Source organism: Chamaea fasciata, unplaced genomic scaffold (genome assembly GCF_029207755.1).
Source record: "Chamaea fasciata isolate MVZ Bird 193981 ecotype frontalis unplaced genomic scaffold, bChaFas1.0.hap1 SCAF_1, whole genome shotgun sequence".
NCBI classification, from domain to species: Eukaryota; Metazoa; Chordata; class Aves; order Passeriformes; family Sylviidae; genus Chamaea; species Chamaea fasciata.
The window spans coordinates 112468181-113548980 of NW_027094086.1; the positions used below are offsets into that span (position 1 = coordinate 112468181).

At 39.4% G+C, this 1080800-nt stretch overlaps 4 protein-coding genes and 4 long non-coding RNA genes across 14 annotated transcripts; 3 read left to right on the plus strand and 5 right to left on the minus strand.

Moving 5' to 3' along the window:
• Window positions 1–46639: 46639 nt before the first annotated feature.
• On the minus strand, window positions 46640–750542 carry RBMS3 (RNA binding motif single stranded interacting protein 3). Of its 5 annotated transcripts, XM_066194111.1 has the most exons (16): window positions 750277–750542; window positions 645465–645533; window positions 539279–539452; window positions 397218–397387; window positions 369537–369595; window positions 309071–309162; window positions 200489–200646; window positions 190169–190248; window positions 136680–136786; window positions 125704–125750; window positions 118441–118537; window positions 115832–115882; window positions 85553–85663; window positions 59380–59460; window positions 56710–56837; window positions 46640–52850 (listed from the first exon to the last, which is right to left on the minus strand). In XM_066194111.1, exons 1-16 carry the CDS (start codon window positions 750454–750456, stop codon window positions 52844–52846), a joined length of 1611 nt encoding a protein of 536 aa, XP_066050208.1. In that variant the 5' UTR covers window positions 750457–750542; the 3' UTR covers window positions 46640–52843. The 5 variants fall into 5 exon arrangements, with proteins under 5 accessions (XP_066050208.1, XP_066050218.1, XP_066050245.1 ...); XM_066194121.1 differs by lacking the exon at window positions 46640–52850 and having other exon boundaries at window positions 56706–56837; XM_066194148.1 differs by lacking the exons at window positions 46640–52850; window positions 539279–539452; window positions 645465–645533; window positions 750277–750542 and adding an exon at window positions 491502–492043 and having other exon boundaries at window positions 56706–56837.
• Window positions 245861–255753, plus strand: LOC136295501 (uncharacterized). Its single transcript, XR_010722678.1, has 3 exons — window positions 245861–245949; window positions 248770–249576; window positions 254501–255753. It is a non-coding gene; the product is annotated as an uncharacterized lncRNA (long non-coding RNA).
• LOC136295525 (uncharacterized) lies at window positions 517633–526422 on the minus strand. The gene is made up of 3 exons (XR_010722683.1): window positions 525440–526422; window positions 520705–520789; window positions 517633–518189 (listed from the first exon to the last, which is right to left on the minus strand). It is a non-coding gene; the product is annotated as an uncharacterized lncRNA (long non-coding RNA).
• Window positions 701581–703915, minus strand: LOC136287201 (uncharacterized). The gene is made up of 3 exons (XR_010720114.1): window positions 703891–703915; window positions 702874–703308; window positions 701581–702078 (listed from the first exon to the last, which is right to left on the minus strand). It is a non-coding gene; the product is annotated as an uncharacterized lncRNA (long non-coding RNA).
• Window positions 750543–811739: 61197 nt separating the features above from the next.
• Window positions 811740–836236, plus strand: AZI2 (5-azacytidine induced 2). 2 transcript variants are annotated; one of them, XM_066194168.1, is made up of 8 exons: window positions 811740–811984; window positions 820241–820470; window positions 823481–823606; window positions 823923–824022; window positions 825668–825816; window positions 828226–828287; window positions 831005–831120; window positions 833842–836236. In XM_066194168.1, the coding sequence occupies exons 2-8, from the start codon at window positions 820246–820248 to the stop codon at window positions 834228–834230; spliced, it is 1167 nt and encodes a 388-aa protein (XP_066050265.1). In that variant the 5' UTR covers window positions 811740–811984; window positions 820241–820245; the 3' UTR covers window positions 834231–836236. The 2 variants fall into 2 exon arrangements, with proteins under 2 accessions (XP_066050265.1, XP_066050271.1); XM_066194174.1 differs by lacking the exon at window positions 811740–811984 and adding an exon at window positions 812032–812242.
• Window positions 836237–840607: 4371 nt separating this feature from the next.
• CMC1 (C-X9-C motif containing 1) lies at window positions 840608–883368 on the minus strand. Its single transcript, XM_066194186.1, has 4 exons — window positions 883204–883368; window positions 870581–870673; window positions 842219–842309; window positions 840608–840935 (listed from the first exon to the last, which is right to left on the minus strand). The coding sequence occupies exons 1-4, from the start codon at window positions 883226–883228 to the stop codon at window positions 840821–840823; spliced, it is 324 nt and encodes a 107-aa protein (XP_066050283.1). The 5' UTR covers window positions 883229–883368; the 3' UTR covers window positions 840608–840820.
• A 123112-nt stretch (window positions 883369–1006480) lies between these two features.
• On the minus strand, window positions 1006481–1008305 carry LOC136287245 (uncharacterized). 2 transcript variants are annotated; one of them, XR_010720127.1, is made up of 2 exons: window positions 1007877–1008305; window positions 1006481–1007189 (listed from the first exon to the last, which is right to left on the minus strand). It is a non-coding gene; the product is annotated as an uncharacterized lncRNA (long non-coding RNA). The 2 variants fall into 2 exon arrangements; XR_010720125.1 differs by having other exon boundaries at window positions 1007460–1008305.
• A 66223-nt stretch (window positions 1008306–1074528) lies between these two features.
• Window positions 1074529–1079416, plus strand: EOMES (eomesodermin). The gene is made up of 6 exons (XM_066194198.1): window positions 1074529–1075342; window positions 1075720–1075874; window positions 1076155–1076276; window positions 1076743–1076901; window positions 1076996–1077057; window positions 1077616–1079416. The coding sequence occupies exons 1-6, from the start codon at window positions 1074582–1074584 to the stop codon at window positions 1078349–1078351; spliced, it is 1995 nt and encodes a 664-aa protein (XP_066050295.1). The 5' UTR covers window positions 1074529–1074581; the 3' UTR covers window positions 1078352–1079416.
• Window positions 1079417–1080800: the final 1384 nt, after the last annotated feature.

The following is a 1080800-nucleotide window of genomic DNA, read 5'->3' on the forward strand; positions in this document are numbered from 1 at the left end:
ATAAATAACCAGACAGAAGGACACTCATCTTAATTTTCAGGTAATATTCTGTCATCTTCTGAAACTTCGTAGTCCTGAGAGACTTAGAATACTAACCAGATAAACTATAAAATATGGCAAGTAATGATCTACAGTGACTTGTGCATCTTTCTCAATCCATAAATAACTTTATATTTCATTTCTGGCAGCATGACAAAGCAAGGAGGTAATGAGCCATTATGGAAAACCCATCTGTTGCTCATAAGGGGAAAGGCTTTGTGCTGGTAGATTTATAGAGGAAAATTTTCACTGCAAATCCTGTTATTCTTAATGAGAATTGCACATCTAATCGCCCATGTTGAAAGTGTACCCCATTATGTTCCTTCACTATCTAGATGGCTATTGTGTGCTCCAGCAGCAAGGGAAGGTTATTATCAAAAGAAACCCCATTGTTAAGTGACGGTGATATTCAGACGGTGGGGGAAAGGAACATAGAACAAGGAAGGCTGGGATCTATTAGTACTAGTCAAAATTTCTGATACTACAACAAAACCACTAAAGAAATAATTTCTGCACACACACAGAGAAGCACAGTTCACTTGGTCTACTCCAAAGCCCATGTGATTTTTAATTCTCTTGCTAAGTTTCTTGACTCAACTTTCAGATTCCCGGTTAGAATTCTAACCTTGCATTGTTTTACTTGATCACTCTTCCAACTGCTCTAGAGAGGGTTTTCTAGTCAAAAATACTCTGCCTACACCTACTCAGCAGGGTTTTCAGGCTTCTCCAGAGCACTGGAGACTGTCTCTGCATCTTGAACACCCTTGAACATCAGGAAAGTGAAGGCCTTTATCATTCCTTTTGCCTATGATTTGTTTAGCTCATGCACACACACTGGACACCACCCAGCAGTTCTGTACCAGACTGTGCAGCACCCACATGCCACAGCAAGTGCAATGGGACAAGAGGCCAGGAGAGAAGAAATTTGGGCCAGAGGTTTCACCTAGAATTTATAAGCATTCTCAACTCTTCTTCCATGCCTGTCTGCCTGAACTTGCCAGTGCCACAGGACTAGACAGCAAGTGCTCAACCACAGGGTGGGCATGTTGACCATGCCAACACCTGAACAAGAAATTCCTCTCCCCAGCTCCAAAACTCGGTCTTGAAGCCACAGACACACAGCCTGTGGCTTCCTGCTACCCCCTCTCTGGCATGGGATCGGCCTGAAGAAACAGGCAGTCAAGAAGCCTCAGAGATCATTATGAGTTCACCGACACCAAAAAACATAGAGCAGATGGAAAGAGAGCTGGAAGCAAGAAATAATAACAGGTTTCTTCTAGTACTAGCAACATAAAGTTACTGTCATTCAGGCAAAATAGTTTTGCTCTTCTCATTTACAGAAGAGGAGTGGGCTCTGTAGCCATACTCAAACAACAACACGCTAACTCAGCAATATCCAGATATGCAAAAGAATGCAGTTTTTAGAGAATCTCCTCTGGCTGCAGACGGCCAAAGGTGCTTTCCTCCAAATTAAGTCTCTGTGTCAAAAGCAGCGGGCCTTAAACAACACCAAGCTCCTATTTTGTCTTTCCAAAACATAGCTACAAAGTAAATCCACCACTTAAAGGAAAACAGAACATTGCAACCATTGCCAAAGTTTTCTCCACTAAAAAAAAAAAAAAAGCTAATGAGCCCCCAGGTATGTTCTGGGTATGCTTCTGATGGCTTGATGAGCAAAGGTTTTATCCTGCTGCAACTTCCCAGTGTGGATAAAATTGAAGTTACTACTGAACTTAGCAAAGCAGATCACTGAGCAACAAAAAGCAACATAACAAATCATACAATGTGCATATTTTGAAGAACTGTTGTTCAACAGCCCTTCCTATTGGGAGGCCTCAAGTACTGTACAAACATGCTATTCCTTCGCATCAGCTCAGTGAGGTTTAGATGACATTCCATGTGCTATTCCTGAATCACTCACATCTGGAATACACAAAATAATTGATGAAGAATCACAGCAGAATCTGCTGAATGTTGCTGAAATTGTAGGAGGACTGTTAGTAACCAGAATAAAGTCAAGAATTTGGACAGACAACTACGTTTGACGTGAAGTACCTGTGGATCTTCAGTAGCCATTAACAGCAATATTAACTATACTAATTTCCTCAGCAGAAACAGTGAAAGAAGTAGAGATCTCTCTGAAAGAATTACTTATTGATTCAGGACTGCTTTTGGGGGGTAATTGCTACATCATTTTTAAATATCCTCTGCCCAAGTACTAATTCAGAGTATTCTTTTGGGAGCTGGTGATCAGTTTAGTGTATCATGCTACAGCCAGTTCCTTTTAGAGCTCTTAACTGAACAAGGAGCTTCTGGAATCATCAGAGGAGAAAGACTCTGTAATGCTTTAAGGATCCTCCAGTTGAAGATTCATACTCTTTGTCAGCTTGTGAAGATTAGCATGAAACTTCATGAGACCACATGTGCCAGCTGCAGTTTTGTGAGACAGTTTTGATTGCAATACTATCAAGAATGGAGAGAATTATTTTAGTTTTATGTCTCAGCCTGTATCTATGTATACATGCAAGCATGCACAAGCCCTGAATTTATAGAAGCTGGATCTCGTCTCAGAGATCTTTTGTTGGGATATGGTTTAAAAGTGAGGATAAGGGCTCAAGGAAGGTCAGGACAGCATCATGGGTAACAAAAGAAAAGTTGGACCATCAAGACCAACACATTAGAATTTAAAAGAAACCATCTTACAACACTTAAAGTAGAAAAGAGCTATGCTGTGTCTCCATAGCATATGCATAATATAACTTTAAGGAATGAAATTCCTCAGGGAGAAAAGGAGAGGCATAAAAAGCCCAGGTTGGGCTGAGAAGTCGTACATCTCCATGTCAGCAAGTTTCAAATGGCACCATGAGATCAGGCACACACTCTATATAACATCCTGCAGAGCCACTGTGGACAGAGGAGTACACCTTTTCCTGAAGGCATAAAATGTGCCTTTACTCTGCTGCTGTGGGGAAAACAGGATGGGGAAAATGTGTGTTTAGGTGACAGTCTAGCTGCAGGGTAAGACCATGACTGGAAAGGGCAATCCTTATACTTCAGCTGGCCACACTACAAAGCTCTGTAAAATTTCCCTTTCCTTCCTGAGTCTGTACATCTGTCCAATGTCTCCATGCTGCCTAGCCCTATAAAAGGCAACAGGAAGAAGCATTCTGCCTGGAAAATTCTGTATTTACAGATAGCACATCCATAGCACATTCATTTCCCTACTTATTAAGGCTGATGCCACATCTAAATTTATGTGCTAGAACACCTATAGGAATCAGCAAATTCTTTTGAGGAAATACAGTTATGGGAACATAAAAGGACGTATCACTCCATTTAAGAACTTCTTTAGGATTCTTTCCAGTATAAGCCACGATGCCCCCGGCAGGACTTGTTGCTGCAGTTCTACCAGTGTAACTGTACCAGCAACCCCCTTCAAATCAGACAAGACCTTATTTCACCAGCAGAAGGCCTAAAATTGTTTTTCTCGGAAGACCGTCTCTCTTCTGCAGCCTGTCTCTCTGATGAGGTTGAGCTGCTCTCTTCCCTGGGGACGGTGGCATGTACAGGGCTGTTTTCTGAGCTCTACAGGCCTTGAAAGCATCATGATCAAATGTATGACTGAAGAGACCTGACAGGCACACAGCTGTGTGCTGCAGCTCCACTGCCCCCTGACTTCCCAACTCATCTGTCTCTCTTGTCTCACAGCATACAGACAGGACAGAACAGAAGATTAAAGCCACATTACACGTTACTGAATTACACCGGAAAGAAAGCAGATATCAGCAGAGGACAGAGATACGCTCCCAAGTAATAAAGCAGACAACAAATTCGGAGAATCCCAGTTCTCTAATTGAAATGAAGCCTCCATTTCATTCTCTCCCGGATCTTCTTGGGTATTCTTCTTAAGGTCTTAAAAATTTTAAGCTCTTTAAGGCCAAACAGATTAGTTCTCCATAAAAAAAAAAAGTAATAGCAGAACTGACATGATTATCTGTTTTATAAACATTATAAACAACCACCTCAAACACATTTTTTTTCCCTGAAGAGCTCCTTAAGCTAGATCTGAGCTGAAGAAAACTGTAAGCTAATGACATTTCTTATTGATTTAAGCTGACTTACTCAATACCAGACAAAATTTAACTGTACCAGCATAAAGCTCAGTACCCTACAGCAGAGTATCCATACAGGCCTCTGACAACCGTGGAATGCTCAAACACAGATGTCCTGGAAAAGTTTTGGGAAGACACTGTAGCTCTTTGGCTGCTTTAGAGGAGGGGTAAGATAATTGCACTTACCTCACAAGGAAAATAATACGAAGTTAATATTCTAGAGAGTTTAAAGGCTATGGGCTCCAGTGTTGTTCTGTAAGTCATACTTTGGGTTCCATTTCTGAAGGCTGTCTCTACAGAATTTAAGGCTTCCCTGGACTTAAGAGCACTAAACTGTATAACTGAATGTACAAAGGAGAAGATGAACAGGTACCTTGACCGTGAATCTTAAAGACTTCCTGAAGACTCAGAAGAATTAACAAGACTAATTCTTTCATGGATGTGTTTGAGTGCAGTGTACATGTTCTCAATTGCACAGTTGCACCTACACAGGCAGCTAAAGGACACACAGCACTGCCACACACATCTAAATAGCTGCAATGTTCAAGTGCTCCACAGGCTGGTTTAGGACAACAAGCAGGTGGGTATCCTTGAGGCTCACATTAAACAGGCAGACTGGAGGTTTCAAAACCCCTCTTCTCTATCCTCTGTCATGGCATCAGAAGCAAAGTACTAGTTTATTCCATACTTTTATACCTAGAGAAAATACACTCACATTTGGCAGGCCAGCTCCTAAAATACATATCTCCTCCTATATTCACAGTAAAACCTTAAGCAGGTTGCACCTGTCTCTTTTCAAAAACGAAATACAAACTGACAAATTGTGTATTGTCTCCTTTAGAAAATGCATAAAGAAATAGTCTTTTATTTTAACTTCATTTTGTAGATGGCATGGCTGTGATCATAAACCAGTAGTATAACAGCCATGGTGGAAAGAACAGTATGAAAAATCCAGTATTTCTGGTGGGAATCTGCAAAAATAATTTATTTATAAATACTTTATCTCATTTAACCCAATGAAAATGAGGGAGAAAAGGTTATCTTTACATTATCAATTTTGAATTAATCTTTTTTTTTAAAAATCTGTCTACATTTTAGAAAACACCTCGTAACACAGCCGATTACCATTTGATAGCATAAAGCTCAGATTCATCAGGCAGGGAACAGATCCATAGGGAAAAAGCACAAAACAATTCGGACCCACCTGCAGAAGCCTGGTTACAGCCCTGCACAGTTCAGCAAGGGTGGATACAACCACAGACTGGGCTCCTTTCCTATTCACTGACTCAACTGAGCCTTCTGCAGGCCAGAATCAACCAGCATGCATTATACTAGGTAATATGTCATACCGCTGTATTTACCAGCTTGAAAGAAACTTCTTCATTAGTGCTTTCTGCTTTTGATATCCTAAGATTTTAATTAAGCAGTGTCACAACAGGGTGTGCATTAACAGAGCGTTGGCACATGCCTGTGGAGCATTGTGAAGCACTGGACCAGAGACCAATTACCTTCTACCACCCAAGCAGTACAACACCAACCCATTAATGCACACCCTGGTGTGGCCTGTTTCAATTAAAGTGTATTTGTGAAAGGACAGACAGTGTTGAACCACTGAGAAAATCAGATGTTTATAGGATAGGATCCCACTGATTATTCAAACTTTTACAAATGCACACACTGAAACTCAGTAAACAAATTGCCCAGCTTACTTGGTTACACTGCATAGTAAGAAATAGGGCTATTAAGAGAACTGAATGTAATTTCCATCTGAACATAGAGAAGGCGAGGAGGAAGCTGTGGTGTCAGCACTTCTGCCCTCTCCATTCCCCCAAAGGAGGTTCAGTTTCAAGACTCTGGCAAAGACAACACTGAGGAGAAATAGGCTCTACTCACTCCATGACAGGGTTTATCCATGGATAGAGTTCATCCAATTATGTAGCACAGTGAAATCCACTAGGAACTTAATATTCTCTTTGTGTCTTAGTTTGTGGTTTCTTGGGGTTTTTTGAATTTACTACAAAACTATTCTTTCCCTTGCACAAAAATTTCATGCATGGCTTCAGTAAAAAACATATTCATGCTGGGCAAAATATATTTTAACTACACAATCCCATGCGCATCAGGCAAGTCTTGCTTCCTCACAGTTTTTTGTTTATTTTCCTCTCTGCACTTCTTTTCCACATATGTATTTATGTCAGTCTGTTTAGGGTAAGCACGAGGCCTTATGAGATGCTCATACAGCCCCAGACAGAATGCCTCACACTTTAATGGTTTTCAGCAATTCTAACAAAAGTCACAGATAAATATAAAGCACTAACATGTGGCCAACTGGCAGACTATAATTGCATGTTACAGGAGGGGAGCATAAACCTGTGGTTTTGATCACTACACTCTAACTCAAGTGCACACCACCAAAGGCCATAATAATACTAGCTGCAGAAAGCACAAAATTTGTGGCAAAATTTCCGTGGTATCAGTCTCAGTGTCCATAGAAATCAACTGATCCTAATAGGTTAGCATAAAACAGTTTATGACTACACTGTAACCACTGCCAAAATACAGGGCAGAATAAATCTGGCAGGAGCATCTAATGTGTAAGGAGCCATATCCTACCTTACTACCTACCTACCAGGGTAGGCTGAGAGACAATGGACTGGATGATGGAATATCTGGCAACTGGAAGCACCAGAAAGAGAACTAACTAAGCAGCAAAACAGTGTTATTACTAGTAAGCAACTAGGAAATGAAGTTAAACAAAATTATGTTCTGGATGAGACTTTAAAAGAGTTGTGAAGTTCCCTGTAGGAAATTAAGGTGGGTTCACTAGCCAGGGCATTGAAACTGTTCAAAACTCCAAGTAATCTTCTATTAAGGGGAAGCTGGCATTCATAGGAGGATGAAGTAGATGGCACAGAACTGCTTTTCCTTCTTAATTTTCCTGTTTTAAAATGAGTCATCAGCCTGAGAACATAATGATGTGAATTCATATACATCAGCTACCTTCACCCAAGTCTCAAAGTTGAAGCTTGATAGCTCTGCAGTACAGCCGGTTGGTCACACCGGCAGCATTTGAGCCTCTAGATATTTCAACTGCAGTATTGCATGTAGCAGTTGTACTTGCTTCTGTATTTCAGGATCTACCTGAGCCAAGTTTTAAATGAAAAATAAGCCATATGATGAAGACACATTGCAAAGTGATGAGATATTGTCCCTCCTATTTTGTTTTCTTTCCTCAGGGTATAGTCTAATAAATCTAAAACGCAGATGTCATCTCATGTCATCTCCTCTTCTTTCTCTCTTGCCATAATAATGAAATTTGCCAGTTCTAATTTCAAAAATGCTATGTCTTCTAATCTTGATTCGCTATTTAAGTATTAGGAGAACAAAAGCTTTTCTTTTGCAGTTACCCAGTGAGCTGAATGCTGTGCCTATTCTCTATTTTGTGTTAACAAACTCCCAATTGCAGACAATATCGTGCCAGGGTGATGGATATGTTTGAAATATTGACAATTAGACACTGACTTCTAAGCAAAATTGCAAACATCAAATGAATTTCAAACACATTTGAGCTGATGTCGCTGTTCCTCCAGCTACCAATTCTTCTGGCCTCTTATCTATTTTTATGGAAATTTATTCTGGATTGACAGACAACCTCTCTCCTATCTTTTCACTTTCTTTGAAAGGAAAGATCAATCTTTCAATCCAAATCATAAGGTAGTCCGAGAAGATTGGTAAAGAAGCATCTAAACCTTTAATTAAAAGCAGTAAGACATATTTCTTCTATTTTATCCTCTACCACATTAAACAGGATGTCTTGCAGGACTTTCAGGATAACTTAAGAATCAAGTTTATTCTTTCTTCTATTTTCCAGATGAGATGATCTTATCATCTGCAATTGCTCTTTAGATTAGTATCTTATTGAATTATTAATCAAATAATGTATATATATGTAAAAAGTATAAAGACAATATTTAAATACCCTGAATACACATAAATACATAAAGAAATATAAAGCATGTATAAACACAGATGTGTTTATCAAATAAGTGTAATATTAGAAATATTAAATGTGATCCCTAATTCAAATTGCTTTTTAAGGAAGAAGTCAAAAACAGCACATCCCAGATACAGCAAATATATTTCTTGATGAAACACTATAATTCAATTTATTCTAGCTTTACTAGAAGCCCTGCACACTGATATCTACTGACAAAACATTTGTGCAAGTTTGACTGAGACTAATATCTGGATAAAACAAGGTATAGAGCATTAAAAATTTAACCCAAAATAATATAAAGTTGATTTTAATATTTATGTTTTGTATTTTTCTGTTTTATTTATAGTAAAGGGTTGTTATGGATAAGATGTAGAAGTGTAAAAACCTTATTAAAGATTAGTAATATCTTACCTGTTATCTACCTTTACAGAAACTTTGAGAAACTGCATGTACATCTTGCCATGGAGATGCAATTGAACATTCAAAGTGTCCTTCTGTTTGCTTTCTTCAAGTTTTGTATGACAGAGAGGTATTACCACAGGAATAGCGAGTAAAATATTCCCCAAAAGAGAGCTAAGGGTGCTTTCCACAAGCACTTGCATGCACTACATATGTATGTATACATATGTATAAATATACAGGATACTAAAATTTGCATTGCTATATCACATTTAAAGCACTACTGTTATTTTAGAGATAGCTAGACTCCTGAAGTGATTCCATTTATAACATTTCCTAAAACTTCCAAAATAAGGCATAAATTAATCTCCTAAATGGCTGTTTCCAAAATGACCTAGGTTAACCCCTTATATTTCTCTTAACAAAAGTCAATTGCTAACAGAAAAAATGAAAAGCTTTTAATCTTTGTTGCTAATAATCTTTTCTCAAGACTATGCAAGATAAAAGTTGAATTAGTTCTTCATGGTTCAAAGACTACCTGATAGAAGTTAATATCACATAAAGCGATATAATGGCCTTCCGTGACAGAAAGGGGGCAGAAAGACACTATTGGTATAAGAATACTATTTTACCAGCCCTACAGAAGAAAATTATTCTTCCATAAGGGATATCTTTTCTCAGTTGCTAATAATTGATTTCTTGCTTCTAGTCAGCAATTTATTGCTGCACCGCAACTGTACCAACTTGAAGACATTATTCCAACAAATATGAAAAGTTTTTTAAGTTCAAATATTGCCTAGTGTAGTAGTTTAAATAAAATATAAGGAAAAAACAGAGTTCCTCTATTATTTTCCATGTATTGTGCTGACAACACTGTTACAGCTCATGAAAGATTTGTAGGTTTCTTGATTTTATTTTTTCCTGACACTTCACTGATTTTTTGCACATCCTGCTAAAAAGGCAGGGAGTGCTAGATTTCCATGTGTGTTTTTTAAACAGCAGCTCATGAGGCTGATCACTATTTGGATTGATTTATGTTTTAATTTTATGGATGATATCACACAATTATCTCCAGATGGAATAATCAGGATGAAGCATTGCCAAAGAACATTAGACACTAAAGAAGTCAGCCAGAGCAATCCATTCAGTACTGTAATTATTTTTGTTTTGGCTTCAGATATTTCTACAGAGGCACAAACTCATTCTGGTAGGGCCTTTTTCAGTATCTGCAAAAGTCAATGGAAAGACTTCCATAGAAGAAAGGAGGCTCTGGCTCAGCATCCCATAATCCTGCATTCCCTCCACACATTCCCCTGCTGTATATCTCAGAGATTCCTTCACTGTATTTCCTTTCTCTTGCCTCCCTCTGTTCTGGAGTCAACCCTTGCCTTCCCATCCTTGTGTTCACCAGTTGGTTTTTTTTTCCCTTCCTAGAAATCTTCAGCTGATATTCAGACTCATTGTTTTTGCTTTATTAAGCATAGACAAATGAAATCAAAACTTGTTCAGCCTGGGTAAACCAGGAAAGTTTTAATTCCTATAAGAATCTATATAGCTCTAATTTGTATGCCTTTATTGGATGAGCAAGATTGATAACTTTGGATTTCTTTGTGTTGAACTCAACCAAATATTTCTTCCTAGATTAAATCTAACAATCTAAGAGACAGACAAATTTCCCCTTTTTGTTTTCTTCCTGGGAAAACAAACACTGTCTTGCATAACAGGTCTCATTTTACTCAGCGTCCAACATTTCAATATGTACAATTAATTTTGTAGGAGTGAATTTTCAAAAGGACCTGCCTCAGCTAGTAGCACAGATCCCACTACAAACACTCAAACTATATTTAGAAAGTTATATAAAACTGAAAAATTGATTCTGAAATATAAGTGTAGACTCTAAGTTGTGACTATTTCGGCTGTACTTCCTACCGCAGAACCCAAACAAGCACCACAGGGGGACACAGCAGATGGCCCTCTTAGGACACCTCTGCATCAGTAAATGCGCTATCAGAGAGCTAATCAGCTACCTCAGGAGCTGGAAGCAGCACCATGACACCAGTGCAGCTTGTTGAAAGATAGAGATAATTGCTGATTATCAATCAGAATCAGAATTCAGAGCTGTACCAGTGTCTTTATAATGTTTTCAGGACACATGCCTTCCATCATGGATTCTGTCTATGGACCCACACAGAAGTAAATCAGATTTCTACAAATAAATCTGACCTGCCCACAGACCTGAATGAGTTACTTTGTCTTCATGATACACTCACGCTACCCTAAGTACATTTGTTTATTATCACATGTTTGTGTCTGGCTGGATGAGGCGTGACAAACTGTATGGTGTCATAATGTGTAGGGTTCTACTTATGTTCCTGAGTCAATGAACGAAGTTTTCAGGCTTCAGGGGTCCGGTGTTGCACAGCTTTCTGCTAGGTTTTGGATCAGCTGCATGGGCTGTGACTGACACTTGATATTTGTTGAACAGCATGTTCTTTCTCTTCCTATAAATATAAAAATATAAAGGGTTTAGGATAGGGTATCATGTCCGATTATTTCAACTAATTCCTGAAAATGCAGAGGGGAATATTATTTGATGGGTTTGTGCTACATCTGGGAATCTTTTAGCATCATTTTATTAACCTCCACTATAGACTTTTCCCTTAGCTTTTTCTGAGACACTCTCTGTAGAATATCACTGACTTAAAGGTAATTAGGAAGCATTGGAAAAACAGACAAAAAAATTGCCCTTTCTCTTTGCACTGGTTCAAAAAAATCAGATAGCTGTAATGCCAATTTCCTTATGAAATTCCTGAGACTTTTGGTCAACAGCTATATAAGAGTTGCTTGCCTCTCATGTCATAGAAAATAAATGCATATTTAAGTTTCTAGCCTTAACCTAAGAATCCAGGAAATGTGTTTACAGTTTATGAGCTAGTCCACGAAAAGTATCCCTCTGTGTGGTCTGTGGTGGTTTATCCTTTAACAGAGCAGCAGAAAGCTATCTCAGAGGGTAGAACCTCTACTGCAGCTGTCACAGATCAGCTAATGCTGTGTGAATTCCCTGAGCTCAGCCCCCAAAAAAGCAAGAGGTAATGCAGCCCCTTGGTTATTCCTTCTACTTCTTCCTAAAACTCAGGTGTTTTCTCGCTTCTTATAAGTAACCTGGCAGGATAAATCCCATTTAAAAAGCTACTGTGTCCCATTGCAGTGCATGCACAAAACATAAGTAAACAAAGCTGGGATCTGAAGCACAGAGACACTATAGCCTAAACTGCAATACCTTTCACCAAAAGCTTAATACTGAATGTAAAATGTTCTTGCTGAATAAGGTGCTTGCCCTTGCCTCTACACAAGCAGACATGCTGGCAAGATGACCAGTGAATTTACTAGACTGGCATTGAACCTGAGCAAATAAATCTTCTTGGAACCTCCTGAGTTGTATAGAGATGTTCAGGTGGCACTCAAGAAACCTGGCTGGCTTTGAACTGCCTCCGTGCAGTCCCATGTCTTGTGGGAAATAGGAACACAGCACTGAAGTCTTCCTGATGACTCCACAAAATGAGGCTGGGTCTTTAGGGCTATTAGTTTGTGTTCTGAGATGAAATGTGGCTAAACTGCTCACAGACCCAAGCTGGCAGGGAAGGCAGCACAGCTGCCTCTTTCTGGCATTGGGCCTAAACTATTAAGTATGGGCAGCCCAGTGCTGGCTGGGGAAGGGGAGAGCTCAAGTATTTCTGCTTCCATCGTATGATTAACCTCAAACTGGTTAAAGCATCCACAGATAACTGAGTGTTGATTACAAATAAGTTCAGGATCACACAGAAAGCATGTGGCAGGGCCCAGGGCTCATTCAGATCTACACCTCCTGCATTTCAATCCTGTGCCTAGGAATTAGATACAAGACTTTTTTCCCCTTACCAGAAAGGAGTATGCTTTCACTCATGTGCCAGTAAGTAAAAGGTAGCTTCTGTTAGTGCCTGACAAAATCATAACTAGCAGAAGACACAGCAGTGCATAGGTTGCTAAACAAAAAACAAAAAACAAACAAACCAAAACAAAAACAGTGGAACAATAATTAAAAAAAAAAAAAGGAAATAAAAAGAGCCAAGTGACCATTCCTTATACCTGATAAGAGAGGCACAGCCACTGACTACAGGGAGTGCCCCCTGTGGCAAACTGCTTATCTGAAAACTACAAATAATTTCTTACCAAATTCTCTGTAGTCCCTGCACAGCACCAAGACAAAATTACCAGTTAGTGGTTTTATTTCAGTCCCTGGATTCAGACTGACCAATGTGATTACTGACTGTGCTGTAATCTATCAGAGTCTGCAGCTTTAAGCTGAAGTTGGGTGTTGCATGAGCACATTATAAGGACGCTTGAGGGATAAATTCTGCTGGCATTATGTTGACAAACCATAAGAGAAACCACCACCAGACACATGGCAGCCTTACGCACTCATCTTTCTGTGGGAAGTCTGTTGAGTGTGCTCTTTCACAGAGTCATACCCACGTGGTGCCTTAGAGAGCCAAGCTGTGTGATCCAAAACAGAGCTGGAATGGGGAGGAGTTCAGGATAGGCACTAATACTGACAATCCAGGATCCAGTGCATGAGTGTTATCTGTCTCCTTTTCTTGAAGCGTGTACATTTACCTGGATGTTTACAAACTCAACTGGTTTCATAAAAGACACAATTACATTTAGAAGGTATTTATGTATCCCAGGAGTGATGATGAACAGAACATGTGAGTACTGGCACTACTCAGTACATATTGCTTAGACATAAAAATAAAATAGCCTTCAAAAGAAAAGCTTGCTAAAGTTCATTTCATTTCCATCCTTGCAGTGTGCTTAGTGCTAAAGAGCTGTCCTAGGAAGAGGCTATAAATATCCCTTTCTCCCAGTCTCCTCCCCAGTTACTAAAAGAAAACACATTTGATGGTGAGGAAAACAACATGAAAGAAGAAAAAATCAGAACTTTGCAGAAAAAAGGAAAGACATCCACCATTGTATTGTGACAGATCTCCTTGCATTAGTTTGACAAATGCATTGAGTTTGTACAATACAACAACTGAAAATGAGAGAATTCACCTTTGCCTCCCCCTAATTATTATCAAAGATTGTGCAATGAGTTTGAAAAATTCCATTACTGGCTTGTGACTCTATTATTTGCAATAAAAAAGAAACTGTGCTAATAAAGATAACAAAGGTAAAGGAAATGGGAAAGCATTCTGCATGGATAGCAGAACAGAAATCAAAATTCACCACCAACTTACAACATCCCTCCTAACCTCTCAGTGAAGATCAGTGGCCTTCTCCTCTACATTCACAGACTCCTGTTTCAGAAGATCACATCAGAAAGAATGCAGTTGTAAAAATAAAATCACAATAAACTCAGCTAGCCCCTTTTGATTCCCAGATGAAGGCAGAAAAAGCTACATTGAGGCAGTTTAAAAAATTTGATCCCCATCTTGCACAGCATTTCAGGGAACATAATCTTGAGCACTAATGAAATGCCAAAGACAGCAGCAGAAACAGCTGTGGATAAAAGGTATGGTAGACTTGTCTAGTATTTGGGAGGTGGCAGAGGGTGTTGGTAATGGCTGAAACTGTTTCATGTCCAATATTTTGCTCCATTACCCAAAGCAACATGTCACTTTCCCTACTCTATAGAGTAACACAGTAAACAACAGCTTGTGGATTATGCTAGTTCATAAACAGCAGTATGAATCTTTTTTTTTCTAACACCTTCTCTGTAGACAATCTGAATCATGGCAAGTAGGCACAAAAATAGCAACTGCTTATTCTTGAGATTGTAGAATTAACTTTATAATAAAAGCATGCTTTTAAACTACATATAACTATTAAGAGGCCCAAAAATTTTCTAGTTAAAATCTGTCCTGTCACCTAAATTTCTTTCTATGCTACAGTAACTGCCTTGTGGCTGGAATAGGGAGTGAGGGTTAAAAACCCACCAGACACAGTATATGTTAATTTTGACATAGAATTTCCATCAGCAGTCTATGAAACGAAGTAGTGACTCCATTACAATACAGTGGGTGAAAAAAAATTGCTTTGGCTTCCAAATGGGCTTTAAAGGCATGTACTCTAGGCCTGATTCCACTTAATGCTTTCTAAATGACCAGGATGAGGTATGAGAGAATATGTTTATATCTTCAGTAATGATAATATTTGGGACTGCAAAGGGTAGGGTTCATCATAGCATTGAAAACTGAATATGCTTGAAATAGCAAAAGTCAAAAACCTCAAAACATATGTAAAGTACTACAGGCTGGAAGGACAGATCAAATATAAGACGTGGGATAAAATATGTAAGCTGTTTTACAGCAAAAGAGAAGCTAGGGACTTGAAGCAAGTAATAAACAAATTTTTAGGCCATGACATGGCATCACTTTTCCTCAGTGTACTTTATTTAGTGGTGGTGAAATTTGTGTGGCGCACTTTTCAGTTTTTGACATGAACAGTTGAAGAAGGGAAGAAACTATCCACAAGAATGGTGTGATGGATAACATGCTAATCAATGAAGAAAAGCAGATTGGTTTGATGAAGTAGTCTTCTCTAAAAAGAAGAGAATAAGTAAAAGTAGAGTTGAAGATACAGATTGCAACACTTTTCCAGTATATAAAATGGAGAAAAATCAAAAATGGGAAGCTTAAGAATAATTCTGAGCTTCTGAGTGTAATCAAGAATTGCAACCTATTAACTAGTAAAAATGAGTGATTTAGAAATATTTTCCATTAGAATTTATATTTTTTTTAGATAGCTCCAAGAGGGGCTGCTAGCAGTAGTCTTCCATCACAGTAGGGAAAGTTCTCCAGAGTCTCTGAAGTCCCTCCTGCCCATTTACTCCTAAAATTACACCAAAATTTCTTTCTATGAAAGTAAAGAATTTTTGGTAGAGTGCTCCTATATAAATATGCTGAGAGCTGAACAGCCCCACAGTGACTCTCTTTTGTGCCTTTTAGACATTTATGCTAGGACTCCACAGGAGTTTATGCAGACAAACACTTCTGTGCTTCAAATGATATGTTTACCAGAAACTGGGAATCTTGATCTAACTATAGTGCTTACAAAAATTCTGTTTCTGGTCTGCATTTCTGTTTTGCTTCTCTTGGTAACAGGACATAAGGTAGAGGATTACACTTTTGGCAGGTTGTGGGAGTACAGTGCACTAACAAGTGCTTTGACCCTCCAGAGTAATCAGCAAAGGTCAAAAACTGGTTTAATAAAACAGATTGTTGAAGGAAGGAATGTTTCATGTTAAAAAAAAAAAAAAGGCAGTGGAAATCATTCAAAAAAAATTCTTACCCATTAAAGTTGCGCCTAAAAACCCTGTTACTGACATAACTGTGTGTGATGATGCCCATGCACAAATCTGTCTGGACCAGTGAAGTGTGATTGGTCAATTAATTACTAGCTCTAATTCTAGGAAATCTCCCATTGAACACTGAAATAAAAAGTAGCCAAAAGGAGAGGTGAAAATGGTATTTGTGATGTCTTGAACTTCATGGACATGAAGCAATTCTTTGGTGTGTAGCATGAGCTGCTTACCACAAGTATGATCTCCTAGGAAATAATCTTCAACATGTAACCTTTGTAAAGCTCAGTTACAGATCCCCTTTTCACCTAAGACTAAACTAAATTTGCATAATCTGCACTGACTTTCTCTCTGTCACCCTGTCATAAATGGCAGTCTTTTGACTAGTCAGTTGAAGGAATAAAGAATATCTTCTTCCCGTGGCCCTAAAAATTTGGCTGGTTATAGAAGGCAAGGCAGGGCAAGCTTTATGGCATAGAATTTTAAAATAATTTACTTCCTCTCCTTAAATTAAACGATTTTATCATTAATGCCAGTTTCAATACTGCAATAAAATCATTTCTGGAGCCCAAAGTAGATAAATATCTTAAAAAAAAAAAAAAAAAAAAAAAAAAAAAAAAAAAAAAAAAGCCCTAATGAGTAAAGATCTTGCAGAACAATAAACTTGTCAATTACTCTCAGTGAAAATAGAGGCAAAAACTGAAAAGAAAAGAAAAGAAAAAAATCACCACAGCTATAATTTTACACCCACCTGTTAGGAACATAAAGTCTGTCTAGCTCTGCCCTGGCACTGCCCCAGTTCCTGGTGTAGTACAAAACATATAGCTCTCTACTCTAGTTCACCCTGACGATGCACACAGAATAGGAAATGCCTACAAGGGTAATTGAGTTTATCTGGCCTGTGTAAGGCTCTCCTGACAATCCTGGATGCTGTGCCATGTCTTTGAATAAATGAGAAGTATGCCTCTCTTTTTTTTTTAATTGAAACTGATTTCAATGCACAGACTTCCATTACCACACCATTCCCTTGAGATTCTGCTGAATCCAGGTGATGACAGCATTGCCAGTATCAAAGTTTATTTCTCTGCAATCTTGCCTAACACTGCCCTGCTGGGAAAGAGCCCCCCAAAGGGCTTGAAAAAGTAGCTGGTCTGGATAAAGAAAGCAAGCAGAGTTCAAAATCAGAATTCTGACTGCCTACTGCCAGCCAGTCTGAAACACAGCCCAATTGTCCAGGCTAGCCTGCAATCATGTGAGAATACAAAGCTACACTTGTAATCTAGACAAGCAAATTGGCTGCTGTTTCCTGCACAATGATACGGATTTAACTGGAACGCTTTCCACTGCAAACACAACTGAGGTAGAAACCCTTAACTGTATTAACCAATAACCTGGATTTTGCCCTTTCTTCTTCAAATGGACAAGTACCAGAAGACTAAAGTGAAAATGTACATGTTTAAAATTGGACATGCCTATTAATATTCAAAGCACATCTGTTTGAATCTCATTTTAAAAGGATGACCAATAATTAGGTCTTCTTTCTTCAGAATCTAGGATGTGGTAGTCCTTACTTTGGTCACCTATTTAAAATGCTAGCCAAATTTCTCCTCACCACACTCTGCAACAGGTCTTCCTTCAACCTAGGCAAATACAACCTTGCCCTACACTTAGCCATTCGAAGATCATTTTCTTATTTCACCTTCCTGTTCATCTCATCATCCATATCTTTTATAATTCCCTCCCTGATTTTTCTTACTCTACCGAATGTAATCCAAGATTCTCTTCACTTTTTACACAGACCACAGCCTAACTTCGATGTACCTGTTATTCACAGTGGAAAAGCTGGCTTTTATCTCACCATCCATACCTGCCATCCTTGCCTTAACTTGCATTTGCAAGTGATTATCTAACATGCAACACTAAATAAAATGGTGCAGAAGTCAGCTTCTAGCATCTGTAAGTATGAAATTTTATTCTGCAACAAAAAATTCTCAAATACTACAGAGATGAAAATGATAGAAAAGAGTATTAGTCTAACACTCTAGAAATCTCCAGTAGTCTTCTACGGGCCACTGGGCTTAATATTTTAATTATTAAATATATGGAACTGAGCCTACTAACCTCAATAATATACTTAATATTAATAATTTTCAACCACTCCAATTCCTCTCACTTAACCTCACTATGCATGTCTATAGTCATAATCAATGGAGCCCACAAGCCTGATAACATATACCTGGAAAAGCCAGTTTGCCATTTTATCGCAGGGGTGGTCAAAACCCACATGTCCAAAAGCAATGTACATCAGTTGTTGATAATACTTCAGACTCAATTTTCATCTTCAACTTTAGGGATGTCATCATGTTTTCTAATTATTTAAACTTTTGAAGGGTGAAACCTTTTAGCTAAGATCCTCACTTTGTCACTGGGAGGAGTGGTTGTATCAAAAAAGAATTTCAATTGTTCTTTGTTTCTTTTAGAAGGAGTACCCAGAAAATGTGAGCTCTTTGAATCTCTCCCTCTTCTCTATGTACATATGTATGATTATAAACACGTCCATCCTTACATTGTGGGCGGAATGCATCTGAATTGTTGTCTTGCAGAAGTTTTCTGAGAGATACAAGATATAGCATGCTGTTATCAACCAAATTAGATTTAACAGATGTAAAGATTCTTCCTTATTTAAAATTTCTGCAGTTGCAGAGATCACAGACTACTAAGTCAATAGAAAACCTAATATTTACTCTAAATCATTCCTACAAAATGCTTCTTTAGCCTGCACTCAAAAACATCCTTTCCTTAGCCTGAATGGGTACTCACCGACTTTTAAAGTCAGCTTTCTCCTCAATTGGAAAAGAAATCTCACAGAAATCTCAGCCCACTTGTGCTTGTCTCATCTATCACTGACAAGGAAAGCAAAGACGACTCCTTCCTTCCTTTACACAGCACTGTTTTATATTTTTGAAGGCTGCTACATTGTGTCCTCCCACTCTACTGATTGAAAATCTTCCTAGATCGTATTTCCCAGATGTCCAAATCGCTTTCTCACAACTGATGACTTCTCCACATCCCTTTGCAACATGTGTTTGCCTCTGTAACATAGTAGCAGCTGAGGGGAACTTGACACGCATTCACCTAAGTCTGACAGGCATTTAGATCCCTATTTGTCTTGAAGTTTTTGCAACTCCTCACATTGCCTTCAGCTGGGGCAATGTCAGATCCCATTCACAGCAGCTCATGCATTCAGCTTGATTACTACAGGTATTTTGAAAGATATGAGAAAGCCAAAGCTCTTTCCTAAAAAAGGATCACACACACTGTAATTCCCTTTAGAGCTGAGATAACCCATGAGAACAAAGCAGTAATCTCGGCTCAGACACACACTGGCTTTGGTCTTTGTGTTACTCTTCAATGCTCCTTTTCTTCCTGAGCAGTGTTTCACGAGTGCTGTTGCCTCTATCAGTGAGGCTCAGGCAAGTCATCAACTCACAAATCAAACCTGCTTGGAGATCTGATTTGCAGTTAGTCGAGCAGTATGTATAAGAGTTCCTTAGTTGATCAAAAACCTAGCTTACACAATCCATGATGCCAAAATAATACTTATTATAATTATAGCCTACCGATAAGGCTTAACATCTATCAGGATGGTATATTTAGGGTTGAAAACGAAAAATAATTTAAGAAAAAGCTAAGCCAACCCACTTTAAAGACTTAAGCCTAATCAAAACACCAGTGGGCTTTCCCCCCTTTCTTCATAAAAAATATGTGAAAGCCATAAAAAACCCCAAAGATCAGATATGGGCAGGATAGCAAAGAGGGGGAAAAAAAAAAAAAAAAAGAAGGAAAAAAAAAAGTGGAACAGAGCTATAGGCTTTAACTTTGATAATACACATAAAAATTGAACCTATCCCTTGACCTGCAGAATAATAATAACAATAAAAGCAGCAGTAGCATGAAATCCTAAAATAACAGACTGAATGAAAAAAAAAGTTGGTAGTAGTGACCATGAATGAACACTGAAGCTAAACAATTTTCAGACACTGTTTGATGGGCTACAAGAATGAACAATCTTAGAATAACATCCTTATGGCTTTCCATGTTTTTATCCAAATTTATAGTGGAAGAATTTAATAGAAATAGAAACCAGCAAATAACTGCAATAATCAATGAAGGTAACAGAATCTAAAAGGCACTTCCCTTAGCTTAAAATATGCTTATAAACACAATGCCTGTTCATTTATTATGTACTTTCTCCATGTATTTTTATACCTTAACGTTGTTTTTCACCTGCAGAATTCACCATACATTGCATGTTTCAAAATGAGTTACCCATACTGCACCTTAGACAGGAAAATTATCTCATTTCAGCTGGAGTGACAGATCAAAATTCTGACTGAACTGTGCCAAAATTAACGTCTTTCAATCTTCCAAAATGGACGTCTTTCAAAATTCCCAGCTAAGACCTTAAACTTCACCTGTGTGTTCAGATGTGTTAAACAATGGCTCCCTCTAAAATGGGTGGGTGCCATCACAAGCTGTGTGTACACAACCACTGCTTTTCTTTTTATCCTGATGAGGATGTGACAGGAGATTTAGCTCTAAGAGAAGATGTCACCCTCTCTGTACAATATTTTTGCAGTGGCAGCACAACCCTTTTCTCCTAGTAACACAAGTATCAGAAGGAATGATGATCAAAATTCCAGTTAAGAAGACTATATGAGGCTGCTTTTGCTGTACTTGCTTTTACGTTTAAGACTGATTGTCCACCATATTTTCTTAAAATCTATTCCAGCAAGGTTTCAGCTAGCCACCCTCCACTCTTCATTGCTATTCTACTTTCTGAAGTACTGCAGTAAAGAAGGCACCTTTCTGCTTCAAAATATCTACGGAATTTAGGTCAGAATAGTGTAATACAACAAATGGTATTAAATTACAGAAGGCTTGCTTTCTCCACCTAGTGGCTAAAATACAAAGCTAATATCCTGTACAATACTAGCACTCTAAGGAAAAAAAGCAAAATAAAAAATACAACAACAATACAAAGAATAAAGGATAAATCCTCTGATTCACCAATACTTAGTGGCCTATTTTTCCTGAAAAAACTGACAAATTTTTCCTCTTCCCTCATCCTCAATAAATGCAATTGTGACTTTTCAGCAAAATTTGGATTTTGGACATGGATTTTGCCCTCATGATAGTTGTTAGAATAAGATCCCTGGAAGGTCAAATCTCCTGTTTTTTTCATGGAAGAGGCATAGTGCAAACAGAGAAGACCACTGTTGCGACACTGAGAGCTGTCCAGATGCTGAGTAACATGACAGGAAGAAATGAAAATGAGCTATTTTTCTTACATTTGTGCTTCTAAGCTCACTGTGGTCAAGTTTTCCTGACTGCCATAAATGTAGTAGCCCAAAAAAGGGAGGAAAACTGTTTTTTCTCATATTACTTAATTGTAAGATCTCACCCAAGTCTGGGTACCTCAAGCTAGACTTCTACATGCAGTGTGGTTTCCCAGGGCTTTCTTCACAATCAAGGGAGATAAGCAGGCGCCTCCTGAGAGTGAGTCTTTTGGCTTTTCTCAGAGCTTGGCTCAGTAGGAGCTGCACTGACTCCTGCAATGTTCATCTCTTTCAAAGAGACCAAAGAAAACTAGCTCAGAACCAAACCATTTCTAATATGAGGCGCTAAAACAGATTGGTACCTAGAATAGTAGGATGGGAATTTTTAAATGTTACATGCTTTACTTTTCTACCTGAAGAGGCACTGGCCTCTCTGACTGATTAAGGCTCCCAGTGAGCACTTTGTTTTCAAGATCAAAAGTCCTGTCAGCATATTTTTTTCACCATTTCAAAATAGGATGGGGACAGAAGAAAGTTTTCTGTTCATATTTACCTCCCCCACCAGCTAATCATGTTAGCTAACTGGCTCTAAGTTTCACAAAATTAAGAAGCAAGAAACAGAGGAAATGCTGAGTTAAGTTTTACCACTTGACAAAGACCTAGTTCAGAATTCTGAGGTATTGCACAAATAATCTGGTTCAGCAGCCGCCACTGCTCATTGACATATGCAGATTTGTTTGGAGATGACAAACCCCTTGCACACTGTGTCATAAGAGGCATGGTTCAGAAAAAAGCACCTCAATCATCTTTCTGGTAATGAGAAACAACAGAAAAAACTTCATTCCTGATGTCCAAAACATCCAGGCCCATGGATGCATATGCTTGCACTTGTACTAAAAACCTAAGGAATTCAATGTGCCTGTTTCTACAAAGAAGAGAACCAGAGCAGACTCAAATTCTCCAAGCAGAATGAACTTTTAAAAATAATTGCAATTACTAAACCCCTGGTTTTGGCCATGGAGAATGCACAGGGTTGGTTTGAGTTAAATGATACTTTTGTTTGCCCTTTCATTTAAGCATATGCTTAAGAGCTTTCCTGATTAGACATTGATTTAAACCTGCATTTAAGTGTTTTTGCAGATCTTCTTACATTGATGACAGTCATAAACAGGACCTAAGAGAGCCATTTTGATTTCAGAATTTTCAGCATCACAGGAAAATTACATAAGACAATGTGCAAAGAATTCCTAAATCTACAAAAACCCCAACAACATGGAGAAAAATAGACCTACAACACATGGGGAAAAATAGATCTCATTTTTATGGCTTCTAATGCTATAGGAGGTGGTGGGGAAAAGGATTTTTGTATTTGTTTGGGGATTGTTGTGACATTACACTGAGAATATTCAGTTTTTATGTTGCTATCTTCATCAATGGGTCATCAGCATGAAAAGTAATACCATACTTAGGAAAAGATGATAACTTATGTTATCTAAGATTTATCTGAAATAGCTGTTTAATAACCGTGGATGTCCTTTCAGAGTTACAATACCATATTTCTCAGAGGAAGGCACTTCCTGAACAATATATTGTAAGAAGAAATATTACTGACCTACTTTCATTCTTCTCTTCAAGCAGTGAAAAGTATTGAACAGATACTTGCATGGCTATGAAACATTGCAAGTTTAAAGCAACCTAGGAAGAATCAACACGAAGCAGCTTAGCACCATGCTTTAAATAAATTGACTTTTCTCTTTTCCTAATTAGCAATGGTAGTTGTTGATAATGCATTTCACTATAGTAGTGTAGGATATGGTAGTACACATTAGTGTTATGATTTTTGCTCTCAGATATAACATCTTTGAAAACTGCTTCAACCTACCTCTGACAGGTTGATAAAAGCCCATGACTTCTGCATTTCTCACTCTCCATCTCTGAACAAGCCTATTACTTAGAGATAACTACTGCATGATTCATTCACCATCTTTTAAATTTATTTTAGTACATTTTTCTGTGTCAAATTGAAGGGAGAACAGCATATTCTGAATGTTTTCACAAACCAGTAGAGGGTCAAAACACCCTCTTCAGCCAAAATAGGTTATGTTATTATTTCAGCACTGCATTACTGACAGTATTTTTCTACAGTGTGGCAAGATAACTGTAACATGCTAACATGATAAAATTGCTAGTCACACTGCTTTTCTCTCCACAATCTATCTTAGCATCTCCCTTTTCAGTGAAGGATAACAGCAGCCCAATGATCTATAATAGCTGACATTGCTAAATCTCCTTTTCTATGATATGAAGACCAATGGTGGAAATTTTGAAGCAGCTCCTTTGTTAAAACCCTTACTAGAAGGCTCCAATTTAAGTTCCCTCTATCTGACCAAAGGGATAGAGACACAGATCAATAGAACTCAGAGATGGAATAAGATGACTCTTTCAAGAAATTCATAGCCTTTCAGGAAGAATTTGCAATTGCATTTCAAACAGAGTCTAGAAATACCTGTGCACTGTGAGCTTTGTGAATTGTTTTAATGGCATTATCTGAGCACAAAATGGATTCTTTGATCTATCGCTCAGAAAACTTGTGCTTTGGATGAAATCTACTTTATTAAATGACTTCTGCCCCCAGAAAAAGACACCCCAATATAAGCAAGGACATTCACATTTTCAGCTCAGAAATTACCCAAATATTTGGAATCTGATACAAGTTGACAGAAGTCCCACAGACAGACTGCTGGAACAGAACTGTTTGCATTTCCCACTCAGACACAGGCTATTTTTAGATGATATTCGTTCCCCAGCCAAGCAAGATTTACTGCTATCCTAAAGGTGAGATGGAAGGGCAGTACAACTTTTCATTGGCTCAGTAAAAATGATTGTTACTGTTGCAAGCATGAGAGGGTTTTGCCTTTATTTTTTGAAGATGTTATTAATATTCTCTGAGTTAATTAAGAGGGAAAAGGCATTTTGTTTCCTTTTGCTTTTCTGCAAGAATTGCTTCGTATTGCTTAGAAACGCAAGTTATAGGTTTCAGCCAGCAGTCAAAGGCAAACGTGTTTGTATATCACATTTCCACTAGGAAAGACAATATGTTGGTTGTATAAATGACAGCTATTTGTGCTGCTTGGTCTTCAGACCTGGCAAAGGTCATTAATAGTCAGTATGTACCAGTAGACTTGTTTTCTGTGCTCTTCTACAGTGCTCAAGGGACTGAAATAATGAAGCTGTTGGTGACATGTCTCAGAAGGTAATTGTAGGTAAAAATACAAGTGGAAATGAGAAATAAGTAAAAAAATCTCTGGCTACAATTAATGAATTACTTGGGTGATAAGGGAGAGGGAAGGGGAGAAAATGCTCACCAGCACAAAGTCTGATTCTCACTGGCTTTGCTCCTTCCCACTCTGTCCTAAGCTATTTCATTCTGCTGAAGCAATTTCACATTGTAGTGATTGAGACTTTCAGAGACTGATTCCTCATCACCACACACCTCGTATTTCTGGTGCAGTGTAATTTCATTGTACAATGTTTTGCTTCAGCTCTCTGCTTGAGCAGACAATTAAATACAGTACCACATTAAGCTTATACTCTACCACTTAGTAGAAGGAAATCCAGCAGATGAAACATAGATTTCAAAGCAGAGTTTCTGCAAATAAGGAAGAACTTGTAAAAGTAGGAACTCAAGATAAAAAAATTGTTTATATAAACCTGTTTTCTAAACCCCATAGACTGTATTTTAGCTCTCTGAATCTCCAAGAGATTCTGATTTAGACCGGTACTTAGGGGTGAGGCCCCTAAGTTTCAGGTTTGATTTCAGTTTGTGTATAACCAAACTAAGCCAGGCTTTCATTTAGATATGGTCTTACAAATCCATTTCAGACTACCTAACTATACATATGACTTTAAATGAGACAGATTTTAAGTGTCTTAATGCAGTCCAGATAAATGACCTCCACCACACCACATTTTTTGTTGCAAATGATGATTCCCGAATGAGTCATTTTTTACCTGTAGGAACTATTTATCCTTCAACTTCTGCCTAGCACAATGCCAGTTGTAATTTCCAGATAAATCTCAGGAGACGGACTGACAGCTAAAAGAAAGTGAGAAGCCTACAGCTATGCAGTGCACAGTACATGACTAGCTCTCATCTACAAACTGCTCCTAAGCGTGGCTTAGAGTCATAATAGACACTGATTTGATGGAAGGTCTTGTTGTTTGTTTGTGGGTAGGGACTTTTCATTTTTTTTTTAATCATAAGCACCACAGAGTAAGTGGGGTGTTGTAATTAACACTGTAACATGACTTTTTAAATGAGTATCACTCCTTTCTCACACTTCAGTCTGATGTTTTTCAGCTTGTTTCAGTGTTCACACTTTATACTTGTACAGCACTGAAGCATCTCTCAAGATTTGCTTTCATGACCTCTGAAACACTTGAAGGTTACTTCCAATCCCATGAGTTCCCTCCTTGTCTCTTTCCTCCCCAAGCAGACACCTGATACCTAAACTTCAAGTATGCACAGGTCATGCCTAAATGGTGGCCAAAGTATATTGTGGTTGCTCAACAGGAATCCTTTGAGGGAGCAAAAGCGAATCTATTCAATACGTACATCCAGGAATATCCAGGACGTGTTTCTCTGCCTTGCACTACTAACAGAATCTCTGTAACCTGAAATTAAAAAGATGTGCCAGATTCGTGGCAGGCATCCCCTCTTTGGTATAATTGTGCTGCTGAAACAAAGGCAGTAGCTTTAGGTTAAAATTTCAAAGATGCAGAGTCCTGCTTCCTCCATTAACCACAGAGCAGAGCCACAACTGATCGTTCCACAACTGGTCCCCTGATGTCCCATCTTCCTACAATCCTGCTTCAGCATCAATATCAGTAAGCACAATATGAGCTCCTTTGCCTCAGAGTTGTCCTCTGCCCTCAGCAGCTTTCTTATAAGATCTCACTTTTTTACTAAGACACTAGGAATGCACCATGCACTCACATGAGCTGATTCCTTACAATCTGCTGTAAGTAAACATTATCAGTTTGTAAAAATACAAACCTAACCCAATAACAACACCAACCAACCCTTCCAAAGCAAAAAAAAAAAAACACCAAAAACTCTCAAACACAAAATAACAAAGAAAACAAAAAACAAAATCCACAGAAAAACTAATCCACCACACTGTACCTCATCCACAAGGGTGAGTGAACATAAATAATCTGTGGTTTGGTGTGGGGATTTTTTGGAGGTGTTGTTAGTTTTAACTACGGAGATTTTTATATTTTCCTATTGTTTTCTGACTGTTTGGATTTTTTGGGGGGGAACAAGGCATTCCCGTTGCTTAATTGACCACAGCTCATAATTTCTGAGTCTATTGGTTAACTTTACTAAATCAGAGAGTGCTACAGAAATCTCAAATCAAGAGTATATTCTTTAAATATCTGGGTTTTCCACAAAAGGGGCAGAAAGGAAGTTCAGCCGGGAAACAGATGAAGCACTAGAAGATTAGTTAGCCTAGACAGGCTTGCCTTTTGCCACCCATCTACCAGACAGCCAGTCAGGCCACATTTATCTGTGACCCAGTAACGGTATGATGGAGTTCAAGATCTGGAAGGCTTGACAGGGGATAGATTAGAGGCTTTACAATGAGACAATAAGAGCACAATGGGCAAAACAAGAAGAGATGCAACAGGAAACTCATGGGGAGGTAGGGAAGTAAAGAGGTTGCAATATCTAAATTTATAGCAATTCAGGATTCATTAACTCAACCGCAACCAATTTATTTTTCTCAATATTCCTGTTTGGAATTACAAAAGACAGCTTCATTTATTCTGCTTGCTTTGCTTGTTATTTCTACAGGAAAGACTCCAGTAAAAGCACGTACAACAGCAACAAATGAAGCTTTTCACAACTGCACTCACGCAAACCCAACATCCTTCTTCCACCTTCTCCCACACCCTCAGAAATATACAATTGAAGAAGGGCTGAAGAGAGAGATAAAACTTACTACTTTGCACTGGTCTGTGAAAGCGTGATGTCTGTGTGCATGCTTTCAAATTCTAACGCAACACTCTAGCATGGTTGCATTCATAAGAAAAATAAAACATGGCTGAAAATTAATCTCAGTGGGAGAGACACTAGATTTTAGTTAAGAGGGCATATTTCTTAATATGTTCATCTTCCTTAATAGCTCTGAAGTAGGCAGGCAATTGTGCTGCATGTATTTTGTATATAATTGATTTTATATTAAAATTACATTCCTATAAAAATATTGCAGCACGCTCAAGATTCAATGGCAGTCATATATCATCATTTCATCTTAGGATGCATACTGACCATGTTTTACCATGTGTTTTGTTTCTAGGAAACACAACCTAGAAATAACACCACAATGCAGTACACACGTATTAAGTAAGCACAGGGAATTATTTCTCCTCCGACATGGGTGTGCATCTTCCAGTCACTTCAGGTACTGCGCAAGGCAGACCTGGACCTGTGTTTTTGGTGCAAATTTAAACGAAGCATTAAAAGTGTACAAGCAGTAAAGCAGAGAGGAAATAATGCTGCTATGCCTGAAATAAAAGGATAAGCTATATTTTCACTGTATTTACTTAGTTTTCTGTTCATTCTTTAAGAGATACTAAAATATAGCTGTGCAACCACTAGTTTAGTTAATTATAGGCCAAGAATCTCAGTGGATGACCTGGCATATTTCTGCCATTGTTAATGAAGCAATAGTACTTTGCACCAGCTGAGCACATGGTTTCTGTTATCATGGAGAAATAACTGGCCTTGCCCTTGTACACTTCTGGAGGAAGAAGGAAAGTGGAATAAGAAAGCAGAAACACTAAATGCCTTCTTTGCATCAGGCTACACTGACAGGAGCAGCCCCCAGGAACATCTGGCTTCGGTCCAGGGAAAACCAGAGGTGGAAGGAAAATTTCCTGTGGTCAGGGAGGATGGGGTTAGAGATCAGCTCATCAAACTTGGCATCTGCAGCTCCATGGAGCCTGAGGGGATGCAACCACGTGTGCTGAGAGAACTGGCAGACAAAAATGTGGTCAGGAGCAGTGAGCATGGATTCGCTAAGGGTAAATCCTGCTTGCCAACCTGATTGCCTCTTACAATGGCAAAACTACCTGGGTGAATGAGGGGAGAGCAGTCCATACTGTCTACCTGGACTTCAGCAAGGCTTTAGGCTATGCCTCCCACAATATCCTCATAGGCAAACTCAGGAAGAGGAAAGGGTGAGGTGGGCTGAGAACTGGCAGAGTGACACTACCCAGAGGGTCATAGTCAGTGACACAGGGTTGAACTGGAACCTGTCGCTAGTGGCATGTCCAACAAGAAGCAAGCAGAAACTTCATTGCACAGGAAGTTCCACTTGCATAGGAGGAAGACCTTTTTACTGTGAAGGTGACCATGCACTGGAACAGGTTGCCCAGAGACAGTGTGGAGTCTCCCTCACTGGAGATAGACAAGACTTGTCTGGACAAAATCCTGTGCCATATGCCCTAGGATAACCCTGCTTGAGTAGGGAGTTTGGACCAGAAGACCCACTGGTGGTCCCTTCTGACCTTACTGTCCTGTGAGTCTATAATTAAATACAGAGTCCATTTATTATTATTTATTTGTCATTAATTTATTAGTTATTTCTGAGAAAGTTACACTTCAGGTTGTAACTTCTAGCTACCAAGAGAAAATTCTTTAGAATCTGTGGAAAAAAAATAAAGTTTCATTTGATTTTATGGTTTTGGTTAAAAATGGTGTTTGCCTTTCTGCCAGGCTTCTTAATGCATCAGGGAGTCATACATAGGGTTGAAATACACTGCTTTAGTATGATATCATTCTAGGATTGGAGAAAATACCATGAAAGAAAAGGACTAAACACCTTACTGTAGCTCCAGAAATGCTTCGCTCAGGTACTGAAAAATGTAAATGCAAGTCCAATAATAATAAGTTTTATGGTTAGTTAACCCACTACCTTCATTTTGAATTTACCTGAAATCAAATCCTGTGCTGCATACTCATGTGTTAACATGTTCACCTGCCAAAACAAGCTTTCTGGTCGTTAAGTTCTCCCTTCCGAACAAAAATGAAAACAACCTGTGAATAATTAAAAAAAAACCAAACAAACAACAAAACCTCAAGAAAACAAAACAAGGCAAACAAAAAATAACTGACCAAAAAAACTGAAAAGGCAAAATCTTGTAGCATTCACTGCTGGTGTTGAATTACATATCAAGGAAAAGAGTTTTATTTCCATAGGTTTGTTTGCTTTGGTAATTGATGTCTCTTCCTCTTGTGTTTTAAAGCTGTCTTTAACAAAATGACAGCTTAAAAGCCCTCCTTATTCACAGCTTGAGGTTGAAATGGAATCAAGCCAGAGCTGGAATGGCTTTCCAAATTAGCAAGAGAACCTACTGTTGAAGTAGACTATTACCCTGCATGTGTTTGTGCATACAGCCTTGTTTCTCCTACCCACAACAGGGCTAGCTATCATTTACTCACCTCACAAAGCTGCCTCCTTCCTGTTCTTCTCAAAGAATTTAGTTAAAACAAAAGAAAAATCAACATAAAGTCTTTTGTGCTTGAAAGCACTTTTCACTTCAAATGGCTGAGCAGCATCAAATCATTTAGGAAACAACACCGAAAGAGTCTTGAAGTGCTCAAGGCAAACACAGTGGGCTGCAGTTTCAAAGGGGCTGTGTGAGAGGCTCTGAAAGTCTCCTGTCTGGTGAGTACTTACACAATGTAAGTGGCACACAGAAAGCCAGGGCTACAGTCACATCAAAGAAATATACAACGCAAATTGTAGAGATCATCTGGCTTGCAGATCTGCTGGGGAACATCTTAATGCACATACAGAGATAAGGCTATTTCTGTTGAATTCAGCCAGTGCCATCCATACATTTTGTGGAGACAAACAGATGCAAGGCCCTTTAGAAATGAGGAATCTAAGCCACAGAAATGCACCAAAACATAAAAAGAAGAACCTTGAAAGGTTAAAAACAAAGACAGAACATGTGCTTCCTGATCTAAGTTTTCTACCCTTGTACAGAAGAATCCTGAATTTTAATGGAGATTAACAGAGATTCCGTAGCTATTGGGCTGGCTTGCTTACAGGTATTAGCACTCACAAAGCAGCCTAGCATGCAAAGATGATGGGCAATGATTTCCCAGATGTCTCTTGATCATTTTCCCCTTGATTTCAGTTTGCTCTGGAATCCATACAAATAGTCAGTAAATGTGCTCCTTACAGGGACACTCCAGAGCTCAGGAGCAATGAAAAAGTGCAAGATGAACAGCAAAACTACTCCACAGCTTTTCTGAGACAAAAGGGAAAATGTCACACGCAATCAGCTGTGTATGTCTATGGGCTCTGTCTGCAGTCAGAGCACTTTTGCACATTGCAACCCAAGAGCCCCGTGCTAACAAAGTTTAAATTAAAGGAGCTAAAAGTAAGAATATCATAACTAAGTAAAGGGCACATGCAGAGCCTAAAACCACCAGTAAAATTGCAGCAACAGCAAAATGAGACCACATGTCAAGAAAACTAAAGAAACTGCTGACTATTATAATGAACTACCTTGGAAAAATCACAACCTTATTCCACCTTGCCAAGAGAGTTGGATCACACGTTAGTCCTCAAAGCAACTTAATTATTACTCACAGTTCCCTTTCTCAGCTGCCTTGCTGCACTCCTTGGACTCGAACAATAATCATGGGATGGAACACCATACAGTCAGGCTCTGCTGGGTCAGCATCAAGGGCTAGGTAATCACATATGATTTCAAATGCCTGGTTGCTTTCCTCATCAGCAGCAAGCACTTCTATTTAGCTCTCTGAAAGAGCTATTTAGGAAAATATGTGAAAGGGGTTGTTGTCAGGTGTGGGCCAGTTCCTTCTCCCAAGTAACAACTGATAAAATGAGGAAATGGCCTCAAGTTGCATCAGGAGAGCTTTATAATAGATAACAGGAAAAATTTCTTTACTGAAAGGCTTGTCAAGTATTGGAACAGGCTGCTGAAGGAAGTGGCTGAGTCACTATCCCTGGAGGCATTTAAAAGACCCGTAGATGTGGCACTTAGGGACACAGTCTGTAGGGGACTTGACAATGCTGCGTTAATGGTGTGGGTCAATCTTATAGGTCTTTTCAATGATTCTGTGATATCCTGGAAAAAGTGGATGCAGCTAGGATTGGCTCAGTTTTCCTGGCTTAGGCACTAATCCTCAAAACCCAGGTGAAACTCAGTCTAGTTCTATTATCTGCTTCCAGTGAGAGATCATCAGAAGGGACTGCATGAGATGGCTGCCCCATTCTGCGTGGCCCTGAAGGGTGGAGGTGTGTGCCCTTTCTCATCACCCTGCCCACAGCAGAGCCTAGTTTGCAGGGCATTCAGGTGTTAGTTCTGGTAGTAAATCCCAAAGCCAGGCCAATGTTATTGTGCATCTGGTATTTCACTGGGCATTTTTTTCATAAGTTTCAGGTGGCTTTTTTTCTGAGACTAACCTTGCATCCTAACCACAGATTTTTCTTTGACTTAGATTATTTGAAGTGACACAGTTTCAAAAGATTCAGTGCAGACAGGGCCTTGGAGTTTTTTTCACCACTAAATTAAAACAAAACAAAAAAAAAGTCCTGAAGAGCTTCATAAAATTTAAGTTTTTAAAGCAGTTTCCTACTTGAGACTGATTATCTCAGCGAAGTGTCTGCCCTGGGATCAGAGATTAATGGTGTGAGGCAGAGGAGCTGTGGATGAATGTTAAAAGCAGCAAGGAAAAACCTGGTCCTGCTCGCTAACCTTGGTGAGAAGATAGCCAAGGTACTTATATTGTGAACGGCCAAGGTTTCTGAAGTGATGATGGAGAAGAGATGTACCTACAGCCAGCCACGGTCACTGGGGGTGCTGCTCCATGCTGCAGCAGCTGAGCAGATGTGCACACAGATCACAGGGGACATGGGCTGCCTGTGCTGGCCCTTGCACTCAGACACGTGCTCTTCAGTCACTCTGATGGGAAAAGGATGACTTGCAATAGCACCAAACTTTTCCTCCAGTCTCTCCAGACTTTCTATCCCGTGTTCTATGCAACACTCCCAGGGCCTGCCTAACCACAGTCCCATCGTACACGCCCAGCTGCGGGATCGATACAATTTGGCTTTCAAAAATATTCTCCTGATGGGACTTAGCGGAGTTAGAAAGATGAGTTGGCAAAGGGGTACTAGATATTAATCTTAATGGCCAGAAAAACTTGGAATTTATATTTTACAATAGGAGTGAGTCTTAATGTCAATATGTTTTAATATTATATAAAACAAAAATAAATCAAATGAATTTACTGGGGAAAAGCTTCAGATTTGCAATACGTCCGTGGGGGCAGGGAGGAGGGAAGGCAAACTTCCTGGTTTTCTGGCTTTTTATTTCAGGTATTCTATCATGCAGTAGCATCAGTGTTAACTTAAAATATGTGTGCCAATGCGATGTATTACTGTTTTCAGGGGACCTATTTTCACAGCAGAGTGCCACCTGGCTTGAGGGAGCCCACGTGGCACATTCTGTCTGAAAAAACCTGCTTTGTTTTGGGTGCTTCATCAACCAAACCAATTTTAATATTCACGGCTCTCTAGCCTTTGTTCCCTAACCTAGGTCTCTCCCACCTTTCTTCCGTTTACCTCCTCATCCTCTTTTGCAGTGCCTCCTTCCTTTTGTTTTTTTTCTATGTATTGCAGCCCTTGAATCGCACCCCTGTTGCCAGACAGTTTGTCCTCTGCGGTGCTGAATGGGCACTTGAGAAGGCAGCGTGTCTCCTTCTCAGGAAGCGGCTGCTTATTTCACACACAGAGAGGAGCAGCAATTCAGCACAGCGGGAGAAATTACGGAACGCAGCCTGGAGGGGAGGTCGATGAGACAGAACATTTTTCTGGAGCTTTCTGGCTCCATTTAACCTCTCAATAAAAGTAGGTTAGAGCATCCTGATATTAAGGACCATGTGAAAGAGGAAAATGAAAAAAACCCAAAAGCATAGAGAGGGGAAGGAGGAGGAGAAGGGAGTCTTTGTATAGGAAAAATTTCCTTGCAGGTAATGCACACAGAACTCCTTCCTGATGTATAGTATAAAGGATGGGATTATTATGCTTGGCTCAAGAGTTTGCAAGTGTGACTTTTTTTTTTTTTTTTTTTTTTTTTTTTTTTTTTTTTTTGCCAGAGTCGGGTCTGAGCTGTCACAAGTCTAATCACGCTTACTTCTGTATCTGGGCTTGGTGAGGGAGACACTAAAGAGGAGAAGGCAGTAAAAACATTGTCACAGTTCATACAGAAAAACCTAGAAAATAATTTGTGCTGTATTCTTAAAAAAAAGAGAAGCACGTGAAGGTCCCAGATTCTTTGCAAACACAATCAATTATGCTTTCAAACAGGTGCTGACGTGCTGAGCAAAGACTTTTATTCCCATTTCTCTACATGGGGAAACTGAGAAACCTTTCCCAAAACGTAGTGTGAGACAGCTCTGGACTGGCCAGACACAGGTGAATGGATGGGGACATTACCATTAAAATGAAATGTAAAATTGTCTGTTAGTAGAAAACACCCAGAGAACAATGAGGAGGCAACTGCTTTAACTTCATTGCAATTACTAATGTGGACTGATAATGAGGGGCAAAAAATAGATCAGCAAGCCAAGGCAGTTTTTTACCCCTGAATTATGATGGATAAAGATGTTTGAGTCGGATTTTATAAGACATTATTTCTGTTTTAATCAGGCACTATAAAGCAGCAACAGGGCTTATATACTTCACAGCCACTTTGGATTATTGAATGCACACAGTAGGCTGAAAGAGCATTTACAGTTCATCAAATTAAGAAAAAATGTATAAATTAGGTATCATCAAGCCCACAGACCAATGCATTTATGAGGAGTGAAGAAGGGGAAAAAGAAGAGATTTAAAGATAAGGCGTTAAAATGTATTTTACAGTATGCTTTTAAGAAATGACATTCATGACTGAAGAAAACAATTAACAAGCATCTCAGTCTGTTTCAATCCATCATGCAAAGCTAAGACCTAGTTCTACACGTCTCCATAGTTAACCATCCATCTTCCCTGGCCAGCTATCTATCTTCCCTGGTCATTGATTATTGCAGTATTTCCAAAGAGCATGATTTATTGTCTCCCACACATGTTGCAGCTTATATAGCATGCCTGTCATGTGAGGCAGGCTCTGCCTGGAGCTTAACATCTGCAGTGTGGATACAAAGCTCAGGGTCTCACACACAGAACCTGTTTTGCAGGATACCATGTGGAGCAAAGGCACTGGTATGTTATGAGACAAAATTGGAGCCTTCTGAATGCAGAGCAGCTTTCTTGTCACATAAAAGCCTCATCCAGGTTTAATGATCCTAGGATTTTCGGTACTTCTCCCTGTCTCTGGACGATCAGAGAGGGTACCTAAGTGGAGAATCTCAACTTGCTTTTTGGTGCTATGAGTTTGCCAGTCATTCACTATTCCTTTCCTTTGCTGCTAGCTCCTGGGCACCCATCATAAATCAGTGATGCATTTTTTCCCCTGGTGGTTCCCAGGCAAGTTTTCAATATGTTTAGGATTGCTTAGGCTCCTAGCTAAGATTGGAGGCTAAAACAGCCTGAAGACGTCTTCTGCAGGAACGGGAGGCAGCAGGTGCCACCCCATTTCAGAAAGGGCTGGAAATCACTGTCTTAAAGGCACAGGGTGAGAGGAGGGTAGTTTCACCTTGGTGACACCTAATCAGGAGAGAGGGAAGGAACAGCTGGACATGGACAAATGGAGAAAAAAATGCAACAAACTTATTTTCTTCCATATACACTAAGATGGCATAATTTCTCTTTAGTCTGTCACTGTTGTGATAGATTATGAGAATTGCCACGAAATAAAGATAACAGCACAAGATAAGATAGCTCTTTAAAAACATGGAGGGAAAGCCATCAGGATTATGAACCTGTCAGAAATTAAAACAACTTGGACACGAATCACAAACCAAAAACCTTTATGCTTCTGATAAACTGTTTGTAAACGATGGTCATATACTTTTAGTCTACATTGCAGCATGAAACACCACCTTTTCAGCAAAGACTTTACAGTAGCAATTAAATGTTATTGTCCTCAGAACAAATACTATTATTTCTCATCTCTATGAAGGCAACACCTCAGGTGTTAAGTAGTCAGCGGAAAATCCCCTTTGAAGACTTTTTAGATTAAAGAGAGGCTTTGTTTCTAAAGTAAACTGAAACAACTGAGAATCAATTAAGAAAAAAAAATGGGAATACTAACTAACAACCAAATTTTCAAACTATGTTTTAAATACTTACCTGCTAGATAAGGAACATTTTATGAGTATTATTTGCCAGTTTCTTCTAAAACAGTTTTTCTGTGTCCATTATCAAATTCTGCTCATCTATAGTATTCTTACAGGGAATGTGTTAGATGAAACTACTGAAGAGTCAAACTAAGATAAGGCAGGTAACCAGTTAAGATAGAAAAGCATTCCCTTCACATTTCCTACAGAAACATTTGGTAGGCAGCCCATACTGGGATGTGGAACAGCTGGATTGAAAATATTTCAGATTTGGATTCCATAAAAAATCCTTCAACAACTGAACTGTATATGGGAATGACCATGCATTTCGTCTTGCAGTTTAGAAGAAAGTGGCTACTTTAAATTATGCTAGAAAGTAAAATTCTTAAAATGCACTGCCTCCTTAATAATTTTTTATTTTAAACAGTACGGAGTACCTGTACCCTGTAAGTGTCAAGTACAGAAACATGATTTCTAGCGTAGTCTCAAAGCATGGCATTGGTTACTCTTGCTCCTCCTTCTGCCTTGTGTGGTAGGATAAGAGGCAAGGAAAGAGAGGTTTGCCGGTGTCTAGCACTCATGGGTTTTTACCAACAAATACATGTCTGTGGCTACGTTCATACGCACATACGTTTATACAAATATGTATACACACACACATATAGATCGTGGCTACGGCTCACAGTCTGTGGTGCCATCTGGTGGAAAGAAGTCAGCAGCGGCCCTACCGCTAAAAAAATAAATGTACGAGTAGCCTTAAAATAAGGAAGGATGGAATGAAAACCCAAAAAAAGGGAAGAAGGTCTAATCATATGATTAATGGAAGCCACAGTGCTCATCAAAACACAATCAGTTCCAGTCTGTCTCAACAACTAAAGTTTCTTGCCTTGACTGTCTCAGACTGTCATGCTCATTGATATGGATCAGCAGTCATTGAGGAGCATTTAAAACCACAAAAAGCTTGAATGGCTAATAAAAAAAGAGAAACACTCCCTGACATGTCTAACTGTCTTTCCTGATTCTGAGTTAGGAGGATTGGACTCTTGCGGACTTAATGGAACAGCAAACATCTTCAATGATTTCAACATTGCATCTCATAGAGAACCTTTAACACTGAGCAAATATTTACATGAATACAAGATTTTTTTTTTTTTTCCTTGATGGCCTGTCAACTTCATCTGGCTTCAGTTGTCTCCATTTCTCTCAGTTGATGCAGTTCTTCCTATAAAACTGTATACTACAATTTTTAGACAATAAAAGAAATAATTTCTTTTAAAGATTTCCTGGAGTAATGTTTGCCATGTAGGCAGAGGAAGGCAGTGTTGTTTAATATGAAGAATCTGGGTTGGTTTTCTCCAAATTCTTTTTGGTTTTTTGAAGGAAAAAAAATGGACTAGTTACTTTTTTAGAGAAATATTTTATCTTCAAGGACAGCACTCACATCAGAACAGATCAAGGCCTGAGAGAGCCTGCCCAGTATGAGTAAGGTCTTATTCTTCACTAGGTTATGCAAAATTTGGTCATTTCAGAATGTTCTTTTATACAGAGTTATGATATACTTCTAACTGTGTGCTCACAATTACATTGAGGGCTAGGGATAGGCATAACCTCCCTAAGGCTCCCATGGCAGAAATACATGCAGCAAAACCAGTTTTGTAGTGAAGAAAAAAATAGTTGAAATGTTCATCAGTAAGGGTGGTGACACTATATCTTGTTCATATTCTTACAAAGTAGCTTTAAATAATAAAATGCAGCTGATATATATCAGCTTTCCTTTTTTTTTTTCAGATTAAGATCCTGAAATGAAGCAGTTAATGAAATATTGATCAGGGTTGTTTCTTAAAAGGCTGGGAAGTTTGTCAAGTGTTCTATGTCTCATAAAAAATATATTCTGGAATGCAGAGACTTTAAGTACATAGCTGAGCAACCACAAATACATATCCATATACCAGGTGTAATTAGTTTCTGCAGCTGAGGCAAAAGTGCCCCCTACACTACTTCCTTCATTTTCTTTCCCCAGGCTCCCTTTATCCTTTTCCCATTCAGTGGTTGTATATCACTTCTCCACTTAGTTCTCGGGCAGTCTTAAGGCTCCATCCACCTCTCTGACAGCCATCAAACCCTCTCAAAAAAACAGATGGAAATGCAGTGGGGCAAAGAGGTGATATGACTAAATAAAAATCCCATCCCTGCTGAGATAACATCCTAATCCACAGGCAGTCTTTCTTTATAAAGAGGGAGAAAAATCTTGGATAAGATTTCAGAACTTGAGTGGTGGTTGAACCACCTTTATAGCTGCCAAATTAAATATAGTCCTTGACCTACAAAATTCGTTATTGTCAAAATGCGTTCTTAAATCTCACTGAGAAGAGTTAAAATGTATGACTCTTGTTTCAGCCATTGCCTTATTTCTGCAATTCTTGCTTTTTGCTCTTGTGTTCTTTTGTTTCTCACTGCTTATGTTACGATCTCTGAATCACAGGCTGCTTCTTGTATCCAGTGAACTCAGCAGAATAATTTGTATTGACTTTACTTGGTATAAAATTGGATTTACTGTCCATTGCTCTAATCTGTTAGATTACTTTTCTCCTGCTATTTCTTTCTTATATGTAAATAAACAATGAATATAGAGAAGTTCTACTTATTGGCTAATGTGGTTGTTGGAAGAATGGAAACTAAACAAAAGAAATGGCTATTTTGGGGAACAATTTTCACACCATTTTTCAACAAAATACTTGTCCGTAAATTTTGACTATGAGTTGTTAAAAAACAACCTTCTATTTACTACAGAAATGAAACACTTCCCAACTACAAACCCCCTTTCTGCCTTCCTGTAGCTGAGATTCTTCCCCACCCCCATCATTCAACAAATCCATTGGTAGAAAATTACCTTTTTTCCTCTCCCAGTTTTTCCAACAAAATTCCTTAGTTTCTGTGTAAGCTCAGAAATAATTAATTACTGAGAAGGGGAAGGTTTCATTTGTAGGACATTTCAGCAAGTTCAGTGGTGAATGCCTGGAAGACCTTGTGATGTGCATTGTTACTATGATTAATGACTCTTATTATTGATGCAGAACCAAAAATTTATATGGGTTCTGCCAAGAATGAATAAGAGAGCAATGTGTTCTACTATAAAGAGTTGCAGCAGGAAAATAGCTAAGATTCATAAAAAGGAAATCTTTACAGATAAACAAACATATAACCAAACTGTGGACATGATACGCTCCCTTTGTAGTTCTTGGAATGTTGTCTTTTCTGGGAGATGGGAGGTGGACTGGGTGCTTAGTGTATATATATATATATATATATATATGTGTGTGTATATATATATGTGTATATATATATATGTGTATATATATATGTGTGTATATATATATATGTGTACATATATATATATATATATATATATACACATATCTATCTATCTATCTATCTATCTATCTATCTATCTATCTATCTAAGAAAACCAGAACAAAAAAAGAATTTGAATTTATTGAGGGAGCTGATACATTTCCTCATGAAACCTTGAAAAAGTCACTTGAAGACAATTTGTTTACAAAGACACACCCAAACTGAGGCGTAACTAAAGAAACTGACAGTAAATGGGATGGTGGGGAGCAGGAAATTTTGGGGAGCAGGAAAGAGACCCCCTTTTCAGCCCCATTGATTTATTTCTTTGCAGGTTCAAAATGGACATTACCCCCTGTGGTCTCAGGATGCTCTTTTTGCTGGGGTGCTGCTGCACATCCTCACTCAACAATAAACTCTGTGCATAGGTAGTGACACAAACTTGGAGTGTGGAAAGTAGGGGCTGATAGTGTCTGGTAATCTGCAAATTATTTAGGTAATCAGCAGCCAAAAATATACACTCTGGGATTTGGTTGTATCTGCCGTGTTTAGATGTCAACCTCTGCCTAGGGCCAACAAAGGGAAGCCAAAGCAATTTCACCTGAGGCCCCAAGAACTATCAGAGAGACACAGCAGAAAAATCCAGTGGGGAATTGTCGCTTCCATATTAAAGGAAAGTATTCTCATACTGTGAGTCAAGCTCACTTTCAGTGTTTTTTGTAAAATGGTAGGAATATCACCTATTTTTGTGCATAATGGAATGTATGAAGTGGAATGGAATCTCTGAAGTGATTGTGATTTAAAAAGATACAATATGGAAAAAGTAAGATCTAAACTCTTGAAAAAACCTCCAAACTTTGTATTTGGATGGAGGAATGAAATCTAGTATCATGAAAGAGTACAAAAAATGAGAAACCAAGTGACATATGCGTGTTGTATTGGCAACATGTAGGGAAGGAATGTGTTCATATATGTTTCAAGGAAAGGGTTCACATGTGTGAGGCAAGAGGGCACAGACAGGATCGGTTTTTTCCTCCTTACCTCAATGTCACAAGAATACCTTCCATGACCCACGTGCACCGCAGTTCTGAAACCACCTGTCTTTCCTGTGTTCTCATACCGTACTCAAAAGCACAATTTAGGCTCCTTCCATGCTTGATTCTTCTGGGCTGCTCTTGTTCTCTCCATGGTTGTATTCCATAAGGTTTCCCATTTCATGTCATGTTCAGCGCAGGGACTCCTTCAGTTGGCACCTCTCACACGCTGCTTCTGGCTTCATTCTTAAAACACCTCATAGGTATTTCCACTGCTTTTTCTGAGCCTTAATTACTGAAAATGTGTCTGGGCAGTATCAACTGACACTAAAACGATTTCCTCTTTAATGTCAATTGAAAAATGAGTTCCGTTTCTTGCTCCAAATGCTACTTTCATGTCAGTAATTTCATGAGGCCCCCGAGAGTTTTACTAGAGCTGCCAGCTGCCATGGTGGAATCGTGCCGTGTTGGACCAAGTTCCATGAACACACACTCAGCTGTTACTGGCATTCTGCATTTTGAGTGCTCAGTACTTACAGGAACACCAAATATTTTGAATAGATCCGCATTGGGTGGGAAGTGGAGACAGTGCTGCAGAGTGCTACTGTGCAGACACAAGCAGTAATGAATTCTATTGCAAGAAAAGGAGGATTGGAGAATTCTTAAATAAAGCAATGGGAGAGGACTGAGAGGGGTTTTTGGTGCTGATTATGGTGAAGAGATTAGGTCTCTGCACAGAGATAATTTTTCCTGTCTAGAGACATGGACTTCCATGCTTTTTATTCTCTACAGACTACATCTCTGCTGTGTCTGTTGCACCTAACGGCCTCTGCATCCGCTATAAGTCGGGGTGGCAGAAGCCCAAGTTGGCACTGGCATGCAGGGGTGTGGATCAAATGGACAGGCACGTTTTACACATGTGCCTTGCTACCAAGCAGTTTTTATTAACGAAGCCCTTGTAGGAAGAAAGAAACAGGTTGTCAGCACTTTATCTTGCTCTTTCATTTGAGTTCTGAGGATGGGGTTTGGGTAAAAGAAGACTTATTATAAAAGTCTTATGATGAGTATAATGCCCCATGGAGCCCCTATCGTGTAAGATTATCCATGATCTGTTTATACACATGTACATACATTCATATCCACAGCACAATGCCTTTCCTGAATGGCATTTTACAAAGGGGCAGAGGAAAGCAGAACTTTGCAAAGGTTGGAAAGCAGACACCTTTCTTGACTCTGGTCAGTAGCTTAGTGTGCAAACAAACTTATCACACAAGTGTGAATCTTCTATAGCTCTTATTGAAACAAGTCTGAAATACTCAGTGTCTCACACTGCACCTCTGCTAACGCCTGTTGGCAGGTAAAGCCGTGCTGATTAAATGTCTGTCTGTGTGTGCTGGGGTTGGGAGAAGGCAACAGGTAGCTGAAAGAGGAAAGTGACTGTGGCTTTTTTTTTTTTTTTTTTGGTAAATAATTTATTTTGGACGACTGTAGATATCACTACCAGAAAAAGTAATCCTGCTATAAAATTTTTCATCCTGTGTTTCTAAGACTTTTTACTGATAAAGTGAAAGATTGCTTGTACCACAGTGAGGAGACAATTTTCTGGGCCAGATGCTGATGTCTTGCTATTTACCATTCAAGTTTCCTTGTTCCCTCACAGCCTGCATGCACCTCAGCCATCCATGCTGCTTCCCTTTAATCTGTGCACAGAATTGATCAGAATTATTTGTTAATTCACTCACCAGGGCAGCTCGTGGTCACTTATGAGTGTGCTTTTCTAGCAACCTTCAAAGGAGAGGCAAAATAGGATAGAGCCTTGCTACCCTGCTTAGCCTAGGGAAGATTCCTTCCCACCTCTTCTCTTTGGGAAGTTTGTTTAGTTTTACCCATTTTTGTCCAATTATCTAGAACATTTAGTGCTCCTACACAAAAGACAAACTGCTTCTCTCAGGTAAACAGTCCACATTACCACAGTGAACTTTGATGCTCAAGTCCCTACTTTTTAATGAGAATTCTTTCCAAGCTTAATAAAAAATTATATGCTTTGGGAAAAAATAACTGAAGAATCCCCAGCAGAGAATCCAGTGTGGTTATAGCTCATTGAAGCTATACATTTTGAAGGTTTCTCTTCGGTGCTGTGTAGGCAAGTAATAGAAATCCCCTCAGAAAGTTACACTCTGCATGTCAGAGAGGATGTGTCATAGGGAAGGAAAAGATAAATGAGCTTGAAGTGGATTGGGAGGAGCAGGAAGTTCTAATAAAACCAACTATAATTTAGCCAAAGAGCAGAGGTTTTTGCTTTTGTAATTCCCTGATCCTGGGTCTCCACAGCTGGAGGAAGTTTCTGACAGTTTTTTTTTCTTTCTTTCTTTTTTCTTTCTTTTTTCTTTCTTTTGGTGGAAAGGAGACACGAAGGCCTTGTTCTCAGGACTTCCTGTCAAGAGGAGTTGGCTGCAAGAGCTGAAATATATTACAGTAATAAACATATTTCACACAGGCAGTACTGGCAAATGGAAGGACTATTGCTGCAGTCCAGGGAAGCCCTTGATGTGGAAGAAAACCTTCTTTGTCCAGGGGCCTCTCGTGCCTCTGTGCAGGGGCAGAATCCTCACTAGAAGTACAGACACAGAGTGTCACTGCGTCTTCCAGCATGCAGTGAGCACGGAAAGAGTTCTTTAGAGTTGTTTTCCAAGGGAAAGCAAGGAGAAAGTGTCATTTGAGGAAAACACTTCTAAAGCAAGCCCTGTTCCCAGTGCAAAAGACAAAAGCAGGGCCAATTTTATGGCCAGCTCACTGCACAAGACATTAAAGTTATGTTCAGGTGAGGCGCTCTCCTACAAAGACAATTCAGTTCCCCGGTGTAGTAGAAACAACCCTGCTGTGAGCATCCTGTGTCAGTCATTGCTACAGACAACACTCATCACTACTCAGCACGCTCAAAGCTTTAGTACCTTGGAAAGGTCAGTCTGGCCCCCAACTTCAGTCTTTTTGGATTGAAGAAATGTTTCATCCTCGCTATAGAGGTCTGCACAGGGGTGAATCATACACCTCAAGATGATTTTGATGGCACTGAAACTACTGGGTAACTCTGTTTTTCTAAGCAGTAGTAGATGTTTCTTTTGAACATTCTTTTCCTCTGGGAAAAAAAAAAAGAATTGGATATCCTCCAAAAATCAGCATCTGCAAACAGCTGTTTACATCCCAAAGCCCTCACAGCACAATCAGTATGTGAAAAGGGAAACAGATTTTGGAAGCAGTCCTTGAACTCTGTGTTATAGCCAGCTATTGCTGTGAAAAGTAACCAGAAACACCAAATCCCACTGAACTCAGGTGTGTCAGAGGGTCTAGCAGAAATCTGAATCACTGAGTAGATTAGGCAGATGGTTTTTCCTTCCCTCATAAGCCTAGCAGAACATGTCTTTTTTTCTGTTTGCGTGGCACCTGGTGGAGATTGAGGCCACTGTGTGTTACTGTAATAAATATTTAGTTGCTCATCTGGAAGCATGCATGAGACATAATACTAAAGGGTCACAACTGAAAAACAGGGTAGAAACATTGCAAAATTGATTTTTTTTTTTAAGTTGTAACTTTCTGGGCCTCTCAAAAGCTCACTTCCAGAGCAAGAAAGCCAGGCTGTCAGAGTGCTTGCTATGAAGAGAACCTGGAACTTGCAGCACAAGTGGAGAAAGGAAGAGAAAGGAAGCACTGGGTCAGCTCTCCCCTTCTCTTGGTGGCTTAACTCAGTTTGCTGTGAGTGGTTGATATTTTCTTCAGCTAAGGACGTCTGAGGAGATGTGTCTACTTCCCCGCTTCTGCCTTTTCCTCTGCACTAAAAAGAGGCTCAGTGGTAGAAGTGCAACTTCACATGTCACCAAGACTAACTAGAATAAAAACAAAATGATGTGTGGAAAGCTCAGAGGAGCCTGGACTTCACCAAAGAGAATTTCATACAAGATTAACACCAGGCAGAAGTTCCTCTGCCTGAGGAAGAGAGCATCCCAACCAGCTGCCACGTGATGTAGCACAACTGTTAATAAGGAGGAAATTATCTCTGAGTGAAAAACATGGAACTCGATCCCACAGGAATTATGTTTAAGGAGCTTACACAATTTTCAGTTGGCTGTGTGTCAGTGGATGAATTCCACAAAAGACAGAAAATGTACTGACCGGTAAAAAATGGTGAAATAAACAATAGGTGTAAATCGTGAATTACATCCTTTTCTCACACAATTCTATTTTTCAGCAGCATTTCCATGCAGCAGAACCTAGGGCCTCAGCTAGTCACACTATAAACATAAGCCCATTCAACTTTTAAAAATAGCTGCATCATTTTAACTGCATCGGCTTCCAACTCCTCCATCTAAAGCAGCGCACATATTTAGTAGATTATTTAGCTATAATTTATGCTCCCTCAACTAAGTTCAGTGAGGTACCAGTACAAAGCATCTGCTAAAAGTGAGCACGCCTTTGACAGAGGCCAAAACACGTAAACTTTGAGAAAGTAGGAAGTGGTTTGGTCACAGCATCTTGCCAAAAAGTGGATTTTTTCAGGAACACTGTAACATTGGTAAACAAGCTTTGACGACCTTGCATGTGTTTCCCCAAACTGACAGGCTCTAGGAGGGCTTAAGTGGAGGGATGTGCTGTCTCCTGCCTGTCTCCCATCTACAGGGCCGCCTGCCTTGCATGCAGCAGTGGGCAGCTGCAGCCTCCTGTCTGGATGTGCTGGGAAGCACCTTCCCCTGCAGGCAGGCTCCCTATCTGCCTGGCACAAATCCTCCCCTGTTGCCTGCAGCCTCAGGAGCTAGCCATTAATGAGCACCGTGGCTTTGTGCTCGCCTGAGCCACATGGAGGCTTCTGCCCAGTGCAGTGTTCTGCTGAAGGTCGGATTGACACCAATGGGCCAAGGAGCTGAGGCACTGGCAAAATCTACAGCAAGTTTACCAACAGTCAGGTGGACACTTTGTTTTGAATCATGGCTTGCTTGGTACTTTCAGTAACTTCTGTTGCAGTCCTGTCTGCTCCTGACTCTTTGCTTCTGTATTTGCTGATCATTATTGGCCCAATGAGACCTTGCCCTTAATGTGCAATCTCCGGTCATCCAAAAAAATAAAATTAAAATTTACATCAACCTGCCAATTATGGAATTGTCCTAAATTTATGTTACACCAGCTATTGATTTATTTTCTCTCTTTGCCTCTACTTGAAATCTCACGGAGTGACAATCCAAGGACACAGCTTTCTCCACATGGAAGTCATGGACATCCATTCCAGATGCAGACTACTGATAAAAAAACTAGCTTTTGCCCTCTGGAGGAAACACATGTCACACATTATAAAACCCCGTTTGTCCTTGTTATTTTAATTCTAAGGCTAAGCCAGATGCAATCGTATCGTCTGCCAATTAACTTTTTTTTTTTTTTTTGACACTGACAGTGGGACCAAGAGGATGAGAAGATAAAGCCTTCTTACCTGAACTTCTGTGGAAGCTGATGCAAACCCCCCTTAGACTGGTTCCACATGCACACAGAGAGCAAACTGACAGACAATAAAACCAAACCCACTAATGCCACAGTCGTCAGCAATTTCCTTTCAGTAGAGGTCGAAGTGGAATGATCTTGGAAATGGAGCAATCCTGGCAGTGACAAAGATGAACCTGCCACCAGAACATCAGATATAAACCACCTTTTCATCATCTGTGTTAGTGGAACACATTGTCCTGCTTTCTGCTGATCTCCCCAACTTCTTCAGCCACCACTCAGAGTTCCAGGCAGGCTGCAGCTTCAGCCTCCTGCCTTCCTCCTTTTCTCACCATCATCATGGCCAGCAGCAACACACATTTCAGCACAGGCACACTTGAAAAATCCCCTCACCTGCATGCTCATCTCATTCCTCTGTCTTCTAGTGATTTCTTTCTGGTTTAGCTGAAGGGAGTTAAAAGTTCACTGATGTGTATTTCATTGGACAAAACAATATGAAAAGAACGTGTGCAGGCAATCCCACAAAACATGTATAGGGCTGAAGGAGACAGGCACATTCCTGGTAGGTAAAAAGGAGAACTCAGTGATTCCCAACCTGTGAACAAAGCCACTTGGCTGGGGAGGAGACTGGAGCTGGAACCTTCCACCCCATCCTCACCTTTGCCACAGAAACTGCCTGATGGGAAGAAATGCACATGGCATCAAGAGAGCTGCTGAGTGAAGCAGCCATGGGGAATGCACCAAATACCTTTCCCGTTCCCTGTGAGATATGGCTGAGGAGGCAATTTACTTTCCAGTTTCCTTTCAAGATGAAGTATGGCTCGCTCTACCACTGCATAGGCTGTACTTATTCCACAAATAAAGATTTTCTGTCTTCCAGTGGCAACTTTTGCCCTGAAGTCACTCTTTAAAATAAACCTCAGAAACAGAAGCAGTGTTCTTCTGGCAGGTACACAGCTGAGACCCTGGACAGCAGATACCCATCATCATTCTACATTCAGTCTTGGTGTGAGAAACACCTGTATTTCATCTCTTAGCATGAGGGTGGCTGTGCTGCTGGCAAGGCAGCAGAGCTGTCCTCTCCCTCTGATTCCTCCCTTCCATTTGGAGGAATGGATGTAGAGGAGGCAGACTTTACTGCAAAGCCTTTCTGCTACCTCTGTGCTCAGCACAAGAGTCACAGCCTTGGGAAGCCTCTCCAGAAAGGTGCCACAAGAACACAGAGTCACCCAGCTCTTTTCTTTCTTTATTTTTTTATTGAAAGCTTCATCAAAGAAAACAGAAGTTTAAACCTAACATCCACTGATCTACAGAAAGCCCCAGGAGTGGGAAAATGGCAGCTATTTAGGACTGTGTTACAAATGGAAAACATAAAAAAAAAAAAAATCATAGCAGTACAGATCTTTCAGAGACATTCTGAGACATCAGCACAAAGATGCCCATATAAATAAGATTCATAATTTAATGTATCAAAGAGGTTCTGTATTTTACATTTTGGCTGCAGTGAAGTCTGTAAGGGCTGTTAAGAACCTCTGAACCATTTTTCTGACGCATGTTTTCTTGATAGGAAGTTCATCTGCTTTCAAAGCTGCTTTGATTTTTCTTACAGATAGAATCTATTCATTCTCCTTTAAAAAGGAAGACAATTAAAATTCCTAAATGAATTCTGTACACTTCCTGGTTTTACATAAAATTGTTTTGCCTCAAAAAGATAGTAGAATTTTCTTCCACTCTGGAATACATCATATTTAATAATACTTCAATTACATAAACATCATGTTCTCTTCTTTAGGCTGTATTTTTGGGCTTTTAAAAATATAACTGACTTGAAAGTTCACCAAATTCATAAAATTATTATCCAAGAGAAAGACACTTAAAGGCAGAAAATTAACATTGGGCAGGTACTCTTTTAAGGACAACAGATCCAGATCTTGGAAGGTGCTTACACCTTGCAGGCTTTGGACCTACAAGGAAAAATGGGTCTGTGAACCTGTCAGGGACTGACATTTTCCACTTCATTACACGTTTTTATTAAGGTGAAAGAACTCAGCTGTCCCTGTTGGGGAATTAACAGTTGAACTGAACAACTTCAATAAACACAAGAATTTTTTCTTATCATGGAAATCTGAACCAGTGCTGGGATTAATTTCTTTTACAGCTTTACTCTCATAATTTTCTGTTCAATTTTAACAAAGAGCATGTTAATAAAGGGGAGAAGAAAGGGTCTCTTCTGCCTGCTTTGAGGCACAAAGGTGAATAAATCTCTGGGGTACATACAGAGCTCTAGCCTATTTGGGTGACAGGAGCAATATAGAAAAAGTTGGTGCTCTTTTTGAGAGGAAAATAACTCTCCTTACACTGCATCTTTGCTGCTTGCTGAGATTCTGGAAATCTGCTCCACTGAAGGGGAGGAGAAGTCTGCTGCTCACTCAGCCCTCCTTCTGAGAAAGTGTGCGTGCATGACTGTGTGTATGCGTATCAGAAATGAAAGGAATCCTCATTACTGGAGTCAATCAATTGTCATTAAACAGAAATGACTAATGCACCACATGTCAGCAGTTTTGTTGTTTTCTGTTTCACATTTCCATCACACCGTGACTGTTTTTTTGGTTCATGCGGGCTACAGAGAAAGACCAGGAAAATCTCTTGCCCTAGGGCACTTCTTTTATATCCGGACCAATTTCATGTTAAATAAAGTTTTGAAAGGAAATGTTGACCATGCGTGTATCAAACATTACTATCTTCAACTACCACATTTGGTCTCATCACTAAAAATGGATCGATTCATTACTTTAAGCACATTATCACTCTTTAGCATGACTCTTGCTATAGGTGGAGTTAAGTGAGTCTGCCTAAACCTGTTTTGCTCATGTCAAACTCAGCATTAAAATGAAGTGGCATGAGGAGCACCATCAAGCTTATAACCATGAAGCATGGCAATTATTTTAAACACTTAGGATCAGTCTCAATCTTCAGTACCATAAACAACATAATATAGATCCAAATACTATGACATATTAAAAATAAACTTTATTACAATGCAGGCTTCCTCAAATTTGCTGAGTTTTGGTACACATTCATACATAAATAATACCCTTCATTTGATTTTTACTCAAGTAAAAATCCATTCGAATGCTACAGCCCAATTGCCCGTTGAAAGTTTAAGCCCTCACTTCTCTAACGACCAGCCTTTATCTTCCATGTTTGGGCATGCATCCATAGTAGAAGATGATACAACGTGATGCAATTGCTCTCAGATATGCCTCATTCTGCATTATGGTGAATTTCTTGATCAACACAACCAAGGCAGTCTCTTGGTAAACAGAACTATACAAGTAAGCACAGGCTAAGGACATTTCAAGAGTCTGTTTCACTGGAAGGCAATAAGAGGACATTCACAATTTGAGGCCTGACTGTCACAGGTGAAAAGTGCTTACAAAACCAGCAGTAGAGCCAGATAGGAAGAAGAGTCCCTCTGCAATCTCAGCGGGAACAGTGAGATTTTTTCAGTGCCCTGATCTACACTTGGGCCAGCACCTGCAAATATAATACTCTCTTCAGTTCCACTGTATCGTTTTTTTTGTTTTTGTTTTTGTTTTTGTTTTTTTCCCTCAATGTTAAGTGACAAGCCCAGGTATTCGAATTTTTCTAGCCATAATTCATAGTTTTCTGACACCCCTTTTGTATTTATCTTTTAAGGTAAAAAAAAAAAATTACCAAACCTGACACATCCAGATTTGATTATTTACAAGAATTAAGGTGTGATGGAAAGTATATACGCAGTTCAGTTTATGGATTTGATGTTACTTCTAGACCTCTGGGCCAGGCACCATTGCCTTAGACATCTAGAGTTGTTTCTGCAATCTTTCAGGAACTCTCTTGATATTTAAAGCTAAATTGGCAAGACAGACAAAGATATTGACTTTAAAAATTCAGGTCTTAAAATAAAAAAAAAAAAAAAAGGAAAACAGAAACTAAACAGAGCACAATAATAAATCTTAAAAAAAAAAAAAAAAACATATTAGCCAGAACAAACATAAAGAAAACCAGTTTAAGATTTCAGAGGCCACCAAGTGACAACACACATGTAGCAAGTGTGTTGCTATTTCCTGTTCACTTTTATCTCATTTTTAACTTTTAGAAATGAGTTACCACTTTCTGAGCATTTTGTAAGCTCCAAATATGCTTTTTTTCTTACCTTATGATCTATGACTGTTTATACTCAAGGCTCACAGTGTTTACAATTCATAGATTTCAAGTACCAGTTCACTGGTTTTTTGGGATCAGTAAGATGATGAATTGTGTTTAGGGGGTCCATTTTCTTTCCTCTTCTTCTTCCTCTACTTCTTTTCTTTGTTTCTTTTGATTTCAAACACTATTGAACATTATAGCATGGAAAAGAAAGGGAACAATTCTAATACAGAATGCACTTGAAACACTTAAAAGTGACAGGCACTGTGATATCGTGTTGCCTGCCTGGCTTAATAAAAAACACTGAGATTGTTTAAATTTGCTGAAAAAAGTAAGAGAAATGTTTCTGAATGTATAAATAAAGCAGCAGAGTTCTGAATAGAAACAAGAAGGTACCTCAGCATATTCATCAGCCACATGGTAGCTACCTTGTAGCCTCATTGTTGATAGTAAATGAGACTTTTTGTGTGTCACATTAGAACTAACACAGAAACAAATGTCTTTATTTCATATTTAACTGACTTGTGCCTGGGTTTATCTCCATTTGTACAAATAATTCAGAGAGAGACAGAAAGAGAGTATGTGTAGAAAGGAAGAAAATAAGGCTAGATTGATTTTTTTCCCTCACATGCCCTCTAAAGAAAGAGGGAACCTTTATCCAAGGACAAAATTCAAGTGTCCCTCTCAAAAACCAACAAGTAATGAGACAGCACATGAAACAGAAAGAGAGGTTTGGGGTTTTTTTTCTGAATTGAAAACATGTTGTGGATGACGTTGTTCTTTTACTTTGGCATCATCTGGTTTTCAGAAGTGTTGAATATCAACAACTACTCTGGAAAAAGCAGAAGTTTTATCACTTCTGAAAATCAGGCCCTCTTCCTATGCTGAAGAACCATGTGAACTCCCATTTCTCTCTTTTCTATGTTGCATACCTAGCAGCATTTACTTGGGAAACCCCCTCCCCCCTCCCACTATGTTAAAAAATACGATTTTGTTTTATCAATTTAAAAAAATAATTGTGTTCTTTTCCCCAAAAAAGTCAGGTTAGGGAAACACAGACCTCTTTTTAAGATAGGGCAGCTGAATCAGATTGATCCAATACATATATTTTTATTTTCCTTATTTTTAATGGATACCCTGTCTGTAATCCACCACAATAAATGTGATGAGCCTTCCCCTCTCTTCTGGATGGAGGAAAGTTTAAAAATGTTTGGTTTAATTCTTACACATAGACATGTGTGTATGCATGTATATAGGGAAATGCTGCTTCACTTCTGCCTCCTTAAGGAAAAAAATCATCTTTTGACTTCCTTCTCACCTTTTTTATTTGTCTGTTTGGAAGAAGTAAGGGCCATAATCAAGATTTCTGTATGGAAAATAACTGTCATTCCTAAAACAGGTTTTGGTGGATTAAATTTAGTGCCTTTTTTTTTTTTTTAATTTGCCTAATCATACTAATTAGTGATTGTCAGCCAACATATTAAGACAACAGAAATCATAGCAGAGAAGAATAATTTTTAGCTTCCTGCCTGCATGACAATACAACGTGATTTTCAAAATTTCTGCTTGTATGGAAAAGCTAAAATGAGAACAAAGATCAAGTTTTCTTTCTCTTACATCTACCTGGCAACTCAAATGCAACACTGAGAAATAAATGCAGAATTAAGGTGGCTATGCATGCTGGACGATGACAAAGACTGAGGTGAAGAAATGAATCGGTATGTTGGAATTCAGAAGGAAGACTGTTGTTTCAGTAGAAATACCAAAGATCAGGTAAGTAAAGAGAAAAACTCACCAAAATTAAAGCCTGCCTGGACAGATTAGTTGGTAACCCAATCCCCTTTGCTTTGGGATGTCCTCCAAAGCACATAATCAAAAACCCGGACAGCTTCTGACACCAACTATTCTGAAGTTTCCACTATAAACATATGCAGTATGTAAAACACCAGTGGAAGATAGTTTAAACAAACAAGAAAGTAAGAACTGGTCCGGCCATGTAGGTCAAATAAAGATAAAAAAAAAAAAAAAAGAAAAAAACCCCTCTATCTTCTGGACTGCGTTAGGGTGTCACTTCATCTTTGGTATAAAATAGGCCATCCATAGGCTGCATTTGTTCACAACTAGGAAAGACTACAGAAATTGTCAACAATTTCTTCTATCTATTGCTTTTTTTGCACTTTTTTGACCATAAGCTCCTATCTACTTAATTTTTTTTAATGCTCTTAAGCTAGGTTTTTGCAATGTGACAAGCAAAGCAGACTAAAAACTTCTTAAAGCTCATAAAAAAGACTGCAGATAAAAAGCACTAATGCTTTTGCTAGCGATCACGCTTTGTAAATAAAAAAATCTGCATTCTGCAAGAAAAAAACCCTGCATTCTCTATAATGCAGCAAGTTTTTTTCTCAATTCAATAACTTTACTGTAAAATGCTTTAGCCTTCTAGATTTTTTTTCTGTCAACACTTAAGACAAAGTTCATAAAAGTCCCAGCATTTTTCCAATCCTTTCAGTTGCCACAGTTCCTTTATCATCAACTTTTCTTCAAAAGAAGAAAATCATTTTCTTTTAAACTGTACAGTTTATTTTTTGTTCACCCCAAAAACTCAGTCTATTAAACTTCTGCACCAGCACCGGTGTGAGCAGTTTCAATTCATTCTCGGGTTTTCTAACAAGACGTTGACAGCTTGCCTTGAGAGCCTTTGACGTCCTTAAAATTAAGGCAATTAAGATTCAAGATAAACCTTACCTAAACATTTCTTTAAAAAAAACCAAAAACAAAAAACCAAAAAAATACTCTAGATTTAAAACAAGAAGAAAAAGAAAATGAGAGAAAAAGAGTAGCTTAATTTTTTGAGGAAGACAATTGGTTTTCATCGCAAGTTGCTCCCTCTTGACATCATCAGTTTTTCTGTTTAAAAAAAAAAAAAACAAAAGAAAAATCTAGCTACACCTCCAGGTAAATTCTGAATTCAAATGTTCGTCCAGATGAAATGTCAACCCAGCATTTTTCCTCTGGGTTTTTCCTTTAGTTGAAAAAAAGAAAATAGCAAAAATAAAATTGTCAGACTACATGACGGAACCATTTGCACAGCACATAAAAACACTGTTTTGTTTTCGTTGGGAAAGGTAGAAAAAAAAAGCATTCATTTGACGCCTGTGCAAACTGGAAGCCAACTTCTTGTTCAGTGAAGTTTCTCCATTCAAGGCAAAGATTTCAGACCGACATTCTTCAGTCCTGTTTATTGTCTGTAAAAACAATTGAATTAAAGTGGTCATTAAGTCAAAACAACTTTGAAATAGCCTCCTCTCCTTTTTTTTCCACCCAATTCCCTTTAAAAGTTATCCAAGCTAAACTAACTTTGCAGCTGTTTAAATATGATACCACCACTAAGCTGAAAATAGTCAGGCAAAAATAGGGAACTCCTACTTTGGGGACGTTAACACATCCTAAGCAGATGAATTTACTCTTTGAATGCTAGGCATTAATAGGCAGTCTAACTACACTGAAAGGAGATGAATAAATGGCTTAACAGTTTGTAAATCTTTCACAGGTAATTCAATAAGAGGGTGAATATATTCATAATAATAAGTGCTACTATTTATTTTGGGTATTAATAATAAAATGGAAAATAAAATTACAGTAAAAGGATACAACCGATTTGCTAGAAAAAACACATTTTCTGATGGCAGGAACAATTAGACTGTGGAACAGTCTGCTTAATGAGCCAGTTAAGGCTAACTTAGCAGAAACCTTAAAGGCAAAATTAATTAGAAAAAACTATTTTTCTTTTATCATACGGTGTCACATCTTTCTAAATTTAGTACAGAGAATAAGAAAAATTATCAACCTTTTTCCTACAGAAGTTACCTCCCATTTTGTATTTTTTGATGTTTCGTGCCAAAGATACGTCACATCTAGCTCATTTTAACAAGACTGTATGAAATCTTTAAGAGAGACCCAAAACCTACATAAAAATTCCATTCAGTGTCCAGGGCTATCTGTAAGGATCAGCTGTCGCTTTTCCCACAGTCTTTAAAGCTACATGAAAAAAATTCTTTCCTGACCAAAGTTCAACACAAAAAAATCCACCTTTCCTCTTGCAAACATTAATGCATTTGCTTTGCCTAGTTAAAAAAAAAATAAAAAATAAAAAATAAAAAATTAGGAGTTAAATTGTGAAGAATGTCGATGACCTAACATTTGCCACAGAACTTTTTGTCTGTGAGTGTAAACACAGAACTACAATTTTAAATATTAAATTTGCCAAAGGGTTTTTCCATTGCATGATGCCTTAAAATTAATATTTTGGATGTTAAGAACAGATTTATGTGGAAGGCAACAATTATCTATTTTCTTCACATTCTCTATGCATAATTTCTGGTAGGACTACTCAAGTTGGAAGCTCGCCTTCTGAGATTTTACTGTCCCTATGGGTCGAGTGGCTGCCATACATGTAAAAGTCCAATATCACCAACAGGTCACAGCAAATGCCCTCTAATCTAACCTGGCATTGAGTTTGCCTACAAAAGGCTCCAGAAAAACATAATTCTTTCCACATTTAAAATCAGAGTATGCTGTCCAGCAAAGTTTTGCTTGGAGGCAAGAGAGTATACGTTTTGGGGGCAAGGATGTTCATTGATCTCCACTTCATAATCTTCATGCTTTTATGTGCAAAATTAAATATTTACAAGGAAAAAGGGGAGTAGGGTCTAAAATAATTAAGGTGATTTCCTCATCAAGTAGCTTCTGCTCAGAATCAAGGACTGTTTTTATCTACACAATACATAGCCAGGTTTTTGCCATGAAGCTACCATTTCTGAACTCTGTGGGTGGGATCCTCAAGTACAGCATTCAGCATATTAAATAAAAGAACACATATGCTGATTAGAAAGTGGAACTTCCAAGTTTCATGGTTTATTTTTACTTACAAAGAGAGTACAGAGTCCTTTTACCACTCAGTTCATTCTTAGTACATTGTCTCTCCTTCGTTGCCTGCAATTTCATGATTGTTGCAAAGAAAATAAATATAAGGAAATATACCGTTATAACTTTTCTCCTGACTGATCAGCTTCCATGAAGTAATTTTATATAGTGTGCCTGTTCCTTTGCGTATATCTGACAAAATCATTGTCCAGTCATGTTAATTACTTTCTCATATCTCATGTCAACAATTGCCATTTTATATCTGGCATGATGTTTGTGGCACATCATAAAAGTGACCTTTGAAAAGCAGAGTAATAAAATAATATGTTAAATTTTAAAGCAAATTCACTTGGTTTTATATTAATGGTTACTGAAATATTTTGTAAGAAGTTATTTTTTAAAGACAGAGACGGTGGATATTTTGGTTTGTTTCTACAGCTTCCCACACTGCATTTCTGCCTGCAACTGGCAGATATAAATAGAGGGCCCATTTCATATTAAAAAAAAATACTGAAATAAGCATATTAAATAATCTGTAGTGGATCTGCCTGTCTGATTAAAAAAGAAAGTAAGTCCTCTGAATATAAATGCCAGTGCCATTACAAGTATATCCATCACTGTAAAAAGGCTGTAGCTGACAAGGAAAGATGAGGGACCTCATTTTCAGGGAATTCACCACATGAACAAGAAACACAGCACCCATTTCAAAGAATTGCAATGTAATTTTTTCCTGTGCCAGAAAAATGCCAGAATCTGCAGCTCACAGCTACTTATGAGGGCTTCTAGACTTAAGTCCTTATGAGGCCTTCTAAGTCTTTTGTCTCTAAGGTGTAAGAGAAAGGGAACTGAGATACAGAAATCATCAGATCCAAATGCTACAGAACACACCCATTAAAACCAGCCAACAGGATGGTACAGACGCATATTTCTCTCTTTGCCTTTTATATTCTGTAAGTATTTTGCAATCATGTATTTGTGGGTGCTAGAGAGACTGGGAGCTAGAAAGGATAAGCATACATAGTCTGTGCCTCCAATTGAGTAGCTTATGATTGATTGTTTTTGCAATATGTACGTACAGACAGACACAGGCATGACAAAAAATGGTCCTCTGTCTCATGGTGGTCAAACCCACAAAAATCTAAACCATTTAATACTTATATGATAGACAAACAAATGCACCTTCCACTTCCAGAGGTCAAAAATGAAGTAAAGCAATTGACAAATTGGTGTAATTCTAATCTTTCCTATACCAGCTCATATCTGACGCCTCTTTAACTACAGAGTCATGATGCGTTGACTGACATATCTACTGCATTTCTTGTCTAGCTATTTCTCTACTTTCTTCCCCAAGATAAAACTCGTATAATTCTATTTTCAATGTGATGTTGGTGTTCAATACACGTGTTAATGAAAGACTGGATTTTTGCTCCTTCCTAGAATCTGTCCAACATTTATCAGACCAGTGAGTATCCTGTCACTATGTAACCTTCTCGTTGTGAAGATTTTTATTGTAGCAAAGAGAAGTTGTGTTTGAAGAGATTATTCTGAAGTTGAAGGGACGCCTTAGAAGTTGTAAATGCAGCTGTCAGTTTATAAATTTTGAACTTTTCAAGGTATTCTGTGGGAAGTAAACAAAGGGAGCAAAAGAATGGAGACAGACTGAACAGTGCTTCTACCCACCGCTTTCTTATCCCTTCTTCTTTCATTTCCAGGTCCTGCCTACTCCATGTCTGCATGGCAGTTTTGCACAATCACAAATACCAACTTGGGGTAATTTATACTGCTTCATTAACTACACTTTCAGAAAGAAACCTTTACATGTGCCAGTGTGCACGGTGCCAATATTTTCACCACTGTAAAACTTAAGCCCTTTTTAACCTCTGATGCCAGATGCTGCTTTAGCCCAGCATGATGATTGTTAACACAGTTGTTGAGATCCTTCTGAGTCCAGTAAAGCAGGAGACAGTTAGAGAGCATATCATTGTGGGCAGGAGCTCAAGGACATTTTGCCAAATTGAGGCTGTCAGCCAAAACCTTTCGCTAATTACACTGCTATATATCCAGAATTCATCTGAACTTAACAAAGGTACTCAGAATTTGTATTTCTGAAAAAGGAGTCAAATTTGGCCTGCTATAATCAAGACGCAAACCCTTCTGACTCCAAAGCCTATGCCTACTTACTTAGACTGTTGGTAAGAATATGCAGGCGCATGTTCACTGGATGTTTCCACTGTCATCTGTTGCTGTTGACCACTGGCTTCCTGTGATGAAGATGCTACTGTCTGTGGAGAAGTATCAGCAACAACACCCTAGGGAATCAAATGAGAACATGAAAAGCTTACTAATTTTGCTCACGGCAGTGAATTACGTAAAAGAGCTCAGCACCAGCTCACCGTTCACGCATTTCTCTAGAGATTGAGAGAGTTTGAAGTAGCAGAACCACATGCTAACACAACAAACTCCATCAGTTTTAGAAAGCTAATTCAGCAACAAGAAGCTTTCTCAGCCTACCAGCAGTACTTTGCTCTCACAGGTTGCAGTGAAAAATACCTTCCCCTTTGAGGGCAGTTCCCTGTCCATTTTGCTAGAGGGAAATCTGATTTTCGTGTATTCTGGGTTTTACTTCTTGGCTTTTTCACAACATATATATACCTCTTCTAATTTTTGCTTACCTACCCCAACTTCATAGTGAGTTCACATTTATTTTGTTTGATTTAAAATGCAATGAAAGCAGAATCTAGGCCCACTGCTCTCCACTTTACTACACATCCAACAGAATTTTAATCACCTTAGAAGAATTCTGCCCTCTTCTACACACTGTTTCTATGCACGTTCCCTTCAAAAATAAATTTGCTTTGCACTAAAGACTTCAATCTCTTAAGTCAAAGCTCTAATGAAATTTTGTTTTATTTATATGTTTGGAAAAAGTAGATAAGTAAATACACAAAAGATTATATTCATGAATGCAACATTATGCACAATTTGTTATCCTATTTAGACAGTCTGAATAATACTTGGTTTAAGTTTTTTGTATGCTTTCGAAGCAAGATACATTTTCTTTCCTCTATGCTCATGTTTGGTGGGTTGGTCACATAAATAGCAAGTCTCTTCAGGGAACATGCTTTATTACTCTATTGCACACAACAGAGCCAGAAGAGGGAGCACAAAGCACTTGCTTTGTTTTTATTTGAGTCCCGTGTAAACAACAGGTAGTTTATTTTAAAGTATCTGTAAAAATATCAGTTTCAATTTTCAGAAATTCTTTGTATCTATTGCTTAGCAGACTGCCAGTATTATCTTTTTCTGTCTACTTCCTTGTCTTTATCCTTCTCCTTTTGTCCATCTCATCTTGAGATTGTAAGCTCTCTGGGGCAGAGACTGTATTTTTTGGTCTCTGCTTGTGGAGCATCCAGCATGGTAGGGTCCTGGTTCATGATGCTACGTGAATACAGATAAATATTAACAATAATCATCACCACTGGATAAGAGTAAAACAGGCTATACATTCAGCTAATATTTTGATTATTATAGTAGATAATTATGACATTGAGTTACTTTAGAAGGCACGAATATACTAGCAAGTGATGGTGAGGAGGGCTTGACAAGTAATTAAAATTAACCTTAATTCTCATTTGAACAGGTCAGCATGGTGTGCAGCCAACCCCGTGGTATGAACCAACTCTCTACCCCACCATCTCCTTTTAATTCAGACTTGTATCTGCCTGATTTAGACTTAAGAATGGCAATTGAAAAGAGGCACTCATAGTGCATTTGCAAACAAATGAGGATTAGGGCAAAATTATACTGATGCAAAAAAGACTGAAACACAACCAGGTCAGTATGACAGAAGAGTAGTAGCCTTTCCTGTGGGACTTTATCTAGGAATAATTGCAAAGAACTAGGAGGAAACAGAATAAGCCCACTTGACTGCTGGTGAAGCCATGCCAGCAGTACCACTAACTCACATCCTCAAAGCACAGAGTAGTAACAGCACAAAATCCAAAGTCCACACAGATGAAGACAGAAGTACATAGACCCTGGCACTCCTTGCCTCACCCCAGAGTAGGGCAGAAGTTGTTAATAAAAGAGGGCAGTGCCAAAGAGAAACACACAGGGAAGAGGATGCCAAGGCTCCCTCCTCTCACTGTGCTCAGCTGCCCTTATGAAGCTTCACAGAAGTGGAGGCCAAGCTGACGCTCTCCCAGCAGCTTGTGGTCTACAGGGTTGAGTAAATACTTACTCATTAGACTGTCATCAGCATGACTCAGCCCCAAGGAGGGAGGGAGCGAATCCTTCCTCAAGGATGAAAAGCACTCAGTCAGTGCAGCATCCTCCACGTCTGTATATACAAGAGGAAGGTTTCCATTGCTCAATCACTTTTTCTGGTGGCTAAATGTTTCAGCAATTACCTATGCTTGCTAAGGACCGCATCAAACCCTCTTGCAATCTTCTCCTCTTGAAATTTCTTTTGGTTTCGTGGTCTGCCTGCTGGGTTTGTTTTCCTGTCTCTTCCCATCTCCCTCCCAAGTACATGGGGAAAAAATAGTCATAATCACTGATGTTTTTATTCCATGTCCTGCTGTACAACAAAACAAATGCAAAACAAGAGCCCTTGCAAATAATTAAAAAAAAATAAAAAAGAGGGGTTAGAAAAAAGAAGGAAAAGGAAAGAAAGAAAGAAAACAAAAAGAGAAAGAAATGTGCAGTCCTCATTTAAAAAGCTGGAAGCTTCCAGCCACCACTCCATAAAGAACCTTTTGGCCCCTTTCAAACAACAGATGTAAGAAGGCATAATAAATAAGAGTTCTGCTTCCCCCTTCACTCTACTTTCATGGATGGAGATAAACTTACTTCAATAGGGACAGCTGTTGGAGGCACAGGAGTGTACTGGGGAATGTAGGTCCCTTGCATAGGTGCAGCAGCAGTCATATACTAGAACAAATCAAAAGCAAATGAACAGTAGAAAACCACAATTAAGATGCATTAAACCATGTTAGAAGAATGTTACTATTTCAACGTCCCATTCAGAGCTTTTAGTTAGAGTATAGCATATTATTTCTTTTAAGTAAAGACTTTAGGTAATGGTACAACTTACCCAGCTATAAAAAATGGTAATCTTGAACTTCAAACTCAGGTCATATCTGAATATAGACAATAGTAAACATCTCACTGACAGAAGCAGATTGTTCTCTAAGGTTGCTAGACTCCTATTTGTACTTACAAAAAACTCAGTGGAGACATAATAGTAGCATCTATCTATTTATGTGTCTGTCTGTCTGTCTATCTATCTATCTACCTACTTACCTACCTACCTACCTACCTACCTACCTATCTATCTAAGTGGTTACAGATACAAAGCAGTATAAATAATCTTTTGGAGTCTTATTGACCTTATCTAATGATACCTACAAAATATGAAGCATGAAATTTGAGAGGTTAATTCCAATTTATACTTAACCCTATCAACCGCAGCAGTTGAGTTTACAGGAATACAAAGCTGCAGATAGGTGCAATCTGAGACAGGAGAAATAAAGCAAGAGTAAGACACATCTGGAGTTTCTCCTTTTGTACACAGGTACCTAAGCTAAATTCTTATGGTTTATTCTAACTATCCAGGGATCTTTTCTATGCAATTTGAAACTTCTGCAAATTACTATAGCAATAATTTGTAATAGCTTCTCTGAAACACTGTCTCTCCCAAGTCCTACTAGAAAATCTTCTTTAAAATTCATGTGTGCATGCGAATTTTGTCATTGTTATGGCACTGATTTCCTACAGCACTTCTCAAAAAGCTCTTGAACTGAATGCCACAGTCATTGTTCAAATTTTCAAATAAAGTATTGATATTAAGTCCTTAGATCTATATATACTCTTTTCTTTCTACAATCCAGTCCTAACTACATGTCTTCACTGACAAGAATCTCAGAATGTGCCCAATCCCCCAACTGACTGTATGACACTTCCACAACATGTTATCTTCAAAGACACACCAAAGATCTGAATCAGCCCACAATGTATTTGATGAATTTTAAAATGAGTTAAATATAGCTTTGCTTCCTGGCAGAGCTAGGAAGTGCTTGCAAGATTTTATTCTGCTGTTTATAGTAAAATTTACATTTAAAGCACTCTCCCACCTCAATTCTAAACTAACTGGATGGTTTGATATGCCTGTCACAAACATGCATTATGAAATTGCAAAGTGGGGTGCAGACTGCAGCAATGCTGGAGGAACGCCTAAGGGAATGACAACAGCATATGTAAGAATCTCACAGCTAAATTCCGAAGTATTCTTTCAAGTAGGAGAAAATGAAAAGTATTTAAGTGAAATTGTTTTCTACTAAGAAAAGTAAGTGAGGATCATATGCGATGTAGAAGGTACTCTTGCAATGTGAGCAGCATAGGGTGTTGAGAACCATCGCAGTATTTTTCCCCAAATTCACAGTGTTTTCCTTAACTTCAGCAAAGAGACAGGAGTGCCCTCAGTGTCTGTGCCTATATCACGCCATGTTTTTCTGCAGCTCTTTCTCCTTGTTCTTCAGGAAGAGAATGGAATTCAATAGTGTTTTTTACGAAGGCTAGCCCACCACAAGCATTAGGCCAGCACTCCCTATTGTATTCAGTGCAGTTGGGCTGTTCTCCAGCCTCACAGATTAGAAGCTAATGAGAATGCTACAGTGGGGTCTTGCAGAGCTGCTTCCTCTCCATTCATTCTGCCTTGTAACAGTGCCCTCACATGATGGGAAGACATCTGTTGTGTAGCATTGTCCTAAATGTATCAATATTTAACATTAACCTGAACCACGCATTCTTAGAGTTCTGCAAAGACCTGCAAGGGTTCTAAACATCCATGCAATCTAGCTTCAGTTCTTGCACAAATATATATGGAGTTTTTTTCAAAGTGTTAATTTAAATAATAAAGTGGCATCATTCACCTTGAACTCCCTCTGTTTTCTTCCTTGAACCTGACAGAAGATCAGCATTCAGAGTCTTATAAGATGTAGTTGTCTGCCATTGCCTACCTTACACACAAACCCATGCGACTTAATACACAACTATTAAATTATTCAGCTGCCTTTTAATTCAGATCACTCAATTTTTGCAAAATCCTTTGGCACTGTGTTGTGTAGCACAACAATGGAAACTGTCTGTGAATTAACTGATGTCTTTGCTGACTCTAAAAGGAGTGCTCTCAGTAGTTGTGCAGTTTCTTACTCCATTATTTTTTATCTTGAGAGGCAGATCCTGATCTTACTTTCCAGCCTCCTTCATGTTGCTTCTTTCACTGCCAGACAATCTCTACGGAAAACGGTACTGTTGACTTGAGTGTCACTGGTGGCCCTGGCCAAAGCCTGCTTGCCCTGGTCTTCTCAGATCCTCACACCTCCTGGTTTAACTATTTTTTGCAGAAGTTTTAACTGAATTCATCCAAACAGCAATGATTTTTAAGCACTGGAGACCAAAGCTATCCAGTTACTTGCCAGAGTTCCTGGAGAACTGTAGGAGAGTGACTTCTCCTCTGCACATAACATTCTGCATGTCTAAATGTTTGTAGTAACGGCAGCTCAATTTTTTGTGTAAATCCTTTAGAGTTCCACAATTAAAAAGAAAAATGTTATTAGCCAAATTAGTTCCACCAATGGCACAAATGAAGTTATAGTGCTTGTGGCAAAGATTTTGGTCCTAGGAAAGTTTAGCTAAGTCTCAGTGCTACAGAATGCTGATGCTTAATAAATGGCTCTGGATCACACAGCAGCAGTGGTCTGTATCACAGGCACATGTATTGTACCCTTCAGTGGAATGTCCAAACATATTAAATGCCTTTCTCTTTATGAATGTAAACACCCCCTCACCATTTCAGGCAAGAGTTATTGGGTCGCCCATTAAACATGTTACAGGAGATGAAACTGATTCTCTGTCTCCAGAGTCTCACTGAAGGGTTCACTGAAGCTTCTGTAAAAATCTTTACCAACCTAAAAAGGACAACTACAACTTAGTTCTCAGGGAAACATAATTGGTGTCTAGTATCTGAAGTCCCCTCTCATGCAGGACAGGGAGTCCCAGCTGAGACCACAAGAATTCAGGAGTGTCTGCCCAGCTGGATCAGTTTCCACTATGGAAAGCCTAGTGCTGAGAAGCTGCTTTAGCTTAGTTTGTTTACTAACAGTGTAATGAAAAAGGAGACGGATTAATTTTTATTATAACTGACATTAGCTCAAGCAAGTTGATATGTATTTCTTTCTTTTGTGAACTACATAATCCTAATTCTCCGATCTCACAGGATAAATAAAGATTACACAGTGCTAAGGCACAATATCATTGTTGATACTTACATCAATGGGTTTGGATAACGCAAGAGTTGAATTCCTTGTCATGAATATTCATGGTTGGTTGTTTAGCAAAAAGCTTCCTGAACACTGCTGTTCAGTAGCTTACATATCCATCACACAGTGAGCCCACTGGAATCTGTGTCTCTACCTGTGTCCCCCAGACATTTTAGCTAGTTATTCTATTAAAAAATGTGCTCTGGATCTATTAAAGTGAGTAGTGTCCATGCTAGGAGGTTGAAAAGAACTTTGGAAATTATTCTGTGATTTGAAGAAAAGTTAAGTATTTTGTATCTACTCAATTTAAGACCACCCAGGATGAAAATTTTAGTCTAAGGAGTCTAAGTCTTGAGCTGAGGGACTCTGTTGTAATGCAGCTCAATTTGGATTACAGTTCCTGTAGATGTACATACTCTCCACATGGCTTCCCATCTACCTCAGGAACTTCATGTAACTTGGAAGTTGGCAGATGGCAAACAAAGAAGACATCTATGTCAGACAGCCATCACTGACATTTATTTTCTCCATGAACCGCACTCACTACAGTTCTTTATCCACACGTGTGTGAAACAGAGACAGCATGACTCACATGCTCAGCTCAGCAGCACCCAGCTAAATCACTAAATATTAATATTATGAGCACTGAAATAAGAGAATCTGAAAAACCCAAATGCATCCTTTCTTTGTCATGTGTTTCCATCAGGATTAAAGATTCTTGGGCTGTGATCGGCCATTCAATAAGGTATGTGCAAGGCAGAGGAAATCACTGTTCATTCTTCCACAGCTGTACAGGCTTTGTGGGCCTAAAAGTAGAAGCTGCTCATTTCTGACAGTAAAATGAATAGTGACTCTACAGGCAGAGATGATAGATCTGGAGGTTATAAGGGAGCTTTTCTCAGCAGTCTGATCCTTTAAAAACCAATAACTTCTACAGACAACGAATACATTGCTGGTGCAACAGGGTCTTAATTTGCTTGTAAACTATCGTTTTCCCCATACAGTACAGAGAATGAATGTTGCCAGCACTGAAGATGTGCAGTATTTTAATAAAATTCATGCTTTATGATGCCCAACTGCTAAATGCAGACTGCACATATCAGGTACCAATTTAGTCTATATGCTACATTAACAATTCTACTCACGCCTTTTCCAATGGTGGGTTTTTTTTTTTACCATTTTGAAACTACTTAACTGTGTGGGAAAATATATAGCTAGAAAATGAAAGTGTTAATGTACACTTACACCTCTGTTCTCCTTTCAGATACTGCCCTGTGTGACTACAAAGAGCTAAATGTAAGGAGGTAACAAATGAGGAGGTGGGCTGAGGGGACAAAGTGAGATCCCTCAAGAAGGATCATATTTAATTTAGAGAGCACCATCATTTCTTCTAGGTCTGCAAACAGCAGGGTGTCCCAGCCTGGCTCCAGCAAGGATCGTGTTAAGCCTTCAGCAAACACCAAACCCATAAAGGCGACAGGCACTGGGAAATTAAAAGCAGAAGGAAGGCAGCTGCCTGTAGCCAGCAGAGTGAGGGAACGCGGTGCCGTAGGGTACTATGGTTTACCTATCAAAGGTGGAGCTGAGTCACCTGCAGGAAATTTGCAGGAGCTTTTACATTGAGACTGTGGCACAGGTAATGTCCTTTTATTCATCTGCCCTGGTAAGCTCTTAGGCTGCTTTTCTCAGGCCCAGGTTAATGCAGAGTCAGGAATCTGCCTAACAGCTGAGGTACATAGCAAACACCCCTTACACCAGCCATTAGTTACTGAATTTCAGCTGAGACACTGCCTGAAAGAGTGCCTCTTGCAAGACCAAACTATTTCATTTACATCACCAGAAGAGTTTGGCTGCACACTTTGTTTAAATTCTGAAGGCCATCATTAACAGAATGTAGAAGAAACCAGCCTAAAGTTCAGTTCTATTTATAGGCCTAGTTGTCTGTAAAATAACACAGCTGTGATGAGATGGAGGCTGCTGCAGATACATGAACTCTCTTGGTCACTATGAGTACTGTGAGATTGTAGAGAGTGACAACAGTTAATAATCTTATCAATGTTGAAAAAGTTTCCTGTCCTGGTATAAAGAAAGCAAGAAAAGAAATTACAAAATGAGATAGTAACAGGTAGGGTGCAGTAAATCTGGAAACCTCAAACACCACTCAGAATCAGTAGACTTACTAAGGACAAATGGCAATGAGTGGAAAAAATGTTGAAGAAGCCTGTTATACATTCTATGTGCAAATGCTCTTTCTGGTGTTTTGCTTTGGTATTAAATCAATCTATCTCTGTTGCAAGAGTCAAAGATCTCTTTCCTTCTATCACCAGCCTTCTTGTTTCTGAGAAGACACAGAGCCTTTTCAGTCAAGGTGAGAGGCAAAATGCAGAAGCCTTGTACCAGAATATGCTGGTAAGTGTTCACACCAACCACCACAGCCTTTTAAAGGGAGATTAAATGGGATGTCTAACACAGACAAATGCCAAACCACGTATCTGAAATAAGCAAGATTCCGGAATCTGGTCTTCAATGACTATTTGTGGTTTCATATCACCGCATGAGCTATAGTACAGTGACAATGACTTAGCTTTTCAGGATTCCCAGATTTAATGCCAGGGTTTGCTTCTGCTTGACTTTTTTTTTTTCTTTTCTTTTCTTTTTTTTTTTTTTTTTTTTTCTTTTAAACCATCTGAGAAGTCTAGACACTGCATTACTAACAGAATTATGTGAAAACATTTGCATTGCTGGAAAACTGAAGGAAATGAGTCTGTTGGCTGATTTTTTTTTTTTTAACCCCATGAAGGAAACCTGCCCTTCCACTTTCAAATCTCTTCCCCTGCAAAGAACAAAAACCGCATCTCTCTTTGACCATTGTCAAGTGGTTAGAACTTTAATGAAATATAGAATAAAACTGCAGCTTTCTTCTCTCTGGTTCCACCTTCTCATTTGAAAATACCCTGTTCTCCAATAGAAAAGAACATTGTCTTGCTGTGTCCTCTTATCCCATAGCCTGGCATGGAGACATGGGAACTCAGGAAGAGAAAAGGACCATCTAGTTCATCAGTGCCAGTGGCAGTTCAATGAAATACAATATCCAGCTGCCACAGTTTTCACTTTAAACTTAAAATATCTTTTGCTACCCAGAAGCATTCTCATTTTCCAGCTCAATTCAGTGCCTGTTATTAATTTCACTTTCTCCCAATTAAAGAATGGGAGAATAAATTATATGAAGTTTTCGCATATATTACAATATTTTGCTAATAATTATCAGCCAGGCCTAAAATATAATAATATAATTCCATTTTACCACACAATTACCACAGTCCTATCAAGAACAGCTCTGTCATTCAACAGAATCCCATCGCTGGGCCACTGCACTCATTGTTCAGGCAGAGAATAGAAATCTTTACCGGATTTAACATTCCTTCCCTGCTGCTCAGTAATACAAATGTATTTAGGAATGCTGGTTATCAATTCCCTTTCAACCTTCCTAATGAGATGTTACCTAATTCTCTGAGCAAGTTAAATGAAGGTAGAGAGAATAATAACTTCAAGAACTATATTTGCAAACTAATCTCCTTTTCTCTTCAGGAGTTCTAAACACCCTTCACAAATCCCTATCTTTGGAAATCAGAGTAATATAAAGGTATAGGAGAAAAAGTGCGGATGAGCTAAACCCCCCATAGCTAACAGGTCTTTTCTTCTTTCTGAAATTCAGTTCTGCTACTAAAGCAGAGTGATCAGGACTAATCAGGTAAAGACTATTTAGAGTAAACAAATATGAGAACAGTCAGATCCCCACATGCAGCTGTGCACCACACTCTCACTAGTATACACTTTGTAAAAACTGTAGTAAATGCAAGCAGTATAAACAGATAAATAAAAAGAACTGGCTCATTCACTTTAACCACTTTTTAGTCAAAAGGCTGTCACTACAAATGAACTCAGCAGAAGTCTCAAAACATTTCCAGTTGTCTCGTCAATGTGTGAAAAGGGGGGAAATGGAGGAAAATTCATCAGGATGTGAAAATAAGTTCCCATTCTGATTGCATCTTTCATAAATCGGAAACTTCCTTTAGGAACTTGACCCGAGGGTGACAAAGATCCTTGCAGTCCATGTGAGCCTACGGAGGCCCATGATATTTTCATCCTTCCTTGTGACATTGTAGGTGGAGACCCATGGAGACGGAACAGAACTGAAAACTGATCCCCCATGTATGACTGCATATATGAACAGCCTCAAGATCTGAAAACTGCTTTTCTGCAGTTTTGAATGATGCCATATGTCTGATGGATACATTAGCAAGAGAGGAAGACTTCTGTGCTTAAAACAAAGAACAAGACTCTGGCAATTTTTTGTATTTTCTTAATTCTTTAGTTCTTACATGTTTCTCTACAAGAAAGGCATTTTTACTTTTTTTTTCTAATATCCTCTATGCACCTTTTCTACGTATGCACATTAGGAGCTCTGTGGGGCAAGTTTCTGAGCATGGGTTAGTGCTTGATATATTACAGTCCTGTCTGCAGCACCCTATATAAAATCAGGGTATAGTGACTGTATCATAACGTAAGAGTATACTGCATCAGTCTTGGTCAACCAGGACTGGTATTCACTGAGATTCTGTCACATTTATATTCTTCTTTCAGATCCTGCATACTGAAGGATGAATGCATCACTGAAGGTGATGCAGAAGAATTATAACTGTGGCTTCTGATATGAAAAAAATCCCTATGCACCCCTTTAGTTGGAAGTTCTTAGACATTTCCATTTAACTGAAATTCTGCCAGTTAGTCCCTAATGAATAGCTGCTAGTAAGATGAAGGAAAACTGATCTGTACATTTTCATATTTACAACATTATTAAAAAAAAAAAAAAGTGTCAGGGAATCTATCTATATGAGCACATTGAGTTATTATTAATAACACATCCATTTATATGAACAAGTAACTGTTTTCTAGAGGTAAACATGTCTTCTGGATGCTATTAAATCTCCATGAATTTGAAAAGTCTAAAGAGAAGCAGACTGCTGTGTGCAAAGGTCCCTACTGTATGGATGAAGTTAAAACAAAAGGAGAACTGATTAGACTTGTTAAATAACAGTTGCTCATCAATCATCACATGCACTTTCCACTGCTTTTTCAGACCAGGGATAAAAGTGGACAGCTCATGGGCCAGCTGTCCAAGAACGAAGCAGATGAAAGCCAGGACAATTAGTTGGAAGGTAAACCAAACCAAAAAGAACACTAAAAACAGACAAAGGGGCACATGACTATTAGTGTTTCCAGCTTTCCTAGAAACAAGAAGAATTTCAACACCTCCTGCATGAGAAGGCAGTCGTGCCAGACAGAGGAAAGGTAGTAAAATAATAGGATTATACCACCAGTGTACACCTTGGATGTTGAGAGCACCTAAAGCATGATATTCTTCAGTCCTTTACCTCTAAAAGATCCCTAGAATCCAAAATATTTGGCTGAGTATAATGAAAGACATCACTGTGGGAACGGAGGGGAGGGGAGGGCAGGGCAGGGCAGGGCAGGGACCACTTCAATACTTCATAAAAAAGACTACTGTTCACCAGCACCCTGCATCCAGACATGGAGGAGAAGTCGCCAGTTCAGTGAAACCTCTTGGACACGGGACCTTTTGGGGCTTACCCTGGAAGCAAACAGTGGAGTTGGGGGTGCCTTGCAAGCTGCCCTTCCTGAATTGATGGTGAACATGCCAGTTCAGGCTTAGGCAGGGGGAAACAAATTCCCTCTGGGAAATGCTGGGTCCTTATGCCTAAGGATGCAAGGAAAATCAGCCTGCTGTTGGGCATGCATGGATAAACGTCCCACAAAACATGCATTCAGGTCTTCCAGGCAGCTCAACACAGAGATGGTGTGGTTGGGGAGTTTTCAAGCCCCAAGAGCCCTGCTTCATAAAGGCCTTCATGTGAAGCTCTGGGATGTCCTTACCACTTCCTACATATCTGGAAACTGGCAGTCCCTCTTCAAACTTCAAGCCAGTGCCATGCTTTTTTTTCCAGGACAATCCCACCACGTTGCCTCACCAAAGTAACATTCCAGGGGTTGTCTGACTTGGCTGCCAGACTAATCTGGCCCTCAGTAAGCAGACCTGTAAGCTGACCCAATAGGAGGTCTGGAAGCCTGCCCAAAGCATTGGACATGGTGAGGCTGCTCTGGAACATGAAATCATGGGAGTGTTTTGCAGCTGCTGCCTGAAAACTGACAGAAACTAAGATGGACATTTAAGCCAGTTGGCAGCTACCAAGATCTTGCAGACTAGATTTTGTAGTGGGAACAACATGAGGCATTGTTTCTGAAAATTAAATTTTGTTTGGAATTTCTGGCTCAAGGGAGAATCTTTCTGGTTTGTTCTGAGTTTTTAGAAGATGAATCAGAATGAAACCAAATTTCATAAGATTGATTTCCCACAAACTGGAAACCATGAATGTTGCTTGGCCAACTCTTCTTCTATCTGCAGCTTCAGCAAAGGATCAGTCATATTTGTATTTGGATAGGGTAGAGAATATTAACCTTAAAAGGCTGGTGCCAACTTTAGTACATTTAAAGTAAAGTGTTTTAAAGGGATGTAGTACAAAATACTGCTTCTCATTGGCATAAAAATTGTTGTGTCACAATCCTCAAATGTATTGACATGATCATTAGGTTTGCTTACATGGCAGGGCTGTGGAAGGTGGTAGTAGTAAGCATTTTTGGGGAAGACTTCCTTTTCCTACTTTCCACAAACTTTTGAAATTCCTGTGGGAGAAGGATCACCTTAAAATTAAAGTCAATGCCCTACTGATAGAGTGTGACTGTGCAGGAATATTACAGTCTGCCCCTAGCTATTTAAATTATTAGCTGTGGGAAACTCATCGGCAACAGAGCTACAAAAGCAAAGGAGAAACGTTGACTTTTAGCAGGGGGGACTGAACTATACTGCTATGTCATCAGCTTATCTACCTTGTAACAATCTGATAACAATGTTGAACTCCTAAACTTGTGTGATAAAAAATTACAGAATCTCTCCTAATTTGTCATTGTTTCATTCAAAAGATATTGGGAAGAACTAATGAAGAAGGAAAGATAAGAAAAATGAAAAACAAAACAAAACAAAACGAAACAATGAAAATCAGTAGAAGAACAAAACAGAAAACGCAGGAGGGAAAAAAAAATCCCAATAACTCAAAAAATAGCCATCCCTCCTTGCCTTAAGCCCTCCATCTTATCATCTATTCAGTATTCCCTTCCTACAGAAAGGTCCTTTTAGGATGCCTTCGATTTTTGACTCCTGCAGGTCTTTCATACTATTTCGCTATAGTATTTTCTTAACCTATCAGGTATTGTTTCACTGGGGAAGTGTGATCAACACAGCTGATGAACCCTAAGCGAAGTAACCAAGATCACAAGCCTGATGCTTCAGCTTTCAACTCTCACTTTGCACAGATGAGCAACTTAACACATAGGAAGCATGAGGTTTTTTGAAAAATAAAAAAGTGCAAGTGCTCATTTTTTATAAGACACTATTAAATAGAGCTTTATGGGTGTGCTTTGTAGTTATTTTACCAGGAATATGAGCAATGCTTGAAGGGGCCAGTAAACCAGATGTGTCTTAGTGCTGGTAGAATAGCAGCATGCCAAGGCTCTTCTTTGGGTTCTTTCAGTGCTAGTTTTCCAAGGGAGACAGAATCACCTCAATTGTATTCAAATCATATACAATTATCACTTGGTATGTATTTGCGCTCTAACACCTTCTTACAGTTCTGGAAAATACAAGCACTGAACGTTTTCAGTGCTGGTGTATGAATTTTAATGATTTCTAGGGTTAATAAAGACCTGGCCAAGTATAAAGCAATTCCTGTCACTGGAGGAAAAAAAAAATCTGTTAATCAGTCTTGTCCTCACTCTCACTGTACTGATTGTAAATAGTTTTAGACAGGGCTAAAAAAAGTGTAGCAGCAGTCTCAGCTTGATAGACTAGTATGCTGAAATGGTTGGTCTTGATACATTTTTTCAGCTAGCACATTCTGTAAAAAATTGGAAGCAAAGCAAAATAACAAAATCTTCCCAATTTCCTCCCCTCTCTCTAATTCTGATAGAGATTATGAGGAGAATAATCCAGGAAGGGAATCAACATTGGGGAAAATATAAATACATGTTTAAACATCCATATTTCCTCCTTATGAATGCCTTTCATATGACAGAGATGTCCAAACAGCACTTAAGGAGCAACAGCAAAATGCCTGACAGACAGGCATGATAAGTAATGGCTCAAAATGTTTGCAAGCCAGACAGAAAGGGTGACTTTTTCTTTCCTTTTTTTTTTTTTTTTTTTTTTTCCCCCTGAAAATCCTTTAAGGTAAACTCACTCCATGTCTGCTGGCATGCAGCCATTTTCCTATAAATTCATATTACAATGCTGTATTTCTAATGGATTGGGTATGGTGCTTTTCCATTTTGCTAATGAGAAAAGCTAAAGGCCATTACTTGTTCTGATTAAGATCCCAAGGGAAGAAATGTGATGTGTATATTACCAGGCCATACATAAAGGAAGTATTTGGCATTTCCAATCAATCAGATGAAGGGTAGACAGAAAAAGTCTTATCCTGTGACTGCAGAGGAAGAAGATATAGAGGGAAAAGAAACCATAGAAAGTGTCTTTAAAAGGTGACTTACAGGAATCAGTTATAATGATATTAGTATGATCAATGACTAGGGCTACTATCTGGGAAGGATGTAATTACCAAAATGAAAACTTTGAAATGGGAAGCCTGATCAAGGGCAGAGGTACTGTCATATTTCTCAGAGCACTGTCAACTCTCATCCAGGCAATGTATTACTGTGTCACTCACAAGCACTACGAGGTTGTGCTTCCCTGAGCTGGGAGCAGACCTAGGAAGTGAGGGGTTGAGAAACTTTGCATCCAGCTCAGAGGTGTGGCTAAGTCCGGCCCCAAAGGCAAATCCAAGATAAAGAAAGATAAGGCTGGGCAAAGAGAAAAATAGAAAAGAGAAAATTCCCAGTCATGACTGGCTTTAAGGAAGGTTTCGCAGCACTGCACATTTAAAGACCGTTTCAATAGAGAAAGGAAATGCTGCAGATCAATGAGCTACTTGTCATAAAGGAGAGGAAACAACAAAAAACGAACCAAGAGATGCACTTCTCAATATTCAGAAGAATAGTCTGGAATATCCTCTAAGATGTTTCAATATGCAATTCCTACGTGTTTAATCCTGTTGTCATAGAATTTTTCAAATTTATACCTGAATGAAATACAAAGTTGAGAGATAATTTTTCATCTCTTTTTCAATGGCTGCATAGTAACAGCTTGAAAACAGCGCAAGATAGATGCTCCAAATGGCAAATAAAATGAATAGAGCTTGGAGATGGGTGTTCTAAGAGAGAACAAGATCCCTTGACTGTATCACAATGCATAGTCAGAGGGGTAGATATACTTTAAATAATATATTAATTTCACATTATGAATCACTCTGGAACATTAAAACTGGCAAAAAAATCTACCACACTACATCCTCTCAAATGGGATCCAGATTAATAGCACATTACGGTCAATGACAGCAAAACTACAATAACTGGTAAGGTCAGCAGGAGAGATAGTCTCCTGTACTCCCCCAAATCTGTATTAAGGCATTTAGCTTTCCTGTTTAGGACACCACTGATTCTTTACAGATACTTGGGAATGCTTCAGATACTTCCACTTGGAATTAGAAAGAAAGGCTGTAACACTTTCCCCCATGTGCTTTAAAAGAACATCTTCAACCCTTCCCTTCATCATGAGATCAGGAAGCAAAGCTAAGAGATGTATTTCTCTTAAATATTACTGGTGACAAGGCACGGATGCAACTTACAGCGCTGAAAAAAGGAAAAAGAACCACAGCTGAGAAAGCCCATCTACAGCTATCAAACTGAAATTCAATCATCTTCAGCTTTCCGTAAAAGCATATATTTAAAATATTCCACACAGGCCCTAACAGGAGTTCTCAGTGAGCAATTCTGATCCCTCTGCTCCAGTCAGGTGAAAAGGAACCAACGCTGCACAAATACACCCCAGCCTGTACAGGCAAGCAATTCTGGCCTCTTCTAAATGCACCAGCCTGGTCAGGGAATTGTTCTTCTCAGGAGCATCTTGTGGAGTGTCTGTTTCTAGGCTAGGTTGTTCGTTCTGGTTCTTTGATGCACTTCTGGCTCTGGCACAAGGACTGACTGGAAAGCTCAGACATCTTCATTTTGCACTGGCTCTCACTGATCAGCATAATGTTCCTTTTCTCCTTTCCTTTTATACATAATATATATATATAAAAGAAAAAAGATTAAGTGCTGTGCAAATATTTGCAGTGGACATAGTCCTAACTGCACTACAGATTCCCTTGTCCAAGAATATGACAGAAATGACAAAGTGGCCATTTTTCTGTCAAATAAATTTACAACAACACTTTAACGCCATAGGACTTTGCATGATTTACCTCACAAAAAAGGATTGCCGCTGACATACAAGTGTTATACGGAACTCATGGGCCACACTGCTAAAATACAAATTAGCAGAGTTAACACTTAGGAAGCATAAAACTGGCTATTCCTGAAGCTAAATGAGGGCATCTGCAGATTCCTCGCACTTAGTGGCTGATGTCAGGGACAACAAATTTAATTTTAGGATTGGAGGGTGCGTGTGGGGGATGGTTTGCAAGCCTGCCCAGCTGTAATACCCCCTAACAGCCTTGAAGGAATGGTAATTGTGAACTGAAACAGCATCTGCTTAACTGTTATCCTTGCCTCAGGATGGGAACTTTTTGCTTGTTGTGAAGATCATGAGAAACACTACTTGGAGCGTGAAGATGAAAACAGCACAAGATTAAAAACATTAAATACAACCACCAAGACACAGCTGTCCATACTGCTAGTGAACTCAGGGAAATATAAATGCCAAAATGTATTTGACATTCATGATATAATTTGGTATAGGAATTTAGAACACTGAGATAACTGAAAATTTCTATTTTAAAATATCTTTCATTATTGTTAGTATAGAGGACAGATTATTACAGATTATTTAGTGAGAGGCAATTAAGATTCACTGCTAGGCAGTAAAGCCAAGTCTAACTTCAACTGCTAAAATCTCTTTTCTTACTGAGAAGAATGGGCCAATTAGTTCAGCTGCCTTGACCAGAACAGCTTATGGCAGTCCATCACACTGAGGCTTTGCCTCAAACGTACAGCTGACCATCCCTGGGTTTGGAACAGGAGGTGGTGTCCATACTATAAGAAAGACTACACTGTGTTGAGGTCATTTACCTCAAAGGGAATTGAAGAACTTGCAATTATTTGATTATTTTTTTAAGTGATGCTATAAAGTTTAATGAACATTTTTAAAACATCTTGAGAATATAAAATGCAATATAGGTGCTGCTGTTCCTATTTGTCAGTTGTTCTCTTCCTCAGGATGTCTCTGAAAAGACTGGAGTCCTGTTGTGTTTGGGAGGAACAGCAAATGCTACAGATTCCCTCCTGTATAATTTGTACCTTAGGGGGAAAAAAAAAAGAAAAAGAAGAAATGTTTGGCATAAATCTGCAGTACATGTGCAGATGGAGTTAAAAAACTTCCATAGAAATGCCACAGCTTCATAAACTGAACTAACTGAACTGCCTAAAAAATAAGTGCTTCAAACTATCAATAAGTACTGAAATTTCTTACAATAGGATCAGCTCCGCCTGCAGATCTCTGTAGAACAATTACAGACAAGAGACACTAATACTTTACAGCTCTGTGCCAGACTTGTAATTGCAATCATATAATTAAGAGTCCTTGGAACACATATCCAATAGTGTACGCAATAACGTAAAAATCCTAATATTAAAAATAAGCTCAAGATGATGCCTTGGTGCTTAAGCCATATTTTTCTGCTTTGAAATGCAAGAAAATATAAGACTGCTCATGACATTTATATGAAAATTAATGAAAAAGAAAAGTGGATTTATAAGCCTTGAAATGTATTATTTTCCTTGCCTTCTGTTGCAGATTAATTACTTCAAATTTTTCCATCAATCATTTTCTGATTTCAAACTCTGTTATACTCAGTTTTGAACAAAGGATAAAGATTTCAGCAAGGTCTTCTGTTCTCAATATTGTTTAGGTACAAATAAAATAAGGAAACCTCTTTCTTCAGCCAATTGCCACACACTGAGGGGAATTTTTTGCTACTAACTATTTCCTCATGTCCCCTTGCACATCAAGGAAATCTGAAATTGTTGCTACTTGCATTTTTTAGTTATGGATAAACTTCATGTAATACAATAATCTTATAGAATGTGTATAGGAAAATTATACTAATCAATCAAATTATGACCATTTTGTTGGAACAGCCATTTATTTCCAGAAAACTTAAGATTCTGAGATAAGCCCATTGTCTTCAGAAGAAATCAGTTCTACTAAGGCTAGTTAGGAGCATCTGTATGTTAAAAGAAAGTCAGCAAGATAGCTTTTGTAAAACAGTTATCTTTAAACACTAAAATTTTGAGCACCAATTTGGATTCTGAGGATAAACTAGGCAGGGTTATCTGTGGGAATACCATCATAGCCCAATTCACGCTTCCCCTTGTTACTGCATTTTTGTCACTCTGATTTGCAATGTCAAAAATGCCAATTGCAAAAAGAACAAATGCAACTATTTTTTAGTCAAGTGCAGGTGTTTTAGGGGGAAAAGGCCGGCAGCAGAGCAAAATTACAGTAAACAACAGGAAGGGAGCAGTCAGGTGCCTGTGCAGTTGCAAAAAAAAATCACTTTGGAAATCACAGTGCCTTTGGTCTATACTGCAAACATTGCCCACACAGCTGTGGTTCACAAGCCAGAGAACACAAACAGCATGAAGTTCTTGCATCAGTGAAATCAGGTTGTGTCATATAAATATTATATGGATTTAAGCGAAACCCCCAGGGGAAACACCGCAAAGGAAAACTGGGAGTTGAGGTTGGAAAATGCACAATAATTTGGACATTTAGATACTAAAGTCTTAACAAAGCTTCTGTTGCTGCATGGCAACTACTAATACTAAAAAGGCAAAATTAGAAGCATTCAGGTGTGTCTACCACATTCAAAAGTCATAAAATGTCATGAAGGACAGAGCAGTCCTTCACAGGAGCAGAAAAGGATTTTCCTCTGGGATTCAAGTGCTCCCTGGGCCCATCCCAATGAGGTGTGGCTCACCTCTGCCGCACAGTAGAAATCTGCTGTGTTCAACAGTTCATCACCTTGCTAGAAAAACAATTCAATTCAGCAAACTCCCAAATTCACTCAACACAGCTGCTCTCAAACCCCTTGCTACAGCTCAATGAAAAGTGCTGACTGAGCTGTTTCATAGTAAATATTAGGTATAGCAGAACTCTCCTCCCAAATTGAGTCTTTTAGGAGCAAGAGGATTCTGCAGCCTCGTAGTTGTGACACAGTATCACCCATAACTCACAGATAATAAAATACCATCAGAGGGCACAGAGGTTATTGCCATCAGCAGCTCCCTATAGAATTGTATATCATTTGAACAAAGCTTATCCTTTTCTGAGAACTTCAGGTTGAAATCACTGTATATACAGGATCCCAGTGTCGTACACAATGTATGAAGACTGTACCTTTGGCTCCTTCATTTAACCTTGCTTCACAAATGAGTGAACCCTGAACAGGCTGCTCTTTCCAGAAGGAAATAAGAAAGATACCTCAAAAGCACTGGTAATTTGTCTTACGGGAAGTTTAAACCTTTGGGGTACCAGTTTGCCAACCATCTGATAAGCCATGCGGATTAACTATGAAATGCACTGTGAGCTGAAATTCAGTGGGATACCATATGGGAAAAGGCAGTGAAATTCAATGGAATATTATTTTTGTGAGCAGCTGCAGGTCCAGGACTTTGTCCAATACAGACGTTATGTTATGTCTTCCATTGTGATTAAAATACGTAAAATAATGAACATCTTTAAGTTTAAATTCACTTTCAACTACATTGTACGTGTTTTCCATAACATGGCAACAGGTCACCTTCCAAAACACTGCAACACCTGCAATCTAGTGTTTCTGTGAAGTCTCAGTGCCTCTGGAATTAAAAAAATTCCCTCAAGAAAGAATAGGGGAAATGTAATTCAAAGATTGCTGCTCAGAGTAAAAACATTTTGCTTAACAAAATGTACCCATCTTATTGGAAAGAAAAAAAAATAAAATCCAAGGAGTGCAGTATTCTTACTAATCACACAACACATGTTGAAATGAATCAATCTTACCTCTTGGTTCCAAATGTTTTTTAGTAAAAGATACAGTGAATGGTCAGTTGCAACATACGCTTACTCTTTGACTGTAAACCTCAGACATTGCAAAGAAAATGTTATTTTGATGCACAGCTCTTTTCTGAGTCTTGGTACATCATGCTCAGTAAACATTTTTAAAAGTTTTTTATAATATCATATGTCTCAGTACTTAAATGAATCTTACTTGTTTTGAACTAAAATAACAATGTTTCTCTGTGATGAAAAACAGAGGTTGGAGATGAAAAAAGGCTATTAGCCACTGCTCTGGATTTGTGTCAACACCTGGAAATCCCTCCCGTGGATTTTGATGTGTTTGGTCCAGTTGATTTCTAGATGTCCCGAACAATGAACTTTGTATGCTTCATTTCAAACGCTAGTCTAGCTCTTACTTTCTGCAACATATTAAAGTTATGCTTTCCCTATTCTACTTTCATTACCTTATTGGTAGCACCCCTAAAATTTCCTTTCCATAGATACCCTTCATGCACCTACACTGTGCTGTAAACCACTGCTGTCCTTCACCTTCACACCCTTTTCTTTCTGCTGAAGTTTACATCTCTCTCTGAAGCTGATACAGTTCAAGTGCTTCACCTTATACCTAAATGATATTGCCTGAAGGACTGTAACAGTACTTAGGATAAACTAGCTGGTTTTCCATATAATTTATTAAGTTGTTCTTTTCCACTGACGATACAGCTTCTTCAAGGATTTCAAGACTTCCGGCTGTGTTTGTGTGCACTTGTACATGAGGAGAAATGAACACAGAGCTGCTTCCCAGCTCTTGGCAGAGAAGAATTGTGGAAGCAGCACCTCTGGGAGACACTTCTTGCTTTTCACATGGCCACAGTTTTGAAAAACCACCTTTCACCTCCCTAAAATCCTCAAACTTGCCCTGTATTATAGATCCCCCAAAGAGCTTGTCTTCACCACTTTTATTTGGATTTATTACTTCTCTGGAAAGCCATATTCCTCATTTCAGGAAAAATTACCTGAACCTGGTTTAAACACAGGCAGGATAATAAAAACAAATTTCATTCTAATAAGGCAAAGAGTTCTCTTCTTGATTGAAAAATAGAAAACACATTTACAAAAGAGAAGCACATCAAGAAAATACAGATGATAGACCTGACATTTAGAGTACTTTTGTTTTCCACCTCTTATTGAGTTTGCCAGTTGTAGGTGTGGCAGGATGTTTCAAACCTAGAATTATTTTCAGGGTTTTTTTTCCAACCTATTATTTGTCCCTCTCTTCTACTTCCCTGCCTGCTAAATAAAGAGATTTTTTTCTCTCCCCAAAACTTGCCCTGTTATTTATAGAATCAGCACAATTTCACAAGGAAATATGTGAACATTATATTTTTCCTCTTGAAATTCAAAGTATTTAGGTAAATGACCTACTAGTAGTTAGCAAAATGAGTTCACAATCTTGGTTCATCTTTAGGAGAGATAGAAACAAAAATTTCTGGGAGTATGACTATAAGTGAGCCTTTTTTGAGTGGATATTCTGCAGACCACTAAATTTATGCCAGATACTACCAGTTTTAGGTAGTTTCTATTAGTTAGTTTCTATTCATTACTACAAAATAAAAAAAGTTCATTTTATATGCAGTACATGGCTATTACTAAATAAAAGAAACCAACATGCTTGGAAGAGCTGGCTTTGAACCACACTCCCATTCACCAGGTGGCACTTCTAGAAATCACAAAAAAGAACTGCAGCAGTCATATTTAAGAAAACATATGAGAAACAACCCTCTAAATGTTCAAGTTTACAGTAATGTGAAGTCATCTGCAAATCAGTTTGAGGTTAGTTTGATGATGAAAATGAAGTTATATTAGTTAGAACTTTTCTGGATGATTCTTTTTACTTTGCTGATCCATCACTATTGCTTTGTGTTGATGTGTATTTTTATCACCACAATCAGGGAGTTGATTTCTTCTCTGAAAGGGAATCTGGGCTAATGTCACTTTGAGTCAGTAGCTGAAACCTCAAAGAGAGGCAAGGAGTCCTTAACAAAAGCTCTTTGTTAGTTGGTGGAAGTGTTGTGTGAATGTAAAATTTAACACAGAATAAAAGCTACTGACGTGCTGGGCTAAGATGAAGTGCTGCTTGGACCAAAAATGGAATTCCCTCCATCTGTGTTTATTCACCTTTTACATTTTCCCTTCCTGCCTGTGACAGGTAGTGGCTTTGAAGATTGGCATACTTGCACAAAAAGGCAAACAGTAAGCCACTACCAAGAAATGGTAGGAAAGTAGAGCTGAGTTCAGAAGAGAAGGGGGAACACTGCAGATACATGATTTTATAAACTCTACTCATTCAAAACTACCATTTAACCACAGCTATGGTCAAACACAGACTGTGGAACCCATGTTGAGACAGATGAGCAGCAAGAGTCTCATCTGCACAGGAGGGGATCTTCCCAGTTCTTACATGAGTCTGTGGAATTTCAAGATGGTCCAGAAAGTGAAAAGGTCACACCTTTCCTTGCTTACCTGAGCAGGTATTTGGCTCTCAATTTAAGAATTTTTCCTCAAAAGATGCTGTTGCATCCAAAAATGTTTCCTTATATAAATGCTGAATCTATTTTTAAGATTGTTAACCTTTTGTCTCAATAATATTTAAGGGCAGTAAACTCTGCAAATTGATTTAATCCTTCATGAAAAAAGTTCTCAGTCTCCTGTTGACTGCTTAGAATCTGGTGCTTTTCAGCTGCACTGAGTTCTCCTTTTATCTCAAATTACACGAGGTAAATTGGAACTGCCTTTCAAGAGAATGTTTGGAAAGAAAGGTGCAGGAGGAGTTACCTGTTTTTTATAAATCTCACAAGAATTTATGCTGATTTTCTCCTTTCTAACCAGAATCAATTCTCCTTAAATGGATCTCCCACCCCAGACAGCTTCATGTTGTTAATCACTTACATTTGCCCTGGACTTTGGCTGAGTAAAAGGATAAGGAAGATCTTAGTTTCAGCCCGAACTAGGCTGTTTCATTTGAAATGGGTTCAGTCCTATATTTTCCACACAAACAGTAACTGAAACTGTCAGTCAATAAATAAAATAAAAGAGCTCTAAGATTAACACCTGATAATGTGAAAGGCACAAGACTGCAAAGAAACTTTGCTCCTGTAGCTCTCCAAGGACCTTGTGACACACAATTAGAATAACAGAGAGTACTTTTTGAACAAGAATCAGAACATGAGGGGAATGCGATGATGTTTCAGCTCCTTGCAGCTCTAGTATCTGCAAATAGAATGGAAGATTAAACAGGAAAAAAACCAACCCTATCTAACAAAGCAGTTATTCTGCTGAGGCCTTCAGGTGACATTTTAAACCACCGGTGACCATGGAGTATCCAAAGGAAATAAAAGATAAAAAACCTATAACAAGCTTGTTGTTCCATTGAAGGGTTCTGGAGATATCATCAAGCCTTGCTGGCAACAAAAAGAACTAACAAAGTGAAAGATAAGACTGATGTACCTGCATAACAAGCCTGCTATTCCACTGAGAAATTCTGGTGATACTATAAAACCAGGAAGGCTGAGTTAGGGTAGTTTGCAGTTACAACAGGATCCCGCATTATGTCATGGCAATTCTTTCACCTGACTGGTTTTTTAATACAGAGTATCTGGAACAATTAAACTATTTTTTTTCTTTGTTGTTTTGTTGTTTAAAAAGTGCAATGGAGGGTTTATTTTGTAAGTTGACTATCAAATTTCTAAATTAGAAATTGAAAGCGTAGTGAACTTCAAGTGTGAAGAACAATTAAGCAGCCCAGTTGAGCTACCAGTTTTAGTAAAAAACACCTGGCTTCTACTCACTCTTCCATTGATGTGGGCCTCAAAAGTCTAAGATGAAACAAGGCTACAGTAGGGCAGTTACAAAGGAGAGAGAGAGAGAGAGAGAAAAAGCTGGAGTTGCCCCTCTGCCTGTGAGGACTAACAAAGGCTGCCTCAAACTGTTGAGTGAAACTGGAACCCAAGCAGTATCTGAAATGGATGCTAACACCAGGGAGGGGAGCGAAACCCCAACCAAGAAAGTGCAGAACAGCAAACTTCCTACAGGAATGACAAGCAGTGGAGAAAGAATAAGCAAATCTCTTTCCCACCGAAGAGGCAGATTATTGCTGCTGATGGCCAAACTTGGAAGTGCCAAGCAGCATTGACTGAAAGCGGTGATCAAACTGCTCAGTTTTCACATTTCTAAAGGTTTTTGTATTATATCCACTCAGGCATCAATCACAATGTTATTAAACCACGAAAGAGATGTCAGATCAATGGCTGTATCGGAAACATTTTGAATGACAGGCGGATGATGGAACAATTCCAGCCTCCATACATTATTAAACACATACTAATGTTACTCTTTCAGTGCTACCCTTACAGACTCACGCACTCTATTCTCCCTCTAAAGTACCTTTTTTAATAACAGACCTAATTGTAGATGAATATTACATAGGAAAAACAAGACTTACTATAATAAATTATAATAAACTAGTAAAAAAAAAAACCCCAAGCTTTAAACCCCGTGTCTATCTTCACATTATGCCTTCTGGCATTAAAATTTCATTTTAATACAATTGTAGGAGCTGAGACTGGGTTGTCAGCCTTAATCAGAATATTCAGAGCTATTGCTTTCTTGCTGTAATGTTGACATAATTTAAGCTTAGGTTTTCTTTATGTATTTGCCCACAGCTAGCACACCCATGTAAATGCATTTTGCTCTTTTTGAGTGAAGAGGTATCTATGAAAAATACATATAAATATGGCAGAAATCGCCCCTCTGGCAGATTGTCTGCTTAACTCCAGATTTCAAGCAGAATGGGGAAGTGATCAGAGCAGCACACGTACCTCTCAATTCATCAGCAACAAAAGCTGTATTTTCACCAGCAGAAATCAATTTGATTTTCATAAAGGCAGAAAAGAATTCTGTTCTTGGTGGATGAAGCACAAAGCATGGTAACTGGGACATGCAAATGCTGTACCGATTTCTCTCACAACACAGGAACATAGGGTCGAGGTACTATAAAGGGCACACCTTTACCTTCTCTCTCCCTCCTGAGCCCTTTATCACCCTTTGGCACTGGAATCTAAGATGGATTTGCAGCTTTTCCTTTGGCCTGGCATCTTGATAGCCTGATTAGGCATCCTACTGATTAGGGAGTGCTTAGTACAGCAGAGATGTCTAATTTTATGCAGACAATTCAATAAGAGATAAGAAACAAGAATGTTAAAAATATAATTAAATGAAAATAAATATGCATTCTTTGGGAGTTTGTATAGAAGGAAAACTTCTTGTCCCTATTCATGGCAAATGGTTTCCTAAACAAAACTATTTGTGTTTTGGGGGGAAGGCTTTACCTAGCACAAGGGAAATGCAGCTGACTATGAGTGAGTCTATAGAAAAACTACTTTGTTTTGACTGCTGAATTGGATGCTCCCAGATGGAAGTCCTACCAGCATTAAGCCCAGCCTGGGATGGTGATAAAATAACCAAGTGGATGGAGGTAACTGCCCCCTGGATTCCCAAGGGTTTTAATGTGGGCTTCAGGGCTGAGAGATCAAAACTCAAATCCAGGTTTTGGAGTCAAGGCAGGAAAAGGCAGAGGCTGGTGTTACTCAGATCACTTGCCTCACCAAAGAGCTAAAGAGTGCTCCTCTGTGAAGGGAGATGGAATGGCTCCAGCCTGGACAGGGTATTTTAATCTTTTAAGGAGCATCAAAAGGCCAAGTAATTCCCACAAGATACAAAGTTGCATAGACCCTTATGCTATTTCACTGGCTCACTCACCAGAGAATAAATTTTCTGTTGAAGCAATGTTTTAGGAACCCATGTTCATCCTGAATCAGGTAAGTGTGGAAGTGATTTTGAAGTTAACTCTCATTGAAGTGACCACAGGGGTCTGTTTCAGCTGAAAAATATGTTATGTTAATTAGCAAAATGCTTTGTCTAAGGAAGTGAACATATGAAAGCCTTCCCATAAAAACTGCTTTGCATACTGCAAGCTTTTAAATTAAATTGGGACAGAATTACTGCCAACAGTGAGTAGAATTATTTGAGTAGAATTATTTGTGACTTTTTATCTTGCTTGCCTAAAAAAATCTGGCTGGTTTCTTGAAAGGTAGCTGGTGGCTCTTTATTGCACTCTGTTGCACAGTTTTAAGGATAAAATTGAAAAATATATTCATAACAGAAATGTATCATTTACATCATTTATCTCCCATAAAACCTAGTCCTGCTGAGGTACCCACAGTAGTATGGCTTGGACTTGGCACAATTCTTCATGTTTTATGCTCTCAATGCTCCTCTCTCTGGACCGAAATTCAGAATTCCAAATAAATGAAGAAAAATATCTCTAAATAAGTCATATCTCTAAATAGCTTGTGTTCCCCATGTGTTTTTTTGTTGTTGTTGTTGTTTTTTTTCCTTGTAACAGAATACATGCTGAAGAATGAATTTCACATCTGGATGGATATATCCAACAGAACTGCTACTGGCAGCCCAAATTGTGATTTCTGATAGGAGGAATTCCCAACAGGAGGAATTCTTGAAGACAGCCATGACTATACTGCTTGCATGAGTACTTAAACTGAATGTGGTGCTGATGCTTTTTTATCTAAGAGAAATCCTGTATGTGATAAAATAGGGTGCCATTTGAGATGCTTGAAAAACCTATGGATATTGTAGCACTCATCAATCATTTACTCTTTCTTCAATCTTTTTACTCTTGCTCTTTAAGTTTTCTGCAAATGACTTACGAGTTATACAGATAGTAAACATAAACCTGTATGGTATACCTCTGAATGTATTTCAAGAAATTATTACAGGGAATGCTGTGACCTTGAAAGATAAAACTGTGTAAAGAGCTAGGAAAAGAAAGGAAAGATTTTCATTTGGTTTCAGTAACATGAGTTCAGGATCTCACTGCCACCCACTAGATGACCCACTGCTTCTCAGAGTCCTTTGCCTGACTCCCCAGATGGATTTGTTACTGTAAGCACTGAAGCAGTGGTCTCAAGCAAGAAAAGAACATTAACTGGGAATTTTCTAGTTTCCATTAAGACTGTGAGACAATGAGGGCAGAAGACAATGTCTGTTAAGAGTTATGGAATTGAAAATGACAGGCAAAGGAAAAAATTCGGAGGAGCTGCCCAACAGCACAACCAGAATTAAATTTCCATTTCCCTGCCTTAACTTTTAAACATGCTTTAGAATCACAATAATTACACATGCAGAAATTCTCACTAGACCAAGTATTTCCTTCAGTTTCATGTAGGGGAAAATGCTGAGATTAACTTTGCGATGTAATTCCTAATTCTGATTATTGAATGCAACATTTAAAATATCAAGGATAAACAGTAAATCATCATATTTAAGCTTCATTGAAAAAAAATACAGATGACTTAGATCTTAACAGAGTTTTTTTAAAGAAGTGAGAAGAGACATTGGAGTTAGAATTAAATTCAACAGATAGGGAAGAAGGAGGTGAAGAAAAGAGATCAGGAAGAGACCCAACACAGTGGGTTAAATAACTTTGTACAGATGCAATTGTATTAAGTACCTCATTCAATTAATAAAAAAAGTTGGAAAACTGTGTTCCTACAGATTAGTGTCAAGTAGAACAGTGGTGAAAGAAAGGGTAAGTGCATAACAGAGCATGTTATGTAATTTTACATTTCATATAATTATTACATAAAGAGCATGTGTGCTAAAGACACAGATATGTATTATGTAGGCCTGTATTTTTGCAAAAATTTACATTACATGCAGTGTCCACACATTCACATATCAAACCACCATATATAGTCTCCAGTTTCTGTATTTTAGGAACTTTTCAGAGAGCTTAAATGATTTTAATTAGGAGGGGTTTTTTGCCTTTCTCTGACTCTGGGGGAGTTAACTGAGTATGACCTACACAGCTTAAAAAGAAAATTCAAAAAAAGTTGCTGAAATATGCATGTTTATATAGGATATGCTGGAAACACAGCTGGCCTTGACCAAAAATCACATTTCTAAACCAGAAGCAAAATACATATGGCTGGCTGCTACGGTTTGAAGTGAGTAGTGGATCCTTCCACAAAGCCAGAAGTCCTGATCCCAGTGGTATGCTTTCTACACTGACAAGCAAACAGTTTAAAAAACAAGTTGATAGAGAAGTACTTCCATAATTACATGAGAACTAGTACAGATAATTCCTCTTGAATATATATCAGGTTTTGTTGGCCTACCATTTTACTACTCATACTACTTTGTCATTTCTGTTCTGTCATAACTAATGGCTGCTGTATGATGGTGAAGCCCTGAAAAGCACTGGAACGAGTAGTAAATTACCTTAGGAAACTCAGTAAGCAATAGATGCTTTGCAATAGAGAAAGAAAAAAAATAGTGATCTTACCGTTCCTGTTGTGCCCAAGGAAAGGTGGTTCATCTGTTGGGTCAGAGGGCCCATCATGCTTGCTGGCTGCATTGACATAGTGTGGTCCATTGTTGGTGTTATCACAGCACCCTAGAAACACACATTATTTACAGTTCAACCTCTCTCATATTAAAAAAAAAAAAAAAAAAAAAAAGAAAAAGGAGAAAAAAAAGGCATTCTTTAAATGAGTAAACCTGACTGAAAACTTGACATGAATCTTAAAAGACACTAATATATGTGTCAGAAGAAATATGTTTTGTTCCTATTGACAACCAAGCTACACACATATATTATTTGTACTGCTAATGAGGCCATTTTATGTCAGCTCCAATTAAGTGTCATTTTTCACTTCATTGCTCTTGACAAACAAATGCATATGTTCTTTCCATGAAGAATGCTACTGTACATTGCAAAATGCCTGTCATTTCCATTTTCCCATATCCTATATAGAACAATCTTACAGACAGAACACATATGTCCCCAATTTTCTCTGACTTCTAAAGCCTTCAGATACAGAGATCTTCAGCCTATTATGGTAATTATCTTGGATTTTTCCAGTCTCAGTTAAGAACCCTTACTCATGAGATTTTATAGCTGATTAAGTAAGACTAGCTATTGATAGTGAGTTTGGTAGTGACACCCATTTAAAACACATACACGGTGTTTAAAAGCATTTTTCTTCTCATAAAAAACAAAGACATTAATAACAAAGAGCATATGTACTGAAGCAAGACTGAGACTTTGACAAAAAATGAAACAAAAGACATGCCAGAGGAGCTTTGGAGAGAGAGCTTCTTTGCCATTCATATTCCTTGGTTTTTGCTCTCCCACTCCCCAAGGTCCCATGTTGGCAACATCATGACTTAGTGAAGTGTTGACTCTCTTCAGCTCTAGGTTGTAAAATGCTATTTCCTGTGTTGGTTAGAGAAAGTCAGTCAGAAAATGTGGTCTGCTTTTTTTCTTGCAGATAGTGACATGAGGTGGTATTTCCAGTCATTTCTTCATATGAAATAATAACTTTACTTTGTATGTATCTTTGCGTGCACACATCACAAACTTGCACAACCACATTATATCTGCTACAAAGTGTGAAAAATGTAGATGAATGTATTTGTTAAAAAAATGACTTTTTTTTCCCCTTTGAGAATACTGGAAAAATTCACCTAAAACAAACTTGTTTAACCAACCTCTAAAACAAACTTGTTTCAAAACTCATAGCATACCTGTTTTTACATGTCTATCTCACATTCACATAGAGCTGTTTTTGCCAAGGATCTGATCAGAAGCTAAGGATTTCAATTTTTCAGTTACAAATAAAAAGACATAAAAACACAAAATTCTGGGGAAAAACCAATTCAATTTTACCTTCCAGCAATGTTTTTTTGCAGTCCCCGCAAACTCATTCCTTGCATGCAGTGGGGTAAAAAGAAGGTAGGCTCATTTTGGTCAGTCCTTTTTGTAATACTCTCAGCATATGAAATAAATACACACTCGTTATATGTCACAGAGTGGATTTCTTGCATTGACAAGAGTCCCTAGAGAAATCTGACAAATTTCAGAAGTTAGCCTCTGTGGAGTATTTGTCCTGATTCCAAATAAATGCTCAGGAAACAAGCTGATCAATGTGCATGCATCAAACCTGCAACACTTTCCACTTTTGCCACTTTATTGGCTATATTAATTTGCACTGGTTTACATGGATTAGTTTATTGATTAGCTCATTTAATGAACTACCACAGTGAAGTCTTCCCTTTGGGTGAAAGAGTCTAAAAGCAAATCTGCGGGGCACACACCTATTCAGCCCATCCAGCAGTTCCTGCATGGCAGATTCAGTGCAAGAGTCTGAAGAAGAACCACGCACAACGAAAATAATGTTCTTGTTTTGTTTCTGAAATCAGTGGCCTCGGATACTATGCAGCCAGATGAGGCCCTAGGGTTTGGACTTCAACTGCACTTTTTGGTCATGATAGGAAATTGTAAACTCTATACTCCGAGTGATCAGCATTTTTACTCTATCAAACCATCCGTGGTCAAATTAAATTTGTCAGCTGATAAACAATTCTCAGTTCCCTCTACAAGCAGTGTTCTCCTTTGCCTAAAAGGTGGAGAATTGCCTCAGGGCTTTCCATGACAGACAAGCTGGGCACCCACTTATGATGTCTAGGAAGGTGATCCTCCCTCCATATTTTTGAGATCCCACTTGGAGAGATGCGTCCAGCTCTGGGGGCCCCAGTATAAAGAGAATATGGACCTGTTTGAGAGGGTCCAGAGGGGGGGCATGAGGATGATTTTAGAGTGCAACAGTCTATGTAAGCATCTGAAGGGAAGGTGTTAGAGCATGGAACTAGGCTCTTCTCAGTGTTGCCAAACAATCAGGCAAGAGGCAACTGGCAGAGACTGATGCTTAGGAGGTTCCTGAGGAAGAACTTCTTTACTGTGCTGGTGATCCTGTACTGGAACAGGTTGCCCAGAGAGGTTGTGGAGTCTCTCTCACTGGAGATCCTCAAGAACCCTCTGGGTGCAATCCTGTGAAAAGATGCTTATTGCAGAAGTATGGTTAGAGGAACTTGCTGTGATTACACGTGTGACAGACTGATAACTATTCCTGGGTACAAATTTAGGAGCCTGGAAATGAAGAAGGGGCAGTGGTGAAGGAAGTCTTATGGTTTAGTGTGACATACGCCACTGTCAGACTTAGAACGGAAAAGTCTGAGAGCAAATGTCTTTCAGCAAAGAAGTAAGCAGGACAGGTATTGCAAACAAACTATTAAAAAAAATATGGACTGGAGAGAAAGTATATCAACGACAAAAAAAAAATTGCTCAGAGACAGAAAACATATCATTTTCCAATTGAAAATATATATATTCCTGTTCCTGAATATACGCCATTTAATACACTAGAAAAAAGAAGCTGGGAAAATAAATCAGGTATTTGCAGCTTTCCTAAGACAGCTTAACATGTTTTAAGCTGACAGTTACCTAGAGCAGAGAATTACATGCATTTCCCAGATCATTAATTCACCAGTTCAGAATCTTCTTGTGATCACGTAGGAAAGAAATTATACTTAATTAAGGAAATATCGTCTGGTTGTTAGGGCGACACGCAGTCTCCAGACCATAATGCCTTTCATAATACATGCTGTCAAGTCCATTCATATTCAATTTATTTAGCTGTAGAAGACAAAAATGTCTTGCATCAGATGTTGCCATCATATTAAAAGTAATTTGATTCTTTTCAGCCTATAATATGTAATTGCTGATAAACATCCAGTTGGCTACTGGCAAAGGTTACATCAAACATATTGTTTAGTCTTCATCTGTTTGGATGTCTGATTTTACTGAGTTTGTAAATGTATAGAAAGGCATCTTAGCATTGCAAACTATTACTTAAGGCCCAGTTTAATTGCAAAATCCTGTAGAAGAAATTATCATGAAGTTTTTGCCACTGTCTTTGCCGAAAAAGGTAGTTGGCCCGTCAATTATTTAGATCTGTCCTGTTGCCCTGTTGCCTCAGTATGATTTTTTTTTTTATTATTTTTTTTTTATTATTTTTTTTTTTGTAATTCCCAGAAGAAACTGGTTATTATAATGACTTTTAAATTTGGTAAGACATTCTCAGCAAATGATTTGTCCTACAATTGTGTCGTAGAGTGGTTTTAAGAGAAATTAACAGGGCAAATGGTAAGGAATAATGATACAGACATGCATGTTTTTTGCAACATTTTGATAAGCCTAAAATAAGCTGACATACAGATTTGATTTCCTCTTCACTTTATTTGAAAGACCTTGCTGTTTTAGAATGCTTTAAGCTTTATGAATGTACTTTTCCTATGAGAAATTGACTGTCTATATTTCAGAATATAGTCTATCACTTACAAAGAGAGAAGCCTGACTTTGTTAACTATGAACACTGCACATCCCCTCTATGGCAACAAAGTCAAATAACAGGAAGGACACCAAATACAGTTTATCACATGAGGTAAAATATCTTTAAGTATTTGCCAATACCAAAAGGCATCAGCAGAACAAGTCTACGTTGGTGCAAAGACCCACGCCACCTTTTGTCTGTTGAAGGGTGGGAAAGTGACATCAGAAATAAAAAGTGTGTTAGGAGGCTTTAGGAATGGAGAGTTCACTAGTTCAGAGATGCACTTAGGGCCCAGTGGGAGGATGGATTAGTTAGTCACAGCTTTCTACAATAATGAACTGCATTAAAGGTTTCTATTTTATTCCGGTGTTCTAATACTGATATTGGACTTAAGGGGAAAATACCAGCTGAATAAATAGTTTTTAAAGCTTACAGTAAGCATCTGTTTATTTTAGAGTTTACTTCTTTATTTAAGAAGTTTTAACAAGTTAACCATACTTACAAATTTTGCTTTGTAAATACTGGCCAATGTAAAGCCAACAAATTTTACAGCAGAAAACTTACTTTTTGAATTTGTTTACAGATTTCTTGTGCAGACATATAAGCACCAGGCCATTCTATCTGAAAATGTATTACCCTACCACCAAGTGAATGCCTTTATGTTATCGAGAACATGTTTCTTGCAGTTTTATTAAGCTGAGTGAAAGGATGACTTTTCTTATACTTATCAGACAGCCATATCTATCAAGAATTAATATGAAAAAAATCAACATGCATGCTTTTTTGCAGATAAATACACTCTCTCCACACTGAACAAATGATGGCCATATTTTGATTGATTTACTGTTCTGTCTAGTCTGACTTGTCTGATCTTCTTGGCTTTCCCCCTACAGGAAGCAGAAAAACCAGGTCCCCTTGTCAGAAATTAGTCCGCTCAACTACTCCAAACTGGTTGGTAAGATCCAAACTCCTATGACTGCTGCAGGAAGATTAAAGGCAGCATTGAAATCCTGTCTGTCCTCTGTCATCAGCTCTGCTGGGAATACTTGCTGACACTCCAAAACAAAGGAAAACTTATTTCCCTTTCTCAGTGAAAAGGTAGCAATTGCCGTAGCATTTGCCAGTTTATCAGAGATTAAATTATGATTTGAGTACAGAAGATCAGCAAACGTCAGCTAAAAATTTATACTCTGCAAGCCCTAGGATTTGACTTGATTTCATTACATTGTTGATTTCAAAAGCTTACTAAAAATGTGGTAAAGCGAGCAAGAAGCCCAAACCCTCCACTAAGTTCAACCAGCTTTAACTTTGGAATAGGCAAACCTGATACAGGCCTTTACCAATGCTGAGCCCTGCTTCTGTACTGAGTACTAAACCACAAGATCACATGGTAATATTTTGAATCTTGGGCATAAATTCAAATTCTTATCTAACATCACCTTCATAACATAGTTGAACCTCCGAGGAGCAATGGGTGTATTTGCTTTCCCTTTCTTATGTTTTTGCTGTATGTTTGTGAACTTCTTTCCTCGGCTGAAAGTATACATCATAGGTCCAAGAGAATTACTGCCCAGAAGTAACTGATTTTAAAGGATTAAGAATCCAAATATAGTGTGGTAAATAAAGAACAAAGGTGACCCCTGTGCAGGCTTCACCTTTCTTACAACAATAGCCAAGGTTTTTTTTATGGTTTCTCTCCTATTGTCCTTCTTGCCTTGTATTTCCTGTCTCCTAGTTTAACATACAGCTTTTGATAATGTACAGATACTAGCCTACATGTACAAATCCAGATTAAAAAGATTTAGAAATGGGAACATCAAGATATGATGAAAAGACAGTTGATGCAATAGGAAGAGTTTTATATTAGCAACTGTGTGCACAAATAAAGCAATACCTGAAACAATATTGTACCAGTTAATAAATGTATTATATCAGGCAGAACTAGAAGGGAATGAGAAATCTCATTAGCTTTTTTCCTACTCTTTAGCTTATGAGTACGCACTTGGCTGTATGACGGCTTTATGTAGCCACTCCACGTATCAGTGCTTTTGTTATGTCAAGAACAGCCCCATGAACAAAAGAATCCTCACAACTCTCAAATAGGGTTTAGCATTCCCAGAAGACAAAAAAGAAACACAAAGGTGGTAATTTGCTTGGGACATAACTACTGTAACACACAGATCAAATCTTCTCCTTCCCTTCCCACTATCAGATTTCACAAAAGAAAGATTTCAATCCATGTCAAAACAAGCAATTTCGTTCTGTTTATATTCTTCTATATATTTCTTGATGTGGATGAAATCCTTCCTTCCTCCACTGTCTCCCAGCAGCTGATGTGCCATCCTAGTAAATGGGAATCAGGAGTCTCTTTTCTGCGGACTAGTATTTCTTGACATCAGAATGGAATTTCACCTATTAAATCCAAGTAATACTTCCCCTCAAACAATTCTGTTGTATTCCCTCCCATCCTGCCTATAAACAGATGTGAATATTCACTTAATGGCACATCCTAATTCTAACAAGGTAATAAATGGACATTATCAAACTGTACAGTTAAAATGCAAGCCAGCACCAGCCTTTAGACTAAATTTTCACTTCCTTGTCTTAGTGTGTTCAAATGAAACTTTCAAAAAAGATGTCATATTTGTACCCTCAATAGTTTGATTTTACATATACATATATATACACACAAAATTACACACGGGCAGACAAATTGTATTGCCAATTCTATTACACCCACTCAGGCAACAACATTTTTTCAGTATGTGGATAGGTTTTCTTTAATGTTTGAAACTCTCAGTGTAGGATTCATTATGGCAAAGAAAAAAAGGAGCAACAGTGACTGGTTTTTAAACTTCTTGTTCATGAGCAACATTCAATGAACAATAAGGAAAACCTTCTGTTATTGGCTGAAAATGCTAACTAATTTTACTTTACTCAGGCAAACCTGATCCTAAAACAAGGACAATGCTTGAAAGAAAATTTTGCCTCCAGAGGTTTGTGCTTTTATGTAGAGGTACAGAGAAGGTTGATGACGTGAGAGTATGAAAGATGTGTTTAATGCAGTGGGACCTTGTCTCTCCCTGGGCCTCAAGTTATCCATGCAAGGTGAGGCAGTCCCACGTCTTTGTGTGTCCATAAAGGCATGAAAACAGACGTGAGCTGACACACTGGGCTATTGATCTCTGCTTTTCTGGCAGGATTCAGTGCATAGGTCATTTGCCAGGCACAGATAGTGCTTAACTGGGTTTGGGGAGGAAATGCCAGTGACATTTCTTCTAAGTGCACTTCTAGCCTCAACACTGCAATGGCCAGTGACAGGGAAGCAGCTGTGATCTGTTACAGATGGGCTGTGTTTTGCTTCCTGCCCAACACCTGGAGGGACTGAAATCTAACAGATGAGCTGGATTAAAAGATTTACTTATTAGAAAGACAAACACTGACACTGGGAGACATCAGAAATTATGAGGAACTGGCTATCAACAAGAGAAAAAAAAAACCAAACCCAACACCAAACAGAAAAGCAGGCTGGTAATACAATCCTATGTATTAAGGCCATATTAGAGGTAAGATGACAAAAAATGACGCTACACAATGAAGAAAATGGTATGACTGTGCGTGGTGTTAACTCCACAACACTATAAGGACCTAACACAACCAGACTTAGATGGAAATATCTGAAATACCTTCAGCTTTCAAAAAAGTGAAGTGGTCACTGAATGAAGTTCCAAGGAGACATACTGAGGTGCTAGGGTGGCAGACAGCAGAGTACTCCTCTGTGAGATCCCAAATACTTGAGTGGATAATGGGAACAATCGTCAAGGAATGGTTAGTATCAGGATGCTACTCTGCAACTCTGAGATCAGAAAGACTTTTGTAAACCAGAATTTATTAGTGATGGACAATGAAAATAAGGCAGCTTCACACAGTTGCTCCTGGACTTTGTGTCAGCCCTTCCAATGTCAAGCCAAAGGCAACTCTTCAACATCAGAGCTAACCCCTAGGCTAGGCCCAAATCTAGCCTGCACTCTCGGAGTCACACTGATGTAAGGGTTACCATGTAATCCAGGTACACAGCTGCATGGGGTGAGTAGAAACCCACCTTGAAATGCTAATGAGGTTGATGTTGCTGTATCACTCCTGAATTTAGCTACAAACATAATGTCCATCCTCCATGAGGATGCACAATGGTGCACTGTCATCTGCTGCCTATGTCTCAACTCCTTGTTGGCAGCTTCTGCACAAAGGAAGATTGAAGGTATGGAGGGTCTAAAAATTATGTTCTTTCCCTCCTCATACAATTTTTCAAATTTAAAAGTTCTGGAAAGCTGATGAGGACCAGTAATATGCACAGAATCTTCCCAGGAATCCTTCTTATCCTACCTATTAGGAAAGACAGATAGTAGAAGATGCTATAAATGAAACCCAGAGTGAGAAAGGATGCTTTTCTAAAGATATGCTTCTGTTCAATAATAGATTTTAGACTTGAAGATGACAGATTGGGAAATCTTGTACTAAGCCACTGATCATGTTATGTACCAATTGAGTTCTAGATCACAGTGATTCATACCAATCTTTAAAAGTAAAAATGTGCCCTTATTAGAGAGGACAAATACAGAAATCTGTCTCTCTGCCATGTTCTGTTAGATTTGTAACCTGTAATGTTAAACAAAGCCCTTTCCCACACAGTAATGGAAAGAAAACTATTCCAGCCTGCCCTTCCTCTCATCTAAACCCCAAAAGCCTGCATGTCCTGGCCCAGATCCCAAATTGCATTTCATTTTCTGGACTTGTAACTCCTTAGGAGAGGCTGTGGATGGAATGCACTCCATTCTGTATTGGGATTTGTCCTTCAACTGGTTAAAACTGGCTACCTGCCAGTGCCAGCTTTGTGACAGACCCCAAATCCAAGACTGAGGCGCATATTTCCAATAGTGCTTTCTTACCTTATATTCCACTATTAAAAGTAACACAAGACTATGCCTCACTCATGCCCTAACAAATTTTAGGTGGGATTTTTCTGACTCCAAAAACTCCAGACCAGTTGCTCCTTGGACTCTCTACAAGCAAAATGCCACCGACACCTGGCTTTTGCTGCTCCCGGACAATCCATCCCACTTTGGATGATGCTCCCAATGACAGCATTGCAGTTCAGACACTGTTTTGAACAACTGAGACTATAGGCACAATCTGGACAAACTGTGGCTGCAGAAGTGTCACTACCTAAAACTTCTCTCCCAGGTACATGAGACCTCAAGAGGCCAGTAAAACTGATGGCAGCAAGCACACAGAGCATGTCCTTCAAAGATAACCACATCTAAATCCATGAAGGTACAAGTCATACAGATAAAATCAAATTCAAGCCCTCAGTATGAGTCACCATTCAGAAAAAAAATGGAGTCTAGAGAGGGTAAACTGATTTTTTAACTAAAACCCAGGTATTTTAAGTTCTCGTTTACTGTAACGTACTTCCAGTGACACCAGTCTGTGTGTTAGAAAAAACATTTAACATTTATAAGCCTCCCTTCTACCAAAGACCTCAAAGTGTTTTAAATCCTGTGTGATATATGGAGGACTCAGGAGCTCGTCTGTTATCAGGGTTCTGGGATGAGTCTGGATCTACATCTGAACTTTCCCAAGTTCACAAGTATTCACACTAGGGGGTACCTCTTGGGTCATCACCATTGTAGGCCCAAAGAGAACAGGTGGTTCCAATTATACACACACGCTAGTCCAAATTGATCAAGAAAAGGATACATTTTAATTCTTGATTCATGCTGAGCAGATTTGAAATAAATAAGAGAAGATGGCTAACTTGGATCTACTTTGCTCCACATCCCATTGTCTTTTAAAAGCGAATGAAAATATTGAGGAAAAGCAATTTAAAAGCAAATGAGTAAATATTCAGTGTGAAAATGGTTCAACTAGTCTAAGAAGTAGACATGAAAAGTTCAGAAAGAAGAAGGTTTTGGATATTATTAAGCTAGAAAGAAGAGAAAGTAAGTGATCCAGCAAGGATTACTCTACTTTCTTTTTAATATATCTTTACTGATTAAGAATGACTAAATCGATTTATTTTCCCTTTTGTTTTCTGTCCAGATAAAGTCACTCTTGGGCAGAAATCTTCCTTATAAAGTTTCCGCCTAGAGCACATTTTTACAGCTGAGTTATTATCCTTAAAATACGAGTTCATACTGGAAATGCTGGCAGCCCTCTTAACCATTGTATAGCAGTGAGCACAGCTGTAACATGTTAAATATGTTGAAAGTACATGGAGGGGGTGGAACAGAGTGGCTCAGGGGCCTGGTAATAGAATAGGGAGTCTCAGTGCTGGGTCACCAGGTCTGGTCATTGCTGGGGCTGAAAGTTATCAAACAACAGCTGCTCAGTCATGTTCAGCTATCAGCTACCCACAGAGAAACCCTCCATCACAGAGACAGATCACTGTGACTGGTGGTGTCCAACAGCCTTCCCAAAAGTTGGGAAAGGTAGGGGGCTGCATATCCACAGGTTAGCTCGAAGCTGGAGAAGACTGATGACACAGAGGGGAGAGACTTGCGTGGTCCTTGTCGGGCATGCTGCTCTGTCTACAGAGGATGTATGCCGCCAGCCTATGGCTACTGAGTCTTTTCAGGGCACTCAATTTAATCAGAAGGATGATAACCACCAAAGACTGTTCCTTTCTCCACATTAGTGAATGGACCACATCCATGCCATCACACTACCAGTTTCAGAGGAATTGCCAAAGCAACATGGACAAATGAACAAATGAAGTCAAAATCTGCTGCTTCAGTTTTATCTAAATGAATTTACTGGAGTAAATCAGGTAAGTAGCTCCAGTTTACACTAATCCATACATGCTGCAGTAATCTCTACAAAAAGCTTTGATTTATTATAGCTTTTTTTGTACACCACCATTTCCTACCAGGCACTGTGTAGTAGTCCATGTGAATGCAAAGCAAACAGTCCGATCCTGACATACGACAAAGGTGCTCTTTACTTCTTTGAGACCTTGGTTTCCACATGCCATCTGATTTGCAGAAGTTTGGGTTAAAATCAAAATTTTTTTGGGGCAGTTTTCCTGAATTTCTTTCAGCTATTTGAGTACTGTAGAGGTGTTCAGTTTTCTCTGGAAAAAAAAAAATCTTTATGGTTATTTTCTCTGGCATCTAAAAATTAATATTAAAATGACCATTGTGGTCAACAGTAATTTTGGAGGTTCCACAAATGAGCCAAGAAAGAGCAGTTCAAGTTTTTTCAAAGTAATTTTCTAAGCCCTATCTGAAGTAAAATCTTCAGGCCACAAGGCAGCTGATGGGAACTGCCTACTACCAAATACTGCTCTGAAAATGTCTCAGACAACAGAGAGCACCTTGCTCTGAAGCCAGAGAGGAATAAGCTGGCGAGTCATTACTGTGGTAAATGTATCAGAGTGAGCCTTTGACCCAAAGAGGATGATCAGCCTTCTATGAAACACTGATGAGGCAGCTGAGTCTGCCATGAGTTCAGTAAGATGCCTTACACATGTAAAATACTTTTACAGTAAGATGCTTTGGAGGAACAAATGACAGAGCAAGCTAGAGAAAAGAAGGCCAGCAGGATGGTATACACATATTGCTGAGATGAACAGTAAATTATTTGAAAAAAAAAACCCAAAAAAACAAAAAACCTCTGAGAGAGAATAAAACATCCTGTGAAACCAGGTCACACTTGGCACATAATTGTGACCAAAAGAATGAAAAAAATTGGAGCTGTCAAAAAGCAATGTTTCCACCATATTTCAAAATGACACGTCATTCCAGAATTTATCTAAATTTGAAGGGGAAAAAAAAGCTTAAAATTAGTTCAATAACCCAGAAACGAAAACAGGGAGATTACAGATATTTTGTCTTTGTTCTTCTTCTCACCCTTTTCCCACTCCCTGAGTTCTCTCTGGGAGTGGAGTCAAAACAACATTTTCACAACTTTTTCCATGTCACTACCCTCTCCCTCTGCGGATTTTCACTTGAAGACAAGTTTTAGAGCTATTATTTGATTCTGCCCACAAAGCCAAATTTTATTATCCACAGAGTATTATATATGTAATAGCCTTGTCAGTCCTACCCAGAGGCAAAGGGTAGCCTCAGAGGTAAAGGAAACAAGAAACAACCAAAGGAAGATAAATAGAAGTGAGATGATAGGCAAATGGCTAATACTCCCATCTTTTGTTGAGAGCTGTGTGGATAGAAAAATAGCGCTCTAATTAATTCCAGAGTGACAGAGACTCGAGGGCTGGGTTCTGTGCACTTCATGATTGTGAATCTTCATTATATGTGAAACCCCTTCCTCCAAAAACCAAACAAACCCTTGTTTTGTCTTTGACATCAAAAGATGCATCATAACTAACAGCAGATGTTCCGATAAACTCCAGTGGAGACCAACCTCTTGGCAGCCACATTTCTGTTCTGCAGTGACCTTTCCAGGCACACAGAAAATCCACTTGTGAGACTGAAAAGTACATGAAATCTGGTTTTCTGGTTGTATTTCATGTGGTATTTTCCGTTACTATCAAAGAACTGCAGCATCATAAAGGACTTCTGGTGTTTCAGTTCAGTGTCATTGCAAATGATTATGAATTCAGGGAAGTAATGCACAAGTGCACAGCATGAAGAGGGAACTAGATGAGGCAAAAATTTTAGCAGAAGCTGTTTGCAATTTCAATGGGTCAAACTTCCGTAATCCAACAATCACAGTAACATACAGATCTTAGTGAATTTGAAAAATTTGGCTTGAAATCCTGGCTCTGCTTAAATTAATTACATTGTTGTCATCAACTTGAATGCTACCAGGATTTCACATTGTTTTAATCCTCTGAGACAGATGCCAAGCTGTACATTACTATGCAGGTATTCAAAAGATTTTTACACCACAGACAGATTTTCATTAATTAATTATCTCTAGCAGAGATGATTCTGCTCTTGTTTTCAGATTCAGATTGTAATTCAGTGATTTGGGGTTTTTTTTACAGTAATCCAATTGTAAATTTTGCGGCCCTATGCTGCCTGCAGACTTGTTTAATCAAGAAACTAAATTTTATTTTCTGTCAAGACTGCCATCTTGTCTAGAAGATGAGGTAATTAATAAAGATAAGGACAACCAACCTTGGAACAGGAAAGAATCAAGTCTAATAAAAACTTCCAGTAAGAAACCATCTAATAAATACTTGTTATGCACACTGAGAAGGATCCTTAGGCTGAAATGTTGCCATAAATTATTCATATGGAAGTTTTGGACTGTAAACAAATTTATGAAGATAATGATCTCTTTGCAATTCATGAACAAAAGTGGAGGGAGGGGTCAATCCCCAGAATAAACTGCGATGTATAAATCCACCAGCTGGAGGCATAAAGTACTGATGCAGAGATTCACTGCAGAAATTGTAAAATAATCCCTGTGTGTTTTCTCCTTCCAGAAAGACAGCTTTGAAGAGCAACTGCAGAGCCAAATAATTTAGCATATCCTCGTTTGCTGTTCTTGACCAGAGCAGTAACCACAAGTTAGAAATCAAAGCCTTTGGACTATAATGGGTGAATCAAATGAGAACTGTGCACAGCATTAGCCTGTGCCTGCTTAAAACTAACAGCAAGCAAGCGTGAAACCTTCGTCAGTACAGACCGCAAGGGGTTGTTGCAACTTTGGGAAACACTGATGTTCATTTCTGTTTGATGTACCAAACTGCTTTTCCTCAATTGAGGATTCATACTGACTGACTAGGTGGTTTAATAAGCTGAATGAATTTCACAATGGCAAAGTTTACTTCCAGTACATTTATTTAATGGCTGAGGGAACTGATGAAAGGGAAATAAAAATCTGATGAGGAGAAAAAAAATTAGTCTAGAATCTAGGCTCCCCCAGGACAATTTCTTGTGCTTTGTATCCTCTGTACTGACAGACAACATATTTGCTTTCTAGCTAATTATCAACAAGACTAAAATTTTACATCTTTGATGTGTATGAGATCAAAGAATATTAGGAAATAAAAGTAAGATTAACATAATTGTCTTGTACAGCTATAATAAATTATAACTACATATACAATCAGACACTCCGCTCATCAGGAAGGCATAAACTAGAATCAATTGAACTATACAAGAACCTTGTTTAACTTTGTTTCCTCTGCAGCTTCTCACCTCTCCTGACACCCACCACTAGATCCCAGAGGGAAAGCCACAAAAGAGGCCCTCTCCCAGGGGCCTATCTGACTCCCATGAGATCCACAGAAGTTCCTGTTTCAGTTGTTGAGCCTTAAGGAAACCTAGCCGCCTTATGCAGACATGGCAGGCCACCAGCAGGGGATGAACGAAACGATTTCCAGGTCCAAAATCACACAGCCCTATCACGTGCTTGATCTAAATTTCTATCTAGGTTTTTATTTTTTACTACTATTGTCTACCTAACACGCTTACACAGACTAGGTACCCAAACCTCTTTGGGAGCATTTTGTGGTATTGCAACCTCTTCCTATTATGTATCTGGGACACGATTCTCATCCATCAAATCTGTATGGCAGTTAGCATGCTCAGTTTAGGAAAAAAGGAAAAGAAAAGAGGAGAACCAATGCTTTGATGTATACCTGCATCTAATTCATCATTACTGTGGCTGAAATAATGTATTAGGAGTGCTGCGTTTCCTTTAAACTGTCCATGAGAACAATGCTGCCCTATAATAACTGATAAACACCTGGCTTTGATTGATTTGTCTTCAGTCTTAATACACAAGGCGTGTTTGTTTACACCATAAATATCTTAGTATTCCTACTTCCTCACCAGCTCAACTATGAGAAACAAAATCAAAGGCAGCCAAAAGTGACTGCCTTGCATGAGTAAAACGAGGTGGGAATGTTTGGATCGCTCTGGTTCATTAAGGTGACGTGAAAGGTCTACTTCTGGCTAGGAGCTGTGAGTTATTTCTTCAAGCAAAAGCATTTTGAAGTTTTTATTTGTCATCAGGTGGCAGTGACAATGAAAAACGTCTAATGCACTTCAAGACAGCTGGTAATAAAGCAGCACGGGGAACAACTGACAGAATAACATTACCACTGTAGCTTCTAAGTTTTTACAGCCACTCAGCTGGAGTTATACCATTGTATTAAACGTGGTTTAGGGTACAAAAGACATTTGGTACAGAGGGGTTCTCTCCCTCCCCATTCCTGTGTGGGGAATCAGTGCAACAAAATTTGGGTAAAGAGGGTCTTTTGCTTAATTGAATTTATGTGTTTTCACTAGTAGTTTTGCTTTAGTTCACACAAGGCCAAGCCTAAAAATGTTTCTAACTTTCTGACAACTGCCTCATTCAGCACCCTTGCAAGCAGCTCCCAACAAATCCCAGTTTTCAAAGGCACATTGTTTTTGTTTGTTCTCATTGTAACAGATGTTTTGTATCATGTACTTCAACGAACTAATTCATCTGCAGAGGACCGCCTACTCTGGCTGGTGTGCATCCAGCTGTGGAAATAGCTCAAGTGTCATCTGTGACCACTTTCATTCCATTCTTCTGACCTCACAGGATCTCAGTGACCGCATCCAAGCCCATTAAAAATAAACGGACCTGAGAACATCCTCTTAAAAATTTTCCAGTGGAGGAGTAATGCTACTCTAGGCAGGAAGCCTTTCTGGAAAGAATGTAACTGATGGTGAAGGAAGATGCACTCAGGTCTGGAAGTCTCCTCCCAAACATGCTGCTTTTATCATATGAACTACCCAGTCAATATTAAGAGGCACAGCAGCAATGTCATGTGTGATTTTGATGGAGCTGAGAGCTTCAGACTAACTCAGTGCCATATCAATTAGCCTGAGCACCAGACAATCAATCACCACTTCTGCTCTAAATGTACTGAGCTCCCATTAGAAGCTGCAAATACCGTGAGGCTACTTCATCTCAACACGCTGAGCCCTTTTATATACTGTGGCTCTACTGTAATATATTTCTGAAGGAGAAACAAAATCAATCTGAATTGCTCTGGAGTGGAAGCATATCCCATTAACAGCTGTGCACCAAGATTAAAATGTATTAGTGGATAAAAAATAGTCTGCTTCTGTACGAGACAATTACTGCTTTCTTAAAAGTGACCAAATGAAACATCCAATAGCAATAAAGAATGGACTTTCTGAAAAGGCCTTTAGAATCAGTTGGGAGCACTTCATCACAAGTCAAAACATGCCTGGGATGGTGCAACCATTCCTTGATTAGCTTCCTTAGAAGTAGGAACAACAAGTTGCTTTCTGAATTTCTTGAGAAGTTGACCGCAGTTTTCCACAGGAAATAAGTAGTTCCTGATAAGATGTTGATCATACACTTCAATACTGGGTCCACTATGTTTGCTAATTACTTTCAAACCACTTAGTCAAGTCACCCATTAAGAGGAAGTGATTCAATTGTGGATCCACTGAACTGAGAAACTAGGTGATCAAAACTCCTTGTGGAGCTAGAATTATCCACCTGTGTAAGAGGGCTCCAGTATGTCAAACCAAGTAGTTAATTTTGGTTTTGAGAAGCAGCTACGGCTGTAGTTAATTAGAGAGCAAGGAAGGATTTTTAATATGGTACAACACCAATTAGTAGAATATTTCAGAAATATTTCAGAAGCCTTTGAAAACCTTCAGGAAAATGAGAGCCTTATATCAATCATCACAACTGATTCATCACTTTCAGGAAGTTGCATTCCAAGTCCTGTATTCTGCATAGAAGATTTTAAAACTTTCTGGCAACTGTCCTATATTTTAAATGTGGCAATTCATCTTTTCACTTCAGATCAGGTGTATTTGCTATAAGCTTGCTATATCTGGGGGTCAGCTGCTTCAAGCTCCAAGCAGATCATGCAGAAGGCATGAACAGCTGGCTGCAGCTGGTGACATTTTCTGTAGTTTATAACTCAGAGGTCATCAAAATGGACTCGCTCACAGTGACATTAAAGAATTTCACATTAGTGTTCACTGACTTCACAGTAACTCATTAAATGCTGATACCTAGGGTGCAAATGGGTGTCTGACAGAAGATTCTTTTGGGATTTTAAGTCTTTGTCTATCACACATTCTAGCCTTCTGCTGATTCTGCTGTTGCTTGGTTTGTTTGGCTTGGGCTTCCGCTTTAGAGCATGTCAGAATGATAGACAGCGTTCTTTGAAATAGAGAAAATACTTCTCAGAGGGACACCAGCACATTTAAGTAAAACTATTGTCCTTCAGCAAATGTAACATACAAAAGTAATGCCTGTGATGCTCCTATGATTTATACTGGGTATTGGAATTGTTAACGTCAAAGAGTTCTGTCCCTTGTATTTATCCACAAGAATTTTACCAGCACAAAAGAGTTAACATAGCTTTTTATGCTGTGAGAAGCAGAACAGATATTGCATAATGCCTGGTTACATATTGTCCTAGCTTGGCCAAGTAGATGAAAGGAAACAGCAAAGCACAGTCTCATACTTCACTCGATACAACAGCGCTCATGGCATGTTTCTACTTATTCCCTCACTTGTCTGTTGAATAAAATAATGAAAAGAAGCTCAGAGAGGATTTAAATACTTTGCATATTGTGGAACCAAGTGAATATCACCGTAGCCCACACTCTCAGAGCCATGACCTTTTATCTGGAAGACAGATTTGAATGGAATGTAAAACTCTAGGAAGAGTAACAAATCTACACATTTTAAATATTGTGAGAAAGTTCTCCTCAATTGTGGTATTTGAAACTTCCCAAGCTCTATTACAAGATGTTTATAATGAGTTCACCTGGCTTACACACATGTCCAATATTTTTTTTTTCCTGAATGGATGCAGTTACACACATTGGTACATTTATGTTATCTCAGTGAAAATATCCATGGTTACTATCCATTGAAGTATGAAGTCCAGAATCTCAAAGATGTGCACATCACCTGTGTGGGCCAAGCAAAATGCTTCTGAGGCTTATGGCCAAACCTGAACTTTGCCATCCAAGGAGAAATAGTAGTGCTTTTCTACCCTGGAAAGTGAAATGCAAAGCAAAGGAAAGGGCCAAACTAGTATGGAGTTCCCAGGACCCACTCCAGGTCCATTTAACATGAACACTGGCATGGATTGAAGGTATGTTTGCTGTGTGAGTCCGTATCTGAGCTCTGAGCCATAACTCTTCTCTGGGCTGCAGCAGCAACATCAGGACACCCTTTCAAAGACAAGCTCCCCCCACCCCATTACCATGCTCTAACCAGCTGCCTAAAATTTGCTTTGTAGTCATCTCCTGGTAGAACCAACATGCCCGAGGTGTTGAATACCTGTAAAGATTTAGGTTAAAATGTTATAGAATTGGATATCAAGTGAAAGTGGAAGATGTGAACGAGGTGTTACTGCCTGCAGAAAGAAGCATGAAACCAGAGGAATTGCACAGGTCTTTCCCTTCAAATTTTTCTTATTCTTGTGCTGTTCCTGGGGGAAGATATGGCCTATCACACCTTTAGCTGTCACGATGGGTGTCTTTGCTTGCTGCACTTGGAGTGGAGTTAGTGAGGGAGCTAATACAGCTTTGCCACTTCCACAGACACAAATCAGTGAGATGGAGTTCTGCATCTGCTTGTCTATCAGAAACACTCAAACTCCACCTCTTTCTCTCCCTGAAGCAAGACCTGTGACAAGCACCAGGAAATGATCATTGCATCAAACACTTCATCCTCATTTAAAATAAGTACATCTAAAGCAATCCTCTCCTTTCCACAAAAATGACATGGCCTGCCAGCAGGAAGAAATGTCAGTGGTGGAATGCATACAACCATGCTTTTCTTGGAACACTGCTTGTTCTCCTGGACCCCTGAACTCTGGGTTAGCAGTTGTGGCAGTGTGGATGAACCAGCTTCACAATGGTAGGTCTCTTCCCCTACCTGCCCTTGGAAAATATACTTCTAGCCACAGCCCTGTCAGATGTGGGACATCTGTGAATGTGACACCCACCCACTTGGCTAGAGGAAGGCAGTAGACCAGTAATTTCCAAAGCTGGAAGCAGGAGTTTTTTATTGATAGTTCTAAAGAGGAAGGCTATCAAGCTGGGAGCTGACACAGACTCACATCCTGTGTGGATTGGGCAAAGAGGGGGTGCATAATGATTTGCAGATTGCCGTACTGCAAAAGTACAAAGGCTGTTTGAAAGCAGGCTGTGTGCTGTGTGAATCATATGCAGCCCTCTTGTCCCACCACGGAGATCAGTAGAAGGGTGTCAATCCTGTGATCCTCGGCTCGAAGTTGAAGTAATCATCCAAGTTATCCCAGACTGAACCCCACACAAGGACTCCACACTCTGTGAGTTTACAGCATTTTAGGAGGCAGAAGTAGACAACCAAAAATGAGGAACCCAACTGTCTTCCTGCTTTGGGATGTGCTTGTATGGCTTGCCATGCATAGAGAAAAGATAACTTCCACTCAACTGCTCGCTTGGAAAAGTGCAGTGGTGAAAGGCCACACCTGGGATTTGGGGTGGATGTCAGAGACAGGGTCTCTCCTCGGCAACAAGACCTGCAATGACATAACGAAACACCCCAGGTAGCTTAGTTAAAAGACACAGATTGGGAAAGGCCGTCCAGCAGACATCCCTTAAAAAGAGGCTGTAGTCAGTAACAAGAAATAACAAATTGCATTTAAACAGTGGTAACAAAAAGTGAGGTTTCAGCCCTTAATTTCCAATTTCTTGTTTACAATAGGCCATTGGGTAAGAGAACCTACCCTGCTGGAAGTGCATCTCTTTGGCAGGTAGTCCAAAGGCAGTGGTTTCACTAAATAACAACTTGACACTCCTTCAAAATTCTTCAGATTCTGTTGATCTGTCACTGTGTTACACAACTCACTCTTCATCAATCCACTATGAAACAGCCAAAGAATGTTCAGTGTTTATACTATTACATTTCACTATTTGTTTTCGCAATCATGTAAGAAAGAGGTTGGAACCATGCCCCCAACAGCACTGCAGATACCACTGACTCACAACAAGAGGCTTTGTGGCAAACACCACTAAATGCATGGACTTAATCCTAACTCACAGTGCTTTGAGAGGAAAACAAGGCTACAAGGTTACAACCTGAAAACTGTAATTAAGCAATTACTCCACTTCAGCGGGACTGAAATCAGTTTAGGAAAGATACACATGATTTGCCTCTGTATTGCAAAGCTTAGGTTAGTGTTATATTCTTTTCTATGAAAAGAAAACATTTTACCTTTAAGAGTAAAAATTGAATGTCTAAATAAATACTGTTAGACCTGACCACTTTCAATAGTTTCAATAATAAGCTAGTACTTATGGTATCTTGAATATTTCTAACTTCCAGGGTGTCCGAACACAGTGTACATTTATACACTGAGACAAAAAACCCCAAATTGTTAGCACTGCCTCTGCAAAAATAATTTTAAAATAATTATGTTGTTAAGATGCTTCAGCAGTTACAGTTGAGAAGGTTTCAATTAATCAGCCAATTACTCAGACACCTCAATAAGTATATCAGGAATGAACTCAAAAGGGAGGAAAAAAAAGACAAGAAAAGGCTAAATTTGAAGGCCAGAAATAAGATTCACTATAAGTCTACCTGAGACTTTGCAAATGATATTCAAACACCTAACAAAAGGTTCCTTACACAGGTAAGTGAAAACCAAGGAGAGAACACAGAGCTTGGCTCCCCATGCAGGGCGGATGGAGGACACATTAAGGTGTTTCAGAAGGAGCCCCAGCAGAGTAAGGACACGATCTCAATTTCCTACATGAACCAGCAGACAGCAGAGGCAGCACTCAGAGTATGAGTGTTTGGGCAGAAAAATGAATGCAGACAAAGGAGATGAAAAGCCCAGAGAAATCACTGAACTCAAGGTGAATTGAGGAAGCAGGACTGGATCATCTCTATTGCAGGGCTGGAACATATAAGCACAGGTCCAGTGGCCAGGACTAAAGGATATTAATGAAGCTATAACACAGATAAATCAAAGACAGATCTAGCTAACCTCATTTTTTAAAATAAAATGACCTATTTTCTCAACAAAGGACATGCAGCAGATCTAAACTCTCTGAAGGTCAATAAAGTATTTCAGGAAGTGCTACAGCCAGAAATTACTAAACTTCGGGCAGGATAAAGGATTAACTAAAGTGGAAATGATAACAGGTTGTGCTACAAGACAAGCTATGATACTTCAGTGGGAGGGTCACTAAAATCTCCATCAGGATTGCTCTCATCCAATGTTTTTAATAATTCCCTTGAATAATATTTGGGGAAATTGCAAAGATGTAAGGCACATTATGTAAAGTGGCAAATTAGACTACCATACAGGAAGGACTGGATTAAACAGAGCAAGGCACTAATTCATCAAGTCAATCAGGCTAACATGTGGGTTCCTTTATCACGCAGGAGCATCTGCTGGAAACGTAGAAGGAGAAAACCCAGGTATATCAGTGATTTTCAGGATGACTGCATTACCAGTCATGAGCACAAGGGAAAGAAGATATTTTACAATGCAGCAAAGTCATTCCAGAGAAGAGAATGAAGTATTAATGCTATTTGCACAAAAGGCTTGAATCCTGTGAGCATTGGCTGCCCCAGAAAAATGAATTCAAAGTGGAATAGAGCCAAAGAAGGGTCATCATTGCAGCCAGAAGTACAAAATCCTTACATTACCGCAAATGAAGTGATGTTAACATAGTTAGGCTAAAAATGAAAATGCAGGTAAAATTTTTGTCTATAAATTAATGTGGTAAACATTGAGAAAGGACAACAATTACTGAATGTAGGAAGAATGTTGACCAAGAACAGATGGAAGCAAAATGAATAGGAGCACCTTTAGGCTGGAAATTAAAAATGGAGTGCTAAGCCTCAGAGCAAAGGTGTTTTGAAACAAACCCCCTGATAGGATTATCAAGAGGCATAAAATCAAACTATTTAATCAGGTTTTGCATGGGATTATGTAACTTGCCACTGAGATCAGTTCAGCTGGTTAGGGCATGGTGTTAATAATGCCAAGGTTGTGGTTTCCATCCCTGTATGGGCCATTCACTGAGAGGTTGGACTTGATGATCCTTGTTGGTCTCTTTCAACTCAGAATATTCTGTGTTTCTGTATGGTTCCCGGATACAGAGATTTTGAATCTTATAAACTGGTCACTAAGTCCTTAGAGCACATTATTATCATTTTTTACACAAGCCCTACACTAGAAAAATCATGATGCAATCATAAGTAATACACAGATTAGCTAGTTTCCCCTACTTATGTAAATTGGTCCTTGAATACACTTGGCATAACATAATGGTAATTATTGGAAGTGCTTTTGTTCTAAGGCTTAAGAAGGTGCCAGAGGCTCCTTCATCAGCTTATTGCTGCAGGCGTGATTCTCTTCTAATTCTCATTGTTTCACACCTAAGCAATTCAATTTTCTTAAGTGAAGTTAACTACTGATTTATACTGGTAAAAGTCAGATCCAATATTTCCTTTTGTAGCTGGGGCAGGTTTATTTTAATAATTAACATGAAAACCCTAAACCCTAAGAGTATGACTGGGAGGATGTGTCTAGAGGCATTGGTCAAGATAGGCCCTTGCTCCAGCAGACTTCTCATAAACGTCTACTAAAAACTATTTAGCAGTATGACGATTTTATAATCTAAATAGATCGGTATTTAAAAAGAAGACAAATTGGAAACTAAGTCTGAGAGAAAGATGCTTTCTCCAAGGTCAAAGAGCTGATCGGTGGCAGATGGAAAAGTATCTGTCACTAAGTTCTCTAAGCCCACATGTATTCTTTGAACCCAGTGTGAGGAAAGGCAGGCTCAGGTCAAAAAGGAGCTGCAGCTAGGATAAATATAGCTATAGAATACATTTGTAACTGAACAAGTGTGCACGATTTCCATTTGGAATTTTCTTTCAAAACCAGTAGAAGCCCCTGGGACAAAACCCCAAATGAATACCGCATTTTTTAAAATAGTAAATTAATTAACCTTGAAGATTACACCTTGCTTCATAGATAATTTTCTTCCTACTGAATTGTTTCTAAAAGGACATCTTGTCAATAGCCTAAAACTTGACTTGATACTTCACTAACAAGAATTCATCTTTACAGCTTTGACAAGTTGTGCCAGTCTTTTTAAATCCTATTTTAGAGTTATTACAGTTAAAGGGCTGCCCTGGCCATACTCTAGTTGTAAATCGGGGACTTTCCTCAAGAATCCTTTTCTGGGTTTGCAAAACCCCAGAACCTGTTTCCTTCTCCAAAGCTGCCCAATGCTGCTTCTTTAAATAGAAATGCTGATTTCCTGCAGTGTAGGGATAGAGTCTGGGAGGCAGAAACGAGATCCAGGTCCCCTTCTGCTGGTGAACTGTCCTCTGGTAACATCTTGTATTCTTAACTGCGCTATGGAAATGAGAACCACATCTCCAGCATGGGAAAGGCACCCAGAGATCATTCCCAGCCTTGTCACCAGCTAGCATGAAACCTCTGTGCTCTCAGACCACAGAGCACATTCAAAGCCCTTTGCTGTCTGTGGCAGATGAAAATTGTTGCCTTTCCCTTCCACCATCACAGAACTTGCATGTTTGCCAGTTTCACCACATGACCACCTTTGTTACAAGCAGGCTGGGGTCCTGCTTATGACGTGCACATCCTCTGATTTGCTGTAAGCCGGCAGAGCAGAGCACCCTCTGTGGAAGGTGGGTAACATCAGCATCAACTGCAAGGCAGCAGAAAGTGCTAGGCACAAAATAATATAAAGGTTCATGATGGAGGGTAAATTTGAGAGGACTCTAACACATGTCACATGCCTCAGCTTGTTCACAGCACACAGGTGCAAGTGTAACCAGAACGCATCACATGGGGCAAAACACCTGATGGTGAGCTAAATTCAGCACTCTGCTGAGCCTGTTACCTTCTGCAAACTGATTAATCTAATTCTTGGCCTATTATTAATAGCATTTGTTTGCACAGTCCACCACTCTCTTCTGATCCTATCACAATCTGCCTACTTACTAATCTACCACCTGGTAAATAGCTAACTTGACCAGTGCTCACTTAATGAGGAATTTTTGCCCAAAATAGCAAACAAAACACACGAATCTTACAGATTTGTGTTCAGGATTTTGACTTTGTGTAAATCTAAAACTTGATGAAAATGCAAATCTCCATGAAAAGAGAGATGTTACATATGTTAATATGAAATAAATTAAGTATTGCTGATATTCTTAGGTGATGTACACGGAGTGGGAAAAGTGAAAGCAGAATGCAGGCTTTGTACAAAATTAGACATTGATTTTTTAAAAATGCACTACATTCTTCCACAGAATGTACTCTAATGTCTATTGATTAATAACTATCTTTTAAAAAAATATTCCCCTTTGATAAAACTGCTTTTAAACAGCTGTTGTATAAAGGTTTCTCTTGACAAGGAAGGTTGACGGGTAAGATTGCATCTTTTCTGTTAAAAAGAAATCAATATTCCATAACCTCAACCAGAATTTCCTGGCTTCAAAAAACTCTAGGGAACCTTTGAAATTTAGTGTCAGACACCTTCTTTTCCAAATATCTTTTTCATTTATGTTTACAGATTTATATGAAACATAGACATTATGTTTCTTTCCACTAATGTAAATGTCTTTAAAAAAGCTGATGGTTTATTCATTTAGTGTTCATGCTATGTGTAGAATATTTGAAAGAAAAGAAAATTTTACTAGAGCCCTGAAGTCTTTTTAGGATAAAACAGCACACCACAAGTTCCTCAAATGCAAAGGCTTGTCTACTGGAAACATTTGTGGTTCTCCTGTCCATGTTTTCTAAGTGAATCCATATGTGGTGTGTCTTGCTGCCATCACAAAAAAATGCTCAGTTTCACTAGGGGGCTCTAAGAGAGTGTCAAAAGATGTTGGCAATCCAACTTGAATATATCTCTTTCTGGCATTCATATTAATTTCTACGACAGCAGAACAAAGGACTGGAGCAATACTTTGATATTATTCCAGAAGTATTGTATAATCAGACTTAAAACCCACTACACTTGAGTAGGAGAAGTAACTTGGCTGAATCACTTACACCTGTTTTCTTTTAGAGGTCTAAGTTAGTTGAGCACTGCTTGGGCAGTGCTTTTCTGTCCTGGGTACTCTGCTCAGCACAACAACACCTGGCACTAAAGGAGGTCAGCAAGCACATGCTCACCCACATCTGAAAAACCCGTTTAGGCAGCAAAGAGACAACATCTGTATACAGCGGGTGCTGGGTGAGAGGGAGTCAGAAGTGACCTCATGTGAGTCTGCCTGCCCCAAAGGAACATTGCCAATTATTGTCTTGATTATCAGAGTTATAGAATTTGCAGTCCTTGATTTTCTGCCTCAGGAAACACTGGAATTAAAATTGCTCAGCAGAACTTAGTCATTGGTATTTGGTTAGTTATTTCAACCCCTAAACACTTTAGCCTTAAGAGTTCAAGTAAGTTCATGTTCAAAGGGTCTCTTAAAAATACACAGCTAAAAGTTGAAAGACTTGCTGGAGATTCCAATTTCTAAGGATTATTTCCTGTTTACTTTTCATACCAGCTAGCCGAATTCTCACATTTCATCTTGGAGGCAGGACTCAACTGTCTGCAGAGGACATACTTTGTTTTCTTACACTCAAACAGGCAAACTCAAGATAGACTCCTGGCTCTGTTTACTAAAAAGGTAGAGCAATAAACGTGAGGTAGAGAAAGCCGTCTTAGGAGAGGGACTTGGATTGGAGCACAAAGAACTTCTTTGTTCCAGAGTGTAGAAATCAAAACACTGAAACTGCTGTGGCTTTTTGGGTATTATCCAAAACAGCAGAGTCGCTAGTGAGAAAATGAAAACTGATCCATTTCAGTTGAACAGTTTGTACCTTTTATGCTACTACATTCATGCACAACAATCAAAAGGCAAGAATCTGGAGTCCTTAGTCTTGCCTTTCACCAAACTAGGAGTTTTACACTGCTTATGAAATAAGACATGTTTTTGTTGATGCTTCTAAAGACAGACAGACGGATTACATTCAGCCATGCGCCACAGGAAGGATGACAGAAAAAAATAATAAGGGTGTTTGTTAAGACATTGACCTTCCTAGAGGGACTGTAAGGGCTTGAGAAACTTCCAGAACAGAAGTTCTCCTCAACATACTTTAACATTACCAGTGGCACATTTTTCCATATGCTGCTGTACTTGCACCCTTCCTGCTGCCACAGGCATACTCCTCCTCCAGCTATTATGTAGAAACTATTCCAGACTGACAAGAACATCTACCTGTGCTTATCCAGTGATTACATAGAGTTTTACTTGCAAATAAAAGAGGATAAGTGTAAAACCGGTGTGGTACATTAGGTATCAGGGTAGTGCGTTTCTGTTGGTTCACTAAAAAAATGGCCTTTAAAGAGGAAGAGTACATGCATTTTTTTGTCATACAGATTTGAATCAAAATGCTTTGAGCAAATGCCTTTATCAGTAAAAATGAGATTGTCTACATGTGAATTGACATGTAAACATGTTTTTCAAAGTATCCCCATAACTTTCAAAGCCTTCAGGGACTACAGGAAAAACACAGTAATATGGCAAATGTTATAAGTCTCCAGAATAACTCTTATCCCATTTATGTTTTGATTCTGTCACCACTATCCATCTATCCTTATCCTGAGGCAGTAATGAAATACAAGACTTGTTTCAAACACGGAAGAGTAAGCACTGTACTTGGAAAGATAGTTTAGTTAGCTAAACTGAACGTGGACTACCATCAGTGCATTAAATGTTTTGCCAGTTTTAATCCAAACTCACACTGCTATAACTATTTTGGAGCTTGTCTTCCATTAAAACTGTGGAGTGACCAGGGCACATGGCAAAGCAATGAAACTGCCAAATTTTAGGTATTCTTACTTTAACATAGTGAAATCAATATGGGGAAAAGTGGTGAAGGTTTAATTCACAAAGGGTGCATTCTTCAAAAGTGTCAGAGTCACACATGAAACTCCAGGTAGATTTCTCATCATGTCCACATGATTCAGGAATACTGTATTTCAAAACCCTGAAGGTTCCGTAAGCATTAAGATATGAGAAGTTTTCATGTATGACCCTACTATGCCAGCAGAAGTTTATTTTCAATACTACTTATTCAGAAATAGCAATCTACCTCAACGTATTTGATATTATTTCTCCAAGGTTCTTGGAATAAGACCAGCAAAAATCACTGACAACCAAAAATAAAACTTTTAAAATTGTATCTGCAGTTGTTTATTAGCAACACCCTACAATATCAGTTCTATACCTGCAGAGTCCCTGACTGCTCATCTGACTTTCTCCTTTTAAGACAAAAATGTTCTGACTATTATTTTCTAAGAAAATGCAATTTTGGTTGATTTCTCTTTTTAAGGATATCACAGAAGTAAGAAGGTAAACAAGGCTGAGAAGGGAATTCAGTATACACAAGTATTTTCCTGTTAATATATATGTCATTTTTGTTCGTTAGGGTCAAAAGTTTATCTACTTGCAGTTAAAACGCTACAGAAGGAATTGGAGATACAATCTTTTACTATAGTTGGCCCTTTAATCCACCAAGTAAATGGATGCAGAATGCACACGTGAGGAAAATGTGGCTGAAATTGTTATACAAAGGAAAATAAAAGAGAAAAATGTCTGGCAGGCCGACCTTCTGCAAGGGATCTCACTGAAGAAAGAGCTTTGTCTTTGCTGCACAGGGAGGCAGGTGGGAAGGGAGATGAGATGGGCAGGCAGAGGAGGGACAGGCAGACACAGGATGGTAGTGCCGTGCAGCACAGCTCTTCCCTCCTGTCAGCAAGCCTGCCAGTCTGGGAAAACATTGCCCTGTCTGCACAGCGCTGAGTGAAAAACCCCCTTTAGTCTCCACTATAGCATGGCTCTGCCTATCTTTCTGTCATGAGGGACACTTTGTGATGTTAAATTATACATAAGTATCGAGTAGGTCTTTCTGTTGGAAATGAAAAGCTAATCATCCAGTAACATGATTTAGTGATACTTATAATGAAAACAGAGAATTAACCACCACTGTTTGAGCAATTCAAACTGTGTTTTCTGTACGAGTTCATCTCTACTGACAAAGAATAATAGAGGCTTAACAAAATGTTCTCCTTCCTGGGGCAAGGGGAATGCAATATTTATCTGCAGTGGTGTCCAGGGGGACGTCACATGCCACAATCAATCACCTCATAAAATAGTATGAAGTAAAGTGGTGGCGATTTGGATAATAACATGGAAAAGTAGCTTACAAGAATAAATAAAATGCTAACCAAATTAGAAAGTTTCATGTTTCATCAGCTCATAGGATTACCAAAACTCACATCCCTAATTCTGCCAACTTTATTGTAATCTTTTCTTCTTTTTTTTTTTTCTTTTTTTTTTTTTTTTTTAGCTATGGAGGTGCCTAGAATAGAGTCTATAGTTAGGCATGAAACTACAGAAACTTAAAATGAACACAGATTCTTTATTATCTTTCAAAACAGACCATTAATTCTGAAGTCTCCTGAATTCTCTGTGTGGCAATACTCTGACAAGTTTTCAGACATTTCTAATAAAGAATTCATCTCTGAATGAAACCTGGGGAATGGTAGTTCTGCCTTTTTGCTTTTATGCTCCTTTGGTACTAAATGCCTCATGTCCTCTTACTTAAGAACATAATCTTCGGAAACTTACGGGAAAAATCTTTCAGTGAAGAGGCTAGGATTGCTGCAGACAACACATGGAAGTAACCCATGGCAGCAATGAGACTGGAACAGAAATGGTGCACCGCTTATTTACTGTCCCTCTGCTTTTCCACCTAGAATCACACTTCCTTTTTTTGACTTTCTGGTTGACAATGAACACCAATTTAACCCAGCATTTTGAGGGTGCCAGTCACTATAAAAGACAGTTTTCTCTTCATGTCCTCACTAAGCGGTAAATACATTCAATTACCTCATCATAAAACCTCTCCTAGTACTGCAGAAAAATGCTTTGCTCAATATTGTCAAATAAAATTCAAACACACATATACACAAAATCTGGGATTGGTAAAGAGCTTAGGTTTTTCTTTTAGAAAGGGCATTTTTCTGCAAGGATTGAAGATTCTTTGGCTTCCACAAGTCTCGTAACTCATCATATACACACATCTAATACTGCTTGTGGTCTGCTATTAAATCCAACAGGACTGATGTTAACTGTAAATTTTTTCAATACATTATTTCTCCCTACAAGGAATACAGCAACAGTTTTACTCCACTGAGACAGAAATTTCCCCCCAGGGTCTGCAGAGAGGGGCAGCACTGCAGCAGTAGGAATTGGGTGCCCAGTCAGTCCCACAGTACAGTCCCTGCCTTGTGAGAGAACTGAAGAACTTGCCTCCAAAGAGCTGAGGGGTGTGGAAAGGGGACTGCAAGTTGAGATGAGAGACTTGTGCAACTAAACAGGTATGTAATATCTGTCTATTTAAATGTAATGTAATTATGCCCATGTTTCTCCACAGCTAATTCTCACCAGAAGTTATACTACTGTGCAGTCAGAATGTTTGAACAACAATATGAATAACATACAATCCTAAGCCATAGACCTTCATTTTAATTTTACTCTTCTTGTATAAATCAATGTATTGATGATTAAGTGGAGTATACATTTAAATTTTGATTAATGACACTGTCAAGTGGATCTATACCTGAGAAACTCATCAAAGGTAGAAATGTAACTAAAGTGATCTGTCTAGAGTGGAATTCAGTATGGTGTTTTCTCCTGGTATTTTGCCAATATTTAGGCAAAGTGCATCGAAACTCTTCTGTGAGGTAAACAAAAAGTAGGTTGCACTACTTCTAATGAATGTTGGTTAGAAACATAATGCAGCTTTAAGTAGCTATAAATTGATAAAGATGACTCAGTGGGAAAAGAAAAAAAAAAGAGTTGACTGGTCAAATCATAGAACAGATTCAGATTTGGTAGAGACTCTCTAAGACAGTTGGGCTTCACCCTTTTCCACTATGCTGAAAGGCATTACTGAGGCACTGAGGATCCTTTATATAAAACTACACAGGACATTTTTAATGGCTAAGCATATAAGGGAATGGTCACGTGTTGATCCTGGCAATTCAAAGTACGCAGGAATGCGGTCATCTTGCAGTCCCTGAAGCAGAGCTTCAGAAGCAACACTTCAGAACTTGCTACTCTCTTAAAATCAATCAAGTAAAGAACACATCACCCATCCTCCCCTTTCCACTAAATCAAATGGTGCTCCTTATAGAAACAGAATCTTTATGGCAGAGGGCTCTCATCACAGGGAGCAGCTGGCTGCTCTTACATGACCCAGGACTTTATTGTGGCTGGACAAGCAGAGCAAGGCTACAATGGAAGCACTTTTAGCCAGATATAACCAAGTATCCACTTACTGTTGGTTGCATAACATATGGCGGATGAGGCATCCATGAAGTACTCTGGACCTGCACATCAAATACTTTTAATTAGCATAGAAAAGTTTAAAAATTAAAGATTTATTTGAAAATACTCTCTCTATTACAACTGAGGTGCTAATTTTTACAAAACACCTAAGTCTTATAACCCAAAACAAAATTAATTTACGCTTCATAAAGTTACTGACAAAGGAAAAAGCTTTCAAATTTCATTTGATAATATTTTCCACCAAAGTCAGAGGTCTGAGTGATTGCACCATTTCTATGAATCACAACTTTTATCTCATAAAGCAGTCTTCAATATTCCATGTTGTCCTGTTTTTTCATTTGCATTGTTTGCTTTCATCCATCAATATAATCATGAACATGTCATCCAACCGACAGTGCAGGAGACATAAAATGTTCAAAGTTTATTTTCAAAAGTATCTGTAGGAACTTTTAAAGGTATAACATTTTCAGAGATCCCAGAATGACTTATTCTCTTTCCAGTAAGAACTGCAGATCTAATTCAGAGTTCTTGAAAATTATTCAAATTGAAAGCTTTCATGCAAAGCTGGCTTAAGAAGTCTGCCCCTCCAGGATCATTCTCAGCTTCAGCATCCTGGGGTCTGTTCCCACCAGAAATCCATATGCCCCACCAAAGACTTTCTTTGTTGCTCTGCCTTATGACTGCCATGTAACATATTTCAAGGATATAACAATTTTCCTGAGAATTAAACATGTTATAGAGTGTTTGCATATTTGTGGTGGCATCTCTGAGCCATAAATCCCTTTTGTGCTATGTGTGAGTGGCCCACATGCTATCATAATGGAGGCTCAGCCCCAAGAATTATGTATTTTAATTTCCTTTTGCATCAGTCTGGGCACCACAACACACAAGTACACAAAAGATGCAGCTGTGCTAGAGCCATCAGAGGACACCTCACTTGCTGCCACAAAGATGGGTGTGTAGCACCTCAGGCTGAGCACAACCAGGAATAACAAGGAGAAAGCTACAAGATCCCACTTCTCCAGATGCCCTGTGATTTTGCTCATGAAGAAAGCATTGAGAATTAAGTGTGTAAGCTTACTCCAGCATTTTTTTGTATATGTTTATGAAAGTCTATTTTTGATGAAAAGCAAGTTCAGCAAAACATCTTTAGAACCAAAACCAGCACACCCGCATGCGAACACATCTCTACTACAACATTTTCTGCTGTGTATCTCCAGGAGCTAAAACACACTAGAGCTACCACAGCTTGCTGCTGCTCATTGCTCCCAAGTTCCTTCACCGTGCCAGGGGAAATGTCTTTTGGCTTACACTGCAAACTATGTAAGGAAAATGATATGGGTTAAAAAAAAAAATAAAAATGAATGATTTTGGTGCAAATGCATGAAACCACAAATTGATGCAATGGTTCAAACCAGAATGGGAAAGGGACAGCATGTGAACTGTGGAGCAGTGATGAAAGTAAGTGGCTGGGTGGCCTGAAATCAGTGGCCAGAATGGGAAATAGTATGGCTCTTAAGCCAGCTTTGCTACCAGGAAAATTGCATGTGAGCTGCACTTGTAAATCTCTGGAATTGACTCTTCTTTGGTGCTGCCATTACTGAAATTTACTGAATTTACCTCATCAAAACAACTTTTGTTTGGCAAGTGCTACATAGCCATCTAAAATAAAATAAAACAAAAGTCAAAGAGAACTACAAGAATCATTTATCTTGAAAGATAAAGTATAAAGTAGAGTAACTCCCCAGAATTACCTGTAAGCAGTACCATACCATCTGCAACCCCCCAGCCCCAACAAACCAAACCTAACATTAAGGACAACCCACCATGCAGCTTTGAAAGTTTGGATAGCTTATTTCAGGTTAGACTCAGGGTTGGAAAAGCACTGATGGCACAGGAGATGAATAACTAAAATTGGGAAATGTATAGTCAATGACCAGCTTCTGTGAAGTGATAAATTCCCAGACAATGGCTAAGAATAAATATATACAATCTGGTTTTGACTTCCATCTCAGAAAGCCAAAACAAGACAATAATTTCCCAGTGGAGATCTGAGAGGGATATACTGAAAAGAGAAATTGTGAATGACATGGCATGCAGCAGACTAAAGAACAATTTGAGGACACTTATCCTCAAGTAATTTGTTTTGTCAGGGATTACTGGATAAAAATTAGTACTTTTAAAGGATGCAGTTACTGGAAAAAAATACAGCTGAGGTCAAAAGGTCAAAATATAACGCAGCCAACATAAATTATTTAAAAAAAAACACTTTAAAAAATGTGGCTAATGAAGAGGAGCCAAAATGAGTAAACAGTTCAATAAGAATGGTAAGTTTCTGGTGTTATCAACTGGAAATTAAGCAAAATGTTGTTTATCAGAGAAGCTAACTGAAATTAAGAATTACAGTGGCTTTCATTACTGCTGTAAAGAACGCAGGAAACACTTAAAACTCTACCCAATGATATCTGCATATTACTAGAGAGCCCTTTGTTTTAAGTGTGACTCAAGAGTGCAAGCACTCACACAATTTTCTGCCTTCATCCACATCCAAAACATAATTAACTGGGCAACACAGTAGACAAGTGCATATCTGACGTACCTGATATGTAGAGACAGGGGAAGCAGCAATGAATGGCGTGATTGATGTCTGTGGAATCATGCGGTTTGTTGGAATACTGTACGGTGAGGAATAAAATCTGCAAACAAAGAACAAAAGCGAGATTTTTTTTTTGAACCTTTTGACTACTTAGGCTCGGACTAAATAATTCGCTGCCTCCTGGGCAAAGACAGTAAGTGTCTACCCAGGTAATTATGTCCATCTATTTTCAAAACCACAATAAAAAAGATGTGATGGCTCCATTGAGCAGATCTTGAAAATGGAAAGGAGGAGGAATATTTGCACAAAGCATATTTTTTTTTCACTTCATCTAGCACAAATATAGAACTTCACAATATAAGAAGCAATTATCTGAAATGCAAAGACAGCTGATTTTCCTGGGCACTAGCTAGTGAAAGGAAATTTCTTACATGCTATTGAAGACAACATTACTGATTTCATTTTTACACAGGGTACTGTTTTCTTTTCATATCCTAGTGCTTCAGTGCTGAGAATAACACATTCTATATACATGCCTGAATTATTTTATTAACGGGTGGCTACAAAAACTCTGGCTGAAATTTTTGTATTCATCTAGGCAGAGAGCAAAACCCCCTTTTTTTTCTGGTGAAATGTATCAGGAATTATGAGGCTAAATGCCCCAGGCAGCACTGAAAATCTCAGATTCAGTTGATTTTATTTCCACTGTTGCATGCTATGAACAGAAGCTGCACCATCTCTTGCTTGATGGCAATAAATGTTATATTCTTTCTCCTTCCCTGTGGGTTAATGATTATTGATAAAATTATCACTTGGAAAATATCATCACTACTGCTGGATTGTGTTAGTACTTAACATGTGTGTGCTTGTAAAGGTTTTAGCATTTGCCCTTTTTGCAGTTTTTAACTGTAAGCCAGAACAATAAAATTGTTTAAAAAAAAGAATGTTAGTGGTTTTACAGTTGTCAAAATGCCTGTATTTTGGACTCAGAGAGAAACACTCATGTGCAGTGTTCTTTTGTATGATTTAAACCTCATGTAGCTCTTTCTCATATAGGATGCAACAGTAAGTAACAGAAGATTCTGCACAGTGAAGTGGATTGCATTCCCTCTCTTTTTATATTTTTTCCCCTCCCTACTCTGAGGCAATCAACAGTAGCTTTCCATGAGAGCTATGCAACAACAACAAAAAAATCATTACTGGTGTCTAAACAAGTGCTCTATTTCCTGATCGCCCTGGCATCACAGATTTAGTACTAATCAGTCTAGTTCAGACTGGATGTATTCATTCTGGATGCAGGCTCAAATAACCACCAACTTCAACCAATTGCCTTGGAAAAACAGGCTGCTCTCTTTGAATGTTGGGCGGAAACATTCAAAGTTAGGAGGGGAGAGGGAGACAGAGATGCAATCATTTGTTCTTTCTATTCCAAATCAGATTTTAAAATGCCAAAAGCAGCAGGTGGCATCTGAGTGATTTTTTGTTTAATAGAAATATAATGCTATTTTAGGACCATTTATCTGTCCTCACAATGCTCGCACAGAGACTATTTTAAAATTGTGCCTTTGCCCAATTTCATATATATCCTATTATGAGAACTTAGAGGCATTTGTATCCCTGTGCTTATACCAAATACTAGGTTCACACAACATTGAGGGAGAAGAGATTTTTACACCACTAGGAAGGTTCATCTATGGCACAAGCACGTTGCACGTCATCTAACTCCTTTTGCAGGATACTCCTGCATCCAGATCAATGCTAACCAGAAATAACTTGGGCTATGCTCTTGCTAAGTGGATCAACTAAGAAATGTTGTGTGCAGCAAATGAAAATAGTCAATTGCAGAGTGACAGAATTTAGTCTATGGGTAAAATGTGTAATGTATAGAAACACATATAAACCTCTTAAACTGAAAGATAATATAAGACCAAAACTCTTTTGAGAAAACCACACTTTTTTTGTCCATTCTTTTCTCATTCTTTCCACAAACCTGGCACGAATGCTGGGCTCATACTCATAACCACGTATGAACCGCTCAGACAAAGACAAGTACAGGGAAGAAACAACTTTCCATTTGGAAGTAGTGCTGACTCTTTGGAATAAACTCTTCAATAAATCCCAGCAAATACTAACAAATTTACAGAAAATGTGTGCTAAGCCAAGAATTTGACAGACAGCTTGCCATTTCAGTTTCAGCTTAGAGATGCATTTATCTGAACAGTACACAAGCCTGTAGAATATATACTATGGTAATGTGCAAAATACAGCCCTTCCAACAGCTCTGCCAATACCATTTATCTGTCGCCGTTTGGAATGCTCTCAAATAAGCATCAAATAAAACATACTACCAGGACACTCAGCTGTATTGGGAAAATTCATGCCCAAGGGCATCAAGGAAGAGAAAGGAAGAAACTCTGATGCTGAAAATGACAACACATGAAAATCTACTTCATATACTACAATTTTAATAATAATAATAATAATAATAATGAAAAATCAAGTTTAACAATCTCAGTCACTGCGACAGACTGCAAAGAAATAATTTAGCAGTCAGGAATTTCTTACATCAAGAGACAAAGGCTTCTTTGTCTTCTTTCCTCAGTGCCACTTGTGGCCAAAAGGATCTAATAATAAAGGATGTGGCTTTCTCTGCCATATGTGAAGTATAGTGGTGCGGTGAGGATAGAGGTGTCCTTGCTGGGGATGAACTCAAGGAGAGCTCCCCTCAGGTATGGGATGCTCAACCTGCCACACTTGCTGCCAGGGCAGAGCTCATTGACAAAGAGGGCTCAACATGCCCTCACCCACGGGACACCAAGGCACCTCCCTAAATTCCCTTCACATACAAATGGGCTAATATCCTCATATGTAACTGGCATAAGTGGCATGCTGTGATCTATTAAGAGACAAGGGGAACAAAAACACAAATACAGAGTGGCCTGTTCTGGCACAAATCATACAGCATGACAAGAAGATTTGCAGCTGAGGACCTTGCTATATTCAGTCTTTCCCTTCTTTTTTTTTTCTTTAGGCTTAGGGAGAGGTGAAATGAGGTGGAAGATGCATGTTGTAAGTTCATTCAAGGGAATACAGAACTCTCAATCATCAGAATATCTACATCAGAAAGAGGAGTGGAAAGAGAAATGAATTATACTGGGTTTGACTTGTATTAGATGTATTAAATTATGCCTCCAAGTTTCCCGGCATTAAAATGCACAGTGTATCTAGTAGGGTGCTCTAGGTATTATGAGACCTGTAAGCTTTGTGGTGTGGTTGACCTGTGAGCTCTAAGGAGAGCTCTTCAGAAGGCTCAGCTGCATTCTCTGTGAATGCAGTTTGCATCCTTACATTGGTCCGTGCAGTTTTTTGCAGGTGCAAGACAATGTCCCTGCTCCTCAGCTGCAGTTGCAATGCTAGGAGCACAAGCATGCAGGTGGCAAGGGCAAGACAAAATAGACATCACCCTTGTACTAAAAATACTTTTCCAGCATGCCTAAAGAGGATGCCTTAACAAAGGGGAAACTTATCACTAGTAGGCAAACAGATGCTCCTGGAAGTACCTGAAGAGGGGTTTATAAGGGGCTCAAAAGAACACACTTGTAAGCAATGTCAGAAGAAGCATATTTCCAATACATCATCAGGCACACAGAGGCAGTGCTTTAACAACAGTTCCTGTTGCTTGACAGACAAAGGACATACACCCCTGCCACACCAACCCTCCCTTTGCATTTGGGGACTGCATTATCTGCAGTGTCTGGTCACTTTTTCCCTGCCAAAAAGTGGAAAAAAAATCCATATGGTTCCCATTCTACTGGGGAATGTGCAAGCTTCCAGACAGAATCAGCACATGAGCAAGATCCTATTTGTGCTGCAATAAACACCATTTGCTCATGCCTCGTGCCTGCGGGCAGTACTGAAAAAGTCAGATTCATAAATAGTATCCTGGGGCTCACATAATGTAAGAGTATTACCAAGCATTATCAAGGCAGCAATTTTCTGTTGCAACAAGGCACACAGTCAGATGTTGGAGTTGGAAAAAACCTATCTGAATACTGAGCCCATTGGCCAGCAAATGCACAAAATTGTCCCCCAGATATGAGATACTAAACTGATACAGTACATTGCAATCTTAGTCAAATGGCCAGGAGGACTCCAGCTTCAGGAACATTTTAAATGAGCTTCCTTACAGTGCAAGTACAAGAGCTCTATCCTGCTCCTTGTATGAGTGCATAAAACTACTAAAATAATGCTAATGCCACAAATTGAAAAATCAATAACATATTACAATAGGCACACTACTCCCCAAAATAAAACCTGAGTACCTTTGTAAACAAAATTCAGAAAAGGCTGATTATAAAACAAACAAACAAAAAAAAAAAAGGCAGAGTGGTTGCCAAGTGAGAAGATCTTATCTACTGAAGTGTGTGCTTCCCATGTCTTCAGTACGTCATACTGCAATGCTGTGGTACATTGTGGGCTGGCTTCTCCACTCCATTATACCAGTTTTATACTGATGTAACTCCACTGGATGCTTAAACAGAGCTACACAGGCATAAAAACAATATAATGAAATGGAGAATCAAGCTTTATAATGTAATAGACTCAGAAGAAAATCATCTATTTTTTCGTGGGGAAAAAAAAATCATAGTCATTTTTAGTGAAAGCCTCCCTCACACTCTCTTTTCTTTTATTCCTGCTATAGATTTTCAAGGCAAATATGCAGTTATATGGCAATAAAAGTGATAGTATGACACCATGAACAATAAGAACCTACCATTTCATTTGGAAACAAGAGTTCAGATTCTTTCTTGAGGTTTGGTTATGGCCCAACTCAAAACCTAATATAACCCACGTCTCTTAAGGAACTGTGAATTTTAAATACCACTCCATGACACCTGCTGCAGAGACATGTTTTTCTAGCAAGCTTCCATTCTCCACACAGTCCTGTGTGGACTTAGCAACTTAGATGCATCCAAATGCATATATCAACCTTATAAAGAACTCCAGTAAATGTCAGCATGCGCAGTTAATCTTTCTTTTAAAATTTTGTTGGTGGTTCATAACTCTTCTGAATTACCACCTTGACTTGGTATCTTTCCATTTCTCATCCCCAGACTCAATTCACTAAGTTCCACCATGTTGGCCCTAGCTGAATGCTACAAGGAAAAGGCCTTTGTTTTGCACATCTTTGGGTGACATTGCTCCATGCAAACCTTAGTGGCTTGGCACACGTTACAGCCAAAGTATTCTGCACCCTTTTAAGTACAGAGTGGGTGTGGGCACAGTGTCAGCCCTGTGCTCACCTCCACACTGCCCTCCCCATGAAGAAGATGCGCCTTTGCTGAGTTAACCTGCGTTACTTTGTAGAGCTTAAGAGCCTTTAAGTCTCTTTTGCCATGGCCACAAACCAAAGGCTGTGCCTTTTGTCAGTGAGCAACAGATCACATTTACCCATTTCACTAGCAAAGCATCAAGGTGCTCCCAGACTTTACTGAAATAAAACTCCTGAGCTAGAGTTTCACTGTATTTGCAAGTAAAGAGGCTTATGAAAAACAGAAATAACTTAAAACTACAGGATATGTAGACATTACTGTGTGAATGTCTGGGGAGATTAAAAAAGTCCTGCTGAATCAAAAGGGTCCTTGGTGATTCTTATGATATGCACACAATCAAGATCTCACCACAAGAGCATTTTGAATGATGGTTTAGTCCTGATAAAACTGAAAATATTTTGACACTTCAGAAAAAAGACATAGTCATAGTAGTAATTACTTGTCACTCTTAGAGAGATATCTGGAACTGTAATTTAATTAATTTCTTGCCTTAAAAATAAAAGAATATTTAAAAAAACTGCAGAACTGAAATTCTCCATTGGGTACAATTCCTTTACCCAATAATCAGTGACAGCGTGTTCAAACTGAATGACAAAACCACCTGAGCAGCCTGAACACCATGGGTGCTCTTTTATATGAAAAATGCCTGATACTGAGATAACTTTCATAACTTCAAAGGAATTATTCTTGAATAAAAATTATATTAGTCTCAATGGATCATTCAAACTATGGTTTCCAAAACACTCATACGATCGACATGCAGGAATTCGTATGAAAAAAACCCCCAGATGTCCACATGAAACACTGGTGGATTGTGTTTTTATTTATATATTATAATGTTTTACCGGCTGAAAAGTAAGACAGTTGAGAAGAATGACTCATTTGGAGGTAAAAACAGGGAAACAGAAGCAGAGAATTCTGAAATCACAACTACAAACAAGCTCTCTATTCTTCTGAGTTTGGCCTCTTCCTTCACAACACAGGAATATCACAAGTCCTACAAAATTACTGCTTGTAAAGGAAAATTAAGCAAAATAGTCTAACTATTACTACTGATTTTTTTTTAACTACTGGAAATGTTAGGGTTTGTTTCCTAAATGCTTCAGCTAGCAGTGCCCTAACAAATATTTAACAAATAAACCCGTTCTTATTTATATCAATAAATTCCCCCTTCAGCTGGAGAACACAGGTGGGAGTACACATGGAATTTGACAATCATATCATACATCTCTCTGATGAAAGAGTGACTGTCAAAGAGTTCAGGGCTGAAAAGAGAGCTAAATTTCAAGGATATGTTTTTCTAGTTTATGAAATAATTGGAAATGTAACCATGCAGGTAAATAATATGGTGATGTAATTTCACTGCTCAATTTGAGAAAAAATTGCAATTCCTTGTGTCAGCAAATGGTAGCTGAGAAATAAAGACAAGCGTTGCTCAGAATTTTACCCTTAAATCCCATCTGCTTACACACTAATTTGAGGCTTTCTCTCTGTCTGGCATTTTTATTCAGACAATGCCATGGAAGGCAGCCAGCCTGCAGAAAGAACCTCAGATGAAGTAACAGCTCAGCTCTATTTTTCAAAATACGTTGGAATCTTCAATGATTATTTTAACAAAAGCCAAGTCAGTAAAGGGAAACTTTACTGGTTTCCACTTCGTGACAGAGAGAGATTAAAAAGACATCTAGTAACATTTGCCAAATAGAGATAGAAACTATTAGGAAAAACAACTTCCCATTCAAACGGATATTGCAAACAAGAAGGCATGAAAAGAAAAGGAAAGCTAAAGAACTTGACAATATAGCATTATATGCTTCAGACAAAATATGACTGACTGGATTTGCTTTTCAGAAAGTTTCACTACAGAAAGAGAAAACAGAAGATGACATTCAAAATAATTTTAAAAAGACATAAGAAAACATGCATTTCTTACCCATTCTGTATAGCAGCTGTTGGATCGTAAGTCAAAGCCATGCCAGCCTGCACATAGTTAGGGAAGAAAAACAGATTTTTACTATTACTGCAGGAAAAGAGGAAAAAAAAAAAAAAAGACATGAAACATATTCAAAGCCAATATGAATAAAAACTGAATGCAACTTAAATAGAAATCTAAATTCTCAAGGGAAGCTCAGATGGCCCAAAGCAGCATGGACAGATTGGGTACCTCCCCAGCCTGAGAGATCACTGAGCAACAGATCTGTTCAATCTGCTGGTTGTCATTTTTCCATAACATTTAGGGCAAATGGTGTTTTTGTTGCACCAGTATCAATTAATAACTCCACTGAGATCAATGCCTTTACAGCTTATTACTCACTATAACAAGACAGGCCCAAATCCTGCTGTTGCCTGTGAGATGGGTGGTTGGTAAATATTCCAAAGCCAACTTCATGAGAGCTTCATAGGAAGGAGTCTCACCTTTCCTACAAAGGTCACACCCCATGTGACCCCCGCCTACCATTTCGCTAGGGTGTAACTCAGAGTTAATTCATTACCATGAGACAAGAAACAAAAAATAGGCTGTGAAGCAGAAAAGCTTGGGCTTTCAAAGGAGGCTTTTAAAAATACTTCAGAAGTCTGGACAGCAAAAGAATTTGTTAATGTATTACACAGAGCTTTTCAACTGCCATTTACCACCAGGCAGACCGTGACCTGTGCGAAAGGATTTGGCAGTGTCAAAACACTGTCCAGTTAACAACTGTCATCACTGCCACCATTAGCAGACATATCCACAGGTACCACAGGAAAGGCAGTGAGAGAGCAGGGCTGCAGACAGAATTAAGCACTCCACCTTGTGCTCCAAGATAGCAGTCAGGGTCATGCAGGAAAGACCTTTTTTCCCCCCAGCATTTACTTAAAGACATGGAACTGACAATCTCTCCTCCCACACACTGCATTTGCTTTGACTTTTTGCCTTCCTTATCGATTTTTATCCCTCCCTTTGTGAAGTGCTTTCCAATGTAAGTCTACCAACAGATGGAAAGAAGTTGTCCTTCGTGCAGGGTAAGAAGCATAGGGGAGAGAAACTCTATTGCTCAAGGTGCAAAAAATGCCATGGCACCATCCCACCCCAAGACACTGTGTTCCTCTTCATTTTTCATACACATCCTATGCTTGTTGCCTGAGACAAGCAGCATTTTCTTCAAGGACAGATGCTTTACCAACCACATGGCATGGTCCCTGCTCCTGCTGGGAGCTTTTCGTGCCCCTAAAGCCATCTACCAAAGTACTTTTGAATAATGGCATCTGCCCCCTTCCAGATGGCTGCACAGACAGGTCAGGAGAGCGTTTGGGCTTGGCTGGTTCCCAGGCAGGCATGTGAGCAGCCAGGGTAAATGCACTGGTGATTGCCAGGCAGAGAGTGGGCAGCACTCCTGGAAGAGCTGGGTTAGCCCAGCAGCTGCAAACTGGTCTAAGAGGAGATGGTCCCAATTTCCAGAGGCCAAAAATAATTTCTGATCTGAAAGACCAGGTTTCACGCCACCTTATGCCGCCAAAGAAAAGGTTTGTGTCCTTATTAAATTTGTATATTTCTCTCATTATTCTTTTAAGCAGATGCTAGAGCAAATGTTTTGCTTTATGAAAATGCCACTGTTTTAATAAAATATGTAGTCTCTCTCTCAAGCAAAGGATAATTCAGGAGACTTGGTCCAAGTACATGTGGCTATTTTTGAAAGAAGTATTGATTTCATACAAAGAAAAATAAAATGGCTATTTCTGAAAGTTTAACATGTCAGAGAACTGAATTTAGGGAGACCCAAACCACTACTATTTTTTATGTAAAAAAAAAATTAGCTTAGAAAATCATAATCCCTTGCTTAACTTGGTTTTATAATCTTAAGTCTTATGCGTGCTCAGCACATTATATTGTTTAGTAAGGTTGCATTAATTACTAATGGAAATGTGTAAATTTCCAAACAAAAGACAAAAGAAAACTTTTTGGCTGCGATGCATTTTTGAGGAAACGTACTGTCTTGTTTTCCTTTCTCTTTTCAACACATAAAATTTATTATTGCTCTTTTTTTCTATTCCAGCACCAGTGAAGACAACTCAAATACTATGTACAAGCCCTAGAGGGACAGAAAAATTAATTCTAACATTTTTTTAAAAAATACTCTTTTAAAATAACTTAAGATATTCCCTCTAAATTGTGCTGTTTACATTTTACCTCTCATCACACATGTACTCAGACTAAGGAAAAGAAACATTTCTTGGGAAAGGACAGATCCAAGCTTTCTAAATTAAAGAGTTTCTAGATCTAGTTGTCCTTAGAGTTGCTGGATCAGGCTCACTATATCCTGCAGCTTGCATTTGTGACTGCGGGATAAAATGGCAACAAGGTAGATGGGTCTGGGAGGAAAGGGGAAGATAAACAACCAGTCTTATTTTAGGTTCTTTGACATAAATAAGAATGAAGGTGCACGAATGAAAACCTGCAGTGGGTCTTTCACTTGCTGTCCTTATGAGACCTGCAAACATGTTTGTGCTGCTTTAATTTACTTTTCTTATGGATATTTGAGCACACGGTCATGGCATGAACACTCAGCTTGCCCTCCAACCCCATCACACCCAGACCTGTGCGTGGGTCCTTGCAGACAAACTGCAAAAACTCAGTTTTCTATATTGGTATTAAGAACAGAGGACACAGCTGTGAAGAGTGAAAAATATGAAAGGCTAGGCACTCATGTCCTCCTTACCCATGTCCCATATCCATACTGCATGGAGTCAGATTACCAGAATCTGTTCAAGTACTTCAGCAGTGACCACTATAAATACCAGCATCACATTTAAAAGTCTCACATTGGACAAATAGGGCACAGCGTGTGGCAATATGTGCATATGGTAACCACCTACGGTTGGCCCAGTAATATTGCTAATATCCCCCCCTTGCTGCATAGCCTTAAACAGCTGCTATTTCAAATAGCTGCTAACACAGGACTATTTACTTCTTTCTCATCAAGTTGTATAATTTCTCCCTACAAAATTATGCTGGCTGGAAGCCCAGGAGTGGCAACACTTAGCCTGGACCAGTCAAAGATTTATGGTCTGAAGCATCCTCATTCATCAGGAATAAAAACTGATGAGCAATAATAACTTACTGGAAAATGGTCTGAACTTTCCCCCATAGCAGACAAACAGGAATTCCAAAAATACCAAATGCAAAAATTCCATGTGAGAGAGGTCTAGCTCATTCTGTTTAAATCAGAACTGAATATAGCTGTCATAGAGCTAATACAGGCTGAACTATACAGCCAGGCACTGGCTGATGCCTCAATAGCAGCCCTCTGCTGTGCTGAGAGACTCTTTTCTTCTGGGCCTTTTCACCCACTGGTTTGCTCATGTCTCAGCAGAAGGAGAGGGTCTTATTCCTTCTTCTCATAGTGACACTTCCTGATAAAATGGCACCTGAGGGAGTGGCACTGATGATGGAACGCTACTTTAGGAAAAGTATTTGTCGGATAAATCTTCTATTAAGGAACAACTGAACCACATAATTTTCATGCCACCCAGCCAGATAATGGCCCTAGACTCAGCCATTGAATGAAAGCACACTGATAGAAATAAAGGTCATTCTTAATGACTACTGGTCAGTTCAGAAAGGGAAATTAACCCAGTTTGTTAAAAATACTGATTTTTAAAAAGATTAATTAAACCTTATGAGTTTACTTATCTCTTATTTTTACCAGTGTCTGAACTTAAAGGACATGAACAAAGAATGAAAGTTTTTGTTATTTTTTGCTGCAGTTTTCTAGCTATTGACATCAGTGAAAGAGATTTTAAGAACAAGAGATTCAGTCTGCACCTGTCTTTAAATTTAAGCTCTTTCATTCAATAAAGAGCAGGAAATATCAAAAAAGCCTCTGGAAAACAAGGGTTTCCCCAGGAAGTTTGAAGGCCTTTTGTTCAACACTTTACTGTGAAAATTTTTCCATGGGCAAAGACAAGATGTTCTGTTTCTGGTTTGAATTTTTTTTTTCCTCTTTGTTATGATTTGAACATAAATGATCAGATCTTCAATACCATGTGAAATAAAGCGGGTTTATTATTTCTCTACCCAACCCCTGTGATGTCTCACAAGAAAAAACTTATCAGTGCAGTATCTGTCTTCCAGCAAACATAAACACCTATAAATGACCAATTTCTTCTGTGCAGCTTCTGTGCAGTGGGGAAGCTGGTTTCATGAATAACTTCATCATCATATCATCATCTACTCTCAGTGTATATGTCTTTCCAAAACTTCAAAAATTCACCACAATATCGACCTGCTATAAGATGTGCTGTGGTTCCTCCTCAGAGGTGAGACCTCTACATCTTCTCCTCAAATCTGCCCTGGCCAGCCCCTGCCTAGTGCTGGAGCACCTCTACAAGGGGAGGCTTCTGCCATGGCAGGATCTTAGGCTGTGAAGGAAGCCACAGTCCACTGGAAAAAAAAAAATGGAGAGGCTGAAAATTAAAAAGGGGTGAAATGCATGGATGTGGCGTTTTTTTCCAAGCAGAAAGCCCCCTGGGTTTCTCCTCCTTAAGGTGAGATTTGGAAAGGTAAGGTTATAACCCGCAAGTACACTTACACCTAAGGGTTTTCTGTGGTCAACTGATGTGGGAGTTAGACTAAAAGATAAAGTCTCTCTTCCCCATCTCCACTGACACATATCTTCACCATTTTACACTGGAGGACTGCCATCCCAAGGCATGCTTTTGGCTACTACAGTGGAAGCAACTGAAATTTCAACAGTAAGATTCCTGTACTTGTTTTTTTGCCATCATGAATATCTGTCAGGCATCACAACACAAGGATCTCTTGTGCCCTGACAGAAGACGCCCTTATTGAAATGCTTTGAAGAAAGAAGAGAGAGTAGGGAAAAGAAATCGTCAACCTAGATGAGATTCATGCAAAATACTCATTTAATAAAATAAGCTCAGTCACAAGTAAAGTTAACTTGGCAGAATCACTTTCTCAGATATTTAAAAATTCTGACAGGAATATTCAACAGTATTAGAAAGACTTCTGAATTGAATTGTGAATGAAGCCCCCCCTCCCCCGCCCCCACCCGCTTTTCTTTTTTAAAGAAGGAGAAATCTAGAATATAAATGTGACACCTCTTAGATATCTAGATGTATATGAAAGGAATGGAGCATTTCCCAGTGATGTGTGCTCCTTAAGCAACTGCAGATTCTGAGGGGAAAAGTGGTTGTGGAGAGAAAAGTATATACTATTGATCTCAAACTTGGGAAGTGATTCACGAGGCTCAGAACATCAGAGACTGCACTGATAAACACTGATAACAAGTTTAGATACCGAAATGAAAGACAAGAAACCCTTTTGTCCTACAGAACTGGAATGGAAGTCTGACATACACAGCTTCTGTTCTTGGGACTGAGTCATTTTCTTCCCACTTCAACTAATCCTATTAGTTAAAATACAAGTGCCAGAGTCTACAAAAATTGAAAAGAAAAAAAAAGTAAGAGAACATATATAATATAACATAATTATTCTGTTTCCACAGCCAGTTTATACATTTAACCATGTAATCTTCAGGTCTATGAACCATCTGCTTTTGGGGATCTGGCACACCCATTTTGCCATCAGTGTGATCCAGTGCTATGTCATCTGTGTATTACACTCACATCTGCATGCTAGATGTGTGTGCTGCAGTGAGGTGGGAAGACTTCTGGGGATGGCTGGCAGCACTCCTGAAATCTGCTGGGGATACACCAGAAAAAGGTATGTCCTTTCCCTGTCTCCAACATTTGTTTATTCAGCCTAAGATAACACTGTTGTAGCAGCCAAATTTGGAGAAAACCCAACTGCAGGAAAATCCCCAGGGTAAATGGCACGACATTTTTCACCAGAGAAGGAAATTCAAAGCTCAAATGAAAACAAGGAAACTAATCTCTAAGAACAGGTACACTGCTGATTCTATTTTAATCAAACCATGGCCCTTTTAAAGTCCTGATTGCAGTGACAGTGATTTCATGTGGGCTATTGGTTTAAAATATTTCTATGTACCTTGTAAGTTCAATATCCAAACTGGTCTTTGGTGTTTGTGCCATTGAGGCATCTTTTAAAAATGTTGCCCACAGCAACAGCACCTTGTGTCATTATTCTAGATCTTCACCTACTGGTCAGTAATCTTTTGCCCTTCTCTTTCTCCCTCTGGAGTGAGGGCTTCTTTTCAGGTTCAATGCCTCTCTTTTTTAAACTAAACTTTTGTTGAAAACAAGCATACAAAGTAGCAATGTTGAGCTTATAGGCATGCTAAATATATACAGTAAGTGACTCTGTGGTTTACATATGAGGGTACTAGCTCTTATCTCGACAGAACTGGGAATTGCCTCTCACAGCAAAGAAAAGTTACTTCTCTAGGTATAAAATACATCTGCCCTAGACACTCAAGATTATGGAAAACAACTAAGTAGTATCTATCTCCTTGGAAGCATAAAAACAATCCATGCCTGAGTTATAAAAAGGCCTGGCACAAAACTACTAATAATTTCTAAATGCATCTGCTGGTAAGGAAGGGACCGTTGGCACCAGGATCAACTGCTTCCGCCATTCACTGGTGCGGACTTCACAAAAAATATGGGTAGTGTCAAATTCTCTATTGTATTGTTTTTTGCTCCAAATTGCTGTTTGCATTAGGCAAAGTTGTAATGAATAGTGGATAAAAAGAGAAACTGTCACAAAAGCAACACTCCCAATCTACCAGGTCATTTTATTTTTTTAAGAAAGCATTAAAAACATGCTTAATTCTTTGGCTATTCTACAAACCAAGCTTGAAAGAAAACAAAGGAGAAAAGACTAAGGAGGAAGAGAAGAAAGGGAAGGAAAGGAAGGTAATCTATTGGCCCTTTAGAAATAAAAAATGTAACTTAGATCATGGAAGCAAAAAAGCAGTCAATGGAAGAATTATTAGTGACAATTATTGAATATCATTATAGTCATCATACCAAATTCAATGACAAGGGGATGGCATTCAATGGTGCATCTCACTGTTACGAAAATGCAACAATACTGTAAGGGTGGTACTCTCTTACAAGACAATGCAACTATTTAAATAGCCTAAATTTTACAGAAACTTGCAAGTGAAATATCAAAGAGTTCAAAATACTGTGACCATTAAAAAACCCTTAATCACTTTGGGCTGACAAGATGTAGAAAAGCTACCGTTTCTAGAAAACAGTAATAAACTTGAGGCAGAATTCTCCCTATCTATCAGGTAATTTTCAAATAAACCTGGTCTTAAATACATGTATCAAAAGGCTTTATTTCTGAATAACCAAAACAAGGTTTCATTAAATCTGCAGTAGAAGATTATGTTGCAAAATTTATGTTGCAGTTTTTAATCCAATCTGATCTCATTTTGTGACTACACTTGATTCCCTAGGTGCACTTTTGACTAAAACATTTTTGGGGATTTATGTCACCCACCTCTAAACTTGTCAGTTGCAATTTAGAGGTAAATTGAATCAAATATTTTACAGACAGAATTTAAATATGATTATCCTCTATCACTATCTCAATATAATCTTGTCAGGTTAAGCTTCAAAACAGAGTGCTTAATTAAACCAGTGTGAGGAGAAACTAGCCCAAAAAAGAAATTAGTGAACTTTGTGCAGAAATTATATTGGTTGCAGGGCCAGAATTTCACTGTAAATATTTCTAACGCTCGCAGGTTTCACTGTACATTTATTGCATCTGTCCATTAGATGCCTAATTTGACAGCCACATATAAAGCCATCACTAACATAAGCTCTCAGCTCTGTTGTCCAGAACTGGTCAACCATCACAAACACTCAGTTAAATGTCTCAGGAAATCTACTGAACATTTCCTGAGACTCCAAACAAGAGTGTAAGGGTAAGGACTAGAAAGCATTATTCAGGATCTGGCATTCTCCCCTGGTTAGAACTGGCCAAGTAACCAAGCACCAAACCCACCCCCAGACCCCCAGACCTCCCAAAAAGTCCTAGAGAAATTCAATGTATTCCTAAATATTTGACTTTAAAAGGGCAGGCAATTTAACAGCCAATCAAAGTACTTCTGTATGGTTATGGAGCAATCTATAAACACCTAAGATAGGAATAGGATTTTCTATTGCGTTCTGCAGTATGACCTGACAACTTCACAAAAAAAAAAAAAAAAAAATCCTGTCTTATAAATTTCCGTAGAAGCCCTTCATAAAAGAGAGAAAAACCTCTGAGAACAGTGTGAGCAGAGACATAAGACTACAGCAAACCTGCTCCTCCCCACTAAATCTCCTGCCATTCCCTCCCTACAGCAGAGTACTGGGCACAGCTGTCTGTCTGTACTTTGCCTGCCCAAGTCTGAGCCCGGTGACAGAACTGTTGCTGTCATTTCTCTGGGATCTGTCCTTCCAAGTAATAACCCTTACGCACGCTCAGTGCTAACGCTGGTTAAACCTCAGATGTTTTAGAAATGCCCTTCACAAAAGTATTCAAGAATGCAAAGGCTTATCTGAACAATAGCCAAAATACATCTTGGTCTAGATACCACAGGATTTGGCCGGGGGGAAACACTAAAGGAGTAATCTCTTGGATGCTGTTTCAATACTTTTCTTTGGGGAAGAAACCAAGAAAAAGCAGAGGTGAAAGGAATATTTCCAGATCCCATTTGTCATCAGAACTATGACACTTGTCATAGATCAGTTATTTTTCACAACTCACTGCTTGTTCTTTTAAAAAGAAATTAAAAGAAATGAAAACTTACAGAAATAACTGTAGAAAAGTTACTTAAGTGCTGCTACCTAAAGAACAACTGAAGGGTAGACCATTTTTAGAAAAATATAGTTAAAAGATGAAGAATTGGAAAAACATTATTACATATGAAATATAGGAATAATTATACAGAAAGATTTTATGTTGGAAATAAGAAAATTAACAGTGGGGAAGAAACTCAGTAAATGAGGGACCCTAAAAGAGAACATGCATTCTTGTCTTTGATGCTCTGGGTAGTAAATATCCAATGTGAAGCAAGGTATTAACCAGATGTTAGAGTAAACAGAGAAAATCTGAGGAAACCTAGCCAGAAATATTTCTGAGTTTGTATCTTTACAATCTTTTCATGTTTGTACATTATACCATGACAACAGCTCTGTAGTTGTCTGCAATCAACAACAAGGAATGACTTCTTCCAGCACTGAAAATCAGTTTTTCAGTGTTGATACTACAAACACTCCAGCCACACCCTGCCTCTAGGTCACCAGGATATCACTGAGCTTAATAGGCACCACTCCAGCAGCAGCCAATGAACTACACAAGATGCAATAAGCTGATGCCCTGAGGCTACAGGCATAATGGTGACTTGCTGGCTTTAACTTTATAATCTCTTTTATTATTGATTTTAACTGAAGGAAGTATAAAACAGCGGACATAACAGCCATGATGGTATTTACTTTTTAAACAGGGATTTAGAGGTCTTTAAAATATGGACTATTGACCTCATTGAGGGTTTACTATTGTCTCCTATACATAGACCTTTGTTTTTCAAGCTCCGTATAGGCTGACCTAAGTCTACTGTTTGAAGTACTTCTTGGGCACTTGTTCCTCAGTAGATCCCTAATATGACAAACCATAATGGCTCCTGAGAAGATAACTCCATTTTTTGAGACATACAGTGCAAGATAATGCAATGAGTCCTTGGAGACTTCTGCAATGTCCTGTAGCAAACATGTCTGCCACGCTGGGATTTTCAGCCCACAGAGCTAAAAATGGACCCTTTGCTGCTGGAACAGTGTAGAACAACAAGGGATGGTGGGAGAAATTTCTACACTTTCAGTAGGCCTTTCTGCTTGTTTTAGGTGCTCACCAATAATGCTAGGGTATATATGTCAAACTTATGCTCTGAAAAGTACCAGCTAGAAAAATCAAGGAGTTTCAAAAGAGCAGGAACACTCTAGAAACATGTAACTCAGAAACAGCAAATAATTTTCTTTTTTTTTTTTTTGGTTTGCCTTGTAAAATTGAAGTAAACATAGCAACACTAACCATTCCCCCCCACCAAAAAAAGAGACATCTTCCCCCTCCAACTTGTATTCTAGAGGAGCACAACTGAGATGAATATTTTTTTCCTTGAAGGCTCAATCATAAACACAAAGAATATTTTAGGATAGAAATACTTGCAAGTCCTTCAGCCTTCATAGCTAACACCATGCATAAGAAGGCACAGTGATCAGATCTGCCTTATTTATTCAAGTCTTTTTTCGATAATAAAATTCAAAAACAGTAAACAAACTCTTAAAGAATCAAAAACATGCCTTTCTTATCTCACCTTCATTTGGAATCACTTCATATAAAACAACACAGAAAAAACCTCCAGTAACAGACTACTCACAGCAGACCAAAGAGCAACCATTAAATTACTTTATTTTAAAATGTATACAGGATGCAGCTGAGGCTACTGTAAATTGCTTTGTCTGGAACAGAATGAAGAGCTCGGCTCAGATAAGCTTTTAGAAAACTTTTACATGGACCCTCCATCTGGATGCGTATCTCTCTCTTTTGGAACAGCTCTCATATTCCCTCAGGATATTTTACCACCAGGAACTAGATAGAGGAAATAACATTGTTGAGTTGCTTCAGTGTAAATTGATTTGGTTTGTAACACCTTGGGTGCTGATGGCTCACCAGTAAGAGATTCCTTGGCTCAGAGCACTCACAGTGGGACCAGGCTGCGCACAGTTCCACACCAAGCTCGGAAATTCTCCCTTCCTGTAACTTAACACTCTGCACATTATCACAAACCTCCATCTCCCCACTGCTTACATAGCTTTTTCCGTATGAAACTATTGCATTTTGTGTGCAATCTGATTTCTTCACAGCCTGAAAGGTAGACCTCCAGGTCTGTCACTGACTTCTGCCAAACCCCAGGAAAATAATTGCTACGTGGCACTTACCTCTCCTTCTCTGGGCCACGGCCTTCCATTCTGTGTGTATTTGCTTTGATTCTGGCGCTTCTTTTGCCCTCCATCAGCAAATTTGCACAGCAAAGGCTCAGTGGGGGCTGTGAAGACAAGAACCCAGTCTATATTAGCATCCCCCCCAAAGAAAGTGATTATACCAGCAACAGTAGTGCTTTGTAATACTGATCTTTTGAAGTAAAATCTTGCCTTCTGCAGATATTTTTTGCCTCTTTTAGCCTTGACTCCACTGGCAGCTGTTCTTATTAACTAAGCTTCAAAAAATATATACTGGCAGCCCTTAAAAGAATTTAGCAAATATTGTTGAAAAAATAATCAGCCTACGCAGAATGTTAAGTTGCTGTAGTGGAACAGTATAGTCAGGCATTAGTTCCAGCTAAGTTAGACACGTATTCATAACCAGTATTAGTGCAAGGATAAACACTGCTTTACTACAGCAGCTCTCTGTTTTTAATTGTAGAAACTTTGCAAGAACCTGCTTAAGGAATAGGTGTTCTCACTATTTTGGTGTTTCTCAACATCCAGTCCTTTAAAAATCCGACTAAAGACAATAAAATGGAGACTTTTGCCAAGCCCAGTCCAATCAGCTTTCTTTTCCTCTTAACTCCTCTTTTAAGCAAGTTGGCAGCTGAGAAAATCCTTTTCCTCTCCAAGTGAGATCTAGAGTGTGTGAATACAATAGTCAGGGGGGGCCAGAGTCCCAGGAAGAAAGGATAATCACAGTGCTGCACACCCCAAAAGGCAGCCAACAACAGGACCCCCTAGAGAAGAAATTAAAACACATCAAACATGCACAACAGGAAAGGAACTTGGTGTCTTGGGATCTCTTTCCCATCTACCCAGCTTTTTGACAGCCTCCTAAAATACTTTTTTTTTAACCAAAACTTGAATTACTCTGCTGGTGGGAGCTTGTCTCTCCTGCTTCATCCTTAAAAAGGGGGAAAAATTCTACCCACTCACATGTATGTTAGGGTTGTGCTTTATTGCCTACATCAGCAGAGAAATAAACCAATATTTGCCTGTTTGAAAGAAATCTAAAAATCATATGGCACATCTGAGCCTTTTCAGGAATCTTTGAATTCCCAGGCATGATAAGTCTGTAACTAATTAACCAAGAGTTTTGATAGAAAACCTAAGAAATCTGGGTTTTTTTTCTCCCCATTTCCTGTTTCTGGGAGGCTAGAAATGTTGAAAGAATACAATTGCAGAGACGTAAAGTAAATTTTTGGGTAGAGGACCTAATCAAGTTGTTGACTTATTTATTTGCAATAAAAACTATGATTTAATTACGGGACAAGTTCATGTGGTATTAAAACAAGCTATACTCCATCAACCTCTTGATTATAGCCAATTCAAAATGGGTCAGCAAGTGTAGATTAAAACTGTGATCACTTAAAACTGCAACCAAGAAACAATGCACGGAGAGAATCACATCAAAAACACAATTTTGCATTGAGACAGAGTCACTTTGGCTACTTCTGAAGCTATAGCAGCTTTGTTTTTTCATTACCATTTTACCAGGCTAGTAATTTCCAAGGTCACTAGAAACTGAACTGCAGGAAACAATCCATTATTGGCAGAAAGCTTGACTGTGTGACCCCAGAGGTCCTTCCCCACCTCCGACTTTGATTACTGTATCAGATTTTTCTAGAAGCAATGCTCAGCCAACCATTCTAAATTTAAAATAATGAATGTTTAAAAGCATCCAGGTGGCTATGGAGATTCTTTCTCTAGATAGAGGGACTTTACAGGGCTGATTGCCTTGCGCTTTCACTGTTTTTACTCCATGGCCTGATGCTGCATGATTTCAGACTGGTTACTTAGAGTTCATTTGATGTGATTGTGAGGGAGAAGCAGGTGCTAAGCCAGCATTAGAGAAAGACCCATTAAATATCACATCTGATGCTACAAAAGTTTTTTTGTTTTAAGCACCGAACAACTACCAAGCAACATATGATACCGTCAGGACTACCATGCAAAAACCATCTGCACAGTGGATATTTACACATGCCCTGATCATCTGCTAAGGAACACATGTGGTATTAGCCCATGTACTATGATGTGGTTTAACAAGCTAGGAAATCTACACATCCTCTCTCTCTGTATTAGCCAACCACAAATAGGAGGCTGTTATCATTTCCGGAATTCCCCTCTCCAGCATTACCATCTGACCACCTCATATTTGTTAATTAATGCCTTCCTAAAGTTGATTGAGATCGAAACCAAACAACTTTACTAACCTCATCTAGAAAAAATGTGAAAAAAATCTTGTGTAGCTATTTAGGAAATATAGAAAAGAAGGTGGAAAAGGACAATTCTCTACACAGGCAAGTTTCTGCATGGGAGATTGTATTCCTTTACGATGAACTGAGGGTAATTCTGTGGATAAATTCAGTCTCTGTTGACCAACATCAAAAGAAGTAAAAAATTTAAAACAAAATGTTCTGACACAAAGACAGAGCCCTTACAGGATGATTTTCAGGATTTTTTTTTTTTAAATTTTTTTTTTCCCCCTAGACACAGGCATGTAGCATCAAACGAGACAGAAAATTATCTTAATAACTCTGAAGTGGTGTAGGTCCTAATGGTTTACACCTGGAAACAATTATGATAACTAACCTTCCTATATATATATTTTTATATATGTATATATTATCAAATTAATAATCTCCTTCAGGACATAAAGTAGAATGTAACAGTCTTGGGAGTTCAAAGATGTTGTCCTAAGTACACAGAAGAACTCAAATCTTGGTTTACTTGAGCCCTCAAGAAATGCTTTGTAAGAAAGGTCCTCTGGGCTTTCCAAGATCAGATGCACCCAAATATCAGTACCATCATTCTTACTGGTCAAATACAGTAGCAACAGAAGATGCTAGAAAGACCACATCCCATTCCACTGTACAAGCATAATTATTTCTAAGTAGAATTATTTTTTTTTAAATGGTTTTATTAAATTACCAGTGTGCTACAAAAAGAATAATTTTACTTCAACCAAGAAAAGAATCACAATTAAGTATCATGGTTATCAATTCGAAAAAGGAATTATTTAGGAACTAGTCAAACAATATCAGCATTAGATGAATAATATTTATGGGTTGCAGTAGAAGGGGTATATTTCACCCCAAATACTTTAGAAGGGGAAGAAAGAAAAAAGGGAATATTTTAAACTTTTCTGTTTCTTTTCTTTTCCATTCCATGTAGACAGTCTTCAATTTATGGAATGCATTTTTACTTTTCCCTTTTCCTCTGTATGAACACATGGACTGAAAATAAATGCCTGTGTCTCTGCCTTTTCTCTCACCTTTTGCACTGCTGACTTAATAGAAAATGTAATTTGGATATCTGTAGATGTTCACATTTTTGAAGTGATAAGCAGATCTTTTTTTATGGTTCTTGACATCCTTTAAGTTTTAAGCATATGTGGTATTTTGAAGCGTATCTGGAAAATCTACTGTTGCTATTTTCCTGTAAAAAAAGTGAGAATTGATTCACTTGAAATAAATTTCAGGCTATTCCATCCTGATAAACTCTTCAAGATAGAAGGCACTGCTCTTTCATTGACTTCTACCTGACAGCAACAAACACAAATATCAAGAATAAATAACTGCTTTAACCTGAACAAGGTTCATTAAGCCATAACCCATTTTTCAAGGCGAAGATTTAAATGCTTGCTGCAGTTCCCATCCAAAGCCTTCTCTAGTTAATAAGACATAAATAGCCCTGAACTTGGCTTTGAGTCTTGAGAAGGAAGTGGGATCAAATTGATAGTGCTTCTAAACAGCATTTGCCAAGATATTCAGGGCTGCCTTAGGAGAGGGCAGTAGCTGCTACTGTTGAAATTCTGTTCCCATGGAAGTCAATGGCTAAAACCCTATCTCACTTCAGTCAGGCCCTGAATTTACTCGGAGAGTTCAGTGGAGGTGAAAGAGAGAGACTGGTTTTATGTCAATCAAGCCTGTCAATATTGTTGGAGTTCCCTCAGGAGATCAGCTTCTCATGCTCTGCTACTTTAGATGGACAGATTGTGCAGACAAACAGCACAGAACTGCCAAAAGGCTGTTAGTATCACCAAAAGCAACACTGGTACTTAAATAGCACAAAAACTTCCCAAGGAAGGAGAAGGGGTAACAGTGCCCCCTTCTCGAACCTGGCAGTCTCTAAGAAATGTTCCAGCTCAGGAAGGGAATTTCAATTAAATTGGAGAATTCAACAAAATAAGGAAAACTTCTAACTAATTCTGAATACATAATTTCCGTATTCTTTCATTCATCGGAAGGCAGATACACTTGAGCTCCTACATGTGCGAGAATGTATATATTCATGAGCATGTGCTTCATAAAGGAAGATGAAAGCTGTCATTTGCATTTGGTGAGTCTTTTTCATTATTTCAGGTGCTCTGAAACTTTAACTGTCTTAAGAGTTACTGAGAAAAGCTTATTCCCCACTGTCATATAGCATCATCTGTCCAGCAATGGCAAGAATTACATATACAAAAAGCAGTAACAGGACATTTTTATGCATTTTAGCTGCTTTTACTATGAATATTTTTGAAGACAGAGTATTTTTCGGCATGTCAGGAAGACTTTAATCTCTTCTTTCTCATTTTTTGCAACAATGAAAGTAACATTTTCAGGAAAAACAGCCATGTGCATTGTGAGCATTCATGTGGGTCTTTAGCCACTTCTATTTTGTTAATGTGAAGAAAAATAATTAGAAAGTCATTGGTACGACAATGAATGGTCAGTGCACAATTAATGATCTTTTTCAAAGTATGTTTTAATGAGAAAGTGGGATTAATTTATTTTTCAGCCTTGGAAAATCCTCCTTCACAATAAAAAAACCTGTGCACAGTAATAATTGGGTTCACAATTAGACCAAGAATTCATACTGATCAAGCTCTGATAACTGTTCTAATTCCCAACTGCCTTTCAAATTTTAAGTATTTTGGTAACATTTTCATGTGCAAATCACACAGAACATTTGATTGAAACACCCATGTAAGAACCAACCTCTTTGTCTATTACAGATCAAACATTTGTAGTCTTTAAGAAAAACTTCACCTTATGGTAACTTCAAAGCCATTTTGTAAGGAGGGAGTATTTCACAGGGAGACATGAGAGACACAGAAGCTGTAGAGCAAGGCAGGACAGAGCAGGTTTAAGTTTTGATTTAGTATCTGGGCTCAGATGAATGTAGCCAGCAGGACTATGGTATTTACAGAGCCTGCAGAGTTTATTTACAAAATGAATTTTGCTCTTGCAAGCTTTGAAAACATAGAAGTTCCAGGACCCCATCAATAGAGTCACTCTCTGCTCTAGTGAGTCCACTGGCTTCTAGGAAATCCTGCCACACAATACTTTTTCATCCCAAAGTCATAAATAAGCAAAACTCGAACTTCAAGGAAGATTATAAAACAAAACCATAGCTATTCTGCTCTTGGGAAATGAAGATGAAGAATTACAAAAGATGGTATGTGACGGAAAAGAACATGTGAGGACAAAGCGTTAGCTGAGGAAGGAAACCATAAATAACATGGCAAATAACCACTTCATACTATCCTGCATGGAGTTATTAAAGGACAAAGTAATAGATGGCGTCCTAGAAGTCCATGATACAGGATGTGATGTCAGAGGACAGACTCTAATTTACAAGAGTTAGCTTTTAACAGAGGTCGAGCCATAACAGCATACTTCATAGAATCATAGAATATCCTGATTTGGAAAGGACCCACCAGGATCATCTGTGTCCAACTCCTGGCTGTGCATGGAACAGCCTCAATAGTCCCACCATGAACCCGAGAGTGTTGTTCAAATGCTTCTTGAGCTCTGTCAGGCTTGGTGCTGTGATCACTTCCCTGGGGAGTGTGTTCCAGTGCCCAACCATCCGCTGGATGAGAAATCTTTTCCTAACACCCAAACTTGCCCTCCCCTGACTCAGCTTCAGGCCATTCCCTTGGGTCCTGTCACTGGTCACCACAGAGGAGAGGTCAGGGTCTGCCCCTCCACATTTCTTCACCAAGAAGTTGTGGACTGTGATGAGGTCTCCCCTCAGTCTCATCTTCACCAGGTTTCCCCTCAAGGCCCTTCACCATCTTTGCAGATTTATCCAGTACTTTAGCTAAATTTAACTACATGATATTAACTGGATTTGTACAGATGATTATGAAAGCAAAACAATGAGTTACTATTGCATTTTAGTTTCTATAACACATTACTTTTGCAACATAATTATAGAAACTGGGGGAACAGCTAATAGAAAAGGACACCAAAGTGAAAAAATATAGAGCAAACATCTATTTGGGTAAAGAAGAAAAAGAAAGTGATTTACTTTTGATAAATTGTATTGCAGCTTAAGTAATTATCTCTTGTTCACCTCTTTGTCTTAAGAAATGGGAAGCATTCCTTTCATCTTTTTGTATGATAATTATTTCTAAAGAAGAAGAACATGTTAGAAATGAAAAATAAATCTCAGAGAGAAATAATGTGTTAAGCATAAAGTTAGGACTTCTATCCTGTGAAACAGAAATTACTTAGAGCAGGTAGAACAGGTACCATAAGTGTGTGTATGCTGGAGAAACAGCACGCCAGCTTGGAAGTGTAGAGCAGATCTTGTTGCAATCAATCTAAACCCTCAAGCCACTACATGGAAAACTTCTGCTTAATCATATTGTTGCTGAAATGTCCATAAATACTTGCTAGAGCAGACCAGAAACTGGAGTCACCTTTCTATTAGAAACTGCAACATTCATTTTACAGTCTGTTTTTCATTTTTTTAAACTATTTTCCTTTTTAAATTTTCAATGGAAGGGCGGACTGAGAGTGCCCGATTCAGGCCTATTAAAGTGCTCCATTCCAATCTGCTGATAAGGAGGAACTGTTGTAAAGGTTATAGAAACAGATGCTTCAATATGGTATGGAAAGTTAAATCTACCAAAATAGCAAAACTGATATACAGTATTAAAATCACGCTGAAATGTTGTAATATGATGGTCTATTTTTATTTTACCAAACTCCATTTCTCAAACAACTAGCACTAGCTCTAGTGCTTGTCTCTGTTGGAGAGAGGATGAATCCATGGTAAGCAAATCCAGAATAGAATTTGGAATTTTATCACTTAATTTTATTAACTATTAAATAATTATAAAATATGCTGCACTTTAACATTGGATTCTGCCTTTATTTTAAACAAAAGGCCTGAATCAGAGCTCAGAGAAATTAGACATTCTCACTGAACCTAAAGCCTCTCTACTGAACCAAAGTTTTAATCTGAGGCAAGTGTAAGCAAGAGCACTCAGGGCCATGAGTTTTGCCAGAGAAATAGTCTTCCTCAAACTTGATGATACAGCGAAGTTCTGCCCTATTGGAGGTCCCCAGCATAATCCTGAAAAATTCCAGCTGTAGTTCATCCTCTGTACCCAGTGCTGTTACAGCTCTTCACAACCTTTAACCACTGGATGAAAAGGAAGTGGAAAGAGTGATTTTACAGTTTTAAAATTTCTCCGAGAGCCTTTCCAGCAAAAGAGTAGATCCCCTTACTGAATGACTACGCAACCAAACCAACTAAGGAAATAATTTCACACACCTATGCTTAAACCCAGTGGCTTTTCCCAATGACTTTCAAAGAGGATCTGTTACAAACTGAAATTTAGGGCACATTCTTTTAATGTGCCAACTCTAATTGCAAAACATGGAATTCAGCTGGGTTAATATCTCCTCCAAAGTACACTTTGATAGACTCCCTTGGATTCATGCCTCATTTTGAAAAGCCATGTACGAAAGAAGTGAGACTTGTCATATTTTGAAGAGGAGCATTTGTAACAAAAGTCACTGGAATCACTTCACATACTTGCTGTGAGATAGATGATAAATAAGTATTGAACTGTTAATTTATGTTAAATAAGGAAAGCCTCTGACTTGCTCAATCATCACTGTTAAAAGGTGAAACAGAAACCTTAAAGAAAGCTTAAGAAACCCACCCACCTTCCACTGTCTGAAGAATTTTTTTGTGGAACTTACGTTCCCAAAATTCCCTGTTTTTCTATCTTGCCAGAATAACTAAGGAAGACACTGAAAAGAGAGGAGTCTATGGAGGTTTTCTGGAAACTATGTAAGTAATCAGTAGAATAAAGATTTATGATAATACAGTGGTTCCCTATCAAGAGTTTCTTCCCACTGACAAGAGCTGACAACTGTGAACAGTTTATAAAAACAAACCAAACAGAACAACAAAAATGGTATTTTTTATATTTTTGTATAGATTTTGCAAATACTAAGTATTGTCTGGGATTCTGACTTTTATAGTTAAGAGGGGAAAAAAAAAGAAAAAAACCAGAAGAGTCTCTTGTACCAGTTTTATGCTATTAACTTATTGCATCAGATGCTCATTGGACTACATGATGGCCAGCAGCTGATTCCTCCATATAAAATGAAAAAAATTCCAAACTTAAACTATATTCCTATATTAAAAAAATAATTCTAAAACCTTTTTGTGTCTTTTATCGTAAATTTCTAGACCATGCATGATTTGCCACACAGACACACACTTCTGCTGAGTACGACAAGAAACTAACAGAGATCAGGCAAACAGTGTCCAACCCAAGATCCCAAGATCCAGTGAAGCTGATGAGACCACTTTCAATACCTTCAATAGGTTGGCTCCTAGCCTATAACTTGAACTGGAAGTAAATATGACAGCAGTTGCACTGAAATATATCTTACAAACTTTGTTTTCGTGTTTTATTTGGTCTTAAAGCTACAATCCCTTCACATTGGCAACATGCAAAGAGAGTGAAGACAATGGCTAGCCTGTCATCAGAACAAGTTTTCAGGAAAAAAAAAATTACACAGTGAGGTTCTGCTGTCTTACTGTGTTGCTCATCATCCCAGAGAAGCATTAAAGCTGAAAATTTCTACACTGAGGCAGTGAACTAGAGGAGAGGTCGGAGTTATATGACATTTTTAAACCAGTAGCACCCTGACTCTCACGAATGTGCTCCATACTGGCGCTCCTGAACCAACTGTGGTTGATACACCAGCTGTGTGAGGTCCCAGGACTCCAGTCTGAAGGAAGAAATTCACTGAGAAAACCTGACCCTCTAAATGTGAAACCAAAACCACTCCTTAAATTCCCCTCTGAGACTGCCCTGTGAGCTTTTAGGAAGATTGTACTTCATATACCTTTTTCTCTTCTCCCATTTCATAAGTTACTTTAGTTGAATGGAAAGGGAGATCTTGTATTTCTTACTGTTCAATTATTAAGGAACAGCAACAGATTTGGCTTCATCTGAAAGGCTGAGCGATTTTTAAATGATCTCATGTACCGTAATTTATAATGGAAAATCAGGTACAAATAGTGTGAGATGCTTTCTAGTCCTCTCTAATGGAAATAAAATGAATCCCTAGTAATGGGTGACCCGACTTGCTTCTGTGGTCACCCCTTTTACTTTTTCAGTGTTCTCTTTAGTAGTCTCAGGAGAAAAGAACAAATGCAAAGCTTTTATCCAAAGCTGCTTTGCAAAACAATAGTTCTATGCTTCTGCTATAAAATCTATTTTTACTATTCTCAGAAACAAATATTATTGATCACAGAGACTTTGCTATTCCCACTGAGAAAAACTTATTTGCACTGACAGTCCAGAGATAAAGTTATTAGAATTTATGCTGTACAAATAATTAATTCTGATTCTGTTCATAAAAGGTTATTTCATGTAGCTGTTTAAGCATTACTTTAATATCTAGTATGGAATCTATTTATTTTAAATTTGATTTTATTACGTTCTGTATTATTTTTTGCTTTGTATTTATTTTGATAAACCAGAACATTACCACCACATACTCCTCTGTATGACACAGCTAGAACTAACACTAGAGAGACAAAAAAACCCTCTTCAAACACGTTTACAATATAAACAGGGAAACCAGTACAAATGTCTCATGTCAATGCAATGATTTCTTTCCACCAGCATAATGGTAATTGCTGTACATACATATTTATTTCCTAATAATTGAAGCTGAGTTTTGGGATTCCCTGCTTACACTCCAACACATGTACACTATTAATGTTCAGAAGAGTTTATGCAACCCTGGGTTATACTACATGAGGGAAAAAAAAGGCTTCAGTTATGACCACTAGCCTATTGAATTCACATGTGTGTTTTCTAATAATACTTTTTTCTTTATCCAATTCAGGGAAAGACACATTTGTTGTGTCTTTGTGGCTGGCCACTGTAATAAAAAAAAGTGGCTATATATATAATGCTAACAATATTTGCAGCTCTACTCACAGCCTGTTAAAGAGTAGCAGTAGAAAATACATACAATCAAAAAATATTTGGTTTGGGTAAAGATGCCCTGTGTGTGGTCAAAGTAGCAACATGACCTTCTTGATATCTGAGTAGAAACAACCTACTTCTCAAAGCACTGATTACTGTGGATGCATGAAATATTCCAGTGTAAATGTAAAAATAAGGCTAATTTTTAACCAGCTATCAATATGCTAAAAAGTTTTAAAATATTCAGCAATATTCAGACCTTTTTTCTCAGATTGCCTAGTGAAAATCCTTTTATTTAAATCAGTTCTAATTAACACACATTCTAATAACAAATGCTGGGTGCAGCAGCAAAAAAAACTCTAACCACTGATAATCTAAAACATAGCTCAGCCATATCATTTTGCCATTAATCTGAGAAAGAAGGAAAAGCTGAAGGGAATATTTTATAAAAAATTTATTGTCCTTCTTTCATTTTATTCTCCTGCATTCACTGAAAGTTATAAGAGCTAACAGATAGCGTTACTGCCTTTCTCACTTCAATGCAGGAATAACCTTAAAAAGTGGATTTGACCCTGACTGTGACAAAACCAGGGCTGGGGACAGGTTCCAAAGCAGAAAGCATTTAAAAAACAGTGACTGACTGATTCTTAAAGGCAGAATTCATTTTGCTGTGGTAGAGAATAACAAAGTCATGGTAAACACCTTGGACAGAGTAATTTGTGTACCAGAAAGATGTGCTCTTACCTTCTTCTTCTGTAAATGGGCCCACAAGGAGGAAGGGAATACTTTGGAAACAATACACAGGTAAGGATGGTGATACTCCTTACCTTTTCCTCCCCAGAAGAAGGGGCAAGCAGCAGCTCAGAACAAGGACTGCAAATTATATAGCACCCATGGGACACATCAATACCCCTTGCAGCTCCAGTCTGATGCACTGGCTGCTCCTCCTGGCAACTTCCAAGCCCTGAGTCTGAAAGACAGACTTTTTTTGGGGTAGTAACTGTGCTGAACGGCTCCTGCACCCCTCACCAAGCACCTGAAGGTAGGGAGCAGGTGTGGTGCAGGTACTTATGTGCTAGAAAAGGAGGATAAGACCGTTGGAAAAAAAAATGCTCAGTAACTCCCATTTCCTTGAAGGGCAGGAAGGCAGAAAGGCCCTGTAGCACAGGACCACCTGGAGCTCCTGTCAGGACATACAGGCTTTGCACCAGCTTGAAGTAAGCCTCTGCCTTCAAGGCACAACTGTACCTGAGGTTTCCATGACAGAGAACTGCACAGTGGATTCACTCGGAATTTTCCACTAAGTCACCTATTTATGATGACACTTTATCCAAGGGAAAGACAAAAAAGTGAAATTATAATCTTTTCCCAAGACAACGGAAGATCTTACTCATACTTCTTAGCTCTTTTCAAAATGTGTTGATGATACCAACACTAAATCTAATGTGCTATGACATAAGGAAAATTCTATCTCTTGCAGCTTAAAAATCTTTTATTATCATCTGAGACAATATCCTAGAATATTAAACAGATAACTCTAAACCCTTCCGAAATTTCCAATTGCAGAGCTCTCAGCTGAGGGTAGACAAGGAAGCAAACTTACATATTAGATACTGAGTGATAGACTAATCTTTAATGTTGTAATACATTGCTCAAGATTTTATGAAGGTCATACTAGATCCTGCTTCGCCATGCACCCAAAAATTACAAAAAGAGTAGGATTTCAATGCTAAGATTGGCCAAGTAAAAAAATCAGCCCTCTACCTCTTCCGTTAAAAATACTGGAATAATCAGAACACGAGAGAGACAAGCACAACAAGGAAGAATATGTAAAAAGAAAAGAAAGGTACAGAAATACACAAAAAACCACTTTAACAGAATGAACGGAAAAATAGGAAAAGAAGGGAGGGAATGCTTCTGAACTGCCCTTGAAAATGTTCTAGCTTTACCGAAAAGCAAATGCAACTCATGTCCTCCATTACTGGATGACAACAGGGGGCTTCACAAACACTTCACAGAGACTGCAGCAAAAAGAAAATTCTAGCAGAAATGGCTGCCTAAATGTCACTGCTTGTAGCAAAGACAAATACAGAAGTTTATAAAATATGTAGTTTTATCTGAAAACAGAAAAGGAAGACCTGTTAGGTTGCATTGTGAGGAACCTGCTAAGGCTGTGGATGGTCTCAGGGCAATTTTTTGGCATCAAATCACTGAAGAAACTGGGGGAGACTACTGAGTCTCCTCTACACAAAATTACCAAGGCTCTGTAATTAAAGTCAATTCAAAAGCTTATCTCAAAACTCAAGAGATGAGCCAACACTTACATGCCACAGAAGATAAAATTAGAGATGACTATGTGAACGATGAGAAAGCAAGGACCTCTCTTCCAGATAAATGACATTATGAGAAATAGTAATAGGTGCTGACACCAAAACACATCATTTTAAAATGTTTTGTCCCCATTTGAGTGGAATCCTTCTTTGGTTTTCAGGCACACGGATGCAGCCATGCTGTCATGATGAGCCTGTGTGCAACTCTATTCAAAGTGTGACTGTAACTCGGCAGCAGTATCAAAGTCTGGTCTGGCAAAAGCCATTTCCAGACGATGTGAAGCAGCAATTTTCTTCACAGCAAATTATTTCATGAATCAGCCAGCAGGGAGTGACAACATTCTGCTGCCAGTGACTAAGTGTATGACCTCTGGGTTGTAATTGCCACCAGCTTAAGCAGAGTTCATTGCAAACATGAGCGTATTTTTCACTGTACTGTTAAGAGGGATGCTAATCTGGCTCTTGGTTTCCTTTCTTTCTTTTTCCTTTTCTTTTCTTTTTTTCTTTTTCCCTTTTCCCCAGTTTTATTGCTTATAATGTAGTATTTCCCTGGAGACAGAAAACAAAGTCTAGAATAGGTTGCTAATAAAATTTGAAGACAACACAGACGAGTAAGAATTAAAGGGCAACAACTTTTCTACTTCAAGCAAGGTGGCAGGCCTAGCAGAGACCTCATGGCTTTCTCCTGTCATGAAAAGGCAGGTTAATACTGAACTTTGCAACCTGACTAGAGACAAGCAAATGAAGTAAGGGAAAAATCCTTTTTTGAGAATGCTTTCTGATACAGAACCAAAAACAAAAGAAAAATCCCAGTCCTGAGTATGGTGAGAAGAGGAATGAGTTTTAACTGAAGAGTGAAGTAAAGACTGAGTAATGAGAATATGAATATTACCCAAATTATTAAATGTTCTCTAAATACTTCAGCTAGGATCTATATACAAATAAAATTTCCTGCTAACAAACCACAACAGACTGATGTCAGTATAAGTGCTACTGAAATAACACAACAGTGTAATACTGTACTGCTTTATGTGACTTGGTTGTACCAATAAACCATGGTACAAAGTATTTTATACCCTTAACAAAAGTGGTGAGGAGTGGAAAAATGGAATCCTAGATTTTACTCAGCATTGAGATTGCATTTGATTGTTGATCCTAAAAGGAGTGACAACCAATGGAAAAAAGAGCTGTCATTAAGCCACATTTGTTATTTCTATGCAGTTCAGTTCTGCTTCTTGGGTTGTTATCAGTGGGAAGAACAAACTCTCAGGCTCTAAAGCTCAGCTCTGAATTGAGAAGGACAAGCTTCTCATACTGATAACCAGTAACTCTTAGACTGGCAAGGGTGGAGAAAGCTGTACTGAAAAGGCCAGCATGGACTTGGTGGTGGAGCAGGAGATGAAAAAAAGTAAGATTTCTTTGTCTCCACCTCTGAGGTGCCTTAAGAACTGGACTACTGGGACATGTGCCATAGGATTAATGTGAATATATCAAACTGCGCATTCAGAGGGACAAAGTCATATGAGATTTCCTGGAAAGTTACTGGTTGGCTATACCGTATATGCATGGGGTTTTTAACTAGCCTGGATAGAATACATTACTTGGACTGAAATACAAGCACATGTGACATCAGATGAAATCACGGTGACCCAGGCCTCAGTCTGTTTGCAACAGACTGCTTTTGCTAGTGGATAAGCAAAGATGAAAGCATATTTAGGAAAAAGCTTTTGCTTTAAGGGTGTCTATGTGCCAAACCAGAATGACATTGCAGGTTTGCTCCAGGAAGACTTGTTTTGTAGTACCGGGAGAGAAATGTATTTATTTGAAATGGTCAACTTAGACCAAACTAGCTTACTTTCATTATCAAGCTTTTACTCTGTTTACATAGCATATAAAATGAGCACAGAATTATTCCAGGTTTAATCCTGTATCTTTAATTTTTGCTTTGTAATACCCTTTTAGAGAGCCTTCTCATACAAACAGAACTATTTATACTATGTTCTAGTGCTGCAGGATCAGGGTACAAGCACCTCTACGAAGTTCTAAAGCTGTGTCATGCCATGCTCCTTCAAGGTAACTACTGCTGCCACTTCTTGCATACTAAATAAGGTGGGTGTTTTTACAGTGCTTATCACTGACTTTGTTTACAAACACCTTACAAGCACTAATGATTTCATTCTCCCAGTAGGCAGTGAAGTATTTCCTTTGTTTCACAAAGGGATGAGAAGCAGCATGGGGATAATGCAAGTTGTCCAGTGTCACAGTCACTGCGTACAGATCTCCTGAGTTGCTGTGCAGTGTTTACTCACAAGTTAACCCTTCTCAACAGTTCTGCCTAGCTGCACTGTTTTCTCAGCCTCATTTCCCACTTCAGCCTATGTCAAGAAAAATCTATCACCGATCCAAATTTGCAATGCCACTGTCAGCTCATTGAAGTGCTTTATCAGAAGGGAGCCTGATCTACAGTACTCATTCAAATTGAGCCTGTGATGATAATAAGGACTGGATGCAATTACAGACACACACATATCTCTGTACACGTTTGTACATAACATTTGTGCAAGTACATATCTATATTATCAGGTGTCTGTAGAAAGTTATCAAATAGAGAACATCAGAACAGTCAATGTGCAGTTATCTAAAGCTTCAAACAAACCCGCTTATTCACTGTAATATTTAGTTATCCCAGGCTCACACTCCTATCTATATCCCTAGAGGGCAATGTCACCTAAGAGGTTGGGCTCATGTCTCTGTCATCTTCATGTAAAGTCAAAGATGATGCTATTGCAAAGACAGAAGTAAACTTGTACTTAATAAATTTTTCTGTAATTAAATACAGACTTGTCTCTGTTTATATTCAAGAAGCTTTGAAGCCCTCTTTCAAGAACAGCAAAGTAGAGTTGATTATCCCAAATTTACCTACCTTCACAAACCGCTGGGATTTTCCTACCATGTCCCAATGTCAAACAGTGTAGGGCATAAGTAAAGAGAAAATTCAAGACCCTAGGGTCTTAGAGAACAGCACACAGAAAACTAAATCACAGGAAAAACTTGAAGGGAAAACAGAGCATTCATTTTCTTTCCTGCATTTACTGTCTTGCTACTTCACAACTAATATTCTTTCTTCAAAGTTTCCTGGTGGCAAGGCCTCCATCTATCCCCAGGTCTCACTTCACATTTACTCTTAACATTGTTCAAATTGCATACTATGGTGCTGCCAACTCTGGTGAACTTCATTTCAATGGTCTCTTCTTCATGTGTGAAATGAAACCCCTCACTTCAGTGACAATGCTCTACCTCTGAACAGAAAACTGTTGTAATGGAGAAATTTCCCAGTAAACCTTCGGACAGTGCTTTTAAAATCAGAATAATGCCATATAATTGCTTTATTGATGGATTTAGCAGCCTGGATTTACTCTCTGAAATATGAAAAAGAAGGTTTCTGTTGTTTGCTTCCTTTTTGTTTTAAATGATTGATAATTATTTCACAAATGCCTTCCCCTGACATTTGATTTGCTAGATAATACACAAACATACAGTTTCTAATGGGTTTTCTGGCCTTTTAACCTAATTTCTTTTCTCATTACTTTTCATTTTATTTCCAATTCCAATACAAAATCTGCTTTCCAGAAGATTTTTGCATGATCTCAAGCTTCCTCACTTTGATAATATACAGAGTGATATTTTAAAACAATGACAAAGCCAAGATCAATGATAGCAGAGAAGTAAAATCGACCCATATTTTAAACTTTTCTTTGTCATGTTGAAGTCCTTCACATGCATTCTTTTCAAGAAGATTCCAAAGTTATGACGGAAATTAATAATAATTTTGTGTATGTTAACATTTAAAAATAATCTCCTACAGGAAAACAGTTAAGTGAGGACAAAACAAGGGAGTTCAGCATAAGAACAGATGTTTTTCTGTCAAGCTACTAGTTGGCATTGTTAAAGTATTTGAAGGATATATTAGCTAATTATTGATTAGGGAGATCAAAGAGATAATCATTAGGAAATGAAAAATATATTTTACATTTTTATAACAGAAGAGGAAATAACAGCTAAAACTTCAGGGATATATATGCGAGCGTCCATAAAACAATGAAAAAATCTCAGTGTTAAGTGAAGTAGTGAATTAGAATTCCAGTACACTCACTAATTGCAGTGGCAGTGACAAACAAAGTCCAGTAATTTATTTGCTATAACAGCATTTACACTCTTTGGAACAAAGCAGGTTGTAGTAGCAATTTTTCTGAGTATATCTTTGGGATTGTACTAATTTACTCAAATTTTATCAGTATGAAGAATTACACTGCTTTTTTTAGTTTTCCTCAGCCAATATAAATCTGTTGAAGTCAGCGAGACCTTGTGATTATTGGTCATACATCACTGCAGGTCCACCCACTACTCCATTCATAAATGCATGAAAATGCAGCTCATCTTTCTAAAGAAAACTACTTAAAAGTTTAAAGGACAATAGCCTTTTGTGCACTTTGCTGGAATCCTACGTGACTAGGAGGGAGACAAAACTTTTTTTCCAGTGACGATTCTCAATACACCATCTGTATAACATCATTCTTTACAAAGACCTACCGAGATTTCCTAGCACTGCATTAAACAAATTAAATGCATTTTTGTATTGCTATACTATTCAAAAGATTGCTCCTATGCTCTAAGACTCAGAATAGAGGAAGCCTTCTGAAAGAGAAGTCTAAAGAGAACACATCCAATCTGCTATTTAACCTATTTTTCCCATTCGAAAGACTTTTTTTTTTTTTTCCCCCCAAGGTGTGGCTCTGGTTAGAAAGGATAACACAATAATGATCTCTAAGCAACAATACCTGTATTGTAAAATGGCAATTTATTCAGATGTCCTTTCCAGTGTAGCCAAAAGAAATAACCTGACATGCTAATGGACAGGTTTCTATTTAAACAAAAAGGGAAAAACAGAAGTCCTTAAGAAATAGCCTCTAGAAACCATGTTTTTGACTTTTCTCCTTGAATTCCACTGACAAAAGTAATAAGTGAGGTGACAGGAAACCTGATATTAATTCTGCGAGTTCTAACTAGATGTGCAAGAGATTTAAGCTCAAGGAACAGAGCTCAAATGCAGAGCAAATAGGCAATTATTCTGACCAGAATTCTGTGCCTGGTGATGACTTGCCTGTCTCCATTCTCTGGGGTCGGTTCTACAGAGACTGTAATCTTCTATGTTGATGCCTATATTCAATCTTAATGCCTGATACTGAGCGATGGGAAGCTGTAGGGATTCTTGCAAGATTCACTGTTAATAGGTTTAACTCAGTTGCCGTGTCTGCTGGGATATTTCATAAATACATAACCTGTGCTATGTGATCAGAATAATTAACTAGAATCACACTGAGCACACATCTCAACACAGCTCTAAAACTTTTGCCATCTTCTGCTTTAGCCACTCATCTTCTTAAAATAATAAATGCTGGTAAGAAGGCATGGAATGATTTCTCCCCCTTTGCATGCATTCATGGCACACTCACACAGCTCCTGCCTTTGCTGTTCTGAGGTTCTGAAGGAATCCAGATTTCAAAATAACATTTTTTTTCCACATGCTGGGATAGCTACAGTTCTTCTCTACTGTCTGTATGGACCATTCTACAGAATATATACAAGTTATACTCAGAAACTGAAAATCCTTGTCAGAAAGAAAACTTCAGATTTTGAATGAAGAAGTTTTGAGAACGAAAATCCTGCTGCAAATGTGCTTTTCAAGAAGCTTAAAATTTATCCATCTGCTTTTTTCCCATTATAAATCTTCTGCTTCTTGGTCTTCTCTTTCTCAAAATGCAACATCTTCTCTTTTTTTTTTTTTTTGTATACCATATGCAGGAGGTTTATTTTGTCTGTAAGGCCTCTCCACACATAATGCAATTGCTATGGCTTCTGACCTATCTGAACTCTGCCATTTGAAGTGGACTGCATTCATTTATATGAATGGACTTCCATGACATGGATCTCAATGATCCACCAGTAGCAACATTCTCAGTATTTGCCTTTCTTGCATTATTGTATTAAACAAAAGGAGGAAAATGACATAGGTTCCACCCCAAGGGAGGGTGCTTCAATTTACTGTGCCAGGTGTCTGACACATGATTCAGGCACAGTGACCCCATGCACGGCTCCTTCCTCTAAACCTACCTTCTTTTTTTCTAGTCTTCCCAGTTCCTTCAAAACTAAGAAAGAATCCTGAATAAAATATATGTTCAGAGGTACAGGACTTTGACGCGATGTAAAGTGTTCCCACTCAGTCCAGATGAGAGAATCCCAGAGGTATACTCAGTCTGCTAATAACAATCTTGCTGCAATATCACTACAATACAATCTTCATTTCCAATCCCAGCAAAACACATGGCTAAAAACTGTTTCCTGAAAGCTGGATCTCATCAGATCTTCTCATAAGAGTTAATGTGGCTTTCCTGATTATCAACATGAACATGAGAACATTGGCCCCAGAAACTCCATAAGGTAAGGGTGACAAGCATGAAGCCAGCAAAATTAAAAAAGGAACAATTATACATTTTAAGATCAAATTGACAATGGGTTGTGTTTGTTTTTAATAGTCATGCCTAGTTAATTCCCTTCAATTAGCACTTGTTGAAACTTTAGTTTGAATTAGAAAAAATGATATTACTAAGTAATTTAACAATGGTTATTACCACTTAAGTCTTTCAGATGTGCAATTATGCAAATCCACCAAGCACCATTCTGACTATATTTTCACTACTTGGCAAAAATTGCTGATAGAGGGGTGAATTTACATAATGGCAGCTGCTATTTCATTTACAATTTGTATTTCAAAAATAAGGTGTGTGTAAGGTAACTTGTACAACAGTTCCGCTGTTCCTCACCTTCAATTATTGCCACTTTAATTTTTTTCTACTTGTTTAGTAAGGATGCAAAAATAGGACCGAGAATAAGCTAGGAAGCAAGAACACAGTTTAGGATATTTGCCAGTACTGGTCTCATTTCCAAAGTACATGTTCCTGACATATGCATACTTCATTTTAGACATAGCCAGAACCAAAATGCAGATATAGATACAATAAAACTTTCCAATTTTGGCATATCACAAAAATGCATATGTTTTACAAAACTCAAAGCATAAAAACAACAACTGAGATATTTAACCCAATGCCCTCTTCTGACTCCCTCCTCCATTTCTCCTGAGTTAAGTATTTGAAGATTCTGGGCTCTTCAATACTTTTTCACATGGCAAATTAACAAAATGATCCTTTATCCTTACAACCTTGCTCTACTGCATTTCATATCAGTTATCACTGTGTATTCTTCTGATCAAATTCTTTACCAGTCCAGTTCTCTATATTGCACTGAATTACTCCATATTTGGTGACACTATATTTTCCATCACACTTCTTGACTGCCTACTTGGTCAACTTGGGCATTACAACGGTTAATGAGTCAAAAGTGAAAAACTTGACTAAAAGTCTCTTATGTTTCAATGACCTCAATTACACTCACAGAATGATGGAAAGGAAAAACAAGGAAAAGAAGAAAACCACCCTAAAGGTCTAAATGGACCATTTTATTCCTATAAATCTATGGCGCAGTGGGCTGAACATCCTATCACCACCCTCACCATTATGATGGACTTGAATTACTGGAACACAAGGCAGTTTATGGTATTAGCCTCCCTACAAGGAACAAACGAAGTGTTTACTGCTGAAGTACAAAGCTAGAAACAGAGGATGCATAAGACAATATTTGGCATTGTTCTTTATGCACAAATAATGTAACTCATCAGGTTTCTGGTAGTAGATGGATGTTCCACAAACAGAGATTTTAGGATGGATCACCAGGAGAAGAACCACGATAGGGACGTTCAGATGCTTCTATGTTCTAGACATATACAACACAAACTAAAAGAAAAAGAAAAACCATGCAGGTTTTATAGGAAAGATAGATCAAGGAAAAGGCGTTAAAACCCAAATGAAAGGTAGTTCAAACTCACATTCAGGACCATTGAAATGTATGAGGTTTCACTGTTTGATCATGAGGAAGGAAATTTTTGTGATTTTCATTCAAGAGAGAAATGCTACAAAATCACATCCCTTTGGACAGAAAAACAAATACTTTGGAATAAAATAAAATACTGTACTTTTTCTGGTTCCAAGTTTTCTGTTTGCTTTTGAATTTTCTGTCCTTGTTCTAAGTTCTCTTTATTATTTCAACTTAAAAGTTTCTTTCTCATTTTAAAAGGGGGAAAAATCAGCACTTCCTTTAGAGGCTGGCAACTCTTTCCGAGTTCTGTAACTTCTGCCCTTGTCTAGAGATATTAAACTTTGACTTCAACTTCTCCTGCTTTGAGTGACAAAATGAAAATTAGATCAAAGTAGCTGGAGTTCAGAATTGTTGTTGTTGACACTTTATTTGTGAATTCTTTCTCTTCCCATTTTCACCCAAGATAGTTCTTTTACTTGTTCCCATTTTTTTTTCATCAAAACATTTCACTTTTATGTATCTGCAATACATTGTGCTGCACAGCTTCTGGATATGAAAACACTAATCTGTGTTTTAACTGACCACATGAAATAAATTTAAAAAAAAGTTATGAAACATTTTACAAAATGTTTTTTCCATTCTTTTGGCACCTTGGGACTAACTTTAATTTTAAAGTTGAACAAAGAACTATTTACTATTCCCTCTGGAGACAATAAAAGCAAAGTTAGTACACACATTCATTGCACATACTTAAATATACACATTTATACCAAAATTCAGAATGATTCAGTAGTCAACTGCTACTTGTTTCACCTCTGCATAGAAAAAATCACAGGAATAAGAAAAGACTCAGTAGGTGATTATTCAATTATCACTAAAAGTGGTGGTGGCAGATTGTACATACTGCCTTGGAAAATACCAATACAATATCCATGCCACAAAGAGTACACTCTAAATTAGGGAGACAATATAATGAGAAACACATAGAGCCTTTGAATAGCACATTTGCTCATAAATGAATTGAAAATAACACATAATCCATATAAACACTTCTTGGTCTTTCTTTTTTTAACTCCTTTAAATGCATTTTACCACACTACAGCATGATTGCTACGTTTGCAAAGATATTAACACCAAAAAAAAAAAAAATCTATGTAAGTGTTTATTTATGCTTGTAGCATGCATTTAAGAACTGGAAAAGAACCATGAGTCTAGATCCAAAATTCTTTGAAGCCTATACATTCAATGTTAGTATTAAAAACTCAGTTTAAACGAGGCTGAGATCTGCTATTGTCCTTTCCATTTCAAGCCAAGCTGCTAAATACTATTTTGATTTTCTACTTAAATGACAAAAACCTGCTTATGTTATAATAACCCTGAATATCCATCACTTCATCTTCTGTAAGAGGAATTACCCAGGATGTATTGATTTGACACTGGCAACTGGCACTACCTAGAGTACAGCATCTGGTGAATCAATCACTATCACCATAGTGGCACATTACAACTCAGTCCTGGGTTTTTGTGTTCACAGCACAAAGTAAAGAAAGTTTATTACAGATAAACTACCAACTTCAGGCCAAGTATGCTGTGTTATCACATGTTTTATTACAACTTGTGATATTAGACTAGCTTTGTGTGCTGATCTGCAAACTGGCTTTCTGAGGGAGGGGATGGGGGAGTCTCATTTCTCTGCCAAAATGAACTGTAAGAGAGAGTCATTGCATCCAAGTCCATAATAAAAGATTGTGCAGTGCCATCCACAGTTCACGTAATTTTTTATATTTTACTGCGTTCGGTATTTAGCTTTAACATTGAACAAGTTACTTTTCTCTCTCGCTGACAGGTTAAGACCTTTACAAATCTCTTTTTAAGAGACCTGGCAAAACCTACACTGCTCTTCCTCTTGCTCTGTGGAACAGAAACACACTTAAACCTCCAGCCCAATACTTAATGTAGGTACAATCAGAGCTCATTTTCTAAGGAGTAGAATTCATAAGGGCGGTTTTTCAGGATGATTTCCCAAAGCATCACCTAACATGACAGACATGGCGACTACCTGCTTCTGCTGGTGCCTGTCTGAATAAAATAAATCAGCAGGTTTCACTAGGGACAACTGTTATATTTTTCTCCTAGTAATGTCACGTTTCCTGTGAAGTTTATATACACAATGGCTGGGTAAATCCCCGCTTAGGGTACATGTCTTCTCGCCAGAGGAGGGGAAAATGCAGCACAAGGAACTGAGCAAACGGTGGAACCACACCACAAATGAAGAAACACTTTGACATCAGCCCTATGGTTTTTAAGCAAGATCCCCTCGTGTTATTGAACTTCTACTTTTCTGAAGGAATTGTTTCTCCTTAAAACAGATAGGGGCATTTCAGATCTCTGCATGTGAGCTGCTCCTCCTGAGATTCCTCTATAATCAATTAAGAGATAAAAGAGCAGACTTGGGACTTGAGACATAGAGCCAAGTTCTGAACAAGATGAAAAATGAATAGAAAATGTCTTTTTCCTTCTGTTAACTGTGAGAGGAGACCAAGTGATGTAGTGAGGTGCAAACTTCTACATCCAGCTTCTGCTGGGTAAATTCAGACCCTTGAGCCTGAAGATCAGAATTCCTACTCATAGAAGTTCTTACCAAAATGGAGTGAGATTTGATCTTTTCTAACCTGACTAGCAATACTATAAAGACAACAATATACGTAATATATTGATCATGGTAAAAATACGCAGAAAGGAAAAAAAAAGGCAGTTAAATCATAAAATCGGCTAAGAAATTAGGCAGTAGTACTTTACATATGGAAGTTAGTAATTCTGATTAAAAATAGCACAATTTCTTGGCTGCTTGTTGATGACATGGGAAAAGTTGAAGTCATTGATTTATATCAATGCAAAGGGCAACTTATGCTGCAGCATTATGCCACTGCCCTACTGTAAACAGAATTCCTTCTCCAAAGCCAAAAGGAAAATGAACCTTGATCTTATACATTAAATGTGAGTGTGCGTATGTGTTGGTGAGATTCTGTATTTGTATCAGCTGTCTATAACATCAACTGAAGCTGCATATGCACAATGACATTCTCTTCTTTGTTTGTGTTATGTTACTGTTAGATTAATTTATCCTTTAGCTTAACAAGTCTCATTTCTGACAGAGTGATACATGAATGTGAATGAGAGGTCAGGGAGGATTCCTTTCAGCCTTCTTTGTTGTGTAAAACAAAAAAGGGAACCTAATTATGAAGAATTTGATTAAGACTCCAGTCTCTCTTTCTTTTTGCCTTGTCTGTGAAAACTGTCCTCACCATATGGATAGGTGAAAGACAAAAATAATGACAGAAACTACCATCATCTCATTTTCTCTTCCTAGAGAAGACACTTGTATTTGATCCAAATCCTGGGCTCAGTTATTGTCTTCAGTCCCTTACTTCTGTTAGCTGTTCACTTACTTGCATATCACACCAGTCCAGCATAGCAGATGCTTTCATTAAGTATGCTGAGAAATGCTGGTCTGGCCTAGAATTCAGAAAGAAACTCAATTTAAAATCAAAATTAATTTAAATGTCTCTGGATATGATACTGCTGAAAGAAGTACTGCTGAATCTCTCAATTTATTCCATCAAGAGCTTTCAGGTTAATATATATTAATGTATTTTTGGTAGATCTGCAATGCAAGTTTGATTTGTTTCTCCTAGAAGTAATTTAAATTTAAATTCCAAAGCTGTAGACATCTGGAGAATGCTTAGGTCCTCTTAATCATGGTAAAACACCATATACAGGGATTAAAAGAACATGACAGCCTATAGAAAGTGTATTTAGAGAATAACATTGATGGCATTAAGGTGGGATTAAAAAAGAAAACAAAAATATCCCTCTTAAAACTTCCAAATAGATTTTTAGACCCAGCAGGCTTGATGCTGGTGTTTAACCAACAGAACTAATTACCTTCAGCATAAGAATTGTGAGAGGGAAAAAAGTGAAGAGACCTCTTTCAGGCGGTGTCTGAAGCTGTGTCCAGTTCTGGGCTCCTCAAATACAAGAGAGACATGGAGCCCTTGGAGCAAGTCCAGTGTGACTAATAAAGATGATTAAGGGAAGGGAGCATCTCTCACATGGAAAAGCTGAGGGAGCTGGGCCTGTGCAGCCTCCGGCAGAGATAACTGAGAGGGGACCTCATCAATCAATGTCTGCCAGTATCTAAAGGGGGGATGCCAATGGAGCCAGGCTGTCCTTTGTGGTGCTCAGCAATAGGGCAAGAGGCAACAGCCAGTAAGGGATGTACAGGAAGCTCCACCTGAACATGAGGAAGAACTTTACTGTGCAGATAACCAAGCACTGGAGATATTCTAAAACTCTGGACACAATCCTGTGCCATGTGCTCTGGGAAGGCCCTGCTCGAGCAGGGAGGTTGGACCAGGTGACCCATTGTGGTCACTTCCTACCTGACCCATTCTGTGATTCTCTGATTCTGTAAAAGTTCTCTTCACATTCACAAGCCTACTCTGGCTCATCTTTGAGTTAACAAAGATGCTGGAGGGGAAGCTGCAGCAAACATTCCAGCTGCAGTGGGCAAAGGCTGTGAGTCAACAGCTCTGCTCCATGGAGAACAGGGTTTTCTTTTCCTATTTTCACAAAATCTGAACTAGGAGAGACAGCTGTGCCCATTGAAATGCCCTTCTGTCATGTTGGGGGTCTCTGGCCTCCAGCTGTCAGATGAGGCAATGGGAAAGTGTAACTGTGAGAGTGGAAAGAGATTCTTAACCCTTACAATACCCAGTAACAATCACCATATGCAGAGTACCCAACCAAGGAGCACTACCCAGCACATACCCAGAGCATCCAACCCTTTCCTTGGGGAAAGGGTTAAGCTGGGTTTTTTGAGGTGTAACTTGTGAAACTTTTTTACAATGACGTTAGAGGAGTAGTCCACCTTCTCTGTCAACAAGGGAAAGTCAGATCTACTTATCTTATCCTGCGTTTTCTTACCTTCATGCAGCTGCCTTTCACAAAACTGGCCATTCATATCATGGCAGTTCACAAATTTACGCACAAGAGGCTGGTGTCAGTAAGGAAAAAGTGGCAGGTTTTTAAGTGATCTATTTTTGTTTCTGCAATTTTATATTTTTGTGGAAAAGCTGAAAATTCTATTAAAATAACTTGGCTGTCTTCCACTTTCTTTACTAATCAGACTGGCTACCAAGTGACTTCTTGGTAGCTGAGAAATTCCTATCTTGCAGGCTTTACTAGTAACACCAATTAACACAGCAGGAAATATAAACATTTCTACCACAAAAGGGATTATTCCAAGGCAATCACACTCTCACTCTGTTGGTCAGGGTGAATAACTCCCAATACCTGAGAAGGTTTCCACTCTCCAGCACAGGGGAAAAAAAAAAAAAAGAGAGAGAGAAAAAAAAAAAAAAAAGGAGATTTTTATTTTATCTTTCTCAAGAAAGAAAAGCTAAATTCTCAATGAAAAAAAAAAATCCCCAAACTGTATTTTTCAGAATGTGAAAATGTATGTGAGATGTAATGTCTATTAGCTTCTATTTAGCATCTTCCTCACACCAGGGAACTTTATAATAAGAAGCAGCTGAGGAGAAATCAATGTTGGCCTCCATAGATGTTCTGTATTCATAGGGATGGCTCCTCTGATTGATTAGTTGGCAACATGAGATAAAAACAATTTAAATTTAAAAAAAAAGAACTTAATAAGAGCTAAAGTCTATAAGAGAGAAGAGTGAAGGACTAACACTAAACCAAGGAAAAGATTTTTAGCAGCTCCTCTAACCTTGCTTTATTAAAATTTTTGGTGCATGGACAAGGTCAATGGAATGGGAATGGTTTCTCCCCTAAATTTGACCTGCTGAGATAAAATAATCAGGTCAAAACACTTGAGACCTTGCACAGTATATAAGGACATATTTGGTGGAAACAATAACAGAGAGACATTTATTCGTTTCCAGTTTTCAAAATAGATAGCCCTATTTTTTATGCTTTCTTGTTTCCTATGGGAGACATAATCTACTTGCTCTGTGGCAAAGCTGATCCTCTAGATTCCACAAAACACCAAGGGTACACAGTAGCTTGTGGATCAATCCAGCACCTGATACTACCTTCAGAATACAGCCCTCCCCGAAAGAAACACTTCTCATAACTACTAAAACACACAGAGAATGCCCCTTTCCTCTTCCACACAAAATTTCAGACTGTACTGTATACACGCCTGCTTCATAGCCACAGATAACCATTTTAGTAAATGTTTAAACAGGAGGCCTCCACCTGAAGGCATCAGGGGGGACCTGGAGCATTCACAGAGGTATTAGATGAATGAAGCTTGAAAATGGTGTGAAACATAATCAGCTCAGTGCCACTCTCCATGTAAACTGCTAACTACATGTTCTGGGTAGGCAATGCTCTGATGCATATTTTCTTTCCAACCAGTATTGTGCATCTCTTATCTGCACCACAGGTCTCTGCTATATATCCTGACAGTGCCTAGTGCACAGAAATCCTGTTGAGATCAATGAAATTTCTATGCATAGAAGGGGCAGGGAAGGAGCAACAGAGATCCCTGAGGTAGATAAGTCTTTAAAATCAAGTTCATGGAAGGTGAATCTGCCCTGTGTGACTGGTAGCAGATTTATTTCTGGTTTTATACAATTCACTGAAAGCCAAAGATAGGTCTGGGGTTTCACCTGTCATTGCTCTTAAATGAACACTGAATTATTTTTATTTAGAGGCAGATCATGCAGATCTGTACACCGACCAACAAAGAGATGTGACTGTGACATCCAGCGCAGACACAAAGTCAGCATATAGATTCACTGAGACGTAAAAATTCCAAATTGAGTGGGACTCTCAAGCCATATGTATAGCTGTGCACTTAGCCTGAAGTGCTTTGGGCAGAAAAGAATCAAGATATAACACTTAGGCTTAACAGGAGAGCACTTACTCTTGTCTTTTGTCTCCTGGTGGTGATTAAGTGGCAGAACAGAGCTGGTTATAATGCAAAGTGCTTTCATCCATGCAGGATTATGCCACTCTCTCTTCCTCACAATTTCCATTTTTGTGTTTTTCAGGATCACGTATATTTTCCCAACACAAGACAGAATTATGGGGGAAACTGAGCTCTCCTGAGGATTTATACCTTACCATCACTGAGCCCATCCTAATATTTCATACAGACTTCCTGGGACAGCAGCTGCTGTAAAACACAGCAAACTCTGAAGGACACCAAGATTTTAGGACAACAGCTGACAACACCACCAGAACACAGAGCAGAACGTTTGCTTTAAAGATGATCTGCTTATGTGATTGACTTTGTCTCATAGTTTTGCAGTTAGATAAATGTCTTTTTTCTTCATCTGAGTTAGTACATTCCAAAGCAACATCACAGCCTCTACAGCTCACCCTTGTAACTCATCACTATAATCAAAATGTTAACATGAATGACCCAGAAAGCATGCAATCACTCAGCATCGACACAAAACTACCTCTGTCAGGCCACATGGGCTTACAAGGCACAAAAGAGCTTTTGGCTGTGAAGGACAGATATTTCAGCAAACACACTCTGCTAAACATCTACTTACGAAAGGTAAAGCTCTTCATCACACAGTTCTAATCATACAAGAATTCTCCAACTAAAAAATAATATTCCCTTGTATTTTATTCTCTGCAGCAGGTTTCCATAAATTGTTAGTCCATTCCACTGCAGTGTATATCCACTCAGCTCTATTTTTTCCTTAATTTTATGATTTAGCATATTCCTTACATTTTTAAGATTTTTTTTTTTTTTACATAAAGGAATCTTCTCCCTCTAGAATGAGGAATCGTTGCCTGTTCTGTACATGATGAAGTACACAAGCTGCCATCCACTACAGGGCTTCCTCTGTTACTAGTTCAGTTTCATCATTGTGAAACCAGTCTGCAACTGTTCCAGTAGTCCACTAAATTTCAAGAGTAATCACATGTTACTGACAAACTGCTGAAACTCAGAAAAAATACCAACCAATCAGTGCAAATAAATTCATTGGCTTGTGACATATTTCTATCCCATCCAGGTTAGTAGCACAGCAGCCAGTACTTCATCATTTGACCATAAAATGTGTGAAAAATGGAAACCTGGAAACCCTAGCGCAGCATGGCCGAGGGCCTTTCCTTGTGTCAAACTCTGGAAGTTTAGGAGATATTTCAAGTAAAATTTTAAGCCTTGAATCCTTTGTATAGAAAAGCGCAACACTGTACTCAGAGCAGAGACAGCTTTCCTCACTTAGGAATGGCCACCTCAGCATGAGCAGTTACGGAGGATACAAAACATGGTTGTATCTCCCACAAATTACCACCCTGCATGGAGGGTGAGGAATCATCAGTCTTAAGAACACAACCATAAAACCACAGAACAGCCTGGGTTGGAAGGGACCTTAAAGATCATTCAGATCCAACTCTCCTGACATGGCCAGGGACAGCTTTCAGTATATCAGGCTGCTCAAAGTCCCATCCAACCTGGCCTTGAACACTTAATTCATCTGAGGATACCTTTGGTTATGACTGCTATGCAAACTTTGTTCCATTCCTGACTGGCAGCACAATTTATTTACATACAGATGATAAAAAATCAGCTCAAAAATGTAATACAAAATAATAAATAATGTATTCAGATATACCTGTCTGCCACAAATGAAAACACACCAATAGAAATCAGTGAAATATATTTTCAGCAGAAATGCTCCAAAAATATAGGGCCCAACCGTTTACACTAAAATCACTTCTCACTAATCCCAAGATCTATACTTTGTTTTGAGGGTCAGTCAGTAGAGATTAGGAGGATTACAAACATATGTTCTGGTCTCAAAGTTAAGACTCAGGTATAGAAAACAGGAGATCGGGGCTCTCTTTCTTCCTAGGCCTCAGAGACTCATGCACTGCACAGGAAAAGCAGGAGTCTTTGGAAGGTGAAGTCAACTCATCTGAGCAGGATGCTTTTAACTAAAAAAAGATACCAAGCACTCCAAAACATCATCTCACTGTATCTTTACTGGGGAAACGGGGATGTTTTCCTCATACATAGGAACAGGATTAAGCTAAAATAACAGATATTTGGAAAACATTACTGTGAATTCTGCTGACAGAAACCAGATTTCTTAACCTGTTGAGAAGATCTGACAGAACAAAGAAGATAGCATCCCTGTGCTGGCTCAAAATATTAACAACTTTGTATCCTGAGGCAAGATGAAAGAAAGGGGCAGGTGTAGTCATTGTTTGCCACTCTGTGGTGGCACCATCAGCCAGTGAATCTAACACCAGTAACAGAGAGATTTTCAGAGTTTCACCCTGCAAAACCACTTAAATGAAGATTAGCCTTTTAAAGTACCCTGTTCCTCCTAAAACCCATTATGGCATTTAAAACTGAACACTTTAAGGATCTGAAACACTGGATGTTTTATATTTACTAAGTATCACAGAAGCTCAAACCCTTAAAATCCACTCACCACTGATCACCTAGAAGAAGAGAATATCCTTCAAAGTCATGTAAAATTTTAAACATAATGCACTGACTTCTTTTGAACCAGCTTTGAGAATATCTAAAATACAATTTCTTTACATTGTAAGAACAAGATCTTCAGCAATTTAGTGAGAGAAGCATGTGTGGATTTTGTTTTGCTCTCTTTGCCAACCTTCCCCTCCAAACCCATAACCAGGTCCAAAGGATGATTAAATACATAATGGGATGAGGCATAGTGTGACACCTTACTGAAAGATAAGAGGGCAAACACAAGTATTTAAACTTTTCTTCTTGCTTGTGACAGATAAAGCAAGCACCATTATGTAGAATAGGCTTCATGTTACTTTAAATATCCTGTACAATTCCTATAAAGCCTTTGTGTAAAATCCTTCCCTGCATATATAGAAATGAATCATATCACATTATAGCTTGCTATGCATTCTTCCCGAAGCATACTATGTTTTAAATTGCAAAATCCATTTTTATTTTCTTTTTCATTTGTCACCTCACCACTGGAAGGAAGGTTTCCTGGCGCGTATTCCATTGCATGCCAGACAATATCAAGTCTGTCTTCGATACATCAGTATAAAAAATTGAGGATAAATGATTACATGAGGTCAATGAGCAAGTACAGGAGACAGGAAGTCTATATGATTCATTGTATCTTCTGCTACAAAACTCTCAGACCTTTTGATGAGAATACAGATACAATAAGTAAGTACTTAGCAGAGAAATAACTCATTTTTTAGTACTCTGATAATTTTCAGATAATTTGGATAAATAAGCCTGATATGAACATGTCTTTTTTGTTACCTGTCACCTCACAATGCAGCAATGTGCTGCACAGTATTAGCCTCTCATAGTCCTTCATGTAACTCAGCCAGCTGGAGATGAGGCACTGATAGGATTTTTCTCTGAGGCATTCTCCTTTTTTAATTCTGAATTAATACACCATCTCAGTCAATGTACACATTCACAACACGCTTATGCAATAAAGCTTTAAAACTGGTGCAAGCATCTTATAATGCTTTGTCATGCATGTGTTCTTGAAAAACAGAAAAGTAAAAAGAGTAACATGCAAAACATGTATAAAGCAGGAAGGCTGAGCATGCTCTGCAGGGCTGAAACACTTTTCAGAGGACTAAGGGAGAATCCGTAAATATTTAACGTTACTACAGGCAGACGGATTAACAGAGTAGAGCTCTTTGATCAATACTTGCAGCATCATGTATTATTTCCAGTGGGTATAAACAGCAAAATGCTATTTATTGACTAAAGTATGCTACACATCATTGAAGTTTAATAAAAGGGGACATGAAATTCTCTCTTGATCAGGAGTAAGCCCTGACCTGACCGTAGCCTAATCAACTATTTCTTGAACTGCAGTAGCACTTGATGATTCCCAGACTCACTTTTCTGGAAGCTTTCCAAGACATAGACAAATCCAGTCTCTGACATCAAGAGATTAAAGTATTAGATAGTTTAAGATGAAATTAAATAAAGCTGGTGCAACAGAATGAATGGAAGTATGAGTAGGGAGAGGGCAAAAAGCATAAAATCACTTGGGTTCATAGACTAATTAGGACTTCAATTAGGAGTTCAGAATGAGAAACATTTTTATTTTAGTTTTCTAGCTTATAAACATAATAAGAAAGAGTTTTGGCAGCTTTTGTCCCACTTTCATTGTATGCAGTGCTATGCAAGCCCAAAAGGAATAGCAAGATGAACACAGCTGCCAGACAGAAGAGAGTTCTTGTTGGGGCAAACCAGAAACATCCCGATCAGACTGATGCCCCATCTGCCACAGACAGTGCCCCATATCAAATACATATAAGGAAAATTCCAGGAAGCAAACTGTAAACATCTGTGAAACAAATGGATGGTAAGAAAAGATTATTTGCCCTGTCATCCTGAGTCTCTTAAAATACATTGCAGGATACTCACTCATTAATCTCACTGGGGTACACATGAAATACACCTTGCACTACTTGGGAAAAAATCAGCTTGTGAACTTGACTCCACTCATTTAAATTTCACATGCTTTCAGTAGCTGAAATACCTTGAAACAAACGGTATGGTCCCCATCCTTAATGCAAAACCCTACTGCACATACAACTGCTGAGGAAAAGCACAAACAAGGAATTTCCATCAGTCGTTCCTAACACTAGGATTCTTTGAATATAAATTAGTGTAGTCCACAGTCCTCCAAGTCTGTTCCATATCTCCACCTTTTCTGTTGTTGTAGCATGTAATGTTTTTTGTATTTATGATAAAGCTTGAAGTAGATAATTGACCAGATAAAACCTCATAATTATACAAGTGCATTAGTCCAAAGTCCAGGAACATATACCTCTACAGGGGCAACCCAGACAATAGACTTCTAGTCCACATGAAACTCTCTTCCTGATGATGTTGAACACAGATGAATTAATCTCACAACAGTCACCACCTTAAAGCTGTGATTGCCTGCTACTGAAGAGACCAAATTCTCAGGTGCAAGGAGAGGCCTCCCAGAGCACAGGAGCTCAGCTGCCTCCAGACCCATCCCCTCGCAGGGCTGAGCTCATCTCCCATAGTTCATAACCTATGCTCGACACTGCTGAATCTAAACCTGTGCTGCTTATTTGAAGCTAGGTAATCAGGATAAAATGAAATAACTTTTCCTCAGAAGGGAACCCTCTCAATTTTCCCTTCACAGCTGCACTTTCTGTTACTCAATTTCAAGGAAACCAAAGTCACCGAATGCACCTGCCTTAATCTTTTTAAAGGGCTCAAATATGGCTTTCAATCTCTTCCTTGCTGACTGACGTATCACATCCAGGAAGCAAAGAGATACTTCCCTCGTAAACTCTGAATAAACTTTTCCAGTCAGTGTATTTCAACTCTTATTTCTAAGAAGGACAAAGGTTATTCAAATAGACAATTGCTACTTCTGAATTTCATTTAGCATATACCCCTCATGAGGTTTCTAAGTGATACGTCAAAAGCTACACGTGAAATTACAAAGAAACCATGAACCACTTACCTAAAATGTCATCTATTGCCAAAGAATGATTCTGGAAGGTAAATCCTTAAATGACCATTTTATATTTTCTTCTTTTCAAATATGGTTCTCCTGTCCCTGACAAAGCATTTTGAGTCCTCTTATGCAGTTATAAGCTTTTCTTAAGGTTTTTCAAGTGTTTTGATAACATTTTATGATTGCTTTTAACAATCACACATAATCCTAAACACCTATGAGGGATTTCAGAGAACAAATTTCAGCAGCCATTGAAATAAGAAGTCACCAACTTCAAAAGGTCGCCACCTCAAGCTACCAGACTGACTTGTTTTCTGCATCTGGTTTAAAGGATACAATAACTCCGCAATGCTAAAATAAATGAAACCAAATCAAATAGTGCAATGGTTGAAAATACTGACAAAGAAATGATGAGAGGAAAAGAAATGAGCAACAGAATAAAAATAAAAATCCTTTTCAGCACTCCAGCCAGCCCACAATAACTCCTTGGGACATCTGACAGATATTTTCTTGGCTGATAGCAGGACTGATGCAGAATACATTGTGGACATAAATTACATGAAGTGATGAAAAGAGGATGAAGAGAAGAGGATATATGCACTTAAAGAGGAATAAAGACATCAGGAATAAGTGAAAATACCCTCTAGGAAATTTCTAAAGGCACTAAAGAGGTGAGTCAGAGAGACTCAGAGAGGCAAATGACAGTGTCTGCTGAGGTAAGTGGTTAAAGGCAGTCCATTGGTATATATTCAATAGACAAAAAACTAAGGAAGAGTCATGTTGATGAACCTCCTCGCCATGAAACTTTTTCCCACCTTTTTTCCTTTTTTATATATGAATTGTGTACATAAATGTGTGTAAGGAATTTTAATGAGAGGTACACTTTAAATGTATTAAAATGAATTATGCAGAAAAGCAGTAGGAGAGCAACAGATGTACAGATTCAAGGGTGACATGCTTAGTTTCACTTGATGAATGTTTGTTTTGTTGCTTTGAAAAATTAATGTAATGAAATATTTAAAGTGAACAAGAAACTTTAAAATTAACTTGGGAAATGGATTACTTCCTTACAAGGACGATGTTTTATTAAGGAAAATATGCTCTTAGCATTTGAATCAGGACTCTATGAACAGCCATTAAAATAAGCCAGATATTTTAGGAGTGCCTTACAGACAGCGTGTTTTCAAGCCATGGTATAACACCTCTTATCAACCATGAGACCAGAGAACAAAGTCTTCACAGTGAACTTGCAGGTGGTATTTCCAATTTAAAAGGTGGTGACATGATAAACTTGAAAAGGTTTTACAGGCTGATAGAAGACCAAGGCTGTCCACTGGTCCAAAAAAAAAAAAAAATTCTGGACCACTGCTTTTACCTATACCAAAGAGTGACAGTAATAATTCTAGAAACTTCAGTAATATTTAATTGTCTTCTTTCCATCTACTTTACCAAATGAGGGAATTGGAAAATTATGAGAACTCCCTCCACCCCATATTTCTGTTATTAATAGTGTCTACTTTCTTGTCTAGAGCAGGATTTTCTGAAGTTTATGTTAAGCAGTGATACTTTCAGAGGTCTTTAGGTTTGAAAACCAAGTTCAGGTATTTAAATTTAGGTATCTATACCAAAAGGACATCTAAAAACCAGACAATGGGTTCTCTGCCTATGTTCTTCAGCTTTCATTGGCAGCAGCTACAGGGGAGGGGGTCACATATGCCTGCCTGATTCCTCAATGCAGTCTGTACAGCATACGGAGAAAAAGCAAGTACCAAGCTTTTGATATCTGAGTCCAAAGTCAAATTCTAGAACTGTAAATAAAAGTTAGGCTGTAATGCCTAATGAAAGTGACTGTGAATGAAGCAACAAACTGGAATTGTTAATTTTGCCAACAGCACCTCAGGGAATCAGAAATTTTTTAGTTTTTTCAAAGAGAAAGCATATTCTTGAGAATATCCAGCTTCTCCTCCATGAGAAAACTGTTCTTGAGGCAAGTAAAGGAGAATAGAGGAGGTTATGATGACATAGCTTGCGTGCCAAGCCTTTGAAACGATAGCCTCATGAGAAATAATATGAATCAAAAGGATTCTTTGATTTTTCCTTTTTAAAATAAGACCCCAAAACCTCACATTGTCCAATAATATGCCCTTTACCATTTAGAATGGCTGGTAGCCAAGAAACGCAAACTAACCACATATGAATGATATATGTCAAGGTTGTTCTGAAAAAACAAAATGACTTTCTGTGGCCTAATAATGTTCCCTGACTCTAATCCATCTATGAAGAGATTGCTACTGTTAACAGCACCAGCAGCTATGGGAAATCTTCTGGGTAAAAACAGAAATTGCATAAGATATGGAAATTGTATTATTTTTGTAACAATTTAACCTCAAGTCTTATCTATGTATTTGATAAGACACTCTCCCTCTCCTCTGTATCTTGATCCCCTATATACAGGATGAACATGTAGAACACACTTTCATAGTGGACTTTACCAAAATCTATTTTACTTTCACAAAAAATTCAATTAAACAAGAGAGTGCAATTATCTGTTTACTGGCAAACAGGCAGTCCACATTAGTTCAGCTCTGCTTTGCTGAACTGTGTTCAACTGCTCAAAGCATTCACATGTTTCATTATGAGATTTCATCAGCACCATGGCACAGAAAATGGAATGCACAATGCCCACTGCTCTTCACATCTTGGCTGCAGCTTACAAGCTGACCATGCTCTCTACAGAAACTGTTCACAAGTACAGCAAAGGTTAGGATTGTTTCATACATATATGGTTTTCATCATCCACATCTTATCCAGGCTACTTGTCCTCTCCCTTTTTCTAGCATGGAAAGTTGAAAATTAACTTTCACGACTTCGCTTTTGCCTCACTTCAATCGTGATGCCTAAAAAATCAACAGTATACAGTATTTTATACTCTATTAACCACATGCAGTCTTACATCCTGGTGTAACTTCCCACCAGTGCACACAAAGCCACCCTGTCCCTGCACGGCTGAGCTGGCATCCACATGCTGATGGCCCAAAATATATCTGACTGAATTGCCATTTAAACCTGAAACTCCTGATGGAGCCAGAAAAAGCCTTGATCCTGGGAAATATTTCAAGTGAGCTGTCCCCCCTTCCCAAAGCAGACAGATATCAGATCAGAAATGTCACGTGCAATTACCCTAGAGTCTTTGACTCTGAATCTCCAAATAACTCTGGGCATTATGAAGGAAGGCTCTCCTCTTCCCCCAACAACTTCAGGACTTGATTTTAGTGAAATATAAAGATTTTTTCTTTCAGAAGTAGTGGCTAAAATTAGACCTATGACTTAGAACAGAAAAAAAATATTACAACATTCATTCTTAGAAATAAGCAGAAGAATGCAAACTGATAGGAAACAAATTGTAAGACTGCCTCAATATGCAGGCTATCTAAAGATTTCCAGGCTGCTTTTTAATCAATCTGTGTTTGGGACTTCTCTAATGAAGACAAAACCTCTCTCTTTGTGATGGTGGAGCGTAAAAAACCACAGGCATTTTGAATCAGGTTTGTATTGTGATTCAATATTGTGTATTACAATATTGTATCATGCTGTATCATGCTTATGTTGTGATTTCCACATATTGCTACATGAATCTTTCAAATCAAAATCCAAATATCTTCAAAAACTTCCACTTGGCATTAGAACATTGAACAGCCCTGCTGCCTCAGACCTTTTGAAGAGACCACAGCTTGCAGGCCAGGACTGGCAGTCACCAAATTTTCTTAGTGCTACAAGGACAAGGAGCTTGGTGAGTTCTGTGCCAGCAAGAGGGGTCTGCGATTCTATGGGGCTGAGGAAGTAAGGTATGTGGCAACTCATGATATCAAGAGGTTGCTTTGGTGGTCACATGCAGGGGCAATCATCTCAATGACCATCAGAGTAATCTTCTGATGCTCCATGTCTGCAAGGATACCTGGAACAAGCAGGACAGAGGAAAGCAGAGGCTGCTGTCCTTTGGGTGGCATGCCAAAGAGGCACTTCACTGAGCCATGGACTGGATTACTTTCCTTAGCAAGGAAAGACAACAGATTAAGCAAAGGGACACCAGACATCTTTGTACAAAAGCTATCACCTGTGCTTGTGTATACGATGATGGGGTGAACCCCACAAAGCAAAGCAACAGAAATGGGCCCAGGAAAGCTTCTGAGGTCATCAGCATTCCCTGTAGGCGTATATTCCCACCTTCACTGTGACCAGGCAATAGGGCTGATCATACGTGTGATGAACGGATTAAGTTCACTGTACAACATTAGTGATCACTAGTGCTGGCCTGAGGTGGGAGCAGAAAATCATTGACCAACAGCTCACCATCCTTGGACCAGGGGACAGGCACAGGTGAGGTATGTGCTCATGAAGTTCAGTGAAGAATATATAGGCAACCACAGCCTTGTTAAGAAAGCTGAACTGAACCCAACACAGATGACACCCACCAGGTGAAGAGCCCTTTGCTTTAGATAAAGAGCACTATCAGTTGAGTGGATCACCTGTTTGTATAAATGTAGTTCCCTGACTCAATCCAAAGGGTGTGAATGTTCTTCTGAACCATGGAGAAAATGTCTACGAATTTCAGGCCCATGTAAAGTATAACACATAGGCAGCTAATAAAATATATTTGGGGAAAGAAAAAAAAAAAGGCAATAGGTTTGAGCTGGCTTTAAAACATGTATTCCTCTGCAGTGACTGGGAATGTCCAGCATTATAATAGTCCAGCATTAGACTGGTCCTGGGAATCCTTTTTTTATTCTGATTCTGTTGTGTGAAATGATTGCCATATCGTGCTTGTGCTGTAGTTTCACGATATTGCTCTTCTAAATCACAACCCCACATGATGTCAAGTATCTTTAAACAAATCTGAAATTCTTCTCATGTGAAATGTCTGAAGGAACCAGACCAGAGAGTATTGGACTCTGACAAGCAGTGTCTCAGGAGGAAAAATGTTTTTTTTGTGGGCTGTTAAAATGATACTACTTAGAATCTAGGGGTCAGAGTTTCCAAACTTTCCCCTTTTTATTTTTGCACAGTGAAAAAACCAATAATTATAATGAAGAATATAAATAGAGTAGATAAGAATCTTTTCTCTCAACCAAGCAGTAAGAGCCATGGGAAAGCAGTGATGATGCCACTAAGTGCTTATTCCCCAGCATCCTCTTTCTGCGAGCTCACAAGCTCAAATACATTTTCAGAACTGTCATCTCACTGCACAGGGTAACAAGCAAACTATTTAAAGGCAAATAAGGGTGAAAAAAAAATAGAAAAAAAAAAAAAGGTGAAGTCCTTTCACCAGGAAATTAAGTCCAGGATCTGGCAAAAGCCTTAAGCACGTTTATAATTTTGGCAGAGGGAGACTGAGCATCTTAAAGACTGTCTTTTTGTCTGGAATAGAGCTTTGAGATTTCCAAACAGGCAAAAAACAGTGAAAAAATTTCAATGCAGAGCAAAAATAATGAAACCAAAGACCAAATATTAAAAGAAAAATCTATCAGGATGTCAAAGTCAAGGGGACTTTCAGAAAACTGGATGTTTCTAAGACTGATGCAACTTTTAAAAGCTAGCACGGAAGAGGAGGAACTGTTTTAAGTTGATAGATGCTTTTGAGCTCTTAACATGAGAAAACAGGAAATACCTAAGGAATTGTTATTTTGGTTTTGGCAGATACTAGGGACAGACCTTTAAAGTGCCACAAGAGCAAAAGGATATCCTTTTGAAAGGAGCACAAGTCCTTTTCTAAGCACTAAGCTCAATTGCAGAAGCTCGTAAAAATGAACTAAGGCAAGTGAATGTTAACATTCGTGGCCCAATTCCCCATCCAGCTCAGCTGAGATCTAATTCCAAAAGACAGGTATTTCAGGAAAAAGCATATGCCAACAAATGAAAAGCAGTATGCAGAAGGAAGATGCAGGCAGCAGTGGTCTCAGAAATCGGTGCACAATGGTGAAATATCAGGAAACTTAATTCCTTAAAATGGATTACCTAGGAAAACAGATTTATAATCACTAAAACCAAAATAAAATCCATCAAACCCATCAAAATGAACACAATCTGACTTTAAGAAGAGTTAATGAGCTTGAACTAAGACGTAGGATTAAAAACCAGATTTCTTTTGAGCTCCATTAGTGAAAAAGTATATGAAAAAGTTATGCATTAATTATTATAATTCTTAGCACTCCAAACTTCCTGCATGATATCTTCTCAATTTTGATCTCACCCTTGCTGCCAAAGAATGGCCAAAGGTTTTTCTGTATATTATTCTGTGAACTAATTCATTTGTAAGATGGTAAAATATTACGGACATTGAACGGAATGGAAATAGATACACATATTGATCAAGCAAAAATGTCCAAAGCATTTTGAGTATAAAAGGAACAGAACTGTTTTTACTGTAATTAGATGTCAATATGCATCTAAAGATTTGGTGATACAGAGGAGTTCTTGGCTTGCTCAACCAATTCAGGTAAATTGATTTTGTTCTATCCAAATTTTTTAACTTTCATTTGTCTTTAAGAGAAAAATAAAAAAAACATTATTCAAAACCTTGGCAGATGTTAGAAAATGAACTTTGGTCTCTTACCCAGATGCTCTTTTAATCTTTATACAGGAGGCTCAGACTCAGGAGGCCACTTGCTATTCAGGTAAAAAATCAAGCATTTATTGAAAATTTGAGTAGGGATTATTTAAGTATGTGCTAAGAAACTTTTCTCAGTCAAGGTCATCAATGAGATTTCAGGGGGAAAATAAACACTATATATATGTGTGTGTGTGTGTGTGTGTATATATATATTTATATATATATATATATATTTATGCATACACACAATCCTGAGAGAATCAGCTTTAATGAAAATGGGCTTGCCAACAATTCTGGCATAACGGGGCGGGGGAGGGCCACAACTCAAATTTTCCTAGGCCGTTGGACTGTGTCTTCATCTACAAAAAGCAACAATGCAAGGCATATTCAAGTCAGCACTTTTCACATGTATCAGAGCTTGAAAAGCCCAAGCAAAAGGGATATACCAACAGAAGCAACTGTCACAAGGATTTAGTTCCAATGACACAAACTTGTTATCAAAAGAGGTTATCAGAAAACAGAAGGTTTCTGCTGTCTAACCTGTCACAGGCTAAAACATTAAGTAAATTTGACTCTGCATTGAGAAAAGGACACAACAGACAGGCTCTGGGTCAAAGTCATTGGTGCCCAGTGTGCCTACCAAGAGTGGAGGAATCTGTGCTGTGTCATCATCCAGCAAAACCCTTCCTTCAGGAGAGGATAAGTGACAAGATGCAGACGGTGTCTGATCTAGTGCTGCAGGCACAGGACATAGAGATGCAGGATTGTATTTACAAGAAGTTCAGTGCAGCTGAGGCTGCTCAAAACCCATGGAGGAAATATTTGAAATGCTGGCATGAAAGAGATGGTGACAACAAGGCAACGCTAGCTGCGGGGAAGACACACTGCACTAAGCCTGCTGGGAACAGGGAAGAGTGATGGACAACCATTTTATTAATCCAGATATTTTCTGCAAGGCACAAGGAAAGTGAGAAGCAGTCAGCTGTTTTCTGAGTAGTTGCTTGTACATGTTAAGTTGGTTTTTACCAACAAAGTAGCAGTTTAGGAAACGCTAAAAAAAATTACTAAATGTGGATTCAACCAAAGACCAAACATACCCTATTCCTAACAGCTGAACTCCCTCACAGAAAGCAGGATGCCTGGAGTTTCCAAAGGTCTCTGCTTATAGGTGTAGTGGTACTGGCATATCAATGAACTTGGCACTGTGTCTTTCCCTGCCTAATCTTTCCCTGCCACACCCATCTTAGATGCTGAACATAAACCATCGAGAGACCCCTGTCTGGAATCTGTTAGCTGTGTTAGATAACTGAGTTATTTTGATTTCTTAACTAGTGTTTGTAAGTTCTGACAGCCACACTTAGTTTTATTAAATGTACTTGTGCTGGCTAAAGCCTTTCCCAATACCTCCTTAGGGCACTATTACAGGTTTCAGATTGAGACTGGACTGCCTGGGAATCATTGTGTTCCTGGAAAATGGGCTAATTACAATGGCAATCTTGCACAGCAGCTACCACTAGTCTCTGCCCATATTGTTTTTCCCCTGATAAAGGTTAGAAGCATGAAAATAAACAGAATTAAGTCTGTGTTTGTTATTAAAAGATATGCAGCAATCAGGCAGAAGTGTTTTCACGTTCACTGCTAGGTACAGGATTTGATGCATGAGAAATGGTAATGAGATAACAAATTAGCCATTGATTCAGACACATCAGTGATGACTGAAAGCCATTATGTGGTGACTGCTCTTTTCTGGGGGTCTGATTGAAGTATGTTGGTGGTCCTCATGTATCTCCTAGGAGAAAAACATCTGTTGAACAAAAACCACTATCAAAATCAATACAATTAGCATCTTTTTGAAACTCTCCAGTTAAAGGAAGGGTGGATCTTTTTCCTGATCCTGAGTTATCTTTCTTGTGTGACAAATATAAGCTTTCAGCTTCCAAACTGTTTTTGTTGGATGAAGAAACAGTTTTATTTCCCATGTCTGACAGTCCAGCTCTATCTATTATTTTTCATACATTTGGTTACATTAATGTTGATTAATGGTCAGTAGTTTCAATGAAGTCTAAAAGACTTCAATACCTAAGTATCCCTGCAAATTAATGGGACTGACGTACCTCTCACTCAAACTAATTCAGAAAATGCCCAAAATGTTAAATTAGGACCCAATACCAGAGAAGTAATCTGCAGTCCACCTACAGAATAAGCCTCCTTTATATCACTACTCTGGCATTCAGAAAAACCTTCTGGAATCAATGATCACACAAAATGACCAGAACAGCAGAATCCTGATTCAAACCACCACTTATGTATATTTTTAAGGGTGCTGAATATTTTTTACTCTTCCAAAGCCAGAAAATTGCTTTCAAAGACATGTCTTGGGAAAAGAAAAAAGCTTGAAAATTAAATTCAACGCACACCCCAATTCCAATATCTTCAATATTTTCCACCTTCAAATATTATATCCCATCTACATCTCTTATTTTCTTAGCACTGAGATTCAATCTCACTTTGGATGCAGCTCGTAGTACCAATGCTATATCAGCAGCCTGGGTCATGTCATACACAAAAGGACTATTTGGTTGAAATTACAGGCAGGGAAAACATATAAAAATGAAAACCTGCCTACCAACACATTAATCACAAAAAAAAAAAAAAAAATCATTTAAGCTTTTTAATGACTATTTCTTCTTACATTATATGAAGTATGCTGAAGTAAAGATAAATCATATGGAAAAGGAACTGCTCAACCTAAACTTGTATCCAACACACACCTGTTGGAATTAAAGCCTAAGGCTTTTGCCTCCAAAGGGAAATTTCTTGGTGCTACTGCTCACATTCAAGAAGAATGCTTTCAAAGAATCCAGCTCACTTTTCCCTGGTTTCTTTTAGAGCCACCCTTGAGGCTAGTCTGAAACAAGATAAATTTGAGATGAAAATAACCAATGACATCAACTCCTACATCAGTGAAATGCAGGCTCTTGCAATATATTTACTCCTATGCTACCAGGCTTCTTTAGAAAATTCCAAATGCTGAGGTTTTCATTACACTGTAATGTAAAATTCAGCTGATGAAGAATTTCTTTGAAGGGCAGGTGCTCATTCATGGTGCTGTTTCCATGGGTGAGGTTGGAAGGGGAAATCCAGATGAGAATGCAGTGAGGAAGCTGCTGGGTCATATTAACTTATTTGAATACATATTTCAAATTTTTATAGTATAAAAAAAAGTATAAGCTCTGAACTAAAAAGCTTCACATGTGGTCACAAAGTTACAGTATTTACTGAAAGGGGGACAGAAGGAGAAGGAGGGGAAGAGGGAAGAAACGGAAGAGGGGAAAAAAAAGGAAGAAAAAATGGAGAATGAAAGGGAAAGGGAAGGAAAAAGAGGGAAAAAAGGCTCAGAATCAGTGAATTCATTGTGCAATCAGTAACATAATTGAGAATAATGCTGATTGTATTCAGTAATACAACACTGTAACTGAAGATCCACCCATGACAACTGGGATATATATCTTTTTAGTTTTTTGGGGGGATTTCTTTTGTCATTAAAATTTGCATTTTTTGAAATGTACAAGTCACATGTAATGTAGTGATTGTTAAACTTGGCATTTGAAAGTTATTTTTTCCTACCATATCTGTGCAATCTAAAAGTTAAATTACTCCTTTGCCCTTTTTCTCTCTCTTTTTTTTTGTTTCTTTTTCTTTGCTGAACGGCAGCAATTCCAAAAATACTATATACTGAAAGATTATATACTGGGTGGTAGGGTAAAGGCTATATATGAAATGCTGCTTTAATGAGCTTTAACAAAAAGGACAAATGTAAAATCAGATATCCATCACCTTTCCCCTCCCTCTTGATGTCTCTTACATTGTAGAAGATAAATTGCAGACACATCATAGACACTAAGGCAGCCCAAGTAAAATGTAGGCTGCTTTGCCCTTCTTTCAAGTTCCTGTGATTGAACCTGGGAAAGACCTTTCTATGATCCTGTGATCAAATGCTGCCATTCAAACAAGAAAGGCTCAGAGAAATGGCAAAGAAATGGGGTTTTCACAGCTGCTCAGGACTGCTGACCAGCATAATGACATTGTTGCTGTGACAAACAAATAAAAAAATCAAACAGCATCTTGGCCTTCTGCTTTCTCAGTGCTTTCAAGGCTGAATTGCTTTTCTCTGTGTTTTGCAGCACCATTCAAGGAGAAGGGTGAGAGAGAGACTTCAAGTATGCAAGAGGCTCCTGGTATTCAAAAAATATGGAAAAGGGAGAGGGGGGCTTCTGGTATTCAAAACATATGGAAACTGCTATTGTGATACACTCATCTTACTTTGTCAAGATGAAATTCAAAGGGAAACGTTCACATGCTACTTCAGACACTTCATGTCACTTCATACTCGGGGGGAAAAGCCTGCAGAAAGTCCTCAATGCTCCTCTGGTGCCAGGGACAGGTTAACTTTAGGAGGGAGGGAGGGAGACAGTGCGGCAGGAAGGCAAGACTACAAAAGGAGAACAAGCTCTGTGTATTTTTTTCCCTTATATGTGTCTTCCCTTTCTTGTGACATTTCCTTTCTCACTACAAAGTCCTTCCTAAAGGCATCAGCACCAATTTTTTTCCCCAAATGCTTAAGGACACACCATGCACCTGCAGGATGACTTCTGTTCAGACGAGTACTCAGAAGTTCAGATACGTATCAGCTCTTTCCAGCTACCAATTTCTTCACATGCTCTGCTGGTGACAAAGTCTTTGTAGAAAACTCTCTGTACCAGCCCTGATGGGACAAAGCCAGCTGAGAGCCTCCATAAGGCTGTTTGCAGCTGAGGGCACTTCAAGGCACCTCTCCTGGATGTTTGTTGATTTACAGTGGTGTCCCAAAACATGTGAAAATTCAACACTCCAATTTTATTGGGACATTCCCAGGGGCTTCAACTTCTGGTTGAAATAAGGATGCCCAAAGGAGTGCATCAAAAAATATCTATTTGCATATTGTTAAGCTTCAAAAAAACTTTTTTATTCAGCTTAGTTGGAATTAACAGGGTAAAGAAGATTGAAACTTCTGACATAAATGTCTCTATACTTTGAATTTAAAAGTGTTCAATGTGTAAGCAAGTGGAAAAGTGTGAGAGAGGGAGGAGGAAAGGAAAAACTTTTCTTGAAAGGCCTGAAAGGGAAATAATTTTCCTCAGTCAAAAAACATGAGATTATGCAAACCACTAGCTGGGTATTATTACTATTGAGCATAACACACTATGAGCTCAAGTGGTTAGTCTCTGCTCAGCCTTGCTCAAGTTGGCTTTTTAAATTACTTTTAAACTAGTTGGCTCAGGTGTGACAACACTATACTGCAGCAGTAGGGTCTGCAAAGCAGATGTACTCCATCATTTAAAGTGTCCTGAAGGGACTAATAAAGTAATGCAGGGGAAAAAGAAACAGGAGGAGCTCTGCCACTGCTGGCCACAGCTGATGCAAAAGCAGAATTCCTCCCTGAAATCTGAATCATGTACAAATAACTTTACAATGTTCCACATTGTTTCATGCTCTGATTTGCATGTTTTTATTTATTTGCATTGCTTTGTTTTAAACTGCCAGCCCTTTAGACCTAAACAATCTGAAATTCAAGCTGTGAATCTTTCTGGCTCATAAATTCTGCCTGCCATAACACCTGCGCAACTCGTCTGTCTTGTCTTGGATTTTACAAGTGCATCCAAGGAACAGCACTGTCCCTGGACCAGAAACTTGTCGACACTTCTCCTGCTGATGTATGAGGCAAGACAGAATTTAATGCACACACTCTCAGCTGTGCTGGTTATGCAGCAGTAGCATACAGAAGGGACTTTTTTGTTCTTAAACAAATATATCCACCATTTCCCATAAAGGGAATGGATTTGCTGAATTAGAAGATTTACATAGTCACTCCTAACAGCAAAAAATGCCCATGAGATAAAAGAAGAAAGAAAAGTACATATTGGAATTAGTTTAGATAAACTGTGGCACAGTTCATTGCCAATAGATATTATGAATGAGAAAGGAATGCAGTTCTCTGTTTATGCTGCAGACTTTTAGAAATCTTAGGAAAGATATGACAGGTGCTACTGTGGCAGGAAGAAAAAAAAGAAATAATCTTTTCTCATTTATATGCCATATTGTTCTCTAACTTTCATTCTTATAAACCAAGTGGAAGATTTTAATCCAAATGGTAGTAATGTTTTTCTATACATCATGACCTGAATTACTGTGATATCACAAACAAACCGATCTCATGCATATTTTGTTACCTCTAGTTACAAAGTAACAGAAAAACCCCCAAGCCTGTAAAAGACTTTCTCCTTAATTATACAGCTAGATTAAAAAACTCAGTATTTGATCATATAGCTTTTTGAAATACAAAAAGATATGGTTCTTTTCCTGGGAACTTACAGACCAATACAAGATCAAATGAAACACAACATAAATACGTAGCACTTCAGATCTTTGAGACTATCCCCATCATCAACAACTTTATGTATTTCTGGAAAAGCAGGTTTTAGATGATGTCAGTATTCTGTCTTCACTCACAAAGCTTTCCTCATGGGCTCAAATTATATGGCTTAGCACTAATACACACATCTTAATATCTTAAATATGAATTGGCTCAGCCCCCATTCCTTCAAGAAATTAGTGTGTACCACTATTGGGGTTTACTGAGTAAACAAATAATTCTGTATCCTCCTAACCAAAGGGATGTCTTTATGAATGAAATGAAAATGAGATAAAATCTTGAAGAGATAGGAATTCTTATTTTTTGCTTTTTTAGGGAAATAATCCTTGGCTTTAAAGTATCTAAAGAATATACAATCTTTAAGATCATGAAATCTAGGAAACTGGAATGGATCTTTGTATCCATTTGCACATGACATGGAAATATGTGCTATGAAACCAGAAGCACTGACAGCAATGTCAGCACAGTAAGGACAAGTGAGGGTTACATACACATAATTCTGAAGAACTTAAAAAAAAAAAAAAAAACCCAAAGGAGCTAAAGACAGAGAACCCTGTCTTGTTCAGTGGTACAAAAAGACACACTTCACATTTGAAACTCTTAAGAATGTCATGAAGCAAAACAAGTATTCATAAGATTTTAAACGCTGGTTTTGGAAGGAAGAAAACTTTGAAAGTACAAGAAACACTTCATTTTAGGAGAAGTCAAAAGTTATTGGAAATCTATTGCTGAAGAGCTGGTACATGTTGGATTAACTACAAATGATGTTTGGCCAAGTAGTGGAAGGAGGGTAAAGCCAGGAGCCTGTGCTGGTGGTGTTTGACAGCTGTGAGTCTAAAAGGCTGGGCAGAACATGGAGCAGTGATGAGGTTTTGGCCACATCATAGAAGCCTGCATGAGTCACAAACCAAAGCCACTGAGATCTAAACAGGGAACTGCTTTCAAAGCAAAAGGTTTTATATTTTCCAATAACTCATTACCCATTCTGCAGTTTCTTGGTCATAAAGTCCATCTTTATGACCATGTTCTGCAAAGTTGGTATGATCTTAAATGCTATGTGATGTCTGAAAAATGAAACTATTTCCCTAGGGACACTCCCTTCTGAGAGCTGTACACACCACTCAGGCACCTCTTAACATCCAACATGACTCAGGCAATAGGTCCACAGAGCCCATTCTGCATGGAATTGTTTGTCAGAGAGACCTGAGCTTGGGACAGCACCTGCACATTGCCGAGGGCATGTGAAGCACATGGGGGCCAAAGCAGGACAGGGCTTATAGAAGCCTCATGGTCATCACCAAGGCTCAAGCAGGAGTTAAAGATGAAGACTTTGAAAGAAGATGAAACCAACAGAAGTTAAAAGGATATTCAGAGGGTTCGCAATGTAAAATAAATCTCTGCTAACAATGAGCTGAGTTTGTGTATTTATGGAGCACAGAAAGTGAAAGATAACCGCAATTCCATAAAAAATGACAGCCAGAAATTGGAAATGAGAAAAATAAATAGAAAATTTGTTAAACTGTTACTTTTTATGAAGATATTTACAAGGATCATATTTTCTGATACAAGAAGGAAGGATTTATATAGTGCAGTCAGCAGACAACATTTAAAGTACTTACAATCCTAAATTCTTAGAATTCAGGTAGACAATATAAAATATTCAGTTAACATTAGTATCAGGTACGCAAAAGGAACTGAGAATACAATTAAGAAAATTTGGGGATTTTTAGTAAAGAAAATTTTTGAGGGTAACAATATGTAAGAAACTTCTTAAACTAGTTTCACTAAGTGTTACCAGTAGAAAACCTGGCAGAATCCCCTTTATTCTGAGTTCTCTGTAGCATTCAACAAATATTTTAAGATATCTGAAAACCTATACCTGGTTTATAGTTTTGGCTGCTGTTTTATCTAGTTTGAAATGTCAAAAATATATCCATATATACAGACAGGTACACAAATGCCCCAAGAACAAACTTTTGGAAGAGTTTTTCAGTGTTTTATCTATATAAATGAACAGAATTAAATACAAAAAAGATAAAGCACCAAGGGACAGGGTCTAAAAACCTCAAACAAAACATTTTAAGTTCATTCACTCAGAAAAACAATTTACAGCATCACTAATGACAAACAAGATAGCATTCGTTCACACTAAGAGAAAAACAGTGGAAAATGTTGTTAATATCCAGTACACAGTTAACCCTCAACTGGAATACTGTTCCCTCATCACCATTTAAGGCACAATATCCTAAAAAACATGACTCTAGAAAACATGTTGGTCTAAATAGAGTATTGCAAGCTCTAAGTTGACTTCTTTGAAGCCAAAGGTAACTATTTGAATTTACTCTCTGTGGGGGAAGAACCTGAGAGACATCCTAAAAGAAATATTTAAACTAAGGAGAGAAGCAGAAAATATAATTTGATTTTGGTGAAAAGAGTCCACAAAAATGCAGTGCTTGGAACACTTTCAAGAAGAAAAAAAAGAAGCATGCCCAGTAATGATTTAAGAAAAGTATGAGGTATTTGCAAATACATCCGTATTGCTGCAGATAATTTCTATTGAAGAGTTTTTACTCTAGTAAAAGTCAGCATCAAAATGACACACTTGTTATTTGTGGGGTCCTTAACATACACAAGGATAATAATTCCTTCTTCTTTTTTTTTGTCAGATATCTGTAACTAAATTAACAAGAAGAAAAGCAAGATTGACCATGTAATGTAGCATTCATATGTCTCACTTTAAATTTTCTCTGAGAAAGTAACTGGCCCAGTGTCCTCTGACAACTCAAAGCATCTACAAAGCAAATGAAATTTAGGAAGTACTACAACAACTAGAAAATTCTGTGAAGGAGTATAATGGACATATCGGCAGAGGATAATTACCATAATTGAAGCATGTTCCTGTGAAATTCCAGAGAGAAAAGTAAGAACTTGATAAACTTTTGCATTTATTCAGAAAGAGAAAATGAAGTTATCCAAAAACATCCTAAGATACCGGGACATGAACAAAAACTGTGTAAATATCATACCCTAAACTTGCCTATCCAAACTTGCTACTGAGAGATGAGCTAGGAAAATTTAATTTAATTCAGTGATTGAAAAATGTCAAAAATTATCAAGATTTCATATGAAGTCTCCTATTCACCAACAAAAATAGATGCAGTACAGAAAGACTGAGAGAGAGCTGCCTTCATTATTAGCAGTGCTTTTCACATCTTGATGGAGATGTAGAACAATACAGAATTCATTTGCTGACTTTCAGCATGGCTGTACAGGGCCTATACCATTAGTTTCACATGGGGCTGAATTCTCTAAGGGATGAAAATATACCCACTAGGCCATGTAGGTCTATTTATCTCAGGAAAGCAGTGCTAATAAAGGGAAAACAAAAACCCTCTCACAAATAAAACGCACTAAAATAATAACCACTCAAAGCTACTCAGAATATTTATGAAGTTGACATGGAATCTGAGATTTTGCAGATTTCTGGAGATGACTGTGCTTTCTCAGTCTGAAAGAAATTATTTTCTTTGAGAAAAGACACTAACTAATTATTTATGGGACAACCAATTATTTTGTACTGTAAATCTAAGACTGAACATCATGAAATGCTTATAAGCTGAGCAAGCAAGAGAGTGGAGCAATTCCTTTTGGAATGGAATGAAGCCAAGGAGTTCAAGAGAGAAGGCCCCTTAATAAGAATGATTCACTAACACAGACACAGTGATGCTCAATTTACCTAGGCACCATACAACTGACCATCAAAATGTTTCAGGAGACAGAAAATAACCTTCACGTTGTGCCTGGGTTGAAGCAGTGGGGTCTGGAGCTACAAGTGCTCAGTTCTACAATTTTTAAGAAACAACAGACAGTGATTGAAATTATAAAGTCAAAGAAGGATGGATGTATTTTTGCTTTTAGAAGGTACAGAAAACAGTGCCTCCCAAGTGCCCTGTGTGCCCTCTTTTCCTTGCAGTTTTAAGACTGCTTTCCTGCTCCATTGTTGGCCAGCTTAGATCTGTGACTCTTGGCTAGACTCAAACATCCAGGTACATAACAGTTACTCTATTGCAATTTTTTTCTAACTTACAACAACAGTAAAAAAACCCCCAAACCCCACAACAACAAAAACCAAATTTTAAAAATCCAACTGCATTTGCATCTCATTTTCCAAGAAAAAAACTAAATGAAAAAGAGCTCTGTATTCAAAATTAATGTTGGAGATAACTGTTTGGGAAGGTATAACTATGTCACAGCCCATGCTTTATTCTGACATGAAAGCCAGAGCCATGGTTCCCAGTCTTTCTAATGGGGTGTTCAACAGCATGTGAAAGCTACCTACTCCAGATCTTCCATCATTTCTGCGTAACCAGGCAAAACTGCCCCTGTAGCACATGAGCATTTTATCCTCTAAACATGCTAGTCTCACAAACATACATCCCACAGAATGTATGGTGACACATCACCAGGATCACATCGCAGGGAGTCCAGCAGGGAAAGACAGCATGGGTGCAGGAGAGCTGCCAAAATGATTTGTCTGGTACATAATCCCACAGCCTCAGGCCAGTAGCACATGGCCAACAGCCAGGCTGATTTCTTTCTTGATGGGCCTCATGCAACATTAGAGCTCAGATGAGAGGTGTGGACAAAAATGCAAAACCCCCTTTCCGTTCACTGCTACACCTAAAAGAAATCCATCTGAAAATCCAAAATCAATGTAATTTAACCCTTGGATTGATGAATTGATTCACTTTCCTCTCAGTAAGATCAGGCCTTTGAGCAGCAGAGGTTAATAACAGATAGCGTTGCATATTTCCACTAATGTTCACCAGTTCTTTGTTTATAAACTGATATCCATAAAGAGGTCACAGCAACAAACTAGAGATGATTCTCCTTCCATGCCAATCACTGAGATGCTGGAAGGATCCTTTTCAGACAAGTACATTAAGAGACTTGATTTTCTTTCCTGTTTCATGCAAGACACTTCTGTCTTTGCTGAGAGGCTTAAATACAGGTTCATAGCACAGATGCAGAAACTGAGTTCAAGCCTCAACAGGAATCTACAAGAAGAAGAAACGAGGAGAGAATCATTCTTTGCACTGGATAAAATGTAAATGATCCCCTGAAGAGACTCCACTGCTAAGGTGATCATGTTTGTGCCCTAGCTTCTTAAGAAGAAGAGGAATGAATACAACAAATCTTTTAATTATAGATTTAAAGAGTGCCCTACTCTAGTAACAAGACACAAACAGCCTCTTTTATGTGGACCAAATACCCTATGACGAGTTCTAATTACTTGTGTTCAGAGATACAAAATCTGCCTCTCAAAACTCGAAGACAAAATGGGATCTTACAGATACCTTGTACACAGTTGAGTGAACTCAGTTAATGGTTCAGTGACTTTTTCCCAAGCTGCATTATGCTGTATCTGCATCTGAACAGTACTCAGGTAAATTAAAACCCTTAATATAATCACTTCCCAAATAATCCTTTCAACTAAATGCCATCTGACAACTACAGTCATGAGAGAAACATAGTAGACAATCTTTTCACATGGACATCTTTTCTTCTTCAAGGAACTAATTCATGTCCTTTAAGAAAGCATCAAAAGTTATAGCCATTAAAATCCAACTTCAGTGTATCTCTTGAAACTTGAGATAACAAGAAGTAAATAATCATGCTATGTTATCAAGACCCTTGTATTGATTTCCGACATTGTTCATATTGAATACCCAGTACATTCTTGATTATTTAAAAAAATTTAAAAAGAAGAAAAAAAGGAAATTATTTTCATTTCATAGCTTTCATTCTTTACCATTCGGCTTTCTGTCTCAAACAGGCTCTGTAAGAGTATTCTACTTTAATACTGGATCTAACGATGTGTCCTCTCGGAGGCTACTGGGAATGTGACCATGGAGCACACAGGCTTATACTGACAAAGCCAGCCTTACTGACTCCTTGCTATTCACACTCTTTCCATTGGGTGTTGCTATGATATTAAACAGATTACTGCTGGGACTCAAAGTGTGCATACAGAAAGGCAAGCCAAAGGTTAAAGTCCTCTGCCTATGTTGCTCAGCCCATTGTTCTACACAGCCCAAGTTTGTACTTGACAAAGTTGGTGGTGTAATTCATCAGCTGGTGCTGAAAAAAATTGTCAGTGACTACTTTTGAAAAGGCAATCTTAAAATGGAGTCTTGCAGCTTGTACTAAAAGCTTTATATTCTTTCATGAAGGTGATCTGACTAAAATTTATATGTACATTGCAGCATTCAATTACTGTACACTGTAGCTGTGCAGATGGCTTTCCTTTAATTAGAGTATTTAGTACATCTTCTGCATAAAGAACCAGGCAATGAATAAGAAGAAATTTAATGAAAGTAACCAAAAAAGGAAATAGTTTAAAGGAAGCTAGGGGGGAAAAAAAAGGGAGATAACAACTTAGGACACAATTCTTGCAAGTATTTCCTGCTTATTTAATGCAGCCTTTCAGAAAACCCAGAGGGGAAATCCTTGCAAATTTGTGGCCTTGGAGAGGTCTTGTCAAGCAGTAAGTATCAAGAAACTGATCACTAAACTTTGCAAAGCTGATAAACGCACAGATAGCTAGAGATTTTAAAAGCAAAATAATAGCTGGAACTTGGCTTTCAATGTGGCACACACACACACACACACACACACACACCAGTGAATATATTCTAAGGGTATTGTGAGAAAATATCAAGACTTCATTAAGTTATAGCAAGAAAAAAATTATATAAAATAATTTAATATTTGAAATATCCTCAGCATTAACAGCTACTGCTGTTAATACTGGTAACAGTAGCTAGCAACACTAAGTGGTAACTGTGATGAATATAAAGCTTGAAGTCCTGGACATTTTATAATCAATAATGAGGCAGCTAGGCTTATATTCTTATAAAAGTTATATTCCTAGTTTGTTAGAAAATCCTTGGCATTTAGTTATGTCACCTCAATACTAACTGGAAAAAAAACCCAAAAAACCCAAAACAAAACAACATTTAAAAGGCAAAAACACTGTGAGACAACAATAATTTTATATGTTCCTAAATTTCAGGCATAAATGCTTAAAACATACAAACCTGGGTAAGAAAAAGTTGCTATGGGTCATAAAGGATAGGTTTCAGCTAGAGAAGTTATATGCCCCCTTAGCAGGGGTAGTAATTTAAGCCACTCTCAAGATAAATTCCAGTATTTCTGTATTTTAAACTTTTCAGTGGTTTTTAAATTTCACAATGATGGCTAGACTTACCTGGTAGACCTGGTGGGGTTTTCAGATATTTGCCATTAAAATGTTGAATTACTACTTCACATTTTTCTGTAGACTCCATTCTGGAAAAGAGAAGAGAGTGGAATATGGGTAGAGGCAATATGTGTTACTAGACTGTTATGGAAGCACTCAGTCAGCAAAAAACAAAAAGCTGAAGGAGAAAAAAAGGACAAGCACAGATGCTGAGAGAAATCTTCAAGCCTGTTGTTGCTGATTTCTGCAGAGAAACTGGTTGAGCCCATTAGGACAGAGTGTGGCTCTGGAGGAGGACCTGCCACCCTCCCTGCCTGCAGCTGCACTCCCAGCTGTGTTTGAGCCACAGCCCTGTCAATGAACAGTCCCCTTCTGGCTCCAGGGCATCACCCTGAACAAGGACATTCTTTATCCTCTCGCTGCTTGGAAAAGCAATGGACACGTTTCTAAGCTCGTTGTGCACCCAAAATAACTTCAAATGGCTTAAAGAAATGAATTGCAGGATTTGCAGAAGAACACGGAGGATTAAACAACAATTATTAAGGATTACAGTGTTAAGAAAACAACCTGCAAAGACAGACTTTATAGTAAAACCAAAAACAATGCATACATGACTATAACAACATAAAGCCGAATTCTGGGTGAAGACCGTAATTTATGTGTAACACTGGCAGAGGAAATGCCTTACTGTTCATCTTCTGCAAGTTCAGGATAACTTTCAGCATTGAGACATTAAAGCATTAACAGTGAATTGGTAAATGTATTTTTGAAGAATTTTTAGCAATACAAAATTACATGTCAAATCCCAAACCATGGTTATACCACATCTGGGAACTCACCACTGTTTCAGATCTTCTAAATTAACTGCCTACAAGTCTGGAAAAAGAGTTAACTTTGCTACAGAGGGTGTTTAGAAACTTGGAGAAGAGGAAAGAGAGAAATGGAAAGCTAGTAATTTCCTAGAAAAGTTGTGTTTAAAAACACATGTTCAATGCTCCTTCAATACACCAGCACTTACCTCCAGGTATTCTCCACAAAATAACTCTGCTGACATATATATTGCTTACTTCTCACCAGTCTAGATCGTTTTAAAATGAATTTATCTGCTACCCTTCGTGCCACACAGCTTGGGGAAAGAATGGTTCAAATGCAGTAGCAGTTTGTCTCCCAGGATACAATTTTGCCAGAGTCCAAAGGATCACACCACACCACCAAAAAAACCCAAAACCCTACCAAAAAACCCAAAACCCTAAAAAATCCTGCTTGCCCATTTAATTGTCTGAGGAAGTCAGTCTATTGTCCAATTGTTTCAGGTGAAGTTATTAAAACTTTCCCCTTCCAGGTTGTATCACTGTGTATCACGTGGGCTGGGCTATTTGTACAAGCACAAAGACAGTGACTTAGATTGTTCACTTTGGCTTCATTCAGATTTAACTAAGCGAATGTCTGCGCTGAGCCTTTAGAGACTCTTATCTCTGAAAGAATAAATGCAATAAAAGTCTGTTTTCTGTAGCTGCAGGCACTTGGTGTCAAACCATGTTATGTTGCACCACACAGCAGTGACAATTTCATTTTAATACATGGGGTACATTTTAACAAGCCAAAGCAATCCCTGCAAAGAATGCAATATATAAGCTGCTAAATGAAAGAGACTCAGTGCACTTCATGCGTTTTATGTGGGAAGAGAATAAAAGTGAAACCCACAGTGTTCTGGGATAAAAAGCCCATCATTCGAATAGCACTCTGAAAAAGAATGTGCACATTTTCCTCTCAAGTTTCACAATTAACGGCTCTCGAATGCCATTGCTGGCTATCTGTAATCTGGCACACGCTTCGCTTGAAACCGACACTGGCATTATCGACTCAGCCTGAAAAGGCAGCACAATAGACAAAGCCCTCTATACATGTTCCCCTCAGACGTGTTGCTGAGTAACAACTGCATCCATCCTTTGCCCACCCCACCTGAGCCCTCCTGTGCTTCCTGCAACTCCTGCCTGTGGGGCTGGCCTTTCCCCCGACTGGGGGGAAATCAGGAAGGCATCCTCCCCAGGGCCACCAAAACATGAATTACAATTGTATACCCCTTTTCTTAGAAATAACCCTTTCAATCTGAGTTCTTCAGGATGATTAGCTCACTGACTGACTAGGAGAAATTAGGGGTACAGAGCAACCAGAAATATTAGCAAAATTGTTTGATTCTTGCCATAACAAGACCCTGGTTTTAGTTTAGTCAGAATTCTGACCAACATCAACCACTTAGGTGTCAATGCCTATGGCAGGCACCTACGCATGAGTTGAACCTATCCACACACTGATTCACAATTACTCCTCTTCTTGTTTTATCCATAAAGATGAGCCGTATCTGGGCAGAGGCCCCCAAAATACACTTTCTTTAGGTCCACATTAATAAATTCCTCCTACTTTTCCTTCAGAAAGCTGCAGCACTCTTCTATTGTAGAACGTGCTTTGAATTATTCTTCTTATATAAGCTAGCAACACTTCAAAATGTTGCTTGAGACTGGTATTTGATAAAAATATCACTAATGGAATTGCTACATGTTAAAAGGTTTTCTGTACATGAATGTCAGCTGAGCACAGGTAAACTTGGGAGAAGAACACACTTAAATACATTTTTTAATATTGGTATTCTTTTCATAATTGACAGAACAAAAATATGACAAAATATAATATTCTGCATAAAAAGATAAAGATCCTAGATGCTTCAAAACCTTCTACTGACATATATAGGTATTCAACACTCCTGCTGGAAAGGGAAGAAAAAGAGCAGCTTCACATGATAATAGAAATTTGGTTCTGATTAGATCATTTGCAAAGTATCACTTTTAAATTCGTTTCAACTGTATATTTTTGGTGTTGATCCTAAGAGGATCTAAGATAATAATTCATATTTAAATGCAATTTGGAGATAACTATAATGCATCTGAATATTATTTTGAAACAGCAAATGCACTGCAGAAAAAAAATAATTATCAAAGCCATAGGCTTTTATAATCTTTTAAAAGGTACGGATAATGATATAAACCCAAAGGAGCTAATAAAACCATGATAGTTTATTTTTACCTGTGTCTATATATATCCCAGTTCTGGAAACTACATTGTAGGGTTCCCAAATACAAAATAAGTAGTGAGACCGTCTATATTCTATCCAATTTGAATAGAATTAATTTTTTTAAAAACTGAAGAATGCTTTTATGATTTTTTTTAGCTTTAGCTTGTAAACTAAAGACATCTCACTATGAAAAGTAAAAGAAAAAAAATCCAAACAACCCAAACCAGTGGGTGCTTAGACAAGTATCAGAACCAAATAATTTGATGTGCATATTTTGCTATTAAATATTTACTTCATATAATTTTTAAACTTTATATTATTCTATTATAAAATAATAAAAATCAATTTATTTTATAATATAAGATTTGTATTATATGTCTCTCTACAGACCACAATGGAACCGAAGTAGTCATTATGTGTTGTCAGAAGTACTAGGAAATGTTTAACATGAAAAGAAAAAGAGAGAGAGAAGAAGAGAAGAGAAGAGAAGAGAAGAGAAGAGAAGAGAAGAGAAGAGAAGAGAAGAGAAGAGAAGAGAAGAGAAGAGATTATTTTAACCCCCCCTAAAGCTCTTATACATGCTTTTTATAAAGATTGATGCAGTGTCAAGAAACAACTTAATACAATTTTTATATAGGGAATAACATGGTGATTACATAATTATTGCCTGAGAAATATTCAGTACCATGTAATTACCACTTAGTGGAAAAGTGTGGGTTTGGTTTACATATATCCTATAGTCACTTCGCTAAATAATAATAATGTAAATGATAATCAGGACTATATCCAGAGTAAATATTTAAAGAAGAAATTCTTACTACCACATTTATGTTATGATCAACATGCGAATATTGTTTACATTTACAAGAGCGGGAATTATAAATCCTCCCTTACTATTTAAGGCATTTTGCAAAGATGGCAGGTAGTAACAGTATTATACAGTGATGGGAGCCCAAAGAATGGAGATCATAGTTAGAATACACATCAGAGAACTAAATTTCTTTAGCATATCAAGAAGATGAGTAGAGGGGCACAGGTACCTTTGTGGGGAGAATAAGTAAACTAGGGAGCAAGGACTTCTTTATTCTTCCTGCGACACTTGGGACAGATGAATTCAATAGAGAAATTAGGCAGAAACATTTAACTGCAAGGAAGATGATCCATTGGCAAACATTAGATAGAAAAGGGGTGGTCCTTTTTTTCTGGTTGATGTCTTTGAATAATTTCTGAAGGTCTTATTTTAGTAAGACACGAGCATTATCTCATTATTAGGTAATGGGTAGTATTTCAGCTGCCTGTGATATAAAAGTTGTGAGGCAAAATGATCTCCAGGTCTCAAATACTTGAAAGATAAAGGATAGTTTCGATTAGCACGTGGTTTCCTATGTTTGTCATCCTTCCATGGAAACACATTCACTAGTTTTTTTAATCTATTTTGCTAATTTAATTCCAGGCATTCTAAGACCCTGATATGGCTGCAACCTGTGATTTCCTCCTCCCCTGTAACAGATTTAGGTACCTTATCTCCCCAAATTTTCAGTCTGTAAGAGATTGCTTCAAGATGTTTGTGTTTTTTGTTTGAATCCATTTCCTGTTGGGAAAAAAGCTATTCTTTTTGCCACTCACAGCCTAAGAAGACATTTATTTTGACAAGTTCTCCTCATTGCTCACAAATTATATCTTTTCCCAACATGTCTTGCCTGTATTTTCTTCAACTGTCTGCTTGAACAACAGGAGGTTGTTCGCTTTCTCAGGTAAATATAAAAAAAACCTACAGAAACCACTCTTAACTTTTCCTCTCGAGATGTGATTCATTCTATACCTTGCAGCATCACCCATTATGCTAAGGTGAGCTCCCTGAGTATGTCTGCCCTACAGTATCTGTATTCACAGTGCTCTCCATAGAGAAACCTCTTTGGATCAGAAGAAATAACTTCATTGCACTTATATTATCCTGAAAATCTCTGAAAGATGCAAGCTTCCCTTTAAGGAAAAAAATGCCACAGAAATTAAAGGCTCATCTCTCTTGTTTTACTTCAATGGAAACTGGAGCATAACCATTTCTACTGAAATCCATGCAAAGCTTCTGTAAATAGAATAATGGTCCTATGATGGTTAAAAATCTTGTTTCCTAGTTTTTGTCGCTCCCTTTCAGTTGCTGAGTTGAATATTATTTCCAAAGATTAAATTTAAGACATATAAAATGTGGACAAGCAGGAGCTTAGTTTAGTAAAAAAGTTAGGCAGGCGAAGAAAAGCAACCCATTAGAAGCTTTTCCAGAAGAATGAGGTTGGGAAAAGATGAGGATGAAGCCCAAACTCCCAACAGTAGTGTTTAAATGCCTCACTACAGATTCCCCCAGCTAGGTAACAAAGGGACAGAAGCATCTCCCTGATGTGCACCTTTGCTCTGAGGTGACAGCTAATTGAGAATCTCTTGACTTTGGTCATTTGCTGGGAACAGCATTATAACATTCTTTTATGAACATTCGTGTTGCACAAATTTCCTTATGTCACTGGGAAAGGATAGTATGAACACACAGACATTTCCACCTAGACTTAGGTTGATTTATGCTACTGTCTTCACAGTCTCAGGTTAAGTATTATACTGGTGCCCGCCAGCAGTGCAATACTTGACTGTCTGACTGTCAGCATTTCCATCATAAATTTCTGTTTTCAGAAGCTTATGACTTCGTTGTAAAATGTTGCTTGGGGGAGGAATCTTGCAAGGTCGTTTTAAGTTACAAGACAGCAAACAAAATAAAAAAGTTAGTGGTTTCCAACTCTTTCTTTGCACTTTATCATTTAGAAGGACCTATAAAATGCTTGTTCTGCTGTTCACCTGAGTGTGACAAACCTGTGTATGGTATTATTAATACTACTATCTCTTTAGGGAAGATACTTAAATAATACTTGAATGGTATTTTATTGAGGGGTTATAAAAAGCAATTTTATTTCATTGATTCAGTGGTACCAGTTAAGTCTCTCTGCAAGGTATATACCAATGTCTCCTTGCACCCTTTTCCAAAGCCCAATTCAAACCCAATTCCAGTTCTTCAATTAAACTCATGGTACCTCAGTCTTGGATTATGCAAATTGCTCAGTCAAATTGTCTGATGGCTCCCAACTTTCCAGCTCACTCCCTCATCACTTTTCAGAGCTGCATATTCATTGTCATCTTTTCAAGTCCCACTGATATTTGTCTAGGGATCCTGACCCATCTGTCCTTCCCCAGAGTTTGTTTCTCCCTGAAAGTGTGGCTTCATGCCTGTCAATTTTCTTAGGGATGTGCTAAATCCACCAAAATTTTTCCAGGTTGCAACAGCAGATGGAAGAGTGAGGGTCTCAGAGATACATCCCCACACAGACCACCCCACCACCCTGAAGTGTTGCTCTGAGGCTTTTCCAGGAGAAAAGCCTTTCAATGGAAATGTATCACTCCAGGCATTGGAATATTTTATAGATATCACACAAAGTCTTAGGAGCATATTTGGGATTTCCAGTTTTACCTGAGATATTCAATTATAAAGCAATTTCCTCGGTAAGATACAGGATGTGACAGACCATTCTTCTGACTGAAAGTAGGAACGATCCTTAAAATATCTAAGCCTGTACTACCATCCCAGACGATGGATTCATTCAAGCTTAATTATAGCACCTTTTCAACCACCTTCAATTAAACCTTGAATAAGAAAGAACAAAGCACTTTTGCTCTTCACAAATGCATCCCTAAACTGCCTGAATGTTCTTTATCCCCTGGTGCTGCTGACACTTCTGTGTCTCCAAAGTAGCAACAACACTGATCCTCAGAAATCTCTCTCTAAATATTCCTCCTTTTATTTAGTAAAACAGCATCACTGCTTTGCCACCACTGTGATTTTTTCATTCCTTTATTTTTTCCCACTTTAATATCTGGAACCCATCCTTTATAGGTCTGTGGAAAGCCAGGTCTTCCAGCACATACAGTTACCTCTTTATAAGTGGCAACAGTTCTTCAGGATGAAGATAAATATTTCCCTCCATGCTCTCAATACCTTCCCCTATCCAGTAATTCCAGCCTCCCTTGAAGATCTTCTTACTATCTCTGATCTGCTTTTTATTCACACCATCAGCAGCACTAATGTTGTTTGCCAACTCTTAAGATATCACCTTTAAAATGATATCTTGAAATATGTCTTTAAATCCAGTTTCTGTGTGGATTCTCCTCCCCCCTTTTTTTTTTGTTTTCTTTTGGGTTTGCTTCGTTTTATTTTGTATTGTTTTGTTCTGTTTCATCTTGCTGACTTTTTTTTAAGGATGAAGGACTATGATTTTGTTCTAAGCTCTGAAGAATACAATTCCACTTTTAAAATGAAAGAACAGCTGCTGAAATGATTAGATGACTCCCAGCAACATGTATTTAAGAGAAACATCTACAAATTTAAGTGCTGTGATGCAATTCTGTGCAAGGGCATCATGGTGTCATTCCCTCTTTTAACAGGCAATCTTACAACAGACTGAACTCAAAGCTTCACATCCAAAGAAGTGTCTCCTTTTTTCCAATATCCTACTTCTAGCAGGCATTTCTGCCCCCTCCTATTTCTTCTCATTTCTCTCTCTGCTCTAGGACAGGCTGTGTTTAGTCTCAGCTTCTGCTAGCCGGTGTCAACGGAAACACCCCTGCCAAAAGATCATGGCAGTGTGAGAGCCCTGTGGAAAACCAGGGCCCCACAGAGAGTCTGAGGGCAGGCAATACAGCCTTGAAGTAAAAAGCATGGGCCAAGAGTGAGGCAGAGGCAGATGTGCAGAGTTTATAGTGTGAATTGTCTTTTATGAAGCCACAGTCGAAGTCTAAAGTTTCCCTTCTCTGGCCCCTTGCTCATAACTCTCCTCCCCAAAATCTCCCCTGGGGTGTACCCAGGCACAGTTGGCTCAGGCCACAATGAAATGCTCTGGAAAGATTCAGGAAAATCTGTTCAGTTGCTTTTGAAGGATGCAAAAGAGAGGAAATTGTTTCATGGCTTAACTTTCACTCAGAGCGAGTTTTGTATGCACATACTCTAAGGAAGGCTGTTTATGACACCAGACATAACTAAGATAATTTTGATCCAAGAACATTTGAAGTTCTCCAGGTTATAAATGATTAAGTAGCCACCCGCAGTACTATAAAACTGCTAACCATACTCATTTAGAAGAAAAATCTGACAACAGCTGCCTACCTTCAGTCTTTACTTCTGATTGCTTTTTGAATGACTATAGTCATTTTGAGATTGACTCTTTCCATTATTGGGCAGACTCAGAAAGTGACTTTTAATTATCATAAAATGTAATTAATAACTTTGAAACATCACATTTCAAAATTGTTGGATGCTGCATCATTTCAGCATATGCAAATTTAACTTTTTCTCCAGTTCTTCTGCAGCTCTGTTTAGAGCTATGCTAAGTATCATGGCACATTCCACAGGCAGGCAAGATACACTGTGATAAAAGGTCCCAGGTCAGAATAGCCAGGTTTCTCACCTGGGGTGCTAATTTGAACTTCTAAAATCTTATTTGGACTGAAAATCCAGCTCCAATCCCCTACTCGCATTGGTACCCACTAAACATGTGCTCACGCCATAGGTACACTAGAATGAAACCTTCATGACTGCAAGCAAAGCTAAACAAATGAACAACCTGTTTGGTTTGACATACAAGAAAAAGATACCAGATAGCACTACTTTAAAAAAAGCAAGTCAGCTGGTCATGTAATTAAATATTTTATTGATAATTCTGCAAAGACAGGAACCAGCATTCAACTATGGTTCAAAATTCCTGGATTAACTTTAGCCTCACTCAAATCACTGGCAGACTCTGATGGACTGAAGGTTTTACCCCACTGTCATTTGCATGGTGAATTACACAACCTACAAGTGAGATCGTTACAGGGTTCCTGAAATATGTTCCATAATTAAATACATTTTCACAAAGTAAGTCAATTTTCAAAAATGTGAGTTTATCCATGACTTAGACTAATCTATATTAAGTGAGCTAGAAAAATTCATGTTATTATCTGCAAGAATGCACAAGGAACAGTGTGCCATCTTTCAGCATAAATATTTTACCTTTTCCCATTTGAATTCAGACAGTATTATCTTAACATTTTTTTGGGCATGATGACCTTTCACTTCAAGGGCAGCAGTAACACTACAATGTCACTTTCCTTGAAAGCTAACTTTTTATCACACAGTACCTCATTTCACTCAATAATATTTTGACACTAACAGAAGTGCCATGATATACCAAGATATGAAGGATTTCAGAGAAATCTGCAAGATGAAGAAGTCGTTTTGCCACCTCTACAAAGCACAATGGTATGAATATTCTGCAGAAACAATGCTCTGGGATTTTTTTTCCCCTTTTATTTTGAAGCAGAAGACTGACTTGCAGCAGAATTGCAAATTTCTCTTCTTGTTTGTGTTTTCAATACCTTTCTATATATAGCACTCTATTTCTTGGCTTTGAAAAGAAAACTATTTGATTTGAGAATATTTCAAGCTGAAGAGAATCTATGTAAATATTCCCTGAGAGTAAACATGGAGCTTTGTCTATCTGTACTAACAATGAAATACATGGTAATAATATGTTGCCCATTCTGTCTAAAATGTCTGACTACTCCATCAGGGCTTGTTCGATGCAAATATTTCTTCTTAAGCTCTTTTCATTGCTGCAGTTCAAGGAAGCTGCAGCTTTCAAGGAAGACACGTTTTTTCAGTTAAAGTTCCTACACTTTGCTCTTCCAGCTCCTAAGTTTACTTTCTCCAGTTGCAAAATCTTTGTCAAATATTTAAACAGTTTCATAGAATGGTTTGGGTTGAAAGGGATCTTAAAGACTATCTAGTCTCTCTCCAGATTTCTTACGGGACACCTTCAGGTACTGAAAGGCTGCAATAAGTTCACCCCAGGACCTCCTAAGCACAGGCCTGGATTTCTTTACCAAGAGTGTGCTTTTTGCTGTAGGACATTTATTATCGCTCGAGGTTGATCCTGAACGGATAGCTCATTATTCCTAGCAATTTTTATTTATATATACCTACACAGAATTAACTGGTTTTTAGAGCAATGAGATGAACATCCATCTGCACTGGTGTTTCTTGGTGGAAAGAACAGATACAACCTCATAAAGGTGCCACTCTGCATTGTCCACAGCTGTGAGACTTTAGAGCTACAGAACAGACAGCATTTGCAAAGGACTAAAGACAAAAAAGTGTGCATGAATCAAAGTAAGAGCAAAGGTTTCACCTGGCAAAGCCGACTCCTCTGCTGACTCCATTCGCATCTCTTAATATTCTGGTGGAAATGACATGTCCAAAGGGTTTCAGCATATTCTCCAGTTCCTGCTCATCCATGGACACGGGTAAATTTGAGATGTATAGATTTGTGGGATCCTGCTCTTGTTGCTGCGACAAAATAAGAGAAATATCCTCAGTTAGGCTTGACACAATAGAATAGCTTGTGGCTCGTACAATAAGGGTTACTCAAAATAGGACCAAGCTAAGCACTTATATCTGCATTAGAAGAAAAGCTGGGTAATTTCTTCATGATGGCAACATATTTGCCAAATTTCTGCAAACTCTCATGCATGTGCTTAATTCTGTGCGTGATTGCTCTTATTGAAGTCAGTGACACTATTCACTTACAGAAAATTACTCTCATGCACAAGTGTTCTTGGATTTGTGTCCTTATTTAGCAAAGAGATTGTGAAGAAAATGTGATTTCCACAAATGTGCTAATGTTAACATAAAAAAGAACAAAAATTCGACATATATTTTAATCAGATGTGCTTTCCAGCCTGAACACTTCCCATTCAGCCTGTTCATCATGAAAAAGGTTGGTTGAAAACACAGAACATTTTTCATGGTATCTTTTACCTTTCTTTCCCCATCAAAAATGTCTTTCTTAATAATAAGCAAAAAGATCTAACTGGGCTGGGGGAAGGAGGGGGAGTTCTGCAGTTCAACCTATAGTCCTGGTGAGATAGGTCACATGTTTATTCTGAGACTAAATCGAAAAAATCTTATAAAACAAAGCCTGTAGCATGAATAATTGAAAAAACAAATTTGAAAGCAGCTTTCTTGTTCTATTTCAGATCTTTAGGCTAAACTTTCCATAAACCACTCCAACTCCTATTCTTGCTTGCTGAATGACTGCAAAGAAACATGAAGGAGACGGATGTCGTATGTAAAATAAGTACCTTAAAGCAGTAAAAAACCCCTTGTCTACAGACAACCAGGTCTTGATTACATTAAATCAATTTAGTTATGCCCTTGCAAATTTTCATGGCTCTGTCCATTTTTATTGATACAAGCTTTACATAATGTCTGATCACCTGCCAGTACAACCCTGACTGGGATCAGGCATTACTACATAATTTCAGCTAATGTTAAATAACCAAAAATATAAGATGCAATCATTATACTGTGCAGTAATCCAGGTAACACCTTCTCTGAGATAGTTTTCTGAGACAGAGTTTTTAATTCTTTTTATTACACATTTAATGGGCAGAATTAATTTGTACTTGTTCAACATTGAGTTGACAACAGCAATATCCTTTTTTTGCTGAGTTGTCCTAAAATGGGATTAATAACCTTGCAGCAGCACCGCAACCTTGCACTGTTACGAAATTACACACAGTCCTGCAGCCATCTGCCTTGGTTTAACTAAACTAGTTTCAAATTACACTCCATTAAAATCAGTGAGAATGTGCCCTGTCAAACACATGCATTTTGTTTCGAGAAGATACATGAAGACAGGACAGAACCAAGATGTCTGCTCCATCACTGCCTTGTACATTCAAGGTCTCAATACTGGAAAGAGAAATTGCTTCAAGCTGTGATTCACACACACCATCTTTGCAGGGACAAGAATGACTAAGGCACATTTAATGTAGCTAAATACCAGAACCAGAAACTGAAGAAAGTCTTTAGCTTCTCTTACCCCAGGCTCAAGGGAAATTTTAGCCCTTTTGGATGAGACAAAAAACTGCAAATGGATACCTCAAAAGGTCCAAAATCAGGAGACATGTAATACTGTTGTATGTTTAATGTGGGTTCTGATCACAGGGATATGGATGCTTGTCTTTGGACATACTGGTTAATGACCACTGCATTCCAGCTTTGCATCTCCAGACTCACTAACCCATGGAACAACACATTACGATGCATGATGAATTCTTCACTGTTTTACAAAACATAAATAAAAGACCAAAGTAGGCATGTTTTCAAGCTACTGTCCTTAAAAATATGCCCAGTTATTTCCATGTCTTACAGTAAGGGGCGGAAGAGAGGAGAGGAACACCACACACGCGAACATTGAATTTGCAGTAAGTTCAGTGTTAAGCAAATTTGAATTTACAAACCTCAAATCTAGGAAAACCTTCTTTCCCTTTCCAGCTATCTTTCCCTGCAGTCATCGTCCTTCCTCTCACAACAATTTACATTTATACACATCCAAAAGCTAGTTCCTCTCCAGTAACCAAAAGATGCTAGTGAGGGGTCAGAACTGCTACAGTACCAACAATTGGAGGGAAATCATGCAAACAGTCCTGGAAGGAAGGTAGACAAGAAAAGAAAAGAAATATGAGCTTCAGATCACACTTTTAGCTTTGGGAAAAGCAAGGAAGCAAGAATGCAAACCATTTTCTTTCTTTCTTTCTTTCTTTCTTTCTTTCTTTCTTTCTTTCTTTCTTTCTTTCTTTCTTTCTCTCTCTCTCTCTCTCTCTCTCTCGCTCTCTCTCTCTCTCTCTCTTTTTTTTTTTCTTTACATTTTTCACCTATTCTATATGCAAACTATTTAAGTTTTATTGATTGGTACTTCCCCCCTTATTCACCCTCCACACCCCGAAGCCACACAAAAAAAATGAAAGATGTTTCGAAGCATCTTCATTGTTACTAAGTATTCGAAAGGGTGAGCAATAGAGGCAGGTAAGGCAGAAGCATTCAAGAAGCAAATCGAAGCAGAAAGTTTTGCAATTCCAATTGGCACAGCTCTTCAGAAATAATTCCATTATTATGCAAACCTCTACCTATTGATTGGTTAAGGGCTTTGATTAATCCACCAATCAATGCTTAAGAACTAACATCACTTGCTAATATTTAGAAAAAAAATATGCTGATGAAATCCCTGTAGCCAAAAACCAGACTAATGTGGAAAACTGGAGTTATGCATCAGTAACTTCATGACAGCCTCTGCTTTCACTGAAGCAACTCAGTCCTGCAGCACATTAAAATGAGAACTCTTCCTCTGACTACTCAGTTTTCAAGCTGGGGCAAACAAATAAAATAAATAGGAACCATTGCCAATGTGTCTCACTTCTGAACCAGGAACACATAAGCCTTTTAACTGTGCTAGAGATTAAATGTCATTGTTTTAAATATCCGTGGAAAGTTGGCTACACTCTGAGGATGAATGAAAGACTAGCAGACCATAGTCACTCTTTCACAGGGATTTGCCAAGCCTATCTTTTATCAATGTGATAAATAAATGTTACAAACAGAGAGAGACAGATGAGGCCACTCGTGCTACCTCCACAACACAACAGTGTTTTCTAAGAAAGGAAAAAATTCACATTATTTTTCCTTACTATACAAATATAGCATTTAGAGAAATATCCCTTTCCCTTACAGAGAAATATCACCCTACAGAAGCCATATATCACACAACTGACTGAAACAAGATGAAAAGTCTTCACAGTAATGCAGCCGGGAGCTGAGCAGGCTTTACAGGGGTGGTGTGGAACTCAGCTGCCCTATCACTGTGCAGCCAGACCCCACTGTCACCTACCCTCATGAGTCCCTGTTTCTCAGGCTTGGTCCCACTCCCAGCCTCTGGCACTGAGGCTCCTTGTGATCTTAATCAGTTGTGCAGAGATTTCTGGTGCTCAGCGTGGAGATGCTGACACATGACTCATTTTGCTCAAGCCTTTTCATCCCAGACTCCACAAGCTCCCATGTGAGATATTCTCTTCCCCATCCCAGTGCCACTCTTGAGCTTTTCACTGTCAAAGGTAAGTGTCCCGATGTTCAAAATGTGTCTATTTGTTGACAAGATAAGCCTAACCAGAACCGTAAGTTTGAGCACCCCGTGAACTACTTGCCTTTCATAATCCTAAGAGCTGACAGCTCAGTTTCTGCCTTCAGTGAAGGAACAGCTCCTGGGGTTGCAGGACTGATGGCCATGTTGGTGTCTGGATCAGGCTTCCTGTGGTTCATTTAATTGTCTCTAAGACAATTAAAAATGCTACTTCCCATCTTGGGCCACTAAAATCCCATTATTATCGTCTCCAATCCCAAAATGCATTGACTGACCAGTCATCAGTGAGAGAGCTGAAAGTCTTTTGTTTGATACTGAAGGTCACTACAGAACTGCATCTTCCTCCTATGCCCCTATATAGTCCGGGCAGGAACCAAAAGGGTGGGTGGCAGAAAGCCACACACTCACCACAAGCAACTCCAACAGCACCGTGACTTGGATGCCCTGGCAGCTGGGGTCTTGGAGCCAGCGTGGTGGTGCCACCAGCCAAGCAGAGCCTGGGCTTTGCTAGTGATTTCATAGAGTCCTAGAATCACTAAGGCTTGAAGAGACCTCCAAGATCAAGTCCAATCATTAACCTAGCACTGCCAGGTCCACCACTAACACATGTCTCTAAGCACCACATCTATATGTTTTTAAAAAACTTCCAGGAACAATGATTCTACCACCTCTCAGGGCAGCCTGCTCCAGTCCTTGACCACCCTTTCAGTGAAGAAATTCACACCTCCCAAGCACACAAGATACACCACGCTGGCCCTGCACCATGGAGGAGTGACACGCCTGTTGATACAGTCTTTCCAAAGCATACTTATCCCTTGAGCCTAATCCCGCAGGAGTGAGAAGGGCCTCTCCAGGGGGATCAGGGCCAGCAACTGCAGCTGACCGCTGTCCTGGAGGTTCACGGGAGCAGGGGGCTGCAGGGAGCAGTGGAGGGCTCTCTGCAGTGTTGCAGCACAGCTCCTCTGCCTTTCCCAGGCCCTGTGCCAAACGCAGATAAATAATGGGTATTACACCAGCCCAAGTTGCTGCTTCATGAAGAGAGTGGTGAAGCAACAGTGCAGCCTGCTGTGTGTGCCAGCTGCAGAAGAACCATGCTCAAGACATGCAAACTTGCAAGGGCAGTCTCAAGGCATGATCAAATAACCTCCTAGCTATCCTCACAGATATTTATTTTAGCCAACATCTCCCATTTGACAGGCCAAGGATTTTCCATGTACAGTTTGCCCTCACACTGCAGCCCCAAAGAAGCAGGGATAAACTTATCCAGTCAGTCCCAACTCTATGACATCCTGGCACAGCCTCACACCTTAGGCAAAGCGCATTCTGGGATCCTGGTGTGTGCCAGTCTGTGTGGGTACACTGACTGCCAGAGAATGAGCCAACAACAAAAATAACAAAAGAAATTCAGTCAATTTAAGCTCCTTTCCAGAGCAGTGCATGGCTTGTTGCAACTCCCTTTGCTCCCACTGCAACCTGTTTCACCATCAGTGTATGAGCAGAATACCTCAGCTCCTCTGGCCCTTGCATTCCAGGGGCTTCACCTGCATGCATATGTTGCAGTTGGGCCGCTGCACCTAGAAAGAACCACACCTAGAAAGGCTTAAAATTATGAGGATTTAATTTTTTTTTTTTAAATTACAATCTGAAAAACATTTCCAATCTTAAAACTGAAAGGTTTAAAATTGTGAATACTGCAAACTAAGAGTAGGTCAAGTCCATGTTTTTGATTAGCTCAGACCAACTCCAGCAGTCAGCAGAGAAGGCATCCTGCTGCAAGGCTCTGGAGTTCTGCAGTCAGGAGTAGTTTTACTGGAGAAAGAGCCAGAAATTTTGTCACTGCCTTTTAGCAAGAATTGGGCCAGTCACTCAGCTCCCAAGGCCTGTGCCAAGAAGCAAAATAAGTTTATAATGCAGAGGATTTGCAATGCACTACACCAACAGCATTTCAAACAGAAAAAAAACCCAAAAAGCCAACCCAAAAACACCAAAACAAACCCTAGCAGAGGGTGTGCTGCAACTCCAAGTTTGCTGTTTGGTTTGCTGGGCCCTCCTAGACACTTTTGAAAGGAAGGACAACGTTCAGATGGGATTTTTCCTCCCATCTTGAGATAATCTTTGGAAGCAACGCATGAAAAGCTGAAAGAACAATTCCTGCTTGTGCGAGCTGAGGCTGAGCCTCTTTACACAGTACATTTTGTAATGCATTCTTTAAAGACACGTGTAGGGAGGGGCAGACAGCTTTTGGCAATGTTATTTTTTTCCCAAAAGGAGCTCAAACCACTTCTAATCTGTGATCTCAGTAGGACTGGAAACTGAGTGTGTTTGGTTTATCTGGAAACCTTATGTACCAATTCCTTTTATTGAACCTAATTTATTTCTCCTTAGAGCAGCTTGCTCTAGGAAACTAAGCTCTGATTATGAGTTCAAATGATTTCTTTTTTCCATCTTCCAAACTTATTCTGGGAATTTAACTTTGTATGTGGATCAATATGAGACCCTGAACTCCTCTTTTAAAGGAGATAATCAATATTTATACTAAAAGATCATATGCTTTTCTTGTCTTTAATAAATTGAGACTGCATAATATTAGTTTTGACACAGGTCAATACTACAGCTCACCCTTAGAAACAGTTCTTTTTAGGTGTAGGTTCCCCTCAATCTGTATTTTCCCCAAATTACTTCATCTCTGCCTTATGGCTACTGCCCAGATCTCCAGCCTATGGATTGAACTCCTTGTCCCCTTTAAAAATCCGGGCTGAACTTCTGTCTCCCCTTAAGATAAAAACAGTCATTTTAAAAGAAAAAGCCATTTATGTGGAACCATATTAATGAAACCAGATCATGTATACAAAAACATTTATGTGCCATGTCATATGTTTTCCAGTGTTTGCTCACTGTCTTGAAAACTGCAGTTGTATGGTAGCATCAGTCTCATCTTCAGTTTATTAAATTATTTCTAAACTGGATTCTTTACAGCCACTAAGCTTAAATGAAATTTAGAGGAAGCATGTAATACTTTCTCTCAGTAGATTCACATTCAATAACTCTTCTTGTTGTTCTGTTTCATAATATTTACGTTTTTAGTACCGCAGATCGTGAGAATTTTTCAGGACATCTAAAAGAGACATTCATTTAAAAGTTTATTTTATGGGGATTTGGTTGGAGTCACACACCAAAATTCTGAATGAAAATACTTTCCCCCTAGTTTTGTATTGTTACTCCATTTATTCCTGCTGCTTTTCCACATTAATTTGGCATATTTTTTCACATGTGCAAAAGATGCCTGGTTTCAGACAGAGTAAGGTACTGAATTTATAATCCTGGTGTGCAACTTCATCTCTAATACCTAATGGCTTCAAGGAACATTTAGAGAGGTTCTCTCTTCACTGACCTATCCAGCCATGGCAGGATGCTCCTAACTTACTTAATCACTGTTAGATAGGATGAATATGGGCTAGTAATGTGAAAGTTGGAAGAAAGTTACTCCAAACTCCACAACCTCCTGGTATCAGAGGAGTGACAGCAGGAGCTCCTTTTCCTTTCTCTCAATGAGGATTGTGTAGCAGTTGGGGATGGAGATCTTGCCCATTTATGTTCATGCGGTACCCTTCCAATCAGTGAAGATACACTGATGTGAATTAGGTGGCAGTAGTCTGCTTTCAAAGATTTCTTATGTTACATATTTGTTTTATAAAAAGAAGGGAAAAACAAACTCTCATGAAACCTTTGCTAAAGCAATGGTCCAGATGATGCAGCCTTCCAGATTTGTCAGTGACATATTTTGAACCATCACTGCAGTAACACGAGGTGAACAAAATGAATGAAGTGCAGCTGCCAGGGTTCCCTTTGACTTTTTCCTTGCTTATTTGCTTTCCTTTGTGTGGGCACATTTTTAACAATGCGGACAGCTAAATCAATGGCCAGTTAACTATTGATCCCAGGCTAGTTTCACTCTCTTGTCGAGCACCACACGGAAAAGCTTTCAATGCTGTATAGAAAGCCTAAACTTCACAAGGATTTTATTAGTGCACACTGTATTTATAATTTAACAGATACAATTGAAAGAAACTGCAAAACATAATGCAGGCCTCCTTGTCAAGACTGTTTTTGAAGCTCTTTCATGGAATCTTGGAATTGTTTAAGTTGGAAAAGACCTTTGTGATGACTGAGTCTGTCCCTAAACCCAGCACTGCCAAACCCATCATTAAACCATGTCCCTACCTGCCACACGTACTTGTCTTTTAAATCCCTCCAGAGATGGCGACTCCACCACTTCCCTGGGCAGCCTGTTCCAATGCTTGACAATCCTTATGGAAAAAATTTTTTTCCTAATAGTCAATCTGAACCTCCCCTGGCTCCCCAGCAGCAACTTGAGGAAATTTTCTCTTGTCCTACCACTTGTTTCCTGGGAGACTGACCCCCACCTGGCTACACTCTCCTTTCAGGCAGTCATAGAGAATGATAAGGCCACTGCTGAGCCTCCTTTCCTCCAGGCTGAATAACCCCTGCTCCTTCAGTTGATCCTCATAGGACTTGTGCTCCAGAACCTTCACCACGGCCCTTCTCTGGACCCACTCCAGCACCTCAGTGTCTTTTTTGCAGTGAGGGGCCCAAAACTGAACACAGGTTTTGAGGTGTGGCCTCACCAGTGCCGAACACAGGGGGACAATCACTGCCCTGGTCCTGTTGGCCACACCACTGTTGACACAAGCCAGGATGCCGTGGGCCTTCTTGGCCACCTGGGCACACACTGGCTCATATACAGCTCGATGTCAAACAGCACCCCCAGGTCCTTTCCCACCAGGCAGATTTCCACCCCCACTTTTCCAAGCCTGCAGTGTTCAGTGGGGTTGTTGTGACCCAAGAACTCCACCTTGTCAAACCTCCCACAAATGACCTTTTCCCATCATTCCAGCCTGTTCAGATCCCTCTGTAGAGCCTCCCTATTCTTCAGCCGATCAACACTCCTGCCCATCTTAGGATCATCTGCAAACTGACTGAGGGTTCACTCAATCCCCTCATCCAGATCACTGATAAAGAAATTGAACAGGCCTGGCCCCAACACTGATCCCTGGGGAACACCACTTGTTACCAGCTGCCAAGTGGATGCAGCTCCATCCATCACTTTTCTCCGGCCCTGGCCATCCAGACAGTTTTTATCAAGTGTAAACACAGGCATCCAAGCCATGAGCAGCCAGTTTCTCACAGAGAATGCTGTGGGAAATGGTGTCAAAGGCTTCAGTAAAGTCTAGGTAAACAGCATCCACAGTCTTTCCCTCATCCACTAAGTGTCACCTTGTCATAGGAGGAGACCAGGTTGGTCAAACAGGACCTTCCTTTCACAAACCCATCCTGATTGGGCCTGATTCCCTGGCTATCCTGTATGTTCTGTGTAATTGTGCTCATGATGATCTGCTCCATAACCCTGACTGGTACCAAGGTCAAGCTGACAGGCCTGCAGTTCCCCAGATATTCCTGTCCCTATAGACAGGTGTCACATTTGCTAACTTCCAGTCAACCACAACCTTCCGGCTGGGAAATGATTGAAAATGGCTCAATGAGCATTATGTCAGCTCCCTCAGTATCCTTGGGTGGATCCTGTCTGGCCCCATGACCTTGTATAACAGAACACTAACCATTTCCCCTGGAATATATGGGCTTCATTCTGATCCTATCCCCATCTTTCAGCTCACCTGAACAACTGCTGGTCTTATTATTAAGGACTGAGACAAAGAAGGCATTAAGTACATCAGCCTTTTCCTCATTCTTTCTCACTGTTTCCCTCTACATCCAATAACGTACGAAAATTTTCCTTACCTCTCCTTTTATTGCTGATGTATTTATAGAAGCAATTTTTATTTTCTTTCACAGCAGCAGCCAGATTACCTTCTAGTTGTAATTCCCAACATGTTTTTTAGGGAAAGAAGCCTTAATTATTACATGACCATTCTCAGGTGCTTCTGAGGTTTTTAACACATCAACAACCCCTGTGCTCTTGCTCCTGCATGGATGTCCATCCCCTTTCTCCACTGAGACAGCAGATCTCACTAGCACACTGTCCCTCAAATATTGGCATGATGGCCCCAGGCTTATCTCTACTGAACCTGGCTTTATCCCTTTTCCACTTTAATTTTTTTTGCATTAGGCATTGTTGGAAGCATGAGCTACCTTCTCAACCAAGACTGTCTAAACACAGATGATTTCACAGGGAAAATACTGAAGAACAGAGGACATTTGGTTATTCAAAGCAGCTTATTTTGTCCTAGGTACCTTCAAAAGAATCTCTGTGTTGCTTGATGGTCTTCCAAAGGCCCCGATACACAAAGATTAAACATCCTGAGATGTTAAATCTCACACCCTGACAGATCAACTTCACAGTAGTCACTGGGCCTTTTTAGACTTAGTGCTGACTACATGTTCCATAAATTATCTTTCTTGTGTGCCCAGACCTACCATGGTTCAAAATTTATTAACAATATGGTGTTTCCAAAGAGTCACAGGAGGTCTGGCCCCAGAATAATTATGTGGCCACTATACAGCAATAACTAAGCCAAATCCATCAAACATTATAAATACAGCTAAAACTAAACCTGCAGCATCCTTTTTCTGTGTAAACTTGATTGACACGAAGTAATGTTGAAAGTCTGTTAACAAAGAGGTCACTTGCTGGAAAGACACAGAAGTTCTTCTGCACATGAACACAGAATACACTCATAAGTGCTATTCTGAAGAAAAGCATTTTCCCAATGATTTTAAAAAGTATTTTATTGCTATTTGCATAAGTAAATTTAAGCATTTCTGAACTTTACAATGACCCGAGAAAAGAACTCCTGTCATTTGAAATCCTTTTCCTGGGATCATCTAATCAGAAAAGAGACATGTGACCTGGGCACCCAGCATTACGGTTGCAGACTGCAGTTACTTCTTAAACAAGGCACAGGCTAAAATTTGCTCAACCAAATTTCATCCAAAAATTGCAAACAAGCAAATTCCTAAAGCCCATGACCTATGAAGTGGAAAAGCAAAAGACATTGTAGGAAATTATTTGTCACAAATACCTGTATCAGCTCCACAGTGGAGTATTATTTATAAGTACTCTTTTAATTAAAACCATGAACTTTAAAAGAGTTCACAGTTTATATATGCCCAGGATTTCTTCTCTCTGTGCAAACTATCAGAGTGCTGTGTCTGCTGTGTAAGCTGGACTCAGCTTTCTTTTAATTAAGTTTGTTCATGGACAGCACAGCATTTGCTAAAGCTAAATATTGCCGGAACTGAATTATTATTGGTCTGTCCAGCCCAGAGCTGCTGCAGAACCTTCTATCATGCAATTCACCTGCCAGTGGTGATTTGATTTGCCCTTTGTCTTCTGTGGGAAATAGGGGCTTGAGTCACTGTGGTTGCTGCCTTCAGATTCTATAAGATACACGGTACTTCTCACTTCCACAGAACACAGTTGTCACCAGAACTATCAAAGACTGATATAAAAACCTCTTATTCATACTTCTGCTATTACAAGGTGAGATTTTTAAAACTCCTTACTTCTTAGTCTTCCTAGAAACAAATTTCCAGCTCCCAACTTGCACAGTACAGTGCAGCCAAAAAGGCAGATCAACTCAGAAAAAAAATCATTGTGTAATTCTAGCTTTGAATATGTTCAGTTGTCTCCATATTCTCTTTCACACTGTTTTAGTGACTGGTTTGCTATATTTATTGCTGTTAAGTAAGAATCAATTCATTACCTCAGATGATCTGATGGCTGTCTATAGCAATTTCTGAAATGCTACACTAGCCCCTACCCAAGAACCTGAAATGAGAAACTCACTTATAACCTCTGGAAGCAAAAGGCTAATTTGCCAGATGAGCTGCAATCTAAGTTGAATAACTTATCTATTTATTTTGATTTGTCATTGATGGTGTGTTAGTGAACTTACGGCAGTTTCCTATTGCCCACTGGACAAAATCGCCTCAAGTATGTTTGTTTCCTTTATGCTATACTGGACTAATGACATGCTGATTGATGTATATTTTGCAGGATTCTCTTACTGATATTTAGACAAGAGTCAAGATCTTTTTCCCCACAGAGAGTTACTGAATCTTGCAATTTAACTCTGCTCTTCGCTTTCTCCCAGAAATGCAATTTTTATGGTACTGTCCAACAGAAAGGATGCATTTGTGATGTGCAACAGAGAGCAAAGAGGTCACAGAAGACATTAGTTGCTTTGCAGATGACATAGCATGAAATCAGGCCACAGTATAAACTTTCCATTATCAATAAGGGAGGAAAGAAAACTACTTTGACCTAAATTTCCATATGCACTAAATCAATAACATTAAATTAACAGCTTAATTTAAAGTGCTCTTAAAAAAAAAGAACTTAGAAGTATGCACTGAAACATCCCATTTTAATGGATTAATGTCATTATTATTTTTAATTTTGAAAAATATGATACAGCAAATAATAAGTATTTAGTAGCACTGGTTACTTCAGTTCTTCAAAAAATATCTGCAGTGACAGTGACACTAATTAGTTGAAATGCTTTTTTTTAATGTATGAAAAATTCCCAGTGAAAAAAAAATTCTGATCACAATAATATATGAAAAAGAAATTCACAATTACTTTTGCTCTACTTAAAATCATACTTCCAAAGACCTGACATAAACACCAAGCATTTCAAGATGAAACTCTTGTTATGTTGAGGTAATGTAACTCCTACAAGAATTCTACAGTTCTACTTTGCATAAGCTGAAATATCAAGAGTTATGATAACCAATACTCAAAAGCTGGATCTGTGCACACAGCAATGCAGATTCTAGAGTAAATGGTTTAAATTATTACAGAATTTCTAGATCTTGCATTTTTAGTCTACATTTCTCAAGATGCCAGCTCTCAAGAGTGGTAAGTCCTGGAGCTGACTGGGCTGTTCTACTTCCTTACCTCAAAGTTTCAAGCAGAATGTCTATGTTCCCATGACGGTAACATTAGACCAAAAGGATGGCAAATGGCAGTGGAAATGAATGGTTTTCTCCCTAATCTGTCTCAAGATACAATACCACTTGCTCAGTGCAGAGGTCAGAGTGCAGTGTCATTGTAGAGGACAAAACTGGGTTCCTCAAACTGTAGATAAAAAGCATTTGGATCAACCTGTGCATTAGCCCCTCCAGTGTAACTTGTTGGAGACTGTAGCTGGTGTTAGAGCAGAGGTTGGATGCTCCTTCCTCAGCAAAAGAAGCATTTAAACTTCTTAAACAACTGGAGCATGGCAAAGGTGAGGGCTTTGCTGCCTGATCTTCCAGTGGCTATAGGATGGCATAATGGAGCAGCAGCGCCACAAATTACAGATGTGTTCGTGCACACATAACCTGCACTTGGTCACTGTGGCTTTAGGACTTTCTGTCCACTATTTTTAGCAGCTGTTCTTTCCAAGGACAGACTATTTGCTCTGCCATGGCCTGCTCCTCCTCTAACTGAATGCTACACAAAAATTCTCTTTGGTTTAGTTGACAGCGTCAGGATCTGTGCTCGGAAAATATTTTCAGAACTGCATTCAGTTGCAAATAGCCCAGTGAATGCATTTCTTCTGATGATTATCACACATTTATTGTTTCCCTTTATTATTTCATTTCAAAGCTGCCAAAAATATAAAGACAAAACAGATTTGGACACCGGGTTAAATTAGTATCAATGTTGCATCCACCTGTAGATCAGTAGGAACACGTGTTTCTCTATATTTTGGGCTAAGACTGTGGAATCTAAGGAAACTCAGATTTCTTAGTTTAAAGTTTAAAGACTTAACATTTAACCGTCTACACTTGGACTGGAAAAAGACCATAGCTATTAACAGCAGTAAATTATCAGCACTGGGACAGCATTAAAAGCTTTAAGAGGACTTTTTGGGACAGTAAAAGGCTTTTTAATATTTGACCTACTGACCCAAAGGCGAATTCAAGCAGTGCACAGGTCCCATGTGATTGCCTGTGAAGAAACGGAAGGCTTTCTTTTGTCATGTTTTGTGTTACTTCCTATAAACCATAAATGAAGTCAGAATTTTCTAGTCTGGGAATTCCTGTTGGGATAAAGGTTGAGGCCTACTTAGCCTGAGTCCATACAAACTGCAAGAGAACAGTTATTCATCTTGATGCACATGCCAGAAATAGAAACCTACTAGTCCTTGAGGATGCATCAATTTTCAGGGAGTCTGGATATCTTAACTACTATAGAAACCTAAGGAAAAAAAAAATCTACATAGACACTACTTAAGGAAACCAAAATCCATCATAAAACACTGCCTTGACAGCTTTATTTTGAGAAATCTGTATTTAACACAGACAAAAATACCATTTCCATTTAAGATCAGGCACAGCTCACAAAATATACACTACGGAAATACTTGTACTGTATCTAAATGCATCAGATGTAAAAAGCCAACCAAGTCATGTTTCAAATGTGACAAGGGATGGTTATCACTCAGAAGTACGACAGACACAACACTACCACATTTCTCCTATTTGGGGGTGGGGGGAATTTCCAAAGCTGAGTCAGCACATCCCAGCAGAGGGTTAGCAAGAAGGCCTTGAAATAATCAGTTCCCACTCCCACAGATGAAAATGAGGAAATATTATGAGTAAGGAGGGAAAATGAAACTTGTTTATTTAAAGCATAACATACTAAAATAGAACAAAAAGGCAGGGTTGAATTGCTGGGATTAACACTGCTGAATCCCACTGCATGACACAGTCCTGAACTGCTGAGCTGTCTGTGCTTTCCTCAGCACCCATCAGAGCAGGTCTTGCTCTGTGTGATGAGATTGCCCTGATAAATGAAGTTGAGATTAGGGGCCAACATCAGAAATGAAACATGCAAGGGTAAATGACGGTGTTAAAATCGTGTCTCTTTGCCAAACTGAGCAGGCATAGATGGTCCCATGGTGTCCAGCCCGGAGTCTCAGCAGCTGGCACTGTCCATCTAGATTTTTCCTGCCAGGAAAGTCTGCTGCTCCACAGCTGTAGCCAATGTCAAAAAGCAGAGCCTAGACAGCAGGTAGCTGAAGGGGGGACTGAGTTGTGTGGAACCATTTCCCTCCCTGCTCTGCCCTCAGCTAACCTGGGGCTGTGACCAGCTCCAGGGCAGCCGCAGAGGCTACAACTAATGTACAGGGAAAGCACAGTAATGACAGGAAACAAATCAATAACCCATGGTGGCCAGGGAAGAGGGGCCAGGTGTCTGTAGCTCCTCATAGTCTGCTTGGGAGAATAAGATGAGCTAAGTGTCAAAACTTACCTTCCCTGACACAGAAACCAAGTACCACTGGGGAAGGAAGCATTATTCAAGGATATATTATGCTTTGTGTAGGCAGAGAATAGAGACCAGGGTGGTTCAGTGCAAATCTAGAGGTTTGAGGAAAGTCAGGGGAGCGTAGCAAGCACTCCTATATCTCTACAATACTGAGGGACAAAGGAAGGAGAGAGAAAGCAGTACAAGAACCCTGGTTCTCCTCTTACCATTTGATGAAAGCAGAGAGGAGAGGGGATTTCATTGTACTTTTCCATCCACAAAGAACACAGTGCAAGTTGGCGGTGCGGGGGAAGCAGTGAACCAAAAAGTAGTCTGTGAACTCTCCAACATCCAAAAACCAAGGTAAGCACAAGTTCTTAATGAGTTTTCCTACAAACCTTTCATTAGTTCCTTCCACATTTCATATCAGCTAGAAGAATGTTGTTTTCTCAGCAATGAACACTGACTCAAGTTTTCCAAGTCAATGAATGTTTCCAGTTGCATATTCACAGAGAAAAAGACAAAGTCAACAATTATATGCAGAAGGAAGCAGAAAACCACTCTAAAATCAGAATAAGTATAGCAAGGTGGACAATGTGGCCAGTTCTATCCACCCATGAAAGGTCAAGACAGAATTGTAAAGCAAATTTTGTTGAGCCATGAGGAACCATAACCTGATCGTACTGTGGAGAGGAAAAAGAATTTCCCTCTGCTCAAGAGACTGTGTGAAAGGGCACATGTGCTCTTCTGGTGGCAGAAACAGAGTTTTGAGAAAGCCATTAAGCAAAGATATCTGGCAACCAACATGAAAGAACAGATTCTGTAGTCAGCTGGTCAGCTGTTGAGATGGATCAGGACTGCGGTGGCTGGACAGGGCCTGTGCAGCACAGGGCTGTTCAGGGTGGGAGGGACAAGCTCAGAAGTGTTGCTGTATGAAGCTCATGCAGTTCATGGCCTTTGTAACCCAGAGACCAGGAGGCAAACCTTACAAGGATGGCCCAAGAGGATACAATAGAACGGTATAGAAGAGATTGAAAGATACTACAAGTTAAATTCAAACAGAGCACAATACCTGAGCCTGAGTACACATGACCAGACCCTGCAAGAAGGAGAAATGGAAGAAGGAAATGGTCCAAGCCCTGTAACTACATCTTTCCTTTTGTTTCCAGAAATCTGGATTTGGCTGGATGTGACTGCTCACACGTCAATGACTTGCTATGTCATACTACACTGACCTGTGAGAAAATGCACTAGCATTCCAACATTAAGCGCTTTGAGGTTCATGCATATCTTTTCTTATGTCTACACAGTATTTCAGCTGTGGGTAAGGTGTATATGTGTACATGTGAGCATCTGTGTGTGTGTATATGCATGGGAATCATAGAATCATAGAATGGCCTGGGTTGGAAGGGATCTTAGAAGTCTGCTAGTTACAACCCCCCTGCAGTGGGCAGGGATACCTTCCACTAGATCAGGTTCCTTAGAGTTCCATCCAGCCTGGCTTTGAACACTCCCAGGGATAGGGTATCCACAAATTCTCTGGGCAACCTGTTCCTGTGCCTTGCCATCCTCATGGTGAAAAATTTCTTCCTAGTATCTAATCAAAATATACTCTCAGATTTAAGTGATTTACCTTTGTCCTGTCACTACATGCTCTTGTAAATAGCCTCTCTCCATCAATGATGGAATAATGTGTTTGAGTACATAAGTATAGTGCTGTATTATATACATAACCACAAAATGTACACATAAAAGGGCATTCCAGTTTACCGATGCATTCAGTTTTGAAGATCTGGCTGAACAGATGCATATGTGTAAAAACATATAAGACTACATCCAGACTTCCAAAAAAGGGATGCACATTTGCAATTATGCATCATATGTGTAAGTGACTTTGTATGAAAAGTAGGTATCCCCATACATAGTCACTTAATGTGCTTAGCTGGTGGTCTGCTTGTGTGTGATTAAATATAGCTGCATGTAATAATATTTTACATTTATTAGTATATGTGTATAAACTGTTCATATAAAAAGTGAAGGCTGCATCAATCCAACAAATGAAGAACGTTATTATTCTCTTTCTCCCTTATAAATCATAAGCAACTCTAAGAATTTCTGCAGTAATAAAATTGTGAGATAAGATGTACAGGCATTGATTGAGTCCCAGACCTGAGCCCCAGTTTGGCGTTTTGAATGTAGTGGATGGCTGGAAATCAAAAGACAAAGGGGAATCTGCTGCAGGGTATACAGGGAGTGGTGTGGTCTCCTCCTAGGATACTGAAAGTTGGACCTGGTTCTTGTGTTGGTCTTTAAATGACCTGAGTCATCAGGACAAGCCAGAATGGGTTCAAATGGAAAGAGGATAGAGGTTTTGATTAGATACCAGGGAGAAATTCTTGACTGTGAGGGTGGTGAGGCACTGGAACAGGGTGCCCAGAGAAGTTCTGGATGTCCCATTCCTGGCAGTGTTCAAGGTCAGGCTGGGGTCCTGAAGGGAGTTCCGAGCAATCTGGTCTAGTGGGAGGTGTCCCTGAACATAGGCAGGAGGGTTGGAACTAGATGATCTTCAAGGTCCTTTCCAATCCAAACCATTCTATGATTCTATGACTTTATTCCAGATTCAGAATCCTTTTTTATAATGAAAAAGACAGCATTAAAGAAGAGAACTTGAACTACTGAACACTAAAGGTTTCTGGATTACCTCTCTCAGGTGTTGTATTTATAATTTGTTTTCAGGACAGTTATAGTGAAAAGAAAAGCTGAAGGTTTAAAAGTGGAACACCTTAAACTCTTAAACTCTCTAATATCACACCACTAGTGCAAAGAAGTAGAATGAGAGAGAGCCAATTTATTATGTATATTAGGAGTGCTTTGTCTGATGTGCACTTGTTACGCCAGTGCCTATCCTTGCTGATATTGGTATCACCAGCTGATGACATAAATTTAAAAAAAAAACCAACAAAAAAACAACCAAAACCAACCTCAACCATTTTTTGTGGAGGTAAAATGCAGTTGTTTCTAAAGGAGGCAAGATGGAAAAGATACCTGTGAAATTCCAGAGTTCGTTTGTGAGGTTCCCGTCATGACTGTAGCAATTCCTGGTGGCACATTGTAAAACATACTGCTGTGGGTGTGTGAGCTTTCTTTACTAGCTGTGTAAACACTTTAAACCTAAGGGACCAAACCTGATACTATGCAGTCCTGAGAAATGTGTTCAGCTCAAGTTTGTCAACAGATCAAGATAATGTTACATGTATTCTGTGAACCACTTAAAAAGAAAAAAACCCAAATCACCAAACCCCTTCACATCTATGTGCTAAATATGGAGTTGGTCACAAAATCCTGAATCTACCAAAAAAAACCCTTAAAAATGCTCAAGATCTCCAAGAGAAAAATAAATACCCACTGGGTCCCACTGAGTAATGTCTCAGTCTGATGTTGACTCAGTTGTGGGCCTGCAGATTGGTGACTGCCAGACAGATTGCACATCTAGCAGCCTCAGGATGGGATCTGACACTCAGAGGTTTCCCAGCCTTTCCACACCAGGGAGCGGATGAGGCTGGCTCTGCTGGGAAAAGCATCAACAACCTCTGCAGCTTGTTTGTTTTTTATAGGAAATAGTTTCAAGTTACATGACCCTATTTTTAAAGATCAATCAACTTAACCTGCTAGGCTGCCTTTCACAGGTTCTTGAGAAATTACATTGTTTCAAAAGATCAAGCAATTCCCTGAGAATGTGAATAGATATGAAGTAGAGATATTTGCATTTACTGTGCTATTAATTTTAAGACTTTAAATAACAACATTTAAAGAGTTCAAAATAGTCAAGTATGAGAAAAAAAATATTTCAAGGTAGTCAACCAAATCACAGGCCATGCAGTAAAACAAGAAGAAAAAACAAAATACACAACCAGCTTCTGTCACTTGTGATACACCTAGAAAATTGTGTTGTTCCATCCCAGTGTTGCTAATCCCCATGTAAGTAACAAATTTCCTCACTTTTAAATTCTGCTAAACCTGCTATCCATTCTATAAGCTCAAAAATTAACATGAAGAAAAAGAAATACTATTCAGAGACAAAGCCCACTTGAAACCAAGGCCAGGAGTACTCTGGGACAATTAAAGTGCAGCCGGGGTATATTAATCACAGTCTTCTGGCCCATTTCCAAATTGGGCAATTACAATCTGCCTACCTCGAATTCTCCCCAGAGTTTCAAATGCAAGAGTTATTTGTGATTTCCTTCCTATAAAAAGTGTTGTTTAGCACAGTCGGTAAAGACTGGTTTCATTCAAGTGATGGGTGAATAACCCACATTGACTATAGAAAATGTATAAAAGCACTTTAGGATCCTTCAGGAAGAAGAACACTTATTACATGGTCATTTCATAGTGCTTTTATTATTCTAAGAGGAAGTACTCCTATCTAGATATTTCTTCACAGGCTTCTCAGTAAGCAAGTAGTTCAGAGTTTAGAGTCGTTTTCCTAAAATTAAATTATGGTAGATTTTTTGTTGTTGTTGTTAATTGCAGATGATAGATTTGAAATGCAAGCACCGTATCACAAAGACAGTTTAGGAACACATACACAACTTCTACTTTGAAAACTATTCAGACAATTTCTGAGCCAAAAAAGATTAATGATTTATTATGGGGCTCATTAATCAAAAATTGTGTGTGCATGTTTTTTAAAGGACCGATTCCACTGTTCAAGTCAATTAGGTCCTCTAAAGCTATTACATCGGGAAGGAGCCACAATATTACCAAGACTTCCTGCAATATTGTTGAGACTTCCCCAAGTGTATTTAGAGTATAAAATAAATGCTATTATTCAGGAGATACTGATTTGCTAAGCTTCTTAAATTTGTACAATTGGGAACTTGAAGTACATTAAAATGCTGAAACTCATTAAGAGCCCTTTTCACAGCTGCAAAATCGTTGGCATTCACAGCACCGTGCAGAACAATAAAACACTCCCCACACCTTTGAACAGGGTGACTTCCGTTCCTCCAGCTCTGCTTTAATGAATCACTGAGGCAGAACTGGTATCTAACCTCTCCGTCAACCTCTTTCATTGAAAGTAAGAAACAAAAAGCCACAATAACACTAATATTCTGAACAGAAAAGAACAATGTACAAGCATACTGTACTAACCCTCCCCCAGCACAAAAAACCTCAGCTATCGCTGCGTCTTTGTTAGAATGTAATTCAATTTTCTCCATCAACAAGAAACAAACCATCTTCAGAGGCAGAAAACAATCCATGCTTTTCTCTCAAGCCACCCACCAAACCATGCCAAGTAGACTTTGTTTGCCTGGGTGTCACTTTTCTGAACCCAAAGCACAGGACTCAGCATCTGGGTGAGTGTTTTCACTAACACTAGCTGGATAAGGTCACTCTGTATGCCAAAATGTCCTCCTGCCCTGATCACTGAAGGACTGGATTTTGTGCCTCCAAAGTGGTACCAGAACTAACAGCCCAAGTCCTCAGGAAACTCGTGGACACCCCACAAATATTACTGACACATTCTCCAGCAGATGCACGGTGCTGGTCCTGATGATCAGAAGACAGCGCCTTTCTGAGATTCAACAAAATTCCATCTTTCTCCAACTGCATCAAGGTAACCAGTGTCCAACCCTTCCCAGCCAGCACCCAGCCACTTTGCACATCAAGTGATTGCAATTAGCACTTAAACCAATCCCTCCCTTTGATCCGGGAATTCTGTCTTCTCCTCAGCCAGGTGGGTCACAACTGCACCTCTGATACCTACCAGTCTCACCAACCGCAGGGCAAAGAAACCCAAGTCTTATCAACACTATTGTGCATCATTCTGATTCCTTCAGCTGAAGGATTTGTTTCTAAGTTAATTTTCATTGGGCCACCTACCATGCTTCCTTTGGTATTTGAAAAACAGAAGGAAAAAAAGTCAGCAACCAACCAAAAATTAACTGTGAGTAAGAACTATGGGAATAGTGACTACTCTAGACATTTCACAAAATTCATCATAATCTTGGTGCTGGACAAAACTGAAAGAAAAAGTCTTGGGACTATTATTTAGCTCATTAAATTCTTTGTGCAAACTCTATCTGTTTATTTCAAACTACTCCCCAAAGCAACAAATAGATTGTCTCCCTGAGAGGGGGGAATTGTTCCCTTTTCTCCCCTAAACATTTTTGAAAAGAATGGAGGAAAGTACAGTGCCAAACTGGTGAAAAGATTATCTATTTCAGAAGTGGGTTTGAAAGATTCAACAAGAGATACTCACAATAATGACCACAGAATTAATTACAGAAAAAGAGGGGGTAGGGTTCTGTGTGGGAGTTCATGTCTACATCAAACAGACTCAAAGAAAGCAACATTATGAGGGAAGATTACAGTATGACAAAAACAAGGCATGTGGTTAAAGCAAAAGATGCTTTGATATTGTACAAGCTGAGATGGTTTTGTTACTGACAACAAAAAATGTAGTTTTCAAAACTCAGCTGAAGAGTACTACCCCAGCCCTACAGTTCTTGACAAAACACACCACCACTGGCAAATGGTTCTGGCTCCATATGTTCTGCTGGGGATACCTAATGCATGCCAAGTGAGGAGAGCAAGAAAACTTGCCTGCTGACTGCCACAGGAGCACACAGAGACATATGTATATACTGTGTATCCCCTCCAGGATCACATTCCTCAACTGCTTTCCGGCCACGGAGACTTGGGACCAGGCACTGCTGGTGCTTGGCCATCAGCACTGAGGGCAAAGGAGGTGTCTGCCTCCATGTCAAATGCCACAAGATACACAGCAGTGGCAAATCCCAACTTTTTCCGGAAAACAAACCCACTAAGTAAAGGGCTGTAGCAGTTTCATCTGGTCAGTTGTTTGACAAACTGATTGATACTTGCATTGAGCCAATAAAAAGAAGGAAAGGAGACTTGTAAGCTTTTCAAAACATAACTGATAGCCAGTTTTTCCATCTGAACCGAAAAACAGTGCCCAGCAGAAAAAGAAGCATTTTCAACAGCTTTTTAACCTTGACGTGTTTTGACTTTCTCTTCTGAATCCCTCTTACTCTTTCTATTGGATCATTTCATTACAACAAAAGGGAAGGGGTCACTGTGGAATCCATTCCCCTTGCTGAGTCAAATAGAACTCAAGCTTCCATCTTGCAATCACACTGTAAAAGCTGTCTTATGCTGATAACTGAGGGCTTTCCTTGTCCTCCAATTTAGAGTAATTGCACTTTGCCATCCTGTATTTTGCAAACTTAAAATAGAATGTCAAACTTCTACCACAGTCTTATCAACTGTCTTAATTTATTTAGCTTAGGCTTTCGTTCTCCTGAAAAATCAACTGTGCTTACATCCAAGAAGTACAATTAAACATCTCTCCTTCTGCAGTGTGATCAAGTACACCTTAAAAGCTATTGGTAATCGCATTCATTTTAGAGTATGGGCCAGTATTTTTACACAGTAAGTTCCCATCTGGAGAAAAGATCTTGGCCAGAATTATTCTAAAACTACAAATCAAAACATTCTATTCTGCATCCCAAATCATTGCACTTGAATAATACTGGGCATTTGGAGCTGAAAGCAGATGGTTGTGCTTAAAGCTACTTGGTAATACTGACTGAACTGCGCACAAAAGGAAAGAGAGGTATGAGCTCAACTTTCTGTATGCCCACAATCATGGAGGTTTGGATGTGCATTATGCACCTGGCTTTGTATATCCTACTCTTGGTCTGGGAAAAAGACTTGCTTGATTTTAAACACAGTGCCTTCAAGCATGAAATATTTTCTGGTTTTCAAACCAGCTTTTGAGAGTAGTTTGAATTATTTGCTTTCTTCATTTATTATGCCTTGACCCTTAATGTGGGAACTTATTTCGAGAAAAAAATAAAATCTGAATAGTTTCCAGGTATTGTCCAGACTGCACACTGAGCAAAGAAAAGCATTTACTAAAGTTTTAGGCTCACAAATGAAATATTAATATTTATGCGCAGTATTAAGAGTATTTGGCTTTGGAGTTGCGAGTAGGTGCCTCATCACATAGAGTTTCCCTCCCACATATGTGAGAGACAATTAAGAGATGTTTTAGCTTGAGCTGTTGTCATAAGAGATCTCAACTGCAGTAATCCAAAACTGCCCTGCTTTAGCAGCTCACCCTGGTGCCAAGATTCTCATCCAGGCAAAGACTGTGTGGATTGCAGACCCCAGCCCAAGGACTGTGTCTGATTTTTAAAAGCTTTTTATAAAGCTTTTTCTGCCTATGATTACCCTTTTAGAGAAGGAAATGACTAGACTAAATTTAACTTTGATATCTAAGGTCAGACCAAGCATTTCTGGTTAAAAGTTTGAGTAGTGTTTGCTTTTACTCCTAATTGAGTTCCAGCTTGCTCCTAGAAGCCATCTGTGGCAGCTGAAAATGGTACCATCTCTTCAGATCTCATACTCATACAGATCTCAGTACTATCCTCTGCAATCCCCTGTGGTTTTTGAGCATCTGGCCTTTCCTTGCCAGACGACATTAAGAGGATGAGCGTTAAGGCTCAGAGTGGGCTGAATGAACAGCTCATTTTCATGAGCAACACCTAATGTGTAAATATGGCCTGAAAAGACATGGAACACCAGAACCTGTTTGTTGTATTACTAAAACAAACAACAGCAAGCAGAAAAAAACCCCAAACACATCAAACCACAAAAAAACAAAAATCCCAACCAAAATCAAACCAGCAACAAAAAATCCTCACCAAAGAAGCAAAATAAAACAAACAAAAAAGGATTTCTCTTTCAGCTGTTTCACATATATAAGTCAATGATGTCTTAATCAGCCAAGCATTTTGCTGTTCTAACTTGCACTAGTTATAAGAAAACCTCTTGCTGCAACAGAACCACAGAACCAAAATTAAGTTATCAGGGAATATCTTTCCTCATCTTTTGCTCTAAATAACCTATGCATAAGTAAATCAGGAAGTCAAAGACTTCCTACATTTTTGATACAAGGTAGATAAGTTTTGATCCAACTTCATTGAGGCAGCTGGTCAATTACCCAAGTAATAAACAATAAAAAACCCCAAGAAAGTAAATATTATTTTGACCAAGCAGGTTCAACACCAAATTCTGCTGAATGGATGGGCTATGCACAAGCTAAAGCACAATGCATGTTTGTAAATCCCAAGATGAAAGGCTATAGGAAAATAAAAGAGTGCATATCACTACATTCATAAGGTAAAAGAATACCTAAATGTAAGGAAGATTCTTAACCAACATAAGCATGTACCAAATATTCTTTGGAGTTACTTTTCAAAATTCAGTCCTCTGGGTTTAGGTTTGTGTTTTGACTCTTCCACAGCAGTACCCACTCTATTACAAAAAATGCTAATTTAATTTTTTTTCATTATTATGTAACATGTCAAACTTGTAGCTATATTAGGACTCCTAAACTTCCACGTTCACATGGTTTTAAACAAATTAGTTAGTTTGCCAGCACAAAGAGAACCAAAATAAGTTGGTATCTTCTTACGGAAACGTGTTCAAAGCTAGGAACGGATTTCTGTACCTAGCAAGCTGAACAGAGTTGAAAATTAAGCACAGTTCAAATCTCCTGAGAACTACTACAGAGGACTTTCTTTTTGAAAAAACCTAAATAGTTAATAGAGAAGTTAGCTGTAAATGATGCTTAAAATATGGGCTTTAATTCATGAACTTTATGAGAATGATAAAATATAGTGATGGGCTTTTCTAATGGCTTCCACAGTTCAGCCATCATCTCTTAATGGGTAGGACCTCAGGCTTTATGGTAAGCATAAAAAGGCAGCATTTGCCACCCTGGGTGAGGTTGCTGGCCCACCTCACCTGGAGATTACATCCCTTTACATCAGTTTTGCCATCGCAATGCAAGATTAACAGCAGCTTTTACTAATAGTAGAGTTTATTTGTATATATGGGAAAATGAAAATACAAGTCACCACTGCTATATGCTGTACACAGAAAATGGCCTAAATTAAGATACATTTCAGATCCAAAGTTTCTTCAGGACTTGTCTTTGTCTGCTGTTAAAATAAAAGATTGGATTAGAAAATTGCACGACTATGACATTGGGTCCTGCCTGGCCCTATTGCCTGTCACAGCAGTGGCAGTGGTTTAGGAAATCCATCGTCCCTGTCTTTGGAGACCCCGGGACAACACCAGTTTCTGCCCCATGGAGAAATGACAAAATGTTTTCAGCAACGCACATCTTTTAAGCTGACATCATCCTTCCAGAACATGTCAAATGCAGCCACTAAAACTGCAACCTACATATGGTTTAGATTAAAACTAACAAACAAACAAACCAGCCCTTAAATTATGAGGCCTTCCAGCAGCAAGAAGCCAAAAGTATAGTAGTTGCTTTACAGAGCACTGCAAGGACTGCCAGCAGAGCAGCACATCCGGCGCCACTCAGAGGAGAGAGCACTCCCCATTTCCCATGAGCAGGATGGTGTAACACCCTCTCACAGGGCAAACGGGTTGCTCGGATGCTCCCTCTCATCCCTCTGATGCTCTCATCCAGCTGTGCCCTGGCTGGCACATACCCCACAAGGGCACCTGCACTGACAAAGAAGTGAAAAACCCAACACAAAGCGCAGAAAATCCCTCCTTGTAGCTCTGTGCAACAGGCTTTGGACCTCTGCTTAAAGGAGAAAAGAGCTCCAGGATAGTTTGGTATTAATGACAAAAATGAAGAAATTAAATTTGTGCAGCTTCCTACATTTAGTGAAGGAAATTATGCATTTCCCACAAAGCCTAATGCCAGCTCCACAGGGATTATATTACTATTTATTGTTTTGTTTGCTCAAATAAAACACCTGTTGAGGTCAGCTATTCAAAGAATTTTTAATATACAAGCCTTACACTATGGAGAGTAAGAAATGTTTATAGAGGCACTCCTGGTAAGATTGTTGGCTTTTTTTTCCCCCCAGGTAGGTGCATAATGATTTAATAACAGAAACAGCATGCCCACAAACCTCTGATCCTCAGATTTAAATAAAAACTAATATATCTGAAATCTGGATATCGGTCTTCACAGCTCCTTCAGCTTTCCCTGTTATGGAAGGAGGCGTAACCCTAGGATACGGCATCCTTTTTTTATAAAGTCCCATCTTAAAGTGTCAGGAGTCAAGGAATTAAAAACAAAAGCAGCATAAATCGCTGTCAATCACTAAAGTCTTTGATCTGCTCGTTTCTTCAGAGGGCATTATGCCTCCTAAATGGAGGGATCAATCACCCTACGCCAGACCCGCTGCTAGGCACTCCTGCGCCGCGCCAGCGTGGAGAGCAGCCCAGCACAGTGCATTCCAATTCCCCTTCCAGGCAAACCAAGGGAAAAAACCACACCAGCAGGAAAACAAAACAACACAACACAAACCCCTTTGTGCAGCTACACAACATGTGTGCCTCCCCTTTTGGCATATGTTTAGGCTTTTCTGTTAAACAGCAGCTCACTTTGGTCTGTGTTTCCCGATACGTTTTCAGTGCGTGTTCCACCATCACCGTGTCTCACTAGCAAACAGGATTATTGTGGATGTTCTAAAATCAAGGAGAAAATGTTTGTATTTTCACTCATCCGTGGCCATATGAAATTATATGTTGGCCTGCATTAGCTTGTCTCCTCCTCTCCTACAGTAAACAAACAGGCTGCATAAGTAAGGGGAGAGAAATTTATTCACCTCCTCCTCAAATGCCAAACCTCCCCAAATGCAGCACATTTATCTCACAAGGAAGACTGAGCAGTTAAAAGAAAAGAAAAAAAAAATTAACTTTCTCACCATGACATCTATGCACAGAGACACGTGATAACTTAGAAAGCCATGGCTCAACCCATATGGGCCCTGCTGTTCTATGGGGATGGATCCTGCAAGAAGGCTCAAAGGGAATGCAACCTCAATGCCCTGTACCAATGAAGGAGATGCAATGAGCTCCAAAAAAAATCAGCAGGATTAAGCCTTGATTACCATCCTGGCTGCTGATAGAGTTGCACAGATTCGGTGGGGGAAAAAAAAAGGGATTTTAATAATAGCAAATGGTATCAATCAACTGCTGGTCAAGACAGGATATGAACAGAACACCTGTTTAATATGGGTGTGCTTGGCCTGTGGCAAGAGTTAAATAGGTTTTCATTCTAATTCAAACATGTTTGTCACTTAAAGGTTTCTATTCCTCACATGTCTCCCAGGCCTTAATTCTATTGTCCTTCCTCATTTTGAGATCTCCTTTCCATAAACATTCCATTTAATTTCAGATAATGGTGATCACGAGCACAATCTGGTCTTTATAAACAGGGAGTTGAAGAAAAAAAAAAATCAAAGTAGCACTGTACTTTTAATTATCAAAGTACTTTATTTCTTTTAAAGGAACAGATTCACTGATTTTTTCCAGCTGCCTTGTATCATCACATCGATGCAAAGCACTGTAAATCCAGTTCAGGGGAATGGTTACAGTGAGTTAGCAGCTGCTTTACATCACTGGAGCAGTATAAAGCAGCAAGCATTTCAGTCTAACCCAAAATCTTTCAAGGTACTTTACAAAACAAGAGAAAAGGCTTTTCTCTCCATCAGTGACTGCTGCTTAACTGAGAGCACAGAGCTATCTAGTTAAGAGAAATAAAAGGCACCAGACGAAAATCTCCGCAATTTTGAGGCAGAATTCGTACACTTTACTCTCCGTCGGCTAGCAAGAACATTTAATCTCCCCAGTGTAACTGGTGGGAGAAAACTATTTGAAACAGTATCCTTCATTTTCAAACCTGATTTAAGACAGGTTGCAATATAATGCTTCAACCTAAGTTAGAAGGGCAGATTCACTGTTACTTAGGGCTTGGAGCAGAGAGAAATCAATGCTCCAAGATAAAGACAGATAAGCCCTTTGGGCGGATATGAAATAGGAAGAAAAGTACCACTCTCAAACCCCTCCTGCTTACCTAATGCAAGGTAAGTGAAAGTGTGGTATCTTCCACAAGGTGACTGCAATGCTTCTTTCACTCCTTTTCAGTCTCATGTCTATTCAAGGCTTCCTCCCTTCATGAGCTGCACTGCAGCCCGGTCAGCCGAACAATTAACTATGCCCTACATCCTTCTTTTTTCACCTAACTATTGCTTCATTTCTCGTGTGGATGGAGAAACTGCTCCTATTTGTCTAAGCTCATAACAACCACAACTACTTATTTTCCATGTTTCTTCAGGCAACCTACAGTTCAGAGAAAGTATTTTTTTCTACCTGAATGCTACAGAGAATGGGGGAATAGTGCCGTGGGAATGGCATCCCCCGTCAACGTGTGCTCCACTGCACACGTGCGTGCACACACACACACGCCTATTCACTTTCAATTGCCTTCTTTTACCCTGCCATGTTTGGAAAATGACTAGAAAAATAAAAGTAGACTTCATTCCTGTCTTCTATCAGTAAACAGTGGCTGTTTTATCCAAGTTCCTAGGGAAATAAGGCAAACATAAGATCACTGAGTTGGAAGGGACCCACAAGAACCATGAAGTCCAGCTCCTGGCCCTGCACAGGACATCCCCAAAAAACACACCACATGTCTGAGAGCATTGTCCAAACACCTGAACTTTGTTAGGCTTGGTGCCATGACCAAACATGCTGTTTTGTGTTTATAATTTTTTAACCTAATAGCTGCCAAACCCTATAGAAAGATAAGGTTTTCAAAGACAAACTGCACGTCTACATGTCTTCTGTCATAAAGAAAGATGAGAGACCAAGCAAGTTCCCCCAGCTGTAAGAAAAAAAAAATGAAAAAAGCATGCGTTCACATTTTGTTGGACAGCAGATTACCCACATAGGAGAGAGGCCTCACAAATGCTTTCATCATGAAAAAAGTGTCACTCAGACCTTGTGAACTTCTGAAACACCACCACTGACCAATCTTGCAACAGTAATCTGCAGGAAGACGAAGGTTAGTTAGCCCTGGTCTTGAGGGAATGATGTGTTAACAATGCTGTCGCAGATAACTGTGCAGCATCCTTTCTTGGCTGCACTCTGTGATCCCCTGCACTGTGGGTTCCTTGCATTGCAGGAACGCTCAGGTTGCCTGAGTTACCTCTGTATTTGCACCCCCATTAATCTGCACCCATGAGGCTAAATGCTTAACTTCATTTGCCCACAGGGCTTAGTATGTGAAATTGTTCATCCTTACATGCCTCTCTCCCGCTGACTGCAGCATGTCTTAGGTGAGGTTGGGCCCAGCACTGTAGCCTGGCTGCTGCATCACTCCTGATGGACATCCTGGAAGCACTTGGCTGGCTTCCCCATTCAGAAAGTGAACATGGAAACTTGAGCACAGACAACATTTTATTCAAATGACAATTACTGGAGTGCTTTCTTGCAAGCCATTTCAACTCAATTACTTCAGTGAACAGTAACATTTAATTTTACAGCCTGAGAGCACAGTGATTCTGTAATTTGAATGTTCCTAAAAATTTCAATCCTACTACAGTCTTTGTGCAATTTTGCTCCTGACATTGAGTGGCAGAAACTGCAGAACTGATGCCACTTGCCACAGCGGCACATGCTCATAATCCTGCTGTCACAACAACCTGGCAGCCTGGCACCCATGCTACCAGGTCCTGGGCACATCCATGGCTCACTACCACTGACCAGCCAGGTAAAAAGGACAGCAGATGATGGGGAAGAAAGCAAAGTCCACACTAACACAGCTGCTGCTACTTCAGGAAGCCAACGGCAGTAGCAGCAGCAATTTACCCTCAAATATCCCATTTTCTGGATTCCTTATAACACAGGAACACCACATAAAATCCCAGAGATTTCAAGTACAGTCCATCATACCAGTCTGCCAGTTTCATTTTCTACTATGGGCATTACACACTCAGAATCTGCTGCAGAAAAAAACGTTCTTTCTTCCCCTCCCTGCAGTGCACGGAGGGACTCAATGTGATGGGGGAAATTGGCAACACACTAGGTGACAACATGGCTGTGCAGCTCCCACCTGCTCTGCATTTCTAAAGGATGGCTGAAGCCTACATCCCTGAAAAACATGGACCTCACATTCAGAGACAAGCAGAGCTGCAGTCATGCATTCATCAGAAATCACAGTGAATGTGCACACCTTCTTCCCAGGAAAAGCTAATAATTTAAGAAAAAAAACCCAAAAAAACAACTACATCCCTATTTAAGTTTGAATGCAGAGAAAAAGCAAAGCTTTTAGACTTGTCTTTCTACAATTTAAAAAAAAAAAAGAGAGAAAAGAGAAAAAGTCAATTTAGTTTAAAATTTAATTATGAATATCAGCCACAAACTTTTCGGATGACTACATGGTATCCAGTTTGGACTGTTTGGCTTCCTGACTTACTACTACTGGCACCCTCACTTTCTATTTTCAGGCTTGAGAAAGTTAGAGATGAGTGGGAGACATGGACAGTGACCAGTCAGACTTCACTTTCCTCCTTGACCAGTCAAAATTAAAAGGAAAGAGAAACCTACACCATGGTGAAACAGGGGGCAGCTGAATGCAATACCAAGGGCACCATTACCATTTTGCAAAGTCACTCCTTCATTCCTGTTTATGCAGCATTCCTTGCCACCTCCCCAGCACAAAGCAAGGCAAGCTGGAGGAGAAGCAAAGGACAAGCAAAGGAGAGCTGTCTGACCACTGAGCAAGGAAAAGTGCAGGGATGGCTCAGCACCAGGCACAATCCTCCTCCTTACTTTTAAGCTAGACATGGAGTAACACTTCCCATTCCTTCCTGCTTTCCCTCCTTCCTCCACCCAGTTCTTTTCTCCCAGAAGAGAGGAATTATCATTAGGAAGGTCACTTCATAGCTGCCAAGTTTCTCTCTGGCTGTACCTCAGCTGAAGCTGAAGTTAGCACACGGCAGGGTGCGAGGCAGAGCCCTGCAGACCAGCTTCTGTCCAAATCCCCAGCGCTGTAATTAAAGTAATTGCTATGTCCAATGAAAGAGGTTTAATTTCATAGGGATTCAGGCAAAGCCAGAGTGTGTCTTCCCTTCCTGAGGGCTACATAACAAATTCCAGAGGCATGGAATTTTATTTTGTCATTTTTGAAAGTTATTAATTTTGAGGAAAACACCTCAAATGTTTCCAGAAGTATGATCAAATATGTTAAGCTGTAGAAAATGTGCTATCTGCAACTGAAAGCAATTATAGACAATGTATAAGAATGCATGAGAACAAATTACTTCTTTCTCAGAAAAAAAAAGTCTACTCCAAATAAATATGCTTCCCATGAAGCATGGTTTTACCTGCAGAAGATTTTTGGTGCTGGAGCCAGTATTTAGTTTTGAAAGACAAACATTTTTTGAGTTGTTGATGAAAAGATTAATAACACAAATTAAACCTTAAAAAAAAATGGACACAGTACACAATATTAATGCCATCCACACTAATTTTTTTTACCCACACCTAATGAAACTATTTTTCTGTGTGAATTCCAACAATTTTTGTCCAGAAAATTTTTTGAGAGAAATCTATGCCTATAACTATTGCACATATTTGATAAACTCAATTCAGAAACATCATACTCTATATGTTCTTCACAAACAGTCTCCATGTCCACATGTAAATCCCAACACAACAATAATGCTGGAATTATTGTTTCACACAAATCATCTGGGTGACACATCCATGGGTCAGTGCTCTGGATTTGCTGTGCATTGCAACACAGCAAAGCATGCATGAGCAGTGACTTCAACCACACTGCACAACATCTGCACACTGGATATGGCTACAGTGCACCGAGCTGCCCCAGGGATCGCTAAGATAGTTGGCAGTGAAAGTGGAGTTGAATTTAACAAAGATCTCATATACTGCCCAGATAAAAAGTCTTGAAAATCTCCCCCCCAACAGTTCTGTTTGTAAAAGAAAGACATTAACGGAAAAAAGCGAGTAATGATCCCTTTATGAAACTCCCCTCTCTACCTTGGTTATCAAGAGAGATCATTGCACGAGCAGGAAGACTGCTTGTGTGGTTACTTTTTACCCAGGGAGGCACAGGAGCTGTCTGCAATGCACCCATTTCAGAAAAGAAAACTCAAAACATCTGGAGCTTTTCTTTTTTTCTTCCCAAAGAAAAAAAATGAGTTAAATGCTTAAGAGCCGTGGGAGAGTTGATGTGCAACTACATATAAAGCATCCACTCCCCTCTGTGTGAATTGGCTGCTTGATACAGCTATGTGGAAACTGTGGGGCTGGGGGAGCTGTTGGCTAAAAAGGATGAGAGTACATTTTTCCCTGAGGCTGCAGTTTCAGTCCAGCTCCAGAGTGCCAGAGTCGTTGCTGCCAGACACCATTTCAGTTATTCCTGTGAAATGATGAATGGCCTCAACCCATTCCCTAATGAAGATTTCATCAGGAAGGCTGCCATTGCCATCAGCTTCTTTTTAAGGGCAGCCTTAAAGGATAGGCTAAAGAAGAGAAAAAAAAAAAAAAACCAACAAAAACACCCCAAACCAAAACACTCACTTCCCTGTGCAGTTCTCTACGCACTTCTGAAAAGTGAGGTGCTAAATGGCAGCAAAAAAGTCTTTGAGAGATTCCTTTATTGTATTTATTAGCATCTCTGTGTAAAGCAGAGAGGAAAGAGGGAGAAAAGGCCACTCCTACAGGCTGAGACCTCAATGAACAGTAGCAAAAGATGGTGTTGGAGGAACAAAAACGTGCATGCCAATTCATGCTGTGAATTCAGGACATCAGCTAGTTATAATGAGAAGGAATTTCTGTTAAATTCTATAGCATCACAGTGGTCAGCTTCTTTGGATACTTCTGCTGTTGAATGTTCCACCAAAATCTCTCTCGGGTCTCTCTTATTTTCTTGAGTGTGTTTACAACAGACTCAGCCATATTCTCTATTTTATTTGAGAGAAAGACAGGAACAGAGGAAGGTTCTACTCCTGTACACAAACATACACATTACACCAACCAGTAAGTTCATTATTGAACAGAAAAATATATTTTTAAAAAATGTCATTCTTTTATGACAACGGCCACATTAATTAGAAGTGCAAAACAGAGAATAGCAAAATTAAAATTGAGAATGTTCTTTTAAACAAGAAAATAAAAGTTGTTCATGTCTAGTAACCTGAATTATGTATGCCATAAATAACATCATTGAGGACACCACTGCATTTGCTGCAGTGTGCAATGGTTTTGTTCTCTAAATTGACCTGGTGCTCCATTTTTATTTAGGAAAAAATGGTCCCTCTTGTTTAGTGCTTTTGGCCATAAAATATATTTTACATGTAGAATACATGAAGTGTTAACATAAACCTCTGAATATTTTACAATAGTCTGAATATTTTACAATAGATCTGTTTTGGTTCAGTTCTGCAGCCATTGTTCACTAAACTTATACTCTGGTTATTGACACTGTGAAATTCTCTGGTTCTCAGATGGAAGATGACGTTCACGTCATCATCATCATCATCATCACAACTGTGTTCTCCACTTCCCCATCTTATCACTTCTGGCACTTGGAGCACCTTTCTCCAAACCTCCTGATGGGGCAGCAGACAGAAACCCTGTGTTTGCTCAGAAAGAAAGTATAGGCCCTGCTGTTGCCCAAGAATATAAAGCCAAGTACAAAATTGAAGTTGGAATTTGAATGGTTACCAGACAAATCTCTAGTATGTCTGTGGTTGGTTGGGTTCCAAAATGAGTGTTCAAAACATTTTTAATATCTGAAATGGGCAACACAGCTCTACTTCCTATAAAGAAGATACAGCATAATGGAACACAATATTATTTCAGCTAAAGAAAGCAATAAAGAGCACTTCTTACTTTAAACAGTGTCTAGTACTAACTAGATATAACAAGGACAGACCAAAACCCCAGCAAAATAAATACAACCAACCATCTAAAAATTGATGTTTATTCTTTTAACCATATTCTTTTTATCTCAAGTCCTACACTCATCTTCATCCATCTTTTAAGGAAGAATAAGTGACTACTTGTCACCAGCATAATACTACTTTTTCAGGGATTGGCTGCAAAGTTAAAAAAAAAAGGGCAATTTAGTCATCTCCTCTATAACAATGGTTTATAGGTGGATTTTCCCTTCAAAAAACTGAACACAAAATAATTCAAGTAGCTGAAACCAGGACAAACATGCTACATTTTTTCTAAGAAAACAGCACTGTCTCCCTTAAAGTGGAATAAAGCCCTAAGCTTTCCACAAAGTCAACAGCTGAGTGAGAGTAGCACCAGGTTGCTCCCCCTGTCTTCTGAGAAACCACAGAAACTTTTTGAATTCAAAGCTTTAACATCGTTGCTTTTAATGTACTACCACGACAGAAAACGCACCTGCCTTAAATTTGCCCATTCTTAAAATGGCACAAGCAGGTCATCCCACCAGCAGAAGACTAGATGAAGAATTTATTTGTAACACCCCCCCAAAGATGAAGTGGAAAGCTGAGCAACATCACAGCCGAGCAAGGCGTGATTTAAGAGTGCCGAGACCCAGGAAGTCCAACGCACTCTTTACTCAGCTCCCACTGTTGTTAGCAGGGGGGAAACACTCCAAAGAATATTGACAGCCACAGCTCAAAACCTAAGGAAACATTATTGCTTCACTTAAATTCCCATAGCTATTGCTGATAAAGAAGCATTGTTTCAATGGCAATGTTGATAAAGCTGGACTTCATAATGGTGGTGTCGAGATGAAAACCTCAGCACACTGCATCTGAAAGTGCCTGATGCACAGTGGATGCTATACCAACAATCACAGCTTTGAGTTCAATATGAAAACCTGGGGGGAAACAAATTTTTACTCACATTCAAAATGCAAACCATGACTTTATGCACGTTTTGGACAGACTGCTGGGCTTCAGACTGTACTTGCTGGTATTAGCACCCCTTCTTTGCATATTGGGGATACACTCTCTCCCTGCTTCCAACACTTGCCATGAGGTGAGTCAAACCTGACACCCAGCCAGAAGTTTCAGGGTTAATTCAGACTAATTAGTTAAGGTTCTAAGGTCAGTTTTGTGCCGAAAATCTTCTGTTGCACCAGTATCTATGAATGATATGAATGCCCTGTACTTTCAGAAAGACCAACTATGAAGAGAGGTAGCGGCTCACAGACATAGGCATCTTTCCACACAGTCTTTGTACTTATTAATAGGTTCCTTCTCGTTTAGTGCTTCCTCACAACTGGAGCAAATACAAGGCCTTTAGCATCACAAATAGGGGGTGACTCTTTTAGGAATGTGTTAGTGTTTCCAACAATCATATCATATGTCTTTGTTATTGCTCACTGTTTTCCTGTGTGGATAAGTTTCCTACTTAAAAAGTCTCCAGCAAAAGAAATGCAGAGAATAAGAACAGTTTTGAAGATGTTTTCAAGTCCTACAGAAAATTGTTTTTACCCTGGCAATAATATTAGGATTTAAAAGTTTAAGTCATTCAGGGATAAAAACAAATATTAGATCACTGAGATATTGGGTGTTTCTAATTTCATTTTACGGAAATGAGTTCCCCTCCTAACCACCAAAAAAATGCATTATTGTACTGTTTGGAGAAATATCCTACTATACTTTCACAGTGCTTCAGGCTGTTGCTTCCACTTCTGCTAAGAGGCACATTGCATTTGACCAGGTTCAGCACATCTGCTTTTACCTTGTCCGGTCCAAAGCTGCAACTTTCTCACACTTTTTAAGGTGGAAATGACATCACCGCAGAAATATTACCCTCTCCTTTTCAGATCACCAGTGATGTGTGCTTTATGCTGTTCAAAGCTTTCAAATATGAAAAAAAATTTCAAGAAAGATGAACTAGAGGAGTATGCAGGTCAAAATGTCCAAATTTCATCTTGTACACAATCTAGTATACTCAATACTTTTTCTTTTTCTCTCTTTGTTGTTGTTGTTGTTGTTGTTGTTGGTTGGTTGGTTGCATTTATTTACCTTATAAATGCAACTCCAGAAGTAGCTGTCATATTCTGCCATTATCATACATATAAACGGACATGTAGAGATAATATTCCCTTCACTGGTAACTGGTATTATACTCTAACATATACTTGTAAAAAATGTACTTGTTTAAATAATACTGGTTGCTGTTCTTCTGTTTACTTGAATCCAGATTTTTGAATCCAACAAAATGCTATTTTATTCTTACTTGTCAAATCCCTTTATCAAACAATAAACAGGAAATGTCTCTCTTTACTAGCTCCATAATACTATAAATGCAATGCAACTAAGCTCTAAAAAAGAATAAGAAAAAGCAGTAATAGTTGACAAACTGGGATTGCTTTGTAGGTCACTTGAGCATTGTGAGGAGTGGGTCTAACCTCAGCAAGCCCTGCTTAGTTTCAGCACATTGTAAAGTTATCTCATGTGGGGACTAAGAGAGAAATTGAAGCCTCCATTCAATACAACAGGCCACATTAGAAATCTATCCTGCCTGGTCCTCATTAAACTTGTAAAACAGGACTGCAGGAGTGCAGTGCATAGCACTCACTAATAGAACCATTTAAATACCAGTCAACACTATAGAAGAGGTAGAGAAACATGACAGAAGTATTAAAGCTAAGTCAGCCCTGAAATGTCTGGAGTTTAAACGTCTCTCCAAATCTCTTTGGACTTGGAATCAAGAAGAGAAGCCTTGTGTGAACACTGAAATGTTTTTCTCCAATATCTGTTTGCAGTCAGGCTTCAAGTACCAAGAAAAAAATGACTAGGAATATCAAGGAAAAATACGTATTGTTGGAATAAAAAGAACCATATCTTTTCCTTTTCACCTCTTACTGGCTGAAATCATTCTTTCACCCCACAGAATACTTAATTCCAATGAAATGCTTCACTTCAAAGAGTTCTTCCATTATCTTAAAAAGGAAATATGAAGCAAGCATTCTCCAGGGGAGAGTAAACACTAATCACACTTGCTGCTGAATTTTAAGAGTGAGGGTTGGGGGAAAGACCATTCAGTAAGCATTAAAAGCAGCTCCAAATAAAACGAAAACAAAATTGAAAAAAAGAGGAAAGCATAAATTACAAATCCAGGGACAATGCAAATTGATTTTGAAAGGAAAAACACTTTTCTCCTTACTGCTTTCAGCACTATGACAATTTTCTTTTAAAAACACTATCTGTTATTTGTCTTTAAGTATGTTGAGTATGTAAGTGTGAGCTGTTCCTCTATTTAATTACTATTACAGCATTACAAACAGAAAGTTAGGTAATACTGAGGGGGTTTAGTTTCAGAGAGGTGTGTCTAGTCAAACTTTCAAGCTTTGCAGGAAATACTGTGCTTGTCTCCAAAGTTTTTAATCTTGGAAGAATTTTCTCCTTTGAGGTTGAGATCTAGTAAAATTTCAGTGCTGTTGACTTCATGGAATTTATTTAATTTTAAACTTCAATATCAATAAAAATTCAGTGCAGTTATCTGAAAATGGGCTTATTGAATTTATCTCAAGCTCTACTGACAGATAGGAAAATAATGTTCAACACAAATAAATGTATAAAACATTTCTAAGGATCTGAAAGACTCCCATCCAAAAGCAGATTGTTTCAGCAAGTTTTTTTTTTACCTTTCTTCCTTGAAGTGCTGCATGAAATAAAATTATTTCCAAAACGTTTCTTCATAAAGTAAGTGTTCAAGTGAATCAGCACGTGTAAACAAGCTCTACTGAGGATTCATGCTGCCAATTTAGGATAAACTATTTTGTATATTCAACTCCATTTCTCTGGTAAAATTTCCCTAATGAAATGTAGTAAAACTCACAAACCATCAGATCAACACACACCAGCAAAATTAAACCCCTGAGAATATTCACTGCTTTATTTTTATTAGTACTGCTTTAAATATTCAAAATGTATGGGTCATAAAATTATGCTTAGGGCAACATTTTCTCATAAGTTCATTTTTGCATGTTTTAAAATAAGATTTAAAAACTAAATAATTTTAATCTCAACCTTAACGCAGATACAACCAGCAGGAGTAGTGATGGGGGCAGATCTTAATAGCCCCCTCCTCGAATTGTTATTTTTAGGGTGCTTTAGGGCAGGAAAAGGAATGTCTTTAAAAGCCTGAAGCAATTTATTTAATGCTTCAAATTTCTAGAGCAGCCCCCACATTCCCTTCCTTACAAATACAAGATAAAATTACTTGGAATTTCCTTATATTATTACTGAATATAGGACAAACAAAAACACTGTCAAGAGTCAGACAAGGTGACCTGCGATTATTTTTCATGGAAAGATCACAGGACAATATACAATCTGAGCAGTCGACTAGAAAAATGGGCTTCCATGTAGTTTAGACACATACATCTCAGCCTACATTTATCATGTTATTACCCTGATCAAAAAATGCAAGAGGAAAAGTTCACGTCCACTTTCTTGCAGATGTAGGGCACCACTGCAGCCCTATGCACATGAAAGTCACAATGTGATTTGAATAGGAAGGAGAGCTTTGGGGTTTTATTTTTTTGTTTGTTTGGTGTAGTGGGTTTTTTTTTGTTGTTGTTGTTTTGGTTTTGTTTTGTTTGTTTTTTGTTGGTCTTTTTTGTTGTTGGGGGTTTTTTGTTTGTTGTTGTTGTTGTTGTTGTTTTGTTTTTAATTTTCCCTCTCAAGGAAGCCAAGACAGCCTGTGATATGACACAGATACCTTCAGGAGATAACAGATGCATTATCTGCAGTAATTGGAAGAAGGGTGCCCTCATGCTCACCCCAAGAATCAAAAGATGCTAGACCCCTGCTAAATCACACAGGATAGCCTTGCAACTCCTCCCGAGTTTTTCTCCAGGTCTGAATGTAAGAACAAGGCTGAAGAGATGGAGGAAAGTGGCAGGTTGTGCTGGGAGCCTGGCAGCACTGGGAAAAGAGAAACTGCTGCTAGCAGGATCAGCAGGGGTTGTGACACTTCATATTTATCCCCAACAGCTTGGAAGCATCAGAAAGGACATTCAGCACAAGCCAGGCAGCTCCACAGAATGCACTCTGATTTGAACTGCACACTGCCCAACTTTTGGGTTATCATGAGCTAGAGGGTAGACAGGCCAGTGTCAAAGCCATCTGATGAGGTGTTGCTGCAGGTCTGTGTGTTCCACCAGGAGAGGATGCAGAAGCTGCAAGAAAAGTCACTACGAATGGCCATCTCGAACACATAAAAAAACTTCCTTTCTCCTCCCCTTTCCTTTCCCCTTTCCCCTTTCCCTTTCCCCTTTCCTTTCTCCTTTCCTTTCCTTTCCCCTTTCCTTTTTCCTTTCCTTTCCTTTCTCCTTTCCTTTCCTTTCCTTTCCTTTCCTTTCCTTTCCTTTCCTTTCCTTTCCTTTCCTTTCCTTTCCTTTCCTTTCCTTTCCTTTCCTTTCCTTTCCTTTCCTTTCCTTTCCTTTCCTTTCCTTTCCTTTCCTTTCCTTTCCTTTCCTTTCCTTTCCTTTCCTTTCCCTTTTTTTTTTCCTTCTTTCACTTCTTTCTTCTCCTCCTGTCCCTCCCTCCCTACACTCCTCTCTGTCGGTCCCTCCCATCAATGTGTCCCCTAGGAACAGATATTAGTTTTCACTTTCTTTTACTTCTGCTTGAAGGCAGGAGCAGAAGCTTCCACAAACAGAAAGTTCCAGTGCCGGCGACTTCTGGGGACAGGCAGTACAACTGCCCAGGACTATCAGGGATTCTCTGTGTGAAGAAATCAGGGGAGAACATCTGTCTCCTGACTTCATAAAAACTATTGACATGGTGCAAACTGGCTGGAGATTGCCTAGAGCAGAAGACTGCCTGGCTGGAACCTTAGTGTTTAGGCAGCCACAGACAACACAACTGGCAGCACAGCCTAAGAATACTGGGAAGGAACAACAGGCTGGGGAATTGATTCCATCAATTACCACCAGGAGAAATTTTGGAGCAAACCCCAGACTGCTCCTTTGGTCTTGAATTAAAACTATGTGTCGAGTTTTATCCTTCCATGGTACAAATTCTGCATCCAAGAAAAGCCTGTCTTGGCTATTTCTCAGAACACGCCTAAATGCAATTTCACAGAAAATTATTCTTGAGAAGAATCTGAAAGTATACAACTGGTCATCCCTGTAGAGAAGATCACTCTTGTAGGGAAAAGGAATGAAATCCAAAGCACATCTCATAGTGCAGGATATTAAGAGAGACAAATTGACCCAAAATGCACATCTAATGTTGCTTTTTTTTTTTTTTTTTTTTTGTTCAGACATTCCATGCCAGAAAATAAGGTATCTGGATAAGAATCCAAACTGATTTGACACAGAAAACCCACTTTATTTGACTATGAAATGAGGCAAGAAGAAAGTTTTGTCTACGAGTTTAAAAAAAAAAATTAAAAAAAAAATTAAAAAAAAAAAAAAACAAAAAAAAACAAAAAACACAAAATTTCTTGGGGAATACAGTGAAATCACAGACCAGTCAGCAAGAAGAAATGACACTGGTTAGGTGCAAACCATTATAACATTTCTCTAGAAAGTTGCCAGTGTTCAAAAGTGACAGGACACAAACCCACAAGTGAACATGTACAAAGACCACCCCAAAAACACTGTGTGATGTTATAGCTGGTTGAAAACCATTTTTAATGAAATAAACCTTTCAAATGCACAGGGAAATGTAATAGCCAAGAAATTACCTAAATGCTTTTCAGAACAGATTCTCGGTAGAACATTATTTAAAGATTAAGACTTATAATTGATGAAATTACTATTATAAAATATTATGTTAGCAATAATATTTCCCCAAACCTTTTTTGTTGCATTACACTGCTCCTTATTCTATTTTCAGGCAGCCTCTCTAACATGAAATGCCAACACTGTACACATCAATGGCCTCGAGGGTATAATTAACACTTGTTATTTACATTTATTTTTTAAAATAATTAACTGGGAGCATGTCTAATGAATGGTAATGGGGCTTAAATTGAGACACAATATGTCAACTACCTTGCCATTTGGAAGCGAACTCCCATGCAGCTCCGTGTGATGGGGAGCACCGGGGCTGGCGCAGGAGCCCTGCGGATTGCACTGCTGGTATAAAGTCAATGGCACACTTTGCCTGTCTGGTGGTTGCTTTGAAGAACCTGATTTTCACAGACATTTTCATTTTGCTTAGAGCATTGACGAGTTAGGGCGCTGGTTTGGTTTTGGGAGGTGTCAGAGGTTAAGCAGAGGCTTATGCATACCCTAAACTAAACCTGCTGCAGTCCTTTGCTACTACACTCTCTCTGTTTTCCACTACTCATAGGTATGTCCTCAGTTGACACAGTTTATAGGACATGGCATAAGCAGCTGCTCATGCCAGAATAAGCTTCTGACTCAGAAAGAAGCTATGCATAAAGAAAATCCTCACACAGTGATGTACTTTCAAAATGCATGACCTCATTCTTCCCCAGTCAGGCTCTCAAAGGAAAACAGACCCAAACAAAACATTTTGTGGAGTGAAACATGAAACCAGTGCCTGCCAGTTCACTTCCAAGAGTGAAAGGCAAATTGCAGAAGTGTAATCAATGTGACAGTGCTTTTGTCCATTTAGTACAGGTATAAATCCATTTTCCCAGCATCCTGAAAGATTTTGCCAACATGGTGCACTCGGGTCAAAAGCAGAAAATTGACCTATAAATGTGTACTCATACAAACCTGATCACTGGCTGGCAGTGCTAGTGGCAGTACTAATCTTGTTCATGAGTTAAAAAAAAAAAAAAACAAACAAACAAAAAAAAAAACCCAACAAACAAAAAACCCCCAAAAAAACACAAAAAAAACCAACCAAAAAAAAAAAAAAAGAAAATCTGTTTGCAATGTTTTGTCCAATGTTTTCTCTAACAGACTCTTGTAATCAGTTCAATTCATGTAAGTTTAGACTAACTCCCTAGTTTTCATTTATAGCTTCAAATGTATTGTCATAAAAAGATTAGCAGCTGTTCGTGTGTAATACATGAGTTCCATAGGATAAACAAAAAAATCTCACTAGGAAAGAAGCCTGAAGGTATCTGTGTCAACAGTAAAATCCCTAACACATGCCAAATAATCATATGAATGAAGATCCAAGTTGAAATACAAAAGAAAGGGAAGTAGAAAGAACATGACATCTTTCAAACACAGCATTCATAAGCTGAAGAATAGTTGGATGTCTGTTACCACTGTTTATCTTTTCCCCCGCCTTTAATTTCTTCCCCTAGGTCTGTCCATTTCCAGGCTACTTTTTCCTTTCAAAATCCTTCTTGTCCCTCCTCCTTCCAGGTAATTTTTTGGGCTATTATTGTGAGCTGCACTGCTAATATTTGATGCAACCTAATTTAGGCAAGTTTTGCACACAGCAATACTCATGAGTTTGTAGTAAAGGCTGCAATACCTAACAAAACTCATTTGACATCAGCATAACTACTTTATATAGCTCTGCAAGGACAAGTTTAAGAAATGCAAGACAGGGATAAAGAAATAGAGAGATTTATTTATATAGATCTATTTTTAAGGTGTGCTGTATACAGGGATACAGTGGAAATCCTCTCAAGTAATGAGGCAAAAATCCATGAGTTCCTTACCTCAGCTAAAGCAAAACTGTGGCCCATACAATTATCACTTCAGACTATAGCAAATCCACCCTTTTGGTCCAGAATATATTCATCTTGATTTAGGCATAAATGTGCATGTATGTGCATCAGTTCAAGGTAAAAACAGAAGAGAAACAATGCTTCTATTTCAACACTAAATACTTAAATTTTCAAAACAGCTCCAAATTTTTGAATAATTGTACAGGCAAGGGCAGTTGCTCTAACTAGATAATGATTTCTTTGTAGGATATGCAAGAAGAAATTGCATCACAATCACATGTACACAGCTGGGTGCACCTCTACAGAGCAGGCAGGAAAACAGCAACCATAATGCATATGCTAAGAGAAAGTAGAGGGTGGTATTCTAGACAGGAAATGTTCTCTACCTGTAATATCTGTCAGTGTGAATAATTTCTTGGCTGCTGGCTAGAATATATTCTGCAGTTCATTTTGTTTTATCACATTATTCACACTTTTTTCTGGAACAAGCCGTTCTCTTATAAGACTACACTCTAGTGGAACAAATGAGCTCAAGCCTATGATTGATTCTCCAACATAGTTGAGATGCTATAGCTTTATTCACTTTTTTAAAAAACGGCTTTATTCATTTACTTCCTCCAGCATGACTCCAGAGTATCTGCTGCTGAGAAACAGCATTTAGAAAAGTTCTTCCCATGCTCAAGAAGGTGGTGGTAGCTTTTTTTTAATAGTAAATTCCATGATAAGGAGGAGGAAAAGTGCCCGACACAGACAGACTGTCTCTGCTCACCAGTTCAAAAAGTGCACTCCCAGAAATATTTTCTAAAAGCTTATCAGTCTAAACATTCCTCTTCAGCTGTGTTTCCCTGTTGAAATGCTGTGTGAGTCTATTTGGATCAAGGCAGCAACTCCCTGTTTTATTTCCTGCTGAGGAACTGGCAAGGATGGGAAATCAACAGCAATCCGAGCAGGGTCCCTGGAGAAGCCAAAGCCATGCTATAGATGAGAAGGTTTTGTACAATGCTGTTCTGTCACAGTGCCACCAGAAAAAAAACAAACAAACAAAAAAACAAACAGAAAACCCACAAAAAAAACCCCCAACACACACCAAAATTAAGCAACCCCAAATTTCAATAATAAAGAACACCACAGCAAACAACCACCACTCTTTTTTTTTTCAAAGCTATGCATATTTTTTTTACCTCTACAATAACCAACTAAAATAAACATATTTTGAGGGATACAAAATTCACACAGAACTTTCTGTATTCTTTTCTTGAAAGACTCTCATGTTAAGAGCAGAATTACAAGGACTAACAACTACCATGGATTCCTCTTTCTCAGGACTTGCTTGTTTTGTTCAGTGAAATTTTTTTCTAGGAAGAAAGAAAAAAAGACCACTTTTCCAAGATTTTCCTTGATGTCTCAGACCTGCAACGTATCAGTTAAATAGCTCACACACAGTTATTTCTGCTCAGGAAATCCTGTGAAGAAGTATGGGACACATTTATTCATTCTCATCTTCAAATCCAGACATTCAGAATAATCCTGGACAAATAACTGCATTCCTTAAACATCCCAGTAAAGGAGAGCTTTACAAAAAGCTACCAGGAATGAAAAAAAACAAACAAACAAACAAACAAAAAAAAAGTTTTAACAGCTAGTTTTACTACAAAAAAAAAAAAGTAACATTATCAAAGGAAAACATGGGTTTACATACAATTTCAAAGGTACAGGTTTAGTCGCAATCTGAAAGTGACATAAGTTGTTTTTCTTTATGACCAAGGAAAGCACCTAAACTGAATTGGGCCATATTAACCGTAAACAGTATGAACATAGAGCAATTCTGTAATTTAAATGTTCGGGTCTGTGATAGGTGAAATTCAATGGCAAATAAAACTGATTGTAGAATAAATTGTGAAAATAATGTTGCACGTGGGGAATGATAATAGACACTGATACCTCATACTATAATGCTTTCACGCTTATTTTTCAGAATTATTTAGTTTTTGTTTTAAGGGCAAGAACTTTACATGGTGCAGCAACCATGGTTTATGAAAATAAAAGTCTCTAAAAGGGAGACAAGAAGTAAAAACATGCATGAATTTAACTCAGATCTCATGTAACAAAATGACCTTTCAAAGCTCTGCTTAGAAGCAGCTGCATAATTTACAATCTTAAGAACGTTCAGAAGGCTGGATAGGGAACAAAATTCAAATATTTGGAACTCAATCACTGAATTTTGGACTCCTTCCTTTTCCAATGTCTTAACTTTGTTTATCAGCAATTCTTCTGCTGTGCAAATAAAATTATAACCACTTAACTGAGCGAGCAAGGGATGCCTTAAATTAAAAATGCTCTGTGAAGAGAGCAACTGTGTAAAAGTATCAGGCAAACCAAAAATTACTAAGAGCAGAGGCAAGCTAAGCAAGTCCATGAGCTCAAGGATATCAAGAGGAGAAAGTTTTCCTTTTCAAAAAGCTCTACCTCCCTCCTTTTCCAACATACAGGAGAAATGTGAAGGCAGCAGAACTTCCCAGGGATTGCAGGGGCAGAGAAACGCGGAAAGCCACAGCCAGTCCTTGTGTCTGCTCACAGAAAGGTTCTTTACCTTGAGAAATACCTTATTGTGACCTCTTGCTGGGAGAGACTAAGCCTGCCTCTCTGCTATAAAACTAATACTCACCAGGTGCTACAGCAGTAAAATAAAGAAGTAGTAAATATAATCTTTGTCTCTCTGACAGGCGTAGGGGTGGGAATCACTGATTTTACACCATTTCCTTTAAACTTGCAAACAAACACCAAAACCCTTCCTCCTGCAGAAAGGGAACAGCCTTTCTGCACTGCACCCTGCCCCAGTGCTACACACTGATCTGCCATTCTGAGCTATTACAGTCGGTATGATTCATCTCAGGTATGTACTAAATGTGAAGCTTTTTTTATTTCTCCTCATTTTTAAAATAATTAATGTAATTTTAGGCTTAGGAGAGAATCTGTAAACTCTTCTGGGCTACCTAGAAGCCATTCACCATTTGTGGTTTGTGTGTTTTCTTCCTTTGGCTCCTTTTGACATCCTTGTCAGCAGTTTTGGAAGAAAGGGACTTCAGAGCTCCTGAATGACCCAGAACCCTTTCACCCCATCCCACCAGCTGCCTCGGGTTCTGCAAGGCAGTGCAGCACTGCAGCACCAGCCTCCCTCTCTGCCTTTGAAAGAGACTGAGCATTTAGCACTCTGCTGAATATTTATTTCAACCACAACTAATGGGAAAGAAACGCGCACTTGATCCTCACGAGCAGGGGCTTCTTATCTCTCCTCCTACCTCTTCAGTGCTGTAATTTAGAGCACAGTTCTGGGTCTGTTATATGCTACTTGGAAGTTATCATTGCTCCAGCTATTCATGGCTCATAAAGTATTGTTCTCTCAATTGCACTGTATGGCTCCTTGTGTGGAAATGATGGATGAAATGGGATACATATTACTTAATGATTAGACTTCTGCAAAACATGTTCAAACAGATATGCCAGGCTTGATGATACCTTATTATCATCAATGAAACAGAGACAGCATAATGGTGCCATGTATGTATTTCTCAACAGTAAATGCAAGGGAAGTGTCTCTGTTTCAAACCCCGACAGCTCTTTAGTCTCAGTTATTTCAGTTCAGCTAAAGATGACATGCTAAAATGAGGGCATTTATTACTAAGTGGCATTAAGAAGGGGGATATTTAACCTACCATTGCTTACAGCAATGCATGGAGAAATCATCTAATGTGTGCTGGCAGTAATTTATGACATTGGAAAAAATGCTATCATCTTTCCTCCCCCGTCTGTGGTCTGGCTTTGCAAACTACAAGCCCTCAGGAGCAAGTTTGATATAATGCGGCTAATGAGAATAAGTGAGCGTACTGCAATATTCTTAAAGGGTTACACTGCTGAGTCTTTGACTCTTTATACTTTTTAATTTCCTTGTACAAACAGTGCAGTGAAAAACGGCAAAATCCATTTGGCTGGTCTGTGCTACAAATTAAATCCTTGATTAAATTTTGGCAATTACTTCTCCGGGTCTTTTTCATTTAAACATTTTTAATTCATTTGAATAAGCTTCTTAATCATGATTCTGGCAATCCATTGTATAGCAAGACAAACTCTAATAAATACTATAATGCAGCAACAGACAAACAGAAAGACGGATGGATGCTGAAAAAGGAAGGGTTCTGTCTTTTGGGCATTTTTTTTTTCTATCCTGGTAAGTGCTGCCTGTATCCATCTTTCATGAAAGTTGTATTCCAGTCTTCTGTGATGTTGAAATTTATCTCATTATGTGTTGACATTTCCCTTTGTGATGTCAAAAGCTAATAAAGACTCCAGGTAGGGTTTCAAACCCTCTTAATAAGAGGGTGGAAGAAAGATTAAATCATCCTTAATGCACAAATCAATACTATAGTCAACCAAAGGGTACAAATTAAGAGGAAAAAGTGAAGGGCTGTCAGTCTTGTAGCAGGAAAGATGCTAGATGGACATTTTCAGTAAAGGTGCTCGAATTTAGCTGCTTAGCCTGTACTGCGGAGGACTGTATTACCTATTGAAAACGTATCACAGAACTTGAGCTGTTCTCTGGAGGTTTTGGGTGGATTTTTTTCATCTGTGAAGACAGACATGAGACAGCAGGAGGTAAAGTACCTCCTTAGTCAGAGGGGGACTGTCTGAGCATAGAGAGCAGCACCGTGCCGTTTTCTGTGCAAAAACGCTGTGAGGAATAGCAATGGCAACTTGATGAGCACAAAGAGCCAAGAGAGAACAGAAATTAGAAGAAACCCTACAGGAAAAAGAAAACTTGGGGGAAATATTAAAATGTTAACCATTTATTTCTAATGTATTGCTGCTTTACTGCTGCTAAAATGTGTAGAAAATATTGGTAAATATAGAGGTTCAAAATTCATACAATGTTTATCAGTAGCCCTAGAAAAGAAAGAGTTAAAGTCTTACTGCAAGGCCAACTCTATTTTGGACAGGAAACATGCTAATATTTAACCCACAGTATCCCTAATCTGTAACCTCTGCAAACACTTAATCTCACCAAAACAGAAAAGACAACCTCTGTGATCCTGAGAGGATAAACAAAGGGAATGCACATGCCCTGGTTTTTCCCCCTTTCCTTTTAGCCAGAAGTCACCTGTAGAAAGATTTTGCAGCCTTTATCCCACTGCATTCCAGAGGCCTGGCTTTATGCAGTTCATAAAGGAGAAGAATGTAAAAGTTACACATTGATTTAGGGGCCTTAATTGCAATTTCACCCTCACATTACGTTGTGGGCTCAGTGTGAGGTAAAGGCACAAAGACTGACAACGAATACCTAGATTATATTAAGAATTAAAAGAGGGGAGATGCTATCTCTTGGCAAGCTGTATTAATGTTGCATCTGCCTCTTCTTGTCCCTAAAGGCAATGGACTGACTCTTGGGGATTTAAGCTGAAAGGTGAATGTTCTGCATACACGTTCGCTGGCATGCAGGGGATACAGAGTGGGTGAGCTCATCTGTTTGGTATAAAGCAGCAGTGGATAAAGATATAATGCCCAAATGATAAGTCTGTCAATGCCATATCATTATGCTTATGCTCAGTTTCACCAACAGCACATAAAGCCTTTTAAAACTTCAAATGCTGGGCCATGCAATTTAGTGTACCAGTTAATAAAATCTTTTTTTTTTTTCTTTTTTTTTTCTTTTTTTTTTAAGCCTCCTCTCATGACAGAATTTCATTCTCTGGAGTGTTCTTATCAAACTTCTGTTATGATCCTGAGTAAAAACATAGTGCCTAAAAAATACTACAGTGAAGAGGGAGGAAAAAAATCCCAAACGAAGCACAAGAGAGAAAAATCCTTACCAAGATAAAAACCTTCAATATATCACAACAAATCATATTAGAGCACAGGTGACAAACGCTCCAAATCCATCACCAGGAAAGAAAAATAAACTATGATCTATTTATACAAGTATAGTGATATGAAAGGAACAAGGAAAGAATAATTCACGAGGAAATTACAAGCTCTGAGCTTCTAATTTTGTAGATTATTGTCATTTTCTCTACAGATGTTGGCACAGAGAGACAACTTTAACCCTGAATTCTCTTCTTGCATAAATGAGGGACTACAAGCCTCCTGCTATTGGATTCAACATAATATGAAAATTAAATTTGGCAGAAGTAAAAGCAAAATGTCGTGCAAAAATCTATTGAAAGGGTAAAACATAGAAGTCACATATAATATCTTCAGGATCAGCACTCTACTGCAAATGGACGTTTTTCTGTAGAATCCCTTAATTTAGTAAAGACTGGTAGAAGATACAAAGATTTTCTCACTGTGATTAGAAATTAAGGTCAGGATTACACTTCTGGATGCCCAGGGATTTCTCTAAATGAAGCATGGGAGAATAAGGGAGACGTGCAGCTCACTACCTTTGATAAGGAACCACATGATGTCAACAATGACAACAACTCAAATCCTGCTCTAAGCTGGGCTCTTCACAGGTGCCTATCATCTGCTGGTAAGACTTTCCTATTTTCTACACCTTCAGAACATTACCTCAGTTTTGGTGTGAAGGATAAGACCCTCTGCTTTGAAAGCAATGAAAATACTCCTGCTGGCTGATTAACTGGTGTATCAATACATTTTTATATCCATTATTATGTATCAGAGGCTTGGCCAAGGACTTCCATAATCAAAGGTCTGGCAAGGATGACACTAATTCAGACAATTCCCTCTCTCAACTAGTCATCCATCAAGAGGCAGGCTTTTTTCACAGCTCTATTTTTTTTTTAAATTATTATTATTTTGGTTTTAATTTTAAAATAAAATCTTTTTATGAGCTTCAACTCCAGCACATCACAGCCTGCCAAATTCATCTACTTATAGCCCTAGGCTGAAACATCTTTTAATGCTCAGTTTCTACAAAGCCTGAGAAGGACAATTTCAAGGCCTGTGATGTATCCACTCCTTCCCTACCCTACTCTGCCCTGCTGGCACCTCCTGCCCAGCCCTAGGGGCACCTTCAGGGTCTGGCACTGGCAGAGAGACACCCTTTGTTAATCAGTGTTGGGGGCAGGCTGCAGCCCAGCGCTCATCAGGACATTACCATGCAAGCCAGCATGTTACTCTTCTCTATTCAGTCCCTAAAGGAATCGTGTTTGACAGAAGCGAACAGCTGCTGTGTATTTAGAGATGTGAATGTATTGCATTATTTAATGAATTGTGTCATTTTAATATAATTATTACTAAAAGTCTAAACGTAAGCCTATTTTTATTTATGCTTAAAATTTTTACCCAGTAAGCATTTTCAGCTCTGCTTGAAGCCAGAAGTGCTTTCACAAGGTTAGACCACCATAGTACTCCCAGTTTTGTGGATCCTTATTCAACCACTTTCTTTTCAACAAGAATAATCTCCTCCTTTCCAGATAGTACCAGGACTGTAGCTGCACTGCTTGCACTTGAGCCAGCTCCCCTGCATGCCACTAATATTGCTATCTCACGTACAGTATTTCTGGGCTTTTAGCAAATTACATCCATACTAGGATTCCTGTTTCTCCTCTTTTTTTTTTTTTTTTTGTAAAACTCTTTTATTTCTCCCACTGCCTCCACCTACATGTTCACTCTTACTTAATACCATGACAGTAATACCTATGCCAAGAAGTCTCGAGCATGAATTATTCCTTCATGTGCTAAGAGAGTACCTCATGTGGAGCAAAGGATGAATTTCAACAAGCCACTTGATGCTACCAATTTCTTAACACACAAGCAGCCTAACAGGCACCAGTGCAGCTCAGCAGGTCTCACTGTCAAGCCCACAGCACAGCTCGGCTCCCACCATGTACAAGGAAATGACAAGGCAGTTTTGATCCCAGTGTTCACTTTCCCTTCAAAACAGCGCCACTAATAAACTCACGGGGTTTTCAGAACAAGAGGGAATAAAAAGGGAACATGGGTTGTGACACTTTGCTTCCTTATTACTGGAATCCAGAGCGTGACTTGACTCTGCCTACCTACCGCTTAAAATTACAGTGAGGAAAAAGGATTTCAGAAGCAGTGCTCTGCCTCTAGCAGGAGACAGATTCAAAACGACTGGTCACACAGCTCTGATGATCCCATGCATTCACAGGCATCTCATTTTATGCACTTATGCAATAACCTCATTTCTGAAAGTCATCTGGAATCATTCTCTGGGGCTGGGACCCTGGGCCTGACACATGTTCTTTTTGGAAGGTGTTTCTGGTTTCCCAACTGTTGTTCTGCATTGCTCTAGGGCTTACAGACACTCTAGCGATGGCCACAACCTCATGCCTTATTCACATACCTCTATATTGCTACATTACTGGGTGGATACTGAATTAGTCATCACCAAGGGTCACTGAAATATTCACCTATTACTTCATTTGCAGTAGATATTTGTGTGGATGCTAGCCAAGTTAATGCTGAATATGCTTTTCATTTGCAGCGTTAGGCAGATTATGTCCTTTTTTTTCCTAAAATACCTGTTGCTATCAGAAAGAAGAAATGTCTGTGTATCTTTCCATATTTATCACACACATCTGTATGAAACCAATCTAAGACAGGAATGTTGCTAGCCCACCTTAAAAAATGCTTAGGTAAAGCTTCTGTACACTGAACTACCCCATGTTGGGGTTTTATAAGATATTAAGTGTTTATTTAAAGTAGTCAGACCAAATGGCCTCTGGGATAAAACTCAATTCAATCTTAAACAGCATGGAGAGAGTGATTACAGAAGGGCAGTGCTCTCTTTCTTTCTAAAGAAGTAGAGAACATCATATGAAACTGTCAGAGGTCTAAAGCAGATACACAAAATTAATAAAACTCTAGAACTCAGAGGCACAGGATGTTTTAGATGTCTATGCATTCACAAAGTGGTAAGTATGGAAAAAAATCCCATCTGTGTGAAGCAATCCAACCCAGGGATGTCAGGGTACACCCAAATATGTCTGTATTTGAACATCATACCCCTACACGCCTCAGAAGCAGGACACAAGCACACTGAAAGCCTCTCTCAGCAGTGCACCCAGGCAAGATGCTGTTTAATCTGTCCCTTATTACTAGTGTTCATTTGCAAATTGAAAGGGGGAGCTGTGGGCAGGAGGGATATAGCTTGTTTCTCCCAAAGGGGTGCTTAAAATCAAACCCCTTTTCTGAGCAGCCATAAGTGCAAAAGGCAGCAAAAAAAAATCTTGACTGGCACTCTAATGAAAACGCAGCCTGTTGTAGTCCCTGTGATAGAGAAAAATTCAAAGAAAAGGAAGGAGCAGCCGGTGGGGCTTCACAAGGGACTACTCTGAGGCTTTGAAGAAAAAAAGCAGGCATACTGGAAATAGAGAGGATCCACACAAGGCTATAGAGGATCAGTGAAGACTTGCAGGGAAAGTAAGAGTAACAGAAAAGCGAAGGGAGTTCATGCTAGCCAAAGGGATTAAGGGGAGTAAGAAAGGCTTTTACAAATACTTCATGTCAGGCAGGAAAAAGATGGAAGAGGCTCACTAATAAATGAACACCAGGACAAAGAAAAGACAGGGACTCCAAAATGAATAAATCGACTTTTAACAAGGGACATAAATAAGAGAAAGCCAGATAATAAGAAGAAAACTGGATGATAAAGAGGCAGGGAAAGGGAGGCCTGATTCTGGTGTTGCAAACCAACAGTTCCCTGTTGCACTGAGGCACAGGGAACACAGGGCAGCAGGGGAGCCGCTGCAGGCAGGCAGTGTTCCCTCTGCATGGGGGCAGAGGGGAGAACACAGCCCAGCAAAGGCTCCCTGCCAGTGTTATAAGGCACAGCATGTGCCTGCAGCTCTGCTGTGTCCCTCTGCCAGAAAGTAAGGAGGAAGTGGAACAAACCTCCTCTTCCTCCTCACCCACCTCAGGGACCAGGAGAAAGATGGGGATCGTCTCCCAGGATCTTGCAGATGTAATTGACGGCACAAAGCTTAAAGCTATGTGAAGTCAATAGTTCATATTCTGGAGCCAGAACTATGTTGTGCCGCCATTGGGCAGAGAATTTAGTAAGGGTCTTCTGCCTGTCATGTCAATTCTGTCTCCCTTTGTTGACACACTGGTCCCCATGCCCTGGTTTACAGGTCAGACCTGCCATGACATCTCTTATGGCACCTCCATCAAAAGTTTAAAATCTAACCTGCCAATCACGTTTAGGCTTTGCCCCAAAGAAGCACAAAACCTCAGTGGACAGCAGAGGTGGGATAGCAATCTTCCCCCAGAAGACTTGGCCTGTCCATGACACCCATGGAGGTGGGTGACGTACAAGGCCAGCAGCTCAGGTAAAGTCTTCCAGAACAAACCCAATCTCGCTGCAGAACATCTATAATACAGGCAAAGATAGAGCAAAATCATCCATCAATTCTAAACTGCCCTTCAAACATGACCTTGAAAAATGCCTCCCTGGAAAGGATCAGACTTGCCTCAATCTTTTAGTTTTGGATTCCACTTATCAACAAGAATACTACCAATGTGATGGAAATGTTTGGGCCACTCGAATGCTATGTGCCCTTTACCAACTCTGAAACTGGACCAAAATGATAGCAATACAGTCAGATGCCAGTGCCTTGAGAGTCACTCAGCAATTTCTGAGAAACCCTGAGAAACTTTCTTTCAGGGGTTAAGATATTAAATAATTTAAATATGTTTATGGAAGTTTTCCTGGTAATCATCTCACCCAACAAAATAACCGTGTGAAATATAAACTCTGTATTTTTGGACTCTCCACCTTGGCTATATTAATATTTCTCTGGGGAAACTGCAGCAAGTTCTCGAGTGCAGCCCAGACCCAAGCAGGGAGTGAGTCTCCAGTTCTGAGCCCACTTACCCTCCATCTGTGAGAAACTTTACATGGCTCTGAGGACCCAGTGCTACACAGGAAGCAGCTCCCATCAAACCCACTGCTGCTAACTCAAAAGTACCCAAAGGCTGTAAATCCAAGCCATGTGCTCCAGCTTTGCTTGCAGGGGTGGTGGGATGACGCCTGCCACCTTTAGCCTTTCTCATGCGGCCTCCATCTCTCTGTGTGTCCATTTCCTGCTTCTTCCTTGCCCTAAAAGAGTCTTTTAACAGTTCAAGTCCTATTCTTGAGGGAGACCCTGGTGCAGGAAGGAGAGCTGCTGAGCCCTGTGGGGAGGCACGGCACACCCCTGCTCTCAGCAGGTATTGTCCCCCATATGCCAAGTCCACCTCCTCCACTGCTGCACTAACAGCTTCCTCCTAATGGTGTTCAGCTCCACACCAGCACACAGAGTAAAACAATTTACGCTGGCAAATGGAGATGCACAGAACCCATGTACCAAACAGCAGAGGTATTCAGCTTGTTCTCTGCCTATTCTACTCTCAAACGCACCCAGTCTCAGTATATTGCTGATCAGAGATTATTAACTCTGAGTACTTCCTTCCATTTTGTCCAGCTGTCGCTTGGCTTTCCCTATCACCTGCCAGAGGAACCCACTAAATTTCTACAAGAGTTTTAGTCAGTTTAATAAATTAAAAAAGAAGCAAGAATGAATGGAGCTCTACTACGACATGTACGAAGTGGAAAGCAGTCAGAGCTACTGTGTTGTTGGAAAATAAGCAAGCACAGACATTTACACTGAATCTTTCTTCATATATCAGCCTCTAGACAATAGCACCTGAAACCACTTCTCCTGTTTCAGACAGGACATAAATTAAATTTACTTTAGATGAGGATGGATAATTAAGCTCAGGATCTATTAAAACCTTGACATCTGATTTAAAGTACAAGCATACATGGAACAATATGTGGCAAAGGCTCCAGAAATTTCCAGGCATTAGGACACAGGAGAAGCAAAATGCTGCAACACAGTGACCCAAATTAATCATTCTACTGGAAACCCAGAAGCTGTCAACATTAAGTGTGGACACACCAAACTACATTAGAGAAACAAAAAGTTATTTCAAAAGGTATCCATTATTCTTTGCTAATACCCCTAACCTCTCCTCAGTTTATTTGATAAGCTAATGACATTGGCCGCTGGAGAAAAAAACCTGCCATGAAGGAAGAATTGGGCAAAGCCAGAAATCACATCTCATACAGGAGTCAGAAAATCAAAACGGTTTTCAGATACAGGATAATTTATGCACTAAATTTGCTTTTCAGAATAAATTTGCTGCTGAGGCCCCAAGGATGCTTCTCACTGAGGCAAAATATTATCAAACAGGAACGAGTGCTTTGCTTACTCAAAATCCCAAACAACTCAAAGAAGAAAACCTGAAGCTTATTTACAAGCATCACTTGTGCACTCTCAGCCATGAGTAACAGATTTCCATTAACACTCTGAAAAAGAGTATTTGATTTTTACAGACAAGCTACAGGCTATGCTTAACTTTGGATGCAGCCAGTGACCAAGCCTCAGTGATTAATTTTTATGTGAACCGCAATCATTGTGAGAATGTCTGTGCTGTTTTCTTCATTTTCTGATTTTTCACTTTCATGTATTTATGTCAGAGACTGCAACGAAACAGATTTATAAACAGGGACTTGCATTATTACCCTGGACTCTTTCATCTTCTGAAATAATGTAGCATCTAGTGTAAACTTGGACAAAACCAATGAGATATGCACAGTCTATCTGTTCACAATAAAATTACACAGAATAAAAATGACTTAAAGATTATTTCATCTTTTCTCATCTTTCATGTAAATTGAATTTTGCTACTCTGCGTTCTTTCTGTACACACAGGGGTGGAAAACCAACTACTTTTTATGGCATAATGAACACTTAGATAGCTGCAGAGAGAAGCATTCAATTGCATTTACGTTTCACAATTATTTAATATCACCTATTAATATCCAGCTACTGTCTCCGGTAGTCCTACCTTGCAAGGTGGCTGAGCATGCAAAATGTGCTAAAAAGGAATTTCCTCCTCATTTCCATCTTTTTTCTACTAACCCATGGCTCCCATTGTCCCTGCACACCATTCCCACCAGGAAGGCAGCTCGCATTAAGCACAGCCCCAGCACACCAAGTCTGCTGCCAGCACACTCTCAGCGCTGCTCCTCTATTCTGCTCACATGTCCCACTGCCTTACTTTTTTGGGTTTTGTTTTCTGTAATCACTACCATATTGTTGCTTAGGAGGCTGAGTTCTTTGTCTGCCTTGGAAAAGACCCCAACAACATAGCTCTGAATGCCCCAGGCTGTGATTTTGTCTTATCTTTCCATCTATCAGGAAGATTCAAGTGCAACATGGAGACTTGTAGAGCCAAGTTTATACTGTGCCACTGGTGCTCCAAACACAATCTTCTGAGAAGCAGACACCCATCTAAACTGATCTCATGGCTAAATTACAGTTTTCATAGTTTGGATCCCTGCACACCTTATCTGAGTGCTGTTTTCCAACCTGCTGAAAGCACTGAGTGGTACCGCTGTGCCATGAAAACTGTGTGGTGCACCTGTACAAAGACAGATGCATGTCACCCATGCAGAGATCCATGTCAAGCCAGACACAGAGTGATCTGAGGTCTGAAGCATTAGAGGAAGCTTGTAATAAGTATATTTCAGAGCTTTACCATATTATTGACCCTTTTCTTTCACTTCAGCAGGCTGCCCACTTTTAGTTTCCTAACACACCTTCCTTCACCAATTCTCACGCTGATCAGCATCTCCCTCAGAAGCCCTCATTTCCCCTTAAAATGAATACGCACAAAGTCAGATCAGCTGATGACTAATCCCAATATGTCTCTAAAGGGTCAAAAAGTTGGCAACTGAAATCAATGGTTAATCATGTAATGACCTCAGCAGGACTCTGATTACAAGAGCACAAGAGAGCTTACACAGAACACTGGCTACCTTGTGGATCTACTTTGAAGCCCCGGGGTATTACAGAGGCTGGTAGCCAGAGCACAGGAGGGCAGCAATTCTCTCAGCCACACATGCAGATGGACTTTTTAGGTATGCTGCAAGAAAGTCCCACAGGCAAGACAAGCCCCCCCAGCTTTCCTCCTAGTGTCGTTTCATTGCTGATGACTGGTGACACTTTTCAACTCTTTTCTCCTTTGCTCTATAAAGTCTGTGCTAGCAGAATAGATCCCACCCACTACATGAATCCATGAAGACCAATGGCCCGAGCATATTTGACACCAGTGGTGAAACTTCCCTTGGTTTCAGTGTGGGAGACACTCATCCTCTAAGTTTCATTCCAAGAGCCTGAGGTTTACCTCTGAAAACTCATATATGAATTTGGGCCAAAACTTTCAGAATTCCTACAAATCTGCTATGATCAGCTCAGAAAATACATTTATTTTAACTTGGGATATGGAAACAAAACTCCAGAGAAAGGCCTGCTGAAGACCAACTGCTAGTCTTTCCAAATTTTAAGAGAGACCCTCAAAGGTTTACACAGCCTTCTTTTGGCTACAAATAACTATTCCAATGCTATCTACTTGCAGTCACATCTGGTTTAGACAAATATTTTAAAACCATTCTGCCCGGGTGGGAGTTTGTTTAAATACACGAGCCTGAAAAGAGAATTTAAAATCCAACAACAATTGCACACTCTTTGGAAGAGGATTGGAGAAATGCTGAGAAGAGACTACTTTGCAAAAGTTTTCTGACATTCTGCTTTGGATTGGGTGGTTCAGCAGCCAGCCCAGGTGTAATGCTGAAGTGTTGCAGATGGGAAGATCATACAAAACATGTGAAATGATCTCAATCTCACGAAAAAATTGAAGTGCTGAAGAAGTCACTGCGACAGTGCAAGGGCTCTGTAACATCAGCACTGAGCCAATTCTTTCTGAATGACATTGATTCATATCCATGGAAAGACAGTAAGGATGTAAGGAAAATCCAAGATGGAGTTTGAAGTAGAAAGCTTTTGAGAGAGGTATGGCCACCAAGTCTCTGTACTTTTTTTGGGGGAGGGGGCCTGGTGGAATTTTGCTCCTTTTGTTTCCAGTCCCAGACAAAACAAGGAAGGAAGAAAAGTTCTGAGAGATTCAAATCTGGCTTTTACATAAACGTCCCACTGTCTTGCGAGAACCAGTCTTTTGTGGAACAAGTGTCCCTCCCTCATATGGGGAGAAAAAAGGGAAGGTTTTAGATCTTGACTAATAAAATGAATCTATGAAATACTGACCAGAGCTGCTACTTCTCACAAAACTGCTACACAAAGACATCATTTTGTGTTGCTGATATCTGACCAAAGGCAAAGAGGCTGAGCAATGTGCCTTCACGTCAGGAAAAATAATGCAATGCTTAGATTGTGCCAAGTGTGGAAGCCCACTGGGGCTGAAAGGGAGGAAATGCAGACAATAAGCCTTTAGTTTCACACTCCACAGCGCTACTCTGAGGCTGAACATCCCAGACCCTTTCCAAGTACTGCCTTCAGAGTCTTACAGTATTCTTTCTGCATGACTGAAGCCTAAAATAAAATAAAATAAAATAAAATAAAATTGTAAATCATAGGTTATCCTTCTTTCTCTGAATCACTAGGCAATTTTCTTAAATCCATTAGATGGGGGTTTTGCCCAAGAATCTTACAGCCCAAATCTCATCTGTGCCAGAAGTTATACGGTGAAATGCCCCCACAGATGTCAAGAAGGTTTTGAAAACTGTTAGTCTGATATTTCTCTTCTAAAACTCAGTGCCACTGAGGTACTACTGATGAAAAAACAACACCTAAAGGCTCCATAAAGAACAAAACTGAAAAACACCGCTCTGCCACCATGTTTTTGAGCCGTCTTGCAAACCTAGCTTTGAAAAAATTAAACTACTATTTTAACTTTTTTAATTAAAAAATGAACTAAAATGAATTAAAACTATTTTTGGATTTAACCTGCTTACCTCTTAAATAAACAACTATCTTGAGACAAACTGTCTGAAACACATGTAAAAATGAATAATAAACTCTTAGTATGAAAATACCTCCTGTGGATTTCAATTTTGCTTTTAGACTCCTCTTGGGAAAATTATTTTAAACACAGGTGCAGATAGCAGTAGGTTCAGATAAAAACTGGTTTTCAAAAGTTTGGGGCTGGATTACAGGGTCGTAATTCCTCTGTAAAGCCACAACAGTAAAGAGAGCCTGGACACACCCTGAAAGCGTACATATGTACACTATAAATCTTACATGAGATTAGATACTACACTTAAGGGCGTTAAGAACCTAACAAAACACCCACAGCTCTCATGAACAGAGCCAAGAAAGACAACTAAAACTTGTAGTTTTGGACACCTTTTCCTCCCATGAGAGGCTGAATTGTCTGAGAAAGATATTCAAAGCATACCATTAGCCTAAGACTTTCCAAAAAAGCACTCTGGATTAGGGTTTTTTTATGGAGTTTCCATGTTTAGGAGTTAAGTATCTATCTGCTTTTAAAAATCTGCCTTCAAGCATAAGTGCATCTTTAGATACCTAAAATAAATTTAAAATTCCGGCCAATAGTGTCCCATTTTCTCCCATCTAGCCTCCATAACTTAATCAGCCAACTCATCACTTTGAAAGCAAGAGCAATTAAATCCTTGTATTAGAACTGGGTCCCATTAGATCTCCTCCAGCAGAACATCTTCTTAAATGAGATCTGCAGGAAAAAGACATCTGCTGGAAGAAACTGGGCTGTAAATTACTATTTGAATGCTGATGGCACTGAAAAAAGGAGAAAGAACTAAAGGCATTTAAATTCCTATACCTAGAGAGGTACGTTTTTTAATTAGATGGGAGAGTTAACAAGGCTTGGAATAAGAATATTTTCATGTGCTCTGCCTGAAAATACAGATCTCTCTCTTCAGTCTAAGAAAATTATCAACTGGAGATGATTGTGAGCTATAGCTCTATTTATGGTGTAGCCTAACACAATGCACTAATGTGTTCCAAGATGTGCCTCCCTAGGAAAAGCCAGCATCCATGCGAGCAATGAAAAAATTTGCCTGTCTTGCCTCTCAGTGCAGGGGTGGCACCGGATGTGTGTGTAGGTACTGATCCATCGTCCCTGTTTCCTGGTAGCCCTGTGCTCTCTGAAGGCAGATAAATAGCTCCAGAATGAGAACAACCCCACTGCTCCACATATTAAATCAATTTGTCCTCAAGGAGGCTGTGCAAATGACGGCAGAAAAAAAATTTAAAAATAAAAAAGTCTCTCTCTTTTCCTAGTCTGACTTTGGATATAAATCTGTGGCAAAAGAGACATTTGTACCTGGTCCAAGAAGTTGTTACTGAGTGAGTTTGACAGATTGATAACACTTTCTTTGATGCAGTAATAAACATTTTCAAACAGAAATCAAGATTCCTCTTTTCTGTTTTAAACAAGTATCTGGAGAGGTCCAGTATATTCAGTTCAATATTCCGGGCATATATTGAATTAAAACCAGCTTGGCAATGAATATTTGTAAATCTTTTTTTTTTTGGTCAAGTACTATAGCTAAAGAATGCTGTGAAGGACAGCTTTAACCCCCTAACCCTGTAGCTGGCACAGAGATGCCCAGTAATGAGCCAGCATGTGAAAACAGTAGCAGGAAGGTCAAAAGAGGTACAGCAACGTCTTCAAGAGGTCTCCCACCTACCAACCTGACACAAGGCTAAGTACATTTACTCACTGTCCTTTATAGGGCACAAGATTGATTTCAAGTGCTGGATAAGCAACATGGACGAGCTGGAGGAGAAACCAAGGTTAAGGAGCTGGTTTGAGGGAGCATTACTATGCAAACTGGATCTCTCCCCATTTGGCAGGCCTCTGAACAGAGATGAAGGGAACTGCTTGCCATAAATATATGTAGGGCTGCAGTGCACCAGCTCTCCTGTGATGAGCAATAAGGGATCAAAGCTGATCCCCGAGGCTGCCATGTGCAAGATGCCAAATAAGTCTCTCATGGACTTCCAAACCCATGACATTTCTTTCTTCCTTCCTTCTATTTTTTCCCCCGTAATTCACAGATGCCCGAAGATCTCTGATATTTCAGCAATCTACTGGGGATTGCCAGATGAATAAATGGCTGAAAAGCCACAATAACAACCCACACCCTTCCCTCTTGCCTGGATTCACTGAGTAATGCCAGGAGTTTCATACGCCCCAGGAGCTCAAAGAGCAGCACGGGCGACTGACTGTCTAGTAAAATAAGGATGATTAAGTCAGATCAGAGTCATTGTTTGCCTTTATGACCCACGTCTAGTCTTTCATCACATTTACAACACTCAATCCTTAATAAGAAATGCTCCATTTATTTTGACCACTGATGTATTCAGGACAGTCTCAAGGGTCAACACAGTTTCCATCTTTCTTCTTCCCAAGCTACATTATTATTACTGTCCCATGGGAAAATCAGGCTTTAGCTTAGTACATCAGTTTCTTGCAATTTTCTGAAGAAGCTCACTGAGAGAAAAGTGAGGGAAAGCCAGGGCAGAACTCATCCCCTGCCCCAGAAGCATATCTACCAAATACATATCACATGAGCTTTGGTTAAGAGATCACAGGGAGATTCCAGCAGAGCTTGGCTGACATCAACAGCACTTCCCCCAAAATATGGGCTGTGGGATATTGTTTTGAAAATGGTATTTAAAATGTATTGAAAATGGTATTTACATAATATAGCTAACCTGGGGTGATAATCACTGGGATTATTAATTGTGTTCATATTAAATTTTTAACATATTTGAGTGATTCACATTAGGATAATAATGAGTATAATACATTTAAGGAAAAGAAATATTTATTTCTGCTTCATAAATAAGTTATTCTATTTATTATTCACAGAAGACCACGTATTTTTACATCACTGCATTCTTACTGTGGTCTGTTAATTGGTAAAGTTTTGAAGTCATGGATATCACATCACTTGGAGACCTAATTTCTTTAAACTGACTTGCCAACTTCTTTTACAGAGTTTTTGACCAGGATAAAATATTTCCCCTCACAAACACAATGTGACAGCTCTGCACTCCACATATTTGTCATATATTTATTGTTTAAAATAATGTAAAGGTAGACAATCAATGGAAACCTGACAAACTAAAATATGTAGGCTTATAAAGGAGGACTGCACAGATGGGTACATTTAGCAAAGTCATTTTCCACCAGCCTATGAGTATCGAATTCCTAAATTCTTAAGTCTTTATTCATTCACTCTTGGAAGGTTTAGATGCCAATTCATTTTCTCAATCTCTCAACTTCATAAATTTTCATTATTTGCATTTTAATTCAAGCATGACCTTCATTCTAGATTCAGAATGAGTTAAGATAGGACAAGAACAAAAGAAAAAAAGGGTTCTTATAGATGGTAGAAGTAGAGTGAAATGAAGGAAAGGATAAAAGTTGATTACAGATCTGGAAACTTAGAAACACCAGGGAGAAGGCTATTTATTAAAAATTGGAAAAGAAGAAGGGAGAAAACCCAAAAATAAATGGAGCACTGATTAAAACCTCCATATTATTAAACGGGTTGGAAAAAAATTTAACCTACTTTTAAAAGAATGAAAAATAATATAAATATCAGAGGAAATCATACACAGGGGACAACCTCAGGATGAGAAGATGTCAAAATGAAGAACATGGAGCACAGAGGAAAGGTACCCTTAAAAGGTCATTCTTTCTATTCATTGCATAAGTTTGACTTTGCCACACATTTCCAATACTCACAGCATTTTCTGTGGTATGTGCTGACCTTTAAGGTTTGTCTACTGTAGTATTTTCTTTTGCTTCAATATCTTTTCTTTAAACGTCTAGAATCAGTTATTTAATGTCTTGTAAGGCAGAGCACCAGTAAAAATAAGCCCCTCCACCCAGAACAAAAAGAAACCCCATAAAAAATAACCTCCCAGAACATTCCCAGTTTTGGCTCTGGACATTGGCTTAAGACCTTCTCCTCAGGGCGAACCTGTGAGCTTTACTGGGGTCGCTTCAGTGCTGTGTGGAAAAGCTGTCTGGTACAAACACTTTTATATGCAGCATCTCTTAGGACACTAAAAGCTTAAGGATTGATGCAGCAAAGTGTGAGCCTGTGACTGATGTGGCACCTGAGTATTACGCTGGAAGCAAAACGATGGGTTATAATGCCAAGCTCTGACATAATGGCCTCAACCAAGTGATTTAAGCTCTTCGGGCCTCTTCCTCCTCCTACGGTCTTACAAACACTACACAGACCACAAAGACTTTTGTCTCTCAACATTGCCTGCTCACGCTGTTCCACTTTAGGGACACACAGGCTGCCAAATAGTGGTCCAGTGCTGGTGCTGGAGAAGAAGGGAAAATGAATTTTTCACACACAGCAGTGGTTTCAGCAGCATGATACCATTTTTCACATATCAGCAATGGTATTTCTGGTCTGGCAGTAGAATTAAGCAAGACTGACAAAACCTAAACTCAAATGAGGCTGAAATGCGTGGTCTGGCTAAATACAAATGCTGTACTTCCAGTCCAGAGTATTTCATTTGATGGAGTAAAGAGATTGAAAGACTATTGCAACAACATTGATAAAATCAGTCAGGAACCTGACCAGAGTTTATTAATACGAAAAACGCCAAGCGAAACGAATAAGGGAGAAACTGGATAAAAACTGAAGGCCCTATATATTACACCAAGATCTGAAATGATAACTCCGTCATCATTATCCAGAGTTCAAAGTCCACAGTTATTTCCTTGTACAGAAAGGCAGACTGATAATTCCCTTACGTCAGTTAAGGTCTTTTTTCCCCCTCACTCCTTACACAAAGCCCCTTCTTGTCACTGGGAAATTCCTTAGACAGCAGCAGGCTCTCTTGCTAAGAATGAACAAGACACAGAGCTCAACTTCTGCAAAGCACTGCTCATTCAGCAGATATTAATTTGAACACTGAAATCAAAGTGTCTGCTGACAAACAGCTCAACATCACTGGAGAAATGCAAGACCTACGATGTAAAGCTGTGAAAGGGCCTTCAGATCTGTACACACCTATGCATTGCTGCTGCCCCACTCAGCAGGAGTTTTAAAACTGATACTCTGAGTCTCAACATCTTACTCATTAATCACAATTTAAATAGTGAATTAAAATGGACCTCAAAAGACAAGAAAGCCTTTCAGCTATCCTATGTCTTTTGGAGCAGAAGTTTGATGATCTTATTTTTTTTTCTGCTCAATGAAGTTGGTTCCACAGGCCCTATCTGCAGATTGAAGTCATTTTACTTAGAAGTTATTTTAAGGAAAAAGCCAAGCAAAGCATGTGTATCTTATTTAGCCACATAAGGAACACTCAAAGCACAAATCTCTAAACACAGTAACAAATCCTGCTTGTTTCAAGACACTAGTTTCATGGTCTCAAAAAGTCAATTACATAAGTAATTTGTGCACATGGGTGCACATCCAGGAGTAGAAAATTATTGGATTTGTACTTTGTTAAGGAACAATAATGAAAGAGGATTCTTGAAAAACTTCAGGAGAATCTCACTAATATTTCCAAAAGTTACAGATGACTACTGGCCAAAAAAACCCAAACCAAACCAAACCAAACCAAACCAAACCACCGCACAAAAACAAACAAAAAAACCCAAAAAACAAACAAACAAAAAACCAACCCCCCCCCCCCCAAAAAAAAAACAAACCAAAAAAAACAAAAAAAAAAACAAACCAAAAAAACAGAAACTAGAAAGGGGGGATCTGAAGCTCCTGTGCATAAAACAGTGTATAGAAGAGCTATATTTACGTATTAAATGTATTGCTGTTCATTGCTACTTGATATAAAAATGTAACTACATTGGGCACACTAGCAATTGTGTACACGACTCTACTAGACCTTGGTATGGAATGGCAGCACCTTCAGTTCTTAGAAGTGCTCTGTAACTGCTGTATCCACTAAGTCAAAATTAAAAAATGAACCATGCTTTTGCAAAGCTGACTCTTGCAGACTTTTTCTGTCAAACTTTACAAATGCATTTTTGAAGATCAGCTCAGATCTGGTACTCATTTGCAAGTGAAATGCTGAACTTGGCATGAAGTTTAGCTCAATTCTTCTCACAGGGTCACTTCTTCTCATTCTCCCTTTTGGTGCATAATGCCTCCTTGGTCAGTTCTATTTAGTCACTAGGGTCTCACAGGAGACATTAGTATATCTTCTTAAGGAATTATTGTTATTTTTAATTGGAGCCATTTGCCCTTCTGAGAAATCCAAGGCACTGATGGAAGCTCTTCTGTTTCTGACCTCCACCACCTCCCTGTCAAACTGGAATGGAAAACAACCAGCTCTTCCATTTAAATCAGCTCCTGCTGTCAGCGACAACACCCAGAGTTACACAAGTAAAGTTAAAGCTGAAAAAATGCACAACCAATCTCTACTGCTGCTGCCCAAGCTGTCTTCACTCAGTTAAACTCCCTTAATCTGAGCAAGGTGAGAAAGATGAAAGGAATTTAGTTATAGCAAAAATCAAATTGAACTGCAACATCTGGATCCAAAGCGTTATTCCTGCGTGACTTTTGTAGGGAGAGACAGGGTGTTTCAAGATGGAGCAAAGATGCAATTTAAAGCCCACTGAATAGGACAACCACCAAATTTCAAATATTTTATTTATCAGTTGTTTTCTAGAGATAGGAGAAAACTCCATACCCATCCTTCCAGGCAGAGTTGATGTTCAGGCCTGATGTAAGAACAAACAGTCTTTCAGGCAGGCCATCTGCTTTAGCGCTCTTCCAATTAAGCAAGGCTTAGAAGGGGAACAGAATGGGCATTTTTCTTCATTTTTTTTTTTAATTCTCCTCTTTGAAATTTATTTCTGCTTTATATAGGGGTAACTTTTTCATGTACAATGATGTTGTCTAGAGACAAAATTGCAGTCCCATTGAAGGGAGTTAACCAAGCCAAAAGGTACCTGATGATATCTAAACCTTCCATGAGTTCAAGCCCTCTCCTTTCAGAGGAGAATTTAAGAAGCAGGAATTTAAATCTCTTCTGGCAGCCCACAAGAATTCTCTTTTAAATGCAAGTGTAGGAAAGGCCCACATTTAGAACACATCTTTCTTCTTTTCCTGAAGTAAGAGCAAGACATATCTTGCCCACTTACAAGACCAGTGGGCTGGACTGCAGAAATAAATATATGACAGCACGAGGTCTGCTGCCCTTGCAAAAAATGATGAAACATTCAGGGATCAGCATTTTTCGCCCCAACTACTTACAATCCAAAGTAGATATTTCAGGCTGGCAAGTTATACCTCTGAGGACAGAGTTATGAAATAATTTCTCCCCTGGCTTGACAATAAAATGGGGGAGAAGAAATGACAGTAAGGATAAATGTGCCTGTCACACGACTAGCAAATAGGAGAATCAAGCCTTAAGCACTCTTAAATAAAAAAAAAGAACAAAAAGCAGAAAACCCAAACATCTGAACTTTTTCCACAAACTGAATTAATTTTTCTCCATGAAAAATCCCTCCTAACCCACCTTCTATACCACAGATATGTGACATTGTTTGACACCTGGCCTGAAGATAACTTGACAACTGTTGGCAAGGTACTAAGGTTTTGTTTGGTTTTGGTTTGTTGTTATGCTCCTCAGTTTACCATAGGACATTAGAAAAAAGGGAAAAAGGAAGGAGGAATGATGATTTTTGACAATGTTATCAGCGCTACCCTTTGGGTGACGCCCCTTTTCCTCTGTCTTGGGACATCCAAAATTAGTAAGTATTTTTCATAGTTAATGATTGATGGTGAACTGAGAAAGTATCAAAAGAGGTTATCTCAAAGAGTGAAAGCAAGTCTAAACAGAAATGCTTTATCATAATTTAGAAAAAACAACCTGACAACAAACAAAGAAAATGACACGATGCCTCTTGTGTCTTCCATGGGCTACACTGGGCTAAGAGCTCACCCCTAAAAGCTCTACATGTGCAGCTGCTAATGCACAGGAAATGTGATTAGCTGACTTGAGAAAGGCCCAGAATTACTCCCATTCTGACTAGATTACTGGATAATTAGATTGGTGGCACTCTTCCCTTACTGGGCTGTCAAATTAAATCCTGCTGGTTTTCTTCAGATAACTGTCATGTTTCACAATAATAAACAGGGACTGACACCAAATCTCTTCGTGTTCAAAGGAAGCAAATGCCTCTTCTACCCCCACACATCCAAAGAGAAAAATGCTCAATGCACTTACTATTTCATTGAAAATGTCAATAAATTTGATTAAAACATACCTAGTTGATGAACCTGGTCAGAAACATTTTATTTGACTTGATAAATGGGAATCACAGGGCTTTGAATACTCATCTGGCAGATTACTTAATGGAAGGGCAAAATCAAATTATGCTTTAATGGGGATAAAGAAGGAACATATCAAAGTTCTGCTTACAGAGAAACAAGTCTCTCCTTCACATGCTCCTAATGGGGACTTGTTCAGTCCAAGAAAGGAGCTGGCAGGTATGTTTGGATCTTCAACATCTGCTTAATGCGGGAAGCGAAAGATTTTCGTGTTCCTCAATTCCTGTAACTGGTACTGCACCACATGCTGTTAAAACAATAATCAGTATATTTATGGTATTTGACTCCTCTCTTCCTTCCATGAAGACCTTAACAGAGCTTGATACAAACTTTGTGATTTGACCAGAATATAAAGTTCAATTACCAGTTCCCAAAATACACAAAGAACACTACCATTTTCAAGCCCACACATTTAAATCTCATGAGGATCAATAAGTTTGATGTTTCTTCCTGAAGTAAGCAGGGGGTGGACAAAGTCTTCTGAAAGATAAGGACACATGAAAAACCTGAGCCAGTATCTTAACTCAGCTGAAAACAGTGCTGAGCTTCCCATTGTCCTGAAGAGCACAGAGTAACAGCCCTTGGAAAAAAGGGTTCCTAACACAGGGAGCTTTGCTGCCCCATTGCAACCCTACCCCAAAACCAAATCAACTCTCCCCACCAAGGCACCCACGAGCTAACACTGCAGCACTGCTTTCTTGTTCCCGCGGATTTTGAGAAGGCTGCTATTTGGAACAAGGCACAAAGCTTGATATTTCAGTATTTTTTCTTCTTGTTTTAAATTACATAATAGTGCCTTATTTGAAGTATTGCCGCAGCTAATTAATAAAGGCAAAGTTTTCTGTTTGCCTGGTTGCACTGGCTAATTTATGCAATGTGATGAAAAATGTACCTTTTGAAGTTTGCACAAGAAAGAGGAAATCGAAGCCAAAGTAAAGGTGAAACATCTCTGATAATGTACACCAAAATATCAAAAACATTAGAAAGTGTAAATCTATACCTGCATTTCTTTTTTTCTTTTTTTTTTTCTGTCATCTAAAGGTTTTTGAGTTTTTTGCTTATTTTAAACTGCAAAAGTTGTTTACACTTTTGTATGAGATTATCTGCAATATAATAGGGAAGGGGTAGAGTTATAAACCACAATGGCAATAAAGTAGAGGGTAGATCGGCAGCTAAAACATTGAACTATAAATGTAAAAAGCATAAGCTAGCATTAAAAAATATGTCACTGTTATATGGCTGGCATTTACAACGCTAATATATGTTTACCATATTCGATATGAATAACAGTTCCAAGGACTCTCAACAAGAGTTAGAATAACAGAACTAATCACGTTAACTATATGGAGATACTTATCTAGAGAACATTTTTTTTTTTCCACCCATAGGTTCTGTTTTCTATAAAACTAGATTAGAATCATTTGTCTTTTGCACTTATGGCTGAAACAGAACCACCTCGGAGGAAAAATGAACTGGCTGATCTACAGTGCCCAGCAACATCAAATAGCAAGTTTGGCTAAGAAATGACTGACACTTTACCTAAGGAAAACAGAAAAGGGATTACAATGAAATTCTTGAACTAGAATTTTACAAAAACATTCAAATTAACTCTTTCCACTCTAACAGATTGAGATAAACATTAAATATTTTGAGATCCTCACCATCAAAGTACAATAAGAAGGGAATGCTCAGATATTTATATTAACAAACTCTATTTGTGAATACATGCTAAATTGTTATCTTGAGAAATGAGATTAGCAACACAGTGCCTTGAAGAAATCTTGACATTTGCATATGTCTGCTGAATGCTATAAAAAAACTAAGTTCCCACAGAAAACTGACGTTCCAAACAATTAGGGCCTTTGTGTGCCTAACAGAGAACTGGTATAAAACTTCAAAACTCCATTTGCTTCAATGGAGCCAGGCTGATTTGTATCCATGATTTATCACATACCCTCACCCATTTTAAACCCAGATCTATGACATTTCTTAAAAAACTCTGCATAAGAAAACTGCTGATGAATCAGTGCCTTGGGCTGATAATTTTGGGCTACTGGGTATAAACGTGTTCTGAGTACTACTCAGGGGGCTGGGATTAAAATCAATACAGAAAGGGGTTTGGATTCACTTTTTAATAAAGAATTCTTTGTCTGAGTAAGGGAAAGAAAAATGTCTTTGACTACTTCACAGAAGTAAAATGGCACTTGTTTAAGGTTGCTTGGGGACTTAAGAGTGGCAGAAAATGACCTGTGAGAGATGGATTAATATAAATTTAATCCTCCCATAAGTACAAAAAACATTATTCACCTGTCTTTGCTGTTTATGAGATGGACAGATACATGTCCATGCAGTCATGCACTCATAAAACCTTGCCCAATATTTGAAATACTTTTGCTTACTTGCACTATAGCTCTTCATGCTTTGAGGCTGCTTTGACAATGCCCGTTGAAGGAAAGCTTCCCGTGCAGCTGCAACAGAAGAACTCCATTTTCCTGGGTTTTCATCATCAGGCTCACTCAGGAGCAGGTGTGTTTTTGCTTACTATGATGGAGGTCTTCCCTGGACACCTGTCCAACATGAGCTGAGCAGAAACCCCTGACACCTTTCACGGTGTCTAACAACTATCAGATGTTAATACATTTTGGCTATTAATGAGTGGGATTATGATTAAAGCCAGCATCGTAGGAGTAGGAGGGGTTTAATCACATTCTTACAGGCACTGGGGAGGGAGTGTTCTCCATTTTGAAAGGCAATCATCCAGTCCCTCTGTGAGAACTAAACACAGTAAACCAATAATGTGAATAGTATCCACCACTTCACATACTTTGGGTGGCCTTTCTTAAGAAAAGGTTATTCATGCTGTTACATTATGAGAACCCCTAAAATCTCATTAGCAGCCATGAGGCAGATCCAGTGGCAGTAATAAACTCTAGTTTAAATTAGAAACAGCTACATTTTGCACATTCACATGTGTATACATGATCTGTTTGTTGATAACCCAAAATGACCAATTTATTAAAGTTTAAATAACTTAGGATGAAAAATAATAATCAGCAACTGCTGCATTTAGAGTAATAAATCCTTTATTCATCCTACGGCTGAGCTGCTCCTCTGATCATTAAGGAAAAACTAATTAAAACAGGGGTTCATACACCTTTGCAGAAATTGCATCCCAGGGTGAAATGTGGTAGAGCCAAAGTAGGCTCGCATTTATTTGCAGTGTGTGGTCCCTGCTGTGAAAAAACACACAACTTACAAGAGTCACTCACATTTTAAATATTTCCAGCTTGAACACTCCCTGCAAAACATCATTGCTAAGTTTGTATTCAAAAGACACAGCATAGTAAGAGTTCTCTTTAAATGCAAGAGGAATGCTTTTTGTTTTACAGCTGAACACTCCTCTCTCTTTATTCCACTGAGGAAAACACTACATACTGCAATTCAAATCAAGTCAAGTTTGCTTTTCTGTATGAAAATTCTTATTTCAACATCACAACTGCTATTAACTTCAAAGGAAGCTGACAGTTCTGCAGTTATTAAGTTAAAAGATGGCCAACTTTCAGCTGGAGTCATTGCAAATTCATTCTGCCTTACAAGGCCACATTAGGTCATTTCCTGAGCTGGTGGTAATAAATAGCCCTTTCCGTAATGTAAGAACAAATGAGTGCAGTGAGGCTGTCCTGATGTGAAAACAGGAGGACCAGGCTAGGCTGGGCTCAGAGAAGCGCTGTAGAGCAGCCTGAGCCACCCACACTCAGACCCACCTCCAGCTGGAACCTGAATCTTGCCATACAATGAACCTGGCTGCATGTCCAAGCTAGACTGTGGCGGTAGGTATGATCTCACAAGTGCCTCTTTTACAGCCCCCTTTGCTTTCTCATTTTACATTTTAGATTGTAACTGCACTTGCCAGCTAGGGGACAGAGATGGCAGAGTAGAATGGAAATGGGCTGAGATCAGCAGGTTTTGTCTTACAGGTTTGATCTCTATTATGTCCTCGGCTTTGAGGTGCATTTATTTATTAATGGATGTATAGGAAGGAATAGAGTTGGCAGGAATATGCTGTGTAAACAAGCATCAAACTACTGACATTTTCCCTTCATGCCTTTGTGCTGAGTAATTTGCCACAGCCATGTGAAAGCACTAGTTAACAAAGCCTAAAACCCAGGATTTTCTCTTCCTACTAAACTATTCCAGTAGCTTAATTTCTTAAAATGCAATGACCTCCAGGAAAAACATTTCCTCAAGTGGTGGAGAAAAAAAAAAAAAATCCTGCCTAAACCTCCCATGGCCTCAGATTTGTGTAACCCCATCTCTCCAAAGATACAGAGAAGCCATGACGTCCAGGTACATGGCCACCCTCTAATACACTGTATTATCCTGCGTCTTTCATCATCTGCTGTCTTCCACCTGAATCTCTTCCATTCACGGGGCAAGGACTGCACTTCTCTTTTGATTTGTTCAGGACCTAGTAGAGCCATGGGCCTGATCCATTATGACTCTCCACACAAACACAAAATCCTCATGGTGCCCATGTTACGATCAGGATCAAATGACACAAGCTAATGAAGAGACAGTTTTTCTGAAAATAGCAACAAAACTTAGGGGAGCTTTGCCATTAACCTTTAGTGAAGCTACCACTAAACCCAGAAGGTCCACAGCTCATGTTGCAAGGTGAGTAGCAAGAAGTCTGCACCGGGCCTTGGACACCTGCCTTTCATTACGGGAACACAGATTTCCCCTTTCTAGCATTTCTGCTTTTTATCATTGAAACCTCCATATCTGCATTCTACACTGGTTAAGTGAATTTCAGGAAGGATGGCGGAGATTAATTCTCATTATTACTATTACTATCATTATCACTAATTTACTACAAAAACAAGGAAAAAAACCTCCAAAACCTCAGACTCCCTGGCCAACAAATGGGCTTAGGTTCAACTGTAAACAAAAAAAGCTTGATGGTAGGCTTTTGCACAAGTCTTAGATAATCAGCACTACAGATAAACAACAAGCATTGTTTACTGTGGGAATACAATATTTTTGCTTACAAAAGAAGGAAACCTGAGAGCTGGGAGAGCAACAGGGTACCTCCGTGGATTAAGAAGTATGTATGTCTTATAGCACACAAAACATTAGTAGGAAAACCTATACAGAGATGGCCACACAGCCAATTGCTGGGCTTTGAGGGACTGAAGAGAATGCAGGTCAGGAAGAATAGCTGACGGATTATCCTGTCTTTGCCCAAATCAGAAAAGAACATTAAAGCGCTGCACACAATCTGACAGCACAAGGCCCCACAGGGATTCCAGGCTTCTCCAGCAGGATGTGAGAGCTCTGGGTTCAAGGCCCTACATCCCTGATACCTAGCAGACTATAGCTTTAGTCTCTTGCACTGCCCCAATGATTATTCAATTATTCATACAAGGTGAGAAAGGTCTGGGTGAAAGAGAATGAGAATGTCTTCTTTCAAGACAGACAATAATCTGATGGAGGGGCAATCACCAGGCATGTAAGAGACCCCCCCTTAGAGCCATAAGAGGTCCTCCCTAGAGTCCCTGCTGCAAATTAGACTGACTCAGGACTGAGGCCAAGCCACCAAAACCTAAGTGAGTTCCCTGAGCTCTGAATTATTAACTGTTCCAAAGAAAAGAGATTCTTTCACCATTAAACTTCTGCAGCGCTTTTCTTTTTCTTGTTTTGGAGGGTAAGGTCAAAAAAAGACCTTGCCTTTTTCACAATCATATTTATCTACTGTTGTAAGTGGCAAAGCAAAGTGAGGTTAAGCAGTCCACTGAGACTCATGAGGAAAGCTCCTACACAAAAATAAGAGAGATGTTCAAGTATTTAAGTCTAGAAGGAAGAAGGTAAAAATATTGAAAACTGATAAAAAAACCTACGTAAATTGAAGTTTCATTGGCCCTGCAGTCAGAGAAATGCACTTGGAAGGACTTTAGGAGTGCATCAAAGAATTAGAATATTTGGGGTCATTGATGCCTTAAGTATCACCATGATAAAGAGAATTTCTTCATGAAAAATAAAGTCACTTAACACAGTTCAACAAAGAATACAGCAACTAGTCAGGAGATGCCACAGATATTTAATATATGCAATCAGGATAAAGATAATTTGTTCACACAACACACTGCAAAATAAATCAAGCAGGCTGATTATCTTCAGTTACACTGAAGTCAGACGTAATTGCCAACACACCAGCACATGCTATCCATCATAACACCCATATCTTTCACCTCAGAAAATAGCCACCCATTGTCCTTTGTAACCACTTAGTCTTTTCCATTGCTTGGAGACCTTAGTATTCTCGTTGCCATATAAAATGCATTATGGCTACTACACAAATCCTTTTCAATCACAGTCAAATTTTCTGAAAATGGAAAGAAACTCAGCAATATAACCAAGTGAACGGCATGGAGCTCAAAATCCCAGGAGAGCTGTACAGTGCAGACAATTAGTTTCTGCTTACCGGTAATGTTTTGCAGGCAAACACAAGAGAATAAAAGAAAAAAAAAGTCCCCTCTTAAACAAGGAGAATAGATAAGAACTCTGAAAAGGAAAAATTGCTAAGTATAGGAAGAAAAAAAATCAGAAACAAAATTTGAGACTATCAAAGCTTGCCTGTGTTTCACCTTTGTAAGGTCTCTGCACGTACTTCTACCTATTAATGCATATCCACTGACATTTTGAAAACAACATGAAATAAAGCAGGTCTGTTTGCAATACCATCTTTCATTATTTATTTATTTATTTACTATAAACCGCAAACTGCTATGCAATGCATTTGCTGTGATTGGGAAAAAAATACTTTTTATTATAGTCTGAGTCATTTCCTATTTTCTTCCATTACTGACTAATAATTTAACACAGTAAACAAATATCCACTCATTAAAGTTTCTTAGCAGACTAAAGCTTTGAGTCATTGTTCTGGCAAAATTTACTTCTCTGAAAGCTTTGTGAGATGCTTTGTGATCAATATTACACAGGTAGTGAACACATGAAGATAAACAACAAATGTTCCATGTTTCAGCACACTGAAAATCCGATCCTGCAAGGGGCTGTACATTCATTAGGTCATGTTCATTTTACAAACCTCCATTAGCAGCTCTCAGGATGGCAGTCACCGACCTCGTCACTGGTTTAGCCCAAAACAACACTATGTGGGTCTCATCAGAAAAAAAAAAAAAAAAACCATCTGCTGATTAATACACAGCTCTGGGAGGCAAAGTCTCGGGTCCATGATGGGCACAGAGACTGAGAACAGCACACATAAGGCTGAGAACATCACACATAACATGGGCAGTGACAACCATAAAATCAGAGTAAACGATTAAAAATTACCTCTTGACTGCCTTGATTAAGCTTAACACAAGGCAGGGTTCAAACCAGCCATCTTGATATACATTGTGGGGCATGACCAGTTCTGTGGGACTGTATCTCATCTCCAGGGAAAGCATAAGTTCACAAAAGTGAGTACTGGAAGTTTAGAGACCAAGAGGGAGAATAGCGTTTAAAAAGTTTTGGTGGAATGGAGATGGGAATCAGGAAGCCATTTTCAGGTGTCATTCAAGACTATGCATGGCAGAGACAAGAGAAAATCTGAAAGAATCTGGCCTTCTCCTAAAACAGAAAGGTGAAGACATGTGCATGCACTTTTTGTTTAGATCTGTACTTTCTCCAGTGATCTGGTAGTCAGACAATACTACTTGGGTGTAAGCAAGGGGTTTGCCATTTATGATGGTCAGTATTGATGGTGCTCACAGAGGTCGGGGAACTGCACGTGCTGAGTTAAAACTAGACCTGCTGAGATAATCACCAACATGTATTCCTGCTCAGGGTATTCAAATAAAATACAGAAAAATTGCACAACCCTGTCCCAAAATTTGCAGTAACCAGGATGCTAAAACCAAGGACTCTGGGAAAAATCAGGAAGCGAAAAAAGTCAACCGGTAGCACAGACTATTACAATCCTGATTTTAAAATTAGGGAACAAATCCTCTTGTCCTAAATAACCTTTATTAACTTTCAAGTATTGATAGTAGATAGTGCCTATATATCCATGAAAATGAAATTTCAGCAAGCTTTTGGTGAGAGGGATGAACATCCAGCCTGGGCAAGCTCAAGTCAGCATCCCATCCCAGGAGGATAGGCTATGCAGCTACACAGTTAAAAATAGCTGGACTCGCACCTTAAAATCCCTCAGGAACAAGAGTGGGAAAGCCAGGAGGTCTCTGCAGCACCTTCCACATCCATGCACCTGTGCCCGTTTCTGGCAAGCTCCCATAGGAGAGCTGCTGAAGACTTCTCCAATTTGCAGAAAAAAACATTTTTAAAAAAGTTCAACAAACAAATCAGACCAGGAAGTCAGACACAATCCTGGTTTTCCATATGGTACCAGTGAAGTATTTTGAAGCTGCCATGAAGCAGAGCTGCTGGCCTATGGGCAGGTCCACTGGAGACATACTTCCTGTGCAGCGATGTAGGAAAAGGAGATTCAGCTGTCCCAGTCCCTGGGGAAGCAAGAAACAAGAAGCCACAGCAACACCACGGACTGCATCAGCAACACCAGGGAGGAGGACCTGCACCCACCAGCCCTCTCAGAAACCCCCTGTCCCTTACCTCCCACCATGTTCTCTACAAAGAGGATGTCAGAGCTTCCCTCTGACGGATCTACTACAAATAAATAAGGTATTATTGTTAAGGCAGATAGGGATCTTCTTACAACTCTGATTTCTTTTAGGTTTCTTGCTGCAGGGTTAAGAGGACTGAAAAAGCACACAACACCAGCATTGTCATGTACAGTGAAACCAGTGGCTCTGAGGACATTTAGAACTCTCAGCTTTTTTTCATTAAGCATCTGCAACTGGTTATTTCGCAAAACATCCAGAAATTTAACAAAGGGCACTCCTTCTCCCCTCCCTCAACTCTTTGCAAAACATTTCTTTTCCCAAACCATAGTCAAAATTTATTCAGCAGGTATTTTAGCACCTGGCATTCAAAGAGACTGCTGAGGAAGGAACAAGCTGAGAGAGATAAGGAGGTAGAGCAGAAATAACCAGAGCTGAGAGGGAGGAGGTTCAGATTGGTTTTGCACATTTCAAAATATTTTACATTTAAAGATAGGACCGTGAAGCTCCAGAGAACACAGAGGTCTACAGCGATAGTCTCCACTACAGTAATCTACAGCACTGATATAAAATACCTGGGGAAGAACAGATGTAACAGCCAAATATTATAAAACAAACAAATAGCCAGTCTTTTATCCTTTCTCCTCATTTTTAAATCCTGAAAATTCAAGAATTGCCAATCTTCTGTCAGGAGTGGCTCCAGAGACTTCCGAGCACAGTTTTGAAGGCTTCCTTTTTATTTTACCATCTCTTTTTCACTTCTTCAACCTCCTGTCTCTCCATTTAATTATAGAGGTGTCAATGAGGTTGATTAGAGCAAGGTTTTTAGGAGCCAGGGGACTTCCATGATAAAAATCTAAGGAGAGACAGTTCTGATGAAAATCTTTTATAAATAGCTACAATTTGCAAAAGAACTTAGTCTACTTAAGAAAAGAGGCCAGAGAAAAAGGGCAACTCTACCTACTTCTCTACCACTGCATCACTGCACTTCAGGATCTAGCCTCTGAGTACCTGGATATACCCATCTTTACAAAACTCCCCAAATCCTCAAAACCTATAGTACAAAACCCTTACAGCAATCCTCTGGTAAATGTGTATTAAATCCCCTGCATGCCTGAGTCTCCGAGCCTGCAATCCTCCTCAATGTGAGCACTCAGTGCCGTAGCTCAGGCTATACGACAATATGCTTTTGAACTCTGGCTCCTCAGCACAGACTCTGTTTGAAGAAACATGGTAGCAGGTACTGCATGTTTCTATCTCCATGTTTTTAGACAACTGTTATTCTTGACAGTGCACATTGCAATATTCTATACTGAGCAGAAATTTTGTTACAAAGGCTCAAGGGACTAAACTTGTAACTGAAAAACAGAGTCTGCACTGTTATGGACAGATAACAATGCAGATAACAATGTGGGCAAAAGACAATACAGTATATCTTTTTTAACCTTATAAAGCAATCTACTTGCTCTATTAGGCTCTTTTTCCAATAATGGCTGTATGAAGTTACTTACAACATAAATTAAGGCAATTACTAGCCTTGATTCCCACTTACCCAGACTACAATTATTCCCATATTCTAATCTGCTCTCACTTGTTTCCTTCACATTTTCCAAGAGGTACAAATTAGCTCGAATATAAACAGGCACGAAGCTCACTGAGGTTGCATCTACATTTGCATTTCAGTGTGAATCAAGAATGTGTCTTTTATGCAAATTTCCTAATTATTCCCATTTGACATGCGCTGGTTCATATCACAGAGCCATTGTGGAGCACAGGGAGCTCAGGTACTTTCAGATTAAATTTACCCAGAAGTTCAGTTCAGGATTCACTTGATGTACTTCCACCACGACCAAGCCTGCTGCCTCCAGGGCCTGACAAGAACTCGTGTGAGATAAAACCTCTGTGAAATGCACAGTCTGGATGTCAGCTCTGCAGAACCATTTGTCTCCCCAGATCTGCTCCCATTAGTCCAAACTGCTCCTTACTGTGGACACAACCTGAATGCTGGACTTGGGCAAAGACCTACAGTTCTCAGCTCAGCTCAGCAAACTGCCCAGCTGGAAACCACAAACCCACTTTGCTCTCTGTTAAATAATATACCTGGATTACGCAGATCTAAAGCTAAAGTGAGTGAGTGAGGAGTTCAGAATCAGACATCATTTTGGTCCCCTTGTGTCAGTCCAGCATTATCCTTAGCAGCAATGCCCAAGAATGTAACATACAGTCATACCTTTCAGTCATCACTGACTCTTGTTAAGGGTAGGAAGCTTGGCTGCCCACTGCTGTCCCCAAGTCTGGACAGAAATGATGAATTCTTTGGAGCATAAATTTAAAAAAACACCTGAAAACTCCTTCAGGATTTCTGTGGGAGTACTAGTGCTAGTTTCATATACAAATTACTTACGTATTTATATTCTTCGGGTAGTCTGAAACAGAAATGGTCATTCCATTTCTAGATAAATAGATAGATAGATAGATAGATAGATAGATAGATAGATAGACAGATAAAGAAATGGAATGATCAAATGCGGTTTTATTAATGAGGACATAATTTTTACAATGTACATGCCCTGAAAAGGGCCAAAACAAGTTGGGGGGAGGGGGGGGGAGGAAGGTCCCACTCTGAAACAGAACTTACAGCGATGTAGTCCTAGTGACTATTGAACAAGATCTCCTTTCATGGTAATGGTATATCTGCATTCTGCCTAGGACAAGGGAAAACATATTCCGCGAACATGAAGTAGATTTAGCATGTCCTGAAGAGGTTTGTAGGACATTTACTAGTACTTGAATTTTAAAAGTCAGCTTAAATTGGTAAGTTACATAACATTTCCGTACCTAACTTTTTATAAAGATAATAAGCAAATACCTGTAAAGTTTACCTGCACATTTGCTGTCTACCAGACAAAAAGCATCATCATACTCTCCTGGGGAAAAACTCTCTTTTTTTTGACAGGACTTTTTCTTGTCAAGGACAGCACAAAGACAACATAACACAGAGACCACAGAACAAAATTAAATACTTAGAAGAAACCTCAACCTATCAAATAATCATTCTGTCTGTATAAGAAGTGTCTTGTTTAAAAATGGAGAAGTATATCTCCTCCAGTTTGCTGGTTCAACACCATAATTATATCAATGTTGTGTGTTTCCTGGCAGTTTTACTAAAAAGATTTGCACCTATTCAAACATTCTCTTTTGCTTCTGATGAATGTGGATTTTTTCCCCAAACTCCTCCACATCTTCATTTGCCTTCAAAGAATTGAATGAAGGATTTTCAAAAGTATATCCAAGAAAATATTTTTGTTGTGTTAAATTACTAAAAAAAAATAGTAAAGCACTGTTCCATAAAAAAAGTAGGTTTTTCTTGTTTTTTTCCTCTGGAAAGGCTGAGCAACAAAGCAGGTGCACTGGGGAAAAACAAATCTGCTGGCTTTGCACAATGGAATGGAAAGTCCACTTTGTTTTATTACCATTTCAAGCTGCTTACAGACTTCAGTGTGGAATGAAAAAAATAAAAAAAGAATTAACAAAATCCAGATTTTTCTTGTATATACTTCAGGAAATTCCCTTGCTAAAGCAGAGCAGTAAAGGTTTTCCCTTGTTTCCCTTTTCTCTCCTCCCTTTTGAAAGGACTGTTGTGATCTTGAAAACATAATCTGGGAAGAAACATCTGGTCTTCACTTTTTAATTACATTTCAGTCATCTCAAAGGCTTTCCTGGAGCTAGACCTACCTACAAGGGCTTACTGTCAAAACTATAGGAGTTACGGGGCTGCTGCATAAATGGATCAACTGTAACGGTGGATTTGGGACCAGTCTAAATAAATAAGATCATGCCACGTAAAATTTCAGAAGCAGGGAGTGCATACAAGCAGATTGAGAGTTTTTGATGCTGACAGATGCACAGCTTGGGGAAGGGCAGGGAAACCTTCAGGGAGAAGATAAGGCGAGGGACAGAAGCAGCATCCAAACTGGATGGTGGGAATAACCCAGCAGCCCGCCTCTGGCCACTGCCCAAACTTTTTACATAGAGAGCAAGAGTAGTAGTGCCTTGTCAAGGTCAAAAGCAGTGCCCTCCCTCAGCATTATCTCCAAATGAAGATGGAAGGGAGAACAGTGCCATGGTGATGGCAGCGGGGTTGGGAGCCAGGCAGCCACGCAGGTGGGCTGCAGCCGCCTGCCTCGCGGCTGGGACTCGCTTCCTGAGCCTCCCCCAGCCCAGGTGCTGACACTCAGGAGACCACGTGGCGGGGAGCAGGAGAGCTGCCAAGTACAAGGTGTTACCCTGGACACTAAAATGCCTTGCTGCAGCTCTGAAGCATGCAGTAATGGAGATACGAGAGGATAAGGAATTCACAATTTGTTTGGGCTGCGATCCAGCAAAAACCACTTTAGCAGGTGTATTACCAGCAGAGCCACCAGCTCCATCACACACAGGAAGCAAACATCCAGTTTCCCAACAACAGGATTCACACCATTCCCGAGGGAGTGGGGGAAGCACTTTGAGAAAAGCCCTTTTTCCCACTATCCATTTCCAAATTTCATGTCAACCTGGCCACAGTACTCCCTAGAGTGCAATGCTAACACTGAACAACAATCAGAGAAAAATGCTTCTCTCCGTCTTTAATATTTATGTTACAGTGACAAAAACAGGGCTGCTCTGTGCTATGTTCTGCAGAGACAGAAAGTAAGAAGGTGTCCAAGAGCAACAAGTATCAAAAAGAAAAAAGCTAGAGGGAGTACAAAGATGGTGAGAAGAAATGAGCTGACCAGTGTCATACAGTATACCACCAACAGAGCATGGACGAGTATCCACACTACCCTGAATTTGTTGCCTCTTAATCTTGAGGGTCGGTACTAACTACTGTGTCATCCACGCTCTGGCAGCCTAGAATGAAGGACCAAAATCTGAATTACCAGATGTAAACACCTTTTTTAATAATCAGTACTATGTGCCATGCTTAGAGCACTTTAGGGACAACGTATCCTGTGCCAAAGCCCTGAATCCCAGCAAGTATTTTGGCATTTTAAATTACCTAATTAAAAAAATGGTTAAATACTTCTCTCTTTTTGTATATATACACACATACGTACATATTAAATCTAATGTGTACTGACAAGACAAAGTAGTTTTCCCCTTTTCTTTCCTGTACATGAACCCAATGAGGCTCTGCAAGGCTGTTATGTCTCCAAGTACCATCAGTGACAGATAGGCAAATAAATAAATGTGTCATCCACACCCCTTTTTAAGATCTTTGCTCACAGTGTCTCTTGCTGGTAAGGTCAACCTGACATAAACCAGTTCTCAGCAGGCACGTCCCAGCTTTCAAAGAATCACCGAACTTAAGCTCTGCAGATGATAAAGCACCTTGTGTCAAAACCAGTGCCTTGTAACTTTGACCTTGCAGTTAAACCTCAAAGGTCTGTTCTGAAATGATGTAATCCACAAATTATTTTTCTTCATTACTGCTTTTAAACTTCATAGTGGTGAATAGATAAACAGAAAATCCTGGCAGGCTAGAAAAATACTTTCAAGTAACAAAGTGAGGGCAGAAATTATTCTTAAATTTGCATTAGCCTTCCTCACTACAGATAATTAGCAAGATGGAAACAGTTGATGCTACTTGAAGTAGCCAAAGGTATAACAAGCAAAAAGGTCCCACTTTGATCAGCAAACTCCCAGTAACCTCAGTTTTTTGGTGTTCCCAGGTGGCAAGGAATGGGTGTGACTTTTCTTGTCCAGAATAGAAGAGTGCTGACCCTGGACTTGACTCAGCCACATTCAGGGCATGGAGTTTTCCCAGCTTTTACACCTTGTGTTGGCTGCTGTTAGTTTATACAGCCTTTCAGTTAGACACAAGACCTTTCAGTCCTGAGCTAGCTCCACAGTCCATTTAAAAACCCATTTTCTAAGAAGGAACAGCTCTATTAAATAACACTCTCAATGTGATCCTGCCAATATTCATATTCAATTGCTTGACCTGTAGTGGCAAAAACACTTCATGAACCTACTGCTGCACCGCCAGCAGACTCACATCTGGCAGTGATGGATACTGCTGGCAGGCAGTGCTGCTGGCCTAGTCCAGCCACACAAGAAGGCCAGTTGGGGTGGAGATGTGGTTTCTTCACTACACTTACTAATTTCAGCAGCTTAGATGATATGTGATATTAATGGATTAGAGGCAAAGATGGGAAACACTTACTTAAATTTTAAAACCACCAAGCCTCAAATTTGGGATGAGAAAACACAGAAGGAATCCCAGCTCAGAGGGCAACTTGTTTTTAAAACCACTGCAGCTAGAGAAAGGCATGTGTTTGGACAAGATTCATTTTTATGTACTTGGGGACCGCTCAAGAGTAAAGCCCCGTCACACCCCTTCCAAACAGCTCATGAAGAAGTAGTCAAAAAGCCAAATTGCTTCATTCCCTCTCCTATTCCCCCTTCTGAAACCCTGCCACACACAGGTGATGCACGTGATGGAAGGATGCCAGGAAAGTTAGTTAGGCCCCCAAATTAGGTTCATATACATATTATCTATCTGACCAACCACCTACTAAAAGAGAGAGACCCAAACAAACAAACAAAAAATCACAAAAGAGGCCTGGAACTGAGGTACCTTGACCATTTTGGGGAATAAACTATCCAGACTACAGGGTCTTGTACACTACAGAATAATGAACTCTTAAGAAAGATAAGGAAAGAACCCTGAAAATTCTGGGTATTTCAGAAGTGCAGGGTACTTGAAGCCAGGTTTTACAGCACAAAAAGTTTGGTGTGTCGGTTCTGTAATGCCCCTTGGATTTCCATGAAGGAATATCCTGTGAATAGAAATACAAGCATTCACAAAGGCACACAAAGCTGAGATCAAGACAAAAAGAAGCTAGCAGTGCTGTAGTTAGAGCAGCACCAGTGACAGTGGCATATGTCTATTTGTTACCATAACATGAAAACATATGTACAACACTTGTATCTTGTGCCAGGGAGCCTAAGACCTGCAAACTTCTCCTGGGGTGCGAAAAACAGCACAGAATTTCTGATCTGAATGTAGCCTGGACAGGCACAGTCCTTGGGATGAACAGCAATGAGGGCTGGTTGTCTACCTGCTACATAACGTTTTGGAGGGGATGTTAAGCTCCAGCACGAATGAGGGCGGCGCCTCAGAGCTACTAAACCTCCTTGCCACGACAGGATCCAGACACAGAGGCTCATCTGCACACTGCAGTTCTGGGCCCCCTATCCCTCTTTCTGCAATCAACAGTGCTCCAAATGGAAACGCAGTTATGGGAATTTGCTTCATTAGCCTTCTGCACAAACATTACATGTCTCCCTCTCACTCCTTTAATCTTTAAAATAGAGCTACTGATTATAAAGATCCTGGCATCTCCTCCTTCTTGTGCACTAACCCATCCAGAACAAGACAAGTTACCAGTATCTTTATATTTCTTTCCAAAAGAGTCCTTGGTTTCTAAAAGAAAAGGAAAATGAAAGAGATGTGATTCTTCCCCAAAGTCTCCATGGATATTTGTTTTCTCCAGATTACTGTTTTCCTACATGTCAGCAAATGGCCTGGCTGCATGACCCTCCCCCTCAGCACCTGGGAAGCACATTCTCAACTCTGGAAGTGTTTATTCTCTGTAGATTAAACAGCATTTCCTGGACAGTGATCACAGAAAGTTGTAAAAACAGATGGACAATGATCTGTCCAGACTTCCAGAGCTCACCATGAGAAGGCTACTTACATAAAAACATTTTGCGGAAGGATCAAAGGATTTTCTTCCCCCCTCTCTATACTCAGTTACATGAGGTCTTTTATATAAACATGGGAATGGAAAACAACCATCTTAAATAATGCCTAAATTCTGACTTTTGAAACTAAGATGTCAAATTAGACTAACAGAATTACTGGATTGGTTTAAAATCTCCACACAAACCCAAAGTGATCCTTTTCCCATTTCACCTGCATGTTGAAGTCTTTTTCTTTTTTCCCAGATATACAATCATTCATCTTACAATCATGCTATTTTCAATGAAAATAGCAAAGCAATGTATTCTCACTAGAGCTCCAGATCACACTGATTCGATATTTGACATCAGTGTGCCCTCTCATGCATCAACATAACCAAACAATGTGCTGTTTAAAAGCATACAGGCTTTCATCTAGGAATAAGGAATAGCATTTTTCTAGGTGGTGAGCTCACCCCTGAGCTGTACCTCTGACAAAGTCTTGAGGTCAGGCTAAATGAGAAGATGAACATGAATTCTTAGAGTAGCACTGCTTCAAGAGGCTATGATGTGATGAAAGGGGGACACAGGATGAGTAAGTGAAACACCTTGGCTCTAGTGCTTGCAATCCAGGAACTGTGAGGTCCAAGTTCTCACTTTCACTGTAAGGACTTGGAAAAACTAGAGCAGTTGCAGAGGAAAAAGCAAGAAGAATGATGAAAGGATCAAAGCATTTGCTTCACAGTGTGAAAGGCAAGATGATCAATTTATTTAACTCATCAAAGGGATGGTTTAGAGGTGACTTGATCTCAGCCTATGAGTGCCCATATGGGAAGCAGAAATTTAATAGATGACTTTCCAACGTGGGAAGAAATTGCTGAGATCAAACAGCTAGAACCTGGTTTGTTCACATTATAAAATCATTTGCTACCTCTCTGCCACCAATCCCGACTGTATAACCATCTGGTCCTTCTTCACATACTTAGAATTGAAATTTAAACAGAAAAGTAACCAAAGAACTAAACAGCATAAAACAGGAAAGAGTATTTACATGAATAGGAAAAACACCAGAGATCTGAGCAGTATGCAAATACTGTTCTTCAAGCTCTGATTTCTCCTCCATTCCATGTTAATGTTTTTCTGCATTTTGTGTTTCTAATTATCTCATTTACTGTTTGTTGGCAGAGAACTGACTTCTCTGCCAACAAACATTGCCTTTACACTTACCTTGATGCAATTAGGTTTCTATATTGCCTAAGAAGTCAATATGAATAGTACCTTTACTTTGTGTACCAGGACTCTTGAGTTAATCCCTTGCCTGGAGAGCAGCAGCTTTCAAACTGGAGATAGAGCATTGCCATTTTAGTGGCCCTTGAGAGGTTATCAAGAGGACAAGATGATTAGCATTTCTGCTCCTATACACAATGTGGTCTCCCATGCTTTTAGGCATTTTGTGATACTGTTTTGCAATCCCCATGAGGCATGCATCTTTGTACGGGCATTTAAACAGAGTTGGGAGGTTGGGAAAATCTGCTGTACAGGAATGTCATAGTGCTACTGCCCAGAAGGCAGCAGTACTTTTTGCCTTTTTTTGCTAAAGAGGAATTTTATATAATGTTTTTAAAAGTCTGAGTAATACTGTAAATTTGCACGTGCAACTTTCAGTAAAACGTCCATTATTTTTGGAGAGTAATTGATGTTGTTTATTTTCTTCTGTTACGGTAGTTAAGCATTGGGATTTGACAGACAGTTTAAAAATAAAAAATAAGGAGACTCCCAGAATAGGTTTCAATCTAAACAAGGCAGATAAATGTTGGGAAAGGGAAAGACCCCATGTCAAGAGCACCATATTGCCTGGTATGCAAAGTACCAGAGTGATTGTTTGGAGCTGAGTGCTTTCTTGGTCACATCCTCAATATCATTATGCTGCATCCAGAAACTTAAAAGGGAGCGGGCAATACGCCAGCCTTTATCAGAGGAGGCTGAATGGTTCAGTACTAAAAGCTTCTAGTGCAGTAGAGCTGCATGCTGTACATATTTAATCCACAAGCACCAGCACTGTGCAAACTCTCCCAGACAAGCATTTTGCCTTGCGTGGGGTTTTATTTAACACATTTAAAGCACCTTGTAAGAGTAATAGTCCTGAGATATATACAAAGAGAAGAGTTTGCCATACCAGTGTGTGAAATCCCCGAGCTGTGTTATAACACGGAACAGAAGAACACCCCACACTTGACTTACCTAAAGAGCACTTCATAAGCAGCTGAGTTGGACTCCGAGTCCAATGAAGAAAAGGCTAACTACGAGCTTTCTGTTGTGAAAAGTTAGGAGCAAATTACAGAAGTACAGACAAGGGAGGGCAGAGGGACATGAAAAGCCCAGCCCTACACCTGTATGACCTTTGTAGGGCAGCAGGGTGTGGGGAGCCCAGCAGCCTCTCTGTACCTGCTCTGATCCCATGAGCCAGCAGCCTGCCCCTCAGAACACAGTGCAAGGAGGGTGATAACCTACTCCTCCTCTGTCTAGACTCTCATACTGGGAAAACTCAGACACTCCCCCTGAATGAATAAAATAGCAGACACAGGGAGGAATGAGAAGAATTCCCTCTCAGAAAGTCCCTCAGCTTTCAACCCATACCATAAGCTGCACCTTGGTGACACAACCATACCTAATAATAATAATAAGAAGAAGAAGAACATCATCATGGAGGAAGTGACAGTTCAACTGCCTTTTTTGGTGGTGACGTTTATAGATGTCCTCTGGATCTGGCTAAACCATTGCTCCTCATGGTCCTCATCCTGCCAGCCCTTGGTGTGAATGTCCACTCTGGGGTGTGAGACTAGGGCCGCTTACTTTTCAACTGACACATGTAAAGATGCTCCCAAGAAACAAAAGATGAGTGAAACACGGGCAGTTATGCCATTTACTCATGAGCAAAAGGTAAGCCATTTAAACAACGGAAGCCAAAGATGAGTTAAATCTGTCTTCCTCCTTTCTAATGATGTGAACAAACTAAGTAAATTCTTTTTCCTATCTTGGTCTTCCTTCTCCCCTACTGAATGATACCACACATTAATACAAGTTTCAAATGGAGTCCTCGCCCCTGACAATGGGCTCTTCTTGCTCCCTGCCTCAGGAAACACAAGATGTTTGGCTAACCCTCCTCTTTTAATTTATGGAAAAGAGCTACAGTGCTGACTAGCAATTATAAGGAAGATTAATGGTTTGCCAAGAGACCTCTTTGTACTTTCAACTACCTATACAAAAGCTGCTCTTTGTCTATAGAAAACAAATAGTGTTTTGAAAGAAAATATGACACAGTTACTAGACTGGAAATTTTCCCCAGAATACTACAGGTTGAGTATTTTAAGCCGCGCTACAGTAAGGCCTGATTTGCACAGTGTCTGTTTGTATCAAGTATACCCTACCAGGCAGAAACTCCTTTAGCTTACTCAAACCCTTACACAGCAAAGTTTTAGAGAGGGAAACCTCCATAAGAAAGTACCAACCACAATGCAGACACACCAGGTAGCCAGTTAAGCTGCCCTAATACTGATCTGATTTTTTTTTAAAAAATACTGCTACTTCAGAAATAGCTATTGGCTCAACTAATTGTAAAATCGAGCAAAGATAACTTTTACATACCTTCTCCCTGTCACGGATAATATTTTTTGGAAAATTTGGCAATTTTTTCTAGGAAATGAGAAAGCGATCATGGCTCACTATTACAATGAGTTAAAACACCTTTTCTTTTCCCCAAGTCTCTAGAAAGCACCAGTATTGTTTCTAAGCGTCCCTGTGTTTGCTATGAGGACTTCATAAATGTCCTCTCTGTGTTGAATCCTTCATCTTTGTGTAGCTAAAAATTTAAATAAATCATTTATATATCGCTGCATGAAAAAAAAGACAGAGGTCTACAAAAATTGCATCTAGGTATTATATTTTCTTAATGTGCCTTTCTTGCTGCTTGCCTTTTTGCTTGTTTGCAGGAAAAAAATACAAGCAATACTGAGAAAAAGAAAGAAGAGTTATTCACAATAGGAACTGTGGTGCAGAGAACAGATTTATATTTAATAGGTTATACATAATATGCTCAATAATGTTTCCTATCTAATACAGCTCCAGTCACCCATATACGCATACATGTACAGAGTATAGATGTTTTCATCCTGCACATCTGGAAAAGAACTGATAGCTTGCAAATCCCACTAAAATTGGTAACAATTGCTGGAAATTAATTGTATCCTCAAATTATTCTATGACTTGGAATAATAAAAACTAGGACAAAAGAAATAATTGCAGTGACTAACAAAAATATGAGTGATTTGTTAATAAACCCAAATGGTTTAACTGGGAACATGCTTACTGCCTACATCTATCTTTTTTTGGGGGAAATTTTTACAAACAAGAAGTCACTGTAGGTGTTCTCCTTGTGACTACTCATCATTTCAACAATAATATATGTATAATTGCATTTTGCTACTGATACGTTCAGATTACCAGCAAAATGGTGCATATACCATACAGCTGCATCTGTTTTCCAATACAAACACTTTTTTAAGAAAACAAACAGGTCTGAATCTTATGCCTTTAAACATTGCTACCATATTTCTCAGAAAAGTATTCCAATAATTATGATTAGTGCTACTTTATGTTGGGTACAAAAAGCCCTGTGTAAATGTGATTTTCTCACCGTCTTTGTAAAAATATATCTTTTCCTTTTACTCCAGGTAGTTAAACTAAATACAGTCCAACACATTTTCCCTCACACAAGCTGTAGAGGAACCACAGTCAGCCTAAACATATGGGAGGCTGTGACCATCTCTTGCTTACACATGGTGACATCAAAACCACCCAGCAAAAGACAGTTTATTGGAAACCTCTGACTAAGCTCACTGCAAACAACCCTGTGCTCCAAGGGCAGTGCCAGTTCTTTTCCTCAGCAAGAAGACTGTGTTTATAGGGTAATTCTGTAGGGACTTCCCCAGGAACACATTCTGCCTGTGTTATGAACAAAATGAAAATCAGAGAGTTGAGGTCAGAAGAGAGCTCAGCTACAGACAGAAAACCTGGCTGAGCAGTTAATATATTTAATTTTAAATATAGTTAAGCTCATCTTCTGAACAAAAATTAATATGATCAATTACAATTCTGGAATTGCACCATATTTTAAAGTATTTTTCTGAACTAAGGCTGGGTTGCAGTATCTCATAGAATTTGGTGAAAAGAGGGAAGAGCAGCCTTTCTTGCTGAGGCTGTGCAGATGTGTTAATGTAAATAATTTGTAATTCAGTTGCTACCAACAATAAAGCACTTAAAAAGATGATGATATGAAAGGGAGAAGATGTAAAATAATGCAAATGGAGAAAAAAAGGCCAAAACCTGAAACGTAACCATACCATTGCAAAAGCTGAGAAAATAGTGACAAGATGCATAAATAGAGAATGAGGTTTATTAATCAATCACAATGCTGTTTGCAAAATCCAGTATTTTCGCCTTTCTTTTTTTTTTCCCTTTTTGCATCAACATTTGACCTGCATTTCAAGTAGAGGAGCATTCAGGGAAGGAGTGATTGCTGCATTATCTGTTATATTCAAAGATGAATAATTTGCCTTAAAATCTGAAATTTCAGAAATAAAGGGAAAATAATGATGTTTAAAATGTTTTACTAAGGCAAGGCAATTCATGACTATTTCCATGAGCTCCAGAGAAGAGTCTGAAGAAACCACAGGTAGTTTGTAGCTTGCTCTAGAGCAAAACTTTTGGAAAACTCTGCTTTATGTGACATAAACAATTCTAATAAATGAAGGCAAGCTGAGTATTCAAACAAACACTTTCTTTCACCATCAAATTAAAGGCCTTCAATGAATGTCAAACTTCCTTCCAGAAATGCAAACCTTCAAAGCTGCTTCCTACCTCAACAACAGCTATAGATTACTCAGCTATGGATAGTAAACACACTGTGTTGTATTTAAAGTATTTTTTTTAAATGCTGGGCATAGCAACTAGGCATTGTAAAAAGGAATTATGCCAGTGTCATTACAGCACACAGTTTGCAGGTTCATTAGTAGAACAGAGCATGGTCCCAACCATCCCTATTTCTGTTTTCTGCAAAGGAGAGTATTTAACAAAGAAAGCCATAAAGCATGCCACATATATCTACAACCAAGGGTTCAATTGCATTCCTGTTCGTCAGGATGGTGGATCATTTACATTCTAACACCTCCTGAAACAATAATATTTTTTTAATAATTGCTCCCTTTTTGATGCTTCCAACCCAAGGCAGTGCCACACACTGGAAAAGGGAATTTAAACAGGGAAGAAGAAATGCTACCAATGTACAGGAATAATGGAATAAATGTCACCTGCTGGAAAGCAAGGGGCATTTATTTTGTACATGGAAAAAGGCCAAATTTTTAAAGAGACATCATCCTAGGCTTTACATCTGGCTTAGCACTAAGTTCCCCTTGATGTTAAACAATTTATACACAAAGATCAGTACCTCTCTGTGGTAAAAAAAACTACTGAAGGGTTCCATTACCTATATGTATATTCATCTTCCATCATTTCTTTGCTGGCAAACCTTTTGTGGATTTCATACACAAGGAAAACTCTTACCAGGAATGCTATGAATTTACATAGCTTTTTATCTGTCACCTATGGACCTGACTATTCTCACTGCATGAAGAACTCAGTACCATTTATGTATTTGCAAGTCCTTCTGCCCATAGAAAAACAAAAAATACATATTTTTGGTTTTTTATACCAGTTCTTATTGCAAAAATTTCCCTTTTTAAAGGGAAAACTCCTCACTCTCAATCCATTCTAATCCATCTTTTATTTTCATTTATGAATTTTACCAACTGTCTTTAAAGATGTTCAGGAAATCTCTAGATAAAATGGTAACAGATCCAAGAGGGGAAAAAATTCATAGCACCAATGGCAAAAAACAAACAAACAAAAAAAACCAAATGTGAAAAAACATGAAAATTCCAAAGAAGGATAACACTTTCTCTTTTCAAACTTTTCCACAATCTGGTCTAACATACTCTCCATACCTTCACAAACTACACAGATAAGGCAAAAGCCTCATTATGTAATTAGACAAAATCTTTTAATGCCACAATGTGCACTAAATGTTTATCTGACACTCAATAAATATGTGGGAGGCTTTCCATGCACTTCAAAGGTTACTGGACTAAACTCTGTGTGGGCTCGCTAATGAGAAACCTGACTTGTGCTCACGAGGCTGGCAAAGGGTAGCTCCAAGAAAATGCAATCTCCACAGCTCATAATTGTTTAGATGCTGGAAAATGAAAATAATGTACTGGTAGAGACACAGTTCATGACACATGTGCTTTTCATGTATGCCACTAATCAAAATAAAGTATTAAAAAAAATAGAAAAAGTAGAGCCTAAATTTGTTATCTAGGGTGGATTGACAGCTCATTCATAACTTTGGCAGGAAAAGCCTGTCATCTGTTTGGAGACATGCATGGAGACAGTGCAGAGAGAGGCATACTTAAGGGCATGTTTACACTGCAGTTCAGGAGAAACCCAGTCATGGTCTTACAGAGTTCTCAACAAGCTAATTTATCTTGCTATGCAAATTAGATATAGACCTAACAGGAATTATTTTCTCCAAAGCATCTTTAACCATCACACACCCACTACCTACTATCAATCTAAAGCTTCTTTAAAGCATCAGGTCTTGATAAGATTAGGTTGAATTATAAACATGAGATTGGTACTTTGATTTACTTTGTGTTAAAATACAGCCAGCACACAACATTGGTTTTTTACTGCTTTATGGAGTATACAATTACATGAAATACACATCAAACTCATCTAAATAGCTGGCCATTTAACTGTCTGTTTGGAGCAGTTGCACACTTTGTCATCCCGTGTGATCTAAAGCACAGAGTCAAGTCTGGCTGCTGTTTGTAATTTAAGATAGGTAGCTCTGAACAACAGGGCCTTTCCCCCTCCTCCCTCCCAAGCAAGGGAAAGCTCTTAAAAGGTCAGGCACCAATGCAGTTTACTGAATAAAGCTCAAGTTTGAAGAATGTGCCTTCTAAAGTGATTTTACTACCTGGGATGTAATGAGTTTTACAGACTTGCTTTGTTAAATTGCCCTGACAATTTCCATTTCCACTTGCTTCAATCATATTAACAGAAGCTAAAGTTCACAAGTAGTAAAATATTTCAGTGTACTGAGTTGGGTCTCTAAAAAATAGATCACACACTTGACAAACATATAGGACATAGCGTTTGGCATTCCATTTCATGTTTGGCTTGGCATGTCTCATTTAGGGCAGGACAAGATGCCCTATCACAGTATCTCATTACTCATGGAAATAAAACATGGTTACACCAAGGACTTGACAAATCCCATTAAGTATGTCAGAAGGACAGGACTGCCCCTGCTCCAGTGCCTTGGAGTGGGAATGAAAAGGGAAATATAGGAGATGCTCCACTGAAGGGAAATGTACTCAGTGACATAAGACATGAACACACAAAACCTGGGTAAATAGGTAAGAATCAGAAATCCCTCATTGAAATGAGAAAGGGACAGAAAGTGAAGACAGTGGGGATAGGTCTTGTTAATGAGGGGATAATTCTCCCATTAGGAGAGTACATATACTACTCTGTCACGACCTTGTGTAATTGCCTTTGCCTTTTTAAATCACACAGTCCTTGGGCCATGGGATGGAACATCCTCTGCCTTTGGTAAGTGTCCAGTGCTTCTTGGAAGGTACTGCAATCCAAACAACAATGACCAACAAATGATAGTTTCCCCTCTTCCAATGCTATAAAATAGTTCTGAAATCTTTTGAGAGCTTGCAGAATATAGGAAAGAAAAACTTCAGTGAATGATTATACCGCGCAAAGGAGGATTTGAAATCTTGCCTTAATTCAAAGCAACATTTTATAATATGCAACACAGGAGGCTCACCCATGTATGTTGATTTACCAATTTTACTTACTGAGTGTTTTTCTGCATTATTATTCTTAAGTGCCATAGCTCTGGCTACCCTGTATGACACATCAGCACTATACCGAGATTTAAATTGATTTGACTTCAATTTAGAATGCAACTTGGTGCAACCAAGAGAAGAGCTGGGCCAAGAAATGCTTTTGCTAAGCTAACCCACACTGAGTGACACATAGAACAAATAGAGCATCTTGACATATCTGAAACATCCAACAGCAATCTACAAACTCACTGAGAGAGGGAGTCTGACACATTTCTTTAGGATGCAGATTAATGGACTACTGAGACTCTTCAGAGGAAAAAAAGAAAAAAAAAAGGGAAATCAATGATTTTAAAACAATTTTAAAACAAAAAAATATATTGGAACTATGCTTTATCATCCAATTATTCTCACAAACATTAAGAATGCTGATGCAGGTTCAGATACAGTCAATAATTAACATAAAACTAACGAAAATAAAAGGCATTAAATAAATGCTGTATTCATCACTCATTGCTCCTCCTGAGTCCCCGACTCCAGCTACTGGCCTGACAGCATGGTAACCAGATCTGATGTAAAATATCTTTATTATATATACTTATCTGGCAGCACTGACTGGAGGTGGCAGACAGTATGTGAAGGGAAGATGAGTGCATAATGGGAATACAGTCCCCCAAATCCCAGAAGGAATAAAAACCTGTAGCGATGAAGGCAAATCAAAGCCAAATGAAAAGAAACGCTCATCTCATTTAGATGCAAATACATCCGGATGTCACTGAACGCCACCTCTAAACAGTATTGCACAGACAGTATTACTTACATTGTACCAACAAATGCCTGTCTTCGCTCTAATAATGTTCTCTTTGATGCACATGCTGTGGAAGAGTTAAGGAATATTTACATTCAATCAACAAAACTTCATCAGCACAGCAAGATGAACAGAGATCGTATCCATAGCCTGCATCTGACCTTTTCATCGCTCTCTACCTGAGTGCACATGTGAGGCAGGCAGGCGTGCACATGCACGCCAGCAGAAACGAGAGATAATGCCCGAAATCAACTTCTGCCCAAGGCATCCTGATGGTTTCTCCTGTGGTAAGTATTTTACTCACTTCAAGCACTGGATTTTAATTTGCAACACCTACAGAGCTATGCATAGTGTTGGTGCTCAGGCAATGAGCACTGAATGGAATTAGAAGGTGGCAAAAACAAACAAACAAAAAAAAACCCCTCATATTTGCTAAATAAGTGCATTACCTTTAATTGAAACCACATATTTAGTAAATTACTTATTTACTAATTCACGGTATTCAGTCAAGTTCATGACCTACTCATCCCAGACCTGAGCATAGCGCAGGACTTTGGTCCAAAAGCAGGTTATTACACATCAATCACTTTTCATAATCCATCCACATGAATATTTTTCTCTGAAAATGCATGTAACAATTTCAGGTTAGTTTATCTTTCAGTAGAAGAAATCAGCAATGTATTACTATGATGTAATCTGTTTAAGTGCCAGAACCTTCCGAGTTTTACACAGTTGGACCTTGATCTCTTCTGTCATTCAGCATCTAGAAATAAAATCCTTACACATACAGCAAACAGCAGAAGTTAATAACACTTTCAATGCTCCAGTTTCATCTTAACGAGCACAGCACATAGCAAACTGTATTAGTATAACAGGGCACTGGATGGAAAGCTTCAGATACAAAGGTTTCTTTCTTACATTCTGCAGAATGTGAGAAATTCTTGACTTTTAATTTTAGGCAAGCACACTATTTGGGGCTTTTTACTTTGTTAGGACTGGTTTTGAAAATTCTTAGCTGTCTTAAAACAGTTAAATATTTGCCTTAGTGTACACTGCTTACACAAATCAGTTGTGGTCTGTGTTTGGAAGGGGTTTCTGAAGAAACTGCTGGAACCTCACCTATGATTTAGGTCCCAACATGCCTCAGTTGCACCTCCTTTCAGCTCTTCAGATTTGTGAGGGAGGAGACAGTTCATGGATTCAGCAGGTCAAAGTGCACATCACTGACTTTGGCTGATAAAGAGAGAGTTGCCCAGAAGGCCAGATGCTTAGATTTCGGTTTCAGCTTGATGGGCCAAGCTGACCTCCAGGAAAAATTCTGTTATCTCAGCTTTGCCTTCAGGCTCCAAACTATCCACAGCAGGCACAGAGGGCCCACACTGAGAGACACAAGAGTTTTGTGGACTCTTTAATATGAATATTTTCCTCTATTTGGGACTTGAGTTTTAAAGGCAAACCTGACCCCTATTTCTCAATTCTTCCAGAATAAAATCTTGCACCACTTCACTAAGGGTGAAAACAAAAGCTTGTTGCTTGTTTTCAAAGAGAAAAGTTTTTGGTTGTTTTTGTTCTTACTAATATATTAAGGAAGGGCAGTTACATTATCGATGATCAAGACAGACAGTATCAAAAAATTGAGATTTTTTTGTCAAATACATTACTACCTTGAATTATTTTTTCTAAAACAAAAGCTAAGAAAAAGTGTGAATGGAATTAAAATTAAAAGATCAACAGAGATCATTTGTTGAACAAACCCTTCAATATATTCCATTTCTGCTTCAAGATAAAATAGAGCAGAGACGAGACAGGGAAGCATTTTACATAGGTAAAAAAAACGAGGGACCCAGACAGTCAAAATCTTGAAACAATCCAGAAAATCTTTCTAACAAAAGACTTTATACTCACTATTGACAGCTGAATATATGTGGGTATATTAACCCAATTAACTCTGGGTCCAAAATATAGATCTGTATCTTAAACCAACTAACTTCAGAACCACAAATGACTGCTATGTGACTCTGAACAATCTTGTTTTCAAACATGATTAGGAATGGCAGTACAAAAAGGCTGAGGGTCATCTGAGTCATCCAAACTTCCAGATTTCAGCTCCTACTCCCAAAAATCAAGTTCTGCCTTAAAAAACTGAACTTGATTCCCTGAAAAATATTTGTGCATGTATGTCATCTAGATATTTATATTGAGACAGCCAGATTTCACAGTTGTCTAAAACAAATATTAGAGACATATATCTCAAGAGTGCATCTCTTAAGAGTACCAGTTTGAACAGAGTAGATCATTCTCTTAGCAAACACTTTGCACATCTCAAGGTTTTCCTCTATGTAAGAGTTATGTGAACAGTAATTCTGACAAAAAAAAAAATCACAACACAAACAACCAAAAACAAGAAAGAAGACCTAGTAAAATACTCATTTGCTTCTTATTAGCTCTCTAACTTTGGCCTATATTTCTCACCATTCTATCTTCATGTTAAACCTTTTAGCAGTGAAGTATCTGCATAGATAATAGAGTTTGTGGGGTTGCCTTTTTTTTTTTTTTTTAAGAAAAATTAATCTTAAAGGTAATAAAAATCTGCAAACTTCATGGAATCTAATCCTCATTTCTTAAAATGTGAGATTTTATCATCATTGAAGCAAATGTTCCCATGGGGCAAAAATTCCAAGATTTAACATGTTAGAAACCCATCTATCCCCTATTGCTATTTTCTCACATCCACTTTTCTTTGTGAAATGCAGCAGTTCAGAAAGCATTTTAAGTTTATAAACACATAAATATAACTTTCTATATCTCTTATTTGGCTTACTATATCTTTGGAGTTATATACAGCTGGAAATTAAGCCCTGGGACACTAAGTCTCTCTGAGCACAACTCAAGACACTTGAGGTGTCGCATTTATGGCGCTAAATAGCCAAACAATTGATGTACTCACCAAGGACAAGCTGAAGAACAGATCTTTCACTGCAAACATTTGCAAACACTTGTGGCATCATTTTAAATTTGCACTTATAAAATGTAACATCTGCATTTGCATCTAGGCCTGGTAAGGCATCCAGAGATTTAATTGAGCAAATGAAATTTAACAACAGAGCATGCAAAATAATGTAGTTCATACAACTGCTAAAAATAAGAATCTCTAATGCAAACTCTACAGTGCTCATCAATTGACTAAAAGGCAGTAAAATATACATATTACAGCACTGCAGACTCTCTGAAAAATAGCATACAGCTCCACTCAACCAGATTCAAAAAAGATGGATTATAATAGAAAAGGTATAGAAAAACACTATCAGTTAGTGGCATGTCACAAGAAGAACTGTGAATATCCTAGAAGATAGACTTTGTCTGCCTATTGTAACATCCACGCAGCTCAGATCCAAGACTGCAACAGGACTGTGATAGGTGTGTAGGAACACCCTATAAAGAATGTGTTATATTCACAATAGCAAAAGGAAAGATGCAAATGCGGTATCATTCTGCTTTCCCAATGCTTTGTGTGGATTGACTAGAGTGGAAAAAGACTAAAGTGAAAGGACTCCTTTTACATGGGAACAAAGGGGGGACATTACAGAAGGACAAATATTTGTGAAGTCAAATACCACTATTAAAAACTTCTAAAGTATTAACTTAAAGACCAACACAATGGGTTATCAAAGAAATACCACAAACAGGCAACAAATAGTATTTACAGCTATTTTTCAATGCCTGATCTGATCTATGACCGTTAAGACCAGGTGACTTGAGAGGGCTGCATTTTGTGAGAGGTTTCCATCACAGCATAAAGTGTTTCACGTCTCAGCTACCACACATTCAAAGGACCTCTCAACAAAGAAATGGAGGAACCTTCAGTAAAACTCAGTATAAAGGATAAAGTACTAGATGATGCTCCCAGGAGGAAAGTGCCGAAGTTGCTACTTTTTCACACCGCGTCCTTTAGATAAGTCTGCACCAGGCTTCCCAGATGTCTTGGGATCAAAGAGAGCCAGCACAATAGTCACTTAGAGGAGTGCAGAGAGGTGCCCCTGTAACTAATCTAATTGCTCACTGACACAAAATGTTGAGCCTTTTCCAGGCACCCTTGTACGCCAATCTGGAAATTACTTACATACTGGAGAGAAGTAAATAGCATGCAACAATGTAATCATGCAAGATGAAACTATTTATTTGAACGTCAAGCAAACCAAAGCAGAGTTTGCATCCAACACTCCTTTTCAACATAGAAAGCCTGAGTTCAAGCAGACTCAGAAGACTGATCATACAAAAGAGAGCCATTATGTATTTCAGCTAATTAATTTTTTTCTAAAAGGGAAGCATTTCCATTACTCTAGGCTCAGCAGCCCCAGGAGAGAGGGCAAGGCAGTGAGACCACTGAGACCCCATAACAGCCAGACTTCAACCTGGTTTGGATCAGTTCTGGCTCCTTTACCAAACCCACGATTTTACCATGTGAAATGTGCCATGCAGCAGGAAGGCAGGCTGAAGTGAACTAGGTCATGCTATTAGAAGTGATGACCTTTCATTGATGAACAGTTTTTAAGCAAGGGAAAAGATTTTTTTGGAAGCTAAGACACTGTGAAAACCCTCACATTCACTGACTCCACATGCTGCTTTATGCTGCATCCCTATAATAAAGCAACACAGACATATAAATGATAGTCCTGGCTTTTTATAACAAGCTATAATGGGAGTAGGTGACTAGGAAAATGTTTAGATAAATGGTGGGATCATAACCTTTTATGCAAAATGGACAAATAAGTTATGAAAATATCTGGGAAACCCTGAGGCTGTGTACCTCTACTGCAGGCCATAGGCACACTTAAAGCAGACAGTAAATCACTAAATCTCGTCTCAAAATTTACAATTTTGTTGTTGTTTTGGAGGGTTTTTTTGCCAGGTTTTGCTGACAGATGGAAAAATACTGGTTGATTATGACCAATATTTAATTTACCTCCAATTTCCTTCCTATTTCTACAGCACATTACAAAATGAACACGATTTTATTCTCAGGGCTTAGAGGTATTACTAACAAATAGTCATACTCCAACAGCACATATTATGAAAATACCACTGTAATACTTTTCGCTACTCATGAGAATCTTACTATATTATAAAATCTCCTCAATAATATTTCTAAATTATCACCTATAAATGTGGGCATACATTGATATAAATATAGTTTCTTGAATACTTATCAAATAGGCATGCACAGAGTTGCACACAAACCCCCTATGTCCATACACCGAGAGGCAGAACTGTAATACTGCACTGGAGCAGCATCATCTATCCACTAAGTGGGGTAGTAAAATGCAAAGATGCCTTTGAAGATGGGGAAGCCTTTCTTCAAGGTGTCTTCTCTTTCTTTAGCTGTCTACCAACTGAATTTAAAGACCAAAAATGAGTCAATTGCATGAAGAAGTGATGTCTGAGACACAGACTTCAGTTTGAACTACTAGAAAGGTATGTTCACCTGTTCTGAGGAATTCAAAGCCAAGCTTTCTAGCACCAAGCCTTAATTATCCCAACTCCAAAGTTTTCGACTAGAAATGAACATCTTTTTTCACTATCTCTTTTCCTTTTTGAATTTAATAGCAGGATAGAAGATGACTGACAAGTGATAATCATTGAACACACCCCACTCTGTAACTTACTGGCACCCAGATAAACAAAGCTGTATCCATTTTAACAAGGGAAAAATATACCTCCTACCAAATACCATACCCATATTCTAACTGTGTTAGAATAACATGGGGGAGGTCCAACTTTTTCAACTACAAAAAATGCCTTTACAGCTGCTTTCATCAAAGTTTTCATTGTTCTCTGTGGTTTTTGAGAGCACAAAGTTGTGAGGTGCAGTAGAGGAAATAACCATTGCACCTCCATTAATGCAGTGTAAGGGGTGTCTTTGGTAGGTGTAAACCTCCCAGATGGGAGGCTTTGGGATTCCTTTGGGAATCACAGAGAGACTCCATCTACCTAAACAGTAGAGGAACTGGCAATTTAGGGCCCCTAGGTTCTTCTACGTGTCCACCATTTTGAACTCTGACTAATAAAAGGGTAATTTTCTTCCATGAGCTCTAGAGAAAGCAGAATATGAACATAAATCTCTCCTAAAGAAGGATTCATTGCACAGCATGACATCTGCTGCAGTCCTTTCCTTGGTTTAGATACGAAGGCATGTGCTGCAGCATTGCTGGTCACATCATGCCCAAGCACTGGGTGCAAGACAAAATGCACAGGGGTGCTTCAGCAACCCTTGGAAAAGATGAAGCCCTCAAGCCTGCTGACAGAATTCACCAGGTATTGATCCATTGGTGCCATCAGTTTCAGGTATTGTCCATCAATATGACAGATACTAATTTGATCTAATATTTAAGGAAAGCAGTGACCAAACAACCCCAGACTTTAAGGCAAGTATTTATAAAACCTTATTTATACACAGATGGGGGGAGTTGGGTATATTTCCTTTTGACACAATGAACACATATTCTTGTACTAGGGGTTGTACTTCACTTGCTGCTTTGAAGGAATAGCTCTGTTGCTTTTTTTTTAACACTACAATTATTTCTGGGGTACACTTTCCTAAAGCTGACAGCTCTTATTTAAAAAATTGATCTTCCTAGGTTTAATCTAATATGTGCATTTATCCTTGTGCAAAATGAGGACTGCCTTACAAAGTGCCTGATACCAACCAAATGTACCCTTCCTTTATGTGTCCATTTTCCCATTTCCCAGGCTGCAGCACTACACAGCATTAGCAACACTCGCCTCATGTCCAGCATATTGATATAAAATGACCCTCTAAGCTTCCTGTCAGCTCTGCTCTCATGTTACAAAGCCACTTTAACATGCTTCACGTTCATTACTTAGCAACTGCTCCTTGCTTCTAAGAACCACATCCTTATTGACGCACACACATCCTGGCACATCCTTCTTGAAACTGGAAACAGAACACCGATTAAAGGAAGTTATGATTGCATTTTATAAAATTGTAAGTGTCATGAAAAAGATTCATAGGGAACAAGAGCCTTCTGTCTCTTCTGATACAAGAATTAGCAAGCAATCGATGAAATCAGCATTGCAGGTCTAGTGCAAGTAAAGGAGATGGATCTTTGAAAAACATGAAGATAAACTGAAGAATTTATTATGGCTGAATGTTGTGCTGCCAAAATTTTAAATGCAAAACAGGCAGCATAAATTGTTTATTTGGGGATGGGGAGTCAGTTCTACAAATGTCTATTCAATACAAGCTGAAGAAATCCCAAATTGCAAATTGCTAGAGGCTAAGAGACTACTCTGGGGAAGTATCCTCAGATGCTTGTCTGGTTCTTGTACTCTGCTGTTGGCACGTGCTATAGTGCATTATCAGAAAGAGAATCTGATACCAGAATAAACTTTATTCTGGTCTGATATGGCCAGTTTTACATTCTTATATTTCTGCATTTATTTTGATCACATCAAAGCTAATTTATCATGACTACAAATAGAATTCAGCTGTTCATGTCATCATTATCTCCCTGTCTGAGCACAAATACGTAAAGGGAAAGGACTAAAAAATTCAGTGAGCTGCCATTATGACTCAGTATGTTGCATGTAGCATGAGCACAGCCTAATTTCATATTTTTATACAAAGGAAAAATAGAGGTTCCTTTTATAGTAACAAAAATTATCATTCATTAGTGAACAAAACTGCATCTAAACCAAAATTTATTTAGATTACAGCCAAACCACTCAGACATGTTGGTTGAATGGGAGACAGTCATTAATAAAGAAATAACAAGCAGAGTATTCACTAATAAGTAACATTTAGATATTCAGAGGGGGATGCAAAGGTGCACAGGGAATATCTATGAATATTACTGGTAGATTTGTGTTTACTGGTAGAGTGTGCACCTGTGTATTTCCAGGCTGATGAGCTGTTATACAGGCACTCACATCAGCTCAGAAGAAATGCTACTGAAGTTTCCACACCTGCTTTCCAAATCAAACCAAGCAATCAGAAAGTGGCCTGGTTTTCACACAAACTGCATTGCTTTGTTGAAGCTGTGTTTTAGTCCAGACTAAGTGGTACCCCAAAAAGCATGCACATATCCTCCTGCTGGTGGTCATATGAATCATCATGCTAGATACAATGAATTGTTGTTTCTCACCTTATGAAAGCATTGTCCTCAGGCTGATCTACAGAAGAACATAATTAAATGACATGTCACTGAAAGAAAGGCTACGTCCATTTTCTACCACAGTAATATTTTTCTAAAACCACCGTTTTCTTATCATTTCAGAGTGTGCTGGGTTTTTCCTGGTGAGTAAAGCTATGCTTACTGAATTTAGAACACAGTTTTTCTCAGTCTGAGCTCCAGCTTCCCAAGCTGCATAGTTGTGGTCGGATAACTCCTCCGTGGGGCTTTTGCAGTTTCCTGAGTATGGAGGCAAAAAAGAATTAATCTGACTCCAGTGTTTAACTCATTTGCAGGACTCAGATTTCCTGTTCTGCAAACATAAAGGGTTTGCAAAGAGAGTGCAAAAGCTTCCAAGATGTATAGCTATGTGAGTGCTAAAGATAGGGAGCCCCATTCTTCTCCCCAGCTTAGATTGCCAAAGCTCTGTGGATTTCAGCTGTATTATTACAAATTCAAATGTGTTCCAAGTCAGAGGAAAGTCAAGAACAATGTGTATTTATGAAAAAAGGCCAACTCTTGTTTGGCTGAAGTTCATAACCCGAAAAGAACCCAATAATTCCGCTATTCTTCAGCCTAAAAGTTGGCTATATTTTTCATTTGCAGCATCTGTTCTGTGGTGCAAGGCATTAATAGCATGGAGGTGGATATATTTACTGATTGTTTGTATTTTAATTTTCAAAGGCAGAGAAATGTTTTAATGTTAGATGAAGTTACAGTATGAAAAAAAAATCAAGTAAATCTAGAAACTAAAGCAGCACTTGAAAAGGGAAGGAAAATACCATGGCCAGGTCTGTCTGAGGGGATAGTTAGAAAATAAACATGATTGTGTGTGCTGTAAGATTTTCTAAGCTAACTTAGTGGTTAAGAAAGATGCTGAGCTACAATTTTTGGGAACAAAGGAACATAGTACTGACCTAATTCCTCTCAATTAGCCAACAGTAAAGTTCCATGCACTTTCAGAGAGTAGAATTATGTCAAGTTAAGCACTTCTGAAAACCCCCAAAGAAATTCTTGTTTATGAATTTGGCAGGTGTGGTTCAAACACTGTTGATGTGCATACTCTCCTTCATGCTGATCTACATGTTTTTTAGGGGCAACACATGCAAGTGTGAAAGGACTGCTGGATTTTAGTACCTCCAGGGTAACTTGATGTTCTTTCAAGAGTGGTTCAAGCTAATGCATTCTATATTGCCTTGTGAATGCATATCTGAAAGCAGGAAAAGGATCCTAAGATCATTTCACACTAGCTACCATGCAGTTCTCAGGTAGAAGCATGACATTTTCAAGGCTGAATAAGACTAGGAAGTCCTTCCATTAATGTCCTGTATCTTTGCTATCACCCCAATCTATCATTGTTTGTGCAAAGCTGCTCACTGCTTTTTAGTCTTGATTGTCTAGGACACTCATAGGACACTGTCATCTGCTATTGCAGATTTTCTGAAATTTAAAGTTAGCCCTTTGCTGACACATCTGTGATTTGAATCCTGAATTTAGACAGTGTTTATCTGGAAAAGAACAACCAAACAACACAAAAAATCTTCCAGGCTTTGAAAGGCATATCTTCCGAAAAAAAATTGAGATAAAACCTAATACAAACAAATAATTCAGCATCCTGTTAATGCTCTTGCTTTGTCAATTATTATCCTTTAAGAAATGGAAAAATATCCTATATTTACAAAACCTGCACTTAAAGGCCAGCCCCATCTAGGAAACTATGATTCCCCATTCCAAGAGTAAAGGATAGTTTATGAAAAACAGAGGTAAGCAGGCAAGAGAGGATGAGGACAGCATGATTTTGATATGTAGCAGTACATGAAACTTGGAACTCCTGGTTAGTGCTTCTGCAGGACACCTTTGGTATGGTTGACTTGGTAAAAGAAATCAAAAGAGAGAGACATTTGCATGTGTAATTTCCAAATCTAAACCAGACTAATTCTCATTTCTTTCCAGCTATAGCTTTTCATTTTAATTGATCCCAGGACTGTTATCAGTTCAGGTCAGTACTGGCCAGCCAGTACGCACTGTGCAAAAGCACTGGGAGAGAGGGTGCACATTACAGGAAGATAAGAGGAGAGCTCACTGGAGAGAGCTCCACACACATGCAAGAGTTGTGCCAAACGTCTCTGACAACTGTTGCAGCAGCAGCAGCCTACGCCTGGCTGTGCAATTCATTCAGAAATGACATAGAATGTGGCCAGCACAGCCATGTTCTCAGCTTCTCCTACTCTGCTGAGCATGGCGAGGTTTGCAGGGGCAGCAGTTCCTGCTCTAGCAGCAAACAACAGCGTTTTAAAAATCACCAATGCAAATATTAGACTTCATGGAGAAGTTTGCTGGGGGTGGGGTATCTGATAATTAAAGCGCAGGAGTAAAACAAAGCCGGACAATTTCAACATTGAGCTCTAAAACTCCTAGAATCCCACTTTGGTTTCAAAAGGAAGGTTAGCTCAGTCCATGAGGGATGTTAACCAAAAATATTATCAAAAAACTCAACCAATCAGTATCCTGAAGTTTCATTAGCTAAAATTTGCAGACATTTCAATCATGAGTTAGGAAACTAGTGTATCACGTGTATCGGCCATATTTCATATTTTGTAGGAACAGCATTCTTATTATTTTCATGATTTTTTAAACTGTAAAAACAAACAAAACTTTTGATTAAAAATCTAGGTTTAAAATATTGGAAAGAAGGGTTTTCACCAGAGTTTTTCCATGTTAAGAATCAGCCCTTTAGAGTACTGGTGTCTGACAGAAAAAAAGGGAAGTAATTTAAAAAGAAGAGAACACGAAGCTGAAAAATAAGCGGACAGAACAAACTTATTTCGTCAGCTGACTCATACCAGAGCAATGCTTGAAACCTATGCAAAAGTCTGGAAAATAAATAAGATTCTTCTGTGGGATTTCCTTTTCCTTGGTCCTTGGAGAAAATGTGTCTATTAACTATACAGCAACCAGCTCTCTGTTCCTCTTTAGAAGCTCTTGTGCTTGGCTCTGCTCTATGGGAAACAGCTCCCTTTTATCTTTCACCTAGATGGTGATTACTCCTTGTATTTAACCTTCCGCATGATGGAAAGATGAGAAAAAATATCACACAAGAAGCAAAATCACTTTCTGCAATTCCCTTGTGGAGGAAAACACATCAGAGCCTACTGGCACAGCCCTTTTCCAGAACCAGTTCCTGTGGTGTACTTTCTGGATGGCAATTACTGCAGCAGAGTAGTCAAGAAATGGTCCCTTGGACTTAGACAACTGCCAGCGCTAATTAAATATTCCTCCAATATCCGCATTTTTCACGCAGGTCTTGAGGATGTCTAAATGCATTACGCGTACAAAAGGAAAACCCAGAGAAGACACACAACATGAAATACATTTTTAATCCTTATAAAAGCAGGACTGAAAACACTTCCATTGTGAATGCATTTGTTTCAACAAATGATGGGCTGCTAGGTATTAAAGAAGCTATTAGATACTCTGCAAGAACCTACCTTCCCCTGAACTTCCACATTATGCAATCTTACAGCAGACTAGAACTGGAAATAATAAATGGTAGAGAGGACTCCAAATGTCTGCGAAGGGATAAACTGATTGCACAGCTCAACTGCAGGCTGACACAAGCTCAGATGCTCAAATTTATTTAGACAGCAGACTTCTATTGATTTTTCAGGTGATTTAGACTCCTTGGCATCATTAAAACTTACATATAAAGTAGATTAAGAAGTTTCCTCATGAATGTGTAATTCTGGCTGAAGGACTATAGCAAATCCCAAGAATAGATGCGGCTACAGATTTTATTAGAACACTGATACATTTTTCATGTGTACTAGGCTTCTTTGCCTACTTGTCTGAGCCAACTCCCATATTACTAAGATTCTCCTTCTTAATTTTCCATATTCTGTCTATAATATTTTTCTAGGAAATGCAGGAAAGGAGGATCTGGAAAAAACCTAAATTGATATATAAATCATGCACATAAGCAATGTTTTTTCTGTCATGTTTCTGTAGTCCCTAGCATAAAGAGACAACAAAATCAATAATTCCTGTGAGATTATCCAGAGGCATATCAGTTGTGCCATTTTTTAGTAAGAGGAGAAACCTAAAAAAACACCTGGACTCTGAGCCTCAGCAAGCAGGCACTACATACACACAAATGAATCTGCATGTCCAAAGGCACACAGGAGGCACACAGCAAAATAAGCCACGCCAGCTAGGAAAACATCCCCCAGCAGCTCCATTGCATTAATTCTTCTCAATAAATGAAATGCTTAAGAAGCACTTTTGGAAAAAGATGGACAACTTAGATGAAAAAAGGAAAGCAGCAGTGGTCAGAACTCCTGGTTCCCATACCTCTGACAGAGAAATGCTAAAGAAGCCAGGTGACAACACGTGAGCGCAAGAGCCTCACACAACTCTCCTGTAATGGGAAGTTGTGTGGGTCCTTGTGTGGGTCCCTGTCCACCAAGTGGGCCTTATGAGACTTCATCTCCTCAGCTGCCACCACTGCCTCTGCAGGCATACTACTGCTGTTCCCTCGGCCAAATCCTAGCCAGCCTGTTTCAAACCAGAACGAAAAGAGAATTCAGACATGTTTAACAGTTGGGTTTTTTTCCCTTTGTGGGTTTATGGGGTGTATTAGCCTCAACAGAACAAGTTTTCCAATACTGATGGGACTTGGAGCATCAATCCACCAGAGTTTAACCTGCTCCCAGAGGCAGCACTCTGAAAGAAAATCAGCCAAAATGGTGTCCAAATGCTATAAAAAAAAGAGGGAGGCGGCCATTTTTTAGCATCAATAAAATGAGTACGTTTTACTCGAGTATCCACAAGATACTTCTGCTAGCCAACATGGGCGGGGGTTCAGTTCTGCTTTTTGTTTTTCAAAGAAGATTCCTGGATTTCTAGGAGAAAAATTATATTGTGTTAAAACTGAGAAAGAACCACTCTTTCCGAGCAAGAGCTCTCTCCAGGAAAACATCACAGACAATACCGACACTTGAGCATACTTTACTGAAGAAGGCCAGCCCATAGAAGAAGTTGGCCAAGGCCTCTTTCACCTTTACTCAAAAGCATCTACAGCTGGGCAGAGATTTTTTACCTCTCCTGAAACCCAGGTTACAGTCTGTCTCCTCTCTGGCCTCTACATGGGGCAATTTCACTGCTTTGCAATGCAGAGTAAAAGACAGAGGACACTGATATTATGGAAGCATGGCACACCAAAGGTTTAGGGAATTTCTTCAGACTTAACTCTTTTTATTTTGATTTCATTTGAGAGCCACCACTCTCCACTAATTAAAGCAGCTCCTGAAATAAAACTGCTCTGGACAAACTTCCAGAAATGCAGGTTAAATGATTATTCTGCCCCTTTCCTCATAACCTCTTCTGAGCCCCCACTGTTAATTCAGACACTGGCAGGTAATGCTGTCTTTCAGTCCTGTTATGTAACTTGGCTTGCAACATGTGCAAGAACTAACATGTTTCTCCAGATAGATTTGCTTTCCCAGGCTCCTGCCTTCTCAGCAATGCGAGGTACTTTGTGTGGAGTCATCTCAATTTCCTTTGAAACCCCACTTTTCTAAATACTTAGATTTTTTCAGAGATAAGAAAAGTCAGTTGTATATTTATCTTGAGCTATCAAACACACTAAAAAGAATTTATCTGAGATTCCAGGCACCATGGCTAATGAATAAAAATACAGTCAGTCTTAAGCAAACAAATCTGTACACACCAGACGCCTCAAAATCTCACAGGGCAAAAAGCTACTCTTGCTGCAGGTTCCCTAGAAAACAAACTAACCAAGGGTTGATTCAGCCCTTCTCCCTCTGAAAACATCAGGCTTTGCTTTTAGTCCCTAAATATTGGACAATCCAAACCACAGTGTTTTAAGTCATCGTCTTTTCTGGTGTTTCCATGAATATAAGTACTGCAATTGTTCATTGTTCTGAATCTTGACAACCCCAAGCATAGATTTATCTTTCAATCCTATCTTTAAATCTATACTTTTAAATCTATAACTGTACAGTTTTATATGGATTTAGATTTTTACAGATTTATATAGATTTACTCCTTTCTAGAAATGGCATTTTGATATCAATCATTAGGACAAAACATATCTCCTGTCTTTGGTTTCTTTTCCACAGCTTGACTAATGCATCAAATTGCCTATATTTTAACAAGGAGATGCCGTATATCTGAGAAATAAAACAGCACAGTCCTTAGTAGAAGTCCACATTCTTCAGCTTGCCATCTTTTACCCATTTGAAGCAAATATTTTTTATCACCATGTGTCAATAAAAACTAAGAGCCAATAAAACAGCCTAGCTTGCATTGTGGGGCACTGTTAAACAGAAATACATCTATGACATCCAGTTACTTTCAGGCACAGTGAGTCTAATTCAGCAGAAGGCAAATGAACCTCATTTACCAGCAATTACTCTTCTCTGTAAAATAAAAAAAAATAATTAAAAAAATCCACAAACCGAAACAAAACTATGTTTTAACTGAGACATCATTGAAAAACAAAGGTTTAAACCACCAACATTCCTTTAAGTGGAAATCTTCAAATCTGACGGTTGTTTATTAGTTGATTTCTCTCTTTTTTTTTTTGTAATTACCTGTTTGCTTTCACTCTTTTAGATTCTAGAACAGAATCATTTCTACAGAGACTAAATCAGGCAATATTAAGTGCTTTTTGTGATTTTCAGACAAGCCATTTTTGAAGTACAAAGCAACAGCTATTTTTGCTGGCTGACACAGTCTAGAGCGCAAAGACACGTTATTTCACCTTCAAAAAGGCAACAACTGGACCACACAATGGTCATTACTGTAACCCCTGTCCCACCATCAGCCCCTTTTCCTGGGGACGAAGGACAATTCCAAGACCAGAGTGGCTGAGCTCGCTGTGCTTGCTATGGCTCCTGCAGACTCTGTGAACAGATGTCAGTCACCTCCAGACTACTTTTACCAACTATTCTTTCAGCAACCCTCTACACTTTCATTTATGTCCTCAAAACACCCCCAAAACTCAACAAGAAGGAGAAGCCAAACCTAGGCAGATCAACCAAATTTTCCTTATGCTCAATCACTCCTTCAGAGAAGCCCACCAGCCACATCAGAAAAGAGTAACTTTTCCAAAGAAAAGGAACCATTTGAAGACAACTTCAAGGTGAAGAAAAGGCAACTCTTTCATCCAGTACTTAGCAAAAGGCATTTCCAATGCTCTTCCACTTTAGTGCTCTGTCTTAAAACTCTCTCCACACAGAGGGGCAGAGAGAGAGTCAAGAGCAGAGCCTATTACATGAGACACAGCTCTCAAGAACACAGATAAACCATGGGATGAACAAGGCTAGTTGGAGCTAAAGGATGAACGAATCTTTGGAATAAGCAATTTAAAACCTTAAGAAAAATGGGAGCAAAACAAACTCTTTGAAATTTAACCCAACAGCTGAAATTATCCTGCAATGACACAGTTCTTACCTTTGCCATCTGCGCCTGCACGCCATTTGCTTTGAGAGACGCTACTGCTTTCTGTGCTGCTGCGGGACTGTCAAAATCTACAAAACCATAACCTGAAAAATAAACAGATAAATACAGATTTTCAGTATTATCCATGTGTTTGAGCACAGATAAAGATTTTCAAAAAAAAAAAAGGAAAATCTTTCCATTCTCACACACTGCCCCATTATCTTCCAGTAGCACTGCCACCACACCTTTATTTGCCACATCTTTTCTCCTGAACCTCATGGGTTTTAAGGGAACGCAGTGAGCAGAAGGTTCAAAGTGCCAGAAGATATGCAGCAGAGGGGGAGCGCAGGCAGGTTTTTGCCCGTCCTAACAGATTAAAGGTCCCTGGCAGCAGAAGGGCACACATGCCCATGGGACTCCAGTGCTCTGGAGTCCTGCCCCATCTCTTCCATAAGAGGAGGTAACATGGATCTTCCTGGGATACAAAACTACAGCTTGAAATGGCTGGTTTCATGACAAAACACCCCTTCTCCTGTCCTTTAAACCTATACAAAGATTTAGCTTCAGAAGAGGAGGGCAACAAATCTCTGTGGCAGGCTGGGGCCATGTGTACAGAGACAGGGAGAACAGCCTTCCAGCAGGTGGGACCAATCCAGGGAAAAATCCCAATGTGTGCTCTACAGGCAACTGCCAGATAGCTCTAGAAGATGGTCAGATAGCAAAGTCTCAGCTTTGGTTAAACCACATCCCCTTCATCTCACTGCTCTCTCTGCTGGAACAAGGGACAGATCTCTGCCAGGAATTGCTTTGGGGTATCATCTGAGCAACAGCTTAGAGGTTAGATCTTAGGGATTGGCAAGGGATAATCATCTGCTTTTAAGTGGCTTTCTTACTCTCGGTATTCGCATTAGTTTAGTGTATTAATCAGCCAGTCACTTCCTATCTTCCCTTCCTCCATCTCCATGTTTTTCTTCCTTTAGCCAGCAACACTGGAATGTTCAAGCAAGCCCAGGGCTGTTAAGCCCCTACTGGATAGCAACAACTCTGAAAGTATTTTTATTTTCCTGAAGACATAAAGGAGGGGTAAGAGGGCAAGGAATCAACTTTTCACAACTTTTAAAGCACTGAGCTCTCTCTGATCTTCAACAGCATTCAAATGTCTTGCTCATAAAGATCTCAACTGAATTAGGAAGATCTAAAAATCTCACCGAGCACCTATTTAGGCAGCTGCATATATTTCACAATCCATCCAGGGAAAACCCCTACATCTTATTAAGCAATTACAGTGCAGGTAGGCATGTGCTGCTCAGACAAGCTGTGGCCAGGGGCCACATCTTTGGCATCTCCCTGGAAAGCCATATGGATGAAACCGAACCGCCTGAAAGCTTTAATAATATTAGCACAAGCATATTTATAGCTTCTTTGCAGACATCTCCATTTACTAGGTCAATACACATCCTACAGGAGGCAACCACAGATATGATTCCCTGCTGTATCCACTTGTATTTCTTTTCCCAGCCTTTCTTCCTACTCCCGGGAGGCTTCATTGCCATCCTCTCTGCACAGGTATAAGAGTGTGTGCTTGTCCTTGTACCTTGCCCCTCAAAGTACAAACATCTCATATTATTTTGGTATGCATACATTGCTCAATGCAGGGTTAGTCCAATCATGAAAGAATTTTGTGTACATGGATGTTTTTGTTTTTTGGCTTAAATCCCATCCACAACGTCTTAAGAAAATTAAAAGAAATAAGAAAACTGCTGACTTAGGGAGCGTGAAAAGCACTCTTCTGTGGCAAAGTCAAGATTTGAACCTTTCTTTTCTTTGCTCAGTTTTCTATTTTGCTTTGTTTAGTGGAGGGTTTCTTGTCATTGGGAGGATTGGGGGAGATTTTCTTGATAGGACATTACTACAGATTGAGGGACACTGTGATAAAAAATCTAATAAACACTAGAGTTTGATCAGCTTCAGAATGTGAGGAGTGTTTGACCTTCTCAGATTCCCTCACTTGATTTTCCCTTTTTACTGCAAGCCATTTTTAAATCAGCTTGTCCTACATCACATTTTCTTTTGCAATGCTATCCAAGCTCTCTTCTCACTGCAGAGCAGCAGTAAAGCTGATGCTGCTTTGAACTAAAAAAACATGCTACAAGAGAGCAAGAGTCCTCTCTGAATTTCTCCAATGACTTTGCCCTCTGGGAGAGAAACTTCTGGGAGGAGGAAGGAGATACAATTAAATGCAACTTCCATTTTCCTATATGAGAGATCCTGACAAGAAGCAGAGCTGTCAAATGGGAAATCTGAAGTGTCTTGGGAAGTGATGGGATGGCTTGGATCAAACACTGAGGAAATTACTTTTCATGACAGTGATGAGGTCTTCTCAGAAAAATCAATTGTTTTTTTTATTTCTTTCACCATTTCCATGCCCAACAGTTAGGAGGTAAACGTGCAAAAGTAATTTGAACATTGTAATTAGAAACAGATAATGAAGTGAGATTTTTATAGTTAACATCAGTGAACAGTGCAGGCTTCATGTATGAAGGAATAGAAAAGAAATTATTTTTAATATGACTTTCTAGACAGCACAGTAATTATTCACATCTAAAGTTTTGCTTGTAAATAAAAACTAGAATGTGTAAGAATATTCCAGTGTTGTATTGTAGGTATCAAGTACATCTAGCATAATAAATTATTGAAGAGTAACATCAGTCCATAATATCTAAAACCATTAATATCTTCTAAGCATTTTTTCTGTGGGCCCAAGGGGCTATATGACCATATCAGAGATCCAGTGGAGTCTTGAGACAAAAAACCCCCACATCTTTAGCTGCCCATTATGCATTCTAATATTACTACTCCCAGTCTCACTGCAAAGCTGTTCTTTTTCCTTCCCTCAAGCTCATTTCCATTCCAAGTATCTTTTTCTAGCCCTCCCCCCTCCTGACACATCTCCCCACCACACACAGAACATCAGGACAAAATCACTCCATGGCTGAAAACCCGTCCAAAGAACATCAATCTGCCACAAGGGAAGCCAAGTTCCCAGGCTGTTTCTGCATTCAAGTATCCTTACAAGAACCCTGCAATGCTATATAATACAGAAAACCAGGCATGTTGCCTTTTTGTACAGTTTCCATTCTTCCACGTAGATGTTTATAGTCTGCGTTAGTGACCTACGCCAACATATTTCATTTGTTTATCATCTCACTTCATTTTTTGTATCTCAAGAACTAACTAAACAGTGTTGGTTTTTTTGTTTGGGTTTTGCGTTTTTGTGTGTTGGGGTTGGGGTTTTTTTGGGTTTTTTTGGGTGGACGAAATTTAACCCCCACAAAAGCTAAAACTGGGTCTTGGAACATCGCTCCAGTGTTCTCCAAAGTGTAAATGAAGCCTCAAACTCCCTGTGCTCAGAGTCCTTCCCACTTGTCCAGGCTGTGGATGAAGTGGGTTGTGCTCCCCGTCAGCAGAACTGGGCTGCTGTGGCTGCCCTTGGCAGGTGCAGTGTGGCTGGGCTTGGCTGCTCCAGCATCTATCTCTGCTCTGTTCCCTGGCTCCTCCTGGGAAAAGGTAGGAAAATGGTTGGAATCGTTCCCCGGGATGAAATTCAGATCAGAGTCTGCCAATCAGACGCTGCTCTAAGAAAACATCCGCATTTCTTTCTCCTCCTTTAAAAACAAGTGCAAGCCCCACCAGACTGTCCCTCTGCTAGACTCAAATTCTACAGCGTTTTTTTCTTTTCTTTCCCCTGCATTTTTAGTGTGTTCACTGCCTTGGAAACATTTTATACATTATAATACATTTTTCGCCCCCAATTTTTACGCAGAACATCATTAAAAACGAACTCAGATTCTAAACCAGGACCTTCAGACTATGCTCACAAGAATCCATCACCACCACAGGAAACCAAAACCAAAACTATTTCCTCTTCTTGCCTGAAGAATCCTGACATTTTCCTTTAAGAACTCCAAACAGAAATAAGGAAAGCTGTGTTGTCCCTTGATGCTTTGAGAGATAGGAATTGAACTTATCACTAACATGAGCCCCTCACCTCAAGTGTACTTACACTGAGGGTGACTTTGGTACTCCAATACTACAAGTCCTCCAAGATTCCAAGGTTTTTTTTGTAGAATGGCATATTACATGCAAGAACACACACAAAGAAACCCAGGACAAGACTATCTAGAATAATTGTTAAACCTTTCCTTTAAGAAATACAATGTCTGTAATTTCATATTGGCCTGATGCCATTAGGGCTAAATAATTAAATTTAAAAAATAAAACCAGTATGGGTTGTTTTCTTTTCCTTGTGGGGGAAAGAAAACAGCTAAGCATCAGCAAACTCAAGTTTATAGCTAGCTGCAATAAGTGCTACCCAAATACACTGGCAGACACTAAACATCTCCGTCTCCTATAACCTAAAAGGCTGGGGGCCTCCCGGTCTCAGTTTCTCAGTTCCATAATTAAGCTTGGCAGCAGGTTCAAATGAATTAAAACTGAATGTCACTATTTCCTCAACAAATCCCTCATCCTTGTTTTTTCTAACTTGTCAGGAGAAGACCAGCAGAACAGCAATTAGTGGTAAGCAGTGCAGTGAAAAAGAACCAAGTATACACTAATTAGGTCACTCGCCAAACACGTTCATTTCATTGGCAGATTTAATCAATGTTTTCCTGAAATGTCTTAAATCTCCTATGCTAATTTAAAGTTTTGTTATTGTTGTTACTTTAAACACAGATGGGATGCCTGGAGATTTTCAATTGCTTTCCACAAATCCATTTCAAAATAACAACCCCTCATATAGTATATCATCAAAATTTCGGAACAGGTTTTAGGAAATGGCCTCTAATTTCATGCCAACATATTTGTGCCTGCAAATACCTATGGGTGCAATTTTGTGGATTTAAGTAATTGCAGGTGCGTAGAGGTCTTAGACATCACACTCTGAATTGCCGTGATGGATCGGGTACTTAGGGGTAATGCCAAATAATTTAAGGGACTGCCTGCCACCTGAGGTTCCCATAATTCTTGTGAACAGTGCTGGATGGTGGCACAGAGCAAAGGTAAGCTTCCACTGGCACACGTGGGACTTTACACTTCAACTCCGGGGAGCTCCACTGGTGCAGTGACAGGAATGAGAGCCTTGCTGCCTTTTGGGAGCATTGAGGCAGCTCCTCAATCACTGCTGAAAGTAGCATTCGTTACTCAAAGTGCATGGGAACAGAAGTTTCAGGGTGTCCTGGCAGCATGCTCCCCCAATTAGTGAGCACAGCTCGCACGCCAAGGTGCTTCTTTGCACGGAAGATGCTCCGTCGGCAGTCGTCATTGCTGACGCCACGGGAAAGGGAGCTGTCACGGCTGCTGAACTAATCTGCACCACAGCAGCCTGCTCTGCCCTCCTTCCTGTCCTGACTGCACACTCGTGTCCTCGCAGAGGCTCCATCCTTCCTGCTGGCTCTGCCCCCAGAACCCGCAACCACCAAAGGGTTTGAAAGGGCAACACGTAGCCAAGCCACAGCTCGGCAGCCACCTGATCACCCAGGGTCAAAATAAAATGAAAAAAAACAAAAACAAAAACAAAAACAAACCCCAACCAACCAACCAAACAACCTGCCAAAGAGCAGGAGAAATGTGGTTTCCTAGAAGTGAGGAGTGGACCACCCTGGCATGCAGCTGAGCTGGAGCTCTGCAAAGACAGGAACCCTGGCAGGGGGCTGACAAAAGAGAAGCCATGAAAAACAAGGGAAGATAAGTCGGGGATGGTGAGCTCTGAGCCTGACCCAAGGCCAAACACCACATCTGGCCTCTGACCAGGTGCTGCTTTAAATTACTTGAATTCAAGTACTCTCTGTTTTCTGGCTCCCACACATCCACACAAACAGAGACAAGAGACAGGAGACCTGACCCATCCAGCCAGGAGAGCGGCATGGAATCTGGGCACTAATTCAGCCGTGTTCCTGGGTCACTAATCTTGAAAGAACCTAAATACAGATGGAGTGCTCACACATACTGTGGAGTTCTTCTGGTTCCACTGATGCCAACAAACTCACTTCATCAAAAGAGTTAATGCTTGGTTTCTGTAAGTTAACATCTTTGCTTCCTTCCTGACAGATGGAAAAGGCCGACTGTCCCAGGCAGCCCCCACTCCTGCCAGGCCCTCTGCGCTAGGGGCTGATGTGGGCGTTTAAGGGAAGCTGTGGCAAAGCAGTAACTCCAGCTCTGACATTCTCCCACCTTGGAGAGCTTGACTTGGTCACAATGATTCCTTTTGGCAGCATAAGACATGTAAAATCTGCATATTGCACAATAGCGGAGAAAATTTTAAAATATGAACACAGATTTGCTTATGTGTAATTACAATTCCATTATAGCTAAACTTTTTTTCTAGGTCTGATGTACCAGACCATTTGGAACTGGGCTTCCCACCAGCATACAATGCTTTTTTAATGTAAAAAAAGTTCCCAGTCCTTGTTTCTGACCATCTAGAATTCAATATATCAGATCTGAAATCCAGAACAGAGAAGACTGAGCATATCATACAGGCTGAGTCTTCAAGGGGTGTAGAGATTGTTTGGACAAAAAGGAGGATAAAGTAACTTCAAGAGAGTGTTTGCTTTTTTTATCAATGTTTCTGCTAATATTACTTAGAGACTCAAAATTAAAAACCACCCCCAAAAGGAGATGTGATGAGGGAGAGGAATACCAGCCTAGGGAAGAGGCAGCAGTCAAAATTACTTGATCAGTTAAGAAACCATAAAATAGAAAATACCTTATTTTAACTTTATGATATCACCTCCACATCTCTGTACATATATATGCATACCTTTGAAGACACAAAAACAAAGCTTTGACACAAACACTAGTCTAAATATACAGCTAAACAAATATGTAATAATCAAAGAGATGTTTCTCCTTCATACTTTGGAGAAACCACTAGGATTTCACAAAAACCTAAGTTAATTGGAGTTGCAAAGCACTTTTGCCCAGCACTTATTTAGAATGTCTCTTAAAAGGCAGTATTCATTCTGACAATCAGGTAGTCTGCAAAAAAAGTGATTATCTAGTAATTTACTATGCAATTCTCAGACATTGTTTTATGCTCAGATAAAGAATCAAATTAAAGTTTTATAAGCCTTGGAAAATTAGAGTTAGCAAGCAAAGAGGTTGAATCACCCTTGAACACAAAATTACCAAAACCAGCTTTTTCTTTCATTGTTCAAATTGTGCTAAAATATTCCTACAGCTTCAAATGCTCAGAGTAGTAGTAAAATAGTCTACATCATTACTATTTTTAAATCTCTAATTTTATAAAAATGTTCTCAGTGGCTAGAAAGTGGTGAATCATCACCTTTTAATTAAAACAGCTAATATATAGTTAGAAAAATAATTGGAAGTGGAGACTCTTAAACGCAAGAAAGAAAAGATAGTCCCTTCATTTCAGATCACTCCCCAGAGATGCACCTACATTGTTAAGTATGCATATATCGCTGATTTTTTTTTTGTTTTCTTTAGCTTGATATGGAAATACAGCACAAAACTGTCACTTTGATTATGTTTCTCCAGTGATTTCTTTTACCTCTTGCATTATTTGACTCCCCTTTTTCACAAGAGAACTGGAGAAAACCAGCACTATCTAACAGAATTTTTAGAGATCTCTTTGCCAACACCTTCTTAATTTGAACATTCAATTACTTTAAGCAGAGCATATATGAATACAGGTTATTATTAACTGCATTGAGTAATTAATGATAATATTTTGATGTGAAACTGAAGTATGGGACTCATGATGATATTTTAATGCATTTTAAACTGCTTCTAAATTATTTTTGTCAATCTCCAATAAGTAAAGGAAACAGTACAAAGAAACCTGCAAGATTTTGCTATGTGGGAAAAAAGTACTTACACAGTAAGTATATGTAAGTAGCTATATGTATATGCATATTCATGTCTGTTTTTCTGGAACTTCATGCTTCCAAAACCTTAGTCTCTGAAGGAACAGAAGCAGATCTCAAAACTGACAAAAGCTCTCTGCGAAAGATGGTTGCAATAACAACTGTGAGGAGGAGAGGCATAAGAAGTTATGAATTTAACAAATATGCCTATCAAGAAAACAGTATTGCACTTGAGTACTCTCTCTCAATTTACACTGTATTCCTGGCAATTCAGAACCCCAAAGACAGGCAAACTGAAGAAAATTCTAGAAAGAGCACAAACATACCCATAAAAATCCAGATTTTGCAAATGGCAGAACACCATTTGTTTATCCCTAACAATGACAAATGTTTGGGGCCATAAAAGTGAACCTACATGCGAGTGAATACTTATGGGTAACCCTAATTGCAGCAGGTCACCAGCACAAACAGAGAGACCTGAGACTTTGTGAGGACCTTTCAAAGAACAAAAATCATGGTGAAAATAAACTGAGAGGGAAGTTGAGAAATATTTCCTGGTATTTGCTAACAGTGAGAACTTGGATTAATTGCACAAAACCAATGATGGAAAATTCATTGCTCGAGTTACTAAATATGGACAGAATAAAGAAAAAAAACGTATTGCAAATCTTGCAGTGGCAGAAGGACAAGGGACACTTTTCCATCTTTAACTTTTGAAGTAAATCTCTCTGCAAGTCCCATTGATTCACTGTCAAAATCCAAAATGAAGATTAACTATTTTTAAACAGAGGGATAGCTCACATCTACAATTGCCATATAAACCTATGCATGATTCAACATTACAGATATTTACTACCATAACATTTTTATCAATATATTAGTTGTATAATGTAATAATTAAGATTATTTTCACTAGATTTCTGTAGCATGAGATAGTCATTGTGGCTCTGCAGCTGAGCTAAATTTCACAGTTGAAGCAGTGATTGAAGAAAGCAGAATGTTCTCCCAAACACAAGAACTGCAAGAGGAGTGCTTGGTTACATATTTACCTAAAAGGGAGGGAAGGATACAATAGCTGTTTCTTTCCTAGACTGGAGAAACACTCAGTGACTCACAAGAGATAATATTTTGCAACACCTATAACAAAATAACCAGAATTTGCAGTTTCAGGTTTAGATCACCTTCTCTGAGGTCCAGAGTTACGGTTTCAATTATTAGCTTCCCTGAAAAACTTGTAAGGAACTCTTACACCCAAGACTGAAAAAGGGTTTGCTTTTTAAACCGCTATTTTTCATATTCACTTTCCTCTGATTACGGCGACGTCCAGATGCTGAAGTTTCAAAATACCACAAGAAAGACTATTTTCTCGGTATTTCCAGACAGCAGGAAACTCTGACACTCTCATGAGAAAGTCTGTTCTTCTGAGGTTTCATGCTCAGTTATGCAGACTCCAGAGCTTTACTTAGCTTGGATAATGTTTGGGTAAGATATGAAACCAAATCTCTTGAGATTTGTCCATCACTTATTTTAGACCTGAGCGACTTGAGTAAAAAACCTGGTGTAGAGAAACAGTTCAGAAAAAAAAAAAAAAAAAACATTCAGCCATTAGTTCTGAAAGCTCCCAATGCCTGTGTAAGACAACTGATTTTCTCTTCTAAATAATAATAATAAACTGGACCTCAGTTTGCCCAAAGCTAAGCAAGTTATCCACCAGCTGTTCTCCAAAAAGGTACATAACCTAAGAAACTAGAAGACTAATTCCAGCTCCCATGGAAATGAACATTAATACCATCCTGCATCTCTCAAGGTTGGTATCTGGCATGACATTCCAGCAGGCATTTATGGACAGACAAAACAGAATCTATATGGGTGCTTTACTTCCAGTGCACCACACCACACCTATGGAAGACAGTAGTGAGATACTGGGAGGGGGGGAAATGAAATCTCTCAGCAGCCAACTCTTCCAGCACTCATTTTAAACAATGATACTATTCTAGGAGGCTAAGGAGGATGTTGTGTATCACCCAGAGCCCTTTGTCAGAAATTAAATATTCCATTCTCTTCCTCCCAACATTGGATTGCTCAGCAATCTTACCATTAAGTAACTGCAAATCCTTGCAAGTAGGAAGAAACAATCTGACAAGAGAAGATGCACTTGGTGATCACGCTGTGATTACTGTACTTTATTAAAAATAATTTTCTTTTCAGTATGTTTTGACAAGAAAATAGAAAGCACCTTGTGCAGGCTTCAGGAAATATTAAAATAACCCAAGGTGATGAACATGTTATTATCCAGTCTGTTCCAGAGGGAGGATGCTCAAGTACTGAAATGGTTTTCCTTTCAAATACACATTCATTTTCAAGACACTGCACTTGAAAAATTGGACTGTATACTTGTCATATAGTAAGCAGTGATAAAAAGCACAGCAATTTATGTGCTTTATGCAAACCACTTGTAATTCAGAAAACAACTATAGTTTCTAAAAGGCAGCAAAATGATAACACTTTCCCAAGAAATTTAAATGTTTTCCTCATGCCAGTTGGCCAATTCCGGCATGCCAACCTTTGCTGTGATAAACATTTTGGATAACATGCAAAGAGCTCCTATTCCAACCCATCAACACTCAGGATGTCTTGGACCTTTAGGCAGAGATGAGCAATACCTTCTGAATATTTCATATTTCTAAGAAAAGGATCCCACCACCACCACCATCATGCTAAAATACTGATGACCTTTGAGCAAGAGGTTAACGTGCTTTCAAGAAATGACTGGTGGTAACAACCAGCATTCCACCTATGCTATGGAGGAGAAGCACAGCAAGAGATGGGCAGTACAGAGCAGAATAAGCCACAACACACAGGTGAGAACAAAATCCATGTTAAAGACACAGCATACATTTATTGCCCAATGATTTTGGACTTAGACAGTATTTCAGACAAACAAAAGTTAGGCATCCTTATAGTTTTATAGCTATATTGCCCAGGATGTTCTTTTTCTTTTGTGGTTACATACCAGTTGCACCTTCCAAGCCTTTTTTCATGTATCTACCACATTTAGCTGTAGCCTAAAGTTCAAAAATGTTATTATTATGGTAGCCAGAAATGGCTATTAGTTTTCCAGGCTGAGATAAAATGGAGGAGGAAAAAAAAAAAAAAAAAGAAGAAGAAGAAATCACATCTGAAAATCTCTTTTCAGGACCTCTAATCCATTTTCTTCAGATTTGAGATAGTCCTGCAATGTATGTAAGTGGAAGACACGGATAAAGTGGGAAAAGTGCAGGCTTTTAATCAAATCTGAATCTCAAACTAGAAGAAGTTTCCTATCACCATAGATCGCATATCTCTAATACATGAAAAAGAATCAAGTAAATAATATAACATTTGAATCTGAAGCAAAGACCTTCCTTCCTATCTTGAATTTAAGGTAGCTCTTGAGCATCAGCCTGTGTGTGACATTCCCTGCTGGTACAGAACATGGGAGTCACACACCACAAAGGTCTGATGAAGGCGCTCATTGAAGCTCAGGCTGAAACCACCTGGATGGTGACTGTGAGGCATCAGGAGGTCAAACCAGCAGGAGGACAATCCCCTGCGTACAAATGCCAATATGTAGGAAGCTTCTTGCACACTGAAATTCATGAGCACAACTAGCCAAGTTCTCTACAGAGCTTGTAGAAAAGAAAAGCCACAAATATGGGATTGGAAGTGACATCCCAGGTCTTTCTGGAATGTGGATGATGAAAACCCAACATCAGATGACCACATGGGGTTACATCAGTGACTTACATATTTCTTTCAATATTACCCTTTACTTACTGGAAGGATCTCACCTGATACATCCTTGTACCATCTATATTGCCTTCAAAACTGGGCCCATTTTTGGCTTTGGCACTTACAAAATCATCTGATATTTTCCCTATAAATAATCTTCCAACTTTCCGTTCAGAATTCCTTCTATTACTTGCTAAGTAAATGATTTTACTATGGAATTTTTTTCTCTGTTTCTCAAAATCCAGTCTAATTACCTTCCCATGTAATTGCCTAATGTTTCCCAACTTTGTGTAACAGGCAGGTATTGAGGGAGCTTTGGCAGCAATATCATTGAAAAATAAATGAGAAATCTGATACATGGCTTAGAAAGAGGGGATGGGAAGGCATTGCTGATGGTGGTGATTACTGTGTCCTATCCTGAATTCAGATCATAAGAATAACAGCAAGGACTATGTTCAGTAGCTTTTCCTAAATGCTCAGACATCCTCTGAACATAAAGGTGTTAAGTTTAGGTTCTCCAAAGACCGTTAAGGATTTAACTAAGAAGCAAACTCACTGATATATATTGCCAGTGAAAGGCCAAATATACAATGGAAAACAACTTTCACCACATGAAGCTAGTTTGAGGTATGAATTTCAAGACTTAAAAATAAAAGTTAAATGTAAGGAAGGGAGATATGCTAAAATATTCTTTTTAAAAATGAAAGTGAGGAAAAGTCAGATATAGTCATATTCTGTTATTAATGAGGGATATTTTATTATTGAAAATATCACCACTTTTATAAATTATACATAGAATTACTGAGATACCCAGGTCTCTAATAGTTTGCAGAAAGTGGCTGTAAAATAAACAGAAATGAAAGAGGAAGCAGCAAGGAGTTTTGCTGGGAGACACAAACCCAGCAAACATATTTTGCCTAGGAAGCCAAAATGCACAAAAAGAGAAAAAGACATCTGAAACGCCCAGCAGGTTCCTCATACACCACATCAAAGAGATACAGAAACAGCAACCAAAAAATATTTTTTGGTCTTTCAAGAAAGAGTGCGAAATCTCTCCACAGTTTTGTGTGTGTGTGTGCTCTTGGTCAGTCACTGAGCCCACATTTGCTGTAGCAGGCGAGACAGAGAATAGACACAGCCACTGCAGTGCATCTCTCACGCAGACGCCAAATACATGTTGGTGTTGTCAATGCAGAGAGATGTAAATGTTTTGAGCCTGAATGTCTGCTTCCTGTCAACAGCAAGAATTAGCCAGACAAATATCCGGCAGGCACGGCTGTGCTTTCTTAAGAGTAAAAATGTTGTACTTCAAAATTTGCTGCCTGCCTTATTACTGGCCTGTAGCTCTCAAAGCCGTTTTTGTGACCAAATGCAAAGGAAAGCACCTTCCCACGCCACCACCAGACCCTGAAAGCAGTGAGGAGTGTGTATGGAGGAAGATGATGAGGTACTAGCTGGCTGAAAAAATGAACACAGAGTTACTCAGGACCCACGACCAAAAGGGTGCCCACAAAAAGGAACCCATATCATTTCCATTACACAGAGATGGCAGCCTTGGCAACAACTTGCTGCTCTACCCCTACACCTTCCTAGGCACCACTTTGTATTTCTGGGGCAGATCTGGGACTCTTTCTTCCAGAGGTGACACAGGCAGGTGATGCATCAACCAGAAGATGGCATGTCCATGTATTTCTGTATATAATGCAATCAGAAGCTCTTGTACTGTGTATTTCTATTACATTGAGTGACATGTTATATGACCCTAAGAGCAGGTTTATTTTGTACTGTTTAAAGCCAAGGGTAGGGGGTAACATGAAGCTGAGGTGTAAGATCCCCCACATCCCAGGCTTGGAACCTTTGACAGAAATGGGGATTGCCACTCTCATCTATTCATGGGATGGAACAGCTTCACCCTCCCTAGTGCTCTCTCCTGCACTAGAAGACAATATGAGGTTCTAGCAATGGACAGGGAAGATAATTGGAAAGAGAAAAACCTCCCTAGTCTTCCAGAAATTACACCATTCTGTCATTTCATATCATTACTTATTTTTTCTTTTTTCTTCCCAGATGGTTGGGACAAACAATGCACATAGAAAAAAAAGTAGCCTTTCCTTGTCTGTATCTAGAAACAAGCAGATGGAGAAGATGAAGGATCTCATGCAAAGCATGATGGTGTGACACGATGGGAGACAGACTAAAGTATTAGACAGCCTTTCCCTCCCTTAGTCTACACTACATCTAATTAGGATGGCCATTTCACCTTCCTGTCAGGGATTTTGTCACTGAGGAATTCTGCATTTATTGCATCAAGGCATTGTTGTCCTGGATAACAAAACCTAAGATCTTTTGAAAAAAGAAAGGAAAAAAAAATATCCAGCAAATCATGTGATTCCAATCCTAATTCACAGGTGGCACAAGTGCATTGCACTTGTTTAATGGGCAACCAACAGAATCAAGCTTTCCCCAGGAAAGTCAACATTTCAGTGTACACCAGGAAAATTAAGAAAAAGTCTTCCAACCAAAAAATAAACTCCACATTTAATGGCTTTAAATGAAGCCACTAAAGACTAAACATCTGGGCTTTTTGGACATTATCCCAGATGCTGCGTGTAGCACCGAAGCTCTTCATCACAGTATCCTCTTAAGAATTTGAGTAAGATCATTCCCTCAGTACATGTTGCTTCTCTGCAGAACACCACAAAAACATGCATGTTGCAATAAGATCTCTTTGCTATGTGTGTGTGGAGATCATACAGAGTCACAGCACTTTAGATTTCTTTGGGTTCTCCAGGACTTTACATAATACTAATCACCTATCTTCAGCAGTGGCAATAGCAACCACTCACTTGGACCACAAAAGCCAATTAGAGAGGATTATCAGAAACATTCTAATAAATCAGCAGTGTTTCTAGAACTGCCACTGGAGGCCAGCGGGTTTTTTTGTTCCTGAAATGCAACAGGCACATCCATGGCGCATCTCACCAGCATCCATCGGAGACCTTCCCACCAGCATTGAACAAAGCAGTATTGCCTACATGGCAAAGAGCAGTGCCTGAACAGTGTGGTCCTCCCAGAATAATAGGACTGTTTCTCATCAAGTATAAAAAGAATTCACAGAGCACCACTGTGTCACCAGTTTCAGTACTAATTTGGAGATGTCTACGCAGTACAGCACCGCACATTTGAAAACCCCAGTTCCTGAAGAACTTGTTTTGAGATCTCCACTGCTCCCATTTTCCAGGCCATACCAATTGTGCTGAGATGCAGCCTGGATTTACTGGGACTGCTGCACAAAGTTCTGTAGCTGGTTCTGTGCAGAAGGTCAGACTGATCAGTGGTTACATTTAAGCTCTGTGCACTTCTGAGAAAGAGTGTGTGGAACATGGCCACTGGAAAGCAACTGAACCAGCACAACATTTCATAGGCCAGAGGCATGCAGATTATAACTATAGCCAAACTACACAGTGTGAGGGAGCCACACAAAAGACAAAAGTATTGGATAAGGCTGAAACAGAATTAGCCTTAATAGACAGTGCCTCCCTAGAGCTTTTATGCTCACAGCCAAGCAAAACGGTTCTGCACAGGAAGACAAGAACTGCAGACTTCTGGCATGGGTCTTGAGACATAAACAGTATGAGAAACTTGTTCCCATAGTGGAACAAAGAGGTGAAGTAGACCCCCTTGAAACAAACAATTCCTGGCCATCATACCATCCAAATAAGCACAAATAAAATTGAGTGTTTCACTTAAGCTTTCCCTTCATTTTTAAATATATAAAATAGAAAATAATATTTTTAAAAGTTGCGAGCTTTTTTTTTTTTTTTTAATGGACCTTTCTCTAGCAAATCACGCACAATCACATTCTCCCTTTTTTTAGAGATACATTGGTAGTAGGAAGCTCTGTTGAAGACTCTCTTTTTGCTTCTTTTTCTTCCAGACAGCCTTGCCCATTCTTTTCCAGTCCTGAGATGATCACTCCTATTCTTCATTTTCCTCCTCTCCCTGCTCCTCTAAGGTGACTTAAAAAGAGAAAGACTCACACATAGTCTAGGAAGATGGCTTGATTAATGACTTTTCCACCCTGTAAGTAATTTCAAAGGAATCATTCTATCCAGGGATGACAACAGGAAAGATGTTTCCATAAATCCCAGTATGCTTCCTGCAAACACATAAGCATTCCAGTGCAGGCAAGGAGAGAGTCAAGACCTCATTCTCTAGCAATGCAATTCTTTTCCTTTTCTGTTTGCTTTTTTCTACCCATACTTACTGTGTTTTACGTATTTCTGCAATTTTCTTCCATCATCTCCTCTTTCCTAGCCTGTTTTTCTAGTTCATCCAGCCTCCAATTTTCTTTGGCTGCTAATTTCAGCAATTAAGATAGAAACAGTAGTTCTCAAAAAAAAAAAAAAAAAAAAAAAAAAAAACAAAAAAAAAAAAAAACCACAAAAACCCACAAAAACCACCAAAAGCCAGAAAAAAATCCCACACCACAGCTTTTAATGTTGAAACAAGAAAACTAGACTTTGAAAAAAGGTGAAAAGTAAGCACAAAGGTCTGTTTTGAAATGATAGTGCAACAAAGGAAGCAATTAGGGGAAAAAAACAAAAGTGGAAACCTAACCCAAGTTTTCACTTGGAATTCAAGCATTCTTTCAGTTAAAAAAAAAAAAAAGTTCTTGTCCAATATGTTTCCGTATTCACTGCTTTTATCCATAATGGGGAGTAGATTTGCCAAAATATCGTGAGAGTCTTACTAGTAATGAGACTTTTAGACAGAGAAAATGCCAGAGTTTCTAGATAAATCAGAAACAGAAAGTAGTATTTAAATGGAAAATTTCTCTCATGAAGGAGTGCAGCCCTGTATCTCAAACAAAACCAGGCCCACAAACTGCTGTACTTACATTTTTAATAGTCTGCCCTGTTAACTTTCTAAGATTCAATCTAGCTGCCTCAGGAAGGGCTTTGTTATCCACACCCTACCATACACAGGACAGTTTGGTCCTAGTTGAAAGGTAAAGGTCACAGAACAGAGAACCCAAAGCCTCCTCTTGATGGATGCTGCAGATTGAGGTTGCAGCACATTTCTTGTTTGAGAAAGCCACTACTCTGCTGTTGTCACAGCTCTTGGTTGCCTGCTGCAACTTCCTTCACAGACACTTGCTTTTGTCCTACAAACACAGCTAGGAAACATTCAAGATGAACTTGGGGTGTTGGAAAGTTTCTGAACACACTTAATATAACTATCTCTTTATTGAAAGAACATGTATTAGAAGATTATTGTTTTGCTTCTCAAAATATGGTTGCTACAGGAGGAAACTTGTTCCCTGAAGGACAATTCAGAAGATAGCTCAGCTTCTGAACCTCAGTTTTGCCCAGCTTCAGGTAATGTTGACTAATTTAGGAGACAGGAGCACCACATCCTTTATGTGTCAGAGGCAATGGAGAGCAGCTCCTTTTTAGGGCACTTCAGAGCCCCAAAGGTAAATTCATTTCCTGAACCACCTCTGAAGGAGCTTCTCTCTACAGGGTTCATTCAGATTCTAGGAAAACCAGTTTTTAAACTGAGAATTCTGTGTTTGTTTCTAAAACTGGGCAGGGTGGACATTTCCCTCTGCAAGTATCACTATTCAGCCTTTATCAAGCTTACAGTGTGGGGCAAGATCTTGCCAGCCCATGGCATGTGCCAAAGGGAGAAGAAAAGAAGGGAAAGGAGGGTGAGACTCTCATGCTGGGATTCCTCACGCTGCTCACAGAGGAAGGGACATGATAGTGAGGCACTCAAGCAAGGCACAGCATAGGTGGATAAGGAAACAAACAAACAAAAAAACCCCCAGGGATACATGTACAGTGGATCGTAGTTCTAATAAATAAAAACTAGGGCAATGCACCCATTTTTATCATAAGGCTTCACTAATGAGAACACTGCTAACGAGAACACAACATGGACAAAAGCTTCTCTCAAAGCTTTTTCATTCAACACCAAACACTTCCCAGTCAAAATCCAGAAAGACTTCCTAATAGGGATTAGCTCATTTTCATTGTGAGCCAGAGGCCTTTGGAACAAAAACGCCAAGTGTTTGGTCAGGAAAAGTAATTTGGGCCAAATATTGTTCTCATTTGCTTTTGCTCTCTCTTTCCCCCCTCCTTCTGTTCTCTCCCAGTGATGATGAAGGGTATGACTGTCACCACTACTTCTTCCTGTTAGCACATAGGAAAGACTCAGGCAAAAGGCTCCTGCTCAATTCCATTCATTGCAGCTGGGTCATGCAGACAAACCACAGCGAGCTGATACAATGGAAAGCAAGTTTTAGCTGGAAAGCATGATTTTTTTTTTTCTTTTGCCTCAAATTGTTCTGCTCTCTTATATAATTTTAAAGCAATGTGCTCCTATGTGTATTTTTAAGGAGCTGAATAAATGAAACCAATGAACCCTTTCTTCTTGGATTCTTTTTCCTTGTAAAGTACGCAGAGCATACAAGCATCCATATGTGTGCATAACTTTTAAATAAAAGTAAGAGGTCAAGTTTGGTGTGATTTACTATACTGAGAACAAATCCTCACCAAGTATGCAGCACTCTAATAAATCCTGAAGTGTGCCCTCAAATTTGCATAATACGTACACACTATCACTCAAATCCAAGTGTGGATTGATCCAGACACCTCAAAGAACAAACAACTCACTGCATAGGCATCAGACTACAATAACAACCATTCTCTGATTATGACTGATGCCCAGAAGATTAGCCAGCTAATAGTTGGAGACAACTATCTACCAAGTTGGCTCAATTTAATGAGCATTTTTTTCACCCTCTATAAGATTCTCTTTGAAATAAAAATGAAAAAAAAAAACAAAACCCCAAGACTGTGGTGGGTTTTTTGCTTAACTGAAAGTGGAAAAAAGCATTACAGACTTCAGGTACTTCTGCTGAGGTTCATCATTGCCATGGGAGATCAAAGCATTTTTCTTAATCTCTTCTTAACTAAAACAATTTAAGCCCATTTTCATTGTTACTTCCCCAGGCTGTACCTTTCAAGGACAGTTCCACTGTTTTTAATCTAAAATACAATAACCTGCTTCATACACAACACACATAAATTTCCGAATCTCCCCATGCCAGGCAAGGGCAGTAAATTGAGAAAAGAACAAGGACAGTAACTTCAGGTGTGCAAAGCTTGTTTCTTAGCAGGGGATCAATTGCAGCTGACTGCATTACAGTCAGAGAAACCAGCAGCAGCTTTGCTGTTTTGCTGCTGGAGGTCACTACCACCCTCAGTGCAACTGAGCCTGATGAGGTACATGCCCAGGGTAGAAAGGTGCAGACATCCTGAGAGAGCCCCAAACAAGCCAGCCTGGTTGCTGGAAGCAATAGAGCTGCAGGACCCAGGGAAAATGGTCACTTCAGACCCAGGTGAGCACAGCAAGTGCCTCACAAATATCTTCATTTCTTGCACAGCTTAAGTAGAACTATTTTTTATTCTTTTGGCCTCACACATCACGGCTTTACCAGCTACATCCATCTCCCTAACAAAAATAATAATGCTAAAAAAGTTTTAAAGCACGAGTCTTATGAGGAGCAGCTGGGTTGTTTAGCCTGGAGAAAAGGGGGAGGCTCAGGGAAGATCTTCTCTCTCTCTACAACTAGCTGAAAGGAAGTTATAGGGAGGTGAATGTTGGTGTCTTTGCCCAAATAACAAGGCATCAGACAAGAGGAAATGGCCTCAAGTTGTGCCAGGGGAAGTTTAGGTTGGATATTAGGAAAATTTTCTTCACTGAAAGGGTTGTCAGGCTTCCTAGGGAAGTGGTTGAGTCTCCACCCCTGCAGGTATTTAAAAAGTTGTTTAGTTGTGGCACTTGGGGATACGGTTTAGTGATGGACTCAAAGTGCTGGGTTAATGGTTGGATTCAATTATCTTAAAGGTCTTTTCCAAACTAAATGATTCTATGGTTCTATCTCAGTTTCGTCCTTGCAGAAGTTACTGTTTCCTCTCAGTGAGGAAGAATGAGTTGGTCCAGCTCACAGAGCTACAACTAAAAGGGTGAAATGAAAGACAGAGTTCTCACTGATTGTTCTAGATCACCAAGAGGCAATGTTACTTTATCTCCCTTTCTGTTTATCCGTTAAGCTTATCCTTCTTATTCCCTTTACTACACCAATGCTAAGGTCTGCAGACCTTCCTATAACTTAATCTCTTGCTGTCTCAATTTCTTCTTCTGTAAAATGGGAGTAATACATTCATATTCACTTTTTGGCAATCAATCCAATTAACCAGTTATCATATATTTGTAAAGAACTGTAAGCTCCTCAGAAGCAAAGCATTACAGTAACACGAAGTTTTATTGTAATTGTTGTAAAAATAATCAAAATTCAGAGGGAAAGGGAAGATGCCAGCTGGCAGATAGAATATCCAGTCTCACTTATTGGCAGCAGGACCATTGCTGATTATGCAAACTTGTACTTCCAGTCTTCAACTGGTTAAGGAGCTGTTGTCAGCTTATTTCACAGAAAGCTCCTTGTGGCTCAAAATACTGTCTGATCAGCTTCTTTTCACGGATCCAGGATTCCCAAAAGCAGAAGTCCTTAAGCACATGCTTAGTGTAAAACCAGAATTTAGGTGCTCTGGTTAATCAGACTCACAATAAAAAACCTGCTCAACGCTTGAAAATAAGAAAGTTTTTTCCTCACAAAAATACACACATATGAGAGTATCCATGGCCAAAATTTCTCTTAATAAAACTCATCTCCAAACCTCGTGTTTGCACAGAGTTTGTTTCAGCTAAGTATATGCATATAAATATACATAAAGACATATATAACACATATCATACATATTTCATTTAAATAAATCTTTTCCTTGGGGCTTGGGTCTTGTTGTTGCAGAAAGATTGTAAGGCTCTTCTAGGCTTTCACTTCTATTCAAGATATCTGAACTGCCCAGGTCTAAGGGATGTATTCGAATTTAAAAAGGCCTCTCTGGCTGTCTAAGAAAAGTTATGTGGCCAGGGACACAGGAAGATGGATGCGTGGCACAAAACACACCAAGGTAACAGACTCTATACTGGCAAGCATGGACTCTTTTTGAAAGCTGAACAGCAACAAAACCTGTGAGGATGCACCACAACTTTTGAAAAAGAAGTCTGGAACATTTGGAGCATGGCTGCATCAGCAAAATGTAAAAACAAAAGGTTATGAGAAGAGTCAACAAACACAGTCTCCTCCTAGAGTAATTACTCTTCCTGGAATAAGCAATAGTTAATAATGAGAAGCAGACAGCCACTGAAAAATGAAAATAAAAACACAATTTAGTCGAAGAGAGAAGATGGTTACCACACACAGGAAGCATCATTAATTAGGATTTTTAAAAGAAAATTTTTCATCTTGAAGGAACTTATTAGCAACTGATTGCTCCAAGGTAGGTTTCAAAACATGTGAAAATAACAATTATAGAATGTTACTAGCTGACTAGTGTGATGACTAAGATGATGAGACCAAAGATTAAATCTTCAGGTTTTTTATTGGCAAATTCCCACAAAAGAGAATGGGAAAATGGGAAACTTCATCATAATGGAGATATTGACAACAGAGTAGAGAAAACTACAGGCAAGTCAGACACTGATAACCATTGCCTACTCAGTAGAAAACCAAGCTGATCACCAGAGAGCTGTTTCCCCAAATCAGTGCCACCATATATCCTGAAATGTATCCATGTATCAGACCATCTTACCAAGATGTTAGGGAAACTAACTTCATGAGCAACGTAATTCCTGACAGGTAAAACTACAAATCTAGCTTGAAAAAACACTCTTTTAGGAAAAGCAATAGCTAGCAAATGGCTGGAGGGTCCAACAGAGGATTTGACACCACTAGAGAAATCTAGGCTGACCAGAAAAGGGTTCAGTGTTCTTAGGAACTGACAAAACTCAGTTTTGTCTATATGACAACTGAAAGGCAATGCAGCAGCTACAGCTGCAAATAGCTCCAGGGAGGCTCATCTGAAAGCCTGGTAAGCGAGGATACCAGCACCAGAAAGAAAACAAGTCAAACCAAACGTTAATTTCTTCAAAATACGTCCTCAAAGAAAAAGGCAGGAAAACATAGTGTAAATCAAAGGTGATCTAAACGAGTCTGATTATTGGTGACAGGGAAAATAGATGACCCATATTACCATATCTAAGAGAAGAGCAGACTGGATTTCAGAGCCCAGAAGATCGTGCGCCTACCACATTTTCACCTTCAGAACAGTTACTGAGAAGCACATCAAGTGGCAAAACAAGCTCATTAACTTAATCAGTTTTTGATGGCATCTGACAGCCTCCATCACTGCTCACTTAAACACTAACAGAGGCATCTGAAGGTTGATCAGAAGCAAAACAGACCTTTGTTGTCGCAGACACAGGGGGCCATGGCTGGATTGTTCTTTTCACCAGAGAAGAACAACAAAACCCATTTGTTTTTCAGGACTTGAAAGACAATGTGAAAAGAGTCACCTTGCACTTTGCCCTACCCCAGCAGTAGCCACCTTCCAGCCCATCCCAACACCTTGTTGGCCCCAAAAAATGCATGTTCCCTACAGAACTCTGCCAGGAGTGACAGAGACATCAGGGCCACCGCTATTATCATCCAGGTTGTTGTTAAATTCGCTTACTTGTAGCACCTCTGCATCTTTATATGCCACAGGTTCCCTTAAAAATAATGACAAGCCGTAATGTGAGCTATCAAAGTGAAACAATAAAGGCACAGGAGCAAAATATGTTGTTTGCCTTTTCCAGGACACTGCCACAGATTTTGACATGAGGAATGGATAAATGGATACTATCTAAAATTAGCATACCCTTTTTAGCAAGAGGCCAAAGTTTGGTATTCAATGCCAAAATAGCAAAGTCAGAGTTCAGCTATCACATACATGCCTCAAAACCTCATACCCAGTAATGATAACACAAGTAAGATGCTGCAAATGGTAAGTTAACAAAAAACACAAATCACAAAAGAATTTGTAATGCAGAAAACACGGCAGAATTCATATATTTTGGCACTGGCATGCACGTTAAGAGGGATATTCACAAAGACCTATCAGCAAGGTGTTAAGCACTTACTCATTCAAACAAACTCAAAATCTGGCTGTCAAATCCAACACTTAAGACTGCAATACATGTCCTCTTTCCCTTAACAAATTGGCATAGAACAATACCCTTGAAAGACAGATTTGTGGTAATAGTCCCTGTGATTTATCTTAAAAACAAGATGAAAATACCTGGCTCATTTGCTAAGAACAAAGCCTTACCATCAACCACCAGGCAGCTGGGGAACATATAAGGGCATCTCTACTCTGGCATTTCTTTTCTTCAGGAAGAGACAATCTATGGGTCCTGGTAGAGAAAATACACTGAGACCAGGCTCGGGGTGTCCAAGAGTGAGTTGCTATCTGAGATCACAGGATGTATTCCAGTTAAAGTACATCATCTACATACATTTATTGTCCTTATTCCATCATTGTCTATACTCCACAAGATATATCACTGGACCTACAAACCTTTCTGGGGTTTTCTTGCTATAAAAACAAACCCTAGGTTTCTCCTGTTGGTAGTTCTTTTATCTGAGATTTCTTGGCATTGGTGACTCATCTCAAAGTCAAACTAAGAGCTTATTTTCCTAATAATTTTTGATTTGTTGGTGGTTTTCTTTTTTCGTGTTTGGGTCTGGCAAAAGAGGAGGCTTGAGGAACAGGAATAAACAAACTTGACTAAGCACATTATGCTATCTCTTTGAGTGCTATTTTAAAACACGAGAAAAAAACATAACACTGTGATAATCATCGATTATTTCCATTATACTGTAGAAGAAAGGCTTGCACTCCACTTGGGGCCCACATTGCAAAGCCTTGTAGAGCAAAACAGAAGATATATTTCATGTCTCAATCAACTATGGATGAAATATGCTTGACAATTTCAGCTTGGGAGGCCCAGAAAGGTTATTTATTTTTCCTGTCTGGGAAAGAGTTATTTGTTTGTTTAATTGTACTGTGCCTTTTAATATGGAATGTTAAGGAATCTTCTGTTGACAGGAAAAACAATACAGTCCAAACCATTTCAGCAAGAATGCCTATTATTCACTGGATAGTATTATGCATATGACATGCATTGTATTTGCTGCAAACAGGGAAAACATTTTCTGTTTTGCTCAGCTGAACAGAGAACAGCTTCTCACCCATGCTTTATCTATTTTTTTCCGAACACTAAATATTACATCACTGTGAAATAAATTAATTGACCTGTGCTGTGAATAAATAAATTAAAAAATTCAATATGCTGCTTTGAATTTGCAGCTCATTTCTGCAAGACGGTTTTGCAGTAGCTCTAACATATGAGTTAAGTAAGCCTTTCTGACAGGTGTAAAAGCCTTTCATACCGCTCACAAGGTTATGCTAGCGAAATATGACAGAAAACGTGGACTAGTCACAATATCATATGTTCCATATCAGCAAGTATCATAACAGAAAGGCTCACTACACCAAATAAAATGTACTATGTGGTAAAACAATGGGTGTGCAGAAATAATGACAGAACAGGCAGGAGCTGGGGCTCTAATTTGGCACATTGCTTTTCCATAGGATTAACCCAAATGAGACTCATTATCTGGGAAAAATAAAATAATGAACTTATCCATCAGGAGCATTACCCTATGCTTGGCTGAGGAGAGAGGAAGGAACATTTATTTATTTGTTTGTTTTTTTAGAGCTGAAATGAACTCATACAAGATTTTGGCAGTTTTCATATGTACTGCCTTTCTCTGCCATCCTGTTGCATGCGCTTTCTCAAAGGGACTTTATTGATCTCTCTTCCCAGATGTTTCATATTTGAGGAAGTGTCATAAATCACTGCTGGAGTAGGAGACATTGTTGGCTTTCAACCATACAGAGCTCCAAATCTGAATTTGATTTTGTTTTGCCTAGTTAGTAGCTCACACCCAGCCCTTGGCTCATGTGGCTGTACCCGGCTTGTCCCGGCGATACCCTGCGTTCTGCACAAAGGACATTCTAATGGCCTTGGCCAAGGGGTGCTTTTGGTTGCTGTCAAAGCTGGGTGACTCTGCTGAGCCACCCCATTCAGAAGAACAGCAAATGCTGGAAAGGAACTATTTTTCTATCATAAGACTGAACAGCTGATGAGCCAAACACCATCTAACTACTCACTTGTGCTCTACCCTGGAAAAAAAAGGAGTCTGTGTGGAACTGTGAGCTGGGCTTCAATCAGGGTCTCTGTGCTACAAGGCCAGCACTTCATTTGGTATGTGATCCAGAAACTTCTGCAGAAGGTTTATGTGAATTACACATTGCCTCATGTTGAGAGTCAGGCAGTTAAGACATGCTGTTCTAAACATCCTTGTTCACATGAACTTCAACCACTATTTACTAGCATTCAAGAGAAAAAAATAAATAAAAATGACATCAACACTGATCTAATGCTTCGATTTTTCACTAGGAGGACAGCTGTTTATACCAGTCTGCCTCACATCTGTGAAAGAGCACAACTTACCAGGACAGCTGAGGGATGTAGGGAGCAGTACTGAAAACCAGGTTTTAAACTCTCCTAACCTGAACTGACACAAAAAAAGTAGATTTTTTTTTTTACTCCTCCATGAAAAAAAAGCCGAACAAACAAAACTACAAAACAACCCCGCAACACCATAACCAGTCTTCAGAGAAAGAAATACGAACAAGCTAGGTATCAACAAACAAAAGAACCAACCCACCAGGATATATAAACTAGGGATTAATTGTTTTGCTCTATGACCATCGACAAAGTCTATCCTCTAGCATCTATTTCTAGAACTTCCAAATTCAAATTACATCTAATGAGTTTACAGTACAATTTTTAAAGGGTCTCGCCTGAGTCATAAAGACTGAAGCAACCATTAAGGCCCATTTGTTAACAGCTATGATAACTGCACTGTCATTACGCTCGCTGTAGGACACTGTGCTACACAAAGGACTAATGTTATTGCACTAGACTAGAAGCACTTTAAAGTCATCTTGTGCAACTAGTAAGACAGGCAAAACACATTTCCTGATCGTAAAAAGCATCCTGGAAATTGCCAAAATTCATGCATTACCATCAACTATACATGTAAAATATGACGTTATTTTACCGTTTAAGTAGACAGCATTAACCTGCCACGTTTAGCTTTGAAATTTTCATAAATATGGTTATCTATACACCACTGTTACTGTTACCTATGCATTTAGGTTTGATGACAGTTTTGTCCTATTACACCCTTTAAAATATTTTCATTTGAGGTACCAAATTTGTCATCCCTTCCTTTTTTAACAATATTAATTAACATGTTATTTGTATTATAACTGTTCACAGAGTCTAGACAATGACACAGAGTGTCAGCAGATACCTTAGCAAAAGTGATGAAAACTGTGGATCTCTGCTTGAAGCTTGATGGGTAATCAGAGCTTATCTACTTGCAATTAAATTGTCACCAGGCTAAAGATTTCAAATTGAAGACTACTCACCAGATTCTGGCCTTAATATTTACCTGGAGAACACTGAGGATATGAGAGATTATTCTAATTTAGAGTGATGCAGCTAAAATTGGATTCTGAGAGTTTGTGTCTTCAGCTCTAGCAACCAGGGCTTTTAAAAATGCACATCTAAGATACTGTTAGAAAAAACAGCTTTATCTCCATCTTAAGGGTATCTTTTATGTTCCCCCTTATTTATAGAAAATTAAAATGGAGCAGTGGCACATCACAGAATCTTGTGGCTATGTCCTGCCAGGCTAGAAGTCAGACAGGAGACCTTTGATAGTTCTTTTGTATCAGAAGGGAGATGTCTCTGACAGCATTGACACAAGGTACTGCAAAAGAACTGAAGCAGTTTTGAGAGAGGAGTGTTGCAATGGATAACAACTGCTACCTTACCATACCTTCACCCCAGGAAAACATGTAGCACTCATACAGGCTGTGTGAATGTTTTACTTCAACATTTCATCCAAGGTATTCGCAGAAAGCCTAATGACTTAGAACCAAAGAAAGCAGAGATATTGCACAATATGCAGTGGTTCACAGAGACAGAACAATCACAATATGGCATTCTGCTTTGCACACAAGGATGTGAAAGACAACTTAGAATAAAATTTTAAAAAGCCAGTCTCTAGAAACCCCAGTTAATGATCCATTTATATACAGCTTTAACTGTGATCCTGTGATGACTTTGCTAGATAAGCAGGAAGAATTTTTATATAGACTTAGCAAAGTTAGAAAAAAAAAAAAATTGGTCAAATCTGTATGTTGAAGGAAGAATCTGTATGTTGTATGTTGGTATGCCAGAGAATTAATTTTAACACCATTTGTTGACATGCTTCAGAATAAATAAAGCATCACAACAGGGAATGAGTCCTCGTCCTCTCTTCCTTACAAGTCGCTTTATCATTATAAGTTTCTGAAAGAATTATTTATAAAAGATTCTCTATAGATATTCATTTGGGAGCATACGCCTAAAGAGATAATCACTTAATATACAAACATCTTAATTTAGAGTTAACATTTGGCAGCATGTTCTCTTAATGTTCATCTGGTAACCACCAAAATGTCTCAGCTTAAAGAAGGACATTCATGTGAGGGGAGAGAATGGGAGATGCATAACGTCCAATGTCAGAGCAATGTTTTAATCCTCTTATCAGTCATAAACCTTATGTATTAAAGTGTTTATACTACTTACTGTAGCTATTTAATTTCTAAATCAAAGGCTTTCCCACATCTTACTATGATGTCTTCCTAAATGCTCCTGCCTGCAAGGTTTTCATTTCTACTTCCCCCATACAAGCCAATACCTTGTGGTGCCCCACCAGCTGCGGTCTGGTGGACAATTCATGCCTGAAAGTTGGATGCTTCTTCTGATTAAATTTAACCTCTAGGCCAGACTAGTGAACTCCTCACTGCTCTGATTATTTCTAGTCTTACAGCCTTAGTGCCAGTACAAACTATACAAAACTGCTTCAGGCTTTCCTTTGACTAAGTGCAGTCTGCAAGCAGTCCTGCACACAGGAGTGTTCACTGTCCTGGGCTACATAACCCAACACTTAGACTCTCCAAGTCATTAACACTTTTCTCTGCAGCTTCTTCCTAAGGCAGGTTCAAATACTGTAGGTTCAACAGCAGAACGGGCTGGGAAGTTGCCAAACAAATAGTTGTCCTCTGAAAAATACCCCAATCTATTTAAATTAACACAAAACAATATCATGGTTTCCATAGACCTTTCACCTCCACATCATAATTTCTACTAAAAGTTGTGACAGAGCTAAGGGAGGCAGAGCGGCCTGAGGGTCAGGACACCCTCAGTGGGGGTGGAAGGGCTCAGGCTGGGTGCTGATTCAGACCCAGAGCTCCAGCCTGAGGTTTTCATCTCTCAGCCAGCTGTCTGGATGGGGTGTTTCTTTCCATGGTTACTACGAACAGTGCCAAGCTAAGAACAGGAGAAATGCAGGTACAGACAAAATACATTTTACATTTAGACCAACAGCTGGAAAACACACTTTTACACATAAAGCTTTCCTTTAGATTTGAAAAAGCTTCTGTTTCTTCCCTAACTCTCTTCTCTGCCTCCATTTTTTAAAAATCTTGAGTTCACCCCGATCTAGAGTAGATGAAATCCTCAAAAAGACTTAACAGATGGGAAACCCCAGTTTCATCCAAGAGTATTAATTCACTGCTGACTACAGATGACAGAAAAGGTGGATCTCGAAGGGAAAAAAACCCTACTGAAACAGCACTCCAAAAGGACATAGGAAAGTACTAGGCAAAAAGTTTATTTCTAACTTTAAAAAAAATTCACGGAAGTCTTGTTCCAGCTGACATAGCCTGCTAATACAGTAACTGGCAACAAAAGTGATTATTTGGATTAAAAAAATATTGCAGAGATTTGGGGCTTCAGTCTGAGGGTCTTATCTTTGTGATGGCTATCTGTAACTACACCTACTTGTAACTAAAATATTTACATACAAGAACATTTATGCTTGGGAATGGTCCACATTCTTGGCTTTTTCATGATAGCCAAGAAAATAGTTCTTTCATTTATTCAAACTCTGTATTGACACATGGGCTTTGCTATCCAAACAGTAAAAAACACAACTCAGCTGAGCTGCACAGATGTTTTGAACTGGCTCAAAAGGCCAAGCAATGTGATCAACATCCTATCACCTAAAGCTGTCTCCCTGAGCACTCAAGTACACATCTGTATTGCATATTGCTTCTTTCACCAATGACGTCCAATAAAAAACAACTAATTTAACACAATTGCCAGTGGATTCTTCAATATTTCACTTAAGCTGAAAAGAAAACAGATTGTTTTTAAGGAAACACAGCTATTTAATGTATCATTGCTGCTTGGACTTGGAAGCCAGGCAGCAGATACGCAACTTACAGAAGTCACTGAAAGCAGGAAATAAAAATGTATTTTGAAACAGTATATTGATTTTTATTTCTTTTCTAAGGGCATGTGGAATTTTCCCTGGGTGTAATTCAGCTTGCCTTGTCAAGGAAACGTTCTCTTTGTGTGTGCAAATGGAGTGTTTATCCTTTCAGCCACTTGGGAGTCAGTGGCTTTGTGCTCCTGGTGCCCCTCATGCCAACAGCGTGAGCATGCTTTGCTCATTCATTTCTTACCAGCCTTTCAATAATGTGACACCGGGGCCGAGCTCAAGGCTGCCTCTTAGCTGCATGCACTTATGATATCATTGTGTTTCCTTTGTGGTCCTTCAAAAAAGGACAAATGTCAAAGGGGCCCTCTAACACTCAAACTCTGAACAGTCCCTCCGCATTTGCAGCCACCACTGGTGCCCACTGGTCTCGCCCAAAGAAACAAAAAGTTTCCAGCAAACACATACATTGCCTTCTTTTGTCTTCCATTTCACAATTCAATCCCCTCTTTTTTTTAACCCCTGTGTATTTCTAGGGCAATTTGGTCTTTTTAAATATATGTGATCCATTAGCTGCATAACTTTACAGACCAAGATGTAGGTTTCAAAGGGATTCTCAGGCACCTAAAACCTTGAAAGCTGAGGGAAAAAATGGATTAAAGGAGGCTAATTTGTCTAGCATCCCATGCCAAAACCATAAAGATGACATGAAAATCAGAGACATAAATGCATAGATAGGTGGTCTGGCTCCAAAAAATGATGGTTCTTGAGTCCTAACATATGGGAGTAGGATTATTTTCCATGTGTAATAAGCTCAGCTATTTAATAACATAAAAGCATTTTACAAAGGGAAAAAGTTGTTTTGTTTGTTTGTTTTTTAACAAACAGTTAAAAAGAACAAAAAGAAAAAAATTAAGAAATGTTAATTTTCCATATTTAACAATGTTTGTTCCCACAGGTGTAAAAGCATTACTTCTCTTCCTTTATGATAATTTAAAAGGTATACTATTAAGAGTACAAAATATACCAGGAACATAAAAAAGGGAAAGATGCCAGCAATAAATTAAATTGTATTGATAAATGATAGGAATAAATAATGACATCTTATAGTTAGAAATATGACCATATTTTTCCCCTTTATTTTCTAAAATGTTTAGTATTAGTAATTATTTATGATTTTTTTTTTGCAATTTTTTTGGAAATGTTTAATTAACCTCACAATTTCCCTTTATTCTCCAGCCACTGGAAGCTCAAAAACTATCTACAAGTACTGAAATATTTCAGATTGGAAAACAATATGGAAGTTAGGTTGGTTGTGGGGACACTGCCCTAGTCTTTCACCTCTGTTGAGCTGGGAAAAGAAATCTGTCTTAGGTCATAAGTCAAATGGGCTTCGTGATATGAAGGAGTCCCTCCGGAACACAGACACAGAAATGAGGAATGAGAGAGAGACACACACTAGGACTCATAACCTACTTCTGTATTGCTCTGAGCCAGCTTCCTATTAAAACCTCATACAAGCAAGCTCCTTCCTACCAAATTTTACCTGGATGTATCCTCAAAAAATCACTGAAAAAGCTAAGCTTGCAATCTTCAAAATCATATGCACAGATACAAAAACAGTTCCTAAACATTTTTTGGACCTAGATTGATCCTTATTCCTTATTCAGCACACTGAGCTGTTGGCATGGAAAATGCAGGCTTAATTCTTCCCTCTCCTGCCTGTAAAAACAGGCACTTGCGTCCCATGCCCTGTCGTGTTCAGTGAGGTGACGCACAGCAATGCCCAGCCACTGCCCTCAGCCAGTGACACAGACTTGCTCTCCGAAAGTGGGGTTTGGATGCTCAGCCTCATCTTTCTCTTCTTTATTTAATTCTGTAAGCCTTCATCTTACTCTCTTAATCATCCTCCAGGCCAGGTAGTTAAGGAATCTCCTATTTATATCAATCCCCTGTAGCTCAGGACAGCAGTAAAATGCTGGTGTGCCAGGAGGATTACCTGAGCAGAGAGGTTTTCACTACATTAGTTTTCCTCCCTGCCACAAGCACTAAAAAAAGCAAGAAAAATCCTATAATGCTCATAGGGAGTAGCAGTGACTTTCTGTAGTCCAGCTCAGACAGCTGAAAAGCTTTAGGGCACCAATGACTCTTTCAGGGCAACTTGTTTGATCACTGCACTGCTGCAGCTACAGCTGTATATTCACTCCTGTGATAAACACTAAAGTTATTATATGTATTTATACATGCACTAAGCATATATTGATACATGCACGTAGCAGAGGAAAGAAGCTAGACAATGAGATATTACAGGCAATATGACAAATTCATCCTACTACAGGCTTTGCATTAAAGGACATATCCAAATACAGTTCCTTCCTCCAGCTCCTGAAGGCCGTGCTTAGGCTGGACATATTGCAACAGAGCTGAAGCAACTGTATTAAAATTGTTTTCTGACAAGTAATAGCACATTTTCACGAGGCTTTACACATGGTCAGAGATTCAACACTGCCATTAAGGAGGACAGTCAGCCAGTAAATATCTTGTGCTGTTCTTCCTTAGCAGGAGTGTAATTACACCCCAGCATACCAAACCACTCTATCTCGTCCTTGCGACCTTTGTCCTTTAGCAAACCCACAAAGGGAAAAGCTGGTATTCCTGCTCCAAGAGCATCACACACGAGTTTTAATCTGCTTCAAGATTTTGCTGCCCTTAGAAACACTGAACTCTCTTCTGTGTGAACAACCTGACAAGAAGCCAGGCAAAGGGCCACTCGCCGGTCAACAGGAAGTAAGCTGGGACAAAAGGTCCAAGTTGAGGAACGCTTCTCTGGGCTCTCTGTCGATGTGCAGCCTCGGCAGCCTGTGCTTGGGGCAGGGCCAGCATAAAAATGTACTCCGGGTAACTGTGGCCTTTGATTAAAAAGCCACAGTGCTTAATAACAAAACCTGACTGGAGAGAAAGGAGGATTGAAAAAGAAAGAGCCAAGCTTATGAAAAATAGCTCGTGCCTTCAGGCTCATTTTAAAAACTGTGTTTTATTGACTTTTTACTCGATTAAAGGATATTCTTATTCTCTCCTTAGATACTGTCCACTGCTTCATACTGCACATCAATAGATGATGAACCAATGCAAAAAGCTCAGGTAAAGGAATCCAGAGCCACTGTGTGAATGAGTTCATGTTTCTCTCAGCATCTTGGAAAAATGAGCTCTCGAACTATTTGGAAATCCCATTAAACCCACACATGGATAGAAAATAATGGCATTTCCAGAATGCCTGTATGTGCGCTGACACCGTTAAATACTAAGTCTGAGCAGAACCGATGAGTTCCATGGGCATTTCTGAGTTAACTCAGAAGTGAGGAGAAGCTTGCAGGCAGCCAGACTTGGTGGCATTGCAAGTACCAGAAGATGTTTTTCACTGAAAGATCTCTGAAGTAGGACTTTGAGCAGAGATACGAAGGCTCTTTAGAGACCACATCAAGTGCTCAAAACCAAATCCGTTTCCTCACTTGAAATAGCCTTTGTGCATACAAAGAACATGTAAATGTGTCTTGTGTGGGAAGATTTGTCTGTAGCCATCCCTGCAATTTTACTGTAAGTAGCTTTGGGGAACTCAAGTGGATGTCACTTCTTCCTCTCCTTCTCACCCTTTTTTAAAAAGGTTATGAATTTCTTTTGCACATAAGGAAAAAAAATTCCTTAAAATGAGATTTAGTACAAATACGACTTTCTAGAACAGGACTGTGTATTCCTTTCCAAGTAATTTTAACCAGATGACTAAAAATTTCAACTGAATTATTAAAAATAGAAAGATTCTATTTCCTTACTGCCAGAAAATTTCTGAGTGCTCTGAAGTCAGTTGGCTCAAAAAGTATTACTAATAAATAGAAAGAACAAAAATAATTCACAATTTTAAATTCAGCAATACAATTTCTAGTTTCAATTAGGAGCCTTTTCCACTACAGTATAAGTTATGCTTATAAAAACCTTCATATTTAAAATGTGGTTAATTACTTTTTCTTATAGTTTAGGATGAAACCAAAGTGGCAATACAGGAAAAAATTACTAGCCATGATCTGTTTTGCTACCCCCTTTCCAAGTTCTCCCTCCACAAAAAATGGAAAGCAGCCTGTTGCTCCTTCGCTGAAAGTAATCTCTCTGGTAAATAATGTGCTTTACCCCAATGTCCTGAGATGTGTGTGGACCTGAATAGTCCCCAAGGAGCATGCAAGAACTTGCTGCTTCACAGTAACATATGAGTCTTCACTCACTCCCTCTCTCCTTCCTTTGTTGACTTCGCTACATAAATAGCAAAAACAAAACAACAACAAAAAAATGGTAAGGAGATTTTGCAACAAAAGTAATGTAATACAATGCTTAGGTCATACTGGGGACATACTTTTAACTAAGGAGGAGAATGACTGCCTGACAACAGTTTTGAAAAATATATGCTGGAGTTAACAGCACTAGCAAAGTGACCAATGCCATCAGAGCACCCAAAGAGCAGATCTTAGTGCAATGAATGATCAGGAAGGTGGTGCAAACACCAACCACAATAATCTTTCCACTGTTTAGTTTGGAGGCTAGTGCCCTTTTCTGCCACATTTCATGACCAACTGGTAAAGGTCAGAGTAGAACAAGAAAATAATTACAAGGTTAGATAGTATGAGCTAAGAGGAAAGACTGAAATACTCAGGGTCCAGTTGCTGGACAAGGCAGAGGAGAGACAGGATGGCAGTAATCTGGCAAATTAACAGTTGCTGCAATGTATAAAGGTAAAACTATGTTTCCTTGTTCACCAGAAACAGTAACCTAAAACACAGCAAGGAAGACAGATTGGGTGTCAATAAAAACCCCAAACCCTGTGGGTAAGCATAGGGTAAGCATTGCCTACTAATATTTAGGAATTCCAAACATGGAACTTTTTGGGGACAGGATGTAGGAATGAACAACTGTAGAAAACAAATCAGCCTGCCTTAAGATCAGGTGGATTGACTAGATAAATTCTTTCCAGTCATATCTTCTAAAAGTATTATTTTTGTCTAGCCTCATTTTGATCTCACTTTTGATCTTACTGAACTGCAGAATTTATGCTAATATTACAAGGAATATGTCTCATAACAGGTTTATACTACCAAGAAGTCATTGATAATTTGAAGCCTGTAATAAATATGTTTTGTGACTAACGAAAAGTTATACATATTAAACTACTAGCTGAAGAAAGACTGCATATTTCATTGCAGTATTTTTTCACTTCTAAGGATACCAACATTTTTCTCATATTAACCTCTGTGAATTAAAAGAGAGATTAGTGTTCAAGAGCTTATGTATGATGATACAAATCTGAATTTTACAAAGAAAAAAAAATTGCATAGATAAAAATTTTAGGCTATCCAGACAGTCAATTACTACACAGCTGGCACTTCTGTCGCTGTCTGTTACCGTCTGTTTGAAATTATGACCATCTCTCACTGTAAAAGCTTGCAGAAAACTTGACAATGGTTTCTCATCCCTTTTTTTTTATTTTCACTGCTCAGTCACAAGACCTGTGGAGGACACCTGCTTCTAACTTCTGGACATAACTTTCTGCAGTCTTGACTGACAGAAAATAATAAACCTCAAAACTTCATTATAGCAGTAGCCAGCTCTGTCACAGGGATTTTCTATAGTCATCCCCTCTAGAATTCAGAACTTTGGACTGATTTATTAGGAAGATCTGAACAATGTTCTGGAGTACAGCATCTGAAACACAAGGAACACTGATTTGCTGTTTCCATCTTTTGTGCATTCTGTGTTGTCTTCCTCATTTGTTCGTGTGTTGCACTGTCAGGCACATTGGAATTAACCAGAAGATATGACCCAGATGTCAGCGCATTTGTAGTGGAAAAACGCAATTTCAGAGTCTAGTGCTTAATAAAATTTTTGCATGATTTCCTACAGCTGTTATCCATGTGTTATTTCAGGATAGCTGAAACACTGCACTGTTAAAGAGCTGAAACAAACACTCAAAACATGCTGAAAATGCAAATCCACAAGTTACTTTAATGTGGGATGTAAGCCTAACAGAGTATTTGGGGCTAGCGCTGATAAATAACCACTACGTTATCCCTGCCACCAGATTCTGGATCCCAAACCCAAAAACCTACTAAACATACATATTTGCCATATGTAATTATGGCATTCTGATTTAGTCACTGGAGTCTCTTCTTTCCCTGAGGTTTAATCCTGTTTATTTTTGACACAAAGTGGGTTCTTGTTGCACTCTAGAATCTAGAGACAAAATACTAAGTCTGGGGACTAACACAAAATGATATAGAAATCCTTCCATATGAACTCCAAGTCTGATGATTCTAAGGGCCACAACTATGTGTAAGTTTCAAACTATAATTCTGAAACTTTAAAAAAACAACAACTGACTTTCTCTTTAAATGTTTAAGAAATCAGGAATTGATTTGCCCTATGCTATGGTCCAGGATGTGGTCCATAGCATAGGGCTTCTTCATTTCCTACACCATCTTTGAACACAGAGCTTTTGGCCTATCTGTCACAGAATAGATATGTGAGTTCAACACGTGTTAAGCTTACCCTAAAAAACAGACAAAAACAAACATCCATGGCTATGAATACACTGCTACAGAACTTGGGTGGCCATCTGCAAGAGAAGAGATGCTGGGACCAAAGTCTTCTCTGGTATATTTCCAATGACCTCAAGGTTACATCAAGACCTACTTGCCCATTGCACTTACTGATACACATCAGGATTTTTAAATGAAAACATATCTTGGGTAAGAGAGTTCCAGAAACAGATGCACAAAACCTTAGAAGGGTTTTATACTCAGCATGGTGTAGCTGAGTGATCCTGTCCAGCAAAACACCGGAAAAGCACATTAATCAAGAGCCAAAAGCCCACATTCTGGATTTTTTTGTTTATCTTAACATAATTTGTTTATGTAAACTTTGCACAATATTTTTCAACCCACTGTTCCTTTGGTATTTACTTATCTTCCTAGAAAAAGCTTCCTGCCAAATAAATAATTAGAAAATAGATTTTTTCCCTTCCTAATTATTAATTATTGCTGCTTATAAGAGATGATATTTAAAGAGACTTTATAGCCAAGAACAGCCTCCTCTGATATGTACATCAGTAGTCCCACAATTCAGCCCTTTGCACTGTTTCAGATAAAAATAGAACATAAAATGATTTCAAAATACAAGGCTTACACAAAGGCAGATGGCTGAAAAGACCATTACAGGTATGAAAAAAAAACCAACACAAAATCCTGTGAGTGTGATTTAAGAAGGCCTTTTATGAAGGAAAGGAGATTTTGCAGAATTTCATGAGGGCAGGCATTAGAAAGAGGGGAACCAGTTGCAGACACATAGAAAGTGGCTGTGTATTCATTTCTGCAGAGTAAGGAGTAGGATCCAGATCAACAGAGAAACTCTATAGTATCTAAGAATGATCCTTCCATGCCCAGAGCTCTGGCTATAATCCCAGGTAAATAGTGACAAGTGTGCTGTCATGCTTCAGAGCAGAACACTGGATACCTGACCTTCAAATGCTCTACTGCTGCTGAAAAAATGTTTTTATAAAACTACTGGAAATGCATGTATCAAATCTCCCTCTGACACCTCCATTAGAAGTAATTAATGATGGGAATTTATGGGTTTGCACAGAACTAGTCACTTGCAGGACAAGTCCCTATGGGTGTTCATGACAGAACTTGTTTTTCTTTTTTAAAACACCTTAAATAACCACTGAACAGACACCTTTGAAACAGGTTTCGTTGTTAAAAAAGTGTTGGCCTATCAATAACAAAATAATACACCCTCAAAACCAGCTGCTTCACATTCCATTCATCAATCTTTTGCTTGCTTATGTCAAACATTGACAGGTTTAATGTATTGAGAGATAGGAGTTTGTCCTTGGCTCTAGCAGGAGGGAGGAAATGACGGCTGAGCACCAGCTCACAGCACACATACTGAAAAGCCTCTGGACTAAACTGGGGCCTTGAAAAAACTCATCCTTCCATGCCCTGGGATCACCCTGCACAGACACCACAGGAGGCGCAGATGTGTGTGCGTGTCACCCTGAGCAAGGACAAAAATAGCAATCCCTGAACTTTTCTTTGGATGCACTTTGGGCAATGCAACAGTAACAGACATAAGCCTCAGGTACTACATACTGGGCAAGTCTGAATCTCCCCTAGGCTTAAAAAAAAAAAAAAAGGTATGTTTATATAAACACATATACCAGAATGCTCTGCACTAACACAAAGCAAACAGTCCCTGCAAATGTAAGCATACCCAAAGCAGCCAAACACTATGTCCAGTTTCAATTTTGTGGGTAAATCTGAACCATGGAAAGAAAGCACAGCTATCTGCAAAAAACACAGGTGTCCTAAAAAGAGCAAGAGGGAGTACCTGTTGTCTGATGAGACAGCTGGCAGAGGAGAGAGCTGGAGAAAACAGAAACAAATGTGGAGGGCTGTTGTTCTGAAAAATTTCCACGATTTAAGGAAATAAAATGCATTTGATTTAAGGAAATAAAAGGCATTTGTGATACTGAATTAAGATCTCTGCTTCCCAATGACAGTTTTGCACATAGCATCTGGGAAGATATTTGATCACAGCTAGCACTGGAATTTTGTCCTGTCTTGCAGTGTCCCTGAAACAAATGTGTTTACCCTGGTAATCTGCTGATTAAAGGAAAAAAATAGGGCTGCAAGGCTGAGCTCAAGTTGGATCCTGTTTCCCCACAAAACTGGGAGAATCTCCAACAGTTCTCAGGACAGTCCTTCCTTTCCCTGGGGCTTCTTCCCCCCAGCTGCTTCACAGCTTGCTATGAGAATCAGGGCAAGCTCATTCCCATGTACACATAGCCAAGATAATTTGTTTGGGAAAGAAAGGCATCAGCTTCAACCACAAAGACAGCAACCTTTCCTGTAAGTTTGCAACACCCTCTGGTGCAGCAGAACATGTCAGTATTGCATAAGAAATTCAAGACACTTTATTCTATTTGTGGTATATGTTATTATTAAATTCATGTTGAACACAAGACTGAGTATGTTTTAAATTTTACCAAAAACCTTGTCATACGCCCATCTTTGCACGGGGCACTATTTCTCAGACAGAAAGAAAGGTTATGTTCATACCCTGTTCTTAGTCTACTTTTGCCCAGGAAATACAGTGGCTACATTACTGAAGCTTCTTGGGACTGCAGCATCTGTCTTACAAAAATAGTCTGAGGGAACTGGGCCCCTCAGTTCAGTTTTGAGAACAGATGACTGAGAGAGGACTTCACCAATGTATATATATATGTATATCTAAAGGGTGTGCGCCAAGAGGGTGGAGCCAGGCCCTCCTCAGTGGTGCCCAGCAATATCACAAGAGGCAAAGAGCATAATCTGATGCACAGGAAACTCCACCTAAACATTTGGAAGAACTTCTCTACCGTGCAAGTAAAGAACAGATTGTCCAGAGAGACTGTGGAGTCTCCCTCACTGGAGATTTTCAAGAACTACCCGGATACAATCCTGTGCCATGTGCTCTGGGATGGCCCTGTTCGAGCAGGGAGGTTGGACCAGATGATCCACTGGGGTCCCTTCCAACCTGATCCATCCTGTGTTTCTGTGAACAGCAGTTTTGGCCACCCAGGTTTAATCCAATTAGGAATACCTACATTTTACTGAGAAATATCAGTGGTGTAGTCAGTGTCACAGAATATTTCCTGAAAGATTGTCCTGGTTATAGTATAAGCAGAGCCTAACGCGGCTAAGAGAGGCAACAGTTATTTAGCCAACTCAATTACCCAACTGACACCTTCACCCAGGAGGATGATAAAAAAAGTAAATGTTCCTCCCAGGATCCTCCACCTTCTCTGGGTATTATATACGGGTAGAGGGAAAAATGTCTCATAACCACTGGCAATAACTGACCTGCAAAATCTGCTCTACCACACACTTTCTTTAAAATTCTGTAAAAGGGTATTAAGAGTATGTCTCCCACATCCTGGGGTGCTGGGAGATCAAATACATCCAAGACTGGAAGGCACTGAGATACTTCAGTGATGCAAGCTACGGAAGAATCCAAGATAGACAGATAATCCTCATTTATACCATATGGGGAAACACTGAAGCAGAGAGAAGTTAAACAACCTGTCACTCAAAAAAAAAAAAAAAAAAGTACACAGTGCCGCAAGGAGGATTTCATCCCCTCTCCCCAGTACATCAGACATTTGGAACAAGCTTCAAGATGAAGAATATTACTGGAAATAACAGCACAGGACACAAGTGACTAGCAGATTCCCTACTACATAGCCCAATGCATATAAAACACCCTCTCCTCTATCCCATCACTGCTATTAGCATATAGAGCACAAAATGACTGAATGCAGCATGACTATAATCATTTTGATAGCGATTGTTTAAGTCAGTCAAGAGAAGAGCTGGCTGTCACTTCTAACCCTTTTGTTTGAAAGGTGGCAGCACCAGCTCTGCCTCAATCCTTCTGCAGGATCTTACACCTCTGAGCAACAAGGGCTTGCCACTACCAAACAAGTTTCATGGCATTGGAAGAATGACATTGGAAGAATGACTCTTGATTTCCACTGGCACTACCTCTGCCTGGGTGGTTTAAAGGAAAGAGTCATCAGTTAAGGAACAGCAATTTAGAAGCCACAGATGTGGGGACAGAGATGCCCATGGGATTTGTATGTTAGCTTTGCTTGCAACAGTAGATTAGAAAATCAGATCAAGACTTACCCAAAAAAAAAAAAAAAAAAAAAAAAAAAAAAGGAAAGGGCAAGAAACTAAAGACGGACTGATAATAATTACTGCAAAACCTGCACTTTTGAAATAAAGGTTAATGAAAAGATATTCATGGGTCCAGAGAGTTTATATGTTCCATGTGCTCAGTCACAACAGTTACACACCTACTGTATTTCCCATGTCCAAAACAGTCATATGTTGTGATTTAAACTACCCATGAAATCAACAATTTAAAGAATTACTGTTTTACTAACAAATGTTCAAACGAAAACTCAATGTTTATCAAAAGTGTTTACAAATCAGAAAAATGTACTGCCATGTCTTTAAAAGAATAAGCATCAATTTTTCATCAGATATTTTAGTACAATTTTCTTCAAGCTCAGCCATCCAGAAATGTCCACTTCAAAACAATGCACCATTTTAGAATGATTGGAGCTATAAAAAACATATTTATAATATTAGCAAAGAATGTGTAGCAATTTGCTATGGAAACACTACTTCAGAATTCAATGACACAATTACACAAAAAGTAGCTTACTTAAATAAGAAAGTTTATGTCTGTCCTTGCATCACATACATATTTAAGCTTTTCCAGGAACAACATTGACATTCATGTCAATCATCTAAAAGGAAATACAGGCGTCTGATTTTTATTTAGCTATCAAAAGCCTTTCGTTGTGTAACACTACATTCAGCAGATCTCTTGATTCTCTCTAGAAAAAAATAAAGTGCTGAGCTTGTCAAGTTTAAACTTAAAACAGCAAAGTACTATGACACACTCCTGCTTTTTAATGGCAAATGCCGATGGAATACTGTCCTCCCTCCAAGACTACAATGCGTCTCACACTAATCTAAGTAGTACTTTCCATAAACAGTGGCAACTGTGAAACTCACTGCATTCAAATAGTAATGGAGAAGGACCACAATGATGTATGGCCACAATAAACTCATTATCAATTTTCAGGAGCACATATGTGGGAGCATATCTGCAACTGTTTATCCATCACTACTGCTATATTCTTATTTTAATGAATCACTATAGCTATAATTTGCATGAGGTGTACTGCTACATGGTTATAGTGGACAAAAATTGGAATTTTCACAGGACTTCTAGTAGTTTGCATGGCCAGAAATCATTATGTTTCCCTAAAATTGTGCAACATGAAAAAGGGGGAATCTCCTTTTTTGAAACTCAGGTTTACTACACAGGATTTTAAAATGCAAACTTCATTTTTGTCATTCAATAATTTTATTTCACTTGCCAGGACTCCCTGTTTTAGTTTTCTTTAACTACACCAATTAATGCAGACTTCTTCTGGTCTAAATGGGTTTTACAAATTCTCTGCCTCCTGAGGAGAGTTGTAAAGAATTTTGTGAGATGCACATGAGACAGCAAAGAAAACTCAGAAGGTTTAATCCTAGCTTTGCCAACACTTCCCCCTGAGACTGTGGATAAAAGACAGCCTCACCCTCCCTTCTCCGGTAGCTTCGGTTTCCTTGAAAGGATCTCAAAATAGACTAATAGACCACCTGTGAGGAGATCTTAAATTCATTAAACTCTTATAAGGAATAAAATTTCTCACTATTAATAATTTAGGCTTATTGCTGATCCATTTAAATAGAAACACTGCAAAACCAGTTCACATGTCTATTAACTCTGAAGTGACCAGTAGCACATTACTTGTGACAGTTCTCCAGTTTGAGCTTACTCAACCTTCCTGTTACATCCATTAGGACTCTTCTATAATCTCTGATATAAAGACTTAAAATGCATTAATTCAGAGCATTATTTCAGAGTACTCCTTATTCTTACTTTTCCGGCTTCACATTTATTAGTGGCCTACAGCAATTTTCCTCAGGCCAAGTACTTTTACCAGAGTTTTTACACAACTTGGCCTTTTTTCCTAATCAATCATGGAAACACACTCCAGAGAGGATCTCCTCTTTGTCAGGTAAAAGAAAAACAGATTATTTTCTGTTATTCATTCTATAAAAATATTAAGTACTAAAGAACTTTCAGATGATAGCTTACATGGCGTTTTGCAGAAGGAGTCGGCCAACATAACCTAACAGGCATCATTTCTAATGCAGGATTTATTATTTTCAGGGAAAGCTCATATAATTCCTTCTTTTTGTAGTAGAATGTACCATATTTGCCAAGTGACAAGGCCATGTTCTTTCCAGCCTTAATTTGTTCATCAGCTGGGACATCAGCTGGGCTTGGTTTTGTTTGTTTGTTTGTTTTCCTACTTGGGTTTGGTTGGGTCTTTTTTTCTTATTTTTAAGGTGATGGGTAATATGTGATGATACTGTGCTCCATTTGAAACAGGGGTGAAGACTATTAAATATAAAAATTATCCAAAGTCCGTTTTTTCATAGAACCATTAAGGTTGAAAAAGTCCTCTGTGATCATCATTAACCCAGCAACATAATGTTCACCGCTAAATCGGGTCCCCAAGCACCACATCCACTCAGTTTTTTTAACAACTAAAGAGATAGGGACTCAACCACTGCCCTGGGCATCCTGTTCCAATACCTGAACACTCTTTCAGTGAAGAATTTTTTCCCAAACATTCAATCTAAACCTCCCCTGTCACAACTTCAGGCAGCCTCCTCTCATCCTGTTGCTTGTTACTTGGGAGGAAACACTCGACTCCACCTTGCTACAACCTCCTTTCAGGTAGTTTTTCAGAGTTTTAAGGTCCCCCTGAGCCTCAAAGGCTCTCTATAATAGCCAAGATCCTAATTTTTAGAGCCCAAAGCTTTGCTCCTCACCTTGAAAGCCTCCTATGTATTGACAAAGCCTCATTTCCGGGTAAAATCTCCTCACTTAGAGTTCAAAGGCTCATATTCTTAATTTTTAATACCTCATTTGGAGCATCCAAAGACATATTTACAGGGTGTAAAGTCCTGTTTTTATGGCCAAAAGATTCATTTATTGGGTCCAAGACTCTCTATTAATACCCAGGGAAGGAAGAGAAGAAATGATGGTTTTGTCAAGGTTCAGATGACTTAGGACAGACTAAGCATTTGTTTAGTTACTAAGTTGTTAAAGTTTACCTACAACTGACATGCAATATGTAGGGCACAGATGATAACAGTAGGGGAAAAAAAATGTGGGACAGCAGATGTAATAGCTGTATACAAATATAAAATAGAATGTCATTAAGGAACAGACAGTCTAATTACTTATTTAACCAACAAAGGGTAGAATAGTAAAGAGGGGGCCTCAAAATATTAAGAAATCATTCCAGAAATAGCACTGATGGAAAAGGAGAGACATGCAAGCCGAGACTTTTGAAAGGTTCATGCCAGGACACCCACCTATATATCAAATGGCAAAAAATCATCGAATTATTAAAATCACCTATGCCCTAAGTAGTTATTAAATAGGACTTCCTAAGTACATCTAAGTGTCAGTCTGGTTTGATTTAATATCAGATCATAAAAAAACTACAATCAACCTGCCCTAAATAAAAAACCAAAAAACAGCAACAACAAAAGATAAAAATTTTTAGGCTAAAAAAATAGCCCAAGAAAAAGCAAACAAAATGGTTTAAAGGCACTGATATGTAAAATCCCAGTTTACAATGTCACTCACACACTTACCTGGGGTAATGCATCTTGTTCTGATCAGTTTCATACCAGCAATTTATAAACAAACCAGAGGGTTTGTTCACTGATGAACAATAACATTGAATAGAGGTCAGCAGAAAGTTTTACAAGGAAAGATTTCTGGAGCTCAAATATATCTGTTGAGCTGAGTAAATACAAGAAAAGAGGAGTGCATTTTAACATTGAACTATAATATTGAAGGGTAAGAAGCAAAAACCAAAGAGGGAGATGAATTAATTAGCGTGGTGCCCAGAGGTAGGGGAGGAAGGATAATGAAGAGTAGTGGGATTAAATTAGGAAAAGCAAAATTTAGGCTGAGTATAAAGAAAAAAAACTTACTAATAATGAGTTTTATCATTTCGGGAATTGGTCTCTCAGGTGAAATGATGGCAACAACACCTAAGATTTAGGACTTTTAAATTTAGGTTGCGCAAAGGCGTTAACGCATGAAGCACGAAGTACATGCAAAGGCACGCACGCTTTGGGGAACAAAACAGTGCTGGGAGGGACGGAGTGAGGGGAGGTGACCACATCCTGCCTCAGCTCCACAGCTACAGTGCAATTACCAACATCCTCCTCAAGAACTGCCCAAAGCACAGCCTACACACACGTGGCACAAGCTCTGCTTGGAAGCACTGCCCACGTGGAAAAGAGACGAGCACGTGCACAAGTAGGTGGTTGGCAGGAGTTCCTGGCCCAGTGTAGCTCCAAGCACAGTGGAGAAAGGACACATCAGCACACCTGGTCTTAGTTCCCAATTCCAGCATTAGCTCTCTATGCCACTTTTCCAGGCCTTCCAGTTTGATGGTAACACCAAAAGAAATCCATAACCAAAACCGTAGCATTTTGTTATTCTAAATCAGGTAATTTTGTCTGGAGATTAGCATGCCCATGCCACACCATTCAGAGGCCAGGCTTGGTGCTCCAGTCACAGCACTCTGCTTTTAGAGCACTTTCTGGAGTCAACAGTGCAGTTCAGAGGAACAGCTGCTATTGCTCCTGCCTCTTCATTTAGTTCACGAAGGCCAAGCAAGCCAGCTAACACCACCATAAAACAAAATAAAGGCAAAAATGCCATGCACTGCAGTTGGCAATCTGATTTCTTGTTTATAGCACTTTTCCTGCTATCTGAAGTGGGAAGGATCACCCAAAACTGTTCTTTTTTTTTTTTTTTCTTTTTTTCTGGGGTTTGCTTTGCTTACCTCACATAAAAGTGAAAAACAGCAAAACCCTTGCAGGCAATTCTGAGAGCACTGCTGGGACCACAACTGGATAAACAGTTTGTGCCTAATAACAGGCAGGCTGTTCACCCAAGTGAAAAAGAAGGGTTAAACACTGTAGCTTTATCAGGAAATTTGAGGCTTTACACTGGAAGCAATTTGTTCAATGGCTATTTTGACCATAGAACTTCCTAATCTCAGTTCCCATAAAGTTTGGCTTGGAGCCAGCCAGAATGGTTCGTTTCAGCTGCACAGATATCTTCCACAGAGGAAATAAAAGGATTTCAAACCCCGGAGTCATTTCCTTTGGTTCTCGGCTCATTCAGAAAAAATGTCCTTTCGGTCAGTGATATCTCCAACTTAATTCCTGCAGCATGACTTTAAAAAAAAAAGAAAAAAAAAGTCTTTGTGGGAAACATTTTCTGAAGGTTTGGAAGTGTGCCCTATAAGCTCTTTGCCAGTTGGTGTAAAATACCTTCTTTGCTCCCAGAAGTTTGCAAAGAAAAATGTCCTCTTCAGTTAACTCTGAGCTTTCCAGAAGTTTTTGCTCATCTAGCAGTCCCCATTTAATAATGAAAGGAGATATTTACACTCATACACACAGATGTTTGAGTTTACAGAAGTGTGCATCAAAATAACCCACTATGTGTATTTTAATCACAGGGACTGATTGATGCACGTGCAACTTCAGAAGTAGTAGTGCAAGCAGAACAAGTGAGCACTTACCAAGTGCAGCAATGTATTTCCCCAAAGTATCATAGACTTTGAGACATCGTAAGCCTCAGTATCTCGCTTCTGAGAGTAATTGACAAACATTTGAAGGTTCAGCCCTGAATCTGAAAAGTGATCCAAAAGATCCAAACAGGATACGTTTAAAACAAGCATGCAGGCCAGCCAACATAAATACCAGGAGTATAATGTCCTCTCCAAGTGAGTGGGATACATACTCCTTGAGGCTGCCACCATCTTAAGCACGTAGCCACGGTTTCACTGAAATAATGGAGATAATATTTTTGACACCCAATCTAGCTGTAATGATCAAATTCATTCCAAGCATGTCAGACCCATGAACACCACCTTTACATCATCATGAAAGGGAGAGGAGGCTTTTCAAATATATCCTCAGGCCTGTAATATTTCTAAGAGTCCTATAAAACAAAACACCGAGGTGCGGGGCTCAGTATAAATGGCAGCATTTGTGGGTTCTGTAATAGCGAGCTTACAAATCCTTTGTCCTAAAATGAACTTTGAAGCACCAGGATGCCTAGGAGCTGACACATGTTTCATCAAGAAGATTGATTTTAGACAAACTCCAAGCCTTCTTCAGTATTGTGCTTCAGCATGCGTCTAATATTAAGCGTACACATCCTGAGGTGGCCCCATCTTATGTTCAGAAAATTCGGAAAGCAGAGTAAATGATACATGCAAAATGGAAACATTAATGAGTTGAACCCTACTGCCAACTTCAAATGTCAGCGCCGATCTTGATAATTAAACTACTCTTTCTAGGAAAGTTTATCACCAGATCAAAATTATAGTTTTAATTATTGTTTATCAATTGGGCCTTGGATAACTTATACTTAAATGCTCAGAATTGTTTCTTCCTGCATTATTATAACACCACATTCAAGGTGTTATATGAGATGGACTGACACATCAAATCCTCACGAAGTAGTTCAACACACATACAGTCATATTTACATGGATCTCCATATACATCACAAGCTTCTTGACAACACTTTTCTGCAAAGGGCAACTGAAGCCTTAGAACTGAAGGCCTTCTTTAGCCTAACTCAGATATTTTCTTACAATGTCTTGAAGAGCACAGACGAGACCTTCAATCTGAGGATCTCTACAAGAGAGAAAATAAACTATAATATTAGGTGTTATTTCTGTTTTTAAAAGAAATGGCAGGGGGGGTGCTATTCAATTTATTAAATAAATTTACAAAGTAAAATAAATAATGAAGAACAATTTTCTATATGCCAATCCAAACATTTCTATATTGCAAAGTTTCCTCTATTTAAATCATTGCTTACCAGGATAAAATAACAGTGCAGAGATACTGACGAAGCGTGTAGAAAGAAAGACATAGGGGAGATTTACAGAACAGATAATTTTTTTGAGGATAAAGTAACGGTACCTTTTTTCCCTTTTCCCATTCTTTTTTAAAGCTGTATGTAAATTTAAACCAAATGTTGACTGGAATTTTTTTCCCCTTTTACATTCCACTCTTCTTCTCCCTTTCAGGAATGCCAAACACAGGAGCTGAGTGTCAGTAAAGACTGTCCAAATTAAAACAAAATTTCTGGTTTCACTTAGTCCTATGGGTAACATGTGCTTCTACTCTTCCCTAAAACACAGTGGAAACATGGGGCTTTAAAAGTGGAATCTGAAAATCCTATTTTCTTACAAGACTTATTAATATGAGATGACTCAGTGACAGTCAGAACCTCCATTTAAGACAATAGAAGAACATTTTATATCCAGTCCTCTGCCTTATCCTCACTTCCAAAGCACTGAAAACTCACCTTCCTGGGCTTTTGAAAGTTAATTTGACAAAACCCATTTTGGAGGTAAGTTTGTTGGTTTTTTTTCTTTAATGTGCAAACCTGCAGACATTTCCTAGGCCTCACACTGGCAAACACGTAGGTAATTTGCAAGGAGATGAACTGTAACAGAGCCACACTTCACTCCTCTAGCTTCTGCTCCCAAGCACTTCAGCCAACCATCACAGATTCCCACACACACTCCCAGGCACCCCAATAGAGCCAGTCAGGCTGGCTCAGGATGAGTGAGACAGTTGCCCTCTATTTTAACTCAAGAGCCAGGTTTTTTCTTCAAAAAGCTCCCCTAGAAGCTGTCTTCCAGGTAAATATTTGCTCAGAAGGGCTGTAGATAGTGTGGTGGAGTGTCACAGTCCCAAGAGCCCTGAGCCAGCACCCAGCCACGGTGTGGCTCCAAGGAGAGCAGTCCTAGAGGGAACATGTCTCCCAGCTCCTTCCCCAGTGATCCTTGATGGGGTGCAGCTACTGAGACTATTAAAGCAATTGTATGAAAATACATCTTACAATATTTGCCTGACTCCAGACTCAGAGTACTGGGGGGGACTCTTCAAAATAAGTGCATGCATTTGGGAAAGAATCCTGACCCCAGTCTCAAGCAGGCTCATGCCACAACTCCTGCTGTCATAAAAACTGAGTTTGCTCCACCCTCCGTACCAAAACATGGCTGCTCTGGTGGTCAGAAACTCTCACCCATATTTAATCACGGCCTATTTACTCTCACTTATTCTTGCTGCCAGCATTGTGCACGCTTTTTTTTTTCCCCTGCCTAATACCAGACACTGATTTTTTCATAGACATCCCTATTTTGTTCTGTTTTGTGAATGTTCTTTTAAATGCTATGTCTTCCATTCCTCACCAACCCTCCTCTATACTCTTTCGAGTAAGAAGAGCCTCAGTATTTCCAAGAACTAAACTGAGACCATAGGAGCATGAGTTTGAACTGCATGGAAGAAGGAACAAACTTTAGCTTTTGTCTTTAGGGCAACAAGAGGCAGGGAAGTCAAATAGGTTACCTGGACAGAAAGAAGTGATAGGAACAACCCTATCAAATAGTTCAAGAGAAGAAATCAAAGTGGGAATTAACCAATTTAATATGCTAACTATCATTTCCATGTTTTGCCTGTGGGAGAGCTGCACACAAGGGCAGCAGGTCCATGTCTATTAGGGCAGATCCCAGTTCAAGGCAGGACTCAGGTGGTAAAGCAGGATGCATCCAGTGCTGGATCATTCCCACTGAGAGATGCTGACATTTGATGTTCTTGCATTGAAAGTGCCCCTCTAGAACTTGGAGCTAACCAGAAGGAAGTAGCAGGTTGGAGAGATGACAATCTCTCTCTCTAAGAAAGCAGATGGGGGAATTGGTAACTTTTAAGAAAATCAAAGGGATCGATCCCTCTTGCAAATAAAACACCAGGCTGGAGAAGCTAAGTGGACATACTGTAATGCAAAGTAACCATGGAATCACTCAAATGCAGTGCTGACAACACAACTGAAACATCAGTGGGTCCTTAAGTGTTTTAAGCCTTAAGAAATAAGATAGGTGAACTTAAATACATACTACAGTCAGAAAATATTGGACAGGTCTAAAAGAAGCCTGACTGTTAAACAGACACAGAAAAACTGTGAGAGCAAGGCAATGAGCAAATCATCTTAAACACCAAGATCTAACATACGTGGCAAATATGGAACAGTCTGTGCTGGTGGGGCAGAAATGATCAGACAAAGCATGGCAGAGAGTAACACATAACCTGCAAGAACTGAAATGCAGAACTATGCAGAAAAGCAGTAAGTGGAGTGCTCATAGAGGATTTTCATCATCCCTACACAGATTGGGCAAAATGGGATGTAATGCAAATATCACAATTTTAGGTGCTGTTTCAGAGAGCAGCTGCTTAGGAAGCCCAGAACAGATGCAGCTCTTAATTTTAAATGACCACAGAGAAGGTTATAGGACAAATTGACAAAAGTGAACACTAACAAATTGCAACAACAGATGGTATTCACCCTCCCAGTTTGAAAAGAGCTCCAGGACACAATAACTGACTACACACACTAAGAAGTGGTGTGCAGGTTTTTGTATTTTTTCCCCTAAAACTGACTTTGTACCTGAGGACTGGGAGGTGGCACACATGGTCCCAAAGTTCTGAAAACACCCCAGGTAAGAGCCGGTACATTAAGATCTATAAACTTGATATCATATCACCAGAAATTACAGAAACAGAGTAAAATCAATGGAAATAGAATATGTTGAAAGAGTTAACCTGGCTTTTGTAGGTTTGTCGCACAGACCTATTGGAGTACTTTGAAAAGGTCAACAAGCCTGTGGATAAGGGTGATCTGGCTAATATAGTCTGCTCAGATCTCCAAAAGACATTTGACAAGGCCCTCACAAAAGACTTCTTAGGAAACTAAGCAGCCATAGCTTAAGAGAGAAAGTTCTTGGGTAAACAAGTGGTTAAGAGATAAAAACAGAGGGTAGAGGGCATGATCCTTCTTACAAGGGGGGGCAGGACCAGTGGACTTCCACAAGGAGCTTTGCCTGGACCCATACTGTAGAACTCACTTTCAAATGACAAGAAGAGGCTAAGCAGTGAGGTGACAAGATTATTTAGGAGACAAAACAGGAGACGCATCTGTGAAGAGCTGCAGAAGAACCTTATTAAAGTAAGCAACTGGGTAATAAACCAGAAGAAGAAATTAAATGGAGATAAATGTAGTGACGCACATGGGAGAAAATTCTGGCTTTACGTTATGATGCCCTTTGAAATGTCCATAAAAGTGTCAGCTTCCTATTTGCTCAGAAAGGCAAATTGAATTCCAGGAATTATTACAAAAGAAGCAGAAAGCAAGGCAAAGAACATCCAGCAGAAATATCTACATATATTTCCCTGCCAGTCCCTCCTTTCCCATAACTTTTTAACCGACTGACTCTATTCAAGCAAATTTGACAGAGGTAGCAATCTCAAACACTTTTAAGTTCCAAAACCTCAATCTCATTACTAGACACTGGTGAAAACACAGCAGAAGTTTGTTAATCCCAACCGCCTCAGAAGGATTTGTTGCAGAACATATACCACTCTCCTCTAAGTGTAACCATTTTACCACTTCTGCAGTAAAAAACCAAGAAAACAGAGCATGGCAGGCAGAGCTATGCAATTCTTTCTGATGTAAGAACTTAAATTCACCCAACTCGATAAATATGTATGTGTCTCCAAAACTCAAAGCATATTTAATGTCTGTTCCATGACTTTCTTCTTTAATAACTGTCTATACAAGCAATAAAACCTGTTTCTATTTAAAAAGGAAATTACTAAAACAATATGCAACAAATAAACATAAACTAAAAACTAAAATATTAAGCACAGATTTTTTTTTTTCCCCTTAGTTTTCGGCCTTTTTCTAAAGATACCTTCCATCCATTATGTGGAATTTACCCTGCAATTTACTGTGAGATGAAGTGACTGACAAGAGCAAGCAAGATACCTCAGGCAAACCAGGTCACTCAGACCTTTTTCTTGCTGTTTTGTGATTAAAGGCTGACCACAAAAACCTTCATGTTCTGCAGAATGACATGCTTGGTTGGTTAATATGCAGGCAATTAACATAGAGATAACATGCATTTAAATGGAGGTCCCATTGACCCCCATCTCCTGACTGCAACCTTTGCTCTGAAAGCAGACAGCTTAGCAAAAATATCCAATTAATAAAAAGCCATGAAGGGCAGCAAGTCCATTTCAATTAATTTAAAAATAAATAGTGTTTACTGCTCCATATTTAATAAGTTAATATAAAACAACAGCACAACTAATAACACAATCAGCAAAGGAATGTGCCAGAAAGATCTTTACAAAGATCACATAAAAATACCCAACTCTTTTCCTCCTTTGTTTAGAATAAAACAAATAAAACTCTATATGCAATGTAATAAAGAAAGCTTGTTGTTTTACACATTTGAGCCCCTTCTTTCTTGCCGATGTACTATCCCAAGTGTGATGCTACAACTTGCTGCAGTCACTCCCATCCCTCTCTTCAAGCATTCCCTACTGTTTACACCCTTTACTCTCATACCTATACCTCCCTCCCAAACTCCTTGTTGGCCAAAAGCAGCACAAACTCTGGCTGGTTCCACCACAGAGGAGCAACTAGTGAAATACTGTAGATACTTCAGGTGGACCAAAACTAAATCCATCGTCTGTCACTTGTAGCAGGACAACTGAGTGTCCATTCTACGTAACTGCCCATTTTCTGGAAGTATTTAACTTGTTTCTATTTAAAAGTCCCAGCCCTCTTTTGCTTTAGACTGGACAATAAGTTGTAAACTTCTATGTGAATAAAAAATCGAAAGCTTGGAGACTCTGAAATTGGAAACCAACTAAGAAAATTTAACCATTTGTAATTTTTTATTAAAACTTGTAGTTTGGGGGTCCAGAGAAACCACATATCACACCACTGCCATCTAATGGAAGAAAACATCAGCCAATTATTCGTTCTTGGGAAGATCCAGTCAGACAAAAACTATTCCATCAAGTAGGAGAGTCATTTCTAGCACCCCTAACATGGCCTCCTCCTTTTCTCATCTATAAAATTAGCTCTCCTCAAAACATTCTTGGTTGAAAAAACCCAGTAAATGTTATCCAAATGAATGCTTATTCTCCAGAGAGCTGAAAGACTAGTTCGATTTGAGTTTGGTTTTTTTAGTGGCGAATTCAGTAATTTAAAGAAATGTCATTTAATTCCATTCAAAATCCCAGTATTACTTATGGTACCTAAATTGATTGTGGATCCTGCTTTTTGTCAAAGACCTGGGCTTCCAAGTCCATAGGACAAGGTTGCCTTTTAGTTACTTTTTTGTAGAGTACAATTGTTTTCTCTACTGTTGATTAGTACCTAGAGCTTTAGTACTCACGTAACTGTATATGGCTAAATAGGTGGAGTAATATTAACGCCTGCCAGTTCCTTTCCCAGAAGTGGTGTGGGTGGGTTTTTTGATCAGCATTGAGGGAACTACATCTTTATTGCCAGCGATTATGATTTTTCTCCTGTGTTTCACATCTATTCCTGCTCAAGTAATCCTACACCATCTCCAGACAGACAGCCCTCAGACACTCAGAAAGACAGATGTAAAAAAAATGATGGTGCAGTCTCTCAGTGTTTCACAGTACACCCTCTACCAAGAAAGAGAACATTTACTTCATTCACTTGGGCAAGCAAATGCTGCTCTTCCAAACAAAAGCAGGGGGGGTGCAGTAATAGGGGAAAAGTGAGCAGTGACCTCTCTGCTGGCAAACCACAGAAGTGGAGTCGTGTTGTAATTCACAGATCTGATTCACAATGGTTCCTGTTGAGTACCCACGTTCAATAAGAGCCTGTCAATTGGATTCATTATCAAAGTGTCACTATATCAAGGCAGCATACGTTTGGCATATGCTCTATACTCTGAGAGAGCCTAATGGCGTAGGCTCTAGCAAAACTAAGGAGCTGGGCACTGTCCTCCTCCTCCTGCCTCTGCCCCGGGTTTCTACAGGTTGGCTGCTGTGCTGAAGGTCTTGAGACTTTTGAAAAAGTAACTTCTGAACAGAGTACTGTCACTTTTAGAAGAGATGACCTGCCTTCAAGCAACCAGAGGCCTAACAGATAAAGTGGTGTATAGGACGCTGTATCCTGGCATCAGAAAAAAAAAGTTTAAGCAAAGTGATTCTTCAAGACATTTGAAAAAGCCAAGGCAATGTAAGGAACCTTTCAAGAAAGCTGATTATGAGCCACTGTTAAGGTAAAAAGAAATTCTCTTCTGTTCATTTCTGTAATATGAAATAAATATTTCCAAGTCTGCTGAGACCACTAAGAGCCTACTAGCATTACCCAGTCCCAAAATGCACTTCAAGTGCATGCCAAGCTATTGGCAAAGTTTTATACAGACCAATGAATCAAAACATTAATCACTGTGTACAAATGGAAATTTTACTTTTTTATTTCTCTGGAAGGAAACAAAGTTAAACCAATTATTTTTCAGTGATGGGGCCTGCAGATTTTGGAAGCAGTAAATTAAGAATAATCACAGATTAGATATGTCACAGAATACTTGAGCATCTTGGGTCTCCTTACAGAAAATATTTGCTAGGCCATGAGTTCATTTATGAAAAGATAATGACCCAGGAAATTTTTTCCTTAATTGCAAAGAAGCCATTTAAGAAAGTGTCTGGGGAACTAATTAGGAAGGAGTTTCCTCTGTAGAAGACCTGGCTTTAAACTCAATAAACAACTTTTAGAGGTCTTGCTTGAGGCAGAGCACTGTTTAGAGGCAGTCAAGAATGTTTGTTGAGGTGCAGCTGCATTTTGCAGGCATCGGGGTGGGTATGTCTCTGAGTCCTCACCACGGTGTCACACTGGCCAGTGCTGGTGTGCTCCAGCTATGATGACTTGCTGGACACAACCCATTGAATCCTTTCCTATTTGACTTCAGCAGATGTGAAAAGCATTCAAAAATATACAGACAGCAGAATCTCTACCTCCAAGCTAAAATGAGATTTTGCAAAACACTTGCACATTTGCCAAGTCATAATAATGCCTGCTGGCCAACCCAACAGGTGCCAGGAAAATTGCTTTGTTATGATACCTAAACACCCATGGACACATCATCTGTAAATTCAAGGAGACGACTATGTAGCTATTTTTAATACATATATGCAGCTTTCTCACCCCCCATATAGTTTCTGATAACTTTTTAAAGTGGTCAGATTTACAGAGCATCATAGCTCATGAGCCCAGAGATCAAATGAGCTTTTATTTGCTAGGCTAAGGTGTGAATTTACACTTCATTCATGAGGGAACAACCTCATGTTTTTTTTTACTGGCAATTCCTTTCACTTCATTTTGATGTATGCCTGCCGTCCTGGTTTTTAGATGACTCCTTTAGGTATTTTTTCTTCAGACTTGACTCTTGATCTCATGTGGTACCATAGTAATATCACCTTTTAATTTAAACAGAAGAAATATAATCTCTACCTTTACTTATAAAAACCGCAGGAGTGAAAGTAAAATAACACTGAGGTTTAAAAAGACATCCCAGAAAACAGATGAAAAAATCACCAAATATTTACAAGTTTTAAACAGTTAGCCTCATGTTGTTTAACGTATCTTATCAAAACACACAGCATTGAAAGTCTGCTTTTTTCCTTTCAACTATTTCAAAATGAGGACTCAGTGACATTGTTGAAGACTTTGTCATTCTGTTTCTGAAGATTTGGTTTTATCAGCTGGCTTGGTAACCAAAAGTGGTACAACTCAGCATAGTTTGTGCACTCTGTTCAGGAGACCCAGGAACAGAAGGACCAGATCAGCTGTGGCTGCTGCAGGTCGGTGGTGAGATGGATCAGCAGAGCCACAGAAACATGTCCGGCTTTCACAAATGCCTCACTGTCAGAAAACCTGCTGAATTAAAATATTTCATATTGCGACACTTTTAATAACTTGAGAACTCTTATGCCACTGATTACATAATGCTTTGGAGTGGATCAAAAAGGAAAAAAAAAAAAAATGCAAACAAGCAAAACTAATGCAAAAAACCCAGCACATCTATTGCTACTCTGGCATTGAAAATAGGACTGATTTATTAGCTACACAAGTCTAGAGTTTCAAAATTAAATAAGTCTGTTTTACAAATTATTTACTATCTACAAGATCCATTTCCCCTTGAAGCGCACTGTGCATGCCCTCCTAGCGTGAACAGTTTACAGTCTGTGATCAGGCAGAGACCTACTTGTCTGGATTTTTTTCCCTTTCAAAATGGCAATTCTAAGAATCATAAATTACCCAGCACAGTTATTGTAATTCGAGCTTATTCCCAATAAATAAAATTTATTAACTAAATAGGTTTCTGTGTAGCTTAGCTCTTTCCCACCAGCTTAATATTTTACATAGACTTGCTTCACATTGCCAATCACAACCAAATTGTGCCATCTTAGTATAAGAATATGAATTTAAAAATATAAAGTAAAAATGCATAATTTCATATAATCACAAATAACCTTCACTCTTCACAGAATATGAAGATGAAGAATTTGAAGTTTTGAAAGCATTTTATCTAACACACATACCAAGGTATATCTACTACATGAATATAAGCCTTGTTTATCACAACACCAGAGCAGAAGCCTCCAGCTCATTAAGCTCCAATGCATTAGAGTATTTAGGGATGCTGGTGAGCTTAAGCATATGAGTAGCAACACTGACACAAGGCAGGACAGACTCCTTTTGGGAGATATGAAACACCACTTTATCATGCCATTCCAATTATCTCCAGCACTTATAGTAAGCCTCCAGTTATTCCATTTTTGTTACACAAATAAACTCTCAATTTATAAAATAGGTCATGGTAAATTTTATGTCCTGGTCTAAAAACAGCAAGGCAACTGGAGAAATAAGATTGTATGTGATATATGGTGGGTTAACACAGATGACCTCATGGATTTTTTATTTTTTACCATAAACCTACCACAACCCTAATGAGTGCATATCTGCATCCACAGTTTTCATATTTTAAAAGGAAATAGCTCACTGCTAACATTTCTCAACGAGAAAAATGTCATAATGAAATACTAAAATTATAAACAGAGTCGCTGTAGTTTCCCTCGTCATTTTAGGCACATTCCTCTCCTAAGAAAAACACTGCTATTCAACATATCAAGTCACCCACGGTTTGAAAAAAATATACATAAAATGAAGAATATACCACTGAAGTGTTTGTCTCCTACAAATTACTGTGATTCATTGATTTTATTTATTTAAAAAAAAATTCCCACAGGTGGAATTTCAGACTTTTAGTCACTCTCCTGTGCTCATCTTCTAAGGTCTAGCAAAATACTCAAAACCATGCAAGCCCCTGATTAAACCAGGAAGCAAATCTGCATGCATGCAATTACAGTGTCTGTAAGGGCAGACGCAGATGACAGTAATTCATACTCTAAGAAATGGGCTTGTGTATTTGGCAGATTAACTGTTCTGTATTCCATTGCTATGAGGTATGGAAACTGTACTGTGAAACAACCATTACTCATTCCCTCAGCTCTGAGCACGTAGGTCTATCAAAGGCAAGCCAGGCTGGAGAGGGTGGGGGGCGAGGGCTGGAAAGAGAGGAGCCTACACGTTTCAGATTAACGCTTCTCTTGAATGGTTTCTTTTATTTCATTTCTCCCACTTTTTAAATTAGCAACTACAGTAGGCCCAGAAGGGGAAATGTGCAAGGAGAAGAGGGAGAGAGGGGAGGGAAAGGGAAAAAGCAAAACCAGCCAAAACTCTCCAACTGGTTCATTAGGGGTTTTGTGTTTGAACATCTGAATGAATCATGTGTCTGTTTTTCATTATTCTCCATATGTATTTGTTCTCTGCTTTGTTCAGAGATTTCTGGCCATGTTGTCATGACTGTGCTCATTTTGTTTTATATATTGTTCTGTTACAGGGTGATTGTTACTTCTCCTCTGCCTCGCTTAGCAGTTACGCCACCAACAAAGAGCAATCTGAAAATGAGAGGTTATGTCAAAAGGCGTCCCCGGCGAACTCCCTTGCAGCTTATATGATTACTTTAGATCTGACTGCTTAATTCAGACCAAGGAGAAATCCTCAGATAACACTGGTCCTTATCATGACAGGAATGTTGTGAGTATCTTTATAAAAATCTGAGGAATAATGGAGAATGACTTAAAGTACATCACTGAATGTTATCCTCATTTCTCCAAAAGGAAACCTAACACTTCTTGCCAAGCAGTAACCTGTTTTAACAGATCTGCTGTTATATGGAGGTTTTGAAATCATTTCCTCGCTAAAATAAATATCTCTACTTTCAGCTTTACTCTATACCTTGGTCAACGCACAAATGACACTGAAATAAATTCTGAAATCACTAATCATGTCATAATTTCTATCATCTCCTTGAATTCAATCCATTCTACTTCATTGGATGCACATCACAGGACAATGTGCTCACTTAACAAGATAATCTCGTACTTGGCAGAAAGTGAGACCCAAAAGACTGGAAAGGAGCAAACAAATCATGTGGTTTTTTCCTTTTTTTGTTGTTAGAATACTGGCTTTTGTTTGAGGGATTTTTGGGTTTGGGGGAAAGGGAGACTGTGTTGTGGGGGGGAGGGGGTGGTTGGTGGTTGATGTTGTTAGTTGAATTTGGCTGGGTTTTCTAAGGAATAGATGTAGACTCCACTGTTTTAGAGACAGTTTCAACTTCTGGAAAAATACTGGAGTAAACAGTTGCATGAATCCATTAACAGACCCTCAAAGGTGGTGATTAGTCCTATGCAGCACAGATTCAGAAAGAATAAAAAATGTCACGTTGTAATTTTGTCTAAAAGTATGTAACCAGCCTTATGAGTAGCTCAGTATTATATATTTTAGTTAAACCTTGCTTCTCTTTCATCACTAGAGCAGATAGGAGTAAAAAAGGTCTAGCCAAAAATTCTGTGAAGGAGGTGTCAAACCGATTAGCAGATCCAATTTAAAAGAAGTTCTCAATGGCTCGGTGTTGCACTACCTGATGTACTGAGAGGGTTTCCTCAAAAGTCTTCTCCAAGTCTGTTATTATTCACTCTTTTCCACATTATCTTGTCCACTGGATTAGAGAAACCATTTATTAACTGTGAAGAGGATACTAAAGAGGTAAGTGCTGCAAGCACTCTGGAGGCTTAAGATTATACTCCAATCTTAGTAAATTAAGGAGACCACAGGAAAAAAAATAGGATAAAATTCAACATAGATTAATGAAAAGTTCTAGCTCTAGGAGTGAATAAACAACAAGGAATGCCTGGCTGTCAGCAGCACTGGAAGAGAGAAACAAAACCAGGGGCTGCACAGAATTTCTCAGCATAAACCAGCACCGTTTTTCTCATGAAACACCCTGTGCCTCAGAGATGCATCTATATTTTAAATACATATAAAATTATTTATATCTATACATCAACGAAGAGGAGAGTAATGCAATCACAGAGAAGACAAACAAACCCCCTCTATACTATTTAAAATTATCAAATTTAGGCCATCTAAAATCTTATGCCCAGCTCCAGGTTCTTCAGGTAAGGAGTGTGCTGATTAAAGAGATCAGCACAGTGCAATACCTTGAGAAATTTAAAATAAATTGCCTTCAAGGAAAAAGTTGAAGAACTAGTGTTTAGTCTAAGGAAAAGATAAGGCAGATGCAGATCAGTCTTCAAATATATATGTTTACTGCAAAAAGGAAAGAAATAAACTGCTCTACGTGTCCACTGAGGATAAGAAAAGAAGCAATAGACTTAAATTGCATCAAGAGAGATTTGGGTTAGACACTAGGAAATGCTTCATTATAGTGAGGAGAGGGAGTGTTATCACAGATTGCCTGAGGAGTTCCAGGAATCTCCACCACTGGAGGCCTTTGAGCGCAGGTTGCAGAAATACCCCTCAGCAGTGGGTTAGAGCTGATCCTGCCCCAAGGCAGGTCCTGACCTCTTCAGGTCCCTTCCACTTCTGATTCCTGGGAAGCTTTTTCTTTTTTTTTTTTTTTTTTGACAGCCTTACTGAAGAGAAAGGAAATTGTACCCAGCACTTAAAGCAGTAAAACATCTATTCTTTTTATGCCATAAAGCATACTGTTAATAAATCCAATTATGTTTATGATCTTTTAATGGCACTACTTATGTCATAAAGATCCATCTTTGAAAATAGAAACAGATATCTCTGCCCTACAGTGTAATACAACAGCATGAAAGCAAACTAACAGAAAATACCAACTCATTGTTATGTGGCTCCTATTAAAATAATTTTAAAGCTAACTATAATATAAGGAACACTAAACCCAGATATTTTTCTTTCTCAAAATTCTACCATTCATATTCTTCACAATATTTTCACTTCACATTTTGTGTTTCACAAACAGATTCACTCCTTTCCTTGTTTACCACTGACAATGGGAGCAAAGGAAGTTCTGCTCACAAGGGTATTCTTTTGTAACGCAATCAAAAAAAAAGCAAAAACCACCAAAGCCCAAACACAGTGAGGTCTTGTTCCTGGTGTGATATTCAAAGAAATACAGAGCGATGTTATCAGAATTCTGACAGAAGAGTGCCCCGAGGAAATCAAACGCACATTCAGGCAAAAGCAAATGCACAGCAGTGCAACTTATGACAATGGCTCATGACCAACTGGGTTGGTGAAGTTTTCTAAGACTAGAACTGCAGTCTTCCAACTTGCATTTCTCCTGAGTAGCTAATGAATGCTGGTTCTGGCAGGCAATAGATAAAGTCACACACTTCTACAAATCTCAAAAACATCTTTGGTAGGGGTGGCAGGATTGTTCTCCCATCTCATTATTTTCCCAGAATGCTTCTCTGCTGCTTCTCTTCACCCCATATCTGGCCACTCACAAGATAGTCCTAAGCTGCCATGACTTCTCTCTTTACTATCACATATGGAAATGCTATCCAGGATGTGCTTCTTCTCAGGAGAACTTGCTCTAGTAGATATTATTACTCCAAAAGTATTCTGTACACAACTAGTGGAAAGCTACAGAATCTTTTAAAGGTACAGTTTCTCCCCTACAGACTCAGGGACACTGCAGACTCATAAATGAGTAACAATTCTTGTCCTGAGATACTACTACACGTTAGTCAAATATTTTCCTTGGTGAATACAGCTACACATACACACACAAAACATATTTTATTTCATTTAAAAATATTTTCATATATTAGCAGAAAAATTAGGAACATAAAACTGGAAGAGGAATTATTTCTATATCTTGGTATTGCAACTTATAGATCTATTTGTATCATAAAATATATTTTCTTCTTCTATTAGCATACACCAAGACTTCACAAAAACATAAAAATTAGACCAGGTTTTCCTTGGGAAACTTTTCCCAAAGGTTTCCCAGTTTTATATAGGAGATCAATTTGCATCACTGATGATATCATTCAAATAAGACAGCACTATGTGGTTAGAAGGTAATTTACTCTTCTGCTGAAGCAATTTGATACTTGTTCTGATTTGTGATTTTCATTTTGTTTGTTAATGAAAAAAATTAATGAGCAATGTTACTGGAAGCACAAGTCAAAGCTTTGGCATTATTAAATATGTTTGTAATATACTGTGCATTATGTTGATTGCACAGTTGGAGCCAGAGCTTTGGCAGTCAAGCCACCAGTCAATCATTCAAACTGATAATGCACTCACAGGGTGGACACTTTGCACGTACCTTTGCACTGATTTGTGTTTTTGTCAAGAATTGCCTTTGTGGATACAATTTTCCCATACCTATGGAGAAAACAAAAATCAGAGGTACAAGTTACTATACTTTAGTAAAGTACGTAGTGATTTTTGCATGCATACATAACACATATCCTAGGAAGAGGTCTAGAGCCCTTGAAAAATGTTCACCTCATCATTCTGGCGAGATCCCTTATGCCACTTGTTCAAACACCCGAGGAGCACTTGCCACAGCCTGTCCATCTCTGGTCCATGCCAGCATAAATGGCAATCATAGTGTAGATTTTAGAACACTGACACTAGCTTAGAGGCTTCTTTTAAGTTTAAGACTAAATTATTTAAAGTTTATTTAGTTTAAATACAGTTGGACCACATGCCTTCAGGATTAACCAAAATGCAGGAATAATGGTCACTTCTACGCAGGCATGCACAGCTGTGCTCACGAGTGTATCCATGTCTGTGGATATACACTCTATCTAGTTTAGATAAACAGAACCTTTGAGGTTTGTGTGCATCTCTCAGCTCTTTCCAAGATGAATGTTAATACTCATTTGAATTTATATCACCTCCCATAGATAGCATGGCACTGCACTGCAATTTGATAGACTTAGCACGGTGAAGAGGGAATTTGGGAAGCTACAACTTGCTATATAAAGCAACTAGACCATAAAATAGGTATCTGTGCTTACCTCACAGAGGTTAAGACTAAAAATGTAGACTTAATAGTAACTATCATAAAATTCTGGTAAAAGATAACAGAAGATGGCATTTATGGATGAACATAAGATCCAAGAAAATTAAGTAAAATAATTTTATTTCCCAAATCACTGATACATCTCAGTCTTTATTGAAAAGATCTTTCCTTAAAATCCCTTTCCCACATTTTTTAAAAAGTATTATTGATACTCTGATATATTGGGCTCTCATTTGGAGGACTTTTCCATGAAACACAGGTTTCTACATCCACAAAGAACATATTACTATGAAAGATCTAAGAAAATTATATCTTCTTATGGCAAAGCAACACCCATGGAAAATAACCAACATCAATTAGAAACTACAGAAATGCATGGTAGACAAATGCTTATTTGGTAATCTTTATTAACAGCAATATAAATTTGGTGTTAGTGACTCCTGCTTGAAATTCAGAAACCAGAATGTGGAAAACCTTGCTGCTATTCCCTTCTCTGCCTCAGGAGGAAATCCATGTCTCCTACCATATAGAAAAGAACTCAAGAACTCTGAGGGCAGCTAGAGTACTGTACCACATACTCATGGACACACTCTTCTTTGTCCTAGGGGTCTGTAAACACTCAGGAAAGCAGGTAAAAAAAGAAAGAAAAGGAGGAAAAAAAAAAAGGAAAAAGACATACATCACTCTGGGATCAAGAATACACGTAAATACCTCACGAAGGGGAGTAGCACTTATGAGAAAGACTGGGAATGGCCTAACTAAGCATTCCCTTCGATACCAGCAAAAATTTGAGACAAAGTTCTCAACTGAAGTTTCCATATTGCAAGGGACATGTAGCCAGTCAGCTCAAGATAAAGAGCACTGTCTCCCTCTCTCTTCACTCAGCTTTCGTGAGTGATGCAAAGTAAGGCTTTCCATTTCACTGTTTTTTTTTTTCCCTAAGAACCCACAAAAGCACTTGTTTCCATTTTATTTGAGGAGGAAAAGCACGTTTTGCTTCATTTTGTTACAGTCTGAAACCAGTCAGGAGGAGGAGGAGGAAGAAAAACTGACCTAAGGGTATTAACATTTTGTGTGAACTAAGTCAAGCCCCATTTCAGCTATCTATTAGGAACCAAAAAAAGCCATACAAGCCTTCTTCCCCTTCACCTCTCTCCACCCCCTTTTTTTTGCTGACTCTGTAAACCAGAAGCATTTTGGGCTCTAAAGGCAGGTGCAATCTGTTGTTCACTGCACTGTGATGGGTACATGGACAGGTAGTTGAGAATTTATTTTGCCATAGATGGCTCCACTCCAACCAAGTACATAACAGATTTAATGTCAACCATGAGATCACATGCTTTTCTAACCTCAGGTGTTTCCACCAGAATTGGGGCCTTTATACTCACTCATGTTCTACTTAATTTTATACTTCTTCATGGTAGTACCTGAAGTTGACTTTGGCCTCTAAGATACTAGAGCACATGTCTTAAGAAGGGAAAGAAAAATTCAAATCAGTGATTTATGGCTGTTCAGTGGGTCAACTCACCCAGCAGGAAATTTGGCCCGTGCGGTGTTTCTTCATTTATTTGATTTACTTAGATTTAATATCAAATATGTGAAAAATATGCAAAATCATGCCTATCTTGTACAGTAATGTGCCTCTGACAGATATATGGAAAAAGAATCAAACAAAAATCAGCAGCTAACCCACAACAACCTCAAATAAAACACAACTCCTACCTAAACTTCCGCCAACAAAAACCAACACACAGCCTCCATTTCAGTCCAGCCACTCCTAATGAATTGATATGTTGTTTCATCCAAGTCATGTGAGAGCTAGAAGTTTACATTTCTTGCCAGCAGAGACAGGCATTTGTGGTTCCACTGCTTTTATTACAGATTTCACAAAGTTATTTGCAATGTACTGTGATCCTGCAAACACATAGTTACACTGGAGATTTTACTCACAGAACTCTGCTCCATTCAGGAAATGCTTCTGCCCACATTCAAAGTTATGTGCACACCTTCACGTTTGCAAAAACAGACATCAGAGTGGTAAGAGGCACCACAATAACAAACACTGTTGCAGGCAATTAGCCATATGTTGGCGATTTAATCTACTGCCATAAACCCTGAGTGCTACCACAAGAAAGTAATTGGAATTAATTTGGACACTGTTTTACTAAATATTTCAAGTGATTACTCTACAGTAATCAGAACATCAGTTCTGATGAAGAATGTTAGTTTGTATGCTGCATGAAATCAGGAAAGTATTTTACTCCTACAAACGCAGTCATATTTCTTTCTCTCACGTGTGAAGTGTGGTATTAAGCTATAGCTCATCTCCAAAGTTGTTTGGCTTTCCGCTTGTTTTACCTTTAATCACGATTTGATTCAGCCAGAAGTACAAAAAATGTATTCAATGGGAATGTTCACAAAAATAAGGATAAAATACATCACAAGAGTTTACCTCTTGTTTTCTTATATTTAAATGGAAATTATTACAAAATTCAACAGCCTGCATACACCTGTGTTCTACAAACTGCTGATATCATTAATGTAAAGAAATAGCAGGTATGGTCTCCTTGTTGTGAGAAAATGTGAGCACTATTTAATTTTGTCTTAAGTACAGTTCATGGAAGTACTCTTTCAAAGATATTGAATCAAAAATTCTGGTCATAAAAGGAAGACTGTAGAATTGAGTTCACCTCAATGATATATTACCAACCCTCCAAAATAACGGCTGTATCATTTAGGCTAACCTACTGCATCATGTTATCCAATCAAATAGACATAATGAATATGAGATGGCTACCTCAAGAATGTCTATAAGCATCTGAACTGAAATTGTTGTTCAAAAGGTTTCCAGACACTCTTCCTGAAGTGTTATATAAATGCATAATAACCACTAACAAAATTATTCAAGTGCTTTCAAAAATTCTTGTGATTATTTGTATGCAATTATGTTTTTAATTCTCTTTCATGTAATAATTTTCATGGAAAACCAGGTGGTCAGATTTTGAAAGAGCTTCCATGTCAGGAGCAACTGCACAGACTAGGACTTCACCACATTAATGAAGAACTCACGCAGTGAAATAGTGACTTCATTGTTTCTCAGAATATATAAGGACTGCCCAGAAAATTATAAAGTTTAAAATCTGCAGGTTCCAGAATAGAGAGCTACTTGAGAACTCATTGCCACAGCCCACACCCAGACCCCAACAGAGACATCACTACAAAAAGCTATTGGACAGCTTCCAGGAGGGAAAATCTGTCATAAAATTAAAAGCAAAGACATATTTGTGCCCTGGAAGTCACATACCATCAGAAACTGTGAGAGGATACCAGAGAAGCATCATCACATGCTGTCCCTGTTTTAACATCAGGCACCTCCACAGCTGCTGAAACAAATTACTATCAGGCCCAGCCCAGCCACTTACATTCCAACATTCAGCTGGGTGTGAAAATACCTTCTTACAAACATAACCAATTCTACTTTATCTTGTATATATCAGTGAAACTGTTGAAGTCATCTGACATACACTATAAAAATTACAAAGGCTACTTAAAAACCCTTCACTTACCAACAGTAGTAACTGACACCATGTCACATAAAAGGTAGAACTAAGGGAAGAGCTCACAGGGCTCTGCACAGAGAAACAATCTCTCTCTTCGGCCCTAGCTATAGAGCTATGTCAAAAATCACTCCTGAGAGCCCCATCCCATTGCACCCCACATTTTCAGACTACTCAGCAGACTCAGAAAAGATGCAAGCCATGCAAAATAAGCCCTTAATGTATGTACAGCAAAGCAGATCACTTTAAGAGCTTTCAGGCAGGCGGTCGATCAGCACTTACACTACAGACAAAGCTCAACACCATCATTTCCAGGAAGTTATTTGATAACTGCTGTTAAAATGGAGACAGTTCCTGAAGGAAACCATTCAGCTGTGAGTGATACCCCTTGTAGGATGCATGAACCTTAACCACAGCCAACTCAGAACAGAGGGGAATGTGCCGTCTCAAAGTACATAAAGAATTTGAGCCATTTCTCCTCCTGCCCGTGGGAAAGTAGAGTGCAGGGAAGGTGAGTGGACAGCTAGGGTTAGGAGACAAGTGAGAGATTCAGCTAAGGTCTAGCTCAAGGCAGAGGAGACAGGTGCCACCCACCCCACTGCTGGCAGGCAACATGCCAAGAGACAAAGCTGGCTGAGTGACAGCTGTGACCAGGAGCTGCTGCATCAAAGAATGGATTTCCTATGAGGCCAGGCTGGTGGGGGTCACTCAAAATTTTCAACTTTTCCATGTCATTATAGGAAACAAAACCTCTGGGATAGGCACAGCATATTCTGTCTTTCAAGCCAACCTTCAGGCTGGACACAGCCAGCCCTGTAACACCAGATGTCTATGGGGCCAGACAGGATAAATCTCTCACCACCCACCCGACTCTGTGCTGCACATGTGCTGCCATCCTCATCTACAAGGCAATGGCTGCACAGCCATGTACAAAATACAGCTTCTACCCCATTCCAACCACTGCCTGCATGCTAAAAAAAAAAAAAAAAAAAAAAAAAAAAAAAAAAAAAAAGCAAGGCTTGGAATTGAAATTCAAGTATCCAGTGTACAGAACTCTTCCTTGCTTAGTAAAAACCAATGGATTTATTATGTAATTTCCAGGTTGAGAGCTTAATATTATATCCCCAGCATTTGAGTTCACTCAAGGCCTCAAGCATTGCTCTGAGCACAATCCACCCAACTGAAAACAGTCTGTGTTTCTGGGCATTTAGGTAATGTATGCTTTTATCTTGGGAACTTTTGTACTGGGATGAATTTGACCAGCAGTAATTGGATTTAGATAAGCAACTCTGAGGCTCTTTCATTCTTGTGAATTAATATCTAAATAGCATAACCAGGTTTATTTTGTCTAAAGCAGACTCGATTGGGCAAATCATGGGTTTTATGAGTAAATAAAGCCCATATTATGAAGACCTAAAGTATGGAAAGAACTGCTGTTGAATTTCTTGGAGAGAAGTTTTTCCTATAATACACTGTGACATGAACTTACAACATCCAAATATACACAAAGGAGAAATTCACTCAAAAAATATTTTTTATATTTGCATGATAATTTCAGGGCATTTCATCTACTGCATGGCATTTTTTAAATGCTTACATTTTTTCCCCCAAAATATAAGACATTACTATTCTGTCCCTTAACAAAGACTGAGTTGCTTTGTCACTCTTTCTCTGTATATTATTTGTAATTAATATAAACCCACCAAAAACTGAAAAGTTAAGACAAAATTCTTGTATTCACACAAAAATACAACAACAAAACACATGCCATTCAGAGTACCCCACATGGACCAGTGTGTGGCTTGGGGAACAAACAGAAGGAGCTACTTCCAGGGAACCAATGATGTACTGGACTGACCAGACCATGCTTCTGTAAGAGTTTAACATTTGGATGCTCTGTCTTCTCTAATTGCTATCATGATAACAAAAATCATTGCTTCACTCAGTAAAATACATGCTTTTGACACTGTGTCTCACAGTATCCCACTGGCAAAACATCCAGCACACAGCTGGATAAACACATCATGCAATGGGTGAGCAACTGGCTCATGGGTTGGGTACAAAGGTTTCTGTAGATGAGGGGACATTTGGGCATGGTCACTAGTGGGGTTCCACAGGGCTCCATCCTCAGCCCAGTGCTCAAATGTTCATAAATGGCTTGGACACATGACTGGGAGGGATAATAAGTTTGCAAAGAACACAAAATTGGGAGAAGCTGTTGTGTCTCTCAAGGGCAGAGAGATCTCGACAAACCAGAGGACTGTGCAACCACCAACAGTATGAAGTCTAACAACGGAAAGCGACAAATTCTGTGCTTGGGACAGGGCAACCCTGGATGTATGGACAGACTGGGGAATGAGAGGCTGGAGAGCAGCACTGCACAAAGGGACCTGGGGGTGCTGGATGATGGCAAGCTGAATGTGAGTCAGCAGTGTCCTGGCAGCCAGGAGGGCCAACTCTGTCCTGAGGGGCATCAGGGACAGCATGGCCAGCTGGCCAAGGGACAGGACTGTCCCGTTCTGCTCTGCACTGGGGCAGCCTCACCTTGAATACTATGTGCAGTTTTGGGTGCCACAATCTAAGAAAGGTATAAAGCTAACAGAGATTATCCAAAGAAGGGCTGTGAAGATAGTGAGGGGTCTAGAGGAGAAGCCAAGAGTGGCTGAGGTTACCTGGCCTGTTCAGCCTGGAGAAGGCTGAGGGGATACCTCATTACAGCCTGCAACTTCCTCATGAGGAAGAGGAGGGGCAGACACTGATCTCTTCCCTGTGGTGACCAGGGACAGGACCCAAGGGAATAGCCTGAAGTTGTGTCAGGGGAGGTTTAAGTAAAGGTCCTTCACCCAGAGTAGTAGGCAGACAACTGCGGGTTGATCTCTTTCTCCAGACAGCAACTGACAGAAAGAGAGGACACAGTCTTAAGTTGTGCTGAGGGAAATGTAGGTTGGATATTAGGAAAAAGGATTTTATGGAAAGGGTGATAAAGTATTGGAATGGTCTGCCCAGGGAGGTGGTGGAGTCACCATCCCTGGATGTGTTTAAAAGAAGACTGGATGTGGCACTTGGTGCCATGGTTTAGTTGAGGTGTTACGGGTGGGTTGGACTCAATGATCTTGGAGGTCTCTTCCAATCTGGTGATTTCTGTGATTCAGAGGGTGACTTTGACGATCCTAGTGGGTCTCTTCCAGTTCTTCACAGAATATTCTGTGAAGTTAGTACGCAATTTAGACTAACAACTTGTTCAAGAGTTTCAGAAACATCACCAAAAAAGGGAGAGGAGCTTCATAAATCTTTTGTTTGTACACCTAAACCAGCACTGGACTTTCAGAAGGGATCCTGAGTCATTAGCACCAAATTATGAAAGGGCAGCTCAGCAATTTTGAAACTGAGACTTATTTCTGTTCCTAACAACACAATCAGAAGCCTAGCTTTAAGCAGACAGTAATGAACATTGTAGCATGTGGGAAGCGTGAATTTCCAAGAGAATGCAAACTGATGAATCACTAAAACAACATATACATATTCAATAGTATCTTCTGCTACAGATATTTACTACTAAGGGTGTAGTGATTTCACTCGTACATGGGCCTTTTACTCACCATTATCCCACATCCACTGAAAATATATTTTTCAGAACTAGGAGAGAGAAGAAGCTATGAAATCCATAAAATAGCTTTGTTATATAACATGTCTATAAACACTATTCTTCCTTTAGACAAATAAAATCCAAGATCTTACCATTCTATCGAAGAACAGTTCCACATTAGGAAGAAAGAACCTAAAAAGTTATTTCAGATTATGGATCATGCCATTTACTAAAACAGTGCATTGACAGATCATATTCAGAAATCCCACTTTTCAGTAGATGCAAGCACCATTTATCTCAAATCATAGGGCTCCAATACAGCCCTGGAAGACTGTGTTAGGTCCTTTGTCGGCCTTTTATTGAAGAATAGCGAAAACTTGGTAGTTTTAGTGAAGTTTGCTTCTTATAAAATTTTAACAAGGGCAGAAAGATAATCCCGTAAATAAACAGGCATGTAAAGAAACACATATAACTAAAAAAATTCTCTGCTGTGAAAATTCTAGCTTTTCTTTCCAAAACAAAATCTACTGCTATTAAAGCCCAGGAATGTGTGTCACCTTCACCTTTACTAAAATGAAAGATGTGTCTCACATTAAAGTTAGAAATGTATTTACAAGACAACAAATATTTACCAAGAAAGAGAGAGTCATACTTTGTATTCAAACTAATCTGCATTTATATATTTATATATGAACCTTCACCTCTGGAAAAGGAGTTTCATATGAAAGTGTACAGCCTTGAAGGTTTATTGCAATTCTTTTAAGTACTTGGGAAATTAAACCAGGTAAAACAGAAGTTAATGAAATTTAAAGAGACACAACATTTGTTGAAATAGTAAGACCTCGAACTTTCAGACCCGCAGGACATATATCATTTTAGTAGTTCACAGGTAAGCTTTCCTGTAGGGTTTTCCCTTTCTTTGCCAAAATCACAATAAGAAATTTTTTTTCAGCATGTAAGTGAAATTAAGTGGTTTAATCCAACACTTGCAGAAAACAAAGGTAGTTTTTTTCATTGCCTTCAGTAGGTACAACCTACTGAAATCCTATTGATAGAGTTTATAATAAGTTTATCACACCCTTGTTACCCAGGACAGAATAAAACACCACTTACTAATGTGACACTCCCCAAAACAGCCTGACATTTTACAGAGCTTTTCCTCAGCTTGTTACAAGTAAGACACTTGGTTATTAGCTGCAGTTTCTATTCTAAATGCTGTTTATTCTTAATTAGTGCTATGTATTATATTCATATTAAATCTGTATATTTAAATATTGAAGCTATTTAAAACTATTTAAAAATTGATTACATTATTGTATATCATATTAAAATTATGACATTTATGGTTTTTACTTTGATAGAAAGCTATGTTTTTCCCTCATAGTTCTACCATGAAAAATAACCAGTGTTAATAATTAATTAGCAAAATATTCTACAGTTGCTAAATTAAGTATGGAAAACGAAATTCATGCACAAATTAATAACTATGATTTCATGCAGTACAGTTCAGTTCTTTTTCTGGGCCATCATTAAATCTTCAATTACTAATTATTCCACATTTTCAAGACTTCAGATGTCTTAAAAATAAAATGCAACTTTTGTTTGCAGACACTTAGCAGTGTCTCTAAATTTTCTGTATTATAGGAGGCACTCTTGGGAAGACAATTTAGGGATCTGAAACTCTTCACAGAATGAGATGTGGTTTACTGTAGCTTGTCACAAATGATAATGCCAGGCATACCCTAAATTTTGAAGGGCAATGGATTTATAGAAAGTCCAAATGTTTTCTACTACAAAGACATTGCTCATTAGTATTGGAAATAAAAAAAAAAAAAAATGAAGCAGTTCTTCAGACTTGAAGAATTTCCTCTATCCAACATTTCAATTATTTTAGATACTGTGGAAATGCACCCCCTCCTCCCCCACATATCATTCTTAAGTGTAGAATTTATTTGCTTTGTATGTTCTAGCATTCTGTCTTGAATCCGATTCCTAATTCACAGTCTTGCTTATTTAGGGAAGATTCATTGTTAAATTACAGTTGGTATGAACCAGCATGCCAGCATACCACGATATTAATCTCTGAAGTGTTCAATCATGTAACAATAGCCTCATTATTCAAGGGAACGCAGAGCATTCAGTTTGTGAAGATTTTCTGACATCTCACTAAAACAATTTACTCTTAAAAGAATTCAATGACTGCAACATATTGTAATATATATATATATATATATATATATATATATGCCTCAATCAGATGGTTCCCCTCTAATAATAGACAAGAAAAAGAAGAGGAATTGAAAAGAAAAGGAATTACAGATAAAAGCAAGAACTCCAGCTACCACCAGGGACCGTGAACTCAAACTGATAATTTAAAGCTAAAGCATTTTATAGGGTTCACACAGAGGCCACTTGAGTCAAATGTGTGAGTGAGACTTCTTGAGTTTACGTAGCTCCCATTTCATTATTTATAAGTTAGAAAAATCCAGGGTTGGGTTGTCTTTAGAAACAATACAATTTTGAGAGGAACTCTTTCTTCAGTATTTTACATTGCAAAATACATCACTCAGGAACTACATCATAGAAAATATTCTTTTTCTTCAATATATTTATTTTAATCCTTTTATTTCCAGGGCTGGAATGACACAGTTCTATTCATTTTCCAAAGGCTGAACTTTGAAAAAAAGTGGCACAGAAATGCATAATTTTTTCTGCCTAAAATTTTCAATAAGAAACAACAAGACCTTGGATTTGGATTTTTACAATTATGCGGGCAAAAGTTCACGCTGCTTACCCAGAACTGGGACAGAATACTTCTGGGTTTCTGTTCCTTTGAATTTTAATTCCACGTAGTATATTTATAAAAGCAAAGATTTTTTAGTCCATTTATTTGTACAACTCTAACATATCGACAGGCTCAGGAGAGTGTGTGAAAACAGATTTGATAAGCTATTTGTTCGTGATATTTTTAAATACTCATGCACATGTACAATTCCAGGCATGTTGAACTTAAACAGGATGAACAACATTTCTCAGGGTTAAATTATGTTTGTAGGCTCATAAATTAACGTGCTTGTTTGGTGTGGAAAGTCCTCCCTACAGCCTCGACACAGCAAAGACATGTACTCAGCCAGGGCTTTACTTTCCTCAATGCAAGGCCTATAACTACCACAATAGTCTGAAGAAGACAAATCTGTTCTGGCTGGTAGCTCACCACAGCTGCCAGGTATTCACCAAAACCTTCCCTTGAGTGATAGCTATGTCAACAATTAAATTCAAACTGGGCGAAGCTGTCCCACATGCAATATAGATACACAATTTATGAATCATGTAATAATATTCTTTGTGTTTTCAAATCCACTAAAAACTTGCAAGTGAATGCAGCATTAAGTGAAGAGTCACCTGATACAAAAACACATTTACAGGTTTAAAAAGATATTTATTTTAGAGTCTATTTCTACTGTACAAATAATTCTTCACTCTTTATTATCCAAAGACAGATGGGCATATTTGAAGTATTAGGCTCACTATGTCAGGTGGATAAATATCTTTGGAGAGGGAAAGCTTATTAAAAACTTCACCTTGGATCAGACTCCTGTTTTCCGGAAATGCAGTAGGTACCCTTCTGCTGGCTCTAAGGGCTGCCCTGATTTACACTGATGGAGCAATTGCCCTGTGTTTTAAGTGCTGAAGTTCTATCTTAAGAAAACATCAAAGGACAGGTTGCGCAGCATAACTAGCATATCATGTACCTCTCTGCTCATCAGCCAAAACTTCTGAGCCCAAGAAAAACAAGACTTTACTTAACCAAAAACTCAGGCTTTGTGCCAGCTGCTCCCACTGGACATCTTCTAGAGTCTTCTAGAGAAGAAAAGCCAACACTGGCAATTGTTGTGCTCTGCTGTGGTTCAGTTTGTGCCCAAAAACAGCCAACAAGACCAGGAAGGGATGAGATAAGCCATGGGATTCACTAAAGAAATAAACTCTTTATATCCATGAGGCTTCTGTCCTTAAAAGGACACTTGGTTGGTCCTGCTAGGCAGAACCCTAGATGGAAAGCAATAAAGAGATGCATTGTAGCCTATCCTATCTGAAATATCCATGGGCAGATCCACAGAAAGGCACAAGAATTTAAATATTTTATGTTTCTGCTGAAAATTTTTACCCCAGGAACAGAAGAGTCACTGAAAAAAACACAGTGAGCCCATTTTGAAATCTGACCAGTAATGCTGAATTTGGAAGCAATTTAGCTTCGGTTGCTTGGGAGCCCTCAAGAAAAGACTTTTGTATATTACTGGCTTCAGGCATCTTCAAATAAACTAATTAAATAAGATACAATCCCCAAACCATATAAAGATACACATGGAAAATCTGAGATCTCATTCTGAGTATTGGGCATACTTTGAGAGAGAGAACTGTGATTTACTGGGATAAATCCACATCTTCCTGAAACTGGTCAAGGAGCATAGCACTGTCAATTGCTCTTTAATGCACAACAAAAGGTTATGAAGTTCATTTTGATATTAAAAAATTACAAATAAATATGAGACGTCCTTTTCTTTTGCTTATCTATTTTAAGCCTTTGTGACAGACTCAGGCTGTATTTTCATGCCTTTCTTTAGAACCAGGAGGGAAAGAAACCTACATTTTTATAAGAAATGAAAGCTGAGCTCTCTACCTTATCACATGCCTAAGGAACTAAGGATTTAAGAAACAAATACTGTGAACCTAGCAATAAAATTTTGAGGCATAGCAACACCAAGGGCTACGTCTTCATCAAATGTTCGTGAACAACCTCAGCTAGGGTAAGAACGCTGCTTGACAGTTGCATGGTTTGGGTCCCAGAAAACAATTCCAAGGAAAAAAAAAAAATACAGCAAGGAACAAATCCAGCCTGTGATCTATTTCCCACTTTATAAAGAGAGCTGGATTTAAAGATAGATCAAAACCCCAGTGCTGACACCCCTCACCTACTGCTATCACACACACAAATGACAAGTATATCTTCTATAGATAAATTGTATTCCAGTGTATCTATTCTACCAAATGTAACCTCCCAGAGGTGCTGGGTTTAAAAATTAGTAACACAAAATTTACAACAATCACCTATAGCAGCAAGCCGCCTGCTTTTTGAACATCCGATCAGAAGTGAAAGCACAAAACCTATGTAAAAAGGTTGCAATCATTCTTCATGGAACCAAACACATTCTACAAGAAACAGGCAAATATTCTGCAAATATTTACAACTGTGAATGACTGAATTCATACCCTGGACAGTCTTGAATGCACCCAATGGCCAGCTTTCACCAACCTAACACTTGCAGTATCAGATCATATATTTATGCATTCCTAAAACATCTTATTCATCAGCAGCATTTGCACTCTTTCCTCCCATTTACTCAGACCTTGGGAGTTTCGGACCCTTTCCCTTTCTGCTGGTCAAGAAAGGAAGTTCTCAAAAGACCAACATGTTAAATAAAAAGTCAAGGCAAAAGAAAAGGTCTGCTCTAGCTACTCATTTCACATTTGCCTTTGCCCTTTGCTTTACTTGGGCTTGCTCCAGAGACCACAGAGATCAAGAGAAAAACCTGTGGATTTGTCCTGTTTTGCAATTTCTGAGAGCCAATAAATGTTACTCTACATGCAACATTCCATTTTAGAAGACAATTTCCTATGTTCAAATTTCAGTTTCTCTTTTGATTCCCACATCCTCAGGAGAACAGTTTCTTTGTTCAAGCTTCCATGTTTATGGTATGTTATCTTATCTCTGGTTTAGGCTTTAATATTGAGCAGAGTCAGAAAAGAATCATCCTCTTGTTTGAGATGCAAAGGTTTATGTCTGCTTACATTTTTAAGATACACAAACATACTTTAAAAAGTCTAAGAAAATATACTCTTATTAATGCTGTTATCTGCATGATGATATTTAACACCAGTTGCATCTTAGTTCCCTTATCTCCCCTGTGAAATAGCTTTTTTTTTTCTCTAGGATGCTGTCAATTTGCTCTCATATCAGAGCTTGAAAAAACTTTCTCCAGCTCTGCAAAGGGAACAGCAAGGTTGGATTAGAAGGAAATCTGCAGAAGTGAGAGTGAAGCAAACTATTACAGTGGAGAGGGGGGAGAATTTCCTAGCCTCAGGGCCGCCCAGAGTTGAGAGGGACACTCAATGTCACAGTGAAACTGATTCAGAGAAGAGACACCAAAACATAAGAGTGGAGAATGGCAGGAAAATTCAGGCCCTAGTCTGAATTCCAAACTGCACCGGCACGTGGTGAGAAACACAAGAACCCATCCACACCGCAATCATGCCAGTTTTGCAGGAGAACATGGAGCTACCTCAGCTAGCTTTGAACTGGTGCCAGGTTTCACTGCATGGCTCTAAAACCCAGAAGCATCTTCAATAGAGGCTCCTTCAGGAATTGCACCTTGAATGTGAAAGGCACACTACTGACTCAGTTCTGCATGTTTGTTCTCCATCTAAAGAAAATGCACTTCAAAAAAGAATCATCATTTGTTTAAACTTCAGGCAGTTTTCTCCCCAACCTCCCAATGTCCCCCATCCCTGACCTTCTCCCAAAGGCTGATTTCTCCCCCACCTCTAAGATTAGTATCAAGACCTCCTCAATTTTGACATAAAAAAAAGCAGCCACCTTGAACAGAAAGCCTTTTGAGTCTTCCCTTACTTTTGAAGCCTTTGTATTTTTTAATCCCTGCTCTGCCAATTTTGTCTCACTTTCCCCTCCTCCCCTTCAGTGGAAATTTTCTACTCTTTACAAGCCTGGCTCTCTGCAGAAAATTGATTTCCCCTAGGATACAGCCATCCTACTGTTCTATGCATGGTCATTAATGACCATCCTGTTCACCACAGAGACAGACAGACACGGTGGCACTCCTCCCCAGCTCCTTAGCACAGAAAGCAAATGGGAAAAAACTGTAACAGCCTCAGAGCTCAACCATACCAAGAGTTCATCGTCCCCAGAAAACACCATACAAAATCCCCAAATGAGCTATTACAAGAATAAAATGATTCTTGCTGGTTTCTGTCAGTCTTTACTCCACTGCATTAGATCGATTTTTTTTTTTTAATCTCTCCCAGGTAAGAACCATTATATAGTTTCCTCCCTCCCAGAGGAGGCAGTTCCCTTTTTCCCCCACACTGGAACAAACCCTAATCAGACGTCACTTGGACTTGTACAGGTTTTACTTGGGGACTGGCATCCAAGGGCAGAGTGCATTTCAGCACACCTTGCACAGCCTGCCTGAAGATGTGAGAAAATACCTGGGTGCTGCACTTCTTGCCATTTTAGCTGTTTTGCAAGTAGTGTACCTGCTGGCTTCACCATTCCTGGGAGATCTGCCATCTCACATCTGACTGCGGCGACGTCCCATCCTTGGAGCGACAGACAATTCTCCCCTTAACTCCTGGTGTCTCTGATGCCAATGGGTAAAACAAAATGACTGTACTCACAAAACTGCTAAAGCCTTTTCTATAAACATCTTGTGGATAGACTCTAAACTGACTCCCTATCTCCTCTTTGACCCATGGGGCTCCTGCAAGAACTTCCCTTTGTCCCTGCTGCTACAGGGAGGTACAATGGAGGGCTCGAAGTCACAAGCCACATTACTAGTTTCAGCAGGACCAAAAAAATAAGGAAAAATATTCATAAAGCCTCAAGATGAATATAGAGCTGGCTTTTGTGGGTTCTGTTCAGTATTCAACTTGGTTTCAGTGAATTTACATTAAGTACACAGGAGCAGTGTCTTTAAATTAAACGATAAATTAAAAAAAAAAAAAAAACTTTTGACTGTGATGAGAAAAAAACCCAACTAAAAATTAGTTCTGAAACTGGAAGAGGGCCTTAGCAACTAAACTGCAGCTTGATCTGCAAAATGTCAACACAGTGAATGCTTGATGCAGCACTTCAGAAAAGCTGGGGTGGGGATCTGCCCAAACCAAGACGTTCATATTTAAATCTCACATTGTCCAGCTACGCTTTGTATGTTGTGCCATGATTTCTTTACATAACTCTTAATAATGCTGGCTGATATTAACCACGGAAATCCTCTGCATACAAACAGGACAATACACCCCACTGTAGGTCCCATAAAATCACACGCTCTGTGGAAATTTCCAAATACCTCGACACCATATGGGTGAGTTAAGGATAAAGTTTCAAGCCTGAACTCCATAATTTCTTGTCTTTTCCTGGTCTACGCAGCCCTTTAATGTTACGTCAGTGTCATGTCTGTGGGTGTGATTGAATTACTCACCACTCCTGATGCCAGCATTAGTGGATTTCTGTGTAACAGGAGAGCATGCTTTACTGCTCGTACTGTTACTAAATACCATTAAGCAGAGCAGCTGAAGCCTTCCTGATAGCAGGACTGGAGGGCTACCTCGTTAGGAGGGGATAAGCACTTTACTGCTGGCGCACAGCCTGAATCCCAAGAGCCCTCAGCACGTCCAATCTGCCTCGATGTCCCCACCAGGCAGCCTGCTGCAGCGTATCCCTCAGCCAAGAAAGGTCTCCAGGCCTGAAAGTCTGCTGAGATGATGACAGCTCTCTCTCAGGCTCAACATCCCGAGTCCTACACAATGCTGCCGTGACTTGGTAGGTTGAAAAGATGGAGATGTATTTACTTGGTGACCTTTCGGCTCCAGGTGCAACAGAGGGCCGCTAAACTGTCCACTGAGAGCACGCCTCACACACTGGGGACTGCTGCTAACTAGGGGCACAGTGCTTTAAAAATCCCTTTCTGAAGTCTTTGTGGAGAGATTACAACGCCACACGTACGTGGATTGTAAAAGCTCCATGGCAGTCTCCAAAAGGAGATTTAACATGAGTTTCTCATCAATACCCTTGCACTGCTAACCAGCACCTACTAAGCAAATTATGAGTCTGACTACTCTGCAGACACATCCCTCTTTAGAGAAGGATTGCATTAGAGAAGAAAGAGGGACATGAGGAGCCATGGAAAAAAGAATGAGGGAGAATGTGGAGTTTGCATTTGTTCCACATGGTTGGCTCACTACACACTGACAGACAACATCATCCAAACAGTTGCAATGAGCTGTAGTTATACTTCCTGCCTCTCTAATCCACCTCTTCCTCACCACAAAATGCCTGTATGCTGCCTACAGAACTACACTTGACCATTCAGCTGCTAGCACTGAACTAACAGCAGCCCCATGTCCATGGACCATGGGAATAGCATGGCAGGGACACAAGAGGGACAAGAAATGTGGTCTTGTGATTGAGAGAAATTCTTGTTTCTCTGTATCTAAGTTCAGTAAGAACCAACAAACAAACACAGGAATCTATTAAAAACTAATACTTGCAAATCCCATGTTAAAAAAACCCACAGTTTTTTCCTACCACTCCATGAAAATAGAGATGGAACAACTACAGTTCCTGAAAATGCTGATAGCATTTAACAACTGTATCATTACAACCTGCCTCCCACATCTATAAGACCTCCTAACAGTTATGTCTGCAGTCCAATTCTTATGTTAGGCAATCACCAAAATCATGGCATGAGCATAGCTCCCTGCTTTCATTTAAACCCACCAAAGACTTGGTAATTTTCCATTTTTTCCACCTTAGGCATCATTTTTCCTTTCCATCTAGAAGCACTTGCCTTGACTTCATTTTATTCTGAGTCATGAGATCGTCCTATATAAATCCTTCAGGTCCTTGAACTGGCTGTATGTTCATATAAGTGATAGGAATTTATTTGTTATAAGGCACTTCTTCAACTTTCTATTGAAATATTTAGGCTAAATTATTATGATTTTTTAAAAACTTCCTAGCCATAGTCCATTTAATTGGCAATTCTAAATTTGATGCTGATTTAAGTAACGCAGAGGAGACTTGATACATTAAAAGTGAGTACAGAAATCTTTAGGTATGGCTCTGATCCAAATTCCTTACTTTTAAAAGTAAAGCTTCGAGGATGCTGCAGTTTTCTCATTCTATGGGGTTTTGTTGCTCACAGCTGAGGATGGACAGACACATGACTTTAAATCAAAGGTAATCAAAACCTCAGAGGTTTAGAGATGAGCTTCTGCTTCTGACATAATGCTGGCACCAGTCTTCTGTGATCTCACAGTGCGCATGTGGCACCTCCTGACACTCCCACTAGGACACTACAGCAGCTTTTGAGTATCATTTCTCTTGCTTAGATAACAGATGTTCCAGTAATACATTTCATCCACTTAAGGACACATACAAACATACATAAACTAAGTATAATAACAAATGTCCATAAACATGAAATAATTAGTTTTAAAAACATTTAAATGATGCCTGCAGTCCTTGATGAAATTATCTGAAGGCTGGAGAAAACTGTCTTACAATTAGATACTTAAACTGCTCCATCTATTTGGATTTTTAAAGGAAAAGATCTGCGAAGTGACTGCATAAGTGCACCTGGGAGAAGAATGGAGCAAGACAATCAGAGAGATCCTTAATCTCATTACACCAAGAACAAACAATGAAAAATTAAGACCAGAAACTTGATTTGCAAGTGGGTTAGAAATTCTGTACCAGGGAACATGGTTAACAGGAACAAACTCTTAGCAACAGTGGTAGGTTTGCTGTTGTTTTCATATCTTCAGTTCCAGAGTGGGTGCTTTCCTGGAACACATTCTTTACACCAAAATAAATTTCTATGTTTCGTCCAGGAACAAAGAAGGAAAATTTAAAGATCTGAATAAACCAGAAAATTATGGTAGACCGTCCCTTGATCTCTTCTGGATCTTAAATTCTATGACTTTGTGAATAATTTTATCCCTTTTAATTATTAGTTCCCGACTGTAAAGAAGCTAAAAAGTTAATGTTCTTCTTGAATCAATGAATTACAGAAAATAATTGAAGTTTCATAATTGGATTATAACCCCAGGAGAATATGGAAATGCTGAACTGGGAAGCTGAAGTAAGGAAAGCATGTCTGGTTTTTTGTTTGGTTTTTTTTTTTGTTTTGGTTTGGTTTGGTGTTTTTTTTTGTTTTTGTTTTGGTTTTTTATGTGATCACCAGGCAGTAATAGCCATAAATGCTTCACTTATTACCTGTATTACACTGAAACAATAACATGGCTGCGATCCTTCAATAACTGCTATTTGAACAGACTGCTGTGCTTCTATGAAGCTTCCGTGGACTTGGGTGTCTGTTGGCAGAAATCCTATTTCAGGCTAGGTCCTATAATTCTGCATTGCTATTGTTTTATTTAGGGTTTCCCTTAAGAACTGTGGCTAGATACCTTACACGAGAACCAGAATCTAGAGGTCTCCACATTCCCTAGAGCTCATGATGGGGACACAGAAAACACATGCCCAAGACTAAGAAAACCTTTTTAGATCTCTGTCGGTTCAACATCTTTTAAAAATTAGGCTGAAAACATTCCATCGTTCCGGTCTCTGTTTATAACGAGGCTAATAGGAAAACCTCTGACGTAGTTGCAACGACTCTAAGAAATTCCTTCTCTAGTGAACATCTTTAAAAAAATTAAAGCCTTTGCAGTCTTTAACACAAATCTAGTAGAAACACTTGTCACACAAATAATTCTGGGAAGTTACTAAATACTTGGAATGAAGAACATTGCATGCTACACAGCACAGAGCTCTTGTCGATGCTTGCTTGGAATGGTATGAGAAAGTCTAGCGGCTGAACACAATGACATTTTTGTTTTCGTGCTGATAATATTCAATAGCTTTGTCACCAAAGTTGGCCTGCCACTTCCCCTTGCACGGAAATTGCAGGCATGCACTAAGGTTTCTGCCATTAGCTGGAAGCAGTGCCCAGGTTATTCTTGGTTTGGGGAGGGGGGGCGTTAAGCATAGCTGGCATTGTTTTCCTTCAGCAAAGCTTTAGGACAATGTAGTTCTCAAACACAGCAGAACATTATCTGCGTCATACCTTCAAGGAAAAGGTTACAGAAACATTTCTGCTACACAAATGTCAGAACATGAACAGCATGTCTCCATCTCCTCTCAAAAGCTGGTGACTCCTAAGGAGTATAAACCACATGCCAGTCACAGAACTTCCGTCTCCATTCTCTGCACATGTAAGTCAGCAACTGGCTCTGCTCTCCCACTGCTGCCATCAGCTCTCAAAGGATATGAGATCAGAAAGACACACTGAAACTGACACCATGGAATTTAGGAGAACAAACACCAAAACTGCAGACAAATCTAAAACACATGGATAAGCTTCAAAACAGAAGAAATAAAGATAACCAGAACTTGCATTGCCACTTAAAAAAACCCCACTATGACTTAAAGGACAACAGTGAAGCAACCTTTATCAAACCAACAGCATTTCAGCCAGCCCCCTCACTGGTAAACAGAAACCAAGCATCAGAGTTTTACAAGACACAATAAGGGGCTGAAAAATTCAGACTGTCAAGAGATCCATGATTATGAAAGCCCTTCCACAGGGAACATCCACATTACAAAAATGCAAGTCTCACAGACTTACATGGTGGAGAGCATGTCTGTCCTTTGGACAGATTCTGGCCATGAGCATTTTCAGACTCAAATGGCTATCTCAGTAGCCTCATGAATGGATGGTGATGCCATGGTTGACTGGCTGCACAAAAAATATGCTAGAGAAGTGGAGAAAGGAAGAGGACAAGAAAAAATTGGACTCATGCATTTCAGAACAGGTTAGAAAAAGCTCATTAATTATGTTGCCCACTTATCTCAACACCCCTCCTGCACAGTAAAAAAAACAAGTGGCTGTTATGGTCATGCCCTTCACACCGCTAGAGAAAACATAATATTTCTGCGTTCTCTTCTTAGTTGTGGGGTTTTTTTCTCTTTCTTTCTTTTTTATTCTACAAAGATTTTAATTAAAATTCATCAGAAGAAATATTTTCAAGCAGCAGTGTCTGAAAATGCTGCCTCCTCCCATATCTTCCATTAAATCAGGTTCATCCAACTTGAAAGGAGATGAGGAACTCTCACTGACACTCTGTCACACTTCAGTGAAAAGACAGGCACATTCAAAACAGAGAAGAGTGCAGGTGCTCATTTATTACGTTACACAGATTATTTTTCTGCCTTTCTTCCTGACAATGGGAATGTTCACATCCCAGATGGAGCTTTCTGTAGTGCTGTGGGCATTTGCTGAACTAAAGTTTTGTTCTCCCTGATGGAAGAGACAAGGTAAGAAGAGGATTGGTTCATTGCCTACTGAGGCAGCTTAAATGTTTGTTTCTAACAATGGAAGACATTTGGGGATTATTTCAATGGGCATGAACGTTCAAATAATTTTTCACCTATTTTAGGTGAGGGAGAAAAAAACCTGTACACATCCATGCCCATATTTACACACTGCAAAAATATAACTGACTGCAAAACTGCAAAGCAACTGATTTCGGAAACAAAGATGCGGTTCAAAGGAAATACAAGGTCACTGCATTGCATCATTTCAGACCTAGAGAGTAACCCCACGATGTTCCCCATAGCATTGATAAGCACCATCACTATAAAGAAGTCTTCAGTGCAAAAATTAACAAATCATGTCCAGAGCATCAGGTTTCTCTGCTTTTATGCCTACTTTATGCATCCTTAGCATTCACCACTTGACTGATGATCAAAAGCATTTTGACTTAAAAAAAATTAACCTTCCTTCCCCATCCTGCCTGCCTCAATAAACTTTTAGGAAAAGTCCATGATATAAAGAACTTGAGAAGAATACAGATTTCTCCAATTTAACCCATCACTGTGCTTTTCTCTGGTCTGAAAACACAAACATTAACAAATGAGAGGAATGTACTCATGTAGTTCCCTCCTTGCTTTCTATCAGCACATTAGTCCAGCAGGGTGCTTGGTCCAGCAATACACCCTTCTTAGGACCTTGCTTTCCTCATTTTACTTGGAATAACAAAGAAAATCCACGGGAAGGGAGAGGGGAAGTTGTTTTTTCTTTTTTTCCCCTCAAGTGTGGGCATTTCTTTAGCTCCCATGAAGACTGATCTCTTCAGAAGATCTCATAGCTGTTCCCAATTCTCATATTACCAGGATACACTGAACCAAAATATCCACCAAGATTTTAAGCAGGAACTATTCCCTGTGATGCCACATGGTTCCTATATGAGCTAATCCCACTGAATGAGTTCTCTCACCATCATGCCCTCTCGGTCTCTGCTATATCACAGAGCAATGGTGTCAGCTGATATTAATTACAGGACAGACGGAGGTTGTGGTTCTGTTTGAATTAATATGGAAGACAGAGTGCACATTGATTTAACACACAGAATGTTACAGAATGCAGTAAATTCCTTTACCACTCCAAAGATTACTTCTTAAAAATTGAGGAGCAGACACAGCCTAATACTCCGTAAGTCTCAGACAGTTTGGGTTTTGTTTTCACCAAGGTCGGGATGAGAATATCAGTTTACACTGAGTACAAATTCTGTCTGACTTCATTGTGGAACAGATTTGCTGCAGAGATTGTTGTGGTCTTTTTGGTCCTGAGCTCACTATGGCAATTGTATCATGGTTAACCTTTATTTTATCTATAGTTCACAGTAGTCATTTTAAATTAACTTTTTAATGCAGTAAGAAACAGGAAAGGAAGGGAATTTTCTTTCCCACACCTTCATTTAATCAGTTTTCATATAATATATTATAATATAATATTGTCTTGTTATTTAAACAAAATAAAATTAAAATAGTCAGGAATGTATAATTCTTGCTGCCTTAACACATGGCAGAAATGACCATAATGAACTTGCTATAAGGCTTGATCTAATGGAAATACTGCACTTGTTGTGGCTATTAACAAGACAACCTATCCTGAAAGGCACCTTGAACCCCTCTGAAAACTCAACAAACTCAACCTTTTTCTGTGAGGGCAAAAGGAATGCACACAGTTCATCTCAAAAATAGTCTAGAATTTAAGTAAATTAATGTGTGACTTTTCAATTGATAACCTCAGTCACATTAGCCTTGGGACTAACCCTTTAGTAGAACCTAAACAGTGACAGCCTGAATATTTACTCAGACGTTCCACAAGACAAAACCAAGGACATTCAAAATTAAACGACAGGCTCAAATCTCACACTTGATGAATTGTCAAGGAGTCAATCAGGATATCTTCAGACAAAAGAGAAATTGGAAGAAAAAAACCCAAAAACAAACAAACAAACAAAAAACCCCCCACCAACACCACTAACCCAAAACAATCCCAAAACATTGAATAATCTGCTCAAAAGTATCAATCTAGAAGTTGTTTAAAGAAAGCAACAGTCATGGAAATCATTATGCAGCAGGGATTTCCCATACCTGGAAAGCCTCGGAGAATTCTGTCCCATCTTCCTCAAGAGAAGCATACAGACTAACTCTCTTTAGGTTTAGATATTTTTGTTGCTGTTATTATTTGAATTAATTAAATAGGCCCTTTAATTTTACCCTGGAACACAAAGAAGTCAAGTTGACTGAATCAAGATAGACAGAGATTATCTTTTGAATACATGTCAATGTCTTAACTGTGCAATGCAGAACGCTTAGGTTTTAGCCAAATGCTGGAGTTTTAAGCAAACTTTTCGAAATTATTTGCAAGGGGAGGAAGAGATATAAAATAACTCTTTTCCCAAATTTTCTTTTTCTTATGAAAAAGCTCATTTTATCTTTTAAAACATTTTGGGCCTAAATCTTTGGTGCAAAAATGTAAGAACAAACAGAAACACCAAAATCTTGAGAAGCAACTGACTTCTTTAAACGAAATACGTTTTAAAATCATAAAGCTCAGATGTTTAGTCTGTGCATGAGATTTCTTACAACTTATCTTCACCAGGATGCAGTTAGGAAGAATAAGATGTGTCTAGTATAACAATAAGGCACTAATTCATCTGTGCATGTTTTTAAGAAGAGCTTGGAATTCTTCTGGGTGAAATATAAGACAATCATGAAAATTAAAGTGACAGATTATGAATATTTCAAAGATAATAATTTATATTTTGCTTGTATAATGACACAACATACAAATTTTCCCCGTCTATAATGTTACATTTTAAGGCTGATTATCTTTTCCTTTTGATGAAAAGCATATTCTGACTGGACAGATACACATACAATGGCGTATACCACTGCACCAGCAGAGAGTGTGTACCCCCAAGAAATAAATGATAACTATGTGATACTTACTATTATCTTTATGAAATATGTAAGCATTTAAATTTTAGACTATTAAGTTCTGATGATCAATATAATCACAGATAGGTAAAAAGCCTCTTTTTTTAAGACCCTCAGAAAAGGTTAAGAGAGGCCAAGGTCCATTTTTGGACATTCCTTTACTCAGCATTTATGAAAATCCAGGAGATTTGATGCATACACAAAAGAACAACAGATTTTTGCTTGCTTTAACACTTTTACTCTTTTTTGATATAACTTTTGAAAGAGTTATAGTATAGAGTCCCAAATGATACAGTGCAAACTAACAGCTCCCTGCTGCAAAAGTGAATTTGATGAAATTCTGCTGGACACATGTTAAACCAACTACTGAGGATCAGAACCACACAAAAAGAAAAATCTTCCAGTAGCAATTTTTTTTCTTTTACTCAGCTACTGTACAGCCTATGATGACTTGTTTTCCTTTAGTTATGTGAACAGTTTGACAGATTACTGTGACAAGGTTACTCTCAAATTGATAAAAGGTTTGATAGTGTCAGAACATTTGTCAGAAATGTCTCACATCACGTGTAATGGACTCCGCACTTCAAGCATCAATGGTACTCCAGTCTGCTGTTTTCTGTTTAGTGTGCAATGCACACCAACAAAAACATGCAGCAGAAAGACAGAAAAGCAGGCAGGATTCATCAAAACAGCCCCATACTTCATCAAACAATTCTGATTAAAGGATTTCTCTTCCTTAACCCACCTCACAAAACACAATTAAATGAAAAACTTTACACGTGACTTGAAGGGTGGCCTCCTTACGGGACTAAACCTGAAAATAGGATGGGATATGGTAATGTGCATAAAGATAAGTGTTTCCAGCATTTCCTGTACTTCTGAAAGAGAAATATTGTGGGTTTAGAACATTATTCCTCAGCCTGCCAAATGTGAGACATTAGAAGTGATAGCTGTACTGCTAGCAGCCTTGTCCCATGCTAGAGCAGAGGAAATGGGTTCGGAAGGGCTCATTTTAGGCACTGGCAGCTAGCCTATGGGAACCAGTGTGCTGGACGTAAGCCAGCTTTGGTGAATACTTCCCTTAAAAACAGCTCTCCAGAAATATTGCACTACAAAATAATAATATGGTTTATGGATTGGAATTAAGGTTTTCACTTCACATCTTGCAGCAAATGATGCTAATATTAGGCTATGCTGGAAGTCTAGGAGCCAGCACCTTCTGCTCATTTCTAAATACCTGTCCACATGAAGAGTTTAATGCCTGGTGAAGCCCCAGCTACAAGAGAGGTCTACAGAGAACAACATTTCTGAGGAGAAAAATCCTTTTTATTCATATAGTAGCAGACTGTTTGGTTTGGTTTTAGTGGGGTTTTTGGGGAGAAGGGTTGGGTTTGAGGGTTTTTCTGGGAGTGGGGACAGGTGAAGAGACCTTTGGCTTTGGATCTTTATCTACCTTTACTGTGTAACCACCTGAAAAGGTAAAGAAAATACCTTGCAATACATTACTTAAAATCTACACACTGCTGTCATGAGCAAGAGTGTCTGAGATTGCTTAAAAAATCACTGACAAGGGTATGAGCAAAAGACAGATTTAAGTACTTCTCAGATCACACTGCAGCCTGGAAAGGAGGCAGAGGGGAATGCACCACCACAGCAGCCAGTACAAATTCTTGTATTTTGAAATGTTTACGTTTCCCTATGTTGTCTTTCTCTTCTGCTTTGATAAATTCTTTTAATTTTCTGAAAAAAAAAAAAGTCAAAAGAATTATCTGGTTTCTCCTCACTGACATTCAGCCAAAGGATAGAAAAATCAGCAAAATGCGTGTCAGCATTTTTCTAAAAGAGCATCTGTTCACACAGGAACCCCATGACAGCAAGACAAAGCCCTCTAATCTTATATCAAGATTAAGTTTAGTGGAGCACATTAAAAATTTTGCCACAGCGCTAAAAGGAAGCTCTCAGATACTTGATGTGCACTTCCCATAAGCAGACAAGGGGTAGGGACACACTCTCTGAACTTCATGATTCAAGTATCACTGCTCACACCACAGCCTCACACCATGACGGCAGCACTGAAGCACCAAAGCTGTGAGACTCCTTTAGGAATAGTTAGCTCAGTCCTGATCAGCTGAAAGCATTGATGTGAACTGGAGAAGGGTCAGACTGCAAGAAGATGTGTCGCAAAACAGCTTTTTGAACGTCAGCAGACTACAGTCAATTTGTACCTACTGAGGATCTGGCCCTTGAACTGGGATTATCCGTGACTGTCACATGTGGAAAGTGTCAATGAATGTAGTTTGTACAAATGTCAGATAAGTACACTCACATTTCAGCTTGCATGAAATATGAAACATCACCGGCACACTGTACTGTGAACACTGAGTCAGTTCTACCCACAGAAGCTTTAATAGCAGAAAGTCACAGGGATGAGTTTCAAGCTCACATAATTTTACTCAAGTCTAGATATCACTTCAGTAAGACTACTAGCTCCGGTTGGCCAGTCATGCCCACCTAAAGTGTACTCAGGGAAGCCTTCCGGGATTTTTGATCAAAATCAGGAAAGGCATAACATCATAACATTGTAAAAACCCTGTAAATGGTCACTCCTATTGCCAGCTTCAAAACAACAGTCATTTGGATTAAGGTCTGTAGATCAGCCCCAGATTGTTCCTTACTTTACCAAATTTCATTTATTGATACCCATTTGAAAGGCGGATTTTTGATGACAAAAGACAGAGATGATGTTGTCTTTTGGAATAGATGACTTTATGGCAAAAGCACTGCAGTTCTGCATCGTAATAAGAATGGATTTTTATTTTTCAAATTTCTCCTTGTGCTTATTTCAATGCAAAAAAAAAAAAAAAGTGTTATGTTTAATTCTACCATGGTGATCTCTGGCTGGAATCTTAAACTGGATTATTCACCTCCCACATGTCATCAATAATAATCAAGACTTTGGAATTCTAATCAGGTTGTCATTTCAGATTGCCCACTACATTTAGTCAAGAGAAGAAGGGTAGAAGAGTGCAAGGTTTTAGGAAGTAGTTCTTTTGATGATGCATGAGGAGCAAAGAGCTCCTTTATGCCACCTCTTTGGTTTCAGCAGAAATAAACCACGATAAAACCAATCTTTATCAGTACAGTCTGCAAACAGGACTCTCAAGATGAACAGGGAGGTAGAAGGTGCCACTTTCTACAGCATCATTTTTCAGTGGCACTGTAGTTAATTAGATGTTAATTACATGGCTACAAGGCCACCTTCAGTGGGTTTCATACTTCTCAATCTTTGAGCCCAGCAACGTGTGACACAGCAATCATAAAATGTGATAAATGGTTGAGGGAGAAACACCCATGTTGTGTTGTGCACCGGGTTGAGACTCACAGATCATTATAACTATAAAATTTGTCATTAGGGAGGTTTTCCTGCCATGCAATTTCTCCTTTTAACATAAAAAATCAACCAGACTAGAGCAAACACAAGTCAATGTGAAGGCCCTCACCTCTCTACCCCTAAACTCGTTACCTGGAGGTTTTTAGCAGGCATTAATTAGCCATTCAGATTAAAGGAAAACCAGTCAACCTTCAAGTGCAGGAGGCTTCTGATCCCTTTTAGGGGCCACACAAGTGTAAGCAGGAAGGCCAGCTCTGACATCTTCCTGCAGAAAGACACTGAGTATTTTAAGGGCACTTACGGCTGGCACAGCTTGATAAGGTCCTGGTCGGTGGTGCCGGGAGGAAGGCCTCGAATGTACAGGTTGGTTTTACTCAACTGCTCTCCGCTGCTGTTGTTGCTGCTGTTGTTGCTGCTGTTTGTGCTGGGGCTGGGAGGAGCCATGGGGTGGGGAGCTGGTGCATAGGACTGCTGGAAACAGAGCAAAACAAAAAGGCTGTTACTGGAAAAGGCAATATAGCACAGCAGAAGTGTGTGCTTTACCTAGATCAATCCAGAACCATGCTATCCCTGATCACTTCCAACTGCCCACTCCTATGGCACCCCTACCCACTCCCAGCCAGCAATGCCTTTCAAAATACAAAACACAACCAACCAACATTTTAGATTCAGCCATTGGTATGAAATGCATTATTCTACCATACTTTTTAATTTGGAATTAAAGTAGCTAGATCACAAAACAAAGCTCTGAAATGACAGATACTCAAGGAGTAACTAGCATTAAAGAAAGAAATTAAACACAATCTGCTCTAAGAGTATGCTAAAACACAAATAAGAATATCAAGCCAAAGGTACAGAAGTTGGTGCCAGAAGCCAAGTTAGTCTTTTCTAAACATGAGGAGCACCCAGTACACACACAGTCAGGTGGCAGAGGGTTGGCTAGTCTGAGAGAGGAAAAGAATTCCAAAGCAGCCTGAAAGCACTCTGTTGTTACGGATGTCTTTCGCAATAGAGAAACAGGGTTTGGAAAAGACAATCAGGCCAAGACCTTCTGCTCTCAAAATCGTACCCACTTCTGAAGAACCACAAACCACACACAGCAACTGAGAAATATTGCTTAAGAAGGGAGGCATTCTCACAGGGAAAAACAGTATTCTCCCCTAACTCACTGGTAAATACATGCTGTGAAAAAAGACACCCACATGCTAGAAACATTACCTAAACATCTGTGATCTGAGGCAACAATGGGGAATTTCAATTGCTGCAACCATCCCTGGCTCTCTGACCGCTGGAGTGTTTACTCACAGCACAGGGTGCTTGCCAGGAGAACAAAGAAGTGAAGGAGGAGGCCATCCTGTCACTACTGTGACCTGTGCAGAAAAGCTGAAATCTAGGGAAGAACTTGCAGGAACTGGAGGATCCTGAGGACCGAGCTCCAGACGGGCAGCCAGGGGAACTGGAGTCAGAGCTCCAGGAATGTAACTGCCTGCTGAGGGGGAGAAAATCCCATTTCCACAACCTGATCAGCACATTCTGCCAGCTTCATGTGTAGTGACAACAGCAGGTAAATGTTGGACCAATGATAAGTTAACCATGTTATGCTAATGGACTAATAAAAGCAAAACATTTACAATTTTAATTATAGCAGCAATGACACTTTAGTGACTTCTAATATGCTTTTTCTGCATTTAGGCCTTAAACAGAGAAAATATTTAAGTCTGTGAGTAATTCTGATCACGCTATTCAACTGCCCCTTTAATGTCAGTGGCTTTACTTTAGTGCTTATAATTATGCACACTAAATCAGTCTTGGTAGATGGACGTTTCTAAATTAGTAGCTCTAAACTCTTTCAAACACGTCTCTTAATTTAGTCCCTTATTTAGAGGAAGGAAAAAGAAAAAAAAAAAAAAGTTGGAGAATATAAGGCGAGCATCAATGACAGGTGATGATCATACATTTCAATGAAATGAAACACCACACTTTCACCAATGCCTTTCCTCCTGGCCTCCTCCTTCCTTCTTCCCAGTTTCTCCCATTTAAACCAGGAGAGAAGGAACGTAGTGCCAAGTGTAAAGACATCAAAATTCCTCTGCAATCTCACCTGGTTGTAATGTGACTCAAGTAGGAGCCATTAAAAAAAAATACTGTTTTTTTACTGTGATCACCATGCTATCAAGTAATGACATTCATTCTCATCTCCAGTAAAAGAGAAAGGGCAATGAGCTCCCTTCCCCAAGTCTCTGCACAGATACTTTTGCTGACAATCAAAAGCATTTAATGCATACGGATCATATTTCTCTGCACATACATTTTATGACTGGGTAATCCCCACCCACTCAAGCTTCAATGTCATTCCCAGAAACGGAGAGCTGAAGCAGCAGCCTTGAGTACCAGCACAGGCAACCAGCTCAACTGAGCCCAGCACTGGCGACACATCTTGGAAATCAGCTCCATGCCATGGCCACGGGCCAGTTGGATAACACTGCAGGCAACATCAACCTGTATTAAACATGTAGGCATCTACATATTATAATGTTCTATCTAAAAGCATATTTAAATCTCTGTGCAATGCAGGGCCATGGAAGAAAGCAAGCATGACTGTGTATAACACGTTGGGCTTTCATATATCAAGAGCTCAGGAAATATCCCATGGTAATTTTGCACATTTTGAGCATTGCTAAGGTTAAATAAAAAGACAAACAGAGGTTGAGGTTACATTCTTACTGCTTTACCATACACCATTACCCAGATTACCATGCACACTGAACACACGTAAATGATGTAAAGCATTGAAAGATTTTCCCATAAGCCAATGAAGTGCTATGTACTTTAATTATTAATTGTTGTTATTATTGTATATGTCTTAGCAGGGGATAATGAGTAAATGTCCTATTCTCACACCAACCTAATAAGCAAAAAAAAAAGAAAAAAAAAAAAGTGGAAATTTACCTTTGAAACACAAAGAGCCATTTCCATTCTATTATAAGATCTTTATCCTCACATAGAGGAAAACACTGGGGGCCTAATTCTAATTTAAGCTTAAGACATTTTATCCCTCTCAACCAGCTGAAAGGGGATGGAGAAGTGAACACGAATTACAGTCACACCAATTTTGAGGCCACAGCTATTTAAAAAAAGAAAAACAAGTCCTCAGTATATAGAGAATGAGGCCATACAACAGGCTGTCCCTCAAGTAAGAGCTGCTCAGACAACAGGCGCACATGGATGCCTGAGTTCTCAGCAGTAGCCTTGGAGATGCTCTAAGGGTGGGCAGAGAGGCAGCCACACTCTACTTTGGGGGATGCTGATCTTCTCAGCCCAGCAAACACTGCTACATGCCAAACCCTCTTCACTAATAAATCTCAGCCACAGCAGCCCATAGTAATTTCCATGCATATCCAATACCCCAAAATACCATCTGCAGAAAGATTACAAAATTGCCTCTACTGAAGCTGATGACATCTTCTGGCTGGTTGCCAGACTAAAAGCTGCAGGTCAGAAGAAAGCTTCCAATTCTTGTTTCCTGAGCTTCTGAGTGGATGACTGATGGCAGAAGTAAGTGCTTTGCCTCCAAATGAGCAAAGGATCTGGTTTGGTAATCTCCAAGTAGTAACGAGTGAAAGAAATGACTGGCAACCTAATGATGATCCCAGATATGGACCACTTGGTACAGGATCCTGGATGATGCCAAAGTAGGGCACTGTCTGGGGAGCCACCTGCACACCTGGTAGCAGGAAATTTGTGCCTTGTTCTGATGTTGGACATCACCATGGCTGGGGGCAAAGCACTTCTCTGCCTCGAGAGCCAGAAGGAGCACCACTGTCAAGACTGGCTTGAAACACCATGACACCAGCTATAGAAGCCTGGAAAAGAGGTTTTGCCACCACAACCAAGCACAGGACCTGCACCTCTAGAAAAAAAAAAAAAATATATATATATATATAAGCAAAATCTAAATGTTTCACTTCAAAAGAGAGCTGGAATTCAGAACTGGTTTTGCCATTAATTTTTCACATAACCAATGCAACCAACTCATTTTTCAATTCTCATGCTTCATTATTCAGTGGAGAGCGTGTGGGGAATGAACTGGTTTGTAGATCATTCCAAGCAGCTTATTAATTTAGCATGGATGGCTAATAGGATTTGTTTTCATCTTTGAAAAATGAATGAAATTTCTCCTTTTTCATTATTTAAAAGTGAGAAAAATTAATGTGCTAATTCTTATCCATTCTCAGGAATGCACCCTTCTGCTTAAACCCTACAGTTCAATTCTCGGAAACAAAGTGTCCTGTGAAACTGCACACAGCTAGGCATGAATAATGAGATACACCTTGGTCTTTCTAAGTAAGTAACCTAGAAATGCTGAAGTCTCCCGGATACTAAATGAACAACGCTCCTCCTTCCAACATACAACCTCCTTACACAAGAACAGTATTCTTCTTTTATGGCAACCAAGTACTCTTAGGTAGTTTTTCACTAGTTGCAAGCTTAGACTAAAGTATTTTCCTTCCAAAGCAAAACACTGCTTAAAAAGACAAATTTCAAATATTTTTTCACATACAATTCCTTTTGGATGGGAACCACAGGCCCCAGATGCCAAGTTGTAGAGTCTGCTTTATTAGCAGCAGCTGGCTCCTTGGCAGGCTTCTGAGGCGGTCGGGCTTGTGGTTTTGGAGTGGCCTCAGAGCCTAGGATGCAGCTGGACAGCTATGCTAATGGACTAGCCAATTTGTTTGTAGTCACCTTTGGCTATCCCAGATTTGTACTCTTTTATCCACTTGAAAGGGAGGTCTTGGAAAGATTCCCTATTAACACCGATATATTGACTTTTCTTATCATAGTTCATATTTCATATGAAGGAATGAGTACAACACACAGTCCTACATTAAAACATGCGTTATTTAAGCAATTATGAACACACACTATCCATTTCACTCTGAATTGAGTGTTTTCCAGCTGCTAGATTCATCTAAGTGCCCAATTACAACACAATTCCCTTCGCTCCCAATTGTGAAAAATAAAATAAGACAAAGTAAATACAAATAAATTGTGCAAATAGCACTTTACTGCTCACATTAGGAAAATGCTGTTCTCTCTACACCCTACTGTACTGTAGAAAGGAGTAATTTTTGTGAGCTGGAGAGTTCTTACAAGCCAATTATAGAGAGGATACCACCAACTTTTAGTCTATTGATGGGATTTTGGAGCTGAGTGAACAAAAAATCTCCTATTAAGCAAAAGACAATCATGACAGTTAAAGAGAAAGCAGAGCAGTAAGGGAAATATAAGGAAAAAAAATGAGATCAAAGTAACAGCAACTCTCCTGCCTTTGGTTTGCTTCCTCGGTGAGGAACAGCACCAGAAGGTAAGTTGTATTTCTCATCCATAGACAGGTAGAACAGAAAAGTGAATAAAAGATGAATAAAAGTGAATAAAAGGAAACATGGACACCTCATGTATTTTAGAAAGGCTGCAGTTAAGGGAACTCGAGTTATAATTTTTTTCCCAAGTCTGTAGGGCATTCACAGCTCTTGCAGAATACAGCCATGACTATTATCTATCTCCCATCTGGCCAATGAAGGCCGGGAAGACAGAGCTTCTTTTGGGTGCTTCTCTACATAGTCAGGTCTATCCCTAGACATCTAAGAGAAAATAAACAGATGTAAAAGAGTCTGAGTTTTCTAATCCCTCTGCACAGTAACAAAGCTTCCTAAACTGTTTCTGTAGAAGCACCAACTCACCTCTTGGCAGCATTCTCAATTTGTATAGGAATGGCATGTGAAAACATGAGTAAACTCAGAAGATTAACAAGACAATAAGGTTCAAAGTCTATTCCCTCACAGTTCTTTCAATCAAGAAAACCAGAACACACCTCAAGAGGATTTTGATTTCTCTGAATTCTTTCCAAGGCCTTTAAAAGTGATTTGCTAGATACAAGAAGCCCAGTGGGTCAGAGCTGCTGGGTTACACCGTCTGTACTGTAAAATCACTGCACTACTCCAAGCAAGTCATTTAAGTTCCTTCCATCTCAGTTTACTAATCTGTAATGATTCTTCCTTACCTTCTTAAGGCATATATAATGCTCTGTGATTACTGGATGAAAGACACTACTAAGGATTGCAATATTACTTAAAGATGGGGAAAATATTATTGAAGTCTAACTTAACTAGAGCTAAACCTAATTCCTTTGCAGATAAAAATGATTTCTGCATACAATGATTTTGCTATTCTGTATCTAAACTGAATGAATTAAATAATTTAAAATAATAAAATACCAATCAAATTAGTTTTCTCATTAACAATGTTTTTTAATTTAAAAACAAACTTAGAATTATGTGTTCACAGGGCTATTGTGATTGTAATATATGCAATGAACTTACTTTATTCCAACTGATATCTTTATTACATGGGGAAAAGGTGTAATTGTGTTTTGCTTACCCTTCCATTTCACACAGGAAAAAAAAAAAAAAAAAGGTCATTTGGGAAAAACGGAAATCATGAAAAAAGCCCCAACCTAGTCCCCCAACAGATACAGTAGTCATTCAACAGTCAGACTGAAATTGGGATTTGATGGATCAGTAAAATACTTTGAGGTCTTTGCTTCACAGACAAAGCTGTTGAAATCAGTTGGCTAAATACTCCTGAGGCTTCCAATTCCCTTGAACCTGGCACAAAGCATTAAAGATCTGTAGAATGAAAGTACAGGCAAAATTTGGCTCAATTTTCTCTATTCCAAAATATTTCTCTTCCAAATCATGACAGCGCAGATTTTAGCATTTTATAAATTTTTACAGGGAGACAATACAGAGAAGTTCTTTATTGGACATTATCCGCAAAGTAGGTCTTATTTTATACAGTCTTCTGAAATAAAACCAAACAATGAAGCAAAGAAAAGGCTCCAGCAAATCACTGTTCCGGCTATCTTCAAGAGCACTGAGAGTTTAGCAGTCATTAGCCAGGGTGACATTCACTAGAATCCTGAAAATCTTCTCACTAATAGTATCTCCTATTTCCAGTAAGACAGACTGAAATAATCTCCTCTACTACCATTATCAACAGGAAATTTCAAAAGCAAATTGATGTAAAGTAGCTTATTTTGAAGAGTGGTGAAGTCAAAATAATGAACTGGATTAGAGAACATATCATTAAGAGAGTCTGAAGATCATCTCACCTGAGGATGAATGGGCCCCAGCAAAAACCAGTCCAAGAGAGGGGAATGGCACAGAAATGAGAAGCACTGTTTGCAGATGAAGAATACTCTGGCCTTTGCTGCCTGCCTGGGTTTTGGTCACTGAATAGATGTAAGAGATGCTGCAGAGCTGCCAGCTTCAGCTCTTCACCCTCTCCTGCCTACATACTGTAATACCACAGATGGAGCTACTCATCCCTCATATGCAATCTTCTGTTTATCCACAGACTACCTGTAGTTCAGGTCTAAAATATAGTAACTTCTCTGAATTTAGGGCTTCTTACATCCAGCCGGGAGGGCAGAGTTTAGTCCCTAGCATTAAAAAGCAAAGAACTAGCAATAGGAGCTGTGTCATCAAATAAATATTTTCCAGAGTGGAAAATAACCTTCACAGCCTTGTCTCCTCCCTTTTATTTCATGGCAGGAGGCTCCCATGACAGAATACTCCTGAGGCATTATTTATTTCTTTGCAAGGGAGAAGAAGAATTTTTTCTATAGATAAAGTATTTTAGCACTTTGGCAAACTCATAAACAATAGCCTATATCCTTTGACATAAATTAGTGTTATTGCTTCATTACCCTATCCATTCATATTTTATTGATGTACTGAGACTAAATGTGAACAGACTCTAGATCTTAAAATTACTAAATCTGGGCAATCTGGACAATAAAACATTGCAATTCCTCTAATAAGAATATTTTAGAGCACAGATGAAAATATGACAGCAATTACTGTTTGTGATACAACTCCTCTGAGGTAAAAAAACAAAACAAAACAAAACAAAACCAAAAAAAAAAAAAAAAAAAAACCCACACCAACAACAACACAGGGGAAAATAACAGATTCAAGAAGAAATTATTGTTTATGTTTACATTTCCACATAGCCAGTTTTGGGGCTACCATGAGCTGTCAGTCCATTTGAAAGTTAAGAACAAAAATGCAGACCAAGAGGCAGATAGTTAGCTTTCCTAATGTTTGCAAGAACAAACACATATTTGGTTCTGAGAAACTAAATTTACTCTCTGGGTATTTGTTTACATGTGGCAGACTAAAAGCATCTTGGAAATGAGCTGCTGCAGGCACGTGCTGCATTGCATTTCTTTTCTGCACACAGTCCACACATACTCCGGCATCAACACTGCTGTGAGAACCTGGCTACAATAAAAGCCTCCCACATAAACCTGAATTTACAGCATAGAACAAAACTAAATGTCGGTATCATCTCGTTCCTCTCCAGTTGAGAGTTCCTCTCTCAGTTGAGCAGAGATCAGAAGCAGATGTGTTTTCATTCTGCAGAAAGAAAGCCCGACCAAAAAGGGCTTTTCAAGATCCAACCCAAGTTTCCTCAGCTTATCTTTCTTATAGAAGAATTAAGCAGGAAATCTGCTGCTGTTGACATAAGCACTGTTGGGATGGAGGATTCAGGGATGGGAGAGCTCCCCAGGAATGTTGCTTATCATCTCCCCATGTTACCACAAGGATCTTTTATAGATGTGCATGAGGAAGTTCTGCCTCCTCCACCCAGTATATATAAAGATGAGTTGTGCCTCCTGTCCTGTGGCCAAAAGAATCCATGGAATGCAGAGTTTGGGAAAGGCTTTTCCTTTCCACAGCAGCGTGGCATCATCACCACAGAATTTGGGGCATTGCACAATAGCCAGAGTACATGTTTTCTTTGAGACCCCTGGAGCTACAGTAACACACTGGTCCCAGGCAGGGTGCCAGAGGATGCCCGCAGAAGATACGAACCATCACAACCCTCACCGCATTTTTGCTTCCAGTGCAAACTCATCCAGCACATTCATCACAGAAAACAGCTTTTAAAAAAACTGCCCACACAAGTCATTACAGTTCATATATAACTCCTCACTTAGGAAGAAGAGGACACAACCAACCTTGTGAGACCCATGTAATTTCATTTATAGGAGAGCTAGAAAGCCTTCCCAAGAGTAAGCTGATATGATGGGGCTACGTATTTAAGTCTAGGTTAAAAATTAAGGTGTCAGCCTATGGACGTAGTTAGCCAAGGTGGTGCCAATCACCTTCATGCTTCTGACAGCCCTGAATACTGTCCCAAAAAAAGGCTAGTGGAGGCAGAGAAGCTGGGGTAGGGCTCACTGCAGGCAGTTGGATGTGAAACCCCATGTTAAGAACCTCTCTGTCCCATTCTAGATACTCCTCTACACACTGAAAACCAGTTGACTGTGTAAGAGAGAACCTCATAATGAAGTCACCATTATACATGACCTGAGAAACTGTTTGGGCCCACGGAGAGACTGAAGGAATGGGACTCCTCAAGCCTTAACATGGTGAGGAGGTTAATTCCAGACCTTCTTCAGGTCAAAAGGATCAATGTGATTTGAACATCACATTACTGGCATTACTTACACACAAAGCATTATGAACATGGGAAGGTGAGCAAGATATGCCAGGAACATTCTGGGATGTCAGCTATGAGCTTTAAATCGTAAGCTAAGGAAGATGAATAAGCACTCTCCACCTTGTTACTGGAGATTCTGATACCTTATCAAATCTCCATTCCTTTAGATTTCATGTGGCAGACTTGGGAGGTAGTATGGGAAAAGCTGTTTAATTTTATTTGATTTAGCAAACATCTAATATAACTTACAATTAAAGTATCTTCCAGACATCAATCAAATCCACTTGAGGCAAAATTTACTAAATAAACTGAGTAATTAATGCAAAAAATAGAGAACTTCTTTATTCTATCTTTGGAATTTTCAGAATTACATCCAATTTATTTAGAGACTTTTTTTTCCTTAAAATTCAATTTTCTGTAAATTTTATTGGTTTTGAGAATGAACTTACTCGAGCATGCTGAATCTATGAAACAAAATATTGCCATACTTTTGTTTCCATTCATACTCTTGCAAGGAAGTCATATGTACCTTAGGCTGAACTGAAGCCTGAGCACCAAACTGTCAAGATATACCCTATATTCAACCAAATGCAGACTGAGGCAAAGGTCCTAATTGATCAGCCCACTCACGGGGTATTTGGCCATCTGTCTAAGTAGATGCCACAGCAGTTAATGCCCAGCATGCGCTGTTTTGCCATGACTTCAGGTCCTGGAACCACAGGACTACTGAAAGATGGAAATTTTGTAATACTCAGAGTCACCGAAAGATGACAACTTTTTTTTTCTTTTTTTTTTTTTTTTTTTTTTTTTTGCAACTAGTGAGATTCTGGCATGTTTTCTACAAGGCAAATAAAAACTATGAAGCTTTTTTTGAAAGGTAAAAATAACCTCAGAATGCCCATTTGGTGTCAAAAACAGTGAAATCTGAGTACAGATAAATGTGATCTGCTGCTTAGAAATGCAAAAAACTCATCACTTTCACAACTTCAATCCAGTATTATTCAGTAAGTCCTTTCCCATCTAATTGCTACATCCTTCTTCAGTGTCTCCCCTACCTCTGATTTTACGCAGTTTTCAGAGTCCGGGGTGGGGCAGGGGCGGAATTTAAAAGATCTACATTTACTATGGTATAACATACAGATCTCCATTACCATGGTCTTCCCATTTCTTCAACAACAGATTGTGCCACTGTGCTAGTCCGAATTTTCAAATGTCATTTGACTCATGTATTCAGAAATGTTGACTCAATTATTAACTATCCACACAAGACTAGCTTTCAGTTTGGTAAAGGCAACCTACTCTCTTTTTTCTGGTATGCTTTGGATGTCTCAGAGTGCAGGAATTTGATTTCAACGCGACAACTTGCTTTTTCTCAGTTCCCCAAAATCATCACTATTTTCTACTAAATGTTGTGGCACGATGAGCCAAGTGTCTTGCTAACAGACACAGAGTCAGCTGAAGATGCTCTGCCTAAACCATTTTGGGCTCTGTGCCATGTGCTTTTCCATACTGTGCGATGTGACAATACGAAGAACCTGAACTTGTGCGCCCAGAGGTGAGGAGCTTTGCAATGTGGGGACACAGCTGCTTCGTTACGCATCTGTGTAAAATCCAACGCACCACTAATTTGGATAATGAGGTACTCCTGTTGCAAGCAATAGGAATTCAGAGTAACAGGGTACATATGTTAAATTACTGAAGCAAACCACCATCTCTATTTACTGTTTTTCATCCAAATTATATATTTCCTGATAAACAAAAGATTGAATTTCCTTCTGCACTGCAACACTGCCTCCAATCTCTTCTGTTAGCTTTCTGGCTTTTTGACCTTTTAATATTCTTCATTTACACATGATTTATTTTTTAAGTCGGCATTTTTCTCCTCTGGAAAGAATATGTATTTGAAGTAATTTCAAATGTTAAATCAGGATAAGCAAAGGAAGAAAGAAAATCTCCTTAATACATTTTCTTAATAAATGTTGTACCATGCTTCAGAATAGAAGCTTGAAGAATTATGGCATGTAACAATAAGGTTTATGTTTCAAATCAGATACATATAAATATTCTAAAAGTCTTAATACCACTTAATGCCTCTGTCATAGGCTCATATGCACAAAATGTTGTCAGGAAAAAAAACCCAAACAGTTCAAATCTAAAATGAAAAATAATTTATATTAGAGAAAACAAACCAGAATGGAGAAGAGTGGCAACTACAGTACTTCTAGCAAGTATTACAGCTTTTGTAATAATAACACACAGTGTTACCAGCTGGAGCAGAAAGATAAATTGGTTAGGAATACCAGCTTGTCTACAGACGTGTTGGCAGCAAAAGGAAAACTAAAGAAAAGATTTGCCCACTGCTCAATAGGACAGGGGACAAGTGACAAAGGAGAGATGAAAGCACTTGGTGCTTTCTTTGCCTCAGTCTCCACTGGCAAGGTCTGCTGCCAGTCCTCTTGGCCGTCTTCCCCTAGTAGTAGCGCCTGGGGTGACAAGTGCTGCTGAGGAAGAGGAGCATTAAGTTAGAAACTCCTCCAGGAAGCCAATGAGAGGTTACTGAACACAAACTGTACGGGAACTAGCCAGCGTCACCCAGAGGCTGCTCTCTTTTATCTCTGAGAGGTCAATGCAACCGGAGGCCATGAGGATGTTCCTGATGTCTGGGAAAAAAAAGCAAACATTACATCTGCCTTCAGAAGAGGGAGCCTTTAGGGGTCATGTGGGTGGCCACAGCCTAGCATAGCTAAAGAGAAAAGCCTCATAGGTGCTGTGTCTAAGCACATGAGGGACAAGAGCACCCACCAGGGATGAGCAAGGGCAAACAAGGCTTGGCCATCTTGCTCAACTTCTGCATTGGGACAAGCAGCTCCACAGATCAAGGGAGAGTAGTGGATGTTGCTTGCCTTGACTTTAGCAAGGCTTAAAATGTGGCACTGTCCAACAAGCTGGATGACAGGAGGGAGTGCACCCTCACCAACACTGCAAGTAACACCGAGGTGGGGGGAGTGGTTGGCCAACTAGAGATAAGGGCTGTCTGAAAATATTATTGTCAGTCTATCCAATGCTACAAGAAAGAACTACTCAGCACAAAACTCCATCACCTCACGCATTGTGTATGCTAAAAGCTCTCCAAGTTTACTTACAGAACAAAAGACTACTAAGTGATTTGTGCAGGTACATCCTATAATCAAATTCAACTGCACAAAAAGGATTTACTAAAACTGAGACATTTGAACTTTATTCCTTTGCTATGCTTTGACCTCGAGTTTAGTTCATTTGCTAAAGTCATTATTAAACAACAATGTTCCACACAGCAATGTTCAACAGCAGTAGTATTTACATTAATGCAATATCCCTGGATTAAAGGAATTAGAAATACTGAATATCCTATTCCTCAGCTTCTTTGAAGATCTGCAGTGTAGACTAAGGAAACACTCTCTTAAGAAAAAGCAGCACTGATTTAAGGGCAGTCTGGTTCTCAATCATTTCAAATTAAATAAACTGAAAAGTCTTTAAAAATCTCTGAGACTAAAAGTTATGCAATTAATGCCCAGTTGCCATCAGATAAGCAAAGTTCAGCCTGGGTAAGATTTTGAATTACATGTATCCATAGTTATAACAAATTGATTTTTTTTTTTTTTTAATCATCTTAAAAGTGTGAAGGGACTCTGACTCCCTCAGTCGTACCAAAGCACAGGTCCCAGTGGGCAACATACTCTGTCCAGGTACTCAGAATATCTAGGCTCAATGTCAGACACAAAGTCTCACACACAGTAGATCTAAAGGGCTAACTTAAGCCTCAGGTTTGGGGAATTTGCTCCAAGAAAATTTAAAAACCATCTGCAATGGGGCCGTGAAAGACAGCAGCACAAATACTGCAGGTCTGCCAGGTGGGTCAGAGGACAACTGCAGGATTGAGTCCTAGTTACAATGAACCAAACTATCACTAAACACAGCAAAGCCTGGGGTCTTGTGGAAAGCACAACATATCCAGTCAGGTGTTTAAATGACCACATGCCAATGACTACTCACACAGAATCCAAATTCAGCCTTATGAAGAATTCCAATGTTTCCTAAATTCTGACTCTTTGACTATATAATCTTAACTTCCCCTGACAGAATTAGCAGAGCGTGATAAAAGCTGAGACTTAGTTTCTGTAAGAAACAACCCATTTGGGAAAACAAAAGGCCTACCTAGCAAAAAGACTTACATTTGGGTGTTGCTAATAACATGTGGGAACATCTTGGGAAATGGCATGAGAAATGCAAGCAGAGAGTAAATATCCCCAGAACACTTCTCACTTTGCAACTTCCTAACCAGATGTTGTACGCAGATAATCATCCTACATCTTCTGTGATTTGACCCATTAGTCTTTAGTCCTCTAAAAGCCTCCTAATGGGAATCAGATTTAGAATTAGAATTTTGCAATAAAGAAAAAAAATAATATGCGTGCTTTAAATCTGCCACCAAAACAGCGTAATTGATGCTGCTTGCCCCCACTCTTGTTTTACAAGAAAAAATTTGCAGTGGTTCTTTTTCCCCCTTCTTCCTACTATTCAGAACATTTTATATAAAACGTTTTATCCCATGTCTTATGTGGACAATCCTCAAAAACACGAGGAGGTGGCAGCCACACAGTCAGGGGGATTGCTATCACATCTTCTGCAAGTAAATAGAAACACTGTTAACATGGTGATGAATTTGACAAAATACACAGACAGACTATAAAAGCACTGGATGTTTTAAACACACTTTTAAAAACAAATGTCTATATTTAAAAATGTTTTTTCACAGGTATTTCTCTTAAAAGTAAAAAACAGGGAATCCCAGACAAAAAATATATTGATACTCTTAACTCTGCTGGCGTTAAATATCTACGTTATCCCTCAGATGCCTAATATTTTCTTTGCAATGGCTTGCCACTAATTTCCTTTTGTGAACCCTGGGCTAATGCAGTTCTTGCCAGGCAAAAAGTCCTTCAATGATAGAAACAACCTGTTATCAGGCTATTATATATTTCACTGGGGTCCATTTACCATTACAATTCCCTCATCCTACCACCTCCAACAGATGAAATGCTGCTGCAGAGGAAGAAATAGATACAGCATCATGGCACCTCTGGGAAGGACCATGCCACAGCTTTTGGCTGCCAAACAGAGCCCAGGTTTCCCTGCTCCCATCTCAGATCTTGAGACCTTACCCTGCCCCAAACACATCTGAAACAGCCTCTATAGCCAGCAGACCTTCGATGATCCACTGGTCTGGCAAAGAGATCACAATTTAAAATTCCCTTTGCAGGCTGTATACTGAGGGCTTCTGAGCCACAAGTGGTATCCTGCCATCTCCTACTCATTCCTTCCCTTCTCCCTTCTAAACATCATCAGCTGCATGAAGATGACTCAGAACATCTAGAAAGATAGGGTCTGTTCAGACTCTGATGGCAAAATGGGGGAGTATAGGTGAGAGTCAATTTGCAAAGTGATTCCTGCAATTCAGTACCATATCTCTGAAAAAATACAGCAATGGCTGTGAAGTTGCATATATGCATTCACTGCATTTCTCAGTGCCCACATCTTACATTTATTCACTAAAGTAACAGCTTTTCTTTTCTCGTTAATGCTTTTTACAGTCTTCAGTAATTCTTCTGCAGAAAGCTATTAGTACATTAACTCTAGCCAGGAAAACAAGACGTTGAAACACTCTCCCCATCGCTCCCTGCTAGGAGTACCATGGAGAAGGATGGCACAGGGTAGCCCGGTTTCCCTCAAAGCACTGCCACCCTCCCCAAGCCTTAACTGCCAGGTTTCTGCAGCAACAGTCTGCAAGGCTAAAATTAGCCAGCAGCACCTTCCCTTGCACCTCATCACATGATAGGAAACAAACATAAATAGGGAAATACAATATGTTCCTAAAGGTGGAGTCGGAATACTTTCATCTCCATAACAGTTTAGTAAAGGACACTTACACAAGCAGCTTCTATAATGTCTCATCTGTTACTTGCACTGTCATTTGCTTTCTGCATAGTGCTAAAGACAACCACCTCTAAATGTGCTCCTTCAGAACGATTTCTCGCCTGAATCAAACTACTTAATGTCTGTGCTACAGACAAATTCTTTTATTAAACAGCACTGTGTTTTCAGATGCCTATTTATTCTTGCACCCTTCTACATGGATAAACAGCAGCCTTTCAGTGGATTCATGTCATTGGCAGCTGTTGTACATTTCACCCTGGACTATCCCAAACTCCTCTGCAGGCCACATCCCCCTCCTGCACTACTGTGGTAAAGCTGATTGAAGGCTGCAAGACAGACTTCAAAGATAAAGGACCAGGTCATCTTTTTTTTTTCCCTTTTACTAAACAGTACCATGCAGGTCTTAATATCCATGCAAAGTAGCCACAGCTCTTCTTTTTCAAAATGTTGTCGAGAGCACTCACAAAAAATTAGGAGTGTTGAAGTCAATTTGCAGATTCAAACGTAACAAAGAGCAGAATTAAATCTGCTGAAGTTGCATCACAGTCTGCACACGAAAAGAAAATGTAGCCAAGTTATTAACTCAATTAGGGCTTTTATTTCTCCTGCATAAGGGAAGCATAAATAGTCCTTTGCACATGTACAAAACCCCAGACACATATCACAGTGTTACATAACATGACACAGCATACAACAGGAGGGCACAGAGCTAATGCGATTCAACTTACACAGAGCTCTGACAACCTGCTTCTAAAGTTTATCATCACCTTGCTGGCTCAGCTCTAGCACAGCTCAATCAACTACCTCACGTACTCCTCTTCTTGTGCAGTGTGCCTGTGGCTAAGGAAAAGTGGCTTCTCCCTGAAGCAAGGTTCTGGCTTGGCCACGAATTCCCAAGGCAGCACCCACGATGTGCTGGAGCCACAGCCATGTCAGCAGACCTGATACAGGGAGAGACTGAAATTTTGGGGTTTTTTTGTTTTAAATCCTCAGGGATCTGACTGCTTCTTTTTAGTATCCTTAATTACAAACATGGTTATTTTGGTCCGAAAACGTTCTGAGCTTTTATAAAATTAGCTGCAGCATTTTACTTGAAGATGCCCTGCCAGAGGGTAGTTCCACAGGCTAGCAGCCTACTTGCTAAAATAGCATTTATCAGCTGCTCACTTGATCACAATAATATTTGTCAGTTTCCACTTGACTTCAAATTTAAAAACATCTTTAAAAAAAACAGACCTCTTGATTAGCAGTTCTCACCCAACATCTGAAGTTTGTGAACTGACCTTGATGTTTAATAAAATCATTTATGCCAATAAAAGGGAATTAAAAACAAACAAACACAAAATCCCCTCCCCTGACACAATTGCTAAGGAGCAAATGAGGCCATCACCATTGATTCCTCTCAAGCCATTTATCAAACCACTGGCAAGAAAAAATAAAGCCCAGCTTCATTACAAATAGAACAATAAAGAAAAAGAAGGTTGAATATAAAGGAAGTAATGCTCACAGACAAGAGATGAGTTTTAAATTTTTTTTTGCAGTATTTTTTTTTCAATAGTCCAGGCACCAGGTTTTTTTCACTGCACTTAAAAATTACCAACAAAAGTACTAACAAAATTATGCAGCTGTTTTTATGATTATGTTTCATGACTTTGAATTTCAATTGGTTCTTGAAATATTTCATTATTGATCAGAGCTTTTTAAAATATACATACAACATTCATTAATGAAATCAGGGCAGGACAAATCACTTTCATCTTCATAAGCAGTAGCTGGTCTTACTCAAACAAACACCCAAATTAGCTTACTTTTGCTGCCTGTGTTCCCAGACTAGCATTCCTATTTACAGATTTTTAAAATGAGCTCAGCTTTTTTGAAAAACAAAAGAAAAACAAAGTCCTACCAAAAAGAAAAACCCACCACCTGGAAAGAATTCTCAACACTTTGTCCAGCATAAGCCTGCAATTTTTGCATTCTGCAACCATGGGCTTAAAAGTGCCCTGGCTGCATTTATTAGCTACAGGGTGGCATCAGAAGATCAGCTCCCTTTGCCATCCCACGCAGGCCAAGAGACAGACACCTCTCCCACAAGGTTATGGCCCAAGGGTTTGCTCTTGTCATCACCAAGGAGAGACAGCACTGACACGCAAGTGCCACCACAGTCCCCCAGGGCAGACAAGTTTCTTAAGCAGTGGGGAGATACTGGGCAGAAGAGCACGGAAGCCCCACCAAGAAGGGGATGCAAACCCTCAGAATCTCAGGGCAGCATCACTCAGCAGCAGACCACTGCCTTGCAGCAGCACTTGAACCCTTCTTCACATTCCTCACTCTGTGATGGAGTGGAAGCTCTCAGAAATAACGTGGACAGTGCTGTTGGCACTTTGTATCAATTAATAAATTTTAAAATAAATAATACCAATTGTGTGACAAGGCTGGGAAGTGATTACCAAGATGCCTCATAAATCAGTATCAATTTGCCATATTTTGAATTCAAAGCAATCAAGGCTATGAAAGGAGAGCCTTTTTTTTTTAGGGAAGGTGAAACTGGTAGGACAGAAGCTCTCTTGACATCTAGTACCAATATTAACACTTGCACACTAAGTGAGGTGGTGCGATAATTACCCTTTCTGAAGATCTGGAGTATTGGTTATATTAGCAGGTTAATTTTCTCAATTTTCTAAGCTCCCTTGCAGTGATCCACTGATGGCCAGCCTCCCTCTGACACTTTATCCAAATAACTGACACTATTGCTGTTATCATTAGAATAGCTTTTATTCAAGCTGCCATTGTTTAACAGCCATGGTCTGTGTATATGAAAAGAAAACCCATTAAAACTCATTTCAAAGATCTCTGTTAGCCCAGGAAATATTTAACAGCAGCAGCAGCAGCTATGCAACAAGAAGGTTAAGCCAGTTAGTGTTTGTGACAATTGCACTTAGCCATTCTATCTAATGGCAAGAACATCTTTGCATTTATCAAGGGAACAAATTTAGTAAGAAACTACACACAGCAAGAAATAAATGAGAGATGCGGGGAAAACTCGTATTATTGTGGCATCTGCTAGAGCTATTTTAGAACGGTGTCCCCCTGTGCTGCTCCACTGATGGGCTTGTGAGTATTGACTAAAATTAAAATCTGTTTCTCTGGCATTTGTAAATAGGCCACAAAAACTTTAAACGTCTTAGGTTTTGTTTTGGTTTTTATGTAGTCCCATAATTTTCTACATTCATTTAGAAAGTGTTTCAGCTTATGCTTTGCCCTTGTGCCCTGAACCTGCCGTGAGAAAGGCTCAGCACTTCCCTCCTCCTCTGCCAAAGAAGATATTCCTTATGGCACACCCTCGTCCCCTCTTGCACACAGGGCCAGTTGCAGCAAGAGTTTGCCCTAAGGAATACTCATTTCTCAAACAGGACTTCAGTATTAAATCCAAAATTTTTGTGAGGACAAAGCAGGCTCTTTGTTCCCAACAGCTCTGGGCATCCAATTTCTTAAAACGTGTGCAAAAAATTCTGCTTCATCTTCTACTTTGCCTATGCACAGGAATCCTTTGCACAGGGAAGGCCAACCATTTATGCCTTTTCACAACTCACCAAAGTTTAATTGCATTTTGGCTCCCATTAGGATGTGGCAGTCTGACCAGACAGCCAGAAAAACATAAATGCAGAAATGGCTTTGAGCAAGATTGCAAGCCCTCTGCTCCCCTTGGCAAAATTTGAGCTACTCACACAGGCACTGAAAGAATTGGGGCAGCTGTGAGAACAAAGGTTGTGTAAAGACAGCCACAAATGACTTCTAGAAAAATGCATATACCATCTCTCTTACTATGATATTTATTTATTTTTTTTTTTCAGTGGGAGTTACATGCAAGGTCTATGTTACCTCCAGAGACAAAGAAGGAAAAAAAAGGAAGCACTGAGAGCCTAAGAGAAAACCAAAATGGTATGTCTGAAATTTAAACTAATATGCTAATCCAAAAGCCTCCTTACTACGTGACTGGGTTTGGAACACAGAAAGCAGAATATGACATGATTTGAATAAGTTGCACTTGGCAATATGAAGGAGAACTGCTGAATCACTGACTTCTATTTCTGGAAAGATGAAGTTTATACTGATTCTAACTATACCAACACATTAACTCTTCATGTCATCAGTCTCCACACAGAACTATCAAAAGTGCTTTTCTTCTTCCTCCACAGGATGACAAAGGGAAATCCCACTCTTGTAGCTCTATAAGTGATTCCATGAAAACCACACGGCTTAGTTTTTGGTGGAAAAAAACTGTATCTGTATCATCAAAACGGCCACCAGCTTAGGTAGAGAAAATTCTTTGCATGCTGAAGAAAGAATGTGCCAAACTGGAGAACAAAGCATCTGCTATAGAGAAGGCTATAATTATCTCATACATCTGAACACCATTGGGCATTGAAGTTACTCCAGCTATTTTGCCAGATATTCTGTGTTCAGGGCTCTTACTTGACACCAGCTGGAAATAATCAAGAGCTTGAGCAGCCTGTCAATATAGACCTTACACACTTCAAGGGCACTACTTTTGATGTCGTATGCTGAGTCTTCTTGCTCTAACAGGACGAAAATCTGAATTATTTTGCTACCACTGTCTCATGTTACAAAACTCCGTAACACTGCTAACTGTAGCATTCGCAGAGTAACAACTACTTCTGTACCATCCAATGTGGTGTGCTTCACTGGTTAGGCATTTTTATGGAGTCCTTGGTGGAAAGAAAGCAGAAAACAGCAAAATTGCCACTCTGCCACCTTACCTCCACCCAGCAGAAAAAGCAAGTAGTTTCCCTCAACAGATGTACAGTAAGTGTTGTTGCAGGAGCTTTTCCCTGGGGATGCCAGGCAGAGAAGACCCAAGCCTGCTCCCAAACCCATGCGAAAGAGCTAGGCTTCTCTGTCTCTGCAGAGGCAGCTCTCAGTCCCAGGCCCCACATTCAAACCCTCACAGTGAAAGTCTTTCACAGGTGCATTTTTGGTATTTTGTTAGCTTATCCTGCACTTCTGGTCCACTCACAGAGAACATATCAACTGTAGCTGAGCCCCAACAAGACTTTTTTAAATATCCACCTCACGTGTGTCATCCGCAGATCACACAGGAAAATGTGTTTTAAAGAGGTTTATAAAACTGTTCTTCTTTCAGGACAACAAATAGCTACTGTTGTATTTTTTCACAAGTTATATGCATAACTGTTCACTTATGGCAAAGCAACTGAAAAAAAAATAAAACACGTCTTCCCCTGTTAATTCTCAGCCTATGCCTGTGCTTTTCTGGAAAGAGGATCAAGGTAGAAAAGGAATGATAAAAACGCAAACAGCAGCAAGAAGAAGAGCGTACAACAATTTCCTTTGATTCTGGGAACACTAGAGGCTAAAAGAAACTGAGCTGCCTGGGTATCTCAAGGACAGATTCCCACGTGAGACTCCAGCCCGGCTGTGTCACAGACACTGACAGATGGGTTTCCCCAGCCTTGAACAACCTAATGGAGCTTTTAGCCAATTTGCATAGTGGCTGTCCCTGGGTGAAATGGGTACGTGTCAAGGACATTAAGCAGGCCAAGACAAAAGTGTAATAGCCTTGTATACAATATCACTTCTTACTGCTTGCTATTTTTAACCCCCAGGGGGAAGAAAAAAGAAAAGAAGGGAAAAAGAAACCCTGCTGAAAGTCAGTTCTCAGGCAGCAAGTTCCTGCTTTGGGGAATGGGCTGAAGCAACAAGACATTTTTCTTGCAAAACGGAAGAACAAAAGCACTGTACAGACAGTTACTAGCTAGTTTCTTTTCTTTTTTTTTTAAAGAAAAACATTGTTGGAGTGTCCCAATGTCTGTCTATATTAGTGATCTATTTTGATCCCAAACCCTCAAAGAGAAGCACGTGAGGCCAATTTCTGCACCTGAAACAGAATCCAAAATATCACCTCTAGAGCCCCATGCAGGTACAGGAACCTGACTGCTGCAGCTCTGTATGAGAGCTAAACCTAAGACTAAGTTTTCTCAGGTCCAAGTCCAGATTTTCTTTCATATCTCCTAGCACCTCACATATGGCTGCTTCTTAACAAATTAGGAAGAAGAAAGAAAAAAAATTAAAATTGGACTCAGAACTAAAATGTATAGTTTGATGTGAAGTATAAGGTCAAGCCCTGAGGGTGGCTGAATTACCTGCTGACTTGCAGCAACCCTCACACACTCCAGGGAAAAGCACGCGTACTTCATATTTGCTCGGCAATCACCACAACCTCCTGGCTAGATTCTGCTCTCAGCCACATTAGAATAACTCAGCTACCAGACAATAAGCTGTGATTGAAAAGGGGCTGAACTGCAACTTCTGCAAGAAGAGCCCCTGCATAGAATAGCTTAATTTTATTGCCTTGCCTTCTTCTTCAGACTTGTTCCTTTCAGCTTGCTATAATGCACAACAGAGGGTTTTGCCAATTCCTAAACTAATTCCTTACCATTTAGTAGAGATCAGATCAAAAATTAAGCATGCAAACAGAGGCTTCCCTGAGGAAAGATTCAGCTCTGGCAACTAAACTCTGACACTTTCAGTGGTATATTTTATGCTATGTGGAAACAGTATTTTTGACAGAAACAAAACCCACACCAAAAAGGCTTAGGATTTAACCCAGCTGAGCCTTAATACTTCAACACTGAGTGAATACACCCATATGTGATGCTACAAAAACTAGAGATCTTCAGCAAAGAAGCCTATGCAGATTTGAGATCCATTTATGATCCTCCTGCTCATGGTGAATGATTACCTATCCTGAGAACACAGGAGGGACCAAGAAGGTGGGTCCTGGTTTTGAGTGTAGCTACCTCAGTGCTATTTTTGATTTTGTCATTAGCTGGCTGCGTGATTTTGACTAAGCTGTCACTAGGGACTCCCATTTCTTCTAAGCGAAATGAGAACACTACATTTATTTTAGGCACTTCTGAGGTCGTTGGATAGAAAAGCTCTATAAATGAACATTATTACTGTCAGCAATACTGTTCTACCACTTCCATGGTTATTCACAATCAAAACCAGCAGTAGTGCACAAAAGAGCTATCTAACAGCTATCTGCAAATCTAGGTTAAGACATAGGTCACCACTTTATGTGTTAAAAAGCTGCAGGATTTCCAGATGAGCATCTTCAGTCATCATAATATCTCAAACCCAGTTCTCAAGTCCATTTAATTAGAGGGGATGGAGAGGGCTAAAGCCCAGAGGGTGTTTCTGCTTGGATATTGTGCATACCCCTGTTTGTTTAGCATGAGCTAAAGTGTAAAATATTTCAGCCCTTGGCACTATTCAATTATATATGCTAATTTAAGATGGAGTAGATTGTACTTGAAATAACAGGATTGCATGTGAGCAAAGCCTTCTGTGGTGAAATTCTGTTGATACTCTCTCAAATCATCTCTCTGGTGGAGACCAGCCCTTTCTCACTGCCGGACTTTTATTGTGAAGAGAGGATTCACTCTTGGTGTGACAAATAAGCATTTCAATTTAAGCTCCTCATTCAGTTCAATTACATAGGAGCATGCATGTATCTACCCAGTAGCTAATGATAGGGAGTTGTAAATACTCTCACATCACTTGATTTTAAGATTTTCAGTGTTATTAGAAATATGTTATCTACTGAAGCTGTAAATAATTTGATTTCTAGAAATTAGGTGAAAAATGTTGTGGTCATTTAAAATAAAAGAGTTCAATTTTTTTTAACATGTTAACCAATACAATACAGCATTTCATCTCTTTGTCATTTCACCTTTTATTGATATAGACTGCATGACCAGCAGCAAAAAGGCCAGCATAACAGAACCAGAAGAGGTAAGGCTAAGGCTTAGTCAAAGTAAGGCTAAGCCTAATAGTAGAGATAAACTGCTTTTTGCACCTGAGTTGGTTGCTCTGCAGTAGCAAGCACAGACACAGCAGCTCATTCACAGTGAGCTGAATTAATTTAAAGTTGCATTATGCCAGGCAGACAGTTCCTTATACAATTTGAAAAAGAATAGAATATAAAAAAACAAATATGCAGCCCCACAATACTCAATGTCTAAGAATCTAGAGCCTATGTAGAAACCTATCTTCCTTATGGAAGCATCAGAATAATACTGAAAAATGTCAGTATCATAAGGGACATTTAAACAAGGAAGATTTTTTTGTTTCTTCTATATCTGTCCTGAAACTAGGAAAAATCAAAGTCATATCACAAAAAAATTATTTGAGGGTCCAAATTTATGCTCTTTTCTTTGTTTCAGGTTGAGGGGAGGGAATTGGGTAGTTTGGTTTTGGGAGTTTTTGTTAATTTTTTAACTCAATTGCATTTAATTGATAAGACAGATATCTATCAAATAATTTCGGAATAGCAGAGACTGTAAAAGGATGAAAAAATTATCATTATTATTAACAATATTTCCTTCACTAAAGAAGGTTTAAGAGTTTTAGATACAAAGCAGCAATCCGAAATGCTGACCTCCTCCAGATCTTGGGTTCACACCTCAACCCAGCAAGGCAGATTCAAGATTTACAGCTTAGTGACAAGTCTGCCAATTCATCACCACTAAACCATCTTGAGCCCTCTTTGGAAGTGGCACAGGTCAAAAGAGGAAACCGCCAGCTGCTGAAGAAATCCCTTCTCAAATAAATTCATTCCACAAGTAGGCAGCCTGGCACTAGCTGTCTCATGCACCTTCCCCACTCTCCACCAAAACCTGTGCTGCAGTGGGGCGGGGCCATACTCATCCTGACTTTTCCACTTACCTTCCAAAACCACAAGCATAAATTTTAAAGTGTTACCAAACTTTAGGATGAGTTAATAGAAAGAGTCAAGAAGAGAATAAAATATAACCACATGAAGCTCCACTGCTTCTGATGGTTGAGTTTTCTCTAAAGACAAGAGTGGCTGTCCTATTATCTTCCAGTCTGTAGAGGCACAGTGGTTGGACATCTAAAGTTGAAGAGTAGATAAAAGAGAAAATTTACTTCTATCAATCTTTAAAGGAAACTACGAAATAATTTAACAGCTCGTGCAAGCACCCAAAGAGAGGATTTTTGTGCAACTAGTGTTCTGGAAAAGAAAAATGAGGCAATTTAGGTTAGTTTGACCAGGAAATGCACATCCATATCTATACACTTTCAGTGTGCCTACCTGCATAGGCATTTTATTGAATATAATCACAGTTCAGTTTAAGAGTGACTTACTTTACCTTATTTTAAATATTTGTCCTAGTTAATTTAAACAAAACTGTTAGAAAGCCAACAGAATGTGGACTTAGGCTTATGCATAGTCTTTTGCATCAGTTTAACTACATCAGTTTGAAATTACACCATAAATTGGACTGGTGTCATTCTGCATAAGCTTAGCCCTTGCAGCACCAGACACCTAAACCCCACTGAAATGCTCTGACATTCTTGTCCTTAATTTCCTAAAATTCCTTCGGAAATCCTAGCCTAAACTGTGAGCAGGAAGCAATCATACCAAAGCCCTTCAGAGATGAAGCAGGCAGATCACATCTCCACCAGAACTATTGCTGTTTTCTTAGTACCCCTTGCATAACAGAATACTTTAACCACATGCTTAGTATTTTGCAGAGGAACAGTAGAGTTACTCAGGTGTTTATGGACAAGATGTGCTCAATTCTTTGCTGGGACCTCAGCAAAAACTGTTTTGGTTACGTCTGGATCAGGTACAGTATCTCTGCTCCTCAAAATCTGCCATCTAAGAGCACTAAGGCTTTAGTAAGGACTGTTGGGTTAGGGACCAGCCTGCTAGGTCATCTTCCCCATCATTCACTGCCCTCCAAAAAATGCAATGAGGTGGGCTGGAGTACTGCCTGGCTCATCTCCCCCCAGAAAACTGCCCCCAAGAGATACTGAACAGCCTGACCAAAGAGACACTCCTAGATTGTCTCTCCATCACTGCAGTTACTCCAAGGCAGCTGCAACAAAAAACAAAAAACAAAACAAAACAAAACAAAACAAAACAAAAAAAAAAAACAAACAAAAAAAAAAAAAAAAGCAAGCGTCTGAAGGCTGTTAGCATGTGATTTTGCATACCTCAGGGCCGCTATTTCAGAAACAGTTTTCAGATGAGTAATTTGGCAAGATTCACTGTTTGCAAACTGTATACTTGGTCTAAAGAGCACTTACAGAGATGTCTACAGCACCAATGCTCGGGCCACAGATCTCTGTTTACCCTGCTTTTCAGACCACCCAATCTGCCTGCTTCCTCACAGTGTTGACTATTACTTACTCCTGTAAAACTTCGACTAATGACTTTTCTGATACAAGGACTTTTTTGGGTTTAGTTTGGGTTTGGGTTTGGGGGACATTTGGGGGCTTGGGGTTGTTTTTTTTTTTCTTTTTCAGAAGTAAAGGGGGGGAAAATAATAATGTTAACAGTAAACTCTAAACTAGAAAAGTACATGTCCTGTCATCCACCATCTAGGAGAGCTGTGAGGAGCAGTCAGATACAAAAAGACAAGTTCTCTAACTGGCAGGTCTCCACCAGCCTTTACAATTAACAAGCTAGCTCATTGTCTGGGTTGTTATCTAAATTACAGTCTAGGCATTTTCTGCTAACATATTTTCTGACTTTTTAAACACTATACTGTACAGTACCTAGTACAAAGGCGTCTTTCTCTAATTCTATTTAAATCTCTATTTTCCTGTTTTAAAAATTAACTACTGTAACCATAGCCCTAAGCAAAGAAAAGGAGAAGGGGAAAAAGGAAGAGAATGTACTTTTAGCAAGGAGGCAAGGGAGTTCAGGTGTTGGAGTTTTCTTTGAGGCAAAGGCAGTAAAAAGTCACCACTTTTAAAAAGACTTAAAATCCATCTTCGGTCCCATCACATTTTTTTTTTTATCAGCATTCAGCAACAGGCAACTGACAGAAAGAACAATATCAGTCCTTTCTTACGACATATCTGAACTATTGACTATATCTTCACCTCCTTGCCTTCTTTTGATTTTTTGGGGGTTTTGTTTGTTTTTGCTTGTTTGTTTGTTTCACACCCAATTCCACTAGAAAGAAAATTACTACACAACTTTTTTTTAAAAAAGGGACCATATAGTAGGGGACACGAAATAAAAAATGTTAAGTGTCATCACAAAAATATGTTCCATTTTGTTTATTCTAGTTATAGCACAAAAAGATAAAATGCACAAAACTTGGGAGACATACACTAGCTGTTTTACTAAAACTCATAAACGGGCATCTTTGGATCAGTTGTCCCCAAAACAAGCACATTTCCTGCTTTTACTTAACTTTTGTTTCTTGAGATCCCCTCCTCCCCAAGTCATCTTTTGTATGTGTAAATCTTGCACATATAGACAGGTATGCTTTTGTGCTTTTCCACCATTATTTTTTATTTCAGACACTGGAACTGTTTTTAAAACATGTTAACCACAACTACACATATCCCACACTCTTCTTTTGGCCAACAGGAAAAAAAGGATTAGGGAGAAATGGAACCTACTTCATTAGTTGATTGTTTATTTTGCATCTACAGTGCCTGTGAAACAAGTGTTTCACTCCAAGTTAAGGAAACATTGTTTTCTTCCATGCCAGAAAACAGAAAAGCAGCAAGGCTTTTTACACCATGTATGTCATCATCAGCAATATTACTTCTGTGACTGAAGGCGATGTAAAAGAAAAAAAGAGTTTACCATAACTTTTAAAGGTGAAGTTATAGGACAGCCCATCAATAAATCCATTTAAAAAATTCAGCAATAATTACAAACCATTGAACAACGATAAACAAGATTTCCGTAATATCTTTGATGTTTGCTTTTCAGCACAGAGTTTTACTGGTGCCGCTTGTCAAATCTGGCTGACATTATTTAAACTGGAGAGCAACAAAAATAAAGCATCTTTTTTTGAACAAGAAAGATTAGAGATACAAAAAACTTCTCAAAATTTACTTCATCTTTTTACTGAATAGTGGTCCTGACACACTAAATCATTACACAATGGGAAAACACACTAAATGCTGAGAACCAGCTTTAGAAGGTACCTACCAGAAGTTGGTCTTTAGCAAGGAATTTATTTTCAATTAAAATACATCCTACTTGAAATTCTAGAGGTTAATTCAGATGATTCAGTACACCAGTAAAGAACACAGATTTGGTTTTGCTGAATTCTTTACATTTCTCATGGGATGGGGTGCTGTAGCAATAGTCTTCCCTGAATAGGTACAGACACACTTAAATTAACATGATGGTAGGCTGGGCCGTTTCCCTCATGTAAACTTCATTGAGACATTGGTAATGTAAGGAAGTTAAGACAAACCCTCTCACTACTGAATGCTGAATTCTGGTAGCTCCTCATTATTTTTGAAAATTGTTTCATCCTCACTTTTCCCAAGCAGCATTTATTGCTAAGACACGTTACCATCCCCTTGCTTACATTCCCCACAGGCAGACAGTACAGGTGCCTCACAACAAACCCTGAGCATCAGCAGCAGGCTGACACCAATGAGGTATAAACTGCAGCAACTTTTAGTCTGCTCCATCTGGCACCTGGAACAAAACCAGTCCTCTGATGGAAAGCTGTCACTGGTGTCAAGCTAAATCTGACCTATCCATTCAGCTCAATACCAGCCAAAGCATAGAGACGCTTTGGGATCAATACCTTAAAAAGCTGTTTGCTCTGATTTGTAATCCAAACAAGTATGTGGGAGACAAAGAACTGGAGGATTGAGCCCAAAGTCACTACTTCTGACTTTATACTTCCAGAAATATGCCTTAGCCATGCATTTTACTGATGAGCCTTAAAAATATCCATATTTTGAAGGTTAAACATGCATGAATTGTAAACAGAGCACAACACAGACTTAACACAGAGTTTTGAACATATAGCATTAATATTTATTCAAAGTGTAAGACTTTTATGTGAAAAAAATAATACCGTTTCTTAGCTGAAACATGTTTAAAGGTTCATTTTCTCTGAAGAAAGTATCAAAATGCAGGGTGACAGATCAAAATCCAGCACATATCATGACCACATTCACATATAAAAATAAATTTTCAACATTTCAATTCAAAAATCAGCAATAAAAGAAGTCCCTCTCATATCCTTAGGATGCTGAATAATCATTTCATCCATGTCTCAGTATTGACTTACAAAGACATGACTTGCTTTTGCTCTGTAGTTTTTATATACAAACGAGCTGAGGACAACACATTGTTACGGAAGTCAGTGGGATTGTCAGCTTCTTTACAAAAAAGAAAAAGTCAGCTAGATGCATCTGGCTCACAACTCTGGAAAAATATTAAAGATGACAGAAAGAGCATGATGTTTTGGCTCTTCTGCAGCCATTATGATATTGAGCAATATGCTGCAAAGAGCTATTGCAGTAAAGTGCTGCAAGAGCACCTCCTTACTGAATAAAGGTCATGCAAGGACTCCGTTGAATACTCTGGGCTGTATTGCTACGCCTGCATCTTCCAAGTTGTAATTTTTATGCATCTTTCCACCATGAATTTTGGGGTCTTCACCTACCGACAGAAATTCTGTGTTGGTGAATAAGGTCTTCCAAATCCAAATATCACCAAAAAACCCTAAATTATTTATTTCATTTTTGCCATTGAAACCATATTAGCCATTTGGCTCATAATAGCTTGAAGAGTTTTCCATGAGGACAGATGTACAGAAAGAGCCCTGTCCATCTGACAGGTCCTGACATCCACCCAGCACCTGCCTGGCCCATGTGCTGCTGCCCAGTACCCAAACACCCATCACTAGCCTGGGACTCAAGGAAGTTTCCCTCTACTCTGTTTCCATTATGTTATCTTTTGGTGCTTTATGTATGAATATAATGGATACATTGTATAGATCATGTATGTTTGTGCTTACATAAAGTATACTATATATATATATATATACACATAGTAGGGAACATGCATCAGCAAAAGGCCTCCTTTATTGCAGGGATTGCATCCATCACACTAATAGCTGACACGGTAAAACAATTTTATAATTTGTACTCCCTCCCATATTTTATATTTTCAGAAGGGGAAAGGAAAGAGGAGACTGGAATTTCTCCCTCTAGTTACTCAGACCACAGAATCAATGTAATTCTGCTGTCTTCATTACATTATTTTTCCCCAGAAACCATAATAATCCAAAAAGATTAAATTAAATAATACTCAAAAAAAAAAACAAAACAACAACAAACAAACAAAAAAACCCAAACCAAGCAGTTCTTTAATTTCATTTCAATACCATCTTGTTCTTCCAACAGCCTCTCAGATGTGCAGGAAATGGCTTAATGATGTGCCTTTATTAAAGGGAAGTGCTGAGGTATCTCTGTAGGTTGTTCCCATCCCCCAAAAGTTTGCACAGCAACAACTCTGAGAATACATATCTGCCAGCAAAAAATGTCTTCACCAGAGCCTCCTTTTATCACAGAAGTTGCAACAAAAACAGCACTTACAGGACATAATCATCTCTTCTGACAGTACCTCCTGAACTGTAAACACAGTTTAAAAACTGCACACCATGGAGCTCAGGCATGTTATCTAATCCTTTAGAAACTCTATCCTACTACAAACACAGAGAGCAGCAATGCCAGCCACACCATGTGCTTCCACTTACTGACCCATTCCCTTTCCACAGGCACACACACACACACCATCCCTGGCCCTCGCCACCCGCACAGAAATGCTAACACAGCTCTCCTGGCCAACACACTCGGGGCCTCACCTGGGGAGCAAATCCTGCCCTGCCTGTCGCCCTCCTAAAGCCCCCAGATGTAACGACAAGTGCAACCATGCATTATATACACTGCTGTCTAGAGTTATATTCCTTCACCCTTGCTTGCACCCCTCCGGCACTACAGCTGAAAACCAGAATGAAAGGCGGGCGGTTTTTTAGGGTAGTATCTGGGGCTGCTGAGCTTGCTCTGGCAGGTGGTGTCTTAGAAGCATTGCTTACCTGAGCAGGTGTTGCAACACCCTCGTCACACTTATTTTCTTAGCAAAGCTGCCAAACAGCTTGGGTGACTTTGCAACTGCCTTGCAGGGCAGCACTGCAACAGTACAGGCTTTGACAGCCAGACCTGTCATAACAAGGAGGAAACAGCTTTTTTAGCTTCTCTTTTCAATTTTTTTTAATCTTTTATATTTATTTTTGCTAGTAGTACTGAAGACTCCTGACAACACGTGTGAGCACAAGCCTCACTCAAAGTGGCCTTGGGAGCAGCAAGAAATGCTTGGTATCTGTTTCAGAGCCTAGTGTGGCTGGGGCAGGAGCAGCCCTTCACACATCCTCCTTCCAATGATCATTATGGAGGCAGAGCCTCATTCATAGCACCAACACTATCGTAACTTGAAATGGAATACAGCTTTTCTACAACAAAAACAAACAGCAACCGGCGGGTAAATAATTCTGGGCAAGACAAGATAACAACTGAAAGGCGTGGGCTTCACCCCATGCCCCAGATTGAGACAGATCAAACTGCGCCTGAACAAACTCTTACTTTTGTAAATCCTACTGCTGTGAAAAGCTGATGGTTTTCCTGCAGGGTAAGCAGAGCTGTTTTTTTTTTTTTTTTCCTGCCCCCATACTTGCAATACAACTTAGATGCAGTAGTTTCACTAAGGACCAAATGACGTTTTGTAAAGGCTGTTACTCATTTCTCCCTCTGTTAGTCTCTGTCCCAACACCCTACATCACATTTGAAATGCTGAACCAGAGTGTGTTGAAGTCCTAACTTGCACTGATTTTAAAACTCTGCCCACAGAGAAAGAGGAATCCTCCTCTACGGCTCAATGTACATGACCATCATAGCACTAAGGTCACAGATATAGGAACAATCTTCTGCCACACAGTTACCCTGTAGGACCCGAAGGAGCTCTCCCAGTGAAATCAGCTTTGCCTTTGAAAACACATGGGACCCTGCTTTGAATGATCTGAGACTCAAAAACTACATTTCAAAATCACACATAGAACAGATGAACATTCAAAGGTTTATCTTTTACCTCTTCTATATCTTAGATGACACTTGTTTAAAAAAAATTAAATATATCTTTGTTAAGGGTCAGCGACAGTGTACATGACAATTTAGGTCAAATAGTACTGATCAGTTCATCCAGCTGCTCTCTAGCATCACAGATCATGTACTTACCAAGCACAACTTCAATACCTAATCATTCTTCACACACAACTACGTCAACGATCCCTATAAACTTTACAAGATCTCAGAGACAAAAATGAACATCTATACAAGTATGACAACTAGAGCAGAAGATGATGTATCCCTGTGCCCACAATTGTACATTCTAAGAGAATTCTTATATTGTGCTCAGATTAATTACTTGCTCCAGTACAGGACAATTTTTACAGGATTAGCATACATTGGTCTAACAAAGGGCAATGAAAATTTTTGCTTGCTTCAAGCCACACATGATTTCCAAACACCATTGAAAGCCACACACTAAGCTAGACCTTAGCATCACGCACAGAGATGTAAGTCATGTTGCATTAGACCCTACGAAGTGAAATTACAGCCCGCATCCAACACACAGATTGTGTCCTAGCAGGCCAGATGTTGCATGCATGATTAACTACCAGCCTTCCAGGGGAATGCGACCAGCATACTTGTACATGTCCTCTACTCAGACTGTCCCTGAAAATCTTTTTTTCTACCTTGTGAAACAGAGTTAAGCTGCATTTCAAACTGATTTTAGGTGCTGTTTGATTCCTGTTGTCATCACTGGTGAGTTGACTGATCCACAGATAGGAAAGACAGTCCCAGCTCCTAGGGAGCAGTAGCTGCCCTGCAAGTACCCCCTGTGGAGCTTTGTTGGGAATTTGCACTGCTGTGCACTCACCATGTGCTCTTAGGATCAGTCAACACTACATCATGAGCTTAAGCAAGGATTAACGACAACAACAGGGAAAAGATACCTGTCCAAAGGCACTGCTGCATTCACTACCTAGAGAAAGACATCACAATTGATTCTCATGTAAGAGATGGGGATGGAAGGCCAAGGAAAAAAAAAAGGGGAAGATTTTCCACCAAAAAAACTGTGTGGGGGATCTGGACTATGAAACACATTGGGCAAGGAAGAATGAGTGAATCTTCATTGGCCTTCACTCTTGAGGCACTCAAAATTAAGAATGCAAAGATGCTAATCTGACATTTCAAGCTGTTTTTTTAAAATTCTTTTTGTTTTATTCTATCTGTGTAGAAAAAAAGTTTAGACACCACATATTGAAAAATGAAGAACAGAGTTCTCAAAAGATTTCAATAACAGGGTATTAGCAAAGACCTTACAAATCACATCTGGCTGAAAACTAACAAAAACCTTTAAGAAAGCTAATTCACATTTTGTAAGACAGACTGAAGACATTCTATCTATGTTTATCTTATTAGGATCAAGCAGCTGACACTACCACGAACGCTGCAATGCACAGGTACCATGAATCTCTACCATTCATAAGTGTTTCTGTTGTACAGCTGAGGACTTAGTAGAGCATCAGGGGGAGGGGGAGGTTTTTCTGCTTCGTAACTAACTGTCAAGTGACACAGTTCTCCTTATTGTCTGCAACAGCATTTTGGGAGATGGCTTCTCAATACATTAGGTCACACAACCCATGCAAAGCTAAATGCACAGTTACTACCATGGGATGTGAAGGGGCTTTAGTTCTCTCTGAAACTACTTATTCTGCTCTTGTTTGCCAGCTACCCTTAATTTCCTCCACATTTCACTCCTTGTGGGTCTGTTCCCCACTTTACCCCCAGTACAAATAACATGGATCTTTTATGAATTCTTAATCTACACTGGACAAAACATTTGTTCAACTGTTTGTCCAATCGCTCTCCACCGTCATTTTGCAGATGTTCCACTGAATTCATTAAAATTTTAAAGCTTGCCACCAACATAGGATTTTTTTTTTTGTTAATCAGCATCAGTACTTCAAATGTTAGGCAGGACTTCTAAGAAACTACTAGATTCAGATCAAATTTTGTTTCCTTGAGGGGGAAAAAAACCCAACAAAACTGTGTTTCTACTTCCCTCCAGACATCAGGGTAATTCCTGTATCTTTTTTGGTTGCTTTACTTAGTTCTCAGCTATTGTTTGAAACTGATGCTTCAGCTTCTTTAAAAAGCATTAAATCTGTTCTGCTCACATTTGTGCCAATTTCTTGGACTAAATTTATCAAAACTTAGCTGCATCAGTAGGTCACTGAAAAACAAGCCCCTGTCTAGGAGCTTTCTGCTCTACACAGTAAAGGAGTACCTCAAACGAGCCTGCAACTCAGAAACTCACCACTAGCTGAGCAACATCATGAACCCTTTCAGCTCCTCCCTTGCATTTTGTGATCCTTTATACTTCTGGATGAGTTTTGATTATAGCTCAGCCAATGTTAGACAAAAAGTAATTAACCATAAGTGTGTTCATTACAGGCACACACCCATAAACTGCAATATGAACATCAACTGTGCTTCCCTAAGTGACAGGGAGTCCCTCAAGGCTCAATTACTTGCCACTTTTTGCTCCATTTCAGATGTTAGCAGCCCTACTCTTCTAAATGGGTAATAACTACCGATAACCATTTACAAGCAGCAATTAAGAGTTTTAAACCGATACCAATGACTTCGCTCAAAACTGGGACCCAGCTTTACTTAGTTTTTCCAATTTCCTAGATAATTATCTGGCTGTTAACTGTTTCCCACATAATTTACTGAATCACTGTTTTTCACAACATACACCTAGATGTTTATTGACAATCCCTGGTCTGTAAAAGGGAATCTGAAAGTATTAATACATCAGATGAATTTTTCTCTACAGTGTAGATACAGGAAAGGTGATTAACTTTGGATGAGACTATGTTAGTTCAGGATATCTGCTTATATCCAAGTACAGCAGACAAACCAGGTGGAATAAGCTCTCAGAGCCCCACTGTGTCTGAAACCAACTTCTCCCCCTTCTCTACAACTGAGCTTAGCATGCCAACATAATTCTAGGAGGTATTGGAAGAAATCAGTATCACATAAAGATTTATCAAGTGTTAATTAACTGTCTATTGCACATTCCTGTGACCATGCTTGTGCAGCTTTCCTGCTCCTACACCCAGCTATTGGCTGCACACACACCCATCTGAGACAGGAAACAACATACAACACCCCAAATGACACAGGACCTGTCCCAGCACACTCAAACTGATCAGCCAAAACCAGAGCCTGATAACACACTCTGAATGTTGACAAAACATCCAAATGTCTGAGAGCCTGCAAAAATGAAAACTCAGAAAACTTCCAGCAGAGGCATCTGAGCTGATCACAGCAGCGAGACAGTCATTTCACACCACAGCAAGAGCGAGCAGAAGCCACAGTGCTCTCAGCACCAGAGACCAGCAGAATTATCCTGAGTGATAAAATACAGTGTCAGGTGTTTCAAAGTCTTTAGCAGCACCCTTTAAAAAGATTTCTTTTGTAATTTAGATTTTTTTCCCTTTATCCTTTTACCCTGAAAAGCATAGCACTTCGCATTCTACTTTATTCATTAATTAATGACGGTTTGACTGTCACAATTTCTGTTAGTCAGTTTTATATACCAAGTAGATATTTCCATGGATTTAAAGAAAGTAGTGGATAGGTACACCAGAGAGTAATTTAAAGATACTGGAAATGTTCCACGTGGTAAGAGTGAATAATGCACCCTGTTTATATTATGTTTATTTAGGATTCATTGTAGAAGGAAAAGTCTACTCTTCAAAATTTTTAACTGTCTTTTTTTAAAATCCTTTTGTACCACCTGCATCTCTCCTTCCCAAGGTTACACAGCTTGTGGCAAAGCATGCATATGGAAGTAGAGTAAGAAAAGCCCTTTCAGTTATTACCCTGAAACCTAGTTAAATGCCAGAGCCAAGTAAAAATAAAATTAAATAATCTATACTTTTAATTGTATGTTCAACTCTTTTTTGGTTTTTTTTTATTGCTTTTATTCTCTTTGTTTAAAACAAGTTCTGTATTTGAAAAGAACAACAACAACAAAAAAAGAGCCCAAACAAAACAACCCACAATATAAAACAATATAGAGGTTAGACACAGTGACTGGTGGGTTTTCCGGTGGTTTGTTTTGGTTTTTTCCTATAGTAGTTATATACTCTAGTCAGAGCAGGAGACAGAAAAATAGGAGAGCATAATATATACATCATTCTTCAGAGTCACATGAAGATGTACTTGGATGAGGCTAAGGGAAAAAAGGAACAGAAGTGATGTCTTTTTTACAGTGCAAACTTTCAAATGCGTACTACATTAAAATCAAATATCTAAACGTAGCATCTGCAGTAGTCAACAAAAAACCACAGATCCAGCTAACAAGGTTGTTGTTATTGCCGTGATCTCTGATGCTGAGCTCGTGCTGCCTTGAAAACAATGAAAATTAAGACTCATAAGCAGCAGCAGTCAGACCTCTCAAGAATGTTGATACCTCTCTCTCAGAGTGCCATCGGCTCCTGACAGCCGGATGCAGACAGGCAAGGTAAAACGTTTCAATCTGTGCATCCCTCTGGTCTGTCTGCAGTGCAATGTATGACTTCAAACAGCCCTCAGTAAACAGTCTTCTGATCACTCCAGCCTGGGCTGAATTTTAATCAGGGTCCTTTAAATGCCATTGAGCAAATCCATATACTATGGATTGCTTCTCGCATGCCTCCGGCCAACCACTATTTGGAGGGTCATTTATTATTTTTAGAAAACCAAAACAATCCAAAGTTACAGTACATATCACAGCACATCTCAAAGCCCAGTGTAGTTATTTCTGGACATTTCATATTGCATGTAAATGAAGCTTTTAACTATTCCTTTAACGGGACATAGTGGATGCATCCATCTGTTAGTCACATGAGAAGAGGAGCTAGGTTTATCTCATGGTAAAACAGCAGTCAAGTTTTCAGGCCACTCAGATGTAAAACTTGGATTCTAAAATCCGCATATTGTGCACGAAAGGCAAGCAAAAGACAGAAATATGGGAAGAGCTCCCAACCGTAATAGTAGCAATAAAGAGCCTGCAATTCAGAAGGGATGCTACGTATGATGAAAATACTAAGCCTGCTCATAAACTACTTTTTTTTTTTTGCAAATCTGTCCCAGGGAAGGTTAGGCTATGTGCATCAATTATCAAACCAGGACTATGTCCCCAGTAGAACTACAAGCTCAGCAAAAACTCATTAGGGGGTGTGTGTGTGTGTGTGTGCGGGGGGGGGGGGTGGAATGTGGTCATTATTTGACTGCTCTGTTCTGCAAAGAACTGTATTAGGGAGGTGTAAGCCAGTAGAGTGCTGACTGCTACAGTTCTTTCTATCTCCCATAGATAAGTCAATTAATCAAACTTTGCTTACTCCCTGTCAAAAGCCTGTCTCTGTCCTCTTCTTGAAATACAGAAGGAATGCAGGGGCACTTCCTCCGCCTGCAGGTTCTCTCTTGTGTAAGGAGTGGTTCCAGTCATTTTGAGAAAACATTATTTCATCCTGTTAAACAGCTTTAGGAAACTCTCTTCTCTGTCTTTCTTGCAAACAGAGCAGATGACAAGCAGAGAGCGAAGATTTTCACCCAAAGAGAGGAGTGGCACTTAGCACAGCATCTGAGTGCAGCCCTTAAAGCCACTGCAGTGCTTCTGACACCTTCCTCCAGCCTAGGGCTTGGTTTGGGGCAGGCACCAAGATGGGCATCAGCCCTTGGCTTCACAACTGTCCATTCCAGTTTGAATTTCAGACTGGATGGGCAGTCTCAGGATCAGCAATCCACATAATTCTGCTGGCTCAGAGAAGGATAACCAAAGCAGGTCTTTCAAGAAATGCATGTCTGGGAAAAACACTTCCTTTGCCTCTATGTCAGGCCACGATGATACAATCAGGGCAGCAATGTGAGATGAGATGATGTTTCTCTTGTGCCATAACAATTACAGGCATTACTTCCATTATGGGAAACATTTGAGTTTATTCTTAATTGGAGACTCAATAAACATCCTTTAAGAAATTATGTCATGTCCTCTTCACAGGAACATGGCACAAAAAAGGAGGAAGAATTTTCCCTTACACCTTGAAAAGCCTAAGGAGCTGGACTTGGACCCATCTGGAATTCAGGTAATATACAAGTGGTCCCTATAGTTCTTGAAAGGTATCTCAAAAGAGGGATGTTTCCCTGGGACTTTGTGGGGAAAAAAATAGACTGCCACTGAGGCTGATTTTCATCCAGATTTGAGGAAGCTGTGAAAAAAGGCTAAAATATAAATCTTGAGAGCTCTACATGAGGGAAAACAAATGCAGGATAAGGACATTTTTTTCTATTGCTCACCCAGGCCAAAATGAGTCCAGGAATCCGGGCAAACAGTCACCATATGATGAATTGAGAGTTCACCAAAGTAGATGGAAACACTACCATTTGTTCTGTCCACTTCTGGCCTGTGATTGACTAGGTTTTTCAGTACATTTAGAGTAAATATTTCTTTCACACTATTGCCTGATGAAATGCTAAAAATGACCAGTTGTTTAATACAGCCAATTCCCAGAATACACTTATTTTGGATTAGTTTCTGAACTATGTTCACACTAAGCATTTTTAGGTCTATTTTTATTTGTATTGAAATAGATGCTTCAATGTTTTTAGCTGTTTGAGCAGCAGCTGTTGCCACAGACTACTTTGTGGCAACATGAGCAAGAATTGGACTCAATGTTATTATTTGGAAAGTATTTGATTTTTTTTTCCTCTTAAAACTGTGCTGCATATAGATTTGTTTCTTATGGTTTATGCAGTTTCTATACAAGAAAAGAAAATGTTGATTAATTTCCCCCACCCAAGCATAGTGAGAGGCCACACTTACAATGTGAAAACATAATTCTGGCTATGGTTGAAGACAATAAGACACATTTAATTCCAGTTAAAAATTTATCCCTTCCTAATTTTTTGTTTCTTAGACTTTCTGACTAAACTACTTTTTTAAGGCAATCACAGCCTAAGGTATCAACTAAGAACTAAAATTCTAATTAGAGGATCTAGCATCCTCCATGATCATAACCTCCAGACACTTAAAAAAAATTTCCACACAATCAAACACTAGTGTTTCCACTCCCTAGCTTTTAGGCAGCAGTTTTCAACTCACAACAATCCATTTCATTAATTGAATTCGCCCACTCTGAAAAAATTCAGAATTTTGGAAATGGAAGAAATTGCAACTTCTGCCTAAATGCAAGGATCTTCTCTCTAGTGAAGTCACAGTAACTTTAGTGAAATTTATGAGGGAGCATTCCACATCAATTAATCAAGATATATACCAAATTCTTAACTAGAAGATAAAGATGACAACTCCCTTGTAAATCTGTCTCAAACTCTTCCACTATTTTCTTCATGTATTTGTCTTCCTCCCCACGTAGTGTGCTCCTCCCCCTTACTCACATGCATGGCATCGGTGAGTACTCTGTCATGCGTTAAGTGGTGCAAAACAGCTAAAGGTAAAATGTTCCAGGTCAAGTAGGTAATTCTAGCGGTTCAAGAGACAATTTTTGACAGAACATGAAGTATATTCCTTGGTTCTGGCCCACTTCACTAACTGGCTGATGAGTACCTTGAAACATCCAAGCAAACACGCTCATCAAATGAAGCAATTTAACGCAAGCAAGATGGTTTTGGGAAACAAAAATTTGATACTAAAGGTAGTGTTTGCCTTTCTTAGAGTTGACTATGCAGATTTGTACAGGCACTACTCTTACAGACTTTTCCAAGAAACAATTTCCATTGGCCCCCTGATTTTTGGATTCTTGGAGTTATTATTCTAAGCCATGTTGCTCCAGTTGCAAACCCTGATGAAGTTCATTTGTCATCCTGATTACACAATGTATTCAATGAGTCCATTTTTCAATATAATATTGACTAAAATATTAATAGGAGGTGTTGACAGGAACCAATACAAAATAGCAACATGCACTCTGTTATTAGCAATGTAGTTTCCACCATTAAATAGTCTAAAAAAGCTTAATTAAATTTTAGCAGCCCTATAAGTCAAGAAAAGAAAAGAACCTTTCAAAGCATTAACATCTCAAGTTCCGCAGCATGTTTCAGGAGCCAGCACAGCCCAGTGACTAGTTATGCATGTAAAATATTGCAGATCACCAATCCTTTCCAAAGTCCTGTTTCTCTAGCCCTTGAGTTGAAAATTAGAACATGGCATATAAGGAATTTTCACCTGAAGTTTAAAACGCCTGTATACATAGCAGTTTAATTTATTATTCTAATGACTTTCACAGCTTGAGATTCTCACTGGGAGACATGCCTGTATGCATTTAATAAGGCTGCAGAGATTGGGACTATTCCTGAAGGACTTTCCGAATCATTTCCAAAGCATCTTTTTATAGCTGGCAAAGTATAAATTATGTAAAAAGGCAATTAGATAGATACCATCAAATCTATTTGACTGTTAACCCCTCTTTGTTAGATTAATCTATAAACCTGAAAAGAATCCACTTTTAGCATTCCAAGACTATGCTCACATATTTAGATGTGAAGACGTAATCATTCAAATAACTGCAGCAGGGGGGTAGGGAAGGGAGGGAGAGGCAGGAAGTCTTCATGCTCTTCTCCTTTTCTCTCGAGACCTAAACAGCACGTTCATGACAAATATGCTGTCCTATTACCATGATGTTGGTAGCTCATAAACATAACTAATGATCCCAGCATTAGATTTTTGGAAATCTAGTAGATATCTGATAAACATATGTATAAAAGAAAAGATCATTATATCTGCTTTCCTTACTGATGAAATCTTAGTTCTTTGGGGATGTGAGAATTGAGAAGAAACATTCCCACACTTCCCATAAATCTTCCAGTAGCAGAGAATGAAGAGAGCCAGTGGCACAAAACAGAGTTCCAATTAAGCCACTTTTTTTTTTTTTCCCAAGATCTTCCCACAGGTAACAAAACATCAGGGTTGGTTCCACAGCACTCTGCTCCCTTTCATAAAGAGCACTTCATTGCCCTCTTGGAATTCATGGCACTGAATATTAAATACAAGTTTCACAGGGAGAGCAAGAGCATAAAATTCCCTAGAGTTTCTACCACGGCCTAACTCTAGGTCAAAAATTTCTCTTCTCCTCATAAGGAAATTATAAACACCACAAGGTGTGTTTCTGCTGTTCCAGGCCAAGATCCTCCTGAAAATTGCCTGTCTCCAGTGTCAGTGCCCTTGAAGCCAGACAAGATCATTCAGCCTCAAACACGAACTGCAGCCTGCCTGTAAGCCAGACTCAGACCTGAACACCCTCTTCTTCAACCATCTCTAATTATGGGTAACCTTGATTTGCTTTTTAGCCGGATAAACAGACAGGCTGGCTCAAGCGTTTCTCACCCCATGGCAGAAGAGTAGATAATACATACATCAAAAGTGCTCTCTTCCCCTTCACCGCATGACTTCTGTTTTACGAGGCATGCCCAGAAGTAGAGATCATGTTAAACCATTTGACAAGAACATTCACTATTTCCTCCCCCCACCACCAGAAACTGACTGTGAGATTCTAGTTACAAAGACATTTTGTCAGTTCGCTGCTGTAAGTGGCCACTTTTCATACGTGCCAGCTAAGCAGAAACAACCTGAGAGTTATGAATACTTATCAGATTGTGTGAAAGTCACAGGCATCACACTGCTGTCTGACTCTCAATAGCAGGGGACTTCTGGGTGTCATTTGGGAATGAAAGGATGCTGTCATTACTCCAAGAGGAGAAAGAGAGCCAAATGAGACTACTTGTGAAAGCAGCCCAATGATAGAACATTTTGATTAGAATAAATGACACCAAGAAATTGTCTGCTGGCAACCACACTTTTTCCCATTACAAAAAGATGATACAATAAAAGGGATTTTCTTTGCCAACTCTCATTCTACTGGGAGGCTTCTGAAACCTCCAATTTCATGAAACAACTGCCTATAGAGATGAAGAAACAGAGGAAAGTACTTTCAGCTAGCGCTTTTCAGGGGAACAAAAAGAAAAGTTTCTTACTTATATATACTTGCACTTTCCTTCCTACAATTGATCTTGTTTCTTTAGAGGGTAAAATCTTGCATTTCAAAAATCCCAGACTATTAAGAACATTCTTCAGTAAAATTATGTTGCCTGGCCTGAAAGTTCATTAATAGTACCAATGGGTGCTGCTTGCCCATGGCCAGCAAAACTGATCTTCACAAGGAGCAGATGATCATTGTATGGAGGGCATTTGAGAGCTCCTTGTACCCAACAGCATTAAAAACTGAAGCCCAGCCCAGTTCAGAGCTCTCTGCATGCACGGCCAGCTCTCCACCACGGCCACTGACCCATCACAGGGCACTGGTTCAGAGGCATCTGTGCTCAGCTGTCAGCCTCTCTCTCTCTCCAGCTCTTCTCTCTTCCCCCACCATTTTACAGATATTTCTTCTACTCACATTGGAAGAAAAAAGGCATTGCTAGTACACAGCTGCACTTCGGGGGGGGGGGTGAGTTTCAGTATGAAAATATCATTTATGCCTCTCCTCAACCAGATCTTTTCCCTCTCAGTCACCAAATAGACATTCCACCCTGGAAAAAAGCTCTTTTCCAGACACCTCAAACAGATGGAAGGATTCAAAAGAAGTCGTTCTGATGTGTGTGCCATAGTGAGTGCCTGATCCATGCAGCCAAAGAGCCAGCCCTTCTTGAATGAATTTATATTTAATTCTACAAAACTGAACCAATCTAAGAGAAGAGAAACATGTTTTGGGTACAGGAAACCCAGAAACCAGGGCCCATATTCAACTTGGAAACGCACTGTGATCATGTTCTTTGCATGGGACTATCCCCCAAAAAATGCATTAGTGACTACACTGGACACCCTTCCTCTCTCAACTGAAAACACACCATCGCCCTCAGAAATATTTACGTAGAGTCTTGTTGAAGCTGGTAAGTACCTGAGTGGTAAATAAGTCTGGAAGAAGAGGTATTCCATAACTTCCTGCCCAGCTTTGCCTGCAAATCTCTCCAAATGGTCATTCACAGCGAAAATTGGTTTAAATGTTTACTGAGAGCCCCAGAAAGCCTGAAAACTGAACTGACCTTGGACTGAGTCACAGTTTGTAGAAAGCTAATCATGTACCTGCAAGTCCAAATAAAAATAAGCACATAACACTTTCAGCTAGATCAGGGAAAAGGGAGGAAATCAATACTAAATACACTGCAAATTTTATTTTGTGTTTTGAAATACGAACAGAACCTATCCATGGTTCAAACTCAGATAATGGTTTCAGCGAAAGGAAGGTTTCAGCTCCTATATTAACTGAGAAATTTAATCTATAAAAATAGTAAGGGTTTTCTCCATATTTTTTCACTAAATCACTTGAAGCTGACATTGTTTAAATATTAAAACCCCAAACAAACCCAGAAGCGAGCAACACACAGGAGGTTCCAAGTAGAAGAAGGTGAGGTGTTTTGATCTAACCACTCTTACCTTAAAGGACAAAGTATCATTATCTAAGATGGAAAATTTTAGATTTATTTGGTTCAATGGAAATCAAATTTTCAGCCAACTTTCCAATTAATTGTCAGACTTGAAAGCCCTGTATCCAGCTCCACAAGTAATGTATCTCTCATCTTGCTCTGGTCCTCCTGCTCTCTTTTGGGTCACTTCCTACATGGCTTGAGATGGATGTCCCCAAAAAAAATGACAGCACTCAAGCACAAATGAGCTGCTGAAAAGCCAGTGGGTAATTATGGCAATCCTACATCTCTCTTACTTCTCGGAATTCAACTGCTCAAGTTTCTGGAAGATAACTCGCAATGGATGAGTGCCCAGGACAGAGCAGTTTCAGTGTGCCCCAACCAGGAGGAACCTAAGTACCACATCTAAAAATAAAAGTACTGTTTTGTCAGCTCACCACTTCAGTGCTCTTGTGAAGTCATCCAGGTGGGAATTGCAGGCTTCCCCCAAGAGGCACATCCAAACAGTCTGAAATCAAGGTGCCATGATCAAGTTACAGCCATGACGTTTTTCATATTTTAGACCAAGACACCAATCTCCACATCAGCTCCTTTCCGCCACATCCCAGAGGTGTGGCAGCATGAAAGCCTTGCAGCTGACCTGCGGAAGATGCACCACAGATGCCTGAACTGAGAACAGTTTTAGGGCTACTGTACATACCGCACTTGTCCCTGGCATTTACCCTGTTGAAAGCTGCAATACTCTCACAACACCAATCATGCAGTGACTACAGACTACTTACCCAGGTTCCAGCCACGTGGTTGATGCTAAAAGCCTTTACTGCAGCTCTTCACATGGGTAAACCTGACAGCTTAGCATGAGCACAGTCACCCTACACTCCATGGAATAGGAACTCCACCTCGCTGCTTTACAAAGCATCACACACATCCTTGGGACTAAGGAATACACACTAATAACAAGAAGGACTTAAAAACAAAGAAATAGTATTCATCCTGCAGCTTTCTGATCCCAGTGAGGCACTCTCCTAGGCACAGGGGCCTTTCAGGGCAGAGTTAAACTCTGGCAAGCACAGTCATTTGCAAGCTAATGCTCTTATTAGAAAATACCGATTCATACCTTCGAGGATACACAAACAATGAAGTTCTGTGACCAAATCAGACCTCATAAAAGTTCATCTAAAAAAATCACCTGCTTGTAATTTAAAGGTTTGAGTTCTGGTTGTTTTATTTGTAGCTAATTCTCCCAAAGTTGTGTTAAATTCCAAATAGATATGCCACTTTTCAGTACCATTCTTGCATGCTCTTTCCACCACATTTTATTAACGCACATTACAAATAAATTCTATTGTAGAGTGAATGAAAGAGAGAATTGTAGAGAGAATGAAAACATTTAGTGGCACAATGCAGATATTAGACATTCAAGTAAAATACAGGTCTCAGACCTCCCAATGTAAATGTGAAGACAGCAAACTGGAAAAAAAAAAAAAAAAGATTGGAAAGAAATGGGAAAGGAAATCTTCCTTTTGTATTGAAAAGTTACTTCTGTTATGAAAAAGACTAAATCAAAGAGTAAAAATTCTTGTGACTCAAACTATATTATATTAATTTGGTTCCAAAACATAGCATGTTGCTACACTGTATAAATTAAGTTTCATTTTCTGGAGACAGTAAGTACTGAGCGTTTTGTCTAGCTATATGGGATTATGAACAACGTAACAATTTCAAAGCACTCCCTTCACGCAAAAAAACCCTGCATACTGTTAATATATCCTGACTAGATTAAAAGTCTTGCAAATGATTTTGCCTGAAAAGCCCTAGTATGAGATCTCCTTTAGGGAAATATCTTCAGCACCAATTAGTTTAATTGACAAGGAAGCCAAGAGAATAGCAGCGAAGAGACAGAGACAGAGTAGACCAGGAAGAGCTCTGTTTCCCCATTTGCTCTCACATCCTCGAGTCTATTTGCTATTAGTACTTGCAGCCTTCCCCACCCTAACTATTTATATTACTACCATTCAACATGGATATGTTGAAACTTTAAATCATGGGAGACCAGCAGAGTAAAACTTAATAGGTTATTGGCACCACAGCCGTGCCTCGCACACTTTTTTTTTCCCCCCCTCTTTAAAAGCCCTACTTTTATCACTTTCTGTCCCCAAACAGCTGGTATGCTTTTGAACAGTTTTAACACACCACGATTATTTTCCTCCACCCTCCAGGGAGGAAACAAAGGAGAGCAAATTTAACCTACTCGGTGTGATAACAACTGTGAAATCTTCTGATTTCCTTCCTCACTCCCCCCACAGTGCCCTCCAGAAGTAACCCGAGCCTACCATCCCATCAAATCAGTGACATTTTAAGGCCCCTGTGCAAGGGGAAGGGGGGGGGGGGGGGAAGGAAAAAAAAGTCGTTTCAACCTTGGGAATCATGTGGAATCCACATAATTTACTATTTCCTGTGATTCATCAAACTTCCTTCTTCCCAAGAGTAATTGGTCACCACTTATTTATACACCACAGAAAGGCTTAACTCCAAAGGTCAGTCCAAGATTAAAAAAAAGGCAGACCATTTATTCAAGAAACCTGGGTGGTTTGGGGTTGTTGGTTGTTTCTTGGTTTGTTTTTTTTTTTTTTTAAATTTTGTTGGGGTTTTGGTTTTGGATGGGGGGGTTTACTAAATGTGTAAAGAAAAATAAACGTACATGTCTCAAGCAGGCATTTAGCCTTTCAGAATACGCATGTGTTACCATCGCTAAGGCAGTACCACAGAGCAGATTTAGGATGCAGAATCTTTAGCAGAGAAAACTGCTTGCCTGTGTGGTAAATCAGGCCTCAACTTCAGGCAGAAGAACTAGGAAAACGGGGAGCATGCACCACAGAATCACACACTCACTTTGGCAGCTCCTTTGCCCGCTTTAGAAGAAAAGGATGTCACATGAATGATCCAGACCCGCCTTGACGCCCAGGCAGATGGGGTGACCGCCGGTAACAAAAATACTTTTGCAGGAAGAGTGTGTGTGTGGCTTTGTGTTTACAAAACAAATCATTTGGTTCCCTATAATAAAAATGTTTAATCTTTACTATAATAAGAAGTAAGGAAAAGCAATTATGAATCTAGAAGCCTAGAGGAGAGAAACATAACAGTCCTTAAGTTGCATATTTCAGACCAAACTTTCATTCTAACATTAAACATCTACTCTTAACATACATGCACTTTTAATAAACAAACAGTAAAAGACCATGGAATTGAACACTTTCTCTAGCTAAAACTTCTGCCCAGTTTTCATGTTCTCTCTGCACCTCACAGCCCTGTAGCCCCATCTACACAAATGAGTGAAGTAGTATGAAAGAGATGCTTGAACAATATCACATAAACTGCAAACCCCCGTTAGGGGGAACAATTCATATTACCCATGTTGAAAATTTGAGTAATTTAATGCTGAGATATAAGATATCCAATCAAAAGGAAAGCTTACATTTAAAAGCTTAAATGCATGTATATTACAACATCCATGAAAATACAGCACATGACATAGCTGACATTGAGAAGGGGACATTCCAATTCAGCCGGTCTAGGAACTAGAAAACACAGGCCAGCTCTTCTTTTAGGAGATAACTGAAGCATATCAAACATATTTATTTATCATATCAAGAAAACAAAAGAAACTTGCAGAAGGTAAGCCAATTGTTATAGAACAACCATGTATTTTCTAAACCTCTTACAGATTCCAAAGATCTCCTTTACAGAGAGCAAAGGAATTCCAAACATCTTTGCAGGGCACTTTGCCCCAGGCATTAACTGAAATTCCCACCATGATCAAGACAGAGAAAGAGGAAAAGAAACAATGTGGTTTTTTAAATATATATGTATACATACACGAATATATATATTAAAATGTAAAAAAGTGAAATTACATATATATGCAAGCAATATGCAGTCAATTGTATTTCAGATGAGGAAATAGATGGAATTAGTCATTAGGAATATTTATACTCTTAATAATTATGTTAAATATGATTCTCCATGACAAAATGGCACATGCAGAAATCCCAAGATATTTAGGAAAGTAATCATTTGTAACTGCTTTTATTCATGTGTTTAGGTCAGGTTTTGTTTCCCTTTTTTGCATTCATTTTTTCATTAGGGAATATTTCATGTCTGGAAAAAGAGGTACCTGAGGCAAAGCCTTCTCTCCTTCAGCTAAAACACTTCAAGTTTGTTTTTTTTTTTCCCTTTAAGCATTTCTATGTACCTGCCTAACACTGGTCAGATGTATGGTCAAGATCATAACCATTTTTTCAAATTAGTTCAAAGTACTTCTTCTACTCCAAATTAATCATTTTAATTATGCTGTCAACAGCTGCATCAGGGCTTCAAATCAAATCTGTTTCGTTAATGAGATCCTGTTGCCATACAGTTTTTACCCAATACCCTTTTAAATTGCTAAACTACATGTTAGGATACTCCATTATAGGCAGGTCTTCATATAGACAATCACTTTAAATAATTGAAAGAACACACTCTGAATTTTCATATGCACATAGAAAAAAAAACCCAACCTCCTAGAAGTGTTGTCTCAGGAACGCAGGAATTTTTGTCCTTCATTCGAATTCTCATTAAAGTAAGGGGGAAAATCGGTTTAAATGGAAGTGTAGCAGAGCAGGAAGATAATAATCCATTCCTTTTTGCTTTGTGATGAGCTGTGTGATCCTTCCTGTTTCTGCATTTGCTTCAGTGAAGCCTTCCTAAATTGGCAGAATTTTAATGCAACAAAAATATGTACTAGCAAGGTCGGGATTTTGCTCAGCTTTTTTCCTCCCCTCCCTGGTGTTCCTTTAAACCTTACAAAAGAGCCTGTAGACAGGACTGTCAGGTAAAATTCACAGAACAAAAGAATGCAAATTGCCACCTATTACCTCTCAGGCACATTTCAAATCACCAACAGAAGTCTAGATAAATGATAAGATTCCAGTCAATAGCTCATTTCTGCCATAACCACACAGCTCTGAAAGGAAATACGCTGCCGTTAAACCAGTAGTGATTACTGGACAAGAAAAATATAGTTACCTTTTAACCACGGCACGGTAGCATTTACAGATCAAAAACATGTTATTAAACTCACAGACTGGCCACTCTCCACGTCTTCTCAGAATATTTCTCAAAAGCTAACATTTCTAGGAGCACAGCACCTGAAAGTATGCATACCTCGCATTTTCTTTCCTGGCTACAGCTTCCATAAATCCCATCTGCCCCTCTAGGAGGCTGAATAACTATCCTTTTAAGAAAAGTATTAGCTTTTGTGAAGTCACACGCTTAAAGCTGCCACTGAAGCAAGGTGCTTATAAGCACTTTGTGTTGGCCTAGCCCACACTCTTTGGAAAATACCACCCTCGGGCAACTAAACCCTTGGCCTAATTTTCAAAATTGCTGAAGATTCAGCAGTTTCTAATCATTGCAGGGGAACTAATGGGGTGTTAGCAGTTTGAAAAACAGGCCACTTATTTGAGTCCCTTAGGACCAGAGCTTGGGATGCCTAATTTTACACAGCCATTTTTAAACAAAACAGCCTTAAGCCAGGCTTTTTTGCCTAAACTTTGGCCACCAAGCAGCCTGCCCCTTAGCAGGAGAGGGCAAAAAGGCTGACACATTTGAATATAGAGAGGGGGATGGGCAGCAACAAGAGCAAAGTTTACAAAAACTGCATGGGCAGTGGAAGAGGCGAATACAGAACTGCTGCTCCACAGAACTGCTGCTGCTGCATGGCAAGTGACAAAAAAAAAAAAAAAAAAAAAAAAAAAAAAAAAAAAAGGAAAGCAAGTAGAACCATAATGAATTAGCTATGTGGAAATGAAAAATATATATCCATCTTACAGGAAGACATAAATTACGGCTATAGCACTATTGCTTAGGCTTTATGCTGGATCATAAGAAAGCTGTGTTAGGAAAAATGCTGCTTCCCAAAAGTTTAAACTAATATCCTAGCCTCAGTATACAATACCCCCCCAGCACAGCATTCCTCAATGAAATTCCTGCTGATTGACTCTCAGTAACAACTGGAACAGTGTGATAGCACTGCTGACAGATCAGGGTGTTGGTGTGCCCTGGCCCGCCTGTGCTGCCAGGGAACAGGTGAGCTTGGAGGGTCTCAAGGCACTGGAAAAGTCTTCCACGCCGAGCACGGCATTTGCAGTCACACGAGAAGCCCCACCTCGAGCTTCAAAAACAGCTTCCAGTTGCTGTTGTAACATTGTGTTACTCTGTATGTATTACAGCTGCTTCAGAACTGAAAATAACACACACGGGGAAGGACAGCCTGACACTAAGAAAGTAGTTCTCTTGTGAAAATATCAGGAGTTTGGGGTTTGTAAAGCAAGAGGAAGCTCATACTTGTCACCAAATTTCTGATGACTTTCATAAACAGCTATATCTGATGCTTGACAGCGCTGATATGTAAACTAAAAGACAGTGCCTGCGTGGCATTGGGCAACTAAAACGGGGGAAAACAATTATACACAAGGTCAAATTCTAGGGATTTCTAAAACTTGTACAAAGATTTGCAACACCTATTTTCACTAATAGAGCAAACAATAGAAACAATTATCAAGGCTGGATCTAAGTTTTTTAAATGTCCCACAGGAAGGCATTTTAAAATTCACTGAATCTATTTAGTAGTTTGAGAGCACCAGTATCATCAGCCAGCTAATAATGAAGTCAAAACATTACCTGGGCAAAGTAACACGCAGACAAATTCTATCTCCTAAAAGTCTGAGCTGTATTGGAACATATTTTCTACATAAACATTACCGGCGCAATCCAACAGATTTATAAGATGCATTCTTAAAAAGCTTATTATCAAACAAACGTTTTATGAAGGATGGTATGTTCTGCTTTATGGCAAGCTTCTGAGGTAAACTTTCATTTAAATGCATACGGTAAAATGGTCTAAGCATTCTTTTGGCAACTTGATGCATACGGAATTCATCCCTACTCCAATTTCATAATATCTTTAATAAATTCTTGTCGACCAAAATTGTGCCTAGCAATTATTTAAGAAATATGATTCAAGAGTCTAAATATAGATTACAAATATTGCTAAAATATTAGCCAGCAAAATATTGAAGTCTTTTCTCTTTCCCCATAATGCAGTTAGATTTCTCTTTTTCAGTGATGGAAAATAATTTTTCCCTTAATATTAGAGATACAAGATCAAAGGACAGGTCCTGTCCTGGTTTAATCAAGCAGCTCTGAGTAAGTCTATTCTGCTCAACTGATGATCCCCCTCAAAGAAAACAACTCCTTTTTTTTATGTCATCAAACCACTTTTCCCACCATGAATTTCCATTGCATCTTTCTTTTATGGAAGATGAATCACAGCAACAACTTACATTTCTCTTCTACTTCGATTTGACACATCAAGGTTTCACTAGCCACTACTACCTCCTTTTCCACTACAGTAAATGCCAGGATTGCTTTGTTCTCTGAGATATCCTTCACATGCAAATGCTGGAATTAGCCAGGCTGGGCATCTCTCCCCTCTCAACAACAAGGGGAAAAAAAAGCTACCTGCTATGATGAATCGGAAGACTTTCATGCCGTTTCTAATTTTAACATTTCATGTTCAAGTAAAGCTGATCACAGACTTTTCTTTCCTAATTACTGTTTTGGATGAACTATATGATTTTTAGAGCTGGTGGAAGAACATCAAAAAAATACAATATGCAAGCAAGGCCTGCTAAGAACATAACACAGGCTAGCAGAGGAAAGCCAATAAATAAGATATTGATAAAGGAACTAAATGTATTTATCATTAAACAGTTTATTCAGTGCAAGGTAGTTTAAATAAATCAGGATTTGAACAAAAAAAAAGTTTGTCTTTGATGATGATGTAAGTCATGTTGATACCATTTCATTCCCTCATATATTACCTCTTCATGCTCTTAGGAAGAACTACATATTCGCCCACTGAAGGAAAACTGAAATATATGGCTTTTTTACAAGGGTGTAATAACAATTTAAAAAAAAAAATCCTTAAAATTTCGGTCTCAGCAAGGACATGTGTGATAACAAAGATCTACATAATTAAATGAAGGTGTTTCCCTCCCAATTCAAGCAGCACCAGATACAGAGGACAAATTCCAAAATCCGTATTTCCAAGCAAAGAAATTAAACCAGCAAATTTTATTAGAAATGCATTTCACCTTAAAAACTTTTCTCCAAGTCTCTCTGCATACCACAATCATCATGTATATATATTAAAAAAAAAAAAAAAAAAAAAAAACCCAAAAAAACCCACAGAAACAAAATCAACATGTGCAAAACCCAAGCAGCCTCATACAACCACCTGAAAGTAGCTTTTAGCTAAAAACTGGACCTGAGAAATCAGATACTAAAAACAGTTCAGTTCACGCAAAAAAAAAAAGTTTCTGAAATTGGTTTCTGCCCAGCCATGCTTGTCCTGCCCTGAGCCTGCACATGTACAGTTCACACTGTAGACTCCTGCACTTCTTGCCCCCTATCATATCCACACATCTGTGTACAGGTAAGAGTTTAACTGAATGAGTTACAGTTACTGGTTTTTAACAAGGCAACTTGATTTCCATGGTGCAAACTTTTACTGAGACAGATTACTTCCCAATTACCAAGCACAATTTGCTTGCCCCTTAAACTCCACTGTTTGGGGTTCCCCTCACCTCCCAGTTTCCAGTTACTTTGTCCTTATTGATTTTTTTTTCTCAGATAATTTAGCATTATGAAACCTTCAGATTTATGCCACAGAAGTCACAAATTAAAAATTATTTATATGTATATATCTACAAAAATGTAAATGCAGCAATCTCTGCAGTTCATATCTAGGTTATTCAATTTATTTATGGAATATACTGTTAGGAGTAAGTCTCGTTACCACTATTAAATTACCAACAGGGAGGGTAAGTATGAATCCTGTGGTCGCATCTATCTTAAGCAAATTATTCCTTATGTATCTAATACAGAAATTCCTATGCAGACACTCACAGACTTTTATTGTTATCTCTATTCTTTGTCCACTGTTATCCTGAGAATATTTTGATGGATGTGTGGTGTTGGTTGACATGGTTTGTTATAAGGAAAACTACTATTACCTAGAGTAACTGCCTCTAAAAACTGAGAGCAGTAAAACACCTCTTACAGTTCAGCCGGTCTGATTAAAACAAGTATATGGCATTCAACTCCTCTTTAAGCATCAAGAACTGAAGACTTGCCTGCAAATTCTGAAAAATACTTTATTCTTTATATTTGCCTGGCTCATTCACTAACATTTTAGGCTGACTCAAAAGCCAGACCACATAACCAGGCAGTGTATGATCATCCAAAGTTTAAGTGTTCTTTCTGCCCTATTTCAACAAGCCAAGTTTAAGGTAGAGAGGTAAATGGTGATCCAGATCATCAAAGCTTTTTTAATCTGCAACACTGAGTTTAACTTATTTCTAAGAGGCACTCAGTAACCCTGAATCCCATATACTGTATTTTACCCCCATGTACTAGTGTTTTACCTTGACCCTGACTAAAGGGTTTGTTTTTGGTTTTTTTCCCTACCTCCTGTCACTATAAAGGATTTTCAAGAACTGCATCTCATCATGTCAGTTTCTCCTTGCAGAGCTGATCTCTTTGCAAGTCAGAGCCTGGAAGCATCAGGAGAAAAAATGCAGAGCAGCTTCAGCAGAATTCATACATCACTTACGAAGACCAGACAGACTTGAAATCACATTCACATCAATGATGCTGCAGTTACCATACAAAATTAAGTCCAGGAGTTCTCCTTCCTTCCGGGCATTTTTTCCCTCCAGTCATTCCTACTCAACTGTAAAAGTTGCACATTCCTGAAAGTGAAGCACACTTCTTTTGGGGGCTTTCCCAACATTTTGGTGTATTTCTCAGAAGAATTTTTTGAGACACCCTTTTTTCATCAGAATAGATCAAGAGACAGACAAATCACAAGGAAGCACTAAGCTACTGCAAAACCCCTCAGAGAAGGGAAGACAGGACCACTGGATGAGACCCTGAGCTCCTGTGCCATGACCTGAAGAGCTGAAGCAGCTTCTGCAGGCCCTTCTATCAACAGCGCTGTGGCTGGAAATGTAAGTCTGGATAACAGTCCCGCTGTGCTATGCAGAAAGGGATCTTTAGACTCTTTAAACTCTACCCACATCTGTAGTAACATCACAACTCAGGAGCATTCCAAAATGCACTGCATCTGCTGAAAGCACATTTCTCCAAACCTGTAATCCTGGATTATTCTCTTTCCTTTTCCACTTTATGAAAGCCCTAAATTTGGGGTGTCTCGATTTTCAACACTGGACACTATGTAGCAGTACTCCAGGACCTAGGGAGCATTTAGGACTCGGGCCACAGACTACGCACCAGGAACTGGTCTTCCCTGATGGCACCTGACTCCTAGTTAGACCAAATGGTCTGAGATGTGCCATATAAGAGATAGGTATTATTACTATCATTTGTCTCTTCTGTGCCAGACAAAACATTCGGAATTGCAGCTTTCCTTGTTTACATGAAAACAAGGAAGTTAGCTTTCTATCAGTGCTATCTAGGGAATGCTAAAAGGATGCCCTAGAAGAAAGGCTTTCAGAGTTTGCCACAATAAAGATACTTCAGGGCAGGAACCTATGAAAACACCTTTGAAGTGGGAACTGCCACTCAAGGGCATCCTGAATATCAAATATATTATTGTACCAATCCAATTATTAGTCTATCTACTAAATCTTACCTATATATTAGTACTCAGGCACACATGATTACATATTATTATAGTTGTTATGAATACTAATTATATTTAATTTAAAATGTTTATATTTGTATAAGTTACATATATAATTATATTTTATGCAGAAACACATTTCTAATCCAATGCCCACATATGCATAATGGGATGAAAATTATTTCCTTAAGAATTTAGATGCTGGTTTATCAATATAATTCCTGAGGTTGTACAGTCTTCTCTGACTGCCTACCTCTCTTTTAAAAGGACACTATGCCAGATACATTATATCAAGAAGCAGAGAAGATCTCAACTGGCTGCTTTTTGGTTGGTTTTATGGGAGTTTGCTGATATTTTTGAACATATAGTGAGTACATAGTAAGAAATAGGAAACACTGTATTCTAATTGTACTCAGGGATACTTTGTAGTTAATTGCACTAGTGTTTTCTCATGCAGCTCAAACACTGCAAAGTCACAATCCTAATGAAGTAGGAAAATATTATCTTTTCAAATGTGAAGACAGAAATAAAGATGAAGTGACTTTTCCAAGGCCACTGACAGACAGGAGAACAGAAAGAAGCAGAATCAGCCTTTCAAACATTTGATCTTTTACTAGAGAGAGGCCTCCTTCTCAGCTGAAACAGGTCTATTTTGGGGACAGTTAAAAGAAAATAGTTTCAGTTGAAAATCTCTGGCTTTTTCTATTTGGCTTTCTGAGTTAGTTGGAATGGGTAAGTAATGGAGAGACTCATTAACTCCTGTGCTTTTCACCACTGCTTTCAAAGCAATCATGGAATTAGCTGAAAATTGTTCTCTGGCCTGTCCGTGTTTTCTATTGAACGCTTCTCATGATAGAAGAGCCAAGATCTGTGACCTAAACTTGGCTCCAATAATGCAGAGAGCAGCCTCTACTCTGTGGTGAACTGAGCCTTGAACAATTTCATTAAAAGGAATCATTGCAAAAGATGAAATCAATGCTCTCATAACACAATAGCCTAAATCATTAATACAGATCCTAATTTAAAGCAGGCAAAAATGTAAATTTTCTCTATCTTCTTTCACAGAATGACATGTGCCAGGCTTTCAGGAGAGGCATAAACTCACCTGCAATACTGGTAGCGAAGTCCAACATTTATAAATTCCAACAACATAAAAAATAACAAGGGTGACGTTCCATTCTGTAACATGGAGCTGCTCAGACCTAAGCACTCAGCAGCAGTAGGTGATCTACCATTGCAAATGAGACAGATGGATGTAATGAAATCATCATGTTTGTCACCAAATGATCCTACTGCCACCAAGCAATTCCAGTCCATGCACAAAGATCCCAAGCACCGGTCACGGTAAAACATTCAATTCAATACCAAGAACCTTATTATATTATTTCACATGAAGAAAGATTGTATAGCCAAGCAGTCTGACAACTTTGCCTATGAAGGACAATTTCTCCAAAACAAATGCCAACAGCTTATTAAATTACCAATACACTGCTAAGCTATAGTGACTTAATGCCACCAGGCCATAATATTTTCTGATGATTTTTAAAGGGCAGTGCTGGGAAGCTTGCAAATCACACATTCACATTTTAATGAAAGGTGCAATTACTGAACATTTACCTTGTATTTAATTAGAATGAAACATCAATAAGGCTCATTTAGCATCTCTCTGATATGTCAGTAACTTTTTTTAAAGGCGGTAGCAAGCATTCATTTTTGATTTATAGTTACGCAGCTTTGCATTTGCTGGGTTGCTACTAAATGACTGAATGACAAACGGTGCAGTTTTGTCAATTCCAAAGCAAAGATAACTCTGCTGTGGTTCCTGCAAAGAACTCAAATCCAAGACTAATTTAAAATCAGTATAATTTCCTTTAAAATAACAACAATGGATACGATTATCATATGCAATTAGGATGAAGGAACGCATCTGTTTTTCTGACCTAGCTGTCACTGTTTTGGCTGCTGCCTAATGCGTTCAAAATTACAAATAGCTGATGTATCTTTTCTGAAATTTAAAAAAAAAAAAAAAAAAAAAAAAAGATAACAAGGTAATAACACGAGCAGACCTTTGCCGAAGACATCACATGTAACAAAACTGATTCCACTTCGCCAGTCTGGTTTCAGCATAAGCTGTTCCTTAAGCTACATACCTCAAACTCCCTTACAGCTGGTGGCACAGTGACGAACCAGACAGAAGGTGTAATAATACATTTCCTTCTAGCTCCACAGTATTTTGCTGTTTCAAGCTTACTTGTAGTCACAAGACTCCAGATCGAAGATCTAAGTTTCTATGAAGATCTGCTGATCAAGGAGCAATGCAATGACTCCAGCTTCCCTGGACCAACTTCTTCAGGCCTAAACTATAGAACCACTTGTAGCTTCTTTCCCAGAGACTAGAAGAAGATGAGAGGAATAATGGAATATAGACAGAGGAAAAAAAAAAATGCATTGGAACCTTAGAGGCAAAATTTGCTTCCAGACTGGAGCAGAACCTGCACCTCACACCCAAGTACTCATGTACTTATGTATTACGTAAGCTTGCCATGTAATGTTGTGGCAGCTGGAAAAGACCACGTCAAGTTTGGCCAAAGAGAGCTCACAGCATGCTTGATTAACATCCTGCATTTTTTAAAAAAAATTAAAAATTTAAAAAAAAAAGTCCCACAAAAGCCAACAGAACAATTTCCATGCCTTTAATCCACAGTACCAGCTGCAGTTGCTGGTCGCCATTGACAAGACTATTCTGGACCAGGCTGTGATGACATTCTTTGAAAATAAAACCCTTAATGCCTGGAGTAGGCACGTAACCACAAAACCACTACTGAAAAATCTTACTTTCATCCAGTTCAATGCTTGTGCATTACAAGCTGAAACCTAAACAAGAAAACAGCTTAAGAGAAATTTGTCCTTCTAATTCAACATTGAGCATCAGCCTACCATGTGGGAATATATATCTGTTACAGGAAAATTTAAATATTTAACATCTTATGTGATAAATATCTAATATTTACACAAGCTCATAATGAATGCTTGTCTAAGAGGAGGACATGAAACTGCACTAAAACTATGTCATTACTTAATTAAATTTTCCTTTTCAAAAAATTCTAATTTGCCAGCCAGCTTGCTAATGATTTCATGACCATGCTACGTAAACATTGTTTCCCTGATTTGCTTTAGATGTTTTCCAGCAGGTATTGAAAGGGCATTATGTTTGCCAACGGCCTCTCTGCTCTAACTCATGGGAACTCATGATAAATATCTGCCATAGAGGGCTTAGAAATCAGAGGAAATGGTCAGATGCATCCAGAAGGTATCCTGAACAGGTCAGGGCTTTGAAATAAAGCATAACTGAGCGTCTCAAGGCTGATTATTGCCTGCTCCTTACAGGTCACCTGTGCACGGTCAGGACATTTAAACAGGAACATCTTTGAAAACAAATGACTGCAAGAGACAAAAAGAACCATTCTCTGAAAGAAGTTCTGGACTGCATCTCCTGAGTTTTGAGTTCAAATTCAGGATTCTGCCAGACTGACTGTGGGATTTGAGATGTTGCACCCTCTTTGCCTGTCATTTTCAAAGGGGACTGTTTGTATGACTTACAGTTCTATGAGGCCTTCACCTACAAAAGGAATGGGATTTAGGAGCACATACATCCCTGTGCACATTCTGCAATTAAAACCAGAAATCAGTAAGTTTTGAACAGATTGCAAATATCCTTGTGCCACAAGGAAAAGAACAATCTGTGAGAGCATGTGTGTGGTAACACTGACCCCAGCTGCCCTCAGAAGCAGGTGCCAGGTCTCCATATACTTATAGAGGAGCTAAAAGCTCTTCTGTCAAGCCACTCTCAGGCAAGTGCTAGACATCCTTCTGCCTAAGCATACATCAAAACTTCTTTGCATTCACATTGACAGGTCACATTTGTGTTTTACAATCAAGGCACACACACAAAATAAAAAATAAGAAAAAGCTGGAATTACATTTCCTGATGGAACTGATGTAACAGACTGGAAGAGGAACTGAAACAGACCGAAGTTTCAGAAGGAAACTCTAGCAAAACCATACTTCAATATGTTTTTAATTTATAACAATGCTAGAATCCAGGACAATTATGAACTTGGTTTATTTTCAAACATGGACTCAAGTGCGGACTCTTTTGTCCCCAGAGTAACTGCACAGTATTCCTTGCCCTTTCAATTAGCAGGGTCTCTCAGGCCTCACTGCAGCTGAAGTTAATGTGAGGAATGGAAGCGCAGCTCTGCCTATTTTTCTGCAGGTAGCAATTTTGTTACATCAACCTAATACACACCTGTCTCTGAGAAAACTGCTCTGTGTCACAGGCCATCTTGTAACCATCAGATGACAACTTTTCAGCACTGCTGATCTGAACTGCATTCAGGTAACCACAGCATTGACAGTTCTTCTGATTTTCTCATATTTGATGTTTTATTTAAAACCCTAGCTGCTCCAAACAAATGATCCTCTAGGAATGTCAGCTTTCACTTCCCAAAGAATACTTTCAGCCCTCATGTTGTACATAAAAGCCTGGGAACAGGAACCAAATGTACCTTGATGTCTCAAAAATTCAAAGCAAAATGAAAGAACATAATGTGTTCTTACATATCATCATTTTAGGGTATCAGACTAAGATTAGGATTTTGTTCTTTCCTAAAACCAATGTGATTAGCCAGAAAATTTACCTTGAATTTCAATGAAAAATTCCCTTACAATAAGAACTGTTTAAAAGGCACAGGTGTACTAAACAAGTTTGAACAAAGAGTAAGTTTGGGTTTTTTTCTTCTCTTTCTCTTCCCACCCCTTCCCCTGGTCTTGATGGCTGCCCATTAATCCAAAGAGATGGAGGACCTAATATTGGCTCTGGCTTAGTATTTATGAGGTGCCTGAATACTTCAGGGTAAAGTGGATATGTACAGGGACTCGGAGATGGACTGACTGGTTGGAAGGGATGTCCTGAGGATTTTGACCAAAATCTTTAAGGCAAGAAAATACTTTAAGTTATCAGAAAAAGAAAGGAGGGCACCCCATTGCTTAGCCAAAACAAGGAGCACCAGGAGTTCATTTCTGACCAACATGCACTCTTTCCTCATATTTCACTTAAATGCAAAGGAATGAATTTATAATGCCAAGTTTCAACTTTGCAAAACACCACTCTCCCAGCGTTACACATTTTAAAAACCGGTTTACTAATATACATTCATGCACAAACCAATGCTATAATTCAAGATTCCTTAGAACAATGAAAGGCTAAACAAATCCTAAATTTACAAGGCTGTGTGGTACTATTTAAGGACATCCCTGTGTTACTGTAGAATTTCAAGCCCGAGTCTCACACTCACTTGAAGGGAGGACCCAGCTAATCCTACACAGCAGGGGGGTTTAGTAACTCTTCTGCAATCAGTCTGAGATGAAGAAATGCAAAGCTACCTCCAGCTACCTCCATCCCATTTACTTTGGGTTGTAACACGTTCAGACTCCATAAGGGTTAGAAAGCCCTTATCTCCCAGAAGAGACCCCAGAAAGACAAGGAGAACTTCTAGCTGGGCTGGATGTGGGGGAGAAGTCAGTCACCAATTATTTGTGCTGCCCTGGCTGAACAGCATCGTTGCTCTCATGCTGACAACTCCCATCCAGCTGCCATCTGATGCTGCAAGACAAGCAACCTGCACGCAGATAGACTTTGCTTAAGTCTTTGGTAACAGACCATCCAGAAAGGAAAACATCACCAAGGGAAACTGGAGCTTCAGTTCAGCATTTGGTGTATTCTTCATCATGGGATTTTAAGAAGAATAGCAGCTCAAGGAATAGAACAGTTTGCCAGGAAAGAGAGAAATCACCACACGTAGAGCGAGCTCGACTCAGAAATAGCAGTCGGACACTTTTGACTTTGTTCTCCTCCCCTCTACCCTGGTGCAGTCCTAGTAAAATACCTAAATTCAAAGGAATTTTTCAAGAGAGGATACAGTATGTAAAAGAAAAATCAAATCTGATGGGACATACCTGATAAATGTGTAAAAGGAGCAATTATAGGAAAGTAACAGATATTGTGGCACTTCACATTTCCAATCAAAAGGTGTGAAAGAAAAAGAAAATAAAACAAAGAAAAAAGAAAAAAGGCGTTCAGTTCAGTCTCTCTACCTTTTGTACTACCCACAACTGCAAAACAAATTTAAATTTGGAGGACTAAGGCTCCTACCCCTTCCAGTGGGTCACCGCATGTACATTTTCCATGCCTATTTCACTGCAAATATAAAGAATTTCAGAATTAGTTTAAGAACTGATTTTGGTGCTGTCTGACTTTTCAAGGCTCACAAATGAAAAAGCAACATGCCATTCTGCATTAGTTTCTCATTCAACTTCTATAATCCTGCAAACAGGATTTGCACACTCATCATCCATACACTATCTTGAAACTTTTCCCCAGACTGACTAGTGGCAAATTTAATGTTCCCATCCAATAAAACTGCTTTTATAGTATGGCTAAGTACAGAGTTCACTGCACTTGTACAGTCTCATAGTTAAAAAAAAAAAAAAAAGAAAAAAAACCCACAAAAATTAAAAATAATATCCAAATCAGGAGACATACAAATAGATTGATATTTGGAAGAAGATGATTTTTTTCTAGAACTATTAGTATTTCAATCAGCTGTGCTGTAGACCCATCACAAGTAAGAAGTTTGCAACACCGCTTAGACAAATTCAGAGATTATAAGAGACCACAGAAGCCTTCATTAATCCACGGTCAAACCTCATTACAACTTCAGTTATGCGATGTATAATCCCAACCACATGTGTCCACAGCATTTCTGAACAGCACCTGTGTTTTAAGGCAGCCCTCACAAAATGCTCTCAAAGCATCTGTGTTTCTAACCATCACCACTGATGGTTAGAGATAAAAGTACCAGTGATGAAGTATCAGTGGAAGTAAAGAGTTAAAGAAAGAGCCCTACTTCAATGTATAGAAAATCTTTTCCCACTGTTGTAGAAAAACAAAAATTGAAGGTAATAAGAGAACCATTACAGGAGACAAAAGTTCTGCTCCATCCCACCAATTCTCATGGAGTAATCCCCATTCACTGCAAACAGAATCTCTCCAAACTACTGTTTAATAGGGCTAGAGAGGAGGAAGATGAGCAGTCATCTTTAAAATCTTTGATAATATTTCCCTTAAATTTTATTGAAAACATATGGCTATTTCTTTCACTCAGCAGCTAACTTGGAGTTAGTTTTTAAATACTAATTCCATTCTCTCTTTAGCTCCCCTTTACAAAGACAGCAGAACAGTTCCCATAGAAAAATTAAAGCCAGATGCTGATAACTGGACCATCAAGCAATATATTTCTTAAATCCTATATTTATACACCTCCAACATCCTTGGTATCTCTGGCCAGCTGTACCAACACACCTGTTGCTCAAAGTACCACTTGTGATTGTCAAGAGCAGCACAGTCAGGCACCTCCAATTTTGAAAATCTAGCTCTTCACTGAAGACAGTATATTACACTTTTATTGAACCATTCCAAAACTATGCATATGATGGCAAAGTCATCCTTCTCTCTCACTTGCCTTGAGAAAGGATGTATCAGCAAAAAGACAGAACAAAGTACCTGGCATGAACAGTCAGACTCCTTTGTTTTCAGACCACAACTTCCCTATTACCAAGGAAACACATGAAGGGAAAACAAGGTACCGTTAAGGAAAGAACTTCCAAAATCCATTAAAAGAACCTCTACTAACATGTCTGGTAATCTTGCCCTTTGACCAGATGAGTTTAGTCATGCCTAATATGGAGCTGGGAGCTTTTGCAGAAAGAAAGCTTCAAGGATGCGGCAGTGATGGAGAGAAACGTTCCTGCCTTCTACAGGCTGGAAGGATACTGCCTCGGGACAGGGTGTCTGGAATCGACACCATCCCCCACAGCCACAGAAAAGGTGTAAGCAGATTTGCTCTGGGTACCACCACAGATGCTCACAACTTCTCCTCCCCTGTTCTCTCTAAATATGAGAAGCAGAACCCAGCCCCCCGATGAGTGATTTTGCCAGAAGGTATCCCTGAACCTTTTCCTCAGTCAAATACCCTGAACCATGTGAATAGAATAGGAATGGAAGAAATCTGACTCTATAGAAATGCCTTCAAATAGCCTACGGACTTGAGCTGAGATTTATGGGTCTGATCTAAATCCCTTTGAGGGCAGTGTAAAGACTGCAACAGGGTAAGGCAGGAATTCTGTTCCTGCTGTGAGAAAGCACAGAAGACATGCCATTCTCTGTTAATTTTTTATTTCTACAAGGAAGTCTCAGGAAAGGAAAACCTGGCCCTACAACATGAGAAACAATATATACTACTGAACATCAAAGATTACTTTAGCAAATCAATAGGCTTTTATCTTTTTTTCCCAATAAAAATAACAATTCTCTGCCTAAATTACAAGCACTTTGATATCATATACAACTTTATTAATCAAATGATCACATTCACTAAGAAACTCTTGATCAAATCACACTGATAGGCAGTTAAGAATGATACTAACAGTTGTCTAATAACAGCCAGGGAGTAATCCCATTTGATTATTTCTTACAAATATATGTGAAATAATGCTCTTATTTTGTTAGATTCAACGTATTTGTGGGTTTAAAATGCACTTAGGAAAAGTACATAAAAGTTCTTCTTAGCTGTTATTCACTAGAGTTTCCAAATACCATTTGATATGTATACAACAAAGCACAAACAGAATTGAAACGTGGCGTGTACAAGTTTACACTTCTACTTTGCATTACTTCTCACATTTTTAGATATTCCCCCTCCCTCCAGAAACCTATTTTTAAGGGATTTTTCCTAGCCACACTGACAAGCCTAAGCCAAAACCCTGCTCCCAGAACAACCTAAAGTCAGATGTTTCTGTTGCAAAAGGTTTACAAAGTAAAACAACAGGAATGCAAAACAAATGGATTGAAGAGTGTCTACTGGGATGAATTAACAGACGGACAGTGGAATGATTTTTCTTGCACATACACCTCATCAGTAAAGCAGTATCATTCATACGCTCTGAATTTCAGAACCATTAACTTAGCAAGTCCTTGGGACCAAGAAGGATAAAAATACAGAGATGTCTTAATTAAAAAAAAAAAAAAAAAATCCATTGCAATAAAAAAGTTGTTTTCTTCACGAAGACTGAATTCTACTGGCAGCTGTCTACATTGCACTACAGAGGTTTTAGGGCCACTATCATTATATTTCTTTTACTTTTATAAATGCAGAATATGTAGTGCTGCATTAAGACTGATGCAACTGAACTGAGTTCTTACAGTGAACTGTAATTCTTCTTTATTATCTTTATTCAAATACCGCCTGCAAATCGTACTCTGGCTGCACAACTATTTATTTCAGGTTTGACTTCAGAACGCTAAATAGGAAAAACATTGTTTGCATCATAAAGCCACTTCTTTTTTGTTAGCTTTGCACTACATTATGAGGAAATGGTTATAAAAGCAAAGATTTCACATGGAAGACATAGAGATTTCCATTACTACATTTGTGTTTACTAACAGAAGAAGATGCATGTAGAAAAATAAAAACTGAACATTTGTTCCTGGTTCCATTCTTAGCAACAAAGACCAGAACTTGCTGAGGCTACTTGTGTGGCATCCCACTCCACAGGCAGCTCTGCAGAAACTGCTGGGTTTCTATGTTTGGCTCAAATGCAATTTACCACCCAAACACAGGCCCTTAGCAAATGCCTGGATGTTTGTAACCACCATGCCTTTGCTCAAAAAGGAATCAAGACTTTTCTTAACTCTTGCACCCGCTCTGCGCAGCAGCATGAAATTCCTGCCCAAATGTCTCCTGTTGTACAAGTCTGAATGCTGCTCCCAATGCCAGCATCACAACCCAGTACCAGCATCACCATCAGCTGCATCAAGCTGGTGAACCCTTGTCCCCAGCTGTTCCTGATACCTGTACTGTGAAACATCTCCTAAGGAAGAAAGCATTTTGTTTAGAGCTCAGCAAATTTCTGCTTTGCTTTTGCAAGGGTTGTAGTACTTGCAGAAATGCGCACACAGCTGCGCAGTTCAGGAGTTTTAATATTCATGAAATATTATTGGATATAATATAGTCATGATATATTATTGGAATGAAAATCAGACAGTCAATCTCCACTGAGGATCAAATACGAGTTGGATACCATACTCTTTTAGGATCCCTTTGGGAAAAGGAGAAAACAAAAACCCACAGTCCAGCCTCGTATCATTTCATAAGGATCACAGCCAATGGGTGAGGGGAAGGAAAAGAAAGTTGTTCAGAAGATGGCTAATGATATGAAGGCTTTCCTCACCAGCACAATGAGATGTTTGTAAACAAGATGCCAGATCAGTGATGACTCCTCATTTTTTAGCAATCCAACAGACATTGCCTTCTGAGCCTCAAGCTTTTACTCTCATGACAATTCTCACCCATCATAATGAGATTCAACCATGCTGGGGACAGCAACACAAGCTTCCTCGCTCAGCCGTGCCTACTCATATAGATCTTTGCACCGAAGACAAGATAAAGACTTCAGATCAGCTCAGGCTAAGCTAAAATTGGAATACTACTCTAGCATAGCAAGAGGCAGTTGTGCCTGTGTGCTACTCTGCTTACGCAACAGCATCACACACTTGAGAGGAAAACTGAGGTTTACACCAGGCCCTCCTTCAGTATCACCCAATCTCTCAAATGCAACTAAACCTTTAAATAGCACATGGAGCCCACTCTTCTCATGCAGACACAGTGCACCAAATACCTACCACTGTCTGAGCAGCAACGGCAGACATTGAAAATAAACACTTCTGAATAACCCAAAACAACCTATTATTACATTAGACCCCTTCAGAGAAACACTCATGCCGAAAATCACTTCTACATGTAAGAACCTACAATCAGAACTAGGGCATAGACCTGCTCACATATTGAGAAATAGCATGGATAACAGGAAATCTGATACTTTATTTATAACTACATCTTGGTAATAAAGAGGTTAAAGGCACATCATAGATTGCAAACACAGCTTTCATCTCTACAAATGGATAACCTGACAAGCAATGCACATGTGTTTGCCTGTCTGTGCACATGCAAATGAGTGAAATATTCAGCATATTGTATCAAACCAGAATTAAAAGTTGTTAATTATTTGCTTATTAAAAATTTAGACATGATACTTTATTTCTTGGTCATTTCCTATACACAGAAATACAAACTGGTTCTCAAGTACAAGCTAGGGGGAAAGCTAATAAGCAAATTCTAAAAAAATTATAATGTATATTCTAAAGATATGAACTGCAGAGCATGCTCCCAGTAACAGCAACCAAGTCACTTTCTGACTCCGTCCTCTCTGATGTTTATTTCCAGCAAAGTTGTGCTTGGGGATCATCTTGTTCAAAGAAAGGATTTTAAAGTAAATACAGACACATTTCTTCCTATCAATCATGATCCTGGGGATCAAAGATCCTTTGTAAAAAGAATTTCCACTTCTTCCTCCCAGATGCGTTCCTTAGAATATAAATACAGAGAATGAGACAAGTTGTATACGGTTTTCTCTCAATACACACCAATGGACAGAAAAGACCTGGGGACACACGCTTAAAGGACTGGTGACAAAAAAGCACAATGGGTGAATTTTTATATCACTAACCCTGAGGCCATTTGGCCTGCGTCACTCCGGGCAAAGTGGTTTCCCTGCCTTGAAATCCTAAAAGTTTGGCAGGACTACATCTTGGAGTTTAACAGAAGGAAGGAAATCCCTTACATTTACTTTCGGAAAACTTGTGAATCAATTGAGAAGACCACTGCTCTGATTTCAGAGTAAAATATCAGGCTTCAAAAATTGTCTGATTAGAAACAGGGCCTCTAAATATGCCTATCTTGATGGAAAAAGTAGTATAATGTTTATTTTTGCAGGTATTTGGCCTGGAGAGAAATATATGAAGCAGACTGAAGTTTCCAAATCATTTTCAATTACCCTGTTGGAGTAAGGAAGAACAGATCCTTCTTGCTTGGACAGCATTCTCCATAAAAACACAAGCCCTCCTGAAGGAATCCATTTAACATGGTCTTTAAACAATATATTTTGTCTAAGCTATTATTGTATGTCTACTTTTCTGCATCTGTGAGAGTAATAATGATTTCATTCAAGTATCCATTTCCTCATCTGGTCTCAGGCTGCATTGCAGACCAGCTCTGGAAGCTCAGTATGCCACATCCAGGGATATATTTTCCAGATAGGAACTTCAGCTCAAAACCAGTACCAACAGCACCGTTTTGTTCTCCAGAGTCTGAGAAAATACAGATTAAAAGACACAGCCCAGTTTCATGAATCATGCTGCACCAAATGGAGGTGACTCAAGGTACAGCACTTGCCTTTCAAGATGCAAAGTGGTCAACTACCAAACTGTCTTGGAGTGAAAACAAGGGAAAATAAAATTTAAAAAAAAAAAAAAAAAAAAAGGGTGGTATAAGGGGTCAAGTCTTCATTCTGTTGAATTTTCCCTCTATTAGGCAATCTTGAAAGATACAATAAGCTCTGTATCATCCAAGAGAGGTTTACCCAGTAAACTGGCATCAGTCTGAGTAAGTCAGCTGCTCACTGAAAAAGCCTTGCTCCATGATCTTAGTGAATCAAGTTCAGCTGGATGGATGTTTTTGCTTTTTCATTTTGGACATAAATAAGCATCTCTCCTCTCAGCATCTAAAATGAGGATTAAACTGACCACAGAGTCATATTCTGTATTCAGTCAAGACAGCAGAGAAAGAATAAAAGATGATGATCATCACAACCAAGGTATCTTCTCATGTGAAACAGGGAAGAGATAACACGAATTAATGGATATCTTTTTGATTCACAAAAGATCTTTTGTGCAAGAAGGGCTTTCCCAGAGGGTTCAAAAAGGATGTATTGTTTTGATTTAGCAGCAACAGCTCTATTTTTTCATGGTGATTTTCATCTTCAGTTAACATTCATCTGAGCTGAAACTCGTTCTTGACAGCATTTATCCCCTTGTGTTTGTGGTTACAGCAAATCCAGGGTAATCCAGGAATTAAATTACCATGTATGTTTCCCTCTGCTCTGTCTGTGGACAAAACTCAGATCAGGTAGAAGAAAAATTCTGAGAAGTAAAAATGAATACGCTTCTACTTCACAGATAGGTTGGCCTTATCTGGGAAAGCATTTGAACAGTAGCTACCAAAGGCTGAAAACAAAGGCTACCATTCATACTCAAACTAAAGAGAGAATATGAGGATGCACCTATTTTTGGAATCTACCTAGATACACACCACACAGAGCTTTACTCAATTCATTCTCTGGTCACTTGAAGTCAGAGGAGGATATCAATTGGGTTGCACTGTTCCAACCTCAAATGGGTTGCACTGTTCTAACCTCAGGAAGCTGAAAAACACAGCTTCATTCATGTCTATGAAAGTCCACTGGTAACAACAAGAAAGCACATTTGCACTCCTGATTATTTCTTATTTTCCAAGCACAGCCTTGCTGGACAAAAATGTCATTACAATAAATCTAGCTAATACCTCCAAAATTACCAGCTAGGCAGCAAAGGTAAGGGAAAAAAAATCTCAACTCCATAGAAGACTTCTCACACACTTTCATTTACTTCCATGGAAAAGAGAATTTGTATCCTCTTTCTCACTAGGAATAAGTTATGGTTTTCCCAAAACCTTTCACTTTTCAGAACAGAAAACCTCATACTACATGCAGAACTTGCTAAGCTCCACAGAAAAGAGATCAGAAAAGAGAATGAAGAGGAGGGCAAGGACACTTGCTTTCATCTTTGACATAACTCAGCTCTCTTTCCTAGAGATCTGTAAGAGCAAAGGGGGACACAAACTCCAAGAAGCAGCAGAATTAAGATAACAGTCTCCTTGCGAGACAAAAGCTGTCCTGTGATATAACTAAAAATGAGACACAAACAGGGTACTGCTAGTCCAAAACTTAAGTGTGTCTAATAATAACTCAGAAGCACAAAGGCTGTTTTGAGCCAAACAGAAGCTAAGTACAGAGCATTCATGATTACTGCTGTCTAAAGTTCCCCCTTACCTAAACTGATCAGGTTGAAGCATCATTTTAGGCACAGGACCTTGACAGGATGTAAAAAGAAACACATGGCTCTCAGAATGCTAATTATTTGTTATAAGTGAGCTTATGAATAGGATATTAGCTAATACATTTCAACCAATATTCTGTGGGTTTTATTCCCAAATATGTGGTAGTACTACAGCACTAGCCATGTCAAGACAAACGCACACTAGCACTGTGTAGAAGCAGCAGCACTAATGAAGTAGATATCTTTGGGAAAAAAAGTCACTGATGGTAGGAAAGTTACTGAGCATTAAAAGAATAGCCCATATAAAACTAAATTGGTTCCCTATCTTATTTCTGCTGGGGAAAAAAAGTCAAAAGCTGGATTCATTTTTCACTGGATCATTATTATGCTCTTCTGGATATTGTCTGCAGTGACTTTCATTCCAGGAAATAATATAAATCTAGTATTACAGCTGAACTCAGGAGTCACATGCACTTTAAAACCACAAGTTTAATTGGGTTCTGGGATCAAAAAGTTATATCCAGGTTGCATTTGCCATTCTTTCAGCCTCCAATTGTCCTTTCCAAATCAGAATTGCTAATAGAAACTTTTACAAGTCGGTAATAGTAAAAACTCTCACATACAGATAATGGGCTGGATTGTGCCTGGCTCTGTGAAGGTGTGCAAATGGGAAAAGATCACAAAAAGCCTACAATACACAATATATTTTCTTCAGGGCAAGCCAGGATTCACAGCTTTCCAATTTATGAAGCAGAGGCCAGTGCTAGACTCTCAAAAGCACTCTAGGAGGGTTCTGCCTGCAGCAATTGACTTGTCTTGCACAAGAGAAAAGGACAGACATGGTGCACCTTCTCAAAAGGAGCAGTAACAGCCAGGCTTTTAGAGAACAGCTGCAAGTTTTTCTTCTGCTCAAGCCATAATGGTCTTCAGGTCTTTACAATTGTACTAATCTCATCCCTACTTTTAAGAACGCTGAAAATTCTCATCTTTGAGTTCTGGCCAAGCCAGAGATGCTCATGTAGGTTTTGAAGAGAAAGCAGATTAAAACTCAGTACTTATTATATGCTGCTCCTGGAGAAGAGCACTTCCCAGCTCTGATTGCACCCAACAGAGCTCAAAACCACATCCCTTTCTATGCCAGGAGGATGATAAACTAAGCCTAGCTGTTCTCAGAGAGGATGCTAGAATGTAGTGTTAGACTTGCAGGAGCTGGTTGACAATAATAGTTTTAGAAGAAACACATGTTATAGTGACAGAAGCAAGTTTAAGCTCTGGGTCATATCAGTGACTTTATAGTGATGCCAAACTGTAGCTAGAAGACCTATAGTTTACATAATAAATGTTCTTTCTCTACTCTAGAATAGGCACTTAGATATTTTTCTCCTTTTTTTTTTTTTTTCCTGAGGGAATAAAAGTTATCTTTGCTATCAGAATCAGTCACCAGTCTTTCAAACAGACCAGGAAGTCAAATCATCAAGGGAGTTTTGTTGGTGTTTGTTTGGGAGTAGTATATTTGCAATTCAAATTATTTAGTACAGTAAAATTTAATTCTATATAAGTTGCATATTATTTGCAAACATTATTCTAAAATAATTGCTGACATTAAATACAATCACTTGAGATGGAAAGGAACGAACACAAAGTAACAAAAATTAAAAAGAGAAACAAAAAACCAAACAAAAGAAAAATCTTGCCACTAAGGTGTCCTAACATCAAGAAAGTTACTCAGATGGTGCTTCTGGTTTTGCATCAATCTCAGCAAAAATGTGGGAAAGAATATAATTTACCTTGTTTGTGGAAATCCTCAACATTTTTCTTTTCTGTTGACATGTACTGATAAATATGAGCCCAGAACAAATCCATCAGCTGCAGGGAGTGCCTATACTTTCAATATCCTTTACTACCAAAGAATGTTTTCCATTCTGCTGAGGAAGTGCATCCCTTTATAAACATGTGAACCAAAGCCCTCTATTCTTTAACAAAACGTGTCTCAAAGTAAAGCATTAAATCTTTGCTAAATCAAAGGAGCAGCAGAGGTTGAATAGCAAAATGATTCTACTCAGATGTTCAGATTTATCATTATTATTACTAGGTAGTGAGTAGCTACAAAAAAAAATGGACTGAGAGCTCCTTTGGGCAAAGCACCAAGCAGAACACGGGGGACCTCATTTAAACAAAGGGAAGCTGGTGAGGTAGGACACCTTGGGACACTACCCCCTCTTACTTGATACATGTGTGCTCCTCAACTATTACACTTTCAAAGTTAGTGTGATCTATCTGAATGGCAATGCCTCAGGATAGTTTAATTTAACCTGCTTTAACGTGCAGCCACAATGAAATTCTGCTGAGAGGCAGAACTTCCAGCAGTGCAGAGCCAAGTCTTTGAAATGCTTTGCCTCACTTGTGACTCTGCAAGCATGGGCTAAGAAAGTCCTCAGCTGACAGAGGTGACAACTGAAATGGCAACACAGAGAAAGCGTGTGTGTCAGGAGAACAGGAGAGTCGAGTCAAACAGATGAAATAACTTGTCCTGAGCTGAACAGCATACTAATGGCACAGCTGAGAAGATAACTGGTTCCCCTCCAGACTACCGACCCTATCAGGGTAGCTATCAAACCTACTCACCATAACCTTGTGAGCTCCTGTGAGCAGTACACAAACAGCCCTCTGAGGGCAGGATCCCCAGACTGGGTTATCAGAACAGCTGTCTGAACTAAACTCTTGTGCCTATGGTTACAATACTCTACTTACTGGATTCTGGTAATTCTAAAAATATTCTCCCATCAAGTCACAAAAACAGCTATGTCAGTTCATAGCATTTTTCCATCTAGCCCCAAATATTGTCTTCAACAATAAACAGAAGTAGATGGCAAAAGGAGAGGACAGGAGCAGAGGAAACATACAGATAACTACCCTTGATCATACTCCCAGCCTTTAACAATTTGAATGTTTGGCACTGCATGCTCAGTCTTTTGGAGGCAATTCCTCAGTGACTTCTTTGCAATGAAATGATCAATTCTCATTTGGAATCCAGGTGAACTTTTAGCATAGCATTACTCTTTGGCAAATCATGGGGTTTTTTTCTCCTAAACTGTGATCAAATCCCCAGTTCTGCGATTCAAAGTCTGGTGCTCAAGCCATGCAACTACCCAGGGTGACCCATCACTACAGCTCCAAGCAATTTTAAAAGTTTTACCCCCATTCACCCAGTCAAAAGTCATCCTTGTCTACAATCACCACATTACCCTATTTTTCAAGTATCCCTGTCATTCTGTTCCACAAACAAGAGCAAATGTAGGAGGGAAGAAGATCCTCTTTGAAAATAGGATATTGCTCAGGGTGGGAAGCAGGCTGCCTATCTCTACACCTGTTGTCTCTCTGTATCAAGTCTCTATTGGATAAGGAAATAAACAACACAGGAGATGAGTACTGCCATCGTACCTATATAATTTCAGGTAGAGAGATAAATTTATTCTACTTCTAAAGTAAAACCATTTATGTCATTTTTGATACCCATGTAGTATTGCCATCACAACATGAACAAAACCATGCAACTGTTATCCAGGCTACCAGTTTGTCTTACCTTAACTTTGAAACAACTTCTGTGACCAGTACACATCAAACATTCCTATGAGGGCAGGTTTCCCAGATGGGTTTATCAGAACAGCTGTCTACACTAAACTGTCGTGCCTATGGTTACAAAAATGTGCCATGGCTAATCTGGATCTGGGTGGGATTAACTCCCTACAGCTGCTGGTGCCGAGATCTCTGGCTCTATTTAATTTGGCAAAGAACCACACAGGAAGCTGAAAGACTCAGTCACTATAGTGAAGCTTCTGACATTTTTGTGCCTGGACTCTGGAGAACCCAAACACAACACAAGCCAGAAGCCACTAAACTATTCAATTTACACAAACAGGCATGCAAACTCAGGTTGCAGTTTTGTTACCAATTAAATTGCCCCAAGTGCAAGTTGTCTCTGCCCTCAGTACCTCCCTTGGCTGGGTATTTGTACTCCCTCTTGGATGCCACTTTAATGCTTGTTTGGCCATGTGCTGAGCTGACTCTGAGAGCCCAAGGACAAAGGGGGGAAAAAAAAAAGAAAAAAAAAAAAAGACAGAAACCAGAATGCCTTAGCTTTCAACCACATCTGCTCCCTAGCCTGATTCACTGGGTAGCCACACAAACGCAAATGTCTGCACCAGGGGAGGGGCAGCTTCCAGCGAGGACAGAACTACCTCCTACCACTAGGACTGAATTAAGCAGCCATGAAACAGCAGTGTGGTAGGGCTGCACTTGTCCTCTACAGAGCTCAGTAGTGTTGCAGCAAAGGGAGGGAACAGGTCTGCTTGACTGCAGCACTGCATAGATCATGATCCTGCCATGATTCTGGACAACCACTTCTTAAGATGATTTAAATAAAACTATAAACACTGCCTGTTCAAAATTAAACAAATTAGTTGGCCTGACAGTGCACATTTACTAATTACTTCACCAACTCTTGGATAGTTTATCTAAGCCAGTAAGCCTGGCTCAGCTTTCTTAATAGAGAACACACTTCAGCAACAAAGTGCTGTACAGAGCCCAGCCTAATTCCACAAGAACTTTGCAACCTGCCATCTTCATCTCTGCTGAGTCAAAAAAGGACCACCCTTTGTTCTCAGTCCTTGGAGAAATACAAAGGTCTATATAAACCTAGGGCAGAGTACTCTGTTCTCCACAAGACGTGATTTTTCCCTATTAACATTAAACAGGATTATTGGGGAGGGATGGAGGATTTGCACCGACCCTGCCTGTTCTGTCCTTGGGAAGCTTAGGTTGCTGGGAATGCCTACATGGTGTGTTATCCACAGCTAATTAGTGGTAAAGACCCCTCCTGTGAAGTTCATCAAAGCCACCCCACCCCTAATAGGGCTGCTGCACAGAGACCTGAAGCTCTGCCTTCCTTCTAGAGGGAGACAGGCATTCCCCTCACCATACAACAGTGAAAAATCAAATCCAGGAATCAAACTCGGGTATCTCACTCATGAGATCACTACGGCTGGCAGAAACATCGATTTTAATCAAAATCAAATAAAAAGTGAGCCACTGAACCTTCAGAGAGCTGCCACAAGCAAAGTATGTACAGCTTCACTTTAAAAGACAATAACAACAAAAATATCATAGCCTCATCTGTGCTAAAATACCTTTGACATTGCCCACATGAGCCATCCCAGTTGACTTATTCCCCCTGGCATGTGGCTTCAAATTGTATCCCTTTATACAGAAATGCCTAAGAAGATTTGCCTCAAGAGAGAGCTGTCATGACTGCACCAACCCTCACCCAAGGGTTCTTCCCTATGGAAAAAAAGCTTTAATTTGCAGCTAATGCTTTACAGTACTTTCTCCATTTGAGGCTGCAGGGAAAGAAGGCTGAATCTCTGCATTTCTATGCAACCAGGACGAACTACACCTTCTCAGTCCTTCAGAGAGAAGGAATCTTGTCTGTTTTCTACTGAGACATTCCTATCACCAGGATCTTGGATCCCACGTCCTCACCAACAAGAGGTCAAGTCCATAGACTTGTGCATTCTCAAACATTTAGTGCTTGTAGTATTGCCTCCATTTACACCTTTGATTTCTCAGTGATTTCCTCACCAGGAAGCTTAACAAAGGACTGTATGAGATACAGCCAGAAATGTTTCCCCACACATCCCCTTCAAAACTTCCATGATAAAAGTCACACATAACGCCTCCTATTAACAAAGGACTTTCTGGAACTAAAATCAGAAACAATCTGTAAGGCACTGCAAGTGAAGCTGATGAAGTACTTTTTAGGAATAAAACAGAGGTTTAAGAGTCCTTAGATAACAAAGAAAGAGACATGATGTCCACAGCTAAATACTGCAAGATAGTTATTTAGGCCTGTCGAGCAGCATTTGTTTTTCCTCTTTACCCCCTCCGTTTCATTTGAAGCATCCTTCCGTAAATCAGAAAAAAAAAAAAAAAAATTCTACCTCCCACATATAGCCAATGGATTAAGCAAAAATAAGAGAAAAAGTAGAAGAAAGAATAAAAGAGCCCCACGAAGATGTAGTAGGCAACACAAGCTCACCTTTCAAACTGGCCTTTTCATTTTAGTTAGGGAGTTTCCTCCTTGTTACAGAAACAGGGACAATTATGTTCTCCAATCTTTAAGGAGGATGGCTGAAAAATCATTAGCAACACCTGCATCTGCAAATCATTTTGTAATGCTCTGAATGAAAGATGATAATAAATTGCACTGACATTCATGGAACATTTGCAATTTCATCATTCAAGAGAACACAGGGATTCTGGAGGAGAAGCACGATTGAAAATCTTATATGATAGGAAATAATATGGGTAGTTTGCATTTATATAGCTCCCACCACCTGAGAATATTAAAAAAAAAAAAAAAAAAGATATCAACTGTATCTCTGAACATCTTTTATAAGATTCCATAGGCCTTCTTGCCAACCTCAGATCAGAAAAGGAAGACAAAACGGTGAGTTTTTCTTCAGTTCATACAGCAGGGTAAAAGGCAAAAGAAGAAACCAGGCAGGAATTCCTTGCTCTACCTACCCTACAGCTTCCTAAATGCTTAAGTGCTGACATCAGAAAAAGAAAAAAATTCTCTAAAACATAATGAAGTGGCACAGAAACATTTATCAATACTGCAATCTGGAACAGAGTTTAGCCTTTTAGCAATATACTCTGAACTGAGAGATGAAATAAGTTGCATAGCTTGTAACTTATTCCTAAAGCAAATTCTACTGTAACTTAATTAACATACAAATACAATTTTTCTTCTATTCAATAATAAATACAAGGGAAAATCCATTCTATTCCCTAATGAACTACAGTTAAAACTTCCTTTGTTTCAGTCTTCAAGAGTGGAAATGTTACGAGTTCATTTCTTGACTTTTTCTTTTAACCTTGTTTGTTGCAGGAATTTCGGGGAGTACAAACAACCATAAACTGAGAAAACTTCCTAAAACCCCTTGGACTTGAATTCAACACAGCAGTTTATATTTCAGCATTATCGTGCTGTCTACTCCTCTTCTAATTTTCCCCAGCCTCAGAACATGGCTAGCTGGGGAGCAAAGAGGAAACCAGGTGGCTTATGAATAATTAGCACTTTTAATAGTACTTCTTCACATGCATTTCTACTAGTACACTGTTCCAAATTTAATGGGATTCTGAATACTCCGAACATAAAGAGAAGTATTTACACGGCGCAGCATTGTCTGTCTTGATTGATTTATTGTTGGTAGAAAGAACTCATTAGCTGTCAGGCCAGTTGCTGAAAAGACTATAATGCCAATGCACAAAGTTGACATAATGAAAATAAAGGAAAGAACCTGGGCCAAATTCAGAGGCAATCTGTAAGGTAATGTAATTTATACCCACTTATGCTCACTCAGATTCCCTTAGAGCTTGTTCTACCCACTCTATTGGTGCATGAGGGAATCTAAATTGATGTAATTTATATATCAAAGAGTCAGAAACGCTGCAAGGCCCCTAAGTGTGGGGCACTTAAAGTCATGCTTTCCTACATATTGTTCTCTTTGTTAATCTGTCCTGAATCTTCACTCCCTTTACTGTTTCAGCCTGTGAGTTATGCTGTCAACAATCCCTGAAATGCAATTGGCCAACTGAGAGGCAGAGTGTAGGTAAATGACCATGACTTCAATGAAATTGAAATAGACGTAATGCAAAAGTTGGGGAAGCCAGCTGTCTCTCACATGCACATCCACTCTTCCCAGTGCTTGGATTCAGTCTGAGATTTGGCTCTATATATCCTCCATATACCACCGGTAGTTGAATTTGTTACTCAAATGATACAAGCAGTCACAGCTCACAGACACCCAATTTAGGGCCAGGAGAAACATTACAATGGTCTAGTTTGACCTTCTGCACAACAGAAGTCAACAGACATAACCCAGAAACCTATGGACTGAACACAGCAAAGATGAAAGAGAAAGACCCCATGTCAGTTTAAAGACTTCAAGTGATAGGGGAATCCACTGCATCCTTCAGCAATATGTTCCAGTGGTAAATTACCATTGCCTTTCAAAACATGCACTGTCATCTTCTGAATTTTACCGGCTTCAACTTTCAGCCATTGGCTCTTTGTTCTACTAAATTTCTCTCTATATTTCTTATAGAGTATATATTCAACTACCTCTCACCCTTCAGTTCACTGTCCCATATTTTCTACATCCAGACTCAAGTGAACATAAACTTTGTACTCAAAATAGTTTTAGAATGAATTGAGCCTGCAATGGAAAGTATTTATATATGCTATACTGATAAAAGCTTTTTCATTTGGAAGAGGAAACAGGACAGCTGGAATATGGTGACCACAGTCTCTTCCTTCCATATCTGAGGACTCCAGGATACTATCAATTGAAGTACTTACTCTCTCTACTCTATCTGAACATACTGGGAAGAAGGGAAAGAGAGCCAGGGTTGCAAGAGGCTTGATTGTTAAACCACTGCTCTTCAGTTACTTCCACAGCTCTCTGGCTGACAGCTATTCTGCTATCCCATTCTAAGCGAACACTCCATCACACAAAAAAAATTCTGATTTTATCACCATCTGCTAATGCACAGAGGTATGTGGTCAGCAGTAGCTCTAGTGGCAATGATATACGATCATATTTTCTGGTTTCCTGTTGAACTACAAAATACTGTATAAGGAAAAATCCTCACACCTTAAGGGAAACCTCATTACAAATTACATTACAATACAAGAAATTGCAGGAACATATGAGAAACACATAAAGGGATGCTCTGGAGTGGCATTCTGGTTTTCTATCAACCAGCAAATGGGATTGTCCAGAACAGGATGTTTTCATGTTGTTTGCATTTTTTGTTTCTAAGCCCTCCAAGAAGATTCGTCAGACAGTACAGTATATGCCACTGTTGTTTCTAATTTCAGAGGTTGGCACACTACTCTGCTCTACACAAGCATGGCTGATGCTACCTGTCCCAGTCAGAGAGATGTTAAAGGCCTATGCTCTGTATGACTGAAAGGGATGAAGGACACACTAGCTCAATTTCTCTTCTGGTCAGAATCTAACTCTTGGATAAAAACTAGCTGGCTCTCGGCAAAGTTAATGTTGCTTTATTATCTGTCAGGATTATCCACTGTTCATTTGGAACATCTGCTCCCCAGTAGGGGGACAGACTTTGCACAGGAGCATCAAACAGACCCAGGAGGAAGCACATGGCTGCAGCGAACCACAAAGAGCAGCCAGCATCAAACACCGGTTCAGTGCTTCCTATCGGCTAGTGCCTTTCATCCTGTGGCCTCCTTCACCTCCAGACTTGGCCTCTGTCTGCATTTACACCTTCCCAGAATAAAATCCTTGCTTCCCCCACCCACTTGGTAACCATCATTCAGCTAGTTTGTCTATGACTCATCCCCTTCAAAACCCTGCTGACTCACAGGCCTCAAAAAGGAAACTTGCTCAAAGAACGTACTGAGACGTGGGTACGCCGTCCACGCCAGCGAGGAACCCATCCAAGCTGACCTGGGCTTTTTACCAGTGAAAGGGAAGGAAAATGTGTTTTGTTTGGGGATCTTTATCGTTCTAAAGCCTAATTAGCTTACAGTTATTTATAACCAAAGTATACCTCAGTGGCCTGATTTCCAAAAATATCATGCACCCAGTAGCTCCCACCAGACCTAATGGACAGTCAACGGTGAAAAATAAGATAAGGCTATGCAGCTTTTCAAACAAGAATAAACGGGCTGACTTCTTGAACCGATGGGTAAAAACTGACTTAACTCATGTGATGTGGTATATTTAATACCTTTGAAGAGCATGTTAAATTAAAATAGCAGCTGTAGATAAAAAAAAAGGTAACACAAAAAAAAAATTAGATATTTCAGATGGACCTGGCATGCCTGAGTTGACCGTGCTCCTTCACCTTTATATGTTTAAAACTAAGTGTCTTACGGGGGAGGCACAGCAGGCCCTCCTTGAAGGAAAAAATTAAAGAACCAAAAAAATTTGCCTTTATTTTTTCCACCTCACCATATAATGAACACATCTATACAAGTAGGTAGGAGAACCCTCTCTAGCCAAGAGTGAGGGATTCAGCAGCTTCCTCAGCCACACCTCTCACCATGAGGTAGGAATCCCTTGCACCTCCTTATAATACAAGTCATTGAGAAATGTCGGGAAGAAGTACTATAAATCCATTTGATTTCACTTCTGAGGAAGGGAGCATGCTCTGGATGAGGTCTCTTCTAATACTGCACCACCTTCTAACAAAATGCTATCAGCATACTGAGGAAATGAAATTTCACACTGCAAGATTATCCTCCCTGCTCTCCCCATTTCCCCTGAACTCTAGCAGAATTTCTCCTTCTCCAAAAACTGCCTACTAAATGCACAGCCTAGTTCAAATCCATGCCTTAATGATAAGTGGTTTACCTTCAATCTTCTCCAGCTATGAAATAGCGACCAGTAATTTTTCAGTCAAAAGTTACCACAGACTTCCATCTTCACTAGGACACCCCTGGAAGCACTCATAAATGTTGGCAGTAGGACAGGTCTAGCTTGGTCTAGAAAAACAACAACTGAGCAATGACGACAGGATCAGTCATCTTCTGAATTAACCACAGGACTCATTATTACAATTTAAGTTTCTTCAAAAATTTCTTACTGTTCACATTCAAGGAAGACACCCACGCATATAAACTAAATATAAACTAATCAAGGTGTTCCTCTGACAGACTAGAGAGAAAGAGAGAAAACAATGATGTTATTTTTATTTCTCTTTGAAATTATTTGGGAAGAGCCAAGTACCTTGTTTAAACAGACTACATAGCTAGATAGATAGATTACCCACATAAGACTAATATTGAAATGGTCCAGAATGGAATATCTAAACCAGTTCGTAAACCCTCTCACTGTAATCTTTCTAGCTTTGAGAACTTAGTTCTATGTATTAATTTAAATATTTACTCTTAGTAGAATAATTTTAGAAGGTAAAAGATTGCATCTAACAATTTACATTAGCTGATATAGATCTGGTATGCATCACCCGTAAAAGTGCAAATAATATTTGAATGTTTTTCAAACAATTTAGATAACATTGAACGAACAAAAAAGAAAACCTCTGTAACACTGGATATTTGATAACTTATACCTTATCTGCTTGATGTAACATTTAGGAAAACGCATTTTTAAAAGTCAGTAATGTATTCTGAATGTAACACTGAACTTCTTGTACCCCATAGCCTCGGTCAAATCATAAAAAAGGCGAAGGAAAAAAACCAAAAAACAACAACACCACACACCACGTAACATCTCCCAAAATAATAATGTATTTTTAAAAATACTATTAGAATGCAAAATTACATAACACAAGTACTTTTTCTAAAAAAATCTCACCTGGTGTATTTTTTCACCCCCTAATGAAAGACGTGTCAAAGATTGCACAGTTCACTGGGGACTTCAAAGTTGGTATCAATCTCTACATAGAAAGCATTCAGATACTGCCATGATGGGCAGCCGTATAAAACCCAAAGAGAGAGAAAAATAGATAAAATGCCCTCAGGAATAGGTTTCTTTCCAAGAAAGCTTACTAAACCAAGGCTTAAATTGAAACAGTATTAGTTTTCTATGTAGAAGCAGTTTTTCATCTTTTAACTCTCTCTTGTTTGTAATACACTCACAAAATGAAATTTCTGTCCTAAAGGCCAAATTCCGACAGTCCTATTCCCACAGAATAATTCCTCATCCTGTACAGAGTGCTGCAGTTTCAGCAGAGTTGCTTACAAGGCACTGTTCAACTGTGAGCACACCTGGACCACAGGATGTGGCCCAAAAGGAAAACACCTCACAGGTTACCAGTCTCCCAACATCAGCACTCCATCTGTCCCAATAAATCACTTCTACCAACCTCAGTGGGAAGAAAATTAATACAATTTTAAAAAATTAGGCATGATTTTTTTTTTCTCTCTAGCTGTCTGCTTTGGATATTCCCACTGTAAATGCCAAGTAAGCAACAGATACAGTAGCACTTGGCATCAATATGAAACACAAACCCAGAATTTCAAAATGCATGTCTAATTAAAAAAAAAAAAAAGTCAATCATCAGCTGAGTGTTAAAACTACCATTTTCTACTGTTTCTACTATTCTATTTCCACTGTTTCTATAAACTCAAGAAATACTCAGCACTGCAACCTACACCTAAACATAGGGAGCCCTGGTGAGGCTGGATATTACATCCCAAGCTTTTTAGAAGACTGCATTCTGCTTTTCACTATGTGACTTTTGAGCCTTTTAGGTATATCTGGATTAGACATTCAAGCCTTTCCCTGCAATCTAGAAGGAGATTAGGATTGGTACATATACAAACACACATTTTGACAATTTAGATCCTTTTGAACTAAAGTACCTTAGGAAAAATACATTCCTGCTACCTAGTATAACTGGAAGAGCTGGTAAAAGACCAAAGCAGTAAGGATTTCTCAAAATGCATGTTTAAGAAAAATAAACTTCACGTAACTGCTGAAGAAGCTTCTGTTTCATTTTTTCTAAGCAAATAATCATTTCGTGGCAGTCCACGCATCCTAATTGCTACAGTTTTAAAAATAAAAAGGAAATAAGGGAAGAATTCACATCCCTCTTCATTATCCAATCTAAGTTGTGAAAGCTTAATAAACAAAGTTATTTAAATCATCAACATCATGCCATTAACAAAACGAAGAGTTACTTGTTAAGAGAGAAAATACACTGGAAATACTTTCTATTCATGGTGGTAAAAAAAGAATACAAACAAACAAAGCCACCCCAAAAGACCCCAACTTCTTCCCTTTGTCTCCCAACTCTCTTTTCTTCCCCTACAAAAAATACAGCAGAAGTGAGAGGTTTCCCTGTCAGGTTACAAGCGCTATTTGGAAAGCAAAACAAAACAAAACAAAAAATAGGGTAACATTTAAGCCCTAAGGAGTTCTTGGTCTTCAAAAGTGCAAAGTACATACAGTTCTAGTTGAAATTAAAAGGAGCTGCAGGTGACCAGCACTTCTGGCTCTGAGGCCCCAAGCTACTGTACAGAGCACTGTCCCTTGGAAATTTCAGCATTTACCAGCAGCCAACTTGCTGAAGTGGAAGACAGATGCGCGCCTTTCCCCTACAGTATTTACTTTTCAAAAGCACCGAACAGTTGTGGGCAGCATGACTCTCCTGCAATGTTACAGCCCTGGTGAAACAGGAAGCAAGCATGAAAAAATACCAGCTCTAATCCTCATCGAACACAAGCCCCCAGCCATTGCACACCAGGATATTTCCAGAGCTCTCATCTGCTGGGAATAGACTTCTTGTCTCACACTGACCTCAACTGCTTTGCTCTTTTGTCCAGTTCCATTACGTTCTCCGTGAAGTCAGCCAGCAACATCAGCTGAAGACTGTGTCTGTTCAGTGCCAATTTACCGACACAGGCAACTCCAGAAATCCACTCCATGGCTTCCTTCACTTTGCAAACACCCAAAATCTGCCAGACAATGCATGGGAGACAGGCCACCAAACAGCAAAGATGGAGAAATTAAATCCCAGGTAAGCACAGAGGTAGTGCACAAAGGTGGAGAATAAGAAATGATTCCATGCAACTGAAACTCTAAGCATTAGGGAAGAAAATGGAAAAAAAAAAATCTGCAACACATGAACTGAGAAGGCAGAGTGACTCATTCCCAAGGTGATGGAGTAATATACAGTATATGGGTAAACAGTAAACACTACTTGCCATCTACCATCCAGGCCCTGGCACTGCTTTGCAATGCAACCTCCTACCAGGCACTTTCCTTCTCTCCTCTGCTGTTCCTACCCAGCTTTGTGAGGCTGCCTTATTTACATTGTTCATAAACTCTTGAAGGCAGGGATTCTCTCTTACCCTGGCTTTGTATGCAGCTCAGCACAACCAAACTGCACAGTCAGAGGCAGTCTGCAAACAGCAAAACACCATTTAAAAAAAAAAAAAAAAAAAAAGAGGGGAAGAATACGATTGGCTTAGGAAATACAACAGCAATATCAATATATAACAAAAAAATTAAAAATTTTGATGGTCAAATGGTAGAACAAACACCATGGCATACACATTAGAATTAGGTGAAAGAAAAATGAGAACCAGCAGAATTCTCAAAAGGCTAAGAAGAAAACCAAAACAAGGGGGGGAAATAAAAATAAAGACATTGGTAAAGAAGTAGATTTGCTAAATCACAAATGATGGACAAACTGTAGAACAGAAATCAGGCTTCTAGCTCTCCTTACATTCATTTCATGGTAATGACTCCCTTATGCCTCAGCTTTTTCAAAGTCTGTCCTTGTCACCTAAACTTCAGATCACCTCTTTGACCCTCACGCTGGTAAAAAAGGAGACATGAATTTACCTGACAAAATATCCTGAGAGCAAATGAGAATGTGGGAAAGAGGAGGAAGGAAATAAAATCCACCTATCTCTACTTCAAAATAGCTGACTAGTGCAGAAAGGAAATAACCCACTGAAGGTTAAGAAATAATAAACAACTAATAATTTACTCCCTTGCTAAAAGACCAGGAGAGATGAAGCATAAACGCCTACTTCATCGGCTGTTGCTGGAGCATGGCAGTCCTACTTCATTCCTCAACACACATTGTAAAATCACAATCTACATCTTTGCAGCCATTGGCACAGTTCCTTGTTCAGTTTTAAAACACCAATAATCAACCCTTGTTTGTAGTGTTTTCACATATTTAAAACAAAACCCTTGGGACACAAGAAGTTAGCAGCATCAAGAATATCATCATTTCTCTCCCATCCATGACGTACCTTTGAGCCAAACAAGCTGTGATTTTTAAAAATGCAACTATTTCCAACACAACAGAGAGGAAAGCACATATGATACTGTTACAAGCCAAGGTGAGCGGAATAAAAAGAGTAATGACAACAGAAAATCTAAAATAAGTCCTGGCAAGGCACACGACGTCAGGCACGAGAAAACCAAAGCCAGTTGGCTGTGACAGTTCTGCATCTATCAACTACTACTTAGCTAACACCCACCCATAAATAACTTCTTTGCTATTGCCTTGGTGATTAACAGGGTGCTGTCGATTTGAAATATTTAAATATTTAACTTGAAGGACTTGAACACAGACCAGTTTCCTCGCACAATGTTGGTGGAATTGCGACAGTTGTTTTCCTATAACCTTCCCATCAGTGCCTGACAAAGCTGGCAAGTGCCAGTGGGACCGGGGCTGTGCACGTGCACTGTTTGAATGTATTTTTTTCTCTTTTACTTGGAAGAATGAAGAAGCCCTTTGCATCCTTGTCCAGCTGTCTGCTAAGTTTTTGTATCCCAGAAACATTTGGGCCAAGCACTGTTTGAATCTCTAAAACACTGCAAGCTGAGCCCTGATCTGCCCCTCATAGCGCTGGTCAAACACCACAAACATCTTTTCCAGCCACCTTAGCAGGACTGCAGTCAGCCTCCTTCCCCAACACTGGGGACACCAACAGGGAATTCCTCGCCTCCAGAAAGTGCATCCTCTCACCCTGCTCCATTTGTCCTCTTCCCTGGCAGAAAGGCTGAAGAGGAAGGTGTAATGTTGAACCAGCAGGCAGGTTTAGGCACTTGCCTCAGAGAAGTGGTCTTGCAAAGTGCTCTGTAATTCTATGAGTCACATTGGGTTTAGTGTCAAATGTCTTTGAGAACTCCATCTGCTAAAGCTGTGGGCACTCAACACTTCTGGATAACCAGAGATTAACAAATCACCTTTGGAAAATGCTTTCCCCTTATTTTTTCCAGCTTTTTCTCCACTCTTAGACCATTCATGCACCACATTTGCTCAAAGCAGCAACAGCATTCCCCACCTCCAGATTCTGCCCAAAGAGAGAAGGTGTGGATGCAACACAAGTCTATCCCCATGCTCTTGACAATCCAGGACAGGTTTCTGAAAGCTGAGGTCATTATTTGTGTGCAGCCACTGCATAAGCAAATAAGGTGTTTAAGGCACCTCTCAGAATGGGCTCTGAAGATTAGTTAATGTTTACACAGCCCACTGAAAATTGAAATGACTGTTACATGCTAAGTATTACCATCACCAGGGATCCATTTAAGTCAAAGCAGGGTAGACAGTGAAGGAAACAAAACTTATTTTTTCTGTCCAGCACAATTACTGCCAGACTTATGCATGCTAAAAAACACCCAATAACCCAGTAAATTAATGTTTATGCTATTAAGTTTAGACCATCTTAAGCTGAAAGCTTTTCAAACTACAGGAAATTGCATGTTGCACAGGGACAACTGTATACAATTACAGTGATTTCATAAAATGGCAGAGATATAAAGCAGAAACTGAGTGGCCGGCAAGGCTTCTAAATCACACAGATAACAAGTATGTCCTGGTGGGCCAGGAGTCTACATCTTTCTCACAGCTGTTCCTAGAGACAGGAATTATATCCATAATCTCAAAATTCAAGACAACTCAGTGCATTGCACACCTGTATCTGTGAGGCAATGACAGACATGTCATTGATCAGCATGTACTCTTACTGCCATAGTGTACTCACCGTACATCAGCCAGATTTATTATTACCCCATCTTGCACCTCCAGCTGACACTCACAGTAAAAGCAACACCAAAAAGGACACAGAAATATTTGGACCAGCCCATGTGTTTCTTTAGGGTGCAAAAGCTCCAAAGAGACACAAAGAGCACAAACATGAAATGCAAGGAGTGCGATGCTCCCCCAGGCAGAAAGTTCCCAGCTGCTTTGCTAAAGGCCACAGCAATATGTCTGCTTTATGCTTGTTTTCTCGAAGGATTGTTTAACAGTACACTTAGTGCAGCTCGACATTGACACAGTAAACATCATCTTAATACAGCCTAGGTAAAGCTTTCAGCTTACCAAGTCCTGCTGCATGCTTTGTCAAACATCTGAAGGACTGCAGTGCCTCTGACTCTTTTCTGATATCTTGCAGGTATAGAGTCGCATTGAAGGTAGTTTTCATGAATGCAAAACCAGGCAGAGGCTTGTCTAAGAACTCTCAGTCCTATTGTTTTACCTTATTCATTGTACCGTTCACAGCACATTTTTATCACCAGTCTCCTGCCACTAAACAACTTCAGAAGTGTCATTTGCACACCAAACGAGTGTATATTGTACCATTCAGTTACATGGGGTAGATTATCGGGTTGTGTACAGCAGCTAAGCAGAACATTGACAGCTGTGCAGCCTCATCTCAGCTGATACTAAAGAAGTCCTGTCGGCAGCTCTGATCTTAAAGTAAATACACTGAAAAACTTAGCTCCAATTAGGCTGAAGCTGATCTGATTTTCTGGAATGAACACTAAATGAATGTGGCTGATAACACCATCTTTGCAAAGTATCTTGTTTCGTTTGTCTTTAAAAGATTACAATTTCAAGATAAAAATGTCCTGACTTAAAAGTGATATGTCCCTGCTGTCCATGTTCACAAAAATCTGAATTTTGTATTTTAAGCTGTATGTTATGCTTTGTTAATATGAAATTGCCACCCTGCATCACTGACATATTAGCCGAGCTCCAAATGACCTAATTAATTTTTAATATTTCATAGTTTGTTAAAAGCTGTAACGAGAGATCACTGACATGGCTCTGACACTCCCTGTCATGAATCAAAAGATGTAGGGAAAAGGTCATGTACTTACTAACTGGCACCAAACCGAATTCATCACTACAAAATGAGAGAACAGAAATGAAGACTGCATTTCCCATTATGCTTCTCTCTTTGTAAAAGTATCCATCAACTTGCATGACACCAAAAGCAGAATTTATTTATATGCATGTCCCCCAATAAAAGGTCAGAGAGAAGAGAGAAAGAGAAGAAATAAGGATTGCAGCCTTTGTCTAAGCAAGTAGTTCCTTGCCTTTAAAGCATACTCAGCAGCAACAGCCTTTGAAGACCAAAAGGAGAAACAATTCCCAACCATGTAAAGAAATTAACAAGCCCCTTATATGGCTAAGAATTGCAATGTCATTTTTTTTTTCCACAGCCAGAAAAATTAGAGCAAGAGGGGAAAATAGAGCAACTTTAAACAGGCAGCTCTCTGAGCACCGGGGAATTCACACAGGTACATCATTCCAGCTTTAAGAACTGCCACACACTTTCTTCTTTAAAGGGAAGGAGGACATTACACCAGGTGAGTCCCTGAAATCTAGATTTTAACTCTCCTGTTGTAACTATGGATACCCAGCTTTGAAAACCTTTTGTGATGTAGCAGTACACCAGGCTCCCTTATCTCATCCTCTGGTGAAACGCCTCCATCTGAAGTTCCCTAATGTCCCTTTATCTCACAAGTCACTCATGCACCACCGCAAGGTTTTGCAAGCTCTGGGACTGCACATCCAAAATTCTGCCCTATCCACTGCATCTTCAGCCTGCCTTTCACCCTCCCATAACCCTGGCACAAATGTTGCCAGCTTCTCAACAGGGAAGGCAACCAGACTGCATCCCATGTTGTTCCAAATAACCAGAGCTTCTCACAGGCCAGACACATGAGGCTCGATGGTTGACCCAGTCCTGCCATCTCCCATTAGCAGGAGGCAGAAAGGTCAGGCTCCAGTGCAGTGTCCACACTGAGCTCTGAACGGCTTGGCCTGGCTGGTCCCTAAATATAGCTGGGCAGAAGAAGGGCTGGGAAAGTGGGTGGGGAAGGGAGTGGAACAGAAGCCAAATGAGCATTCAGTTAAATAGAACAACACCATGTTGGTCCACCAGTAAGACTTCCCCTCTCCACTCTGCCAGGTTCTGCAGCAGAGTACTTAAGCACAGCTTCAGGATTAAGTCTATGAATGCAAACTCACAGAATAAAAGCAAATTGCTGTTTGATTTATACTTGGGGAGGGGGAAACACAAATCTATTCAACAACTTATCTTCTTGAATAAATTTGAATCACACAAGAGTGACATCACTTCCACAACATGACAGCACATAAATCATCACCAACCACATGGCACTAACCATAAAACATGTGTCAGGAAGACAGCAACAAGGAACAAAATATCAGAGTGCTTTACATTGTAAACATGCAAACTTATGCATCTTCTGGCTTCTGCTATGATCTATGTATGTCAGGTGGTTTATTTAATTCATTTGCATCTGAATGAAGTCAATACAATTAACAGAGGAACCCTCATAGAAAATCTGTCCAAACAATTTCATCTGCATAAATATACCACAAATTAAGCACTTAAAAATGTAAATATTTACTTTTTAATAAACTATCACATTTGATGCTGAAGTCAACTTTACAGCAAATAAGCAAAGAGGGAATTTATTTCCACCATGGTTGCAAGCAAGCCCCAAAACAAACAAGATAAGAAAGAAAGAAGGAAGGAAGGAAGGAAGGGAAAAAAAAAAAGTCTTTCCAACCAAAAAGCAGGAAAAAATAATCTCTTTCTCTTATTTGACAATGTCGGACCCGAAATCTTTCATCTAATAAAAAACTTCTCCTAGAAGAGATTAGACTTTGCTGTAAACCAACCAAATATAGAAACCAGTATGATTGAGGAATTCAATGGGAGCTTCCAATCTGCAGCTACAGATAGGACAAGCAACCTTTGCTTAACTTCTCCATTTAGAAACACTGTATCCTCAAAAAAGAAAGGTACAGAAAACTGATTTGTTTCAAATTTCAAAGAGGCTACACAGTATTTTTATCTTAAGAATATCATAACTAAAAGCAAAACCACCTCTCTGATTCTTTTTTTTGTGGATTAAGCCCACTTAGTCTCTTACAGAAATTGTTAATCTTCATTATAGGCACTGGGTTCCATGTGAGACATCTCCTATGGCAATTAGACTTCCCCTCTGTATAAATTTTATTTCAACTGGCAGAGAGAGAAACGGACAAAGACAAAGCATCTGGTTTATGCTGCTCATTCTCTAAAATTATAAATCATGATAAATAATGTTAAATAGAAATTATAGCCACAGCAAACACAAAATGCTGTTAAGTATCAGGTGAGGAATGTCCTCAGCTCCTTGCACAATGTAGAATCATTTTGATTTACTGTTTTTGTTTCTTTTGTGACTGTTATTTGTTTTTGTTTTTGTTAACCTGCATATTGTTCAGCTGTCCTGGTTTTGCCATGGTGATCAGTATGTGCTTTGTGGGCCTGATTCTGTCTTGCTGAAGAAAACGGAATCTTTTCTATTGATTTTTCAAAGGAATCAGAACAGATCCCTCTCACTATAACTTCTATTCAATAATATTATTGTTAATCCTCTACTTAAAATATTTCTACTTAAAATAATTCTACATCAGTAGGCACCATTCTTGGGCTGATATCTGCTGGTTTAGAATAGCTCTCTTTATAAAACTGCTATACTTATAACCTTCCCTTTGTTACTCAATCTTGCCCATATGAGTGGGAAAGCAACTGCAAAACACCACTACAGGAATACTCAGAGTATAGGCTCTGACAATATCTGAGTAAATCACTGTTCTCTGTCTTCCTTCTCTGCCCATCTGCAGTCTTTGGTATGGAACAACTATATCATAAAAGCTCTTATTCACACATGCTTTTGATATTACACTATTTAATCGCATACAGCTGTAGCTGATGAGACTGTTACAAAACACAATTTTAATGCAGCACTGGAAGCAAATTCTTGAGACATCTTAACTACTTTCCTCTACATACAGTTTCTAGAACTAAAATTCTTTTCTTACAAATAAATAAATAAATAAATAAATAAAGAAAGAAAGAAAGAAAGAAAGAAAGAAGAAGAAGAAGACAACAACGACTATTTGCTCTTTTTTTAAAAAAAGTCTGCTTCTCTTCCTGGACAGTCCAGAATGGGGTTGTTCGCAAGCAAACTCAGTCTCCACCTGGAGTACAGACAGTGGAAAATTCTCTTCCCACCCCCCTGCCCCCCCACCAAAAAAAAAAAAAAATTAGAAAATGCTGCTTGCAATTATATGCAAACGGAATACTGTACAGGCTACGGACAGCAAGACCTGAAATGAACTCAGACATCCTACTTGAAATATATCTTCTCTTAGTTGTTTTTTAATTCATGGAGATTTAAGAACTGACAGTCTGATGATTTTTACCAAGACAGTTGCAAGCACACGTGCTTTCTTTGAAAGAACTTCATCCATTAAAAAGCAAACCAGTTAATTTCTGAACCACTGCATTTTATTTTGAAAGGGCACCTTGTAAAAGGTAATCTGAATTATAACTATTAACACACTTGCCACAGCAAGATCTTCGTAGCCTCATCGGGCAAATGCTTGCAACTTCCATCCTTTAATACAGAAATAAAATATCTGCTTGCAAAATGAACAGCCATAGATCATCATAATATGTAAGTGTTTGAAGTAGTAAAAATTTGAATATTCCTTGTCCACAAGTTTGGTCTGGGTTGTTTGTTGTTGTTGGTTTGTTTGGGTTTCCGGGTTTTTGTTTGTTTGGTTTTTTTTGTTTGTTTTTTATTTAGTGCTTTTTTTTGTGGGAGTTTTTGGGTTGGTTAGTTTTTAATTTAAACAGACTTGCATTGAGCAAACATATGAAAAGAAGATCAATCAAGAAATTTAAGACCATTTTAATACATATTATAATGTCCCATAAAACAACAAAAGTATTTTTATCCAGGCATGCAAGGATAAATGGAAGGCAAATGAGTTCATATATTCCTGCATTTTGCAGAGGAACACAACTTTTATCTTCCTTATTGTTTAAGCCAATTGGCAAATACTAGAGCGAGATTTTAATACTACCATCAAAATCATAGCCAAGCTGAAATACTTTTAAATGGCATTTAAATGAATTCGTATTCCTTTTGGGCAGCTCTCTGAGGCATTTAAAACATGCTGTGATATACTGAATCAAACAGGGGTTAAATGCGAACAAACTTCATTCCTAGAAATGCATTTCTCTATTTGCAAGTGTTTGCCTTTACTTTGGCACGATCACATGGGCTCCAGCTAGACTTTTGAGCTCTGGCAGCGAGCCAAGCTGCAGATGGTTGGAAATGCAGCCTGAAATCAGTGTGTGGTTGATGAATTACTCCTTACACCTGACCCCTGCTTCACACCAGGCACCAAACACAATCTGAACACTACCAGCCAGAGAAGCCCTGTCAGGCATCTCCGTATCTGGAACGCTTTCTTCAAGGCCTTCTGTATGGCCAGATGGCCAAAAGTGGGGAATGCCGTAAACCCGCTAAACAGAAACGTGAGTGACTAAAGACCACGGGATTGGTAGGTAAAAGGTGAAGAGAGGCAAGAGCTTTGCACTGATTCCAAATGCACACTTTCTAAAAGACAGTGATGGAGCAAGGAGGAAGGTATGCTCATGCCACGCAACTGAAGGAAGTCCCCCATTCCCTCACGCCAAAAGATGCCCTAAAAAAATGTCAAAAAGAGACATAACACACACCCAAACGTACGCCCATAAAATCACTATATCTAACTTAAACTCTTCTGAATACACCTGTTTGAACTCCCTAGTTTGTTTTTTACTCAGCTGGGGCATGTATCTGTCATTTCAGGAACAGCCCCATTAAGCCCCTCTTGCAGGTCAGTTTGCATCCCATTCACAGCCACAGAGATGGGATTTTAATCAGGTAGGTGTTGGGAAATCACACACACTTCTTCCTTTTGCACATGTTCACACCTGCATCAGGCATACAGAGATGAAGACGTACTGAGGGTACTGTAAACACTGCCTCTGGTTTTGGGGTCTTTCTGCCATCTGACTGGGTTACAGAGTCAACACCATGAGAGTTAAACTACCAGACCCAAACCATGACTAATAAGTAGGAAATATCTGGAGAATGCATGAAAGCAAACCACACGGAAATAGCTGCTTAACTGGCACATTTTTACCCCGAGTGCAGGTATAGGGATCGTAAACCAAACAATTCCTGTTGACAGGTAACTGGGGCACCTCCTCCATTCTACCCAAGTGATTCAGGTCTCTTCAGTAGACTGTTTGCAAAGAAAGCTGACCCCAGCAAGAGGTCTAATCATAAGCTGCAGAGGACAAAGATAAAACACATCACCTACTAAATCAAGGAGACTCTTTCAAATATATTCAGAGTTAATATTTTTTCCCCTTTTGCACATCATTACATGATATTTCATAGTGCTTATTTTTGTTTTCCTCTGTGCTAAATGGCAAAGAGAAAAGAATTTGCTTTGGCAAGCAAGAAACAAAGAAATTCAGACTGTAATGCAAGATTTGACATCATTAACATTCTAAGTGACAATTTGCAACGTACTCCTGTAAACCAGTTATTTGAGTAGTTACACCATCAGCAAGGATGCAACTAAGGAATTTCTCTTAACATCTCAAACTAAAATAAAAAAACTACTACAGATTCCCATCAGATATACATGAGCTGAACCAACTCTCTGCAATATATTTTGCAACAAGAACACGAGACTATCCTTCCCTTACAACAGTAAGCAGAAAGACTTACTCTGAAATAAACTCCTAGGATAACTGGACTCTGCCCCTACTCTCAGCATCTGCCTAAAGAAGTTCCAAAAGTGTACGTTCAAACTGAAGCTGTCAGACAGCGTCACACCAAAACAGAATTAAGGCTGTGTCTTGCCCCAAACTCAGTGCTTGTCCTTAAGAGACATACTGAATTCCTTGCAATTGTCTCATAAGGATTGACACCCTCTCCTTCTTTTTTGGATGACAATGGCTTTTCCTAAACCTGAAATTAAAGTTTTAGCTTCAGTGGTGGCATTTGATAATGAAGGAGCACAAGTAAATGGAATGAGTGCATGCTTTGTGTTCCACAAAAGGCCACAAAACACTAAAAAGTTAAAGCAATCAGACAAACATATGGAATCCATTTTTTCTATTTATAATCCCATTACCCATACAGCTATTCATTTACACCCTTTCTGCACAACAACATGCTGGCCACGTTAGAAGACACACACACAGAGACTGTAGGCTGGAGTCCTGCGCAGCTCCGTGCTCCCCCATGAGAGGGACGTGATGTACAGTAATGCGGCACTTCTCAAAAGAGAACCAAGGCAACCCCACCAAACAAGCAAAGCAAAAGCAGCACTTCACCCAAACACCCTGGGGAACGTGAATTTCCAAACCATGCCTGTTGAACACGCTGCCACTCTGAATTTCAGAAGCTGTACAGAAACGCCATAAGAAAGCCTAGAATTTCTTTCATAATTACAAATGAATGTGCACCCCCTCCCCCCCAGCATGCATGACTATGAGCATAAAAACACATTCTTTTTGTAGAGCTGAATCCTACCATGCTTGGTACAAAGAGCAGTTTTTGGAAAAAAAGAAGCTGAAGTTCTCAGGCCGGCTGGAATCATACAAAGGTTTATTTATACGTGTAGCTCCAATAGGGATGATAAAAGATACAGCTCTCCACCACAAGATTATTTGATTACCCAACTATTAGCTTTAGACATACAACGGACCTAACTGCTTTAAAATGTCCCAGAAGCTGATGGCTAGCTTTAAGGTAACAAAATCCAGATGCTGCCTGTCTGCACTACTTTAAAGTCTTATGGTCTATAGAAGAGAAATACTTGCATTTGTGTATGTATATATATGTGTGTGTGTGCACGTGTATGTGTGTTTATTATTTAGAGTTTACGTACGCCCTTAACTGTGGACCAAAGAAAATGTGAAAGAAGAAAAAAAAAGGCATATAAAATGTATCACCGATTTGAAATTTTACCTGTCCTTCCTATAATAGTGCAATGTGCCAAGACTGATGCACGTGACTTTTCGCAGGGTTGATAATTTTATATACGGGCTATAAAAATGCATTTAAATTATTTTTTAAAGTAAGGGGTTAAAAAAAGTCTTGGTACAGAAAAGCTACTTTTCTACTTTAAACTCAAATGTAAGGTTAATTTTCTCAGAAAGCTTATTTTACAAAGTTTAAAAAAAAGGAAGAAAAAAAGAAAGAAAAAGGACAACTGGCAAAATGTAAGCTACATGAGTAAAAGGGATGGAATGTCCAATATTTCTCCTCCAATACTCGAGGCTATTGTTCTTTCAAAAAAACACCATCAATTGTTTCATGTCCTTGGCTTGCCAGGTTTTGAGGAATAGCATCAGCCTGCGTCCCCCAATCCCCCAAACAGTTAAAGCTATAGGCAATATTGCAGTCAAGCTAGTGACGGGCTACTGCTGCTGCAACAGCAACATTACACACTAAATGGTCACAAAGGTAAAATGCTACTTGGATTGACCTTGAAAGAAAAGGGGGGAGAAATGATAAATTTCACGCCAAAATACAAAATTTAAAAAAGGATGAATTTTATACCAAAAAAAAAAACAAACCAACATCTGCATGATGCAGTGAAAGAAACAGCAGAGCAAAGAAGTGAGAGGTAAGCTTGCCATGAATTATAGGGCTGTAACCATACTGAGTGCCTCTGGTGTCATCACAACTCCAACCAGCCTGAATCGCAGTTTTTACAATTAGTTAATTTATATAATGCAGTAGTCGAGCTATAAACGTTAACGGGAAAGTAATTTTTATTAACAAGGAATATAATTTATCCTTTCACAACCGCGGTCAGATCAACGTGTTTCAAACCAAAAGTCTGGAGAAGTCAGCCTCCCTTATGGCACTTCACCACACACAGTTGCACATCATCAAATGTCCCATGTGTTAAATGTGCCACAGGAGCGCAATGGGTATATGTGCACGCAGTACCATATGCACGTGTGTGCGCCCTGCCTTGCCTTTTCCCTCCTAAAGGATGTTCATTTATTTACTGAAACTGTCATTGTGTGGCTGTGGATGTGCATTTTTTCCTTTTCTTTCCTCCAAATTCAGTGTCCTGACAGGGTCTGCAAACTTTCGGTTTAGGGCTTTCTTTTGTTACTGTCCTTTAGTCACACAGGAAACCTTTTCAGAGAGCAGACTATTATACAATGGCATTATAAAAATAAGGCTTTAATTAACTAACTCATGGCCAGGTAGCATAAACTTCACTCAGCCTCTCTAGGAGAGGCCGGCCTGCTTTCCAGTCTGCTGGCATTTTAAAAATTATTAAGAAAAGGAGAAAGAAAACGGAAGCGTCCACGCTTAGATGCACTCTCCCAAAGTAGCTACCCTCTATTTCTAGAGCTTTTAAATGCACCAGAGTACAGCCATATCACCCTCAATATTCAATGAAATATTAAAACCAGTGCAATGCACTGAAACAAACTCCACCAGCTTTACAGACGGTTAGCTCCGAGCTCTCCTCCGAGCTCCACAGCATCTCCTCCTCAGCTGATTAAAAGTTTGAGTCGCTACAGACAGCTTTTCTAACAGCAAAATGCTTTCAAGCTGTGAATAAACTGTAGAGATCACTGGAAGACCCACCAAAAGTGTTTCATGTCCGATGCTGTCCAGGGCAATCTTTATCCCATGTCATAACAAACACACTACCTGCCCGCTGTTACGATAGCGTTAACCGCACTGTTCTCCCCAAACAATAAAAGGAATTAGCCGACGCCAGCAGCCCTTGGGAAAAAAAAAATAAATTAAAAGAAATAAAGAAATAAATGGGAGGGCAGACAGTAACCTTCCTGCCTCTCTCACGCCTGCTTTCTGCCTACCAGCTCCCCTCTGTGTGACAGCAAACCCGAGAAAGAGACAGAAAAATCGCTGAAGAGAAGAGGCGAGCCCGCAATTCGCGCGGCTCCGCTCTCCATCCCCCGCCAGGCGCCCGGCCCCGCCAGCCCTTACCTTGGTTTGGAGATAGTGGGGGTAGTAGTAGGTGTACTGGGGGTACATTGGCTGCTGGTCCAGGCGTTTGCCCATGTAGCTGGAGTCCTTCTGGCTGGTACGGGGAACTCGTTGGCAGGGTCTAGTGCCCCAGGGCCTTTCTTCCTCTCACGCCGCTATTCCTGACAGCGCGGGCGACAGAGGAGGCTGCCGAGACTTCCTCGCCGTCTACCGCGCGCTACTTCCAGCGCAGCCAAAAACGCGCCCGCACGAACATATACGTGTGTGTGTGTCCGTGTGTGTGTGCGCGAAGGGGTGTGTGCGGGTGTAGGTGCCTGGGTGGGTGGAAGCCCCGTGCCCGGGTGCCCGCGGCGGAGCAGCCCGCCTCCCCCTCTGGCAGCAGCGTGCCTCCGGCGGTGCCCGCTGCCCGGCTCGGGAGGGAACCGTCCTGCGAGAGGAGCCGGGAAGACAGTGCAACTCCAAATCTCCGCAGAGCCGCTCGCTCGCTCGCTCGCTCGCTCTCCTCGTCCTCTCCTCGGCTCGCCCCGCTCTCGAGCCCTCCCCTCTCGCTTCCCCACCCACCCCCCTTCCAACCAAATACAAAAAAAAAAGGAAAAAAAAAAAAAAGGAAAAAAAAAAAAGAAAGAAAAATAAAGAAAAAAAATAAAGAAAAAAAAAAGAAAATAAAAAAGGGGGGGGAGGGAAGAGCCTTCCCCAGCCTAGTTGCCGCTGCCTCCTTCACGGAGTGACATGGTGCTCAGGGCTCGTCCTGTCTTTCATTCAAACCCCCTCCGCGCCGCGCCGCCGGTGGGAGGGACCTCGGCGCGCCGCTCCCCCGGGAGGTCGGCGCAGGCCGCGCGGCCGCCTCCGCGCCCCCGCCCGCTCCGCGCCCGCGCCGGACCGGGCAGCTCCGGAAAGCGGCCGTGGGACTCGGGAAATCCTAGCGCCGCGGGGCGGGGGACGAGGGAGACCAGCCCCAAAACGCGGTTTTATATTTATTATTTTAAATAAAGATTTTGTTGTTGTTGTTGTTGGGGTTTTTTTGGTTTTTTTTTTTTTTTGGACGAACGAGAGGAGGAAGGTCACGGAGCTTGGTCCCCGAGCAGGGAAGTCGTTGTCGTCCTCCCCCTTCAGAAAACTACTCCGCACCGTCATCCGGCACTACGCGGAGAGGCGACCCCGGGCCAGACATATTAAATACATACTTTGTTAGACCGCTTATATAAGACTTGGTTTATTTAAAGTTGGAACAAAATGGAGGAAGAGGGTAAAGAGGAAATTCGGCCGGCCTGACGTGAGGGTTCCTTCCCCCAGACCTGTGAAAATACCACGGTGTCACAAAAGTTCCCCGCGGTTGCGTTTCCCCCGGCCGGGCTCCCCCGCACGCAGCAGCCGCCGCCGCCGCCCGGGCCCAGGTGAGGGCCAGGTGTGGCCCCCGCGTCCGGCCGAGAGCCCCACACCTGCCATATATCCCAGGCGTGTAGGACCTGTGTCAGCACCGCGATCCCAAATATTTATCCTCCGAAAGACTCGAAGGAAGAGGTTGTCTTACAACAGGGCTATAAATCATCAGGAAGAAAAGTGCGTGAATAACAAAATGTTTCCTCTTGCACACAAATCCTAATGTTTCTCATAACTTATTTCTTTAACATGTCATCAGATTCCTCGGCCTTTCTACAGTGGTTTTGCCTATTTATAAATTTTTGAGGAAAAAAATGTGGGGCGGCAGTTTCTTTTTGTTTTTATTTAAATCATCCATAGTATGGCAGCGGGATTGTCAGCTGCTGTATTATCAACCAAATTGCTTCAAAAAAATAAAAAAAGGAATTATAAAAAGAATTTCTTTAAAGGGACACTTCTCAAGGCTGGTAGAGCTAAAATTAGACTTGCCAGCTGTGTTTTGGTTTGTGGGCACGTGCTTGCACATGACAGGAACATGGAAATATCACGCTTTACTCTGGCAGTTTGCTGTTCTCGTAAGCAGAGGGTTTTGTTATGGATTCCCCTAAGTGCCCCATAGCCAGTCCTAAAGGGCAGCGCCGGAAGCCATACACACGCTCAAAATGCTGCCTATACGCTGTGCTTTCATCACCAGGCATTCACAATCGTTGGTACTTAGGTACCAGCCCTCTGCCATACAGTGGGAACACCATGCCATGCTCGCACGGGTATTTGCCTCCTGTGGCAGGAGAAAAACTTTTGCAAAACGAGTGCTCTGTTCCCAGAGCAATGTACAGGCATTCAGCGGGTTCTTGCACACCTGGATGAACCCTGTGGAGCACTACCAATGCCCCAGTTTCCAATAGATGCAGAAGAAAAGCTTGGTTGGGTAAACTATTGATTATTTTCATTCCCTATCATTAGTATTACTGTCGCTAGCTGGCCAGAACCATGTGGTCCCTCTTCTGGTGGTCGCTCTTCTGATGGTCCCTCTTTTTCATTCATCTTCTCTTGAACGTAGAAAAAGATAGGAATGAGAGAAGAAGCCTGCAATCCCCGCCTCCCAGCCCCACGGTTTGTATCACTGCTCAGCTTTAAATACGCTGCCTCTCATTGCAGTACATGATACTCGTGCTTACACTTTCTTCTCCCCCCGCCCGGCTTTCCCTGAGGGTGAAATAGACTATTTGAGGGCTGGGCTCTGCAGAAGTGAATAGTGATTACTTGACGGTACGTGATACTTTGAGCCGAGACAACTTTCAGATTGTTCTTTCAACTGCCAGAATTAAGTTGTTGTGCTTCTCTCCTCACCTTCTCAATTTTCCCTCAGGATATTAATGCAGTTTTTCTTGCTAAGCGGTTTGCTTCTAGACGTGGATGTAACCAGATTTGGGAGAAGAAAGAACCTATGTGTACAGGGTGAAATAAAAGATAAATACTAAAGTAGAAAACTGCGCATTCGGACCAAGAAAGCTACACGAGCATGCAAAGTTTTCCATGGTCATTATTTTAAATCCAGGAAGGGCTGTTTTGACTACATCATCCAACTACTGTGAGTATTTCAAATCATGCCATAAAATTTCAACCCAAGATTTCCACACACTTCCCCATCAGATGCACTGGCTAGTAGCTCCAGCAGTTCTAGCAACTGAGAAACGGTGGGAAGCTACAGTAGAAGTGGGACTATTATCTGAGTGGGGAACAGCTCCACCTTTCATCTGCTCTCTGTCAGCAAATGTCTTCAATATGCAGATGCTTTGGATTTCCCTTTTCACCTGTAATCCTGACCAGGTGCTGAGCAGCCTCTGCTGTTTTCTCTGAGTACTCAGCATCTCGCATTATTGAGCCTTCAGAGATGCAAGACAGACTGGAGGCAGCAAAAATAGGAATTCAATATAAAAGAGTGGGGGGCCAAGGGGAGAAGACAGGAGGCAATATAGCATAGCAAAAATGCAAATGAACAGCCACAAAAGCAGATTTAGATAGCATACAGCCTCTGAACAAATGCTAGTGCTGGAAAATGGAAAATTTCCATTTGCAAAATACAGACATCAAAAAGATCATCTGTGACTTGGGAGCACACTGTTTAAATAGAATCCCCTTCATTTTCTGGCCTGTGCATTTGAATAACTGAATCCACTTGCAAACTGAAATAGCAGTTTGCCTACCGAGTGTTAAGTATAAATGTTCCTCAAAAGAAAAGACAAGCTGTTCGATCCCAGTGAGCAACAGTGAGCAAACTTCACAACTTTTTTTTTCTTCCTATGGGAGGGCTCATTATCAAGCCAGTCCCAGCCTCGGGAATCCAGGGAGCGAGCCAGATCCCAGTGCATCTGCAAAGGTGCTGATGCCACTAATGCCACTGACCTGAGGGCAGATTCAAGAGCCAGGTGAGCAGTAAAGATCTCTTCAATAGAAAGCTTAGAAATGAAATGAAATAAATGGCAACACGTCATCTGTAAACTTCACAGTCAAGTACATTCAAAGACAGGCACCAAAGGATATTATTAACCCAGCAACAACTGAAGCTGTGGATAAGAAACCTGGAGTTAAGCAACAGAAGGGGGCAAAAAAAAGGGAAAAAGAAAGGAAAAAAATTTTAAAAAAATTTTAAAAAAAGAAGAAAAAAAGAAAAAAAAAGAAAAAGAAAAAAAAAAAAGAAAAGAGACTCATTCCCCTGGCAGCCTGAAGTACAGAAAAATTATGTATGTTTGGATGTATTTTTACCTGTCATAGAATGCAGATTTCTTCATTCACAAAAACTGAATTAAAAGAAAAAAGCAGATATCTAGTAGAAAATTCATGGGCTTTTATTTGATAAAATACAATTCTACATACACTTATTTTTTTAATAAGTTTACCTATCCTATTAAAACCTTCTAAAGTCATAGGTAGCAAACTCAGTGAGCAATTCAAACATCTTCTAGCTTCTTTCTCTTGAAAAGCAGCAGTAAGTATTCTAGAAGATTTAACTTCTGGCAAAATTATGTCAAAATTTTCTAAGTCAGGACTAGAGAAATAGAGATACCACCACCTAAGGCAATATAATAGGTTAAAAAAAAAAGAATAATTATATCTGGCTTACATATTTTACCCTGTCTCTCTACTTTTGTTCTCTCTATTTACTCATTAAAGCTATTAGAAAGGAGACCATAGTGATGCTTGACAGCTTGCTTGTTTACAATGGATTACAAGAAGAGCACTGGTTTTGTTTTTAGATCTCTCAGCTCCTTTAGTCCAGCTCCCTTAAAACTATATTGATGAACACAGAATTTTACTATTTAATCGATCATTTATCAACTCATTTACCTAAGGAGACCTAACCAAGTTTCTAAGAAGGGACATATCCTGGTGCAACCACCAGTAAAGCATGTGATAGCTACGGAGAAGGTGAAAAAACACAGAGAATCAAAACACTTAGCTTAACAATGACGGCATTATGTGTCTGGGATTGACAGAACCTCTCTGAGCTGGGGATGCCACTGTTTTCAGGTGCTTTCCTTTCATAAGGAAAGCACCTGAAAACGCTGGAAGTGGCTTTACTCACACACACACCCCCTTCCCTGCCTGCATGAATAAAAAACCCAGCAGGTTTGTTCTCCAACCTTTAGCACTAACCATCACAACAGCACAAAGTCTAGAATTATGCAGAGCTACAAACGGCCTAAAGTAAATCTGAAAGAGTCAATGGATAAGATTTTGGACAACAGCAAAGAATTGCCATCTAACATCATACTTCATTATTTTTCATTTTATCATCTTCTGTCTTCACATTATGGCTTAGGGGTTTGCATTAGTCTACTTTTACCTAAACACTCAGTCTCACGGGAAATCTTTGGACAGCAGCATAGTGAAAATTTTTAGATGAAAAGTGAACAACAATGAGCATTCACTCAATTGTTTGTATTTTCCACTTGATATAATCCCTTGCATGCACAAGCCAGTGAAACTAGCAGACAGTTGTACAGACAGGCTGAAATTATGCACTAATGTTTTCTTTCTGCAGATGTTTATGGATACTACCAAAGTAAATAATACTTAGTCTTTTGTCTTTTGTCTACAGTCAGTTTCCTATCCATCCTCTGAGCACTTTGCAAGGGTTAATTCATCCTGCAATGTGGAAGAGGATTAAGTAACATGACCAGTCAATGGCAATGCCCCAGTTGTGACAAAAAATGGGGGATTCTTCTTGCCCTCCCAAATCCTCATTACATGGTAAAAGCCACAGCAAATAAGACCAACGGGGCAAAAGGTTGGTACTTTCAATTTTGGAAGAGATTCATGTGGAGAGAAAGCAATGGCAATTGAAGAAATGGAAGAGAGACATTGGCTGTAGCATATCATAGGATCACACATCAATAGTTTAGGGCTTTCAGAAAATGCCAGGATTGTGTACGGGTTAGAAGAAATGCCTTTCAAAAGTGGCATTTTCTATAGCAACTCCACATCATGAGTTAGTAAATATTGCATCTGGTCTTGAGTCTAAACTCTTACGATAAAAAAGGCAAACAAACCCCCAAACACTAAGAGAACTAGCCAAGGCCATTTCTCTCTTGCAGCATATTAACTTAATACTACCAGCATTAGATGTGGTATGGTTCCAGATGGAGAAAATTCTTCACCTCCCACCTTCCTCCCTCCAAAGTCCTGCTTACTAGTCACTTTCTCCACCCCTTGTTTACTTAAAATTAGATTGTAATCAGGGAACATGGGGGTTTTTTCTATTCAGGAAGTTTATTTCTGAAGGTAATGTGGAGACGTAAATATGCTGCCTGTTTACTGAGGCTCATAAACATATACGAACACAGGCAATTAATTGTCACTGAAAGAGTTCCAGCAAACATGGAAAATCCTAGCTTTTTAGGGCATGTTTGACTAAATGTTCACCCATCATGCACTGAATTACTTAGTGAGATATTAATTTTGTGCTCCAGCTGAGGGTAATCACAGAACAAACTGGCATTATTCAAGTTACTCTGTGAAATTACAGCAAGGGTAAGCTTAAGAACAAAGGCCAGCAGGAGTTGAGCCTCTCGACTTGATAGGAATTATCTTTTCCTCTAATTGAAGTGAGGACTGTTTTGTTTTGGTTTTTTCTTTCCTTCCTCTTGCTAGATTTCCAACGACACTCTGGCAGAAGGTCTCCTTGCAACAGGATTTTGTGCTTAAAGCCTATGAGCAGGGACTCATCTGCCTGGGAAAGTTTATTGATGTAATTGCACCAGCATCCTCAACAGCCAGAGTTATACCCATGTAATGCCTCATATGGGCATTCTTCCCTGGGAGTGATTATGCTGGTAAATGCCCCTATTTACACAAACCCAGACTTCTGGGTCCTGTTTTCCTGTGGGTGCTGCTGCTGACCTACATGACCTTGAACAAACCGCTTCTCCTGCTCCCTCCTGTCTCTCTCTGTCTCATGAGTGGCAACTGAAACCCTTTATGGTGAGAACAATCTCTATGTTTTTACAGTACCACAGGGGAACCTCAATTTTGGTTGGGCACCAAAACAACACAGCAGAAATCTGTAATAATGTATGTAAAGAGTTTGCTGTTCTACCATCCAGACAGCTGCTATTAGAGAATTCACTGGCTGTGGCTTTTTTTTTTTCTTTTTTTTTTTCTTTTTTTGCCCTTTTTTAATGAGAAAAAGTTAACAATAGGCAAGAAAGGAGGGTCATTTCAGGCGACATTCCATCGCTATCAAATATAATAGATTCTGCTTGCTCCATACTTATTTCCTCCCCAGCATGCCAAAACACATTTCTTTTTGTCTCTTTCATATCTGGCAGGCTTATTTGCCCACTAAGTAACACTTTATCTAATGCTGGCTGTAAATAAGGCCTGAAGGAGCCTTTGATAATAATTTCTATTTCATCTCCTAATAGACCCCCTTCTAAAACATGGTACAATTATGGCATTACCCTTGCAATTTTGCCCAAAACTTCATTCAAAAGTGTTGGTAAAATAATTTTTTATTACAACTACTGGAAATCTTATGGTTTTGATGAAATCTCAAAACATTACCTCAATTTTTTTTAGTTTAGTTCAAATTTGATTTTTTATTTCAATTTTTCCATAGAAGTTTTGCCTTGACCCAACTGCAATAAATATTTTCCTACTTAGGCCCCCTGAAAAAGGAAAAATCAACATAGTCTCTAACATATTTTCAAAAATATCTTAAGCAAAAACTCTCTTTTATCTCTACACATGCAGGAAAATATTATTTAGGAAATATACAAATGAAATACCCCGATTTAAAACAGTCTCTAGGGAAATGTGTTCATCAGTTGTTTGTTTTTAACTGAAATTCATGACTGGAAAAAGCAATCTGCACTTTAGCTTGTGCCAGTAAGCCCTACAGTAATTCTGAGTCTATTCAGTCTAAAGTATTTTATAAATAAAGAAAAATCACAGTTTGGGAGGAACTGTAATCTTCAGCCATAACAAAATGCTATTCTTTTCCTTCTCACCTAAGCACAACTGGGAACTGAAGTGGAAAGCATATAAAAACACATACTAGGACTGCTCGTGCCTTCTTATCAACATGTAAAGCTTCCCTGAAAGCATTACAAGAAAAATTGTAAGTGTCCACTAAATATGGAATCAAAAGACTGTGTGTAATGATTCCCAACAGAGGGGGAATTTCCGGCTCTCGAATTCTGTCTCACCAAGATAGGGAGAGAATGCATAGCAAATGGAGAAGTACAGTACTGGGAGCTGGGTAAAAAGTTCCATGTGCAGGTAAGCTGCAAACTTGAACTAATTCTCCGTTTTTCAAATCAGTTCACTCTTTTATAGGAATAACGACATTTTTTTGTAATGGACAGCTTCCATTTACCACAGAACCAATGCAGCCTGCCGTGCAAAATCAAACCTTATGTCACACTAAATTACTGTCCATCATAACCAAAGAAAATGTATTGAACTGAATATATTTGGTTCAGGAAACCTGTTTTTGTCAGCTGCAGTATAGCTCATTGTCCACTAAACAGTACCAAGCCCCTTCTGAAGAGAGTACATTGCAGAAATGTTTAACCTCCTAATCCTGGACTTGTACACTTGCCAGAAAAAAAAAGGGAGGGTAATACCTGACATCTAGCAAAAACAGGGTTAGGACTGACACTTTCCTGTACCAGAAAAATTCTTTGGGTAAGAGATCATTTATTTCCTGGAACAGACAAATGCTAACTATAGCTCAAGTCTTCCCTTGTTTTCCTCTACAATTTCTTTTTTCTTTTGGTTCCTCCCTTCCTTTGTGCATCTTTTATTCTGTCCTGTTCATCAAATATTTTTTGCCTTCAAAATATCTCATCAAATCTCTTCATTCTCCTTCATCTGAAAGTTATCTGGCTTGAGAATAATTTTCCTGCCTTCTTTTATGTATTCCAGCTGGAGTTTTTAATAAAGCACAAGGACTCAAGGCTACTGTATTTTTATTAGGAGATGGTGAAAACTTTATAGTGATTTCACATTCAGCAAATGTTCATCCCTATTGTTCTAGCCTATTTACCGCTCCCAACATCCTATTCCCAAATAGTTTTTACTCTTTAATCCTTCATCTGTTTTGGTTCCTCTTTATTTCTGTCCCTGCCTAACTGCCTGTCTTGCCAGCACAAGCACTTACTTTTTCTCAAATTTTCTCTTCATTATTTTATTTTTCTGTTGCCCCCATTCCTCAGCCACAGATGCTTTAGGCTCCACTTTCTTACTTATGTGGCAGTTCTTTGAATGTAGAACAAAAATATTCATGGGGAGGGAAAAGACACCACTGTGCTATTCTTTTTAACTTGGAAATCCATCCTGATAGAAAGAGATGGGAAGAGAGAGCACAGTAAACATCTAAATTCATGTCAGCCGAGGTGCCTTGGCAGGGTTGTGGACAGAGTCAAAATAAAGTAGAAGGTGAGAATATTAAGTTCATTAACAGAGGAAGAATTGGGTCTCACAAACTGAGGATCCAATCAATCTCACCTCTTACTGACTTCTTTTCAATAAAGGGCTTTAAAGACATTTCTGCTAAGTACAGATGTACACAGGTTCCCTTCCCCTCACAGTTGCAAGTTGTACACCCCCAACATCAACATGCTTGTCTTTTCAGGATCCTATGGCAGCAAAACACATATCAGCTTAAAACCTGAAGAGCAATCTTTGCCAAAGAATTCTCACCTCATACAGCAGAGTAAGAATTACAAGCGGAAACCACTGAAAGTGAGTAGGAGTTAAATATTAATCTTTTGATATAGTTTTTCAGATGAAATACTGACACAAATTCAGCTGGTACATTCCCACCAAGCAAAGGTAGGTTTTTCTATACTGAGAAGAGCTTGTAGGAGAAAAACCCCAAGCAATAATTTAATTTTATTTAATTGGGAAATTGTATTTTAGCAATAGATATTTCTTTGTGCTAGTCAATTACTTGAATGTTTTATCAGAAGGGCCAGGAGTGTGCTGTCACTATGGGGGTTTGACATTTCCCATGGTCTCAGACATTCATTGGAGTGAAACACTGGTTTTTCAGATCTCTAGCACTGCAGCTGAGTATTTCCATCCTGCAGATCACATCCTCCCTTTGAGTTCATGGTGAGAAATTCCAGTAAACCATTCATCCTTTCCCTGTTTCTCAAGAAAGATACAATTTTTTTTACCTGTGTTGGAATAAGGTGGTGCCAAATGAAGGCAAAAATAGCCAAGCTCATCCAGCTTCTACTCCTTGGATAGTGGCTGGAGGGAGCTTGAAGGAAGGCAAGGTTCCTTAGAACATGTGGAAGAGGGACCAGAAATTTGCCCAAATGGATGACTCATCCCACTAGGGATGTACCTTCTACCTTTCTTGTGAAAACTTTCGAGGTTTGGCCACACTTGAAACATTTGAAAAGGCACTCTACCTGCATCCTCAGCATATAGCTTCCTGAAGTGCCTATACCTGCCTCTCTCCCAGCTTCCATAGACATCTGCAGACAGACATGGAATGGCACCTTCCGCCCAGGAGCAGGAGCCGTACAGAGCAGGAGGCAGGGATGACAGGCATGGCAGGAGATGCTGGCACATAACTCCAGCAGTACTGTGAGGTATTGCACTATCTCTGCTGGGCTGTTGGGGTGCTGCCCAACACTCACTGAGATGAGGAGGTGTGGAGGAGAGGTCACAAAAGGAGACTGAGGAGTAAAAGAGGGATTTGCCTTGGCTGCAGGGGGAGTGGAGACAATACATCAAGGCACTGGTGTTGTAAAAGGACTCCAGGGTGAGTAAGCATTGCAGTCGGAGGTGGAGAAGAATGAAATAGGGATCTCAAAATACCGGTGGAAAATGGGACCTGAGATTAAGAATCAACTAAAATTGAGAATGAAAAAGCGGTAGGGATGGCAACCAGGTAGTTAAGATGATCCAAATTGATTAGGAGGGCTGGGCAGGACATGAGAGGAGCCAAAATGGGTGAAGGACAAAGACATACAAGGAAAAAAAGAGGACAGCCTTTTTCCCTCTGCATCCTGCCTGTAACCCCCAAATTCCTGGCATTATCCACTCCTCCATTGTCAACAAAAATCATCTACACCCAGCTGCAAAGTGATCCAGCCCCGTCTAGCAGTGGTCCACACAGACTATTAAAATCTAATGCTGCCAGACTCTCCATGTCTCTGTGATAAATAGAAAGATTTCAACCTTGCTGACAATCCATTCGTCAATATGACACGGGATGGCATTTTCAGGTTCCTTTATTTTTTAAAGCTAAAACCTTTTTCACACGTAAATTAAATTAAAAGAACAAGTGGGAAAATTCCGTATGATCCCACATTTAAGGTTAAAAAGTAATGGGATAATTATAACAAATAATAAAATGATAACGAGTGTTCACAGAGAAGCCCATTATAACTGCATAGACAACCATTACTCTGTAATTTTATACCTTTTGAACACTTGACTTTGCAACCTTAATGCTTTTTTAACATTGTTTTTGCCTGTGTAATGATATATAACAATCTCCAGACACCATCTGCAGTCTTCATATTTCCTTGATACCTTTCAAACAAATTTTTTATACTATAAGAAGAGGCAAGTGATTATCTCACTGAGCAACAACCAGGACATAGTGAGGGATGCATTTGGTTGTTGCCTCTCTGCACATTCATAATTCCTATCACAACGGCTGGGACCCTGCTACAAACTCTTGGGCTTGGTTCATCTTTTTTAAAGCCTCTGTTTTTACAACAGTTTTGTAAAAAAATTCTGATTCTGCAGTTTGCTTCTCCCATTGTTCTAACAGTGGAAGCCAAGTTAACAAGGTTTTGGGACACAATTAAATATTTCACTTTATTCAGTTAGGGTTGTGGTGAGGCATCAACCATTTCCTTCATTCCTTTCCATCTGACACTGGACTGATTTACCTTAGTTTTATGTGCTGTCTTTCACTGCTGGACTCCTGCTTAGACATGGTACTAGGCACATTTTTTAATTGGAAAGAGGCATTGCATGCTTGCAGACTATCATCATATTTCAAGTTTACTGCTAGGAAAAGCCAATATTAATAAGGGCTGTTTTGCATTTCTTCAGGCGTTACATATTTTAGCTGCAAATGTCAGCTTTTAGCAAGCTCTTAGCTCTTCTTTCCGAAGAATTGTAATAATAATAAAAATAAATGCCCCACAGGACTGCCCCAAATCCTTGTCACTCAAGCAACTCTGGGTCACCTTAAAGCCTCTGCAAGTCCCTGAACATCTGCATTATTCAGACTAGAATCCTAATGTGTACCGTATAGCAACCACCACTACACTACCTGCATGCTTATATGCAGGTGGTTCTCTTGGCAGCTGAGATTTCTGTTTGCAATAAAAGAAAAAAAAACCAGTTTGTAGTAAAGAGCAGACACTTTGGGGGGCCAGCTAAGTGAGCTGACTACCTGTGGAGCACACATTCTCATTTCCAGCCGCATGACCCTGAAGCAGTCATTGCAGTCTGAGTGGAAAAGGGGAGTTAACACTAAATAATATTAGATAAGAGTCAATCTCTAGTCAGCACTCTTCAAACAGCAAGAGAAACATGTCTTAGGTGTAAAGTGGGAGATCAAGTAGGAGGTAACAGTAGTGAAGAATGACAGGGCAAATGAAAGACCCTCCCTGCATGCTTCTCTGAATTGGTCTTTTCTGTTATTAAGTTCTTGGCTATAAGAGAAAGGTGATGGATCCTATGCTCTCACTGTCACAGCAAGTCATTCATTTGTTCTTCAGCGTCACAAAGAGCAGTATATGAACCTCACCATATTTATGTATCTATTTGATGCAATAATTCAGTTGCTGCCTGCTTGCATGTAGGAAACACAGTAACACCTAATTCAAGAACGAGTTTTGTAACAGCACTAACCAGCAAGACTATATATATATATATATATATATATATATATCAGGTGATGTATGGATACTTAGTTGTGTAACTCTTACAAAGATGAATGAAAACAGACCCTCTGATTTCCAACATGCTGCATTGAAAAGGACCATCTCTGAAATGAAATGACGGATGGCTCTCTATATACACACACATGTAACCCATGCTTCAAGTAGGCTGGTAGATGACAGGGTGCCATGGCACACTTGGTTCCACAGGACTGTCTGGAAGCAGTTGGACCTGGTTGAACAGAACTCCCTCTTAAACATCACAATAATTTCCTGAACCAGTGATTAAAACCCATTTCCAGCAGTGGACTTTGCAAGCTGCACATCCTGCCCCTCACTCCAGCTCTCCTAGGAGCCCTGCAGTGCCTGTGGCTCTGCTTGTATGTGGTTCTGGAATACCTTCAGTGCTCAGTCCCCAACTCTGGCCCCCTCCTTACGGCTGGTGGTTGTTGCACGCCTGCCAGCACGAATACCAGCACCTTTTGGCTGGGGAAGAGGTGTCATACCAAGCCTGGGATTTCTGGAATATGATACTAGGATTTCTACATTAGCCTGATGGAGCTTATAAATTTCCACCTTAGTCTCTTTATATAAGCACAACAGAAAGTATATTAAAAGACGAGTTGCAAAGTGAACACCTAAAATTCCTGGAGCACTGGAATTATGACTGCTTATTCCACCTTAACTACATCCTTGAGTCTCTTCATTAGAAAAAACTGCAGAATTGCATCTGATTCTAATGGGAGGCCCCTTGCCTTGTTCTCAGTGTTGAATGGGCACTGCTAGGCATATGACAAAATATTTCATATTTTATTTTCTCATCACTTTTTAATGCCATACCATATTTCCTGTACAGCATTCAAATTCTGCTCTGAAGACAGAATTATTAATGTTTGCATAGACTCTCAAGAAGGTTTTTTTTCACTACAGTGACAGTGTGCTTTGTAACACATGTAAATTTATCTTCCTAATGCCTGAGGAGATGGAGAACTGTGTTCATCTCCAGTTAACAGGTAGGCAACAGAGGCACATACAAAATTAACCAAAAAGTCAGTACTGGATTTTAGTGCACGTTTTAGGGAAGGGCCTACGTTTTCAGAATACTGTGTATCATATGCTCAAAGCTCAAGCTTCTGCCAGTCATCAGCCACAAACAGAGTGACCAGTAGCAACAAAACCTTCCTGTCCTCCCCCATGGGATCAACCCACCAAACTGCAGCAGCAAGCCTCATGTATATCCTGGCAGCAGAGAGACTTTGGCAGGCAGGTGCTGCTCCAAGCCCCAGACCTGCATGCTAATCTCAATCTTCTTGTGCAGTAAACTTAATCCTGCTCTTACAGCAACTGAAAAGAAAGATTCCTAATGGGAAAGGATGGGAAATCTTAACAACAAGTAGTTCCATCAATCCTTTTCTATATATAAAATTAATGATACTGAATTGTAAAATTATCAGAGAATGAAGCAATACTTTTATGAAATAGAGAGTTAAAATAGACTCCAAAGGATTAACATCCACAGTTGATTATCCCCTCCATACTAAATTGGGTAATGGATTTCTCTGAATAGGATATTTCTTTATAGCAGAAGCATGAAATATTCTTTTAAAAAACACCTATAATATCTTTGCATATGCCTTGTGGGTTGGGTTTTTTTTTGCTACTTCAGTCATTTAGAAGTAGTGATCTTGACTGATGACACAAGTGCATATCCTTGTTGAGATATCTTAATATAATGGGGGGAACACACAAGTCACACTTGATCTTCTTTGGAAATAAAGAGCAGAGGTCTCCATGTGAAGATCTCTGGTCACTAATGGAGTACGGTAGGACACAAGTAGGCAAAAATAGCAGTGTGGTTAAGATACTGGACTAAACTTGGAAGATATCTTCTGGTTCCTGGCTCTGCTGCAGACCTCCTGTGTGTCCTTGGATAAATGTCTCTTGTGAGGTTAATTTCATTTATGTGCTCATGTACATAGTAATGAGCCTCATAAACAGCCTATAAATATAATCACTTGAAATAATTTTTAAGGTACAATATCTCATACTCAGTAAGGGATTTCATATTCTCTTGGGAAATGAAAGTGTTTTCTAGGCTAAAGGCATGAGACTGGTTTGGAGCCATCTCTATTTCAGTGGCATCTGTGTGCACATTTAGATTTGGCACATGCAGACAATTATGATTAAAAAAAAAGGTCTGTATTATTTGCACTATTTCTCATTTTCTTTCTCAGACTGGAATTGTTCCTATTTATAGGAACTCAGACTGAAGGAAGCAAGGAGAGACACATGTATAGATGATGTTATCTTTGAAATATGTACTGGCTCTCTGTCGTTTTTTTTCAAAATTCTTGGAAACATCCTGTAAAAATCTGTGTGCATGCCCAACAGTTGTGATTATTCACATAGACCGCACTGTAAATCACAGATTCATTCATACATCTGGAAGTTACATGTCTCCCCACACACAATATGCTTAGCTACACAATTCACAAGTAAGTTTCTCCAGGAAGGGTGGTCCATTTGCAAAGGCAAATCTGCTAACTAGCATGATATTTCACCATTTGTCTTGCAAGGTACTCCTTTACTGTTTCAGAGGTTTTTTTGGTGCTCTGGCAGCCTCTGTTACAGACATCCAGAGAAAGGCCAGGTAAAAAACTGCTGCTCACAGCAGGTCTGCCTCAGGTGGGCAGCAAATGCAATACGCCATGGACCCTGGGACTAGCCAGCAAACACAAACTGTGTCAAGGTTACACCACCATAGTGCTCCCAGTTTTGTTTGTGGATCCTTATTCTACAACTTCCTTTTCAAGAATTATTTCCTCCAGCATGTGTCTTTGCAGTTGTTGACTCTCTGTGGCTTAGACGAAGCATAAGGTATCAGGAAAAAGTAAATTATGAAAGTAAAGGTTTTAAGTCTATATCTATCATCTGCACCTACTGCCTATGACTTTGTAAAAATACAACTACCTGCTTTCCAAGGTAGGCATGCCTTACTTGGGATGGGTCATTATAGAAACCTCTTTTTTCTTCTTTTAAATTTTTCTTTACTTTAACTTAATATATCCAGTTAAAAAGCTATGCATGTGTAGTCATTTGTCTATGGATCATCTATGGGCAAAACAGAGTCCAAGTTTGAAAATTTACCCCACCAGGAATATGTTTGCCATAAACCAAAGAGTTTAATATTGTGAAGGCATAACAACATATTCATGATGATAAGCAAGGAACTAGTGTTCATTATTAATCTGTAAAGTAACTACTGTTGCCCTCAAATGTCTCTAGCATTCCTTGCATCATGTTACTGTTTTCATACAACTAGAAATGCCAATACCTTAATGAATCAGACTGCTACAAAATAGTTGAAGATTGTTAGAATACAAAAAAAAAAAAAATTGTGATGTCTAATATAAAAGGGAGAAGGCGAAAAGACAAAGTCAAGGACACAAGCAAAAGAAACCTGCTGTTTCCAAATAAAAAGCATCGAGGTGCAATGCAGCTACAAAACCTGTGAGTGCAGGTTCTACAAGAGCTGATAATTCAAATGTGATCACTTACATATAATCTATAAAAGCAAGTGCGTAACTACTGTGCTAGTTTGATAGTTAAAGGGGGTTTTTAATAATTTTTTTTCCTGAATGGGAGTCATCATGTATTGCAGTTACCTAAGTGAATTCAAGTTCATTTAAGGGCAAAGGTATGTTTCTGGAGCTACTCCTGCTGTTTGATCTGTCAAAGAATTAACAGCTTTAGCAGTTAGGAACAGAAGCCTTACCAAGCAGAATCCTTTTCTAAGGGAAAGGAAAGAAGACATGAAATTAAGAACCAGGGCTACTCAGGAATGGCCCGAGCTGTTTGTTAAATGCCCCGGCACTGAGATGTCCCAGTAACCATAAGGCTGTGGCAAATCAAGAATCTTGACACCCAAGAACTTCTGAATTCTGGCAAGTAAGTTACGTCTGGGGAGATGAAGTAAAGGAAGTGAGGATGTACTAATTGTCACATTGCAATGTCGTAACATTACGAATAACATTCATAATGCCATCGGATACATTCCAAAAGAAGATTCCTGATACAGCAAAAAACTGCCCCTAATACTGGCTCATACTTTATTAAAGATGAGGATACAGTGACAGCTCAACAGTAAACTGTATGTAACAATTACTCAATAACAGGTTGTAGAGAAGGCGTTGATAGTTTCTTGCTTGTATCCTTTTGGTTTGTTTGGGGTTTTTTTCTCCTTGTTTTTTTCTTTTTTGTCATGAAATGACAAGGACATTGCTCATGTTCACTGAAATATCTCCAATATACAAGCTGTGATCAGTAACACATTTACCAGCATCCCACACTGCCCTTATATTGCTATTTTCTATTTTTCAGGGAAATACATTCAAGACACATGCACAGAGTAAATCCAAAATGAGCCTTAAATAATCTTGTTCAGGGCAACAGAGAATAATGAGTGTGTCCTCAATGAGGGGCATAATTACAACAAGCTGTCAAAGGAAACTTTAAGAAGGTTTGGGGGCAGGGGGAATTAAAAGCTATTTACCTCTATCAAAGCAGAATGAATAAGGGTAATGAGTAATAACCCTGAGAAAATGACAACAAAGGGGAACAGTCGCAGCACCATGAGTGGGAAATTAATCAAGTTCCTCTTTTGTTAACAGGTGTTACACAATAAATTCCCTGTGTTCCACCCTGAAAAAGCATCCTTAATACCAGTAAAGAAAAAGTTCTAAGAACTAAACAAAACAAACAAACAAAAAAATGGTACCTTGTCCTTACAATACATCACTGGCAAATATCTCAAAGCACCTTTTAGTTCAATACAGTAAAAGAAATAACAAAGCTCAGTGTTTCATGGCATTTGGATTTAAAATTATGGGGAAAATCCAGTGTCCTAAATTAACAAGCAGGCAATGGATCCATGATTAGGAGATCCATTTGGACAACACCAAAAGATCTGCAGGAAGAACAAGGTAGCAACTAACAAAGCCCCAGTGTGCCTATTGGAGATAGGCAAGCTTGGATATCTTGATTACATCTACCACACCTAAGTACCTTAAGCCACGGAATACTTGGTTCAAGTCAGAGCAGCACAATGCAGTTGTGTAAACAGAAGACTGAAAATCAGGAAATCCTTAGTTCTAAAATGGGATCCAACTGTGCCCCTTTTTCCTGTCCACAAAAAAGTTAATGAAGCAGCCTAAGCAACCCGCCCTATCCTCCCTCCTGGACAGAAATAGAAGTGTATAACTGCCACTCTCAGTGAAATGCTGCACAAATTAACAGGGATGGATTGAAAAAGTTCACATCTTTAACATATTCTGAGGAAGCAAAAGGCTCCATAAGAATTAAATATTATTGAAATACTGAGTAGAAAATCTTTTCAAGGGGAAATTACTACATTTCCTTTCCTTATGTATTGATTACTCATTAATGCAGCAAAACCAAGAAAGATCAGATTTGACAGTTCTCTAGGAACGGTTTTCAGTCTCACATATGCTCTTGATTTGACACTACAAATAAAAATGTAATTTAGTAGACCTCAATCATCTTCAAAAACTACTCCTGAGGGCCACAATTTTTAGACTTTCTGTGCAAATTATCTTCTCTAATGTCTGTTCCAGCTTATTCTTACATACTTTTATGTACTTGAGAAAAGCATGCATGAAGATTGCTGCTGCTTCTTGTAAAAATATTTGAGGACAATTCGTTCGGATGCTTATTAATTTCAGAGATTTTGAAATATGCTTTGCACTTTCAGATTTATCTAAATTTCTAAAAAATCTGTTTATATTTATTGAAATAAATATAAAAAACCTGAAAAACAAAGGCTATTTCTAAGAAAAAAAAAAAACAACAAAAAAAACCCAAAAACAAAACAAAACAAAACAAAAACCAAAAAAACCCACCAAAACCCAAACCTAATCCCAAGAGTATTAAATGTTCTGTATGTAAAAGCTAATGTAAATGCCCAAGAGATCTGTGTATTTGAATGAAAAGCTGTGGAAAATGCAGATTAAGGTATTATATCAGATCATGGAACTGTGAACTTAAAAAAAGTTCAGGAAGCAGAAACACAAGAGGGACAATGGCAAGGTCATTTTGCCCTTTATATCAAATGACATATTTACAAATTGCAGTACATTAAAGTCTAAAAAAACTCAACTAACAAAAAAACCCCAACAAAAACCAAAAAACCAAAACAAACAAACAACAACAAAAAAACAAATAATAAAAAATAAAATCACATAAACAAAATCCCCAACCAGCCAACCAACCCAAAAATAAACCAATACCAAAACCAAACAATACACCACCACCTTTTCTTCACTTTTTGCACTTAGGCAACTGACATAGCTGCGTTGAGGGATGTAGGTAGATGAATGGCACTAGGTAATATAAATGAGGCTGAATAGGAGAGCAGCATTTGGAAAAGACCCTCTAGAAAGAAATGAGCTGTGTAGAGAAAACATGAGAACTGTTCTGCAGAATACAAGGCACTAAATTGCATTTGAGTTTTGCTCTTCTTTCAGAAGCTATTTGAAAATAAAAAATGTTCGTCGAGTAACCACAACTAATTTCTTTAAAAGGACAGTGATCCTGTACAAGAAATCTCAGTGTCAAGGTCCAAAGAGAAAGAAAGGGTTCTAGAAGGCACAAAATCTGAGTCACTTGCCAGCCAGGCACTTTCCTCCTCCATCTGTTTTGGAGAATCTCTCCCAAAAAACTTGCACAGCTTTTTTATTACACAGTTTTGCTTCATGGTGAATAAATACAATTAAAAGCAATGGTACACAAATGTGGGAGTCATGGACCTTGGATAAGTCAGTGAACCTTGCAGCATATTTAGCCCTTAAGTGAGATTTCACATGAACATATACAGGCTTTAGATCATGTATTAAATTGTTTTGTTTGGAATAAGACAGGAAAGTTGATTCAATCACACTAAATCCTGAAGAACCAATTTATGTCTGGAAGCACACAGAAAGAAATCTCCTTTACCCAAACTACATGCTTAGAATGCATTCCAAACTTCCTGTGTGTCATTGGCCATGCTGAGCAGACAGGCCTATGATTTCTAATCTAATCAACCTCAGAGTGACTGTGAAACCAACAGCTGTGTCTGAGCAGTCGGAAAAATAGATACAGAACAAAGGGGAAGGCCAACTCATCAGGGGTTCTCCCTCAAGTGCATAAACTCGACTTCAGTGGAAAGTATAAATATTTCATTCACTATTTTGTACTGTATTTCTCCTGGGATTTGTGCTCCAACTACTTTCTTTTAAAGGTGCATTAATGTCTTCTTTTAACAGCATCCCTTCTAAACTTTTCCCCCTGCTTAATGGGCCTGAAGGGATTAAACCCTTAGCAGAAAAGTGCATCTGTTGTACATAACATCACAGTATTAGACTATCATAATACCAACTCATTTATTTTCATTTTGTGGAAGTATATCTTCCCTTGAGAATGATGCTACAGGGTATATTTCCTTCCTGATGCTTCCTTTCATGTATTGTATGATATTAAGGAGAAACACTTATATTCAGACATCAGAAGCCCAAGGCCCACTTTTTGCCTCGCATTTTGAGGCCACATTATGCCAGAAAGGTATCTAGGCTGGCCAGCAAAGAGCTCCAGAAATTCTGCCTGTCTCAGAGAATATGCGTTGTACAGTCTTGGTGCTTGTCACAGCTCTAGACACTGACCAGACAGAACTGACTTGAATTTGCTTTTGATTTAGGTGAACCCCTTCCAATGCATCGATCTGAGAAAACTGAACTGAAGATTTCAGTGAGGTCAGCTGTGGTGTAACAGCTCGAACACACACCATAATAGTCAATACCAGGCCAAACAGTGGTGCCATTTGTCTTGTACTGGGCAAGGCTTTGTCTAAGCAGTTACAGATTCCCTAGTCCTTTGACTTTGCATTAAATAGGACTCCCTGCAAGTGCATCATGGTCTCCATCAAGACCAGGTCTCCAAAACAGCCCTGAAATCAAGAAATCAGAGGGACTACAAGTAAAAACTGGTTACTACTCTCAGTTACTTTGGTAACTTAGCTTTGGTAAACTTGGCAAAGTTTATAGTTCACCTGAATGGAAAGATGCTACTTCATCTGTAAACTAATTTCACTTTAATCCAGATAAAAGAACTTGTGTATATTTTGTGCCAGAATGAAATGTAAGATGGACATTTTCCTCCTAGGGTAAGAGAGGAAAGACAGTCTTAGGCAAAATTTTCCAGGGGCAGTTTTGAAGAAGCCATTTTTTGAACTGAATGGAGAAGGATGTTTAATTCTTCTAGCTAACATGATAATGGTCAGGAAGAAATATGGAGCCAATGTTTAATGGTTCAAATGGAGATGCTGGCAAGGAGCTGGCTGGGAAAGAGACAGACCTGCAGAGGTTTTGACTCAGTATTAATCTATGTTGAACTGAAAACCCTGAGTGCTGGAAAGGGAAAAGGTACCAAATTTTCCTGTTTCTTCATCCTAGCTTTTTTGCAGGATCTTACACTCTTCCAGGTTTAAAGGCAGTCATCTGTCTTACCTTAAGAGAAAATTAAGATGTCTGGTAAACAACAAAGGCAGAGGATGAAGGAGTCACTCAGTCAGAAAGTAGATTATGCAGCCTGCAGTATGCTTGCAATGTGACAGACTTCTTCCAGTACACAAGTGTGTTAATCAATAGTTAAGATCTGTCTAAATGTGTAACAAGCTTCACCTTTTAAGAACTCCTATTATCCAAGAGGGGGGTTAATGAACATTAGCACAAAACAGAACCATGGTTGCAAAATCCTAAAATGACAGGGAGGGAAAATAACACCAACTTGGAATCACTGCAAGTTTAGCTGCTGCATGATGCTGAGAAGGGCACAGTCCCTGTTGACTGAAACTAGAGATGAATTCAAGCCACACAAATTCCAGCTCAGTTTCAGACTTGCCATTATTTTTGCAACGCTGCACAAATCAGCAAGCTTCTGTGACTGGACTGCCCTTGCTGTCCTTCTCAGTGCAAACAGTGGAATAGCCTAATGCACAGAATTACCAAGGAAGAAAAGGGTGCTTCTTACCCCTTTCCACAACCTTCCTGTTTAGTGCAAAGCTTCCCCTATTAGCCAGAAAATGTAAATGCATTTGACTTCCATATTGCAGCAATGTATGGTTGCATAATCTTTCAGTCTGGTCAGCCTTCCCGGTTGTCTTTCATCTTCCCTGCATAGCATCTGTTTTTCAAAGACAACAAATTCTCTGCTGTTGTCCTGGAACAACACTGGGACATCTTCCCGGAGGAAGACATTTTGTTGCTGTTTTGCTTTGTGTAAATTAGCAGCGACATCTTCTGAGATTTTTGCTAAACCTTTGGGGCTGATTTTCCTTTGTAAGGTGTCTGACTAAAGTGTCAGCTGTGTTTTCACACTGGACAGCCAACACATACTGTTTTGTTGGTGCTTTCATTATGCTGAACTATGTAAAAACCAATGCACAGTGTTAAAGGCAGAGCATAAGGGAACTGTATTATTAGCCTCAGCCTCTGAAGCATTTTCTTGCCTGTTTATGGATAGAATACCTTAGTCAGGGTGGCAACTGTTACTGGATTCACTTTTCCATATCACAGTTACACGTGCAGCAAAAATACACAGCCCTGTTGTGAGGTTTTGTGGTGTTTTACTTAATCTTCAGCTGATAATCTCATTTATTTCTTGACATCATAGTATACCTAATGTGGAAGCTCCTGAGACTAAGAACTTTACTAGGACATAAAAATTGACTATTTTTGGTTCTTCCTCCATTATGGAGAAATGTTCAATTAGAAATCCCCCAAAGACATCAAATCTTTAATGTTTGGCATCTTGGCACTTTTAGAGAATTAACCTGTTTTGAATCATCTCTTGTTAAGCATTGAGAATCAAATTTGCTTATGAGTTTTAAAACTATGGATGCATTTCTCTCTCTCTCTCTTTACATCCATAGAGCTATCCACATTTCTAATAAATCTGACATGGATCCAAGACTATATTGATCTTCAGACACTGGCTGTGTATATTAATCTCCACTATTTTTCTCAGTGTATTTCACTCATTGATGAGGTAATTGGACCACTGGGCAGGTATAATGCTACAACGACAACTGTTTCCACAGAAAGCCCCTTTCTGACTGCATCTTAAGTTACTTTTCCCCAAGTCTTTCTCATTGATAAATGTTGACATTTTTGCAGCAATGGAGGATTACCTGAATCATGTAGAAAAGGAACATACGAAATTACTAGGCCCTTGTAATGGCTGGCCAGAAAGGTTATAAAAGCAATAAGCACCCGAGTCAGGTAAAAGGTTTGAATATGTATGTAATATGGGAATATTTACATAAGTACTCTGTTCTATTCAAATCTGAAATAAACACCACCATTCAGGTTGTGTTTCAACTTGTCAGACTGATCAAAACAGAAGATGTGCATGTGAACTGAAAATTAGGAAGGAAAAAAAAAAAGTGACATCAGTAATATGTAGTTCATCTTTCAAGTGAGGAAATGGTGACTCTGCATGTGTGCCTTCCTGGGGGATGAAGGCCACAGCTTTTGTGAAACACAGGCAGAGGTAAGACTGGAAGTTAGATTTGTTTTCTTATCCCTTAAGATGGCACATAACAGCTATCCCAAGGATTTCTAACAGGAAACAAAAGCTGAGAACTCTCCAAAGATTTCAAGGTAACACAGAAGCTGAACTTGAAAAGACTGCATCAATATTGGGTCAGTTGGAATAGCATCCCTCTCACTGCAGGCACAGTGTTAGCCCAATTTCCTTCTCACCAAAAGCCAGAAATCACCAGGTGGGGATGTATGCCATGCTTCAATAGGAAGATCAATTCATCATACTGCTGGGGTCAAATTCTGAATGCAGATGTATTAGTACAGAGCTACTCCATCAAAACCAGAAGAGCTGTTTCAAATTATTAAGTAAAAGAGAAATTCCAAACTCCATCTGGATATAAGGAGACCATTATTTTATTTTTTGCATGTGTACACAACTATTTTAGGAGGCCAAGTACGACCTTAAATTTAAGGAGACCTCAACATGCTTAGATCCCATAAAAGAGAAACTTGGCCTTCCTACATCCTCCTCTGTTCTCCTATCAGATCCTTGCCTGATTCCCCAACTCATGATCATTGCTCTTCAAATCCTCTCTCTCCCAACCCACTTGTAAGCACTGATATAGCAGGAGCTGGAGTCTGAAATGAAATCCTACAACTCTGCCTCGTGCAAGGTGAGGTCAGATGCTGAGCAGCCAGATCTTGCTAAATTCCTGCTGGCTGCCTTGCACAGCAGGAGGAGAGTGCAAACCAGCTGATTGACAGTGACTGGCTCCTGCCTCATGCATAGATTGCTGAAATTTAAGGACAAGATATCTATATTGTAGAAAGGTTTCCTTGGGAAAAGGATTCTCTTTAACACTTTGTAATATGGCAGAATTGAAGACTTGTGTGTCCTTTTGATTTGTATTTAAAACCTTTAAATTCCATTTTGAAGAAGCTGCATGGTGTAAATCCTCATCTCCCCTTACACAGTTCAAACCAAAAAATACACAGAAATCTGATGACACAGAAACCTGCTGACACAGAAACCTGATGAACACACAGTTTCCATCTATCCTCATAGGTAGCTGCTAAAGTAACTAATTCTCAGAGGGAGTATTTCATGTTCCTCAACTGCTCCCATTGTTCTTGTCCCTAAGAAATTTCATAAAGAAGGTTTGCTCAGGAATGGTCATTTAAATGGACCAGCAAGAGAAATGCAGTTTTCATCTTTCCTGAAGACAGTAACTGATTTTATTTAATCACAAATTTCACACAAGCAATATTTCTGTACAGTCAACCTTCTAACCACTCTCCAAACAATCTCTTTTCCAAACAAGTCCTGTAGTTGCCATACCTAAGGATCATACCAAACCTTGAAGTGATTTGACAGCAGACAGCCACTAGGCAAAAAAAAAAAAAAAAAAAAAAAAAAAAAAAAAAAAAAAAATCATTTGAAACTTCAGAAGCTATAGAAATTCATTGTTTCTTTTAGCTGATTATAAGCTTATAGCTAAGATTATACAAAACAAACTTTAATAATTGCTAACGAGCAATAAGCATAAATCAAGCTGTGTCTCACAGGAAAAAAAATTAATCAGTCTATAAATAGTGTCTCAAAATAAAATGCACTGACTACACTGTGCTAAAAATAAATGATCCTGCTATTATTCTAGTGAAATATTTTATTAAATCTCCTAAATTGCAATCCAAGGCTCTGGGATTCACCCCCAACAAGTAAAGCTGGTTAGAGAGAGAGCAGAGACAGCTCACAATTACACAGTTACCAGAAGAAATCCTACATTTTACTTGTGAAGAAGGACAAAATAGTTCCCTGTGCTCTGTGAAAAGGCATCCTCTGCCCATTTTAACACCAGTGAGACCACTGCAAGACATCAAAAATACCTAACTTTCAATTCAGGCAATAGGTCTAAACCCACCAAAATATTAGCTGTTTTTTCTCAGCAAGAATAAATAAACATTGCTAGAAGACAGCAAATAGACCAGAATCATGGGAAATTAAAAAAATCTTCAGGCTGTTAATAGTTACCAAATACTATGATTTACACGTAATTGGCACAAGGAAGTCAGACACTGCCAAAGGGTGAAAACTATTTCACTGGAAATGCCACTCCATATTGTCACTATTAACAGCCTGTCCTGACCCTCCGGCCTGGCCTGAGCCTGTCTAGGTGCTCCTGCATGTAAACAGGCAGGGCCAAGAACTTCTCTCCAAGCACCTGGGCTGGGTCATTACGGTTGAATTGACCTTGCTTGCTCCTGAAGCCTCGGGATGTGCAGGTACACACATTTCAGACTGTGAACAGAGTCAACACATGGAGCACTGAAGAGTCAGCGTTTTGGAACTGATGGAAATACAGAACTTGCCAGTGTCCAGGAAGGAAAGATTATTATCTGCCAAAGAGCAAAATGATGATCAGAATACAAGGCCTGTTTTGCAAAAGTGATTTAACCAAAATTTGCCCCATATAAAGTGACTATAATCTATAATTGACACAAAAGTTGAGTACTCCTTTGCAGCAGTGCCTGTGCTGCTTGTGCTGTTTGGCTGTTTGGGCATGGTGCAGGGGCTTCCAGGGCTCTGGGTTTATTTATTTTACATATAATTCTAATTATGAAATTAATGAATTATTTTCCCTACAATTTAAATTTTAAAAATAGTTTCCTCTGAAATGGCCACCAGCACAGACAGTTGTCCATCTCACAAAATATTACATTGCCCCAAAATGAAAGAGAAGAAAGAAAACAGATGTACTGGGAAACGTTTACTTAATGTGACTGAGCTCTTTGTATTTCGAAAACTCAGTCAGAGGTTCTGATGGCATAATCAAAATTACACCTAACTCTTTGTTCAAAAACCAAGGACTTTTCTATATTTCAATTTTATTCAGAAAACAATAAGGGAATGAGCAGGGTTTTTTAAAAAAATACATAAAATTCTACTTTTTTTTTTTTTTTTAAATAATGTCTTCTCAGATTTCAAGCTATTTGTTAACACCTGTGAAGGTGGTTGTACGTAACCCCAAGAGTTATTGATGACTAATGAAATACTTCTCTGGGAAAATACAGAAATATTTTTCAGTTCAAGTGTTTGTTCAGATGAGAGGTTTGAAGTCAGTTGGCAGCACTTCAGTAAAACCTCAGAAAGCACTTGAGCCCTTCTACCACCTTAGCTACTCAATTCTTAACCCTTCAGCCCACGTGTATCTTGACTTCAGTTTCAGTTCCACTAATGGGTATTACAGCTTTTAGTCCTTGGGGCAGTGTCTCTTCCACTTCAAACACTACAAGAAAAAAAGGCATGTCAGCACAGGCATTGGAATAATTTAGTTTCCACCAGAAACAACAGTAGTCTCTCTTTTTATGGATATCCTCACTCTCACATGCAACGAGTAAGTGTCTTTTCTCATTTTGCACCAGTAAGTTAACTCCTACTTGGAATTCCAATCTTGGTCCCCACCAATCGTGCATTAAACTGTCAAAATTTTTTTTTCCTCAGATTGTCCCTCCCAGGAACTGCCCAAGGGAGGAGCTCTCCCTAAAAGCCACCGAGAACAATTGTTTCTCCTATTTTTCCCTAGAACTGCTGTGATTCCTCCAGAAACACTGATAGTTTAAAAAGAAACAACAGTTCTGTCTCAGAAAGCATGTGATGACAGACAAAGCCACCAAATCAGCAAATGAGTTGTTCCTGTCCCTTCACTGGCAGAAACTTCCTAATCCTGCCCAGATTACCCAAGGCAAATCCACACTCCTTCAGCTCTGCACTTTGAAGAACATCATGGGAAAATGCCTCAAAATGGAAAGAAAAAGTCTGAAGCATAAACTGGCAGATCCATACTGCTTGCATGAATGTGAAGGGTAGAAAAAATGTTAATGTACATATTCGAGGATTTTTATTGGAGACCACTATTTTAAAAGCTGGTTAAAATTGTTACTCTGTCATGGCATTACTTGTGAACAGCAGGCAAAACTAAGGTTACTTTTCTTAAACTCCCCTTCATAAAATAAAAATTCTTCACCTTTTTTTTTTACCTATGTCTATTAGAAATTCAGGAAGATAATTTGCTGGTTTTAGGATTGTAAACCACTGGCAAAAACATTTAGAAATACTTTAAATTTCCAATGGCATCAAATTTTTGGGGCTATTCCCTTTACATGTTTACTTAGATTTGAAACTACAATTGTGCTTGTGGGTGGCTTATGTAGCTCTCTCAGCTTGATGCTTATTTACAGCAAATAGAGCTTAAATAGAAAGGACTTCTCCTTCTGTACCCTGAAATTAATCCTGATAGGTGACTACAGCTCATTATAAGCAGTTTAATAAACAAAATCAAACAAGAATCCCCAGCACCCTCCCCAGTACAGCATCTCCTTCTTGTATGGCAGGATGTCCACATATGCAGGGAAAGGTGTCACTTCAACTGGAATGAACTGTCATATTAATGGAAAATGGAAATTCGCTGTTTAAATCTGCAGGTGATTTCTACATCATCTGAAACATTACAAATTGCATTTCTCATTACGAGGAAAAACAAAAACACTTGGGAAATTAGTTTTACTTCTCACCTTCGTTGTGTTAAAAGCAGAATGTAAAAGTCTGAATTGAAAACAGGAATAATTGACAAACTATTTCCCCAGCAAAGGGTTATTATGGGAACACATAAAACTGGACAAGTATTCTAAATTCATCCTATTAAAAAAAAAAAAAAGGAAAAAAACCTTTTTTGTTTGTTTTATGCAGGTATAAAATAAAAATCTTTCTCTCCTACAGACTACAGACTTGAAAAGACACTGTAAAATGTTCTGTTAAGATCTCACATATCATCAGTGCTGAATTCAAATGAGTTTCAAACGTACTGAACTATCACTTTGCAACATATTACTTACCCAGGATTACTTTAATTTTCATCCAGTGCTACTAAAAATTCAGCTCTCCTCCTCTGCCACATCGTTGTGTACATAATGAACTTTATGATTTCTTACAGGCACAATCTATTGCTTTTGGTTTGACTTTCAGGAAGTTTTCCCCTAGTAATTTTTCAGCAAATAAAGAAAGTCTAAATAAAAGAACTTTCCTGATGAGATTTGGCATCTTATTTTATTACAAGAGAGGATACTTGGGCTTTTAAAAGATTAATGTTTTGAATAGATCTTTGCAGAGCATATGCTTAAGAAGCACTCACCCGCGTGTCACCTCTAATATGTCCAACATCAGTCTTTTGGAATTAAAGAACAAACAAATAAAGAAATAAAACAAAAACTCTGTGTAACTTCTTTTAGTCATAGATCAAACTTGTAGAGGCTTCCACAGGTCTGTGGAAAAAAAGTACTTCACTAACCAGGCCAGATTTCATTTGATTTTGGGCTCTGTACTTCAACTTTCAAAGTGAGAGATCAAAGATGTTGGGGGAAAAATATCCCAAATGCTGCAGGGTGATCCATGTGGGGAGCCACCCTCATCTCTACCTCAGGCAATTGCCTCTGTGCACATGGATTTATTGTTGCCTTAGAACTGACAATAGTTTCCAAACATCAGGAAGGCCAATGGCATTACTGCATCGCTCTGCTTAGGGGGTAAAATCTTACAGAAAAAAGAAATGGGTGAGTAATATCTTCTGGTCCGTTTAGCGAGGTGGTAGGTAAGAAGAAACAAGAGTGCCAATCCCAGTAATGGTCCTCATCTAATTTCATTCCACCTTAGTTCTCCTAAACTGTAAAGGAAATGTTCCCCCACTGAAATACTGAGGTCAACTGCTAGTACTTGTAGGATGCTACGGAATCCTTTTATGAACTTACCTGAAAAATATCGTCAACCAATGTGCAGGGGAACATTACGTTTCCTCAGTCTAGAGCCTGGGCTTCTTTCAACAGCCTGTGTTGCCTCAAAGGGGACAAAAGCAATTTTCAAACAAAAACAGTGGTGAACATGTATCTTCAGAAACTATCAAAACAATTTCTAAAAATTACCAGAAAAACCCCAACAAACCCCCCAAACCGTTAAAGTAAGTGAAAGAAAACAGCAAAGGTATTTCCATGAGACAGAGCTAGGTGCTGAGAGAAGAGTTGAGCGATGAATTCTAGCTTTGCAGAGCTCTGTAAGTGTGTGGTTGTATTAAATATACTTTATTCCAGCATTTTTAAGCGTTCTGAACACTTTTAACAAAATAGTTGGAAATAAGAACTATCCACAACTGACAAAACAAATGTAAGCAACAGCAACCATACAAACAATTATGTAAAATATGTCTAGGGAATTTCCCTCCATCAACTGAGAAAACAAAACTGAAGGGACATATGGAGATGGAGTATAGCATGAAAATATTTTAACTGTTGCATCAATAGGACAGCGTGAGGATTTTTCTTAGATGTCATTTCTCAGAGACTATGCATTTGTCTTCTTTCCTTCAGTTGGAGGAATACTCGCATTTTTACATTTGTGTAATTTAAGAGCAGATACAGATATGAAAGGTGATTTTTTTAACCACATTGAGAAATTTTCCAAACATTACTGCTTGTGCATTCTGAAAGTGATGCAGCAGAGTACTATCAAGGTAGCTTCTTAAAATGGATAGTGTGACTACCTTAATCCCCACCCATCCTGTGAAGTTAGTTTACTGTCATGCAGTACTGCAGGAAAATTATTTTTATGCTACAATTTTATATAGACTTTATTTAATAAAACACTACCAAGCTGAAGAATTTTTTCTCAAAACTTTTAGATTTAGATTGACCTATAATAAAAGTGAGTCATTTGTAGGATTTCATTTAGTGATATTTGAAGTCCTTTAGGATTTACCAAAATATTCAGTGATGTTAATGTCTACAGTAATTAATCTCAGGAAGGCTCTTTGTTGTTCTTGGGGTTTGGGATTTTTTTGTCTCCTTGTGTTCATTTGTTTTTACTGCTGCACATCACTCTCCCCTTCGATACACAAAATCCAATGCAAGCAAAGTGACTAGCCAAAAATAAGTTCATTTGCAGGGGTACACTCCCATTTGCAGGTTTCTGGTCTTTGGATTTTTCATGCTTTGCTGAGCACTTCATTTGGGTTGGCAGATTCGGTGAGTCATATGGTGGCAATTCTCATTTTCTGCAGCATCTGAAATGTCCACTCATGGCATCACTGACAGCTAAAATTAGATATTTGGCAAAGCAGTCCTAGGAACGAAGGGCTTGATCAAGTTGCCTAATTATAGCTGCCTAGTGCCATTTGAGATGCCCTGGAGTACCCCCAGCAACCACAGAGACCTGGCAAGTATCACACAAAACCTACAGGACACCTGTGGTCCTCCAGAGCAGGAGCTGTAGGCAAGGAAGAATAACCCCACGACATTTCAAAGGGCACAGGACCTTTTGTTTAGACTCATTTAGGAACTGAACACTATGTGCTTGCCACTGGGATATTGAAGAGATCAATTCTCCTGTCTTAGCTTGTTCTTGCATCACATTCCATCTCTTTGCAGGCGGGTGCATGAACTCTCAGTGTTGCTCTGTGCCTGTTCTCTGGCACAGAGCACAAGGAATAAAAAATATGAAAATAGATCAGAGCAAGCGTTAATTTTGGTGGGGTGAAAAGGTTGGTAGAGAACCTCTTCCAGGGGATGGAAGGGAGGGCTTGCATACTTTCTCCATATTCATCTCATCACTGTTCACTCAGAGGGAAAAAAGATATCTGCTTAAGGAATTGTTCATGTTAGTTCCTATTGTGTCATGGGTTTTCCTTGGAGGTGTCCAAAGCAGAATCCAGTCTTGCTTAATTTGTGAAATTTGACATGATTCCAGACTGGGGTTGATAAGGCTTGTGTTTAGGGAGTCTTGATGGCATCTTTAAAGATTGTAATTCTTCATCCACCTCTTTTCTGACAAGATTGTATAAAAGTAGAATAAAAACATGCTTTATTCTTCTTTTCCACATTAAGCAGAAAATGGCTTTCTTGAGATTATGCATTTGCACTGGACTCAAGAAAACAGACCCCTGCAGAGCATGAAATGACACTGGGGAATATATTTTCCTTGACATAGTGGGCATTTTTCGTCTGTCTGAGGCAGCTCTCCACCATTCCCTCCCCTTTTTATTTTTAACATAGTTATGCAGTACCTCATGTCAGCACTCATTCTTATATTCTCCTTAAAAAGAAAATGAGCACCAACAGTACAGAGGGACAAATAATGCTTATCATAATAAAAACATTATGGTCTCAAGGAACTAAGCACAATTTGGAAAATGGTATGAAAAATACAATGCTCATGTAGTTTCCCAGTGCCAAAAATTTCAAATTTACTCATAAAGGTGTAAAATATGTCTTAGAAACCTGCTGAAATTACATGAAATCTAATAGTTTGATGCCCAAGGCAGGGCTAATAAACCTTCTCTGCTTCAGCCCAACAATTCAACTGCCTGAATAAACAATACTCAACAAGTACCACAGCTCAAGTGTCTCCTGAATATTAGATCCTTTTCTCCAACAAAATAAATCTCATCGAGGCCAATATTGATTCTGACTGGCATATATTTCTGTTCAGATCAGCAATTTGCCTTTTTTTTTTTTTAATCTGAATCAATGTACATTGGTCTTACACTTTTCTGATAGGGGAACTGCTTCTAAAGCCCTCTGCTTTCTGCATTGACTCAATCTGTTTAGCTGCACAATAGATTGGTTAAGACGATTATTAGTGATATGTCTGAAGTTACTTGCTCACCATCATTATCAAATAGTGCATTCAGAGCACGAGCTAGAAATAGCATGCTTAAAGAGTGGCTAAATGGAACAAATGTTTAAAACTAGTGTGTAGTTAATGAACAAGGATATTCATTGAAGTACTTCTCAGTCAGAAACAGAGATAAAAAGCTCGCTGTTGAGTAAGGATCATCTAAAATATTTTAGGACCCAATGTAGAGAGGTGGTGGCATGAGAGCCATGACAGGAGTTCCTGGTAGTCAGTGACTTCTGTGAATTGTCACCCCATGGCACAGCCTCACAGGTCTAAATGCCACCTTGCTCTTGCTTCCTTAGAGAAGCCCAGAGGTTGTAGAGTCTCCATCCCTGGAGATATTGAAGAACCACCTGGTGACAATCCTGTGCCATGTGCTCTGGGATGGCCCTGCTTGAGCAGGGAGCTTGGACTAGATGACCCCACCGTGGTCTTTTCCAACCTGACCCATTCTGTGATTCTGTGAAGTCTGGGAAGCACAGTCATTAAGGCACAGGCTGAATGGATACACCCAGAGGTGTTTTGTTAGAGTTGGTTTGGTCTCATTTCAGTGTCTAAAAGCTTACACACTCATTTCAGTGTCTAAAAGTATTAGTGCCTAAATGTTAGAACTATTATATTTTCTTTATAACTGTTAGTCATCTTTTTATGAGTACAGGGTCCAAGAAAATATCTCCAGCTTGACTGAAAAGCACATCACAAATTTATGTTGTCTTAATATTAAACTAAGGAAACTTGGTATTTGTTCCAATACTAGAAAATTATAAAGTATAGGAATATATTGATACTCTATTTAATAAATAGCCAACATTTAGCAGTCCCAAATAGTTTAAAGCAATTCTAGATAGAAGGGATAAGATCTGGAGAATTTTAAGATACATGTATATATATAAGCCTGTTAGACAAGATTTTGAACAAATTTTAACAAATTACATTTGTATTAAGTAGATCGTGTATTAATTTATTTATGTCCTATGCTTCAGCTGGGGTCTTAAATCTGTCATAATGCTGCACACAATGCTAAGATGGATAGAGATGAGAGAAAATGAAAAGTTTATGAACTGATCTCATATTCCTACACTGAAGGAAAAAAAAATTACAGACTTCTAATTAAAACCCTATGGCACCTTGATGCAACTATCACTTGAGTAGCATCTGGCAGTGTCAGGTAGAGTTTCTTGAAGACTCAGATCTTTTGGCTTCTAAAATAGTAACAAATAACCCAAACCAGTCTTTTTTTTTTTTTTTTTTTTTTTTTTTTTTTTTTTTTTCTGAATCATCATAGCAGGATTATACAATCTGTACAGGAAAGCAGATTTTTCAAGAAATTTTTTTATGTACAACACTAGAGAAATGATGTGGCATCTAAATCACTAATATAAATCTGGTGAAAAGGCTGCTTTATTTGCTGTGTGTTTTGTTTAAACGTAAACACACAAGGAATTTGACAATCTGAATCTTCTGTTTATCTGAGAAACTGTACACCTATTTCTTATACTTAGAGTTTCCTGTCAGCATTCATGAATTTCTCTCTTGACCCTGAGCAGCAAGAGAAGCAGCCTGAGATATATTGCAAAGGCAAATGTTTAAAGTTTATATCAATATACACGTGGGACAAAGGTAATTTACTCAGTGAAGGAAGAAACCCCTGCTACATTTAATCATGCTCAAGTACATGGGAAAGTGCCCTTACAGCTGTTGTTTCTCTCTGCCTTTTTAACCCAACTATTGAGAAGCCCTTTTCTTCTCATGAAACACCTTAAACTCAAAGCCTAATTAAACTAGTAAAACAGCACTAAACCTGGTGGGCAGACTTACCTCCAGTCACCACAGTTTGCAATTAGATTTTGGGTGAGGGTACAGGAAATCAATGTTATGTTCACCCCTTAATGAGAACATAAACACCTCCATATTAAAGGATTATTTTCTTAAAATCCCCACAGGTAGGCAGGGGATTCTTTCACCTGTGAAAGAACAAAATGCAGTAAAGAAAACAGTGGGAGGCAAAACAAAAATAATCTCTTTTCCTCATGTGGAAAAGGTATTTTCCTTTCTCTCATGATCTCAAGAAAAGCCAGATGACGACAGAAAAGAACAGTATCTATACATGTGGTCAAAGCAACAAGGTCAGGGCAAAACTCAGAGCCATTTTGCCTCTTTAGAACCATTTGAACCAGGCTTGTTTCAGTGTATTGATACAATAGATAATAAAGACACGAAGATGGTGGCATCAAACACCTTCCATCTACTTTTGATCATCAATGAATACAAACAGGAATGTCTTGGTTGAGGCCAGTGGGACTTCATCATCTGTGATCATGTGAGAGATACATGATCTCTCACAATACAATCATGGCTGATTGTATTTTCCAGACAGAAACTGCAAGTGTATATTTGGGGGCTTTTAGATAGGGAAAAGCAAAAGTGAAATATCTGTGGGAGAGATTCTGTAAAGCAATAGAGACTGGAATCTGCATTATAAATGTCCAATATATCAGATCTGCTGATACCAACACCGTCACTGAACTCAACTGTAGTTAGTGACTTCATTGAAGAAACCTTCCCTTCCTCGTGAAATTTAAGAATTGTATAAAGCAATAAAAAAGCTTCTCCTTACAGTATGTAATTTGCACAGAATGACTCTCAAGTTTGTCCTCCAGTTCCCTGTTTGGACCAGCACAGCAACTAATACTTTGTGATCACTAGCCTTGTTTACATCTGCTTTTCAATTCCATTTTATTCACTGTCGTTTAAAACAGAATGAAGTATTTTCATTTTGGATGTAGTAAAATTAGATGGTTTTATTCTTCCAGACTTGACTCCTAAAAATGTAAAGGGTTGGTTTAAAAAGAATTCATTGAGTGGGAATGACATCTCCGTTGGGTCTTGGGTTTTCTTGGGGGATTTTGGTGAGCGAGGGGCAGGGTATTGGGGTTTTTTTTTGAACAAATTTAAATATAGAAAAGTCCTTAAGAATGTTATAGCTAACAATGTAAGTTCACTTTTGCTGAAAGATTTTATATTTAGGGTTTTTTTTCCTCCTTCTTTATATGTGATATGTTGTTTACAGACCAGTTTAGCTGTTTTCCCCAAAACATAATCTGATAGGCATTATTCTTCCTTTTTCAGAGGAAAAATATCTTTACGCTTCCCTCCCCCCCCTTTTTTTTTGATCTTAAATAAGGAAAAATATTTTCAACCATGTCAGTTACTCTATCCAGAGGAACCACCACCAACATAGACACCCCTTATGAAATTAACAAGACTAGAAAAAGGTGTTTACTCACATGGAATATCTTACAATAAAATATCAAAACTGGATGTAGTCATTCAAATAATTTAATTTATTTTTAGTCAGTAAACAAGATTTCAATGTTAGTTGCCCTTTAAAAAGCAGTTATTCATGAAGCCATACAATGTAGCCATCACAGAAACACTAACATGCTTAGCTTTCTTTTATTAACATTATGTGATTTTTTTTGTTTGTTTGTTTTCTGCTTCACTAACATTTCAAGAAAAAACAAAGTGATTGCCATGTGGTACACTCAGTCCTGTAACAGCAGCACAGCCTTTTATTCCCAAATTCTGAGAATATTTTTTAGATCTACACAGCAGCCTGTATTTTCTCTGAAGGGAATTATACATTTTACCGTAAGCAGGTACAGTTTCCATAGTCAGTTTGCCTATTGTACGATACTTGGCTGTAAGAACAACAAACTGAATTCTTGTCCTCTTTCTATTGCCCCTTTTACCTTGAATTAACTCCCCGGATTAAAAAAAAAAAAGAAAAAAAAGGGGGGGGGGGGGTGGGCAGAGGAGAGGTATACAGGGGGGTGCAGAGGGGGACCAAAAAGGTTATGGCAGAGAGAATCACAAAATTACTCCATTTTACATTTCAGAAATGTCAAAATGACCAAACTTCTGCCTCAGACACCCTCTACTGGAAAGCATCAATTTTATATCCCTGCTCCCGATGTAACTGAGCATGTGAGAGGAAGTGGGGAAGCATGAACATTTAACTGCCAGAAGAGACTGGTATCTATTCCATAGAACATTGTGTTGCCTTTCACGGGAAGAAAAGATTTGATGAATAAGTGCATCTGACTTTTTTGACTATGAGTGGCAAAAAGGATTCTGTTCAAAATTACACAACAACATCCCTTTAGCATCACACCAGACCTCGTCTGTTTCTCTGGAAAGGTACAAGTGTCATAAACTAATCAGCAAGTAAAAATAGGGACTGAAATGAAAAGACTTTACTATGATACACACAAGCAGTAACCTGACTTATTTGCCCCACAGCTGGGAATGCTTTGGTTTTTTAAAATTTGAATTAAATATCTTCAAAATAAATCTGTTCACTTTGTGTAATTCTCATGCAACAAGTATGATGAGACAAAGCTGCTCTGCAGTTCTACATGACCACAGCTAGAAACTGTTTGTTTACCCAATGCAGAATTTTGTTCTGTAAGCAGTTCTCTTCTATCATTAAGTTATTAATTATCTATTAAATATATTCACTCTTGTCTGAAACTCCTATATAGCCTGAGTATCTTAACTCAGTACTGGACAGGTTTGCTCTTTAAGGAAAGGCTGAGAACTTTCACTATCAGAAACAGATTCTGAGCTAAACTTCTGAAATCTTGGTCCCCTTTTTCATCACGATGAAAGAAAAATCTATTAAATTATCTAAGTAATGATGGATCTACTATCACTGCTTTAAAATCTACACCCCCATGGAGAATGCTAACACACCCTTTTCCTCACATAGCAGTGCCAAGAGATTTTCAAAACACTGAAAAGGCAATTCTCTCAAGCTTCAATATATAATTAATTCTTTTACTTTCCAACTCCCAAACAAAATATTAAAATAAACAGCCTGACTTGGTATCAGGCATTGCTCATCGTATGCTCTCCTTTACAATGCTACAGCTTTCACAGTTCTGTGTGTCTTGCATAATGTACTGTATGTGGGGCAGTGAATTACATTCCTTTCTAAGAAACCATGCTGAATTACTATTTCTTTCCCAGGACTCAGAGGTGAATAATTGCACCTGTCCTCCTTAAGCAGACAAAAGACATTAAGTAGCAGCCAAATGGAAAGAAAGATTTAAAAAGAAAATCACTTTATAGTTTGGCAGGAAAACAACTCAATCCAACCTTTCACCCAGCTGTATACAATATGAGGATTTCTACAAGTGCAGCTTCTGAAGAAAATGAAGTCTTCAAAGAGAGACTTCCCTGATAACAAAGCAAAAATTGAGGTGCTTTCTAGAAGTTTAAAAGATCCTACTTTTAAAATAAATCATTGACAATACAAAAAGGAGAAAAAAAAAAAAGAAAGGAAGAAAAAAGCTCAATGACACATCTAAGTGTTTGTGGACAAATGTTCTCATTTATAGGATACAAACAAAGAAAGAAAGTAGGATGAGGGAACAAATAAAACCACATGGCTTTTCCAAGACCACACAGAGATGCAGTAGGAGAACCTAGCACAGAGCAGAAGTGAAGATGCTGGAACTTCCTGACAACCTTGACCCTGTGTCACAGATTTGTGGCACCATTTAGGTAGGGAAAGATCTTTAAGACAGAGTCCAACTGTAAAGATTTTGCAACCATGCTGTACATAAAAGCTGAATTTTGCTCTCCCTGACTGCAAGCAGCTGGCGGAAAGATCTGCAGCAGCTCTGGTTTCAGCAGAGCAAGCCATGCTGGCAGGCATCCAGGGACAGGTCACCAGGGCAGAAGGACAGAGCCTCAACAGAGCATTTGCCTTTGGTGCCAGGAAATTCCTAGCACCTGACCATGCCAGAGGGCTAATGCTCAAAAGACAAGAAAAAAGCATGAAAGGTGAAAATTCTGTAGAGAATCTCTGCAAAGACCTTTGTAATATTTCTAGAACCTAACAATTTTTTTCCTCTTGCATGGAAGCTGACTGTATACTCAAGGAAGAAAGGTATTTGTTCATAAATGAAAAATTATTCTGCTCCTTGTGAAACCTAAAGGTTGCCAGTCTATTCAGCAAAATCCAGGGAGTCCGTCTTACAGCTAAAAAGGTAAATGACGTGGAAAATTAAATTAAAATATTGACAGCCCCCAAGTAAAATAAAAGCAGAAAAAAAGGAAACAAAGGGGTGATGCCTTGAGGGTAGATGCCCTTGCGGAAAGCAAGTCTCTTTTCCCAAAAGCACAAATGTCTGTATTTGACATCCTTAATGAGAACCTGATACAGCATAGGAAAGACACTGGTGGAAAGCAAAGAACATAGCTAACCATACCTGCTTTCAGCTAGAACTTTTGGGCTTCACTAAAACATCTCCATCACCTTATAGTCACAGGTTTTAGAACAAAAGCAAACGCTGCCTAGTTATATACTTGGAAAAAATACAGAAAAGAGCCTGGTTTGACAGATAAGGTACCAGCTTGGAATGAATGAAAACCAAAGCTTACTGCCATTCTTTTCCTCCAGCATCTGCAGGACCTTGGGTAGGATCCCTTTCAGTGCCACTGCTTCCCTTCCTATTTTCTGTCCCATCTAGTTACATGCCTTGGGATAGAGACTTTCTTTTACAGTATTTTTGATACAAATCTGAGATCCATAGAGGCCTTATCAAGGAAAAGGTCAACACAGCACTGTAATGAGTTGTTCCCGGGATTTCAGAAATAAATAAAGCCTGTTATTTTGTGGATCTCTGTTTGTCCTCTCAAAAACTTCAGCTCCCTCCTTCAAGAGTGATGCAGAAATACCTTCCACACAACACCTTCAGTCTCCTCAAAATAAAGTTCTCCCACAGAAACCTTAAAACTGGACAAAAGTAGAGAAATTAATGAAAAACTGGCCCAAGACAGACACACAGATCACAATGTCTCCCAGGTGTTTCTTTTAGATTAAACCCAGCTAGTAAAAATATTTCAACAAAGGTGACAAAGATGAAAATTTAGACTGCTTAACAAATTAAGCACGGTCATGCAAGTAACTCTAGGATTTTGATCTTTTTTAGATCATGTGCTCTCAACAGAGCATTCAAATCACTGGTGGAACATATGTCAGAAATCAGCAAGGGACAAATGATCTTTGGTCAGCATTTGGGTTTACAGTAAAGCAACATTTGAAATTTTTCAAGGGTAAAAAATACTGAAATGTCATCAAAAGAACATTTCAATTTTGACAAATCAATATTTCCCACAGACATGCATTTCTTCCATCTCCCTTTGTAAACAGAAGTTGCTGTTGACAGTGCTGTTGGATAGCATCCCTGATGTAAATAAATCCTCGAGGCAAGGAGATAGGTCTAAGTGCAAAAGGAAAATTTCATCCCTTATGCCTTCACTGAATTGGGTGGGTTTATATTAAATCAATAACCCCAATTAAAATCAAGAGAGAAGAGAAAGAGTCCATCAGCAAAATTAATTCAAGCAGTATTTTCTCAGACTAGTCCAAAACTGTTCACCCTTGGAGGCTGCAATACAAGGAAGTTGCCTGAGCGTGTTAATTATTTAAAATGGAAGCAACACAGTTGCTGGCCTTTTGCAATAATCAATCTTTCAAAAAGTGTCAGGAGTCTCCAAAACATGTGACAGGTTGGCAGTTTGTAGCATCTACTGTCAACCCCTAATACCAGGATTTTCTCTGGAGCCTGAAGGAACTCATCACCTTAACTAACAAACCCTAAAGACAACCTGTCTGGCTTACTGAAAATGAGATGGAGAAGCTAAATTAGAACCATACACCTCCTATTTGCTAAATTAAAGCAGAAAACCAAAACAAACACTGGAAGTGTGTATATACATATATATAGACACACATTCATGAATACAGACAGAAATGCATACAAAGATATGTATAGGTAGATATATATATGCAGCCGTAAATTACAGACATTTACTAAGATCTGTATTTACTGCCTCCTACAAGCCCATTTTACAGACTAAATTTAGGGAATTTTCTTCTTAGAAAAAAAAAAAAAGGAAGAAAAAAGCAGCATCTGGTTTGGGTTTTTAAAGTCTATTAAAAATACCATCTTTCTGTGTTTTCTTCCACTTCAGTATGCAAGAATAAAGAATGTAGAATCAGCAAGAAAATTCCCATAGAGTCTGTTTATAAACAAAAAGTTCTCATCTCCAAAATGGTTGACTTTATTAGCATTTGGAGGTGATAAAAATTTTCCATAAGTAGTTATTTTACCAATAAATAAGTGCTATGGATATATCTGTATAAGTACTTTTGGTAATTTCAAAGATCTCAACTATACTTCCCATAAAGAAATCTTTCTCCTTGAAAATAAGGGCACTAGTTATATATGAGGAATTTTTTTTCCCAATCTTGTTAGCATTAATTGTTGAGGAAAAAATATTTTGTCCTGTGCTTTTTGCAGAATTTTTGACTTTTTTCTGTTAAATAACACACAGGAAACAAATCAATTAAAGGCATCAACAAACATCAATCTACAAAATTCTTAACTTAATCTGTTTAGATTTAGAGAAACAATGACAAAACATAATATGAGTGATGTGTAAATGAGTAGAGGATGCTGGAAAAAAATAACATTAAAACAACATTTACACATAAAAACCAGAATTCTAAAATCAAACATCTGTAAACTCACTTACATGGAACTTCTCCATTTCCCCAGACTTTCTGAAAAATATTTGTTGTGAATCAGTTGAAGAGTTTTGTGTTATCAGCGCTCTCCCTCCCCTCTGAGAGGCACTGCCCTTTTGGAGCAGGGCATTCAACTTCAAATTGTAATTGCCATCCATCAAAAGTACTCCAGAAAGGAAAAACTCACTTGGTCAACCTGAAGCACCCGTGGGCAGTGGCCTTTCACACACTCCCCAGATCTGGCAGCCAGCATCCACAGCACTGTCCCTTTGCAGAAGCCAAGCAGAGCCACAGGCAGCATTTAACACAATTATTACAGCATCATGTACACATTTTTGAATAAAACTACTCTTTGAGGTAAAATCCATTAAACTACTTTGGCTAGAGTTCTGTATTGCTGGTGACTTTCCCCTGCAACCCTTCACTAAAGTTCCATTTCAAAGCTTAATACACAAAACAAATATGCTGGATAACTCAAAGACTGAATGTAAAACACATTGGTGGATTTTGAGATTTTTTTTAAAGGCCTGGCCAAGTTTTAATGGGCTGTCACACACGAATTATTATGAAAGCACTACAATGAACTGAGCTGATAAGCTGATCTGATCAGAATTAACTGCATGTGATTGCTGCTTTGAAAAGCTGGCCTAAAGAGGCAGCATTGAAAGCAATCTCACAAGTCACTGGTACCGCTTGCCTCAGCTATAAGTAAGCACAGATGGTGAGAAAAGTTAATTAAGAGACATATTTGTTTGGGGGTTTGAAATTTCCATCCTCTCTTCTCCAAAGAAGCCAAGCCGTAGTGAAAATGTGTTTTACGTTTGCAGCCTAATAAGTTCATGTTTTTGAGGCTCTGTTCCTGTAGATGGAGGTAATAGATAAACAGAATAAATAATTTATGTCAGCAGTTAGCATATGGATTTACAGCTGATCACTGAGCTACTCATTGCACCTGATAGCTACAACATCTCATCAATTAAAAATATTCCTTTCTCCACAATCCTTCATTACTTTTCTCCTAACTGGTCCAGCTTCTCTTGTATAGCACAACTGATATCTAGCAATGGAGATGTCATCTTTTTAATTCCCATTTTAATAACTGCTTCTTCATTTTATACTTTCACTTGTTCTTGCAGAATTTCATAAGGAACATGTCAGCAACTACATAAAATAGCTTCTGGTGATACATTTCTCTTTTACTCCTGGTTGGGAACTTTCTTTCCAGACAGTGCTTGGTCTTTCCCCAGATTAAACAATGGGGAAAAGCTGGGGCTGTCACCAACTTTAGAAGATCAAAACATATTCTTTACACTTTATATACTGTTAGACTGTAACCAAAGTGGCATCTGGCAAATATTTTGCACATTGGTCCTTCGACAGTGTATAATTTCTTGGACCCATTTCCACTTTTTTTTCAGTGGAAAAAATGCGTCCTTTCTGTGGCTATTATAATGACAAGGGCCAGTAGCAACAAAGAAATACTGGCTAGAGAATGGTAGAGAGCAATCTCACATGAAAGGCCCATGAAGGTAAGAAAGAGTTAACATTAAGGACAGAGAAAGCCAAGACTTCAGAACTTCAAGTGTAATTGAGAGGTTCTCAGAGAGACACTTCCAATTCATGCCTACTGTACTATTTATTTCCTTTCCCATCATTGCTGATTATAAGGATGTGCATGTGTAAAAAGAAGTTTCTTCCTCTCTAATCAGACCAGCTCTACTCCATGAATCCACAATCCACTGTTCGTGACATTACAAAATGAATCAGGCAGGAGGCTCAAGTCAGATCAGAAAGTGACAGCTTTTGTTTAAACAGATATCTCGGAAATTAGTGATGACAGGATTATACTGCATAAGCATTTAACTCTTAGCTCTGCCTCTTTCTCTAAGGAGAGGTGCAACGGAATTACCCACTGGAAAGGTCTTAGTATTAAAAAAAAAAACAAAAAAAACCAAACAACAAAAAAACCCAAACTGAACTTGATTGCTGAACTGTTCTACTTATATTTCTAGAGAAATAAAGGTCTGTTCTGAATAGGACACCCATGCTGTGTATTGCATACATCCTGAATTTAAAGAAAGATGCTTCTTAAAACATTATCTTTGCATTATAATGTATGGTCACAGCATTTATGGTCTGTCTTATGAATTTGGTATGCATCAATAAATTGCTTCTGTCAGTCTTATTTTGGTGTTATAAAACCAATTTTGAGTAGAATATTTCACTTAAATAAATGTGTTCCCTAATTAGGTTTACATTGCAAAGAACAGGATCACATCAGAAAACCAGAGATTGATAACCAACTCTAGCCTTGCACTGATTCTGCAAAGATTTTAGCCAAAATCTTGATCTGTGCTTTATTTTTATATATATATACAGTTAAAACTAATAATTTAGCCACTATAGATATGTATCCCTACAAATTGATAATTGTATCTCACAACCCAGGTGGTCCCTAAAAATTGTATCATTTAATCCCATAAAAATGGCAGGTTTTCTAATTTTATAAAGTATACAAAATAAGTTGTTAAAGCAGTCAATCACTGAGAGCTCCCTACAGATGTTAATCCAATTTGTGTGGTAATGATCAGAACAGTCAGTTTACATAAAGCATTACAGCTGTGCAATGCTGCAGTCCGGCAGTTCTGTCATCAGCAATGAGGCTTACCTACCTGGAACTGGAAATTTTTCCGATGGACTCTGCATAGTCATGCTGACAGTGAGTAAGCCCTTCCATTAGACTTGTCCACAGTGACAGCCCTGCTCCCTTTCTGCTTTTCTATCCAAGGATTATCAGCGGAAATGTGTAAAAGGAGCTATAGCTCCTTCTACTGGGTCTTAGGATTTCTAAGATTAAAGACTTGAGACCCTACTAGGGCTTGGAGAAGTGAGTAGAAGAACGCCGATAGTGCCTCATAGTGCTCTGCATCACATTTTTTTTTAAATTCTGCTTTTCACATTCCAACTAACAGCATAATTTTAGAAGCAATCACGCATTTAAAGAAGCTGTAGAAAGAAGTCTGGGGACAGACTGTTGGAATGGGGACTGCTAAGAAAGCTGATTGTCTGATCCATATATGACATCTCAGCTGTAACAGCTTGTAAACATTATGTATAGAGCTCTAAATAATAACTCCACAGATTTAACCAATCATGCTTTGAAGGCTGTCACTGATCTAGTGGAGCATGACCAAATCCTGTTAGACTGCAGAAGAGATTCTAGCTGAAAGTCTTACATACGCTGGGTTGGGTATCTAGATAAGGATTTCAAAGATGTTGCACATGGAGAAATTAATACACACAGCTAAATTCATCATCCCATGGGCACAAAACAAAGGTTTCAAACCCTGCAGGGTAACCCACTGTAACGGTTCTGTCTGCTTCATCAGAGATTATCACATGACCAAATTCTTTCATAAGGACTGACTATTACAAAGATGAGCGTGGCAGGTATCTGAGAATGCTTCGTGAATATCCAAGAAAGGCATAAAAAACTCCCTTACAATTTCAGCTGGAGTACTCCAAAGCTGATGAGATCTGTGTTTCTTTGCTCACTTTACAGATGTATTTCTTTGAAACAACAGTATGGTCTAAGTAGTTCATTTGTTAAGAGTTAATTCAGTGGACAAGGTTTCTGAAGATCTGTGAAATTCTGTCATCCTTCCAGCAAAACTTGCAGAAAGGGAAATGAAGTGAGTCTTTGAGACTTTTGAAAAAGCATGGGTAGGAAGCCTGTGTTGATGTGAAAGTGCTCAAAGGACATCATCACTCAAAGATTCCTATCTTGCCCAGCCGGGATAATCAGAATTACTTTGTCTATTTTTTAACCTCCTTTGTGAAGAAAGATCAAGCGAAAAGCATGTTAGATGTCTAGGTGTCTTCTCCTATTCTCAGCACTACATTCAGTGTTTTTCTGGCTGCAAGCCTCTGAATGTGAATGCCAGGAGAATTTCAAGCCCCTAATATCAAAAATCATTTACTATGTAAGGACCATCTACCACATTATCATTTATATTAGTACACACAGAACCTGCAGGGTATGCTGCTTTCCAGTAAAGCTAGAAATTAGCACCTTCTTATTTGTTCAAAAACTGCATTGCACTGTTGACTGGGATGATATGCAGTCTATTTTTCCCTTAGATAACTCAAGAGCTGAAAAATTACCCTGTTTAAACAAACTTCCTGTTCTTTTCTTTCCTAAGGTGGAAAGATTGCTTTTAATCAATGATTGCAGCATTATGGAAGAGAGATGCCAAGGGTGCTTTCTGATAAAACAAAACAAAAACCCCACCTTTGGCTCTGACATACTCAGGACCAGCCAGAGTCATAAGGGTCTCTTAGCACTGCACTTTGTAAGATATTTTTTCTTTCATTTAGATTAAAAAAAAAAAAAAAAAAAAAAAAGAATTAGCGAATTGATTTTTTATTTTTTGTTACATTTGGCCCAATTAAAATGAATCTTTTCTTGTCTCATTCAGCTTTTCTCCAAACATCAGAGAAATCCAAGGCTTTTCTCTTGGCGCTGTCTTCAGGGCCTAATATCTTTAAGTACTTCAAGGGCAGATCCAACTCCCTGACATTGGTCTGCCTTGAACTTGCAAAGTGCTTGTAAGTTTGTTAGCCTCCAAAGTGTCAAAGAACTGCAATGATCTTTAGACATATTCCATGTGGGAGGTTTTGCAGAAACAGCTTCATACAGCTCTACGACCTACAACTTGTTCTGGTGAACCTGTGTCAGATGAGGGCAAATAAAATCCTCTGAGGTAAAGTAGATATCCAGTTGAGCACGTAATACTGGGAAGATTCATGAATAAAGGAGCTCCCCCGTATCCAGCTTTTATTGTTGTCATTCACCATAAAAAGCTTGATTTGAGCCCAGATTAAACAAATCCAAATTAAAAACGGGAACCAGACTAATTCTAACTTTATCATGTACAACAAAACAGATATCAAACCAACTATTAAGGTGTTTTTTTTTTTTTTCCTTGGGAACTTGAACTTCATTTGATGCTGCAGAAGGGAGGAGCCGGATTTCCTGGAGTGCCTTGTCCAGGCCCTGCTTATGGACTCACCCTCAGAGAATACAGAAGTAGGAAAGGTACGGAAAAAATCATGTGATCACAGCGGTGGGCACTGCAATGGCAGCTAACCTGTTAAAACTTCTTACCACCAGCCTAAGAAATCTGTCCAATCTCTGCTGACTAGCATTGCAACAGAGCTCCTCAGATGAGCTGGAACCAAGAAACGTGCCAAGTTTTGTAGATGTTTGAACCCAGGGACACTGAGGGCAGCACTAATCAACCAATCTGCACAAAGGTTTATGCAATTTTTCACATTCTAAAATCTCTGCTTTCCAGCAATCAGATAAATCAACTTCCAGACTAACATATTATTTACAGTGACTACATATTAGGCTGCTCAATGAAAACAAATATTGTACAAATTGTAAATTTACAACATACAGACATTGTACTACAATTCTAGTGGAGCTACCCTCAGCTTTAGTCTAAACAAAGGAAAGAGGCACTGTGGAAGTAGCTTGAAAAAACTGAAATTTTAATTCAAATTTTAAGCTCTCTTCCAGGAAGTAGAGCATTCTTCTCGTATGCTCTTTTGCTAAGCACCGTCAAAGCTTGAGTCACAGAGGGGATAGTGTTTATTCTAAATGAACAAAGTTAAGGAGCAGTTAATGATTTGAATACCCACAGTTTAAGATAAATTAAGCTGTCATGGGACTCTTTTTGAGCCATCATTCTAAACCAGGAAAATATGCACCCTTTTGATGTCAAATACTTTTTATTTCTTTACAACAGTTTTTATCATTTTCAATGACACCATGATGGAAGTGAGCAAACAGAAGAATCCATAGAGATGTTTAATTTATTCTGAGAACTCATCATCTCATAAAAAAGTAAGATTTTACAAATTTATTCCTCTCCTTTATTTCAATTACCATGTTAATGTTTGAGACAATTCCTAACCCAAACTTCCAGTCAGAAGCCTGTTGGCAGGTAAGATGGCAAATCTAAATCAAATCACAAAGATCTCACAATAAGACTGCATGGCACAATTTCCATTCTGTACCAAAAGCTGCACTTTCCCATTTCCCTACTGGAATTCACTATAGGATGGCAAAACTTCATTACGTATACACGGCAGGAGGTTAAGATGCTATGTCCTTTGAGAAGTTCTATAACCAAATGTCCAAAGCTAAGTTCAAATCCAAACAACAAATTAAATTAAATTAAAGCAAAAAAAAAATCAAATGTAAACAGCAAAGTGTGGGGTGGGGAAGAACGGAAGATTGCTTACACTAATGAGATTTTTTCCCCATTAACTCTCTTGGGGTCTTTCAAAATCAGAAATTACATGAATGAAAGGGCTCTGCTATAAGCAGTCAATAATACCAATATGACAAAATTCACCATCAGCCTATAGCTGTGACCCTTTCACGACTGTCAAATTAAAACACACAACATCACTGAGCCACCCTTCCCCATTCTTTCTGGCCACTAGTTCATGCAATTACAGAAGACCAGTAGTCTTTGCTTAGCAACAAGGTTGTATGTTCACTACTGATCACAGTAATGATAAAGTAGTGAGTCTAAACAAATCTAATGATGAGAAGAGATGCTCTCCTTCTCTGACTAATCCGCACAATTTAAAATGTCTGAAGTAGAGAGAATAATTCATTCATCTTACAGGCTCACCAGAAACAGAAATGAGGCCATCTGTAATACTGCTTTTCAGACTATGTTTCTGACACCAAAACCCAGGCAAACAACAATAATTTCATGCAAGGAGAAAGAATGCTAAATGTACAAATATATATGTTTTTGTACTGAGGCATAAAACTTTCATGTTTGCTTATGTCAGAGACTCATTCGAATATTTTTTTTAGAATTAGGGTATACTACATGTGAGTTGTTCTGACTGGCATGGGACATAAAGACTGCTGGAGAAGGGTGCTGAACCATCAGCCCCTGAGTGCCTCCATCTCCCAGGGAATCACAGAGCTCATTCAGGTAACTTCAGAAAAGGTTTTCATTACTTACAGCAGGATGTCCAGCACAGTAGGTGTAGCTAGCATGAGACTGGTAGTGCAAGCTTGCTCTTGGAAAGGTGTATGTATTCCAAGCAGGTTGGCTGCTATTCCACTGGGAGCTAAAGCCAGGGCTCATGGTCACTCTCGATTTACTGTTTTGGTACGTTCTCACTGTGGAGCTGGACTATCAAAAAAGAAAGAAATGCAACGTAAAAATAGCTTTTAGGGTAGAATACAAATAATGCAGCTATAAATCATCATTGTGCATACATATAACGCCACATGGTCTGGAACTAACTTGAATGTTTCCTGTAAGGAGCTGGGAAAAGCAAAAAATGGATTCCATCAAAGATATGAGTGCAAGAACTATGTCACTGTAATGCCCAAAAGGAAGACTGATGACTGTTAGAATTCAGGCGGGTACATAAATCAAATGGGCAATCGATAAGTGATAGAAGTAAGGGGATGTTCTGAAAATGTGTAGAAGGTACAATCCCAAGATTAATTGTAGAAACTTCCATATCTTTTTATTATATTGACATTTATTGAACAACTGATCAGCTATGGCCATTTTACAGTAAATGGCAGTTTGGGGCCAATATTTAGATCTATTTCTTGAAGACTTGAAATCCCATCTAGTGGCTAGCTAAGGCCAAGCCATCACAAAGCTATGTGTCAAATATGCAACCTTCTAAGCACACAATAAAATTTCAAGACGTTCTAATTACTTAGAAAAAAATGATCAAAATCTTGAATTATTTTTTTAAAAATTCAATAATTTAATCTGATAGTAACCTGGACTACAGATATGTAAGTCACATGCATTCTTTCTATCCTTCTCTCATTTTACTTTAATTGGAGCTTTCTGCTTCTAGTTTTTGTTTTATAAAACATATTCCTAATAAACATCTGCACTGTTAGGGGTGGTTTACTAGGGCAGGAAAAAAAGAAACAATTTTCAAAAGAGTAGAAGATGCATAGGAGTGGATGCATTTTTAGCAGGTATTTATGTTGGTCTTCAAAGACATGCAAATGTATTTTTATTCCATATTCTGCTCTTCATTTGGGTGTTGCTTGCTTTCTTTTTATTGGCAAAGGTGTTCTAAATTTCCCATGCAAATTTACCCCCACTAATTGTAGTTATTATAAAACTAAACTTATTCTTTTTAGAGCATTAAATTTATGGTGACCTTGTTTATACAGTGAAAGCTCAAGAAATACGAACACAAATAATATTTCTTAGAAATGCTTATAAATGTCCCTGTTAGCAAATTGATGCTATCAATTTCAAAAGCTATACTCAAGAATGACACTTCATTTATTTTTGCCCTCCTTTCAAAGACAACTTTTATACATCATATGTGTAGCATTAACCAAATATCAATATGGGCCACCATCAAACAAGGTGTTTCACATGATCCAAGAGCATCTTTACCCTGAAGTGCTTACAAGATAAATGAGAAGGTCAGGAAAAGGATGAAAGAGTGGTCTGGTGTAGAAGCATGGAAAACAGCTTCATAAACATGACTTTCAGTTTAATTTCAGTGCTTCAGCTCAGTTTCATTGGGAGAGAATTAGAGAAATGGAAGGGAAAAGAGGACAGAGAGAAGACGTACAAAAAGCTTTCAAGGACACATTCTAGCTGTAAAAATATATATGCTGTAATCTTTCCAATTTTTAATGCTCTGTTTAGATGAGCTGGTTGCAGAAACTACAGGCCATGCTGGCATGGGCTGAACATGCCCTCTTCATTTAATTTAATTTTCAAAAGTTTAAGTACACAAAGTTTGCCTCAGTTATCAATTGCTGTATAAACTTTAAGTTCAAGAAAAGGCCAAACGACTTCCTGCATGTGTTTATTTCCTGTGCCGCCGATTAGGAAGCCTGAAAAGAGCAGTTTCCGCTCACCAGCTCTCAACATCTCGACAGATTCGCCTCCCGCCCCCACCCCTAAGAGAAGGATTCCTGCGGTGTGATTTCTAAAGATTTAACTTACGACTAGCTGAACACAAAGCGTATGAATGAACACTAAAACCCACACTAAATTCTCATTAGTCACTGTGTGTGACAAGTGGTTACTTTGTTCTTACAAAAGGCTTTAGGGAAAAAAAAAAAAAAATCTGCCCCTACAGTTAAAGGGGCTTATTTGAAATAAATCTTTTTGTATGAATTTAAATCATGACAAATCAAAGGAAAGAGGCTATAGCTACAACTAAGGAAAAAAAAAAAAAAAAAAGAAAAGAAAAGAAAAGAAAAACAACTGAGGAGTTTTAATGTGGGGTTTTTCTTTTTTTTTTTCTTTCCCCTTTTACCCTCTTTCCCCAAGGAGCAGAAACTGCATTTTCTTTCCTTTGACATATTACTTATCTTTCAGATCACTCCTCAAAGACAAATCTTTCTTTCTGGGCCCTGGTAGACTTCCTTCTACATAAGAGATGAAGGCCAGGTTTTGTTTCGGCCAGAACAAGTAGATTTTTAGCCCAAATGTATTTTTCTGTATACATTTCTCTCCTTTATAAACATCAGATATTCAAGTGTGGCTGCTTATTAACTCCTCTGGAGAAGCTGATCCCCCATCAAATATTCTGTGAACATTGAGCTATTCTATCCTAATAATAACTTTGCTTCTTCCTATTATTTCTGATGAGTTTTCATTGTACGGACCAGTGGAAGGTACCTGTGGCTGATGGGATGTAAAGGTGCATTGTCAGCTGTGATAATTGTTAACTGATTATTTTCACAATGGCAGCCAACTCCACTACAGTAAGGAGAGATGTGCTACTGGCACTACATGGATGTGCACAATACCTGCTCTCTTATGAGAGAACAGGAGTAAAAATGACTCTGCTTGAGTTGCTGGACACCCTTCTGCCTGCTGCTTGCCTTATGTTTGTGCACCACACAAAACACCCTCCTGGATCTGTCCTGGAGGCACGGTTCAGCCCCAGTGCTAAATTCAGGCACGCAGTTGAGTCCCTCTGCCCTGTTTCTATTCCTCCATCCAGCTCCTACCCCACACAGGGTGCATCAGGAAAAGTGAGACATTCAGAGCACCAAGGATGCACAGGGTGTCCTAGCCATGCAGATCTCTTAGGATGCAGCGGCACAAAGTGGGACCCCACAGATCCCACTCCCCGTCCGGGTGACCGGGAACCGTGGGAGAAAAGTCCCTGAGAGGAGACCCCTCTGCTAGGAACGGCTTTGGTCGGGGACCACCACGTCGAAACCCATAAAAGAAGCTGCTGGATCACCTCCAGAAAAAACCCAGAACACATAGCAAAACAAAACAAAAGTCAGTGGACACACTCCCAGGGCAGTTGGCTTTGAAATCTTGAAGAAATACAGGCTGTCTGCCAGAAAATAGAGATCTCTGCACCACCAGCCACAAAGTCCCAGGACAGCCTGATCCCCTCAGGTGGTCAGGGAGCAACGATGTGAGACCAGGGACACCAAAAGCTGATGGTTTGATTTCAAGGTGTCCTCTGCTCAACTAAACGCTGCATTATCTCTGCAGCCTTCTCAGAGCAGTGAAGATGCAACTGTGGGAAGGACACTGGACTAGCTGGGAGAGCTGGAAGGGGACACACAGCCCGGCCTGGCCGCCTCCCGGCCACCCACATGCTCCAGGGCACAGCTGAGCCCGGCAGTCGAGGCCGTGCTGTCGCTGGGAAAATGGGTTTTGAAAGGAGCAAAACGCTGCCTGGGAGTGAGGGGAAAGGTGAGAAACATGCCTGTGAGCACCCGGGGGAGAGCAGGAGGAGGGTGAGGAGGCTCACCTTTGCCCCTGGAGAACCCACCTGGAGCAAGTGTGGGACAGGATCTATGAAGAAACCCACGCCGGAGGAGGTGGAGATATCCTGAAGGAACTGTGGTCTACACTAGAGCAGAGGATGAGCATGAGGAACAGGAGAGGGACAAGATTCGACCTCCCTGTGGTAGCAGGGATGGGAAGCAGGCTCAGGCTCAGGAACAGAAGAGTGAAACTGAGCCTGGGAGAAAGGCAAGGGGAAGAAAGGGTGGGTATTGTCATGATTTCCCTTTCCTTCTCACTATGTCAACTTACTTTAACTGGGAGTTAGTTATTTTTCCCACGTGGAGTCTGGTTTTGCCTGTGAAGGTAATTGCTAAATGATCACCCTGTCTTTATCTTGCCTCACAAGCTTTTCTGCCTTATTTTCCACTCCTGTTTTGTTGAGGCCATCCAGAGCCTCTGGATGGGTGTCTGGTGACCAGCAAAGATAAACTCACTACAAACTAGCAGGTCTTATGGCACGTGAACTTCAGGATTTAGAAGTGTGTCTTTTTCCCCTTAACTACTCATTCCGTCAAGAAAAGAAATCACCTCTCCCCATAATCCTAATGTCTTACTTATAGCTCTTGGGCTGTCAATGGCAGACCACCACTGCCACTTCTGGGACAACCTACTCATGTTTTCTCAGAAAACTTCTGCAGAAAATTATCAGATTAAAAGAAACAAAACCCATCACCAAACCCAAAACCATACCAAAAAAAACCCACAAAAGCTTTTGACCTCCTTGCTATGTCTTGCCAGAAACAAGAACTATAAAACAAGTGGAGAATTTTCTTTTCCTTGAGTAAATCAGTCCAGTACCTTTATACTCCAACAGCTTAATGCAATATAAAATTGAGATCAATAAAATTTAAATGTCTAAGCATATTTTAAAGTGTAACTTTTTTTTTTCCCCCTGTGCCTTAATTCCTCTGGTTTATAAGTATGGATAATCTTACTTTAAAACTTTTAGAGTAACCTTTTCCCTGTGTTTTCAAAAGATTTGAATATTTTTGGACATAAACATGAGTGAAGTGGAAAGTGTTATTAGAATTATTAGTACTTATTGAGCTTAACTGCTTTCGGTTCTTAGTTCTTGTAATAGCTGATGTGTGAAGTCTAATAGTGGAAAAAATAGAACATAGTATTTATGGAACACTTTTTATCATCAAAGCAGTGTACACACTTTAAATGGTGGCAGTATTTTTGACTGGTGCAACATTTCCAACTTTTAAAGAAGTCTGTAGTGGATGTAAGGTCTATCAGCCACTCCTTTCTATATATATGTGAATAAAGCACACCCTTTGACTAGGACATAGAACAAAATTGATAATTTTGACACAGCCTTAGTGTGTCATCACACCCATGCCCTCCACTCTTTTGCGTTACAGTGTAACCGTGTAGTAAACTAATGGGAAAACTATGTGCCAACTTCTGAATTTCTATGTCACGTCCAATGCAAGATTTACTACATCTACCAGACACCATTCTGCCAAACATTCCAAGATGCTGTGGTTCTTATTGGCTTTGGCACTCCAAAAGAAGGGAGAGGCTCAAATGTTCTCCTCCACACTACCTCTTGACTAACATTGACTTTAAAAAAAGCAAAACCAAAACCAACAAACAAGTGGGATTAAAGAAGTGTAAATATCCAAATTCAGCCTCCCACTTCCTCATCTTTTAAAAGCAACTTTACACAGCTATAATGTCATTTTTTTTAGCCCACACAGTTTGAGCTGTTTTCAGTCCCCTGGATTTTGATTATAGAATGGTTCTGTCTTCACATGCCTCTTCTGGGTGTTTTTTTGTTTGTTTGTTTGTTTTGTTTGTTTGGGTTTTTTTAATTTTTTTTTCTTTTTTTTCCTAAAAGCAATTGTGATTGAAAGGGTATCCACCCTCTTCACATATCTCTTCAAGGGATTTGTTATCCCTTATTTTGGATGGTAAAATGATTATAAAAGATGGGAAAAGCCAAGGAGAGAAATTGCCATTCTGGAGATACTGCCTCCAGGAACTCTATATGCCTGTATTTGGATCAGGCCACAATGCAAAGCACAGTCCTGTGCTCTTAAAAGTTTGGATGCTTTACAAAATACTACTGTTCCCATAGAAATCAAAGGTTTCCTATAACCTGTAAAAGTAAGAAATGAAAATAGCTTCCTTGGAACATTATTGCATGAGCTAAAACATTGAGGGTTTTTTTTTTTTTATGCACATAGAAAATAATTAACTGGCAAGCCGAATCTGAAGTTAGCTCATCACAAAATCCACCTGAGAGACCTTAAAGATTTGGGAAATTGAAGACCAAAGTTTTTGTGGGTTGTTTTTTTTTTTTTTTGGGGGGGGGGGGTTTCTTTTGAGGTTATTATGAAAACTAAACATGGAAGATATTGCAGATTTGTTTGGGGTTTTTTTTTAATGTCAAAAAAGAGGAATTTTGTGCTGCTACTTTTCCCAACATAATCATTCACTATAGTTTGCAAATCTTTTAAAGTCTAGGACCAGATTCCTTCTATTTCAGTAAGAAATGAGTTTTTAATATTTAGCCATTGCAAATTTCAAGTTTATCAAGTTCGTCTCAAAACTTTAAAAAAAAAAAAAAACAAAAAAAACCAAAAACTTCAGAGACATGACTGAATTTGAGAGAAACATTGTTTTTCCAGACATGGGATTGAAACTCAATATGCTCTACCTGGAAAAACAGGATCAACTGAGAGAAATAGCATTCCACTGAAACCACAGAGAAATGATGAGGCTGTATTTCATACCTCAGCATACATGTAAGGTTACAGCTCATCCAGTGGATCCAAGAGCACTGAGCGCTTGCCCACATCATGCCAAAAGTCAGGCTGTGCAGCCCATTTGCCCCCTCCCAATAAGGGAGAGAGGAATGCTCTCCATAGGATAGCCTTGCTTGGCAGGCAGGCTCCCCTCCAGCCAGGTGAAGGGGACACAGGTCTGCACAGCTGGAATACTTAAAGTTGGGGCCCTGTATAAATGCTAAGTTGAGAGACTTTTTAGGATAGGTCTCAAATGACTCAAGGAATGTATTCCAGAAAAAAGAGTTTGCCATTCATTATCTTCCCCCAGAGTGATTATGCCTTGAAAACAAAATATATATGGCTTTCACACTTTCTGGTTAGAATTGCTGTCATTTCCAGTGACAACACTGTAATTCATGTTATACTTTTAACTGTTACTTGAATCCCAAGAGCATTTTTTCCTGGGCAAAGTATGAAACATTGCTCTTGTAGTTATGAGAGAATGAGCAGAGAAGCTGAAAAAATGAAGGCCTTCACAGCTTGAGGAAGAGGCCATGAAGAGGCTGGTTTTCTGCCATTTTAGCATCCACACCCAGGGGCAAAGAATTAGTAATAGGACATAGGCCAGTGGTAATCCAGATTAAAGCCTTAAAACCTCTTGGCAACCTCCATGGAACGCACACACAAAAAAATGCTGTTACCTGGTGCTTCCCTAAGCAAGAGACCACTGGGTTTCAGCCAACTTCTGCACACACCTCCCTTTCCAAAAGCACTACCAGCAACAGTTCTCAGCAGGCAAAGTCAGTGCAAAAGCCAAGAGTCTGAAGAAATGCTCCTGTACTTCAAACTAACTTCTCCGGAATGAGAAAAGGAATTTTTCATGCATAAGAGACCCCTCTAATGGTTTTGTTACCCATGTAGTCCCAAGGCATAGGGAATGGGGACATTCTTGCTTATGGAACACTCATTTGTATGTCTTCCTTCCACAGAAATGAAAATGAAAGGTGACTTTCCAAAATGTATGTTTTTTATTTGATTATCTTTGTTACCTTCTTTGCAAAAAGTAAACTGGGATTAAAATGAATTTCTGCTAGATGGGCTTCTTTTTAGCCTAGTTTAAACCTTTGATTTACTTTTAAACACAGCGAATATCTTGATTCCAAGTAAGGCCATGTCAACATTTCTTCTGTTCAGAATATTATTTAGTCAATGTATTGTGATAAATTTAAATCATAACAACCTCAGAAGGACATTGAATATGACCGTGTAATGGTAGGTCATTAAGTAATTATTTTCTGAAAATAAATCACGCTGGCATTTGTTAAATTTACTCCAGCCTTTTTTAAAACATCATGGTGACAATTTAAAGCAGTGAAGCATTGTGTTAACCCAAGATGAGCAGGAACTGAGTGTTTCTAGTAAACTCTGGTAAGATAGCACTGGCTAAGACCCTTTCACGGATGACATGAATACTTTGGATTTCTAAAGAAGTCACCCACATAAAATAAACCACTCAATGCAATGAATGCATATACAGCCCATCTGTCTGGAGTGACTGGAGAAAACTATGTTCTTCCACCAGTAGCTGTTAAGCAGGTAAGTCACTGAGGCAAAGAATTTTTTCTATATCATGAAGTCTATTGGTGAACACTATTATTAAGGATATCTGTTTATTACATACAAAACATATCTCTGACAGATCTCCAGGGTAATATTTTTACAAGGTCTATGAGTCCCTGTCTCATATGTGCCTGTTGCCAGTCTTAAAGTAATTTTCTGCAAAATACACAGCAGTGTTTGGGACTTATAGCATTCCCTTGGTAAACCAGAGAACAAAACTAGGTGCTGCAAAAATTGAAAAAAAATTGTTATAAATATATTTCCTTGGGATCACATTTCCAAGTACACAGGGCTCTTCTATCAATTTTCCTGTAAGTCAACAAACCACTTATACCTACATCTTATTTTTCTGTGTAACACTAACTGCAACACAAGTTCAGAAGCTTTACAGATTAATGACTGATTTTATCATTTACCTGTGTGCCAAGTTGGGACTTTTTTACAGACAGCTAACATCTTTAGTGAAACTCATTATTTTTTTTATAGTTTGGGGAGAAAAATAATTATTTCATTAACACTTGATTTCCTTCTTCTTTTAGAGTACCCAAAGGTATTTTTTCACTATGTTCTGCAGGATCTTAACATTTTTTTCTGATGTATCTGTTTATTTCATGTATATTGAATTACTCCATGAACAATAAATCAACCACTGTCTTGGATACAAAATGCATTTTCCTCACCCCAGATCTGCAATACACAGCTTTTTTTAGACAATCCCAAGAGTAACAACTGGCTGACAATTTAAGCAAATCTGAAACATTAACCAGTGAATGCAATCTGGACTGAGATACCAGGGAAGAGGGATGCTTATGAACAACTGAAAAATGTCAGTGGTGCAACATCACTTCTACAATTCTACCAAATGATAAAAAGTCAAATTTCTTTCCTTGGCCGCAGTAGGGCAAGTCTTGATTCCAGCATCACATGCATATTACAAGCCTTCATGTACACAAAATGCTTACTTTACTGAATGCAGTGCAGTTATGAAACACATTTGGCCACTGGGAAGAATTCTATAAATCCTGCAAAACTAACCAATGTACCACTCTCCTGCTAACTCCTGTGGATGGGCTTGCATGCTTTCGTAAACCTCACCATGGGATTAGGACATTTATCAAAGCTATGATTTCCTTCCCATAATGTTATATCTATTGTACACCAGGAGTTCTGCAGGTGCATGATTTATCCATCCTGTCATTAGCTACAATACCCTGCAAACAGTTTTTATTTTCTACTGGAGAAACAAATACTCCTCCCATAAATTGTTTTACTGCTGATTGGTGAACAGGCTCCTGCTCCCTTGACAATAAAACAGCTTGCTTTCTCTGACCATGGAGTTATAATTTCCAGCACAACAATCTGAAGCTCAGCACAATTTTTTATGGAATTAAGTAATATAGGGAAAATAATAGCTCACTTTTTAATATCACGCCTGAACTCTCATTATCTGTTAAGCACCAACACATTTGATCACTTGAGGGACATTACAGACAACATAGCCCTAAAGATCCAACCAAGGGAACACAGGAGGATGAAACAAAAGGCAGATAAATAGAACAGGCAAAAGCATCTTTTTAAATTAAAATGAAAACCTAATATGAATTTTTCTTCTTGAATCAGGATTTGCCAAAGGTTTCCATTGGGCTGAAAATGCTCAATGAACATTTTTTTTAAAAAGGACCAAACTGGATAGCCAGGAAATTCAGAAATGAAAAGCTATTTCTTACTCAGTGAAATCATACTCAGACAGGCCTTTCACTCAAATTAATTATTCATAGAACCACATATATTGTATATGACACATTTGAATGTGAAAAGGCTAATATCCTCTGTCTTTTCCAGTACTCAACTGATCCATTAGAAATTTAACAGTCAATCTAACAACTCCATGACTTCAGTAAGACAGACAAAAAATAAAAGAGAAAGCAGAATGAACTACAAAGAGAAAAAGAAAATAAGAAGACATTTTCAAGACCAGCTCTCAGGGTATTCCAAATCAATATCAACTGCCTCAGATATCTGTTGAGTATCAAATACAGAACAGAGAACATGCACACAGGGATACAGAGTTGTCTAGAAAAGCTGTTTTTTTCTTCCCTTAAGCTTTGGCCACTCATACAGGAGAAGGGAGACATGATTAATTTATTAAAAGGGAGGAGCAAATTATAATGTGGAAGTTGACTGTAAACTGTATGAACTCAGTGTAGGGAGGACTGGTTTTCCAGGATACATCAATACATGGTTACAGATTTAATTAAAAATGAGTAAATCTCAACGAAAAATGACATTAAAATTCCCCAAATAAAAGACAATAGAAATACCTAAGAAAAAACATGGTAAGGCATCAGAGCTTATGAGATTTACTTAGTTTCACTTTTATTCCCCTGGAGAAAAAGAAAATTAAAAGGGCAATGAAAGGCTATTAAAATCCAAATAATTCTGCAGATTATTGACAATCCTGTAGTCTAAACTAGTATGAAGGAGTGACAGGCATCAACAACAAAAAAAAGTACTATTAAGTTAATGAAACACTTGGTGAATCCAAAGGAATGGAGCAGCATGAGGTACACATGAGGCACTCATGCTGAACATCTGACCATGCAAAACTTCCCTGGCTTTAGTCTGCACAGTCTTCAGAACAGTGGGACTACTCATGACCTCAAAGTAAACCATGAGTATAAGCAAACAGATCCCTGACAAAGGTTTATCAAAACTATTTCTTGAGTTAAACACAGTTCTCTCATGTGTCACTGTAAAGATAGTATCAGTCAAATGCTTCTAAATATATTAAAACACTTTTACTATAAAGTATCAATGTGAATGCAAACAAGCAACATCCCCATAATAGTACTTTTCCTTCAAACTATAAACCACTCCTTTTATTCTTACCAGCTAAAGATACAGGCCACAAGTGTTTCAGATTGGCATTTTATACTCTATGAATTGATAAATCAAAATAACAACAACAGAATGCCAATTACTTACATTTTAGAAAGGTTACTGCAGTAAGAAAAACACAGGCAGGTCTGAAAATATCTTCAGTTTTTGTGAAATTACACTGCTGAGAAAAAATAAGCCCAACACACTACACATTGAGAGGCTCTAAGTGGAAAGCAGAGATCTTTTGAATCCTGTTGGAGGATGCTCAAATAAGAGAAGTCATTGAGCCTCAAGAGAGGAAATCCAGCTGAAGCTCCTCAGAGCCTGGCATGTGAAGCTGTACTTCTTCACTTAGGAAACACTGACAGCTAGGGGAATAACTCAGTGCAACTCAGCCTAAGGGAATTTTTCCCCTAGTGCCCAATGGGATGAAGAAGATTCAGATCCTTCCTATTGAACTTCAACATGATAAACTTGACAGGCAAACGGGGGGACAGAAACCTCTGCTTTTGTGTTTCTCTCTGATGTAACCAGAGCCCCCTTTCATAATCCTGAATGTTTGTTAAAATGTTAAAATCCAGATTTTAAAATATAAGTACAGCAGTCACGTTCAGGCTGCAAGAATCAGATGAGAAATGAACAGAGACTGAGCAGAAGAGAGAAGATGACCACAAACCACAGTAGAAGGCTCTGGGGATAAACTGATACTGTCCTGCCACTTGTTCCCAGATTGTTTAAAACCTCTGCTTCTCAAGCCAAAGCCTTTCTAGAGCTGATCACTATTTTCAAAGCCTGAGGATGAGTAGAATTTCTTACCAGTCTGTAAGGACCCTGGTCTAAAAATGCTAGAGAATTAACAGAAAATTAATATCCTAGAAATTACTTTAAAAGGCACATTTTGAATCTCATGTTTCTGTATCAGTAGATGGCCTGTGCAGCTCTGTGCTTAAAATATACATTTCAGGCAAATTTCCCATACAGTATACTCAGTCATATCTTTTGTTTCCTGAAATATGTGGGTGCCACAACCTTATAGGAGAAAGAGGAAAAAACAGTAATAACAACAAGATTTGTACAGAAGCTTACAACATTAAGTTACCCTATTCTACCTGAACAGTTCAGAATACTTTTGAAGATTGCCAAGAGATATTTTTGGAGGCACATTATTTGTTCAGTTTAAAATATATTTTAAAAGTTCAAATCACTTGTAAGTAGCTTCATGATTATTTAAGTGCAACTTTCAGTTTCTAGTGAACTGTTGCATAGATACTAAGAGGGTACGTTAATGTATAGATGTAGAATAAAGGAAGAAGAAAGGAATCTCATCTACCATTCTCATCTGGAATAAAAAAGATGGTTTTTCACCTAAAGAGGAAAACTATTATTTAGAAGATCAGAAGTCACCATTACCTCTGGAATCAGGCTTCTCATGTGACTTAAACTTGGCACAGCTCTTTCCTGGCCACTGTAACAGACTTTACTGCTTCCTCTTTTGCAATCTTTGGGAGAACGTGTGACATCTTTTGTCCATTCAAATTTTAACAGCAAAGTCACAAATCAATCACCAATCATCTAGTTACTGAATCAAGGTTTTAGTCAATTTTCAGGTATATAATGAGTGTGAAAGCTTGTATGATCGGGAACAAACACAACAAAAGAGACAGAAAGGCTTCTAGTAATTCACAGATATACATGTAAATGTAAATATAATTAAGTGGAATAAAGAACAACACAGGAAGAACAACACAGAGGATGTTTCCAATTTTGTTTGAATCTCATGGCAGAATAATTTTTAATGAAGCTAAAAGCAGGACCATGAATTAGGTGGATTTAAGAAAACTAAAGGCATACAAAAGCAAAGATGAGGAAAGTAAATTTGAGGAGCTGAATAATCGTAATAATAGAGCTTTGCTTCATCTCATTCAGCTATGTATATTTACATGTTTACATCTATGTCTGTATTACATAAGAGGAAAATTTTGAAATTAAAAACACCTTGTTACGACATTTGGAAATTCTTTCAAAATTATCTTTTTAAAAGAAATATCTAGAAACACTTATTTAGGAGGAAAGGGTATTTATAATTTTTATAACTGCTGTTAAGATTTTTTGTAACATGAATGCAGAAAGACACGGGAAAAAAAGCCATTACAGTCTACAGCTTAAATACTGAAGAAAATCCAAATGTATTTATGTCCCTATCTCCTGTAATTTCAGAAATATCTGCTGTAGACTGTCATTACACCCAAATTGTTTGCAGATACTGCTGCGCCATGGAATAGTCAGACTTAAACTGTTGGAACAGTTGATGGCATTGTCAACCTTTTAACAAAATAAAAAATATCAAATGGATGCTGAATAGATGCTAGTCACACTACGATTTGAGGTTACCCACCTTTTGTACAGGTCTCTTTTACTTAGGCCATGATACAGAAAAATGCACATTTTCTACATTGACTTTCCTAATAAGAGTTGTTAACTGAGATGGATAGATCAAATTGATAGAACATACATGAGGGAGTTTTTTGCTGCTGCCTAAAATTCTGATTTGAGTCAAAAACTTTGTAATTCATTAAAAACTCTCTAGACAAAATATTAACTACTGCAAAACAATTTAATTAGTTGATAAAAACCATGTTTCATTTAAAAATATTTTTAAGAAGCAGAAAATTTTACTCTAAATAAAGTAAATCTTTTCGTCCATGCTCAAATTCAAGTAAAGATATGCAGGAATATAGATGCTATAAAAAAAAATAGAATTCACATTTAGTAAGACAAATTTTAAGAAATTATTTGATTTCAAGGATCACATCCAGGTGATCAAAGAGTAGCAAATCTTTTTAGATGAAGCAGAAATATAGTGTTTATCTGTCTCTTTAACATCAGAGTGATACAGTTTGACAAGGTTCTGATAACCATTCATCTGCAAAAATTTGATAACTGTAGGAAGTGTCATTCAGGCCCTGGATGTCAGTTTTGTTCTGGATGCCAAGGTCCCAGTGCCCCAAGAACTGTAAGCATATGCACAGCTGTAAGCACAGGAAGAAGTCTACAGGAGCTCAGAGGATTTGTTACAGTACTAGAATAATAGAAAAAAATTTCATTTGAAAGGCTTAAATATCTAATGGAATTGATCCTGTGCTGAAGATAAAAACTTTATTTCTTTGCAAGAACAAAAAGATGGAGGTTTAGATAGGAAAGGGGGGACTTTGTTGTTTATTTTAAAAGGACATAAATCTTCATGATGCAGGCTATACACGAAAGCTAGAAAGATTAATACTCTCTGGGCAGGATATTCTACTCTTATTATGCACAGTATATCTTGCACCTTGTTCTGAAGCATTTAGCAAAGGCTCATGGAACAAGAGATGTTTAATGGTCTGATACGGCCTTGCTGCATCGATCACTGTGATACAGCAATCAAAACCAGAGGGTACATATGGCCCCATTTGATCTTTACATGAGAATTCCACTATGCTAATCTCTAAAACACAGCATCACATTATGCATTTCCCTCCCTTGTGCTTTTCCTTGCTTGAAAATAAATAAATCGATCAATACTGTATGATGCAAAATTTCTGAACTTCAGGGAAGTCAATAGTGTTTGTAGGTTCTTGGCAGAATGTTACCTCTGTGGTAACAGGGTTGCAAATTGCAAGGAGCCCTATTGACCTTCTTCTTTTAATAAACTCATTTTTGGAAAAAACACACACATTCATTATGTCTCTTACTTCCTGGAGGAAATACTGGTGCAGCTGAGGTCTGGAAACAGAAGACTCAACAACAGGAACAAACGACTGAAATATTTCACTGTCTTGCTTCTTCCTTCAGTATGCTTCCTACTTCCTACTTCTATTTACTTTCTATTAGGGCTAATTTTTTCAAAAAGTGAGTCATCCACTGTACCTTTTTAAAACAAACCACATTTTTGCATGACAAAAAGATGACAGAACAGAAAGAACTGGTTGTGTAATCTGTATTTAAACACTTACATTTGACTAGAGCAGCTCAAGAATCTGCAGATAAAGTAAGTAAGCAACTAACATCTAGATTTTCAATTATCACCAGCTTCAGACTATTTCTGGGTATCCATTTCATTGTCCTCATGACTGTTCCATTCCTCTCTTAGTTTCTCACACTTCTTGTGAAACTTTTTTCACTTCTCTCTCTTCAGATATTGCTAGCAGTTTATAGTTAGGTCAATAAATGTAGAATCCTCATCTGATAATATATATCCTCATAATCTGACTCTCAGGAAAAAAACCCCAACAATTTAAAGTACAAGACTAAATGGGCAATAAAAGAATTTGAGGCTTATAATGGCCAACAAAGCCTCAGTAACCAAATGCCTGATCTGAAAAAATCTACTAATATTAATTGCTCCTGATAAGAAGCACCGGCATCTCCACTAATTTTAAGAGTAGATACAAACTTTACTGGTTTTTACTTATCTTTTTTTCCTCTTCAGGGTTTACTGAGTTATGCTGAGATTAATATCCATGAATTTATAACATTTTTAAGAGAGATAGTGGACTTTTTTTTTAACTACTAAAACTTGAACGTTCAGGTTGAAGAGTAGTTTCTCAAAGGTAGACCTTGCATTTTAATAATATTAAATTATTGTTATTGATATTAAATATTATTAAATATAAAGCAAAACAGTCATAAGCTTGTCCCAGTCACACTGATCACACATGTTAGCTGGGAAATGAGAATTTATGCTAAAGTCCCAAACTATGCAGCAGCAATATAAAAAGGGTTTAAAAAAGAAATTTTCAAAGAGAAAGACACACACATGTTCTTGAAAGCACACTCTACTAGAATCTTATATGAGTTTAGTATTTTCTAAGCAAAAGATCTCTTATGGCAATTTGGCCAATGGAAACCCCTAGGGGTAGCCCTCTTTCCAGTTCGTAATTGACAACTTTCCCAATGAATGCACAATCCAGGTTTTCCCTCTTTCCTGTACAATTTAAAGTCTACCAAGAGCAATTTATTTGTTTTCAAGTATCCACGAATAAAAAGGTGATAATCTGAAAAAAAAAAAAAAATCTACAGATGACTAAACATGGGAGAAATTTTGAAAATGGCAGAGAACCAGCTGGGAACACTTCCATAAAGACTTGGTTATGCAAAGAGAGAAACACTATACTTGCTTAATGATATCTACAAGTAACATTTGGTAATTATGGGAGCTGCACAATCATGGGACACTCCACCCAACATTCACTATTCAATAGATAAAAACCACTATAGGTCACTGTAGTGAAAAACAGTAAGTTTCTTCTATTGAATATGCCATAAAGGTTAGGAAAGGGGCAAGTTATTCTGAGTGTATTATCAACACAACACGAGTTTCTTCTTTTTAATTAATGTTACCCCAAACTAGGGAGAAACAGGAGGAGGTGATTAGAAGACCTACTTTTTTACTTTTTCTTCCAAAGGGGGGCAATGAAGCATCAGTCTGACACCAGCAGATGCTAAATTTTTTTTTTTTTTTCCCTGCTGTATCTAAGAAAATAGGTTGTTTCTGGAGAACACAATTCAGTTGCTAAATTAATATTCACACTGTATTTCCACATTTCTACCCCAGAATGAGAAAGGTTGGATCATGTGGAGACAGATCTGGGAGGTGGGGAGAGCCAACCCCTGAAAGAACAGTTAGGAAAGCTATAGGCATGTTGTGTAGTGCAGAAAGTGGAAAGATCACACAATGAAGCACTTTGACTTCTTGCCAGGTATAACCCGTGAAATGAATTTCAAAATAAAGTTTTAGATTACAGACGGCTTTTCCAAGCCATTGCTGGCAGGAGCACAACTGTGGAAAAGCTGTGACACCAGCAATTAGGGATAGAAGAACCTGAGATATTAAGGGAAACTTGTCAAGCAGAACTTGAAATATCTAAATATTTCTCCTAAATATTTGCCAAAAGAAGAAATAGAAATTGCTTTGGCTCTGCTTGCCTATAAATTTGCACCTTCTGGATTTATTTTTTTTAAATATTCACAGATACTAGTTCAGAACTTCTATAAACATAATACTAATTCACGTCTAAAAGCATCAGGAACAGGGAGGCTAAAGATAGAATTCTTTAGAAATATAGCATGTGGCATGCCAGCCACACAGTCCTATGAATTTCATGTTTGTCCTATCTGTCCAAGTAAAACACACTGTGAGCATCTAAGCAAAGCTCCTTGAATTCCTTGCTTAATGTTTGTAAGGAATCCAGTTGAAGGAGTATTTGCTGAAACAACTAAGTTGAAGAAAAGAAAGCATACATGTTTAATGAGTGACAAAAAGGCAAAGTACTGAAGTCCTGTCTTAAATGACCCTTATTATTAACCTTTCATGGGGAAAAAAAAATCCAAACTAGTAATTAACATTTTAAAACCTCATGTAATGTCTGCACAAATGCTAGCAGTGCCATCAGAAATGACCACTGCAATGAAAAGAGTCATATGACTTTTCTAGAAAACACTGAAAATTGTAAAGAAAAGATGCATTGAATAAATGATTTCCCACTACTTAATAGAATTATTTTTTTTTTGTTAAGGTGGCTCATTCACCAGCTAATGAGCCTTTTTTAAAGTAGGGCAGAAACAGTTCTATAATCTCCAACACTCAACACCAGGGAAAAAAATTATTTGGTACCCTTTACCTCCCAACAGAAGATGCAGAAGGTGTTAAATGTAAATGCAAACAACTGGGCTGGCTCATGCTTCCACAGGGTGAATGAAAAATTGCCATTGGCACTGTCTCAGGAAGGATTTGTTTCTAAAATATCATCCTGATGTACAGTAGCCCTCTAACGGCTCCACCAAGCTCCTTATTACTGTCCCCAACTCCTTAGTCAGGACTACTAGGAGGGAAGTGGAAGAAAGGATGTCCAAACAATTCTCCAGACAACATGAGGTTAAAATCACATAGTTCCAATTTGCTGCAGGAACTATTTCAGCTCTCAGCAAATCTCACAGCACACAGACTTTGCCTTTTACTTCTCCTGCTGGGTCTAGCTAAGGATTGAGCCCCATAGCTGAATTTTGAGTATCCTTAAAGTTTGTGGATCACAAATTGTAACAGATGTCCCTGCTGTGCAGGGAGTTTTGTTTAAAGGTCCATCTGCCTGCAGATTGAAATCTGGGATTCTTTGTTCACATCTTGCAAAACCAGATCTTTCAGGCCACTCACCATAAAAACAAAGATTTTTCTGAGGGGTATGAAAGATCAATGTGTTGGATACGTTTGTTCCTCTAAAAAAAAAAAAGGAGTAGCTTGAGACCATCTCAGGGTTTGGCAAGACAGAGTCTTTCTTATTCATGGTAATGTTACCTCCACAGAATTGGCTGCCTGCTGCAAGAAGGAAATGGATATAAGCACCCATGGCTTTTTTCTTTAAACCCCACTCAAACAAGACTGAGTGCTCTACACATCTGGGGATGTGGCGAGGGAAGGAATCACCTCAGCACGGCTAAGAATTTGGGCCAGGAAAGGGAACACAGGGTCCAGAATGTGGTCATTTGTAGGAGAAAGGCAAAGAGACTACAGCACTGGCATATTTAGCAAAAAGATATAAATGTTTCCAAAATCTGAGCAAAAGAAGATAGCGATGATGAAATGACATGAAATCAGAATGGAGGAGAAGTGAGAGACTATGAAGGAATGAAAATCAGGACATGGGAAGAGAAAATAGCAGAAAGGGTACAAGTGAAAAGAGAAAGAAAAAGTATTTACTATGCAATTAGATTTCATGCGGAGATGCACTCAATTCCTTCCTCTGTCCAGCTTACAATACCACTTTTCAGAAGAAATTCTCCACACTCCCCTCAGCACACGAAGGGGGAGGGCTGATGGGGGGAAGGGCTTCTTCATGCTCGTCAGACTCCACTGCTCTTTTCCAGGTTCTCCCATTAGATCAGTACAGTTTGGGTTTTGGATGAGAAACTTGCAGGAGCGAATGAGATGCTTGCATTTGAGCAGCGCCAACCCCAGCCTAGGGGTTTTCTGAGGAGGCATTCACCATACTCTTGGGAAAAAGAGGCTACAGGTTCCTTCCTTGCCATCCTCAGCTCACTTTCAGCCCAGAAGTTCTCTGTTTCCTTGCAGAAGTAGAACCTCACTTGTCTGCATGTTCTCCAATCCCCACCAAGTTCCAGTGGGCCTATTTCCCTCCTGTTCATCCTCTAAGAGCATGAGGTTATCTTCTACTCATAGTTTTAATTATCTTTTTCTCAGTTCATCTCTTTGTGGCCAACATGCAGGCCCACAAGCTCGATAAATGTCTGTACAAACAGCCAAGAAATTGTTCTAGTTTTCCAAACCGTCTCAAGTGTTGTCTTTGCTTAGGTCAGACCTTCCTAAAAAAGTCTTTATTGGCCTTCCTTTGACTTCTCTACCAAGTCATGCATAACTTCTTTGCAGCCAGCTTCCTTCCTCCTGGACCAAGTCCTGCATATGCAGTTGTGTCCAACACAGGCATGCTACTCTGTTTCCTCCCGCCCAAGCTCAGAAATGACATACCTACAGATATGAAGCCTTGAGTTGAATACAGCAATTTCACAAAATCGACCAGAATCCACAGGTTATTACAATGTTTGCTTACTTGAAACTGGTTGCAAGTTTCTTCTATCTTCATTTCTTTGCTATTTTAGAGCAGTGTGTTTGGCCTGACAGTTAAAGGAAGTCAAAGAGTGCATCTTCCAGCAATTTCAGAAAACATTCGACAACAGGAAATATATTTTTCCAGACACTTACAGTAAATCTTTGCCATTGTTTTAGAATCTGGCATCCTGTTCACCAGTTGGTAAGCTATTAGAGAACTCAGAAAACAAACACTATTACACACCTGTAAAGCTGAGTAATGCTATTCATCAGCACAAGAATTTTTTTTAAAGATACATTTAGAGATTGAAACCTAATAATGAATTACTTTTGTATTTACATCTTTGTAAAAGAAGTAGGTACTGGTCATAATAACCACAATGTGTTTTCTCTTGTCAAAATATCACAGGTTCATTATTTTCCGCATAAAGTAATACTTTATTTTTATGGAGTGTCTTTATATTTTGTCAGAAATCAGATGTCCTTGTACTTTTAATACTAGCAGAATTTGAGAGAAGGGTCAAGTCTTCAGCATGGCATTTCTAGCTTCTCATGTATTTGTGAAATGTTCTGTACCTCCTTTCCAGGTTTATTCTGTCATTTTGTCAGTTTTCTGCACTGTCCTCTTGTTCACATTTGAAAAACCTGGAAGTTTTCTAAATTCTATTATATTTACCCTTTTTTCATATTCAATCTTTATGCTTCACACTAGATTCCTGTGTGTAGCGGTCACAATTTGTTACAAGACTCCTTACATGGTCCTATCAGTAGTAGACATTAACTTTTTTTCTGCTCCAAGCATCTATTTGAACTATTTGCTTTTAACTCCTGTTGTTTGACCGACAAGATCTTTCACTGCCTATCTGTGACTGCACCTCCTAAACTGACAGTCAAATTGGGCTTGGAGAATTTTTAATGGCTATTCTGTCCGACTGATAGCTAGAGAGAAGTTCCTCCCTCCTTCCAAGGAAAGACTCCTCAGGCAGTGCAACCTTTGTTTCCATAGTTATTCAGCATGTTCAAGATCCAAAAGCTGTCATACAGCTCCATTTCCCATTTACAGGCATGCTGAAATAGGGTGAGATTTTCAAGCAAGGAATTTTTCTTCCCCCAAAAATAGAATATGCACACAAAAGCCGACAAAGAGAATGCATGCTGAAGATGAAAAAAGAATTCGCTCCACTCCACTAAAAGAAACCAATAAATGCTTTTACAACAACAGTGAAAAGCTAACTGGGGTCTGAACTTGCTCTCACTAATGTCAGTAACAGTTTGATTCAATGGGAGCAAAGTAAATCCCATTAGAGCCTTTTACAAAAAAATCCTAATAAAAGCAGACACTACAAAGTAAAGGCCCCGTTCAGGCCTCGCTTACACCACAACCATTGTAAAGCCACACCATCATATCTGGGGTTGGCATTCAGAGCTGGAGCTTTTCAGTCCTACACTGGCCACTCACAGAAAGGCGAAAGGAAATGCTGTTCCAAAGTGAGAATTGCAAGTCTCCCCTGGCCATGGATTTAATACACTATTGTTAGGTTTATATAAGATCTGGCTGGGTCTCAGTTGTACATTCCCTGATACTCATACTGCCTGATTTTTGCTGTCTTATTTGGCTGGTAACAGAATCAAATTGATGACTGGTTTTGAATGAAGGCAATTAGGGTGCTTGATTGGTTTTGTAATTTGGAGAACACTACTCCAGAGTGTAAGTCAATTGTGTAGAACTATCCAGGTCTTTAATCACTGGTTTCCCTGTGCAAAGAGCTGATACTTTACATCATCTGAAATTTATACCACCTATAATCAGTTCCATTCTCCCCATTAACCCCCCTTATTGCTTCCTCCCTTGCCCTGCACCTGGCAAAAAACATTACATTTTACTGGAGAAAAAGTTAACTATAGTGTGGCCAATTACTTCAAAGGTATATCCAAATTTTATTTTTACGATCAACCAAGGATATGGGGGTAACTATCTTTACAGAGCATCTGAGAGCTGTTGTGACATAGTGGTTCAACACCTCCTGTAAAAAATCTATTGGAAAGAACTTGTTTAAATTTGAGTTAGGATAAACAAGAGACTTCTCTCTGCAAATCCTAGAAAGCAACATCATCAACAAAGACAACAACTTTACATAAGTCTCTTGGGTTCCCCTGAAAGACTGGAAATTCTCAATTCAAAGAGTTTTCTTTCTGAATGGATAAGAAAATAAGATCCACAGGTTTAACACACAAAAATCAAGCCAAGCATAGGACAGGAAAGCATACATAATTTGCCGATGTATAGTAACCATATACCTTTATGAAACACAGTTTCTTATTTAAATATACAGACTTCACATATTCCAAAGCTGGGAAATAAAATTGCACTCAAGTATTTCCTCAAGCAAATTTTTATTCTCAACAGTGGACAGGAATTGCAGTGTACATTTACAGAATAAATAAGTAAAGAAAAACTCTAAAGAGCCACACGATATTCTAGGCAGAATCTTCTGTTCCCTCATCACAATGTGCACTCCTGACATTTATTCAGAACTAGGTTGTGTTCTGCACAGTGGATTTTAGATCACTAAGTCTCAAATCTTTGGGCCAATGCTCTGCTGAAAGTCTCTGACATTGATCACCAACCACCGAAGAATTATTCCAAACATTTACCTGAAATGTCAGTTCATCTTACACAATGCTGTAAGCAGCTGTGAAGCACTGAATTTCACTTCTCAGCAAGGCTGCATAAGAATTAATATGTGCTTCACTGAAGGGGGTGCCACAAAACCCCTGGTCAGCTCAGAAGACGTGAGGCAACTTCAAGGCTTTCCATAATGCGCCCTAATTTTATACTCCTCACTATGGAAAGTCCTCTCTATAGCTGAACCCTGAAGCCCCATGCAAACTGACCATCATTGACAATTCACAGTTTGGAGAGCCAAAGTATTACTAGTAGGTAATTAGGTAACTAATTAAGTTTTATGAGTAGTTAATAACATGAAGGGTTATGTATATTTGTACAAATTCCCTGCATACAACCTTAATTTATTGTGGTCCTGAAAGTCGTTAGATTTTAATAAAATCTGCCAAATAGAGGCAAACTCTGGTTCCCACTCTCAAGTAAATAGCAAATCTTACTGATTATGAGGCAGTAATGAAACCATGCCAAAAGGTTTGTATAACATGGAGTAGATGATGCTAGTTAGCATTTAATATTAGTCAGAGTAAGCAAATTCCACTGCAATTTAAATGATCCTATTCCTTGAAATAAAATATAGAGGAAAGAAGAAAAGCCTCAGTATACTGTTTTGTTCCATCAGTTACAAGCAACAAGGAATAACTATAAATTCACTATCATCCTTTGGTACTGTATCAGCTATGATGCTGCTATGCAATTTAAATACCCAAACATCCCATTCCACCTCACCAGAACACCACTCATGGTATGTTCAAGAAGAGCGATATATTTGAACTTGACTGACTTTATTGTAGCTGCTCACCTAATAACATTCACATGCAACACTACACACAGAAGCATTTATTTAGACAAAAACTGGTTTTACTACTGCAACCATTGTGAAATTACTAACATGTATTTGTTATAATCCCTAGGAGCATTCTGGGTAAACCCCCACAAACTGGACAGATGCCTTGATGGAGTTTCTCCTCTTAGGTGACCACGTTAATTGCAGAAACAGTGAGGGACCACATCTCTGCCATCTCCCCAAATCACCATTCATGCCTGTGTGACGTTACTGGCAGTGCCTGGAGTCAGAATTTCAGATTAATTTGTATCTTAAAAAGCTCCCAAAACTGATTTGAACACTTTGTTGTGCTCATCATATTGACCCGAAAAAAGTGCTTACTTTTTTCCCAACCTAGTCCCAACATAGGCTTCTTGGGGCCAGCAGCCATGGGCACAATTTGACACTTCTTCCAAGGACAAAGACACAAATGGTAAAAGTCAGAGACCTGGTTGCAGTGTATCAGCCCTCTATGAGAAACTGTGAGTTATTTCTGCTCTTGAGGTCATGATGCAAACCTGAAGTGACACACAGCATATTTGTGATGGAAGGTGCATGTCTATAATAGCTTTGCTGCCTTCTAATAGATAGAGAGTAAACTTGTGTACTCAGATTCTTGGCTAGAAAAAGGAAGTGAAAACAGAAACAACAAATACTGTTGCAGGGTCAGGAATTCACATCTTCAGCAACCCACATCAGGCTCCAGCAGCAAAGCAAATGAAGGTACAGAACCTCCCAGTGACACCCCCTGCCCCCCACCATTTTAGAATGTGTTTCAGATGGTTTTAGAAACAGGAGAAGAACCAGGAGCTCTGGATGCAGGCAAACTGGCAACAGACTACAGGTCATGCCAGCGGCCTTACCAAGATAATGGAAGCAAGGCAGAACAGGATTATTTCCAAAACGGTCCCCAAACAGAAGGAAATTAAGGAACAGCTCCAATCTGAAGGCCTCAATAATACCAGTCAGAAGCACAACCCAGAGCAAACCAAAGAGCATTGAGCAACAGCCAGCAGGAAGGGGAAACTCTTCCTCGTGATTAGTGGCACATTCCAGCAGTGTATCTGAAAGGGATGATGGCAGAAAAGCTTCACATCCCTCCCTCAGCAGCAGGGAGGCTGGCTCCAAATAAATCAGGAGATTAAGGGATCCCATCCTTTGGGGAGTACAAAGGAGGAAATAATATGCCAGAAGCCTCTTGTGCCAAAATCCTTTCTTACAAGCCTCTGTTTGGGGGTAATAGCAATTCACATATTAGGAGTATGAAAGAATGCTGCAGAAGAGAACAGTAGTGTAAGGGAGGGTGCAAGTCGTCCTCCTAAAGCACTGGCCTCCCCTGAGACCACAGGCTGAGCTGCAGAACTCCAGGCTGCTACGCTAAAATGTCTGAATAACATCTGGATATTGGTGTGATTATAGGAATTGTTCTTTTAAAGCACATGACACTGTAACTCACAAAAGGGTAGGTGTTTCATCCTAGCACTGCCCACTTCTCATTGAACAATCAGACCCCCAAGAGCTGGGAGATTTAGAAAAGAGCAATGCAGCACACTTGAAGTTGACTTTCGACCTCCCCTCTGGCCCTCTGAACAAGGTGTAGAAGGAAGTAAGACATAAGTTTTTCAGCCTGCAGTTATGCTTACAAACACTCTCCATGCCCCCTACTGCTCAAACCGAGTTTTACCTTCAGGCAAAAGAGCCATCATCCCACTTCTTAAAAATACAAAGAATTTTCTTGACTGTGCTGTTCCCTGCAATCCCTAAGAGTCACATTTTTCTTCACAGAGCAGTGGAAAGCAGGGGGAAGAGGAGAAATACTGCTGCCAATTGATTCTAATAAGAGAACCTCAGATGTAAAAAAAAAAAAAAAAAAAAAAAAAAAAAAAAAATTTGAAAAAGCAGCAATTAAACGTGCTATAGCTGGGCAAGGCACCAGATTTTTTAGCTATTTTCCATAAATCCTAGTTCTCAGGCACCAGGATTCTGTCTGAATACGTAACAGCAATGGTGGGTTCATGTCTTCATCTCTGACACCTTCACTAGAGATATTTCCCACTTCATTCCCAAAACACCTCCTAACAAACAGGCTTTGTGCAGTGCTGCAAGGTGCCAAAATGACACAATACACCTCAGGAGATGGTTAAACATTTCTTCTAGAAATGGGAGGAGGGGGATTCCCCTGAGAGATGCTGGAGAAAGCTGACTTGCAAATATTTAAGAATCTTGTCAATGAACAACTGACTGATTCTGACTGATTTAATGAAAGTGCTCTGTACTGCTGAGAGGGTACTTACAAAAGCAGAGTTTAATCTAGTGAGCCTGTGTTCCCACCAGAGTCAATGAATAGACATAGGCTTGCCCTGGGCAATGTAGAGAAGGAAGTCAAACTAAAGACTGTCTTTGTGAAACGTTCCGCTGTCTCCCACCATGCACGGAACACCCACTTGCTGACACAGACTATTTCATGTATCATGTACCCTTTTGGGAAGCATTTATATGATAACCTCAAGAACAATTAACATAGAATTGTTTCAACTAATTAGAATAATGAATACACTAAAGAGGTTAACTGTAAAAGATTCGGATTTCTCCACAAGCTAATGTGGAGCAAAGAGCAAACATGGGGGAAGTACCAGAAAACATTGTTAAAGGTGAGTTTTCTGAGCAGAAAATACCTGTAAGCATCACAACCCAAAGAGATTAATGGAGTTTACCAGAGTTGCAAAGCAAAAGAAAAAAATCTGAAGATTGAGCTTGGAAGCCCTGGAAAAAACGGATCAAGAGCATTCACAAGTAGGGCCAGATTTGTTTTGGATGTGTCTTGTATCATGTAAAATGTATTACTGAATACATAAGCACATAAATGTTAAGCTCGTGTTAAAAAAAAAAAAAAAAGAGTAATCCTAGGAGCTCCTACTACAATAAATCCCCTTGTTTTACTTTTTTTTTTTTTTTTTTGATTTCTATAGATTACTGAAACAGTTGCAATTCCAAATGAATGCATCAAAATGCTGTTAGTTATGTGCAAGGAGCACACGCCCCATATCAGACAGTTTTAGCAAAGTCTTCTGAAAGCTGCCAGAATATTGCAACTCACACACTCCATTAGTGCTTGAAATAGGAGAAATTGCCTAATTTCTTTTGAAAAACAATACAAGTATACTTCAGAGAAAGAAAAAGGTTCAAAAGTCAGTCAATCGTACAGGCTAATATTATTCTAGATAATCAAATATTGGCAGAAGTCTTGCAAACTGACTCCACTCTTACCATTACCACCAGATCACTTGGGCTAATCTGGCTACATTCCACAGGCAGACACAATTCCAAATATTTGTTGAGTACTACACATTATTCACCACTTTAAAAATTACTGATATAATCCTTATTTGATATTAGATATAGATAAAATGGCCCATAATTATTCCACTATATTTTTTTTTTATTTTTAGCCTAGGAAAAATTCAATTTCTGTCAAGAAAATCCACAATTTTCACTATGCCTTCCTCAATTGAAACAGCTCTTGATTAGAGAGCCTACCCCACAAAAAAAGCACTGTAAAGCAGGCATATCTCTGGTCACTTCAACTGTTCATTCTACAAATTCGACCTTCTTCAATAAGTACCTTTGACTCATGCATTTCAGAGCATCCCTATCCATGCTTATATAAAGAAAAAGAAAAATCCTTTCATATTAACATCTTTTTTTCTTGTAATCAAATGCAGCCTTCATTCAGCACCTTAAAAAGCTCCAGAGTCCTTTGTACCTAACATTCAGGTAAATGGGTCCAGTGGGAGTTCTTGTCCATAAACAGCCAGATTTTCCATGCTGCATTTCCTATCCAATAGCCTAAACAACATAACTAGTCTCTCCCTGCTGCTTAAGCTTTTATATCAAGACAGTCTGAATAAAAAGTGCAAGGACTCCTCTCCAGCATATAATCAAAGGTCCTCTAACCTGCATGATCCAAAACAGAATTCTTGCACAGCCATAACTGGAACAGATCTCTTTTTGCTTGCTCAAATCCCAAGACCAAAAAAGAACCATAACAAGAAACTAGTACCCAAGGCAGCAAGAAAATGCATATACTTTGATTATTTGTGACAGCTGCTTGATATCCCAGCTATCTCTGCTGAAAGGGAGTTTCCCTGAATCATGGTTTACCAGGGTGGGTAAAACCTCTGGCCTCAGTAACCTTCTGCCAGCTCTGCTCTGGCTGCATTATTTGAATGTTACCACTCCCAGTCTTCAACAGCTGCCATCAGGTTTGTCAGAAACAACCTGCCACATATATAACAAAGCTCCATGATTCAGGAAGAAATGGGTAATGGAAACATTTAATGGAGTAAAGCAAATTTAATGGGATAAAGCAATCTAACGGAGTAAGCTCGTATCTCGGTGTCTATCTCTTTCATGTACAGATGCTTGCAAGGGCTTGTTACAAGCTAAACATTGCTTGAAATTTAAATCTCTGAATTCTCTGAAGGAAACTTTAAGGGAGCAAGATAGGTGCCTCTTTTGACTCTGAAGGGAAATATTTCAGAGAGCTCATCCACTTCGTTCAATTCACCTAAACAGTGAAGATGCTCAAAAATGTGCTAATTAGTCAACTCATTAGACTGTGCTTGGGTTACAGAACCAACATTATACAGCTCAGTTCTGCTATTTCTTCTACATTTCATTAGATTCCAAGCAGTCATGGAAAGGAAACACCTGAGGGAAGCTCCTTGTACGAGCTCCCTGCCATGGGGTCATGTCTGGGCATGGAAGACATTTGTCTGAACAGAGAGCTCACCTCAAACCCACAGACACCACCAAAGGCAACAGAGAGCTCTGCAGCCGGCGAGACAGCTGAAAACCAGACTCATTGATTAGCACTGAAATAAAATCTGTGCCAACTAAGGGATTCATATAGAAATATCACAATAACCAGATCAACGCCTACGCTAACCATCTGGGCAAAATATATTTGGATCAGAGGGACAATGAGGAAAAGGTCATTGTTTTAACAAGTACTATCAATATGCAAGAAGACAGTCAAAACTAAGCACTCATTAACAGCAAGAGATGCCTCAGAGCACACTTTTTTCTTGGCAAACATCAAATGCAGAATTCTTTGTTTCTTCTCTTTCCTTTATTCTGAATGCAATACAAATAAAAATGAATATTTATTAGCCTAATTGCTTGAAGGCCTTTCCTCCTTCAGGCCGCTTACACACACTTAATTTTTTATTCCTTGTCCAGTTGAAGTGATGCCATCAGTAATGAAATAAAGAAAACACAATGAGTATAAAGAAGGGAGAGAATTTTAAAAATAAAGAAGTCAAAGAAAAAATTTAGTTGGAAGAAACACCAAGAGGCACAGAATGCAAATAAGTTTGGACTGCAGGAATGGGAAACATGAAAAAATGTTTTCACTTCTGATTTAGCTAGTTCCTCCCCTTTCTTGTTATTTCCTTGAGTCAAGAGTTTTCACTAGATAATCCAGTCACCTTGAAGTGTTTTTCAGGTCAGCAGACCTCAAAAGCTTCTTTCACTGCAGAAAATTGAACTAAAATGGACTTGTATTACTAGCATTACTAGTCCAGTTTCATTTATTACTTTTCATTTATTGTCTCATTTATTTACACCCAGACAAATTCCAAGGTCATATTTTAGAGATCATCACGTAAGACTAGAGAGAAGAACAAGACTCAGTGACTTTTTCTGATGCTTGCACGGCTCATCCTGTGATTTCTAGACAGCGAGCGGCTGGAGCACTGTGTGATAATATGTAAGGATCTCATTGTGCAAAGAGAAAACAAGTTGGTTTTAAAGCCCATTGATATCATTAAAGATTTTATGAGGGATTATATTACCGCAGCTAAAATTGCTCAGTTGTCTTTCCCTTCTTTATCAGTTTCCCTGTCCTATGAACTCCAGCTGTGCAAAGAACATGTGTAATCCTAAAGAGAAGGAATAAACACAGACTGCATTGGCTCTGATCCTTCCTAAATTCAGATTTAGTGACCTTGCTAATGTTCTTGGGTTAGTCCCACTTCCTTCAAGGCCTGAGAAGCAAGAAAAGAAGAGATGGCCAAGGCTTGTTTTAGGCAAATGCAATCTGACTTTGAAAAAGCATAACTATTTTAATAGCTAATGTATACCATTAACTTTATCAGCAATAGCTCATGGGACAAATTCTCATGAAAAAACTATTTACAAACCATCTGAACCAAATTTCTGAAAATGGATTTTTGCAGGAACATGTTAACAAAGAAGAAAAAAAATACCTTCCTTCTTGAAGTATTTATAATAAAATTAATTTTTTTCAATACTTCTAATAAAAGTAACATTATGTTATCATGAGAGTCCCTGAAGTAAAAACATGAAAAATTCTGCAGATGAGGAGAGGAAAAACCATGTTGCAACCTATAAATCACAAATTATTGTAACATTTTGCAATATGGTATTTTCACATTAATTTGAATTAAATACTGTGAATGAAGATGTAGATGCTGATCATGAAGATTTATCATTTCTGTCACAGAAAGTGTATAGTAATTAGCAGTGTTGGTAAAAAGTCTTGGTCACAGATGCCAAATTTGAAAGGTCACTCCTATACACCTCATCCTGCCAGATGTAGCAACTGTCCTTCAAGAGCAGCGGCTTGCAGGTCACTTCATATGATGAACACAACGATGAGACTAAACACTAGAAATATCAATATCTAACAATGTGACCTACATTACCAACCAATTATTATTATAGTAATTCATAATAAATGCATGTCAATCTAAACCAAGACAATGCACTAATTATGTGACAGGGGTCCTTGCAACTCATGAGTGCAACCTATCTTACAAGTCTGACTTACAAAGATTTAAAAGTACCTGGATGCTCCTTGTGTGGAGATAGCCCTATTCAATAGTAGAGGGATTTGGGGGTTGTTGTTTGGGTTTTTTAAACTAGTTACTAGATGTAAGTGATGGGACCTTGTTATTGCTAGTTCATTTATGTGCACAACATATACCATCCTTTCAGGGAATTTAATGAACCATGCAGAAGGAGGAAAAGAAAATATCAAAGGAGTTAGTGACCCTTGCCCTAAAAGTAAATTGTAAAGTCTTCCTAGTATTTTTGCTGAAGCATCTTTCTATATTTGCAATGCATCTATACTAGAAGTCGAGCTGTTATCACAAAAAAAAAATTGATGCACAACTTGGGAAAGCTGATTGAGGTGTCAAATGTCCACAGCTTTAGAGAACAATTTAATCAATAGAAGAGGTATAGGGCATGCAGTTTGTATTGCTGTAACTTGTCTCCTTTGAAGCTTTGTTGTTTATTTACAGCAGATTGGAAAGCTCCTCTGCATTTGAACTGACAACCAACCCACTGAAGCTCTCATGTTAAGGTCAGATGCTCCTTGCAGAAGAACTTCAGAGGGTTCCATCATCCTTCTCCTCCTTTTGCAGGAAATAGCTTCAACATGCTTTAAGCAAAAAGAAAAATACTCATCATTCCAACCCAGAGCTCTTGATCCAAAATATCAGAATTTAGAAGTCTGGATCCAGATTTTGCCAGTCCTTCTTGGATATGTCATTGTTCATTGCAAGCAGGAATAAACTGGGCAATGGTAACATCAACTCTTCGCCTAATTTTAGTTTTCAAGTATTTAAGCTCCATTTTTGAATCAAAAAGGCAGCTGTTTTTCTTAGGACAATCTTTGTAATACCCCAGTAGCCAGCTTGTGCAAATAGCATGTTTTCACTGACATAGATGAATAGTTTTAAGTGAAAATAGATCATATCACTTTGCACAGCAGTTTTGATTTACTCAAGCTGAGAATTGGAATGTAAAGAGTAATTTGGAAGTTAGGCTATTTCTTTTTTTTTAACCTCTACTTATTTCCCTGACATTATTTGTGGTACAACTTACTAATATTAAAGGGTTGTATTTTCAACTTAATTTCTAGAGTTCCCTTCAATAAAATTGCCTATACTTACTGAAAATTTTTGGGGGGATGTAAATGTTTCACTTTTAGTAATCACTTTATATAATGAAAACCCTTCTTCAGCATTGCACTTAGCCAGGTGACCAAATGTAACAATAGAACCAGATTGAAGGAAAAACTTTCATTAAAGGCAGAAAAATACTCTGTAAAAAGACATTATAATTAGCCAAATCTAAACCTCATAGAGCAATGACAGGATTCTTCAGGTAACAAAAACATTGCCTTAATTTTTGTTAACATGCTGTAAAATGCAGATACATGCTAAAGAAGCCAACAAATTTGACTCTAATTTTCACTCTGACTGATACAACAATTTGGATGAGTGGAGCTGTTATCTCCTGACAGAAAAATCAGGCACTTTGTAATTAGAGGAAGAGTGCAGAAGCAGAGGCAGGACACAGTTGTGCTCCTCACACTTCAGTAGTCAGGATGATCCATGTTTAAAGAAAACAAAATGAAAAAATAGCCACAAACTCCAACCCAAAGCTTATTTTTCTCTCCAAAATCTGACATTTTATGTGAGATTGTTTCCCTTTTTATATGTCATTAGAAACCAAGTAATGTTGAGAAGTGTCTGTTTTCAGGGAAGAAATAAAGAAATTGGTATCAGCAACAGTTCACTCTTCAGAAGGGCTCAGACTATCAGAGTTATTAGAGTAAGAAATACATGAAAAGTGAGGAGCATGTGATTGCAATTTTACAGTTTTTAATGAGCTCCACCACAGGAAAGTGGGCGGCTATTTCATGCCAAACTGGAATTCTATCACTAGCAAATAGCAGCGCCTTGGGACCATCCTTTCCAAGCCCAGTGGCACATGGCCTCCAGGGTGGAGAGTCTGAGCCCTGGGCTAGAAAGAGAGATGGCCTCCAGAGTGACAGGACTTCACAAACATCACTTATTTAAGAATACAAACAGCAGGGCCCTGTTATGCTCTGCTGAAACTGCATCTGAAATAGTGCTTGGCGGTCTGGGCTCCTCATCTAGCAATAACCACATACAGGAAATTGAGAAGCTACAGGAGGAGGTAACAAAAGTGATCAGAGGTGTGACATTACTTCCACTTCAGGAAAGAGACAAAACCTGGAGAGTGGGGAATAAAAGTGTATTAAAGAAATCACCAGTAATGTGGACCAGTGGTGAGGAATACAAGGATGGGTTGCCCAGAGAAGCTACTTGTCAGACTTAAAGCCAGCAGAAGAAAAAAGCTTTCTCAGGAAAAGCCCAGGTAAGATGCGCAGCTCATACCACCCAACACTTTGGTAGCCAGAAATATGAGCAGCTGCAAAATAGACCACAGAGGAAGGATCCAGTGATCACTGTGGAGGTTAGCAGCCTGGATGCAACCAGGATCTCAGAGCCACTCAGCCATTTATTGCCAGGAACTGGGCAAATAAGCAGCACAGCAGGACTGCTCTAGACTGGTACTTTTCACATTCAATATGTATTCAAGTTTATACATGCAACAGCACTGATTTTGAAAGGGAATTTTCACAAGAAATTCTACCTAGTTCTTTCCCAGGAAAAGTTAATCAAAAAGAGGTTATGTTCCTATAAACACTTTAGTTTTGACAGAACTGGTTCTTTCCACCTAGGGAAAAAGAAAGAACATCCAACTAGTTTTTACACTCCATGTGGCAATTTTCTCCTGAGCTTCTTCAAACCTGGAAACATTCCAGTCAAACCAAAGAAGATACTGCAGAGTTCATAAAAGAAGCTACCCACTGGCCACTGTGTGCACGGGAGCTACGTATAAGGTGAGCACTCAGTTATGTCACCTGCTGACCAAAATTAATTGCATCTTGGTTTGGTAATTTTACATAATGAGATGAACGTGCTGCTTGTATTGAACTAGATTTTTAGAAGAAATTTTATCTAAATTAATTTAAAAACAAAGGTCATCCTCTTTTCATCCTTTAGTTTTCCCTGCTGACACAGCGGCAAAACAAACAAGAGAAAGAAAAGATACTGTGTAAGAATTTTCATTGTTTTACACCAAGTAGCTTAAATATTATTTTTTGGTCCTGTTGTCAGCCACAACAGCAGTTGACCTGCTTTATTAGAAACAGAGGGAACTTTAAGGCAGAGGTTTCAAGAAATACTAATTTCATATATGTGTTTGTGTGTCTGTGTGTGTGTGCATGTGTGTTTATATAATGTTCTTAAACAGCAGGTGATATTCCAATAAACAGCTCTATGTTTAAATCTCTAGGTATAAAATGGAATATATTTGCTTGAGCCACTAAGGAATAATAACAATAAATAAATTAATAACGGCTGTGATACAAAGAAAGTAAAGTTTTGGAAAAAAAATCTTTATGAACAGAAAAGAAAACAGCAAAAAGTCTCCTTTAAAAACTACAGATGCCACAAGTTTAAAAAGCCTTCCTGTCTCCACTTGAAACAATTCTAAAATCAGAAAAGAAGGAATGAAAGAGGTAGAACGAGAAAAGTTCACCTGAGAGCACAAATCAAGCAATCATTCCTTTGGAGCACAGTTATTTTTGAAGTTACCATATAGTTTTTCGTAATATTAAGGGATTCTTAAGATCAACATCTAAGATTTTAAAAGCTTTTAGATCTTATTTTTAACAGTGATTCATCTCATCAATGAGCTGAAATACAGATCTGTGTCTAAGATCAAAGAAGACACATCACAACCCAAACACAATTTAAACTTACAGTTTGTCAGTGTACCACCTCCAAGATATGAGCACATTCTTTTGCAAAACTATTAGGAGTTCCTCAGTGTGCGCCATGGTGAGATCAGCAAGAATGTGTCAAAGTTAAGAGAATATGCTCAATGGCATACCAAGTCCTCTTCGTATTTTTTTCTTCCTTTGCACATAATTCTCCTATTTTAATGCATTAAAAACAAGACCAGAAATTAATACTGATGGCAAAATAGCTTACCTTGATCTTGAAAATATCCCTGTTTTTATACAAGAGAAATGCCATAAAAATTAGACAAACTTCAGGAAGAGAAATATCCCATATTTTTCAGAGAAAAATGCTAATTTCCATTCCCAGTTGTGCTGAGGCAGTGCCAGAGATTGGCTCCATATGTTTCAGCAATTGGAGTCATATCAACATTCTTACAGTTCTTTTGCTTTCATATGCTTTGTCTTGGTTTGCATTATGCAAACCCAGGAAATCCAGCATTTCTTAACACCCTCCCCTCCAAATAAAGACCAATTCAGTTTCTGACTACAGTGGTTTCTCTATCCCAATCCCAACAGTGGTGATTTCTCTAGACAACGCAAGGAGGTAGAATGAAACCCATACGTGGCATCCAAAATATATTCATTTTTTAGGAAACTATGGTTGAATGCATAGCTACATGCAAAGATCACTTTTAAAGGAAGAGCATCCTGACTTCTTGTTATTGCAAAATGTCAATAGATTCTACTTGTATTTCACCTTGAAAAAAAAAAAGGCAAGCAGAAGTTTTCATCCTGAGCCAGTGACAAATGAACAGTAAAACGCTAGTTGGGCTGAGACAAAGCAGACTAACTTAATAACTGTAATTTTCATCAGCACTGGGATATGAGTGGTAGGATGGAAAACCCACATTCCAGTGCATAACACTGGCAAATATATTTTTCCAAGGCAACCTGTTTTTCTAATGCTTCTGACCACAAAGTCATCCAAGTGCACGGTTGTCTTCAGAGGAAGGCAGATCTGCTTAAGATGAGTAAAACTACCACAGCAGGAATTTTACATACAGGGTTCACCCAAGTTTATGCTTCATCATAAAAAGTACAGGAGGATACTAACTGGGAGTGAATGCAATAGTTCTCTTTCAAACAATATTACTAGAAGCCAGTGAGTCAAATCACAAACCTTTTGTCACAATAAAACTCCTACTGAAGTTAGTGCTGGGAGCAGGGAGGCAAGTAAGAGCAGAGCATCGAAGAGAGGAAATACTGCTGTCTTGGATTTCACCGTGTGGCTGCTTATAGGGTGGTAGATCATAGCCACACTCCTAAGTAAAAGATGAAACACCATCATAAAACCAGCTGGCATGAAACAAGTGTTTGCGGTCTTGCTGGTATGGGGTTTTTCAATTTTAAAAACTGACAAAACCCAAATCTGATTCAGATTCCTATTAATTTAAAACAGAAATTCTTGTGTGACTTCCAACCAGCAATTTCTCATACCAAAGCTTTGAAGTGCCACCTAACTAGCAATAAAGGGGGCGTCTATGCTATGGAAACACAGGGGAATTCAGAAAATTCCTTTCAAGGACAGTGGAATTTTTAGGACTGGGCTCCATTTAGAAATACCAAGCATTTTCAAAGCAGTAAAGAGAAGAAAAGAAAGTTAAAAAATCCCCTCAAACTGAAAGCAGAAACCTTCTCCTAGCCAAACCACAGATTATGGATAGTCTTTCTGACATGCATTTTATGATATTTACAGAACTTAACTAATGAATCTCTCAAGACACTAGTGACTGAGATCTTGCTGCAGCAAAGCCTTTAAAACATCTACTTAAATATAAGTCAAGTGGAGGGAATAAGTTTTGAGCATGCATCAAAGATTACTCTGATTATAAAGCCATAAAGGAACAAAGTAAAACAAAAGACACTAAAACTAGTCAGATGATACTTATGAAACACACACTTTCAGTACTAAAGTAATTTCTTTACAAAACAAACCAGGGAATCGTCAGAAAAAAGGAAGAAAATCACACTAAAATTGTGAAGGAAAATAACTGACAACTAAATGCAGCTGTATCACTGAGGAAGAAAACATAACAATTACTCTTACATTCAACATATCTTCTTCCCCCCTGCCTCCAAAATGGGCTGACAGAAATTCTGCAGACATAAATTACAGTGCCACATTTGTCAAATGCCATTGTGAAATCTTAGAAAACTATTCAAGTTCTGTTGGTTGTGAGCAGTGCCATTGCAGACTTCCCAACAAAACACATTTGGGTTAAAATCAAAATCAAGATTATGCAGAAGCATTAATAATGTTGACAAACTGACTGACTACAGTCAAGGAAAAACATCGTCCTCTGCAAACTGGACAACAAGCATTCCTTATTGTCAGGTTCTTGTACTGAATAAAGAATGAAATCTTCACTACCTTTAATTTCTAAAATCTCAAATTCTATCATTTGCAACAGAGATTTGAGAATTGTATGTAAATCCTTTTTTATATAGAGTTTATATCTATTTGAAACTTTTTAAAAATATTAAGTACTAAATATGCATTAAGAAAATCAATAATATGAATATGAAAGGAAATACTTACCTTCAACCAAGACACTTTGTAGTTTTAGAACATCTGAGGAACATGAGACATATTTTGCCCAACCATTCTCATCCTCAGTGGGGAAACAAGGGTGGAGAAAGTTTGAACAATTTGTTATAGAGTGTGTGACCTTGCGTTAGAACAGAATAGAATCTTCAATCCCCCCGAGGACCTAAATCTTAGACTATGGTGCTTCCCAGTGCTTTACTCTTCAACTTATATATTTGGCATGAAGACAAACACAGAATTCACACAACCCTTGGGCACTTAAAAACAGGATGCAGTAGTATTACCATTTGTCTCTGAGGCCTTTGAAGACCTTTGCTGAACCTCCTCAACTCTCACTTTCAGTGAGAAGTTAATGGAGGTCCTGCTCTACACCATTATCTTCACACCAGATCCCTCAATGACTTTGGAAATTATGAGAAGAATGGTGCTATTTTAACCAAATATTTCTATACCACTGAAGAAGGGAATCTGTTTTCTTCCGTTTATTTACTTGTTTGCCTGCAGGGAGGCTGCTGAGGACCCTTGAATAGTCCCAAGACAGTAAGGAAGCCCCTGAAGTATAAAGAAGCAGAAAGCAGCAACATCTCCCATACTGGCAGAAGCATCAGCAGCAGGAAAGCAGGAATGGAAGCTGTATTAACAGGGTTTAGCAGAAAGTTTCAGCAGCAGTCACCAACTGGCTCCTGAAAGGAGTTTGAAGCAAGGTAGGGTCAAACTCTTCTACCAGGATACTAGCAATAAGGACTAAAGTATAGAGTCTCAAGCTGTTCCAGGGGAGTTCAGGTTGGGCATCAGGAAGAATTTCTTCATGAAAAGCTTGTCAAGCATTTTGACAGGCTACCCAGGGAGATGGTAGAGTCACAATCCCTGGAGGTGTTCAAGAAATGACTGAAATGACATAGTGCCATGGTCTAATTGACAAGGTGGAGATTGGTCAAATGTTGGACTTCACGATTTTGGAGGTCTTTTCCAACCTAAATGATTCTGTGATTTTCTCAGGAATAACATCCCAACAGGGTGTATCCATTTTTCTCCTGTGTCCAGTAAATACTTACATGATGAAGGACAAGGACAAGTGAGCATTGTTCACAGGGATTCCCGCACCAACCGTAAAAAGGTGGCAAGTAGGTTTTTCCACTTGATCACACCCACAGACATTACTTGGCAAAATAGATAATGAAGTAAAGCAACTGGGTGACAGTAAATAACTGCTAAGGTGAACTCAGAGTCCTTTTGTTTTGCAAACAGTACTGTGTGCCATTTATTACGGGCAAGGAGAAGCAAGAGTACTTCCAAGGCAGATACCTGGAGAAGCAGAACACGACAGCGCCAGAGCACTTCTCACTGGCTAAAGGATGATGCACAAGAGGGAGATACAGAAAGCTCAGACATAATACTGCCTCAAACACACAGCTCATCAATAAATTTGCCTCCCTAACATGAACACTTGATCAAATGCAAATATCCTGAGAAACAGAAGGCTTTACTACTTTCAGCACAGATGTAAAAAAATGTTGATATTTTTCTGTATCAAACAACCAAGGGACAATAAGTCCCCTTCTCTGTTTGTAAGAGACCAACTGTCCTGATTATGAAGGACAATAACATGAGGCTTAGCTTTTGCAGGCTTTTCAATTTAATTTCTTATGACCCTTGTTGATAGCAGTATCCCTTTTGTTTAAATTTTAAAATTAACAAATAATCACACTGTTTCAGAAATCTGCAAGAAAGGGACTCCCACCCGGGGGTGGGAGACAGCTGTGTTTACAACAATGTCATTAGGACTCTTCCGTCAGTAACTAACAGATCTCTTCAAGACTCAGTGGTCTGGAGGTCTGGACACGCTACAGCGAAAACTGAGCCGTGAAAGGCCAAGCCCAGAGACTTCATTAATCTGTTTGGGCACCATAGAGACCTGCCAGAATAGAGCTACACCACATTTCCACGGTACAGCTCCAAGGAAATGCCTCTTTCAGAAGAAAAATTATCACAGCAGGGGATCAGAGTGACAGCTGGAGACTCCCTTCTGTGTGAGCAACAGCTTTGAGAGTGGGTTCAGCTTTTTGCTGCTGAATGCACCTGATTTCTCTAATGGGCAACATGGAGAATGGAGAGATTCCTCTTGCCACAACTCCTGTCTGTATAGCTCACCCCAAGCAGGTAATCTGGTCAGTTACCATGAAGAAGTCAATTCAAAAAGCAAATGCTATATTTTGGTCTGCACACATAAATATTAATGATCTCTGACTGACAATCACCTCTTAACGCTAATGTAAGAGGAGCATGCAACGTTGTTGTCAAGCTGATACAACACGCAGTTTCAATTTCCAAACTGGGGATGCTGAGTAAATGGTCAATTTCATACACTCCCACAGGAAGACAAATTATTCATTCAGAACACCTTATTTTAATACATATTTGCATTCAAAATCTGTTGTCACCTCTTTGCATGAGTTGAAAACTTTCTCTGTTTTCCATTTATACATTAATTTTTTCCACACAGCAGAATGTATCTCTTCACTGCTTCCACAAAAATCTTGTCAACAACCCACAATTAATGATACCCTGAATTATTTCACTGAGATTAAATAATACCATGTGCCTCAACAACATTTTGAATAAATGCCCTCCACTCAGCACAAGAGGGAAGAGCGCGTAAAGCCAGCATCTGCAAAACCACCAGAATTTTTACACCACTCCTATTGGAAATACTTACCCATTCTAATGAGATTTAGCAGAAGGCATGCCATGAAAAAAAGGGATAGTGGCTGGCAGAAAGGCTGCTTAAGGTCCCTACAGGAGTTTGTGCATGCTCCCATTTGTCAGGGTCACTTCAAAGGCTTTGCTTCCTACCTTTTGGGAAAGAAGGCATACAAAAGGGACCGTGAAGGACCACTTCACTGCCTCTCTGCCTCATTTCACTAATAGCTACTATGAAGGGCACTGGGGATGAGGAGTGGAATTATGATAACCTGTTACATGTCCTCTCATCCAATGCCAGGTGCAGTCTTTCCAAGGCTCCACACCCAGGCTGTGCAAAGGGTTACACAGTGCCTGTTCAGAGACACATGCAATTCAAGCTCTGCCTTCTTCCCACTTGACACTTCAAGAATGGAGGACAAAAGGTGCCTTGAACAAAAAGTTCTCAAGATAAACATTTTCAAAACAGCTACCTAATTCAATTGACTTTTCTGGAGGACCTGTGTAACTTCAGTTCATTTTGGGGAGGAGATAGGGGTAGCTATCCGAGAATTCCAGCCCAAAATGCCAAGAGGAAAACTGGTATTTTAAGATTTCCAATGAACTGAAACGACTAATTTTGCTGTCCCCAGAGTTTCCTCAACTCCCACAAGCCCAAAAAAGGTGGTTATTTTTCAATTGAAAGATCTCAGGACCCTAAAATTCACCTTCTGGGTCTATCACATTTCATACCATTTCAGAATGGGTTAACATTTCCAACATGCCTTTGTCTTGTCTAATTGAACTGAGTGGTTCATGAAAGTCTCTCTCAAGGTTTGCATAGGGAGATTGGAACAACTTAGAGTTGTGACACTTCTTGTGAAGAAATGGTAATGTAAAGCAATACACTTGCTAGAAGTCTACAAGGCTTTATTTATGAAGAAAGAAAAGTATTTTAAACATCTAAAGAATCCACTTCTAGAGTATCTTGGGACTCAGTCACAGGTCACTTCCTAAAGTCATACCAAAAAAATTAACATCTGTTTTTGAGGACCCCAAGTGGCTCCCAAGCCTACTGTGGCTCCCACTTAGGTAGCAGTTCACGTGCAGTCTTCAAAACCATTTAGGAACGTGTATAACCATTTGCTTCTTTCATATTTTGAGAAGGAGAAGCACAGCACTTGACAGCGACTTTGCACAAGGACAAACAACTCGAAAGGCCAAGGGAAGGACAGAACTCAGGTGCTTTATTCCTAATAAACTGCCTGACTCTCTAAATCATTTTTTATATTGCCACTTCCTAAGTACACTGTGGCACAGCAAACTCATTAATTTACTAACAACTGTTAGTAAACATTTTCCTGTAACATTTCCCCAGTTACCAGCTAATGTTTCATTTGAAAACTGAAGCTTTTATTGACAAAGCCATTTAAAATGTAAAATGAATCATGCAAACCTGCAAACAGGAGGGGAAAAGTAATCCACTGAAGAATTACACAGGGATGTTTCCAAACATGAGATGGAAGGGCTGAGGAGACGTTGCCTGGCAAGGCAAGCGGGGAAGGAGAGCTTTCACCTTTAACTGGAAGCAGCTGTTGTAACCTGCCTAACCCCACCGGAATGCACGTGCTGGGGCCGTGTCTCACCGGGGCTCTGGCATCGGGACCACGGCAGCTTTCCTGTGGGCAGGGAGCTAACTCACATTTCTGTTATGCTATCCTGAAAGAAGTTACCATGGAGACTGGCATGAAAATGGCAACAGACCAGCGAGATAGAGATGGAAATCACCAGGGACACAGAGTCCGAGGTCTCAAACTTCTCAGGCCAGGCTCTGGGCTTTCCATAAAGTTCAGCTCCATCCTCCCGTAGCAGCAGCCTATCAAAGAAGGTTTGATGGAGTAGGTAAACGCCAGCCATTAAAAGTAATCTATCACAGCTCATGAACACCTAGTTAACATACATTAGATCGCTTAAGATGTATTTGTGTGTGCAAAGGTTGTTAAAAGCAGTGTTAAAATGGCACAGTAAAGGTAGGTGTTTATTTCCCAGGACAGAGCACAGAACCCAATGGCTTTCCAAGAGAGTGTCTTGTCTTGGGGTTTTACTGAAGCAAAATAGCATTGATCAAATACTGTTCTCTGGTTCCCTACATGCAAGAATTATCTAACTTTCAAGGGAATTGAGAAAAAAAAAATCTCATCTTTTATGGAATAATAAAAATTCAATTGTTTCATATTTCTGGTTACTCTGGTACACTTTGAGAAGGGCCAGTGGGAGCATCAAGAGCTGCCCTTTCTCAGAGTAGGACTCGGGAATACTTTAACCAAACCATAACATGCACAGGGTGGGGAGGAGGAAGAAGGCAGAAGATTCCACTCCTGGAGATACTGAAAGCCTGCAGAGGGATGGGTGAGAGCCCTGGCATCCAGAACATGTTGAACCCGAGTGGCTGAAATGTGTTGCCCATCCTGTTCTGTCCGCACACTGCTCTTTAGAAAACATTTACATAAAATTCAAAGCTTAAGTCACTGCCCAGGATAACAAAAAAAACCTGCTCAAAAATAGAATAAAAGAAGGTTAAGGATGAGAGGAACTTCCCCATGCATGGCTTCTGGGGGCTTTTTTCTGTGTGCTTTTTTTTTGTTTCCCCTGGATGAAGGCAGAGCTGATGAAACACAGGCTCCCCACCGCTGAGTTTAGCCAATGAGCACAACAGGATTCCAACACACATTTCTGTTTTTCAGACCCATTGTGAACTTTATGGACCATGTTCTTCCTCCATCCACAGGGCAAATACTCCAAGAGTGATTCACAAGCCCCGCCACTCGGTACCAAAACATGCTCCCCTGAGCTGGTTAATTTAAGACTGGAATTACTCTCTTTGTGCGACAACCTTTTTATGAAGGCAGCATAATCCCACAGAGCACTTACTGCAAGCATTTCAAATCCTGATGTTTTATAGTGTTACTTTTTACAACATATGTGTATATTTGAAACGTTTCTTTGATACATTTCTTTACCACAGTAGAAAGCATAAAATACAACCCACAGAGCTTCCAACTTCTTGACATTGCTCCTTGCATTTGCATACATAATGGCAATGTCATCTAAATTGTTCTGAAGTACAATTTACAGCCTTAAATAAAATGTTGATTTTTAAAATATAGTTCCGATTTTACTTTTTGAACCACAGTGCAATAAAAGTAGTTTAGTCTAGACAAAAAAAAAAAAAAAAAAAAAAAAAAAAAAAAAAAAAAAAAAAAGGTTGTTTAATCCAGTAATCTCTCTATGAACCACTGAAACAGTGCCATCTATTTCTGCCTATGTGTCTCTGGAAAAACTAGCAAAATTTCTGGCATTTCTGGAGATACTAAAAAAGCCGTAAGTGACATGCAAGAATTCTCCATAGAAAGTTCTGAGGTCAGACAAGGAAACCAAAGTATTTTAACTGACTGAATAGCTTAAGTTTGCATTTTATGACACTGAGTAACGATACATACCCAGCAGTTTTACACGTCTACCTCAATTCCTCTTAAAAGTCTCCTTAGCAGCATAATAAATGCTATAAGTCTGCTATGGAGGGGCTGGTCTAGAGAGTGCTGACAGAAACCCATCCGTCACGGCTCCTGGGAACGCACCTCTTCTATTTTAGAAAGTAACTTCACATGTGACATTACTGAGAGCAAAGCAGGAAGCAAGTCATGGGGTGGGACATGCTGAAGGACACAGAAGTTACTTCTACTCCTTTTGCCCCAAAATATATTATGCTGAGACTGTAACATATGTTTGGAAAAAAAAAAAGTCTTGTTCTCATCCTGTACCTTAAGTCTTCAGCTCAATGCACCACAAAAGCTGCAATTTCAACTGCTTGTCCAGTAAAGAAGACAAGATGGACAAGTCTTTCCTGTGCAGCAAAGGGCATCATACAATCTATAAGCAAGTTGAAGACCTGATAATGCACTACATCCAGCTTCCAAGGAGAAGAAAATTCCAAGGGAAGTGGGGACAGGGAAGGTAAATATCTCATATTTCAAGATAACAAAGAGTCCTTTTTATTCTGAGCAATCTAAACCAAGACAAACTGTTCCAAACCAGAGAAAACCAAAAAGTGCAATTAAAAGTGTATTTATGAACATATGAAAAAAGTTTTATACATATATATATATATATATATATATATATATATATATATATATAAAACTAGCCCACATATTTACTGTAAGTTAATTTAATATTTTATGATTTTTTGATTTTCTGGAAAGGCCAAAATAAAAAAAAAAAGGAGGAGAAAGACACACCCAGCCATGCTGTGTGAGTCCACCATGTGCTCCTTGGACATCCATACATCAGTGTTGTCTCCTTTAAAGACACACTTAGTTGCAACTTTCCCCTATGAATATATCAATGTTGATATTTTGGATTTTCCTCCTTCCTGCTTTTCCAATAAACTTTTTCTGATTAATAGGTTCTTGTTACAAAAGAAAGAAGAAAAAAAGTCCCTTGAAATCACAGATCCTTAAGATCTTAGAATTAACAGCAAGTGTGATAATTGATCACAAATTACTCTGCGAAATGACTGGTGACCTTTGGCTAGGCTCTCCACTACTGCCACTCACCTTATTTTATATTTTATATAAATAAGTGGGGTATTTTATAACCCCACTAAGCACCTGCCAAACATTAGCAGGGCCTTAGTTCACTACTTTCAAGAGGGTCACAAATTTTGAAAGCTAGGGGTTATAATTACTTTTTCTGTGTGTACACACACCAGTGCACATTTTAACACCGTCTTGTCTGACACTCCTGCAGATTATTTGGGATTATTCAAGACTTTACTAGTGCACCTCGCACATTGAGTCTCTGATCTCTGAAAAGGCATTTGGATGGAGGAACATGTTGCAACTGCAACAGAATAATTATTATTATGCCCAAAGAATTCCTTCTGTGTTCTTTTATTCACACCCCAAATCTATTTCAGGAACTATTCCTATCTCTCTGACTCTCAAGCATCAATGCATGTGCCGCTGTAGGCAGAATACAATGGCAATCAAAAAAAAGTATCACCATAGCAGAAATGCCTCTCCATGAGAAAAAAAACAGGCAGACATAGTTTTGTTCACAAAAATTTACATATTAAAAGCTGTATTTATCAATATTTGATTTAAACGTCTGTGCCTGCACATTTATTGAACAAAGCCAGATGGGTGCAGGCAGCTGCACATCTGTATTCATTAATAGAAAGGAAGAGAGACATTCACAGTCAGCCACAGCAACAAATAACAGAATGAAAAATGTTTGGCTGAACTGTAAGCATTTTACCTCTGTTCATCAACAAAAACTGGAGTCTTCCTCAGGCCTACGTTCATCCTTAACAACCAAAGTACTTAAGTTAGGAGAGCAGCTGATGCAATCAGTGGAGAGAGATGCTTGCAAAGGTGCTACACCTCACTTAAGACATGATTAGGTTGACCTCTTCTCCTTGGCCACACGGAAGCCACTGTTCCTCAGTCAGACAATAAATTTCAGCCTCAATATTTAACTGCCAAGAAAAAATTTATCTTTATAGTGAACAAAAATGATGAAATGCCTTTTATGGAGTGGGCTTACATTATCACAAATACAATTAAGTTTTCAAGGATGTTCTTAGCATAAAGGATTAAAGTAAAAACTTCTATTTGTCCTTAAAATTGAAAACTAAAGTTCACTTTCTGATGGAAGCTGGGACTGCATCACCTATTTGAGCATCATGTGATGGAAGAGATGTACAAACCAACTTCTCTTGCAATCTGTACTGATGGAACCAAGATAAAATATCTTCTGCAGGAATTCATCAGTTCATAGGATGAGGCCAACTATTTAGGACAACCTATTTTTAGTTACAAGACAAATAACCTTCAGGCATGCAAAACAGCCATCAGTCTGACAGCTACCATAAGCAGGAAAGGGCAACTGCTCACAGCTGTAGCACCTAAAGACTCAGACCTAAAGTCAGTTTTCAAGAAATCCAGTTCTGAAATTAAAACTAGCCATGAAACTCCTCCTAATTGCTAAACATGCTGGGTATGCAAATTTCCAAATTAAAGATGTTTTCTTGCTTAAGTGGGAGCTGGGTCCTTCACAAAAATTAATGGTTTCATAGGTGCTGATCACCCATAAAGCTTATGGCATTCTCTTAAGACCGTGGGCTAAGGAAGTCAAGTGCACTAAATGCAAAAATGCACAATTATTAGGAGAGAGGACTGACACAGGCAGTGCACGTTAGCTCTGATGGACCTTTCTCATGGGGGAGACAAGGGAATGGAGGGGGACCAGCTAATCTGTTCTGCCAGCATAATGCAATTCAAAAATGAGCCTTGCATAAAACTGAAGGCATTTTGAGGAAAGATCTTCTACATTTGGATCCTTCTTACAGTGCTTGCACATGCTTCCAGATGAAATGGGATAATGGGACCTCAGTGTGGGACTCAAGACAACACAGGACAAGTGAGAGTTATGTCATCTGCCTTTGCACTCAAAAATATATCTTCTGGACATATTACTGAGATTATAGAGCCCAAACCATGCATAGTTTTATCTGAGTGGGAAGAAAACTCTATGGCTTTCAATCTAGGTCACTACCACTGATAGCTCTGCTTCCAGAAGGAGATTCATACACACAAACATAACGGGATACTATGCTATGTGCAACAGATCTTAAAATTAAACACTGACATAATCATGGAGTTTAGATCATAACAGCCTCCTGCCAGTCTACAATATTATGCTTAAATCTGCCAGTAGAACATGGAGCAACATAAATATTGCATCAGTACTTTGGAGCTTACAGTGTGTTACAACTTTGCTTCACAAAGAATATACTCCATGTACTCTCCATTGGGAGCTAATATTAATTCAGCAACTCACTGAAGTGCTTTATGCAGAATAAAGGCAAATACCTTAATGCCAGAAGGAAGAAGTTACTTTTTATACCAGGTTACAGAATAAAGCCATCCAGCTTCCTTCTTCTATTGTTCTAGGAAGGATGCAGTGAAAATGGTGTTGCAGCTCCAGCACTGGGCAGCAGGGACTGAACATACAGTGCAGACGTGGGAATTGCTGTGCTTTGCATCCAAGAACACTATCTCTGCAGAAAAGCCTTAGCTACTTATCATGGTTGCTAATCACCACTTCTGGGAAAACAACAATGTGACAGGAAAAGCTTCAGTTTTGTTCCAAAATCCTCAAAGCAAAAAAAAAAAAAAAACAAAAAAAAAAAACCCACCAAAAAAAACCAAACACCCTCTTTTTAATTATTTTTCTATGTCTCAGAAATAAAACAAAGACCGAAGCCCTGCTGATACCCCACACTGCATGAGAGCACACATCTAATTTTGCAGGGAAGGTCACTTCCATGCATGGCATAAGTTATGCACTGAGTCATGACCCACATCAGCTTTCCAGAGCCACCTCGGCAGGCTGCACACTGCAGCACTGGAGCTGGGCAGGCTTCTCCTGCCACTAGAAGCTCTGTTGGTCCCTCAGGGCTGCTCTGCCCACCAAGGGTACTCATATCCTTTTGTGCACTTCACACTCCTTCCCTACAGCGATTCTGCAGCAGCCTGCTGAAAACTTCACCCAGCTTTCTGCCAAAGTTTTAAACAGGCTGTCCTGACACCTTCCCTCACACACACGGACACCTTGTCTCCCCAGGAGGAAATTAAGAGCCAGCTGAGAGGTGCCTGGGGCGGCATTTCTCAAATAAGCATACAGGAGCTGCTTGTGAGGCTCTCCAGTAAACTGTCAAAGCTCCAGCTACAGTGAAAGTATTATACTTGCAGGTCTTTGGAATTATATGTTTTCACGTGGTGACCACACATGAAGTCCCTGATGGTCACACATGGCCACCAAGGCAGTACTTGGGGATGCCTTGTTTACCAGCATGATTTTATCGACTTTTACTGCCAGAAAACCAGGATGAGGAGTACTGGAAGGGGACAGAGTGTTTACATAAAGGAAAACAGATCTCTCAGCCTGCCAGGAGCACAAGCCCTTCATGCCTTGGCCCTTCTATGTTTTTTGTTCATTTCCTCATGACTCCTTTGGAACCCAACACCCACACACTCAGCAAGAGAGCATTTGCTTAGTAAGGAGAACCTGATGAAAACCCCAAGAAATAGAGCTTCATGACTGAACAGCTTCCTCAAGTCTTTTCCTAAGGGAGGAGATCTGGTCTTGATTTAGCTGAAGTCTCAACTGTGGTTCTACACAATGGTAAAGCCTGACGGGTACCATAAAGGTACCTTCTACTCTGTGCTACCAATCTCAGCAGCTTCCCTGATCATTTTCTGCACTATTTGCCCTTCACTAGTAGCCAGCACAGCCTGGGAAAGGGTAGACATTTCAGTCTGTTTCCCTGTGCCTAAGACCTGCAATGAAAATCACCCAAGCTTACTTTTCAACCACGTTTCCAGGACTGGGCATCACTCCTGCTGAGCCATGCAGAGTTGTCTCAGGCTGCAGACCACAGCACTTAGAGGCAGTCACACAAAGATGAGGCACCTGGCAAATCTTCATCTCAGAAAAACAAGGGAAAGTAGGTGCAGTGACATCTTGTACTTACTGTACACTGAAAGCAAAAATCTGACTGACTGCCAGGCTTCAGATCAGAGAAGAGCCACAGCTCCTGATTTGGCTCAAAAGAGAAACTCTCATGCATTTTAATAATTCAACCTTCTACAGCATGCCATGGTAGATGAAATCACATATATTTCCTTTCCAGAGTGCTTTCAGTTGCTTATAAATTTGCGAGTGTTTCTTAACCCAAAGCCAAGGGCTTGGTTCCTGCATGGGAGAGGCAGACCTCAGCCCAGCTGCACACAAGGGTGTCCCCTGTTCTGACACCTTTTCTCCTGCCCAGCCCAGGGCAGCAAGAAGGGGCAGGAGGCTGCAAGTGATCATTGCTCAGACAAGGCATGTTCCCTCTCAATAAGTGACCTGAAGGGCAACCACTTATCTCCTCTAGCTGCCAGAAGAGATGGTATTCCCCAAAAGGTGTTCCAGTGGTTCTTTACAGATCTAACACCACAAGACTGTCTGTTTTGACTGAAAGATCAAGACCTAAATGCTGGGCTTGGCCGATTTTTAATTTCCTCAGTAGACCTTCTCCAGCTTTTTCTGTGGCAACGAAAGAGAATTCTGTCTCTACTTCTTCAGTGTCTCCAGCTGCTGCAAAAGTTCTTTTCCCCTTCCTCTCACCATTCAGTACTGGCTTGTGCTACACAGTCTTTGAGTACATAGGTAATTAAAGAGACCAAAAAATGTAAAAATTTTAAATGAGAAATTCTGAAGGAGTCTTTGCCACCTCTGATAGCTGAAAAATTAGTCAAGTTTTCTTCCTGAGAGTAAACCACTTCAGAGCAATCAAAATGTTTCTTTGGTTTTCAGTCAACCATACAGAACTGCTTTGCGCAACACCCTGAGAACACCTGAGAGTTCACCTGTGAATCCACTGATTTCAACTCTTTCCTCCCCCCTCTCCTGCACTGGAGGCAGTCAAATACCCCAGCTTTAAGTTTGTATCTCACAAAGAACCACGGTCTCACAAATGATTTTTTGCATGTAAGGAACAAAGAAACAACCATCCCATGAGAGACCCATTCCCCCAAATATCTATAAACTTGAGTGGCACAACAAATCAGCCATCCTCAGATAAACAAAAGAGTTACTTTATGTGATGCTAGTTAGGGAAACTGCCCTCATGGAACACTTTGCTGCTTTTCTGCTCACCAACAGCTGCACACACCAGCTCAGTTCCTCACCACAGCACAAATCACTGCTGAGCTACTGAGAGCCTCTGCTTCTGGGTTTTAAAAGCTCAAAAACCCCAAACTGCTCATCTCCACAGGAAAAAAAAATAATCCTAGGCTAAAATTCTCCCCCTTAGGTGGGGAGGAAGGGCATGAAAGGCAGACACCATGGCAAAGCCCTTTGTATTAAAGGACTGAACCCACCACTCTCCTGCAAGCACAACTCCCTCACTGAGATCAGAATTCACAGAGTCCAGGGTCAAGTTTTGTTCCAATTTTCCTTACATAAATTGCTTGGGGTGAGGCTCCCTTTTCTGAACTTTTGACAAATGTGATTTGCCATTAAACTAAACCAAGAGCCATGTGCTTCTCTCTGCTTCAACAACTTTTTAAGTCATTGTCCTCCGGAAATAAGAAATGTGCACAGTGTGTGTTGTAATCAACATCACAGGAGAATTCTGCTCCACTTTACACAAAACATAGCCAGAATCATTTTAAAAAGAGACATTTGGCATACACAGGTAAATGGATAGATAACAGTAGATACAGATCTATAATCTCTATTTACGAACACAGGGAGCCCTAGATCCAGTTCCCTCCTTCATCTCAGGAAAAAACAGCTTGGCAAATGGTTGGCAGCAGGGCATTTTACAGTTTAAACAACACACACAATCCACAAATGCAATTCCTACCTGAGAAAATCCCATACTGTGCGCTGACTGACACGTCTCCTGAGGTCATTTTAAAAGTTACTTGTGTCCTACGGGTTTATTTTGCCGTAGAGTTGTTCTTTAATCTCCCAGTACCTATACATCAGGAACATGTCCTATCTGTCAGTTAGCTGATGGGCTGAGGCAGAGTGATGGGAGCAGAAAGCGATGAGATTTCACTGCCTCTTGTCAGTCACTGGGAGGGGATGTGTGATTTTTCCCTGGTGGAACATATAATGAAAGGTTGCCCACCACCACATACTTAAGGCAGACAGCAGGATGATGAGCTTCTCTGGATCTCAAACAATTTCAGCTCACATTCAGGACTGTGGACCTCACTGCACGAATATACCCTGACTGCTTGAAATGTCACAGTCATCAACAAGACACACTTAGGAATGAGGGGAAAAGCCATGGGTGAAGAAACAGGAATTTTGGAGTAATGGCCTGGTCTCTTCTAAAGCTATGCAAGACCCCGTTTTCCTTTTTATTGTCCTTTCTCACCGTTAACAAATAGGAGAGGCATTTATTTAAAATAGTTCATTGCCAGTTAAACACACATGATAATCTTTCGTTCCAAACTCCCGAAGCTTCAGACTGCAGATGTTCTCCCCCGCTACAATGAATCCTAAAGAGCCTGACGGTGCCAGGACCCTTAGAGCTTGCTTGGCTTATCATTACTTCTATAGATTACATTTATGGAAACAAAGCAGAGCAGTTTAAATGAACTGCTTTTTGAGGAGCAAACACAAGCAGTGATGCTGCTTGCCATGAAAAGAAGCATTTTCAGCATCTTTTTTGCATGTGATATGGCTTTGCCTCTCAGACCTAAGCAACCTGGTGTTTCCTATCCTGCGGAAGTCTGTGTTCCCAGAGTCCACCAGCCAACATGAAGGATTTTGTGGTTATAAAGAAAGCTTGCATAAAGCACTTTTGGAAATGCAGTTCCCTAGCAGGAGCCCTGGGAAACATTTGAGCCCAATGCCTCAGAGCTACAGAGGCAGGAAGAAGTGAACAGATGTAGAATTAAGTTGAACGCAAAGTTCTCAGTGCTGCAGTTACCAAAGCGAAAGGGAGGAATGTAAAAAGGTAAGGGATTTATGACAACCACAATCTCATTCCCTCTATGCTCCCGCTAATGCGCACAAGAATTTTGCAGTTTTCTTTTTAATGGATGCTGTTTCCATGGGCACAGAGGTAGCACTGGTCTGCACAAAGGCAACTTCTCTGGCTGCCCACAAAAAGCAGTGAATATTTTTATCAATTACTATTATTTCATCAGTATTCACTAATGTCTCCATGCATAGCCACAGACCTTCCCCCAAAAACCCAAGTGAAATGGCAGCATCCTCGTTCTGCCAGTAGTGCTAAATTCATAGAGACACGCGGTCAGGAAACACCAATTTGTGCTCTATTTTTGCATGGCTGCGGGTGCTTGCCTTCTAAATGCACCCACATAGACCACAACATATGGCATACAGCTTTTGCTAATGTCACCCTGGGGGGGGACACCGAGGGAGTTTACTGGTGATGTGGCCATTACAACATCTCCAGAAACCAAGATCAGTAGCCTTGTCCTTCTCATTGTGTAAGTTGGTACAATGATATGCACTGCTTTTTCAGAAGAAACATCTGTGTGGCTTTTATTTTCTGAGTGTATACAAGCAGCTTCATGTCATCATACGGGTGCACAGGCAATTAATCCTGGCATTTCCATTAGCTAGTGCAACACAAGTGAGACCAGGCTGCTTCTGAGCTGTCACACTTGCAGGTCAAGACAAACTTAACCTATCAGTTCCTAAGTATACTTGCACTTTATTTTGACTCATCCGTTACCAGTGATGAAAGCATCCCAGTTCCACAGCTAATTCAAGTTTAAATTTATCCTCATTCACTTTCACATTTCCATGTAGACCAAACCACTTCAATAGGTTTCATTTGACAGGACTTCTTTCATAACTGAAGATCTCCAAACATTTAAATGCCCCATGAGAAAACATGCTTTCTTTCAGTTGATGCCCACTTGAGATAGTGATCACTTCTACCTACTTTTTTTAACATTCACAGTCTTTTCTTGAAAACCATCATATTTTGGCAGCATGCAATTCCATAGGGAAAAAAAAAAAACCAACACTTTTTTTTAATTAAGTAAAAGCTAAAATATTATCTGTTATAACCAGAAAATCAAATGGCTCAAAGTCACAAGCAAATAAAAATATATATATATCTTAAAATTATAAAGCACTGTAGGATTTTGAGGGGAAGGGGACAACCATGTGGTGCCTGATTGCTGCGGCTGGCTTTTCCTGTGTTTTCTCTGTCTGGGATGAGTTGCATATAGCTGCAGCACCACTGCTACTGTGCCTAGGCTAACACAAGGTGAGGCAAATGGGAACTCCTGCTGCCACTGCAGGGCAGACTTGATCTAAGGCTATATTTAGAAAGCAAATCAGAGTATTCAAAACCAGATAGAGTTTTCTGTCAACATCAGTGTGAAGGGAGTTGATGCCATGGTCTGTTAATGTACATAAAGATAGCAAACTCTCCCATTTGGGATTCTGTAAACTCTGTACTCTCTAAAATAACATTTAAAGACACCAAGAGATATTTACTCTAAAGCAGGCTTATTGTCAGAGACATTCTTCAAATTTCTTATTGACTTCATTGTTTATAAATGATGTTGAATTTACTCTTCAAAGTGGGAAAACAAAATACCCACTACCATTTCTCTACACGCATGAACAGCAGGCTTGCTGTAGTGCTTGCATAATAGATGGTGGGAGCTCTATGCCTTTGATGACATCTTAATGAACTCAGCATAATTGCCTTTGTGAAAAAATGGCAAGGAGCATAGCAGTACTTAAATACAGCTACACTAAAGCAAGGACTGCTCTTGGTAGAGTGCCAACTTCCCATCTCCAGGTTCTTCATTACTTTATCTCTCTCTCTTTTCAAAACACTCTTTACTCCAAAATGCAAGGCCAGGATCTCAGGTGATATAGAATGATGGAACCTTGTGTGATATTTACTAATTCATCAGTTCAGAAAAGGAGAGACAAAAGTGTATCCCATCCTTCTCCATGCTCAGCTGTGGCAGCTCCAGCTCTCTCTGTACCATTGGCTGGTGGGTTGGCTGGGTTTGGTATCAATCTCCTGGGATGGGAATGGAAATTCTGCAGCTCCCACAGCAACTTTCCAAAGCAAAAACCTTTAATTAGATATAAAAAATTGATAGTCACAGCACTTGATTAATCTCTGGGTTTATCTGATTCTGCCGTTCAAGTTTTCAGTATTTTGCACTATTACAGGTTACCAACACACAGCTGAGCTGCACACACCAATAAACTGAGTGCAAAAAACATTTTGGGGTAATCACTTATTTTTGAATGCACAGTAATCACTGTATTACAAAAGTGAAAGTGACAGGAAAGTTACAAAGAAATCATGCCTTTCTTCAAAGCCAAATTCATATCTGAAAACATCTCTCTGGAACTACAAAAAGCAGGGTATACTTGTCATCCCTAATTTGGCAGTGATGGGCTTGGCTGATTGTGATTTAGCATTTGAATTTTCACTTTGTTAAGGGGAAAAAAAATAATAGAAGGCCAAATCTTCTAAACCTCAGACCTGAAGTTAGATACTTAAATTTGAGACTTGTCAAAATAAAAGTGCCTGGAATATGCTGCTCCTTTTATCTTTTTTTGAAGAGATTTTGATAGAGTCTCGTGGTGAGAAAACAATGCACAACAGATCACCCAGTAACTGGTTTTGTATGGATCTGAGCAGTACCGAAGAACAGGGCTGGGAATAGTGAGTATCATCACACTGTGACTTTTAATCCAGTTCTCACACTGCTCACACCAACTAAAAGTCTTCTGATGAAGCTAAAATAATCTGAAAATATGCCATTACATGATCAGAATGATTGTTTGTCTTTAGACTTCTCTCTAAATCACCTAAGACCTTTGCATGCTATATAAATAAATTACAGCCAGTATTTTAGCTTCTTTCAGACACAGTCATTATAAGAATGTCACTGACATTTTAGTCAGGATATTCTATTTAGTTTGAAATATGATAGGAGCTTAATGAGGTTTTAGTCATAGAAAGGTAAATGCTAAGAAGCCCGAACCCAAATATCCCTAGGAAAATTAAAGTGAAAATTCTATAAAAACTACATAGAGATGGTATAGTACCTAATGCTGAACATGCCCTTCTTATCTGGAGCTCTAAACAAAAAAAAAAAGCCATAGCAGGACGACTGTAGCAGTGGCGATTTCGCTCTGGCTGCAGTGCATTTACAGAAGCCTGAGTGCTACGGTGAGGACACAGTGACCGCAGCTGCCCGGCCCTTGGCTGCACAGACAGGATCTCACGTGGCAGGCCAAGACAATGCGTCCTGCAGAACATTTTCCTGCAGGCACCAGACGATACAAGGCAGGGGAGGAGCTGGACAGCTGGCATGACAGAGCCCCACCCCAGAGCCCTTGCCCCACCAGGCAGCTGTGGAAGAAAGCTCTCTCCTGCTTTCTCACTTGTCTTTACCTAGCACATGGCAGGGTGCACAACCTCTGTGACTTTCTACCACTGTGCTCTTCCATTTATTTATGAGTTGCGTAGTTCACCTAACAACCAGCCACTTTTTATTTCTGCTTGCGAAAGCTGAATGCAGAGTTCCTTCAAACCATTAAATATCCATCAGTAAAATAACAGTGTAGTAAGTGAAGGATTAACATATTCAAAATATGTATATGTTTTAAAGTTAATTAATTTCCAAGTACAAGTACTCATGTGACCACTGGTTAGAACAACCTAAAAGCAACGCTTGAGCAGTATAAATCAAATTAAATTACAAACCACTTCTGAAGCTGTGTGTTTAGAATGCCCTCATCAACTTGTAGAAAATTATAAAAACTAGGAATTAGGAACAAAACTCTGACTTGACATTCTTTTTCTTAATTTGAATTTAACTGGATTACACATGAATTACTAATTGCTGTTTCTAGTGACCCATGGTGATAATATGAGCTCTGTATTACAATGACCTGACATTTAATTAGTTTGTATGAGCAGATTATGCAAAGTTTTATCATGAAGTGATTTAAACTGATATTGCCCTTGGTAATGCAATACAGCAATAGTGAAGTCTGCGCGTTGGTACAAACATAAAATTTCAAAGAGAATCCATTAAAGGAAAAATCAATCGATTAAATGTAAAATAAAAACAAGCTCCGCAGAGTTTTAGGTACTAAATTCTATTCAACCAAGCTTCAAACTTTGTAATCATCAACTTGAACTATGTAAAACAAGTATTAGTCACCCTTCAACTACTGAATAACTCAGTTTGTATATTGCTTGCAATTCAAAAAAATCCTGAGAGCTCCACTAGACGTTTGTATATGAGCTACAAAACCAGCTAATCTAGAAATCATTTTGTGTGGGAAGGAAGCTTTTGCCTGCCTGGTTCCCGTATAGAGTAACACTCCAAAATGGGTAGCAGAATAAGAGAGCATGGACACCACACTGCAGAAGAAAAAGACAGAAATTACTCTATGACAAAGTATCTTCCCAACAAGCTGAGAATGTTTCTGAAGAGCTGCTAGCAAGTTCATACAACATAATCCAACTAAAAAAAAAGGTACAGATGCCACTCAAGACCAGACTTCACTTAATTTACTCCTGCCCATCACTGGAACATCTGATATAAATCAATAATGAAAATGTTGGCCCTTTCTAGCTTCATTTACTCCTTCAGGGCATGTTCTGATAACATGTTCTGAGCTGATTTTTTTTTTGGAGGTGCTAATATTTTTTAAAACTCTCAAAGATTTATTAGGGGAAAAGGAAATATTGATTTGAAGGAATCCTACTCCCATATTGAAATAATTTTCCTCCTACTGAAGACGAATTTACATAGAATACAGAGTTCCTACAGGCTTCATCTTTATCTGATAACCTCTTAAATATGTTTCTTTGCTGAACCATTAGATTGACACCATATAAGTGCTGCTTGGTGAAATTTTGGACATCTCTACAGAGAAATGAGTCCAGACTCTGGAAGAAATGCTTTCCTGTCTAGAGCATTATGGAGTAAGAAAGGGAGATCAAATGTCAGGTTTGCAGACAACCATTAGGGACCTTGCAATGTTGCCAAATAATCAAGAGAGCTATTGAGCAATAACCTAAGGCCTGTCATTGGAAAACATGCTGATCTTTGGTATGGAGAAGTGTGTGATCAGATGGTCAGGCTGTACATTTCACTTGCTGTTCATTTCTGTTTCTTCTGCACCAGGAAGGACCATTTGATCCCATGAGGCTCAAAAGCTGTGTCAGGGAAGGTCTAGCCTGGATGTGTGAAAGGTTTTTAACAAAAAGGGTGGTTGAGCACTGGAAAAACCTCCCCAAGGAAGTGATCACAGCACCAAGCCTGACAGAGTTCAAGAAGCATTCAGGCAACATGCTCAGGCACACGATGTGATTCTTGGAGTGTCCTATCCAGGACTAGGACTCAATGATCCTGATGGATCTATTTCAATTCAGCCTATTCTCTAATTCTATAATAACCCTCTTGCATGGGCCAGTCTGACGTAGCCTGAAACATTTGTAGAGTAAGTCTCTGAGGGAGTATTTTTACTTCACATGTCTATTTCTTGAGTATGTGTGTGTGTGTATACCTTTCTAGTTTCAGACTTCCACTAGCATTCATAAATTAACATACACTTCCAAAAATTATGATTCCTGATCACCTTATTGACTTTGTATCTGTTAGGTTCCATCAAGATACTCAGAAGAGAAGAGAAGCTAGTTGGATTTGAAAAGGACCTAAATACTAGGTAGTTCCTCGAAACCACAGGAACCAATGTCAGTAAATCCAGCACACGGCCTAACTGCATTAGGAAGCATTTTCCAGAACAAAGTGTGGCACACCCAGCTCTTGTCTCCTGTAAGTTACACACCTGCTGCTCCCAGAGTGCTGTGCTGCAGGTCACCTTTGCCTTTGGTGCTGGCTCAGTGCAGAGCTGGTGGGTGGGAGCACAGCTGTGCAACCTGGGCTGCAGAAGCACAGCAGCTGCCCCACAGGTTGGTACATCGCCTTCAGGCTTCAACACCCTTCAGCAGCACCCCAGAGACCACCTTGCATCCAGCAGGGCTCACAGTGCCTGTCTTGGAGGACACGCCAGTCCCCTTTAATACGTTCTCACTTTTCAGCACTACAGCCACTCAGCCCCTTACTGTCACTGATAAAGGAGAGCAAATCTTACAGGAATTAGCACTATTTTTGAGTTTGTCTGCCCTGCAGCCCCCTGGTGAAGAGGAAACAAATAACCAAGAACCTGTGGGTCACAAATCACTGCAACCGGACAGCTTGCTGTTCCCATCTGCCTGGTGCCACAGGACTTGAACTTCTACCAAGAAAAATGTAAACCCCAAAAAATTTACAAGAACTTGCACACTCACCTTTACAAGTACAAGAGTACTTCACTCACTCTTCCAAAGATGCCTCTACTTCACTGAGTCAAGGCTGATAATTTCCAAAATAATCTCCTGGCAATGAAGTATCAGTATCATCCATTTCTCATTAGATATTAAGCCCTTAAAATATATTGCTGGCTTTGAAAACTACACACAAAGTGTATACCTCTAAATTGCTTGTAATATTTGAAATCTACCCTACAGCCAGAGCTTGAAAATTGCACACAGCTGAAGCCTACCTCTATTATTCATTGGCTTCAATGAGACTATTCATGCAAAAGGTCCAAGGCTGTTTTAGGGCTTTCAGTAATATGTGTGTAGATATATCTTTTTACTTTAAAAAATGAAGGGGGATTTTGGAACAAGCATGAAGATCATAAAGTGGGTAAAGATTTTTTTAAACCACCACCAAAATGCAATCATGCTGGAAGAAGCTGACAAATTTCAGCAGCTCTTTTTCATTAAAGTGCATTACTTTAAACAAAAGCCCCCAAGGCAAGCTCTGTGAGAAGTTTGCCATGATGGGAATATACTCATGTGAAAGAAATATAGCACAATCTAGCACATTCATAGAAACATCACTTTTAAATATAAAGTCCATTATTCATTATTAAAAGAAATGGATACATATGTGAGAAAAACACCCATCTTGTGGCTACATGCCTGACAGCAGCTTATATTCTTTGCAGAGTATTTTACATCTACAATAAATGTGAAAGAGATGTATCTATCTAGCTTTTAGGATGTTTCTTCAGGTTTATCGCCACTGGGAAATAGCTGTGTCTGATTCAAGAAGAAAAGAAAGCTGCATTTATTGAGTGAGTTAAAGTGCCAGGAAATTCAAAGACATGGGAATGCTGGACAAGTTGAGGCACAAATGGCAATGGCTGATTTACACTGTAGGACACATGGTAGCCCCCGATAACAGGGGGACATTGTCAAGAGCTTGATAAAATGCATTTCATAAAATAAAGTGGTGTAAGTCTGATTTCATTACAGTCACAGCAGTTTATGATGCAAGGTATTGCCTCAGCATTTTGTGGGGTATTATTTTGGTCTCCTGTTTGAAACCACCCAGAAAGATAGATGGATATTAATAGCACTGATGCACAAGCAAGTTATCAGAGTGCATCTACTTTAATTGCTGTTGTATTTCTTAACCCTAGCCCAGCACACAAATTCTGAAAAACAGTCACTTGTGCCAGAGAATCCATATCTAACCAATACATCAGGTTAAGATTCAAATTTTTCTTCTGCAGGATATTACCACTGTTAAAATTTACAAATGTCAGATGCTCTGAAGATTTCCACAGTAAAGACATTTTAAGGAATGACATAAACACTTTCTAAGACCTTTGTGGCCCTGAAATTGCACAGATGGCATCTCCTTAAGCCCTGATGGTCCTCTCCAGCTGTGCAGTGAGACAGTGCTTGGAGACTGGCGGTAGCTTTTTGTTTTGGAAGTTTCTCAAAACATGCTGCCTTGAAGTGTGGCAACTGCAGTGTGCTGGGACTTCTTTCCTTCCCTTCAACAATAACAGGAAACACGTACCTGGGGAATGGACAGAGAGTGGAAGGAGACAGAATTCACCGTGGATTGTATGTTCCCATCTCAGCTGGAATAAAAAGTGACACAGGAACACTTCTTTGCTGCACCTGTCACAGTGGTTGATTCTGCAATCTTCAGAGCTGAACTACTCGGTTGTATCTGGGGTTGAAATTTGGTTGAACTACTCAGAGACTAACTTGCACAAGGTTTACATATCTGAACACGTACTGGAAGTAAAATGCATATTGTCTTGCACACAGGACAGTATCAAAGGGCAAGAGTAATCACCAGAACCCCCTGCCTCTGCAATTACCTAGGTTTTAGTCAGGGTCTCTCTTAAAATCAGCAGCAGCTTTTGCTCATCTAGGAGCACCAGACTAGATTTGGCAGGTGATGCACAAAAGGAGCAAGCTGGTTTCTGGGGGCGCACAAGGCACCAGATGACTCAAAAGGAAATTTTGAGGAATTGCAGAGAGCCTGAACATGTTGTGGAGGGCAGCAAGGGTACCTTTCCTTTGGTAACATGGATCAAGTTCAACACATCTATCCACCCTGCCACCTTCCTCTGCTGCATTCAGGAAATGCTTACTCAGCTTGCAAAGGTGGCCTGCACTGCATGGCTTTACAGTGGCCAGGTACTGCCAACACCTCTGTGCCTATACAGACCTTTGCCTCCTACACCACAGGACCTTCTCCTTCAGAGTGCATGGGCTGAATGTGGGATGAGTTTCGGACATTCTTGTTTGGCATGGTTTTTCCCTGAGATAAGGACCAGTTGAAGGAGCAAGGCCCTATCACTGATGTCTAAAGAAGTTCTAGCCCTCAAGGATACAACGGAGGAGGATGAGCAACAGGCTGTTTGAAGCTTGCATTGGGAAAGGGAATTTCTCTCATCTCCCTGGAGAGGAAGAAGTAATTTTTAACCACTTATCTGTAACCCCTACATCACCTTTCTGGGACTCATAGCCCTTTCTCCACCTTTGCAGTTGTAGCACAAGTGAGAGCTTGGCTTTAGAGTTTATAGTGACTTTGGTGGGCTGCCACCACTTCTTGGAGCACACACGGCAACAAAGTGAGGTGGCATTTTCTAATATTTGATATTGCAGGACATAATGGATGTCATTCTATGGAATAGGATAAAAAATAATAATAAAAAGAGACATTTCCTTAACCAAAGGGCATCCTTAATTCTGCATAGGATCACTGACTGCAAACAGGAAAAAGACAGGAACTTCTCAAAGGAAAGGATGCAACCATCGTTTGTAATGGAAAGTTTTAAGCAATTTACAAGTAGGAACTACTAGTGACTCCTCCATTAAACATGGAAGATAAATCAGTTAATCTGGAAAAAGTATACAAACACAACAGGAAAAGGAAAAGTTTCCAAATTGGTCTACTTAAACTAAGAGCCATTGATTTCACACAGGCACTGCTTTTGATTAGAACTGGAAAGTCAAGTTTGCTACTGTGATGTTGTTTTGCTCTTGTGATTTTGAAGCATTGTGAAGGGCAGAGAGACAAAGGCTGGGTTTTAATAGGAATTACATCTAGACTCTGCTCATCACTGAAGATAGAATGTAATCACTCAATACAACTAAAGACACTGGTGAAAAAATTTTAGATGTCAAAATGTTGTTGAAGTGACAGCTATATCACCATGAGAACAAAACTGTGGGAACAAAACTCTGCCATAGCAAGATCCTGACACATTAGTAATCTTGAGAAAACCTGTGACAAATGTGCTCAACCCCCTAAACCAAACCAGCAGTAGTTTGATACATGCCCCAAAAGTGAGGTAGATTTTTAAGTTTCAGTCACTCAGTCACTCCTGTACATATACAAAGTGCAAAATCAAGGCAGAATATGTGTCACAGATTCACAAACCTAAGCATAAACCTGCATGCTGTAACTACACTCCATTTTTCATCCGAGTTAGGTCGAATAGTTCTCTTGCCAACTGAGGAGGAGAAGCCTATTATTCCAAAGCACTGAAAACCAAAAACATTCCCTGTGGCTTGAATAAACTAGGTTCAAGAGGCTGCCAAATAGGGAGGCCAGCCAGTCTGCAAAAAATTTTTAGCTAGCTGACAAGTACATTGAAATTTGGGACTAGATATCAAGGAGGTGTTAAGCAAAGGTCCTGCTGCCCACAAGCATCTCTGCAACAAAATGCAAGTGGGTGGGTAGACAAATACATATTTGAATCCAGATAACCATATTCAGGAAATCTTGATAAAATGTGTTTCATTTTTTTCAAATACCTTGAGTAGATTTTCAGATTAATCAAAGTAATTTCAAATCCCAGAAAGATATTGAATGAAATTAAAATACAAGTAGCAATTAGGCAGACAATGAAAGTTGTAAACAAACATAAATTACTCACATACATAACATATCCTACAAACAATTTATTCCATGGCATCATGGCTCTTATGGAGAATGAAAAAGCAGAGGCTGTACTAGGTCTTGACTTTAGTAACGATTCTGATACTTGCTCACAAATTTATCATAAACAAGACAATCAACCAAGGTATAGGTGAAACTGTACAGTTTGGTACATGATTATTTGAAAAATCATACAGGCATTGCTTCACTGCCAAACAGGAAAGCTGAATTAAGTGCAGGAACCTGTTTTCATTCTGTGAGTTTTCAGTATTATCATTAAAAATTTGGTATGACGAAGGAGAAAACACCAGGCCTGAAGACAGTATCAAGGTGAGAAAGTAAAGCAGATCCTTTAGAGGAAGAGATTTAGTGTCAAAGTAACCCTGAGAAAGAGGGAAAAGTGCCTGGGCAAATGAGGATTCACTTCAGCAAATGTGGGGATGAAGACTGTGAAACATGATGACTGCATGTACATATATGCATATATACATATATATATACACACATCTATATACCTGTGCAGCTGACAAAAGACATAACAGAGGAAACAACTGGAGAGGCAGTGAGTCTTCAGAATGGGGTTTGGGAATCATAGATCATAAACTGCATGCAAATGAAGAATATTTTGCTTTTGCGAGAAAGCAAATATCAAAGTGGGATGTATAAACGAGAGCACTGCTCCTAAGACAGCTGAAGTAAACCTTCTGCTTTGCTCAGACACAGCAAGGCTCCCACAGCTGGAGCACTGCAGCCAGATTTGGGTGCAGTATCTAATACCAGAGCAACACAGGCCGACTTGAAGGATTTCAGATGAAAAGAATTATCACCAGAGGTCTCAAAACCTATCCTTGGAGGGAAGTCTGGGAAAAGCAGAGTTGTTTAGTCTAAAAATAAAGATGTCTGAAGGGAGATGCGATAATGATCTTCAAACATAGAAAAGGGCTGCAAGAAAGAGAAAGGAAATAAGCCCTTTTCCATGTGGGCTGAGGTTTGTATGCATAGAAATAGGCTGAAAAGGCAGCAAGGGAGATTTAGGTTAGACTTCAGGAACAGCTTTCTTCTAGTGGTAAGAATAGCTAAGTCCTGGAAGAGTTGGCCTACAGCGATCTTGTGATCACCATTATTTAAGCCTTTTAAGAACAGATATATAGACACTTGTAGCTAACATAGTGGTTGTATCTGCACTGTCTTGAGGCAGGGGGATGGACTGACTGACCTTTACACCATTTTTTGCTTTCAACTTCCACTGTAACTATGAAAAATAAGGGATTGGAGTATAAGCATGTTTGTTTCTAGCAGAGCCTCTCTCTCTTTGAAAATGTATGAGCAGTCACTAGACCAGTGCTTGGTGTCATCACAGCACCTCCTCTGAGTTTTGGTACACAGATAAAGGCAGTAGAGGGGAGTGCATCAGAACTCACAGGCAGACCTGAGTATGGTTTACAACAACGTTTGGCTTCTGTCCTGGAATAAAGAGGACATAAGTTCAATCTCTCTTCCTCCTGAGGGAACAGGTGTTCAGTGTTTGCTCTCCACTATCCAGACCAGAAACAGAGCCACAGCAACCACAGGAGGAGTGGGAGCTGGCCTCTACGCCACACCGCTGAAGAAATATTTTCATCCTACAATTTTACGGCAGGAGATCTGAAAACAAGACTTTCTCTGTCAGTAAAGGTGCAGGCAGGAAGACTTGGTCCATTTTCCAATAGACATTTACCCAGATGACTTTAAAAGCTCTACATGGATTTTGGACCAGCATTTTTTTTTCTTTTGTGGGAGTGCAGTAAAACACCAGCTGCTGTTAATGTACCTTGGTGAGTAATCACACTCAGCTAATTTTCAGCTATGAATGATTAAGCACTTCATACAGTATGTGACTATAAAGAGCCATTTTCTCACACTTAAAATATATTTGATTTGAGAACCCAGTGAAGTGGAGCCACCCCACGCCAGTATAAGGACAAGCTGCAAAATTGGACAATTATTCATTTGCATCCATGATCTTGTGTGACATACAAATTCTACAGGAAAGCCATGACAAGCCCTGCACAAACTGATAATCCTGCAACACTGTTCAAGAGCAGACTGCACTGCAGGCTTCTACTCCTGGGTTGCCATGCACATATCGCACTTTGCATCTTTCAGAAGAACATCTCTAGAAAATCTGAGGTTTTTAAAAGAGGAAACTGTCAAAATTTGCCGGGTCACAATTTTGCAAGCCTTACTCATTGCTAGTATTTACTCCCGAAAACCATTCTCTGGAAGTCAGTTCGACAGAAAAAGAAAAACATTCACTGGTCTGACACAAAAATTGCCGAGTCACGCTATCATTCCACATGAAGACAATTGCTGTTGCTTTAGCACAGACTTGGTTTTGGGTTTTCAACCTCAAGTCAACCAAAAGCACACTTTTACAAAGTGGAGTCTTCATTATGGAAAAGATTTTAAAATTCTCCTGAAGCCAGAAAATTCAAATGCCCTTACTGTCTAGAGAGAGCTTAGCACTCTAGTCCTTTATTTGCTCGTTCCTACATGAATATGTGTTGCTAAACAGGGCTTGGCCACTAAAAATGTGCTTCCACCAAGACTGGTTATGTATTGTTCATATGTATTGATGGTGTATTGTTTTAGTGCTGAGAGGAATTTTGGGGGTCACATCCCCTGGAAAAGCCCTGGTAGTTATTCACAGATGGTGGTCATCCTTTCATGAATGATTTTTGTCACCCTCCATCCCCAAGAAACTCTTTTGCATGACACGGGCAACACAGCTCTAAGAAGCATGGGCTGTCAGGAAATAGCCATTCTGATCCTGCACCAGCAAATGCAGGTCTGCACGTATGGTAATAACAATTTACTTTTTATAGAATAATAATAGGCTTGGGTAATTCCTGTGCCAACAGATCAGCAGCTACTGTTTCCACTCAGAGGTTATGAAAGATTCTGCCCTCACCCTTTTCCAATGGCCTCTTGTTCCAGAACAGCTGAGTGTTATTTTTAAGCCATAAAATTGTAGGAGAATGGCTGGGCAGCTATTATTAACAGTCATACAGAATTCCACATAATGTGTGTCCACTTTATATTCTACCACTTAGCACAGAAAGCACAGACTGAAATAATTTACAGTCAAGTGACATTTTGCATGTATAAAAGATAAATCTATTTGAACAAGGTGAGTTCAAATCTGTGGTCTCTGTTCAAAGAAAACTTAAATATCAGTCAATGAGAACAATGTCTGAAAACATGGCCTTGACTGGCTGCTTTCAGAGCATAAGATCGAGTTTATTCTTTCCAAAATTCCTTAGTGTGCAGGACTCAGGAATAGCTCTTTTATCTTCAGGTTCTCCATTCCCCTGATGATCCACCTGCAGTTACTACTCCAGCTGTCCTTTTCCTGAATATAATGAGTTTTTTCTGGCTTTTTTAGTTGATTCTCTCCTGCATTCTGTTCACTTCTACCTTTTTCTGACAATGATATCCTCCTCCCCTTGTCCATCCTTTTTTTATGAGTTAGGAGTTGAGAGCGAGTAAGGAGAGGAAATTGCCATGGTGGCTAAAGGGATAAACTGGCAAAGAGAAGAATTTAGGTCCTTTTTGGGAGGAGATACAGCAACTCCTATTCAGATTTCCTGTAGATTTTTTTTTCCTTTTCAGATTTGTGAGAAGGAAGTCAGAATTGAATCTTTTCCTTCCTCCTTTCAGGTTCAACAGGAAATTAGCTGAAGAGCTAAACTGCCCACTCTGCAACCCTTCCCCAGCAGGCCTTATGAATGTCTCCAATTGTTACAGTTTGTTAATTGCCACACAGAAGTTATCACATTAATGCAACTTGGATGCCAAGAATAGTTTAAACGAAGTTAAATGAATAAAGCATGCCTAGTAGTTCCCATTGTTCAGCCCCATAGACAGGCAGTGAGTTGGATAATTGGGCATTCTGACACTTCCAACTCATTTGTTTCATTACACTGTGTTGCTTGCACTCAAACATCTGCAAAAATTGTGAACAAACAGATCTAGGAATTCTTCATGAGGAAAAAGCTTCTGTATTCAGATTGATTATGTGCTAGGAACTTGTAGGATTTGGGCTTTATTTTGTTTTAAGGATGAGGGCTTTTTGCTCCCAAATGCATGTCATGCTAGAGCAACACGAGCCATGGAATTCAAAGCCCTGAATATCACAGAAGGGAGATCACATTAAAAGCAGATTCCTCTAAGATCCTGAATTTATCCTAACATCACATCCCATTACTATTATGTGGGTGCCTTTCACCCTAACAGGGACAGCATTTTGAAGAGTCAGATTCCCACAGCCAGATTACTACAGATCCTGGAATTCCAACCACTCCCATGGGTGCCAAGAGATATCTTGCACTTAGAGATAGACATTCAGATAATGCCTGCCAAATAAAATACTCTTCAATGGATATAACTTACTGTGAGCTTTTCCTAGCCTTTTTCTGGTATAGCTCGCATGACTTCCACAAATTTTTCCCAGCAGAGAGCCACCCTGACAGCAAGAGTTACAAAATTGTCAGGATGGGCAGCACTCATTTTTGTGGGCTAACGTGACGCTGGAAGCCAGCGTGGACTCTCTCTCTGGGTGCCTTCGTGCTGGCGCTACAGGACGTGCCAAAACACATCAAGTCCGCTTGTACAACTAGTTCAGTAACCTGCCTCCAGCAGTACCTCCGTGCTTCAGGGGGAGACAAACCTTTTGTACTGTGCATAATGAGAGGAGAATTTCCCCTCGCTAGCCATTCATACAGCAATTTGTGGATACCCTGATGGATGAGAATTGATTAGCAAGACTTGAAAGGTCAGAGGTACGCACAGACCTCATCTGCGGTACGAAGGACAGTTTATCCTCCATATCACAGGGAGCAGATAGTGAAATTTTTTATTGTTGTTGATATAATATGGGACATATTGCAACAGCAGGTTGAATTCTAATGCAGCCTTTATCATTAAATATTCCAACACAGCTATCTTATTTGTCTGAGCCCACATTTTCAGCCTTCTCCAGTTAGACGGTTGGTTTTTTGAAGGCTACTGAATCTTGGTTTATTTGCTAAAATAAATTCACAAAGCTTCACCTTCCTGAGATGTGTCAATTAGCTGGTTGACCAGACCCCCTCAAAATCCTAGCCCTAGAGCAAGATAATTTTATTTCTACATAATCTCACTGAACTTTTCTCCTTTTGAGAAATGCTATTTTCTAGAAATAAAAAGATGAAGATTCTCTGCATAAATGCCCTCACTCTCTGAAAATCCATTAACAAGAAGATCAAGCAGGCACCGTTTTAAATAATGAAATAAAACTGCTGTGCAGCAGTTGACAACACAAAAGCCCAAGATGTTTCCAGTTTGGAAAGAAATAGTTCAGACGTTAACATTTCTAGCAAAAGGATATTCTGTGCTTGAACCAGTTCTTTTCTAACCTTATGAACTTGTGAATCTGTAGTGGGTTGTGAATTTTCTTTGGTTAGTTGGTTTGGGGTTTGAACTCCAGCAAGTTTCACAGCATTTGACATAAATACCATATAAGCAGATTTAAGGTTCTAGCCCTGAAGGTTGTAAAGAATCATGTAAAATCGTGAACCTAGAGGTCTGAAATCCATATGGCAAAAAAGATCAGAAAAGTTTATGTTTTACAGTTTCTGGAGTTTTGAATCAATCTCATCTCTTGGGAGACAGAAGTGTTTTCCTGAATGTGAACGTGGGCAAAATACTGAGAAAGGAAATGAGGCAGCAAGCAGACTAACAAGTTTTGTACAATATAAGTATTTTTGCACAACTGCAGATGTACGGCACAAGATTTTGGGATGACTGCAAAGAGCAAGGGGGTTTGTGGACCAAGAACTTGCTCACCTAGGGCTGAAAACGATTCTTGCTTCCTGCGGCTCTGAATTCATATACATATATAGGCATATGCACATGAACACATTCTAAATAGCACGTACAGTCATTTTTTAGTATTACTTTAACTTCTCAGAATTGGGATATTAAGACCAGGTGTTGGAAAATTTTCCACAAAGTTATGCCAGTGCAGTCAGTAGGATTATGCCAGCAATATTACATTTACAGAACCAGGCCCTAAGGTCATAACAGTTGCTCGCTCACAGCAAGTGATGAGCAGAATCCCTGGGAATACTGTAAATGTGGCAGATAATTACATATTTTACACTTTTATTTAATGATTTTTGTTAGCTGTTTCATTCTTGCACCAATCCCCCCATACTTCATAACTCTTACAAATGTTTCATTAACATATTTAAAATTATTTAGTTTCTCATCCTGCAGCGCCTGCATGAATCATCATTCCCACAAGAAGGGAAGGAGCAGTTACACTAAACCAGGACAGTGCAGAACTCTAAGAAACCTCAATACATAATTCACATATGTTCCTATCTTGTTGTTTTTTTTTTTTTCCCCCTCTTTTTCCTCTATAGCTGCATCCTTTATATTTCCCCCCTGGCCAGGAAAAGTCCATAACTGCAGACAATGAAGCCTCACAGCCTGGTAATAGGACCCATTATTTATTTATGTGTAGAAAGAAGATTCATATCATATGACTTTTCACTGCTTAATTCAAGTCTGTATTAAAAAATCTTCCGATATCCCCTGTGCTTTAGGTTTAGCTAAAAACACCAAATACTACCCTTGGTATGTCATTTGGGTAACCAAATTAGGAAATGGAGTTTCCTTAGGATCCAGGATCATTAGAATAGAGGCATCCCTCCATTTAAAGAGATAAAAACATGGTTGATAACATAACCTTGACGAAGTCTAGAACACAATATGCTATGATATAATTTGAAAAATGGACAGGGAACCAACCCCCCCACTATGCTGTAACCATTTTTTCAACTCAGGACTAATTTTTTATTTTTTGAAAAGCCACTCTGTTCAAAGAGAGGAAACCTATTTAAGTTTTGCATATGTACATAGCACAGACCAAGGTTAAAAAAAGAAAAGCCTCACTCCACTCAATTGTTATTCTAAAGCATTTCAGAAATATCTGGTAAATTTGCAGTCTCCTCTGCTGCCCCCATCAGATTTTCATACATTTTTGAACCTTAGCATTCCCATTGGTGGGAAGTTTTTCCCCCATCTGAATCTCACAGAGTGGCTGTAAACCACGGAAAGCATTAATGCTAGTTTCATCAGTATTTTGAACTCAACACCAGTAAAAAGTACTTGAAATTGTTTTGGTCCTGGTATCTGAATGAACTTAATTCAAAATTGACAAAATTGAAAAAGATTTGTTAAAATGACTTGAAGCTTGGGCTACCCTTTTTACTATGTCTCCACAAACCTCCTTCCTAAAGATCAAGATAACCTTCTCAAAACTAAAACCTCTTTTAAAGCATCTTGCATCTGACACACAGATAAAGCTCTTCAGTTAGATTTCTGAACTTCTAAATCAGCCAATAGTGTGTAAGCACATTGGAAATAAAATAAACAAACAGAGGAGAAAAAAATAAAGACCTGAAGAGAAGAAGCATACGTGGGTAGGGTAGAAGAGCAGAGGGAAGAAGTGGGTGGGGTGGGAAAAATGCACAATAAATCACAGCCCTGCTCCACCAGCAAAGATCAGTAGATTTCAGCTGAAGAAACAGTCAAGCTAAAAGCTGTTTATGATTCCAATGAGATTCTGAGCACCAAAAAAGTTTAATAAAATTACAAAAATTAGCCCAAATCAGAATTTATTTCCTTTTCAGACACATGATACAGTTCCCATCAATGGCAATAAAAGCTTTGCCAGTAAACCCAAAGGGCTCAGACACTGCTTTCATTAATTCTCAGTTCTTAGTACAGGGGCATGAAGTGTCTGTAGTGAATAATCAAGCTTGGAGCCTGGCATAGCCACCCAGCAAGGCACTGAGCTTTTGGCATGGGTTCTGGAGTGCATTTCAACCCCAGCACATGGGATGGAAGGCAAAAACATGGAGAGGAGGAGACACTTGCTGTCACCAAGCTATATTATATTGTCACAAGAATTTCACAACACACACTGGCATGTACATACCATTATAGACATGCACATATATACCCATGTTATTCAACTAGAAACAGATTAGCATCAGCTAAATAAAAGTGAACACACAGATTTCAAAGAAAAATCACACAAGGTAAAAAAGTGCTTGCCTGCCTGTGGCATCAGTTGAAGAACAAATATGATAATAAAAATCATCACGAAATGGCATATGGTACATTTTTGTACACATATTATTCACTCATTTTTTATTGTATTTGACTTGACACTGACAATATATCTTACTCATTAGGGGAGCTTATATTTCAGTCTCAGCTGTATGTTAAAAATCTCCCACTGTTATGCGGCAAGAATACATAAAAAACAAACAGGCAAAAGCACGCTCGCCTGGAAAGACTTAATATTTCTCAAAACGTTCAGAAATTATTCTTCCCATTAAAAATCCAAAGTCAAAGGGAGAAAATACAATTGTTACCCTTGATTTTTCCCTGGTGTTTCATTTATTACATCAAGAGTTCCTTGATTGGATTCAAATGTAAAGTTGCTCCCATGGCTTCAAAGTCAGAGTAAATTGAAAAATGCGCTTCAACAACATTGATACTCAAATAATATCCTAGAATACTGTCTTAATGGCTTTACCCTTATTAAAGAAAAATATAACAAAACTTTGGGGGTCCTTTTAAATGAACTAACAGGGTGATAATAAAAAGCAACAAAGTGAACTAAATACTAAAGAAAACCTTGTGCCCTCTTTAAAGCCTCTCTAGAAATATTTGTGAGTTAAAGTTTTCCTGTGACTCTGAAGAAGTCTCTCCAATCCACATGCACCAACATGCTCACTCAGACTCCAAACAGACATGCCACATGCTAAGGGGAAGGCTTTCATTGTGGGCAGTGCTTTGAGCAAACAGTTGGGTGTTAAACTAGACCAGAGATGGGAAATCCCAGGAAGAATCATTTCTCAGAGGGAGCATTTCGACACCAGATTCTCTCTCACAATTCTCAGCAATTCTCACCAGATTTCTCTCCAGCTATATCCATCTGTCTGCAGAAAACCAGGCTGAGAAAGAAGTCCACAAATTGCTGCCTGAAAAAAAATCTCAAAAAAATTCTCAAAAATCCTTTAAATAATCTAAAAATACTGCAGGGCTGTTATAGTATCTAGTACCTACTCTCTATTTTAAGTTTGGCTGCAGAGTTTTAGACTGCCAGTTCATGTCACTGCAATAAAACCAGAAGAGGTTAAATAATTTAGGGGCAATGAAGAAATAGCCCAAGAGGTGCTGCCCTTTGCAAAAAATATCAGATGATACCACTTCTCTGATTCTAGTCTTCTGGGACTCCATATAAGTTGAAACCACATTAATTTCAATCCTTCCTTCCTCTTGGGAGAAAAACAGTGCAAGGATGGAGCAATGACACTTCCACTGCTGGCAAAGCCAGTATTGCTTTCCCATGAGGTCACCTCTTGCCCTGTTCCCAGGTGAGCTTCCATCTGGAATAGTTTTCTTCAGAAAGAAGCCAAGGTTTGACATTTTCTCTCTGACTGGTGCAACTCAGGCAAAAGCAGTGTGTTTGTGAAAAGTAAATGGGGAAAAATGCTATATTTTCTTCAGCCAGTTCCCCTCTCTGGACAAACAATCAGAAAGCCCAGGAGGAGATTTGCCTGTTGTAGTGACATCAACCCAGTCAGCTGCAATGAGTATGTCATCCCCTTAATGACAGGGGATAAAGCAGCCAGAGATATAGCAAACTGGGATTGTGTCACTGAAGTGAAGCAGCTGGACAAACCCCTTTCAGGCCACATGAACACATCAGGACAGTGAAGAGGCTCGTGGCTCATCCGTGTTGCTAACTCAGGAGCTGTCAGGATGTCAGTCACACTGTGCCACACAGGGACAGATGCACAGGGTGGTGTAACAAGGTTTCCAGGAGTCCAGACAGGAGATTTTCTACAAAAAGCATGTGCTGCTCAGAAGACAATCAGCCAGAATGACCTATTTTACCAATATTCCTTGCTCAATAGGAAATTAATACTCTCTGACTCTTTACCTTTGTTATAGAAAATATTTCTAAGTGCTTTCTAAGGGTAAAGACATGAAGTGGGTAGAGTTAATCTACACCTAAGCCCTGAACTTAAACTGTGATATTTCCACATCATATAACCCTTGGAATGATGCCATTTTACAGGTTTATCACAGCCTCACCTAAATCACAGCGTGATTAAATGGGTTTTTCAGTTTTCACTCTTGCCCCTCCAGGATAACAGGCCTAGACTATCACAATTGAGGTATTTAAACTTAACAATACTGTGAGACATCATTGCTCTTTAGTTTCCATCCAGAGAAAAAGTATTTCTGAAAGCAATAAAGAACATTCTCCAGAGGGAGAATGCCAGGGTTAACAGACATCAGGTTCAGGAGCACATCCATTGTCACCCAGGTGGCCCAGCATAAAAGGATGCTGCAATCTCTGGCCACTGAGATGCATGAGGGGACTGCATCTCCAAGCCAGATGTGACTTTCATTACACTTATGAATTATGCCTGACATTTATATTTGAATGTAATATTTTTCGTTTTAATAAAGAATCACTGGATCATCAGAATTATGGATAGCACTGGTGCAAATATAATGAAAATGCCAAGCTTTAAATAGCTTGTTTAATTATTAAAAATGTTACCGGAAAAAACTAACTTTGCATTGCTGTCAAGATCAAATGAACATGAATTTCAATCAAAAGAGAGGCTATTGTACAATATATTAAAACATGAGGTTCTGCCTACAGTAATTATTGTGCACAGCTCACAAAGGGGAAAAAAGCTAACACTATCAATCACAGTCTGTCCACATTCAGTCAATATGAGCCCCTCCCCTGCTTTGTTGCACAGTTTTTCCTTTGTTAGCCATATTATACAATACATGGGGCTTTCAAGAGCTTGGCATTGGATGTGCATTAAGGAAGGCTCTCGAGATCCTTCTTGAAAGGAATTCAATATCTTTTCTTCTTTGAGAAAATTGCAATAAACTATACAGCATCTTCTTTTTATTTATTGTTTTTTTATTGTTAAATCATCAGTCATCTGCTACTTTCCACATTATCCTTTCTATGTGATCATGCTACACAGAAAAAAACCTTCTCATATGTTCATCCACATTACAGTGACTCACCAGTCTAATGCACCACTCATTCAGGCTGCTGAAGAACTTGATTCTGCAGCCAGGAGAAACATCAGGACTAAGATTTTCATTTTGCACCACTGTGCAGGGTTTGCTGAATAAGTAGATGCTTTTAATTTTCATGCTAAACAACTGCTGGGGATAATATGGAACACACTGTCTTTCAAGAATCCCACCACAGCATCTGTGCATGCTAAAAAACTTCAACTGCATAAGCACACCAAGGCTGGGGGCTCCAGGATTTTTCTTGGCTTTTTTAGATAAGTGGGGAGTAACATTACACATGTATTTGCATGCCCTTCTTGTCCATCTTTCTGCTTCCACTTCCCAAAATTTTGCTGGTAGGCAACTTCTATACACTTCAGTATGTGTACTATGTATCCTTGGCAGGATTCCACGGACACTTTAAAAATATTTCCACCAATGCTTTTGAAATTCATGTTCCTTCCCTCCCTCACCCCCATTCTTTTTCTTTTAATCTGCATTGCTTTAAAATTGTTCTTGACTTCTGAGGTTTTCTATTTTTTGCTAGAAGTTTTATCGCAGTATGGCAAAAGATCTTATGCTGTATTGCTCATTTGGATATCAAGAAGGTACATTTTAAAAGGTAAGAATCAACCTTCACAAGGTTATAGCTTATGGTTACCCAAGTATAAATTCTGAGCTATATATAATACATACACTAAAAACATTAAAATACAGATATATATCACTTCCTCTAACTGGCTATAACACACCCTGTTTCTGTACACCTCACCATATCTGTGGATCTAGTAGTAAAAGATCCCCTTCCAGACTGAGCTTTCTCTTAGGGAAAACACCTATGGAACCAGTTTATGCTGAAGCTGATGGGAATTTTGTCCTCAGGCTTACTACCAAAGTCAGAGCAGACATGAAACACACCTCTGTTAAAAGGGTAGGGCTTGCTGCCCGTTTTACTGAACACAGAGATGTTTGTTTATTTACCCATGTCTGTGAAAATCTTTACATTCTCTAAACTGAAGATTCACAGGGGTGCTCAAAATTAAACAACAGAAACAAAATGCCCTCCTGCACATGCTTGAGGGTACGATCACAAATTCTGTAACCAGGGCTTTATCTCAAGAGAGCTGTAAAGCTGTAATAAAAACCATTTTATTGCCACGCTGTCCCATGATGGGGCTGCTGTTCTCTCATGAATATTGGAGATGTCCTGCACTTAGCCATAAATGCCCCCAATATTACAAACCACTAAGCACTTGACTCATTCCAGCAAAACACTTTAAACCCACACAACCTGAAGTGTGTATCCAACCCTATGCAGACTATTTCTAAGTTAATTTTCAGAGCAGAAGAGCCCTGTATGATTGTGTCCTATACACAATGTTACAGAGAAAGGAACCAAGGCAGGGGAAGGACATCAGTCCAGTGGACAAAGCCTGTAAGCAGAAACCACAGCTGCTGATCTGCCATACTTTTCCCCCTAATTTATGGGATTAAGCTCACCTCCTCTGACTTTCAATGATTTTCCTGGGAAAAGAAGGAACTATTCCTACATACCATGCTGTCACCATGATGCCTTATCTGTGTAGCCATGAAAGTTACAGCCAAAATATACAAGATGGATTAAAGAACACATGAAATGGATTTCATGAGAGGCTTGGTGTTGAAAGACTTGCATAATAGCTGTAGTTTTTTTCCTGTTATTCATACCCTATGGCCACCACCCAAAGCTGGAGAGAGCAGCACCTGGAAGAACTCTCATGGAAGCAAGAGAAAGATTTTATAGCATAGCATCACATTTGTGCAGTAAAACCACTTCCACCCTACAACTGGCTTATCTGTGGCTAGTGAGTGACTTAACAAGATCAGCCTTGTCAACTTATAACTACACTGGCTATCTCTTTTTAAACACCAGCATTGTCCCTATATCTGCTCAGTCCTAAGCATGGTTTTCCATCATTAATTAGTCATTTTAGGACTAACAGCAGAGAAGATAAAGAAAAGTAACTGCAGTGATGCTTCAGCTCTGTACAAGTCAAGGGGGAAAAGAATGTTCAAGACAAGTTGGGAAAGTGCCAGGCAATAAATTAAAAATTACTGAATAAATCCATTCCATCCCTCCACCCCACAGCTTTTGTGGACACAACTTCAAAGAATCAAACAAGTGTAAGTTAAACACATAAACTCAGCCAAGGCATCTACTGAAGCATCGGGCTCTCTCTGCTCCAGTTACAACCTCTAGTAAATCTGATCTGTGAATTTTTTTAAGCCTTAGTTCCAAGTTTCACAGATCTTAACACAAACATTTTAACTGATAATAACATGGAGAAATCGTTCGAGGAAAGTCACATCTTGTAGCTACTTTAAGACTGCCTGTGTTGTCCCAAGGGAATTAGCTGAGAGGACAGGGACAAAACACTGAATCTATTAAGCATGTTGGGCTAAAAGCAGTAATTGGCTTCACTTGATATTCTGCAGACCTAGTTGCATTATGCTGTATTAACTTCTCATGGCTTCATGCAGTGTACATTTTTGACATTGCTTTCCCCTTGTCCCCATGAGAGCAGTCTGTCTATTCGTTCATCTCTGTTTACATTCTTTCAATAAATTACATGGATAACTCACTATTTTGCCAATTCTTCACTACTGGCATTTGTAGGCTTGCATTTACATAAGACATTCTAAGTTTATGAATTGAATTGGAGGCCATAAAGTTAAAACTAACAAGGCTATAAAAATGAATTTGCTTTAATACTGCAAACACGCTCACAGCAAAACATTAGTTGCAGCACGTTTTTCCTCATTTTCTCCTGCTTCCCCTTCTCATACAGCACTTGCCTCAAGCCATGGAGGAGAAGGCACCTCGCCCAAGCCCTTCATTAGCAGAATCTATCATAGCATAGCATATAGAGGAGCATCTCCATTTATAAATTTAGTTCTGGGGCAATCCAACAAGCCTATCCACAGCAGCATCACAGTTTGGGAGTAAAGGACCTCTCATTATGTGGAATACAACTGGAAATGCACTGAGCTGATGCTCAGAAATTTTCCAGTAACATCTCTACAGCTGGTCAGAAAAGAAAGAGACTTACATAAATATATTCCAGGGAACAAAAGAAAACAAGATTCTGCAATCAGACAAAGAAAGAAATATTTCCATGAGAAGAGCTGCTAACACCCATACCAAAACAAAGGAAATGAGGAATAGATGGAGCTTGCCAGTCTGCTCCATAATTTAATCTTTACGGCATCTCTCTGGAAGGTTGGGTGCCAGTCAGTAGCTGTATTTTCACATAAATGATGCAGACATCAGTTCAGCCTTTCAGACACAAACAGACATCTGCTCAAGAGGAAGTACTGTGCCAAACCACCCCAAAAGACCAGAAAGGTGAGATGCTGCTGAGCTCTATTTGACTCGCGTTACCTACTAACACAGCCTGCACCACCGCTGCATGACACAGCCCCAGGGAGGAGCAGGAGGCAAGGCAGTGGCTTTGCTTGCTCTTAAACCAGAGAACTTGTAGGCAAAGATGTAATTCTGTGCTAGCTGAGAAAGTTCAGGTGTTTGCGAGCCCAGGGCTTTCAGGATTCTGGGTCCGTCACATGTATTTGAAACGGCAATGCATATAGTTAAGGCTGTACAATAGGAAGTGTTTTGAAATAATGGGTTAAAACACCACTTCAAAACATTTTAGCTAGACATCAAAACTTTGCTAAAATTCTAATGTCATCTAAGAAACCGAATTCAAGATGATAAGAAATTCAGTGGGATTTAATCATACATACAGGGAGAAATTTTGTGAAAACAATCTGACCAAAGAAATGAGAGCCTAATGGCAGATCTGATTATCCAGTCCTCAGAAAGACTGCCTAACAATTTCAGGTCATTGATATGAAACCAGTTCTGACCTTAAACAACCAAAGCTAATTTGAGCATTTAATATATAAGTTATTAATTACAATTAGAAACACTTGTCATATTCCAGACAGAAGATTAAGATTATTTCCTTGATTTACATGGTACATTATCCTGATATTATCTAAATGCACAGCTTAAAACAAACAACAGCAAGGAAAGAACATTCCCAAAAGCACAACAACAACAACAACAAACCTTTTAGATTGAGTTGAAAGGATTTTTTTTTAGCCAAAATAAAGATAATGGATTAGCTTTGTCTTCTGATTTGCATTTAATTTTTGGCTTGCTAATGTGTAAAACTTCCAGATTATGCAAGACTCATAATACAACTTGGGAGAGAAAGTCCAACTATTTAAGGCAGGGAGCAAGAGATATTAGAGCTGTTGATAAGCATTTTCCAAAAAACGTTTCCATGACAAACAGCACTTCAGCAAACAAGATTTCATTCATTAAAAATAAAACCAAAATATTCCTATAAAGCTGAACAACTCTGACCTTTTTTGAATTCAATTTGTAGCTTTTCTTGTTGTCTTATATGAAGCAAAAAAATAGACAATTGAAATGAAATGGTTCTTCCTAAAGGGAAAGAAAAAGATGTAGATCTTTCATAGAAAATTTTGAAGTTTTGTTGCTAGTCTGCTTAAAAAAGAATTTTTCATTTGTCCCAAAACTTTCTATCAACTGGAAGAACCCATCTCCTACTAGATTACATGTTTTTATAACCTCTCCTGGTGCTAGAAGGTATGGTGTGTGCATGCATGGTCCTGGGAGTCATCATCAGAAACCACAGCTGGGCATTTACCATTCATTTTTGAAAAGAAACAAAGATTTTTCCAAGCTAAACTGAACAATGTATCTGCTGCTTCTAGCTACACATGGGCATTTTGTTAATTTGCAAACATCGGCTCAAGAAGATTGAGAAAGACAATAAAATACTGTTGTCTCTTGCAACCTTTGTGATGTGTGTCCCCGAAAGTGGATTTGAAACTGAAAATTTCCTGGCATTTCAGGCAAATAAGAGTCTCATCATTATTTGACTCATGGGCAAGACAGGGAATGGAATAAAGTATTATAGTTACGCTGTGCGATCCCTAAAGTTAGGCATGGCAAGCTGTGTCCTAAGCCTGAGGGATCCATCCAGGTCAGCAGCTCTCCCTTGTAGGTCCCAGGCTGCTCCAGGAGACAGAGGCAGAGATGTGCAAACGTACAGTGTAGCTCAGGCAGTCTGAAGGCCCCAGGCTGAGCTGAGACATTTGTCTGAGCCACCCTGTGAAGTCACAGCTGAACTGGATGAACACAGAAGACTTACAAAATCTGCACTTCATGCAGCCTTTTTTTTTTTTTTTTTTTTTAGATTTCTTCAAGTGGTCAAATTACCTAAAGAGAATCCACAACTTTCACCTCCCCCATTAGAAGGCACATTCCTTTTTTCCCACGAAGTGACAGAACCCATTTGTAGAATAGGATGCAATTACCCATTCAATGCCTTCTGTTATTGCAAGGCAGTGAAGAAATGTCGTCAGAGATTTTCTCTGCATGTATTGCTGGGAAAAGGGGAAGAAGAACAAAATAGAACAATTCCTCTGAAAGGGAGCTGCAATGATCGTCTAGTCTGACTGCCTGACAGCTTTGGGGTCTACCACAACTTAAAGCATGGTATTAGTGGCATTGCCCAAATGCCTCTTAAGCCCTGACTGTCATGGGGTATCAGCTTCATCTCCAAGAAGCCTGTTCCAGGATCTGACCACCCTCTTGGTGAAGACGTGTTCCCTCATGTTAAGTTCAAACCTCCCCTGACAGATGCAGCTTTGAGCCATTCCTGTATATTCTGGTATGGGATCCTAGGAAGAAGAGATCAGCCAACATTCCCTTCTCCATTCCTTCTCATGAAGCTGTAGAGAGCAGTGAGGTGGCTTCTTAACCCTTTTCCATCCAAACTAGACAAACCCATGTCCTAAACTACTCCTCAGAGGACATTTCTTCCAGCTCCTTCCCCATCATTGCTGCCCTTCTCTAGAGCTGTACTGTGAGGGAACACAGTAAAGGAATATAATCCCATAAACTGTGCCCCACAGTTTAAAAAGGATGTTAAGATATTTGAACAAGAATGCAATTAGTACAGTTACAGCTAATTGTTTCAGGATGTGCTATGTCAGCATTGCACAGCCCTTCGCAGACAAGAAAGCATGGTCTTAAAATGCAGTAACTATCAGTTTGTTTTCAAGCATAAGTCAACACATGGGCTTTAGCTCATAAATCCCATGCAATTTGAAATCCTTACTACTTAAAGACTGTCTTTTTCTGGACAGGGGACATTCATGGTAAGCAAATTTATCTCGAGACTTATTCTGGCTGCTGGTCTATCAGATCTCAGTTTGGACACATTGAGCTTGCATCAAAATATTAAGGTTCTTTAACAGAACAGACAGTCAGGCAGCTCTCTGCACTCACTACAACAGTTTTGCAAACTAATTATTATGTGTGTGCCAAAAGATTGCTTTTCATGTTTCTTTTATTAATTAAAAAATTCTATCCAAATAACATCACACCGATATTCTCAGGTTTCAGGTGGGCATACAGAAAACAAAATCTTCAGTCCTGCTTTGCAGTTATCTTACAGGTGTGTGAAAATTCTTTAAAAGAGGCAGTCATCTTTCATTGTCAGGTGGACACCTGGCCAGTCAAATCCTTATCCACATCAACATTATCAGCAACAAGCTTTTTGACTAGATGCTTGCAGAATCCCTTTAAAGACTCAGCAAACCTTTATTCACACTGCTGGAGAGTAAAGCATATCCCCATAGACAGGAGCGCCACTAATTGCATCACAATGACTCAGCAGCATTTCATCTCTTGTGGCTTTTTCAGTACCTGGGCTGATTTGGCACTTGCTGCACAGGAACTTCCAAAATGGAACCTCAGTTAATACCAGCTGTGGTTATTTTCTTTCCTAGGAGGCAGGTATCCATTTTAAAAGGGCTTAGACTGACAGCAGCAGCTTCTTCTTCAGAGCCCATCACCACAGTGCATCCATTGCTCAGCTGGCAGGTGGAAGGCTGGGTGTGCTAGCCATGGCTGCATGAAGCTGTGGCTCAGCAAGCTACTGAGGGGTGAAAGCCTCCCTAGGGTAACTTCCAGACTCTACCCTTCTTTCCTGGATGTCATCAAACATATGAAGTAGTGAACAGCAAGGTCAGGTCTTTTAAATGTAGACTACAGAAAGGTGTCATTCAGGAAATTTATATTTCCTTGTCAGTATCAAAGTCTTGATTTCATGGCATCTCAACAAGGTCGTGCAAATCTGTTGCTACTCCTGATTAAACCGAGAAAAGCAGTAGGCATAGAAGGTAAAAACCTCAAACAAAATATCTCCATCATGAACAAGGAAGACCAAACCCAAAACCTCAAAATGTGGTTTATGGTAAAAAAAAAAAAAAAAAAAAAAAAAAAAAAAAAAAAAAAAAAAAAAAAAAAAAAAGTTACTATAAGTATTTTATCTGCCAGTGCATAAGTTAGGACTGAGGTCCTTCTTACTTATCTCGGCAAGTTTCACTCACAAGGATGTTTCAATTTTTCTTTTAAAGGTTTTCCTAACCCAGCCACACTACACCAGCAAGAGTAGCTAAGCTCAATTCGGCATGTTCTGAAGATCCAGAAGGAGACAAACAAAAAGCCACATCAAAACCCATCTCTAATGACGCCTGCTCTCCATAAAAGGTTAGCCAGGCTGTAGATTATCCACACCTCAGGTTTAAGCACTTCCCTATGTGGAACTAGTTTCTATCTCCAGTTCTTGATGGCTGAACTGTGGCACCACATGAACCCAAACACTCTCCCAGAAGTTTCTTCAGACAGTGAAAAGCACAAGTCACTAAACCCACTAAGCTGCAGTAGGCACAGTCAAGCCAAGGTGGGATTTTCCAAACATCCACCAAAGTAGATGGCAAAAAGCCTGCTGGGGCCAGGAGGAGGAGGGTCGTACCAAGTCTTTGTGCCATTTCTATCCACAGTCCATTGCACATCTCTGCAAGGCTCTTTTGAGCTTCTCACAGCAGCTGAGAGCTCTCCGTCATCCTTCTGATCCTTCACCACCCTTAGGGATCCTTGCTAAAGGACTAGATCATCTGTAAAATAATCTAAATACACAGATACTAAACACGAAAACATAAACAGTGTCATTCATCCATCTGTTCTATGATGAACGCTTTGCATACACATTTATGCAGCAACTACCACTTTCATCACTGAAGTGCATTAAAGCTACAGTGGAATGCTCTCCCCTGTGTGGCACAGGCAGGCAGCTCTTGAGTTGTACTTCAGTACTCACACAGAAGACAGAATTGGGGCTGCTTTGTCGATCCTCTGTGTGGCAATATCAGTTTTGTAACATTTGCCTGGCATCCAAGTCTGCTGCCCATCAGAGATGTAATCCATGTCACACTGTGAATCAAACCAGTGCCTTGCAAGCAGGCAGGTTTAGCAGACTTGCTTCAGAGCTGCACTGCTGCTCTGAACAAAGCCCTAATGTAGGTGCAACCTGGGATACTCTCTGCATTCAACTGAGGTTGGAACAAATCTTTTTTGCCAAGCAGCTCAGCCCTAAGACTAATGTCAGAAGGAAATGCAGCTTCCACCTGAAATGCTTCTAGGTCCAGCCTTATGCACCTGATGTCTGCACTGCTCAGCAGAAAAAAAGAGTGCTTTTGGCGGCAGGAGCAGCATCCTACTCTCTTTCAGCAGTGTAGCCTACAAGGGGCACCTGTGTGCCAGGATCTCTGCTCCCTTCTTCCCGATGGCATAAGGACCAGCAGGACCCCTTACTTGTTTTCCACATTTTATTGTGTTCCCTTTGGAGCACTTCTAGTTTAGACACTGAAGAAATCATCATAAAAACATATTACATTTGCACATAATGCAATGCCTAGAATGAAATGCCAATTTTTAAGTTTTGTTAAGTGACTATATGGTCATTGACTAAGTATTACTGTAAAAAATTATTGGACTTATATAAGCATAAGGTCTCTCAGGTCTCTTTTCCTATTTTCACCACTCAGAATTAAAAAAGCAGACATAATTCCAGTATCTTAAACCAAAAAATGGTAAGTGAGACTAGTTCAGAAAATAAATATTAATCAGACAGTTTTCATTCCTCTCAGAACAACATAGTTCTCTTTTAGAACAAATAAAAATTCAATGTCCTAATAGTGAAAACTGATCTCTTTTACTGTACTTCTCATTGAACAATTCTATTTCTTGACTTTGGCTTTATTCTAGTACAGAAAACCCAACCGAATGAAGAGAGCACTGGTCCCATTTCTTCCAGAGACTGCCAAAGAAGACACACTGCAATCCAATGTGCCAATATCCAAAGCACACATGCACTCCTAGCGTGATCTCTCATTAACAAGGCAACCTGAATCCAACAGTATGGATATTCTTTTACAGGAGGCTGCTAGGCACAAGGTAAGTGAAAGAGCAATTTGAGTATTTTCTTTCATGTCCAGCTGTACCGAGAGTACAGATTTGATCAGCTGCCTGCTGACAGATGTATCGCTGTTTACTCCATGTCCTTGCTTGTGGGTTTCTCTTCTGATCTCTAACAGGATCCATTGGGGCTTGCCAAGCTTCAGCTGCTCAAGTCTCTTCTTACAGAAGCCTGTAATGCTCATCACAGGAAGCCATGTAAAATTCAGCTACCAGAGCATCATATACTCACTAAAATCCAAGAGGGACCATATCAGTCCTCAGATGACAGCGAGCAGATCTCAGTTTCAAGAAAAACAGCAGTCACGCATTTAAAGGTGAAATACAACCCAGGAATAAACCCTCAGTGCTGGGAATAACTGGGAACAATTTACCGAGTCAAATACCTGCTTTTATCATTTTGTGTTTTCATAGGTTTCATATTGAGTTTCTCTCCTTTTATTCAGCAGCAGAGAATTTATAACAATAGGACCATCATTATTTGTTATACTTCCTTAAAGGCTCTGTTTGATTTATGCAGTGAACAAACCAAAACAAATAAAATAGCTTCTTCTAAATTTATGAGTTGGTACTGCAGACTGTCAATATTTTTGCAGAAATGGTATTGCAGTGGCTAAGAAAGACAATCAACTCTTTCAATACTGAGATACTTTAGTGCTATTTCCCCTAACAACTTGGGGTCTTGCTGTATTAAGACATTGCCATTCCTATACTGTACAGCACTTTCTGGGGTGCATGGGCAGCCAAAAACACAGAGCTAAAATAACACTGTTATTGAGTGAGAAAACAAGCATCTTCCCATGAGAGAGGCAGAATTTCTAACCCAGAACAGACATGCAGAAATGCTGGGGGCAGAACACCCTTGTATATATATTCAGAACAGGATTAAGACTTATAGGAAATTTCCTAGATAATGTTGCCACATAAGACTGATGTTATCACCCATAGAGACAGAAAGCAGCTATGAGCAGCTGAATTATGCCTTCCTGATGAATATCATCTTTACTCCTCTCATGCCCTCAAGATCAAATTAACTCATACTGGTTAATTACCAGTGACCTGAAAATGTGCTCATCATCAAGAGTAAACTCAGATTTAGCTATCAGAACCTTAGCTAGACTAATAGACCAGGCCACTGCAGGCAGGGATAGTTAGCAGCAAGTCTACTGCTAAGACAGCAAATGTTGATGCTTCTGAAGGAAGCTGCAAGAGGATGCTGGGGTCAAAGCTTTTGTCATTGTACCATCCCTAAATTTGCAATTTTAAAAACACGCTGGACATATAGAAAAGGGAGGACTTGGGGTGACCACATTGGTATTCATGTACCTGAAGGAAGCCTACAAATAGATGAGAAGAGACTTTTTGCAAGGGCATGGTGGAACAGCTTCAAACTGAAAGAGGGGAGGTTTAGATTAGACACCAGGATGAAATTCTTTATTGTGAGGGTGGTGAGGCACTGGAACAAGTTAGCCACAGAAGTTCTGGATGCCCCATCCCTGGCAGTGTTCAAGGCCAGGTTGGATGGGGCCCTGAGTAACTGGGTTGGTGGAAAGTATCCCTGCCCATTGCAGGTTCGAACAAGATGATCTTTAAGGTTCCTTCCAAACCAGGCCGTTCTATGATTCTTCGGCATAGATTTTTCAAGAATGAGACTGCCGTCACCTACCAAGGCATATTAGGAGCTTTCTATGAAAAATGGCAGCTTTCTGACTTACTTCACATCCAATTCATTCAAACACCTCTAGTTTTCTCAAGTGTAATACGCAAGAAAGTTGATGTAAAGCGTGACAGCCTAGATCTGTGGCAGGGTAAGTGCATTAACCAAGACAGTGCATGCTCTTGGTCAACAGTTGAGACACTCCATCAGCAATCTAACCCTAACATCAAGGAATATTTTGCAAAATGGGATAGATGTAAAAAAAAATTCAGAAAAGCACTTGTCAACTTCTAAACTCATGAGAAATTGGGTAACCTTGGAAATTCTTTCTGAGCTCATGTCTAAGTACAGTTTGCAGTGTGATGATGACTTGTGGAAGAATCTGACTGAATTATAATGCACGTCTTACTTACTGGTAAGATTACTAACATGTTATAAAATTCACTTTTCTGTTATTTGCACTTACCAATATACTAAACTTCAGTGTTCCTGAATTTGAAATGTGTATTTAATAACTGCTTTGAAGAAATTAAATAACTCTTCCTGAATCTGAAAACAAAATTTGTCAAGCTCCTAAATAAACAAAAGCATTTTCGAAAATATTCTACAGGGAAGCCATATTTTACATAGATTTTGATTTCATTGCAAAAAGCGTAGGAATCACAGGAAAATTCAGGAGTACCACTGCACTCAGAGTCATCTTAGGCAGAGTACAGCCCTACCTAGATATTGCTCCTAGGCCTGATCATCCAACCAGATTTTATTTAAGCGTCTATTTAAGCACCTGCCCCTAACAGGGACCCATGAATATTGCAGGAGACCACATCAGAAGTGTTGCTAAAGACAAGGAAAATTATACCCTCCACTCCTCCTTTGTCCACAGGCCTAGTCCTTTTACAACAAAAGATTAATCAGATGCTTTACTCTCAGTAAATCCATGCTGTTTCCCCTCTCACCCTTTTTTTCCTTTAATCTGTTCAGAAATATGTCATTCAGCTATAAAATAGATCTAAAAACATAGAACTTTTTTTTTCCTTTTATTCAACACTCACAATAGTAGACCAATGGAGGAGGCCAGCAGGTGCTAAGAACAGAAGTCAGGCACTATTTAAGACATTCATACTGCTCTGTTCTTTGCATAATAGTCCAAATTCAAAACACTTGTGTCAATTCATATTACAACCTATCTTCAATAAAGAAAAAAAGGTAAAGCATTACATCTATCTCTTGTGTGCACACACAAGGTATGGGTGGAGCCTTGCAAGTAGCTCACACTCGAGACCCCTAGAAATGCATAACTACAGAAAAATTCCACCTCTGACTGAGCTAGCAAGGGAAGCATCAGTTAGAGCATATGTTTAAGTGTGGTGTTCCAAATTACTACCAGTAATTTCAATAATAATTCAAAGTCTTTCTGCTTGAAGTAATAAACATTCATAGCCTTTAAACCAACATATAATCATCATTTTGCTAATGCTTCTTGAAGACAATAATACCCAAAAAGTAAATACTTAAGAGCAATTGAGAGAAATAAATGCTGTTTTCTAAGTATCAGCATTTATGACTAGTGCAGTTTATCATCATATCAAAAGAGCAGTGTAGGTGCTGTAACTGCTTGGTCCTTGATGCTACAGCTACCAACACAACCCCACTAACTTCAAGGTTACCATGTGATAACAAATTACATGGCCAATATTGTCTTCCAAGTCAGCATACACTTAATTAGATCATATGGAAGAGTCATGGTTTCAGTCCTCCAGTGAAATTGGTCTACTTTAAAAAGCTAGACTGTTTAACTAGTGAATGGTCTGCATAATCTTAGAAATAGCAATAGTCAGTATGGGGAGAGAAAAAAACCCACCAACAACGAGGTTCAACAGGAACATATGCTGGGAAGAGCACTGATTTTAATGTTTGCCAGTAATATCCATCAAGTCTGTATGTTTGCTCAGGACCCTGAGGTTAAGTATATAAATAATTTCAAGATCAGGCTTTCATAGCTCAGCTACGGAGAGGTCAATATAACACATATGCACATATTCTTGTGCTGACATCTCACTATAAAAAACAAAAACAAACCAAGTTGTGCATCAGACATCAGAAAAAAGAAAAAAAAAACCACCAAACCAAAAAAACAGAAGACACATCCACCCTTTCATGTATGCAGCACAAAACCTGGGGAAAAAAAGGAATAAAACTAAAACCTATGTTTACAATCACCAGAATCACAGGAATGAAAATAATACAGATTCTGAACAGGGAAAACTGCAGTTTTCTAGGAATTGTACTTTCAGAAGGTATTTTAAAAGGGTCCACAAAACATTAATAAAAATAAACATGTATTTCTCCTGCCTCTAATACATATTAAACATTAAATAGAAGGGAAAGCCAAGGTAGCTCCTTACAGGCATGCTCAAAATCAGAAATTTAGATTTCTGAAAAAGCTGCAAACCTTCAACAAAAGGCAAAAACTGATGTCACACAAAATCTGTCTTAGAGCAGACTGATGTATGCAGATATTTCCGAGTATTTTTGATCAGAAAAAGAAAATAATCCCTTCATTCTCTTATATTTTAAAGAGATTAATAAAAAGAACAGTAAGAGTAGCCCTACTCTTAGTCATAGCAGGAGCTTGTCAAAACTTGCCAAAACCATCTGCACATTTCAACAGTACAGAAAAGTACCAGTAATTCCTAGAAACCCTGTATGCAAATACACCACTCAACATATATCCCTTCTCAGATATTCAGGTGAATCACGCTTCCAAAGTCAACATGATGACAGAATCGTATGCAACTATTAGTTAATTTTAAAAAATAAATTAATCTCTGCAAATCCAACTGAAAAACAATATTTACCTGGAGGGAAATAAGACCAAGAGCTGCTTTTCCTCCCTAGGTACATCTGTACTTGTAACTAGAACAAGCTCTGCCCAGGTATTCCCCACAAGTACTTTGTCAGTACCCATGCTGAAAATACTTCTTCTCAAAAGAATCTTTTTTATTTTGTACTAGAACTTCTTGAAAAAGGTAAAGGACTACAACAGTATTTTTTACAAACATCACACATTATCACACAAGGAAGCCTGAAACTCAAGAGTCAGCTGGTATCTGGTAACCCTGCTTATTGCAGTGGAACTTCTCTCCTTCCTCCTCAAATGAGAGGTGTATTTTTGCGGGACCAATTCTGTTTTTGAGGTTACACAACTTCTCAAGTTGTATGAGCAGAGAAGAGTTGAATTTCTCATCAGAAGGTATCTGACACTCAAAGTTTCCTGGCAAAGACACTTTTTTGGCTGATTCCTTCACTCTGCAGTTCAAGCTACCATTAGATCATGAAGGCCCAAGAGATTAAAGGAAAAATAGCGTCACCTCAAAAAAATCTCATGTTTCTTGATTGCTCCCCACAGATGAGCTGCTGCAGCCAGATCCCACCAAATGGCAGGACCACAGCTTAGCAGCAGTAGCCTAATGAAGTTGAGGCACTACAAAGTGTATCTGAGCTCAGGTGTCAGCTCTTGTTTTCTCCAATGAAGTCCTAGCCTCTGTTCAGGTCATAAAGGACTTCACAGAGTTTGTTCCTGGCATGCTTCAGGCTCAGCTCATACCATGACTTGCCAAAAGTGAGAAACGATGCAAGAGGAAGAGGGCAAGACTCCTCAGACCCTTTTGAAAGGTCACCAGTAGCAGGTGCCTAACAGGGAACTGAGATACAAGGAAGAAACACAAGTTTTATAGGGCAATGCTGAAAAATTATTAATGGGTAATTCCCAATGAGGACAGCAAGGCAGGCAGGAGCTTTCATGCCTACTGCTGGGGCAGTGTGGGAAAAAAAATAAAAAATAAAAGAGAAGAAAGTATAAATTATACTGTTAAGACAAATTGTCTATGTAATTCCACTTGGATACAATAGACCTGACAAAAAAAAAAAAAAAAAAATTCACCAGAAAAACAACTGCTGTCCCTTTTGCTCATCCTATCTCATGGTTTAGAGTAAGTGGGTTGCTGAGCGTCAGAATTTGAGGTTCCATTTCAGCATGTCTAAAGAAGGAAATAAAGGAGAAGAGACAACAAATGCTATCAAAACAATTTCTAATTTCTTGGTCTCCATTTTAAACTTAGTTTTGCTCTAGTGACTAAAAAGAGAAGTTCTGAAAAAATTATACAGTGAGTCGTCAGAGAATTCACCTCTTACCATGAAGAGTGCAAGAAACAGGAATTTCCACAAAGCTTTCAAATATTATTTCACTTGCCTGATGATCATCTTGGTCAAGTAGCAGAGCTACAACTAGCACCAAAACTGGGACCACACTGGTCTTATCCCTTGCTTGAAGTCATGGTGGGACAGGTTACCTCCAAACGGTGAGTAGGAAAGAGCAGGTGGCTATCATGCTTGGGATAATGATGCATCAGCAGATGTTTTTAGAGCTTTTCCTGAAGTAATCCTGGAAGTAATGCTGCCAACCTTATTCAGTGCAAGATTCAAATGCCTACTAGGAATTGCAGTGCCCCCACAAGTAACGGAGGCAATGAGACCACACATGTGAATTTGAGAAGGTACTGCAACACATAACACCAGGTTAGAGACCCACCTGGAATTCCAAAGCCATACAACGACAGCTTGGTTAAAAATCAAAGACTTTGAACTTCGCTTCTAGGAGTGGTGAGAGGGGGCTCTGAAGAGGGAGTCTCTCAGACAATCAAAAAGAGAAAGTTGCAAGAAGACACAGAGCTGTACTCAGAGTCAAACAAAGGAAGCACAGCTGAATGGCTTACACCACAGGCTGAGAGGAGCTGATAAGAGAAAGGCACAGCCTATAATACATGTAGGAGGGGGTTCTATACATAGTGGCTAATAGGAGCATCTTCTGGATTTCAGGGCTCCTGCAAAGCCACAGCACAATAACAACATATCATGACAAACACTTCAGGAAAGGAACAAGAGATACACAGCAAGAGAAGTCAGAAGGTAATACAGTAACTCCACCAAGACATGAGAAATGTCAGCTAACAAGTTCAAACTTAGCTCCAAGAAGCTCGGGAAGCAGACATACAAATTATTCACTCAGTAGAACTGGAAAAGTGTGAAAAAAGAAGGAAAAATATGATTTTGCACAAGACACAAGGTAAAAAAGTTAAACAGAAAGGCAACACATACGTGCAGTAGAGAAAAGCCAGGACAAAGTTTAGAAGAAAGACTTTGCATACAGAATCAGAGCTAATAACTATGGCAAGAAGATGATACCTACCCTTACAAACAAAGGGAAATTACACAGCAGTAATACTGCAGGCGGTCTCAAAAGATGAGATCTTGTATGCATATGACAAAACTAAAAGGAATGAGAGCAGTTTTAAATCACAGACTAGTAGCAACGCCAAGGACATATTTGTGTGTAGCAGGCACAAAATAGATAACACAACTAAATGGCTCCAGAGACAGCAACCAAGATCAGAATTATATCTTCACATCTTTGCTAGAAACAAAGAGGGAGGTAAAAACACAAGATAAAAGAAAATCAATATAAATCTCTAAGAGTAGAACAATGTCCAGACCATGTGCTCGTTGTCCACCCAAAGATCTTGCTGTTACCTGAAGAGCTATGAGCATTACAACATAAATCTTTCCTAAAGAGATTAAATACTCAAAGGTTATTTAGCTTTACAAGCTGTAAAAGTGTCTTCTGAAGTTTTCAACTCACAAATGTGCTGCAGTTATTGAATAGTCAGAAAGAGTTGGGTCTCACTGAAATTGTGCTAAAAAAAGTCTGAGTCCTAAAATTTTTCAGTGAGTCAAAAAGGCCCTTTCAGCACACAGTTCTGAGGTTCCCAGTGTCCAGAGCTTTTGTGCCATGTTTGCTTCTGCTGAGGGAACAAACTATCACCTCAATGTAGAAATTGTTTTTAGAAGTCTGACAAATAGTTAAACTTGCACCATACTGCTGTAATAATATCCAAGAGTAGGATACTAACAGACAGAGAAGACCTCGTATAAAGGTCACTGCTAGTACAACTACAACTTAAAAAAATTATCAAGGGATATATCAGTGACATCTGTAAGACAGAAGACAGTCTTGTAGCAGAAAAGCATAGCATCTGAATAAGAACATGAACTGTTAAACCAAGCTTGTTTCAGACCACTTCAAGGTAACAGCTGGGAGTGGGAGAGAGGAATTAAAAAGGAAAAATTTATATCAACTGCACCTGCATAATCAGACACTGCAGGAAAAAAAAAACTTGATACTCAAGCACATTTTAACTGTCAAGGTGTTTTGAAAAATACTTCAGTGTTACACACAGCGAGAGAAAACACTTTGGCTGTCTACTGTAAAATTCTTTTTAAAAGTTTCTCAGAAGTATATGGGAGTCACTCTGAAATAGAACCATTTCTCTGGGGGCTTTAAACATACAGTGCATCCCCACCAGGGCCATGCTGTTCCCAGCACAAAGCTGTGATGTGCATTAGGATATCCAGCTTAAGTAATAGGCTGCAGTTGTGCTGAAATGCACTGCAGATTTTCAAGCACAGTGGAAATCACCAATTTCACCAGAAAATAAAATAAAATAAAATAAAATAAAATAAAATAAAATAATAAAAAAGCAGCGCACAATAACATTATTATCACAGACTATTATCTAGACACCTGGGAACTAAAAAACCTGTCAGACATTACCTCAGTGACCACTGTAATCAAAGCAATGGACCATTTGCTCAGCCATGATACCTGAAAACGTGAAGTATCATTACAGTAAACCAGGCTCCTTTGTCTTTGTGTAATTTACCTGGAAACGGGAAGTCAGGCATGTCACACACCATTTCCATAACAGAGAAGTCAATCAAATGGCAAAACTCAATAGCAGTTAAAATTGTTATGGCTAGTCAAGAGTAAAAAAAAAACAAAACAAAACAAAACCAAAAAAGTATGGCAGGCCATTCTGAATTGAAGCAACTGATAAAATACTCAAACAGCAGAAGCGAGATTAAAGCAGTCCTATGTGACATTAAGACGCACACTCTGATACATGACAGTCACACAGCGGTTTGTGCAGTCTTGAGATGCACAAAAGCAACCCTCCTAAACACAGCAGAAAAAAAGGTCAGCTGCTAGAAAGGTTAAGTGATTACTTGCATTAGCACGACAACATAGATCTTACTGGTTGTAACAGGACATTAAACAGCTTACTTATATAAAACATTTATTTTATGCTCCTCATAGTGGTTTTGACACATCTTTCACAGGAGAAGAGTTTACCAGTATGTAAGGCCTGTGGCAGAACAACACATGCCACTGATTTTTTTTTTTTTTCCTGCAAGCACATTACAGAATTACAAGAAAGTGCAAAACAAAGGAGAGAACCTGGATGTTAAACTGCTTTCACTATCTCCCTTTTAACTTTTAAAAATGAATAAAATGAAAATAACAATTATAAAAGCAACACTTAACCTGAAAATGTAAGAAGAGGAAAATAATTTTAGGTGAGAAACTAGACCCTACCAAAGCTATTTTACTAGAAAAGCATCATTAATTACAATCCAAAGCTTCCATAAGTTTAGAAATAAAATCAAAATTCCCCCCATTTAAAAGCAGGCATAACCACTCCTTTATATACACAGTACCCAAGAAAGAATGTAAATCTATTGATGCATTATTTACTCATCACCTTGTATACAGTCTCACTGGGTATTAATTAACACATGAAAATGTCCAGTGCATTTAATACCTAATTAGAGTGGAAGCTAGATGATGTGATCCCAAATTCAAGCCCTGGGCTGTGGAAAGACATGGGCTCAATAGGCTATTGAAATATAAAGACAGTGCTTGGAGCAGAGGAAGGTTACAAGCCCCACATTAGCAGAGCTCCCTGCAGCAGAAGTGGGGGAGCACTTGCCTGCCCTCTGCAAAGAGCATTTGTGGTTGCATACAGGATGAGAGTGAAACAATAGGCTGCTCTTCAGAAATGCATCTCTGGTATCAAATGCCCTTTTCCTTCCTTTTCATTCGTGAGCCACTAAGCCACAGGAACATCGTGACTCCATGTCTGATTGCTGTAAGAGTATCAGAAAGCACCTTTGAAGTGCCATAATCTGTAATTTAAACCTGTAATTCATCTTAACGCAACAGACTGCAATATCCCTTCACAGGCAGAAGAGGTGTTCCTTACACAAACATTCTTTAGTCAGGAAGAAATTTCTTTTTTAAGTGGATTTCAACACACACACCAACTTACATTAACCAAGACAGCAGTCTAAGGAACACAGCAGAGGATCTGTATTTACAGTCAGTCAGATGAAGTCTGACACAGATGGTAACAGGTAGGACATCTGACATTACAGATGATACCACGTCCTTAAACAAATTCCATTATGACCAGGTACGTATTGAGCTGCAGTAGTTTCAGATAACAGAGTAACCTTTCTTCCTTATGTGCTTTGATACTTAAGTAAAGGAGGACAAATTAAGGACAAAATACAAGCTTTCACTTTGAATTTCGCCTCCCCTTCTCCATTTCTTTCACGTGCATTACCAAGTATAAAAAGCATACGCAGCAAACCACCACCAAGCTTTCAATACTCTGTTCTCCAGGATGCAAGTGGGATTTCATTCGCATTCAGTGGCGCTGTGAAGGGATCAGACTCAATTAAACCACTCACACCTTTTAGAATTCTCTATAGCTAACCTCTAAGAGAATTATCACTGTGCAATCAGACCACATCCTCACCAAAAAGGTAGTCCAGAAACACGAATATGCCACGCTGCGTTTCTGAATTACTGCAAGCAGCTGAGCAAGCAACTTATTAGCTGAACAGGAAACCAGGCATGAAAATACAATTACTGCAATGTTAATGTGTCACTGTCACTGATCTGGACTTTAGAGTTGCCGTCACAAAGGGAAAGTGACCAGGAGTGATAACTATGCAATGCAACGGGTGGAAAGCTGTCATGTAACTGCTGCCAGAGGTGGGGGGTGTCTTTGCTTCAATTGCTGCTTGCATGTTTTTATAAGAGTTTCTTCCACCTTATCAAAATACCAAGTAAAACCCTATTATGCATAAAATTCTTTGATATTTTGGATTCTTCCCTGTAAAATTTTCCTCTCCGCAAGCATTTGTATGTCAGAGGCAGCTATAGATACTCCAAAGCACGGTTTTAATAAACTGAGATACATATCAAGGACGTGGTTTAAAAGTATTTTAAGATTTAGTGCTTCTGCCTCCCTGTGGCAGATGTTGGCATAAGCCTTCCTCCAGAGCTGGTTCAGCTGCGAACGCATCTGTCAGCTCTGAAACACACAGAAACGTTGGCTCTCCTATAAAACCATCAAAAAGCAGATTACAGTTAATATTTTAACGGAGTGAGAAACCACAAGAAGTATCAGGACAAAAAGAAACAGGAAAACAACACTGGAAAGCTTGTGGTATTCCCGCCTCTTCCTGAGCTAATGGCTCTTTAGCACATCCCTGCAGGCACCAGCTCAAGGGAAAGCAAGGCTGGGCTGGGTCCTGATACTCATCTAGTGGCCTTAGCAAGCTGAGCCAACAGGAGTCTCTGGCTTTGATGTGGAAAGCATTAAGTTGCTTGAGATTTGGTCTGTGCAATGCTTACTTGTCTTTTTGGTACACTGACACAAATACAATATGCCATGGTGATGGATTACTGTCCCACTGCAGCAGAAGCTGGAAAAGCTGACCTGCCCTACATGTGAAAAATATTCTCTATAACCTAGAATAGTCTTCACCTTTAGATCACAATAACACACATTTAAGTAACAGTAGAACAGCTGTAACAATTCAGAGTAAATGTCCAAGTGGGTTCTGTACTCCTTCAGTCCTTAGATGAGCAGCTGCTCCAGGAAAAGGTACAAAACAAGATTTAAGCATGGAGTGGTACTGCCCAGAGTGAGCAACCCTGTCTTCTGAGCCCTACTAAAGTGACAGCATTCAGAGCCAAGCGTTAGATATGCATCATTATACTCAACACACCTCAGTAGACTTCTTTTCTGAGGCGTTAGTGAGATAATCAATTTGTTTTAGGCACCTTCAGTGAAGGACTTCAGGTCAGACATCTAATGTTGGAACCCAAGTACGTTGCAGGATCCATGCCACTTTTACCTAAGACTTAGCCAATCCCTTGAGAGAGTTCAGGCAGATTTCCTTCCTCATGGCACTTCCAAATTACAGAAGAGGTTTTAATCAGAACCTTTGCTGGCTGCAAGTTCAATATATATGTAAATGTATCAGTAAATGTATATATTTATATATTATATAAAAATATCATTAAGACCCAAGCATCTCTTTAGGAAACTGGCATCATATTCCACAACTCTGAGTGACAAGGTATGAGCCAGAGTTGAAAGTTTGGTGCTTTCAGTTTAGTTTACTTGTGGCTCTTCAACAAGCCCTTTCAATAGTTTTAGTTTTGTTGTATTCAGAGACCAAAATGGAGTAGTTCTCGAGAAAGATCACATCAAGGGCAATATGGGAGAAAGATTTAAATACTCAAAGTTGATTCTGATTCTGCAGATGCTTCTATGCAGTAATGGGACACAGTACACTAGGAGATAAAATATACTACAGACTATGTCCCTAAAAGAAAGCTTTCTCACTGAAGACAAAAAATAATCACTCCAACTTTAAACATGAGGAATTCTGAATCTGTTCTGGCACAAGAGTAGCCACTTAACTGTGATGTGAAAACACTCTATGGACATTTACCATAACAGTCAAAACACATGGTCTTTTCTGTTGTTGTTTCTTTTGTTCCTCATATATCTTAAAGCAGATATATCAACAGTTTTACAACCATTGTTATAGGGAGGATTTCATATTAATATTTGTACTGCAAGACCGGTACAGCCACTATTGCTTAGTAACTATAAAACTCCTCATATACTACATTTGGGAAATAACTTCCTAGCAGAAACAAGATTAAGGAGAAGTTAGAAAACTGGACCTAAAAAAAAAAAAAAAAAAAAAAAAAAAAAGCTTAAGATAAAAGAAGTTTCAGCTTCAAAACACAATTTAGTTAGTTAAATACCAGACTGAAATGAAAACACACCAGACTACTGCCCTGAGATAAAAGACTTAGGCCTCATGACTAGAACTGAAAACAAGTAGCCAAAGGGCAAGGAAATCAGAACCTAATCCTATTTTTACTTAGTTTTCCTCAGTCATGTTTCAAAATAAGTGTTAGCACAACATTCCCAGAAAAAAATCAACACACAGAAAGTCATGTGAACATACGACAACAGTAGTTCAAATAATGTTTCACAACCTGAAGTCTGTCAATATGTAGTCATTTGACATGTAGAATTTACAGTCATATATATATATATATATATATATATATATATATATATTTAAAAGCTTCCTCTTATAGAAGTGGAACTCCATGAATATCCCCTGCAATGTCCTCCTCTGGACAATTCATGCTTTTAATTTTTATTATCAGATACCTGTAGTATACTTCACTCAGTAAGACAGAGAAAATTGTCCTTCAGAAGTTCACAGTGTGGAGAGAAGCACTAAATTCTTTGAGGGAGATATTTCATTGCAGGTTTATTTTCCAGAGGAACCCAAACAGAGCTTGCTGGCCTACTGCATATCGTGTCCCACTACAAGGACCAACTATTCTACAGTTTTCAGTTTTCTCCTTGTATGGTCTATTTTCAGTTCAATACAGCTAGATTTCCACTGAGACCATAACATCATCTGTTTATATATTCTGTCAAGTGTTCCCAAGACCTACTTCAATTGTTTTTCTAAGTGTAGGGCCTCTGCTGTAGGTCCTCAAATAAAATGCGTGCAATATTGATCAAAGTCCTGCTTGCACTCCATGCAAGATTCAATATTCCTATTAGATGGGTACAAGCAGAGCTCAATCTTTAGCAGGATAAGCAAGCTCTGTTCTGCAGGACACAATAGAGTTCAGTTGTTCTAAGCAGTTTAGAATTTTGTCTAGTCTTTGGAGGTCCATCTAAAAGTCACTAGGAGGATTGACAACAATTTTCCCCCCTGCTCCCTGCAGTCCAGCCATAGTTATGAAGGCACACAGCATGATTTTCCTTACCACTTCCACTGTCCATAAATGTAAACCATGGAAAGAAAGTTTGTGCGCATTAAATCTAAGCCTCATTAGCATACTCTGCCAGATTATCATCTTCCTCCACAAGTTTTTGATGGGTACATTTGCAGTCCTGAACAGTACTCTAGTTTTCCCTTTTTAAATTTTGCAACAATCCAGTTGACATTCACATTTTAACCTGTGCATGAAGAGGGATTCAAATCAATCTTATCCATTGAGGCACTGCCATTCATTCTTGGGAATTCAGATTTCACCATTCACACTTACTAGAAAAAGAAACCAACAAAACATCTCATCTTTCCAGAGTGCCATTTTCCTGATATTGTTGGTCACAACTTTATGTTTCCATTGAAGCCTGCAGGATTTTTGTTTGCACTACTTCAGCATTTTAAATAACTTCTTAGTGGCTTTTGGTTTCAAAGTTTGAACTCAAGTTTCTACATCTATGCAGACTTTGCCCTGGTACATTAATTGTCTTGCACATCCACTACAGCTGAAGCAAGAAATACAGTGCTTTTATGACAATATGTAAGTCAAGTTTACACAGGATAGTTCTTTCTAGTTCTTTGCCTACATAATTCCTATTTCAATTCCCTTCTTCGAAAACCTGAATATTTCATTTAGAATGGAATTAAGGTCCTGGCCTCCCACATGGGTGGACTTTGAGGTATTACTGTAGATTGCTCATAGGCCATTGGTGTTTTTAACAATGCCATCCCTCAAATGTGTGAAACATTGGTGCTTTTTAAAATAATCCCAGTGAAAGCTGAAATCCCACTTCCCAGGCAGGGTAATGGTCACTCTACAGAAGGCTCTCAGACACTGGCAGAGCAATAAAGATATTCATCTGGACCTTGAAAACAGAATTTTGGATAGGGTACCAAACTATGGATAAGATCATGTAATGCAAGCTTTGGTGACTTTGGGGAAGTTAACTAGCTTCTGCTAGGAAGACATCATGAAATTCTCAAAGAATTGCCCTCTAAGTCTAAAAGCTGGTCATCAGAATGAAAGAACATCTCTAAACATGCTGAGAGAATCAGCACCCTGAACCTTACATAGATTTAAATCACCAATATAAAAGTCTCATTTTCTTTCTAGCACCATATTCTTGCCTTTCAGACAACTGCCACCAATGCTTTGCATTAACAAGTAACTGAGTCACTGTTAATACAGAATGGGGGGAAAAAGGAGGCTTTCATTTCCTGATTACAGTTTGATTTCAAATATCAACACAGCTTGATGGAACAAAAATGGAGCACTCACACAATTAAGATCTTAACTCAGTAGGCAACTAATCTGTGCCTTGAAACATAAGGACTAACAAGCATCTTGATATAACCGAATTTTATCAGTGTTCAATGACTATTCAGGATTATGTGCAGCCATGTAGGAGACAATAGAGCTCACAAGCTGTTGAAGAAAACTTAAATACCGAGATCTCTAGTTAGCAAATGCTTGTTAGCCAAGACCAGCTCCAAGATTAAACAAAGGGACCCTTTTTAGAGTCCATGCACAGAAAACCCAGGACAAACAAACAGACTTAGAAGACAGAGAATATCCGTTTCTCTGGCTTTGAGTTGAACTGAATTGTATCCTTTGAGGAACTGGTCCATCCGTTCAAGAGATATTTTCCATCTCCAGCTTTTATGAATCATACATGGATTGCAATTTCATTGCTACGGGGTAAATACATTTTAAATTAGACTATATAAAGAAGCTCTAAAGTTGCCATGACAGTTGCAGCAAAACGCCTTGTCATTTCTCATTACAAAGCATAACCTATCTTTATAACCAAATTAGCTTTTTCAGCTATTTCCCCAAATGTAGCCTGCAGATTTATTTTTGTTGATCCACCAATTGTTTCTTTCAGATTTGCATGGTTAATTATCAAACAGAATGATCATCACTTAGATTATTAAAACAATCCATCAGCCAGCTTTGTTCTCCTTCATGTAAAAGACAAGAAAGGGGAAAGGCCCTTAAAGAAATTTTTTGCCTGGACCTTGTTTAGAAAGGCAGAGTAACGGTTCTATGCCACCAGCCCTGATTTGACCGTCTTCCCTAGACATGCCCCCAGCCCCAGATCAGTCCCTGAACACAGCCCAATGCCAGCTGTTTCTCCTCCAAAGGTTAGCCCTCCTCCTCAACTAATGTTTGCTCTGGAAAACCATCAATCCCTTTGTTAGTGCAGCTGATGGTGGATGCAGCCATGTCTCCTGGTTGCATTTCCTTTCCAGGTGTAAGGCTTCAGGAGCATGAAAGATGAGAGGCACAAAGAGGAAAGTCCATCTGTTACTTTTAAATACTAGAACAAGGGAGCAAAAGGCCCCTAAAAATAACTTAAACTCTTCTGCTCCCACCTATCTTGCAATCTTTAAAAACATTCGAACACTGAAGAAAGCAGGGGGGATACAGTAGTATGCATGTAGGCTGCAATTATCATTCTAATTATCGTCTGCATCAAATTGATTGCATTAACCAGAAAGCAGAATTTTTTAAAAAACAGTCCCTCTGAACTGTTCATTCCAAGAACAATTAAATCTAAAGTAAGAAGAAACATGATGAATTGCTGACAAGTGTTAAAACATCATCTGTTGGCAGCTTCTTTTTCTTTTAAGATGTCATAGCAAAGTCAAAATGAAGACATCTACCACAGAAGATATCAAATTACACATTTAATAGAACATGAGGCAAGATGTTTGTGTGTAACACACTTTGTCAATCTTTGCTATTAGTCAACACATCAGGGATACTACAGATAACATAATGAAAAGACCCTATTGTAAGATTATGTGCAGCTTCAAATAACATTATCTGAAGTTTATATGACAAGATCTGAACCTTGGGAAGAGTCAAGAATAATGTTGCTAGACGCAGCAAGGAGATTGTTTCCTTAAAAGACTCACAGATTTAAAGAGTTCTGAATTCAATCAATCTACTATAGAATTTTGTTAGAATTCAACTGTGTAGCTGTGTGAACAACAAAACTAATTAAGCCTGATAGTGAATGTACACACATCTTGCAACTGATTGACTTTAACTGAATTATTCCTTGAGCTCTGGGATAAGCTCATCCCTTGACCAGAAAATCTGCACAGGAGAGAAAGTTTAGCCTTATTCTTGAAAAATCACAGACACCAACAACTGTGTTTTTTACCCCGGTGTTAGAAGTCCCTTACATGGCCACCGTAAGAGAGCTAATTGTGACCAAGCTGCAGTGATCCTGCATTGCTGGAGTCTGCAGTCCCAAGAGATATGGGTCAAGTAACGAGTAAAGTTAGGCCCCTGAACTTCAGGAAGGCAAACTTCCAGCTCTTAAGAAAGATAATCAATAGGAACCCCTGGAGACTGCCTTCAGGGACAGGGGAGTAGAACAGAGCTGGTAGACCTTTAAGGAAGCCCTCTCTAGAGTCCTAGAGCTAGCAATCCTCATGAGCAAGAAACAGGTCAAGGAAAGCACGAGACTTACGTGGCTGTGTAGAGAACTGCTGGTCAAACTAAAGGGGAAGAAGCAAATGCACAGTGGAAGCAAGGACAGGTAATCTGGGAGGAATACAGAGATGACACTCAGGTGTATAGGGACGGGGTGAGGAAGGCCAAGGTGGAGCTGGAAATGAATGGCAAGGGATGCAAAGCATAACAAGAAGGGATTCTACAGGGCTGTTAAACAGAGAAGAAAGGTCAAAGAAGGTGTATTCTTTCCAATGAACAATACTGGAAAACTGGCAATAACAGATGAGAAGACTGCAGTACTAAACAACTTTTTTGTCTCTGTCTTCAATGGCAACTTCTCTTCCTATGACTCTCAAGTGGATGGAGAGCATGTTGGGAACCACATTTCCTGCTGCAAGTAAAGAACAGGTGCACAACCACCTGAGGAACCTGAATGTAAATAAGTCTATGGGGTCTAATGAAATGCATCCCAGAGTCCTGAGGGAATTGGCTGACTGCAAAGCCACTCTCCACGATATTTGAAAAGTCATGGCAGTCAGGTGAAGTCCTAGGTGACTGGAAAAAGGGAAACATTGCACCCATGTACAAAAAGGGAAGAAAGGAGGACCCTGTGACCCATGCCAACCTCACCTCTGTGCCTGGCAAGATCATGAAACAGATCCTCTTAAAAGGAGGAACCTAGAAGCTATGCTTAGGTTTGGGTCCTTTCTAAAGATACCATCAGTCTTCATCCTGCTGTGTTAGTAGTTGTGTCAGACACAAAGTTTTTCTCCACAAGTAGTTAAGAGAAACCACGGGGTTGAATCTTATGAATACCATTGCTTCCCTCCAGGCACAGGCTTTAACCCTATTGGAGCTTACAAAACAGCTTTATGTTCAATTCAATCAGCTGCCTGGTGATTATGTCCAGACAACAGGTAGCATACTTGGATGAGCAACCTTTGAATAACAGTGCACACATTTACATTTACCACTGGCCATAAAAACAAACAAACAAAAAACAAACCAAAAAAACCCCAAACAAACACCAGTTTCCTTTTTTAGTTCCCTACTTATTTCATTTATAAAAGCCTTAACTTTTCAAAGCTAAGTTTATGTTGTACTTTGGTTGGCAACAGACACAACTGCTCCTGAGTCTCATTTGGCTGAGTTATCTTCACGCCATAAAAATAGCTTACACATCCTGGTGTAGTGATGCATTTAGCTGAGCAGCCAACTCAGTGTGCCCTGCTCTCCTGTTACTTGCAAAGCAGTCACTGAGATTAACTCTGCCCTTGCCCATGACCTTGGTGAAGTTGGGGTTGCCAGTGCAGATTCCTGTGGCTTTACAAAACATATGCCAGGTTCAATCTTCCCTTATGCTGTCCTACAAAAAACATCACACCAGAAGCAGCAGCTCACAGATTTCAATGAGGAAGCATCAAACTTTAGAAAGCAGAACTTTTAACATCATGTTTTCAGTTGAACCTACCACACTGCAGCAGAAAAGATGGACAAGTGTATGAGAGGGGAGACACACAAGATAAAAAAAAAGAGAGGCGCTAATATTTTGTCTACTACCACTAAAGACTGTCCTAATACATGGGTCAATCCTTATCAAGCATAGACAAAATCTCACAAAGCTCTCATGTGCATAACATGCACATACAGTTGATGAAATAAAAGCAGCAGACCTGGAGTGCTGATCACAGATATGCAAATTCTCCAAACTTTCAGTGAACTTAGTGCAACACATGATATAAAAAAAGAATAAGTACACTTCTAAATGTTCAGCTAGTTAAATTTGGCCTTGCAAGGCACTATCTCCACCTCAAATTCAAATTTAATGAGTGATCTAAGGTAAACCTAACAGAGGCTTGTCGAAATTCAATGAGTCCCTTTGACATGTCAAAAAGTTCAGCTTCTATCATTGCATACTTGATTTTTCCATGTACTTATCCAAACATAATTAGGATTGAAATGCAATGTTGCAAAACCATGATGACGTATGGTAAAGAGGAATGCCTAGCTCTGAAAAGACATATTATGGAAAGGAGATATTTAGGGATTTTTCACTCCATTTATTGCAAAACTGGCAAATTTCCCTTATTAAATCTAATTAAGCTCATTGAATTTTGCTACTTTTTTGGGGTAAACACCAAGTGGCAGGAGGAAGGAACATGTTTCTGTGGCTTGGGTTGTCTGATTTGCCTTTGGAAAGTTGCCAGATCTCATTTGACCCTTAAAAATAAGGTTTAACCCTAGTAGCTGGACTAAGTCAATGTCATTTAGATGAGCACACTGGTGCAGCTCAAACCTAGGTCAACAGCGAAGGAATGCTGCTGCCACTTGACAGCTGTTCAGTGGCTTCTGGAAAATTGTTGGTGTTCTCAGAAAGTTTTCTAGTGGACAGGCACATAACCTAAAGTTTACTGCCACAGTATGCAGTGCTCAGCAGAAAAGCAAAGAGCTGAGTCATCAGGGAGACTGTGACTTTCTCAATACTGACTTTTTCCAAGTCAGACTTGAGGCTGAAGGAAAACAAATAAGATTCAAAGCAGCTGAGCACATTACTATTTATTACTCTTTATTTAGTATTTAGAACTAGCTATCTTCCACCAGTTTAAAAGAAAACACACAGGAATGGATCTTCTGAGCTCCGATTATCTTTGTGTTCAGGTAGGCCTCCAGAACTCACTGTTACCCATCTTCCTGCTCCAAGTAGTCATGAATTCCACTTGGAGTGTCTTAGACTACAACAATCCCAACTGCTACCAGAAGCCATACCTAGTTTGGCTTCCTAAAACTAAATAAGTTCTCTGCTCTCATGCTGCACAATTAATCACAAGGTTCATTTTGACCTTGTGCACTATGAAAAAGCCTACTGAACAGACACCTGTCTAATTATCTTCTTATCAACACATTACTGTTCCAACACATACACAGGATGAATACAAGGGCAAAAACAAGGCAAGGGAAATCAGGGACACACGCAGCAGGGACAAAGCCAGAGACAGAAATTACATATACTGAAATCTCTGACCTGAAATTCAATGAAACAGCTGCCACAGTATAGCTGGAATATCACCTTTCCTAGCTTCTGCCTTCCTGACTGGTATACTGGTATTTCCATCATCTCTGTCACAAAGAAGCTGTCTTGTAAACTATCGTACGGAAAGCTAAGCTATTTTGGCTGTTTGAAATATAGACACTACACTGAATGTTTATCAACATCCATTGTCTGCCCAGATTCCTCTGAGAAACTGCTAACCGCTTTGTACTAAAATATAGCACTTATCCCTCTGTTTAAGGAGCAGGATATTGAAGAAAAAAACCACATTCTGGCCTTAAAGCACTGATGCCAAGTTCAGCAATGGACAAAGCTCTGACTACCAGCAAGAAAGCAATGAGCTTGTTTTGCCTCTACCAGAAAGTCAGAGCAATAACTCTGTAACAAAGCAGCAGCGGAGCCAGACAGAGGAACATTATGGAATCACAGCTGAGAGCCCTCCTGCCCTGTGGCCCATTGGACATAGTTTCACTTTCTGCATTTTTTACTTCATTAGCTCATAAACTAATGCCTTGCTAATAGATATGAGGAGGAGAAAGATGCTGAAATGTTCTATATTATTTTTAATGGCATTTAATACATGCCAGTTATTCTGCAGGCTCATTTAGCACCTAATATTGAAGAGGCATTCAAATATTTCTAGAAGGTAATATAATCTAGGCATTTCTAAAGATAGTCTTGCTAACAACCTTTGTGCAAGAGACCTGGAATATTGCCACTAAGATGCCAGCTGACAGTGGAGACCAAATGAACTGTCAGATTTCACCAGCTCCCTAGTGTGCTCATGAGCAAGAAAAGTCAGCCTATCGTTATATTCTACCTGCATACAAGGTGGATTTATTTGTGAGATCTGACTAGGTGCTACTGACTTTTTGCCTCTCATTAACAGCTAGGACATGGCAAATTAGGAGGATCCTTCTCCCATTACTCTCATTTTATCTGTGGTTTCTTTCAGTGCCTTGACCTTAAGCTGGCATCTGAAATATATAGTTTCTTCTCTTCTTTTTTTTTTTTTTTTTTTTTTTTTTTTTTTTTTTTTTTTTAATGGAAAAAAGAGAGGTTTTCTCTTAATTTTCTTCATTTTAACTAGCACACAGTTCTCAAGTCATTACCAGTAATGAGTGAATTGTTAATGTTAAAACTGCTTTCAGCGACAACTGAGCTGCAAAGCTGAGTCCCAGCCTGCTTGTGTACCTGTGATACCTAATGACAGACAGACTGTCCCACACGAAGATGTGCCATCACTATAAGAAGCTCTGCCTTGGCTGTCATCCCACTCAGCAAAAGCAGCATCATGTTAGAAATAGCTATATCATCATCCCTGATAAAGTGCCACTTCCTCATTCATTTTCATCAGTGGTAAGAGCCACTTGCACTTCAGGAAGCAGCCTTCAGAGTACCACAGAAGGACTAAGTTCAGAGCCTCTCACAAAATTGCTGCAGACGTCTTCACACATCAAGCAATGCCACTAGCCAAGAACATAGTGTAGGCAATTTTGGCTCATTAGCATCTGCATCTCCTCCTTGACTCCATCTCTCAAGCCAGATTAGTACATCTGAAGATAGACTAAAGATCCTACACAGCCCATGGATGACAGATCAGAAGCCGAGATTTGGTTTGGCTTTCCTGCCCATCCCTCAAATTCCTTAATTCAATAGATTAATTCCTTGAATTAAAAAAAAAAAAATCAACTTTTTAGACTACTGGCTTCTTTTTCTGACGAGAAAGAGGAATACTCAAAGAAACCTAGCTTGAACCAGGTACTAATGCCTCTTTCCCAGGGCAGTCAGAAGGAACCTCTTAATCAAGTTTCAAAGATGCCTCCCCTGCAACAAGACAGTTTCCCAGGCTCAAGGGGCAGTGGGGGGGAAAAGAAAAAAAAAAGAAAAAAAACAAAAACCCTAACAACACTATTCTCTGAACAGCTTCGTATAAAAAAAAAACCAACAACAACAAAACCCAAACAAACAAAAAAAACCCCTGAGCATACAAATTCCATGTGTCCATGAGAGTGATGAGTTGATAGAAACTTAGTAAAAACCTTCCCCAGATAGTATATCTCAGATAGATAAACATGCTTCAGTTTATCCAATACAAAATATAAGCATGTTTAGGTAGCACAAAGCAAAACAAGCCAGGGAAAAATGTGTTCTTTTCTGTGACTCATTGACCTCACTCTTTCAAATCTCTCACCTAATGGACCTTCCAACTTCACATAGACAGAGGAAATGAAAAAAGAAAAACTAAGGGGAAAAGAAGGAAGAAATCAATTTAAATTTAAACATTTCTTAGATGCATCAAAGGTCTCAGTTACGTAGTTCTATTAGGTTTGCGTGTGAATTCTTATAAGATGCATGTGGAAAAGCCTTCACTGGGTTCACTGCATGAGAATAAAGAAAATGCGGACTATGAATTTTGAACTTTAATCTTTTTCTTTCCTGGAAAGCCATCTTAAAAAAAAAAAAAAAAAAAAAAGTTTATTTAAACTATATATAGATGCTGGCAAGTTGCAAAGCTGAATACAAATCTCTTATCCAATACAAATATTTTGCCACTCAGCTCATGAGAGCGCACAGCAGTATTCCAGTCTCCCAAACGGAACCGCAGCAAGTCTATACATCCTCACAGTTGGTACTGGCATTTATAATATCCATGAGGCAGGTTTATAAGCTTATTAAACCCTAACCACAGAAGACAAAAGCTGACAATAAACAAGGAAGAAAAAGAAAAGATTAGAGTGGAAATGACAAAAGAAAACAAGAGTCAAATGTAAGGGGTACAATATACGTGGAGGGAAATTACCATGGGCATGATTTAATACCTTAGAACTTTTTTTTTTCCCTGCAGATGTTGGATAGTCTAGACATACTTACAAGCAACATTCCTGGTAGTTAATCCCTCAACTCTGCTAGTGGTTTGACAGGGTTGTAACACTACAAACAAACTTTATTATTCACTTATCTTTCCCTCCCTTCTCTAAAAGGAAATCAAGCATGTAGAGCATAAGGTGCATTTCATATGATTTGTTAGGATGATCTTCTTCTGACTTAGGAATTCGTCTCCCAGTAACAGACAACTGCACACACACAGGAAGAGGGGAACAGTGCTTGTACATATTAGTTATACTCCATGAACTTTTTCTTGCCCTGTCTAATGTCCTAGGATGGAGCAAACAATAACCACTGAACCACTTTTTGTCTACGCATTCTCCACTTTTACACTCAACAATAAAAATTCAATGTCAAAAAACCAAAAGGCAGAAAAAATGGAAAACTATGCAAGTAAAAGAACCATATTTTTAAATGAGGAGAAGGCACAAAACTCTCACAATACTTGGTGAAAACAGAACTATTAACACTGGGACGATAGTGAAAAAGGTAGCAAACAGACCATGAAGCACTTAGCCACATTTTTTCCCATCCTAATCTGAATACAAATTAAATTCATGGTTTCTTTTCCTTTAATCCTGAGGCCAAATCACAACTTAGTGGAAGTTTCCTCTCACAGTGTACAAAAGTCCTTCAAAAGGAAAATCCAGCATGTCACATAAAAGTTTTGTCCACCATGATAATTTAAATTTTCGTAGTGTCAAGGGGCAGTGGTGGTTTTGGGTTTTGTGGGTTACTGGGATTTTGGTGGTTTGTGTTTTTTTGGTTGGTTTTGTTGGGTTTTTTTAAGCATATGTAGAAAGAGTTAAGAAAAAACAAAAGTAGAGGCTGGAAGAAAGAAATGTCAACACAATCACTACTGAAAAGATACTTGAACAGTTTTTAAAGACAACATTGCTTTGGTTGAAATACACTGTTCTTTAATAACAAAAGCAAGCCATGGCCTTGTCTATAGTCAAAAGTGTTTTTTGATTTTGATAAAGTAACAGAAACGCTGAATACCATTCAAATTTTTATAAAGAATCATTAACTATAACATTGTTTCTTGGCCATCACTTAAGAGTTTCTGGCTTCAGTTTCAATTAACAACAAGTTTTCCTGGAAGTTTCAACCATTATAACCACTTCAGAAAAAAACCCCTTGGGCAGTGGGGGGAAGGCTAGCATAGGAGAACAGGACCTCCTGCATTGCCAAAGGCCATCAAACACACACACTTGTAGCTTAAGTGACAAGATGCAAAGGACAGGGGGATCCAGCCACAGTATGGATCCCTGACAAACCAGAGAGGCACCTCTACATTAGAAGAAGTACAGCTGTAGAAGCTTCTCCATGAGCAGCAACTGTATCCAAGAGTTTGTTACAGGATATCCTGCAACAACACCAGAGACCAGCGTGACCTAGCTGGGCTAGTGCAGGGCGGTAACACTCTTGGATCCCCTCACAGATTCATTTTAAAGGGAAGCATGTGTCAACCTGAGCTTCATATCCTTTTTGACAAGGGTATATTACCTGATGGGGCTGTGAACTGGACCATCTGCTGTAGGAAGGAGCACCAGAAGTCTTGTTGGCTGTAGGTCTCTGCAAAATAAAAGAAGGACACGTCAAATTTTCACCAACATGTCCATAACACACATGGACAGCTCCGCCAATCTCAACCATGTAAATATGTCTAGTAAAAAAAATAAACTCAAAACCCTAACCAAGAGCCTCCAGAAACCACAAATATGAGACATTTGCACTAAAGTCACATAGATGGAAGCTTGCCAAATCTGCAACTAATGCCCTGTTCAGCCTCGAACCTCAGGACTTCAATATGCACTTCAATTTGTAGTTTGTCCCCTAAACTACATATTTAAATGTAAACCCCAACCTAAACTGAGGCTACAAAGCACTACCCATCAGGCAAATAATTTACTCAGATTAAGCAAACATGTTGTAAAGGAAGAGCAACTGACATCATCTCTTTGGACTTGTGAAAAGCTTTGACACTGTCCCACACCAGACCCTTGTCTCCAACTTGGGGAGACACGGATTTGACAGACAGTCCAACCAGCAGATAAAGAATTGGCAACAAGGTCACAGTCAGAGTTGTGGTCAATGGCTCACTGTTCAAGTGGAGATCAGTGACCCATGGTGTTTCTCATGGGTTGGAAGGATTGAAGGGAGGGCGTCAAAACAAAATAAAGCAGAATTGTTCTTTCAGAATCACTTCATCTTACCTAAGTTTCATTTTTGGAATACGTAGTGGCTTGTTTATATATCAATTTTCTTTTTAAGAAAAACAACCTTTATGATTTATCCCTACATTTCTTTCACCCATTTCTCTAATTTTTTTTTCCCAAAGCCCTAAGAGAAAAGACCATACCATGTACTTTCACATCCATAGCATATTTCCATATCAAGTGTGTCACATATAGACTTTACAATCAAACTGCCTTTGATACTGCAAAGAATCAATGCAATATGGCACCTAATAGAACCTCAACAATTATTTTATTACACAATCTCTGGTTTCAAAATTATTTTATACCATCAACTTCAACACCATCAACTCCCAGTTTAGGCTAGAGCCTGGTATAACAGAAGACCTTCAAAAACACCCCTTACTTATATTAATTTAGTGCTTCAAAAAAAAAAAACAAAAAAAAAAAAAAACAAAAAAAACAACAAACCACAAAACAAAAACAAATTAAAAACCCCCACAAACCTAAAGCAACCAAACAAACCCCCTGAATTCCACAGCCAATAACCAAGTTTCTTGCAAGCATATCACTACTATACTGTGAAAGCTTCTGTATTACAAAATCTTCATGACAACAAGGCTACTTGTATCAAGAAGACCAGGCAGGGTTAAGTTTCTTTTGCCTGCGATCTGAATTCAAATAGGCTTTCCAGACATGAGATACTAATTTATCAGTACATTATGTCACCAGCAGGATGCTAATAAGGGGGACAGATTCATATTTGAACCATATGGACATAAATTACTAAAAAAATGCAATTATGACAATCCATGTGAGATTTATACCACAATGTAGTACATTCTTTGTAAGTATGAAAATAAATAGCTTATGGCTTTTAACACCCAAGGATATAGTACATTTCTATGCCAATTATAACCACCAGGGCTTATACATCATTACATATTCTAAAGCTGGCATGTCATTCCAACTAATGAGAAACAGCCACTGCTGGAATTGTATTTGTTAGCCTATCAAAAAGCAGTTATTTTACAAATTTAATTATTAGCATTACTGTATAGTGTATTTATCTTCTCCTAGACACCCTTAAAAGGATAGGCATTTTTAATACACAGATACACTGTGTAACAGAATAACACTTTCTTTTGATAGCAACTTCAGAAAAGACAAAGTGCACACAATGCTAGTCTCAGCTTTGTGAAAAACGATCTCCATCTGCTTCAGAAGAATGACTGGCCAATCTCTGAATAACAAGTTGAATAATGAGATAGCTGGAGGTTTTTCTAGAAGCACCTGGAAGCTGTTTTCCAGCAAGATGCCTTTCCACAAGCACCATACACCTTTCTTAATTAATATATATAGATATAAAATGTGTGTCTGCCTTTAGTATCATCAAATAAAATTGCATCTTGCTCCTGTCTAAACCAGTCTTAATACCAGTCATAAATACCAGTCTTGGGTTTCATTACTTACTCCAACACCTTTAGTAGGTACATTTCCTACACAGCAATCACTCTTTTGAACTTTTCTGTCTCAGTTTCAAGGACATCCAAAAGATAAATATCCCACAGAGAAACAGTACTGCAATATTACAGAGAAACAGGCAAATCCTTTCCAGGACAAACACCCCGCAAACAAATACTTCCCAAGACAAGGGCAGAAGATGATTCACTTTTTTTTTAACTTTACAGAAAAGAAAAGACTAGAGCTTCAGAAGTATTTATAAGATGACTTCCATTGTCCAATATGATTAAGAAGGTACTTTAAAAAACCTGCAAATAATAATATAAAAAGATGTAAGATCAACTTCTATTTTCCCTATCCTTCCAGGCTATTTTTTTTTTTCCTTCTCCGTTCACAGACCAAGAAGTAAGATCACTTGCATGCACCAAGGCAACCAGACTACTGGGTTATAGAGGAAAGGCTTTCACTGCTCACACACAGAAGCTTCTGTATCAGACCATTTAGCATAGATTCTGAAACATCTAGAAAATACTTCCATCCAAGCTTTTGTCCACGTTTGGGAAAAAAACCTGAAGGCCAGGCCACAAGTCCTGCTCATTTCAACAGTTAAAATATTTCAAGCAAATGACTTAAAAAGTTATACATGAACAAACTCCAAACATACACACCCTCTCCCCTATTTTGCTGCAACCAGTAGAAATTAGACAACCGCCTACCTCTAGGAATATGACTCTTCATGCCTAGCACAAAAGGTCATAAACCAGACCACATTCTCTGCTGGATAAGTAGCTTTTGCATACAGCTTTCACCTCAAAGGTCTCAAGATGTTGCATTTTCACAAGCTATTTTACCAGGGAGAACATAGGTTATAAGCAGCCCTTTAAGCCACATCCCTTTCTTTGTTTAAAATCACCTCCCACATCACTCCTCCTTTTGAGGAATAAAGAAGGAGCACAAATACAGAACATTGAAGAATGCTCCCTCTGGCACAATTAGCACTTTAGCACAAACCCCCGGACATAAACTTCCTCACTGGTCTTGCAGAGCTCCCTAACAGCATTACTGAAACCACCTAAACCAAACAACCATCAACACCTCCAGAGCCTCTAGCAAGTCCCCTCTCTTAAAGTAACTATATCCATTCTGCTTTCCCAGCTCATTTCTGCTTCCTAAGCTGCATCTCAGCCATATGCAGATATAAAAAAACTCCACCTCAACCATTAAAAACTAATTAAGACTGACTGCCCTAATTACCTGCTCATCCAAGCTGTTCTTTATGTCCTGGCCCCTTCCCTCATTCCCCCCACCGGTGAAGAGAGGTCAAACTCACTGAGCTGCAGGTGACCACCAGTTGTTTTAAAAGACCACAAAGTTCTGCTGAAAGTTTTAGAAAGGTTTACTGTACTTCCAAATAAAACTGCAAACTGGATGTGTGAGCTTTGTATCTGAGATGGAAGTTGTGGAAAAAATGGAGAGGGAAGCTAGTGGTCTGCACACTGCTGCCCAGGCAGCAGTCAGTGTGAGAGGAGAAAATCTGATGAAGATTCAGGTGCAATGCTTCAAGTACATAGCCAGACTTGAGCCTGAATGTGAGGAATGCTGATGAAACATCAGACTGCCTCCAAATCCCAGTGAGAGCAAGAAAAAAAAGTACTTCTCATAGCAGTAAAGTGGCACAGATAAAAGAAGAGCAAATGATGCAGTATATGTGCAAAGACGCTTTTTTTTTATATGCAGCTCACAGAAAAACTGTTTTCTCAGAAGATTCCTACTACTGAACGCAGTAGATAACATGGCAAAAAGACAGGAAAAAAAAACTTTTAGAAGAATACATGGAAATCAATACAATGGAGCATGGCTCAACAGGAGAGTTCATGGAAATATGTGTTACTATTTCATTCTTGGGATAAGGCTACCAGTGACTGTATGCAATAGAAGCCGAGAACATATACAGTCTCTAAATAACTCCTCAGCCAGTCAAGGTGAACTTCAAGATAAGGCCGCATATCAAATTTGTGAAAGAAAAGCAGAGCCTAGAATTACAAGTGTCACGACTCTCACAATATTTCTAAAAGAAAAGAAAAAAAGAAAAAGAAAAAGAAAAAAAAAAGAAGGAGTATATATTCTGATAACAAAGGCAAAGTTCATAACTTGTTCTAGATCCAAATAAACTTATAAAGTCTTGTGATGGGCATGGCAATTCATCCCATTAGTCTGGAAAAGTATCATGAGATGGGATGATTTACTGTCTGGAAGTACCTGTCTCTTTCCATCCACTCACTGGAGAGAAAGACTAAACAGGCAGCTTAATTGAGACATCTAACTGGGAATGGCTAATGTTAGGTGAAATTAAATCTACCCACAGTCCCTGTTCTCCTCACTTCCAAGGGACCTAAGCAATTTGTCCTCTTCTACGTTTCAAAGGGTTATTATGGTTGCAAACTTGTTACGCAATCAAGGTACTTGTGAACTGACTTGTGAACTCCCACAACCTATGTTAATCTTTAAAATGCAGCTCGTTGGTAAAGACATGAAATACTGTCTCAACTTGCAGGACTTAAAATTTTTTGGCTGGGCAAGAAGGGGAGAAAAGTATTTTCTTTATAAATAGAGAAAATAAAATATGAAAAGAAATGGAACATACACAAAACATTTAGTCATGTTGCAACCATTTTTCTTCAAAGAAAATCTACTTACACCTGTAGTACTCTGAGAATACAATTATAGTTACATGAAACACCTGATATACCACCAGTTCCTGGACTCTTTGGTTTTCTGGCCTAAAACCTTGCTGGCATTCAGCTGGTCTCTAGTTCATCAGATTTACAAGGATGCTGCTTCTTTAAAGAATACAGAGTCCAGTTGTTTATGCATAGGCAGATATGAAATTGAGGATATATTATGCACCGTTCAATATCTAGATTTCTTTTTTTCTAGTATTTGCTATGGAATTTCCCTGATTTTCTTTTAAATTTTAAAAAAAAATCCAGAACAAAGTAATAGATACAGCTGACAACTCTTAAGATCTTAAGGCACTGAAGTTCTTTCTCTGAAGTTTGGTGGTTTGTTGTTTTTTTTTTTTTGTTTTGGGGTGGGTTTTTTGTGTGTTTTTTTTGTTTTGTTTTGTTTTGTTTTGTTTTTTAATGGAGTTTTGTATATCTGTGACTTTTGCAAAGAGGAACCAGCAATGTTATGTTAAAAAGAAACAATATTCAGGGGATGCTTCTTGTGAGACACAGGCCTTTGGGTTAACTTGTTATTTTTTAAATTCACAGCAGGAATTTTTGAAGAAAACACAAGTGAAAAATAAAGTTTTAACTCCTCATACTATAAAGGGCTATAATATCCTTCATGACTCTCCAGGAACGAATAATGGGTGAAGTCCTTTTGACATTAACCACAGAAGACTGGAGCAGTGGGAGCTGGTTTTTGAAGTATTGAGTTTTATTTCTTTTTACTTATTGAGTTTATCCCACAACAATGCAGCACAGAAAATGAGGAGTTATTAATTTCTGTGTACAAAGTAAACAGAAACGGTGACAACTTGTCTGATACTATCTGATCAAAAATGGTGCTTAGAGGAATAGAGTCTGAAATTTGAACCAGTGATATCTCATGAAACAACACAGACTTCGTGCCTACATATCAATCCATAGCTGCCTCTGGTCTGGCCCCAGACACCCGAAAGCCATGCTGATTCTCTGTGTGAGGTAAGACCTCACACACTGGATAATACTAAATCCTTTACAGCCTCTTCCTCACAAACATCATCTCAAGGGATCAGAGAAGTCAGCTCAGTGGAAAGGGTGTCTCTGTGCTTCCAATCTGGTATCACACCTGGCTCCATGGGGAGACAAACCCCAGTAAAGCCTGTTCATTACAAATGTGCTGCTCACCCATGAAGTCATTTTCACTTCTGTGCAATAAATAGACACAATTCCTTGCTCCCTTTGAAACCTCATCCCATTTTTCAACAACACCAATACTATGCTGGAAACTCATAGCTAGCACTCTGAACATAAGACTAAACAAATTCCAAGCACTTTAAATATCCATGGCTTCTTCAAAACCATACAAGTTGAAAATCCGCCAAAACTTCCTAGAAAACTGCCTGCTTTCTAGTGATGCTAGCTCTACAAAATTGCAGAGTGATGGGTTTTGTTATTGTTGTTGTTGGTTTTGTTTTTTGTTTTTTTATTAGAACAAGGAAGACAGAAAAGGGTAGGTAATCAGATTATTAACGGGAATGTCATTTCATTACAGCTATGCAGCATTTTTTACCACTCAACAACAAACATTGCTGACCATGGGATTAGGACACGGAGCGAAGCGCAGTGATGTTGCCAGCAGTGGAAGGATGGTGCATGACGTGACAATATGGTCTTCTCATCCACACAAAAGGCTGCATGACACATCCTTCAGCTTGCCTGGCAGCTGAGAGAACAGCATATGTCAGAGTGACATCATTGTTTTGCAGTGATGAGACGATGCAGGGGAATCACCAAGTATGTTGCTCCGTAAAAGTGTAAAATCAGAAAGAAAGCATTAAGAAAGCAGCTGATCTGGATAGAATGCAGGACACATAATGTAACAGGGTTACAAGAGGTAAAGTTTGTAAGTAATGAAATACACTTCTAAGTTGTGCATGAAAAAGTGCATAGTGGGAAAACAATCCTTCCTTAATGCTGTTACACGATGTCATTAGGGATTACTTCCTCTAGCTTACAGAAATCAATGTTATGACAGGAAGAGACAGAGCAGGAGAGATATTGACTGAGCTGTCAACTATAGGAGTACATCTCTGTGAACCTGTGGGTTTGAGCTTTGATGAAGCAAATGCATTCAATAGATGCTTTTATAGGAACCCAGGTACTGACTCAAAGTACTCACATTTCATATCCACTGTCTAGTCTTGACCATCAACATAGTGACTCACAATTTTTGATATGAAATTGCCAAAAGTAGTATATGTCTATCACTTGCCCCCATCCATGAATTCTTGACACCTAACAATTTGACATGGGCTCTGAACCACAGTACAGGGGTTGTCATGACACTGTGATTCCCTCTCTTTTTTCTCTTTGTCCACTCCTGTTTACTTATTTAATAAAGACATTAAAGAAGGAAAAGAAGAAAACTTCTAGACAAAGCCAGAGACAAAAATATCCTCTCTCCGTAAACTCTTTTTACACTTAACAACCAGGAACTTTGTGCTAAAAAAACCCCAGACATTCCCTATATGACCTCCCATATCCTACTTGATTTTTAGAAGTAATAATTAATGTATTTTAAGTTTCAAACTATGTATTTCAATGATGATGAAGTCCACAGGCCTTTTATATCTGACAAATCAAATAAGAACTGGCTTTAGAAATTGTGCTATCCTTCTCAAACCACATCTTCCTTAGTGGAACTGACTGGTCAAGCTCGAGCCAACAATACTGTAACCACTTATTCCTTCTCCATTCCGATTTGTATCGATCAAGCCAAGCGCAGCACCCTTGAAATCACAAACAAGCTGAACAACTATTACTGTTGGTGAGAAGCAATAACATATTTCTTGGGAATTTCATATGGTGAAAGAAATTCTCTGTGGAGATGCTATAGACACCATGATTTGTTTTGCAGTCAGCACTTTCTTCCAAAGCCACAGAGTTTGAAGATAAGCTGCAAAGAGATGAAGGAACAACCTTCAAGTCTTCCAGATGGAGTTGACATAAAGTTGGCATTCTTACCCCATAAAATGTACAATTAAGAAATCGTAAGAAAGTCACAAAACATAGAAACATGCAATTAGATAAGGAGGAGAAATTAGCTGGAAAAAAAAAAAAAAGTTAAAATATGGAGACATGCAATGCTTTGAGGTCAAGAACTCTCCCAAGCACTACAGAGAAGGCAGGGGAGCACAACAAAGCCATACGAGAGAAAATTTAGTCATAAAGTGGCTTCCTAAAGCAGCTGCTTCTGGAGAAAACAGAACTAAGCATAGCATTATATTGAGTAATGGTCTTCTATCAGCAAACAGTAACTGAAACAATGAGCCAGGGAACACCACAGTACTGATATCACCAGGACACCCACTCCTACTGAAAGAATGCTCAAGGATGTATAGGATGCGTTATCAGAAGAACTTGGAACACCTTTTATGTCCTTTAGACTCTCACCATTCTCCTGAGTAAATGAAATGCTGGGGCACGAGAAGATGTAGGGGAATTGGCCACAGCACCAAGCCTGACAGAGTTCAAGAAGTGTTTGGACAATGCTCTCAGGCACATGGTGTGACTCATGGGGATGGTCCTATGCAGAGCCAGAAGCTGGACTTGTTGATCATTGTGGGCCCCTTCCAACTCAGGATATTCTATGGTTCTATGGTTGTATGGTTCTATGATTCTACGACATAGACAGTCTTGGCTATGGCAGAGAGAAAAATGGGATTAGTTTTGTGGGACCAAAAGACCTGGCTTTCTTCAGAAGCTTGCACAGACCTGCAAAAATGGAATTAACAAGTCTATGTTGATTTCAGATAAAGGAATAACACCAAGAACATAAAATAAATTGATTGTAATGAGAGCTGTTCTCTTTCAGCAGCTATTCTGAGAAAGATTATCTCTTCCATTATAACTACAAACAAGAAATATGAAAAGGGACCCAGAATCTTTGAGTAATATTGGGTCTGAGGTATTAAAAGATAACAAAGTGACCACACTGAAAACTGATACTGAGTAGAAAACCAACAGACACACATTTTAGAGAGTATCAAAAACCATTAGAAGAATAAATGAAATATAAAGAAAATGGATGCTCTCATAAAGGTGTGGGGAGAATTTTCCTTTTTTTATTAATGTTCACCAAGGAAAATAAGAATTCAGATTTATGCTTACATTGAAGATTATAATAAAGCCAGAACAGAGAATAGCCTTGATAAGACAATGCAAAAGACAACAGTGCAGAAATTAAAGTAAAATATGGCATACAGTAGATGTAATAATCAGAGTATTTTACATGTGTTTCAGTACTGGGAGGCAAGGGCATTAATCATGAAGGTTCAGCAAAGTACAAAAATAAAACTCTTTATTTGCAAACAATGCAATCATAGAAAGGTGGAGGAGGTACTATAACTATCTCTTTAATGGTGAGAGATAAAAGTGAACAACAAATGGTTATTTTCTAGATAAAGGAGTCATTCTCAGAAGAATCAAATTTTTAAAGTATTCAAAAGGCAATTAGACATTCAGGAAAAATGCTGGCAATTCCTGCTAAATTATTAAGACTTGGATGCAAAAAGCTTAGTCAATTTTTTTACAACATAGTTTTGATAATATTTCCTAAGAGCAGAGAGAGAAAGTCACCTTTCCAATTTCAAAATAGGGATGTATTGGAAATTTAGGAGTTGTGTTACATTTCTTCCCATTTCAACCTCAAAAATCCAGCTTTCATACCTTTTACAGACATACACTCTTTAAACACAGAAAACAGTGAGTGATGGCAAATATTGGTGTCTGGCAAAGGGTTCCCTCCCAAGATTAGTCAGAAAAAATGAAAAGCAATCGGTTTCAGTTAGGTGTTGTGTCCAGGAAAAATGCTGATATAAAGTAAATTAAGGTGTAATTTCTTAGAGGATTTAGGAATAATCTAGTGGGTCATTGGCCTGTAAGGAGAGTATCTGACATCTTGGAATATCCCAGCACAAGTATGCAACTGTTTGTTATGTAAGAAGTTGGATGCTTTTCAAGTAGGGAGACAATGAAATTTCTGCTCTGTTTCATAGCAATCCAGTGCTAAAGTGGGAAGATGAAGAAGCCTCACACTTTTCAGACCAGTCCAGTCATTGGTCAGAATCTGCCAGGTTGAAACAATCTCCCTTGATTTTTGAATTAGCGGCTGCTGCAGGAAAGACAAGGTCAGAAAAAGACGGTGGGTTTGGATCAGTGAACGTGAATGATATTTAAGGATTGTAAAATCAGGTGAATAGCCTTGTAATTATAAGATTTTGAGCAAGCTTTCTGTCAGGCAATGAGGTTGGAATGAGTTTGGTAGCCTAAACAGCTGGTGGCTGTTTGTGGGAGGAATAAATTCAATTGTTTGCTGCTTTGAACCTAATGACAGAAAGAAAAATTTCTTTGTACAAAAGACCCTAAAAAGTCACCAAAATAATAATAAAAAAAAGAGATCTCTTGACTAGATTTGCATTTGTATTGCCTAATCATGAGATGAGAAAAGCTGACAAATGGAAGGGGTGACACTGCAGAATGACTGTAGTCATTGCAAGCACAATGTAACTGTCATGGGTGACAGCTGCTGTGACCGGGATGTGGTACAAGGTTTGCTAGCTGTCAACCACTACAGCAAACTTACTAAGCTCCTGGGTACATAAAGTGATCCCATTTTGCTGTGGACATTTCTAGAAGAGAACTACTTAGCTGACTGCTCTGCACAGTACTCACACCACCACTCTTACGGCCTAAGCAATGTGCAGAACCTGGTTTTTATAGGGATTCTAATCATCCAGGTGATACTCTTTTGCAAGCAGTATGCTTGTTTATGTAAATGCTGTGCCTACACCTACTGTTTCCTCCTACCTTTCTCTTCTACCAGCAGCAGCTCTCAGGTTCTCCCTGCTCCAAACCCCTGTGCTCACCCCCTGTGTTCAGCGAGCATTCTTTCTCCCCCAGGCCCATGGTGCAATCTAAACCCTAACACCACAGAAGGTGAGACAGGCACTCAAATCTGGCTGCCGCTGCAAGAGAAGAGATGCGACATAGTGGCTAGAGCAGCAATAACTGCAAAAATTTATCATCCCAGTTTCTTCAAATGCCTCTCCCTGCTCCATGATCGAGGCACACCAGGGCAATAAATTCTTCCAAGAGCCCTTAAATCTATCACACTAATTGCTAAATGCAGAGTAGCCATTCATCTTTCCTGGTAACATGGCAATGCATGAATTTTCTGTAAGATTTTTTTTCCTAATGTTTCCTTATGATTAAACTATAAAATAAAAGAAAATGTAACACCACTGTCTAGTTTCAGGCTAATGCTTTTTTTTGAAGTCTGGAGAGGAGTTCAGCATGAAAATCATAAAAGATTAGGAGGACTGTCAGCACAAAGGGACAGATTTTTTCCTGCTCTATTCACATGCAGTCTTAGCATTTAAAAAATGCATGTGAATAGCACTTATTTCTAGACTTCAGAAAGAATAAACAACACTCATATTTCCAGAAATTTCCTAATAACATTCTCTTTAAATTTTTTCCTAGAAATATCACAGAAAGTCTTCCTTCATTTAGCATGAAGAGTAAGTGAAATTGGACTGTATTTTATCAGAGGGGTCAAATATTTAAAATAATAATATTCTTTGCAGTTGGTTGATAAATATACATGGAGAGAAACTCCAGTGAAAACATAGGCAATAATAAGAGGCAAACTTCAGATAGCGAGCTTGTCCTTTGTCAATTTGTTCAGCATACAGTAACCTTGTCAAATTAAGAAAATTCCAAGTGTATTAGGAAAGGCTGCCCTCTTCAGACAAACTTAATAAAAGGTACACAGAAGAAGTTCTGAGTGTCTTGAAGTCAAAATAAGAATTTGGTGAAATTAACTGTGCACTGCAATATTAGCATATTAACTCTGTTCTGCTTAATAACAATTTGCTATCACATAAAGAAAAGGATTTTTTTTTCATTAGCTACATATTAATGTGTGTTTCTGTAGATTCACAACAGACCCATTTATACCGTTTCTGTAAGGCTGCTATAACTTTAAGTCATATGCTGAAATACAGAGACATAATTATTTAAGAAATCTATTGAGTCTGAATTTTCCCTATGTCATGTTTTGTGCTGTCATATGGAAAAACAACATATTTTGCAGCACTGAATTTCTGTCACATTTCTGTCTGTTTAATTTTATCATTAAACATGATAAAATTGCCTTTTTTCATCTAACAAAACTTGGGGTTTAGATAGGTTTTGATCTCCCTTATGATCCAAACTAGTGAGTGGAAAAATGTCTTTGTCATCATGATTGGTGTTTTATACTTGATGGCTATTTTTAATTTCATTCATGAACAACTAGAAAACAGCTTACTTAGAAAGTCATCTTTGCTTTTCCTCGCTATTTGCCATCTGAGTGTCTTCACAGGTGAAATTGTGGATTTTTATTAAGCATCACTCCAGGTAGCAAAACACAAGGCTACCAGGCATGGTCCTGGTGAATATCATAGAATTTTCATAAGAAAAACCACCTGTATGAAGTAAGTAACTGTATTTGGGTTAATGACTGTAAATAAAAGCTTCCAATTTACTGGGGAGGTGAGGTGGACATAAATATTTTTTATGGGCGTTTTACTTTGAAAACTGAAATCTGTTTTATAGAATCTTCTGAGGAGACATAGAAATACATATTATGCTCCACAATACCAAACCTAATACTTATCTATCCACATTTTTCAAGACCTTTACCAAGACCTGGAACTGTACTAGACCAAACAGCCATTAACTCTCAGTATAGCCCCTAAAGGTGTCCAGAACAGGGAGCAGAGACAATGCTACTAAAAGATGGTCGTAAAGACAGAAAGATATGAGAGATTTAGCTGCCAGTTTGATAGAAGTCTCTCCATTCATTAGAAAAGGTCTGTTTTCCTAGCTTTTCAGCAAAGCCTTCAGTGTCATGATGTCTCACGAGAACATGCCTAACTGCCCAATAAGTTTGTGACTGCAAGATTGCTCTTTTCCTTGCAAAACACTTTTCTTTTTTTTTTTTTTTTTTTTTTTTTTAGTCTTGTCTCAAAGCATGATAAGTACATTCTATATTCTGATCCAGAATTTTAATCAACTTTCCTTCCTCCTTCACCACATCATATAGGCTTTCTGGACAACAGGTAATTTCATCCATCATGTTCCTTTCCACAGACAGCCTCTGAAGCCTCTGAAGCCGACAGCATTTCTAAGTTCACTTTAAGAAACACCCCACGCTCTTAACTTTAACCATGTGAGGAAGTCTCTCTGAAGACTTGTGGGGTTTTTTTTTCCCCTTTGTTAAATAGGATTCGGTTTAAGATGTACTTTAAGTTAAGAATTACTTAAACGCTTTGTTGAACTGGGGCCTGAAATGGGACTTTAATTTCCTTAACAACTCTCAGTATACCATTACTAGAATAAATGCAGAAAAATCAGACTTTCTGAAAAAATGTGTCTCGAGGGTGCTAGTACAAGCAAATTATGGAGCAGTTAAATAATGCCAAACTATAAATCTCGTATCTACCAACACTTATCCATCTGTCTTACCAGCATGCTAAGGAGTAGGTCTTGTTTAAAGACTGAGATGTTAGAGCTGGAAATGAATACTTGCCTTTTAGTCCCCTCCTATGCTATGGCATTCAGTTTCATGTATAATTGATGGGCTGAAATTTTAAGACGGAGTAAATAAATTATGAGTATTCAAAATATCACCCTTTTGCCAGTAAACCCCTGTTATTCTCCACACTGACTCAGCCACCTCTCATGCTGCTATCTTTATTTATAGGAATAGTATTTTCTGTGATTTTGTAGTATGCACTTACTAAAACTATTTCAATGGAAATTATTTCAATGTCAAACATAACCATGATTTTTTAATAATGAAAATACAGTACGGCTTTGTTTGGGTATTTTTTCCTTCATTCAATTGAGACACATGTAAAAGAAAGGCATATTAGTTGAATACCAGCATTTTTTATGCTATTGCTGATTCTTGTACAATAGAATTCCTAAGAACTGTGCTGTAATTCTTTCCTGCAGTGAAACACAGGGGTGTCCACATTGGCATTCTTGAATTTTCTTAGGCCGTTAAATCATAAGGCTGCCTGTAGTATGCAGAGAGATTGGGTTATGAATTTTCTGAAGTGACAGATCCCATTATATAAGCCACTGGTGAGTCTGGGAATGCCATTCAACATTTTCATCTTTGAAATTAATTTTATTCTACTTTTTCCCATGAGAAAAATAAAAATGTTCACAATTTTACTGGTAAGGAGTGCAGTTTCCTTGACAAAATCACATCCCTGGGAAAACCCCAAGTATTCCTTCCAGTTGTGGGTATACAGAGATACAATTCTGACCTGACAGCTGTGCACCTGATGTGACTTATTGAAAAACTCAAACAAGGACCCTAAAATCAAAAGGATTCTGGACAGGACAGCTGCAGCATATTTCTTGTAAAAGGCTAGCCTAATGGAAGTGAAAAAAATCTAAGAAATCATTTTTGTGGAATGCATTATAAGCTTCCTTTCTATAAAAATACTGGTCTTTTTTTCACATGAAAGTGTTTCCATTTCTTTCAGGTCCAGGCTAGTGAGAGGGCTAGTCAGGTAACCCCACTGTCCTTCAGTATTACAGAGGTGGCATCAAAAGTGAACTGTGCTGTTACTGTCTGATACCACTTACGAAAGTTAATGTCACATTCTCACACAATTTAGTTCATTCAGTGACAATCTGTAATCACAGCCTACTGAATCCTTCCAGGACTCATGAAGTAAATAACTGGAGCAGTAAGAACTCTTCTATGGACAGCAACTTTCAGTAAAAGTAATTGAACAGGTAAATGAACACATGCAAGTTTATTAACAGAGAAAGAACACAAGAAATGAAAATTTGCAGTGAGACAGACATTCATTTTGAAAAATTAGAGGAAGCCAGCATAAATTCAGAGACAAGGCAAAGATTACTGGTTTTTCTTAAATAAAAACAAGAAAGCAACCTAACTGTCCCAAATAACAGCTGATAAATTCCCTCAATTTGGCCTGTGCATCTTGTACCTCGGAGGTGGGATTTTCAAATTTCACTAGTAGATGAACATGAAATACCCCTTCATTCCTTTGAAGAAGCCAGTCTGATGCTGCAATGAGCCTGCAAATAGTGATTAGCATTTAAAGTGGCACCCTGAATAATAAAATGTCTTTGAGCTGGATTCTAATTTTCTGGAAGCGAAAGACACTCTTTACATTTACCTCATAGGAGCCTAATTTTGGTCTTGTCCCGCTAAATGAGAGGTCACAAGGTATCAGCTCCAATGAATCTCTCCCAGGCTCTTTGGGTAATATTTAATTCTTGACATTTCATTTGCGAGTTTTCTGGAGGCTGTAGTTTGTGGCTCCCTGCCCTCTTCCTTTCCAGCTGAAGAGCAGTACATGTTTTGAGCCAGACTGCAGGAGGCTGCAGTGCTACCTTCCTGCTCCAAAGAACTGCACCTCCTCCCAGGCAGGCCTGAATAACCATTTCTGAAGTCTGACTTTCCTACAACACTCAAAAATCCTGCTCCCCACACCTGGACCCTGATAGAGCTGTGGGGCTGTGAGGGTTTTTTTGGTATGATCTGCACCTTTCCTAGCTGCCGAGACAAAGTTCATGGCAACCACTTAGAATGTTCAGCTCAGTCTTCAGCCAAGTGTTTAATCAGTAAATGTTGTACTAGGCTACTTAAAAGCACACAGGAAGGATTTATTGTGATATCAAACTGAAGCCTAGTAAAACCAAAATAACAAATGAAGAAACCTGCAGCTAGGTAAGAATATCTGAATCCACAAGTGGGGAAGCGTTCAAATAGCAGTAAACTCTCTTTCCTATCTGCTTCTGGGGAAGTAGTGTTAAGCAGAAATGCCTAATGGAAACAAACCTAGCCTGGGCAGGCTCTTTCAGGAGAGCAAATAGAAAGAGAAGTCTCTTGATGCCCATGTAAACGTCATTACCTCTCTTTCTACCTTCTGCCGCAGCCCACACAAGGATGTTGGTCAAACAGTCCACAGAAAAGGGCAAGCACAGGCTTAGGAGTTGTACATTCCCCGGAGAATACCTCCCCTGCTCTGATTTTTAAAAAGCATAAAGTCTCTTGCTTTTCTACAGTAATCTTGAAATCTGTTCCATTTTCTACGCTTGACTATAGAAATCCTCTCTGGATACCCTGAAAGAAAAAATATTAAGCAGAACACCCAAAGTTTTTTAAAATACTGTAGCACTTGAGTCTCTGGCTGCCACTCAGGGAAACACAGCAATTTAAAATTACTGAAGCTCTTAAATTAAGTGCTTAAATTTGAAGGTGATCACCACTCTGAAGATGTGAATTATACAGCTATCTGAATTATCAAAGCTCTTCGATTTACTCCAAGCAAGTCATTTTTGGAAGTGATAAGGGAGTCTGTGATTGCCCAGACTGTACTGATTTAAAGCTTCTGCTCAGTTTTCTACTCCTTTTTAGTATTGAGTATTTGAGCAATTCTGCTGGCTTATATAAGACTGTGCTGAACACATTTGAGCAACTTGGGGGAATGTGTGTGACTTTTGTTTGCCTTGTAAGTAACCATTTTGAATCAGCATTTTCCTTCAGGAGTCACGTCAAAGCAAGTGGTTTTACCTAACTCTTCAACCGTTGTGTGGAGATAAAAATTGAACACTCATATCCATTTTCAAAGTCTTCAGTTCACTTAATAGACAATGTACAATTTTCTGAGTGCACTGAAAATGTCATTGCTTTGTAGCTACAAATTGAAACCTATAATGCTCATCTGCAGGAAGCAATTATTAATGGCTTTTTTTACAATACAAGATATTTATTCTTGCAATTTTGGCACACAGTGCCTCTTGAAAGTATTTTTTAAATGAACTAGAAACAGCTAGCTACCCTCTGTAATACATTACTTAGTGATGAAATACTTCCATTCCACACACAAACCTCTTACAGCTGTGAGGACTACATAAACACAAGAGATTCTAAAACTCCTGTATGATTCTTTCCTGTACCATCCAAAGTAGCTTCAGGCCAGAATGAGGCCTTGACAGGTTTTGTTTGTTTTTTTTTTTTTAATTTGGACAGCTTTCTACATATTCCCAGAATTGTTAAATATTGCACTATTTCCCACACTACATAAAGTTCAATTAGAAACATTCCTTCTTTGGGCCTTTCTCTTGTGCTCCTCCAACTGCCCCATGGCAGAGCTGTCACAGTTGATGCTCTCCTTTGATTCACAACTCCCAGCAAATATTTCCCATTTTCCTTGCTGAATAGCATTAATGATAAAGCATAATTATCTGAAAACTCTGATGAATTCTAGTATTTGTTAAAATTAATTCCACTTAATGCCTCATATTTTTAAGGCACTCTATCAAAAGTAATTTCTGAGCTGAAGATTTGTCAGCTAGCCTTCCAGTTGTAGACCCTTGAAAATCAACTGTCTTTCAAGTGGAGGCACATTTTGACTGTTTGACAGCATATCCTTTTATGCATCTGTACTGACCCATAATCTATTGCAAAGGAAGTGCATTAACATTTGCATGCTCTGCCTCCTAAAATAACACGTGAGCTGGTACCTGGGGGGTTCTTGCTGCAATATCTGTTGTTTACTCACACCTGATGGTTAACCAGCTCATATTTACAATGCTAAGACGATTCCAGTGTACAGCTTCTGAATCATATGGTGCTTTTGCTGTATCCACCTACTTTTTCTTTTAACGGCCAGTCAAATGCCAGAGGTGAGATAATGCAACAATGCTTGACATTTATCTATTATCAAAACATTTGCTCAAGATTACATTGATCTAGCTGTGCACGCTGCACCTCAATAAAACTATTTTTACAGGTACACTGTGACACATCAAGATGTTTCAGAGTAATTTGTAAAGAAATCTGTCATGTGATTTCAGAAAAAGCATGAAGGTTTTTTTGAAGCCATTTGATGTTCTCTTGAATGATTAAACCTTGTGTGAAAAATCAGTTGACAGGTTAATTTTCCATGTCAAAGTCCAGGCTGCAGCACTCCCATTTCTTTCATTTTGGTTTATATATCTATGTGGAAGAGTTTCCCTTCAACAGAAAAAGTCTAACAGTCATAGTTGCTCACTTTGTTAATTGCTATCACTTTTTACATCTCTGTTCTTTGATATTTTGGCTATAATGCTGCACTCCCCATTATTCTGTGAGACTTTTTCCTATTTCCCTGCTTTGCAGAAGAGTTCAGTAATTTATCAGCCATCTCATTCTCCCAAGCATTTCCCTAGTGATATGAGTTCATCTGAAGTTTTCTCAAGTTTCTGAATGTTTATTATATCTTTTTACTGTACCTGTAAAGTAAGGGCAGTAATAGTAATTTCTGAACAAAGTCTTAAGGCATTAATAGCTGTTCTGGTAGAATCCTTCACTGCAGCTTAACCAACTGTTTCACCTTCTTGATCAGATGGTCCATGTTGTTCCCTTCATTTCTACTCACATTGCCTTGTACTACATTGTCCTTAAAACTTTTCGCTATCCCTTTTTCAAAAGTATTTCTGAGCAGTCAGTACTTCTCTTGTCTTGTTTCTTTACTGTCCCTCAGTTATGCAGACCTCAGAGACACTTTTCTGAAAATCACTAACAGCTTTTGCAGCATCTATGATATGGTCATTCAAAGAATACAATGGCGCATCATGGCTGACTTGTGCAGGGCCTGAGCCTCAACACACCTAGACTCCTTTCATTGGTACAAACTGAAAAGTGGGGTTTGTGTCTTGAATAGCCTTTTCCTTATGCTTTTTAAGATTGTAAAAAAGAAGACTTGGAAAAGAATTGCAAGGCAATTTTGGCCCCATTCTTTGCATTATAAGCTGGGATGAAGCAGTTCTAGACTATCCCTGGCAGAGTTTCATTTAACCACTTTTTTTAAACCTCTAATGAGGAGCCCTGAATGAGTGTCCCAGTGCCACAACAATGGCTCACTGTTCCTTCCCATCGTTCATATATGTTTTGGAAGATGAAGTTTCCCCACAGGCCTCTTTTTGCTAAATTAGACAAATCAGTTCCTTCACTTGATTTCCATAAGCACGTTCTCTAATCCTCTTTTCCTGTTACTCTCCTCTGGGGTCTATTCAGTCTGTCTACTCTTAAGCCCATCTACCAAAAATCATATTTCAACTGCAGTTACACCAGTTTCGGGAGGAGCAGAGCACATTTCCTGCCACCGAGAAAAAAAGTTTAAACATCCCACAGCCTCATTCTCATGTTTTCGCATTAACATAATAAAAGGCTGTGCTTTTTCTTATGAATTTGTTCTTACCAAACAAAAAACTTCTAGCATCCGCTCATCTACACCAGCTCATGCCTTCAAGAATTGACCCAAATTTCCTTGTAGTAGAAGTTAAAGCAATCAAAGCAATCCCTGGTGACTCTACTTGGATTACGCCTATGACTTGTAGACAGCCAGATTTAACAATGATTTCCACCCACTCTGAATTCTGACACTGGGCACTGATTTTGTTTTTCCTCATGTTGATCTAAAATACAGGGATGGCGCTTGCTCATTGCATTTCCCAGTATATTTTGACTGCCTCAACTTTTGTTATTGCCATTATTGCAGAGATCCTGGTCTAGCAACGTTGTCAGTCAGAGCACGCTGATGAGTAACTCCACAGTCATAACTGGCTCTTAGCCTACAAGTGATGGTGCTGTTTCTGCATTAACATTATGCTCACTGAATAGTAACTATCTTGGATTTATTACAGATTTCCTCATTTTTAAAATGCTTTTTTGTCAGCAGTGATGTTTGTGCGCTGCAAGGATTTAGGGCTTGCGTTCGTCCATTTCTTTCATTGCCACTATCAACTTTCATTATTGCAACTATCATTCAAAATGCTCTAGAAATTCTCGTACATACTTACCTTCAGAAAAGTCTGTTGCACAGACCTGGCTTTCCCAACAATTCATGGAAAGACTTGCAAAAATTGCCAGTGCACTACCTTGCTTGTGTGACTACCTTAGCATGCTTTTGATGCTTGACTTTATTTTGCTAATGAGTATAAGTTATAGAACTATCAATCACCTTGCCAGTTTAGCAAAACAGTGAAATTCATCTCATCTGGCCTCTTTGACCTGTTAGATTCAAGTGGCCCTACCAGAAACTAAAACTCCAGCCAGCAGAGATTATAGGATCATTGAAACACAGGCTCTTTCGTTACCACAAGAGGTAGCCCTCACAGACTGAAATCTCAGTGGTGGCACTCGCAAAGATTAACATTTCTGCCAGAAACCACTGCCCAGCATATCAAAACACTTCTACCTAAAGCAAATGCCTGAATGCAAACTTAGGCAATGAAACTGAAGTAGCCCAGCTGGGGAAAGTGCTGAGTATTCACAGCTTTCAGCAATTTTATGGAATTGAATGAAAACAGTACATGAAATAATAGACCTAAGACAGACAAACACAGAGACACATGGCTATATTCTTTTCAAAACAGAAATAGATCTTTGTGTGAACTTAAATAAAAATTCTTAAAAGGTAAAGTGACTAATTGCTTCTTTTTATATAGTTTAATCGATGGCCTAAAGCCAAGAACATATTTAAAATCAATCAAAGTTTCCTAAATAATTGTGACTTCATGGTGATACAACCCTGAATAATAGACTGAATAACAGGTTAATCAACTGACTGATTCCTTCACTGAACAGAATATCAAATGAAAATATTCACCTATTATTTGTGTTCATTTGAAGTTAGATGTAAGCACATACAGATTTGACTTCCTGCCATACTGAAAAAGGATGAAGTGTTCAGAGAGAATTTGTCAACTAAACAACTGAAATGCAGGCAAGGGTGACTGTAACACTGCCTCATAGAGCTCACCGCCCAGCACAGACTGTATTTGATGTGCCAAGGAAAAGGTACTGACACTTGTCCAGCCCATCCATCAACAGCAGTTCTTTGGGAAACTTCCTCTCTGTTCTCTGCAGAGGACACTGAATCTGGATAATTCAGGGCATCTACCCAGGATGAACGTGGCACACACTATCTGACACCTGCTCGCAGATTTGGGATGCAAAAGGGACAACAAATGCAGTAAAGAAGAACCTCTGTCAAATAGAGAAGTCTTTACCCCTAAAAGACTGATACCACTGCCTCTCTGAAGGCATCAGTGCTCCCAGAAAACTCCATACAATTCGGTTTAGAGGGCACTTTTTATGAAAGATTCAAGCCAGCTTATAGTATGCAAGAGCACAGTTAGGAGTTGTTCACAAAAGGAACAAAATGTGGAGGAAGACATAGAGATAGTCATGCTATAAATAAATCCATGAGTCTGTATTTTAAAAAATAAATGTTTTAAATGTAGGACATCTTTGAGTCAGGTGCTAAGCTAAGATGTTGGCAGGCCAACACATTTTCTTTTACTCCTTTTGCTAGTTCTAGGTTATTTTTTCAAGTGTCAGGTTACTTTTCAGATCAGTACTGCGTACTTTTTTTTTTTTTTTTTTTTTTACCAAAGCAAAGCAATACAGACCTTCTGAAATAAAAGTGTATATTTATTTGACAGCACCCTGCATTACAGTAACCAAATTAAAACACATTTAAGATTTCCTGTGCTGGCTTTCTATTATTTATCAAATGTTTCCATTAATTAATTAATTAATAAGTATCTTTATCTGTATACATATATAAGTGTGTGTGTATATATATCTATATATGTTTGTGTGTGTGTGTGTATTTAACTAAATATGAGCATCTTTGAAAATTCATTATCATTTCTCAGAACCCTCCAACACCGACTTTATTGTTCAAAGCTGCTGTAAAGAGAGCTGTACCAAAGGGAGCCATTTGAACTGCACAACAATGAACTTTATTGATCCTACATAAGTCATAGGCACAGTTACAATTTTCTGAGTGCCTTTTGTGGGCACATTTTCCTAATGACCATGTATATGTGCCTATGTTAATGTTAAAGGCAATACCACTGTGCATCAGCAGCGTTCAGCCAGCACATGGTCCAAAATTTCCAGTTTTCGAGAGGGATCTCTGCGACTTTACTGTATTCTCACTGCTATTATATAAATTTTGGAAGCAACCCTGGACCCACATTAAAATACAAGACTGCAAAGATTTTCTGGCTTTTTTATGTACACTTGATTAAGTTGTTCCTGTTGTGGCCTTGACAACTATACCTGTATGCTGGTCCATTCACTCACATTAATGGAGTGAATTTTTTTTAAAGAAAAATAAAAGCAGCATGTGCATGGAAGTGAAATAACTGTGCCCCCAAGTAAATCTTCTCACAAATAATCTGGCAGGTTACTCAGTAAGCACCATATTTGGATAAATTCTTTGTATGCCCAGACTGTGAAGCACAGAAAGGAGAGTTCTTGCAGACTGGTACCATAAACATAGCCAATGTCAACAGGTTTTATTTTACAGCAAACATTAAAAAGGAGATTTTCAAAGAAACTTAAGGAAGTTATGAGTGACCAGGGATCAAACACCTTTAGGCTCGGTCCTCTGAACAGCAAAAGGTCAAACAAAACGACCAGTACACCAGCCCATACCAATAGCCACACTGTAATGTTCCCTGAGACTTCAGTCCAAGAAATCAGGACCTTTTTATGGAAACATAATTAAAGCACTTTCTTTGCTTTCCTGTAATGGACACTTTAGCACCTGGTAATCAAAGGGAAATACCTGAAAAATCTGCTATTGGATTTCACTAAGGCCATGCATTAGAAGCCTATTTGCTTTCCCATGGCAAATTTGGTGACAAATGCACAAGCCAGAACATTTTTGACTCACTGATACAAAACCAGAGTGCACATCCCTAAACCTGCTGCTTGGTGAGCCTACTAGCAGAAACTTCCTTCTCCTTCTCACATACAGGAATTTAACTATCCAGCATACATTTTTATGGGCTTAAGTATCTTCCACTGTTCAAATGTTTGGACCTTAATACCTGCGACAATGCTGAGAACATCGAGTGGGAATCCTGCCCTTAACACCCACAAGTGATTCATATACATGCTTCCCCTGGCTCAGACTGTGCTCAGGCCCATCTGTTTGAAAGCACCAATCCTCCTTTCCTGGTCCAATGCTCAGGCAGAGATGCCAAGGGACAGGAACAGGATACTGCCTGCTCATGTAAGGCTTCGAGCGTCCTTTCCACTGCTCCCACTCCTGCGGCCACACTAGGTCTCTTCTGCTGCCAGTCTCTCTGAAAAAGGCCTCACATCTGCACGCTCAGAGCACGGGGCCATGGAAGTGGGATACAGTCCAAGGGAGCTTTGGCTACACATGCTGGCTGCTGTGGATGAAGCTTGTCTTCATGGCCTTGCCTAAGAGCCCATGCCCATAGCAGAAATATGTATCTCAGGAAACAAAAAGTGATTCTGCTATGGACATACCTCCTTCTCACTGGAAGGATCAATACAGCAAAGCTGCCACAGGGACCCAGAGCTCCCCACACACATACTCAAGTCTAAAAAACCTCAAGCCGAAAAAACTAATAAAAGACACAAGTCAGAAACAAAGGACTCTGAGTAATGAAATGATTAAAGAGAAAATACAGTTCAAAACTCCTGGAACACATTATAATTTAATATCTCATTATTTACTAGGCACATTGAACATAACATGAATTTCCCTCTGCTCCACCAAGCCCACTTCATATTCCACAGAGCCTCCGTTTCTGTATCTCATCCAAGCCGAGATGAAATTGTCTTGTATATCAGACAAATGTACTAGAAAGTAGCCTACACTTTGGTAATGTACAAGCTGAATGTTCCCAACAGTCCAACTTCCACACTGTTTAGAGAATTTGCACTCACACATTTTCAATGCATAATGAGGGGTTTTAGCAGTTCATAATTATTAAGTAGTTATTTTACATGCCCTTGTGTGTGGAAAATAATACCATAGAGAAAAAAAGTAACCAAGGGTTTGTATAAATGATTCTGCATAAACTCACAAGCTCAGGTTTTAAATCTGCATTATCATGTTGGTTCAGATCTTTAGGCTTAGGTCTGAACAAACATGAACTTCAGGGACATTTGAAATTCAACTCTGTATCCTGACCTGGATTTTCTAAATGACCTTTGAAATTTGGAACTAAATCCAAGTGTTGCAGAGTCTCTATCTGGAAGCTTTTTGCTGATGGATTTTCATTCAGTCTAATGTAGGTGGCAAATTATGCTGGGAATAAGTAATTTTCAAGAGATCCAAGGTCTGGCATACAGACTACTGCTTCCAGCCATTTTAAATGGAAAACAAAGGTTCTTCATTTAACTCTGAGGCTTCTGTCTGATGTATTTTGCCTCTCTGGTTTGCATTTATTTGATTGTTTGTGCCAGGTATAATGGAGAAAATGCAGGCATTTCTAGAAAAGCTGCAATCAGCAGTCACTCAGCCACACGGACCTCTTGCAGACACCTCTGAATTGCAGCAGAAAGGAGAGATGACAATTCCCAGCTGGATAAGCCTTTGCAGCTTGCCCAGATGTCAGAAAACTAGTCTTTACTGGCCAAGATTGAGACAGCCATAACTTCTTATAAAACAATGAAGCACATACTTAACTTTACTCACGTATTTTAACTTAAGAATGCACTTAACTGCTTTGCTGAACATGGGCAGCACTTGCTATGCCCCACAGTGGCAATGTAGGGTCAGTCACTCCTATAGCACTGAAATATTGCCCAAAAATCCTGAAAATGGGAAATAAAAGAAATCCTATTTATAAGGTAACTACTCCAGTGTCATAAAATCACAGCTTCATAGCATGGTTTGAGTGGGAAGGGACCTTAAATATCCCCTGGTTCCAACCCTCCTGTCAGGGGCAGGGACATCTTCTGCTAGCTCAGGTTGCTCAAAGCCCCATCCAACCTGACCTTGAAAACTTCCATGGATGGGATATCCACAGCTTGTCTGGGCAACCTGCTTCAAGCCTCACTAGTAAAGAATTCACAGTAAAGAATTTCTTCCTAATACCTAATCTAAACATCCCCTCTTTCAGTTTAAAGCCATTTGCCCTCAACCAATCACCACATGCCCTTGTAAAAAGTATCTCTCCAGGCCCTTTAAGGTACCAAAAGGCTCTCTAAGATCTCTCCAGAGCCTCCTCTTTTCCAGGCTGGACAATCCCAGTTCCCTTAGTCCATCTTCCTAGGAGAGATGCTCCAGCCCTCTGATCACCTTGGTGGGCCGCCTCTGGACTCACCCCAGCAGGTCCACATTCTTCACATGCTGAGAGCCCCAGAGCTGGATGCAGTGCTCCAGGTGGGATCTCAGGAGAGTGGAGTGGAGGGGCAGAATCCCCTCCCTTGCCATGCTGGTCACGCTGCTTTGGCCAATCGTTTGTGTCAATGAATGGAAATTAGGAAAATGTCCCTTCATCTGACAACATCTGATACTGCACACCAACGACCCCAACAGTCTTCTGGCCCTTTCTGTGAAGGCAGACATTCAGCTTATATTGGTAAACCAGCAGATCCAAACTGGTAAGCCAAATTGGCAAGCCAGACAGAAACCAAAGAGAAATATCATCCCAGCAGTCCTCTTCTGAATTGTACTACAACTAAAATGAATATATAAATGTAATTTTGAAAAACTGACTTGTATTCCTTACCACTGTCAAATGTTTTGGTTATTTAGAACCATGCACAATTAAAATTAATAAAAAATAACTTAATTCTGAAATGCACCGAAATTCAGAGGTAGTCATATTTTCAGGAATCTATTAGTTGCTTTCTTGATGTGTTGAAGAAAACACAGGAAGAGTAAAAAAATAAGTCTAGTTATTACCTGCATGAACTGATTGTCCTTTAAAACAACTTCAGTTTCATTAAAATGTAAAACCCAAAATCTTCAATTCAGTTTGAGAAAAAAAATCCAGGTTCCAGGGACAGTAAGAAAGCTACTGAAGCAAGTCTTTTGTTTGCCTTTTGACCATTTCTGCATGTAGAACTCCCTGCAGTGCTGTCCAGCTCTGCTTCCTGAGTGCTTAGAGAGAAGCAATCTACCTTTGACCATGCTTTAATCTACATTTTTCAGGACAAAAAATTCTTGGCTTCTAGAATTTTTAAGTACCTTCTAAAAATCTCACATCAAAATAGTGCCATGTTCTATGCCCATTTTTCTGTCTCACTTTTTATTCTCTTTTCTTAAGGGAAACTATGGACACATTTTATTTCTGCTGTACTGGCAGAAGATTTATGTCTCTACAGATTATTTTTCAGCATAATTGTCTCTGCATTTTGTGAACAGTGGTAATTTTTTTAATTGCACTGTTTTAATTCATATTTTAAATAGAAATTACATGTAGATAAAGAGAATTAAGTTCCTGCTGAGATGAAGACCACTGGAGTCAGGATTACCATATTGTTTTTTGACTAGTATTATGTGTGGTTGAAAGATGACCTGAACTTCCTTCCCTCATTGTAAAAAGAAGAAACATGAATCAAAAGTCAGCCTCCAATTTTAATCAAATTGCCCTGATTATCTGGTATGGATCTAAAGAAGGAAGGTTTAAATACCTCTGACAATGAAAATATTTCCGAATTAATCTGACAGTACAAGCAAAAAGAAGTAATTGACAGAAGCAAAAGAACTTACATTGTAGTGATGAGGGAACAACTTGGGAAAGGGCACAAAAATTGCAAGAACTAAATGATTACTGTGGATTGTTTCTACATTAAAGAAAATTAATTCATCTATACTCTTAAGGCTACTTAAAAGGAAGAAAGAAAAAGGAAAACATACGTTTCTCTGTCTATAGAAGTGCATTACTGGACAGCAGTTTGCTGAACCTTACAAAAAAAGTAGTTTCATATTAATGAAAAAACTGATCTGATGATATAGTTTTCTTTCTGGAGAATCAAGGATAGTCTTTGCAATGGGGCTAACATGGGTGTTAACTAAGGCACAAATCCAGAGTCAGACTTTCTGCTTAATGCTTAGGAAGGAAAGTCAAAATCCTTCACTCATAGGAGCACAGTACTCCTATTTCTTGCTTTTCCTTATCAAAGCTCTTGGGAATATTAAGTTTTATGTTGGCCAAAGAGCCTCTTACCTGGAGGTATTGCTGATAATTATGTCATCTTCTCACCTGGACATAAGAGGGAATATACTGGGAGAAAGGCATTGGGCTGTGCTGATAAACCCCAATTCCTGTGAAACAGTCGAGGTTCACCATATATCAAAACAGAGGTTTGTTGATCTCTGGACAACACAAAACTCGACAAACCACTTAAGGACCCTGTAAAAACTCTTGAGTCCTGCTTTACCCAGTGAGAAGTAAAGTATCTCAGGTGTGCTGCCTAGAAAAATTTAAGAAGTCATGATCCTTACCATAGAGTGGCAGTGAAATTTACATATTCAAAATTGTAATTTGTCAAAGGTCAGACAAAATCTACCACATGCTGACAGATTAGTACCCTAACACATTTCAGAAACATTTTCAACCTGAGAACTAGCAAACTACAAAAAACCCTTGCATTTAATGTGTTCCAAGGACATGGTTGTGATTGCCTCTAACAAGTGGTTCTTCCTGTACCATTCCTGCCTTAGTTTGTCAAATGTTTGTTAAAGGCAGAAACTAAAGCAGAGCTGGATGTAGCTGTAACACCCTGGAAAACCCTTTTCTGTAAGAGGATCAAGTTAGGAGACTGTGGAAATTAAAGTGCTGTAATGTGAAACCTAATGTATAGTAACTGTCAAGTGAGGTAATGTAGAAACTGGAAAGCCTTGTCTTAGAGTTAATGCCTTAATCCCAACATACCATTTACACTGTGAGGAAAAAATGTCAGGAACTGAAAATCCATGAAACAAGGTTATGGAACAAAGACAATAAAATAAACATTGTCAGTGACAATGTGTTGAAATTGATTTGTTTTCATTCCTGCAACAGGTACTTACTTTCTGATTTGTCAAAATCTCACAGCATCCTTTTATGTTCCAGTTATTCTGAAGTCTGTTCTAGACACTAAATATTAATTATGAGTATCTATGACAACCACTGACACTAAAAATGGAATATTTATCCCATCCAATGCCTGAGCTCTGAGATGTTAACCTCTCAAAGTTTTGGATAGCCAGAAAATAAAACTGTGACGCTAAAGGATGTGGTTATGTGGTAAATGGCGAAAAAATTTCCTTTTAACTAAACATAGGGTAGAAGAGTTTCCTGATTATTAATGATAAGCTTGTGCTCGGGCCTATCTAAATCAAAGCCAAGTGTTTTCAACCACAGAAACAACAAAAACATGACTGCATGATAATCATGTGTGTTTGTATGCATCCTACAGGCACCCATAGAACCTCCCAGTCCTTAGCCCAGGCCGAGTTCATCTGCTGCCCCATGGCAAACCATGCCAGACCCAAACCCACCAACTTTCACAGTTTTGACATTAAAAAAGTGATGAGGGGGTGGGCAGATGTAGCCTAAGGACCACCATCTTTCCAGGGCCCTGCCTCTATCTGTCCCGCTGGAGCAGAGAAGGCAGCAGAGAGCAACTACAAGTTCAGTCACATGTGTACCTACCTGGAACAGGCCTCGGCACCTCAGTGGCACAATCACCAGAACAGGATTCTCCAGCATGCCCCATCAGATCCTTTCACCATTTCTCAAGAGAACACAGAGGGATTTAGATGCCTTCTGCTTGGAGACAGCTTTGGTGGGGAAAAGGAGGAGAGGAACGGAAAAACTTGGATTTTCTAGTTGTGTACACAGGTTTTAGAGGACTTTTTGGACCTTCCAAAAAGCACTGAACCAAGAGACAACAGCAGGGACAAGAAATGGGGACACATGTCAGACAGACATCATCAATTGAGACTCAGTGAAGGAACACAATAAAGACCACTGGCACCAGCCGTGTTGTCCTTTGAGTTTCCTGTTTGATGTTCGGAGCAAGCGTGGTCCTGATATATACCAGACACAGGTCAACGTGCTAGAGACAAGCATATTATTTGGCCTCAACGACCACATCTGTGCTGCTAAAATGGTAAAGCCCCATGCCAGTTAGTGCCTACCCCATGTTTCCCATGGGATGCTCGGATTCTCTCCCCAAGTTTTGAGGGGCAGGAGAGTTTAGCAGTGTGCGCACACATTAAGCCACACCCCTTTGCTTCAGAGATATCAAAGGATCTTTGGCATAACTAAGTGTAGAGCCTTGGGTGCATAAAAGAAGTTCTAAAAATCAGAGGGAGAGGCAGTCACAGTGTCACAGTCACCTGTGGTGAAAGACTGAAACAGGGACAAGAACAGTACTCATCTTCAGTACGAGTATTAGCAGCAGAAAAGTTCTGCACTGCCCTGGTAACTCCTTCCTCCATAGCAAGCAAGCATCCTGGCATGAGTGCTTGTAAATGCAGGTGTCCCCACACCCTGAAAATCACGTCAATACCGATGCTTTCACCATTTCAAAACTGCAAGGAGTCAGGAAATGTTGCTGCCACTGACAGTGGTGCCTGCTGCCACTGTAACTACATTACCCTTCAGAACAACCCCTCCCCTAAGAGATGGTAGGAATGACAAATCAAAGTGTTAATTTGCTAAACTGCAATAGCACTGTCAAATTAGCCTGGCTGAAAGTTAAAAATAAATCCATTCATTACTACACAGCCAAAAGAAGTATCAACTACAGAGCCAAAACAACCATCATTGATTTTACCCTTTGATAATAAAATTCTGTGTGCAGAGCAGTCTTACAAGTCCAAGGGAAAAAAAAAAGAAGAAAACAAAAACAAAAACAAAAACAAAAACAAAAACAAAAAAAACAAAAACAAAAACAAAAACAAAAACAAAAACAAAAACAAAAACAAAAACAAAAAAAACCAACCAAACAAACAGGGAAACGGGTCAGCAGCTCGGAATATTCAGTTCATACAAATGCAGCTAGTCCAACAAGGATGTTGCCTCTGAATAGACTTCAGAGAGAGAGCATGTGCATCTGCTGAACAGCCCTGAGGTTCACCAAGGAAGTGACTCGAACGCTCACTTCTCTGTCTGCTGCTCTGGTGGTATCAAAGACTGACCACTTGTGACAAAATCAACAAATACCAAGTAGTGAACTGCTTCCTAACAGATAAAGAAAAAAAATACAGTGTCACAATTTTTTTTTTTTTTTTTTTTTTTTTTTGTGGATGGAAGTCAAGCTGCATCTGTTCCAAGGACCAGGGCCAAAATATCATCTACAATTAAAGCATTGCTGACATGCTGTTGAGGCTACATGAAACAGAGCAGATTACAGGTCATCCTGCAGCTTGGAGGTATATTGGCACTGTGATGGGAGTGGTAATAAAAATGTGCTTGTGTCAATAAAATAAGCAAATACGACTCAAAGCACACAGGCAACAGACAGAATAAGAATTCACTTTTCTAAACACAGCCACAATTTGAACCACCAAGGCACGGTGGCCTACAGAGCCTCACTGCTGGACAGCTGTTGTGGAAATCTAACATTATGTAATTAAAATTAATGAGAGAAGAAAGCAACACAAGCCTACCACAATAACTGTTTTGCAAAAGCAGAAGTTCCTTTCTATTGCTGATATATTCAGGAAGACACTAGAGAGAGTGAATTATGACATTTGATAAAGTACCACGGTATAGGGGTCATTAAAAGGGGGGATAGGTAAATGCAGGCACTGTGGAAGCCTTGCCATATTCTCAAAACTGGAAATACAGAGTCGTGGAGATGGGGAAAAAATACCAAAACCAAGTATAACTGGAGCAGACAGCATAGCCTTCACCATCTGGGAACTTACATCCCTTGTCTGGGAATGATCTCTAAGCCCATGCTAAAAGATCAATGAACTGCAAAAGATGTCTCAGTCTGCCTGGGAATCTGAAGAATGAGTGGAATCTGGTTTTGCTTTGATTTCAATTTACTCAGCCCACATTACAATTCTACAACATACTGTCAAGCCCAAAATATTTGTTCTATTGCCAGTGTCCTATCTTTACTGAAAGGGAAACAGTGACATTTTGATCATGATGGGTAAATGGCAAAAGCACATGAAGTAAAGTGGAGGTGCAATGGCAGTGGGAGAGAGGAATAGATGGGGGAAGACTCATTCCCTAAATAACTCAGTAAGCCAATACTTTAATACTCATTGTGCAGTGTGATCATGCTGCTAATGAAGCAATAAATCCTCCCTTGCATTGGTGCTGAAGGGAGGGGGGTCAGAAGGTGGAGAGAGTTCCCTTTCCTTTCTCATTATAAGGCAGCAATGCAAAATGCTTTAATAAAGCTCAGCAATGTCCTAGAAGGAATAATCAGCTAATGTTTCTCCTCACAAAGCCACGCTGCAAAATGGCACATCTCCTTGGCTCTTCTGGCTTCCCTCTTGGGACTCCTGCAGTAAAGTCAGCACCAAGCCTGGCCCTGCCCTCCTCATCCTCCCCACCAGCCTTCATCCACTTTGGGACTTGCACAGTTGACTTCTGGACCTGGACCAGCCAATTTAAGCATAAGCACCACTGATTAATGCCTAATTCCCCCTCCCCCTGTACATACACTCTAAAATGACGTTATTTTAAATTGCAAAGGAGAGACATATTTTCTTTCCCAAAAACTGAAACTGGCAACAAAAAATGAGCAAAGCCTATCTCTAATTAACGCTAATCTGTCTGCCTTGTGTATGCACCAGTGAGGGAGCCACAGTACGCTGCAGATCAGAAGATAAAAACACACTCAGGAGTTCAACTGCTTTAGAAGCACAACATCTGTTAGCCATGTTATTCTGCAGCTATCCAACAAGCAGAGCACTCTTCACAACACTTAATAGCTTATGCATTATGGATGCTGCCGTGGGTACAGAGGTACTTGGGCTCAGGCTTTCATTCTGCGCAAGTCTCAAATTAAAAAACCACGGGCAAATCTGGGGAGTGTCTCTCCCCTCTCCTTCCTTGCATGGGAAGTGAGAGTTCAGGGCCAAATTCTGCTATCAATTACACTAATATGGCTCCACTCAAAATCAGTTTGGTGTAACACAGAACAATATCTGGCTGACTCCATCCTTAATTCACTCAGTATGTGGAATTAGAATTAAATCGCAAAAGATCTCTTTAGAAGAGAATATTTTATGTCAGCTATTGTTGTAATATCCTTGATTGATTTAGCCACGACATTATTATTACAAATTAATAAAGGAAGGGCACACATTAATGGAGTTTATAGGTTTTTAAATTACTATTTTTCTATTATTCTTCCAATTATTCAATTCACCAGCTTCCTCATATAGTTTATCTATAACTGTAATGCATTATAGTGCTTCAGAATTTATGAAGTATATTCAAAGCATATAAATCCTATTAACTAGCCCATCATACTTATAATTGATTCAATTAAAATGTTGTGTGTGTCTACAGTACATAAAGGGGAGGGAAAATAAAACTGAGAGCAAGGGGTTAATAAATTCTTGATTATTTATATTTTCTTAAACTTCTCTGCCACAGTGGAGACAAGACACAGCATGAATATGCTACACTCTGCTCCTTAAACCGTATAGCCCAGCACGTAACATGAGTATAAGAGACCTAAGAGCAGCCTGAAATTATCTTGGTATTCATTTTAAAGCCAAAGGGACCATTTTGTCCTTCTAATATGACTCTAATATTCACATGACATGAGCCATAGCACTTCACTCAGAGATTCTTTCATAAAGCTAATGGTTTCTGGAAGAGTTGGGTTTTTTTTCAAATATCCCACCTTCATTTAGGGATTTTCATCTATTTATTCCAATTTTGTAACATAGGCTTGCTGATAAAAATATACATTCTGGCAGGTTTTCACATCATATATGCATGCCCATGTCAGGTATCTAGCTTAGGAATGATTCAATAGATCAAAGTGAAGGGCTGGAATTCTCTGCCTAGTCAATGAAAGGAGGCAGTCAGTCAGCTTCAGCACACTGAGTCAGAGATGGCTGAAAGAGCTAAAAGCAGACTAGGAGAATAAATACCTGCACCAACTTCTGTTCTGAATTGCTCGAGATCCTCCTCCTACTGATAACTGCTCCTTCCAACTATTGTCTTTGGAAATACAGTTCATTTGCCAGACGGAACAGGCAGCTACCTTCTCTATAGCCATACGTGCAATTCTGTTATAAAGAAACCACACGGAATTTGCAATGTGACAGTGAGACACATTTTCCAGAATTCAGATCATTCAGAGAGGTCTTTCTGTCCTCCTTTTTTTGCTGCTATCTTTATTTCAGTGCCAACTCAACACAGGGTTTAGGCAGCAGAATCATAAGTGTCACTGAATTGAATTTGTGCTACAAAGTCATTTAAGTGCTTTTGTAAATCACACCCTTGAACTCTGGATAGGACTGCAGCTTTATCCTTTCCACAGAATCCGAGTGCAACATCAATGTGTTATTTCCTGTTTTTAAAGCACTTTGAAGATGCACATACTACTACATTGTACCCTGCAGACTTTCACTGGTGCTAACATGGTACAACCCTGTTTTCTCCCTCCCTCCATCCTGAGAATAACAAGAAAGACCAAAAAAAGTGTTTTTCCCATACATTTGAGAAGACAAATTTTGATGTCCCAGCATGAATTATTCGGCACCACACAAAAATGCTAATTAAGCCTTTATTCTATAACCTGACAGATGTTTCTGATGCACTGTTCATCCATTTCATACTGTACAAAAACTAAAGTTTTAAACTTTTTGTATTATGACGCCATTAGCATTATTCATGAAGGCAGCCATCAAAAGTCTGCTTGAAGAGCCGCCCCATTCCTCAGAGAGAAGAATTTTGAAAGGCATTTCAAAGATTGCCCTCCCTGTGCACTAGGTGGACTCGGTGCATACACACACACATATGCAAGGAGTCTACGGGCCCCCATTCCTTCTCTCCACACACCTTCACTTGCCTTTCCTACTAGGACCATCTTCTGTTGCACACAAGTTCCAATCCTGGTGGCTTACACTCACTACTCACACCCAGCCGACGCAACCTAGTGTTGTGCATACAGAGAAGCAGTTCAAGCAAAAGAAATGGCTCTTTTTGTGACTGCAGCATCACAGAGAACAAAAGTTGAATCAAAAATCTTGGCAGCTGACCACCCTACTCCTCTGTGGCATGGAAGTTTGTCTCAGGGCCCTTCTGTCTCAGCAGTGGCCAACGTCCCCCGTCAGGGGCAGTGCGCTCTGCAGTTCCCATGCATTCCCTGATGGAGCACAGCTTTTGGCCAACATTCATGCTGCACTTTCCGTGCTGTCATGCTCACCAGGACGGGCAGGCAAAGACAGATTCATTTCACACTCTGCTGTCCTATGGGTGTGGTGGCATACATACCCCAGGGAATGGCCCATCCTGTCTCAGCCTTGTGCCTTCCCTGTCCCCAGAGAGCAGCCCAACAACCAGGACTGGGACTGCTCCACTGTCCCCCAGATGCCCAGCTCCTGACAGGGCAGGTGGGATGGGTCTTGGCTGCCATGTCCTGCCCTAACACCCCAAGAAGTCCTGACTACTCCAGGATCCCAGCCCTCACTTTGCCCCAGTGCTTCTCCCAAGCAAAACACCACTGGCTCCCACTGTCAGCTTCCCTGCAGCGTCACAGCAAACTCATCTTCAACCCTATGTCCTATCTTCTACACATCTACACAATATCCTTCTGGTTGTTTGCTTTGGTTTTTTTTTACTCCTCTTACTTATCACTATTCTCTTCTCTCCTCTGTTTTTCTAAAAGAGCACATTAATACTCCAACCTCCTCAGTCTCCTGCCCTTGTCACCAAATCAGCATCTGAGAAAACACTTGTCCTTTTCTCTTCCTTGTTCTTTTCTCTCCAGTTACTCTGGAGTAACTGTCAGGAAAAGAAAGATTTCCTTAAAAATACAGATTCAGCAACTACACTCTTAGTTGGAAGGAAGCTTGTCCCTGGGGTAGTGATTACACATATAAAGACAATAATAAGACTGGAGGCTGCAAAGCTGTGTAGCAAAGGTAGAAATCTCAAAGTCTGTCTTTAAAATTCTCCAGAGGTTTAATCTATAGCAAAAAAAATCTTATTTTACACATATGTAAGTGCTGTGAAAACAATGCATTTGCCTGTTCATCACAAATTACACTATAACACATCTCAAGAAATGCATCAGTAAGAGGATAAACAGAAACAAACAGGCATATAAAATGTTTATGAAAGGGATGCACAGAAATGAACATCCCTAATAAAGAATCAACACTTTTTTTCTATTTGCAATTTTTAAAATTGTATTTATTAGCAATATATACCAGAGCTATTATCTGTTACCGTAAAGCTGAAGTTGCAAGCTATGTGATCTGTCACTTAACAAAGCAAAGCTAAATAGTCACTTGATCATTGCTTTATGTACTTAACATAGTGCATCAGTATTATTATCAGGCACTTATTATTTCTAAATTATTTAGAAATAAAGATTTCTAAAAACAGAATTTAATTGAGTCAAATTAGGTTATGTCAGATTCCTCGCTGCACAGAAAAGATGGAGGTAAGTGAAAACTGGTAGGTAAGTGAAACCTGGAAGTGTGGCACAGATAATTTAGCTATAAGTTTATCAAGAATCATGATGGAGTATTAAACTGAGGATGAGATAAAAAAACAAACAAACAAACAAACAAACAAAAACCCAACAAAACACAAAGTCATGAAGACTTACTATGAGGATCTTAAAATCCTAAACCTGATGTCCCTTCCTTCTGCCAGACTGAATCCAGACATCAGATTTATGTATGGGATCCCTGTTCATGTGAAGAGATACACACACATCACGATTTAGGAATGGTACTCTCCAGTGTAGTGCTCCCACTGAGAGTCTCCAAACCATTTGCTGCTTACTCCCCCGCCTCTCCCTCAGCAGGATAGACAGGAGAAGTGGAGGCACAAAAGTTGAGGATCACAGGCTGAGGTAAGAACAATTTACTGGAAACAGTAGTGAGATAAGAAAACAAACAGTTGCAGCAAGAATACTAATGACAGAGGGTAAAAGAAAGAGGCAAAATACCCAACTGCTCCCTCTGCCATACTACAGTGACCTGGAAGAGGGCCCTTCCCCCACCCGTAGCAACAACATGAGGTGATACAGAATAATCTCCAGGTCCTAGCCACAGCCTCTCCTGGCTACTGCAAAAATCAACCCTGTCTTGGCTGGAACCAGGACAACCCTTCAAAGAGGCTGTCCAAAACAATTCATACGCTCATGATACACCTAGAGCAAGCAACTGGGCAACACAATGAAGAAGCATGCAACATTAACACTGTCCTTCCTGTGAACTCCTGAGAACGGTGAGAACCAGAGAGAGGTTTCCCCTGCTCAGCTGGAGGGATGGCAGGAGAAACAGTAAGGGTACCTTTCCTCTCTCACACAAACACAACTACTGTGTGGTTCAGGATTTGTAGCACTAGTGAGTAAGAAAAGCAGGGATGAATTTTTAATTACAGCAGCCTTGAAGTTAAGGAAGTCTTTCTGGATGCAGGTCACTGAGGTTTGAATGAACTCAGACTGGACAGCAAGTGACTTTGCTTTTCCTACTGAAAAAAAAGTAAAATGTTCCTGATCATTATATATTTGTATGGAAAATAGCTCCTTTTCTTCCTCCAGTGAGTTAAAAAGACAATGGCCATTTCTGCCTCTTGGTGAACTAGACATAGGGAAGAATTTTCCCAGAGGTATAGTGGATGCCTCATCCCTGGAAACATTCAAGGTCAGGCTGGGCAGGATGCTGAGCAACCTGATGTAATTGAAGACGTCCCTGGTCATTACAGGTGATGTGGATGAGTTGACCTTGAAAGGTCCCTTCCCACCCAAACTATTCTGTGAAGGACCTGGTTGCACCAACCTGTGTCAAGGGGAAGTCAGCAAATCTACAGGGTGGTAGCCAACAAGAGGTTTAGGAGCACATGGCTTAGGTATAAAGTAAAAGCCAAGGAGCTGCCTCTTACCTGAATAAATGTGAGCCATATAATCCCTGATCCTGTTTACCCAAGCACAGGAGCTACCAGCATGTACTCCCACATCACCAAGTCACTCAGCTTCCCATCAAAGGACCTGCACAATCAGGGGGCTTTTTCCTTCACTGAAGGCTTTCCACTGTCTCAGTATGAAAATGTTTCATCAGACAAAAGCAGCCCTGGCCACTTGCACTAGAGAGAACAGCAGCATGGGGAGTCTCAGGGACAAATACTCTGTAACTTACTTCAGACACGTACAAACTATGGCAGTGGCTGTTGAAGCACTCATTATTTCACTGTTTGTGAGATATATGACACAGAGCAGAATTAATCTAATCTGTAACTTCATACCCACCATATTGACCTAGTCATTCTCAATCCCCTTTTTAATCTATGGCTCTTTTTAGTCTAGGTACCTTTAGGATGTAGTCAATTTCAACTGGTTTAGGTATCTTACTTAAGAGGTGAAAATCACATCCTCCCTCTTGACAGAAGAGGGAGGGTCTAGATGACCAGGAAGCAGCAGAAATCTGCTGCATGCCCACTGATGTACCATCAGAGGCTGGATCTGGTTTCTTTTATGTCACTGTGTCACATGGAGCTAGCCCTAAAGATCACAATGACTCCTTCAGTCCTTAAAAATCTATTAATCTTCTAATTAGAGCTAATTAAAATGAAATGCATTTTTACATTTTTTTTAGACAACTTTCTCTTTCATCATTAAAACACTGACATTTTTTAAATGAGTTCCCCTAATAACAAGAGATCAGTAATATACCTGATTAGTATTCTTTTCTAATAGTTAAGACCTTGGCTTGTCCAATTACACGTTTTTATACCATTAGAAAACAAAGTGAGAAGCTACATGTAACAGCACACCCTGGTTAGCACAAAGAACCCAGGGTAAACAGAAAACAACTAATTAAGTGGTTCTTCTGGGTATCAGGGATGAGGAAAAATACTTCACTGTAGTTTGTGAATTGTGTTTAAAGTACACACAATAATTAAATATCTGGGATAAAGTTGAGTGATGTAGAACTGGGAGGACAACAGCAAGAAAGCAAGGGGGTGCATAAGTAGGACATGTCTCCTCTCAAGCTTCCAACTTTCTCTCTATAGCTCTTATGGAAAGCTTACAGCAGCAGAAGACAACAGGAGATGTGTCATTTAAACAGAGGTAGGCCATTAGTATATGGTTTAGAGTAATTGAAATGCATTGCACAGGATTAGTTGTCTGCCAATCATCCCAATTAAGCAGGCGTGTCATTGATCAGCATAGCAATTAAGAGGATTCTAGGGTATCAGCAATTTATTCTTAGCAGTCTCAATACTAATTGCTTTCAAGCACAGAACCAGGTTCAACATTCTTTAAAAGAGATACAAGAGAGTTATTGGAAAATTTTTGTTCTTTTCCCATGAATGACCTATGGGCTAAACTAGATTAGGAGAATTCACAATGCTGCAGAGTTCGAACATGGTAACAAATTATTCCATCATTATCTACTGCTAGCAACAGGAAATGACAAGACCAAATGGAACAACACTTGGTGTTTATTTTAATCTGGATTTTGCAATGTCCCTGTAAGTCAACAAACAATTCAAACTCCAAAGACAGCACACACTAAGGCAAAGACTCTGTGGCAGCAGAGCAGACAGACTGTGTTTTCCTGCAGGTTCTTTGAGAATGAAGAAATGCAGTCCTGCCAGTCACCAAACTTTTGGCATGCATTTATGTCCAGTTTCAAACTGGTGTGACTCCCCCAACTAACAGTCTCCAGTTGGTGTCCTTGTGCTCAACCAACTAACACCTCCGAGCAAATTGATTATTTTGACACCAGTCTGTGTTTTACAAGTGTGTTGGGGTGTGTGGTGGTGTCTGCTGTGTCAGCCACAGTCAGGAGATCTTCTGTGCAAGCAGGTGAAAGAACTGAAAGAACAAGGCATTGTACTCCAGGTAGATCAGAGGCTCTCAGGAGCCAAGTTGCCACAAGCATGAGCAGGACAGAAAAAATGGATAATTACACAGGCAGAGTGAGGCACTGCTGGGCCACAGGAACAGCAAGGAGTCAGGCGTGGTCATAACCTGAACCTTGGCACAAATCGGAAACCAATAAACCTCATTAAAGTTCCAATGAGAAACCTCGTGGGCACTGCAGAACACTGTTCTATATTTTCAGGATTTTTTATTTTCTTTTTCTGTTCATATAATGTTTATTCTTGTGCATCAGTGAGGAAATAAATTACGGACGTCTAAATTGGAATATTTACATTTTTGTTTTTCTTATTGTTTTCTTTTAACACCAAAACTACTGTGAACTGAGTGAAGAAATTAACATACATAACACCTCTAAAAGCACACTGATTATACTTGAATGCTTATGAACAGCAGCATCTATGAATATTATTTTGATGTATCAAAATCTTAGCACAGGACTTTATCTTTTTGAAAGCTCTATTATTTGGTACTACAGAAATACATACCTGATTTTAAAATATTTATTATGCAGAAAGCATAATGTTTGCTATTAATCATAGGATACAATGATTACATCAATATAAATATGTTATTTTACAAGCTACTCTTTACCTAAGGTGCATTTTACTTTATGCAAAACCTTTCCCTCACCAGGATCTGCAGTTCTGAAGGAGATGACAACAGCAGTGCAGACCAACACACTGGAGACAGTGAGAGGACAGAATCTTCTTCTCAGTCTTTGGAAAATCACAGAATCATTAAGTTCGGAATGGACCTCTGAGATCATCTAGTCCAGCCTTTGACTGAATACCACCATGTCAACCAGACCACGGCACACAACTAGACCAAGTGCCACATCCAGTCGTTTCTTGAACATCTCCAGGGATAGTGACTGTCTACCACCTCCCTGACCACATCATGCCATTGTTTAAAAGCTCTTTCCATGAAGAAATTCCTTCTGATGTCTACCTGAATCTCCCCTGGTACAACTTGAGGCTACGTCCTCTCATCCTAAAGATTCCAGATATCTGTCCAATTCATTTTAAAACTTCCAAAGCCTTATGCAGAAAGTAAAGACTATATTTCAGCCTGGAGAAGAGAATGCTCCAAGGGAGACCTTAGAGCACCTTCCAGTACCTAGAGGAGGCCTACAAGATATCTGGAGAGGGACTTTTAACAAGGGTATGTAGCAGTAAGACAAGTGGTGATGGCTTCCGATTGAGCATAAATTTAGATTAGAAAGCAATTGTTCACTATGAGGGTGAGACAATGAAAGAGAATGCCTAGAAATGTGCTGAAACCATGCCTAGAGAAATTGAGGATGCGGCATCCCTTGAAGCATTCAAGGTCTGGTTTGCTGGGGCTTTGAGCAACCTGATTTAGCTGAAGATGTCCCTGCCCACAGCAAAGGGGTTGGAACAAGATAATCTTTAAGGTACCTTCTGACCCAAATAATCCTATGATTCTATGTTTTTTCTGGTACAAACAGCCCACCAAACCTGTATTCTAGCTTCACGTCCATAACAAGATGTAGGCATCTCCTTTTCCTTTCCTACCTGAATTTAACCTCCTCAGACCTCTAGACCAGGTCATGGCTAATATCCTCGTTTGAGAGGCGTGAGACCCAGAATGACTCACTCAGTTGAGACCACACAAATACCCCAGACAGATCCCCAAATGGGATTTGGAATTTCAGAGACCCAAGAGTCTACCGCCCTAACACATGAACAGGCAAACCAGGAGTCTTTTAAGGAGCATCTCTTCTTTTTAAATGAGCCTGCAACTTGCCACTCACAATTCTTCTTCAGGCCTTGTTTTGCAGTTTTGAACAAACAGCGATGTCTCTTCCCCAGTATTTCTCCATGTAAAAGTAATGTTGGTATCATTTTAAAAGGCTTTGATATTCTGGCCTGACAGATGCAGTTCTTACTTATCCATTAAATGCTATTTGGCATATTGGACCCTTGCACCAAGAGACAAGAAGAACACCCTAATCACATGCTCCTAGCCTAAAAAGTAATAACTGCAATTAAATTGTACATTGCCTTTTGCAGAGGTCAGTGAGGCTGCTATGGGTAATGGGACAGAGAGTGCAAAACTAGCAATTAAAATAGCCTCAGTCTCTCCTAAGAAAAGATGCAAAAGCATGCAGTAGGTAGACACACTATGCATGCAAACATCTGTTGTAAATGCATATTTGGCAACTCAGCAGATAAACAAATGGGTCAGTGAGTTAAGAGAAATTGTTTCTTTGCTCTGTCATTTCAGGATGGTAAAGCCTGCAACAGCCTGCATTTTAAGTAAGTCAGACTCTTTCTACTTGCGACAGTGGAACTCTTGATTTGCACAGCTTCACGACTATGCGTTTGCTTAGAAAAAGGAGTGCAGCCCTTGTCCCCAAACCAGCTTTTTCCTATTAATTTCACTGTGCTTGCACTATGTGTAATGGAGCCTTTTGAAATCCTTCCATCTTTTTTGCAACTTGAATCATGTCTCTATTTTTAGCGGAACTGGAGCTACACTATGACTTTACCAAATGGAAAATGTAATCATGTCTGTGTTATGTATAACAAAGTGTGTGTTTGCCCTGAGCCAAATGAACTGCATCATCGGGATTTTGGATGGAGTCAGAAGTTGGGGACAGTAACAACCCTAGGAACTAGCCCTGCCAGCAACTTTGCTTTCCTAACTTGCATTACCAGGAGTTTTGTGATAGCTCCCCAGAGAAAGGCGCTGAGGCAGCACAGCAAGAAGACAGTGTCTCAAGAATGCAAGAAACCAAATTACTCAATTTGTCCATATAGTGGAATGGGATTTGGTCTATTCAATGGGAAAGAACACAGTATTCTCGGGAAAAAAAAGCCAAAACATTTCTTTAGGAAGAGCATGTATGCAACACGCTTATAACTGACTCTCAGTTTAACTAGCATTGGCAGAGATTCAAGGCTGTGAAACACTCCTCCCAAACTCCACAGGGGCTGATTTATGCCACTGGGTAGCCTTTTCACATAATGAATTTCCCTCACAGAGGGTCACATTTACTACTCCTGTCCTACTCCAGAGGCAAGTCACATCTAGCTTCCAGGCTCTGCATTTAACAGGAACAAGAACAGCAAAGCTGACAGAGAAACTGAAGAAACATATGACAGCTTTGTGCATAGAAAGAAGAGGTGTGACTGCGAGCATACTGCATGTTGTTGCTATTGGAGCCCCTCAGAAGACCTCTACATGCAGTAGGGAGCAGGAACCCTAAGCTGTTTGTTCATACACTGGTTTTCAGAGATTCTTTAACTAACACCTACTGGATGTGTTATTCAAAGCATTCCGGATGAAAAAAACCCCCAGCCATTCTTTTTCAAATACCTAAAACATTGAAATACATAGTGTGTCTTTGCTGATGACAATAGAGAGGCATCATGTAAAAGTTACTGCATACATCTAATCTGGTTTTCCCCCTCACAGCAGTTTTTTACCAGTGTTAAGTCACTGATCCCAGAAAAATTGCTACAGATTCACTGGAAGGGAATCCTAAGAGAGAAGAACCATCCGGTGAATGTCGTTGCCTTAAGACTGGTACATGACACTTTAAAATGCCATAATAAATGCCCACAGAAGCCACAAAATCTCTTGCAAAAGGAATCCTGAATCATCCACATGTGGGACAATTGTTCCGCAGTAGAGTGGTCTTCCCTCGGTGGAGGAACTGTCAGCATACAATTATAGATCTCTGAAAATCATTAAATCTCTATGTTTACTGGAAATACATTAGTGAGAAAACACCATTCTATTTCTCCAAATGTCTTTTGAACATAATAGCTTTTTTTTTTCTGAAAATGAAATTCCCAAATCTGCTAAGAAATTACCACAAAATGTCACAGTTCTGTAATTAATAATTCAAGTCTTTCCCCTACCCCAACCCATAAAGAAATCAAAAATACAATTGAAATGTTGTTTGCCTGGTAAAATGTATTCTACTTCACAGCAGCAGTTGTCAGAAAAGTACTTTTCGTGTTAAGAAAGACACTTTGGGCTTGGTTTATAAACAAATTTTTGCTGGTACAAATGACATAAATCAAGCTAACTACATGATTTACATCAATTGCATTATATCAAATTAACTGCTAAAATCAAGGAAAACCATTCTGTTCTCCTAAAAATTTGCTAAATGAAGAAATGCAATTCACATCAGGCAATTTGCAGGCATTTCCTAGTTGTTTGCAAAGTTATGCTCCCACTTTTAGAAAGGCTGCAAAAATATTTGGCATAACATCACTCCACCATACGGTAACTTTGTTCTGTATCAATTATAATCTTGCCTTAGCACTTTACTCTTCAGCAATTCTGATGCTCTGCAATTTAATTTTGTCTCTGCTTCCACGTGGGGGAATAAAGGAACAGAAGGAGCGGGTTGAGCCATGGACCCTGCCATTTTCCCAATTTCTAAATAAAAACCAGTGCCAACAAGCACAGCTGTGGCAATGAAAAGACAGAATAAATTGTACAGGTAAAGGATGATAACAAATGCTGGGGACCAGGGATCCATCAAAAACAACCTTCTATAGAGAAGCAGATCCACTTAAAAACAAAGTTATTCACATCTTCCAGTGCTGTCTGGATTTGGACGAGTATCTGATGCTATGAAGTTGGCCCTCCATCTCCGAACACCAGTCCAGTCACATTGTAAAAAGCTGCCTGCAACTGAAAACCTCCTCTCTTTGGAGACTGCATCAATTCACTTCTAAAGTTCCCAGCATAATTTTGTTGGATTCCACAAAGCACCATCACTAGGCAACCACTTTTTGGAGGGCTTCAACTTATTGCTTAAGACAAGTTTCTTTCTGCTATATCCATCGTCTACCACTCCTTCCCTAGGGGTGTTGAAATCTGTCAACGTTTCTTAAGACAGAGGCGAACAGTTTTATTTCTACTTGACCCCGTGGCAAAATGGTATTGCTTTCCTTCACTGCCTCTAAATGTCTCAGCATCCATTTGCTTCGTATTGAAACCGAATTGGTGATTGCCCGGAGTCTCGTCTATTGAAATGGATTTAAATTCTAATCCACGACTGTACCAGACTTTTTTTTTTTTTGAGTATTTGAGTTGCATTTTAAAAGCATCTAAAGCCTTTGGTACTCATTCTATGTACAACAGCAGCAACAAAAACAGTGTGGGAAAAGAGCAAGTCCTTAAAAAGTTTGCAGGCAGTGGGGAGACCCGGAGCCCTGAGTATCCCAGTGCCCTCCAGCTCAAGACTGAGCCTGGAGCACGGGTTGTCTTTCAAGGGAAGGTGTGCAGGCCAGAGGGGTGCAGAGATCACTCAGCCCCTTAGATCCTGCAGGCTGCAGCCTGTGTAAGTGTGAAGCCACTGCTTCCTTTTTTAGGAAGACTTCTGTGCCTCAGAGTCCAGACATTGCAAACAGGATCAGGAGAAGGGATGTGTGTACACCATGCAAAGTGAAACGTGGGATGTTTCAAAGGGAATCTCTCTTCAGTCTCCTTCTTTCCTCCATTCTTTTTCTTTTTGTCATTTGACTCTTAGCCACCTCTCCCCGCTTTATGACAATCTCTCACCATCAGAAAAATGTTTCAGAAACATATTTCATTTCTCCAGTCCTACTGTCAGATTTGCTGAATGTCTTGACTTCTAAAGAGTCCCATGAGTTGTTGCTTCTTTTTAAGACTGCTTACATTTTACAGATGGAAAAAGACATTGGGAAATATTATTTTATTATATATGATTAACCTGTGGCAACTCAGGTCCTTGAATTAGGAAGTTTGCTGAAAGAGCTATGCCCCTATTTCACCTGCTCAATAAAAAAAAAATTACTTTGTACAACAGATTCTTGTGAAAAAAGCTTTTCCTGCATGGAGGAATTTTCTCCATATAGAAAGATTAGACCAGACAGGAATCTTGCTGAATCTTGCCTTATGCTGGACGAGCTGTATTCCTGTTTTGAAAAGAGTATGCTTTTGATCACTCAGCATTTACCTTACTACAAGCATGATATAAGCCCCACAGAGGAAATCACTTCCACTGGAATGCACCCAGAAAAAACAGAAATCTCACACCAGTAGAGTGGAAAGTTAAAGCCCTGATAGGTAAATGCTAAAGTATTCATCTTGCAGATTTTTGAGTTGTCTTTGAAAATTATTTAAAATAGCTATCAGAAGGTGTGTTTGTGAAAAACAATATATAATATTACATCAGTGCCAGCAGAGAGGTACTGCTGCCAGTTTTATGCTATTTACAATTTGCACAGCAATAGCACACAGAAGCTGTAATCACTGATGTGGACTCCACAGCACCAGCAATTAAATGAATAGAGGCAAAGAATTACTTCTTTCCTACAGAATGTGATGAAGGGATCCAAAGCAGAAGATTGACCTAAGGGAGACAGAAGTGTTTTAGAAATCTATCTAAAGTCAACTACCATTCTTTCATTCACTTTACTATGTTTGAAATGCTTAAGTTCTTACAGTTCAGAAATCATCTGATACACCTTTTTGTTTCACACAACTCATTTGGAATTTGATATACCTAATTATGCTCATATGATACTCCTAATTATGGCATAATTAGTTAAACTCAGGGTCTAGGAAAGTCTGAAAGCTATTCAGAGCAACATCACTTAAATCAAGGGCTATTCAGTATGAAACAGAGGTCATGTGGATAGCCATAATTCTGAACATTCTGCAACATTATCAAAACATTAGGAAACCAGGAACCATATCAAATTAAGAGGACAGATTTTTTTACAATGCAAACTCCTGGGTAAAAGGAATGGATAATAATAAAAAAAAAATAGCTGTGGTTGTAAAGCAATCATAGTGTTATATTATTAGCTCATGGGGTTAACTTTTATGGTTACCATTACACCACAGAAAATAGTTCCAGTGCCAGAATACTTAAAATCAGTATTCAGATGTGCTCTGGTCAACTCATCAATAAGTCTCAATCAAACAATCTCATTTGAATTAAGCAAGACTGAGCTGCCCACACATAATGTTTACAAAAGACTGATAAATATTAAACTAGCAAAATAAAGATCAGTTTTAGGGAAGCATTGAAACTAGTTAAGAGAGGATCTTCCCTTCCTTTTCACTTTCTTTGAACAGTAGCTCAGTGAAAATTCCATTTGTTTAAGAAAACAGTGTTGGTAACCACGGATCAGAATCAGGTCCTAAATGGACAAAAACAAGTAGCATAACTAGTAGTTGGGAGGCAGGACTGACTGAAGTAATTAAGAAATAAACCCCTATCACCTCTTGGAGCTCTAGGTCAATACAGAAGACGGTGTGTCTAAGCCATCAAAACTGCAAGTTTGTTTTTGTTAGAGAAGTGAGAGACCTCTTGTGCACAGTGAAAACTCTTAATGCCCCTTCTTGCGTAACAAAAGAAATGACCTCAGGCAAGGTAAGAATCTTGCAATGAAAAATCCCAGTATCCATCAGAATTTGTGTGTGGGACCCAGAGGTGCTAGGCAGTCTGCAAGCACACAGGGTGGGTCACTTCTACCCCAGAAGGGCTAATATGAAATGCATCACCAGCTTTTAGTTAGGAGCAATTGGAGCTGGTTTATTATTTTAGTCAGAAAAAAAACCCTGAAAAAATCCTATCTTGCTGTGTGTTTTATCTTCCATTGCGGAAAACTAAAACAGCAGCAGCAAATAAACCTTGTACCAATTCAATTTGGAAATCACAAGTTCAGCAAAAACACAGAGACACAACAAATTATTGAAGTTACCAGGTTTGAAAAGACCTTTATAGGAAGACAAGGTGAACTAAAGGTGTAAATAAGTTTTTAAAATTGAATGAGTTTTCTAAGAAAGCTTTAAAACAGACAAATTACAAGGTGAAGATACAACAGAGATTTAGAATGTCATTTAACCATGGGAATTCAAACCAGGGAACAAGGCTGCTCACCTCTGGGACAAATCCTCCAGCTCCCCAGGAAATCTGCTAGAGTGCAAGGAACTGATAACTACAGCAGGTGGACCAGGGCCCCATGGAAACCTTTCCCACAGATGTGTTTATGACGATGCCAGAAGGCACTGAAGGCCTGTTCCACAAATCAACAGGGATGCCAAGGCACACAAAGAGCAGGACGCACACACAAGCTTCCCAAAACAGGCCAAGTGCCCCAGGCATAAGGAGAAGTGTGTAACAGAGGCAGTGCATTATCTCTACAGCAAGGATGATGAGAATGATGAGGATGGCAAAGGCCATGGCCATGTCCTCCTGATCCACAAACATGGCACAGCTAAAACAGGCCAACACCACAGACCCATCGCTTCTTCCTTTCCTTCTCTTCCCATCTAGAAATTGCCCCAAAACACAAGATGTTTTGGTGGTAATACCAGTGAAAGTGACAGAGGTTATGAGCCCTTTGGCTCAAAGTGAAATTATTGAAAAACTTCTCAAACTTTCAGAGCTCCTTCCATGACTGCCCTAATTTCTGTCTCCACTGCAAACAGTGAGTCAACAAAGAACCACCTAAAGAACTCAGATTTTGCAGTTTGTGAGCCTTCTATTTTCTCCTTTTTCTCCCCACTCATCTGTGCTGGCAGGTTGATTTTTTCCTCAATCTGGACAAAAAAAAAAAAAAAAAAAAAAAAAAATACATCAATTTATTTTTTTGAATACTAACAAAACCCAATGGGAGAATCAGGCAAGAAGAAAATTGCAGGCTTTTCAATCTCCTATTGTAGGGAAGTATGGTGGAAAGACATTCATAAAATGAAATGAATGTAAAGAGTACATCCAAGAGTGCAGATTAGTGAGGAACGCATGAGCTAGGATTTGCATAATTCCAGCTGGTTGGTGGAACATTTCATATTAACAATAATGCTAAAAATAACGTATTTTGAATATACTTGAATAGACTACGCTTAAGCACTGCTGTTTTCTTCACAGTCGATGGGTGCTTTATGACAATCAAAGGCAGTGGCAGGGCAGGAAAATTCACCCTCGAGTGAGGTGGCTACAGACAGTGCTGCAAACAGCTACAGCTACTGCAGTGAAAAACGCCAACATATACAACCAAGTAACACAAAATTCCTCCACCTACTCATCAATAACACCTTAGTGCCTGCAAGAATCCAGACATTAAGCTCTTGGCCAAGCGAAGTTCAGACTTGTTGGATAGTGGGTCTAAATTAAGCATTGCAAGGAAGAGAGAGTCCTGGAACTCCATTGTCTCAAAAATTCGCGTCTTTCAATAGTCTTTACTTCAGTGCCTCTATGCTTTGAACTGATAAGAAGATATTCTTTTATATTTATAGGTTGCTCTCCTTAAGGTTCTTCTATCCCTGGCTCATAATTTTATTTTGTGTCTTTTTATTTGGTTATTTTAAAGCCCGGCTCCTTCAATGATATGTTTATGTAAGGATTTCATTTTTCCATTAAAATAAAAACCCAGATGCTCTTTGCCTTCATTGTTGAAAAGAGGAGTTTTGAAAACATCTCCAAGTTGAAGATAAAAGATCAAAAACCAGAAGGCAAGTAAAAGGAATGTACATTTTCTTAAAGCCCCATTTTTTTTTCAGTCAACATCATGATGTTTTTGAAGTATAACATGATGTATAAAGGTTGGAACTGGAGGGAAAAAAAAAACAAAAAAGAAAAACAAAATGCCTTCCCCTGCAAGCATGAAAATACCTGTTTAACCATACGTAGCAGTATGCCAAATAAGTTAATGGAATTATACGCATGTGTAAGTGTGAACATGTATGAATATTCACAATACGTGATATAAAGTTTTATTCATTTTTGTTTCTATGTTTTAAAATTGAGTATCAGCCTTGAGGATGTGATTGACCATGGCTCAGTCAACAGAGCATCTGAAAACACCCTAAATCAAAAGTGTTGCATGTAGATGTACAGTATGAAGATGAAAAAATAGCACATCAACCAAGCTCTGTAGTTATCCAGTACCCAAACCAACAAATAAAATGTGGCAGGGACCTGTGAATAGAAAATACCACTTACGTAAGGCTAAAGTTTGGGTGACAAAAAGAGGGAATTCTTGAACTGACAAACTCCTGAAAGACGAAGGCAGCAGCCTCCATTAAACTCAGAAAGACTCAGTTCGTAAGTCTGACTTACGAATGAACAGTAGATATTTGATTGACTCATTCATACCTCAGCTTTAATTTTTCAGTATGTCAGTAGCTTGATTTTCAGTCCCGGAGCACCTACAGCTCCACTGAAGTAGTAGGAGATGTGAGAATTCAGCCTCTTTGAAAATTCAGCTAAAGGCACTTGGAGTTATGAACAAAACGCAGGCTCAGTTGCATGCCTATTACTGTACCATCATTATGACTGCTCACAAATTAGGCACAGAGTCTCACACATGGTCTTAGTCATATGGGGGACAGTTTCAAAGACACATCATGAGATGGTATGAATCCAACTCCCTATAAAAGCACATACCTTTGAAAAGATCACCCTGGGCTTTGAACAGTTTTTCACAATGGTTCTCTTCGAGGATTTGGTGGTAATAGAAATAATTCCTTATATATCACTGGATAAAACCTCAAGAATATTGAAAAAAGGCTTAGGTTTTGTGCAAGAGGAGGGAAACTTCGCACATTGCTCCTGGGAAATCTGTGTTGCAACAAGAGGAACAATGTAGGGCAAAGATCATGCAAGAGTGAAAAAAATATAGCTGCTACACTGCTACATGAGGGACATCTCATTTTAGTCCCCTAGTAAATCCCTTCTTTTTTTTTCAGTGAATTGATGCCAGAAGGGCAAAAAATAAGCTACCTTCCAGTTAAACCCATTCACAAAATCAACACAATTTTGAACCATCCCTTGTTTGCTTTCATTCCATTACAGTTTAGAATTAACATAACCTAGTTTATTGGTTTTTCATGCTCTTCAACATTTGTCTTTTTATACTAGACCCAAAACTAAACTTCAGAGGCCAAAACTGGGGCAGGGGAGAGGGAGGAAGGCAGGCCCCTTTCATTAATCTCAGGCAAGGGTTTCAGTCTCAGACTCACATAGGATTCACAGTATAACCACCACGCTGTTAGCTTCTAAAATTACCCAAATGTATTCAAAATGTTTGCTTAGTTGAATCTGTTTTGCTTTGATAGCATCACTCTATGCCATAAGGGTATGGCAAGGAAATATAATATGAATGATAGCACTAATAAATTATCATTGCAAACTACAACCACACCTTTACATGATCTTTTGCTCTTTAATGTGAAAAATGCATTTAGGCAACAGGTAAAAAAAAAAATTCTTTGGAGTATACAGTTCTGATGAAGCCAACAGGAATTTTGTTGATATTTGGGGGATTTTTACTCTGTCCAGAAACTGTTATGTACATTGTTATGAGCTATCTAGATATTGTTATCTAGATTTTTTCTCTGAAGACAAAAAAACTGGATGCAGCTAAGCACCTGGTTCTGAAAGAAGAGGAAGAGCACAGGACAACAAGCATTACAGCCTACACAGGATAACAAAGTGATGCCATCCAGAGTCTGGGCAATATATTGGCCCAAATAACGTTTATGACCTGTACCCTAAATCAGCCCACATTTGCAGTTTCATGAGTCTCTCTTCCTCTCTTCCGTGGCTAAGGACAACTTTGGCTTCTTCCTAGGCTAATTATTGTTAAGTATAGGTGGATTATTCAAATCAGTTTCAACATGATTTACAATAGGCCTGATCTCTAAGAGACAATTATGAAACAAAGAGTTGGACATCTGAGTATTTTGTCTCCAAATTCATTAATCCCCATGGATGAATGCTTGATGCCATGGCAGATTTTGGTTACAAAAAGAATGAAAGATTCCTCCCCTTAAGCCCTATAATGCTTAATTTACCACCTAATCCCATACTTAGGGGAAACCTAAAAGAAGGTGAGCAGAGCATAATAGTGATGGCCAGCCTTTACCCAGGGAACTTAAAAAGGTAGTTTGACATTCTGGAGACCAGATTTTCAATTTGAAAGCAGAATATAACCTGAGCTAAAGATGTGTTGGAACACAACCAAAATATTATTTGTCCATGGAATATCTGCTAAGAGGAGGGAGGAAACATTTTGGAAGTCACCACTACTTGATCATCCATGATTTAAGGAAAAAAAGTGAAGACCCCATTTGAAGAGTACATGGCATTTGGAATAATTTCATGGGCAACTGATGATGCTATGTATTACCTAGTCTTCAAAATGTTGGCTTTCCCCTTCTCTTTTTATTTTGCCAGAGTGTTTAAGCCTGAAGCTTTTCAATGAAGTCTTTCTTTTTTTCAACTTAGTTACAGGAATAGTCACAAGTTTTATATTTTCTGAGTTGAATGCAAAGGACAGATGCTTATACATGCTAAGGGACAGTAAATTTTCTCTTTGTGCTCATACCAAGACAGGAGTGAGGACAGCATTTTGCAGGCTTTGTACAAAGAAGAATACCAGGAGAAGAGTTGTAGTTATGCATTACAGTTCAGTCACTGCAGCTGGATACAATCCATATGATTTGCTTACATCTTCACAAGATCTTCAAGGCGTATCAGCTGCAATGTGTTATTCACAATGTCAAATATCCTAGACAGACCAGAAATAAATCTGTCTATGAGCTATTACTAAGAAATCATCCATCAGCAACACAAAAGTAATCTCTGCTGTATTCTAGTCCAAAGTCCAATTGAGAGGGTCTAACACACTGAGAGGGTCTAACACAACGAGGCTGAGATTGGTTGCTTCTGAGCTTGGCTTTTTGCCATTTTTTCAGTCATCCCAGAAAGAAACAAAGAATTAGGCAGTGTGTTAGCTTGCCAAACCAATGACATCAAAAAAACTATTAGTCCTGATTGGATTATTGTGTTTTCAAGAAAGTTGATAAATAAAAAGAAAAAATATTTTACATTATGTATGTAGACACTCTTCATAATCTGAGGCATATCAATTATTCTTTTCTCACATTCTTCCTCTCTCATAAATCCTCTCCAAAGTGCTGATAAGCATCAAATTCTGAAGACTTGAAAGAGATGGGCATAGAAAAATAATCTACTTTGATACATTGCCACTGTGCCTGTATGGATGCAGAGCATAGGTATTGTCTTAAATGAGAATTTGTTTTCTAGAAGTCTGATGATAAGAGAAGGTCTTAAAACCCACAAGCATTCATCCCTGTATCTGAAGAACTCCTACATGTAGGTCACTGACAGAAACAGCTAGGTTTAAAGGGGGAAAAAGGAAAGATAATATTGATAATATTTTGGGTTTCTTCCTCCTCCCCAAATCATGTCTTGCTGAACATTTCAGACAAACAGAACATCCATTACTGTTGTCCTAATTTCTGTCAACAGTGAACCTCATTTCTCAGTACAGGCCTAAATCTGCTGCCACTGCAGTTGGAACACCTCTTTAACAGGACTAATGTCAGCCACTGCTGCCAATGCAGCCTTATAGCACAGATCAGGCTGCCCTTAAACCACTTTGAGTGGAATCCCAGTTCCGCCTAACACTTAAAGACAATCAGAAAGGAGAAAGGAAAGCACAACTCTGGGTATTTTCTTCATCTTGGGATTTTTTTTTTTTTTTTCAATAAAAGCAAAACAGCCAGCCCATGAACTCCCTCTAGAACAGGGTGTACTCAACTCATATGCTTCAGTCTCGACAACAAACAGCCTGTGCTGCTGGGCTTAATTGCTGTCTGGCAGTTCCAACACACAAACTTCTCCAGCAGTTTTCAGATGCTTCAATAGCGCAGCTCCCTGGAAAACCATCAGAATCCATTCACTGTCCTGTATTTTTCCCACTTGTCCTGAAGATTTTTCTTCGCAGTTCACTCTGGGTCACAATTGTCAATCATCAAAAATGCTGCTTTGTCTACGATTCCACCCAGATCATACTGCAGGAAAGTTATATCTTTGGGATAAGATTCATCTCACCTAACTCACTTTATTTTAGAGTTTAAGCATATATCCTTGGTTAGCCAGCTAACTCCCATCATAATCAGATTCTTCAGGCAGCTGAAGATTCATTTAATTCCAACACAGGTTTCTAAATTAAGTGCAATGAATTTACCTCCTTAACTCCTTGACTATCAAAGGAACTCAGACAATTAGCTCTGGCTAGTTGTTTCCTTTTTTAGATCTGGTTTAGATCTGGTTTAGCAGTGGTTACGTGATCTAGCTCCATGGAACAGTGTCAGATCCTGGTGGGAATTTGATTGGCATATATATTCTAAAAGATTTCAAATACCATTTTAGTGGCTCTCTGTTTACCCAAAACACCATATGTTCAGTAACTTCAAGCCAATCTCTAAGAACTCTAGCTGAGGTGTTCAAACGTCTTAATCTGTTCCTTCTGGAAACTGGAAAAATGCATTTTATGAGATAATACAGCAAGGTCCATTTTTTCATATGACAATCATCAATGCTTGCTTTTATGTTCAATTTCAGACTTGCATAGGAAACAAGGTGCCTGTATTTTTTAATGTATGATATTTTTCACTTTGATTTTTCACTTGGGCTTTCAAATCTGCATGAAATTTTTGCTTTTAAACCAGCTGAACATACAAACACAACTATAATTGATTTTGGCATTCAACAGAAGAAATAGAGTCTCATGTATTTGGGATTTCTATTACCAGAACCCTTTTTAGCTACCTTTTTTTTTTCTTTTAAACATAATAAAATAATTATGCAAGAAACTACATTGCATGCTAAATCTTCCAGACATGAGAACAAATTAATGACTTAGTGGGTGAAACTCTGGAATGCTGACAACTGCAAGCTAGGCTTCTCTAATGTACTGGTAGCATGGTTAACAGCCTGCAACCAAAATGTCTTATAATCCTTACGTGAACCATCAATTTATGCCTTTAAACTTACACTGCTATTATACCATTAAATTCCTATTTTTTCCTTGCCAAAGCTTACTTTATTTTCTTGGGCAAATTCTACACTAGCACAAAATGTTAGCCTGGGGTTGTTTGGAGAAAAGGTGTATGTAGAAATGAAATGTACATCAAACATTGTGGGCATTCACACAGAGTAAAATAGATTTAGCTTGCATGTTGAGATGCTGGAAGGGAGAAGTATCTGAAAGAGTAATTAAGAATAAAATACCATAAAAAGCCATGTAGCCCTTTTATCTTACACCCTCTTTAAATTCCTGCTTTTCCTTCAGCTTCCTCCCAGTCAGATCTTCTTTCATATAACTTACATATTAAGTACTTTCATGCTCTGTGTAAAAATAGTGTCAGGTTGTTCTAGTTTCTAGCAGGGAAATTACTGAGACGCAGCTGTTGTGAAAAAATAGATAAAGGAAGCCTTCTTTCAGAGCCTTGTCACTGAGAAAGAGAAACCAGATGTTGCTATCCCTGCTCAGCCCCCCTCCATTATTGTACTTTTTGGCTTAGGAAATTCCCAAATCTAGGAAAGTACAACCAAGTGGTATCTCCATAAGCTCACTGAGACATCTGCTACTTCCTTGTGCTGGAGATACTATCTGGACTTTCACACTGAGACTGTTTCTGGCACTTCTTACATTTACCAATTCCCACATGCTGAAACAGACACATCAGCCTACAAAGCCAGGCAGCTCTGGGGCCATCCCTGCCATGAGACATACTCTAAACCCATCCAAAGTCATTTTTCCTCCCTGCAGAAGCCTATGCCAAGACCCCGTCATTTTGAAATCTCTACTATAACATTTCATGGCCATTCCAAAAGACACCACTGCTTGCAGAATATAGTTATAAAATACTGCCCCATAAACTCTGAAAACTATTCAGGGGACTATAAAATCATCACATAAACTCTCACCAGAAACAAGGGCGGGGGGGGGAAAGTAATAGAAATTGAAACTTCTTGAAGGAAGGATAGTAAATATGTTTTTATTTTACAGTAATTAACACCACCTCCTTGTTACCTTCAGATCTTTTAAGGTGTCACACTAAATGCTGCTCTTCATGAAAAGTAACTTTTAGCCATTTCTAAAAGGCAGAAAAATTACTTCTGAGTAAGAAAGCTAAACTGCTTTTCTTAAAACAACATATTCAAAAAGTCTTACAGGTGTGTCCTGACAGAAATAACTCCATCAAAAACCTAGAGATATTACTTGGGTTTTATGCTTATAGGGTGATTTTCTATTCCCACAAAAGCCAATGGAAATTTTGACATCCACTTCAATGGTGACAGAATTTCACTCACTGACTTAAATAACATTTATTAGATTTTCATGTTAAATGCAGAGGAAAATCCTGTTCAGGATTCCTGCTAATCCAGACTCAGAGTTTCTACACAACTAAAGCAAGAAAGTTGGTAACCTCAGATCTCTTCTAAACTGTACAGAAATGACCCAATTTCCCACATTCTTTTGAATACTAAATCTTTGAAGCCTGTGATGAGGGAGGAACCGCTATGTTGCACTTTGAGTTTCACTCAGTATTCTGACTGCAGTCTTTGTGAGTCTGCAAGGATTTACATTCATTGTCTCTCCAGAGTCCCTTGCAAAATGATTTCTAAAAATTCTCTCTTTCAACTACTATTAGACACTGTCTAATACAGGAACAAGGAATTCCTGGCCCAAGGGCCAGATACAATCTCCAACTTAATTTCAGGCAGTCTGCAGCCAAATGAGTTTGTATGTGTGTGTTTATTACTGGCTGAAAAACCAAAGTGCTTATTGACATATGACTTGCCAAATGCCTCCGAGGGACCTAGCTGGTCCTTCTCAAGGAAAGGACCTCTACTCCAGGGCTAATAAACTGCAACTCAATATCACAGCTACCAACCAAACAACACAGAAACACAATGTTGCAGATTATTCCAGAGTATACAAATGTAGTATTCCAATGTCATTGTCACATATGTTTGCCACCCTGCTGCAAAGGGCAACATTTGCAAGGCGTTATTGAGGCTACTCAGTACTGGCAGCTTCAAATCAGTAAATGGCAAAGATGAAGAGGCAGGAGGAGAGAAGGAAGATATTACTATACCTTGAGCTTCAGAGTTCAGAGAAGATTTGGGGACTGCCAGGAAAACAAACAAACAAACAAGCATCTTTTTGCTTTCAAACATTTTTTGAGCATTTGATACAAAAAGCGAGGAAGACAGAGCGTAATTTTTGCAAGGCTCCTTTTTAAGCAAACTGCACTTTTATACCAAGCAACATTAAAAGAAGATGCAATAGATTCAGAGGGAAAAGAGTTCAGAACAGAGGAAGTTGCTCACATCCCCCTGTTTCTTGATCTGAACCATCTCATATCCATCTAGGTTATTCCTGTTTCCTCTATCTGTCACAGATAAATGACTGTTCATGCAGTAAGAGCCACTGCTATGCAACAGCTGTGCCCTAATGGACATTTTTAAAGTTCCTTGGGTTAGCAGAAGCAGGGAAGGAAGGAAGGGAGGAGGGGAAGAACAGAGGGAGGGAGAGAGGGAAGGTGGAAGGAAGCAAGGAAGGGCTGATGAGGTGGAGAGGCAAATGAGAGAGAGGAAAATGTAATGAGTTTACATTGTCACCCTTCATAAATCTTGATCATGTCTTCAACAAGATCTAGAAAAATCACAATTTCACTCCAGGACAGGGATGTTCATTACCCAGGTTCAAACTGTATGAAAAATTACTGTGGGAGAATCACTCACAATTGATTTATGGCTAAATTGAGGGAAGTGGAACTGCCATGGCCAACCCACTGCCTCCAAAGTATCTTCCAATCTTGCACCAACACTAAAAGCTTTGCAGGAAGCTGCTTTTATCATTTGTGTACCCAAACACAAGGCATTAGCCCAGTACATCCCATTAATCACTGCAGCCACATAGAAATGAAAGCTGTAATAAAATGGAGAAAGGGGAAAATTAATAATTTAGTACTTGATCTCTATCTGGAAAAATACACCATTCTAAAATAAACACTTCTCTCTTTACAAGCCTGAAAGAGTCCTTAAAAATATTTATACTAAAAAAATCTAACCAATTTATTAATGTTTCTTTAAGAAAAAAAAATCTTTCTGTCAGAGGGAAGACTCGGGCTTCAGAATATTTGTTCTTCTTATTTTTAAAAAATACCAAATTTCTTGAGAGTTGTTCAAGGCAAGCTAGACAAAGGGATGGCTTTGTATAACAGATCGTTTTGGAGATCAGCTGTTCAATGTCTCCATATGCTTCAAATCAATACCAAGGGCACATGGATGTTTAGACTGATTTCTGTGCTCCAAGAAGTGCAAAAATATCTAAAGCCATGCATTCTGTGCTCACCAGCACGTTCATCATGAACAGACACATTACTTAAGAGCTGCATCATGCCTTCAGGAAGATTTAACTCGTACAAAGAGTTAGATATATTCAAATAACAGGTTGAAAACTGGAGCATGAAAAACTAAGTAACAAACCCTCTGATGAGGCACATTTGTTGGGATTTAGGTTCTTTTAGGACTACAGCTGTCACTTATCCTTTACCCCTCCTAAAATCTTAAAGTTGAGGTCATGACATTAAGACTGAATTGTTAATATCACCTCCCAAATCAGTCATAATTACTATATTTTTGAACCACTGTGGGGTTTCATCCTGAATCCCTGTGGGCCTATGCTATGGGATGAGAAGAGACTAACTTCCTGACCTCTCACCTCCAACATAAGCAGTATCCTCCATACTTGTACCAGTTCTCCTCTTCACTATCTCCTAAGGCTATGTTTTTGGTCCTTCTTCTGGCAGGACCTTTCTCAAGCTCTTGAATGTTTTTGTCACCCGTTTTTCAATCCTCCTGTTTCAGTCACGTCCTTTTTGAGTTCGGGAGGCCAAACTTGTGTACTGTGTTCTAGCTGAGACCACAGGCACAGCTTTATACAAAAGGCTGTACAATATCCTCTCAGTTACTCAACTTCTTAGCAATCTTGAATGACGTGCAACCTAATATCACAGTTGGGTTTTGGCCGTTGTAATTTGATCACTTGTCCCCGCTGATCTCTCATACTCATCTCCTCTGGATATGTCAGGACTGACTGTTCACACTCAATCGTTCTTTATTCACCACTGATCTTCAGCCAGCACTGTTCTGCCCACTTGGTGGAAAACGTTAGAATTAATACTTCTTGCTCCTTCTGAATAGACTGTGTGAGTATTTCCACACAGATTTTGCAATATGGTGGCTCCAGCTCTCTCTCAATAAATAGGTAAACAACAGAAATCTTTGTTAATTTGCAGCTGTCCAGTGCCCAACTTTAGTCTCTTTCTACCCCAACAGATTAGCCTAACCCTCTGCTTTTCCTCTCCTCCCCAGCTTTCAGTCTGATAATAGTATCTTATCTGTTACTCCACAACACTGGAGTCTTTGTAGGGTTTTTTTGTCCAGAGCTCTGTCACTCACAGCATTTTGTTTCCAATCACTCATTACTTTTCTAATACATTCTCCGTGCTAGAAGATCACTGAAACATTGGTTCTTATGGCAAAACAAAAACAAAAAATAAACCACCAAAAACAAAAACAACAAAACACACCCAAAACAACAAACCCACAACAAACAAACCAAAACAAACCAAGAAAAAAACACCCACCACCAAAAAACACCCACCAAGCCCCAAAAAACCTAACCCCACTAAACTACTAAACTGGTGGACTACATCATGCCGGTCTGCTACTTTACCATTGTTTTTAAATGAGGATTTCAAGTTGGTTGCCAAGTCCAGATGTAAAGTGTTACTTAAATATATCACTGAATTAACTAACTATGCTTGTAACTGAGTCACAGCTGAAGATCTGTTTCCAGTAGAATTTATAGGAGACACAAGCCTCAAATCACCGTGAAACCCAGCCACAAATCAAAGTCCTCTGGCATATGGGACCAATTGGTCTAGCAGAGGTTTGCTGGTGAAACACTCAGCAGTTTGTGCTTGAATCTCAGCCCTAGGCCACTCCATTTCTGCTCACAGCATTTTGCTATCTTCAGTATTGCACTGCTCTCCTTTGCAGATTCACGGGTGTTTGTGTGACTTCTGGAAACCAGAACATGTCCTGCTATTCTAGAAGCATGTCAAGGGTTCTTCTTGCCTCAAGGTCCTCCAGAATTTAAATTCTGAGCTCCAAAGGCTCATCTGCCATGCAGGAATTCAAGACTTTGATACAGGACACAAATAAGGAATCCAGGAAGGACAGGAAAAATGAGTAGGACACAGCATCTTCCATGATCTCTGCTGCATCAAGAAAGCAGCTCTATCAAGGATGGTTTTTCAATCCTTCTGCTCCAAGGAAAGGTCAGTTGGATGCTGTGTATCTTTGAGGATGAATGCTAGGAAAGAAAAAGCCAGAAGAATTCCACTGACTCAACCAGCATTTTGGAGAAAGGAAGCAAAGGAGGAAAGAAAATCTAGTGTGTCTGATGTGGTCCAACCTCACTTTCACCACCTTAGATGGAGAGACAGAGACTGCTGAAACCACAGCAGAAGCCAATATGACAGCAGGGTTATTGTAGATGATATCCGTAATAAAAAATGCAATAAAATTACAAGGATGCACTGGTGTTATTACACTTGAGAAATTAAATTCCAGCACTGAAAAACTCAAAGGCATAGACATATTCCGAAATCTTTCAGACAGCCCTCACAATGACAGCATTGCTTCCTCGGGGCTCAGTCCTGCCTTGCCTGAAATTAGAGTCTGCCTCCTTTTCAGTTTCAGCACTGCAAGACTAAACCTTGGCATCTTTGTTCTGTGTAAGCATCCACAGGTCAGTGAAGAAACTGCAGCCACTCTCCCTTGGATCCCTGTCCCACACTTGCTTGTTCAGGAGTCTGCAACTTTATCAATGTCTCATTATTGAATCAAATGCCACCACAGTGACTGAAATGCAGCCCAAAAGTGGGCACTTCTTGTCTGTTTGCCCCCAAGTCAACAGCACATAGGGCAAAAAGACAACATCAAAAACCCCTGTGGGTGACAGCTGCATTACATCATGTCATCCACTCCAGGATCATTGTGTCTGGGTTGGGAATATAGCCCTGTGCCCAGCATGCTCCCCATTTGCCTGTCAGTTTAGTGCAGTGGGTGCTGAGTAACCCTCCCTCTTCCTTACATCAGCATCTTTAAGGCTTTAATATTCTGTTTGATCTGTTTGAGGCTGTGGGAGGAGTAAGCAATTTTCTGTCTGGCTTATTAGCTAGGTAGGAAATACTCCCCAATAACCACATTCTGTAGCATTGGCTTTAGACCTTTTATCCATGACATTGTTCTGCCCTTTTTTTGGGTTTTTTATAAGACATTTTTGTTTAACTTTACACATTCAGGCAAGTAGATATAAGGCAAATAACCTGAGAGTCAACGTTATTTATAACTTTACTGCACATAACACCCTCATTCTCCCCACCACCCTTTCACTCTATAAAAATATACAAGAGTAAACAGTCACTCCAGAAAAAGAAACCCAGGCATCCAGTGTTAAAACTGAACAGTTAAGAGCTTTGCAGCAGCATATATTGAGAATAATGCCTTGCTATTTAGCCTGGTTACAGATGCACTATGCTGCAAATACTATGCTCTGGTATCAGCTTCTTTCTACAATCTTTACCACAAATCTGGAGGATTATGTAAGTGGAGGCCAAAAAACCCATTTTGGAGAATTGAAAAAAAGCAAGTATGTTTAAGACTTAGAACTTTAAATAAATTGTTCAAATCAGAATGAAAATGCTGAAGTATAGACAGTGTAATGTGAAAAAAAATGATGGGAAGGGGAAGGGGCAGGAAGTGTCTAGCTGAACAACTTTAGAGGAACAGCTCTGCCCAAATTTCTGCCCAGATATTGTGAGCAGCGTTTCACATCAGCCACCCACAGTTTCTTTCAAGGTACTGATAAAGGGGTAAGTGTCACCTAAAACAGAAACATCTATTACTCAAGCCTCCTGCTCGTCAGAGATGAGGCATAACCCTGGCTCATCTCTGTGGAAGCTTACAATAGCTTCAGAGCACTTGGCCAAAAGTTCCAACAAGCCTGTCATCAGGCTGAGAAGTGAAAGGGTACTCAAATGCTTCTTTTGTGTTGTCTCATGAAGAAGGTCTTTGGAAGAATTTTACAGGGAAGCTTTTAGAGAAAATAGAAATATTTATTTCTTTCCTCTACTGAGGATTTCTGAATTCACACTGACATTTGACTGAGCAGTTACTTAGCATGCTGTACACCACATTTCACTTACAACAAGAGCAGACACAGTAAAGCTCCCCTTTTCCCCAGAAGATGACAATAGTGTATATTTTTCATAGAGTGTTACAATTTTTCAAGGTTTGGGGGTGTTTTTTTCTTCTTTTTTTAAAGGCTCAAACAAGGGAAAATATGTTTGAAAGAAAGGATCTGTGATGAGAGGGACACTGAAACTGGAGATACAAAACTTGTTTCTATGATACATTAAATATCCTACCATGGTCAAACAGACACACACAATAACATTTATATGTGCAAAGGATCCACAACCACAGGTCTTCCACCACCTCTAGAAATTGCTTCAGCAGCAGATTTTGTAATCAGTCACAGGCACCTGTAAGAGAAAAGAATAAAAAACAAGTGTTAACAGAGAGACACTTCTCCCATCCACAGCTTGTAGCTCATTAGAATTTCGAAGAATCTTTAAGATCAAGGGTGACTAATTCATCTCCTGGTCCTGCACCATTCTGTGATCAGCAGATGACTGATATCTCTTTTATCTGTGATCCAGGTATACAGCAGGGGCAGCAGGGCTGTCCATGGAGACACACAGCAGTACCCAAACCTATAAAAGATGGAGGAGGTGAAGCAGCATCACACCTGTCAGCCTCCAGTCAGCAAGACCACCCTCCATGTGGTGCACAAAGTGGGTGTTTATACCCACCATGCAGCATTATGGTTTATGTCACTTGTGTTGTTAACAGCACACTGGGGAAAGGTAAGACAGCAAACACACATTTGTAATACACCACCCAGCTCATCTACAGGAGCAGTAAAACCTTTAAAACAGACATAACAGCAAAAGCAATTAAGGAAACTCCTTCAGTTCAGAGCTACCTGGGGCGAGCACATGAACTGGCATACAAGCTGCCTGGAGGCCCTGGAGAGCAGTTGCTGAATTAGTGAGGATTGGAACAACTAATTGGTGACTGTTTATCAAATAATACACTAGCAATTCCACTGTGCTCTAAGAGGGAGGCAAGAATAAAGCCAGTTCAGGTGCCACCACTGTGAACTTAGCATTTTTCTAAGATACGCAAGACATACTCTTAAACTCTTTTAAGTGTCCATATGCAGACTAGACAGAGGCTGGCAGGAGGCACATTTATAAGTGCATTTATATCAGGTGTGTCTGCTAGTTCAAAGGACTCAAACAAAACCCATTGTCTAAAAAAAACACAGATGTGGTTTGGAGAGGAGAAGGAGGACAACTTATCACTTTTGAGGTGGGAGGAAGGGATGGCAAATATGGTACTAATTAATATAAAACTTTCTCCTTCCTTGCTGCCCTGCTGTCCCCAAACACACAAAATGAAGAGTCTACTCTGCTCTGCTCTCTCAATACTCTTGGCACGTACCTCCTTCTCTCTCCCCCTCAAACTCCCTCTCTCTCCATAAAGGGGCATGAAATGAGAAATTTTAGCAAGGTTTCTTTACAGAAGAGAGGCTTGGCTTCAAGCCCAGTACACATATGTGGGAGGGAGTCTTCAGAGAGAGACTCCCTCAGCACTGCCCAAGAAAGCCCTGCTTCTCACGGTCCGCAAGAGAGGTTTTCTGGGACTCGCTGGCTCAAGCCCCACCAGTCCCTCAGAGACAATAAATGCCCAAAGAGGTAAAAAAAAAAATCTACATGACACTGCCTTGAATTTCCTTAGTTTGAACTTTAGGAAAAAATGACCACATGTCGAGAAGAATGGCTAAAAGAACCCCAAACCCAAACAAAAATCAATCAAAAAAAACTTGGGGTGTCATTGGATTTCCCTTGTATGTAGCATGTCCAGTTGTATGAATTACTCAATTTATATTAAGGATTATTTGCTGTCTTTAGCTTCATAGAGATGATTTCTTTTCAACAAGTCCTTGTAGACTCTTGTAACGGTGTGTTGGTATAGTTATACAAGCACAGACAATTTGCACCTACAAAAAGGCTGTTTGAAGGTATAGTTTAACAACACTTCCATGAACAAATTGAGCTGTCGAAGAAAAAAATCCCTTTTTTCCCTTGGTCTAACTTCATACATTCTAGGGCTTTTGCTAGCATAGCAATGATGACAAAACTATAATAAATCCCTACCTGACGCAGCTATGCCAGCAAGACTAAAGCCTTCCTCTCAATTAGTTTGAAGTACTTCATATTTAAGCAACATTTAGTTAACAAGATTTTCCCCTCACAGCACTGTGCAAACCCCCCTATCACCTGGCTTTGCATTGCTTCCTGCCCATACTCTGGTAACCATGGATCTCCCAGACAACATTTACAGCATCAAGTGTGCAACTGCAGGCTCACCTAGGGCCATTTGAAAGGAGTTTATTTTTGATTGTTTAAAAAATCTCCCTCCATCATACAGACAGACATTCTGCAACTTCTGATGAACCCTCATCCCCAGTTTACAGCCAATTCTGCCCCACTTCTTGGTATTGCGGTAGTAAATGCTGTACCGCACAGTTGAAATGTATGTTTGTTTTAGTCGTTTCTCCACCCTGTTTTAAAATGCACAACACGAACCAAACGCATCTAGTTTCCTCAGCTATATTTCCACTTTGAACATAACAGGAGGTAAACAAAGCAGACAGCTCTTAACTGATTCTTTTTTCTGTAATTAAGTGGGAGTTTCTTACCATGCCCAATGAAATCCAGAATGCTTCAGTGTAGATGCCTGAAAAAGAGAGAAAAGTGTTTAAAAGACAGTCTTTTGCTCAATGAAAATCTAACTCAAAAAAAAAAAAAAAAAAAAAAAAAAAAAAAAAAAAAAAAAAGCTATTGCCAGCATATTTCTATAGGTTGAGTTAAATAAATAAATACTTATCTGATTAATTGTTGCCTGGAATCCATTTGTGCTTGTATCTCTTGAGTTAGAGGCCATATTAAAAAAACTGCACAGGAGATTTGAAATCTGAGGACAACCTAAAGCTTGATTCTAAGAAGGCTCAATGCACCAGTACTTTCCCATGGCGTGGGTGAGACAGGTTTAGTCATCAGGTGTGACAGAGAGCAGTCTGTTGCAATCCAACATTACGTGGAGAGCCAACTAGAAAGCAACGTATTTAGCACATACACTGCACACATTACAATACCCTCAAAGAAAAGAAAATCAGGTGTTTCAGTACACAGGTTTTATTCAGGTCAGCTGCATTTCAGTCGCTCTGAAAAGCTACAGCAAGTGCCTGGATGGAAAGATGTTCACAACTTGGAGATAATGCCAGACATCAACATCGCTGTTATTCACATGTGGGTGACACACTAATGTACTATGTATATAGCTATTAAGACAAAAAGACCCCTCAATATTATTAAAATATCTTTGCAAATTAGGACTTCAGTCAGAACCTGGTTTTGTCCATCTCAGATCCCTCTTTTTTAAAATCCTTCTGCCTTTCTCTTCTGCAAGAACACTCACTGAAATCGTTTCACAAAAGCTCAAATTGCTTTTTAAGGGCAGGAGCTTGTTTGTCATGTGTTTAAACAATACCCTGGCACAGGGTGGGTGTAAATTACATGGGTAGAGACAGATGGGATAGGCTCAGAGACTGAGGAAGTCGAGCATCCTATCACACTCACAACTTCCACTTTTTTCCTCCTCAGACAAGTGCAAGCAGCCTCAGCCCCTTTCCCAGCCCCTCTGTCCCAACCTCTGGGACTCCCCAGCTCCCAGCAATCTCTGGTGAGGTGATTCCCTGAACCAGAACCGCATTTTTGTGTACAGTAGCCTTTGGGAGAGCTTTCTTTAAGGGGCATGTCCAAACACCCCTATCAGCATGGGAACTCCTGGCATCTCTAATATCCCAGGGCAATTTCACAGCTACAGGAAGTCCTTTTTGCTAGCTTTAAAACTGTCACCTAAACATTCTCTTGAGGCTGCTTGGCTCCCATGGAATGAGAGAGTGAATGGGCATTTTCTTTTTGCTTTCTCCATGCCACTTGAGAGTTCATAGACCTTTGTTTCTTCCTGCTCAGATAGATGCCCAAGTGTTGTTTGCCATATGGAAGTCACTCCACATTTTTATCAGTATTTCCTGTATTATCTCCCCTTCTGCATCCTTTCTAAAATGATGGAGCAAGGATGCAACATTGAAGTGTGCCATGCATTTATGCTGTAGCATAAAGACTTTTCTTTTTGCTCACAATTTCTTTACCAATCAGTCCCAGTATTAAGGGTTTTTTTCTTCTTCTCATTCTTACTGCACATTCAGCAGACATTTTTATACAATTATTATCAGCCAAGGTTTCTTTACAAATGATAATTTAGATTCCATCACTGTGTATTTCAATTTAGAACTGTTTATCTTCCTCTGCACTATTCTATGTTCGTCAACATTGAATTTCAGCTGGCAGGTCATCCTTCAGTCACTCTCTATGGTGAGGTTTTGTAGTCCCATAGTGCATCCTCACCTCAGCTCTCTTGTCTGATCTGGTATCATCAGGAGGCATTTTTTTCCTCATTCTCCACCTCTTTCAGGACTACACTGAACAGCATCAGACTCAACAGCATGATTTCACTTGTCTTTTCATCCCTTCTCTAAAAGCTGGTCAGTTTCCCCTCATTTTTATTTCCTCAACTGAAACTATCAATAATTAGGGACTTTGCCCCTTTCCCCATGGCAGCTTGATTTCATTGAAAGTTTTTGAAGGTGTCAGAACATCAGATGAACAAAATGTCAGATGAACAAAACAAACAAAACCTAGAAAATTTGTTTTTGTGATTATAACATAAGCACAAACATCCTGAAGCTCAAAATTCTTCTGTCCTAAATCTACTGTCCAACTCTTCCTTAAAGCAATCCTTATCCTTCACACACCAAGCTTTTAACTTCTTCTTGAAATGACAGCATATATTACCTACACCCTGGAACAACTCCTCCCCAGCCACAGGAGTTACCCCATCTGTGGGGAAAGTGTCACTCTCCTCAAAGAGAGTTTTTCTCACTGTGCTTTCTTGAATCACAGAGAACTGCTAACAGGAGGGCCAGTTCCAGACCCAGTTATGGGGCTGCAAGTGCCTCCTTGCTTCCAGGACCATTAAGCCAAGGTAAGTAGTAGGAGACGCCAGCTCTGGAGATTTTTTTTTCTATATAGTCCATCAGGAAAGACATTTTTTCCCTGTTCTTCTGTATTTTGGAAAAGCTGTAGCTCTTCTCTCCCATTCTCAGCCTTCTTGTACACACGCATAGGTTGAACAATGATGCATGTTCCATGCTCACACAAACCCTCTGGTTTTGAATGTCGTTCAAACAACACAATGCCACATATGGTTTCCCAGTGTTCAAGAGCAGTTCAGAAGCCCCAATTTAGACTCTGAGGCCCACCAAATAAAAAGGAATGTGATGCATATGTTCCCAGTTCTAGCTCAGCAAATATAGGCTAGAGGATGAGAAAAACATCAAGCCTGGTGACTTAATATTACACTAGATGAATAAGTATCATTTTCTAAATAAAAATAATTGGCTCAAATATAATGCCAATAACCCTTCAGGGACTTGAGCTGGTGAGCACCACTGAGAATAATAAAAGAGGAAATTCTTACTGCATGCATACACTTTAAGAACAAAAACACAGTGTGAGAATTTCAATTCCAATGATTTGGATAAAGCTGGCTGCCCTGAATCAGCAAGCAAAGCACAACGGGTATACTGAAGTACCAAACCAAAAGAACTGTAACTTTTGGACAGCAATCCAACCTCAGCTAAACACAACTCCAGGATTGCTAGGACAACACACCGAGTGAATGTTGTGCTACAACAGGTAGCTTCTTTAGGTACAGGCCTCTGGCACACACCAGAAGTGGCTGGTGGTCCTCACAGAGAAGTGCTGTGGATGGAAAGGTGTCTGCTCAGGCCCTGCATGGCTCTTTCCTGCACCAGAAGCAGTACATACTTGCACCTAAGCAATGAAGATTTGAAAAAAATAAAACTTGAAGGAAATAGATACTGGTATTATTCTGATTCTGCCTTCTCCAGCAGAGATCTGCTCACTGCAGCCTTAAAGCATAGAAGCAGCTGGTACTTTCTCCTCAGAGGAGACTACTCCAGAGAGAGACTGGTCAACACTGCAATTAAAGGATGCACTTACTCATTACACAGACCCTCTAGATTTCCCCAAGGTAACCAGTGAAACTCTAGTCTACCTTTTTCAAGGGCATAAACACTGTGGGAACAGAGCAGTCAGCCCCTGCCATCCTGGTCAGGATGCACCTCCTGCAGCACTCGTTGCTTCCTTAAGACCCAGTGCAGCAGGGAGCAAGAAGTGGATTCAGCCCAGTTCATTCACCATTTAAAAATTAATGGCAAATGCAACCTCTCTAGCTGCAGGTAAGGCACCCCAGAGACCTCTGAAAACTAATGTCAGCCCTCCAACTCCTGTTCCTATTACAGCACTAATCTTCAGGTTCATCCACACACCGGTAAATGCTTAAATCAGCCTATTAACTCTACCAAAGGACTGATTTTCACTCGTCTCACATACACAGAAAGGTAAATGCTACATGCCGATACACACATTTTGCTATCAAAGAATGACTTCGAAGTATCAAATTTTTAATATCACATACTTATTTACCGATGCCTGCCCTAGCAGGCATATGTAACCTAATACTGTATTTTACTGATATTGCAGACAGTATAACCAATCTCCTAAACTCTCAACACTCTCAATGGATTAGTATGATGTGTGGAGCAGTTTTAGCTTACAAAGCACTACTTTAGTGTGTAGAGTTATTGATTTAACTTAGAAATTCTGCTATGTCCTGTATTTTTACTGATTTACCTTTACAGTAGTGTAAGAATATCTTTTCTGCCCCAAAAAAATCTTTAACACACTTCCTTATCCAATGCAAAATATTGCTCCTAGTAGGATATTGGGACAGGCGCTCAGTAATCAAAATTACTGACTTTTGGAAATATTTTTTTTTTGTGTTTCAGGGCTCGTCCCACATTACTCATGTCTTTTTTTTTTCTAAATAAACCTGGCATACTCCCTAAAGTTTCCAGAAATTTCTCAAAGAAACACCTGCAGTTATGTATCAGCATATCCTTTCCCCACTTCCAGTCTCAAGCTGGGCAGATACTGATACAAAAGGAAAAATTTTTCCCCCCATCTGGAACACTTCCCAAAGGTGCTGATGCATTTTCCTTCTTCTCAGCCATAGTAGTCACTCAATCCTCTAGTCTCCTCTCCTTCTGAATGCTGTAGGAATCTCCCGTGTGCTCTGGTCTCAGTTCAATTCTAGCACATATAGATAGCTGTAGCTGAACAGTGCATACAAATGACAGCAATTAAATAATTCTGTGGCATTGCTAAAAGCTTATTTTGAAAGTACATTTTAAAAACAAGACCAATTCTGAGAATCATTCAGCAATGTCAATGGCATTCTCCTCCAGCTTTTCTTCATTAGCGGCTGTCTCTGCATCCATGCAACTCCAACTCCTACCTTTTGCCCTGCACCACACCTCTTTCATCACTGTTTATACAGTATATTTTCTTCTGTTAACTATTCTGTATGTTTAAATCCTCCTTTACTCTGCTGTGTTAATCAATAACAGCCCCCACCACCACTATCTTTCATTCCTCTGCTAATCAATGTGATATTGAAAGTGCTTCAATTTTACCTTATGATGACTTCACATGGCACAAACCATCACTAAAAAAGAAGCCAAGTCTAGCTCTAGAAATATACTTTCCCTCTTTTTCTTTGCAGAGGTAGACTTACATCAACAATTAAATATGCCAAAAAGCTCACCTAGTCTGTATCTTGAGGTACCCCAATTCATCACATTTTTGTACATTCAATGAATTATAGTCTTTGCACGTACAAAGACTATAATTCATTGAATGTACAGAAAATGTGGTATTTTCTGTATTCATCAAAACTCTCCGTATCATCTCATGGCCAGTAGCCAGTGACATGGCATGTGACTTCAGTAAGGGCTTAGACTTACAAATAGTTGCTACACATCTGTTGATTCACATCAACCAGTTACACGTATGTTTTTCTCTGGCTTATGGGAAATGCAGGATAACTCACATTAGCTTCAAAGAAGTCTTGCCTCACAGAAAGAATGCCATATGGTTCTATCCCACTTCAACACCACAAGGAAATTGCGACAGAAAGGATTTACACATTAAAGCATCACTTTAGTCTCAGATACTTTACCTTAGTCTACAGTGTTTCCACACCTTCACACTTTAAGATAATGCTATCATAGTATCTGGATGCTACCAAATCCTCTCTATGTTAAAAAATATATTTAAGTCTCTATCTAAACTTCTGTTATGGTAAATCAAGCCCTGTGATTTCAGAAGGCACATAGATCATAGATAAATGGGTCTAGCAACCAAAATCTTCTCTCTCACACAATGATAAATTGTGCCATTCCAGCAGCTATTTAGACCTCACTGCCTGAACTCATGCTGACCTGAAACATACCCATTCCTTCATTACCCCAAGCTTTGTGTCATGTGCAGCATCAAACAACTTATCTTCTTCCTGCTTACAACACCTCCAGCAATAGCACTCTTTTCAGAGTTAAAAGAGGAAAAAAAAGCAGACTATTTAAAATGAACTGATGCTTATGAAGTTTAAACAAAACAGGATAGCACACACAACTCTGTTCTGTATTTTTCAGCAGCACAATATCCTGCGGTGGCCTCAGCCAGCTGGGCTCTGTGACCCTGGGACTGATCCCTTGAGTGTGTTCCTGTTTTATCAAGCAATGAACACTCCAGCCCCAAAGCCAGCAAGAAGTTTGTCACTGGCTTTAGCTGAGAATAGGAACCAGCTCAATCGTAAGAAACCTTGAGCTAAATAAAGCAGCAAGAAAAGGCACAGGAGGGAGGTGGGGGGGTGTCAGCTCGGAGTGCTGTGGGGCACAGCTCTGCTTGTTGCCAAGGTTACTTGGTACTTCCCCACATAAGATTTCATTTTCAATCACCAATAAATCTGCAAAAGTTTGACCCCCTTGAGTGGGAAACTGGGGTTGAAATGCATTAAATATGGGCTGCAGCCTGATTTGGGAGGGAGGAAAATGTTTCCAAACATAATATTGTAGGCAGTTTTGAAAAAGAGGTTACAAGGAAATGTGTGGATGAGGAAAGCTCTTTTCCAGGAAAGACTTGCCACTATGGCCCTGCTTTGGGTCTGACAACAAATATGACACATCAAAAATTTACTGTTTGTGTCAGGCATGTGTCTAAACAAAAACCTGCCTGAATATGAACAAGGTGTAAGTCCTCAAACAGAATGGAAAAGAAAAACAGCAGTTAAAAAACAGTCAATAAAGATTTATTCAATTTTTAGCTGCTTTAGCTGATAAGCTGCTTAGGCAATTTTAGTCATTCCCTCAAGGCTCCCAAGCCAGCAGGTTTGCTCCAGGCTGGGGCTGAGCAGGACTTTCCCTGAAACTGCAATTCCAGTGTGCTGAATGCCATTCTGTAAAAAAGCATGGATACACTCTTCCTCCACCAGTGTCTCCCCAGCCAACAAGACATTTGCACCAGTGAACATGGAAGAGAGAGTTTTCAGAACCAAACATAGTAGGGGGGAAAAAGTGTCAGACTTGCACCATTTAGAGAGAAATAGAGAGTGAAAAAAGTATGTAGGAAGAGAAATTTCTCTCCCTAAACCCTTAATGACTAGCCTGGAAAGGCTGAAATTACAATAGATGAGAAATGGGATCTGAAAGTCATGGAAACTGAGATCATTCACAAGTCAGGCACTGAAATCTGGCTAAAAAACACGACGAAGAGGTGTGGCAATGTGGGTGTGAGTCTCAGCTCTGATGAACTTGGATGCAGAAGAAATGCTGAGACTACGTCCAGGGGTACCAATTGGCTGAAGAACCTTTGGAAAGGAGTCCAGGCCTGAGATTCAGTGGGAACAAACCAACACATCAGAAAACACCAAAGTCCAAGCAGAGACAGACCAGAGGAAGATCCTTGATCAGGGCAATTTTTGTGGCTGAGCCAAAAAATGAGATTTCTGTCAAATACCTACAAAGTGAATCAGAAAGGGGATTGGTGCTGCTTGATGCCAGCCTGTGGGAAAGATGCTTGGTGGCAACCAATTATTCCACTCGTGGCCCTGCTTGATGTGGTGGACAGGAAGATCTCTGGTCTGTACAACAACTCACAGAGGCGGACAGTTCACACCCTAGCATTAATTTGGGGTTTGCAAAAAGTGAGTTGGCAGGGACCAACTTCTTCCCCTGTGCCTCTCATATTGCCACGTCTGTTCATGTAGTTTTATTTTAAAAGGCTTGATTCTGTTACCTACAGCTGAATCCATTCCTGTGGTGCCTCAGCCTTAACTTATCTACACACCTCTATCTCTTGAAGCTCAATGAGAGTTAGGAAATTGTGTTTTGAAATGTGTGCACCTTGTCATTGCATAAAGACCTTATGCTGTGGAGGAGATGAGAAAAGGGATATTTTTCCATGCTTGAGAAATAGTTACGACCATATTGAAGAGTAAAGCCTCCTTCCCCTCAAAGAGTGTTTTAATCCAAATGTCATACAAGAGGATAACTTTTGCACTACAGTAAAATCTGATCTGAGTAGCCTTGTTGATTTAGGACAGCATTCCTTCTTGTGAACAAGTACAGACAGTATTGTTCTGGGATTTTTTCATAAATTTATTTCCAACATGGTGATTTCAAGTTTTGCACGCCAGTTTCTGTTAGTTACTCAGAGAAACTTTGCTAAATAAAATCTGTAGGCATCACTACAGATGGGAAAAACAAACAGAGCACCATGAGAGAAGAGAATTTGCCCCACCTCCTTATGCAATCCAGGAGGTGATTTGGAAGAGAAGACATAACCCCCTACAGCACAAGCCTCCTCTACGGCAACCCAAAAAAGAAAACAAATCCAAGATTATTAAACTCATGGTGACACTTGCCTTTCAGTAAAAGGGCTGAAAAAAATCATGATAAGTGCCATAGTGCATGAACTTACACAAAACTTTCCAGTTCAAAGCACACAATAAATCTGGCATATGGCCTGTCTCACCTGTCACTCTGAGAACTACCAGGTCATTTGCTCCCTGGGAGGATCACTTCATTCACATCCTGGTGCTGTTTCTTTCCCAATGCTACACTGGTTGCGTGGCTGGCAAAGGAAAAGACAGTTCTTGCTAAACTTGCAGCTCAGAAGTTTCATCACCTCCAGGGGATCGTCTTGCATTTCCATTACTACTCCTTCCCCCCTTCAAATGCTGCTTCTTGATATTTGCTGTTCAGCACAGATGTGCTGTTTTCTGTGCAGGGGTTGGGCCAGCCCAAGCCATTTAGCCTGGTAGTTTGAAGAAAATGTTAGAATGCCTTTTACAGAAGAACAAACATTGACTCATATTAGGAAATGTCACTTGTGCGATGCACTGTTTTGCAAGACCACCATGGTTGCACTGCCTCACTCTGATCAGTCACATTAATATTTGAATACTGGATGACAACAGTTAAGGAGTAATTCCAGTAAGTTATTCATGCCTGGAGGTTCAGATTTCCAAGTAGAAGCATGTGGGCTAGACTATGGCATTTCACCATATCCCCAAGGAAAATGTGGTGGGAGGCCACCTAGACCCAAGAGGATCAGAGTAGCTTGTACCTTTGCAAAATAATCCCGCTTCCTGCTTCTCTGTATCCAGGACACTTCACCATCAAAGATGACATGCCAAAGGCCTTTTTTTGCTGGCATGCAGCACTGCCAGGCAGTATGCTTACAAAAGGTGTGGACATACTCAACCTTGCATCCCCTTTGGAGGAAGACACATCATTTATTTAACCAGGGAAGCAAAAAAGGCCATTCTCAGACAAGCAAGACAATATGTTTCTGTGCTGATCAAGTCAGGACCTGTTTGGCCCTCAGCATTTATTTCAGTTCCACGCTCCTTACATAAGAGTCTTCAAGCGAGAAAGACTTTGAGAACATGACAGTGCGAGAAGAGATACTGTCAAAACATAAGTGTGTGAGGGCCTATGCGGTGAAGAGCCTCTCAAGAATTCTTTCTGCCACAAGGACAAACCGTTTCCCTTGGATTGTTTCTGACGCACACGGAGCATGAAACTGATGTCCAGGAGCATTACTGGAAAGCCAGGGCAGAGGGGTTCAGCCAGCCAGCACCTAACCCTCTCTGCAGGAGGAGATCCAAGGACTGCCTGCATTCCACTGCTAGTTCGCGCCTAAGGTTTGAGGAATATAAACAGCAGTGAGGTTATTTGAGATATTACATATTTTTCCTGAAATCATCATAATACATACTTTTCCTTCTACCATGGTTTTTTTTCTAAAATAAGAAGGAAAAGCAGCCTGCTTCTCAGGAGGGCCCAGCAACCCCAGCTCAATCCCAGCAACCTCTAAGGGAGCGCCTTCAGCATGCAAAATTTCACTGAAGACAGGACTAGAAGATATTAGTTGCTGACTCCCACCTCTGAAATGGAAGTTCAGAACCAGCAAAAAGAAAGTCTCTTGTATAAAAGTCAATACTACCAAATTGCTACACAGAAGCCACCAAGACATCAGGTCTTAAACACATGAATCCAGTTATTATTGCCTTTGTGAAACTCACTGCCTGACATCTCCATGTAGGAAGTAACAAAATAAGAAAATTTTTGCTAAATATTAATTAAGAGATATGCAAAGGAGAACAAATTGAATTCTTCAATATAGTGAACATTATTTTAACAAATGAACCCACATTTATGCTAGGCAGAAGTTCAGGGAGAAATCATCTTGAAATGTAACTTTCAATTCCCACACAGGACCAAACTACAATAAAGCAATTATTAAAAATAGCTGCAAGTTCTCTACCGATTGGTACTGAAAATCAGAAAGGTTTTTAAAATAACCAACCGGAGTGTGAGAAGTTTCCTTGGACTAAATATAAACAGTAAAAAACATTGATCTTTTAGGCTTTCTGAGGGACAAAAAAGTCCAAATTTAAAGTCCTCTCGTTCTATCCTCTTCCATGACCTGGGCAGAGACAGGAGACATTTATAATGATGTGTAGTGAAGTCAAGTTTTCCACAGCTTTGCAGTCATGTACCTCCATAAAACAGAGAGAACGCTGCCAGTGGAAAGGCAGAGAATTTCTGGTGTGTGCCTTTTATCCTGCTATTTTACAGCAGCATGGGCATAAAACAGGCTCACACAGCTCTCACAGAGCACTACAAAAGTCCAGGTCAACAAAGAACGGGCTCCTTACCTATAACTGTCAGCTGTGACCCTCATGCTGGGATTACCTCTTCCAGTCCCAGAACTTTCCATTTCCTCTTCCCTTCTGCTAAGGACACACCGAGCAGCCACCACCAAGATTCACCCCCATTTTGTGGCTCACTTGGGGCTGAGGGGCTGGGGGCACTGCTTAATGACTGCCAAGCTACACAGCAGTGTCCAGTACTGTGTGAGTTTGTAGGGCTGCACATACCCTCCCTCTAAAACACACTGCACTGCTCTGGCAAAGGACTGCTGGAAGCAATTCTGTGCTGCTGTCTGCTGAGATTACACAGACCACTCCAAAGATTTCCACCCCTTTCACATCTATTAGCCAGCCGCTGAAGTTAAGTGCCACAAATTATCCATATTGTAATGCAGCATGTTTTATGCTGCTAGAAGTTACTAAGGATCATTAACACCTTGAGGAACTGAGAAAACAAACAAACAAAAACAAGTCAAAAAAGAAAAAGGGGAAAAGAATGTAAACAACAAGCTAGAAAATCATCTTCACCTTAAGCAAGCTATGTTAGAAGCTCTATTTCAAAAGCAGCAAGCTCAGGATTTCAGCTTGAGATACAGACAGTGTTGAGACAAGGGGTTTACTCCAAATTCAATATAACTAGTATTTACCAGAGGAGGGGAAAGGTTCAGAATATAGAGCAGGTCAAGTAAAAGGATTGTGCAAAACTGAAAACACCTGCAAGGTGGGACACGTGGTAGATGTGCTGACTATTTAGGAGTAGACAGGAAGAAAAAGGGACTTGTGTTCCGGATGGAAAAAAGCTGTCTACTGCCATGTGCCAGCATCTGAAGCTGTTGAAAACCATTACAGCCATGCTCCCAAGCAAACAGCATTAGACTGTGTTGGGCTTAGTCCTCTCAGTTTCACAGGGAACAGCATGGGAACTTATTAGACAGAGGCCAGTGCTTTCCCATTTTATCTTAGTCCTTCCCAAAGAGCAAAGAGCATGTTCAGGTGTGAGCAAGCATTCGCAGAAGAGTTGCTGCCATCCTGCTCAGGCTTCCTTCAGCCTAAATTCTAGCAGGGCACAGACACAATCACTCTGAGCAGATTGTGAGTAACTGGGGGGGATTGGAGGGGGGAGGTAAGGAGGCAAAAAACCATCTCCCATGTATCTAAACTACAAGGGATAAGACAGTGAATTAACTTAGCAGGGGTTATTTTCCCTCCAAGTTTTGCATAAGAATCACTAGGAACTAAAGAGATAGGAAAAATTCTGAAAGAACAGTTGAAAAGGTTTTACAGCCTGTCATAGCTTTTTTTTTCTTAAAATAAAATTGGTTTTATTAAAATATTAGCTACAATAAGCCATTGAAAAAACAGTGTGTTAAATATTAGCAAAAAGCTCTCTAACAGTGCTGTTCCAGAGTCACACCCAAGAGCCAGCTGGGAACTGGCTGTGACAACTCTGATGCTTCCAAGGGGGCAGGAGCAGGGAAGGCAGTGGTAACTCACCAGAGGTAGCTTTCAACATTACTCATTTTTTCTAAGGAACAATCTCATGAAGAAAACTTAGGTCCATTCCGTCATACTGTTCCCACACCCACAAACGCAGTCCCCCATCAAGTTCAGGTTCTGATCCTAGCTATCCATAGGTGTAATCAAGTCTTGTAAGAGTCAATAAAAGTATGAATTAATAAATAGATAATTAGATCTAAGTATTTTCACGATCCAATCTGCCCTGGCTCTTGCTTCATTAATCCATGCACAAATGGCCTTCAAGCACAGGTGATTAACACCGCCAAAAGCCAGAGATCCCACTTCTGTACTTCACAGCAGTCGAGTATCTGAGGATGCAGCACACCCTTTCACATTAACTGAAGCTCCTACTCATCAGAAGCCCAAAGGAGCAGTACTATTGGAAACGCCACTTGATTAGTCTGTGACTCAAGGAGAAGAGCCTTATTTATTATTAAAGCAAAATTTTCATTAGACTGTATTTTTCAGGAAACCAGGGACTAGCTGATCTCCACAGCTTTTTAGCTTGTTCTGGTACAGTCTTAAGCAGCACACCAAATGCAGTGTTTCACAAAGCTTGCTGGAAAGAGTTTGCAGAGCCTTTTCACCTCCTCCTCATTTTAGCTAGTATAATGAAGAAGAACGTAGAAACATTTAGCAGAAAAGAAAACTAGGATTTTTCCCCTTCCTCAAATTCTTACAGAGCTTCACTTTGGGGGCAATTCAGCCTCATTTCAGAGCTGCTCTTAGAGACTGTCTTAAAACATTCAAGATTTGGAAAGTGAGAGGTCACATAATGCAATTAGTTCAGATAATCAGATCTGCAGAGTTACTGAGACATCAGCAATGTTTGTCACTGCCTCACAGGAGCTTAAAGCACATAAACAAAATCAATTCCAAGTCCAGAATCCCAAACAAATAAATCGGTTACCCAAACAGATGAGAGAGAGGGAAGCAGTCTTCCCTGAAACCACTCAGATTTAGGTCAACAAAACAAAGTAACCCACTGTTTCCAATCACTTTAGAATGTTAAAGGCAAAACATAAATTGGCATCATGATGTCATCTTAATAAACACACCCAGCATCAGTATCACAGTCCAAGCCTACCTCCCACTGGTCCAGCCTACCCCTTTGAATTTATTATTGAACAGGGAAACAAAATATGAAGGTGTTAGTTTGATTGTCTTTGAAATTAATTGGTGAGTCAGTATTCACCAACAAGTAAGTCATGACAAGAGCACTCCCACGCATGGTTGTCTTCGATGAGGTTCCAGCAAACTTTCTGCAGAAATCCTTTAAGAGTTGTGTCCGTATAAGAAAGAGTTCAGTCAGGTACTGTGAGAATTATGGTGCACAACACCTATTCTATTAGAAATAAATTATCTCATTTACATTTTAATTCTGTGGAACAAGCCGCTCTCAACAGGGCAGTTTGCTAGAGTTGCTGAAGATGTACAGAAGTTGTAATTTTCATTATAAATGCACATTATGTTCTCATCAGAGAAATGAAAAGACCAACAGGCATATTAGAGAAACTGCCTGTCTGGGAGGTCCCTCCAGATCTTCACAAACACAGTCTCTTCCTATCCTGCAGTGTATTGTTGCACAGCTAAGTATCACAAGAAGTCTCATTAGTCAAATGGAAATAAGTACAGAAAATATTGTACTTTTCATTGACCTTTGAAATGAATTACACCATACAGATGGAAATCACACCCAAATATCTAAAGCTGTAAATAATTTAACTGAACAAGCTCTAAATACATTCCAATAACTACAGAATGTACTGATTCCTGTCTTGTATTCAGAGTTTTATTTCTTCGAATTGTGTACTCCTTAAAATAAGAACCTGCCATCCCTGGTGGATCAGAGGATGGAAAGACAAACCCTTGTGTAGGTGCTGCAGTGCACAAAAATACCACTTCTAATTTTTTTCTCTTTTAGCAAAGACTGCAGTCAGGACTGGGTCAAAGTCTGCTTAGAGACTGGGGACACTGGTTTTACTGCATGCCTTTTGTACTCACTGTGATCTTAATATTGCTCATGAGAAATTCAAGTAGTATTTGGCAAGTAACTATGGCTCAGTGAAACAACCAACACCCATTCAAATATTAAAAGACCTTGAAATACACTCTTCACAAGTTATTTCTACAGTGGCAATCACATGTTTATGGGGTGTTAGTACTTACAACAAACAGAGTCCTTATTTTGAGCTCCTAGGTAGGGAAGTAACATTAACCCAGCACTTTCATTTCTGAGGAGACAGACGCAGTCATTAATTTGAAAGCTATTTGAGGCAGATCTTTCTTCAGCATTTCTAAGTGGGCTTGCATCACTTTATACAGAACAATCATGGGAGCCAAAATGAGAACCTTCCAAGACACTCTCACTGTCTTTCTGGCTTTATGACTATTAGCATTATTGTTTTCATGACAGAAGAGCTTCAGGATAACAGAACATCTCAGGAGAGCGTATAACTCCTTAGTGAGCATTCCCAAAGTAGGGTGAGAGACGGTTTTGCACACGTCAAGATTTGGGTCAACGCCAAACACAACCCAGACCAAGTCTCTGGGATATCCATTAATGAGGGATATCCAGTGGTGGGGTTTCAACAAGCACTGTTTCCTTCTTTCTTCTCTTCCCTTCCCATCTTCTGAGTTTTCTTAGAAAACCTCAAGATGAAGTGGGGTTACTTTGGGATGAGATCATCGGTTACACACAAGTGATATCTGTAAAATGCTTTCTTCCAAGTTTCCCAGAAAAGAAAAGAAAAGAAAACAAAAACAAAAACAAACAAACAAACAAACAAAAACACAAACAAAAAAAACCCCCTACACACAAAAAAAATACCCTCCTCTCCCAAATCCCCTTTCCTGCTACCCCAAAAGAGGCAGAGGGCTAAAACAGCATTATCCACTGAAACAGCTTTCATTATACATTGAAACATTCAGATAATTTTCAAGATGCTGTAAAAAAAGAGTAGCTTGATGAAGAAACTTCCCTTAGATTCAAAATTTCATGTGTAAACAGAGAGTATGAATTTAGCAGTTCTACCCACCTTACAAGTACACTATTGTCAAAGGAAATCCTCACCTCAAGTGAGCATTTTTTTTCATTATTTTATAGACCCTGCCTGAGAACTGGGGCAGCTCAAGAAGGACACCTCACAACAGCACACAGATGCTTGAGTACCACACTGTTATCGTCTCTAACCACTCCCTGAAACATGCCTTGCAGCAGAGAGAGAAAAGGAAGTCTGTAGCCTACAGAGCAAGGAAAGAGTCAGAATTATTTTGCTCATTCGCCGCCCCCCGCTCCGCTTATCATCATGCAGGAGGAGGAGGGCGATCTATTGATACTGGGTGTAAAGACAGCTGCTCTTGTGATCCAGCATGGCTTTTGTTGGCAGCAGCAGAGCTGGTGAAAGAGAACAAACGCTCTCCCGTACGTGCATTGTTAGGGCAGGAGACAAAAGAATACCTGTTTTGAATCACTGAGGACTATTACTGTAACAAAGTACAAGATAACATTTCGCCAGAGGATACAAGAGATTCTGAGAGGAGCAACAATGAAACCAGACAACCTTTCTGTCATCTTATCAAACACTGCTTGGGGTACTTACTGAACAGTGGGGGGGGCAATAATAGCAAATAGAGAGCAAACACAGTTAATCTTTGCACAAAGGCTTTTTGATAAGTAATAAAATAGAGTTAAGAGTGGCGTGCTGGCCTTTACCAACTCACATTGCTTAGAAGAAAGGATATAAGACAGGCCTAAACAATTTTAAAATAAACAAATCCATACACAATAGAGGAATGTTGCATGAATGAATTTCCTCATTCTCATTTTTCAAGCAATTCAAGAAGCAATCAAAGCACTCTGAGGTTTGCTATGCTTTTACATACTTTTTTTGACACATCGCTTTACAGAACCTTCACAACAGCCCACTATCAGTAGCTTTGGTGTCACTGTATGGTATGTAAATGGAATAGGCAGATCTTTGACATAAAAATAATAATCTCTGGTAAAATTACAGTGCTAGAGTGTATCACAGCATCAGAACTATGGAAATATTAATACATGTATCTTTGACAATACAATGTAAGATGTCACTTTGAGCAGTTATTATGCTAATAATGGATACTTATTATAAAACAACATGAAAGAGGTAAGCTATGTGGGTGTAGAAAGGGATATTTAGTATTCAGAAAATGTATTTAAAAGGGGAAAAAAGCAAGTGCTTCATACAGCATCTAATCCCACATTAGGCAGATGAGGAGTTCCCTGGCAGATGGGTGTCAGGGTACCCTGGGACTTGGATGAAGCAGCACATTATCTCTCAAGGGAGCACACATGCCAATATAATTCACAACATCCTTCAAGCTTGTTTTCGTTATGCAGTGGGCCAAACTGGGACTGAAATCATGAAGGCACAGGGAAAAGTGGCACTAGAGCTTTGAGGATTAACTAGAAAAACTGCTCATCAAGTCCAGCAGGGTTTCAAGAGAACATATTCTCCTCCATGCTCACTGGCTTCAAAATAAAATAAATTCCAACACTAAAGAAAGAAAGAAACCACAATGAGGAAAATGTCTCAAACCAAATTCCCTATACAAAGCAAGCAACAAGCCAGCATCATGACTGGTTCCATTTAAGCTACAAGAAAGTGTTCATTTACATTTAAAAAAAATTACTATGACTATTAAATGTTGCATTTAAAGCCAAAGGAAATATTTACAAAGAGCTTGTAATATAAGAAGGTATCCGAGGAAAGAGAGTCTCTGTTTGCCTGATGGCTAAAGAGTAAATTTGTCTAGGATTTTTCTAGTTGGGAAATGAGCAAGTTATAGATAGTCTACATTAATTCTCACCTGGGTTTTTTTTACTCTGTGCTAAGACCCTGTTTTCCACCCAATCTGAACTGCAGAGTAACTGAGAGGGCTCAGAATCACCCATTTAGCACAGGGCTACTCTACTCTAAATTCAAACCTTAGCTGTGCTTTACAAAAACTTCCATAACACCGAAGCCAACCAAAGCCATTCTCATCCTTACAAATATAACCCTCAGCCCTGAAACAAACACAAATGCCACGTTTGTGAAGACAGAAAAGAAGATGCAACACTTCAGACAACAGCCATAAATAAAATTCTTACACACACAAACATAATCTATTTCAAACAGGAATGTTGGTGCTTGTGCTGCAGTGGTTGGAAACACCTGTCTTTCAACATTAAGCCTTGCAAGGATAATGCTGAGCTGCAATCTAAACCTTGGTGATTGCAGCAGAACAACCAGAAGCTGTGTGATTACTTAATGCATTTCCCAGTCAGGGAGAGGGAAATCTGCCACGTAGCTCAGATGCAGGTACAAGGAACCCCTTGTCTCAAACAAAATAACACAGCAAATTATTTGGATTTTGCTTACAGTTGATAGGACTTCCTCATGCACATTTCTGTGTACAGATGCATCTCCAGGACGATTGCACTGACCATGGACTAGATCACAGATCCTTCTTTTAATTACTTGGCAATTTCCTGGACCAAGTTTACTCAACCACTCAGCCATGCACCACCTATCCTTCCCTCTCTTTCAGATTCCTACAATTTTTCCAGGTTAGATGCAGGCTTCCTGATAACTTTATGGCCTTTTAGGTGGTTTAGTTACCTTCTGTGGTAGAGGGAAGACAATGGCCACCTGCAAAAAGCCATCAACAAGAAACTGGGAGTCTGCAAACTGAAAGTTACTGCTTTACTAGCATGACAGAAATAGACAGCTGTGACCAGCCACTGCTGTGTTCAAACCCCTGATACCTCCCAATCTACAACTTCGACTCCCCCTGCTTTTCATTCTGAACTTAATTACTGCCCAACATACTATGAACAAGATTTGGACAGTGGTATTTATCCAGTAGAAAGCACTACTGCTATCATCAGTTAGACCTGGAGCAGGCTGGGAAGGCGACAAGAACACAAGGCATATAGGAGCGAGCATTAAGTTTTCCACTGTACACACCCTTTAGAGATACGCAGATGTAGGGGTGGGGGGGGCAGGGAAAGAAAAGCCTTAGGCACACTCCTCCTAACTCTCATGATTAAATTCCTACTTTTGCAGTATTTAGGGTTTGGTTTATTATTTCCCCTAAACCTTCAGTTCTAATAATCAAGGTATTTTGTCATACTTGCAAATTTCCCTTTACAGAAAGGTGGTGGGCAGAGCATAAGAAAACTCTTGAAAAGAAGTTCCTCCAGAAGCTAAAAAGCAAGTCAATCATAAATCATTCATCAGTCCTAAGCCATACTCATCACTGGGATCCTGTTTCATGACTTGAACTGCAAAGTCTACCATAACCACTGAATTTCTCTTCCTGGCAGATGAACATAACTCATTTTTCTCTGCATGCTAGGAAGCCCTGGAATTTTTCTTGACATTTTAAGATAAACTGTCCCTTCAGGCTCTTACAATCTCCTCTTCTCTTCTAATACCAAAGCCTCAATTAGACCATGATTAAAGAGGACGTACTTACAGGTACCAGCAGAAGGTAAAGGTTGTCAGTTTTATTACAGGTCAGGAATGTGTTTCTCTCTGTACTCTAGACTTCTGAGTTTAATGGGGAAATAGACTTTACTAACAGGCAAGTCAGATTTTCTCAACAGGATTCAATCTTGATTATCAATTAAACAGGCATAAAAATATCTAACCAGATGGTTTCTGCCAGTCAACAGAAGTCTTAAGGGGAAGAGAACTTACACTCATTGACAGAAATATCTAACAGAAAACTAAAACAAATCCAACAGGAGATGTGCTTCATGTGATGCTTTAAACTCCTCTTTGCTAAAAAAAAAAAAAAAAAAAAAAAGAAAAAGAAAAAGAAAAAAGACTGAATCTGTGTACTGCAGAATATTGTTTAAGAGAATTCTTCAGCTCCATTTTCCTTGTGAATTTGTTTATCATGCTTCAGAGTTCTGATCAGTTTTTAGGAAAATATGATGCAAAATTATTAACTACTGTAGCACAGAAGTCAGGCATTGAAGTCCTCACCCCATTTGCATTGAGGTCCAGCTCCATTTATTCTCCTTTGCTTTTGACCAGTTCCCCTCTGCTTTCCTCACACTTCAGCTTCTGCAAAGGTTCAAACAGATACCTATTTTTTATTTGCCAAAGAAAACGTTGCTTTCTGCTGCACAGTTCTTCACGTGGTTTCCTCACAAAGATGACACTGTCCCATAGTGTTTAATAACGCAACATTCATTTTTGGATCAGTAACAAGTTGAAAGTCTGGTAATGCACAGGCTCCTAATTTAGAAATGGAGCTTTATAACACTGAAATACTGCAAGAAGCTCCACTGCTTGCCCTTCCATTAATTTGTTACTTACTGTGTTGGATTTTCATCAGCAATTTTTAATTGATGTACTCTGAGCCATGCCATCAAATATTCTCGATGGATCTAGTTGGCAATAATGGTTAATTTCTAAATTTTGGTAAGTTAGTGATTATTTAGGTTGTGATTACTTCAGAGTAAATATACTCTTGCATTTTGTAAAGCCCCAATAAAGAGTGGGCACTGCCAGAGATAAATAATATGCTGCAATAAGTATTCTTATAATGGTAATGTATGATGCACGGCCATTTTCCAGATGCTACAGAACTAATTGTGCTGCCAACAGAAGCAGCCAAATCCAAAACAGATCCACATGAGGAATTACTGCTAAATCAACCTCATCAGTGAGAAAAGCTTCTACCACACAAACCTTTTTTCACCTTTGCATAATCGTCATAAAGTTAATGAAATGCATCCTACCCCTGTTACAGCTGTAAAACCAAAGTAACTCCCATGCAGGTGAGTTGGAACTGATACAAAGCAGAGCCAGGACTAAGAATATTTTCCATCAGAGCAAAGATTGATCTGTTAACACAGTGATGTGACACCACTGCAAAGCAGCCTCTGTGTAAAACAAATGCTGCCTGCCACAGACCCCACTCTGACCCGGAAAAACAATGCAGTGGCAGAGCTGTCATACTGGAGCTGCATCACCACCCAGAAGTTCTTTACATTCAAGTCTTACAGCACAACTGGCCCCCCACACACAACTGTTGGTTTCTCTGCAGGGTAAAATACTTCTCCAAAAAAACCCAACCATATTTCTCCCCAGGTTTTAAAGAAGTAGACAAGTATGGACTTTAGGACTAGAAAGGATGACTAGAGCATCTAGTTTGATTTTCTTGAAACAAAAGCCAAAAGCCTTCAGCCAAATATACAATACAAACAAAACCACCAAGGGGAAGACTTATATCACAACCTTTCCTAGTCATCACTCGGCTAATCTTTAGATTTTTAGTATTTTTAATCCTCCTTCATAAATCAGTACCTCTAGCTCCCAATTATTTCAGTAACAGGATCTCTGAGCTGTAGCATGTATAGAAAATTAATGACCTTTAAAATAGAAGGTTTACTTACACAGACATTAATTGCTATCATAGCACAAATTAATAGTTAAGCAAGCCCATGAAATGTTTCACTCAAGCACCTAATTCCAGAGAAGGGAATACTTTTAACAAATCCTTGGATGACAAAAGGTCAAACGCAATGAAGTTCCTATCAGAGAAAAAAACCTGCTTAGGTCTGTTTGCCAAGTACTGCAAACAGGTTAACCATACACATCATTAAGTTCTGAATCCCATTATGATCATTATGGCATCAACCCGATTGCAATTATGGTGCCTTAGGCAGAAGATGCCATTTTAAGTAGAGAATCACTACTCTGGACAAGCTTTATAAATGATTCTCATTGATTATCATTTCCAATTAGAGGAAATAAAAGCATTAAAATGGCCACTCTGATGTTGGAAGTGACCTCTCACCTGGACCATTTTCCTAATGGATGAGGGTTAAATTTACTGTGACAGCACCTAACCACATTTGGTATGGCCTAAAATTTGATAGTAGCAGTATCACATCACCAGCAGGCTGAGTTGGTAAGACTCAGACATGCAGTGTTTGTACCAGAACTATGATTATTAGTATCCTAGGGAGTCAGAAAACCTAGGCATTTTCCAATTACCTACTTTACATTTCAGCAGCTAAAAGAATGACACATAGCTATATTATGACCTATAACAGGATTTTCAAAGGAACACACATTTTCCTCTTTTATATTTTTTTCTGCTTAATGTATCTCAACTTTATTAATTTCAGCTCCAAAATGTTTGGATTCCCAGTAACAACAAATAACCACAAGCAAGCAAATCATAGGCAACATCCCTCTCTCCAAACAAAGAAATACAATATTTTCTAACATAGTAGTGCCTCTTTCAGTTAGCACATCCATGTGAAATTAAATCTAAAGGCTCCAGTGAGTGATTTTTATACTAATCCTGTATAACACGTTTTACAAAAGTGTCAAAAAGAAATATAGTTCAGTTGCTGAATACAGAATGGAAATTGTTTACTTTACAATCCAAACTTCTCTATTTACATAAAAATAACTTCAGTACAGCAGAAATTTTAGGCTACAACACAATATTAATGGAGTTCTATTGTATATTATTCTAAATGGGTTATTTTACAGTTATTGTAACATTAGATCTAAATACAAGACATAGGCTTATACTTGCAGTATATTTTAGTGTGCAAGCAATATTTCAAAAAGAGCCATAAGTAAACATCAGAAAAGAGCTTTTCTAAAGCAACCACCCTCCTAAACCCTGTATTTGTATACAGGCACCAAACTCTATTTTAGTATTAATGTTATTTATCTCAGAATTACAACCTGATATTCCCATGAGAAAGACTGACAAACGCTTCCTGGTTGTAGAATGAGCCATGTATCACCTTTGCTTTATCTCCTCACTGACATTTTTTTTAGTGTTCCTTTAACTGGCACGGTTTTGTTTTATATTGGTTTTACTGTCGTCCTAGCTGTAACTGTATGTTACACATGCCTCTCTACAGTCCATCCACGAAGGAAATGAATCATTACAGCTTTTACTTACAGGGCCTGACTTTTCATTGCAAGCTGTAAGGCTCATGCTTCCATCCCCAGCATCACTCAGCACAGGAGCGCTTCCAGTAGATTGTGTTATTAGCCAGAAGTCCTCTGGAGAGCTCTGCTTCCTCCGGGAAGTGCCATAAACATGAGCCGCAGTGGATGTCAGCCGGGAAGAGAAATGCACTGCTGTATCCCTTTAATGGGAGAAGTTGCTCCCCAGTGCAGCTGGCAAGATGTTCTCAGGCTGCCCTTTGGAGCCAGCCAGAAGACAGCAGTTCATGTTCACCAGGAATTACTTTCTATTTGCTTTCATCTTCCTTTAGATTGAAGCAGTATTTTAGCAAATGGAGTAAAATTTTTAAAGCTGCCACTACCATATGGCTGGGGCAGGCTGCAGGCTTCTGCTTTGGGAGAGAGGTGATCCCCACCACTTCTCTGAGCCTGAGGGAAACTGGTATTGATGTCAGCAACAGCATGAGCTTGAAGAACATGTCATTTACTCCAAACAGCTGTCACACCTCCCAGGGCCAGGGCTCCAGGAGGGCTGAGCACCCTTCTGGCAACCACATGGCCATGGACTGTGAAACCAGAGCTTTCACACCTTTGCTTCTGTTGCCTCTCCAGAGCTATGTGACCTTTTGAAATCTCTAGGCTTTTTCCTGAGGACCTAAGAGGTAAGCACCATTTACTGCTGGGACTTACACAGTTCTCAAAGTCTTGGCTCCACACCAAGTGCCAAAGTGCAAGGGTATCAGACTTTCCTGCAAGGAATATCTTCATGTAACAGGCTTGCCATGAACCCATATCTGGCTGTGAGAACCTGTATCTCAGCTACTGAAATAAGATCAAATCTAAAATTCTTCTAAGAAAATATTTTTGAAAAATTCTTTTAACCAGCTCACCTCCCCCACTGACCCATCAACTCTCCCTCCAGCCTGCTGGATCTGTTGAAGCTGCATCCTCAGAGATCCGCAAAAAGCAACTAAAAGAAATGGAGAGGAGGAGAAGAAAGTAATACTCAAAAAGTTAATCTAGACTATCTCTTGTCTAGTGCCTAGCCCTCACTTACACTAATGAAGAAAAATAGAATAATAACAAACAAACAAAACAAAAACTAAATGAAACCAACAGGGAAAAAAAATAAGGGAGGGGAGAAAAGTAGAGGGAACTTCTCAGACTTTGAGTATAACTGGGTCATTGTCACCAGGCTGTGACTCTGTGGAGTACATAGTTTGAGAGACAGAAGGCTTGGCACACAAAGCAGGCCACAATAATGAGCAATGGCAGATTTGCGTGTCAGGTCTTTCCACCATAGTACAATTAGTCTACTGATACTGTAGGCATGACTAAGGATGGGGGGATATGAGGGTAAGTGATGGAGACAAAATGAATGATTAAATGGCCTCAGACCTAACTTGTGACCTCATTCTATCATAAACAGCAAAAACTGAGAAAACTCATGTGTGGATCAAAAACCTGGCAGGGTTAGCTGAGCACATGAGACAAAAGAAATAGCACAGTGCACTCATTCTTGGGCTGCCACGATGTTCAGTCTGCACCAGCGACACAGAAGACTTAGGTAGCATCTGGGTCCCAGAATAACCTCACTAACTACCTGGGGAGATGATCAGGCTACTTCCAAAGATAAAAAGCAGCTGCTGAATAAGGAGAGCCAAGAGGCAGGAGAAACACTCTCAGTGTCTGGTGCAGAACAGTAAGCAACAAAAAGACTGGGATTCATGTGAAAAAGATGTCACTCTCCAGATCTCTTATCCATGTAGCACACAGCTCATAAGGCTGAACTGGGACCAATCCAAAAATGCTGGTTAACTCTGCACTGCAGTCTTTCCCATGGTCTCCACAAATCCAACTCAAAAGCCTGGTTCTAGGCTCTTCTGTTTGCTCTGCAAAATACAGTCCCTATTAGGCTCTAGGAAGTGTGTTCAAGAGGCGCCAGGATATGTCTAAGAGACTAGAATCATCAGGGTGTGGCAGCGGGTGAGAACAGGTCATCTTAATTTTCCTGCTCCGTCTGCATTTTCCATCTCCGTTTGCTTCTCCACGGCAAAGGAAAGGGCCCCTCCATTAGACTGTGATAGCAGCCAGGAGTTCTCAGGAGAGTCCTCTCATCCCAGCTCATTTGATTAGCAGCTACAACCATGAACAAACCACCTTGTCCTATGATGCACTCCCATTCCCAAGAACCAAGCATTATGCAACACTGAAGGTTTTCAAACCTGTCCTATGTCATACTCTGGTAACCAGACAAAGGTACTTGCTACTATCCACATGTGTGGGAGAGACAGTCACCTTTAGAGACAAATTTGTGGCATTTGCTCTTTAGAAACACTGAAATGCAGTGATTCAAATTCCTAGTGAGACCACAAAAGAGTCTGCTGTGGCTTCTAGGAAATAAGCAGACATGATGAGATTTTGGAAGGAAATGTGCACAATTGTGGTAATCTGTACATTAACAAGAAATTGCTACTGGAGATCTACCCAGACACAATATTGCAACAAAGAGATTGCACAAGCAGATAAATATGGGGGGAGATGCATCAAACAGGCATTCACCTTTTCCACCACTCTTTTTATTTTTTTAATCCCTACCATCGCAATTGGATAAAATCATAGAATCATCTAGGTTGGAAAAGACATCTCTAAGTTCATGGAGTCCAACAGCTAACACTGCCAAATCAACCCTTAAATCACGTGCCTAAGCCTACCCTGTTAAACTCTTGCCCTCAGAGTTATCCAGCGACTTTAACTTCCATCAGCAATGAGTTCCCAGGATGGCAGAGCATTTCTTCTGACTTACTTTTGACTTTGTCACTTTTAACCTTCACCAAATGCTCCTTCTTCTTCCCTGATGGTAGAAATAGCATTTCTTGCTCTGTAAAGCCAACACCTCAGTTGTCTGTAACCTTTTATCATCTCACTTCTGATTCATTTCCTCTCCAAGGTAAACAGTCCCAATCTTCTCAATCTTGTTCTATATGAAAGTTTTTTCTTGTCTGTTTAAAATCTGATTTATGTAAACAGTTAAAAACTTACTCTGTTAGCTTAGCTTGTATCTATAAATTAGCCATGCATATTAAATTTGTATTAGCTAGGTTTAACTGAATTAAGTGTATCCACACAGGATTTTTCACCAAATTCCTAAAGTCAGTTTAAAATTACACCTTTTGTTAAAGCAGAGCAAATGAAAGTGTAGTTAGGCCACAGCCAGTTTCTAATCCACAAAAAACTTCCAAGAAGAATTTAGACAGTACTTCAGGAAAGGGTATATTTCAGCAGACCCCTTAGAGAGTGTTATCTCCTTTATCCTGAAATTCATGAAGCCTCCACACATAGCAGGGAGTTACTCTTCTGAAATATTTTCCATCAGCAACACAGGGATTTGTTACAGAATTAACTTGACGTGTTTTACCTTGATAGCACCTCCATTTGTAGGAGACAGTTTATTGCCTAGGCAAGACAAAGTGCTATTAAACCACAGATTTTAATTCAGCTGCAAGTAAGCTGCCCTATCATACCTAGAACACAACAGCGATATAATGAAAACTGCTATAAAAATTAATTCTGAAAATATCAAATACAGTTATTGTTAAGTTTAAACAAAGGATATTTGCTAGTTCATTCCAAGATTTAGCTGCATTCAAAATCCAATGGAAACTGGCCTTTTACACATACAGACATACAGAGACATTTGCCTATGGAATAAAAATTTTAAATTATGGCTATTAAATGCATGGTATTTCTAAATGACAGCATTCATTGTTATCCTTGTAATAATACATTTGACAGAGGAAGAAAAGAGGAATTAATCGAAAACCTACAAATGGATTTTAATAAAAAAATACTTCCCAATAGAAGGCAACAACCTCCTTATCTACTAGGCCACAAGTGCTTGAGTATTTCTCAAGGAATTTAGATACACTATTTCACAATAGAAACTTACAGAAAGTTACAAAGAAGCAAATAATTCTAAAAATCAAATATACAGGCCACTGAATTGCAAAAAAGTAATTTCCCACATTAACATTTAGATGCATACAAATTTCAATGCAAATCAGACTTCACTTATTGTGTATTTTGCCTTATTTAGTGAAAAATGAAAAAGACAGAAGAACACCTAACCCCCTTCATTTTGCCTATTAAGTTGCTGCTGCCAGCAGGACCCTGGTGATGGCATTTCCATTGAGGCTAATCACAGAGAAGAAGTGTGCACATAAACACGAGAAAACTCATGCTCAGGTTAGAGAGAGCAGCCACCCGGCTTGTCCGTCACGTTCACCTGTATTCACACAATAATTGCTGTACTCTGGAAAGCAGACTAGACCCATCATGATCTCAGAACACTAGTTATCCCCTACTGAACCATTTTCAAAATTGGTAAATAATACAGATAAGTGTAAAAGGAGAGATTGTCAGACAATTCAGTTTTAGAGAACTCACTTTCACCGTATGTGGAGAATTGGCAAAAGCAGCTGAAATAGTCAGTCCTGGTCACTGCTACTGCTGCAGTCCTGGCAGAGATGGCCATTGCTCAGACTTCTTTGTGTCCATGCCATGTGTGTGTCCCCTTGACACTTCCCTGTAACCTTCATTCCTCTTTTCCCACAGGGAAACGTGCTGGCAGTCTCCTGCCCCCATCAGCCCCATGCTAGCAGGATGCGCTGGCTGGATGGGCAGAGCTGCTGTGGGAAAGGCTTACACAGAGCCCCTTTTTGCTTCAAAACGTCTTCCTGCCAGCTCACTTCTCCTGCCTAACTCCACTATCTATAGCTTTCAAATGCTTCCCCTTCATAATCACACCTCCTACTATTCTGAAGACTATTTTCTGGGAACGCTGAACATATTTGTTGGCTCACTGGCCCCTAGCACACTGACTGCTCATTCAATAGCATTCACACAAGACTGGAAAAGACTTGTCATCCTCTTACTATCTGGCACTCCGTTACTAGCTTACTACGGTTTCTCTCTCCAGTACAGGTCCAAACTGAATGTCAGACACAGGAAAATGCCAGCAAAAGCTCTGGTTCACAGTCAGGCACCAGCCACAGGATACAGTCCAAAACGAGATACACACTGGCACGTGACCATTATTAACACAAGGTTTGCCATGAGTAAAGCCCTTTGTCATTCTTTTTCTTTGACAGTGAGGACAGGGAAAATTAGGGTTATTACAGTATTTCCAATATCTGCTGGGTGATAACATCCTATAGCAGTAGTATTAGTCAACAACTCAGGCAGACATTAGGATAAACAGATTCGCCTGCTTCCGTAGCCAGGACTGTTCAGAAACAAATTCCCAAGGAGATCACACAACCTCCAGTGTAATTGTCTCCTGGTTGCCTAAATATTCAGACAGGGAAGAAAGGGATTAGGCCTGTAACTCTTCCTGCTCACTAGCCTGCCAAGCACATCCACCACCCAGCCTCATTCCTCCCACTGCCTGGCTCTGTGACTGACTGACTTCCCAGACTCTGCACAGCCACAGAAAACACACCTGGGGCATTTCTGATGGTGCCTAAATTGTCAGCTAAAATAATCACCTGGCTGTCACCAGGAGCAACACAGGTAGGGCAAAGGGGAGCAGCTCAATGCGCATGCTTTCCGTTGGCATGGTAAAGAACTAACATATGGTAATTCTAAGGGGGCTGACATGCTGCTGCAAATTATTAAAAGGCTGACACTCAGCTGAAAGAGCTGACTCTTGAAAGTTACTCCCTAGCACAAAAGAGAAAAAATGAAAGTGAAATGTGACTGAACTGTTGTCTCACATGCTCGTATTTTGTTGACAAATTTATTTCTAGGTATGAATTTGGCCCTCTCTTAGGAGTGTCACCATCAGCTGCTGATAAAAAAGCAACCTAACTCTATTACAGATGTGTTACTCTTCAAATTGATGCTCCAGCAGGAGCAAGAGGACAAAGAATTCCACTTATATAATCTGTTGTGCAGGCGAAGGCTACCCTACCAACTGCAACATTCGACATTGTTAAGCATTCCTTCTAAAAAAGACTACTTAGAATTTGAAACATTGTATTATAATGAAATACCTCTTTAAATATATCAACCTTGGAAAATGCAAGTTAGCCAACAGTTTTCACTTCAAAATATATTTCCTTCTTAAGGTGCTTCAAACCACTGTTCAGTTATTACACTAACACTTTATATCAACTATCTATTACCAAAAATAGATTCAGATTAGGTATCAGATCCCCAGCACACTGGTGTTCCTGAGCTCTAAGATTGTTTTTGATATGGTAGGGTCTGCAATATTACACTGTTGAAATATTATACTTAGTGCTACATGAACATGTAAGTGTACAAGTTTTGTTGTAGTAGCACTGTTTAATTACAAAAATAAAATGGTGCTTCTCACTCAAACCTCAGAATTCCAAGATCTGATCATGCAGGTATGCAAGACTGTGGTTTTACTTATAGTTGTGTTCACTTTAGACAATTGTCAGGTAATTTGTATCAACTTCTGGAGTTTGAGAGCATCTGAAAACTCTCTGTAGATGCCATTTCATTTGAAAAAGCATCAAAGCATTTTCCAGCACAGAATCATACAGGAACAACATAGAAGATTTACAGCATTCTCCTGCTCCAAGAAAGGATAATTCCTAATCCCAAACAAAATCTCATCAAGGCACTTTCTAGAGGGTTTTGTGTGGAACAGAGTAAGATTTGGACTATGCACATTCAGTAAAATTGTTATTTTAGTAAACTTCAAACCTTCAGATTTATTTGAAAATGAGACCTGTCCATGTTCCTTCCTTTTTCTTCAAATGTGGAAATTACTCCCAAAATTTTACTGCTCAAAACAATTCTCTTACTGCTCTGAAAAACAGAAGTGAGTTTCAATTTCCCACTGATACTAAAGAATGTCATTCTCCTAAGTGTGTAAAGGTAAGAATTCTGTAATGAAAGCTGTTAGAGAAGTGACAATGAACATCTGACCCCATCTGAACCAGCTAATACACCTTCCTCTAGATTATTTTTTGACAATCTGTACCTCTCCACTTCATCCTGCATAGTTTCTACTCGGAACAAGTTTTACTTGGTCATAAATCATTTTAAGCCAGTAAAATATAACATGCCTGTGAAAAACGTGGTGAAATTCCTTTGCTAGTAGCACACAGAATTTGTCTTTAGCCTACTATGAAGTCAAATATTAGATCTCAGCTTTAAAGATGTTGTTAGAATACTAGAAGCACTTTTCCAAACCCTGCGCTTTTTAAATTTCATCATTTACTAGTCCTTTTGATCCTCACACATCTGGGCTGATGCTAAAATGCTGTCAGAGAGGTACAGTAATACTCATGGCAAGGGCGTGGTCTCAGTTTTCTGTTGCTGAGCCCACAGGAGCACTGCCAGCACACCCTGGCACTGGTTTGGAAGGAGATCAGAAGAAAGGATAGTAACAGACTACAGGTGTGAGAGGTAAGACTTTGTCCCTCTCTCTGGCCAGTATTGCATTGGCATCCAGCACCAGCTGCACAAACGGAGTACTGGAATAGTATTTTACCTATGGAGAATGTGCCTCCAGATCCTACAGATCAAGCAGTGACCTGCCATACAAGCAGGTCCCATTCCCACATTCTTGCTAACTGAGGGAAAAAGATGAACTGCCTGTTCTTCTTTTCCGTAACTTAGCCTTTAAAATTTATCACTAAATCCCATTGTTGCATTTATGCATTTTACGTTGGTTTGACTTTTACACATGAGTTTTATTATTTTTGCCTCACTGCTGTATATATGCTTCTCCCCCATTATTTTATGCACCACAATAACATAACAAGTGTTGGTTGGAATAAGAACTCAATATTTTCTGCCTTTACTCTGCACAACACATACACTTCTGTTTGTGCACAGAGTAGCTTGGGGCACAGTGCGTTTCTGTACTTTTCATTTGGTAGCTCACCTTTTAAATTCTCTGCAGTGATTTCCACACCATGTTTCAGAGTCCCTGACCCTGGCTGCTGAACTTCTGTACTTCTCACAGTGTTCTGGGTAGCTGTAACAGTCTCTGCCACAGACGTACGACAAAACAAGGACCACACTGCACGCTGAGACTATTGATACCACAGAACTGTGTGTCAACAGGTGTAACTGCTCTGACCTGTGTCTCAAAAATGGCAAAAAGTTCTACCTATGACAGATTCATCTATAATTTTCCTTTGTGTAGGTGAGGAACAAGACATCTCTATGAGCAAATAAAAGACTAATGCTTCAGGCCCCTGTTAACCATTGTGTCACTGTGTCTTCCTGCTCCTAGTTTTCAATATCACACAGTACATAATACATAAGCACTTGTTATCTATGGTTTTCTGACTTTCCTATCTAGCCTCTTCCAGTTACTACCATCAGATGTGGATGCATGACGTGTCACGATATGATCATAAGTAACAAGCACAGTCACTTGTGAAATGCAGACTGATGTTGCAGAATGACGCCTTTCCACAGGCTTTGCTTCAATCTGCAGACAAATGTGGCCAGTATGGGTAGTTCTGGCTACTGGGAATAAAGCCACAGTCAACACGATAGTGTGACCAAACAGATAACCTGCTGTGAGGAGCTAAGTCTGACTCTAAAACAGCAGCAGTTAAGTACAAGTGCGACTGCATCATTTTAACAGTTAGGAAGACCTCAGTAACTGTTCTGTGTGCAGCAGCATGCAAAAGCATATGACTGTGAAACACTGCCTAAAGAGAGAAAGTTGTTGAATCTTACCAAGAGGCAGAACATGCAGAGCAGAGAGCAGACCAGAGAGCTCAGAGCCTTTTTCCTGCCCTGAGCAGCGTTTCCCAGCACACGATGATCCCAGTTTTGATGCTGATCTGGGTGATTATCTCATGACAGTCCTGTGGTGTAACCCTTCTTATAAAGATTCCCTGAGACACATTGAACTTGATCACCTCTGATGCTCTAACCTCCACATGGCCTCTCTCTGAATGGATCCATCAATTATTTATCTTCTGCACAGGGTGTGTCCTCTTGACGAGTTCAAGAAATGGCACCTTTGGATCCCATTTTAATGTCTAATAGAACTATGCTTTGGATAAGACCACAACAGCACGTGACACTGCATTAGCCACCTCCCTAGTGTGGGAGGCAGATGAAGTCTGACTCTTTGTTGCTGCCTTGCTCCTCTTGGTCTCTTGAAAATCTTGCATGGCTTTCCTTCCCTCTAAGCTTGCTGCTTCCCCCTTCTCCCTTTGGAAACTATTCATGGCCTCCTCCAAACTTAAATGTTCTCTGTTTAAGCAAAAATTTCCTCAAGCGTACAACAGGCACCCTTTAACTACGTGCACTGAAGAGACTACAGAACATGTGTGGATGTCTGTCTTTGAGGCCACGCCAGCAACCTCACCATTTCCCTGCATCCATCTTTAACAGCCATCTGATAATGATGTGTCAATTCCTGTGCCACATCATGTATGCAGGGATGTAGATGATAATGTGGATGATGGCTGGTCCGCTTAAGGAAAAAGTCATTTTATCACTTGGAAATTTCAGCATGTCCCTGACACAGAAAGGTTGAAACATGCTTCCAGTTATAAATTAGTTCATATAGAAGCACTCTAAAAATGGACTGATCTTCCCTAAACCACTTACTAGATCAGGGAAAATTTAGTTTAAGAGCACATCCTATGATAGTCATGGGAGAAATAAGACAGGACAAAAAATGGGGATTACTTAAGTTCCAAGATCTTTGGGGAGATCCTTTTTAGCCTGTCATATCTCAACCCAAACCAACCTAAATATTATTGTATCTGTTTCCTTTGGCAATGACTTGCTGTTGCCTTTTATTAGATATGAAACAATAGGTGGCAGAGAGTAAGCCAATTAATTATTAAAAGTGGTTTCTACATACTTTGAAAGTCTGCATGTCCTCGAAGCACACTCAATAAAGTTAACAAGGCTAACCAGGGCACTGTATAATGTCTGTGAAGCCTCAGAAGGCGTTCTGCAAACGCTGTGGAATTCTACTGTGTGCCTCCTTAACTCCACATGGACCCAGTGCACACTTCATAAAGCTCTTTTGCCTCAAAACACAAACCTTAAAAACTTCTCTCTTCTAGCCCTACTCAAAAGTTGCTGCTTCCAATTAGCTTTCCAGCTACTCCCTCTCTTGCCCCTCCACATCACTCCCTCTCACTCTTAATTTACCTGAAGAGTGTAAGTTTTTCACAACCTATCCCCACACAGCATGCCCACCTGCCCATCTCTGAGGACTTGTAGTTGTCCTTCCCATGTCATGTCTAATTGACACAGTAACTACCTCAAGGCAATAAAGCACTTTTTTTGAATCCACAGAAAAGCACAATGTCTATTTATTTACACTACACTGAATACAAAATTGCTAATACATACAATAGCCATAAAAATTATCTTTAGTAGATAGTAGTCCTTTAACGCCCTTTCTAGGAAGCCCTTGAGTATGTTCATTTGGATCCAAAACCAGATTTTCTGCTATGGCCTCCTAAAAATCAGTACAGACTCAGTAATAACCTCAGTGATAAAATCATCACTAGGTAATAGCAAAAAAGAGATGTCAGTGGTGCTTAAGGCACTTGTTGAAATCAATTAACACAGACTGTGCTGATGGAACAGGCATGGCTTCCACAGTATTTTAATTTCATTCTCCAATCAATTATCAGAATCCTTTGCAGATGGTCTAGAACTTAAGGGGGGAATATTACCTTTATTTTCCCTGCACTTGCTGATCACATTATCACTTTGAATAACTTGTGTTAAATGGCTTTCTGGAGACAATAAACTCTAACCATAGGACAAGGTGTTCCACGGAATGAACTCCAAAGCCCAGGAACACTAAGTGCATTAACAAAGCTTTGTGGCTTGGGTCTGCAATTTTTGTTCACCCAACACTTGCTTTTCAGCCAAGGAAACTATTCCTATTCTGAAACAAGATTGGTCTTCATATAATATATAATGAAAATAACAGCTGTATTTAAACACATGGAAGAAGTCATTAGGCATGGAAGAATTGCTCTTTTTCTAGTAGATCATGGCTGACTAACAAATTTTATACATGACTGGCCTTGTCCATACTATGAGCCAAATGTTGTCTTGTTTTATCCCAGTTAAGATGCAGTGGTTACTAGAGTTCCTGAAACAATAAATACTGCCCCTATATCTCAGAATGCAATGTGGGGAATTGAAATAAACCAGAAATTTTTGTTATAGGTGGAAGAGAATTTCAGAGCCACACAGAAAGGATGACAGTAAGGAAGGAAAGGAACTACTGTAGAATACTAACACCTGCACTGCCTTTCACATCCATTTTTTTTTCTTCTACACATTTAAACATCACACTAAAACCTGATCTGATCCCTACTTTTATGGAAACTATTATCAGTGGTCCTGTTGTTACTTTTCCCATTTGCAGCTGTAGTCCCATTTTCTTTACTATTTGGGTATTTTCAGAGACAAGATGCTAGAAAACAATAACTCTACTGAGACTCCGCAACTTTTTATACCACTGCCGGACAAGTACTACTGGCAGCTAGTCAGTACAAAAATCCACCTAGTGCAAGGTGCTGGGAAATAATCCCAGTCACTATATGAGCAGCATGGCTACAGCCAGGCAGAGAACAACAAAATATGGAACCAAATAAAAACTGAACCACTACACACATCAGTAACTGTACGTCTCTCTTAGCTCAGGCAATTAAGTAAACTGAAACCTCAGTCTAGTAAAAATTGCTGTGCTGTAAGGATTCAGCACAACACAGTAAGTTTTTACCACAGATAGAGATGGTCTAAAAACACTGCGAGCATCAAGGAAAACACTGGGAATAGCATGCAACAACATGGGTATTGTTCGTCTCTAGCTTCATTGATTATCCATTGTTTGAAGCCTCAGATTTGTTACAAGCTGGCACTCAGCTCTTGGCCAGGAGCTCCTGTGAATACTGGGCTTTTGAGAACAAGCTCTACTTAAGTGGGAAGGATATGCCATGCGCTGGCCAAGCTCTGAGCTGTCATATACAGTCCTGAATAGGACTGCTTTCCAGTCTCGGCACATAGGCATGAACACATACCACTACATCTGAGTCAAGGCAATGTCCCAACTGCTCAAGAGGAAGTAACAAAGCCCTTTTCAGTGCTGTGTCTTCCTCCAAGTAGGAATCCTCACAACCCTTCTGCAGCCAAGACAAAATTGCCGTTAGCCAGAGAGTCAGTTCTGTGTCTTCTGCGTTCAAAACTTGTGGTTGTGTTGCCGATGATTCAAGAGCATTGTTCAGCTCCCACCCATGATGTTCATTGTTTATGTCCCTGGATTTGTTACCTAATCAACTACATATGCACTTAATTTCACTTTGTATTAACTCTAAGCAGTTTGTATTAACTCTAAGCATTATTTACTTTTCATGAAATCTTTCTATTACAATGAATGTTTATGTTTACCCCAGGAACTAGTCAGAGTGTGATCACCTTTTCAAGCTTCATCCACTTATTGATCAGTTGGATAAAAAATTTAAACAGCTGTAAGACTGGTAGATTTCACCAAAACATTTCTCATACAATTTATTTGAGAGGACAACTATTTTAAATAGCATATTCTTCTTTCAGAAATCTCAGTATTGGTTAAAATTTTGAAGAATCATTCATATGCACTGCCATGTGTGTTGTTTTAACAGATACAGGCAAATCACACAAGTCAATTCCTCACTCTCCAACTTCATGCTTTAACATAAAACCCACAATCTCCACATTCCGGATTCTGGGATGCAGTTAATTTTCTTCTCAGTGTATGGTACAGTGCTGTGTTTTGTATTTAGTAAAAGAATAATGTTGTCCTACTGTTGACATCTACCTAAGGTAAGATTTTTTTCCCATATCATAGAATCATAGAATCTTATTGCAGTTTGTGTTGGAAGGGGCCTTAAAAACCATGTCGTTCCAAACCCCTTGCCATGGATAGGGACACTTTCCACTATACTGGGTTGCTTAAAACCTCACCCAGCCAGGCATGGGGCATCCACTTCAACTCCTCTGGGCAACCTCTTCCAGGTGCCTCACCACCCACACAGTAAAGAATTTATTCTTAATGCCTAAGTAAGAATTATCTCTTCCAGTTTAAAGCCTTCCCCCTTGTCCTATCATTCCATGCCCTTGTCCCTCTCCAGCTCTCCTGTAGGCCCCCTTTACATACTGGAAGGCTGCTGTAGGGTCTCCAGAGTTTTCTCTTCTCCAGACTGAACAGCCCCAGCTCCCTCAGCCTGTCTCCATCAGAGAGGTGCTCCAGCCCTCTGATCATCTTCGTAGCCTCTTCTGGACCCAGTCCAGCAACTCCACGTCCTCCTTATGCTGGGGTACCAGAGGAGGATGCAGTGCTCCAGTTGGGGTGCACAAGAGTGGAGCAGAGGGGGAGAATCACCTCCCTTGACCTGCCGGTCCTGCAGTAAAAGGAATTCCCAGAATACGAGACAAAAAGTAATTTTGGAGATATGAAAATGATGAGGTCTGGTTCCCAATATCTTGTCTCCTTTTGGATTCTCTGATGAACATGAGTTTGTTATTCTTGCCTTCAGATATTAACAGTTTCTCTCTTTCTCTCTCTTCTTTGCTTCTGCTTAATTTTGTAACAGAGGCACAATCCTAGGTTCATCTAAGGATTCATTCTCTCACTAGAAGAGAAGAGTGAGGCAGAGTACATGAAATGCATCAAAATGCAGAAGTAGACTTGCCTGCAAAGCAAGGCTTTCAGTTCATAGTGAATTTCCTTTTTTTGATTTGCTTTTTATCTGAATTTTTTACTTAGTCTCCTCAAAGCAGATGGCTCTTGGGTCTTGCTCATCGAAACAGGTTAATGACAAGATTAATAGCTTTGCTGCCCACATCAGCAATACAAAGGACTAAAACCTCCCTTCTAGAGGCACCTGCCAGGCACTCTGGTTTTGGGCAGCCATTCCAGGAACACGTGTCCAGGAGTCTCCCCATACTGTCATGAGTTAGCTTGCCCCAGAGCTGTGATCTGGAAATGCGCAAGACAAATATCTGAATATGAGTGACTCAGAATGTCCTGGGTCTGTGGCTTTGGGTCAGGCTCACCACCCAGGCAGCTACCAGGCTCTGGGAACTCTGAAAAAACAGGATGCCGACTTTTTTTCAGACCATTTCATCAGGAAGAACCAGAACTATGCAAATCATTACCAATATCATGATGGCCCCCAGCACAAACAGGAACAGCTTAAAAGTGAAGAACAAGTTCTTAAGAGTGGATCTGAAAAAGACAGAGTTGACGTTGCTGGGTTGGGGAATGATTTCTGGAATCTTAGCAATGACTTAGACAAAGACACATTATTCTCCAGCTCTGTCCTCACTTTAAGCATACACTTGAATTTCAGTCTGACATCAAACTCTCAGAACAGCAACAGCCACAAGAATAATTTTCTGCCATGTCTGTGTAGTGAAGAATTTGTCTATCTATGCAGACAATGGCCTGACCTTGACTATTCATGCCTGCATTACATCTTGGCAGAACCACAGCCCATGATACACTTGGCACAAAGCCTTCAGTACTTGGAAACTCCAACTAATTCAAGGTGCATTTTACACCATTATCAGGAGAAGCTGCTACCATCAGCAACCAGTAGTGCTATCTATTTCTGCTTTCTTCATCCCACACACCCCATACCAGCTCCTCATATCCATTACTGATTTCAGTTTCAGCTTTTGGTTCTTAACTGCTCATTGCTCAATGGGATGGGTCCAGATTATCTGGCAAAAGAAAACTCAATCAAATCTCCAGGAAACAAGACAGTGGTTGACAACTCCTCTTCTGCTCATAATGGAACTGCCTAAGGTAAGATAAGCACATCTGATCTGAGACTGGAGTGAACTACCCCCTGAAAAAATCCCCACCATCTGCTTCAAGCATAAACTGCATTTCTTAAGCCTTCTCTCTCTAAATGTAAATATATAGTAATATTTGGCTTTCCAAATCAAAGAAAACTAAATATATAAGAGAAACTATAAAAAAGGAATTCCCCTGAAGTCTTCCACTATTTCTGACCTACTGCTTGTGGAGGACGAGTGAACAAGCACTGTATAGTTGATAGCACTATTCTTGTAAATACCCTAGCAGAAGGCTTTCAGAGACTGCTGATCAGATCGTGTGTACAGCAGAACAGAATCCCCAAGTTAATATTAAGTGCCTTTGCCCAAAGCACGCAGCTTTTCCCCTCTAGAAGCTCACACTTGGGTGCCATTATCAAACAGTGCTATCACAGGTGAGCATCCTGAGAAGTAACGTACAAAAAAGCCCACAAAACACCTCAGAACTCTTGCATCAAACACTGGCAAATTGGTTGTGAATCAGAATACAATGTACCCAGCTCACATAAGCCTGGCTTTGCTATAACCTCGGTGTGCTCTTTTCCATGTAAATACACAGGCAGTTCTTCACTTTGGAGCTATTTCACAGACGGTTTTACATCTGGAATGTAAGTACAAAGTGAAAGCTTTGCGTGTGTTTGTAGATCATTTGTGCTAAATGATTTGTGCGTACCAGAGAGATGCCAAAGTCCTCCTCAGCATGAAACGTTACATTACCAAACCCATACCTCAGACCAACTTCTGGAGAACTTGGGGGCTTTGGAAAATGGCAGCACTGTAATAGACTGGCTGTAGCTGAGGGCTTGAAAGTCCTAACACAGGGCTCAGGGTACCACCTCTGGGAAAACTCTACCCATCCTGACCTGCGAGCTGTGATAAACCTCACCCATAGTCACCAGTCTGCAAAGGAATTGCAAAGCTGCCTTCTACTCCCTAAGTGCTCTGTATGCTGATCCTTGTAAAGATACAATCATTCCAAGATAAGCTGGAAAGAATCCTTGGTACAATTTAGGGGCCTGGATGTCTCGGCACCAAGTCACGGAGTGGCAAGATGGCGTGACAATCCACCCACACAACCTGTCACAGGCATCAGCTGCACCTCCAGCCAGGAATGAACAGCCAGGATTGCAGGTTGTTCTCTCCCCCAGTCACTCATTCACTCTGCCATACTGGAGAATGTCAACATGCTTCTGTATATAGGATTAGACCTATATGCTTTAAACTAAAATAACAGAAAACATTGTAGGAGTGCTGGAAAATATTTTCTGATGTGTTTTGCTTTAAGAAAACAAAAGAGTATCCATATAGAGTCAGCCTATTAGCTTTCTAAATCTTGCACTCTACTATTTGTGCTTCATTTTCTCCCACCCAAATAGCAACAAGGCTTTAAAGCACCAAGTACTGTATACTTAATAAATTATAAAGTCAATCTTCATAATTTCTATTCTCACACATCAGTCAGAGATGGTTTCAACAGAAAGATATATGAGAAGTAAGCTAGGTCTTCCTCCAAAAAAACACTTAAGCATACACTTTGGCATGTCAGCATCCCAGCTGAAGACAGTGGGATATATTTCAAGTTATACACGTTTCAAAATTTTATTGAAGCTCAACGACAAATAAAAAACCCTAATATACAGCAGGCAAAAAAACCTTCAACATCCATATAAGTGAGACTATGGTAGTCTCTTCAACTGAAACTCCACAGACCTAGGAAAATGCTTGCTTTGGTTAATTCAGCAATGTTCCTTTTGGAGGTGGTGACAAAAAATACTTTTATTAGCACATAAATTGGACCCAGCTCCGTTTAGATGGAAGTAAAGGTCTTTTTAAGTCCACTGGAAACGAAGCTTAATGATTAAATATAAGATTTTTTGATAACTGAAGCATGATCCCAAAAAGCAAATCTGACAGTGAAATCATGAGACATTGCAAGATCTTAACATTTAGTTAAGTCATAATTATACATTGTCAGGAATCCAGGTTCTAATGCCCTTTACAATTTCCACATAGAGTGCTTACACTTCCAGGATGTTTCAGTGTGCCTAGGAAGTTTACAGAAGGGCCAAAAGAACAATGGTACAGATATTTCAATCAATTTAGAAAGTTCTTAGACAATGTTTCCAGAAATGCTTGAGTTTGGTTTTGTAGCTGACTTGGTACTATCGCTGTGATGGGTTTTCCTCTTCTCATCACATTTCTGTTGCCAGTACTTTACCAGATATCTGAAATAGTTCTGCACTAATAAGAAGTACTGGTTGTCCTGGGACAGCATCCAGAAAAGATACATACATTTAGGGAGCTTTGAAATATCACAGCACATCCCAAAAATACAAGCTAGTCATTGCAACAACCTTGGCAATGGCAAACTTGGAAAAGCTAATAGTGGAATTAAAAAAAGAGGAATATATCACAGTACTTCAGCATGGCTATAGATAGAACAAAAAAACAAGAAATAAAAAAAAAGGTAGTACTTTTGTTTCCATGTCCAGAAAATGCTGGCAGATACAGAATAAAATTGTGCAATCCTGAGACATCTAAACATATTAATTAGCCACACCACAGAGAATCAGGCCTTCTTTGGTGTTCATTCACCTTGAGTCACACCTTCTTTGCCTTCCCCATGTCCATGATTGGTAAAACATTAGACAGACTCTGTGGCACATCAGAAAGTAATTATTGAGCATGGAATTCTGCTGATGGCAGCATTTTAAAATTCTTGAGGCAGTGGCAAAATGAAGTCACATGTAAATGGTAGTCTTGGCTCTACATTTTGATTATTTTGAAATAAAATAATTTTAAGTTTAGTAAGTAGCACAGTGCAAGGGAAGGGATCCTAGAAACAATCACACACACACACACACACACACAAAACATTCAGCTAGGTACAGTAACATGTAGTCACGACAGAATTAAATATTCATAAACTCAAAGGAGATGAAATTCTGCGTTCATCTATCACAATATGTAAACCACCAGTTACCGTTTTAAAAATAAAGCCCTTGCATCCACCCTCTGAAACTGTACAGGCCCTGTTTAAATGATCCAGCGTCAATACCCTCTTTTAATTAAAACAATAGCACAGATTTTACAGAACAGTAACAAACCTAAAAGTGTGGGAGGCAAATGCTGAAAACTCGGAATCTACATTTAAAATACAGTTTTTAAAAAATACCTTGTCTTTCTCACGACAACTGGAGCTCTAGTCATGCAAATATGTGGTGTGACACAGTTGTTGCATTGATTTATTGCATTGCTCGCTTACATTCCTTCATTCTGTTACTGTTCTCTTACACATTTGTAACAAAACCAAACTATAGTAAAACTAGTTGAAGAAACACGGCTCAAATCCAGTACATGCCAACATTTCTTTTTTTACATTACTCTAGGATTGTAATCTGTTTGAGGGTATCTGTGCATTCAGAGAATTACTCGGATTTCAATAAAACAGAAACGGATGTGTTTTACAGTCTAGCACACACGGATCACACCTTGCAACCATCACCGAATTACGATGAAACTTACACATATATCAGTCTCTGCCTGTCACAAACCTACGGACACAGAAGAATTCATCGGCTTCAGTTTAGCAAACCCATGTCGAGAAAAATGAATGGAAATGAAGACAGTGCCCACAGACAAAAGCACTGATCAATGCACTCCGCTGACATTATCTTAATGGCAACCTTTTTCCATCCCATCCTCCCTACTTTCTGATTCTCCCAGCAGCAGACACATCCGCACCAAAGGGTGCGATCTGACCCATTTCTCGCTCAACTCCGTCACCCGCATGTTCTCACTCGGCAGCGAGCAGCCGTCCCCCGGTCCGCAATGACACAGCAGGGCTGGAGGGACACAGCGCCCGGGCTCCTTCCCCCAAGTGACTCGCCCCTCGCCGCCGGCTGCCAGTCGAGGCGAGGAGCGGGGAGGGAAGGGAAGGGGAGCGGCGGCCCCGCCGGCCGCGGCCCCTCGAAGTGAGGTTAAACTTTGGCGGCGGCACCTGGGCCGCTCCCGCCGGGCGGGCGGAACAATGCCCGGCGCCCCGGGCCCGGCGGCGGCGGCTCCGCGCTCCCCTCCCCGCCCCGCCGCCCCCGTGTCCTCAGACAACCTCCGCCGCCGGCCCCCCGCCTCCCGCCGCCGCGCTGACAAAGGGCGGCGCGGGGCTGCCCGCGCCCGGGGCCGGCGGGGAGCGGGAGCGGGAGCGGCCCCGCCCGCCCCGCCGAGCGCGGCCCCGGGCAGCCGGCCCCTCCGGCGGGCGCGGCGCCGGCCGGCCGGCGGCGGAGCGGACCTACCTTTTTGTCCTCTTTCTCACTGCCGTGCCTCCGCTCCGGGTGGCCGCTGTCGGCGGCGGGGGCCGGCTCCGCGGGCTGCCCATCGCGGTGGTGCGGGCGCTGGTGCGGGCAGCCGCCAGACCCCGCCGCCGGGGGGATGGGCTCCGGGCACGGAGAAACTCCCTTAACATCCATCTCCATCTTCCAGTTCACTGTATTGCGAGACAAAAGCAGGCAAACACTTTCCACCACCCCGCGTCTTTCTTCTGTTTTCCTTTCTCCCTCTTTTCTTTTTTCCTTCCTTCTTTCTTTCTTTCTTTCTCTCTCTCTCTCTTTTTTTTTTCCTCCTTCCTCCCTTCCTTCCTTTTCCCCCCTCAGGAGGCCGTGACACGCATGGCTCTGGCCGCGGCTGCTGCACCGATCCGGCGGCTGCAATTCTCCCTTAGATCCTCAAGACTTTTGTATCCAGCGTGCGTGTGTAAGAGTGACTGTGTGTGTGTGTGTGTGCGTGTGTGTGTGTGCGTGTCCTTGGCACGGCGGCCTTCAATCGCCCCGAAACAGCAAACGCTAACTAAGCAGATCTCTCGCCACGAAGATCAACTCCCGGCCCCAACCTAATTGTGGTGGTTATTTACTTTACGCTATCTGTGTCCCAGGCCCGGACAAGCCCTCCCGGCTGCAGCCCTTTGAACAAAGTTAACTGGAGGGAGCCGAGCCCGGGGAGGGGGTGGGGGCGAGGGGAAACCACCGGGGTTTAACACGGGGGAAGTGACAATAACCCGGTAATGTCAAGTAAAAGTTAAACCTCCCCCTTCCTCCCCTCCCCCTCCCCTCTCCACAGCCCAGGCAAGCGCAATACAGCAAAGCAAAACAAGCGATTTCAGACCTGTGCAAGGTGCTGGTGGCGAGAAGAGACGAGCATTTACCCGATTGTTGCTTTTATTTTATTTTCCCCTCGCCTCTCCCCCCAGCACCACCCGCTATTGCAAATGTGGGCTCCTTGATGTTAATCTCCTCTCAGCGGTCTGAGTCTATGCGTGTGACTGGAGCTCCCTCTCTCTCAGGCTGCCAGCGCCACGCAGCACTGCACAAGGAGAACTGAAGTAAGGAGAAAAACAAGAACAAATCCAGGCTGGAAATCTAAATCAGTGCTAGCCACTGGCTCTCCGATTTTATCAACACAGATAGAAGAAAAGAAAAAGAAAAAAAATCGCGTATCAGCTGCTAAATCAGTTGTGACCGCAGTGCACTCTCAACTGTTTTATTCTTTGTGTTATCTTCTTTCTCAGACTGAAGTCAGATATGATAGGGAAAAATGCAATCTCATTAAGAGTGGTTTATACCAAAACAAGAATTTCCTTAGTGGTGCCAGAGCCAAGCCAACTCTTCAGCTATTCCCCTTTTCATTACAAAGAGATGAATGGTGAGCACAGACCTGGTCGTTCTTAAATCAGGACACCATCAGGTGACCAGTCGGGACTTCTAAATATAACACCACATTGTCCTGAGGAGCAGATGCTCTGGAAGTTAACTGGAAACATCTCTTAAGAGCCTGCAGTGAAAAGATCTGATCTATACATAATCTGGCTGATGCATGTACTGACCTCTCCAATAGCAACTACCCGCTCTGCAGAGATACCAGGCCACATCCGCAGAAGCTGGTCTGTTTTACACCAAGAGGGAACCTGTCCCAGGATATTTTGGGAAGCAGGTGACTATCAGGTACTTCATGACACCCTTTTATTCCTGGCCTTGGGTTGTGTTATCCCCAAAAGTATTGTTACTGTGGGAACCTGAACAGTTCTTTTTGCTACAATGTATTCAGATGAAGGGCAAGAGTTAATCTTGCAATGGAGAAAAAAAGTCTTTGTCACACCCAAGCTGTATTTTTAAAATACACATCTCTAAAAATCCTTTTGTATTATTCTCAAAGCACATCAAGTATTTACAGTCCCTGCTGTTTTCTCAGATTGGTGCAAATGAGGAGCCTTTCTATTGAAATTACCAGCATAAATGTTTAAAATTGAGGTAAATAATTAGTCAAGCCATATCTATTAACTTTTATAATCAAATACTTCAGACAACTTACAATCATCCCTTTGCAATCATTGCAATAGACTTTATTGGAAGACGACGTTTTAGGGTAGAAAGCCTTAAACCTTCTGGACACTTAAGCAAAAAGCAGTAGTAACTACAGACAGGCACTTGGAGGGGAGGGTTGCACAGCCACAATGGCTGTGGGACAAGTACCAAGGTGGACTTGATGGCAGAATTGCCCAGAACGAAGCAGTGAGCCCACACAGCTGATAAGCCATCCCACTGTCTGTCCACCTGCACAGTCACCCCTTCCTTCCACAGAGAAGAAGACATGCAAGGAACAAACTTCTGTCCTCTAGAGCTTTTCAGTCAAAGCACTCCCAGTATCACAGGTTGGAAAATGGCAAAATAAAAGTGAAAATAAATATATTGTTCTTTCAGGCACTACAGTGCACATTTATAAAAACAACTGCTAAATTACATAGAAAACTTCCCATGGTAGGTAATACTAAATTATCCTGTTAGAAAATAACAATTCCCAATCTACCATCTTGAGGACTGTAAAGTAAAATTCAAAGCAAAGTCAAACCACCAAAAAATACAAAAAAACTCACCCAAATACAAATATTTGTCCACGTGCTCTGAAGATTACTGGAGCTGGACATTGGCAGAGTATCAAGGAAAACAAATTCCAAAGGTGGGGGCCCTGTACTCAGAAAGCTCTGCTCCTAATCCTAGAGAATTTAATCCCCCAAACCAAAAGAAACTTCTGGGGTAGTTTAAGTGAGCATGATCATACATAAGAAGAAAAGGGCAGGCCTTAGACTACATGAAGGTCAGTACAAAGTTTTGCATACAGCTGCTGAATTCCAAACTTCCCTCTTTTTCTCTTTTTTTACTCCATCTTTCCTTTTTGTGCTGCAAAAGATTTACAACTCTATCACAAAAATAAAATTATTAAAAACAATTCATCATAACAGTGTGTTTTCAGTTGTTCTCTGCACAAACCAGGCTGCTGCTATTCAAAGGATTTCAAGCGAACCCTAAGTAGAATATATACATGTTTAGGCTAAGCTAAAGTTCTGAATAATCATTGCAAATCTCAGTGAGAGAATAAAGATCTCCGGGCCAAGCACACTTTGAGATAGAAACAGGAACTACAAATCTAGAAATACTAACAAATTGGACAGGAAAACATGATCTGAACCAGCAGCCTGGGGAGATAGGAAGCATGACCTCCTTCCAGTCTCTTCAGTGATCCTTTTGAAGAATGGGACCACAGACCACGCAACGAGCCACAAAACTGAACAGTTCATCGGTATTGCCTAATGAAAAGGGTTTGGAACCTTCAACTTATTTGGTATGTACATTGAGCTAAAACCACAGAATTTTATTTGGAGCTGAGGCAGAAGAATGGTGAACCAGAACTTTTTGCCACATGGCAACGGTCCTGGAAGAGCATGCATTTGAGAAGCAGAAAGCAGGGAGTCTCACTAGAGGGCAAGCCAATCCACACCAAAAAGGCTGAGTTCCTAAGAAAAGAACATTGTGTTGAATGCTTTTCAGATGTGCTGACAGACTGAAAAAGTTAGCATAGATCTTTCACTTATGTGCACTGTGGTAAAAAAGCATATATTTTAGCGTCTATACAGGATAATAAAATGCATTACTGAATATGGACTATCTATTACCATACACAACATATATTAAGAATTTCGGAGCCCAGATCTACTGTTCATTTTTCAAGAGAAACAGCGTTAAAATATTGCTGGTGAAATCAATACTATGACTCATTCACACACACTCCATGCTCTTGCATATTTTGCAGTTTTGTGTTGTACTGTAAAATGGGTGTAGGTGACCAAATAGACTCCAGAGACAGTGATGTTCAAAAATGCAAAAGGAAGACCTTGCCTGACCAAGTACATTCTTTGTAGCTCAAAAAATTAAACTCGGGGAGTGATGACAATATGAATTTAATTATAGGCCAAGAATTGGAACAATTTGATGGAAAGGGTCAAAGACGACTTCTTCTAGAATCCAGTGCATTTTTAATCTTATTATTCTTGGTTATGATCAGATGACAGTAAAACATACTGTGCAACCAACATGGCAAGGCAATTCTATGTAATCCTAATTAATAAGGCTAGAAATAGTGGGAAGACATGCACAAATTAAATGAGTTGCCTAAGATCATAAAGTAGTTCAGCAGCAGATTAAAAAGAACATTTATGCCTTTTCCACAATCTCCTCTTTTGGTCATTTGTTTCACTTAGCCATTTGTCACTTCTTCTTATGAGTAGTTAGGATAACTACTCAGAAACTAACTAAAACATTGATATTTACTTACATAGGAATTAATGTTCAAAGATATTTTCGGGTCTTTCTCAAGCACATTTACATTTACATTAATGTGGATAAACTGAAGATGTTGCATGTAAAATGTAAAAAAGTGGCTATTAAAAGTTAGCCAGACTTATGCAATCTTTATAAAAACACAGTTATTGGAACATTTTGCTTTCTGCTGCCTCACAAATCTGTTGTTTCATTATTCATCTATCTGCTGCATTCAGCATTTGAATAATTTTGACCTTTTACCACCCTTAGACAATTCAAATATAGGGTTTCCTGTTGTCAACACAAGCTCCTTGGGGCTGCACTCAACAGTCTTATCTGTCAACGTGCATTCTAGGCAATTTCATTTCTCACTTAAGACTTGCAAACAGAGTTGCTTTCTCATGAAGGCTCTGAACTTACCAATAATTCCCTGCATATGATACCTTTGAAAGTGGCTAATACAGATATCCAATGAGTCATTTTCCCACTCATCAACCTCTTCTTCTGCAATCTTAGGCACTTTACTGCAGGTAAGCAAACATTTGGTAACCCGGGGACTTCTGTAATTTTTGAGATCTATCCATGCAGGTATTTTCTGTTTCAGAAAGTCTATAATTTTATGGGTTTAATAAATGTTATCCTAAAACAACTACATTGCTGTGGAAGTTTATAGAGAGTAAAAGCTGAATATACTATTTGAATTTCACCATTGTCTACACAGTCCATATGAAAATTGATACATTACAAGCTACATTTTCAAAAGCATCTTGTCTTCTAGCTTTCCACCTGTAATTTTGATTCAGTCCTCCCCTGCATTCTAACATTTTTGCTCACAGATCCCAAAACCACACAGAGTGGCTGCACAACTCAAGCCTTGAGTGATATTTTTGACACCTTTTAAGACTTATCTCTATTTCTTTTTGGAAAAAAAAGAATCCTGTAACCCTTGGGAGATCTACTGAACTCTTACATCTGCTTTTATTGAAAACCATCAAAATAGAATTGATTGGCTTAATGATTTTTAAACATGAACATAGCACCTTGTAGTTAAAATTCTACATGACTGACAAACGAAAGTATTCTCTGGCCATAGGCAGATCTTCATCCTTCCTTGCCCAAGACACTGCAATGAGAGCAATGGCCATGCACTCATCCTCCATAGCAGCATCATGATTTGAGCACGCAAGTATCTGCTCTTTTGGTGTGGAAGGCTTTATTCAGCTCAAAATTGTTACGTGAAGTTGAAAAAGAAGCAGCTATTTCTGCTGACATTTCTGAGATTGTTAGCCTGGACTAGTTAGTCAGGAGATCACTGGGTGGGAGGAAAGGCCTAACCTGGGAGACTCAAAGGGAAGAAATGAAGCTCTGAGGAAAATGGGTGGGCAGAAAAGCCACATCTGTTTCACACACTGAAAACATCTGTATTTCACTGGGTGATGCTGCAGTCTTCTCAGTTCCTGTGGTAAGTCTGGATCTGTGTCAAATAGAAAAGTTTGACGTAATTTTCAGTACTTGGGAAAGGAATATCTCTACTGAGTTCATTTAAGTTAGAAATTGGGAGAAAAAGTAATTTGTCACTATAATAATTTTTAGAAACAAAAGGGAGATGATTTAAAACAACAGAAAAGGAATTTGTCTAGATAATTTCTTAGTGGATGCTAAATCTTCATTGCTAGAGAAAAAACCTACAGAAGTAGACAAAGGCATGAGAGTGTTTTACAAGGGATCCATCTCCAGTGGAAGCCAAGGGCTGGTGTACAGGAACTGAAGTTTAGAGTCACACTAACAGGGAGAGATGGAGACAAGATGATGTGTGGGCTAAGCCCTGCATTTCTGCTTCACCAGCTGATCTGAAAACCACACACAGCCCTGCTGCGTAAAGTGCAAGAGGAACTAGGATTTGTGGAGGAACTAGTGCAGGTGTTAGGAACACCAGTTCCTCTCTGATCTTCCAGGCTATGGAGTGTTCCTATGAGTCTTTATATCTGATATTCCCAGTGGAATTGTAGGGAAACATCATCAGAACAATTATGTGTTTAGCTCCAGCAATCCTTTCTTTTCTTGTTTGGTTGTTTTTTTGTTGTGGTTTTTTTTTTTTTTTCCCCAATCTCTTTTCATAGCTTCTGTCTCTTGTAGTAGGGTGAAGCATAAGGACTCAATGTGCTAATAGCATCTTATTTTTTTCATAGCAGACTGCATATATACATATGCAAATACAGTTTTGAGTTTGGATGATGGGGTTTGTTTAAAGCTGTCAAAATGAAGTCTGGTGAATTTTCTTGATGATGAAAATAGATGAGTAATCCATTTGGTAGTATCTGTGTAAACAATATGCACAAACCCACTTTCTTAAAGCATTTCTGCCTTTAATTCCTAAATTAATGCATACTGCTCAATTTGACTACTTCTTTCAACTTCTGCTGGCTCTCTGGTCCTGCTGAGATATGCCCCATTCTCTCCTTGTTCCTTCTGCAGATTGGAAATACATTTAAACTCATCAAACTTCTTAGAGTAAAAAAAAAAAAAAAACCAAACCAAAGTGTTAAGCATAAATAAGACTGAACACAATTCATCACATCTTCTTAAGGCTAAGAATTGATAACAAGTGTATACGTTATCAATTACTCTTCTATTCAACTGCTAGGACTTGAGTACAGGATTTTCCAGTTTTGTCCACTATATTCATGCCTTAACCTGCAACTGTTTGAATCCAGTGAGACAGAGTGTATGTCTTTAAACAGTATAGTCTTCAGCACTTTAATTAATATTTATAAAAGAGTCTGAACTTGCTGTCTCTGCCTATGATAAACCTGTTTTGATGCCAGTTTTACAATTACAGGGGAAATAAAGGACATGGTTCTGAAGGGGAAACACAAAATCGAGAACTTTCCCTTTCCAAAATAATTTTAAATTCCATAAATAGTTTCAATATAGCTATACTTTGGAGCTAGCAATGTCTCCTCAATTGTCAAAGCCATGTTTTCATTATTTCTGCTTTTGTTGGATGCCATAGAGACAAAAAGCCCCACTGAGTAGAAATTTGAAAGAAACTTTCGCTGAATGAGGTATCATATGTCTTCAAAAAGCGACCTGAAAAAATTATTTTTATTTTTCTTCTCAGAATTGTAGGGTTTAAAATAAACATTTGAAGGAGTGAGTATTAATGAATACAATAGTGAAGCAAATTAATGAGGAAATGAGAAGACTAGAAGATGCAAAAACCTATGAAACTGATGAAAATTAAAACCCCTGCAAACAGTTTTCTGACTTTGAATGGCAAACTCAAGAGAGATGAAAGATGAATGCATCAAAAAGAACATCTTTTTGTTCCTTGAAAGAATAGGTTATTGTCTACTTGTATTTCTTGGACGCCACCACTGGTAGTGCACTCACAAAAAAACAATGGAAGATACATCCCTGCCCCGAGGAATGTACAATTAAAAGAGCCAATGGAAAAATGTCCAGTCATTATAAAATGAATAGAATTAGATGCAAAATTAAGCTGATGTACTTAAACAGCAATGCCTCCCAGTATATTAGCAACAGCTCAGCAAAAGACACCAGTCAGCCTAACCATTCAAAGACAGATGTTTTGATGACAGATTAAAAATAAATAGACATGGTAATGGATACAAAGAAAATAAACTGAAGTTGCAAGGAAATGTTTTGATTTAAAAGCTGAAGTTCTCAGGTCAAATATGCTGTCAACAGGGTATGACACTTAAGGTCTCAAAAAGCACTCAAAGCGAAACTTCAGCTCTGTGCATGCAAATCACTGGAGTGTGTGGCTGTTTATCACTGTCACTTGTACAAGCAAATGATAGAATTTACATCTGTAAAAGCCCGTTTGTGTTTAGTTTGTATTCAGTTAGCACATACAGCTGAGGTTTGTATGCATATCTGTATATTTTATCATTTGCTTGCAGAAAAAGCAATGCTCAAATTGTACCTGAAAAATAGATGTCATATTTCGAAAATCTGGTTCTGAGCAGTGCTCAGAAGAAGCAAAAAGTCCCACTACAATGTTTCAGATAGGATCTAATGTATTTCCAGCAATGACACCAAAATAAGATAACACAGTTTATGATCAAACAAGCAAGATGCCAGACATCATGCCGATGTTAGAGTGTGTTTATCTGTTCCTTTCTTGTGCCCTTTAATTGACAATGAAGTCGCTCATAATTTTAACAGTCATTAGGGCCCACTTTATCTCAGAGAAGGTTCTAATGCTTTGCTACAAGTAGACACAATTCACAACTCTCAGCACTCTTGTTTGATCCTGCCATGAAGACTCATGGCATGTCTGTTCTTTACAATGGTGCCAGTCATGTAAACAGAACCAAAATTCCTGGATCAGGAGAGGTGTGAGGCTGAATTAATCAGCTAACGTCTCCCTGCGCCACCTTTGACATTGAACTGGGCCCTTCACCAAATTCTGTATCAGCACAGTCCAAGCTATCCCCAGTGCACAGGAATCCATTGGTCTTTGTGTATTTGCCATTAATATATATTAATTTTCTATTTATTCATGTTTGACAGGGTATTAGAGAAGGATCTAGATAAAATGTATTTGATGTGCTTAGATTCTGAAACGCAAGGCACAACTGTCAAGGAGAAGAGTGGGACTATAAAGCTGTTCACTGTCCAGTTTAGTTCTTGTATTTGCCTCTAAGAGACAACGTTAGCCCTCAAACAATAAACCACATTCACTCATAGTCTGGGAGTTTTTCTATGCAGCTATTCATCTCATTTTGTGGGACCACCAGAAGAACTCACAGCTGCGGAAAATAGTTGAAGTCAAAATCCAACAAAATCCAAGAGACTATGTTTTTACTTCTTCATAAGGCACTTCATCTACTCTCAACTTCCAAAAGGTACTTTCCTTGGATCTACCTGTATCTACCTCAATTGAAACTCGTCTTCCAGATAAGAAAAATGGTATCCCACCGTAGCAGAATACTTAAAAATGTAATTCAAGTTTGAGAGCTAGAGGGTGTGTCTGTGAAGAGAAGACCAATGTGAAATAGACCTAGCGAATGTTTTCTGGTTGAATACTGGAAATTTGTTTGGAAGATAGTCAAAGTACTAAACAGCTTTTACTAGAAACAATAAAGCTGCATAAGAGCCTGTGCTGGTTTGGTCCTGGGAAAATCCCTATTTTCTTAGAACTAAGCCAACGGCAAAATGCCTGTTGTTTCTTGGGGCATTACCACACTGGTGTCTCACAATAAGAAAACAATTTTGCAGAAAAACCCTATTTTGAGTGCCTTCTAAGAAATCAATTTGCATTTCAATTACTTTCTAATGAAAAACATTGCAGTTTACATACTTCACGATATTTATATGACTTTTATAAGCTTATCAAGTTATCTATTTTGTTAGCCCTCCATTCAGTGCTCTGGAATAATTGTGTTTACTGTATTAGGCACTTCTGTCTTTTCTAAAGAAAATTAGATGAAAACCAAGAATTGATATCTTATCTAAGGCCTCCTACTCCAGTACCCTGACAATGCCCAGTGTCAAATACACTTCAAAGGAAAATAGGTAGACAAAAGTGTCAAATAAATGTGCAATAGCTAGTTGGTACTAGACTTTCCTCCTAATTACCACCACACTGTCATTAATTTATGCCAAAAACAACAATTCATACCTACAGTGTAAAAATATTTTTTGCTGCACCTCCTGTAACTGTTTTTCCCTTTACCCATACAAGGGTCTAATACTCTAGGAATTTAAAAGCCATTTTAAAATTCCAAAATGAGGTACAGCAAAGCAAATGCAAATAAGCAGACATTACATTCTCAAGCATGAGTAATGACTCAGCGTTGTTCAGATGTGCATTTTGATTTCTACAGCTGCATCTTGCAGTGCAGTGCTATCAGTCAGATTGAAGCTTTAAACAATCTGGTGATTCTACAGTTCTGTGACATCTAATAGCTCATTTACTTTTTTCTACCTGTCACAACAACATAACAATCTATTTAAGGAGCTCTTATTTAAGACTTGCCTATTACTAAAAAAACCTGTGTTCTGGGACATGATTCAGAGGGATGGAAGGATTAAATAGGTACAAGCAGATAATATTGCCTTTGGGCCATTCTTTCTGAAGAAACTGACTTCACAAATGCTATTTAGAGTGAGAACTTTCTTATTCTCTGTTTAGGAAACAATATGGTTCAAGTATAACTGCAATGTACAAAAACAAAAAGGACAAGAAAATATTAAAAATAATCTCAATGTTTCATTAAAACATCCATTCAGACCATCTTGTGTATTTGTGCATTGAAACATATGGGTATGTATCTTTATATAAAGCACAAACATATATAAAGCATATATTTCCATATCGTATGTATGCACTTAACCCCCATATGTGACATGGAATAGTGGATAGATGGTAAACTAAAACATCCCTGGTTGTCATTTACCATGTTTCAGCATGAGCTAGAAAAGCATTTACAAGCAAGAAATGATGTGGTATTGGGAAAAAAAATCATATTCTAAAAAAAAAAAATGAAATAAAATAAAATGGTGTTTATCAGTGGAAACTGAAAAATTCTCTTCAAACACAAAGGCCAACTGAAAGCAGTCTACAGGGAAGGAAAACAAAACACAGAACAACCCAGAATAAAATCTTGATTGATGAAATAATTCTAAAATCTTGGAAAAAGAAAGTATTCTGAACAGAAATTAGCTAATTGGTGTAGCTGATTATGGACAAGTGTTAAAAGAATAGCAGCCTGATTCAGAAAGCTAAGACTAAGTTTAAATGACATGAATGCAGAAGACTAGCTGGAGAACAAGTTTATGATTCAAGAGTAGCAGAAAGAAGAGATATAAATTGAAGGGATGTAAGACCATATTGGCTGTACATGCTCTCAACTGGAAATTCAGAAAATCTGGAAAGTTAAAATTACAGGTATTGATTTCACTAAAAAGATAAAAAGTTACTATTATATTGGAAGATCTCATTTGGCTCATTCTGGGTAACAAGTTTAGTATGTATTACTTGTCATAGTACAAAGAATTCTTAATTGCTTGAGATGCAATTTCACAGCTCAAGTCTTCAAGTGAATCCATGATTGCTTATTTAGTGCTGGTGTATATTTTAAGAGTTGTGGGAAAAAAATTCTCTGGAGTAATTTCTTTTTCAAAAATGAAAACTTGACTTTTTTGGCATAGCAACCAAGTTCTCTCTACTGGTAAAAATACAGCTCCTTGTTATCTCACTAATACTTGGCTAAATATGTTTTGTTTTCAGGAGGCAACTGAAAGGAATCTGATGTATGAACAGCCTTTATGACTGATAGTGATGGTTTGATGAGTGAAATCCCTGTTCTTCTTCAGAAGGAATTTTACATCAATAAACTTTTTCTCTGCACTGAAAAATAGGGACTTTGAAACAGAACAGCTCAAAGGTGAGAGAAGTTTTTAAAAAAATAAATTTAATTTAATTAATTTAATTTGATTAATTTAATTAATTAATTTTAATTTAAAACTGAATTCGGAGAAAACAACTTTGTCAGGCTATTCAGGTGCTCATTGGTAATCAAATTTTGGTTTTCCTTCTCACTGTTTGACCTTTGTAATAACCAGGATGCACTCAACATTGTTTATTATCTTGAAAATTTTTCAGGTGCCTGATAGGCCTAATTTTTTGAAAAAAAAATTCTTTGTAAATGCAAAAGGTAATTAACCCATTAAGTACAAGGCAAGGCTAAAGGAAATGCAGCTACAGTATATCACCTAAAATGACTTACAATTAAACTATCTTTAAAAAATTCTCACAGTGATATTTCAAGATTTTTGCATGGGCTGAGAAAAGCTGTACTTAATGCAATATCCAAAGAGATTAAGGGGAATTCAGTTTTTATAGACATAAAATCGTCAATGGGAAACCTTTTAGAAACTTTAATGGAAGGCTTCAGAAAAAGGTAAATATGATTCAGCTTCATGGGCCTCAGCCACCAGAGGATGATACAGCCTATTTGTAAACAAATGGTTATTTATTAGCTGTGGTATTTGAGAGATGATGATTGTTAGGGATTTATGAGTAAGTCATCTCATTTCTCTTAATCGTGGCAATGACTCAATTTTCCTAGCTAGAATGGAGTTTCAGTATGTTCCACCAATCCTGCAATACACTATATCACTTGGGTATTTGGGGTTTTTTCTTAACTCTGAGCAAGAGTGATCACAAGACATGATATCTATGGGGAGCATTTACCGTGACAAAGCACTGTATACTTAGCAGAACTACAGTCAAAATACTCTTTTCTGTTTCATAACAAAACTTCTTTTGCAATTTGATGTAGAAATAAATATCAGTGCTATTAAAAATGACAGCAGGGAAGAAATGGTAAATAGTAAGAAAAAAAATATAAAGGTTGCATAATAACCCAGTCAGTTCTACTGTACAAAGGCAAAGGAGCTCCTAAATGCTTATTAACACAATCAGTTTTTAAATACAGAGCACCACACTGTGTGGGAGTGGGTCAGTTCCTGTGTCTAGAGCTCTAGTAAATTGGGCAACATAGCTGAAATGACCAGAAAGTAATTTACTAGATTTTTGTCCTTTGACCTTGCAAATTTTCCATCACTGAACTTTTCTAGGCAGCTGCATTTTGAGGTTATGCATACGCTCCCGTCTTTTAACTTCATGAGCTTAAATATATCCGAGATACTTTCATTACTTGGATATTCTGATTTAGACTTTTCCTCTTCAGAGGCATGTTGTGAAAGAAACACAAAGCACAATGTAGAACTCTTGAAGGTATTCTAAGAATGACTGATTCATGTCAGGTTTCAGTAAAACCTTGCCATTATGAATTTTTGAGGAAATAGGTATATGTTATTTATAAAAGCCCAAAGAACAACAGGACTATGTTTGGAAAGTCAGTGCAACTGCCTAGCTTTTAAAAGCAAAAATTCTGAACAAATGTTAGATCATATGTACACACTCTCAACAGGTTTGAGTTGGTGGGTGCAGCACAGGTCTCTGACATGTAACCTAAAAAAATACTTGGGTTGTGAAAAGCTGTCCCTCTTCTGTGAATCAGCCAGAAGAGGCAGGTGAGACGTGCATGTCATCTGGCCTACAGAATTATTACCTGGCAGGAGCAATATACTAGTTCTAGGGGCAGACAAAGGTAATCCCTCTCTATCATTTTCTAAACAGAAATCCTCCACAGGTGCTATTTCTCTGTACATCTATATCACAGTCAGAGATTCCTCGGTGGCCTTCCCAGTCAAATAATTTCTTTCTGAGATCCAGACTGTTCCCTCTCCTTTCTATTAACTTTGCATTTTAACTCCACTTTTCTCTGCCTTCATTTCTTTTCCCTAATAATTTCAGTTACTCTCTCTTGCCCTGTGCTCCATCATTTTTCCCATCCTTGTAACACTCAGGCCCAGCTCCTAATGCTCCACTTAGGCAGTTTTCCTTTTATTGCTGTGGCATCAGCAGGGGTTCTTTGACACTAAAAGAGAGATAATCATCTGCTACAAGCTCTGTTCTCCAAACCACAATACTTGTCAAAGAGAGGAGGAATTGCACAAAGCCCCACTTGGCCCATTCAATCCAGGCAAGGAGCAGATCCAGCTCAAAGATGAAGCTTTGGAGAAGGTAACTGCCAAACCCAGTGGCTAAAAACTTGGAGGCTTTTTTTTTTGCCTTTTTTTTTTCAAGGAGGTTATAAACGCAAGCCAAATGTCGGCAGATTTTCACAGGGTAGCTCATGCCAAGCTTTAGGCCTCTGCTCCAGAACATAAAGATAATACAGTTTCCTTGTTAATTGTAAACATTTCTCATAGGAGCAAATATATTTTCCTAAGAAATCTATTGTGAGGCATGGAGCTACTTGCTTAAGCTTTCCAAAACAAGTAAAGTACTACATTCATTTCAGCCTGAGGCAGACACCTGCCACGGAAAACTTCGAGTTGAGTATTTAAAATTTAGCAAAATTGTATTTTATCTGAAGACACTTAATAATGGGAAAAGACAGTATCTTAAATAAGGGGATTTCTTATGTGTTTATTTTAGATTTTAACTGTACTCGGCATTGTGGGGATTGAGTTATTTCCTCTCAAGGGGATGAGAGTCATTTTGCAGACAATCTTAAAAACAAAATTTAACTACAGCTGTCTGCTTTGTTCTTCAAGGGCATGGGAGATGCTTCAAAAAGGTTGAATTGTGAACTGAACAAAGCTTGTTTTAATAATTTCTGTATATGCATTTGCAAGGCATCTGAAAAAATACCCATGTGAATTCATCAGATGCAGTGATACTGGGTGTGTTTCCCAGGATGAGATTAGGCAGATTGCCTTGGGTTTGCTCCACAGGGGACAGGTCAACTACCTTTATTGCATGCCATCAGCAATGTGCCACTGAGACATTTCCAAAAGATTGAATACTTCTCAGGATTAAGAGGCCTGGTTAAAACAGAAAATTTCCTTTTTTGTTTTTGCTACATGTAATGCCTATTAGGGGACTATAAAGGGGATTATGGAATCATAAATCATGAACAGTATAGTTTGCTGAGGTCTTTTTGTTCTTATTGCTTATATTTATGAAAGTACATGCATTTTCAAATTGTATATGCATGTATATTTTTATTAAAATAAGTGCAGAATAAAATGTTGTTTAGCCTCCCTAGACAACTGCTGCATTTCTCAAGTTACTGTGCCAGTTAAGCTTTGCTTTGTGGTTGGAAGTGGCAGTTGGTATAATTATTAAAGAGAAGAGATTTTCAAGGATTCAAAGGATTGCTTATCAGCAAGTACTCTTTATGTGACTCCATAATAATTCCCTGTTCTGTAGTAGAGGTTTCTTTAAAATTCCCTCTACAATCAAGAAGAATAAAATTTAAGAACTATGCTAATAATGGTAAACTCCAAATCTTGTTAATTATTTCTCAGTCTCACATAGTCACTCTTTCAGTTTATATGATCTGACTGAAAAATACAAGATTCAATACAATACATATTTTGGAATTTACTCTTTTTGATTGAAATGTTATTGAGAACAAGATACAGAATCCCAGTCAATCAAATAATTACTAAAACAATTACCAAACCTCACATGACACTTACATATTTTTAGTATTAAATTTTTTATTTTCTTTTGGAAGCAGTTGTAACCTTCTGTCCTTGTGTTTGCTCAATACACAAATGAAGGCTGGCATGAGGTTCATAATTTCACAACATTACAGGTCAGTCTGTAATGCAGAGTCTGTAATTACAGAGGCTGCAGGACTTTGGATGGAGGATCTTATTTTTGGCTAAAGTCTTCACAGAACCCCCACTTTATCTTTCCAACTTTTTTGCTCCTGAATCTGACCCTGTCTTTAAAATGGGCATCATGCAGTGAGGCACAGAAGTTCAGATGGCATAGATCTATTTTGAAACTTACTTCCAATACATCTCTTCTAGAACTTTAAGAAAATCAGTCTCAGATCAGGGTCCCATTGTGATAGAAACTGTATCCAAAAAAAAAAAAAAAAAAAAAAAAAAAAAAAAAAAAAAAAAAAAAAAAAAAAAGAGAGAGAGAGAGAAGAGAAAGAACAAAGATGACTCCTACTCCAAAGAACAAAAATAAAAAGGAATACTTGGGGGGGATGTAATAATTCTGGTAGATTTTAATAGGCACTTAGACATTAACTTAGGCCTTAATATAAATGTTAGTGGGCATTAATGCTGTATAGGAAGATGAATTCTGACATTAGAGACCATGTTATATAATTTAAGACTTTTAAACTAGGTAAGAAATACCAAAGCAAATGCCAATGGAAATAATCTGAGATCGGTGTCTTGGTTTAGATAGACAGGTATCTGCAAGGGAAGACTGGAGTCTCCCTTGGAATGTAAGCCCCTCCTCCCCCCCCCGCCCCCCCATTCTGAATTATTATAAATTTGCAATTAAAAGGCTGTCAGGCAAAGATTTTTGGAATAGGTATAGCAGTTCTTTACTAGGGATATAAAAATTACAGATGTTGTAGTGCAGAAGAATAAGCAAGCAAACAAACAAGAAATCCTAGAAAACCCTGATAGAGTCAGAAATACAACCTGACGCCCTGTTGGTCAGGGTGTTGGAAGCAGTCCAAAGTAAGCCCTCCTGGAGTGGCAGATGTGGTTCCGTTGGAGTAGAGATGATCTCGTTGAAAAAGGGTCCAGTAATGGTGAGTTGGGTCTGGTCTTCCTCCAGGAATCCAGGGGAAAACCCAATGGCTAGTGACAGTTGGGGCTCCTTTTATCTGGATGGAAATGGTTTGGCTCCTCTTCCCTGGGTAGAGCATCTCACAATGGGACTATGTAATGTGTCATGTCATTGGTGAGCTTTAATGGCCCATTAACAAAAGATATCCCCATGGAGGGAATGGGAGGGTGAGCAGAGATATGAAACAATGCCCCACTGAGCAGAGATAAGAAACAATGCTCCACCTTTTTTTTAACAGCTGGCTTGCTATCAGAGAAGGCAGTTACCCCCTCCATTCTGGAATTACAACAGATAAAGAAAAAATTCTCCCCAACTGGGTTTCAGTAGATGGAATAGAATAAACTTTTTTTTCCTTTTTGGGTTACAAACCCAAGACAATCGGTTACACTGTACATTCCACTTCTGCCAGACTTAATATCAGACTAACTGAATTAGTTATAACTAGGTTTAACTTAGCCTATCTGGAGAAAGATTGACAAAAATAGATACACCCACTTGCCATATTTGTACTAGCATTGGTTGAGGTTAGGGCTCAGAAACAAAACAGGACCCTGTCCTGAGAAAACATTTCATTGCCACTGATTCCATGTTCATACTCAGTATCCCAGCTGAGGATACATTAGGATCCTTGCTTCTTTGCAGATTATTGTTTAGAACTAGGATAGGGTTTTCCCTACCAGCTGCCCAGCTGTTGACATTTTTCTGCTCTTTTAGAACTCCTTTTTTATCATAGGATTGCAGTCTTTCTGCCAAGCTTATCAATAATGCACTGCATATGTGTATCTTCTACAAAATATTCATATTGCACTGTTTATTAAATTATTTCTTTTGTCTCATGTCTCCTGCTTTCAAGATTTTTTTAAGCCTCAATCCTTTGAAATATTTTGTCTCTTTGGGGCAGGAACATTGAACTCTACCTGATGCCTAACTCAAGTGTGGAAGTTAACACTACATATCACATATACTAAGTTTGGAATATTGAAATGTCAAGTGCAATTCTGAAGAAGGGATGTAGGACACCCAGTGCCTAAGGAGACAGACTGAGCCACCATTTCCTGAAATACCTGCAGTCAGAAAGGATGAATGTGATAATGGCATAAAATAAAGCTATGCAAACCTGGCAACTCCCTTGGAAGACAACAGCTGAGCAAACTTTCCATGTTTGGCTCAATGAAGTAACAAACATCTGCAGAATAGTCTAGTGACAATAGCAATGGAGATTTCCAGTACATTCAGCATGCTTTGGAATGCAGGATACCTATTCAAGGTGTCTTAAGAGTTAGCACTTAGTAACATCCTAACATTGTCTCCTCATTTGCCATTGCTCATGTTAAACTACACAGTGCTGTACACATGCCAGTTTCCATTTTATTGTACAGGATCTGTTTTGTTAGGGAATGTTCATTCAGTACTCTTCAGTTAGCTATTAGGCATGTTATATAGGCTTCATCTCTGTTTTTGTGGAGCGTGTGTTTAAAGCCAGCTTCTTAAGGCACATGGTTGTCCCAGGCCCATCTTGTTTGGGTATGAATGGTGTGTTTATTGCGTACTGGAAAACTGAAAGTGAAATAGATTTGGTGTGTGCTGCAGACTGCAAACTTAGATCATGTCTGAGCAAGGAGCGTGCTTCTGTCTGAATTACACATGTGCTGTCATTCAGTAGTGCCATAACATGGCCAATGACGAGTCAGCCATGTGACTCTTCAGAGGAGGGTCCCAATGTTGTGAAATATAGGGGCAGATGGACTTGTAGGCTGTGTGAGCTCCAGAAGCCTTTCTAAGCCTGTAGGGAATGCTACAAGTGTCCTGTATGTGACCACAAAAAGCACTAAGACACATCAAGGGGCACAGCAGTCTTGGTGAGCTCCATGGTCCAGCCCCCAAGGTGCCATGCAGACATAATAATATTCATGAACATATGTCTAGTCCTTTTACCCTCTTCCACAAATCAGCCCTTCCAGTATCAAAAAGTGTTTTGATTTTGACTTTTCCTTACAGAGAAAAGAAAGCTCTGAGATACTTAGAGCAAATAATTATAATAATTACTTGACAGCATTATTGTTACAGTGTTCCACCTGCTCTCTTGTTCTCCACCATTGCACCAGCAACTCATTTGTTCAGTCTTGACGTGAGTGAAGCACTGCAGTTTCTTTCCAGCTCCTCCAGTGTTTCTCCTCAGTGGAGAGAAACTGCAGTGCTGTGCAGGACCTGAAAATGTGAGTACAAAAAATATGCTTTGCAGCTCTTTTGTTGGCAGAATGCCCCACCATATGACCCAGCCTGCCGAGAATGACCTGAAACTATGGAAATGGGACACAGCTCTTCCCTCTGCCGTGAACAGCTGTACTGCACCTACCTCTGGCCTCAAAGATAGTGAGGGATTATAGTTCTTCTTATAGCAATGTAGCTCACATCATCCATTAACTTTGTGCATGATAAAAATGCTTCATTGTGGTGATACATCCTCTCTTTCAACCAGCTCACAAAATTGGCGAGATAAACTTGAGAGAACAAGATGAACTATTCTGAAAGATGATACAGTTTATTTACACGCTCTGCAGATCAGTAAGCTTGAGAAGGGAGTTTGCCTCCAAAATAAAATTGCTTGGTTTTATTCCATGTTCCAATTCGCAATCACATACTATTTGCTGTTCAATTATTGTCCTTGTAGCTTCTTTATTTCTACTATTTTCCATATGGCTGAATGTTTTCATATTATTTTTCCCCATATAATTAACTTAGAATTTTCTAAGCAAACTTTCCTTGGTTTACTTATTTCCTTCATGTATTTGCAACTTCCTTTTGCTCTTCTCTTTTATCTCTGTTTTCACTAATATTTGCAACACCTTCTAACTTGGGATCATCTATGAAACTTGCTATCTTCTTTTTAACACTCCTCTCTTTCAGATTATTAAAAATACTGTTAAATAAGACACGTTTAAGAGATTGTACTGCTTCCTTGCTTGTATTCTCAATGACTCTTTGCAGCATGCAACCTGAAGAAATCTGTTTCTCTAGAGATTTATGTGAATAAATGATAGGACTGATTGGTTAGGGAGCATATTTTGTTCTGAGGAACTGGCACCTCTCTGATCTTTCAACAAAAACCACTCCTACCTTACACTCAGAGAGTTCACAAACTCAAGTTTTACTAAATTTAACTAGAAGATTCACAGATTGTAGATGTATCTAGAGATTTTCTATAAATCCACTGCTCTGAAGAGACTGTCCTATCCCACCACATCAATCTATTAACTCTAACTCCAGCTCCTTCCGTGCATGCTAAAATCCTGTTCTGCATGCCATTCTTGTCCAGGTACAGCCAGCTGAAACAAGATGATGTGCTGTTTATCTTCCTGCAAGGTAGCTAGAGGTGGTACTGTGCCCATACTGCTCATAATATTTTGGCTGTCAAACACCTGATACAAGTACCCAAACAGTGAAAAACCCAGAGATAACTCCTCTCCAATATCCATTACCAACAATCTTTGGTCAAAATGTTCAGGACTAATCAAGATACCAAGGAATCAGGGAATTTTCTGTTTTATCTTTCTCACCTCTACGTTAATTTTGGTAAAACATAAAGCTATTTATTCAGTTATTTGTTTAATGGTGAAATTTTACTGTTTTTTAAGACTTCTCTATGGCAGGAAACCCTTAGACTAGCATTTTACCTAAATAATTAGCTTTTTTCTGACTCTATTCCTACTAAACATCTGACAAAAATACAGAAGATCAATTTGTTTAATATATGGGAAAGGCTATATTAGTAAGCATATTTCATAGAGTACATCATGCATGCTTATATTTTGTTCTGTAAATCTTCAAGCTTCCTGTGAAGTTCAGTTACCTTTTTAAGTATTGCTCATAACAATACAGACAAGAGTCATCCAGCTCAAAAGAATTTTATTTTTTTTCTTAGTGATTACCAGTTTGACTGTTGGTTCTGCAAAGTGAAATGCATCCCAGCATAGCTGTCTGGTGAAAATCAATATGTAGCTTAAAGATGTAAATATTTTATTAAAAACCTTTTAGGGTACATCTCATCATTGCATTTTTCAGAAATGTCTTGCCATTTGCATTTCTGTCTGAGCTAGCAACTACTAGAGTTCAAGTTTGAACTGAATATAATTTACTTCACTCCCTGTTCAACTGCCTGAAGCTACCTTTTTCTCTACCTGAAGCTGTTAGACACAGCTTCAAAAACAACGTGAAGGAAGAATAAACAGGTATTGTCATCAAAAGAGGGAATTTCTTGCAGCCACTATTTCTGCCCTTGCTCTATTCCCTCTCTTACATCACCAGATGTACTTTTGTGACTACACAGTGAACTGGATAAACAAAGTAACCTGGACAATCTCTAACTCCTTGCTGCAGGGGATATGGGATTATTCTGATCCAGATTGGTTTTCTGATCTAATTTTCTAAATGCTCAGACAAATACTTCACTGCATCAAGGGACACTGGAAAAAAAACAAAGCACCAAAGTCAGAAAGACTGAAGCAATGTCAATTTTGAAGCTGTGATACTAGAAAAATGCAATTAAAATCAAATAGTACCTAAAATACATCAATAGCCCTAGTGAACTGTGATGAAAAAGCACTCATGAGAGATTTCCTGGAAAACACCAATCTAGATAGCATAATTAATCAAACAATGTAAATGATTAGCTAGTTGGTAAAAGCATAAAACCTCCTTTTTCTTTAAGCGTTTCATACTGCCTGATAAGAATTCCTCCCTAGTCTGTGAAGAAACTATTTATTAAAACTTTGCCTATTTTTGCTTGCTTACTTACATTTAAGGCTTCTGAGAAATCTGGCCTTACCTCTTGGCTGCTTTATTTTTCTTCCTAATTTCTTCTGAGAGATTTTGTCAGAAATCTTTTTGAAAAATCAAAGTAAATTACTTCCTCAAGATGCCCTCTATACACTGTACTGTTGACTCAAAGAATTTAGCTGGTCAAGAATGTTTGATTTACCCTTGTGGCAGCTAGGCCAGTTTGATCATATCAGCGTATATTTATCCAAGCGTTTCATTACTTTCTCCTTAATTATACTGCATCAGCTCTTATGATACTGAAGAGAACTTTGCAAGCCTGTGATACCTGGAGTCATTCCTGAATCCTTTTAAAGATGGGAACAATGCTAGACATTTTTCAAACATTGCAATTTTTTTGCTTTAAGTGATTTAAAGTTTTTAGAGCTTCACTTTCATATTTTATGTTTCCCTTTTGCTCTGGTTCTTTTGTCTTTTAGTCACAAGCAACATGTAGCAAAGAAGAAGTATTTTCAAAGATAAGCTATGTTTGCTTGAGGCCATAAAATACTAAAAAAATGACTGGCCTAAATGAGGTTATTTATTACTTAAAATATTTCTTAACATTAATATGTAATTATGTGACACTTTAGGAACTTCAATAACAAGAGCTGTCAGAGATAAAATTGTTTTGAGAATAATTTCAGTAATATTATCTTTATAGAAAATCTCAAAAGGAATTAAGTTGTTGCAAAAATTGCACAAAATAATTTTAAAGGGCTTTTCACTGAAAAATTAATGTGACGGTGGTGACCATTTATCCCGTAAAATAGAGAAGGGAAGGGTTTTATATTTAAAATTAGTATTTTATCTGTCTCTTTCTGCCTCTTTCCTAATTCCATTTCCATCCACTTTGTTCTGTTTCTCTTTTCCTTCCCTACTCCTTAGGGTGGGAAGAAAGAGGTTTGCTTTGATCTTTATTATATTTTGTAGGTTTTTCTTTTTTAAGTATAATTTTAGTTGCAGGACAGTAAAATGAGCATGCCTTGAATGTTCTCTACCATAACTAAAAGCTGTGTGGCTGCTAATAATCCTCTGGACAAACATATTATTTTTGAAGTAAAAAAACTCTTAGAGACTACTTAGAGGTAAATTTTCCGGTACTGAACTTAATGTTAACCAAAAGGGATTACATATGAGGATCAAAGGACAATTAAACCCCATTGTTGTTTAAAGCTGGAAAAAAAGGAATATCAAGACTGTACAGCTGAAATGCAGTTTCTAACCACTGAAAGATATGTGCAAATCAGTTCCAAACATTTAAAAATCCAGTATTTTCCTATAATGCATTGAAAATTGATTTAGAATCAGAGAAACTTGACTGGTTTTATTACAGCAACTATCTAAAGAGTCGTATTTCAGTTATCTGCAGTTTTTAAAAATCTAAATAAAATATTTCTGTGTGGTGAAAAAATACTACTTCAGTTTTCTACCCTGTGGTGGTTTCACATTCACCAGTCTTGGCGTCCCCACCAATGCACCATTTGTGTAGTGGTTTGAGTGTCTGTAGGAATCATTTACTCTTTTTCCTACTGTGAGATATGATTAGGAGAAAAGCAAACCAGGCTTAAACTAGAAGGGTAAAAAGATAGACTTATTAACACACACTAAAAGAAGAATGAGAATCAAAACGATACCTTCAAAAACATTTCTCCCTCCCCACAAACTGTTCACTTTCGCACTGACAACATAAAGAGACAAAACCTGTGATTTTCAGTCAGTTTTACCATCTTAAAATAATCTTTCATGAGTTCTTAGGGAGAGGAGCCTCTCTTAGAACTCCCATGGAGACATCACCACAAGAAAACAGTTCTCTGGTCGTTCCCATGTCACAAATCTGCGGCTTCCCGGGGGGAATTCTGCAAACTGTGAAGTCCCTCCCATTTAGTAGCTTTCCCATTAGCTGCACTCATGGCCCATATCAGCTTATTTAGGGTATCATTTGAGGATGATTCTTCTAGTATAAAACGAAGGTTACCTTCGTCTGTCTCCAAAATCATCTTCATCTCAAGAAACAGAGGTCTCTTTTTCCCTGGAAGCAGAGGGCTTCATATCACTTTATCTTCCTCAGTTCAAAATTCTCCATTAAATCTCAATTATATCAGTCCATGACTATGACTAGAACTTTGCATCCCCCTAAAAACCATTCTATATGTTACAGGGAAATTTTAGTCCATTCTCCATGGCCTCATAGGAGAAGTCCAGCCCAAACAGGCAACTCCTCAATCTTCTTCCAACTCAGGACTTTTACTCTCTCTTTCTGACTTCAGTTTCATACAGTTCAATCACTTGGTCTATTCTCACTCGGAGAAGGGCCAGTGCGTTTGTAAATCTCATTTGTCGAGGAAGGAGTTAACATCTCACCCAGAGCCTGCAGATGTTCATGTGATCTCTGCCGGGTGGTGGCCGGTAGGGTTTCAAAGCTGCGGGGATGGGGGAGACTCAGGAATGGTTGCCAGGATCTCTCATGTGGCTGGGCTTCTCCCCGTCACCCCTCGGTCTCATGGAGTGGGCCTGGCCCAGCCTGGGCTCAGGGCTGCTCCTGGGTGCCCAGGGGAACATCTCCCTCAGGCTGGCCAGCGGTGGGGCAGGACTCAGAGTCAGCTGGATGTCAGCTTCCAGCTTCCCCCCCACCGCCGGCTGCTGCCGGGGTCTGGCCAAGCCTGGCCCAGCCCGCCCAGCCGCTGCACAACCGGTGTTACCTGATGGCAAGCCAGAAGGGAAAAAGAACCTCCTGGCCTCAGCTCAACTTTTTGTATGGGTATTCACAAAGTTCTAGCTTCCTTAGTGGTTATACAATGTGTCAGTATCTAAAAATTGGCCTCTGATAGGTCCCTGTCCTTTCCAAAGGAAATTCTAAGCTCCTTGCAGAGAACTATTTCCCTTTAACTAAAAACCAAGCTGTGTTAACCCATGACCCTAAACTAGAAAATGCAGAAAACTGTTTAGAAATTGTGTCATGTCTTGTAATGATCACTTAAAATAATTATTCCTTTTAATAGTTCAAACTACTCTACTTCATGAAGAATCAGTGAATTTGTGAGAATGTGGGCAATATGTGAGTGCAGTTCAGCAGGGCAGTAGTGAGAGTGTGGTGACACAAGTCACTAAGTGACTCTCCGTGGCTGAATCCCAAGATATGTTATAAAGTGCAAAAGATCAGAGCACTTTCCCTGCCCTAGGGAAAGATGTGTCTGCCCATGACTGGAGACTTGGATTCAGTGGTATTTAGGGGTTACTTTTAACCCAAAGCATTCTATGGTTCTCTGAAAAAATAAACTTAATAAAGCAACATTTCTTAGATGCTGTCATTATCTCTGTACCATCTAAGATTGCAAAAAATTACATGCAAAAAAACCCTCAGCATTTACCAAGAATGCTGTGAAAAGTATCTCATGAAGAGCTACAATATTATTCTGGACTGTGAAAAAAATTTTAAGCCTGGCTCTATCTCATATGACTGAGTTGGCCCTACAGTATTTCTCTTGGTACCAGATTCCAAAAAAGCCTATTTCAAAGGTGGGATATCATGGTTACCACGGATGGAACCAACAAAACAGAGTAAAAACAGTAGCTGCTTAGATAGCATGTGCTTCTGAAGAAAACTGTGGTAGGAAACAGTATTCAGTTCAGCCTGAAGAAAAGTCTCAGGAGGATCTTACCAGTGTATGCAAATACACTGAAGGGATAGTGCAAATAGGATAAAAGCTCTTCCCAGTGGTGACCAGTAACAGGACCAAAGCCAATGGGCACAAATTGAAATACTGGACTCTCCCCCTGAAAATCAGGAAACACCTTTTTCACCATGGTGGTGACTGAGAACTGGCACAGGCTGCCCAGGAATGCTGTGGAGTCTGTCCTTGGAGATATTTAAAAGCCACCGGAGCATGGTCCTGGGAAAACAATTATGAGTGTCCCAGCTAGAACAGGGTAGTTGGACCAGACAACCTTGGGAGGTTATTATAACCTCCACCATTTTGTGTTTCTGTGATATTCATTTCATGATGGAGTAATTTTGCACCAGGAAAGGCAAAACAATGAAATAGTAAAAAAGCACCGAGGTTTTGTCCAGATTTTCTGGCATTTCAAAGCATTTGTAGATCTGATGCTGCAGAAGTGTAGCAAGAATATGTTGAAATAAAATATTAATAACTTGGGAATTGAAAAATACTATTTCTACTGCATAGAAATATGAAAGGTAAGACCCTGTGAATGCAATCACTAAACTACACTGAATCATTACATTTTTCATTTTCAAGTGGGTACCAGGAGACCCTTCTGGTACCACTACTCCTCCTATTTTCTTTAAAAGCATTTGTGGGAAGAGGCCAATTTTCTAAACAAATTCTAGATAATTTATCCCTAAGTTTTTGCACAAACATGATCACTTTTAAGAAATATTATCAAAGTCTGATATATTAATCTTTCAATAAGAAATTACAGTAAAAAAAATCTTGCCAGAATAATTTTTAAAAATAGAGAGTAAATAATCAGGAGATAATGTTCTAAAGAAAGTGACACTACAGCAAAGTCATTCAAAAGAGAAAGGTTATTTGATGAAACTTTCTAATTGCTAGAAGGCTTTTGGAAATGCTGGAAGATACCAACTTTTTTTACAGGAGATAATGTAAGTAGTAAATAACAGTTTGTATTTTATCCAATTTTGCTTTTAACATTTGGAAATGGTTTACTTATCAGAAATAATGAAGGAACAAGAAAATTTCTCTCTTACTCACATAGGATATGCTGTTACCATCAATTTAGTTTATTAGAAGTCAATCACTGACGCAAGTTGTCAGACTCAAAATTTTAAGATAAACTCTGTCCCAACATCTGAGTAGGTAAAGCCTAAAAGACTATCACTTCTAGACTTTAATTTCTGAGTTCCTTCCCTTTGGGTTATGTCTTGGATCAAATGACTTCAGAACAGCTGATTTCAACTACATGGAAATATGCTTCATGCATTCAACTTAGTCAAACATACCATTTGATATCTCAAAAGCAAACTTCTGGTTTTGCAAATTTTGGAAAAGATTTATAATAAACTGCAGTTGAAGAAATGCCTTAGGCCATTATGGCTGTCCTCAAAGCACACTGCACTAGCAGACAATGCACAAGTCTAAAGTTTCTTTTAAAGCAAAAGTTATGACCCATTGCTTTATAAATAACACTGATTACAATATGACCTCCCTCTGCATGTAAACACAAAACCACCCTGAAAATTTTCAGATCATGCAAAATACTTAAATGCTGTATAGCCCTTTCCAGTCACTTTTTAAAGTAGATGTAGATTCTGTCTTACTGTAGGAAAAAAAAAAAAAAGGACAAGAATTCATGACCCCATTCTGGGGGATGAGGCAACGGAGAGGTAAGTTTCTATCCTTTTCACAACAACTTTGACTCAAAATGAGCCCCTGCAACACAGGTGAAACAAAGAACTTCCAAACCATGCCCAAGAGGCTCTAGAAGCAGTGTGCATGAGGGTGCATTTCAATGCTAATAACATGTAAATTATATAGACATAGTCTTAGTGTGTCTGACCTAAAGGGCCATGATGAAAAAATAAAGACACAAAACAGATGAGAGCTGAGGGAGCTCAAGTATGTCAAAAGCATTACTCTTAAAGGGCTTTCCTGTAATAAATAGTATAATGGGAACCAAACAGCCTGGCATAAGATAGAACAAACCCTGGGCTTTCCTGGGATAATGCTCCCAGGAGGGAACAGCAAAAGAAGCGTATTCTCATGTCCAAAGACAATGCAGACCACTAATGTTTCAAAGGCTGTGAAAGGAACAGAGTGTAACAGAGTCTAAAAAGTTGTCCCAAGTGACAAGCCTCAATTCTCTTAAAATAAAAAAATTGTCATTTGAAAATTATCCAAGATATTTCTTTTTCAAATAAAAGAAAGTGCATGGAACAATAATAATAATAAATGCTGTTGTAATACTGTCTTTTAAAATAGGCTGCAATACACTGAGACTTGAATGCAATCACCTCATTTCCAAATGGGGTATGGAAATTTCTTTCTTCAAAATCAATTAGAAATAAATTGCATCAAAAAAGGCAGCCTATTATACAACCCTACAAATTCCCAACATTGATTAACAAATTTTGATTGCAATGAAAGAGTTGAAGTGGGGATCTATTCGGGCATTATCTTTTCCAGCTCAAATGCTGTATTTGTGTTCAAATTCCAGTGCATGCTCTTTATTGTTGTTTGTAACTACTACTGAAACACCAGCTCTGTGCAATCAAAAAAGTTTGCTGTACGACTGTCATTCTCACTTGATTCTTACACTTTATCACCTCCACAAACCACCAGGTATAATAAGACTATGCAAGTTACCAGTATTCTCTCCAGTTCTATAAATTAATTTCCTATTCACAAGACAGAACTTGAATTGAATCCAGCTGACACTTAGAAAGGCAGATCTCAGGTGTAATATTTTAGCGCACAGAGGCAGAAGGGAATAGCTCTGATTTTTTTTCCATAAAGGTCTGACTTTAGAAGTACGCTCAAGACCTGTACAAAACCATGACAGCCCACTTGAAAGCTGAAAGAAAGCAAACCACCAACATTCCAACCTATGCATCCTACCTTGTCTGAGAAAGGCAGAAGAAATGTCAGTACAATGTGAAAATGACTTTCCACGTCTGACTCTTCGTGATCAACTGGATGCAAAATGAGAAAGTAAAAAGTCTGCCTTAGAGAAGAAAACAAACAGGATAATAGGATGCAGCCTTTTGAATTGCAACACTCTGGACTTGATCCATGTCAGAGTGATCAAATCAATCAATTCTCACTGATCAAGTGAATTACGATTAAATATAAATACTTAACTAGATATGTGGACACAATAGCAGTTCTGACTCATATAGTACTTATTAAAGGACTAAACTGGGCTAAGAGTGGTCTTCCTTTTTACAGAAGGGTGAAGCAAATTACTTCAAAATGACTAACACTGCAACCCCTTAACACACCTGCAATTTCTGTAGGCCAACAAGGAGGGTTTCAAATTTTAGTGTACAAATTATGGAGTTCCTCATAGGAGGAATTATTCACCATACAAAAATGCTTAGAGATCTCAACAACATTATTTGCTTTAAGAAATGTTTTTTTATTAATTGAAAAGGAATTTTAAAATTTCATTTTATAATAATGAAAATGCTTGCAAAATGCAAGATTTACTCTAGTCGTAAGTTACCAGCAAAAAGAAGTATAATTCATACCTTCTTCCTTGTATCTCTCCTTTTTCTTTCTATGTGATCCACAAGCTGTTTTAAAGCAACAGCTCTGCAACGTGCCTGAGTTCCAGATATTTTATGCAATATTATTTCTATTATTTGATCATTTAGAATAGTATCTCAGAAGGGCACTGTTTTTAAGAAAAATGTTATTTTAATCATTAAAAAGGGTTTCACATTTGCAAAGCATGTAGAACTAAAATCAGCAGACAAAAAGATCAGCTCTCATTGATAACAGAGTGAACAAGGTTAACTCTGCTTTAGGTTAGGACATAATATATCCCAGAGTTTTACTTATTTAAAATAAGTGAATAATATTCAGATAATTGCATCTGAAAATAAAATAATTGGGTCAGTACTATCACTGATGACAGTAGAAGCATTCTTGAAAGTCAATACTTAAGAAAAAACATACTATTTATACACAGAAATCAAAATAGATGTCTTCACCTTTTTGGGCAGAGCACTCTGGAAAAATTTTTACAAAACACCACAAGAGAAAATAAAGTTCCTGAGGCTGAACTCTCTGGGAAGGGCTATGGAATTTTTGTTTGGTTGATTTTTTTCTCATCTATCTCTCAGATACAGAATTAGGACAGCTTGTGAGTTCTACTTGGAGAAAAAAATTGTGGGACAAAGGACCATGCACAGCCATCTTCTATATTTCCATACATGGGTATAAGGCATATATAAGAGGAAAATAAATTATTTACATATTGGCATATATGTTAAAAAATTTGGTTCATTTCATGTTTACCACAAATACTTTTCCATTGTTTCTACTGAAAATAAGATAATTAAGAATTGGTCATACTTTACATGGTTAATATGTTTCTTCACATCTAAAATTTACTTCTCTAGCCAAGGCTCAGAGTGCCTTGCAGGAAATCATTAAGAAGTATTTTACTGCTTTCCAGCATGTTTACATGAACTAATTTTATAAAATACCTGCAAAGATGGAAGAAGCCAAGGAATTATTGCTGGTGGCTATTTTTAATACAATGTAGTCAGCAGATAATTGTGTTTGCCTTAATGTTAACTAATGCCCCTCCTACTGTGTTTTAAAAGGAAGTGGATCAGCAGGAAACATTTAATTTACAGCAGCTTCTTGCTGTTTATGTGAAAATCAGCTACCAGAATACCAAATGGTTATTTTATGTATAATTTATTTCTTCCTTATTGATAAAAATGCCTCTTTTAGAAGAAAACACACATAGAAAGCAACAGGGAGAAATATTTTAAAAATACATGAAATGTCAAAAGTTCAAATTTTTTTACATATTGTAATCTATTGTAGTCAGACTATTTTAGAGTATTAAGAATATCTGTGAAAATGTGTCTCTCAAAGCTGTAGCTAAGGAAACACAGTTGTATTCAGCAATTCTGTATCTTAAAAGTTAATACTATTAATCACTTTCAATGTCACTGCTAAGAATGCTCAGCAAGAAATCTGAAAAGCAAAAGCAGAAGATTTTTGAATTCTGTTTAAATTATTTCAGGATGCTTGGTTTTGATTTCTTTTGGGAGACCTGATTTCATTTCCTTTTTGTCTCATTGACAATACATATCTTCATAAAGACCGCCTATATATGTGCTTACACAATATTCCATACAGTATTTCAAGGACTTTTAAATCAACTCACAGCTAGCTTGTTGGGAATGCCAAGAAAGAAAACAGGGAAATAAAACAAGTAGTAGCCATTTAGCCTCTAATATAATTTTAATATTACACTGTAGGGTTATTTCACTTAGTCTTATTTTCTTACACTTTTAGCTACTGCAGCTTGCAGTCACTTCATAGGTTTATCTATCAAAGCCACATACTCTAAAACTGGTTGTGAAGTCCAGTATTTTTAAGGAATTTTTAGAGCAGTTGAGGATGGAATTTGGTCAAATATCTGCCTTAATTTCCTGGGTTTGACTGCTAACTATTTCCCTGGAAAGCACAGCGTTATCCAGAGAAACCAGGACTGGCTAAAGAAAATTATACAAGCAGTTGAGAAGGTTTACACAGAAACAGCTGGAATTCCACTTGGAATCAGTATGACAAAACAACTTGTGAACAGTTACTCTTGTAAAATTGGGGAAAAGAAAGCCTCGTACTGATACTGAAATTACTTCTGTCATTCTTGTTTATTTCAAAAATGCTTTTATAATAAACTGTATAGGTGGGGTTCAGGTTCTTCAGTTTCACTTCTTTGGCCTCCTAGATAAAGAACATAGATAACTATATATCCAGACAAGGCAAGAGCAAAGTAAGCCCAGTTTTTCCTCTCTCAGCCCTGCTCCTCCTTTTCTATCCTATCCTTTCCAAATACTCTGCAGTTTACACAGATGAATTTGGCTAGGAACTGTAGCATGGCTTTTTTAACCCTCATTTTTTCCAATAGAAACTCTTAAATTTCATAGCTCTTCCTGAGTAAAGTTTTTTCACACCACACAGATCATAAAATAGTTAACTAAATTAACTGATCATCTGAGATGTTGCACAGAACAATGTGTGGCATGAGAATACCACAAAACCTAGTAGAACCTTTCTTTTGGATACTAAGGACACCATTTGGATCTTTTGAAAGATCCAAATGACACCATTTACTTGTATGTTGGTTCACCTGATTTTAAACTAAATCTAGTCCAAGAGAACTATCTCAACTAAAAAATGTGAGGCAAAGTAAACATTGTAATCCTTCCTTTAATAATACATAATAAAACAATAAGGTATGCCAGTAGGATAGCAAACCATCCTGTGTTCCGTTGCCAAAATGAAAACTATTACTTATGCTGAAACACTAAGGATGTGGCTGCTGAAAATGAGGGATTTACTTGCTTTTTTAATTTATATAATCTTGAAATTATGAAAAGTAAAATGTGGTATGGCAGTAACAAATGTCTTGAAAATTGTTTTTTTCTTACACCATTTCTATATACTTATTGTAATTGTGGTAGTATCATCACAATTGTAATTATTTTAGCATATTAAAAAAAATAAAACCAAACAATTCAAACACTGTAAGAAGAAAATCTTTTTTTTAGGCAAAATAATAGAGCTGTGAGAAAAAAAAAAAAAAAAAAAACACCACCAGAAAAGCTGGGCATGAAGTATACAAATTAGTTGACTGCTAAAATATTGCTATATCAGAAACAAACTCTTTTCTCCTCACAGAGAAAGTATTAAACATTTCACGTGTATTACATGACTTGTATATAAGTAATTTCTCATGAGACAGCCTTCATAAATGAGGACTTCTATGTGTCTTACCTGCCCACAGCAACTGCTTCAACAGAGCATCTTAGCACACTTTTCCTTTAAAAAGATTGTATAGTTTTGTGACATGTCATTAAATACCCATAAGACTCACCATTTCAAAAAATGAAATATTATTTCCAGACATACCATTTCATGGAAGAGTTGGTGGCTGTGACTGTGGGAAGAGAATCATTTCACTATTTAGCAATAATTATAGTACTTAGCTTTCTCTGCTTATGTTTTTTAACAGGGAAATAATTCCACAGTTCCAAAATAATTCCATAGTTCCACACTCTGAAAAACAGCTTTTCTATTTTAGGGAACTCTGTTGCCTAAATAGCTCACAAACTACTCCATGTAGACACTTAAGTAATTACTTTCGCTGATAAATGAGACACTGAAGGTATAAATGGCCTGTCCTATTACGCAATAAGAATCATATCTTAACATAGCTTGGATCAGAAATTAAAACCTGGTAAAAATCATAATGAAAATCTAACTAATTAGAAATAGCAGTAAGTCATTTAACAAGGAGCAGGTGTGATGTGGGGGGGGGAAAAGGAAAGAATTCTTACTTTAGAGTATGTCTAACTTCTGAATAAAATAATTTTATATTTACTCTGAAGATCCTTGCAATTCTTAACTATTATCTTATCTGTGTCTTCTTCAAAATTCTTTATTATAGGGATCTTGCAACCACAATGACCTTCTTCCTCTCAACAGTGTTGTGAAAAATTTGGGTTATATAAAAGGGGTTAGCTTTCAGTGCATTTCTACAGAGTCCCATGCAGCAGGCTTTTTGATGCACTTAATACATTAATAAAAGTTTACTATTATCTATTAGGATTCTCTAAATTAGTACACACTAAGGAATACCAGGTAAATTTATTGTGATATTTCCATTGAATGGTAGATAAGTAATCATTAAAAGTACTAAGAGGTCCAGAAACACAAATCAAACAAACAATAAGTCTGCTTACACTTAAAATCTAAAGCAACTTCTAGATTTATCAGTCTGAGCATTGAAGTCTGCTTGAGGAGTTACTGCCCACATCAAATATCAAACCTCTCTGCACAGGTAAGATTTCTCCTTGTAACTGTTTCTAAGAACCTTAATATAAACCCTGCAAACAAAGAAAAACCTATGTTCTCTCACTTTTACCTGTACCTACATAAATATATGCAGTTCTCAGAGATGCTCTGTTTTAATAAAATTTATTTGTGTCTTATATATAAACCAGCCAGGTTTCTTTTATTTTCTCAAGCTTTTCTCTCTCATTCCCCAAATCTCATTAATTTCAGATATTATCCACCCTATCAGAAACATCTCTGGGCATTTCCAGATATTCACAAGAGAAATTCAGTAGTCACCCATACTTGTTTTTCAAATGCCCAGAAGGAAAAGAAGAGCTGAAGTTTATACTTAGAAATTCTATCAAACGAAAATGCATTACTGCTCTCCAAGTCTGTTTATTGCAAGTCTTCAGTTACTCCAATATTACTGGTTATAACAATAATCATTACTTTCCCTTCTTACAGTACTAAAAATTATATTCTTAAGAGAGTCTGCTTTATATGTCATTATAGCTTATCTGATTCTCTCAGTCTTACAATATTGTTCTATTAAGTTCTATTGTGAGTGCAGCCAATCTGCAAACCTTTTACTTATCAGTAATACTGTATTCAAAAACCACAGCTCTTGTGTTCACATGTAATTTAAGAAATAGCAATTTAAATATTTTCAACATGTAAGTTTAACTTATTTTTAGGTGATACCAATTTTATGCCATTTTGACTCTTTTTTTACACAATATATTTGAACTCTTTGCAAGTTCAAGTGAACAAGGAGTCCCATACAGTAGTATGTAAAGTCCTCCACTCGTTTAATAAGCAATTGTTAGCAAATGATTCTGTGTGAAAAACAAGCGTGTTTAATTAAGAGCAGCAGAAACTGCTGCAGTAAATTCTAGGTTTGAATTGAAGCTTGTTCTAATAAATTGTGCATTTTTAACAAGAATTTATCTAGTAAAGACCATACCAATTTCTCAATTATTTTTGAAACATCTATACTGAGAATATACTTCAGATAAAGTAATACGCTTTAGTGCTGGCTGCTGTAGATTTCCCCTAAACATTTTTCTATAGGGCAAAATGGTGCACTGAAAATCTACTGAAGCAATATGCTACCATTTAGCAAGTTCAACATTTAACACTGGAGTAGGTAGTATTCCTGTAGCCTCTACTAGATCACTGTAAACCCCACCAATCTGGCATGATTTAACATGACACATAAAAGCTGCTGAGAATGGAACAGCAACAGTACTACGATTTTAAAGTAATGTAATGTACATTATACAGAAAAACTCACGTATCTTCAACATTGAAATAATTTTTTATAGCTATTTCCACTTCAACTCAAAACATGATGCTTTCTAAATCCTCTGTTTAAAGACTAAAGTAATTCAGCATGCATCCCAGGCATCTGCTCTAACAGACAAATCCAGATGAACTTGGTACTTTCGCTTCAAATTTGCCCTCACAAAAAGAAATTTTGTAATGGCATATTATTATGTTTCACCTCATCATTTTTCAAGCATCAAGAAAATGTTCCTTAAACCCTTTGTGTTTTCAAATAAGTATTTGTATGATCATAAGTATTCTGGACCTAAATGCTCCAGATAAAAATATTAGAGAATTCCAGGCTTGGATTAAGTACCATAGTGTCTGTTTACACTTTCACTACTTAGAAGGCAAAGGTAGGCTTTTGCAGTAAGATTCCATACCATGTTTTAATCCTCTTGAATCTAGTGCCAAGCAAAAAATTAGTGTAATTGTTATTGAACAACTTAGAATACTGTATTTTCTTAATACAATTCTGAAAAACCCCGTTGATTTCCTGTCCCTAGACCCTCAAGATTCATGACAATTCATCAGTTTCAACTTTCTTCTGGAAACTACCAATATATTTTTCTCAAAATAATGCAGAAATTAAACAAATTTTATATTGAAAGTGTATTAGATGACAATCTATTAATCCATCTGTCAAAGACTGCTTATCCATTTTTACTGTGATCATCAAGGTTGAGATTTCTCTTAAAGGTCTCAGTTAATTCAGTCTTCTGAATTTTACTTTGTGCCCAATGTCAAGGAATGTTACCACAGAAATCCGCAGTTCTGTGCTTGCAAAGTGAAAATGTTCCTAAACTAAAACAAACAAACAAAAAACCCGACTATGTTTATCTCTGTGCGTGCTTTTTTTTTTTTTCCCTCAAGTCATGCTGACTTTTAAATTGCTCAAATAACATACAAACAAGTTTTTCCCAAGACATGGGAAAAAAGAAGAAAGTGATACAATGAAATATTTTAAGATGCAATATTTTTAAGCCAAATCATTTTTATTTCCTATTTCCTCTGTCTGTTTAATAAAAACTTTTTTCTTAATTATTAACTAATTCATGAAGTCTGGAGAGATATGGAAGGTTAAATAATTTTCCTTTTTTTTTTTTTTTTTACACTGAATGTGAAACGTGAAGCATAGAACTTAGACAATTTTTGTTAAAAAAACCCCAGAAGCCCTCGTGCCAAAGGCACTTCAAGAGCAGGCCCTTCTACCCCTACGCTTTGTATAATTAATAAAATCAGCACCATTGCTATTCCCTCTGTCTGCCCATCTTTCTCAATGAATTTTTGTCTCTTCCCATAAAGCTTGGCTCAAAAACACCCCAATACTTCCCTGTCTACAGCAGGTTTCCCACATACAATAGAAGTGCAGCATTTTGCCTTTTTAAGTCGCTACTAATATTCAGCATATGGGGTTTTTTATTCTTAGTTCTCAAAGCACAAAGAAAGCAATGCTCATTTGAAAACAGACTGACTAGGAATTAATTCAAGCTGAAATAATCTTGACTAAATAACAAACTCTGTTGTATTATAAAAATAAGATAGCATTTCCAGCACTTTATGGCTATAAAATGCCATCATTTACAGATTATCAAGGCAGGAGGGCAAGCAGATTTCATTTTGTAAGGTCTTTTCCTCCTAAGTACAGAAAATGAAGATAAGTGCATTGTACATGGCAAGCTGAGAGGAGAGGTTAATGTTATTTCCATTCTTTTGCACATTTGAAGGACTTGTTTTATGTATCAGAATTTTTAAAAAGAAGCAGAAAAATATCAAGGCCAAAAGGGACTATAACTAAATTAGCATGACCACACTTCCTCTGCAGACCAAAGAATCTCCTGCTACTACATCAAAACTAAATGTCTTTGTAAAGATTCCAAGTAATGATAATCTAAATCATATGTTCCAAAAGTTAGTTACCCTCATTGTTAAAAGATATGCACTTTTTTTATTAGTCTGAGTTTGTCTACATTCAGTTTCAAGCTTCTGGACCTTATTACATTCTATACTGTTTAAGGCCATTAAATACTAGAAATCTTATTTTCATGCATCTATTTGTGGACTCAGATCAAATTACATCTGAATCCTCACTCAAATGTATTGAACAGATTGAGCTTTCTAAGCCTCTCATTATAACTCATATTACAAGTAGCACACAAACATTCTTATAGCTACTTCTGAATATTTTTTCAATTTCTATTTTTTTTAAATATAACAACCATAACTGAAAATAATATTACAGCAATGGTCTAACTTATACCATTTGCTAAGGTTGTCCTACTTCTCTATTCCTATACCTATTTTATGCCAGCAAACAGTATAGAAAAAAAAGTGATCTACACACCTGAACACTTTACTCTGATCTCAGAATACAAAAAAATCTAAAATAACTTCTGATGAAAATAAACCATTAAATACATGAGGGTAAACAGAAAATGAGATAAAATGACATGACTACCAAAGCAATCCTGATAGAATGATTTGATATCTTTAAAAAAGAGCAAATTTTATGAAAAAATAAAAAGCAGAATAGTATTTGTCTAGATCTCTGTAACACTCTACATCAAAAGTTTTACATAAAATTGGAGTTATTGGTGCAATTGTAAGAAGTAAGGAACTGGCTGTGGAGGAGATGTCAGCTCCTATGAGCTAGACCTCTGCCCTAGAGTGAAGTTTAGTAGTAGAGTTCCTCAAAGATCATCTTTGAGAACAATCTTATTAAATATTTCTAAAACTGCCTGGCATAAAAAGTAGGAGTGATGTCAATGCCTCCTAACCATGTGTCAATACAGAGAGCTGAACTAGGATAAAGGAAAAACCGGGTGACTCGGGGACTGGAGTTATGGAAGTGTCATGACATTTAATAATACGAAGTATGAGGTTGGGGCACAGGCTTAGTGCTCAAGGCTTCTTAGCTGTGTATACTAAATTGGATTTTGATGCCCTCAAGGAGAGGATAAAATTACTTATTTTCTCAACATGAACAGGCTTCAAAACTATATTTTGTGGTGATGACAGAGGAACCGGGACAGGAACATCTTCCCTGAGAAGTTTGTGTTGCTAAGCTAAGCAACATCCCTACCACCAATAACAAACAGCCATGGTCCCACTGCCTTCTGCACAACCCTCTCTCTGTCTTGGGGCTGGGGCCCTGCACCCTCTCTGAGAACAACCAAAAGCTACCGGCAGAGGCAGAGAAGTGGAACATTCTCATCCCAGGTAAAGAGAACTTCCAGTTCCACCATCAGATAGCCAAGATCCCAGTTTGCTCTGTGCTCGCCTCTGTCGAAGGCCAAATCCTCCTAGAACACTCTGTTGTCTCCAGTCTGGAGAAATTAAGTGGCAGCGACAAAGGTCTCAACCGAGTAAAGCTTCCCAGTCCCATTAATATGTGGCTGTGAGATCTAAACCACCCAGCCCAGTTACTCCTAAATCCATCTTCCCCATTCTGAAATGAACTCTTTTCTCTTTTGTTATCCCCTCTAGCAACCAAGTTGACAGTGTTGCAGAAGAGGTGTGAGCAGGAGGGGACGAATACACAGCCAGCATAGCAGCAGTCACATGAAATTAATGCTCGTGTGATATTGGCACCCTGAGCTGCTAAGAGAGGATGAAATATGGGAGCAATTCTGTACCATGATGATTCTGCAGACACATCAGTCTGTCATCATACACAACTATTTATGCCTAAATCTAGTTCTGTGACAGTTTCTCAGAAACTAATACACTGAAAACCTATTAGGGAAATGAAGATCATAACATATTAGTCAATCTCAGGACAACTGAGGCACCACTGTGATGCAACCCTACAAGGCAAACATGACCTTAAATCAGAAATGATCATTTCAGTAGAGTAAGAGAAGTCTTTATGCTATTTTACATTGCACTAATGAGCCCCTGTGTATACTGCTAGGCAGAATTCTGGCAACTTATATTAAAGAAAAATGGATTCAAAGTGGGACACATGCGGAGAACTGTTACTAGGATGATCAGAAAGTGGAAATTTCCCTGTTTTGTAAGATCTAAGTTAAAGAAAGTGATAGCACATTACCTTTTTTCTTTACCTCCAACTCCACCATAGTTTGTTTTGGCTTCTGCTCAACTACACCATTCTACCAGCCCAAATGCTCCTGTATCTGTGCAGTGAACTGGGTCAGGGAACTCATAATCAATAAAAACCTTTCAATCATCATTTTCCTGATGGGATTTCTTTTCTTAGTGTGTAAGCCTCTGCTGGCACACAGAAAATAAGGCCTGAAGCTAAGAGTGACAATGCCAACCTACGATGCAAGTGCAGATCACTGTTTGCTAATGAACACATGTTGAAAAGAAACACCAAGAAGGAACATAGATGTTTAAACATAAGGACAACACAAGCTTGGAGAAAATGGCTATACCTCTATTAGAAACCACATTTCAGACTGGAAATCAGAAATTTTTGCTGTCACAAAAGTACAGTTATAGTTCCTGTTACAGGGACAAAGGCATTACTTATTCTTAGAGTACAGCTACTATCTGCTAGCACTTCAGAAATTCTTTTTCAATCCCATATTTAACAACTGTTCCATAGTTTTGATGATAATTATGCATTTAATTGTGTCAAAGTGTAGTATTTTTTAAAATTAATTTCCAGGAAGTCAGAGATTAGTAAATTAATAAATAAAAAATAGTATCACTTGTACATCTGGACAGAATGTAACCTCTGGAAATGCTACTAAATAGTAGCAAGGTAAAAGAAACTTCAGGCAGGGTGTAATTTCTCTAAAGTTCCAAAATTACTCCAACAGCTTTTTTCAAAGAATTGTCTCCTGTGTATGGTGTGAGACTTTCATATATGCCTTGTACACCCTGAGACCCATTGCAATATTGTGACTTGATTTTTAACAGTGTTTGGTACTTTGGGGTTTTTGAAACTTATCCACCTGTTAATGTGTCTAAAGCCATTATTTGGCTGCAAAAATGTGAAGTATGCAAAAAATATATATATGTAGTTAAAATATTTTTTTAATCACTAGAAAAGCTCTAAAGTGTAGGTAATCTGTTTTCATGGATGTTAAGTGGGAGCCGAATCTTAGAGGGGGAAAAAAAGAGTCACCTTTCAAAACCTTTTGATGCCAGTTTTGATCATTGTTAGAGCTCGTGATTTTGCATGAGAAACTTGACAAACTATATATTGTGTGGGAGTTGACAGTATGAATCAAGAAATTGAACTTTCACAACTATTGAGCATGTTTAGAGCTGTTGCTTGAAAGCAGCATCAAAACAAATTGAACACTGCAGTAATTTTCTATATATTTACTGAAACATGAAAACTCTCTGGGCATCTGTAGAAAATGCACCGTAGATCTTTCTCTCCCATTATGAACACTGTTCAACGCTAATAATGTATCATTCAGGGAGCATCAGGCCTCTGACTAATGGTAAGTTTCATCAGGATGAGTGACTTGTGTGCTATGGCATTATCTAAGATAAAATGTGGATTATTTTCCTACACTTTTTAGAATAATAAGGTGTTACTTATAAAAACTAGTGATTCTGAACCTGAAAAAAATTAAACACAAAAGAGAATATAATTTAAAATTAACCTTTTTAGTAACTATTTCTAAATTTGATACAAGGTCCCAATACTAACATGCATTAGGACCAAAGTCTTCAATATTAGACATTACTTTAATAAAACAATAATAAAATCTTTATTTGAAACTGGCATACAGTAATAAAATCTATACTTATAACTGATATATGAAAATAAAAGACTTCTAGATTCAAAATCTATTTTATGGCCTCTGTTCAAATCTCCTGTCCTTTTGAGATTTCTGGTTTTACAGCTTTAAAGAAGCCTATCTGAAATTCCCTGAATTGGTAAAAGAGCACTGAGCTGAAACAGTAACTTGATCGAAAAATCTACCATGAATGATCAGATATTTTTGGCATCATTCTTTTCACTTTTTGACAAGAAAAAAAAAAGTGAATGCATGTAAGGTTTTGGTTTTGGAACTTAAGCAAATATTCACATCTGAAAATAGAGATAATTTTCAATATATTCATAGCACTCAGATTTTGCCATACCTAGTACCAGGACTTGCATCTAAAGATACCCAGCACTGCTCAAATGAAGCGGAAAGGCAACTACAAAAATATGGATCCTTGTACATGGTACTTTTTGGATGGTATTTTAACTTGATGGTTCCTATTCAACACAACATTCACCTTGACTGGGACATAGTTCAATCACACTGGATCAGGCACACAGCTATTGGACACTAATGCAAGTTCCATTAAAGCCTTCTGAGAGTTGCATTATCATGATGGCTTGCTGTTGTCCAAGATCTTTCCCCTCAGAATCCTGAACAAAATCTGTCTTCTGCTCCACACCACTCTTTACAGTGGAGCTCCTCAAGAACTGCAGCTTGCCAATGAATTATGAGAAATAAATCAGCACCTTAAGAGAGTTTTGAAACTGGAGAGATTCAGTCAATGGGAGAATTAAATTCTTGACTATATCTTATTGAAGAAAATTTACCATTAAGGGTTGCTTCTGTATATTGTTGTTTGTGGAATTAGCATCCTCTGATTATAAACTTACCAAATGCTTAACAAATCTCAGGGTCACTAAAATGAACATTTTAAAGTTAAATGTTTGTCTTAAATCATACTTCCAAGTATGAGTATACTGTAAATTGGCATAATCAACTGGAAATTCACTTTTTGACAACTTAATTTCAATCTTCCTTTTATTTTAGAGCAAGGACTCCAAAAGAAGGATGGGAATTCCTCCTCCAGTGGCATTGTTCTTGAAAGCATTCATAAACAATAACTTGGAAATGTCTGAGAGTGAAGTGACCACACACTGAGTTAAATCTCTTCGACTGTGATGTTACCTTGAGCAAAGTAAACTTTCTGCAGAAGATGAAGTGGCAGAAAATTTGTGGTGATAATTCTTAAGGAACCATCATTATTAACAAGGAAACTACATTCCTTCAAAGACCTCAGTAGATGCACAGAAGGAGGTATAAGCTGTTCTTCAGTTAAACACAGGAAAAATGTATTAAACAAAAGGCAAAGCATAGTATTTAAGCAGAATTTCTGATTTAGGTGCTGGCTACTGAAGAAAAGCCATTAACTACTCTATATATTTTGATTTGTGCTTCTGCAGTTAAGGCAATGATATGTAGAATAATTCAAATTCAGGACAGGAACTTCAATCAGACTTACCAGTGAATATGCGCCAGCTAGGTATATACCTAATATTTGGATAACTCACCAAGTTTTTCAGGAAAATAGGATAGAATGATGTTCTGTGGGAGCCCAACATGGCCCCTCATGGAAAGGCAAACTGATACTTCAATTCTATAAGCACTCCATCCAGATAGAATAATGTCAGTAGTAATGAATATTTTTTTTTTTTAAGTTTGATATTTTTAAAGCATTGGGAAAATGAAATGATACACACAGGTTGAGCCTTCAGGATTTCAGAAGTTGAACTATTCACCCAAAATCCAGAAAAAAACCCCACTTTCGGAGCACAGGGATCAAACACAATTCCAAAGAAAAGCCAAACCAACCAACCAACTAGACAAAAAAAAACAGAAAACTACTTCCATTTTCCTTCCAAAATAACTTGCATCAAAAAATAGTCTTCCTATTTCATTGCTTTTTCTGAACATTGAATTTATATAACTGGTATAGATTATGCCATGGCTGAGGAAAAATTCACAATGAGAGTGCATAGGCTATACCGAATGAGTTTTACTATACAGTGCTGGGATGATGGTACCAGTATGGAGAAAATGGATCTGTTCAATGCTGCTGAACCACTCCTTTGTAAAAACACTGCTTTTCAAAGATCCTTCAGTCGATGGGCATACTGAAGCACATCTTATCATAGAAAATGAATATAGATGTAAAGATTATTACTTCCACTCAAACTCCTTGAAGAAATCTGCAAATATCTTGACAAAGAAATCAGGTTAATACAACCTTGAATTTTTGAAAGGCACTTAGTTCCTCACTATAGAGTCTTAAGCAAGTAAGAATGTCATGGGTTATGGATCCTCAGATGACTAAGCCAGTAACAAAAAAACCCCAAAAAAACCCAAAACAAAAACAAAAACAAAAACAAAACCACACAAATAAAACCTCACAAAAACAAACAAAAAAACCACAAACAGCAACAAAAAACCCCACCAAAACAAAACAAAACAAAACCATGAAAGATGGGTAAAAGCACATTGGGTCTGTTTTCTCACTAACAAAATCCAAAAATGGTCTCTGCTTGGGCTTTTTTTGTGCAACATGTGCATAAATTATCTGGAAAAGTGAGTAAACACTGAGGGGAATTTCTTAGTATGCTCCAAGATTGATACTAACTTGTTCCGGAAAGAAGAAAGGCATGGGGATAAGGAGCTGAAAAACAACATTAACAAACCAACCAAAAAATATCAAAAAACCTTACACAACTTTCTAGTCCTGACTGGGCAATAAAATGGTAGATGAAATACAGGGTAAATTAAAACTTAAAAGTGATGAAGACGGGAAAAAAATTACCTTTATAAACATGACAAGCTGAAAAATTGACACTTAAACATGACCTTGAAGTTATGACAACTCTATGAAAACATTAGTTCAAAGTTCAGGAGCAATCAAAAAAGGAAATCAAGTATTTGGAATTACTAAGATGGAACAGAGGAACACATCATCATGCCACCTTGATTTCACAAAGCTCCCAAATCTTACAGGCTGCATACTTTTTTGTTCCACAAGAACAAGACAGAACAAAAAAGAAAGTGGTAATGAGGAATCAAGGTAGAGAATACCTTTCAAGTACCGTGACGTAAGGTAGAATTTTTCACCTTAGAAAAGGGATGGCTGACAAGATTGTAAAATGGATGTACACTAAGTCTTGACTGGCATAGAGAAAGTGAAAGGTTTTTTATTATTTCCTATTTTGCTATGTTCTCACACAAATACAGACTTACAACAATAGGGGAAGCAGTTGCTTAAGGGAGAGAGGCATCACAGCACAGCCGTGAAGGAAGTCCAATGAATGTTTGTCACAGAACAGACAAAGTATTTTGACTACCGAGTTAGCAGATGGAGAGCAAATGATAAAGACAGAAATACTCGCCATTAGGAAATGAATACTTCTCCGAAGACAATATTGGGAGGAGGTGGCGTGTGATGCTCCTCGCGAACAGGGGCAGGGAAGGCAGTCGGTGGGGTGAAGCCGAGCTCGGCACCCACAGCTGGGCTGTGACATCTCGTGGTCACACGGTCTAAGTGCAGTCCAGAGCACCGCGCTGCAGAGCACCATTTGTTTTGCTTTCGATGCTAAAAGCAGAGAGCCTGAAGACGTGATCAATGATGGGGGGCAGGCGGACTAAAATCAGAAGTTTACACTATAGGGTCTCTGTATAGGAATGGGTATTCTTAAAATGAAGAAGTGAGATAATTAGTGATACATGAAAGAGAAAGTTGACTCAAATGCTGTTCTATCATTAAAACAGACACGCTTTCATTAAAACTGTTAAATGTGACTAAAATTATTGAGGAAAACAGACCAAATTTTAAACCTAATCTGAATCTAAAAAATCACAGACTACCCAAACAATGCGCCCTCAGCTGTAAATGGAATTGGATTTGGGTTTTATGACATGCAAACTATATGGTTCTAGCAGACAAGGACATGGAATCTAAAGACTCATGCCTCAGAAACAAAATATAACTCTTTATTTGAAAATCCGGTGGGAATAGAATTTACTCCTAACCCCTGTTTTGGCTCTGTGCAACTTTTAAGAGCAATTCAACTCATCATGGCTAAAGCAATACTGAAATTTTATTTTGAGATCCTTACAAGAGCAAGGTATGTTGAATTTCTCACACCTCTAGTACAAGATTTCAAGTCTTAAAGATACTTCCACTTACTTACGTACTTTAAAGGCAAATCATAATCCCAGAGTCACAGAATCTGCAGAGTTGGAAGGAACCCAAAAGGATCATTGAGTACAGCTCCTGGGCCTGCACAGGACAATCCCCAAGAGTCATACCATGTGCCTGAGAGCAGTGTCCAAACACTTCTTGAACTCTGTCAGTCTGGTGCTGTGACCACTTCCCCGGAGAGCCTGATCCAGTGCCCAACCCTATTAAAGTTAGTGTTGAACTTCAATGCATAAATATATCAGATAACATGGCCACTGAGATACCTATTCAAGTGAAAACTTCTAATATAAAAAAAAATAAAATTACTCATCAGAATTTTTAAATCAGAAACACAGTATTTCTTGAATAAAATATGAATAAACTAACAGAAGGTGTTTTTAAAAATCCACACTATTTTGTCTACTTACAGTCATTTAGATTTTTGAATTTCTCCTATTTTATCTGCTTACAATAACCACAAAAGTGTTCACTTCTTTAGAAAGTCCCACACAATCTTTTATAAGGGTTTTTTTCTTCTCCTGAAATTGCAATTAGTATTTGATTTCAGAGCCCAAAAGAAGTTTATATATGACAAGAGCTCAGTAGTGTTGCAAATCATATTCATCAACTTTTTAAGCAAATTACAATCTTGGTAAGAATATAATATTAACAAAATAAAATGAGAATAAGTAATGCTCCCTTGTTACTAAGTTGCAATCCTAAGTTTTCTTAGGATAAAAGTCTCCCATTTATATATATATATATTTTAAATAATAAAAATGCAGCCTTCAGTACTATAAACAATTGTTCATTCTGAACATTTCAGAAGGAAAAAAATCTAATTCTAAGCAACATGATGAAGTCATGTAACAGGGTTACTTCTTTGAAAAGGACTGAAGTACTATCACCTTTCATAAAACTCTTAGTCAAGGCATAAGTATGTTCAGAGGGAAGCCAGAAGTACCCAAACAAGAGGCCAGAGAAACTAAAGATATTCACACAATAAATAATGTGTGTGGATACATACAGAAGGAGGGGGACTACGTTGCTCTGCTACAAATAAGTGTTTTGTCCCACACATAAAGTTGTACAACATTTCCAGCGAGGATCTTGACTTAGAAAGTCAGTAATAGTCAGTCTTGCATATACTAAGCCATGATGAAAAGATAAGTATCATACCGCCTTTTCTCCGTATGGAAAGGAGATACTACTGCGAGGTGGGAAAATATGAATGTTGCCACAAATCTGTATAGAAGAAGCCATTTTGACACATTGTGATTGACCCCATATCTGTCTCATTAACACTGCAATTGACAGAAACTCACAAAAGTAAATCCAACACAAAACTATTTATGACCAAGTTTCCATCTGCTTGTATTTGACAGGAGAAACTGTGAATGCTTCTTATCCATTAGGTCATAGTTTGTCTACAAGTCTTCAGGTTTTGTCTTCCTGAATAGCAAGCTCAGTGTAATACCACAGTCTAAGCAGCACTTGTGAAATCCTGAAACTTGCAGTTGAGACCTGCCGGTAGGGTTTTACACGCCTTTGGCAAAGCTGGCATCAGACGTACTTGAGAAGGTAAACATCAGTCCCAAAGTGCTACCAGAATGAAAAAATATGTATTTTTACAAATTCCTTTATGTTCATTGAAACACGGCACTCTTATTTGTGCCTGCTGCCGGAAGATGCACCTCTTGCTCAGATCTGAGGGGAGGACAGGCGGAGAGGGGTCAGAGTTCTGGAACACTTACATAAAGCTCCTTCTCATACCCTGCCCCTCTTGGGCAGGGACAGCCTCTCCAGCAGGGAGATCAGATGTGTCTAATGATCAGAACAGATGGATGTGAAAATGAAAATAAAGTCCTGAAGCATGTTATCTTGGAGTTCTCACAAGCAGATGGTTCTGAGAACTTTTGGAGGAATGCTCCACAGACCTCATGTATAGTATCCGTTTGGAGTTAATTTTGCTGCCAATCAGGGCTGTACGTAATCACCTCAGACGGGTATTAGCAAAAATTCTATGAAAAAAGTCAAGAGGACTACTAATCTCAGGTGTAATCTTGCTTGTCTAGCAGAGTGGCATAGCAAGCCTCCTCACAATCTTCACTGTGAGATGTGCTTCAGCCAAAGGCAAGAACACAGAAATTCCTTTAAGAATTTTTTTCCTCTCTAGAAGAATTGAAGAAAAAGAATTGAAATGTCTGAAAAAACCAGAAATGAGTATATTAAGAAATACATAATGAGCTGGGTGAATTAATCATAAGTCATATCAGAAACCTGAAAAATACTTCTGGTCCATCATAAAGGCCAAAGTTTCAGTTTGTCTCCAAGCACATAAAAAAAATAATTTCAGCCAATCTAAGACAATCTGGAAATTATTTAAATTGCCAGCCTCTGCTCGAGGGCCTATCTGTCTACACTCTACACCTGTATATTTAATAATCTGTTGGTGGTTCTAAAGATCAGTGACAGCATGCTATCTTTCCTAAAGACACCACTCCAACACTTATCAGATACACAAAAAGACAGATGGCCTTTTGTGGTGGGTTGACCCTGGCTGGCTTCCAGGTGCCCATCAAGCTTCTCTGTCACTCCCCTCCTCAGCTGGACAGGGGAGGAAAACATGACAAAAGGCTTGTGGTCAAGATAAGGACAAGGGAGGTCACTCAGCAATTACTGTCACAGGCAAAATAGAGTTGACTCGGGGTACTTAGTTTAATTCATCGCAAATCAGATCAAAGTAGTGAGAAATAAAACCAAACCTTAAAACACCTTCCACCTACTCCTCTTTCCTTTCCAGGCTTAAATACTATTTTTCCTTATCTCCTCCCAGCAGAGTAGGGGGACATAGAGTGAGGGTTACAGTCAATTCGTCACATGCTATTTCTGCCACTCCTTCCTCAGGGAGACGACTCCTCACACTCTTTCCCTGCTCCAGCATGGGGTCCATCCCATAAGAGACAGTCCTCCATGAACCTTTCCAACATGAGTCCATCCCACAGGCTGCAGTTCTTCACAAACTGCTCCATCATGAGTCCCTTCCATGGGGTGCAATCCCTCAGGCACAGGCTGCTCTAGCATGGGTGCCCTGTCGGGTAACAAGTCCTGCCAACAAACCTGCACCAGTATGGACTCCTCTCTGCATGGGTCCATAGGTCCTACCAGGATTCTGCTCCAATACATGTTTCCACAGGGTCACAGTCTACTACAGGTATCCACCTGCTCTGGCAAGGAGTCCACCACAGTCTGCAGGTGGATCTCTGCTCCAGCCTTAACTTCCCTGGGCTGCAGGGGCACAGCTGCCTCACCATGGGCTGCAGAGGAATTTGTGACAATGCCCGGAACACTTCCTCCTTCTCCTCCTCCTCCTCCTTCTTCAGTGACCCTGCTATCTGCAGTTGCTTCTCTCACATATTCTCATTACTCTCTTACCTTTTCACAGCAATTTTTTTCTCTTCTTAAATCTGTTATTCCTTTTGTTTCCTTTTTAAATCTGTCATCCTAGAGGCACTACTGCCATTGCTGCTGGGCTCAGCCTTGGGCAGTGGCAGGTCCATCCTGAAGCCAGGCTGGCACTGGTGCTATTGGAATTGAGGGAAGCTTCCAGCAGTTTCTCACAGAAGCCAGCCCTGTAGCCTCTCCATTAACAAGACCCTGATACACAAACTCAATTAACCATTTCTGATTTTTCCTCTTACAATAGTAGTCTGAAAACTAAATAAAAAAAAATTAAAAAGGACATTCATGCTTGGGCTAGTAAACTTATATATAAACAAGAAAATTTCATGGTAATATTACAGAATATTTCTTTAAAATTAAGCAAGACTCCCTTCTGCACAAAATATTACATCTCTCAGGACTATTTTTATTTGTTTAAAACCAATTTCTTTTTAGTTTCAACATTGAAAATTCCAATTTATTAGTATGCATGTATGCACAGGTATCCAGATAGAAAGGTGTGCTGTGCCTGAACATTCAAAAATGACAGCACTTTGACAGTTTCTAGCCCAAATTAGTGAATATTGAGACTTACAGACTCTTGTAAGAATATATTGGCATTCTGCTGTTTCTATCAGTATAAATCAAGCAAGCATTGGCTGTGGGTAACATAGCAACTATCTTGCAAGGCATTATTGATTTATTGAAAATTAAGGTCATCTGAAAAATGGCTCAAATAATATTAAACAAAAAAAGATTGCACTTTTGAGCTCTCTGTTTTGTATTCCTCTAAGTGGGATGTAAGGAGTAACATTTTCCAGAAAAAACATGCTTGTCACTGATGACCAAGTGCTGATACACTGAACAGAAGGAAGAATAGATTGCAGTTGATGACAGCACACAACATATTCTCTTAAAACATCCATAAGCTATATTACATTCAGAATTCCAAAATAAATAAGGCAGAGATTTCATATTTGATTTGTTCTGGCACAAATCTGGATAAACTAGAGTGCAGGGCTACCCAACATGAAGTTATTAAAACAAAATTATATCCACAGTCTAATCTCTGGCAAGCACTCAAAAGCAGTCAAAGCAATAGTCATGAGATAGTTTTATTTTATGGTAAATATCTGACATTTTCATTAGTATACACTGGCAAGAAATGCATATTGATGTTCCAAATGCCTATAAAAAGCACAAATTAATACACAGCCCCCCAAAATTGAAAGTAATTTAGAAATTACTTCATATTTTATATCAGTTTTAAGCTCCTATGAGATTGCCAGCAAGCACCAGTGAAAAAAAAATTGGTGAGAAAAACTGAAGGTCTTATATGTAAATACTGCTAAGTCAGACAAAAGATCCACATAGCACAGCGCTTTGAGTAGCAAAAGGAAACGCTGTGTAGGGACAACACACATCCAGTCAGTTTCTCCCAGCACACTCCCACAGCACCTGCAAGTGTTGGGTTAGGAATGTTAGAAACACACACTTGCCTACTTCTGTTCTCACTAAGTAATTACTTTGGTTTGTGACAATTCCTTTTTGAACCGACATGTACTACCTGACTGCACAATCTCCAGTAGATTCCAAGAGTTCAATGCCTACTGCATAAAGCAGCACTTCACTTGTCTCTTTTAAATTCACCTCCAACTACCTTAATTGAATGCCATCTAGTTTTAGTACTGTGAGATTTAGCAAGTAACAGTTCCACATTTCTTTTATCCACTTCCTTCATGATCATAGGAACTTCAGTCATATTTCTGTACCTTCTTTTTTGCCAAATTGAACCTACAGCTTTGGTTACACTACTGCATGCATGTGTACTTTCAGATAGACTGTAACTTTCATTCTTCAATCTCCTTTGTACTTAAATTTTACTTTTGAATGGAATTTTTCAAGCCACTTCTAAACGATTCTAAAACACAGTTTTATTTTTCAGCTTTTGACAGTTGAAAATCTCAAAATTCCCAGAGTAATTAGTATATTATTCTAATGTCTATTAGTACCTTTATAACATGAAAAATCAGTTTCCAATTACCTTTAAGCGTAGCTATATATAGTAAGTCATATCTGAAAATATTCAGTCAGTCATATGTGCATAATGCGATATTTTCCCAACCTTAAAAGAGTTTGGAATAACTGTTAATGTGCTTTGGTGCAACCCAAGCTCTGGAACAAAGACTAACCAGGAATTCAGCACGATAGCTTTAACAAAGACATCTAAATTGTGTACCCTGCACTGTCTGCTAACTGGATTGGAACTAAGTTTGTCAGAGCACCCTAAAAAGTAACTGAAAGAAAAAATGCCTTCACAGGAAGTCTATCTGGGAGATGTATCCGTATCTCTGCTGCCATCAATTACTGCATGGAATGCATTAGGAGGAAGAAATAAAATCCTTATCTTACTTTGAAAGCTCTCACAGGTGAACAATTATAATCCACATTGACTTCATCTGAATTTTGTGATAAACCTCTGTACCAACAGAGAACAAGTCCAATCTGATACATTTAACAAATTTAGTTTTTCCATTTCATTGCTGTTCCTGCGGTAGCAGGACACACTAGCTGTTCCTTTTTTGCTTTATGCTTATTATAATTTAAAAGCATAGAAAGTAAAGATAAAAACTCCAAAGATCCTTCATTGAACAATTTTCCAATTGTGATTGTCTTCATAGACATTCAGAAATCTTTTTAATGAATTTGAAGGACCTGCTGATGCTAAAATCCAAAAGTACTGATACAAACATCACTGTTGTGCAATTTTTCTCAACTGAGGATCATCCTGCCCCCAAATAAATAATGATTGTAAAATTTCAATTGAAAGAACTTCTACTGGAGTAACATGCAAGATGCATGTTTTGTATTTTCTATGTTCTTAACTTTGTTTTAAAAGCAAAATCCACAGAAGGACTTAGAAAGCTTTCCTGTTCCACAGCAAAGAGCCAGGCATCTGTCAATACTGCAGCTGGCAAGCAAGAGGTAACCTTTGCTCCAGTAATGCCACAGCTGTTTGGAAACAAAGCCAAGAGGCTTGGGAACCACAGGCCAGGGCATAGGAGTGTCTGTGAGCTCTAAACAGAGCTGTGCTGTGGGTGCTGTGTGAGAGAAGTGAGTGCTGGGGGTGAGGTTCTCCAGAAAAATGGGCAGAGAACAGTTGTCTGCTAGAGAGCTCCAGACAGAGGTTTACAAGAGTTCAGCATTTGTGGGCAAGATTCTGGTATGGTTTCCAAGAGAGTAAAACTAATAGAAAGCCACAAGGAATAAAAAGCTTTGGAAAATGCAGGGGTGGGGTGGGGAGGTCAGGTCAGATTTTGCTCTGTTGAAAAGATGAGATCGGTTTGCATGTTCCTCTTGTTTCTATACACCTTAACCCAAGACTTAGATCATCAGAAAAGTCAGCTTTGCTCAAAGGCAACTGGTATTAGAAGCTGGAAATCACAATAAAGACTTCTTAAAAACATCAGTCAGTAAAGTTAAATACGTATCAATGGAGACAACATGAAGAACAATCTAATTTAAAAATACACTGGTGCTGACAATTTGATATAAATCATCCTGTCCCCAGTAAAGGAGCACAGATTCAGTAGTGATTGAAATAATATTAATTGGTTTTCTACAACTAATTTTAATTTTTCATACACTTGAGAAAAAGAGCACATCTAAAATATTTCTGCATACAATACAAAGCAGGTATGTGCATGTCTTGACAAAAAGCCAAGATGACCAAAAATTTAGGATTATAGCCCTTGTAACCTTACCTTGGCTATCTGCATATTTTTTCCCAGAACTGCTTCCTAGAGGAAGCTCCAGACAGATGTAATTACTTCCATTCTTATGGGGCTCATTCTCTTCAGGAAGATATTTGTCAGAAATCCAACACTGTAAGTACGGATGAGTGTCCATATTGCAATACCATGGCTGAGTTGTATAAACTTGCATCCTCAGTCCCTGCTTTAAACACTTTCCATTTTCATTATGAACCCACACTATATATAGATAAATTTTTCATTTTTTTCAGCCATAGAAAAGTAAAGGCTTTGCAAACCCTTCATTACAAAGTGTCAAACTGTATTTATTCTAATTTTTTTTTAAATCCCCGAGTTATTATAACTAATGCAACAGATTTTTTTTCAAGGAAGATTTACTTGCCAGTAAAAAGTTATTTTTAGTTCTTTTTATGATCTAAAAGTAACACCTTGCCACAAAAGCATTTTATCTTTACACACCACAAGGATACCAGGAAACTGTCTGTCAGTGTATATGCAACAGATTACTCCAGCTACTGACTTCTCTATCACCTTGTGAAGAAGGTAGAAAGAAAAAAGGCAAGAAAGTTTTGTGGAGAAAAAGTAGGATTATGTAAAATATTTATGCCAGTACAGTTCCTTGAGATCTTCATTTCTCCATAGTTCTTACATCCACACGAATATCACATATTTAAAATGCAGATTTAATTATATGAACATTAATGACATTTCAACAACAAATCATTACTATTTTCACTCTTTTTTTAGTTTACAAAACCGGGTCTGTTTTCTTTTATCACAGAAGCATGACTATAACTTAAAGGATATTTTAATTTTGTCGAATCAGAATATTGCACAAAGGAAGGAAGGTAGTCTTCTTAAAAAATTAATTGCTTTGATAATGCAATCAAGTATGACAGCAATGACTCTCGCCTACATTACAGGGTCAGTGCAGTGATCAGGGAGCACAGTAGGCACAACTTGAACCCAAGACTGGTTTAAGTGGTTTAACTGCAGAATATGACATTGCTGGTACATGTATGCCAGAAAAAGAAATTTTTTTTAAAAAAATCAACAATATATTTTGATATCTGGATGACATGCCTGGATGCCTGGTCCATACTCTTTTATTTTACCATCATATACATTCCAGATGACCAGGAAAGATATCCATAAATGCAGTCTCAAACAAGAGCCCAATAGAAAAGAATAGAAGAAGAAGAGAGAAAGGCCCAAGAACATAGAGCCTACCTTCAGTATAGCATTCCTGTCTACAACTCTCCTTCTTTTCACGGTTCAAAAAAGATGGAAAAGCCCCCAGAAAAATGCTTTTCTGGGAAGCACATTAGTCTATCCTGAACTGTGGTTATTTCTCCAAAATTAATAAACGAATTCTCTTTCTTGGCCTTCTAGAACATGCTGCAGACCCCTCAGGGAGCAGATTGGACTGGAACATCTCTCTGCATTTTTTTCCACATCACACTTACCAACTAATGGCTTTGAAACTGCAGTCTTGGAACTCCACTGGCTCATCAGTATTTAATTGGTAGAAAACAGAGATGGAAAATTATGCCAAAGGACCTTCCTATCCATGAAAGAGATCTATACCTCTGTAGTAGGAGAATGTTTTTGTTATCATCCAAAGGCCCCACAAGAGTTATTCAGTTTTCCTGAGCTGAAAAGTGACAATTTTCTTGAACTCATATTAGATGTTTAAAATATTGAAGCTCTTGAAAAAGAGTTCCATTGGATAGGGAAGACTAGAGAATACAAAGCATTTACAGTGTGTATCACTGAACTGGAGGCTTATTAAGCCAGTCTCTAATTAATGTAACTATCTCAGCAGAAAATTACTCACTCATTCTTTTTATAGTACCAAATCATCTATTTATCACAGTACCCCTTAATAACTTCCATGAATAAGGAATACAAACATTTCCTTCCTATAGCCTACTTCCCCACAAAACAGCTCTTCCTCCCCTACAAAAAAAAAAAAAAGAAAAGAAAAAAGAAAAAAGATCAAATAAACAAAACCACACAATAAACTCTACAAATTCTTCTCCTTTTCCTTTGCTTACTTGATGTGTTTCACTAAGATTTGTACAAGAAAACTATAAAGAAACAGCCAAACAGCAGGGAAACCTGTATTTGAGCAAATTCTGAAGACATTAAGCTAAAAAAAAGTAGCTAAATTTCCATTTCTAAATACTCATAACTGAGAGATGAGCAGTTTGGGATTAAGACTGAAATAAAATTCAAAAGCTTAGTCAGGAAAGGGTAATAGGATTTTAACTGGTTTTATCATACTAGCACTTGTTGCAAGTAACAAGAACAAGTTCAGCGTGCTCAAGACCAGTTCCCTTTGCTCAGCAGCAATGCTACCAGAACACACTGCCCTGACAGTCAACAGATGTCTCTGGCTCAGGTACCCTGATTACAGCTGCTAGACACTAACAAAACATTAGGTACCAGCTACTGCAGTGCCTACCACAAGTGAGGGCAGTGCTTATGGGGCAGGACACGGTACTTTTGGAATTCAGATAATTTAATGTCTTCGAAGACCTGCAAGTCCTGACCATTTCTCTACCTTGTATTTTGACATTTTAACAATCTGTTACTGGAAATGACAACAGCATTCATACAATGTAAAACCTTACTATAAAAAGGGTTATGAGTAAGAGGACAGAAGGTGTTATGCAACTTAACCCTAAGTCGTCAACCTAATCAGTAATTAAAACCAAGAGTTATACAAAACAGTAAAAGCATTTCACAAGGAAAGAAAACATCCATCAGAATTCTGACTGTGGAATCAGACAAAAAACAATTTGCTACAGGAAGCTGTCTCAGCACATTAGAATGTTCTCAGGGTATTGCTAGCTCTTACCACTTTCTTCTGCTGTAATCCATGAAAGAGAGAATAGACAGACACAGTTTTAATTTAGGAGAAATTCGACAGACAAATTAACCCAGAGCTAACAACTAGCTTGATAATAAAAGTACTGTTTATTCAGCTTATGAATTGCATACTACTCATAGTTTTATGTTTTCTTTATCATACTGAAATTATCTGAGTGTGTTTCATCCTGGCCCATTTGTGCCACATCCTAGTAGCAGTGCAGAAGAAAACTAAATGCATACCTGAAATAGATAAGCTAAAAGTACAAGTAATTAAATGTCAATTAAAAAAAGAAATGCTTAATAAGCTTGATACCATACTAAGCCAGTTGCAAAACTCTGGTCATACTCTAAACTTCCTCCCCTCATCCATGATTCTTTTCCAATCCAAAACCTTTTTCTGTAAAAACTGTGAAAAAAGTTTATGGCAGCAAATTGCCGTATTTGGAATGGCAATGGAAGTGCCTCAGAGTTTATGCATTTTATTGACAAGATTTTCTTTCAGAACAGAGTTTCTTTTAAATAAGCATGAGTGACCACTCCATGATGTTTACCACCAATTTAGTTCTGGACAGACCTCTTTCTGTTTCCTTTCTCTCTTCATTCACACACACAAATATACCTTCTGGCAACATCAAACAAAAGTCAAAATAGAACTTCCAAGAGTTTGCCAGATATTTGTTTAATTGTACAAGGCTTCAAACAGACAGTTCTTTCATTTGATACACAGAACAAACCCAATAGATGTGTCTTAGCTACAAAGAAAGAAAAGTTAATCAAGTTTACTGAATGCAATAAGGACCTAATATTTTGTTTTAAACTTCAAAGTAGAGAAGGGAGAAAGTAGGAATAACTAACAATTATACTTGCTTAAGCACAAACAAGAGATGTTTGATTTTAATGCACAAAACAATTTAGCATTTCAAAATCTGGGGGAATTTGGGGACATCATTAAGGGGACAGCAAGAGAAATTGAGCTCAGCTGAATTCAGTAAAAGGTTTGACACTGATTTTGTCAATCAAAAACTACCCCTACTCCTTAAATTATAGATGATGATGAAAGCTGAATCTTCAGTACTTTATATTTTTTAGCTACTTTAAAGTACTTTCTTCCTTATTAGGAACTTAATACTTTTCATCCACCAAAGCATCTGTCCTTTGCAAGGATTCACCATTCCAGCTAATTCACCGAGGCAGCACCACTAGGCTCAAGGAACATAAACATACATAGATCTATTATGATTTAAAAAATATTCTTCAGATTTACTGAGGAACAATAAGAAAAAGATCCAAAACACCCCCAGCCACTAAGCTCCTATGATCAGCCACTTTTTCCTCCAACCTGTTACGGTTCTGGATGAAGGGAATGAAGAGAATGAAGGGAAGTCCCTCGGTGGGGAGGGCTCCCGGGGCGGCTCCTTTCTCCCCGCCCGGCCGGGGCTGCTCTGCTTCCAGAGCTGCTGCTTCCCGAGCCAACCGGAGCGGGCGCGGTACCTGCGGGGTTCCTGCAGCGCCCATCGCCTCACGGAAAGCCGCACCCGAGCATCCGCGGGCACCTGAAGGGAGGGGAGGAGGCGGAACCGTCCTGGCCGCGGCCGGAGCCCTCGGGCCGCCCTGCTGAGGGGCGAACCGGGCATCGCTGAGCGGCATCACCGGCCCTGCTCCCCGCGCCGCGGGACAGGGAGCCTGGGGGCGAGCCGGGCCCGCCGCCGCTGGGCGCAGCCCGCGCTGAGGGGAAGGGGAGCAGCAGCGGCGCCCGTCGCCCGCCCGACGGCCCTTCCCGCCAGGAGCCGCGGCCGGGACAACGGGGCTGGGCAGCGCCGCTGTGCTCCCCGCGCCTCCGCCCCGACCCGGGGCCTCAGCCCCTGCCCCGCACCCTGCGGGCATTCCCGCAGCTGTTCACGGGCTCGCTGGACCCGTCAGGCAGCGCCCGTCCGGCGGCCGGAGCACGGAGCGATGTGAGGGGAAACGCTGCGGGGGCGCCGGGTGTGAGGGGACCGGACCCGAGCAGCAGTGTCGGAGCTTGACAGCTTTTTAATTTGGAGCTTAATCTTTGCTGGCAGCTGAGTAAGACGGTTCTTAGTCAGAAACTTGTATTCATAACCTTTTCCAGCACAGGAACCACTGGCGTCCAAGTCAGCAAGTCCTGCCTGGTGAAAACCAGCTCTTTCTCAAATCCTTTTAACTAAACCTTGAGAATTTATTCTGCAAGGCCATTTGCTATTGCAATACGGATAATTTATATGCTGTAAGGTTCACAAGAAAGATGTTCTTCCAGGGTAGTGTCCATAAAGCATTTGGTTCACTGGAAGTGTCACCCATACCTCTCCCTCATTCAGGACTGAGCTTATGTGGGGGTTTTAGCCATAGTTTTCTTAGGGGACTGTAAATACCTCAGAATTAATTAAGGAAAATGTGCCACTTTTGTTAAGAAAATAAAGGTAGGGTTTTCTTTTCTTTTGTTCTTAGTCTTCACTTGCTGTTTGCCAGTCATAAAATTATGCAGTTATGCGTCTGCATTTTAATTATTAATAAAAATCCTAATAAAGTAACAAAGTATAAACATATCCTAAATAATTTCCCCCAGAGAGACCTATCTTTATTTCTTTTTTTTTTTTTTTTTTTCATTTTGTGTTATCAAATTGAGAGGAAAGCTGATGCCTTTACAAGCAATTTGTTGGGTGAAGATACGGGTGTTAATACCTTTGAAATAGGTCTTAATGTCCCTACTAACTTTGGGCAGCGGGTTTGTAGCAGAGCCCAGACAGTTTGGCTCCTGGAACAAACCAGTGGGTCTGCACAAGCCTGAAATTTGGGGTAAAATAGTAGGTTCAAGGGGGGAATATGTGGCAGGCAGTTCAGGAAGGCTGTACCTTCCCTGTACCTCAGCTGTGGGGAAAGGAAGAGGGCAATGTGCAGCCAGGAGTTCAGGATAAAAGGAGATTGCACCCTCTGAAACCTCGAGGGAGAAAACCCAGCGGGTGTGTGCCCCAGTGGACTCTCCCTTTAGTCGAATAAAGTTGAAGGATTCCTCTATCTCTTTTTTGGACGTAAACCTCAGGTGTTTGTGGATTTTCCTGACAAAATCCTTCCTTTCATAGCCTTCCTAAAGAGGCCTGTAACAGCCAGGACAGAACAAGTTCCAGGTGCCTGCCAGAGTCACCAAAAACATGAAGATTTACCTTCCAGTATGGCCTGCATCTGTCAAGAAAGGCAGATAAAAAAACCACCAGTCGAGTCATCTTACAAAGTTTAGTAATTTTGGCAAGGAACAATGCTCTTCAGAAATCACACTGTGTAGTGTTTTGGGCTTGGTTTGTTTGTGGGTTCTTTTCACTTTTTTTTTTACCTCTACTGCTAACTACTGACCTTGAACAGACTGCTGGTTTGTGCTGGGGCAGATTTATTTAAAATATTATTTATGCTTTATCAGCAGTCTAGAGAAATACACAACAAAGATTTTAATTGCATGTATTATTATTTGGTACTTCCAAATTTTTACTGTAATGCAGCTTTGTGCCCTACTTCGATTGGTGCAGGATTGCAAAGGGTATAAAGACTGCTAAGCCATTATCTTTGAGCAGGCCAGGTTTTGTAATCTTTCTACTGCGTCTGTACAGTGTCAAGCACAGAAAGGGATCAGAAGAAAGCAACTATGACTTATTTTTGTATTTGCAAGGACTCGCACTGCATAAATAGATGTGTTCAACAGAGCCTTTGCATCTGCCAAAGTGAAATCTAATGTAATGTGGTTCACAGAATGCTGATTTTTATATCAAGTTCGTTCTGTTCTAATTATATGCAATGAGAATTTTGTATCATTCTAATTGTACTTATTTAAATCACACAAAATAGAAGTAGTAAAGAGAATTCAACAGAGTGCAGAGAGTAAGCTGTTCTAGGCACACACTTCTAATGCATCAGAGTTATTTAACTGCCATGGAATCATCATGGGATGTTAAGGGGTTGGAATGGACCTTAAAGATCCTCTAGTCCCAACACTGGACAACTTCCACTAGACTGGGTTGCTCAAGGCTTTATCCAACCTGTCTTTGAACATTACCAGGGTTCACACTGTCATCTGGGGCCTCAACATTTCTGAATATTTTACCTTCTATTTACAGTTTTCTAGGTGAAAATCTGATGTGATGTCATTTAATATTACTCATACCAAACAACTATATTTGATTGCTGATCAGTGGGCTTTTTTCATGATAGAATTATTAACTTTTCTCTTTTGTAGCAAAACATAGTCCTCCCATAAATGTGAAAAACGAACAATGGAATTAGTTAACACACCTTTCTGATGGGTCATGAAACTGGAATGTATTTAGTACTGGAAAGTTACTAGTCTCAGTTAAAGACACGCCTTTTGACACCCAGTGTTCTGGCACATATCCCTGTGGCCATCAGTTATGATGAATTATTTGCTAGTCTGAAAAGAGTGGGATTTGCTTTTGGTGGGGTTTTCTTGTTGAGTTTTAAAAGTCCAGTATCCTGGTTGTGCAGGCCTTATGCTTGTGCCTGGCAATGTATTTCCTCTGTATGTGCTTAACACGTGCTGGGATTAGGATGGCAGACTGAAGTACAAGGAAATGTCTTGATAATTAGAAGATAATTCTTGGTAGCTTTCAAGCTCTAGGCTGGACAGCTTACAAACAGCTGTGTAGCAACATGATCGTGTTACAGGAAAAATCTGTCAATCTAATGATATGTTTCATTATCTTTTTTTTTTAGTTCTGTAGTTGTTCAACAGAACAATGCATGCCCATATGCAGCTGAACTACGTCTGTTTTTTGCACTTTCTAATTAGCTTTTTAATCCATACCCTGTTCTAGTACTTTCTGTGCAAATGGGGTGATAATAAATTCATTTTTATCTCTTCAGAAATCAAAGTATGTTTCTTTCAGAAATGATAAATAACACGAAGAACCGTTGTCCACCTAAACATTCAACATTTCAAAGAAAAAAATAAACAAAACCAGACCTCTACTATGTGAGAATTCTGACGTTAATTTTAATATAACTCTCTTTCAGCTGTGTAGCACCAGGTTTTACAATACCGGCCATTGTTTGGGGCTATTTTTTTGTTTAACTGTTCTGTAGATAGGATGCCAAATGTGTATTTTAATGGGGAAAAGATTACAAATTAAATACATGATTAAAAATAAATGTGATAATAAGTCTGTGAATGCCATCCACAAAAATAGTGGGCATATTTGATAGCCCAAATCCTTCTGTGCTTTCCTTCTGGATTTCATGATGGCACTATCTCAAATCAACGTTAATTTATGTAGTAAGACCTCTGTTCTGTAACTTAATAATATGCAAACACGTTTGTATGCGTGTCAGATAAATTGTTACAAAGACATGTTAACTTGGAAATAGTGGTTTTTGCCCTTCAACTGAAAGCCACTGCTCTTGGTAAGAAACACAGTGGAAAACAGCATTGTTCTACTTTGGCTGATAAAATAAAAAGCAGTTCACATGCAACGCAAACTTCTAGTGGAAATCTTAGTAATGGTAGCATGCTACAAACTTTTTTAAAAAGTTGTTTTGAGGTCTGTGAGCATGATTAATGGAGAACTTGTGGTTTTGGTTTTTAAATTAGATTCTTGTCCAAATAACAATTCCCTACCCACAGCAGGGGTCCTGTTTCCGTTTGGTCTTTAAGCATTTAAGGACTACACAATATTGCAATATTTTTCCATATATAGATCAATTTGGCACATTAGTACACTTCCCTTGCTCCAGCTGACTTTGTGGCACAGTTGCCAAAAGTCCTTTGGGACTTGGCTGAAGAACTCTCACAACATAAAAGCAAACTGCTTGTTTTTTTAGCCGCAAAGGAAACTCCTGTTAGTTTTAAATTAGTCTTGAACAGCACAGCTGCTCTCCCCAGTAGATCTACATTAGACTTGTTGAATCAGCTTCCTTTTATTCCTTGTAACAGAGGTCCTGATCTGCAATTTAGATTTGTTCTTGCTTCATTTCGACCTCGGTGGAGGAACAAAAGCTGTGGCTTTGGCAGATGAGGTCACATGCAATGATCTTTCACCTTGCTGTAGCAACAGAGCATCCACTGCCTTTCATCTCTGCCTCTGGCTTGTGGGGAGAAAAAATAATAATAGGAGTATGAATGTAAAATGTTACACCATGTCTCACTAGCTCTTCAGCTATGTGCAGGTGTAACTTCTCAAGAAGCTGGAAAGAGTTTGAAGAATATGAATTGGATGGGCTCCTTTGCTGAGGAGCACTTGGAACAAGCTGGGGGCAGTTCCCACTAAAAAGTCGCTGATCTTTACTGCTTTACTACAGCCTTGTTTTGAATGATGGCAGGAAGTGCAGTGAGCCTCAGAAAAGGGAGAAAAGTGGGTTTTTAGTGGCAATGCCCAGTGGTGCTGGAAGAGTGGGTGCTGGCAGGGAGCACATTTATACCCTTGCCAGACGAGAGTAGAGTGCTGTGCCCGGTTCTGGGTTCCTCGGTACAAGAAAGACAAGGAGCTACTGGAGAGGGTCAGTGGAGACCACGAGGGTAACCAGGGCTCTCTCTTTTAAGGAGAGACTGTGGGAGCTGAGCCTGTTTAGTCTAGAGAAGAGACAACTGAGAGGGGACCTCATTAGTGCATATAAAATCTCAAATGCGGATGCCAAGAAGATGGTGCCAGAGTCTTTCTGGTGGATCCCAGAGACAAAGCAGGGACCCCAATGGCCATCAACTAAAAGACATGAAGTTTCACCTCAACATGGGGAAGAACTTCTTTAAACTGAGGGGGCAGAGCACCGGAACAGCCAGACCAGGAAGGTCGTGGAGTCTCCCTCTCTGAAGGAATTCCAAACCCACCTGGAGGCGCTAATGTAGCAGCTGTTCGTGGTGACCCTGCCTTGGCGGGGGGGTTGGCCTGGATGATCCCTAGAGGTCCCTTACATCTCTAACAATTCCCTGATTCTGCGCGATCGCTCCAGATGGGAACGCCGACCCACAGCACCTCCCGTGCCGCTCGGGGGCGGCGGCAGTCCCACCCACGGCCGGGCGGAGCCAGCGCTCGGCCGCGCTTCCCGAGGTGCCCGGCCGGGCGGGGCGGCCGCCCGCTTGCACGCCGGGACTTGCAGTCCGCCCGCCCTCCCTCCCTCCCTCCTCCCTCTCCCGGTCAGGCGGCGGGGCCGCCTCTCTCCTTCCGGGAACGGCGCTCGCCCGTTGGCGGGGACCGGGAGCGGCGTTTGTTGACTTCCTCGGAGGCGGCGGGGGCGGCGCCGAGCCCCGGGAATTCCCCGCGGTGGCGGAGGCCGAAAGCGCGGCCGGGCCGGCGGGGTGGGGGCGATGGGCGCCCGAGGGGGCCCGAGCGGAGACCGCGAGGGGCGGCGCTGCCTCCCCGCCGAGCTGAGCGCCCGCCGCTGACCCGCCCGGCCCAGCGCGGCCCGGACAGGTTGGTCCCGGCGCGGGGGGGAACGCGGGGCGGCCCCGGCCGGGGCTCCCCCGGGGTGCGGAGGAGCTTCGTGGCCCGCGGAAGAGGAGCGACTCCCCCTGGGAAAAGAGGCTGGTCTTTCGTTTCTCCCCTTGAAATAGAGTCGTCCTCGTAGGAACCCAGAATTGTTAGGGTTGGAAGGGCGATCATCTAGTCCAATCCCTCTGCCAAGGCGTGGTCATCCCGAGCAGGTTGCAGGTGACACAGGAACGCGTGCAGGTGGGTTTTGAATGTCTCCAGAGAGGAAGACTCCGCGCCCTCCCTGGTCAGGCTGTTCCAGTGCTCTGTCTCCCTCATATAAAGTTCTTCCTCGTGTTGAAGTGGAACTTGCGGAGTTCCAGAAGGAGCAGGCTGTGGGTCTTGTGTCTTGTCCCTGCCGGGTCACACTTGGCCGGAATACGGGGTCATCCCGTGGGGGGACGGTGAGCGAGGCTGACAGGTACCTCTCCCAAGCTGGGCGTTGAGCCTCGGGCAGGCAGTCAGGCTGGTTACAAAGCTGCCTCTGACCAAGCTGAAAAACTCTCTGGCTTCTTGAAGCTGCGGCTTGTGCCTTGGTATAGGGGGAGTCTGGCAAAGGGAATGAGTAAAGTAGGACTGTGGGTGTGAAAACAGCAACATGATGGAATATTGGAGCCGACAGGATTGCTAATGCTCCGGGCTGTGTTAGTTTGGAAGAAGAGAGCGCAGATGAGCGTTGAGGTAGTTGCTAGTGGTGCTTTCAACTTTTAAGAAATTGCCTCTTTGAATCCTGGTGTTTCACCTGGTAGGGAAAATACCCTTATCTCCTTAAATAAATCGCTCCCCTAGCCGCTTAGAAGTGAGTGTCAACTCCAGTGAGTGCTTTTAGGAGCTTTTTGTTTCTTAAGGAATCTTTTAATTTCCTCACTGCTTTTCTCTGTATGTATGCAATAAAATCAGTGTGCTGGAAGCAGACTCTGGAAAAAGTGGAGTTAAGGGAGAATTATTGCCAGGATAGTTAAGTCCACTCTGGACTCCAAAGGTCAGTTTCTCTTCTGTGACAGTTCTCTGGGAAATGTTGTTATGGGCTATGGGAAACATGTTATTTCCTGGAAAGTGGTGTATGATCACGTGCTACTAATAGTCCAAGTTATCTGTTCCCACATCTGTTCTAGAATTTTAGTAATTCTACTAGAATTGCTGTAGAAACCAAAAGAAATCTAAGATAATGACTACCTTTTGTTGTTTGAATAGTTGCTCTTTAATAACCCGACTCTTGTTAGAAGTGTTTATCAGATAATTGCCTTATAACTTAAGTAGGTGGCTATTGCCTCAAATTTTAAGCAGAATTTTTTCATCTAAACTCTCAGTGAAGTCACAAGTGGTTGACTGAACTCTAGAATTGACTATATGAAGGGTTTAGCCACCTTCTCACTCCCAAACCCCATATTTTTTGCTAAAATTGATAGTTTTGCAGAACCTTGTGTGCAGAATATGCAGTTTAGAAAAGTGTGAGATGACCATTGCCCGAATACTAGCTAGGTTATGTTTTACAATGGAAATTAAATAGTAAAAAGTTTTTCAAAAGAGCAAAGAGGGTGAAGTGACAGCAAAAATGGGTAACAAATAGAGATAGTTTTAAGATTGCCTAAATTTCAGCAAGGATACTACTTTGGTTTTTAGCATATCTCTTTTTTCTATGTGACACTCAAAAGGTGGGGAAAGTGTGCAAATTATTGGTCAAATATATGAACAAACTGTGCTTAGTGTACTCTAAGCAGAGAAATAGAATAATTTAATCTCATAGCATTGGGAAATCATAGAGTTTGCGTAGAGATGCAAATGCAGTAACATTTGTTTGTATTATTTCAGTAGGTGCACTTAATTGGAGATTGTGCACTCTAAAAAGTTAAATGTGGGTTGCCTAGTTGGGAAAGTGGAAACTCCTCTGTCACTGCACATGCTATCCATATCTGGTTTCTTTAAAACAGAATTTGAAGGAAAAAAGAGAACATGTAGAAGAAAACAGAATAAAATGCAGTGTGGTTTTACCTTTTGATGTATGTTTTCATTCTTTCACAGGAATTTTATAGACAGAGGAAGTCTGACAGTCCATATTAAATAAAACAGTGATAATGAGATCCAGTTTGCTAAGATGGCAATGATAGGATTAGCAAAGCGGTCAGGATAGGAACCAGCTTGGCAGGAGTCAGTGGGAAGTTCTGCTGAAGGAGACTCCATACCCTGTGTGCCTTATCCATTTGGAATCAGTCTTATGTTTTTGCTAAATGTTTATACTGTAGTTGCATTGATTAAATAATTTACATGATTATACAATGTTTTTATGTGGAGTTCTTAGTGTATGAAATTGTAGTTGCAACTGACAGGACCTTTGGGGAGAAGAAATTAAGTTTGGGAGGATAAGTGAAGCATAACTGGCTTGAATATCCATTTCGAAGCTGCTAAGTGGAACTTAGGTTCAAATTACCGGGTTTGTCTAAAATATTGCCATATAAATCTGAATATAGAATTTTAGAAGACAGCCCAAGTTGAAAAGGACCTGGGAAGATCATTTGGTCCCCCTGTAAAAGGGAGCCTGGATTAGATTTGCTGGCATCCTGTCCAGTTGTGGCTTGGAAACCTACTGATGTTGTGTTAGTGAGTTGCAGGATGGCTAAAAGGCCATCGGTGACACTCACTTTCCTTCCAGTTGCTGTAACAGGGGAGGCACATTTCCAGTTGAATTAAAAGTCAATGCAATTACATAAGGCTTGTCACTGAACTTGTGAACTTACTGAATGGTAATTAATCTGACAGTTTAATTGAATAGAAGGAAATGTGATTGGGAGGTAGGACCTGCTGTTTGGTTTTCAAAAGAAGATATGAAAAAAAAATCCAAAACAGATCCTCTAAACTTTTGGAAATAGTTATTCTGTGTAAACCTTTTGAAATGGGAATGAATGAACAGCAAAACGGTTTCAGTAACCTTTTGAGATACTTGTATTTGGTGCTAGAAGTGATTAACAGCCAAAAGCCACCTTGCTCCTACTTATGTTTCTTTGACAGTACTGCTTCTAATTAATTTCAGCATTAAATGTAATACTTTAATAAACAGGATTATATAATGCTGAAAGGATAATATTTTATTGACTCCCACTTCTGGGTTTTTATTTTCCCCCTTTTCAGGTAGTTGTCAGGGAAAGTGATTATTGTGACAGCATCCACAGAAAGGCAGGTTGAATGCGTTACATTGAGGATGCATAAGATTTTCAAATTAGCAGTGGAGGTACTGGAGTCTGACACTGTTCAGAGAAAGTAAAATTTATCAAGCGCTGTTGGCATAAAATGGGATTTTCATTGCTTTTCTGGTCCTTGTGAGAGTAGATTACTTATTGTAAAAACCTTGAAATTGAAAAAAAATTGGCTGTTGTACCTAAGGAGATTCTGCTTGGCTTTTGTAGCTTACCCAGATGTTCAGGACTGATGAGCTGCAGTGATCTGGTGTGTGAGCTTAGAGACAATGAGTTCCCATTTCCTGAGGGCAGTAAAACGAAAGTGCTCTGGAGGTCTGTTGTGGCTCACATGCTGACATGTTTCTGGAGGATCCCCGAGGACACTGAGACAGCCAGGCTGTGCCCCTGTGGTCAGCCACTCTCTGGGAGGGCCTCTGGACTTTGCCCATAGGGAAGGATGAACAGCAGCCAGAGTAGCAGCTACTGAAGTGTGTGTGAATTCTTTTTAAAAATGGAGCAAGTATGTGTAAAAAGTGATGCCTTTCTCTGTAGAACAGTCTGCTCACAACTGGAATCAAAGAGAGCCTAAGATTTCTGCAAAGTGATGGATGCTTAAAGAGACTGGAAGTCTTGCTTGTTTTAACATCTTATGTCAAATGCTCCAAGTACTGTGTGGAGTTTTTGATGCTGGCTGCAGGAATTCTGTATTATTCCTTGCTGTGCTGAAGTGTCTTTTAAAAAAAGGAAAAAAAAAAAGTCAGTACAGCTTTTCTGAAATTAAGGTGAGGGTTGTAACATGCTCACTAAGGATTCCTTTGGTTCAAAGGCATTTCTTGAATTTAAAGGGGTTTTTGTGTCTACATGCATATATGTATACCCTTCTGTGTAAGGCAAGATAAATCAGTACAAAAATTACGCTGTTGTTATCAACAGCTGGAAACTGTTCATACTACCATTATGAAGTCAAACCCTTGGAGTCTGGAAGGCAAACAGGAAAACAACCATCTTGAAATTATTTGCATTTGATATTTGGAAATATTTAGAAAGCTGTTCTATTCTCTTTCAAATCAACCATTAGGCCAAAATGAGAATCTGCTTCATACTGGGAAAAATTTAATGTAATCCTGCTTTTACTATCCCTCCTTCTGATCCAAGAATAAGATTAGCATTTCAAACTACAGAGCTCTGTTTGTGCAGTGGTCTGTTTGCTATTAGAGCCTCTGCATCCCATGTTCCTTGTATGTAGAATGTGTTTTATATTTAACTGCCTCCCATGGTGTTAATGACTAGTATTCATAAAGCTCTTTAAAGAGAAAAGCTATGTTTCTGCCAAGCATTAGTAAGATATGGGAAAACATTCTTTTGCTCAAGATATTTATTGAATTGAATTAAAGCTGTTCCATAACCTATGTTGAGCAACAGAAGTGGTTCCTGTTAATTCTTCTTTTCTTCACATTTAAAACATAAGTGGTGCCACCTCTTCAAACTCATTGGCTTATAAACAGGGAACATAATTAGTCCTGCTAGAACTTAATACTGTTTCCCATCAACAGTGTATTCAGTTTGGGTGTTTTGTTTGTTGGCTTTTAGACATTAGTTATTTAATACAAGCAGTAGTACCGGTCCTCAGCTAATATATTTATTTTTGGACATGAAGGTTAAAGTCCTTTTAAGTAGGCTGTTTTGTGTGCAGATCATTATAAAGTGTAAATGCAATATATTTATCACAGGCAAAGTATTTACTTACTGTGCTGAAGTAAAGGGAGTAAAAAGTATTAGGGAGACCTTTCTTGAGATGATGGGATGTGTCGTAGATGGGATTGTGAAGTTTGCCTTAAGGAGGCAGAGATGGACATCAGTTGTATTCATAGACATTGACTTGTCAGTATATTACTTCAAATATTTTAGTGAGAAACCTTTCACTTGAACAGGTTACTGTAGGACAGATTATCTCATGAATTGCAGCTCCAGAGAGGTCAAAATTCACTCCGGTGTTTCAGAGTGTCAGCTCTGGGGCATTTTCAGCAGTGCATACAAGTGTGACTTGGAATCAGGAGAAGTCAAACAGATTAAAACACGGCAGAAGTCTGTGGTTGGACTTGGTGAACCATCCTGAAAGCCCTTCTGGCATCCTTCTTCTAGATTTGAGGAGTTGTAACCTGTGGAATAATCAAAGCACTTCTTTGATTGCTGCTGTGAGTTCATGTTTTTAAAATGAGGTAATATAGTACTGGAGAATCTAAATTTTGATTCTTGTCCTTGGGTGAAATTAAAGACTACTGCTGTAGTCAGGGATTTCTTACAGATGTAGCCTCTTTTTCTATACTGAGGGTTTCTGTCTATCCTGACAGCAAAAAAAGCTAGTTGAGTTGTGCATTTCACCATGGCCTCCTATAGTACTGCTGATCTGGAACTGTTTAATGGCAGCTTGTCATCACTTAGCAATACCATTAGTCAAAAATGTGTATATTGGACTTTTTGGTACTGTTATCTTGAGTGTAGAAATTTAGAAAAGCATGCAAACAAAGTCCCTTTGAATTATGTGGAATTATATGCTTCTCTTCTAAATAATACCCAGTTCTGGATTAGAGGGCAGCATCAGAAAACCCGAGTTGAATAATGGTATAAACTAAATTAGGTCTTTCAAGTAAAAAAATGTTGGAGTAACTGGTCTTCCTAGCAGGTGCAGGTTAGATGCGTACTTGAATTTATAAAATAGTATTTCTGTATGCTGGGTCTTATTTGCAAGGTGTGTTTCTTTCTTGGAAGCTCACTTTTAGTTAACAAAATGCAGAATAAATATGGTCCTGTTTTCCCATATTGCCATCTCCTGGTAGCACTGATGTGTGCAAGAAACAGGGAATTGTATGATGCTGGAGTTTAGGAGCTATAGGAAAGCATGGGGGCAAAGATCTATTTTATGTACAAGGTCACAAATCTGCTGCTTTTTTCGAGAGATAATGATAAGCTGTGACACTTCTTTAACGGCATTTGAGTCAAGTGTTCCGAGAAAAGCAGATGTGTTGCCTTGAGAGGGCAAGCTCTTGGGAATTTGATGAGATGGGTGACAAGACTTGCAGGGCCTTTGGTGAAATGGGGGAGGATAAACTGGTATGTTATACTCGTCTTGGAAGACAAAATGAGCAATTCCTTCAGTCATTTAATGGAGTTTGAATGATGTGGTGCTTTTGGTCAAGGTCACCTTGTGCATGGAGTGATACTGTTCTTACAATGAAAAGGAAGCAAACCTTTTTTGCAGGGTTCTTTCTACTAAAATATCACAGAAATCACAGAGCACTGAAGGCAGAACAACAAGCAAGGGAAGCTTAGGTTACTTTTTTTGTCAGAATGCATCAAACAACGTACGAGGCATCTATTCACCTCCTGAGCATAACCATTAAAAGGAGTTCAGCTTTGGTTTGTAGTGTTCTTGTCTTTTTTTCACTGTTGAAAAACTCCACTGCTGTCTTATTTAGTAGAAATGAGCTGTCACAGTTTTTTGTCATGTTGTCTAACTGGCTTGGAGCAAATTGAGACAAATGTGATAACAGCACCATTGTTCAGCAGTAGCTGTACTACGGCTCTTCATAATGCTGCACTCTAAAAGCTTTCCAGCATGGTGAGAGAAATTTGACCATATAGACAAGCTCCAGGCCTTTACTTCTCATAATCTATAAACAAATGGAAGTCTAGTTTGAATTCAAATAGCAAATACACAGTAGAAAACAGCAATTGTGGCCGTGGGGCTTTTTTGCACTAATGCCTGCCTTTTCTGCAAAGTTCTGCTGACCAAGTTGGTTTTCTGTTGAAGTAAGTTTTTCCTGCAGTACAAAAAGCTGTCTTCATTATGCTCAGTTCTTTCATTCCAGCATTTCTGTTGGTTCATTAGCTTATCATCAGGAACCTAAGGATTTGTTGAAGGGGAAAAAAACAAAAGTCTGCTTTTCGTAGAAGTCACATCACTGGCTTGTTTAACGGGGGGTAGTATTATCAGGCACTTTGTAGCAATTCTTAGTATTGCATAGGAATACAAGTAATTTTGATGTTCATAACTAAATGCAATGTGTCTTTTTTTAATTGGTTGCCTGTGCTTTGGAGGTTGGCTTGTTTTTAAATAAAACCCCAAAACTTGTTCCAGATAACTTATAACTCTTAAGGAAAATGCTTTTGGGAGTTTTCACTTAAGACCTGTTGCTCAAGAAAATATATAGAATTTCTTTATGACAGTATTTTCTTTTTGAATTTTTTGCTATGCCTAGATGACATATGTTGTAAGAAAAACTCAGTGTAACATCTACTTTGCATTTGTCATTCAGATGGATCTGCCTGATATGTTAAGAGTGATGCTTTACTAATTGTCAGGTTCTTGTAAGTTTTCTCCACACATGTTGAGGCAGGTCATGTTACTGTGCATGTTTTCGTTCTCATCACATTTTCAGTCAAAAACCACTGTAATTGTTGTTCAGAATGAGGTTTTCTACTGGGACCAAGGAAAGAATAGCTGCTCATGCAGTCTCTTTAAGGACGAACAAAAGTGTACTTGAGATTCTGTTTTAAAGTTTGGGGAAAAATATAAGTATTTGCATTCAAAAATAACGAAACTTTGGCACTTGTGCTCAGGAACCACAGGAGTTGATTTGTTGGAACTGTACTCTCTTTTGCTGCTCAGTGCTGGCTTGCAAAAGCTCTGATTTAATATTCCTTTGGAGTTAGATAGTTGGTACCTACCCAATTCTACATTGGTGTTAAGACTTAATAAAAATGAATTTGAGGTTCATACATCTGATAGGTACTCAAAATATTTTTATCAAGGAACAGGGAAACGTGTCTTTTCTAAACAGTGTATTTTAGAATAAAAGGTAAAACGGATTTCAAGATTTTTCTGTGATATTAAGATTCTTCCTGATTGTTCCGTCTTGTCATACTTAGACAGAAACACCCTGCAGTATTATTTTGGAAGGTTTTCAGACTCTTGATGAATTTGTCTTTGTGAAAACTTAGCACTTATATCTGTCTTTTTTAACAGCTGTCATGGAGGAGTTGGTAGAGGATGACATCTGTATTTTGAACCATGAAAAAGCAGACAGTGCTCACAAGAGAGACAGCGATATTCCTGTTCCATCCTATAGTGGAGATGAGTCTGTTGCCTCACACTTTGCACTTGTCACTGCATATGAAGATATCAAGAAACGACTGAAGGAGACAGAGAAGGAGAACTCCTTCTTAAAGAAAAAAGTGAGAATTTTAGAAGAGAAGGTAAGAAAATAGTTGCTATACCAGTGTCTGGTAGCATCTTCTCTTTTGCTCCTGGATGGCAGAGAAGAAGGTTAAGGATTCAAAATATACACTTAAAATCATTTCCATGGTAAAAAATTTTTGTAAATTATTTTATTTGTTTAGGTGAAATGCAGTTTGTTCCTCTAATAGCATAGTTGTGTTATACTGGCATTTTTGATACTCACTGGGCACATATATATGATGCAATGCAAAGACAGTGATTTTGATTCAGACAGATGTGCAGTTGCATAGAATTTATCACTGTAGTTTGGGTGCCTCTTTATGGTGTTTATTAGCTTGGGCACATGTGACACAGTATTGTTGAACAGTGAGGTGCAAAGCTTGTAAATTATCAGAATCCAGGAATTGTCTATTAAAAGACTCCTTTGGGCTCAGCATATCAAAATGATAAAGAAGAATTGGTTGCTAAGAATATCCAGCTAGGTCAAGCTAATCACAACCTTGAGCATGAAATACAAAGTTGCAATGCTTATCATAGATGTTGGCTGGCTGGCTTTTGATGCAGTAATTCTAAAATGTAAATGTATCTTGGAATTTGTTTTCTCAGCAGTTTCTTGTGGCCAAAAACTAGTGAAGTTCATTAAAACTAAAAATTGACCAGGGCACAGGTTTTTCTCTGCAAGTAATGAATGCTGTCATTAAACATAGATCCCTTGTTCAGTACTGAGTATCTCTGCACTGCAGAAGTTCTTGACTTTGATAGATTGCTTTCTTATATAAGATGCAAAGATAGATCCTAGTGTTAGAGCTGAGGCATTTTTTAGGAATTACTCCTAACTGTATGCTACTGTTTCTTAAAAGCTTTCCAATTGTGTATTATTTTGTAGCATTGGAATGAAGAACTTGAGTCACACTTGGCACAGCGTTGAAACACTTATTCAGGAATTCTTGGTGAAGACAGGATTGACTTTTTGTCAAAAAGCAAAACTATCCCAGGACTTCCTTTATGTAAGGTCTAGGGGGGGATGTTGGGAAGAGGAATAGGGCTTTAGATCTAATATTCTCTGAATTACACATGCTGAGTGTAACATCTTTTATGTGGTTACTTGTAGAAGAAGGGAATTCAGGTAACCTCACCCCTGATAAGTAACAGCTGTGTTAATTACCCAACACAGCCTGGCCCCTGATGAGTCACAGCTATATCCGGTAAAGATCAGTGTGATAAAAGGGAGTGGGTTAGGTGGTGGAGGGGAACCATGACGAAGGATCTTGGGGAGAGAGAATCACTGCTGTAAGGTCAGTCTGGGTCTGCAGTCAGAGCCTGTTGTTGGAACCTGCAGCCACAGTCTACCTAGGTAAAAGCCTGCAGTCAGAGTCTGCAAACTGATACATGCAGTCATAGTTTAGCAGGAAATAGCCAGCAGTCAGAAGCTGCAAGGGAAACCTACGGTAGGAGCTTGCTGCAGCCAGAGTCAGTGAATGGTTGGAGTCAGGATGGCTGAGCTGTAGAGGGCAATAAACCAGGACCCTTTTCATGCTGTGATGAACAAGAAGTCTGTGTCTCAGCTCATTTCTACTGTCTTAACAAGAGGGCTGCTGCAACGGTTACTCAAAATCACAATAAACGGGATTTGACCTTGGCAATTTCTTTTGCCTTGTGTCTTTTGGTTTGGCCTTGTTCAGCTTTATTCTCTTGAAGATGACACTTTGTTTTCTGTAGAGAAAACTTTTTAGTATGTGAATCCTATAAAAATGTTTCTATGAGGGAGGTGTATTGAGAAGGCCAAGACTGTTAGTGACTTTCAGTCTTTGTCAGTAGCTAATATACCTGAGTTACCCTTTGGAGTTTTCGGTTTCAACGTGGATGGAAACTTCCAGAAAACTTTTTAAGGCTTGTGTTGTATTTGAGCAGCTTTGTTATGGGGAGAAAAATATAAAGGACAAAACCTAAAAAGAGTCATACATATAGGGGAAAACAAAAATGCAAAGAGCAGGAGCATCAAGCTTTGTGGCTTGTTTTCCCATACTTTCTTTCAAGCAAACACTTAAAAGAGTAGATATTTAAGGTAGATACGTGAGTGTTGATGCTTTGTTTTAATAATCTTTTGTATGTGACTCCTAATTTTTAAGAAAATATGTGCAAATCTGTTTTGAATATCTGAGAGGTACACTGTTTAAAGGAAGTGTGCAGGGTAAAAAGAATGAAAAGGAAAATGCAATACTTAATTAAAGCAAGAACTTTTTGTATGAATGATTGTAATTTGATGTAAGACTTCCTGTCTTACGAAAAATTCTGAATCTATTTTAACTCTGTTCCCCTTTTTCTACCAATCCATTTGGTAGTGCTTATTCTGCCTTGCTTGTCTTTTGCCATAGCAGGCAGTGAGATGGTGATCATCTGAAAGTTCATAGTTATTTGTAAAATAATTCTGCTTTGGCTTTTCTTACATAAATACACTGGGACAAAAAAAAAAATCTTTACTTGCATTATGAAGCATTTAAGAAATGATGTTTGGTTTTCTTTGAACTTTCTATATGTTGTGCATGTTCTATGTGCTTAAAACTCCTTTTTCAAAAAGCAGTTTACGTTTTTTCAGAGCCTGGAAAAAGTATGATTAAGGGATTGTCAGTGTGAGTAATCATGACTTATGAATGGCTTTTAAGTACTTATAGGAGTGAACTCATAGCAGTCTACTGGAAAGTGTCCCTGTCCATGGCAGGGGAGTTGGACTAGATGAGCTTTTAAATGCTCTCTTCCAATTCAAACTATTTTATGATTCTATAAATTAGTGAGCATTAAGTATTGTTAATTATTTCAGAATTTGTTGACAGCCTTTGTTGCACTTCCGTAAAAAACTTTGGCCAGTATCAGTGTATTTGATTAATTTATTACCTAAACTGAAAAAAAAAAAAAAAAGGAAGAGCTGTTAGATTAATATTGCAGACACACCATTGCCTTTTTAAGATTTTGAAGTTCTCAGCATAACATCCAAAATTTCTCACTTCTGCTTGGTGTGTTAACGCTCAGGTGCTTGGCTCCCGGCTGGAAGAGGAATGCAGCTCCGTTGGGCGGGAACAGGTCAATAAGGCCTACCAGGCCTATCGAGAGGCCTGCATCGACCGAGACCATCTGAGGAGCAGACTGGAGAAAATGGTGTGCCTTTTTAACTAATGACTTCAATGCATGCTTTGTCAGTACTGCATAGTTTGTATATGTTTACTGTAGAATGAACTTTGTATACCTAAGATCTGTGGTGTTGGTTTTACCACTCTTTTAAAGTATGACAATACTTTCTGTAGGAATAACGATTTAAAGTACCTCGGTTTTATTACTGGGCTAGAATACTGCTAAAAATTCAAAGCAATATTTTTTGTTGTTGCATTTGTTCTAAAATATTTAATTGTCAGACATGATAGAAAAATGCTTCACAAATTATTTTGGGTTGGGGTTTTTCCCCCTCTGAAAATAGGCGAAAGAAAGTGCGGAATCCTTGAAAAACTTGAACGAACAGTTGCAATCTAAAGAAGTTGAGCTGTTACAACTAAGAACCGAAGTGGAAACTCAGCAAGGTATGCATTTGGTTACTTCATCTTAAGGTGTGTTGAGGAGCTGTAGTGGATATATTGTGATCTCGGGGCATGAAGAGGTTTCACCCTATATAGGGGCAAGGTAAGGTGCTTTGAACTTGTCTTCATTCTTTTGAATGGTGACGTGTATGTTCTGAGGCTGTTGTGTTCTTCTGCCATAGATGATTTACAAATTTGAGAAATGGGCACCACCTGACAGTTTATAGGCTGTGTCATGTACATCTCTGGACCCCACCACCTTTTCCTCAGAGCAGGGCAGAGGCCTGTTCAAGTATAAAGATCATTCAGTCAATCCCACTTCCCTCTGGCACTTGCAGAGGGTCCAGTATATTGCTTTGTCTCGCTGTTGGGATATGACAAATACAAGAGGATGTTGTATAGCAATAGCTGCAGTCCCCAACAGTTATTTAGATGGCTGGGAAATGAGAGAAGATAGAAAGATGTTGGTTGTAGAGAGCCTGGTGAAAAGAGGAAGGAGAAACTAACAGCATATCCTGGCAATTCCAAAAGCCCAAATCCAGCTTCTCTTGCTGCAGTTGTCAAGAGTGCTCTATATGTGATAGACATGTAAAACAAAACACCATGGAAGAAAAAAAACCCCTTGATTAATTTAGTTACAAGGAAATGCCATCTGTATAAAGTTAGAGATATGGACTGACTCCAGAGACTATAGAAATGCAGTCATTTGAAAGACACTTTTGAGTATGGCTGTGCTTGAATTGGATTACTCTTTAAGAGGACCTTATGCAGTACACTACTTCAATTGCACGAATGTTTAAACCTAGGAAAACAAACTGCAGGTAGTGCTAGTATCACTGTTGAGGACCTCATGGTTTCAGCAGGTAAGATTTGCAGAGTTTGTAAGGAGAGCTCTGAAAATGTGATGATTTCAATCCTTATCTGCAACTCAGTTTTACTTACAAGTAGACTCTGAGTACCTTGTTCTAAAAAAAAAAAAAAAAAAAGAATCAGTGTAAGTTAAGGTTGTTTAAATTATTAAATCTGGAAATAAGTGTACCATGCAGTTGAAGACTTGTGGGTTTTCTTCCTGCCATGTCCTTCCTTTTCTTGCTGTCTCACTAATGCCCTGCTACTGGTCTGATGGTAGCATCAGCTTAGGTTTCTTCTTACAGTGTGAATTGCTTCAGTCTAACAAGATTCATGTAACTTTTATGCTTTCCCCTTTTGTTTTGATTGTATCTTTTGTTGTTCTGTTTGGAACTTCTTGATACTAAACTTTGGGGAAAACTTAATGGTAAATAATGTAACCGTACAAATCTGAGGGCCAAAAGGCTCCTGTTTTCACAGCATGTAAGTATGCAAGTTGGCATATATGATGTGTGTTTGCCATAAACTGATTTTTCTCTTTCCAGTGCCTTTTTATGCTGGCCTTTTTCTCTGTGTCAAATCTCCAGTGCATTCCTAGAAAGTAGGGCTCCATGCTTTAAAATCAGAAAACAGACCACCTCTGCCAACAGCAGTACCAGTGTTATATTTCCCTGTTGCCATAGACTCCAGTTTCTTTGGAATATGATGTTTTTGAAGGGCATGGGCAGGTTGCATATTAAGTTACATTCGTTGGACTGAGATTGGAATCTGATTGTCTTGCTTTTTTTCTTCTTTACAGTGATAAAAAGTCTGAATTGTACTCAGGCTAGCTGGGAATTAGAGAAGCTGAACAGTGACCTGAAAGTGCATAGTCTGGAACAGGATCTAGAAAAACTCAAGGAAGAGTGCAATAGTCTCAGGAAGGAGTTGCAAAATTCCAAGCAGAAGGTACCTTAATTTTTAAGGAATTTCTGTATTAATGGTTAATTTTAAATCCCATGGTCAGTCAAAATCAAGGGTTAACAAAGATATGAAATGTACAGTTGAGTGCAAGATGAATACCTTGGTAAAATTAACATTAAATATTTTCATAAACTGTCATTTTTCTTGGAAATAGGGACAAGCTCCTCAGGGAAGTGTTCATGGCATCAAGCCTGTCCAAATTTAAGCAGCGTCTGGATGATGCTTTAAGTATAAAGTTTAGATTTAGGTAGTCCTGCAGGGAGCAGGGAGTTGAACTTAATCCTTAGGGGTCACCTCTAACTCAAGATATTCCATGACTCTATACAGGTGAGATTTCCCAGCCATTGCCTATATAATAACAGAAGATAAAGCTTTATGTTTTTATATAAGTAGCCACTGAAGTTCTGTGTAAGCTGGGCTACTAAGAAAGTTTGGGCAAAAACTGGTCTTTATTAATACTTGCTTTTTTTTGTTTTTTTTTAAACAACGGGATGCTAATATTAAAAGATGTTATGAACTTTGTTTAAGGAGGACTGGTGCTTCTTTTTAGGGCAGTTGCATGAAGCTTGTCAGGAAAGTACCTCTTTTGGCACCCTTCTTCTGGGGCAGATATCTGTTTTGAGGGACACATTTTGTAACCTAGATGTTGTTAGGATCTCAAAAAGAAAATAAGGATAACAGTAGCAAAAAGCAGTAAGTTATTGTCTAGTGCATTCTTTCTGCTTTCTGTCTTAACCTTTGATGAAAGGTACAGTGCCAGTCTCTAGGACCCTGCAGTCACATTGAAGTTACACAGTGAAGGTAAAACATTTAATGTCTTTGTTTAGGGAGGCAGACTGTTTTAGATCCCTTATGGTCATTAATAAGGATGATTATGTGATCTTGAATCACACAGCATTTGAGTGAGTCTGCATTTTTTTCCACTAGGTGGGGATAAAGCACGTGAAGTGTTTCCTTAACTTCCCTTACTCTTGGTTGTTTCACTTGTGTCTGGAGCTCTTTCAGGTGCCTTCAATAACTTGTAAAATATGAAGGCTTGCTCTAACTTGTGTGCAGTTCTGGTGTCTTCGGGTAACTCTAGAACAGAGTAACAGCTGCATAAATAATTGCAGATTGTATTGTGAGAGTGAATGATGTCAGAACAGACCAAAATAGCAGTTGTAAGGAATACTGCACGTGACACTGTTTAAATAATGTTTATGCCAGCAGCTTTTGTTGCACAGAACAAATACAGGGAACAGCTTTTTGTTTTGAGGCGTTTTGTTACGGGTTTTTTTTCTTATTCTTGGTTTTTTGTCTTTAATATAATTTCTTCTGGATCCTGGTAACTGCTTAATACAGGAAATAAAAAAGTGCATGTTTTCAATGTGGGGTAATACAGTGTGAGTTTTTTTAAGCTATGAATTTGAATCTTTGGGAGATGGTGAAAAAGTTCAGGAGGGGAAAATCTGTTAGGTGAAATACAGTCAAGTGTGATCAATGGGCATTAACAAATCAGCATTATTTCAACTCAGCTGGTTATTTTCATTATTATATATTTTCATTACATTAGTTTAGCTAACATGTAATGAAAGTAATAATGAAAATGAAGACAGGAAAACATGTTTTCAAATGTTTTCTACCTTAGGCAAGTGTGCTTTCTATTTTTCTGTACTTTTAGAGATTCTTACTCAAATTTTACATTGTAGTTGATTCAGTGTGTACAGGCTGGCTTAAAGCCACTGTAAAGGTACCAAATCTCTAACAGCTTTGGCTAGAGGGAATGGTAGGAAGGGAACATGGAAAGGAGGGTTATGAAAGGGAGGGAGCTCATCACAAGTGAGGGTCTAATAGAAACACAGCTAACAAAGTGAGCCCAATGTTTGATTTGTTAAACAGTCCTGGTAAATTCAGTGAGGCTGCCTGTATGTACAATTTTAAAGTAGTCGTTCAGACTGAAGGGATAAATTATGTTCTGTCAGAAAAATAACCTGTGGAAGTAAATCTATACTGAAACAGTACTAACTGCATTAACTTAAAAATCTTTATTTACTGTGTTAGGGAAGAAACAAAAAAAGACTGTTTAAAAAGCAAAAATTGAGAAAGACTTTTGATGTCCATTAAAAAAGTAACCAATCTCTAATTCTGAGAGTTCAGCTGTTTTTAAAAAAAAAAAAAAAAGTATGGAGGTGGCTGAGCAATGCCTTCATGTAAGTAGGCAGTTTAAGTATTTTTCAGTGGAAATTCTTAGTAGAAGTTTTTATTTCCCTTTTGAAACCCACTGCAGCTAACACAAATGAAGACTACTTGTCAATTTCAGTATGAGGGAATTGCAGTTTCAGTGCTGTTTTTTGAGAGAGCAGATCTGAAATCATGCTCATTCATTCTCTGTCTTGCCTTCACTCTGTTATGCAGGACCAGTCTCAAGAGGAAAATCCATTACATGGAGACCACCTTCATAGGCAAGACATCCAAAGGTATGAAATACTTTCAGTTTACTGAGGGACAGTTTGTTGAACAAGTAAAATATTCTTCTGGACTCTTTAGGTGTGTTATTTCAAGTTACATAATTTCACTGAAAGTTTAGGTATGGTTATTTAGCAAGATCATTGTACATTTTTTCTTTGTTATGTTTATAGTTCGGGATGATGATGATGATGAGCATTTATAGTTATGCCTGTTGGTGCAGTTACACCGTTTTCCACCAGAGGGAAGAGCAGCCCTTCACAACACCAGGCTTCAGTGCAATGGGCCTTGGTGCTTCCTTGGGATTTGAAGAGATGGGAAGGGAGATCAGCCACTGAAAGAGAACATACAGACAGTTCCCACTGTATGTCCTCTGGTGCAGTGATGATGATAATGCACACACAAATCACACTTTGTCCTTTCACCTTGACTGGATCCTTATTCCTGTGGTTCCTCCTGGAGCTTTGCAGACAGCCTGATGAAAGATGTTCTCTCGAGTCACAGCAGTGATCGCTTTGATCACTGCTCTGATCAAACTGATCATTTGATCAAATAATTATTGATCAGAGCAGATCTATTCCACCAAGTGGTGCTCAGGTGGTAGCTATCTAAAATAGCATATGGACAGTATAGTGTTTATGGTAATACAAGTACTGAATATGTCATAAATATGCAAAAATCTCTGGAGAAAACACTTGAAAAACCTCCTATGAGAAACATTCGTTGTAGCAAGCAATCCTGCTTTTTATAAGAAATGGAGGTATTTGCACTTAGTTAACTTTTTGGAAAGTAATTATTTCATTTTTGTGAGCAGCCTGCAAATCTGACTTTAAGATCTCAGTGTGCGGATCTAATTTGTTGTAGGTTTAAACAGGCTGTCATAGTGAAAGTTTGTATTACATGTTAGAAGGCAGTATAGGATAAACCTCCAGGCACAGGGAGTCCTCGGTTTTCAATTACAAATTCCTTGAAAATTAGACTTTACAATGGGATTCTAGCTCAGTATCCACAAAAACAATTAAAATCTGTTGCATGTGATTTAAGTGGGATTCTGGTACCTGCAGCCCTTTGCAAGATGCTTGTAAAAGTGCTGAATACACTTTAAAAAATTCATCCAAGCACTTTCCTTCTGGTTGGTGGCAGACACTGAGCTGTCCTTACATTCACCACTTCTGTGTTAAATATTGGACAGTTCCGGTTTGACATAACTAAAATTTTTGATCTTATTTTTTAGACCAAAACATGAGAATTAAGGAAGTGTGGTTGCCACATCAGCTTTAAAATTGTCACCTCTTAAGAGTTCAAAGAGCCAAAAGGAGTCTGCAGTAGAAAACCACAGGTTTAGCTGAACCTCCTGAAATATCAATTCTGAAAATTTCAACTTTCTATGTGTCAGAATTGCTGACACTTAATACATTATTTATTAAAACATCAGCTTCCTGTGTTAACAGAGCTTCATGAATCTGGATGTTTGTATTCTGGGGAAGTATTTCTGTGGATAGAAGTTCTATTTCTTTGTTTTAAGGGAACTCTCTTAGCATTGACTTGCATCATAGCTACTTCTCAGAGCGATTTTGAACACATTTGTGCTTGAAATTTCATGCAGGAGTGGTCCTATATTGCTATTTTTGAAGAGTAGCATTACATAAAGTTATAAAGTTTATTTATTCTTACTCATTTCATTAGCTTGAGATGTTGAGCCTTTTAGGTGAACGTAGTGAGGAAGAAAAAATTCTGGAAACTCTCACCCATTATATTTGTCTTCAATAAATGTGTTTTGGTGGACTGTTAAGCATTAAAAAAGCATTAAATCATTGATTTCATGTTTAAGTTGAAGTAACTACATCCTTATGTCTTTGAACACTAAGTTAATTATTAATCAACATAAATGTGATATTCAGTGAGCCTTTGCTAGCAATTTTACCAAGAAACATATGCTAATGCTGACTTCGTTTTTCTTTATTTTCTTACCAGTTATTAACCTGAAACATCAGTGTTGGAACAGTGCTGCTGTTGCTAAATATGTTTCTTGTATTATGCTGTCTTAGAGAATGAATTGGAACACAATTTTTTATACTGTCTGATAAGGCAGTGTATTAACATAAATTGGATGACTTGAGTATGAACGAGTGTGGTTTATATTTTAGTTTGGACTCTGTGTGTATGCTCAGTTTGGGTCTCTGGTATTTAGTGTGAATTCAGTGTAGCAACATGCATGGTATAAGACCCAAATACTGGGGTTTGATTATTTGAAATGACAATCAATCAATATTACTAAGCTCATAATACGTGTTGGGGTATGTGGTCATTTATTGAAAGGTATTCAGAGTTAACACTCTGCCTTTTTTATAACCTGGTGTCACTTTATTTAAAGTATTCCTTTTGAGATGACTAATTTTATTGGAAGATGATTAGTTTCAGATACTGAAATAAAAAAATTTCCTTCATATTTCTTTCCTTTGGGGAGTTGAAATTATTATTATTACCTAGTATGTCAATATATAATGCATTGTGTATTGTAATAGGCAAAAATCAAATAAAATGTACAAAGGTCCATCTGTTTAAGGTAATTCTCAGTACTGTTCAGTCCATTTACAGTTATGGTACTCTAACAAAATTTGCAGTGTGTGTCAGGCAAGAAGAATAACAGTTAACATTTGATAGGCATGTTAATAGGCTGCTTTAGAGGCAGCAGTATTTAACTTTTAATAAATTTTTGTTTTGAAAGTGTGCAACAAACATATTGGGACCTGAAGAGAGAAATGTCTAATTTGCGTGTAGTGACTGACAAGCAAGCTGAAGTTCTACGAAAACTGCAGAGGAACCCATCAGGAGCCAAGAAAGGCAAGTCAGTGTTTGCAGTAACAGACCTTACAAACACAAACTCTTGATTCAAGCTGTAGCATTTTAAAAATAAACTAGCTATCATATCTTATCAGAATCTCATCAATTGAAGTTGATAAGCTAGACTGTATTATGGTTCCAGCTTACCCATTTTCTGCTTTTGCTTCTGTCTCATACTGGTCAACTTCACACATAAAGGTGTTGCTGATGTGTTTTTTCTTCAGTACTGTATTCTGTTCCCCTTGTGGCTTTTTTCTCAGTCAAGTGTTGCTTATGTGCACAAGGCTGAGGTGTTAAGTTTACTCGTATTTGACCTTTTACCACAACTACTTCATATTAGGGGGAAAGAAATCTTTTTGCAGATGCAGTCTTTTTTTCCCAGTACAGAATATATGAAGTATTAAATTGGCAACATTTTAAAATCAGACTTTAAAAGACTGAAATTCCCTTATGGTTCCATATTTCTTTACATTGTATTCAGAAAAGTTGTCTTTTCTAACAAAATGCTACACAGTGTGACATTTTCTGAATGTCAGAATACTGGGGAAGCAAAACTGCCTTAAATAATTTTAAGGGTTAAATATTTTTCACATAAACTATTTAAAATTTCTGTGAACACTTTATCAGTCGGTTCTTCTGTCCCATACATATGTTTTTCTCAAACCAAATGCTAGACTATCAGTCAAACTGTGGTAAAGAGTTGATTTTCTTTGTTTTCTGCTCACTTCAATTGTGGTCTTTACTGTGCTCAGCATAGTGGTGGAAGACAGTGAACTTGGTTACAGTGTACTGGTGACAGTCTCTGATGTCCCTGTCCATTACCAGATCAAGACATTCTCTTTCTAAACAGCTCAGTGAGGTAATGACAGGATTCACCTCCCAAGCAGTCCCTGCCTTTGTGGTCAGCAATGACAAATGATCACTTTGTCTCTGGTACTTGGCTGATACAAACTGTCAACCCATTTTGTAGACTTGGCCTTATTGTTACCAGGTGAGTATGTGTTCCTACAATTCTAAAACACCTCTGTCAAATAACTTCAGCAGAGAAACTGGGAACTGAATGAGTCTAAATAATCTTATATCTGTCAAGGTTTAATGTGACCATATACTGTCTTTATGTTCTTTTTTTTTTGGAGTTACCTGTCTTGCCACTACTCAGCTACTGATTTTTGTCTTCCGCTTGGTGAGGAGTCTCATTTTCTGCGGTTCTTAAGCAGTTGTTCATCCACAGCCAGAGAAGGCATTCTTGATTGATCAGGAAACAATGGACTTTTGCCTTTTTATATGTATACTTCTTTCAGTAATTTTTCCATAAGTATGTGAGAGTGGACAGGTCTGATCTTGGTCATCAGCCACACTTATGAATGCAATAGAGATAAATTTTTGTTTACATTTAGAGACAAATCTTGGCTTATGCAAAATATGGGTGCAATTGTCTGAAGTCTTCCACTTCATATACCTTCAGTACTGATTTTCAGCATCTACAGAGCAGCTGCCATTGTCAGAGTTGCATTAATTCTGCAGAACACGTGTTCATTACTTTGTATGGGACTTGAACAGTATCAGTTAACAAGTGGATTTTACTTAGCTGTTATGTATGGAGGCATTTTCAACAAATGTGTGTGTTTGTGGGGTTTTTTGGTTTTTTTCTTGTTGTTTGAGGGGGTGTTTTTGGTTTTGGGTTTTTTTTTTTTTTTTGTGCAATTTCAATCTGTTTTCAGTGGATTCAATTTTTCTTGAACTTCTAAAGGTCTGTAGGCCTCAAACTGCTTTTTACCCCTGCCAGCACAAGGACACCAAATCCAGTGCCTTAGCATGTCTTTCAGACATGATGCCTGTGTTATTGGAACGTGGTTTGACCTGACATGCACAAATTTTCATTTATTGTGACAAACAGAAGTTGTATTCTTTGACCAAGATAGCAGCTTCTTTTTCTGTCCCTTAAGAGCTACAGTTAAAAATTGCAATTCATGCTCAAGATTAACAGCCGTTCTACAAATCTCTATGTAAGATGTGAGTTTAATGGCAGGAAGCACTGATCTGCTCTTGATGACACGTTTATGTACATTATCACTACAAAACAGTTACCTGCTTGTATTTGGCCATGTGTGTACATGTGGGTTTTCCATTTCAGGTAGATGCTGTTCTGTTTCAAAATCCCCCCCTTCGTAACAGTTTAAAACTCCTCTGGAATTTCACATGGCTGAACATTGCAGTCTGTCACTTTACTTTTGGAAGTCAGACAAGAGAACCTGTGGACACCATGTATTTCCCTCTTACTGCTTCATGGGCAGTGAGAATTCAGGTTTTGGGTGGCACAAGAACACAACTGTTAGAAGAATCACTAGAATAGGAAGCAGCATTCTGTGTTCTGCATCGGGCTAATTTCTCTAAGCGTGTGAAAATGTTTCAGCATTCATTTCGGTCTGGTCAGAAAGATCCATCCATTTATATGTGTTGAAATGGGAGTTGGGAGATATCCCTTGGAGTTGTGGGTGTGTTTTAAACACTGTGATTTCAGGATTTTGGGTTCATCTTGAGACTGGTGAGGGGGTAGTGTGTTGTTTGTAGCTTTCAAGTAGTTACTGAATATGGTCTGAAAACTTGTGGCTTGAAGAAACTGTGTTTAACATCCCTGCTAGACTGTAGTACATTTGGAGGACATGAAAAATGCATTAGGTAATGTAATTTTAAAATCTTTTTTTTATCTTCTTCCTTCAGCTGCCTGTACTGCACCAGTGCAATGTGTTGACTTGAACATTTCAAAGCTGAATTTGACATCTGGGGTAGTCTATAAAAACCTCTCAGAAAATGATAAAGCCCTTGGCAACACTGTGTCTCCCCCTCTGCTGAGAGATGCCCATGTCCCATCAGAAAGGGTGACCCTACAAGCCTGGACAGATGAGAGACCAATTCCAGCTGATGGCAAAACGTTTCAGGAACACCATTCTTATGGAAAGAGCTCTCTGGAAGATAATTCCTGGGTATTCCCAAGTCCTCCAAAGCCCAATGAGAATATGTTTTGGGAAATGAAAAATAACCCAACTTTGATAAACTGTCCAGCAGATTACCTGGATCAGTGTAATCAAAACTGTCTGCACAAGAGTTAAACAATTCTTAGACTGAACTGAGGCATTTTTGGAGTGATTCAGAATAGGCACCTTAATGCTCAAACTTTTAAGGAGAGAAAACAAATTGCTTGAAATGTTCTTTCTTTATTTTTAATTCTAGTTCCAAATCAGAAAGCCTAGTCTTTCTCTGCTGTAAATCAGGAGTGAGTTCCTTGATGTTAAAGCTGTGTTGGTATAATGTAAATACAAAGAAATCTAGCATGGGGCCTAGATAGTCTTGTACTGCAAATGACATACATTTGCCTAAGGTTACACTGAAAGTGAGTTTGTGGAATAAAACAAAATAATCCAGTTCTGTATTTGTTTGCTATTTGTATGTTATCAAGAAAATACTTGGTATCCAGTGTTAAAATTTGTGCCAGCCCTGAGCTTATATTTTGACAGTGTTCTTTTTCAGAATAAGACATAATAAGAATTAGATTCTCTCTTCTTCCTTTCAATTAGCTTTGATTCCTCTGGTTTGTAAATGTATTTTTCTGTAATTTTTAACCAAGAAAGGTAAGACTTTTTCTAAAAAATTTTTTCGACCTTGATTTATACAAGATAGTGGCAAGAGAAGAATCACCCCTAGGCTGTCCCGTTTCGATTGCCCCATTTAGGGCTTGATTGTGAATTGTGAGGGACTGTAAGTAATGCTGCTGAGCACTGTGAATCCTGGAGGTTCAGCTTGTTTCCCTCAGCTCCTGCTGAAGGAAGCTGCTGTAACTGCACAGCGGTGCTGCCACAGACCCAGCGTGTTCACAGTGCAGTTTTCCATATCGTGCCTCCTTTGCACAGCACCACAACTCTGACTCTTTATTCCTGTGGTGGTGAAGGCTACTAACTTTTTTTTGGTTAAAGAAGCAAAGCCTTAACTTAATCAGATTTGGTGTTGTTGCATTGTTGATACACAAAAATATGTATTTTTGTGGTGTCTTTAGTATGCCACTGAGAACCAGAGCTACTGGAATTCCAACTACCTGCTTTATAGATTAGGGGTGTCTAGGCGCTACTTTATCTTTTTTTCTTTTTCTTCTGAAGGTCATGAACTGTTTCTAGACAAATATAATTTATGTTTTGGGGTGGTTTTTTTTTTTGTAAACTTCTCTGCTTCCTATCTGGCTTAATACAACAGGGTTAAGTGAAATGTCTTGACTGCTCAAAAAGGTGAAGAAAAATGCTTTGTGTTTTAGATCCATGACACCTAACTTGTAATGGGCAGGAAGATATTTAATACTGAATGCACTATTTACAGACGTGTGGGTGGGTGAAGTATTCAGCTCCACAGATCCAGCTTAACATCAAAGTAATAAAAATTAATTTCACAGCTCTTTAGTAGCAAATTATCTTAAGATTGCTTGCAAATACGTGGGGAAGCTCTGGCTGTGGCACAGCCACAGAAATGATGGGCTGTAGAAGTGTTCCAAGGGCGCTGCGTGACCTCTGCGGCTCCAGACACTCTCCCCTGCACAGTAAGTTCTTCAGACAGAGCCCATCTTTCACTTTGTCTGTCAAAGGCAAAAAAAAAGCCTTCCAGATACCTTCTCCTGTAGTACAAAGAGCATACATAAACAATGTTTCCCTTCCACCAGATATTGTTTTTATCTTTCTATTATCTTGCTCACGTATACTGGCTTGTCTGTGATTAATGGAAATGGTGTCAGATGCTGGAATTTATTCTGACCAATGAACACAGCTGACTCAGGGGAGTACAATCTCTTGGAAAGTAATAGAACAAAATCCAATATGCATAAAACAAATCCAAGTCACTATGCTTTAGCTGATAGAACCAACTACCTATGTAATAACAAAGAAAACATTTCTCATGTGGCTGCATAAGCTATATGGTACCTAGTTCTAATGTGTAGCTTACTTTTGGGGTTCCCCACCTCAACATGACAGAGGTTTTCTGTTAAAGAATGTAATATCCAACAGGCATTAACATGATTTGTGCAATGAAGGAATTCTACTGTGTAAGTTATTTAATAAATTTATTTTTGTTGAAATTGGTTTCACTAACAAATTTCATTTCTGTATTTGGCACTAAAATTTTTACTGAAGTTTTAATTCCTTTATTGTGTATAAAATGTTATTCCAAATACAAACAATTAGATTTGAGGTTCATCACTTTGACTCAAGGAAAAAAGGCAGCCATCTGCTGTAGCCTGCTTCAGCATATTCTGGGAGAAGTATCCTCCTGGATCTGGAAACCTGAAGGTTTTAGTTACCTTAAGCTATGGTGCTTTGACTACTTATGTCAAAAGGTTCTCAGTCAGTCTGTCACATCCTGTGTGAAATTAGGATTTTCTGTGCAGAGCCTGAGAATTTCCAGGTTTTGCATTTGACCCTTGGTTTATATTGTGTTCTCTTCCTCCTCCCTCCTGGAGAAGGGAGCAGCAATGTTTGCTGAGAAGGACTTCAGGAGCACTGCTGCTAACTAGGGAAAGAGGGACTGATGCCAGAGAGCTTGCTGCAGGCAGCATTTCCAATCCAATCACTCACTGCCATGTCCAAGCTGTAACATTTGAAAAGGAAGTCCCCAGATTTGGAGTCACTTGGGAGCTCCCTGGCTTGTGAAGCATCTGTTGGTCCAAAGCTTACAATCAGATTTTGACTGAAGATGGAAAAGTTCTTTAAATCCATGCCACTAGTGGCCTACAGTGCTTTTTCCATTTTCAGAAGTGATATCTCAGCAGTGACAGCATATTACATGGAGAAGTAGCTGTAGTAATGGGGTTCTGGTGTTAGTGTGCATGTGTTACATAAAACTGTAAAATTGCATATAGTAAGGACCAAAGTTCTCAAATAATTATGTTAAATGACCCCAAGAAAATTTTAACTTGAATGCAAACTTAAGAACATTTTAAAACCTCCCCCAACCCACCAATTTGACAATTCTTAATTTAAGAAAGCACTAAGTCCATTTAACAGAAATTAACGCCAGCTTTTGGGGCAAGAGGAGGTTGTTGCACATTCAAAAGAGCAAATGGCAACTTGATGAATGTGTATTTGGTGAGTTGGATGAACCTTCTAATAACTTACATGTAAACTTGCACTGTTTGGTTAATTTTTTAGTGTTTTTAAAAGCTGGTAATTTTAAGTTTCCCTGCCAGTTTTGTGGTGTACTTTTCCTCATATGTGAACTGGCCATATTGAAGAAAGCAAACCCCCAAATTAGCTGTGATGCACTGTCCAATTTTTACAGCTGGAAAAAGAGAGGAACAGCAACAGACATATGGTGGAGTTACAGTAAAACAATGCCTATTCCAAGTAATGAAACACAGGCCCGTGTAAGTATCACATGAGCTGTACTGGTGGGATAAAGCAGATTGAATTTCCTTCCAAAACCAACTTGCAGCAGACTTTGACACTCCTGTGCTGAGACACCTGTAGCTTTAATGGTGCTGTGGGGTGGTAAAGGAAGAGTGAAGAGCTCTGGTACATGACTGACACCTGTGTTGTCTTCTGATCTCCAGACAGGCCCTGTGAAGGACAGTGGTTGCAGAATTGTAAGGTATTTCCCTGATTCTCTGTGTAGCTTGAGTATAAAAAAGGGTGTGTGGGGGTTTGATTTTTTTAATTAATATTTTTGAGGTTTTGAGGAGTCAGGCTTTTGACTCTCTTCAGGGAGAGTGGTGTTACTACTTGCATTTGTATGAACAGAGGGCAGTCAATGAAAACATTTTATGACCAGCAGCAAAGGTAAACACTAACTGAGTTGCAGTTGAACCACTAAAAAAACTCACCCTATGCAGTAACTGTCTAGCAAAATTAATTTAATTGAAACATTAAGATACAGTAATTAAAGTGGTAGGATGATCATGTTTGAGTATGGCTATTTGGTCGAGGGAGAAGCACGTAAGAAACACCCAGATGCTTACTGTTACTGAACCAATTTTTAACTAGGTGGAACATTTATATTGCAAGTGTATTTGACCGGTTTTTGATCAGCAGAGTAAACAGGATAGAGGAATTACTTGCAGGAATATGGAGCAGAATGGGTTTCTGGCTTGCAGGTTAATTTCTGGGTGACGTCTCAGACTGCAGTAGCTGTTCCACTGCCCTTTGAAAACCCTGTGCATTCCAAACTGCATTACATCTTTGGAGTTTGCGTTTTACTCTCTGAAGGCAAACTTTTAAATGAGTATATGGCACCTTCTTCCTCTTTCAGATCTTCCAGTTGTAGGGGGCTCCCCCCTCAGGAGTTTGAAGAGACCTTTAATAGAGCCAGAGTGTGCAGCCTCCAGTGAAAAATGGGGGTGTCTTGGGTGCCTGCCAAGTGCTCTGAAGAGGACAGATAGGCCCCTGTGCTGTGTTTCCTTACACTGATTAGAAGCCAGGGATGCCTCCAGTTAACCTGAGTAGGAAGGAGAGTTTACAGCTGAGACAAAACCAAAACTGAAAGTAATTCCGTGGTATGAGTTGTCATGTCATGGTACTCATTCTTTTATTTAAACTTTAAATAAAAGATGTGAATGCAATTCAATTCAGGATCTGCACAAGATACTAAATGAAAGGTGTGAAACCAAGAATTCAAAGCTAGAGAACATCACATTAAGGCCAGAGGTGTATTATAGAGGAAGCTGATGCGTGATCCAAGGGCCAGTCCTGGCTCTGAGTGCATACCAGAGTAAACAGAGGAGTTCCAATAATCCAGATGTAGGAAAAGAGAAATGGCTGACAGTACTACTCAGTACATGGAATTCCAGGTGTGACAGCAGTGCAGATGTGAGTTGTGGCTGCTGTTTCACATACAGCCTATATTGAAAGTTAGGGAGAAATAGCTGCAGGTTCACCTGAGCTTTGTTCCATTCCACCCATCCATTCCTCCCCTGCAGTCCTGCCCACTGCCCTGGGGTCCCCCTCACCTGCTGCACACAATTTCTGCTGAGCCAGAAAAGGAGACCTCCATTGCTGGTGCGGTTGTCTGACTCAGACCTGAGTCACAGCTGAGTATGACGCAGGTGAGCCCTCAGTGCAGGCACACACCACTGGCAGCAGCCAGCACTGCCCCTAAGAGAATGCTCACTCCCACTTCAATCTTCTGGGGAAGGGCTTTTGCCAACACTTTCAAACACCCAGGCTGGCTTTCCAGAGATTGAAAATATAGCACATTTTCACAGTGGGACAAAAGAACAATCACTGCCATTAAAAACATGTGTCACCATCTACCTTAAATTTCTTCCTTTTTAAAATACATTCAGCAAAACAACTAATTAGGAATAATTTCGTTTTCCAAAACGCTTGAGCTAAGCAGCCGAGAACATATGTAGGACACTGTTCCACATAAGCTATTTCAAAGTGGTGAGCTTTAGAGCTGAGTGCCACTTAAGTTTGCCTAACAAGGCAAATGTAGCAACATTATTAATGATTATTCCAGTAAAAGGCACAGAATAAAGGGCAATGACTAACCTGCAGCATTAAGTCCTTCATGTACATGTGTCAGTGTGTTTCGTCCTTGGATAGAGGAATAGTGTTTGTGGATGAAACAGTATAAAAATAAACAAGTGATATGTTGCCTTTCTCAAGAAACCGCATCCAATCCTACTCCTTACTCAGAAAATTACCTTTTTTTTTAATCAGTGCATTAAAGTTACCAAGTTTAAGTACAGCCTCTCCTAGCTTTTAAAGAATTTAGTTTTATTTCAGAATTCTTGGAGAATATAGTTTCTAAAACTTTCTATTAGTATATCTAGTGAAGCCATTTAAGCAATTAAGCAGCTTCAACTATCAGTACATGAAAGATCGTTTGTGTGTTCTTTTTAAATTAGGGATGTGCTTAGTTCCTGCAAGAGGTGATCTGCATCTTCCATGCCTGGTTTAGTTGTTTACTCACCTGGAATAATTTTGCATGTGTGGTCACTCACTGACTCCTGAAGCATGGCAGCTTTTCCCTGTTCTCAGGGAAGGTCTGGGTAAGATTACTTTCTCCTCTAGAGTTGAAATGGTCAGGCTGGGCCACACACAAGCACAAGGCATCCATCCCTTCTGACAGTGTAGGCTTAACAGTGAGTCACAGTGTAGACTTAAAAATAAGTTACAGTGGAGGTGTAAGCACTACCAGGCTCTCATGTAGCAGCATTTTGATGAAAAGGGTAATTCTAAGTAGCTCTTCTGCATTTGCCACCCTTCTCTTCTAGTAAGTGCATCTCCATACACAGCTTCAGGTGATGACTAACAGACCAACTTCAGTGTATATCCCATCTGTGATCAGTTAATACAACTTAAATTATTCACCCTTAAGTTTTTATGTAGCCTGGCTCATCTAGCTAGATACAGACTTTAAATTCCAAATAGACATTCTGGAATTGTAAACTCCAAATTGTACACTGGTAACAAAATCTCAAGTCCAGAGAGAGGAACACACCTTTGCAACCTCTCTTGCAAACTGTGACAGCATGCTCTAGATCTTTAATTACAAAAAGTTTTAAAATTGACTCCTAATTTCAGACATTATTTCATTCTCCATTCATCTAATTTTGTGTATTTCAGCTAAACTCCACACAGAGTGGTACAGACAATTTAAGTCTGTTTAAATCAAGTGAAATCCAAATTGCATATAAAAAAAAAAAGTTCATTTTAAGTTTTAATCACACATTCGGAGTAAACTTCTGTCTTTTTTTCTTAATTCCAGTTGCTCTGTACTCTTCTCTTTGCTTCAAATATTCTGCTTTGCATTCTTCATAGAATGATGGATCAGAATAGCTACAAGACAGAAAAATATGTGTTGTTTTTCATCTTGGAATATTGAACAGACATTGCAGCAGTACCACTCATAACTGAACTTCCTTTCACACCCGAAGAAAACTTGCCTGCTTTTAACAGTAAAATAATTTTAACACTTAAGTACTTTATAAAAAGAGGTATCTGTCATGATACTGTTCTCTTTTGAAGCACAATCCTTGTCAAGCCTCTGCAGTGAAGCCACCAAGAGGAAAGGCAGAAAAAGGGAAAGACATTTGGTATTGAAGTTCAAATGAAGAATTCATTTGCAGTTACCCTCCTCAGCATGGGAAGCTGCTGGAGTTATTTTTTTAATGCACCCAAGTAACTACTGGGAATAGGTTCAAGTGTATGTCTCTAACAGTAGATACAGAGGTCCTTGATTATTACGTTAAATTCCTTTCTCTCATTATTTTTTGAAGTACAACTATTCAACATTATAAACAGGTTTTTTTTGTCAGAAGCACTGAATTTAATTTTTTTTTTTAAGGTGAAGGAACAGACAAATAAAACTGAGCAACTCCAGCAAGTTCTGACTGCAGTTAGGCCTAAATTCTTGCCTGGCTGCACATGTTTTTTTCATCAGTTCCTAAATACTTGGAAATAACTGTCACTAGTTCAAAGGCATTTATTTTTAACCTAAATCACTGGTTTAAGAGAGCAGGACACACCAAAAATCAAACTAACCTCCTTTTTCCCCCAGTCAAACTCAAAAAATTCACAGCCCTCACCCTGGGAAATTCAGGAATCTAACACTTCAGCCTAATGGCACTGAGGGTAAATTAGGACTTCCAAAAAAGATGTTTCAATCCACCATGGCATTGAGTTGACCTCTCATATAACAATTTCCCATTGCTACTGCTGTTCACAACAGCAGGACACTTTCAAGACAGACTAAATCTAAAGAAACAGAAGAAAAATGAAAACCAACTCATCCTGTCCACTAACAGGTTATGAGGAAGCTTCACTGTCTGCCCCTATCCCCACATCTGTGATGTACCAGAGCAAATTAAGGGCTGCAGGTCCTCTGGGCTGAAATCTGTCCCCAGGTGAATCAAGAAGAGAATCTCTGTAGCCATATATTCATATGGTAAATAAAATCTTGTCACTTAGGGTCCTGACCACAGTTTTAATAGAACAAAGATACCATTTTCAGAAAGCACATCCAAGTCCCTAACCCTGCAGAGCCCTTTTCAGAATAGTTAACCTTTCTAGATTAGTACAGGCCATGCACAAAACCCGGCAATAACTCATGAGGGACTTACTAGCCAACCAGACAGTCCTTCAGCGCTGTGTTCTCCTGCCGACACTTCACCACCATCAGAATACCAGTTTCTTGACAGCATTTGGTAAATGCTAGGGGGGAAAAAACCAACACAAACTAAATTGAAGTTAGAAAAATGACAATAGGTGAAAAAACCCTATGTGTAGGAGGTAGCAGACCAGATCTGATTACTAATATAACCACAGCTGGCCTAGATTGTTATACTGTTTGCAAGGTCTTCGTCACTTGTTTAGCAACAACACTTTAACTGGGATTCTCCCCTCATCACGTAGCACATTCACACACATACTGCTGTTGCTAATACCATTTCTGAAGTTACTCTTGCAGCAAATCCATGATTCTCGTGCCTGCTTTTCACATGCTCTACTCAGGGCTAGCACCTACCTCTGTGGCATGAACAATGAAGAACAGCGAAGTTGCTCAACAAAGTAAAAGTACCTCGTCTGTTTTAAGGATCTTAAGACTCATGAACAAGTCAGTGAGATAAACAAAAAAACCCCCAAAAAACCAACAAACAAACAAACAAAACCCCACAAAACCAAAAAACCAAACCAACCAAACAAACAAAAACCCAAAACAAACAAACAACCCCCCTCCCCCCCCAAAAAAGCCCAAAACTAAACCAACAGCAAAGTCATGGCTAAGGACATGGGATTTATCTGGGAGTAACTAAAATTATGCCCCATTGTTACCAGCACCCTGTACAGATGTTTCACTGAATAATAACCCTAGATAAGAATTGGCTGTTATTTCTATCAGGAGATGTCAAACTGTTCTAAGAGGTCTGCTAAGAGGCAATCAGCTACATTTAGCAGATGGAAAAGAGAGAGAAAGAGAGAAAGCCACGTGTCCAAGATCAACCAGGAGCCAAAACAAGAAAAAATACCCCCCATCCCCCCCGCATCCCCTTCCAGAATTCTATCCATTTCTCCTCTTCTAAGGTCTTCCTAATAATGATTTAATATCCAGCAAATTTAGGGCATACAGAAATTGTTACCTTCTTGCACATACTTAGCAAAATTTACAGTTACTCTAGTAACATCGAAACTTAATGGTACTTCATCACACAGCAGGTAAATCACATTACCTATGCTCAGTGTATAGGTACATCAAGACTAAAATAAACAAGAAAGCAGAGATTTGTGCCTATAAAGGCAGCACTCCTGTCCTGTCCTTTGCTCATAGCAGATGCCTGCTGAATTGGGCATCAAGCAACTGTGGACTTCAGTGGAACAAAATCCACCTTCTAGGATCCTGGACACTACTGGCAAGACTTTGAGAAAGTGATCCAACAGCTGCAAGCAATCCCTAAGTGAGATCAATCTGCTTGTCCACAGCTATTATTAATTAGGCTTTCACTAAAATAATTTACAAGACAAGGTAGTGTTTGCTGAAAAGTGTTGATGACAGATTGAAGTGTCCTTATGCTGCCAAACTTGGTGAAGAACTGACTTCTTACCTACTTCAAACATATTTACTGATGAACACTTAAAAACCTTCTCCAACACAGCACCCAGCCTTACACACTGGCAACTCCACCACACCCTAAATGAAAACCAGATGAAAGTGTGCAGAAAATGGGTGTAAATTAACCAGTTAATTACCAGCTGGGAAGACACTGTAACCTGTGCTCAAAGCTATCTATTAATAACCACACCCAGTTGCTAAGATCTGTGTGTTTTAGACTTAAAAGTCATCCAAATGCACAAGCACAGCTTTGAAGAAACACCTGGACAGCTCAAGTTTATTAAGCAGTTTAAGCTCAGAACAAGGCAAATGTGTTATTAGGTTGTCAGAATATGTTTTTTGCTTTTCAAAGGTGAATCTGACATTTCTTTTGTTCTTTCCTGGACTATTTATACTGACTGTTCCTACATCAGCATCTCAGAAAAATCATACCTGGTAGTACTTTTCTGAAAATGACCTTTGTTTTATTCTGGGAAAAAACATCCAAGGCTTTTGAAAGCTTATGGTCTGTCTAGTGATCAGTTTGATTTATACTCTCTACAGGCACTTCTTGAAGTGCTGTGCTGAGGTTTTGGGTTGGGGTTTTTTTTTTGTAGTAGTAATCATTTCTTCTGGAAGCTGTGAAGTACAAAACCACTGAAGACAACAGGAGGTCCCTCTCACTTGTTAGCTCACCGGTCTTGATTGGTTAAAGGCGTGATGTCCCAGCGAACAAAAAAAGCCTGAACTGCAATTGCCAGCATTCCCTGGCTTCAGAGGTCCTGCCTGTGGTACATGGCCAGGCACTGTTGCAAAGTGATAAAACTGCTTCCAGCTGTTCAGCTTTAGCATTACTGATGCTTAACAACAGAGAGGAAGAAAGAAGGTTAAAGCATATTAGGCATCCTTATATGAGCACACAAAACTTGATTATCCATCTCTCCTTTTTGGCAGCCATGTAAGGAGTGCAAGACAGTTTTAGTTACAGACACTTACCAGAAACCTTCCAGGAGTCTGGAGAATGTTTTTGTTTGTTTGTTTGTTTTAAATTGTGCTTTGTCCTGCTCACAGAGGGGCAAGTAGCAATCTCTTCGCTCTCCTAACCAGTGACAGGACTCAAGGAAAAGCGTGAAGCTTGTTCAGGACTGGTTTAGGTTGGCTATCAGGAAAAGATACCAACCCAGAGGGTGGCTGGGCACTGGAACAGGCTCCCCGGGGAAGGGGTCACAGCACCAAACCTGCCTGAGTTCAGGACGCATTTCAACACTGGTCTCAGGCACATGGTATGATTGGGGTGTTCTGCATAGGGCCAGGAGTTGCACTTGATGATCCTGATGGGTCCCTTCCAACTCAGCTTATTCTATGATTCTATGACTCTTCCATGAAATGAAATGTGTCAATGTTGAGCAGCACAAACAGCGTTCGAGTTACTGGTTTGGAGAATATTGTCAGAAATAGTGCTCAAGAGTTCCAGATATCTCAAACCAAGAATTAATCTCCATGTCTGACAAGCCTTACTCATTCCTCACTCAAGCAATATCTGCATTGTTGACCGAAGTTTCTGGATGCACAGCAGGACACCACAAAAGGAGCAGATACACAGGATCTGATTACAAACCTATTGTAATTTAGCACTTTAGCAGCTATGAGGGATAATCAGAAAACTAAAGAATCCAAACAAACCTTCTTCCTGACACACTGCACATTATAGAAGAAACAGAATTGATCTTTTCATAATCTTGTGTATGATAATGGAAATGGCTTTCCATGACTTTATCAGTTCATGGGCTGGTATGTCTTCTTTCTTCCTGCATGCACCAAGCCACCAAAACAAAACCTCAAACAGCAGCAAAGCAAGAGGTAAATTTGGGCCAGTCTGCGAATTCATTGCAAACTGTAACACAAAAGGAAGTCGTGTTTCAAACAATAAAAGTTATCCCCAATATTTCTAAATACAAGCCAAATAAACTGAGGAACAGAGCTCAACAGAAGTGAAAATACCTTGTTAGAAAGGGGAAAAAGGCTTGCCCTCCATCAAATCAACCCTCTGCCAAGGCTTTTCTAGGACAGCTACGTATGTCCATCACTGAATGCTCTGTGCACAGAAAAGGACAGATCCACTATTGCGTCAGTGAGCTGCAGGTGCCTGCCAGTTACCACGGAAACTGGCTACAGACCCCCCCCTTTCACCTGCAGCAGTCATGGTTCATGACATCATATCTGACATAGGTTACCCCACAGGCTCCTCTCCCTGCCACAGCCTCTGTCTAAGGCGATGCACACAGAGCAAAGGTCTCTTCTCGAGGCTACAGCTCAGAGAGACTTCACTGAACAGCTCATCACTGATTTGAGGCTGGATTTCTTCTTTATCTCTCATGAAGAAAGCTTTGCATTTCTGTTGTGTGAGTTTTGGTCACAGTATGGAGAATTTTAAGTTTCATTTTATTTTGGCCATTACAGCCACATAGAGAGATTTTAACTACTAAAGCAAGCCTGCAATTTAGTGCCTTTTCTAAATCAACCAAGTATGTAGGGCCAAAATATATCTATGCCAAGACAGAGGTCTGCTGTCAACTGAACAAAAGCTGAACAGCCATGTCTGAATACAGAGCAATTCAGTTTTGCCACTTCTCATCTGCTCACTACGGCACACTGGCATGTGCAGGGGATCTGCCTATGATGGGAAGAGCACATTTTTAGGGACAGACGGGAGGGCTTTTTGGCTGAGGCCAGAGATGAATGAGTCCTTTCCAAGGACTGACTCTTCAGCAGGGTGCATCTCCAGCCCTGAACAACTCAGAGAATGCTGAGTTTGGTCCCTGGCACCTCCAGATCTGCCCTGGATCCAAGAGCCAGATTTCACTGGGTCTTCCTATCCCAACTTACCCACCTGAGAAAGCATGACACAAAGAGCTAGGAGAAATTAGATCCTGACATAGGTAAAGTCACAGAACAGAAAAAAAAAAGAGCTTTTTAAAGCATTCTTAATTTATCTGTAAAGCTGTACAGGCATGCATTTTTTAAAATAAAAATCCTATTACAAGTCTTTCTGTAATTCCCTTCAGATACAGAAGTATACAAATTATGTTGGAGGTATGAAGAATTAGTTTTGAGTGCCCGATTTAGTATATTTGATGGTTGATTAAAACTTCTTCAAGTTACAGAGCACTCTATTAAGGTTTCTTTGATAATTAGCTAAAGGGTGGCACAGTAAAGAACAGTTTGTTTACAAAGATCTTTACAGTCCACACTAATCTTTGCTGACAAAAACAGTATCTAAGAAGAATGCTTTTCTTTAGTATTTCTAATTGCTTTTTCCACAACTGTGTTTTATGACTTTACTACAAGATAATATGAGAAGCAGATGGAAACTGAAGTGAACCTGGCTAACAGGTCACTTATCACAGATTAAAGACTGGACAAATTATTTCCCTGTCTATTCAAGTAGCCAGACATATGCAATACACAGTAAAGTATTAATTTTAAAATATAAGAAAGCTACAACTAAGTTGGTGGGGGTCCACCAACAAATGCCCTGGGACATACAAGTCCTAATTCAAAAAAAGGAGATAAAAAGCCAGGGTCCTGCCCATTTAAACTTTAGAACATATTCACAGGTTCAAGAAATATTTGCTCTGTATGACAAAAATAAAAAACTTGTAGGATTTTGAGTCAAAGGGACAAACCAGCATCTGGCACAAGACACAGGCACAGCTCTGCTGAATAAGGACAATGATTTTCTTCCACACCATTAAATGAGAGAAGGTTAAATTTAACACTGTTAATCTCAGTGTCTGCAGGACTACAAGCAGTGGACAACAAAAACAGGGCATCATATTTATGATGCAAGTGTTCTTTAGGTATCCTACAATACCATCCCACACCCAAAGAGAATTAGGCAGGTCTCTTCACAGTGCTGCATTCAAAATGAAATGGTGGAAGAGGTGTGTAGGATTGCTGAAGTTTCAGTTATGTGTATGTAAAGGAAAGACTTCATGAAAAAAACCTTTTATGTCCTGCCCCAAGCTTAAAAACAAACTGAAAGATGTGGGAGTTTCTTTGCAATTTAACAAAGAGGAACAATCAGCATCAGATTATATTTGTAGTGGATTTCTAAAGGATTTTTTCTCTTTAAATATTTTTAAATGTTAGATAGTAAATTATTTCTTCTTGTAAACATCAGTCTTCCCACATGCAAAGTAAGAGAAGAATAAAAAGAGGGACTTATCCCTAGACAAGCAGCTGCATGGAAACTGTGTTGATATAACACCAAGGAATCATCCTGGTTATTTTCAATGTATGAACTGTTTGTAGTGTGAAGGCTATTTCTGAAAGTTCATTTTTTTGCAGATTCAGATTATAAGAATACTTGGCACTTTCATATTGCCTCATATTGTGAAGTGTTGTACATTTCATATAATATTGGAACTGTAGTTTCATCAATTATAAGTGTGCATCTATTTTGCAGATATGCTTGTACACAAAACAAATGAAATATTCCCCATTATCAAGATAAATTGATCCTCTCAGGTCTGGTTCTCGTTTATTTAAAGACTTTACAATTTTACTACTTAAGAGAAAGTCCTACAGAGGTGTTATCTCACCATTTATATTTTCTCAACACTTATGATACTGCTATCACACTCTTAAAATAAAAAAAAACTAAACCACCTTGCATCAAGATCCAGACCAGACCTATTCTGGGGTAAGTTTTTTCCCTCTACACACATACAGCCCCACCACCAAAAAAAAAAAAAAAAAAAAATAAAAAAATTTTCGTCTGGTGGTGTTTGGGTCATTCCTTGGGCTGTACCACTGAGTGGAGAAAAGATGCCCAAATAACAATGTGGATTTGGGGGTGATAGTAGAAGGAGGAGGAAACAGTTCCCTTTAAAACGTAAACAAGGGCAAAATTTTAAAACCTATGTTTGTAAAATGTGTACAAAAACATTAAATGATTCAAAACATTACCAGCAATATTTTTAAGGGTAGTTATTATGCTTTTAATTTTGTATTAAATTATGATTCATTAGCTTGTTACTTTGAAGATCACTCAGTATGCACAGACCAGATTACTGGTGCATTTAATGAGCCAGAGGAAGTAGTAGCATGAACATGAAGAGATTGTTTTACATTGTAGAGTACGAGCTATTTGGTATTTCCACCACAGTACAAAAGAAAGCTTCTCTGTAGATTGCTCATGGTTCAGTTAACATCACTGAATATCTAATACCTCCAACTCAATTAATTCTCACCTGATTAAGATCAGTCTGATATTCAAACTAAATCATCTCTCCAGTCAAGTAGAAATCAATATTTCTGATTTTACTTTTAAATTACAACAACAAATAAAATACATGCATCGTCAGTATGCTAGGAGTAGCTTTCCTATTCTAGCCTACTATGGCATGCATAACACAGCTGATTAAAGAATTATTCTAATTTGAGCAACAATATATATAAGACAGATTAATTTGAATAGGAGGAGATAGCATGAAATAATTACATGCATCTTATATAGGGCAAAGAGAAAATTGACATAAAATAACCTTGATTCTTTCAAGTGAACCTCTGTTATCAGATCAAATACTTTGTCTCCACAAATATTCATTTGCTATAATATAAAAATCATATACTTTCCATTTTCCTGCTCATCACCAGCCCCCAAAATCTGCTCCATTTCAGCTTTTGTAGCTGGAGGCACCTGTCCTAGGAGAAATGATCAACACATAATAGCACACAACACTGGACTGGGGAGGAGAGAATGCCAGGAATCCAGAAATTTTAAGGGAGGGATATTCATCCTCTTGGCCAATCTTTTCCAGGGCACTCTCAGCACAGAAAAGCAGCTTTATCTTAAAGTACAGAGTGCAAACAGAGGATACCCCAGCAGACCAGAGCATCTCTGGCACTCCAGAATGAAATGTGGAAACCTCCCTTGTTTCAAGATTGAGGCGAACGTACAGCAGGAGAGAATCATCAGGAAGACAAACAGCACAGCTGCAATCTGTAGAGGCAGAATGTTTCCCCAAAAAACCTAGAAACTGTTTGTCTAAACACAATGCCTTGGGATAAAGAAATATCCTAGAAACAAATCTGAAGACTTTACTTTAGGGGATATTTAGAGATGAGAAAATAACAGACCGAAACAAAGGGCCTATTTGTCCTGCCCACCAACTTTCTCAGAAGTCAGTAATAGCTGCTTTAAAAAAACATGTGAGAAAGTCTACATTATGGAAAAACTTCTCAAGTGAAGTTTCTTCATAATCCCTATCAACTGTAAGCTTGACTTATACCTCTTGAAGCAAAAAGTTCTCACATGCCCTTCAAAACTCTTAGTTTGCCTTACATGGTGGGTCTAAATGGACAAGCATCCAAAAGGAGAGGAAGAAAGAGGGGAAAAACCTACTGAAACCAGAAAGGTGTATAGTAGCCCAGGTTCCTTTAACATCTAGCTGCCCTGGCCCACTCAAGTCCTGCTAAACTCCCAACCATTGCAATTGTAGTTATTTGTTACATACCATGTGTGCTTTTTTCATTAGCACGTTTTCAAAATCCTGCTGCAAAAATTAATTGGCCTCAAAGTATCTCTCAGCTGGATACAGAAACAGGCCAGAGCAGTAGGGAGCAAAGCCACTCTACACAGATCAAAAATGTTCGAAAGTTGGGTTGGGGTTTTTTTCGGAACATCCAGTTACTCACTCTGTGAATGCCACCTACCTACTTAGGAACAACAGCCTCCAAAGTTTTCATGTCCTACATACATTGATATTACAAGGATCTAGGCTTGGTCAACTGCTTACAATGGGCTTCTAAAATCAATATAGGAAATCTATGGCTTATTCAAACGTTCTGTTTCAAAAATTATAAAAAAAAAAAAATATAGGGTTTTTTTGAAACCACAATACCACAGCAGTTCTGAAAACTCATGTAAGTATTCATGTAACCACATATGGATCCTCCAACATCAGTTAATTCAAATGAGAAGTCATTGCTCAGCTGCTGATCTTTTTATTACAGAAATATTAGCTGGGTTTCTCTTGTTTTCAAACCCAACAATCATTAATGACAGAATTTGTGGGGAAAAGAAGGAGGATCTTAAGCAACTACCATCAAGGAATGACGAGCACATTCACGAAAGCCAGGAATAATGAAGATACAGTCCCATTCCCAAGTGATGCAGAGGCTTGTGCTGGGGCAACCTCTCTCACCAGACTCACTACACCCATTCTGCAGTTCAAAACTTGCTACCATTCAGACTGAGAATTGTGGATGTTTCTAAGAGGCATAACCAGGAACCTCAAGCAACAGCAGAGAAGCACTTCTGTCTGTCCCAAATAACCCACACGTATCCACAGCAGATAGTTGGACCTTTTCTTTACGATTTTATTATAAGCACTGAGAAACAGAGAATGGAACTGAAAAGCAAAGTTTAAGGAAGAGAAGAATTGTTTTGTTTAAGAAAAACATGTAAAACAAGCTGAGGAACACAGCCAAACAACCAAACAGTAATTCAAGCCAACCCAATCAGTTCAACTAACAAAACCCAGACAAATACTTAAAAGTGTTAACAAAAAATATGCCAGATTAAAGTAATTAAGAGTTTAAAAAAAGAGTTCTGAAAATAATATACACATGCAATCTCAGGATACTTTCAGGAGCTTTTTGTTCTGCCATTCGGACAAGGATAGGCCAGCTCTGCTCATTCTACATCCTGCACACATGAGATCTGACCAAAATGTCTTTTTGGGGACAAGAGGTTGGAAAGACTAAAGTTAGTTTTCAGTTTGATATGAATACTGAATGCACACATTAGAAACTTGACTAGGAAAAGTGTTTTCCTAAGAGTCAAAGAGTCAGAAAAAAACATATACCTTAAAATGTCAGGCAGTTCTTTCCTTTCCATTTAGCATATTGCTAAATGAAGAAATACAGTGGAAGACAGAATTTATTAGCAATATACACTTAGTCACTAGAATTTCAACAGAATTTGGACTTCAACAGCAAAAGGAGCTTTGGTAGAGATGATACAGAGAAATGTCTATTTATTAGTTTTGGTGCCATAGACCTGATCTGATCTTCCATCCTGGATGAACAGAGTTGTCACCATTTTCTGTATGCATGAGTATACACACCTACCTACATACGTGTGTGTGCATTTTGCCCCAAACACGCAGAAATCTAGTACGCTGTCATATATTTTAAGTAAATTCCAGCAACCCAGCTCGATAAGAGCTACAAGACAAGTCCTCCTGCTTCTGACTAAGCAGAACAGGCAGAGCACAGCAGTACACAAAAGGGTTATGTCCTCAGAAGACACAGGAGAAACAGCTAGGGCATAACTATTATGTATAAGGCTTTACAGTGACTACTTTGTCAGTCAAGGCAGATTTAAATGCTCAAAGATGACGATCAGCTGGGCTATGCAGGCAGATTTTTCCAGATAAGCAGAGCTCCTTTTCTTCCTAGTGAAATTACAAAAATTTACCCTTTTAAGCAAAGCAACCACAATGCTGTGAAGCACTTTATTTAGGTAAATCATGATTTGTCCACTAAAGAAACCTGCCTGAGGAATGTTCTTGTCAAGTACAAGCATTCCCTTCTCTACAAGGCTTCAGGTAAAGCACACCCAGCAAACACAGCCACCTGGCTAAACTGCACTGGTTTTAAACAACTGCTGCCTTTAAGACTGACTTGATCTAATTTTCCTCCCACCCTGCAGTAAGTATCCCTGACATCAAGCGTTACCATATCAGGCGCTGGAAGAGGCAGAACTGGAACAAATGCAAGTTCCCCCATGGCTACTGTCTGTCACTGCCTGCTTTTGTATAAACAAGTGCATCCAACCTGGGCTGTGCAGAGCAGCCTCACCACTGCCTGTCCTCCCGCCTCGCTCAGGAGCTGCCCAGCCACTCAGGGACAGCTGAGAAGTTCGGATAACAGATGACTTAAAGCAACAACATCCCCTCCCTCTGTCCCACAGCGACTGACTCTTTAGCTGAACTCCAAAGGCAAAATATGTCTATTTCTCAAAAACATAGCTTCACGGAGTGGAAGAATTAACAGTAATGTCCTTCTACCACACGGTGGGGGTAGAGCAGGGCATTTATATAAACTCCTGAGGAGGCGTTTGCCCAGCTATTCCACCATGACACCAGCTCTCAGTTACACCGTGCTGTGTAAGGGATTCTTCCTTTCCCCCTGCCCCAGTTCAATTTGATGGACTTCCAAAACTACCTATTTAACTCAGAGCTCCAATACCGAAGGTTGGTGGTGGTAGCAGTAATAGCAGTTCTCACTCCTCTGAACGAAACAAAATATTCTCTAAGCAAAAGTGAAACTGGTTCCAGGGTTCCAGCTGGAGGATGAGATGGGGCACACAGAATAGGGTCAAAATCTTAGGTCTTTTGAGAATATAGAATATTCCCAATATATAGAATATAAAAGATTTATACAGTTACTAAAAGAGGAAGTAACCTTCCCTCACAGGTCACAATTCATTTCCAAACACTCTTCCAACATTACCAAAACAGTTATCATGTACCTCCCCTACTTTGCAGTATATGCTTGGTCTTTTTTTCAAAAGTGACTAGCCATAGGCTGGTGTGGAGGCAGGAATTCTTCACCACGATGAATTCCTGCTGAAGAATTCCTGCTGAATGAGGTACTACTCAGTGCTAGTAAGGATGACAAAACCAAAATGCAAATTTTGCAGGAAAAAAAAAAATTCTGCTGTGTCCATACTCTGAAGTGAACAGTGAAGAGTAACTTGACCTTTTGCAATTGTGCAGGGTGATGAAATATGTAAACTTACTTCTTCAAATAAAATTGCATCATTGACTACGGAGGCATTCAGAATTTCAAACTACTCTATTCATTTCATGATTCTGACGAGATGACTTTAAACCATGTGGCAGGAAAGCATACCACCAAACTCAGCAATATCTGGAAATTTGGTAGTAACTGCATAACATTTATCTTTCATCTTCTGTAAAACGTTTTAAATAAAGAACTGCAAAACCAGGTACATTTCCTTAGAGCAGAAGTTGCAATTTTGTAATTTCGAAGACAGTAAAATAAAATACTGGTAGACGGGATTTACAAACAAGTCTTTAATAAATTTACAAAGCTACCAGCAACTAGGTATGAAATGCACCAGCAACTAGGCATGAAAACCCCTCAAGAGAAAGAAACTTTTTCAGTGCAAAGCTTAATAGGCAAATGGCATAAAAATCTGTATAAGACCATTGATTTTACTAGCACAAATCCTGTAGTTTGGTACACTGAAGCCTCGGGGACACCACTCTACCTTCTGGAAGCTGATTACACTGTGCTCCTCAAGCTTATGGAGAGGGACTCAAGTTTGGCAGGAGGGGGTTAAGTGCATCTATTCTGCCTGCTCCAATTATCTTGTTTGTGATGCAAAAACATTATAGAGTAATACAGCATCAACAGTGTTATGAAAGAAACAGCAAAAATAATCACATAAATGTGGTCTCCAGTTTTAGAAAATCAATCAAACTCTTATGAATTTATTTAGAAATTGTTCAAGTCAGTATGTTAACAGTGCATCTGCTACAAAATCACTGGCAAAGGAGATACAAAAGACAAGATTTTTATCTGTAGCTCCAGTTTAGAAGCCATTTGTCATACTTCTTCCTATGGCATGAGGATACTTCCAATGAAATATCACACACCTATCCAAGCAACTGGTTTTGTCAATTGCTTTCTAAAGGAGGAGACAGTTTATTTCTAATATATTCAATCACAGACCAATATCCAGGGCTCAACCTGCTATAAGACCAGAAGTAACAGAAGACCCCTGTTTATTAGACAGTGGCAGCTGAGGACACAAGAATCTGAAGCAGCATTCAGCAGCTGGGACATGAGCAGAAACTGACTGAGGCTCCTGGTGCTGCCATTACAACCCCCTGTGACTTTCTGTCTTCTGTTTTCTTAGGACTGAAAGTAAGGATCTTTCCTGGTTGGGACTACAGTGCTATGACTGGTTGACTGTGAGTGCATTCTCCACTGGTACAATGAAATTAAAAAGAACCTAATCTGGCTAAAAATCTTTCCTCCATTTTCGGGGTTTTGAACTAAATGAGTTTTACTTACTGAATGCAGATGTACACATGCCTCGACCACCATGGATTTGTCATCATGTAAGTTTTTTCCAAAGACTTGTCTCACCTTTATTCTGAAAGAAGAAAAAACCACCCAAAAGCTAGCATATGCTGTATTAATGTAAAACCCCTAGAGGGCAACTAAGCTTCAATTTCAACCTGCATAAATATTCAGATCCTTAACTAGTTTACAGATTATGTAAACTATTTCCTTCAACCTTAGTTTTTTTTCCCCTCGTTTAAAAGAAATGAATCCTTTTCATTCTCAAATCACATTATTGCTGCCTATTTAGTGTAAGTTAATCACCACTGCCCAACCAGAGACTGAGTCCTCAACCCAACAAAGCTCAAATGTGCGCAAAAGAGAACAATAAAGAAAACACATGCAAAGGCTTCATTTGAACAAAGAGAGAAAACAAGCATATGAAAGTCTGAAATCACTTTCTTTGCATTAAAGACCTTTAACAATACATCTTGTTTATTATTCAGCTTAGTATTAATTTATTGCATGGCATCTGTTTTCTTGTACAGCAGTCTGGTTGCAAGTCTCAAATTTACCAATTGAAGTTTGCACTGTTGAGATTATTTGCCTGTTTTCCCCTCCATACAAAGTCTTATATATTTGGTGATCAAAAAAAAAGTGATGAAATAGGAAACGAGACATCAAATTAGTTATGAAAAACAGCTTCATTTAGATTTTGGGCTTTAGCTAGAGTCCAGAACTGCTGCCAATGCTGAAAGTAAAACAAAAAACAAAACAAAAAACAAAACAAAACAAAACAAAACCTAGGGAAATAATTGGAGCCAAAAAAAGTAAAAAGCCTACATTCAATTACAAATGCTCTTCCCAAATTTTAAAATTGGGAACCAATCTCCAGCTGAGCCTTGTTTGCCATGAACCAGCAGGCATCAACTGCCTTTCCCCTACTCCCACCAGATCCTGTTGGGAGCTGAAAGACACTTACTATCCTGCCAGTCCACAACTGCACAGAACCTGCAGACACATTGATGTTTAATGTTAGAGAAAGCACTGACAATCCAATGGGATTCCCGAGATATGGAAGCAGCCAGAGACATAGGAAAAAAGCAGCTCAAGGAATCCTTAGGAAATGCTTGCAAGGTCCAAGGGTTTCTACTGGCTTCTGCACGAGATCAAATACCCAAACAAAAACTGATAGCACTGCCATCCTTGCTTTATTGCAATCCTTTATTGCAATGCATTGCAATGCAATGCTCCATATGCTTTGATCATGACAGTTCTCCTTCATTTATGGTCTTATCTCAATTTACATGTCTGAACAGAGACTGACTACCAGTAGAATACACCTTACCTCATTTTAGCAACCCAAAATTTCCATGTCCCACCCAAAGCTGATTCTGAAAGTACCTTCCTGTCCTTGAGCCTTGACAAGGAAGGGGTAAGGGGATGGGGAAGAGAGAGAGAGAGAGGACTGCAACTGGGATGTCTCTCATCCTACATAATGTAACCAAAAATCAAAGGAGGAGTTTGAGGAGCTGACAAATGTCTCCAGGGGTGTTCCACTTATAAGGGTCTCCTCTCTGAACACTGCAGAACAGGATGAAGTAACTTCTAACCCCTTGAACTTTGAAAGACTGCAGAAGGGAGAAGAGAAAGGATAGACTCTGTTTCTTACTCAGACTCATTCCCTCTGATTGCTTGAAATACAAGCTTTAGGTGTTCATTCTGACTTTTTTGTCACAAGTTCAGCCAAGGCTTAGAGACCTGAGGACTTGACAATTGTTACTACAAAATGTCCAAGTAAAATGTTATTGTACAATCAGTTCAGATCTGGACACACAAAAGATTGTAAGTACCAGATCTCTATATAACACAATAGAACCCAGATACCTGTGTATCAATCTTACAGCCAGCTTAAGACAGTGACTATATTACATTAGAAACAAGGGGATTCTACCTGCCTCACACAATAGAATTATAGTCACTGTTACAATTTACTGCTTATGTGAAACGTATCTGGCTGAACCTGATACCACAACCCAAACACTGTTACCTTTAAGTACTTTTAACACATTCACAGAGGCGATTATCTCTCCTCTTTATTCGAGTGGCTGAATTAGCTTTCAGGCAAGTCAAGTCCTTGCAACTCAAACATTAGGGCCACAGAGATCGGTAACATCAGGTCTGGAACAAACAGCACTGCACTGAAATCACGGCAGAAAAGAAAACCATGAGACCAGAACTCTTCATCTGAATTACTGGTGGGAGAAGGTAGCCAAAGCAAAAGTTTGCAACTCTGTTAAATATCTTCCTTCTATAGAAGCACAAAAATTATTTGGGGGGTTGTAACTTAGTAAGTATTCCCTGCCCAACAATATTTCTCACTGGTTTGTGCACAGTCAGTAAGTAGCATTTGCATGAATTCCACAGCAGAGTGGGACAGATTTCCCCAACAGTATTTTGGTTGAAAACTGCTGAAGTTTTACAGTTACTCAACAGATCCAGCATTGTATGGATCTTGTGGACATTTTTTTAACTTCTGACCTGACTTAGAGATTTCAGCACCTGGCACAAACTCTGGGTTTGTTACAAATATTGAGATCTATCATTCCTGTAAAGGGAAGTAGAAGATTAATCAGCATCAGAATCCCTCTTTCTGAATCACTGATGGACAGCATTCCTAGGTTGCTCAGTAGGCGAACTAGACAAATTATTATAGTATATTTTGCCTGCATGCCTAAGAGCTTCCAGAAAATTAGTGCTAATGATTTACTTAGCCCTTTGTTGTAGATGTTCTCATTTATGACTTTTAGTTTGCAAATTTTAGAACAAATAATTTTGAATATGAAAAGTGTGGTTTATGAAGTAATACCTAATGTAGATGACTGATTTGCAGATTTTCAAAGTAACATGCTCTCTGTAGTGTTCATAACTGTAACTTCAGGACATCAGTTTTCTTAGGCAATCCATCAGCCATCTCATATTTGAGTGCAAAATTGCAGAACATGCTCCCAGTCATGGAAGTAAGTGGGAGATATATAATATTATTTATATATCTAATAATATTACTCAACTGTCATGAAGCATAGTTACACACAGCTAACATAAAATATTTTAAACATAGGACTTTTGATGTAAGTCATTGAAGACACCAGAGAAACTCTGGTGACCTCAAGTGACCTGTTGTAGCACCCCATTAAAGATTAGTTAATTACTAATTAAATCTTATGTTAAATAACCCCAAATGCTATACATTCTTTTATATTCCTCTTCTCCATATTCTGTGGAAAGCAATGGTAAGTTTGTGTTCATTAACTAGATAAATGCTGAAGCCTACATTTAACATAAAAAACCCCCAAACCACTCAGAAAAGACATGCAAAGAAGCACAAGGAGGAAATCAGGACAGATCAGAAAAGACAAAGATTATTTACACAGGAAAAAATAAAGAGTTCTTTTCACCATTGGCCTTATGAATCATTTTGACTGGGCTGTCAGAGTCACTGTAGAAAATTATCACCCCAAAGGCAGGAAAAAAAGTAATGAGCAGCAAAGTTTGAAGTTGCAGACTGTGGATAAAATTACTGGATAAAATTTTCTTCAACCTGAAAGCATGAGTTCTCCCTGTGAATTTAAATGCCATTTTTAACATCACAGCATTAAAGATTTTGGGGACTTGTGCTCAACGTTCTTCATGGTCCTCATACCAACTCTGGAAGCTCAGGGTTCAAAACCTTCCCTAAGCCACTTCGGGGACTCTGATAGAAAGAGTTTTCCAGGACAGTTACTGAATAAGTCTTATTTTTCCCTTTTGCCTGTTTAACATGAATCAGATCATCCTATTTCTTCTGTTTAAAGACCTGTTTTTATTCAGATCACTCCAGGAATCTGTCCAATGTCTGAGAACATAAATTGCTTGATATATAAAGAAAAGTTAGTTGAGGCACTAAATTAAAAAAAAAAAAAAACTTAGAAAGCAAAAGCATTTTTTGAATGGTAAAATAAAACTATGTCTTTCCACATTATACACTTTCTGTACATTTCCTACATATTAAACCGTAGTATTCAGAAGTTCTTTTTGCAAACATTAGCTGTGTCTCCCTAAAATAACTTCTAAAAAGTGTGACATTCTACAGACATAGGTGAGATTACATCTCAAGCCACAACTTTGCAGTGCTTAATCTTCCCCAGCTTCATGAGAATCCCATTACAGCAAAGAGTATGGGACATTTCTGTCACCAGGAAACAAAGCAGGACCTGTATCCAGCCTGGCATGCAAATGCAACAATAATTTTTTGATTTTGTGCTTCAAAAAGGACGATTTAAACATCCCTGAAATATATTGTTGATCTGAAAGCTTGAATGGCATATTTAGTGTATACTGAAGAGGAGGGAAAAGAAGAATAACTAGAACCTCAAGAGATTCTAGATCACAGCCAGAAAACTATAAAGTGTACATTATAGGTGATAAAAGAAATCCTGAACTTGAATATCAGAAGTCCCCCCCAAAAAGGCATGACTAACTTAAAGAAACCTTTTTTTAAACTTATTTTAGGAAAAAGGTAAGAAGGCAGATCTCTTAATACCATAATTAAAGTCCCAAATTCCCTACAACCATTTCAACTCCCTCCCAACACCTAAAATAAAGACTAAGAGAAAAAACTGTTTACGCTGTCCAAGGGAAATTTTCATGCACAGGTCTTCTACATTATCTTCCTCAAAATTCCTTACATAAAAGTTCCTTTCCTACTCATTATCCCATCAGAATTACTACCTTCCCTCCTTCCCATGATGCCTTTCAAATCCTTTACTAGTATCCCTCTCAAATCTAGGATACAGCAGGTAAACTGCTTTTCTTGTACCCTGATCATAAATTTAAAGCCTCATCCATACCTCCAAAGCTCTGTACAGCTCTAGCATTCCTTGATGACCCCTTTCCTATCCTCTGACCAGCTCTGCAGTTCTTGATTGCTCATCCAAAAGACCTCTTGCCTTCTGTTACACAATTTCTCTTCCTGTAGAGGTATCCATCCTGATTTGAGGCAGCAAATGTTCCAGGAGCTCTTTTCTGCAGGACTGTTAAAATATAATTCAGAGGGATGACAATACAGCACAAGTGTTTTATGGCCTTTCAATACTGTAGCCTTTATTCCCTTCTTAGGCATCAGACCTTTAAGTAAAACACTCTCCAGAGCACAAACTTCCCTACTCTTTTACTATGCAGCACCAGAGAAACAACTACTGGAAAGCAATTACAACAGCAACAAAACTAACTTTGGGGGTGGGAGAGAGTGGGATCATTTTTTGTTGTTGTTATAAAAAGGACCTGAAAAATAATGTACAAGAACATAGTTTTATTCAGCAACAGACAACATTGTCTCTGCTATAAAAAGAAACACTTGGGCATTGTCATTGTTGTTACCCCAGGACCCATTAACTACTACATCAAAGAATAAGTGCTACAGGGACAACTCACTCAGTTTGAGCTAAGCAATCTTTAGAACTATTGCTCTACATGGAAAAAGAAGCTTAAAATGCTTTCATCCCAAACCAGGACGAAAATTTGAGATTCCATTGTTTTCAGAAAACAATGAAGAACACTTACACCAAAAAGCATGAAGAACACTTAGACCACCACATCTTGTTGAAAGTGTGTGTATTTGCCAAACTATATTTCAACTTTGTGTTCCCTTACTGCCTGATAAGACCTGTGATTCCTGCCCCCCCCCCCTTTTTTTTTTACTGGTTCTGCTGAGTTGTGAGTTGTAACATTCTACACAAAGATATGTAACAGGTATAGGTCCACAACATACAGGAGATCAAAACTACAACCCTCATTATCCACTGTCTCATTAAACCAAAGCATATTAACTAAAACCACAACTCCTATTCTGATTTCCATTTAGTATTAATTCCTGTTGAGCTTCATTTCAATCTCTGAGATTTGGATAAGCAATTTTCTTCAGCAAATACACTTGTCAACTTCATGTGTCATCTAAAGAATGGACAGAAGCTTTCCCCTATCACGTTATGCTGAATACAAGGACAATATATTGCTTTTAGGCTGCCTGAATGCTCACTGTTTACTGTATTTCTGAATACACAGTAGCAACTTTTTGACCAAGCTAAGTTTTATTTTCCACTGCTGAACCTAATGGTACCAATACAACACATTCTGACTTCAATAGCTGAAAAATAACCTTTTTTCTGTGTGAAACTAACCCCAGGTTAGTATTAATAATTCATATACAACATAAATATTTATACACAGGCAATGGGAATATAGCATAACCTCTTAAAAGTAATAAGATTTATTTACATTAAGTGCTAACTGTGTAACTGTTGAATGCAGTATCTAAGAGGGATTTATAATGCAAAATTGAAGAGCAACTACTTCATACAGGCATACTTGTTAAGGACAGGCAGCTAAACTAACAGCTACTGTGAGTCACATGAAGTGCCACTGCTCTGTCCACCTACACCACAGTAACACCTCAGTGTAACACTCTAACACTGCACCCACAGGTTGTCGCCACAGTCAATCGAATGAAGGCAAAAAAACCCTTACAGAATCCCGAGTTTCAGCTCACTTGCTGGTAATAAGAATGACTGACACAAGAATCAAAATGTGTCAACTGGGAAAGAAAACAATGGGATCAGCAAACACTATATATAATATCTGAGAAAAGGTATGAGTCAGTGGCTAGAACAGTACCCTCGCCCTTTTGTTGGGAGAAGAACTTGACCGTGTCTCTTCCACTATGGACATTCACCTCACACTGTTCCCTAAAGACTGATCGAAATACCACGAATATCCCAAAATCAGTAGGTACAGGCAAGGCTGAATTTCTCTATTTTTACAGTTTGTGGCAACCTTACCTCACCAGGACCCTAAGACACAAAACCAGCTATTCAACTAACACTGTAGACACACTAGTGGAGAACTGGAAATAAACAGAGCACATAAAAGGAATATACATCAATGCTAGCATCACTCCTGAAAAAACAAGTTTTGAGAAACTATGATAGAGAAGAGACTTTTGAACTTTTCTCATCAGTGGGCAAAGAATTTCCAGGTACAGAAGTCAAATGAAGACAACAACATTGATTCAGCTTTAATGGTGGGTTTCTCAGGGAGTTAGTAATATGACTAAAGGGTAGAAACAACTGATGATTCGGATGCTTAATTTCAAGTTCAATTCTTCCAATAATCCAAGAAATGATAAAAAAGAACAAAGGCAATTATTTTTTTCTTTCCTTATATACAGTTAAAGTATTCCCATTCTGCAGACGTTAAAACACATGAATCCAGTCTGGAAGAACAGTTTTCCTTCTAAAACTGGATTACCAACTGAATACCATAATACAATAATTGTATCTCACCATAAGAACTGTGAAAGAAGCAATCCTACTGTTCAACTTTCCGCAGTTAGCTTGGGGAGTGCTCTTGTCATGGACATTACTACTATGTACTACAATAATCAGAAAACACACAAGCATCCTCTATTTAAACCAGCATTTGTTAAGAATATGTAATTAATCTGAGCTATGTTAATATATTTATGCTGGATAAGGAAATCAATTTGAAATTCAGGATCTTAGCTGGAAACCAATAAAATCTGTAACATGAGAGAAGTAAACTGAAAGACTGGACAAAACACAAGTAACCTCTTGAGGTTCTCATCTATGAGCTCTGAACTACCAATATCACTTTAATATCTATACATAAAAATCTCTACCAGGTAAGAGAATCAAAATCAAGACAGGGCTTGTAAGATATGGCAACCTGGCTGAAATTGATATTCATTAGAGTACTCTTTGCATGAATAGGAGCATTTGGACTCTGTGGTCTTTATCAGAGCCCCAGCTGGTAATGGTTGAAGGTTAATGCCTTACCCCATTCTGTTCAATTTTCTGTCCTAATTAGTCCTCTAAATCTATAGCTGTGAGCACCAAGTGTCTGTGCTCAAAAGAAACTAATTAATGCTAGCAAATTAGATCAAGTCCAAAGATCCAACAGCCAAACTCTTAAATGCTCCTTGTTAATAGGAAGTGTAGCTGTCAATAACTGCTGTTGGTGGTTATAATGAGGCCTCTTTCTTTCACTGAAAGTGATTTCATTTCTCTTTGTCCCTGTAAAAGCTGTTCCATTCCCTAATAAATAAAAAAAATAAAAACCTAAAAAACCCTACACAAGTAAGTTGCAGTGGTAAAGCTAGCAGTCTGACCAATTTCTTCTCATCAGCTGGGTTGAAATGACATGGACGGGGGAAGAACAAAAATAATCAAACCAGACAAGTACCCCCTGAACATTTTCTTCGAAGCCCTAAAACCCAGTTAGAACACTGAAATTTCTATTACCAAGCAAGACAATATGCCCTCATATTTCTTTTCAATAAATTAGTTTAGCTAATGCTGTTGTCATTCACTCAAACAAACAAACAAACAAACAAACTTGCACAAATCTAGAATCTCATTTCTTCAAATTGTAATTTACATATAGCTGTTCTCTCTGCCCAGTTTGTTGGAGCAAAGCTCAATAACCATAATCCCTCTAGAGATTGTATTAATTCACGTAGTTAAATGTGATGAGAGTAAATGTTCACTGGAAATATATAACATTGAATCTTTTTTTCCAAAATAAAAGCTGTTGTGTGCAAACAAGAACACTGTATAAAAATTCAGCATCTTACTCTCAAGGAACACTAGCCAGAAAAAAAGCTCATAGCAATTTACTACCAGTACTAAATATAACTGCACATTATCAAAACATTTAAAACAATTTAAATAACTGACAACTGCACAACACATATAACATAATGTAATATCAACAGTTTCCTAGAGGGTCATGTGGTCGCACACAATATGACTATAATATACTCCAATCTTCAGATAATAAATACTGCAATACAGGACAACAGTTTTCCTCCATTCCCCACCTGCGGTTTTGTTGCTGAATTGAAACCATGTTCTCAAATTATACTAACCTTCCTCTCACAAAAATGGATTTGCAGAGAATAATGCAGCATTTTTTTCTTCATCCTCCTAAGAGAAGGCTATTGTGGTCATAAAAACTGTGTGATTCTTCCACTGTAACCTCTCAGGCTTTACACCAAACTCTGAATAATACGGACATAAGCACATGTAAGCTACTTCTGGTCACAGCAGCTCAATTTAAAAAAGGTACTAGCAGCTGTCATGTTAACTCATTGATTTTTATCAGTCACTTGATCTTTTTGCTTTGGTCAATTAGAAGATCATTGTGTTCGCAGATACTCCTAGGAGATGTGAACTTGAAAAAAAATTGTAAGGACTCCATTTCCACAATGATGCAAAGTGGATAAGCAAAGTTCAGCTGTAAATGGTGATTTTAGTTTCAATTTGCTGTAAGACAAGAACACTCATCAGAATTTTTAAGTAGAGCTGTCATGTAATTTCCCTCTACTATCAATCTTGGCATTCTTCTGATGTCAGAACTCTAGGTACTAACAGGTTAATCATGTCTCAGCATTCAACAAGGACTGGCAATAATTAACAGAACACAATCTGCAATACCAAGGAAAGTGAGCAACATCAAGCGAAACATGCTAAGGATTTCACACGTTTCATTATCTGCATTTCTGATAGGAAAGTATAAAAAAAAGACTGCTTTTTTAAAGAAGAATATCTAAAGGTGTGCTTGGGCATTTAAATGTACAGCACCACATGTAGTTCAATCAGAAATTTCTTTGGCTTTATGGACCTTGCTATGTCAGGTGTAAGGGTCATGGTCTAGAGCAGGTGGCCCCTACGGGGACAGAGATAATGTCAGTGACAGGACTGTTGAGTAAGTGCACATTATCAAAACTCTGGATGACACTGGTCATGCTCAACTGTAGAGAAGCCTCCAGTAGTGTTGTATCCCATCATCTTCACTAAGTATCAACATGAGCCCTGAGGAGGAGAGGGCTAATGGGAAATCTGGAGAATGGGAGGAGGGTGGTTGCTTGGCAATGTCCTTTTCCAGCCGCACTTTCCAAACCATTTTTAAAGCCCTGCCAAGTACCATGAGAATTTTTTCAGCAATGTAACTCCAGCTGCTTTAATTACACAGCTCCTACAGACAACAGAACCAACACAACAGTGTACTTCAGTGAAGGTCCCCAACTCAGCACAAATAGAAATATCTTCCCTGTGTCTCCCTCATAAAGTTTTAAAATAGAAATAATTTTTTTAAAAGGACAGAACAACTTGTCATCTTGATCAAATGGATGTCTCCCACAATACACTTAAAACAAGAAATGGCTACATTTAATTCACCATCTTTCTAATGGCAGAACCAGGCTGAGTTGAACTATCTGTCCCTGCAGTCACCCTGAAAAGCACATAGGTCTACTTCCTATTTGAATCCTTCAGCCTTACAAAGGAGTCTCAGGTACAGAAGATAACTGCAGGTCCCTCTTCATGACCTGAACGGCCCAAATCCAGATGATGTGACAGTAACAGACAACAATATTCAGAGGAAAGAAGTTCAGAACTTAAACCCCTTGTCTCTGGAGCAAGTTGTTCTTCTCCCAGAAAATAAAAAGGTTGTGAGGTTTTGGAAGGTGGGCAGAAATGCTTTACAGTACAACAATTATACAAAACATCTACAATAAATATAATAGAGAACTAATTTAATGACTGACTCTGTGACTCAGTAATTTCTTTTTAGGATCTCAATTCAAGACGACTTCTTCAGAGTCTAAACCCACAACATCTCAAAGTCACTCAGCCGTTTCTATTTTCCAAGCCAAGTAACCCAAAATTAAACCAAATTAAGCTGACAGTCCAAGTTTGTGTATTTCTGTTACCAAAAAAACCCCATCAAGTTCAGTTTCAGAATCTGTAACTTTGGACAGCAGAGTAAGTGCTCTCAAGAAATTAGACAAACTTTTCTGTAAAAATTATCAAGAATCAACCACAGCTCTTACAGTCTTTTCCATGACTGTCCCTAGTTTTACAGCATGAAGTCATGGAAAGTTGGATGAAACTACAGAACTTCTGATGTGCTAAAGGTCATCATTCTGATGAAAAATGCTAACTCCAGGTTCCTGAAATTTGGTATGATTTTGCTTTGAAGAAGCTTATTCATACATTTAAATTTTATAACTGGAAATTAAAGCAAAACAGGAAAACAGCTTGCTTAAGAAATTTCATCGAAGTAATAAGTGAGGCAATGGCTAAGAAATGATCCTTTTAGTTACTTAGGTTTGAAATGCAAGGACATGATGATACAGAAATATATCATTTAATATTATTTTAGGCAAACTCATGCTAGTTTGTAATAATACAGCGAAACATTCCTGTATGCCAATGTTTTGGGGGTTTTTCATTTGCTTGTTTTCTGACACTTTCGCCCACAGTTTCACATACGCACATACAGTACATGGATATGAACATGGTGAAGCATATTCACATAATGGTCACAGAAAATTGACTAGTGTTTCCCAGAAAGCATGTTAAGAGAATTATTACTCAAGTTAACAAAATTACTAATACATCCATTTTCACTGAAAAAAGTGCTTGAAAATCTTAAATCACACAAAAATCATTCTGAAACTGAGCGCTAAAAAATTCTTTAGAAACGTGCAGCACACAAAAGAACTTATACTGGAATGATCTGGAAAAGAAAGTTGTAAGCAAATTTAAATAATTTAAGTAAAATGAAATACAACCAGACACAATACTCAGTTGTTCTTAAAAATTATCAGGTGGACATACTTTCCATGGTTATTTCTTCCCTAAGCCATTTTGGTAGGCTAACAACTGAGCACAGCAATGAGTCACCCATTTAACTGTGCACTAGGGGAGCAGGATCACTTCTTAAGTTAACAAATCCTTTATTTTTTATTTATTTCCGTAACGCCTGGGGTTTCTTTTCCCTGGACAGCTCTGGAACACGCGCTGGCCAGGCTGTCATTACTTGCATTATTAGCTCTGATAAGCACACAGCTCTAGGTGGTATAGCTGCAGGCTAAGGTACCAGGCTGGGTACAGATGGACCCCTGTGCTCATGCAGAGCACTATTGAATGTCTAGGGGCTCCCCATAGGGACACATGTGAACCCAGCCTCAGCAAGCCAATTGTAAGGGCTCTTACTTGTGGAATAGCTTTATTTCCTACACCACTGATGCATTTATCACAATTTCCTAAAGACAAAAAGAAACAGAGGTCTACTAATAGGAGTTTCTGAAACATGAACTTAACACAAAGCAGAAAAATCCTACATTGAGAGCAAGTTAAATGAGTATCTCTGCCCTCAGTGTAAACAACTCCATTTCATGCATGTGTGTACACTCCACAGCACACAAACCAAGTCACAAGAGCTTTGATTACTTAATTACACAGCTTATGTTCATAGCTTATAATTGTTTACAGCACAAAAAATCATAGCCTATTTACTCTGATTAACACCTATCCCTGTGTACTAACAAGACAAATTTATTCCAGGAATAATCTCACAATGGATTTATGAGATGGTAAATCTACTGATCACAAAACTGCTTAAGCTTCATTTCCCATGGTTTGGTCTCTCCCCTCCACCAAGATGAAAAGGGGAACAAGAAAATAACTGAAGCTCTGCTACCACCTTTTTATTTTAATAGAGATTAAAGTGGGGTTTTGCTCACCTATTTGTTAAAAAAGTGTTTCAGAAATACTCAGTTTCCACTTCTTTCACACAATTTGATCAAAGCTGGCTTACAGGTGACAGAGGAATGACAGGGAGATAGATGTACCCACAAACCTTATTCTCCTAAAGATACAAAACTAAACTCTATATAGGAGAAAGAAGGAAGAAATTATAATTTTGCCTAACATCACAGAAAGAAAAACCGTAACATCTGGCTTTAAAATTTATGGAGGGAAAAAGATGGAGAAGCTGCAAGGTAACGGTCCACAGGTCACACACAGCTCAATATCCTCCAATATTGGTTGCTGCCACAGAAAACGGAGATGCTGAAACCGAAGTCCTTATGTTATACAAAGTTCAGAGGAGAAAAACACATACACACAGTCCCCTCTGGTTAACCTCAAACAACATTATATGAATAGCAAGCTCTCAAAATACTTTTAACCAACATCTTCTTTCAAATGACCCACACTACTGCAATTGCTTTTCATTTTTTTCCCCCAACAGGTATAGAGTTCAAAGTAAAAACAATTCAACTACTGCTCAAATGAAAAAAAGGTCTGCTAAGTCCTTCTGGCAGCACTGAAAGGCACCTGTTACCTGATGCCACTTTCCTTTGGCAGATATTACTGTAACACTACTTTTCTCTATTTTTTGGAGAACGTCTAAAAGCAGCTGCTCAAAAAATACACTGGTCCACTTTACTCAGACATGACTCTAGTCATAGAGTGCCCTAGTGATAAAACCCCAGAAACTTCCTTTGAAGTTTCATAAATAACAGCAAAACACAAAAGGCCACATGCCATTGGGGAAACAATTGTTCCTTCTGACATGGTAAAAGTCAGTGAAATAATTCAGGAAAAACAATATGGCAACAAACTAAAATACACTCCTTTGTCAGTAAATACTGTTGGAAGATGCACAGAAGACACAGATGAAGATTTGAAGAAACAAGTGTGAAAACAAGTTACACAGCGTGGGAGTTTTGCTATACAGTTGAGTGAAAGTACAGAAGTTTTTAACTTCTCACACCTTGTGGTATTTGCATTTCAAAAATGAAATGCACTTTTAAATTTTTTTTTGAGCCACTGAAGGAAAGATGTACTGGAGAAGATCTATTCTCAACAGGAAGTGGATTCTTGAACAAAAAAAAATGTATTATGGAAAAACTGTGCAAATGTAGCTACTTATGGAGTGGCTGCTTTGACTGGAATAAAAAAGGGATTCCAGGCTAAGGCTACAGAGAGAGAGGACTGCACGTGAAACTCCTTCACTGCACCACTCAGGGGTGAGCTATTGCAGAAAAGCAGTTGGAGCCAGGAGAGCACAATGTGCTACAGGACGACATCAATGTTATAACTTGACAAAAACAAGCCCTTCAAACAGTGGCATCTTTACTAGACTTCCTAATCAGATGGGGAGGGGCCACGAAAATCCCTAGCACCACAGAGAGGTTCCTTCTCTGGATAACTTGTGGCAAAGAGCTTAAAAGAGTTGTCTTTTCTAAAAACAAAAAGTGTCAGGTTTGAGAAGTGCTCCAAATCCACTGACCTTTTTGGCGATGACAAGCGGCAGCAAGTAGTTCGCTACCTAGCAGGAATTTCCAAAAACTAAACACTCAATGTGTCCCTCCAAGGTGAAGGTGTCATTTTAACAATGAGTAAGAAAGTAACTCCTTTGCAAAAGAAACTTGTGCTTTGGAGAAAGCATTTTGAAAATAGGTATTTGGATATGGTCACTTAATTATGTAATTTTCGGCTTGGTTTTGTTGGTGAACAAAATGTGTGGCACCTACAAAAATCTCCTATATCTGTATACTTTAAAAGGATATGAACAGAACTTTCTAACCTGTTAAAAATCTTCCCAAGGAGAATTTTAGAGGGTTGAAAACACTGACATGCAACGCCTTCTAGTTAGTTTGGAAGAAAAACTGATTGACATCAAGGAAGAAGATCATTTATTAGCCCAATTTCAAGCAAAACATTTGCAAAACTTGTGGAGAGGACTGGAAAACAGGTATAATTCAGTAAAATTTAGTAAGTGCAAGCAACTATGTAGTTCTTCCATGGGGATCCATGGGTCACTGTAAGGTATCTTTTCCAGGCATAACACCCTTAAAGATCAAGTGTTAAAATAAAGTTAGAACCAGGTATTCAAGTTCCTATATCACAGTGGTAAAGATTTTAAAAACTATGACACATGTTCAGTCATATAGATCTCAATAAAAAGTACTGTTATTAACAGTAATCTTTTTAGATTGATAAATAGCTAAAAAATATTTTAATGTACTGTTTATTTCATCTTTATCTCATCTTTTTATAACTTCTACTTTTATGTTTTATAATGTACATAGCATACAAGTACATAATTTATAAATGAATGTACCTATATTGGGATTGTGCAGTCAGAAATTTTTTACTGATGGGGTGCACGAACAAAAAAAGTTCAAAGAGCACAGATCTGGATGACTGGAACCAAATGCCCTCTACTGAAAATCAACACTCATACAGAATAATTCCCTGGCTTTTCATCCATTCTTAGATCCCTCTTACAGCAGCATTCTTGGCTAACCTGAGAGTAAGCAGCTCTCAGCAGAGGTGGTGACACCACTTTAAAGAGTTACTGTCCAGTACTCTTGAAAAGAAAATGAAAGCAGAAGTGTACTCCACCACCCTATCTGTTTAGTAACGTGTGTGTGTTCATGTGCATGAACCATTTCAGTGCTGGGGCAAGGAAAGGATGCAGTAAGTATGGAATATTTAAACAAACTTATTATAATGAGAGATGCCTTAACTGAAGGTTTGTATGAGGCAACTGAATTTATGCAAGTATTAAATACTTCATACAGAAACACAGTGACTCTTGTGCTGCTCTGTCACCACCAGACTGAGATGTGAAAAGTCTTGTATTAATCATACTAAATTCTACAGCCCTCGAGAACAAGTAATTTTGGAAAATACTCCACCAAGCAGCCAAAGCCTACACTGCAGATTTATATGCTTCAACACTGGTTTCACAGAGAACTGATAAGATGGAGATCACACATGTTAATTCTCTGACTACATGATTTCAAAAACAAGGATTATATTCAGGGCACAAAAGTGAGTGCATCTGATCTCCTAATGAATATTTGACTTACCTTGCACCTTATCTGAGCACAGCTCCTTGGCTCGATCCCTCATTATTTGTGGAATCAAAACATCTTTTTCTACATGTCTCAGCTTGGAGTTTTCTGCAAGAGTGAAAGAAAAGATAATTTTGAACATAAAAATTGTTACTTATACATCAGGAAAAGTCTATCTAAAAAAACAACATAGCACTGTTTACATAACATATACAGGAGTACACCAAAACTGTCACAAACAGCAGGAGAAAGTACTATGAAAGGACCACAGAGATCAAAAGGATGCAAAGTCCAAAATCTGCTCAGATACAAATATGAGCATTATCCTGAATATTTCTACTCTGTTTAATGTGCACTATGAACCAAAAATAAAGGAGCAAATTCTGGCAGCCCATTTGAATTTCTGCCTCACGGAATAAAAAATCTGTATACAGACAGCACAGCAGTTAAATACTTTTATTTCTGGATACTAGTATTTTTCTATGCACATGATCTGTACGTATTCTTTCATTCACTGACACAAAGCTGAGAAAACCAGCACATACTAGAGCACAACCTAGAATTTATATGGCTACATGGAAGACTTCAGTTTTTCAGAAGAAACGAAGTCTCTTCAGCCGAGGATCTAGGATCTTTTTAATGGAGAAATCCAACTTGAAAAGAAGAAATGCTGCTGCCTGATTTCTGTACTTAAAAGTAAAGCTGTAGTTAGTTTTCGGTTGTCTCCAGAATTCTTCTGAGTACAGCTAGTGATTTAGAATAAACACAGACCATTATGAAAAAAAAATACTGCTTTTCCAGGTGCACTTTCTTCAAAATGAAGGGATGAGAATTTATCAAGAACGGCTTTTTACTTCTCAGTTTCTGAGTTTGAAACCCTTTAAAGGATATTTGCTCAGAGTACTGTACAGTCCAATGCAGTTATACCAAATACCAATACAGGTTTTCATCTTTAAACACACCCTTTATTCATCTTTTGAAGTTGAGATCACATTTCAGAATAGCATCAGTTGGACGCTCCCACTACAAAAATTCTACTGTCACATAGAATTATTTTGGGTGACAATCATTTCAATTTATTAAATCATTTCACTTATTAAAAAGATAAGGAGATGAAATGAAGAAGAAGTAAAAGAGCAACGTATTGAAACTAAGGAAAGAAGCAGGCTTTAAATTACCTACAGCTTTCAAACTCTTTTGTAGAGCATTTTTGATTACTTCTCCATAAAAAACAACTGAAACCAATATCTGTCATTCTTAAGTCATGATCTTTGAAAGTTTACTAATGCTAAGAGTCTACATTATGAGATTACACAGTATTGCATACATGATATTACTAGTGGAATCTGGCAACAACATAGGATTACCATGAGCAACATATAGAATCTGAACTAAAGACATTTCTCCTCAAAAACATTCTTAGCATTTCTACAGCAGGGAAAAAAACCCCTCTACTCTGTACATACAACAAAAACACTAAAAACAAATAGCTCACAACTAGATTTGCTTCCATGCTCTGATTTTCATCTTAAAATATTACAAATATCAGATTTCTACAAATATAGTATTTTCCAGATAAAATACTACAAATATCCTTCATTTCAACCTTCTGCAGAGTATCAGTACAATTACTGTACCAAACACTTGGTACAGTACATAGGCCATAGAAAAGACAAAGCTGTCAGAAAACTTCCAAGCATGTTTTGTAAACAGGACAAATCAGTTCAGCTGAACGACATGGCAGGAACTGGCACCACCACACTACATGCCTTAGCTCCACTCACTCCAGTCAAAGCAAGCCTGCACTGCAGCCTTCCTGCCCTCTCCCCATCCCTGTGATGCTCTTTTCCCTCTGCCCACACAGACAGGCTCAGCAGCCCTGTGGTGAATGAAAGGGGAAGTTAATTCCTTTAGAGGTATATAAATTTCCTGTTTTACCTGTTAAATTTACCTAGCAATTTTTCTGCTAGGTAAATTCCCTGATCCATTTCACTGTATAACTCCAAAGCCGCCCACATGAGGGAATTCAGTGAGACTAGGACAGGAAGAAAGACTGAAGTATCATGAGTACCACTGGCACAAATTACAGCCTAAACTTCTGCTTCTCACACTTTCTAAACTCAACTTGGCTATAACTGGTGCTTGGAGGACACAGAACAAATACAGATACAGTTAAGCAAGTGAGTTGCCACCTGTCACCAAAAGGGAAGTTTTACCAGTCCTGCATTACCCTCACTCACTCCCATCACATCATCATTATTACGCACCGAACCACCAGGTCAAAACAGAAAACTAACTCAAACACATTTTAAAAAGTGCTTCGCAGCTGATTTACGCTTTGGAGTAATTAGATCTAATTATCTACTTCCCATAATTAACATCACAGAATATCCTGAGTTGGAAGGGACCCACAAGGACCATCAAGTCCAACCCTTGGCTCTGCACAGGTTCAACTTTTACACCACAGCATCCATGGAAACGTAGCAGAGGGGCGAGAAGTCTTTAGGGCCTGGGAAGAACAGCTGGGCTTCCCCTGCTGGCAAAGCTGGCCAGAGGCATCCACGATTTTCACAACGACAAAGCACAGGGCTCCAGTGCAAGGATCAGCTATCCCGCTATTGACAAAGAGGACAAGTGGGTAGGAATACAACTAAAGGCTAGAAAGGAAACAGGGCTATCTGGAAAAAAACAAGCAAGCAAAGAAAAAGAAACTCCAAAAGAGAAGACCTCCCTGATAGCCCAGGACAGTCAAAAAAGATTGTCGGGTTTTCTCTGAGGTTAAACACCCTATCTTCTGTTTGATTATTCAAAAGAAAAGGAGCGTAAGACTGATAGCAAGGATAGCTCCACTGGTGTTAACACCAGAGCAACCAGAACCATGACAGAACTGTGCTCCAGGCAAATTCCTTCTTTTTAGTCCCATGTTATCAAATCTACAGAGACTGAAAATGCAGGAAGGAGAGGGCACATCAGGACACTGGGCAGCATCCAGTATGAGGAATGAGAAGAGAGCTACAACAGTAATTCAAAGGTAATTATGCAACAGTATAAAGGAAATTACAGTAAAGACTATTTATAAACTCATCTACAGTTTTTAAAAGAATCTCTGTGGTGAAGTATCAGTCATAATATTTTCTTTAATTTGACAAATGTTTGTATTTACAGGATTTTGCTTTTGTATTTTTATTGGGAAATATTTAGTGCTTAATAATGGTTGGACTTGATGGTGTTAAACCTAGCCTAAGTGACTCTATGAAAAGCCCAAGCAATTTTAATTATCTTCTACTAAGTTTCAGGCTCTGGGTGCAACTACCTCTCCAAATAGCTCAAATGCAGATGTTCGGTTTGGGCAGTACTGTATATACTTGTGAGTTTCAACTGGAAATATTCAAGTATTTGAATATTCTTCTTGATTCTAAATTATCCATTGCATTAGAATTACAGTGATTTTCCTTCAACAATCTTGAAAAGAACACTTTACTGAAGTCAGTATGCCTAGCATTTATACAAAATATTTTAGAAAAATAAGGTGGAAATATTAAAAATAGCATATACCAGCTAAAGCAAATGTTAACATGCAAAGTATCTGCATTTCTAACACTGATGTACAAGCACTTGCAAGATCATCATCAATCCAAGCTATTTATCTCTGCAGTAACATATGCAGCAAGAACTTTCAAAGAACACCTCAGAAGCAGGAAAAAACCCCTTTTGATTATGTTTTTTCATCAAAAAACATGACACGACCATGATGTAAAACCATCAAGAAGTCCTTTTGCCTTTTTTCAATTATATTACAGTTTCCAGAATAAAACCCCATTTTTCTGCTTTTGCGAATTCACTATTCTGCATTAAGAAAAGTAATTCTTACTCTAATACCAGATTTGCCGCGGACTAGTCCTTACAGAAGAATCTTTATTTCAACAGTCTTACTTCTGTTTTATTTCATCATGAAAACATTAGTCCCAGACAAATAAGAGATAGATTTTCCTACAGTTTGCCTTCAGCTGATACCTTTGGTTCCCACCCACGTCCTCCACATACTTTTCCTGGTCTTTTGGGTAGGCTGTTGGAGGAGATCATGGCCTTTTGCCACAAAGTGAACCACCACATTACCCCTCAGCTTCCAGAGGGCCAGACAAATGCTAGCAGCAGCTTTTCCTCCTCCCTCTGCCAGTCCAAACTAGGGCATTTTTGTTAGACAAATTTAATGCTCTGAAGTTTTACCCTTACCTTACTTTCTGATGAAATTTCCGAATACCATCAAACATTACAAGACAGATGGATGAACGCAGCTCATCAAGTAAAGATTACGAAACACAGACTAAATACCATTTATACTAAAAACTCAGTGTTTTGTAAAAACATACACAGAAGTTAGCCAGAGGTAAAACCAAACGCAGGCTTCCAGGGGTTACAGCTAAGTCACTAGATCCTTGAAAATGTAAGTCTACAGGCAAGGAGTCTGTGTGATAGAACTACTGAATGTTTCCTAAAGACTCATCAGCAGATTCCAGAATGCTCTTCCAGAATGCTCCTCTTGGGGACAAGTAACAGATGAGAAGATGAAGAGCAGTTAAAGAAGTTACAAGCTTGCAGGGAAAAAAAAAAAAAAAAAGACAAAAGGGGAGAAAGCTACAGAAAGGAGAATACCTTGGTGAAAGAGAAACTGTTTTCCATAAAACCTCAGCTCAGTGTAAACAATTAAAGAAAGAGATTACTAAACTGGGAGATATCCCTATTCACCAAATTACTAAGAAACATTTATGACTTGGGTTTTTTTTAACAAATAGCATCTGTGGAGTTTGGCAAATCTCGGTGCTTGTGGTTCTCTTGTTGCCTACAGTATGTAGGACACAACACTAGAGTTGTAATAATAGCCTTCTGTGGTTGATCAAAACCCTCAGCTGCAAAAGCTCTTTACTGCCATGGAAGGCCAAGGACCACAGCTGGTCAGTTTCATAGTTTTCATTATTTTTGTAAAAATGACCAAACCCCAAAAAACTAATATACATTAATAAGAACAAGAACATCCCAACCAGCAGAACACATCGAGTTCACTCTGTATGGAAGCTGGAAAAACAGATGACAAACACTTTGCTGACTTTCTAGCCTCTGACCAAAGGACCCAGGATGGCCTTGAGAACAACATGAGCACAGTGTAGAGCTGTGCTGCAGGCAGCAAACCTTTAAGAGGAAGAGGAGAATGAAATACAAAGCTGCTTTACAGTCCCAACAACAGAAGGGACCGTAGCAGCTTCTCATCCTAATTAGAACACCATTACAAGAAGAGGATACCAAGACCAAAGCTTTCCTAAAAAAGTGTCCTGAGAGAAATCATATCATGTCCCCACTTCATTCAACACAGCTGGTAACTGACTTGCTCACCCTTTACTCGCCCTTAACTTGGTAGTTAACAGCTCTGCTCTCACCTCCTTCATGATTTCAGGTAGCAGGGACACAGATTACTCAGGAAAATTGAAATCTGCTCCACCCAGATACTTACAGAAGCCTCACACTTCCTCCCTCCAAGAGGAACTGAGTCAAGCAATTCCAGTAACAATCTTTTAACACGCATTTTTAGTTATGCGACCTATAATTTGGAGTTCCTTGATTTTTTATTTATCCACATTCAAAAAATGCTCAAAATAGTACCTGAAACACCATTGCTTTTTCATTAAGAATCACAGTATATACAAAGAACAGGGAAAGTTTTAGTAATTTTATATCATTTTAATTAGCAACAATACTACCTCGTGTTTTTCTTGAAATCCCAGTTCCAACAACTTTAAAACATCAGTTATGTTCCTTACTAGCAAAAATGCTGTATAAAGTTCAGTCAAGATTTATGAATCCAAGTTAAAATACAACACTCCACAAAATACATAAATTTTAGAAGTAATCACTTTCATTATTTTGGGAGACTGGTTGAAAACATAAAGGGAGCCATAAAGGGGACTTTCTTTTTATTACGCCTAAATATTTTTCTCCTACCAGTTGCCATCAAAGGCAAGTAGTTGTGAGTAGACAGATTTCTAAGATACCTTTCTTTTTTAAGCTACAAAATAAAACTCGAAAAAGTATCAATGAGAACTTTAGCACTAGGAATAGCAGTTTCTAAAGTGAAAAGGGAAGAAAACCAAGGAGATACATGCAGAATTACCATTCTTTAACTTATATCACATTTAAAGAAAATCCCCTCTGCAAAGAAGCTGTTTTCCTGGAAGGGAGTATCTTGTTTTCATCTATGACAAGACTACTAAAAATTGAATTTAACAGCCATTCTGTCATTTCTTCCATATGCTGACCTATAATATACACTACACTTGAGATGGTTTGGAGAATGAATAAGAATGAATAATATAACTAAGTTGCAAAATTGCATTGATTTAAAGGATTCAGTAATTCTTCATGTCACTTGGTAAAAACTGTTTCTGTGAGGTAAATATTCTATTTCATTAAAAAGTTTTGCTTTAAAGCAATTACCTATGAGCTAATTATAAAAATACACTGGAAAAGCAAACTTTTCTTAATAACAGAAGGAGCAGCACAGTGTCCACTGCCTGCTTATTGGCAAACGTTCCTTTCATCTATCAGACTATTGGTTCTAGACACTAATGTCTTTTACAAAAAAAGAAATCAGATCTATTTTACTGAACCTGTAACAGTGCTTTGAATAAGCAAATATAATTAGAGCTTAGTACTCCTCCAGGAAAAGAATGCATTCAACTCAAAATTTTCATCTCCATTATTCTGCCTAGCTTATTCCTCTTGTATTAAATAAAAATTACCATTCTTAGGTTAATTCACGTGAATCATTTATGCATCTGTGCATCATAAAAACTTATCCAAAAAGTCTGTATCATTGAATATATTATCAACTACTCAAAACCTCTATTTAAAAACACTAAGTCACACATCGGAAAAAATTCATTTAGAGATAGACCCATTGAAGTCATGGGAGAAAAAAACAACTTATCTTTCTGAAATCTTAGGGTCTTTTCCTACAATTCTAATTTGATGTATCAATTAATACTTTAAGTATCCAATGCTGTAGCCTTTGGGAGGGCTTCTGTGCCTTTACCGACAAGGAATTCATGGGATCAAAGCTACAGAGTAATTTCAGCATCCTGCTTTGTAAACCTCGGTCCGAAAAAACCCTGCAGAATCCTGCTAAAAATAAACAATTTTATCAGTCAAAGACATCCAGTGGGAACTGACAGAGATGGACCAGGAGCAAACAATCACCTTTATACATAAGTGAAATGCTGCTGAATTTGGTAATTTCATTTGCACATCGGTGTTTGCATACAAACTGGAACCTTCAGTAGTGAGTTTCTACTGAGGTTTTAAAGTAGAGAAGGACAATATGAAATGACAGAAGTGTTATAATCCAAGGGAAACTAGATCTGTGATACCCTGAAACCCTGATTTAAAAGCAAAAGAAACTTATCAATGCAGCTTTTCTATGCAGTATCCTTTTTTCTTTTTCTTTAAATGTATAGGATAAATTCACATGTATTTAAAAAATTCCAGATTTTGAGATCTTTCTAATACTGACATCATTTTAAATTAAGATGGAGTACAGGGATGACAACACCAGGGAAAATTTCCAAAGCTTTAACTTCTCACCATTCTATCATCACCTCAAAGTCAATTTTCACCTTTTTCACTGGCTGAATTTGTTATCTTACATTTTGCTTTGGGGCTCATGCTCCTGCAGTATGGCAGCACTGGATTACGAGAATGCTGTTTGCTGAAAGTGAACAATGGCTGTATCACAGCAAGTCGGTAATACCTAGAAAGAGAAGGAAAAGCAGACCTGACAAAGCACACTTTCTTGTTAATTACATGCAGATTGCAAATGCTCATACATCTAGTGAGTAATAAGTAAAGCCAAGCCGAGGCAAGGAGATATTTTAACACTGCTGATCACACAGCAAATCCAGTTACGGGGCCTGAAAATTAATTACAGATTAGGACTTAATATTTACTACTGGAAATAATGCAACTTCATTAACACGTAGCCTGTACCATTGCACAAGTATGACAGACCTGCCAGTTAGGAAAACTTAGGTTGTGAGCTACCTACAAAGGGAACACATCAGCCTGACATCTGATAACACACGGGAATTCCAGCAAAATGCAAAAAACACAGTGAGTAACAACTAGGGCTGTGAACTGACCAAGGATTAAACGAGCAGAGCCAGCCCTAATTCCACCATTTTAAAGCTTCTGAGTGCTTTCACTGGTGCAAAATCCTCAACACAACTTTCTGTCACTTAAACAAAATACCATGCAGCAGGTTTTCAGCAACCAAATACACATTCCAGGAGTTTTTCTGAGATGCCAAAAGATACTAACAGCACAGACACAATTCAATCCCTACATATAGGACAGGACTGCACGCTTTTTAAAAAGTCAAGCCCGCACATCCGAGCACCTCTTGCCTGAAATCAGTCCCAAGCTTATAATCCCTGTTTCTTCTACGCCCTTTTTAACTAACAGTGAATGGTGTCCAAGAATTTATTGCTTACTTCCACCTGGAGTAAGAAACAGAGAAAGGTCCTGAAAAAACACAAACTATCTGAATTGTATAAACCAAACAGATCACATAAAACAGAGCTAAACAGTGCCATAAGAAATTGTGCAATAATTTGCACCAGAAACAAGAGATGACTAAGAGGTAAATCCAACACAGAAAGAGCAAAGTACCCAACACGGACGAGGAAGGGATGCAGGAAACTCTAACAAGCAACAAATCCCCCAGTTATTAGAAGAGGAGATGTTAACTACCTAAGATTTGCCACCATGCCCAATAACATTAATCAGCTGCTCCAGCACTACACAGTCCTCCTTACAAATTTTCAGAAGTATATGACAAGATGTAATGAAAAACAACGTAAATCACAAATAAAAGTTTCATTATAGAGACAAATATGCCCTAATTCCTTGAGAGCTTGAATATTTAGCTGTTTAGCCACTCCTTTCAGGATAACATTTACACCCTTCATTCCAAACAAAGATCACACACAAATGAAGAGCAAGGCTTTTACCGAATACCACTCTTCCTGAATTTTTTTTAAAAAATTCTTTAACTGGAAGTAAGGATTAAGAGACAAATAAAAAGCAATGCCTACCTTTGACTTCTGTACCTGTGTAGTAAATGAACAATCAGTACATGAAATATAAATGAATTAACATCTTGGAAACTAACATAAGGGATATGATCAAAACACACTAGTGTTCTCTTAAGTCTCAGAGCACGGGGTGACAAGGTTAAAAGCTTTCAGTTACACTTACACAAGGATTGCAGATGTTATTCTGAAAACTTATGTTATTAATCACAAAACTTATCTAAAAGAAGTTTAACTAAAAGTTGAAAAAGAGCAGCTGAAAAGCAACTTTTCCTTTTACTTCTACATTTTCCGCTTTAAATTCAACATTGCTTTATCCCCCATTATTTTATCCTTTCTACCTTTTGAAGCTGTAACTTAATTCTTTTCAGTGTATTCTTCTAGCTCTAGTCTTACTGCCCTTATCACTCTGAAACAAGTCACATCCATTCTGCAAGCCTAATTTTCTCCATCCACTAATAAAACTGCTGTTGTATTTAACAACCTAGACTTCCACCTGACATGAAGAAAAAGATGCATTAAGTAGCTTAGGAAAAATATCAAATCAGTCTTCAGATCCTCTGCTTTTAAGCCGTATGTCAAGGACAGGTACCAAAACCTGTATTGTCTATCCCAGCTCTTGTCCATGACTCCACTTTCCACATCTGTGAATCTTCAACTAGGGATCCAAACCTCACCACCTGAAAATGACAGCTATAACCAAGTGCACATTAAAAATAAAATGAGTTTTCTCATAACCCATGGCCTCTACTACTAAAAACAGCACCCTACATAGCTTTGGAAGTGCCGCATACAAAAATCAGATTCAACGCAGGGCTGCAGCACATTCATTTTGGAGAAGGATAAAACAAAACAGTTTTCCTAAACTGGGAGGAGCTGTTGACTCCCTCAAAGGCAGAGACCCTCCAGGAAGACCTGGACAAATTAAGGGCTGAACAATGACCAAGCATGTGAAGTTTAACCCAGTTTAGCACCTGGGATGGAGCAATTCTGGATGTACAGACAGACTGGGGAAAAAGCATCTGGAGAGCAGCACTGCAATAAGGGACCTGGGGGTCCTGGTGGATGGTGAGTTGAATGTGAGTCAGCAGTGCCCTGGCAGCCAGGAGGGCCAACCCTGTCCTGGGGGACATCAGGGACAGCACCACAGGGAGGTGGGAGGGGACTGTCCTGCTCTGCCCTGCACTGGGGCAGCCACTCAAGGAGCAGCTAAGGTCACTTGTTTTACCTGGAGACTGAAGGGAGACCTCACTGCAGCCTACAGCTTTCTCACAAGGGGAAAAGCAGAAGCTTTAAGCTGAGTTAGGGGAGGTTTTTTAAGCTGGATATTAGGAAAAGGTTTTCCACTCAGATGGTGGGTCAGCACTGGAACAGGTTCTCCAGGGAAGTTCTCACCACACCAAGCCTGACAGAGCTCCAGAAGCGTTTGGACAACACACTCAGGCACACGGTGTAATTCTTGGGGAAGTCGTGTGCAGGGCCAGGAATTGGACTAGATGATCCTCATGTGTCTATTCCAACTCAGGATAATCTGTGATTTTATGAACATAAAATCTAGTGAACATGTTTACTACCAATTTATTTATTGGATATAATCACCTAATGACACAACTACAGTTTCTTCCCAAAGTGTGGCTATCAAAAAATTCCTCCTATACAAATCAGGATATAATTCACAGGTTCTGCAATGTGAGCTTCAGAGGACTCCTTGATAATTCACTCCCTACTGCCTTTCAAAGCCATGAGAATACTTGCGTCTTTTGTGACCATAAAAAGAAGGATCACAGTAACAACTTACAGAACTGTGCTCCTCTCTCTTTCTTCTCATGTATGCGCCAAGAAGCAGCTAACAATGATGACATTAAAGCATACCACACCAGGGTATTTGGGTTAACACCTTACTAACACAGAAAGCGCAGCTCACACCTCTTGCAGCTACTGTTCCAGTTTCTCTACTGCCTCACTTCGACATCTCCACTTCTGGTTCATTCTGAGGTTTTCAACAGAGCTGTATAAGCCAGAAACTGATGGGGAGCGGGGGGAGGGAAGCAAAAGATAGTGGATAACAAGGTAACAGATTTAGAGAGGTGTCAGTAAGCAATGTCACTGCTCAGGAGATGAATCTCTGTATTGGTGCCACGTAGCAGGGACCCAAAGTACGTCTTTAGCAGTCCTACTACAGCTAACACACAACCACAAGATGGTTTGGGAGGGATAGATAATGTCATTATATAGATAAATAGGGAAGCAGAATGCTGATGACTTCAGCATTTGGTGCCATGTTTTTTGTTCTGCACTGAAATCACAACAGGTTGAATTGCTGGCATTCGCTCAGTTGGTTAGAGCATGCTGCTAATAACACCAAGGTTGTGGGTTTGATCCCATTATGGACCATTTATTTAAGAGTCAAACTTGATGAACCTTGCAGGACCCTTACAACTCAGAATATTCAGTGAATCTGTGAATTAACTAACGTAGCAACTAGACTTTTCCCAAAGGAAAACAACTGGGAAGCGAAATTACACTGCAGATGAACATCCACCACTTGAAATACCGTGGTAAGTTTTATGACATTTTCTTAATTTAGAACAGACCAGTGCTTAGAGGGTACAATCAATAAACCCAGAACTTGACTACTCTGTGAATGCTTTGTTTGCAAGGCCTGGTGACCCAGGTTCAGAACAAGCTTCCATCAGAAACAGAGAATCTGGCCTTGGCCAACATCCTTCGACTTTCGGAGAAGCAGCCACAGGTGGCAGGGACCGAGATGCACAGCCACGACCACTGCAGGTCACCACCACCTACGGGAGACTCGACACCCTGCATTAGCTGTAGAGAATGGCCTTGTAAGACACCAAGCCGAAGGCCCTTGACTCGGGAACCCTGAGCACAATGAGCAAACACCACACGGGTATAAAGGCCAGGGGCTTACACTCACTCCTGTGAACACGTGTCTATAACCATTCGGACAAGATCTCGGTGGCACGAAGCCGAGGACCACAAAACCTTGGTGCTTTGCCTTTACGTTTGTTACACGGCCAGACAGGCTCCAGCAGACACCCGCGGGCGCCTGGACACCGCGGAGCTGCCTTCGCCCCGCGTCCTGCCGCTGGAGGTCACGGCGGCGGCGGCGGCACGGAGGGAAGGTGGGAGGTGGAGGCGGGAGCCCGGTGAGGGCGGCAGGGACGTCCCAGCTCGCCGGGAACCTCGCGGAGGCCGGGCCGGAGTCCCCCAGGGTGGCCCTTCCCAGCGCTCACCGGCGGCGTGCCGCAGCCCAGGCCACTGCCCGCTCCGGCGGCTGTGAGAGGCCAGCGGAAAGCGACGGGGGTTTCCCACAGGAAGCCTTGGCGAGGAGAGCGGCGGTGGGGGAGAGGAGGGCGGGGGTGAAGTGAGTAGTCTGGGGGGCGCTCTGCCGCCTCGCCTTCCTCCCTTCTTCCCTCCCTCTTTCTTTCTTTCCCTCCCTCCCTCCCGCTCGGCCGCCCGCCCGCCGGCCGCCCCTACCTGCGGCGCCGGGGGGAGGCTCCATCTGCGGCCCCACGCTGCGGCGGCAGCTGCGCACACGGTGCGCGGCCACTTCCCCGGCCCTGCGGCGCAGGCGCGGCACAGCCCGGCCGCTCCTCCCGCTCCTCCCCGCGCCGGGCGGAGACCGGGGCCGGGAGCGCTGAGGGCGACGGGCGCCCGGGGTGTGGGCGTGTGGGCGTGTGGGCGCGGCTGCCGTGGCTGAGCTGCCGCTGCGGTGGGCGGCGCCGAGGGGCCGTGGGTGGGCTCATTCTCTGCGAGTCACCGGGTGAGCACAAAATCACAGAATCGGGCAGGTTGAAAAGGGACCGGAGTGAGTCATTTGGTCCAACCCACCTGTACAAGCAGGGCCATGCTAGAGGGTTGTGTCCAGATCGTTCTGGAGTATCTCCGGTGAGGGACACTCCGCACTCTCTCTGGGCAACCCGTTCCCATGGTCACCCTCACAGTAAAGAAGTTCTTCCTTGTGTTCAGGTGGAACTCTTGTGCATCAGATTCTACGTGTTGCCTCTTGTCCTATTGTTTGGCAGCACCAAGCAGAGCCTGGCTCCATCCCCTTGGCACCCCCACTTTAGGTATTTATATGCACTGATAAGGTCCCCTGTCAGATGTTTCTTCTTCAGACTGAACAGGCCCAGGTCCTTCAGCCTTTCCTCTTAAGAGAGATGCTCCAGTCCCCCACTCATCCTCATTGCCCTCCTCCGCTAGATCCAGCCCATGAGCTCTATGTCTCTCTCGTACTGAGGAGCCCAGAACTGGGCTCCTGACGGGCCTGGGTGCTGAGCCCCGGGTTCCTGGGGAACCTCCGGGAAGCTCGTGTGTGTGTCTGTGTGTACAGCCTCTAACAGGGACTGGTGTCACATCCTCCAGCCCTTGGGATGCCCGAGGCTTCCACAGCAAGGACTTGAAGTGGCAAATGAGAATTTCACTGGCGGCTGTTTTTATCGATGAGTTGGTTTCTGACCATAAAAGGGCTCCCCAGCCAGTGGGCAGGAGGTCCTTTCTCACACCTCAGTGTCACTGGGACCACTGTGACAGTGGTGTGGTTCACAGAGGAATCAGGAAATCTGGTGTCCCACCTGCAACTCTTATTTAGGCGTCTGCAATAAATTTAAATGACCAACCTTTAGTTATTACTTGCATGAGGCAAGAATAACCACTTTGGGACACAACATGGAGTAAAGAAATAAATTTAAAAGTGATAAATTGCCAGAAATTGTCATACATTTAAAAAACCAAGAACATGATTGCCTAGAAATGAAGAGTAATGAGAAGCAAGGAGACATATCTGATACTTGGGACTTGTTTTAACAAATACAAGTGAGAATTTTCAGAAAGCCTACCCTCTTTTCCTATCTTTAACATTTTAGACTGACAAATGATATGAAGAATCAGTCATTTTATGCAGTAGCCTCTTACAGGAGGCTGCAAAAATTCTTCCAAATGTAACATTTCTTCTGTTACCTGGCATTATTACTTTCTGTTCAGTGGAAAGGTGAGTTTTAAACATTACATTCTCAGGGAAAGTGAGAAGCCCAGGAGCCTTCCCCAAACACCAGATAGACCTTGTATGCCTCTGGAAGTTAATGAGCAGTCTAGAAAACTCAGTAGGAGGAATTTAGATAATGCCATGTTATTTATTATTTAAATGATTTTCCATCAAGGTTTCAAGTGCGGTTTTTCCCCAGATTGACATTATTTTCCCCACATGAAAATTTAGTCTCTTTATTCTGAAATACATTGTTTCAATTTGAGGCTACACTAAGAGCCAAGTTCTTCGTGTTGATACATTCACAGAAATTAGTAGAGCGTGATGTAGGCAAAATCTTCCACACGAATGCTTTTGGTCTTACTGATCTAGAGCATTTCTGCTTTATACCATTAAGTGCCTTTATGCTTTTCTTTTTTTTAATTGCAAGTCTGATCTCATTTCTTAAAGTAAAATATGAATATTACAATTGTTTTCTGTAACTTTAAATTATACCACTTCAGTTAATGTTTATAAGCTGTTTTGAGAATTTTAATTGAACAAAGCTGTGCAAATGCAACATGTCAATTTATTTGTATTTGTTTTAATAAGGGATTTTGGCTATGCCACTTCTGCAATGAATATAAGAGAGTGTTAATAATAATTAAAAAAAGATACCAGCCAATCTGCAAAGAGTTCTTATATAATCTGCAAAGAGAAAATACAAGAAAACACATGATACAAAGAGGAACTTTCAGCATGAAAGCCAAAAAAGGAGAATGAGTGCTTTCAAAGTAAGTTGAGGGTTTTTTTAAAAAAGGTGTTATTTAGTAAGTTAGTAATTTTTTGCTGCTCTTTAGCTCTTGGCCACTTAAGTTTATATATGCCCTGCAAAATTAGAACTCTAAAGATTTTTTTTACTGATGAAGATCTTTGAACTTACATGTCAGCTCCGTGTGTTGTATTGATTTGTTCGGTTTCAGACCAGAACTTTGCTGCTTCTTTCATGGAAACAGTACATGCAAAAGTAAATGTCCAATAGCTTTGTATCTTGGAGAAGTTGTCCTCTGCTGCTGCTTCTTCTGGTAGCAGGTCTGGAAAGCAGAAACAGGACTTTCTGGGCGTTTTAGTTCCAAGTCTGACAGTCAGTGATGAACCCTGAAAAGTGCAAAAGGGTGTAAGGCACAGCTTGAGGAAATCAGAACAAATACAAAGGAAAAAAGTTGATAGAACAACTAATCTGGGGAACAACAAATCTGGAGATTTGTGGGTCAGAAAGAGTTTTTGATGGAGGGCATATGCAGCTGTGAGTCTGATAACAATCTCATGCTATTTGGGGCTAGTAGAAATTATCAGAAATGAGAAAGTATCAGAGAAAGTGTTACCTTGACAGATAAGCAAATGAGACATTATACAGAATAGGAATGGCATAAAACATTAAGGTAGAAACTGTCCACAAAGGGCTTAAAATTAGGATAAATATCTTGTGTCTGACTTGGGAGCCAGTGCAGTGATCCCAGGAAGTGGCACAATGGCTGACTCAATGACAGAGGAAAATTATTTTCTTACAGCAGCTTGAATGAATAGAAGCAGAACAGTTTTCGTCACCAGAAAAGAGGAAGTTATTGTGTGAGAGATATGAAGTGTTAAGTGCCATACCAAGAATTTTTGTAGCACAGATAAAAAAGCAAAACAGTTTTTAAATACATGTTCTTCATGCTTTTATATGCAGTCTTGACGTAAATAAGATCATTGACTTATATAAAGATAAATTACTTCCTTCATTAATGTGGAAGTGCCTGTGAAAATGAACTCCATCCTGTAGGAGCATCCAAGGGTATAAAGGGATGGTTTCATTAAAAACAAAAAAGAAAAAAAAAAAAGTGCAAAGTGGGCCTCCCTTAAACATGAGGTCTAACTTGTATCTTATCCCAGGAGAGAGGTTTGAAATGACAGTCTGGAGTATGCAATTTGTGTTTAGTCAGATCTTTTTTAATATGAATCTTGCACAACTTGGGCAGGCCTGTGAAGTTGTGCTGAAATGTGTGGGGCTTTTGCTGTGTAGCACTTTGATACAAGTTTGTACTGTATGCTTCGTTTAACTGAGACACTTACCCTGCAAACTTGCTTAATTGGGAGATCTCCTGGGGCACTGGTGTAAGACCAGTGCTCCTTAATACACACAACTGCTACTTAACAGGGCCCTAACAGAACAGTGGCTACTGCTTAGTGCCCCTGCTTATTCGGTGCTGCTTATGTCATCTCTCTATCACAGTTTCTTGGAACTTGTCTATGCAAAGAAAATACTCCCTGCAATTAATTCCCTGAGGGTAAAATACTGGGTGCAGTAGTGGAAATAGACTGGTGATGGTGGTCACAATTTCTGCACTGATTGTTACACTAGGGAAGATATGCTAACTTACTTCCCTTATAGTCTTGAAGGATGCTTGAGAGAATGTTTTTCTTATAAAGTTTTAAAAACCCTATATAGTCAGAAGTAGTGTTGGGTTACTGTAATTTCTGTGTTTCTAAGATTTATATTGTTATTTGATTAGCTAATCGCCCATTTTCCAAAGTGTGAACATATTTTCACACTTCAACCAAGACAGTGTTAACAAAGAAACTATAGATAGCAATAGAGATTAATTATCTATCCCATGAGTCTCCCCACCTTGTTCTTACCAGATAAAGAGAGTCTATCTGTCTGCACACAGGTGTGATTTTTTTTTTTTTTTTAACAATAGCCTTGGTCAAATGAGTTCAAAGGCTTTTTTTCAAATGGCACCTCTTTGACATGTTTGTTCGCTGTTGATGTTTTTGATCTTGTTTCATGAAATATGACTTCCAGTAAAGAAAGGGTTGTGATTCTTTGCTAAGCTTACCCATGTGAAATACATTCATTCACAGGTGTGAGATGTGGGGGAGCTTTACATGAGAATATTTAGAATCAAAGAAACATTTCCTTCTTTTCTGGAGGGAACGTACTCTTACTGGAGTCACTGCAAAGTTGTTGAGGGCCTTATTTGCAATTGCCATCTGAGATTTTCATTGACTTGAGAGAAAAAACATGAAGGAGTTTCAGTGTCTTTCTGTCACACAAGTTGCAGCATTTTGTATTTATTCTCCCACAGAATTAAACCCATTCATATGCCTGTTTAAGGATAGGAGGTCTTTACAGCAGAGTCTGTTACTGTAGGAAGAAGCATTAGGCATATTGAACTATTTCTGCCCTGTCTTATGAGCCTCTAATTCTGCCTGTTCTGTATATTAGTGCATGCTGGTATGTTGCAAACCTCTGAACCTGCAGCCTGTCAAGCCTCACGTAAGTCGCATGAGACTTCTATAGTATTTTCACAGTGCAGGCATTGGCACTGCATTGCTTTGGCCTCTCTCTTGGTCTCAAAGTAAAACTGCTAGGTGACAAGCTCTGTGGTGGCAGGGCCTATCTCTAGTCCTGTGGACTGTTTCTTACCACTTCACCAAGAATGAAACCTTTCCCTTCACGGGCCTGACCTTCCCACTCAAGTTTTAGGGCAGGTAGGACCATCTAATGAGGGTGTCTACCAAAACTTGCTGTTTCTAGCAAGATGTCACTGAAGTTGTTCATAGGGAGCTGGCAACCTGCTCAAGAAGAAAAATTGCATCAAATAATAATTCTTTTTGCTAGTCACTACTAGATCTGATTGGCAGAGTAAGAAACAGTTCAATTCCTTTTCTGAAGACTGCACACAAGAGCACACTCTTTCACTGGCTTTTGTTTCCTAAAAATTCCTCTTTTATATCAACAGATTCAGATGTATCCCAAAGTTATAAATTCTATAGCAAGTGTAGATCACTTGACTGTCATTAAAATTTTTAGGTATTATTAGTTCAGTAGTGTAAAAGGAAGGGAAGCTCCACCACCAAACCAAAGCAGACTGTAAGCTTTCTTCATCTGATTTACCTTGCTTACAAGAACAGTTACTTTTCAGGTTGTGGTCGGAATGCTTTTCTGTCTGAATACATTCACAACAACTATAGGGTGACTCTCACTTGTATAGCAAGTTTTGTTTACCAACTTATTTGAGTCATTACTGGAGCTTAGGATTTTCATTTTCCCTCCTTGCAGTTCTGCAGCCCGTCACAAGTTTTATTTCTGTTCCTGATGTTCTTTGGAAAGCTACTTAGCCATTTTCTTGCTTAACCCTTTCCCATTTTTTTTTTAAATGTGCCACACAGAGAAGGGCTAATCCTGGATGCTAAATGTTAAAAAAGAAATGTTTCAGTGTTCAGTGTGGCTTCTAGGCCACAGTAACCACTGTGTCCTCTAGGTATGTGAGCTGGCACAAGAGCTCTCTTGCTGTCTTTCCGTCAGTACTAGCCCGAATCTTTCCAAATCACTCCTTGATATGGTTTTAATTTGTTTGGGGTTTTTTGTGCCACAGCAGAGAACATCTCTATGGAGGCAAGCTGTGAAATTCTAAGGTACTTTCCAATCCATTCTTTAATGCAGACAGAGGTTACAGCTCCACCCTTGGTATCAGGAGTTGTATTACAAGTGCAGAAAAAGGAGCAAGGTTTTAGTAACTGAAATGCACTACATAGTCAGTCCTGTTCGAGTGCTAGTCTTATTTGTACATACTCATTTTGTTTAGTAAATCCCTGCTTAGAGATACAAATCCTCTTAACTGCTGGTTGAGCCTCTTAAGAATCATTGTCTGTTTCTTTAGCTCTGGAAATGTTTGCTTCTCATAGGGCACACCATCCTGTAATGTAGGATCACCATTCTGGCTTGAAGTTCAACTGCAGTAGTTGCTTCTTTCATCTCTAAACCACGAAGAACCTTAGAGATAGGAAAAAGCCATCACAAAGATCTTAAGCACTTTGCCTGGCACTGTGAAGGAATGCTAGTGCTAGGGTAGAGATCTGAAGATCAAGCTCCTCAATTTACAGTCCATTCAGAATACTTGAGGTCATAACACTACTCATAATTCAGGAAATTAAGCCTAAATACAATCCATACTTCTACATTTGGATTGTCATCATTGGAAATTATATGATCTGAGTCACCAGGACTGAAGGAAAAAGAGGTGACACAAGAGCTACTTATTAATGTGTGTAGAGAAGGATGCTGAAATGAAAGAGAAAAGAACGCCATTGCTGAATGTGATGCTGATGCTATCTCAAAAAATCTTTCTGTCAGCAGATGACTTCTTTTTGCATGCACCAAGCTCTCAGTAGTTAACTTACAGTAAGTCCTCACACCTATCCAACTAGATTTACAGTAGGAAAGTGTTACATAATTATCTATGAGGTTATATTTGCATTGATACTTAGTTTATATTGTTGAGAAGTCTTGGGTTGTTTGTCTTTTTCTCCATGGAATAAAAAAATACAATCTGAGATACTGGGATTTTTTCCTTAACATTTACAATAAAATATGTATACTGCATTTATTTCTAATTCCAACTTTTCACTTAAAGTCTGATAAACTGAATGTGACTTGGGGGAGATGCTTTTCTGCCATGATGGATATGGTCAGAACATGTTTTTTGTAAAATCTTTTCCCTCCCCTTTACTTTTTAGGTGCATGAGAGTGATGCAACAATAATAACACTGAACACTTAGCTTCTCTATATTCACCAGTCTGGAAAATTCAATGTGACTTTATGTTTAACACTACTCTGCTAAGGAACCTCAACTGACCAGCACTGATTCTGAGGTTTTAGTTACTGAGATATGGATGTTGTCAAGAGGAAGAATTTGCAGTCATAAAACTCGATAACCTGAAATCCAGTAAGGGGGAAAAAGTCCTACATGCTTCTTTGTGTTCATCCATTGCTTTGAAAATCAACTTCTTAGTTACTAGAATCTTATCTTTGTGATGCAGTTAAGCATTTGCCTATTTGTGAGTATGGGAGACTTATTGGTGAAGGCAGTGAAATTATAATGTCCCATATTTATGAGCTAAGAGATAAATTCTCATTGTGCTTGCAAACAAATGTTATTTCTACCCCCATCTCCCTTTCTCATCTCTTGCTTTGTGCTGCTGAGTGTGTTTTTATAGCTGCTGTACTGAAATTCATTTCAGTGTTAAGTGGGCACTGAATGTAGGGGAGATCTGATTTGAAAACTCAGCAGCTCTCAACATGTAATCTCATTCTGGTGTGTACCTAATTCCCTACCTGTGATATTTGCATCCCTAAGTAATACAGGCTCTGGGTGACTCCAGTTCTGATGGCTAGTTGGTGGGGGTGCAGCGAGGGTTGGTCACTGCTGATGTGTCGAACCATAGTATTGTCTAAAGAACCATGTGATATATTTTGGATTGATTTATGTGACCTGCTGTAATACACAGAATTCAGGTGAAAACTCAAGGGATATGTCCCATTGATTCCAGTTGCATTTAGGAGGCCATAAGAGCCTGACAACTTCTACATTCAAGTTCTTTGCTGCAAAGCATTTGATTAACCATGTCCTTTGCTTTACCATCAACATTCACCCCTTACTCACAACTGAAAATTATATGAGAACATGTACGTCCTCATATAATGTAATGTAATTGAAGCTTGATACAGAAATGGATACTCAATAGAAACCCTTGGCAAAACTGGTAAAACAAGTCTTTTAAGATCTAGGAAGTACTAGACAGCTCTGAAACTTCAGTGACAATGGTAACAATTTTAATTTAGAGCAAACTGAAACTGGGAGTTGAATACAGATGCTACAATTTAGGATTACATTGTTCTCTCTTTGGTCTCAAATTAAATAGGTTTTTAAGGTGTATCCTGTATTTCTCAACTTTTCCTAATAAGATGCAGTGTTGGAATATGAATTTGCTATTTTTATTATTTACTATTTATTCAGAATGATTCTGATCATTGTGCATTATAAACATCAGTATGAGGGATTTGAGTATGTTTTTTGAGGCATTGTTAGCATATCTGTTCCAAAAATCTTGTAGTATAAACAACTGAAATGGCCTAACAAGCAGAATTAAATCAGGACAAAGAGAGCAAGAAGACATTACAAATGTCATATTTAGCATGAAGACTTCTACTGTGTATCTGTTACCATTATACATTGGTAATATATGTGAAATGTAGTAAAAGTTTCACATATACAGATATTTAATTCTCTTTCTGACTTATTGTACAGAATTAGAAGGGAGCAGAGCATCAGGCATGACTGAATGGGGATGTGTCAAAAAAAAGTGTAACTTTAATGTTTAGCTTTCTGTCACGATTTTGCATGACTGGGACTAAGTCTTAACTCAGGAAAGCAGGGATTTTTGGTCAGGTATTTTCAAATTAATTCTTTCTTGGAGTTTTTTTTTGGCCCCCCCCCCCCCACACACACACTTTTTATAGCACCTTTTATTTAATTTCAGTGACTAATTTACATTATAAAGAAAAGGATATTCAGTGCTCTAAACTTTCTGTAAGGTTCGTAACATCTCTGAGATTTCCCAGCACTTCTACAACAAAATTATGGGAGAGAAAATTTGGTATTTCTGGTAAGGCAAAGGATTGAGATAAATGGAAAACAATCCTTTTAAAAATGAGCAGTTACATAAATAAACATAGAGAAATAGAAAGGCAGAGAAAGCAATTAAAAAGCCCATCCTCTCTATCTTTCCATGCTTTATTTTGAATGGGTATTTGGAAGTGTAACTGAATCCCTGCAGTGGATAAACCAACATTTTTTTCATGAGCACTGTGTTCTATGACACAAACACATAAATCTCCCTCAGTATCGTAATTTGTATTCAGTTAAGTACCAAAAAGTTGATTGCAGTGTGTGATGAATCAATTCCCATGCTGGGATAAGCTGTAGAAAGGGAAGTTGAAGTCTGAATTTCATGATTTTCTGATGCAGAGCAGCAGATTAGGAGTAACAGCAAGATTTTAACCCCTGAGTTCTAAAGAAACACTGCATTTGGAATGTCAGAATAATTCTTTCTCACTTGGCTATTCAAATGCTGTTCTGTCATCTATAGAAATAAAAGTTCTGTTTTTTTCTGAGGGTCCTTTCTTGATGCTTATAAAAGAAAGTTTTAAGAAGTGGAAATTTGCATAGCTTAGTATTGATTTCCTCAGGGAGGAAATCCTAACAAAATGGAGACAGCCAAGTTATATGGAGAAATCATAGTACCCTTAGAGAGGTACAGGTCTTTTAGTATGTTTTTATTGGGTTCATAACAAGTGCTTCTTTCACCTTCATGTTATACTACTTGATATTTTTTTTCGAGAAATATTTACTGTAAGTACAGTACCTTAATGTAAAATCTTTTCTTCCATTGATATATCAAGCAAAGAAAAACATTTTTCATTCATTGCTCTCTATTACAATATGACAGCTTGGCCTTTTGCAATGCATAAGGATCCCTTTTGGTCAATTTTAGCAGGAGAAGAAGTAGTACGTAGAAAACTTTATCATATCTGGCAAATGCTATTCTTGCTAGGGTTCCAATTTCAAACTCGTTGGCATGCCATGGTTATATTGTCATCCACTGTCTTTCAGTTCATTAATATAATTTAGTTTTCAACACAGTTCATCTCCAAATTTGTTGTATTAATTGCCTTTCTTACCATCCTTTGTTGTTCATGAAAGTTTCGATTTACTTTTTGATATAAATAGAATTGGTTGGTGAGTGACATCTGATCTTGTACCACCATTGACAGATGTACAATATTAATCAGGTGTGTGGCTGAGCTGCAGTTTCTACACATGCAGTTTTTACATTCACTGCTTAGCCATTCACACATCAATTCACAATAAAAAGGAATCCAGAACCTGGAATGTCATTAAAAATACTGTATATTCATTGATGCTACCTTTTACAAGTATTTAAATATATTTGTATTTTAACAAAAAGGATGGTAGATATTAATATTAATGGTACATAAGTACCATTGTAATTCAGTTCTCATATTGTTTGAATTGACTCACAATTTTGTTACCCAAAAAATTAGGGAAAATTCTGAATTTATTTTTTTAAGCTTTGTATGGTTTGCACAGGCAGGAATATATGTTAATTAAAAAAAAAAAAGCAGTTTGCTGTACCTTCAGGCTTCTAGAACAGTAAGAATGTTTAAGAATGTCTCACATGGATTTCACTTCTGGGTTTCATTGTGGTACACAGAGCTGGTCATATGTGAGAGACGTAGAATACAATCCTAACCAGGACACCCAATATTGGTGCAAAGTCCCTCTAGGAAGGTGCAACCAGGTGTGTTGGCAGTTTAATCTCTATTCGTGTTCTAATCACATTTTCAACACAGATTAAAATGTAAAGGATTGTTCCAAAGAAAATATTATGGTGCCTAGTTTTTTGTAGTTAAAATCACATTTTGAACTCTTTAGCATTAAACTGAAATTACTCTGCAGGTGATGGTTAGGACATCCTTCTATTGAATGCAATTTGCATTGAATTCTGTGTTACCTAGCCAGTGTTCTGAGCTAACACTCAGCTAGAGCATAGCTACTGCACCGACACAATTCTTTTGATATTGGGGCAACATACAGAGTCCATTTGACTGACTTTCTATTCATCAAGCCATGTTCTGCCTTGCACATAAATAATTCAAAATGTCCACTTCAGCATCATTTTCCCCCCATAATTTCCTTCCATTGGTGCAACAAAAGACCTCACAGTGTGCCACTATCTGCACATTGTGAGTACCAAGCAGGTTAGGGAGCTGCAAGCTTACAGCCTAGGAGTTCTGGCTCCTTGGCAGGGTGGCACTCGCTCTCCAGGGCCAAGGCCATAGAAAGCACCTTTGGGAGAGTTCCTGCTGTGGTGGAGCAGCACTAGGAGGGTGGGAAGCAGCTGCAGGCAGACCTGCTGGCCAGCCTGCCTGCTGGAGGGACGGGCCCAGGGCAGCACAGAGCCAGGGTGGGGAAAAGCGGCAGAATCTCCGTGGCGCAGTTCTTGCCAGGTTAGGGAATGTGTAACAGAGCAGCTGTTGGATATGCAGTGACAGCTACCACGACCACCATGGCTTTGCTGGCTGACAGCATTGCTCCCAAAGGGGGGTAAAGCATGGGCTACTCTAATCAGATGTTCATTCGGAGAAAAATGAACTTTCTGTCATTCAAGTCCTTGTGGGTACTGCAAAGAGAACAAAAGAATACAGTCATTAAAAAAAAAAAAAAGTCACTGGCTACTGACCTGCCTGTCAATAAGCATTAAAGAAATGTGATGCTACTGCTGAGAAACTACCAATTTTTTTTTAAAGAGCAATGCTAATGTCAAATACAAATTTGTGTCAAGGTGTTGTTTCTGTAACAATCATGTTGGAAATCAAGAGATACTTTTGGTTTTATTTTAAAGGAAAAATCCTCCACAACAGATACTTGCATCAGCAAGGGAGAAAATCTGCAGCTGAATCAGGGAGAGAATAGAGGAGGGAAACATGTGACTTTTCATTCCACTCAGTTTGGATAACCTCGCAGTCCTCAACAGCAATTAGGCTTTTGAAATTGGCAATAAACCCTGAGAAAGGATGAGCATATTGTCAGAATACTTGTTTGTTTTAAAGAAGTGCATTCACTCTGACTCAGGGAGGAGCTGGAGTCTACAGTGAAGGGAGAGCAGCAAGCACTAGCATACTTACAACTCTTTGGAGTTGGAGGCTTTGCAACTGTAAAAGAACCATTTTTTTTAGGAAGGGTCTGCAAGACCTTCAGAAGAAGACGTGCTCATACCAATTCTGTTTCTGCATAATTAAATTCATGACCTGTTTCAGAAAAGAAGAAGAGCTTTGAGGTCTCACTTCAGCTTTTACTGTGTTTGATGTACATCAGAAATACCCTCCTAGGTTTTCACACACTTCTAGTCAGAAGACGACTGTAATTCTCTAAGTACTGTGCTGTTCTGGCTAGGTGGTTTTGCCATAACCTCTTCTTAACACCTTTTCATTCAGTTTCTTTCTCCTCTGTCATTTACTCCAGACCACTTCTGACTTCTGCAGTATTAAAAAACCCCTACTAGTAATGTAAATAAGTCTGAATCATACTTGTTTAAAACCAGTGGTTTTTTCACTTCTGTCCATTTTGTCATCGTGTTTGAGGCTTCTACATTTTTCTTGTATATTGGTGGTTAGCTGGAAGACATATAGACATTAGGGCCTTTGGGAGAGATTTTTCCTGCTTTTCATTTGAAAGCAGGTCACTGCTCTTATTGATTTCTGGACTACCAGATATTGTATGTGTCAATGTCAAGTTTTAGGTCTCCTCTTGTGTTGGCAATGGTGGTGAAGAATTCAGTATTTGGGTTTTACAGGGGCATACCTAGGTCATTTTGCCATTAAAATTACCAGAGGGCCAGAAATACTCTCTTGTTTTCAACTAACACTTCTCCAGATTGTTCAAATACATTTAGAAAGGTGATTTGTATAATTTCTTTGTGTGCTGGTGGGTTTTTTTGTTTTGTACTTTCAGCAAAAACTAAACAAAGCACTTTTTTTCATTCTTTTACTATTTCATAAGAACTAGGCTCATTCCTGGAATGTTAATACGGGTTTTATCCGTTTTACAGAAAAAACATTGAGATTCAGAGAGAGTGAGTTATGATGCAATTGAGTAATTGATGATGAATGATGGCAAAAGTGTCGATGGGAAATATGTAAAACTATTAAAGTGTGTAGGAGTTAAATGGTGTCTAAGATCTGTGTAAACTATCTGAAATACAGAAAACTTTAAAGAATATTGCTAAATGTTCAGCTAGAAATTTATAATTTTCTCTCCAGCTGTTATTCTAAATGTTAAAAGCAACTTTGACCCACATTTGAAAGGAAAGTTCTTGTGGTTTTAATATTAAAATATTTGTTACTTTATTATTAATATTTACAATTAATAATTAATGTTATTTCAATAGTAACATTTTCTTGATAGAGCTCGTAAAACTAAATTCTATTTTGGCTGGGAACTATCTTTTCCCTTTCAAGCAGCACTGAATATTTTGCAACATCCAGAAGTGCAGACCAACAGCAATCTCTTTGAGGAGAAATTCTCAGAAGATTCAGATCCCTTGTACATGCTCAAACCTAGAACACAGAAATACAAACCACCAAATAAATTGGGTGTTTTTATTAATGACAACTGTTGGTTTTTATTTCCCCTCCTCACTTTCTCTGTCTGGAGACTGCAGCAGAAACCACATGACCAGACAGATGCCTTTCAAATAAGTTTTTAAATTAACCTGCTGTTCTTAAAAACAGATACAAAAGTAAGAACACGTTAAGCAATCCCTAATGTTTCCAAATGTGCACATCGATTTGGTGGGATAGACATGTACTATTTCTTCTAAGCATGAACTAGTGTGTTGCAAAAGTGAAAAGTAAAGTTTTATTTATAAATTCAAAAGAAATCCTTGTAAGTGGTCTAGGAAATGGTCATTCAGCTGTCAATGTTGAATGAAGTTTGCACATGAGGTGCAGTGTGTTAAACTTCTAGTCTGAAGTTCATGCAGAAGAGAAACTGCTTCAGCAATTCCATTCATGTATGGAGATAGAAATGGACATATTCTTTTTGATTTTCTGAATTTGGCTTTGACTTGGCTTGTTTTGTACTGTAGGAGGAAACTTGTGCCTTATCAGTTTACCTTGGCCCATAGTTTGTTTCCTCCAATAGAAATGGGATAAAGTTACCATTCAGGTACTCCATAAGCCATCTTTATGTGGTCGGATTGATTCTTTCATTGTGTTAAGGCACCTGTCTGGACTGCTTGGGAAGGAGCTCTGATAGCATGGTTGCCTTAGAAAGTCCAACAGCAGGGTAAACTCTGCCTACCTTTAGCAGCTGTCTTTAGGTTTTTTCATTCCCTTTTAAGCAGACTTTATTTGCCTCCTGCCTGTGACCAACAGTACCCAGTGATCTGCTCTTCTCAGTCACAGGCTTTAAGAAGTGTCCCTACACACTCATTGTGTGCAGCTGTACTCAAGAGAATGGCTTAAGGGCAGATATAATTATGTCAGATTTTTCTAAAAATCTGAATTTGAACATTCTGGGCACTTTTTAACATTGTTGGCTTTTTTACTATATTACCTTTTAACACTAGCTGGCTTTTTAATGTAGTCTTTCTGATGTAACTGTTCCATATTTACCAAGGGATTGGCCTTCTTCGGCAGGAAATAAAAATGGCCCTATGAATATGGGTTCTCTAATCTTAATATTGTGTATGTAGAAGACAAGAGAGAAACAGAAGAGGCAGGTTCAGAAAGGAACAAAGATCATTAAATGACTTACAGGTTCACCAGGATATCATACAGCTCTTAAGATAACAACTACCAGAAGAAATTACAGGAACCCTATAACCCAGCAGTAATTACAGTGACCAGACAGCTCTGGTTTTTGGTGTGGTAGCACAAATTCTTCCACCAATCCTACTTCAGCAATGCAATGTATTAGGACTTCTACTCAGCTGGAGGAGAGAATGAAGACAATGACTGTCCTAATCCATGAACTAGCATTCAGGTGTTTTCATTCACTGTTAAATGTATTCTGGAAGTGTTCCTGTACATTGGTGAGGTGTCCTAATTTATGAAAGCAATGATATGTTTAGCATGCTTTGTAATAAACCCCTATGAACCCCAAAATCTAGTCTCACTAAGTCTGTAAAATAACCACCAGTTAATCAAAACTCTAGAACATGTCTTTGCCATGGTATTGATGAAGGTGCAAAAACTAGGTATTAAGTAATGCATTGCTTGACTATGGTATGTTGTCAGTGCTTTTAAGACCTTTCCTTCACAGGTCAGCACCTCAGTGTGCTCTGCCACAGTGGCCAGGCAACCACTTCATTTTCCCTGACAGTGTGTCCCCCACTCCTCCGGTAGCTTCATAGATGCTCTCAACCCAGCAGGAATATTTGTTCTAACTAACTACTATGTCAGTCCACCAAACAGATATGCAATATGAAGTTACAGAATAGAGAGAAGGGATTTTAGGACTTTCTACTTCCCTGAGAGGGGAGCTAGTAACACACAATGCTTTGGGAAAACATTCCAGGAGACTGGCCTGAGGAATAAGGGACTCTCGAACTAAGTACTCCCAATAAAGGTTCTGGGCTTTCCTTTCAAGCCTCTTAATGTAAATATGAACATGCTTGGTGGTATTGGTAAACAGAGTGAACATTTCATGCACTCAAGTGAGTTTGTGGCTGTCACCATAAATGCATGGATAATGTTTTCACATTTAACCCTTTTTTGGTGATAGTTTCAGTTTGACTCATTATTGCTTACAAGAAGACTTACAGTAATGGAAACCTTTACAGTTATGAGAGATGTTATGTAATCTCATCAGTCATTTTGTGTTTGCAATGTATACTATAACTTTATTTTTTAAATAATTTGAATACTTTATAGATATGTTGCCAAAACTTTCATCTCAAATTTTAATTATAAATTGTTGCAAAAACCCGGTAAGTTTCTTGAAGCTGGCTGGAAAAGCTTATGGAAAAAACTTTTGAAAAGATGATACCTTAAGACATATTTTATGGGCTTGTCCAGGGGTAGCATGTTTTTGGAAAAAAGGTAATTGAAGTCATTAGGCAAATTGAAAGACAGGCAATTTGTTTTGGGTAGCAGCAGAGAAAAAAAATCCATATCTAATGAAAGGTGGTTCAACTTTACTAAGTTTTCCTTTTAATTGTATGAAACATTTTGAGACTGTTGCCTCAAGATAAAAATGGAGGCTGAGAGATTTTTCTTTGAAGCAGGAGGAGAGAGGAAGAGACAGAGGAGGAAAAACATAGTGAAGACTTTGGCAGAAAATATTTGGCATCATGAAATCGGTAATATATGAACCTTCTTGTCTGAAAAAGCACACAGTATTTTCATATATTTACCATTTCAAATGCCTGCATTTGAATGAGTGTGATTTTTTTTAATATTTCTTTTAAGGTCTGGTCTTATTTTTTTGACATTAAGTATTTCTGTTGTATATGCTAACTGGACTTTGGAAATTATATCTCAAATACAGTGACAATGGTGGTTCTGTAAGGCTTGATGAGATTATTTAAGTTCTCTTTCCTTTGGATAAGATCATTTCATGTCTCTTTTTTTTGATATTTGCCTATTTTCCTAAAACAATAAATAGCCTGTGTCAAATTCTGGTCTTCAGGCCCTGCTTTGGGAGCACTGATTGGTTGTGCAATAGGGAGCAGAATTAATTCATTACCCTGTGTTTGTGTGCTGCTGTCTGCTGCTGTTCCTTCATATTCTCCATGATTTGTTTGGCAGCACATTAGGAAGAAGTCTTATTTAGTGGCTCATTTAAAAGAACAATGTACTTGAGTTTGTTGAGGAAATCATTACTGCTTCAAATTTGAAGATCCTGACTGCCCCAAGATGAGTCCCCCAACAGTTGGTCGCCTTACACACTAATGCCCGGTGGAAGAGGAATCTGTGACTACAGATAGCTGCCACATCAGAAATAATTCACAACTGCAAGATAAAGAAAAATAAAAAATAACTGAAGCTCCAGAAAAATTGGCAGGCTGGGTTGTGTAAATAAAATGGCCAGCTAATTGTATTCCCTGGTGAATCCAGTCCAAATGGACCAGACGGGTTGAGTGCATTATAGAACACATGCACCACAGTTTGAAAATCTCTGGGAATACTGAGCTGTCTTGTGCCACCTCTGATGGAGCTGAAATTGTAGTGAACAGAATGCTGGAACCATGTTGTATTATCAGAGGACGTGGAACCACTTATTTGAACTAAACACTTAGTGCTGTCATGCTGGTGTGACAGAAAATGGCACTAAAGCACAGCTGAGTGACTATTTTTGTCTGGATAAATACTCCAGTTTGTCGAGCTCTGTCTTCTGGTCTGCTAAAGCACAAAGGTAGAGTTCAAAATTAGACATTAGCAACTTTATGTTATGCTAGCTCAGTAAGAAGAATCACCTCATTCCTTTTCTTTTCTGTGGGCAATTCCAAACGTTAAGTAAATTAAAGAAGTAGGTCTCAGGTGATCCAAAGAGTATGCTTAAGCCTATGTTTCATTTTGTATTTCCACAAAGGTAAATTTTGTGTAAATTTACTTCTTTCTTTATTTCAGTTCATCAGGTTTTGGCATTGCTGCTGGTGAATGTAGTCTCCAGTTTAAAAAGCATTCCTTGTAAGAGATGAGATTCACTAAATAAATATGCTTGTAACTCCCGCTTTTACAATTATCCTTACTGTGCTGGAGCACTTCAGATATTTGCTTTTGTGTCTTAAAACTAACAGCAAAATATAACAAAAAAAATAGAGGTTACAGATATAAAGATTAGAGTCTTACTGACTGAGCAACCAGCCTTGAGATATAAGTGGGAGTTCAGCGTTTCCATTATTGAACTAAGTCTAAATTTAATACTTGCTTAATAATTCTGGGATGAGAATTTTTGTCATTAAATTTGGCTAAAGTTGGGGGTCAGATAGATCAGGGGGAAATTCTAAATTTAGGGCCCATGATTTCTCTAAAGCGTTTTCTGCAAATGTGGGCCATTATCCCAAGCCATGTTCATGGCACCTTGTAGCTGGGGAAGGCTTTGTGGCAAGCCGAACAGGTTCAGTGTGAGGCTGCTGTCTCTTGTTGGGGTGGAGAGCCAATAAAGATCAGAGAGAGGGTAAAGAAGTATTTCAGGCATATCCCAAGGCATTCCAGGGGCAGAGCTGTCAGGATACAAAACTTCAGAGGAAACCTCAGTATATGGGCTGCATGTGTGGAAGGACTATGCTGCTGTGCAGCAAATCTCTTGGTATTCTCTCAGGGCTGCTCGAGTGGAAATTTTTTATTTGATCAATACTCAGAACTGTGATTTTATATTGAGTTAGTACATAGAACTTAGAGAAAGGGCTCAATAATACTGTCTTGAGTATAACTAATGGGTGTTCTTGCTAAGCTTGTGAATGAATGCTGCTGATGTTGCCTTGAAGTCAGGAGTGCTATGCCCTAAGAGAGCAATGGGGAAAGGTGAAAACAATGTTTTGCCTCTGTGGTCCCCGAAAGGCAAACTTTCACTACCATTTTCCTGCAGATTAAAAGAAAATTGTTTGGTCAGTGTGTGTTTAGAGGACAATAGAGGAACAGAGGAAGTTGGTTCTTCAAGGGATGAAGAAGACAATAAATGACTTCTAAGTTGACCAAGGTATCACACAGCTTTTGAGATAACTGGGGGCTACTACCAGGCAGTTTGGTCAGTAAAGAGTAGTTGTCTCTTCCTCTTTGTTTTCTTTCTTTACATCTGAATTTTTCTTTTCTGAAATGTAAATAATGATATCCAAGATACCAGAGTTAAGAATTGAATATTGCTTTAAAAATGCAACTTATTCAAAACCTTTTACCCTTACAATTTTAAGAATTTTTATAAAACATTTTAACCTCTTCTTAATACTCATACTGATTCTCAAGTGTTATTTCTGAATTTTCAAGTCAAAGACTGTTAAGAAACAGTCTGTAGTCTAAAAAGTTTTGTTCTGGCATGAGGCATACATTTATACAGCCAGATTGTGCATGGATATCTGTGAGGAAATTCTGAGGCTAGAAATGAAAATGAGACAAATGAAAATGAGCTGAATGGTCCAATTTTTAACAAGCAAGATAACAGATTCAGTATCAGCTTGTTTTCCAACCAAAATGTTTTGGATTTTTTGGGGTTTTTATTGCTGTGTAGTTCTGTAGCTCAATTGGGAACTTTAGTCTTCTTTGCTCAGGAAGTCAGCCACAGTAGTCAGAATGATTCCTTCAAAGTGTGTATATACAATACATGAAAGTAGTGGAATAGGTGTATAGTCTGTAATAGATTCATTGCTCAGGTAAATCAAGACACCTTGGCAACACTCATGGAAGCAGTAGTGGATCTGCAAGAAGGCTTAACTCTTGAGAATATCTGATTTTACTCCTATTTCAAAACTGTAATTTTTCACTTTTCTACCCTGTATTTAGGAACAATATTATTTCTTTAGTCTTTAACATACATCCAATTTAGTACGAAAGTTATTTATATTACAGTCATAGAAGAAGTTTCATTGTGCTGTGTGCACTGATCTGGTCACAGTGTGAATATGCCTTTAGCTTTGAGATATAGGAAGCCATACAGTTTGAAATTCTTCATGGTTTGAATCTGCTTTGAGTCTAACTCTTCTTTTTTTAAAAGCAGCAAAACAATAAAATCAATCAAATCAAAACAAGCAAATCAATCTGTTTTCTGGGGAAAGAAAACAGAAACAAACCAACGAACAGAAACACCAATACACAAACAAAACCAAAATAGCTATAAAACCAGTAACAACAACAAACCCCAACCAACCGAAACAAACAGAAAAAAAAAAATCCCTCCCCCAGAATCCTACTGAAAATGTTGGGGTTTTCACTGTGTATTTGTTTGTTTGACTACTGCTTTCCTGAGAAACTCTGTTGCTTTAACATTTTCAAGCAGTCCTTTGCAATTTTCAGAGATTTTTCTGTGTACAAATCTGTTCAAGTTTGGTGGCCTTTTAGTTGGTGTATGTATACTATAATCAAATATGTCTTACCATTTGACTTTTTCTATTTTCAAGATTCAGAAAAATACTGAAATAAACTTTCTGCTGGTAAGATATAGGCCCCCCTGATTGTGCACACAGCTCCCTTTGGTGCATGTCAGAAAAAAAATGCAATTATTTGAGTAAATCAGAGTACAAGACCCTGACCAATTTAATTTTGATTCATTCTTATGGTCAGATCAGAAGGGCGTGGTCTGAGACTAGAGCCTGTGCAAACCTAAAGAAGCAGATAGAAAAATACATGTTTCATTATGAATTTTTTGTCCTGCCCTGTAGTTTTAGCATCTACTTAATAATATTCTTTTTCATTAATTGTGGTTAAGCAGGTACTTAATTATTTTCAAGAATCAAATGATATTATTTTGAAACAATTAACCTGTAAATATTGAAGTCCTTGTTTTCCCCTTTGAACAGGAAATAGACTCTGTGCTACTAAGCTGCATGTGGTAGCTGGTAACACTAACAGAAACTGTGTCAGAATTGCTGTACATTCCTCAGGACAAAACTAAAGCAAGTGTAAACTTCATTATGTATTGTGCTCTGTACACAGTTTTACATAGCTTTTCCACAGGCTAGACAGACATTTCCAAATGAATTTGTTGAGATGGTTCACTCTTGAATTACATGATGCCAACCTAGAAAATTGACAGGAAGCAATTATTCAGATTCTTTTAAATTTTTAATTTTTAAAGCACATTGTTATGTATTTCTCTACTAGGTAGGGTAAAGCATCTTCCTGGCAATACTGGAATGCCCTGAGGATCCCCAAAAGCCTTTTAAAGAATATTTTATTTACTGTGAGGACGACTTGAGATAACCCTTTTAGGTGCCTGCAAGATTTGTAAAGTCTGGTGAGAACAGATTGGCCGTGGATGCCTTCAGCTCAGACTGTACTGCAAAAGGTTTGCTGTGTATGGTTAAAGGCTGCTGGCAATACTTGGGGCATTAAGAGTGCCATTGCAGCATTAGTGTTGATAGGGGAGCTCATATACATGGCTGATGCCAAGTCCTTTAGAGGCCAATCCACCCAAAACTCAGAACTAGGTCTTTCTTTCTTTCTTTCTTTCTTTCTTTCTTTCTTTCTTTCTTTCTTTCTTTCTTTCTTTCTTTCTTTCTTTCTTTCTTTCTTTCTTTCTTTCTTTCTTTCTTTCTTTCTTTCTTTCTTTCTTTCTTTCTTTCTTTCTTTCTTTCTTTCTTCCTTCCTTCCTTCCTTCCTTCCTTCCTTCCTTCCTTCCTTCCTTCCTTCCTTCCTTCCTTCCTTCCTTCCTTCCTTCCTTCCTTCCTTCCTTCCTTCCTTCCTTCCTTCCTTCCTTCCTTCCTTCCTTCCTTCCTTCCTTCCTTCCTTCCTTCCTTCCTTCCTTCCTTCCTTCCTTCCTTCCTTCCTTCCTTCCTTCCTTCCTTCCTTCCTTCCTTCCTTCCTTCCTTCCTTCCTTCCTTCCTTCCTTCCTTCCTTCCTTCCTTCCTTCCTTCCTTCCTTCCTTCCTTCCTTCCTTCCTTCCTTCCTTCCTTCCTTCCTTCCTCCCCTCCCCTCCCCTCCCCTCCCCTCCCCTCCCCTCCCCTCCCCTCCCCTCCCCTCCCCTCCCCTCCCCTCCCCTCCCCTCCCCTCCCCTCCCCTCCCCTCCCCTCCCCTCCCCTCCCCTCCCCTCCCTGTCTTTCTTTCTGTCTTTCTTTCTGTCTTTCTGTCTTTCTCCCCTTTCCCCTTTCCCCTTTCCCCTTTCCCCTTTCCCCTTTCCCCTTTCCTTCTGCTCTGTGGTTCTCCAGAGTCTGGTTTTACTTACTAAATTTAAAGAAAAAGAGGTTCTGGACAAAGCACAAAGAATTTGCTTTTGACTTTTGGAACTCGTGGCAAAGCACTTCTTGTTGATTTGCAAACAAATTTGCTTTCATTTTCAATCAAGAAACAAATTTTCTCAGCAGTCCTCGACCCTTGGTAGCAGGTAGATCTCTTTATGGCAAAAGATCTGAGTTGGCACAAGAAAGAAGATTTAAACTGGGCATGTAAGTCATTGAAAATTAAAATGTTTTTAAGAGGAAGAAGCCCTGGAACAACCTCTTTAAAAAAAACAATGGAGAGAGAAAATGGGGTTGATTTAAAGAGTACATTTAATCAGTTCATGAACAGGGTTAGAGGGCCCAGTTGCCTTTAGCAGCAGGAGTCTGACATCAGTCATAAGTAACATAGAAAGACACTTTTGAGATCTGTGTGTTACCAGTCATTATAGTTCTGATTCAGCCTCATCTGTTTTCTTCCAAGTCTTATGCTTTGGGATACCTTTTCAACTGAGCTGACAACAGGCTAGACTCACAACATTTGTGATCTGTATATAAATGCATTTTCACAAAGGAACAAGTTCTGCACAGCAGGATCAGAGCAATTCTATGGTCCTCAGGTCTGTCAGCACAGAGCAGATTTCATTCTCTACTGAGTGTGAAAACCCAAAATCAAGTGGGTAGGCTGGTCTGTAAGAGAATTTGGCCATGAAACAGAAGATAGTCATTCTGTATAAAAGCCATTCAGAACTATCTGATGTTTCTGCTCCCGGTATTTGAAGAAAGATTCTATGAAAAATAGGGGATTTAAACAACATCTCTTTTTTGTGAATGAGTAATGAAGTCAAAAGTTGAATGGGCCTAATTAAAGTATTTATTAATTCAGTTTAGTCACAGGATAATAGAAAAGTTGTTTGGAAGGAACCTATGGAGGTCACCTAGTCCAGCCTCTTGCTCAAAGTGGGATGAATTTTACCAGTGTTTGACACTTTCCTGTGTGATATCCTTGTCACTTAACTGGAGAGACATGGATTTGATGGATGGACCATGCAGTGGAGAAGGAATTAGTGGGATGGGCATATTTGAAGTGATGTGGTCAATGGCTTGAAGTGGAGCCCAGTGATAAGTGGTGTTCCTCAGGGGTCTGCGCTGGGACCAGCTCTGTCTATCATCTTTTTTGGCAACATTGTCAGTGGCATTGAGCACACTCTCAGCAAGTTTGCTGACAGCACCAAGCTGTTTGGTGCAGTCAACACACTGGAGGGGAGGAATGCCATCCAGAGGGACTTTGACAGGCTTGAGAGGTGAGTCTGTGCTAACCTCATGAAGTTCAACAAGGCCAAGTGCAAGGGCCTGCACCAAGACAGGGCAATTCTGAACACAAATACAAGCTGGCCAAAGAATAGATTGAGAGAGTAGGTACAAGTTTAAATTGAAAAAACTGACTCTCAGTCTTTTAATTTCTGTTTGATTTCTTTAAAACATAAGGAGGAGTAATTTCCTGTATGAAATATTCACTTAAAATACCTACTGCCAGACAAAGTAAATGACCACTAATAGTTTCCTACAAATGAAAAGAAAAAAAATACTTTGTATTCAGGATAATTAATCTATGCAACATCCTGCTAAATGAAATTTAATTGTACAATGTAACTAAAAAGCTTTTGAAAAGATTTGTTGCATCCCATTATGCTTATTCTAGCAGGATGCAGTTAAAACGACTTCATTCATTCTGTACTCTTCTCAGTATGTTAGGTTCGGATTATTAAGGAGAGAAGGAAATAAAAATCCCTTCTATAAATCTTTTCACCTTACCTTAGCCTGAGCAAGAGTCAGTTTATAATTTTCCCACAGATCTTTTCTGGGCCAAACTTCATGCAGGTGAAGCATCACAGGTGTTTGCACATTTATAGGTTTTGCAAAGTCTGTGATCCTCGTCTGCCTTTCCTGTGCATATTGAGGCCATAGCTGGTTCAGCCAGAGGATCAATTAAAAATATCAGTTTGTAGCTTAAAATCTAAAAGAAAGTATACAAAATATGAAATCAAAAGAGGAAGTAAACTTCTCTTTCCAAAAAAAGAAAGTCCTTTATCTGATAAAATATAGTACATCTGAGTATCTTAAACATACTAACAGAAACAGATGTAATTCTTTAAACAATGTGGGCCACAAACTAAATTTGATAGTTCTGTTGTGAGGATGCATTGCATAATGTATTTGCATTATCTGAGATAGTTTTGTAAATGAGCAGGGACCACAGGAAAATATCTGAATAGGTACAGAGATAAAATACTCGACTATTGGTAAATTCATTGGGTTCATGCTTTGCAAAATGAGGAAGAGTCATCCTATTTAGATAACAACTGTCTGAACTTTCTGTCCAAAATTCAGACCTTATTTATTAAGGTTCAGTCGCATATGGTGATCATTCTGAAATGATACATCCTGCTTTATTTTCACTAGACTTCTGTCTAGAACTTAAAAGAATGAGTGGCAAAAATGGTGATTGTTCTGACATAAGCAGCAGAACAAATGGCAACCGTCATGGAAAAATGACTCTTTCCATTCAGTTTTGCAGATTGAAAAAGATCTTGTAGTGTGAGCAAACTTCACAGAAGTAGAAATATTTAACAGAACTGGGTACCCATCAAAATTAGTTTAACTTGGATAATTCTAAAATTATTAAACAAAAATTAAAAAATCAAGGCTTTGCATGTATGTTGCTTCTTTTATTGTAAACATTACATAATCTTATAACATCTGTGGAAATCACTCTTGGCTTGGGTGAACTTATTAAGGCTCAACATATAATCAAGATGGTCAACACAAGACACAAATTCAGTCATCTTCAAGTACATAAAAGCTAACCGACTTATTGGTAGCAGTCAAAATAAGTTTTATGTACTTATTCAAAGTGATATGAATAATAAAGGTGCTTATGTAATTCATAGATTTAAAAGAAAAAAAGGCTAATGATTTCATAGCTGTGGATTTCCAATAGTGAAATATCTTCTCTACATCTTGTTAATGGAAGTGCTTGGAAGTACTTTTAGAGGAGAGTTCTGATTTTTAAAAATTCAAATGTGCTTTTGTTCCGGGTAGTAAATGTTCATTCATTTAGATAGGTAGTCTAGCAAGAACGGCATACCAAAAAGGAAAAAAGGCAGAAAAATCCAAACAAAATGTAGGAAGTCAGAAACTGATATTCAAGGTACATTTTTTTTCTTTTAAATTTGAAAAATGTTTGAATAAAATCCATTTACTTTACTAGTAAAGGGACCCTTTTTTGTTTGCCTTGGCTCTTCTGAACCATTAACAATTGAGTTTCAGAATCACTACAAATTCAGATTTCTGTATTTCTACCAGCGTTATGTATGCTGAAACACCTTCTAAAGTTTAAAGATTTGTCAGGACTGCCAATATGTATTGGGTATTTTTTTCAGTTTGAAAGAGAATTAGCAAAGAAATTTACCTCCCTGATTATTTGAATAAAGGCTGACACCAGATTTAGCTACAGGATGACTAGTTGTAGACTGTATTTGACATTAATTCATATTCAGGTTCCATTTTAGTTCCAATATATTATTTCGCTGCTTATTTTTCAAAGGTTCAGACACTTTCCAATTAATATAATAAATCTATTCTTTCTTATTCAGACACTTGTGTATTAACACTATTATATTCCTTCTCAGCAGATGATGGCAAACATATCATTCCTTTTCAAATTACTATCTGCAAAAGATTTCTTTAATTACAACTTTTAAATAAGCTCTTGGTAATAACAATAACCAGCTAAATAAAGCATTCCTATTCTTTTGCTTCAAAACTGTCTCTCAGCTGCCTTGCATGTACTGTATGAGTCAGATTAAAAAAAAAAAAAAAAGAAAAAAAGATGTGCAAGTTCTTTGACTCAGGCTATACAGCATATGATTGAAGTAAAGAACATCATCTGCTTTGTTCACCAGGGGGTTTTATTATTATTATTATTTCTCTCTGGTCTTCTACTTTTCTGCTCCTCAAATAAGGCTAATTACAAAGGAAAAAAAGTTGAAACTGGTAGAGAGAGATCCTTTAAAGCCATTCCTTTTGCAGAATGGAACAAAAGAAAGTACCAAGGGCATGGATAGGCCTTGAAAAAAAAGAAAAGAGAAAAACCATCTAATGAGGATGCTGAGATAAGTGCTTGTGAAGAAAACTGGCAAAAAAGGGCTTTTAGTCTAAAATCCATAAATAAGTGGGCATTAGGTGGGTACTAGAACATTTTTAACAAGAGAGGCCACCAAACTGTAGCATCCTATGCAAGAGCTACTACCCTAAAACTCTTCTTCTTAACAAGATAAGGGTTTTTCTCTTTGAAATATTAATTTGAAAAAGATATACTTGAAAATTAAGGAGTATTATTCACATCTGTGAATCCATTATAGGGGAAGACACCATCATAGCTGCTTTAGATATAATTATGAATGCTGTAGATTTTCTAAAGGTCAAAGATCCTAAACTGTATGAAGAAATTCTTCACAGCACATCATGGTTCAGACAGGGTTTGACCTCCAGTCTCTCTTTGGGTCTTCTAGTCTGTGCTGAAGAAGAAGCATGCACAGCATCAACTACGGAAGAGTTTAAGAATCAAATCATTTGCCCATCCTCCAAACCTATTTCTTAATACTCCCGGGTAATTGGGCACTCAGACGTGCTTGATATCCATAGATGTGCAGGTCAGGTGTTTGAGGCTCGGTCTAATTACCAGAGAATGACTGCCAGCTAAGCATTGTCCATTTCAGCTCTCAGTGCTGCTCTTGTAACACATAAAGGAGAAAAACAAATCTGAAAGGGAGAGAAGATAAAAGGACAGAGAAAAATAAACCATAGGACCTGATCCAAAGACTGTAGAAGTTAATGGAAAGTCCCATTAGCTTCAGTGAGGTTTAGATTAATCTCATTTTTCAATGAGACTGGCAGTTCTTTATCCTGTCATGCATTAGATCTCCTTTCACCCATGTGTACCAGAAAGTTTGCCTTTAGTACCAGTGATCTGTTTCTGAACATGTTCTGACAAACTAATGAAATCAGTTGGGAAATAATTTGATTTAACTTTGGGTTTTTTCAGAAGTTTCTCTTAATATGAAATTTTAAGGGCTTTGAAAAAAGAGGTTTCATTATAACAGCAGTAGTCCCCAAAATATAATAACAATAACAATAACAATAACAATAACAATAACAATAACAATAACAACAACAACAACAACAACTTGTAATTCCCATGGCTAAAATGTTTACACTTTCTTTGGAGCATTTTGATTGTGAATTTAAAAAGATGATAAAATATTTAGTCCAGATTTATTAACTGTTTCTTAAACATGTGGTACACTACTGCTCCTTTTTTACTCACTTTCAGTCACACTTCTGGCACATGTTCTGTGCCACAGATGGACTAAGTAAATACACATATATCTGGTGATCAGGTGTTTGAACTTGATTGCCAGCTAGCAGCTTTTGGTGTGATAGAGGATTCACCCACAGGTGTCCTACACACAGGAGAGTAATTTTTTGGCACTAACTTTTCACAGCAGGTTACCTGTGTGGCTGGTAGCCATTGGCCATTTTATGCCACTTGCTGCAGCCTTTCCTAGATTTTGTGTGAATGATGAACAAATACAGCAGGATAATTCCAAATGGTTTGGTAGATGTCCTGCAATTCTCCAGTTTTATTTATTGTGGCTCACAATTTGACTTGCTGAGTAGTGAAGCTGAACTAATATGTTGGGTGGTTTTCTTTGTATCAATGATTTTCTTTTTTGGTCAGGGATTTTCCTGAACCATCACACACAAAACTGATGTTTTACAAGTTGTTGATAGTCTAGATATTATGATAATATCTTCTGCACACAGATTAATAAACCAGCTACAGCTGCAGACGAGATGGTAAGAGGTTTTTTTGTGCTAGATTCAAGCTAGGGAGATAATAATGTTGTTTTCTGGTGAGACAGTCTTTTATTTTGCTTTACAAGGCGCACTCAGTCTTAGTGAAGTATCAGCCATAATTCCATAATTAAATTCTATTGATACTTGCTTTAAAAGCAAAAATATAATCCTTCTGTTTCACACAATAAAGACTGAGTTTGGTCTCTGAATAATGCTGTAACTCTTCAGAGGACACTTGAATTTTCTTTATCACATTTTAAGAAAAATAATTACTGGTTCTAGCAGAGAAAATTTATATCAATGCTCTCTTATTGACATTTTGCACAGTTTTCTCACTTGTCTTTGAGTTCAATTAGCTAAATAACCACAATTCCCACAAACTGCAGACTTCATAGACTATATAAAATAGTGTCTTTGATACATTGAGTATCTTGAAAAAAGTATCTGGCTAGATGTAATAATAAATACATTGATGGAACACGGTGTCAATGACTAGTGTATTTGCATGCTTCTCACACTGAGAAATTGCAAACTTGTCATAGAGCCCCCCCTTCTCCCCTGCATGTAAATGCCAGCTGTTTTTAGACAATCCAGACAGAAGATGAATTGTTAGAGAGTAAATATTTTGTTATAGCTAGGGAAAATTCTCTTTTTAATAATCTTTCATTTAAGCAAGCTGGACTATAAATTGTCATCCTTACCCAGGTCAAAACCAGAGCAAGTTTAGCTAATTCAGTGCAGAAAAATACCTTTTTTTGTCTAATGTATATGCCAAGGAAGGGGTTCTCTAACTGTTAAGGAGCTTCTAACAATAGAACATGTTAGATATGTGTCTGCAGAGAAAAAATTGATCACAGAAAAATAATTTTCTAGAATATTTCACTTCTGTAAAAATATGTGGAAAATGTGCGGGATGTATGATATTAAAATGTACACTGAAGCTGTTTAAATCAGAATGCCAATTTCTTCAATTTGTTCACAAGGTAAAATGCTGGTATGGGCCATTCACTTAACAGTGGGACCTTCTGATCCTTCTTGGTCCCTTCCAACTCAAAACTGTCTTGTGATTCTGTGATTCTGACATGAGGTTGAATGAATGAGTGACAAAGGCAGCCTTGCTGGTAGCTTGGTTTGATTCTTAGCTGTAGCCTGCCTGGTTAATGGAACACAGTTGTGGAAAAAACCCAGAAGTTGTCTAAGAGTAAGAGCCTAGACTGTGGTTAGCACTACACTTGGTGCTTTCATGGCAACTCAGGTAGCAAGCTCACATATTTGATTTCAGAGCCCCCAAGTGCCCACTTCTGGCTCACATTCAATCTCTTTGGTGCAAAAAAACTGGTACCCAGCAAGAAATCTTCAGCTGAAATGCAGAACAAATGGAGGAGTTGCCCAGACCTTTGTGGCTCTCTTAAGACTTGAAAGGGCGGGTCAGTAAATCTGTCACAGGCACTTTGAAGACTGTCATGCAAGTCTCAGGAGTCTGCCTAGATCTGGACAAATATAGAAGCGTCCTGGCTGGGATTGGACTTAGGTCTATCAAGATGAGAGTAAAGTGCAAAGAAATTCTATGTCTTGTGACTTCAGGGGTGTTGGCTTCGAGGCAGGGGAGCCACTTACACCTCAGACGTTATCAGCTCAAAAATGCTTATGCAGTTTGCTTGTGCAGGGAGTTCAGTCCTGACTGAGCCAGTGAGATTCTCACAGAGTGTGCTGGGAGATGGTAAGATGTGTGAAATGCACAAGAATCACTTCATGTTTAATCCTGAAAAGACCTCTCATTGCTGAGTGCAAAAACGAATGAGCCCAACAAGCCTCTTAAAGTGAGTTGAATGCAATGGGCATCAGTTGTGAGTGAATGTGGGATGACAGTGGGGACACAAATGGCTTTAGCCACCTGTCTTTGGGACCTTAAACCTGGCAGCCAAGAGCACATAGACACACCCATAAAATGCTCCAAAAAGATGTAAGATTATGAGTCACCTCTTTCTTGGTGGTGCAACAGATGTACAATGGTATGCTGGAGCAGATTCATTGTGTCCAGGCATAAAGAAAATCTAAGTATATTGTGTGTTACAATCATAAAGTTGCATTGAAAGGTGAGTCTGCTGCATTCTAGTTTTTCTTACTAAAAGGATCTAACTTTTTTGGTCTATATAGTATTATTAGAACCTATCCGGTAAGACGCTTGCAGGTTTATTGCACAATCTCATCTTAAGCAGAATTTTTAGGTCTATGTTTCACATTTTAGATGCTGTTAAAGGACTGCAAGAAATACTGCTTTACCTGCGTTAAGATTTATGTAAACTAGCAATGAAAAAGCAAAAATGAGGGAACAAGGCTGAGTGGCAAAATGAAACAAAGAGGAAAGCTTTCTACCTTGTAAGGTTCACCTACAAGCCTTCAGTCATCATTGCAGTTGGCTCTCTGCATCTCAAAGAAGTTGATTGTGATGAGGTATTCAGACCTAGGGCTGCTTTACTTTTTTTAACTGACTGTGCAGCTAAATCTTTAAATAGTTATTTGAGCAAACATCATTTGTGGAAGCAAACTCTGTCTGTGTACACACGCTGTTGTACCAGAGGTACCATACGGATTACTACACAGCTCTTGTAGTAACTGAAAGCAGGAGCCAGGGGGACAGAAACTCTTTCCTGAATGGCATTTGGCTTAAAGACAGGAGTCACAGTTCTCACTTCATAATGAAAATATATCTTCCAAGTATGTACTACTGTATTTGTCTACTGACACTCAAAATATGTACAGAATATATAGAGTAGATTTTTTGTTTATTCACAAGACTACAAGCACTATAGGGCCAAAAGCATATATACATTTATATACTGTGTAAGCTGCACTTGCAGTCAGTGAATCACTGCTTAGGCAGGCTAACATATTTAGCTGAGCTTCTATGCTTATGTATATGCAACCAAAGGTTTGAGAATATCCTGATGTGATTTTCACTGACCATCCAAATATGGCTGCTTTGAAAATAGAAATACTTTGAAATAATAAGTACTTTGAAATTTGCATCAACATTAGCCAGTATGGTAGGACAGAAAGTGGAAGAAATGCTCTGTTCAAGGGGTCTGAAGAACTTCCTCTTTTAAAATTTACCATGTATTAATTATGTATGACATTTCAGGGAGTGAGAGTTGTTTGTAGCCTATGGCAATGAGTTACTGAAATGAGACAGAAAAAACTGTGTCAGCATATCAAATTACAGAGAAATTGGTAGCCTAGATGTATTTACTGGTTTGGAAGGCTATGTTTGATGTTGTGAAATTAAGGTACTGTGCACTGGTTGGGATGGCAGTACCACATTTCTTTTAAAATGACAATACTTGAAGTAGTTGGGTGAGAAGAAATGTTTTTCCTATCTCGTGGCCACACTGCAAAGAGAAACAATAAATAAAATATCTTCTTATAACTTATTCTGGAGCTAATAAAAATGATGATAGAAATACTGAAATGCATTTCACACCACCACCCCCCCAAAAAAAAAAAAAAAAAAAAGCTTAGCAACCTTCTTCTCATACAAAAAAAATTAGGGAAGAGCTTATTGAGGATTATATTGATGTGTGTAAATATTTTATTTGTTTTTCCACTTCTTTGGGAGGATTTATTTCTCTAGTAGTGATCTTAGCTACAAAAATTCAAAAGGAACTCCTCCTTCACACAGCAGAAGGATCCCAAACATTCTGGGGATTAGTTTTGTTGTTGTTTTTTTTTTTTTAAATTTAATAATGCTCCATTTTACAGTATGTTGGATGTTACATACTGTATTAGCTGTATTTTTACAGTATGTTTGGTTGTTATTTTTACATCTTTTGATTCCATGGAAAGAGAAGCTGTCTTTCTCACAGCCAAAGACAAGCTGTTGAAATGGCTGCCAGCAGAATTCTGGCGTTAAAAGAAAACCAACAAAATCAACCAAAAATCAACCAAAAATATCTTACAAACTGGAAATGGTTGAACAAGTCACAAATCTTTTGACATTCCCCCTGTCATACCCCCTTGGGTGCCTTTCTCCTCAAGTGTGAGGTTCACGAGGATTAACCAGCCAATTTATCAAAAGTATCTGAGGACGATTTCGTCCCAGCACCTCTGATTTTTTAAGGACATAAAAAGGACACGTCCTTTTTTATATTGCTTCAATCTCCATTGTCCATTGTAGTGGAATCTGGATGGGAATTTCTCAAAGTCTCAGGACTCACTGTATCACAGTGCAAGATGATCCATCCTAAGCCTGGGTAAACATTCTCATCTGTACTGGTACACGTTGTAGTTAAGGATTTGCAGTCCTACAGTCTATCTTAAGGTTAAATCAGTTAGGGACATACGATTATCTAATGGACTCAACGTTTCAGTTTATCAAGATGAAAAGCAGTGACATTTATCTTAGCAAGCAAAAATATAAAGTGGGAATAGCAATTCCTACAATATGTGCAAACCTTGGCTAGAACATCTGTGTGCCTTGGTGTTTTCTTTTCACTGCTTCCCCTGTTTGGAGTTCACTGGTTTGTGCTGCACATATTCAGTACTGCAATAACTTCATATCCACTATTCTTACAGGAGACTTCAGAATTCATCAGAAAACACTAATAAATGTCATTCTTATCGACCTATTTTTTAGACTTTGTAGTATCTTCTAGCTCATAATTCTCATCTGTTTTTTAATATAAATTAATTTTAAATAATTTTAAGCGTTTTAACAGCTTCCAAAGTACTTCACTTTTGTTTTGCAGAAGTAGAGTGTATTGTACTGGGGTATTAGTCATGGTTCAATACGCAGACTGCAGGCTGTACGCAAGCTATGAGTGCTTTTAATTTCTATGACAGGTAGTACTTCACACTTAAGAGGTTTTTCTCTTCGTACATTTTGCTATGCTAGTGCTCTTCCAGTCAATTATATATGTACTGAAGTATTCTCTTCTCTTTAGGTTTTGCCATTTTATCCCTGTGCCTTCCATCAGTGTGTTAAGACAACTGATGTCTGTTGTGTTTGCTCTTGGACTCAGTGAGGCAGCAGTGTGTTCTGTACAGTACCTTTATATTGAGAGGGTTATATTAGGAAGCTCAGATGTATCTGCTGTAGCTTGAATAGGCAGACATGAGGTTTGTGATGGTCTGTAGTTCCCTAAGAAGTGGTAAACTGAAGAAGCACTTCATAGTTTGCATCTTCTGTGCAGGATAAAACTATCAGGATAAAATAATCCTGATAGTTGAAAGCTCCACTGAGGCAAACAGAAAATTGTTGTCAATTGGCAAATTTATGCATGGTCATCCTTCACACCAATAATCCTTGTGTGAGCAAATGAATGCCCTCACTTTTGATATTCAGTGGCGAACCAGAACAAAAAGTGGAGAATAGGTTTTATGTGCCTGATATACTGTAGCTGGGAAGAAATGCTGCAGTATTTTGTATTGTTGATGTCATGCTAGAACGGTCTAACAGCTACATAGTTAATGCAATTTTGGTGAGCAGGTTATGATGGTTCAGCAGGATGGAGAAGTCACCTACCCAGCTGAAGATAGTGTCCAAAGGACTGGTAGGCAAAAAGTTAGCATTAGCTTGATAAACTACATACCAAGCCTGTCAGTTGTAGAATGCAAGTCATGAATTGTGTGATTGTACAGAGAATGGTTTCTTTATGATAGGAATGTTTATACAGTACTTCTCATTCTTTAATGGATTAGCTACAGAAGTGTTCCACTTGGTCTTTAACTGAATGCCCCAACTGAATGAGAGGAATTCTGGTAATGGAAGAAGTAGCAGTAAGAGCTGGAAACAGTGCAATAGCTATAAAGTCTTAACAAAAAGATATTTTTGAGAGACTTTGGGCACATGCTGAAATTAAGTGACAGCACATGGAACTTAGGAAAGTTATTGCTGTTAAAAGTGAAAGTCATGTTAAGAAAATGCTGTTGGTTCTTGAAAACAACAGCAAAAATCTCTCTTCCATCTTTCACTGTTCTAAAAGAAAATTTGAACACAATGTGAGAGGAAGTGACTACACTTTAGGCATTTATACTTCATTCATCTCTATCATGTGGAACGATTACTGTGTTCTCTATTACATGTATTAAATAAAAAAAATAGAGCCTGGTTTTGACAAAAGTTAGCAAAATGTCTGTGAGGATTGTTTCTTAGCAGTGAAAAAGGAAAAGTGGTTCTTGCTTACTTAAAATCCCTAGTCTTTTTTTGTCTACAAGGACATGCATTTCTTCACTCTTGTTACCATGTCATCTTCCTCCTCAGTCCCTGTTAATGTCTTCTTCTGGTCTTATCCTGCTGTGACTGAGCATTACAAAGTTTTTCACGCCTCCATGCGCAAGTCCATCAACCAATTAGTTTTCAGAGCACATGATACATATAGATGGCATGGCAGTGGGTTCAGACCTAGGTCAACATACTCCCAGCTTTCAGTCAATATGAGAAAGGTATAGGTCTACATTATCAGTGGTATCGATTTAGAGAGTGGATTGTTCATTTTTGCTTCTTTTTCAAATTTACTCCCAGCAGTGATGACCGCTGTTAGTCTGATTTTTGTCTCAACATTCACCATAGAATTTCTCACTGTGACAAACAGTAATTTTAAACAGGTACTTGAAATGTATCAAAGTATGAGTCTGCTATTGACTGTTTATGGAGGTTTGTTGCACATCTTGCATACACATCTTTTAGAACATTCCAGTAAGATATACAATTTTTGCATCTAATTGCCTTCTGTTTTCCTTTGAAAAAGTTTGGAAGACCTGTTGGTGAGGACTTTTGAGGAAAGTCTGCCTCAAAAATGCATCTTGCTTGTAAACTAATGTAGAACATAATGGGTAATGTATTTTAATTGAAGTAAAAAGGTTTTCAAAGTCTGAATTGAAATAATTAGGGATCAATTATTATCAGTGCATTTAATAGAGATTGAAACAAATATGAGTAAAACAGTGGGACATCCTTAATTTGAATGGACTGATCTTGGCATTTTGATGGAGGCAATTTATCCCTTTATTAATATAATGAAGGTTTGGAATCAAGTGTACCTTAGCAGAAAAAAGGGAAATGCTTTTCAGAAAAATATGTTATCTGCAACTTTAGGAGATAGGAAAAAGCTTTTCTGCTACTTGCTTTGTCTTTTATTTTATAGTAGAGAGGAACATTATGCCTGCACAATCTCTTTAATTTTATGAGCATGCTAAAGCACAAATCGCTATGGCTGTGATCTATCTCTCTCATATATTAACTTGATTGTTTCTTTCTTGTGGAATTTCTGTTTTGTCATTATAACTGAAATGAAAAGTATACCTAATAGTTTAAAACAAATACACCTCTATATCATTGTAAAGTTCAGATATTAGAAAATTAGATGATACTGTAGTTAAACAACATAAGACTAGGAGCATTGATGGAGATGAAGAGGGGTGTTCGCAGTTAGAAGGTACTGCCAATTTGTTCCATTTCCTTTAATTTCTGCTTTCTCCATTTTTTTTCTGCTGTGAGATAAGTGAGATTACAAGATCCCCTGTAATCAACAGAATTGAAATTATTTATATTAATTTAGAAAAAAAAATCCAGTAACTGGGATATACTGATATCAAAGCTACCAAGGGAAGGTAAAAATACTACATTTATTATATTTTTGCTCTATTTTTACCCATATAATAATTAAGCTTTAATGATGATAGTGTCCCGATACCATTTATTGCAGTGGCAGCAGAAGTGTAACTTAGACTGGCCCTTCACTGCATACCATGGGTCAAAAGAGTATGTTTGCAAATTTTCACATTCCAAAATCCTTTGAAATCAACAGATCTCCATTCTTTTCTAGACAAATAGTCTCTGCTGCTTTTACTCTCTCTGACAGAGGTGGAGGTATTATAATTCCATATAATACACTGAGTAACTGTATTGTAATACAACACACATTTTAAAATAGTTCTGATACTACCAAAAAGAAAATTTTATGTACCTTTTTCTACAGGAATGTTGATTATCAGTGACTGTAATAGAACAAGGTTGGTAAAATGTATTTTTTATGCAAGTTTAAAAAAATGGCCACCCAAGTTAAAAATCTCAGTCCATAATTCGGCATTCAAAAACTGATTTGATATTTTAGAAGTAATAATTACTCTGGACAAGGTAAATGGCTAACCAGTGGTACTGATTATGAGTCTTCCTGACTGAGTCATTCAGTATAACATACAGGTGTTTAGCTTCAGACAGCAATCAAAACTAAAAGAAAAGGATCTCGTGTTTCCTGGTTTTGCACCAACTGTATCCTGCTTTGCTTCATTCCCAAATCCACTGAACTGGATAGTTGCTACCAGTCATCTCCAGTCTATGTGAACATGCATAATTTTTCCTTTTGACTAAAACAAGTGAATTTTGCCCAAAGATCTACAAAAGAAACCCTATGAAATTGTGAGCTAGATGGGCTATCATTGTGGGAAAGATGGTCTAGAGACAGGTCTAAAGCATTTTTTTTTCTTTTTCTTTTTACTTCATTTGAACTGTTGACCTTGTGAAATATTCAGCTTTCTGTGAGTTGTTTTTTTGGGTTTTTTTTTTGTTTGTTTGTTTTGTTGTTGTTGTTGTTGTTGCTGTTGCTGTTGAGATTGGTTTTGGTGCCTGGGCTTTGAAACATGTATGACCAGACCCAGTTTATCTGTGAGGCTGTTGGGTTTTCTAACTCGCCGTGCTGGAAAACACACCGATCTTGGGAAATCAAGCTAATGTCTCTCAGCTGTGCAGAAAAAGTGTGAACAGCTCTGTCAAATGAGCTACCCCCATCTCCTTTTTTTCGGGCAGCATCTTATACTGGAGCAGTCACTTCACATTTGCCATTTGAGCAGTTGTGATATAACTGCTGTTTTATTGCCTATAGGAGAGTTTCTGTGAGGAATCAGAAACTGGTCTTTCAGCTGCTCTGGCCAGGAAAGGTTTTAGTCACAGGACTCCATTACTGGTGAATGCATAAGGAGTCCTGACAGGATTACGAGAGAATATGAACACATAGCTCTGGCCTAAAGGTTGCTAATTGACCAAATGGTAATACGAGGGGAAGTATTTTCCAGCCTTGAACCTCTGCCCCCAGATAAGTATATTAAATGCCATCAGTTAACCCCTTGAGTGCAATGACCCAGTGCTGCCAGAGACACTCCTGGTGTGATAGACCCTTACGTGTTCTAATCAGTGGTGATGTAACAAGTACAGTCATAGGTCCAGATGTGTCCTATGTGTTTTCCTTTGTTGGATGGAAAGATGTCTCTAGACTTGCAAAAGGTTAAACACAAAATTTAAAGTACACAACTGCAGTGGCTTAAAACACATGAAAGTTATAAAGCAAAAGAGCAGTCGGGAATGAAAATAGAAAAATTTAAAGTGAAAAACATAATCTAAGTAATTTTGCTTTGAAATTGAGTTGAGTTTTTAAAATTTGTTTTATTGGATTTTTACTGTTTTCTCTAGATAGTTTCTGAAGAGTGAATGTGCTTAGTTAGCTTCAGCTTAGTACCTTCCTGCACTTATTCTCAGGTCATGAAAATTACTAAATTTCATGGAGAAATATCAAAACTATTATGTCAAGTGAATTTATGAACAGTCAGTCACACTTCATAAAAGAAGGCATTCCTACAAGATAAGTTCTATATCCAGTTCTGCAAGATAGATTTTCTTCCCCTTTTTTTTCTGTGACATCTTTAATTTAATTTCCAGGCAGAATATTTCTGTTGGTGTCTTCTAAATCAGTGTTTTTCTGTAGTAAAAAGATGTTAAGTTCTGTATTAATTTATGTCTACAGAAAATGACAGTCTGGACTTCTGTTGTCTTCAGAGGTGTTTAAAGTGAAATTGTCCATTACGAGAGGTTATTACTGCCCTTCTAGTTTAGTAAATACTGGGATCTTCTTTGTGCTTACATTATGCAGGACTTCACCTCTTGCCTGATTTCACTGAAATTAGTGGGGTTACTCATGTAATATGGTATCAGTCAGAAGATATATCAATGGTAGATTCAGCCATGTGGAAGTTGTAGTTATTTAACAAAGGTTTTGTCTTTACTGGCACAGAGGTATTTATCTGTATTTTTCAATGTGATAACTAATTCTTTTGTTTGTTGTGGGTATCTTACAAATTATGTATATTTGGCCACCAGAAACCATCTCCATTGCCTTGAGGCACCTCACAATGTTGCATTAATGGATGAAAAATTACATTTGCCATTTCATAATTTGTGTCCTTTTTTTTCATGGTTTAGCATCAAGTCTGATAAACTTAGAAATCAGTAACTCATAAGCTATGTTGTTGACTCTTGGATGTTAAATGTGTTACACCGGCTTAATCAAAAGTAACACTTCCCATTGGAACTATTAAAAGAGCCAAGTGCTGATTTTTCAGGCCAGAGAACAGAGCTAGAAGGCAAAAGTCCTCCTGAGAAATTAGTATGAGACATTGTAGGTTTTGAGTGTTGCTTTTGATCATGAGCTGGTACATTAATGGATATGGCATTGCCTTTTGAAGAGGGACACTGCAAATTGTAGGGAGGAGAGAGACAGATCCTCATGCTGTGCATTACACAGCAGTGCACATCAGCAGTTCTATAGCATGGGAGGTTTTTTAACCTTTCATTTTAGAAAACCTTCTTTCAAAGCACCAGTCGTTCTGTTATTGATCACGTGGCACTACATTAACTGAGGCTGGAGGAGGCTGTTCATCAAGGTGACTCTGTACACCCACATTTCTTCCAGCACCCACACTCTGACTACAATCTGAGCTGAGGCTTTCCTACAAACACTAGCTGCCAATCTGGCAGGTGATGTTCTAGGAGAAGTTCCTCTGTCACGTGCTACCTGTATATATTTCAGGCTTAGATGTGCTTGGACTCAAACTAAAAAGCAGCATGAACCTGAATTTTTCTTCTGTGTGGACAGTGGAGAAGGTTGGACATGAGTGTTTGGGGGAACTATACTGCCTGGTTTTCTGCCTGTGACCTTTCGTGGCGTATTACAACTTTATATACAGAAGTTTTATCCTGCCTGTAACAGCTGAGGCAGCTGTGAACCCCCACTTGAGTTCTCACCAGCTGCAGGCAAGTTGCCACAATGTAAAGATGTGTGCCCATCCCTTACAAAATGTGCTGATATCCAATAAAAACTGGATATCCCACCTCAAGAGAATAACTGTGCCTGTGTTTCACAGTCTGTTTTGCTTACAAGAGCCTTCTTAGTGCAAGTGCAGGTCCATGAGATGTGGTTCCCTGCCATACAGCTGTTTGCAGTGCTTGGATTGGAGACATGCTAATAATGCAAATGATATCATAATATTAATATCCATGTATGACGTTCCTTTAAAGTGCAGCCTCTTAAAAATGTGTGTCTTGTCTCTGGAGTGCTAATAATATTCATGTTAATCCTGTCTTTAGTGTACTTCTTCTGATTAGGGAGGATTCATCACTTCAAATGTAACTACTGCAACTGGTAGGTGGGCATTTTCTAGGAGGAAAGAAATTATTCTCCTTTTGGAATGTCAAGCTTTAGACAGAACCAATTCTAGATTTTTCTTCCATAACCTGAGTTCCAGAGCTGCACAAGAGCTGCCTTCTCCAGTGTACAAGTACTACCAAGATCCTTTTCATGAGGCATCAGAGTAGGCCAGTCGGAAGTCATACTTTTTATATTTGTATTAATTTGGTTTGGTTTCTGAATTATAATAAATTTAATTAGCTTGTAGTCACTTGACCCCCAAGGGCTCAATTCTAATTTGCTTCTACTGCCTGATAATTGGTTAACTAGTTCTAGACATGAACCATTCCTGGCAGGGTTCTCTACACATTAGTTTAAGAGGACATCATTTTTTGTATCCATCACCCTTGCCTTCATTCAATCACACCTCTAAGGTTTCTCCAATTATACAAGAGGCAGAAATTCCCCATATCAAATTGCCCTTTGCCATGTATGCCATCTTTATCTCATCCCGTAGTCCATCATTCTGGACTCCCTGTTTCTCCTGTGGGGGTAGTGTGACTTGTGCCATTCCATGGGCCTGGAGAATTTTTGTGCATGTACTGCACTTTGCACTAACTGTAGAGCTCTTTGTCCATCACTACTTTGCAATTCATTAACAGAAACTCACGTCAAGTAGTGGGTAGCCAAGCTATAAATTCAGCAAGTTGCCTGAAACAAGGCATCTGTGCAGTGTGATAGACCATGGGCTGCAAGACAAAGACTACAGTGTAAATTCAACTAAGATTAGATCCCAGAGAATCCACAAAGATGATGTTATTTAGTAAGACCTATCACAAAAGAAGCTTTAATTACTGATAATATGCAAAGACAAACCAGGAGACATCAGTTCTACTTTTCCTGGGATTACCTTTTTTTCTTTTTTTATAAATAATATATCTTACTATTCCAAACAAAGCTGTGTGGGTGATCAGTAAAGAGTATTATCCCCAGCTTTATTGCAGATTTCATTACATGGAAAGTAGCTTAAAAGATGACTTAAAATGTGAAAGAGTATTTTGTCTTCTTTTTAATCCTTCTTGTTAAGAACATTGTAGTAGAAGGTAATATTTGACTACTGGGTCCAGTCCCTGCTAACAGTGGAAATCCCACTGTGTAATCCTTTTAAGTAACTGGCCAAGCTCCACGTGCAGAATAGCTGTGTGTCTTGCCATGCATCTTGCTCTAAACTGGGCACACAATGCATTACCAAGTCTAGTTGATACAATGAAATAAACACCATTTAGTAAGGTGTAAAACTGGTTCATGTTTGCTGCTAATGCCTATTTAACCCAAACAATTAAGAGGGATGTTTGCTGTTATAGTTCTTTCCATGTTTTGTCTCTTCACTTCAGGGCTAAAGCCTAGTCATGGGAAATGATTAGAAAAGCTGGAGATACAGGAATAGTTCCAAGACACACAACAAACACTCAAAAATATGAAAACTGTATACATAATGTAGCAAAAAATAGAGGAAATTACAGTGGAGATTGCAAGAATAAGAGGGAAGAAAATGTTTTCCAGTCGCTTGAGACATAATATGATGGAACTATCACAGTTTATTTTTTTGTTTGTCCACACATCCCTATACCCATAAAAAAAATTATGTCCAGACTTCAAAAATTGTGTCTTACTTCCATCATTTCTGTTTTATGCTTTTGTGTCACAGAAGATGAGTTTAATTTTTCTGATGTATTTTATTGCTTCCTCTACCAAATGTAATTAGCAAGCATGAAGTGCTTTGCTCTTTTTTCCTCATTGAGTGAACAGATGAAAAAAAGCATTCCTGTTTCTCCTAGAACAGTCTGACTTCATTGCCTTAATTAGTCTTATTCCTAATTTATAAAAGTGTTAATGTATTTATTTTCTGATACTTTATAGTAGATCTTAACACAGTAACTGCCATTCACTGTATTTAATATCTCTGATTATGAAGTATGAAAATAACTTTGCTATCCTGCCATTTAAATCACTGGGAAACCTTTCTTCCTGATCTCTCTTTCTCTTTTCAGATGTCTCCCCTCGCTAATTTTAAATCTGCTAGACTCAGATTTCATCACATCTCTCATCTCGCTGTTCCCTTTTTCCCTCATTAATTTGACCAATTTGTTCCTGATTTTCCAGGTTTCTGTAAACACATTTCCAGGCATACACAATTTGAAACTGTGTGAAACATCACATTCTGGTTAATCATGAGATTGCAGCAGTTATGTATTCCCTTGAACACATAAAATGAATCAAATTCTCTCAGCAAAAATCAAGTGATTCCTGAAGGACTAGTTGCAGATAGAAGGATGAAATAGTCTGCATAAGGAAATGCAAAATAGAGTTAAACACTAAAGTCTTGTCTAGAAGCTTTCAGAAGCCTTGTTAGTGGATCTAATACAATGCAACAGAAGTCAATAGGTTCCGGGACATTTTTAACTCTTCCTGTACAAAATTTCAAAGCAATACAATTTTTGAAGATTGGGCAGTTTCAAACATGAAACATGATTGCTGTAACTACTATGACCCTCTAGATTATGAGTATAAAATCCAGAAGTCAAGAAGATGGGAATAGGTTTCAGAGACTTCTTAATCCTGTCACTGGGACCCTTTTCTGTTCATTTTGCATTTGTTCTGGTCTAAACAATGGACATAGTGGAGGGAGAAGCAGGGGGAGGAGGGGATGAGACAGCTGGTTCAAGTTTTGTGAATATTAAAATAATTTAAACAATAATATCCTTTTATGTAACTCTCATTCAGTGATGGACACAAGAAACTCTGTAATTGCTCTGCGCTGCTATTGAACAACATCTAAAAATGTTATAAATGGTATTTTAAAACTCTAATTTATTTTCAGATAAAAACTAGTAATTTGTGCAGTGATGTCAGTCTTAGTTCTACAAAGAAATTGATTGTCCTCTAGCACTCTTAGGCCTGCTCATTCATTTATTACTCCCTTCAAAGCCAAACGAGAACAAAAAAAAAAAAGAAGGAAACTCTAGGAAAAATCTTGAGGGAATGAGGGACTATTTATATCACAAGGCCTAATCTCATAGCCCCTTGCATATACTGTGATTCTTAAAAGTGCAAGTATATGTACAGGGCTATCATTTGCAGGATTTACCCAATAACATTTTTTCAAATATGTCTTTTCTGTGACCCTCAATTCTTAGAGAAAAGAATAGAGTACATTTTCTGTATTAGCAATATATTTCTTTCTCTTCCTTGAGCTTTATCAAGAGTTGTCACGCATTATAGTTTGGTGACAGTGCTAGAAAAAAGTGAAGACAGAACTGACCTCTCATAGCATTTTTGTGACCATGGGGCTCACACGAGCAGCTTGGCATCTGCCGGCACATCTTTAGCGAGTTGGCAGCCCCAGCACCCTTTGCAGGTTGCAATCAAACCTGCCTTCTACAGCAGCCTCTTTCTGGCTGATTAAGTTTAATGTAATTTTAATTAAAAACCACAGTGTCAAAGGGTTTAGCTGCTCGAGAAATGAGCACAGATTGTGGCACAGTGGCAGCAGTCACTTGGAAAATGGAAATGCATCCTGACAATATTGTGTAGGGGCCAGATAAACAAAGCTGCAGCTACTGTACCTTGCAAAAAGCTGGGAGAGACCATCATTGCAAGGAAGCTTATTCAAAAATAAAGTATAGAGCAGTTCTGGTTCTTGTCTTTTAACCATTCTTAAATGCACCTCAGCAACTGAGTAAAGTAATAATTGCCAAGAATTAATTTTAATCTTCCTTCCACATTTTTACTTTTGCTCATTGGCATGTTTAAATTTTCAGATTTCAGTCCTTATTTATTTTGAACAGCAAAATATTTGCTTCACACAATAGACTTGTACAACTTTTCTCCTTAGGCTATAAAGAAAAAAAAATTCACAGATTTTATCAGTGCTGAAAGCAGGTTCCATTTTAGGGAGTTTTTTGCTTTTATCTGTTTCTAGCTTTTCTTGTCCCTTGAAGCAGATCAGAAGGAGATTTTAATACTTTACTCACTGCAGATATTGAGCAACATTTGGAGAATGACCAAAAGAATCGCTTCACCAACAAAAGGTTGTGTCATAGCTATGAGACTTAATTTCACCAAGTCTCAATATACATAGAAATATTGGTAGGAATACTTTCCAGAAGAAGTATCTCTGTAATATTTTATTTTATTAGTTGCCATAGTTTTTTTGAGTAAAGAGAATTGCTTTGGAGTTGTTAAACACCCTTGTCTTGGCAGAAGTTGCTATTTTTTAAACCCGTCCTTTGAACGCATGTAATTCTGGAACGAAGGCTTGATCCAAAATCCACTGAGATCAGTGGAAAATCCCCAGTGACTTAAACTTTGGATCAGGTCCTGGGAAATATATGTGCAATAGGTAGGTAATGTAACATTGTTCCCAGGAATTCCTTTCAGCAAGAAGCCTTTTTATTGTTCGTAGATGCTACTGATGCTCAGGGGCCAGAACCCCAGGAGAATTCCACCTAGTGACGTCAATTCTGTAGAGGAGAACTTCCTCTGTCCCCTTTTAGGTTTGTGGGACATTTTCGAACAGATGGAGCCTATATAGGTGGGACGGGTTCCATCTGAACAGAAGGGTCACAAATGCACCAACTGAGAGGATAGACAGAGCTATGGGGGAGAGTTTAAAGGAGTGGACAAGGGGGATGGGAAGTCTGTACAGAATCCAGCAGAGAGGAAGAAGCAGCTAAAATAAGCAGATGGGTAGATAAGGGGAAATAATGTTAAGGATTGAAATATGTAGCACACCTAGAGAAAAGGTTAAGAGAGAAAATCAGAAGACAGAACTGGTGTTGTGAGACAGTTAGGAGGCATAGAAAAACCATTATTCAACATCACACATGAAAGGTCTGACAAAGAAAGTCAATTTTTAAAAGTAGTAATGTTCCAAGGGAAAGGTTGTCCTGAGCATCATGTGGTGGATGTAGGTAATAGAATGTATTTCCAGGCTTTGAAATTGCTTTGCTACGTAGGGTACAACATGATAGAAAGCCCCATGAAGACTTGAATTAGACCTCCAAACTAGAATTTACTGACAAGTAAAATGCCTTACCTGAAGGACATGAATGCATATTGGATTCTCTGTCTCTGAAGAGAATAGCAGGGAGCAAGAAAAAGGAAACAGAAGGAAAACAAAGCAACATTGCATCACAAAATCTGAGATGCAAACCATCCTGGAAGTAACAAGCCAGGGGATGCACAGAAAACGACGACGGTGTATAATCAGATTTTATAGAAAAGAGACTCTTCTAACTGAAAAAAAAAAATTTTGAATTTCAGCAATACAAACAAAGAAATGTGTCACTTCCATTTGTACTGACCCTGGATCTAGGTCTATTCAAATCCTGGAAAAAGATATTTGAATGCAGATCCATTGACTCATGGCTTTGGATGCTGGTTTAAAAAGGACTTTCTCCCACCCTTAGTCCACCATCACTATTAATTAAATGAAAATTTGGATGAACTTAACCAGCTTTTATTTAGCAGTGGTTATGATGTGATGATAAGATTAACTTCCTAATATAATTTTGTGAAGGCAGCAATTTTCTCATAAAGCAGCTATGAAACCACCAACAGTTTCAAATTAATAGGTGCTACCGTCCATTACCTTATTAATACTATTATTTTATAAATGTATATATACAGTATTTTGTTTCTAAATAAATGCTTTAGACTAAAGCACTTATAACTTGTAATTACAGATGATTGTCAATTATGGAAAGATCCATCAAGTCCAAAATTAATATCTAGCTTTATAACAGACCAGAGCAGAGTGCTGCCAAACATCTAAGAATAGTAAGATATCTTGAATTATTTGTGGCACATTGCTATGTACACAAGAATCTTCTCCTCACAGTTACTATTTCCAAAATCCTTGGGGTGCCAGAACCACTCATATTTGCTTCTCAGTTCTCCCTATGTTTGTGAGCAAGGTTCTAAGGCTATTCCATATAGAAATATGCAAGTGGTGCTTTTATGATCACCAAAGGAGGATGTTTCCCTGAAGCCTTTATATGTTTTCAGAAAAAATCTGAGCATCTGCCTGGAGCCCATTTGAATCATATATGCAGTTCACTTCTACATCAAAATCTGACTGTGAACATAAAGGAAAATGCCCCAAGGGTTACATGACACAATAGCAGGTTACATACAGCATTTCACTGACATATATATATAATCCTTTTATTTATGAATACAGAATTAGATGTTTATCTAGGCTTGTACAAATAGCTAGTTATATTTGATGAAGCAGTGAACTAATTAATACCTTCATAATGGATAATTTAAAAATTCTGTATTGTCAAAATATTTGACTTTGAAAGCATGCTGAAGAGAAATGGTGCTATTACCTTGTTAAGAGTGCTAGGATAAAAAGAGTGGGTAATCAATATCCTTCTTTGTCTGGTTTTGTGGTGAAACAAGTATAATATCTAAATATTTACATAGGTTCCAAAGGATTGACTGAATACACCGGTAAATCTTTGTATTCTCTGAGGCCCCTCAAATTTTGTTATGAAGACACACAGAGTTTTGTGTATTTCCAAACTACTTTAGATCTGATATTGCACATCATTTTGGGTATGTCCAGTCATTCCAGTTCTGTTGCACGAGTAAAGGAAATGCAGGTTAACTGGGTGGGTGGCCAATGTTTACTGAATGTATTGAGCAGCATATAAATCACATAGAGTAAGTCTCAGTGAAACCAGGCATTAGTGGTAATGCAGTTCAGCTACTAAGATCGGCTGTAGATATGCATGACAGAAGGAAAAGGGTACAACTCTGAGAAGAGTTAAATTTTTTTCAATATTCCAAACAAATTAGTTGATCTACCTCCTGTGTTTGTACTACCATAACATTTTATATTTATAGAAGATATTATTGCATAAGCAATAATCCACAGAGTATAAATAAGGTACTTTTTTTTTTTAGTGCTGATTCTTACAGAAAGCATTCACTAAATTGTTTCCAGCTTTCTATAGTCCATTAAGTTTTTTTTTTTAATACTTAACTCACATGGAGATAGCATTACAACATTGAAGCAAGTTGAATTACTAGACCTCCAAAAATTACAAACTTTGTCCGAAACACATGACTTCAGCAAAGCTTCTTCATTGAGGGGTCTTAGGTTTTTGTTTTGGTTGATTTTCCTTGTAGGTTTGGTTTGGGGGTTGTGTTTTTTTCACTTCCAGTACAGCAAAGTATTTAAAATTTATTTATAGTGTTAAATGAAAAATTAATTTAGTATTTGTTTCACAGGTACCTAAACAAGAGCAGGCTTGATGATAATGATTTTCTCTCTTGTGTAAGTAAAAATATTTGTGTGAATCAAGTGCCTTCTACTGTCAGTGTAACAGTTCTTCCTGCTATGCTGCTTGCAAATTGGACATCATATTACTGTGCTCCTATTTAAATTATTTTTGAATTTTTTCTCTTTAGTTGTGCAACCTCTTCTCTGCTTTTCTACAACAATAACAAAAACTTGGCACATTGGAAAAGTGTGTACTGTATACTATTTTTTCAGCCCTTCTAAAATTAAATTAAATCCACTCAACATAGCAAAAGAGCCCTCAGGCATAATTCTACATACTATGTATTTGCAGTATTAAATATTCAGTATTTTTTCTTTTAAAAGCATATTTTTTACAATTGTCATAAACTTCCACGCTGAGCCATATTTGGGGTTGCATTTAACCTTGTTTTTTTTCTAGGTTGTCAAAACTAAGCTTTTCATATTCATCAGTCTTTCTGATATATAAAATACTCAGTTGATATGGAAGGGTATTTTTAAGTAGCATCTTCTATCTGAACTTACATCCAAATGTTCTTCATACATAATGTAGAAGAGTGAATAAATGGATAAATTAGTCCTAGCAATAACATAGGTCCAAGATACTCATGAACAGTCATGATTCTAAGCCATTGACTGTTTGTTTGGGTCAGTCTGATCTATACATTTCATATATTCTCTTGACTGACAATCACTCCAGTATTCATATGGGAATCAAACATACACCTTTAGAACCGTAAAAAACCGTCAGTTATTAAATCAATTCAATACAGCGGCAATGCAATATCTCTTGCTAAGTTTGAGTCATACTTGACCTTTATTTATGTGGCTAATTTCAGTCTGCATATTATGCACTGATTTGAAAATTGGTTTTCTGATTTCCTCTAATTATCTTTCAGATACCATATTAGTGGGATTTTAGGAGCAATAAGAAGTTGCTAATTATAATCTTTGAAACAAAAGGCTGTTAAACAAGGATGTGACTTGGTACAATTCCGCCAGCGGTGGAAGAACTTATGCGCACTCTCCAGTTAGAATGAGCAACCCTACTATCTTTTGCAAGGATGTACTTAATGAATCTTGAACGCTTAATGTATAGAAGAGTAGTTTAATATTACAGCATAAAATACCTCTTTGTGGTAGCTCATAAATTGCCTCCTTGACAAATTTCGTTTTCCAAATTAAAAGTGTATGAGTAGAGGCCTTCAATACATCAGAAAATAAAGCTCTTTTTGTGCGGCTACCTTTTTCACAGATTCACAGAATGGGCCAGGTTGGAAGGGACCGCAGTGGTCCAACCTCCCTGCTTGAGCAGGGCCATCCTAGAGCACATGGCCCAGGATTGTATCCAGAGAGTTCTTGAATATCTCTGGTGAGTGACACCCCACACCCTCTCAGGGCAATCTATTCCAGTGCTCAGTCACCGGCACAGTAAAGATGTTCTTCCTCATGGCCAGAAGGAACTTCTTGTGCATTAGTTTCTGCTCATCGCCTCTTGTGCCAAGAGGAGTCTGGCTCCATCCTCTTGGCACCCCCCCTTTAGATATTGGCAGACATTGATGAGGTCCTGTCTCAGCCATCTCTTCTTGAGACTGAACAGCCCAAGCTCCCTCAGCCTTTCCTCCTAAAAGAGGTGTTCCAGTCCCATAATCAAATTTGTCACCCTCCCCTAGACCCACTTCAGGAACTCCATGTCCATCTTGTACTGAGGAGCACAGAACTGGTTCTTTTTCCCCTTAGAATTTCTCAAGAAATACTGCCCCTGGTTCACTGAATCAGAAATTAAATTGTCTTATTTACTAATTATTCTTTAATTTTATAATGGATTTAAAACTTAAATGACACCACATTCCAGCTGCCAGAGTGCAGCAGTGACCAGGGTACTGCAGGCCAGGAGAGCTAGGACCTTGCCAGCCAGGGACTGTCCCACTGCCCATGGCAGCAGAGCAGGGCAGGCACAGAGGCGATGGCTGGGTCCCACCATGAGTCAAGATCAAAGGAGGAAAGTCTCTGGTGTACCAGACTCAAATATTCATGATCTGTGGCCTTCTATCCATCCGTAGCAAGGAGTGGAAAGTAGTTATGTGTGATCCCACTAGAAAATTGATATGGAGATTTGAATCTTTCCTAGTATTGGCTTACTTTTAGATGATGATAATTTGTTTCATAATGTAATATTTTAGACAGAGACATTAAGTCAGAGACATTTACACCTTTGTAAATATATAAAGTTGAGCTCTCATTCACAAGTTCCTACCCATTTCAATTTGCTGACCACAGAGGAAGTTGTGGAAAGGGTAAGTTGGTTTTATTTGGTGAGTTTCTTTTTGTTAAATTCTCCTTTTAGAGTAGAATATAAACATCTGAAATTTAAATCCTCGTTATAGATATAATTTTATTAAAATAGCAGACACTGAACAATATTGATGCTGCATGAAAGATAGACCTCTCTCTAAGGATCTTATATCAGTCTGTAATGTTGGCTCTTACGCTATCCAGTTCAATTCATCCATCTCCTTGATGTGCTCTGAAATTGCACCAAAGTATAGCTGGTCACAAATTTCACACTTACCACTTTAGACAAGTGAAAGGTCAAGGGCTTACAACAGTTGAGCAGCTCCTTATCAGTACCACAAAGCACAGACAGGCATGAAAGTGACTGCAGGTCAGATCAGCTGTAATTTACACTAACTGCGTTAAGTCCACACAGATCCATCCTACTACCCTCAGATAGCAGAGTATGTGAGTTTGAACGTTGCTCACTTGTCTCACTTCTCTTCTGCTCTGTGCAACATTGGAATCAAATATACAAGCACACTTTCATTTAGTTCCATTCTTTTGTTTTCAGACTAAACAAGCATTGAGTAGCTCTTCCAATAAAAGCCTTTTCATATTTGGAAGGACTAGTTTAACTCCTAAGACAGAGTGAGATTTAAACCAGGCAGTTAACAGAGGAAAATCAGGAGATGGAACTAGAAATGGCCTAGTATCTTGTTGAAAATGCTGCTAGAGGGAAAACATAAATTACATATTCAGTACAGTGTAAAATCTGAAAAATAGGCATTGTGTCTAGTCTACAAAGAGAAATTGTATTCAATGTTAGTCTGAATATTATAATATGGGATAAATAAAACCCAAAATCTGATGATTGAACTCCCTCAAATCATATTACCAGATCCCATTTCAGCAGGCAACACTGGATTTATGGATTTTTGTTTATAGGAATGTAACAGTGTAGGACTTCTATCGATCATTTTAATGTTCACAAGTGAAAGGAGTGAGTTTCGTAGGTGTCCCAGACAGAGAGAAAAAGCAAATTTATATTGATGACTTAGCTCTCATTCCTTAATAAACTAAAAATAGTGACTGAACCTAAAAAAACAAACAAAACCAAAACCAATAAAACAACAAATGACGAACTTCTGATGTGTAGCTACTTTACAAGTTGGTTTTGTCCTACAAAGGCCTCAGCTACAGATGCACAATCGTTCTTGGGCAAGAAGAAATTAAGATCTCTTTGTCCTGAAATAAACCCCATTAATCTCTTTTCTTATTTTTATTTAGAACCGGGGCTGTTAATATTCAAATTATTAATTAATTTCTTTCCTGAATTAATTGTCATGTTTTAAAAGGAATTTAAATAAATTACGTACACAGAATAATTTTTTTTTTCAATAATCCCTTTTTGGGTACACCAACCCTTTTGTCTGCTTTCTAAGTTTGCCATTCAAGTCAAGCAACTGGTTTTCTTTTTCGCATGGTTTACCCGACAGTGCAGTTCAGCAAATCAGTTTATTCCTGATTAAAAGAATCCGTTTTTTGGATATCCTGTTTTCACCATCAGTGGCCTACTAAAATCATACTATAAACAGCATTTGTGCAAGCAGTTCCATAGTTATTATTATCACACACTATAAATTTTTTTAAAAACTTAAATAACTTTAAATGGTATGATATGCCAACAAGTTAATTTTTACATAAGCCACGCAAAAGGCACTTTAACTATTTTTAAATGAGAATGAATTAGTCTCCTATATCTAAACTACCTCTCAGTACAAATAACAATAATAGCTTGAACTTTCAGTGCCAAGTTCTGGTGAAAACGGGGTTTAGAGTCAGTTGCAATTATTGGCTTGATATGCACCATATCCAGTCTGTCCAGTGCATAATACTTAAAAATTCTGTTCAAGTAGAATGTATTTATTTTGTCTTGAACACAAAAATTATATTGAGATTTCTTCAGATGTGATGTCATAGACTATGCCATAGAATCTTTGGACTATGGTATTACAAATCAATAATGATGAATCTTGGCCTTTTGTGTCATTGGACACAGTTGAGGAATGTGTAAGAATAGTTACAATGTAGTGGACACATAGCTGGAATAGTTGATACAAGTAGTTACCAACAGAAAAAAAACCTGAAGCCATCATCAAAAGCAAATCACAATCAGCTACTCCTCCAGCACTGATTTTTGGAACTCAAGGAATACTGGATATTTTAAGCATGACTGTCCATCTTTCACATCAAAATGGTGGCATAAGTACATGTAGGAGAATATTTCCTAAGAGAACAGTGCAAGGATTTGCCTCAAGTTGTTGCTTCACTTAATGTGAACTTGACTGAAATTCAAATTGTGAAATAATAAATTTGACATAAATTAAAAGTTTATTCTTTGCCTCCCAGTGCGTGCAGTAACTTAAAGCCAAACACCAACAAACAAATTGGCAGCTGGTGTTTTAGTCTGTGAGGTGTTAGCCATCTGTTCCCACAAAATAAAACATTTATTCGATTTGTCTTAAGTATGTAAATTAAGAGATATCCAATATGTAAAGGCCTTAAAACTTTGCTTTCAAAATGCTGGAACTCCTTTTGCTTGAAATTTTATCAAGAGTATACATGCTCATTACTATGTATTCATGTCTGCTAAGTCAAATGAGGAACTTCAGAATAAAAGTTGTCTTCAGAAATTCCCATATGGTTTTGAGTAACAGCTGCTATAGCAAAAGCCAAATGGCACACTCAGCTTTATACAACACTACCTACATGGTGCTTCTGTCTCGGAGGTAGCTTTCATTTGTTCCCTTCCTTGCAATAAGTGCACTGGTCCCATCAGTTAGAACATCCAAAGGAATTTCTTCTTTCATGAAACTGCCTTGCTGATGGTTTCTGCAGTACTCCTGATCTCCAGTGATATTAAAAACTCATTTCAAAAGTTTAGTCACTAATTTTGGCTTCAGCAACAAAAAAAAATTGAAAAAATTATATATCCTTCATATGACACTGAAATGGTTGAATACCAACCTAATATCAACAAGATAATCCAAAATCTACCAAGAGCATTTAACGCTGTCCAGAACATTCCATTTGCCTGGGAATGTTTCATTGTTAGATGATAAGTTACAAAACTAAAACCAATTGCCCAAAATGAGACTTAAAAGAGAGAAAAAAAATTTCTTGGGTAAGATTTGGCAGTACTCTGTATCTATTCTTCTTGCTCAGGATGTTGGATATGCACAGGAGAACATCAGTGGTATCCTGGTTTTCTAACACCAGAGGCTTTCCCACAAAGCAAAGCAAGGGCTTCTTCCAGAGCCTTTTCACTGAAATTAAAGGCGTAGCTGCTTCAGCCCATGTAAGTCATGCTGAAAGGCTCTGAAAAGTGTTCTGGCACACCGCTGTTCTCTAAGGCTCTTAGGCTTATTTGCATGAAGTTGTCTAATCTTACCCAGGAGTTTTTTTTTGCTGATGTGGATTATCAGTTAATAAAAGCTAACTTTTGTGAAGAACAAAAGTTTGTGTACTTCAAAATGACAATGGAAAAAAAGTAATCCAAATCCAGATCCCAATGCCAGAGTATTTACAAATAAATTCCATGTAATTTACAGCTGGAGATATCCAAAGAACATAATTTAATGGTTATCTCAAAACATACTGCAGAGCAGAGTTAAGAGTGTTCGTTTTATAAACTGGTTATATATATTTTTTTTTTAACCTTATGCTAAACTTGGAATCCTTTCAGAAGAACAACAGGCATGATTGGTCTTTACAGTGTGCAGGGGTCGTAAGACACCATGCATATCTTCAGCTCCCCAGTGTGTTCGTTGTGGAGACAAGATACAGAAAAAATCAAACTACTCTCAGTTCTGACCTGCAGAGAAGTGTCACAAACCTAAAGAATGATGATCGGTTGCAATTTACTATACAAATTGACCTCTCTGGGTTAAGTGAACTATTAACATTTTCCACAAAATCCACAAAGTGTCCCTTTCCAAGTGGAAAACAGTCTGCCGATACTAAATTAAAGTGCTTCAATTAGGAGACTGTCGCTTATCATAACAATGTGGCAGAATATAACAAGGTACTGCAGAGGGGGTCTGAGGCAAGAAAACTAGTACTTAAGTAGAGGCTTTCAAAGGTAATAGAGAGATCAATACATGCTAAAGTTAGCCAGCAGCCTTGAACTGTAGGGGAAAATTTAAAAAGGAAACAAGCGATGTTTTTGAAAGCTTCTCTTGCGCAGTAGAATTCCAAGTGCTGCCTCTGCTGTTTTCACAGTAATGCTTTAACTACATGCTTAGCTCCCAGTACCATGCATTAACCATTTTTACAGTTTTCATCAGGGGCCAGCAAGGGCCAGAGGGCCCCTAAGCAGCATGGAGCCAGGGGTCAGCAGGGCAGAGGTCTTGTCAGCCAGGGGTCACCCTGAGCAAGGCAGGCCCAGAGGTAGTAGCCAGGCCCAACCAAAAGTTGAAATCACCAGGCAAGTTCGTGATGATGAAGCAGGTCTGAGGTCAAGGCAGGAAGTGAATCTGCAGGTCAAAGTAAGGTACAGCAATCGCTGGGCAAGACCCCAGGTTCAAGCTGGGGAGGCAGTTCCTAGGGTCAACTGGATGCATTGACAGGCAGGGGCACAGTGGCAGCTAAGCTGGAAACCAACACTCCTCCAGAAAGCCTTAGGAAAGAAGCAAACACTCAGGGCTGAGCTTAAGTAGACCTTCTGGACTTGTGGGTGTGTGTGGAGATTCCAACTGAGGAAGGCCAGGGCCTTTTTGGCTATTGGTGCACTCAGGCACCTTAACTACAGGCTGTGTGTTACCTAAAATTCTGCTACCTCCAGTGTTTATTACATCTGACCAATCTTGTTTACCCTTGTGTTAAGAAAGGAATATTTTAGCTGGTTTTTCTATGTTTGCACGGAAGCTTGGGTACTTCTTAGCTAGATTCTGTTGGGTGATTAAAAGATGTCAATTTTTTCACTCAGGAAGGCCTTTTCTCAAAAACAATCCTTATATCTGCATCAAAAATATTCTTTCTCTGCATTTATAAAGGACACCTAGGTCTGTTCCTCTGTTTAAATGGTCAATGAAATGGTACGGACTGGAAGGACGAGACGAGAAATAGACATGACCAGACAGAAGCAGTTGTAAGTCTTGGACTCGGACACTAAAGGTAGGATTTAACTGTCTAAATGCAAGTACTTTCCATTTGAGGTGCCCTAGAGTATCCAAAATATCCACACATATGATCTTTGCCAACAGGCTTTAAACCAGGTATGTCAGGGGATGGTGATGACAGCTTGCAGATAAGTGAGGGAAGAGCAGTTGGGGCAGTAAATACATGGGACAGGGTGACAGGAGCAAGAGAGCCCTCAGGAAGGATAAGACAGGTTAAGAGAAGGTTTGCCTCAAGTGTTTGTGCACAAATGCACACAGCCTGGGAAGCAAACAGGAGGAGGTGGATCTCTGTGTGCAGGTGCAGAACTAAGACAGCATAAAAATAACTGAGATGTGGCAGGATCTCTGCATTGTAAGGAACACACAAGTTCTTTAGGAACAAGAGGCAGCAAGGACAAGGAAGAGGGATGTTATCAATGCAAGGAAACACCCTGCATGTATTGAGCTCTTTTGTGGAACAGTTGATAGGGTGATTGAGGACTTGTGAGCCATGATCAGAGGAGAGGCTGGTAAAAGCAACACTGTAGTGGGAATCTGTTATAAATCATGTAGTCAATATTGGGAAATGGATAAATTTTCTTTAAATGACTCAAGGAATTCACCAGATCACCAACCCTTTTTTGTACAGATTGCCACACTAGCACTGAAAGATTCTGGAAAAGACCTGGGAGTCCTGTAGGCAGTAGCCTAAGTGCATTGGCAGATTTCAACAGGAGTGTAGCCACTAGATCAAAGGATGATTATTCCTCTCTGCCACTTCTTGAGGCCGCCTTCAGTTTTGGGCTCTCCAGCACAAGGAAGATGCTGATAAACATCAGCATGGTCAGGAGGCTGCAGCACATGTCTTGTCAGAAGAACCTGAAGGGTCTGTGCTTCTTTAGAGAGCAAGATTGTTTAGGGAAGGTGTGGGGCATCTAGCAGCAGCTTTTTGATACCTACAAGGTGGTTTTTAAGAAGGCAAACACAATTTCTTTGCTATGGAGCACAGTGGGTGAATGAGAGCTATAAATTAAAATAGGAGAAGTTATAGCTTATAGGAAATAAGGAAAGGTTGTTCCACTGTGAGAATATTTGAGCATCAGAAGAGGGGCCCAAAGAAATTATGGAATCTCTGTCTTTGGAGGTTTTGAAAACCCTAGCTGGACAAAGTCCAGAGCAACATTCTCTGAATGCTGTGTTGATCCTTTTTTGACCAGAGTATTGGGCTGAAGACCTCTTGAGGTTCCTTCCAGCTGGAAAGACATGCAGTTCTATTGCATATGGGATGTGTGTACAGATGAATGTAGAGATATATGTAGGTGGTGCAGAAACCACAGGAGACACTAGCTCTGCTGGTGCTCTTCTGGTGAATAGACAATATAGGGGAAACCCAAAGGCATGTCAAATCGCTTTAAGGGTTGTGTTCAGGCAAAAGAAGACCTGATTGACTTTGAAAAATAGTCAGATTACGTGCTTATCTTCCCACAAGAAGTGAAGTTTATGCAGAGAAGTATATGCCTTCCTCATCTTTTTCCATCTCTTTTTACCTGTTTTATCATTTTAGAATTAATTTCAGGGGAGTTTCTCATTTTGGTCTTTTGACCAGATGGAAAGACTTTTCTGCAAATTCCTAACAAGTAAAATTTTCTTTTTAAAATGCCATTCAAATTAAGGAATGTGTTTCAAGGTGATATTGGCACATTCCTGGTTAATTTCAAGTCTAAACAATAAAAGACACCACTGAGGTTAAAAAATGGACAGAGGAGTAAAATGGACTTAAAATGTTCAATCATGTGAGCAATAATCCAATGGAAAATATAGTCTGACTTATTATACCATTTGTGAGCAGCTCACACTCAAATATTTTTTCTTCTTTAATTTAAATGGTATTGGGCATGTGGTCATATGTTGCTAAATTAAAGATGGACCGATCCAGCTTCCTTGCCACAGATCTTGTCCAGGTTGAGATTTCATGTTCACATCCCAGTATATACAAGTGAGATGGTAATTACTTCCAAATGATTTTTGTTATTTATGAAAATATAAAGGAGACAAAATGAAGAGCAGGGATTTTCTAACTTCAACACATTCAAGCAGCTCAGAGCAGATTCAAGTTTTGTTTTCTCTATCTGTATATTATGCTCTAGTCCTGCCTATTAAATTCAAGCCAAGCAGAAGGAAAGGATGAATTTGCATATCCATTTCCATTCAGGTTATGGACTTTTAAATCCACGTTGCTTCTGTCTATAGACTAATGAGTGCAGCATTATAGAGGAGGCTTAGTATGTCACTGCATTTGGAATGTCCAGATTTTTGCTCGGCATATAATATTTTGAGAGCCATTTTTTTCAAGCATAGTGTAATAGGCTTTAACTTTGCTAAGCTTTTCTGCCAGGCCTCCAGTGCCCTGCTGTTCTATTATATTGAACTTGTAAGCAGGATGCTCTGCCAGGCTCACCCAGATTACTGCTGCAATAAGGGCCCTGCTGAGTGACTAGTGTCATGATAAGTGCTAGGGAGGGAGTTCACCATCTTGGCATACTGTTCTCATCTTATTAAATTCAGCTTTGTGGAAGCAGGGAGTCTGCCTCTCGGCCTCACTGGCTCTGGCTCAGTCCAACTGCTACTGTCAGACAATATGAAAATAGGAACCACCACAGCTAATGGCAGGTGCTGCACACCATAGCTGAGGAAAAAAATAAAAAGAGAGATTTTTCTTTTTTCTTTTTCCTTTTTTTTTTCTTTTAATAGGTACTTGACTGGATTGATTAGGAAACACTTAGCTATTTAATATTATTATTATAGCTTTCATACCCACAGATACTTGCTGAGATACTGTTTTTCTGAATTTATTCTGGCCACTTCATATGGATTCCTTTGTTCTTGCTTACTTACATTAAGGAAATGTAATGTAGCAAAGCCCTTGGAACAGGTCTGATACTATTCAGATTTACTAAAGGACTGTATTGTAAAGATACAGTCCTGACATCCCTATTCAGACAGAACTCCCTACTGGGCGCTGCCTGAGAAAAATTTCCCAAATTCCAGTCTTGGATTACTACTGAAGGTGAAGTGAGTTAGCTGTTCATTCCCCCTAAACACAGTAACCCCTGCTTGCCTACTTCTCATATTTATTTTAAAAATCTAACTGTTAGATTTGGGTGGAGGATTCAGAATCTTCCCAGTGCCCTGAAATGACCAGCTGTGGTCTGAGTGTAAGCTATGCTGCTGAATGCAGCAGGAAAGGTGCAATTCATTCATAGAGAAGAGAGAGGGAACCAGGGAATGTGTTTGCAAGCCATACCCTTAGAGAGGAAGAAAATGAAAATTACCCATTTTGTAGTATGAATTGCAGTACAGCACACCTTAGTTCTGAATAAGAGAGTAGTTGACCATCTATTTTTGAGCCTAAGGCTCTTTTGAGCTACAAATGAAAAAGGGTTTTCCAAGGGCTTGTGGGAGGATAGATAAATTACTTCTGCATTTGCTGATGTCTGAGCACATATAGACTCTTCCTTGACATCAGCGAATACATTGTTACTCACTGTTCAACAATAAATGTTCAAATAACCCCATCATTGTCACTTCAACATTTTGTAAATTGAACGTGAACAACACACGCAGTAACCTTTCTGACAGAAATATTGACGGGGTCTAGCTACAGAAGCCACCTTATAGCAAAACCAAGTTTGGATCAATAGAAAATCCTGGTTTTCAACTGTGTTTGTGGCAGGAGTTGCTGAGTCTGGCAGGTTGTATTTCAGCAGCACACTTGTTGGCCATGTCAGTCTTCATAAGAGTGACAGGTTTGATTAGACTCTTTGAGAGAAGCTGATGCAAAAATTCAGACAAAATAACAGCTTTCTGCCAATTTGTAATATCATGTTCACAATCCATTCCAGACTCATCAAAGCTAAGGAATAAAGGACTTAACATTTTAATCCCCCCTGAGAAAATGAATTAGAAAATTATGTCTCTGAAAAGTGTGATTTTTTACTTGAAAAAGAAGAGTGGAGAACTATTAGTGGAACTGACTACCACAAATGTTGTGTGTCAGACCTTTCAAATCCCAGGCAATTAGCCTGCAAGAGAATTCTTATCAAAATTCAAGGGCAAATGAAAGGATAAAACAAATCTATATGGTTGCGTTCATATGTAAGGCAAGTCTAATTTGTTTATACCTGTTCTTGATTTCTATATCACATTCAAAGCTGTCATTTTTAAAAGTTTTCAAATGTTCCTTCTAAATCACTTTTTTTTTTTTTTAAACTCCTTGGTCTTTTTTTTTTATCCTGTTTTACTGTGCTGTAACTGAGAGGAGTCGGGGGGGGGGAGGGGGAAATGGTATTTTTCTTGCTCTGGTCAGTGTGTGATCCACACAAAGTAAATTGCCAAGAATTAAACTATTCATTTAGATGGGGTTTGAACTTTGAGTTTCCCCTTTTTTGCATCTCTTTTACTATAGCCTTAAAAAGTTCAGTTGAAATTCATAACACTGCAACTAATGAGTGAATTACAGTGGAATGGCTGCTGGAAATTGTCCAGGAGAAGCATAACCAAGAGGTAAGTAGAGAATGCTAACAATCTGAAGCTTTGCATTACATGAAATTGGTTTTATTTTGTTTAATTTTGAGAAAAAACCTAAGATTTCAGGCTTAGATCTTTGCTACTGAATCCAGGCTTGGAATCAATACATGTGGGATGATTGTGGCATGACTCTGAAAACATTTTATGAGGAATGCGTGGAATCTACTCCAACTTAGAGATGACATTGATCTCCAGCCATTGTGCCTGAGAACATGGAACAAAGAAAGTGTTGCTGCTAATCAGATAGATTTATTTTTGGTTTTCATGCTGTAAGTTAAGTGAGTCAGTGGGGAATTATTCCTCTGTCAGATTCTGAGGGATTAAATGGCCTTGGGACATGACCTCTCTTTGTGAGGCAGAACATCAATTCATGATTCAATTTTTCAGATTTTTCTTCATTTTAATATGAAAGAAGAATGCCTCTGAGATATTCAGGGCATTTTCCAACTGAAAAGCAAAATTGTAACAGGATAGCAGAGCTAGAACCACTCTTCTCTGCAGTAAATCTGGACCTTGAAACTCGTTTCCATCTTCAGTGATTTTGCAGCTAAAGAATTTAGTGTTTTTAAATTACAACAATCAAGTTGGCCAGGGCATTAAGGTGAGCCTATAAAAATATTCACACTGGTCTTCCATTCATCACAGAAAAGTAACATAGAGTGCTATACCAAAGACAAGACCTTACCATCACTCTTCAGGCATCCTTTGTCCTGGTTAGCTGACAAACATATTGCAAAAGGCTTTTGTCAGGTACATCAGATATAGACCAGCTGTGTAAACCCAGGCTTGCCTGTAGTATATTGGGAAAAGTTACAAACATAAAAATCTGAAACAATGAGCCAATCATGTAATTGTTTTAATTAAGTAATTTGTGTTTGGGGGTTTATTTATTTATTTATTTATTTGTTTGTTTGTTTGTTTATAGCTGTATGAGAACAGCATTTTTTTTATTTGGCAATCTGGAGATAAATATGCCCTTGCAATGTTTGTAGCAGAGACACTGAATCCTCATGCTAATGCACAAGGGTGAAAGAGAAAAAAAAATAATATATTTTCACTTTCCAAGTTGAATGAAATGTGAAAAATAAACAAAGAGCACAGATGGTGAAACAATTTAAATTTTTAATACTCTCCCAGTGTTAATAATTTCCAATATTTATAACAGCACGATAGCAACATATATTAAAATGTTATTGAAATAAAAACTTATTAAGCAGATGAGCAATTCACTATTTTCAGCAAAGTCATATGTAAAAAAATATTTTTTGAACACAATCAGTTGAAATTTTGCTGCACGAATATTAAACAATATGTTCAAATGCTGAATCTTTGGCAGGATCTTATTGCTATCTACTGCGGATAACATATCTGAAAACTTACAGTTCCATATGTTCATTTCTTTCTCTTTATTAATTTGCCACGTAAGTGTAGACAAGCAGAACTAGAATTCTCAGTAAGTCTCTTCATTGTTTTTCAGTATTCTCACAAATGGAACACAAATTTTGGAGAGAATCCCAAATGGCAGGTGCTGACACTAAGTAGAGACAGGAACAGCCTTCTTGTTAACATATTATCTACTCCTCACCTACCACTGCTCTGTTACAAAACTCATTGACAATGAAAGCTAAATGAAGTAACTGAAAACTAATTCAGTACTGTTACAAATATTTCAGATGGCTTTCTGCAGCTTAGGAGCAAACAAGAAAAGAAATCTTCTCTATGCCTAGCCCTGTTGGATAATATCTCAGCTACTATATTTTCTTTCCAAAGCAAATTTAAAGCATTCTTTGCAAAAGGTGGTGTCCTGGAGTGCTGAACTGGGGAAACAGAAAGACAGATGGAGGAAATCAAATTAATCAGGTACTGCTGCTTGCAAAAGGAATTGAATGAGGTGGACAAGTAGTTGATATGACCTTAGTAGAACTATTTTGCTGTGTAACTGATCCAGTAATAAATTTTTAAATGTTATATCTTAAAATTGATCTAAGTAGTCTCGTCTCAAAAGAATCTAATTTATATCTTTCAGAAGGTTAGAAGGAATGTAGTAGTTTATGCAGTGTTGCAAGTAGTTTAGGTAATGATATTTATTTATACATAAAGAATTTTGTTGTTCTTCCCTTTCTCCTCTCAAATCCCAGAGTGTAGCCATTGTTCTCATAGTCTGAAGAGTCAAAGAGCTTTTGGTGCATAATATCAAAGACAGCTATGTGGGCAGTGACTCTGAAGGATATCTTTTTATTTAGAGGTCCCCATGAATGTTCATTCTGTAAAGTTATTGATTGTGCTGACAGTTCACAGAACTTTCTCTTTTATTTTCTCCCTTATCTTGAGCATTAAATTTCGATATTAGTCTAAGGGAGCTAACATCTCAGTGTTTATACCCTTTTTGGAAACTGTAACCCTGTGGTAGATACCTTATGAGTTTTGCTGGGTAAATATGAAACTGCAGTACTAGCTTGCTTCTAGGCAACTGAACCAGGGTGGAGAGGGTGCCTGTATCCCCTTAGTGGGTAGGCACATATTGCACTGCCAAGATTTTCCAAAATGGTTAGTGGCTGAAGGAGTTTTGGCTGGTGGGTGCCACAGCTGAGAAAGCTTGTAATGAGCCTGATTTTTGGAAAATAGCCTTTGAAACTAAGCCTTTAACAACAAGACTCTGACACTCTCAGATTCCTGGCAGTGTGCTGCCTTGTTTTCCTCCTTGGTTTTTGTAGCCTTCACTATGGACCATCTCTGGTGACTATCACAAAGGCCATCTCTACTGAGTGTTAATTTAAGTGGTACTCGTGATAGATTCACATCCTTTACATAGCAGCCACAAGAGGGGGATGTGGAACACTCACAGAATATTAGGGTTTAGTCCTCTCACAGTTGACAGTGTTGTCGATACTTTCTCTGGTTTTTACCATCCATCCACTTTTAGCACCAGGCTTATTTTTCTGGAGATCACGGCTTGCAATAGTTTATTTTTAGTTAGGAAAAACCTTTAGAGGGGGTTCAGATGGAAATATTCTGTCACCTAAATCTTCAATGGAACAGTTACAGCTGTTTAACACTTCCAGAGGACTGTGCAGCTACCTCAGCACAGAAAAAGGGGTTAATGGAACAACACGGGTTTTTTCCCAATAAACAAATTTTAATTGATACATAGATTGTAATCACAGGAATTTTTTTTTCTTTAAACTGTGCTGTAATGGGCTATTTTAGGGGCAGAGTAGTACATACTGTAGAAAATTTGTACATGAGGGCAAAAGGAATAGACAATTGCTTTTGGGGACTGTGTAGATTAGTACATCATTGCATACTAACAAAGTGCTAATTGCTCCTTTTGACCACGGGCCCAGTTTACAGAGCTTTAGCACAAATGTGCCCTGTACATTAAATTACAAAACTAACACTGCATTATTTCTCTCTACAGCTTGCAAATTCTTGCAAATTCTTGCTAATTACCCAGGCTGCAAATCCTGCATTTGTTTTGTGGCAGTAATAGTAAAAGCAAACTGTATACATATCTTTATATACTATTAGGATTGTTTTAATACTGTGTATAACTACACAAGTAATTTACCTCTCCTCAGTATATTAGCTAAAAACAAATAGGTGTGAACTACTTTGAACAGGTTGTTGGTACTGATTTTATAGAACTTTTAAAATAGCAGCTGTTTAGAACATTTGCCAATTATTTAATGATCATTTAATAACTGGGAAAAACAAAACCATGCTGAACAATCTCTCTTCTTTATCTTCACTGGAATCACACTCGGAATGGTAGATATTTTAGCTCAGAAAAATAGTATCTCACCTGTCTGCACCTTTTCTAGAAGTCCAGAATTATTTGCTCACAGAGTTTTTCCACCCCTCAAACAGGATAGAAAGGAAGCATTGCAATGAGACACATGCAGAGTCAATGGGAGACCTCACTTGCTTGGAAAGGCATAAATATACAGGTGTCACTCCCATTCTGCTGCACATCATTTAAGCCTTTTGTGTATCAGCTCTTGGTTTTGTTTTTCTGCTAGTAGGGAAATTTGAAGATTGGACTTCATTCCCATATCTCTTTTGGTCCTTCTTGTCTTTTTGTGAAAGAGTTCTTGTAGGTCTGACACTCTCTCTACACAAACAACCTGGTACTAAGTGAATTTAATATCTACTGTAATTTAATTCTAGCTCTCCCAATTCTTCATTTTGGATCTTAAGAATGGAGTACTAGAGACCAAACCTTAGACTTCAGTCACGTGCTGTAGTATTTGAGGTTAGAGCATGTATCAAAGTATTTTACAAAGGAAAAGGTATTTGGTAAGAGAATAATCCAGTTTTATGAAAAGAACAGACTAAAGTATTTCATAGGTTTTCCTTTCACACATTGTTAAAACAATATGAATACAGAATAACACAAATTCTACTCTCTAGTCTGTTTTTATAATATACAAGATGATTAAAAAAAAAAAAAAGGCAATGTAGAAAAAGTAACTGAAAAGGACAGGTATGTGTCACCATAAGGGCACTCTGTGTCACAAAGCAAGTATGCCTTAGTTCCAGCCAAAACAACCACCCACTCAAGGTACTGAAGGGTAGGCATGCTGTTATGACCCAGATTCAAAAGGAGAGAGTAGGAGTGAGAAAATGAAAGTGTTAATAATATTTCAAGCACAGAGCTAATGGGAGGAGAATTTCTGGGATTCCCCTTTCATTCCTATTCTCTCTCAAAAGGAAACTACAGACTTCCCTCTGGGGAAGGGGGAAAAAAAAAAAAAAAAAAAAAAAAAAAAAAAAAAAAAAAAAAAAGTAGTCTCTTTGGCTTATCACCAAATGTTTTGACTGAGTGATTTGTGGCAGAACTGTGCACCTGTCCTGGCTGGAAATATATGTATGAGTACTGAAGAGGAATAGATGAATTGAGAAAAATAAAATATCTGAGGACTTGAAACTTTGACTAGTGCTGAAACATTTCTTGAAAATGGGAAAAGATTTTTCATTTAACACACTGAAATACTTCTTTGTTTTGCTGCAGCTGACATAAGCTTGAAAGACAATAAATCTGTTGCAGCCATCAACACCAAACGAGCAGCCTACCCCACCAAATAGCTTGCACAATGGCATTTTGGAGAGGATGGAACATATGCTTGCCATATTGCTGCAAAAACTCCTTTTTTACTCACTCTTACTCCTCGTTGTGCCTAATTCAGTTCATTCTTATTAGAACAAGCATTTTTATGTTGCTGAATTTATGTTGTATATTTTATGTTTTAGGGAAATATTAGGAAGCCCTCCAACCCAGATAGACTTGATATTGTATTAACACTGAATGTGATTAAAGAAAAGTTAACATTAAAAAATTCAATTGTTTTACAGTAGTTGCTTTTTTAGTTTTCAGTTAAGTTTAATAATTGATAAATCAAAGCTTTATCAGACCCTATCAGCTCCTATGTTGAACAGCTCTCATAGATACAAATTACTTGATTCATTGCAAGTATCTTGTAGGTAGATTCTCTATAACAGAAATAAGGATTGCAGCATCAAACTCTCTGAAAACTTCTGCTCCTCTGGAATTCCTGTATTCAACTCATTTTCAACACATAGTAAGTATAGGACAGTAAGGATAATCTTCTGATAATTCTCCCTTTAGCTTGTTCAAACTTAAGTGGGTTACAGGACTGCCACTACTTTTTTTCTGTTAATGTTTTCTTCCTTTGATGTAGGCAGCTTTTTGGTTGGAAAGAATGAGAATCATAAAGTCATAGAATTGTTTAGGTTGGAAAAGATCATGAAGTTCAACTGCCAACTCAGTGCTGCCAAGTCCACCACTAAACCACGTCCCCAAGTGCCACATCTATACATATCTTTTAAGTAGCTCCAGGTATTAAATACCACCCTTTCCTGGGCAACCTGTTCAAATGCTTGGCAATCCTTTCAGTGAAGAAATTTTTCCTAATATCCAATCTAAACTTCCCTTGGCACAGCTTGAGGGCATTTTGTCTTGTCCTGTCACTTGTTACCTGGGAGAAGAGTCCAACCCCCACCTGGCTACACCCTCCTTTCAAGCAGCTGTAGAGAGCAATAAGGCCCTGAGCCTCTTTTTCTCTGGGCTGAACAGCCCCAGCTCCCTCAGCTGCTCCTCACAGGATTTGTGCTTCAGAACCAGCTCTATTGCCCTTCTCTGGACCCACTCCAGCACCTCAATATCTTTCTTGCAGCGAGGGGCCCAAAACTGAATACAGGACTTGAGGTGTGGCCTCACCAGTGCCGAGTACAGGGGGACAATCACTGCTCTGGTCCTGCTGGCCACACCATTCCTTATACAAGCCAGGATGCCATGGGCCTTCTTGGCCACCTGGGCACATGCTGGCTCATGTTCAGCACAATGTCAAATAGCACCCTCAGGTCCTTTTCCAGCAGATTTCCAGCTGCTCTTTCCCAAGCCTCCAGTGTTCAATGGGGTTCTTATGACCCAAGTGCAGGACCCAACCCTTCAACTTTGTCAAACCTCATACAGTTGACTTTGGCCTATCATTCCAGCCTGTCCAGATCCCTTTCTAATGTCTTCTTACCCTCCAGCAGATCAACACTCCTGCCCAACTTAGTGTCATCTGCAAACTGACTGAGGAGTGCACTTGATCCCCTTATCCAGATCATTGATAAAGAAATTAAACAGGCCTGGCCCCAACACTGATCCCTGGGGAACACCACTTGTGACCAGTTGCCATGTGGATGCAGCTCCATCCATCACTTTTCTCTGGGCCTGGCCATCCAGACAGGCTTTTTCCTAGCAAAGCATGCACCGGTCCAAGCCGCGAGCAGACAGTTTCTACACGAGAATGAATGCTGTGGTAAACAGTGTCAAAGGCATTACTAAAGTCCAGGTAGACAACCTCCTGGACAACAGCTTTTCACTCAACCATTAGATGGGTCACGATGTTGCAGAAAGAGATCAGGCTGGTCAAGCAGGATCTGCCTTTCATACACGCATCCTGACTGGGCCTGATCTCCTGGTTATCCTGTATCTATGATGGCTGTGTCATGAACCAATGACATTCCCCATCACTGAGGTCAGGCTGACAGACCTGTAGCTCCCTATATCCCTCATCCAGAACATCTTGTAGATGGGCCTTGCATTTGCTAACTTCCAGTCAACCAGGACCTCCCTGTTTAGCCAGGACTGCTGGGAAATGAGTGGCTTGATGAGCATTTCCACCAGCTCACTTAATATCTTTGAGTAGATCCAATCTGGCCCCATAACTTGTATTTGTCTAAGTAGTGTAGCAGGTCACTAACCATTTCCTTTTGAATTATGAGGGCTTCATTCTGCTCCCCATCTTCCAGCTCAAGGGGCTGGGTACCAAGAGAATAGCTGGTCTTGCTCTTAAAAATGGAGACAAAGAAGATATTAAGTATGTCACCCTTTTCCTCATCCTTTGTCACTATGTTTCCCACCACATCCTGTAAAGAATGGAGATCCTCCTTAGCCATTCTTTTCTTGCTGACATATTTTTGGAAACATTTTTTTATGTCTTTGTGGCAGTAGCCAGATCAAGTTCTAGTTAGGCTTTGAACCTTCTGATTTTTCCCCTGCATAACCTCACAACATATTTGTAGTCTTCCTGAGTTGTCTGCCCCTTCTTCCTAAGGTCATAAACTCTCCTTTTTCCTTCTAATTACCAGCTCTTTGTTCAGCCAGGCCAGTTCTCCCCTGCTGGGTCATCTTTTGGCACACAGGAACAACCTCCTCCTGCACCTTTAAGATTTCTTTCATGAAGAATATCCAGCTTTCCTGGACTCCTTTGTCACTCAGGACTGCCTCCTAAGGGGCTCTGTTAACCAGGCTCCTAAACAGGCCACAGTCTGCTCTCTGGAAGTCCAAGTCAGGAGTTTTGCTGACCCCCTTCCTAACTTCTCAGAGAATTGAAAATCACCATTTTGTGATCTCTATGGTCCAACCATCAGACCACCTACAAGTCCTTCTCTGTTCACAAAACAAGAAATGTCAGTATGTAGTTGGTTGCTTACAATATTTAGAATGACTTCAATAAATATGACTTTTGTGTAAAATACAGATGATTTATTTACATTATCAGTTGTGCATGCAAAGACAGTCCCTTAAGATAGAGCATAAATTAATTAGAAGTGGGGCTCAGGGTCGACTCATTAGCCTGCTTTCCTCTGAAGCTTTTCAGTGTTTGCAGGAGAGGATGACGGAAGGTTGAGGAGGAGGAGGAGCAAATTATCTCTTTTTTTTATGCCTCTTGTGAAGGCTTTTTCTCCCACTGACTGAGCACAGATATTGAAAGTCTGTTCTATCTCCCAAAAGTCTGATGTCAACATCAGATGTCATCCACAGCAACAGCAGCAGCAGCCGCTGTGACAGCAAAAGGCAAACAGCGGAAGACATAGCCAAAATGTTGAAGTCCCTGCTTCCCTCCTCAGGGCTAACAAGGCACGCAGAGACCTACATTCTGAACTTGGGACACAGCTGTTAAAAGCACTTTAGTTTTCCAACCTGTGTGTCTGGAAAACTTTGTGATTGCAAGTGGTTTGGACAAGTCTGGCTTTTGAAGCAAAGCAAAAACTGAATTCTATAAGTTTGAAAGTGTAACAACTGAGTAAGAATGGCAGAATTTCACACCTCTTAGTTCAGATTTTCAAAAGAGGCAAAATAATGTTCCTAGTATTTTAACTCAGCTTTGAATAAAATAAAATAAAATAAAATAAAATAAAATAAAATAAAATAAAATAAAATAAAATAAAATAAAATAAAATAAAATAAAATAACTACATGGATAGAATTAATGAGCCCTACAATACACCCCAGAAACCATAAAAAATTGCAACTACGTAGAAATTTTCATTTGAAGGGGCAGTTTGAAAATGGCTCAGTTCATGTAAAGGCTATTTTTTAGTCTCTTCACACTTCCTAGTACAGTGGAACTCTTAGTAATATATAGCAGTATTGGAAAACACTTTGAAATGACCCTTATCCAAGGACTGGAGTGAGTTGCCTTACAGTAGGTTGTCATGCTGTTTCTTTTTCTTCTTTTTTTTTCAACTGCCATCTGTGCTCCAGAATTTAGGTTTTCATTAAAGCAAAAATCAGCTGTAAGGACTTCAGTCTCATTCATATTAAAACCCCTTGGAACAACTGAGAACTTGATCATATAGTTACCAAGAAAAACCCTGTAATTCCATCCCCTTCTTTTCCAGTTTATATGTGACCCTCATCAGTTTAAAATCTGGCAGTGCTAAAACTGTATGGAGTCTTCAGGAGGCAGAATCAGAAACCAAATACCAAGCATTTTAATAAAGCTCTTTTACTCTTCTGCAAGCTTGCAGTTGTATCTCTGAGAAATCAGAAATGCCCCATTAATCTCATTGCAGCATGAGTCTGGAGATCTAATGCCATTAACTCACCTGTCAACTTCATTAACCATTTCATTGTTTATTGAAGTGTATGACATTAGGTGTATAGAGAATGGCACAGGTTGCTTTATGCAGTAAACATGAGTAACTGGAGAGATAAATTACCATTAGTCTGAATTGCTAATTAAGACAAAATTTTAAATTTCCTCTAATAACGCTAAAAATGTCTTTATTTTAAATCGGTTGGATTTGTGGGTGGGCTTTTAGGAACAGTACTGCATTTTTCCTATCCTTGTGTTTATATAATTTTGAATTGTAAAGAACACAAGTGCAAAAAACCACAAAACCTTACTAGTAATTAATATTACACTGATACCATTATCCAAAATGTTGGAGAAACTTGTTAGTGGGTCAGATGTTGGTTTTGTACTTCACATCAAAGAGGCCACATGATTGCGCTGGTATCAGAATATCTCCAATTTGTCTTTGGTGCTCAGAAAATGATGCCATCGTGAATTGTTACAAGAACAACTATAAATTGAAAAACAATCAGTGAAGTAAATTGCCTTCTCTTCTTGATGCCAGTATTTTTAGGGAGGATGGGGGTGGGGTTTAACCCATTTTAATCTATATTGTTTCCATTTTGTTTGTTGATGTTGGTTTCCCATAAAACAACACAGTCTTCTTACTGTTCCAAAAAGCTTTTAAAAATGGCATTGGCAAAACCAGGCTCAGTATAACTCCATGAAAATGAAAGTCTTTTTTTGTTATTCCAAAAGTTTGCATTCTGAAATTGTTTCATCTTTTCTGGGTAGCACTCAATTGGATCCCTCAAATATTGCCTTTCTGAATTTTGGGGATTTAGGGAGGCAGGAGGGAAGGGCTCTATTCAAAGTACTAACCAGACATGACCTGATTTAAATTGTAAAAACTGTCACTTATGAAGCCAAACTAATGTTTGCACAGCCCTTGGAACGTATACGGTGCAGTATGATTTCTGAGTGCAACATAATTGTTTATTATTTGGCTTCAGGCAACACAAAAATAGCAGTGTGCTCACACTCTTCATCTGTAGGAGACACCAGAGATCACAAGATTAAAAAAATACTGTATTTTATAGACCAGTTAAGTAGAGCAAAAAAGGTGTGGGGGATAAATCCTGGGATGCTGAAACATGACTCTGCTAAAGCAGTGTTTTATGGGAGATTTGTGTAATACTTTAAGGTAAAATGTTCATCAGTAAACTTCATATTGCCCTGCAAATGGGCAATAGCAGTACTGTTGGCATTAGTTAAAGTGAAAGAATGCAAGGCAGGTTGATAGGCAGAAAACTGTTCAGAAGACTGTTTTTCCTTTACTAATGCAACACAGAATGATGCAAGACTGGTAAAAGGAAAAAGCTTGGGAGCAGAAGCATCAGTGCCTTGACTAAGAGGTGGTACAGGTCATTCATTTTCCAAGTAATTCCCTAAGAAATTGGTGTAATTGGTGAATAATAATTCACTGAATTGGTGTCTTTAGAGTTGTCAACGGAACAGGGTGGGAAATTGTGGTGCCAGCCACACGCTGCAGGTGCAGTTCTTTGTGAGGCTGAGCCTAACTTCTTGCCAAATGAAAACTAGAGAGATGACAGAGGCTTAAAGCTCCTGAATCTCCTTGTTAACCTGTGACAGAGATGTTCTGGGATGAAATGCTGATTCATTTAGGTCGGTGCCAAAGCTCCAGCTGACTTCAGTGGGAGCTGGGTTTCATCCTTTTTTTTTTGCCCTTAGTTAAGGAGACACCATGAATGTGCTTAGGCATCTTTGTGAGAATCACACTTAGATGTGTCTGGGCAACATCTGATCAACATGGAGCTGTGCTTTTTACCTGGGATCAATACACATCTTGTGTTAGCTCCACGTGTAGTCTTTTAGTTTCCCTGCTGTGCAGCTGTAAGAGAGCTCACCTGCGCTGAGAAAGTCAGAGCTTGCTCTGCCGTGGGTCTCCTGTGTGGATTCTGATTCATAGAAATGGAAGGGGTTTGCAGACCATACTCACCGCTGTGCCACGGGAAATTATTGCAGGTTCTGTTTGCTGTGGATGTGGACAGCCCCAGAGTCCTGCTACCATAGTTGCTCTGGTCTCCAAAGGGGTTCTTAACTTTCAGCCTATGAGTATCTGCAGGGCAGGAAGAGATTAAATGAAATGATACCCAGGAGAGATTTGGTTCCTCATCTACACACACCAGCGCAAAATGAAACAGTGAAGAAAAGCTATTTTCATATAGCTGTTATAATTGAGAGAGGGTATCATTTCACACTATAAAATCCCTATGGAATTGTCAGACCTGATAATAATTTGGTTTATATCACACAGAACACTGTGCACCAGTACAAAATAAACAGCTTGGTATTTTGAAAGGAATGGTACAAATTACTTATTTGTGGGTTTCATGTTGGAGATTTTTTTTTTTTATATTGGAGGTAGTTTCATACACAAAACTTCACCCGCAACAGATGACTCAGACCTAACACAGCAAGCCCAGTGAGAAAGCTGCTTGGTAAATGATGACCTGCCAGAGACACATTGATTCAAAGCAGTTTGAATACATCTCATGTGACTCATGTTTTCATTCATTGTCTCTCTGCTGAGTCTAGCATGTGTGCAATATAAAAATATTCTTTTGCAAAGCCTTTATATGTCTGAGAGATATTTAGCAGCACACTTACAAATCTGCTGGAAATCTCTTTTTCTAGTTACTTTTGTTGTCTTGTAGCTCATCCCACTTCAAAGATTAACACATATTCAACACAATGCATATGTTCAGTTGCTAATATGTAATTTTGCATTAGATCTGGTCAATCTTATACCTTCATGGGGATCTCTCTCTTATGCACAGTAATCCTAGCTACTCTCAACTGGTTTGTGTCATAACCTTGATGACTACTGCATTTATCAAAGGAACCAAAGGGAAAAGTAGCTAAAACACTGCATTGCTGATGGGTTTAGTGAAGTAGGATATTCAGGGGAGTTTTTTGATCTTTTTCCTCTCTTTTTCTAATGTACAGTGGGACTTAGAATATTTAACTGTTACTGTAGAGGTACTCACGGTTCAAAAATACTCCCTCAAATTTAGCTGCCTTTTATATGCGAAAGGCTTAAAAGTAGGTGGATTCACAGAATAATCAGATCAAATAGCTACAGACCTTTAAATAGTGAAGTCAAATATGGCCTATATGCCACCTATTAGCAAGACAGATCAGCAGACCTGAAACAAAAATGACTGATTGACTCATCCTCTGCTAAAGGAATTAGAATTTAAGTGATGACTTAACAAGGAAACAAACAAAGATAAACTGAATTTTAATTGTCCTGATACAGAAAGGCTATGGAGAATTATTTGAGAGAAAGAAAGTTAAGAGCTGCAAGTACAGACATTATTTTAAATTCCTTTGAAAATAAAAACCAGAGGTAATCAAATTCATATCACAGATCTGGAACATACGTATCAGTTCCAGAAGATATTCTGTATTTTCAGAGACAAGATATTCTGCATTTTCTAATGTAGTGATTAGAAAATTTTATGGGTTCTCTCTAGGTTTAAGTGAAAGAACTATTTCTCCAAGTGGATGAATGTATCAGCCAGATCAATGCAGCAATGATAATGGGTTTTTAAATGCTAGTAGCAAAAGCTGGCTATTTGTATGAAAGGCAAAAATGTGTTAAAATAATTTAAAATAGTAGGACTGTTCAAAAGTCTTATTTAAACCATAAAGAATAAGTACTTTTCTGTATAATCAAGTATATAACTATAGAAGTAGACTCCAGTGGGTATGTCAGTTCAGTTATTGCTTAAAACATTAAGTTATTCTGGAAGAAACAGAAGTCCTATGTCTATGTTGACTCTTTTTGGTTCACTCCTACTGAATTCCCTTGGGGTGTGATTTATATAATCTCAGCCACTGGGAAGCAATACCAGCAATGACACAGTTCTAAGACAACTGAATTATAAGCCAAGAAAAAAAGAAATGTCAGCTAGCCAAATACAGAAAGTATAATTCTGTCAGGTTTTTAGTCTTTATGTCTCTGTTACAAATGAAAGTCTATTGTTTATAGGTCCTGACTATACTAAAATATTGCTCCCATATGAAAATGTCGAAATGCCTCTCTGTTATATTGATGGCATTTTCATTTAATTTTGTTCATATTTCACACGCAGATTCATAATTCTGTGTTCCAGCTTTGATCACAAAGTATGCTTATTTACCAGTTAGTTGTCCAGGCCATGTTGCCCCACCTGATTTACAAGAATATTGCAGAAAATAGTGGCAGAACATAAGTGACATTTAATTTTAGTCTGGGTACTGCTCCTGTCCTTGTCTGGTGCTTGTCATAGATGCAAATCAGCTTTGAGGAGTTGAGTAAAGAGGGAGTGGGAAGAATTTTCTTATAAATTGGTTCCTTGACTTGGTTTACCACAGAGCTGAAAACAGCAAAAATCCTAACAACTAGGGAGGTGGACAGATGTGGGGGACAAAGTATGCCTGCCCTGTCCATTGACTGCATACACATATATTGGGTTAATATTATTATGAGCTCTTCTTTCTGCCTGTGCAAGCCAGCATGCTGGTTACTTATTTCCAGCCTTTTAGCACCCCTTGTATCCTCAAGGTTGAAAAAAATAATTGCTAATGGATTTAAATTACTTTATCTATTTCCCTATGTGCTCTAGGCCATAGTGAATTTCACCAGGTATATGTAATTTAGTAACCTCTAACTTATCAAAGTAACCTCTGACATGTTCTCTTCCTTTCCTAGCCTGAGTTCTTGCTTTACGTCACTTCATTGGCCCTCTGGTCATTGCTAACCTCCTGAGGCTGCTACTTCATGTTTGTTGGCTCAATAGCATTCCTGTCCCAGTTGCTCTGGTGTTTGTCATAGGACATCACCCTCCAAGTTGTCCTGGTGCAAGTGGTTGTGAGTCAGTTTTGTGGATTTAATCAGGGAGTTGATCCAAGTTGAAAAAGTCATGTTTTATTAATTGTTTTATTTTAACCCAAATCCCCGAGGGGTGAGCATGCCAATGAAAACAAGCCAAGGGTTGGGAATACCTTAGGCCTCTGACAACTTTCTATTGTGTAAACAAGCCCCTGCAAAGACTTCAGCAAAACAGCTTTAGACTTACATGATTACAGCTGAGATTAAAATCTGGCCTTGATGTATCCAACCATCTGTTTCCATCACAAAAAAAGAGACTCAGCAGGAATATTTGCAGTTTTGAGAACAGGATTCTGGTTTCATTCCTGTAGTTATATATCATAAATAACCCTATAGCTGGTCTTAGAGTTATTTTCTTGTTTCTTCCAGTGTACATTATTTGGGAACCTACTCTCCAGAAAATTACAGAATGAAAGTGCTTTGGGACAGTCCTCAATTTTAGTTTCTCCAGCTTTATACCAACCTAACTTCAGTAGATAGCTCTGGATTCATATCAATCTATCTCAGAATATGGCCTTTTAAAATGTGGTATGAAATGTATATAATTTAGTCTCAACAGCTTTGGAAGAGTGTACTTCACTGCTATCTTCATAGTCCTAATTAAATATGACATTTTTTCACTCCTTGAATTTTGCCGGTCTCTGAAGTGACCTGCATACATAGTGCATTAAATCTATGAAGGAAGAAACACACAGATGCCTGTACTTTTATTTTCTGCAAATCCATTTAAAAACATAGAAAATACAATTGAAAATACATGGAGTGAGATTAATTTCAACCAAATTTATCAACCCTTGGGGATATCATCTTGTTGACTGTTGTTTGCTAGCAGTTACAGGAGAAGTTTTACTCTCAAAAACATGGATAAGCATTTTGACTAAGTTGCTACATTTTCTGCTATTCTTTTTTATCTGTTCTTACTACTTATGTCTGGTCCACAGTGTCAACCCACTGATGAATGTCACCACCAGTATGATGAGGTGCACACTTCAGTTTCTTGATAAGAATTAAAAGAACTGGGAACCAGTGTTCATAACACCTGATGGAGGAAAATGTTACTTATCTGTTGACCTTATGGCTAAAAGAGTATAGCAAAAGATCAGGGATGAAATTCTCTGTTCCTTTTTATACATCTGTGGTCTCATGTTTACATTAGAGGTGATGCACAATTTGGAATGGCTCAGCAAAGTTTTGTCTTTTTATGTGATTTGCATGCCTCTTTGAACTTGTGCATAGCATAGGATATATTTATTCAGTATTTGTTTGTTTTAATTGTGTCTTCTTTTTTGCCACATCATTCCACCTCACCTCTTACCACAGTCCTGATTTTGACTCCATTTTCATCTTGTATCTTCCTCCTGCTATGGTGTAGGTTTGCCTATAAAATAATTCATAAATACATCAGAGAAAGAACATCAGTTTTTTGCCAGTCTCTGCTCCGGAAGCCAAATATTGGGAATATTTACAGATGTTTCTCTCTTTACATCTTCTCCTCCTGCATCATCAACAATTCTTACCACCTTCTTCTATATGACCACACAGGAACCATCTGTCTTCCTTGCAGGCTTAGCTTCAGTCTCCTTGCTTCTGCTACTTCAGCATCCTTCTCCAGGCTGAGAATTTACAGGCCTGATTCTCCTACTCAATTTCTTAAAAGGCACCATCAGCAGAGCTGGTTTCTTCCCTTTTTAAAGACCAAGGCAGATTCTACACTGAATCCCTGCATGTCTCCCAAGGAGTGATACTGCCTGGTTCTCATTCTGAAGGAGGAAACTTCACACAGATGTGCATATAACATGACAGAGTGCTGAAAGAAGGTACCACTTGTTAGTCTGTTAATCCACAGACAATTTGTTTGGTTATTTTTTTCTCTAATACCTCCTAGTACGTTGTAAAGCACTGCTGTTTTCAGGGTATTTTTTTTTCCCACAATTTGTTGTGAGTTATGATTGTAATTGTTGCAGGTCATCTCTGCAATCCAAAGAATGTAAGAACTACAAGTAGTATATTTGGCATTTGTCAGAACATGTGAACTGTACAAATTTTGCCCATGTGCCATAATTCTTTTTTAATAGCTCCAGGGAATTTCCCAGTAGATGAGTGTGGGTTAATGGGAAGATTTTGGTGTTTAGGTTATGAGTGTCTAGGTGGTCGTATACAGAAATGTTGATATGGCATTAGGATCCTTAACCATGAGTCAACAGTGTGCTGATGAAGGCTAGCCCCATACTGCGTTAGTAAAACAGGGCAGCAGGCTGAGGGAAATTACTGTCCTCCACTACCTTTAAAATCCCTTGTGGAAGCTGGTCTCTATTTTGAGGCACTGGGTACTAGAAAAATATGGACATATTGGGGGTCTATACTTTGTTATAGTATGTATATTACCCATGTATATGGGGGATCTTGCCAATGTATACAAAAATCTGAAAGGAGGGTGCAGTGAGAACAGACTCTTTCCAGTGATACCTTGTGACAGCACAAGAGGCAGTGGACACCAACAGAAACACAGGAAGGTCCCTTTGGACAAAAAGAATAATTTTTTCACTGAGAGCGGTACTAGGCACTGACACAGGCTTCTGCTTCTCAGAGGGGTTGTGGTGTGTCTTCCATTCTTGAAGTTATTCAAAAGTCATCTGGACACAGGCCTGGGAAACTAACTCTAGGTGGCTCTGCTTGAGCAGTGGACAGGGTGGCCTTCAGATGTCGCTTCCTAAGTCAGCCAGGCACAGTGATTGTGTGACATGAAGGAGCAAATCTGTTGGAGAGTCAGAAAGAAGATTAGAGAAGCCTCGGTTGTAGATGGCTGTCAAAAAGAACATAGTGAGGATGAAGAACAATGGAAATGGGGCTCAGACCAATCATGGAATCTCCGTCCTTGGTGACATTCAGAACATGATTCATCAAAATCGTGAGCAACTTGGTCCAGCTTACAAGTCAGGTCTCAGTGTTGATCTTTTAGGCAACATTTAGGTTGGCCCTTCAAAAACTTAAATTATTCTGATTGATTCTGATTGATTTTATGTAAAATTTAAGCAAGACTTCCTGCTCTTTGCAGGAAGTTTTTTATGAATACAAGATGTTTAAAGCAAGACACAACATAAAACCCAAACTGCTGGCAAAGATTGGTACCATGAATATATTTTCATACATCTCATACATAAATAACTTCTCTGTCATTATTACTACTTTGCATGGCATTTGTGGAACAAGAACCACAGCTGTTGAATGTACTACATTGGCATATATGATATGAACAATATTCATTTATAAGTTGTTTCACAGAGGAGTGCCCTGGAGATGTGACTACAGGAAGCTGGGCTATAGGATATGCCATTCAACATGCTCTTTTTGTTAAGTGTTAATACCACAGACTTTAAAGACATGACCTGAACAAAACTTTCAGGAGAAGACTTGGACACTTCTGCAAAAAAAGATTATGATGGATCCACCCCCTCCTGCCATTTCAGCTGCTCCTTTTCTACTCTGGCTTATATCCACACTTTAATAACACATGTGGAGGGAGCAAGTTCCCCTGTAAAAGAATGTGCTTTGGTGGACAGAAATGTCTTTGCACTGCTTCTACTCATAAGCCTTGGCACAAAATTCAAGGCAGGATTGATTGAATCAATACTTTCTCACAAGCCTTCGTTAACTCTGGTAGCTAACTATCTACAAACCAAGGAGTGGAAAAGTAGGTGCTGAGAAGGCAGTTAGTGAAAGTTTGCTCAGGATAAGAACTGGAGACAAGTAGTCACATTGAGTTTACAACAACCAGTAAACTCAAGGCACCTTGAGTCTGCTGAATTGATACAAGGCTACTTGAACATGCTGGCATTAACAGTGGGTTGTATAACTCGGACAGGTTCTGGGTGATATTGGCAGCTGGATGAAAAGAATACAGGATTGTAGGCCCACCTCATGAAACAGAAGGACTCTCAGAAGGACCCTCTGAATTACCACCTGGAAGGCATCGATGCTTCAGCATGGTCCTTAACTTCAAAGTATACAGTGGAGTTGTCCCTACTATTGCTGTGACTGGTAGCTACCAGTGAGTGAAAGCATGAGTGAATGTGCAACATAAATAGCTATCTGCTATAAAAAGTAGCAACATAATGATCAAAGAAATATCTTGCATATCCCCTACTCAAACCCCTATCAGAGAAAAGGGAATTTACAACACTTCTTCTAGAACAAATTAGAAATATGGTGAGACAGAGAAAGGTTCAATGTTGCTGGTTTCCTTGCTTTTTATTTCCAGTTAAAAATAGGTGGTACCTTAGTTTCAGATGGGATGGAGTTAATTTTCTTCCTGGTAGCTGGTACATTGTTGTGTTTTGGATTTAGTATGAGAATAATTGACATCACACTGATGTTTTAGTTGTTGCTAAGTAATGTATACCCTAATTCACGGACTTTTCAGTTTTCCATGCTCTGTCAGCAAGGATCTGCACAACAAACTGGGAAGGAGCATAGCCAGGACAGCTGACCTGCACTGGACAAAGAGATAGTCCATATACAGAACACCATTCCCAATATATAAACTGCGGGGAGGTGGCCAGGAGGTGCTTGTGGGGAGGTCCCCAGTTTCTGCTTGGGGAAAAGCTGGACATTGATCAGTGGATGTTGAGCAATTGTAGTGTGCAGAACTTGTTTTTCTTGTGGTTTATTCCTCCTTTTCCCCCCCTTTCTTCATTATTATTATTGTTGTGCTTGCTATTATATTTTACTTTATGTCATTATTAAACTGTTTTTAACCCGTGGGTTTTTCCACTTAGGTGGTGCTTGTGAGTGAGCAGCTGCATAGCACTTAGTTACCAGCTGGACTTAAAACCTCAACAGTGGCAACAGATCAAGCAGCAAAGTTTTGAAACAGAGTCATTCAACAGATAGCTTCAATGTCAATATGGACTATATACAGTACTAATCATTTTTATTCCAGTAGTTACTCATAGCAGTGTCCAGAGTAAATCAGGTCTAAGGTGCATCGTCCTACTTTGAGCAGTAGCTAGTACTAGATCCGTCAAAGAAACTGCAGGAAGTCGAGCAGTATACTGCCAGGGAGGTGGTTGACTGTGTAGAAGGGTGTGCTTCCAAAAGCTGTAATTGCTTATTGTTGAAATTATCTGTTGTGTAATATTTAACATTATAATTATATATAATTTTGCTTTGTGTGAAAGATTTTCCTATTGCCGCTCTGAAATTGACACTAAATTTCCATTTCAGTGGATGCTCCCTTGTTCTTGTACTGAGAACATGTAATTTGTTATTTGTGATTCTTTTGGTGTGCTCCCACTTAATTGCCTTCTGTCTATGGCAAATATAAGAGAGTCTGTCAGTGTGTTTCTACTATTTTTTAATCTCAGTTAATTTTTCTGTCACCTTTCTGATAGGGATAATTAAAATTGTGCAGTGTTCCGGATGACAAGAGATTTTTAGTTAACTAAATTGCAATCCATAGACATACATAATTTTATTTCTGTTCTACTAGCATTGCACTTTATGTATAGCCCACTAACTGCCTGATTTTTTCCACTACTCTTTCTTCATGAATAATGGTCTTTTTTGATCTAGTACAGTGTTTGCTGAGTCTTTTTCTGAGGTGCAGTCAGTTTAGAACCCAGTAAAGTGAGCAGTTCCAGTGATTTCCTTTAAAGTGTTCCAAAGAGACTTGTCAGCATTTGTTTTCATCTGCCATCATGTTTTCTATTCATTCAACTTGCTTAAGACATTCAAAGTTTTTCACAGTTTCTCTGGTCTGCATCTACTTGAATAGTTTTGGAATGTCAGCAAATCACTTTCCAGATACTTGATAGACAACAGATGCCCTGGGATGGAACCTTGTGGCACACCACAGATAACCTCATGGCATAGCAACCATTTTTCTTTCTTTTTGTTTCTTATTACTTCACCATTTTTGATCTTTGCAACTACTTTGTCTCTCTGCCTTCTCCACTTTGCCCACTTAGCTTCTGTAGCTGTTCTTTACCAAGTTTAGACAAAGGACCGGAGAACTTCATAATTTATGATAGCCCTCTCTTTTACCTGCTATACTACTGACTCGATTAAAGAAATTTTACAAATTAGCTCCTTTGCAGAGCTCACAATCTATAGATCTCATTTTATTCTAAGTATTTTAAAGGCACCAATGCAAATAATTTACCAGTTATCAAAAGCAAAGTATTGGTCTAGAAGTCACTGGATGACTGCCCACTCTTTCATCTAACTGTTTGTGCAACACTGACTGTCCCTCAGCCCTCAAGTACGGCAGTCAATCCTGCTCTCCCACTCAGAACTGTAAAAACTTGTGTGTATAAATACCCTGTCTTTCAGTACTGAATGTTTGCCTAAGCACATGGTACTATCACATTTAATGCAATGAACACGACTGACCACTGAGAGATTGGGATATGCTGGTGTGATTGCATGTGTTAGCACTCACCTTTTACTCTCTTGATGTGAATCTCACAGTTTACTCCCTTTCTTCCCATATTATCGTCATAAAAACTTTCTGCTTTTCTGAACTACCTGTACAAATGGTAACATGTTTTAATTTATGTCAGGCAGGAATTTACACACACTGATTTGCAGCTGCGTCCAATACATTCAGCCACTTCCTTTCCCAAAATTCTTAATCCCTAACCAATCTATCTGTGCACTTCCTACTCTCTGCTCTTTCTGAAGGCCCTGTTGCCAGTTTGTCTCTTGCAGCTTGTCAGTGTTTGCTTCTCTAGTGCAGATAATGTAATGTCCAGTCTCTCCTGACTATGGGGACAGGACTAATCTGTCTGTAAGGGAGCCTTATGTACTGTATACCTACCAGGCTGTATTGACTTCATTGCTTTTAGATTAGTCTATAGCACCAGATGGCCTTCTGTCTTTTTGGCACTCTCACAAAATGGCCAGTCTTAGTCTGCTGCTCGTGGGATGTGAGTATTTGCACATGGGGGATGATGGCTGCATTCAGAAGTCTTCCCTTCTCTGCTAGATCGTTTTGGATTTAGAGCAGAGACTCCTGGGTGCTCAGGTAGCATATCCTGACCTAGTCTGCCCCTTTTAGATAAAACAAATATGCTTCTTATTACAGTGAAAGACTCTAATTTGACTTTTCCACTACATCTGGACACAAGCGCATAGAGCTTTCTTTTCTCTCTGGACACATACCTAGATACACTGGAACTCAGAATGAGCAAAGGTGTTGGGAATGTGCAGTTAGAAAAACATGGAATAAAACTGGGAAGAATTTGTTGCAGATACTTGGGGATCATTGAGCTTTGTGTGATTTGATCTGATGGTTAATTATAAGCAGAGACAAATCGGCTGTCAAAAAGTGATTCTAGAATAAGTAGATCCATCCTCCTGGAGATCCTGTCGGGAGGCCACTCCTATGAGAGCTCCCACAGAACTCTAATTGCAACTTCTGTCTAGGAACATAGAAGCACAGCTCATGACATTGTCCCCTACAGCTGTCCAGCTGCAGCTCTTTGATTTGCAGCTCTTAGCAGTTACAGCAGCAGGTTGCAGCAACTTTGGGTGTCTCTATGCCACAGGAGAAAGTGAACTTAGCTCTGAAGGACACCGCAATTATATGCGACAATTATGGGCCATAATGGTCACATGTTCTACCTACGATTCTCTAATCACAATGCTCTTTTGCAAATATTGAACATTCCTCCCTACCCACCAAACTAGGGAGACATGACCTCTAGCAAAGAAGATAAATGGGCTTAAAAGGTGGAGGTATAATTTGTGACAAGGAATTTGTAAAAATGTAGAAATCAGAGTGCAAACTTCAGTTTTCCCAGGAGGCAAGATTCTGAACTCTTGCACCTTGCCTCTTCAATGACCCTTACCTCAGCAGTCCTCCTTTTTCCAAAATGACCTCACACTCGTTGTCTGGTCACCTTCTTTAGAACCAAAGTGAGAAAATGAGATGGCATTAGCTCTATTAACACGTTTGGTCAAGTGAAACAGAGAGATGAGGAGTCAAGGCCTTGTCATCTTCTGTGCTGAGCTGATGCAACAGGCTCTGCTGGGGTCCTCAGGTCTGGAGCAGTACCTGGCTAGGAACAGTTAAAACTTCATCATTTTCATGCACTATAGCTAATACGTATAATTTTGTGGCTTCCACAGTATATGACAAGACAAATTATTTGCAGTGAGCTCCTCCTGTACAAGTGGTCAACACACATTTCATTACTGAGCCAACAACTAGCATATCAAAAGTGAAGACCTGGTACTTCATTAATTCACTTTCCTTCATGGTTGTTTTTTTGTTAGTTTGTTTTTGGTTTTTGGTTTTTGTTTGTTTTTTTATTTGTTTATTTTTCTGGCTGTTCTTTTTTCAATGTTTAATCAAATAAATCTCTTTGCTGATTTTATGGAGAGATAACTAACAAGGGATTCTTGGTCTGAGTGCTCATATATTAGCAGATAGCTCATCTTTGGTCCAAGGTTACAGTGTTAGTGGATAACTGTCCTTGTGAGTTTCCCCTCTCTGTTTCTGAATGATCTTGAGGAGCTTATATCAGAAAATCAAAATTGTGGATTACTAAACCTAATTTATGGATTTCCTTCTTTAAGCTTTTTAGGGAAAAGGCACTGAAAGAAATTTGTAGTTTAGAAACATTTTCATATCACACAGGAGGCAATAGTTGATTTCTCAGTTGAGCTGTCTGAGATAATTCAAATGCTTTTAGAAGGAAAACAATCCAGAGGACTGTCTAGCTGAATTCATCTATCATCATGCACGAGAATTTTAAAGTGCCCATGGGGTGTACAACACCCAAGCAGGGGGAAGTAACTGTTTAAATCATTCTTCTTAGGCTTTCTTAAAAACTGCAGTCTACATGCAGTCAATGTCATCAGAACGTTTTTTCCTTGAGGGAAAGAGCTTAGCAGAGAGACTGGTGTTCTAATGTTCTGAAAAGTTCACTGAGTTATTTTCCCTCTGTAGAGGCAAAGGTGCTGAAATAACTTTAATTTTACATCTATGTTTTCAAGTTCATTTGAACATAAATCATGCTGTTTGCCTGTTCTTTCTTTCTTTCTTTCTTTCTTTCTTTCTTTCTTTCTTTCTTTCTTTCTTTCTTTCTTTCTTTCTTTCTTTCTTTCTTTCTTTCTTTCTTTCTTTCTTTCTTTCTTTCTTTCTTTCTTTCTTTCTTTCTTTCTTTCTTTCTTTCTTTCTTTCTTTCTTTCTTTCTTTCTTTCTTTCTTTCTTTCTTTCTTTCTTTCTTTCTTTCTTTCTCCTTGCCTTGCCTTGCCTTGCCTTGCCTTGCCTTGCCTTGCCTTGCCTTGCCTTGCCTTGCCTTGCCTTGCCTTTCTTCATGGTATATGTAACTTTTGCATGACCTGGAAATTCTTTTCTTTCTAATATGCAAAAGCAACTGTTTGCAACTCATTATAACATGGTCTCAGTTTAGGTAGTGTTCCTGAAGAGCACACAAAAATTATTTGGAGTTCTTCCGACCATGTGATCTTCAAAAATGCGAAAAACCTCTCAAGCTATGAAGGAAGAATGCCTCATCCAAAAATGAAACTCCAGGCTACACAGGAATGTAGTCCTAATTATCTTGATTATATGTTTGAATGTACTCTAAACAAGTCTCTTTCTTCAACTGTGTGTAGAAACAAAAGCTACAGCAATCTCAAAACAAACAAACTAACAAACATGAAAAATACCCATCTTTTGCAAAAATTATTAACACAATTCAGCATATCCTTAACCCAAGTGTGGAAGGCAACTCCCGCCCCCCTTGTAAGCAAGTGAGGATGCTAGTGTTTATGAGACATTTCGGTAGGGAGAGATAAGGGTTGGTACTGAGAGGCAGAAATATTATGTGAAACTGATGCCCTATGCTATTGCTGTGAAAGTTTACTCCCAGCAAGCTACAGGAGAAATTCAGCAAAGACTCCTATAGGTTTACACTAAAAACCTGTGGAATTAATAAATTATTTATTCTTCTGTCAATCATGTTCTTTCTAGTAAATGTTCCTCTTGATTGACTGAGAGAAAAAGGGAACACATTACCACGGCCTCCAAATCCCTGTTGCTTAGCTTAAGCACAGGACCGAGTTGAGAGGACAATGTTTGCATGTTGTAAGGTTATGGAAACTATGTGTAGTGGAAGGCTGGATGTTAGCTGGGTGAGTGAGTAGGCTCTGAGCACTAAAGCATTGGTGTATGACAGTAGAACACAGCACTGAAGGGATATCATATCACATGGGCTTCTCTAGACCGGAAAGGCAATGTAGGTCAGATAAAGTTAAAGAGACAATGTTCTTGTGTATGTTGTAGCCTCAGAGGGAAGATGCTGGTTGAAGAGATTTTTCTGAAATACTCACAAGCTGAGTTATTGATTAATGCTAGATATTCACCTCTTCAGATAAAGCACACGGGTTTTTTCCCTAGTAGTAAGGAAAAATTAAATAAAAAGCCATTTTTCTCAAACCTATCTAAACAGATATTTTTAAAAGTATATTAATAGTGTTCCTATGCCAGAATTTTCCTTGGTTTTTTGAGCATTATGGCTAGCCAAGGATCACCATCAACAAGACTACTATCCCTGTATAGATCAACTGGCAAACATAAAACCCATCTGTGTGTTGTTTAACAGGTGCCATTTTAGATCCATGGGGAGCAAAGCAAGCTTTGTACAGATGGACAGTTATTCATTGGACCTGTGCTAGCAGTATAATATTTATTCAGCCACTGCCTGCCTACAAGCTCAATATTTGAAAGAGCCAGTGAAAAATGTTTCTGGTGGAATATTTTCCTGAGAGTGAAATAGGAGGAGGAAGTAAAGGAAATTCCATTAAAAATTGTTGGCTTACACTCACTGACAGTTTCATTTTGATCAAGAAATGCAAGTTCTGGCAAATGTTCTGGGAATCACTTGCTGCAACCCAAAGGCTTTATTTATAAATAGAAATGCTATTAAACAGTATACTTTAAGTGGAAAGGAAGAGAGTTCCTTCTGCTGACAGCAGTTGCATAAATTGAAATGAAGACAGGCAACTCACATCCACTATGCCAGGTAATAAAGGATCCTTTTCTCCACTTATGTAATCCTTTCCTTTTTTTTCCTTTAATTTTATGGATGACCTCGAGAATGGAGAGAAGTGTATATGAATATTTTCATTTATATGAATAATGAAAAAATATAGGAAAGAAAATTTCAAAATGCATTTTGCTAAGTCTAGTGAAAAACAATTGGTTGGGCTGACTTGTACTGAAGAAAAATACCTTTTGCTGTGGAAAGCACTGCAGAGATTCTATGGGTTACTATGAGTCTTCTGTGCATGTAGTGAAATGATCCTCTTGACTGCAGTCTCACAGAAATGCCTAAGGGACTAATGTAGTTTTCAATAACAGCCTGTTGCTTGTTCTGTAGTCTATGCAGGAACACAGGAATACCAACATTTTATGCTGCTTAAGCTAAGTAGAGGCATCTCCATGTAAATGGCAGTGAGTCTCCAGCATGGCAAGGCAAGTATTAAGTTCTTGCAGTAAGCCAGCTGAAGCTGTTATCAGCACTATCTGCAGTCAGGTGAATAATGATTCAACCAGTAAGAGACAATCATTGTGGTTTGGATGTTAAATACAGCGCCCTTCATGTTGAATAGTGGATAGACTCACAGAACCTAACATCATTTGATGCAAGGCTCACAGACTTGCCAATGCTCAAGAGCTGTGTTCAACTTCCTGTTGGTGGCCACCTTTTCTCTCAACGTGGTTTCTAACTCAGGTGATAAAAGTGCGTGCAATACATAAGCATTACGTATCTGTTGTTAAAAACTGGCTTAGGAGACCTTGGTAACAGGGGACATAACAAGGTATTTTATGTTATCTATTATTGCTTTCAAGAGAGTCATAATTGCTTCGGGTTGATTAAATTTTAAGATGTGATTTAAAAGCCATGATGACAGCAATTGAGCATAAAGCCAATTGCACTGGACAAAATGACCATTTCTGTTATTACTATTATAAATACTACCAAAAAAAAAAAAGTTTTAAGTGCTAAGATAAAACAAAAGGACAAGTTTTTCCTTTTGTATTTTGTATTGTTTCTCTAGAATCAAAGAATGGTTGAGTTGGAAGAAATTCTTTAAAGACCACCTAATCCAACTCCCTGCCATGGGCAAGGGACATCTGTGACTAGATCAAATGCTTTAAAGCTCAGTTCAGCCTGACCTTAAATACTCGCAGGCATGAAGCATCCATGTTTTCTATTGTCAGCTTGCTCCAGTGTCTTACCACCCTCGTTGTAAAATATTTCTTCCTTATGGCCAATCTAAATCTAGCTTCTTTAAACTACTGTTGCTTGACCTAGCACTACATGCCTTGGTAAAAATTCCCTGTCCATCTTTCTTACAAACCCCCTTTATATATTGAAAGACCACGATAAAGTCTAGAGCCACCTCTTCTCCAGGTGGAACAAACTCAGCTCTCTGAGACCTTCCTCACAGCCCTCTGGCCATTCCCATGGCCATGCTCTGGGACTTTCTCCAACAGGTCAATGCCATTCCTGTGCTGGGGACCCCAGAGCTGGATGCAGGTGAGGTCTCATGAGAGCAGAGCAGAGAGAGAGAATCACTTCTTGGCCACCTTTGGATGCAGCTCAGGATGCAATTGGCTTTCTGGGCTGTAGATGCACATTATCATCTAGTGTCCAGTTTTTCTCAGAATTTTTTGTTGTGCAAAGACAGTATCCTGGTGATTTGGAAAAGAAATATTCTGCATCTACATCAGGTGGTATACCTGATATATAGACAGTGCATACAGGTAAAGAAAGAGGAAAAAATAACCCTGAAAACAACCCCCAAATCCCACTTTCTGGTTGTTCAAACAAACAAACAAACAAACAAACAAACAACCAAACAAACAAACAAACAAAAAACCCACTCAGGATTAAGTTGTGAAAGTGCCCAAGAAAACACAGTTCTCATTACACCATGAAGAGTTGCCTATAATAAAGTCATCATCCAGTCCAGTCACTGGTGTGCATGGAGAGGACAGACTCTTAGCATGGATGGCCAAATATTGCCTATGCTTTATCCAGAGCTATAAAGAAGATCCTGATCAGAATTACAGCTATTTGTATAGGTGGGACTGTTAAGAAAATAATGCAAATCAGGTTTTCTTATAGGCCAGTGAGTCAGAGCAAGAAGTGGAAAATCAGGGGCAACCAGAGGCATCCATGTTATGTTTTAGAAAAATAATTTCTGAAAGTATCTGTAAAGGCCTTGGTTGTTGCTATCAAGTTTCTGAAATGACCCTACTGGGCTTTTCTAAAATATGAATTGATCAGAGACAGAAAGAGAAAGCTGAACAGCACTAAAACAACATTGTAACTACAGTAGTTCCCTTTCAATTATGTTAGTCATTGCTTTTACTTACAGGCTTCTCTGTGGAATTCTGATCTGCCAAGGATCATGCCTACAATGCACATAAAAGATGGATAGACGTGAAAATATATTTTCAGGTAGTTCTGTCTTCCTTAGAACGAGGACGATTGTTGCTTCAGATCAGCATCAGCACAATAGCTTGGCTCTGCTCTCATCTGCTTTTACCAGTTGCCTCTCCTGCTCAGAGTTCTTCACCTGTTTCCTAGTGAACATCATCCACACAGTCCTATTTCTTTGCTGTTCATCAGTCAGACATATCCTTCTGTGCATGTGTTGGGGGAATCCTTTCTCCTGCTCCCCCTCTTGGAAGGTGTGAGAGAGCCCTGATATGCTAAATGCTCTTCTTTTTTCCAGGGCCTACTCAGCTTCCTTTTCCTTTGGAGAGCATATGAGGTTTTCTCAATATGCTCCATTGTATTTTATATCTAAGTTCACTTCTTATTTTTTATTATGAGTTCATTTGTTTTCTTCGAGTTTGCTATGTGCAGCCAGTCTGTGCATGGCTCATTACATTACTTCTAAACAGACACAGACAAACCACTGCCAGAAGACCCTGTTGAAGAAGTGGTGTTTTTCTTGCTCGTTCTCTTGCTCAAGGAAAGTAATTGAGTTTGTATAATTCATGTTATAAATTCATCCAATAAAAAAGGAGATTCTTCAACCTGTTTTTTTTATACCCCAAGTGTGAAAATTAGATTTATCAGTTATTAACTTGTTTATTTTTTTAAGGTATCTAGCTTTGTGTCACTGTTGATTTCACTATTTGCAAACTGGCTTTGTCATTTTATTGATAGCACTTGAGTGAAGAACTCTCTGATAATATATGCAAACTCACAGCTCTCAACAAGCTTTACAGCTCCGTTAATGAGGGGATTAACAAGAGCACTGCAATGTATTTAACCTGCGGCACTAGCTCTGTTTCAATAAGACTTCAACAGCCTATTAAATGGAGTGGGGGCTCAATTAACCCAGACAAAGGCCACTCTACAGAACATGGCAGGGAGGACCACAGTTAGCATCTGCCTAAGCAGCTTGTTCCGAGCTGGAAATAAAGAGGGTGACATGTTCTCGCCCCGAGCTATGATATAACTGAAATGGTGATTCTAGTTCATCTGCGCTGACTGAATAGGTGCCGGCATTGAAACCCACCACTATCTCGCCATATGACAGTTTGTAAAATCCGAGTGCACTCAACGGTCACCCAGAGCCTCCTGCCTGCGAGCACCGAGGTATTGTTCCCAGGGAGCTTTCCCCAGCAAAAGGATGCAGTGCCGGCATGGTGTTACGTTTGGACAGTCAGGGGACATCACGTCAGTAGATCTTTCAGGGAATGTTTTAACAATCTCCCGCCAGAGAGGGATTCGACGGGGAGGTGTTACTGGTCTTTGTGTAATCTGATTATTTCATTGGAGGTTAAAATAAGAACGGGAAAATGACACATAAGCAGGGTGGGAGAGAAACAAAATTTTTTTGAAATGCAAATTTTACAACAGCAGCACACCTACGTTTCTCAGTTCTTGGTTAAATTTCAAGCATTTGTTTTAAAAGATGTTACTCATACTTACGGTTAAACATGTGTTGACAGTGCTTTACTGGGTAATGTTCTAATTCTTCCCTTGGTTTGGGAAGAGAATAAAGGATTTTTGCTATTTCTAGGGAAGTACTATCTGCAGAAACTAGGTATTATTTTATTTGGTAATCTAGGCTTAGGTTTTCAATAGAGATTTTCACAGACCACAGGTCTATACCAAGAAATAGTCACCGATGGAAGAATGGCATTAAGGTGGTGTTATGTGCCCTGGTATAAGAATCTAGAGACAATGTTGCAATTATTTGCAAGATAATTGGAAATACTAGAAAATAGCTTTTTCTCCTATGTTAAAAAGTAGAAAATAACAAAGTAACAAAATTTTTAGCTAACAACCAATCAAAAATTGCAAGAATAATAATGTCTACTGCAAAGTTTGTTAGATAGACAAAAAAATAGAGGGGATATGAATTCATGCCTAGATTAATTGTAAATCCTTTAAGAAAACACAGCTCTGCTCAAAAGGGCATGACAGTTTTCTTTCATTTTCTCTTTTCCTTGAAGAATGTTATGAGTTTATTAGAAAAACATGTGTTCATGAGTGTATACCAAGCAACAATCTGGGTATATTGCACACGCCGTAATCTGGTGGCAAGGACTAATAAATGAACTTGCATTGTTAGCAGAATAGATGGAGGAGCTAGGTCTACCAAAATAGGTAGAGCTAGGAAGAGCTGTATGGGCTCGAGTGCATAAGTGAGTGGTAAATCCATGGCTTACCTGAAAATAAAGGTATGTAAATCACTTCCAGTTAAAGAATCCAAAATGCATCTGTTTTTTAATAGATATCGAGCATGTGGATTCGTCTGCCTTGTTTTCAGTGATCAACATGCATAATGCTTTTTCTCAGGACCATTTATTCCCGTGCTCTGTGCATTTGTTTTTACGTGACATTCAAGGCCAAAAAACATAAGAATCCTTCCCTTGTATGCAAGTCACTTCCAGGTTTATGTGAAGTCTTAGATCTCAAGCCTTCCAAGGCAGAAAACATCTGCATTTCTAATGCAGAAAACATACAAAAGACAATCTTTTTGTATCCCCTCCAGAGATAATTAAGAGAACAAAAGAGCAGAAACCCAATTACTTTTGCTTTGAGATCAACTTTAAGTATTTCTGATTATCACAGTAAGGACACGTGCTGCTACTTTTATACTTTTATGTAAAGGCTGATTTTCTTTCCTTGGATCTCTATGTTATTACGGTTTGAGAATAAAATAGGTGAATTACCATAGCAATGTATTGATTTCCAGCAGGGAAAAATAAAGGGAAGTTATTAAATGAACACTGGTTTTCTGCTGGGATGTATTTGCTTTACCTTTTTAAGTCTAACCTGAGGTTAATAGGGCATTATTGCCTCTAATCACACCTAACTAGACATGCCTCATTGGTAGAATACATGCATTAGCATTATTGAAAGTTCTAGAGGCAATGTTGTTGTTTTTTAAAAGAGGAGGAAACATTAGAACAAATTATGTTGTCAAATAATTGGGAACTGCATCAGGCCTTCAGCAAGGATTTTAGGTAGTTTCTGGAGACTTGGGTGTACCTTCTTAAAGTTTATTTTGATTCCCTGAGCCTTTGGCACTGAGTGGTCCCTGTTTTGCTGGAAACGGTACAAGCATGTAGAAATCTGGATACAGGATGAGCGTAGAGGACGTGGTGCTGCTGTTAACAATGGTCTAATCCAACAGGGCAATTTTTGATGTCCTTCTCCTATCCAGTGTATTCTCCCCAGCTGTGACAACAGCAGATGCTGTTTGGGAACAGCATGCAACCCTAGCTACTCTCCGCAGTTCTTTCCTCTTGCATTTTCCCACCATCCATAACTGCTGGATAAGGGATTTTAGAGAATGCATCATGCTAATAATGTACGTGTCTGCTTGTGAATCTGTTGTCCATGAATTTATTCACGCCTCTTTTAACCTGATGGTATCTTCTGCACCTATGACTGCCTGTGGCAATATATTCCAGAGCTTCATTCCTGTCTGTTAAAACCAAACTAACTACTTAAAAAATAATTTCCAGGTGGGTCACCTTTTTGTTGTGTAACCTTTGTTCAAATAGTTTGGACCTTGCTGCATAACCACTCACCTTGTTCATTGCCATCATAAGCTTCTAAACCTGTCCTCTCAGCCATCTGCCGTCCAGCTTGGAGTTCCATCCAATTTAGTCTCCCACAAAGGAGGAGCTCTCTCTACTTAATTATTTTATTTGCTCTTCTCCATACTTTCTTAGCTTTGCCCTGTCATTTTTAAATATGGAGCTGCAAATAGTACTTAAAGAAGTTCTTGCTTATGTGCATCATTCTCTACTTATTCTTTCCTTTTAAATCATGGTCATTGAACGATGATAACAATTTAACCATAAAAAAATAACACATTAGGCAAAGTGATATAATAGGAGAAAAAAATTGCTTAGCACACATTGCTACCTCTCCTCTTCAAAAAAACTTTTTTGTCATTAGGAAAAACACAATACACAATATAGAAGCAGCAGATAGATCTTTGCTCCCTGTCAGTGTCTTACTAGATATGCTGGCTTTCAGCCAAGCCAAGTTAACTGGAATTCAATTAGCATCTTTGACACTTTTAAGCAGTTATTTTTCTACTTTTATTGGCAACTGATTCCCTGTGAGTTTAGCTGCACAAGAATGAAGACGTCTGTTAATTTTTCAATTTAATGAATGGCTTTCAGGAGAGGACAAAAATCAGTGTAATATTGGAGGTTGAAGTGTGAAGAGGAAATAAACAAGTTTGTGTGTAACAAATAGCAATATTTCAGAATGTAAATAATATACAAAATATACAAAATATAAATCATAGGAATAGACATTAGGAAATCCATCAAGTTCTCTGCTAAGGAAAAATATCAACAGTGTTTGTCTTAAATTCTTACCGAGTGCCAGAGAACAGGAATGCATTGCAGTGTGGGCATTTGAACGAGGCAAAAAAAAACCAAAGAGGATGAAAGCAAAATTATAAAGAGTAGTTGAAAGAAAGTACACAAAAAAATTCCCGGTCCATAAAAATATATGTCACAGACAATTTATCCATACAACTAAGAATTATGATTTGTGGAAACAAACCCACATTCTCTTGTTTCTAGATCCTCAGGTGAAAATTGTTTCCTTCAAAGGATCACCAAACCTGGTGAGAGGTTAGACTGTGCAGCTTTTGACTGTCACAATAAACCAGGAGTTCAGGAAGAGACTGAGAAGCATCTGAGCAAAGAAAATAAACATCTTTCTGGGATACTTGGATGGCTGCCAGCTCACACATTAAGCTCTGTTTTCCAAACCAATTGTTCTGTTGTTTCAAGTGAGAATAGTCTTCATCCTCTGCCTGGACTTCTTGTTTTTCACAAAATGAATTTACCAGCCTAAACACGCGGTGGTTTGGGGTTTTTTCCATAACTATCTGGCGTATCAACGTTTATCATGGTATACGCACTGATATAATTTATATAAACAGGAGAAGATGATGCTAGATATGCATTACAGAGCCCTTGGAAGATATTCAGGAAATGCAGTTTGCTCATGCTTTTTGCTTTTTTTGTTGTTTTTGCTTATTAAACACTGGTTTGCAAAAAACAAAACAGCTATTAATTATTAGTGAATATTTATAATGCTGGACTCTGTTTCAAGGCTAGATACTGCTAAATGCTGCTAAATCTATCATATAAATGACTACCCAGAATTAAAGCTATTAGCCAGTATGAAAGCTGTAATTATACCATTAATTGTTCATGAAAAATATTTATAACAGATGCAAAACATTGGATTAGGTACATGCCAGTAAAGCCTCACTTATGGATGATTTTCAAATGCTGTAAATTACTTCATGATTATCAAAAGGATACACATATGAGAAACTGCATGAATGAGCTTTTCAGCCAAATCAGAAATATGGAAATTGCTTTACTAGATCAGACCTATGGCTAGAGCACAACATCCAGTGCCTGACAGTGAATGACACTAAGGTGTGTATTATCCTCTAATAATTAAGTTCTAGTGAACCAGGTTTAGTATCCCTTCAGGAATTTTTTGTTTGGTTATGATATATATGGATTCTCTTTTTATCTGTATAACGAAGTCCAATCCACTGTTTCATCTTCTTGTGTTCTTGGTTTCTTGGCTTCCCATGACAGTTCTACAGTCCAACTAGAACTTGTGTGGAAAAAAATTCCTCAGATTTTTTTAGTATCTTGCAATGTAAATGAATGTTCACCTTAGCCTTGTAGAATGGAACTCTCCTGTACTGTGCATTTTTCAAACAGACTTCCACTTTAATTCTCTCTTTTGGTGGTTTCCCCAGTAACAAGGAGCTGAATGTCAAATAGGTTGTTTCCTGTACTTCTGAATATTGCGTCCCTGCAGGTAAGCAGGATAAATGGATTAGGCGAGTGTTATTTCATGGTTATTTCTGTGATTCTAATCACTGACTTTAGTTAGGATTTTGTCAACTATTCTCATAGTTATAGAGTTTTTATGTCAACAGTAGCTAGAATGATGATCACTGACCTTTGCTTTTGTGCTTTTATTGGAGCTGAAAGAACTGAGATGGAAGAGGAGCAAGAAAAATGTTCTTCCTCTCAGCCTCATCAAACTATGATCTTTTGTCCTCATTGAACCTCTATGAATTTTTTGTGCAGAAGTTTTTTTAGTATTTGAAAACATGCCAGTTCTGAATGTTTGACATGTGAGACCTGTCGTACTTATGATCACAGAAATTATTTTAACTTTTTTGGCCAATTAAATGTGAGAATAGATGCTAGCCTATTTAATAAGTTAATACCTTAATGAACTTGGGCGCATTGAACATACTACTAATAAAAATGAATAACTTACAGCCAGCAATAATCTCAGGTGATCTGATGGAGTGAGTGGTGGTAAGTTGATCCACTGATTTTTAATGTTTTCTGCACATGTATAGACAGATACATTGGAAATATCTGTGTTTCTTAAACCTGTAGGTGGTAATGTTCATTCTGTAAGTTTTGTGCAAAACAAGAGCCCCAAGTCTTTTGGTTCCCTCTTCTTTTGTGGGTGCCATGTCATGGCCCAGTTACAGATAAGCATTCCTTGCTGGAACAGGCTCTGACTCCACTGGGCTAAGCCAAAATCCTCCAGTGTTTTTGGGTTCACACACTGCAACCTGACTTTGGGGAAAAAAGGAGATAAGAAACTACAGGAAGGAAAGTGAGAGAAGGAAACATCTGTGATGGAACTGCTCATCTCAGACTGTTTGTGGAGGGCAATTTGCTCAGATTTTTCATGTTTTACTTTCTTTTGGCTTAACTGGTTTCCACTGGTGCTATGTATATTGCTGCATTCTCTGGCTTTCTAGGTTGCCTGCACCACTGGTGAGAAATGGAATCTTATTTTTTCAAAAGGCTGTCCTGTGGATCAGTTCTGTGCATAGGTTTTTAGAAGCAAAAGCTTAGCACTTGGATTTGAACTGAAAAAATATAGCTGCTGCTTCTTTCATTTTAGATAATTTTCTTCACTCCTGTAGCAAGATGTTGTGGTAACTGTTACAAAGAGAGTTGTATATATAATGCATTCTCTGATTATTTGTTTCTGGGGAAGATGGGTTTGTCCATCCATGCTGGCCCCAGATACCCTATTCAGTCCACCTGGAGCTGCTCACTGCCAGTGTAATTTCAATTGAGATGTCAGAAACTTAGTTTACCACTTCTTGAATTTGTGTAGTTGAAAGGGGGAGTGGGGAGGGAGGGAGGGGAGGAATGGTGTTGGTTGGGTTTTTTCAGAGGGGGAGTGTTTGTGAGTTTGTTTGTTTGGTTGGTTGGTTGGGGTTTTTTTTGTAAGGGGAGCTATTTTGGTTTTGTTTTGTGGGTGTTTTTGTTTTATTTTGGTTTTTGCTTATCTATATATTCACTCTTTTTTACCAAGGAACATCTGTCCCTATAAACATCTCAGCAAGGCAGGGGTATCAATGATGCTGGTGAAAAGATCAGTAGTGGCTTTAATAGAGAGTGGTTAAAGATCTGTGTGTGGAACATTGTAATAGGCTTCAGCTCATGTTAATAAAGGGGGTTTTCCCTTTTTTTTAAAGACATTAAATTCATCCCTGTGGACAGCACGTTAGAACCTGATACGATAAAGGAGGCTTGTACTGGATACAGCCTCTACATCATGCCCAAGCTTTTAGCTGAACACAGATCTCTGAAGACAAAAAGTTGCTTTTCTCTGCCTTTTGCTATGCTCAGTCCTTTCAGTCAGTTGTAAACAAAGGAAGAAAGGATTTTTCTAGATATTCATTAAATCGGAAGTGTTAACTGTAGCACTCTTTCTACTTACGGGAAATTGTAGTATTTATTTGACTCAACAGGGAATGATAAAGGTAAAAATATAAGGTAAATAGAATTACTTTTTTTTTCTTTTGTGTTTGTGACAACAGATATGACTGGACCATCATGATATTGAGAACATTGAAATACTGACCATAACACTAGTTTTCATACCCTTTTAGCCTTTCTGGGTGGGGAAATCCTGATGTTATTTCTCTGTCATCAAGGGAAAAGAGACTGACACTTCATAATGTTAAGACAAGACTGTCAGACTCCACTGGAAATAACGAAGTTTGACAGTTCCTGGGTTAATACTGCAAGTACCAATCCTGTAAATTTCAATTAGCCCTGACAGCAGTAGGGTTTAACGTGATGTTTATGTGAAGTGGTATGTTGGTAGCTTTCCTTCACACTTCCGAGGAAAAGTATCTCTTTCTCCTCCCTTCTCTCTCTCTCTCTCTCTCTCTCTCTCTCTCCCTCCCTCCCTGCCCCCTCTCTCTCTGACACACACACACACATACACACACACACACACACAGAGTAGGGTTCAGCCTTCACCCTATCCATCCTAATTATTTTTTGAGATGTCATGAAGATATTTTAAGTGTCTCAGACTTGTCTTTAGGACAGACTTAGAAATCCAGCTATTCAGAACATATGTATTAAGAATGGGTACCTAAAACTTGCCACAAAATATTCCAACTTTAGCATTTAAAATTGTCACAAACACCACTCCACTACCTGAGCTCTGTAGAGTCCTGGTAAAGGCAAGACACCAAACCTGATGCACACCTTCTTGCAGAAAGCTGGTTCTGGTGTAGTCCTACTGCTGCCTTCCCCTCTGGAGAATGCAGCTTTGACCAGGAACAGCTTTGCAAGCTAACAATGCTTGGTCCCTCCTCTCCTTTTCCCTGAGGTATGTACCAGTGAAGAGGTACTTCTGTGATACAATGTGATCACAACTGTGCACCCACTTGATTTAGATCATTATTGATGTCCACCCTGACGTCTATCAGCAAAACACCTCTTTTTGCTGCATCTTGTGTCAGTTCCCTGAATGAAATAAACTTTTACAGGCAAGAAGTAGTTTTTTAACTGTGTCTGTGCTAGCACTCTTGCTGACGTTAGTGATGTTGCACAAAAATCACACCTCTAACCAACTCTGTGCTACACACTGCTTTACCAGCAAAAGTTTCTGATGCCATCCTGCTGTCACGTAGTCCTCCATGTCAATTTGGTGCTAAATATAGGTGTTATGTGTGAAAATTTTGGCCTACCTGCGGTTCTTAAGAGAAGTCAACAATAAGCCTCTGTTGGTCAGAGATTTCTCTAGCAGACATGTTACCACCAAAACCCATCATATCTATGCTTGAGGTGACCACAGGTATTATTTTTTTAAACAGGTAAATGTGACACGTATAAAAGTGCAGGACAAATAACATGTAGATGGGCTTAGAAAGCACTGAGCAGTGAACTTTTGTCAGTGGCTTCCTTGTTAGCTGTCAGGACAGACATTTTGTGTGTGAGACTCACCAGGACTGACTTCCCTCTGCTCCCACTGAGACTAGTGGGAGATGGTGTTGAGTACATTGGACAAAAGAAAAATAGCTCTAGGGCTGAGTTCTCTTTTAGCAATTAAAGATAGCAAAAATATATTTTAAAGACACATGTTAAAGATAGTAAGAGCCTGAAAAGGACACCCAATTTTTAAGTTCTATGAAAACACTGAAGCTGGTCTATTGGCACTTTTTCTACCCTCCACTACCTCTGGTGTTCTCCTGATCCCATACTGCAGTGGTTGAACTTGCTGAACCAATAGATCATTATGCAGCAAAAGCATGAACAGTTTAGGGCTGGATTTGCTCCAGAGCTGCTGCCATAGAGTGGAAATGTAAGGCTGGAAGAAGTGATATGGCATTGGAATGTATGAGTAAGAGCAGAGCAAGAGGGAAGCAGCTCTCTCCTTTCAGCTGATGGCAAGTTATTAGAGCATCTCAGACACGAGATTTGCCCATATTTTCAGCAATCTTATATTTAATTCTGCTCAAATCTTATTTCAGCATGCAATCTTATCAGTCACAAACTCAAGAAGGTATGCTTAAAATTTTATGATAATACAATAAATCTCGGCTATGTTATATTTTTTGTAGGTCTTTGGGCACCAAATGCAGCTGCCAGAGGAAAGATATTTAAGTTGTTCAGCAAATTGAGCCTTTATCTAGCTAAAAAGTCTTGCCATTCTAGAATGATTTCTGCATGGACATAAGATAATCAGAAAGAGATAGTGTTAAGGAACAAATTTTGAAAAATCACAAATTTGAATAAGTGGGAAATGTAAAAATTTTGGATTTGAAAGGAAGTTATCTCATGTTAAAAGAATTCAGTGTAAGGCTAATATGGAGCATTTTCTCATTTCAATCTATTGAATTGGAAAGGTGGAAAAATTATTGAAAATCACTTCTTGCCTTTGAAAACTGTGAAAGAAATGCATTAGTCTAATGGAAAAGAATCAAATAGCTTAAACATTGCTGTACATATTCATTGTGTCATTCTGTGTATGCTTTAATTTATCCTACAGTCTGTCTGTCTTGTATCCTTCCGTTCTTCCTCATCCCACCACCCCTGTTACTTGTTAGGTGATTTACTTCACACTTTGTAAGTGCCTCTTCTGTGCTATGCATATTCAATTTATCAGAGCTCCTTAGAACAGGTGTCCTCAGGAGAGGAAGTCTTTTTCCTTCCTGGCCACACTTTCTCTATACAAACAGCAAACTGCAGTAATTGTCTCAAGAATTTAGAGAGTCAGACAGCAAAGGCAAAGGTCCTCTTTTTTGCCTTGTCTAGAAAATGTGCTGATTCACTTCAGAGAGCTAGTTCCTCTTCAGAAGTAAGAAAATTAAAGTTTCTCACTGCAAATAAGGAAAGAGGCTGTTTTCCCTTGCTCTTTAATTGGGGACTCCTACTGTCCTGCAAGTCTTCAAGTTGCATTTCTTTTAAGAATTAAATTTTTGGAAGGACACAGTCCTGTTACATCTTTGCTCTGCTGAATTATTGAAGGTTTTATAATAGCTTCGGTGGGATACAATCAAATCAACAATGGATACAGTGCAAAATCCAGTCCTATGTCTTTTGTGTTTTCGCTGTTGCTTTCATGTGTCTCACATCCCATCCCCATTTTCACAGACTGCTTTCAGGAGGAGACAACCATCAGACAGTGAAGTCATGCTAAAGAATGAGGGGAGTGTTCAAGTCAGAAGGAAATTTCCCTGTCTTTGCTTTCACCAGTTCAAAGGTTTTTGAGCCTTTTGCAACAGCACTATGGTGCTTTGCAGTGCCAACTTTTCTTAATTACTCTTCCATGTTTGTGCTTTAGTTTCTGTCTATGGCATGGCATAATGTAACACACGGCAAAACAACTCCTGTAGGTTCCTGACTCAGAAAAGCTCAATCTTCTACTGTTTGGTTCCAAAGAGTCCAGTGAGTAATCTTGTGTGAAAGCTAAAGTCTCTGTTTCTTACTTAGGAGTTTTTGACATAGTTGAACTTTAGATTCCACTGTGGTATCATCCAATTCAAAGCTTTTATACTTGTAGATATTTACATAGTACAGGAATTCATTTTTCCTCTTCTTTCCCTTTCCTTTTTCCTTCCAGAATTCCTTTTCATGAAAAGCTAGTGTGATGGAAATCAGTTGCAAGTTTACAGTGCAACACTGGCTTTCTTTTCATGCAAGAATACTTCTGTACAAAATAAATATCACAAGAGAAGGATGAGCCTGGAATATCTTATACAGGGTGATTTTATGAGAAATCTCTGGTAGCTCACAAACCCCATATATACCCTCTTTCTAAATCATTTCAGGTACCTATGGTTAATGCCCTTTAGTTAGCCTCATGAGCCATTCTTTGGTTTGTTCAACTCAGAGTGCCCCCTCAGCTTAGGCACCGAAAAAGCAGGCACTTCACAGTGCTGCTTTGAGAACACACTGCAGTGCAAAATGTGTGTGCGTGTGCTTAGCTTGGCACAGCACGAGTTTGATTCTGCAAAGCAATGAATGCTACTCCTGATCCAAGTAGCCTTGTCTGTAATCATGTGTGTTAATAACATACTTGCTATAAATGAGTAGGCCGAAGGGTCCATTCTGGGTGGATGTCTCGACTGAAAGTGGGACATGGCAGGCTACAGGATTTGTGTAGCTCGGGGTTCTTCTTGGAGCTACAGTGCATGAACAGCTTTGAGAAACCAATCTCCATTTCCATGCAAAAATCTAGTCATCAAAAATTAGAGCTCACTTGTGAAATCATGAACCTTGTCAATGCTGTGGTTTTCACTGTGCTATCAGAGCCCAATAGAAAAACACACTATACATACTGCAAAAGAAATCAGATGTTTCCAAATTTACAGAAATTGCTAAAGGGATTTGTTCATCATGACCAGAAAAGCATTTAAAGTAAAAATTGGTTTCATTTTCTGTTAGTGATGACCTTTACTAAGAAACAAAAATTGAAAGTAGCATAACTTGAAGACAATGAAACTGTTAAGGAAAGAGAAGATACGGCAAAAGTTTGAGACCTTTTGAGAGGTATGCTTTAATGGATTTATTTACGGTGTTCTCAGATGCTATTGGGCCAAACAACTATTCTACTCTTTGGCTGGAGCTTATATATACATTTGTAAGTGACAGATAGGAATCCTTTCTTGTACATCAGCTTCCATGGATCTCATTTCAGTTTATGAGTGTGAGCCCACTGCTTCGAGAGTAAATGGGAAAGAATGGGGGAAGATTGAGAAATAGGTGAGAGGTATGAAGGCAAGTAATTGAAGTCAGTATTGCCTTACATGTGTCAAAAAGAAATACAACAATTAAGTGCTGTTAAGATGAAGAAAAATGTGTACTTAGTAATTTTCTTTCAGCATTCAGGGTCAATATTCTTCAAAGTGTAAATGAGCAGTATAATGGAGAGAATTAACTGAAAAGCCAAGTCCTGTAACACAGCATTATTCTTTCCCTTCACTACAGCCTAGTTTTAAGTGTAGCTGAGTCCATCTGACAGAGATCTACTGGACTGGTACCAACCTTTACTGGTAAGGAACCGGCTTGGTGGTTTTTGTTGCACTCAGTCACTGCCAGCCTTACAGCAAGGAGAAACTGGTGTGATTGGGAATCAGGGCAGCTGCTGCAGTGACTGCCAGCCCCAGTTCTGGCCCATATGGCTGTAGAAGCCTGGCAAGAATCTCACCAGGACTGTAAATTGTCATGGAAATGTTTTTCCGTGAGCAGCACCCAAAACAAAGTCAAGTGGCATGAGCTTTATTTCCTCCTAAAGCATATGGTTCACTGAGTTTTGGTGAAAGTTTTACTGGAGCTGGGATGGTGGGAAATGGTATCTTGAGCCCAGTCCTGGTTTGGGGAAACTATTGGAAAAATCCCAAAATGTTTCGGTTGACCCTGATGATACCTGTCACAGGGGAAATTTGCAGAATTAAGGACAGTAATTTTTTTTAACTAAGACTAGTCTGTCTTTACTTGGAGTTCTCTTTTTACTGCAATGCAAGCCATGATGAAGTGGCAGGGCTGTGAAGTTTTCACCTTGATTTCATGGTGGGAGAGAATAACAGAGAAGGGGAAAAAGAGGGCACCTGTGGCAAGGGACATTGTGTGGGAGAAAGTACTTGTACTAAGTGAGGTTTCCCGAGTTGTGTATTTGTGTTTGTTTTGTTTGGTTTTGTTTTTTTCCCAGTAAGTATTTGGTAGAAAGATTACAAGACAGGTTTTGCCACAACCTTCTGTGTTGTTCCTTCAAAATATGCTGATTGGTTTTGAACTGTCTACATATGCTTTTATGTTAGCTTTCAGTATGATACTGAAGCCACAGACAACTGCCGTGATAGAGTAACTATCCTCCTCTGCTCTTCTGTCACTACTTCCATGCCTCTTCCTTTATGTCAGCTGTAGCAGTCATTGGGCTCTCCTATGAGCCAATTTAATTCATTGTAGGAACAGAAAACTGTCGTGGGTTTTCCTATTTTTTTTCTTTTTTAGTGAATTAGACTTGCACGTATCAGACTGGATCTGATGTGTAGAATAGCTGTTACAAAGCCATACCTGTGATGCAAATCAAACTCTAAGAGTGTGCCCTCCTGTAGATATTAATGAAATTTTGTGCAGTATTTTAAATGGTGGGGTGTTTTTTTTTTCCCAAGTGTCTTAGGGTTAACCCTAAATTATATCCTGTCAACCTTGCTACCCACATTTCAAGAGGCTCCAAATAAACAATCATTCTGTCCTCCTGAGATCTCATGACATTGGATACTTTCTGCTAAGACAAAAGGAAGGCAAAGGGACTTATACTGATGTTTCTAATGCCCAAATGGCAGTGTTAACCATCTTGTAGAGAGCCTGGTGCCCACTTTTGGCAGTAATCAATTGCCAGTTGGCCAGACAAGTGATCACTGCATACATGCAGAGAAGCATCTGTGGCTTTTCAACGTCTCAGACACTGGGGATTCATGACACATGTGGAACAGTGGGATCAGGCATGGAGAGCATGTGTGAGTGAGTCTGTGCATGCATGCAGCAAAGCTGACTCATGGAAAGCCAAGTAAACCCAGAAGCATGTTAGTCCTACTGAGCTAGTCAACAGAGCATGCCTAGTAGGCCTCTGCTGGATGTGGTCAGATTCCCATCACTCTGTTCATGATAGATATTGGATAAGTTCTTTCAGTCAATGCAAGCTCCAGTTTGACTATATTTACCTGTAACCATTATCAACATTCAGGATTGGGGTTACTCTGAGGTGTAGACAATGTCTCAGTTCTCTTCTTACCTCAAGAGATTGTTAGCAAGCAAGGTGGGAATTAACTAGAACATGTTTTCCTGCCATCAGAACAGCTTGATAATTTGACTTGTTGGTATTAATGATCAAATATTCATTAAAAATATTTTTTAAAGAAGTGTATGGAGGTTCCCAGGGCAGGAGCACATCTAGCTATTTGTTCATTAAGAAACAATAAGATGCAGTAGGGTGCCTATTTTGATCATATTGATCATGACAAAAATTCAGGAATTATTACTCTGACAGTATTAGGTAGAGACAGACTGCTGAAGCAGGAATAGCTGAGGATGGCTGGGAAAGTGAGCGACCGAAATTTCACATTACTGTGAAAGCCAGCCTTCACTTTATTCTGTACAAAAGATGTCCAGAGGAATATGAGCACTTAGGTTAATTTAGGTAATTATCCAGAGAGGATGATGAGTGTTAAAAAGCTCATAACGCCTTCTCTGAATCACTGTCACAAAACCCAGTAGTTGAGACCTTCCAAGCCTTGAAAACAGGCAAACATTGGTCCTTTCTCATTTTGAGATTTTTTTTTTTTTTTAACATAGAATCATAGAATTTTAAGGCTGGAAAAGACATCTAAGATCAAGTCCAACCTCCTCCCCTTAACTTGTTCAAACTTAAGTGGGTTACAGAACTGCCACTACTTTTTTTCTGTTAATGTTTTCTTCCTTTGATGTAGGCAGCTTTTTGGTTGGAAAGAATGAGAATCATAAAGTCATAGAATTGTTTAGGTTGGAAAAGATCATGAAGTTCAACTGCCAACTCAGTGCTGCCAAGTCCACCACTAAACCACATCCCCAAGTTCCACATCTATACATATCTTTTAAATAGCCCCAGGTATTAAATACCACCCTTTCCTGGGCAGCCTGTTCCAATGCTTGGCAATCCTTTCAGTGAAGAAATTTTTCCTAATATCCAACCTAAACTTCCCCTAGGCACAATATGAGGACATTATGTCTTGTCCTGTCACTTGTTACCTGGGAGAAGAGTCTGATCTCCGCCTGGCTACACCCTCCTTTCAGGCAGCTGTAGAGAGCAATAAGGCCCTGAGTCTCCTTTTCTCCAGGGTGAACACCCCCAGCTCCCTCAACTGCTTCTCATAGGATTCGTGCTCCAGACCCTTCACCAGCTTTGTTGCCCTTCTCTGGGCAGGCTTCACACCATCAGTGTCGTTTTTGTTGTGAAGGGCCCAAAACTGAACACAGGATTTGAGCTGAGGCAATTTTTTTTTTTAATAGTAGGATTTTTCTTGAAATAGTTGGATTTTTGTACAGTGAAATAAAAAACCTTTGAGCTTTAGTTCCAAACCCTTCAAATGAGCTCATGTGGTGGGAATGGAAACATTCATGTCACCCTTTGGCACCTTTGATGCCTCTTAGGTTCAGATCAACATGTGGCATGGAGACCTTTGGAGCTGTGATATGCAACTCAGGCATCTTTGCCTTGGGCTCCTTCAGTTTTCCTTCTGGTCCTTTGATAAGGATGTCATAGAGATGGCACCTTTACATAAAAATTGTACAAGTCTCTCTGAGCAGGTAACTCAAGGCAAATTATTTACATATACAAGTTAAATAAAATACCCTCTTCTTTGGCAGTAAGTTCATCCTGTCCACAAATGCCTGTCACTTTATGTCCTGATCTGTGAGTCTTGTTTTTGCACTGCAAACATGTTGAGGCAAAAACTCCTCCTGACACTATTCAGTCCCACTTGTTTCAGTCTGTGCTGCATGAAAGAGACATTTTCCAGCACCTGTGTTCTCACTGGTGCCTTCAGCAAAGCCCTGCAGATGAACCATTAGAAATACACGCTGACCTTAACAAAGAAGGAGCCGACATACTTCACTCATAAGACCCAGAGAGCAATCAGACAGCATCCCAGTGACATTCATCACAGCTGCTGGCAACAGCCTTTAATTCATCTGGTATTTAACCAGGGTGAAATACCCTGTAGCTATATCATGTTTGTTGGTGTTAGATGAACCCAGCTCATCACCCGCTCACTAAAGTTCAGGATTTAACACCAATCTGTGGTCTGCAGGCAGTTCATCTCCTGCACAAAATACTTGTCTCCTCTTTGTCCTTTATTATAATTTTTACTCACCATAACCTATTTTCTAAACTCCAGTCTGCTCACCTCCAACATGTAATTGAATTCCATTTGCCTGAATTTGAAAGCTATGCGACATTCTGGCACAAGTCTGAGATGCAGCCCATCAATGACATAATTCAGCCCAGTGATTACAGGCAAATTTTCCAGTTTTCATTGTTAAAGGTTAAGAATATTCAAGCGGTGAAAACTGTGAATGTGTTTTTGGTGTTTGAACACTGAAGTGATGTGGCTGCAGCATCCTTTTGAAAAGATGGATGGGAATGGGAGATAATTAGGAACAATAGCTCAGATAATGAATAGCTATGTGTCTCATATGCATTCACTGCTGAGTCTTTAAAGGAATTAATTGGACTTCTTTCAGTGTGATTCTGATTAAGAGAAGTCAATGAAAACTAATCAGTCATTGGGGCCTAGAACAAATTTAGTGGGTATTAAACATGGCATGGTGCAGTCCTATAGGATGGCCTCCCCTGATTTTATGATACTTACATCCTTCTGCATACAGGATCTGTTCTAACTGAATGTCTAATGCTGTAAAGTTAGAGAAGTAAAACTTTCTGAACTAAATCCTAGTTCCATTGAAGTCTAGAGGTTCCTACTGATTTTAATGAGGCTGGTTTCATGCCCTGTGTAAGTCTAGGTACAAACCACATTATTGTTCAGATAAATTTTTAGGGGGGAAAAAAGCATGTAGGCTACCTTTGAACACTCCACTTATACAGTTCCATCTGCTTTGAATCTAATTTGGCTTTCAGTATATCTAAAAGACTTTAACAAATATTTTTTCTTAAAATTAACCATCTATATTAAAAAAATAAATCACCAAAGACTACTTTCTCCAAAGGCCAGCTTCACCAACTTCATTAGGCTAACTGGAAGCCCTAGACAAGTAATCTTCTTGACCTTGGAAACAAGAATAGGGACACAATAGCTGTATAGAAAACACAAGGAGGGAGTTGTGAATCTTACATGAATGATGCTAGAGGCAGAAGAAAATCCACATCATTGATTGAGATGTATCAGTTATTCCAGGCTATCTAAAAAATTAAAAATTAAAAATTCCTTTTTATAGTTCCCAACATTCAAAAAAAGAATGACTGAAGATCCCTAAATAACTAGATTTAAACAGCAAATCTTGACTACTTTTTAGGGCAACGGTGAGACTTGGTTTGAGTTTCCAAGTTTTTCATAACAGTGTCAAAGGGTAGAAATGTTCTCTTCCTTTTATTTTTTCCTCTAGATTAAAGAATACTGAGGTTCCTGGATGATCACTTGACACTGGTAATTTGGGACATAGACAGAACACCAGGTACAGTGAGATTTTTATTAAAGACATAACAGGTAGCAAAAATTAACATTGTTAAAATTGGAATTAAATTTGGCAAAGTACCAGCATTGGTGCAAGGGGTTTAATTCTGTGTTCATCAGCACTGAGCAATCACCTGACAGTGCTGAACCAGGCATTCTTACTTTTGGGCTGAATTAACTGGAGTGCAAGAAATGGACTTCAAACTATTTGTGCACATGCAGGACTTAATACTAGGTGCCCTGAAATCCCATGTATTGCTTTATGGCCACTCACTTGGACTGTGTTGAGGCAAGGAGATCTCCAGCAGTCAGTTGATCTTTGTAAACAGCACATAACCAAGGCCAGAAGAAGCAGTTTATAAAATCCTGCTCCAGGTAAGATACTTACCTGAATATACTGTCATTATCAGTGAAACTCCTGTGGTACAAATGGCTCTTTACATAAAGGCCCTTAGTCAATTGTTGTAGGTGAAAGTGTTGTTACCTTTCCCTTCCTCTCTGCTGGAGAGATGACCTAGGGCAGGAATAGCACAACAGGGCTTGGTCCTCAGCCACATTCACAGCCTGGTTAACCTAAAGCAAAACTAAGGGTGCATTACATAAATACTGCAGCACCTGTTCCTAGGGTGCTGTAATCACAAGTGATTACAAATTACTGTTCCTAAGGTGCAAATCCTGACGTCCATGGGAAGGGGGCTGTGACCTCTGACAGCAGGGGGATGTGGGCAATGGAGTACAGTAACTGCTGTAGCTGATCCCCCAGAAATGGAGACAAAACCCTTGGGGCCTCTGCCCATTAGTTGGAGCACACTCTCTCCCCCTACACTCAGCAAACACAGATCATTCAACACATCTATAACAGGGAAAGATGCTGTTGTTGCAGGCAAACTCTTTGCATCTGTGGATTGGTGTATTCAAATAGTCCTCTGTGTGACACCTACGCAGACAACTTCAAGCTGATTTGAGTCAACAGATATGACCATTTAACACAGTGAACATAGAACAGATAAAGCAGTTCTTTTCTAGTATCAACCCTCCACTGTCTGTGTGTTGACACTTCCCACACTCCAGGATCGATGTCTTATTACTGTGATTTCTTCTCAGTCTTGGTGTTCTGAAATGACCCTTTTAAACCTGGTGCTGCGTAAAACAGTATGGAAAGTATCATGGGTTTGAAACACACACACATTTATTCTTATGTGTGCCTGATAGGTAAATTCCAGATGAGAGAGAAGGACCTTCTTAAAATATCTTTAAATGAAAAGTATGTCTAGAACATGCATTTAGGTCCTGAGGTGTTTCCTAGGCATTTGACAGCATATATGAATATTCTGAAGGCATCACTCACATAAATGAGTGGGATGTGATTGCAATGAAAGATGCAGTTTTCATGGAGGTTTAGCGTAGCAAAGTGTTGAGTGAAACAATGAAAAAACCCTAAAATGTCACAGCACCAGTCTGGAGTTTCGGAAGCTGTATTTGACATTTAAACCAGAATTGGTGCTGGAGTTTCATTTTTAAGAATGAGGACACAGAATGTTAGAAGGAGTTTGTGTAGGTGGTTCATTGGAAGTTCGCATTAAGATCAACTTCACAACCATCCTGCTTTTTCTTTCTATTGAAATGTAAGTTGTGTGGTTTTACAGCACCAAGAATTACGAATGATCTATTAGTTTGAAGGGCATTACAAGGGGTATTAACAGAAGACATAATCATTATACTGGTCATTCTTATTGTGATTATAGACATAACATTTGTTCCATATTATGATGGATTCACATGTAACATTTGCTATTAATTGCTTCTATTTCACCATTTTTCAGCTTTACTGCTGTAGCTGCTTTGAGTTTTCTCCCATATAGATCAGCCTGTAGGTCCAGTCATTGCAATGGTGCAGAAAAGCCTCCGGTCCCCGCTCCCATCACACAGACACACAGATCCAGTTGAATTTAATGCTGGTCAGGGATGTTTCCCCTCTGTGTGTCTGCACTGGTGCAAGGCACTGAACGATGCCAGCCCCCATTTCAGTGTGCAGCCACACAGTCCAGCTTGGCAGTGCGCATCCCGCTGTGGCTGGCCCTGAGCAGGCAGCGCTGTCACTGCTGCCACATCAGCTCTGATCTAGTCTGATTCAGCCTGCTGCTACAGAGTCACTTGAGGGCATCCTTGTGGGGATACCAAAGCAAAAACACTTTTTGCTTCTAGGATGAGTATTTCTATTTTGGACACAAGGATCTCTCTTTTCCTCTTGTGGGATTTGGAGCAAAGACCACTGGCAGTTGTACCACCTGCTGGATGGAGCTGCTGGAGGGTGTCATCTCCCCAAATCCCCTTTTGTGCAGTACTACTTACAGTCTGGTTTAATATATATATACACCAGATGTGTTCTCACAGAACAACAAAATACTAGGCCTAATTACAAAAAAGCAACACCTTCATGAGAAGAAGGTTGGCCAGGTCATTCTATTACTGAGGGATTCTTTTTAACCCAGGTGCTACACATTAATAAATTTTCCCCAAATGCCAGGCATATGATGCTTCCTACATTCTTGCAAGATATCCTGCATTTCTTCCCACTGTGCTGGAATGCCAAGCAACAGCAGCAAAGCAAAAATGACCCAACAAAGCTGAAGCTAACAGACCACAGCTGCTTCCCAATATCAAAACTTAGATATCTATAGATTAAATTGACAGTTGCCTAAGTTTCCTAATTTTTGATGCAGACTTCATCCCTGGGACAACATTAGTTGTTTTGCACTTTACAATAGCAGAAAAAATTATGAGAACATGCTGCTTCAAAAATCAGTAATTTGTAAGGTTAAGCTTTAGGCATTCTCCTTTAAATTGTGATCCTGTTAAAATATCAGGGCAAGGGAATTGGATTTGATCATTCTGTTACCTTTTTGTTTGGTGGTAAACAAGTTGGTATGCGTGACTTAACTGTTCAAAGTTTGTTAGCCCCAGATGGATGTGCCTCCAAGGATGGACATTGCCATTGAATTAGATTTCGCAATTGTCATTGCCTGCATCCTTGATTACTGAAATTAAGAATGGCTCAGACTCTTATCTAAGAAGAGCAGGGCGGAGAGCTAGGTAAATGTTTCTTCCCTTGGTCTATCTCCACGATGGGACAGGGAGGGGTTTGTTTGCCTAATCAGCCTGTGATCTGAGGGTTTGTTTTGCAAAGGAGCATGTGGGGCTGCTGTCCTTGGGTTCCCAAGCCTGAGGCAGTAGTGCTGGGAAAAAAGTAATTGGGGCCCATCCTTAATATTTATAAAGAGGAGATAGAAGTTTTCTTTTTCTTTTTATAACCAAAGCCAGTCATACAGCAAAGCAAAAGTAAGTCAGAAATAAGTATTTTATTTATAACTCAGTGCACTAAAAACCAACCAAACAACCCCAAATATAGTCCAGTTCAACCTTTGTTTTATGTCACCATGTTGTACTTGCTTTTCCTCTTCTCAAAATGACAGTTCTGGGATCTTGATGTCGACCTGTGGAAGAGTGATTCCCAGACAGAGCATCTGGCTCCTTGTATGAGTCCTGAGGCAGTCAGTTGTGTTGGGGGCCATGAAGTTGCCTCTGGCTCTGACATGTGGTTGTGTGAGTCGCTTGATGGGGCTCAGTGGTGGCTCTGCCCTGCTGAATACTGCCTTGTATTGACTTTCCCATCTGAGTCAGTTTGCACTTCTTAATTATTTTTGTAGTGACCATTCCCTTTAGGAGGTATTGCTCTTCCCTCCCAGCCTTTTCTATTCCTACAACTGGGTGAAGGAAGAGCAATGCTGTAAACAGCATCCTCAGCCTGCTGAGGGGCACAGCCTTTCCCAGTGCCAAGTCTGATAGAATTACTTTTTTTGCAACTTAAAGCGCAGTACTTATGGCTCCTTCTTGGCTAAGGAATTTTGAGAAACTACACACAGGAGTAAGGATATGGATGTTGAAGGCATGAAGGTGGAGAGGTTTTTGTACAAGTAATTTCTAACAAAATAAGGATTTAAGGATTTGACTCCTGAAGAGGCTTTAATTGCTAGCAAGGCCAGAAGAAGAAAATGTTTGGTGTGCACTGTGTGCCGTGAGTTCTGCTGATCTGGTGTGGGAGTGGCACACAGCATTGTGCAGAACTGAGCCCCTCTGGTCTCAGGGTTGGATACAGCACATACATCCACACTGGCACAGATTAAACACAGTCCTTCCCTTTAGTAACTGATGTACAACAGTTTTATATACTAATTAGATTCATGTCATGACCTGTCTTTCACTTATAGACAGGTCCTAGACACAAAAACAGGTCCAAGAACAGAATTTTTAATCCCCTTCCCCATCCAGCCTGAGCCATTTTCCTCGAACAGAGCCATTAAAGCTGCAAGTGCACAAGGAGGGTATGTAACTCAATTACAGGCGAGAAGAATATACCCAGCTGCAACTGATGTGGAAATTGAGTATGGCTACTGCAAATCACTGTGGAATTATACAAGCTGGCATTAAACAAGCAGCAGGGCAAATTAGCCCTGCACTGAGCTGCATGCTGCTGTGCTTACACAGCTACTGAGTTAACATGTCTAAATCCAGCACAGCTTTCTCTATGTATTGCTGCATTTGCTTGTAGCTAAATCCAGTAGGGACCAAAGAATAGGAATTGCTTAAAACATTTGGTCTGCCTTTCTGCAAGTTTAGTGTCTTTCCTCATTTCAAAGCTCAAAAGACTATTCTGAAGCAGGGGAAAATCCTGTTTGTAATTAACCAGCCCTGGCTTGTGTCCCCAAGGCCACTTTTCTGCAGACTAATTCCCTGGAGCTAAAGCCAAAGAGAGCTGCATTTGTGCTTTGGGATGGGGCATGCTGTGGTTGCAAATCCTGTGTTTTTAATTGCTAGAAGACATGCAGCACTGTCCCATGAGTAGTAGCATGGGACCAAGGAAGAGGCAAGAATTTCTTGGCCTGGATTCAATTCCATGCAGTGAGACTGGTAGTTGCAGAGACCACAAAAGGTGTGCAAGATGCAGCTGGAGAAATGTTAGGGATGCAGAAGAGAAAAATGGTTTGCAGGCAAAAGCACCTTTATAAAAATAAGCAAAGTACCAAAATAAAACAGTGTAGTAAGTACTTTTAACAAGAAGTACAGGAATAAGAGTGGACCTATTTTCCTTGAGAGAATACCTATCTTTTCAAAATGCATAGCCTTGATGTCTCTTTTTGACAGTGCAACGGAGATGTACTGAACATTTTTTAGAAATTATACCCAAAACACTGAAAGCTGGATCTTCCAATTAAGTGTAGACCAGTACAGCCTGTTTGGTAGAAGTCACAACTAACATTAAAAGTCTGCTAATAGCAAAGTTTCTTGCCCTGATGTAATTAGCAGTTTCTGATTTTCCCTTTTGTTTCTTTCCAAAAAATCAGTTATTTCAGAAGTAGTCTTAAAGGTCAAAATACAAAACAAGAGCTAATGGTCTTTCTGGATGATGATAATTGCTGACAAGTGGCTTGAAGCTTAGATACACAAAGACTTTTTCAGGGAGCTACTCTGTGGTGGGCTTAAAAAATGTATTTTGCAAAAACTCACAGCTTCTTTGTCAAATGCTTCATTTTCAAACAATTTTTGACTGAGCAGAGAAAGACAATCTTTAAGGGGCTGGATTGCCCATCTGGGGTCAGTGCAAAAAAATAGAACAGATTTTTTTAATAATTATTTATAAGATGTCTGCTTTCATAATGCTGTTCCTTGAGTATCAGACGACCTCGGGGACCCTTGGCCACCCCCCTCCATGTGTTGGTCATCAGTAATGATTCATTCCTTGAAAAGCACAGAGCAACTCTTAAATCCATGTATGCTCCCCTTCCTCCCCATGTGGTCCATCTTCTTTTGGTATGCTCCAAGCAAACTGCTAAGGACACGGAATTTGAGTCTTGAGGGGGAACAGGAACACAACATATCTTCAGATCTCCCTACAACTCAGATGCTGATTTCAATGGAAGCATCATTGGCAATGTATTTGTAATGTTTCTTTTGATCCTACAGCCCCACCCTGCCAAAAAGTTCCTCAGAGGTACACTCTGGGCATTGATATTACCTCACTCACAGTCTAGTCACTGCTCCCTTCTGTCATAATTCTTATTCATAGTTTGGTAACTCTAGTGGCCCCAATCATTGTGCAAGGTGCTGCACAAATCCTTAGGGTTTATCTAGAAAACATTTTGCATTCCTAGCTTAAATGGCTTGGCTGATTGACTGATAGTGTAACAATATACTAGGCTGGACAGACCACTGATCGTCATTCCAGGACTCAAATGTTATTGTCTCTCTTTACATTTACTGTAAATGCTCCAGAAATGTTTATGCTCGGGGGGGGGAAGAAAGTGCAGTGTCCACCTCTTTTAAACATATTGGAAACAACAATCTCAGCAAAAAATGTAATCTAAACTGCCAACCTAGCTGTCTCTTCCAAGGCCTGATAAGGTTTATAGTCTAAGATCACAGTGAAAGGTCCTCTTGCAAGACTACCTAAAGTAGTTTAAGCATCACCACCCCATCTCTTCATTAAAACACTGAATTTGAGCAAGCAGCTGCACCAGCAGTCCTGTTTCACAGTGCCAGCAGAGCCAGGTTCATTTGAAGAGTCTCTGTCCTCAGTAATTTCTTGAATTCCTACAGCTATACTTGCAAGAGAACATCTCAGTGTGGCTGGGATAGACATGACAGGACCAGAAACAGCCATAAAATGACTGGTGTTTTTTTCTTGGCTTTTGACCATGGCTCCTAAAACTAGTAAATGGGACGTTGCTTTCTAAAGAAAGTAATTAAGATGTTCCAATAATCTAAAGCAGTTTCCCTGTAAGGGAGGGAAGAGTTGCTTGCTAGACATGTCCTGGTGAACAGCATCTGTCTACAGTAGGTGAACAAAGGTGGAATTTTTGGCATTTTGTCCACTACCATGAAGTTGTAGCAAGTTAAACAATGTATGAATGTCCCTGACTGGTCTATATATGCCTTTGCAGCTAGAACTGTAAATACTTTAAACTGCAGTCTGCTCTTACTGCTTGGAGTGGATAAATGCATTGCTTTGGCTGTACCATTTTCCAGCTGATCTACAGAAAAACAGGGACAGACAATCCCCCCAGAGGCTGACCTGTAACAAGAACCTGTTGCAAATTTTCCATCAGGTTCACAACTTTTTCATTTAAGGCGTTTTGGCTGGATGGTATTGTCTGAAGATCTCTCAAAACCTGTCTTTTTCACCAAGCAGAAAGGTTTGTTCACAATTCTTGGCAAAGTCAGCACTTCTTGTCAGCTAATTGTTGGAGAGTGCTTCTTATGGAGCTCCCCTCTCTGGGGAGAGAGGTCAATACTGGAAAAGAATGGGTGGACAAAGAGGCTGAATGCTTGTCAAGAAAGACTGAGATTGACAGGAAAATGCATTATTTTCTGAATCCTAGAGATGATATCACATTTGGTCAAGTTGGAGACACTTTTTTTATTGGGCGGCCTACTGTTTGGAAAGGTCAGCAAGACTGGAACAGGGCTGTCTGATTCAATGTTGTGCCATAACCTGGCTTTACACAGAACTGAGGCTGTACATGGTATCGTCTCTCTTTTCTGGCTGCTCTGTGCTTTGACTCCCTTCTGCAGAGCACTGTGGACGAAGACACACGGAGTTTCATGTGGAAGCACCTTCGGGGCACAGCAGCAGAAATTTGAAATAAATGCACCACTAGAGGGCATCTGCTCGTTCTCACAGCTGGAATGGAATCCTGTTCACAACTGCACAACGTCAGCGCACTATTTACAGCTAAAGGTAAAAAGGTCCTGGAGCTCAGAGCCTCCCACATATAATTTTTCTTTTCTTTAATGAACACATCCTTGTGCTTTGTGTCCTCAAAAGAAGAATACATTAAAATGTGTTAATAAGCAAAGTTTAAGATGGTATATCAAGGTCTGCAGGTAACCAAAGTTTGACAAAGATCATCCTGAACAAAGAGAAATGGATGTTTGCTTATTTTCCTGCAGGTTCAGAGAGAGCAAATGGGATTTGAGAGAAAGAGGAAGGAACTCAGTTTGCCTATTGGTCCTACAAATACATTTGGAATTAATCTACGTAGGGATGCTGAAGGAAGTCAGGAGAATGTTCTCACTAATATAATGGCCTTTTTTTGCTATGCTTTAATTCTTCTTGAGAACAAAAGAATTACATATATTTATAAATATTAATTTAAGTGTGCTCACTTCATGGGTTTAGTTGATTGCCCTTGCTTTTCTAAGTGCCGCATGTGGCTGTGGCTTCACTATGGTACACTAGGTTTTATGAATCCTGGGGAGCTCATGTGGTAGCTGCAGAGCAGTCTTTGAGCCATACTGCAACAGGAAGACCTGCACACAACTGGCTGGACGTTGGTCAGACACAGCCCACAACACATCAGTGTGGCTACTGATTCACCCATGGTCAGTTGTTTTCCTTTGTGTGAAGACTTCCTCTCCTCTCTTTTTCTGACCCTGGCGATACTCTCTTGAAGAAGTGGCAGCACAAGAGACATCAGTCCTTTTCCTCAACACCACCATCTCCAGAGAGGAGGGAAAATAATTTTATTTCAGCTCTAAAATAAAACTTCAATGGTCTCCACTTGAAAGATCTGATTCCAGGTTAAAGATAATCCAAACCTTCCTGTCCAGTCCTCTCCAGGCTTGCTTTCTGCAGCTAAGGGTAATAGTCCTGCACTAGTGCAGGCTAAGCCTCATCCCTTCCTCCACCCTTTCTGAGCAGAAATCCTCAGATGTGCCATACTGTGCCAAATCCTTTACAGTGGTTTTGTGATGTGAGTTAGTATCTGCTGGAGATGCTGAGCTGAGATGTGAACTCGTTTCACAGAGGGCTTGACCTGAATTCCCTGAAGTGAGAGTCTCGTCCTTTTATTCACTGAGCTCCCTCTTTTTGTACTTAATCAAATCCTAAATCCTCTGAAGTGAAAAAATGCACATTTTGTTTTCAATGACTTGCTGAAGCTGAATGCTTCTCACAACCAGCAAGGCCTATGAAACTAGTATTTATTAAGGATGAGTGATTTCTCACACTTATTCTGTTTCTATCCAAGGCTGCAGACTTGGTCCACCTGGGTTTCAGAACTGAGATATCACATTTCCCACGTCTCATGCCTTTTCTATATTTGCCCTGCATTATTTATAAAGGCACTGAGTGCTCCTGGGGTTCACTCTCAGGCAGGATCAGACTCCTTTGGGCTCACCTCTGCTTCTGCAGTGTTGGAAGACTGATGCACCAGTCAGTTTACTGAGCAATAATAAGAGGTCCTGCAGCTGGTGCTGCAAATGGGAACTTAAAAGCTACTCAGTGGAGATCCTCAGAGGAAACTAGGAATCAAAGCAGAAGTAGGACCTGGGGTTTCTGACTCTGCAGTAAGATAAGTAGATTAATTGGTGTCTCCCTTAGCTGTTTTGGCTATCAATTCCTTCAGGGCAGGCAAGGTTGCAATATCCCTGCTGGCAGTAACACTCTTAATGACTGAGTTGATCAAATCAGTGCCAGCCATTTGGACCTTTCTTGCCAGGTTGGGCTTGTAAAGAGTTTCAGCAACTTTTCAATTGAGAGGCTTACCAAACTGGCTCAGAGTGGGGATAAATGCTATTTAGTGTTAAAGGTTTGTTGCTATTTCTAAACTGCTAATTGGATGCCCCCCTCTGAATCATTCAGATCAAACATGTATGTGGTTAACTAAGGCTCTAATTTGGAAATTTTTTTGTGCTACCTTTTGTCCCAGTGAAAGAAGAATTGTAGCGGCATGGCCAGCATGGACACTTTATTTTCCCTGCAACTGTAATATTTCTTAGTAGGAACAGTGGCTGATTACAATAGGAGAAAAACCTAAACAGGCATAAGTGACTTGGCAAAAAAAGTTCTATGAAAGATTACAGAACTGTTAATTTTCATGGTGTTTCTTTATTTTCCAAGAGATAGGCAGTGTGGCCCAAATCTCCCTGAGATGGTGAGGAGTGTGAGTGCTCCATTAAAGCTGGTGTTTGGATGAGACCATAGACTACTGCTAGCAGCAAAAGAAGATGCATATACATGGGGTTCATCCTTCGACTGCAGCAGAGGGGCAGACAGTTCCTAGATCTTCCAAGTCAAGCTTCATATTTTTTAATTCTGGATCACTTCATTAATTAAAATGTTACGTTTTTAAAGTTGTTTCTAATCAAATGCACTGTGGTACTGGGAGCTGGAGTGGTTTTTTGTCTGAAGCCTATATCATCCATCAAAACGTGCTTCATGAAAACAGCTGGATCTCGTGTTTGAGTCTTCATAACTGAACTGAATGTTTAGACTGTCTTTTTCCATCAAATGTGTGATTTAACAGTGCAGCAGTGGAAGAATCTAGGACAGTTTCTGAATTGCAGATTTCTGTACTAGCTGTTTGTGAAGCAGGAAGAAAAAGAAATGACAGACTGCTGGCAGAAAAGTACAATGCTACTACAATAAGCATATACCACACTCCATTTGATGGACAGCAGTGCCTATTCCCATAGAAAAGGGCTGGAATTCATGTGGATTAGTTCCTGGTGAAATGTGCATAAAAATCCAAATATTTTCTTCTCAAACATGTTGGTTGCCATTCTGTTTTTTTCTAGTCACTTACTAATATTAGAAGCCGCAAACTGTGAAACCAAAGTTGCAGAAAAGGCATTGTGTGTTTGCAAAAAAAAAAAAAAATTAGGTCTGTGTGGGTCCATCCTGCAGTCTTTCCTCCTGCAAAGCTTCCCATAGCCCTGTGTGTGTCTACGTCTGTGTCTATCCCCACGCACGTGGGTTCCTGTTTGCTACAAATGGCTCTGTCCCTTTTCTTCAGGATCTGTCAGAATGAGCGTCTGTACAATGTTCAGCTCTGTGCTTGACTGGAAGTTTGAGAAGTTAAAAGCTTTTAGAACAGTCTCAAAAAAATATCAACAACATGCACATATAACTAAAAACACATGAGAGATGAGAAAAAAAGAAATAATGCAGCACGCAGTAACACTTGGAACCTTTCTCTCTTTTTAGCAATATCAGAGAGCTCAGCAAGAAAGGGACCCCTGGAATCCACAGGGTCCCTCTCAGAAACACAGCAACAGCTGAACAGTGCATGAGAGCTGAGGCTTCAGGGAAAACCTCCATGAAAAATAAAAGGAAAGGAAAGAAAAAGAAAAAAAAACAGGGCTTTTTTTAAAGCTCTGTACAGATGCAGTGACAATTTGATGAGTCCTTCTGCTTTTTTTGCTTTCATGCGAATTGATAGCCTGCTCCTGGGAAAGGTCTACAGCAGTTGTGAGCATCCTATTGTCTGCTTGAAGTTACAGGCTGACTGGATAAGCTAAGAAAAGCAGCATTGTGGAAAAGTGAAAAGGTGTTTGACAATGTCAGGAATTCTATGTTGCTGGTGGACATGCACTCAGAGCTAAGGCTCATAGGCAAATTCACATCATTAAGCAAAATTGCAAAGGAACCAATGTAATGCCAGGGCCAAACACTGAAAAAGACACTAAGTTCTGCCCCACAGGCTCATGAGAGTATTATAATACTGCATGGCTTTTTCAGGCAACAATGTGCTGTTTTGATATGCTTTCTGGTTTTTTAACTGCTGTGGGTTGTGTTCTCACGGTTTGCCCTGCAACCACAGGGATACTTTTTGTATTCTTTAGATGAAAGCTGTTCCTTCAGCCTCTTCAAGAAGAAAATTGAGAGTGTGGCCTTTAAGAAAATGATCAAATGTGACAAGTGTTGCAGGAAAGTCACAAACAGTGAACCAATTTTTATTATGATGATTTGGCTTCTTATGGATAAGAACACTGTTGCACTTCTATTTTGCTTGCTCTCTAAGGCCTTGTGTGTATAAATCCTGCCTTCCCCTGTCATACCAGCTTTTCTCTGACCCCAAAGAGGACAGCTAGACTTCTCAGGCATCCTTAGCATCCTCTCTTGCCTTACTGCCTGTCAATATGGGAATAGATTCACTGCAGCATTAATGTGGATGAACATCTGAGCTCAAGCTGTTGTAGAGGGTGAGCAGTCACAGTGCAAAACCAGTTACAGGCACTGTGAGGGCGTATGAGGATTTGTCCCCTGAAATTTATGAGTGTGGTGAGCTGAAGTGCTTGTGATCCTTTCCTAGTCCATTGTGAAAGGGTTTGTCTTTCCTTCCCATCTCATCACAGAATGATACGGAAGATGTTGTAGGACTGCTGACTGCAGTTTTGTGCTCATTGCAAAGTGAGAGGGTTAAGAGACCCCTTACTGAAGGTTTTACTCTGGAGTTCCCCCCCTAAGGCAAGCCAGAGAGGTAATTACCCTGAATTACCCCAGGTGTAATCTGGTAGTAGCTTTCCTGGCAAGGGAACATGCAAAGTTAGAGAGTGAGAGTTAATTTTGTAGCTAATATGTGCACCTGTGAAAAAGTGGTGGTGACCATATTTTACACTTTATTTATGTGGCTTCTCTGTTGGGGAATTACTGTATTACTAGCAGAATGGTGAGAAATGCATAGGGAAATACCTTGGTGGGTTGGACTTGAGTACTTTCAACCTGGCAGTACTTCAAAGTATCTTCACTTGTGTGTTTTGGTCCAGAGTGTGTTGGGTCTGAGCTTCCATTGTCCTGAAACAAAAACAGTTTTTTACTCCTGTGACAAGTAAATAAAAGAGGGTGTAAGACAGGACTGCTCTCATGTGGTAGCATTTCACACCCACAGGTGTGACAGGTATAAGTGACTGTACAATATGCAGGACCAGGGAAAACCAGGCTGGTTGTTATTAAGTGAAAGATACAACTCGTGTCAAGGCCCTGAGTTTGTCACCCCTCAAAAACATTAACTGCTAGAAGTGTACAATAAACCCTCAGTGGAAACTCAGCTTGTACAAGCAAAAGAGTTCCATTACAAAACACCCTCTTTGCAGGAGTTCAGTTTTACACATAAAAAAGTAAAAATGAGTTTGGTTTGGGCACCTGGGGAGATGGCCCATCCTGATCAAGTAAAATCATTTGAGGCCATGAATTAATCTGCTACTAAGTTTCTCCTATAAACTCTCTAGGGGTTGAGAGTGCAGAGTGTGACTGGCAGTTTTCTAGTACAGAAGATAGATGAAGTGTAGATAACGTTTGAAAGAGAGTTCCTTTGGGATTGTAGATGCCCACATTAAATTAAATAAGCTATTACGGCAAACAGTTGGAAGCTCTGCCCTTTTGTTTTCTAGCTTTTTGCCAGCATGGGTTTTTCAACTCTGACCCAGCACACCTACACCAGGAAAGCCTTTCAGAGGAACCTAGATACATTTTCTTAGCCTGTGTAGATAAGACATCAGAGTAAGGCTTGCAATATTTTGATTGCAGTACAGCAATCTGAAAGTTCACAAGGTGAGGAGCACTTCTCACCAGGAATATACACTGCAAACTGTATTTAGAAATAACATTTTTAATTAAAAACAGCATTTCTGATCCTGTTGGCAGTAGCTATGGGGCATAAGTGAAGATATATAATCTGACAGGAGATGTTTGGAATCTTGATGCAAGAGACTGCAAACCAGTCTCAAGCCTGCTTGAATAATCAAATTAAGAACTTCCCTTCTTAGGCATACATTTCTGAAGTGGCACGTGCAGGTCTGGCATAGAGCACTCATTATTGCCAATAACAGCTGACATCAAAGGCTTTCCTGTTAAGAAAATTTGTAAAGATGCAAATACAGACCCTTTGTCTAGATCCTGGCTGTAGTTTCACAATATAACATTTTTGGTGGCACAACCATCTTTAAAAGTTCTGGTTCCTTCTGGTTCCCAGAACTTGTCCTATGTTTGTGCTGCAGTTATCTCTCTGCAGTGTTGCTATATTGCTTTAGAATCCAAGAGAAAAATAAACCAAACATTTTTAGTTTTGGTTGGGATTATTTTACTAATTTACTTTGTAGCACAGCCCCCTACACGGTGATAGGATGTGTGGCAAACTGTGACATGAAGGTGGCAATAAGTCATTAAGACATATATTAGGAGAGGGATCAGATGTGATTGGGATCATCTTCCACCAGCTTTGTGATGGAGGCAGGGTGTTGTGAGACTGCAGTACTGGGCAAAGTCTGTCATTGCAAGTCCCACCATAACCTCCTTGGCTCTAGGGCTTGCAACCCCAGTCCTGAAAACCACTGCATAGGAGTGCCTTCCTTGGCCATCCCCAGCCACAACCCCCTTCTGTCCAGTCTGAGAAAATGGACCTTGGATCCATTGCTTCTTTATGCTCTTTCTGTGAACTCAAGGACCCATGGACTGCCAGATCCTTCCCAGTATAGCTCTCGTTTCTGTTGGGCTCATAGCATCATTTCCAATGGAAGCAATTGCACTCCCGCTATGAGCACCGCATGATCATCACTGCCTTGTACGATTGTGGCCCAGCTTTGGGCATTGTCTGCACTGAACTTATGACACAGAGCCTCACACTAGAAAAACAGAGGACCTGTGTGGGATTTGAGGCAGAGACTCATGCAATGTAGGAATGGACTAGCCCATGGCCAGGGCTTGTGTCTCTTGTTGTGACCAGTGGAAAATAAGGGACTGGAATCTCTGCCCCATTCAATGAGGCATGTGGGTCATCATCTTCCTGTGCTCCAAGGAAGTTCGGACAAGAGACAGAGGGATATCTCTCTGGTGTGATGCAACACCAGAGGGAGTGACAATTCTTGGCCAAAGGGCTTGTCCAAGTTCCAGTCACTTATCCCATATGCCCCAGCCAGTGCAGGGGGGCAGGGAGACATCAGGATCAGGCTGCTCCACCAGAGCCAGTGAGCAAACACATGTGATACAGCCTCAGCCCTTGCTCTCCCCCACAGCCCCTTTGATGAAGGGACCTTTGTTTGCTCACCCTCCCAACCCTTGTATGCTCACTTGGTGACTTTAATGTCCTGGTATGCAAGAACCTGGCAGCAGGCATGCCCTCTCTGGCCTGTGTCCCAAGAAAGGGCCATCCAGCCCTCCCTGTGCAGGCAGGCAGGCAGCTCCAGAAGCAAAAGACACTATGCATCCTTGACAGTGTGACTGCAGCTTATTTTAACACTGCTGGTTTGTCTCATCACTTGTCACTCACCATGTAGCACAGTAAAAACTAGAAAGCAAGCTGAGTGCAGTAAGTAAAGACAGTAAAGCAGGATCTTGCACATTGAACTTGCTCCCCCATTGATCTTAGTGCATCTTGCCTTGCCAAAACTAAAGCAAAACACAATCCTGAGTGGCTCTGAATGACCTACCAGTATTTTGCTTCTACAGAGATGTTAATCTCTAATGAGACATGCAGCATTAGGAAGGGCTAAGGTAAATGGTTCCCAGTTTAAAGGCATTTTTGGTTCCTTCTTCATAGTTTGCTCCAGCAGTGTTCCCATTGGAACAACTGGGACTGTTGCTCTCATTCAATGTCACCATCTTTATTGAGTATTCATCTCACTTCTGTCACTGTAAATTAGAGGCAGGTTTATTCCATTCAGCTTCCTATGCCTGATTCAGAAAAGCTACAAGAGAGTCACAGAGAAATCTGAAGCTCTCTTAGCTTGTTTGGAGTGTGTCACCATAAATCATTCCAGCCAAAAGGCCATATGCCACTTTGTGCTACACTCTCTCAGTTAATAAAATGCGTTAGATCTTAATGCCTTGGGGCAAAAGGATGAGTCTAATGGGTCATGCTTTATCTATTTCAAGACACCAGGTAAGCTGATAGTTCTGCTTTAATGATGATTCCTTTAACTCAGTTCACACTAAAGAGACGCTGAAGAAATAGTTGCAATATTTTTCGTGGCTGTTCAATGCCTTTCAGCCACTGCCTCAAAATGCATAAGAAAGGAAGATAGTAAATTAAAAATCACAACGTTTTGCAAATGCATAAGCAGATATGTTCAAGGTATATTTACAAACCTCAGATGAATGTTTCCCTTGGTTTTTTAAGCCTTTCTCATTCACCTTTTCTAGCTATCCTTGCACATGTTAGAAAAGTTACTTCACTGAAAAGATCAAAAGAGGACCAAAATCACCACTTAATCACAAGACTTGACAAATCTTGTATGATTTGTATGAGCAAATCATATGACGAGCAGATAACCTCTAAACTCGTCAATTAATAGAAGAGATAAAAATTGCAAGGTTTGGCAAAACTGATAATACAAATAATTTTTACATTTTCATTCTGAAAGGCTATCAAGGGAGACCTTATTTATGTTGGATGTTATAAAGACTGTTGACAATTTAAAGGATTCCCCTAAAAGAGGTATAAAATGTTATTTTTGGCATGATTTAAGACCTCTATTAGCTCAAGAAAGGCAGTCCAGTGTACAGAAGTGTTCACAGATAAGATTTCTATTTTTAGATTATATACACATTTTATACTTTCCACATAAGGCAAAATGAAAATTAATGTAGGTCCTCCTGACAGGTTTAAACAATTATCTTTCTTATAGCAATAAGCTCATTTTATCCCTGAACTGTTAACCAAAATAGGTGACAGAGGACAATTAAACCATTCATCTCAATTTAGGATCTTAATGCACACCCATGGTCAGAAGAACCCAAGTCCTTAATTTTCATCAGCACTCATTTTTAAATAGTGTAATGCTGCCTCTGATTGTCAAGTGCTAAAATATGAATCTTCACACTTGTGAGTCACTGATGTAACTAAACTGTGACTTTGGCATCAGAGAGTTTCCTGGGAGTAGTGCAAGCTGGGGCCATGAAAACATCTGAGTCAAGATTTCCGGGGTAATTCTAGCCCACTTTTGTCAAAACTGAAGAAACTCCCACGTTCTCCCTCTTTGCCTCACCAGCAACCCCCAGCAGCTCCCTTTGGGGGTGACTGGGTGGTTGACAACTCGATTTTGGGCTTTTTGTCAGAGTGAAAATTACTCACTGCTCCTGCCTCTTCTGACAGCATCAACACTGGCTTCCATAAAGGCGTTAAAATACATGTCTTCCTCAGATAGGCAAATTCCTCTTGACAGAACATCCTCAACCAGTGGATGTACAGGTGAATGGAAATAGGAACAGGTACAGTTTTGCTTCAGGTCTTAGGCCTGATAGCTGTGAACACTTTGTGTCTCACACTCCTCCAGCTAGATGTGTGATGAAAAGGGCTGTAGCAACAGCCTTAGCTGGACATTTTTAGAAGCAAATGTCTGTCTGTAAATAAGAAAAGATGGAATCTCTAAATCAGTAGACCAAAAATATTGTCTCCGGTGTCAGTGTAATGAGCTAACTACTCATTTTCTCCCAGTAACAGGGAAGAAAATGAGGGGATATTTTGTCACATTGAAAGAAACAATAAGAACATCTTTCTTCCATGCTCTGCAAAATTTGGGGGAAAAAAAGTCATCAGTAAAGTAGAAGGAAATAGCTTTCCTTTCTTTTGATTTTCTCAAGTCTCAGATTCTGGAATCTTCTTGGATTACCTGGGTTGGAGATATGGCTATCTAGGCTTTGTGATGAGTTTTTCTTTGCATTGGAGATGTGGGAAACAAACCACAAGGAGGAAGGAGGTAGGAAGTCTAGGTGCAAGAGGATGGATATTGTCCTCATAATGGCCTGTTAAACCTCACAACTGGGATGAAGCACATCCTTTCTCCAGGAAATCATTTTTCTGGAACAACTGCTGTCAGCAGCAACTGGGACTGAGGACCTAAGGTACTGCCTGGCAGCAGAGGAAACTGTGGTCCACAACCTCCTTGGGAGCCATGGCACTTCTGGCCCAGGAGGCATTACCAAGAGCAGACAACAGCACCCCATTTTCCCACTCCCTCCAAAGCAAATCACAAGTCCCTCAAGGGGTTACTGACCCAGATGCCTTCACTAGCTCTCGCTGGAAGTTTTCCTTTGGAAAGGTGGATGTGAAATGTTCACTCTCTGACTGGCACTCTTGTGTTCGGACTGTTTCTTGGCAGGGCTGTGGCTGCAGCCTGGAAAATTAATGTTCCCATCAAGTATGAAAATCAGGGAGGAAAATGCTTTTGAAATACCTTCTCCCCTCAAAGATATGTAATTGTGATTAGCAACTGTAGAACTAGTCACTGTCTATGTTACATCAGTTGTTTCTTCCACTTTTACACACTTACATAAAATATATCTGCTTACAAATAGAGAACGAGCCTGATCTTTCCCACTTCCTGTCCAGTAAGTCAAATATAGTACAATTATATTAGTACCAAATCTATACAAATAATTGTGCAGTTCTGGTTATTAGTAATAATATTTTCACCAGAGCCTGAAAACCAATTGTGCTGCTTTCACAAATGAACCTGTACTTCAATTCTCCTGGAAGCCCTTCTGAAGGATTTAACCCCAGTACTGTTGTTTTGGTTTGGGTTTTGCAGAGTGGATGACTAAAGAGATCAATCTAAAGTTAGGGTCAGATAAGAGAGTTCACAATGGAAATAGTTCACAGAGTTATCTGCATCTGACAAAGAGTTATGTGCAGTCTTGATGACTTCAGTTACAGCATGTATGGGTACAGAGATCTGGTTTTGCAATACTAAGCATAAGGACCAAAGGGTACACTAAAACTTTCTCCAAGAGCAATTTCTGAAGGATATAGTTAAGCCTGTTAATTGACTGGTTTCTTGCTTGCACTGAGGTCTTCAGTGTTCTAAATAAATCCTTTTCTTCGTTTCTAGGGATAGCACTTAATTTTTTGGTTTTGGGGGCTTTTTTGGTTGGGGTTTTTTTGGGGGGTTTTTTATTGGTTTTGGTTTTTGGTTTTTTGGTGGGTTTTTTTGGTATTTAGCTGTTTGCTTTAGGTCAGTCAATTAATTAACTAAAAAAGCACACAATAAACAAACCCACACAAACAACAGAATATCTAAAGGGAACGATTATTCTGGGAGACACCCTTAACAGCTTAATAGGACAATAAAATTGGTTGCACAAATAAAATAAGGCCAAAATTTGATTCTCTATAGGCTGCAAATTAAGTTAATCAGAATCTTCTGTAGACTTCAGGTGGGGCCCCGAATTTGCTAGAGAGTTAAAATTCTTTGGGTGGAGGTGTAGAACACCTGGAGACCAGCAGCGGCAGCTTTACCTTACACGGGTTTAGGGATTTGCCTTTCAGACTAGGATGAGGTGTCTCATAGAAAAATAAGAGGGAGTATTTATTCCTCTGAACCCGTGTTTAACACTGGGATCTGCATGAGAAAATAAGCCTGCTTCCAGTACAGTTGGTGGAAAAATAAGTTATGCATGGTATCTTGGCTGATGCTTGTATACAGCAGTGTGTTCGTGTGTGACTGTACCATTGGTCCCTGCGCAGCCTCCTTGGGGAGTTACTTGCATTTGAATGGTCCTAAATTGGCTTTGAACATAATATTTCTTTGAGGAGAATGAAGTGATGTACTTATATCATCAGTTGTTTGTTTGCTGGCAGTTTTTTGCAAGACTAGCTTAGTAAGGAAGTGGAATTCAGGTAGTTTTACTTGGGCAGTAATAACTCTGAGGATTTCTACCTGCCTTCTCCGTCTTCAAAGTCCTATGCAAATATAGGCTGATTAATCACACTGATGAGCGCCCGATAGGCCAAGGTGTTGGGGAAAAAAAGCGCGTTTTGTTCTGTTGGGGAAAAAGAAAAAAAAAACAAGTTAATGAGCCATTAAAAACACAATGCCCATTTACTCCCCCAGTGTCTAAATAGACTGAAGCTTCAAATAGCTTATAGGTACACCCAAATCAGCATACATTGGTGATTCAAGGAGTTTTGTTCCCTCTCCCATTGCCTTCAATCTCACTTAATTTTTCTCATTGTCCTTACATTTCCTAGCATCTGAAAACTTCAAGGCTGTGGAGAAAAAAAACAGCTGAGGAATTCAACTTCTTATTCACCTGGCTGTTAAGGTAATCACCATGCTGTTGTTTCAGAGGAGAGCCAGACGGGCTGGAACAATAGCAGCGTGTATAAACTTTCCCCATTCACCTCAAAGGGCTTGAGTTCTAGCACCTCATTAAGATGGTTTAAAGCTGAAGCTGCCGTTTTGTTGTTGATTATCATATCAGAAACCTTCAACTAACGTACTTAATTAGTATAGCTGCAAGCCCTGGCATGTCTTCATGGAGGAAGAGGTTTTAAGTTTCAGCTATCTAGAGACTGGAATCGAAAGTCAAGTGGTCCTTAAGGCTGGTGGTCCACAGCTGGCTTTGTCAATGCTTGTGGTCTTTCTTCTACTTTGCTTTTGTCATTCTTGTTCCATAGACATAATGTTATTTTAGCTCATGTTGAATTTGTACCCACATAACACTTACTGAGATCACAGCTGTATCCCTGCAAGAGGTAGTAGTTGACGTTTTCATGCAATTCGGTGTGACGTATAATTCTGAAGAGTGAATTTCTTCTTCCTCTATCTTTCCTTCCAAAGACGCATTGCAATAAGCGCTGTAAGTTCCTCCTCCGCATCTTGTTAGTGTGATTTGAGCTCAGTTAAAATGAGGCTTTATTGGCACGACAAGCTACACAGGTGTCACCAAAGTGTTAGGGGGAAAAGAATCACGCTGCTCCGAGTATGAACCAATGGCAAGTGCTTCGTAATACAACAATCAGAATAATACAAACATATCAATATTCAACCATCAATCAGAAAAAGGAGGGGTGACAAAGGAAAGGTCCAGGAGCTGAGCCCTAGTTGGTCCCAGCTCTGTGGATTTGCTGGGCACCAACCTGAGGCAGCTCCTCGTGAGTGCTGAACTGTGCCTTTCGCTGCTGGGATATAAGGTGGCCGGGGAAGGGATGTCTGAGCAAGGAAAATGCCAGACCTGAAACACCTGCACTGTAGTTTGTGAATTCCCTAAATTGCAGTCAAATGCCATCGGTGTCAGTGTGCTACAAACAGTTAGCTAAGGCAGTTTACGAGACTGAAATTCATTAGCTGTCTTTAAATAAGCAGATGGACAGATAAGATCTTTACCTCACTCAATTTCCCTGTCCTATAAGCACTTTCTTTCTGGATACCCTGACCATCTGCATTTTTACAAAATAGCACATCTAAGGTAGCATCTTACACAATGTGATAATTCCAGATTTTTTTTACCACAATAGCTTGCCCTTTTGGCCCCTTGCATCCCCAAATTGTTTAGTTTGCATTTAAATAAGCATAGCATGTCTCCTCTGCCTGCAAATGGCATTTAACTGAAATTCAAACACAGCTCCTCTGGCTCAGAGAGTCCCTGCATTTCTCATTGCTGGAGAAAGGATGGATGTTTTTGAAATGCTTCGCCCGCCACTGTTGGAGGGGGACAGTAGGCTGAGTGGACTTAGGTTTGAGCAAGACCATTCTTACACTTTGTGTCACAGTGACAAGCACAGGTGAGCAGTCATTTCCTGCTGCGACTGAGTTCATTCACATTTGCCTAATCCCAGTTTGACCGTGCCAGCTCCTGCCTAGGCTGCAGTTTGAAACAATAATTTAGCACAACTTCTTGGGGTTGTGCTCCACATTAAGGTTTTCCTCATCTACAGGTAGTATGGCCACCTGTTGTTAGCACTGGCCGGTTTATCTCGCGTAAACAGAAAGTAATTCTATTCAATCTAATTGTCAGCTTGTCTGTTGACTCTGCTAACAAACAAAATGGTGTCAGCTGCCAAAAATATTTTTAGGGGAGAGAAGTGGAAGGGGGAGGAACAAAGCAGATTTACAAGGTTCTATACAGGGACCACTAATCCCTCTGACACTGTACACAACTAGAGCTTAAAATACAAATGATCTTGTATGTAGTTGCTTTTGTACAGTGGAAGACTTCTTCGTGACTAGGTTCATCTTTCTCTTCCCACAGGCACTATGTCAACCAGCCCCAAAAGAAATAAGCTAGCTGTTGTCATGATCTTACAGTGATCTTTTCCATTTTTCTGGTTCACAATGACAGACTCTGGGCTGGAGTTTAAGCAATGAAGCACACATGATTGATTTCACATGGCTGTGAAAGCTTGTAGCATGTGCCACTGACATGACTGTCCTTTGAATTGAGTAATGTGGTAGCTGCAGTGCTGAAATGAGCTCTGCTGAACTCTTTTATTTTCCCTCTTGAAAATGTTCCTTCAACCTCACCCTTATCTACAGTCCAGTTTTCTCTGCACTGTAGCATGCATTTTTACCTACTGGACTTGAGAAGTAAAACAGTTCTGTGGGAGCAGCTTACAGCAAGCATAAAGCAAATTCAAAAAAGGCCCAAACAAACCAAGAAACTGGGTTTGTTTAGTCAGCTGTTGTCATATAGATTGGAGTTCCCCTATGACAGCAGTTGTTGAGGAATGATCCAGGAGGATTTTTTTTTAAGACTGTATACATTTTTACTTAATCACCACAAATTTTGAAAGAGAATTAAAAGGGAACAAGCCCTTTGAAATAAGAGTTTCATCATGAGGTTTTTTAGGATGGACCCAAAGTATGGTAAAACCATGCTTAGTCTGATTCTAGTCATTAACACATCCAGTACAAATTTCTAGTCCTTACTCATGTTGATGACCATCTGTGTGAATAATACCTTGTTTGGTTAGAAGTGGTCCTTGGGTGACTCAGTATTCAGTAGTATGACTTAGAGTCAGGTCCCAAAACACTGAGGAAAGAATCTAGTATTCTTTACATGTCATTTGCTTGCACGACCATCATTGAATTAAAGATGACCTATTGCTGGTACTGCAACAAGAAGAGTTTCCACTGTGTAGGTGATTTTTAAGGAATTGTTCATCTCATGGGGAATTGCCATTTCCCCATGTACTGACATATGGTTTTCTTAGACTAATTGGAGAAGAAAAGCTGCTCCAGGAAGATTCAGACTACCACATTAGTTTATAACCTAAAAAAAAAAAAAGCAGGAAGCACAGACCAGTTTAAAGCCTAGAAAAGGGATTTAAGGTACATCTTTTATGGTACAGAATATAATGAAGAAGTAGTTGCTTGTATAGACATGGTTTGTTAAGGGAAGGAGTAGATCAGGGGCAGAGAAACATCTTTACATCTCACATTTTTTAAATAATGGTTTCTTGTAAAAGGAAGGAAAGGACTAAATTTACAAAGAAACAAAAGAGAAACTCGAGTGAGCAACAGGATGGGGAGGAAGGAGAGCTTTGTGGTTATAACACTCAACAAGGACCAGCTCAGACGGTCTGGGTTTACTTTCTTGGTCTCCCAGAGGTTTCTTGTCTTTGAGTAAGTCACATCTTTTTACTTCAGTTCTCTCTATGTGAAACAGTGGAGCACTTCATTTGGACTGAAATCTCTTCTGAGCTGGGCTTCTTCTTCACCCATGTGTACGTGTTAGACATAGCTGTTATTTTACAAATAATACATCCTAATATCCTTAAAGAGTATAGATGAACTTGTACATGGTTTTGTAGAATTCTTGTTATAGATAACAAGTAAATACCTTGATAATCCAGTAAAAACCTGATGGTGTCATTTTCCCCAACTCTTCAGTACAACATCTCTCATGAAAGTGGACAACTTCCAGAGAAGCAGATGAGAAAATACAGGAAGAAGCACAATTACAAACACATCAGCAAATATATCCAGTTTTTGCAAGATAGGGATCATTTATTCTTCTCCTGTACCTCCTGGAGTAGTTTTTCTAGGTACCAATCAAGTCTTTTCATTATAAGAGCTGCAGCTTAGCCTTACAACACCTGTCAAGGTGTAGAAAGGGAAAGCAACACCTCCTATTAGTGAACAGGTAGAACTGAAGCACAGGCTAAATTCAAACTCAAATTACCTGGGAACTTAGCAAAAAAACCCAGGAATAAGCTTAACTTTCTTCAGTCTGTGCATTACTTTACTCCCTAAAAGTTTACTTCAGCTCACCTAACTTTAGACAAAAAATATACAGATGCAGTAGAAAATCCCGGTGAATGGTGGAAGGAATAGTTTGCCCTGACATCTAAATCACCATCACTGGAGAAACATCTATTTTTCCACGGAATATACAAAGAACCTCAATGAGATGTTCATAATAATGTAAGTAATTTGCTATACCATTTAGTTTTTTGATTGTGTAATTCTTCCTTCCTCAGAAACAATCTTTGCTACATAGCAGTGGTGTTAAATGCCACAATTTTGACTTAGACATTGATGGCATTAGTTCTATTTTGATAGTTGAAATAGATGTTATAATTAGATAATTTGTCAAATCCCAGCCAAGATTTATTCTGAACTCGGGATGCTAGACAACTGAAGGAAAAGACCTTGAAATTCTTGATTTTTCCCCCCTATGAATCCTAAAACACTCTCTTATGTAAGTTGGAAATTTTAAACATGTTGCTGATTGTGTGAAACTGCTTTAAAATTCATTAATCATTCACAAAAATAGGGTGACAGGAAAAGCTAAGAGTGAGAGAGAGATTTGTCTTGATGTTACCAATATCAGGGGGAAAAGCCCCAGAAATTTAGCTGTGTGCCATGTGCTGTCTCACACATCCACTGTGTTCAACAGAGCTCTCTTGGTTTTAAGGTAGTCTAGTGTTGATAATTCCCATTTTCTCTTTATTTATTTGCTTTTCTTATAATTATTTTATCTAAGCTACAGTCCCTCTGCTATCAGAAGCATTTACTTTCATTTTCACTTAATGGCATTTTGAACTAGGCATTTAAAGTGTTTGAATCACTGCAGGTACATCTGGATTGCTTCAGTAGTGTGTAGCAGCTCCATTAAAAGGAGGGAAAAAAAGTGGTAGAGTTTTGTACATCTTGGTGCATCCTTTGATGTAGTTTTCCATTTTCCACCAGACTGTTTTTACTGCTGTTGATATCCCTATGCAAACTACAAGAAGAAATAAGCTCACTGGGGAAATAATGGCATTAAATAGAAAAGATTCTTGTAAATGGAGAAAATTAGTGATAAGGGAGACCTGAAATATTTTGTTTCTTGGAATAACAAACTGATTATATATATATTAAAAAAAAAAGTAAGGAAAAGCCAAAAGCGAAAACCGGGGGGAGGAAGAACAATGAAAATTGGGCAGCACCCTATATAGTTACATGTATAATGTCTTTCCAATGACTGTAATTTTAGGTGTTAGTTAAGACAAGAGTTAATAAAATAGCACAACTCCATTTTATGTTTAATACAGAGAATTTTATGCTTTATTAAACAGAGATTTTTCTAATAAATGATGATGATTAAAGCAGTAGCCAGTAAGGCAGCACGTTCGTCTTTATATTGATATTACAAAACAAGAGGTAGCCTAAAATGTTTTAGCTTCAATGACTTTTTTGCTACTTTAATCCCTTTAGGCAAGAGTACTTTCTGCAGCCTGTGTTTATGTTTCAGCACAGGCTGCAAAGGAAGAGCTCTTTGAATGCATTTCTGATAGTGCATCTCTAAGTGCATCTCTAACACGATTCATTTATTGCTGCTTCTAACTGAAAACCCTTCTCCAGAGTCTACATAGTGTTTATAAACAACATACCTTTCATTTTTTAATAACCAATCTCCCAGTCTCCCAGTTGTCCCAAGTGTAGCTTCATAGTGCCACTGACCATGTGCAGCCATGTGACCTTGCTCTGGGCACAGAGCTCAATGCTGCTCATCTTGGAATAGTCACACTAAAAACCCCAAATAAGTTGCTCTTCCTTGTTATTGTTTGCTCCTGTGGGGCTTATCCCATGTTTCCCAGTCCTGCAGGAGCTTGGTCTGCTCTGGGAGACTGTGCTAACAAACTGGTAAAACACGCCTGATGTTGACCCACAGGGGCAGTCATGGACAGGTGCTGGAGGACTGTTGGCATTCCAGTGGCAGCAATGTGTTGGCAGGCAGTTTTACTGCAAAGTGAGGAGGTTGTTAACTTGAGCGAGAAAAATGAACTCAAACTTTAAGTTCTTCAGTGGCATTGTTAGCTGAAAACACCAAAAATATAGCAAAGATCAGGTCACAGGTTTCTGTGTGTTAATGGGGCTCCATGGGGGAACAACTGTGGAGCACTAGACTTGTTTAATTCTGAAAAAAAACACGTAAATAATGGCCAGCAAAACCCCTGTATTGTGATCTTTAAGCATTTTCTGCCCACCCCCCCACCTCGCACCCAGAACACTACCACAACAAAACCAGCAAATCCACATGGTTATACTAAAGACATGAAAAAGATAAAAGGGGAAACAAAACTACTCTGCAAGCACTGCCACATCGATTGTTCTAGAGAAAACACTGTGTCATGTAAGTCATTTGCTTAATTTAAGAGACAAAAGACCACACAAAAACCTTTGGACTCTGGACCGTGTAGTCCAAAGCTTCGAATCCTCTGTTGCTAAAGTTGACTTATCTTGGTTTGCATCTAAACTTGTTTGTGATACAGTTTCTCTAACAAGCATAAACCTGATTTCAGGGTTTTTCTTCATGAGCTGTGTTAATCAAAGGCTAATAATGAGTCTTTGTTAGACTCTGATTCTGAAGGACAGTAAATCCAGTCACAGGGTTTCTAGTGCAAGTGTTGTGCTCACTCTGCAAAGTTTAATTTTTTCAAAGTGTTCAAGGTAACTTCATCTTGGCAGGCTCTACACTAGATCAGTTATTGTCTGTCATGTTGTGAGGAATCACAGCCAGCATTTAAGGCAATGTACCACATATCCTGGCATCCTTTGAATTTGAATGGAGTAAGGATATGGATATGTACAACTGGTGGAAACTAGTTGGTTATTTTTAAGACCACACTATATTATGGACTTACTATTTCATTTTTCCACATCCTGTATATCACAACGTGTTATGTATGTGTCCATATGTCAAAGGTTTGCATTCAGTGGGAACTATTCTGGTTTAAGTCAAGATATGAATTTTAACAGATATAGTTAAAAACATAATGTGAATTATATAGATCCTGCCTTAAGGAAGGGATATTTTAGCTTGGTAGAAATTGATGAGAAGCAAATTTGTCTCCAAATACAGCATAAGCACACCCCCACCAGAATATTGTACAATATTCTTCTGCCTGCATGGGGACAATGCAAAGGAGGCTGGAGAAAGCACCTTCCAGTGAAGCACTTTAAAATCAATTCTTTAGCAGAAGAAAAATCAAGAGTTACTTTGCTGTCATGTATAGATGTATAAGTCTTTAGCCTAACAAGCAAACAAATAAAAAGATTCAGTGACTGAAAAGGAAAGCTAAATAAATTCATGCTAGAAATAAGATGTGCTGCTTAGTTGGTTAAATTGTGAGGAGAATAAATGATTGGTGGAAACCACTGGCAGCACATGTAGAATTTCAACTTCTTGATGTTTTTATACCAAGGCAAGGTGTTTCTTTAGGAGATTTGTTCAATCACATGAGTGTTCCTGCAGTCAATTTAGGTGCAACTCTGTGGGACTCTGAGTAAAATATATAAATATTATATAGCAACTTGAAAGTTGGATGAATAACCTCATACTAGCTTTTGCATAGTATGGGACTATGTGCAGACAGAGTTTCAGCCAGTTTGGTTGCATTGCTGTGAAAGGACCTCATGACAGTTACTTCAGTGAGGGATTTGACCCATGCCCCTCTGCAGTTCTTATCTACAGCATGGAAAATTAAACTGCTGGATCAGCTCTGGCTGGCAAGACAGAAATATGATATGGTCCTGTTTATGTAGCTGTGACTGTTTGAAGACCCAGTGAATAGTAGGGTAAAAGTGGGAATAAACATCTGATCTATTTGACGTATGACAATTTGCTGTAACAGTGTACAGGCCCATTTCCAGTAATTTTGCTCACAGTGATGCCTTGGAATTGCCTTCTGCTTTTACAGGAACGTGTCATTATAGCCTGGGCTGTCCCAGTGTACATAGCCTATGTGGAGCTGCATCCCCATAGGCACTGTATTGGCCAGGATGCTGATTGTGCCTTACCCCTGGCCTGAGCCATAAAGGCAGATTAGGGCCTATAGTTTGTCTCTGGGACAAAACTATTTTGACTTCATCTGCACCAAGGTCTTATCCACTGCTGTTGGTGCATTGATCAACACAAAATATTGTGTAATGAGGAGCAAGTCAGGTGTTTGAGCTCAGCAGTGAAAAGTGGGCAAATTTTGTTTCCAGGGAGTAGCGCAAAATAGAACTGAGACAATGCTGCTTGTCTTGGCTGTGTCACTGCCCACTGCTGTGCCTTGAGCAGCTGAAGGAACAGGTCCTTATTGCAAGCTGAGGACTTGTGTTCATCGCTTCTCAGTCATCTTACTCTTTCTGTTCCGTACAAGGCAAAGTGAGCATTATTCTTATTTTATGATATTTGTGCCTTGACAAAGCAAACTCCTGAAAAAGGCCAAGGAGATGGAAAATTACAATAATCGTGCCTGGAGAAGACAAAAGTGTGAATAAGACTTTCAGCAGAAGTGTGACTGAGACAGTGTTGAATATAGGGCAATATAGTGAAAGTGTTAATAAGCAGATTTACAAAGACAGGAAATGTGAGAAATAAAGGTAAGCTCAGGATCAAAAAGAGCAGATGGATTTCTTTCTTCAGACACAAAATGGTATCTCTAAAAATTGCCAACACACAAGTTAATGACTTTTCCATAGTGGCCACCACTAGAATGAAATGGAAAAGATAAGTCAGATTAATAATAAGATTGATCCTCACAACAAGGCAAGCAGAATCTTAACTTAAATTTACATACAGTTAATGGATACATACCTATATGAAACGGATATTAACAAAGACTTCTGAGCGATCAGAGAGTAGAAAGGTTCACTAACCCAGCAGAGGATCTCTATGGAGAGGCTGGTGTCCTGAGATAAGAGGCATTTTCTAAAAACTTCCTGCTTGGCTCTGTGTTCTGGATTTTAAAATACCATTGTATTTTCTGATCCCTTTGCGCTGCTTCAGTCACAGTGAAGCTGCTGTAGATTCTGGTGGTGTTGGTAAAGGCAGCCTGCACCTTCAGCAGCAAAGACATCAAATCCCTGTGCTTGGAATTATGCCAGTGTGGCTTTGTATGCAGGAGTGCAGTTGCCCGCATAAGGTCCCAATGCAACCAGTACAGCATTTTTTTTCTGTAGGATCAGTTTCCCAGTCTGTTTCATGACCTTTCCTTACAAACAGTGTGTCAGCTCAGGTGGTTGAGGGAAATTATGGAGTAATATTTCTGAGTTTCTAATCTTTGCTGAAGCAGTTGCCTCCCCCAACCTCCTTACATTTTTAGTGGATGTTTGTTATAAGGCCTTTGATGTGATATTCTAAAACATCCTTCTCTCTAAATAGGAGAGAGATGGATTTGGTGGGCAGACTGTTTTGTGCATGAGGAATTGGTTGGATGGTCTCATCCAGAGGGCAATAGTCAAAATCTCAGTGTCCAAATGGATATATGTGGGTCCAAATTGTGTCCCTCAGGGGTCTGTATTGGAACCAGTGTGCTTTAATATCTTCATCAATGACACAGACAATGGGGATCAAGTGCTCCCTCAACAAGTTAGCCCAACAGCACCAAGGTGAGTGGTGCTTTTGACATGCCTGAGGGACAGAGTGCCATCCAGAGAGACCTGAAAAAGCATGAGAAGCAGGCCTATGTGACTCTTACAAGGTTCAAGGCTGAGTGCAGGGTCCTGCACCTGGGTCAAGGCAGGCTCAGATATCAACACAGGCTGGAGAATGAAGAGAGCAGTCCTGCTGAGAAGGACCTGGGGGACTGGCAGATGAGGAGCTGGACATGATCCAGCAGTTTGTGCTCGCAGCTGAGAAGGCCAACCATGTCCTATGCTGCATTCAAAGCAGCATGGTCATCAGGGCGAGGGAGGGTATTCTGCCCTCTCTACTTGAGTGAGATCCCACCTGGAATGCTGCATCCAGCTCTGGGGCCCCCAACATAAGCACATGAACCTGATGAAGTGAGTCCACAGAGATGATCAGAGGGCTGGAGCCCCTTGTTATGAAGACAGGCTGACAAAGTTGGAGCTGTTCAGCCTGGAGAAAAGAAGGCTCCAGGGAGACCTCATTCCAGACTTCCAGTACTTAAACGGGACCTTTAAGAAAGATGGGGAGAGAAACCTTTTACCCAGGCCAGTTGTAATAGGACAAGGCACAGTAGTTTTAAACTAGAAGGGTGTCAATTTAGACTAGATATTAGGAAGAAGTTTTTTATGGTGAGGGCAGTGAAACACTGGAACAGGTTGCCCGGAGAGGTGGTGGATGCCACATCCCTGGAGGTGTTCAAGACCAGGTAGCATGGGACTCTCAGTAACCTTATCTAGTTGAAGATATTTTGGCTCATTGCCAGATGGTTGTAAAGGTCCCTTCCAACCTGAATTATTCTACTTTTCATCCAGCAGCAGTGCTACCCAGTATATTCAGTCCAACCAAAACTGATGTGTAGCTAGTTTAATAGGCCGAAGTGGTGTTTTAGGATCTGGCTTATAAGTGAATCAGATGGCTCAGCAAACAGTGGTGTGTAATGGACTATCGCAAACAAAACCAGCCCTGGCTACCTAAGCTCCCCAATACCTCATTATTCTCAGAGAGGGATCTGTTCCCCAAGGGTCCTTTTAACTGTGGTCATGGTTTGGCTGTTATATTGCACTAATTCGTTAGGACATGAAACACTCCTGGGATACACCAGATTTCCTTTAACAGGGGAATTGAACATGGAAAAAAATCAGAAGACAGTCATTACAAAATTAAATTGTATGTGATATTGGAGATCACTTTTACTCTCTGAATTTCACCTGTCAAGGTTGGGAGCTTGACAGTCACATTTTCCTATTTTTAATACACTTTTCTCTCCCCTGTGTGAAGCCACATGAATGGTGGGCAAAGCTGACAGAGCAGCCAGGGTGGGGGAACTTGAATTTGTCGATGCACAAAGCACTGCCAGATGCATGCACAAATGGAAACCTTGCTTCCAACAGCCCCCTGCTGAGGCTCATATTCAGTATAGCCTTTTATTGCCATGAATATAGACTTGCCTGATAGAAAGCGAGCTTCAGGTTTTTACCGGCTGTTTTTTTTTCAAGTGGCTTGGGTGGAGATCACAGAGGAAGTATGTGACCCCCTTCAACCTTGATACCACAAAGTTTCAACCGAGATAAAACCTAAAAAGGGCTGTCCCAAGCTTCCCAAAGATTCTCATACAGAAGAAGACTTTTAAATTCAGAAAAGAACTTTCAGCTTGGAAAGGGATGAATGAAGAACATTACTCCATCACAGCACTTTCCACCCAAGCAAGGAGACACAGGCAGTTCTTGAGGTCCCAGAGCTGTAGTATATCAGAGGAAGAGTGAGTGAATTGTGGTTGAACAGACTGAGATAAACCTACTGGGATGTTGCACGAATTATGTTTGTCTTTGAGTTTAATCATAATGCTAGAACCCATAGAGGACTAACTTGAAGAAATATTTGCTTTTAAAAGAGGCAAGGAAAGGCCAATACCTTGCTGGGGTCAGCACATGGTGGGCAGCACTATTTCCCACAGATTCCTCTCAAAATGCTGTAGTTTGAGACCCAACTTCCTACCCACTCAAACCACAGATAATTTTCAGTATCCTTGCTGCAGGTACCTGATCTTGGGGGACCTGTAGTGCTATTGGAAGTTTTTGAAGCTGTAGCATTCCCCCAGGTACTATGTACCAAACTTTGATCTGTGTGGACATATTGAGGACAAATATATAAACACATAGTTTCTGGTTCCCTAGGCTGGATTCTTACCCCCATGGATTTCTGGTAACAATGTCTTGGAATGACTATGACAAAAAAAAAAAAAAGGTATTAGCTGTGACAATTATTTGAGAAGAAAATACGTAAAATGTGGGCAAACTCTAGCCTTGCTACTGGAGGTCTCCCTTTGGAAGCCTCCTTCCCTACTTGAGCATAAAAATAAGGGCAGTTTGGTAACCAAGGCTTTGTAGCTGGTCTTGAATTCATACAAACCCCTGGATGCAAAACAGCACTGTATTTTCTTGGTATGGCATATACCTAGACCACTGGCATATCACCTCCTGATTCCTTCTGTCTAAATTGTCCTTCATCAATTTCCCATTAGTTTACGGTTATTTCTGCACTATAGGTGTAGGATATGCACCCTGAGCCAGCAGGCAAATAGAAATGCTGTTTCCTGTCGAGTATAGCTCAGCTATGGCAAGTATGACCACAAAAATGTCTGCATTCTACACCAAAATAGTAACATTGAATTTCCTACCTAACCCACAGAAGCCAGGAAATTCATAACCTATTCTAGGTTAAGCATGAAAAGGGGATTGAAAAAAAAAAAAAACAAACCCCACCAAAAAACAGGCACTACAAATACCAGTATCTCAATGTCAGGACAGAATTTTGGTCAAATTGTATTAACAATTATTAAGGAGGGTGGAGGGAAGGAGGAAGCACTCCCAATAGCTATCCCTGGAAGCTGCAAGATAGTCCCAGGGCTGGACTGAGGCACCCCAGGGGAAGGCCGGGACAGCTTTGCTCACTAAACTCTTAACAAGGCACAGTCAACACTTAGGTCCCACTTCTGCCTCTTATTTGTTTGGTTTTGACATTTTGTTGTTACAAGAGCTTAAAGAATTTTTTTCTGTCTTTCCAATTCTTTCTGTGGGACTGTTGACAGCCTTTGGTGCATACACATTTCCATTGTTTTCTCGCTTAAGCACTTAGTCAGATTTGCCCATTTGTTTGTGGGTTCTTCAACTGGCAACAAAAAAGATAATTTTCATTTTTTTTAACATAGGAAAATGTGATGCAAAACCACAAACGTTGGGGGGGATTCAGGGACAGGTGTAGTGGCTAGGAGTGCAGTTCAGTTTTTGAAATGGCCTAGATTTCAGCTGTTTCTCTATTCCTTAAGTGTTGCTTTAGAGTATGAACAACAGGGAAGACAGAAATTGTTTTCCACTTTCTAATTATAAATAACGAACAAAATTCACTAGAGCTGAGCAGGAAAAGTATGAGGCGGGAGAGAAGAGGAAAAGAAGCCTTCTCTTTCCAGCAGAGGTGGAGATTTCCATGAGGGTGGCCCTTCCAGCTCAGTGCCTCCCACAGGTTTCACTGGGCATGCTGAGCTGTCCCTGGACTGATCCTGCATACACCACTGCTGGGGTGGAACTGACGCCTAGAGAGGCTAACTGGAACAGAGGCTAGATAGAGTTAAAGGAATGAAGCAGGTATTTATTAAAAGGCCTTTGAAGGATACACCTTGGGCAGTACAAGAGCCCAGCCATGGCTCTACCCAAGATGGACGACCAGTCACGAGGTTTCACACTTTTAGAAGTTTTGGTCCAATTACATTTTCAGGTTATGAAGTTCCATCCTCCCAGTTTGCTCTCCTCCATTTGCTGTTGTTTATACTACTTAGGCCTGAAGCTGCAACAGTGTCCTTGTTCTTGGGCTGGAAAAGGATTGTTTTGTCTAAGCAAGCTGTGAGGAGAAGTTGCTAACACTTTATATGAAGTTCAGTGTCACACACTAAAGCATTACAGAATCTGGACAATATGAATGCTAAAACTTAAGGCATCAGAACAGTGCCTGGAGACACCTGCCAGTGCTGCTTAGAAATAGTGTTGGGTGAATGTGAGATAATCTTGGAATAAAACCTACACAAGCGGGCTGATCTGGCTGTGAGAGAGCCTTGATCTGCATCTCCCCTGGCTTGTGCAGCTGCAGCTCACACCTGATCTGCCTCTTAGAGAGGAGCAGCTCAGCATCACATCCCTACATGCAGGGACTCTGAAGAAAGTACTGCATTCAGACCATATTCCTCAGTGGAATATCTTCAGTGGGTGACACTGAGGTCATAGGAGGTCAAAGAGTATCTTACCCAGAGATTTTTGGCAAAAGTGAGACCAAGGCTTTGGGACAGTGACAGAAGCACGCAGCAGATTGAGAACAGTGACCACTTTATTGTGTGACGATGACTGCACTGCCCGGATGACTGAGCGTGCCCTGAATTGTCTTGCTTTTGTTTGCTGGTTCTCAGAGTGTGCAGAGCTCAGACAGGCCAGGGCATTAAGTCTGCAGTCTGTGATTTCTCAGTTGTGCAGGGCTCTCCATACTGATAATATTCAGAGAACACTGAGAAAATCCATCCCTTAAACACAGGTATATGCATATGTTTGGGTGTTGTTGCCTTTGTGAGTGTATATTACGCATAAATAAACTCAACACAAATTTAAGGGAACCTCTAGTAACACACATTCCATTTTATAGCTAAGCATCCTAGATGAATATTGGGGGAAAATACAGATATATGCCAAAATGAATGTTGTATTTGGACTTCTACATGCTGAAATAAAACCACATAGACGATCACATCCATTAGCTAAAATGTGCAGAAGAAATTGCTACAGAAGCAACTGATCTCTGTGTAAGAGTGCTGGCACTGTGCCTACTCGCATACAACACAAAGCAAAGAGGGGAATGAGCAGCAGAAGTACCAGGGGCGTACACAGTCATTCGTTCCTCTTTTTAACCTCAGTAACCTCTTTTCTCCCACTCATACCTCCACCCTCACCCTGAACACCCAATGAGTATATGAAATAAAAACCGTATTTGTTAGTTATATGGTTCATGATGACTAATGGAGACTTGGTTGAATAAACTAGTGGGGTTTTATTTTTTTTCATTTGTGGTAAAAGTACATTAAAAATTACTCACAAGATGCAAATGGGGACTGTTTGAACCTAATATTGGACAAATTAAATTTATGTGAATGGGTGAGCCAAAATGAAAATGATCACTTGAAATCAGTTTTAATATACAGAATTTGAGTTTCAATGGCTGCAAGGTAGGTTACATTAAATGAGAGCTCAGGTATAATGTGGGAGACTAGTTCTTGGAATGAGAGTGGACAGAGAGAAATGGACAAATTGGGGGGAATAGTAATTCAACAAAAAAAACTCATTTTAAAAAATCAATGAAATCGTGGACAGAAATATACAGTGCTTTTAGGTGAATTATTCATTTATGTTTGTGTAAAAGCACCATGCTTTTTCTTTTACGTGTTGCCATTTTTTTCATGTAAATAATAATCAATATTCCTTGGATTAAAATATACACATAATGAAGAGAAATTATTGAAACAACTTCAGATTTTTTGTTTGACTTCCCCCCCCCCTTCTCCACCAAATCTCAATTTTTTTCCCAATTGGTTTTGACTTTTTGCTATTGATAAATTTGGCAAAATAAATCACAGAAACCAAGGTTCAAGCCCTACATTGACCACGTTATAAACATCTGTGTGGGCTATTTAATTAGCATGAGTGAATGTGGATCTGCTTGATTTGCTTTTTGTCCTCCAAAAAAAAAAAAAAAAAAAAAAGGAAAAAAAAAAAAAAAAGAAAAAAGAAGGCAGCCAAGAACCAGAGCTTGTCATCAAATGACATGATTTTAGGATACAAATCTTTTGTGGAGGTGACACATCGATAAGATTTATGATAATCTGTACAGGCTGACTGTGCTTAAAGTCAGCAGACACTGATTGTGGTATATAGACCCTTATGATCTAAGCTGCTCGTTTCCAAATTTAGGTTCATTATGGAAGTACATTGCATTTGTTTCTAAAACACTGCTTAGATTAATGGGAAATCTTAGAAATGTGAACATTTGCTCCTAGTACTTCATAATGAAGTGAAAAAGTGTCCCTTGCCTGAAGCTGTTCCCACAGGGACCATTAGCTGTGTTCTTTGAAGTCCTAAAAATGTTGATTATCTTGTCTACTGACTGAACATTTCAATTTCAAGTCTTTCTGTGGAGGACTTCCTCCTGGTCTGGAAGTGGAAACATTGATGTGTGTTGAAAAAAAGGTGTTCTCACAGTGTTTCCTGCCTCTCTTGCAGCTACAGCTCACAGAGATCATATTCTCTTCTTTGGGCTTCATGTGCTGTTTAGAAGCTGTGAGAGACTGGGGAAGCCCATTGAACAAGTGCCCCAGTACTCAGCCAGACCAGCCTTAACCTCCTAATCCCATCAGCCCTGATCATCATATCTTCGTCGTTAGGTGAGAGGAGAACAAACGCTTTTCTACTTAGTCAAAAATATTGTGTCCTTGTGCTTCTTTTTTTGTAAAAGGAAATGCTGGCAGGGAAGGGAGGTAAGATGGGGATTGCAAGCCTCCAAAACAAGTGCAACTAGAGGAGTTTGTATTGCACTTTTCAGTATTGCAGTGGTGAATGAATTACATTAATTGCACAGACCTAACGGCACCCAACTGAAGGACTTTGGTTGTCAAATTTGCGTTGAATAAAAAGTGATCTTAGGTTCTTACATACCACTTTGAGGTGTTGGCCTGGGAAGCACAGTGACCAGCTCTTTGCTCATCAACTTTTGAGGCTCAGAGTTACGCTTTCATTTATTCTTCAGATAATGGGCTGATCTGGAAATAGTCAGCATTTCTGGAAACCGGGCAGTGACTTCGGGGCAAGGAACTTGCTGACTCATTTCTGGGTTAAGTCATGTTAACCCTTATGTCACATCCAGCTCCGCGGGAAGGAGGAGGAGGACACGGTGTTGCTGCACGGGCAGGAACTGACAGTGGAGGGTTGAGATTGCAGCAGGAAGAGGTACTGAGCTCTTGGCAAGGAAGCTGGTGGTAGATGCAGCTTTGGCATAGCCAGGGCGGTCTGCAAACAAGGATGGGCTCCATACGTGCTAGACAAAAGGGATGGCGGGTGGCCAAGGGCTCTGCGAGGCAGCAGCGTGTGCTTGTTGTTGGGGGTGAGTGTCCTTGGCACAGAGCTGGAGGGGCCCTGCCATTGTCAGTCTCCTCTTGATTGCTCTGCAGGCCTGGAGGGGGATCTGTTGTGTGTTTTGTTTGTCATCCTTTGTTTGCAACTTGAAGCAATCGGCAGAGCGTAATTGCGTTGTTTGTTTCTGACAGCCCTAGCAGAGCATCCTCTGTTGTTTGTCAGGCCTTGCTGTGCGGGTGGGAACCTGCCGAGGAAGGACAAGCCATGGATCCCTTTGTCCAGTGCACCCGCCGCCCGGCAGGGGGCCTGGACCAAGGGGAGCTGGGGCAATGTCTGGCCCTGGGTGTGCAGTCTGCCAAAGCGCCGCTCTGCGACAAGAGCTGGCTCCTTCCCCTGGAACCACCTTGCTGGGTGATCACTGGGAATGGCAGCGGGGGATCCTGTCAGTCGGGTGCAGACGAACCCGAGCTGCTGCGGGAGGTGCCGGAGCACCAGAGGATCAGCAGCCCAGAGAGGCCGCAGGTCACCACCCCAGTGTCACCACCGAACACACAGTGTTCACCAGTGTCACCAGGAGAACCACCCCAGTGTCACCACTGAAGGGGCAAACACATGCCATGAAGTCATAGCTGCAGGAGGTGAAACTGAGGCCCAGCTCTGGGTCACCTTTCAGGGCTGAACCTTTACAGTGGCTCTGCCCATCCCTCGCTTTATAAGCAGACAAGGGACACATTCCTGCTGCGAGTAACTTTTAGGGAAGAAAGCACCATGGAAAAAGGCAACACTTCCATTAACCAAATAGCATGCACTGGCACCCTGGGCCTGCTGCAGGACCACACCATCCTGCTGCATGCCCCTGGAGTGCTACAGCCCTGCCTGAAATGTGAGGGGTCCCAAGGTCACCATCCGTGGCCAAAAAAATCCATCTCCTGAACATCTCTTGGTTGCTGAGAAGGAGGAGAGCCGCCAGCCTGTCAGGCATTGCGTGGTGGAAAGCTCATGCCACATTGCTGCCTGTCTGCAGACAGAGCCCACTGCAGTCGTGTGGCCATGGGGCTGGCTGTATCAATTGGCAGAGATCCGTAACTCAGGCTCATGTAGGAAGTGTGCTGACCCACAGCGGGGTTGAAATCAGTCATGCCCTGAGAAGCACAAGCTACTTTCCAGTTTGCAAGCAGCAGGGTCCCCTTGGTGGTTTGCACCTCTCTGATTATTTTTAAAAACATTTTGATACACTGCCAGTTTTAAAGAGAAGTGGTTTCCGTTTGCTGCCTGCTCTTTTTAACAACAGGATTTTCAACATGTTGATGTGTAAATGGTTTGCATTTTGATTTAATGGGGTTTTATCTCTCCTTTCCCCCACCTTGATTTTGCCTTGCCTGTTTGGCACAGGACAGTGCAAGTTTGTGCCACACACATTGACTTTGTGGCTTTTGCTCTGCATGGAAGGCATGAGAAGCATTGCTGTTGAGGGGGTGCTTGGGCACTGCTTGATTAATGTAAGGACTGTGCAGGTCTGGTCCTATTCACATCACCTGGCCACAAAGACCAAAGCTAATTCAGAGAGACCGAAGAGTAACATACCCATCATCTGCAGCACTTGGAATTTCCTTTTGAACCTGATTTTCCTGCCATAGGCCTCACTACTTTTTTCTCTTTTTGTTGTTGTTATTGTTGTTGTTTTCTTTTTTTCTGGTCTGTTTATCTCCACCCCATAAAAATCAGCTGTGAAGATCTGAGCTTTGTGGTCTTTCTGTATCACTGCTGTGTGACATATTAAGATGACTTGAAGTTCTCCCTATTTTCCCATTGCCTTTTTCTCCATAGAAAGGCTGGTTTTACTTAAAAACAGATTTTACTGTGTCTCTCTCACCTTAAAGTGTTTAAACTGATTCATTTCTAGGAATGTCCCTTCTCTGAGGTGCTAATCTAGAATTAAAGCAGCATAAATATAAAAATAAAGACATGCTAGATTGCAGGCTTTATGTTTAAAGTCCCATACACAGAATTTGGGTCTCTCCTTTCTCCTGTGTCTTCTGAATGAATTTTAGCAATTTCCTAGCCTCAGGAACTAGAAAAATTGTAACTTGTATGCAGACAACCATCAGAAGCCTTACTGCCTCCGTTTTTGTGTATATTTTTTTAACTTTAGAAACCCCTCAGGCACTCTCTATGGATAAAGAGAAGCCAACATCTTTGTAAATTAAGAAAGTATCTGGTCACAACTATGTTTATTTTTAGTGGACTAGGTAAAAAAATTAAAATGTAAAGAAGAATGATAGTAACTGCTGTGATACATGAAATTATATGGTTTTAAAACAATTAGAGTTTTAGTGTATGTGAGATTTTAACTATTATATGCATATTCCAAGATACATAAGTGGTGATAAAGCAAAATGTATTTGGGGAAAAAAATATTACTATTACTGATAATCTTATATTTTTGCTGATACAACATAATCTAATTACTTTAAACTTACATTAAATATCTGTGGAGATTTTTATGTTCAGTTCATAATTTTGTTGTGGAAAAAGTCACACTTCTGGCGTGGTCTGCATTTAAACTGGACAGAGACAAACCAAGAACCAGTGCTCTGAATTTCTTGAGCTTTTGAAGCATTGCCTCTATGAGAAAGGGGCAAACCGGTTTTGAAACTTTCAAAACCTTGAGGAATATTAAGAATCTACTTTGGTTTAGAATCCTGTAGACTGACAATACTGACAAATGGGCTTTTTTACTGGTGTAATTTTATTTCCACATCTGTCTGGATCATGTTTTGAAGTTTCCGGGAGCTGAAAACACTGTAAAACTGTGGGGTTTTTTCCCCTGTGGTTTTGATTCTGTTTAAATTGTAGATTTAAAAAAAAAAAAAAAAAAAAAAAAAAAAAAAAAAAAAATCAAATAAACCCAAAACCAAAAATTTTGCAGATTTTCTTCAAGATAAAAACTTCATCTTGGCTGAAATTGACTTTGTCTTGACTGAAGTAATTTTGATGTTGCACTTCTGCAACTACTTTTCTGGTTTCAATGCTTTTTAAGTCTGAAAGCTTGTGGGAACGGCTGATTCCTAGCCTCAACGATGCAGGTTCAGTCTCACTATGGAATTCATTTAAGAGCTGGACTCAATGATCCTTATGGGTCTCTTTCAAATCAAAATATTCTGTGATAACTGATATTTTCGTGTACAGATTCTAATTTAATGCCAGTCCTTATATCCTTGCAGTCTGTCATCGTGTTTCATTTTGCCTGGATGTGCTTTCTGAGCATCCTTGTATCTTTGAGGAGGGGCTGTTGATTGAAGATATACATAGCTCTGAAGAGCTTTTGTAATGCCATTAAAGCTTTGTATTCTTTTGATAAAAACTTCACTTTGGTACAAAAGCAACCTGTTCAGATATAATTGAGGAAACTTCTACTTAGCAGTTCAATGAGAAGTCATGGGACCTGGAAAGATGGCTTTTGAAATAATTAAATGCTTGCTATTGTACAAACCCATCACTGTGCTTGATGACATCAGAGCTTAATTTTGTAATGAAGCTCAGAGATTGCAAGGGGAGGGTAGGGATGAGCAAAGGTGAATGGCTGGGACTTACCCAGAGAAGTGAGCAGAGCCCCGTGCAAATTATCTTAAAGAGAAAGGGCTCAAATCTGTCCTTTCGCTTCACCTCCACATCATTGCTGGTCTTTTTCCAGTACTACTCCTTTGCCACTCTAAAATTATTAGAAGTTTTAGAATCTTCTATACAGCAACATATTCCTACGGGTTATTGCTAGGTTGAATGACAGAATGAAAAAGACAAACTCTACTTAAATCTAAGTTCTTAAGTTTACTTAAATCTAAGTTCTACACCCACTCGTAACCTTTTGACTAATAACATGACTTCTGAAAAATCCTGTTGTGTGCAAGTGCCTCCATGCCACCCCACACACATTGCTGGGGTAGTCCAACTTCTGAACTCTCTGCAGGTGATCTTGTCCAGTCTTCAAAGACACTTCAGCTTTTTGCTGAGATCTTGGGTAGAAGTCAAGTTCAGAAATTAGTCTGGAAAGAGTTGAGAGTGATGTAAAATGGGCAAAGGTGCATGTCAACTGTCCAGTTTCTTCTGAAGGGGCAAGTTAGAGCAGCATTATGCTCGTTGCATATTCACTGCCAAGGAAACAGGATGGACCTCCTCAGCCAGCACCTGCAGGTTCTCACTTGTCTTTCTTAAGACTTCTTCAGCAAACACATTTTCTTTGTTGCAGTAACTGGTCTAGCACAAGAACAGTAAGGTTTCCCCATACCTGCCAGTTACCTTTAGCTTAATAGATGGATGTTAGATAGAAAGATAAGGACATTGAGGAGACTTCTAACATCTGTTTGAACTAGATCATATTTTTCAGGTGTGTTTGATTTAAAGCTTAAAGGAGAAAAAACAAGCACATTTTCAGTTCATCACTTTTCCTATTGTAAGGTGCAATAGTTAAATTCAGGTCTATCGTGAATCATTTTGTCTATTGCCTGGGGGAAAAAAGAAGAGACAAACACAACACCTAACTGAAGTGTCGCCTCTTCACCCTGTCTTTTGATGGCGTGTGACCATGCAGTCAGTTGAGTAGGATTTGACACATCCAAAGGAGCAGAAACATCTGCTGCAGCAGTAGGATCTGCCTTCACCAGACCAGCTGGGGCTGGACTACAAAACCTCCATGGGCAACAGATCTGAGGTAGACCCCACACTCTACCCCTAATTCTAAACAGGGGACAGAGGGGAGCACATGGCCAAAGGAATCTTAAAACTATGATAAATTAGCAAATGAAGAATACTATGAAAGTGAACATTGGTAATCCAGTCCTGTTTACTGGGTATTATCCAAAAGCACCTTCCCTCAGCTGCTAGCCATAGCATGAGTGTTGTGCATTTACAAGCTAAATTAAAGAGCTCTCTACTGCTAACAGTCTACTTGACAAGGTGCTTAAGCTGCTGAAGTGTATAGAGGCTAATAAGGTCAATTTGTCTAGCTTAAGTAATACTCCTCCCCGCAGAGGCTCAGGTCAGATTAAAGGCTGTCGTGATTTTGTAGCAACTCTGGTTGAGGAAGAGAAATAACATGTATGTCATTAGGCGTATTTATATTGGTATACCTGCACTTGCATGTGATATCTTCGTGATACATCTGTCTGTGACAAACAAGGCTCCTCTCTGGCATGGTTACTACTTCCAGATTTAGAACAGGCCTTACAGGAATGGAGATGAGACCTGGCAGCATGGACTGTTCTACACATCACATTGAAGGACATTGACCGTTTGGAGTGAATGAGTGCAGAGGAGGGACACCAAGTTGATTAGAGGGATGGAGAAGCTCATCTACAAGGAAAGGCTAAGAGAGTTGGGTTTGTTCAGCCTGGAGAAGGAGAGGCTTCAGGCTGACCAAATTGCAGCCTTCTAGTACCTAAAGGGAGAGTACAAGAAAGATGGGGAGGGACTATTTACAAGGATGTGTAGTGACAGGACAAGGGTTTCTGGCTTTAAAGTGAAAGAGGGTAGATTTAGATTAGACGTTAGAAAAAATTCTTTACTGTGAGGGTAGTGAGGCACTGGAACAGGTTGCCCAGAGAAGCTGTGGATGCCCCATCCCTGGGAGTGTCCAAGGCTGGGCTGGATGGAGCTCTGAGCAACTTGGTCTAGTGAAAGGTGTCCCTGTCCATGGCAGGGGGTTAGAGCTAGATGATGTTTAAGGTCCCTTCCAACCAAGCCATTTGATGATCCTACGATTCTATGTCACAATCTGTCTCTAGGTGATTTTGTTATTGGGTTTTGTTTTCTTTTCCCTACATTTTGTTTGTTTTCTTTTTCCCCTGCACATCCTTGTAACAAAATGGCCTCAAATGACAGTGAAATAACTTTTATTTAAAAACTGTGTGACAGTATAACTCAGTGTCAGTTTCAAGATGCTCTTTTTTTTGTAAAAGCAAACCACCCAAACTAGCACCATCAGTCCAGACTTAGGGTGTGCTGTGGCCTTATTTCAGCTTGCTAGTGCTGATAGACAATGCATTTGCCATTTGTAGCCACTTAATCTATTCAGGGCCAGGCTGTTGCCCCTCTTGTGCTTTAAGTGATTCCACCAGAGTTCAAAAGCCATGCTTATGACAAAATAGCTTAAACCACCACTGTTGTGGCGACTCACATTACAAATCTGCTGCCTCCAAAACCTAGTGGTTGGTACCCTTACCTGAGGCAAAATAAAGGGAAACCTGTCACCTGCCACCATGGGTGCTTAAGGCAAAGAGTTTAACTTAAAGCAGGAATAAAAGCAAAACACATTCCCAGTAATGTCTCCCAGGAGTTATGTCTGTACCTATTGAGGCTCAGGGGCTGCTGCTGTCAGGTGGAGACCAAGGAAAGCAGCTGAGACGGAGCTCCCAGGCTGCCTCATGTCTGCTAGGGGCTGTCAGACTGCTTTAGCTCTGTTAGTAACACATTATAGTTTAAAGCTTCTCGCTTGGGCCTTTTAAATGTCATATCTGAAATCCTCTGCCCACTCACTGGAAGCAATCTCAGTGGCTTCAATAGACAATAGTGGTGCCAAATTTCGAGGTGACCATATGTTATCTCTGTACCTGCACTTCTGTCTTTGCTGCTGTTTGTCAGTGCCTATACACAGAAGATATGAAGGGCAGCACCTGACTGCAGTTTTTCACAAGAACACATGAAAACAGTTAAATACATCTCAAAAAATATTTCTCCTTTTATCCAAGAAGATGTGAGAATTACAGACAAAGGTAAATCCATAGAAATGCAGCTTAGTACCCAGTTCCTAAAAATATGACTAGCTTCAGTCAAAATACGGTGTGAGTGACAGAGCTGTGTGCAGATTGTCTCTGATGGATGTGAACCACATTGTGCAGGGCAGGAGGAGGACATGGGAGAGAATCCAAAGGAGGACTCTTGACGTTGCTCACGAATATGGTACGTGTCCTAAATGGCATCTGCCTTTACATTCTTCTTCCATCTCTTTTTCATGAGAGGATAAACTGCTTTGAACAGCACAAAAGCCACTGTGGTTCTGTGGTAGGTTTGAAGAGACAGCCCAAGGATGGATGTTTTTAGGTGTGCCGTCCCAGTGGCAACTTCCCTGAAATGTGACTGAGTGATGGTGCAGTCTGTCTCATCCACTCCAAAATCAATGATTGTTGAAGGAGCACTGCAACCAGTGAAACAAGTAAAAGCACAGAAGGAAACCCAAGACTACCTTAAACTGGGCTCAATTTTTTCCTCTTATTAAGTTGAACCATTCTTAGCACACAAATATGGATGTGCCCTCGCATTTTGAGCTCTCTTAAATTTACCTGTGGTCATGACCATGGGTTTCCAAGAGCACAGAAAAGCAACTTGTACCATGCAGTTAACTTTTCAAACATATGTATGAGAATACCCCCCTGAAAGAGAAGTCTCATCACCAATATGGCCTAAGTCCTTTGTTTCCTGTAAGAAATCTGTAAAAGCCAGTGATAGTTAGGAGGCTGATTGGATCTGATATGCCTTCAGGATATACCTGAGGTCACTGATGACTTGATTGAATAGGCCCATCACTGTACATCAGTGGTGTTTGGAGAATTTCTTTGGCTTTTGCCTTTTAAGTCACTTAAGTGGCTTAAGCTAAGTTATTTCTCTGATGCCCTCTGTAGACAGTGAGGAGCCTGAGAATCCTTGGAATACCTTCCAGCCCTGTCGTTCACTCTGCTTTTTTGCACATGCATCTAATGGCCTTGTCCCCTGATAGAACAGATAGTTTGTGGATGAACCCTGAAGTTATTTCCTATTTAACTCTGGAAAACCTTTTGAGGGATAGGGAGATAGGAAGAACACAAGAGTGAAGCTATTACATGTGTATATGTGACAATTAAAAAATTCCAGCTGTATAGTATATAACGTATATAAAAAGCATATAAAGTATATAAAGCATATAAAGTATATAAAGCAGACTTCCTTCAGAAAGTTCAGTTTTCCTTCTTCCCCTAATGAGAAGCATCCACTTTGCCTTTCCCCTCAATTCTTCTTTGAAAGCTCCCAAGCAAAACCAGAAACATGGCATTTCCCCTCATGCAGAGAGAGCAGGGAGAGCCTCCAGGTCTGCTGAAAGAACCTAAGCTGTCTGGACTTGAGCCCATTCTTCAGCAATAAAAAAGGAGAGCAAGGGGAGGCTGAGGAATCCTGTCATAGAGTAAGAAAGAACTCAACACTTAGTCTGCACAATGCTAAACATAAGGGAAGTTTCCTGTAGTTCACTGATGCATTCAGACTTCAAGGATATGCAAAAATTTGGTCAAATAACCTTCAGAAAGAAGTGTAGCAGCTATTTCAGGTTGAGAATATTACGCTGCTGTTGGTTTTGTATGGTGCAAACAAATAACCATGTCCTGAGAGAGGAATCATTGTATTCAGAAGCTATTTTTTACTGTGAGAATCTGTAAACATGCACTGTTTATTTATCTCATAAACTGCAAGTGCATCTCTCCTTCCCAGCTAAAAATTTTCCATGTGACATTGTCATTTAGCACTTCTAACAGTGTTGGTAATGCATTACATCTGTCTTGAACAGGATTAAAATTTGGTTTTACACCTCAGTCCTCTCTTAAATCTTTAACAATAACAAAATCACAAATTCTGGGCAGAATACAAGTGTGTTTATATTTTCTAAGCATTCAAGACATTTCATGGCTCTCTAAAAACCCAGCAAGAGAGCAAGAACCTTGTCAAGAGATAATAAAGCACCTATCTTGAATTAATTCTGATCTAATCAAATCTAATTTGATCTGATCTAATCTCATGTCTTTCCAACCGGTAGGACTTTGTTATCTGCAGACATGATGCTCACACAATGGATTGGGAAATTACTCCCTGCTTTAGACATGGGTATTTTAATAGCTGGGCTGGTTAGTCCTCAAATTCTGATTTCATGGGATTATGCCGTGGAAAGGGAGGCAGATTGCTCTGGCACTGATATGAAGTGTTTGCATCATGTCTAGAAGCAGCAGGTGTGGTTCTAGTGGATCTAGGTGATCCACTCCTCTGCAGAGAGTGAGAGTAATTGTAACATAAACAGCTGGGCTGGTCTAAGGAAAATAGCAAGGGGATGCAATTTGCGTTACTAGCTCAAGTGATAGTTGGAAAAAAGGGATAACCTTTCAGAAACATCAGTTTTTAAATTTTTTTTTTTTAAGGCCTATTCTTTCTGTCTGTCTTAATTGCTCTAGTAAAAATCATTATTTACCCCTGGAGAGCTTTCCTTGCAGTTGTATTCTTCTGTGGTTTCTCCATTTCCTGATCTCTAAAGAGCTGACAGGTCACTGAGAGATATGTCAAGTCACTGGGGGATATGGCAGACCTACAGGGACACAATCTTCATGCTCAAAGCAGGCAGATTCTGGTTAAACACTGTGTGGACATCATGATGACTACCACACATATGCTGCAATGCTGCAGGAGGCATCCAGAGGACCTGCATTTCCTACTGGTTTTCTACTTTGCTATGGACAAGCACAGAAAGAGGATTCTTTATCCCAGATTTTACCTGACTCATAGCCAAGCATGTGTGTAAATGCTTTGCTGAACTGTTCTTTGTGAAGGCTGTTTGCTGACCGGAACCTGTGGCGTCCTAATCCTTCTGTGCAATAACGTAAGCGAAGATCTTCAGCACATGCTAAAGTCTGTGCAGACGCCTTGTCCATGTCCATCTGAGTTAAAAAAACAGCGGCAGGGAAAATCCCTGGGACGGGAACTCGGTCATCTGTGCTGCTACCTGGTCCAAGCAGGCAGCAGCCCTCCCAGCAGGTCGCAGGCAGTGCTTGGGAGCCAGCATGGGCCATTCCCAGTGACCAGACCGGAGGCAGGTTTTGGAAAAGGAGAGCAGCCGGTAGCATAGACACAGGCCATACTGTGCTGGCTGGCCTCGGTGGCCAAAAGCAGTCCCTGGCAGGTTGAATTTAAAGCTGTATAGGTGCAGGTTTAATTTAAATCTGTACAGATACAGCTTTAAAAGCTGAAATATCTTTGGGTGACAGTGGGATGGCAAATTGTGTCCTCGTGCCAAATATTGATGGGTGTTTAATATACACTTTGGGCACATGCTGTGACCAGGGAAGATTGCCTACTGATGTTGTGTGAGTGCTCCTGATTCCTGCAGTGCTGTGGTGCGGGATGAGCACGACAGAGGAGAATCACAAGTGTAAAGTGCTTTAAAGATCACACTCCAGCAACTCTTGCCAGAAAAATACTCTTGATTTGAAGTGTGATTTTTTAAAACAGCAGGTCTATGCTACCGAAAGCCCTTTGTGGATGGTTACACTAAGGAAAAAGTAAAAGCAATGTCCAGTACAGCTTCTTTAGTTTAGGGTGTCCCTGTGAGCTACACTGTCAGAAAACCTGGTGCTGTAGGCAGAAGCAGTTCCTCAGGTGGAGGGCACAGCCAATGTTACCTGTCATCTTCTTATTCTAGTGCAAATTTATCCACCTTTTTCAGCACTCTATTGAATTTTTGGTTATTAACCATTTTTGCATCATTTCGCATGGATACTTGTAAAGAGTTGTCTGTTCCCAAACTGGTGTCAATTCCAGTGACCCTTCTTGCCAAGAGTAGTGATGGGTCTGGTCTGAGCACACGCAGGTGTTGAGGACTGCCTCCTGCCTCTCCATACCTTATCTCATGACCATTGCCACTTGGCCACATGGTGCTAGCCCTCTTCCCTGGTGGAAAGAGTCAAATCCCTCACTAAGCCTGCCCCAGGGGGTCAGTTACTCTGAATTTGCATTGCAGCAAAATTGTATTGCTTGATTTTTCACTCTCAAGTCAGGAATAATAGTTATTCTGAAATTAGCCTGGAGTGAAGACAGAAGTAAACCAAGTTTAGAATAGTTCATAAAGAAAATTTAAGGTAGGCAGCTTAGAAGTCTCAATAAGATGCCTACATCAAATAGATGAATCCCTCTCCTTCTCCAAGGAAATCCTGTGTGCTGTGGAAGAACTTCTGGAAATGCATTATATGTAGCATAAGAAAAGAAAGTCAGATCTGAAGTGATACAATGACCAACTGGTACCATATTCTGTTATGGATTGCATAGGGTTTACTGGCAAGCATCATCCATCTGCACACATGTACACTCCCTTGTCCCTCTGGTATTAACAGTAGAAATTCATATGCAAACACGTATTTCTAGTACAAAGCACATGGGGCTTAAGAGAAAAACTTGTCTGTAAGCAAACTGGGCAGTGTTTGGGTTGCATATTAACAGTACTGAATAGGGCCACCAGTAGGTAGGTGGTCCCAGGAAGTAAAATAACACGTCCATTATATTTCCTGTTTTCTGAAAGGAGGAATTAATACCCCAGTGCCAACACACTACTGCCCCAAGCTGGCAAATGTCTCTGCGTGTGCAGGAGATAGGGCACAGCAGGGAGCTGCAATGCTGGCACTTAGTGGATTGCATGTTAGCCTCCTCTCAGTGGGCTCTGCGAGCCCATCAAGGGCACAGATAGTAGAGAGGGGATTTGCCACTTACTGAGAGGCAGTGGGAGCAAAATGCGGCTACATAAATGCTTTTTTCCTCTGCAACAGACAAGAGTCTCAAGAACAAAGGGTATTGGGAACCATTACCCGTCCCATGTAAATCGTTTGCCCTGTAGTGTAACCAAACTTTTCAGAGAAGACTAGTTGAAGTGATTTGGGCAGAATTCTTTTTTTCTACATGCTCTCTGTATAAGAGATGAAAGATTGGTCTGTGTTTGCTCTCAGGTGAGGACTCCACTATACCAGCAGACTGGCAGATTCCCAGCAGAAAGATACTCCCCACCTTGGAGAACTTGTGATCTGAAAGTCAGACAAGAAGCTCTGAACAGAGACACAGGTCCATCAAACAGTCAGAAACAGTGGGGGGTTTCTGCTTGGTGCTCCTGCAGCAGACCTAATGAAAAAGTATGGGTTGGGAATAACACTGTTGCTTTTTGATGTAGTTTTTTAGAAATGCATCTCAGCAAAGCACAGTTAAGAATGATAAGGGTGAGTGAAGGGAATTAATCAACCTGGTCATACTTGTGTGGGATGCTAGGGACAAATCTCAGTGATGAAAGGGTTACAAGCCCCAGGGCAGGTGACATGTCTGTTGCGTGGTGGTCTCAAAACTGGGATGGATTTGTTTCTAGCATTTAATGTGGCTTAAATGTATCCTTGAGCTGGGCATGGTGAGGGAAGACGGCTCTTGGATAGGAGCCATCGCCTTTGACATCAAGTCCTGGCCACAAAACCTGTCAATGAAACAGCAAATTAGAGAAGTCATAGCTACCACCCTAGTCCAAAGAAGGCTGCGTGGCTACAAGCAGGTCATGCAGAGAACTGAACAAGCTGCACAAGCCTCTGCATAGCAGGGCTTCAGCGCTGCAAGTGCCCTGGGAGCTGGGCTTGCTCTCGCTCTTCCTCGCTGTAAACACCTAAGGTCTGATTCTTCTGGCTCTGCACTCTGCATTGTCATTAACACTGCTTTGAAGAGTTGGGTTAGTGGGTGTAAAATACTGCTATTTAGTAAGGCATCATTTTACCACCACTTCACAGCACTGCAAAATGAGAATCTAGGCTATGGAGCAGTGAAAACGGAGCCCCAAGTATTCACCTCATTAGAGAATCCTTTGCTGTGTGAATGGGAAATAACAAGGGCAATTCCATCTGTCCTGAAATTACACAGGCTGCCTGAGTTTCGTCTGAGATTTTAATGGAAGACGAGAGCAGTAGAACAGGAAAAATATTAAATTAATATGCAGTGCTACTGGATTTGGAGCAGGAGCTGATTTTTACTTCCCATTTTCCTGTTTTTATGTGAAACATCAAGCAACACCTTCTCTACTGCATTTAAAATAATTTGTATAAATATATAACAGATGCATGGGCAAACATGTATGTAGGTAGTGTAAATATGTATTTGGAGATGACACTATTCTCAATACGTTTTCCAGGGAAATTCTGTTTGAAAAAAAAAAATATTTTGCCCTTTCATGTGGATTCTCACACTCTTTGTATGTGTCTTGCCTGTGGAAGGTAAGTACTTAATATTTTTTTCTTTCTTAGTTTAGTTTGGGTGCTTTTTTTCTTTTTTTTCTTTTTTTCTTTTTTTCTTTTTTTTTTTGTCTTCTTTGCCATAGGCCCTGAAAGCAATAATTAAAAAATACTGTGGCAGTTGCTTCCGTGTGGCTTGCCAAAGGGGTGTTAAGAAATTTTTCTAGTTGTTCTGTATGTGTGAGCTGCAAAGAGGTGATAAATTGCTGAAGGAAATTAAAGTGGGGGGGTTGAAGCTCAAGTTTTGTGCTCTTCTGATTCAGGCAGTCTGGATTATAAACTGCTGGTTTTGCTAGAAATCAAAAGTTTAGTTGCTCCAAACCCAGGGGTGCTGCAAAGACAGGTTAATAGATGAAAAACATCATGCAGCCTCTGGTGCTCCCTGTGCTTGGTTTACTCAGGGGCTGGATAAAGAAACCACAGTATATCAGAGAGGAGCAGCTGAAGTGGTAGTTGTAATACTTTGGACAAGCAGTCATTTCTAATCGAGGTGATTCCCAGAGCAGGGCTCTGCCGCCCTCCCCTTGCTGCCGTGTGCAGGCACCCAGCCCAGGAGCCCATCCCATCCAATGCCAGCTCCTCCTGTGCCACTGCCTCGCTGACACCAAAGGAGGTTGGCTATCAGCTCAAAGTTTGTTTCTTGGATTCTTTCAGGGCCATTTAGCCACCACAGCCTCTCAGTGAATGATGCTTTGCTGTGAGTGGGGAAATTGTGGCTGCCAGTTGCGGCTGATAGCTGGTCACAGCTCAGCTGTTTTGCTTTGCCCTGCAATGGCCTTCGTGTGCCCATCCCTTCCAAAATGAAGATCTTTTTCACTTATGCATTCAGCTATGTTGCTGGCATGAGTCCACATGAAGAGGTTTTCTTTCCTTCACTCCTTGCCCCAAATTCAATGTTGTTGCAGTTTTACCTTCAGCATCATCAGCTGAACACCAGCTGGCTCTTAGCCAGAGCTTTGGGTCCAAACATTTTGCAATGTTCCATGAAGGAAGGGAAGTTTTATGGACTCTGGGTTGCAGATGGGAACACCAAGGTGTGGGGCTGTAGCAAGCTGCTGCATTATTCAGCAGTAGGCAAGGAAGCCTGGCCAGGCTGGATGATGGCTCAGAGCAGCATGCGGCTACACTGCTAGGAAAGACCTCCAGTCATCACTACACCATCTTGCCTTAAACCTTTCTGAAACTTGCTTCAGCCCCAGCTCTGACGCAGCTTGAGAGCTGCCCACAGCAGTGTGTGGGGTTGCACAGGCTGCTGCTGTCCTGCTCTGCTGCTCTGGCTGGCTCCTTGGCCACGGCAGTGCTAGGTTGAGACTAGTATTTGCAGCCACACTTCACGCGCCATCCCCTTTCTGCAAGCTGATTTTCTCCTTCCTCAATGGCTGTAACTTGGGAGCTGGTGAGGTGTGAGTCAGTATCTGCTGCCTGCTTTTGGGGTGAGAGTGGAAAGTCAGGGGCAGTAACACCTACAACACCCAGTGTGCCTTAGATATCTGTAATTCCCAGAGGTCCAGATTACACATGTTTTCTTGGACTTGCTGCAATGGTGAGGACCCAAGAGGAGAGTGGGATGTGCCTGTTGAGATCAGCTGCAAGTAGTGATGCACAGGGCAGGGGCTTCCCAGGCTCATAGACTGGAGCTGCAGTGTTGATGTCTCAAGTCTGCCACTTCCTTGTGACACTATCACTGTTTGAAAGGACCATACTTTTTGCTCATTTGTAAGGCTGTGAACATACATAAGTGCACAAACACATCTCCAGGATGAGGCTGAAGTGAGATATCAGTGCTCAGGTTCCTGCAGATGTGCGTGAGGCTCACGCATTGCCTTGCTCGAGTGCAGCCTGGCAATGGTGTATGGCAGCACTGCCCACCAAATGCTGCTGGGCAAGGGGTCCCAGCCACTTTAGGCCAGCTTCAGCACACGCAAAAGGATATATTACCTGACTGCAGAGAGGCTGCATGAAAGAGGAAGTGATTGAGACTGTCCTTTGTCTCTCGTATGCCTTGGCCCTATGTGACACCCCACAGCGCTGCTGCCTGCTGAGGAGGGGGCTGAAGGCCCTGTGTAGTAGACTGTGATGTTCAGCAGGTCAGGAATTGCCCACACAGAGTTTAGGCTCCAATGCAGAAGTAGGGATCTCTTCCTTTCCTCCAGGAAACAGGAGTTAAAAGTGGGGGATTCTCCCTTTAACCTATTTGCCCCAAACCTTTTTGTTAAAATAAATATTGCCATTTGACAAAGAACAGCAGTCCATTAAGGCAAGCTTGCAAAGCCCTTCAAAGGAGCAATGGCAAAACATTAAAACAGAAAGCAACAGCATATTGCCCTCAAATTGCATCCTTTGGCATTCACTTCTGAGCCGTGGCATCCTGGGAAACACCTGCTGCTTGGCGGGAACCTGGTGGGACAGAGTGAGAATTTCTGTGAGCACAGATGGTGACATGCTGCCGAATCTGCTACACTAGCGCTGGACACAATCATGGACAATTTTCCAGGGTCTGGGAAGACATGTCCAGATGTGGAACATGATAAAAAGAGGAGTGAAAAAAACGTGACAATGTCCAATTGGATGGTGTTGGGTTGTTCAGTGAGGGTTGTAAGTACACCTATAACCAGTCTATGACATGCCAGATCTTACATATTGCCCACAACGTGATTTATCTTACAGTTTCAAGCAGTAAATCAGTATAACCAAAATTCAGTTATTCCTTCACAGAAAAAAGGAAGGGAAGCTTTGTTTTCTCAATAATGTGTCAGGAATATTGCCCTCTGCCCTTGCACAATGCAGTGTAAACTTGCTTGTAATTTGTGCTGGAGGGGGGAAGTCAGCTCTCTATGTTTCACTGTAAACTTACACTTAAAATCCTTTCCTAGCATTGATCCTGGCTTTGATATGCATTAGTAAACACTCATGACACCGACATTAATCCAGAGTGAGCTTATAATCAATTTGTTATATTAGACACTAAAAAACAGTCACAATGCCATGATTTGATGGTGTTATCTCAACACCTTGCACAGAGATGCAAGGCTGATTTGGTGACATATCATCCTTGACACATGACACATAGAGACCATGCTTCAATCAACACGCCGTGCCTCTGGGCAGTGTGGTGTTACAGCCTCTGCAGGGGAATGCCACTGCCTGCAAAACCGCCTCTCCTGCAACTAGTGGTGATGGCAGGGCTACAGAGACTGAGAAGCAAGATACCAAACCTGGTATTCAAAAATCAAATCCACCAAAATGTAACAAGTCCCCTGCATGTTAATGATGTTTCATTATTTGCAGACGTGTCTAAGCAAGAACCTGCTTTTTGTATAATTACTTATTCTACAAATAAATTCAGGAGTATTGATCTTAGTAGCTCAGTTGGCCCTAGATCTAGCCATAAACACATCATGATTTGTATTATTTCACTTAAGTTCTGCCCTAAATCACTCTGTTTATTTAAATTCTAGTCATCCTGATTTACTTGAGCATGGTGTGCCTGTGTGATGCACCTGAAAATGTATGATGGTCATGAGGAACGGGTTGCAAATGGAGTTGCATCATTAGTGGGGAGACGTTGTGGCCAATACAATTTTCCATATACAATAGTATTTCCATTTGTTTAGAAGTGTAGTCAGGATGTGTTTTCTTAATCAGTAGCAATCTGGTTTTGCTGTGAGCAGGATCTTACCTTAGCTGTCCATGGGCAAAGAAACAGCAGATTTCATCGCTACCCCACACTCATGTCTGTCTTCCAAGAGGGAGAAGAGGTTTTGACAAACCTTTCCTGGTGTTAAGTGCAACTGGTTGTGATGTGACAGCTGGCAGAAAATACAGATGAAAGAGCTTCTTTACAGAAACCAGAGTTCATGCCCAAGCTCCTTCTCAATCCTGTGTTTTAGTGATACGGATGTGCCTGCTATACGAGATGAGTGCTGACTTTTGGCTATACTAGTGGTAATGAAGGGTTACAGAAATGCTGAAATTCAAAAATACAAACATAAATACCAGGCCTCCGGCTGATCCACTGGGCATTTCTAATTGTCAGGTGAATGGATGAGAACTGTTGTGATAAATGTCATGTATCTCTTGGGTTGTTACACAACGGTGATAAGGAAAAAGGCAAGACACAGAAAGGAGAAAGCTGGGGCTGCCTGTCTCTACTTAGGAAATAACAAGCCCTTCATTAGAAATGCCTTTTAAAATGATATCTGGAATTTATAAGATGGCAGGGTTAGTCCTGAAAAGACTGAGTTTTGAAGCATCACCGGTGAACGTTATATTGCTGCCAGGGCTTTGCACACACGAATACTCAGGCTCAGTGGCAGACAGGCAAAAGCACAGGTAAAAGCTGGGTAGATGAGAAAGTGCTCCCATGCTCAGCCTGTGCCACTTGCTGCTGTCAAAATGGCTTTCTGTCCTTGCAGGCAGCTGTGGGCTTCAGTTCAGGGTCCCTGATGCTTCATTGCCAAAATGAAAACCATATATGTATGTAAATACTGGATTGCGCAGAATACCATTGCCAAGGGGCTGAAATACTAACATAAGGTGGGATTGATAGCAGTTTAATTTTCCAGGTTGCAAACTGTGGTGGTGAAGGCTTGCATACAATTCCCATCTCTCCTAATGCCTCCATAAACAGACATACAACAATAAACCTCCTAAATCACTCCAGAGGGACTTGCAGGAGCTAACAAGTCCTCAAGGATTTACTGTGCTAAATTCAGGCAAGAGAGTTTGCAGAAACAACATTGATCCTGCTGGGAGAGTTAAATTAGGACTTTGGTCCTATCTCATTATTTACTTTCATAAGGAAACTTGCACACATGATGTAACTTTGTGGCAATTCTCACATGGCCATTTCAAGGGAGGCTCTTCTAATGTCTCCTTTAATGTCTCTTGCTAACTCAGGGTGGCAAAAATGACCCCATGGCATGTCATTAGCTCTGGTCATAACTTGGTGTGTGTGTGTGTGTGCAGGCTTTGATTAGGTACAGAGAATGGTAAATGACAGCAATTTTGCAAGCACTGTGCTACTGTGTATGTGATGTGGGAGTTACTGTGGGTTATTGCTGAAATTTGCGGTGTCATGGGTAGTATGTAGGCATTCTTCAAAGCCTTGTGTACCCAGCAAAGTTTCAATGGTTTAATTTAAAACAAGTTTCACACTGGGGAAAACTGTACAAGTACTTGGTTTCAGTTTAAACACAATTTATTTTAATGTCATCTCTTGGGGGAGGGTTATTTTTTCTTTTTGTACCAAAATAAGTGGAACGAAATGAAAGGTATGTGCCTACAAGCAAAACACTGGATGCCCTGGCACAGGTGTTGGGACCCTCAATTTGCAGAAAGACATTATTTTTTTTGAAAGCCTGTCCGTCAATGTGGTCAGAGAGGAGTGCCAGACGCATCCAGACACATTCTAACATCACGGTGTGAAGGATTTGTGTTCGGGAGCCAGAGCTAAGGCCACTGAGAAAGGAAGAGCCAAGAACAGAGGAGTCGTCTTAGCTGCACCTAATTCTGAGGATGTGCAAGAGCTCTTGGTCAAAGACACTGACTGTCTATTTCCAGCTTGGGCACCTTAAATTAAACCTTCTCCTTTTTGTGTCCAAACTGTTTGTCTTCCTTTTGCATAGCTCTCGGCCATGAAAATTTAACCTGGCAATACAACACTGCCAGGCTGCTGCTGCTGCTGTGGGAAGAATGAACCACACTAAAAGGATGGACACATTTGTGAGGAAAGCCTCAAGTACTTCTCACATAGGTGGTGATATATTCCCATGCCCAGTATTGTCTTTGCTGTAGTTTCAGCAGTTCCCACTTAAGAAGATAAATTACTGGATGTGCAAAGCATCACACAGTGAGTTAAGGACTTCCACCTATTCAGAGGTTTGTCCTTCTAAACTTTGAGCATGTGTTCAAGCCAGTGTCTTTGTAATATATATTTTTAAAATGTATAGGCTAGCATCTTGCAGCTTTATTAATACATTGAGAGTCATTCCACAACATACACAATTATTACTTTTCAGCAAGATCCTAGATATGCGAAAGATTTTTGAAAGAACAATACTTTTCACTGATGGCAAGTTTAAAAAATATAAAGCTGACTTATTACTTGAAGGAGAGAAAAGGCCATGGAACAAGTATTTTTACTCAGCAAAAGAGAAAATTTTTAGCTTTTAAATGTGCAGAGACACTAAATCAACTATCACAAATGTGTGCTGGTGATGCAGCCAACAACACTTAATTATCAGTTCTACAGGAAAATCAGGTGAGAAAATTACTTGTCTTTTTTATATTTATTTTATTTATAAAAGAAGCCAAAGACAACGACAATACTCTCACTACAGCATGTTAGACAAGGATGGCTTGTCTGTCTTTTTCTTCTGCCTTGGTGACACAGATTGATAAATCCCTGCAGTGTACACAATTTAATTTGTGTTACTCTTTTTCAAAGCTGGGGTTTTTTTCTGCAGTGTTGAAGGAAGCTGTTTTGGTAGAGACGAAGCAGACATCTTTATTATAGAGTCTTAGATTAGAAATATTTGAGATATGGAGTCAAGAACCCTATTTGGTCTAATACATTGACCTTCTTTGCAATGTATGTGCCATTGGTTTTTTGTGTTGATGTTATTTGCATAAGTATCTTACTTCTTTCTTCCTCATAAATAATTTGGTTCAGTAAGCAATATCTAGGCATGAAGATAGTGGTCATTAACATGGCTTGATGTGTCCTCTGTCATCCCAGCCTGATTATTTCTTCACCGTGTAAGGGCAGAAATCAGCAGCCACAGCTGGAAGGAAGAGGAGGGCAAAGCCATGGAATGGGACTCCAGAAATACCACAAGCCTGTTTTGTGGCCAAATATTTTGTATCATGAAATCACAGCCCCATGGAACATGGAAACAACAGGAGATGCTCAGTGTTTTTAGGACTAGTACTAAATTTTATCTATGATTTAATCTGGACTATGCTAACCCTGGAGCACACAAGAAAAATTCCACACGTTGAAGATTACTTACTATGTGATTAACTTTGTGTTCCAGATCAGGCCTTAATTCCTTCATGCCTGGGTGTGTAGTAAAACAGGAGTCTGCAAAGACACAGGATCTGTGTTTAGTCTGTGATTGGTCCCATGTGGATGTCCTCTCTTCCCAGATGGTTGGAGGTCACCTGAAACCAACTGAATGCTTTTGTGCTAGCAAGACTGGCTTTCTCCCTAAGGAACTCTAGAGGACAGGATTTACTCTATTTTGTGCTTAAAAAGGTATACTTAGATGGCAGTGGAAGAATTGTCTCAGCCTGAAAAGGTACTGAAGCAGTTGGGCATGAATGATTCTATGGGTGTTTTTATTCTCCCAACAACAAAGTGGACTGAAGCAGCACTTTCTTCCCCACTGGCTGCTTGGTCCTGCCCTGCAGCAGCTCCTAGTTATGACTGAGCAGGGCTTTTATTACCCATGAGTCCATTGCCCCTAAGGGTAATCTTTATCTTGCTTTTGCTTTGCTGTTTTTAAGCTGAATTTGTTTCTCCATCCACACGTGGATCCTTCTTTCCAAAGCCTTTTTTTAGAGGCACTGAGTTGATTGTTGGTCTATTGATGCATTCCATTTGTCTTCAGCTGGCAGATTTCTTCCACCTTGTATCTACTAACCATAAGAAAGCTAATTATGTATAGATCATGTATAGGTGATAAACGAAGTCTGGTGTTGTGTAGATTACTTTTTATTGGAAAATTCAGTGAGAAACTTGAAAATTCTGGTCATCTGCATCACTTTCTGAGAGGCAGGCAAGGCATAGCAAGGTAATCTGTAGATTTAAAAGCCAGGGAGTTGATTGATTTTAAAATTACAGTTACAATTGTGGTGTATCAAAGTGAATCTGTGTTGAAAGTGGTCTATGATGGAGATCCTTTCCCTTGGCCTGTTGAAGTCAAGTGTATCTCAGGATATGAATTCTTCTAAAGATGAATTTAAGGGAAGGTGGAAAAGCAGGAAGAAAAATAATTTTCTTAACATTAGGGTAAGAAATGAATCATCAGGAACTAAACTGGTTTGGATTTTGTCTCTGGTGCCCATCTGTCGCCATGTCCCAGTGTAGGTGCTATGCATGAATATGGCAAGAAAAATCCTGGCTCAAAAAATCTTACCGCACATGTATGAAGGAAGATGAAAGAAAAGAGAAGCATGATCTTGAGAGGGGACAGTCACCTATGTGTCAGCAATCAGCAAGTTTCCATCAAGTATATCATCCTACACTGGCAGTAACTGCCTGTTCACCAGTGGGAAGGAGAGAGTGCCCCTGGGAGAGTGTGGCATTTCAAGGCAAGAAGAGAAGATCATAGGCAGTGTCCTTTCAGGAGTGGGTTTGGTTTTTCCTTGAGTTAAATAGGAACATGTGGTGATCACGTATTTTCCTGATCATTTGTCAATAAACACATAAGCAAGGGTCTAGTTGGCTGTTGGTATTGGTACCAGTTCTGGTGCCAGTGTGCCCAGCCAATTCCTATATTTTCTGGGAGGGTACATGCCATTGGAGCCAAGCAAAACATGTTCTCCTGGGACTCAGATCTAGCAGTGTCTAATAAAAGGACTGATGAAGAAAAATTTCTGCAAGGTTTATTTTCCCCTAGGAAATTAAGTATTGTATACCACAATGTGCCTGGCATATGGCTGCCTATCCATGGGAGAACTGAATCCAGTCCCTGACTCAGCAAAGTATTGTAAGCAGTGTTTAGTTGGTAAAAACAGGACTTAGGCACAGGTCTAAAGCTGAGCGTGTGCTTAGCTGAATCAAATCCATTTCACTTGTGCACAGAAAAGGTAAAACACTGAGATTTATATTGTAACACAAAGCTATTTTTTTCTTACATAAGCACTGGATCAAAAAATGAGAGTGAGCCTGTTTTCCAGATTAATTCAATACATTTTAGATGTGTGTTACTTTGTCTCTTCACCTTGCAGATATCACTTGCAAACGAGACAAGGTACACAAAAATTGATTTACAAGACCAAGTGCACAATCCACATAGTGAAATAGCTCTTCTGGCTGTTATCTTTATTATTTGTATTGTATCACCCTGTTCTGACTGCAGGAGACAATAGCCATATACTTTGCAGTGGATGGTTAATGAACTGGCAAACAATCAGCCAAATTTCTTTTCTTGGCTAACAATTTACAGATTTGTTAATGCTCTAATGTCAAAGTGTTTCTGTCCTGGTATGTCTCACTGTCTAGGAAAGAACCCACTCGTTCTGCCTGCCACCAAGTAAGTGTCCAATTCTTTTTTTTAATGCTAACGGTAGGTTTTACCAGAGAACCCTACAACAACGTTTTAACTCTTAAAAATCTAGTCTCCTAGATGGTTTTAGGCTATTTGATTCTTAATTACTTTGCAAATCTCTTTGCTCTTGCATTAAAAAAAAAATCTGAGACGTCATTTTTTTCTAAACTGTGCTACTTTGAAATCAGAGACTGCTTGTGGGTGTCACTCTATGCTTTCAGACATCACCACCTTTCTTTTGAAGGTTTGGAAATTGGTATGTAAATACCCAACACCCTTTTGCATCAACCTCATTAGAGCCAATAAACATTTCACTTTAAACATCAATGTTCCCAAATGGGAGGGTTGAAGATCCAGCCTGTTTATCTCTTTTCAAACAGGTGACTCCTTATTACCCTCTGAAAAACTGGAATACAAAGCAGTCTCTCATCTGTAGCTATTACAGCCTGTGATGCAGCATAGTCAGGATTTATTTTCTCCCTCCCTTTGGTGGCCTCTTGGCCATCAAATTCACACAGACTCTTGAATATTCATGCAATCACACTAATGCCTTAATATTTGCACTAATTTCATTTCTCTCCACTCTGCATTCAGCATAGAAAACTCTTCAGACCCTTCACAGTGAATGTGGGGGACAAAGCAGCCGTGGCAGCTGGACAGACACCCCATCCACACAAAGCTCCTCTGCAGCTGGGGCACCAGCAGGAGCACCAGCAGGAGCTTTTACAGGGTGTTTGTGTGCAGGGAAACGTGGGTGCAGTGGGGCTGAATGAAGGACACGCTGCAAGGAAGAGCAAAGGCATATAGTGGTAGATGAAAAACGGAAAATTGAGGGTTTGTGCTAAGCTTAAAAAGCAAAAAATTCTCTGCATCCAAGAAAGAAGCATAGCTTGGTGGGTAGAGCAGGCAGCAGAGTCAGGACAGAGGTGCCATTTCTGACTTTTTTTTTTTACTAGGTGAGACTTTTTTGATGGCCCCATTTCCTATCTTTAACATGAGGGCTGTACTTGCTAAAATGGCAAGAAGAGTGGCTCTGCAGGAGATTTGGTTGACAGGAACAGAAAGTTACTAGGGATCTCCTCTGTAACTCATTACAGATTGTAACTACCTTTCTTCAAAATCACTCAGATAAAGAATTTAAGGCCTGAATTAAAAAAAAAAAACCACAAACAAACAAACAAAAAACCAAGCAAACAAAAACCCCCCAAACTTTAACAAATTTTAAGTTCATTTTTAATATTACAGCCTTTAAAAACATTGAGACCTACCCCAGCATTTGTTGCTTTTCTAGAATTCCTTTTCTTGCCAAAATAACATATGCAAGAAGTGTAAGTAGGAAGAAGAGGGGAGACTGTGCCCCTTCCCCTCCCTCACACTTGGAACCAACAGCTGAGATTCAAATGCAAATGCCAGTATTCTCTAACTCTCCAGGAACTTTTGAGTCTTGGTGTCTTACACCTATGTGACAACTTAGGCTAAATTAAAAATCAAAGAGATTTCCCCTGGAGTAAGGTACTGCTTGTTATGAGTGAGGATATCATAATTGGAGCTGCCAGGAGGTTTATGAACTCCACTTGCTGAAGGAGGCTTTGGGACTCTGAAGCACCGAAGTCTGTATTTTCTGTCTGGAGTCATCCCAGCTGCTGCCCTCCCTGAGCCAGATGAGTAAAACCAACAAACATGCTGCAGAGCCCATTTAAATGCTAATATGCATCTCTCTTCTGTGTGAACTTGGAAGATCTAGGGGAATGAGATTGTGCCCCTGCTCTCATCCTGCTCCTGTGGTGGCTCCTCGGTAAAAAGAGAGGCAGGTCCTGGGTACAGGTGCCCTTTGCAAGGGTTCTGTGCAATCTCCTTGTCACGTCTTGTCTGACTGGAGCTGCCTGGTGTTGACAGGTCAAGGTCTCAGCTGTAGCTGTGAGTCTGTGCACTTCAAAGCTTTGATTGCCTCCTGCTTTTTCCACACCTTCCCCTAAGCACGTGCCCACCCATTGTAGCTAAGATGGTAAAGTGGGAGGAAACAGGCCTTTGGTAGCTTTATTTTAGCATACATTGGATGGGACATTAAAAGTCAGTAACTAGAAACACAGAGGGGGGTTAATAGCAGAGGGAAATTTTTCTTTGATCTCTTTCTATCTGCTCTTTATTCAGTACCTTAAATGACAGACTCTTCTGGAAGAATACATCATAACTGAGGATCACATTAAGGTTTTTTGCTATATGTGAAATTTCAGAATCAATTTTAAACCTGGATTAGGGTACAGAAAAATGGACTGCACCCCTGCTGTCTTGATTTAGTCATAGGAAACTATGCATGCAACAGACAGAGAGGGAAAGAGGAAAGAAGGACTGATACTGTTTGAAAGGAGAGTGGCCACCAAAACTTGATGGGAAAAATTCCAGCAACTTTGCTAACTTCTGTGAAATAGTAGAAGTTCAGCTTCCCTTGGCCTGTGATGCATTGATGTTTCTTTATTACAAAGTGAGGTGCTTGGGGTGATTGAGGTTCTCTGTGCAGACAGAATGTTTTTTCCAGGTGTCACAGCCTTTTAAAATGTACCATTTGACGGGGAAATGGTAATTTTAAATATAGATAAAGATTGGGGTTTGGGGTTTTTTTCATTTTTTTCAGGAATCTACTGAAGGAATAAACCTCCAAAGAAGGTTCTAGAGATCAGAGAGATCTAGGACCTCTAGATTAATTTGCAAAAAGAGAAATGTGATTCTACATATGATATTTCACAGGCAGAATTTGTTCAGTTGAATGTGGCTTTCTCCAGTTTGTAGTCAATGGAAAAACTTCCTGTGGAATCAGTTTGCTATTGACTAACACTGCAACAGACGTTTTTTGATAGCAAACAAGTGTCAAGTGCTGGCATTTTGCAGCTGGCATCACTTTCCCCTGGTGCAAAGGACACTAAAGAAGATAGTACACAGAGAATCCAGCCTGTGGACACTGAAGATTAGCAAGTATAACCATAACACCTCACTGGAGGTGTTTGACTCTGGCCCATGTTGAAGGCTGACATAGACACATGATTTAGGAGACTCAAACCTCAGGTACAAAACTTTTATATAGGGTGTGTGTGTGTGTACATCACAGAATCAGTCCAAATGTTGGAGTCCAGGGCATTCCTTTGGGTGTCCTGGGAGGCCACAGACCTCGGCAGAGAGGTCTGGGACCTGAGCAAGAGGGTTTGAGATCTGTACAGAGGGGTCTGGAATCTGTACAGGGGGGTTGTAGACCCTGGCACAGAGCCCAGAGAGACACAGTCTTTGACTTCAGTCCATGGAAAAAAGCTTCTAACACTGAGAGAAGAATTACAAGTCACGAAGATGTGACAGACAGTAGTGTAGTGTGTCACAGGGTGGAAAATTTTGTAGTTTTAGGATTCTTAGTATGTAGGTACATGGGGAACAAGATGGAGGATTTAGGGTGTTGCCCTGAGTTCTTCCTTCTTCTCCCCTGACCTCCATCTTATGATGGTGGCAAAAAGTAGATTAAGGAGACTGGATCAGAGTAGAGTTGACCCCTTTAGTATAGATAACAGGCATTGGCACATAATTATAAATAAAGATGTACGTAGTCGTCTCTATAAAGGCTATCGACCTCCCATTGTAGGGGGAGTCGTCCTGTGTCCGAGCAGCTGTGAACATCTCTGCCGGGCAGAGAGAAAATTGTAAGATAAGAAACAATAAACAACGCAAGAAACTGAAAAGAAACATAAGACCTTGAAGACTCCGCTTCTTTCTCATGTCTGGCTCGGGGCCTTCAGAGGGCAAAAAAGACTCTCTCAAACCACCACCTGAATCTCGGGAAAAGAAAACCAAACCCGAGATCCAAACATCCATCCATCCTCTCCTTGGCAGTGGTACATAGGCCACACTTTAAACAAGGAATGTGTCCTGGGCTCCCTTCATCACATGAATGTCCTTGGCAGCACCACCTTGGGTGCATTTTACCTGGGCTGTTCCACGACCTTTCCCATCTCCCCAGCAGCTTTTCTCAGTGTATTATCAGCATATTTTTAATTATCACAGTTATCCTTGTCTTTCTGCAAGTAAACAGTGAGGCAGATGAGTTTTTTTAGACAATGTGAAGTATTTTACCATAAATATTTTTTCTTCCACTGTCAAATCTTGCGCCTACTTCTTTTCCATTTTCTATCAAGCTTTCTGCCGTTACAACTGCAGCACCTTCTCGTTGTTACTCAAACAGAAATGCCAGTGAGTGAAGGCTCCATGTACAAACACACACATGCATACCTTTTTTTTTCCACCTGGTGACTTCTGTATTAACAACTGGTTCCAGATTTTTATCTACTACTGCTAAAATAATTATTAGAATTGGAGTTGTATATCTGTTTTAAAGAGAGAAAGCAAGTTCTAGAAATGTGTGCTTTGTGCAGGAGAAATTACTCTTAGTCTGTGCTGCAGGGTTTATTTTTCAGATCTCACAGGAAAGGTATATTGATTCTGGGATTATATTATTCCATGAGAACCTCTTCATTTAAAAGGACCGTGAATTGCTTGTTAATTCACTGGCTAAAACTTAAGTAAGCAGAGGCTAATGTCTTTTTACGGGTTTAATTAACAACGATTGCCTGTCTAAAGATAAGGTATTTCCAGTCAAAAGCCATCACCTTCAACTCCAGATCAGCTGAGAATTGTTCAGATTAGTTTTAGAGTAGGGTGAAAGACCAGAATTTTAGGGGTTTGAAGTTTTTTAACTGAGCAGATCAACACATATCTGCCGTATCTGCCAGGAGAATACACATCTAAGTGAAAAGGGGGAGGTTTGGATTTCCATCTGCATGGAAGTGGATTGTTTGGGGGCTTTAAACAAATGACTTAATGAGGTAGCACTGAGGCACACATCTGTCCTCTCTGGGAGATCTGAAGTCCAGCACATGGTCCACTTGGCAGCATAAAGAGGGGGCTGTCTCAGCCAATCAAACCTCCAGTGGGCAGCACCACTGGGGGAGGACTTGGAAAAAAAAAAAAAAAAGTGGAAATCCTCCCTCTGATTGGATTTTTTTTATTTGTTGCAAACATAAGCCAGCTCCCAAGGCACCCCTCCATCCGCAAGACACAGTGAGTGAGAAATGTCCAATGGCAATGCACTGCAGCCTGCGCTGGCTGAAGGCCTCCCATCAGGAAAACCAGCCTCGCTTGTCATCAGGGCAGCTGAGCTACGCACAGCCAGGGATGGTTTGGATGGATGAAGATTTTGTAGCTCCGTGCTTCAGCTGTATCAGCAAGCTGACATGCTGCCTTAAACTTCTGCAGTAACTAAATCCCATGGCTGTGACTCTCCTTGCTTCACTGGACCTTGCCTTCACAGGGCAAGGAGACAGGAATCTTGGCTTCCCAAGATACTACACAGCCTTCACACCCTGCTCTGGTATTGATCTCAAGGCTCAGGCTCCACTAATATTAGTACCTCCTACAACAGATGTTTCTGGAAATGTTCCTTCAAGAGGTGATGTTGAACCTAAGGCAAATTTTCTACTGAGCTATATAGCTATGGACCAAACAGAGCAGGGACAAGGACCATAAGTCCTCTACCCTCTGCTTGTGCTGATTCTGGTTTATTGGCTTGCAAAGCATCCAAAGGGATGGCTGAGAGCTTGCCCCACTTTTTTGTAAGGATCCAGAGCTTTGTAAAGTCCAGAGCTTTGAAAGTCACAAGGCACCTAGCTTCTGTCAACTTGGGACTTAGACAAAATAGTTTTTGAACTTTGGTGCTGGATCACTGTAGATTTACATGCTGTTATTCTGCTGTCCTCCCATTCTCCTTAATAGTCCTGCTTATGGTGTGTTTGCTGCCTCATGGGTCAGGAAGGAATCTCTGCTGTGATCACAGCCCTGTTGTGATGGCAAAGACAGGGCTTGCAGGACTGCAGGACCCTTTCTGTTTCTTGCAGAGGTGAGAGGAATGCACAGGTGGGTATTGGTAAACTGAAGTCTTTAGTGGCTCATTCACAATTTCAGCAGGCCAGCAACTGGTCTCTAGAGTAGTCTTTATTTAAGGGAGGGGAAAAAATCTGCTTCTGTTTCATTGTCTTGGTTTGGGAAGACAGGGAAAAGCCGGAGCCTCCCTTGGAATAGAGAATGTAAACTGTCTCCCTCCAAATTATTCTAATGTTGAAATTAAGGGCCTTTTGGGCAAAGATATGGGAATAGGAATAACAGTTCTTTCCTAGGAATATTAAAAATAAAAATGTAGTAGGGCAAAAAAAGCAAACAATAAAAAGAAAACACTGACAGAGTCAGAATAAAACCAAACACCCTGTTGGTCAGGGTGTTGGTAGCAGTCCAATTAAGTCCTCCTGGAGTGACAGATGTGGCTCTGTTGGAGCAGAGATGATCCTGTAGAAGGATGTAGTTTTTAGTTAAGGTCCAGTGGTGGTGAGATGGGTCTAGTCTTCCTCTGGTAATCCAGTGGAAACAGGCTGTCCTGGTGTTCTGAATCTCAGGTTTTATCCAGGTAGAAATGCTTGGCTTCTCCCACTGGGTGGACCATCTCACAATGGGATGATGTAGTTTTATCAGTTATGTGGTGAACCTTAATGGCCCATTAACAGAATATATTGCCCTGGAGGGAGGATGAGTCCTAGAAGAGATAAAGAACACTGCCCTACCTGGTTTTAACAACTGACCCATTAACAGAAGACACCGGTGTTGCAGTGCACCCCCACACCCTAGCAGGTGTTTCCATATAAGGAAAGAGTGTAAACTTCACCCCATAACTTTTAAGGAAAAAGAACCAGAAACTTCTATGCTCTTCTCAATGTAAGTGGCCTAGTGCCAGGACAAAGGCACCTGTTGGGTCCTTGAGCTGTTCCTCAAGAAATGTAGCTATTTTCTGTTGGGCAGCATGCCAAAAGCCCCTCCTAGATTGTTGTTTCCTTAAGAGTGAGCATGGAGTTTCTTGGTGCTTTTTTGGGGTGTCTTAGCAGGTGTAAGGAACTATCCTGCACCCTGCATGGGTTTTACTCTTTTGTTTCATATAGTTTGTTTTTTCCCTTTAATTAAAACCTTTTTGCTTTTCCAAACACCTCCAATCATGCTGTCTCACTAGTTTTTATAAGCCACTTCTGAGAGGCTGCTGGCAACCCTCAGAGCTTGATACACTTTTGTGGGGCTATTAACAGGCTGGCCCCATGCAGCTATGTGTCATACCCACCCCCTCTGCCCTGGAGTCACAAGGAATGGGTCACAGAAGAGAAAAACACCTCCTCAACTGGTTTCAACAGATGATAATGGAATACATACTTTTGGTCACATCTTGCATTGCAACCCAAGACATTCATTCAACCTGGTGAGTGGATGGGTAGTTCACTCACAGCTGTTTGAGTCCAGCAAACACAATCACATGAGAGCACAGATTCTGAATTTTTCTATGCAGCATCTTTGTCCTGACCATTGTGAATTGTCTGAACCTATCATCCTGGAGAAACCCATCACTGTGGCTGTGCTTTGTCTAGGTATATGTGGCCCCAAGGAGCCAGTCTGGGAGTCAAGCATCTAAGGACCTTATAATAATTTCTAGACATTTCTTTTTATACTATAAACACTACAGAAAATGGGACCCCAGAAGTTTCCTGGCCTTTTGTCCACCTCTTCTTAGAAAAACACCTACAAGCTTTTGCCTCCTTACCCCCCAGTTGTATTAGACAAAGCCATTGAAAAATAACCACAAGCAAAAGGGGCAGGTTTCAGTTATGCGGCCACTTCTTCCCCTCACCACAAGCTCAGTCTCTGGAGCAACCTCAGATTGAATTTACTCCCTGAATGCAAATCCTCAGGGTTGTGCTGAGGACGCTGGAGACTCAGGGACCCGTTTTCATGTACAGATCTGAGTTTGTGGATAGAGGGGCATTCAACATATTCCTAAGTGAAAAGCAGAGGAGCCCTTTTCCAATCTCTAGTTTCAAATTTGTCTTGGCCATTGTCTGATGCTGCTTGGTGAAAGCCAGGCCCTGGGCAGGGAAGCGAATACTCTAACAAGTGGCTTGTTAGTGAGGAATGTCCTGCAGTAAGTACAGAGCAGCCTTGACACTTCTCAGCCAATCCTCCCAGGACAATAAGGAAGGAGGACAAAATGAGTGCAGCCCTCCTGGGCCTCCCCTTAAGAGTTTAAAAGCAAAATATTGATTTTGAGTTACCCTGCTTCAACTCAGCTTCACTCTCCTGATATTTTTATTCCCTTGTAGGTTTCTGACTCCATCCGTTTTTTAAACAAATCACTGGTGAAATTGTGGTGTGTCCATGTAACATTCCTGCACCTAAAAATATGGTCAATTGACACCTTGAAGGTTTCCAGGCAACTCGAACCATTTGTGACATCTTTAGCTGCATCTCCAGTATGTTCAAAACAGATGAAGTGAACGAATTGATTTTAGCTGCATAAAACCCTTGACAAAAATCTCTTTGTGGACATCCAGTTAGTCTCTTGATGATTTGTAGACTATTTGCTTATGCCATGAACTTGATCCTTCCCAACTCTCTACTTGTTTTTCAGCTAGCACTGCCGTGCGTTCCCTGCTCCTGAATGCACTGCAGTTGCCTTCCCCAGAGCGGGAGCAAGAGCCAGTCAAACAATGCTGGACCTATAGCACTCTATGTCATCAGTGCAGACATGAGAACTATATATATGCCAAATGTACCACATGAACAGCACTCAATTGTGGCAACCTTGTTAGGTGCTTTAAATTATTGTCAGGCCAAACTGCCTAATGAAATCAGATTTTTGTAACTTGATTCAAAGTCCCAGCAAAGTCAAAACTATTTTTCAATTTGCTTAAGGAGATAGTGCATAGAACAACACAGCAAAACCCTTTTCTTTGTCCCCAGGAAAAAAAAAAAAAAAAAACAACAAAAAAAACAACAACAACAAAAAACCAAAACAAAAAAAACCCCACCAAAACAACAACCCCAACATTTGCATGTGATGAAACATGCAGTAGGCCAGGAATAAATTAAGTGCAGAATCTCAGCTCCTTTAATCAAATAACTTGACATTTATGTGTGTGGTCAAAAGGAAATTCTTTTGAAGACATATGGTCTTTTCATTGTATGCTTTTTTGGATAAAATTGCATTGTATTAACATACATATAGATAAATTGTTGATGGGCTTGATTGTTTTGGGTTTTAAAGCCCTGAGGATTCAGGCTTGTCCAAGTACAATGCAGAGTAACCACCCATGATAAGTAACAATACACAATAATTGGAGTACTTAACATTTGGTGTCTCAGCTCCCCCTGACAAAAAGGAAGAATGAATCAGAGAAAGGAACTGGAAACACTGCTGAAAGGGCTGGAGTGCTGATCATAACACATCTTTCAAGAAGTACAAGATATAACTACAGAAAGACTTATCTGAGTTCAAGAAAACCAGCAAACACGTCTTTTGGCAGTAAGAGTGTGCAGCAAGGTGTGAGTAGGACACTGAGGTCTGGCTTTGGCAAAGTACTGAGTACATTCAGTAGAATTATGCCCTTACCTGATGTCTTTGGCTGGGTACACTGGCAATCAGTCCTGAATGCTTCTAACCTCCCTTCTTTGCAACACAAGTCGCAGGATTTTAGTCAGTCCTGCATAAAGCACGGTCTTTCTGCTTGAGCAAGAGCATTTTCTAAAGGAGAACATCAGATCTGAAGGAAGAGTGATGAAGTGTCTGGTAAGCTGATCTTCTAACATTTTTTTTTTCTTTTAATCAACAAAGCTGCTTCTCTATAATATGTTTAATCAGAGGAGTTGAGGTGATGCAACTGAGCTGGTCCCTGCCATCAACAGGAAGATCTCCTGTTTCCTTCCACTCATCCCTTCTCTTCCCCAACTGCCCAGTCTGCTCCTCAGACCCTGCTGTGACTCAACTCAGCAAAATGTTAACACAAAGTAAATCATGATTTTTATGTGAATGGTCACAGGAAAATCACACTGAGGATTCTCCATCAGCTGTATGAATTAAAGGGCCACATGAACACAAACAACCAGGAGTTCAGTGTGGAAAGGAGTCTTTGATACAAAAGCAATGAAAGGGAGGAGCAGGGTGTAGGAGGAATGGGATCACCACTTGAGAAAGAAATTCATCAACTTCAGCTCTTTTGGGGCTTCATTTTTGGAGAAAAAAGGGTGACTTGCATAAGGTACAGAAGCATGCTGCCACTTATGTGTTCTGTGGGTAGTGATACAACTATGAAAGGTCTACATCCTCTCCCACTGTCCCTGATGTCCATATTCCTCTTTCCTGATTGAATGAAAGTAGTCAAGACCTTGGGCTCTGCATACCGCAGGTGTGCATCTGTTGGCTGAGACCCAGCATGGGTGAGAGCTGCTGGAGTCTTTGCCGTGCTCACAGTGATACCGCACTGCCCTGCACTGTGGCTGTCCCATGGTGTATGGGGACATGTGGACTGTGTAACACTGGTGCATGACCATCTGGCCAGCTGAAGGAGCCTTTCCAGATGCATTGGGAGCAAGAGGAACACCAGCCATCCATAGATGCAGCATCTGATTCATTCTGAATTGAAGAAGTGAGACCGGATTCCCACTGACCTGATGGCACCAGCTGAGGCTGGGGAGGACCTGGCACCAGTTCCAGTCAGGTAAAAACTTTACCTGAGAGCAAGAAATTACACTGCAGTATGCAAGTAAAATGTGCGTGGCTGCTGCAGGTGGGGATGGAAGAAAGGGGAGTCCTTGAAAGCCCATAGGTTTATCTTGCCACCTGGCCCATCACTCACACCTTCACCTCTGGCCCAAGGGTTGCAGCATCCTGCCCCAGGTATCTGGTTGCTTTCTGGCATATGTGGCTTCACATTGAGCTGTTCTGAATTGCACTTGTTGGGAGCCCCCACACCAGCCAGCAGCATGCTGAAAACCATCATCTGAGATGTCTTTGCTTTTGCAGCATAAGCTTGTTTTAAAAAGCTGTGATCATGTCAGCAAACAGCCCGTCACTTCCCCCAACCCTCCTGCTGAAACTGTGGTGCACCCCATGCTGACCAGCTGGCACTAGCAGCAGCATTTCCTCCAGCTGCTCATGTCCATGTTTCCGGACAGTCCCAGGAAGTTCAGCTCTCCCCTTACCCTTGTGTGGACAGAGTGAGGATCCACAGCAGCTGAACTCTAGTGAAGCATCTCAGCTTAATACAGCAGAGCTCCTTGGGTTTGGGAACAGGCATTGGAGTCTGGACAAGGCAGGATGGGGGTGGAGGATGCTGGGATTTCCTTTCAAGCTGTGCCAATTGACTTCTGAGGCTTTTGCTCCCTTGAGCCAGTCAAAACAAGCTGAGGCAAATCTGCTGAGCGATTGCTGCTTCCTGCCCCTTGTGCTAGCACCAGGGAGGAGAGGGATGGGCACAGGGCAGCCAGAGCCCAGGGGACACTTCCTCCCTGTTTCTCTACATGGGGAAGACTCTTACACACCCGTGAGAGCAAGGAGGAAGCTGAAGAGCAGCTGTTTCTGTTCATTGGTGGGTTTCTGGCAAAGCATCTGTTTGGGAATTGTGAAGCAGAGTTTCCTCTCTGATTCCTGCCTGCCCTGCTGTGACGGAAGGATGAGCTGGGGCAAGCTGCAAGCAAAAGTGTGGCAGAGAGAGGCTGGTGCTGCCTAGTGATGCTTTTGGTTTTGAGGATTATCACTCTAACACCTCTCTGCAGCTGAGTGGAGCATGTGCAGGCAAATCACGAGCTCTCACTCAGGCTCAGCCCATCTGCCAGGGTGAAGGTGGCAGGTAGAGGTGCTGGCTCTCTCAAGAAGGATGTCAGCAGGGCACTGCAGCCTGGCTCTGATGATGCTGTCCTCTGCCCCAGTTACTGTTGCAGTGGGTATCTTGGGAAGTTTCTTCTTGGGGTTTTGGTTTTCCCATCAGGGGCACCCATCCCTTTACACCCACACCTGCCCTCCTGCCTCACAGAGGAGATTTGAGTGAGGAGTGGGTGGAGCAGCTGCCATGGTTCCCCATGACACAGGGTGCCCCAGAGGTAGGAGGTAATGCTGCTGGCAGTGCCCAGCTGCACAGGGGACAGTGGGGGAAAAAAAAAAAAAAAAAAAAAAAAAAAAAAAAAAAAAGGTAGATATAGCAGGTCCTGCCTATGGTAAAAATAAGGGCTTAACAAAACTGCAGATAAACATTTGTCCTCAAATGTGCCCTGCCTTCAAAGACACTGATGTGTCTCCTTGGGCTGTGATGGCTAAACATGAAAAAACGACTTGACAAAGTAATTTCAGAGTTGGCTCTGGTTTTCCTAGTTGGGCACTAGACTGGTCAGCAACCCAACCCATTGCTCTTCAAACATGATACTTTCTCACAAGCATTTTTTCTAAAGAGAATAATTTTATTCCAAGCCTCCAATTTAAATATACAGAAATCCAGATGGGAGAAGTGTTAATTTGAATTAACACATGTGATATCACAGCCTGTAGGGGTTAAGAAGAAGGTAGGAAAATAAACCTGTACTTTTTTCCTTCTAAATAAATTACATGACCAAGAGTTTGGGTTTTTTTAATGTTGTATTTCAGCTGCCATCACTATTCTAAAAAACATATTTAACTATATGAGATTGTTTGGTAAGATTTGTCCCTATTTCAGTGTTAAGAAGGACAAATTATTTTGGTAGCCAAGACAGGTAAGGTAGCCAAGCTCAACCTATGGCTATTTTTGCACCTGTCCACTGGAATGTAACATAATTGATTTTTAATTACGCATTTTCAATTCCAGAGCGTCAGCACTGGTGGTCAAACCCCTCTCATATGACCGGTGCAACAAGAGCCAGAGAAATAGCAGGAAAGGACAGAGATGAAGGTGCTCAGGTTATTTAGAACTGCTAGTGGCCTTTGGCCAGGCTGTGCTTTCAGAAGACGTCAAAGGTGAGTTGCTCCCAGTCCGGGCACCATCTGCTCTGCTTTTTCCTCCAGCAGAAGTTTAAAGTCTTAAGACCATGAAAAGCTGGTTGTATACCCTGGAGTACCTCAGTGCTGGCTGTGGGAAACCCAGCTGGGTATGGACCACCACCAGATAAGCCAGGTCCCTGGATATGATGTGCTAAGAGGCTGATGGAGCAATGCATGGGTACCAGCAGTTGTGGGATGACATTAGGGCCTGTCCAGCATGCAGCCACCCTGGTCACCCCCAGCAGGGACTATGCAGCTCACAAGACAGCAGGACACAGACCCAGAGTACTCCTGGCAAGGTGGGAAGTAGGTTTGAGCCTGGGTGCTGGGACAGACCTGTGCTGGTGCAAGACTACACGCGTCTATAGTAAGGATCACTACACCACAGACTTGCCCAGACTGAAAAACCAGAAGCAAGAAAAGTGAAGATGGAGTGCTAGAGGTGGGACCTGCTGAAGCAGCAAGGGACAGAGGAGTTGGGATGGGGCTGTGTGGAAGAACACACTGGCTAAACTAAGCAGAGATGTTTCAACTCCAGTAAATCTCTGACATATTCATGTGAGTCCCAACCAGGTTAAGTTGTTCTCACTGCTATTGAGAAATATCATGAGGAGGAACCTCATAATTTTTTTCTTTTTTTCATCTACTCAATAGTTTATTTTCCTGTGAATGATAGTTCAGTCTGAAAAGTTGATGTAATTGTGAAATTTTTTTCAGCTGTCACAATTCAAATGCCCCTGCATGTATGCTTTAAAGCAGACTGCCTTAACAGCAGTTTGGCTATACTAATGCTTTTATATAATCTTTTTGTTTAACTCAGTTTTTGTAGTGGTATTATGCTAAGAATTTTTTAGTGCTTCTTTTTACAAACATCATTTCCACCTCTTGTTTTTCATTACTGTTTGCAATTTCTATTAAGTCAGAATTTCCAAAACCAGCAAGTTATGGATAGTCAAGTATTCATTCAGGATTTAATAGACATCACTGTGGTCCTCTTTCCTTTGGAGGCTGTTCACCCATGACTTACAGGGATTCACTAGAGCAGAGTTGAGCACATCTTCTAATTCACAGACCTTTGAATATTTTCTGTGGAAGCTGCAACATATTCTTGAAAAAGTAGTATGTTACTGAAACTCTTGCAGTTTTACAGAAGATAATACATGGTTGAACATACTTTTCTTAGTCAACTTTTAGGGGTGCTTTAGATGTACCGGTTGAAAACTACTGATGCTTAGTGAGATAGAATCTACATCAGGTTAAAGAGTTTCACACAGACCTGTCACTAGCTGAATAGACTGAGGCAAATTTCATCTGAGTCGCACTGTACAGAGTCCACATCTTTGCAGAGAAATAAGAAGTCTCTGCCAGACTCATACTTATTTGGAAGGAGAGGCTGGATAATGGGGAGCAAATTCAAAGACAATTCTGGCAAAGCCTTTGCTCAGGTAATGGGAACAAAGTACAGCTACAGAAGTTTGCAAGGCTGTGGTTTCAGCATGCTTTAGTGGTCATAGGAGTTCATGGGGTCACCTTGCCCCTCTGCGATGGGTTTTGGCCCTTGCAGAATAGCATATGACCCCTAGCACAACCACATGGGGATTGGGATATGAGCATGAATTTTAAACACTGATTTAGGTTTCTAGCTGACAAGGAGATTCCACCAATGGTTGGACCAGCCTACCTGACCAGGCCACAGCTGAGAATAGGAGTGATGAAAAGGGCATGCCCCAAAGCAAAATGCTGTGAACATGCAGCAGCCTGAGCTGATTTATGCTAACCAAGCATAGTAAATCATCGTTCTAGCTCTTAGCCATATCAGATACCACTAGATTACACTTTGGTGAGAGAGACAGAAAGTGCAACTAGGCGTGATCTGCCACTGCCTATTACTATTCTGAACTGGCAAATTTTTGACTCTGGGTTTTATGCAAGTGAATATAGAGGAAGGCAGGCAGTAGAGAGCTGTTTCAGAGAGGTGTAATTGCCTCTGTCCTGGGTGTTTGAGATCAAATCTGGGGAGAGAAACCAGTGCTGACAGATTTAACTCTCTAGTTGCTGCTGTGCTTGGAGCAGTGTAACCTGACAGTGTTACTGCCCCAGCTGTGCCATAAATATAGCTGTGCTGTGGCCAGACCAGCTGCCAGACAGCCAGAGTCAAGGGTGCAACAGTTGTAAGAAAATCATCATTTATCTCCAAATGCCTTAAGATGCTACAGTGGGTCTGGAGCTGCAAGCCCATCAGACCATGGTTCCACAAATCTGGTTTTAAGGTTCTCAGTACTAAATCAGAAGGATTGTGAGCCTCAGATTGTTGGTCAGTAAACTCATCCCTGGGCTCTGATTTCTTCATAACATAGCAACAGGTTGAATCTGCACCAGCAGCCTTTGCCCTGAGCCAGGTGCTGCCTCCTCGCCTGCAGAGGGCTAAACCTCCGATGGGTGTGTGGACAGATTTGACAGAAATGTGACCACATGCCTGAGCCTAAACTGGGTCAGAGGAGCACCATGGGTGCTGGAGCAGTGCACAGATCCACCCCTGCTGAGCAGAGCCCCAGCCCTAGGTGCTGAAGGCAGGCAACCGGCAACAACCTGGCCAACCTGCCCCTGCTCATCTGCGAGGGACGGTTCAACAGGATGCCTGAGAAAACAGTGGAGGAAGTTGCTAATCCACTGTTTTGGTTTTGTTCCTGGCATGCTGCTTGATGTCTTTATTGTGCTGATGCAGCTGTTGGTAAGATTGCACTGATCACCAAATGGAAAAATCAAGGTTAAAATCACACTCTTTTGGCAGGATGTAATTATTAAGTAGAACTACCCTCAAAGCTTGATTTACAGCCCAGCTTTCCAAATATTCATACAAACTGAGGGGCAGAGACCTGAGCCATAGGAGTAGGCAAGCAGCCTGCTCCAGGGAACTGGAGACTTTGTGGTCTGTTTCTGTCAATAAAGCCAATACCTGGTGGAGCTGCAACCAGAATCTTTTCACTGCTTCTTGCAATAGTTATTCTCTACCTGCACACTGCACTTGGCCTGTGGGCCTTTCATATGATCCAGAATTTGGTTCTTGTACATACTTCATACTCTTCATCTGAGCTATGTGTACCACTTTGACTCCTTCCCCCCATGGAATAGAATGCTGTTGGCTTGCAGATTGCATTCTCTCTAACAGATTTCTTGCATGCAAATCAAGAAGTTGAGAGGAAGATAAGGGGATGAATATGCTAAGCATGGAAAAGCACTATCATGTTATGATTGTGTTTGTACACATTTAAAACAGAGAACAATCAAATGTGAATATCACAGAATCAAACCTAGCAGTTCTGCATTGCAACAAGGGAACAAAGATGCACTGTTGTAAAATTTAAAGTTCTACTGAAAATAAGTGATTGTGGCTTAAAATCTTTATTGAAAACAGATGGCTATGTTTGTAAAATGTTTATGAGAAGAAGTTATTTGCCATATTTCAAGCATTTCTGCCTTGCTGCAGATTCCTTCTTTAGGATACTGAGGAAGGCGTTTTGTTATAGGGTCAGGTGAGAGGACAGAGGGAGATGGAAATTTCAAAATAAAACTGGAGGAAAGGTTAGAAAAATGTTGTTTAGTGATCCTGACAAGTCAGTAAATAACAGCATATTCAAAGTTACAAGGGTTTAACCCTTTTGTCAGCACAGGCTTTCCACATTTCTCAGTGCACAGCTCTGAACAACAGATACAGGAATCTGTCCCCTTCCTTATTCATCATTGTGTCCCCGGGATTACAGTTCAGCTGGAATATTCCCCCAGATTTTATGGAACCAGTGGTGGTTTATTTCAGTATATCCCCCTATAAAAAATGGATACCCATAGCCAAAGGGTCCCCTGCTGCCCTGCCCTCACTCTGTTTCCTGCTTTGCTGAAACGTGAGCAAGAGCGAGTGGGGCTCATCTGCAAAGCAACCTTGGTGTGATGCTCTGAGCATCCTACTTGGGCCAGCCTCCTGGGGTAGGCTAAGGGAAAGACAGGCTTGCTCCTGGGGAGAGAGGCAGCAGCCTGCTGAGCCCAGGCAGCTCAGTGCATGAATGCAGGCAGCCAGGGACCTGGGCTGAGGAAAACTGCTGGGCCATGAGGAGTTAGGTTAAGGCTGAGGGCTGCTTCTGTTCATCTTTGTGCCTGAACTCTTCCACAGAGCCATTGTGGAAATGATTGCTTCTACCTCGCTTGCAGTAGCCATGGATGTCAACACTTTTTCTCCCACGTTTTCCTTAGAATGCCTTCTTCTCAGCCTTTCAGAATTTCTGAAGGAAAAGAAAAAGAAGGGTGTTAAAATGCAGCTTCCATTTTGATCTTTCTTTGGTATCAGTGGTTCTCTTCTACAACACCATGTGCCTCACCAGGAAACCCAATTCTTCATTGTCACATGATTCATATGTGTCTTGTATCTTTTTTTAGAAATATTTTCTCATTCATTAAAATTAATTCCTGCCATCATTATATCACTAAAATGAAATTAAATAAAGCAAAACCTGCAAAATATAGCAGCCTGACCCTCTCTTCCTGTGGCCTCTCAAAGAGAGGTGTGCAAAAGAGAGATTATTTCTTTTTCTTTTCTGTTTAATATTTTTCTCATCAAATGCCTAATCATTTATTTTGATGGAGCTGACTCTCTTCTTGCATTTGATGACCAATTTTTATTTTCCAGGTGATTCCTAGCACATCAAAACTGATAGCAAAACTTGACTTCAGCAGGAGTTTTGTCTCAATAGGAACGTAAAGGATTTTGGCCACCCTGTGTTGAAAGCGAGCCTGTAGATATTTGTGTTTGTGTGTGTGTGTGTCTGCGTGTACATTATATACACATATGTATGTGTGTGTACAAAAATATCTGTGAAGATGCATAATTTCTTGGCTCTCATGCTAACCTTTGTGCAACTGGGTGCTGGGATCTGGATATTCAGTGTGCTTAGCAGCACTTTTTAATGAAGAGGTGTTTTCTCCCTTGGAGCTGTCATTCTCTGCCACATCACAGGCTCTTTCAGACAGAAAAATAATTGGCCACTTTCTCCAGAATCGGGGAGCCCCAGGGACCGGCGGAGTGCTCAGCGAACCGGGACAGAGGCTCTCAGTGGTGCCCACTCGTGTCCCCCCAGCGGGTGCTGCTGCTGCTCCCCACACGGGTCTTGCCCTCGGCGGCACCACCCACCCCACAGCTTCTCAGTGAGGTCTGGTCGATGGTGAAATGTGACAGGCAAGACCCAAAACCTCAGGAGGAGAAAGGTGAAACAAAATGGACAATTACTTCCAGAGTTGTTTTGCTACCAGATGGAAACGCAGGCTTGCTTTGCTCTGTTTTTTTCTGAAACCTGTGTAGTGGCTACCTGGTGGGACGGTATTCCACATTTGCAGCAGGATTTTTTATTATTTTTTTAAAATGTGGATTTTTAAACAGCATTTATTCTACTCAGGGTCTGCCAATATCCGCTTTTCATCAAATGGTCCCCAGAGTTGTTAGCATTCAGAGACAGGCAATGCACTAAAAATCCATCCCTTAGAACCTCCCACCGACTACACCCCTTGTGGAGAAGCGATTAAATAAGTGCTGAAGGCTGGATACTAAGAGCACTTGCCTGGCAGGAGCACACCAGTATCCCAATCCAGCCAGTGGCTCAAGAGCAAACACAACACCGCTTAACCTGCTCGGCAAAGTTCCTCTGGGTCCGGCACTGCCACTTCCTAATCACTGCTCACTGTCCTGACTGCTGCTGTTACCACAGCACAGACCCTGTGGCATCCCACTCTTTTTTCCAAGGGTCGGTGGCTGGAGGAGGAGCGGCCCGTGCTCTGCTCAGCTAGTGGCCACCATCTGTCCCGCGGGTAAAAAGCTCCTGTTCTCGTATCTTCCCGGGCCGAAGGAAAAGCGTGTCCTTTGCTTTGCTGCGATATCTCACGGGCCGACTGCTTATCTCTGACTCACTCTCACGTGTCATTTAGGAGAAAAGGCTGGGAGGAGGAGCAGTAGAGGCAGGCATTCCTCTCAGGAACCAAGGACATCCACCCTGCGGGCAGCAAGAACACAGCCTTGGGAAGACATCTGCAGGACGGAAGGGTACGGCCCCCGTTTTCTGTCATCATCCCGAGGCTCTGTATTTTACTTGCCCTGTTGTTCCCAAGCTATCAAACCCTATGCCTTAGGCTACATAAAAGAGAAATTGGAAGGTGGGATTTTAGCCTGAGTAGGGCTGAATAATGTGTAAACTAGGTAGAAATGTTGCCATGATAACATTATGTTTACCAAGGCCTCACCACCATGTGGACATCAGGGTCTGACTGCTCAGACCAAGTTCCTTGCTACTTTCTAATGGGGTTGTACCTTAAGGGCACTGTATTTTTATTTAGAACCTTTCCCTATTTGTTACATCCTTTTCTGCCCTTCAATCCATAGCCGTGGGCAACAGAACCAGTAACTGCCTGAGATGTGAATAGTGGAAAAAGGGAAAAATAGTAAAAATAAAACAAACAAACCCCAGAAAAACAGAAAACCAAAAAAGCAACATGAAAAGAATATGCATTTGTGATATGGTTTAACGATCCTCTGTGACGTTGCTAATTTGTCTGTACTCATCTGTAAAATTCAGATTCTTCAAGCTAAAATTTTCCCTCACTAATGTGCTAGGAATCAACACAGTCATCAGTGCTAGAAAACACAGAGGTCATACTTCACGTTGAACTTATTTGTAGAGAAGTGATGCAGGGATCATTTACTTCGCATTGTCCTTGGGTCACTGAAAAGCAAATTGTGGTGGTTCTGTTGCGAGGGGGTTTTTTTTGGGTGGGCTCAGGGGTGAAGATGTAGGTCACATCTTTTTTATTTCTTCGTAAAGGAAGATAATTTCTTCTGCTGTGTATATTCCAAGTCTCAGCTACCAAACAAACAAAACCGGGGAGGACAGTTCTGCAGGACTGGTGTGCCAATGGCGGGGAACCAACCCTCCTGCCCGGAGTGAGGAGGTATCTCACCGGGGTGTCCACAGCCGTTTCCTCCTTAGCTAATGTATTTCTGATGGAAGTTGTTTTGATGGCTTTTTTTTTTTTTTTTTTTTTTTTTTTTTTTTTTTTTTCTTCTTCTTCTTCTTTCGGGACATTTAAGCAGAGCCGGGGGCCAACCCCGCCCCCCCGCCCGGCGACCCCCCGGGCTCCGCGCTCCGGCCGGCGCAGGCTCCGCAGGTGTGGACACCTTTGAAACTGCCGCTCTTGCCAACGGGATTCCCAGCTGAAATTCACGTGGCAAAGAAAGTGCCCGTTTGTTTCAATTATTTCCTAACGACTCCGCTCGCTTGTGCCTTTGGTCTTGCCGGTACCCAGAGGGGTAATTTTGGAGCTATTTGCGTGCATGCCCTTGTTTTGAAGGCGCGGAGGTCTGTGAGCTCAGGTACTTACAAACGCTTAGTGGGAATTAACAATTGAAAGGAGAGCCCTAAGCACCCCGACCCGGGATCACTGCGGCACCCGGATTTCAAAGCGGCCGGCGTTAATCCGGCCGGATCGCCCGCCGGATCTCGCTCTAGCAATGGGGATGGGGATGCCATGTCCGCCTGCCCGCCGGGGCTCACTCGCGGGGCCGCAGCGGGTTCTGTCGGGATTCCCCACGGCAGCGGCGGGGGGCGAGGTGCGCCCGGTCGGTCCTCAATGTCGGAAGATTTGACAGCGATGTTTCGAAACTGGTCAAAAGAGCGGGGACAGAGGCAGAGGTCAGCATGTCCCCTCGTCCCCCTCCACCACCACCCCCCAGCCTGAAACTGCCTGCGGAGCAGCGTGCGAGGAGCTGGCCTTGGGCAGAGCTCCCGACCGGGATCGCTCCCCGCCACCGCCGTCCCGCCCCGCCCCGTCCTGGCGGCTGCTGCCGGCCCTCGCAACGGGGAGCGCCGGGGGGCAGCGGTGCGGGGCTGGAGCTGCCCCGCGGCCCCGTCACAGACCCCCGACCGCTTGCGGGGGCACCTTCGGGGTACGGTCCCCCGGCGGTCCCTCCTCCGCTGGGCTCCTCCCGCCCCGGTTACCCCGACAAAAGGTGCAGACCGGCTGGAAGGGAAGATGCTGGCTCCATCCCGCCCCCGGTAGCAGTGGGATGCTGGTGGGAACCGGGGCGGGCAGCTAGCAAGCCCGAGCCCTCCCTGGGACGGGAACCCTATAGCTATCTTCTCACCTTCCCAGAGAGTGCATATGTCGTCCCCGTTCTGCTTTCTGCTTATTTTTATGGCAGACCGCAGTTATTTAATATGTGCTTCCCTGCTAGGCCTTGCTATTTGATTGCTGTCACAAATAATACCAGGTGAAATTCCTCATTGTTTCTGCAATTACACTGTAGCCCACTGCTATTTGCTTTTTCAACCCCTAGAGTTAATTGTTTTCCCACTGAACGCCTCATACCAAATGCGCAGAGAGCAAACAAAACCCCAAACGTTCCAAAACTCATATTTCTCAGCTATTATGTTATCAGCAGGAAATATTTCATAGCTCTGACATCATAAGCTCTGAGCAGCATGAAGTTTATCAGGGCCTTCACATGATGAAATTGTACTTTTTAACACAAGAAAATAAAAAAACAGAACATCTTTCTACTGGATTTGAGCTGCTAATATTAATTACTGTGATTGCTGAATCAAAGCTTTTTAAATAGTCATTTCGCATACAAAGCAGGAGAGGCAAGGAAAAATTAGCTCTTTAAAACTGTCTGCAACAGATCTGTAAATACAAATAGGATCAAACTGCCCAGATCTGTGGCTGTCACACCCAGGACATGGATCTTGTTATGTTCTCACATCCTTATTGTGTGACTGGCAGGATGGCTATGGGCACAAATCTATACGAGATTAGGCAATGTTGCTTTAAAACCAGGGAAAAGGTGCTAGGCAACCCTTACTAAATTTATTGAAGGGTGAAAAAGCAAGCATTTACGAAGAGCTGTTTGGAGATCCCTATGTATAAATAATCATAGAATCGTTTAGGTTGGAAAAGACCTCTAAGATAATGTAGTCCAGTCTCCAACCCAGTACTGCCAAGTCCATCACTAAACTATGTTCCCAACTGCCACATCTATAAGTTGTTTAAGCCCCTCCAGAGGTGGTGACTCAACCACTTCTCTGGGCAGCCTGTTCCAATGCTTGACAACCCTTCCAGTGAAGAAATTATTCCTAATATCCAAACTAAACATCCTCTGGCACAACTTGAGACCATTTCTTCTAATTCTATTGCTTGTTACCTGAGAGAAGGAACTGCTCCCCCCCCCCCCCTTGATACAATCTCTTTTCAAGCAGTTGTAGAGAGCAGTGTGGTCCCCTCTGAGCCTCCTTTTCTCCAGGTTAACAACCCCAGCTATCTCCTCTGCTCTGCATAAATTTTGCTCCAGACCCTTCACCAGCTTCGTTGCCCTTCTCTGGACTGGGTCCAGCACTTCAATATCTTTTTTGCAGTGAGGGGCCCAAAACTGAACACAGGATTTGAGGTGTGTCCACACCAGTGCCAAGCACAGGGGGACAATCACTGCCCTGGTCCTGCTGGTCACACAAGTGCTGATACAGGCCAGGATGCCATGGGCACATGCTGGCTCAGATTCAGCCAGCTGTTGATCCCCAGGTCCTTTTCCACTGGGCCACTTTCCTTCTCTCCAGCTGCTCTTTCCCAAGCCTGCAGTGTTCAGTGGGGTTCTTGTGACCCAAGCGCAGGACCTGGCACTTCACCTTGTTGAACCTCACACAATTTGCCTTGGACCACCAATCCAGCCTGTCCAGATCCCTCTACAGAGCCTTTCTCCCTCCAGCAGATCAACAGACCTTCCCAGCTTGGTATCATCCATGAACTGGCTGAGGGTGCACTCGATCCCTTCATCCAGATCATCAATAAAGGTATGAAAGAGGACTGGCCCTAAGGACTGTTCCCTAGGACACCCCTAGGGAACACCACTTGTGACCAGCTGACAACTGGATGTAACTCAGACCACCACCACTCTCTGGGCCTGGCCATCCAGATGTTTTTTCACCCAGCAGAGTGTGCACGTGCCCAAGCCATGAGCCATATTAAAAATATGAAGTGCTGGTCATGGCTATGGTTGTGTTTGTGATCCTAATTTCAGTCTATTTCTTTCACTAAGTTTCTACAATTCCATTTGGAGCAAAGAAAATAATCTGGAAGCTAACAACAATTTAATAATTTTCCCATCTTCCTTACTATAGATTCCCCAAATATTTGTCAAAACAACAAAGACATTCACTTTACAAAGACTTACACTTTCACGAACACACTTTCTTTTTCCTTCTTTAGCCAATAAGGTACCATAGTCCCAATGACAGAAAGTTGTGTGCTCTTACCTAGCAAAATTAGCCTTTGCCAAAAATCCACTTCAAGCATTGAATATGTTTACCCTGTCTGTCCATATTTTACCAATTAGGATAAGACTTTGAATATTTTTTACTAACCATTGCATTTCCATCTAATTTAAAATTACAGCTAAAGATTTTTAGGTGCTATTTTTCTCTGAAGGAGGAGAAAAGAAGTGACTAATGAGGTTGCTTTGAATATCACTTTATTTTCAAATACTGAGTTGTTTCTTCCAGGTCTTGCTTCATTGACTTCTGCCTGTTCTTTCTTTTTTGTATACCTTAGCTGGAAAGAGCTATTCTTTACTTTCTGATTTTTTTTAATAAATTAGCCCTGCCCTTATTGTGGGGTTTAGGTCTACATATGACCATTTTTAAAAAATACGTATGTCTGTATGCTGCCTTTTTAAAGAAAGTGGCAGCTAAATTGAATCATTACTGAAGGGTAAAATTGCTGTTAATGTGACACCTTTCCTGGTCAATATTAAAGATAATAGTTCTCTGGTTTTGTAGAGCTATTGATTTCCACTATTTAAAGTCCATATATATATATGTTTCAACAAGAGTTGACTACTTTTTAACCCTTTTGGGTTCAAGTTTTCTCAGGCTCAGAGCAGATTTTAAGCTACAATTGTTTCTTCGGGACTGTGTATGTCTGCACACTGAAAATCCCACTTGGCATAAACTAAAATGGATTGATGTTTTTTTGCAGCTATGGCAGGACTTGTTTTCATCAGAAAATAAAGAGCACTTTCAGTTAATTCACTCTCCTAACATTCCCATGAAAGAGATGGACATTGACTGCATGTGACAGAAGAAAGTCCCTGGGCACTGAGAGGGTGTAACTGGCTTCTTCATAGAAACAGCCCCCAAAGTTCAGTGACAAGCTGAAATGCCAAGCCTTGCATAGCCATATGAATACCTCCTTGATTTTTCTGAGTGCTGTAAGGACTCAATGGCTGTGAAATGAAAGATACCAAGAATATAAAAGGGAAGCACTAATATTTGACTGACCACATCTGAAAAATCCCAGCTTTAGTGATTTTAAAAATGCCATTAAAACATGGTGAAAAAGTGGAAGTTAAAAGTGTCTTCCTTCATTTGGCAGTGTGATACTCCGTGTCTAAGTTGAAGGGGGAAAAAAACCCCAACAGAATGATTTACTGGAAAAATACAAAGAAAATCTGCAAAATCTCTGCGCAAACTGGACATAAAGGTGAAAGTATTAAAGCCCTTTTGGGAACCAGATGCTGGCAAATTGAAGAGGATATACAGAAACTTACAGATAGTTTTCAACCAAAATCAAACAAAGAAATAATTACATCACTGAAATTACACAGATGTAGCATTAAGGAAATACCTGTGAATCCTGCCCATGGTGGCAGAACTTCAGGAAAAGATTACAGCACTGGAATAGTGAGACAGGTCATACTAATAGCCAACATTTTTAAAGTCTCCATATGGATCCAGTGAATTGTGTGTATGTATCCAGATCCATATTTAAAAGGATAAAGGTCATATATGGCTATAAATGGTGATATGTGGATTTCCATATGTACATATGTGTATATGTAAGTGTGTAACAGCCTGATAGATTCCATTGTTCCCAATTTCTCCTCTTAGGCCCTCCTGAGCAGGGTGCTTCGCTTGTACAGTTTCAGTCACAAGAGTCCAAGCAATTTGTTGAAGTGGAGGCTGTTTTCCAATACCCTGCTGAAAGAGGAAAGGTCTCAATCCCAGCCCAAAAGCAAAGTATTAAATATTTCAGTCCAGTGTTCCACTGCTGTAACTTGGGCTGAAGGAAGAAAAAAAAAAAAAAAAAAAAAAAAAAAAAAAAAAAAAAAAAGCTCTTCTAGAACAGCTTCTTTAGAGTCAGAGATGCTCCTTATTTGAATAAACCCCATGAATATATTTGAATAAAGCCCAAGGAAACAAGATAATCTGTAACCCTTCAAAGACCTACGTCTTCTTTCTAAATTTATTTTTTTTTTCCCTTTTGGCTTAGAGGTTATTTTGGTAGATTTACAAACCTAACATGCTCCTTTCTGCTTCACCAGACTCTGGTGTTTCTGCAGCGTTATCTTTAAGATAACATCTAAAGGGCTGCGGGACACATTCAGAAGTCTCCGATCCCACAGGATTAAAACATCCCGCAACTTCTTGCGGCGATGTCCCTGTCCAGAGCCCGTAGGGCTCCGGGACAAGGAGTAAGGACGGAGACGGTTTGTAGGGGGTCGGGGGAGGAGGGGACATTCCCCCGGTTGCCCCCTTGATTCCCAGGGACGGTAGATTGGCAGGCGATAGGAGTGACAAATACTGAGTACCAAGAATTTTGTAAGGTGACTGTGGTCACTTTATTTTGCGGGACGCGGGAAGGAGTGAATTACAGCTCTTTCCTCGGCGTACAGAGTGAATGAAGAAGCCCCCGCGCTACGGAGGTTCCCTCCCGCAGCTCCGCAGGTCTCCGGGCAGTCTCGTTCGACGGGACTCCCGGGGGGCAACCGCGACCCCGGCCTCCCCCGCCACCGCCGCCGGAGCCCTGGCTCGGCGGGAGCTGCGGAGTACGAGGCAGGGTTGGGAGCCAGGCTGCTGTTCTCCCGAGCCGAGCTGAAAATAGCCCCAGGTCTGAGAAGGATTCATCAATCCTTCGTTCGTTAGGGAGAGCTTCATCCCGGGCGTATTTCGAACCAAAACGGAAGGGTGTCCCTTTCCCGGGACAGCTACACGTTTTATGCCCCCGTCTCGGGTGCAACCTGCAGGAATCCCAAGCAACATCGAAAGCTTCTCTACCTTGCCTAGATGAACGCGAGATTACCTGAGTTTTGGGGGAAAAAACCTGCAATAGCCTTGAACTATGCGGCACCCGAAGGAATGTTTGAAATAATGTGTCCCTTTCAGTCTGTAAGACCATAAAATTAACTCCCTTAAAACCTACATAGTGTTTTTTTAAAATCTCCTTCCTTTCCTGCCCGAGGCCGGGAGAGGCAGAGCCCGAGGGATCGGGCTGCTGGGGCCGGCCCCGCCGAGAGGAGCCGCACCGGGGCTCCCCGGCCGCGGGAAGGGGCGCAGCGGCTCGGCCTCGGCAGCGCCTGGCAGGATGCTCCTCGGCTTGTTTTGCTTTCAAAGCCGGGCAGCTCGGCTCCACCGCGCACCTCGCGGTTCCAGCGCCTGGTCCGCTTCGTGCCGGCGCGTCGGACTTTTCCTACACATTTTTGTTGTTTCATTCGGTCGAACGAGATCCACGCAAAAACTGAGACAAACATTATCCCTGAGAGATCGTGTGTTTTGGGCTGGGGCTGGTATTTCATTGCCGGCTGTCAGCAGCCTAGCCCAGGCTCCCGCCGGTGTGGCCGCAGCCAGAGGTGGGCACAGCAGAGGCCGCTTCCCACGTCTCTCGGCTCCCACCGGGGGTGGGGGTTGAGTCGTGCCCGTTCCCGGCCTTGGGGGTGCCCCGCCGCCCACTCTTGCCGGCGCCCGGCTTGCGCAGGATGCGCATCCCGGCGGGGCTCCGGCAGCGCCTCCGCCCCGACTCCCGCGGTCAGCTGTTCGCCCATTATCTCGGTTTCCCGATGCGGCGCGGCCCGGCGGGAGCGGGCGGCCAGCGGGCCGAGGCGGCGAGGAGGGCGGCAGAGTTGGGCTGCTCCAGCCGGGCCGGATCCTTCGTCAGGCAACGAAATCCCGGCCGCTCAGCGGGTCTGGTTTAAAATTCAGCCGTGAGGTGGAGGCAGGTATTTGCAGCGCTCCCCGCGAGATGGCCAGGGGCGGGCAGAGGGCGAGGGGCTGCGGATTTGTAAATGCAAATCATTCACGCCGGCTCTGCTCGCTCCACAAAATCACACGGGCATCTACCCCTTCCCAAGCGCTGTTCCCTACCCTTTTGGGGCTTAAGGCACGGGGGTTTGCACCGAGAGAAAGCGCCAAACAGATCTGGCACCCGCCTCAATTAAAAATCTGCCTTCCCGGTGGGAGATGCTGAAGGGGAACGCGGGTTGTGAGAAACCGACTGCCGAGTTCCTGAAAAATGGAACTGCGAACCGAACCCGTCACTTCCCACAGATAAGGTGAAACGTGTTAACCCCATGACAAGGATGCTGCTCAGGGAGCGGAGAGGGAGGAAGGAGGCTGTTGGACTCAGCAGAGACACAAGCCGAACTGTTTGAGCGGCGAGGCGGCCGGCGGGGAGGTTTCGAGGGGCCAGCGACCCCCGCCCCGTCCCTGAGGCCCGGTTCATCGCCGCCCTCCCTACCTGACGGGTGCCGGCTTTCCCACCCAAACCATTCCATTCCGCCCCCATCTCTCGTTCAGCCCCGGGGATTCTTCCTTACGCGCCCGAGCGGTAGGACCGTGCCACCTCCGCAAAAGGTTTTTACTTTTTTTGGAAGAGGGGAATCCAGGCCCTCCACCGGAGCCACCATGGGGTGATGCTGCAGTTCCCCTCAATCCGAGCGACGTGGGGGCACGGAGCAGGCCAGAGCCCCTCGGGTACCCGGCTGCGGGAAGGGGGGCCATGGAAGGGGACGGGGCGCACACCAAAGTCACAGGTGACTTGTTCCAATTAGTAGCTGTCTAATTAAATTAGTGTTACGCGGCCCAGCCAATGGGCCGGCGGGGGTGGAGGGCGACGATGAGGCAAGCCCCTCCCCGGCGGCCCGAGGAGCCCGGCGCGCTGTATAAATCGCCCAGGCGGAGTCCTGCTGAAGCGTAGCCCTGCGTGGCCACGGGTCGGGGTCGACTCAGGATTGAGTGGGAGCTCGAACGCACCGCCCATCGAGGATGCAGCTGGGTGAGCCGCTACTGACGGCGGCGGGGACACTGCCGGGCGCCCCATTCTACCCGCTGGAGGGCGGCGGGCGCGGCGGAGCCGCCGGAGCGGGAGCCGGAGCCGGGACGGGCGCTGCTGGCGGCTCCCGCGGGCCGCCCGGGCCGGGATCGCCGCCGCGCCTCGACCTGGACAAGATGCCCAAGAAGTTTGGAGCGGCCCCCGCCATCCTGGGCGAAGCAGAGGCCGTCGAGCAGCCCTTCGCCGCCCCCAAGCCGGACGGCCGCAAGGCCACCCCATGCGGGGACGAGGAGCTGCCCCCGGCCGCCGCCGCTCGCTACTCCATGGACAGCCTGAGCCCCGAGCGCTACTACCTGCAGTCCCCCGGGCCGCCCGCCGCCGACCTGGGGGGGCCCTGCGCCCTGTTCCCGTACCCGCCGGCGGCGCAGCACGGTTCCGTCTACCAGCCTCCCGGCGGGCCGCGCTACCCCTACGGCTCCGTGCTGTCCCCGAGCGGCTTCCCAGGCGCCGTGTGCCCTCCCGGCGGCCGGGCGCAGTTCGGAGGCGGCGGCGGGTACCAATACGGGCAGACGACGGGCGGCGGATCCCTCTACGGCCCTTACCCGCCGGCGTCGGGCTCCTGCGGCGGACTCGGGGCGCTGGGGGTGCCGGCTGCCGGTCCGGGGATGCGAGCGCAGGTCTTCCTCTGCAACCGGCCCCTCTGGCTCAAGTTCCACCGGCACCAGACGGAGATGATCATCACCAAGCAAGGCCGGTAAGCAGAAGCAGGGGATGGTGGAAACGGGGGGAAGTGGTGTGGTGGTGGGGAATGGCGGGCGGGGGTGGGAGGTGTTATCCTCGGGGACGCTCCGTGTCGGGCGGCGCTTGTCCGCTCCCCCGGGAAGGAGGTGCGCGCTCTCTCCGTCGGTGGTGCCCCGGGATGCATTCCCCGAGATGCGACTCCCTAGTTTCCCCACACATGGCGGCCGGGAGACACGGCGGGGGTCGTCTAGGGCTGGCCGCATGCTTCCTTGGTCTCTTTGGTGCCCGGACGTACGGGGCACCCCAAGGCCGCCTACAGCATCCGCCCGAGCCCGCGCCCCCTCCCTCGGCCTGCCTCACCGTGCCTTGTGGTTTTCTTCTTTTCCCCAGGAGAATGTTTCCCTTCCTGAGCTTCAACATCACCGGCCTCAACCCCACGGCCCACTACAACGTCTTCGTGGAGGTGGTGTTGGCGGACCCCAACCACTGGCGTTTCCAGGGGGGCAAGTGGGTGACCTGCGGCAAAGCTGACAACAACATGCAAGGTTGGTGCAGGTTCCGGGGGTCTCCTCTCCCTCTTTCCCCGCGGGTCGGTTTCTCGGAAAGGAAGGACCCTTCCCCCCTCACCCCCCCCTTCAGGGTCTTCCCCACACCCGGCATCCTGCTGAGGGACGAGCTACGCCTTTAAGGTCGTCCTGCGACTCTTTTTTGCCCCTCGGTGTGCGAGGCTGTCTGGGAGGGTGGCCACCGGGGAGCTGAGGGGTTGCGCGGGCGCGGAACGAAGCCCCGTGCCCAGCCGGCGTTTCACTGGCCTGTCTTCCACAGGTAACAAGGTGTACGTTCACCCCGAGTCGCCAAACACCGGGGCTCACTGGATGAGGCAGGAGATTTCTTTCGGGAAGTTGAAGCTAACGAACAATAAGGGTGCCAACAACAACAACGCGCAGGTAAGGAGGGGGGAGGGAGGCTTGAGGAGCTCTTGGTGGCTCAGCGGGGGAGTCCTGGGGCTTTTACAGCATTTCATCGAGCCGCTAGATCACTGTGCTTGTGACTCGTTCCCTTCTTGAACTGGGTCACAGAACTCGTTTTCTTTGTTTCTCCGTAAGAAATAGTTAAAAATGTTGGGAGATGATGGGCGAAATTCTTTAGTTTTAGCCAATATATTGATCCCATGGAGTTGTTCAAAAAGTGGGAGGGCAGCTGATAGCTCTTAGTGAAACGGGGCTGCAAGCTGTGACTCAGCTCCTGATAACAGTTAAAACTGCTCCAGTTCTAAACTAAGAGATTGCAATTTACAGGAAGAAAATGTCATGCTGTAAAATAGGTCTGTTAATGTTAGATGCAGTTTGTCTAAAGATGTTGTCTCTTTCATGGTTTGTGTTTAGTTTTTTTTTGTTTTTTTTTTTTTCTTAGATGATAGTACTTCAGTCCCTACACAAGTACCAGCCCCGACTTCACATCGTGGAAGTGACTGAGGATGGTGTTGAAGATCTGAATGATTCCTCAAAGACTCAAACGTTTGTTTTCCCTGAAACGCAGTTCATAGCAGTTACAGCATATCAAAACACTGATGTAAGTAAGCATGGATGTATAAAATTGCAGTTAAGAAGAAAATTGACTTGTGGCTTCAGCATCTCATCTTAATATATTCTGCTTTCACTTTTAGATTACACAGCTCAAAATTGACCATAATCCTTTTGCAAAAGGCTTCAGAGACAACTATGACTCGTAAGTACAACTCTTATCTTTTGCAGATGTCAGTCTAGGAGGCATGATTCTGGCATGAAATGTCTGTGGAAGGATTTTTCTTTAGACACTAATTCAGTTATTCGGCACCAGTACTTGTTCTGGCAATTTTTCTTATGTTAAAATGTCTGAATAGTGTATTGTCTAGATGGCTTGTCTTTCTGCTGGCTTCTGAATCTAGGTAGGAAACTTGTGCTAGCAGAACCCAGCTGCACCGCAGATTTTACCAGCAGCAGCATACGAGTGTCTCTACAAAACAGGCAGCTTCTTTAAACTGTCTGCAGAAGACTTGCCTAATAGTTACTTTCTGCTTCCACTTGTGCTATTCCTTGTAGCAGTAATAGGAAATTTACATTTCTAATGTAAATGCACATTGTAAAGGTCTAGGAAAAGCACCTACTACATCAGACAGATCCAATTAAGTGTTCATGATTCTAATTAAGAAATATCTAGTTTCTTTTTGTTTGTGCTGTTGTGTTGTGTTACTGTCATACTGAAATTGCCAAGAAAAACACTCAGTATTTCTCTTTTATGTTGTAGCATGTACACAGCTTCCGAAAATGACAGATTAACTCCATCTCCCACGGATTCTCCTAGATCCCACCAGATCGTCCCTGGCGCCCGGTACAGCGTGCAGCCATTCTTCCAAGAACAGTTTGTCAACAACCTGCCCCCGGCCAGGTTTTACAACGGCGAGAGAACCGTTCCTCAGACGAATGGCCTGCTGTCCCCGCAGCAGAACGAGGAGGTGGCCAGCTCCCCTCAGCGCTGGTTTGTGACGCCCATGCAGCAGCCCACTGCCAACAAGCTGGACATGAACTCCTACGAGACGGAGTATTCTCATAGCACCTTGCTCCCTTACGGCATTAAATCTCTTCCCCTTCAGACATCCCATGCCCTGGGATACTACCCCGACCCGACATTTCCATCCATGGCAGGCTGGGGGAGCAGGGGCTCTTACCAGCGGAAAATGCCGCCAGCACTAACTTGGCCCTCAAGAACAAGTCCTCCGGGATTCACAGAAGACCAGCTTTCCAAGGACAAGGTGAAAGAAGAAATCGGCTCGTCCTGGATAGAGACTCCACCCTCTATAAAGTCTCTAGATTCCAATGATTCTGGGGTCTACACAGGTGCTTGTAAGAGAAGACGGCTTTCCCCTAGCACTTCCAGCAACGAAAATTCCCCAACAATGAAATGTGAAGACATTAATGCTGAGGACTATAGCAAAGACACTTCAAAAGGCATGGGATACTATGCTTTCTATACTAGTTCTTAAAGCATCTTTTTTTTTATTCTAATTGGCTGATTTTTTTTCAGGGTGGCCTTGGGTTTTTTTGCATTAAAATTGCCAAAAAGACTCTTGCCTTCCACCTTGAGTTGTTGTGTGCAATTCTAAAGAAGGTGCCAAAGCTTTTTGACTGCAGGTAACAGAAGTAGGGAAAGGGCAAACCATGGGAGAATTCTTCCCCTTGTTTAGAAGGAACCATATGCAGAAGCTGTGAGGACTCTAGTGTCTAAGTGTGTGGCATATTTATTGGAGACACTAAAGTGTACAGCTTGGGTTGGCTCAGAGGCCTGATCAAATCTATGCAGTCCTGAGCAAGGAAAGAGGGGGTGGGATGCCAAATTTAATTTTCTTCCCTGCTTAATAAAAGGGGGGAACTGGATTGCAGGGAACTGCACAAATGCTATGTTCTGCTTTAGACTGAGCTGTTTTTTTCAACACATCCACAACACAGTTGGCTGAGTTGGATATTGCTCAGCTACAGCTTTTTTTTGGCAGAAAATGCCAAAATGAGGCCTGCTTGCCAGGCAGGATTTAACTTGAAGGTCTTGTTGTCAATGACAGGATTACAACCAAATCTGACTTTTCTTAGTTTAGAACTTGCATTAAAAAAACCCTGCCTCCATCCCAAAAGCCTAACCGTTATTGAGGTGGCCAAAAACAAAGTGTACAGTTGTGTTTTGTCTAGGTACACTGTAGAATATTGTGGAATAATGTATAAATAGTTGACCTATAGCTGCTCAGTTGGAAGGACATCCGGTGATTTGAAGTTCAAAAGGCATTTTTTTGGCTAATCAAACTTAGCATATGAAGCATTGCAAAACGAGATTTCTATTTGTGTACGTAAAGTGACTTTTTCAGCTGCCCTGTATGAAACTGGAAGTGATGTAACTTTACCCATTCCTGCCTATACTTTCAGCCATTTTAAACTGATCAGCCCTAGAGCAGCTGGACCACAAACTTTTTTCCCCTCCCAAGAAACTTGTTTCTGTTTTGTTTTTTCTATGTACATATTAATAATTTTTAATAAATGTGGTGGTGCCAAGCATAAGCGGATATGGCTCTGCCTCATCTTTGCCTCTGCTGGGTGTCCCAAAAGGGGAGGAGGGAGCACAGTCCTAGGGGTTGAGTTGTCATCCCTAAATCTAATCATCCTTTGCACTGCTGACACTTTATCTGTTGCACTCTCTGTGTGTAATTTTCCTTTAATTTTGCTTTTTCTTTGAAAAAGTCTCTTGGCTCTTGCTTTGCCACGGTTGTCCTGTGCATCTTCTGCACGAGCCGGGAGCTCCCGGCTCCAAAATACGACGGGCTCCTGTCCCCTGCCACCCCACCTCCCCCGCCCCTGCGGCAGGCGAGGTGCGAGCTCGGCCCGCCGCCCCCTTCTCACCCCCTCCGCTTCCCGGAACAAGGTAAGAAATTCCCCTGCCCGCTTATCTGAGGGGAAAGCTTCTGGCAGAGCGATTGAACCCCGGCTCCTGCGGCAGCGGGACTTTTCCTGAGGATATGCAGGCAGTAATGGGATTAAGCTGTTAACGATTCCCGGCTGCAAACAAAATAAACGCAGGGCTCAGGCCGGGGCTCTCCCCGGTGGAGGTAACGCTGTCGGGGGGCACCCACAGGGGCTCCACCTCCTCCGGAGCGGGACGCGGCGGGTGTCCGAGGAGATTTCGATCAGCGCTTCGCTTTTCGGGGCGACGCTCCGACTCTGGGCGGTGACAAGCTGTCCTGTCAGCTCTTCCTCTGCCCCAGGACCCGATCTGGGACAGAATGGGGACTTGCGGCAATTTTTAAGATACTAGGGACCGAGCATATTAGTCCTTTTTCTATTTTTATTTTTTTTTCCGAAGGACCACCCCCTCCCGGAAAAGCCCCCGGGAAGGGCTGTCCCCTGTCCCCAGCCGGCGGCGCGGGGCATTGCCGGCCGTCCCCGCCCGCCCTGCAAACACCGATTACACAGCGCGATTCTGCCGCGCTGTGTTATTAAAAGCTGTATATTTTTGCACCGCACGGTGAAAAAAGAACTTAATACTTGTGAAAAGTCCTCACACTATTTAATAGAAACGTAAGTGCCTGGCTGGCCCCAATTAACACCTTGTGATTATAATGCATTCCTAAAATGGGGTGTCAGACGCCAAATTGTGAATAAAGGTATCTAATTAATCTCCATAGGATGACACCGATAAACAACGCCAGATTTAAATAAAGATCAAGGAACTGAATGCTTTTTATTTGTTTACATTAACGGAAGATAAAGTTAACTACCCTTGCACTTTGCTTCGTAATGTGATTTACTGCCACAAACAACGGGCTGCGGGCGGAGAGCCCCGCCTCGCCTCGGCGGCCTTTTACTCGCCGCTTTGGAGGGAGGGGGGACACCCCGAGGGCGAGTTGCCCTTCCTCCGCAGCCCCGGCGTGCGGCGGGCGTGTGCCGGGAAAG

Bases quoted from the DNA above. Each gene is read 5' to 3' on its own strand.
- RBMS3 (XM_066194111.1), bottom strand. From the start codon at position 750,456: ATGGAGATGGATGTTAAGGGAGTTTCTCCGTGCCCGGAGCCCATCCCC. The intron at 645,534-750,276 runs GTAGGTCCGCTC...TTTATTTTGCAG, and splicing joins GTGAGAAAGAGGACAAAAAG to AGACCTACAGCCAACAAGAC. The intron at 56,838-59,379 runs GTAAGTTTATCT...TTGATTCCCTAG, and splicing joins CAACAGCTGTCCCTATTGAA to GGTGTTGTTGCTGATACTTC.
- AZI2 (XM_066194168.1), top strand. From the start codon at position 820,246: ATGGAGGAGTTGGTAGAGGATGACATCTGTATTTTGAACCATGAAAAA. The intron at 828,288-831,004 runs GTATGAAATACT...TTGTTTTGAAAG, and splicing joins CATAGGCAAGACATCCAAAG to TGTGCAACAAACATATTGGG. The intron at 831,121-833,841 runs GCAAGTCAGTGT...TTCTTCCTTCAG, and splicing joins CCCATCAGGAGCCAAGAAAG to CTGCCTGTACTGCACCAGTG.
- CMC1 (XM_066194186.1), bottom strand. From the start codon at position 883,228: ATGGAGCCTCCCCCCGGCGCCGCAG. The intron at 842,310-870,580 runs GTAAGTCAAATA...TTTCCCCCCTAG, and splicing joins GTGCTCAGATAAGGTGCAAG to CATTTACCAAATGCTGTCAA. The intron at 840,936-842,218 runs GTAAGTCCCTCA...TCTGTCTTGTAG, and splicing joins AAGGACTGTCTGGTTGGCTA to CTATTCTGATCCATCATTCT.
- EOMES (XM_066194198.1), top strand. From the start codon at position 1,074,582: ATGCAGCTGGGTGAGCCGCTACTGACGGCGGCGGGGACACTGCCGGGC. The intron at 1,075,343-1,075,719 runs GTAAGCAGAAGC...TCTTTTCCCCAG, and splicing joins ATCATCACCAAGCAAGGCCG to GAGAATGTTTCCCTTCCTGA. The intron at 1,076,902-1,076,995 runs GTAAGTAAGCAT...TTTCACTTTTAG, and splicing joins CAGCATATCAAAACACTGAT to ATTACACAGCTCAAAATTGA.